This window comes from Coturnix japonica, chromosome 1 (genome assembly GCF_054131305.1).
Source record: "Coturnix japonica strain WE chromosome 1, WE-NBRP24, whole genome shotgun sequence".
In the NCBI taxonomy this organism is placed as follows: Eukaryota; Metazoa; Chordata; class Aves; order Galliformes; family Phasianidae; genus Coturnix; species Coturnix japonica.
This window is the reverse complement of record NC_140663.1, coordinates 56,919,595-58,073,027: the sequence shown is the minus strand read 5'-3', so window position 1 is coordinate 58,073,027 and position 1,153,433 is coordinate 56,919,595. Positions and strand designations below refer to the sequence as shown.

General features: G+C 42.6%; 26 protein-coding genes and 1 long non-coding RNA gene across 85 annotated transcripts; 12 read left to right on the top strand and 15 right to left on the bottom strand.

Moving 5' to 3' along the window:
- Window positions 1-28,689: 28,689 nt before the first annotated feature.
- On the top strand, window positions 28,690-63,617 carry AKR1D1 (aldo-keto reductase family 1 member D1). Its single transcript, XM_015867119.2, has 9 exons — window positions 28,690-28,901; window positions 44,058-44,225; window positions 48,695-48,811; window positions 53,665-53,742; window positions 55,739-55,861; window positions 57,867-57,976; window positions 58,405-58,570; window positions 59,303-59,385; window positions 63,456-63,617. The coding sequence occupies exons 1-9, from the start codon at window positions 28,809-28,811 to the stop codon at window positions 63,496-63,498; spliced, it is 981 nt and encodes a 326-aa protein (XP_015722605.1). The 5' UTR covers window positions 28,690-28,808; the 3' UTR covers window positions 63,499-63,617.
- Window positions 63,618-72,430: 8,813 nt separating this feature from the next.
- On the bottom strand, window positions 72,431-97,674 carry LOC146762439 (uncharacterized). 6 transcript variants are annotated; one of them, XR_014936403.1, is made up of 10 exons: window positions 97,118-97,674; window positions 96,091-96,155; window positions 95,411-95,436; window positions 92,983-93,073; window positions 92,594-92,670; window positions 87,195-89,958; window positions 83,627-83,819; window positions 75,576-82,803; window positions 74,412-74,503; window positions 72,431-73,849 (listed from the first exon to the last, which is right to left on the bottom strand). It is a non-coding gene; the product is annotated as an uncharacterized LOC146762439 (long non-coding RNA). The 6 variants fall into 6 exon arrangements; XR_014936391.1 differs by having other exon boundaries at window positions 96,091-97,674; XR_014936404.1 differs by lacking the exons at window positions 92,983-93,073; window positions 95,411-95,436; window positions 96,091-96,155; window positions 97,118-97,674 and having other exon boundaries at window positions 87,195-89,458; window positions 92,594-92,976.
- A 549-nt stretch (window positions 97,675-98,223) lies between these two features.
- LOC107316024 (protein mono-ADP-ribosyltransferase PARP12-like) lies at window positions 98,224-108,209 on the bottom strand. 6 transcript variants are annotated; one of them, XM_085521691.1, is made up of 9 exons: window positions 106,770-107,047; window positions 105,552-105,620; window positions 104,641-104,777; window positions 104,051-104,171; window positions 102,928-103,018; window positions 101,649-101,724; window positions 101,027-101,157; window positions 99,204-99,355; window positions 98,224-98,577 (listed from the first exon to the last, which is right to left on the bottom strand). In XM_085521691.1, the coding sequence occupies exons 3-9, from the start codon at window positions 104,698-104,700 to the stop codon at window positions 98,291-98,293; spliced, it is 918 nt and encodes a 305-aa protein (XP_085377817.1). In that variant the 5' UTR covers window positions 104,701-104,777; window positions 105,552-105,620; window positions 106,770-107,047; the 3' UTR covers window positions 98,224-98,290. The 6 variants fall into 6 exon arrangements, 5 of the variants coding, with proteins under 5 accessions (XP_085377817.1, XP_015722564.2, XP_015722575.2 ...); XR_014936383.1 differs by lacking the exon at window positions 105,552-105,620 and having other exon boundaries at window positions 99,204-99,351; window positions 106,770-107,052; XM_015867078.3 differs by lacking the exons at window positions 105,552-105,620; window positions 106,770-107,047 and adding an exon at window positions 107,456-108,209.
- A 330-nt stretch (window positions 108,210-108,539) lies between these two features.
- On the bottom strand, window positions 108,540-124,736 carry LOC107316020 (cystine/glutamate transporter-like). Of its 3 annotated transcripts, XM_085521672.1 has the most exons (14): window positions 124,516-124,736; window positions 123,783-123,884; window positions 121,790-122,063; window positions 120,530-120,656; window positions 119,650-119,765; window positions 119,299-119,424; window positions 117,023-117,122; window positions 116,897-116,941; window positions 116,580-116,703; window positions 115,743-115,846; window positions 113,860-113,956; window positions 113,206-113,355; window positions 110,761-110,935; window positions 108,540-110,066 (listed from the first exon to the last, which is right to left on the bottom strand). In XM_085521672.1, exons 3-14 carry the CDS (start codon window positions 121,983-121,985, stop codon window positions 110,002-110,004), a joined length of 1,425 nt encoding a protein of 474 aa, XP_085377798.1. In that variant the 5' UTR covers window positions 121,986-122,063; window positions 123,783-123,884; window positions 124,516-124,736; the 3' UTR covers window positions 108,540-110,001. The 3 variants fall into 3 exon arrangements, with proteins under 3 accessions (XP_085377798.1, XP_032301599.1, XP_085377801.1); XM_032445708.2 differs by having other exon boundaries at window positions 121,790-123,884; XM_085521675.1 differs by lacking the exon at window positions 124,516-124,736 and adding an exon at window positions 123,983-124,231 and having other exon boundaries at window positions 121,790-123,884.
- Window positions 124,737-137,212: 12,476 nt separating this feature from the next.
- Window positions 137,213-193,244, bottom strand: KDM7A (lysine demethylase 7A). Of its 3 annotated transcripts, none has more exons than XM_015867031.2 (20): window positions 193,109-193,244; window positions 173,603-173,688; window positions 168,647-168,764; window positions 167,631-167,791; window positions 165,796-165,937; window positions 165,320-165,506; window positions 164,615-164,777; window positions 163,376-163,463; window positions 162,547-162,653; window positions 160,105-160,196; window positions 156,052-156,141; window positions 155,259-155,468; window positions 153,777-153,901; window positions 153,140-153,297; window positions 149,020-149,117; window positions 147,159-147,307; window positions 146,798-147,006; window positions 144,664-144,749; window positions 143,463-143,739; window positions 137,213-142,458 (listed from the first exon to the last, which is right to left on the bottom strand). In XM_015867031.2, exons 1-20 carry the CDS (start codon window positions 193,222-193,224, stop codon window positions 142,364-142,366), a joined length of 2,757 nt encoding a protein of 918 aa, XP_015722517.2. In that variant the 5' UTR covers window positions 193,225-193,244; the 3' UTR covers window positions 137,213-142,363. The 3 variants fall into 3 exon arrangements, with proteins under 3 accessions (XP_015722517.2, XP_015722525.2, XP_085377657.1); XM_015867039.2 differs by having other exon boundaries at window positions 147,159-147,304; XM_085521531.1 differs by lacking the exons at window positions 163,376-163,463; window positions 164,615-164,777; window positions 165,320-165,506; ... (3 more) ...; window positions 173,603-173,688; window positions 193,109-193,244 and adding an exon at window positions 162,854-162,960.
- Window positions 193,245-209,377: 16,133 nt separating this feature from the next.
- On the bottom strand, window positions 209,378-229,746 carry SLC37A3 (solute carrier family 37 member 3). Of its 6 annotated transcripts, none has more exons than XM_085521637.1 (15): window positions 229,609-229,746; window positions 227,814-227,974; window positions 227,226-227,340; window positions 225,615-225,707; window positions 224,714-224,797; window positions 223,414-223,559; window positions 222,734-222,830; window positions 221,657-221,741; window positions 220,493-220,674; window positions 218,147-218,288; window positions 216,849-216,950; window positions 215,442-215,489; window positions 214,499-214,650; window positions 212,736-212,801; window positions 209,378-211,860 (listed from the first exon to the last, which is right to left on the bottom strand). In XM_085521637.1, exons 2-15 carry the CDS (start codon window positions 227,912-227,914, stop codon window positions 211,768-211,770), a joined length of 1,506 nt encoding a protein of 501 aa, XP_085377763.1. In that variant the 5' UTR covers window positions 227,915-227,974; window positions 229,609-229,746; the 3' UTR covers window positions 209,378-211,767. The 6 variants fall into 6 exon arrangements, with proteins under 6 accessions (XP_085377763.1, XP_015722440.2, XP_015722434.2 ...); XM_015866954.3 differs by lacking the exon at window positions 229,609-229,746 and adding an exon at window positions 229,192-229,315; XM_015866948.3 differs by lacking the exon at window positions 229,609-229,746 and adding an exon at window positions 229,177-229,312.
- Window positions 229,322-235,691, top strand: RAB19 (RAB19, member RAS oncogene family). Of its 2 annotated transcripts, none has more exons than XM_015867011.3 (4): window positions 229,322-229,455; window positions 229,553-229,761; window positions 230,187-230,370; window positions 232,040-235,691. In XM_015867011.3, the coding sequence occupies exons 2-4, from the start codon at window positions 229,567-229,569 to the stop codon at window positions 232,303-232,305; spliced, it is 645 nt and encodes a 214-aa protein (XP_015722497.1). In that variant the 5' UTR covers window positions 229,322-229,455; window positions 229,553-229,566; the 3' UTR covers window positions 232,306-235,691. The 2 variants fall into 2 exon arrangements, with proteins under 2 accessions (XP_015722497.1, XP_015722488.1); XM_015867002.3 differs by having other exon boundaries at window positions 229,330-229,442.
- Window positions 235,692-236,410: 719 nt separating this feature from the next.
- MKRN1 (makorin ring finger protein 1) lies at window positions 236,411-256,791 on the bottom strand. Of its 3 annotated transcripts, none has more exons than XM_015866977.2 (8): window positions 256,603-256,791; window positions 250,281-250,409; window positions 245,495-245,724; window positions 240,249-240,475; window positions 239,545-239,759; window positions 238,778-238,888; window positions 238,179-238,317; window positions 236,411-237,788 (listed from the first exon to the last, which is right to left on the bottom strand). In XM_015866977.2, exons 1-8 carry the CDS (start codon window positions 256,761-256,763, stop codon window positions 237,576-237,578), a joined length of 1,425 nt encoding a protein of 474 aa, XP_015722463.2. In that variant the 5' UTR covers window positions 256,764-256,791; the 3' UTR covers window positions 236,411-237,575. The 3 variants fall into 3 exon arrangements, with proteins under 3 accessions (XP_015722463.2, XP_015722473.1, XP_085377789.1); XM_015866987.2 differs by having other exon boundaries at window positions 238,203-238,317; XM_085521663.1 differs by lacking the exon at window positions 236,411-237,788 and adding an exon at window positions 237,932-238,060.
- Window positions 256,792-259,602: 2,811 nt separating this feature from the next.
- On the top strand, window positions 259,603-282,821 carry LOC107315955 (uncharacterized). Of its 5 annotated transcripts, none has more exons than XM_015866911.2 (19): window positions 259,603-259,760; window positions 261,482-261,585; window positions 262,213-262,327; window positions 263,621-263,795; window positions 264,344-264,455; window positions 265,090-265,196; window positions 266,022-266,148; window positions 266,462-266,582; window positions 266,861-266,946; window positions 267,477-267,601; window positions 269,202-269,261; window positions 273,840-273,906; window positions 274,865-274,959; window positions 275,896-276,024; window positions 277,504-277,618; window positions 278,417-278,554; window positions 279,225-279,391; window positions 279,805-279,893; window positions 282,393-282,821. In XM_015866911.2, exons 2-19 carry the CDS (start codon window positions 261,501-261,503, stop codon window positions 282,586-282,588), a joined length of 2,109 nt encoding a protein of 702 aa, XP_015722397.2. In that variant the 5' UTR covers window positions 259,603-259,760; window positions 261,482-261,500; the 3' UTR covers window positions 282,589-282,821. The 5 variants fall into 5 exon arrangements, with proteins under 5 accessions (XP_015722397.2, XP_015722404.2, XP_085377699.1 ...); XM_015866918.3 differs by lacking the exon at window positions 282,393-282,821 and adding an exon at window positions 281,577-282,370; XM_085521573.1 differs by having other exon boundaries at window positions 259,728-259,760; window positions 261,482-261,566.
- A 185-nt stretch (window positions 282,822-283,006) lies between these two features.
- LOC146762438 (uncharacterized) lies at window positions 283,007-284,645 on the top strand. 2 transcript variants are annotated; one of them, XM_085521736.1, is made up of 3 exons: window positions 283,007-284,066; window positions 284,289-284,412; window positions 284,500-284,645. In XM_085521736.1, the coding sequence occupies exons 1-3, from the start codon at window positions 283,695-283,697 to the stop codon at window positions 284,556-284,558; spliced, it is 555 nt and encodes a 184-aa protein (XP_085377862.1). In that variant the 5' UTR covers window positions 283,007-283,694; the 3' UTR covers window positions 284,559-284,645. The 2 variants fall into 2 exon arrangements, with proteins under 2 accessions (XP_085377862.1, XP_085377858.1); XM_085521732.1 differs by having other exon boundaries at window positions 284,289-284,645.
- An 846-nt stretch (window positions 284,646-285,491) lies between these two features.
- DENND2A (DENN domain containing 2A) lies at window positions 285,492-336,920 on the bottom strand. Of its 5 annotated transcripts, none has more exons than XM_085521549.1 (20): window positions 336,778-336,920; window positions 319,982-320,109; window positions 317,179-318,390; window positions 315,551-315,678; window positions 312,661-312,782; window positions 309,527-309,724; window positions 308,948-309,041; window positions 307,632-307,682; window positions 305,194-305,381; window positions 304,368-304,477; window positions 304,090-304,159; window positions 303,408-303,485; window positions 302,782-302,922; window positions 298,700-298,848; window positions 291,767-291,944; window positions 291,364-291,405; window positions 290,464-290,581; window positions 289,704-289,943; window positions 288,721-288,807; window positions 285,492-286,194 (listed from the first exon to the last, which is right to left on the bottom strand). In XM_085521549.1, exons 3-20 carry the CDS (start codon window positions 318,213-318,215, stop codon window positions 286,163-286,165), a joined length of 3,063 nt encoding a protein of 1,020 aa, XP_085377675.1. In that variant the 5' UTR covers window positions 318,216-318,390; window positions 319,982-320,109; window positions 336,778-336,920; the 3' UTR covers window positions 285,492-286,162. The 5 variants fall into 5 exon arrangements, 3 of the variants coding, with proteins under 3 accessions (XP_085377675.1, XP_015722381.2, XP_015722375.2); XM_015866895.2 differs by having other exon boundaries at window positions 320,011-320,109; XR_014936333.1 differs by lacking the exon at window positions 298,700-298,848 and having other exon boundaries at window positions 320,011-320,109.
- On the bottom strand, window positions 320,028-357,796 carry LOC107315893 (uncharacterized). Of its 3 annotated transcripts, none has more exons than XM_085521619.1 (10): window positions 357,339-357,796; window positions 357,003-357,180; window positions 355,778-356,006; window positions 354,723-355,291; window positions 353,744-353,888; window positions 352,326-352,567; window positions 351,085-351,248; window positions 349,618-349,867; window positions 348,509-348,756; window positions 320,028-320,109 (listed from the first exon to the last, which is right to left on the bottom strand). In XM_085521619.1, exons 1-9 carry the CDS (start codon window positions 357,419-357,421, stop codon window positions 348,532-348,534), a joined length of 2,085 nt encoding a protein of 694 aa, XP_085377745.1. In that variant the 5' UTR covers window positions 357,422-357,796; the 3' UTR covers window positions 320,028-320,109; window positions 348,509-348,531. The 3 variants fall into 3 exon arrangements, with proteins under 3 accessions (XP_085377745.1, XP_015722307.2, XP_015722338.2); XM_015866821.3 differs by lacking the exon at window positions 320,028-320,109 and adding an exon at window positions 346,388-347,264; XM_015866852.3 differs by lacking the exons at window positions 320,028-320,109; window positions 349,618-349,867.
- Window positions 338,262-346,134, top strand: ADCK2 (aarF domain containing kinase 2). Of its 2 annotated transcripts, XR_014936342.1 has the most exons (9): window positions 338,262-339,232; window positions 339,916-340,062; window positions 340,485-340,613; window positions 341,016-341,111; window positions 342,345-342,596; window positions 342,699-342,796; window positions 344,028-344,156; window positions 344,730-344,783; window positions 345,295-346,134. XR_014936342.1 is itself a non-coding variant. In XM_015866863.3 (8 exons), exons 1-8 carry the CDS (start codon window positions 338,312-338,314, stop codon window positions 345,436-345,438), a joined length of 1,872 nt encoding a protein of 623 aa, XP_015722349.2. In that variant the 5' UTR covers window positions 338,267-338,311; the 3' UTR covers window positions 345,439-346,134. The 2 variants fall into 2 exon arrangements, 1 of the variants encoding a protein (XP_015722349.2); XM_015866863.3 differs by lacking the exon at window positions 342,699-342,796 and having other exon boundaries at window positions 338,267-339,232.
- A 142-nt stretch (window positions 357,797-357,938) lies between the features above and the next one.
- On the top strand, window positions 357,939-358,665 carry NDUFB2 (NADH:ubiquinone oxidoreductase subunit B2). The gene is made up of 4 exons (XM_015866869.3): window positions 357,939-358,032; window positions 358,119-358,263; window positions 358,336-358,436; window positions 358,588-358,665. The coding sequence occupies exons 1-3, from the start codon at window positions 357,959-357,961 to the stop codon at window positions 358,408-358,410; spliced, it is 294 nt and encodes a 97-aa protein (XP_015722355.2). The 5' UTR covers window positions 357,939-357,958; the 3' UTR covers window positions 358,411-358,436; window positions 358,588-358,665.
- Window positions 358,666-359,474: 809 nt separating this feature from the next.
- Window positions 359,475-436,998, bottom strand: BRAF (B-Raf proto-oncogene, serine/threonine kinase). 6 transcript variants are annotated; one of them, XR_014936339.1, is made up of 20 exons: window positions 436,693-436,998; window positions 425,281-425,382; window positions 414,813-415,076; window positions 400,462-400,565; window positions 399,680-399,782; window positions 398,514-398,662; window positions 397,326-397,445; window positions 389,188-389,347; window positions 387,578-387,614; window positions 383,412-383,548; window positions 382,597-382,714; window positions 381,635-381,719; window positions 379,320-379,496; window positions 377,850-377,896; window positions 376,693-376,811; window positions 376,060-376,191; window positions 373,299-373,433; window positions 372,329-372,482; window positions 370,739-370,867; window positions 359,475-370,466 (listed from the first exon to the last, which is right to left on the bottom strand). XR_014936339.1 is itself a non-coding variant. In XM_032445664.2 (20 exons), the coding sequence occupies exons 1-20, from the start codon at window positions 436,828-436,830 to the stop codon at window positions 367,206-367,208; spliced, it is 2,424 nt and encodes an 807-aa protein (XP_032301555.1). In that variant the 5' UTR covers window positions 436,831-436,998; the 3' UTR covers window positions 359,475-367,205. The 6 variants fall into 6 exon arrangements, 4 of the variants coding, with proteins under 4 accessions (XP_032301555.1, XP_085377702.1, XP_015722279.1 ...); XM_032445664.2 differs by lacking the exon at window positions 370,739-370,867 and adding an exon at window positions 386,223-386,342 and having other exon boundaries at window positions 359,475-367,228; XR_014936340.1 differs by lacking the exon at window positions 370,739-370,867 and having other exon boundaries at window positions 359,475-367,228; window positions 372,148-372,482.
- Window positions 436,999-445,933: 8,935 nt separating this feature from the next.
- Window positions 445,934-449,363, bottom strand: MRPS33 (mitochondrial ribosomal protein S33). Of its 4 annotated transcripts, none has more exons than XM_015866770.3 (3): window positions 449,324-449,363; window positions 447,310-447,565; window positions 445,934-446,318 (listed from the first exon to the last, which is right to left on the bottom strand). In XM_015866770.3, exons 2-3 carry the CDS (start codon window positions 447,522-447,524, stop codon window positions 446,213-446,215), a joined length of 321 nt encoding a protein of 106 aa, XP_015722256.1. In that variant the 5' UTR covers window positions 447,525-447,565; window positions 449,324-449,363; the 3' UTR covers window positions 445,934-446,212. The 4 variants fall into 4 exon arrangements, with proteins under 4 accessions (XP_015722256.1, XP_085377617.1, XP_015722266.1 ...); XM_085521491.1 differs by having other exon boundaries at window positions 449,125-449,355; XM_015866780.3 differs by having other exon boundaries at window positions 449,180-449,355.
- Window positions 449,364-449,482: 119 nt separating this feature from the next.
- On the bottom strand, window positions 449,483-450,792 carry LOC146762437 (uncharacterized). The gene has a single exon (XM_085521452.1). The coding sequence runs from the start codon at window positions 450,790-450,792 to the stop codon at window positions 449,734-449,736; it is 1,059 nt and encodes a 352-aa protein (XP_085377578.1). The 3' UTR covers window positions 449,483-449,733.
- A 12,233-nt stretch (window positions 450,793-463,025) lies between these two features.
- Window positions 463,026-692,796, top strand: TMEM178B (transmembrane protein 178B). 5 transcript variants are annotated; one of them, XR_014936326.1, is made up of 5 exons: window positions 463,026-464,980; window positions 519,334-519,447; window positions 653,032-653,169; window positions 685,435-685,541; window positions 692,667-692,796. XR_014936326.1 is itself a non-coding variant. In XM_085521471.1 (4 exons), exons 1-4 carry the CDS (start codon window positions 464,599-464,601, stop codon window positions 685,470-685,472), a joined length of 672 nt encoding a protein of 223 aa, XP_085377597.1. In that variant the 5' UTR covers window positions 463,026-464,598; the 3' UTR covers window positions 685,473-685,587. The 5 variants fall into 5 exon arrangements, 3 of the variants coding, with proteins under 3 accessions (XP_085377597.1, XP_085377588.1, XP_015722231.2); XR_014936325.1 differs by lacking the exon at window positions 692,667-692,796 and adding an exon at window positions 686,492-686,618; XM_085521471.1 differs by lacking the exon at window positions 692,667-692,796 and having other exon boundaries at window positions 685,435-685,587.
- Window positions 589,541-592,404, bottom strand: LOC146762436 (uncharacterized). Its single transcript, XM_085521516.1, has 2 exons — window positions 591,682-592,404; window positions 589,541-591,333 (listed from the first exon to the last, which is right to left on the bottom strand). Exons 1-2 carry the CDS (start codon window positions 592,402-592,404, stop codon window positions 590,962-590,964), a joined length of 1,095 nt encoding a protein of 364 aa, XP_085377642.1. The 3' UTR covers window positions 589,541-590,961.
- On the bottom strand, window positions 687,163-691,121 carry LOC146762435 (uncharacterized). The gene is made up of 2 exons (XM_085521502.1): window positions 688,052-691,121; window positions 687,163-687,712 (listed from the first exon to the last, which is right to left on the bottom strand). Exons 1-2 carry the CDS (start codon window positions 688,749-688,751, stop codon window positions 687,309-687,311), a joined length of 1,104 nt encoding a protein of 367 aa, XP_085377628.1. The 5' UTR covers window positions 688,752-691,121; the 3' UTR covers window positions 687,163-687,308.
- Window positions 692,797-694,310: 1,514 nt separating the features above from the next.
- LOC146762434 (uncharacterized) lies at window positions 694,311-696,419 on the bottom strand. The gene has a single exon (XM_085521425.1). It carries the CDS (start codon window positions 696,196-696,198, stop codon window positions 694,738-694,740), a length of 1,461 nt encoding a protein of 486 aa, XP_085377551.1. The 5' UTR covers window positions 696,199-696,419; the 3' UTR covers window positions 694,311-694,737.
- A 4,806-nt stretch (window positions 696,420-701,225) lies between these two features.
- On the top strand, window positions 701,226-729,730 carry AGK (acylglycerol kinase). Its single transcript, XM_015866723.3, has 15 exons — window positions 701,226-701,349; window positions 705,636-705,675; window positions 708,307-708,386; window positions 709,451-709,526; window positions 710,625-710,717; window positions 711,673-711,705; window positions 713,596-713,690; window positions 715,279-715,348; window positions 716,136-716,215; window positions 718,235-718,292; window positions 719,861-720,008; window positions 721,114-721,211; window positions 723,721-723,791; window positions 727,228-727,312; window positions 729,058-729,730. Exons 1-15 carry the CDS (start codon window positions 701,240-701,242, stop codon window positions 729,193-729,195), a joined length of 1,275 nt encoding a protein of 424 aa, XP_015722209.2. The 5' UTR covers window positions 701,226-701,239; the 3' UTR covers window positions 729,196-729,730.
- A 21-nt stretch (window positions 729,731-729,751) lies between these two features.
- Window positions 729,752-762,101, top strand: LOC107315845 (WEE2 oocyte meiosis inhibiting kinase). 5 transcript variants are annotated; one of them, XM_085521397.1, is made up of 16 exons: window positions 746,708-747,077; window positions 748,922-749,121; window positions 749,288-749,336; window positions 752,125-752,297; window positions 752,911-753,032; window positions 753,641-753,787; window positions 754,485-754,586; window positions 754,907-754,992; window positions 755,660-755,830; window positions 755,916-756,058; window positions 757,842-757,881; window positions 758,299-758,362; window positions 759,379-759,519; window positions 760,260-760,347; window positions 760,600-760,688; window positions 761,932-762,101. In XM_085521397.1, the coding sequence occupies exons 1-16, from the start codon at window positions 746,751-746,753 to the stop codon at window positions 761,973-761,975; spliced, it is 1,986 nt and encodes a 661-aa protein (XP_085377523.1). In that variant the 5' UTR covers window positions 746,708-746,750; the 3' UTR covers window positions 761,976-762,101. The 5 variants fall into 5 exon arrangements, with proteins under 5 accessions (XP_085377502.1, XP_015722177.2, XP_015722150.2 ...); XM_015866691.3 differs by lacking the exons at window positions 757,842-757,881; window positions 758,299-758,362; window positions 759,379-759,519; ... (1 more) ...; window positions 760,600-760,688; window positions 761,932-762,101 and adding exons at window positions 729,803-729,963; window positions 730,551-730,700; window positions 756,497-757,731; XM_085521376.1 differs by lacking the exons at window positions 757,842-757,881; window positions 758,299-758,362; window positions 759,379-759,519; ... (1 more) ...; window positions 760,600-760,688; window positions 761,932-762,101 and adding exons at window positions 729,752-729,963; window positions 756,497-757,731.
- DENND11 (DENN domain containing 11) lies at window positions 730,691-744,641 on the bottom strand. Of its 3 annotated transcripts, none has more exons than XM_015866707.3 (9): window positions 744,327-744,639; window positions 740,395-740,494; window positions 739,221-739,379; window positions 738,366-738,519; window positions 737,971-738,109; window positions 737,437-737,568; window positions 737,091-737,241; window positions 736,590-736,658; window positions 730,691-735,613 (listed from the first exon to the last, which is right to left on the bottom strand). In XM_015866707.3, exons 1-9 carry the CDS (start codon window positions 744,565-744,567, stop codon window positions 735,418-735,420), a joined length of 1,341 nt encoding a protein of 446 aa, XP_015722193.2. In that variant the 5' UTR covers window positions 744,568-744,639; the 3' UTR covers window positions 730,691-735,417. The 3 variants fall into 3 exon arrangements, with proteins under 3 accessions (XP_015722193.2, XP_085377565.1, XP_085377561.1); XM_085521439.1 differs by lacking the exon at window positions 744,327-744,639 and adding an exon at window positions 743,725-743,969; XM_085521435.1 differs by lacking the exon at window positions 736,590-736,658 and having other exon boundaries at window positions 731,275-735,613; window positions 744,327-744,641.
- Window positions 762,102-768,236: 6,135 nt separating the features above from the next.
- Window positions 768,237-842,698, top strand: CREB3L2 (cAMP responsive element binding protein 3 like 2). Of its 4 annotated transcripts, XM_085521412.1 has the most exons (13): window positions 768,237-768,489; window positions 770,898-773,251; window positions 804,565-804,781; window positions 818,853-819,019; window positions 820,633-820,720; window positions 822,519-822,700; window positions 823,366-823,512; window positions 825,201-825,259; window positions 826,654-826,722; window positions 833,179-833,278; window positions 834,278-834,404; window positions 835,089-835,314; window positions 836,207-842,698. In XM_085521412.1, the coding sequence occupies exons 2-13, from the start codon at window positions 773,171-773,173 to the stop codon at window positions 836,280-836,282; spliced, it is 1,539 nt and encodes a 512-aa protein (XP_085377538.1). In that variant the 5' UTR covers window positions 768,237-768,489; window positions 770,898-773,170; the 3' UTR covers window positions 836,283-842,698. The 4 variants fall into 4 exon arrangements, with proteins under 4 accessions (XP_085377538.1, XP_015722136.2, XP_015722127.2 ...); XM_015866650.2 differs by lacking the exon at window positions 770,898-773,251 and having other exon boundaries at window positions 822,522-822,700; XM_015866641.2 differs by lacking the exon at window positions 770,898-773,251.
- Window positions 842,699-846,945: 4,247 nt separating this feature from the next.
- On the top strand, window positions 846,946-1,062,308 carry DGKI (diacylglycerol kinase iota). Of its 3 annotated transcripts, none has more exons than XM_032445594.2 (34): window positions 846,946-847,328; window positions 926,347-926,455; window positions 934,573-934,668; window positions 937,775-937,849; window positions 940,496-940,552; window positions 942,006-942,071; window positions 946,446-946,517; window positions 947,050-947,166; window positions 953,648-953,743; window positions 954,057-954,131; window positions 955,639-955,734; window positions 956,686-956,768; window positions 959,261-959,321; window positions 962,745-962,858; window positions 963,444-963,581; window positions 964,722-964,800; window positions 968,491-968,546; window positions 969,396-969,458; window positions 969,679-969,752; window positions 971,236-971,347; window positions 972,723-972,922; window positions 986,914-987,014; window positions 998,094-998,173; window positions 999,436-999,480; window positions 1,004,087-1,004,156; window positions 1,005,627-1,005,667; window positions 1,007,239-1,007,366; window positions 1,007,932-1,008,057; window positions 1,024,709-1,024,734; window positions 1,047,048-1,047,085; window positions 1,048,699-1,048,819; window positions 1,055,633-1,055,669; window positions 1,057,777-1,057,876; window positions 1,058,592-1,062,308. In XM_032445594.2, exons 1-34 carry the CDS (start codon window positions 846,946-846,948, stop codon window positions 1,058,706-1,058,708), a joined length of 3,252 nt encoding a protein of 1,083 aa, XP_032301485.2. In that variant the 3' UTR covers window positions 1,058,709-1,062,308. The 3 variants fall into 3 exon arrangements, with proteins under 3 accessions (XP_032301485.2, XP_015722119.3, XP_085377487.1); XM_085521361.1 differs by lacking the exon at window positions 846,946-847,328 and adding an exon at window positions 889,201-889,304 and having other exon boundaries at window positions 1,058,592-1,062,290; XM_015866633.3 differs by lacking the exon at window positions 953,648-953,743.
- Window positions 1,062,309-1,085,327: 23,019 nt separating this feature from the next.
- On the top strand, window positions 1,085,328-1,153,222 carry PTN (pleiotrophin). 2 transcript variants are annotated; one of them, XM_015866610.3, is made up of 5 exons: window positions 1,085,328-1,085,657; window positions 1,131,983-1,132,092; window positions 1,133,016-1,133,189; window positions 1,133,741-1,133,902; window positions 1,147,096-1,153,222. In XM_015866610.3, the coding sequence occupies exons 2-5, from the start codon at window positions 1,131,984-1,131,986 to the stop codon at window positions 1,147,146-1,147,148; spliced, it is 498 nt and encodes a 165-aa protein (XP_015722096.1). In that variant the 5' UTR covers window positions 1,085,328-1,085,657; window position 1,131,983; the 3' UTR covers window positions 1,147,149-1,153,222. The 2 variants fall into 2 exon arrangements, with proteins under 2 accessions (XP_015722096.1, XP_015722107.1); XM_015866621.3 differs by lacking the exon at window positions 1,085,328-1,085,657 and adding an exon at window positions 1,092,489-1,092,720.
- Window positions 1,153,223-1,153,433: the final 211 nt, after the last annotated feature.

Sequence of the window (1,153,433 nt, the reverse complement as noted above, 5' to 3'; positions counted from 1 at the left end):
TAAGTGCCCTGTGAACTTAAGTCAAATTAGTGACCAACCTGTTTTTTTTTCTGAAGAGTGCATTAAATTCAATAGGCATATGGTTAGTGTATGCATTCATACGACAGTGGTTTCCTTAAGTTTGCATCACAGAAGCTAGTAATTACTTTATGCAACATCTTCAAAACTTGTTCCACACATTCATGATTAACCACATCATTATGTGCATGTGTCTATAATTTTGCTTTCCAAGCTGTGGCTCTTCATGGGAGCTACTGTTCTTGCATCAGCATTTGTCGCCCATGGCGAAGTGAGAGGAATCTGATTCATGAGCAGAATCTTGCACAGGAGCTGTTCTCAGTGCCCTGCTTTTCACCTCAGACTTCTAGAGTCTGTGAGTCTACCAGCTGGAAGGTGACAATCCTAAATAAGAAGCCAATTAAGATGAAGGCAGCAGTTACAGACCCCTCCAAATCTGTGGCCCCAAGAGCAGTGATTAACTGCAACCAGGACACCTTCCCACTGACAATTTCCCTGTGCGTTGCTGCTGCTGTGTCATCACAGCCAATTACTCCAATTCATTGATGCCAGCAAGAAGCCTCTTATGTTTAACCTTTATTCGTGACCTGTAAATAGCTGTGGTAGGACACACCACTTCAACAGCCAGTAGGAGTTGGATGCCTAAACTGATTACAGAATTGGACATCCTAGGTTGGATGGGGCCCTGGACAACCTGATCTAGTACCAGGTCTGGAGGTTGGTGGCCTTGCCTGTGGCAGGGAGGTTGGAACTTGATGATGGATGATGACATGGACCCCCTTCCAATTCAAGCCACTCTATGATTCTACTATTCTATGATCTCATGGGTTGCTCCGTTACATCATCTCACTCTTCATTACCTCTAAACACATTCATCTGGTGGGCTTCAGTGCAACCCTCAAATGATGTGTGTCACTTTGACAAATGGTGAACCTCCTCTGGTGCAGCCCAAGAATGGACATTTCATTTCCAGCCACCTTGCTTGAAAGAGCACCTGCTGTAGAGCCAGAACCACTGGATTTTCAAGACTCTGTCATGATAAATGTGGGGCAGTTTGACATATGAGGCTATAAAAGAGTGGTTACTTTTAACAACTGGGCTTGTATTTTCAGGTGTAAATGGAGACATCTTCATTTGAAAATTCTAGGAAATTCATTCCAGGTCCCTTATAACATAAGCCCTGACTTGCCCATGGCTACATATAAATGGCACAGTGGTGTTACTGCCATACCTGCTGCTTGGCAGGAGTTACTCCATTGCACAGACTTTGACTCCATGGCCTTCAAAGAGCCTGAGAACAAAACTCAGATGAAAACATTGATCATAACTAGTGTCATAGCAGGAAAATAAAGAACCAAACCACGCAATAAAGCAGCCATCATCCTGCCTTGTCAAGGGAGTATATATTCTGTTTTCACATTTGTTTTAAAGCATTATGAGGCAAAAGTAAGTACTGCAGTGCACCAGCCTGGCAAGTAGGAGTCCATCTGAAAAGAGCTCCCTAACTTTGTGAGTAGGAAGCTGCATGCTCAGGGGATGATGTGGAATCATAGAACCATAGAATTATTTGATTTGAAAGATGCCAATAAAGTCCATCCAGTACAACTCCCCTGCAATGAACAGAGATACCCACAGCTAGATTACGGCGCTCAGAGCCTGATCTTGATTGTCTCTGAGGATGGGGCATCCACTACCACTCTGTGCAACCTGTTCACCAGCTCAGAGCAGAGAGGCAGAACCACCTCCCTCACCCTGCTGGCCATGCTGCTTGCGATGCAGCCCAGGACATGGCTAGTTTTCTGGGCTGTGAGGGCACATGGCCAGCTCATGTTCTACACACCATCCTCCGGTACCCTCTGTGACAGATTATACTTTTAGTCTCAAAGCTTGCCAGAGTGCTTGCAGGCAGCCCCTTCTGGACAGACCTCGCTTCTGCCTACATACACACAGTTGCCAGGGGCAACAGAGAGTGTCCTACAGATAAGCAACTGAGAGAATGGGTTTTGTGCAGCCAGATCACTCTTGGGGGATGGGCTCGGAGGGGTCTAGTTACCCAAAAGCAGAAAAGCCTGAAGAGAGAAGTGCTGTATGTGCCATTACATAGAAAACCATAGAAAAAAAAAAAAAATAAATAAATAACAAGAAAACAAGGAAAAAAAAAAAAAAAGACTATTTGAAAGGACTCTGAAAACAAAGGAATTCCTGTATATTCTTGCCACTGATCTGAAGACTACAGGCTCATAGGATGCTGTGAATCCACTATGGGACTATTTCTTCTTTCTATAATGAACTCTTGCTTTTATTTCCTGTCTTTCTTCTGTCACTTTCTTCTCTATTCTCCTCCCCCAAGTCTAACTGGCTTGGATTTGTAATACACTAGTTGGTGAACATTTGCCTCCTTTAAAGTCTTAATCTTACTGGGTATATATATATTACAAATCTCTCTCTGCCTCCAATAACTAGTGCAAGATACCCACAGGTCCTTTCTGGCAGGGCTGTGCTGTATCCTTACATCCCCCATCTTGTGGGTTGATAGTGGAGATTGTCACGAGCCAGGTACAAGACTTGGATTTATTGACCCTCATGAGGTCTTCCTGGGCTCACTGCTCAAGCCTGTCTAGGTATCTCTGGATGGCATCTCATCCCTTGGGCGTGTCGACCACACCACACTACCTGGAGACATATGCAAACTTGCTGAGGTTGCACTTGTCCCCACTGTCAATGTAATTGATGAAGATTTTAAAGAGCACTGGTCCCATTGCTGACCCCTAAGGGTTACTACTTGTCACCCATCTTCATCTGCACATTGAGCCATTGACTACCACTCTCTGGGTACGATCTCACAACCAATTTCTCATCCATCAAACAGTCCACCCATCAAATCCACATCTTTCCTGTTTGGAGAGAAGGATGTTATAGGTGATCATGTCAAAGGCCTTACTGAAGACCAGACAGATGACATCAGTGCCTCTTCCCTTGTCCAGTGATGTGGTTATGCCTTCATAAAGAGCAACAAAGTTGGTCAAGTAGAATGTGCCCTTGGTGAATCCATGTTGGTTATCCCATTTCAACTCTCTGTCTTCCATGTGCTTTAGCATAACTTCCAGTAGCATCTGCTCCATGATCCTCCCCAGCACTGAGATGAGGCTGACAGACCAGTAGTCCCCTGGGTCATCCTTTTTACCCTTATTTAAAATGGGATCTATATTGCATTTTTTCCAGTCACCAGGCTGCATGACTTTTCAAACATCAGATATGGCTTGGCAACTACATCAGCCAATTCCCTCAGGACTCTGGGATGCACCTCATCAGGACTTATGGGTGTTTAGGTTCCTCAGGTAGTTTCAAACCTCATCTTTGTTTGCAGCAGGATGGGCATGACTCCTCCAGTTCCCATGTTCTGAACCATCCACTGAGGGCTGTGTGTAGAGCAATCACTATTGAAGACTGAGACAAAAATTTTGTTGAAAACCTCAGCCTTCTCCTTGTCCATTGTTACTAGCCTGACTGTGTTTAATAATGTACATTTATTAATGAGGTATGCAGTGAGAAAGGCAAATACTTCCCTCTTGCCTGGTCTTCCAACAGCATTTAAGACAAAGATGTTTCCCACAAGCATGGTGTTGTCCCATGTGCTTTTTACAGGTCAAAAGAGCAGAGTTCCCAAAGAATTCTGGAGTCTGCTGTGTGGCACAGTGTTTTGCAATAAATTCAATGTTACTCAACAAATAATCTCATCAGAGCACTGAATCGAGGGTGCCGGCAATACTACTTAGTCACACATATGGTGCTCTGCCATGATTTCCATTTCAAAGTCTACTATCACTTATTTCTGTTTTTCTCACAGCTGCCCACTCCCAGTGTTTGCAGGCCCAGAATAAATTGCTGGCATATAAATAGGGTTCTCCCTCTGCCACACATGATGGCATTGCAGACTGTACCACTGCCAGTTAATTTTAAGATATTAATGGCATGAACATTGTTCCATCTTTCTCCTGTTTTGGTGTTGTTCTTTCTAGGGTGTATGATGAATGACAAATCAGGTAGCTACATACTAATTTAACTGGCAGGGAAAGCCATATCGAGGAAAAAAATCATGGATAGATAGTGATGGAACACTTTCACTATCACTGTAACGGGAGGACAGTTTTAAACTAAAAGAGGAGATTTAGATTAGATGTCTGGAGGAGATTTTTCACTGAGAGGATAGTGAGTCACTGGCACAGGCTGCGCAGAGAAGCAGTGGATCTCTCATCCCTGAAGGTGTTCTAGGCCAGGCTGGATGGGGCCCTGGGCAGCCTGATCTAGTGCCTGATTTAGTTGCTAGCAACACTGCCTGTGGCAGAGGGGTTGGGACTAGATGGTCTTTGACATCCTTTCTAACCTGAGCCATCCTATGATTCTGCTAAGGGAAAAAAAAAACCAACAAAACACCACCAACAACAGCAAAAAAAAACTAAGACCTGACTGACTCCAAGAATCCACTGTATGATTCTTGTGAGATTCAGAATGAGTACTTATCAAATCAGCCCCACATACAGAGGAGAAATAAATCTTGCTTCAAGATGGGCAGCACAGCTCTCCAAAGACAAACTCATGGTACATCGTTACAACATCCTGCCTGCACGGCCACTTTGGACACTGTCACATTTTCCAGCCAAGACTTTTCCGACCTACCTTAAAGCACTGCAAAGCCTCTTGTGTCATACAAATGGGCAGCACTGCTATCTGCAGAGCTGCTGTGAAAAGAGATGGTCCCTTCACACCTCATGCTGGTGTTAGAGCAGCTGATGGTGGCAGTGCTATGAAAGCTTCAGAGGAAAGATGAAAGTAGAGCATGGTGTGAAAAAAGTGCTGTTATTGTATGAACAGATTTTAATAGAACATGGGAAAGAGGTACTGACAGATTCCTGCTTTTTTTTTTCCCCTGGCTTGATGTATACTTCCTATTCACAGTACGTGCTTGGAGAAAGCTTGAAAACTCTACTTTGCTCTCAAAGAGATCTTCCATTTTCTATCTGGCAGATTCCTTCTCACGATGAACAGAGATGAAACAGAAAAGAAGGATGAATAAATCAACAGCTCTTTATCTCTCATCTCTGCTTTGGCTTTTACAAGTACTGGTGTCAGGGCATTACTTTAATAGACGTCTTTAAGTTTTGTGTTTCTGCACCATCTTATATGATGTGGTGGTATAGACGTCATTGAAATAGAAATAACAAGTCACATTTCAATTAGAGATGATGGGACTGGTCTCCTGCACATATTTTTAACAAAAAATTGCTTTTCAACTAAACCGATATTTTATCTGTGCTCTAAAACTTCCATTTTTCCAAACAATAAACCCAGCCACCAATTCACAACAGCTTCTCACACTGTCAGCAAAAGTCAAGATCTGATTTTTCAGAAACTGAAACACTCCAAACCAAAACCTTTTCTATTTTAAAAAATGGTCAGGAATTCTAATAATTATTGGAAAAAAAAATAATTATATATATATATTATATATATATATATATATTATATATATATATATATCATGTTTCCAACCACTTTGTTACATCCATATTACCATACAAATGCTCCCCCTGTTGGCTGCCTTTTAAAACCTATTCCAAATATAATAGCAGTGCGTGTGAAGAGATTCATTCTTTCTTTGAAAATAAATAAATAAATAAATAAATCACACAGGAGAATAATTCATTCAAATTGCTGCCAATCTACAAGGCAAGTTTAATTAAATTTTTACAGCCATTAAGGCAAATGATTTATGCCTAGAACTAGATAATATTCTTCACACATTGGAACTCTTAAAATTTAATCTTGAAAGGTTTGCAATCTAATTTTTCCTGTACTCTCTTGCAGCAGAAAGAATAATAGCATTATTCTGTTTTCTTGTGGAATAAAAAGGCAACGTTCTGTACCTTTAAGAAAACACTTCTCTTTTAGCATTGACGACAATAATACTGTAATACTGAGGAAGAATTTGGGAGAATCATTAATGCACATTAAATTTCCAACAAGTAGTTCTTTAGGAGCCAGAGTGGTTTTGTGCTGAGAGGAACCTTCCTGAGCCTAACAGTTGCCATCAAGAATAAAAAAAATTCTAGTTGCCATGGAAACATCCGAGGTGGACCAAGCATGGATTAATCAAAATACAATGAAGTCTTTTTGCAAGGTACCAGGAAAAAAAATCGAGTTTAAATTGAGCACCACTGCTCTTTCCTTCCATTCACACTGGAAAGCATGGGAAATTCTTCCCAGATGCCTATGTGACACACAGTTTAATTAGCACGGTAAAAAGTTCGTTTTCTTTATAATTATAATTACCGAATGGTTGTGAATCGAGAGCCAAAGAAATATTAACATGAAAAACAGAAAGGGAGTAAAATAAATAAATAACTGAAAAGTGCATTTACATTCCTCTTTTATTTGCAACTGATTTTATCAGGAGGTTCTTTTTATGTTTAAAAAAAAAAAAAAAGCTTTTACAGTATTCTTAGCACTGGAGGCTCATTGCTTAGCACCGAAGGCTCATTCTGGTATTCAAAACCTGAGCTATGGTCTGGGGACGTGTTTTTTTTATGATTCTATATGATTCATATCATATCCTTCTCAGCTGCCGCAGACAAGAAATTTCTGCCATCAGAATTTAGCTTCCATTGCACAAAGATGGACAAAAGAGGCTACGTAAAAGCCAACCTCCCTCAGCTGATGTTGTCAACAAAGACCTCACCGAAAAGCTGCGATGTCCTCCATTTTTATAAGAGCATTTTCAATGAAACTCTTCTTTAGACCACTCTTTGAATTGGCAAAACAAACATTTTGTTTGTTTGTTTGTTTGTTTGTTTGTTTGTGACAATAACTGAAGTCGTTTTCTACTTATTCCATGACTGGAAGATGTTAAAAAATGCACTGAAGGTAACAAAAGCAGCTCATCACAACTGCAATAGAAACCAATAGATGTCAGATGATTGCAAACCCTCCATTCATACACAACAACATGACGCTAATGTAATAGATACAAATGCACTTCCACTCCTAATCCTACCTTGGAGAGAGGCTCTGGTCTGAAAAACTGCCAGCAACAGCATTGGCAGGGTTCCACTTTTGTGTTTTTCAAAGGTTTGGTAGCAAATACACTCACGGATTTTGTTCCTCTTTATTTTATTACTTTCCAGCAGGGAGCTGAGCATCAAGCTGGGTTTTCCATTTCCAGCACTGCCATTAGTAATAAAGGCTATGTCAGCCAAATTATGATCACAATAATCTGCGAGTAGTTGCTCTGTTATTAAGAGATTCGCTAAGCCATTGCTTGGGGAAGAAGCCCCAGGCTGGTGAGTGGCATGTGTGGATACCTCAGTATGTGGGGAGGATGAGCACTACCAGCTCCCGCAGGTTTAAATGAAGTAGAAAGCAGCAAGTGCTTCATTTCAGTCATTCAGGCGGGCGTATGTGACTCTGAATACACAACAGCATGGTCTGTGCAATCACACGCTACAGTGGCACATCCTAAGAGACAGATTACAGTAAGTTAGTTTTTAGCCATGCTCCAGAAATACTCATAACATATTACTGATGTAACTTAGTGGTCTTTTCCAGCCTTAATGATTCTATGAAATATTACCTGGGGCTGATAACCCAGTACAGGAGCTTTCAGAGCAGCATGGGGACAGGTACATCCTCCTACTCATGCAGCAGTGGTAGGTGCACAGAGCACCATGGGGGACAAGGGAGAGGAGGAATTACTCCACACAAACCCAGGTAAAGCTGTGCAAGGGCATGGGCATGCCGAGTGGCACAGATGTCCTCGCTGAGATGTCAGCTGTGGGAGATAGGGACATATGGAAACACAGCTTCCACTTCAGTGAAAACACGGCCACACATCATGTGGAGGAATTAACTCTTGAAGGGCTGCAGGATAGGCCAGAACTGCCCTGTTTCTGGGGCTGGGATGTGTAAGGAGAGGTCTGAGGATGCCAAGTAGGATCAGGGCAGGGGTGATTCCCCATGTCCCCTTAGGCACTGTTCCCAACTGCAGATCTGCTCCTTAGCTCTCCCTGCTCCACACTGCACACCTCAGAGGCTGCTCCCTCACTCACCAGCCCCTTCCCCTCTTTGTAGGTACACAATGAGCCTTCCAGGCTTTGTCTGCACTGGTGGGGTAGAGAGGCAGGAGAGAGGGCCCTGAGGACCTTCCCAAGGAGCCTGGCATGCATCTTCTGCTGTCCTCGATGGGCAGCTCAGCTCTCCCAGCTCACATGAAGCAGATGATCTCCTGCTCTCAGCAACCGACAAAGAGGATGAAGGGCTTTAACTGTAATTTGTTGGGTTTCTGTCTGAAGCAGATTGAGACCAATTTCTTTTCCTCTGTTTCTATGCTTCCCCCCTTCTTAAGCTAGTGCTTTATGTACAGCACCTCTTCACAGAAGCAGCCTCTTTTACTGGTCCATTTCAATGTAAAATTGCCCCAAAGGTCAAAATCAAAACAAAGAAAGTGCATGAAAATCCCAAAGCTACCTGTCCCTTCCCCAGCAGCAATGCTGACACAGGTTGCCAGATCCCATCTCACACTACCCAGGCCTCTACTGAAGATGGAAAAATTGTTGAACATCACAGTGTTAGGCTCAGGAATCCAGCATTTCCTAGTGTGAGCATCTTTCACCAGGAAATCTGGGTTGGCCCCAGTGGAAACACCCCTTCAGAACAAACACCTTCTTTCTAGGGAGTCTCATTCTGTGGAGAATTAAGCAATTGATACCTATGATGATACCTTTCTGAGGATAACACAAGTTATTTATTTGAGGCAGCCACAGCATCTCTCCATATTGAATGTTTTAAGCACTGTTTTTTTACAGTGCTACATCATATAGCACTGGGGATGAGCCACCAACATCACTTGGGTGACAAGGGACATCTAGTGGCACCACTGTGCAGACTTGCAGTTCAGCTTTGCTGTTAGGAAAAATAATAACAAATATTCACAGTAAGAGACTGGTTATTTCAAAGGCCTGTAATGGGCAATAAAGCATGCAACCTGCCCCCTTTACTCAGAGAAATGCATGGTTTCACTGCAGCTCATGACTGTACAAACACAATAAATCAGAACATGGCCATAACAAGACTCCACAGGATTGGAATAAAAATCAATTTACAGAACATGGTTCAAAATGGGAGAGAAAAATCATGGAGGCTGAGGCTGCTTCCCACAGAAAGATGGAGGCAGACTGGGGATGGGAGCCTCAGACTTCTAAAGGCAGCATGTTATAGGACCACAGTATAATCCAGGTGGGAAGGGACATCAGAACGTCCTGAGTTCGGCTTCTTACTCAAAGCAAGGTTAGGTCTGAGCTCAGACAAGGCTACACTGTCTCTTGTTCCTCCATCAGATGTGCTGAGAAGTGCCCACCAGCCCTAAGTCAAGGCATTCAAGGCCTTTCCTGCCAAGCCACTCTCCAGCCTCCACTTCAGCTCTAGGGTTCATCCATCACAGGCACAGGACTCAGCATTCATTCTGGCTGAATGCAGCAACATGGTGTGACGTGACTTGTGTTGAAGTTTGTGCAACTGTATTCCTTCTCACACAACAGCTTCAGCCAGGAGTTAGGCAGGCTTATACACTTCTTCCTTCAGCGCTGTTGGTGCTATGGCTTGTCAGGTTGTGCCACTAGAATGGCCAAAAAGCAGCCCTGCAAGAAAAGGGAGTGGAGTGAGAGCCAGGGAACTGCCCAACTACTTACATCAGTAACAAGGAATCAAAACACCTTAATTACAAACCTAGTGACAAAATCAGTCTCACAGAGTTTTCTTTGTAAGCAGCACCTTGTTCCATTCTCACATCTGTGTGCCCCTGATGAGTGAGATTGGTCTGGGCACCAGGCATGTGTGCAGAGACTGAATTGTGGAGACCTGGGGAAGAAAGTAAAGTTGGCTCAGGGGAAGCAGGGATGACACCATGGCACCCAAATCCAAAGCAGACCAGTTAGGGAGTATTTTATTGAGAAGGAAAATGCTGTATGTATTCACACACAAATCCTAGAGACTGGTCTTTTAATTACTCACCAGCAACCATGGAGCTTCATAAGGTTTCTGCAGTCTCCATGCAGAAGGTGCACAGCAGCAGTGAGTGCCAATGGCAGCCTAATAGGAAACAGCCAGTCCTTATCTTACTTTCCTTCAGGCCATGTGTGTTATTTTACTTTTTATAACCTAAGGAAGTTTGCTATGGGAATTGTTATGGTGGGACAGCTCTCCTGAAGGAGACATCCTGTTCTCCTCCATCTCTCATTGTCTCTGTGCTTTCCCTTGTGGCTTTCCAGCCACTCCTGACTCCCTCCCTCAGACTTCCAGACGTGCCTTTAGTCTCTCAAATAAGTTCCTGCTGTTGACCAAATCCGTGGTTTTCTCTTTATTTTTTTTTTCTTTTTTTATGAACAGATTTTAACAGTTATTTTATAGGTTCAGCCAAAATTGGTACCAATAAAATGTTTAAATTGCAGACCCTGAAATTCTCATAATGAGCGACAAAACTCTTATAAAAAACTCCTTTGTGAAATGAGGTTATAATACTAAATAAAAACCCCCTTCTACTCTGCAATTTAAAATAAAATACAGCAATTAGGTGATTTAAGCAATGAACGCGCAAAGAAGGAATCCAGCTGAGTGCCACATCATACCCAAACTGAAAATGCAACTATCACAGTAATGCTTCTCATTTTAGAGCTTTATTCTCGCTACGTGTCAATGCACTGGGAAAGCAGGGTGGAGATGGGTGAGAAAGGAAGGCCGGAGGACCAGCTGTGGTTTTGGAAGACCAGTTTGTATATCTTCCAACACAGAGATGAGGTTATGCATGAGGCCTCAGGTCAACCTGGCTGCTTGCTGTTACTGAAAGGGGACAGTTGTACTTTGCCCTCCTCCATACATTTTGTGCCAGGTCTCCTGACCCCTGCAGTGCCCATAGACCACCTCAGGGCTCCCATTTGGGGCTGCAGTGCTGAGTCAGCAACAGCCTGCCTGGAAACTATTTTCACAGGGCTTATAAACTTCACCTAACACAACCCTCCTCCCAAAAAAAACCCCTGAGGTTTCAGCTTCACTGAAAGAGCTTTGATGCTCCTGTCATTCCAGGTAGCACCAATATAATATTTTTTCCTTTTTCTGCAGCTCTGACCTGCCTGTCTTAGCTGTTCCTGTGAAGGCATTAGGGAAAAATACCCATATAACATAGCAACAGTGGCTGTATCCTGCCAGGTGGCCAAAGCTCTCTGACCTCAGTGCAGAGCTCCCCTATGGCTGCAGCCTACCTGCGTCTCAGCCCAGGCTCCCCACATGTGGTTAAGAATAGCTGGTTTATTTATTTTCCTCTTATTTCCTGTTCCAAAATAATTATGAAGAAAGTTTGTGGCTGGGAGGGAGTAAAGACAGCACTTTGTGAGGTGCAAGAGAACCACAGAAACCCTGACTCATCAAACTCACTTTCAGCTTGTTTGCCTGTTTGTTCCCTTCCATCCATCCATCCCTTTTTTACCCATTCACTTTCTTTTCCCTTGCTCTACTAGTTTCTCACACTTTCTCAATCTTTCCTTTCCTTTTTGCCCTCAGACCCCCAGCTTCCTACTCCCCATTCATTTCCCTTACTGCCACCTTCTGCAAACACTGTGACCCACTATAAAGCAAGGTGTTCAAGAACTGTGTGGATGTGGCACTGAGGGATGTGATTAGTGGGCATGTTGGGGATGGGCTGGTGCTTGGACTATGTGATCTTAGAGGTCTTTTCCAACCTTAATGACACTATGATTCTGTGACTGCAGGCTGAAAGGAAGAGAGACAAAGCAAAGACACAGCAGTATGGATCAAAAGAGAAATCAGAACGTTTTTTTTTAAGGGAAACTCTTAGAGAAAATCACTTGCCTTTTCCAGCTCTTGAAAAATAAGTCCATATATTCTGTTAAGCATTTCACTGGAATTCTAATTAAATTAAACTTCCATGTACATCTGTATGCTCCCTACTACCCCTCCATCTTTTTGTTTCCCTTTTTCTGACCAAAACCACTGCACAGTGCCCTGCACATCAGCTGCCACCTCATTTTTCCCAGTGCTGACAGCAACTGGAGTACAAATGAGAATCTCAGATTTGCAGCTGGCAAACTGCTGCTGCATTGGCATAACTAAAACCTCCCAAAGAGCACATAACACCTTTGCCAGCAGCCCCTTCGCTGCCCACAGCAAAAAGTTCTCCCTCCCAGCAGCCAGTCCTGGGAGGAAGGCTGGAAGAGGCTTTAAATAGCTTAAAGCGTTACAACTACAGTGAGAATAATCCCAAAGAATGCAACCAGCATGGGCTTACATGACCCCAGAGGAGCCTCGTGTTGGAAATAGAAGGGAGGAACTATTTCTGAGTACGGAAGCTGCAGCACAGGAGCGGCTCCCGGTGCCCACCGGGGCTGGCAGGCTGGTGCCACACCAGCAGCTGGCACTGTTGCTCCACTGGAGGAGCAGCGAAGGGTCCTATGCATCGTACATACAGCCAGGTGGTATGCAATGCCTGTACGCGGGTGCAAACACACTGGATATACATTCAGTGCGTGTTTATGCATCGACATCTCACAAGGAAGGAAAAAGCTTCTTATCCTGCATACATGTACCACACTCACTTAGACCCTACACCAACAAATCTGATCTGGACACAGACAGGTGGGAAATAGTGACGTGCTATAAAAATGTGGGAAATGTGGGTTCTGTGATCAAGGTAATGGCTGGCCTGAGGCAAGACAGAAAGGAAAAGTCTGGACTAAATAAAGATGAAGAATTCTTACTTAAGGCCTTTCTGATGGTCACTGCTATTGAGGTGAGGAAGTTTCCTCATTCTAAGTGAAGGGTTGAATAGTAGAGACACACAAGGAAATTGATCAGTTTGGGGGGTTCAGAAAAGAAAACTGGCCAAGGAGGTAAAGAAAGAGAAAGGAAGGAGAAAGGAAGGGAGGGGAGAGAAAGGGAAAGAGAAAGGGAAAGGATAAGGGAAAAGGAAAGGACAGATAAGAAAGGGAAAGGGAAAGAGAAAGGGAAAGAGAAAGGGAAAGGGAAAGGGAAAGGGAAAGGGAAAGGGAAAGGGAAAGGGAAAGGGAAAGGGAAAGGGAAAGGGAAAGGGAAAGGGAAAGGGAAAGGGAAAGGGAAAGGGAAAAGGAAAGGGAAAGATAAGGGCAAAGGGAAAGGGAAAGAGAAGTGGGGCTTTGTTTAAAAGTGTGCTACAAGAAACAAGAAAAACACTGCAACAGCAACAGTGAAATCCTTCCTTCCTGTAACTGCAGCAGCAGCAATTCCAGAGCATATCTGGGGGCATATATATACCGCACTTGATTTATTAGCTTGAAAAATAAGTACTTCATCTACACTGGGGAATGATGCATTTCTTGGAGTGGGGAGAAAGAGAATGCTGTTCAGCAACACCTTAGCACATCTGCCTGTTGCAACAATCCTCAGCAGGAGAACCACACTCTGGGAGCAACATCTGAGTCTCTCCTTGAGATATTGGCATAGCCCTGGTGGCAGCTTTGCCAGAGAAGCTGTCCTCTAGTGAGCACATTAACTCAGAGGAAAGCTACCATGAACTGAAGACTCTCCAATCCTTGTAAACCCTGAAAGAACGTATAATGACAACAATCCTCTTACAGTCTTCAGTATTTATTTATTATATCCTGTAGTGCTGATATGTGTAGCTACACACATTTGCTGAAGTCTCAGCAGGCTGTGTGTGTGGGAAAGGGTGACACAGTGATGTCTCTTTCAGTCTTGATGACAGTGCAGAGCTGCTCCTGTAGCCCACTGGCCTCCTAGAACCCACAGGCGGCACCAGCAGCCCACAGCATAAGCAAGGACACCCAGGGATGCTGCCCCAGCCCAATGGCTTCCAAAGCTTGATTTTAGTGTTACAGTCACACCACCACTTGTTGAGCAGACCGTACAGGTTTGAGCAGTTGGCTGAGGAGAAAGAGTCCATCCAGGCCTGGTTGTGACATGGCTCTCCCACCCCAGGGCAAGCCACCAAGGCACATTTGCACTGACCCTGCTGGTTGAAGATATGGGGATCTCCACTGATACCAGGTGAAGAAGCAAAGGCTCAGCTGGTGTATGGTGAAGCAGCCAGCAAACGAGCAACCTTGCATTGTGTGACTCAACCTCACCTTTGGGAGGAGGAGCCCATCCATCGCCCACATCCTGCCTATGGCATGAGGCGAGATAAAATATGCTGGGGAGGCATGACCTGGCCTGTTGCCCAGCTGCCTGACCACAGCAACCACACTCTTTCCTTATAAACAGGACACTGTTCCTTCTGGGTATCTGTGATTTGCTGATTCAGTTTTATTCAGCTCAATAGGCTTTTTTCTTTTTTCTTTTTTTTAATGAATTTTCCAAAATTGGTACAATGGCTGTGGAACACTATTGGAAAGCACCATATTTCCTGCAGTTCTGGTAAAACACGCAGTTGTGCAGCGTGTTTTTCAAACACCAGCAAAGGTGTTATTAGCTTGACTTTTGAGGAGGCTTGAGAGCTGTGCTCATCTCCTGAGGCTGAAACTCACTGGTACCTCACATCATGGCTCACAAGTATAACATTACCACCACTACATCAGGGAGAACAGATAATAAATAACCACTACAAGATTGTCTGCTGTCTTGCTGTTCTCAAGTATTTTGCATTCTCCCTGTCAGGCACTCAAGACTGTTCACCCTCACCTGAGCAAGGCCTTGGTTACTGCTGTTCCTTGCGCTTGTCACATAGCAAGATCACAAACACAGATTAAGGAAACAGCCATTAAGATCATCTAGTCCAACCACTAGTCCATCACTCCCATGCCCACTAACCACATCCTCTGTGCCACATCTGCATGTTTCTTGAGCAACTCCAGGGACAGTGACCCCACTACCTCACGTTCTTAACAATGAATCTTCTCATATTCCTTTTGCAGTATCCACTCATTAAATACTAGCAGCCAAGACACCTGACTTTAAAGCCATAATGGTAGAATACAAGCTGAGTTTTCAGACTTCCATTTAAAACCCTGCTTAGCCAGAAAGGCTTGTCAGCCACTTTCCAAGGCATAACTTAGCTTTATTTGCTTTTGTGCTCTCTCTGAAAAGCAAACACTACATTAAAGCAGGCGGAGCATATATATGCAATAATGTTTTGTGCCTTTAAATGACAGAAAGATCCAGGTGAAGCTAAGGGCCTGCTTTCCAGCACCAGGGATGACGAAGCAGCAGTGTGGAATTCATGGGAATGACATGAGACCTTGATCCTTGGGTGTCCTTGAAAACAGCTCTGAGTGATGTTTGCCTGCACTAAATATGTCTCCCAGTCCTGTCACCCGTGAGATCACAGCTTCATGGAGTAAAAATTCTGTTCGCCAGTTTTAAGATGACACATAATCTTTATGGGGACCATGACAGAAGCAGCTGCAGGAGGTGCAGTTCTTTCAGAATTTCCAGTTATTTTACAAGGACAGCTTTCAGATCAAAAAGGGGGCAGAGTTAACCCATTTCCCTGCCAACTCCTCCCTCCAGAAGTAGATGCCTTTTTTCTTTGGACTTTGTCTCTGAATCAGAAAGGTAACCAGAAGTCATCAGATAAGAAACTGGACACAACAAAATAGTCAAACAAACCTGAAGGACTTTGATAATAAACACACGAGGAGTTAAGACACTTTCACATGGATTCCTGTGCTTCAGCATGTAGGAAAACCTGTATGCAACACTGAAATCTTTCTAACAACTGCCACCCACTCCCCCTGGGTCTTTCCATCACACAGGCAGACCAGGAGCTGCAGAGGGGTGATCCTCTGGGTGCCACACAAACATAGGACAAGTGTAGGAGTGCCCTGGATGGCTGCATAATATAAACAGAGATAAGGGCAGCAAAACACTAGTGAGCAAATGAAAATGCACTCTGCTGACCAGAAAAATCCTGGCTTTCTTCCCAGAAAAGCTGTGGTACCACCTGAACCACAGAGGCCTCCTAAAGCAGAGAACAACATCCCTGGTGGCTAAACAAATTGAGCAAGAACTTCATCATCATGACAAACCAAAGACATTCAGATAAGTGCAATTAGAAGATCTGGTGTAAGACCAGTGTGCTCCAAGCACTGCAAAAGGACATGTAAGCAAACTAAAAAGCAGCGTAGCAGATGTAGCTTACTAGTTTAAACACATCCAGCTGAATCCCTTTGCCAAGATGTCCCCACTTTAAAACCCAAAGTGCAGCAGCCATGCTGAGAGGAGTGCACTGTGCTGCATGGCTCACTAGTGGCCCTGATGGGCACCCAGCATGGTGGTGGGACTGCTGCCCTTCTGGAAAAACAGGCACAGCAACTAGCACCACATCCTTCATCAGACCAAGTCACTGCCAGTTCAGCCCATAGCAGCAGCCTGCTCTGCATTCCCAATGGGCATTGGGTCATTCTTACCTCTCCCTCTTTTTCTCCATGCATACACATACAGATGTACTAAAAGCACATGCAATCTGCTGTTCATTAAGTGTAATTTCTTAAGTTTTGCTTTCCAGCAGGCATCCTCTACAACTGCCAGTTCTTCCTCAGGTTTAAATGTGCCTTTCACTTTGGTCACTGCAGAAAGAGGGGATTCTCTCCAGTCAACCAAATGAAATGAGTCGTCAGACCACAACATGCAGCTTCATCTATAGTAGTAGCACCAACACACAGGGGGATCAGAGACTCAATGCAGTCTGTCAGCTCTTGGTGTCAAAGAGTAACTCTGCTTGAACTCACAAAAGGAGCAATTTTTCCTTCGAACAATTGTCTCTCCCTCTTCTTTGACACCCCTCTGCTATCAGTATTCAAGCATGTAAATGTGAGTGAGCCCCAAAAGCAGGTGTTGAGAACCACCTGGAATGAACAGTGCTGTTTGTACAGCTCTCCCATCCCTCTTTCTTACATCCGGCACCCAGATGCTCCACTAGCAGGTGCTGGAAGGTGTTCTCCTGCTGAGTGGGTGCGGCGACATGACAGCTTATCCTTACACACTGTCTTCAGTGTCCAGCTGAGCTGGAAAGGGACTGAACCTCAGGCACATTCCCAGGCATTCTGCCAAGCTGGGGCCAAAGGGTAAACAGAAAGCAATGCACAGGATGCAATGTGTCTTTAAAAAAAAAAAAAAACAACACCAGGTGGTCAATGAAATGATCCAGAACAGGGGTCTGCAAGCGAACAGTTCAAGTTCTGCTGTAGCACCTTATTAAGTGTACAGAGATCCGTGTCTTCAGATAGGGCTGCATTCTGGGAGAGCCACGTCAGACAAGATGTTGAAAATTCTCCATCTCCCTCGCAGTCGATGGCGAAACCACTGTGGCACTGAGACCCACACGGCTGGTCCTCCTGACCAACACTCACTTCCAGTACCACTGGAAACAACAGCAAATCTCCACCAAGAGATTTTGTTCTTTAACCGAAGCCTACTATAACACAGCATGCAAACCCTAACGAAAGGCATTTGTACGCCAGTGCGGGTTGATACTATAGTTTAACACAGAGCAGCTTTGTGAAGGGAGAACAAGGATCCTGCAGTGCGCTTTTAGGGCTTGTGCTTCCTATGGCCAGCCCCGGATCTCTGTTCTGTGTTAATAAGCTGCTGCTGTAATCTGCACTGGGGTGGTCCGGCGAGACAGCAGCCGTGGGACAGCTCGGAGGGGAAGCTCCGCGTGCAAAGTTCCCCCAGTTATCTGGCCTCTTTGCATGAACATTGCTGGCAAAATCACCCATGCCTATCACAGAGCTCTGGAAGTCATGCTGCATCTCTTAGGTTTCACGCTGGTTGCTTTAAAGACTCAGTGGGCAAGAAAAGGGCTCTGATTCTCAAAGAAATAAGCTCCCTTGTACCCAAGAGACAGCTGGCACAAAAGCTGCACCCCTTCAGCAGCAGCTCCAGAAGAGCTGTGGGCTATCATGTGGGCTTCTGGGGAACAGGAAGACACCCTGCCATATGAGTTGATATTCCCTTTGGTAATTTCCCTTTGGCTTCATCAGTTTCTTAGCTACCTCACAATATATACTTCTAAAATTTGAACTCAGAAATTAGAATTCAAATGTCATAAATTTCCATATCTTCATCCCTACCTTTTCCAACAGAGAAGTGTGTTTGCTCTCTCAGCAATCACAAGGTGGAAGTTTGGGAGCTGCTGGAGGAGACTGCCTCTCCAGCATCATTAGAAGGAGCCTGGGGAGAGGGAAACACAGCAGGAACTGCTTGGGAGTCACTTTGCAAAACCAGTCCAGAAGACCGTCAGTGGTACAAGGGAAATTTATTTCTGTTCAGCTCTCTGGAAAGGAACCACAGGCTTTTATCCAGTTTGGTTATTGCAAAATTTTCTACAAGTTTAAGTACTGTATCACAAAGCTTTGTGAGGAGGTGGGAAAATGGTCTATCAATTTGTCTGTTCTTAATCGATTTACACAAACTATGCAAGCCTTCATTTGTTTGCTTGAGCACTGTGCTGCTTCCCTCAGCATACATGGAGAATGAGTCAAGCCCCCAGACCACAGAATCCTGTATCTGCAGTCATCCTGCCCTTACCTGCCTTCTTCTCCCTTGGGAAGGCAAAGAAAACCACCAAGCCTCTTCAAAGCCAGACACCAGGCGGAAATGAGGCAGAAACCACAGTGAGTCAGATTATTTACAGGATCAGGATCGGCAGTGGCAATACATACCCAGTGATTGTGCTATGCTTTTAGTTACTATTTTCTTACCTTTTTTGTTCTGTCCCTTTCCCTTTCCACTGCTTGGTTTGCATCCTCAGGCTGTGGGGTTTCCCCTATTTTCAAAGGACTAGCAGAACAGCAGTCTAAGTTCCCTTACACACAGTGGAGACACTCCAGAAGGTTCATAAACCTTTCACTACACTGGCCAGAGCTCCGGCTTTGAACCAAAGGACCAGAAAACAACTTTTCTGCTTTCTCATTTCATAAGGAGATTCTACACAGTTCTAGCAATGGTACGCTGCAGCGCGGACCTTTTGAAGCGGCTTCTGGGCATGTGTTTTGTGTTTATTTTCTACTAAAAGAGAATCATCTGCACTGAGTTTTCTAAAAAGCAATCGCCCAGGGAAAAAGAACCATAAAAACTGTACAAGGCCCTGACACTTTCTGTTACCATTCCATTCAGACTGCTTTGTTTACAAATGAAACCAACCTGTTATTTAATTGTTTTTTAAGGAAATAAAATCTGGGAAAGTTTATTGCTCTGCTATGGCTAATGCGTTCTCCAAACAACAAAGGGGACTCTGATCACTTTTACTGACATCCAGACATCTCAGAAGTGGTTGAGAGGATGTTTTTTGGTTTGCAGAGGGACTTGTCGTGGGTCACACAATGCTCTCATTGAAATATGCAGCTGAATTCCCACCAATGTCATGAGGAGGAAGAGCAAGGAGTACTCCTACCAAAAATCTCAGCTTTTTCACACCGCTATAGACAACCCAGAGTCTCTTCATCTACCACAGTTACTTTCAACAGCACCACCAACAGCAACGAAGTACAAGAGTTTATCAAAACACCCCAGAAATCCACGACAACTGCCTTCATCAGTGCCCAGAGCCTACTGCATCTCACCCAAGCTCTCTCCTCTCAATATTAAGTTAATTGCCATGTGTTTTCTCCTTTTTCCTCTCTCTTCTGAGACCTCCAAGGGCTGCCTAGGCAGGGAGCAGCCCCAGTAGACAAGCTCCAGGATGGTCAAGTCAGGTCTGCACAACCCTCTCCTTACCTCTACATCTCCAGTATCACGATGTCATCTGCTGGAATCTCCTCTCCCCACATTTCTCTCTACCAGCAACACAAAACTCTCCTTTTGCTTTGATGAAGAATGAAAACCAGACATGCCACTTCTGGCTTTTCCACAAGAAAACCTTGCATTGCTGTTTCCTGCCAGCCCCTATTGTTACCATACTGGGGTGGTGGATTGGATGTGGTGCACAGGGACATGATTTAGCAGAGCGTTGTTAGTTAGGGTACTATGGTTAGGCTGTGGTTGGACTTGATGATCTTGAAGGTCTTTTCCAACCTGAGCAATTCTATGATTCTATGATTCTGTTAACATGTATCTACTTCAGAGGTACAGGGTGCCCTCACAAGAGCGGAGATTCAGGTAAGAATTGTGGAGCAATAACACTATGTGCAATGCAATGGGAATCTTGATGGAGTAAAAATTAAGACACATAAATAATTGTACCAATGTGTTTATATACTATATATGACAAATTCTACAGAACAGAGGGTAGTCCCAAGAGTGAAATTGTCCAGAAGAAGAAAGTGAGGGAAAGAGAAAGAGACAAAAGGAAGAGATTTATAAAAGAAAGGGGCATTTAAAACTACAGCGGTGGGGCAGCCTATACTGAAATTTAAACACCAGCCTGCCGTAAAGTCTGTGTAATAGGATCTCCCAGCTCTGAGGGAGGTTTCAGCTCCCCTTCCCAGGCCTATCTCTTCGACCTTGCCTCTGTCACATAAACGAACAGAAATGAACATATGTTTTTAAGTTTGTTTCTAAAATAACCAGAGCGAAGCAGAAATACTGCGCTGCCCACACCAGGCTCTCCTCGGGGGAAAGCAGAGAGAAAAACCATGCGTACTCGTCACACCAGATGAAGTGCTACGGCGACAAGGGTTTATACAAAACAGAGCTGAAGAATGGTCTGCGGGATGCCGGCTGCAGCGTGCCACGGCTCTCAGCCCAGCCTTGCTGGTCCCTCAGGCATATATCAGTCCTGAGGAGTGGAGGTCACCAGGCGCCTGGTGGAGACGTGTCCACCAAAGTGGGGTTGTTTCATGTCCCACAGCGTGCAGAGCTGAGGGTGGGCACTGTGGGTGGGCTGTGAGTAGGCAGCATGCAGGGGCAGGATATTGATGCCTTAGGCTTTGCTAGCCCTTCAAAGACATAGGCAGGTTGGCTCCAGGTGCTGAGGAGGTGCTTCTGTCCTGCAAAGGATGCCAGAGCAGCCCAAGGGTTGCCCTGATAAGCTCCTTCCTCAAAAGCAAGGATCATGGAGTTTTAATCACAGTAGCAAGAACAACAACAACAAAAAGGTACTGAGAAGAGACATGAGAGGCAAGGAAAAAGCATAGGCAGGAGATCAAGTGTGGATGAAACCAGCTGCTTCCCAGAGAGATGAGAGAGAGCAAAAAGAGTGTGCACATGTTTCATTCTGATTGATCCCAACAAAAGTAATTTCCGTTTCAAAATCTAAACTTGAAGGAAAGCGCCAGAATGAAGAGATCTGGTCTTAAAGGCTGCTTCTTATTGTATCTTTTTCCACAAGTTTATAGCCCCAGGAATAGATTTGCGCCCCAGGGAGGGAGACAGGGAGAGCACAGAGCTCAGGCAGCCTCTTAGTCCCAGTGTGTGCCCACCCCATGCCACATACAACTCAAAGCCAATCCTATGACCCAGCATGAATGACTTCTGTAATTCCTCTACATATTTCTGATATTGTTGCAAGTACACTTCTTTTACCTGCAAAACCCCACTGTGACTGTATCTACATTCATTTTTCTCCCTTCTGCCCCAAAATTTGAGTCCTGCTGAGCCTTTTCTTTTCACAGAGCTGCTTCAGGCTAACCTTCTCCATGGAAGTAAGAGGGCATGTCCGCAGCAAATAGAACAATGTCAGCTTGGGTTTTCATGCCCCTCTCCCTGAAATTCAGACATAGGCTATTTAGTAATTATTATTATGTTGGCAAAGGCATTCTCCTATTTGTCAGCATGGAGACTTGATAGTTTTCAGGAAGGATAGTGGTAGGACAAGGGGAATGGTTTTAAACTGAGACGGGGAGGTTTAGGTTAGATATTAGGAGGAAGTTTTTGACACAGAGGGTGGTGACGCACTGGAACAGGTTGCCCAAGGAAGTTGTGGAGGCATTCAAGGCCAGGCCGGATGTGGCTCTGGGCAGCCTGCTCTGGTGGCTGGTGACCCTGCACATAGCAGAGGTGTTGAAACTATGTGATCATTGTGGTCCTTTTCAACCCAGACCATTCCATAGAATTCTATGATATGACTTTCTGAAAGACACAACATGAAACTGGAAGGAGGGCTCAAAACCTACTAAAGCATCACTTACTGAGACCATGAGTATGACCTGAAATACATCTACAAATGAAACAAAAAGAGCTGGGAAAAGTAATTTTCCTGTTTGGAAAATGTTATTCCTATTTCTTTCCACAACAGCATCTGTATAACTTGAATTGCTGTCACAGTGTACAGCCAGCATCAGAGATCATACACTGCTATTTATTTTTATTATTTTATTTTTATTTTTTGCAAAATGATTAAAAGTTTCAGGATCAAATACTTCAAAGATGCTTTGCCAAAAATGGGAAGAAAATATCACGCAACAATTTAGAAAGCTCAAATTGGCAATGTTTTCAATTGGTCTTAAAACACTTAATAAAAGTTTAATAATACAATCCTACCCTAGAGCCACTATTAATCTATTATGGCTATGAGAGATCCTAAATAACCTGTGGAAGCTAGAAAAGAACATATTGTTCTTTATTGATGTTGACAAAAGTAATTACAAAGTTGTTGCAAGCTCCCCTTTCTTGTTATGACAGGCAGCCCAAGAGTTATTCTGGGTCCATCCCTAGCTCTGCTCCCCCTGCTTTTCCACTCTTACGCAAACAAGAAATCACTTATCTGCCTCCATTTCCTAATCCAAAACTGGATCACCACCATTTGATTAGCAGAGATGCTACGCTATTCCTCAGAGCCAGGAGGGTTTCGGGCAAAGAACAGCATCTGCCTCATGGCATGAGCTGGCACAAAGCATGGGAATGTGGAAGGGTGAAAAAATAGACAGTTCATAAGGGGCAGATAGTTGATCATCAGTTAATTAAACCTGCCAATGAGCTTCAAATGCACAAGGTGGACTGGAAGACTGGTGATAGGCTGGCAGTGCTTGGCAGAGTACGGTAAGCATGTTACACAATACACCAGGAGATTTCCCAATTTTCTAACGTGCATGTGAACATCAAAAACTCAGTGGCAACATGGAAAAAAGAAAAGCAGATTGATTTATTTTTCACCTGCACTGCAAATCAGACAAAAAGAATTGCTGTTCTCAGCTGAGAGGGCCTGAGAAGACAAAGCAGGACAAACCCTTTGTGGTCAGCAAGCAGCACATTGGGAATCACAGAATATCCTGAGCTGGGAGGGACCCACAAGGATCATCACGCTCAGCTCCTGGCTCCACACAGCACCACCCAAAATCCAAACCCTATGTTTGAGAGCAGTGTCCTTGAGCTCTGGCGGTCAGGGCCGTGCTCTGATAACAACATGGAGTTAGAAGCTGAGTGCAGTTGTACAACCAGCCAACCAGATTAACCCTCTTTCTGTGACACACAGAAACACAAAATGCTCTTCCTGCACCTGTGGGCTGCTGTCCACACAAAACCAAGCTCCCTGGTCTCCTATGGTGTTTTGGCACACTTTACAAAGCATGCATGTAGACTAAAATGCATCAGTGGGCTGCTTGAAAGCCCACTCTTCTAGAGTTTCTACTTACAGAAGGTGTTTCTCACTAGCAGGAGGCATCGGCAAAGCTCACAGTGTAGTTCATTTTTAAAGCATTTGCAAGAAATACCTGCAAGCAATAAAACCAGCAGGCTGTTAGGCTTTACCTGCAGGACTGTCATTTTGATCCATTTCCTTCTTCTGACATTGGCTCTGGAGCAGGCAAAATGTGCTTCAAAGGAAGAGCCTCTGTGGAAGGGGTGTGTGCTGGAAGTGCTGTGAGCAGCTAGGCTGCACACTGGCAGCCTCATCTCCAAGCCAGTGTTGCTTTCACCTTGTAAAAGAGTACAAGTTAGAGGGGAAAAGTTCTCATTCCCTGATTTTTTTCTTCTTCCTCTTCTTCTTCTCCTTTTTTTTTTTTTTTAATCTCACCAGGTGTTGTGCCATGGAAACCCTTGTTTTGTTTTTGCATGTTGTCCCAGTTGTAGCAAAGGTGCCTGTGTGGCTCTGCTGTAATTAGTCAGACATGTCTGCCTGTTGCTGAAGGCAAGGAAAGAAACAGCATGCCAGTAAGACTCTTAAAGCAGGTAACACAGAAAACATCTGTTTATTCAGTAGGAGGAAGTAAAAGGATAGCTCGTCACAACTGAACTAGAAGACCTAATGCACAGCCCTAAGGTGGACCCAAGAGATACATGTGATAGGTTATGCAAGGGAAAAGCAAGAGAGTAGTGCTGTGTGGAGGAAAGGTGAGCCCAAGATGAGCTCTGTATGAACTGGAGGCAAGGAAAAGCTCAAGTCTGGGTAAAAAGCTAAGATCTGCTGGTGCTTTCACCGTGTCCTAAGAGTATGATTTGAAGCAAGTGACTCACAAGGCCCTCTTGCCCATCTCCTCCTTCAGTCCCTTCTCTGGGGACTGCCAAGAGCTGGATGCAACATGGGAGGTATCTTCCACCAGCACTGGGTAGATGGCACACTGGAAATCCTCAAGTCAAGGCCTGGATTTACAGGATACCGATGGAAAGATGCTTCTATTGAATAGGGTCAAATAAGGCTAAATAAGGTGAGATATGAGGATGCTCACTTAGAACCAAAGGTTAATACCTCCCTGCACAATGAGGGCAGGTATGTGAGAAATCCAGAGTCCACAGTGCAGCTCCTGACATTTGCCTAGGGAGCTGAGAGAGGGTTTTCACCAGCCTCAGGCTCAGGCATGTTCCACAGCAGACAGTCTGGAGCAGGAACTGAGATACTGCTGCTAGAAGAAAGTGATACCATCAGTAAACAGACTCAGGAAAAGCTAAGCTGCTTTTGCTTCATTCATAGAAGGCTCAAACATGAGAATGAGGGTGGTGACTTGTGGACAGCCATGCCCGTGCAAATGCCAAAGGTAAAGGACCAGTGTTCAAGCTCATACAGCATCCACTGCATATGCACTCAGCTCCAACACCCTAAGCAACAGTAGAGTCAGATGTGGAGCCAGGTCCTGATACAAGATCCATACCAGCACATGCTCAAGGTAACACAGCAACCTCCCCCCTCCCCCCCTGCCCCATACCAGACCCGAGGCAGCACAGGGATGGGAATGGACGCAGTGCTGGAGGCAGTGATAGGATAATGCGGAGCAGCTGCTGGCATTCCGTGTGCGCCCAGGAGCCATCCAACCTAGTGGTCGCCTGACTTTTCCAGCATTACTCAGAGTGATGGAACAGTGTCAAGGATACCTAGGAATTTCCCTTTTATCACAGCTGTAGCTGCAGTGCATTTATAGGAAGCAGAAGAGTGAGCGGCCCAGCCGTCAAGTTATTTTCCTAATTCTCTCCACAGGCGCAAGTGGTAGGCACATTTTCTCCCCCTTCTTGTGCTCTCCTTACGGATCTAGCAGAAGCGCTGTACCAGTGCTGGAAAAATTAGGAGGTTTTGCACTGCTTTCTGGGTCTTGCAGAGAAGGGTTTCAGGAAACGCACATGTGTATCACACTCCCAGCACTGCAGAGCTGCAAGTCGGGCACAGCCTTAAAGCAAACGTTAGGCCTCCGAGGCAGCACTCACCCAGAACTAATCCTTAGCAGGCAAAAATCATTTAAATAAACCAGAACATGTCGCTTAAGTGTTCCATTGTTTGCAAAGCAGTTGACATGCAAGAGTGGGAGCCAGGAAAAAGTGTTTGCACAGAAACTCTCAAGCAGGCCCGTTTAGATTGACTGTTATCCCGGCTGCAATCACGCGCATTATGCAACAAACACGATCAAAGGGAAAAGATCAGGAACGCTCCCATGCTAGCAAACCCTTGGCCACTGAGAGAGGGAATTACCCAGCAATATAAGGTATTGCTCATCTCGTTGGGTGTCCTTGAGAGATCTACCGTGGTGCATGGGAAGATAATTAGAAGTTGCAAATGAAGATTAAATAGATGCTGCAACATGGTGGGGTTTCAGGTTTCTTTGTTTCATAGAAAAAGATTCTCAGTTTAGGACATTTGTTTCCATGCCGAACAAAGTGGTAGGAAAATAAAACACAAAAACCCTCACTTCATTTATAGCCCCCCCACAAAACACTTATTTGCTGGGGGTACGAAGGGAGATTGGAAGTTTCTCTCTAGACATGTTCATTTATCACACTGAGTGAGGAGAAAGGAAAAGAAATGTCAGTCTTGACACGTGCTACCAAAACCTCTGCACTAAACGGCTGTAGGTACACATTACAAATAGGTACTCTGCAAGCATGACAGACACGTGTTAGTTCATGTGAGTTATTAAGGGACTAGGCTGAAAATATGCAGGCTTTAAGACCATGTTTTAAGAAATTTTAACTAAAAACACATGGAGAGTGCACAGATGATGGCATGCAGTGAAGCACAGCTCCTACGGAATTAGAAGCAATGTGGCAACATGCTCTTTCTTATTTTTTATCTCCTAGAGAAACACGTTCTTAATCTAATGCTATTATCTCATAGAGAAACATGAGCATAATTAGGGCACTTCCTATTTTCCTACAGGTCACCCACCTCTAGAAACTCACTAATCTAATCTACTATGTGTAAACATGCCTGAATTTACAAGAACAGAGAGAATTCTATTTTTAACATCATCCCTTGTCCAAAACATCGGCCTCCTGACAACAGGAGGGCAGCCCACAAATCTCAGAGAAAACATGAAACCTGAAGCTCCATCCTTACCAGTCAACAGCTCCTTCTCATTCTCGTCTTTTGACTTCTGAGAACCGGGGAGTCTACATTGAAAGACTTTTTACGTTAACAGGCTGCTGACAAGTTTTGTTCAGGGCCCACTACGCACTTTCTTTACCCGAGAGCCTTGCTATTTTTTAACAGTAAGAAATCTCAGCTAACTGACTGACTTTTCCTTTCAAAACTTGCACTGTTCTTTTTCTTTCAGTTTTTAATATGTGTGTGTGTATATGAAGGAAACAAAGCATTGAAGTTGAAAGTGCTGCTCTTGAAAGCCCTATTCTTCACCTTTCTGGCCCTATTCTCTACCACCCTGAGATGACTCACGTAACCATAAAACTACACCATCAGCTCAGGAATGGTGAATCCATCTCAGCTGTGTCGTAAGGTGTTACTGGGTGACTTACGAGCCCTGCCAGAGGCTGCTGGCTGGTGCTGATATGATAGTGATTCTCACTACTTGCTGCTAAGGCCAGGCTGAAACCTCATTGTTTTTGTTTCCTAGAGAAAGAGCCGAGATCACATCTGCATCTTATAAAAGCTCCCGAATAGCTGCTGATCAACAACAACCGGCAGCCAAAGCTTTGCCTCGAGAAACTTGCATTGTTTTTCAGTGGGAGTTGCTAGATACCGCGTCCTCGTAAAATGTCTGGTGAAGTCATCTGAGCTCTGAAACCGAGCGCTCTGCTTCCCTGAGCAGCTAACATCAATTGTCGCTAAGGACGGCATGCGAAGGGCTCCAGGCTGCATAGTTTGGCTTCCTTTGTTCTTTCAAGGATACTAATCTGCCACCCTAAAGACAACAGCATTTCTAGATTTGGTGAAAGAAAGCTATTTCAAACGAGTAACTAAGACATAAACGGGAGAAAAAGTGTGGCCAGCTGCTTTCTCAGCTGTCATGTCTCTTTGTGCACATGCCCATGCCAGGCACCCCGGGCAGCACTGTGTTGGTTTCCACTGGGATCCCATTCAGCTCCATTGCCAAGACTAGATGATGAGCTGGCTGTACTGAGCAAATGAGCAAGCTGTGCTGGAATAGGGAGAGTTATTGAAAAATGGGGTTCTGGCCTGAGATGGAGTGTGGGAGTTCTGGGGCAGTGGAGCCTCTTCATGGGATACCCATTGGCTAGAGCTAGAGAGTGCCCCAAATGCCCTCTGTCACATCACACTTCTCCTCAGTTTATCCCACTTCCATCCCACTTCATGCTTTTCTCTGCAGGGAACACAGCAGAAGTAGAACTGTGACCAAGAGCTGCAGCTGGCATCAACATATCCTGTAATCATTGTGCTCAGGCATGGTGAGTACAAAGACAGATCAGAGCTTCTCCTGTAGCCTGCCCACAGCAGCCAGTTAAGTGAGAGATGGGAGCACTGAGGAGGTAGGGAGGGTTCACCGGGTTTCCCTTCCTCCTGCCACAAGGAAGTGCCTGCACGCAGGTACAGTGTGAGAACCACGAGACACCTACTCAGCAGGTCCACACTGCCAGCAGTACCTTCAGCCTCAGCTTTGCATTTGATAACCAGCTGCTTGGCAGGTCCCTATCAGCAGATGTGTAATTTTTTCCATCTCCACTGTGCAGGTGTCCTAGCTGATGCAAGGGACTCTCCCAGAAGGGTGTTCTTTGCGGACATCCCAGCTTTGAGAGCCACTACCATTTCCCCAGATGCAAGCTAGCATGCACCTACAGATCTCTAGAACCCTGCTAAGATTGCTTGCGTGATAGATGCCCCCTTCGACTCGCAGACAGGGGGCCCTGGCAGCCCCCCTCGGGGCTTCGGACGGGTTAGGGGTACCCAGGGGCCCCCAGCCGCAGCAGCCGCTGGAGCTCCTGGCCGGGGCGGTGCGCGGGGGCCGCCGGTGGCCGCGGAGCCGGGGCGGGGCGCGGGGCGGTGCGCGACGGGGCGCGGTGCAGGGCCGCGGCGGGCACACGTGGCTCGGCCCCCCAAAAAGACTCTCCCCGCCGGCTGCAGAGGGCAGTTCGCACCTCGGGTCTCGCACGACCGCCGTCGGTACAGCGCGGTGCCGAGCGATCCGCGGGACGGCTGCGGAGGCGGCCGCGGGCTTGGGGCGGCTCTACCTGGCGGCGCGATGAGTCTGACGGCCGAGAGCCACCGCGTCCCGCTGAGCGACGGGAACAGCATCCCGCTCCTGGGTCTGGGCACCTACGCCGACCCCCAGAAAGTAAGTCCGGGTCCGAGAGTCCCCCGCAGGTGACGGCGGCCCCCGCTGCACAGCCCCGAGCCGGGACTGCGTTCCCCTTCCTCTCTCCCCCTTCCCAGCTCGGTTTTTCTTTCCGCTCCTCTCCTCCGCAAACTTAAAAAACCCGAGCGCTCCCGTTAAGAGTGCCGGCAGCGCGGCGCGCAGAGGAGGAAAAGGTGGCAATAGAAAAGATCCCGTCGAGCTTGCGCTGCGCGGTGCCCCTCCCTTCAGAACGGAGTTTGGGGCGATGGGGACGCGTATCCCCAAGCAGGGCACCCCGATCCCGGTCTTCCGAGCCGCACCCCGCCTCGGGCGGGCACGCCGAGTTTCGGGTCCCCCTGGCCGGCCCCGCTGCAGATAAGATGAGGGATTTCGGAGCGTCTCTCAGCTGGCCCCGACACTTCCCAAGGAATGTTCCTAAAACAAAGCCCCAAATTCCTGCATCTTGATTCCTGCAGCTCCCACAGCTGAGTGCCAGCGGCCAAACCACTCTCAAATATTCTGCATCCCTCGGTGCTGCGTGTCCCGGGCAGGCGTCCCGTGGAACTGTCGCATTTGGCGCTATGTCGGGGCGGTAGAACACCTGATGCTTCTTCCCTCTGCGCACCTGGGAGCGGGAATGCAGCTCTCTGGTCTCGCTTCCGACGGATCGATCCTTTCGTTCCCCTCTGTTCGTTTCTTTGTTTAAAGAGTAGAAACAGTGAGCGTGGCCAGAGCACTTGTTGTGTAACAGTATCAGTGTCGAGATGCAATATTCTGCGCGACTCCACGCGCCGCAGGGTATTTTATAATACCTTCGTAAGGACAACTCCTGATCAGCAACAAGTGAACGCTCCGTTGTGCGTTACCAATAATGCCAGAGGACTTCAACAAAGGCTGCTGCATGCAGCGCAGGAGTGGAGCAGAGGGCTCTGAGAGCCCCCAGCGCTGCCCATCTCCCCGCTGAGCACCACGGGCTCACACGGGGAGAACCAGTGGGAATCTGTGATTTCAGACGCTGGGCACCGTCCCCCGCATCTCTGAGGTTTCTGGGGATATTTTTAGCCAGTGGTGTTCCGTGAACAAGGGTTAGCGAAACAAAATTAAACTCTCCAGCAGGAGCTTTTGTGTAGCAGAGCAGCACGTTGCACAGTTTAGTGACAAAATAGCTGAGTAAACTTTAAAGCGTCTCGCTCCAGACCTGTGCATCGTGTCCCCAACCCCTACGCTTGCAGTCTTGTGGGTCTGAAGCTGATGGTGAGGCTGCTGGCAGGAGGGGTGCCCCAGCAGAGCCGGCAAATGAATCATTAGTAGGTAGGTGGGTTCCAGCCCCGGGGCGCTGGATTTTTGCATGTACTTTCGAGGCAGAATAGGGGTCAGGACAACACAGCAGGGCACCGCTATGGAAACCCCCATTTGGAGCAATTGCAGCCGCTGGTGGCTACACCTCCGGTGGGGGACGGGTGCAAATCCCAGCACCCATTCTCCCTGCCCCGGCAAGTGTAGGAGTTTGATTCTCTGAGCTGTTTCTTTGCACGGGGTAAACACGATAGAAAGTTATGGGTGGGAGGAGGAGCTGCTAAGGCATTGCAGAAATCCCACTTTCCCAGCAGACCAGGTGAAGCACGACACACTGATCTGCAGTGTTGGGCTGCAGCCTGGCGCCAGGATAGGGATGGGTTGCTAGACTCGGGAAGGTGCCGGGGAGGGGCAGCTGGGGAAGCGCGGTAGCAGGGTGCCACAGGATGTGCTGCAGAAGTGTTTGCAGCTGCTGAACACGGGGCAGGATGAATACAAGAGTCATGGCTCAAAAAGGCTGCCTTGATGATAGAAGGGCTCCTGTCAGCATCCTCCCACAGCGATGAAGTGTGGCTGAGCTGGGACAAGCTGCTCTGCTGAGCGCTGATTGTGCCCGGCACAGCTTCCAGCGGGGTGCCCAGTTGTGCTCCCATCCTATGCCTCCTGCTTAGAGAGCTGAGAAAAGCTGCGGCAGTGAGGAACCCTTCAGGGTTTACCTTTGCAAGCAAGGCTATGAACTAGCACTGGAGTGTCTCCCTTAAAATGCTCAGTTGCAGCCTTTCCTGGCTGAATTGCTTAAGCAGCAGCCTCTGAGCAACGCACTCGCTGCAGCGGGGGCAGGCAGCGGGTGGCAGGGATGGTGCCAGCCATCCCCAGCATTCTATTTCTGCTCATGAGTCAGATTTCTGTGACATGCTGCCATTCTGTGCTTTGATACAGAGCATGGAGCCGCTCGCTTGTCAGCTTATTCATCTTGCTCTCGGAGGCAGACTTCTTCCAAAGGTTATTCACCCTGGCACCTCTGTGTCAGACTGCCTGGTCCAAAATAAATCTGTTTTCTCAATCTTGAGCTGCAGCCTGGTAGCTTGTAATGAGCCAAAGTGCTCTTCCTGAAGTGCAGGAATGCTCGTACTGGTTGAGCAAACCAGGCGTATCTCATTAGCCACGGAGTGGGGAAATGGGCTCTTCCGACACTCAAGAAAACAGAGGCAGGAGGACAGCTTTGGTGTTTCAGGCTTTGTCTGGGTAAACTGCACAGCAGTGCCTTTAGAACTGAGATGTGTCAGCAGCTCGCCTCGCTAGTCTTAAATGACTTTATTGTTCTCTTCAAGACTCTTTTGGAAGATAAGTCACACTTCTGCCGTTGTGAAACACCAAGCAAAAAAAAAAAAAAAAAAAAAAAAAAAAAAAACCAAAACAAAAAACAAACAAACAAAAAACTTTGGCCAGTATTCAGTCCCATGTGTAAATTTACTGACTCGGTGAAGCACATCGCTCTGCTGGAGCAGCACTGCACCACTGAGAAAGTGTCTGTTTGACGATCACATTGCTTTTATAGAAAGCTCCTTCCCCTCAGGTACAGGAGATTTTCTGATTTTCTTGTGGCCAGATGTTGAGCTAATTCCTTGAGACTGGCAGTGCTGGGGAGGGGGATTCTTTCTCTTTCATTCTCACAGCACAGCAGGAAAATGCAATGACTCCACTTTCTGTCAACACATTTCTCAGCAAAAAGTGAAGAATATTCACTAGCTCTAGTGATAAGTTCAGATTAAAATACAAACAAACAAACAAAAGGGCACTTAGAATCACTTTTGCTGCTTTAACTGGTGTTTCCTAATACCTGCATCAACAACACTTTTGACAATGCACGATCACAGTGCATTAAGGTTGGCTCTGTGTTCTCCTTCCCTGCTCTCAAAGGGAAAGGAAACGAATAGTCTTGCCTACCAATAAATCCAATCAGGAAAAATCAGTCACTGACTCCTGCTTTTCTCTCTTCTGCTCTCCTGTATCCCTTTTCCTGATGGTTTTAGGAGGGAACCACAGTGAAATCAGTGAGTCCGGGTTATCAAGGCCCTCCAGAAGGCTCTACAAGGTGAGGCCAATTCTGCCTCTGTGTGACTGCATGGATTCTCCTAACAAAGCTCCACACATCCCTCTTTCTTTCCTCAGAGACCCTCAGGCAACCAACCCAATTCCTGGGGGAATCGAGAGGCTGGGGGGTGGGAGGGAGAAGGAAGGCCCAGTGGGGTGGGAGGGAAGGACACAAGAGGCAGGGCAAACTGTGTGTAGCTGCAGAGCTGGGTCATCCCCTGCACCAGCACTTGGTTCTCAGCAAGGCTGATGAGTGGGACCTGTACTTGGCAGGGAGTAGATGAAGAATGGAGCTGAACAGGAATGGAGGAGAAAGGTGTGAAAAATGCTCCTAAATCCTGGAAATCCTACACCCCATTAAAACTGCACTGACACCCACTTCATTTCATAACTCATCCCTTTCAACACAGAGAGGATCACCAGTACAGTGCCTCCATGTGAATACTCACCATCTCCATGGAAGGTCAAGGGGCCTTGGCTGCAGATCCTCTCTTGCCTTCCTGTTTTGACTGAGGAAGGAGAGGACTTGGAGGGAAGGTTGTGGCAACCACACCGTACAACAGGCATTGCATCTGAAACATAAGATTGGGCAAAGCGCTCAAGTATAGTGCTGGGTGAGGGCTTCTGGCAAGTTGTGACTTCTTTGCTGAAAATGAGGTTCTGAGGTAGCCAAATCCATTTATGAATTGGAAGCAGTTTTGTGGAATAGTTTCAGGCAAAACAAATGGCAAAGCATTTCATTTTGGGCACTGGCAGTACAAGCTGAGGAATCAAAGGATTATTAAAGTAGTTGGAGGTAGTGGTTGCCTTACCCTGAATAGCCTGCTGGTTAGGGAACCCACATGGGTGGTGGGAAACCAGATTCAACCCTCTTCTCTGTCTCTGGGGACCAAATTCATATCACACAGCCCAGAGAAATAGCAATCTTGAGGGCATGTGATAGTCTGAGAGGAGCAAGAGGAACCGCATGTGCCCCACAGGAAAGCACTCTTCCCACAAACCCTGCAGCTTTGGCTACTGAACAGCTCTGTGTGATTTCTACCAGGTGGGAGAGGGTTGTGCCTCGAGTCCTTGCCTGCCACAAAGTCACCCATGTGAGTGTGAGTCTGGGTTATGTTCAAAAATAAATGGCTGCTTTGAATCAGATTGAGGAGAAGATCACCCAGGGTTCCCACATCCTATCTTTGTGACCAAGTCAAAAATCTGTTTTACTTAAGTAAAAACACTGTTTTGGCACCCTGAATTGCTTTTTGCACCCAAGCTAGAAGCTGAATAAAGTAACATTTCACTGCTTAATACTAGCAAACCCTAGTGCTTTTGTAGGACCTTTTATGCCAAAACTTCCTCACACAAGGGCACGCAAACATGAACTGTTTTGATCACCTCTGCTGCAGGCTGCTCTTTGCTGCAGCTGGCCATAGGCTACCTTGAGGACAAAAGAAGCAACAGCTAACTTATCCCCACTGAAGCTGCAGTATGGGGGATTACATACCATTTAAGACGCATTTTTTTCCCTCCCAGCCATCACCAGCATCTGAAACATGATTGAATGGAGACAGCAAAGATTTCAGGTGACTCATAGGAAAGTCACCTGGCTTGACCCAAAACTATCAGGCTGAGCAGGTACTGAACATCCCAAGCAGGAGTAATATCTCAGAGCTCTGGAGGCAGGGCTGAAGCCCAAAGGCTTCCACTTCCCAATCTCCTCTCTGTGAATTTCTCCTTCATAAATCCAAACCGCCTTTGGTCTTCATCCCAAGGTAAACCTCCCACTCTGCTGCTAGATGTTACTTGAAAGAGATAATAAAGGCAGGAGAAGGAACTGCTGTAACATGCACATGTCCTTACAGCCTCAGCTCACTTCCCTCAACACACTATAAAAAATAAAAAATACCACAGTACTCTTAACATGAATAGTTACACCCAGAGATGTATGTGAGCTCAGCAAGTACTGAAAGCCTGGAGTTAGGTCTGCAATGAACCTGCACAAAACCACCACCTACACCAGGTGTAGGCCAGGGAAGTATGTTGCCTTTTTCATGACAACAATACAGGGAAAAGGGGTTGGAGAGGAATCAGCTGAGATACTTGGCTATAGAGCCTCATATTTATGCCCTGAACTTAAGAAGTAAATTTCCAGAAAAAAAAACCAGAAAAAGTTGAATGGTGCCATCGCTGCACAGTCTCTCAGATTTCAGTGCTTATTCCTTGACTAAGTCACTGGCGAGACCTGGTTGACAAGAGCAGATGAAGGCAGGGTTTCTTAGTGTTTGGTCTCCAGATGCTGCAGTGAGGCAGGAGCTGTTGCCAGCTTTTAGCAGGATGACAGGCTCTCAGGCAGAAGAGTGGCCGCTGGCTTGGAAGCACGATCAAAAGCACTGTAAGTAAGAAGTGACAGGAGGAGCCTGCACAAGGCTTTGAGAAGCTGCAGTGACTCTGGGCTCTTAATATTGCTTGAATCCATTCCTGCTGTTTGCTACAGAGATGGCAAGTATGACAAAGGACAAGGGATGACCAGAGGAACCTTTCAGGTACTGCTTTTGCAGCTCATCCCATCATCAGATGTTTCTCAACAAAATCCTGCTTTTGTCATCAACTTTTGCTAAAAACCTTAGTTGCATGACACATTTTAAAGTTCCCTATCATATATTTTCAATATTTGCCACCAGTGAAAAGCAGAGTTCATTTGTCTGGCAGACAATCAGAGCCTTTCCCGCTCTGCCATACATCATCTCTGTAGCTGGAACAGCCTTTCTACGTCTCTGTGCCTTCAACATGTTCTCCTTGGTGCTCAGCCATGACCTCTCCTCCCCTGTCTGCAACCACCTCTTGACGCCTCTGTTCCTGCTAACTCCTTGTAGCCTCACGTTATACAATGGAATGCTTATGGCTTGCATAAATGCAAGATTTCATCTTTAACTCATTAAGAAAAGAAAATTAAGTCATCTTGTTAGAAAGGAAAAAGAAAAAAAAAAAGAGGTAATCAGAAAAGGAAGCTGATAATTTTCCTGATATGTAGCAAGCTCAGAAACCCTTACCTGCTGTGTAGAAACTGTCCTTTTACCAGTAACGCTGGATTTGACAAAATGATTCATCGCCCTCTTTCAAGTGGAAGGAAAGGCTCTTGCACACAAATTTCTTGAGGATGTCAGCTGTGTTCTTATGCATTTTATTTGCGCAAAACTGTGACTCTAAGACACTGCTGAATTCACAGAAATGCCTGTTTACTTTCCTGTGTCTTCTCTGCTGAGATCTCTGTGGCTCTTCGTTTCTGTGAATCATGAAACTTGAGAGAAAACAAACTGATAGTATGACTAACGTCTGCTTCACGCCAGCAGCTTCTGTGGTGTTTCCAGATCTCAACATGATTAGTATCTCATCATATGGGGCACATTAAAAGCTGCATTCACTGAAATGATCAATGTGTGAAATGCCCAGTGAGGATGGGCCCAGCCTCACAGATGAGGGCGAACGAAGGACTAACTTTCTAGCTACAAGGTTCATCAACCTATGAAGGATTTATGAGCAAAGTGGCCACAAAATTGCTAGCTACAGAAAACAGTAGATTCCTTACTTTGCCCTGATGAGTAGATTGTATCACCGGTTAGTTAGAGTGGCTTACCTCTCAGCCCCAACCTGAGCATGCCTTAAACTAAATACACTCATCTTAAAAATATAAGCCTTGTAGTCAATGCTGACACCAGAGCTGCTGTGTGAAAATGCCTCCATGCTCCTCCAGGAGCAGGAGACATACCCCCTGCTGTAGAGCGGAGGACCTCAGCTGATGGAGCTGATGACAGCCAGATAATCTCCTGGCCTCGATGCAGCGATGCCTGTGTAATCCAAGCTGAGGAGCCAGCTCTCACAGCCAGCCTGGCACGGCTTCTCTTGGCTCCCAAACACGGCACTGACACACACAGAGCTGGCCATCGCCTGAGAGCTCCAGAGGGAAGCGTTCCAGGACCAGGGTGACATTTAGGAGATGACAGCCTTGGCTGGGTGCTGGAATGGTTTTGGGATGGTGGATATCAGATGCTAGTATGACCCACTGAGCTGGCTGGCTGTGATGGAGGTTGGGATTGCATTTAATCGGTCCAGATGCAAAACTAATAGCAGGTTAATCCAGATAAGCTTTTAGGACGGTAGCTCTACCCAAAAACAGTCTTAAGGATATTTATTTGAAAAGTAACCAAATGGGAAGCAGACCTTTTCCGTTCCATAGCTGTGCAGTGCAGTGACGAGCACTAGCTGTTTCAATACATCCCTCTTCCAAAAACTACAAAGCTAGCTGTTACCAATGCAATAACGTGTAGCCCAAATATTGACCAAAAAAAGATTATTTTTTCCTCTTTCTCTGGCATTCTAAAGATGTTGAATTTTTAACTCTGCTCAAGTACCTCAGGGAAAGCTTTTCCCTGTAAATCAAAGCTACGAAGACTGTTCTACAGGAGAGTAGACAGGGAATTGCCGGCATTGTTGAAGAGTGTGGAAAAACTGAACCCCTGCAAGTGAGTCATCTGAATTAACACAATTGAAAGATATACATTTTGGCAAGAACACTTAGAACCCAATTTTCCAGACAAACCTGCTCCATTTTCTAAAACATCCCTGAGTGACTCCATACGTTAAGTGTGCCTGTGTGCTCCCATGTGTCCCTGATTCCCTGCCATTCCCCAAAGAACAGCGTAAACATGTTCCCGCAGCTCACACGGGAAGCCAACATCTGGGCTGCATCTTCAGTTGACCCAGGAGGCTGCATTTGTCAAAACTTGAAAAGATTGTGCAGAAAATGCCTCCCTCAGCTTCAACAACGCCAGCTTTTGTTGGTTCAGCTAACTAGGTGGTGGAATTCCCCAAGCTTTGCATCTGTCTTTGCAAATGCTTATGCCAACTGGTGCCAGAAACCTCTCCCCTTTAACTCTAAGGAATGAAGCAGAAGAACTACTGGCAACCTCTTATTTCCCCTCTGCTGTTGCACTAGCTGGTGCTTCATCCTTCCTTTGTGCCTCTTGCATCCCTGGGATCATATTTATTGTTTGAAGGGTATTTTGATAGCATCCACCCTTGCAATTAGATATGTGCTTTCTAGGGCTGTCTGGATACGGTACACTTCAGCTCTACAGAAAATTGCCCCAGTCCAATTCACTGATGCTGAGAGCACAGCACCCAGGTGTGCACACCATTTGCTTGGTTTGCTTTAATGCTCTAGCTGCTTAAAATTGAGGCATGGCAGCCCTTCAGCCCAGGTTTGCATTAACTGAAAAGCTGCAGTGATCCTAAAACAGAGGATTCTGCAATCAAGTGGTAAGAAAACCTCCAGCAGCCTCTTCCAGCTACAATAATAAGGCTTTCCTGAACACAGCTTTGACTAAATCCCAGAATAACAAAGTCAGAGGAATTCTAGAAATGCTAAATCTGTAGTTATGCAATCTAAGTTGCTGCTGTTTGGGCAATCAGACCTCAGGCTTCAAACCACTGATGGGACATCATGCTAGAGACAAAGGCACCCTTCATCCATGCTCATCCGTGTGACTGGAGGAAGAGAGCATCACCATTCACTGCATCTACTGTGGGCACATTTGCTACCTTCCGCTTTCTAAGGCAATGTACTCTTCTGCACAGCAAACCCCAGGCCAGCACAGCAGCTCCTGGCTCTCTGCTATGCTCTCTGCCTCTGTTCTCAGCCCTGGTTTTGCAGAGATCCCTTCTCCGGGTTTTGCTTCCTGGATGGTGGCTGCCAATACTTCCGGGGGAGGAAAGCCAGATTTTCCTGTGTACGAGAGAGAGATGTGCTGGCAGTTGCATTTTCCAAGAAAGAGGTGTACAGTACAGCTTCTCCTTTACAAGATTAAACAATTCTAAGAATGTACCCTTGTGTGGCTTATATCCTCTGGCTTTGTAAACTCAACCTGCGCTTTCCTGTATTGCCTTCAGTACACGTTTTCTATGCTCTCCTCCTGACATCTTAAGTCAGTCCTCTTTGCCAGCTTGTCCAGAAAACAGGCAAATGGAAATAAGCAATTGGGCTTCAAGAAACTTGCATAAGAATCTCTGTGTGAGTGCCGAGCTCTGGCGACGGAGGCGCTGAGCCCAGGAATGTACCTACTTTCTCCTTCCTGTATTTAGCTGACTAAGATTCCTAAACAGCAGCTTCACATCTTAAATTATAGGTTAGCACTGGAGTGCTTAGCCCACAGTTTGGATCCCTCATGTAACTCAGCTGCAGCTCGAGACAGCCCTCTTTCCCAACACCTCCAGCCCTTCCTCCCAGGATCACCAGTTCCAGCTGGGGGACTAGATACCATTAACCAGACTAGATGCTCAGCACTAAGGCAAATTACTCATTCCCTTCATTGCTGCTGCCCCAGTTCCCTTGCACTGCAGAGGCTGCCAAAGCTGGGGCAACTGCAAAGCTGCATGCACGAAGCAAAGCAAAGCAGAGCGTGGGAGCCTGAGTCAGACCGTAACTTTTTGCCATCTGCACTAATAAGGAATAAATTACAACAGTGATGTTAATATATTTAAAAGCACTGCCTGTGGCAGCTGTTGTATGCAAGATTGCTGTTGCTGATGTGTTCCACTAGTTTTGTCTTCAGAGGTAACTGTAATCCTTCTTAAACAGCTGGAAAGATGATGGAAATTGCTGACCAGAGAAGGATGCTATAGAAGAAGCAGAATGAATGGCAGGAAACTGAAATGCAACACTAAATTGCAGTAGGACTACCACGAACACTGCTAAGTAAATACTATTCTGCTGGACAGGCAACAACAAAATTTGTGGGTATGTCTGCACAATAGAATATTCTCCAGTGGTTTGATCACATGTAATCCTGAGCAAATTTGAAGCTGTATATTTTCCATGGTAGGGAGAATAGCTTTTGACAAAATAGGATGTGATGGAAGGTGTCTGGAACAAACATTACCCCAGAAAAATTTGATGGTTTCAGAGGAAAAGAGAGCAGACCCTTTCAGACAGGCAGACCTGATGAAGCACATTGCTTTTTCAGACTCATAAAATGTGGTAACTGGCCAGTTGGCTACTTCATTTATGGAGAAAGAGCCAAATTGCTTCTTTCTCTTTCAATGAAGTAGCAGATTTGAGTCTGCTTCCCTCACCCTTCTGTCAGATTTATTTATCATGGTTCTGAAGGAAGTGATTGCAGGTATAATCCCTTGTGCGTGCCGGTAAATTGGTAGGTTTACAAGCTATTGATTGATGGAGGGAAAAAACCGGTGTGCTATTTCTTTAAACTGTATGATCTTAAAAATAACTTAGGTGCTATTAAAGGAGTTATTAGTGATACAGTGAGTGGTTCTACTCAACTGACTGGTTCTTCTTTTATCAGAATAGATGTAATAAATGTAATGCCTGTTTTGGCACACATTAGTGACTGAGTGTAAGAGCACCACAGATAACATCTGACCTACAATGTACAAGTGGTTATAAAATTCCGGTTCTAAAATAACAGCCCTTGATCAAAGTAGCATGCGTGCAGGGCAGCTGATTAGAAGCTGAAGCATTAATTACAGCTAAGAGTCAAGCACACCTTCTGTCTATGGTTAAATAGAAAGTAATAAAGAAGTAAAAAGTTTGTCTTAAGGCCAGTGTCTCCTGGATGACTACTGCAAAGCACAAAGGTTCATAGCACCGTGCTGGGACATTTTGCTGCCTCAGCAGATATTTGTATTGCTCCACGCGTGACCCCTGCTTAGTAGGGAAATGGAGTAAGGACATATAGAGGGCTGCCTGAAGAGAATAGGCAGCATGGACAGCCTCTTTTTGCATTGCCTGCATCAAGGCCAACGAGGCCTAGCTGTGCTGGTGGAGACGCCAAACCTTACACAGCACTGTGTTGTCTCATGGGAGATTCTATCTCCATGAAAGACTGGAAAGAAAAAAAACTCTCAGCCTGGGTAGAAAGGAGAGATCCAGGCTTGTGCCTCCTCTGTTGGAAGGACAGATGAGCAGCGTTGATCTGGGTCACACTGTTTTAATACGGGCTGTCAGAAACAATGGAATAAGATACAACACTTAAGGCAGCGCTTCTAAAAAGTGGCAAAACCACAACATGACAAGCCTGTGCAACTCATCAGCACAGCTTACCACAGCCCATTACTGCAGGATTTGGAAGGATTAGATATGTGAAATGCTAGAGATGATAGTTTCTCCATCAGAATGAAAATAAACACATGGTATAAAGTTTCCAGACTTACAGATGTCCCAGGCCTTCAGCTCGGAGGGTTCAATAAAGGCAGGATTTTCCAAAAAACTGTTCCCTGGGTTCTCCCTTGCATTTTTATCTGAAGCACCTTAAACCAGAATCTGTCAGAGCTAATACACCACATCAGATGAAATGAACTAGTGCAATGAAAACATTTGTACTTAATGTAAACCCATCTACAGCCCTTGGTAATCAAGGCCTGATCCAAAAAAAACCTCCTCCAGCCCCCAAAGAATAAGATTAATCCTTGAGATGGAGGAGTCTTTCACAAGATTATTTGTACAGATGTGTACAAGTCCCATGCAAAAAATTAAGAAACACATAGAAGTTCAGCACTAATATAAGTTAGTCTATTCAGGCAAAGCCAACTGAAGTAGCTGCAAGCTTGCTCATTTCCCTCTGTTACCCTCTCCTCCCATGTCTGCATAGATACCATTCCCCAGTCTGAGAGGTTCTGCTCTTTATTCCACGTTCTTTCTGTTTTCATCGCTGACCAAAACAGCCCTGATGTATGAGAAATTATGGAACTTAGTAATCAACATTTACTTGCTTTGTGGAGTTTAGTTTAAAGCTTGAGGAAACAACTGGGAACTGTGCTCATGCAACCTCATAAGAGTGCAAGGAGAAAAGAGAAGAAATATTGGGATCAGGTCCACACCCCGTTTTTTGATTCTTCAACAAAGAGGAAAAAGAAACAAACAAACAAAAAACAGGCACTTATTAATCTGTACTAAGGTACCATGTCATTGTAATCTGAACGTTCTGCTTATCCACACATTAAAGACAGCAAACAGGCTGAAAATGTCTAAAAGTCATAGTGTTTGAAAAATCAGGTTTAATATGGAAAACAGACTGCACTTTTAAAATATATTTCTCTTTTGGATTACTATCCATTACTTGCTCATGAGCTCACAAGAGCCTTCAGCTGAGCTTGCTTACTTTTCTGGTCAGCCGCAGCCATGCACTCACGCCCACAGCCCTTCGCAGCTCATAACTGTGACAAGTCTGATGTTGCTGTCACCAGTAACTGCAGACCCATAGCATTCATGCTGGAGCTTTCTGTCTCTCACCTTCCTCAAATCTGGTCCTTGCAGGTTCAGGTAGGGACAAGCAATGAATGTGCTGAAAGTTGTCAATGCACTATGTCTCATGCTCCTAACGTGTCCCAAGTGAAAACTAGAAAACTACCCATTGACTGCTCCTGAAAGGCTTTTAGCTGCCCTGATCTTCATTATGTCCCATTAACATCTCAGCAAGAACCCTGGTGGGGCTGAGCATGCCCCTGTGGGCTCCCACAGTGAAAGCAGCAAAGCATTCTAACAAGTGTTTCGTTGTTTCTCTTAATTAAGCAGACAATATTGCATCGCCACTGTTCTAATTATCTTAGCTTGTCAAATTGTGCCTTTCTGCCTCTCAGTCCTCAGTCAGGTCTGCAGTAAATAAGGGCAAGCATGAGCAGCTTTGTGTTTCAAGTAATGTTTAGGCAGACGGCTCTCCCCCTGAATCTGAACAGAAGCCAACTCAGTCCTATCCAACACTGTCAGCCTGGATGGGATGCTGAGAAGCAAAATGAGCACACAGGCATACACTCCTGTTAGTCCCAAATAACCTACTGCCAGCTGCAGATCTGGGATTTAAAGACAGAGATGTTGATCCCATGTGTCCTCAATAAGCCTTCATCAACCTTTATTCCATGGATGTGAAAAAGATCTTTGTCCTAGGGTCCTTCAACATCCCATTGCACCTTTAAATGAATCAGATGTTCCTGTCTTAGCAGAGCAATCCTATGGAAAAGTGGGAGAAAAGTGTTGCTATGCATCACTGAGAACCCTTGACCAGCACTGCTTAGAGCTGCCCACTCATTAAACAAACTGTGGCAACAAGATGTTTTTTGGTCCAGTGATCAGTCAGATACTTTCTGTGACCAGACTTCTAATTTTTTGCTTGCTTTCCCTGCACATATTTTACTTGCCACATCTGCTTATAGAAAATATGGCTTTTAGAAAACAACAAAACTAGCTCTCTTTGAATTTCAGTAAAGATAAGTAATTGAAAGTGCAGCACAAAATACAGAAATGTCTCTTGGACGTGCTAAGAGGTAAATAAACATGCACTAAATAGCCTGCTGATTCTTAGCCACATTGTAGAGCAACTGTCTATCCACAACTAGGAGTATAAGTAGACCCTCCTGAACTGTAGACCCTCTTTGAACTGTAATACCTCTAATTTTTACCTCTAGTAAACTGGTTTGAAAAGAAAGAGGACACATCCAAACTCCTCCTTCCTGCTCAGCTGGGTCATAAGCTATTCATGCAGTTTCTAACCAGATGGAAGGCTGACCAGCTCCGCTCAACCAAAAAGCCTTCTTCCATTTGAGAAAGGAATTTTATTAAGCAGCTGTTGCAAGTTACTCTCTAGATGAGAAATTCTGAAATAATTTACATCTCAAGTACATTCAGTTCTTTCTGAAGATTCTTGTACTTCTCTTTCCCAGACACATAGAGAATATTCTGTTTCTCTAGCTCATTTTTCCAGCCTATTTCCATATGTTTGATAGTTTTAAAGAAAATCACACAGCACATTTTTGTTCAGATGCTGAAATGCAGGTGTTTGGGCTCAGCTAAACATGAGCCAGAAGTATGCCCAAGTAGCCAAGGCCAATGATATCCTGGTTGGTATAAGAAAACGTAGCCAGCAGAAGCAGGAAGGTGATGGTTCCCATACTCAGATCGAGTGTGGCTACACCTCAGTTCAGTTCAGTTTTGGGCCCCTCACTACAAGAAAGACACCGAGGCTCTGGAGTGTGTCCAGAGATGTGCAACAAAGCTGAGAAGGGTCTGGAGACCAAGTTTCATGGGGAGTGGTAGAGGGAACTAGGATTGTTCAGTCTGGAGAAGAGGAGGCTCAGGGGAAACCTTATTGTTCTCTACAATGACCTGAAAGGAGGTTGTGATGAGGTGAGGGTCAGCTTCTTCTAGTGTAACTAGCAGTAGGACAACACGGAATAGCCTCAAGTTGCACCAGGGGAGCTTCAGGTTGGATATTAGGAAACATTTCTTCTCCAAAAGAGCGGTCAGGCACTGGACCAGGCTGCCAGAGTGATGGCTGAGTCACAGTCCCTGGAGGTGTTCAAGAAATGTTTAAATGCTGTACACAGTGACGTGGTTATTTTGGAAATATTGGTGGTAGGTGGACAGCTGGACTAGAAGGTCTTTTCCAATCTTGGTGATTCCATGATTCTCAGTTTAAAGCTGAGTTAGCAATGGGAACAATGCAATACACATTCTGCCTGGTACTGTAGGTGCCTGCAGGTTTAGACTATTGCTACACTCAGTGGTGCTACCTGAGCTGTTACTGTCCTACATGTTACACTGACATAAGTGTTTGTATAGTCACATACTGAGCCAGATCCAGACAACAAGAGGGATGATTAGAATGGGTGAACACAGGCATAAACCTTGTGCCTATCTCAATGACTACAGCATTGCATGAGAAGTGAGCAGGAGGCTGGAACTATATTTACTCTTTTTTTTTCTCCCACTAGACTCCCAAAGGCACTTGTTTGGAATCGGTGAAGATTGCAATTGATACTGGTTATCGCCATATTGATGGTGCCTTTGTCTATTTCAATGAGCATGAAGTGGGACAAGCCATCCGGGAGAAGATTGCTGAAGGAAAGATCAAGAGAGAAGACATCTTCTACTGTGGCAAGGTTAGAAGTTATGCTCAAATTTTTTACACTAAATCTGGGATTTCTGTGAACGGGCTTTCTTAAAAATGCCAGTGGTCAACTTCTAATATATTTCTAGATCCAGCATTCTTTGTAATTCTTTCCTGTTTTTACCATGATGTCTTAGTATTTTCAGCACTAGATTTGCTATAAAGCACAGTAATCACTGTTCTCAGTTTAAATGTGAGTTAGCAATGGGAACAATGCAGTACGTGTTCTGCCTGGTACTGTAGGTACCTGCAAGTTTAGACCATTGCTACACTCAGCTGTGCTACCTGAGCTGTTACTGTCACACGTGTTGTGCTGGCACAAGCATTTGTATAGTCACATACTGAGCCAGATCTGGACAATGATCTTGCAAATGAGTTACTTTCTGTTAGAGCAATTCCCCATAAAGATTTGCCCCGAGATTGCACAATGAAAGGGGTGGGAACAAACACGTGCTTGCAAGTGTCTATGTACAGAAGAACAGCAAGTGCTTGTGTTGGTACTGCTGCCAGAGAATTACTAATCAACCTACACCCAAGTTACTGTATCATCTGTCATTAAAGACTTCTATGATCATGAATCAACACACTGGGAGAGAAGAGGTCATCACACTTTCACTTTACAGTAACAAGACTGGAGTAGTGCATGAGCAAGCTATTGTTTTAAAATCCCAGCTGTAAGAGCAGGTTCCCTGCTAGAAGAATGAAATCCCCTGTCCAATAAAACATATGATAGAAGCTGCTACAAATACAGTGACCAGACTGCGGGCATAAGAGAGAACACAGTTCTAAAAAAAGATCAGATGACTGCCAGAAAGTCCATGGTTCCTGTCCAGTTTCTAATGGACTTTATGGCCTCAAGTTCCCCTTCCGGCAATGCTTCTTTGAACATAACAGCCTAATATTTTCCCTTTCTCCCTTCCCAAATAAGATGTAATCCACAGGAGTTACTCAACAGCCTTGGAAATAATTATACGGTTCCTAGAGTGAAAGTTCTGATGGGATAAAAGGCCTGTTTTACTACAAGCAATTTAGTTAAGCTTTATGATCTGGGAAAATAAGCTTTAGATTGGGTAGTTTACAGACCAAGAGGATTTTCAACAACTATAGAGCAACTTCCAAGTAAAGCAGTTTCCAGTCTGTGAAGTATGCAACTCTTCTCCTAGTTCCCTGCTCAGCACTACTGGTAACAGTCACTGTCTTGCCATCCTGAGAAAAGCTTCAAGTCCTGTTACCACTTTGATCAGGGTAATCTCTGTTTTTCATATGCCAATACATTTATTTCAATCACAACATTTGATTAATTTAGTTAAAATATATTATTTCAACTATTTTGTAGCTTCATTGCTACAAATTACCAGTAATATTTCAAACTAAAAACAAAACAAAACAAAAACAAAATTGTACATAAATATTAGAGCTGGATAACTGTTTTCACAACTGCTTCCCCCTTTAGGATCTCCAAAGAGCACCTCTCGGTAAAATTTTATTATCCTAACTTTATTAGGCCTCTCTATGTTCAGTTGTCTGATCTAATCACTAGATATGTTTACCCACTATTTAAACATTGAGCCAGCTGCGAAATTTCATCTTGTTTCTTGATTATGAGTTCAATTGTTCCCTAAACTGCAAGTCCTGCTAATATGAAGGTTGCAACTTGCAATACTGTGGCAGTCAGTGCCTGTAGTTCCAGCTTTCTTTGTGACTGTGAGATAGGACATATGGATTTATCCTTCTGTTGTGCCCTGTTTGTGCTTGATAAAATGAGGGTTTAATTCTAGTTGAACATGTTGATTAGAGCATCTCTGTTGCTTTAAAGTGATCAAATGCAGAAGTGGAAAATATACAGCAAAAAAATCATTCCCTCAGTCCAGGATTTTAATAGGTTTCATTAGACATTTTAACAGACATTCTGAGCCCCCCAGGAAGAGCAGGACTGGGTGGTCTTTGTCCAACGAGCTTACATATCTTTAGCTTTGCGTAGCTTATGCGTCTGTGCACTGAACAAACTATAGGCAAATATCAAAACAGCAGATACATCGGACCTTCTTAGTTAACTGACCAACATTAGATGTTGCATCTTCTGGGAAACATGGTAACAGACCATTCTTGAAAGTAGTAGGCAGTACAAAAGTTGTGTTTGTCTTCAGTCTCACTGAGTTAGAAGTCCTGGAAATAAATACACAAGATTCTGCACATGAAACTCCTTCATACAGGCCTTCTCTTGAACAAAGATGATGCCAATCAAAGGCTGGACTATCAGCAGGGACTAACAAGAACATCCCCGCTGTGTGGCAGTGTTATTGGAATAGTGAGTTGGTGCAACTATGCTGCAACTGCCAGTTGAAATCATCGGCACTTGCACTTGGCTCTCACCGTTGGCTGGCTGGTCAGGCACAGTAACTCAGCATCCAGAAATTTTAGAGGTTTTCTATCAATTGCCAGCAGTTCTCTTGGCTTATATAGCAAGACCTTTTTTGGTCTCCTCTTTCATCCCAGGATATTTCTTTCATTAAAGTATAACTAACATTTCCAGGAAATATGGTGTCCTGAAATGCCAAAGCCAGCTGGCAGCTTTGTCTGCTCGAATGTCTACATGGGTTCTACTTAGGTAGATAATACAACAACTTGTACAAATCATGAAAACAGTTGTGAAACTCTTAAGTTTCCATGGCATTTGTGTATTAAGGCAATACAAATGTTTGCTATTTCTAAAGGCTGTTTCCTTAGAACCTCTGCATTTTTTAAAAGTGATGGATATTCACTGGCAAGAACTTAGCTCAGCAGCACTGAGCTACAAAGGACACTTGGAAAAACAGCTCCTAAGCTGTCAACATACCTCCAGTTACTAAATTTCTAAATTAAAATAACAAAACAAACTAAACATGAAGGGTATAATGATTCACTTCCTTACCTATGTGAAGTTCAAAAGAACATCTCATTTTACTTGTAAAATGAAAACCAAAGATTGGCAAATGCTTAAATAACACCCAGACCAAAGGCTTTCAGGAAATCCAGCATAAAAGCTTAAAACTGAGAGCAGGACCTTCAGCCTTGTACTGCGCTACACCTCAGCCCATGTAGCCAACACTTCGCTGACCTTAAATTCTTCATTCCTTGCAACAGGATTAAGACCCAGTGTGAACTTTGAGGTGCTGGTGCCACTTCAGTGCATCAGCTTAGGGCAGGGAGATATGCATTGCTCTTAGGACAGCAAAGCTTCAAAATAACATCCTTGCCTTTGCTGGCACAACTAAGTAGTCTACTCTCTAAGTAAATAATAATTAAAATACTTCAAAACTTACTCAGGCTATGTTTTGACACCTTATCCTCTTATCTTCTGAAAGCTTCAGTTCATGTGTTTCACGTCTCAAGAATGATTTCGTTCTACAATTTGGCATGCTGTGACTGTCTGCACTGGTTGCAGAATTGGTTAGACAATGGCTGTACCAACAAGCATCAGTATTTTTCCAGCCAATAAAGGTGCCAAAAATCTCAACATGACTCCAAATGTCAGTTTGGTGCATTGAAAAAAACCAAAAAACAATAAGAAACACCCAAACAGCCAACCCTTTCCATCATCCCCCCAATAAAGATAGAATAGCCCAACTTATTCTATGCAACTAGATAGTACTTTTAACCTCCTACTGTGTGTTAATTCCACTTTTTGTATATTTTAGCTCCAGAGAATGGTTTACTAAGAGTTCTTGGTTACTAATTACAGTGCTATGATTCTCTTCTTGCAAGAGATTTGCATCAGCAGAGTTCTGTTAGAAGTAGCACTGCAAGCTAATCAACTGAGCACACTCCATAGCAACATCAGGTTCTGATTAAAGAAGTTGCAAAGGGTGTCCTTTAACTAGTCACACCTGTGTTACGGTAACTAAACAATAATACTTCTTTCAGCGAGGATAGGGGAGTGAGTTAAAACTTTGCTACGTCAGCAGTCACTCAGACTCCATGGCCACAGGAGAAAACCAAAAGATCCTCTTTGTGCCAGGTGCTTGGCAATTCAACAGCCAGCTCACATGATATGAGCTTCAGCCTTCAAGCATAAACCTGACCACAGATTTCTTGTGGGAACAAAGTTTTCCAGTGAAAGCATATGCTTGGAAAGCTCATAAAACAAAAGGAATCTGCCTAAGTTCCTTGAGCATTAGTTTACAATAAACACAACTCTGAATAACCTGTCTTGTAACAAGCAGGTATCTGGTAGCTTTACTGGGTCAGCTGACAGACAGTCCTGGGCGAGGATTCATGTCTTAACTTCTACAAATTCCTGTGGCAGAAGATGGGATAATGCCCCTTGCATTTTTCTTGCAGCATCGTAGAGCATGATGTCTTTATACTGTGTATAATGGTCTCTGTCAGATGTACAAGAGTGTGTGGGATGCAGGGAATTGGCTAGAAGATGCTCACTGTCACTCATGACACCCCAGAAAGAGCCTGTGCTTGTTTCCCCAGCTGTGGAACACCTGCCATCCACCAGAGCTGGTACGTCCCACGCTGGAGAAGACCCTGAAGATCATGCAGCTGGACTATGTCGACCTCTACATCATTGAGCTGCCAATGGCTTTCAAGGTAAAAAGAAAAATTGCCCTAAAAAGTACATGTTTGGCTTGAACCAAGGTTTCCATCTAGCATCATCGTTGTAGCTTCCAGTCCACAGTGAAAATAGTAGTTATGCAAGATGATTTTCTTTGTACAGTGCCTGCACATATTTCTCTGCATTACCCACACAGAGGGATTTACAGGTGTGTGAGATTCATTACTAACAGCTGTAGCATTGAGCCTTTCCACTGAAAGGACAGGACTCCAAACTGAGAATACTAATTATGCTAAAGAACTAGTGTAGGTGAAGTAACACAGGTGTTGTAGAAAGCAATGAGGGGCCAGGGCAGAGTGTGGGGAGGGAGAAGATGGGAGAAGATGTCCCTTACTCTATCTCAAAAATAGAAAAGCCTCAGGAGCACTATGATTATCAAATCATAGCTGTGATCTTAGTCTCCTAAAGCATAGTGCTCCTCTCAGCTTTAGTAGGTGACAGCTGGCCCCAAATGTGGGTTGTCTATTTCTTGCTCTTAAATGTCTGAAAAGTTAAAGCCTCATATTCCTTCATTCTGCTGGCTCTTGGCAACTTCTTCTTACAGTCACAAAACCTTTGAATGTGAGGAACTCACATCATAGTTGTACACTTCCCCTGCAACTAGCTCTTGTAAGTCTCCTTCAACTTTCTGGTTTCACAGACTCTTTGCTCTAAAATTTTCACTTGCAAGTACAAGATGTGAAGGCAAATTAAGTACTACTGAGATCAGAAAATTGAGATTCAAAAAACTTTTTTAACCAATTAAGTCCTTTTTCCTAAAAGAGACAAAGGCCAGGAAATGATCCACCTAATTGTTTCTGTGGGGGTGTTTAAGTGCTAAATTGGCCATATCTTTTTTCTTTTTTTTTTCTTTTTCTTTTCTTTTCTTTTCTTTTCTTTTCTTTTCTTTTCTTTTCTTTTCTTTTCTTTTCTTTTCTTTTCTTTTCTTTTCTTTTCTTTTCTTTTCTTTTCTTTTCTTTTCTTTTCTTTTCTTTTTGCAAGGAAGGTAGTTGTTTAATTACTAAAATTATATTGTACCACAGATTCCAAACTGCCAGAAGCACGAGATGATAGGAAGCAATTTAGCAATGGAGCAATCACCTTGGACCTGTAGTTCCTTCTTCCTGTTAAGACCTCCGCAGCAGTACTGGACTTAGACATCAAAACTTTATTTATCCAGTCCCACGTATGGAATCCTTTTGGGTGTATTTTGAAAAATTTCCCACCACTTGCAATTTCCTGCTTCCCCTTTCTTGTGTTTGTATTCTCTAGTAGTTCACTCTCCCACATAGCGAAGGTCACTGTCTCACAATATAAAGATATAGACAGCTGGCTTTAAAGTAATGTACATCTGACTCCACGAGGCTTGTATCAACAAGCTCTGCTGTTAAAAAAGTAGCAGTCCCACAGATTTACTCATGCCTCTATTGGAAGGAGATTAAAAAAGTAGTCACCTTCTGCTTAAAAAATGAACATTTTTCTATGCCAAATGTTTCCTTTTTTTGCTGCCTCCCTCACAAAATATACCCATCTCAAACACGATGCTTGTCTTTGCTGAGAACTGCACAGGTGTAACACGCTAACAGACTCCTTCTCTGTCCTACTCTGCAAAAGTTGGCACTTATCTGTCTCCTTAAATGCCTTCTAACAAAACTACTTTCTGCTTGGAATCAGTGAAGAACTTGAGCTCACAGTCCTGTTCTGAAGTCAGAAAGGAAAATGCCTCTGCACAGCCAAGTGGTGCAAGTTCTCACAGGGACTTTCAGATAGAAAGGAATTTATTTCCTGAGAGTACCACTCATAGGAGGAAAGCCCCACTGTGCCAGTACTTGTAAATGCACCAAGAACGGCTGATATCTGGGGTGACATTAATCACTGACCTGTTAACTTTAGCCTGAGTCTCCCTTTTCTTTTTGTTCACCCCCTCATAGGGATTCTCCATTCAGGACTTCTCTCCCTCCCCTTAGCCTGGTGGTGGTGGTGCTCAGCCCCTCTTCCCTGGCAAAACAGAAATCATAGAATCATTAAGGCTGGAAAAGACCTCCACGGTCATCTAGTCCAGCCCTTCACCTACCACCAATATTTCCCTAGGAAACCAAGTCCTTAAGTATCACACCCACACAAGTTCTCTAACACCTTCAAGAATGGTGACTCCACCATGTCCCTGGGCAGCCTGTTCCAATGCATCACCACTCTTTCTGAGACATTTTTTTCTTAATATCCAATGTGAACATGCACTGGCACACTTAAGGCTGTTACCTTTCATTACCTGGGAGAAGAGGCTGACCCCTACCTCACTACAACCTTCTTTCAGGTCACTGTAGAGAGCAATGAGGTCTCCCCTGAGCTCCTCTTCTCCAGAATGAACAACCCCAGTTCCCCCAGCTGCTCTCCATAACTCCTGTGCTCCAGGCCCCTCACAGCTTTATTGCCCTTCTCTGGGCACACCCCAGCACTCTCAGGCCTTCTCCAAGTCATCACATGCCTCTCCTTCAGGAGCTTGTATCCACTGGGAGGTTTTTCAGATGCCTCTAGTCAGATGGTCAGTAAACAGGTACCCATGCACTAAATAATCTCTAGATCCCTCCCAGCTAAGTTAGTTTATCGTCTACCAGAAAAAAAGATATATTCTAGCCTTAAACTGAACAAACTCACTTTAAGTATCTTTTTGGGATTTTAAAAGAATAAATTAAAACAGAATAATAGCCTCACTACTTGACCTTTTATGTCCTGCTTGCACAATAGGCATTTACAATTTGTTACATTAACTTCTTGAGAAAGCACATGTGTCAGAGAACATTTTGGGAAGGCAATGGGACCTGCAGACCTGTCTCCCTGCATTTGTGTTGGTGAGGAAATCATTATCACGGGAGGAGGCTTTTCCTCTCAGTTGCTACCAACTGCTGTGCTTCAAATATGCAAATTGTCTGGTAGCTTTTGGAGCGTCCCCAGACTTTGAGAAATACGTGAGCATGGCATAGCACTGCATAGCAGCATTGTCCCAACTGTTTCAATGCTTGCATAACAACATGATAGAAGGCCACCTTGTATTCAGTGTGCTGTATTCAGTGTAAGATGTGTGGCTGTCTCCAAGACAACTGCAAGAGAAGATGAACATTTGTACCAATGACCAGTGTGATGTGTAGTCCATAAGAACTCAAGGTGAGAAATGTGCCAAACATCTGAGAGACTTCAAAAACTTAGCAACCACCACCATGTTACCTGCAAAACACCGTCAGTACATTATCCCTTCCTATCCATCTGCTATCAGATCTGTCATTCAGGGACCTGTTTACTTAAAAAAAAAAACAACAAAACCAACATAGCTTGACAAAGGAAGTACTTCCTGGAGACTACTGAGCAGAAACCTTGTAGATCCATGGAAGCAGAAGCAAGGATTTATCCTTGTGAAAATCCAGAGTAGCTGACACCACAAACTCAACCTTCAAGCTACGTTCATCACAATTTTGTTGGCTTTTTAGAACAGAAGGGCTAGAAATAAGAGAAAAATGCTGCATGTCTGAACTAGTGTAATTGCTGACTCCTATATGTAACGTAACATTAACTACTATAAAAGAGGTAGCGTTGAGCAGAATTTAATGGATTGAAAAAGGGTAAAAACTCTTGAATTCAAAGCCACCCCCAGAACTCCATGAAATCACTGTGCCCTTGTGCCCTAAGCTCATAGTCTCTGAATAACTTGCTCAGATATCATGAGGATAAATGTTTTGTTCCAAAATATATCAGTGTGGTTTCATAAATTCTCTCCGTTTCAAATTACAATGACAAATAGTTTTCCTTCTGGTAGAAAAATATGGTCAATAATCACCTGCCTCTTTCTAGGCAAGTTTTTTTTCCAGCACAGACACAGCAACAAAGGCAATAAGTCATCTTTGGGGAATTCATTGAGGAAAGCCAGCACATTTGAAGGAGACAGGCTTGTGACTGTAACTTGGTGCCTGCAATCTGAGGCTGTGTTTTCCCTAGGCTCACTTTTCCCATGAAATGCCTTGAATTTGAACTCAAGAATCCTGTTCGCAAGGAATTATCATTTCAACATCTAGCATCCAGTCATTTGAAATGTAGCAGTTTGCAGTCAGACAAAACGTTCAACACTGCTGAAGGATTTTCATGGGAAAAAAAGGTGGAATTACAGTCAGACATAAGGGAAGGCGATGTTAATGCATTGCCTGCAATATACATTGCAGGAAGTAAAAAAAAGCTCACATTGTGAGATATCAGCTCATAACTCATCTCTGAAGTCTTGCTTGTGGAGCATAGAGACAGGAAGAGTTCCTAGTGCCCCCAAGAAACACAGATAATGCACTTAAAAATGTGCAGCATGTACAACAGCTGTGCATTTAGATTGTTATAATAGTAAATTAAATAGTAAAGTAGTAAACCTTGGAAATGATCACTCCAGCTGGAGCTGGACTGAGATGGTAATCTTCTCAGATGCCCAGGAAAAAACAGGATCAGAGGAAGGTGGGGAAGAAAGGAGGGACAGAAAGAAGGGGAAAGGAATACAGACTGGCACTCTAGCTCAGCACTTTGGAAGCATACTCATTCTTTGTTTGCTATACTGTAAAGGTCAAAAGTTCATTGAAAAATAAGACTATCCTGGAGTTCCTAAGCATGCACTCATATGACAGTCCAGAAGTGTATCCAAGGACTGTCTCGCAGTGGAGGATGTGGTAAGCCCAGCATGAATGACCTGTTGAACTTCGGGTGTTTCAGAAAGCTTTCGAGTGTACTTATTTTTGTATGTTTGCTGGTAGAAAGACTGGAAAAAAAAAAAAAAAAGATCTTTGCTCTGAGGAGGGAAAGTTTTTCTTCTTTTACTTTTCAGCCTGGAGATGCAATCTACCCAAGAGATGAAAATGGAAAATTTATCTACCATGAGACAAATTTATGTGCCACTTGGGAGGTAAGCAAACACCATATCCATATATGCTTTAAAAAAAAAAACAAAAAACCAAAAAAAAACAACCACCCACCAAAAAAGACCAAAACCAACAGATCCTCATTCTCAGTTTTACTTGTGGCCTTCATAAGCAGAGCTGAGACATACTGACAGAGCAAATGGTTCAAATTCTACTAGCTTCATGGATAAATTTGACTCCTGTTTCTACAGACATTGCTTCTTGCCATCACTTCATTATTTTTTATAACAGAACAAAGTACAAAGTATTATTGAGATATCTGATGTCTGTACTCCTTTTTTTCAGCAAGCACATATTTGCTAGTTGATATACCTGTAGGTTCCCCCCTCCTTTTCCTCTCTTTTTTATCAGAACCCAAACAGCAGCAGAAAGTTGAAGCCCTGAAGGAGCAAGTGATTGGATCTTCCTCAAAAAAAGGAAATGTTTTTCCTTCAACATAAACCAGATTTTTTCCCTAAAGCTCATCATTTAAAAATAATAATAGTAATAATAATAATAATATTCATTTTTAAAGTTGCTATCAAAATAAGTTCACTCCCTTGTTAATTTAGTTAGAAGATGAGAATGTAAGAACATTCTGCTAAAGGAGCCTACGGGAAAATAGCATTTCCCCAGAAGACTGCATACTAAAATTGTGATGTGTGTTAGTTAAGATGTCATAAACCTCCTTACTGCCACTTAGTCTCAGGTGAGGCAGAAAGCGAGATCGGTGATTTTCTCACATTCCCACCTTTTGAAGCCTTAAATAACCTTTATTTCATAGCCAAAGATGTTCAGCATTCCTTCCACATCAAGTGAGCTGCAAAAGCATTGCTAATTCGGCACAGTTCACACCAAGAGAGTCACCACGGGCAGTTCCACATTCCACTTCAGCCTGCATTGCCCAGAACTGGATAGTCACATCCTAGTTAAGCTCCACTTGTTGTCTAGCAGATGAAGATAGAGAATGGATGAAATCCTGAGCAAAAGTTCAGAGTGGAAGAGATCCCGGGACCTTTTCTGGCAGCAAAGGCATCCAGTCGGAATCTCATGGGGCTCAGGACTCCCATATTAGCTGTTTATTTCCCCATCTGGAGCTGATGTAATAACTTCCCTTTTTCACAACTAGTTGTTCAAAACAGCAGCTGTCTGAACACTTCTAGCTGGCACTTTATTGTAAAGGATATACCGTAGAAGGTCTCTCTTTTCAGCAAAAAGGCTGAGGGAAGAATAGGTACTGGTGACTGCTTAAAAAAGAGAGCAACAATCAAAATAAACCTGGCTAAACTCAATCCACATAATTTCACTCTTTCAGCATGGTGCCAGCAAGGAAAAAAAAAAGTCTCCATATGACTGTATTTGCTGACTTGTCACTGAGTGATACAAAGCATATAGGGCCAACTAGAGGTCATCAAATACCTGGTGCCTCCTACCTCCCTGCTTTCAGCTCCTTCGAGACAGAAAAGTATAACAAAGCCTGCAGGAGGGGCAATGAGCTCCCCAGCTATGTCTGTGCTGCCTTGAACAGCCCCTAAATCACCTGTGTGCAGTTTCAGGAAGCAATGGGGAAGACTGTAGGAAAACGTAGGGAAGGAGCCTCTCTTAACAGCTTAGCAAATGAAGTTTAATGAAGAGGCATAGAGTGTTCATATCCAGCATTCACAAAGCTTTCTCAGCTATTGGGATTTGTTTGAGACATACAACACCTAAAATTTCCTTCTCCCACCTTTTTCTCCTACTTTGTGTTCTCAAATATAACCTGTCTGCTTTCCAGACAAATTCTACTTTCATGGGAAAACGTTAAGGTTTGGTCTGGAAAGCAAAACCAAAGTTTAAAACAGTGGAATAGCACCAGCCTTCATGATGATAGGACTGCTAGCTCTGCTACTGCAGGAGTTTTCCACACTTTCAAGAATGGGCTGGCTTCTACCTCTCCAAAATGCACACTTCAAGGAAGCAAGCCAGCATTTGAGATTCCACTAATCTTTGCTGTCTTTGCAGGCCATGGAAGCATGTAAAGACGCAGGCTTGGCAAAGTCTATTGGAGTATCCAATTTCAACCGCAGGCAGCTGGAGATGATCCTGAACAAGCCAGGACTTAAGCACAAGCCTGTCAGCAACCAGGTATGACCTCAAGCCAAGGGCAGCAGTACCACAGCAGTAGGGGAGATAGAGGCAACACAAAGCCTATGAAGTAGGGTGATGCTTTGCCACAGCTGCTGCCCTCTATCTAGTCACGCTTACTGGCTTGAAAATATTACTCGTCCTAAGCTCAAGTTAAAACTTGAATAACCACTCTTCTTATTTTTTCTGTCCCAGGACTATAAAATTCATGTTTCTGTGTCAAGCTGCATGGCCTCTGCAGTCTCTGCTATGTTCCTTACTTTGCATCCAAAAAGTTCCCAAGACAAACCATTTGGCGCTAACTAGTCCTCAGTGAAACCATGTTTACTTCAGCTGATGCTAATCCTAAACAACCCTAAATTTCAGAGACCCTGGATCACTCTAAACTTCCCATGTTTAACAGCCATTAGATGTAATTCCTTTCTCTCTTCTGCCTTTCCTGTAAGAATTTCAATAAAAGCTGGAGAAAAACATTAACTAAAAGGGGAAAAAATAATAAAGCAACCAACTGGAGCTGAATAAGCTTATGAAGATGATAGGTGTCATCCAAGTTAATCACAGTAGTAGGTCTCTGAGCTGGAGGGATGTGGCAGTGACCTATCCAAATGCTCAATACCTTTGAAAGGCATTTGGCAGCTCACTGTATTTTCTAGAAGTCACTGGGAAACTTTTCAGACTCATCTGGCACAGATGAGCATCCACATTAGCAGTATCAGAGGTCAGAGACCAGCTGGGACCAACTTCCTATCCCCAGTGTGTAGCCTGGAGGGCCGAAGTTGGCACAGGGAAGGACAGACTGAAAGAGGAAGAAACTCCAGCACCCTTCATTGGTACTAACATTGCCAGTGGCTGCAAAATGCAGCTGCTGCTCATTGAGTGCCCCTAGGACTGCACTGAGCATTTCTACTGCTTCATGGGGTCAAGAAAAACTGGGCAAAATATTAAGCTCAGATTAAGGCAGGCAGACAGAAAGCGTAGATGTGCCAGCCATCTCCAGACTGCTTTCAAACACAGGTTTCTCTGTCACCTTGTAGATATCCCTTTCCCAGAGTGTGAGAGCACTTCCAGAAAATCCCTTCCTGTAAGGAAATTAAGGACAATATTCACAGTATAAGAGGGCAAAGCTCATAACGAGATCATACCCACTGTGGAAATCTCTCACCTCTTGCATATACCTGCTCACTTCTCTATACAGGACAGCTTCTGTCAACACTTACCCTAAAAATGGCATCACATTAGCCATGCTGAAAAGACAGAGAACCAGTGATCTGACCTATATGAGACTGGTTGCCTTCTCAGCCTAGTCAGTCTCCCTCACCTCCACCTCCCCACTTAGTGCTGCCTTTCCATTGAGACCAATACAAATGCCCTACAGCCAAATTACAATCATAGATCACAGAATCACAGAATCACAGAATTACCCGGGTTGGAAGGGACCTCAAGGATCATGTAGTTCCAACCCCCCTGCCTAGCAGGGCCAACAAACATACACATTTACTAGATCAGGTTGCCCAGGGCCCTGTCCAACCTGGTCTTGAACACCTCCAAGGACGGGGCATCCACAACGTCACTGGGCAGCCTGTTCCAGGACCTAACCACCCTTCTAGTAAAGAACTTACCCCTAACATCCAACCTAAATCTTCCCTCCTTCAACTTAAAACCATTTCCCCTAGTCCTGCTATTATCAGCCCTTTCGAAGAGTTTACTCCCCTCCTGGGAGTAAGTTCCCTTCAGGTATTGAAAGGCTGCAATGAGGTCACCTCGCAACCTTCTCTTCTCCAGATGTTGATCTGCTGCCCACCAGAAAAAAATAAATAAAAAGTCCATCACCCGGCAGTATACCATTAGAATTCTAATCAAATTTCCATACTCATTAACTTATGTATATCCTTTCCTGAAAGCCAAGAAGTCATATTTAATCTGTAGCACTTACAAATACTGCAATATCATCTGCTTCCATATCTGGTCTTACTGATTAAACATTCTTTCTATGTTACTTTTGTAGGTTGAATGCCATCCCTATTTCACCCAACCCAAACTCCTAGAATATTGCAGGCAACACGACATTGTTATTGTTGGGTACAGTCCATTGGGAACCTCAAGGGATGAAACATGGTAAGCACCCATCTTACTCTCCAATAGCAGTGCCATCGTCCTGGAGAGAAATAAGTCTCCACTGATGGATCTGGGCGAAATGCCTTTTCAGAGTAGTTTTGAACTTGAGTGTCTAAATATTATAGTTGTGAATGTAAATTTGTAACATTCCTGATGCGTGTTGTCATCAAAAGTGCCAGGTGCCTATATGGGAGGTCTCCTTAGGACTCCTCTGCTGGAAAGAGACTGTGGAAGTCTCTACTGAGGTAGCAGAAAATAAATCTATGTTAGGAAATGATATAAGAAGTTTCTTTTGAGAGTCAAAGCTTCTCTTCCATCATTCACAGTATTGTCTAAAGGTGCAATATTCTGCCCATGAATGAGTAGATGCCTGTATGTTTTAACATACAAAAATAGTGAGACTATGTTTTTCCTCAATTCTCTTACAGGGTAAATGTATCCTCCCCTCCTTTACTGGAGGATCCTGTGTTGAATGCCATTGGCAAAAAGTACAATAAGACAGCTGCACAGGTTGCATTGCGTTTCAACATGCAGCGAGGAGTGGTGGTCATCCCAAAAAGCTTCAATCCGCAACGCATCAGAGAGAATTTTCAGGTAAATTTTCACTCTGATGGTACAGAAAAGAATCCATTTACTCTAAATTAGAATAGAAATAGATGGGAAAACTGCCTTTCGTAGGGGCTATTTTGTGGCTACAGACACAAATCTTGACCAACGTCAGTTTGATTCTTTTTGACACCATCAATTAATAGCACTATAGTATGACAATACCAGAGCAGAACAGAGAAAGAATTCTAGTTCCCACTACTGCACTGAGCAGCACAAGTGAAACAAAGACACTTGGTAGATCCATAGCCCAAGAATGGCTGGCTGGAGGTATTCAGCTATCACCGACCTGTTCTGACTCATCTTCATCTACGGAGTGGTATTACTGGGAAAGGGAAGGTGCTATATATGGGCATGCCAAAAAGGCTTATAACCAAACTACCTGAAAACAACTGGCTCGACCACTCCATCCACTCCAAAATTAGTGGAAGTATTTTTCCCTGTGTCCCTTCCCTCTACCCACACTGCTATCCACTTTCTCTGGCAATGTATTCCATTCAAAGCTAACGGCCCAGTACATGCCAGACTATCTCTCTCTTCTTGGAGAAGTGAATAAGTTCAGTCACATTTGATTACACATGCCCTCAAGATGTCCATACAAATGCAAGCAGGTATGGATTTGGGAAGAAGAAAGGGGAGGACTTTTACTGGACTTCTGAAATCTGGAACATTACCTGTGACAAGATATTCTAACTTATTCTGAATGTTTTCTTCCAATAGATCTTTGACTTCTCTCTCACCGAGAAAGAGATGAAAGAAATTGAAGCCCTGAACAAAAATGTTCGTTACGTGGAACTTTTAATGTAAGTCCGGGATGAGTCTTAAGTTCTCACCAAACACTCTTTTATGAGAAGATTTAAAAAGAAAACACTTCCTATTAATATTATTATTTTATAATCAACCTTACATTAAGATAGAACTTTGAAGAAGGAGCTTTTCAATGCAGTCTGAAAAAACCTCAGACCATTCACAAAAATAAGCTTGCAACACTTGCTGAAAGTTCAGATTCCAAGTGCCCACCCAGAAGATGATGTCTGTTTCTGGCTATTCCATCTCTACAACTCCTTACTCACTATGTGTTGAGACAGCTATCTCAGCCAGTCACAAGCTATAGTATTGACCATGTTTAACCACCAGTGTGAATACCAGCTCTGATATTCAAATAGGAGTACTTTCTTGTCTTTCCACTCCTTCCCAACTTCTCTCTCAGTGCTCAGCATGCATTCATGTTTGCAAATATTACTGCTTATGAATTGTAGCCCTACTGTTTCCGGAGACAATTTATCCTAAAATGATGCATAGAAGAATAATTAAGAGCAATACTATAAACAATAAAAATATGCAGTAGGGAGCTAGTTTAAGAAGAGATCTGCTCCTTTTCCCTTAGTATATCTTTTCCCAGTATATCTTTGGCCTTCTTGGCCACAAGACCACACTACTGGCTCACAGACAACCTGCTGTCAATCAGGATACCCTAGTCATTCTTCACAGAGATCCTTTCAAGCAGATCAGCCCCAGCTCATACTGATGCAGATTGTTATTGCTCCCCAGGTGTAGGATTGTAAAACTGCCCTTTTGGAACTTCACAAGGATCCTCTGCTCAACTCTCCAACTTGTCCAGGTCTTGCTGAATGGCACACAGCCTTCTGGTGTGTCAGCTACTCCTCCCAGCTTCATATCATCAGCAAGCCTGATGAGTTCCCATTCTATCCCTTTATTCAGGTCTTTGATGAAGATGTTAAACAAGATGAAACCCAGTACTGAACCCTGGGGAACACTCCTAGCTATAGGTCTCCAACTAAACTCGGCACCACTGATCACAAACCTCTGAGCTCTGCCAGTCAGCCAGTTTTCAGTTCATCTCACTGTTCACTCGTCTATCCCATATTTCCTAAGCTTACCAGTAGGGATGTTATGGGAGACAGAGTCAAAAGCTTTGTTAAAGTCAAGGTACACAACATCCACTGCTCTCCCCTCATCTACCCAACTGGTCACAGTGTCACAGAAGGCTACCAGATCAGTCATGTGTGATTTCTCCTTGATAAATACATGTTAACTACTACTCTTAACCTTTTTTAATTCCACTTGCTTGGAGGTAACATCCAGAATAAGTTGTTCTATCACCTTCCCAAGGACAGAGGTGAGGCTGACCCTCCTGTAGTTTCCCAGCTTCTCCGTCTTGCTATTTCCGAAGACTGGAGTGACCTTGACTTTCCTCCAGTCTTCAGACACCTCTCCTATTCTCATGTTGAGTTCTATCCACTTGTACAAAAAGGAGAAAGCCACAAAGCTTGTTTAACTGCTAGACCACTTCCTAATTCATTTCTTGCTGCTTATGATCTAAATCTTAAAATCACAAAGTAGTTTATCAGGTTGCACTGCCCTAGAAGGCTCAGGCTGACCCAAATCTCTTTTGGAGAGAAAGGCCATTTGTTTTACCTTGAACTTAAGAGTATCTACAATTTAAGAGCAAAATATTCTTTCCCCTTTTTAGGGCACTCAGTGTGTAGCCAATTGCTGAAGGGATTCACGTCCATGTACTTCTCTTGTTACCTTGAGTCATCTACATCTTGCTAAACTGTAGTGCGCTCAAGCACTAATAATAATGAAAAGCAGGACACTAGCATCAATATCTCTCTAAAATGTCAACTGTTGCTCAAAAGATAAGGGAAATGTTGCAAAGGAAGAAATAAACCACGTACCATGATAAACATGACAGGAAATGTTAACTAAGTTAAAAGCATCATAATAGAGTTCATCTTTCACATTTAAGCTCTGCAGTGTGCTCTGAAGCTTAGTTTCAGAAAACTTAAATTAACCTTCCATTAATTAGCAGCACTTAGTTCCAAGAAGCTTCTCACAAATGGCCTAGCAAATTCTTATGTGAGTTTTGGTTGAAAATTGTTTGATTTTACAAGGCCAGGTTAAGTTAGGACATAATTTAACCATCATTTAACTTTTGTTAGTGAGAATATACATTAAAAGTAGCCCTGGTTCAGAAAAAGCCTTTTCCAGAAGCAAAATTAGAGGAGGTAAATGCCCATGGGAAGAGAACTTTCAAGGTCACCAATCCGAAGCTAACACATGAGATGTTTTGATTTATTAGACTAAATTTGGTCACAGGAGGCTACTGGGACAAGGAAAGCAGCATGTATGGGATAGACACTGGCAACTCTCTTTTTCGAAGAAGTGGCATGTACAGTCTGGCCTCAATTTAAAAAAAATAACTTATTAGAAAAGTAACTTTGCTCTGTATGGAGCAATTAAACCTGTATCTGCCCACTAGCACTAAAGCGTCTGGAATTGATAGTACAACAGATGACTTGCAAGCCTAGACAGATGCCTTATTTTATCCAGAAAAAGATACTTGAGAAGGTCGAACTACCATATAGAAAAATTTCTGGTTAGCCAGCATCGTGGAGAGCCTTCCACTGTTGCAATGCAAACTCCAGCAAATGGAAAAATACGACTTTCCCATGGCTCCAACAGTTATCAGCTGCCATGTTCAAATCTTTTGTTCTGATGGTGTGAGTAAGCCCATCGGAACAGGATATCACACTAACTGGAGTGAGCTGCAAGTTAGACATCTGAGAAGATAAAGAAAAAAATGGAGACAAGAGTAGCCCAGGAAATCTTAGTCTGAAATGGTTTCTTCCCTTGAGAAATTTAGAAGTATTTTTTGGCAAGTTTTACATTAATCGATCTGCCGAATTTCTTTTGTCCTCCCAAATTATGCTATGGACATTCTTCCTTACCAGTTATTCCAAGCTATCTTCTCTCCTTTGAGTGAATAATTTTGGCACACAAGAGGACTCTGGTCTTTGAACACACGTGACCTGAGTAGAAAGAATGCTCCATGGATGGAAACTAGATATTATAGCAGTGGTGGCTGAGAGACTGTCAAATTATGCTGAAAACAAAACATGACAAAGTGGTTTTTTTGAGCCATCTCAATCTGTTAATGTGTAAACAATTCATCTTGGCTGAATATCAGAATGAAATGTTTTGACACAACCAATTCAAAATGCTTGATGTCTTCCAGTCAGTTAACTTCAATATTGTGAAATGTATCCTTCCCAAATTGGAACGATTCACATATGGGATAAATGCCAGTATTTGTTGTGCTATGTTGTAAGGCAAGGCAACCAGCTGCCATGGTGCACCTGAGAGAGTTTGTCAGAAACTCTAGATTTTGCTAGTGGAAAATGTCTGTCAAGCCAGGACTTGTGGTTTAGCACCATCTTCTAAAATAAATAAAAATAAAAAACATTAAAACCCACACTTCCTCACTCAACTACCTCTTTCTTAAGTTGGCCATTAACAGACAGACAGTGTTCACCCTCAGAACTTACCTCTTACCTTTTATAATGTTCCAGGACCATGCATCTTCCTTGAATATGCAGTGTTTAAGATAGAGTCTTAAGTGCCCCTAGCATCGCTACATGCAGCCATGACTACTCCTTTCTTTCCTGAAAGGAGTCATCCCAAAGCTTCTATGAACACTCTGTTACTGGTGTTATTAATCTAGCAGTGCATCTGCACTTCAGCTGAACTAGTGAATTTTGAGGAACAGGGACAGCCAGACTTAGCCTAGATATGGCAGCCACTTGAAGAAATGGCTAACTAGTCCAAGATCTGAAATGTTATCTACAGACCTCAAAAATGGTCCTTCACTATCCTCTCCTTAAATGCACAGGTGTACTCTGTCTGTTCTGCAGGGAAGATTATTCAGGGCAGGCAGTATCAGAATCGGCAGAACAGTCTTCCTATAAGTCTTCCCCTCTTTAGGGAAGAGTTTTGCTAGTCACAGTATGAATACACCAGTGCTGTGATATCCCGGGAGGCTCACTTATTCAATATGATCTCTCCACAGGTGGCGTGACCATCCAGAATATCCCTTCAGTGATGAATACTGAAAACAAAGCGTCCAGGCAGGTTCCTAATCCAACATCATACTTGGCTAAAAGAGACCCAATGTTTGGTGCTTCCTTTTTCTGGGAGACTGTTCAAATCAGCATTAAAACTATGAATTCTACCTCTTGTTGTCTTATCAGTTGGTTTTTTATGTTGAAAAGCAGATCTGTGTAAGCTGGCAAGTCTAGTTTTTTAGCCTAGTAGGTTTCAATACCATAAACACTGAATTTGCAAAGCTGACAACAAATAAAACTGAACATCTCCCAAGATGAAACTCATTCATTCAAGCCAAACAGTCTTCATTCAAGGGCACATTCTCCAACAAATCTGAAACAAGACTTTCTGCTTTAGTAGATATAAAGCAGCATCACACTGTTTCACAGCTCAAGAGAAAGTTAGAAGCAGGGAGCTAATAGTATTTCAAGTTTGTGTACATGTAAATTTAAGCATCCGTCAGTACATGGAGTGAAGCATATTTTACCCTGACCAGATTATTTGACACTACATTCAACAAGTTCAGACCCAAACACATAAACATGTTCATTTTCGTTCTACCTCATCTGAGGAGCCTCAGTGAGTCACAGATCAGTCTGGTTTCACATTTGAGCTACTATGCAAGGATGGTATTGCATAGCATGCTGCAAATGCATCTCATAGCCATCCTGGATCCAGCACTTTTGTAAGTACTTTGCAAGAGCTTTGTCTCCTTAAGTTAAAATTCCAGGACCTTCTTTCTTGTTCCATAAGCTGTGATTCACAAAAGAAAATTCCTACTTTGGAGTTCTTGCAGTCTTTTAGCTTCTGGGCAAGAAAATTCTGAATTTGTAAGCTAAGTTTTATATTAGGAGAATGGTGTCTTTGTTAAATACCACTTTTGACCATGCTTTGAGATCAGAGAATGAACAGGTCCATGAAGGAGGTAGAGACAGAAGGAACTAGGCTGAAGCCTAGACATTTCCTTTTATCTTGTCCTCAGCGGTCTGTAACACACGGACAAAAGTATAGACACCAGCATGAAGATGACTAACTCCTACAGCACGAAATTCTCTTTCGGAACAGCTGTTTGCTACAGTAATTCCCAGAAAGAACAGGCAGCTCTTCCAAATGGATCTGGTGCCAGGCCAGCCCAACGAGCTCAGTGGTTGCCTCTAGAGAGGCCAGACCCCCATGACCCCTCATAGGGTCATATAGCCTTTACATATCATTTACAGATCCATTTATAAAACTGTGACAGCAAAGGCATATTCTCTATGCTTCAGGTTATCCAAGGGCAATTCACATTTTGTTCCATTACATACTTGGACCACATAGGATAGACCTGAGGAGGAGAAGGAACAGATACATTCAGTCTTCTGGTGTCACATCATACCCAAGGTCAGGTGGAGCTCTGTGGGCAGAACCACCATCACAGCCCAACTTTGCCACTCACAAGAGATGAGGGCCTGGTCAAAATCCAAGCAAAAAATGTAGAGTGCCAAAGGGGGGCAGGATAGAGGGGAGACAGGACAACAGTAACCACCATACCTAACATAATTCCAGTTACTACATAAGCACAAGCCTTAAATAGAGCTATCAGGGCTCAGCTACTGAACAGTAGCACTGTACAAACTTTAGCACTGTAACTTGACCAGGTGCAGGTCTCTGGCCACAGCCAACATTCAGGCCTTGGCAAAGGTCGTTTTATACACTGCAAATGTCAGCTAAATGCCCAGCTTAAATGTTCATACTGGCTTCTTCTCAGCTATCTGCCCTTCCTGACATCCTCTCCCAAAAGTTAAGCACAGCCCTGGGTTCTAATAGAGCTCCTTCATGCAACCTAGTAAATGTGAGTAAAGACAATGGTACACTGAAGTCTCTCTAACGGGAAAAACCCTACAGTCAAGCCCTCAATAAGGACTAAGTGAACAGACAGGATGAAGTGTGAGAGCTTGTCTGGCCCAAGCAATGCCAGCATATCCCTTTCCCCGCTGCTTCCCTCGTCACTATTTTAATAAGGCTCTCCTCTGCATTGTCTAGTTTGAATCCAATGACAAATATTCAGCTTCTTCCCAGGGGCACATGCTCCCATACTCATTTCCATCAGTTATGAAACTGCCTCTGACGTCTAGCCTAGTTTTTCCCTTCACTTTGCTCAGTTTCAGACCATTGCTCCCCATTGTTCTCCATCTTACTCTACAAATAAAGGGCTCAAAGGAGGGAAAATAAACAAGCAGATGGGGGCTTGGGAAACACATTCCACCAGCCACTACACAAAGAGAGAGGATAAAAACAAAAAAAAAAAGAAAAAAAAAGAAAAAAAAAAAAGAAAAAAGAAGAGACAGACCTAGGCCCCAGCCCCACATCCAATCTGCTTCCATCTGGCAAACTGAAGTACACTGAGAGCATTGTGTGGTGTGAACCACATCAGTCAGTGCTGCCCACTGCCCAGCTCCAACCAGAAAGCCAAGCACGGGAGGCTCCAGCTGCTGCTACTCTAATAGTAATTGCACATGGCAAGTGTAGATCAAAAATTACACTGGGAAAACTCACTTGCTGTTACCATAAGTAACCTGAGTAGTTAGCAACTCTTCCTGTAGCTGCAAAGTGAAATGAAATCCAGGCCAAAGAAGACTAAAAAAGCACATGCATCATAAAGCTAGAGGAAAGCATGAAGGTGGAGAAGAAAGTGACATGTTGGAATGAGATTCAAAATGCTCATTTCACTTGTGACCTAAACAGAAAACACATTTGCCTTTTAGACTAGAGTAATCAGCACACAGTTAGGTATTAAGGCAAGTTTTCTGTTAATTGATTCTCAGCAGTGCCATATTTCAGTCCTTCCCAACTTCCTACTCCCCTGGAGCAAAAACCCCAGCTTATAAAGGGCTCTGAGAGTCCAAAAACCAAAAGAGTTCGTTTTAATTTTTCAGTGCCAGACAGACTCCTCAGGGAACCTTAACTCAACATGCATGAGCAACAGTCACAACAGGACAACACATTGCAAATAAAATGTAAAGCAGAACCAAATGGTAATAAAATAATGATAAAAAAATAAATAAAAAAGGCAAAGAAAGAGGTGGAAATAAAAACACACGTGTGTACACACATGCAGCACAGAAGGCACAGCTCAAAGCTACTCAGTTTTTCTCTCTGTAGACTGTAAAACTACCTGGATGGAGGCCTCAGATCAGTCCACATTCACTGAATATAGCAAAGGCAAAATGCTGCTTTGGGACAAATCTGCACTCAAATACAAGTGACATGAGAGCTCATGATGTAGAGCAAGTTTCAGAGTAGCCTTGTACATAACAAAAAGGCATCTCTGCTACTGCAGGCTATTTAGGACACTGGATAGGATTCAACTAAAATTTAAGCATATGAAAAATCAGGAGCCACTCTGCTCTCTCAAGGTTCACACCAGTACAGGGAAACAAAACAGAGGCCCCAGGCTCTTGATGCAAGAAAACCCATCCTTTTACACTTCCCCAGTTAAGTCCAGCAAACGCAGTCCACCCAAGACAGGGTAGACTCTGGGGAAAGCTTGCACAGCACTCTGTCTCCAGAACTCTGCTTTGTTCTCCATTGATTCATAGTCAAAAAACTTCAAAAAGGAAACTCCAGCATTTGGAAAGGTTCTTCTAAGTCACAGATCAGAAATTCATACTCCTTATCAACAAGCCAGTGCTACCCCCTGGTCCCCTAGGAGGTACAGTCATCTCAAGATAAGCAGAAGAAAAAACATAGAAGGAAAGCAAACAGTCTAGTATGTCACATACTACAAATATCCATGCCATTGAGAATTTCTGCTTTATTATTTTTCTATTTCTTTTTCTAGACCTAGCATTTAAAGCAAAGCAACACTGAAATTTCTGAAATTTTCCCCAGCAAACTAGAGCTCTCCACTTCAGAGACCATCAAGTTGCTTGGCTCATTCCCATGCTCAAGAATGGCTCTGCTTGGCATGCAAGACTTGGAGGCAATAAAAGTGTTATCAGAGCATGGCTGAAAGGCAGCAAGTGAGGGGAACATCATAGCTCCATTCACTCAGCGGTTAAAGTACAGAAGTGATGCAGCAAGTCAGGTTTGTTATGGAGGCTTAAACCTACACAGAATCATAGAATCACCAAGGTTGGAAAAGACCTAAAAGATCATCCAGTCCAACCATTCACCTATTACTAATAGCTCCCACTAAACCATGTCCCACCTCATGTCTCACCTCATTCAATTACTAAGCTGTATAAACTTTGGAAGGGATCTTTCTCCATCCACTACATCAAGCTTTTCAACTCTGAATAAGAAATCGATCAAGGCAAAAACAGTACAAAAACTCAGTAACTGATAAATATGTGTTTACTTGAGAAGAAGGAGATATGTACTGCAGTCCTCTCTCTACTCTCTCACTACTGACTAAGAAACATTCCCAGAGAAAAAGAATCAAGATTTCCACTCTCCCTCCTCCCCTCTGCCTTGTACTATAGCTCATTCCTATGCTATGTAAGTTGTTCTCTTTGCTGTTTCTTTTGGACATGGCATCATTCACATTATCAAAGAGAATTCTGTGTACCGGAAAAGATGATGTACATACCCCATTCATCACTATATGTGTAAACATGAATCTCAGTTCTCTGCATGCCTATAAGTTATTACCATAATGAAAGCAAACCCTATAGCTTGGACTAGCCAAGCACTCCTTCCCAACAGGCTGCAGAGATATTACTGATCTGTCTGAATTAAGGCATTGATTTTCACCCATCAAATAAGTATCTTTCACCAAAATGCTCCAGCACTCTTGTTAGCAGATGACCTTGTGTAATCAACCTTGCCTCCTTCAAACCTCATTCCCTGTTGCACATTCAGTAAAATTATTAATGCTTTATATGATCTTATGATGTGGAATACTGATAGCAAAATTACAAAATTATTAAACCATGACAATGTTCTTTCCAGCCAAACACATCCAACTTGACTCTTTGCTCTTTCCCAACTTTATTTTGCAATAGTTATATTTTGCCCAAATAACAAGTTGCTCCCTGCAAAGCTCTCACAGCCACTTGTCCCCATCCTTCTGGTTTCTTCCCACCCTGTGAAGAGAAAGGCCTCAGTACAGTCCTCCTCCAGGAAAAGGTCACTCCTCCAAGCTACTTCCCAGCTCCATTAAAACATGGCAATTAAAAACAACATTGCATGTGAAGTATTTATTCCTTGTAGCTTTTGTCTTGAAAACACGGATACGCTGTTCTAGAAAATGAAAACTTGTTTTTTTTCTTTTTTTAAATTTAATAGAAAGGAAGCATGACAAGTAATGCTGTATGTCTCTCAGTCATTTTGACCCTGTGAAGGATTAACTTCATTCCATGTAAAGGCAAGACATATCCCACAGAATATAGCTTCTGGAAGAGCCAAAGCAAAAAAGTGTTAAAAAAAACAGTGGTGGGGAAGCCAAGGAAGACAGCTGAGAGCTCCAGAGACTGGCCTTTTTAGGGTGGTAAGGAAAGAGGCACAATTCTCATTTTTCAAGCTATATAATCAGGGACATAGATTCATTTCTCTGTTTACAACTTGTATCATGGTACAGGAACGACGAACTATTCAGAGAAATCAAAGGGCATTAAGATCAGTCAAGAAATGACTTTTTAACTATGCAGGGCCACTCTCTGGAATTCATGGCTACAAGCTGAATAAGGTTGTTGGATTTTTAACCTATCAGCTTGTATATAGGCCAGTGCATGATACCACTCTATCTGATACTGCTGAGGCAGCTAGGCAGGAATGCTATGGGAAAATGAGAACTTTTCCACCTCACTCTGCATGCTGCACATGGGATTAGGTGACTGAACTCTCTCTTGAGAATTTGCCTGGGTCCAAGCCCACAGGCTGCTTAGACTTAATGTTGCGCAGTCACATTCATTAAAAGAACGTTTCTAAGAAGGTAAGCCCAGGGCTCCAATAATGCTAGAAAACAGATTTGGAGCTTTTCAGCCAGGAGACAGAGTACACTTAGGACTTCAGAACCCACCCCTCTGCAGAGGCCTGCTGCTCATCGCCATGAGGGAGGTGATGGGATGGGGTCTGCCAGCTTCTCCATGCACCCTGAACATCTCCTCTGCCACAGACATGCACAGCATCCCTCAGGCACCCAGGAACAACAGGCAGAGAGCATCCAGTAGCCCAAGACTTGCACAGCAGACACAACCAGGCAGGGAACCTCAGTGGAGCTTAAACAATAAAACAGCGCACCCAAGTCCTTTGCATTAGTTCAGCATTAGCCACAGCTTTACTGACTGTCCTTGAAGAGATTTTTTGTTTTCCAAAACCAATGGATATTTTTTACAACTGCACACACCCAGCCCTTCGAGAACAGCCCAGCCTCCAGTCTTACCAGCCTATTCTCTGAGCAAGGAGCAGGTCTCCTGCCTTCCCCCAGAAGAGTTCAGCAGGCCCACACCTCTGAGGCGGGTTTGCTTCACCCAGCACTTCCCTCCTTCCACCTCTGTGCCCCAGCAAGCACAAAGTGCAAACATTTTACCTGAGGGAACGAGAAGGTGCAGTAAAACCAGCAACCCACGTCTCAGCAGCTTGAACTGGAACAAGGACAAGAAAAATACAGGAAAGCAAACAGGCCACCCAAGCCCTCACACATGGGAGACCCAGAGGCTATAGGGAGCTTATATACTGCTAATTTAAGAAGTCACAGGTGCAGCTATACTCAGTTACCCTGACCTGAGAAAGGAAAGAGGTAGAAAAAAGCCTCAAAGCAAATTCTGGGTTGGCTGGGGCTCAGGCTGTGAGCTAAACAAGTGAACATGGAAAGTAAAAGTCCATATACACTTCATTGTCTTTTAATTCATTTTCTTCTTTCCCCTACTTGTGAAATTTATCGCAATCCTTTCTGGGTCACCAGTAGATATATCTGTGTTAGTCACCTGGCTGGGATATTTGCAAAAGGAACAACAAATGAATCACAGCCTTTACAGGCATCACTATGAAATAAATTCCTCTCCCTCAACTTCCACGTGCTACTCAAGTGAAGGAAGCTGAAGCAGCGTGCTTTAGACATTGAGATTGTAGCAGGGTGGCCTTGCAGGAAAGCAACTTCTGCATAGCTCTGCTATTGCGGCTCTGGAGGAAGCATGCTCCAAGTGGGCTGCATCAACCCCAGTGCTTGGCCAGGGTCCTGCATGTGCCCCTGTGGTACCAGGAGACAGTAAGGGAATCCATACCCATAGGGTAGTGTGGTATAGGCACAGTCTTCACACTTCCTTCACTTTTGGGGGTGAGATGTCTTTGTATTTGCAGCTGTCTTAGATTTTGAAAATGAAAGCAGGTAGCTAAGAAAAAGCACAAAGAGAAGTCTGAGATAAATAACTCCAAGTTCCTTGAGTGGGCTTGAATGCATGGTCTGTATTGGACTGTTTAGGTGTGATTCTGGAAATCTTCCTACCCAGTGTGGGAGAGCAGTAGGTAGAAGCTGGTCGACTACTGTATGGCTTACTTTGCAAGGTGAAAGTTTTGGATGTTGCAGTGTCTACCACCACAGCATCAAGCTTTGGTCCAGCAATATCTGCGTCTCTAAGGCTGCACTTAGGTCTCCAGTGGGCAGCAGGACCTCAGAGGGCCTGCAAGGGGCACAAGCATCAGAAGAAAGTTCAGAGATGAGACATGAGCCTCAGCCTAATTAATCCATGAATTGAACACTGAAGTTTTGGTTGCTGGAAGGCTCTCATTTCCAAGTGATATCTCTTCTGAAGAAAAGCATGGAGGCTTTCCTTCCGAAAATCTGGACGATGGGTATTTGGTCTTTTGAAACACAGTGAGAAGAACAGAAGCAATTTCCACTACTCTTTAACCAGCTCTCTTCTCCATAGTTTTCAAGCACAGTGTAAGTCAAGATCACAGAAGACCACATTTTTCACTTCTTCCTGCCCTAAAACATTTGACCTCCTTGACACTTTTTGTGTCCTAGAACAAGTTTTCAGGAAATCTCCTGAAGCCTTCTTCCCACTGCTTCTTTAGGCTATGTGGTAAGTTTAGGCAAATCACAACAGTCTGTGCTGGACAACTCTTGCAGCCTTCAGAACAATTACTTCCAGCACTTCAGTTCATCATCAGGGTTAAAGTTTGCTTGTCTTTAACTGCCTACTGTTTATAACAGGAAACCCAAAGAGCACTCCCAGGATCCCGCATGCAATTGCTCTTGCCTGTTTGTAACTACTATGGCACACTAAGATGGGACTTTCCACCTGCTCGGGGAACACCGTGCTTTAGTATAATTTCCCAAAGACTTCAGTCCTGCTGGGATCAGTCTCTCTTCTGAGCTGCCCCTTTGTTGAAAGCTCTTGACGGAGAGCTATGCAGAAAAGATTAATGTGCAAAGTGACCTCATTCTTTTTCTTTCCTTGCATTGATTTTTTGCTTTCCCTGTATCTTATGTGAACATCATTAAAAGCTGTATTTTGCTTGTTGGTGTGATGTTTTGTATGAACCTCCTGTTAATAAAGCAGTGCATGTCTCTGAACAAGCACTGAGAAAAGCTCTTTCTTGGGACTTGCCTATATTTAGTTGTTTTCTGCATTTCAAGTAATTCATTAAATAAAATTACTTGTCCTGCAGTACTTCAATAAAATTTTCCTCTTCCAAACAAGGTGGTGAGGATGTTCTTACAGTGCTACGGCTCCACAGAAGGGTTTTATCCTTCAAAGGACGATTACCAGTCTGGAAACTTTTCATCATTGGTAATTCATGTACAATAAAGTTATAAATGTTTATTTCTTTATGTATGTTCTTATACGTTGCCATTCTCTTTATTGCTTCATTTATCCTCATTTATCTTCCATGAGCCTGTGTTGTCCTTCAGTTTAAGGAAGCACCATATCATAGTGCAGAAGGGACTGAATTTGCCTGGAACTTTGGTGTTCATTTCTATTTTCATATCCCATTAAGCAGAGTCCTGTAATACACAGTGTAATCTTAACAATTTATTTTTTTTTAAATCAGATAACAAAGTCCATGAATCCATATGTATACCAAACATGCCTAATAGCCTAAAGTAAGCAGCCATCTATCTGCTCAAGTAATCAAATAGAACAAAAGACAGCTAGCCATAACATATCCAGTCTTATTTACTAGCTCCTTTTCCTGTTCCCAGCCACACACACAAATGGATTGCTAACTCTGAGTGATTTATTTTGCTGGTGTCAGGATAGCCAAACACTGTAATGCCCCTGGCAAGTGTCTCAGGTCTGCATTCAACAGCAGTGCCTGCCTGGACCAATAACAACATAAATGTCATTGTCCTACAGAAGCCACTTCTGCAACACTAACACTCACTGATCCCCACGAGTTTCTAAGAAATATTAGCAAATGCAAGATTTTGGAGAATCTCAGCAATCTGCAGCAGGGCTGAGTTGGTACAAAATGTTTTTCCGAGGTCTAAACCAAATCTTCCCCTGCTGCCATTCAGTCTATGCCTCTTCCTCTGTCTAACACAGACTCAGCCATCCTGGTGCCCTTATTCCCTCGTGTTGCCCTCAAATAACACACAGCAGCTGCTGGGCTGGGTCTTTTGCCACAGACCTCCAGGTTCTCATGAGGCCCTTGGGAAGATTTTTGAGCCACTTGGCATATGCGGTCTACCAGGTCCTTTGAACTAAACATCTGTGGCAGATGTTGCCAGCCCGTACTGGAGATCCGGTCTCAGTGACTCACCTGGTTGCTTCCAGCATGTTTTGGTGATGAGCAGCTCGAGTTGGACACCATTTCTACTTTGTGTCATCTGAGGGCACAGCCTGAGCACTTGAGAAAGCAGGATGCCTACGCTCCCAAAGTACACAAACCACCAGTTAGATCAGATCAGGTCATCCAGCAAAAATAATGAAAGGGAACAGCTACGGGAAAATTTGCCTATTGGAGAAATTTCATTCTAAACGCCAATTAGATATTAGGCTGGGTCATGCCCTGAAATGGTGAGGGAAAGTTATACTGAGTTTGATGAATATGAGAGATCACTTCAGGCTAGCCAAATAATAAAAATAAATCATTTCCAGCAAAAGGAAAAAAAAATTTAATCAGATGAGTTTTCAGCCTTCTGCAAATTAAAATGAAAGAACATTCCTTAAGGGGAAATTGTTTCAAAATAAAACAAAGAAGTAGAAGAGTTGTATTTTGAAAATCAAAAACATTTAACTTTCCACAGCTTTCTTTGTTTGCTTTAGTTTATGCCAGTCCAGATTTGCAGAGCACATGGTCCACCCACTACTTAGGCTGTCCATGTTTTTCTCTTGCCTCATTCCTTGTTGGTTCAGTTTATGGCTTCATATGGTTTCCAAGCACCCTGCTTCTTCTTCATGCAGTTAGCACTCTGGACATGATTCTTACCTGAAAAGAGGTGGTCACAAGGCGAGGGTCGGCCTCTTCTCCCAGCTAACAGCAATAGGACAAGAGGTAATGGCCTTAAGTTGTACCAGGGGAGGTTCAGATTGATTATTAGGAAACAATTATTTTTGGTAAGGTATTGGAACAGGCTGCCCAGGGAAGTGGTGCAGTCACTGTCCCTAGAAGTGTTCAAGAAACATGTGGATGTGGCACCGAGGAATGTGGTTAGTGGGCATGAGGGGGCATTGGCAATTCGACTAGATGATCTTAGAGGTCTTTCCAACCTTAATGATTCCATTATATGTGGAGGATGTGCTACAGAGAGAGATGCCAAAGACATTGGGAATGCTGTGTGCCTGTCCCTGCTGCTGGGTGACCCTGCACGGTTTCCATGCTGTTCTCTGCCCTGGGACAGCTAGCCCTGTACCCAGTGAGGGAGAAGCTTAGGCAGGCAAGTGGGTACTGCTGGATTCAGCATCAGGGGGAGAACTACTCCAGTCCTTTCACCAGTTACATGGATTCCACCATTTCTTCGGGCAACCTATTCCAGTATATACATACTTACATGTCCACATCATAGTGGGTAGGTAATGCTGACCACTGCTGGGTTGCCTCATTCCTCCTATTTTGACACCTTGATTTTCAGTTAGCATTGCCCTGTGTAAATATAGAAATTTTCCATGTTGGAGAGCTGTTTTGGTGTGGTTATTGTTGTTATTTAACAACACTAATATCCAAGAAACATTGGTAACATTTATTCCATTAGGAAAAGTATGCTTTGTAGCAGAGCATCAAGTCTGGCAGAGAAGTAGTATTCATGGCAAGGCTGAATCTTTTGCTAATCCCAGGAAAACCTTCCCAATTTGGTCAGTTTATAAGTCTTTGCAAAATTATTCTCCACAAATGTGCTGTTGAAATGCCTTTAGACTTCTTGGCAGTAAAGCTCCCCTAAGGTTTCTCCTTGTTGCTCATGCATTTGAACAGCCAGTCCCCGGGACTACAGCTCCTGCAGCCTTCACTGTCTTCTGTGCTGACCTTCTTTTTCTGACTTTCACAAGCACTCACTTTTGCACTCTGAATGATTTTTTTAACCTCCCAGTACTTGTGTAATTGAGTACAGGCAGGCTATCTCACAGCAACAGACTGAAGAGACTTAAAATAGTTAGAGGCCCTTGGCAGTAGATGCTAGAGGAGTACGAAGGAATGATGTTTATACTGCATCTGTTTGCTCGTAATGCACCTTTGCCAGAGCCCTAATTTAATTTATGCATATGGATCAACCTTTTAATACCTTCCAGGAATAATTGTTTTCATCATTTTATGTTTCAGCATGTGCATTCAAATAAAATATGTTGCAATTGGACTGAAAAGCTTAAATCCTGTTTCAAAAAGCCTCGTGAAAAGTTAATGGGTTTTGGCACGTTCAGAATAAAAGTCACTTTTAAAGATATGATGCAGCAGTCTAACAAAAACATTTTTGCAAAATATGAGGACAGAAATTCCTCCATTTTCTTGCAGAATTTATATTAGCATGGTATGATCTCATTTAGTGGCTTTCTATGATACATACATACATTGTATCTGTTATTTCTATGGAAATAAATAGGAGGCATTACTTTCAATGTCCTACGTATAAATATAAAAGAATACATATATATATAGATGCATACATATAAGAAAACCTGAAGTCCGCAACTCTGTATGTTCCAAATTATTTTTGTGACCTTACCTAAGGCTATTTGATATTCAGTTATTGCTTCCTGACTTTCATTTATAATTTTTTTTTCTGATGCTATTGCAAGAAACCGCTGGAACTGTATGCTCAGGCACCTGCAGTAACAACCTCAGAGTCAGTTACGAGCAATACAGTGAAGTTCTACACAGTTCGTCCAGTTGCAAGAAGCGCACTCCCATGCTTTTCCCACTATCTTAACTACTGGGCTTCAAAATATTAGAGTAACAACCCTAAAATAAATCAGTATTAAAAATGACTGCAATAACTACTTTCTCGATGGTCAAAGAACACTGCCAAAATCAACAGAACTGTTCTCTGTGGTGAAATTTGTCAGCGCTGCTGCTAAGAACCATAGGAAACTTTATCAGTTGTTTTCTATTGATGGATGAGTTTGGTTGGTCAGCTGAACTTAACCTTTCAATTGGACACCAAACAAATGTTCGTTTTCACATCTGAGATCGCAGGCACCCTCTAGAACCCAACAAGCTCGGACAACAAGTGCTGTGCACTGCAGTTGCCCCTCCAGTCAGCTTGATTACTCTACCAGCTGTTTGTATCCACGAACCAAACTTCCTCAAATGTGAGTGCACCTCTGGAATAAGCATTAGTGTAAATCAAGCCTTGACTGTTCTCATGCCCCATTCAGTGGCTTGTGGGAGAGGTGAATATTCGGAATCCCCAACTCTGGGTACTCCCTGCTCAGCAGGGCTGCTGGAGTGATGGTGTCTCAGAAAAACAGAACAATGCTTCAGAAAAAATACAAGGCAGTTTACTGAGCTTTATAACAATAACCAACAACTTTGAGGCAAAACTGGATAACTTTCTAACAACAGTCAAGCATTTGCTGTGATTTAACCTGTCAGGTAGCTAAGCACCATTCTGTCATTCACTCACACCCTGTCCTTCTCAGTGGGATGAAGGAAAGAATCAGAAAGCAAAAAAGCAATTGCTCACCTCCAACTGACCAATACCCAGCTAGCCTCCAAGAAGTGGAAGAGAGGGAGATGGATTCCCAACCCCCTTCAAGACTCTCCCTCTGCATCATATCATATGGTACAGAATATTCCTTTCACTAGTTAAAATCATTTGTTCTGATTCTGTCTCCTCCCAGCTCCTTGGGCTCTCTCAGCCCTTTGCTAGTAGCAGCTGAGAAAGTGGAATGGCCTTGGCTTTGTACAACACTGCTCAGCAACAATTAGAAACATTGGTGTGTTATCAGCATTGTTTTTCTCCTAAAACCAAAAGATGGAATCGTAACAGACACTCTGAAGAAAAACAGTTCTGCCCCAGATGAAACTAGGACAGAGTTACAAATAAGAATACCTTGGTGCAAGTGTTATTTCCCTATTTCCAACTACTTTATGGCAAAATCAGGCAACAGCTACCAAAGAAAAGGGAGTACAAGAAAATAGAGATGAAATTGTAGAAGAGAGAGAAAAGAGAGATTTAGCCACTCCTTGGATCCAGCATTGTCTTGGGTCAGGGGTCTTGATCCATGGGGGGGTATGTCAACAGAGGTAAATGTGCCTGCTCACCATTACATAGTCCAGCTGGTCCAAGACCACACTTGGGGTTGCAGTCCCCTCACATCTGCACAGCCAGGTGTTCTAGAAGGTCCAGGAGTTTTCAGTGAGGATCTTTGGTGTTCATGCCTCCTCCTCAGTGAATTACTTAAACCAGTGTTTTTCAACCAGGACAGTTACTCAAGATGATGTTTTTACTCAAGCTGATGTTTCTCAGCCATAAGAGGAAACAGATGTTATCCATAAAAGGAAGTAGATACTGTCTATAAGAGAAAGTAAAGAAGCTTGCCGCTTTGCCTCCTCTGGACTCCATCCGTCTTTCTTCCAGCTCCCCTTTTTGCAATATTTTCTGCTCAAAGTCAGTACAGGCGAAGATCCTCAATGCTTTCAGACAACTGTGTCCACTGCTGGTTTGTAAGAAAATGCTGCTGAAAAACACTTTGGCTGCCATGTTACACCTTTGTCTGGTTCATCCCAACCCATTACAAGCCTGTGGAGACTTGTCTTTGTAAACATCTAGGTTAGGGATCTCCTGCATTGCCTATACAGCGAACAGTGACATCGGGTCAGTGCTTCCCATCCTTCCACAGGGCTCCTGCTCATGCACATTGGCAAAGGAAGCACCAAAGTACAACTTCACAGCAGAGAAGGCAGAGAGAATGGATGATCTGGCCAGATAACATCTGTCAAGCTTCACTGCTGCAGTAACACAAGTCTGCTGCAGATTTGTACAAGGAGACTCCTTTAGACTGCAAGGTTTTGACCAGAAATATCTCTTCCTGCTCTTGCTTCTTGCCCCTAGAGCAGAAGAGGCCTCACTTTTACGGGAGAATGTGGAGTTTCTTATAGGTAATACTGGTAATTTCCCAGAAATACACAATAGACACACTTATTTTTCCACTTCTTTTGCTGACAATATTAAGACTTCAGATGACAGTGGATCTGTTCTTGCACTGTAGGAAAAGCATTTTAATTAGACGCAGCTTAATTTACACCATGACTACAGGTGCAATATCTCCTTTTGTTTCTTGTCCAGTCACACCAGTTCATAACATTTCTCATGTCGACCTTAACACATCCAAGTGTTTCACTTAGTACCATCAGTGACGGAGAGGTCTTTGAAATAAAATTTGACAATAAAATCTCAACCGTAATATAATAAATTAGAATAATTGGTATAATTTAATTTTTCGCCAACTAGCACTCAATAACAGACCACGTTGTTCTGACTCCAGCTGAGCAAAGATTAAGTTTCATTCCAATGGCTTCTGAGCTTTTGTCGGATCAGCTGGCCTGATTTCCAAACTGCTCTTCAAGAAGACAAGTTGCAAGCAGGGATATTTTTTCCAGAAAAATGGGAATTGGAATAACTTTTCCAATTACTGCAAGAACAGCTACTATTAAGTATTTTGCTTCTGAGTGGGAAATAGCTTGTGGTTTTGTACAGCAGCCATGTTTTGTGGCACATGGTCAGCACCACGTCCTCTTCTAAGAAGGCAGCTGATTCCAGTCCTCAGTGTTCCTGGGGCAGCAACCACCACAGAGGAACAGAGCTGGTGACCATGCTGCTGCTCTGAAAAGATCTTAAAAAACAATTCCTCACCCAGTTGTTTTTCAGAGAACAGCAACGGCTTGTTTCACAACAGTTTTTGCTGCATTTCACTTGTGTTTCTTTCTCTTGCTCCCTTCGAGGAAGAAAAAGCATGAATTAAGCCTTTCTTCTAACCAGCAGCCCACAGGGCTCAACCCGCATCTCACCATGGGTGCAAGTCAGCACAGCTCCCCTGACACAACACCATTCAGGGACCGGCATGCCTTGTCACCCCTGCAGTCATTCACAGCTTCACATCTCTTTGATAGGACAACATATGCATGTGCTGGTTCCTGGTCTCAAAACAATATTTTAACAAGCCCAGATTTTAAAACTGAGGTGCCCATGTCCTCCTTGGTACTGAAAATTACTTTACGCATTACTGGTGCTTAGTGCAAGCCTTTCTGCATATTGTACAGGTGCTGGTTGGTAAAGCAAGTTGCTGCTGTTGTCAGCAGTCTGTCAGGTTATTTGATAGCAACCAGATATCAACATATGGCTAATTATTAATTACTGCCTTGAATGTTGTTAAAGCAGCAAAAGAGTGACGCAGAGCATAGAGGAATGCTCAGTCATTTAGCAGCTGAGTCACTGCACATCACTGTCAAAGGATGCCAGCCTGCTCAGGTTTGCAGCACTGTACAACAGCATCCAGGGCCAGGTTAAATTACCATAGTTACAACTTAGAGAGAAAAATAAACAAGAGATCACCAGTTCACACTTAAGAAAGTGAGCTGACGAACCATGGAAAGAAAGAAACTAAGAAACTATCAACATCAGAAACTTTCTGGTCAACTATTTTCAGCAAATATTATAACAGGGAGCATTAGGCAGTAGTTTATGCACTGAATACCAACAGTGATATTTCAAAAATGACCAAAACACATCACAGAAAAAAAATGCATCTTATTTGGAATTATGAAAATAAGCTCACAAGAATGCTGCCTTTAAAAATATCATAATCTTATTCTAAGCTTTCTTGGGTCTTTCGTTATTTTGTTAACATGATATGGCTTTTCATGCTGTGCTAAGAAGCAAAGTGAGCCCGTTGAGTTTGAATCCCCATTTACCTCACTGAGTATGTCCCATATTTAGACCTGCTGGTCCTGCCTGAGGTTGGCTGCTGACATGAGTGTCTGGGGGTAAAGGATAGACAGGGTGACACCAGCTGACTCTCAGGAGCCCTATATGTCACCCACAGGTACCAGTTCTCCTGGCTGCAAAGCTCTTGGGCACGCTGAAAAAATCCTCTGAAGATCCTCTAACAGCTGCAACGCTTTTACCAGGGGTTAAGATTCATTATTTGTTAATCAAGATTAAATTCCACAAGTCTGAGTAAAAACCTTGAAGAGCAGATGATCTGTGAGCCTAATTGAAAGAGTTCTGTGGTCTCAAGTTAGAAGCTAAGCTACAGTATTAGGACACACTGCAGAAAATGAGCATACATTAAATGCATAAAATGAGAAATGCAGCTGTTGACAGCCAGACACAGAAACAATTTACTTTAAAATGAAACAACTCAAAGAAAATATACAGTAACTTCACTGCCTTAACAGAAGCAGATGCAAAATGTCATAAAGTGATAATTAGAGTGAATTGCTGAATGCATAGTGATGTTGTGCAAGACAGATCCATTTAGAAATGTACAGTTTGTGATGAAATATCTGCTTGTTCCAAGCCATAAGAATACAGAACATTGAGTTTTCTGTTCTGAGGGCGTGGGGCTGTTTGGTAGAGCCAAGGTCCTGCCATTCAGAGGGCACTCTGTGCTCCAGCAGGCAGCACCTCCTGATAACACCACCTTCCCTTTCATCTAGCAGGGCAGACCCAGAGAAGACAATTTAATGACCCAAACATAGCACAGAAAATTTCAGACCTGCACCGCCTCACAGTCTTGCCACTGACAATGACAATGCTAACACCAAAAGGGTATCATGCATTTGACATCTCAGGCCTGCTGAGGAAGAGTGAGAAAGAGAGAAATGGTGGCTGCACCGGACTCTGACTTTGAAAGGAAGCTGTTTGTTTGGGAGTACTGATTCTCCTACGTTTTTACTTTTTTGTTTCCATAAATGCTCTTTGGCAGCTTGCCTGATTCCAGAGCAGGGTTATTTTGCAATTACTGCTGACTGCTTTGTCTTAATCTATTTCTACGGAACACACTCCTGCTTCCAGGAAACAAGCATGTGGCTGCAGAGACATGGGGGAGACACCGAGGTAACTGAATGGCAGGAGAGAGGGTGGGGAGGTTTCTGTCCAGGGTAGGAACAACACAAAGATGTATGGGAGCAAGCAGCCTTCCTCAATCAGCTTCCCTAATAACGATTAGCTAGGGGTTTCCCTTCCAAACATACCTGCAAGGCCCCACTGCCTGCCCCAAAGCAAAGGGCTGTTGGATGACGATTCAGATCTTTGCTGTGTTTTGTCCAGTAGCCTCTCCTGCTCCACCAGACTGCAGTAGATGGGCATGTCTGCAAAGAGAGCCCCTGCACAGAACAGCCTCTGACCAAGAAAATCAGCTGCAGGCAGATGGCTGCATTGTGAGAGCTGCTCCACAATTATGAGTTTCTTCTGGGAATCCCAACATTTTCTGGGAAAGATGGAAGAGCAAAGGGAGGACCCTGGATGGAAAATACTCCTTCTGTGTCCCCAAGCAGTAAACAAACTTTCAGCTTCCAAAATTAGGAGATGAAGTGGATATAACTGATCCCTTATTCATCTTCGGATACTCATTTATTCAAATGGGGAAATGTAAGACATTAAGTGTGTTTGCAAAATACATACAAGTAGCCTCACTCCATGTAATTACATGCTCCAGTCCCTTCCTTCTAGGTTTTCAAAGAGATGAGTTAACCTTTGTATTCTGTCTTATCTCCTTATCTTAAGATTTATTCCGAGTTCCCAAATGCTCTCAGGTTCATTCACACTGAAATGTCATTTGTAACAATGTGTTTTTCAGTAATGAAACCAAATCAAAGCTGCTCTGGTTTCATTTGGCTAAAGTGAAAGTCCTCACTACGGTGTACTCACAGGCAAACCGTACACGTGCACAGCTTCATGAGCATTCACATTCAGGCACTCAGGAAAAAAAGTACCTACTGCTGGATGCACTATTTCAGAATCAGTGGAACAAAATCAGTATTTTTAACAGTCGGGAAATATTGAAATTAAAAACACGGTGGGAGGGAGGGAAGCAAAAGAAGGATCTGATTTTAATGTTCAGAGCTAAAAGAAAAGAAACTACAGAGTGCTAAGGTAGTAAAATTCAAAGCATGCCCATGACGTTTTAAATACACCGAAGTGCATGACAGGCTAGTCTTTTTGAAATATAAAGATATCTATTTTTAAGGCACACTGAGACCAGAAGGATAAGTAGGAACTACAGTGTATATGGGCATCAAGCATGAACTACGGAGCTTTCAGTGCACTCCAAAGGTACCAGCTGTTTGATGGACTCGTGTTGCCAAGCAGCTGAAAAGAGTTGTTAGCAAAGTGACCAGAACATTGTTTCAATAACACAAAGAAGACTAAAGATCAGCAGCATCACTTCTGTGAACCTTGAGCGTATAAAAGAAAACCAAACATAGCCACTAGCTCAATAACTGTATAGTGAACTGGGAATCCTCATTAATTCATTCTGTAAATGGGCACTCACTAATTTGTTTGCCAGGAGCATTAGTAAATACAATCCTATTGAGCGTGACCTAAGCCACAAGATATGTTCTCACTCAGCTTTGAAAAAATAAGAGCAATTAATAAGGCAAAGAACGTAGGTTCTCTTAGAAGGAATGAAGTATTTGAAAATACTTAAAATAAAAAATAAATAAATTAGAGACCTGCTCAGCTGGAGAAGAAACACTGTGCTGTTTTTTGCTCTGAGCACACACACACACCCTTCTATTATTAAGGCTCAGTTTCTAATGGAAGCAGAAAACCAGGTGGTAATCCCCAATCACAATAAATGGGGGTCTTCCTGTGTGCTGTCATCTGCTCACCCCTCCAAACAATGCGAACACGAGGACCGATGAGGGGGGAATAGAAGTAATCTCATCAGTAGTGTCTGTGTACGGCACTCATTCAGGCTTGCATGTTGTTAAACATTCTGCTGCTAGAATGAGAAAGAAAGAAAAAAAGATTGATTTCATTAGATGAAAGGTATTTTGTCCAATCAGGATCAGTTTTGAGGAATTCTGCATGTTTGTGTATGCTACTATGAAACTAAAGCAATTTGATACTTCATTTGTAATGCAAATGTCTTTTGATTAAAAAAAAAACAAAACAACCCACAAATGAATATATGTTAACATGTCCTTTCTTTTCCTTCTGATAAATAAGGATGCTGCAGAAAAAGTTGCATAAAAAGATGCATTTGTACCCTGTACAAGAAAGGAATAAGTTACATCAATTACAGAGAAACCTACCAGAAAATAAATAAACAAATAAAACTAAATGCATGTACCAAAGAAAGTTAAGCATGATCAGATCCCAGAGCTGTTATAAAAGGATTTGAGATTGGTTTTAACCCTGCACACTGGTTAAACAAATCCCAGCCTCTGCTCCAGGCAATATTCAATCATTCTGAACAATGCATAAATCTGAACAACAGTACAGAGAGGTAGGGGTGCACTTTGAAAAAGAGCTTGGATATTCTTTGGGTATATTTGAGGTATCGAAGGAGTATTTAGCATACTCTCATGTGTTTGAAGGAGTTTCATTATCCAGAGTCTAAATATTGACATTGAGATTTTCTTGTTTAACTTTTAGTAGGTGCTTTTGTCTATACAGTCGCTGCACCTACTGGGAAACAGACGGTGGGTTTTCCTCATACTATAATACATCCATTTGAGGGGTCCTCATTTGATGGCAAAGCAAATTTGTACAGAACAGACAAAAGCACCACAATGACAGAGGAATAAATGTGCCTGACGTACCTCAGTCTTCAGAGTCCAGCTCACTCTTATGTAGCTGTTGTTCCCAAGAACCTTTGATGGGGACCAGATGGGAATATTAAGTTTCAAGTCACACTGCAGATAAATGTTTATGGTTTCTGATTTCCAGACACAGTATATTTGTTTTTCTTTTCAAATTTGGCTTTTCAACATTGGGTTTCTTGTTTCTTGAAAGCTAGGGAAGGAGGAAAGAAGTTGTTGAAAATACAAAATTTTCTTCTGTAAATTTCAATTTTTCCAGATCCAGCCTTTTTCTTCAAAGAATATTTCATACTGTTGCTACCAGAGATGGCCATCTCAACACCTGTGTTTTAGTACCAGGAAACGTTAATCACCTGGATTTGCAATAGAACTCTATCATACAAAGTAAAGGAAGGTGAAGACTGAAAAATTTACCTTGAAAACCATGTGAAGACTGCTGGTTTTTTTTTTCTTTCTCATTCTGCCTTGCTTGGTTCCTCAAGTACCTTCATTCTTTTTACAAATATTTCAAAGTTTTTGGTGGGTTGTCTGTGCATTTTACAACAGCCTTTATTTACCCAGATGGCAGCCTGGGTGATTCGTGGCTCCTGCTCTCATGCTATCTTCACCCTTGACCAGAGTTCCACTCGCCAGCTGGACTGATTGGGAAGTCCATCCACCTGACCCATCTGTTGCCATATCTTGGAATCCAGCCTGGCTCCCCTACTTCTAGCAGTGTGTATTATTTGTCAGCCAATTGAGGGCTCTTGAGTCACATTTTTCTCAACTGTGAACTCAGGGCTGAATAGACTACAACTTATATTAAGGTATTGACAGAGTTCTTTCCTAGTTATCACATCAATAGCTTTTCTAGCTGGGATGTTTTAAGCAGCATTAGTTATGAAGGTCCTAAATGGCAGCAGTTGACTGGTCAACATTTTGCATACCAGCTTCCAAAAGGGGTGTCAGCTCCCTTAGGATTACAGGGGTCTCTCACAGTCCATAGAACTTGGAAAACTCTTCCCATGGCCAGAGGTAGATTGAAAGCATTGCATTTGGTAGCTCTAACAGTTTTTGAGGAGACAAGCGTAACCTGAGCTGCTGGTTGTAAGGCAGTGGATGCCCACAGCTCTAGGTGGGCACTAACCTTTTGCTATTTTGAGGCCAGAGACAGGAAAGCAATGACAGAAACAGCTGTTATAAAGCTAGAACTAATGTTTAATACTTAGGTTCAAAGCAATCTTTCTTTCCCTTTCAAACCATTGAATACCTGCAGACAGATTGGCACCTCATCTATGGAAGCTGCAGAGTTCTGCAGAAAGTCATGCAAATCTGCAAGGAGAATACAGCACAGACAAGAAGTTCATTTTGTGAGTCACTGATTAGGTGAAATACCCCAGCCTGGTGTGAGCACAATGCATCATTAAGGGATATTGCCTGCCTTACTGAGGTGTGGCTTTCTGGTTGACTACCTGTTCAGAACTACAGCCCTAGACTTGCCCTTAGACTCAGCTCTTCCTCTGGTTTCTAACTCAAAACCAAACTTTCATTTTCATCCCTCCTTAAACACTCCTGTCCCCTCTTCCCATATAACATCTGTGATTTTACCCAAAGAAACTCGGTCCTCCTCCAGCTGTCACTCTGACCTCCACACCGATGTAGTAGTCAGCTCTTAGCATGTCTCAACAGCATTTCCTTCAAACACTAGAGAGAAAATCTTCCTGCCATACTGGAACATAATGATTTTTAAAGAAAAATATACTGAAGCTATTTGCTAACCACAGTTATGTAACTGTGTTAGAAAACTCACTGGGCAAAGTTTTATGCAACACACTTAGACTGACTCAATCCAAGTATTAATACAGAAATGGGAAGGCTTGGACCAACTGGAGAAAACAGATGTTGGTGCATGAGAAAACTACATGATTGTCAGCAGATCTTCCATAACCATCTTTTGATTCAGTATTAATTAGCCATTGCTTCCTTCTGTCAGAACAGACTACAGTCACCAATACTATGTTGAAGCACTTCCTATGAACTCTTATCTAGGCCTGCAGGAAGCAAAAACCATTGCTTCCCATAAGAGTTATGAATCTCATGCAATGAAAATAGCTACATTTATCAGACTCTGTTCCTAGTATGTAGGGATACCATTTGTTTGTTTGAGGGGTGACTAAATAAGTATTCAGTTTAAGCCACATGGGGCTTTCTGGATGCCTAGACATCAACTTCATCTACTTGGCAGACGCCAAAATTTCTTCCAGTAAATACACTGTAACCAGCTGTGCTGATTATGGCCAGGAGGAATTCCTCTGCACAGCTCAATGTCCATCATCTCCTTCATTTCCTACTGCGTATCAGTGGACAGTCCCTTATCATGTGGTAACAGAATCAAAATATAAGAATGAATTTATAGCACTGTTCTAGGGTGATTTTCCCTTTGAACTCTACTATCCAAAGGGACAGAGTGCTTTCATTTTGTGAAACCCCTGACATGAAAGCCTGCTTTGCAGTTGAGGAAGATGTGCTGCAAACAGCAAGAAAATGCATTATATTCAGTTTACCAGCATTTGTTAGCAAAGAAACCTGCAAGCATTAAAAAATACAAAATGCTCTAAGCAACAGCATTTTTTTGACATTAAAAAATAGGAACCTACCTCCAACCTCCAAAAAACCTGAAATAAGATTTTGGGTTATGAGGTTTAACAATACAGCAGGAAGGAAATGAGCTGTTTACCTGCATATGATTTAACAAACAGTGTTTGCTCTGCTGTAAACCAGTTGATGTACTGTGTCTTTTTTTAAACAGCAAATTGGAAATGTAAAAATGCAAAAAGCATAGTGGCAGACCCCGGTGTCTGTGTGTAGATAGAGACAGGATGCAGTTCATTTGAAACCCTTTGGGGTATTCTGCATTATAGAGGAAATATTTGTGCCCAGTGATGGCAAGAGTCCATCTCAGACACCCCCCCCCCACACACACACACATGTGCACCTCCACTCCCAAGCCAGAAACTTGTGGTTCAGATTGTAACACAGAGAGGAAATTCATACCCCAGTCTTATCAGTGGAATTAATTCAGATAGATTTCACTAACCAGACAGGAACTCTTCAGGGATAAGGAATATGAGATTTGATAAACACTCAACAAAAAACACATCCCAGCAAATCACAATGACACCTAGCAGTACTAGTGGCCTGAGAGAGCCAGAACAAACCTGGATTTGAGAAAGAAAAAGAGAATCAAAAGAAAAGTCTTAGCGCTAACTGGATATGTCACCCCTTCAAATGCATCTTTTTATCTTCTGGTTTTGTTGACCTGTGCTTATCCATAGCTAACTATAACCACATCCACTGGGTTCATGAAGCTCCTGATGAGATCACTAGTTTGCTTATGAAAACCTTCAGCTTTTGGTAAAATCCTCCAATTCCCCACAAAAGGCTAAGAAAGTGGATATAAACCAAATGCAGCAACTCACTCCAAAGGTGAATTTATTTATGAGATTTCCTACAGATGTAAAGCTGCAAGTTGGGATGTCAGAACAATCTGTGTCCATCCCTGTCACAGCACATATCACTGGATACTTGCCAGTCACATGGAGAAGTGCCAGGCTGCAAAACATAATCTCAAACAGCCACCACCAAGTTCAGTCTGCACGGTGGAAAGGGGGTGGCTATGCAAAGGCCCTTTGACACACCAGTCACTTTTGCAAGCCCTGCTCTGCAGCTCCAGTGGGACGCTACCACCCCCCATTATTCAGCTCACTCCAGGCTTCCTCAGTGGGAATGCCATGGCATGGTAGTGATCTGGCTCCAGTAGCTAACATGACCTCTCGTTCTCCCAACCTAAACCCAGGGAAGTTCTGCAGCAGTATAGGAAGTTTCCCTGTGGTGACAGGAGAACGATGTTCAAGGTACGGCGTCACCAGTGGGATGGGCAGACTCAGTGTGGAAGAATGGATTGAGAAACGCTGACAATGACTTGATTGGGAAACAAAGCAAACCGCATCCCCAGTGTTCATTATGGGGTTCCCATTGATTTCCCACAGCCCCCAGGGAGGGATTTCCCACTGACAGAAGCTGCAGGACTCCTTCTCATGGTATCTCCCCACAGACGGCTGGGATGACACCACAAGCTCTCAGGCATTTCCAACACGCAGTTCTGGGCAAGGACAGAAGACAGAATTCTCACAAGAGGAGATCATTCAAAGCACCCTCAACACCCTGAACCCTCAGCTCCCTTAACAGCCTGCTGCAGAACCCTCATCCCATCCCACAGGGGCCCACTAAGGACATCTGAGAGAAAGGGCTGGCACCAGGTCAGAACTCAAAGGGGTTGCTTCCAGCTGATCTGTGGGAAAGATCAATCCCCATGTGAGCAAGTGCGAGATTGCTCTTCCCTCAATAAGAGCAAAAACTGAGCAGCAGCTGTGTGAAATGGCATCACCACTCCACCTCCTCCCAGCCCAAGTTTAATATCTAAAGGTGCTGCCATCAGCACACGAGGGCCAGGCACTCAGCATGCTCCTGTAGACCTATGTGGAAACAGATGGTAGAAATCCACTATGACATTCTGGTGTGAATCCAAGGAACCTTTTAGGGGCCTCCTCCAAGTTTTGGGAGGTTGCGTAATCCCCTCAGAGAGAGACCAGCCCAGCCCACAGTCCGGGAGGGCACAAACAGCTCAAAATAACAACTTAGCTCTTTCTAGGGGAGCATGAAATTACTGTTGTTTTGTTTTGTGGTATGACTGAACTTCAGTATAGTCTCTAGCAGCTATCCATTCTATGAGAGGTGTTACATGAAGACACGTCCCTTCACTAGATGTTCAGCATGTTGTCTACTCCAGCGTTAGCAATGATTAAGGCAAGCTGAGGAAGACCAACAAAACATGTGCTTTGCTGTTACCCAGGACATTTTTCTTCTGTTTGAACTGGAACGCTTCTGACTCTTAGTGCAAGATAACCAAATGAGACCAGTAGAGAAATAAGGAAACATGATGTAACTCTCCATTAGGATATGATCTAAAGGCCTTTTCTTGCCACAAAACTCAAAGCAGCCAAACCACAGGACAAAAACAGCTTGGAGCCCATTGTCTACTTTTCCTACACTGACATGATGCTGATGATCTTCGCTCTATGGAAAAACAACTCTGAAGAGTCACTCCTCAAACACGCCTTTTTAGTACTCCATTTCCTCAATTTTCTGTATTCATTTCCCCAAGTATGTCCCAAATGATATCCAGATATGTACCATATTATACATGGAAGCAATTAGTTCCATAAATTAATCATTATGCACACTTAAATCTACATCACATTTACATCCAAATCATCATCACATTGTCATGATTATATTATTTATTACAATCTAACTGCCACCAGACTGTTTAGGAGGACAACAACAGTCATGGAGGACCCGGCCTTTCCATAAGTTGCCATTGTTGTTGTTTCTCTCTTGCAACTTGAAACAAAACTGCAGCGTGGCTGAAAGTCAGCTGCAAGGTACTTACATGCAACACAGAGTTAAAATATAGATGTATATCTGTGGTTCAAGTGTCATTTTTAGACAAGGTATGAGGCACTGTTACCACTTGAAGGATTCATACTGGGGTGAGCACGTATACTCCAAAACACAGGCAGGGTAAATCTGGCGCTTCCTGAAGATGACAAAGATGGAAGGGCTTTTTCAATCCGCTACACAGCTATTCCAATGTCTGCTTAAAATCCCAGGTTTGAGTGGAAGGCCAGGTAGATTTTTTCCCAAGAGTTTAAGCAATGAACATGGAACGGCAGCCTGTGCTGGATGGGCAGTATTGATGACAGTAACCAGCATCTCTGGCAAATAATTTTCCTAGGGATGAGAAAAAGCTACAGATAGGAAAACATTTAAACCAAAGGAACAAACATCTGCTGTCAGTACTCTGGCAGCCAACAACTCAACACGTGCCTTGTTCTAATTTTTCCCCCAGGTAGCTCTAAACACATCCTTGCCAGGTGTTTCCACATTGGTTTATTTTAAAGCATCAATACATAAGGCTGATCCAGCAGCTTTGACTGCTGTATTTTGCTGGTTCACTGGTTATAAAAGGTCTGAGCAAATAGAATCAGGCCCACACAGTAGGAAGTGCAGCTTGTGCTGTGCTCTTCCTTCAGCTCTAGAAACACTCCAAGAGTTCTGATGCAAGTCCAGCCCATGTGCTTGTACCTTTGCCATACATTGTCTCATAAATGCCACAAATCCTCCAGTTGAAATTTTGCATGCAGATGTCCATCACGTGGGATGGACTCATCCCATGAAACAGAAGCCACTCACACACCCCTGTCTCAGGCTTCTTTCATATGCTCTTTTGCCTACAGAAAAACACGTCAGATGGTTAGCATACATATATGCCATGCACAAGTACTTCTTGTTTTTATGGGCTTTTTGCCTTTACCACCCAAATCCAAATAGCGTGGGAGATGGAACAAAAGAAAAAAAATTGTATAACTACATGACCTGTCCTCCACTGCATGATGAAACACACGACAAAGCCTTTCACCTGAAAACAAACTGCATGGTGGTTTCCAACATACCAACAGAAGGCAGGTAAGACAAATGCCCACAGCACTGTCTGTTCAGCATTGCTTTTGCAAGGCTCTGCTAAAAAAAGGAAAGAGGGTATGCAGACCAGGGAACATCTGTTTCTTTTGTGGTGTTAGATCTGATCTGAGCAGATCATGGCCAGTCACGCTTTTCCCTTCTCCAGCCTTCACCCTAAGAAAACTGTATAAGTCTTTCTCACGAGACCAGCAGAAGAACCAAGAAGATTCTGTGCTGGAGCTAAGAATAATCTATGTACTGTGTACAAACAGAAATATTCATAGTAAACTTGGATGATATTTTAAAAAGAAATACTTGTAGCATAACAGGAGATATTTTAGAAATATGAGGTTGTCTTGATGAGGGTGAAGAGGTACAAAACAAGAAAACTGAGTTTCTAATATTTCGCAAATAGCTGCACTTCAGACCTCATACAGGGGTAAAGACAAAAGATCACAAGCCAACCAGAGCACTATTTCTATTCCTCTGCAACCTTGAACTCTTAATTCCTGAGAGAGTGAACACTAAGTTTTGGTCTCAAGTTTCAATTTTTCTAAGAAAACACTGGCTACTAAGCAGACCATCCTGTGTATAAATTCTGTATGTCTATCCTAAGAGAACAACTGAAGTGGTCACTTCTTTAGTTACACTGACAAGTTTTCAGTTCCTCTTCCTATCAGAGGGGTAACATTCATTCAGCCAATTATGTCCATTCCCTCACTGCTCATTAAATTAAACTCAGCTACTGCTTTCTCAGGCTCTGTTCAGTCACAGAAATGCTTACCACAAGGAAATGTTACACCTACAGGACAAAGAGTTCTCTCTATCTGAGTTCTGACTAGATGTTTTTGCTGAATTGGCAAGAAATGCTAATGCCTACTGGAACTGCCACTTCTTTTTTGTTTTTCAAGAACATCTGGTTTTAGTGCTGTTAATTACTGGAAAACCCAAGTCTCAGGTTGGCAACTCTGGTTACTACACTCAAATCCCAGTGACCTTTATCTCATGCTCCATTTGTGAGACAATAAGGTCAGGTACCCAAAACAGGGAGCCTCAGGTTCAGTTCAAGTTTAGAATTAAGCACAGGTTTCCCACATCCTGCGGAAACAGTTCACTCTCTGCTATGGCTGTGGTCAATCAACATCTCAGATTTTGTGTGAAAATGCAGCTCTGGCCTTCTCCGTTTTGAATGGGAACATTGTCTTTGTAAGAAGCCAAACAGTAAAGAAAATACATCCCCATGTTGTTCTCCCAGTAGGGAGGTTACATACAACCCAAGATCATAATGCCTCAGAATGTTTATACCTAAGAAAGGAAATAGAATGGAATGGCTTGAAAATAGCTTACAAAACAAGATTCATATGAACCCGAAATCTAGAACCCAGACTTATAAAACCCATCTCATAATTAAACAATTTTAAATTGGTTGGTTTTTCAAACAGTAATTTAAAAAATCATTTAAATTCTAGGTCTAACTCCATGGGACCTTAACCTTTCCAGCACCCTCCCTCCCCATTTATGTATTGGGTTATTCCTCCATCATAAAACAGAGAAAGGGAGCAGTTCACTCGCAAGGAATACTCACATACCCACAACAGTTCAGACCTCTGAGATTCTGAATCCTCTACAGTCTAAGGATGCAATAATTTTTGCTGTCTGCTGAAATAAGTCTTTGATTTCTGTGTTTTTGCCATCAGCATGGTTCACTTCTACCAGCTGAAAAATGTTAAGGCAACAGAGACCAATATGTTACAACTATTTCAGCTACACCTCCCTAACCTTTCCCAGAAGACTTATCCACAACCCAACAACACAGGTGAAATCACAGGCTGGGATTTTCTGAAGCATTCTTTTATTTAGAATCCTTCCCTCCTCTCACTCCTGTCCCAGTGTACACTAAGCTCCTACTCCAAAGACTTGTCTGTAATACGAAAGAGTTACTGCTTTCTGTAGAGCATGTTTGTTCTGCCCAGAGAGCATCTGCACTCCTAAGCAAGCTCCTCCTAGATGATCCTCCTAAAGCACATGCTTTGACTTGAAACTCTAGAGTGTGACTGAGTTTTAAAGAAGAAACAGCTCTGTGAATAGAGAGCACTGAAGCTCAAACTGCAGACCATCAGCTGTCATCTAGGTCAAACCAAAAGCACAATGGATGAAGCAACATTTCTGTGCACTGACCTATGATAAATGGACAGTCTTAATGAAACCTGTGTCCTTTGGGAAAATCTGCTGCACTGCCTTCCTTGTCCCTCTTGTCACAAAACATTTAGAAGTGACATATTTGCAGACTGAAAACTAACAAAGCCAGCACCTGGACTTGGGCATGTCTTTTAGATTTGCTCAACACAAGCACAAGAAAACTATTTGTTTTCCCAAAGGAGCGAACAGATGTGAAAAGTTATATACCTCATATCCTATTTCAGGCAGCACTGAATGATCCCATTCTGAAGGAAACATGACGTGTGTCTGCAACATCTGATTGCCTGTTTAAAACAAGTTTTAAAAAGATTACCAGACTTAAGGGACTTCTATGAAACAGTTTCCTGGTCATGAGATGTAAACTATCTTTCAGAATACATCAGAAAAAAACATCTCTTGAATTTACTATAGCTTTTCTTCCTTACTAACACAAGATTCCAGTAGAGATGTTCTGTATATTCTATGGTGATGCACTGCAGAAAGATGAATCACAAAACAAATTCAACAGACCTTTGAGCCATAATGAAGCAGGAGAGGACTCAATGAGCAGACACTGTCTTCCATGGGCAGGAAAATAACAAGCTAACATTACATACCCTCTCTTGTCCTGGTTCTCACTGTCACTGGCTGCAGCACTCACACTTCTGCAGATTTTTATCTCAGTGTGATTATTTCTCTGGACAATTTCTTGAAAGAGAAGACACATAAAGAATGAGAGAGGAGACCTTTGCCATCTGGAAACACTGCCCAGGAGAGCCCATGTCATTGTGCAATGCAGCAAGATTAGCATTGCTCACGCTCCCCTGAATCAAGTCCCTGCTCTGCTCCCTGTCATTTCTGCTTCAGGCACTAAACTGTCACTCAGAAGGCATCTGCACAGATCTTTCTCATTGTAGCAGCTGGCTAAAGAGTTGATTATTGTAATCACCCATTTTCACCTTTTCTTTCCTTCAAATAGGGTCTGTCCCCAAACCCATCAAGACCTGGGCATCACTAATCTGGATCATCTTGAGGTGCTGAAGGAAGAGCCCCGCTCCTCTCCAACCTCCTGTAACAGCACAATGGAAACACTCGAAGGTATTTAAGCATTGCCTGTTCAAGTTTTGGGAAGTCTGCGGAGATCTTTTTGATTGTGCCTCACTCAGTGTATCAACCAAGTTGAGCAATACACATCATGCTCTTCAGTGCATTTACATCACAATCTTAACCACAGAAAAGGCTTCACAAAACTATGCAGTCATCCTCTGTGGATCCTGGCTCTGCTTAAACCACCTTCATCGTTTCTGCTTTCCACTAGTGCAAAGCACTTCCTCCCATCAAGCCTCCATCCGTATGTAAGCCACAGAAATTCATAAACAGTGCAGTCAGCTTGAGTTGTGCCTCTGAGCTTTCATATAACACAGTATAATATATAGACAGAGAAGTCACTCTTAAATGACTATTTAGGCCGATGCCACCTCCAGTTTCAATTATTATCCAAACCGCTTCAGTTTTCTCTGTTTTACGTTTAACTTCTTTCTCCTTACTGCACTAAGAGTGGCTGCTTAGAACTCCATGAAACATGCCCTCATTGTTCTTTCACTCAGGCACCAAAGTCATAGAATCATAGAACAGCCTGGGTTGAAAGGACCTCAAAGATCATCTAGTTTCAAAGCATGGAAAAGGAGATCCCCCTTCAAGCGGCTCATGGTTCAGTTCTGAATATTTACCACAAGACGTCGAGGATACCAAAAGTTTACATAGGTTTGAAAGCTGATGGAATAACGACTGAAGGAAGAATGCACCCTGGCTTGTTTTCATATATAGAAATAACCACGGGCCACAGAGGCAGCAGATGAAGCAACAAAGGAGGCAGAGCAGCTTCTGGCAGCTTACCACCTTCCCCAGCCCCTCACAGCCTGCTACTGCCACCAAGCGCAGGTGGGCACCATCACCTAGGGACCCACCGCAGGGTCTTTTGATCCCATCAGACAGCAAGTAATAATCTGAGCACTTTTTCCTCTGGTAGGGGCTAGGACTTTGAGCTGGGTGGCCTGTCTACCATGGATTTTACCTGCTTCCCATACTTGGTCCACTATAGAGAATCACCCAGCATGAATGAATGAGAGTCAGAAATAACAGAAAAATTCAGAACTGATTTAAATAAAAAAATAAAAAAAATAAAAAAAAATAAAAATAAAAATAAAATAAAAATAAAAAAGAAAACAACCACTCAAGGGAGAAGGAAAGGATCAGCTTCTGGCAGGTTGCTTAAAAGAAGTCTTGAGGGATAAGTCCAGACTCAGCAGGAATTCCTGGACTGCTGTCATCACTTCACAGCCCAGAAAATAGTCTGCTTTCCAAATCCTCACAGAAGAGAACAAGTTCTAAAAGGCTTTTTATTTTCTACTTTGAGAGCCCCATGCTTGAACCCAAACAAGCCATTTTCTACTGCTTACATGCCAGCACATCATACGAACAGATGCCTGATGCCAGGTAGTTGGCAATAATATTATTTGGCTCTTATCAATGTTTCAACTGTAGAAATCAATATTTCTGATTCTCCCAGAGCTCAACAAACCTTTGCAAATGTAGGAATCACTCAATTACAAATCCATGTCCCTATGCTGTCTACTGAAAGGAGATGTTTCCCCCAAAAATACTTTCTAGAGGGGCCTTTCAGTGTTATCTAGAGGTTGGCAACCCTGCCTGCTGTAGAGGAAATTAGATGATCTTTGAGGTCTCTTTCAATCCAAGCCATTCTATGATAAGCAGCAGCTTCACAATCACAATAAATTCACAGTTAGCATCATTATAGAATTCTGACTGTTTTGTTTTTGTTTTTTTATCTGGGGTGAGAGCATTTAGGTAGAGAAGAGACCTGCTAATCACCTTTCTAGCTGCTATGTTATGAAGGTTTTGCTGTATCTTTTTATATTGTTACTATTGTTAGTATTGCTTCAAATACAGGTAATCATTCAGATGCTATACACGTTAACAGGAGCCAGAAGAAACGGAAGCTGAGGAGAAAAAAAATGGACTTACTCAAAGAGCAGAGACTGGAGGAGATCCTGGTGGAAAAAAAAAATACATATTTGATAGTGTCATTCAAAAGTTTAGGTTTGATTAGTAGTGTACAGTTTTGTGTATTGGATGCATCTGTTCCATTGGATGGCATCTCTTCCTTCTGTTGTATCAACTGCACCGCTCAGCTTGGGGTCATCTACAAACTTTCTGAGGGTGCCCTCAATCCCACTAAGAGATAAAGATAATAAAGATCACCTGTCCTAGGGGTGAGGCACTGGCACAGCTGCCCAGAGAAGCTGTGGTGCCCCATCCTTGGAGGCACTCAAGGCCAGGTTGGATGGGGCCCTGGGCAGCCTGAGCTGCTGGGTGGCAGCCCTGCCCATGGCAGGAGGTTGGGGCAGGGTGGACTTTAAGGTCCCTTCCAACCCAAGCCATTCTATGACTATGATTTACAGAATGCAAGCATGAAAGAGTGCACAAAATGTTAAAGAAAGCAGAGACCAACGTAACTTCTAACATCTCCTTTGGATTTAATAAAGGGAAAATAATTTTGAAGGAGAATTTTTAGGAGTCCAGAGCTGAAGATACAGCCCAAGAAAAATGATTCAGAGAACACACAGTGAAATAATACTTCTCTTTGGGAATGAGTAAAGACATAGCTTCCTCCAGTGGTTAGAATATCATATGCAGACACTTGCCAAGTATCTACAGGTTGAGCTCTGGCACACTGATTAATGGGTCCTTTGACACTGCAGTAAAGCATCTGGAATGAAAATCAAAGCTTATTAAGAACAGATGGATGTGATCCAGGTCAGCCTTCTCTAGCGCGCCTATTTGTAAGCTAGATGTAAAAGTAATTTTGGAAAGATACTTTGAATGGAAACTGTGTCTAGGACTCAATACATCAGACAACAGACTTCAACACACACACAAAAAAAAAAAAAAAGAAAAGAAAGAAAAAAATAGAAAAAGAAAAAAAAAAGCAGGACTGCAAAAGAACAGGAGCAATTAAAGTTATTCCCTGGGCTCTGAAAGTCTGATTCCAGCCGATGATGCCTTCTGCAATCCTACAAACCCTTGGTCCCACATCATTACCTCAACCACACATCAGTTCTGGACTGTTATTCCCTCTGTTCATAAAGAGCCTTGTTAAATAATGCAATTGTTGAGCATGTCACGCCAAGAACAATATCTGTGTTTTCTCCACCTGGCCCCCATACAGTGGTGATACCAGCCTATGGGGCTCAGATTGACTTTTAGGAGTTTAAGTGCTTTGGAATGTTGTTCAGCATGTTCAATCGAGCATTAGTTTTCTACAGTTTAATCACCCTGTAATAAATCCTCTTGGAACTGTTAAAAGAATTCTTAAAAAAAAATGCTGCAAAGTGAAACTTGGCGTCACTACATTAAAAGAAGGCCTTAAAATTTGCTGAGGGTTCATTTAATAGAAAGCCTGGAACAGGTGCATAAATACGTAACCAACATTGTTAAAACCAGAGACACTGTGAAGGCCTTAGAGCACCACCACCAGGAAATCAATTAGAAGTGAGTTATAATAATCACTTGATCTAACATCTTTGCAGGCAAATAAAAGCAGGTATTTCTCTGTATGTGGAAGAAGCATCTTATTTTTATGAGTATAAAACAACTGATTCTTCTGAAGTTGCTACTGGCTCCTGTGAGGCAATTGTTAAAGGAACAACTGAAGAAGCTGCCAATACTCACAAAGACAGGAGATCTTCAGGAGTTCAAGTACAGAGAAAGAAGATGGGGTGTCATTGCTAGTGGCGACAACTGCACATTGCTGCCTAACTGCAAGCATTTCTTATCTGAAAGGGTGCTGAGGAATGTTTCATTCACAGCTGCAGAACTTGGGAGGCATGCAGGTGCTCCAGAGGCAGCACAAATTTCAGGTCTGCAAGAAGTTCTGGCAGATTTGTAATATCAAGGAAAAAACCCCATGAAGAAGTATTTGCAGATGGAGTTGCTTTTCATTTTTAATAGTGGCTTCAACATCTTGCTGACCCAAGTATTCCCAAATCTTTTACCATACAAAGCCCTGCCTGGGCTCTAGGTTCAGTATCATCCTTTGCTGGTCAGTGCTGCAGCTTCACCTCTTCTATCAGTCCAGGCACAAGCTAAACCAGGAATTGTTCTTGCAGATATTTTGCAGTTGTTTATTTCAAGTGGTTTGGGGCTGGTTTATTTGTTTGTTTTGTTTGTTTGTTTGTTTTGTTAAGTCAGCTTTCAAGTAGATGACTGCACTGCATTTGACCCTGCTCACCCTAGTAGACACCAGCACTGGCAATGGGAGAAGCAGCAAACCACACCTGGAGGTTGGACAACTCCTAGGAATAATGTAAACTGAAGGTTGCACACAATGATCCTAAAATAGTAGCTGCCGTACCCCTGGTTCTTCTGGCCTAAATCCAGGGCAATGAGGCAGAGATTCTTCCCATGGGGACGGGATAAGGACATCAGCAGCAGGATGGGAACTGGGTGAGGACATACCCAGCAGGATGGGCAGACTGCATGTGGAAGAATAGGGTGAGAAGTGCAAGCAATGACTTGATTTGAAAACAAAGCAAAATTAATCATACACTCAGCAGTGCTGTTTTCAGCATCAGAACACATGACTGCATTAGAGTATGCAGAGCCTCCCCAGGCAAGAGATAAGGTGGAACTTTAGCACCTTCTGTTGGCAAAAAAATATGTCCTGCAACAAAAGCTATGCCCCCAAGGCCTTCAGGAGTCTGGTACTGTTTTGCTGCATTACAAAATGTTCTTTAGCATCTTTAAGGAAATTTTAGTATTAGCAAGTTCTAAACCTGTACAAACATGAATAAAAAGATTTATTAAAGTTTTTCAGTGTAAATACAAAGAATATTCTGTTATTCATTAAAGGATCACACATAGAGATTGGAGTGTTTCACTGTACTCCAAGATATAGGCAGGGTAAATCTGGAACTTCTCAAAGATGACAAAGATGGAAGGGTTTTCCGGGTCATCCACACAGCTGTCATAGAGTCTGTTGTGATTGTTTGGTGTGGGTGGAGGACGAAGGTATTCAGAGTTCCCTTTAACAAATTTTCCTACAAGAACCTGAGCTACAAACATGCTGTTGCGGCCGATCCTGGAGGAACAGTATTGGTGAGAATAACTGGCATCTCTGGCAAAGTAGCTTCCTAGGACCAGGAAAAGCCACAGGTAAGAGAATACATCAACCAAGGAATGAACATCATCTGCTATCAGCTCTTTGGCACTCAGTGATCCCACAGCCTCAAATAGCTCTGAACATATCCTTGCCAAGTGTTTTCATGTGGGCTTTTGTTGAAGCAGACAGATGCTAGTCATAATTCTCCCTCAGCCTCTCTGTCACACCTGTCTAAAAGCTTCGCTAAACAGCAAATTCTTGAGGCAAAGAGGAACGTTTTCCGTCCCTCCTGAAGGCTGCTGACACTGCTTGTGGTGATGCAGACATGAACAGATGAGATTGCACTAAGTACAGGTGTGTGGGCTTCAGGGGCAGTCACTTCACACAGACTCTGGCCAGCCCACCATGCTATGCCATGAACTCCCTCCCACTAGGCCTGCCATTGCCTATGGAGTCCCCGCTGCAACTGGGGCTGGGCCCGTGGTAGGACCATATGAGTTGACCTGGCTGCTCTCACCACTGCTTTATGCTGCTTCACCAATAACAGAAAGTCTAAGGAAATAGGATAAGCAGAAAACACAGCTTTTGCTGAGCTCTTTCCTGAGTTCTAGAAACGCCCGAAGAATTCGGATGCAAGTCCAGGCCACATGCTTTTACCTTTTCCATACATTGTCCCATGAGTGCCACAGATCCTCCAGTCAAAATTCTGCTCACAGATGGATGGCACATGGCATGGGTCTGTCCCGTGGAACAGAAGCCGCTCATCCACCCTGTTCGATTTATGGACCTTCTTCATCTGCTCCTTCTGCCTAGTGACAAAAAATGAATGACATGTTGCACTGATTCAAATGAGGACAACTTCCCAACCCAACTCATCCTACTTTGGGGTTGTGGAGAAAGAGTGACACAAACTGCTCTCAGTGGGGATACTGCCTGCTGTGCTCTTCTGTTGGTACTTTGCAGCACAGCTGCAAACAAAAAGTTCTCACATCATCACGGACCATGTTGCATTCAGCTTCACATATCACATTAGAGAGTAAAGAGATGAATATCTCTCAAGAGGGAATTGTTTCCAGTTAACAGGTTGTATAATCCTGAATGAATGAGTATGGTTATGAAATGAACAGCATGAAGCCACAGTAAAAACTGTGTAATCTCTACCTCTAGCTTTATCACATAAACAATTGTGGGGTTTTTTTTAATCCCATGAGGATACTAAGTTTGAGATTCCACAACTCGGTGAAGGAAAATAGATTTCTTTTTGAATAACATTAGGAAGATCAACATGTACAGCCTGTTGAATTATGTGCTAAAAGTCTAATTTTCACACACACACAGGAGCGTGGAGGCAGTGACAGGTGATAGAACCTCAATAACATACTCAGACAACAAGAAGCCCCAACCCCTCCCAAGGGGCCTTCAGGGGTTGGGGTGACACTAGCACCACAGGCAATGGAAAGGCTCTGGGGCATGGCTCATGGACTGAGGTGGGTACTCCCTTTAGAGTATAGAACTCACTATGGGGTGCAGAGGAAGGGCACATGATTTGGGGATTACACACATAGGAAAACAGATGGAAAAGGAAATAAAGAAGGCCCCTTATCATGCATGAATAGGTGACTGACTGGTCCATAGGCTTATCTAGCTATGCCCTGTGCCTGATCCATGCTGTCTGATTTATCTCTTCATTAGACTTCATTTCTAGCTCACATGCTGGGTGGTTAACTCTACAGCCAGTGTGCTGGAGTGCACACAATTGGACTGGAACTTCTGGGTAACAGCAATAGAAGCAAGGAAGGCTATGCATGTCAGTGCCTGATTGCTAGTGAATGTCAAGCTGGACAGACAATGAGAAGAGCAAGTAACATGGGACATGGGTATCAAGCAGTCATATCTCTGGGCCAAATGCTAGAGAGAACAGTTTATAGCTTGCCTACCAGAAGAACAATGAGGCTCAGGAAAACTACCTGGTGGCAGCATGGAGTATAGGGACCTACTGAGAGGTCCATTTGTACATGTGTACATCTGTGCAGAATGCAGCTGGAGATGGGAGGATCCCAGGGCCAGCGTATGTGTAGGCTGAGTGTCTAACTCCTGAAGAGACATATACAAGTGAATGTGTGTGTGTGAGTATCTGTTTTCCATCAACATGTTTTCAACCTGATTAGCCAGAGAAGGGAACAGCATGAGGCTGTTGGCACTATTTATCATTTCATGAGAACTGTGCTGTCTGTATTGATTTTTTGTTCAACTATATGCATATATATAAAAGCCCATTTTGTGTGTATGCACATGTTTGTGCCTGTGCACCTATTGTGAAACTCACTACCAGCTGGATCTGTGAGCACAGAACTGTGGCAATCTAACTTCTGTTGTGCTACTGCCTTTGGCAACTGCTATCAGAGGCTGTGGAGGACAAAAGATCAGGAAACACCCACACTCTGCTACCAATGGAACAATGAAACAAAATAGAAACAAACCATTGAAAAATTTGCCAAAGTGTTGGATTCTGGATCCTCTGCAGCCGGCAGATAGTGTAATCTTTCATCGTCTTCTGAAACAGACTCTCAATTCTTCTATATTCACTGGAAGTGCTGCCAACATCTACCAACTGTAACATTCAAAAAGACCAATTACAAGGTGCTTCTGATAGTAACAACTCCCAGTCCTTCCAAAGGACTTACTTACTCGCGTTAAAAGGAAAACCCTACCATTAAAATTGTAGGCTTCTCCTGTCTTTACAGTTAACCATTCTCTCCTCACATTCACTCTCTTACCAGGCTGGAAGTGCAGGCACTGAGGTGCTGCTGCACAGGAAAATGAATGCAATCTATCACAAGCTTCCCTCAATGTACACACTCGTTATGCATCTGGATTATTTCTACTTCAAAGTAACATAAAGCTGAAATGCAGAGCAGTATTCATGGTGAAGAGTGACTATCAGCTTAGCCTCACTTCGATACCTGAGGTCCTTCTAGATACCTCCTTACAGGTCCAGCTCTAGTACCACAGCAAATGACATTTGCTTCAAATAGACCAAGAAACATAGACCAAGAAATAGACATAATTCACTGACTCCGCTGGAGACATGAAAACGCGTACCTTGTACCCAATTTCAGGCAGTGCTGATTGGTCCCATTCTGGAGGATAAAGTGAATGCGATGGCTCCATATACAGGCTGTTGAAAAGAAGAAAGAACAAGTCAATTCACAACACTTCTCACCAAATCCCCATTCTGGAGAATTCACCCAGCTCTACAGCAGCTTTCAGGCATCTCTGGATTTTCCTTTTTTCTTTTTCTTTTCAACCTTCCAGTTACCCCTTTCTCCAGTTTAAATTTCCATACACATCCTAGTGACATTAATGAATTTCTTTGCAGGCATTTATAGGACACCTTCGGTCAAGAATTACCATAGTTTATATAACTGCTCTCTGATAGACCTCCACGTGCAATGCCTGAAACTCTAGTGAGCTGGGGTGAGAGCCCTCTCCCTCCACATGCCTACTCATCTCAAAGCCGCTGGCCAGACAAGCAGCCTGCTTTCCCTGACCCCAGGACCAGCCTGGCAGAGGACATGGGTGGGCAGTAATGTCCCACACGCTGCTGCATTAGTTAGTCCTTACTGACTTCCAACACAAGTCCTCAATCATCCACCTGGCATAAATATTTTGCCCAGGCAATAGGAGCATTACCATAGACTCAGAAGTTCCAGTTTGCTTTATTTTAAAATCAGCCAGCCTTTGGCTGAACCAGCCCTTAAACCGAACTCCTGGTTTCGTATCTACTGCCTGCCAGTAAGTTTCTGAAGTCGGGGTGGCTCTTTTTGAAATAAAGCAATAGCACAACTAACTTTTAAAGCAAATGTGCCCAAATGCTGTCAAACCAAACTTCTTTAAAAATACAAACTAAAACTGATTGCATCCGGGTCACTTCATTTACGGGAATTTGCTTCTATTTTATTTCCTATTTCAGCTTTCCAGGAAATGGCATCTATCTGCTTCACAGTCCTGGGACTGGCACTCCCCTGTTCCTGCCTTGTGTATAGCTTAGCACTGTTGGGCTATAAATCAAGGAACGAAAATTTCTGGCACAGTTGTATTAGCCATATATGATCTTGCTCTCACATAAGGAACAAATCTACCCTAGAGGTCTTCAGTCTTCAATGGCTGCCAGGACTGCCACCAAACATCCCTCAAGCACAATTCACAGAAACATTGCATAATTTACAAATAATGTCACAGAAAAAAAATATATATATATTGTTAAACCAGCCAGCAAAAGGTTTCTAAAAATGATTTAAAGAAATATAAAATCGAATTCTAGAGAGAAAAGCGCCATCATCTAATGTCCTTACATTATTAAATAATGCAAGTACAGTACCTTTTGTCTTGCTCACGTTGAGAGTATGAATTTTTTGGCAGCCGCATAACTTTTCTTTGAGTTGCATAGATCAAATTTCTTTGGACCATGTCTTGAAAGGAAAACAAAATGACTCACTACTATGCAATTTATTACCCAGGGAATGCACTTACTTAGAAAAAGTTTTAAAAGCAGGTAGCTCAAGACGTTGCAGGGTGACATTCTTGTTATTGCATCCATCCCACTCCCTACTTCATAGTTCGAGACCATTCCCACTTGGGCAGCTTTTGCTTGGAGATCACCAGGGCCAACAACCTGCTAGTGTAGGCTGTGAATCTCAAAGGCAATCACCAACTACTCCACCTGCAGATGTACTCATATCCAGGCTGCCAGCCAGAGAAAACCACATCTGATGTCTGGCCTGCAGCAGGGAAGGGTTTTCAATGTGATGGAGTCCCTAAGCCTAACTTTCCTGGCGATACAGGATTGTTACTTGGGGCTAAGAGGAAAGCCTGCTTTTTCTTTTTCATCCTTTAATAGTATCACAGAGCACACACAGTGTGACTCTGCTAACCAGCCACTGTTTCCTCCTTCAAGCGCCACACTTTCTATTCATGCCAGGAAACAGATTTTAATTTTCGAAAGCTAACAGAAACCTTAAAATGGTTAAAAAAATACAAAGAAATTAGAAACAGATAAGCATTTCATATTTTTCCACTCACTTTCTCTGTAACTAGCCCATAATTTTTCTTTGCTGCACTGTTTTCTCTCCTCATAACTAGCTTGTAAGATGTCTACCAGAGCTTGCTTCACCATTTGACTTTTCTGGTCTTTTTTATTACTTTCTTGTTTCCTCTTTAGTCATAGAAACCCAAATGCCTAAGTCAAATACCATGAAGTATTTTATTTCAGTTCTTTTTCTCAATATACAGCACTGATAACAGGTGCAAAAGTCCAGAAGTTTGATCAGATTATCTCTGCAGAGAAAAGTACATGACTTTCAAGCTCTGCTTGGAGTGAAGTGATAGGAGGAAAAAGACATGGTCAAAGAAATCCAGATAGAGGTTGACAGTTCTTGGAACGGAAAAGCTACCTTAGAGTCAGCTACGCTGTGTAATGAATGTTAAGCAAAGATATACTTTACCTTTGAAGTCTAATTCGTATATCTGAGAACCTGCCATAAATACCAGAGTACCTCTCTGGTCAGCTAGAAATGCCTTCTCCAGATCTGCAGAATTTACTTTGGCTTGGGGGTGAATTGGGTTCTACAGAAAGAACAAGAAAATTATACATGTTAGAAACAAGCCTGCAGTGTAAGTGGCACTGTGGGGACATACCAGTGTTTCCTCAGGTCCCTGTGATGAGATGCTATATGGAACTAGGCTCTAAGGCTTCCTGCTTTGTCCTCTGGGGAAGTAGAGGTACCTCACAGAGAACAGCTGCTTGAAACAACAGCAACCAAAGTGTTTACCCTGTGTGGTCAGCCTCAGCCTATGTTATGTCTGGAAGATACACCCATTTTCAAAGGCAGTCCTTTGGAAACTTTCACAGAGAATTAGTACTGCTTTGATGGACACTTAGTAAGACAAATCCACCAAAGCAAATCCATCAAAGCAGCACTGCAATGGCACCAGTAGGACATAGTAAAACACATCAGCTGCAGAACAATATGTCCTAAGCAACTCCCCAAAGATGGCTGAGCAGGAGCTTTCAGCATTAAACCATGGATCTCACCTCTTTCCCATATTCAATCCACTGCCCCAAGTCATCAAGCCAATACCAGGTATACGCCATTCTGAGGGCACACGGGAGGGCCTTGAAGGCACCACGAACACAGGAGAAATGGTCAGTGCCTGGCTGTGTCTTCACCCCTAGCACAGAAAGAGAAATCCAGAGTCAGTCTTTCCCAAAGCTGTCAACCTATACAGTGTCCTTGGTGATCTCAGAAATCTAACAGCATCTCAGAAAAGGAGACATCTTGGGCTGGGAAGTGCAGAACCAAGGAACTGATATTAATATATTTGTTTGATACATCACTTGTCAGAGGAATGATCCTGAGTTCTGTTGCTTGGGCTGCCGTTTTTTCTCTAAAATGTGTATTGGGAGGAAACACAACTGACAAGATGAACTTGGCTTGTTAGATGAAGGTCAGTGGCTCCACCTGGATAACAGTAGCAAGACACAGTTGTTAAGCAGAAATCCCACTGTCTTCAGAAAGCGCCAGCAGCACCACTCCACCTTCACTGATGGGGAAAGGAAAGGGGCTGTGTGAGGACAGAGGTCCCATTGAGGAGAGGCTGGGCTTCCCTATGCCAGACACAGCTTGTTGTGGGATAGGACATTTACAGTTTCTCTTGGCAGCCTGTGCTGGTGCTTCGCTATCCTCCGAGTGAATGATTTCTTCCTAGAACTTCCCTATGTCAATTCCAGGTGCCTGCCCCATGCTCCACCTTAAGACATGCCACGTTGGAGAACAGAACAGGTGGTCACCAGCAATTCAAAAGCAATCTTTCTTTTGCTTTCTATTCTCCTTCCTCCTCCTTTAGTTGTCCCAGCTTTGGATCGCAGCCTAGCTAACATTTTTCTATGACCCTGCAACATGACCTCATCACAGGGCACACAAATGCAGCCTAAGAGCTGCTCACCTGCCTGCTGTGGAGTTTGCAAGAGATTGTGGTGGAGAAGCTCACATTAGCTCAAGGAATTTGAGCAGGCTGTGCAAGGGGAAACGGGAAATGATCATTCATCTGCTTCTGACATCCTTCATGCTTTGGCAGGGATAGGGGCTATTCAAAGCAGGCTAATCAGGGGAAAACAAACAAGGAGTTCCCTTCTAGGGTTGGTTGCAGTACAAAGGCCCGTGAACAAAGGCCTGGCAGCCCCTTAGCCCACCAGAACAAAGAGTCCCCTTCCCAGCCTTAGCTTGTTCCACCGCTGTCTTCAGACTGCTGTGCTCTTTATACAGAGTAACACTAGCCAGGCTTTTCCTAGAAAAACGCTCCCGATTCATTTTCTTTCGAGCCCCTTTGCAGGACATTCATGAGATCCAACACTCCCGGGAGCTTTTTTTGGATGCCTTCGCCCCTTCTTTCCCCTCTGCACAGCGGTATGCTGCTGCCGTGGCAGGAGAACTGTGAGTTCTTGGATAGAGTGTGGGATTTGGAGGGGGTGGAGGAGGAACAGAGGAAAATGGGCAAAGAGGCTGGGAAGAATCAGATGAAGTTTCCAGCAGCTCTTCCCCCTGTTCCCCCATTCCTGTTCCATCTCCCTCTACTCCACAGACCACTGCTACCCCTGCCCAGAGCCGGGACCCCTGCTCTGCTCTAATCCCACCCTCCCTCCTAAAGGGTGTACTTCAGTCCTGCTTTCGCTTTCACTTCGCAAGGCTTGTGCTCCCAGTTTTTTTCCATTCAACAGCTAACCCCAAGGAGAAAGAAATGAAAGTGAAGCTCTTGATATAGCAGACAGACATCTTTCATTGTCAGGATGAATAGTGTCCTTCACCTTCTGCTGAAGATGTCACTGTCTGCTCTCGTTTAACAGATACCCCATAAATTTGCCTTCACTTCCGTGTAGCAGCAGCCTGCGCAGATAAAAAGCAACCTCACACTGCCTTGCACATTGCCTCCGCTCTCAGAACGGAGGTATTAACAAAGACAACCATGGTTTATGGCCTGACTAACAGCAAGCAGGTGTCCTTCCAGCAGAGCCAAAAGCAAAACCCAGAAACTGTGAAATCCCCAACTTCCTCTGCCTCCCTCCCCAGCTTGGCTGCACCCCAGGAGAGGTGTCAGAGCCCCACGCGTGCTGCCTCCCCTGGGTCCCCTACTCACAGTGCTGCCTCCCCAGGGTCCCCTACTCACGGTGCTGCCAGTGGGCTGTCCAGCCACCTCCCTTGGGGGACGGGTGTCAGTCACATGCCTGTGTGTCACCACAGCCCTCTGATCCCTATGTCCACATGGGAGAGGGCCCTAGCACGCAGTAAGACTTCAGAAATAAAATACGAGTGGCTGTCTAGAGCCCCACTGCTGGATGTCGGGGATGCCTTCCCACTAGCCACAGACCCATAAGGAGTGGAGCTGAGCAGTGTTTCCTTCTGGTTATTGCGCCATACGCACGCGCATCTGCCAGGCATGAGCAGAACGGCCAGGCGGAGCTAATGGTTCTGGCAGGCGTATCAGTAAAATCAACAACCCTGCAAGTCGGTGTAGCTTGTCCTTGTTGCTTAACCTCTCATATTGGGCATCAACACCCGACTTGCACCTTTTCCTCCCATCCTTCGTGTGGCTAGAAATGCTCCAGACCTTCTCCTGCCATTCAGCTTCTGCTGATCATCGTTCTTTGAAAGCCCAAAGCTGCCATTGCCTTGCAAAACGAAATCCCCATCTCAGTGCATGAAGTGGGTGCACCCCTCAGCATACACCTGGGCTGATAAGTGCAGTAGACAGTGTTACACAGATGGACCCACAGCAGTGCAGAGCAAGCAGGGGGCTCTGCGGGACTGAAACAGCCTACACTGAGCTCCCTACTCTCCTTTTTACTCCTTTACCTTCAAATCTGAGCCGTTCTCCGCTTTTCCCTGCTGAAATCGGAGCAGGATGAGATTTCCTATCTGATTTGCAGCTCCGCAGAAGACTGACAGCATTTCCCAGCAGAGCTGTGAAGCATAAAGCTTAACGATAGGTCAAGCAGTGCTAACCACATAAAACACTTGCATCCGAGTAGGTTTGTTTTAGTTGCACAAATTATGTTCAGTTGAATTGCCCAGAACAGTTTTACCTCTGATAACCTGGTCAGACCAGACTGGCAGTTTCAGTTCCAGTTTATGGAAAGGCTGCACCCTGAGCGCTCTTTATATACCCAGGATGTAAAAAGAAACAGAGCTGTGAGTGTGAAGTTGAACCTTGCTTCTTCCCCATCCGGCCCTTTGTGACTGCCTTTTGACCTCTCGTATCATATCAGCCTCTCATCTTCATAGTTGTGCAACTTTTATGCTCTCTTTGACTGATGAGATTTATCGGCTTAGATCCTGCAGGTTCATTTCTACATATGGGAATTCTCAGCTAAAATGCTCTTCTGAACCGAAGCCAAGACTTTCAGCAGAGATACCAGCTTTAGGAAAAACATTCTGCTTGGTACAGAATGTTTACATAGCTTTGTGTATCCACAGACACAAAGCAGCTCTGTCACGGTTGCAGACCATTCCAAGGTTCAGTGTGGGAGTACTGATGCTACAGTGCAAGCTTACAGCATAGGAATAGACTGACAGCACCTCATGATGCAGTAAAATGCCCCAAATCTCACTGCAAACCACACTGCCACTTGAAGACAGCACCCTGTTCCATAGCTGTGATGGTTTCCCCAGTATTTCCTGTTGTACATTAACTTGTCAGAGGGGGAGGATGAGCCCCACAACCGTGGTGTTGATCTCTGAGCTCCATTTCACACAATAACAGGAAATGGTCTCAACAAGAACAGCAATTCTAAGTTGCTTTGGAGGAGAAAAAAGGGGGGGGGGGGGGGGGGGGGAGGGAAGAAAGGAAAATATGTTTTTAAATGGAAAAAAAAAAAAAGAAAAGAAAAAAAAAAGAAAAAAAAGTAAAAAGAAGAGGAAGAAGAGGAAGAAAAAGAAGGAAGAAAAAAACAAAAGCCTTTATTTATTTCCAGTCCTTGACTGTGAATTTTACATGTCCCGGTAAACTACATTGTTTTATAAATGCTACTTTGGCATTACTCTTAAGTACACGAATGCTTGGTAGATTACAGATGCTTCACATTCTTCTCTTCCTCTCTCCAGGGCCATTAGACGAGGCTCAGGATGCTGTTTCCAATCCTTTAGAAATAGATTAACACTTAAGTGATTGGAAATAGCTAATTGCTCTTTTATCTTTTTAACTTTGCAACATTAATAATGTAAATCGAAGTAATCCAACAACAGAAACCTTTCTGATGCCAGGCGTTCAAATGAGCATTTCTGTATTGATTCAGCAAGTCTTTTGACTGTAGATTTGAAGTTAAAGCTCAGACCTGAAGTCTTTCATGTCTTCATACAGCACCAAAAGGTACACAGTTCATAAGGAAACTGCCCACAACTCATTACTGCTCTCATCTGACAAAAGGAGAATCGTATTTTTCCGCTGCTGGGACAAAAGCTGAGGGCCTGGAAGAAGAATCGGAACCTATTCTGAACTCTTCTTTGGGGTATTTAGCTATTTTTTAAATATATACATTTTTACTGTATTAGTACATTTTGAAATATCATTTCAAAGCAATGAAATTCAAAATTGAAGTATTATTTCAAAGCAAAATACAGTTATTTTGCTTATACAATAATAATAATAAAAACATTCCAAGTTTTCTTAGCTCATTATTTGAATTTCAAATGATTTTCAGATATCTCCCCACTAACCCAAATCTTTGCTTCCTGGTGAGTGAAGTTTTATCCTCCCCACCTCCTGCTTTCCTCTGCATATACTTCATCTCCAGTTTGCACTCCTTGCCCATTTACCTCTATAATCTGTCTCCATGGCATCATTTCACATGGTTGATACAGATTTCGTAGAATCATAGAACCACAGAATGGTTTGTGTTGGAAGGGACCCTTAAAGGTCATCTAGTCCAACTTCCCTACAGTGGATAGGGACACTTACAGTGAGATCAGATTGCTCAGAGCCCCGTCCAGCCTGACCTGGACTTTGATTTGAATCCCGTGCTTGACTTCCATGTAGCCAGATTCTAGTTCTGCTGTATCTATTTGCCAAGTGAGGAAATTAAAAAATAACATATAATTTGCTGAGGACTGGACTAGTCTGCAAAATCTGGATCTTTGTTTCAAAGACACTCTGCAGGCAAAGAAAGCTTATTTAAGAGAAGAAGATCGTTCTGCTAAAAAAGAAAAGAGCAGAAGCAGCTGTGACTTGCTCCTCAGACCCCAACTGGCAAGCTTAGGGCTGCTTGCAGTGTGGTTTTGGCTCAGCCTCATCCTCATTTGCAGTGATTAAAAGAATAAGAGCATGGCTTGTGTTTGGAAGGATCAAAGGCATCAGGCGTGTAGCAAGTAGATTATATCTTCTCCTGTAAGTTCCGATGGTTTCTTCAGTACGTCTTGATTTCTTGTTGGACTACTTCCAACAGTAGCTGCAGTTTGTGTGTGAGATAATCTGAAGGGGGAAAAAACAAAGGAAGTTTAATCTGGACAATATCCTATGCTATGGATGAAAATCAGAATATTGGCAAAGAGTGGATGAAGCATTTTATATTAGCAGATGACTGAATCTGTTTTCTTTCTTGCTGTGTGCTTTTTTCTGTTCACTAGCTACCAGTATATCCCAGCCCAACACCAAGATTCATAACTGAAATTAGAGGTTAAAATCAAAACCAGGCTCATGTTTTAGAATAAGTCACTGTTTTTGCGCCACCAGGGCTACACCGAAAGTAAACCTGTGCCATGCACTGCATGAGGAGGAAAGGCACTTCATTTCCACATCTACACTCAAACTCATTCCACTAAACACATGGCTCCTCCACCAGGTAGCCTGCGCCATCTTTTCCTACCACTTCTCTCCCAGCCTTTCAGCATATGTTTGTGCATGGGGTTACAGTGCCTGCCCTCCACTCTCTCCACACCAGCTTTCGATCTTTTTTGTTCAGCTTCATTCAGATTTGACAGAAATACTGATCCCACAGATATGATGAAGAAATGACGGTGCCGCTCTGCTTGGTTCCTCTTGACTGTAGACCTCAACCCTATCTTTTCTAGAAAGATTAGGCTGGATTATTATTATGTTCACAAGCAACCACCCTACTCCTGAGAGTGCTTAGGTCCAGAATGCTGAAACCCAAGAGCATACTTACAGAGCAGTCTGTGGCAGCGATTTGACATTTTCCTATGGATTACGAGGTAGTAGACTGGAAAGCCGCTTAAAACCATGGTGCATCCAATGCTAATGTTTACTGGGTCTGAGTACATAGACATTGCCACTGTGAAGAGGCAGATGATGGTAAAAGAGACTGGAACAAACAGGGGGACCTGAGGAAAAGAGCATAGGCAAAACTGGTCATACACACCCCTAAACTTGTCACCTGTGGCAACTGCTGATGGAAAATCTGAAGCCAAGAGCTAAATCCCTTTGAAACAAGCCGATCTTTGGTCATAACACTTGTGACTCACTTTGAGCTGCCTCTAGCCTGCCTGAGGCCTATGGCAACCAACGCAGGATAAAACAGACACCCAGCTCCAAAGCACCTGTGCCAAGAATGAGGTTTTCAATGACACTTTGCTGAAAGACCTAAACAGCACTCAGTGCTTCAGCCTCATTCTTTTGGGTGAGTTGATTCATCTGTGTTATTTGGAGGGTAAAACTGAAGTAAAAAGCTGTGACACATTTCCTACTTCTTTAGATCTGACCTCAGCCAAATTACTCCTCGCCACATCTGATAGAGTGAAGGAGCTGCTGACCTCACCTAGGGTGACAATCTCTTTTCTTGTAACACAGATCATATTTTGGATGCTGACCATACTGAGCTTGGGAGATCAGTTGCTCTAGTGATGGCAGCTGGCCAGCCACCAAACTTGCATGCTCTCATTGCCTTTGCCAGCGTCTCCTACGTGCTCGTATTCACACAGCACATCTGTCTGAGAGATGCATGAGGGGACTGCTCTCTCCCCTTACTGGTGTTTTCTTACCATTTTCAACTGTTTTCGAGCTGCAGGAGAAAAGTACCAGCACACTCTCTTATATTTATCTTATTATTTGTTCTCTGTAAGCAAACTGCTGATGGAGGAAGAAATATTTCTGACCACTGGAGAGCAGCACATGCACACACCACGTTCACACTGTTCTTTGCTCTTGCAGATAACCGTACTTTGGGTTTGAGGTGGGTCTAAAAAAATGGGGAGAGAGAGGAAGAGACCACCAAGCCAACCAAAACTCCATCATCTTCCTCACTCCTGTTCTTAGGAATTATTAAAAACCTACATCTCTATCTCAAACAGGTTCTCAGAAAGTTATGACACCACCAGTGCTACTCGGTAATACATTTCTCCCAAGAACACTAGTTTTAAATTAAAAATAATAATAATAGATCAAACTTATTAAAAATGTGAGTCTGGGTGAGTGCATGAGCTGGCCAGTCAGCAAGCTGGGAAGTCTCAAGGTCTCTGCTAAATATGCTGTTTTTAGTAAACACCAAGAAGAAAAACTACCCCAAATTCTGCATCAGGCCTCACTCAGCTCGGGGAGGAGACCCTGGGAGTGGTGGAAAGTGCTTCTTTTCCCTGAGTTTCTGGCTGATCAGCTGCCCAGTGCCTGTGGCCTCAGAGGTCTCCTCTCCTCTGCAGGAACTGGCCAGAGGCAGCATGCAGGCGTGACTGGAGAGGGGAACACGTTGTGCATGGCCCCAGACAAATGCCGCTTGCAGATGATCTGGCAGTGTGATAGTTGCCTCAAGCAGGGGCTCTAAAAGCCGTGCCAGCTTCTGGGACTGAGCACTCCCCATAAGCAGGACCACAGCGGCCAGCAAAGAGGTCCAGGAATGGATAAAGAAGACAGGGTGTCCTCCAGCTTCCCCTTGAGGAGTGGGGAAATGAACTCCCTCGGCTCCTCGCTTCCAATTCTAGTGTTTTTCATTGCTTATGGCCACAGGTCCCATGCATTCCAAATGTGCTGAAGCTGTGCACATGGAAGCACCGTGCATGAAGAAGTTCCTCATACCCCTTGGGTTGCCTGTACTTGTAGTTCAGTCAGCATTCCATAGAGGCTGCGTGTGGTAGGGAGCTCAGCAAGCTGTGCTCAAGTTTTTCATGCCAGGAGATGATTTCCCGTAAGTCAGGTTTGAGACTATTTCCCATAAGTCAGGTTTGCTCCCATGTTCCATCCGGCAATGCTCTTTTCCCAGTGACACCCTTCCATTCCTCACTAGGGCTGAGACATTCCTGATACTGACATCACATCCAAGCAAAAGTCCCTTCCTGAAGCCTCAGAAAGGAGAGCATGAGAACCGCCTTCTGCAGTTCCCAGCCTGATACCTTGGCCCCTGGAGCAAGTTGCCACTTTTCAGCTGCAACTGGTGGCCCCAAGTAGAACTGGTTCTAATACAATTTAGTACATCTGGTTGTCGGCTTATCAATCAACCTTGGGATTTCCCCACATGTCTTACAGAGAAATAGGGATTTAGAGCCCTCAGAGCCTAAAGGCAATCACAGCCACATGATGCTCTACTTCTTTGAAAAGGATACATAAAGAGAGAGAAAAATGACAGGCATGTGTTCCAGGCTGTCAGATACAAGCCATGAATTACCTTGAATGGGCTTTGCAGCTCTGGGTGACGGTAGCGATGGACAATGAGCCCAAGGGTGGCTAATCCTATGAAGAGCCATCGGGAAAAGCTGAAGAAGTTCAGTAGATGGTAGATATCTCCAATACACACCATGGCAGTAACCAAAGGGAACTGAGCATTGTAAAGATGAAATACAGCCAATTAAACCTTGCTGTGGTCCTCAGACATGGAAGGGTAATATGGATCATCTTCCCTAGCCCCGCTGCAATCACAGGTAGCTACTTCACAGACCCAACAATTCAGAGGTCACCAAACATGTTGCCAAGCACTCTCACAGACTGAAGAATGCCACTAAATGCAAAATCATGGTGCTGCAGAAAGGATGGAGACCAACAGCATTGCTGATGCTCTCTGTCCTGGGCAGGGCAATTCAAACACACAGGACCAAAAGCTTGCAGTACAGAGGCTTCACACAGAAGTATTTGCTAAGGTGGGGACTTTGAGACAGTGGGTTTGAGTCCTACTACTGACACGAGAGGACTTGCTTTTTTGCAAGCTGACAGTGTCTCAACACCCTTTTAAATTTCTCAGCTGCTCCAGGTGCTGCAGATAGCCATGCAAAACAAGAAAGCCAAGACTGCAAGAAGAGAGTTTCAGATAGGCAGATCTCCTTACCATAAGCATGACAGCTGGAAGGGGTGTATGTCTTCGAATGTGGATCATGGAGAAGAGAGGAGGCCACTGCCCTTCTCTGGAGGCCACAAACAGTGTCCTAGGAAAAGACAGGGAATTCTGTGTATCAGCATCCCACATCTGCACTAGAAATGAAAAGATCAGTAGCTGGACTGATCCCTTTATCACAGGTCTGCTATTTAAGGCCACAGTTCTGCATTTAGCATCACTTTTCAGTGGATCTGGGGAAAATATCTCCAAAGATTTGCATAGTTCTTCAAGGACCAGTTATCTCAGCATGGTGCAGAGCCCACCACTGGTAGGGTCCCCGTGGGTAACTAGTTAATAGTGACCTTTAGTTGAGCACAGCATGATCATGAGTGTGCTGAGGCTGGAAGCAGAAACAAGCCAGTAGGAAGTGGAGGGTTCACAAACCTTAAGTCTTTAGAAGAGAGGTTGGCAAGCTCCTGAAGAGGGGCTGTCAGTCCTAATGTCCATCTCAAAAGGAGACTGGACTTAAGACCAAGGAAAGCCTGCTCGGCTGTGCCACAGCGGCAGCTACATAGTAGGGATAATATATATATCTCTGTCTATAAATATAAACTACATAGAGATACACATAAACTAGAGAGAGAGATAAATAAAGCACAAGTTCCTCAAAGAGCAGAGGAAGTCTTTTGCCAGTTGTTGGAAAGTAGTTTTGTGTATTACAGAGATGACAGCTACACACAGGGCCAGCTATGAAACAACAGCAAAGAGCTCCTCGCCTCCATTCCTCCTCTGAATTGTGAAAGGGTAATTAAGGAGAAAGCATTGCATCCAATTTTATAAACTTAATATCCACAAACACACCATGCCAGAGCATCAGCTGGGCTGGAGCAGAGCCCAAAGCAGCTGGGGCATGAGTGTGTAACTGGTTTTATTGCTGTCTCTGTGGTTTTGCTGGGGTGTGGCTGGCCAGCAGCCAGGGAGGCCCCATCACAGTTTATATGGCCCTTCTGCAGTGATTATGTTAATGATGCCAGGAAGGGGGAGAGAAGGGTGGAAGAGACTTAGAACCTCTATGCTCTCCAGGGACTTCCCATCCTCAAAGAAAATCGCTAGCTAGGGAAGTTAAGTGGGGGGATTCTCCCCACCATGTTTAGCACAGAACTTGAGGGTAGCAGATCAAATAACTCATTAGTTCTTGTGCTTTGAAACATCCCTTTCATATCAAACGATCTTTCCTTTTGCAGTCAAAGCTGTGAAATGGAGCTGGCTCCAGAGAGTTTGCTCAGCTCCTCAGGACCAGGAGGACTCGCTATTCAATGGGCTTCCAATTTCAAGGCTCCCCCAAGGACACAGTATAGTCGCCAGTGAAGTTGGCAAGATAACTTTTCCATGGAACAAAGTTCTTATTATTGTTCCAACAGGGCTTGTTGAGCCTCAGCTATTGCTTTGGGAATGACCTGGCCCTGATAATGTTTCACCAAACTCAAAGCAAAGTTCTCCAGGGAGCGCTTGTTTTAGCCAGAGGTCCTCACAACACAGGGACTTGTACCCCACAGCAAAGGCGCTGGGTGAAGACAGCAGACAATGACTCTGCTTCACTGAGCAGCAACCATGTCAACAAAGCCCATAAGTTCACCAGAAACACTGGTGTTTCACTTCAAGATGGAATATAAAGTGTGGGGACAGGTAAAAATCTTGGTTTTCTGGCCAGCCAGAGTTTAGACCTAGCCAGGAAAGGGAGGAAGACACCTTTAGACAGCCAGCAGCGGCCTGCAGCTTATGCACTGGGAGTCAAAGGCCTTGATTTTCTCACAAAATGCCATTGGTTGTCATGTAGACAGGTTCTTCCCTCCAATATATTAAACTAAAATGCAACACATTTTGAGGGATCTGACCTTGAAAATGTGAGGATTCCTCCATTCATGGTGCCAAAGCAGGACAGCGCAACGAGGACAGGGACCACTGAGATCAGGTTTGTGCAGGCTTGCTGCACAAAGCTCTGAAAGAAGAGCAATTGTGAATGCAGAAACATGCGGCAATCTCCAGATAAGATCAGATACAAGAAGAAAAAACTTTCTCCAATGAAGGATTAAAATACAACTCAAAATTTTGCCTTTTCTACTGCTATCTCTTCATAGAATGACTTAGGGACCTCAAAACCCAACCAGCCCCAACCCCCTGCCACAGGCGGAGCTTCCACCCACCAGCTCAGGCTGCCCATCCAACCTGGCCTCAAGTGCCTCCAGGGATGGGGGCACCCACAGCTTCTCTGGGCAGCTGTGCCAGTGCCTCACTGCCCTCTGAGTAAAGAACTTCCACCTAACAACTAACCTAAATTTCTCCTCTTTTAGTTTAAAGCTATTCTCCCTTGTTCTATCCCTATTAGACTATGAAAGAAGTCAGCTCCCCTTCCTGCTTGTCAGTTCCTTTCAAGTACTGGAAGGTCTCAGTGAGGTCTTCTGGAGCTTTCTCTTACCCAGGCTGAACAATCCCAACTCATTCAACCTTTCCCAAGAGAGCTGCTCCACCCCTCCAGCCCTTTATCTGCAGGTTCTTTTTCATTCTCTTTTAGGAATGACTAGAAATTCATGTTGTCTAATAATACGGGGAAACAACAAAGAAAAACAGAAGTCTTTTATGAGGAAAATTATCTTTTAGACCCTTGTCAAAACCATCCCTTCCAGTATAAACCGACCACACTAAAACAAGCTATCAGTAGGGTGACAACTCACCACAGCGACAGCTGGAGAAGCCAGAACATCTTGTGTTCCCAGGGCGGTGTAATAGGAGATGTTGGTGAGCATATAGCCTACAATGACGGTGATCACAGACACAATGACAGCCAGGGGGATGTTTCTGTAAGAAAGGGGTAGAGAGACAAGCAGTGAACAAGCTGTTATCTCTTCGTTTTTCATCGTGTTACCGCAGACTACAGCTGCTGTTGGTTAAGCGAACCCACAGACTTATTTCCTTCCTGTTTGCTAGTGTTTAGGGATGCAGTGGTTGCCCAGGGCTGAGGCACAAAAGCCATCTACTTCTCCAGCCTTACCGTTCGGGTCTGACCAACTCCTCACGCACAAAGCTGGTCTGGAACCTGTGCAGACACAAGGAGAGGCAATGAAGCAGCTCTCAGACAGTGACACACCATCAGTGAGTTGCCCTCCCATCAACCTACCAGCCTGAATAGGCGAACATGCCTGCATAAAAAGCCAAGGGCAGCTTATCTGGAACCAGCAACTGCCTGTCAAAAGCATCCTGGAAGTTTTTGGTGTGGCCTACAGAGGAGAAAAAACAACAGGTGCATCAGAGATGGACATGGTTCCCTCAGGCTGTGTCCCACCTGCCCAAGCCTGGGAGAAGCGTTTGTGACTTTGTGGGGACCAGCTATTCAGATCTCTCGCACTGTTTTAATTTGCAGTGCTGTGTTGGCATAGGCAGGGAAAGAAGAAATCTATCATCTCCTGTCCAGCTACAAGAGAAATGTCAGGAAAGGCACTGTCTGTAAATGGCAGATCATGGAGAGGAGAAGACAGTTCTCCCTGAGTTCTCCCATCCTTTCTTACAGCCCAGCTCTGATTCCCTGAGCTGACCCCTCTCCCCATCCACTGGCAGCCGGATGCTGGCTCTGTTTGATGTTGTGCAGCCACAAGGCAGCTAATGCAGCTCCCCCGGCCCCATGCTGCGCGGAGCATGGGAACCGGGTGCAGGGGCTACTGGCGTGGGAACGGCCCCGCAGGAGGGGAAGTGGGGACACAGGGGGAAAACAAATGCAGTAATAAAAACTAGAGGTGATTGGATCAAAGTGCATTTTACCAGCTCCTCCGGTTTTCCTAAAAGTGCTCAGCTTGAAATAAATCTGATGTGATGAGTGGATGAGAAATGGTCAGTTTTACAGAGCCATTCTTCCTCAGAAAAGAAAAAAAAACAAACGTACAGATCAAAGTCAGGGTATTGGTTATGGGGCAGATTTTATCAGACCTCAGAAAAACAAGGAGAGGCACGGAGCAGCCTCTTATCTGAAGGAAGAGCAACAGGGGCACAGCCAGAAGGAGTTGTATTTCTAACGTTTTCAGATCCAAGTGGCCCTAAGTTTGGGTTCCACGTCTATGTTCAGTTTGCCATTTCAACATGTCTTTAAAAGAAAGAGGCACAGAGTTTGTGTGGTTGTTCCTCCCAGTGAGGCTCCTCAGTTGGGTGTGGGGTGTGAAGCACTGATCCAGCGGGGCTCTGAAACAAATCCCAGCCAAGGGAAGGCGATGGCAGGGGGAAGAACAAGAGTGTAAGCAAAGGGAGCAGGGAGAGGTTGGGGAGCGAGGCAGACTCACTTAAAAACAAGCACAAAAACGATGTTTAAAAAAATATATATATATGGATTTGAAGAAAACTAGAATAGAAAATGGAATGGGCCTAGTCTTTTTATACACTGGGGGTCTTTATACACTACAATGGGGTAGTCTTTTTATACACTAAAGTGACTGCTTATAAGTGATGGCACATAAAAAGGATTTACTGTCTGCAATATATTAATGAGTGATTTAGAGTCCCCCGTGAGTCACATTAAACACAACCTGTCATCCCTGGGTCTCTCAGTGGATTCTCTCTCCAGATGTCACCAGCACTTATCCTCCTTGCTGGAAGACTGTGCCAGGGCTCCAGATTGCCATTTGAAGGCATCCCTAACAATAACGACTCTGGATTTCTAGCTGCAGGGCAGACCTTCAGTTCAGAAGTGCTGCCTGCCCGAGGGGGTTTTTGTGCATTCAAAGGAGCCAGCTCCAGACATCAGAAAGAAACATGAATGTTGATCCTCCTGCCTTTGTTGTTTCCTCTGCAGAGGAAGGAAATAGTGTGAAGACAGAGCCGGCTTCATCCCCTGAGTGTGAATGCCATGGGCTTTTCTATAAACTGAGGCTTGGATTAAAGCCAGCACTCTTGTATCAATCCCAGAAGATATCACTGGGAGGTTTTATCTCATGTTTTCTTTTCCTCTGGAAATGAGCACGCAATCATGCATGAGTCCATTGTAAGTTTACTACATGACTGCCTATTTCCATTAAGGGGTAAAAAGCAGCAGCTGAAGCCACAGAAAGGGTAGAGATGCAGTTACCAGGGCTCAGATGGGGGCTGGGAACTCCTTACAGGGCTGTGACAGGCTCAGAACGCCTGTCTCAGGTGTCTCAGACACAGGATGCTGTCACATGTCCCCGATGTCCATGGCACCTGCACTGCTTTGGAAGGGCTTCAAGGCATGCAGACAGTGGGTACCCCAAAGGAAGGGGCCAGCAGAGGACTGTGCTTCTGTCAGCCCAAGTGGTCTCATACAGCCCTATTCATTCCCAAAAACCTGTGGGGAAAGCTGAGCTGGGAACACCAACCCCACAGGAGTGACACAGCTTGAAGCCAACAACCCTGCACTCAGCCCTGAGCTGGGTACATACAGCTACCACCTACCCTGTGTCAGCAGCATCATCCCCGGCACAATGATGAGCATGAGGGCCAGCAGCTTGACGATGGAGAGGGCTGTCTGCAGCCGTGCGCTCCAGGTGACGCTCCAGGAATTGAGGGTGAGGACTGCATCTGGAAGGGAGACCATGCTGCAGCCCATGCTTGGCATACACAGGAAGAAATGTCCCTGCTTTGATGGTGGGGGGGACAAAAACGCATCCTCCCACAGAGGGTGTTCAGAGCAAAAGCAGCAGACAGGATGCCTTCAGGTCTTGGGCCCCAATCCCAGAATATAACACCTTGTAGGAAGTTTGAGGCAGAGAGGCCCCGAGATGTGGCATGGAGGGTTGTACTTACAGTAGCCTAGGAGAGAGACGAGCTTCACAGCAGGGACGGGGGCTGCACAGGGGGCAAAAAATGGCTCCAGCAGGTAGCGGCCGAATGCCAGAGAGACCACAGCACTGTTGGCGGGCCTGGGGAGGGGAACCAGGCAGGATCACTCTTGGCTCCATGGATGGCTTCAACATGGCGGGACAGAGGGAGCAAAGCTTCCTCACAGTGCTTAGACCCACCCTACCATGCAAATCCCATCATCTTTTTCACAGGTTTTCTCAGTAAATAGGCTAAGAGGCACATGAGGCAAGTAGATTAATTCTTAACTCAAAAACCAAAGTTGAGATTAATCACACACAGCAGTGGTTCGTGTGTCCTGCTTCATCTCAGCGCACATGGAGGACAGGCCATTGGGAGGGGAGGATTTGCTTTTTCAGGTGGAAAAAAAAAAAAAGAAAAAAGAAAGAAAAAAAGCAATTTACAAATTTCTAGCTTATTATTTAACTTGGGACTAAGCCAGAAAGTCTCTTTTTCCACAGAAGAATGTGAGAAGCTTCACGATGGAAGCAAAAAATCAGAAACTAACTTGTTGTTTGCTCTCAGTGGCCAAAAAATACCACAGCTCTTGAAGGACACCAGCTGCCAAGGGAGAAGAAAGAGATTCCTCAAGCACAGATCACAATGAACACATGCAACTATTTGCTTGTTCTGTCTTCTTCCTTTTATCACTGACAGTCTTTAAAGTTGTCCAGTTGGGAGCTGTTTTTTTTCCCCCATTTCCTTTACAAACTACATAGACTATTACCTGGCACCGTAACTGAACACCAAAGCAAAAATAAACCAAACAAACACAGCAGCAAACTGCAGAGCACCCAGCAAAAATCAAACAAACAAAATCTCTTACCTGATAGCAAAAAACTCTGCCCACAGAAACAAGAAACTTGGCAGAGGCCCCAGGGTTTCCAAAATGTAGATGTAATGTCCTCCAGACTTGGTGATCCTTGTTCCAAGCTCTGCGTAACACAAGGCACCTGGCAAAGTTAAAGTATAAATGAGCTGAGTAAATCATCCTTTGGATTTCCTCTGTTCTCTACGCCTTTCAGGTCCTGAAGGAGTCTGCTTAAAATAAGCAGTGAAGCAGAGGAAGACAAAAGGTTTTTAGCAGAAACCATTCCTTTCCGAATTGGTGTGTGTTGTGATGTTTAGAAGTCAGTTCACTCTTCTGTCAGAAGGAAGGAAATTTTCTGCTGTTTTGGTTAATGATACAACTTGTCCAGGGAATTCATGTGGAAAGGTGTGAGAAAGAACCACTGCGCTACACTACAAGAGACTCCTTTTGACAGATGTCCCAGAGGTTTGAGTTGTCCCCTCTCTCCTATTCTGTCAGGGTATGACCCACAGGGTGAGATACCCCATCTGCTTGTCCCAGCATGGGCAGCCTTGCAGGAGCCCCAAAGTGATACAGCTGTGCCCCCCCTTCTTTCCCTCCTCCCAGAGAGATCACTCGTGGTCATGCCAATGGCAAAGACCCCAGACTTTCCTGCCTCTCTGTGAGTCTGTGCCAAATCCCTGCCCAAAGTCTTGAGTGTAGACAAGACACCTCACATTTAACCCAGTGGGTCTCCTTTTATGCTGCAAGCTTGCATTTAAGTGTTTTGCTGAAGTTGGGCTAGAAGAACAAAACAAATTTAGCTACAAAATGCAACGACTTGACAAAGAGGCAGCCAGGCCACAAGAGGAGACCAAAGGATGCCTCCCCGTGCAGGGGTTGGGCTACATGAACAGCACACACCTGATCTCTTTTCGTTCAGCTCAGTTGAAAGAGCATCTGTGATTTTTCTTCAGGCAAAAATAGATTTTTCCCCACTCAGCCATACACAAGCTGTATCACACGTGCAGAAATGTAGCCTATGCTCAGCAGCACATGGAACTTGAACTGGTAGGCATAGCAAAGAGCAAAAACCACAGTCATTCCCAGGTAAATAATTGAACGTCTTGGTTTCTAAATGCCACATCTAGAAATGTCTGATCCAGGGTGTTTTGTCCACATGGAGCATTTCTCCATTTTGCTCTGTTCCACTCCCAGTTACTTACACTTCCAGTTTTGCTGGCTCCCTTCACCTGCTGGGTGCTCAAGCAAAGGCCGACCCAACTTCCCACTCACCGAACATGGAGAGGAGCCCACAGGCAAACCACACCACCAGGGAGAACCCCACAGTGCCTGAGTTTTTCAGCACTCCTTTGGGGGAGATGAAGATGCCGCTGCCAACCATGCTGCCGATGAGAAGCGAGAAAGCCCTCAGCAAAGTTATCTTTTTCCTCAGAAAGACAGCCTCCTCTTTTTTCTTATCTTTCCCCATGGCTGCTCTTCTAACCCCAGGGGAAGGGCATGCATTGAGGAGATACGGAGAGCCTCAGCCGTCTTCAAGTTTCACCTGTAAGACAAGGAAAGAGTGAGGGATCTGGAGGGATCAGGACAAGATTATTTGCAGCAATCTGTCAAGATCTTTGGAGTCCTTCTCTACCTCAGGATCCACCCATCAAGCAAACTGCAGGTTAATTTAATGGGGCCTAATTTGGGTGAGCATCGATATTGACACAGTGGCAGAAAGGATATCTCAAGTTGCAAAATCAGCAATCAAGACCTTGGAAATCACCTATGTAATTTTTTTTGCATTTCTTTTTTTTTTTGCATTTCTTTTTTTTTGCTATTTCTTTTTTCTGAGGAGCAAAAAGCCCTTTTAAGTGAGGACACAACTGATATGTTTCAGTTTCCTAATCATCCTTGGTGAATGCAAAAGCCTTGACTGCAGCTTTACCACAAAGCCTTCGTTTCAGCAGCATTTCTTAACATAATGTCATGCCAAGCCCTTTTATTATCAGGTCACTGAAGAGCCAAGGATCACTATGGACATCAGTTGTAGGACAGAGGATAAACAGTCACTGATACCAGAGATGCTTTCGATACTATTAATATGAAAACCCTTCTGGGTGACAACAAAACGAACAAAGAGCTTTTCCAAGAAAAGAGAGAGCTGCAGACACTCCAGGGATCAAGAAGGCTGACTTTGATCCAGCTTTTGTGCTGCAGCAAACTCCCACTCCATCACTCCAGCCCTTGCCCCCTTCACAACACAGTGGCTCTTGGCTGCCAGGACAGCAGTGTTAAAAGCCTCATTTCCAGGCTGTCAGTGACAGGACATGGAGTCCACAGACTGTGATCGGGGACAGTTTGTTGCAGGAAAATGTTCTCTTCTTTCCCTCCATTCTGGGCTGGTGCCTTCATCAGGAAACTCTCCATCCACTTAGGTAGGTAAGGCAAATTCAGGTAGCAAAGCCTAATCTGCTGTTATCATCCTCTCCACACCCACATGCTCTGCCTGCATGTATTTTCACTCGCTGTCCGTCACAGGTACAGCAAACATTTACCCCAGCCCCATGACTGCGTGCTGTTGCAAAGAGAGACTTTACAAGAGAACCACATCTCGTTTCCTTAACTTATTGAACAGGCAGAAATCCAAACACCTACAGAAATCCAAAGTAAGTAATCCTGACAGACCGCGTTCTCTGTCCCTGCAGTTCTAAGGGGACGCTTTCTGCTGCTGCTCACCCATTGCATGCCCCATACAATCCCAGTGTAATTCAGGGCTTCTGCCCCACATCCATGCTCATCTCCCAGCTGGAAGAAGTGGGGGCTATCACTTCTCTCCTAGCACACAGCTGAACAGCACATGCACAGAGCCCTCTCCTCCCAGCGGCGTTAGCTGCTTTCTCTGAGATCGAGCCAAGCCTGCACGAGCATCTTCCCTATCAAGCCAGCCAAGTCTGATTATTAAGTCTCTAATGAGCCCCAGAGGACTGCATGGGCTGATGGGTCGCAGCAGCAGCACCATGGAACCACTGCCCACAACATCAGGGGCTGCCCAACACTGGGGCTGGCACCGACCCGCAGCTCCCTGAGCCCCGGGCTGCAGCAGCTCCTGGCAATTAATAGCACGCACCAAACACCACTGTCTGCTATTGGGATTTCTAAGCAGAAGAGAGAAGCACAGAGCATTCATTTGTGAGGGCGAATTGAAATCAGTGTGAAGAGAGATATGTTGTGCACAGATAGGGCTAAAGCACGACTGTGAGAAAATTAAAAGGGCACTTATCTGGTTGGCTGGGGGTTAAACCAAGTGGGTGCATTTGCAATCCTTCAGATTCCCATTCCTTGGTGGGATCCCAGGGCGGTAAAAGGCAGCAGCTCCTCACGGGCTCTGAAATTCCATGGAGAGAGGGGAGGATAAAAAAAGGAGAGATCAAGTCAAATTTGCACACCAGGTTAATGATCCACTGTAAATAACAAACTCCGTACTTCCGTCCACATGCTGTTTTTCTTTATATACGTTACTATTGCCATATGGGGGTATTTGTAGACAAAACAGCACAGTACATTTCAGAAAGGTGAATTCTATCAGGACTTCTTCCAGACGCCTTGAAGGAAAGAGAGAAAAAAGAGGCAAGGGGGAAGCAAGCAAAAGTAATAGAAAGCTGTTTAACAGCAGTTCGGAGACACCTAGCAGTGTGCCTGGGGAACCCGCTCTCCTGCTCTGCTTCTCGCTGAATTCCAGGCACATTAACATGCAGGGATGTTAATCCTGGTTGCATTGCTTAAGAATATTCACAATGTGCTTAGCCCAAAGTAAACGCACAAAGCTGCTTTTTGTTCACCCTTTCACTTAGGCTACAGGCTCACATCATTCTTGTGCAAAAATACCTTTGCTGGAAATCAGCAGCCGGTGGGACCGGAGGAAAACAGACCCATCTCACAGCTTCCCACCTGCTGCATGTTTACTCCGTTGTTCTTCGTTCTCATCGATTTTTCTCTTTCCAAGCCATTAATCTTACCTTGCAGACATTGCAGCATAGATGGAGATGAAGGAGACCCATGTATAAGGGGAAGCCGCGTTTGCTATCTCCAGTGGTGCCTAGAGGCCCCAGCCGAAAGAAGGACCTATCGCCATGAGCACATGAAGAGATGTCACTGCCAGAAAGCCATCCACACAAACAAGCAAGTTAGAAAAGTCAGAGAGAAAAAACACCATCCCCAGCTGGGACCTGGAGCAAGCAGTGACCTCCCTCCTCTCCTATCATGCAGGAAGCGGGTGGCATCTCTGGGAAACAACAGTTCATACCTCCAAAGTCCCAGTTCAATGACTTACCAAAAAAAAAAAGCCCCTACCAGGGAATACTCCTAACTGTTTACAGCTGTATTTTCTTTGCGTGGGCCTCAATCAATACAATACAGCCAAGAACAGGTTAACCCCTTCCTTTACGCAGAGGTGTCAAACTGTTCACTGTGGTCCCGCTGTTGGTTTTGTGTGTTGGTTTTTTTTTTTTGAGCCAATAAATGTCACTCTAGTTCAATGTCTGCCACAAGGCAGAGTCTAACTAAATAAAATCAGCAGTGAATGGGAGGGTTTTTTTAATTCATGCATGAAAGTAGCATAAATAAGCTTTAATGAGGCTGGTGGTGGTCTGTTCTGGGAACACGATCAGAAAATCTATTTAGGAGACCTGAGAGATATTTGTTTATAGACCATAACGAACACAAGAAACTGGCTGAAAAGACAAGATGTGCACCTCAACTTCTTTTCAGCTTTCTACAGCTGTTCTACCACCCTGGATAAGAAACCCAAAGGGACAGTAGTTAATAAACCAGCTCATTCTCACAGCCTGAGCTGTAGTAATAAACGCATGGTGATTGCTATAGGTGGAAGCATAAGGATCATTTCCAGCACCTCCTCTTTCTACAGGACTTCACCAATTTACTCTTGAGAGTTATCTGAGAAGAGTGGAATGTCCTCATGCTTCTTTCTTAATGAAAATACTTTGCGAAGCGGTTTTTGGCCTGGGTCACACTTACCACCTTATTTAGGGGCTTCCCACTGTCCTTTGGACAAGAGTAACCATTTCTGGAAAGCAGACCGACAAGTCTGACATTGCTGATGTGATGATCACCTTTTAATTGAGAACCTGAAAACGTTGAACCCACACTTCCACTCTTTTGCTAGAAAGTGTTCCAGCTGAGCCTGGTTTTCACACAGCAACATTCATGATGTTCTGGAGCTCCTTCCTACCAGGATTTCTGACCTGCACTTAGTTTTAAGATTATTTATTACAATCAGTCTGCCAAAGAAGCCATTGCAAATGCATATATTTTAACAAATAGCAGCACTGATTTATCTCCACAACATGTACAGATTACATGATGTCATCCCACTTTTCTGAGTGTCTGAGTGTAACTCTTCATTCAGCTGCCACAAGAAACAGGCTTCTGTGCAGCCAGAACTCATTTCCCATGGAAGTCACGCAGGAACATCGGCTCATGAGGATTTCTTCCTTTCATGTCACCTGTGACATATGCAAAACATAAATATCTGACTGACACGCACCTGATTAAAACAGACTCGACTCTTCTCCCACAGCAGCAGCTATTAAAGTCTATTAGAGAAATGTACCAGCATCCCTGTGAAAAGAACTAACACAATACCCCTTACAAACAAGAGAAGTAAATACCCCAAGCATTTGCCTCCCTGTCCATCTTTCCCAAAGGGGCCAGCGCCCAGAAAACCAGGCTCTGGGGCACAGATAAGAAGGATTTCACAACGAAACTGTGGAGCATAGCAGGATGCTCTGTGAGGCCAGCGTCTTGGCTCAATAACCTCTCTTGTGGGGCACAGCGTAGGGAACGGTCCTTAGAGCTTTGTTCTTTGGCGGACTGCACTCCAAGTAGCAAGCTGTTTTCACTCTCCAGATCAGACCTCCTCCCTGGAACAAGACAGTTTGTCCTATTTGAAACTGTTTTCTTAGCTGCGTAAGACGGAACACAAACAAAAATAAATCTCAACTTTTCTATCTGGTAGAAGAGATCCAACAGAAAAGCCGAATGCGGTACCAAAGTAAAGCCAATTTTACCCAAAATGAGATACAACCATTCAAAATTAAAAAAATAAAATAAAATCCTGAAATGCAGCAACATTCCTGCTCTTCCTGATGATTTGTTGGTCTTTATCAGCGCTGTGGTCTGAGTTCTGCTCTGCCTTTGACGTGGAACTAGCCCCAAGCTCTTGCAGGAGAAATTCCACCATTAACCAAATCTTTGCTTTCTCTCTTGCCCTAGCTGGGAGCTATAAAAGCAAGTCCTTCCTACTACTGCTCTGTGACCAGCCAGAAGCAAGCAGCAGGCTGTTCCCTGGGGAGATGGGTCCCCATCAGGGTTAGAGGTGCTGAGTGGTACTGAGGGACACAGTTTGGTGGGCATGGCGGTGATGGGTTGATGGTGGGACTAGGTGATCTCAGTGGTCTCCTCTAACATTAATGAGTCTATTCTATTCTATGATTGCCACACATCCCTGGATCTGCTATAGAGGGGGAGTGGGGTGTGCTGTTGATCAAGGCCAACATCCTCACCTGTGCTAGGAAAACAGCCCTTTCATCCTCCTTTATCCTCCATCTGCTTTTGGATGAGTCCAACCTCAGAATCTTCTTAGAAATGTTCTACAAGAACAGGACACATCTTAGAAATGCCAAAGTGGCCCCACTCATCGCCATCTGTACTCACAAAGAGAACATTCTCTGCTAATGCAAGTTGTTTTATCCAGCCACGGAGACAGCTCTCCCTGCTCAAGATGTTTTGTCAGTGCAGAGGAAACCTTCCCCTGCTCCTGTTACACTGCATGTTTGTTGGATGGTGAGCCCCATCTGACGGAGGTTCCTGACCTAACCCCACTTTAACCATCTGGAGCTGAATCCTTCCAGGACTGACTGCAATTAAATGCCTCTTTCCATATTGCCTCATATATTGTGCTGCGTTCCCCCTTAATCTCACTGAAACGTTGCTGATTTATCACCCCAGGCCTCCAGCTCCCCTAAGGCTCTATCACAGTGCCTGGCTTTCTTCTTTCTCTTCCTGCCTTGAGGGAATTCAAAAGAAAATTTAAAACTTAAAAAAGAAGAAAGAAGGAAATCTTTCACATTGGGATTATCCTCACACTCATGATTGCTATTCACCTTTGATGTAGCTGTCTGACTGATGGTTAATCCTCAGCATTTGGTGCTAACTGTCCCATTGCAGTACCTGGGGCACGCACAGCCCAGACTCTGCATCGAATATACCTCAGGACTGGGGGGGACTCTCCTTTTGGCCTCTGTTCAGCTGTTGCTCATTTATTAAAATAGAAGCCAAACGCACAGTTAGGCTGGAGGGAACACATTTCCTCGTTAAACTTTTCTGGCTTTCATCCAGAGTTTCTCAAGCTATGGAGATTTGCACTTTACTGCACAAAGTTTCAGATTAATTGCTCACCATTCCCTGTGCCTCTGATGGAGGGGAGGAGCATGAGAAGGGTTTCTCTGACCAGAAACACTACCTCATCCCCGTGAAACAATACAGGAATGTACATCCTTGGTCTCTGACCGTCCATCCCAGATAACAGGGAGCAAGGAGTGGGAAAGAATTTGTCAAGGGTGGTGGTTACCAGAGGGGACAGGATAACAGCAGGAAGCAGCTCAGGCAGAGTTTTAACCCCAGGTCTGGAAGGAGTCCTCCAGGCTGTGAACACATAGGTCCTGCTTTGTGGCTGCAGTGAAGCAGAAATGTGTTATTACATCTCATGGTTTAGGGAATGAACATCTGGCACCAGGCTCCCTGAGCATTCACCAACCATAGCCCGCTAAAGCAGATGCTGAAGTGCAAAAGCACACCAGAAGCACGTGCTGAAGGGCCATTTAGATCATGACTGCGAGGAAATGCTGTTCCCTGGAAAACCTTATCCCAATAACTGCATCTACAGATCTTGGTAAGGGGTGGCTATGTGTCACTGTGTCATGATAGGAATGAGTGTGTTGCCTGTGCCAACTTTCCCCCATCCTGAGGGATGGAACCAAAAACCCAACTTGTGTGTCTTTCCAGGTAACACATAGGACACCTCCCATTTTCACTCATTTTTAGTGAGAATCAGATTCTAGGAAGAAGCATGTAAATAAAAGCAGATCAACACACTCACTGGGAAGGTTAAGTCAACATCGGACCATGTTTACTTAGTTTTAATGTAAGTACAGTCACAGAAGTGTCAGCTGGAACAGATCTCTGGACACCGCTGGTCTTGTGCCCCATGAGGAGCAGGGCTGTTACCAGTGCTAACTCACATCAGCCATGGATTTCTCTAGCTTGGTTTTAAAAACACCCAAGGATGAGGAGTCCCTGACTGTTCTGGGCACAGTGCTGCACCACCTGCCTGGAACAATCCTCTCCCAGTGTCCACATTGAAGTTCCCAAGCCACCCATCATCCACAGCCACATCATCTGCCACTACAGGCACCTGCAGCAGCTCAGGCTTCATGTATTCCTGCACAGATATACTTGTACTTATCTTCAGTGTTGCTTCTTGCCATCCCTTGTCAAACCAGCCCCAGAGACTCCTTCACGTTTCCCTGAAATCCTTGGACTCAGCAGAACTGTGTGCTGAGTTGTCTGAAGCACAGAGGGCTACAGCATAGAGAAAGGTGCCAAGTGGATGTTCCCCAGCATGAAGGCTCCAGCACAGATAACCCATCCATGGTGCTCCCTTGCCCATATCCCCCAAGCTTTACATCCAAACAAGTTTCTGCCTCAGAAACCCTTTTCTTAGGGCACGCTATTCAATTTTGTTGTAATTTAGGTTTTCCCTCCTCTCTCCATCCTGGACTAGGAACCTCTCCATGATCTCTGCTCGTCAGCCTGATTGCATCATCCACAGCAGGTTGGCAGCATGGTTGCATCATCCACAGCAGGTTGGCAACCTGACTGCATCATCCACAGCAGTCTGTCTGCATGATTGCATCATCCACTGCAGGTAACATTAGCAAGAATAGAAGGAGAAACAAACAGCACTTCACACAGCACACAGGCCCAGTAGTTAAGAGCACTTGCAGCCAGCAGAGGTTACAGACCCCAGTCAGGATGAATACTAACCTGCATCACTGAAGGAACTACAATTGTAATTATCCGTGTTGAAGTTGAGCTCACTACATCTCCTGCTTCAGGAGCGGATCTGAGCACAGCAGGAACCTCAGGAGGTTTTTACTTTTCCCAGAGGTGTCCTGCATGAGGGAGAGTGTTGCAAAACACCGGGTCTCTGCAGGAATTCCATCCCAATGCAGCTGCTCAAATGTAATTGTGAAAAATATTAGCAATTGAATTGTGAAGGCACTGCAAAACAGCTTAGTACAAAGAAAATAAACTAGCATGCTGTGCTTGATGTAAGCACACAACAGTCTCCACATGTCACTGGAACCAGCATGATCTGCACCAGCTGAGCGCTGCTTCTGGAGACAGAAAAACACTTCCAAAGGGAGCAGCCGTGCAGCCATGGCCAAGCTCTCACTCCCTGTCACAGCGCTGGTGACATGCACAGATGAGCTTCACAGACACGAGGCCTCCAGCTACAGACTGGGACTCTGCGCTTAAAACATCCCTCTGCTTAGCTGTGAAATGCCGTCTTGCACAGGCCCATGGGCAGGCACAGACATGGTGGTCCCCAGTCTCTGCTGTCTCCTAAAAGCCCTGAGCCAGCACCCACAGTCTTAGTGCATTACCTTCCCAAGAGGAGAGCTTGTGCTGCTTTGGGTTTTGTAGTCATAGAATCATTAAGATTGGAAAAGACTACTAAGATCATCCAGTCCAACCATCAGCGCATCCCCACCATGCCCACTGACCATGTCCCTCAGTGCCACATCCATGTGGTTCTTGAACATCTTCAAGGATGTTGACTCCACCACCTCCCTGGGCAGCCTGTGCCAGTGAGAAGAAATATTTCCTAGTATCCAACCCAAATCTCCCCGGTACAAAATGAGGCCATTCCCTCTTGTCCTATCACTGTTACCTGGGAGAAGAGGCCGACCCCCACCTCGCCACAACTGCCTTTCAGGTTGTAGATAGCAATAAGGCCTCCACTGAGCTCCTCTCCTCCAAACAAAACAACTCCAGTTCCCTCAGCCACTCCCCACCAGACTTGTACTCCTAACCCCTCACAGCTCCATTCCCCTTCTCTCAACATGCTGAAGGTCCTCAGTGTATTTCTTGTAGTGAGGGGCCCAATACTAAACACAGCAGAGGAACAATCATCAACCTCCTAGCAACACTATTTCTGATACAAGCCAGGATTCTCTTGGCCTTCCTGGCCAGCTGATCACACTGCTGGCTCACGTTCAGCTGGCTGTCAACTAACATGCCCAGATCATTCTCCTTCATGCAACTTGCCAGCCATTCTGCCACCTTGGTCTCATAGAACTTCATCCCACTAGGCTCAGACCAGCTATCCAGGCTGTGCAGATCCCACTCTAGAGCCTTCCTTTCCCAAGGCAGATCAACATTTCCTCCCAGCTTGGTGTCATCTGCAAACTTACTGAGGGTGCACTCAGTACCCTCATCCAGGTCATCAATAAAGATACTGAACAGGACAGGACCCAGTACCAACCCCTGGTGAACACCACATATTGCCAGCTGGATTTAAAACTCCATTCACCACCACCGTTCTCTGGATAAGGCCCTCCAGCCAGCTTCACACCCAACAAGAGTGTACCTGTCCAAGCCATGAGGTGCCAGCTTCACAGAGCACCATGGAAGGGAAGGAGGTGTTCAGCCTTGTGGCAGCATTTGCACCTGCCATGCACTGGTAGGGTCTCTCTTCTCCTCCAGCTGTGGTGGGCAAATACATCTCTGAGCACAATGCCATGGAAGTGCCTCATTCTGGCAGCAAGGAGGGGAAAAAGTGAGAGCGTTAGCTCTGGAAAGGGAAATGAGGGGGACACAGGCAGAGAGCAGTGAGAGATTAAACCATCAGACTGAAAAGGAATGGTAATTCCCCAGAGAAGAATATAAGTGGGGGAGGGGTGGAAAAGGAACAGATTGCAGCTCCTTAATGAGGCAGACAGCGTCTCCCTTGCGATCTGCCCAACATCTAGTTGGGTTTTCTGACAGAAAAAAAGAGCCCATGCTACCCAGAAATCACTGCAGGAATGGGCAGAGCTCTCCCAGGGATGGATGGAGAAGGGCAAAAGGCAGCAAGCTGCAGCTCCTCACACCCAGCCCCCAGTTCCCTGTATTTCAATAGGCAAATAACAGCTGGAGGTCAATAGCTGTGGCCTCTTTCCTAGAACTGCAGCAGCCAGAGCCAGCAGCCAGGCTACTAAGTGGGAGATCTGGGGGTGCAGTCAGCTCCTTTCATTGCCTGCAGCACAGCATTATTTGTGGCACAGAGCAACAGCACGTCTCCTCTGGGCTGTGGTCTGGGGGATAATAGTCCATTACAGATGGGGTGGGACCAAAACCAACAGCATGCTGGGCTCCTTGGCAGAAGTTCTCAGGAGCAAATGGGCAGTGGGTTAAGCACAACCTAGCATAGACCCCACAGTATGTCCAAACAGGAGAAGCCAGAAAGAACCAAGAAAGCTCCTTAGGAGATGAGATGTGCTGTAGGCTCACACAGTAGGCACAGGAGGTCATCTTGTGGTGCTTTAGTGTTGCTCAGAACACCAGGTGAGGCCCAGTCTTTCTTCTGGCAAGATAAGAGTCCAGCCCCTGCCACATGGACTTCTGCACCCCAGTGTTTGCAAAAGGCTTGACTATACTTACATTCTTCTTGGTGGAGCAGCTATTTAGGTGTTATCATCAGTTATCATCCTACTGTCATATTCTCTTCTCCCACAGAGGCTTCCATCATACGTTGGACTGATGTTCCTTTGGCCCTTTATTTCAGGATACTCGCTTACAGAGGGAGATGTGTTTCTGGTTGCTGCTGAAGTTGCCTGTTTTGTTAAGGAAAATTTGCCTACCAATCTGCTTGGGCAGGATATTTATGAATACAATAACAAAAAAGCAAACACCACTTAAAATGGACCTCAGGTCACCAGTGACCTTTCCTTGTAGAGGAGGTGCTCCAGCCCTCTGATCATCTTCATGGCCTTCCTCTGGACCCACTCCAACAGTTCTATGTCCTTCTTGTGTCTGGGGCTCCAGAACTGGACCCACTACTCCAAGTGAGATCTCATGAGATTGGAGCAGAGGGGCAGAATCACCTCCCTCAACCTACTCCACTCACTTCTCTCCTTGGATGTAGAACAATCTGTCTGTGTTTTGTTGAGATCCATCTTTCTTCTTCCCCCTTCACTCTTCTCCAGCCTCTTCATTTCAGTGCAAGACAGGTTGCAAGTAGCAGGAAACCATCACAAACCAAAGCCACAGACCAAGAACGGGTTGCTATTTTCACTTCCCTTCTCTCTCCTCAAAACTTCCCCCAGAAATATTAGTCAAAACATTCTGGTTTCACAAACAGCAAAACAAGCAATGCCCCGTTGAAATAAAACTAGAATGACTCTTTGGAATTGTTTTTCCTCTAACAAGCATCAAAACCCAACATCTTTTTGAGCAGGATGTGTGCGTGAGGCATCAGCATCCCATGCACACCTCCTGGCTTTGTGGGAATTGCCAGTGAACCCATGGAGCAGCTGAGATTGGCTTCTTCCTACTGTGAGGGCCTCCCTTTGGCTGCATGCAACCCTCCACTTCAGCCCACGTACCGTGGGGTACCACAGCATCACCATCTCCCACCCATACAGCCCTGACAGCGGAGGAAGTGTTGGCCCCCGAAGCGGCAGCCGTGCTGAGTGCGGCCCTTTGTTTTCACCGGATACGTTCAGGGCAGCACAGAAAAAGCAGTCACATCTGGGACCCTCTCAAGGGGCTGCTGGCTAAAGTCCAGAGGCTCGGTAGAAGAAGCGGCAGATTGTGGGTTTTGATGCCTTGGGCAGGATGTCTGCTTCCACAACGGCTGGGGAAGGAAGGAATAGAAGAGGAGATGGTCTGATAAGAGCACAGCTGTGATAAAAGGACTCTGTCTGTTCAGTATTTCATTTATTTGAGCAAGAAGAAAGGTGTCCACAGTCTCTGCAATACAGATGTTACGGTCTCATGCTTCAGCGCAATGGGAACCGCTCAGCCTGGAGGCGATGCTGAAGGCCAGCACAGAAATAGGGGCAGAGCAGAACAGAGGTGACAGACAGGGGGTCCTTCTCAATTCACCCCACAGTCATGATGACAGTTGTTCAAATCATTTCCTCGGCCTTTTCAGGTCTCCATCCCACTTTGTCCCAGGCAGCCTCTCATCCGCAACGAAACTCCGGACCTTTTACTTAGAAATTTGTTTTGCTGAGGGAATGAATTCACTCTCCGGCCGAGATCGCGTTCGGTACGAAGGGAAGGCTGAGATTTCAGAAGCGGCGTTTGACGCCGTCGCATTCCCTGCCCAGAAGAGATGCAGCGCAACGGAGCGCCGTGAGCTCCGCCTGGCGGTCACTGCTGCCCGCAGGGAAGGCACCGCTTCTGGGCGCGTTTCTGCTCCTTTCCTCTTACACTGAAGAAGCGTATTTTGAAACGGAAACAGAAAACAAAACAAATATTTTGCGAGCGAAGGAAAGGTTCGCATTCCTTGCCGGCTGCAGATGTGGCCCAGCAGCCACACATCCTTTCTTCTTGCTTTGATTTTCCTATAAAAATCAGGAGTTCCATTTGGATCATAGTGTGCAAACTGCACATTTTTCCTCTTAGCAGAAGTAATGATTTCGACTGGAGCTTCAAAGGAAGAACAGAAACTCTTCCCTATTCATCTTGTGGGTGCCCCATCCCTGGAGGCACCCAGAGTCAGGTTGTTTGGGGCCCTGGGCAGCCTGAGCTGCTGGAGGGCAGCCCTGCAAAAGGGAGGAAGGTAGGACTGGGTGGGCAATGAGGTCCCTTAGAGCCTGAGCCATTCTGTGACTCTGTGGTCTACAATTGTAGACCTCAGGTTTCCAAGACCTGTTTCCCTCGGGTGCCATCAAACAGAGAAGAGCATTACATCTTATTTCAGAGGCACAGCCCGGCCCTGTGTCAGACTGCATTCTTGGGTAGGCAGCATTTGCCTCAGCAGCCAATCCCTGCTTTTGAGTAGGTTAAAAGAAGGGCAAACACTTCAGGGCTGCTCTGAAAGTAATGCCTCCTATTTTATGATGCTGGCTATCAGAGTCAGAGGCAGCTGCTGGTGGTACGGCAGTACACGCTGAACCTTCCAGTACCAATATCCCATTACACTCCATTTTACTGAAGGTACAATGCAGATGTGAAATAAAGCAAAGTGAACACTCCTTAGAAAACCCTTTTCCTGCATTGCAAACTGGAGATGTTTGTTTCTCCTTATGCCAGCGGTGCAAGCTAAAGACCCTCCCCCCCCCTGCTGGAAGCAGCCCCCAGTGGGCAGCGGATGGGGATGGGAGCCTTCCTGTAAGCCAACTGCATTGAGACCGGCCAGCATGCCAACCAGCTGGGACAAGGACGTCTCTTCTGCCTTCCTTAGGGCCCAGCAGTGCTGCAGGCTGCTTCTGCCTCCCGAAGGGCATGCTCCTCTCTGCTACCCGGCCATTTGCTCTGAACCTGGCGTTCCCCCCACACCACAGCACCCCAGAGGCCCTCAATCACATCAGCAAAACAAAGGCCTTCCCCCGAGATGAATTCCTGCATAAGAGATGGCAGCTCCCAGGCAGCAGGGCTGGGCGGCAGCTGAGACAACTGCGGGCACCTCTGAGTTATCAGAAGCCTTCGGAAGGGCTCTAAAAGGAGCGACCTGCAGCACCACCCAAAGAACTGCTCACACTGCAGCGTGTTTACGGACACGTCACCACATCAGCATTAATTCAGATCCTGTCAAATCACTGCACGCAGGTTCACCAGCTGCTAAGAAATCACAAGTGAGACGGAAGCAAATTGTGTAAATCTAAGCAGACTCTTCTCCAGACAAATAAAACCTGAGTGCTTCTTCTAGCAGCAAGTCAACCCTATTTGTGTCTGATTACCTGCAGCCATTTCTATCAATGGGGTATTAAGGGTATTATCTACGTGTATCTCACTCCCTCCTGATACACCAGTTAGATGGATCACTTCCCCCTACAAATTTCACTCACACGGGACCTGTGTGATATCAACATGAAATCTTTCTGCTTTCTGTACAAATTCAACTCTTCAAGTGGAATTCACTTTGAATGCCCTCCTTGGTCAGCAGGCACAGGTCTGTATGAGCCCACAGGCAGTCCACCGATCACCAGGTACTTCAGCAGGTGAGCACTTCAGTCACTGGCTGCTGTAGAAACAAAGGCATGACTGACTTCACCACATCCGTTCTACTATCCACATTTCCATTAACAACCCAAAGTGGAAAAAAAACCAAAGAGGTTGGACTGGTTGTGTTCTCTAATTGGCTTACAGAATAGCTTCAATACTTGAACAGGGGATGTAAAGCCCTCTAGGGAAAGAACTGACCTTCACAAACTGCACCCAGAACTATCTTGGTAGGCACTTCACAAGGGGAGGAGGTACAAAATCACCACAGTTCAACCTCAAATTCAGTAGTATACTGTTAACACACACACACACAACCAACCAACCTTCAGTCTTCAGATACCAAAGAAGGTATCTACTTTGCCTATTCTTTGACTTGCAGTTCTTTTGCTATATTTAGTAGCCTTGAAACCTTTTAATTCACCTGCCCGTTAGGGAAGAACCGTCCAGATGAAGTATTTCTCTACCCTCCCCAAAAAGGGAAACAGAAAACCAGTAACCCTAACTTATAATAGAAATCCACTTCCAAAGGTTATTTAGCATCATTTAAAGCAGCACTTTTGAGGTATTTCAATGTTTTTCATTGCATTATCCCACCTATGATCAATGATACAGAAGTCAAAGCACTGGAGCAGCTGGCAAGAACATAAGGACAAACAGTGAATGTGTTTATATGAGTTCTTATACGCATGTGAATTTTTGTGCCCCACCGATGTCCCCTCAAGCCTCCACCACTGTAAGACCAAAACATAAATCAAGGGTTCTGTCCATGCATGATACTCTAGTTGTTCAGTAGCACAGAGCACTATGAAAAGGGGAAGAAAATGCATTACACTGAGTGCAACGCAGTAATGCTTCCATAACCCCCGGGTAAACTACCCACATGCCAACACTGTGCTGCCATATGAAGTAAGAACAGGGAGTATGAACAGCTGTGAAACACAAAATAATGTGGAGGGAGAAGGTAGCAGAGAAGCAATCCAGGATAAAAGTATGGCAAACTACATGGATGCGGGCAAGGGAAATCTCTTCTTCCAGAAACATCATATCGCTTAAAGGAAGAAATTTGAGAGGGAATCATCAGGAGCACGAGGGAAAACTTAACAAAAAACAAGAGCAAGGAGACCAGGAAAATAGCATTTCTTTTGACATCCTGCTTACAGTTCACATCTATGCCTCTAGATTGCTAGTAGGGACAGATCACAGCACACTTCCACCTCCCTTTTATATTAAGGTCCAAAAAGAATATACACATCTTCACAAAATGCATTTGGTTGCCATATAACACACTTCGATCAAAATGAGATTTGCACTTTGGAAAGCAAAACCAACAGTGTGAGAATATTCCACCTCTATGGAGCAAATACCTCCTTAGAAATGCAACCAATAAAGGGCACAGAGACTGAACCTAGAAAAGCATTTTCTGTTTTGTTTTCTGTATTTACATTGAAGCAAATGAGCAGAAGTCTGAAGAAATTAAACACCTCAGAGTGCTAAAATCAAAACATAAGCAATACAAGTTTTTAATTTCAGTATTTTAAAGTACAGAAAGTGGAAACTATGAATATCAAATACAAATTTAAACAAAGCCACTTATCCTCCCCTAGAAGAATCAATGTGAACTACTTATAGAAACTTACAAATTTAACGCAAAATCAAAACAAAATAAATACTGTACATACACTTTCCCTGCCTGCAGGCAAATAGAGGATGGGAAACACTGTTATGAATTGAAAAGAAACACAAAAAAAAAGCTCTTAAAGCTGCAGCATCCCATTTCCCAGCCAAATACTTAACACAGTAGTGCGTTTCTGTAAAAAGGAAGACACACACACACACACACACCGACCCCTACTGAGCAGACAAGCTAATATTTTCAGAGACAGCAGAAGGAAAGACAGCAATCGGACTATCAGAGTACAAAAAGGAGGGGAAGAGACAAACGGGCCAGCAAAACATTACTACAAAACTAGTAAATATAGGCAGGAAGTAGCCCCCTCCCCGCACCCCCTCCCTTCTTTGTTTTTCCCCCCTCAAATTTCATGTTATTTAGAAAAAGATTCACCAAAGCATTGGCAGCAATAGACATTTCCCAGCAGAAGTGACGATACGTATCAATATAATCTCTTAAAGTGATCCCTTTCATTCCCATTCCCACAGCATGAAACGCATATGGCTTAGTTTATAATAAAAGTACAAAAAGTCTCTTATCCAAAAGGAAATGCATCCTATGAGGAAGGTGCATTTCCTTATCAGTGCTACTTGTATTTCCCATCCGCTGCATGGACTCATCACTCTCATGCTCCCACAGAGTGTTACTAGGGTGGTTTTTGTTGGGGGGTGGTTTTCTTGGAAAAATGGATGTTGCAGCTTTGATTTTCATTGAATCACAAGTAGTAAGGCCCTGGGTTCCATTTATATTTCATCTGTGAAACGGAGTAGCACTGGGCTCACTCTATCCCATCGGTACAAACAGCTTTTAATGGTCTGGAAGTATTACAAGAATGAAATTCTGAAAAGATGCTAGATTTGGGGGTCGTGAGAGGGTGTGGAGGGAGAGCTGGGCACGTGGAGCCTAAATAGAGCAGTAGTTGCAGGTTTGTAGTACTAGGTCATTCCAGCTTCAGCTCTGCTTAGTCTCCACAGTTGCCAGAAAGCAATCGGCAAGATTCATGCCAGCTGCCGACTCTGAAGCCCTGCAAAATTTTCATCATTTTCAACTTTATGGCTTTGAGAATGAAGGTAGCTTATGGCATCCAGTAAAGCCTAGGAAAAGCTGAAGCTTCTAAAGGGTAATGGTGATGACACTGTACTCTTATCTCACCGCTAAAGGTAGCGCAAGCACTTCAACTACCAAATAATAATACTCAGCCCCCACAAAATCCCCCTTGTGATCAGAAAGCAACAGTATTAACTCTCAACATCTAACCCTTTCAAAATTGTATTTAAGAATGGATTCATGAAGAGTATTATAGGTTGCATAGGTAATCTACCTCAGAGGTCATTAAAGGCTACCTTGTAGCCAGGGTTTATTAACAAGTCTAGCAAGAGGAGAAAAGGGAAAGTTGCTGGAAGGGTCATTGCTAACAGTTTCTGGGTGGTCTTTCCATTTTCATGTTTTGGTTTTGTTTTCTCCTAGTTGTAGGAATATGAGAACTTGAGAGAACGGGAAAACCCCTGCAATATGTCATTTCCTATTGTTCTGTCTGCCTATAAAAAGAAAATTAAGTTTTATGTCAAATCCAAATCCCTTTTTGACTTCTCAAAAAAAGGTTCTCCTTCAGAACAAGTTATTATACCAAGCTTAATTCTCTGAGTTATCAGTCAGTGCTACCCACTCCCCACATCTTCTCCATCTCGAGTGAGATAGCAAGGAAAAAACAAACAAACAAACAACAGGGCTTTTTCTCTCCGCTACTACAACACAAAGTTCAGTCCATCTACGAAAAGATTGGTGCGGTAGTGTTTTCATCTAGAACACCATAAAAATACCCCTACGAACACGTACACAAAACAAGTGAGGTCACCACATCCTCTTCATAAGCTACCAGGAGATTTTCTTTTGTTTTGTTTTAAACATGGCTCATTGTGGAAATTAGTTCAAAAATACTACTTCTGAGGTGGAATATCAGAGTTAATTTCTGCTGGAAGCACAGCTATCTGAAGAAAATGGGAATGAACCTCTGCCTGTCGACAGCCTGTGAAGAGACTATTACATAAACTCACAACAGCAACAACAGCGGAGAGCCACTTTGGGACGAAAAAAAAAAAAAAAAAGGTAGAAAGTAGAATAAAGGAAGAACAAAAAGAAATAATATATATGGGTCCAGCCATATCCGTGTTCTAATAGCAAGATGCAAGATAAATAACGTGGGTGGTCAGAAAACAGACTTCGTATAAACCAGTCACATTTACAAGAATGTGTATTCCATATCTCAAAATTCCTTACTCCAGATTCTATTCTGGCATACTTCTATTTCCAATTAGTGTTCTCAGAAATCTGCTTACATGGAGAGATGGCTCATTCTTCGTTCTGGTCCGAATCTGCTTGCCGCCCTAAACTGGAATCTTCTATTCTTAAAAGTCATACAGCTAGCCAGCAGGAAGCAGTTTGGTTCAATACACTAAAGCTAAAACAGATTTTAAGCTTGGCAGGCATTAATTCACCTGCTTAAGCTCAAGCACAAGGAATACTTACAAGGGTATACAACTTTAACTAATATTGACAACATATTTTATTTTTTTTGACTTACTACTTTGGTAAGAACATATTAGAAGATAGTTAAAATACTCTCTTTTGACTATTTCAATCTGGAAAACATAGCACCTGAGAACAGCAAGTAATTATTGTCACTTTCAGCACCATAGAGTACCTCTTGGCATAGCTTCTGCTTTCTTAGCAATCTTCTGTTACCTCCATTCCCAAAAGTTTGCTAAACAAGGTTGATAGCTTGCATTAAATAAAAAAATAATTATTTATTTAAACAAACAAACAAACAAAAAACCTGGAACAGCCTGAATGCAGCCAGTGGTCTTCTCTTTCTGGGGGTGGGTGTGAGAGAGATACCTATTTGTAGTGGAGCTATAATGAGCTAACAAACAACAACAAAAAAGCTTTTTAGTCATTCAGACCCACATTCACACATTCGTACACGCACAACTCCCAAGTCTAATCAACATCATGTAAAAGCAGGGCTGCAAAACACGCTGAAGTTGTCACTTTCAAATCTTCAAGGAAGTCAGGCCATGAAAGCTACCTGATTTATTCGCAATTGCATTATGTTTTGATGTTTCTCAATTCAGAAACAGGATAACATAGTGCTGAGAAGTTTTGACCCTGCAGCAATCAGAAGCACCTGACATCACAACTACTTCCATAATTTTGCAAAGATATTAATCATCTGCTGTAGAGGAAAAATAATCCTGCACAAATATTCTGGAAAGTCCAAGTCAACCTGCTTTTAAATTACAATATGAGAAAACTATTTCAGTATAGAATATGGAGGAAGGAAAAACTGATTATGGAGATTTGTTACATCAACAAATTGGATAGCTATGCTTGAGTATTTGATGCTTAGAAATCACTCAAGATAAACATACAAACAAAATAAAACGAAACAAAAAATCCACAAGACTGTTGTCACTAGCATATTAATGTTTTTGTTTGGCTGGACCCTGCAAAATGCCCTTTTTCCAGAATCAAGTATTCCCCTTTAAGCCTTCATCCCAATACCCCGACAGTTAAATATTTAATTTTATATTACAGAAAAAATACAAATTCTAAATCAAAATTATTTACAGTAATTCAGAATCAGCATTTGCTATCGGCTCTGTATGCAGCCTGAGAGAAATGGTCATTCTGATACCAGTAAGCTACTTCACACACATACGTGCACCAGTTAAGACTTCCAATTGGTTGTCCAGCTTTAAAGGTAACACGGATTTCTCCTACCTTCCTGACTCTTCACTAAACTGCTTTAAAGATAATAGTATTTTAATGCTTCTTTCATGCCACAGTAAGCACTATGCCAAATCTTAAGACTGCAATGCGTCTTACGAGTTATTTCTGAGTAATTGTGAAGAAACACGTATCTTAACTGAGCTCCCACTTCCTCCAAGAAGATGCACGATGCTTCCCTCCCTTGTGCCAGATTTTAAATCACTTCTGCAAACACAACTTTCAGGGAGCTTTTGCAGAAGAAAATCATCATGGATAGATCAAACACCACATCAGGAGGAAAAACATGCACTCCAGCTTGGAGGAAAGGGGTGCAGCTTCAAACAAGTTAGCTACTGGACTGACATAAGAAGAATCTTGTGTCCTTAGAGAGTCTATTCTACTCCATCAAATAAATAAATCTGTATAAAAGAGAGATCAAAAAATAATCAAGCTGGCAGAAAATATGCACCTTGCAAGTCAACAGAAGCCCAGACAATAGCTTATCAAGAGCAGAAAAAAAAATAAGATTCCATAAGCCTTAATTTAAAAATAATTAATAATGCATCTCATTCCTACTTAAGACTATAACCTGAATAACAAGTTTAGGAGTCCAGAATAATCACCATTAATGTGGCTCTCCACTGCACCAGACACACATTATCAAAACAATTAAAAGCTTTCACATTCTGAAATCTAAATTAATAACTCCCAGGAAAAAAAAAAAAAAGTCTTCCAAATAAATAGTTTTTAAAATGAATTTTAAAGTTGTCAAAATCTATCAGAAATAAATTATTGATAAACCACCTTCATCATCTTCCCCTCATGGATTAGGTCAGAAACTACCAGCAACAAATGATATTCAAGCCCTGATGAGAGACTAATTCTCACAGTCCGTGTCTCTCTGAAGATTTCCCCGTTCCCAAATGGTTATTGCTGAGCAGGTGTGGCACAGTGAAAATGCAGCATTGGGTTGTGGGTTGGTTTTTTTTTTTGTTGTTGTTGTTCATCAGGCAGTGTTTTATATGGTACATGCAAGTCTGCTTCAAGCAGAGGAAAAACAGCAGCTCCAGGCTCTGTTGACCTCAATACTGGTCTGTATAGGAAAGACAGTAGTAGAAGTAGCAGCTACATTAAACAAAGAAGCGTGCATGGCCATTGCGGTTCAGCTTCAAGATCTTCCCGAGGCGCTGTTTAGCAGTTGCCATTCCTTTCTTTGGACGTTTGCCTGAAAAATGAAATCAAATACCTTAATTTGGGATTTCAGAACTTTTGCTTATTTATTTATTTTTAATTTTAAGTCATCGTATGAAAAAATGAAATCCAGATTCCAGTGCTGAAAGCAGGCAAAATTTTCACGTGGAAACACTTTTCAGTAAGTGCTCTTCATCCATTTTGGAGCCATCAAACTGGGCATCAGAATTCTAACAGCAGGAGCTGTTTTCCCTAAATCCTTGCTAGCATTATCATAAATAAAGTGATATTATTATTTCCAAATAGTTCTAGCTATGGCAGGGCAGTGAGTGTGATAGGGGAAAACTTACGCTGAGCTCTCTGAATTCAGCTCATACAAATCATACCCTCGAGTAGATTATGCAAAATAAACTAGAAAGCAGTACGGTCATCAGAATTTTCAATTATTTCTCTTTTGGTTGGCATAGTTTTCCAACCTTTCCTTAGATAAACAAACCTGACTCAGGCCACTATTTCAGAGTACTGCTGTGGTTCTATTTGTTCTGTTCCCTGTAATGAACACACAGCAGATACAACTGCAGAGATGGAATGGTAACAATCACAGAACAGCCTGGGTTGGAGGAGACCCTTAAAGCCCCTCTAGTTATACCCCATGTTGAGGACAGGGTTGTCACCCACTAGATCAAGCTGCACAGGGCCTTGAACGTATCCAGCAACAGAGCATTCACAGTTTCTTCAGGCAGCCTGTGTCATTGCCTCACCAACCCTTTGAGTGAAAGCGTTCCCCCCAGTATCTCACCTAAATCTCCCCTCTTTTACTTTAAAGCCATTCTCTTTTGTCCTATCACTATCAGACTGTAAAAAGTTGGTCTCCCTTCTGGTTACAAACTCCAATTAAAGCCAAGCAGCCAGTCCAATCTCTCTTACTTCCTCCTCCACACTCTTTGATGTTTACAGGCTCCTCTACTTTAGGTGTTTATTGTTAGCTTTTTCCCTGCCTTCTTTCCTTGGCAAAAGGGCAACAGAGATAAGTATTACCTTTTGTCGCCTGGTTGCTGATAGGGGGTGGATTTGATGCTGGCCTCTTCGTTGGATGAAGTGGAACAGACAAGGATGTTTCACCATACGGCCTGTCAGGGCTGAGGCTGCCATCGCTCAGCCGGCACTCTCCTTGAATTAGATTGGAGTCTCGCACATACTTGCCATGCTGAAAACTCAAGCCGCTGCTGTGGACTATACTTCTGTTTTCTTGAACCTTATGATTAGCCTCTGATGCACCCTCTTTCTTGATATATTTTTGCATTTTACTTGAATCCTGGTGTGGAAATGAGGAAGAGAAAGAGAAGAAAAAAGTGGAACTTAATAGCTCCTAGATTCAGATTCACTACGGTTTTTCTAATTACACTACTACATCTTTAAAAAAGAGGATGCAGCTGCACCAGTGTTCAAGCACTTTATCACTTCCTCCAGTACAGGTTCCTCTTAAAAATCAGGTATACAATATAATATCAGAGTAAACTTTTTCATATGCACTGAAAGACAATGTTATACACACATTATAAAGAAGACGATGTAGTTAGACTTTATTAAAACCTACACAGCATGCGTTTATTGTGCAGTTATTTAACAGCGCCTATTTTGTAACCTGAATCGTTCCCAGTATTTTTAGCATATGCAACATTAGAAATAGACAAATCTATCAAAAAATCATCAAAAACTTTAGAGAGTAAGAAAATCAGCTTTTCATTTACGTATTCCTTCCTGGATTCCACCTGCACCTGGAATGGTATTCCTACCACCGGTTATTCAAAGGTTTTTATCAGTTTGACTGTATAGATTGTGGGGATGGGTTTTTTTAAGTATATTTCTTCTGATGCTCTAATTGAGAGGAGCAAGCAAACAATACAGTGCTTCCCCAGACAGATGGAATATAAATCCACACTTTTATGTATAATCTATTTTCTTCTTCAAGTTACTGTACTAAGCATCTTAACAGCAGTCACTGTGACAGCAGTTTGAAAGGGAAACAACAAACAAAACAATGGGGGGAGAAAAAAGCGTGACAGAAATACAGTCCTCAGTTACCAGCACCAGAACAGATATCAGGTTTTCAGTATGTAAACACCTACCCATGCAGGTGTTACAACTTCACGCATTTGGTTTTGGTGTTTTGTTGGCTTTTTTTTTTTTTTTTAAATAAAAATGTGTTCAAAACATTTTAAAAGATTAAAAAGATTACCTGAGGGGTAACTCTTGAAGCTTCATTCAGGTGCCTAGCCCACGCTGAAGTCCCCAGGTGTCTTTCCTCTTCCTTCACAGACCTACCTAAAGACAATTTCAACAAGCTCAAACGTTGAAATCAGTAATTAGGAATATAAAACTTGCAATACGTTTGAATAGCTTTAAAAATGAGTTCAGGAAAGAAAAATATAATAGAAAATTTTCCCTAGATATTACATAAAAGTTGTCAGATTTGTTTGGCTCTACATACTAAATCAGGAAAGCAATCTTGCAGAATAAATAGGATTAACTAGACTCATATACCTCCATAAGAAGATCAGGTAAACACAATCGTTCACATTTGAAAATACCAATGCTGAAGATATTTTACTTTATTTGCTACACCAGTTTTCAGTTTTCCACCAGGACTTTGCACCATACATAGCTCACATCAAGACCAATGCTGTCTTTTGATTTCTTTCTAAGCACTGATTTGCTGCTTGGGTAGAACATAGGAGACAAGATCTAAGTTGCCAAGCCTACAGTATGAGTTCCCACATCGATAACATTTACACTGCAGTTAACCTCTTTAATGTGAAGTCTGATATATATTGAGCCAGCTGGAATGTTTTTCCCCATAAAAATCTACATGATGCTACATTTTAGATTTGTGACTAAAACTGTTGGTAGCACACCAAAGTTTCGGCTATTGCAGTGCTTGAACACAGTCACAGCTCTCTACTTTTACTCTGCCTTTGAACAATGAGAAGGCTATTGGGAAGATGTAATCTGTAGAGCTGACCTGAACCACCCAGAGGGATATTTGCTATCACATCACATCCTGCTTGGCAATGAAAGCTGGAGCAGAGAATGGGAATGAGGAGGAAGGCTGTCTTCAAATGCACCTGTGGCTCAGAGACTGGCTGGGCATCTGTGCAGGGGAGGTGGTAAGTGATCATCTTTGTACCACTTGCTTCTTTTAATTTCACTTATTAAACTATCCTCACGTCAGCCTATGAGCCCTCTCTCCTATGCTCTTCTCGTTCTCTCCTAAATCCCACAGAACAGGCAGGGCAGGGGAAAGGAACAAGCAGCTGTGTGGCTGCTTAACTGCAGGCCTGAGTCAGTCCATCATGATAAAGTAACCTGGGATTCACATTCTTAATAAATGAACAATGATTGTTGTGTGATGTATATGTCTGTGTGGTTTGCTGGGGTGGGGGATTTTTGTGTGTGTTTTTGTTATTTGGGGGTGTTTTTTGTGTTCATTTTGGTTTTATTTATTTAGATGGTTGGCTGGTAGGTCTTTAAGGACCTACAGCTAAAGTTATCAAAACACAGTCTATGATACAGGGGTTTTCTGTTTTGTGCTCAAACAAACTCAAGGTACTGCTATAGTTCTTCGAATTAGCACCTCATTTTCCTACCGAGGTTCTTTTTTTCCCCAATTATAAAACTCCTCAATTTCATTCTCATGTTAAGAATTTTCACACATAACTACTTTTCCTTTCTTTTTCAAAAACTGATTTTGATTCCTCTGAGGGAATTAGTGTTAAATGCTCTGTCTAAATCCCAAACTGCATTTAACAAATGCCTGTTTTCCACAGATGTTAAAATGTCTCTGGCAAAAACATAAAGGAAAAACAACAACCAGTAAAAAAAACCCAAATCTCTGAATTCTCCCCTTCAAGATTAAAATCTCTTTTAATGAACTGCTTTCATAGCAGAATTTCAGGAGAAAACATGAATGTACTTTCCAGCGTTACATGAAAGAAGTCAAGCATATTCCTATGGATATCTAAGCAACACATATGCCATGAAAGCAGTAACTAAGTAGGTTCCATCAATCTTTTCTGAAGGAGACTGCACTTTCAATCTAACCATAGCTTTGTAATTGTTGTAAAAATGTCACAAAACCTTTAAATGACAACACTTAGAAGATGTGTTTTGCTGACTTCTCGAGCTAAGTTTGCCCTTGCTTTACAAAGCAGCTTTTACTTTTTACAGCAAAAGAAAACTTTAAAACGCCATCTTTTTAAAAGTTGCTCCAATTTACTTAAAAGCCTGACTACAGATCTTAAATCTTTAAGTACTTTTTCTAAGCAGTTCCTTCAACAGCAGAGAGCAGCCCTGTAATTAAATCAGGTACTTACCACATTCTATTGTTTTGTGGCTCTGAGAAGGCTGTCTGTCTTTATGCCTACTTCTAGGATAGCTTCTTTGTTCCTGAAGAGAGGTTCTTTTATCTGTGCAGTCTGTGCTTTGAGTATGATCTGGTAAACATGTGGTATAGTGCAATCCTGCCATAGAAAGCATGCCCTGAATAGCTTCTTCTTCTGTACTTGTCGAGGTAGGACATTCCCTAGAAAAACATGCACGAATGAAACAGTTCAAAAACAGAACAGTAAATCTCTCTGAATGAATTGTTTTTACATTAATATTAAGCAGAAACATAAATATTAGTGTGAAAAAGCCTAATACTGATTTCTAAACAAATGCCAACAATGTGCTTACTTTTTACTGGGAGTTTCATTTCTGGATGGCTTCTGGGTAGTTTGACAAAGGTCTCTCGTGACCTTAGATTCCTCCTTGAAATTTGATGTTACTTCCTGTTTCTCTTCATCACCTGAGCTTTCCGACTCCTCTGTGGAGGAATCCTTCTGCTGAAACAAAAGCAGACAGTATATGGAATTGTCATCATGCCATCTAGAATAGAGATGCTACTTTATTTTTAAAAAACAACAACAATCTAGAACTTCTAAGAACAACATTTTGATATACATGTATATATGCAATACATATATGTACATATATATACATATATATAGTATCCAGAATGCAGCTAACTTGAATGAGTAACTGAGATATTATCTATCCAAATATTGCAGCAAGCATCTTCAAAATCCAGCAGAGAACACTACACACATTAAAGCATGCACAAATCACTGCATTCATTTTTTAAGAGAGTAATGGCTACTCTTATCTTCTGTATTCAAAGCTGAGAAAAAAAACGTGGAACTAGAGTTCCAAGGAACAGAGCAGCCCAATATTATTCCTATTTATAATGAGACAAGTGCTGCCCCAGGTAATAGTTTCTCACACCCACTCTCACAAACAAGTAAACTTCCATCAGTAGCATATCTGCAAGTGATGGAAGCTCTCAGGTAAACCCAGAAAACAGCAAGAACGGGCCTCTTATAATGGAAAAGCCTAATTTCTTGAATGAAAGTGCTTGTCAACTCCTGATGAGATTATAACTTGTATGAGCAAAACCTTCTCAAAGGTGAACTAACAATATGTATCTTAACACACCATTAAGTAAAGAAAGGGCTACCACAGATACATTCAGCTCAGTAATCCAGACTAATTATTTTCAACAAATATAGACAACAGCACGTTTTAATTCAAGGCAAAGACTATACATAACTCAATAATAGGCTTTGGAGAGGAAGATCAGAAAATGGAGGATCATAGTCCTTCAAGACTGCCACCACCAATCAGAATAACTGTAAGTCAGTGCAGCAGATCACCAAGCAATGTTTTTAAACAATAGCTTCATTCTGAAAAGCAGCTCATTAATCTTTGACACTTCTAAAGTGGCACAAATAGGTAATGATGTTATAACTACAATTCAATATCAGTAAGAAAGCTACAGTCTTGTTAAGATCTTTTCTGTAATATATAAAAACATCTGAAAGATTTACAGGAACTACTGAGATAATTCATTTTGGATACATCATTATAATAAAAAAAAAAATACAAACATTAAATAGGAAGCTGAAGAACATAGTGCAACTAAGGAATCAGTGGCATTAATACAAAATATTTCATTCCGTGATAAAGTGATCCAAGGTTGGTTACATGCTTGTATAAAGTATTTAATTTAATTGTAAAGAAGTCTGGGCATTCAAAAGGAGGATCTCCATTTATTTTGAGTAGTTTGAAAGGCCTCATCAGGGGTTAACCACTTAAGGTTATTAAAGATAAATTGGATGGTTATAGGATTGTTTTAATTTAACCATGCTTTAAAATGAAGTAGCGTGGCAGGCACTCATAACTCAAATGCTTAAATTTAGCTTCATTATGGAAGAAATGAACAAAGTAACTGTTATTTATCCTTTCCCAGCCTTTGTACAATCCAGAGCAGAGTCATCCTTTGGCAGTCCCATCTTAATGGCAAATGAGATCATAGTATTTGGCTCAAGAGGGCACATCTTGCTGTTTTCCTCAGTATAAGAATAAATTAAGAATGAGGCAAAAGTGTAGAGTTTGAAATACTGCCTTGAGCAAGCATTAAATATTTTGTTATTTCCCAGATAAATCTGAAGTGAACAAAATTATCCTGAGTTGTTTTGTCCACTTTTTCTAGCCATACCTGTGTAGTGCAATCAGGCTCAGATTCTTCTGAATCAGAAATATCAGAGTACACTGAGGATCCTTTCCTGAGTTCTGATTTCACACTTTCAAAGAACACTGTGAAGAGAAAAATTAAACTATGAAACTCAATATTTAATACAAAGAATATTTAAAAATTATAAGGAAAGTAAAAAACTACCAGTTCTATGTTTTTAACAATCTCTATAACAAAAACACAGCTATTCGCTGATCTGGTGAACTCTGAATCTCACTAAACTCCCACGTTCGTATATATGCTAAAGTCAGGACTGGGTCCCAGACAGAATGGAGTAGGCTTGCACTAGATACGATTCACTCTTAGACTCTTAAAAAAAGATTTCCTTGTTGTAAAATAAGGGTTGTCACAGGGAAATACAAATCACAGAAGCCAGAAAATACTCAAGGAAAAAAAAAAAACAAAAAACCCAAAAACGAAACAACCAAACAATGTGTTACTTGCTACTTTACATCACAGTTTCATAGTTTCATAGTCTCGTGTGGGTTGGAAGGGACCTTAGAGATCATCGAGTCCAACCCCCAGGATTCGAGCCTCTGTGTAGCAGAGCGGCACTTCTACCACTTGCGCCACAGGGGGGATTCGAACTCCGGGCCCCAGTGTTGCAAGGCGGTGTCCTTACAGTTCAGTTATTCTGGACGCTTTGTGCTACTGCAGAGCTGCCAAACAGAGGTTACCATGATCATCTGTTACAGAAGATTAAAATATTACTGTGATGATTCACAATGTACATCCATTTGTTTTCATCACATCAATACCTGTAAAGGAAGGGGTGAGGAGGAAGTACCAGCCTTAGATGTAACTTTTACTAGTGGTAAGATTAAGTACAATCAGAGAATGACGTGTCAGAACAGACATCAAAACCACTGGCATGTGAAAAAACAATCAATTAAATCAGCCATCTAGTCCGCATGATTTACTTTTATAATCGCAGAAGGAAATCAAATACAAAGTAGTTAAGATGCTCCCAGAAGCATTCACCTCTTAGGCCAGTTTGTGTTCCAAATATCAAGTTTTAAGAGTTCAGAATCTTCTAGGGCTGTATATCTATGTACAGGCTGCTGGCTGAAATCTTTGTTAAGTACAAATTAATGGAAGACTACAATACACAGATTACCTGGCAAGTTTGTTTTGGATAAAAGACGTGTCAGTAACAGAAAGAAGAACTTATGAATGTATGTCAAGAACATAGCGTGCAAAGAAAGCAACACAAAAATTCTGAAGTGCTTTTTATAAAGTCTCTGATAGGAAGTTCTAACAAGTACCATATATTAAGTGCTAACATAGATCAGAAATCAGCTCTGAAACAAAGACAGAGGTAGAATGTTGTCTTCCTTATAACAGTTTTATATGAAACATAAAAAGCCATCTTTCGTAGCTAATTAATTATGCAAGCATCAGAGAGATAGTTGGTAACCTATTGCTAGTAGGATCTTGTTTCTACTGTGGACTGTGGCAAGACTCATAAATAGGCATCAAATATATTCCAGGGAAGACCAGTTAAGTTCTGAACTTTGCATAAGAAATTTTTAAGAGTTAGAAGAAAGCTAAGATTAAGATTGATTATCAGAAAGGGAATAAAATGAAAACCTGGGACCAAAATGCCCCTTAACTTAAAACAGCACTACAAAGAACTGTGAGGAATATCACAATATAGTAAAATGAGCAACAAAACTGTGAACATTTTGGCCTGAATTTGTTTAACATATGACAATAAAGTGCATATTTTAAGTGACTGTAGATCATAAAGGGAGCAGGGGAAGATTTCTGATTATAATTTAAGCCTTTGTCTTAAGGGAAAAAAAAAAAAAAGAGAGAGAGAGAAAGAAAAAGATTTCAGGATAAGTAATAGATAATACAGTAAATAACACTATCATATAGCTTAACTGAATTCTCCCTCAAAGTACTCTATCATGCCTTTTCCAGAAACCAGAAATTCCTAATATTAAATCAACAAAACTTTTAAGAGAAAATGTAAGCCTTCACCACAATATATAGGAAGGCAAATGATTTGACAAGACAGAAAAGACAGGACATGCACATAATTAGCTTAATACCAGAATAGCGAAGATTTATACAAGCAGCACTAATACAGAACCTCATATTTTCTGGTTCAGTCGGGGATGGGTACTACCATATATGACATAACATTGTATGAGTCTCGGGTTTGACCTGCACAATTTGGCTGTGCAAATATACCTACAAGCAGCCAAACCACAGTCCATTTCTAACTCTAGTTTATTTTGCAAGCTGTGGGCAAAGCAATGAAGTGTCTAGTTGCCTTTCTCTCTGTTCTCTATACTGCCCTACAAATGAATCCCCGAGTTTCATCATCTTTCTGATACAGGTTCTGCACACATTACAGACATTCAGAGGCACACACTGTCCTTCATGCTGTCATCAGTATGTGATTTGCAATCAAGCTTTAAAATTTTGCATGATATGCAAAGCTGTATAACTTGACCTGTTTAAAGGCATCTCTCTACAGACATTACCTCTTGGCCAAAAGCCCATTAAGAACAATGGAAGGCAGCAGCCTGTTTACAGAAACAGTTAATTCCTTTATGGAATTCTCAGCAGAAGAAAAAATTTTCCCTCTCTGTAAACCTTCAGATTAGGCAAAATAACCAGAAGTAGGTGATTCTTAATAGCGAGGTCTGCAGACTCTTACCATTCAATTACAAATCAGTGAAAGCCCTGAGTGCTCAATCTCTGGAAGAGAATATCAACACTCACTTCTAGTCCTAAATATGTTTCTTAGATTTAGATGCCCGCTGCCAAATTATTGATCTATCAAGTAAGAACAACAATTTTGAAGAAAAGCTACCATTTCTGTGTATGATTTGATCTTCAAGCCAAGTGTAAAACATAGTTCAATTTTTGAAGTGGATAAACACAATGTGATGCTTAACTATTACCCAATAAGCCATTTGCCTTTTCTGTTCATGAGTACATAGGAGGATCTCCTTCTTGTGCAGATTTTTAAATACTGTTCTCTGTGACCCTTGGAAACACAAGGCAACAGAGATTACAAACTGCTTCGTTAGCAAAAATAATTAAGTATTTTACCAGGCTGACAATGGACTCATAAACGCTGTTACAAATGTGCAGGAAACCAAGGGAACTGTAGGTCTCTAAAAGGTTTTTCATGTTGTTTTTTTTTTTTCTAACTTGTCTTACAAACATCGATCTTAGTTTCCTAGTACATATCCTCTATTAAGCACTCCAGTGAGAAAGTATGTGAATTTCATAGCTGAACAAAGAGTTAAACAAGAGCTGATTTTTCACCATATTCAGGCAGTGCTATTGAAAATAAGTAATGAAAACAGGCTTTTTCTATTGATTATTCACTAACAGACTTTGTGATCAGCACTGCTGAACACCTAGCAGAAAGACCTGAGATTACAGAAAGGCCAACAAAGACTAACTCCTAGTGATGGACGGTTTAGATACAAAGTACTGGAAAGAGGAGTTTTATGGACAATGCTGAATTCCTCCTCAACCTTGCGTGTAACTGAAAATGTTGAAAACATTAAGACTTTATTATTAATGCTAAGTTCTGCTTCTTTGCCAGTGTGGAATAAACCTACTCGTTTGGCAAAGTGTACAAAATTGTACCATCAAGTAAGCAGCCACCAAATGGAACAGAAGATGGGGCTGATACCAGCTGCATTATTATTCTCTCAAGTGAATGATAAGAGAAATATTGATCAGAACAAAAAAAAAATTAAGCATTCCTACATTTTGGAACTGACCAAGATAAACAAATACCTTACTTTCAAATGATACCTATAACACCAATTAAACCTCCACTCTGAAAGATGCTGTACACAGTATCCAAAACAGCACCAATGTAAAATGATTACTTTTACTTTCAGCTCCACACTGTTGATAGCTTTTTCAGCAGAATAATATCCTGTAACACTTGATAAACCCATTCTTGCAATTTTTAATACTGCTTTCTTCGATCTGTTAGTTTATCCTCTCTATGCTTAGGTAAAATTTCAGTCAGATATATAACAGTATGAGTCCCTCCCTAAGACCATCAAAATATTGAATTGATAGGAATTAGAGACAAACTTACTGTTCAGTGGTTTTTGGGCATCTGCATTCCCTTCTCCTTCAAATCCTGAGGTCTGATCTTCTCTCTTAACAGTCACCTTTTTCGACCTTGTCCTGTCATCTTCATCTTCGCTATCGGCTGTGTAAAGACTTCGATCTGTAAATGGACGTCTTTCATCTCTGTCTCACAAGAAAAGTAACATATTATTCTTACAAATGCAAAGCAATTGTCTTTTTTCCCTTACTTATGTACAGGACATCACTGAGACAATAACAGGAACATTCTCTTATATTCACCTCTTGGTTCTGAACTGCACATATTCCCACTCTGCACCCTGGACAATTGTAACTAACAACTAGGTGCAAAGCTTTACACCAAAATATCTTTAATTAAAATTACTCTAATACAGTGACCTAACTGAGCAACTAAACGAAATGCTATAGGAAAGGAGCTTGCAAAGCATCTCCTACTCTTCACTCCATAACTGTGACTCCACTAGGGGACAGCAAACACAACAGTCAACATATTTCTTCTACATTTGTCACATGAATCTTCCTGGTAAAATAAAACTTAAGAGCTACAGAAACAGAAAATATTATAAAAATAGCATGTTCTGGTCCATAATGACCATACATTATTCTCAATCAACATTTTGTACCTAATGATTCTTCCATTTGACAGCACAAGGCGAAGATCATTGTCCTTTGTTCGCCAGTCAGGTACTGTAGAAGATGGTTGAAAGGGCTTGTTAAATCTCCCATTCAGTTTCGAGTTTGCTATGTCCTAATGAAGTAAAAACATCATTGATTAGTATTAATTTCTATAAATTATGTGTCTTTTTCTGCACACTACAAAAGCTTCAACTCAACACCAGGATGGTTCTATGTTTCTGAAAACCAACTGAAGGAAGCTTAGACAAAACATATTTTAGATAGAAGATGCAGTTTGCTGTTTCTCCCTTTTCCTTGAATGATCTACAGTTTCCTGAAGCATCTGTAATAACTGCAAAATCTCTACAATACTCTTTTTGGACTTCCTTTGGAGAGGCTGGACTGGGAATTGCTAAAACAACTCCTGGATTAGCTGTCTGTTTTCTAAAATTACTATTCCAGAATTAACTCATAGTACAGCAAAATGTTCATAATGCAAATCAACCTGCCTGAAGAAAAACTTTCTAGGCTGGAAGACATTTATGTTTGATGCAAACTCTTAAAAGAATCAAATGACAGGTTTTTGTGCTGAACAAGGAATCAAGGCACTAGGTTCACTTTTTTTTTTTTTTTTAAATGAGAGAGAACAGATTTTTTCTACATTAAGTGACAATGACTGATACTCCCAAATATTTGAAATACACAACTGCACAGGTCTACTATTTGTGTTAAAACTGAAGCTCAGCTTCTTTTCTTTGGGAGCTGAATGTATGTCTCTTGTTTTTGTCTTATAAAGGTCAATAGGTCCCGACACAGTTGTCTGCATTTCTCATTCTCAGAAAACTACTTGTTTCCTTTCAGAAGGTTACTCATGCTCTTTCTCCCATTTCTATTTCTATTTTTTGAAACAAGGCCATCAAATCTGAAAAGATAATATATCAAGAGACCACATTTTTCTCATTGAGTCTGTGACAGTGTTGTAATGCAACTAATCAGTTAACAGAATCACAGTAGAGACCAAGGCAATCTTAGGCTTACTGGAAGGAAGGCACAGTCATAAAGAAAACAGAAACAAAGAAAAACAAAGCTCATCAAATTACAGTAACTGAACAATACTAACAGTTGCCTAAAATCATACAGAGAAGCAAATCCAGCCCAGAGCTTCAAAGAACCAAAGCCTCAAAAGGTCCACTTACTGCACAGAACAGATTCAAAGCAGAACCTAATAGTTACTGCAGTATTAATTGGAAAACTATACATGCAGTAGGTGGTGGATTCAGGGCATTTTTGGGAAAAAAACACTGAAGGAATGTGCACAAAAAAGTACCAAGGAAGAGAGAAAGTTCTATGAGAACTATCTACCCATAGCTCATCTGGCAAAGATCAGTAGGCTGCATTCTTAATGCACAGTAAAACCTTTTCACTTTCAAAACGTATTAGAAATTACTCTATTCTGGCTTTGTTTTTCCTTTATTCAACACAATACTTGCCTCCTCCCACGGTGACATCTCCAGCCTTTTCAGTACCTCTCTTGTGTGGAGTTCTAAGATATCCAGATTAGAAGGAGTTTTGGTAGCGTGGTCTCGCAGTTTCCTCACCCTTCGTCTTGAGTGGTGAGGAGAAGCTGTTTCATGTGAAGACCGTGAAGCTGAACACACACCAAGAATTCCCTGAGTTTTCACTGGTTTGTTGTTTTCCTCCTTCAATGGAAATGAATGAATGAATAAATAAATAAAGAATAGATTAGTCTCCAGTTTTCAGAACTCTTTCCACATGCAAATGTAATTTCCAGTACTGGTATTAAGGAATAAAGGAGCAAAACTCTGCTACAATGGAGGAGCAAAAAAACCTTAAAACACTGACTATACAACAAATAGGGACAAAGCGTAAGAAAATGAGCCTTTCCTCTTTTGAGATGACAGCTGGACCACAACTAACAGACAAGGGGCTGGAAGAATAGAATACAGACAGAATTTCAAAGGGTCTCATCCATAATTATTGCTTTAAGCAGTTGTAAGTGGGCTTGGTTCAGAAACACCAATCTACAAATAACTTCACCATTAAAACTGTGTGAGTTTGGGTTTTTTTATTTATTTTAAACAATTACATAAAACACCCTCACCATACTTTATCTGAAATACCAACAACATGGTATTTCCAACAGCTTTCTCTTAATCTTCTGTTAGAAAACAAATATTAAAATAAATACAAAGGTGAATATAATCAGCAAAGGCCCTGAATCAAAGATTTTTCTACAGAGCTTGGGGTTGCCTCCATTCTTACCTCTACGGAACGAATCACTTTTGAGAGCTCTTTTATGAGATGTCCAGGCCTAATGTTGTCTGGAATTTCAAAGGCATGTTCTGTTACAAGCTGTATGCAAAGGATGAAGACAATTAATTAAGCAGAGGTAGTATAAAATAAACAAAACTACAGGAAAAAGAAATTAAAGGCAGAGACCTGATTAATTTAACTGTTAAAGCAAACTGCCAGGACAGAAATACAAAAACCAAAGCTTCAATTCCAAGATTTAGTGTGAAATGTTCAGGATATGTAAGGGCTCAAGGTTAGCCACCCCACAGTTTGTCTAAGAAACTCCAAAGAAGTGGTAATACAAAGCCATTCTGGTATTTTCTTCATTTTCTTTCTCCATAATTAACTTCTTTTATACTTCCCTTCCAGCACAGTCAGTATGGAGACAGACTTCGGACAATAATTAAAGACCTTCAGAAGCAGACTTTCTCTATGAAATAATGCATCCTAAATATCAAATGAAGAAGGAGCACCTAACAAGCAGACTTTAAACATCGGCCTCATATTCCACTTTTTAAATGACCTTCTCAGCTTATTCAAAACGAGGTAAGCTGAAGAAAGCAATTCTAAATCATTCCCAATAAAAACAACTTGAAAAGCTGTAAGAGTTTGCTCCTTTTAATTCTCTGATATAGTACCAGAGCACAGACAGATCTACTCTATATTTATTACCAATCTGAGCAAGTCCAAAGTCTCCACATTTAGACCTAGTAAAACAAGTGTTGTATTTTTATCTAGTTTAAATTTGCCCCAAGACATACCTATTAAAAACGAAACAGACAAAACACACATAGAACAGACTGACTGACATGAACTCCGGTATCCCTTTAATTAACTATTTAAATGGAAAAATGTCCCACAAACACATTCAGCTATCCACACTTCAAAAATGAGGTTCAGCAGCACAATTATTACTAGAAGCAAATTGATACTGTAAACATACTTCATTTCATCTGGCTTCCTCTCAGTCATTAAAAACCAATCGTAAGTACAACCATGATACATTCATTTCAGTATCATTAATGCTACAGGCAAGATAAAATCTGTTGCTATTATTTACTGCTGATCATTCTCAAGTGCAACACCTTTACAACTTTATACTTGAGAACACAGCATCTCTAACATCAGATAAGGTTTCCAATAAATTAATGGTACTCAGTTCTTTCAACATAAGGACTTTCCCAAAGAGCCTTCCTGCCCATGACGACTGCAAGAGGAAGTGACCCTGATACAATCTTCCAAAACACTGACTGGAAAGTTTCACTGCTTTAAAAATATCGACAAGCCTCTCTGAAGCAAACACAGATTGTATCAGAAGAAATGGATTATTTCATAGGTAAAATACAAGTACTTTGAGCCAAGGAAGTTCCATTTGCAAGCTCACTTGTTTGCTATTAAAAAAGGTATTTCTTTACATCAGTGCTTTCTCAACTAAGCTGTAACAGAGTAATTATGGGAAAAAAATCCAACCAAGCAACTTAAACATGTCAATAAACTCAATAAATTGATATCTAAGCAGGTAAATGGTGGGAAAAAAAAACACTGTGATACATTCAAGTCAAGAAATAATTTCATAGAATTATAGAATCATAGAATCACAAGAAAGCCTGGCTTGAAAGGGATCCCAAAGACCATTTAGTTTCAACCTTCCTGCCATGGGCAGGGTCACCAACCACTAGACCAGGCTGCCCAGAGCCACTTGTAAATGTTGGGAAAAAAGAACAGGTGATCAAGAAAAAAAAAAAAATACACACACACACACACACATATATATATATTCAAATAGTCCTGGTAGGCACATGAAGCCACCAATATTTGTAAATTACCATCACAGTCAAGCATACTGATAACATAAAAACACAATCAAGTACCCATGCTTGGAAATAAAATAAAAATCATTTTTAATATTAAAAAGAGCTATTAAAAAAAAAAAACAAAACAACAGAACAGTTACCCCAAACAATTTACTGGTACAGGGATCAAACATCTTAAAAATAGAATCTGAGGCCTGTTGCTTATGTAAGTTGGAAGGAAGCCAGAGCTACAGTCCAAGAGATCAGATGACTGGATAGGTCATCATCTTTATTGTGCATATTAACAAACTTGCAGACTGAAGCTCTGCACCAAACAAACCAGAAGATACATATATCAATAAAGACCTTGCACAAACTGAATTCAAATCAAGACATGAAAACTAAAAACATTTTAGCATCACTCCATCTCTATTCTCAGCATTTCGTAACTCTAGGCAGTTTTAAAAGATTGTAGAAATGAAGATAATGTCCCTTTGGTGAAGACACCCCAAGAAGCATCTTAAAGCAATTCACCAATACCATTTACTTATCTCAAAAAGACTTAGATCATAAGAGCAACGTGAAACTTAATGTGTAGGGTTCCTAACTGCATTCATTTTCCATTTCTTTCTCAGAATCTGTCTGAGATGCAAGTCATAAGCAGATGGTAAGCACTGCACTAAGCTCTCCTTGCCTTCCGCTTCATACAACTACAGACCTACCACACACATGGCCTGCTGGAAAGACATCAGCTCACTTATGAAGCAGAAACTAGGAGGCAAGCTGGTGGGGAGCAGACCATATTCTGAACAGATCACAAATGCTGTGCAGTGTCCTCACAACTCAAGTGTTTGTTCAGCCAGTAGTTTGGGAATATTCACTGGTTTCATTCATAGGCAGCCAGAATGCAGCATCTGCAATTATTGCTTTTCCCCACAGGAAAGTAGGAAATATACAACATTTTAGACAAAGTATTCTTCAAAACAAATAACTACCAGGTACTGCTGTAGAAGAGTACCGCAGTGTTTGTGAAATCTGTAACAGAGGAAATCCTATTCAACTTCAGGTAAAAATGAAGACTTTTTTGAGTTACGTTTGGTCTCATTTATCAGAAAGTCAGATTACACAGCTTGCTTATTATTCATGGCATAGATGCACAGACAGCCTACATTCAAAGATGCTTTAATATCTCAGGCTCAATTTGTTGTAAATACTGCCATACTGCTTATTAGATAGGCCTGACCCAGAATGGCACCAATAAAGGCACACTGGAGAACCAACTCTGAGGTGTTACAGAGCAACAGCAAAGATATACCCTGTGATCAGTAACGCTATACAGTCTGGAGCTGAGCTGATTCCACTCAGAGTAAACAGACTGCATTTACATCTCATGATCTCTTCCACAAAACTGACTGTGTTGGATTGGATACAGCACCCTGCAAATACAATGTGTGCTGTGATTTAAGTTCTTGTAAGAGAACCTGAGGGCAGAAAACCCAAACAAGTCTCCAAGAGACAGTTTAAGTCATGATCGCCAACAAGAAATCAGAATTAATCAGCTCAGTCAGAACCAAACTGGCTTTGTGGACAGCATTTCCCAAAAGCACGAGTTCTAAGTGGTCTTATTAGCTCAGGCACGTTACAAACACACAGGGAGTCAGGCCTAGTCCAGCACTATGCCAAAGCAAATAAGCCTTCCTAGAGAGCAGCAGCAAAGCCAATGTAGACAACACTCTTAACGATTTTACAAGCCAGCAAATGTTCAGCAGGGACAGTACTTTAATGAAGTTAATATCCTCCTCAATCAAAACTGACTTTCCAGCAACGTAGGTATACCTGAGATGTACTCTCCAAAGTACTCACATCAGTGGGAAACCCTAAATACCACAGCCTTCTATACCTCCATTGCCTCAGACAAGGATGAATTGGCTGTATAAACAAAAGGCTCGATGAACTCTCTAGAATTCTTATCCCATGCTGAGATGAAGCAAGATTCTATTTCTACCAGCTATCATACAAGAACTTCCTCGCTGGGCTAAGACATCATTAGGATCACACAATATAAAATTTTCATGACTCTACCCCAGGTCAGCAGCACATACTCTCCATAGTCTTTCATTACACATTAGCAGAAAAATAATCTAAAGTATGACAAGGACAAGAATCTTCGATTACTCCTACATAAAGCCAGAGTACAACCAAAACAGCAAACAAAACCGCTTGTACTTACCTCTTTTTTCATCCATAATTTTAAAGCAGTAAGTAAAGCCTTCACTCCTTGCACTAAATAGCTTGGAGGCTGGAAACCATCTTCTCTCAGTTCTAAAAAGGACACAGACACCAACAAAAACACACTAAGTGAAAACAGCAGAATGACACCTATCCTTCAGCCACTAAAGCTGCCATTACGCAGCAGTTCAAAAAAAATGAAAAAAAATAAAATCGTGTAAGCAAAAAAATACTACATGCTGTATTTGCATGAATATTCAAAAATAAAATAAAATAAAATAAAAAATTCTGCTTCCAAACCAGTTCACCAATATAGTTCTTATTTCTTAAAGGGTGTGAGAAGGAATAGCAAGGCCTTTGAGCTGAGATCCAGTAAGTCCAACTGTCCACTAGCTGACTTGGTAACATTTTGAGAATACAACGCAGAACTACAGATTGGGCTTTTTTTAATGTTTTTTTTTTTTTTACTGCTGCTGAAAAAACAGACTGTGTTATATAAGACTAACCAAAACTAATCAGCCCTGGATTGATGGACAAATCATTTCCTCTTAAGTCCCTAGAACTGCAGAGAAAAATTTACATGAATGCCATAAAACTCACAGCATCATAATATACTTCTTACCCATGAAAAGATAAAACCAAAAGCTGTGTGACTTTTTGGGATCCTGAAAGGATAATGAAATTAAAAGGACCACAAGCATGCCAGTTTTGCTTACTGACATGAACTTCACAAAGTGCTTCTAAAAATCATGTGCTCAGTGTATTACAAACTGGTACATTTCACAATGGAATTAGTATCATTTCTCATTTAAAAACAAGGGATTCTGACTGGTAAACATTGAACAGACACGAAACTTGATGCCAAAGCACAACTTAACCATCACTCTAGCAATGGAAGACTAAATCCTGAATTTTCACAATAACCCACAGATTAAAAATGACATGAAAATAAGCTTCATAATCCTCACTTAAGATATGAGCCATATGTCACAAGATGCTCTCAGTGTACCTACTCAAGCAAGGAGTCACACGATAGAAGAGAGGAAGAGATGAAACACATAGCTTCATCTCTAGGTTACTTAGGAACATATATCCCACTGATTTTCCAGTAGAAATACAATTCCTACATTTTCTGACACATTTGTAACTTTTAATTACCCAAATGTGAGATCAACCAAAGAAAACTTTCTAACAGTTAAAAAGAAGTTAAAAAGAAAATCTTTATTTGGTAAAATTTCTAAAAACTTTCTAAATATCACGGCTGAAAGGATAACAGATAATTTTCAATACTGTTTTCACCTTATGAAAAGGTTCTGTGAGTGATCTCTTTCAGAGCAGAGGCTAAATTCAGCAGTCTCCTTAGAAGGCATATTTATTTGAAATATATAATTTGAAATATGATATTTATTAATAAGATTAAACAGCAGTTAGAGAGGTGAGACATTTAAGAAAAAGAAAGTGAAGTCAGCACTGAGGCTCAATTACACATGGGCACAGATAACAAAAATTAATGGACTAGATGAGGAAGTTTGGAAAGGACTGGAAACTGTCAAGAATCGGCGTCTTTTGAGGTACCTACTGTTCAACACCAATATAAATTACTTAACACTGCTCACAGGAACTGGCACATCTTTCCTCCAAAAACTCTCATGGGTGCCTTTCCTTTGACAAGAAGGAGCAGAAGACAACTGGTAGCTTGACTGAAAAGGTCAAAGAAAATCGTAGAAACGCAAGAAAACCTTTATGTTCAACAGTAAAGCCACCATGAAGCAACCCACAGATATAAATCAATGGTGTCGCTTAGAGAGTCATCTACTGAAAGGAGAGAAAGGTTTTCAAAGGATATTTGAAGATCTTAAATGATAAGGGAGAAGTCTACTGTAAAAAGTGACAACAGTGAAATCCTATCTGCCTTAGCAAGGTCTTTTCAGGTAATGGGAGATTAATCCTATCTGTTTCGTAGTATAATTGCACTGTGCCAGAATCTCAGATATTCTAGATGATCAGAGTATCTTCATTAGTCAGATACACCATTAGCATTGGATATAAATCACTAATAAACAATTCAAAGGTTCCAGTAGCTTGCTAAAAAATGCTAGTTACACACATCATAATGTACACCACAAATTCTGCACAGCTCTAGTTATCTAGAAAGCCTTAAACCCCAAAGTCATCTTAGAATCATAGAATCATGAGGTTGGAAAGGATCTACAAGATCATCTAGTCTAACCATCCTCCCAATACCGCTGCTACAAGAAGCCACTAAACCTTATCTTGGAGCTCCTCATCCAGATGCCTCTTGAACACTGTCAGGGACGGCAGTTTTTGGCTGCTCAGCTCAAAACATTTCATCTGTTCAAACAGCAGCAACACAATTTTCTCCGCTTTCAATGAAACATAAAAGCAGACACATGTACACCATAAAAAGTAAGACAAGGATTACCTTTTAATGTTTCCAGTAAGTTTTTGGCCACAAACCAACAGATGGCTTCAAAGAAAGGAAATTTGAAAAGATCTGGGGTTTTTAGCCTCTTCTCCATTTCATAACACCTGAACAAATAGAAAGATTAACTAAAAGTATTCATGTCATCCAACCTATTTTTTAACTATGTAATTATTCAAATTGATATAATGTCCAAAATAAAATAAAATAAGCACGGCCATGGTAAATAAAAAAGTCAAGTACAACATAGTTAAACCCCAACAAGACCACAGACAAGATTCAACTCTGGTCTCATCCAGGCTCTGACCTTATCAAGTTTGACTGCTGCACTTCTAAGAATAAAGTTGGACTTCATAAAACTAGGATACAAACCCAGTGTGTGATCTTTTAACAGATGGAATTTTATCAGGATTCCACTGTAATAAATAAAAACAATATGTTTAGAAGACAGCTCCACATCTTGGACAAAAACTAAACACAGCTGCCCTTTGAGCAATGCTGACTTGAGGATGCTCATTTCAACTCAGTGTTGCACACCTGGGCTTGCTCAGTTTTGGTTTATTTATTCATACTAGCCTCCAAAGCAATGGGGTTGGGGGGTGAGGTTTACTTTGTTTTTAATTAAATTATGCATACCCTTCAGTTCTGAAACGTACTTTGTAGAAATGAAATAAGAATATGTGGTGGATACAGTCTAATTGAAAATGCCACTATCGTCTGCTTTGAGAGCCTGTACCCATTTGATCCTGGTTACAAGCACAAAGAGAAGGATCTATTAAAAGCATATCCTATTTACTGAGGAAAAGATATAGTAAGAGTTGAGACTAACCTGAGCTGCATGCCAATATTGAGGTTGTGTAAAAAGTTTCCTCCAAAAGCCATACAATCCTGAGATGTGAGCACAGCATGAATCCAGCCTGATACAAAAGATTTGGAAACTTAGTACATACATATAGACTACTTTAAGAAAGACCTTTAAATAAGAAAGTTTTAAAATACTTGCATATACATACTAAAAAAGATAGGAAAAGGGGGAGGGAAAGGGGGGGATGGGAGAGGAAGACGACAAAAGGTAGGGAAAAAGAAATGGAAAAAAAATGGAAAAAAGAGATGGAAAAGGAAGAGGAACAAATAGTCCTGTTCTTAACAACATACAGATTACAATATGTTTCAGAAATCTAGTTGAACTGTAGTTTAGTAAAGGAGTCATAAACATAAGAGGGTCTTCAAGACATTTTGACTGGGTAGAAGTCAAGAGGACAGAACAGCACTAATTTCTCAAGTAAAAGATTCTCCAAAGTTCTCCTTCCAGCAAACAATAATGGAATTACTATAGAAAAATCATATTGAGCAAAAGACAAAGTAAGGCAAATAAAAGTTATATTCCTTTTCATGTTTACATGTTATTTCCATAACTCAACTATTAGCACAACACAAAACAAAAAAACTATCATTTAGTAATACTGTAATAATCCAGTAGTTCTATACATTATTAATAAATACAGCCAAGTGAATCCCAGTGAAATTATGATCTATTTAAAACCTAGTCTAGATATTCTCAGAATACTAATTCATCACATAATTGAAATACTGTCCCTATAAGCTCTACCATTCTGTATGGCAAAGCGTGACCAACACTACACTATCAATCCAACTGATTGCTACTGGATAATTTCAATTAAGTGCACAAAAGAACATATTAGCTTCCTAATAAAAAATTTGTACTGAAGATTTATACTGTGCGTTTTTAATGTAAATAAGCTAAAAATAGGCACACAGACACTTGTTCTTACTTAACATGCATACAGATCTTTCAAAAGAGCAGTTGGTCACACATTTGCAGATCACTTTATGTTTTGACTGAGAATAGGCAACGTGTAAATTGAGAAAGCTCCTCGGCAGACACAAGATTATACCAATTCATAACTAAATATATACTGCTAACCAGCACTAAATCTATGCCCTCATTCAGCCAAAAACAACCAGTTTTAGTTTGTGTCATTTTAGGATATCCTAAGTTCCTGGTAATTAAACATGTTAAGTCCTAACAATAAGAGTAACATCTTACCTGTTGGAACAAATAAAGTGTGTCCTTGTTTTACAACACATTTGTAACATTTGTCAACTTTGTCTCCAAAATATACCTCGCTTTGGGTGACAGATGAGCTCCAAGACTCATACAGAGCCAAATTTTCATCAGTGGGCTTGATCAAATAGAATATCTTTTCACCCTATTAAACAAAAACATCAAATAAATAAATGCATGTCCTCCTGGCCAGACTGTACACCCTCTGAGTCATCTGCACTAAAAGTAACTGACATAAATGGTGGAATTCTGTAGTTATACTACGGAACACTGGTGTTTCCTAATTCACTGTTTCACAACTGTAGCTGCCCAGAAAGTAGTGAATAGGACAGTAACCAATAAGGATAAGGGGAAGGAGGGTCATGCACCTTGTAATGTGAAAAAAACCAACAGTGTCATTGATTTTTAATTAATTTTCTTTTTTTTAATAAATACTAAAACCTAACTGCAAAACCTACCGATCAATTAAAATGGTCAGCCAACCAATTATACTACTGAAGTCATCAACAGTGTGCTAACATAAAAGCATGAAAATGAGACACCAACAATCACTAAGTCACTTTCAAACTCCTCACCTGTCCTTCTAAGCACAGAATTCCACTTTAAAGAGGTGACAATGCCATGACAGAAATCTGCACACTGAGTAAATTCTGTTACATACAATCATAAACCAAAAAGCTTTCATACCCAGAGAACGTGGTACCAAACCGATGTTCCTCCAAAATCTATATGAAAATCAGTATAGCTGTCCTGGACACCCATCAAGCAATACTTCTGAACAAAAGGCTTAGGGAAGACAGAATCATCTGGCCAATAGTTTTCCACCCACGAAAGCTTCCTGGCAATATCTGGTACTTCTACTAACTCAGACATCCTTTAAGAAAGAAAAAAATTAAATACATAAATAAGACCAAGAGGAAGTGCCCCTCGTTTTTGTTGTTTTTTTGGTTTTTTTTTAATGACAGCATTAAATGCATATTTCCTACAAAATTACTACTTATGAATTAATAAAACTATTTTATATCCATATTACATCACAGTAGCTGTCTACATAAAATACGCAGCCTCTTAACTTTAATGCCGAAGACATTACATCCATATACATACTGTTCACCTTTGTGAAAACCACTTCCTACATTCAAGAAATTGCAGTCAATACTCACTTTGTGTCCGAGAATTCCAGGCTGATCACGTTCAATACTTTTGGTCGGTCAGGATTTGTGAAATATTTAATGTAATTATGGAGCTTCATTTTACTGTCCGCTTGTCTTGCTACATCTATTACATCTATCACTTTGTCACCACCTGTAAAAATAGGATTACTTTCTTAATCCTATCACAGGCAAAAAGAATTCTTTAACATGTTCAAGGAGAATTTTACTTCTTCAGTGTATCAATGTATTTCTGCACAAGCCCCCCACTACTACCAGCATTCTTGAACAAAGATTGGTACAAAGCAACTTTTAACTAGGTCAAGCTTTAATTGTTACTGTCAGCTATGGACACAACTGAGAACAGTGTACAAATAAATCCTCTTTCCCCATGGTCAACAAAAAGAAATAAAAGGAACAATACAGAATCGCTGCAACTGATTAAAATAATAACAATGGGGTTTGTGGCTTTCATTGGTAAGAATAGTATAGAAAAGTTGAATTTTGAATATTTAACTCACTTGAATATTTAACACAATGCCCACAAATAATTCTTTACAAATAACAAATTTTACTGCTCACAGCTGGTAGTTTTTAGCAAACTGCACTGAACTTTTAACGTAAGTGACTGATAGCTTTGCTATGTTGAAAACTATGCAGATACTCACAACCATCCTACACTCTCACCTTTTCATACATGAACGGCTTTTAAGCACACACGTCTTAATAATTCAATTAAATTACTAAGGCAAGCTTCATTTGTAAACATTACACAAACATACACATCACATATTTAAAGATGTAGAACTAGACCAGCAAGAAGTAACCTTTAGCCAAAATAAAGGAGTAATGACAAAATTATAACAGTAATTGTATTAAGTGCATTTAGTTATACAGGGGTCATATCTGAAAATTAATTCTGGAATGCATCTAGATCCATAGTTATAAAATTAAAAATGAGCATAATCTTGACAAATGCTATTTGGAATGGTATTTATTGAGATTTCTTATTTTTAATTTCCATAACAAAAAGGGAAGTCTGCAGCATTTCCATTTTTTTCCTAAACCAGAGAACGCGGCAGGGCAAAATACATGCATAGTAATGAGATGATCAAACTTTCCTCTGAAACTGAACTGACAGTTTTCCAAAAGATATGCTTTAAGATAAATATCAAAACAACAATTACACTTTGATGCAGAATACATTTCTGCTTATAGTCATCGTAACAGCAACAGTATTTCATATACCATATATTTCCTCTATTCTGTTGCCATGGTAAAACACTGATAGACAGACGTTCTACTTTTAGTACTCAGAATTATAGTTCTCATAAGAACAAAGACCCACGCACAGACTTCTCAACAGCACTGTTTACTACAACAAACTTCATGCTCAAAATGATTCAGTCTATGTACTGCACAACTGCATGAAGTTGAAATGATTAAAGACTATCAAGAGATCTGGTAAGGAAGAAATTGTTGGGAGCTCTGGCTCTCTCACCAAAGGAGGCCATGGTAGGAAGGTTTCCAGAAAGAGTTATTTAGTTTGAAAAAGCCAATTCACTGAGCTTAAAACATTATGTTTTCCAATACTCTGACCAATTATTCATCTTTATCAATCTTAAAGAGTGATTCATTCAGTTCTTGGAGGTTGAAAAATGGGAGAAAACCCATCACATATTTACATAAACAAAACTCACATTGGTAGCTTAATTGTACTCTTCTGGTTAGGAAGAGCACTTAGTTTCTAATACCTATCTAGCACCCCTGAAACTCTTAAAATCATGTAAATACTAATTTTATTTTACAGAGGGGACCATTTGCACTTATTCCACAGTGACCCTTACCTACATAGCGTTCCACATCTAAAACAGAGAAAGTTGGTGGAGGAAGTCTGAGCCCCAGGCCATCTAATTTAGGAACCATAATAGGTACATCGAACCCATGTTTCTCCAAGTATCTCTGTGTCAGTTGGCTTCCATGCATTTTCAAAATGACTTCATCAGCACTAACAAACAAGAAATCATGGATTATTAGCAGAACAGCATCCTCCAAACACTACTGAAAAAAAAGTCACAAATTCAAGGAGGTCTGGTTGAAATGGCTGCATTTGAACCCCCCAAAAAAACTGAATCCCACACTACAATCAAATTAAACATCTGAATGACAAACAAACCAGTATAGCTCCCTAATGAAATACTGTTCCACATTAGCTGGAAACTCACAGTATTTCTATGTGATTTAACATAGTAATTTAAAAGGATGAGGAAAAAGAATTATCAGAGAAAATGTTAAAATACATTTTGATAACGACACAAAGTCCTTTGAAGAGTTATAAGCTATAACACATTTAAGTGTGAAAAACAACCACAAAGATGATTTCTGCTACAAACAAGTTTCTCTACTTTCCTCTACAGCGTGAGAGAATGGGTGCACTACTAACATACTAAGTGTTCTATGTTATCTGGAATGAAACAACTGAGGAGTAGTTTCCCATTCTCTCCTCACCTGGACTATAGAAATAGACAATATTCTAACAGTTAAGGTGCAAATAAATAAAAAAAAGAAGTCAGCCACTCATGCTGCTGCATCCACTCTGCCTTGCAGAGGGACACTGCCAGACTGGAGCTCTGGGTGATCAGTAGCAGCTGAAGTTCAACAAAGGAAAATGCCTGGTGCTGCAGCTGGAATGGAGTAATGTTGGGCACAGGTATAGACTGGGAGATGAAGTGGCTAGAGAGCAGCTCTGAGTAAAGGGATCAGCAACTGATAAGAACAGTGGAAGGAGTGAGAATTCTTAAGGAGAAGGAAGTCATCTTAGGCCTTTGTTTTTTCACCAAAATGTTAAAGTGAGCTTCTGTACCTTGGGAAAGAGCGAGCCCGCAGCTGTTTAACAAAGGTCCGTGTTCCAGCCTGCACCGGTTTGGAGCCATCATCCAACTCTGTGTAGTCATGTCTGTGCCAGTTCCTTCTCTTTTTCACTACGAGTTTCAAAAGGATTAAACTTTGAATTAGTTAAATCAGATGTCTCAGATTAACAGTCTCACTGTCAGTGAACCACGCATGCCTCAACCCCAAAACAAAGATTAACAGACTTTAGTGTTTATACAGGTGAAACTATCCAACTGCAAAAAATGAAACCTTCAGAACACCCGACAATAATTACTTACACTTCTAGAGCCTCTTCCATTGGAGAACACCAGGACGTGTTATACACAATGATTCAAATTCAAATACTCAGTTCAGAATAATGAAAGTATACAGTAACATCCTGAAATTTATCCAAATCTCAAGTCAATGAAACTACAAGTTTAATCTCCTAAATCTCACTTTCTTAAATGAAGAAAAGAATCCTATCTCTTGAAGATCCTTACACCTCTTCCTCTCATGCATTAACACAGAATTAATATGAACTTATCTCATTGTGCTATCTGGCCATAGGAACATAACTACATACAATCTGATAATACCATTATTCACCACTGCAAGCTGCTTGAAACAAAAACACCTTTCTTTATCTACTACTTTCATTTCCATAGCACTTTTGGGTATAAACTATCCTAGCAGGTACAGTCTTTACTCTGCAAATAAAATACTTACATACCCCAAAACAATGAACTCCCGAGTTGCTTCAAGTTATTCGCTATGGCAAAATATTCATAAAGAACAAATAATAAAATCAATGCTATATATTGATTTTGGAAGTCTGATAATCCAGCAGTAAATAAATTGCATTTTTAACAGTTTCTATTTAAAGGGCCAATGAAAATTAATAACTCAGTATTTTCATAAAAGCTGTTGTGATGGACTCCATCGAAAAACAACAGATACTCAAACAAGAAAAAGTTATCATAAAGCATAGTAGGGCTCCATGGAGCCTCTCTATTTCCATTTTTTGGTTTTACGTGCATCAGAGGAATAAGTGATTTATGATTTGGTAAACCAATCACCTGTCTTCAAGTTTTCATTACTTAATAACAAATTATTTCATTCCAAATATGTAATTAATTCACCTTAATCAATCATGTACCCATTTTATAACTTCATTTATAAAGAAAAGAAACTCACTACTTCAAAAGGAAGCATTCATTCCTACAATGTCTGTTAGCAAAAGCCCTATTAAATTCCTAACAGATGCCTCAGCAAAAGGGATCTCTGATAGTCCTCAGTTTGCTGCCTTGCTATTGAATTACCACTGCACCACTTACCACACTAAGAAATACAATAATGATAATTATTAGAAGTTACAGTTTTCCCAAAAATAATCCACCAAATTTAAGCCAAACTGTGTTCCACAGCATCTGATGGTTGCTACTGGAAGTCTACCCCAAGTGTATTTACTGTGACTAGATCTGAAACACAATGACTAATACTAAGCAGAAATTTACTTCCATCTGCACAAAAAACACAGAAGAGAAAGCTATTGCCTCTTGTCAATAGAAATGGTCTCTTACAGGCCATGTACAAACCACCATGCAACACAAATATATCGCAGCTAAACTACATTAATACAAATGTGAACTTCAAGAAGAGCTCATCCTTAAACATATTAGTCATGACAAACCAAACTCACAAGAAGTTAGCACTATACCAAAACCACAGCTAACAACAGCATGAAGGACAGCAATCAGCAAAGGATTTTAAAAGGAAAAAAAAAACCAAAACTTTAATGCTGCTTCTGCAAAAGTATCAGTTGCTAATATAGGAATAACTAACATCTTACAGCCCCTGCATGACAAAGTTATTCCTACTGATAAGCAGGAGTGACAAAATGTATCCCTTGGAAGACATTTAAGAGAGTAAAGTGACATTTATAGCTGTTGGCTACCCTCGCAATCAGTGCTGAAGAGTCTGCTAATGAGCCAACTATCCAAATAAAGTAAAACTTCATAAATAACCAAGCTAAGTTTATTAAGTTTTCAAAGCCATTTTCTCAGTCATAAATAATAATACTAGAAATTAGTGGCTAATATTAATTTGCAACAGAGTAGCTTCTCATAAATTCACTGCTGTTCTAACAGCTCATTAAAGCTGTAAGATGATATGACTGGTTAAGAGATTTTATAGCACAAAACAAACTTTTTAAAGTCTGACCTTCCAACACTTGAAAAACAGAAATTCAAGTTCCTCTACTTGAGCGTTTATCATGCTTCCATAAATAAGAGAATGCTAAAAAACATAGAACAATAATGAAAACTTTATCTTGTATTCTGCAGCTTTATAATTCCCTAAGACATTACAATAACAGTAGCAAGAAAAAAATACCTAATAGAATGAATCCCCATGTTCCTTATACAATCAGAACAGTGGGCTGATAACTACACCCAGCTTAGGCAAACTCTATTCCTCGCCTGCTCACACTTGTCTGTTTGCCTCAGATATCATACACAGACTTGAAAAGGGAGCCACCAAGAAGCACTCAGATCTGTACAACCAGGCCCCAGTCTTGTGAGAGGTCATTTATGTGATACCCACTGATGGAACAGGCAAGAGAATGTTAGCATGGGAATTGGAAAATTTTAAGGAGCACACAGTAGCTTTCTTTTCATTAATGGAAGCAATGTGATTTATTTTGTTAGATACTTAATGAAAATCCACTTGGTAATATAAAACGTATGTTTCTTGTATGTTTTTAGTAAATTTTTTTGCACAATGCCATTTGATTATATTGGGTTATATATGCAAGTACTTGTCAAAATCACAGATTCACTTGTCCTCTTAAATGGAACACAGTTGAATTCTGGTCTCCTTTGGAACTCCTTTAGACAGAGTCTAGAATATGAAGTAGTAGATAAAAGACGTGCTTTTTACTTACATACATAATTTCATAGGTTTGAAGCAGTGCAGCATCACTGCAACATTTGAAGTCATAAAACATCAGCCTCTCCCAACTCTAAAGCATACCAATGTCCAAACCAGAGACAATCAAAGATTTGATTCTGACAGCCTGGCTGAGTACAGTTAATGAAACTGCAGATGAAGACATATTTCAACATATCACTTCTGCTTGGGCAGATAAGTGATATGTCTGAATCTTTTACTAAATCTAGACTATCTACTCACTTGAGGCAATATGAAGTAGTAAGGCTAATTTTTACTACAGATTCTTGTCTTTAGAAAAAGCCATACAACACACAAATGACTCTCGTTTTTTTAGTACAGATTGCCACAGGTGAAACAGAGCTAGAGTGAGAGCTAGAAGTCTCTGCATTACAAGACAGGCTATTCACAAGCATCAAGAGGATGGTGAAGCATACTAGTTCTGCCAAACAAAAAGGATAAAGTTCCAAACTTCCAAGTTTTTTAGTATTTTTTAAGTCTGATATCAATCCCTCCCTTGCCCCAGTATTCCAAATACACACACACACAAACCCTTCACCCCCAAAGAATAACTATCCCCCCACCCAAAATAAATAAATAAATACAAAAGCCAGGCAGAAAGGTGAGAAAATAAATGGGTAATATTTGTATTCTTATTTACAGAAGACACATATGGATTTGTAACTGGAAAATTCAACTATAATAATAAAACTCCAAGCACATAAATAGAGCACCCAACTTACCTTTTAGCACCTAACCTGAAGGTAGCTAATACTGAAGGCAGTGAATATAACCTACGTACAAGATATTTACCATACGACATTTTAATTATGTCAGTAACTGGAATGAATCACGTTGTTCATACTCTATAAAACTACCAGTGATAATGCAGTGATTTAAAATGATTGTTTCTAAATGGTAAATTCAGCTTTGTAAAGATTCTAGATCATTAGATGGCTATAAATTGTTACAAGATCTTCAAGCAAGGAAAAAAAAATCACGTATTGAAGAAACTCAAATGCCCACAATGTGTGGACACTAAACATACACAGATATTTTTCAGGTTTGAACAGAGAAAGTGGACAGGTGAAACTCACTATCATATTACTTCATTTGAGAACTGGAGATGTAGGGGAAACCTAAGGAGTCAGATAAAAGAGAATCCTTGCAGCAGTTACAGAAAGACAAAAATAATTTCTTCCTAAGTCTGGTGTTACAATCTTTCTATTTCAGACCTCTTCAGCAAAGGAACATACTGAAAGGAGAACCAAAGAGGTCTCTCTTGACTCCACATTCACTTCTGGCAACTCATAAAATTCCACGAGGGATTTGGTGGAATTGTATTTACATACCAGGTAACTGGAATACATGGCTGTGCAATTCTCAAGGACATAAGGGAAAAGCAGACAGCAATTCCAGCTCTATTCTCGAACTTCATTGGACTGTCATGGAATACAGCCCTCAAGCATCAAGAAAGCAAAGAAAGCTACGTTGGACATCTTCTCAATGCTGCCTTCCTAGGTATCAGAATTTTGATGATTAAAATACAGAAATCTTAAGTCGCCTTTTGGAACTTTTTTTTTTTTTAATAGTTTATCATAGGTGCAGCAGGAGAAAGCACCACTACCTGCAATTGACTTTTTTTTCTTTCTTTTCTTTTAATGATGATTTCTTAATGTTTGTCTCTCTCTCAGCCAAGTACAGATTGCCTTCTCCTAGCTCCGTACACTTGGATTTTTCTAATGTATAGCTGTGGCTTATATTTTATTCTATCTGCACCTTCAGATCAAGGAGACTCTCTCAAGAAAAGACAGCTTGCAGGTTTTGTTGTTGTTATCGTCATTGTTTTTTATCAGTTCAAAGTCAGTCACAGAACCAGTAACTCCTAAATAATCAAACTCAACTTGAATGTTCCTCTGAACGGCCTTTTTTTTTTTCAACTGTATTTGGAGAGAAAACATTCTAACTGTAAAATAAAACCTGAATAATGTATACTTACTTAGAGAAGGTCCATGAAGAACTGCGCAGTTGGGACAATGGTACAGATCAATGTCAACAGCATGATGCTCCTCTACCCCGACACAGCTGCAATGATATTTTTTAAATGTTAATGAGAATACATGCAAGATTTATTTTTTCAGGCTAAAAAATAATTACATCTCAGGTCTTTACTAGAACATGCTTAGTTTACAAAATCATAATGAGCTGCCAAACTATCTCAACTACTGGATTGCCACATAAATTTTAAGTAATAATTTGTTTACTGATGAAAAGAGAAATGTCATTTAAAGTAGCAGGAAAAAAAAAAAAACAAACAGGAATTAAGTTACTTTAAAAAGAGTCCACAGTGTACATCAATACCTCCTACACCCACAAAAATCTGTCTTTGATTCTGATTACGGTAAAAGTGTACATAAAATCACTCAATCAATTCTCTCTTCATACAAATATGAAGCCTACGTGCTGTCAATTTGTAGAAGAGGTCATGAGGGTTTTTTCTTATATACTTTTCTTCTTATTTTTATAAGAAGTACGTAACTCACTCCTATATCCAAAACAGCGAATGCTCCCTGCACCTTTCACCCTGCTGGTACTAGGTGAGTTAGTTCTATGTGCAGTCATACAAGTCATAAAGCAGTAATGTTTTTGTAATTTTAAAATCCCATTTATAGTAATATTTGCTTGCTGAAATTTTTGCCTAACCCTAATCCAGCCAAAGCAGGATTGAAGACATTCCTAGTAGTCACGATAAAACATCTACTAGCTAAACAACACTGCTTTAAGGCCAAAAGAGAGACAGTCTTTTGGAAGATGAAATAGTAAAGGTTAACTGGAAAAGCCAGGCTCTTGCAGAGAGCTCTCAAGAAAGAATCCCAACTTACTTGTAGAATCTGAATCCTGACAGAGTTCTTTCCCTAAAAAGTTCATTGAAGCTTAGAAAATTGCTGAGAAACAAGACTACAACACTGAATATTTACACCATGTTTACATATTTCTATATAATGTATTCAAGGAACATGGGAACTTGAACATTGCTACATTCAGGTAGCCACTTCATATCAAAAGTGTAATGACAGCCAACACACTGAAGCTTTGAAACGATACATCTCCAAGTAATCTACTCTCTAGCTGCAAAGTGCCAAAACTGCTGACAGATCCAATAATCATCAGTAGATACTAACACAACATACTAGTCAAGCATTCAAAGGGTACCAACGAGCCAGTCAAATCTGAGAAGAACCTCTCAATGAGAAGTACATCATTCTGAATTCTGTATCAACAGCTTCAGCTGTTTCTTCCACTTATCCACTCACGAAATGCCACGTGTAAATTAAGCTATATAGCTTTTTATATGTACGCTGTTCAAGACCTTCGAAAATATGACAACTGTTTGTCATATTCTGTATAAGATCATTGGTTTTATTATCTTATAAAACGTCACAGGTAACCTGAAAATAAAAGCAGAAACTCTGTTAACTACTAAACACACTCTCCAGCTTGATTAACTCCACAGACTTTCATGAAGGCACCACAGGCTCTGCGTACAGAGATGGGTGACACTGGAATGGTATTAGAGAGTTAGTAATTGCCCTATAAAGAAAGCAAATGTTTTCAGTCTATAATTTATACTCTAAGCTCAGAACTAACTGGAAAGGCAAAACGCTAAGTGAGAGATGAGGGAAGGGAAAATACCAGCAGATGCCTCGCTGATGCAAAGGGCACATGAGGTTCCAGCACCTGCAAGAACAAGCACTGACAAAAGGAAGCCATGGAGTCTATCAGTCACGTGCAGCACCACTACCAGTCACTTCCCTGAGTCTCTTTCTGCAACATACAGAGACAAATGTGACATAAATCATTCCGGCTACAAGCGAACAATCAATTACTGTGATAAGTACAACTGTGGACCTCCAGCATCAAAGCAAGGTCACTAGGAGATAGCAGAGAGTCTGGAAAGCATTAACATACTCAAACACAGCAATACTCCCAATATACCAGTTGTTTTCCTGAATAAAACATCATTATTATCCTTCACCTCTCCACCCATTCGGGCTGAAACGTCTGCAGTATATATTACCTCATTTCTGAATTGCTCATCTCCTGCAGGGAAGCTGCAGACTAATCCTATAGTATCAAGGCAAGGTCAGCAAGAGGCAGGAGAAGAAACTGGGATGTGCTCTGTTTTTTCCCACACATAACAACATGCCCATTCCTGGCAAGCGAAGAAATCCTTTGCTACTCAAAGTTCACAAAAGCAGTTCTCCAGGTTAAAGTCTCAGGAGAAAATGAATGGTTTTGCTTTAGCCTGAAGTTTCCATTTGATTCTTCAGATTCTAGCTATGCAGGAGGAGGGCATGCAAAACAACCAGACGAGCACTACTTAACATATGTGATAAGTACTGACAGCTCCCAGCTTTTACTTGAAGGAAACAGAAGTCTTCTTTCAGAAAGAAGAAAAAATTAAAACAACCTTACAAAGGCTGTTCTCTAGTGCAGCAATGCAACGCAAGGGAGAGTGGGGAAGCACCATGGACTATCTATGGGTGTGAAATATCTGAGACTGTTGAAGTGCTTCTGTTGATCTGACTGAAAGAATCCAGGTTTGAGCAGATAAAAGTAAAAATAAAGCACTCTTGATTCAAGGTTTTATTTTACCACATCTTTAAGAAGGAACTTGAAAAGTTGTTCCGCTTTATTAAAACAAATAGTCCGTATATGTGATCATTATATAAAATTCCAGATCTATCAGTCTCCTATTCCTTTCCTCCATTACTTCAATGGATTACAATTACAAGATTCACACTGAAAGACACCTCAAAGGATTATCTAATCAAACAAAAACTTTACCCAGTGTAACTATGCACCCACTGTCCATTGCCTTCTCCATGTGACTCCTGGAGAAGTGAGCCTCCCTCATCTTCAGATGCTGGAATATGATGATGAGATCTCCCCAATCCTTCTCTTTTCCATGGCAAAAAGATCCAACCTCTTCCATCTTTTTCTTTGTAGGGTAGTTTCTCCAACCCCCTTTGATAGTCTTTGTGGCTTGCCTTTGGACTTTGTCCAACCTATCCATATCTTGAATTGATTTAAGGGGGCCAGAACAGGACACAGTACACCATGAGTAGCCTGGTTCATATAGTCGCTGTACCAATCTCTTCATGAGGCCCCTGCTACAGTACTGTGTCCAGACCCAGGGACCCCAGAACTAGAAAGACATGGAGCTGTAAGTCCAGAGGAAGACCACAAAGATATCAGAGGGCTGGAGCACCTCTCCTTTGAAGAAAGGCATAGGGAGCTGAACTCATTCAGCCTGGAGCAGAGAATGCTTTGGAGCAGTCTCAGTGTAGCCTTGTATTCTCCTTAATGGGAGCTCAAAAACAGGGAGACGGTGATCGCGTAAGAGGGAATGGTTCTGAACTAAAAGAGTAGAGATTCAGATTACACATTAGGAGAAAAGATTTCACTCAGAGTGGTGAGGCACTGGCACAGCTGCCCAGAGAAGCTGTGGTGTCCCATCCCTGAAGGTGCTCAAGGCAAGGCTGGATGTGGTCCTGGGTAGCCCGAGCTGGTAGGGGGCAGCCCTGCCCATGGCAAGGGGTTGGAATGGAATGAGCCATTCTACCATCAAACAGCCACTCTGTTAATCCTACTGGAAAAGTACACTCATCTGAGTACCTGTTGCTCAAGTGGAGCAGATCTGTGTATCTGAAGAGGCATTATTTCCTTTTACTGCTTCCTTAAATTGAGCAAGCACAGAAACAGCCTCACCTGCGCTTCCTTGCAAGAAAGGATTTTTCCTTTGGCAAACACATCCTTCTCTTGTTGCTCTGGGTTGACCTGTCTTAGCATTTCACTAGTATATTCATTTGCACAGTAAACTCTGCCAATAATTCACAAGCCAAATAATGTATTTAAACAAAAGGGACTCTTGAAAGACTCTCCTTCAATGAGTTTTGCAATATGTTTGTAATTAGCTCTATGCCCCTGAAAGAATTTTAGCTACTGCCTCTTCTCACATCCCATTCAATTCAATTCTCTGATGTTTCCCTTAGAGTGCTCTCATTTTCTTTTTAATTTTAACCAGTAACTGTGGCATGTCTGATTCTGCTCTGATTGCTCTTCCTATTCTGATGACCACTATTTGGCTAATTCCCATCTCATAGCTCATCACAGACACCGTGCCCAAGTCATCCTGCTTCAAAACTTTGCCCGTATTCAATTCCAAAAGCAACTTTTTCACCTCTTTCAGTATCGAGCAGAACACAGTCTAATGGAGTTACCTTTCTAGATGCAATTGTACTACATAATCAATTTCCCACGTTAGCCTCCACTTCTATCAACACCAGCACAACGCTTTGTACTTGCAATCATCACACAGACAAAGAAGAAACAGGTTACATCCCCATAGGAATATCTACTGCTTCTTCAGAGGTTTACACATAGGCTTACAGGCTAAAAGATCTCTGGGTTTTCAACAGTCTGAACCAAACAAGTATTTAATAAATTTCAGATCATCACAGATGGAAGATGTTTCTATTAAAATACTGAGCAACTACCTATGTAAAAAGTAAGCAAGTACTACAGTAAACATTTCAGTTTACCTGTCAGCAATGTCAGTCTGCCGTTGCTACTTCCAGTTTTGTATCTGTACAAGCCTAACAAGAGCCAAAATACTACTGCCTATATTGCCAAAATACAATTGCCTTTATTGCCAAAACTAAATAGCAGATGCAGGTTATACAAGCAGCGTTTTTAAGCTCAGCTTCATAGAATGGGTTGTGAAAAGAAGAAACTCAGTAAGAAAGGAAGGAGCAATGGGCCAAAGCTATTATGTTAGATAATAATATAGGTTCAGTTACACACAACCTTCTCCCTTCACTTAGGGATACAGGTACGTATTCAATGTAATCACTGCGGTACCTAAAACCTCAGGAAAACAACACTGAAATATGTTTATTGCACATCAGCTCTTTCATTCTATAATTCCAGTCCTCTCAGAGTGTGAGTTGCTAAGTTTTTGAGGATGCATGTACACTCTTATCCAAATACATACAATATCAGCACAAAGCAACTGCTAGAACTGAAATACAGTGCTAGACTGAAGAGAGAAAGGATCGTTACTTATACAAAGTATTTTGACAACTGCTACCATCAGTGTAATTGTATGACGAAAGTGTCATGTGGAAAGCTGATTTTTCACACAGTGGAATACCTATTATTATTATTTTATATTATTATATAGTATTGTAAGTACTACAAATTAAACAAATTGGAGGGGGCACAACTTTTCAAACTGCAGTTAAAGCTCACGCTCAGGTTATCCAAAGAGCTTCACATTCAGAAACACGCACGGAAGGCAATTAACCTTTTCAGTAGCGTGTAAGAGTGTCAGGAAGAGACACAGCCCAGTTTAATTCATAATGGCATTGACCATCATGGATTACATGCAGCAGCTTAATGAGAGAAGTAATTTTGCTGGCGATGGTTTCATGACAAGGCAGAGTTAACCTCACTGAAGTACTTCTGTATAGCATCATCCATTAAGCACACACACAACTCTCCTCCTACATAAGCTGACATTTCTGCTTTTTCTACCCAACTACCCGACTATACTGACTGCAATAAGCTGCTTTGAAAGAACATTTACAATTACTTCTTGTCCCTGTCCTTCTGAAATGAAGGTCTAGAGAACCAGACCGTTTACTGTACATTGCTATCAAAATAAGCTGCCTCAAGGAGATCAGAAAAGTCACATTTAAGTCAAGTATGGCAGACCTGAAAACTAAACAGTGCAGCACAGTGAGAGAAGGGAATTTCTTTAGCCCTTTAAAACTAGTAATCAGCACAACCCTTCACATATGAAGCAAAGTGCTCCACTCAGGAATTCAGTCTCCCTGCTGCAGCTCATTGCCCTCCACTATTTCCCCAGTCTGACTCAGCAAGGAAAGGGAAAAATCAGCTGCCCAATCTTACTTTAGATACTGACTTAACAGACTTGTAACTGCTAGATGCATACTGAAGCAAATGAAAGCTATTCTATCTTCCCCACAAGTGACGCAGAAAGGAAGGCTTAACACTGAATAGTTCTAAGAGTAGGGGGGTCCAAATCATTTGAGCACAGACAGTACAAATGTCTGTGGTGGTCACAGTGCAGACTGTAGCAGGTTTGTGCTCCTGTACAATAGGGCATTACCACTGAACAACAAATTATTTGGTTCTGGGAGAGAGGCCACTAGAAGAAGAGGAAAGGAGAGAAATTAACTGAATCACAAGCAGTTTTTGAAGGGAAACTGAGGTTCAGCCCAAAATGACAAGTGAGATGATATAAACTTGCACTGATTTAACAGCTGGCAGCCCCTAGAAGAGGCAAGTTATTCACTCACTTCCAACACTCTCATTCCCTTCTCTGCAATGGCCCCAGTACTTGCATGATGACAAAGCCACTTGTTTTCACCTGCCTATCTGACAGAAACTAACCTAACAAGTTCAGTCCTTGTTTACCAAGGTAGTTTACAGCACAGTCAGACAACTATCAGAGCCAGCCTATGAAAGGCAGTGGGGCTGCGTAATCAGGAAGAGGCAGAACTGCCACGTTTGACAATGAAAGCTGACAGACCCAGCCAGGCCTGCTGCATAACTCTGCCCTCATTAGTCACTAACACTCAGAACTAGTATGAGTTAGTAGATCGCCAACAGCTTACACAACCAGATGGCAGAGAGAGATGCTCTTCTGAAATCCATCTGAAAGACTGCCTAGAATTTAGCCATATTCTCTGCACAACAGAGAAGTAAGATGTTATCGCATCCAGAGACGCACATACTGGCACTGGGTGCAAAGTGAATGCTAGATGATGCAAACTCTTTTAGACAGAGGTGATCTCAGTGTGACTACCTGCAGGTATCCCAACCCCTTCTTTGAGGAGATATTTAGCTTTATCAGTTCCTTGATGTTTCCAGTATCAGTAGCTTCAGCTGCAGGAACAGCTGCTGCCAGCGCCCATTCTGTTTGATTGGGTTTTTTGTAGTTGATTCTTCAGGGGTGGGTCTTGGGGCTGTTTTTTATTTGTTTCAAGAGATTGAACAAAAAATACTAACAGATCTTACATGCTCACTTGTAACAGTCTTTGAACTGCGGAGCTACCTATAGCCAAGCCTCATGACAATGGGTATCAGGCCCATCAGCAGTTAGGTGATCTGCACCACATACTACAAGTGTTTTCTGATTCATTTGGGACACTGTTGGCGTACCTTCAGCTGCTCCACTTCCTTCCCAACATCTACAAGAGCTGACTGCTCTGTATCAATAAAGGGCCTGGATTGCACCTCTTGCAGCACGCTGCCTGCTTATTCAGCCTCCCTAATGAAGATGAGCTATTTAGAAAGACCAGGTTGCCTAATAAAGATGAGCTATTTAGAAAGATCGTGACACATGACAAGTAGTACCAGTACTTTGTTATTTCATGCAATGCACATTCTGTCGGTCTTTCAACATCTTGAGCAACGCTGTCAGTAGATACTATCAGACGTCTCAGTTCTCAAGCTCAATCATAATAAAAGCTTTGGAGGCAAACAGGTAACAAACCCATAAAGGTTCCTCTCAGCCATTGCCAGAAATGCCAATATTTCATTTTTTTGATAGAAGTACCAAAAAAATAGAACCAAGAACTGTGCTCATGCATTGGGCAATGTCAGGCATGCTTTAAGAACACAGCTTTCAGTTCGCAATGAGGCAATACCTGCTCCTGTCTCTCCCAGCCTACACCATTAACCAGTATTAGCACAACCTTAATACTCCACTGCGGCAAATCCCTTCTTCCCGGGTTACTTACTGTGGCTATTTTTATAGAAGACAGCAACAGCAAATTTGCCTTCAGCCTGCTTTACATACCTCTCAATTAGGGCCTTAAACTCAATATGCCGTATCACCTAACTGTTTTTAAAGTTTCCAAACCAGACGGTGACTGGTTTTAAAGGCCTCCTAACGCTCACCGAACACTTGCTCTCTGCAGTTGTACCTAAAATGAGTTTATTTCCTTCAGAATTTGAATCATGAAACCTCTCTCTTCCTTTAAGGAAAAAGGCTTGAAGATATTTTTAACCTCCTCTGCTTCTCAGCTGCGCGATTCCCCCCACACACACACCCCCCAGTCTACAATCCTCTTCAGATACCGCCAAGAACTCTCGTCCCTCGATCAAGCTTTTTTTGTTAGCAGAATCATTTCTTCAGCTTCCAGTTGCAAAAGAGAATATGACGTCCTCCATAGCATTGGAATTCCTGACTTCCATGGCAAACAGACTAACAGTCAATAGCAAGCAGAGACAGATGCTTCATTTTTGAAGAAATCCGAGAGCAAAGCGGCTCATCATCTCTAGCTCGCCATCCTCATTTCAAACGCAGATGGAGTAGCTGATTACATTAACTTCTATTTAAGCTATGATACAAGCAAACTGTTTCAGATACACAAATAATGAGTTTAAATATCAGATGTTACTTTGGCTGGCAGGCAGAGCTGTAAGTAGAATAAGCTCCTTCAATCAACTGGATAATGCCCATCATTTAGGGATCTTTATTGGATTTTCAGCTGCTTATGGAGGTCCAGAGGGGCATAGTGGCAAAACGGCATCTGTGTAGTCCATAACGTATCGAGAAGTTGTTTCTACACATTATTCTATCTACGGTAATCTAACTGCTCAATCGCTCTCAGATGGATCTAATGAAGCATAGTTATTTTCAGGCCACGTGGAAACTTCAAATAGCGCAGAACAAAGCTGAGCAGAGTTCTGGGGTTGAGTTACATCAGTACTAAGGTTTAATTCTATCTGCATCGATTATTTTTCTTCTGGTTACAATTTGACACACCGATTTTAATCTAAAACTCTAAACAGTTCAGATCCAGTTTACTGAAACCAGCTTGGCTCTATCATAAGCTATCTACAGTTGTCTACATTACTCGAAAAAGGACAAATCACATCCTTTATTTTAGGCTTTGGACACGAACGCTTTTAGAGGTAATCTTTACACCACAGCCTGTGCAACCCAGTTCTACAGCTTCAGAAGGGGGAAAAAAAGAAACAAAACATATGTATGTGTGCCAGATTGATATCTCTAACTCTTACAACACCTCCTTTTTCTTCACAGCGGGAGAAACACGGATAATGTTGGAACAGAAATGCACACAGGAAGACATAAAGCAGGAAGCAGAAGATCTAATATAAGAGGTCCCCTGAAAGTGAGTGCAGAGATTTACTATTCCTGCAAAAATTACCAAAGGCATTAAGATTTACTTAGTCTGAGACAGGGGAAAAAACAAACGATTAATTCTTCAGGAGAAGATTCCTAGCTCAAATTTTGCTTCATTTGATTGTGAGTGAAGACAGGAAGTCTGCCAAAAAAAGCAACACATTCAAGCATTTTTATCTTGGGCGTCAATACAACAAGCAGCGATTATATGAAAATGTTTTGATATAAATTAAGTAAATGAAGTATTTGCAATTCAAGAATGAAAACACACATTATTACAGGTCTTTGGCTTTGTCTGCATCAATATACACAGAGGACCAATGGGCTGGAATGCAGCTCTGTGGAAGGATGGCTCTGGCAAACTGCAAGCTGACCATGACCACTACAGCAACCGCGGCAGAGAGCTGAAAGCATCTTGGACTGCAATCCCTGAGCTGCCCACAGGTGGAGGAAGGCAATCTTGCCCTCTGCTCAGCATCAGCACAGCCACACCTGCAGGGCTGGATCCAGTGCTGGATCCCCAGTACAAGAGCAACAAGGAATTGCTGGCACAAGTCCAGCCAGGTGCCACAGAGAGAGCAAAGAACTAAGTCAGCCTGCAGATGAGGAGCACTGAGAGCTATGAACCTTCAGCCTTGAGAAAAGAGAAGGTGCAGGAGGACATTCACTTAGAGGGAAGAGGCAAACTTTTCACAGCAGTGATGGGACAAGTGGCAACAGTCACAAACAGAAGCACACGTGGTCCCATTTGAGCACAGCTCTTCTTTCTTTTCAGTTGGTAAATGTTTTGTTACCGTGAGGTCAGCCAAACACTGGAAGACATCAAGGATGCTGCGGAGCTTGTGGTTGTGGAGATGCTCAGAAACCAGCTGGACGTTTCTCTGAGCATGCTGTTCTAAGTGATCTTGTTTGGGTAGTGAAGTGGACTAGATGATCCTTTCTAGCCTCAGTAGTTCGGTGATCCCAAGCAAGTTTTCTGGGCCTATCACTCCACTTAGATATCTGGTTTCAACCAAAAATAATTTGACTGCTAGATTTACTCCACGATGTTAATAGTGGATCAGTTAAAACAGGATGTGCAATAGGATTTAGCCTTGGAATAAAAGGCTGTAAGAAATGAATACTTCCAAATTCATAATAGAGAAAAACTAGGGGAAGTTGTAAGAACAGGGGAAAGGGATATACCTGTATGAAGGTATCAGGGTAATATCGAAGTTAGGATGTAGACTCCCTAATGACTACTTAAATTCAGGATGGCCAGCCACAGATTGATCTAAACTCCTCTCAGACTCCTCTGCTTGACTTGAGGGTTCCCAGAGCTCCGTCTATTCCCACTCACCCCCACCAGTGAATGCCAGGCATCCTGGCAAGGAAGCCAGGCAAAGCACAGCTGTCACGCTTTCCCAGCACAGGGCACTAAGAACACAGAGTAGAGCTCAGGGTTTGGAGGGGACAAATTATCTTGTTTCTCCAAGAGAGGTGGGCAGCTGAATTTGCTTCCATTGTTGTAGCTGAAACACACACAACTCCAGGGAATGCTCATCTCAGGGCTATTTTTGATTCCAGACACACCTTATCTCCCCACTGACGGCTCTTACTCTGCAGAAAAGGATCCAGGAACCACAGCCAGAAAAGAATGTAACATAACCCAAACAACCTTCTGGTCAGGGCACTCAGACATAGCTAAGATTATCTTCAGTCCTGCTCCTGTCCTCCTTGAACACAAACAAGTAAGCACATGTTACTGTACAATCTTTTTTGTGTCCTAAAACAATGCTTTTTTTTTTTTTCTTTTAAAGTCTACTGATCAATTTAACAATGCTTCCTATAGGACCGCAATTATGAATACATCCAGAGAAAGCTTTCTCTGAAAGGAATTGCAGCAATTCAAACCTTGGAGCTGCATAAGATAACCTCAAACCAAATATCCATCTTCAGAAAACACAAGAATTAAGATTGTACATGAGGAAGCCGGTTCAGGTTACTGTCAGTGTCACCAGTTACACATGGGGCATGTATTTAGTTTTGTGAGAAGTAAATAACAGTACCTCACATTAACAAGTCAAGCTCTTGCACCAACAATAACTTCCTTTCTCCAGTATGCAAGATTTCAACCTCTCTTACCTTAATGAGTCTGTACAGTACCCGAGCCAACTAGAAGTAAGCAAATTTTACACATCTATAGAGGGTTTGAGTCTTCTTTAAGACCCCCACTTTTCAGTAAGGATTCCAGCCCAATCACTCAATACTGACAGCTAGAAGTCACTCTTCCTTAGCAAGAATAAGAGCAGCATTCAGAGCTACTTCTTCCATGCTCATTACAAGAGCAGCACGTTTTATTGAAGCATTAAGAGACTTCAAACGACATCCCCAGAGGTCCCAGAAAGTGACACAGAAGAGCACAGCAGCAGCAGCAAGTTGCTGCTCATTTTCACATCATGTTGATGTACCCTCAGTGCAGACAAGCGCTGAAGTAAGAACTCAACCTGAGATTTAACAGACTACACGTAGACATCGTTTTCATTAACGTGCTTCTAGTCCTTTCCTTCATAAACAACAGAGCACAGTGAAATGCCTAAAAGGACAGTTCATTTGGGCTTGAGGCTGTGGTGTGCCAACATGGTACACCATCATGAAGTTAGAAAGCATTATCCTTAGAGGTCGAGGGTCAGCATTTGCCTGGGCACAACATCCCATCAGCATACCTATCCTTCTGGTGCCGTTCCAAGCCACACACACTGCCCTTAGCTCTGCCCCCAGCACTCCTGCAAGGCACGTGTTGGCTTTGCAGCGCCTCATCCCACCTCTGTTGTTCCCAACACTGCACTCCGCAAGCCAACTGCATGATGTAGTCATCTCCTGAATAGCTCTGAGTGATGTTACTGAAACAAAACTAGAAACATGTACCACTGGCAAGCCAAGCAGAAGTTTTACAAGCGGTTTGGCATAGTAGGACACGGCAATTTGTTTGGCTGCTTTTCATTTACACAATTTGGCCTTTGTCTATCCATCCGCAAAGATCAATATCCCGAAAGGAAAACGTCAGTCTGTTCAGAAAATACTGCCCGATAACTGGTAAGAATGACAGATCAGATCAATCCTACATCCTGAATATCAAAGGCTTCATTTCTCAGAACATCACCTCTCCTCGCACTCCTTTCCATGAAAAGTGCTTTAAGAGCCTTTAAGTGAATAAAGCGTTCACGTAAAGGGAACAAACAATTAAATTTATGAAATGAATTTGCCAGGCTACGTGCGCTATCAGCTGACAGCCTCAAATGAAAATAAATAGACTTCTTCATACCGCAGCGCATTAAACATTTACAGCAGTCATCCTCACTCCAGTTGGGTTTTCAGACAGAACGATGCTGAAGAGTTTGAAGGAAGCTTTCTTACTTTTGCAGCAGACGTCAGCATTTATGGCTGCCTGAGCAACAACACATTCAGTATTTTCAATGAGAAAGAGCGATTTGAAATTCCCCTTTAGTTAGCGCTGAAGTAATGGAGAAAATGGTATTAAATATTAATTCCATTCAAAAGCGGAATTGACCTGAGGAGATGTAACTAGCCACATAAGCCCACATTACCACCATATAGCAGACTTCTGATGGCTATTCGCGAGCTAACAACGCTACAACTCATTACAAAGGACTAGGAGTAAGAAATAGCTTTGCCATTTTCAAAGCTGTACATTTCACTCCAATCTCCTGGATCACCAGTAAAGCCACTGTGATATCGCTAATCAGATGTTCATACTTTAGCAATGAGACAACTGTAAGGCTTGGAGTATTCTTCTGTTTTTTAAAGCATGCTGTACCTGTGAAAGCGTTCACTGATTACTCAGAGCTGTTCTGAGACAATGGTGTTTTGTTTTAATATTATGTAGGGCGAGTATAAATATTTATGTGAAGAGTATGAGTTCATCTTCAATTTGTGCCAACTGTCATGTAAACAGAGCAGAGACGCTCTCGCATGATATAGGAAGTGCGCATAAAACCGAACTGAGCTCATGAAAGCTGCTAACGAATATGGGAACCGTCCACAGAAAGCTAGAAACCGCAAATGGAGAGTGAAAACAGAATTAATGTGATTTTTGCCCACTGGCAGTTAACAGAATGAAACTCCACTGCGAGGCTTAATTCGTTTTATTGCCATTGTGTTTCCCTTAGAGAACCCAGCATTGTAAACAAATCAACAGATCGAGATAAGTTTAAAGAAAAAGGAAGATGTTTCATTTTTGATGGTAGTAGACAGAAATCAGCGCACCAAGCAGCCGCCTCCTCCCCACACCTCTCTCACCTCCGCAGTTTGTAGACATTCAAGTCGCAACACTGAGCCTTTCGAATAAATTTCAGTTCCTCGGTGAAATTAGGCACATAATAAATAAAACGTGGGAAAAAAAGATATGGAAGTGCTACGTAAGCATCAGCAAATGATAGTCTGATATACCAAATCATCGTCAATTAACTGACCGATAACAGATTCGCTAGTCAAACTACACAACACCATGATCCTCACTGACACTATTAAGAACAGCTAAAATGAAAGCGGTGGTATCAGTAAGGCTGGTGTTGATCAATCACAGCACTACAAGAAATCAGAAGGCACTGTTTAAACCAGTAATGCCGAATCTCAGCATCTTTCAACTAACATTTAATAGGCGATGAATTTTTACTCTGAAAATTAAAACCAGTAGCATTCTGAGCACTGTTTAGAAGAAGCTCCCTCAAATCCTGTCACAGCCCTAATTCTAAAAGCTCAGCTACGGACGCCCCAATATTTCTCTTAGAAATGGGCAAGGCTTTGCAGGTGTGGAGCCCTCAGTACAAAAAGACATGGAGATTTTGGAAAGGGACTGGAGGAGGGCCACAAAGATGATCAGGGGGCTGGAGCACCTCCCCTATGAGGACAGGATGAGGGAGTTGGGATTGTTCAGCCTAGAGAAGAGAAGGTTGTGGGGTGACCTCACTGCAGCCTTTCAATACCTGAAGGGAACTTACTCCCAGGAAGGGAGTAAACTCTTCGAAAGGGCTGACAATAGCAGGACACGGGGAAATGGTTTTAAGTTAAAAGAGGGAAGATTTAGGTTGGATGTCAGGGGGAAGTTCTTCACTAGGAGAGTGGTTAGGCCCTGGAACAGGCTGCCCAGGGAGGTTGTGGATGCCCCGTCCTTGGAGGTGTTCAAGACCAGGTTGGACGGGGCCCTGGGCAACCTGATCTAGTAAAGGTGTATGTCTGGTGGCCCTGCCAGGCAGGGGGGTTGGAACTACATGATCCTTGAGGTCCCTTCCAACCCGGGTCATTCTGTGATTCTGTGATTATGGCAGAATGCATATTCTAAACTAGCTGCCATCTTTCACTCCAGGACATCCAATGAAAAAAAAAACCCAACAACCCACAAACTAAGTCACAGGTCAAAAGGAAAGAAGTGCTAACTTTCAGATGTACATATTCTTCAATCAAAACCAGTTTTGCAAGAAAACTGGAAAGTAAAAACCTCATACATAGAACAGTGCATGTTAATACAGCTTCAAAAAATGAAGAAATTTGAATACTTACCAGTTTGTAGTGCTTATTATGGTAGAATACATCTACTTTATATTAATAAGCCTTCCCACTTCACAGATGGGAACAGAGCAGGGGGGAAAACATGGCTTACTCAAATTAAGAATATAAAAGGATTTGAAACAATCAATTACACAAGTGCTAGTCTGGGATCTTTATTACTAGTTCCTTCTCAGTTTTAACCCAAACCACTTCAGCTTCGGTACTGTTAGAGTCACTTGGAATTCCTTAATTCTTTGGCAGAGGACACAGCTCACCCGGCTTGAGCTCAAGCCTCTGCCTCGCTCTACGGAAACAAGGCAAAACCAAAGACAACTATGGACAACAAATGTGCTGATTTCTCCTGAGGACGAAAACAGCCTCCTAGTTTCCACGAGAATTTAAAGCTTGCATATCCTTGAAGCCAGCAAGTCAGCTCAACGGCCTCTGGTGCCAGATGAAAGCTCTAGTGACCACACAACAATTTGTTGATTCAGCTCAGGCTCCTGAACATATGTAGATGTGTCTCACAGTTACGAGGTGTTAATTTCCAATAAACAGAAGATCCACACCAAAAGGCATTTGTAACAGGCTTTGCAGCCAGCCCTGCCCCCTGTAAGAGAAGCTCCAAGCTTCATGTATCTCTGCAGATGGGAGAACTCTGAGCCACACACCACATCCACCAAGGAGGTGCCCCACCCACAGAGGACCCCAGTCAATGAGCACATGGATCTGGATCAACACATCAGACACAAGGCAGGCTCGCATCTGCAGAATGAGATGCAGAAATGCTCCATGGACCCCAACAGGGTGGCTGCCCCGCTGTCATCTCCTCCAGCAACACAGCTCCAAGCAGTGCACTGCAACTGACCGATACTTATCCCAGCATACGATGAGCCCACAAAAACTCATAACCAAGTGAAAGAATGGTTTTGGTCAGTGTTCTGAGCAGAGCTGACTTATCGAGCAATCAGACAAGCACTGACCCAGCAAAAGAGAAATTATAGGAGCCGGCAGCCAGGAGCAGGGCAGCCTCTCCAAGCAGCAAAGGCTTGGTGGAGCCTGTTAGCAGAACCTGCTGTACACAGCCTCAAAACAAAGAACCAATTCAAGAAAGGTAGCCACTGTAGCATGGATGTTTTCTTCTTTCCTTGAGGAGTCAGCCCCTAGAGTATAAAGCAGGGCAGTGGGATACACAGCACCCTGTTAACAGCTACAAGAGGAAACCCTGGCTTCAGAGTGGAGATCGAGCTAAGGAGCAACCAAGAAATGTTCCGCTTCTTCAGAGACTAAAGGAAGAACAGGCTCAAATATATACAAATAGCACAAAAACGATGTTCTCTGGGATTGTATACCTCAAGGTACTTGCAATTTAAATAATCATCCTCAAAAAGCACAAATGGCCTTTCTTTTCAAATGATGCTGCTTCACGGCAGAGTGGTAGACAACATCAAAAGCTCAATGACAAAGCAGACAAAATCTCCCATCAGTGAGTGCTCCAGGATAAGGGAAAGGAAGTTAATTATTCCAAGAAGGCCTCACAGAACACAGAATTAATCTGAAGAGCAAAACTCATCAATCTATAAACGATAACATAGAAATGTAATCGGTTGAGTTTTGTACAGTAACAGAAGTACGTACATATGTATGTACTGGCACAGGTTGCCCAAGGAGGTTGTGGCTGCCCCATCCCTGCAGGCATTCGAGGCCAGGCTGGATGTGGCTCTGGGCAGCCTGGGCTGGTGGTTGGTGACCCTGCACATAGCAGGGGGTTGAAATTCAACGATCATCATGGTCCTTGTCAACCCAGGCCATTCTGTGATTCTATGACATACACACTACACACAGCTGAGAGCCCCCTAACCTGCCCAGATAAAATATTGATTTATAAGCTGCCAAGTTTCATTTACAAATCACAGAAGATGCAACTGCACGTAAAGCTGCAATAAGGTGGATGGGCATTTCTTTCAGAACACCCCTTTCTTTTTCCCCCCTCGTGCTGGCTTTGAAGAATACAATCCCTTTGTTTCAAAATATATGTATATATTATTATTTTTAATATTAAAAAAAAAAACAACATCGAAAAAGGTTACATGCATTTTAAATGGCAAAGACTGTTTGGGGAAGCAGGATTTCTCTACCTGACATAATAGGCAAACCGCATATATCAGTGGCTAATTTCTCCCCCTACCTGCCACTGAGACGTGCTGGGAGCTCAGCGTACTCTCCCTGACAGACAAAACAGCGCTGGAGAAGTGCCGCACAGAAGCAGCACAGGGACACTTGCAGTTGTTAATTGTCAGTTTGACTGACTCCTCCATGCTCCGTTATAGCCGGCGCCGTACACCAGCGCAGCTTCACAAAGCACGCAGCCCCTGCAAGCTCTAACTTCATGATTATTCATTTCTCAAGCATTTCAGACAACGTTACATTGTGCAAACATCGTACGCTTGAAGAAACGTTAAGTTCATCCAGATCTTCTTCGAATCCGGTGCACAAGAATAAGTGAGGTCTCTGCAATGCCCCTAAGTCTAGTTGAGTGTGTGAGTCATATATAGGGAATAAAAAGACAAAGAGTTCCACGCTGACAATAGGATTTCTGCACACTCCAGACACGTTCTAAGAATAGTTAGCTGTACATCAGGGCCACGTGCCTGTCCAGCCCGAACGCCTTTAACCTTACACAGACAATATGTATCCATGTGATAAAAGAAGGCAGGACACGGCTGACCTGATAGCTGTGGAACAGCATCAAAAATTGGAGATGGCAAAGATGCCAAGGGTTAGGCGAGGACACCGGGTAATGGCAGAAGACAAAGCCCAGAGCTTACACAGGTGTAAGGAGCTACTGACAGCCTCAAGGTGAGCACACAGCAAAGTAGAGGAGCTTCTCTGCTGGAGTATATTCCAGACAAGGCAGAAAGGGACAGGAGGCTTAGCGGGGCATTTAAAAAACAAAATAAATAGGTAGATGTGGAAATAAAGCGACTGACAGTTTGTCTCTCTTGTGCAAAGCACTGAGGAAGCTATGAAGCCCACAGCACACCAACACACATCACAGGCTTCTGTTCAGCACGCTGTAACTGCACAAGGTTGTGGCCAGGCGCTCGGCCTGTATACAGAGCAAGTAAACCCGGAGCGCAGGCTCATAACCTCATAAAGCACAGCACAGTGTTTGCCAGAAGAAAGGAAACACGTATTTGACAGCATTAATATAGGGACAACAGTAAGCCAAAGTGGTCATTTGGAGATGGATGAATGGCTCCAGCATCACACGGAATACAATGGGGCTGGCACACATCTGTCAGAGCTGCACATCAGAAGCACTCTCCTGACTACACACAGGAAGGCAGTAAAGAGCCTCTAACACAGCAGCGCGCACTGCCAGCACAACACAGCCTCCATCGAGCACGGTTCTACACGCTCCCTAACAAAAGTCACGACAATTTCAACACAAGAGCTGGAAGAGCAAGAAACCGATTCATCCGGAACTTTAGGATCTCGGCTTGTGGCGTTTTCCTTCGGCAACACGGCAGCAGCCTCCTGCCACTGCGACCAATGGAAGAAGTCCCCGGAGCAGAGCGCAGCTGGGCAAGGACAGAGGCCTCCCACGGCCCGGCCCTTTGTCACCGGCCGGGAGCAGCAGCCACAGCCCAGCTGCCGGCTCCGAGCAGCCTCCCCCACACACCTGGGGCTCCCCAGTATCGCTGCGATACCGACTACCCGGCAGCAAAGCGACTGCTGGGATCTTTATGCGGCCCCAGACTTCGCACAGGTCCAACGCAGCTTTTTCATCACACAGGCGATTATCTTTTTCTACGAACGACTTCAGTAACCGGCGTGTCTGTGACCGAGCGATATCAGTAGGTGGTTCGGGCTATCAGAGCCATGGCTAGTTCAGAGTTACAGACACACACAGAGGCACGGCGAGCCTCAGTCCCGTACCTTCACCTTCACTGCGAGGAACAAGTTCAGAGCAACTCACACAGCGCTCCCATAACCCAAACAAGCCGCTGCGCTTCCAGGACACGCCGTCCTTAAAGTTACAGCGCTTAACTTTAAAGGGGTAAATGGGTACCGGTACCAACCGGGGCTTTTCTCGCTGCCGACCCCGCTCGGTGCCGGCAGGGGGCGCCACAACCTGCAGCCGCTGTTTTTTGTGACGGGGTATTTAAATGTCCGCTGTCAATCACCGCGCACTTCCTACGCCGCCGCCGGGGCTCCCCGCATAATGGGGGCGGCCGCCGTGTCCCGCCGCCCGGCCTCACGGAGCCCCGCGCCGCCGACCCCCAACTTGCTCCTTTGTTCGGCCGCCCCCCCCGGCCGGCAGCCCGTTATTATCCGCACTCAGACACGCTCACGGCACCGGGCTTCGGCCGTCACACCGCGGTCAAACCCCGCGTAGAGCCGCGGTTCCCGGCGCGCACCCACCGCGTCCCAGCGCGGAGCCCCGGGGACGCGTCCCCCGCAACGCCGCAACTTTGGGGACGGGGCCCCGCGGTCGGCGCCGCTCGCTCGCACCGCGTGTCCGGGGCCGGCACCGCAACGGGAGCGACCCCACGGCGGGGCCAAGGGCGGCCGGGCCGGGGGATGGATGGGGGGAGCCGTGGCCATTGTCCGCCGGCCGGTACCGGGCTGGGGGGTGCCCGCCGTGTCGCCTCGCCCCGCCGCCGCCGTCCCGCAGCTCGCCGCTCCCCGCCGCCGTCCCGCTCCTACCTGCCGTGGAACCAGTCCTTGCAGATGTCGCACTCGATCATGAAGCGACTCACATCGTAAGGTTCCCGACACACGCAGTACACGGGGGTGGCGGCGGCCGCCGCCGCTCCGGCCATCTTTAAAGAACTCCCTGACTGAGGCGCCCGCCGCTCCTCCCCCGCCCGCCGCCGCCGCCGGCACCAATAACAACAGCGCGCGTGCCAGCACCACGCGCCGCGCGCGTGCACCGCCGCCCAGAGCCACAGGCGGCGCGGGAGCGCGCGCACAACAGCGCGCGGGGACGCGCGCACGTGCGTCACCCGGCCCCCGAGGGGGCGGGGGGAGCGAGCATCGCGCATGCGCCTCGCGGGCCGTGTCACGTGGGAGGCGGGGGGGGAGGGGCGGGGTGCCGCGAGGACACCGAGAGAAAGAGCGCGCGCCGCCCCCCCCTGCCCTTGTTTACGTAACCGCGGCGGAAACAGCCGAGCGTTGCCGAGCGCTGCCGAAGGTTGGACCGGCCGCGCAGGCGCAAAGGCGTACAAGCATACAGAGGTGTGCGCGGTGCTGGCAAAGGCTGGTGGGCTGGGTACTTGACCCTGATCAGCAATCCAGAGAGCTGAGGTTAACAGCAGCAGAAAGGAGTGATGAGTAATAAATGGTGGTATCGACATGTCTGGAAATAGCGTGTCCCAGAGTATCTTCATAGAATCACATAGAATCCTATCGCTGTGACCAAGGAGGTTGTGGATGCCCCATCTGGAGGCATTCAAGGCCAGGCTGGATGTGGCCTTATTGACCACATTAGGGAGGTGATTGTCCCTCTCTACTCTGCTCTTGTGAGGCCCCATCTGTTGTACTGTGTCCAGGTGTGGAGCCCTCAGTACAAAAAAGACATGGAGATTTTGGAAAGGGTCCAGAGGAGGGTCACAAAGATGATCAGGGGGCTGGAGCACCTCCCCTATGAGGACAGGCTGAGGGAGTTGGGTTTGTTCAGCCTGGAGAAGAGAAGGTTGCGGGGTGACCTCATTGCAGCCTTTCAGTACCTGAAGGGAACTTACTCCCAGGAGGGGAGTAAACTCTTGGAAAGGGCTGACAATAGCAGGACACGGGGAAATGGTTTTAAGTTAAAAGAGGGAAGATTTAGGTTGGATGTCAGGGGGAAGTTCTTTACCAAGAGAGTGGTTAGGCCCTGGAACAGGCTGCCCAGGGAGGTTGTGGATGCCCCGTCCTTGGAGGTGTTCAAGACCAGGTTGGACGGGGCCCTGAGCAACCTGATCTAGTAAATGTGTATGTTTGGTGGCCCTGCCAGGCAGGGGGGCTGGAACCACATGATCCTTGAGGTCCCTTCCAACCTGGCTCATTCTGTGATTCTGTTCACACAGCCACGCTGCAGCCTGAAGGCAAACAGCTCACTGTTCCTTAGTTGCTGTTACTTGCATGGTCACATGCTGAATGTTATCTTGAAGCTGAGCTCACCAGCTGCAGCGGTAACTTCGTCCAAATTGGCCATAAAAACGCACACATGTTGTGTTTCAGGAGTTCTCTGTAAGTGACGAAGCCCTTAATCACCTTGGTAAAGCACACACTGGGTATTCCCATAAGAGGTGCATGAGGCTGCCAGACTTGTGTTCTTCTATTCAGGGTTGGCTCAGTGGTGCTTGATTCAATTTCAGCTGACGCAGACTGAGGGCTGTCCAGCAGTGAGAGTGCCAAGAATGAGGAAGCAGGATGAAGCAGGTCCCCTGCAGGGACTTTCCCTTTACCAGCCCTGCATACTGCAGCAAGCAGAAGTTTCGGGGAGAAGGAATTTGTTACGGCCTCAATCACGCAGAGCTAAACTCAATATTGAACAAACACTTTCTGGGCTGCCACAAACAACGTCCTTTTGCTGTTGTGATTTCTGCCAGAGCAAGCTGTATCAGCAGCACTGTCTGCTGTGGGCACTCTTTGAGCAGGTGGGGAACGTCTACTTCATCTGCCTCAAAAACATAACATAAAACAGCTCCATCGTGCTCCCTGTCGGATCCGCTCTTGTCAACTCTTCCCTGCTCAAGATTTCTCTCCGAGCACAAATCCATTAAGCTGTACTTGAATGTGGAACAACAAAAGTTCAGAGGAGCAAAAAGACCACACACTCACTGAAAGAGAATTACAAAACCACTTTGAACGAGTATTCTTCTCAGAAATATGGGCAGCCTCATTACATGCAGTTTAGAAGCAGAAATGGCAATATCAGCCTTGACCATACATAAATGAGGTAAATCTGGTTAGAGAGTGCTCTCTAACCAAGGAGCATTTGGACAGTGATCTCAGACATAAGAGTTTGATTTTGGGTGGTGCTCTGCGGAGTCGGGAATTTGACTTGATGATCTTCATGGGTTCCTTCCAACTCAGGATATTCTGTGATTCTTTGATCCTTCCACCCTCAGCTCCACCAGAACGTGCTGTGCTTGGCACAGCCATAGACAAACCCAGCTTTCACTTTTTGTACCCAGCCAGCTCCAGCTGTCCCCAGTACTGTGCCTGGACTCCAGCAAAGACCCTGAAAGCACATCAGTGAGTACTGACAGGTGGCAAGTTCCAGTGCTCGGAGGCAGTGACTTCATGCCACATTTGAGGCAGTGGGTGGAGAGAGCACCCATCACCGGATACTACAGGCACCCACAGTCCATGCCTCGCCTCACATATCTCCTTAAGCATGTGCCACACACTGCTTATGATATGAGGTGCAGGAAGCTTTTAGGGAGGATAGACAAGAGGGAGCAGAGCAGGGAGGCTGATGAAAGGGAGAACGGGTGGTGTCCTACTTTCCTAGACTTCCTTGTCGCTCCTGGGTACTGGCTGAACCACACATACATGTGCTTCTGTAGACCATGTGTCTCCTGGGAGCAGGGGACAGAACTCACACCCATCATTTTGGGGCTGGTGGCACTCTGGGCTGGCTGTACAGGCACAGATACTGCTGCACTCAGCAGATGAAAGCATAGCCTGCAAGCAATCGGGACCAGGAAAGATCAGAAAAAGAAGTCAGAAGTTAATGGGTGTTTTCAGAGTAGCAAGTAAAGAATCAGATAAGTTGCTGGGAAAACACAGCATTGAGAGGTACTTTCCCCATCCTCGGACATTTTTTCACTATATTTTTGTCCATTTTGCAAGACAACTCCTTTTTAATTTATTTATTTATTTTCTTTATTTCCACATCAAGGGGATGTTAGCTGCCAAAAACCAGAACTCTGGAATAAAAAGCGTTCCATTTCTCCGCATGAAACTGCCCAGAGTCTACCCAGAATTGGCAGTATGATCTTCGCATCTGCAGAGAAAATACTGAGTCATGTTGTCAGCCCACACACATCTAACAAAAATAAAAGCAGCCCGACGATTCAAGATTCACCCCCTCACCACGTAAAGAAAGCACAAGTCATTCAACCATGCCTCGTGCATTGGAGACCTTTAGAAAACACCCGGTGCAGGGAACATTCGCCCCCGCAGCACCCACACACCATTCCAAACCGGCGACAGCGTTCTCAGCCCATTCACCAGCCTGTTGTGACAGCACTCGGCTTAGCGTCCGTGGAGGAAGTTGCAAAGACTTAAAGGTTTCTGTTGAAATTAAACACCACAGCTTATGTTAAACACCACGGAGCTCAAGCTAGGAGTGTTGAAATGGTGCAGCACACCGTACATCGCTTGAGTCCAAAGCAAAGGCAACAATGAGTCCTGTACTTCCATTTTACAAAGGAAAAACAGAGAACTGAGAGCTGCCATAAGCCTGAGAGTGAGCTCTCTGACATCCCTTCTCGGAGATCTAGGATGCGCCCCGAGGTTCCAACCCTTCAGGCAGGTGGCCGTGCGTGTCCCCATGTTGCAGCAGCAGCACGCACATGTGTGCCCGCAGCCAGCACCAGCATAAGGGTAAATGCACCCAGACAGCTCCTAATGTGTTTGTTTTGTAGCCTGGGCAGGCTTTCTGGAAACGTGGAGGTGCACCTTGCTGCCCAGGGAGTGCTACCGCTGTATAATAATCCTTAATTTCAGCCTTCCTCTGTTTGGCCACTGGGAATAAGTACTGCCGTTCACCTCTTGCTTGAGCTTAATTCCTTGACAGCCAAGAAAATATATTAAAAGAAAGAAAGAAAATAAAATCAGACCCAGGACTTTTACTTCACCTTTTGAGTACAGTTTAGATGTGGTTTTAGATGTCAGGTTCAGGGTGGGATGAGCTGCATGCTAAGAATCTAAGGGAAAGCAGCCGGAGGAGCTCAGCTGTCGCTGCCTACCCTCAGCCATAAAGCTGGCCCCAGTGACTGTGGGCCCCCAGAGCGGCCCCTCTGTGCCCCCCCAGCACATCCGCTGCCAGAGCCTGGCTGCTCCCTGAGGGCCTGGCCCCTCTGGTGCAGGGGAACAGGGAAGAGGGAGGCAGATGAATATGCAAACAATCCTATTTGCACCATGTGCAAGGTCTTTGTCACCGTGATGGAGCATGCTGCTTGTTTTCCTCTCCTGGTATTATCAGACACACCCTTCCCATATATGCTTTATTGAACCCTGTGCCAGTGTCAGCCTTGTCAGGGCACAGGCTGATTGCTGCTCGGCTAATATCTGCCTGCCAGCTGCGGCTTTATTTTGTTCAAACATTACAACCACTCATAAAATCGAAGCGTAAAAACTACAGCTGCTATTTAGAACACAAAAGCACCATTTCTGACCCCGCTGATCAGTTGCAAGACGTGGGGCCCCTGGCATAGCCCCAGCAACACGACATGGGGCAGGAAGGATGGCAGGAGCTGTGCTGGCCATGCCTGCGAGCAGGCGGATGAGAGATGTCCCTGTCCAGATCCACAGCCCCAAAGACTGAGCAGTGTCATGTACCAAGCACATCCAACAGCCAGGGACAAGCCTATTATTGTGCACCTGCCCTCCCTGCTGCTCACCTGCCCTAGGACAAAGGAATTGGAGGAGGCCAGGAGCATGCAGGCGGCCACAGGAACAAAGCTGCCTGGATGGGGCAGGAGGCTCCCCCTGCCTATTGTTTGGCCTCTTTTGTGCCTCTGAGCTGCTTTGGTTCCAAACTGTACCACAGTGTGTTGGGAGCAGGACAGAAAGGGCTTTATTAGGGGCAGCCCCTCATTGGTCCCTGCCCTCCCACAGATAGCTTTGGGTCCAGGATGTGCAGTGATGGCCAAGCACAGGGTTAGTGCACCAAGGCTGTCAGTGAAACTGGGCACTGTCCAAAGGTCCCTATAAAGACAGGGGTGGTGAGGAGGCAGGTGGATACATCCAGCTGGATGCCACTTTGTGCAGGGGAACAAAAAAAATCCTGACATTTTCTGGTAGTAAGAGTTGCTTATTAAGGAGGAAGGCTCTATCCAAAGTTCAGTTTCTCTTCCTGTTTTACATTACATTAAGTATATTTTAAAGAAATTCTACGCAACCGTTGCCAAAAACAGCTCCTATGGGTGTCTAAGTAAGCATTACTCAGAAACAAAGCTAAAGAAGCAACTGTAAAATTCCAGTTTAAAAATAAACGCTAGAAACCATGATGCCTGAACACCATCATCTCCTTCCTTCAAGCTTCCTTCCTTATGCTTCAATGAGAAGCTCCATCTTATGAGCAGCATTCCCACAGGGGACAGGAGACTCCCAGCCTTGGACAGGTGACAGACATCTCTAGAGACACCAAAATGGGACTTTGAGAGGCTGGATAAGGCCAGGTGAAGCAGAAGGCCTTCACCTTAGTCTATAAAAAGTTAGTGAATGGGCAAAGATCAGTTATGCAGCAGGTTAATGGTGCTGGTTTTGGGCCAAGGGTTGAGCCCGTGGGGCTGGTGAAGGCAGGTAGGGTGTAATAAAGGATGTGGGACATCCAGGGACCGGCCAGAGGCTCCTTATGGTTCCCACAGGGTGCTGAGCTCAGCAGGTAAATCATTGATGGCAGCGCTCCCATGAGCAAAGTTCAGCGTGTGGCTTTTGTTCTTCTGGAATGACCAATCACAAAGCCCATGGCAAAGGATTTCTAGGGAGAAAACATGGCAGGAGGGCCAGAAATGAGGGGGTTTTAAGGGCCCTTTCAATCCAAGCCATTCCATGATTGAAAGATACAAACGGTACAGAGAAACCAAGTGGCACTTGAGCAGTCACTAACCAGAAGCAATGGGGTGTCTGGGCCATTGCAATGATTTGTTTCCCAGCAGAGAAGTCCTGTCAAGGACTGCACTTCTCAGCAATGGCAGAGGAAGGTAGAGGAAAGTCTAACCACAAAGGGGAACTCAGTCTCTGGGAAACAGGCAAAGAGGATGTCATGAAACACTTCAGGAAGCACTAAGGAAAAGATGGGGGAAGCCAGGGGCTCTGAAAGTTCAAACTGCTCTGTGAGCATGATCTGCCCATTCTAGGCAAAGAAATAGCCCCCAAACACCTCTCCAGGAGAGGCTCTTGCACAGGGCTGGATAGGAGGGAGTGTTTTGTCTGATTTATGTGAAAGGTAAAGGTGATTTTTCCTTGACAGAGCTGCACTGAATACATGCCCTCACTCCTCTGTGAGAGCAGAGCACCTGAAACCCTTCTGCCTGTAGGAGAGGACAGAGGCAGCTCTGGGCCGGGATCATTGCAGCACCAAGTAGCAGCTTTGCATGAGAAGTTAACTGCTCCAAGTCCCCCTTCCAGCTGGGCTGCTTCAGCTCTGCATTTGTTTTTGCTAACACCTTCTTATTTTAACTAATAAAGTCCTTGCTGAGGTGCAGAGCCCTGCTCCTGGGTACAGTTATGAGGCTCTGCTCACCTCCCGCAAGCCTTTCAGATTCAACCTGCCTGAACTCAGCAGTTTGAGGAGCGATAAAAACCTTTTAGATGTACTATGAACATACTTTCAGCAAATATGAGGGTCCAAACCCTGATAAAGTTGAGGAGGAACCTCTTAGGGTGCATGAAAGGGAGCTCAGAGCTTCTCACCTAAGGAGGAGCAGCAGAGGCACCTGCGAATGCTGGGGACAGAGTGGCTGAGTGGGGTGGCATGGCCAATGGGAAGTGATTGTTTCCGTCCTACAGCAGGAGTGGGAGCAACTCGCATCTCAGCCTCCATCAACAGCCTGGTATTATGATTTCAAGCATAATATTTCTTTACGAGCTAATTATCGCCGAAGCATCAATGCACGGTTGGCCTTTTAAAAACGTAAGTGTTTAGTATTTTTATTTCTTTCTGCTTTGTGGTTTATGGCTCCCATAAATCCAGGACGTGCTGCGGCAGAGGGAGAGGGCAGCTCTGACCTGCGGGAATGAGGACTGGGGCAGGAGAAGGGGACCTAGGCTGCATCCTTCACCATAGGGTCTCTGCTCCCTGCCCCAGGCCCCCCTGGGGTAGGTACAGCACTGCTCCTCAGGGCTGATGTTAACCACACACTGATGCTTTCTTTTGCAATGCTCAGAAGAAAGCTTTTTGCCGTTCTTTGTTTTTGTTTTTTCTAGTTATTATCTACTTATAAAGTGAGAACCTCCCAGGACTGATGGCAGTGCTAAATTCACTGCAGCCACAGGCTGTTCCAGCTATGGCAGGGGGACAGGGCCACAAAGACAGCATTAACCCATTGCACTGGTAAACAAACCCTTGCACTTCAAACCATCAAACCTGACCCAGTGTGCTGCTGATCTGGAGGTCCTGCCTTGTTGCAACTGGAGGATGCTGTCACGTGCTGACCTCAGGCCCTTTGTGCTGAATTCCTATGTCTGGCCCATCCAAGACTGAGCTCCCAAGGACACTTAGAGATGCACCAAAGGCTATACTATGAAGCAACTCAGCAGGAAGAACACCTCTCCACATCTCTGTGCTTCCAAATACTACTAAAAAGATCAATCCCAGCCCAATGAGGGGCACAGGACCCACAGCCTTTTGCTCCCCTTGCCCTTATTCATCCATCTGGGTTCCTCAAGCTCCAGATGTTACTATGAATGCATCAAGTGGAGTAAGGGAGATATAAACACCTTCCATATGTACTCTGCCAGGATCTAGCCACCTTCTTTTGGACTGGACAGTCTGACTCTGCAGCACTTCTGAAAACTAAGCAACTGCTTTCAGTGCTAACATGCACCTCTTTCCCAAGGGGATGTTTCCTCCAGCTCCCATGCCTGCTCCTCTCAGGGGAGCAGCAGCAGCATCTCAGCCCTGGATCCACCTGGAGATGTACAGTAGGATGGGCACTGGGGCAATCAGCGCTGCAGGGCAAGCACAGGGAGGTGGGGAGTCACTGCCAGAGCTGGAATTTGGCCTGGGCGCCATGGAGATGAAAGGCAGCAGATGGCCAAGGTGCACACGGGAAGCACGCACACAGCACCTGACTGTAAATTTAAGGCCAATTAATACAACAAAAGAGGAAACTTGACAAGGAAGCCGGGGACCTACAAAATGAATAAGTGAACCATGAAAAGGGGAGTCTCTTCCCATCCACCAAAAAAAAAAAGCAAGCAATGCGGCATACAATACCTACGGCACTGTGAATGAACTGAAGTTTGAACAGATGGAGACAGAAACAAACCTCAGCCTTAAGGGTTGGCTCCCTACTGAAAGGACCACCTTGGGAAGGGGCTTCCCACAATGCAGGGGGAGGACAATGGCCCCTACCCTGTGCCAGCCCCTCCCCGAGGTGCTCAGTGTGCCCAGTATGGCTTAATTTAGGCCTGACAGTCTGCTGAGCTCTTGGATGGGCTGTGAAAGCATATTCTTCTGAATAATAAAGCACATGTCTCTAATTAAAGACACTGGGTGTGACATGGGGTAGACAGAAGACTCCCAACACCACCTCGGAGGCCAGGAGCAATCTTTATCTTGCTCAGAGCCCAGCCCCATGGTGCACAAACCTTCCTTTTGCATTTTATCTGATTGCCCGGGGTCTGTGGCTCAGCCTCAAGCAGAGCAAGGAGCTGGGCTGCTGCGCTGCAGAGCAGCACAATAAGGCACAGTGAGAACCCCCCAGCCAGCTGCCAGGGAGCTGGCAACCCTTACTGTCATGAAGGGAAGGCAGCGTCCTGCAGCACCAGGCAGTGGCCTTGCTGCCCTGCATGTCCAGGGCAAGGCGGTGCGGGACAGCAGGAGCAGAGCCAGACCGGCCAGACACAGGTCTGTGTTGCAGGCCCCGCTGCCCTATCTGCAGTGTAAATCCCAAAGGTAAACAAGTCCAGTGCTGCAGACAACATTTATCACCCGTCTGAAAGCATGGAGGCTGGGGCTGTGCCCCCTGAGAGGCCCCCCCCCAGGGTCTGGACGCGACAAAGATTTCATGGCATTCAGCCCTGCCTGAAGCCACTGGCTCAAGCCCCACCAACTTCAAAGCGGGAGGGCTTTTGCTGTGTGGTCCCTGGGAGCACTGCCCAAGCCCTTACTGCTGTGCATGCACTGGGCTGAGCCCCTGCATCGCTGGCTGTACCTCGTGGCACCAGGGGGACGCCAGCACCAAGTTCTTATAAAACAGTGCTGGCCGGGAGGGGAGGCAGCAAGCACAAGCAGCCTAAGCAAAGGTCATAAAACACCTCCCCTGTTTTTATCCCCACCTGGTGCCCTCTGTGGCTTTAAGCAAATCATATCACTTTCCCTCCTCAGTTTCTGCACCTGTGAGACAGTAATATTTACCTACCCCAGAAGGGGGTTGAGAGGATTAGTTAATGTTTGCCCAGCACTTTAATGGATAAAATACTCTGTGTTAATTCTTAGGCCAATATCTGCAAGCCCCACGGCCTCCAGAAGGTTTTGCTCAGCCTGGGCCGTGCTGCTTCAGAAAAAACAGATTATAGAATAATTTGGGTTGTAAAAGACCTTCAAGGTAATCAAGTCCAACCTTCACCTAACACTACCAAACTCCCTACCAAACCACGTCCCTCAGTGCCACATCCACATGTATCCTAAATACCTACAGAGATGGAGACTCTGCCACTTCCACGGGCAGTATGTTCCAGTGCATCACCACTCTTTCTGTGAAATTATTCCTGATAACCAGTCTAAACCTTCCCTGGCGTGTTTTCTCACATCCTATTGCTGCTACCTGGGAGAAGAGCCTGTCCCCCAGCTTGCTACATCCTCCTTTCCACGCTGCAAACAGCACATCCATCAGAGCCATGAGCAGCCAGTTTTTCCAGGAGGCTGTGGGAAGCAGCATCCGATGTTGTGCTGGAGTCCCGAGCACATAAAGCAGTTTTGTGTCTGCAGGGTCCTGACCTGCACCTTGCTGCAAACACAGGTAAGCACCAGCCCTGCAGCAGGTCCCTGTGCAAGCCTTGTTGTGGATCAGGACACAGCCCTGCTGGGGGCAGAGAGGGCAGCTCTGGGGTTTGGCTTTTCCCCTCCAGGCACCTGGGAGGACTTCAGGCAGCCCCTCAGCCCCCACACACAGCACTGCCCATTCCTGTGCAGCCTGCGGGGCAGCAGATAAAGGCCAGGATGTTGCTGAGGCTGCTGAGGAAAACCAGGCACACAGAGCAAAACGTGACTCACTCCTAACACATCACAGCCTGATTCACTCGGTTTGTGAGGCCAACTTGCTCTCTGCTGCTTTCGGACCGGCTTCCTTCCAGAGTGAGTAAGCAGACAGTGGCAGACAGGACTTAGTTACTCACACAGTGCTGGAGCTGTACCACTTCTCTGCAGCCAGATGACTAAATCCTTCGCGTGCACTGGAACGTTTCTAAGAAGTCGGCAGTGACGCAGAGGCAGCCACACCAATGTGAATTGAGCTCAGTATATTCCAGTGGCCGTACTTCGACTCATTAATTGCCCGCACTCAGCCACTCGTTGCTGTTACCCAGGCGTTTCATGATGACATTCTTGGCAGCTTCAGGAAGGTGCATTCACGGTCAGAGGTCAATGAGAACAGCTTCAGGCTGGCAATGAAAGCCCGGTCTGTGAAATTAGCAGTGTGTGACTTAAAGTGGGTTTTGTGCTGAACGGCAGCGGTTAAAGATAGGGAAGTAAAGAAAAACTAATCGAGCCAAAACAACATGAGCATTTCATGTACTCATACGCGTATATACAAGCTCATATATATGCAAACAGGTAAACACAAACACATCAACGAGACAAGGAACTGAAACTTCCTTGGCCCTGAGTTGCCATTCCTGAATGACTCACTTAAACCGGATTGTGACACAGAGGTTTTTATTTTGAGACATACAGAACTCACACGCATTCTGAGAGTGAATGGGGTGGTTTATTCCCAGCCCAGGTTAAACCCCTGTGGCACGGTTTTCTCTCGCTGCTCCCAAATTCCACCTTTCTCATTTACATTCCTGCATTTAGACACTTTTAATTTGAATGACAGCACAGAGAAGATGACTCTGCTCAGCTCACAGCAGCACAGTTTGAAATAGCTACAAAGCCTGCATCAGCTTAGGCACGAATGTGAACGCTGTGTCAATTGCAGGCACAAGAGCCACCCACTTCCCCAGGGGTACAGCGCCACAAACACCAAAGCCTAAGCAAAAAGCACTTGAATGTAATTGTCGTGTTGTTTACACGGAACAGTTCAAATTCTGCTTTTTCTTCTAGTGCCAAACGTTTAGGGCTCCAGATAAATCACCCTTCCCTCTTGAAAGAGGTTTACTATTGCATTTATGACTCGTTTCAGAGTCCAAGGGCCCAGGCTGAGATCAAAGGGCAGAGCAGGGTGCAGTGATGCCCCACAGGACAACACCGCCGCACAGTGGGCGAGCCTTCAGCCTGGGCCAGGAACACCCAGGCTCTGTTCCCAGCAGTGCTCAGCCTCCTCAGGTAACCTCAGATGTGTCATTCAGCTCCCTATGACTCAGTTCCTCATTCATACAGTGGAAATGACACAAGGTCTTTACTTCGTAGGAGTCGCGTGCAGATAAAAATCTTTTGCTGTGGTATCGGAACCTACTCGAGAATTGTAACCGAAAGCAGAGATCAGTCAAAACCTGATGAAAAGTCACAAGCAAAGGCCAAAGGAAGTAACACAACACACGCGGTAAGTGAGGGCATCTCTCCAAAGCAAGCTGATTTCTTGTTATCGCCACCCTGGCGTACCTCCACAGTGAGACCTGGCTCCTTTCGCAAGGTGAAAAATTCCAGCAATCAAAATGTTTCCCATAAGAAAAGAAGCTCACTTTCTGTTCTCTCTGTATCAGACTAAAGGGCTTGGTCATGAAGCACAGGAGACCCACAGCACTGACTGTGCCAGCTGCCCGGGTCAGGATCCTGCTCCCCAGCATCCTTTGCACCCTTTCAAAGGAGTGGTGGTGCTGCCACCGCCTCCTGGTCACGAAGGACCGGCTCTGCAGCTCCCACATCCCTGCCTGTCCCTCTGTCTGCAATGTAAAGTAGGTGTGGGACAGGTGCCAGTCCTGTTGTACTGGCAAGGTGAGATAGCTTTGGTCTGATGCCCCAAGTTAAGGGATCCCATCTGGGATGCCTTGCCTGATCACTTTCTGCTTCCCCTATGGGGTCAGGCTGAGAGAGCTGGGGCTGTTCAGCCTGGAGAAGAGAAGGCTCCAGAGGGACCTTACAGCAGCCTTCTAGCACCTGAAGGGGGCTCACAGGAAAGATGGGGAGGGACTTTTTATAAGGGTATGTGACAACAGGATGAGGGAAAATGGCTTTAAACTGGGAGAGGGTAGATTTGGATTAGATACCAGAAAGAAATTATTTACTGTGATGGTGGTGAGACACTGGCACAGGCTGCCTAGAAAGGCTGTGGATGGCCTCTCCCTGGAGGCATTCAAGGCCAGGCTGGATGGGGCTTTAAGCAACCTGGTATAGAGGGAGGTGTCCCTGCCTACAGCAAGGGGGTTGGAACAACATGATCTTAAGGGACCCTTCCAACCCAAACCATTCCATGGTTCTATGATTCCTTGTGTGAGCTGTGATGAGATTCGAGAGAAAAGACCTCCCGGCCTTGTTCCCGGTGCAAGCAATTTGCTCCACATACTCTGTGGCTGACCACAGCCCTCTGAACCTCAGCGCATTTGGGTGGGTGTACGGCAGGAGGTAATGACACTTCTCTTTTTTCACTGAAGACAAAGCTGCAGAAGACACAGATTCCCATGGCAACAAAGGCAGGGAAGTGTCCCAAGATGTGATTTGCTGTAACGATACCCACCTTGCTGCAGATAGGGCCAAGTCACAGCTCTGGAAGTAACTGTTTCCATGGGATCCTTCCAAGAGAGAATGCACAGTGACAACTCAACACTCTGCCAGTCTTCAGTGCCAAACAGGTCCAACTGATGGAGAGCAAGGCTGCTGCCTGCAGAAAAGGCTGCTCCTCAAAGCCTGCCTAACCCCAAACACTAATCCACTTAACCCAGGCAATTACACCAGAACGGTGGCCTGCAGAGCAAGTTCCCAGCTAAATATTGGCTATTTTTTTGTTTGTTTAATCCACGGAGGGCTACCTTAAGCTGTGTTGAAAGCTCCTCACAGAGCACACATTTATGCTTTGGCAGTACTTGCGATGTGAGTGCATTTCCTCCCGACACTTCCATTTATCATACTTCTCCTCTCCCGCCCCTGCCCCTTCAGTTCCCATGGGGAAGTCGGTGATTTTATGCAGGAACAAAGTCACCTTGAGCTTTAATCCACACCCTAGCAGAAGGAATATGTCTGTCGGCAATCACATCCACCCACTCCACAACTGCATAACAATGCTCACTTTGTTAGCACAGAAAATACCAGCTCCCTTCCTTGTTGTTGGGACAAACCACCACAAAGGCAAAAGCAAAGAAAAACAGATTGGGGACTGGAGAGAGCAATCTGGTCCTGCACGTTTGAGGATGAACAGGTAACCTGGGGTGAAGCAGTGGAAGTAGAAGGGAAAGAGCAGGCCTGGCAAACCAAGTTCTCATCTTATGAGAGAACTCCTAAAATAACCCCTACTCTCTTTTTGCCTAAGGAATAAAGGCAACTGAGGTAGGTTGATTTGCAAAAGAGTGGCAAATATCCTCATCCAGCTGATAGCAAGACCACAGCCAAAGCACAGCAGAGCCAGGCGTATGAAGAGGTCACTTCATTCACCTGGGCTTCATGACTGGAAACAAAGGCCAGACTCAAAGAACTGGGTGATATCCAGCTGCTGGTGTAGTGACTGCATTCACCTGATACCCTACTCTGACCCCTCTAAAGCCAGCCCTGGCCCTGCCTGAGCACACTCAGCCAAGATGCTGGTTTTAGAAGGGGCCTGATAGCACTGGGAGCCCACAGCAGCATCACAGATGTGCACAGAAACAAAACAAAGCAGACAAAAGCCATCTCCAGCAGAAGCCGCTATCAGCTCTGTACACACACTCACCTCATGCTCCAGAGGTACACATTGACACAGGCATTGCTTCTGCAGGTACAGTGCTGATACAAGCCCATGAGTGCAGGCAGTGCTACCACCCCTGCCCACACAACCTCTCCGTGCTTCTGCAGCAGGAGCACAGCTGCCTGTCTTGCTTGTTGCCATGCCTCATAATAAGCAGTCCTGGGATGAACCTGCCTTTGGCTGGAAGCAATGACACGTTAATACACCTAGAAGGACACAGCTGTTAGAGCAGAGGGCAAGGAGGCTGAAGGAGAAGAGGTGAGTGGAGAATATAGCTGGCCCTGGTGGAACTGCCTCTGACACTTCCACTCCCCTGGACAAGCAGCAGGGAAAACTATTATCTGACTCGTTTGTCACCTTTAGCATTCACTACAGGAAGGCACAGCCTTGGTTAGCTCAGTGTTGCTTTTCTCTGCCAGGCTTTCCAGAGAAGATGAGGGTGTATCTGGAAAGTGGTCCCACCTGACAAGCTGAAAACAGTGAGAACGTAGGTCTCCAGGTGTAAGATTTCTCTGCATTCATGCTGGAATCCAGGGACCAGGGAAATCAAGCTACCCCAAATCCCCAGCACTTTGCTTGCTACATTATAAGAAGATTGAAATAGCACACACCTGGGTAAGCTTATCCTCATCTGCCATCATTTCACTTATACACCATGGATTATGTTGTTACTTCTCTGGTCTGCAGGGACAAGAGGCACTGGTGGATGGACTCCCTGTCCTTGAGAGCTGAGCAAGAACACCAGCATCCCAAGCACAAACTTCATTAGTCAGCCTGTAGGTCCAACAGCTGCCAACTGCTGATCTAAAAGCATTTAGAAAAAAGGGCAGGCTGGCCCTAAGCAGCTTTAGCTGGACTTCCTTAGCCACAGGCAGAAATCTTCTTTATCTTTCAGTTATTTTAAGCCTAACAAAAGGGCCACAAAGCTTCTCTCATGCTTCGAGAGGCACTTTTAGTTGACACTTAGATAGAAAAGGGGAGAAATTGCATATAGGTTTGGTCTAGCGCTCTGGCTACCATTGGGTAGAGGGCAGAAGTACGCAATAATAGTTGACCAGTGGCATGTCTGAGACATACCTGAACCACTACTGCTTGTGAGCGCAGTGGGGTTCTCTAAAAATAGGTTCTTTTCTCCTCCCTGACATAAAAGACAGCCCTTAGAACACACTCCTGCTTCTCCTCCCACTTTCCTGTAGAAGGGAATGCTGCTGTTCAGGGCTCGGTCTGGACAAAGATATGTGCCCAGCTCTTAGGGCAGCAGTCCCATTGCTCCTCCTCTGAAGATAACTGCTGTGATAACTGCCACCATGCAGGCTCACCGCCATTTCATTCCATGCTTCTGAGGAAACCAGGACTTGGAAGTGTTGCTTGGATGATATCAACTGCAAGGGCCTTCCTTGCTACTGATGGTCAGACAGTCCATCACATCCCAGGCCGCAGCTAGATGCACAGAGATCATTTCCTAATGCAATTCCCATGCTTCCACTTGCCCAGCATCAGGCTCTGATGATTGCAGGTACGGTGGTGGGGATGGAATTACTGCTATAGGCATTTCCAATACAAATTCAAGGCAAACTCTACTTCTTAAAGTACTTTCAGAGCAGGTTTGAAATCTCTGAGCTAATCTATCAATAGACAGAAGAGGGGTAAAAATAGGAACAGTTACTTTTCTTGAAGAACAGCTTCACAGGCCCCTGAGCCACTTGGGGGTGAGTGACCAGAATGTGCAGATGTGTGCTTCTTTTCTTTCCCCCCAGCAACCGGGTATTGTGCTGAACTCTGAATTTACAGTCAGCTATAAAACACAAACACAAGCACACAGTCCCCCACTGTGTCCATCCGTGACAGTCCATTTAAGCACAGTTAAGTGTGGGTGTGGATTTGTGTGTAAAGAAACAAGCCATGGAAGGGAAGGCACAGCGGGGCTGGCTGCCACATGGCAAAGTTCTTTACAAGGGAAGAACACCTGACTTGTACACACATGGCTCAGCCCAGCTCAAGTCAAAGCAAGTTTATTGGTGAGAGATCGGTTTGGGCGCTGTCAAATTAAAAACTTTTCTCCTTCTGAGCACCTTGAAGTACATAGAACACAAAGGCAGGATGACAATTACAACCAAAATGCTGAAGACACAGGAAGGCCTTGCTAAGGTCAGGGCCTCAGAGCAGCGCTGCACGTACACACGAGCTGCGGGGCAGCCTGTCCCTGCTCACAGCACTTCTGACACTTCTCAAGAGGGGACAGAGCTGTTTACAGGAAACCATTTGTTCCAGGGGCTGCCACCCCCCGCCCCCAGCGACATCCCCTTCCCACCCCACCTTTCATCGCAGCTTATTTTGCTCCCGGGCAGCGGTCACAGAGCCCATCCAGGCTGGAATTTGAAACCAAGCGTCTCAGACAGCACGGCTGGGGCAAATGGTGCCACCATCAATTTTGGAACTCAGTTTCAGGGAGTTTTGATTCTATTTGTACAGGAGCTAATGAGTAGCTTGGGACGTGAACAGCAACCCCAGGGCATAATTGTGAGAGCCTGATGATAGATTCTCGGTCCCCTGCTCTAATTATACAGGCAAAATTGGAATGGGAATGAGAATAGACAAGAACGGGATTACAGGTCCCCCGTCAGATTAATGCTATCATTTTCCCAAGCACCGACACCTTTTGAGGATTAGCAAAGAAGGCAACAATCACCTCCACCAGGAAAGAAAAAGACTTTAAAAAGAGATATAAAAATGAAGTAGCCGAGCTTCCACATTAGGAAAGCTGTGCCTGGAGCCACTGCTGCAAGAGCAGCGATCACCAAGCAACCGTTCCATACAGTAAAACCATAAGGCACTAATCACATTCTGCTCGTTACAATCATCACGTGACTAAAAACTGACATTCATAAATTAAAAAGAAAACAACCAAACAAATCACTGTACATGTTAAAAAGGCAATTTTCCCCCATTAAAAACAGTTCCCGATTCTCAGTTTTAAGGATTTTCCTGCCCCTGGCCCCCACCAGGCATCACCATACAGTCAGGTCGAGTGTTTGACCGAAGTTCTGCTGGTTAACACGTATCTATCACACAAACATCCCAAGGCAAAAGCAGAAGACACTTTGTTGAGAACTTATTCAGTGATCCCATGAATGTCACCATCAGATGTCAGAGGTGTCGGTCAGCCATCCTGCTGGCTGCAGTACTGCAAAATGCTCAAATACTCCCATCCTAAGTGCAGCCACGTGATTTTAGAGCTCACTTGCATCTACACTCCAACGTACAACTGGAGTATAAGCTCCCCATACGCAGCCACGCAGAGGGGAGCACAGGGGAGACAGCAGCATTTGCTTCTTGGTACTGCTCCACAAGGATGCTTCAGTCCCTGTCTGGAAGCCCTTGTCTGAGAGCAGCCAGGTCCCTTAAATTCATCCTATTTATCCCTTGCTGGAGTTGAAAGCAGTTGCCCCATGAGGACGCAATCAGCAACGTTCGCTTCCTTCAGAGGAGCACCAGACAATCCCATTTTGGTCAGTATTGATCAAAGTACAAAACACAACCTGGTAGTGAACGTATTTGTGCCCCACTGCTGATCCCCAAAGCCATTCCAGAGTTCCTTTAGAGGCAAAGGATCTGTTAAGGCTTTTTTTTCTCTGTACTGATCACTGTAAAATATCACCTAAATATTGCACGCTATTTGTCTGCTTAAATATTTAAAAAACAAAATCTCATTTCCCAGAGATTAGTAGTGATAATAATTATTAATAAAAAATGCTAAAATAAAATAAAATAAAATATGGAGTTAACCTCTCCATGCAAATCTGCTGGAATATGAGACAGTTATCAGGCAGGGCCAGCACAGGTCCATCTGTGCAGAGATTTAGCAACAGGATTTTTGAAACAAGTGGACAGCACAAATGCCAAATATTTTTGCCCTTTCTAAACGCTACAGTGATTGTAAATTGAGAAACCCATGAAACGCACTGTATGCTTCCATCAGCACAATGCAGCATCTAAAGTCATTGCGAGACAGCCTCTCTAATGTCAGTTATAAACACCTGACCTGTAGTCAGGACATCTAGAAATAAATAAGTAAGGGAATAGCAGTGAGAGCACCCAACAGCAGACCCCAATGTGACTGCTGGCATGGAGAAGCCTGGTCGGCTGGAACAACCCACCAGCCCTGGGGATTGCCCAGCTCTGAGCAGCAGCTCCATGATGCAGATGGTCTCAGGACAGGAATTTGGTATTGCGATACTGAGCTCGCAAAGGCAGGCAAAGCGCAGCTCGCAGAGCCATTCTGAACTAGTCCAAACCTGGAAGGTGTAACCAACAAGTCTCCCAGGGATCTGATTAGTGTCCCAGCTGTCAGGTCCAGACAACAGTCCTTCTGGAGGAAAGCAGGAATCACTCAGCCAGCATCCGCAGGTGCCGCTCGTGCAGAAGCAGTCTGATCTCCCTCACTATTAATGGTGAAATGAAAAGGATGGTTGAACTCGTCTGTGGAAAGAAGCACAACCAGGACAATGAGCACAGAGCAACAAAAGCTACAGCCATCCACAGAGTGCACAAGGGCTCCACTGAAGGATTTGGGCTAGAAGTCACTGCAGCAAGATGTGCAGCAGTCAAAGTGCCTGAGTTTGCAAGCAGGTTGCTACAACTTCAGCTATCATGATTTTCCTTCCAGGAAGAAGCTGAGCCCTTCATCTCCCTCCATAGCCTTCCTCTTGGTCTTCTCTGTTAGCTACCAATCAAATTCATCTAGACCTGAGATAGCCTGTTTCCTGCTGCCTTTCCATAGCTCTGCATGATGCAGAGATGCCCACTAACAATCCCTGCCACTTCCAGTAGGGAAGAACAGGTGAAATGGTGTTCAACACTGTGGCAATGCTGAGGAGATCGGGGTTTGAACCATCCCCTCTCCCAGCACTGTATCAGGACAAGGCATTTTAATTTTAGTTTCAAGACCCTCATCACTTATCTCACTAACCTTCAAGGGCTGACAAACAAGCAGAAAACATTAGGAATTACATAGCACAGAGATGAATGAGGAAAACGTCCCGCCTTGTGAAACAGTCAGGCAGAATGAACTTTGGGAAACGCACACAGGTATTTTGAGGTTAAGTATTTCTGTACATCTGCCAAAACCCTCATTCCTGTTGAGCAATGTGACTTTAAAGGACCCAGAATGAACCTGGCTGATTTACACACCCTGAGGCAAAGGCACACCACAGACCACTCTGATAACTGCATCAGAGCCTGCAGCTCCTACAGAAGTAGACTGCAGGTCTAGGTCACCATGTTTCAGTTCTCATAAAAACTTGCCATTGCAAACTGAACTGGACAAAAGGATTTAAAAAGGGGGTGTTTCTCACCATTAGAATGAAGAAATAGAAAACCCACATCCATCCCAGGTTCTCTTGAATCAAAGACACCAGATACTGAAACAGAAGAGGAGAAAATGATTCAAATTGGGAAGATAAGCATGACATTCAGACATCACTCTTTCAGAATTTGTGGGCTGTTAACACGCCATAAAGAGCTGATCACAAAGCCTTCCAGCTGATCTTTTCCTGTCAAGATAGATGACTCAGGACAGCAGCCTTTCAGTGTAAAACCCCATCTCAGCAAAGCAGAGACATCATCCTGAAGCTTTACAGTAACTCACGGCAGCACAGAGACTGAACTGAACTACAGCTTCAAGGGTGACAAATTGACTTCGCTGAATACAGAGTTTTTTGCGCAGAACACCAGGACATAAGTGGATGTAAGTACTCTTAGAAGAGCTAAAAGCTCTAGAATGGCTTATAAATTAGACAGGACACATTCTTTAAGAGCTGTGCAACTACTAACTACTTAACCCTTCATCACAGGCGAGACACTTGAGACTACAGTCTGTTCTGAACTGCATCCTTCTTCTATAGGACATTACAGTGCGTAAAAGAAACTGTATTCCCTATTAGCATGTTTATACTCAATTGCTGCACAAACGCTTCCCTTCTTCAGCACATATTAGCACAAAGCAGGATGTGAGTTTCCAGCACATTCATTGTGCACTTGCTGTTACTCACACACCCCCAGAATGACATCATGCTTGTCTCTGCTGAAATAAATGCCTCGTTAGAATGGGAGGCAGGTGGAATTTTTCAGAACTAAAGGCCCAACTTTTACAACGATGTAAGTTCCAATGGTATGTGTGGGGGAAGACAGAAGCACTGAAGACAATGTAGGAAGAAGACTGAGCACAGCAGTGCACTTTAATACGTCCACCAGGCACTTGTAATTTTCCATGCTTAATGGAGCTAAGTGGCATCTCTCCTATGAGACAGAACGATTGTATTCATCAGGCAATAAGTGACAAGTACAAACCCAAATCCCCTCAGAGAAAAGAAACTTGCACGCCTTGCCCAAACCATCGGTATTTCACCAGCACTACAGGATGCCTAGAATAGAATTGGCTCCAATCCTCCTGCTGAGTCCTCCCATCCCAAAGCACCACTGTATTCTCCCACAAAGTTATCGCTTGTATTTGAGAAGTAAAAATGCCCCCAGTGGGCACTCTGTCTGCTTCCTCTTCTGCAGCAGTCTGCTCTTCAGGCCCCTGGCAGCAGACTGTAAGGACTATCAAAGTAAGTGGTGCCAGATTTACAGGGTGTAAGAGACATCCGCAAATAAAACGGGGAACCACAAATAAGAGCAAAGCTGAAATTGCTTTGTAAACATTGTAACATTCGTAATGGGCGTTCCTATTTTCCTCAGTCCTGTAGGTGAAGTTTTCTGTAAGCAAAGATTTTGCTATTACCTTCGAGCAAAAATGCCAAACAAGCTTCAAAATGTTTGACTCTCCCTCTTTGTGGAGCTGACCTTTTCTTGCTTTTTCCAGTTCAGGGTATGAACTGAGTCTCAGACTCATTGGGTTTATGAAATTGCTATAGCGATAAGGCTAGAAATACTTAGCCTGGTTTTTAGTTAAACTTCAGCCACTGGATCACAGGGCATACTCTCATGGTTGTTTGATAAACAAATACCACGGATACACACATACCCTCACCCTCCATGCAACAGAGGAGTGAGGCATGTGTAACCACAACAGACCCTCCGCCTCATTCTCAGTACTTGTTTTCCTTCGTAGCCTCACCTGGCCCACAGCAGCACCAATGCTGCCCGTTCCATCCACAATCCCTGTGACAGTTGCCAGAGCCTCGCTGCTGCCTCTCACCAAATCCTGGCGCCCCAGGTCAGCAGAAATTGCAGAACTGATCATGTTAGAAGGGCCGCCAATGAAAAATCCTGAAACAGCCGAGAAAACAGCCTTGGTGCAAATGAAGCAAGGGGACAGATTCTCAACAGGACATCTTCTAAACACAGCTCACATACCTACAGCACGCACACACATTGTCAGCATGCACATCCTCATTCAACAGCACAAGCTAAGTAAGCAGATGTGGCACACTGTGAGGAGTTGAGATGCAACAAATTGAAGGAGCTGCTGTTTAACAGTGTGTATATGCAAACCCTCAACGTGAAGCACACACAGCACAGGTATGTCCCCCATGCTACAGCCTCATTATCCCAGGGTTGGTGGAGAGATGGAAGAAGAAAAATCTCTGTGGGACAGCAAGTTCTGAGTAGGAGTGTTTGAAAAGAAAGACTCCATTCATGCAGGCTGATCTTAATTCCATAACACAGCATCATACATCTGGTGCACAAAAAGCTCGTGACCCTTCAGAGAACACAGGGCATTCAGGGTCCTGGCAAACACCCACAAAGCTCAACTGCAGTTCACTGCCAGATATTTTGGTACTTCCATCATACTGATCTAAGGCAGACCCCTGCAGTTCCAATCCGTTCTTCCATATAGTATATATTCCGTACTTCCCTCTATTATTCTACAGGTAAATCTCAAAAGTAACATAATTTGGGCCTCATATTTTATTCTTCCTGCAAAGCTAGTAGAGATGACAGCACACACAAACGCATTATCGCTACCTAAGCTTGATTTTTCCGCAGTGTATATATACACACACATTATAAACGTACAAACATGTCTACTGGCCTAACAGTGGCATTTTAGACAATACCTGTAATTGCCATGATCACAGCATTGATAGGTTTGCTATTAGGAGAACCTGAAGGGGAAAGAAAGGGTAAGTCTTAAGTAAAACAAATGAACTTGAGAACATCATTTATTTATGCCTTTATAGGAACAGCACTATTGGGTACATGCAGCTGCTTTTCCTTCACAATTCCTTGGCACTTCTCAGACATTCTTTTCCCCAGAACCTCAGTTTCTGGCATTATCTGAACTCCTTACTCACTACCACAACTTTGGGCCCCCGTATGATAAAGTTACCATATATAAAACAAGTTGCAGCCCAGCTGATATCTTCTCAGTCCATTATCACTCTTACTTGTGACACATACTTCCATCAGTTTGGCTGATAGAAACGTAATTACCACTGCAATAACTTTGTGTTGCAAGTCTGAGACTTCTGCATATCTCGCTCAACTGTACCTTCTGAGTTGAGCACCTGGACTTTTGGCTGCTCTGCTATCTAGTACGAGCTTCAAACTTCTTCAGCAATAATACTGTATTTGCTTCCAGCTCACTACCTCAGCAGTGAGGTAGCAAAAGTTCTGACAAAACTCCACCAAAAGCAGTCTTTGCTATCTAATGGTCATACATCACTAACTTTAATTTGAGACCATTTGAGCAAGCCAGAATGGCTCCGAAAAGGTACACTTTACAGGTCATGTCCAGCTTTGGCAGTCACCTTCATCCACAGACCTCAAAGTGCTCTATAAAAGCTGGCCTGCAATGCCACTTCATTTTAGAGGGAAATACAAAGGAATGAAATGACATAAAAGTGAGTCAAAGCACTCTGGAACCACTGAAGAATACATCTCAAGGTACAAACCCGATGCTCTTAGAAGAGCTTCACAGATGTTTCACTGAAATGAGATCTGCCTATATCAATTTTCCTGACAGAGTTTTTCTAATAGCCAGCCAGCAAGAGATGGATCTACTATAAAGGAGGCAGGAACTCTTTGATTTTTAGCACTTTCAGAAAACTAAGTGGTAAAGCCTAAGAGCTTCTGCCTCTTTGTAGTATATACACGTAAATTCATCAGCACAGATCTCCCACAGATTCTCTTTCCTCTTACTACAGAGACATGCCTTACATTTCCTGCTCTGCCACTTGTGGTTTTGATATAGTGACAACGCCAGAAATCTCACTGACACTAGAGAGGGATTAGTACCACAACTTGTCAGCACACGGAAATCCAACCACTCAGAAAATTCTATCTCATTAATCAGATAATGGATTTCTTCCTGTGCAGTACCACACATGAAGTATAATACACCAAAAGGCACCACTCTGCTTCAGGAGCAGCTTCAAGACCATAACAAGAACAGGGCGTACTATGTCTTTCTCTAAGAAGCACCAATTGAATGTCTGATCACTATGCAAACAAACCATACTCACGGCTGTATCCAAAGAGAGAGCCTACAGCAAAGAGCAGGCTAATTGCTAGCACCGGAGCTCTCTTTTGTAGCACGTCAGAAATCAAGCCCTGGATAGTTCCACCTGCAAAAATAGAAGTCATCATCAGGCTTAGGATGCTAACACCTGAACAAAACCAAGTTGTTTCACTGAGTGAAGTGGTCTCTTGCCTTCTGATTAAGGTGCATTTTCTCTACTATCTGGAAAGCAGCATCTCCTGCCCTTACACCTCAGACACAGAGATAACAGTACACCTAAGTGGCCCAAAAAGAGCAGGGAAAACTACTCATGCTGCTTTCTCAAGAATTTGTTACTTCTTTTCTTCCCCCTCAGGCACACAACTATAGCCAGTGTTCCTGCTTTCCTCTTCCTTCCCCTATAGCAACAAACACAGCTCTGAACGTGAGCGAGCTTAATGTTGTGGCTGGTTCCCTTAACTGAAAGCGCAGTTCTTTTTCACAGGGAAGGTATTAAGCACACAGGGGGGCTCACATTCCCCGCTGTCTCACCTACTTAGGGTAGATGCAGCTAATTGCAACGAATGCTGACAGCTGACACAAATCACCCTATGCATCACCACTGCCTCCATAGGAACTGCTACGCTGCTAAGAACTACGGTGTTTGAGAAAGCCTAATTTAGAGAAGGCCACAGAGGCAGAAAAACTGACACTGAAATGATCCAAACAAGGATGTATACTCTGGGAAAGCAAACTGGACTAGGTAATAAAGCAAGAAATTGAACGCAGGAGTGTAGGAGCCCAATCACAAAGATGGTGGTTCTTTATTCTGGAGGACTAGAGGCAGATGTTGCAGTCAGCAGGAAAAATACCATTCCATTTTATTTCACTGAAGATAACAGAGCTGTGCCTGCTCTATTGAGCTTTGTGTTGAGTCTGTTCTTATAAATACAGGACAGAAGGTACAGTACAGCACTTCACAGCCCAGACCTCACCTCTCCCTTGAGGGTTCCTGTCAGAAATGAAGCAGTGAGCAGTTGGGATGCTGTTTTTTGTGCCTGGCAAGTCCTAGCAAGTGAAGAAAAAGACCTGCTGGGAGTAGTGTCCAAGAATATGATAGAATCCTCTAAACCATTTGTGGACTATCTGGGGGACTAATATGCTCTGCATTTTAGAAAATGGACAAGCACATACATATATAAGAAGCCTATTTATATATTCAACTAGATTGCAGTGAATGTGACTGCTGAGAGCTGCATTTGCTGTCTTTCAAATGCTAGCAGGGCAGATGCAGAAGATGTCACCACTCCCTTGCTCACTCACCTATGATTCCTCCCACATCATACCAGATGGAAAGCTGGTCAGCTTCTGCTTCCTTCCATCCAAAGTTGTTGCTGAGGTAGAAGGGCAGCCAGAAGAAGAATGAGTAATTCACCAGCTTCAGGCAGGCATAGGCCAAAGAATACTGGAACAAAGAGCAGGCCAGAAAGCAGTTAGCACTTGAGAAAAGCAGAAAGCATTTCTGCTTCTTCCCATACAGCTCTGTACATAGCAGAAGCTTTCAGGGAGAAGTGCTTCTGCATTTCATATAAGAAGACAGCATCATGAAAGCTTAATGCTGAACATCAAAGGGAACCCAGGAACACAAAAATCACTGTCTAAGAAGGTTATTTTCTTTTCACTAAATGCAATGGGTTAAAATGCTTCCAGTGCAATCTTGAGAGGAACTGACACAAGGCTTAAAAAGAAAAAAAGAAGAAGAGAAAAAAAAAGGGAAAATTAATATTAAATTCACCTTCTAAGGAGAAGGGAGTTAACCACATGACATGAAACAAGCTTGAAATTTAGTCATCTGCACAACATGCTGAGCAAAATAATGTGAAGTAGTTCCTCTGTGCTACTTTCTGTTCTTCAGAAGGCTCACCTGCCTACAGCACCAGGACAGAGAAAGTTTCATTCATAACCACCAGGTTATAATACCCAAAGTATTCCAAGACAGGTTTATTCCAGGAAAGGTTTGGCCAAAGCTAAGCCTCCACACGCAGCAGCTGAGATAAGCTTTTGCTTTTGGCTGCTGAGCTCAACTCCTCCTTAGCCAACAGGAAATCTCCTTTTGTGGATCTTTCCTATGAGGCAAAGGATCTTCCTCTGGGATCGCTGGCCCATCATGCAGCAGGATGAGGCACACTATTTCTGTAATGCCTCCTGATATGATAGACACTGACACAGCAGTTTAAGGGATCCATGTCTGAAGAGGTAAATGAGGATGAAGGTAGTAAAAACTACCTGCTCGGATGACAGCTTATGAGAACATATGTGCTTGAATGTTAAAAATAAAGATCATTCTGACACAAAAATCAGCTCTTCCGAAATTCTCTTAGTACATCATTATTACCAGCTCTGCTCTTTTACAGGACACAAACTAGCTTTCACCACACGTGTATGACACAGAGATGTTAGAGTTCTGATTCTGACCATGAAGAATCACTCTGTACAGAGGTATTTATCACAACGTGCTTAGAAACTGTCAAATAGACTGACTAATTTGACACTGAATTTCTGGAGGGCCAAAGCAAAACTGTCTATGCTGAAACTCTTCCAACCATATGACTCAGTCGGAGAAGAAAGGAACTACAGAAAAATAAATACAATCTTTGTATGACTTTAACAGATCTCTGGAGGTTCTCTCAGTGTTTGGTTTCTTACTCACTGATCTGACGTGGAACTCTGGCATAAGACAGAACTCAGACTCAGAGCTGTTTGCGTTGCTGGGTTAACACACAGAACATGCTCTCATCCACTCACTCCTTCTAGATCTTGCATTGCTTTAATCACAACAGCCAACTGCTTAGCTCCTTAAAGGTACCTGACAATATCACCCTTTCAGTAGTTCTACTGCATGATCAAATCCAAATGGTTCACACTTATTACTGAGTCAGCAACTCTACCTACTTCCGTGTACCGACTCTAATATTCAGAGGGTACAGAGTCCACCTGCACAGAAAACTAATATTATTTTTAATGGCCACTTAATTTTTTCAACTGGATCAAATTCATGAATTGGGCACCACTGCTGATGCAGGAGCACAAGTTCTCATGCAGGGGACAGGATGAGGACATGGGGAAATTGCATCACCATGCCTTGTTTCCAGTTATCTTTTTAAGAACACCTACTTTGGCTCATTACATCACCATCACACTGACTAAGGCTTTTTCAGGCCAATCTTCTGTTCTAAAGCAACTAAAAAAAGCACACCCAAATATCAGCATCTCAGAGTTCAATGTAATGCTCTGCTGGCAGTAAGAACTCAACTTCTCAGGGTAGGCCAGTTACCTCAGCAAGAAAGGTAGCTTTTCTCACTGCCTCCTTTCTAAACTCACCAGCAAAATGGACAGGATCTCCATAGCCCTAGTTGGCTCACCACATACACTAAACGAAGCAGGAGTCCAATGGGAAGAGCAACATGCAACCCCATATCAGGACAGTATTACAGCACACGCACACAGAGATAACTACCCTAGCCCGAAGGTTTTAACAGGATAAGTCAGCAATTGAAACACACAGTCAATATATTAACAATCACACTAACAAGTGCAGACAACACAAAAAGTCACATTTGTATTTAGAAAATAAGAAGTCAGATCCCATTCAGGAATCCGTGTTCTCACCAGTACTACACCTGGAAGACAACAAGCCTGGAAAAAGCCGATGGCTTGTGGCTGGCTGTCAGTATCAGCCGCTTGAATAGAGTAATTGCCTTCATCATCATCTGCATCATCATCGCCCATCAATGGTCTGTTGGCATCTTCCTCAACACTGCCTTCTTCATCTGCTCCAAGCTCAGGAAGGCCTAAGTTATACAACGGATATGCAACAGGAACAATGGACCACAGACTGTTCACCCCCTCCCCAGTCTAAAGCTACACTCTCTTCTTTTAAGCAGTTCTTCCTTTGAGAAGTTCCCTTGCTCTCCCACACCTCCATCCTCCTTCGGCTTAGAAACACACCCAGATGCTGTTCTGTAATGTCAACAGGTTCTACCCTTTTTCTTCTAGTGCTCTTGAAAGCATTCTGTCTGAGCCTGGTGTTGCCTTTGCTCTGAGTGTCTGGCCATTAGTTTGAAGGTACACCAAATTAGTGTATTTCCCCCTTAATTGGTGGTTGGGATCCTCATACCTGGCTCTTGGTTACCACTTGCACTGAGCATGGGGGCTGTGTATACCACCACCTATTCTGACTGCTGCTGCCTGTTAATGCCTCCTCTGGAACGAAAGGCTTAGAACTGCACTGAGCTTTCAGGGCTGCTGAACACTTTTATGCAGGCTCTTTCAGTGCTACCAACTTTATATCCTTTGCAGACAGCTGGGAAACCTCCTTCATGTCCCCGTCAAAGCTTGCAAAGTCTTTTGTTTTCCTGTCATACTTCAGCTTGCCTACCAGCTTCTTGGAGAAGGACTATATCCTGTCTGAGAGCTGTTCAACTGGCTGCTGGAAGCCTGCATGCTGAAAGCACTTTCTCTTCCTCCCCATTAACAGTTTCTTAAAAAACTACTGGTTTTCCAGGTAAACTCAGAATTCCTAACTGGAAGGATTGGAAGTGGGCTGCTTTGTTTTGTTTTGTTTTTTTAATATCCAGACTCCATACAGATGATGCATGATGACATTTGGTGTGATTTTGGTAAGAGCATTTTCTATACTCAAGTACAACAGCATTTGGTAAGAATGCTGAGGATTAGTGCTGTCAGTACAAGCAGCACTTTTAGTACTACATTGAAAGCTGCAAATCTGCTTCCCAGGGAAGAACCGAAATACTACAGCCCTCTACTACTTACCCACTTCCTTTGGTGAAGTCAGGAGCCCACAGAAGACAATTACTCCTCCAGCAAACTGGACTGAGGCAGTCACCAAGAAGGCATACTGAAGATAAATTAAAAAGATACTATTTTAAGAAGGTTTTCAGCCACATGGGCTTCTTTGATCAATGAGGATGTCTCTACATCCTGACCCTGTCAGAAAGTAAATACAGCTACAACTCAGACTACATCCATGAAACTTGGAAACAAGTGACCTATGCATCGCCTGAACAGACTTGGTTCTATCCAGGTGATGGAGGAAGGAGCTCACTCAGTACAATCACAGATCCAGCTACACTGGTAGGCACTGCTTAAAGCAGTTGCAAACACCAAATTCTGACTCCCCTGAGCAAGCTGGTCTGTTCAATCAGGTCAACCCTCCAAAAGCAGACTCCACAGGCTCTGGGACCCTCCTCCAGTGCTTAACTGATTTCACGGTGAAATGTTTTTCCAAATTCCAGCTGACACCTTCCCTGATTCACTTTATAGCCACTGTTTCTTACTCTCTTACCCCGCAACCCAGAAAAGAATCTGATCCTGATTTCTCATCTCATCCTTGAAAGGCTACTATTTGGTGCCCAATAAGGTTTCTCTTCTCAGTCCTGTTTGTCTGTCTGTGCACGTCATGTGCTCCAACATGCCTCGGTTCCCTGCGTTCAGTCGCCTGCCTGGCATACAACAAGCAATATAAAGCACACCTGGCCTATTCCCAACAAGAAGCTGTATCTCTGCACCTGTCAAACTACACCACTACTCAGCAGTAATGAACTCACTTTAGTGAGAACCTGCGATGGACGTGATTCGAAGTGCATTTTAAGCCACTCAGATCAGAAGAGAATACACTAAAGCATTAAGGCAACCCACGTTGCCAAGAAGTCTCAAGTTCATTCCTCCCAAATCTGAAGGGTTAGGAAAGGAATAACATTCTGTTCTGCCTCCTGCTTCCTACCATAGAATTACAGAAGATGAAACTGGATGTTCAGATAAGAAGAAAAACATTCCTATTAACCCAATCAGACATGCAGGCCTAGCTAGAAGCCAGACAGCAATACCTACCTCATAGCCATACTTGAGAACACAGGAGGCAAGGAACGCCCCAAGGATATTTCCCACAGATGCACAGGCACTCCAGAGGCCAAATACAAAACCTCTCCTGCAGAAATGAAAGAGAATTTGGAGGGGAGGACGTAGGGAGAGGTGATATTAGGAGCAATAAAGTTACAACATTTTCTTGCCTGCCCCAAAGAGAATCAAAGGTCTCTTACAGCAAAGAAAACACAGAGCAACTTGGGGACACCAAATGAATAAGCAAGAAATGTTCTGTCCTCTTGTATTACAGCAGAGATAAACTGGCTTACAAGCTATGGCTGCAGCTCATCAATAGCATCCCCCACAGACAGACTCAGCACTCAGACAAGTCACTTTCCACTTGAGCTCTTTAGTGACAAGTGGTCAGAAATAGTTAATCCAGTGGCAAGACAAACTGAACTCCACCACTTTGCACTACAAACCTTTTCAAGTTTGACTTTGTGTCTTGAGCACATACAAATGTGTTCATACCAAACTGTTCCATGGCTCCGGAAGAGATAACAGAAGAAAGTAAGGCATCCCACACAACTTCAGTTCTAACTGAAATGCTGGCAAAAGAGAGTTGTGCCTTTCTGGTTTGAGACTTCCAGCTCAGCCAGCTATTCAACAGGTCAAAAAAGTGAGTCACTGCAGAAATCTCAGCTTACCCAGCTTTTCCAAACCAATTGCCCATGACAGCAACCACACAGGGCCAACCAGTGGACTGCAGCAAGCCGTTCACAACCCAGAGACAGCAGTAGAACCACTTGTTGTAGAAATGCAACCATTCTGTGAGGGTGCCGAAGAAGAATACCTAGGGAAGAATAAGTAGAATTAGTAAAAGATAATAATAAAACAGAAAAGAAGCCACGAGGCTACTCTTGGAAGCTGAGAGTGAGAAGTAAAGGCATTACAAGAAGAAGGTTCCTGGCAGAGCCCAGGCCGGAGGCTGGCGTGATATTGTTTGAGCAATGGCTCAGAGCTAACAGCACCCTCTGCTGAGCCACCACAGCACCAACTCTGGAGCCCAAACAGCCTGGGAGAGAAAAACATCTTTTCAGCACTTCCACTCCAAAAGACTTATTTTTGTAAATGACCCACTCGTAGCCAAAGGAAGAGACAAATGCTTTCGGTAACAATGCTAAAAACACAGCGGCCTCTTGATTTGTTGCTGTACTGACATCTGAAACCACAGGTCTCCACGCAAACACAAAGCCTCCAGTAGCTCTTTATCTTTGCAAAAATTAACATAAATATTACAGCCAGGTTCCAAATTACTACAAGCCCTAATCCAAACTAGCCAGAATAAACACAGTGCGCTGGATACGCGCCTGCCTGTGATCACGTGCCTGAAGAATGCAGCGGACCACAGCAGGCTTCACAGCTGATGGGTCAAAACAACTCTACCCGGTTTACATTGCTTCAGTGGCTAGAAAACCACAATGAGATAAAACTGATGGATGCTCATCTGCAGTGGCTTGAACTTGAAGAATGCTTTTGTTTTATGCAGTTGTGCATTTCTGATGTATGCCCTGTTGCCAATTGCAAAATAAGCAGATGAATGCTTTGTACTCTTAGCATGCCCTTTAAAGAAGGTAGCAAGAATTGCATCTGCAGGCAAAAAAACTTGATGCCAACATACATGTTCACAGAGATGAATGTAATGTAATGATGATGTATGTAACATCAGGCGGTCCCAGAAAGTCCAAATACACTGATGTTGTACAAAAGCTATTCATCAAGTCTCTAGGCAGTGTCTCAAACACAGGAATTTCCTTCTGACACAGTATCCATAAATAGATATTACAGGAAGAGTTGAGTCATCCCATACGTGCACTGAGACCACTGAGGTACAGCTACAGCTCAAGACAAGGTTCACATAGAAACAGTCTCTTCTCCAAAAATAGATCCCTGTCCAGATCCCCTAACGGAGGTATTTCTAAATCACACCAGTATGTTTTAACTTACCACCAGAGCAGATGAACACATGCCAAAAGACAAAACCCAGCGTAAATTCAGACGGTCACCAACAATGCCACTCACAAAGAGACCCTGAGAACAAAACACAACAATGAATAAGTCCACAAAATGAGTACCTGCAAGAATTAAGGTGAAGTAGAAGGGGCAAGCAGATCCAAATGTTTCTATATCAGCTTATGGGTTGGTTCTAACCACTTCTTCTGCTGCCAAAAATCATAGAATCACTCAGGTTGGAAAAGACCTTAAAGATCACCAAGTCCAACAGCAACCAAACCATAGTACCCTAACTAACAACCCTCCTCTAAATCATGTCCCTGAGCACCACATCCAAACGGCTCTTAAACACATCCAGGGATGGTGACTCAACCACCTCCCTGGGGAGCCCATTGCAGTGCTTAACAACCCCTTCTGTAAAGAAGTGCTTCCTGACATCCAACCTGAACTTACCCTGGTGCAACTTGAGGCCATTTCCCCTCATCCTGTCACCTGTCACCAGTGAGAAGAGACCAACCCAGCTCTCGCTGCAATCACCTTCCAGGTATTTAAGAGAGCTGCTTTTCCTAAGTTGTCCATTCAATTCCTTATGTTTAAAAATTTCAGCAGTTTTTGGAGAGCTCAAACTCCCCCCCTCCCCACTCTCTCATGAAAGGTGTGTAAGAAACGTTGAAGTGACAGTACTTTACTTGCACTTGTCAACACCCACGTTCACATGGGACACAAATGGAACAAACACAACCAAAGGAAAAGAAACGCTCCCAAACCAAGCTTTTTAACTGCATTAGTGCTAAGTAAGTCCAAGAAGGCCCTGTCCATCTGCTCCAAACATGGGCGCATCAGATCTGCATCAGATTCAACTACAGCTGAGCAGCACTGGGTTAGTTTTACTCACCACAGCATAGGAAAACAAAAAAATAGTGTCCAACGTTCCCAAGAAGAGAGTTGCTTCTTCTGCACTTGGAAATAAATGGTTGCTGTTCCATAGCTACAGGGAGAAAAGTGTAACAGGTAACCAGGGAGAAGCACAGTTCATTACACTCTTCTCAATGCAAACCCCAACGCCAAAGCAGAAGAGCATCTGGCCCCAGCAACCTCCTATTCTTCCAACACTTTAATCAACAAATAAAGAACAATTCTCACGTCATTCATTGCAGAAAATGCCCACTGCCATTTTGTTTCACATCTAAACAACAAGCCAAGTGAGAAATGCAACTTCCCCCTGGATCAAGACAAATGACTGGAAAACAAACTCTGCTTCTAACAAGCACACAACTGTTAGACAGCTTCGTACATGCAAACACTGAAGACTATCTTAATGAATAATACAATAAAGGCATATTCTGTTTATGTGCAGTGCCTCTCTTGTAGCTATCTTCCTGTCTTCAGTAAATGAATAATTCCCTTAAAGCCTTTGTGGCAGCAACTGTAACAAGGCATGACAGACGACAAACAGAAAAGTGAGAACACAAAAGGAACGCAGGGAAGAAGCAGACTGGATAGAAACTATGCACAGTGAACTTCAGTCTCTAATTCTTCCATTTTTTGTGTTAACCTATATTCAGTATGATCAAACAAAGGAAAAGGTCCCATTGTCCACAAACTCGCATTAGAGACATCAGTGGAAAAAAGCATTGAGGATGACTTGAAGAATGAACAAAGTGTATTAGGACAATGCTTCCCCCACACTTTATCCCCATTAGAAAAACAAGAAAACAATCCAAACCTGGCCTACAAATGTATCTAACTCAACTACTGTCAGGTTTAGTTTGATTCTGCCTCCCCAAAGGAACATCCTACGCAGACAGCACCAATTATACAACTGCTTAGTTTAAGAGACTTAACTTCGATATGGCCAATCAACACAGCTTCTGCTTAAGTCTCACATGTCAAAGGAAACTAATAAGGCCCTTGAAAAACATTCGCTGCCACTTGAAGCCACCAGCACCTACTTACAGCAGTAGATGTCAACTTTTATCAGATTCCTGGAGTTCCACAAGCTATTAAGTGTCTTAGAAAGGTAAGAGAATCAAATCTCTTGTCACTAGGTTTGAACTTATTATAAAACCCCCAGACGACTTACAAATCCATAAAGACTGAAAAGTGCAAATCTAATAAAATCACGGTATCGTTACCAGCACCAGAAAGCCAGAGCCAGGATGTTAAAGGACTGTAACCCCATTCACTGCTCTCCTTTATTGCCTCTGGCACTTCAAAGCAGGATCCCTCCTTCCCCCTCCCTCACCTCCTCTGTTCTGTTGGCTCTATGAGCAGGGGGGTGTCCCAGTCTCAATCAGAACACCAACTTCCTTACTAATTTCTCTCTGGAAACCACTAGGAAAGTGTTCAACACCAGCTGGTAATCCAGAAAACTACATTCATTAACCTGAAGTTTCCACACACATTCAGAGAAGCAGCCCTGATAGCAAGACATAAAAGAGCCTCTTCAGCACCTCAACCTAAGCTTACTGGAATCTACTCATCTTTCTTAGCACTTGCTGGTTACCTCATTTGGCCGGAGCTCAAAAGTTGTGCTGTTCAGGCAGGACGGAGTCCACTGGTTTGAAATGCTGACTTTGACATTACTGAACGTCTTTCTGGAAGCGTGGAGCAAGGAATAACTGCCAGAAAAAAACACAAGCACAGGTTGGCCAAATCTTCTCTGCTGGTCATATGGGAAAGGGCAAGACTTAAAAGTCAGACATATGCTCCAAAGAACAGAGAACTGACATTTTGGAGATGGTTGCTAGCAACAGGAGCTCCGAAAACATGGGCAGACACTGACTTCAGAGAGGGAGAATCTGTCTTGTGCACCCACCCAGGACAACCCTTCTGCCATGGGCTGTGTTCCTGGCAGTCAGTCTCACCTTTGGTGAGGGCTCTGTTGGTGGCTGCATTCCCCAAGGGCACCGCAAGCTTCACTTAGCTACTGCAGGACTCTCAGACCAGCTGTTTCTATTGACTTTTGTGTTTGCTTTCAAGGCTCAGAGCCAAAACTAAGAGTACATCCCTACTGCTCTCCTTCTTTAGACAAGCTCTGTACCTCTCCACGTTCAGTGAAACAAACACCGCTCTGTAGACGGGCACAGCCTACCTGAAGAAGGTCAGCAGGAACACCACAACATGATGATGAGTGCAATGGGACACCAGGCCTCTGTTTGCAGGCTGCCTCCGTGAGCTTCCAGGCACAGCCATGGCCCTGCTCCCGCCCAGGCAGCAAAGGTTCCTCGATGCTTAGGTCATTTTGTCTGCTTGCTTAAAGAGAAGAAGGTGAGAAGGGAGAAAAGAAGAAAGCATACGAATTAAAACACAAGTCTAAATACAGTGCTGGTCACCAAACAGCCAGAATTCAGCAGGAATGGCTCTGCTATTCCTTCTCTCTTCAGTTCACGTTTCTATCCATCTCATCAGCTGTACAGCCCTCGACAACTCGCATTTTTTCATTCCCATTCCCCAAGCACCCCTTGGTCCAACCCATGTATTTCTTCTCCAACCCATGTGTTTCTTGCACTCCTCAGTTCCCATCACTGAGGAGTCCTCCAGGATCTACCAACTGCAGCTCTTCCCATGTCAAATGCTATTTGATAGAGCAAATTCTCAGCAACACTATTTTTCAACACAGTCACCGCTATTGACCGTGCAGTTTCACCATCGATGAACAAGTGCCTTCACACCTTTCCCTGGCCTGAGCAGATGGGAGCCAAAAGGCACCAAACCAGGACAATACAATTGCTGTGGTAGGACAGTCCAGCCAAGACTGACATTGTGCTCCACAGTCTTCAGATTGGTATGGCTGCTGTGCTGCAGGAGGAAGGTTGTCTTCTTCTTGGGCCTGACTCCAGAAGTTGGAGCCTTCAGCTCAGTCAGCATCACGATGTAGTGGTCAGAGTTGATGGTGTGATCCAGGACAGCATCACCTTCAGCCTCATACTGGTTCAACAGGTCCTGATGAAGTTGCACGTGCTGCTCTTTCTGTTCCTTTGTGAGCATTCGTGGGACCCACACTGCAAACTCTGCACTATTCCAACACTGTCGCTGTCATTTCCAATGCGCTGACACCAATATTCAGCTCTGTACACCATTCCCTGGTTGTCATCACCAATGGAGACACTCTTCACTCCGTACACAGGCAATCTGGAATGCATCTTGTCCTCCATATCACTGCTGTAATGCACCACACACAGCCTCTCTGTGCTCACACCCACCCTTTGATGCTCAGCAAGCACCGATGAATGCCCACCATGCCCACATCCCTCAGTGCCACATCCACACGGCTCCGGAACACCTCTAGGGACGGTGACTGCACCACCTCCCTGTGCAGCCTGTGCCAGCACAGCACCGCTCCTGCCGAGAGGAAACGTTCCGTAACACCCGACCCGAACCTCCCCAGGTGCATCGTAAATCCATCCATCCATCCATCCCCGCCCATCAGCTCCCGGCCCCGCATCCCCCCGTACCGCACTGTGCCGAACCTCCGCGGCGCTCAGGAAGCGGCGACCCGGAACGGCGGTGTCGGCCCACGGGCACGGCGGGACTTGTAGGCCGGGAGTCCGCCCGGCGGCCCCGCCTCGCAGCCGGCGTGGAAGGGAGGGGAGGGGAGGGGAAGGAAGCGGCACCGCCCCGGCGAGGGGCGGAGGGAGAGGAGAAGGAAGGGCCGGGACTACGTTTCCCGTCGACCCGGTGCGGCGGGGCGGGGTACAAAGCGGCGCTACCTGGGCGGCAGGTGAGCCGTGCAGGTGGGGCGGCTCTGGTTCGGGTCGTGCTGCTGCTGGAGGTGCGGGCAGCCCTTGTTCGGGGTACAGCCCCTCACCCCGTGCTTTGCCGGCACTGCAGGACCGGGCTGCGGGATGCCGTTCTCCAGCTCCAGCGCGGACGATGCGTTCGATTACCTCTTTAAGATCATCCTGATCGGGGACTCCAACGTGGGGAAGACGTGCGTGGTGCACCGCTTCAAGACGGGGCAGTTCTACGAGAAGCAGCAGAACACCATCGGGGTGGACTTCACCGTGCGCTCCGTGGATATCGACGGCAAGAAGGTCAAGGTGGGTGATGGGAGCGGGCTGGGAGGCGCCTCGGGGCGGGACTGCGGCCCTGCCTCCATTACCGCATCGAGAGCGGCATCCCGGGGTCTGAAGGGGGGATGTGAGAAGGAACGGGACAGACTCTATAGCGGGGTCTGCTGTGGTGGGATAAGGAGAAGTTTAAACTAGACATCAGGAGAAAGTGTTTTACCATAAGCATAGTGGAGCACTGGCACAGGTTGCCCTAAGAGGCGGCAGATGCCCCATCCCTGCTGATACCCAAAGTCAGGCTCTGAGTACCCTGATGTAGCTGTGGGTGTTTGGGACCTCAAAGATCATCTAGTTTCAGCCCCTCTGCTATGGACAGGGTCACCAAACACTGGAGCAGACTGCCACATCCAGCCTGGATCTACTGGCCTTCACAACTTGATTCCTTTCTCTTGCAGATCCAAGTGTGGGACACAGCTGGTCAGGAGCGCTTCCGGACAATAACCCAGTCCTATTACAGGAGTGCCCATGGAGCCATCCTTGCCTACGACCTCACTAGGAGGTCCACATTTGAGTCTATTCCTCACTGGATTCATGAGGTTGAAAAGTATGGTGCTGCAAACTTGGTCATGATGTTAATTGGTAGGAATCTAAATATTATGTTTTATAGCTTTTCTAATATATGTGCAAAATCCTCCCCACTGTTGCTTAGAGCACCCGTGAACCTCTTAATTAAAAGGGGAACGTGGTTTTAATTAAAATAATGAAAATACACATCTCAAATAATTAAAAAGAAAGCCACAGCCTGACCTGGTAGGACGGGGCCCACTGCAGACAGTGAAATCTCTTCACGTTTTCATTTCCTGTTGAAATAATGTGTGGATCTTGGTGGTAGCATAGCAAGCAAATACAACCCTATGGGTGTTATAATGGCTGTAAGCCTGACCCTGTGCTCCTGATGTGGAGGAATGCAGCGGTTTGATAACTCAAAATGAAGAGGGATGCACAGAGCAACACAACTCCTCCTTCTCATTTTTCCTCCCTGTTCGTGTGGTAACGCTTGTCCATTGCTCTGTAACATGACTCTGACTGGGTAAGACGGTTACACAGGCTTCTGCAAAGCATTAAGCAGTCTGCTTGCATTTCTCTTCCTCCTTTATTCCGCTAGCGTTCAAGAAGCTTTGCCTCTCGAGGAAAGGAATGAGTAGAAATTGCTGAGGTTTGGAGATAAGAGGAAGCAGGATGATTCTTTCCCTTTGGGTTTCAGGTTATTATTGCTCTTTCCCTCCCCCAAGAAAGAAGCTGCAAATGAGAGCCCTGACATGCTCAAGCGATCAAGCCTTTATCTACTTTCCACCGCAGCACAGAGCTGAGAGCAATGCACGCAGCCACAGCAGCTCAGACTGGCTTTTAAGGATAGGCAGCACTGAGCCCTGGAGCACAACAGGCGTGAGATTGAAGCTGCTGCTGGTGCCTCTAGCAAACGACGTGCTTCTGGTGCTGTGGTTCTTCCTGTTCTTTCTCTGAGGAAACAAACAACAAATTCTGACCTGCTTGTGAGTTGGGAGGAAGGAAGGAAGAAAGAAAGAGGCAGGGGGGAAAAAAAAACCCACAACAACCCACAAACCTCAGTAGGGTTTTTCTAAGTCATAATGATTGCAAATAACAGGAGCTGTTAGTGTGTGTGGTGGGGTCCTTTTTGTTTGTTTTTTCTCTTAAGTTCTGAATTTAGTAACAATCAAGCAAGGCAGCTCTGGGGGCTTGTGCTTTGCTGATGTTGTTTGTTCCCTTTGGGAAAAGTGAGAAGTGACTTAAGAAGGGAAGGGCAGCTGGGTTATACACACTGCGGTGTCAAGATCTGCGTGTGGTGAAAGGTTGTCTTGGAGCTAAGAAGGTAGACTTAAGGCAGGCACTGCATGTACCAGGGCTGATGATAATCCAACAAGTGTGGCAACTACTTAAAACACCTCATGGAAAATACCCTTGTGTGTTTATAGTTTCTATCAGATTATGATTATGTTGTTCTGAGTAGGATTTTCATCTGGGTGCTTTCAAAGAATCCTCTGGCACTGCTACCTAGAGCAAATAACTAGATAACCACTGGTTTTTGTGGGTCTTCTTTTCTTAACTCATTTGATTAGTTGTGGTTTTCATCCACGTTAGGTGAATGGTTGGACTGGATGATCTTTTATGTCTTTTCCAACCTTGGTGATTCTGTTATTTAACAGAACTGAAATAACCCAATAATTCAGTCTCTCACATTTTTGTTCCCTTTATGTGCGATGCATTATCTGTTTGCCTTCTTTTTAAGGGAACAAGTCAGACATGGTGGATAAGCGACAAGTCCTGTTTGAAGATGCCTGCACTCTGGCTGAGAAGTATGGGCTTCTCGCTGTACTGGAGACATCAGCCAAAGAAGCTCAGAACATTGAAGAGGTGTTTGTGTTGATGGCTAAGGAGCTGATAGCCCGAAATACCTTGCAGCTTCATGGAGAGAGTCCTCCAAACAGCGTCTACCTTGATTCCAGGCCGGTGATTGCCAGTCCAAGTGCAGAGAAGACGCAGTGCCTTTGTTGAATGCTCTCTGTGGGAACAAAAAAGTTGGAAGTCCTCATTTTTCTGAGGCTATGTTTGATCTCAGTTTAATTCAGATGATGGAAGTTTGCTACGTGGCCTCGAGCCATCTCTCATATTTCCACCTTGCAGTTTGGTGTGTAAAGTATCTTCAGCGATCACTGTTGCTGTTGGCAGCACAGGTTGCTTGGAACGTGGCAACTGATACCTTAACGGGAACTTGTAAGCTGAGAGAGCTCAGGAAGCTGCCAGCCTTTGCCTTAACCAAAGAGAACTGTAAAGGGAAAAAAAGCGATTGCCTTTAACTATATGTTTGAGACGTTTTCCTGGCTATGTCAGGAGATAAATTTGCACTAGGAGCTGCATTGATTTGATTCTTCTGAGATGTGCCGTCTGTTGTAGTGCAAGCTTTCCAGCCAGCAGCTTTAAAATGCCTGTTGTACTTGGACAGCACTAACCCACTGCTGCCTTAGCTTTCATTTAAGGAAGGGCCTGATGTCAGGCACGGAGCCACCCATGCCCAGCTATTAAAGGCCAGCATTTGTAAGAGGGTGCAATTTCACAGCTGTATTGCTTTCCTCGCTAGACAAAGCTGGAGTCATTCTCAGTCCTTCAAAGCAGGCAGGATATGGTACGTTAGGGTCCCAGCCCTCTCCTGGGAGTGAGAACCACTGTCTTTCATTTTGTTCTTGAATTATAGGAGCTGTAACTAGTAGTGAGCTGTCTCGTTACACAGAGTTATTAGGAGCACTGAAGCTTCCAAGGCTACAGTAGCCTCTATTAATGCTGGGGTGAAAGGGCTACTTTGTTTTCTTAAGCCTGTCTTGCTTCTGATATACTGATCTTTATCAAAAGCCGACTGATAGCTTGTTTGAAAGTGCAATGGTGGAGTGTGCCCGTAGATTTCTTTTCAAAGGCTTGAAAAAGAAGGGATTCAAGTCTGTGTAAAATAGCAACAAGGAATATGGATTAGCAATGCAAGCTCACCTTAGAGCAGTTAAGGGATGGGTGCTGAGCATACAAGTATGGACACTGTTGCCTGGGAGACTTAATCGAATATCTTGGTAAGCAGTGGAAAGATTTTTGTCTTGTCCCTACTAAGTGCAAGCAGTGCTACTGGAAGACTCAATTCTATGCACAGGAACTGAGAGCAGGTGGAGGGTTTTGTTAATGTTTTCAGTAGATATAAACAGTGGAGGAAAAGAGGGGGAAGGGAGGAGGGGAAAGCAATAATATACAGGAGAAGCCTTCAGATGTACACAGTCCATGTGTACTGAAGAGTGTCACTTAAGCTGTTAACGTTTAAGCTATCAACTAGAAATGATGCTCTGTAACGATAAAATACAGTCTGGGTTATATGGAAAGAAACCCTGGGAAGGTTGGCGAGCTGCCACTTGACAAGATGGCTTTTTACCTGTGATGTTTCACAAGTTCCTGAAAAGCAGGGGAGAAGATGTAGCAAATCCTTCTGGAAAAACTTGTCTGAAAAGCACAAAAAAATAGAGTAAAATTGCTGATTTAGCCTTGAACATCTGTTTATTATTATTGATTGCTCTGGCCAGGCTCTTTCCTACTGCACACTAAGAACAGTGGTTAATTCAGCCGCCCATAAACAGAGCAGAAAGCTGCCCAGCTCAGGCTTGCAGTTGAGCTGTTGTGCTTTGTTCTGCTCTGTTCCCTTTCATTTGATGGGTGTAATGATCTCCCTATCTTTCCCTACCCCCCCTCAAGAATCTGGTCTTAAATACTTTCCCTGCCATTCACCTTTGTGCAACTCAAACAGGAGTCCGTGCTTTCCTTTGGTTGCTTCTGCCTGCTGCCTTTCAGAACCCTCTAAGCAGTTATAGTGAATGGCTCCCACAGGGTCACTCTTCATTCACAGGAAGAGCTTAGAGTGAGCTGCAGCAGTTGCTGAGATTTTCAGGGTGCAGATTAATAGACTTATTCATAAGGTAGGAGCCGATATGAAGAAAACTACCAGCTCTGTTAACAAGCTTTATCCTGTTGTTCTGGAGCGCACAATAGCAACCATCAGACGTGTCACTTTTGCCAGTGCCTTTATCACAGCTAATGGAAGCCAGCAGCTGCTGCCCACGGAATTTAACCAAGAAACATACCCACACCCATGGCACGTGAAGCAGGCGGCACCTCCCCACGTGGTAGGGCAAAGAACTGAAAGGATTCTGAAATGGAGTGTGCACTGAAACCTCTTAAAAGCTGACTGGCTTAAAAGTAAGCATGATCACAACCCAATGATGTGGAAGGCACAGGGCACTACTTATGTGGTCACACTTCTCTATGTACATAAGGAACAGGCTCTTCGTAGCAAAAGCTGAGGTTCTTACCTAGTCAGTACAGAATAGTTGAAAAGGAAACCAAGAAGGCACATCCCAGGCCCATGTGTGGTACAGAGCTCTGTCCTGGAGCCTCCTTTCAGGAAGCAGATGTATGCCAGTGCTCTGGGACAGAACCAAAGCTACCTCTTTCCCCAGCAGGCAAGTGTTCTAACCACAGCTACTCCTCCCCAGCTCTCATTTATGGAGAAGGGCTGCTAATGAAGCTGAGGCAAAAATTGAACATACTCACAACTTGGATTGCCTTGATAACAGCTGTATCCCTAAATGTTACTGCTTATCAGTTATCACTGCCAAATCTGGCTGGATTTGCTCACCGGACACAAGGCTTACCTCAATTGCATGTGTACACAGAGTTAAATAATGCCTCCAATTCTACAGCTGATTTAAGTTGCCTTTGTAGCTCCTCTGTTGGCATTTTACAGCACAGTCCCATATTCTATCTCAGTCCCAAGATCTGTGTGGATTACCTCCCTTTAAGCTGCTGCTGCATGAATAATGCCATATAGACAAGTCCCATTCCAAACAGGAGACACTCTGTACCTCAAGCCATGCTCCAAACAGAAATTCATGTTGTGCCTCCCATAACAGGAAAGAGTTACTATGCATTTCCTTAAATGAACCAGGCCTCCCAGCAGCAAGATTACAGTACGCGTTGTTGCTATCAGGAAAGAGCAGCACTTAAAAGGATTGTAAAGAAGCAGAGGCCCAGATGAACTGAAGCAGCAGTTGCTGGATTACAGTACGCGTTGTTGCTATCAGGAAAGAGCAGCACTTAAAAGGATTGTAAAGAAGCAGAGGCCCAGATGAACTGAAGCAGCAGTTAAGCTGTTCAGAAGCGCCCTTTGCTTTTACAATTGCAATCAGACCAAGGAGAACATCCCAACACTGCTATGAATACTCTACTCTTATTGTCCTCTCAATCTCTTCAGTTTCTCTATCTTTGGAACTTAACTTACTTACTATGTACTATGTTTTCTTTTTCAGTTTTGCTCTCCCTGTTTGCACATTAAAAGTTGAACTTTGTTGTCATGAGTTTATTTGTTCTTACAGAGGAAAACCACTGCAGCCTACCAACATTCTTCACTCACCTCAAAGGCCCCACACTTGTCAGTCATCCCCCTTGGTAGGGTGGCAGGGAATTAAAGCACAACAGCTGGGTTCATGCAGGAATTAACATACAGTGCTGCCTGATGACAAATACACGCAGTTCCTCTACTTGCAGAACAAGAACCACAGCATGCTTCAAAGCAAAAGAACAACCAAAACACCTCACCACCATGAGCTGGACTACACCAGTCACCTTGCAAGTGGATAGAGCCACCTCCTCATTAAATCACTTACTCAAGTACTCCTAGCTTGCCTGAAATCATACAGAAGCACCTAACACTGTGCCATGAACGCACTCAAACCAGAAGCATTCTGCAAGGAGCTGAGCAACAACAAATGCTTTTGTACAAACACCCTCCCTCCCCCCGCCCCCCAGTAAAAAATACAGAGGCTTCAAACATAAAAGAACACACAGACCTCACTTGATTTTTTTGGGGTTTTTGTTTTTTTCATTTTTTTGTATTTTTTTATTTGGGAAAAGTGCTTCTTACAAAAGGCAGCTGCAAAACATGACATTATAGACCTCGGAACAATTTCTCATTCCAATTAAAAGTGAAAGGAGAGGCAGTCTAGGGGACAAGAGCAGCAGGAAAACAGATCACGGGGCATCCACAAGTCAATAAAAAAAAAACAAATAGCAATAATGTAATGCAAGGTTAAAATTCCTGTACTGGAGCTTTGGTGGCAATGTAATTTCTCAATGCAAATTACAGCCAGAAACTGCATGACCGACTTCCTAAGCGGTAACTCGCGTAAGCTGAACAGCTTGACCAGGCAACCTGCCCAACTCAGATGCTGGAAGGCACACGTACCTTGAACCAGCCGAGAGGCACAGAGATTTCCTAGCAAAGCTCATGGCTTACGTGGTCACACCAAGTTCTAAAACTGAAAGAGCAATACAGCTGAAGGGGCCTCTCGTGTTCCTCTGACCCCACTCGGCTAACCGGACTTCTGCTCCTGCACAACCCTAATGAAACACATGAAAGAGAGCTGGTGTATGAGGGATCGTTGCCACAGACTGAGCTGAGACCACTAAACCAGTTTTGTGTCCGAATGGAGGCTAGACTTCATGCACCAAGAGGGGATGGAAGGTGGTCTTGTTACTTAACTTACACAGAGTCTCCCCATCCTTGAGGTCCAACTCTACATTTATCTGTATATACACATAGAAAGTTCTCCTTTCACTAAGACATTATCCTTTCATGCTAGACACAGTAAAAACCCGGAACATTCACACCTGGTTCTGGTTACACAGTAGTAATAGTAATGTGCAAGTAAACAAGAGTCCAAAAATCACAAATGAAGATGTGTACATGAGGGGGCTGGAACGGAGCTGATGCCAGAAAAGGATTATTTGTATCTGGCCTGACGTCAGAAATATTGATACAGAGACAGAAAAGAGGCCATCAGCCAATTTACATCCCCACTGCATGGCCACTGCTCATTTTTGTATCTGGGCTCTTCAAAATGAGTGTGGAAGTCCTGTAAACACTTTAACCCTGGAACTGGGTGAGCTCTGTTGGGTACATAGATGAAGCAACGAATCTAAGCTAACTGTTTGACAGTTAAATTCATTTTTACAAAAACTAAGATTTTAAAGATTTCTTGTTATTTGTTTAGACAGAGGAAAAACAACACTCTTGGGGTGGGAAAGGATGGGAGGAGACAGACCCTGGGTAAAAGTTATTACAACAGCACCTGGAATTGATAGGCCTGCCTAGGAGAAACACAGGCACTGCCACAACACCACAGGTAAGTAATAGCTACTGCCTGAAGCCAAGACGACAGTCCACACTCCACTGTCAGGTGCTATAGATCCAGGTCATAATAATCTTCCAGCTCATCATGAAACAAGTCCCACTCGTCCTCGGAATCCGTTAGCTCATCATCACCTCCTGCTGCCAACAGCATGAGCAACATCTCACCGAGCTCAAAGGTCACCACTTCGTCCTCATCGGTCTCAAATGGGTCACCATTCTCTCGCTCCTCAATGAACTCCCAGAACCGATTCCTCCGCTGGGCCTGCAAGCAGAACACAAGCATTTACCCAGGTGATCAAGAGTGCAAGGCAAGACCCTCCCCACAAGCTGACAAGGTTTAGTTCCCATGTACTTTCTGTGCTTCTCCTTCAGGGTGACACTGACCTCCAGTAGAACTTACCCTCATGTGCTCTTATTAATGCTGCCCAACATTTCATCTCAGTATGTCGGTATAAAAGTTCGGCCAATTCACTCCTTCCATCTTTGCTCCCATCTCTCACAAAATTTAGACCACCCTCTCCTTCAAATTCACTGCTATACAGAATTGTCAGAAGTTAGAAAAAACCAAGTTCCCCTACTCTCAAGGCAGCTGATTTAAAGCACATCCCTTTCGTGCACACTCTGTACAGAAAGGCTGAAAACTAGCACTAACCCGCAATCTACTTGCTGTACCCACTTTGGGTCTCTGTGGCTCCTCTTGGCGGCCATCAGGATACGCGTGTTTGTAAAAACAGTTCCCTCCAAATGGACAGCTCCCACGGCCTTCATCGAAATATCTGCATGGCTTGTTGCTGGAAAGGAAAACATTGCAACCGTTACTCACAGCACACCCAACTAGACTTCAGAATTGCATCTACCTACAGTCCAAGAGGATCTCAAGAACCATTTGAAGATGAAGGCACTTTGTCAGTACAATGCCTATGCAAAGAAGTGATGCATTACACAGCGTTCATACCCAAGACGTGTGTGGGCTGATGCATGCATGGGGACACTGATGGCTTCCACAGCACAAGCTTGTATTACCTAATGACTAGGCCACCAGTGTTCAGTGTGCTAAGGGGAAGACTGAGGTCAAAGTACAAAGGAGCAGCCTAGCGACTGTGTGGTTGCATGCACCTGTGGGTGGAAAGGCAAGGATGTACATCACACATGGGACTGGAAAGGGAAAAGCTTTACACTGATACCCTTCTTCTCCAGGTGTGTGTAACTTCTCCAGCCTCACAGCCTGAGAAAAAGCTGCAGTGCTCATACCTCATTGCCTCCTTGTATTTTTGAATGAGTTTCTGCTTCTCTTCCTTCTCCTCCACCCAGTATTCACTTGGAATGACAAAATTAGATGTGATCCGACACTCTGGGCAGGACCTGCGGAATGAACAGACCTCGCAATAAGACTCCACATTACAGGGTGCTCCCACCTACGTCACAAGTAATGGCATATATCCACCTTTAAAGACATTTTAAACCCACTTGCTATATGTGCTTTTTTCTGTCTTAAACACAAAGATAACCTAAGCTCAATGACATCAAGAACTCAATGTTAAAGGCAGACAGTCAGTCTGTATCAAACCTTAAAAAAACACACAGACTCCTTTTTCTTTAGAATTAAATAAATTTATTTTGATTTCTCTCTATATATGTATGTATATATCATCTATATATGACTGGATTATTTATTTATTTATTTATTTATTTTAGGGACAGCCTTTAAATGGAGAAATGGTTTGCCAAGTGATTAATGCACTAGGGCAGCTAAGAACTAAGCAGCATATATACTGAACTGGTTAATCTGTTATCAGATTTCTGGCTGGGTGTTCAAGGCATAAACAGTAACCAACTGACAGCATGCTAAGTAAGTAAGTGAAAGTCGCTTCCTACCGTGAAGTGAGTTTTGCAAACTTAATCCACATTAACCAAATCGGGGTGTAAACATTATCCCTAATAATTACTTCACTTCCAAACTGAAGTTACTAAATTCTTCCACAGTAACAAAGCACAGTTAAAATGGGAAAGTGTCTCACTTTATAATCTTGCTCTCAAACTGTTTAGCACTCCTCCACTTGCGGATGCACTTGAGACAGTAAGTGTGGTTGCAGTTGGAGAGGATCCCAAAGCGGCGCTCACTAGGATTAGCTTTTTCATACACCACCTCCATGCATATCCCGCACACCATGTCTTTACTACGTTGGACGGCAAATGAAAGCTCCATGTCCTTCTCGTGAGCTTCAATGCAAGACTGGAAAGGAGAGAGAAAACAACTGCAGAGACAAGTGGTCACCTGGTGAAATCCAAACAGGTTTTTAAGCTCAGTTCAGTGAGTATCACTTCACTGTTTTACATAAGGAATGGAAAATGATTAAGCTGCAGTCTTTATCCCTAAAAAGTGCTGCTTAGACAGTGGGAAACAATCAATTCACAGTTCAAATTCCTTTCTTTAGACATTGCTTTAAACATCAGAAAGGCAATCTGGAAGACCATCCAGTTTTACTAGGCTAAGAACAAAGATTTAGTATCTTCACGCAGACTGCTCTCCCAGCACAGATAAGGAAGCCCAGCTGCTTTTGAATACGGCACTGACAGGAAACAGTCTGGTTTACAACAGGAATTTCATTCACTGCCCAACTCGCATGCACCTTCAAATAAAAGGGAATAAATGACAAGTGACTGCAGGGAGCTAGGAAGCAATAACTTGGAGCTATTTAACACCAGACAGCTGTCTGCTTACCTTGATGTGCTGGGATCTCTGTGCAGCATCAATTGGATGCAAGACCTGCAGTCCACACATATCACAGACGTCCCCATGGATATACACGCAGTTTTCTCCATAACGACATTCTCCCACCGCAGCATAGGGGCACAGCTGCTTCTTCATCTCCACATCTGCTTCCTGCTTTTCATATTCTTCCTCAATCACCATTTCTTCCAAGGGTACTTCAGTGCAGGAAGGGGCAGCTGGGTACAGAATTAAGGATGGGAAGCAAAACATTCACATTTAGAGCAAGAAGATAGATTTAACGAAAGAAGTTAAAAAAACAAAAGCTCTTTGGGTGACCCTGCTCAAGCTATCCAAATGGATTAGAAGAAAAGCAAGGCTCGCTTCAGTCCAAGTTCCACATACCTTCAATCTGAACTAAGTTATTTTCTGACTCAAGAAAGCAATACCGATTTCTAATGTAATTTGTTCATCTTTCAATTCAGACAAGACTAAAGCTATAAAGGCTTCGGTGGTCAGAGCAAAATCTATTTACATGCTCAGCCTTAGAAAGTCTCACTAACTACATTTTTATGCTAACTATGGTTCAGCAACAATTAAGTAAGGTTAAAAATCACTCACTGCTTTGAGAATCAGTTCTCATCCAGCTGGAATTGATTCTCAATTATCCCTACTGCAATTACATCACTGAAGCAATAGCGGTGTATCCAGCATAAAGAAATGCCAGTACAGAAACACTACATCAGCAGTTTTCCAAAGGCAGGTTAATCAGCGTGATGTTGACCACAGCTCCATGTGGCTCTATGTCTACTCTAGATATTTGCAAATAAAGTAAATAAAACCCATCCGAAACAGATATCCAATCTGCCCGTTTGCTCAAACAGCAGTAACAACAACAAAGAAAATCACCAGTACCGCTCTGTTTCCATTCCCTTGGTTGTCATTTTTGCCAGTGCTTTTTCTTCATGCCATTAAGACTTTTTTATTATCGTTTTTAACTTTCTGAGGAGGGAGAGTTTAGTAGATCACAGGATTCACAGACAGAAGGCTACTAACCAGAGAAATACAGTTGAGTTTCAAAGGATCCTACTGCTACAGCACCTCTTTGAAATGGGGCTGGCAAGATAATCTTTTGCTCAAGGCAATCCTATATCCCTGGAAAACGTATACTTTGAAGCAGAGGTACACTTGAAGCTTTTCTTAATGGAGAAAGTTTCCAGAGTCACCTGTGCTCCTCTGAAGGATATCCTTTATAAAACCTTTCTTGATAAAGTTTTGACAAAGAGCTTCTTAGCTGAGGTTCTTTTGAGAAGAAAGGTTCTGAAGTCTTATCCCCCAAAGACTGACTTACAATCCCATTCATTTTCTATGCTGGGCCACAAAAAGAGAGAGCAGAGCTTCAAACCTTGGCAAAAATGAATATACTGAATTATTTAAGGAGCAACAGCAAATAACACAACACCACCACTAAAAGCAACAAGCAGAATATGGAGTGTAGCTAGTAAATTCTAGCTAAGTACATGCTACTACCATCCTTGTGTCCAAAGCACAACCAGTTCTTGTCATCTAAAGGTCAAGACATTAAGATATAGCTCTGTGAATGGCGATCTTTAATAACGCCTTCAGGCACTTTAACAGTATGACATTATAGGAGGGGGAAAACATGCTGAAAGTGACCTCATTTTTCAGTCTCAGTCCTCCATGCTTTCCCAGCACTTCATCTCAGCTACAGCTGTATTTCTATGAAAATGAAATCAGTTTTTTTCCTTCCTGTCTTACCTTTTCCACAATCTGAAACCCTACATGTGTAACTCTTGAACCTACTGCACTGTTTTGCTCTATCTTTGAAAGTCAAATTAGAGAAACTTAGAAGTCACAGTCTCAGCAGTTCCACACCCAAACACTCCTCAGAGTCATATTTATCTTCTATGATTCTGCCCGCTATTTTCAAAGCCACTACTCTTCAGTAGGTTAGATCCCAGAAAGCTGACGTCCCATTCTCCATTTCACTTGGAAAGGACCTGCAATATAATCCAGTTTCATTTCACAGCCACGATGGGCGACTAAATCATTCTGGGGATTAAGTTATGACTATGGTACAAAGGTAACATAGCATCCCATTGCCTTACACTCAACCTACTTTCAACACTCAAGCCAGTTTCAAAACTCAGAGTAATACTACATGCAAGTCTCACTTCAGTGCTTTAGCATGTGCTAAAGAGTGCACTTTTGAAAACAGCCTCACTACAAACAACTCCTGCTTTTGACACTTCGGCTCTCATCATGCAACAATCTCAATATATGAACCGGGTAAGTTTTGGACCAAACTGAACAATGCTAAGAGCACATCTGATGCTTGAGCTGCAAAGAGATCTTCAGCCCACAGACCCAGACCGTAGCTATGCCAACCTGAAAACCGAGCCAAGAAACAGCTGCACTGAGAAGCGCAATGTCTCTGCCTCTGCCAGCAGATTCATTCAGCAAATCCACCTGTTTATACTGAAGAGCTACATAGAGGTTGCAAGCTTGTTAAGTTTTAGAACTCTCTAATCATGCCGCATTTTTAGAGCCCAAATGTATATGGAAAATAATGAGGCTACTAGCTCCCACTAAAGTGGATGATAACAGAATTTCTAAGCTGAGGAATATCTCTCAAGTTCTGAAAAACTCAATTAAGGCATTAAGATATTATCTACTCTGTCAAGATGAAGCTGTGCCCATGAAGTAAGTAGCATTTGCTTTCAAGAGCTTGCACTCTCCAGCTTCAGTCTACATCACATTCAAACGCTCAGCTCTTAGTAGGATTATTCCAATTACTTTTGTTTCCCCTTATATGGCATACAGAACAAAAGCACTCTGGTCTACTTAAATCCAACCCAAATAGTTTAACGAAGTATTTTCCACACAAAATTTTCCAGTCTTCAATTTATGTAGCAGGACAGGTATATACTTGATTAGAATATCCTATTAGAAGACATTTTCAATAAAACCATGACACTCCTTCCTGCTGGCAGGTCCATCATTTAAAAGGAACATGTTTCTCTACAGTGAAAGACAGCAAGTATGTCCTCATTCTGCGGGAATTCAATACACAGAATCTGAATTGGGAAAGAATTGTTTTAAAGCATCTGTTTCTTGCCTCAGAAAATAAGGAAAACCAAGAATTCAATCTGACTGACAGTCAGGAGCATTATGCTCCAAACACCAACAAGACTTCTGAACATAAGCACTTCCAGACAATCCTTAAACTCTGCAGTATCATCATTTAAGAAAGTTATTAAGCCTTAGACCAGCTACAAAGCAGAATCTTTTATTCCTTTAGTGACGCTGTTCAAAAACTCTAACCTGTGGTATTAAAGGGTAAACTCACCTCCTACTCAGCCCGTGTGGATGCCCCATCTCTGGAGACATTCGGGGTCAGGCTGGACGGGGCCCTGGGCAGCCTGAGATACTGGGTGGCAGCCCTACCCACAGCAGGAGGTTAGGACTGTATGAGCTTTAAGGTCCCTCCCAACCCAAACCACTCTATGATTCTCTGTAGAAATTATAAGCAGATACCTCTCAAAACACAGACATACTATAGCAATTAATGTGAAGCTCAACAAGAGTATCTACAACCCTTTTTTTGATGTTTTCAGACTAAAATCTTTATAAAAAAATACCTAAGCAACATTCCTGAATATTTGAGTTCCACTTTTTTCCCCTCTTTTCTCTTGGACTCCAGATCCACACTCCTCCAGACCACTTTCCTGATAACCCCAGGGAGATATACATACACAGGAAGATTCTCTTCTGTATATCTGAACTTGATACAACAGAATTCAGACCTCCAAAATTCTAGAGGAAAGATCTATGCCCTAATGAACCTTCGGTAAGGAAAAACTGATGCAAGACAGATGTCAGATACCTGAAGTTCTAAAAATACTGAAGGAAAGTAATCCAGCACAGACCAGTTAATTATCTTCAATTCATACACTTACTTATGCATTGGAACAATTCTTAACAAGCACATACATCTGGTAGTCAAGAAGGCAAACTGCACTTTGGAGTGCCTTCACAACCAGCCAGTCAAAAAAAAAAGGCAGTCTCCCACCGCATTCACTGCTGGTGCAGCACCACCTCAAATACTGAGTCCACAATATAAAAAGGATGTTAAGATACTTGAATTCATCCAGAGGAGGGCACCAAACCCAGTAAAAGGGCTGGAAGGCACATTCTGTGAAGAGAAGCTGAGCACACTCTGGTTAGCCCTGAAGTGGTCAGGCAGCTGGACTAGATTCTTGTAGGTCCCTCCCAGTTGAATTATTATCTTTTATTCTGATCAAAGCAGGAAAGAGCAACACAATTCAGTGTTGCGCTTATATCTCTGCCATTCTACTACCTTCAATTACTTCAGAACATCTGGCAGCTGTAGCAGTGGAACAAGCATGGAAATGTGGTGCATCTGTACCTCAGAATTGAGTATCTGAAGAATTGTCACTATTTTGTTCGCTGAGCTCACTGTCAAGATACAACGCTTAGTCGCAAATCAGAATCATTTGCATTAGCAGAATGTCCTGTCTAATAGTAAAAGACAAATAATGCTAAGTAGTATAATCTGAGCACTATGTAACAAACCTTATTCTGGGCATAAAATATCAGGTTTTGTTTTAATCATTATTTGACTATTCCTGGCCATACGTACTCAGTTTTAGAGAGTCTGATATTAGAGATTAGACTAAACACATGCACCCACTTTTTGCCTGAATTTGATATCTTTGTGCAACCTTTCTGCAAGGAAAGTAAATTATAGGTATGGCATGTTAAACTATCTGGGCCAACATGATGAGCTTTTGCAATCTCATTCCCCTCATGAGCCATCACAGTACTATGAAATCAAGTCTCAGAAAAGTAACTACAATAAATGATCTTCAGTTTCTGGTCTGGATCGCTATGGGAGTCATGAAAACAAGTACTTGGTTAGGAGTCATCTGACAGGAATCTGCACCTCCACTAGACATCTTTCACAGTACTCACACAATTTACATCTTTATGTATACCTGGTTTTAGAACACCGATACAGCAGTAAGAACAGATTTAAAATGATCCTACTATTCATGCCAGAAAAAAATCAAGTACAACTTAACAAAAAAACAGTTGAAGTGATTCATACATATGGACAGCTGTACTCAACTAAACCAGAAGCATTAAAATAAATGCATTACACAGAAACCATTGACCCTTGAGAGAAATTTACCATTACCCCATGCTCAGCTTACCACGTCCACAGTATGGCTGCCCAGGAACAAACTCTACAGCATTCACCCAGTCTTCAGCACCTACTCCAGCAGCTGCCAGGTCTATATTTTCATCTTCTATCTCAATAATATCTTCTTCAACAGTTTCGGGGAGTGATGCGAGGTCTGAGGATACTGAGGGATAAGGTTTTTCAGCTGGATTCACAGTAGTCTCTTCTTCTTCCTGCATCAGCGGCTTGGTGTGTTCATATCTAACAAGTTAAAAAAACATAATGTCAACCCCTAACAAGAAAACTCCCCCACAAAGCTGCCTGAAAAATTGGAAGCAAACCAATTTAGATGTTAACACGCTATAGTGAAGATCTAGGAAAGGCTTGGAAGAAAATGCCAGATGACCCTTTAAGAGAATCGAGTCCACTTGCATAACATGTCAGCACTGCCTCAGGAACCCTATTCCTTTTTGTAAGAAATTGAGCGATGTATGCAATTTTCATTTAACTTACAAAAAAATGAACTTTGACTACATCCCAAATTGCTCATTACCTGCTACGTATGTGCAGTATTACTGAATGAAGCAAGTTAATTTAGCTTTCAAGAGACTAAAGACAGATATTGCTGTCCTCAACTATTCAATGGGAAGGCACAGAAAAGAGGGAGCCACTCTTCCCAGAGATGTAGTGATAAGTTAAAGGCTAATAAGTTTAAAGTGGGAAACTACTGTAAGTTTCTACTGTAAGTTTACCATGAAATCAGTTAAATGCTGAAGGAGATGCCCAGAGAAGCTACACAACCTTTATTCTTGCAGATACTCAAAACTTGAGTGGCCAGTGGTCCAGACAACGTGACCTAAACTGAACTGTCTTAGCACCCTGCCTCAATCAGATGTTATGTTGGCTTCAGTAATTATTTCTAACACCTTCTTCAATTTACTGTGGAAAACGATGCTCAGAACACTTTGATCCCTACCACCCACAAACAACAGATAAGTGCCATTTCTCTCAGAAATCTGCCTTCCAGCAGCTAGTACACTAAGAGACATAATCCATTTTCCCCCACAGAGTCTTAGATATCTGCTGACTAATTTCAAGGATAAAAGGAGGGAATTCTTGGGAGATTATATAAAACCTTTAAGCAACTGTGATTCATTTGCCTTGTGTCGGGTTGAAAACAATTAAGCATTGCAGCTCTTGCATATTGAAGAAATACACCCAACCAAATGTCAGCTCTAAAATCTCAGTGATGCTATGAAGCACAAATTAAAAGGCAAGCCTGCAGTCCTCTTTGTGAGTGGTTTCCAAAGCAAAGCATGTCCACCCCAGGCATTATACAAGATAATCCACTGGAACTCAGGAAGAAAATGGTAGGATCTTTTAAAATCTAAAATTATACTAAAGAACTCAAGCTTTCAGTATAAAATGTATGGAGCAAGGTTGGTGCTCTTACTCAGTTTGTATGTCAAAGGATCCCCTGTCACACACAGTACATAAGGTGTCCTGAAGGAAGAGCAGGTGTGCCACAATGTGGAGGGACTAACAGCAGTGCCCTTGCTTGCTTGCTTTAGTGCATTGATATTGCAGTTCGCATCTGCCTTACCAGACAGTCACAGATTACATTATCCAGTTTTAAGTTAAACTCTCACAAAACAAACAGGAGGTTAAAAAAGATTTCTGCAAAGTAATTGTGGATTTAAGAGAATCCCAATGATGTGAACACAAAACAACGATATGACATCAGGTCTGATTAGGTTGTAGTTGTTTTTACCTTCGTCATGTGGTTGAGGAAGAGCTCAGACTAGAAGAATCAGCTCTGACAAGAACTTCTAGGGGACACAGGGCTAGGGAAAGGGATGCAACCAAAATTACTGAGGGGAGGATTTGAAATAGATTCACTATTGTTCATGATTCTTGCCTTAAGCGTATGTTGTGTCTTCAGATATTTGACAACAACAGTATTAAACCATCGCAGTGACAGGACTTGATCTAAGCATCCCAAACAGGAAGATAAACTTCTATAGTTGTTTTTTGTTTGACAAAAAGCTACATACAAATCAGAACACTTGTTTTTCCTGATGGCAGAAACAACACGTGGAAAGCAACATATCAACAAACACAAGTACTTCTCTGTCAGCAAACACTGCTGGGAGACAGAGAACTCTGCTGAAGACTGGAAGAATCAAGAAATAGAACAAGCTATACAATGTTCAAGGTTCACAATAGAGGTGACTGAAAATATGTTACTAATAACGCTTCAGCTTATGGCATTCCCTAGATCATGCTGCAACAATGAAATACAAGAACTGCATTTCTGTGAGCCACTAAGGAGACACACTAGAGATGTATTCTCAACAGTTAAGTGAGTACTCTATTAAAAATGATGTTTTACAGGAAAAGCTGGGTGAGTTTAATCACTGAAGGAAGAGCTGCATTAACTGTAACAGTATTTCCAGGTAAGAGTACAGGGATAGAAACAAGTGAAATTCATTCACCGCACATCATTCATAGGAAAGATACAGCAAAAAAACTGGAACAAAACACTATTGTGCCATTAATATTGTTAACTCTACAAAACTTGAACATTTCAATAGTGAAATCTTCCAATGCTTTGTAATGAGAAAGGGAGCGGTGAGGAAAACCTTTCGTACCACACACTGGTTTGCTGGTTATTTCATGATGAGTCGCTTAACAGTTCTAAAGATGAGTTGCACATTTTTTCTTTCACAATACAACAAGTGCTGCTTATCTGTTAACCTACTCTGCAATGAGAGGTAGCTGTGCCCAGTATGCTACCCAGTAAACATCTTCAACAGATAAGCACAACTAGTCCCTTTGAGGTAGAAAGGACGTTTTGTAGTACACTTAATTTCTTGTGCTGTGGAGATGACTGTTTGTAATGGTCTCACTACCATGGTGAGACAATTTTATTGTCGAAGACAATGCAGGTGTGTTACAAGTAAATATTCTTGCAGCTTTATGTTGAAAAAAGCTTGGAAACAGTTTTGTAACACATTTAAGAATCTTCTAACAGAAGAGTTTCAGTAGGCCTTAGATTCACTAAAAACCTTATAACAACCGTTAAATCCAAGTATCCACAGAAGGAACTTGGAACCTGACCTTCCAATTGCCATATCCAAGTGATAAAACTGATGATTTCTAAAGATAATGAGGTATATGGAACCACAGCACTCTCCATAAAATTATAGTTTTAGTGAGAGTACATTTTCTGTACAGTTAATAAATTAAAACAATGTTTTAAAAATATTTTAATCTTTATCTTAACCTAATCTTATGTTGCCCTTGTGGCCAAGAATGCCTACAGTATTCTGGGTACACTGAAAACAGTGTGGCCAGCCGGTCAAGGGAGATGATCCTTCCCCTCTACTCTTCCCTGCTGAGGCCACATCTGGAGAGCTGTGTCCAGTTCTGAGCTCCACCATTCTAAAAAGACAAGGATCTCCTAGGATTCCAGTGCGGGGCCACAGAGTTGATACATGGGAGATGCTTCAGGCCCTTTGAGGATAGGCTGACTAACCTGGGTCTGTTCAGCCTGGGGAAAAAAAAGACTGAGAGGGGATCTGATTAATGTTTATTAATATCTAAAGGAAGGTGGAAGGCAAACGGATAAGGCCAGGCTCCTCTCAGTGGCAGTTAGCGATAGGACAAGCAGCGATGACCTAAAACTTGAAGTTCTGTTCTAACATGCAGAAGAAATTCTTCTCTGTCAGGGTAACAGTGCACTCAGGTTGCAGAGCCTCCTGTAGAGATATTCAAGACAATCCAGACACCCACCTGTGCAACCTATTGTAGGGTACATACCATGGCAGGGCACTGGACTCAGTGATCTCAAGGCCCCTTTCAACCCCTGTAACTGTGTGATTTATTTTATCCATGTTTTATGATGTGTGTAATGTAATAGTAACATAGTACATCTGTATAATTCACCAGCAAATATACATCCATTAGGGGCACATGCTAGAAAGATTCACTTTCTTTATTCCATATATAAGTAACAAAAAGTTTGGAGACCACTGATGTACATGACCATGAAAGTAGCACTTGCAGACATACAGAAGACTAGAGACTTACCTTCCATTATCTTTCTTATACATTGTTACTATATACTAAACATGCAGGAAAAGCAAACTACAGCTGCCACATGAGGTCATGATGCAAATATTTAGTCACCCATAGGAACTACAGCAATCAACAGTCTTAAAACTCTTGGTAAGTTGTAATACAGAGAACTTCAGTGACAAAAAAGAACCCTATGCACTTATAAAGCTTTGCTATGCTAGGAAAGCATTACTTTCCTTTATTCATTCTTTCATTTTGTTCTTCTCTTTTTCAACAGTACAGGTTAATTTATGGCCTCTCAATACAGGGCTGATTTAGACAGGCATTTTAAAAACCTACATGACTACAGCCTAGTTACTTCTTCAAAAGTGACAGTTTGTCAGAACAGCAATTTCTGAAGAGAGATGCAATACAAAAAATCATGCCTGTTTTAACGTAATTGTACAAATGTTAGTCATCAGTTCAGCTAGTCTGAACGTAGTCCCAGATTTCCTTTCATCTACTCATACCATTAACAAAACAAACCACAAACAAAAACACACCTTGACAACCACTGCTTTTCTGAAGGCTGGTTCTCTCTTTACATCACATAGTAAACACTATCATTCTTTAGTAAGAGAAAGCCATTGGTGAAATACACTGAATTTTGTAGAATTATTTAGTTTCGATGCTGAGCTCTCTACCTAGGAACTCCAAGTGAAGTTACTCCTACAGCACAGTGAGTAGCATCTCTTTACCTGCAGTGATCTCCGTAAGCACAGCATCCACGCTGATAATACCTGCACACCATGGCAGACTGACCAGTGGACAGGTCGTGAGAGTAGCGACAGTTGTCTCCTTCCTTGCAGACTCCATGCATGAAATACCTGTAATAATACAGATGATTACTGTGAATTAAGAAGTACTGAAGCTGTAAATAGAGTTCTGGGAAGATAAGTTGTTTTGTAAATCAAGGTAAGCTGAATTAAAGACATTGCTAATGGAACCATGTCCCAGCATAAGCATACAGATGAAATAGTCTTAAGGACAAAATCTTTTCTATTCCAATGAACTGCAAAAACACTGAATAGAATTGGTTTTTTTTTCCACTACTCTTATAAATGTTAACCTAGAAAATGTAAGCTTCTTTAAATGTACAACATTATAACTATTCAGACTTCACACGAGAGCCATAAACGGACATATTAAAGAACACTTAACCAGAGCGAAGTATTAACCAACTTCTCTGCCTTAAGGACTTCTTATCAACAATTCAGCTTACAGAAAGAAGCACTGGCCCTCAGATAGGAAATAAATTACAAACTCTGAATTAATTATCAACATCTACCACACAAGAAAAAATTGTTAGGGTTCAGGTTTCACTCAAACCCTTAGCCTGCCTATGAAATACAGCTTGAGCAACGATTCAGAAGCCCATTATACCCTTTTAAGCTCATCCTGCTGCTGAAAGGAGTAGGTCTGTCCCCCTGCTCCACACTGCTTTGCATGGGCGCTGTCACCCACACAGCCAGCAGAACCAGGTCCTCTCCAAGGAGATGATGCCCCGTCCTTGGAGGTGTTCAAGACCAGGTTGGACGGGGCCCTGGGCAACCTGATCTAGTAATGGTGTATGTTTGGTGGCCCTGCCAGGCAGGGGGGTTGGAACTACATGATCCTTGAGGTCCCTTCCAACCCGGCTCATTCTGTGATTCTGTGAGGTGACTGCACAGCCACCTTGCAGTTCACCCAGCATAAAGGACAGCTGGATCATCTTCTGCAGCACCAACTAAGAGGAGAATGGCTCTTCACAGAGCAGCATTTGGAGTTGATATTCCTAAACAAAGGGTCTCAAAATCTTTGAGCTGCACCAGCTTCTGGACAAGTACTTAAGGCTGCTGTAAGGCAAGAAGTCATAAATCAGAGCAAACGCTTCACCGAATTACATAAGCAAAGCTACATTTGTAGTGCAACACTAGGGAAGAGCTGTAACTTGAAGCAAGTCTGAAGAATACTGATAGAGGATGTGCAAAGCCAGTGGTGCACTCAAGATACTTAGTAAGAGCAGGAGAGCTGAAGTGGTTTTATAAGCCGCCAGCTGACACTAACAGTCAGGCTGCAATTGATGCTTTCAAGGTACCACCTGTCTGCACACTGCAGCTACACAGCAAACCTGATAAGAAACGTGATCCTCCACAGAAATAAATAATCAAAAGACCAGCTGACACTGTGCAGGCTACTCTCCCCAGGGACACAAGTATTCTAGTCAGGTTTGCCAGGTGGCTGCACCAACCGCCATGCCAGCACACACCCCGGGAACTGGGTATATACCAGAACTCTCCACAGCCAGCATTCCTCACTGCAAAGAGCAATTAATTCCATCCTCCTCTCCTCCACAAGCACACAAACACCACCACAACACGCTTGTCCATTCACAAACACACCTCAAAGCCAAAAAGCAGCAACTCACGGACCCATGAAACCAGAACCTAACCGGAACTTCTGGATTCCTTTAAGGAATGAGATTTACACCAACAGGTCAAAATTAATTCAAGCTGTTAAGTTACCGAAGAACGAGCTAGGAACATTTATCTCCACCCTTTGCTTGTTTCAGCACAGCGCTGCTTCTCCCCCATGTGTCAGGGCACGCAGATTCACAGCCACCTGCTGACTCAGATCAAGGAGCTGCTCAGATGCAACCTGACATTCCTTCTGCCGCCCCTGCGGTTATTTTTAATGCAGCTCAGATCACAGCTCAGAGCCGTGTACAACCACCCTGCTACTCCAGCCATTGGGCTGAAATGAGCAACTAAAGGAATGGCAACAGTTACAGCGAGCACTTTGGCTGAGAAGCACTTTGTCAGTGTAGCTTACTCTAAATACTGAAGCCTTGAAACAAGGCTTTCCCACTGCTGGTTACTTAGAGGAAATGGAGGTCCGAGGCCCTTTCCCACCCTACATCAAGAGGCTACTTTGTAAACACAGATCCTCTAGAATTCTGAAACTAGCCACAGTGTGTTACATCAAGATAGTACACTGTAAAGGGGAAGAAAAAAACCTGAAGCACTCACGAGCTTAATTTAATTGCCATCACTTTCGCATTGTGTGCCCATGCAGCCAGCTCAGCTCCATTCAATAACTCAAGTGAGGGGAAGGAAAAATCTCTAAGGATTACACCAACTCCACCTCTTGCCCAAAGAAGGCAAGTTTTTACTTTAACACCACAAAGAAATTAACATTTTACACATGAAATTGCTGCATTGGGTTAAAACATGCTTTGGTCATACTTGAAAACCAGATGTGTTAAAGCATAGAATGCATTATTTTTGGCTTGACACATTAAAATATGAAATAACATCTTCACACATATCCAATTGTAATGTTACATACTGGCAATACCAGCCTCTTGTTTATGAATATAGGGAAAATGGATTCTAAAAACTGAAAGCTGAACAGGCTACCTGCCTCACTCAGTGACATGCAGAAGGACATCCCAACTTTGCTTTCTGTCAAACACCCAGGGAACAAGCATCATCTGATCTGAAAAAGATAAACTGGAGCAGGATAAGTATATAAGTGCACTGTCTCTGGGTGTCTTCACACAGCAATGCTCTGGCTTTCCTAGTCAGATATAGGAATATAAAGCGAGGCTGCACAGGTTGAGACCATAGCATGTCCCTCCAGTTCATTGCAAGACTGTACAAAGCTATGTGGTACCAACACATGGAACAAATGTTACCTTTTAAAGATTTTATTTTCCACTGTCAGAAGGTTATTACTTCTACTACCTGCCATAAGCTAGAGCAAAAACATGTATTATGACTTTATTAAAAAGACAGTAAGAGTTGAAAAGACAGACTGCTGCATTCTAGAACCTTAGCACGTACTAGCTGCTTTCAGATCATTTCCTTCATGAGTCCTCACATGTGTAATCCTATTAGTGAAATCACTATGTAAGATCTCTTCCCCACAGCTTTGGAAGGTTACAATGAGTTTGCTTTTTCAGGTGTGGCTCGTCCTTTCCTTCAGATCCACTTCATTCTGCTATCACTCAACCGCATATGTTGATTAAACCACTGGTTTCATTGAGAATGTTACACCCAGCCACAGAGCTGAGTCTCCTACAAGAACAGCAGCTCTGCCATCGCTGGCAGATGGGAACCTCGAAGGAACAGGCAGCTGCACCCGCTGGTTGCTTCAGGAGTGATAGAGGCAGAGAGCTCCTGGCAAGGGAGGCAGCTGAGCAGAGGCCAGGCACGCTGCTCTAACACAACACGTGTACATTCAGCCATGAGCAGCTGGCAAAATTCTACAGGAGTCAGCAACCTTATAAGAATGGAGAAAAGACTAAAGCGATCTTAATAGCATTTACCTGCTTGTCCTTCTCTTTCCATAACCTTCTTCAGCAAGAAGATAGCAGGAGGTGTCTAGAAGGGAGCTGCTAAAAAGTGGTAACACGTGCAGGTTTTTAAGATGCTTGTCCACCACACCTTATCCCCGTTGTTACACCAAATCAAGTAGGCCTACCCACGTGCTTCAGATTCTCTTTTCTCTTTAATATAAAAACACCACAATACCTGACCTAGATTCTCAGAAAGAACGCTAACTCTCAAACCATATCATGTAGCTGCTAAAGGGTTTCATTTCTGGTCAGTTACTGAACGCAATCTGTTGATGTACATCAACTTGATGTGCTGAAGTACCGCTGCATGAGATCTGGAAAACTCAATTATCTGGAGCAAGCAGCATTATCTTTGGTTTGAGCATCAGCTACACCACCGCTCAATAAAGTTTCTTTCATGTCTGCCTAAAACAGAAAGGACAAAGACACCTGATAAGGGCTCCTGGTCTTTTTCTTATTCTAGATGTATCAGTAATGGAAGGATTATGCAAATATGAAGCAAGTTGTCATAACCTACTGAGGAACCAGATGAATTTGTTTTTCACTTTGAGCACTAAACTGGACCAGCAGAAAAAGCAGAAGGGCAGCAATTGCAAAACCACAAAGTCTTGGAGAAATCAAAGCCCTTCCCTCTCAGTCTCTGCATCTCTTGCTCCAAGACACCAATCGCGCAGCCAAGGGCATCACCCTGATAAAACAAGCAGCAAGAACACCCTCTAATTCTACAACTTCCCACTTCAGTAATACAGCTGTATTCTTTCACCAACCTTAAATGCAAAGTATTTCATATCGAAGATACTCCTGTTAGCCTGAAGTTTTCCAGGCAGTGTTTGCTGCTACCCATACGATGATTCAGATAAAGTTACAGATGAAAGGAGCTCTGCAGTATTACTCAGAACAGAAGCCATTCTAGACACTGCAGTGAAAAAAACCTCGATTCTGAAATGCTTTTAACCCTTTCATCTCAGTTAAATCCTCCAACTCACTGACAAAGGTAAAACAAAACTTAAAGAGTAAGTGCGTTCTCTTAACAATCGAACAGGAACTCCACCCTACTGAAACTTTACTTAGAAAAAACGAATTCTTATTACAGGGTCCCAGAAGATTTGGTTGAATCATTAATTTCACTTCAAAGGCTGAGAAAAGCTCTGCTGTCTGCAACTGGAAGGGGCCGTTGAAAACAAACAAACAAAGGAACAAACAAGCACCGGGGTAGCTAAGAGGATTAGTCAAAAAGAACAATGGAGAGGCTCATTAGGTCGAAAGCTGAGATCTTATTTTTGTTTAAGCTCACATTACAGCATAGGAATGCGCTCTTTTGCGATGATTAAGCTTTTGTGAGCGTTCTGAAATAAAATATATTTGTCTGACAAGCTTGCTGCGTTGTGCAGGCACAGATCGGCTCGACTCCTCTGCAGTCACTATCTGCAATCAAGCGATTCGCTGTGCCCGAGCAAATACATACAGCTCATCAACACACTTCCTCTAATTAGGCTTTTCGGTCCTCAGAAACATAAAGCAAAGGGAGCATTGACCTCTACCCTCGCAGCGCACTGGAGAGCTGAGCTAAGCACCATTCCCAGCCATTTCCTAATCTCCGCCCTGTGCTTAACGGCCTCGAAGCAAACATTAACCTGGCTATTCACAACCAAAGCTCTTTGCACGCAGAGGAGCGCTCTGAATTGAGAAATGTTTCCCAGATGAGCACGTTAATCACGCGTGAGGCAATGCAAACAGAGTTAGCAGGGATGCCTCACACACCGCAGGGCCCCCGCAGCAGCACAAAGGGATGCAGTCAGCACGGCTGCTGGGAGCCGAGCACTGGCTCTCTGGGCTGCTCCTGGCACTAAGGGGTGCACAAAAGATCTCACGTTAGAATCTAGAGCCTCCTTCCCTCTCCGAAAGGAAAAGGAATATCTTGTAAGCGATTTGGAAATCATCCGATCGGGAACATGCTATGTTAAACGAAATGTAGAGACTTAAAAATAAATAAGTAAATAGAAGGAGATGCTTCTCGAACCCAGGCTTCGATCATCCGTTTGCGCCATAGGAAATCCTCTACTTCTATCTTTGCAAGAACCGCTTTTCACTCCTTTCAGCCTGCAGTCCCAGTTTAAAAATAGCCCCTGTGGCAGCGCTGCGACATGCGGCAGGATCTGCACGCTCATCTCCAGGACATTTATCGGAAATGCGGTATGAGGGGAAATGCAGATGCCAAATGACGCAGCGTGCTGTAAGGTGGGCATGTAAGGTGGGCAGCGTTGCCCCTCGCCCTATGGAAACAGGTCACGGCGGGCTGCGTCCCGAGAAAGGCCTCGCTAACATCCGCGCTATTAAGACACCTAAAGCCCGATTGGGTCTCGCTAACCCGGCTCTCCCCGCAGCCCCGCACCCTACAGCCCCTTTCACGGTGCCTCAGTAGCCCTGCAGGCCCGGAGGGCAGCGCTGCCCGCTCCCCAAGGGCGAGGCGGGCGCGGGCCGCAGCGCAGGGCCGGCTCCAGAGGGCGGCGCAAGGCCGCGCCGGAAGTACGGGCCCCGCTGGCGACCTCGCCGCCCGCCGGGCCTGCACGGCCCGCACGGCCCGGCCCCGAGGAACGGCCGCGTGGGGTGCGGGGTGCGGAGCAGGGGGAACGCGGGGGGGAAGGGCCGCCGCCCCGCCCGGCACGGCGGGCAGCGCGTACCTGCAGGTGACCTGCTTGGTCCAGCCGCCGCCCGGCCCCAGCGCGAGGGGCGGCACGGCCGCAGGCCCGAAGATGGTGCCCGTCGCTCCCGCTGCGGCGCTCGGCCCCAGCACCGCCGCCGCGGCGTCCGCCGTTGTTCCCAGAGCCACCGCCTCAGCCATGACTGTTTATCCCACACACCGACACTGCGCCGGAACTTCCGGGAGCGCATCCTTCCGGCCGGGCGGGCCTGCCCTTAGCCCCGCCCCCTGTGCCCGGCGGGGGCGCTGATTGGCGGAGCGGGCGGAACGCGCACTCCATCCAGAACGTTCCCGCCGTGCGGCGCGGCCCTCACACGGCACAGGGGGGAGGGGCGGCACGGTGCGGGTTGGGCCGGTTCCCAAGGACGGGGCGTCCACAACCTCCCTGGGCAGCCTGTTCCAGGGCCTAACCACTGTGTTAGTGAAGAACTTCCCCCTAACATCCAACCTAAATCTTCCCTCTTTTAACTTAAAACCATTTCCCCGTGTCCTGCTATTGTCAGCCCTTTCGAAGAGGTCCACCAGAATCTAATTAGAATATGAAGTCAAGATCTGATTTCATAGATAGAACGCTTGCAGATGAGTAAATGCGCTGTAATCGTTGTTTTAGCTGTGGGAGAACCGACAGCTCATTGTAACACACAGCTGAAACAGACAGGGCAGCACCAGGAGACTGAGGGGCCGCTGAGATTAAAAGCAATAGGTCGTAAAATGGAGTGACAGCCTTGGTGCCAAAGGGAAGGCAACCAATGTCATTTACCTGGACCTGAGCAAGGCCTTTGACATGGTCCCCCACCACATCCTCATCTCCAAATTGGAGGGAAGTGGGTTTGATGGGTGGACAACTAGATGGATAAGCAATTGGTTGAAAGGCCGCAGACAGAGGGTGGTGGTCAATGGCTCTATGTCCAGGTGGAGGCCGGTAACGAGCAGTGTCCCCCAAAGGTCTGTCTTGGGACCGGTGCTCTTTAACATCTTTATTAATGACATTAATGGAGTGCACCCTCAGCAAGTTTGCTGATGACACCAAGCTGAGTGGTGCAGTCGATACGGTGGAGGGAACGGATGCCATTCAGAGGGACCTTGACAGGCTGGAAAGCTGGGCTCGGGTGAACCTAATGAGGTTCAACACGGCAAAGTGCAAGGTTTTGCATTTGGGCCGGAAGAACCCCAGGCACCTATACAGGCTGGGAGGAGTTGTCCTTGTGAGCAGCTCGGCAGAGAAAGACCTGGGGGTCCTGATGGACAAAAGACTCAACATGAGCCAGCAGTGCGCTCTGGCAGCCTGGAAAGCAAATGGGATCCTGGGCTCCATCAGGAGAGGGGTGGTCAGCAGGGATAGGGAGGTGATTGTCCCTCTCTACTCTGCTCTTGTGAGGCCCCATCTGTTGTACTGTGTCCAGGTGTGGAGCCCTCAGTACAAGAAAGACATGGAGATTTTGGAAAGGGTCCAGAGGAGGGCCACAAAGATGATCAGGGGGCTGGAGCACCTCCCCTATGAGGACAGGCTGAGGGAGTTGGGCTTGTTCAGCCTGGAGAAGAGAAGGTTGCGGGGTGACCTCATTGCAGCCTTTCAAGACCTGAAGGGAACTTACTCCCAGGAGGGGAGTAAACTCTTTGAAAGGGCTGACAATAGCAGGACTAAGGGAAATGGTTTTAAGTTAAAAGAGGGAAGATTTAGGTTGGATGTTAGGGGGAAGTTCTTCACTAGAAGAGTGGTTAGGCCCTGGAACAGGCTGCCCAGGGAGGTTGTGGATGCCCCGTCCTTGGAGGTGTTCAAGACCAGGTTGGACGGGGCCCTGGGCAACCTGATCTAGTAAAGGTGTATGTTTGGTGGCCCTGCCAGGCAGGGGGGTTGGAACTACATGATCCTTGAGGTCCCTTCCAACCCGGGTCATTCTATGATCATGGTGTGTGTTCCCACCTCCCTGTCCTCCATCACATGTCCCCATTTACCCAATACAAGGTTGAAGACCTCTGAGAGGAAGAAGCCTGTGTCCTTGGTGGGACTGGAAGGAAACTGTTGGGTTTTCCACTTGGTTTGAAGAGGAAAATGGTAAATAAAGAAACACGCTGTTACCGTGACTTACTGATACCACAGACTGAACTGGGTGTCCGTGGCTTGAGATCGTATTTTGATCTTGATTTGAAGAGAAAGATGATGAACCAATGGATTGCAGTAAAATCAGACGCTGTTGAATTTAACATAACAGTAATACATCTGTAATTGCTTTTGATAGTTTTATGTTGCACAGAATGATATCTGCCTTCAATCCAGCAAGACAGTGCCTTCTGGGATAGCTTTCTAGCTCTGAAACATAACATTTCCTGCAGAATACAAGATCTGCACCTGTATAATGTCAGTGCATTAGATCTCAAAGTATCACAGATTTTTACAATGCAACAGAGGTTTTCTATTCAAAGTTCTTGTTTGAAACCAACCTACACCTGTTAGAACATGATGTCCTCGTAGCAGGAGACTGTACTGTGCTCAGTATTTCTCTGCATCATGAGGAGTTCCACCAGCATGAGATCTACAGCACTGGAACAGGCTGCCCAGACAGGTTGTGGAGTATCCTTCAATGGAGACATTTAAGACTCACCTGGACGCCTACCTGTGTGACCTATTGTAGGGTACCTGCTTTAGCAGGGGTTTGGACTTGATGATTTCTTGAGGTCCCTTCCGACCTCTGCCATTCTGTGATCCTATGATTTTCCTCTGGGAGGCTGAGAGCTGTGTTTGGCAAACCCACAGGGAAAGCATAAGCGCAGTTTCTCTGCTTTTTATCACTATGTACAAAGGAACCCATTCTACAGAGGTGCTGTTTTAGTGATTTCTGAATTCACTCATTAAATATATATATATATCTATAGAGCAGCAAAAGAATCTGAATTATAGCGTGAGGGGAAAATGCAGCACCACGTGAACAGAAATAACCGCAGAAGCTGCCCTTGCCCTGCAGCGAAATCGCCCCTTAGCCCCAGGCAGCAATTGGCCGCAGTGCTGAGCTCGCCTGTGGTTAATAATAAATGGCTGTCAGCCCCACAGCTCCAGCCCCTCCGTCACGCCTTCTGCCAGGGCTGCCCAGGCACAGCTCCAGGGCCCACCCTGCCTTGTGCACACGGCAGTGTCTGGAGGTAAGAGGGACACCAGGCAGTGCTGCACCAAGGCAGGTGCGTGGGGTGATGGTGAGGGGAGGTGAGCAGGGCCGGACTGGCGGAGGGAGGAAGGCCACACTGCGTGAGAGCTGTGCAAAACCCGTGCTAGGAGCGCGCACATGTTTGTTACGGGGCCTAAGGTCAGACAGGTCTTACTGCTAGGCTTGCCAAGCTTCTAAACCCCCAGCCGGCTGGCCGTTTTTCCAGCCAACACCAGCTAATTCCTCTCGGGTTGCAGGTGGGGACAGCTGGTTTGTATGCACCACCCAGCGCGGCTTGGGCACTCCTGGCTGCTGAGCTTCAGAGTCCAGGGGTTTGTTAAAATTCAGAGCACTGCTCGAGCAGCCCAACTGCTCCTCGGCATAACCTTTGTGGCTCAATGAATGGATTCCAAGGCTGACTTTGCCCCAGAGAGCGAGGGGTGTGTACACACCCTCAGCGAGAGCAGAGCATTTACATGAACTTCTCAGGCTGCTGGCTGCGAGCTTAGCACTGCACAAGCAGGGGCTGTAAGCATGAAGCAAAGCTTGAGCCACGTCCATGCAACAATAGGATTCCATAAACTTTGTTTGGGTTTTTGTCTTAAAAAGTGGATTTTGAATGTAGAAAAACAAGTCTCCTTGTTTTGGTTGGGTGTGTATTGTGTGTCATGATGATGTATGGTGTGATGGTCTGGGAGATGTCCCGCAGAATCTCCCTGTTACACAGCCCAAACTGCTCTGTATAGCTGAAGCCTTTAGACTCTGAAAAATCAAAACAAAACACATTTCCTGGGTGTGCTGTGCTTCTATGGCTGTAATGCCACACACTGTGCAGAGATCAGAGCCGTGTTCTGGTAACACAAACACAGTACCGTACTCTAATTAATTTCCTATCTAAAGTAACAATAGGTACAAAAGACTGAAGAAATAAATCCTTTCCTCACAGTTAAGGGGTGAGGAATAGGAAGGCTTGAGAGATATGGCCAAATGCCCAGCAAAAATACGTGTGTAGCAGCCTGGAGTTGAGGGAGACTGCCCTGGGGCCCAGACCAGACCAGACTCTTAACATTTGCAACTCTCTCCTCCTCTTTCTCTGTCCTGAAATGAATTTAATTAAAGTGAATAGGAGTTGCTAAGAGACGAGAGGAGTTCTAGAGATCTTGCTGGGGCTGAATTGTGCCTCTGCTTCCAACACTTCGTGCTAAGAAAGATGATGTAACATGAGCATACATAAAGCACTGTTGGCTCTAGGAAGAGCTTCTCTTCCCTCCTTACAGTTACAATCTGGCTTTCCAGTCCTCAGCTTCACTCTTTATTTTAGAGAACTGCTTGTTTCCTCCGAGACACCAGCAAAAAATAATTACATTTCTTTAAAGTATTCCTACAGTTTTATCCTTGTGATCTTTCAGGTTGGAAGTGACAGCGGCCGAGCCTGCAATTTTCATAAACAAGTAGCTTTGGAAATCAAAACAGGAACTTCAGAAGTCTTTTTACTTTATTACTCCCTTCCTTTGCTCCCACCTCGATTTCAGAATCAACAGTGGGCTGGGCTAGATGAGCTCTTTCAACTCAGTTTCTTCAGATTAACATTTTGATTTGGCACCCCAGCTCATGCTTGAAACACAAGAATTTTCCAGGCATTCTGCTGGGCAAGCCCAGGATTGTTCACATCATTGCTAAATTACTACTTCCATTTTTACCTGACTTTTGTAATCTTAGGACCATCCTTCTGCACAAGATGATTGCAAAGATAACCTGGAGACTGGCAAGACACGTGTCCACTGAGGCACATAGGACCACGCAGGTGAGAAGATTTCTGCATGGTGAGTAGTGTATTCCAAGACAGTCCCTGTGTGGAAAGCATCTTCTTCATCTGAACACAGCAGGCAGTGTTTTGGGAGCAAAGAAATGAGCAGCTATTTCAGCTTTCAGGAGGGTACTTCAGGTCCTAAATGCACAGGGAATTCCCTTGTTTGATAATACCACTAAAAGTAGGTGACATTTTGATGCACAATAGTCTTACTATGTATGTAGTCTTGGTATATTTGTGTTTGCACTCTTAAAATATAGCATTATTCAGGCACGATTACAGTGCTCAGTTCATTCACAGCAACGCCAATTTAAAGTAATATTAAAGTAATATTATTGGAGCCAGTAGCAACACAGCTGTAACAACGGTGGGAGAGTAACATTCAGATCATGAAGAGGGTTGTTATTTGTATTAATTATGGTGATTTTTTAATTTTTTAAATTTTTTTATTTTTGTAAATAGTTCAACCACACAGAACACAGTTTTAGTCGTCATGAAGTTACTTGCAAACCCACACAAAAGAACAGCTGAGGAGAAGAATGAATTTACTGTGATGATGACAAGTTGCCTTTTATAAAATAGCTTGGTAGTAACTGCAAATACCCCTGCAAATAATTGACTTCTTTTCATTTATCTCCAGGTTCTTATTTCAGGATTCAGCCCTCCATACAGGAAGCCCTGGTGGAGGGGAGACCGGTCGTAGCATTGGAGAGCACCATCATTACACATGGCATGGCCTATCCTCAGAATCTGAGGTTGTGGGTTTATGTTCCTTGTTCAACAACATTGTAAAAACAAAGTGAGGGAAAATGTCAGGTTGCTAGAGATACAGAAATTAAGCTCTGGTGTAAAAAAAGTTGTATTTGGACTTCCAAGTAGAGCAGAACCATAGGACACATGCATTCATACCTATTTTCTCCTTACCCAACACCTTACATTTCTGGCTTCTTTTGAAATGTGGCAACAGATAATGTCATCATTTGCTCTAAGCCAGAGATACTACGATTACTGGCTGCACAATGACAGACACTGAAAACTCCCCTGTAGTTTCTTTCTGTATACCTTTTGTGATACAAAAAGGATTGGAACGCAACAGTGAAATCTGCTCATTGGCACCACTCAGAGCAGCTGCTGTGAGAACTGATGGTCCCTCTCAGTGCCTTCTGCGCCCTATGCAGGAAAAAATAAACACCTTTATTTATTCACATCCTGTAGATGCGGGTTTTTTTACTGAGCCACAGTGCCAGAAACCACAGCAATCTACACAGTCATCTGCTAGCAGTCTCCTCTCCATCCTATAGCTTCTACAAAGCACAGGAGGATTTTGGTATTGATTCTCCATTTTGCCTTTTACCTTGCCATTAATTTGCCTGGTACTCCATCTTACAGTGAATCATTAAAAAATCTTTTTTTTTTTTGGAATAGATAGTTTTAATAGTTGAAGATTGCCCAACAGATGTAAAGATAGCTGCTAAAAAAGGATAGGATATCCCACAAATGATCAAGTATAAAGCCTGCAAAGCTTAGAAAGGCCTACTTTTTAACCTTAGAATATCCTCAACTTGCAGCTTTTCAACACTGTTGGTACCCCATATCTCACTGTCTATACTGTGAAAAATATATCCTGGTCATTTGAGTAGGAGTTGAATTTTCTGGGGTTTCTGAGAAGATTTGTGATCTCAGAAATAACAAGTATTAGGTACAGAAAGGTGCTAATTTGAGAAGATCCCTGATATTTAGTAATGTAGTGTACAAATAGGTTTGCCGGTTAGCCAGGCTATTTTACAGCTCCTGCCTCAGAAATGAAGCATAAAGCCTGTCCATTGCTGTCCTTAGAACAGGAGCTCTGAGTAGTTCTGCACTGCTGCAAAATCAGGTGTAAAGTTCTGCCACGAGGAAGATACAGAAGCAGAACTGGACTTAGCTGAAATCCAAAGAACTGCACAAAACTGGAAACAGGGAATGCCAGCCATGAGGCTTGGCAGGTTTCTTGCCTGATTGTTTGCCTCACTAATATTGTGCTTGTTGTCCTGTCTGTCTTCTTCTAGCATGGCCAGAGAGGTAGAAAAAATCATAATGAGAAATGGAGCAGTGCCAGCCACTATAGGTATTTTAAGGGGTCAAATCCACGTGGGACTCACAGATGAGGAACTTCAGTTCTTGGCAAGCAGTAAAAATGCAGTTAAAGTGTCTCGGAGAGATCTTCCTTATGTCCTCAGCCAGGTATGGTACACTGACTTTCTACTATGGTGTTTTCAATACAGCAACAGGTTGGTCTCCGGCTTCAAGCCAGGTAGCTTTAAGCCTCACTGAGATAGCACGTGTATCCAGAGTCAAAATATATCTGAGTCAGGGAATAGCAGACCTGAAATAGGGCTCCTGAAAAGTCACTCAGGATTGGCTGGCTATGTGAAGAATATTCATATTGGCACGATAAGGCATCATCATATTACACATGCACTACGTGACAGCAAGTCACCCCAAAATATGCACATAGTGCTGATAGTCACATTAGCTGCCCGAGAACCCTTCTGGTTAGAAAGCCCTGGAGAATGAAGGCCTTTGCTATTAGCAGAGCAAGAACAGCTTATGTAGCAGGGATGATGAATCCTCTGCCTTTTTTTGCAAAGAATATTTGTGTCAGAATTTCACTTAACTGTGTCAACAGGCTGCTGTGAAGCTGCTGTTTGTCAGAACAGAACCACAGCTGCCTGCATGTGGCATTCTCTGTGTCACACCGGGGGCTGCCTGTGACCTGCTGTCCCATACAGGGCTTGTCTGGTGGAACTACCGTGTCTGGAACAATGATTGCAGCACACAAAGCAGGAATCCCTGTGTTTGTGACAGGAGGCATTGGAGGCGTCCATCGGGGAGGAGAGAATAGTAAGAAAATTAATACATACTACATTCATCTGTGAGCTGAGGAGGAGGTGGGTCTCACCACAAATGAGGTCTATGCCCTAGTCCATGCTGCTCTCTGGAAACCTGGGATGTGGTGCAGCTTTGCCGGTGTAGTTTGTGACCTTTAAGTACATAACATACTTTCCTTTTAGCTATATATATTCCTAGTATAGAGTAAACACACCACTCTGCTGAGTGCTATCTCTTTCTGATGTAAATTCTGGACTGGGGGTTTCCAGAGGTCAGCAAAACTTCTGTTGTGTTTCTCTGCCAGTTGTGTCAGTATTGAAATCTACCAAAATCATCTTTTTTTCCCCATCTTCTTGAACTTTGTCCTTTCTTTTTTGCCGACCATATTTTTGCATGCTATTTACTGATGCGAACCAACAACTGTGACCGCCGGTGCAAGGCTGCATCTCTGCCCTAAATCAAGTGACTTCTTTGTTTTCAGTCTCCCTTAGAACCGTAGCATCTAAAAGCATGCTTTAAAACTGTAATATTTGTGTGTGGATCAAAGTGTTAACAAAAGGAGACAGACATGGCTTTTTAAGAGGGCAGATCACATCGCCTTGAGGTGCAACACTATCACAAACAACAGCTGCTTGTCCCTTGACAGCTCTGGATGTGAGTGCTGACTTGACAGAGCTAGGACGAACTCCAGTTGCCGTTGTATCTGCAGGAGTCAAGTCTATCCTTGATATTGGCAGGACACTGGAGTATCTGGTAGGTATCATGGGCTGCTGAGCATGAAAGCAGGTGATTACGTACTCAGTGTAATGCATACAACAGGGCAAAGTGGGCCCAGTGATGCTGGGGCAGTTATTAAGCCTAAGATTTTGACAAATAACTAGAGGATGAGATGTGAGGATGCCCGTCTTTTCACTTCTCTAGTCTGAGGCTATTTGGGCACTGGGATACCCCCTAGCATCATCCTGTTTGTGCCCCATAGGCTGTTCCAGCAGCTGCTCCAAATGGCTATGGCCTTTTCTCCGGGCTCAGACTCACTTTTCTGTCTACTGGGAGAATGCTCCCACACTGATGAATCAGGCAAGCTAGATCTAAAACAAAGCCATAATTAAACTGGGAAACAATATGATTTTTAATAGAGTCCATTTTTAAGTGTTGACCAGGGTCAGCACTTCAGGTGACAGCCGGAGTCAATAATTTCCAATCACAAATAGAACTCATTTAAATTCCTGTCAGCTCATGGCATAACTTCAGGTCACAGCTTGTTACCTTGGACTCAGCATTGTGCTAGTGACAGCTGCCCTGCTTTTGATCAGCTCCGAGCAAAGGACGCATGTGTCTCGCATGTTTCAATATGCCGGATTCTGTCTGACTACTTACCATGTCTGGCTCTTTGCTTTGAAAAAGGTTGGTGACAGAACAGAATAGAATGGGATGGATTAAACGTGCAAAAATAATCAAACCCTGTGCTAATGCTGTGATTCTAAAGAATGACAGTTTCTAGATGGTTGGAAGGAAAAAGCCATATCACTTTGTGGGTCCCCTTTTCCTCTACTGATTATGTCACCTCCATTACTACAGGAAACTCAGGGGGTCTGTGTGGCTGCCTTTGGAGAGTCAAGGATGTTCCCAGCCTTCTTCTCAAGACAGAGTGGCTTCCAGGCACCATATCGTGTCCAGGACGAAGAGGAGGCAGCTAAACTTATTGGTGTGTTTCAGCAGGGAAAGACCCATGTAGGCCCTGGAACAGAGGGTTAAAAAGCGGAGTCATTTTTTGATGTTTGGTTGGTTTGTTTTTTTTTTTTTTTAAGAAAGTCTTTGCCTCTTATTGTATAAACAGCCTCAAAAGAAATAGGAGGATGTAAACTGCTAGCTGGACAAGAACCTGTCCTTGGGTGAGCTGAGAACAGTTAGCTCCAGCACTGTGGGTTCACACACCCTGCAACTACTCTCTGTCCTTTTCCTTCAGCATTCAGTTTGTCCAAAGAGAACCTCATAACGATCTGCCTGTCCTCTCCCAGCCAGCACTCTGGGGCTCGGCCTGAGCAGCGGTGTTCTGATAGCAGTGCCCTGTCCCCAGGAGCAAGCTGCCTCGGGCCACCTTATTGAAGATGCCATCCAGCAAGCTCTCAGTGAAGCCAGGTGAGAAGCAGCCTAGGCCTTAACCTCTGTTCGCTCTGTGGTTTTGGGGAATTAAGTGACTTCAGGGACAGTGCTGGAGGGGTTGTAGCACAGCTTAACCTTGGGTGTGGATGAGCCCACAACAAGGTTTCCACCATGGTTTTATCTACCCTGAAGCTTGTTTACAGGACTTTTTATGCTATGTGGTTATGGTGATAAATTAATCTGCTCACAGCAGTGCTTCTACTCTGATGCTGTCTCAGCTCAGTTTGTCTCAGTAATTTTCTTTACATTTGCAGGTCCAAAGGGATTACAGGCAAAGAACTGACCCCGTTTTTGTTACAGAAGATCAATGAATTAACCAATGGGAAATCACTGGACTCCAGTATCCTTTTACTAAATGGAGTGAATAAAGGAGTAGTGTATCATCTCCTCCAATGATGTTTGCTGGAAAATGCTGCTGTTTTACTGACAGTTTAGCAAGGGGCAAGTGCTTCATTACCTGCAAACAGATGAAAGCTCAGTAACTGCATCTCAATTTTTCAGTAGCACCCTTACTGTCCTCCTTTGGTTTTGCATTAAAAATGAGATGCCAAAACAGATAGTCAGAGAAATCCCTCACATCTCACACCTCATCTTCTGTGAGGCCTTTTCTTCTATTCCCTGTCTGTAAAATGAAGATGTTAGCTTTACTCTCCATGGATACAGAAGAAGGTGAATACTTAAAACTTCAGCGGGTTTATACGGTACTGGAACCCAGCATATGTTCCACTGGATTTTGGCTTCTGGGAATCAAATCTCCCAAGTCTCACAGCATGCATTTCCTGCTTTCTCCCTCTAGGCAGTTCCCACACAGGCTTCTGTTGCGCCAGTCATGCTGGTATTTTCTCTTTTCCTCAAAAAAATGCCACACAGACCTTGCTCTGATCCAAAACAATGCCAGAGTGGGCAGCAGCATTGCAGTGGCCCTGAGCAAACTACAGAAAGCCACGAGGAAGGGGAGCTTGCCTCGCAGAAGGGACACAACCCTGCCTCAGCCAGTGAGTCCCCTGCTGTCCTCCACATAACACCTGTCTGCTGGCAGCACTGAAGACAGGTTTTTATCTATTTCCAAAGGTGTAAGGTGACTCATCCAGCGACCACTCAGTCTCCTTTATGCTGGCAGACATTCTCTCTTTAATTTTCTTTATTATTCACAGCTAAATATTCTCTCCCTTTTTATTTACAGAGGATGAACTGTGACAATGGCCTAATCCCATTAAATCTTTGACTATTGAATCCACTAAAACTTTCATCACTTTTTCACCTTTTATTGTGACCTTATGCACAACTTCAACTCTGTTTCTCTCAGTGCCAGGGAATTTATGTGCCTGCAGGAGTAGACTTGGAAGAGGGTGTTGGCAGAGGATATTTTGAGCTGCTGAGTCACACACATTTTATAAATATCTTCTTTCTTTGGCCTCCTTCTCATGGCTGCCAGAATTACAAGATGTGCCGCTTACCCCAAATGTGATCCATTATAACTCTAATACTCCATTCACGATCTTAGATTTCATTTGCACTACGTGATTTACAGCAAATCTATTTTAGGTAGTCTTTAGAGAGCTGAAAAAAAGATTCTAAAACCCATTTGCAGTAGGATTTGTCAACATAAAAGAGTGCAGTGACTCCAGAGGCAGTAACCTGGCATTTGATAGAATGAGGAAAAAAGAACTTTATGTCCCCAAAGAATCTGGGAACTTTCTGTCTGTGGAGCTGTGCTGCTTTTTCTGGCTTTGTGGGACAGTAAGACAGTGATCCATAAAGTTTCACTGGTTGGGGTAATTTCTGGGAGCTTGTAAGACATGACTACGTTATTCTGCCCATTTTTATCTATTTCATACAGAATCACAGAATGAGCCGGGTTGGAAGGGACCTCAAGGATCATGTAGTCCCAACCCCCCTGCCTGGCAGGGCCACCAAACACACACCTTTACTAGATCAGGTTGCCCAGGGCCCCGTCCAACCTGGTCTTGAACACCTCCAAGGACGGGGCATCCACAACCTCCCTGGGCAGCCTGTTCCAGGGCCTCACCACTGTCCTAGTGAAGAACTTCCCCCTAACATCCAACCTAAATCTTCCCTCTTTTAACTTAAAACCATTTCCCTGTGCCCTGCTATTGTCAGCCCTTTTGAAGAGTTTACTCCCCTCCTGGGAGTAAGTCCCCTTCAGGTATTGAAAGGCTGCAATGAGGTCACCCCGCAACCTTCTCTTCTCCAGGCTGAACAAGCCCTCCCTATCCAACCTTCCTCTCACTCCTGTTAGACAGCACTGCTTCCATCTTTCTGAGATTGAATCTGTCAAAAATTGTTATACCCTGTGACCACTCAATCAAACTGTCAGCACCCCTCTATGTTCTCTGTAACGTCCTGCCTACCGTGCTGGGGCTGCATATCAGCAGGCGTAATTCAGAAAACAACACTGAAGAGAGATTTCCATTCTCTCAGACTGGAATTGCACAGACCTGTGTCTAGCCAACCAAAAAAAAGCACAGGCCTTCAGTCTGTGAATCAGATGGCTTTTCAAGAGGGTGGAAAAAAGCGAAGAAAAACTGTAACTTTTCCTTCCAACTACTTTCTACTTCTTTCTTCCTTTTAAAGGTGGTGATTGGAGGTATCAACGTTGACTTCATAGCCAAGGCACAGAACACTGTCATCCTGGTATAGTATCTATAGTAGCTTGCTTATCACCACTGCAGTTTCCAGCTAGTTTTACAGGGTTGCCAATCCAAAGAAGGGTGGTGGGGAGAAGATGGTGTCAGTGCATGTTTTCCTTGTGTCTGTATGAACACGTAGGCACACACACAGGAATTGTAGTCATATGTATTTGGTATGTTGTCTAGGTGGATACACACACATTGATCTGCTCTGTTCATGTGCCGAGAGTCACTGCCTCTCAAGGAACAGAGCAACATATCTTTACCATCTCAACGTATCACTCTGGCCTCAACAGGTATCCCGGTGTAATTATTTGATGCCAAAAACCCAAAGAGCTGTTTTTGTAGAAGAGCTGCCCAGGTCATTCACAAAGTACATTTGCAAAGAGCTAGAAGCAATAGATGAAAACTCTCACTGTGCTAACCTATATGTAATTCAAGATTAGATCCTAGAGTGAGGAAATCCCCAGGTAAGAGCCAGTTCTGGCTGCCTTAGGCTGTCTTAGCAGCCTGAATAGGAGCCAGACTACTTGTGAAGTACCCAGAGTGGTAAGAAGCCTTTGAGAAAAGTAGCATTTACAGATAAATAAGAACCATCTTCCTCAATCATAAGAAATTTAAGTCATAAAGAAAAAAAATTGCTTAAAAAAAAAACCCAAACATATAGGCATTTTAAGTGTTATTAGAACTTGTGTGTTTCATTGTGGTTTGACCAAGAAGCTAAAGACATGAAGACTTTCCCATTGCAAACAGCAGCCATAATATGACCTACATGATTTTATTTATTTATTTTGAGATTGAGGTGGTAGAGCTTGCTTGTACGTTGTTTAGTGTCTCAAATCTCTGTGCTGATTGCTGATAGCAAACTCCTGCCTTCAAATGGGGCCAACTGTGAAGATGTCTCGATCAGATAGGAGAAGACCAGCTGGTGAAGCTATTGCTAAGGAAGTTGGAAATTAAATGATATGGAGGTAAAAGAAACTATCATAATAGTTATGGGTGACATGTACTATAGCAACAGCTATGCAGGTTTTCAAACCCAGAAGTCTAACAGCTTCAGCTGTGATTGAACTGAGAACACGCATAGCCTGCACTAGGCTATCAGGGCAAGGAGTAATCAGAGGCAGGCAAACCACCTGCTGGTATAGCAGTAGTGAATACAGACCCCTGGGCCATGCGTGTTGTGGTGAGGGGCTGAGGGCAGTCACAAACCCCATTGGAAGCAGATGGCAAGGGAAAATGAAGATTTTTAATGTTGCATAGCAGCAAACCCTGGAGCTGAAGGCCCATTATGGCAGTTAACCAAATGCCAAGCTGTAGGAGGACTTGGGAACTGACAGCCTCTGTGGTTAGGCACAGAAGAAGAAACAGGCTCAATGCTGATGCTCTGCTTTGGCTTTTAAGGATATTTCCAAATTGCTTAGCACCCAGCAGGTCCCACCCTTACACATGCTGTGTTTGTTGTAGAGATTTGCAACACATGCTATCCCAGTTAGCAAGAAAACAGCAGTATTCTGTACTAGTTTTAACTTGCATGTGGCTTTCAAGGCTATCCAGAAGTGAAGTGCCTTTTAAGTAATTATTTGCATGTAAGTAACCAGCAGAGAAAGATGAACATTTTCTAGGCTTGGGAAAGGTGCTGGACAAGTAGTTATGGTTATAATGGTTTTAGAACATCCAGGAGAATCATAGAATAGCTTGGGTAGTAAGGGACCTCAAAGATAATCTAGTTCCAGCCCACTGCATTGGGCTGCACAGGGCCCCATCCAACCTGGCCTTCTACACTTCCAGGGATGGGGCATCCACAACTTCAGGAAGAGCAGAGTTATCTTTACATTAGGAATTCAAGCTTCTTAGGATGCTGGAAGAGGTCCTAGAAACCCTTTCAATTCCTTGAAGCCTTGCCAGAAAGCTCAGTCATATTTCAAACCATCTAAACTAGCCCATTTTCACCTTTCTTTCCCCTGAGTGCAACATCGAATAGATTCTCAGGTACTGCTCAGACTGATCAGTAAGGTGTGATCAGTCAGTTGTCTCTTCGCCTTTGCAAGCAAGCTGCTACATCATCTCTCATCGCATCCACTCTAAAGTAATTTAGCAGCTTCATTTCTTTTAGATCTTGTGGAGTTGTACAACAGCAGGGAGCACCCACGACTGGTGGTCGGCTGGTTCATCTGCTGTGAGGGTGAATGTGTGCCATTGGGATGCAGGGGCAAACTGAAAGAGAAGAGCAGCGTGCCAGGCAGAAAAAAGGAGCTTGTGTGTATTTTTAGTGTTCCTGATGGCATCAGCTTTGAAAAATAGATGATGATACTGCATTAAGCAGGTTTGTGCTCATTACCAATGACAGTCAGTATCCTCTTTTAATACTGAAATAGAGGACCATGTTCAAAGCTATGTTGTTTGACTTGTCTAAACAAGCATCCTTGCTTTTTGCTTTGGAGTACATGTATTTTTTTCCCTTGGCTTCTTCTATTATGCACAGTAAGTTGCAGAGCTAAAATAGGCAGGCTCAGTGCTTTGGAAATCTGCAACACTCACTGGGAGACAGTCACAGATGGAAACAGCCGTATTCCTGGCAGTGCCAGTGGCAATTCAAGGGGAGCGTAAGCAAATGTAACGGAGAGGCATCTGGGTTAATGAGGAGTGACAAGTAGTGGAAAGGTAGACAGAGGCGATAGGTTGCTTACATGGCATTCTACTCAGGTTGTCCAAACAGTTCAGGGCTTGGAGAACTGCCATGCAGAAGAGCAAAGGGGTGGAGAATTAGCACCGTGTCAAATTGACTGCACAACTGGGGAGAGCCAAGGGAAACAGAAGGAGCCTGGGGGTAAAAAATAAAAAATTATATATATATATAAGAAAAATTAAAAAATAAAGAACACAGTAGGGAGAACAGCCTCTTGCAGTCACAGGAGTGGATGAAGACCTTATTGTGTACTAAGGACAGATGTACTGTCTGTAATTTCAAGGCTCAGTACAGGGGAAGAAGGGTCCCTGGAGTGCTTTGCGGCAAGTTCAAAGAAGGTCCAAGAACAGCAAGAGGAGGGAGGAAGACGATCTTGTACCCTGAGATGGCAATACATCTGCTTGCTTAGGAAGGATAGAATGTTTACAAGCAAGAAAAATGAGCATGTACGGAGGTATTGTTGTGTGTCTGGGCTGACACAGGGAGAGAGCATCTGGGCCCAGAGCTGCACTGTGTGGGTATGCACATGTTTCAGTACTTGCCACCCAAACACCTGCTGGGAAAATTTTTGTTCCAATGTTTGCTTCATTATCTTTATCCCCAAAAGAGACAGAGAAGCTTTCTTTGTTTGAACGCAGGGAGAATCCGCTGGGGCATGCACCTATGGGGTCTCTCAAATTATCAGGGGACACTTTACCCCTGTACCCAATGCTAGTGAACCCTTCCCTCCTTCCCCACTGTCTAAGATACTTGGGGTCCACATTCATCTCAGTTCCCTATCGCACACTCACCCTCCCCAGCAAGTACCCCCCACCTTTGTTTATATATACTTTGTAATCTGGATTCAGAGTCTGTTGTTTTGCCCGACTAGAACTATCTTTGTATCCTCTAAAGTCTATAACTCTGTTCTGTCCAGCACACAGGATTTAAATGCAGGTGCTAAGCTAGCATCTCCTGCCATATACCTGCAAGTTTGTTTAACCTGTTCTTCTTCTCGGATTTTATATTACAAGGACATCTTATCCTTTCTTCTTTCATGTCACAACCTACTCTTGAAAAGCCCTTGGATTATCTGGACGATGATTAGGAATGCCAGTGGCAAACTGTCTTCAGAAGTAGAAAAGATGTTTCAGGATTTTATGAGTCAAGAGCTATAAAGCAATTTGATAGTCATTGGTGAAGCCCAGAGAGATTTGGACATTTACTGAGGTAATTCTTCTGGCATGAGAGCTGGGAGGAGGAGGAAGAGATGGATGAGGAACTGCCTGTGCTCTGGCAATCTGACCATTTGTGACAGATGGACAGAGGCGAGAGAAAGGAGAAGCTGGTAACCACAAAGGTGGAGAAAGGTTTTTGGAGAGAGAGATGCTTGGGAAGAAAATGATAAATTAAAATGAATAAAGTACTGCAGAGGCAGCACTGGCAAAGGTGACACAAACCTGCTTTGTCTTCAAAGTGAAAAAAGTAAAGCCAAGCAAACAAACAATTGCTTACAGGTGGGAGCTGGGTGGCCTGGAAAGCAGTACCAGAGCCCATCAAGTCTGGGTCAGTAGCTCCGGAGTCCCAGTGCTGATGTGAGCAAGTAAATTCAGAAGGCTGCTCTTCAACCAAAACACTCCTTGGTGTTGTTCAAAGAGGTTGTAGTCAATAAAATCAAGATAGTTATGCACGGGGAGACCAAAATGATCTCCCCTTCTAGGCAATGGGCCTCTGTCACCAGAGCTGATGTGCTTAGATGGGCTGTGGGAGTTTGCAGTGCTCGCAAACCTAGATGGTCTCTCTTTGCTGCTCTATGATTTAGCAATATCAATTTCACTTCAGATGTTAATAGAGACACGGCATCTATACCAAGTAGCTCTTCCAGCTTTGCTTATAAATGATTTATTCCTCCAGGGTGGTGGGCAGACAAACGTTGGAAGAGTGAGACGAACTTTTGGCGGCGTTGGAAGAAACTTGGCAGGTACCTAGTGCTTGGGTTTGCCTGTGGGTGCCTGCCAGCTCTGATTTGTCCTTTGGTACTCCTTCAACAGCAGGAGCTCTTGAGCACTGTTCAGATCTGAGACACAATAGGCAATACATCAGGGGACAGACTGCCTGGAAAAGGCAAGGGATGCTCCAAAAAATGAGAAGGAAGGGAGTTGGGCAAGAGTCTGGAGAATAAAGAACCTCAAATATGAAGTTAACTAGTAAGTAGCGCAGTGACCCCAAATTGAGGTTAAATAAGCACTACTGTTCTGCAATGGCTGCTGAACAGCCCGGTCGTAAGTGCTGAATTAATGCTACGTTGTGGTTGCAATGGGAGTATGTCCCAAGGAAGGATTTGAAATGAATATGCCTATTCAAAAGTGGTCTATTCAACCATGCATCAAGGATGAGAGGAAATGGAGCACAGAAGTTACTGTAGGAGAGAAAGGGCTACAGTCAGTGGCAACAGCAAAGGACCACAGTGTGCCTGGTGCTATAGCACAGGCAGAAGCAGACCAGTGTTTGAGTGCTGAAATTAGCAGGAGGACATAGAATGGCCTGAGTTGAAAAGGACCACAATGATCGTCTAGTTTCAACTGCCCTGCTACATACATGGTTAATAACATGAAGATCTTAGGATTGCTCTGGTTTTTGATCTATCCCAAGTCTTCCTAACACACATATACTATCACTTCAGATCACAGATGGGGAAAGGTTGAGGAAAAAATGCAACCCATTCACTGAGGAATGAACTGTGGTAACCTGAAGGGAGGGGAGGAAGGGTTTCCCATGAACCCATTAGTAAAACAGCATTGTTGGAACAGCCACATGGCAAGGTCACACACAGAAGTGATGTCGGCAGGCCTGCATGCTTGTGATGGGTACAGGAAATGCCAGGGAAGTGCGTAAGTTCCCTCTGACAGACCTGTTAATGTCTTTTCATTTGCTTCTAGACTGCTTAAGCCGTCTTGGGCTGACCCCTCTCTTTCTGTCAGCTGTTGGGAAGGATGAACATTCAGAGTCCATCCTGCACTACTGTCACCACATGGTATGTTTCACATTGATGCCTTGTAAGAAGAACGGAGGTGATGGCATTATATAATGGGAAAAGTATTTTTAACCCTGGCGAACATAAAAGCCGCCTTCCATCACATCTCATCACTAAGAGGGAGAATAATTCAGTGCTGCTTAGGTACAGACCATTAAAAGCTGAGGAGCTACCCCCAGAATACAGACTAGATGTATGTAGAGCTTGAAGTTTGAACCACGTGGTCTTAATTCAGCTCCAGGGAGTGGAGTTTGAAGGAGAAAGAGAAGTAAATAAGGAAGAATCGCAAAAACAATTAGGAAGGCCTAAGCACAGCCAGAAATATGCAAAGCCTGACCCTCAGCATAAACAAAGCAGTGCTAAAACCAGCCTGATTTGGGCCACAAGACAGAGAAAGCATAGAACCAAGGCTATGTGCCTCCCAGATTCAGAAGAACAGGATCTTACAGCTGCATACACACACAGCTGTACACTAGAGGAACACCTGACTTGAGCAGCAGCTCATCCTCTGACACCAGGGAGCCAGGAGCAACCCCAATCCAGAGCATCAGATGCTCCTCTGGGGAAAAAGCAGAGCTGAGGGCAAAGCCAGGACTATGGGTGGAGGCCCCAGCTGAGGCTGGTCAGGGCCACTAAGGCCTATTGGTGCCTTTAGAGTCCTGCTATACCAAGAGAAAGAGCATATGGGGCCCTTAATACTGGTAATTTGAGCAGCTCAATGAAAACAGCAAAAAGAACAAGAACTCTAGAACTCTACCTAGACTGAGATACCTCTGAAATGTTGCTTGTCTGTAAGGAGAATGGAGGATGAAGGGAAAACAACAAGCTGGGCTGCTGCCACAGATTGGGTGGGTGCAGGGAAAGAATATTTAAGTTGAGCCAAGTGTAACAGAGAAGAGGAACGTGCCCCTTTTATAACTGTTCTCCCTGCTTTAGGACATGAGTGCCATCCTGCAGCTGGAGGGGAAGAGCACAGCAACTTACAGTGCTATGATCACCAGTGCTGGGGAGCTGAGCGTTGGCTTGGGAGATATGGACATCCACCAGCAGATAACAGAGCAATACGTATGCATACCAGCTGATTTGCAACCTTCTGCTTATGAGAAGCAGTGTGGAGGTGTGACAAAAACCAGCTAGTAAAGCTGTACCAGAAGGGAGTGGGTGTGCAGAGGGAACGTGCAAATTCTTAAAGTTAACCCCAGACACTGGCCACTGAGATTGCAGCATGGCAAGCTACCAGAGGTACCTGTTGCTGCTTATCCAGATGGAGCTTCTTTATATTTCTGTTCCATAAAAAGTCACCATTGCTACCATCCCATGACGTGCAGGCCAAAATCCCCTGCACCGATGAATTTCAATTAACCTATCATTGTTGGCATCTTAAGGCCAGCAGTGAATCCAGTCCACCAGCAGAAATTTTATCTCTTCCTTTTAAGGAAAAAAAACCCCAAATGTAGACAGAACACTACCTAAAGTAAGTTTTCCTATTCCACTCCCTCCGTCCACCATCCATGCTGTTTCTCCATGCTGAGTTGTATAAACAAACACTGCTCCTCAGCACGTGCAACCCTTGGAAACATCAGGGCTAATGGAAGCAGTAATTGCAGATTGGTTTGGTGAAACCCCCCATCACTGCACCCTCCTCCCTACTCGTTCTGCTGTCAACAGAACAAATCCTGTACTTCATGACTAGCAGCGACATGAATGTTAAGTGCAATTTACTTATCGGTGGGCTCTTAGTGAGGGAAAAATATGGTCACTGCTCCCACTTTCATCCCCACCCTGCCTCTCCCAGGCCTTGGCACAGAAAACCATTACATGACAGATTAGTTCTCCTGAGCTTTACGAACCAGTTGTGGCCAGTGGAAATTCTGATCCAATCTTCTGCTGCAAAGTGCATTTTGGCAGCCTTTCTTTCAGCCAGGATTAGCAGAGACACAGGAGGGAGGCTGCAAGAGTGCCTGTAGCGCTGGCCTGACGTTTAGGCCTCGCCACAACCTCCTTTCAGGTTATTGTAGAGAGCAGTGAGGTCTCCCCTGAGCTCCTCCTATCCAAACTGAATGATCCCAGTTCCCTCAGCTGCTCCCCATAAGACTTGTGCTCCAGACCCCTCACAGCTCCGTTGCCTTTCTCTGGACACGCTCCAGGGCCTCAGTAGGCAGCAAACAAAGGCGTAGTCAAAACAAGCAGAGCACAGGGAGTCCTACAGAGATATTAAATAGCAGCTTTCCGTCTCCTTGTAGGTCTCTAAGTGACCCAGGAGTATCAAATGGGCCTAGTGAGGAACAAACTGTATTCCTCTGCTGCAGGGCCTCTAACTGTCAAGTCCACCTTTTAATGATGGGGAGCAGAGAACAAGAAGGGGAAGAGAAGAGATGAAAGTAGACATCCAGCTTCCTTAGGGAATCACTTCTTTATGTTCATTCCTGTGTTTAAGAGCTGCAGTATAAGCAAAAACCCTGCATCCTGAGTATGACTAGCAATCATTTTGCCTCTCTGCAATGACTTGGTCTGTCTCTGCTCTGTGTCTTGGATTTTCACTAGGTGTCCCAATTCAAGGAGAATCTGTGCCGGGCCCCACTAGTTTGCATTGATGGAAATGTGCCTCTTTCCACTATCCAGTACATCTGCCAACTCGCTAGAGATCATCAGCTAGCAGGTAAGGAGACCCTGCCCAGTCCTGGCCCCATGGCTCCTATGGGTGTGTGCACCAGGGTGCTCCATGTACTCTGAGCACTCTCCACTTCTTGCTGGAAATACCCAGCATTTGCTTGTTACCGAGTGCTCCTTTCCAAACACTATGATGTATTTTCTTTTTGAAATGGATGAAAGACTTCTGCTTTCTCTGAGTTTGCCTCATTCTGCAGCTAAATAACATCTGCTATAACGTAGGAGCTAGAACCCTTTGGCATTGCCAGAAAGCCAGAAAAAAACTGTTCTCTTTGCATTAAATCTCAAGGCAAGCACAGCTGTATGTGCTTCTGCCACACTGAGCAGCGATGGAGTTTGATTCTCAGAACAAGTGCTGAAGCAACGTTTGGGAGGATTTCCACTTCCCATAAAACACAGGGCTACTCTCTGGCATGCTGAGGACCCTTCACAAGGCTTCCCAAACCTCTGCAATTATGCCTTCATTTTAAAGTGCAAATCCTGAAGAAGGAGATGATGTTCTTAGTATGTGGCAGAGGCTCCCAAAGTAGATTAAGGGAGATCCAAAGACTGATTGTATCACTCCAGAGCCAGAAGCAACTTTGTCATTGCTGAGCAGCAAAGAGGAAAACTGGGGGACCCTGGACCCCAGTGCGGGGGAAATCATACTTAGGTTTCTGATACACTGCAGAAACAGCCCCAGTTGTACAGATCACATGAAGCCTCCTGCTCTGTGTCCCACTCAGATACAGAAAAAAAACAACACTGATGAATCAGTTCATTAACCGATTGCAATCTTCCCTTCAAGTGTGCTACGAGCCGACAGATGAGAACAAGGCCTCTAAGCCATTCCTCTCAGACAGCTGGAAAGCACTCACGTACATCTCCCCCAACCTGCAAGAGCTAAAAGCAATCAACCGGACTCTTGGGAACCCTCTGCCAGCAGGTATTGAACACTCAGAAGAGTCAGTCATGCTGACTCTGCTTATTTCACATAATGTAGACCAGGAGAGAGCATTTTCCTCCCCATCTCCCATGTCAGTCACACTGGGTTATAACGCAGTGGGAATTTATAAGCGGAATTGGCATCTTCCACCTTTCAGCCATCTCTGTGTGGGTTGCTTGGCCCAGCCCAAACCGATGATCGATCAAAGAGCACAGCAGGCCTAGTGTGGCTCCTTGTGCAAACCAAGAGGTCCCGTTTTCCTCACTTTGTCACCCAAATAAAAGCAATCTCTAATTGATATATATTTCAGTGACAGAAGATGCTCTGAGGGCACCTGGAGACATTACCAGCCTTTGGGGAAATGAAATACTGCACTGTATGCAATCAGAAACCCAAAAGCATTAAAACATGGAAGTCATTCTTCAGGATGGTGTTTTTGATCTCTATAGACATGTGTAGATCCAGGGAAGTATAGGATTGACAGTATGGAAATCTAACGCTGGAAAATCATGTTTCCCATGAATGAAAAGAAAAAATATCACATTTTCAGTAGCGCTTATAAGTAGGAGCACTGTGTGGGCTGCTCCTAATTACAGGCTGCCAGCCCACAAAGGGACCCACTGAGATCGTTTCAAGTTATGCCCTTGCTTTTCCTCCTCTCTCTCTAAAGGGGCACCATCCAGGCTGGAGGACATTATCAAGATGGCAGCAGCCTTGGCCCGCCCTTTGCTGACCCACCTGTGCTGTGTGGTTGTGACCCTCGGTGCTCACGGTGTCCTCCTGTGTGGCAGGAGCCTGGGAGGGAGCATCTCTCTTCATCCAACACCTCATGAGCAGGTAAGGGCAGGGGAAACACTAACTCTGGGCTCTCAGCAGCTTCGGTCTGGGACTGCAGAGCATCATTGCTATTTCTGGTGGTGAAGCAGCGATGCTGGGAAACATGGCATCAGTGCTGGCAAATGTTCGTGTTTGTGGGTGGAACGCACAGCTCTGAGGATTAGCGAAGAAAATTGTCTGTCCTGGCTCCTGGCAGCAGTGCTTACAGTCAGCTCATTTCACATGTGCTTCTCCTGAATATTCATGACTGTAAGCTTCATTTTCAGGAATTTAAATCACAGTTCTCCTTGGAAGTGTGAAAAAAGATTATTAAGATTATTGGTTTATTTTTGTACCCCTTTTTTAGCGTCTATGCGTGTCTGGATGACACCAGCTTGAGCTGTGCTCACTGACCTCCCTCTCTCCCCATACAGACCACTGCTGCCAGCCTCTGTGCTGCCCACTACCCCGCCATCCCTGTCAGCAGCGAGGAGATAGTCAACGTCTCAGGAGCCGGTGACAGGTACATTGCTAACCTCTCTGTATTCCCCAGCTACACGTGGAACCACCCTAACATGATTTCTTTTAAATTCTACTACAAAGACAAACAATGTTCTGCTGCTTGAGGAGCAGCCACAAGAACAGGACTGGTAACTGATTCCTTGCAGCGCTCACCAGATATGTCTCACTGAGCACCTTGAAGCCAGCCTTGCTCTTATTAGGTTTGCTTTTGTTTAAGATAAAAGCCCTCCATAGCCATCTTGTAGCTCTGGATTACTCTGGGCTGAGCTGCTGAAAGCTGAGTAAACCATTGTACATCAAAGCACCCTTACCAGCTAACTCATGTACCTCCAGTGGAAGTGGGACTGATCCTCAGGAGCTGGAGTTGCCCTGTAAAAGAACTACATCAGGCTCTGCACTCGCCTCTGGCAATAGCTTGTGCTTCACAACAGTCTGCTGTGCAACTCGCCTGCCTGTTCACGCTGCTGCACATAGAGATAAGAAATGACACATACTATTCCTAGCCTCAGTGATCAATTCTCCTTCTGTCAGGGAAGTATTTCATTATACTCCTTTTTAACTTGTCAAACTCTATGTAGCAGTCAGGTTTCTGGTGGGGTTTTTTACATTATTATTATTATTATTATTATTATTATTGCTTCATGTGCTGCAATAATTGATTCTCTCCTTTCATTGCCTTAGGCCAGACCAAAAGGACACATCTGACAGATATTTCCTTTCTGTTTTCTTCTCTTACCTACCAATAACTCAACAAAGAAGCACCTCTCCTTTTTTCTTATTTAGGTGGGCAGAATAAAAAAAGCCAATGAATATCTTCTTGCCAAGCTAATTCATCCACTTAACACCAGAATCTTTCTTTACTCCTCATATCCCAAACTGGCTCTCAAGTGAGTTGGCTGCATTCAGTGCGGCACTGTGAAGGAGGCTGTCATGTTGTGCAGTGCCGTAGAGCTGAACACAGCAGTGTGGGAAGGGCTCTGAATTTTGGGATATTAATTGATGTTTTCTCCAGAAATCCTGTTCCTCAGAGTCCCCAGGTTCACACAGGGGTTTTCACAGCACTCATGTTTGTCCAGGAGCAGCTGCTCTGAGATCCTGTTGCATTGAACAGTGCCAGAATGGGCCAGAAGTGCCATCTCTTTGGCATACAAACAGATGAAACAGGCTGGCCTGCTGCCTCCTCTAAGGGACCATGCAGCAGGGTACAACCCAGAGTTAGACACACAGCTCAGCCTTGTGAGCCCTAGTCCTTCCAAAGCACTGTGTAGGGGATGCTGATCCAGGAGGCCGTGGCCCTGCTCGGATCCCAAGGCTCTCCTGCCCTTGGAGATGCTGCTCTGCGGCTGTTTGCTCCCTGCACCCAGCTGCCCTGGCAACACAACACTGCCTGCCCGCACACGGTATCACTAGGGGATGCACCCCCAAATGTTTACTCTCAGTCTCTGGAGCTGTTGAGAGATTGAATGGTTTTGAAAACCACAATCTTCTGTGCCTTTGTTAAGGAGAAAAAAAAAAAGAATGATACTGAGGTAATTAGCCAGAGTGCAGAAAAGCAGTCATTTTCCCTTTCACATTGATTTGCCCATTAATCCTCCCTGCTGCTGTGTTTTCCTGCCCTTGCTTCCTCCTCTCAAATATCATTATTTTCTCCCTCCACCTTCCCTTCTCTTTTGTCCTTCCCCAGTTTCCTAGCATCACACCTGAGTTTAGCTACATTCAAATCCTGGCTGTTCCCAGCTGACTACCAGCAGCACCCTACATGTCCCCATGCCTCAACAGAGCTGAGCAGGTGATAACATCACTTCTGATGCCTCCTTGCTGCCTGTGGGAGACACCTGTTGTTTGAGCATTCTTACTGGCCAATCTCTAATGGACAATCACAGATGAAGCTGGCAGAAGTCTGAATCCAAAATCTCATTTCAGCTCTGGATTTTTTTTTCCCCACCTCCTCTCACATTACATAGGGAAATATACCTCTCTGCCCATCTTCACCTTCACAATGGGGGTAAGGAGGGAATGTAACAAGGTTCCACCAAGGAGCAGAGAAGTGACAAAATAGTTAAAAGAAGAAAGCTAAAATAGGTTCTTCCCTCTGTAGACCCTCTTTAGTTTCTGCAGCCTCTCTTGGAGAACTGGGGAGAAAAGAAAATGTGGTGGGATGGGGTGTGACTTCAACTTCTCAGGTGAGAAGCAAATGAAACGCAAATCAATAGCACTATTTGTTCTTCCACATTTTAAAATAAATGTAATAAACTCCCACAAACTTCTTATTTTTACCTCATCCCTCCTCTAAGACATACTCTGCTTCTGTAAGCGTTGATCTAGATTCATAGAATCGTTAAGGTTGGAAAAGGCCACAAAGATCATTGAGTCTAACCATCAACCCACCACCACCGTCCCCACTAACCACGTCCCTCAGATGGGTTCTACTCCAGCCAGCCATGTTCCTGAGGCCAAATCTGTTCCCAGGGCTCTGAACCGCTGTTCTTTCTCTCCACAGTTTAATGGCAGGAATTGCTGCAGGGATAATTGCCAACCACGACACAGATACCTGTGTCCGGATGGGCCTGCTGGCTGCACGTTTGTCTCTCCATTCCTATGAGCCCATCTCCCCAGCAATCAGCACGTCCACCGTCAGCCAAGAAGAAGTCCAGAGCAAGCCCTGGCCAGAGGTGAAGGTATGGAAGCTGGACTAGATTGACATCGCTTTCTCCTCCATCACCTCCTCATGCACCCAGCAGTACCATCTCCAAGAATTAGGCCATGTTTTCAGTTTCAAGCTCAGAAGCTGACTAGAGGACTTGAGCTGCTGGGAGGTGAAGTCCCAATGGAGTGCGTCTGGTATCAACTTGTATTGCACTGTTCACAATCATGTTTTTCTGTTGTTGCTTCCTCTCTCTCATGAGTTACAACCACTGCTTTGGTCTTCTGTCTGCTGCCCGCCAATAGTTTATCTCACATCCCTATGGGGAACACTCACCTGTTTTGGTTTGGTGTAAACCATCAGGGAAGGAGGCGCCAATCCAAGGAACTTCTTAGTTCTGTTTTCAGGCAGGCCCAGCAGCTGCTCACACCTCTTTCTCTCCAGGAGGTCTCATGGACCACAACCAGTGTTCAGCTGCAGCTGACAGGGACATAATGCTGTAGGACAACCTCATAGGTGTTCCCAAGCTAGTCAGCAAGTGCGGCATTTTCTTGGTCTTTTTCAGGGAGGAGGGAAAGCACGACCCTCCTTTACAGATGGCCACACAAACTGTGTAGCTCAAATGACTGTGCCAAGTTCACAGCAAGTCTGTGGCAAAGCCAGGAACAGAGCACTGACCCTGTCCAGGATAGGGCTGCACAGCAGTCCCTCTGCTTTTAACACCTACAGCATCTTCATTAGCAAGGGCAGCCCTACTTAGGTCAGTTTGGTCAAGATAAAAATACAGCAGACAGCTTTATGGAGACAAAAGGGATCCACACACTGACCAGCAGCCCCCCTTTATCAAAGCCTTGTGTTGTTCAGCTGAAACGCTGTGCTTGCACCACACACACGTACCCATCACTGAAAGGATCTGGGTGGCCTGGTGGGAGGGTGCTGGGCTGTTTGGGAGTGCAGAGAGGGGGACAGGCTCCCACAAGCCGCCTGGTTAGCTCACAGGAGGGGAGGTGGGACATGGCAGGGGCGGGGGAAAAGAGCCGTGCGCTGGTGCTATAAAAGTGACTTTCAACCGGTGCTGGGGAAGAGGGGCAGCCTCAGCTTCAGCTCCTGTTCCCAAGCCTCACTGAGCAGAGCATCCCTGAGCCAAGCCAAATCCTGATGGAGATCTGGGTGCTGACAGCCGCTGTCCTGCTGCTGGCACAGCTCTCCCCGCTCCCAGCACATGGAGAGGCACTGGGAGACTGGGCAGCCCTTCCAGCAAGGCAGCTCAGAGCTGGGAGGCCCACAGACAACCATCGGCCAGCTGGAGATGGAGGGGACAACCAGGCGGATGACAGCCACCCCCAGGCTGCAGCGTGGGAGGCCCTGGTAGAGCTCTGCCCTGGCTCTGGGGCTCCCTACAAGGCCACAGGCAGCAGCATGCGGGACCCCCCCAGCAGGCCCCGCAGGAGCCCACCACAGCCCCTCCGCAGCAGGAGCCTGGGGCTGAGCCATCACCTGAAGGGCTACGGGAAGTTCAACAGCGACACGGTAAGCGCAGGGCATGGCTGCCCACTGCCCTTGGTGCAGGTAGGCTTTGCGGCACCTCTCCAACAGAGCAGGGTGTCCCCGGCGCCCAGCCCTGGGTCATAAGGGCACACTGCTGGGTGTTTTCTCCTGTAAACCACTAAAGTGAGGGAGAACCTGCTCTGGGGGGACAAGCTGCCCCCCTGGCTGTTGGCATTAGGCTGAGCTTGCTGCCTCCCCTTGCAGCACTCCTGCCGTGGCATCCAGAGCCGGCCCTGCCAGAAGCACTCTGACTGCGGCGGCTGCCTGGGGCTCTACACCTGCAGGCCGCCCGGCACCTGTGGTCTGAAGGCTGTCTCCCGGCAGAGAAGTAAGCAGCTCCTGTGGTACTGTGTGGATTCTGGGCGGCTTCAAGGCCTCAGCCAGCACGGCTGCCCTCTGGGCTTTGTTTTCACAGGGGGGTTCCTGCAGAGCATCCAAGGGCACGCAGTCCCAGAGCAACACAGCTCAGCCTGAAGCTGCCGGGGCTGTTCTGACACTGAGATCAACATCTCCTGCTTGAGTTTCATGTTCGGTCCTTCAATAAACGGCTGTAAAATGTTCTTTCTCTGTGCTTTTCATGCTGTTTAACGCTCCCGGATACTGCATGCTGGGTTTGAGCCCTACAATCCTTATTGCTGCCAACAAGGCACTCACCCCTCCACCACCATGCCCACCTGTCCATTCCTGCCACCATCACCACAATCCACTTCCACTGTTTGCTGGGTCCTTATACCCAGCAAAGAAAGGGGCTGCTGCTGTAGGAAACTTTGGCTTCTGAACCCTTCTGAGGCAGCAGTGACAGGACCCACAGATCCCCTCCACTCTTTTATGAGTGGAATTAGGCTCTGCTGACCCTATAACTGGTCACCATGGCCCTCAAATGCAGGGAAGAGGCACTTCCAAACCCTCCAGCAGCCCTGCATGGCATGGTGCAGGACAGGGCTGCCCGCAGCAAGGTGTGCCAGCATGCAGCCCACCCCTGACACTCCCAAAGCAGAGGAGGCTCCATTCAGCCCTGCACTGAGGACCATTGAGGGGTTTCTTTCAGCTTCAGCCAGCCTCAGGCCTGTGGAGAGCCCCAGTGAAGGTGGGTGAGCAGCAGCAGCAGGTTCCCTAGGGCAGCTGACATCCTCATTTTGTCTCAGCAGCAGCAGTGTTAGAATGCTTTCTAACGCCACTCAGATGTCATCAGAGAACCTGCCCTGCCTGACAGGGGTCTCCACAGCCAGACCCCACAGCTGAGTTCATCCTCAGGCTCCCTTTGCACGCAGCTTGGGTGAGGGCACAAGGTCATCAGGGTCCAGAGCATGCAGGCATGGCCAAGCCTAGGACTCAGCCACTAGATGTCTCCTCCGGCCCATGCAGGCAGGTGGCAGACACACCACAAACACATCCCAGGGGCTGTACAACTTTTAAACCACTCACTTTTAATTATGCTGCGTAAGGAAAAGCCTCTCCTCATGCCAGGACCCGATGCAGCCAGCCTGACAGCTGGCAGGCTGATCATGTCCTCAGTAGGTTTAGTGGTTCCCCCTCACCATCAGAAGCTCCTCCTCATCAGTCCAAATCACCCCTGCGGTTCTCAGCATCTTTGCTTGGCAGAGACATGTCCACACAACTCTGTACCTCCCATCTTCGGTGCTCAAGCTCTGCCAGCTCAGTCCCGTGGCAGTCCCACCACTGTCCTGCAGCACCAGGCAGGGAGGAGGCAGGGCGAGAGGCATCGGTTAATATTTGTTCTAACCCCAATATAAATAGAAAAATACAGCGAAACAAAGAACTGACTAGCTAAGGGATCCGATCTGCTGGGCTGTCTGCAACGTGCTAGTACAGAGTTCAGAGTGCTTGGTCCAGTGCATAGAACTGTCGATATCCAGAGACCTGTCCCAGCAGCCCCACTGCTGTTGCATCGTCCTGTGGCACTGCACACCTGTGTGAGCGCATCCCGGCCATGGTCAGCTTGCCCAAGGCTGCGGCCCCCTGGGAGCAGGTCAAATGGGAACGGTGGATACGTCTGATTTGTTGATGTTAAATGATAAAGCCATTCTCTCCTGTGGAATGAGGATGTGCTTCGCTCTTTACTTTTTGTGGAGGAATTTCATTTTGCTGCCTGAAGAGATGGAGAAAGAAAAATGGGTTTCCCACAGTGACAGACAAAATAGGCATCATGCCCCACTACTGTCCCAGCAGACCTATACAGAGAAACACTGCTGCTGCCAGCCCCAGGTCCTTGGCTACAGCCCCTTGCCCTGCAAAGCTAGAAGCAGGTGCCTGCAGTGCAGGGCACAGACCTGACCATGGCCTGGGAATAACACTGCAGTCCAGGACCCTGTGGGCCTCCAAGCACACCACCCAGCAGACCTGGAAGGTGAAGGTATTACTGAGCTCACTTGGCTAAAGTACATGCTTAAGAGGCAGAGACACCAGCCCCACAGACAATGCTTCTCTTTAAATAGTCAAGAATACTTAAGGCCTGGGGATCAGCTCTTTTAGCCACGGTGTTCAACCAAGAACTTCTAATCTTAGCCTGGAGCTCTCATTATTAGAGCTCCTCTACAATGCAAAACGGATTCAAGAAAGAAGAAAATGTACAAGCAGTGGAAATGGGAACTGGTACTGCAGGAAGAGTGTAAGGAAATTGCTAGGCTGTGTAGGGATCAGGTTGAGAAAGCCAAGGCCTGGCTTGAACTACACTTAGCAAGGGATACCAAGAACAACAAGAAAGGCTTCTACAGATACCTCAACCAGAAAAGGAAGTCCAGGAGGGCATGCTCCTCCTAGCGAGTGATGCAGGCAGGCTGGTAGCAACAGACAAGAAGACTGAGGTACTTAACTCTTTTGCCTTGGTCTCGCCTGATAATTGCTCGTCACACAGCCCTCAAACTTTTGGTTTGGTAGGAAAGGATTGAAGAAGCAACATCCCTCCTGCTTGGTTGGTGACCGCCTGAACATCCACAAGTCTATGGGGTCACAATGAGATGCATTCCAGAGTCCTGAAGGAATTGGCTGATGCATTTGCCGAGCCACTCTCTATGCTATTTGAAAAGTTGTAGCAATCAGGTGAAGTCTCTGGATACTGGAATAAAGGCAACACTGCATTCATTTTAAAAAAGGGTAAAAACGATGGCCCTGGGAACCACGGACCTGTCAGTCTCACCTTAGTGCCAGGAAAGATCATGGAAGAGATCCTTCTGGAAGCTATGCTATGGCACATGGAAGGCAGGGAGGTGTTCTGGGAGAACCAGTGTGGCTTCACCAAGGATAAATACTGCTCGACCAATCTGGTGGCCTTCTATGTTGGTATCACTGCATCAATGGACAAGGGAAAAGCCACCAATGTCATCTATCTGGACTTCAGTAAGGTCTTTGACACAGTGCCCCACAACATCCTTCTCTCCAAATTGGAAAGATGTGGATTTGATGGGTGGGCTGTTTGATGGGCAAAGATCTGGATGCAGGATTGAGTCCAGAGAGTGGTGGTCCATTGCACAATGTCTGGACGGAGATTAGTGATTAGAGGAGTCCCCTTGGGGTCAGTGCTGGGATTGATACTCTTCAGTATCTTCAACAGTGATACTGACAGTGGGGTCAAGTGCATCCTCAGCAAGTTTGCTGATGACACCAAACTGAGGGGTGCAGCCGACACACCAAAGGGATGAGATGCCCTCCAGAGAGATCTAGGAAGGCCTGAGCAGTGAGGTCTTGCACCTAAGTCAAGGTAACATCCAATACCAACACAAGTTGGGGGATTAAAGGATTGAGCACAGCCCTGCTGAAAAGGATGCGGGCATACTGGTGAATGGCAAGCTGGACACAAGCTGGCAATGCACCCTTTTAGCCAAAGAAAGACAACTGTATCCTGGGCTGTGTCAAGAGATGCTTGGCAAGAAGGGTGAAGGAGGTGATCCTGCCCCTCTACTCTGCACTGGTGAGGTCTCACCTGGAGTAGAGTCCAGATGTGGAGTATTCAGAGTACAGAAGAGACATGGACCTGTTGGAGTGTGTCTAGAGGAGGGCCACAAAAATGATCCAAGGGATGGAATACCACCCCAGTGAGGATAGGCTGGGGCTGTTCAGCCTGGAGAAGTGAGGCTGTGAGGTGACCTGAGAGTGTTTAAAGGGGAGTTACAGAAAAGAAGGGGACAGACTCTTTAGCAGGGTCTGTGGTGACAGAACAAGGGGAAATGGCTTCAAGATTAAAGAGGGGAGATTTAGGTTGGTTATAAGGAAAAAGTCTCTCTTTCACAGTGAGGATTGTGAGGCACTGTAATGGATTGTCCAGAAATGTAGTTGGTGCCTCATCCCTGGAAACTTTCAAAGCAAAGCTGAATCAGGCCATAGGCCACCTGATCCAGCAGCAGGTGTCCCTGTTCGCTGCAGGGAAGTTGGACCAGATGGTCCCTTCCAACTCTACGGATTCTATGATTCAGCTTTAGGGTGCTCCTGGGCAATTCCCACTACTGACCCTCTACAGAAAACCTGAAGTCTATGGAGAATGTGTTACTCATCCCAGCTGAAACTGCATGTTATGGAACAAGGTCAAGTCCTGCCACCCATCAGCAACTCCTCTGCTGCTGAATCTCAAGGCAACAAGAACAAGCTTTGTGAGAAGCCCATGGTTTTGCTGGTCCCTTACCAAGTCCTTTCAGGAACCGATTGACTCCACTCTGCTCCCCACTGGGAAGTGTTTCCAGGTACTCCTGAGCCCGTACCTCAAACAGACCTGTAGGAAGAAGAAAGTCAACAACTTCTACTTTGCTACCCTATAAATAAAAGAGAGTGCATCTGAAAACATACTCTCCTAGCTGACCAATACACTTGTACACAGGAATAACGTACCCAGCCTCCCCAACTCGCTGAGTGCACATGTAGGACTGGAGCTCTGGTCCTTGGCTGTAGGACACCCAGCACATAAGCCCTGCTATGACCTTCTCCCCACCACTGTTAGGCTGACTGATTTTTGTATCTTACAAAGTGAGAGACAAAACCTCTGTTCACTCACCTACAAACACAGCCTGCACCAGCATTTATAGAATCATGGAATCACAGAATGGTTTAGGTTGAAAGGGACCTTTAAGGCCATGTAGTTTCAACCCCCCTGCTATAGGCAGGGACACCTCCCTCTAGACCCATCCAGCCTGTCTTTGAATGCCTCCAGGGAGAGGACATCCACAACCTCTCCGGGCAACCTGTGCCTGTATCTCACCATCCTCATAGTAAGCAATTTCTTTCCGACATCTAGTCTGATATCTACCCTCTTCCAGTTTAAAGCTATTTCCCCTTGTGTTGTCGCTACATACCCTTATAAGAAGTCCCTCCCCAGCTTTCCTGTAGGCCCCCTTCAGGTACTGGAAGGTCACACATGAGCATTCTCTTCATTCTGAAGAGTCCCAGCTCTCTCAGCCTGCCCTCATAGGGGGAGGTGCTCCATCCCTCTAATCAACTTCGTGGCCCTCCTCTGGACCCACTCCAACAGCTTCCCCACCACCTAAGCTGGCACTGCCTGTGCACAGGCACTGCAGCATCAGCCCATGCTGCTGGAGCTGGTGGTACCTCCTGGCTCTCCTGCAAGTGACAGCAGAGGTTCCAGGAATGCAGAGCCCTGGTAGAGCCCCTCACCTCTGACCCCCTGCTTCCGCAGCTCCCGTTCTTGGATGAAGCCCCCAAACATCTGTGTCTCCATGAAGACCTCCAGGAAGCGCCGGAGGCTCTTGGAAGAGACGGACTTTCGGAAAGCCTCACGCTGCAGAGTCCGCTCCTCTCTCTCATTGGGGGTCAGGAAGAGGGAGTAGTGGCCCACAATCTCCACAAAGAAACGGACAAAAGCCTCGGATACCACCTCGTTCAAAGGGCTGGTCTCTGAGGAAAAGAGCAAGAGGCAGCAGTGAGGACACCATAAGGATGTGCTAGGAAAAGATGTGTTCTCTGTTACTCTTCTCTATATACAGGGCCGTACCAGCCTTGGGTACAAACAGAAAAGGATTGGGCTGCTATTATTTTAGAAGTCACCAGGCTTTGTCTCAGCTCCTTCTCAACCAGGATACACCCTGAGTGCCCCCCAGAAAGCTACTTCAGCCCTGTGCTGTGTGTGCAGACTGATCACTGGAGGAGTTTGCATCCTTCGGGTCCTCAGCAGCAGAGAGCCTGTGAAATCCTCACCAGGAAGGGTGAGTGATGCTCGCTAGAGCCACACAAAAAGGGCAAAGCCAAGAAGGGGATAAGCACTGTTTCTCTTTGCACAATGAGAAACGTTTTCAGTGAGATGGAACTTGACCTACCTCTAATTTCTGTGGAGCTAAACTCAGTATGAACGTGTGAATGAAGTGAACAAAAAGGGCAGGGAGAGAAGTGGTTTGATCTGAACAGTGCTGTGCCTTACCCTGCTTGCCATTCACGGAGCCCTCCTCTTTGTCGCTTGCCAGCTCGTTCCTTTGCTCCAAGATATGCTCCAAGGCGGCCTGCAGCTTTCGGGGCAGGATGGAGTCCTCATCTTCCATCTGCAAAACAGAAACAGCCACCCCCTGAGGGCCTGGGGCCAGGACACAGCCAGCTCCTGGGTCATGTCCTATCCAGTCCCCGACACGGCAGGGGGAGCACTAAAATAAAACGGTGTGGAGAAGAAGAGGGAGAACTCGTGGTACACTTGGCACTTTCTCAGCACCATCCTGTCAAAACATGAAGAAGCAGGAGAGGAAGTTCTCTTTGCCCAAATACTGCTCTCGCCTGTGAGAATTTCAGGCGTCCAACCCCAGGAGCTGCCTGGCAGGGCTCACCCATCTGCCTGTGAACCGCCTGGCACCACAAAGAAGGCTGAGCTGAACAATGCTGGCATGCAGCCAGGCAGGCTGCAGCCATTCGCCTGGCTGTGCTCAGACATCGATCACATTATGGAGGCTCAACAATTCCCGCAGAGCAACCGAGGCCAGGAACTGCTTGTGTGTGTGTGTGTGTGTGTGTGTGTGTGTGCGCGCTCACCATCTCCAGCTGACACAATGTGACTCAGCTTATGCCTGGAGGAGAGGTGTGAGGTGGAGCGTTTGACCCCACAACTGCTGCCAGATGAAAGGATGCAAACACAGCCCCAGCAGCTCAGGGAGCTGCTGAGCCAACACTGCACTCAAGTGGTCTTCGCCCACGCGCTTCTTCCTGCAGCAGGAGGTGCTCTACTCCCATTTCACTGAGGCACAGGTCAGATCTATGCAACCAGCAAATCCAATCAAGGTACGGTGTGACGGAGGAATGAAACGGAAGATGCAGGATGTGAAACAGTTCCACTCACCTGTCTCAGAAACCGGTTATTCACAAGGTCAACAACAAGGACCTAAGAATGAGAGGGAAAGAATGAAAGCAGTAAATCACTATTTCCGTCATCAGAATTTATCTTGATCTACAACTTGTTTAGAGGAAACACTTGAGCCCTGGCCCTGCTCCTCCTAACCACAGCAGCAGCTGGAGGCAGCACCCAGGGTGAGCCAAGAGGAGCCCTTGTTGTGGCTTTCTAGCAGCTTCACCACTAACCACAGAGCAGCCTGGACAAGAAGAGCTTGCCATCCCAGCCCCATCCACAACTCCTCACTGCCTCAACTCTGCCATTTCAAGCAAAATTCACACATGCTCAGCAGCCTTTCTGGGCCAGAAGACAGCTGAGCCTGCTGGAAGAAACAGTGTTGAGCTCGGCTCACCTCCTCCACCGGGAGCTCCTTCAGGCGGGGCAGGGAGCTGGAGAGCAGGCCAATGAGGAACGGGGTGGGCGAGCACACGATATCGATCATGGAAGGTGGCAGCACGGGGATGTAGGTGTGCTGCCAAGTGAAGGGGTACAGAAGGGCCACTGTAGCATGGCAGCACTTGGAGAGGGTGCTGGAAGACAAAGCACAACCAAGAACAACAGCACATCAGTCGGGAGGTGAGTGGCACCCACTGGCAATGAGGGCTCTTTCAGTTATTCTCTGAGTGAGCTCCGTAATTACTAAGCACATTCCTAGATTTCTGTTCCTGTTTTTCAACTTCAGGTGCAATGACCTGTGACAGGAGACCAGGTTAGGAAGGACAATTGTGCCCCGTGCACATACAAGAGACACATCCCACTGAACACCTGCCCCTGCCCCTCCAGAGTCTTGATAGGAAATACCCCACAGATGTGGGGCCTTCTGTGCCACTGCCCTTCATTTGAGAAATGAGTTTATTCTCCCACAGTATGCTCCTCCAACTGTTCCCATGGGAAAGCCATAGCTTTGAATGCACAGGGGCTGCACTGTCCAGAACACGATGCTCCAGCCCTGCCTCCCAGCTTACACAGTGCACCTGCTTTGCCTCTGGGCAACCCTCTGCACACCAAAGACATGCTTTCCTACATGTCCTAGGCATACAGACAGTTCTCAGTGCCAAGCTGGAGTGCAAGAGGAAGGAGGACACAGAGGTTTGCAGCCAGCAGAGCCTGCCAGATTGCTCAGAACCACAGCAAAGTGAAACCCAAGGAGGGGAGCACATGGCTGGGCTCCATGTGGTGCCGTCTGTGGCTCACAGGACCTTAACCCACCTTCTCCCTCCTTCAAACCCTCAAAGCAGCTCTGCTTTAAATGTCTCTGTGGTCAGCTCCCAGGAGGGCCTGGCCAGAAGCCCCAGTGACTCCCCAGCAGCTGACTGCAGGGACACACATTGCTGGCTGCAGGGCACTGGTGACCCATCTGCCCTGGGTCTGGGAGCACTCACATTGTGGGAGGAGGAAGGCTCACTGCTATCAACCGTGTAACTAATGTCATCTTGTTTTACTAACATCCAGGCCCTGAAGGCTGAAGGAGCGGAGAAGGCTGGTGTGGCCTGGAGGAACCACGTGGCTGGGAAGCATCAGCAGCTGGCTTGCATTAAAGTCCACAGGGGAACTCACATCCAGCAACCCGGATCTGGCAGTTTATTGCTGACTTGAAATGAGAGGAAGGGGGGGAGATGGGTGTGGGCTTGTGCTCACTCTTCCTCCCCTTGCTCCAGTGAAGCCTGGTAACTCCAAATCCCTGCCCAGCAATGCTAACATGAGCTGAGTGCAGTGCCGTGGCTGCAGCTGGCTGGCTTTCAGCAGATACATGTTTTCAGCCAAACATGATTATGATTGCTGGGACATCAGCGTGACCATATGCAGAAAGCAGGCAGTAAACATCATTAACCACATGACGTTTTTCAGAGATAAGTAAATCCCGGAGCATGGGAATTGTACTAGGACTGCAGCAGGTAGGGAGTGGGCGCCTGGGAGGGACCCCTGGGGTGTGTGTGCTGAGGAAATCTCTTTGCAAGAGCTTTGTCTTAAGTGGTGCTCCATAAAAACAAAGGAAAACCCTTCAAAGGTGGTGTCACAGACTGGGTACCTCTATGCTTTTAGAGAGGAAAATCAAAGCTGGTTCCCCATCCCTGCTCAGGACATTGTCAGAGCATCCTTCTGCCTTCCCAGCGTAACAACAAAAGAAGCCCCACAAAAACAAAGTCACCCCAAACCAACTCCCACAGAAAAAATGTGGGACCATGAGGAGATTGCCTTTCTTGTAGCTTTCACGCATGCTATACCTGTAAGGAACAGCAACAAAAGAAACCATTTTAGGAGTGCACCCCGAGGTTAACGACACTCTTTAAAGACTGTCTCCTTCAAAGTGATGCTACTTGTACAACCAAGTGGAAGTGTTACAAGTTCCACCTTGTCACAAACCCTTGATGTTGAAGTCACATTTGACTCACCTGCCTAAAAGGCACTTAAAAGCAGATAAAAAACAATGGGAGAGCCTTTGTGGTTCCAGACAGCTCTGGGGAAGAACAGCCTGCAGCTGAAGTACGTGATTATTGATGGCACAATGAAATACTATGGCACGCTGTCTCCCAGTGTATTTATGGTGGCTTGCTCTTCCCCCAGCCCTGCTCTCAAGTTCCAGATTACACATGGTACGTGAGAGCTTAAGTGGGAGGAAAGATGGCTGAGGTCCAGTTAGGGAAAGTCACAGAGCTGTGTAAGTCTGAAGTTGTATGTGCTGTGCTGTGGGAAGCAAAACAGATCGCTTCCCCTTCCAACTTTCCATCTGTGGTTCTCTCCTCACCTCAAGGATAAATCCTACTGCTCTGCGCTCTGAAACACTTCTCACCACTTCTCACCACAGAATGAATTGCCACTGCGAGCAGACCTCAGAAGGCAGAGCAGCTCAGATGTGGGCACAGAGTGGTACCACTGAAGCATCTCATCTGCACGTGATTCAGTCAGATGCCCTTTGCGAGAAGTCTCAGGGAGCTGCAGCTTGCCAGGAGCCCAGCACCCCCTTGGACCTTCAGAATGACTGAAATCTAAGCCCCTTCTTTCTCCTACATAAGACAATTGAGAAAGTACTAACTGACTGTCAATTCATGCCAAAGTTGCATGTTCTCTCCCTACATGGCTGATTTGGATATTGACTGACATTCAGATATCTCTCTGGCTGAGCACTCCCTTGATCAGACCAAAGACACCAGAGCAACTTGTTTGCTTACACAGCAAGCCCTTCCACCACACAGCATCCTACGCAGAAGTGCATTCGCAAAAGCAAACACAGCTGCTGCTTTCCTCAGTAGCCACCTTGTATTGAGGTGGTCAGTACGGAATCTGAACAAAACAGCTGCTACCACACAGAAACTCTTCTTCCTCTCCTGGGGAAACTTGCTCCAACACTAGGTTGACTTGCACTAAAAAGACAATGACAACGTGAAACAGCTTCTGAGGGAGAATGTCAGCTGCTCAGTTTGATAGAATATCCCAAGCTGGGAAGGACCCATAAGGAACATCAAGTCCAACTTCTGGCTCCCAAACAAACACCCAAAAAGTTGTGATTCTGTACTGCACACAGAAACAAATCATTTGGTTATTTTCTTCCCAAACTGTAGAATGAACAGACTGAAAGCAAGCACATCTGCTAAAAAGTCCTTGGGTTTGGCATACCTAACAGACTTCTGAAAAATACTATTGAATTAAGCAGCCTTTTGGTGCTTAATGCCAGTAAGCCCTTTGGTTCCTGCACCAGCCAAACTGCTGGAAGTAGGCTGGCATTTCGTAATGTAACATGGCTTGATTACCTTATTTTTTCTTCTTTATAAGCTCTGCTACAGTAGGATTTACTTTACAAACACCTTTGGATTTCTGACGCTGCATAACATCTGGATTTACTTATGTCGGATCACAGAACTGGTTCACAATGTTTAAGAGGTGTGGGAGCTTCCAAACCTCGCACTGTGACTTGGCGAAACCCACCAGGGCGATGCTGGGTCCCACCATGGGTGGGGACGGCCACCATCTCCCAGAGATTAATTAATAAGAGAGGTTAACACACACAAAGAAGAAAACAGAAAGGGTCTCTGAAGAGAGTGCCACTACCTGACATGGAAATGTTCTCCTTGGGCTCCTGCTTCTCCCCAACCACAACACAAAACCAAGAAATCCAGGAGGCTGCGCTGACAGGCACAGGTCAGACCACTTTTGAAGCCCACGGAAAGGGCTGCTTTTAATCTTTTCTTGAGATGACCACATTTAAAGTGCCTCCCCTACTTCAAATCTGCCTTTGATAACAATGGCCACTTCGTGTTGTTGACACAGCTGTGGTTTCTGGCAGGGGCGGATGCAATTGCTCGAGTTGCTCAGATCCACAACAGGCTTTTGAAGAGATCTGGAAAAAGGATGCCTTGATTTGAAGCCCGTGTACGTTTTCCAATTTACAAAGCCCTCTGAATCTAACACATCTCCCTCGGGGCACCAAAAGCTGCCTAGCTCCATAAACCTTGGAACACGTCATACACGTCAGCCTACTCGTGTTTGGAAGACACCCTTCCAAATGATGCTGTTTGATGCCTCAAGTCTGAGAGCAAATAAAGGCAGGGAAGGCTACAGAGACCAACAGGGTCTTAAGAAAGTCACTTGTCCTGAGTTGTTGTATACTCCAGTCTCCATAGCAACAGAGAAAAAAAACACAACTAATATACCAAATTCTTTCCTTTTCCGCTGCCAAGTGTTGGACTGATAGGTCTTTAAAAAACACTCAACATTCATTCTTAAGATGGAAAAGACAAAGTATTTCACTTGCTTTACACTTGTTAGATGCATTTTTTTGGCTCAGCTTGAAAACATTTCACAGTTCACACAGTATTTGGCAGAAGACCTTTCAGCTCTCTTTCCCAGAGACTGATTTGATAGCAATTAAGAGATACAAATACATTGCACACATTGTTTTCCCCATCACTCACACCCATACATACCTTAAGGCCATGGACCGATAGTTATTGATAGTGCCTACATGAAGAACTGCAAATTACATTTATCATGCTTCTTTCACCATGTCACCTGCACTCTCCTCGCTAATCCATCTCAGCTGGATTACTTCTAGCATTCCAAACCCCTGACCAGTTTAGAGCAGCTGCTTTTATCGTTCTTTTTTTTTTATTATTCCCTTAAGCTATTGCCAAAAAATGTTTCTTTTCTTTCCCCTGAAATTGGCATTTTCACCCTTAAAGTAAATACAATTTAGTACTCATTGAGTTCAATGTGTTCCTGTCCCAGGAAAAGCACCATTTGGACAGAAGACCTCGTATAGTCAGAACTATTAACATTCAGAACATGGAATTTCCACCAACGAATACAACACATTGTTGACCTCTCAGTTACGAAAGACTCTCCACTCCTGCGCACTCAAGCCATTGGCGGGATTAAAAACACAGCAGTTTACTTCATTTTCAGGGTTATTTCCTTTGTTTTCTGTTTTTCAAGCTTTTGCAGTCTTTTGGGGTCATTTTCAAGGTTTTCTTTACCAAGAGAATCAAAGAAAATTCTTGTTTTGTGAAAGGAAAATAAAACCCATGGCTGTCCCAAAATTGCTTGATGTTAGGAGCAAGGTCTTCTCAAACACATCACACACTAAAAGCCTTGCAGACAGCAATGAGTGTTTGAATCCTGCGGCCTATCATACCCAAGATCTTTAAAAGATGACTTTTTTTTTTTCCCCAGTTTGTGTTATATTTGGAAACTTCTACAAAGTATGATAGTATGATCCTAATGCTCACTCCTGTTCTTTTTTACAGGCCTGGGAAGCTTGATTCATTACTTAAAGATCCTGTATATATTGACAGCAGATAGACAGAGGAAAAAACCAAATGCATAGAAATGCTGTGAATTAGAGATACCCTGTAACACAGATTGCTCAGAATACTGTGTGCTGTCAGAAAAACATTCAATACAAAAAGATCTGGTGAGTGAAAGTTCATTTTAAAGCGATGATTCAAAATGCAAAAAAACTCTGAAACATCCAACGCTATGCACCCTACTATACATTCTCAGCACCCTGGTCCTTGTAGAGATTACAGCGTTATCTGTGTCCTTAACAGATTTTCCCAGAATGTAAAATTTATCCTATAGCGAAGGAGAAAAGCCTTAGAAAACAAAGCTTGTCATCATAAATGAGAACATAAATCATACACACTCTGTAGAATTATACAGTGTATAAATCCTCTGTTTCAAACGCAAACCCGAATGCTCCGATATCTTATGGGGCTTTAATACCCAGAACACTAAACATCTATGCATACAATATATCAGTGACTACAAAGAACTAAATCTTCCCCTCCCCAGCCCAAGGCAGCTGCCAAAAACCTGCAAATGACCTGTGTTGCCTTGATGCTCCAGCCCCCCTCTCTGTAGCCATCCTGTCAGTGCTCTGCCCTAAGGAGCCCTGGAGCCCTGCAGCATGATTTTTTTCCCTTAGCTTTCCTGCAGAAGGGGCCTCCCCATTTTTGCTCTGGCACTCAGTCTCACGGCTGCAGCCTGCTGGCTGTAAGTTGTGAAAAGAGACAGCTTAGGGGCACTGTATGCTCCTGAAACCCGAGCTTGCTCCTAAGTGTCATTATTCATCCAAGCAGCTTTTCCTTCCCCAGCCCTGGCAAACTCTCCTGCCTGAATCCTCAAGTGCTTCGAGGCCTGGAGAGCTGCCAGCCACCAGCTGCACAAGATCTTAAAGAAACCTGGGCCTATTTTTCTAAATTAAGAGAGTAAATTAAAAAAAAAAAGCAAAAAAAAAAAGCAAATTAAGCAGACTTAAAAATAGAAGGGGGAAGTCCTCTGTCTCATTTCCCCTTGCTGCATCCTTTTTTTACTTTCATGCCCCACAAGAGAGAAGTCCTAAGGGAAAAGACAATATTAAAATTCAAGCTGAAGTTTAAAAGATTTCAGAAACAAATCTTGTAACGTAGGGGAACAAAGCAGAAGGGCCGGCTATCTCTGCCTGGAGCCTTCTCGGTAGAAATCCAGCACAGCTCAGTGGGGAACACTGCAGAACTGTGGAGCACAAAGACAGGTTTTGCTTCCTCGGCACCAGCGCTCCACTCTGAAACCATGCAGAGAATAGGGAATTTGGCTCTCCCTGTAGGTGGGAATCTGCTCACTTCTTGCAAGCTGCAAAGTGAAATTACAGTGAGCACCCCACTCCTGGGAATTACAGCCCTACTTACATCAGATATAAGTTGGAAAAGAGCAGAGAAGGAAAAAGAACAGGGTAAAGAGATCGGTCCCTGCAGCCTTTTCAGCCTTCCTTCCTTAGCAGCGTTTTGTTGAAACTAATGCAAGAGGATACCTGAGCTTGTCTGCGATGAAGATCACCCTTCTTTCCAGGAGCAGGGAGGCGAAGACCCTGCTCAGGTGCCGCACGCTGAGGGATGCAAACAAGGATTCAAAATCAACGTGCTCAAGCCTGGAGTCAAGAGGCCGTCGCAGCTCAATGACCTTTTGGAGAGAGAAAGACCACAGGTCAGTCAGCTCTCACCACCCACTGATGCCGTGGGAGCAGGGCCCTGACAGGTATTTTAGCAGCTAACAAGCATTACCGGCTGTGCTGGCAAACACCACTTGTTGTTCAGCCCTCAAACACAAACCTTCCAAAGACCTCCCACAAATTGTTCTTCCAGATGATGCTGAGGACCATCCAGAGTCCACCTCAATGTGCACGACATGGGAACAGCCACAAGTATGCCCTACTAGGCTGAGGACAGGGAGCTCTTCCTAAGGAGGGAAACCGGTCTGTGTCCAGCTAGGAATGGTTTCCAGGCTTCCTGGAACTCAGGCAGCAGAGCTGCACAGAGCCTTTACCATTTTCACTCTTATTTTTACAGACGGTTTTTATTTCTGGACATTTGACATAGTGACCATAAACTTTTATACCATTACAGAAAAGAGTAACCTGTGAGCCTTTTCCTTTGTTCACAACTACTTCAGCAATTCCTGTCACAGCACCTTGGCCCTTCATTCTCCTTGTCTTAGACAGATCTTCTGAAACTGTTCTTGAAAACCCCCAGAGCCAGACATCTTACAAACCCCACAATAAAATATCCTCTAGTTCTATATAACCCTGACCAACACCAAGCCTATAGCTCATCTATCTCAGTGGCAAACCACTCCAGGTGCTTGCTGTCTTACCCTCTGTCACTTCCCACTCTGTAGGAAACTTCTCAGATATTGTTTATTAACACCTGTCCCCCTATATTCTTTGTTTTCTGTTTAAAGCAAACCATTCTCTGAAGCTTTGTATTTTCTAAACCACTTATAGCAATTGGAACGACATCTCTGGGGCCTTCTCCTGCAGTTTACATTTGTTTTGAAAGCAATACTCTAAATAAATCTCCCCCAGTGCTGGAGAGTAGGAAATTGTTCTCCTTCATTAATCATTCTTTCACTTTCTTTCACAACACAGGAATCTGTCTCGATAACATCACATTGTTATTCCTGCTCATTTTACGAGCCCCTACAGCACAAGATCCTTTTCTGAAGTAGTACTGCTCATTCTGTTACTTGCACGTCCTATCAGACTACCGATTTCTTCTTCACAGCACTTTGTTCCATATTTGTATCCATACAGAATTTCAGACCAAATCTCCCACTGAGCACGGTCATTTTGACTTTTAAACCCTAACTCTCCAAAGAGCCTGCACCCCATCTCCGTGCTGTCATCTATCGATTGTACAAATGCGGGCTTACGCCATCAGCAAGATAACTAGTGAGCAGTATGGATCCTAGAAACAAAACAGCTGTAATGTTCTCCGACTGTATAGCACACGACTGGGAATTTACTCCTTGACTGCTGATTTTTCAGCAGCTATGCATGTGCTCTGCAGTAATTTAATTTACCCTGCACCATTCTACTTGGTTGATAAGAACATCAGCACGTCCTGCTATGCTAAAAGCCTTCCTATGTTTCCTTAAAAAGCATTCCACATTCTCCTATCTAGAGCAGGTACTTCAGAGATGAAAACAATGTGAGTTTAACACAACTATCTTCACAAATCCAAGGTGACCATTTTTCACTACTTCACAATCCTCTAGACACATACAAGCTGATTATGTATTGTGTTCCTACATACTTTCAGCAGTCAAAGTTAGGTTGTCCCTGATAGATTTCCATGTATCTTTCCCTCTTTTTAATGCAGGCACGAGGCTTACTCTGCTCTGCTCTACTGGGACTTGCTGTTCTCGGAGCTGCTTTCAAAACAGCCTCTTTTGCAATACAGTAAAAAACAACCCTCCAGTTGTTTTTCACAGAGCCGTACCTTGAGTTTTCTCAGCTCCCCATTATTCAAAAACAACTAAGCTGTCCTGAGATAACTCCTTCCTATTCTGTCCTGCACCACTAACCTTTTGTTATTATTAACAGCATTAACCACGTGATTGTAAATAATCTTCCTGGGCCCCTCACCACAAGAAAGACATCGAGGCCCTGCAGCGTGTCCAGAGAAGGGCAACAGAGCTGTGAGGGGTTTTGGAGCACAAGTGTGATTTGGAGTGGCTGAGGGAACTGTAATTGTTGAGTCTGGAGAAGAGGATGCTCAGGGGAGACCTTATTGCTCTCTACAACGACCTGAAAGGAGGTTGTGGTCAGCCTCTTCTCCTAGGTATCAGTGATAAGATGAGAAGGAATGGCCTCAAGTTGCACCAGAGAAGGTTCAGGTTGGATGTTAGGAAACATTTTTTCTCAGTAAGTGAGCGGTGCTGCAGTGACACAGGCTGCACAGGGAGGTGGTGCAGTCACTGTCCCTGGAGGTGTTCCAGAGCCATGTGAATGTGGCACTAAGGGATGTGGTCAGTGGGCATGGTGGGGATGGGCTGGTGGTTGGACTAGATGATCTTAGTGGTCTTTTCCAGCCTTAAGATAATGCTTCTGAAGACTGAAGCATAAAAAACTATAAAGAATATGACAGCCTGTCTTCACTTGTCATACATTAAAGGCTTTCTAATGTTAAGGAGAAATGAATCCAGTGTTAGTTTTCAGGACTTCTCAATTTCTGTCTCATCCTTCCAGTGTATTCACAGATCCTCTCTTATTTGCTGGTGTTTCAAAGGAAATTAGATTCCTAGTAGTCATGCTCCCACTTGGTTCCTTCCGTTTGCAATAACTTCTGAATTCCCAGCTGGCCAGTTTCCCATTTCAGTGAGCAGGGGTCCCAAAGACAACTAAATTCTGCACGTCTGCAGAAAAAAGCTGCCCACAGTGGGGAGTTGCATGCATACAGAACAGCATCCCTGCTGAGAAAGAGGGGCAGTGCAAAGCAGAGCCTGCACACATTCTGCTTTGCAATAGCTCCCCCGTGCATTGGCACTTACACAGTGGCAGGATAGATGGCACAGGAATGGAAACTGCTTCGTGCACAGAGAAGAGGGAGTGTGAGGAAGCAAGTTTCACTAATTTCCCAATTTGCACACACCCATATTTTCTTTTATGTCCTCTACTGGCTATAACTCATTTTAGTCTTTGTTTATTTCTAGATTGGTCCTTGTGTGGTTGACTGTTCTTTACATTAGATTTTAGCAACAAGTATACCTATACTGCTAGATAAACTAAAGCCAGCTGTTTTTGTTTGCTTAAGGAGACTGCTGACTATCTGTACTGGGAATGTTACCCCTTAGACAGGACCTCCATCAACTAGCTCTCTTCCCCCTTGTTCATGCTTAGGGCCTAACAGGAAGCATGGCCAAAATCACATTCAGTTTAGCTATCTCCATCTGCCCACAGTCCTTCAATGCAATGCTCCAGATGCTCTTAAAACCCTTCTTCTGCCCTCACATCATGTTGTGGGAGATACAAAATGTACTCTCACCTCCATGCTGTGAAAATGCTGTTTTCAAAGGCTACATCATTGCCCTTGTGTGATTTCAGATACTTTTTACTGGAACTTCCTGTTCTGTCCCACACAAATGGTGATTCTGCATTAAGGATCTCAGAATGGCTTTGGTGGGAAGGGACCTTAAAGATCATCTAGTTCCAACACCCCTGCCATGCACAGGGTTGCCAAGGATGCTGGAGCACATACTACTGATCAAGAAATTAAGTATGTAGAGGGTCTTGAGTAGACACAAAGGTATGTACTATGTAGCATGGAGTCTGCCAGCCTGTGCCACTTGGCCTCAGGGCCAACCCTTTGCTTCATTTTACCACATGGCTGATGTATCCACACCTTCAGTTTTACCACAAACTCCTTTTCTATTCTGAAGCCACTGGAAAACGTTCCATGCCATCCTCTCCAGTCCTCAGTCTTACTCCTTTTTTTCCTCCCACACAGCTGCCAGACAGTTGCCATTCATGAACATCTCTGGTACCATGTCACAGTCCCAACTTTCAGCCATCGTTTGCTGGCCCAACTCTCCCTCCCTCTAGGCTGGTGTTTTTACCTCTGTTCCTGAGCCTGGCAAGAAGTTCTTGACTGTAATCGTCCTGCCCAAAGCTGGGAAAGGTGCCTCCATGACACTCCTCATGAGAGGCTGCACTAAGGCTGGGGAAATGCCTCGTCTCTTCTCAACCTCATCCAAGATCTGGAATTAAAACGAGAAACCACAAAATACATGTAACAAAAATTGAGTGCAGCAGCATCTACATTATATCCTTAGCCCAGCATTGATGCAGAGCCTGAACTCGTAAGGAAGAAGGTAACATAGGACTGAAAGACTTTTGTCTTCCTCAGCAAGAGAAATCCAGCTCCAGCAAAGTAAATGGAAGGCTTACAACTCCCAAGTTTCCAATGACCTTCAGAGTCAGGACTCCACTTTTTAATCTCTAAGTTAAGTGCTTACCTTCAGGTAGTTCTGCTGAACAAACAAGGCAACAGCTGATAAACTATTTTTCCTTTAAACTGTCTTGAATTTAACTGTATTTAACAGGTTCTGAAATTAGCATGCAGTTGCCTTGCCAACACTATTTTTGGTGTTTCTCCAGCCATCAGCTTCCCTGATTCCCATTCTTCTGGCATGGACTTCATTTTTGGGTCCCTTTTGGCCTACTGCACAAATTCCTTGCTCACCTTAGAAAAGAGATTGAAGCATCCGAGGCGACTCACAATGCAGTAAACTTCTGGGAGGCGCTTCCCTTTCCCACTGGGCTTTCAAGACGAATGCAAATAAAAACACACAAAAAAACAACAAGAAAATGTCAGAGGTGTAGCTACTGCAGAGACAGAGCACCTGGTCTCTTAGCTCTGCAGCTCACTGACTGGCTCAGAAAACATCACATGTTTGATAGTGTGCTGCTGATGACAGTATCTTAAGTCTGGCTCTAAACACTGGTAGTCTATAAACGGGGGTGAAATGGCCACATTCATGGTATGATCCAAACCTTCCTAAGTGACCCAGGCAGGGTAAGCTGCTCTACAGGGACAACTCTGGGCCTGCAGGATCAGTACTGTTCTAGACAGCTGCTTATTAGATATCTAAACCTCAGGGAGAGAAACTCCGTCTTCAGTTTAGTGATCATAATGTTAAGCACTGGTGTAAAGAAAAGACAAAAGCACTATGTCTAGAGTGGAGGACGGCATTCAGAGAGGGACTTTGGCACTGAGCAGAGCAGAAGAGAACAAAGTTGTTCTGCTGCCACCCTTTCCACTCTTAAAGAGCAGCAGCTTTCTACTTTCCACTATGGGTGACAGTAACATCAGCTTCAGAGAATGTTGCATCTGTTCTGCTAGAAGAAAAAGAAGAGATAGTTACCAGCAGCCTCCTACAATATCCAAAACGCCTACTTCCATCTTCCCCAGTCAGGACAAATGAGAATGTCTCGCTGCAGAAAGAAAAACCAGAATAAGAAGGTACTCACAGAAAAGTCTGTGACATAGAGATGAATTCATTCAACCCAAAATCTTTTTGCATTTCCAATACACCCTCTCGGGGCTCTGCCAAACCTTCTACCACAACGGCTCTCACATTTAATTAGCTCAGTACATAAATCCATTTCTCACGAATCACGATACAAAGTACAGTACTTATACCTGGCAAACTGATGGATGGGGGCCCAGTCCTTCGCATCAGGAAAGCAAAACTGGGGAATAGCTTTCAGCTGATCTTCTGCCTCGCGCATGAATTTGAACGAGCGCTCAAGCTGGTTGAGAACAGAGAGAAGGAATGTTTCCAATTAGTCATGTGGGGATGGAATGACTTCAAATATTTTTCCTGTGACAAATGAAGAGGTGATGACAGAGGCTAAGCTTCTGCCTGGAAGATATTAAAATTTCTGTGATTCTGGCTCACCTAATCTTTAGATATCTTAAAGTAACTCTGTACCCACAGTTCCACCAAGTTCTGTGTCTGCAGCACCTGCCCCTGCTCAACTGTTACTCCAACATGGGACACGTTTTCCAGCAAGGGACCAGATAACTGAAGTCTAGGGAAAGTCTGGGTACATTATGTTTACAAACACGCTTTCACATTGGCTCCCTGTTTCTCTTATTTCTCATTCCATATTTTCAGCTAAACTACTGGCAAAAGATGTGCCTTCCCTTTAAGAACAGATCTTCTCCCAGCTGTCATTCTTCCCTAAGGAAAAAAAATAAAATGAGGAGAAAGTAAAAGCTACATAAAAGTCATAGCCAAAAGCAGCAAAAGATCTGACTCAGCTGATCTTTCAACAGCAAGGAATGTCATGGCAATTCTCAAGAGGTTACTGCAGCCCCTCTGCCTTCCTCTACTGAGCAATGCCACAGCAGAGGGGTTACTGATTCAACATGTGGCACACAGAGATGCTGTGGCTTCTCCAGCTGTGCGGTGCACCATGCACTCTAAGACACGCTACCCAGAGCTTCAAGACAGGCACCACACCTTCAGTGGGAACTGCTGTGTAACCTCAGGGACGTAAGCAGCTCCAGCTTGCTTCTTGTGCAGTGACACCACAACGAAGTACTCAAACAGCTGCCTCTCTTGATACTCAATCAAGTCCCGTTCCAAGGTTTGATACCGTGGTGTTTGCTTCAGGCGAGATTTCACATGGACAAGGCGCTGGCTGTGAGCTATGACAAGAAAGGGTAGAGATTGTCATTTTGTCCAGTGCTTTGCAGAGACTTAAAATCAAAACTACATCACCACAATTGTTTTGTTAGTGAGGAAGGGACATCACCTTTGCTCAGAAAGCCTGGAGGTATTCAAGGCCAGGCTGGATGTGGCTCCAGGCAGCCTGGTCTGATGGTTGGTGACCCTGCCCACAGCAGTGGGGATGAAACTAGATGACCTTTGAGGTCGTTCTCAAGCCAGGCCATTCTATGTCTCTATGATATGATTCTACAAAAACTGTGGGTAGCAACCTGCACGGTACTCGGGCCAGGCTACGGCTATAGCTATGGCTCCCCTGGCTCGGCAGTACTTGGGACTCCCAGGTTTGGTAACATGGGCTGGGCTGCAAGCCAACAGCAAAAACAAGAGAAGTGCAAATGAAAAGGACTGGCTCATCTCTGCCTAATCTCTCAGGACCACATTTCTACAAGTTCTCCCAAGACAATGGGAAAACAAGAGAAACAGCCAAGCAAGCTGTAACTGCAACGCATCTGAGCTGTGGGACAATATTCCAGCACAGAAAGTAATGAAAAGCTGCCTGCTGAGAAGAGACCAGATGAAATTCCCTAAGACCATCCCCCTGCTTCATTTTACAGTTGCATCCAAATTAAATCTCCATGAGTCTCCCTTAGCCCTTACAAAAGAAAGAATTAACTACAAACAGGGGCTCCAGCACATCCTCACAAATGTGCTTTTTGCTAATGTGGGTGGTAAAGCAACATTTTTGACAGAAACAACAACCACAGGGATACTGCAGAAACTCTAAACACACAGGACATCTGCCTGGGAGACAAAGCTTCCTAGGAGATGGTATACATTAAGTCCAGACTCTTGACCTTTTGTCTGGTAAAGCTGTGCCGCTCATGGATTATTCCAGACAATACAACTCAAAGCAATCTTGAGGTGCCTCTTAAATCAGAGAGTGACACAGTCTCTGGGCAGTTATAGGCCTGGAAAGATGGCTCGGACTCCTTTCTGTAGTCAGCTATTACACTATTAGCTTTAAGGCTGTAACTCTTCAAAAGCTTTCAGAAGTGGTCTCTGTTTTACCAGGGACTTCAAAACGAGCACTGCCATAGCCATGCTGAGTGCCTCTGAAAAGCTCACTTAGGCTCTGTGTTGTTTATATTCTGTGCAACCTACTAAAGATACCGAGATTGTACTTCTGTCATCATGGCAGAGCTTCTCTTTAAATGTTTTTCCTTTCCAAGGATCAGTACTTATGGCTCTGACGTGCAGTCTCACAACTGCTGCCTGATGATTTACTGGGTCTCAGATGACGTACAGGGACTTACTAAGCGGTGGTAACTGGCTGGTGTGTTTGGTCTGTTAAGCACAGCCTACAAAATTGAAAGGAAAGCAGTGGTGATCACAGCCAAGCCCAGCCCTCTCAGACTGAGGTTTCTGTTCTAACAAACTGAAAGAAGGAATGGATGAGCACTCCTAAGCACAAGACACTACGGCTGACACAGTGGGAACTGCTGCTTATCCCTCTTTTCAGCTTAAGAACTGACCTGTTACCTCAATTAGGTGTGCATGTAAATCAGGAAACTTTGGATCCTGAATGAAATTCAATTTTGCATTCCTACTCCATCAAGATTTTTAAGTTGCTTTATAAATTCTCAAGAGAATGTAATGCTACCAGTACGTCACAAGGCTAATTATATTACAAGAAGATTCAAAAGCATTACAGAGACCAGTATACAATATACAGGCTCTACAGCAGCGAAACAAGGAATGCAGCACTTAACCCCAATTTAGCCAATACAGAAGAGTTTAGTTATAGCAATAAATGACGTAGTGCAATACCATTTTCCTAGCTAGCCAGTCTGACCAGTGGGTTTTCCCCCTTACTCAGTTTTTAGTGGGGTTGCTGAACACCCTGTCCCACAGCCATACTGCCTCTGTCACCTTGTTTGCACACTGGTGCCCGTGCACTTTGAAAAACCTTGTTTTATTTCCACAGCATATAAACCATCTCCTACGGCAGTTTGAAGAGCTTTGACATGAATTAGAACAGATGTTTGTTCTGGACTCCTATAGCCCTTCAACCTTGTGTTTTCTCCAGCAGTTTTGAGATCTTTGTTCTCTCGCTGTGTTCTGAGTGGAAAGAAGCTTTCTCCAAAGCCAGAACAGAGAGGAAAGATCTTGGCCCAAGAATGCAGAGAGCTTATCAGGAGCCATTTGTTCTCTTCACACATTTGCCTTACCTCTCAGCTTCTCTTCAGTATCACTGTCTGATTCACTATTTTCATCTGTAACTAGAATATAAGAAAAGGGAAGACAAAGTAAGTAAAACCTATTTATAACAGCGCATTTCCTATCACTGACATGAGAAAGCTAGACCTAACAACCTCAGGGGGAAGACAGTACACATCTCAAGGGCCTCTAACTTTTCAGGGATGCACATAGCCATGCTTAACACACACTCAGTATATTCCCATTCATTCATTCGGGGAACAAAAAAAAAAAAAAGCAACAAGATCCACTTTGCACAGCCATTAGAGCTGCATAAAGAATCAAATGGCAGAACAGTCTTTCCACTCATATTTGTATAAGCATGACACACACAAGGGCAAAACACTGATTAATATGAAGTAGCATGTGGGATAAAGGGTAGAATAAAACAAAACACCCAACAACTGCCAGAATGAATGAGACTCGAGGCCTATACTGTCCAACAGCCTCTTTGTGTCGGTGCTTCAGAGAAGAGTATAAAAAAACGGAAAGACCAGTCTGGGATGCTTCCCCTGAAGGTTCACATAAGCACATGCACTCACCTAGTTTATAAATAGAAGGGGATAAGCAGTAACAAGTAGTTGTGTGAAAGAAGCAAAGCTGCAGGCCGCCTTTCACTGGAAATTGGGGTGTTTTAGAAAAAAAAAAACCTGTGTTGGAATAATGTCATTTAAGGCTTTGCAGAGATCAGGTGTTTAAAAATAATTGCTTTGGGGTACCTGAACATGGTGGTGAGCTGCTGATTGACAGTGAGAGGCTGAAAATCTCAGTCTTGAGAAGATGGAGATGGTTCTATGGCCCAGAGTCTAGAAATCCTGATTCCCAACTGAGTCTATTTACTTATTGGGATGTTGAAGAAAGCGGAACTGCTTCAAAATCCACTATCTTCTATTGGACAGTTCATTAAAGTGACACATTCCCGCAAAATATTTTGAACTCAACAAATCAAGACTCTCTGGACAGAAAATCCTTCTCCAAAGCTTACTGCCAGCTTCAGAAATAAACATCAAGAAGTGGAAACATTTCTGGTGCGACCTGGGAGGTTATCATGTAACACCACAAAAAGAAAATGAAGCAAAAGAAGACAAAAAAGTGCCTTGTCATGAAAGGCCCCTGGGCAGCAGAACAATCTTTATCTTTCCAAAAGAAGGGGTGGAATCCCCAACACAGTGTCAGGCCGAACTGGAAAAAGTATTAAAAAAACATCACATGAGACATCAAGACAGCCTAAACTCTACGGCAAGTTCTCAAAACGTCTTAAATATGCCAAGATTCAAGGTTCCTTTACCTTTTCCTGAATTGCTCTCTGTAGACTGCGATAGTCTCTTGACACGTTTCTTCCCCCTCCGTGCCTCATAAATGGCATTGATTTTCAATACAAGCTGCTCATCAAAAACGCAAACAACAACAACAAAAAAAAAGGGTTATTTTCCTCTCCAGGCAAGAAAGAATGCTAGAATTTCAAGAAAAGTGTTTCACTTCCCAGTACTGTAACACTTCACTGGATGGCCCAGAATCAGTGATTACCAGCATCTACCTTGCACAGTAATCTGCAGAGTAACCATGCTCTGTCTGGTACAGGAACAGCACAGTTTTATTGGCATAGCAGGATGACAGCAAACATCCTTGTGCTCTGAGTTAAAAAGATATCTGTTGATCCACACATGCCCGGTTAAGTGATTGATCCAAATTTTTAAACACGAGGCAGGATAATCTGCTGTAGAATTGTTGCTCCATCCAGCCGCCCAGCTCAAGCCTCAGGTTGGTCTTGCCACCAACAAAGTAAATCTCACTTCTGAACTTGCCCTCCAAGACTTGCATTCCAGCCTGGAAGAAGCTAGTGAAAAAGAGAAAGACCAAGATTTACCTTGGGAATCTTCCTTCTCCTCTTCCCGTTCTGAGGGTCTCCCAAGGAGAAGAAGGTGTCATCTGGACTGCTGGGAGTCGAGGGAGGGCTGATTTTGGATGGTGACCCAGTTCCATCACGGCTCAGCTTCCGTATGTCTGGCAGTTTGAAACTCCGCCGCTCTGAGTTTTGTCGAAAAAAAGTGGGCTTGGAAAGCAACTGGAAGTGGAAGAGAAGGAATGAATGAATGCAGCACTTCATGTACCTTTGCTTCATCGCTAACACTGTCACATCTAGCGTGGAGTCCACACCACTCAGCAGTCAAATAGCCTGATTTCTGAGAATGCACACACAAGGAACTTGTCCAGCTGCTAGGCTAGGCCACGACTATCAGGACAGCAATTTAACCATCCCACGTTCATTCCAGAGCATAACACCATCTCAAGGGCCGGTCAAGATGCCTTACTCTAGTGTGCAATCCACAGGCCAGTAACCAACCAGACAGCCATGAGCACATGGGCTGAGGAGCAAGTGGTCAGGAGGAAGAGAGGAGCAGTGAGGCCAGATGAAAAGCATGGCCAGCGTATAATATTCTGTCTCTGTCAGAAGTGAGAATTAAATATTTCAGAGGACACTGCAAGAAAATTCCTGATGGACAATCAGGAAAACTGGTTTCCCCCTAATCCCACTAGCAAGTTCAGTGGGAGCATAACAACAGATATTCCAGCACCAGACTGAAGTTCATGTCCCTGACCAAAAGCAGCACAGAAAAGCAGAAAGCTCAACTCCAGATAAAGGAGGACAAACTACTTCTCACAACAAAGAATGATCAGTAAGAACTTTTGTTTTTCTTCTACACCCAGTGGTTATGGTAAGACTGAGTCATGCTTTTTCCAAGCATTGTATATACCAAAGGGTATCTCTACATGGCACTGGGAAGTGAATGTGAGAGGTATCAAAGCTTATTCTCATCAAGTCAGTCCAGCACTATCTGAGGTAGCACAACGGTCTGTCTACTCCAGCAGACACACCCAGCAGACACACTAGACAGCCTGACACAATCACTCAGGCCAGCTCAGGTGCCTCTGAATGGCTTGCAGAAGGCTCACAAGAAGGCATACTGCCCACAGAGAAGTCACACATTAAAATGACTCTTGGAAGAATCTTTGCACTGAGCAATCTCATCCTGCACTAGTGATATAAACCACTACTGAAATCTGTCCAGACTCCATCCTGGGCACGCTCTCCAGTGTGATTCATACTGCAATTGCAAGCCAGATCGTTGCCAGGAGAGCAGCAATACTTCTGCTGTGACTGATGCAAATCACAGCTTTGGGATGTCAAAGCATCTCAGTGCAACATAATTACTTCCATTCAGTTCTTCAGTAACTGTCCTGCTGGGATCCACATTTAAGTGAAAGACGTTTCTGAGTAACACTGCAGCACTGCTTACACAGTATGGGTGGGAAATAGGTGATTGCAAAGTCATCTGACAGAAAGTAACTTCATTCCAACACTCGCATACAGACTCATGTTGCTCTAGACATAACTAGTAACAACGAGAATGGATTCATACCTGCAGGACAATTTTCATTCAAAAGCATTAAGTTATCAAGGAAAACTTCAGTTGCTGGTTAAGCTGGTTGGAAAAGAGGAGCACGTCCAGAAATGCTGCACGTCAGACTTCTCAAAATGTTGGCTAACAGCTCTAGTAATAGCGGCAACTTGGAGAGCACGGGAAAAGCCTCCAGTCAGGACTGAAGGGTTAGTTCCCTACTACCCGCACTGAACCCAGTTGCTGCCAACATGATTTCTGCCATCACACTGCCCCTTCTGTTCCAGGCTTAGACAGGCTAAATAGGGAATAGGAAGCACTCAAACCAGCTCAGGGCTGGCCTCCACGAGCTCTGAGCATGATGTGCACACTAATGCTTTGTCTCTTCATTTGGTTTCACTGCCAAGGAGGAAAGTGGCATCCGTCCGTAAGCTGTGCTGCTAGTAGGGACATCCTTCTAGGATAGGTTCCCTAAGCCCAGGTCTGGCATTGCATTAGTTACCAGCAACTCATCCCATCAAGCAGAGATCCAAAGAGGCATCCCAAAGGAAAGGTCTGCAGAGGTATCTTGGCATCAGCATGAACAGACTCATACTGTCCACAGATACAGAGCCAAGACAACCACAGGGCTTGATTACCCAAGCACTAAAACACCCTCTATAAAGGAGTGAAGGAGGAGCTTTCCTGCAGTAAATTCTTCTCTCATTGTTTAGTATCTGGAACAAATTTAATACTGAACTTTTGTTCCAGTACAGGTATAAGGTAAAGACACAGCAGGATGTTTTCACTCCCATGCCTGCCAATGTAGCCCTTCTGCCAGTGAGGTAGAACACTCACTAGAAAATGTATTGGGATTTTTCTATGGATTCAGAGATAATTCCCAAATCCAAACAACCTCATGACATGAACATGCCCATTTCTGGACATAAACACACCCATTTCTGGATTCCCATTTTGTATCTGTTGCTCTTGAACTCATCTGTCATAAGGAAAGGATAGATCTCAGTTCATTGTCATTTGGAATTCATTAAGGATCTGGAGGCAGGTTCCCAGAGGTGAGGAGCTGAAGTAACGAGCTCTCTTTGCAGTGCTCTTTGCACACATGAACTGGATAAAGTTCACAAGCTGCTCTTTTCTAGCTGTACAGTTGCAAAAATTGTTCAGAGGACAGCAACACAGAAAAATGTTTCTGGGGACACACGTTTGTATACAAACTGGATTGAGGATTTCTTTCTATCCTTTTATCACATCAGTCTCAGATTGCAGCTGTGTAAAATTCCAGTGTGACACCAAATAATTCGGTCATTTTCAGGCCAATTGCTCCTTAGTGCACGGCAGATGCAAAGTACCAGGGGAAGGAGCCCAGGTGTGAAAAAATATGAAAGCCAAGAAAACATTTGTGTAGAGGAATGTTGTTTTTACTTTGCTAAAGGGCAACACAACCTTTACTGTTACATCATACTCTTATCAGTAATAAAGACAAAAAGGCAGCAAATCCTAGCATTATAAAAGTGAGGGGCAAAACTCCACCATTCCACACAGAAACAGGATTTCACCCAGACCTCTGGAGCAGGAGAGGTGGCCACCTGAAACAAAGTACCTTAGTGGGAGTCCCAGGTATTGAAGAGGTGGGGGATGCTGGAAAGGTCAGGACGCATTTCTTCCCCAAACAGCGGCTGTTGGTCTCAATGTCTTCATAAGGGTTTTCCTTAGATGGTGGGTCTGCAGTAAAAAGCCACAAACAAGAGACTGTAAGTGCAGAAAATCCTTGAGGTTTGCCATAAAAATCTGTTTGGGGATCTGCTGGACTTCTCCCACCTCCCACATCAGACATAAAGACCTGTTCTCAAGCATTCCTGCCATTGCTTCATTCTCTCCATAGCCCCAGAAGTCCAGCTGCACTCTGGACAGTGTCCAAACCCTGACACTGATGTATTCAGCCATAGGAATATATCACAGAAACTACAGATGGAAAAGATGCAGCAAGTCCTCAAGTTCATTTCCTTCTCTTCAGAGAAGCTGAGTTTCTCATGCACAGTGGTCCATAATTATATTTCCATCTTTCCAGTTTTCTGCTTAAAATTATTTCTGAATGAAACTGTGAGCCAAAATCTAGCATAAGAGTCCATTTGAACCCCACATTAAGAGAGACCTCTGGTCATCATTTAAATGGAGCCAGCACTGTTCTTGGGCTGACTGCCGCAGCACGGATGCTTGGCACACCATGTAGGTTTTTGAACACATTTGCCATTCACGGATGCCTCAGTTCCCGCAGGCCTCACTTTAGAAAGAGGGAAGGAATCACCTAATTCAGGCCATCCAAAGCCAGGATGCTCTCTCCCTGAAGAGAGAAAAAAAGGAGGGAATAAAAAGGCCATCTGGTATAAGATTTGGTCCACTCTTATTTGAGAGCCTCTCAAAAACTGAAGCTTGAATGACCACCCAGAGGTGTCCCTTTCTTGAGGTAAGTGACCAGTTTGAGTTTTAAATACCCAAGACTAAATATAATGAGCTTCTTAAGCCCCAGTCTTCAGCAGTGCTGAAAACCCAAGTCTTTTCAACACTGACTTTTGCCTGTTGCTTAGGGATAATCACGCTGTAGTGGTGGACCTGAACTCACCAAGAAGGAAAAGGGAAACCTGTGTGATGCTAGCCAAGTAAGTCTGTGCTAACATTTTTCTCAGCAAAAATGCTCCAATCCCTGGAAGTGGTTCCACCTTCTAAATCCAATTGCACACTTCGCAGCTGAGAATGCGTTTCAGCAGTCACATACTGGGTGGAATGAGGTTGTGTTCTGTTGCCAACCCCATCCTCAAACTGCTTGCCAGGATGTCCAGTTTTGCCTCTTTTTTATATGTAAACCGTGATATCCATCTGCCCAGTACAACTTCCAGTATTCCATGTAAACAATGGCAAACAGGTAAACAGATGTGTATGAAAGGAATCTGTGTGACTTGCTGGAAAGGGCAACAGATCTCCCACCAGCAGCTGAACACTCCCCAGGTCATGCACATGTCTATGGGTTGTGCATGTGTGCTTTCACGCCCTGTGGACACACACTGCTATCACAGAATCATACAATCATTTGAGTTGGAAGGGATCTTTAAAGGCCATCTAGTTCAAATCTCCTGCAATGAACAGGGATACCTACAGCTAGATCAGGATCCTCAGAGCCCTGTCTAGCCTGACCTTGACTGTTTCCAAGGAGAGGGCATCCACCACCTCTCTGTGCTACCAGCAGTCCCCATCACTTCTCCATTGGTGTGGTTTTCACACATTTATATTCTATGGACTGTGCCCAACCGTGGTCCTGTGAAGAACAAAACTGGCTTATTTGGAGTTGCCCTGTCCATCCCTTTTCCCAAGCTCCCATGGTAAGACCAACCAGGACTGCAGGAACCAATTAAATATCACTGACTTTGGGCAAAGCATAAATGTGCAGCAATAAAACAAACAAAACCAAAGCAAAATAAAACATGCCCCATTAGCTGACAATTGTCTATAGCTTTGTTTTCTTCTAATCTTTGCAACTAAGACCCTGAGGGGAGACGAATTTCAGCCAGGTATTCAAGTTCTCTGCAAGCTCAGGACACATGGGTGTGCTTGTGTTTGGATGGACAGATGGATTTGCGTACACAGCCACTCTGTAACGCTATCCTTGTTATTCCAGCTGACAAGGTGACAGCTACATAGTGATTTCTGAGGCCTCCCACCATGCCCCAAAACACAAACATGAGAAAAAATACCAGCTGTTCAGACATCCCCTGGATCTCTGGCCCTCAAATAGAGGGAAGATAAAGACAAATGGCCACTTAGCTTAGAGTTTGTCCATTTGGCATCACCCTTTCTGCAAACAGTCCCAAAGGAACAGCATTCCTTTTGGAGATACGATGAGATTTTATTCATATCAAAACAAAAATGCCCTGATTGCTCCTGCAAAAGTGCAGCTGTCTCCCCTGGTGAACAGCACAGACCAGCTCTGTAGGTAACAGCTGCATGGTCAGAGCTGATACGGCCACTCTCTTCTTACTCTGCTAAACTCAGCCAAGAGCCTTACACAACCCAGCCTGCAGCTACAAAAACTTACGAAGGCTTTTTCAAGAGGGATGCTTCCATTCTATGTCCTGTGCTCAGTGATCTACCATTGAACGAGCCAGATGTTCATCGGTGACGAACTCACAGTGATCCACAGACAAGAGGTGTGAGAGCTTGTCCACGGGATGCAAGGAAGTCAGAGAACGGATGCCAGCAAAAACTAAAAGCTGGTCCCCACATGCCTCAGGTTCATCTTTGAAGCTGATGAATTTTGAAATATTTGGTCCATTTTTCTTATGCCAATAAATTGTTTAAACTATGATCTGCGTAAATCTGTTTTGCATGTGGATAACAAACAAACTTCAATCAGCACCACCAGCGCGGGGCTGTTGACCACAAGTACACTGCGTTATTCAGTGCTTGCAGTCAAATCCCTCCCTGGCCAAAGCTCCTACCCAGTATGTCTTCATAGACGTTCTCCTCCGATAAAGTGCGTGTGAGGGCCAGCTTGGTCTGCGCGTACCAATCCACCCTTCCGTTCTCCGATGACGACTGCAGCAAGTCTTCAAACTCATACGACTTCCTGCACGTTGATGGGAAGAGGAAAGGAAAAAAGAGGAGAGTGATGCAGCTCTTACAGCCCAATCACAACATTTTGTAATTCACTCACAACACTGCACAGAACCTTAGGCCATGACAGGTCCCATTTATGGTGCAGGAGTTTCCACCCTCACCGGTAGTAAGGGGTTCCCCAAATCAGGTCTCTCAGCAGTACAGGACAGCAATACTCAAGTGCTGGGTGCTAAAAAGGGTAAAAACCAATGAGTCCTCCACTGACAAACCTGGAGAATTTCAGTTTCCCTCTGGCACCCAAACCAGGAGTGTTGATGTGACAGTTCATGCATCTTTGTGTTCTATGCTCGTTGCCTCTAAAATGTGCTACAGTCATGAGGGTAAACAGAAAAGACAAGAAAGTATTCCAGGAAAATACATACACAGTAGATTCAGTTAAAAGAACAAGCTTACTATTAACAGTGAAAATGCTGTGGAAGAGTTTAGAGATTATCATCCCAGAGCTGCTGTATTAATTTTGTAATCACAATTTTTGCTAAAAACAAAACAAAACACACAAAAATAACACAACCCCCTCAATTTTGAGCTTGAAGGCTAATCAATATAACACAGTGACCTTAAAGCCCAATCTGCCATGACCTATCTCTTCACAATTACCCTAAGAAGCTGCGCTGACTGCTCAATTTCTCAGACATACCACAGAATCAAAGTATCCTTAGAGCTGGAAGGGACTTTAAGGGCCATCTAGTCCAAGTTCCCTGCAATGAACAAGGAGGGATACCACAGCTAGATCAGGGTGTTCAGAGCCCTGTCTAGTCTGACCTTGAGAGTTTCCAAGGACAGAGCTTCCATCACCCCTCTAGGTAAACTGTTCTAGTGCTTCACAACCCTTATTGTGAAAACTTCTTTAAATGCAATCTAAACCTACCCTCTTAATTTGAGACCATTTCTCCTTGCCTCAACAAAGAAGCTCCTGATAAAAGAGTCTGTCCCCTTCTTTCCTGTAACTTCCCTTCAGATACTGACAGGCCACTCTTCGGTGTTCCTGGACCCTTCTCTTCTCCATGCTGAACAGCCCCAGCTCTCTCAGCCTGTCCTCACAGGAGAGGTGTTCCATCCCCTGAACCAATTTTGTGGCCCTCCTCTGGACACAAGATCTATCTGTCTCTCCTGTACAGAAGACTCCACGCCTAGTGGAGAGAAAAGAGACAGGATCACCTCTCTCACCCTGCTGGCCAAGTTGCTTTTGATGTATCCCAGGATACAGCTGGGGTTTTTTTGGGGCTGTAAGGGCACACTGCTGGCTCATGTTCAGCTCGACACCCACTCCAAGTCCCTTCTGGCAGGGCTGTGCTCCATCTTTACATGGCAGTGTAGATGATAGCAAGCAAGGCTCTCATTTACTGGGGATTACATGTGACCAAGGAAGATGCAGCTTTTCCAGTGTAATATGGGAAGTGGGGGACTCCAACATTAAAACCAACACCTCTGTGAAACTCAGCCCAATTACCTGTGGTCAGCATTGTTCTTGTGCTTCCCGCTCCAAAGCCTCCTGCTGACAGCTGATGGAGGAGGAGAGGAAGGGAGAGGAGGGGGAGGAATGGATGGCAGAGGGGGCAAGTTTCTTTTATTCCTAGCTGCTGGCACCCAGTCCTCTTCCCCCTCATGTTTGAAAGTCCGCCGGGGCTTTGGCAGTGGGTTGATGAAAGGTTTCTTCTCTGGCACCCCTGGTTCTGTGTACACATTTTCTGTAGTGCAGTCTTTGGATTTCACATGAGAAGTTCTTACCTCTTCTAGAGTCCCAAAAATTGGCTCACTGATTTCAGAGTCCAAACCAAGAAGCCTTTTGTTGAGCTCAGTCCCACATATGCTCTCACTGCCCTCTGGAGCAGTGTGTCCTTGTGCTGCCTTTTCCTGCAAGCACTGTGGGGAGTAATAAGTACCAGGCAACTGTGGCTGCAGCTCCGCTGAGCCATCCTTCAAAGCCCGCTCCAACTTTTTGACCTGACTAAGCACTGAAAGATTCTCCTTTTGGACTTCCCGCTTCCCACCTTTCACTTCTTTGCATTTTCCAAGGCTGGACTGCACTTCCTCATCCTTCTCCACTTCCCCTTTCCGCTGTGCTCCCTGCCCTGTGCCTTTCGGAGTTCCTGCTTTCCGCTCATTCTCTTTGCCAGCCCCTTTGCACTCCAGCTCCCAATTCATAAATCTCTTGGTCTCCACTTTCCGAGACGTCAGTGCTTCCCCACTCATCTTCTCAACTACACATGGTATCTTGTGCTCCTCTTTAGTTCCTTGCTCCTCCTCTCGACGAGGAGCAGACTGCACTTCCTTTTTCCCTTCCCACTCTGAAATTTTGTCCTTGATGCTGAAGGTCTTATTCCTCAGGCCAATTTTTCCAGGTGTTCGTGTACTCTGAGTACCTCCTATCTGTTTCCTGATGATTCTACTGCTTTCTTTAACGTTCAGATCCACAGATGGGTCACTGATGATCATTTTGGGACTGAGCATGTTCTGCTGAAAGCAGTCTAGCCTTGGATCCAGCATCAAGTTCTCCAAGGCTCCCAGTGGGTCCTTCACCACACAAGAAACTGGTTCAGCTTCAGGTGTTAAACTCAGGGTGACAGAAACACCTTCAGAACATCTCTCACTTGAAAATCCACACGGAAGTCTTCCTAATTCCTTCACAGCTGCTGTCCTGTTTTTATCTGCAAGTTTGATCCTATAGACCAAAGAGAAAAAGAGAAGAGACATTCACTGCGAGTGTTCATCCTTGCTTTAGTCAGTCCTTCTGCTCCACAAACTCACAAATATTGCACCAGAACAGGATGCTCACACTAAGCCCCTGAGAAACTGGCTTGCTGGAGAGAACCACAACACAGTGTTGCTCTCATTATGACTACTGAAATGAAGACTTTCTCTGCAGCAGAAGTAGGTGGCAGATAATATTTTTTGTACGACAGACATGCTGATACCAAGGAGAGGTTCAATAGCATTTTGTGTAAGTGAAGCAGTTTTGTGTATCTTCAAGGCACTGAGCAAGTCCATTGCAGATGAATATAAAATTGACCCTTAACAAACAACAGCAAAATCGCTGCTGTTAGAGAAGACACCATGTGGCACAGTTGACATTCCTCAAGATCTAGCTCAGAGGATCTGTCTGGATTCATTCAAATATTCCCAAGCACATTAACATACAAGCCCTACAGTTCTACAACTACGTTTCGACGTCCCTACAGTCATTTGGGCTTAGGCTCCTGTGTACCCAGGCACGCTCCCTCGGTGCAGAGGAGGTGATGTAGCACCCAAGCACTAGGCTCAACATTCTCAGGGCAAGGGATTCAACATTTTCATTTGTTTGAGTCCAAACCACATCAAAAATTCCCTAATATCTTTAATCTGGGAGACCTCCAAGTGCTTTTCTTTTCTTTTCAATACTGTGCTATTATAACAACACAGTAAAGTTCCAGCTGGACAGACAAATAGTTACTCCAACTCTAAACACTTTTGAATTGAAGTACTTTCCAGTGCTTAGCAATGCTTGGGCTTGGAAAGGAATACCAACACAACACAAGGTAGTTACAGGGATGCAAGCTCTTACCACAAGTCCCATTTAAGGACAGTACCAACACTAAGATTCAACTTTGTAAATTGCCGTCAACCTAAATGCATCAATGCACCTCTTCCAGAGTTTAAGCACTTGCTAAGAACATCCACTTAGATACCAAGTGCTGGCAGGCCTCATGCTGTTCTGGAGCTAAGCAATGCTGGCAGCCATTGCAGGCTCCGTTGTAGTGTAAATTGAGTCTGGGATGAGTTTCTAAGCAGGAGGACCTGAGCCAGATGCTGTTCTTCCTTAGCCTCTCAGATATTTAACTCCTGGCTGTCTCAATGACAACTTCACACTTGGGGCAAGAACTGGCACCTTCCCTGGGAGCAAGGCTTGGCTGTGACACTGGTGGCTGAACTGTGCACTAGAAACAAAGGCTGGACACCAGGAGAAGCCTGTTAGGGGTGGTGACAGTAAGGCTTGTCTGAGGAGTCTCCATGCTGAAGATTTCAACTGCAGATGGGGTATCATCAACAGAGAGGTTTTGCCCTGGGGCAGATCTCTTTTAGCACCGTGCCTCTAGGATATTATCACTGACAGGATGCTAAAAACACAACATGACAACCCTGAGATGGCAATGAAACCACCTGAGACCTACAGGGGTGTGATCTAACATGAGTAGAGAGGGGCAGTGTTAAGCTAAAAGACTATTTTCATCTTTTGGTTTTCTTTCTATTGGGGATAACAAACAAAAGCAAAGCACCCCAGCACCGTAATCTGGAAAGCTCCCACCTCTCAGCAGACTTGCAGACACTGCTCTCAGACCTGCTGCTCGCATCGGCCGCTTTGCTAGCTGTCATCATGTCAGCACACAGCTGGGCAGCAGTTCACCTGCAGAGAGACACAAGAAAGAGCCATCATTCTGTGCTCAGCTCTCCTCTCCTGCCGCAAACAAACACACGCATACAAATCTCTTCCTGAAGTCCAGGAGAACGAACAGGAGCAAAATACAACAGCTCCCAGAGATCAGACTCAGTTTTACCATCTGCAGAACAGGAAGAAGGGTGACAGCACCAGCCCTTAGAAGCCCAGGGAACAGATGACAGGTTTTGATAACAAGAACAATCTTTGACTAGCAGTTGCAGTACTGTGATCTGAATATGTAGCATGCTTTGTGAATGCTTTTCTTATTGCCAAAATCTCAGAGGATTTAGGCTTTTTCTCCTTACAGAACAAGAAAACAAAATTATTCTATTAAGAATTGTGCTAAGGCCACATGACGTAAGCTCTTTACAACAACCCCTTCAGCATTTTATGACCAAGAGACAATACACTGAAGCACTTGGTTATAGAATCATAGAATCACCACGGTTGCAAAAGACCTCCAAGATCATCCAGTCCAACAATTCACCTATTACCAATAGCTCCCAGTAAAACACGTCCCTCAATACAACATCCAATTGTTCCTTGATCGTTATGTTGCAGTGTGCCCTCCGTTGGGCCATAACAGGCTGTTGGTCCCCTCTCTACCTCTCAGGGCAGGAAGGGGCTCACCATCTCACACATCATGCTTGGAATATCTGTGGCTTCCCCAGTCTACCCACTCACCTGCTCTGCCTAATGCCACCCTGCCATGCCCAGCATTCAGCAATAAGACTGAGTTTCTCAGGAAGTTTAGTTGGTTCTTGAAGCTTTTAAAGGAAGCATACCGACAACACTGAAGAACAAAAGAATCTCTCATTTCCACTGCTTGAGTATTTGAGAGAGAAAGAAAATATCAGTCTTGTTTGTTCCCAGTTTTCTCTCCCTCCCTTTATCCCACACTGGCAGAGTTCCTAAGATGAGGAGTGAACTCTGGGTCAACTCAGTGTGTACACATTCAGGGCAGCTCATGGCTAACCATTTAGCAGACTCTCTTTCCCCAGACAATAAACCCCTTGGCTTCTCTTCCTCATTAGGAACTGGAACAAACACTCATTTCACTTCTAGACACAGAGCAGCCTTGCAAAATTGTCAAGAAAATTTACCAGCCTGAGAAACAAAATCTATTCATCCATCCATTAACTGTTATGCATTGCAAATAATGGAAAACTAATGATCGCCCGTGTCCCTGTCCAAGGGATGACTCACCCAGGCAACCAGAGCAGATTCCTGTCAAGCAGCAACTGAGGCTGCGTAGCACTTGGCCACTTGAGGCCAGGAGCCTCCTAAACAACCAAGCATCAGATGCTGCAATATGAACACAATCTCCAGGTGTACATATCCAAACACCTTGAAGACATGAAGAGAAAAAAAAAAATCAACTCTGGAACAAAAGAGCAGAAATGAGGTACCTCCTGATTAGCTTAAAGGTCAGAAAATTAGTGTGGGGACACTCTCAAGCCCAAATGAGATGCAAAGGGGATGGGGCTGAGACTTGAGTTTGTTAACCAGGCCACCAGAACCAGCTTGCAGGCCTGACCCACAGACACTCCCAAAGCCTGACAGGAGGAAACTGGGAGAGCAGCAATGGAAAATCACATTCGGTGGGAAATGAAGGGTAGACCTCCTCCCCAGGTTTGGCTCCACTGGCCCCCTGAGCTATCATGGCAGGTCACTGCAAAGGGCAAGGGGAGCTTCTATTTCTCCCGCCTTCCATATCTCTGCTCAGATTGATCATTCAGGCAGAGCTGAGTCCAGGTTGCAGATGACCTGAGGAGAACTGGCATACACCAAGCAGGTCCCTCTTGACCCACTGCTGCTTTCTGCACGTACCACATGCAAACTTTCTGCCATGCAATGCAAAGCACAGACCCATGGCAGCCACAGCCCAGAGCCACGTTCCTAGCATGTAGATCCCGCAGCAGCCAGGCCATAAAAGGGGAGAGAAGATGCCAAGACTCATTTAGAGAGCCCCATCACTGCAATTAATTTGGTAATCCTCATTGTTGGGGGAACAAAGCCATCATCTGATACCGTCACAAAATTAAACTGGGGAAGGAAGGGCAGGGGAGGAAGGAGGGAGCTCCCAAACCTGCTGGCGGGCTCTGGGAAGGATGTGAAGCTCCCAGCAGAAGCTTCTCCGCACAGCCAGCCTCATGTTTCCCAGGGCCATGTGATAGGGCTTCCTGCCACTGAACGAAGCGAGACCTACCCCGACCTCTCTCTTCCAAACAGAGTTCCTGCCTGCTTTGTGTTTGCAAAGAGGCGTTTGTTTACTGATCTATCATTGGCATGCAGGAAGCAGCCTTGAAATGAGCTGTAATCATCTGTCTCCAGCAATAGCTGTTAGGCTTTCTGCTAATTTAAGTTTTCCTACCCCCCACCCCCCACTTCCAGATGCCTTCTTCTCCACTTCCGATCAAAAGGCAAGTCAGGAGTGTGCCCATCTGGTGCACAGCACTGGACACCATAATTCCAAAGCAACTGGGAGAGAAAAAGAAGCACTGACAGTAGACATGCTCCTACCCTCAAAGGGCAGAGGGGTCTTCCACTGGGATATGAGCTAAACTTCCTAGGAAGCACCCAATACCCTGCAGTTTGCCTCACCAGAAAGGTACGCAGCCTGCACATGGGTCACACACACATAGTCTTGTCTCCAATAAGGTCGTGCAATGGTCACGGTGAGTTTTCCGGGCCTCCTTATTCTCCTATTTCCTTTATAGGGAAAGAAAGAAGCATACCTCAGCAGGGCTTGTGGTTTGGGGATGGGTATCACCCTTGCTGTGTGCTGCAGGCCACGTCTCAAGATCTCCTTTGCTCCAATTATACCGCACCTCGCATAGAAATAGGATCTGAGCCTGTAGCTGGGATCGCAGCCACCACAGTGGTGCATGCAAACAATGAGGCTTCACATCCCCAGTAGCGACCCGCAGCTGGTCAAACTCTGGTCCAAGAGGAATAAAGCCATGCTGCATTTAAAGCCCACGCACATTCTCTTCCCCTTGGTGCTCACTGAAATATCCTCTCCAGTTACTTTCATGACTTCTGTGTTTGAGCCCACGAATCGCAGCAGCCAAACACGGCCTGCAAGCAAAGCTCCCAACCCAGCGCTCTGCAGAACAAAGGACGCAACATACATGGAGGAACAATGTGACAACAATATATAATGTATATACATAAAGAACAGGAAGGATGCCAAGAAGACAAAACACTAACAGGAAAATGGTGAGTAAGGCTACGCCAAGAGTTAAAGCCTTACACGCTCCCTCCCCCAGCCCTCACCCTGTTTGGAGCCTGTTTCCCTTTGGGGGGAGAGCTTGGAAACATGCTCTTGTGCACGAACACACACACATGGGGCCACTGAGTGCGTCCTGTGCATGGTCCCAGCACCAAGCAGCATCTCCAGGCTGTGCACAGAGCCATGTGAAGTCCCCAGCAGCAGCTTGACCACTGCAAGGGACTGAAGGCACTAACAGCAGGATCAATGGGTCGTCATGCTCACAATGGGATCCTAACTGTGTGTTGCCAGGCTCGAGCCACTTATTAAAAATAAAGAAGAAGAAAAAAAAAAAAGAGAGAGAAATTGGATTAAGTCATGTAAACATAAACATGAAGGCCCAGTGACTGGGAAGTGATGCACTCCTACAGTACATTTTAGAGGACATTTCAGAGCTGGATCACACATAGTTTCCTACCCCTCTTGCCTCACTCTGTCCTAACTGTTCCCTTTGATCTATGACAACTTACCACAGTGCTTACAAGGGAGTCAGGAGAATCCCATGTGTAAAAACAAACTATTTTTTAAACCCCCAAAGGAATGGCGGTACCACAGTGTTGCAGCTCAAAAAACGCAGAAGCTGGTAGTGTTGGCATTCAGACTGCACACAGAAAAGCACTGTTATGGTATGTCCTTCATTTTATCATGCAATTCTACTGCTTTTCTTCCCCGTTCTAAATCCACAAAGCAAACTTATATGTCACCGACCTGATTCAATAGATTGCTGTGGTGAACTGTTCTACTTCTCTTTCACCCTGGGCCCCTGCTCCTCCTTTGGCTGCCAGCAACATGGTCTTATGCTGTCCTTGGCAAAGGATGTGTCTGATTGATTAGATCTCAGAGTTGCCACAGACTTAGAGTGCTCCCTCATATTCTTTCCATCTCACTCCTCCTGCTTTCTTTGTACAAGCCCTGATGCTTGTAAAGCCCTTGCTGGGCTACAACAACTCACTGAACTAGCAAAGAATGAAAGGCTCTCTGCTCAGCTAGGAACATCAGTCACTTGTCATGAAAAATCAGACGTGCACTGAAGCACTGTCTGACATCATGGTGAGCCCTGAGAAGGGCAGGCCAGCAGGTTCTCAGCCACTCCTCCTCATTCCCTGCCAAATAAAGCAAAGAATCCCTGCAAGTTCCATCACTGGTTCACCTCCAGAATGGGCCTCTTCTGTGCCAAGTGAGGCTGCGGATGTGTCCATCCAACATCAGTGCCTGAGCTGGAATGCCCAAGTGCTGTGGCCAACATGCATGGAGGACACAACAGGAACTGCTCAGACAAATGCAAATGTGGCACCCAAGTGCTCAGCTTCACGCATATGGAAACTACATTCAGAAACTGCATGAAGTTTCATCTCCAGGTTTGCTTGTTTTAAAGGCTAACTGAAACAAAACACTGAGTTCTGACAGTATGGCATCAGAGTACAGCTGGCACAGAGTTACCAATGTCATCCCCTACTTTAGTTTTCTCATGTTCTCCAGCTAGGCCCTTGTTCCTCACCATCTTCCTTGTGTACTCAACACCAGACTCTGCTCCCTAGCTGTCCACTTGGACACACAGCCATGGTTAAACTCTCTTTAGTCTCAGTTTCTACTAATCTTATGTTGATCTCGCTCACTATCAGCAGTCTCTTTGCTCTTCTCCTAATCCTCATGACTATTTCCCACTGTATATTCACGCGTGCAAAGCATAGCCCACATTTCTTTAGAAGCAAAATGATGGCACCTTTATGCCCAAGTCACTGCATAGGATTAGGCTTAGCAAAAGAAAATTCTGATGTACTTATAATGCAAAGAAAGTAGTACATTTTCTGTTCCATAGCTTCATTCTCTAAAACAGCTGAAACATTTTGGTTGCAGGCTTGAAAGCAATTCAGCCAGAGACAAATACTCAGAAGGGAAACAGCAGATTGAAATGATACAATTGACCTAAAGGCAGAAATTGAAAACAGTCTGACAATATGAATTGTGCTCTATGAAAGGTGGGGCCAGTTGCACCCACTATTATTAAGCTTGTCCCACACTTCCCATTGTCTTATTTTCCCTTTGTTCCTCCCTTTAAACACATAACAAACAGAAGAAAAGCTCAACAGCTCAAAGGGAATTCAACATCCCTCCAGTTTCCTGCAGACAACCACACCCTCAGCTGGAAACAGCACTTCCAGAGGTAGCGATAGGATGGGGCAGAACCATGCCTAGCAAGACAGCAACTCTCTAATTCATATATTTAGTTAAGCCTTGGATGTATAAAAGGTAAATTATGTTATTTCTTCTGGTGGCAAGAATGGTTTGTATTGCTGCTTAGAGACATCTTTACTCCTACAGCAGGTTCCCTTCACAAGGGAAGGATGAGATTAATTGGGCATTTAGCCCACGGAGGTGGTGGAGTCTCTGTCCCTGGGGATGTCCAGGAAACTGTGGCACTGAAGGACATGGTTAAGAGATGTGTTTGGGATGGGTTGTCAGCTGGACTAGATGATCTCAGTGGTCTTTTCCAACTTTATTGATGATTCCATGATTGCCATTCTAGCTCCTAAAATTAATTCTAATTACAGTATTTAGTGGAATGACATGTTCCGGACTCAGCTTTCCGCAATGAAATCATGAACAAACAAAAAAATTCAGATGGTGAAACCAAGGCCCTGGGAGGTGGAGGCAGAAGTAGAAGATGACTCCGCTGTGCCATGCCTTTACAATTCAGGTCCACCTCTGTACACTTCAGATATCTCATAAGCGCATCCATGAAGATGGTGGAATCACTCAGCCCATTTCAAAGAGGGATAATCATCAGATCACACTGTCTGAGTCTGAAGGTACCCTTAAAGACCATCTGGTTCAACTCCCCTGCAACAAACAGGGACACCCACAGCTACATCAGGTGCTCAGAGACCCTCCAGCCTGACCTTGAGTGTCCTCAGAGATGGGGAATCCACCACCTGTGTGGGCAACCAGTGCCAGTGCCTCACCAACCCTATGATAAATTCTTTTTTTTCTTATATCCAGTCTAAATCTTCTCTTTTACTCTGAGATCATTTCCACTTGCTCTATCACAACAGACCCTCCTAAGGAGTCTGTCCCCTTCTTTCTTACAGTCCCCCTTTAGATACTGAAAGGCCACTACCTGGTCTTCTCAGAACCTTCTCTTCTCCAGGCTGAACTTACTTACTTTAGCTTTACAGCCTCACAAATGAAAATTCAATTACCTTAAGACAAGGCTGAATAAGACATTAGTGGTGTATCCTGTGTTCCTGAAGCAAACACAAGCTTGCTGATGACATCAGCGCAGTCAGCACTCCGTACCTGTTTTCTTTGGCTTTGAAATTACCCACACACAAGACAACCACAGTCGATATGGAATAAAGCAACAGAAATATGGACCAGATTTACACTAGCAAAGACCTGCCAGCAGAACAACCCATCAGCCACAAGGACAAGCAGGATTCCTAACAGATACAGTAGAACTGGCATCATTTAAAACAAAGACCACACTCCATTGGCATAGCACACTTCTACCAGTGTAGCTTCTTTCATTCCTATGATTGGAATGCTACAAATATTACAAATACACCAGTCTTACTACGGCAATAAATCACTTCTAGTGTTAAAAGAACCGGAAAGAATTCGGAGTTACTGTTAAGCTTGTAAGAAACTCAAACATTTGAGCCTAGGAAACAACCTACCCCTAAAATAGAGTACTCAGACCATGAACCACACTTGGAATTAATTTTCAGTGTGATGAGATAACCTCTGATATTCTAGCACAAGCGAGATCCAAAGAGGTCCCTTCAAGGAGCAACTCTGCAAAGAGTTTCCTGGCAGGAAGACAAATTGTCTCATATTGGGAAAGGAAATGAGAACATTAAAATGAAGAACTCACAATTCTTCCAAACTAAGTTATCATTTGAGAAGATAAACTGAGCCTCAGCGAATCTCTCCTTCGGTGGCCTTCACCCTGCAGGATGCTGACTGCTTCCCCTCCTGAGGAGGGTCCAGCACACAGCTTCCTGCAGCACCCATCACCCCGGCCTTGGAGCACCAGCTGTGTGCTCCAGCAGACCTCACAGCTTCCCAAATCCGTGACCTGCCCTCAGCACACCTCTAAGCATCACCATCCCAGCTCAGAGAGCCTCCTGGGGATCGCCTTTTGGTTCTGGAGACCCCACTTCCCCTCGCCTCCCTCCTGCATACCTAAGGCACTGCAAATGCAGATCTGCTTACTGCACATCTCATTTCTTAAAGAGACCTTCCAAGTGCAGCACAGCACGCACCACCACGCCATTCAGCCATCCTTGCAGAGCCCAGGCTGAAAAAACCAACCCACCAACCTCTTGAGTTTATTTATTTTTCCAAGAGGAAAGCTGCTCTCTTGTGTGTATGTGTGTGTGTGTCAGGACAATAGGAAAAAAGACAGTGCAGTGGAGCTGCCAGGAAATAGTCAGCCATCTGCCTGCATGGAGAGCAGTTTTTCCTTTCCTTTTGTACCAAAAGGAATGTAGCTGAGAGCCGCCATCCCCATCCGCCTGTGCTACGGAGGAAATCTGAGCGCCTGTTCCCTGCCAGGGAAAGGAAGCAGGGGGAGGGAGCTGGCCCCAGCCCTGTGGTTACTTGGGTCACTGCGTTCCTGGCCAATAAAAGGGGGAAAAGCCAACCCCAAATCCTGGGGGAGAGCAGCTCTTCCTCCTCTGCCCTGCTGCTCTCTGTGCGGCTTGCTGCCCCCGTAAACACTCACTCCTTTCTCACTAGTTGCAACAGGAGACACCGCCTAAGTACCTCTGGAAAACCAAGAAGACATCTGTCTGCACCTTCATGCACTGATACACCTTGAGGACTCTGGCGCTCAGCCCACACGTCTGCACAGCTCAGTGCCAAGTTCAGCTGGCAGAACTTGCTGCCATGGAGATGACTGAGATAACGGTGCATGGTCCTGTCGGAGGCACTTCCAGAAGAACCATTAGTTCAGACACAGTCTGAAGGGCTTCCTCGTGCCCCAGCAGCTCAGGAGACTGGCAGACTGGCCCCGTGATGCACCTGAGCATGTCCAAGTGGGAGCTGGGCTGCTGTCTGCACGTCCCAATCTCTTTGAGACCCAGGCGCCCACAGCCTGCAACGACTTTCTGAACACGTTACCCCTTGTAATGCAAAGCCTGGTCTAGAACAGGGCATTACATGAAACCACATCCTTGGGTGCTTCTCTTTCAGGTGGGAGGAGAAACAATGTGCACAGCTGGAAACAAGACAGAGATCTGACCTAAGAAAAGGGGTTTTGTTTTTATTTTCACCAGGAGGATCATAAAGCATGGGAACAGTACTGCTGCCTCCATCTCTGCACTATGAGATACCTACTCTGAACACCCAGCTGAGCCTGCTTTAGCAAGGAGGCTGGAACAGAGACCTCCTGCGGTCCCTCCCAGCCTGCAGCACCAATCACGATGCTATTGCTAACACCTTCACACTGTCCTCCTTCCTCTGTGGTTCAGCAGTGCCTAATAAACTCCAGCAGTTCAGTGAGAGGTATCAGGGAGTCTATCAGGAAGCCTGCCTTGGCAAATACTGATGGATGGTGTACATTTTCACTGCGGTATCAGAAAAAGAAAACATTTTCTTCCCAAATTTATTCCACTTTGAGAGAGATCGGGGTCCAATAAATAGTGAAAATTAGTGAAAGCATCTTCTTGGTTTCTCATGACAAAATCTAGAAACTGGAAATTTCTCCAACGGGCACATTTTGTTCACCACTCTCCTCAAAGGGAGGTGCTAAAGGCGATATTTACTCTAAAAGACTTCTAATTTCCACTGTTTACTCTCTTTCACATGCACCAAACTATTTGATAAGGGAGCACAAGCAGGGAACCCGGGCACAACTTCCTCCACTGAGCCTTTATCTCAAGACTGAAGCGGAGCTTTCCTAATAGAAGCTTCCAACCCAGAGAAAGTGCATCCAAGTTTTGTATTCCAGGGTAACCACAAGGGCATACTCCACCCGAGATGTTTCAGTGTTGTCCTGGATGGGGCCCCAATGCTGTTTATTGTGCACAGGAAAAGCACATTTCTTCAGAGCAGCCAGCACTGAATGCATTTCACAAGGGCATATTTTACAGCACCCAAAACAAAATACCAAGCAGGAGTCTCCTGGAGCCAGACCTTAGCAGAAGCCCCTATCCCTTGTGCAATTCACTAAATATCATTCTTTTTTAATCTTTAGTCATAAACAATGCGAGGCAAAATCAGCCCTGCTCAAGGCACTGATGTGTTCCCAGCATGGTGTGGCTTGTACTGCACCCAATCCCTCACATTCCCCTTCTTTCTGCTCCTCACCTACATGCACAGGTTCACAGAATCCCCAGCAAAGCCGCCTCAGCTCAGCCCCATTAAGCCTCTACTGGAGGGCACAAATCCTACAGATTTCCCTGTGGCATCAGGAAGTCCAAACATTTCCTGCAGGACAAGAGATGAGGCCTCCCAAAGCAGACAACCAACACTAGGAGAGAGGTGGCCATCCCAGGACAATGCCATTAATACCCCAGTGATCCACAGCTTTCTCTCTCAAGTTCCCATTTACCAATTCAGCTCAAAGGGAAGGAAAGCCCAGGAAAGCGGCTCTCCCATGAATCTCCCTCCACACTCACTAGATCAGATACCCTACTAACTGGCCACTTAGGGAGGTATCCCTCTCCAGAACCACCTTCTTTATACAGAGGTGTTGCTTCAGTTATCCATGGCTGAACAAAACAGATCTTTCAATAAAGGCCAGATTTACTGAAAAGAGAATGGCTATGGACATTACTGGCAAACTAAGGCCAAACTCAACATTTTAGGGGAAATTCCCCATACATTTTCTTCAACTAGAAGAGCTTATGCAGTGCTATACTTGATTTACTTTTTGGCTGGTATGAAAAATGTTTGGCACTCAGGCAGGCATTCTTCTTCCCATCTCTTCCACATGTAATAATTCAAACATTCATACTGAATAGCGTTGACTTAATAAAAATCTGCCGTCTGTTTCTCTTAGTGGGTTTGTTCCATCTGTACTAAAAAGAAAAACATGGCAGAAGGGATATTTCAGCAGTAGAACAGGCTAGCAAGAAGGTGTCTTTTTAAACACGCCTTCCTGGGCAAAGGGAGTATCCGAGGTACACAGTACTTGAGAATACAGTTCTCATGTAAAACTAAGAAATAGCAAAAAAATTTGCTGGGTGAACACATCTCTTATAGTTTCAGATCAAATGAAACTGCTTTTGAGAAGCTGGATATATAACAGTGTGCCCAGAATGAGAAACAGATATTGAAGGAAGCGTTTGGTACACACTGAAGGGAGCACACAAAGTTAGGTTCTCGATTTTATAAGCTCATCTCCCTGCAAAATGTAGCTGGATTCTGAAGGGTTTAAGTTCTCCTTTCACAATTTGTTTTCCCGGTGACCTCATCCAGATACATCCTGCTGGGCTTCATCAGCCTATCACCAAGTCCTGCTGACACACTGAAGCAACTGCTGAAGAAAACTTGCATTATACAATCTTTTGCTTAATTCTGCATTCAAGTATTTCATGGGTAACAGGACCAAAACCTCCTCTATTGCAAAACACTGTTCACAAATTAAAAAAGAATGAGTTACATGTGCAAGAGAAACAGCACGACAGCTGAACTACTTAAGCCCTTCAGCAAAAAAAGAACGGGTTGGTGACGAACTGTTTCCAGCCCCTTTTTGAAAATGCCTTTTTTCTTTCTATTTTTTAAGTAAGGTAGTCCAACATCAGGCTCGATTGCTCCAGAAAGTATCTTTATATGGAATCTGAAGTTCATAAAAAACCTACCAGGAAGGTTTCCTGCTGCACAAACATGAGGACACCAACAGGACAAGCTTTAGCACAGGAGAAGCAGCGGTGTCTTCCACCAACACAAGTACAGGATTGTTTTATGTGAGAGGTGACACCGAGGCAAGACTTCAACTTGGAGACACTCGAAGAAATCTCAGGGGAAAGAAAAATCTGATGAAAGAAACAACCAAAAACAACAACAACAAAAAAAGCCAACAACAGCGTGTGTTGATTTCCCAATAGGAAACTTTTCTCCAAGTTTGACATAGCTGAAAAAGGGCAGCCAGCAAGATCGGGGTTTCTTACATCATCTGGAAAATGTTCAACGCCTTACACATCTCTTTGCAGGATGCCTGCAGAACTGGGCCACAAATTGCTACGCACACAGCCCAACATGTCAAGGCAGGGAAAAACAGATTCTCGGTTACAGCTCGCTGATCCCCAGCTCACTGAATTCATGCAGAAGATCCCACTGACTTCAGCAGACAGTGAAAGATACCTCAGCTCTGGTTTTGGCCAGATGCTAATTTCTGAAGAGACCCTACGAGCTCTGGATGATCCGAGGCTCAACTATTACCTACAAGGAAACACAGCTTATGCTCACAGCATGTTTGGCAGCTGAAATACCAAGTTCTGTGTGCGGAATACAGATCTGTCTTCAGGGGGGCTCGGTGTTTTTAATGAAAAAGCTCCAACTGTCTGAGAAGTCTTTAGGAATTCTTTCCTTTTTCATTTAGGAAGGTGCTGTACAGCTGACACTACCAACACAACTCGTATTTATGAAGTGCCCTCGCGCTGCCCTGAGAAATTCGCCGTTTCCTTCCATGAACATTGGCGCTCTCTATCATGTGAACGTAATCCCCCAGGACAGGAGAAGCAGGCCTCTTCCCCGCTCTCCTCTGCAAACAGATGTGTGCATGTTCCCAGCTCTGTAAGTCACGGCTCCCTTTGGCAAGGAACACCGGCAGCTGCACATCTGCAGAGGGGAAGAGTTTTCAGCAGAAAATACAGAGGGGGACCCGATCCTCCCCCCTCTGCCTGCAAAGCGAGCTCAGCGCTTGTTCCTCTCCAGATGACACCCTGATGGGTTGATTTAATCATTTGCAGATGCGTGCCTATTCACAGGGCTAGCAAAATACCAGGGCGGTGAAAGCATCTCACCTGAACTGCTCATAGGACTGTGCCTCGTCAGCAAGAGCTTGGCAAGGAGTCTCACAGGATATGAAGAGGAAAGTGCTGCTCAAGGACAGCGCTGATATAAAATGATCCAACAGAACACAACTGTGTGTGCAAGACCACTTGTGATGAGGGAAACACCCAGGCAGGTGTTTAATTTTAGGTGTACGCTCAAAGCCCACTGTCTTCAATTAGATGTGAGGCTGTGCTGCACACAGTCCTGCTCTGACTTCCCACGAGGAAACAATGCACTGCGCTGGAAACCAAAGGGCTGTGCTGGAAGGATGGAAGCTTGCACACAGACCTACCTGTCCTCCTAAGTGACCTAACAAATGGGGGGCATTCTACAGAACATTTAAATGTGGAAGGATCACAGAAACACTCTGACACCTTTACTCCTAAAGGGAAAAGCAGTTAAAACCCAAAGTACCTACCTATTTCAAACAATGCTGGCTACAAACAGCAGTAAATCCTGTGTCCTCTGAAACAGCCTTTCCAGTTGCCAGCCCCCAAGAGGGACTCTCCTGAGTGTTTCCCCAAGGTTTTCCACCATGCTGCCTTCTACAGACACCAAACCAAGGCAAAACCTGAACCGGATCAGCACCTCGAACACCAGATTGTTCAGCAAATCCAATTACACACTGTGATGCCTAATGAGGATAGCTGTGGATGGCTGCATCTGTGCACAGAGCCTACTACCACCTCCAAGCCAGACTGATAGCGCTCAGCTGCAAGGAGCAACACCCATGAAACAAACCTCCATGTGCATTAGCAATATTGATTTCAAAGGAACCCAGACCTGCTTCATTTAAGGATGGCACGGTTAAAAATAAAGCAATGCCCCTCCGACTGCCCATGCAGCAGTATCTGCCTTACTGCTGCCCTAGCTGGAATTCACAGATCCCACTTCAAGCACTGCAGAGCCAAACAACACCTAATGCAGTTGCTCAGCATCCTTCCTTTTGCCTTCTACTCTCATCTTCTGTCACACATCCAGGAATGACCTGTGCCCACACCTATGTGTCAGCAATGTGCAAAGAACCCAGGGGCTGCTCTTTACGTAGGTCGCTGCCTTTATTTCAACCCCTCTGCTCCTGGGCCCCACTGCCTCTCGCCCCTCCCAGCTCCCTCTCTGCTCACGAGGACAGAGTTTCCATCCTGGCTGTGGGCCAGCATACGTACAGGCAAAGGCAGCGCGCAGGAAAAGTCATCTTCTGCTCCTTTTTGGTGCATGAACACTGCCCGTCCCCAGCCCAGAAGGACCCTGCTGCAATACAGAGGGCCCAGGGATCTGCCCTGATACCAGCTAAACCCAGTGCATGACCCGAGAGTTACTGGTGGGATGGCAGACATGGACATATCTCTTCTAAGTTGCACCTTCAGTCCTATGTCTACAGATACAGGGCGCTTTGAGCCAGGTAGCTGGTGAGCCATGTAAAGGTTGGGCTAGATTGTCAGTAAGACTGGCCTAGGGGGCTTACAGTACTGACTTATTTAACAAAGTGATGTTGCCTTTCAGCGCCATACCAACAACAAAGACCTTGAAATGGCCCCGATCCAAGATCAACCATGGCCTCTGCTGAAGCCAGCACTGCAAAAGCGCAGCCTGAAGCCAAGAACCTGCAGCTCAGTCATGCAGTATGACCATGGAGACACAGAATGAAGGCAGTCCTATTTGGCCTTCAGTAAGTCCTAGGCTGAAACCACCAAGAATGACATTCATATTCACACATTTCAGCCTTTCCTTTTATTTCCAGTAGTTGATAAAGCTGTTTAGAGGTGAAAAACAGAAATCCTGTCAGTCCAATAAGCATGCTATTGTCTTTTCCACTGTACTTCACAGCAACAATGGAGAGAACGCTGTCCTTTTCCGGTCCTGTCTGAGTAAAACAAAGCCCAGATGCAATGTTATTTGAGCCCTGCCTTGATAAAACCAGGCTCATTCATTTACTTTCAGAGCTCAAGTCCAACAAGGAATTTCCTCCTAGCTACATCCCACTCGCTTCTTCCCTGCGGAGTCTTCTCAGCCCTTAAGGAGCTTCTATGCAAGTTAATTAAAAGTCTTATTTCAGCATTTCCTTCGCAGTAGAGGCCTCTTCCAGCCAGCTCTTGGGATCCTGCCAACAGACATATCAGCCAGTAGTACTTAAATCCTTCCACTAAAAAATGCTTCCCTAAAGAGCTTATACCCCAGTTCTGGATGCCTAAGAGAGCTGATCATCAAAAGCAAAGAGCTTCTACAAGAGCTTACGAGTGGTTCTTCTCCATTCTCATGGACTTAAGTGCACTAAAGAGCCTTTTCTCCCCTTGGCTTGGCCCTCGCTTAGAAAGCAGCAGGAAATAATGTCAGGTGGTAGAAGAGAGAATGAACTGCTTTGGATGAAACATTTATGGAGGACCCAAAGAACAGGACCTTTACCCAGCACTTCCAAAACACCAACATCCACCCATGCTTAACACTGGCTCTCATTGGAGAATACATTAAACTAGGGGCAAGGGGTGCATTTGCCCTTGTGTTCCCAGAGCGCAGAGCATAACAGAGGTCTAATTACAATCCAGATAAGCTGGTTGTTATGGCCAATATTCAGAGTAACTCATCACAAAGCTTCCACTGAGTTTAAGTTTAGATCACCCCTGAACACCACACACGCAGCCTTGTAGCCAATACGGTCTTTATCACCTCCTTGTCACAAAGAAATCTTCTAACATAAAAACACCAGGCATGAGAGAAAGAGAAGCACACTGTGAGCGCTTGACAAGGGCTCTAAATGCCCTTCTTGTCTTTGGAGAACAACCAGCATCACGTGGTTCCCTCTGCAGACAAAATGTCCTAAAAGATTTCCCAAGGCATGGAGCTGGGGACACCATGGAGCAGCACTTTGGGACACGTAACTTGTGCTTGTCTGCAAGGAGGATCGTGCATGGGGTGCACGGCTGACGAGCAGGACAGGGGACACGCCAGTGGCTTGCCCAGGCTCCTGCACACAACCTTCTAGCCCAAAGGCAGAGAGCAGCCCCAGCTGAGCTATAAATCTTTAGCCTGCTTTAAACATCCCGGGTCGCTCCAATGCCCCTTGTTTTTAGTGCATTCTCTTCAAACCCACAAAGAGGCACTGGGACATCTTGTTGCCGTCCTCTCAGTTCCATCCTTACATTTTTCAGCTCCGTCCAAGCCTACCCCAAGGTGGTAAGTATTCCATCCCACATGCCAAAGCAGTTTGGATTACTTACAAAACAAAACCAGCCCAAACCCACAAACACTACGCTGATGACAACAACCCAGAACGCAGTGCAAGGGTCGAAGAAATGCATTCTTCCTCTGGCAGGATGCAGCGATGACTCCATTCTGGCGGTTCAGAAATGGAGCCAACACGCTTTATAGGACTTTGGTACCACAAATCAAGAAATGAGCGTTCGATAAGGTAGCAACCAATAAGAAAACAGCTTTTTAATCCACCGGTGTAACATCTGTATAGACCGAGCAAAAGCCCCATGAAAATAAATCCCTCTGCTCCTTTCCACTGCCCAGACACACTCTGTGCATGAGATGCTTGCTGTTCCCCCTTGCCCAGGGAAAGAGTGCCAGCAAACGCTTCTGGATCAGGAACAGCAGCTGTACAGCCTGCTGACCTGGCCAGGAAATAAACCATGCCCTACTAAAACACCGGTGCATGATGAAGCACCCCATGCTCAGTGGTTATAACCCAGTCCTGCAGGGCTCATGCACAGCCCAGGGCACCTCAAGGCCCCACTGCTCCCCAACAGCCCCATGTCCACCAAAGACCACCAGGAGCAGCACCTCCACACACAGCCCAGCTGCACCTTGTCCAGTGGATGTTCCAATCCAAGTGGGCATTCTCACCCCCAAGCCCACAGCAGCACACGGTCCCTAACTGTACAGCCTGCCCCCAGGCTCCGTGCCTTCCCCATCAGCACCGCTGCCCCGTCTCTCCTGAGATGTTCTCATAGATCCCAAGCGGGATAAAGGCACATTGGCGCGGATGTTCCCCTCAAACGAGAGCAAAGCAAGAGAAAGGCGGGCTGTCCGGAGAGCAGAGCGGAACACAAAGCCAAGGCGATGGAGGGAAGCGGGACTTCTCTCATACTACGGAATGTTTGGTCACTTAGCACAGCAGGTTTCCCCAAAGCCCAGCGAGCGCCCGCTCCTCACTTCCCCACCCTCGCTCGCTAAGATGGTGGAGGGCTTTGGCTCGGCCCTCCGGCTCCTGCCCCTCCTGCGAACCACCGAGGGAACCATTTCAGGGAAGAAGAGGCATTTCGGGGGAAGAAGGGAAAAAAAAACACACAGAAACGCGAAACGATCGATGTCCCGAGCGGGCAGCGGCGGCCACTCTCTCGCCCCCCAGCCCCTACCTTCCTCGGCGGCGGCGGGGGGCCGTGTCCCGGCATGGCGGCGTTGCCCGGCGCCGTGCTGGCTGCCTGCGGACGCGAGGCTGGAGTCTCCCCGCCCGGCTCGCCATGCAGCGCCGCGCCGATCCGCTGCCCCCGCCGCCGGCACCAGCCCCGAGCCCGGCCCCGGCCGCCCGCCCTCCGCCGCCAGCACCGCCCCGGCCCGCCCCCGCCACAGAGCGGGATGAGGAGGGTAGAGTGTGATAGTGGGCGTCATGAGTTGGAAGGGAGTCGTTTAGGAAGGAAGGACAAGCAGATTAAGAAGAGATGAGGCGCACAGGATAGTTTTCTGATCGCAAACAGAAATACCCAAAGGAAAAGAAAGGAGGCCCTACTTGACATCAAGTCCCTACTTGATGCCAGAGTGGCACCAGAAAAGAGCCTGGCCCCATCCACTGGGCTCCCACCCGCTGGATATTTATAAGCACTGGGAAGGTGCCCCCTCAGCCTTCCCTTAAGGCTCCAGGCTGAACAGTCCCCACGCTTTCAGCCATCCCTCATAGCGGAGATCACACAGAATCACAGAATGACCTGGGTTGGAAGGGACCTCAAGGATCATGTAGTTCCAACCCCCCTGCCTGGCAGGGCCACCAAACATACACTATGCTCCAGGCCGCTCACCATGCTGGTCTCTCTCTGGATGATCACTGCACACCACTGCAGTCCGGCTCTGTGAGTCAATCAGTTCACCTGCGCAGGGCTGAAATCAGCTCCCTGCCGGCATGCAGGTGTGTTTGCACACATCTGTGCTACTCACTAAAGTGAGGGGAAAAGCCGGCTTGGAAAGCATACGCATTTTTCCTACGGGGTTTTAGTTCTGAGGGTACATTAAAAACGATACAGAGGGATTTCTTCCCTGTGTAGGTGTGCAGTTAGTAACACACAGCCACGCTGGGTTGTGTGTTGGCAGCCTGGCTGGCAGCAGGAGCTGGAACTAGGGGGTGTTTGAGAGCCCTTCTGACACAACTGGGGTTCAGCCTCTTCTCCCAGGTAACAGCAATAGGATGAAAGGGAATGGCCTCAAGTTGTACCAGAGGAGGTTCAGGTTGGGCATTAGGAAACATTTCCTCTCAGGAGTGGTGCTGCAGTGGCACAGGCTGCACAGGGAGGTGGTGCAGTCACTGTCCCTGGAGGTGTTCCAGAGCCGTGTGAATGTGGCACTGAGGGCTGTGGGGACATGGTAGGGATGGGCTGGTGTTGGACTGGATGATCTTAGTGGTCTTTTCCAACATAGCGATTCCATGTTTCTGTATAATTCAGCTCTACAGGACGACCGCATCCATGTCAGCAGGGCTATTTCTGCCTGACGCTGCTGAATTTCCTGCTTTTGTCCTCACCCCGGGCCCGGTTCCCCCGTCGTGCAGTGCTATGCAGCCGTTCGGGAAGCGTCGCTGTCCCGTCGCCGTCTCTTTAAGGGGCGGTCGGACACAGCCGTCCCGCAGCGGTTGCTCGGCCCTGCCCTCAATCCCCGCCCCGCTCGCTGCCGGTGGTTGTGGCGATGGTGGCGGGCTGTGCCGCTCGGTTGCTCCCCTTGCCCCTCTTGGGCCGTGCCGCCGGGGCGCGGGGCCCGCCGCCCGGCTGGGCGGTATTGGGGCGTGTCGGGCTGCGGGCCGGGCGCTGGGCAGCCGTGGCCTTGGCGGTGCCCGCTGCGGCCGGGCGAAGGGAGGAGCCGGTGCGGTGGCGGGCGGCCGCCCTGCCGGTGTGGGCTGGGGAGCGCGGCCCGGAGCGGCCGGCACGGGGGGTGCTGAGGCGGCTGCGCCTGGTGCTGCGGCTGGGCCTGCGGGCGTGCGGGCTGCTGCTGCGCTTCGGGCCCCTGCTGCTGCTGTACCCGCTGAGCCGCCTGCGGCCCGGCATGGCCGCCCTGTGGCTGCGGCTGCTGCGGAGAGCGGCCGAGGCCGCCGGGCCCACCTGCATCAAGCTGGGCCAGTGGGCCAGCACCCGCAGGGACCTCTTCTCCGAGGCTTTCTGCGATGAGTTTTCCAAGCTGCACGTCGAGGTGAGCCCGCACCCTTGGGGTCACACCGATGAGCTCTTGAGGAAAGCCTTTGGTGAGGACTGGAGGAGAATCCTTACATTTCCCAGCCAGGAGCCGGTCGGCTCAGGCTGCGTGGCCCAGGTGTATAAAGCCTATGCCGATCTGACCGCTATTGCTGCCCCCCCGGCCGAGGGGCTGGCATGGAGCTCGGAGTTACAGTCTGCCTTTGAAGCGTGGGAGGTGTCGGGCCTCAGGGGCCTCTTCAGGTGGCTGAGGAGGAAGAGTGAGAGGATGTGGGAAGAGAGGAGCGGGGCTGAGCTGAGCCCCATCAGCTGCTCCCTGAGAAATCCTGTGCATGGAACGCCCCACGTGGAGCAGACGGCAACACAGCTCCTGAATGCAAATCCATCACCAGCCAGACCCCTCACACCTGTAGCTGTTAAAGTAAGTCACACGTCTTACTGGCAGACCTGTAAATGTAGAGTGTGCAGGACAAGACAGGGAAGACTGTGGTTCTGATGGAGAAGAGTTGGCTGGTTATGACAAAGTGGAGTGATGTTCACTTCCCTCCATATGTTGTTTTGATGCTCTGGTTCCAGCCAGCTGCAATCCGGGCAGCAGTGGCCCCAGCTCTTCTCAGCACCAGTGCACACCATTTAACATGGCACTCGAATACCAGAAATTGCCAGGGCCCAATATATACTAAAAGAATGAATATAAGTTGTTTCACCTTTCAGAAAATGAGACCCATTCTTTCCTCCGATAGAGAAATCTGGAACAGATACGTTCTTTCCAGCAAAGCTTCTTTAAGGAAATGTTGGAGCTGTTCCAAATACTAGTCTGTACAACATGGCAGGAAGAATGGAAGCAAGGGAAAATGGCTTTGGGTGAAATTGCAGGCTCTGGGACGCAAATTTTCCATCTGAAAATTATGAAGCGTTTCTTCACAGCTTAATCCATGGCAAAATAAGAATTATTCTGAGGACTGTCTTGTGAAGCCTTGTTAGCTCTCAGCTTTATTGGGTAGGTTCTGTTTGTTTCAAATAGGTTATTTTAGCTGATAGAAATCGACTGTTGTTTTTACAGCGTTCTGGGAGTTGACCTTGCCACCATTTCTTCTTGTGCAGGTCCTGCACCCAGGGCTAGTCCAGCAAGTCCAGATGGATCTGTTCCTCATGAAGCTGGGGAGCCACATCATTGGGCTTCTCCCTGGATTCAAGTGGCTCAGTTTGACAGAGATTGTGGAAGAATTTGAGAAACTTATGCTTCAGCAGGTGTGTGCAATGCCAAGTGCTGAAATAAAACTGGTCTTGCTATTGATTGGCTTTAATTCCATCCATGCTATTACTTCTCATAGTGTATTATTTTGTATGTGTTACGTTAAATTTCTTCCTGCTATAGCTGCCCATCCATCTGTTAATTGAGGTTAGGGCTGCAGTTCTTCTAGCCTGCTTTCCTGCCTTGCTATTCAGACAGTAATCTTTGGTTCAGGATCCTTCTCACCATTGAAAATAAGGCAGTCCTGGTCTTTTCTGAGACACTATGCCTGTAGTGTATCTGGGGTATTTTTGAGGTGCTGGGTGGTGTGCCACTCATTGCTCAATGCATGACTCTGCTCTCCCATCAAGGAGGCTATAAGTCCCAAAGATCTAATTGCATCTAACTCCCAATCTGCTTTTCCTTTTTCTCCTTTGAGATTGACTTGCACTACGAAGCCAGAAATCTGGAGCGCTTCCGTCAGAACTTCCTAGATGTCAATTTTGTGAAGTTCCCAACTCCTGTTCGCCCTTTGGTGACAACGGATGTTCTCGTGGAAACATTCGAGGTAAGAACTGCGCAGTCTGGAAGCAGCGGTAGCAGGGAGAAGACCCTCAAGGGAGCTTGGTAAAGATGCATCTTTTGAGAAGGAGCAGTCACAGGCAGGAGTGCTCTTCTTTGTTTAAAGAGATCGCTGTCCTTCTGCAGTGTCTCTTCTGCTCTGTTTGTAAACAGTGCATCCCAGAAGCCAGGTGGCAGACAGCTCCATATAGAAGTAAACACTTGGCTGAAGCCAAGCAGACCAGCAGCGTGTGCAGCCACCGTGTACTTGCCTGTACCATTGGGTACAGTCCCAATGAGCTGGTCCCTTCTAGGTTATTCCTTATCTCACAGCACCTAAGTAAAGGTATGATTGCACGTGGGACTCAGGGTGTATCTGATTCCAGCTCTTTTTTCTTCTCTTTTTCAGGAGAGTGAGCCTATTTCACACTACCTACACACAGAGGTTGCCACAGAGCTGAGGCAGAGACTCGCAAAGATGGGCATGGACATGCTCCTAAAGATGGTAGGCACTTGACAGAGGCTGGAAGTGAAGGTTATTTTCCTGCAGAATCTTTTCTATTGGGGTAGTAAGACCCTTTGGCTAAGGAGAGAACCGGTTTGCTCCCCCATCTTCTCCCCATGGACTCAAGACACATCTGTTCCTTTTGGAGCCAGCCCATGGATGTCAGGTATTGTGACTTGGGCTGCCAGGTGCACTGTGCAGCTCCTGAACTGACAGAGGGAGGGTCCGTGCTTCACATGCAATGTAAGACGTGACCTGAGTAAAGCCTGGACTACATACACCACTTCTGCAGGTTTTGATGTGGAGCACCTTTAGCTGCAGAAGGGAGATCTGCTTGCACATGGTCCCACTGTGAAATGTGATCAGAGCATTGCTTAGCAAACCCACTGATCCATTTAATGAATGTTCACACATTGCCCAAGTGCTGTAAAGTACCATGTAATTAGTAGATCCTGTGCTCTCTGCAGAGGCTGTAAATCACAGGGAAAATAGAAAGATTTCATTTATTCATTCCTACCCCAAAATTACCTTTTTATAAGGAAGAACTAAATACAAAGTAAAGAAAAAAACGATCTGGAAAGGCTTGCTGAGGGGAGCCATGAGAAGTAGCAGGGAAGAGCTGCAAACAACCTCAGTGCTGAGCAAGGGACCAGTGTCAGGTAAAATGCAGCTGGTAGTTGCAATGTTGTGCTAAGGCAATAGGGAGGCTTGCAGTTATAACTTCACATAGTGTGAGAGCCTCAGATAGCTTTTTACCATTCAGAAAAGCAGTGGTAGAACTACAATAGATAGTTTTATCCTAATGTTAGATTGAATTTTCCTTTTCAATACAGCTGTAATGTATGGATGTGCTGGAGTAGACAAACGTAGCCATACACTAATAAACCCCATAGCAGTGAATGGCAAAGTAACTGTGTTACTTATTGCCAAGGCTCACCAGCCTACACTGAGTGCAGGGCTTATTGCTGGAGAGAACTAGCTGCTGGAACTTCTCACTGTTCTACCTTCTCTCTCACAGATGGGCAGGATTGCTTCATGCAGCTCTGCTGACTCTCCTAGGCTGGTAGCACCCACCCTCTTTCAACACAATTGATCTTTGCAGAAGCCATCTGCTGCTCTGTCACAAATGTCACACATGAACAACAACGGGGAACAACGTGCTGTCTGCCCTGGGGCTTGGTATGGGCAGGTTTGGTTGGAATCAACTGCTCTAAGAACTTGCTCATCTTCTAGGTCTTTGTTGACAACTTTGTCCATGCCGACCTGCACCCTGGGAACATCCTGGTGCAAGGCACAGCCTGCGTCAGCACCAGCTACAAAGAGCAGACTGCCATCGTGGATCTGTGTGACACGCTCGTCGTGGAAGTGCAGCCGCCCTTCAAACAGCTCTGCCTGGTGCTGCTGGATGCAGGGATCGTGGCGGAGCTGCAGAGTGCTGACATGCAGAACTTCAGAGCAGTTTTCACTGCTGTGGTCCAGGGCCAGGTGAGGCCTCTGTCACGGTGTTAGGTCATTGAGGTTGGGGAATGGAGACAGCTGGACAGCCTGGTGGCCAAACTGTAGCTCTCTTTCTGTTTTCCTTTACAGTCCTCCCCAGGGAAGCAGAGCACACTTGCTAGCTTGGAAAGCCTACCAGACAGAGATAAGATGCACAGCTAAAGCAACAGGCTACTGAAATGGAGCAAGTTCAGTTGCCCAGGAGACTGAATGGGTTTGACAGAAAGCAGCCACTTGGTTTAGAGTGCTTCTGGTGCCACTTCTGGCTGCTTGGGGGTTGTTCATAGAATCATCTGAGTTTTGTGATGCCTCCTATAGCTGGAGGAAGAAGGCTTCATCAACAGGCTCCACTTGATTGGGCAGCCAGTAGCAGACCCTATCCACAAGGCTCCCTTTGTTGTCTGGCTCCCACCCATAACTTTTGACTGGCTTGTGGCCATTCTTCAGGGACAGCTCTTCACCCTTTGTTCCTTCCTTGATAAAGAGAACAATGCCTCCTCCCTTCCTTATTCTGTAGGTACAGGTGAAGAACTTGTAGCCCTCAATAGCCACATTCCAGTCATGGGAATCATCCACCAGGTTTCAGTGTCAACAACTACATCATGACATTCTAGAAGCATGGTGTGGCTTCCAGCTGCTCCCGTTTGTTTCCCAAGCTGTGTGCATCAGTTTAGGGGCAGTTCAGCTGGGCAGCTGGTCATGTTGCCTTCTTGGAGGATAACTCCTTGATTCCCTTGAATTATTTCCCCTGAGTTTCCCTGTTGCAATCTCCTACTGTCTCAGCCGTCCCTGGCTTGTTATGATTTCAGTTGTGCTGCAGTGGTGCCAGTACATCTCAGGGCAGCAGGATGAAGGCCCCACTAGCACTCTCTCCCTCTATCTTAGCTTTCCTGTCCCGTGCTTTGTTGTGGGCAGGCTCGCTATCAACCCCATTCTCCCTTCAAACCTAGTTTAACACCCTGCAAATGAGCCCAGCTAACTTTTCTCCATAAACTGCCTTCCACCTTTGAGAGAGGTGAAACTCAACTGGTTCCTGCAAGCCTGGTGCTATCTAAGGCATCCCATTGTCAAAATACACCTAGTTTTGGTGGTGGCACCAGCTGTGAAGCCAGGTTTTGTGGATTGGATGATAACCCTGAACTTTGTGGGCAAAGATCACCTATTGGAACTCAACTCTGTAGCCCACAGAGTTCTTGCCCTCCCTGCTCACCCTGCCTGTGTGAACTGCCTTGCAAACTGCCACACTGTGCCCTGTTTGTCCATCCTGGTCACTGTGCTCCTGGTTGCTCATGCTCCTTAAGGAGCCTTTGTACATGGGGGGGGATTCCACCCCACCTGTGCTGTCAGAGCAGCTCCCTGTAGACCCGCTGGTAACAGCGATCTAGTTCTGCTGATTCTTCTTTTCCACTTGTTTTACAGGGGGAGAAAGTGGCAGAACTGATTCTTCATCATGCTCGGGCCAACCAATGCCAGGATATTGAGCGATTCAAAGCTGAAATGGCAGAACTAGTGACCAAAGTTCGAAGGAACACTATTGCCCTGGGAAAGGCAAGTCCACAAACCATCTCCCACCCTCATGTAGCTGTACTTTAGTGCAGCTTGGCTTTTGAAGTGGTCCATGTGGAAAGGCCAGCTGTGATCCCATCAGTGCCATGCACTACTTGGAGCTTTTAGTGCCTCAGATGAAGTAAAGTCTCTAAAATCTTAATTCCCTCTAACTAAAAATGAAACCGTGTGTGTTTAGATTTGGTCTTTAGATCTCTAACACCTGCCGTCCTTCTTTGAGGAGTCACTAAACCTGATGTTACAGCTTGTATCCTTTTGGTGAAGGCCAGCCTGGCACTTCATAGAATATAGTACAGAGGTACTGAGGAAATTAATGCCTACCATGTACTGCTGTGAGATGTTTTCAGCCTTGCTGGGCTGGCAAATAAACAGAACCATGGGTCAGAAGTGACCTCCTTATCCTGAGCAGGGTGGGAAGGATCACACCTTGTTGGCCATCCTCAGCCCAGTAATCTTGTACCACCACTAAGACTAAAGGCTAACAAACACTCTGAATCCTACCTGTCCTGCATGTGGCTCACAGGTACTCCATTAACTTCTCCTTTTGTATTCCAGCTTCAGGTGGCAAATCTCCTCTCCAGTGTCTTTAAATTACTGATGACGCATAAGGTGAGGAGCTGTCACAGTCTGCTTTCAGTAGCTGGAAGTTCACTGGGGAGGGAGAAGTACTGGGATTGCAAGGGGCTGACAAGGAGGGGGACTGTGACTATTATTTCTTAGTGCCCTGGTGTACCTTGATGCAGTGGTAGCTCCTGGCTGGGAACTGTCTGTGTACAGGCAGAGCAGGGGGCTGTTTCCTCTGTGGTATGTAGAGCTCTTTTGTGGCCCCTCAGAAGGTGAGCTGCCCCTTACCCAACTGCATGTGTTCAAGTAGGTTGGATACTGCCATGGTTTAAAACCACATTAGCAGTAGCAAGTAATCTTAACCTTCTGCTGCTCTAGTATGGAAAATTACATGGAAATGAGAAATAAACTTTTGGGTTGTCTTAGGGTACTTCCCCTGAAACTGTGTTCTTATTTTTGGACCTGCTTAAGCTCTCCCCTGCTTCTCCCCAACTTAGCCAGAGCTCGTACCTCTGTTGAATGAGCTCAGAAGCTCCACTGTCTCTTGTGTTTCTAGGTGAAGCTCGAGAGCAATTTTGCTTCCATCATCTTTGCCATCATGGTTCTGGAAGGTCTTGGTCGTTCACTGGACCCTGAACTGGATATTCTAGAGGCAGCTAAACCACTGCTCATCAGAACTGCAGCTTCTGTCCTGGAATAGACTCTCGTGGCTGCTGCCCTCTCATGGTGCAGGGTTACCGCTGGTGCCTGTGAGCTGACGGGAGGAAACTGGAGGTGAGAACAGTTCCAGGTGTCACAGGGAAGTGCCACGTTGTAGTAACCCTCCATATCCTGCCTTGAGTCCTGCCAGCAGAGCACCAGGCGTGGGATCTTGGTGAGGTCTGTTTCAGAAGCCTTCCTTTTCTGGGAAGATTTTGCACAGATGGAGAGTTCTGACTCTTACAATTATGCGGTTCTATGAGCTAATGTGCTCTGGTAGTTTTTAACTGACATATCATGTAGTCTGTGTGTAAAAGATCACTGCAGGCTGATGAGGAAACCAGTCTTAATTGTCTAAAAGCCTTCAATAAGATGTGCAGTAATCCAATTTGTTTTGAAATGAATTGGGTTAAATAGTAATTTGCTGACCGATCAGTTGATGTGGTATAAGAAATGACATTCTGATGCCACCTAAGCAAGTAATTCAGGCTAAAAAAAGCCAGTAAGCCTTTTTGTCCTTTGTACTTCTGCTTTTATTGCAGAAGTACCCTGAGTTCCTGCATGGAACCGTTCTGTTCTTGGTCATTTTGGAAGATAAAAACAGACCAGTGTATCTATCTATCTATATATATGTACACGTTAAATGATACATATGGAAGAAAAATGAATTCCGTAATAAAAACAACCTTGGGGAGTACTTGTACTGGTCTCAGTTTTTGTTGAAGCTTTAAAACAGGCTTAACAAGGCTTTTTCCTTGCTGCGCTGCCCTTCCCTGCCTCCCAGCCCTCACCCTGTGCAACTCACAGCCTTATCTCACATGCGGAGGTGTGGCTTTTCTCCTTGGGCAGTTTGCAAAACAAGGAAGACGTTTGGACTCCTAAAGAATAGAAAACACTGTGAGTGTTTAAATCAAATAATTAAAGCCAATACATGAGCTACGTTGTACGGCTTTTACGGTCCGTGATTTTAATGAAACTCTTAATGCTGTTTTATGGCCTTATTTTTATGGTAAGAAACAGTCTATGAATGATTGGAAATATCATCGTGCTAAATGTATTTCCAGACATGCTTCATGTGGAATTGCAGCCACACGCAGCTCTGTGCAGTTGCCTGTTCTCAGCTGGTTAAGCAATGAAGAGAAAGCGCGTATGCAGATGATCTGTTTAATGGCGATTATAAAGCGATGGCTAATGAGACATAAATGAAGCCTTAATTTAAAGACCTTAATTTAAAATCACAACAGAAACTCAAAGCCTTCACCTTATACATATATTCATCTTTGCTTCCTATTGTGTTTTTTAAAACATAAGCCTCAGGATGGTTCATGCTTATTATGGATTCCAAAGTAACAAATACTCCTGTTAGCTACAAAGACTTTAGGATAGTTTGTAACCACCAGAAAGAGTGGTACGTGGTTCCAAGTGGACACAATGTCAGGCCACAGCACTTGAATTTTGTATGCTGTTTGCCTCTGGGTATCAGGTAAAACAAGATACCTCAATGTATTTTATTTCCATTATTTTATATTTTATGAATACGCTTTATGAAAAATAAGAAGTCCTTTTAATATAGTTCTGAGTCCCCCAGCAAACTGGGCCACGTCCATTCTCTAAAGATCCATGTGAAATATATCTTTTCACTGCCCAAAGCTGATGATAGTGGCATTCTGTGACACCTGTATTTTATACCTGTATTGTATATGGTGACAACCATAATTTCCTCATCCCTCTTGTGAATGAAGACACTGCTACTGACCGGAGCACAACGTATTATCTCTCCTTAATGCTGTGTAACAGCATCTCTTGGTGTGCCTTACTTTTTCTCTCCTGGAGGAGGAAAAAAGATGGCAGATTATCCGTGGGGGCACCTGACACCACATGCCTCACTGTCCCTGGACTCCAGGTGGTAACTCTGTTTTACCCTGCAGTGGTAATAGGGAAACCTCTGTAGTGCTGCTGGCTCCCCTGCTTTCTTAACACTATTTGTTCACTCACCTTTCAGTTTAGCATTGTGTAGCATCCCCCTCACTTCTTTGTGGTATAGCCTATTTATTCTGATTGTGTGCCCTACCTGCATGGATATGCCCATCTTTCTGACAGTGGACATTTTATGCTGTATTTCAGCATGTCCATTTGCATTGCCACACTTTTTTTTCCAGCCAACTGGTCTCCAAGTTCTCCTTCCCTGTATGTCATGTAACACTAACATTGCAACATAAGTCACAAGGCAGCACCTCATGGCTTTTACTTCCAATTTAATGTTGCCCTTGATCTTTAAGAAATGTGCTACCCTGGTCCTGTTCTGGAACAAACACAGCAGGGCAAAAAGTGCCCAGAATTTAGCAGTGGAAGTCTCTCAACACTTGTATTTAATTCACCTGCAAGCTGCTATAGCAGGACATCATCTGTATCTATGGCTTCTACCACTTGAGAGACTCATTCCCAGGGAGCTCCTTCTGACCTTCATTCATGTTTTTCACTTAGTAAATTGTGTGGCCTGTGCTCTTGCTCCAGTAATTCCTTTCTCTGTTATTTGCATCTTGATAGCAGTTACAACCTGACATCCCTCTGCCAACTTCCGGCTCTTTTGTAGTTCTACTCAATATTGTCCCATGTCACTGTCATAAGTCCTAGACTACAAAACTAAACACTACAGATGCTGACTGTGGGCTCCTACACAGCTGGCCCTTTTTCAGATGCCTTTAGGGCAGGATGGCAGCACTCTGGCTATTAAATACAACCAATACCACCATACGACTTTTGGTTGCAGAGCTGGGACTGTCAGTTGAGTTGTTGCCTATGCCTAAAACTGAAAAACAGTCTGACCAAGGTGGGGAGTCTTTGCACAGACAGCTGGATTAGAGCAGTTATTCCAGGAAGGAAGACTTGCAAGGGACAGAGCAGTGAAAACACACAATGTCAGCAATGAAAGGGAAATACATGATTTCTCCATGAGTTCCATTTGTCACAACTGCATTCTCGCACCCAAAGTGCAGCACACTGAGACACACACACACACACACACAGCAAGATGAAGAACAGGTTTGTGAACTGATCAAGTGCCTGCTTACCCACTCTGCAGTTTCTACTACTACTACTCTAGTAGTAATGCTCGGAGCATCAACAGATTCTGTTCTCTGAGGTGTTGCTGGAGGTCACCTTGTCTTTGGTTTTCTTTTTGCATCTTCTCATGTAAATGGTCTCTCTTCTGGAACACTTTCCTTTTGGCAGCCTGGCGCTGCTTTTGTTGCCTATCCTGGTCCTCTGAGTCTCGTGTCAGCATCATGTGCCGTGACTGCATTCTGCTCCTCAACAAATCCTGCATTTAAAAAAAAAAAAAGACACTTGCAATTGTGCATCCAGCTTTAAGTCTGAATTTCATCCACAGTTATCACTGGAATAAGCTAGAAATGGCAGAACTGATTCATTTATTAATTCATATTTATTCATGACATAAGCAGTCAGCACGTTTGTGGCTGACGTCAAGCTGAGTGGTCAGCTGATACTCCAGAGGGACGCGGATGGGCTCAGGAGGTTGGCTGGTGTGCACCCTTGTGAAGTTCAACAAGCCCAAGTGCAAGATGCTGCCAGCAGCCCTACAGAGGACTTGGAATAAAACACTGGTCATGAGCCAGCACCACCTGATTGCAGCCTGGAAAGCCAACTGTGTCCTGGGCTGCATCAAAAGATGGGTGTTAGCAGGGCAACAGCGGGGCGACAGAGGTGATTGTCCCTATCTACACTGCCCTCATGAGGCCTAATCTACAGCGCTGCATCCAGGCCTGGGGACAGTGGCACAGGCTGCACAGAGAAGTCGTGGATTCCTCATCTTTAGAAGTATTAAAGGGAAAGTTGGATGGCGTTTTGAGCAACCTGGCCTAGTAAGAGATGGCTCCGCCATGGCACGAAGTTCATCTAGATGATTTTTAAAGGTCCTTTCCAACTGAAACCATTCTAGGATTCTATGACGATTCTTTGTATGCAGAAAGACTTCTACCATGGACACAGATTAAATTCCTATCTTTAATCTTTATGCGTGTTGAAGAAATAATATTTTTTTGTGTACGTGTCTCCAAATGATTCAATTATACTGGATATGCAGGAGAGAAAGATAAATAGTCTAGATGGTGCTACTGCTGGAAATACAGTACAGTTAAAACTTCCTTGAAATGCCCCTTACCAGCCTTTCTTTTTCTTGTTCAAAGCTCCTTTCATTGAGTTCTGCAAGGAGATTCTCTCTCTGCAGTCGCTGTGTACGTAGGAACTGCAGCCTGTGACTTAACTTTCTGTTCTCCTCCTCTGACAAGGAGGACTCCTTCTTGCTCCTCTCTGACTGAGCAGCTTGCAGCAGTGCCATGTGTTGCAAAGCTCTGTTTTTGTGCTCCTGCTGTTTCTCCAACCCTTGCAACATTCTCTGATACAATCGCTGCCTGTTTACAAAACAAAACGTCTCAGAAAATAAAGGCAAGTAAAGAAAAAGCACATAAGATGTTAAGCAGACATTCTGGCCAGTAGAGAGAGGTGATTGCTCCTCCCCTTCTTCTCTGCCTTGATGAGACCCCATCTGGAGCACTGCGTTGAGGCCTGGGGCACCAGCACAAGAAGGACATGAAACTTCTGGAGCAGGTCCAGAGGAGCGTCATGAAGGCATTCATGGGGCTGAAGCACCTCTTACGGAGAAAGTTTGAAGGAATTGGGCTTGTTCAGAATGGAGAAAAGAAGGGTCTGGGGAGAACCTCATTGCAGCCTTCCAGTACATGAAGGGAGCTCATAAGCAGGATGGGACCAATTTTTTTTCTATGTCCGACAGCAATAGGACAAAGGGGAATGCCTTGAACTAAAAGAGAGGAGATTTAGCTTAGACGGTAGGAAGAAATTTTTACTTAGAGAGTGGTGAGGCGCTGGCACAGCTGTCCAGAGAAGCTGTGGTGCCCCAACCCTGCAGGTGCTCAGGGCCAGGTTGGATGGGGCCATGGGCAGCCTGAGCTGGTGGGTGCAGCCCTGCCCATGGCAGAGGGTTGGAATTAGATAAACTTTAAAGTTCTCTCCAACCTATACTATTCTATGATTCAAATACTCCAGGACTCTTTGTTAGGTTATGAAGGTTAAACTTGTATTCCAAACAGAGGCAGCAAACTCTACAAATGGGCTGGCGCCTGATGTTGTCAGCTAATTGCAGTCACATTCACATGAATGCATAACCTGGGAGGGATGTGTGTTCTTGGCCCTGAAGACCTGCAGTGAAGGAAACAGACCAAGGACAGAGCTGTAGTGAAAACCCAGGCAGCTGGGTAGCTTTATGTATTACTGCTGGTGGTGCCAGCAACAAAAGAGATGGAAAGAAATAGACCATGGGGGCAAGGACCTGCTAAGCATAAGTGGACCATATGATAGGGAAAGCAAAAGGACTCTAGCTCTGAGGGTGAGATTGAAGGTAATTTGCCCTCAAGCTACTGCTACAGCTGGTTTTCACCTATTCATTCATACACCAAGCACCAATTTATTCCCATTAATGAATCCCCACGAGCACTCTGCAAAGACTAGCATTACATGTGATGTTCAGAGACTGAATGAAAATACAAAGCAGCGGGCACTGTCAACCATTTGATATTGACTTCCAAAGAAACACTTGGCTCTGGTTTATTACCTCTGGTTGTTCCTGCGCAGCTGACGTTGGACAGCATCTGCCTCTTGCTGCTGCCGCCTCTTCAACTGCCTCTCCTCCTCCTGGCGCCTTTTGTGCTCAATCTTGGCCTTGCTGAGGTCCATCTCTTTCCACCTCTCCTGAGATGCACTGTTATGCACAGATTTCTAAGACAAAAAATGTATAACATATTCCTTACCAGATATATTGTTAGAAAGAGAAATATCTGCCTCCCTCTAGTAAACACAAATCTTCCTGCAGCTCTAACTCCCTGTTGCCTAAGATTTCTGCCCACAGTCAAGAAGCCTTGCCGTTTTCTTCAGTAGTAGCTGCATGTCAGTGCTGGGCAATGTTCCTGAATGCCTTTTGAAATACACTGTGTTGCATGAAGGAGCACTTGCAAGGCTTCTCTTCACAGACAGAATACAATGTTTAGTTCTGTTATCCTTACAATGCCCTCCATGACATAAACAGCAAGGAAACTACTAAAAATCAGACATATTCTAGTTTACATTTCTATATGTAATGCTATAATGTGATGAAAAGTACAGCACTAGTAGCAGAGTGGGCAGGGATCTCCAGCAAGATCCCCTTGCCTCCACTGCCAGCCCTTACATGAGGTCTGTGAAGGGGCAGATCCTGGCTCCACCTCTGCTGGTCACCGAGGTGCATTGCACACACCTGAGCTCCCCTGGGTTGGCCCTGCCTTCCACCAGGTGCTCAGTCACTGTCTCAGGCCACGTCTCAGCATTTCTGCCACACCATTGCTGTTAAAAGCTAAACTAGAGTTCACACAAAATACCTACTCTCTCAAACGCATTCTCCCTTCTACTCCCAGCAGCAATTGGCACATTCCTGCCATTAGCCACTCATCTGCAAATAGAATGTCTCCCTCCAGTTCTTTCTGGAGAACATCTCTAATACCATGAGCTGGGAAACATTACAAGACCTTCAAATCACGTCCACTGCCCCCCTATTATTAATGTCCCCGCCAGTCTCATTATTTAGGAAAAGCTTTCAGAAATGCTGAGCACAAACAGCAGAAGTGCCCATTTTCTGTACACCACTGAATCCTAAGTGGAAACTGTACCCTTCCACATAACGCATAGACATTATTCTATATGTGCATGTTTTTTGTTGCAGCAAAAATCTTTGGGAAAGAGATCAAAAGGGAGTACAATATCATACAAGATAAACAAATCACCCAGTCCTAATAGCTAAAAACTACTGGACCGAATACTTACTGGAATGCTTTTGTCTTTTAGAAGATTTAGATGTGCGAATCTTCCAGATCGTACACTGGAGATACTGCGTGGTCTCTGTATGCGCAGGGCTGATTCGATGGCCAGGCTGTCCTTCTTTAATGACTGACGCACTTGGTCAAAGAAGCTTTGTCTCCGGAAAGGACACAAGGCACTGGCTCCCACAGAAATGCTCCTTTGGGAAGGTTGAATTGGAGCATCTGCCACTCTGGACTCAGAGAGACCTTTTAAATAAATTAGAGCAGAGACATGTATCAAGTTATAGGCAGCTTATAAAAAGAAAGAAGATTCAAAAAGTCCTGTCATGTGAGATGTGTTCAAGCAAGACTTTTATAACAAGTATCGATGTTTTCCTCTGACAAAGCAATATGTTTCTTAGTCTCCACAGAGCAGGAGTCCCAGTGCTCAAAAAACCAAACTTGCCATTGCAGTCAAGCATGATTTCTACAGGATCACTTTAACACAAGATCATTGGCTACACTTACAGCTACTCAGATTAAGGGTTTATTTGCACATTGTTTTGTGGACAGACACGAGCTTCTTCTGCCAGTGCTCTGAAACAGCCAAAAATGATAAATACCATAATAGTACAAAGCCTGAGCTATGAATCCTGAAGAGAGACAGGAGAAATTAGCACGTGCACAACACTGCTGGCACAGTTTCCGAGCTTCTGGCTAACTGAGAACGTGGGCAGAGTTCACTCGAATCTTTCTGATAAAGACAGTGTAGATTGAGACAGCAGTTATTGCATGGAACAGTGCAGGAACATCTGCTGGGAGGAGATACACCCTTATGTTTGACTGCATCCTACCTCCAACAGCACTGACGAAGAGCACTACGAAAGCTGGAGTACTTGGAAGAAGCTTTAACCCTAATGAAAGGCTTGCATTTGTCCCCAAACTAGCTTGAATGAGAACTGCACCAACTCAATTGAAATCATGATCTAAAACCTTTTGAATGATAAGGGAACAAATGTGATGTAAAGCAAAAATGTTTAGCACAAATAAGAAAAAGGGTGTTTCCTGCAGAACAACAGTGGTGAAATCATTTTGTGACACGCAGTCATAGCCAACACTACTTTTTAAAGCAAGAAATTTTTTAAATCAATAATATTTTTAGTAAGTTACAGTAAGTTAAGAAAACCCCGAAGCTGCTGCTGTAATAGCTTCAAAGGCAAAAAAGCAAGAAAACCAAACCCAAATCACTCCAACTTCCATCTGAAAATAGTTCCACCTTGACAATAAAAAGAGCCTCTCAAGCCAAACTACCACTATATCTAGGATGGCATTGACATTTTCTTTTGTCGCATCGAGAGCTGTGGCAGTACAACACTGTCGCCCTCACAGTGATTCTGTGTAGAAAGCCTTATGTCTGGATAAAAAAAGCTACAATTTCACTACCATGTTTGTGTTTCAAATGAGCCTCAGTTCCTGCATCCTGCTGTCTGCTGCCTGCTTCTTCCTTGTCGACTGACTCCAGCAACCAGCTGTCTGTGCTGACAGCAGGATCGACCATTGTAGCATGAGCCATCTCCCTCTGAGGACTCTAGAAAGATGAAGAAATGCAATCATAAGCTGACCTGATGAGGAATAAGTTAGCCTTAGGATCTTTCACTGTAAGTTCACATGTTGCAACTGAAGTTTGAGAAGAATTAAAACAAGTGGGGGGGAGTTCTTCACAAAAGAAGCAAAGAACCCTTAAGCAGATTCATTTCTGATCATGTTTCCCTTTAATTCACACCTTCAAATGACCTAAGCATTGGCCTGGAATTGTCTAGAGAGGCACAAAAAAGTTCAAGACAGAGGAGCTCTGGCTGGAAGGCAGCTGCATTCCAGCTCTCACAAAGCAATGGGGCAAAGCTGGTGCACATTAACCTCCTCCTTCCTGATCCTCACCCGGTGCCTCGTTCACAGGTACCAAATCAACCACTAATACCACAGAATTCTCTTTTGGCCTTTCATTCACAGAAGTGATACCTGTGCCCTGGGTGATGAGGTGTTTTCATATAGTTATGCCACGGACTGCCCTGGTATGGAGGAATCCTTACTGTGATCCTTACCTGGTGTGAAGACTTTCATCTGACACTTTTTCCTGCCTTTTCCTCTTCCACACAGAGGAAGAATGTGGAAGAACTGGACTAAACAACACACAGCCAGTGACAAAGAATGGCAGCTTTTAGCTCCTTCCCAGGTCAAAGGATTAGGAATACAGCTGAGAATGAAGTCAGAGAGTCTCTATTCTTTAAGAGGCACACATAAGGCTCACATCCAAAGCCATTAGTAATTTTCTGATACCAAGATCAGAAAACGAAAGGTAATAAAAAATAAATTATTCACATAGCAGACTACATGTTAAGAGATAGCATGAAATGCTTCCTACCTTCTTAGGACCTAAAACCCCACTGTTCTCTTCCAAGCGACACTGAGCATCTTTTGGAAGATTTTCTGTCATCAAGCTCTTCTCTTCATTTTCCTCTTCCTCTCTGGAAACACTTCCTGAAGGGGAAATCCTCACTTCAGACAGTTGCTCTTCTATTTTCTTGCTGAGCTTTCCTTTACTCAAGCATGTTCCTGGGATGAAGGAATTTTCTTGCTGCACTTTGTGCTCTGTAGGCTGTGAGCTTTTACAGGCTGCAAGGCAGCAGTGGGGAACTGAGGTACACCTACAGCTGCACTCAACGCATGGCTGAACTGAACGCAGACCCCCTGGCCAGCAGTCCAGCCCTGAGTGGCCCCGTCTGTAACGGCCTGAAGCTCTGTAACCCGGTGTCACAATGTATGGGTAGTCCAAGCTTGACTCCACCACCATCTGCCTGGCTGCCAATGGCATCTGCAGTTCTAGGATGATGCGCTCGCTTAAGGGCAGGGGGATCCATAGAGCTTGGTCAGAAGATACCTCCTTAGTTTGCCCATTCCAGAAATTCACAAGCACTCCCTTTCTACTGTGGGCTGAGCACATTAAAAAAAAAAAGAAGACAAAGATAAAGAACCTATTAGAAACATATCAACCCATGTGATGTCTCTCTTAGAAACCAGATGCTAAAAATGACTGTTTGCATTACAGACAATTCTGTTACAACTTATATGAGCTTTTTACTTTAAGGTTTAGAATGTGACCTTTTGAATTACCTATGAAGAGATGTACAACAGCAAAACTCCCGCTAGTCATAGTGAGCCAGGAGCTCACTCCACAGAAGCTGGAAACTAGTGTACGGTGACAATGAAAAGATGGTAGTTGTAAATACCCAAAATGTTATTGACAGGAAAAACTCACCGATATGGAAGCCTTCAGTCTGCTGGGAACCGCTGAGGCAATCTCCACTGAGGAGCAATCTCCAAGAGACGCTGCCTTAGTGGTGGTCAGCCCTTACATGAGGTCTAGAGGCCAGCAATTGTGGCAACACTAGTGCTAATAAGGAAGGCAGCGCCCCGTACCTGAAGGTGTCTGTTTGTTCTCCATAACCTTGAGCACAGTGCCCGGGCCAAAACGTTCAGTGTTAGCCTCCCATGGGGCCAAGACTCTGTCTCCTGGAGCAAGGGATTGCTGAGAGGCATCTTTGTAGCGCAGAATGTCATAGAGAGGTGTTTCCTGCACACGAAGCCGCACGTTGCCTTTCAGTGCGCGACTTTTGTCAAATTCGATTAAAAAACGTTCCCTGGAGCCCTACAAGAGTAAAACATGCAGTTTGCAAGACAGACATCTGGGTCCAGTTAACGGTCAAACACAAGTGCTAAAAGGCAAATGACAGAAATCCCAGGAAGCAGAATGTGATCTGTGAATGTAGTTGTCCTCTACCACCAGGCTTCTCACCATACTGTATCTGTACTGGACTTTAAAAGTAATTAAAAAGCTGTGGCGTAAGGAGCTTGACAGCCTTTCTCTTCCTTTCTTTTGGGACTTAGATTTTAGTAGGTTTACCTGGCTCAGAAGAACACAGTTAGCAAGTACAAGAAGCTCACCAGGAAAACCATCCATCAGCAGACTAGCCAAAGTAAAGTACTAGGTATAATGTAACTAGTGACATAGCAAGCAAAAGGATAAGAAATGAGTCAAGTGTCACAGCTACAATCAATCTGAATGCTCTCTCTTAAGCCTCCAGCAACAGATGTGGAGCACACTCTACTGCCAAAATCTCAGCCTTCCCTGCAGATCTGGGTGCGTTTACATGCTGAAGGCCAACAGCTATTCCATCCCTGTACGAGGATCACTTCTTATTTAACTGCACTGCCAACTGGAAAAATGAACTGCATTTTTAAAGACCACAGGGGACATTTTCTGCCTGGCATCCTAGATCGTGTCACAGATTCCAGAAACACAGAAGGAAGAGATCAAGGAAAGCCCTCAGTTCAGTCAGGAGAAAGCAGTTCCTGGAGGTGGATGTTTTGAATGACCATTACTAGTAGACAATCGGGATATGAAGGACTTGCTTGGTTTGACTGTCTCATAACCAAGGAAACCGATGGATTTCCAGGCTGCTTCTGCTTGCAGAACTCTTCCCAGTAAATATCCCATCATCATCAGAAAAAAAAGAAGATGAAAATGGGATATGGGGAGAGAACTGTGCTGTATCACAGGAGAGCAACTGTGCACCAGGGCTATGGGACTGGCAAGGCATGGCAAGGGTAGGAAAAACAAACTCACTGAGCAATAAGTGCCTACCTTCACTTCTTGTGCGACGTGGCCCAGGTAGTAATGGCCATCAGCTTTCCTCCTTGCCAGCACACGAGCCCCCCTTATGAAACTGGAAGCCTCTGGGGATGAGTGAATGAAATTCCTTCTTGCTGAGGATATCAAGGGCATACAAATGGAATCTGGGTTCCATGCGCAAACAGGAAAGCTGTAGATAGCAAATACAAGGAGACCCCAGTAACAGAACTTCTGCAGTCATGAAAACAAACCAAACCCACATGGGATCTCTCCAGCCCCCATAGCTGCCTTTGTTTCCTGGCTTTTTTCTTTCTCTGCATGTGACTCATCAACAGCTTTTGAACTTACCGTGTTAATGGACATCCTGGCAGCACAGAGCCACACAGAGCTTGGCTGGCTGCGTGACAACACGGGACGTGCGAGGTGGGCATGGAGTTAATCTGGAGGTGGGAAGAAGACGGAAGCACAATATGAGGTTTTCAAACACTTAAATCCTTCGGCAGCAACGTTACTTATAAAAAACACTGCAGATAGGCTTTATCTGCTCAGAGGAACGCAGGTATAGAAGGAATCCGTTCTGCATTAGTTCCTTAGGCAACATTAGGAGCTGGCAGCACCGTTGCTGAGCGACCAGACGCCGTTGGCTGCACCAACTGCGTGTCCTGGAGGGGGGAAAACAACGTGTTGTTTCTTCATCTCCTTCCTCAAACTCTGCACCGCCTCCTCCTCAGGTTCAGCGCTCCCTGCAGGGCCGGGGGGCCATTCCCCCTTGCCACGTATCCTCTGTGGGAGATGGCGGCCACCCCCAACAGCGAGACGGCACCGTCCGCCGCCCTCCCGGCCCAGTGAGGATGGATGTGTCTCGGTGAGGAGGAGCTGACTAATCCCAGAGGCCGTTGTTGGTGAAGGCACAGCGGCCCAATCGAGGAGGTTTGGGGGCGATCGCTTGGTGACATTGTGGAGCCGCCATGTTGGCGTCGCTGGGACGTTCGGCGGGACGGCTGCTGAGGGTGAACGGCGGCAGAGCGGCCGGGAGGCGGCAGTGAGTGTGGGGGCGAACGGGGGTAGAGAGGACGGGGTGAGGACGGAGGGGCTGGAATTGAGACGTTGTCGTTGTGTTGGTTGCAGTGCGGGCGGCGAGGTGCACATCGAGCCGCGGTACCGGCAGTTCCCGGAGCTGACGCGGTCGCAGTTGGTGTGGAGTGAGATACTGAGCGGCACCATGTGGTTCTGGATCCTGTGGCACTTCTGGCACAGCTCGGACAGCGTGCTGGTGAGACCGGAGTAGAGAAGGGGGCGGCGGGTCGGTGCTCGGGGCGGGCTCTGAGGGCATCTCGTGGTGCAGGGCCACTTCCCGTACCCCGATGCCTCGGCTTGGACGGATGAGGAGCTCGGCATCCCGCCCGACGACGCCGAGTAGGTACCGCCGCAGCTGCAGAAGTGAAGGTAGGGACAGGTTTTAAACCCTTAAGCTCTCCCCTGGGGCTCTGCCTGGCTCCGTGTTGAACGGCTGCAGCTGCAGGTGCTGCTGAGCCCTTCCTCGGCTGTGGGAGGGGCTGTCCCGAATGTTGTTGGGAGTCAATGCGGTTCTTTGCAGGTGTGTGGAACTAAGGAGGCCTTGGAACGGATGTTTTGCTCTGCCCTCCTGGTCTCAATAAAGTGAGCTGTCAACGGATGCTGAGCTGTGTGGTGTTGTTGAATGCTGTATAATTGGGGTGCTTGAGTCCAAATGAGCCTATTTAATCCTTATGAAGCATTTAAAGTGTGCCCCTTTACACATCTTAGTTCAGGCAGTGACTTACAGCTGGCATGGGGACACAGTATCACACAGAATCACAGAATTGTAGGGGTTGGAAGGGACCTCTAGAGATCATCGAGTCCAACCCCCCTGCCAAAGCAGGCTCCCTACACCACGTCACACAGGAAGGCGTCCAGGCGAGTCTTGAATATCTCCAGAGAAGGAGACTCCACCACCTCCCTGTGCAGCCTGTTCCAGTGCTCCATCACCCTCACTGTAAAGTAGGGAAGGACTTACCCGTTCAGTGTCTGCCCCCCGCTAGCTGGGGCAGCAAAACTTAACTCTTAATCTTTCTACAGTTCTACAGATAGGAAGGTGCAGCTGCGTGAGGGAGAGGAGGAAGAGGTGCCCAGCCCTCCTTACGGTGAGGGGGAATCTCCTTCAGGTAGCAGAAATTCAGCGCTAATGCTGGGAAGTAAATGTTCTGAACACAGCGTTTGAGGAAGCAGCAGTCCCACATAACGAAGAGAAAGGGATGGGGGGTTACTCTCTAGGTCCCCATTTCATTTATGGCCAGACTTATGTTCCAAACTAACCATACAGAAATAAGCTTCTCCCATTAAATTACCTCTGGAGCACCACAGAAGCACCAGGGCTGGAAAAGACACACAGGATGAGCTGGTCCAGCCACCAACAGTTCTCCAAGAGAAGTGACTTGAGAATGATCTGACAAACGATCTCCTTCAGACTTTTCCATGCAGTCAATCTTTATTATAGCAGTATTCTCATATTCACATCAAGTACATAGAACTTTTTGCCTTTTATATAATACAGAGTTCTTTAAATAACTTTACACAGAAATAGTTTTTCTTTAATCAGAATTCAGCTATCAAATTTTAATATGTTTTAAGTCTCCATGCTCTCTAACCAAACTGGACAATATTTCCCATTGTACAAATTTACATGAGAAAAAACTCCAAAATACAAATGAAGGGACAACAAAAGTAGAGGGGAAAGGAACAAACAAGGAAAATAAGTTGTATTGGCAATTACAGGGGAGACAAGAGAGGGAAAGAAAAGGGGGGGGGGGGAGGGAGGGGGAAGGGGTTGCCATGACCTTCTATGTAACAGAAAGCTGAAAATAAACGTTTTGTTATGAATTACAAAATAAATACAGGTTTCCAAACAATGACTCCATGGTAGGATTTTAAAAAGCAGCTATGGAAATCTACTGACACAGTTGCTTTTTATTAAAGTAACCGGACTGGACCTTTCGTTTTGTCGTCGTAAGCCCCTCGCAAACCTCTGGTGGTCACAGAGCTGAAAGGAATGTTGTGTTAGCGCAGTTCAGATGGGTGGGACGTACGTTTCATTGCACTGAGAAACAAAGGAATCAAATCCGTCTATGAATTTCCCTTTCCTCTCCTTACTAGTTCGCCTCCCACGAACAAGCCTCTGCGTTATGAGGTAATGCTGATGTCTTGATCGTATGTAAAAAATAATGGAGTTTAAAGGATATAGATCTTTGTATCTATAAACTTTAAACACGCCAGTCCTTTCTTACTTCCCCACAGGGTCCGACATCCGAGTGCAACACCTTCCATCCCTGTTTCATAAAACCTATGCAGTAAGCCTCCTGCAGAACGCCCCGAGTGACACTGGTGCACCTTTCCTAATCTAGGAATAGCAGCGCGTGCTCAAGGAAGAAAGAGACAGCGCAGCCAGTGCACAACTGGTTCCAAGCAGGTACATAAGCAGGTAAACCTGCTCCTTCAAAACAAGGCAGAGTCGCAGAAGGCAACGGCGGCCAGTCTGCACGTGTGTTTTGACAGAGGAAAATGGGGATCCAATTTGGCAGCTGATGACTGATGACTTTTTGCAGGTGCTAAAGTGTCATCTGTCCAACGCTGGGAGGCCGCCAGGAGAGCTGCAGCAGGGTGGGGAGTCATGGGCAAAGGGGGCAGCTGGAGGGACTGCAGAGCTCCCTTACCTGAATGCCTGCAGACCTGCTCTAGCAGCACGGGCTCCCAGAGGAGTCTCAAGGGTGGAAGCGGCAGGGAGCAGGACTTTAGCCCCGTCCCAGCAGCTGAGATGGGAGGAGAAGCAGCAGCGTGATTTGGGTTGCCAACACATGCAAGTTGGCTGCTGCCGGGTATCTGTCAGTTGAGAAGGGTGGCGCGGGGGAGGCAGGTAGGACACAAGGCTCACGAAGGAATGATGTGCATTTTTGTTTTCTTTTTTTTTTTTTACCCCTTAAGGTTCACAGCTTTGAATAAAAAAGCACATTTATTGCACTTACATTTTATTTGAGACAGAGTTAATTTAATTTAAATTATGCCCTCACGATCCCCCACCATCCCAAAATAACCCAACACCCCAGTTTGGTCCATTTTGCACCCCAGACCCAACATTTGTGCCCAGACGGCGGGCTTCGTTTCTCATTACGTTCCATTAAGCTCACAGACACGTTTTCTTTTCCACTACGGTGATTACACAAATGCAACACAGAATTGACATTCAGCAAAACAAAAACGAACCATTTTCCAAACCCCAACGAAAAAGAACACGATCCTTTGCTTTCCTGTGATACAGCCGACGTCGCGCAAGGCTTATTCTGAAGTACAGCTGCTGCAAATGCCATAAGCTGGACAAAAGGACTGGACAGGGGCCTAGGCTGGCTCGTAAGGGGACTGGAGGAGCTGAGCACACTGCTGCTGTGATGCTACAAAGCAAACACCTAGGCAGTTTAGAGGTTCTGAACACTCCCATCATTTCCCTTCTGTTGGAAAAGAGGGAAAAATCCTTGTGATTTTGTATGACAAAAGACAAAACGGTGTCTATGTATACACTCATAGTGCAGAACCTCGGGTCAGTAAAGGATTTCTGATAGTTCCTGCAGTGTTAGTAAAACAGTTTTTAGAATTAAGACTTTGATTTCTAAAGGGAACAAAGAACAAGTTCGAATCAGCCTGATATTTGTATGGGCTGTGCGTTCAGATGTAACTCTGCCCTTCACAGTTAGGCCCAAAGTCTCACACCAGAAAACTAAAGGGTAAGACTGCAAAAGAAAAAGCACTAATGGCAAAATCCATTCTTTCATCCTTACGGACGCACAAGTCAATAGGACACCAGTATGTAGGTGCTGCCAGAAGCCTCAGTGACCAGGCTGCAGTCTGAACAGCTCAGAATCTCATAGACTGGCTGTCCCTGAGCTGACCAGGTACCTATCCCCTCCCAGCGTCAATGCACAGTGACACTATGTGCTGTTGCCAAACTGCAAGAGGCCTGAGGAAGAGCTAAGGAAGCCTGCTGCTATTTCATAAAACAAGATTAACTGCACCTCCAGGGCCAGGGAATTCATTGCATTTGATTACATGAGTACTAGCCATCAATTTATCCTAATTTAGCTCTCATTTTTCACCTATTGTCTCATTCTAAGATACTGTGACCATCTAATACCTTCAGCCCTCTCCAAAACTTCCTATTACTTTTCTGTAACAGGATCCTTTTGTCTTTGGAGGGAAAGGAGGGCTTATCTATTTTTTAATTTAAATTAACCTCATTTAGCTTCCAGTAGAGCAGATTTCAAATAGCAGGTCTGCTGTGACCGAGTTAGTACACTTCAATTCCTAGCTCTGAACTGATTGTAGGCATTTTTGGGTATGTTCCCTGCTCTCCTTGCTCTTTTAGAGTTTACCGACTCCAAACTGCCTACCTATATGAACAGCTATTTATACAAAACTACTGCATCAGAAGTAAACCAAAGCCACTGCTCCAGTTACAAAGCACCTGGTTTACAATCCGTTGTACTTTTTAGGTTGCAAAGGCACATGATCATTTGGCAAACTGCAAAGACTCTTCTGGGGGATCTTTACATAAAAAACCATTGAACAGGAGATCTCGGTATCTCTGTTTTCTGAAGGAAAGGTACATGCCAGTTTTAAATAGAATTTGCCCTTGGTATCCTCTATATCCTGCAGCTTTTAGAAAGTATCCTCCCTCCACAATTTCATCACTGTTTAGTGCTGTCTTTGTGCCAACTTGGTAGCATCATTGCTCTGCACTTTTAATGACTTCATTTTCTAGGTAACAAAGCAATGCCAAAAAGATATTTTAAATGTATGCCAAAACAAACGTGGAGTGCAAACACACACCAGCACGGCTGCAGTAAACAAGAGTTGGTTTCAGAAACTTCTAAGCAAAACGAAGAACAGAAAACCCAGCACCTTCAAAGTGATGCCACAGCAGCCCATTCATGCAACTGATTTTCAATGGACGTGACTGTACCTAGAAGCTCTGCCTGCCATACTGTGCTACGGGTGAAACGTTTTGCAACAGACAGAAGACACGTGGGCTACAGTACTAGGAATAGTTTGTGCTACGCATGTTGTACTCACAGTCAAGAAAGGAATTACACTGACAGGCGGTAATGGTGTGAAATGCCTACATGCTTCTTCCCTAAAGCTGCCCCTTCAGTTATGCAAACCTTAACATCCAGCTGATTGTAGGGTTTCTGAGGATCTGGCTTCTCCAAATATTCTGTAAAAGACTGGAGGAGCTCATGGAAATAACTCTATCTATAAACAACCTCTGGTGTTTCTTCCCTGTCCCCTGTTCATGGAATACATGGTATTTATTGACAGCCAGCATTTCATTCATTTTATGTTATAAAGGCCAAATTCTGCCTCCAATGAGTACATACTAGTCCAGGCAATGCTGAGAGGCCACAGCAAGATGGCTCTGTGAGGCTTCAGATGTTCTGCATCACCATCAGCTACTAAAGCCTTCCAGTACAAGAAAAGACTATTTTAGGTGTACATGAAAAATACAAGGGGATTCATTTAGCGGTATGCATGAATTTAAGGAATAATAATAAAACAAAACACTGAGCTAATTGTATCTGGGGCATATAGGATTAATTCATGCAGAAATTACTTTCAAAATAACGAGGCTTTTGTGCTGATACTTTTTTGGCTTAAGCCTCCCCAGTGTTCCAGTTCCAGTGAATACACCCCAGGAAACAATCTCATACTGAACAGGGAGACCTAACAGCTCTCTTCTAACTGTTCAGAAAGGCGGAGGGGAAGGTGTGTGTGGTGAATAAAGACCTCATGAGTAGCTGGGACTGGATACTGGTAGTTCTGATAAGTTATTAGATACTGCAGTGCTGAAAGCAACGTGGATCTCTAGGTGTTTGTCCCAACATACGCACACAAATACGTGCGGTCAATTCCCACACTACAGTACGTGCTTGTGCTTGGGACGTTAAAGAAAAGTGTAAGAAATTTGGTGCAGCTGACATGAATCTATTTGTCATTTCATCTCAGTTTATTTCCTGCATCCCTCTGCTAGACAGGATACTCAGTTCTTGCCTACTCATCTCTCCATTCGCTAAACAGGCAGGGCACCTTTAAGACTGATTCTGATGGCATGCGAGACATCCATTCCAATTCTCGATAGATTTAAAAAGAAAATGGCAATTGTTTACAAACCAAATTTCTTCCAAAGTTTTCCATGAGTGTTACGTGGGACCTCTTAAAGAGAAAGCACAAAACTACAGCCATACAAAGGGAAACAAACAAAGGTGAAAACCAGTAGGAACGCATCCTGAAAGGACTTCTCTACACAGCAGCCAAACAACTTGCACATTCCTCAGGGAAAAATAAAAACAAACAAAGCAGAGAAACGAAACGAAGAAACCCCAAATAAGAGAAACAACCAATAAGACAAAGACCATCTGTTACTTATAAAGTGCTTTGCGTGGACAAGGAGAGCAATTTTCCTTGTGCTTTTCCTATGGGCTCAAGAAGCATATTGTAGACTAATGGGTAATGAATCTTCACAAAAATAAGTTCATTTTAAGCAAATTAATTCCTTAACAGTTATATTTTAGCAGTTTTCTGCTAGCATGACCTCGTGGAAGGAAACTAGGGCTTTTAACAAGCTCTATGAAACAAATGACTCTCCAACTACCTGTACACAGTCGCTCAGATAATAGCTTCTTTCAAGAGAATATCAATTTCCAGTATGCCCTACGCTTACAAACCAGGCACTGCCTACACAAGGGCTGACACAACGCACGGGGTGGCTTTGCCCTCCTGGAGCTCACACCTGGGTGTGCTCCCGGCCTGCTGAGCACGCGGCCCTGCACCGCTTCCACCTGGGCTCCGCACCATGGCTCACCTCAGCAGCTTCTCCGCACTGGGAAATGGCTATTGCTACTATGGAAGTTCCTGCCAATCTCAATAAGGAGAAAAGCCTTACAGCATCTGAAGACCCACAGCAGACAAGAAAAAAATTGTGCTTTTTCTTTTTTTTTTTTTTTTTTTTTTTAAATGCATCCTGTACACAAAGTCGATTCTATTCATGTACCAACATGAATCGCTTCATTCTTGTAGTGACTATTAAGTCATTTACTATTGCTGTCTTGCTAATGTTTGTGGAATTAATATGAATACACAGTATTTCAGTTATAATTCCCACTTCAGATTAGTCGGGTCCCTATAACCCCGGTAAATATTTACTGACAAATGAACGGACTACCAACAACACCGCAGAACCCTGGGGCTTTAGAAACACATCCCACTAGCGATGTGTGTTTCTCCCCTAGCCCAGGAGCAGCGCTGTGCAGACAGGAACAGTCCAGCTCCTTGCGAGGGAAGGACAGCATCCTCACCCCTTACACAGTTAAGTACGGACACCACATTACACGCACCTAAATCCTTCATTTATTTGCCGTGATTTTGACTAACACCCTCCTCTCCCCAGGAACCTCCCAGCTCGAGGTGGGTCAGTTCTCCTGCCTCAGGTGGGGTGGTACAGGGCAGACAGGAATCAAGTCCTGAAAACTTCTGAGCTTGAATTTCTTTCTAATGTGGTCTGACTTGCCTCTGTACAAATAATTTACATGTAATACCACATACCAGAGAACTCCGCAAACAGATCACATCACAAGATATTCTACTAGAGGTAAACAATGTGCAGAATTGGATGAGCTGTTTTCCCTGACTGGGTAACTTGTCAAAAAAGCTACCAACCGTTTGAAAACCAGGACTGGAGGACAGGAAAACAGAGCACTCCAAAGTAGATAACTGCCATCGTCATCCTAGTTTGCAAAGAGTACAAAAGGGAAAGACAAACAGAAGGGAAGGAGATCACAGGGAAGGAAGCGATGTGAGGAGAAGTAATCAGCGTGGATCCAGCAAGTACCGTTTTGTTTTGATCACACAACTTGCCATTAGGACAAGATGCTCCACATTTACACGCACACTTATCAGAGGATGTTTAGTTAACGGGATAAAAATCCTTTTAATAAGACAAAAAAAGAAAAAAAAAAAGAGCTCCTGAAAGTACCAAAACAAATAATGGAATGTGTAATTCTTGGGGGTTCTCTATTTGTATTCAATTCAACCTGAGAACTTTTTTCCTCATTTATGAAAACATTACATATTGGTAAGGTACCTGGCATTAACCTGCACCCTCATTTAAAATAAAACTTTTAAAGTAGGTACATACACCATTCCCAGCCTGTATCAGGAATGTACAGACTTCAGATGCTGTGGCAGCATCTTTGATAAATATACTGTATCATATGATACAAAGCAAAAAAAAAGAAAGGACAATCTCGCTACATGGTTGTTTTTTTTTCTTTAACTTCAGTTTGTTGCTGGACCAACAAAAGAAGGATCTATGGAACCCTTCTAGAAGATGTTATATATGCACATACCAAGAACGTACTGGAAAAGGAAAAGGTGAAGGTTGGTGGTTGTCGTTTGTTTTTTGAGGAAGCGATAAAGTAAATCTGAAAAAAAGTGCAGCAGCATCCCCTTTTCCTTCTGATGAATCGTTTTGCCTTCAGACAAACACCGCCTCCAGCTCCCACCATCCCTTACTTCTCAATTTTACCGGAACAGAACCCACAAATTTAGATAGAATTAGGCCTTTGACATTCCGATACAGTGAAAAGGGGATACTGCATTGTCCACAAACCAGTGAGTACACCAGGAAAAGAGATCAGAACAAAGGATGATTCTTTTAATTAGCACTCATCAGATATTCAGCCTCTGATGATACGTTGTTAGAGGGAGAAAGCCGACCGGCAGACCATCCAAAGCAAGTCTCCTAAGTTGCAGCAGCAGCTCCATCCCCTCATGCCTGAGCACCAAAGTCAAACCACGAGCGCCCTCTCCTCTCTCCTGGGAATGATGCCAACGGCTCAGGCAGCCACTGCGGGTATCCGAATGCACGTGGTGTTTTGTGTTGAAGGAGGAACACTGGCAGCGGAGTATTCTGGTTCCTAAAAAGGTACTTTTCCCCATTGTGTTGGACTGGCAGTTCCATTCCGCTCCACTTTTAAGCTTATGGATATCTTTTCTAAATTACTTTAGGTTTGTCGGAGCAGAATAGAGTTTTGATGTTAAGAAACGGTAGGAACACAAGACTTAAATAACAGAGTGGGTGCTGCCATGGTGCTGTGGCTACTTGAACGCTGCAAATTCTCCTGTAGAGGGAGGACAAGAGCTTGGTTTAAAAAGTGATTTCAGTTGTGAGGTGGTCAGAGATTTTTCTCCAGGCTAGTTGAACATTAGGTCGAATGTAAAAGATGTTAAAAATGCAAACTGTTAAAATTAAAGCATAAAAGAAACATAGTGAAAGAACACCGAATACAGACACTATGAATTTCCCAAAAGCAAGCTATATCCATTCTTCCCAGGACAGAGGCAGTAAGTGCAAGCAGAGACTACTTCATCATGCATTTAAAAATAAAATATGCCAATTAAATTTCACTTTAAACTCCCTATTGCACGTATCTTCCCAGGAAGCAACGACTGAAATAAATACATCAGACTGCAAACTACTTCCCATCCTGGTGTTAAGCTGGTTTAGTAGCAAACAACTGCTTGACACACTCATCAACCTTTAAAGACTACATAAAGTAAAGTGCCTTAAAATTAAACCCGTACTAAAGAATGCTAGAAGCTGGTTCATAGACCAACACAGCAAACTACTGTGAGAAAATGAAGACTGGTGAGACTGCCTACTTACTCTGAGAGCAGAAATTAGGACTCACTAACAAACAGGGAGCACAAGACATGAAACAATCCTGTGCTCACTTCAGAACTATCGAATAAGCTGTAATTCTACACATTTCTTTCACATGCAATCAATCTCATGAAACTCCGCACAGTTTTAGTCTCAGCACACTACTGAGCAGACTGGTAGCACATTTCAGAGATGAAGGAACTATGGCACAGAGTAAAATTGCTGCCCGAGGCTCTTAAGAAGTTACCAGAATCTTGAACAGAAGCTAAAACTAAGACAGTAATACTGTGCTTTAGCCAAAAAATTTCCCCACCGCCCACAGAAATTGCATTCTACAGGGTGTGCAAAGATGCTTAACAAAAAGACTCTACAGTGTAATTAATAGAAATGCACACATCACTTCCTCTTGCTGGGTTCCACATAAATTTTAAGTTAGTTCATATCCCTTTCATGACAGCACTCCTTAGAGATCTAACAATAAAGGAATGAAACAGACAGAAGAGACCCAACAGAAGCGTGCAAACACTATTGCATCCAAACAACTGTTCTCTATCTTGGTGTCCTTCCGTCTTTTCAAGAGTAATTGTTTTCATTTTTCTCAAGAGTTTCATTTTGAATACTGGAAACAAATGGGAAACATCCCTACAGACATAATCTTAGAGCGGCAGCATTAATTCCAAGGAATGATGTATGTTATAAAGAAGGGAATCAAGAAAATGATCATCAGCTCGTATGTGGAAGGTGGAAGAAATGGAATCAATGGGCCTGCCAGGAAGAGCTGTTAGAGCAGATATACACAACTGAAAGCAAGTAGGGAGAGATGAGAGGACCCTATGCCTCACAGGAGATGAGAAGGGAGTGCAACCAAGGTCTGAAGTAAGAGAGCCGTGATGGATCTCAAGCTTTGAGCGTCCTAGTAGTCTGTGGTGATAGTTATAACAATATAAAAAACAAGACAAAACACCTTCATGATGAATCTAATCCACCCCCTCCTCCTGTTTTGTTTTCTTTTAAATAAAAAAACTCAAACAAAAAAGTTCTACCAAAACATAAAACTCCCCTTGCTCTAAAATACGCTTATTATTGGATATTTTTGCTTCCTTCTGTTGGGCACTTCTCACCAATCGCCTCATTCTCCACACGATACCTTCTAGTAGTGCCTCAGTTTTTGTACTTCGCTTCCCCCCTTGTCCTTCTTTTAAGAGAAGGACAAAAAAAAGTCATCGAGTATCGCCTGTGAGGCCAATACTTAAGAATGACATTCATGCTTAGCTACACTTTCAAAACAAGCTCTACTTATTGTCTCAGCCTGCTTTCCTAAACTGCTGATTAAAGATCAATTTATAAACAAGAGATTGCTCCCTCATTACTCATCTTGTCCTTCTGCCCATTTCTGGTAATAATTCAGTTTTTAATAGTTGTACAGGGATTTCAGAAGATAAAAGATGAACCATTAATTAGGAAAGGGCAATGGAAAAACAGGAGAAGTCAGGAAGTATTTGAGACAAGATAATACCTTTAAAAGTTTTTTAGATTTTCAGACTTTTCTTACATTTAAATAAAGACTTAGTAAAATACTTTTGTTTGTGTTTGAGACAAGCTATTGCTAAATTAATCTCTCCTTTCAAAATGGAGGTGTTAACCTGCTCTCAAATTGATATGTGACAAAGCAGATAACATGTTCATCTAATAATGGGATAACGTACATTGAATGTATGTAAAATGAGGGTACCAGAAACAGCTTTCTCTAGATCAGAACGTATATGGCCATATCTGTCTTTGAGGGCTGCTTCAAAAGCAATGCCTCCAATTTTATGTTGGTGATACGGCAGTAGATGTTGAACCTTTCCACCAATATTACATTACGTGTTGTTGCCATGTGACAGATGGCAGCAGAAGGGCACTCTGACACAACAGTGTCTGACATGGAAATGCATATGAAGCAAAGGTGCTGCAGTATTTAACAGGATCTGGTCCACCTAGAAGTTACCAAGACAGATTTTGTTTCGGTACTCCAATGTGAAGAAGAAAAAGGGAATTTCACATTGTACAAATTACCCATTTAAGCAAATCTGGTTTGTTACAGACCTGTTTTCAGGACCTATAGGTATCTGTTTCTAAACAACATAACTGAACTGAGTTGCAACTCCAAGAACAATGACCCAAATCCACAGGTGTATTTAGACCAGAGTTTGTTTCAGAATTTAATTGAAGAAAGAATCATAAACTATGTAAATTAAACACCTAAAAGCCCCTATTTCAGATAATGATCAACAAAGCCAGACTTTTTTTTAGGCTTCAAAAAATGCTTTGTAAGAAGCTAACGTCACGTCATCATCATGGATCCCAAAGCATGCTTGATGTGTAAGAAAAGCAAGTGACACAGGAAGAATTCTTATGCAGTGACAACACAGAAGAAAAGCGGACAAAACATGTCCAAAGATGACATAAATTATAAGTCTACCGCAAGGATTAATTTGCATCAACTGAGATGGCAGACACATAAAGATTCAGACTGGGCAGGGTAACAAAGCATCTTCCATCCTCCATTTACAACCAGAATGGTGAAATAGGATGCCATATTCCTAGTTTTTGCAGAAGATGCAGCAGCCCTCCTCTCACTATCTCCTAACATAAGCATTGCAGCCCGTGCTAAACAGCACATCCAAAGATTGAGAAGCATTCCTCTGGACCGTCTAAAATTAAAAAAAATAAGAATAAAAATAAGAGTAAGAAGATGAAGATAAAAAATTCAACCCTGCTTTAAGACAGGCCTGTCAAAACTACCAGAAAGCTGGGAAACAAATTTACTAAAACAACAACAACTGGCATCTTTAATAACTATTTCCATAAGAGACAGATTTCAACAGATGAACGTTCTCAGCTAACATAAAGAGAAAAGTTAGTTCCAAAACTGTTCTAACAGAAGACCATTAGAATATGGCCAGAAAGTGCACAGACTGCTTACGTTGCTTTGAGCTCTTTAATTCTCCCATTTTAAAAAGTCCCAGTTTCCAGAAAGAAGCAGAAAGGAAAACCTTTGTGGACTTTCTTGATCCATTTCAAAAACATATGGCTACCAACATGGAAGCTTCCCCTGTAAGTACACAATTCAGAAGCTATTAAGAACATTTCTGGCCATTTAAGTCCTACCAAGAGCAGCAATAGCTTGTTTCTGATGCAGAAGAATCTGTAAAGATGAACAGCTTAACAGTTTTAAACAAACAAAACCCACATAATTAATTTCAAATTATGCAAGAACGCAGCCATTAACAACATTACTGCTTGTTTTCGTATCTGACATCAAAAACTGAGGTAACCTGAACCAGTGCTCTGATGCACCCGTTCCACAGGAATGGTCCAGAGAAAAACAAAATCTTTCAAGTGAGCTGACAGGATCTTGATAAGTTTCTAGCTTTCTCAGTTAGATATCCAGTCTAACCGGTTCAGTTCTACTCAAACTAGCAGCTTTATATGGAAGTGAGAAAAACAATGAAGTATGAAGTATGTGCTGCAGTATTAGAAACAATATTAAAGCAACTAAAAAAATTTCAATTAAAAAATTTCAACTTAGCAGAATTTCCAGTATAATACTGATTTCCATGAAAACAACTACTTTTCAAGTTGTCTTTTCCTGCTCTGGGTGTTCGCAGCTTTTTTCTCTTGAAGTATTCAATTATGCTCCAGACTTGATTCTTTTTTTTGCTTTTTAAATTGAAGCTCTTGCTAATGGAAAGGCAGGGGGGCCATTGCCAGTAATACTCTTGCAGCTCAGCAAAAGCAGAGATTCAGAATTTCTTCTGTGTTGCATTGTAACGAAACGCTTAGAGATGGTCTAAACTATGACAAGTCAGAGCATTAATGAGAAAATAAAAACTGAAACAAAACAAAAAACCCAGCCCCCCTCAAAAAAAACCACAACACAATGTGCCACCACTCCTCGATGAGAAGAGATATTTTCTAAACAGCTCTATTTTAAAACCTTAACTTTCAGAAGAATCACACATCACTAAGGGCTTTCTTTGGAGGCTATGTGCTTCTCCTCACTTCTGCTAACCGCAAGATGCTCAGACCGCACTCAGCCTTGCAGCTGAGTTCAGTTCTCCAGCTGTTTCCCACACATGAGTAGCTTTATTAACTAAACTAAAGCCTTATGCTCATAAATAAAGACCTCAATTGGAAAAATAGATATATGTTTTTTGAATAGATTAACAATAAATATACTCTGAAGTAACCAATTCAAAACAATAAACCAGGGAAAATGACAGCCAATGATCTTTAGAAGAGTTTTGCTTATTTTGAAGCGACTTTTCCCATTTCTCTTTTAAGTAACCTTCTAATTCTTCTTGTGCCAGCTGTTCCCAAGACATTCCTTACCAGCACTGTGCTCAGGACATTCAATGCCCCATGTTAGGAAATGACTCTTCATTCCCTCAGTAAACCTTAAAAAGTTGCCGGCAGGAACTGAGAACGTACATATGTGTTGCACTCACAGGAACAGCACATGAGCAAACAGGCACATGCTTTCACATTTCTTTTCAGTGTACTGGAAACCCACCGTATCCCCCTGCTTGGATGGGCGTTTTTGGAGAAGCACAAGCATATAGACTAAAATCCTCGGTCTGGAAGCCAGCCCGGTTTAGTGACGGCTCAGATGCACTGCGGTGAATTTTTGGCAACGACCGGGCCAGAAGCTCAATGGAGGCAAGAATCTAAAACAAGCAGAAAACAAGCAACTTAATCTGTGGTCCTCAAGCTGCTATAATATCTTAAAACCAAAGGCAGTACATATAAAATTATTATTATACACAAATTTAAACAGAAACTTTAAAATATAGATAACTGCATTTCACTCTGGTGTTTATATTCTCATAAGCTGAATAGGACATTTAGTGAAGAAACTGCCTCTTTCTACTTTAAAAGGACATTTTGATTTTCCTCTCTAAGCATTAGGAACATCAGTTACCTTTTATGTGCCTCCTCCTTCTTTATGCACTAGTATCCATACTTGTCATCGCTGCAAATAAACTCAGTTTTGGAAGGTGTCTCCCCAGTACCATTCACCAAAAAGCCAGCAGGTGGAGCTCAATTTTCTTTTTAAAGTGCTTTGCTACATTCACAACAAAGTCAGATCCTCCAGTTCCAAGCTTTTAATTCCCCAGCAAGCACGATAAATAAAGTTTTATCACACAAAAATCAACCACCTCTCATAAAGCCTTGGGGACAGGAAGGAGGGGAGCACACAGAGAACAAGTTCTAGTTCATGTGTCTAACCGCAATCATTAATTTCACTATTTCCCAGGAGATTTTCTCTCAACAAATAAACGCTAAATGTAAGTCATATTAATACCTGCTTTTTGAACTGTAAATAAAGATTTCTAATTAAACAGCTCTAACTTGCTACGGCTCTTATGAAATCCTAGTGAAGCACTAAAAAAAATAATAATCTTGCACTAGTCATAAATGAACTTCATTTTTCATATTCAGATTGTGAAGTCTACTGAGAGCTAAAGAGAAACTTTCCTCACCTGTGGAAAAAGAGGCCTCTCATCTCTTTTCTTTTTCAAGCATTCTGCCATTAGTCTCTTCATAGCTTTTGGACAGTTACTTCTTACTTTACTGAGGTCTGGAGATAGATATCCTCGTCCCACCATAAAAATTATCTTTATTTTAGAGAAGAAAAAAGATGAAGAGGGAAGAAGATAAGCTCATAAAGTAAACAGCAGAAACAACAACAAAAAAAGACGAATGTTTTTTTCCTAGACTATTTTATTTCCAGCAACAAATTTTCTGTTCCTGGGGAACAGGATCTGAAATCAAAATGGCCAAGTTTGTACCAGTAGTGTTAGCCAACCTACTCAGCACAGAGAAGAAATTAGACTTCTCCTCCTTCTCTTCTAAGGGAGATTGATAAGAAACATGAATGCTATTAAATGGTTACTATTTAATAGCAACAACCATCAAAAAGAACTGTTCTTCAGTGTCAAAAACTGTTACAAAACAAGAATAAGCTACCATGGTTGGAACTGAGTTCCTAAAAATAAACAGCCTGCTTTATTCATTGAACACCCCACCCCTGGAGGTGCTCAAGGCCAGGCTGGATGGGGCTCAGGGCAGACTGAGCTGTTGGGTGGCAGCCCTGCTCATGGCAGGGGGTTGGGGCTGGGTGGGCTTTAAGGTCCTTTCCAACCTTAAGCTGTTCTGTGGTTTCATGATTCTAAAAAAGTAAACAGCCTATTTGATGTTTACATTTTTTTTTACAGCAACTAATGCAGAAGATTTACATTTCACCTAAGGGTAAAATTTAAGCATATAACCAAGTAAATAGCAAGCAGGAAAACAAAGTACAAATTTGATCCGTGTTCTTTTGGACACATTAAAGAACCCACCAAACATTGTCATGTCAAGCCAAGGTCAAAACTAATGCAGTTTGAGTACTGCAGTCATGCTGACACTAAAAAAGGCCCCTTCAAACCAGCTAATCAAAGTTCCATTCATGCTGCAGGGGATAATCACTACCTTTTCTGAACAGTGAGACAGAGCCAGCAGGTGTATTATGCCTTATTTTTATCAAAGTGTAACTATTTCATATCTTGACTCTGGCAAAAAAAACCCAAAACAACAAAAAACACACCTCAAGCAAACTACATATGCTATTTATATTAACACTACTATGGTCCTTTTTCAACTTCATGATTCAGATGCATCTGTGTTTGCATTAAAAGACAGAGCAGATCTCCCATATGGTTTCTTTAGGAGTTCCCAAGTATCAGAGCAAACTTTAATAGTAAAGGCTTTTCTACCTCATCCCTTACCTTGCTGCAGTGAGAGTTACTGTCATACAGCAGCTACTGTTTTCTACATAATTACACTATTTCACTTGAAATTGCTCAGAAATGATCCGCATTGTTCTTTCTGATGCACTGCTTATGTAATGTAGGGATTTTTTATTTTTATTAGTAATTAGAAAAAGATTATCACAACAATAAGAGTTCTAATCCATCTATAAAAGTCAATAAAAGCCACAAAAACTCCAGAAGGCACAAGAATGATACTTTGCTCACTAAGAGTGCCAGTTGTGACATAATATCTGCTATGTAAAAGCACCAACAGAGAGCAGGCAATGTTTGCATCTCTTTTGAAGACAGAGAAAAAGAACATTAAGAAACAAGGTCGCATTTGATACGTTGGCTTCACCTGTACTTTGTTTCAGCACTTAACTGTAGGTACCCACATCATTGGGGTCATGACTCTAAACTCAAAAGGTAAAACCAAAATTGCTTCTAGAAGGTTACAACCATGCAAGCCAGGAATCTGAATGCTTCCCTTTGTTTAAAAGGAGGAGAGTGTGTGGGGAGAATGGGGTCGGAAGAAGAAAGAAAAAAAGGAGTTGCTCCAAATCCGATGAATTGGAATGAAGTGTTCTGACAAATATGGAAGCAGCCTCATAAAATGGCATTCACACATGAACGTTGCTATGGTTGCATTTCTCAAGTACTGACAGTGAAAAAAACAAGGGATGTGGACACAGATAAAACATAAATACATCACTAGGTAGCTAAGGAGTAGTTTACACCAAAGGTCTTGGAGACATAGATCTTGTTTTCAGATTAGACAGAGAAATAATAAATCAGACAAGCCCTCCCTAACCTGCCTAGCCTACTGAAACATATAATAGGTGCGGAGTATCATTAAACTTATAGAAGATTTGTTCACAATTAAGTAATCTTCTTACAGGATTCACACTCTGGAAAGTCGTATGCTTCATCAAGGAGAATTTGAGAAACGCTGATACCCTGAAATTCAATTAGATGGTGCATGCATTTCTCAAGATTAAAATGAATATAAAGCATTCAGTTAAATCCATTTTGTCAGTCCTGTTCCTGTACTATTATTCAACACAATCCAGGAGGTAAAAAAAGAAAGAGGAATAACTGAACATACAGAGAATTATTTCTCCCTTGTGGAACTATTCTAAACTAAACTACTATTAAGTAACCTGCTCTCTCCCTAATAAGTATCCTGGCAACCAGCTTAGAATCTGAAAATCTATACTTGAAGTAAAAAAAAAAGAACAAAAGAAAAAAATCCCTCAAGAAAAGTGCGTAAATTGGTGCTGTGAGGCAGATCTAAAAAAAATAATGTAGAAACGTCATCTCAGAACATCAGAGTCAACAAAGCAAGGAAATACACAAAACAACACAATAGTGGCTTCACAGAGCTACATCAGTCTGGTTCAGACTACTGCTGACTAAAGGCAGTCCCTTCCCAAGCCCACGCTCTCTTTACCTGGTCCCTGTTGTTGATGTTTGAGTATGGTAACTGTCCAGTCATCAGTTCATAAAGCACAATCCCAAATGCATACACATCTGACTGAAAGCTATATGGGTTTTTGTCTTGCATTCTGATCACTTCCGGTGCCTGTATCATAAAAGGAAACAATTAGGTTTTATTTCACCACGTCAGACTGTACCTTCCATAGCAGAAACATGATATGGACGTGTCCAGAGTATAACAGGTGCAAGGCTTGCCCTCATGGCCTGTGTTTCTGTGTTAAGAGTCCACATAACTGGGCTCTACAAAAGTGGCTGTTGACATGAGTCCATTGGCTCTTTTCAATCTGCTGATCCTTTTGTTAAACTATGACAGAACATCCTCCTCAGCCCTGGATTGACCACGGCCTTTCAGTTTAGCTCTCAGAACTGTGAAAGCAGTCACTAAAGGTTTTTTTTTGCTGACTACTGGAAAACACATAGCTAAAGAAAAATTGACAAGAGCTTATTTAGTACTACGTATTACTGCTTGGCCTTTCCAGCCTCAGACGACTTGCATGTGTCCACGCACTGGAAATATAGTCTTATAAAGCTTGGCCAAAGGCAATTAGATCAGTTGAAATGAATACACCACTTCCCTTTTACTTACCATCCATAGGATCGATCCAGATAACTGTTCAAATTGATGAGATCCACTCCATCGTGATTTCACTGTAGCCAGACCAAAGTCACCTATTTTTACTGTGAGGTCTTCATGAAGAAAAATATCTAAGGGATAAATGTTAAGGGAAAGCAAACAAACAACACTGGTCCTGTCCTGCAAAAGACAATAAACAGCCACAAACGTGGAATTGCAAATACAACAGTTATAACCATTCACCACCATTAAATAAAGATATATATGTTCTAAGCAGTTGGGATAATGGATTATGGCAGTTCAGGGTTATATATGTAATGACTGGGCCAGTGTTGAACAGACTATGACCCAGGTGACTTTCTTTAAATGCCAAGTGTTCAAACACTCGAAGCGGCAATTACTCCACTAGCAAACTGGTGAAATCTTTCATCACAGATAAAAATTAACAATGTAAAAAATCTTTCTGAAACTACAACAAACTTCACTGTGTTCTTGGAATCACAGCAATAGACAGGGACTTAGGTCAATATGAGTTTATGACTTGCACTTACTGAGAATTCCCTGTTCATGAGGAATAATTGTAACCCCCAAACACCAGCACAAATGGGTTTCAGTGGTTTACCTGTGCCTGCTGGCATCAGGTAAGCACAAGCTGAGCAAGCCGGTGTACAAGCTATTTTGGCAATTAAGTATTTATCAGATGTTCAACAGGCAAAGGAATTTTAAACATGCAATAGCTCCCAATAGAAGTTTGAAATTGCTTTCAGTATCTTGCTTGCAATAGTTTATTTGCACATTGCAGAAAGAAATCAAGAAATTCTGCTATATGTCACTGGTCAAAAATAACAACCAAGGGATGCAACGTACAGACAGACAGCAAAAGATATTTTTGTAAAAGAAAAGAATATTTGAATGTAAAATGAAAAGGCTGGTCATGTTACATTCCAAAACCCACATCATTCTTTCTACAGGAATTAAGTTCTTTTTACAGATGAATGTAAGCATTACTTTTCTAATAATCACATTACACCTCCTCAACCAAATTTGAACTCAACAAATAATCATGCATGAAGAGCTGTTCTCTTCAATAAGAACATTTCTGGAAGGAAAAAAACCAAACAAACAGCCAGGAATGCTGGTTCTACAATCACATCTCTGGAAAAGGATACTATTACTCTTGAGGTCTCTGTGGATGATTGACTTGGCATGCAAATAACTGAAAAGGAATATGACAGATTGGGTGGGTTAGATGTTATTCCACTAATCAACAGCTCAAAGTTTTGTGTTATTGAAACAAATTGTGTAAATATTCAAACTGCACACTTCTGTCAAGGCAAGAAAGCTTCAGTTACCCAAGTCAGTTCCTGCAATAGTCACAGGAGAAAATAAAAACAATATAAAGCTTAGATTTCCAGCTTAACCCTTGTCCTTCCAAAGAATGAAACAAATTACACACCGACCTCTGCTTTTCAGTTTCTTAAGTCAATATTCAGAATGTAAACAAAAGAATTTCAGTCGTTTTTGACATGTTGAAGGCTCTGCTTCCTAGCCTTGGAGGTGACTGCCATGACACGTTGTGGGATAGCCTCAACATGAGGCAAGGTGTTTCCAAATTGTGGAACCTAGAAGTGCTTCCCAGGCTGTGTCCCCCATAAAAGAAGCTGACTGGAAAAAAGATTGCAGGCCAGATAAATACACTGCAGGGAGTTCCAGAGGAAGAGTACTTGTCCCACAGCATAGACAAAGCCTAAACTAGGCAGTGAGTCTCCCATGGCTCCGTTGAATCAATCAGCAGCACAAACCTGCTGGAAGAGCCTCATTTTATGTTTCTACTTTGAATCATGCTCAAAGAACATTTTCTATGTCTCCACTATACAGACAGGGAGCCTGGAAAGCAAGCAACAGGAGGCTGAGGCTGGTTGCTGCAAACACCTGCATTTTTCAACTGAAAATGTAATTGGATACTTGATAGAAATACTGAACAATTAACTGCAATCATGACAGTGGTTTTCCAGTTGTAGGGCCATAATCTTAAATCAGTGTTCTGATTTTGACACATAGTACTGGGCAAGTTTTGTAAATTTTAACTCCACTGCTGTCTACATGAGTAGGGATTACTTACACACAGCCCTTAGAAAAAAACAAGTAAGTATTCTTCAAATGCTGAAATCTCCTACTTCATTTAGAGAGCTACAACATGTAGGAGAAAAGTAAGAGAAACTGCACTCTTTTTACTAACAGAACTGCCTGCCCTCTGGGTTATTTTAAAGGATGCTATCCTTTCATTCACATGGTGTTTCTTTTAAATTGTGTTTTACCTCCTATCCAAAGACTATCTGCACTGTGAAGACCATAAAGACTTGGGCAGAAATCTTTGCTCACAAGATCAAAGATAATCAGAGTGGTTAAACTTTCATTTAGTTTTCAGAGACCATATTACTTGATGGCATGTATTTCCCAATGTTCCAGTAAAGGAGCACAAGAACTCTATTCCACTGATCAAAATACTAAACACTATACAAAACACTTCAATTAACACAGGATTCTGGGTTTGGTAGATTGAGCAGACAGCCTAGTATGAAGAAGGCATGTGGACAGGGTCCCGACAATCATTTGCAAACAAATAATATGATACTTACTCCATGCCTTGCGCAGTCTGTCGTGCAATATCAATTAGTTTGATCATTTCAAATTTGGTCTCAATTATGTGCAGATGGTGATATAAGCTGGATCCCTCACACCACTGTGTAACAATAGCCAACTGAGGTTTTGTTGAATAACCCATAAAAAGTAGGATATTCACATGCCGTGTTTTCCTGTTGAAAAAATAAATAAATATATATGTATATAAAACTCAGGAGGAAACTGAGGAATCAGGCAGAACTAAACACATCTTTCCAAATTGAAGTTCTTGGTCAGACTTGGCTTTCCTTTGAATAATCTGTTTCTGTATCAAGGCTAATGAATGATTGCAGTCTTGAGTCTTTATTGTATTAACATGGAATAGCTCCTCTGGAGCAAGTACTGCTTCTTCTTGATTTTGAAATCAAACTAGAACAGAAATGCTCAGAAGATGCCGTCACCACTAAGTCTACATGGGACAGTGAATGTTTGTAGGCAGGTCTGGTCATGTGTAACACTAGTTCAGCTATGAGATGTTGCTGCCTATCACGAAGACATTCAAAATGAAACTTCAGACACACGGACTTCCAGGAAATACAACGCTTTTCTTCAGACAACATCAACATGCCTCTTTGGCAAGACTTCATTTTTAATTAGTACTTTGTTTGATAACAACGTTTTACTCTCTTAGAAGCCAGCAAATAAGGATGGAGATAGATGTGAAAACCGTACCTCAGTAAAGATATTCTCAGTGAAGTTGTTTCTAAACAGTACTAGAATAGACTTAAGTTCACCAGAGATTTGGCCAAATCAAATCAAACCCCTTTCAAAGACACAGCAACTCCAGACACAAAGCCTTCTTAAAAGAAAGTACTGAGAAGATGATCTCAGCAGATTCAAGACCTGAAACAGCCTAGTGATATATTACAAAATGCAAAAATTTCTCCTAATCCCATCCCAGGAAAAGCATTCTAATCACATTCTTAGTGTCACCAAATGGATATCAAGAAGAACTAGATACCTCCAAATGTACTAAACAGAGATCACAAAAAATGTGATTTCTGTAGTCTTTCCTAGCTTTCCCAGAGGCTGAAGCAAAAGAGAGAGCTCTTCTTCCAACAGGGCTCAGTACTGCAAGCAGTTTGCTCACTGCTTGATGAAACTTGACAGACCAAGCTTAAAACATGTGGCAGCTTTTTAAGTTTGCATGCTGTGCAGCTGTTGACAAGCCAAGTCATATTTTCTTATATTAAAAAACTAACACAGGAGCCTGCAATGCAAACCTATTTGTTCCTTACCAATGCAGGCTATGACAATACTAAACTATGTGACTGGACCTTTTTCAAGCTCAAGGATTTGTCAAGTGATGCTGAGACTAACTGCCAAGTGAACAAAAATCAGTGCTTTCTTGCAAGTCTTTCCTCAAATATAAGAAAGTACTGATGAAGTATAATGGAAAATGCACACTGACAAGTATACCTGGCTTGTCTGGGTCAAAGGATAGCACAATTGACTTTTTACTAAGCACCAAAATGATCAGCAACAGAAAAGGGCTAGATTTCTTGAGACCAAAAATATGCACACCTCTTCCAGGCAGCACACTTCTGAGAGCCTCTGTTAGCACAGATATGGACTTAAGAGCTTCACCATGTATTTTACTGGGGACCTTCCTCCAGGACAGCATCCATCTCAACATGTGCATTTACCAAAGCCAAAAAGCTCCTTTCTATTTTGCTACTTAAAAGAGAGTTATGCTCAAGACTGTAATTGGATGCTAATGGTCCTTCCCAATAAATATGGCATAATGTTGATAGATGCTCTGTTAAGAACTGAATGCAAGACAAATACTTTACCTAATAAAGTAGAAGCACTAGACAAGAGAAAATAAAATCGAGGAGTGACTATGAAATAGAAATTTAAAAGAAAATCAAGGAGGAGTCAATGCTGCTACAAAACAATGGAAAACATGGGCAGAGCTACAGCTGGAAAAGAACAATTAGTTATACTCTCCTTCAATCTCAAAACTTGGAAGAAAGCAAAGGTCCTAAAGTTCATGCATAAGTTTGACTGTCCTGTGGGAACGAAAACAGCAAAACATAGACTTGTCTTGAGTTCTTGTATTGACCACATATAAAGTAACATCAGTCAACAGACAACATGTGGTCACAAAGCAGTGAATATAAAGAAATGTTTTAAAATGGTAAGTTGTATTTTCTACCCAAATTATCACCATGAAGAAATAAGACCAATGTGATGTAATGGAAATATAAAACTCAATCGTTACAGGAACATAAATCTACACAGATTATTTTATACCAAAAAATATTCTTACCTGAGCACTCCTACTTCATTTTTGAAAGCCTGTAACTGTTGAGGTGTGGGTGCTGTAACATTCAACATTTTCACCGCCACGTCACCTTCAAAATAGCAATCTTTAGTAAGTATCATTAACACAGATTCCTCAATTGAGAAAATGCTATATAGAAAATCAGAAATGCTGAGACTGTTTTCTGGCTTTAGTGAAATAAACCACTACTATATTAAAATAAGTATATAGTCTGTAAACACGTATAAGTATTATTCTTATTTTACTCTGAGAAATTCTAGCCACATCTAAACTTTCTGTATACACATACATTTGCGATTCTCATTTAGCGAGGTGGCTACTTCAGCCTTTCTAGTAATTATGTTTCATCTTTACCCTAATAATTACTTCTGAAGAACACACAGGAGTCAAGTTTCTACACTGTTTGAAGCTCTAATGTAACTTACTTAACCCATGATTCTTAGCTTTAAATAGCCTTCATAGGTCACAGAATGGTTGAGGTTTGTTGGGACCTTTTGGGGCTATGTCACCCAACCCTGCTGCTCAAGCAGTTCACACAAGCTGATGTTCAGAATGCTTTCGAGCATATCCAAAAGGGAGTCTCCACAAATTCTCTGGGCAACCTGTGGCACTGTTTGGTCACCATTGCTGCAATGAAGTGTTTCCTTACGCTCAAACAAAGTCTATTTCATTTGAGTTGGCAGCCATTGGAACCGCCACTCCAGGAGCAGTCTCAGGAGTAATGAGGTAGAAAGGAAGGATCACCTCCCTCCACCTTCTGGTATAATAACACAGCCCAAGATACCATTAGCCTTCTTTGTGATCAGGCCGTGTTGCTTAATCATGTTCAACCTGGCATCCATGAGGACTTATAGATTTTATTCTGTAAAGCTGCTTTCCAGCTGTGTGGCCCCCAACAGGCAATGCCACTTGCTTAAGAGTAACTGTTTGCCCTGAATGCCACATACCATGCCACTTTCCTTTGTAGACTGTTCCAAATGATCCAGATCCTATCCTTTGTCCAACTGTGATCTGCCCATCTGGTATTTCCCAATCATCACTTGAATCTCGTCGACCAAGGGTTTTCTTTACATATTTACACAAATAATAAAAAGAAAGAAAGAAGCAAAATCAGTGATTAGTGCATGTGAAAAAACATCCTTTATTAAAGATTCTGTATTAAAATTTCATGTAATTAAAATATTTTTTCTCCAAATACTGCTAGTGACATTTCAAATTAGGTATGTTCAAAACCTCAGCATAAATGTATACAAGTAATTTCCTGACAGGAAATACTTGCCACGGATTTTGGGCAGTGTTAAAACCAGTAAAAAATGGAGAATTTCCTCCCAAAGGGAAAGTCTCATTTATGAATTTTTCAATTCTTACTGAGTCAAAAGGTTAAATTGTGAATTAAAAGAATGCAGTCATTTTATCCGTTGTTCAGTTTCAGTCAACAGAGAACTTTCACTATTTGTGAAACATGTTTAATTAAGACAATCTTCGAAGGGAGATTAGCATTATAACATAAAGTGCACCAAGACACCTGGGTGTAAAGGAGGAAAAGTGAACACAGCCAATGACTTAAATGATTTTTATACTAGTCCCATGATTTCGATATTCCATTATTTATCGGTTTAGAGTCCCCTACCATTATATAATTACCTTGAAAATAATTCACATGGGAATGATGAAAGAAAGTTGAGAAAAACGTGGATGTGTGGTATTTCTATACTAAGAGTATACCACACTGTGTACTGCGTGTGAAAGTAACTCATCTTACCATTCGATTTCTGTCTTCTGAGGATGAGGACGATTTCCTTTCCCGCTGGGGGCCTGGTGATTTCTGTAATGCTTTCACATTGGTAAGTGAACCAGGCAAAGATGCGGGAGGTGTTGCAGACAAACCTGCAGTTGAACCTAAATTTCAGAAACAGGTTAATTTTTATCTTTAAGAAGCCAGGTTACATGAACGTACTGGTGTCAGGTGCAAGAATTTTGTTTTAAGATGCAGTATCTCCAAACATCAATGTAAATGTTAAGAAGGAACAAACAAACACTTCAGGAATATCGTATTAATACTAGATTAGTGCTCAAGTCTTAGGTAGCAGAAAGAGACGAGTCTATAGCAAACATCCCTGTGTATCAGCTAGTCCTCAGCCTTTTGTTCTTGAATTAGAGGGATAATGTTTAAATGGAAAAATATATATATATGTTTTGTTGTTTTTAATTCCACCAGCCTCTTTGACAAGTAGTAGCATTTAGTTAGCTGCAGCTGCCTTTCAGATTTCTTGTAGCTAACGTTTTAGGGACCCAGTAAGTAACTGTATTTTGGAATCAAAACAGACTAAATGTATAAAAAAAAATTCATGTTTTGTGTTGTTTTTTTTTTGCTGAGTCTTCAAGTGCCGCCTCAAAACCATTTGGCTGTTTTAAAGCTATCTCTTAGTAAAGAGCTGTTATTTAAAAGTAGATATTAGACCTCAGAAAGTATTACAAAGGAACAAGTACTTCATTTATCTATTTGAGGCATATTCTAATAAATCCAAATTAAAGCACTTTCTCTCTAACATATATGCTGCCTAAACAAAGCTTCATAGGAAAATCACAGAGCTGTGTTTCAGAGCCTCAGTGCCTACTTACGAATAGAATACTTAAACCAGACATTGCTTTTTAAAGTACACCTTAATTAGCAAGGTTATGCTGACCCACTCTCAGTGCAAAGGACATAAAATAGGGTCAATTGTTAATTAAGTTCACCCTGCTCTGATAAATGATGTATGTCATTGTGCAAGGCTTCCAACATGCCAGTACTTTCTCTAACATCAGTGGCGAAGGACAATACACCTCCTCCTGTTATTTCAGAACCCCCTTTACTACCTGCAAAGAAGACTCCTAATGCCAACTTGAATTCAAAATCCATTTTATAGCTTTTGTGACTGTTGTTTGTGTTCAGCCACTCTATGTGCTAATTTACCAGATAATATCTATCCATCGCTGCTTTCCTTCATTAAGCTAAAATCCATATATTTAGAAGTGAAAGCATATAATAATAGTATAAAAAATGGGATGCAGCATCCGTGAACTTCTTCCCACACGTTAAAGCAACAATAATTGCATACTGGGTACCTAATTAAATTTAGAAGCAGACGGAAGCCAGTGACCTAATGGATGGACTTTTGTTCCTATTCTCTGTCAATTTCATTTTGTGGTTACTATATTATTGTGCTTTTACTACATTGTTTGTCTGCAAACAAAACAAAAAGCAAATTAAATGTATGTTGCTCCCAGAAGAACAACTTTTTTCCAAAATTTTACTGGCTTACAGATTTTCTCTTCAATATTGAAGTTGTACTTTAAGATACTAAAGGAAACACATTATGTCTCCTCGAGAACTAACTGAATCTCCTACTTAAATTTTAGTACTGAGATACAGCAACATTAGCACAACATTCACCCTTTAGTGGACATGGTTATAGCACATGGTAGGACATTACAGTTACTGTGTCCATAATAATAACAAAGGACCTGTTTTCCAAGTTGTCAGTACTGTGCAATACTTTAGATAATGCTGGACTTAAGTCATTGGTATGGACTCTGAAGCTGTATTTAATGTATTCAGTTCTGTAAACAGTTTGCTTGCCTTCTTATACCTCTCTCCATGCAAAAACTCCTGGAACAATTTTACTGTCCTTGATGTGTTCTGCAATGAAAGTCTTTGAAACAGCCAAGATGGCAGCATTTGAAAACTACACTACATGCACTTGACTATTCATTTCTACATGTATACATAGATACACAAATATTTTTATTTCATGCTACAACTTAATAGTAGGTTTTTCCAGCATGTGAAACCCCAACGGGCATTTTGTGCAATAAAACAGATCCATTGACAGCTTTAGGCCTGAATTACTCAAGAGTCAGTGACGTGTGAAAATGAATGAGTATTATTTTACATAGTTCAGGAAACAAGCAAGTATTGTTTCACTGGAAATGATCTAAATAAAAATTACATAGTCTAAACCACCCAGGGCCTCAGTATAGTATTAAAAAAAAATCCTCAAAATACAATTCTTGTGGAAAGTTGAGACTGCACATTGTGTGAAAAGCTTAAGACCTGACAAGATATCAATGGAAATGTTTGTAATCCACATTTGATTTCCTAGATTACTTTTCAAAGTAAAGATAATTAAATACATAAAAGTGTTAAAGCACTGAACTGACTTAAACTGAACAGACAAGGAAATTCTAAGTTAAGGACATCGCTTCGTCTTTAAAATCACTGCAATGCAATCCATGGACCTCTGTTCAGAAAAAAAAATAACATCTTGGTCCATATAAATACCTCAACTATGAAATTCCTTGCTTTAGAAGATTTAAGTCAGACTTTATAGTCATTTTCAAGCACATAAACGTGAAAGTGAATATGTGTGGAAAGCACATTCAAAGCATTCCAGCCAGGCCAAGCAAAAAACAGAGGTGTTTTGATAAACTCACACACTTACATACACACGGTGTGAGGGTGAGGCACAAACAGCATCTGTGGTTTTACTTATTTTGTTTGGGTGAAAACAAGAAAGAAGAGCCCAACTACCTCTGAACACTGGGCCAGGCTCAAAATCAAACACTATTTCACTGGGGACAGAATGAAGGAGGGGACTGGGAGTCCGGGATTGGTATTTCCGAAGACAGCGCATCAGCTGGTTCAAAGGGGCTGTTAGAGAGAAAGAGACGGGCAGGCAGAGACAGAAAGACAGACACATAGAAGAAATGAAAGAAGTCATGGGAAATAACTAGGATGCTTTGACTCCTATTCACAGTTTGCTTCTGTACTTTGAAGGACAAAAACGTCAATTACTAAAAACACCGTTTCAGGAATGGGAATTGCCAATTGTTTTCAGATGCCAAGCAGACAGTTTATGATCCAAAGTTAAAACCAACACGATACCACAACATTTAAATGCTGGACAAAATGGGCAAAACTGTGGAGAGCCACACCTACTGAGACGTACAAAAATAGCTAAAACTGGAAACTTGCAATTAGCTTGCTTGCAGGACACTAAAGGAAATTTCTTTTGAAAAGGTGTACTATTGGTGGTGTAAGAAAAGACAGCTCCCTCAACCACAAAGTGGCAGGTAGGCCCCATCCTACCCATGAACAGTCACAGATAGGTGAAACGATTAAGTGATAGCCCATGGTACAAAACATTAGAGTTTGGGGTGGACCTTGACAACCAGTGAGAAAAGTAACTTAACAGGCTTGTGCGTAACATGAGAAGAAAAATTAAGCTATCTTCTGGCACTAGTTCTGGCTTAATTAGGGTTATGTGTTACCAAAGCAGAAATAAAGGGGCCTGGCTTTAACTTAAGGTCCTAACAACTTGGTTTCAAGATTAGCACAGGCATGCAGTATAGCAAAGCAGCATCTTCAGCAGGGGCAGAGGGGGAGAAGAACTGGAGCACATCATGCCGCTTAAGGATGCAGCAGTTCATATGGAAGGTCCATCTACTGTGTTGATAATCTTCAAAGGAAACTACAGTTGTTTCCATAGGTAGGAATGTAACAACAGGCATAAAAATATTTGAGAGTTGGAAAGCTGTAGCATAGCTGCGTGCAGCCATGTGAGTGAGTGACTGTGTATGTGTGTGTGTGTATGTGTGAGCGAAAGAGGGGGAAAAAAAAGAGTGCAGGATAATTTTAATACTAAAAGTATTACTTCAAAACTTTTTCTCCTTCTGTCTCCCCCACTCCCAGAATGACTGGCAAATGACTCAAATCTTTGTCAGACAAATACTAATTTCATGGACAAGCAAATGCAAACTCATTTTTAAATTCTAGTCATATTTTCCTTTGTGTCCGTGTTTTATAGAAGGAAGGAGAACAAAGGGAAAGGACAGAGAAACTGTATATTTAAATATAGCACAGTAGCTAGCTTAAACACCACTTACCTCCCTCTCCTCGTACACCCTGGTCTCTAATCAAGTCCTATTAAAAAAAATAATAATAATTGCATATAAGTATTATCATTTACATTCCAGAATCAACTGAGAGCGATCCAAATGATAATCCATGACCTCATATGCTGGTCACAAAATAGAAGTTGTTTTCTATTCTGGCTTACTAACATCAGTGACTCCAAACTATTTATAACCATCATTAAACTTTTCCAAATCATTTGCTTTAGAATGGCATCTCCCAGGAGTAAACTGAAACTCATAGTCCCCCCCAAATCAATACTGATATAAAAATATTGATTTAAACATGCAGTTGGCCAAAATGTACAATGCAGTATCAAATCAAATGTTCTGGTTACAGTGTTTGTGATACAAATCATTTGAGCCGCCTTATCAGAAGCTGGGACACCAGTTTTCTGTACTGAGGTAAGTCAGTCGAACGAGTTCTGCTTCATGCTTGTACCAACGCACTGCATTTGCATACCCAGATGTACTCTGCTCTTTTCAGAAATTACTAACTGCAAAAGATCTCCTTCACCTTCAATCCACTGTTAACTGAGACTATCTTCTACCATATATCCAGACTATAAGTAACCAATACCAATGACTTTCTTAACACAAGAAAATTCCAGTGGTTTCCTTCCCTGAGGTGCATTTTTACCATCAAACTTTTTTATTTATTTAATGGTTGCATAATTAGTTGCACTGCTGCTGAAAAGCACCCGTCCTGCCTCTCAGCTGCACCACTGCCACATGCAAATGTCTGGTAAGCTGCTTTCTTAATAGACAGCTAACATTTCTCCTTTCACTCAACTCTCATGTAGAACAGATTTTGTGTCTCAGTGTCCAAACAGACTTCAAGACTGTTCACCTGACAAATGACACATTTTTAAACAGTGGATTCAAAGGAAAAATACAGGCTGTACAGATTGAGAAAATTAGAAAGAGGCCCTTTGAACGATTCTAGCTGCTCTTATGTTCATTATCACCTATTATTGTTAAGTACTACAATTCAGCATGTGAAAAAGAAGTTAAGCGTAACAGCTTCTGAACACTCACACTAATATACACTGGGTTCATAGAATGCTAACCAACACTCACTCAAACTGAGCTCGGATAACTGCAATAATGTTCTTCAATGACTGAAATATCACTTGTAATGTGAACTATAAAAGAAACGACACCAAAAAACATAACTACCCTGCACGCCAAGAAATTTACTTAATGCATACAATGGTCCGCAAGGATGCTTGCTGGTCTTTACATTCTTACTGCTGTACAGGTAGCAGCATCAGATTTAAGACTAATCATAACATAGAGAACAGAAGTAGCTTGTGGTAAAATGCTTTGTTGAAAACTAAAGGACTGAACTGTAAAAGGCAGCTCCTGTTTGTTGAGAAAGTTATTTGTACTCCTACAATAGCAAATTCCTCTCAATAGCAAGAACTTCTGTCTTGGAATCTATGAAGGTTCTGACAGACCAAGGATTACCTTAAAAATAGAGTACTTGTGTGTGCACATGATATATTTATATTTAGCACCTTGATATTCATAAGGGAAACACCAAATCTGCTGTTCACGATCCAAATGTTATTAATACTTACATCAATATTGACTGGCTCGATTGTATTGATGTGAACATTGGGAGCTGAAGAGGATCGGTCACGTTGCCCAAACTGATTCCGATGGTCTTCATCTGCTGGTCGGAAGGGCTGTGGGATTGGAATGGATTTTGAAGGAGAAGGACTAGGGAGAATTGGTGGTCTGAGAAACAAAGTCAAGGAAAAAGAGGATTTAGGTCTACAAATGGCTTCAAATGCTGCATAGTGGGTGTGGTAAATCCTTTTCAACTATAATAACACATACATAAAAAACAGCTGGTCTAAAGGCCTGCATAAAAACAATTTGTAATGAATGGTCTCTGGTCCCCTAGGATCAATTGCAACAACTCTCTGCTGCACAAACTATCTAATTACATAGCTGCAAAGTGTACCGAGTTTAAAAAACAAAACAAATCCTAACACACCATATCTAACTAGTAATATTAAATCCTGACCTGAAACAATTAATATAGCTCAACATGCACTGCAGATACTGAAACTCTCTAGCTTCTTCACTTCAAAGTTAATGCAAAACAATCTTTATGATGGCATCTCCTTCAGAAAGAAAAACGTTTAATATCTCATGCCAATATTGAAATCAAATTATGTTATAAAAACCATATGGATGGGATTACTGTGCAATGAAGAAAGCTGATTAAAAAGCTGATTAATAAATAAATGATATTATGGCCAATGTATTAAGAATCATTGATATTAAAAATAAATATATCACCTGTTCACCTCAGGTTTTAGGAAATAAGTTTGAATATTGAAACATCCCCAACATTATTTACAGTACTACAGTTAGGCAACAGAAGAGATTTCACTTCAAAGATCAGTGTTCAGACTATACAGACAAGTTCTCTGAAGTAACGCAACTGCTATCAGTGATGAATGTAGATTCGAGTCTATTTAGTATAATTAACCAATACATTAATAAACAAAACATCCACACACTCTCTTTGTTGTTGTTGTTGTTGTTGTTCATAAGAAGGCAAAATATCACTTATTTGGTTACCTTGCTACTTAGGTAAAGTAGGCATTTATCTCTTACTCAAATCAAGGTTGACCACTTTTAAGTTCCATCATTCAATTTAATGGATACAAGTTGAACAAGAAATCTGTCACCTTCTTCAGAAAAAAACCATACTTAAAATATATTTCACAGTTGATAACGAGGTTTTAGAATTTATACAAAATGCAACTCCTAACAGAGAAACAGAGTAGTCCCTCAGCTATTAAAAACTACTCATGGGTTACCATGCCCACAAAGGCAATGCCCATAGGGAGAAGCTTCAGAAATAAACCATAGAGCAGCCTGCTGCAACAAGAGGCCATGGTGCTGTCTTCTGTATGTAAATGGTCCCTGGCTTCTCCAAAGATTTTCAGGGGCAACCAACGTTTTAAACAACATCCCTAATGTTTATTCCAAAACAGATATGCTTTATAGGCGTCTATTATCTATCTGCCATCTTACATAGTTTGCCATCAATCTCAGAACTTGGTACCTGCCATATTTCCTTCCCAGCCTACAGTCTCATTATCAAGAACGGTCTCACTCTCAAGATCACTACTAATCAAAGACACCACTTGCCAATGAATTCAGGTAACAGTGTAGTAAACCTTACAATAAAATACATAATTATGTTTGTGGAATGAAATAGAGGGAGGAACTGGTAAGGTATACAGTCTTGCTCTAAAAAAGCATATATAAAAATTAGAAAGTTATTACCTAACAACACATAACAATATAATTGTTGTAAAGATGATGGGAAGCAACTGAAACTGCCAAGAGACAGATTTCTGAGGGAGTGTTTTCAACAGCCCAGCATTTCTGAATGATGCTCAGAAGTCAGCAGAGTAAAACTTTTCTGTTGTAGATGAGGGAGTTTTTGGGATTCCCAATCATTTTTTTAAGGAAATGATGCAACCAGAACTCACATCAGGAGATAGGACACTGCAGATGCATGCATGCAAAGGATGTGGCTGATAACCCAAGATACCACATTTTCATGTCAAGGCAAGTAACATATAAAGATTCCAGAAAAGTATAAAAATCATCTCAGCCAGCCCAGAACTGCCATTGTAAGGACAGCTATCTCCTGCCCAAACCTCCTAAGGAGTTTGAAATAGTGAAACCAAGGAAAACGTGTAACAACAAACACCAGATCATTGTATTAAGGTTGACTATGAGAGTTTAAACTCTGCTGCGCAACTAGAACAGCAATAATTAGAGTTGCTGTGATTGTGACTTAGCCAAGGGAGGAAAAAAAACCCCAACAATTTCAGAAATGTGGTTTCAATTAAATCTTCCTCTGAGTCATAAATGGTTATCTGCTAAAAGAATCCACAAATATGCCTGTGTTTCTGGACACAGGTCATCAAGCGTACCACGCTGCTAACACAGATAGCACGCCACATCATAGCATATTTTAAAAACAAAGTGAATATCTTATTCTACTTATGGAATTCTGGAGGCAGGCCAGATCTTTACGAAAAAAAACTATGGTCTGATAAAGAGCTCTTTTCTTTAGCTTTACTGGGAAGATAGGCACAACTGAATCAAGACATAGTCATGTACACTACCTATACAACTAGGATTATTGGGTGTTTTTGGGAACACCAAAATGCAGAATATTTTTTGCTAAATGTAGACTTTGCTTTAAAAAAGTAACTAGTGAAGAGGAAGACAGAAAAAGTTTGCTAGCAAGGGTGGCGTACTGAGACCACAAGCTTGGGAGTGATTATCAGCAGCCTCCTCCTGTGTGCAGCAAAGACAGTATCTGCCTCTATATTACAGGAGAGCTATCATCGCAAGGCATACAGGGATCCTGATTATGTAAATGTCATAAGCCCATGCTTACATAGGCTAACTTAATTGTTGCAGGAGAACGGAAGGGACAAAGCAAAAAAGAATGGCTATTTTAATTTCTAAGGGGGTGCTCTAGACAAGTTATGACGCTAGACCTGCAGGCTGTGCTGAAGGATTAAGTGCCAGCAAACAAACCAAGGAAAGAAAACAACAAGAAAAGCAACTAGAGCACAGCTCTGCAAAGCACTGTTCACTGGAAGCAGGCCACTGGCTTAGAGAAGCAGAGAAGTTTAAATACGAGGATCTGAGTTTCTGTTGCTCCTGAAGCCTCTGAAGCAGTTGGCAGCCAACTCCCTTGCTAAAAGAGACCTACAAATAAGAAGGTCAATATTTGGACTTATTAAAAAGGTTGCACCATACTTTCTTCCAGCCACTTAAGTGTGGGCATTCCTGTAACAAATGACTCTCAGCTTCCCAGGCAACAAGCTAATAGAGCTGTCAAATAGAGATTTTTTAAAAAATAAATTATAACCTTTCTTGGCAGTATGACAGAATGTACCTTTTCCTTAGAACGTGGATTTGGGATAAGCACATTGTTCCCTTCCTTTTTATCAAGAGGGAACAAAGAGGTTTTGTCAGTAGATGAAAGTAAGCCTAAATTACCTAACGGGCTGCTAATTACAGATAGGTGCAGCTTTTTACCCTTTATCAATGATAGCAAATGTCAATATGGCCACAGATTCACTGTCCTACAAAACTGGGTCCCCTGGTAAAAACAAGCGTAACTGAAAAGTTACGTATAACAAACTCACATAGTATTAAACACAGCATCTCTATTATATCTTAGAACTTACAAACTAGTGCTCTTCAAGAATATGAAAGAATTTAATACAAATAATCCTCAATTTTCTTTCACTCGCTTTCCATGTACTCAAGAGCTGGTCTAATCAGGAAAGATTTTTTCTCAAAGAGATTCTGGTTTGAAGTTTTGTTTTGCTGTAGTTAGACAAAGATCCTAATTGAAAATTCATATTAACACAGTTTCAGTCGTAGTGTATATGCCACTTCCCTTGTGGCAGCACTGCTACTAGAAAAGGACGGTTCACCCAGGAGACTGCATCCTTACCAGAAACTATTATGAGTCAAAGTGCATGTGGGACTACCACTGTTTTTACATCACAGTACAGGCTTTGTCTTTTGTTACGACTGTTAATGAGGAACACTGTGCACTTCCATTTTTAAACAGTTCCTACAGAAGTAACAATCTGGAATAAAACAATATTTCAGCTACACTAGCAACAGTCATGGGACATATCTTCAACGGGCAAAGCTTCAGATGGACTAGCGCACTTCTTAATATCATAACTTGTCCTCAAGCATGTCAATTTGTAGGTGTAAAATATAATTATCACAATGGTATGCATTCATACTTGTCTTTGAGTCCAGACCAGAGCTTCACCATGTTTTTGTAAAACTTCTGACAGCTGCATCTACAAGAGGCTATTGAGAGAGAGGACCCACAGAGCTGTCACTAGTCCTCCAAGCCAGGTCTCAGGTCACTTCCATGCTCTTGTGAATGAAGTTTTGAGGATCAACAGGTTTCCCCCACTTGCTGCACAGAACAAAGATGAACTGTTTAAGGATCCTAATACCAAGCCTTTCCTGCTCATCAAGGCAGCATACCACATTTGACATCATAGGAAGTTTGCTGACAGTTATATGGAGTGGCTTAGAAAAGGTCTGGTGGCAAAAACCGTTTTTTTTACAGTAAAGCAGATCAAAATGGCGCGGTAATACTGAAGTGCAATCTTGTAAGAACGTGTCTTTGTTTTGTTGGCTTTTCAGAAGCTTTTCTAGACATTTAAATATCTTCAGCTGAGGCAGAATGATCAGTGAACATTTGGAAGACAGAAAGGAAAGCAGAGGTGTTTAATCATAGGTTAGAGTCTGCTTTAAGGCAGGAGCTGGCAAGCCTCCAAGAACAGTGCACCAGACAGTCCCCTCTTCCTTCTTCAAATGTCGAACATTAATGATGAAGTGTTGTTTGTCATGAGCAAAGACTGAGCCAACTGCTCAACAGCAGCATCCTACCTCAAGCAAAGCAGAAACTTCCAGCTTTTATCAAGTCCAGCCTGCCTTCGTGCTACTCAGGTCTGATCATACAGCTCACCACCCCCTCATTCTACAAGTTACTTACCCTGCTATAATATCTGCCTCATGGGTTTGCTGAGTTTTGCCCAACTTCACAACATCTGAGAGAATAGATGGAAGTAGAAAAAGACAACTTTGGAATATTTTTTGGAATATTTTGAACAGCTAATCTCTCTCTTTTTCATTTATATCTAAGATCCAATGATCTGGATTCAGAGAAATTCAGTGCTCATGTTTTACGAGCACAGATGCAGAAGAAACTTTATGAAAGTGGAATGAATAAAATGAATACAATTTACTATATAGTTTATGTACTTCAATTTTATTACAAATGGCTATCACCAGGGACACCTACACTTTAATAGTTCTTTCCAGTTAAGTCCAGATTATGACTAAAACGTCTGCTTGGGCACAACACAACAGTGCAAACTGAAAGAACAAAAATGGAACAGAAGACCTGATGTGGAGGCTGGACACGTTTTTGTAAAGGGTTCAGAAATGTGCAAGCAAGACTGTATGTGCTCCCTTATCTTGGGGTGGAACATCTACCTATTCCTTACATTTGGAGGAACAGAAGGCTACAGGACTGGATTGATTTAGGATGTTACATGTGAGTGAAGTGCAACAGAGTTCTCCAGAACATTTATCAGCTTTTGCACCATGTCCAATGTTCTTTTCCTGTATGTCCCTTACTCTTCACAACTTCTCCATTTGATCCCTTGTCCACTTCTCAGCACGTCAAACATGCTCTGCTCTTGAGTTTGCCTTGCAACACGAACTCTTCCTTTCTTTGGACACCTTCCTGCTGCTGGAATCCCTTCACAAGGCTAAAGATGAAGGATGTCTGCCTCCTCTTTTCTCAGGTTTACCAAAGAATTAGTAACATCCCTTCTTCTGTGGGCTGCGCCATGCAAAATGCTACAAGAACAGAGAAATTGAAGCAGCAGTTATTAAACTCATAACAGTGTTAATAAAGCACTAATTTTCATATTTTCAGTCCCACTGCACAACTCTAAATAATTTCATTATTTTACTCTCTCCCCAGTAAAGACAACCTCAAATGTCAGACACTGATTTCAGTTAGGCTGCTGCCCCATGTTGTACTCTTTAACAACAATCATGTCTATGATTTTGTAGAGAAGGCCAGTATTTGTTATTTACTCTTAAAAAATAATCACTGAAATTAGTATTTCCATAATTACATCATCGAAAAAAAAAAAGCAGAGAAGTATTATTAAAGAAGGGGGAGAAAAAAAAAATAACTGGAGAAATACACAGACAGTCTATATGCTCATACAGTAGTGTCTGAGTTGCTTCTGGAAAGAAAACAGTACCAACGCAAATGACTGGGGAAAAACGCCTGTCTTTGTAACACGCACACTACTTTTTAAACAACTCATAATCATCAACCATTTTCAAAAGAGCCTGAAGGCATGCTGCAGGCCTTTTTGTGTTTTAACAAATTGTACAGCAGAGGAAAAAAAACCAAAAAGGTGTGGAGCTAGAAACCGTTAACAGCTCTTGCAACCACAACTATGTACAGATACAGGAGTCTTAAAGAACACAACAAAATACCTTAAAGCAAACACAACAAAAACCCTTTATAATCTAAATCAGCAAGTATATTTAACTTCACAAATAGAAAACTAAAATCATTTCAAAACCTGAAGGTATTAACCATCATTTGTTTCAGTTTTTCCGTTGAGTTTTCATTTCACAAAACTAAGACTGCATGTATAAATTAAAGTAATTCATCCTGTCGTGTCCCCAGGAACCAGTAAGAAATTATAAGGGCAGAGGAAACTGTAAAGCAGGAAAATTTAACATATATAACAGTACTAGGACTGGTACTGCACAGCTCCTTTGGTCTTCACATGTGTTTAACACATTTGGTGCAACCAAGCTTCATCACAGATTAATAATTCTGGCTTGGTTTTAATTTCAGATGTATCATGACAGTGCCAAAGCATGCTTAGCTTACAAGACTGTCTCAGCAGGCTTGCCCACAATCTGCTGTACTACCCTACAGTATATAAGGACAGCATTCACTATAGAGACGAGGCAATTCCAACATTTTTCTGAAACTTCACAACTTAATACAGAAAAGAATATTGTCTTTCTGTCTACTTACCAAATGAAGTTCCTTCTGCAGCGCTGTCAATCTATTTCCTGGGAGGTATCATCTTTGAGCTTTCATAAAATAGTCTCAGCTGTTTGGGTAATTTTTCTTCCAATCAGAGTCCTCAAGTGCTTGCGCAGCTTCCAACTGTGTTTCTGCTTTAGTCAGGCACAATGCTCAGTATTCCAAGACAGCTTCTCTGCCAAATTCAGTTCATCTCCACAGAGTACCACAAGTCCTAGGAGCATTTTCCTGAAGGCTTTTGTCTTTGGTGCTTCAATAAATTCTCATCATGATTCTTGACTTTGATACACATCCATGAATTGATCTCTCCTGGAGATCTGTTCCACTCTCTATTGTTGGCTGTCAATGATCTCTCAACTACTAGGATCACAATCTAAACACGATCTATTACCTTTTCACAGAGAAAAGCGCCAGAATCTTTGTTGGAAATACAGGGGATGGAGACTGTAATCAATTTGAGAAGTCTAATTTTACAAAATCTGGATTTGCAAACAGATACTCTTGGTACATCCCAACATCTAAATAGGAGGACATCTGGTCTGGACAATGCTAAAGCAATGTGTGTGTAAAAAAGCACCTTGACTTGGCATCTATGCATATCAATCTTGTAGTGCTGCGGCTTATTCTGAAACAGAGGTTTGTCACTCCAAGGCAAATAAATTATAACTTCATTGCACAAACTAAACAAATTTGTAAAGACAGCGTTTTAGTTTGCACTGATTTGAAGAATGAAATCTTTCCCGTTTAGACCAGGTCTCTGCTACCATAGACAAGAATTCTCTTTATCAGGTAAGGCCCCAGTTCTACAAACACTTAAGCACACGCTTAATTTCAGTTTGAATATTAATATATGTCATTCAAGTGAACGAAAACTTTCACTTCTTTGAAGTTAAGCACAAGTTGATGTATTTGTATGACAAGCAAGCTTACAAAAAAAAAAAAAATGCAGATATGGTTGCAGAGCAGTATTTTGAAAGATTCTAAGCATACAATACTGAAATGGTGTGGTATTAAAGAACAGGAATAAGGTCATACCCAACAGAATCTGATGGGGGCACTGAGGGGTACGATCCTGATGCTGGGGTGGTCTCTCCTAAGGTGGTCTCCTCCTGCGATATGGGGTGATGTTCAAAGAACTTGGAGACAAACAGCAAACTGTGAGGCAAAAACAAAACAAAAACAACCGAACTTGTGCAAAACCCAGAAGATTCCACAACACTCAAGAGACTGGGAAAAAATTTAAAATCCAGCACCTAATTCCTAATTGTTAAAAATGAAGCCTATGCTTACACCTTACCCTGACAGTTATTAAAAAATAGAATTATTTACTTGAGAAAGGATCAAAAGATCACACCTTAAAGGTATATTTTCAGGAAGTAATTTTTTAATCTCTTAGTTGAAATTCTAAACCTCTGGTTCCTTGAGAATACACAACTTATACACTGAGTAGAGGACCTAGTTTGACTGTTTGATCGATGCGTTGCCAAAATCAAATGCCAAAAAAACAAGCCACCAAATGTTAAGTACGAGTAAACTATGTTATCCATAAGCCTTGATCACACCTTCTAGAGGTGCCCCAGGAAAGAGCTGTAAATATCAACATAAGCAAAGAATTAAATACACGTTTGAAGGAAAAACTAGCATTTTATGTGATTCTTTAATTTAAAAGACTTATTAGCCTCTGCTCACACTTTGTCAAAGGCTTATACAAATCAATAATTCAATTCAAGAACACATGAACACTTGGGGCATGTTCTTTTATGCTTATACTTAGGCAAACTTGCATAGATTTATATTTGATTGCAATGAGATCAAGTCAAATTCACATCTCTCACCAATTTTTTTCAGGTTGAAGAAAATAAATCCTCATCTAAACATTTAAACAAGGCCCTAGCCACCACATAATAAAGAACCAGTTTTGATTAAGAATTACATCTGTGAACAATGAGAAGTCTGTCTCAAATGGTCAAGTGCTCAGCCACTCTATTCATTCTTCAAAGAAAGCATTTCATAGACCAGCAATAAATAAATAAATATATGAACTGGTTGTCTGAACCAGCACAGACAGAATATGAATTAAGCAGTCTCCAAAAGACAGTCGAGCTCCTATATTTTTCCAGGCACCTCCTCTGACTTCCTGAATTACAGATTTAACATAAGGAATAACTGAGAGCTATTAGCTTAATGGACAGCTCAGCTTGAAAACAAAACACGATTACTTACTCGAGTTGGTCGTAGTTAACACACATCAGTGGCACTTCTGTACTACAGCGCTGGTGAAATTTGTAGCCACATGTCTGGCATCGGAATCCCTGGAAAAGCAGCTTTCGACAGAAGTCGCAGAACGCTAACGTGAAGAATGTTTTTCGTACCTATGTTGTAAAAATAAGAATTAGATAAAAGCCTATACTAAGCCTACAGAATGATATTTCTTCTACCTCCCCCAAATACAGACCTCTTTTTTTGATAGCGAAACTAACATTTTATATATTAAAACAAAAAAGCTGTCTTTGAAATTATCTTCATTGCATTTAAACTGTTCTTGAAATTAATACATCAGTAGTCCCAACAAAAACAGCAACAAATCTGAAGAAAAACGGTGTATTATCACGCTAGAGACAAACATTCAGAATTTAATCAGAAACAACCTGTAAAAACGAAAACTGCTGAAAGATTACCCTCAAGTCGTATTATTACGCCAAATAACCAAGATTTTAGAAGGATATTCAGAGATGTTACATGTTCTAAACCTTAGCTAGCCAATGCCAAATTAGCTTAAGTAAAACAGCTTAAGGCGCTCGCACAAATAGAGTTTTGATTATTCATTTATTTATTTAAATAAAAGGTCGGTCTTCTCAATGTGAGAAACACTGTATTCAATATTTTTTTTGTATGGAGCTGGAATGGTGTAGATGGATTCTGTTTAGCACCTTCCATTTACTTGGTGCCTTATCAGGTCAAAACATATTTGTGCACTAGCATCACTGGTGATGTCAGCACTGCTCTGGGAATAGTTAGTTCATTAGTTAATTGCTGCTGCAGAGTCAGCACGGAGGCCCAGAATACATTTTATAGATACAGCAATACGAAAATAGTAGATAATTATTACAGCTCTGCAATGCAGTGCTGATTTAAAATCACTACATTTGTACATTTTAGAGGGTATATTCCATCCAAATTTGAAAGTTTTAAGGGATATCAAGTACCCTTCATCAGCATTTATTTCAATTACAATTATAACTGCTTAACCCAAGCTACTGTGATTAAAAACTTCTGCAATCCCACCACTTCCCAAAGATACAAAACACTACCCAAGGTAATTCATTTGAATTTGGAAGTACAAAGTTGGCTTAATTCAACTCAACATTTCATTAAAAAAAGGTACATACAAAATTGTGTGTTGTGAGTGGCACATTCTCCAAGACCTCCACATGTAACTCCTCTCCAGTTAGCCAGGAAATGTCAGTGTCCCAGCCAATTGGCTTCTTCTCTCTGAAGGATAAAGAAGGCTGTCGTTAGCATGAGCACACAACCCCTTGCAGGTCTTTGGAAGTTTATTACCCATTCTCTAACCTGCAGGAAACTTTAAAGACAAGACACTAAGTTCATCACACACCAAGTATATCTTCCCTGGACAAAGATCATAAAAGAAATTCACTTCTTTTTCCAGCTACATTCAGTAGTGGCTGACTTGCTTCATTTGATCAGAAAGGTGTATGTCACAAGGAATCGTGTGTGAAACTACCTGTCCCCAAAGAGACTGCTAATTTTGCGAAATAAAACAATCTACTAACTTTTTAGGGTAGGAAACTCAACATGTATTTTTTCGTGGAAACTCAACATTCAGCTAAGATTACATATAACCAGGTCAAAGAAAACAAAAAACTTTACAGAACTTATTTTATACTTGTTCAGCTAGCCTGAATTTGAGTTTTGCCAGTCTATTAGGACATATTACACTGCATTTTAGCTATTCTTGAGAGGATTAAATCATTTTATAGAAGTCTGTCATTCTTTCAGACATGTTCATAAGGTACAAATTATTTTAGTGCAAAGTATAATATAATTCTCAGCTTTGAAAACAGCTTCAATGAAGTAGGATTGAAGCGGCCATGCTGGATAACTCCAGTAAGAAATCGTAAGAGCAAAAACCACCACACACAAACCATACCCATCCTGTATTCTGTAAACAGCGCAGCATTCTGGAATAAGACCTCTCATCATCAGAGCTTTCTTGAGGCTGTCTCGGACTGTCACCCCACATCTTGCCGGAACCTACGTGCCAAATAAATAAGAAAGGAATTAGAACAAATTCCAACTTTTCTTCTTAAACTGATGCAAACATTTTGATGCTCTAGTGCTAGAACCTACTTCCATTATGTTTCAAAGATCATTAAGTAAGAGTTTCCCAACCTTCTTCATACTGCTTTACTGGTGACTAGTATATAAACAGTCTCAGCTCAGCTAGAAGTGAAAACAAGCTCTGTATTTCTGCTATAGCTTTGGATGAAATCTTGACCCACCTCTAAAAGGTGACCTTCCAACTCTCTTTACCTTGAAGAAAGTAGATACAGCACACAGCTAATAACTATGTATATGTATGAAAAAATTCAGGCCAAGCTGCAAGATTAAGTAGGGCAACATGCCAAAAGGGAGTTAAAGAACTAACAGCTTGGACTGCCCTCCAAAGAAACATTATGAACATTTTATTTCTGAAACAGAAGATAAGCATGCAAATCAATAACACTATCACCTGAGACAGACAGACCAACACCTCTGCATTTGCAACTCTACAGATATTTCCCATTTTTCTCCCTTCATTATTCCCACCAGGAACAAGGAAGTGATCCTCTGTACTCAGCTCTGGTGAGGCCGCACCTCAAGTGCTGCATTCATTTTTGGGTGCTTCGCTACAGGACAGACATTGAAGCCCTGGCGCGAGTCCAGAGAAAGGCAACAGAGCTGTGAGGGGTCCAGAGCACAGGTCTGATGGGGGAGCTGCTGAGGGAACTGGGATTATTTAGTCTGGAGAAGAGGAGGCTCAGGGGAAACCTTATCGCTGTCTACAGCAATCTGAAGGGAGGTTGTGGTGAGGTGGGGGTCAGCCTCTTCCCCGATGTAACGGGTGATAGGATGAGACCAAAGGGGAGGTTCAGGTTGGACATCGGGAAAAACCTTTTCTCCAGAAGAACAGTCAGGTGCTGGAATGGGCTGCCCAGGAAAGTGGTGGAGTCTGCATAGCTGGAGGCGTTCAAGAAAGGCTTAGATGTTGTACTGAGGGACACGATTTAGTGGGGAATATTGGTGATAGGTGGATGGTTGGACTGGATGATCTTGGAGGTCTTTCCCAACCTCGGTGATTCTATGATTCTATTTGAAGAAAAGTATTCCTCCCTTCTGTTTCACTATTTGAAAACAGTGGATGGATGGAGACGTGCACTAGAGCTAGCCAAACAAAGAACTGGAAACTATGCAAAGTAAAGATGCTTTTTCTTGTCTCTATTCTTAGTGGTAAGAATCACTTACAGGATCGCTTCAGTTCATATACATCCAACAGCCTTTCCTAAATTCATGCACAGCATGACATACCTGAAGCGCAGAAAAGCCCACAGCTCTGACAAACCAAAAAAGTCTGTCTGAACACCTGAGACTCAATTATAGCTTAGAGAAGCCTAAGCCAGAGCCCTGGTAGCCAAAAGAAGGCTCTTAATCAGCTTCAGCTGGCTTTGGATCAGAGCAGAGTTTTTGCTCCTTGCACTTAAATTTCCACGAGTACTTAGGTACCATATGTCCTACTTAAGGATGACAGCGAAAAGCAGCAGCCTATTTCAAGTAGCTCTGTGAATACCATTTGAGGTTACGCTATATATTGCATTCTTAGAACTCAAACAAACGCTTTCTCAGAACAGACAACTTAAAGGAATATTTTGCTTCACATTCCTCCTCCCATTAGTAAGACAGCCATTCTTACATGGTATTTGGGCCTTCCATATGATCAACATGTAAATATCTAAATCAGAATTTCTACCAACTCATTGGAAAAACCATCCTATAACACACTGCTTCATTATCTTGAACTGACTTTGCTTTATGCAGACCATTAATAAAATCATATATTAAGACATAATATAAACAACTCCTTCCCATCCTATAAATTAACATTGCGGCTTTCAACCACTTGCAGAAATGGGTCGCTTCTCCAGCATAAAGTACCAGTGGATGTTACTAAGCACAGATATAACAGGAAGCCTGGGAGCTCCTATTACTGTCAATATTGTCAACGATCCATTTTAAGCAACAGAGGACTGGAACTGACATCTCCACCAACTTAACCATTCTCACTGAAACTAACTGCTTGTAACATATTTCTCCCTGCTTCCAACATCCATATTTACAAACAGACAGTAAGCATTTTTCACAAAAATCTCGGAGGATTTCAGATGGATTCAGATTTCAGATGGTCCTGTCAGCCTTCCATGACAGGACCAACCAAGAACCAACTCCACCCAGCTAAGGTGTTCTTCTGCTTAGGGGTATTTTCCCTGTAAATACAGGTCTTGCTGGATTGAGGTAGAAGTTCCACAGAAGCCTCAAGTTTATCTTTCCAGCACCCACGCTTATTTCACCATGAATATCCACAGAGGTCAAAGAAGAAATACAAACACAGAGAGGGTGACAGATTGACTAAGAAAAAAAAAGGGGAATGTTTATGAGGGTGGATAGTGATTGGACAAAGGGAATGGTTTTAAACTGGACAGGGGAGGTTTAGGTTAGATACTAGAAGGAAGTTTTTCACTCAGAGGGTGGTGACACAATGGCACAGGTTGCCCAAGGAGGTTGTGGATGCCCCATCCCTGGAGGCATTCAAGGCCAGGCTGGATGTGGCTCTGGGCAGCCTGGTCTGGTGGCTGGTGACCCTGCACATAGCAGGGGGTTGAAACTGTATGATCATTATGGTTCTTTTCAATCCAGGCCATCCTATGATTCTATGAACGTGTAGAGGCAGGAAAGCAGCTGATCGTGACAAAAAAATAGAAGAAGGGAGGCAGGACAACTCAAAAACTGGTCAGGAAAAGCACATCTAAATTGGGAGATGGGATTGGTATCAGTAGATTAGTAGGAAACAACCAGTAAGATGGAAGGAAGACAGACTGAACGGCTTAATGAAGCAGAGGAAGGGAAACAAAAATAAGATTAACTTCTATGTAGGGAAGAGCTGTTTGAAACATCTGGGACAACACTGGGAGCACATACAGAAGCAGCAGCTTTTGTGATGTGTTTAAGAATAAAAAGCTCAGTTTGGACAAGGAACACAGTGGTAAAAAAAAATTAATAAAAAAAAATTAAAAAATAGAAAAAAAAAGACTGTATACAGGAAGTGTTAGAAACAATCACAGAGAGGGGGAAAAACTCTAGCTTAGGAAGAGAACCTCCAAGAATTAAGTGTAAGAAGAAACCAGGGTAGTAAAATGCAGACCTGGGTAAGGGCAAGGATAAAATGCCCAGTGGCAGAAGGGCAACTAGCATTAAAAACAGGAGGAAGAGAAACAGAGTAAGAATCTTCTGCTCGTTGGAAGCCATACTCTTCCTCCAGCACTAAAGGAAACAAAAGCCATCCCACATTAAGAACAGCATGCTACAGCACCTGGGGGAACAAAAGGCTGCACCAGGAACTTGAAGAGCTCCAATTCTATCAATAAATTACAATGGTGTAAATAATGCCACCTCAGGCAGCTTTTTATTAATTTGAGCTGAAAACAAGATTATGACATTACAGGCTTCCTTTTAAGAGATCATTAAGATCAGAAAGATATGCTATAAAAATTCAGGTAGCATGAAAGTTGCCCACAGCTAAGCAAGTGTGACAGGATGATGAAAAAAAGCATGCATTAACTATCTCCCTTGCTTATCATTTCACTGTTCCTCAGTATCACTGTCTCGAGTTCCTTCTATTAAATTCTGAACCATATTTAGGCATCTTGCAGTCAGAACCATAGCCAGAACATTTGTTCTCTTCACTGCCATTTACAAAGAAGATCTAGCTAGAAAACAGTGTTTTAATTACTCTTAAAACCATCAGGATCCTGAGTCAGCATAACATTTAGAACATTCTCTTACAGAGCTCATGAGCAAAGAAACAGAAGGCTAAAGAACTAGGTACTTGAACAAATCTCTCTAGTATTGATTAATCATTTTCCCAGACTGGAACAGTGTGGTCCATCACCATCTGTGCATGTAGCCCTCCAGCCCCCTCCTTCAGTCCACACCACAGACTGCAGCGAAGCAGAAATCTCACCATGCAAAGAAGGCACACTGAAACCTTCCTTCCACACCCTCCCCCCAGTCTCTTCTCACACTCAAATGGGAAAAGTCCTGTACCATGAAAGCGACACGACTCCATTTTAAGAAACCAGCTGAACTCTTTCCTTCACGCAATGCACAGACAGGCAACCCAGAGTGGTTGTTTGGGAGCGGCAGCCATCCGCATGTCTGCCAAGTGGCCCCAGTGGGCTTCCAGTTCTTTCAATGGATTTTGATGGGCTTCCCATAGACTGCTTTGACCAAATCACAGTGGCACTTTCTTTTTTAATTTTTTATTTTATTTTTTGTGATAAAAATTGTTCCCTGTGATAAAGCTTTTGATCTGTTCCAATATATACTTCCTTATTTCTGTAATCCAGTAAACTGGACAATATTTGTGTTTTGTTGCATCAAATAAAGAATGCTTAATACGTCAAATCCTTTTTTTGTCCACGTCCATTCATTGTATTTTTATCCCTTTATCTTGTAACTAAGAGAACCCAGACGTTTCACATCACCTACCTCTTACAACATCACACTAGTTCTAGTTAGGGGACCTGGGTCTAAATTTTGACTGTTGAGGGTTTCTTTAAGTTATACAAACTTCTAGTATTTGTAAGTCAGAACAGGTTTATTTATTTTAAGAAAAAGCTCAACAGCTGATTTGGCAAACTGCTTTTCAAAAATGAACACTATGGGCTATATACAAAGCTAAGGAATAGCAACAAAGCTGCCAATATGGACTGCAATACGTATTAACTGCATAGCTTACTTATACACCAGAGACAGTAATCTACTCATGCACCTTGAATTAGGCAAGTAGTGATTCAGGAGGACATCAAAACGTGCACAATTTTGCAAATATGAAGTCCTAAAAAATGAACAAAAACGATTTTGGTGCCTCCAAAAATCCTCAAGCCAATTTTACCACATAAAGAGAGTGAATAGCACTTAATTTCCTTTATTGTCCTCATGTAAACCACTTCTGTGGACAGTAAGTATTCCTAAAAATATTGCTGATATGCATTTAACACTGCATCCACAAGCATTTAAGGAATGCATAATGCGTTTCTTTCTGTAAATCAGGTCATTCCTGACTCAGTAAGAAATCCTTAAATAACTCTTACATCACTCACCCAACATCAGAACAGAAACTCAAGCCATAATCTCACTAACTTAAAAAGGCTTCCTTACTCTAGTGCGGCTTCCAATATTTTATAACAACAGAGACAAGCAAGCACTTCAAAATCCAAATGAAGGTATTCCCTGACAGTGGGCAGGCTGTGCAGCTCCAAACAGCCAGCATTACAACTCTCAAAACTAGTTTGCCTATTCATTTTTCTCCCCATCTTAGTGCAGTATTTCTGTTCACTCCGATAAAGTGCAATGCATTAAGATACCTCAGAGTTTCACCCAAATTCTCAACACCTGGAGCACTAGGTGCAGTAACCACAACATTTCACTTGTGATTTTGAAGTATCACTTCAGAGTATTTATCTCCCCTCCAAAGATCACATTTTGTTTTCCTTGTTACTATCTTTATGATTACACATGTCAGCCACACACTCACAGTATTCAATTGTGATGGGTGAGAAATGAACTAAGCTGTTGTTCTGTCACACAACGATAGTTTTCCCCTTGTACATGTAAGGGTCTCAAAAAACCAAGCTTGAATTTCAAAGCTTCTTTCCTTACACATGAAGGACAAACGATTAATCAAATCAGCCAGATAAGACTAACTCCCTTCTGCAGCAAAGTGGACTTAAGATGATGCTGAACAGAACATCCTCAGTATAATAAAAAGCATGGCTTTCAAACACTGCTGCTGTTGATCTCAGGGCATGATGCTCCGACTTGCTTCCAGAGGAAAAGAAACAATTAGGAATATTAATCTTAAACGTATTACGCATATAAAACACAAGGGAGACAACTGCATTGTGCTACACATTGCTTCCAAGTGAAGTTGAACAGAATTTACCCATTTACAAAGCTGTTGCCATTCCATCAAATGCTTAACTTGTGTAGACATCTGCAACCAGCACCTGCACCTCTAATGCCATTAGAATGTACTCATTTATAGAACACAACTGATTTATGTCAACACAAATGTTTGATCAAGAGTACGTCATGCCTAAATCACACTGAATCAGATCTAGTGTGTCTTCTCAAAAGCTGCCTTCAACTATAACGTTTTCAAGTATTTTCTGAACACAGTCTGGGATTTACCCTTCAAAACACTCACTAAGAAGATCATAGCAGACATCTGGATCTCCACCTTAAAAGCTTTGTTAGGCTGAATGCCAGTGCCAGAAGATGTGAAGGCTGAGTGACCCACTAATAAAAGGAAGTTCTTATTTAGGAAAATATCCATAGGAACTGTATGAGATTTGAAGACCCAGTGGTCTCTGCTCTTCAAGTGATGAGAAAGCCTGCTCAATCCCAAAACCTACATGCATCAGAAGTTTAAAGTTACAAAACAGATTATTTAAATCCTTCTCATAGGCCAGGCCCCTGAGCCCATAACATCCTGTCTTGAACAATCAAACTCTAAACACATCAAAGATAACGAAAAGATACCGTACCATGGAAAGCTTAGAAATCACATCCTTCTCTAAATTGATTGTAACAGCTCCCAAAAAGGAGTATGACTGTATCAAAGTAGCATATATACTACCATATACTGTTAAAGCTTTGGTTGATTAGTTTACTTAAATGACACACGAGGCAACACATCTAAGTATGATTTACCAGAAACTAAACTGAAACATTTCTGGTTATTTTCAGACCTGTGATTTTTATTCCGTTCCACCAAATGCCTGCCTGCTATGTTATGGGCTGAAAGAAACACTCCAAACAGTATTTTTTGTAACACTGATTTACTTTATACAGACAGACTTTCCATCTCTTAAAGTAAGAAATCTTAATTCCATAACTGGCCTTTTGCTCAGCTGTCATCACACACTAAACAATCCATACTTGAGGAATACCCTTATAAAAAGCAATGACTGATGTTGTACGAGGCAAGTCAGACGATGACAAGCCATCGATTTTATAATGAGAAGTTTTCCTTATTTTTACCGTTGCAATATAAGACTGTGTCAATAAAATTGAAGTGGATTAAATTATTCCCTTTGAATTCAACAACTTTGAGTTTATCCAACACAGCTTGATTTGCACGGTAGGTTAACCCCGGCAGGCAGCCAAGCACTACCTAGCTGCCTGCTTGCTCATTCCAGGTAAGAAGGCGGAAAAGAACTAGAATAGAAGTGAGAAAACTCGTGGGTCGAGATAAAGACAGTTTCTTTAAGCGAAGGGAAAAATGAAGAAAAATTAAAAACCACACCAAAACATTCCTCTCAGGCAATGCAGAAGCAGCTTCATCGTAACTAAAGCCAGTGCAATCTGCTGTTATACCTCTGCTCACCTTGCTTCACCCACCAGCTTCAAAGAGACATTCTTCTGGCTTCCTTAGATACAAAGGACAGATTTACTTACGAGCAGTAGTAAAGTCCTGTTTCATAATAAACTTTTGGTTGCATATTTGCATTTGGCTTAACTACTTCTCAATAAAAACAGGTCACTATGTCTCATTTGATTCTGCCTTTCAGTAATAGGAGTGGTAGGCCAAACGCTCTCCCTGATGGAAGTATTTAAAAAAAATATATTATCAGTAATTTTTAGTTGAAAGCCAGTGATTCATTCTACCAGTTAGTTCATATGACGCATAAAATCCCAAAGCATTCACATGCATTCAGAATATATTCACCGGCATAGGCTGCATAAACTCTGCTTTCAGTGCATTCGATAAGACGTGGGAATTCGTAATTGCTTTTGATTAGAAGAACCTAATCATGTTAAACCAGGTGTGTAATTAAAAGCCAAAAACTAGTTTATTCAGCTGCCTAAACATCCCCTCTACGAATTATCCTTATACTTGACAGGTGAAACTGGTAGGACAGCTTGAATGCCTATAGAAATTCAATGCTTACACATCTGTAAGCTTGAGGCACAAACACACACCATTACCTGCAGAAAGTAAGGTGCAAATATTAACTCAGAAGACATGTTATATTTGTTAATCTGGTACTCATTGCATTCAAAGCAATCCAGTTGTGACTGCATGATAAATTATTTTTACCTTACCAAAATTGTTTGCATAAATTATCTGATTCTCCTGGTCTTCAAGACTGCAGAAAAGACTATATGATTGCTTGTCTAATTAAAAGGCAGCTGTTCTAATTAATGAAGGCGTGACAAGAGTGAGAAACCCAAATTAAGAGTTGTCATCATTTCAGCATTTGCAATCCTGCTTAATTTCTGGACTTAAAAGTACAAATCTCGTGAACTTTCAAATATGTATACACTTGTGACCCTTTTATGATACGTATGAAGACAACAGTGAAGTGACCTTTTCCGAACCAAATTCATGCTGACTTTTCACACTAATAATCTCTAATTGCTCCTAAGCGAGACCACACAATCTTCTACAACACAGAAGAAGTTCCCTTAGTTTCACGGTCTCTACTCAGACCACTACAGGCAGAAACAAAATTCCAAACAACCCAACTCAACTTGTTCATGCTCCCAGAAGAGCAGATAGTGCAGAAAAGGCCACCTCTAAACTCAGAGCCCAGCAGCAGAGCCTTCTTAACTATCCTTGTAACAATTCCACCAGGGAGGTCAGACAACACGAGGCAAACATTTCTTCTGGAAGCCAGCAGTGCGCAGACAGCAAAAGGCCACAGTCAGATTAAAAGGAAGAGCCGTCATCACCCGACACCTTTCAGCTACCCATTATTTCTCACACCTACCAGTTCTCCTAACTTCCCACACTCCAGCACACCACCATTCAGGAACGCACATCTGCTTTCAGACTGTCCTCTCACACTACTGGTATTTAGCTGGAAGAGATTTCCTTCAGTAATCAAGATCAAGTCAAGAGTGTTAATTTATAAGTGACTTAAATCTTTTCCATAAAGCGCCAGAGTTACAGACTGCCCTAACCATGTTCCCTTCTTTCCTACTAAAAATCCAAACACTGACAGAACCCTAATACTAATCCTCACCGCAGCTATGATGAGTTTTAGCCATTTGTTGTTGCACCAAGGTCTTGTATTAAACAGCTTTGTACCTCCTCCAGTACAAAGTGCAAAAGCTAGAGATCCTGCACACAGAAACCAAGTCCAACACTAAATTCGATTACTCACACAACGTATGAGCATGCCAATGGAATCCTTGCCACAAGACAAACCTCCAGCACCTACAGCACAGGTTTAGTGGAGGCTGGACTATGGTTTAGCAAACAGAAAACACTTCAACTAACAACAACTGTGTGACAAACAGTTCATACTCAAAAGAACACTCCAGGAGAATATTCCGCATGCCTGCTCTGTTCTTGTACTCTCCCAATAGACTTACATTTGTGACCACTGATGGAAGAAACAGGGCTACGCCTTAGGTCTGATGCATTATAGATGCTCTTACAGCTCTTAGACATTCCATAAAGATATTCCAAAAGGACATTTTGCTAGACTGAAAGAACTACTAGGAAATGACCAACATCAACATGAGCAAAATTAAGCGCACAAGTACGTTGTAGCTCAATCCCAATTTTCTGCCTCAATAACTCCTTCTGCCCTTGACAGAGGTTCAACATACTTGCCAAACATATGCCTACAGGACGCACTGTGAATACAGTAGCCACATAATCTCATCAGTGAAATTCCTCAACAGTTTGTAACTATGGGTTGTCAGCCTTTACAGAGAAAGGCAAGTAATGCAACAGCTCTAACAAATGGGAATAGGGATTTTTTTCCTTTTCCCAAGCCTATCAGCTTAAAACCCAAAACAAGCTTAAATTCATTTTCCCTAAATTCTCCCATACAAAGTTTGGATAAGTCCCATTATTATTTTTTTTTCTGCAAAGCAACTGATGATGTCAGACAGGCTCTTTACCACCTTATGTTTTTATTACATCAAAATCTTTTCTCTCTGGCCTAATAAGTAAGCAAAGAAACAAACAAGAAAAGCCCCACAGAAACTTATCCTGATCACGCCTATGCAGAACACTTCTCCAAAAGATATTTAAGATGGAAGTTGAACCATGCCACTGATAGCAGAAAAGCACATGTATTTCTTTGAAGGACTTACATTTGTCTCCCTGCATTACAGGGGATGGATGAACCCTTCCTTTCTTTAGAGAATCACAATCTGTTGACTTTTCTGAGAGGTTGTTCAGAGAGGGAAACTTCATCTCCTCCCAAGCTGACTACACAGGAAAACAGTCTTATTTCTGACATTTTCATGTGCGTTGCTCTCCCTCCAACTAATCAACCCAGCTACTCGCTTTTGCTTTCATAAATGTTCTATTCTAATTCTGCTGTGCTGTCAGCCAAATCAAGATGCTGACTTCAACTGCTAATTAATCAGTAGCAGTAGATTCCACCACTTACTGGTTAAGTTTTCCACGAAGCAAATTCAAGCCTCTTCCTACATTAGGATAACAGTTCTGTCAAATGCTCTGCTTTACCGTGACACATACAAAGAAACTTCACATCAGCTACACAAACTACTTATGCTGGTCATCATGGTCTTGTTTCCTTGTACTCCATTAGTTTCCTCATTATATTTCTAGGTGGAGCCGAGCAAAACAGATGTATTTGCTTGATCCTACACACAAACAATACCACTCATAAACACAAACGTAGAAACATCTTCAGTATTGAGGCAGTTGCTAGTCAGGAATGTAAGCAGCTCCCCTCCACCATTTCCTGCATTTCTCGTAGCTCTAAACAAATAACAGAAGGCTGTTGTTGTTTTAAAATATAACCAAAGATAAATAAGAAGGTTGGGCTCTCCATTACTGGCTTAATTATAGCCAGTTTTCATAAAGTCAGCTTAAGAAGTGTAACTGTGTTCCTTGGTATTAGAAAACAAAGCTTCTCTTGTATCTGGCAAGTTCGCTCAACTCCTGGAGTGGGTTCCCAGTTCTACAATTCCATATGTGATTGGTACTAGAGATAGTAGGGTCCATAAATATTGAAAACAGAGCAACTACATTAAGAGTCGTCACACAAGAAATTCCTAACATGCTCAGTAATATAAGTCTGTTTCAGATTTCACAGACATGAAGTTCAACTTCAAGACCAATAACGTCAACACCCAGGGTCCCTATAAGCACCAATTTCCAGTTCTTAAACAGAGAATTCACTAAGTTTGCTAAATACACCTTCAACTTAGTAATTTAAGTAGATCCAAGCAAAGTGCAAAACTGAATTAAGAAGCCAGCTCTCTCCCTGGTCATCAGGTACTGCAAAATAACAATTCAGACCCACGCATATATTTCTAATTGCTTTTTTTTCCAACCAAAAATGAGATGCTCCAAACAGACCAGGAGCTGACTTCCATCTTGCTACACAGCACATGAAGCAGGGCGAAACTTCTGGAGCACAGACATCTGGCAGGAAACAATCTGGTCTAAAGTCTGTCCCACCACCAAAGACGACATCCCTCCTGGAGACAGAGCCTGGTTACATTTCTCAGGTCTAGCCTCCTTCTGTTGACAGTGCCCTACAAGTACCTACTGAATTTTGTCAATCTGAGCTTCCAGCCAATGAATCCACCAGCGCATCTCATTCCTCTTTGCATCTGCATGCACCTGTCTGTTGCTTTACATAAGCACAGCTGCAGACACACACTAGACATGAGACTATGGAGACTTGTACCTTCCCTCTATCACTTGGCTGCCTCCTACCCTTTTATTGGTACAGGTGAGTATGTGTGTGGGGGGGAAGTTGTTTTGCTTGCTCTGCAACAAGAGACTACAAATTTTCATGAAGCTATGCTCAGTGTCCCACATCTGGTGGAACAACTCTGGGAATGCAAATAGTGCTTAGACTCCAGTAGAGAGCAGGAGATAAGAGCCTCTCCCTGATTAAATATCCAACTTAAACCTCATTTGCCTCCTATAACCAGAAAAAGCACTTAGATACAGTGTTGGAAAAACTCTTCTTCCCTTGAGCATTACTGCTAAGTTTTGGTCATAGTTCCCTCAAATGACAGCACATCTTCAAGGTAGAAAGTTAACTCCTAGTTAAGACACTGTCAGAGACAAGCTGGTGTTCTTGAATGTGATCACTTAACTAGAGCAATTAAGTCCATAAGCTCCTAATGAGCATGACCAATACTGTCAAATCACTATGTTCATCAGAAACCTCAAACTTTGGGATTAAAATGAGAGGAGTCTGGGGAAGAAGAGCCTCACATACTTCAGAGCATACCACGCTAATCTGTTACTTAAAACCCTAGAGATGCACTGGTTTGACCTAAATAACAGCATGTAACTGAATTTCAGTATGAGCTACGTGATACCTCTTATTCCTCAACTGTAATCAGATTTACATATTTAGAAAGTGACTGAACTTGTTTGTGCAAACAGGACACCTAAAAGAAAGGCCAACGATATTCTCCGGTGATCGTATTTGTAGTCTAACTCAAACTTGGTGAAACACACATTTATAAAGAACAGAAAAAATGACACATGCCTACAAGTTTGCTGCAGTGTATTGCGTAACTATAAACTCTTCTTCATACAAAATGATTGCTTTAAAAGCAAAATAGTTCAGACTTGCTAAAAGCCTTAAAATATTCCTCCAATAAAAGGATTGAGGAGGAAGTTAAAAAAGAGGAGGAGGGAAGGAGAAGAATACTGCATGTGAGGAGAAAAAAATAGGAGTAGAAACATTTTATACAGCTTAGAGAAGAAGAGAACGTGCAGAAACAAGAAATGCACAGAACAATGCAGGAAATGATATACTTGTGGACAACTTGATCACAGGGTTTGGGGCTTTAACAGCCAGACAGACTGGGCAGAACACGCAGAGAAGAAACCACGGTCTCTCCGAAGTCCATTATCTTTTCTCCAAATTTCAAATACAGGTAGCACTAGGTGCTTAGCCAATCCTCACATGCAGACAACAAAATCAGCTTGTTTAACACTATACATCTGTACTGCGCTACAAAGTGGTTGTAGTTTATATCAAAAACCCCTCTCTCTAGGTTAAAAAAAAATCAAAAACTACTTTCACACTTTAGCAATATCCTGAATTATTAAGCTGTCATTAAAACAAACAAACAAACAAAAAACAAAAAAAGGAAGTCTGATTTCTGTTGCTTTATGGGAGAGAAGAAAGGAAAGCAGTAGGGAAGGGAAAGAACATGCCTTCCAATGTCATCTGTGTTTTCACCTCTTTGTTGGCAATGCATTTCCACATGCAGTCACAGTTCAGTGATAGCCAATTTCTGTCTGCTATGAAAACAACTGGTTTCACATAGACACTGGCTGTACAATCATCTCAATTTCCACTTCCACTGGGACCGCAGCTTCCCTTTTAAGTGGAAGGACTTACAAAAAAGCGCTTAGAAACTGCTGACAGCCATTGTTTGCTGGTCAGCGTATTGTTCAAAAGCACATACTGAGACTGTTCAGTAGGTATCACGCTTGTAAAACCATCATGCCTATAAAAGCACAGTTATATAGCCTGCAAAAAGTCAACTCTTCCTGCAACCCCAGGAATCACTGCAACATTGCCAAAACTGATAAACAGCAGTTTTCAAGCAGTTAATAGGCAACACTAACACAGTAACGCTTGCAAGCTCCTATTAACAGCAGCAGCGTTCACCCCTATGTCAGTTCTCCACACAGCGCGTGATAGACTCCCATCACAATGCACTCATCACAGCGAGCTGGGAGGGAAAAGACAACAAAAGCTAGCAAGCATTCTGATCAGCCCTCCTTAACTGAAAGAGGTTGTTCCTAGCTATCAAGCATTCACAGCTGCTAGCAACTTTGACTATATGGAAAACATTAACTTCCCCAGACCTGTCCTTTTAAACGAATCAGTTATTTTGTATATTACAAAAAGCAGAGCTTCCTGGCATCCCCTATCTGTTGAAAAATGTTAGAATACTATTCATTTAAGAGAGATGTTTTTAGGCAAATACTCAAGTTGCTTCAACTCTTATAGAACTCATGAAAGTGTTGTCCATTACTGCAGTACAGAACACATCTTTGTATTAACACTGTAGAAAATAGCGAACACAGCAAAATAACTGAGTTTTGCAGAGCACAAATACGGCTGCCTTTGAGGTCCTACATTAACTTTTGCACGAAGACCACAGGAAATACTGAGGTTCTGAGGACGCTGAAAGAAATTGACTTACCACAGTCCTTTGCTTGTTGGGCAGGAAGACTCTAACAATAGGTTTCTGTGGAGACTTAGGGTTATTCCGTGACATATCAGTAGGATTTTGATAAACTGAAAGGGATGAAGGTGCTACAGAGAGGCTAGAGGAGGAAGATGATGCAACTGTGTCCGTTGAAGCTGAACTGGAGACAGAGAAATCAGTTCCATTTCCCATGGATTCCAATAACTGCTGCTCTCTCTGCTGTAGAGCATCTAGTTTGCTGGTGTACTCTTCATAGGCCTGTGAAGGAAGAATCGCTACTTTAATGATGTAGTAACCTCAGATAAAAATAGAAGTATAAACTGAGAACAAGAAAAGCAAAAAACATTCTGAACTAATTCATATTTCCCAGACATGTGAACGAAATTGTCTGGTCAAGGACAGGAAGCAAAGAACTAATGGCTTCCATCTCATGTTAAACTTTCTGAATTAATTTTAATCCACTAAACAGATAAATGGATACAAGAAATCGTAGATCATAGTTTTAAAGCACCTGCACCATACAGTCCAATTTAGAACTGCTTTAACGAACAGCAATCTTTAACAAACGTTGTCAGTTGCATGCGCTAAAGCTGTATGTATCATTCTGTTGTGATGTAACACATCTTACACAATAATTAAGAGAAGCAAAAGCCTGTATACAAATTTGTTTCGATTAGAAAACAACCAAACTTGCCCTGTTGCACAAAAACACACAACAGTGATCCTTGCTTTTTTTTCCCCCCATAACTACCATGAGATTAGTTTGATTTTCCACAAGTAAAGGTTATGCAAGTCCATACCAATCACATTCCTTCAAAAAAGTTCAGCACTGCTTGTCCATGAAGTTTCAAACAAATATGCCATGAATACAGATCTGTAGCAGTATATATTGTCATTTAAAGATGGCTTCCATCAGCTTTCTTTGTAACAAGACCATTTCAATCTGTATCCAGAAGTATTACCAGGGCCGCTCCAAAGGTAACCCCTCCTAGTTCATGACCTTGGCCTACAGTACCAGAGGTTGGTGGGATGGCAGGAGAGGCTGAACCTCCCCACCAAATGCCATTACACATTGTTGCTGTGTGACAGATGGCAGTCGAAGGACGGACTGACACAATAGCACCTAACATAGAAGCGTCCATGAAGCAAAGGTGTGTCAGTGTGTCAGAAAAAATGGCACCCACTGACATTCACTGACACTTGCTGATCATTTCTGGAGACCAAACAGGGGATATGAGCACAGTGAGGTGGTGAAAGTGCGTTTCAGTACTGACAGTGACAGCGGGTCACCTCCACGGGTGTAGAATTATTTTTATAAGAGCAAAAATACGCCACTAAAGGTGGTGATGATGTTGAAAAAGAACGTTTCATAGCTGCAGATCTGCTCAATCAAATAGTGCTATTGTGCTCTTTGTATCTGGTGGAGTTTCCACAAAACTTTCACTTCATACCATATAAACATTATGTTGTTAACCAAGGATGTTATATACATAATAAGAAACAAAGCAAGGATGTTATATAGATGATAAGAAACAAAGATGCCACAAACGTAATATCTAAAGAGGAATGAAGGGAATTTCCTACTTAGATCTCCAGCAAGACTGAGATTTGTCCGGTCACATATTTCAGGTGTGACAAGGGATATTTACCTCAGGCAAAGGTACATTTCTATTCACTTGCTTTCCTCCAGTTCTCTGTGCATAACTTGCTTCTAATTAAAGTTACAGAATTAAACGGACCAAAATGTCTGCAGGAAAAATATTTTAATGGGAAAAATAACTATGCTTACAGTTTTGGTGATACTGCCATAAATACTGCATTTATAATGGATTTATTTGTCCAGGGGCATATGCGCAGCTTTAACCAAACTCAGGCAGTTTACAGTAAGTAAACAGGGATTGGCCTCTCTATTTTTAAGAAGGTTTAGGATCCCTCAGGATAGACTTATTTGCTAAATTCATTTATCATAGCAACTGCATTAACAAAGAGAACATTAATTTGACAGCAGAGACTAAAAAAGAAAAAGCTGCTTAAAGAGTAATGGTGAAGACCACAATTCTGAACACTAAACGTTGCAGGAAACTGAGAATTGCTTGTAATTCCTTTTACGAACTGAAAGCATCTAGTGTTTCATGAGTAGACCACAAACTCCGTGACATAAGGCCGAAACATTTTCCTCCTACCGTCAAAAGTAAATTGAAAGTTACACAATTATAAATAATGGCATTTTTTGGTGGTACAGTAACATAAGCATCTCACTCTTACTTCCAGGAATAGCTTTTCATGTAAATTCCTGTCAGAGTTCCATGTGCCAAGAACTGTTTTCGGTAAACAAAAATTCATAAAAGTCATAAAGCACCATCATTTCACCAAAACTTTCCTAAATACTTACTTCCCTTTCTCACGAACATTGCAAAAGATTGTTTGCATTAACACATGCAACGTTACATCACTTCCGGATACTCGTGGGCTTAGTTCCTTCACAGAGTGCCAAGCATCTTTCAAAATGCCCAGTCCTACAATGTTTGCACTGGCAGCTTTATCTCTCACTAATGCACACTCAAAAGTCATATGATTTATCTTACGTGCATAAACACTGAGCACAGAAAACTGTGAACTGTTGCTGCGTTTGGGTTCCATACCAATGAACTCTGCACGAAAAGCTATTTTTTCTTTCTTTTTAATGGGGGTGAATGCTCCGAAGTATTATGTTGTAACTCAGTGTCACAGCAGCAGATCTTGCAACAGACCACTAAGAAACTAGAATTCTACTATTAACCTTTAAATACGTTTTTCCCTTTAAAAAAAAAACAAACCGCAATTATTTTTACATAGAAGCTGCAATAGTTCATGTATCAGAAAAATAGCTTCTATGCATTTTGTTTTCAAAAATTAAGCACTTTGGTGAGACATCAGTACCAGCTGATGACCAGCCTGCACAGAGAACAGCACCAAGTCAAAACAGACCTGTGTGATGGACTTATATTTAAGGAGTGTAACAAAAACAAAGAAGATCTATAGCAAGCTATTTCTAGCTGAAAGAAGTTTGTGGCACATGGTTGGCCTATTGATGTTAGAGGCCATATTAGCTGACATACATCAAGTCCTCAGGTCAGGTAAGGTCCTGTGGGTCAACCCTGAGGCTGATTTTTAACATCACTAGTGTTTAAAATACAAATTTAGTTAGTTAGTTTGTACTTTATCTACTATAGGAAAAAAAGATTATGCTGAACATTCTCATAATTTATGGAGTTAAGGATTTTACTGGCGTTGCAGAAGTAAAGGTGCTATTCAGACATTCCATTCCAGGCACAAAATTCCATATACATCTGTTGTTGTGCTTGTTGCTGCTATTGGGCTTCTGTTGGCTCACTCCAAAAAATATGTGTCTTTTATCATGTATATTATCCACAACAAACATGTCTGTGCACTGCATCACTAGCAGGCTCACAATTTTATGTCCATTTTCAGTATTTCTTTAAGTTATAGAAAAAATATATTCTAAAAGCTGAACGCTAGATTTAAACTGGTGCATCTTTGACATTTAAAAGCAACTCTACAGCCATCTAAACCAGGAGGAAAAGTTGATTTTCATTACATTGCATATCAGTATATATGCAAATCATATGCTTTCATAAATGAGAGAATACTCCTGAAATTATAAGTAAAACATACAAAGGCCTGGTAATTCGCCAAGCTCATTTAAAGCATAAGAACTTGGCATGCTTATATACAATGTACATACATGCCAGAAGATGACAACTGCTTGCTCACAAGCTGCAGAGCTGAAAAAAAATAAAGTTACTATTTAAATGTTGCGACCTATTGATAGAATTAGGATTGACCTCAGAACTCAATGGAATCTATATCAGGATATACAGCTGTGCCAAGACAGTATTGACAAGGGATTTCCTCAAAAACATGAGTATTTTTATATTATTTGTTATTCATATTATATTTGAAATTTGCTTTCTCAGGCCACAACCAGGCTATGCAATCCATTTAAAACATTTAAGGAAAGTAAAAATAGCAAATCAAATATCTTTAAAAAATTAACCTAGGACAAAACCAGGTAGCAAAGTATGATTTCTCCCTCTCCCTGCCCACATCACACCTGGTTAGAAATCTAGCCTAAACTCAAGCCCACCATTCTCTCCCTTCCTCAGTCATTTTTCAGGTGGCATCCATACATTTTAAGGATCTTAGAAACCTAAATAACAGCTTCCAGGCTTCCGGAAACTAAGACTGTATTTCTATTTAAAAGATGTCTAACCTTTTAGACTGTTGATCAAATGCAAATCCCACTAAAGTTAAATAGGAGCTGAAGATAGACAGCAACGTAAGTCAGGATGTCTGCATTTAGTAAGATGCCTAAATCTGTTCTTAGTCTAACTTTAGACACTCCAGTTTGGGTCCAACACATTTGATTAACATGTGCTAGGAGCCTGGTGAAAGTTCATGTGAATCTTTTTATGGAGCCACTATTAGTACTTTCTTTGAATACCACAAACAGTTTGAAACAACCAGAGATTCATCAATATGATCCATTTCAGACTGTACCTGTCTGCTGATGCAAAAAACACATTTAAGATCAGCAATCTTCTTTGATAAATTTACAGCAATGCAGCAACAAGGAATGAAACATCCTCTTGAAATTCAACAGCTGAACTCTCAAAAATGGCAGCATCAAGGCCTCTGGATCAAATTTACTTTCCCTGGAGTATTAGATGTAAACTAGAAAAACCATGGCAGTTAAGGATAAGCATCTCTCTAGTACTATCATTTTCATGTTCAATTGCTTCCAATAGCTAGGCTAAGAAAGGAGAAAATTCTTGTAACCCTAAAAAGCTGACTGAGTTTTGAAACCTATTTGATATCACTGTCATTCCATCTATGCATTAGTACACTGCTTCATTTTGCATAGTGCCTGAATGCCAAAAGGTCAGGCAGATTGTTCTTGTACTGTTAGATGAAGGAAAGCAAAGGCACAACATGCAACCTCATTTTGTGAACAGCTGTTCCCATTTTAATGGGCCAGTACTGCTAAATTAAGTTCTCAGATTTGTCACAGGTGATGTTGTAATAAAATAAGAAAGACACAATATTTTGGAATTTTAAATAAGGCCTCTCAAACCATAACTGAAAGTCCATAACAATCCAGTTTGTTAAGCTTTACTTCCCTCTGTACAGGAACTGTTGAGTCACGGCCTGAGCCACTGATTGATCACCTGGGGAAAGGACCAGGTCAGCCAAGGGACCACTGGTGAAGGCAATTCAGCTGTGAGACAGGAAGAGGTGGAGCCTTTAAGGGCTGACTATCACTAGGGAACAATCTTTTCTTGGAGATCCCTTCTTGGTGAGGTTTTCCCCTGTGAACCTAGAACCTTCTGATATGAACCTTCTTCCCTTCCTTTACAGCACCTTTCTATCGCACTGGTCCTTCTGTCATCACACCTTTGTTATAACACCTTTCCCATTGTGTTGGTCTATCCAATTGCTGTACCTGCCTTTATAAATTAGAGCCAACTGCTTTTTGGCTACTTTGGATTTATGTATCTTGTTTCAGTTTACAAACAACACTTTCTTCCATGTAGCATTAGGAATACCCACATCTTTATTCTTTTTTCCGTAACTTATATTGTTCTGTTCATCAGTATTTTGTTGGTGGAGATGAAACAGTCTTATTTAATGGCCATTACAGAAGGATGTACAACCTCACATTTAGGTGTTTGCAGCTGCAACCCAGGACTTCCCAGTATCATAGTATTCAAGTTCTTTGCAGTACAGATTTCCACTATTTACAGTGCTTAGATAAATCTTCAGGAAAAGGGTTTTTCCACAGTGAATCACAAACTGTATTTTGGGAAACATCATCTCAAGGACAGATATAACACAGTGAGAAAGTATGTGGGAAGATAAAAATCATTGATGTTTTCAGCTGCTGCAATACAGAGTACTTCCAAAAATGTGGTAAAATCTATCAAGGAGCCCCTACAGCCTCTTTTCTATAAGAAGAGTGTTATTAATGCTATTTCTACCCGTACTGAGTCAAGCAGTTATTGCAAATGTTTGACAGTGATTTCCAGGGGTCTGTGAGATCTGAGAAGCATCTTGCACGCAGGCAAAGATGTTAAGAGCTATGATTACCTAGGAAAGGATTTTATCTACATTCCAGAAGCCATACTTAGCTTTTAATACAGCCAATGCTTAATCCATTAATTATTTCTTCCATCTAGAACAAACAGAAATGCTCTCCTTGTGCTCATATTAGAAAGCCTTGATAAGATGCCCAAAGCTATTACTAATTACAGCCATTAGAAGAAAATTGTATGGTTAATGAGAAGTGTTCCTTTCTATTATCTATCCACTTAGTTCCCTACCCCTATATCACACACAATGGTTTTACTCTCCTTCCTCAGCTCTTTCTTTCTTAAGAGGATGGAGACAAGGTACCCTAGAGTTCCATGCTGCTTTTTCCACTCCTAGGTGGCTGGACACAGAGTAACATACACAGGTTTGAAGGCCCTATACCAGGTGCTCAAGAGTCACATTTTTTAAGGCTATCACCAAGGAGTGACAGATCAAAGCAGGGTAAGTCTGAGTATCCCTCTTGCAGGAGTAATTAAATATACGCTGCACTCAATGTAACGTGTGTCAATTACTTTCAATATTTCAGGTAATCCATTCTTCTTTCATAGTCAATTGACAAATCCTGAAGTGAAGGTTGCAACAATAGCTGTCAGTTTTAAAATTCTTTTTATGTAAAACTCATTGAATTCCATCTTCCAAATTAAAAATTTGTCAAATTTTTGTGTCTTCTCACTTGCTGAGACAAGCACAGAATTAAAAGCTTGTTAGCACCTATTTTCTCGAGCAACTCTAAAGTACAAATTCATTTTTATTTTTAAACATGGTGTAGATCTTGCATTCAATGCAGAAATTATTTCCCTAAACCCTTTGACTGTTCAGTTTCCAGAATTGTTTTTATTCAGTTTTTCAGCTTTCCTATGGGTGTTTTCTACCCTTTTTATTTCTTTTTTAATAGAAATGCTCTTTTGTTACCAAGTTCAATTACAACTTTCCTTGACAGGTCTATAGAGGCAGTACGACCACAGGCCACAATCCAGTATACCAGGTGCTTTAAGTCCTGTGAAGTTGAACAGGTGCTAGGAGGCATAGGAAACAAAAGAGAAGCTATAGGAGCATTCAAAAGAACTGAACAAATCCCGTGGTACTGAAGCTCTGCAGATCAGAAGAGTGTCAGCTGTCAGACCTTCAGTAGATATCAGAAAGCCATGGTATTGCAGAAAGTAATGCAGTAACAAACTAGATGCTTATAGCATTGAATGGCAACATGGGTGAAAGCAGAGGGTGTTCAGCTGCAGGTTCTTATCTAGCAAATTACCTCTGGATAATTCCATCTTTGTCTAAGTAAAACAGACAACGTTGTTACCGATAAGCCCACTAGAGATGATCAACAGGCACAGTCCACAGCAGTCCGTAAGTGCTGCTCACATTTTATGAAGAACCAAGAGATGATCAGAGCAATGGAAGGAAACAGATGACTGACATCATCAACATGACAGACTGGCAAAATAACACAAGTATACTTTGGCAAAAGAAAGGCACCATTGCATTCCACAGACAGAAAGAAAACTTTAGCAAAACAATATATAACAACTCAGAAGAGGCTGTACCGAGTCGAAGTTACAGTGCCTTCCTGAGACAAGGCCAAGGTGTGAAGCTCTGGGAGAAGGTGAAAGTCACGCACAGAAGTCAGTGGTGATACCCAAGTACGGAAACTGAGCAAAAAGCCCAATAGCACCCAGCAGCTCTGTGCACAGGTAGTTTGCTATTTCTAACGGATGTCAGAAGGATGAGTTATCAACTGAACTGCTTAAGCTACCCACACGTGTTCTGCATAATTTCCTGTTCTTTTTATGCATATAAAAACTACTGTATTTTCTTAGTTCTGCAATTTCTGCACCGCTTTATCAAACTACATTCACAGCATTTTACATACAACTTCATCCTTTCATCCTGCAGCCAAGATTGGCTGGGCCTTTCTTCTGATCAGGAGATGAGCACAGAAAGTTAAACCAGTAGCTCTAGCAGTGGCACCGTCACTGTGCCAGTGCCTACAACAGCATAAATGGCTGCAAATTCTGAAAAAGGCATCAGTCTTTGTTTCTGGTCAAGCCAAAAAGACTGGGAAGGCACAGAAAAGATGCACCAGATAGATAACTGCTGCTCAGCAGAAATGAGTTGTCAAAAGAAGACAGTAATCCTGTTTCTGACTGTATCACGTTACCTTGTAACATACGCAGTGTATTTTTCTTTTCCTTCCTTCATACTTGAGTTCTACTGCAGAAAATGTACACAAATATTGAGTTTGCAAACTCAATACTATTCACTTCCATCAATCTGAGGTGATTTAATCCAAATTGATGATCATCCATACAGGAATTTCCCCTCTCTCTCACCTCTATCTGTAGGCTCTTGGCTCAGAGGTGTAAACTATTTCCCTTCACGAATCTGAGACTCATGGGACTTCACCACAATCACATTCAGTATACAACTGGATGGCAAATTCAGCAAAACCAGAATATTTTCCTCTTAGATTAATGACTCAAAATATCTTAGGTACTGCAATTTCATGAGCGAGGGAAGCAGAAGCAGCCATAGAACAGAGTTGGGAAAAGAACATCAAGGCATTTCATAGGTTCTTTTTCATAGGACTGGCTGTTTCATGGGATAAAATAACTGAAAAAGTACCAGCATTACTTGTCATGAGACTCCTGATACAGCACAACTCACTGTGGCAAGGAAATACCACGGCCTGTTCCGCAAGGTTTGTGTAACTCCACTGACGAACCTGAGTTGCTGTTTGGTCTCAGCTACACAAGCAACCATCAAACTCAAAAAGCTACTTTAAGCGTGATGTTTTGCCATCACTAAACATTTCTTATTCTTCATGTTTTCTGGATAAAGATTCACTGCTGTAAATGTCCTCTATCATCTCAACAAGCTATAGAACAATCTAAAGTCTTCCAGTGGAGGGATCTCAGATTTAATTTCCTTACAAAAAAAAAAAAAGAGAACAAACTAACCTTTTCATTACCTGAAATCCAGACCTAGTAGAGATTAGACTCATTATTATTCCACTTTGATCCATTATCAAATAAAACCAGCATATGTGCAGCAATATTAAATCCAAAGATATGAAATAAATGGGCTCGTGTGAAAACAAGAGGCATATTTACAGAACACCGAGTGGTTAAAATAGCGATCAACACTCATTCAATACTTACATTTCACATCAAATAAAGGGAATTTAGAGGGTCTCATTTGACCTTAACTGTTAAGGACATTTTGTCAACATTTATACAGTCATGTTATTGTCCTGCTCTCTCACGTTACAATAAAAGTTAGAAATACGTCAAATAATGGGATCTTTAATTACTTCATGTCTTTAGGCAGCAATTAAAATTAAAGAGACTGCAAAATAAGTCTGCATGACCTCCAGTTATTTCAGTACTTGAAAGAAACAAGAAGAGGGCAAGTGATACTCATTCAATTCCAAACAGACGTAACTTATGTATATGGTCTTTTATAGGCTTTTTATGGTTGTTAATGGACTGTTTCATGTGTGTCATGAAATTCAACACAATTTAATGAATTTGGAGTAATGAGAAAAGATTTACTCTGTAATTAGTTTATAAATTAAGCACAGCTGAAAACTAATTTTTCCACTCTACAATTCTATAAGAAAGGTTCCTTCTACCAATAACAACTTTTGGATTCTACATAACTGTACTTTGAATGGAAAAAAAGGAAGTTAACTGCTTGAAAGGCAAAGTTAGTTCTATGCTTTCATGTGTGTACAAAATCACAGAAGCACCAAGATTGGAAAAGACGTCTAAAATCAACCAGTATAACCCTCCACCAACAGCGCCCAGTAAACCACCTCCCTCAGTACAACATCTAAATGTTTCCTGAACTCCTCCCAGAGACAGCGACTCCACCACCCTCCTGCACAGTCCATTCCAGCATTTGACTGCTCTCTTGGAGAAGTATTTCCTAACATCCAACCTAAATCTCCCCAGTGCAATTTGAGGCCCTTCCCTCTAGTCCTGCTGCTAGTTACAAATATGAGTTGTAACAACAGAACATGCATTTTTGTACCATAAAAGCACACATATTTTTCCCCCTTGCACCAAAAAAGATGTCTTACATTTCATTTGCACAAACATAACTGCTAGAACACGCCACTGATCTTTCCTTACTGATAAATATCATAGGGGAACTGCGTGGGATTCCTATCTCCAGGGAAAGAGAATTAGGTTTTAGAAGATGAAGAGAATGTACTTTTACTACCGGTATACTTACTTTCAACATAAGATACTTTACACATAGATATCACACCAGTAATCTGACCACATTTATTTGCACACAGACTTACCTCTAGATATATTGACGGTGGGTTATGTTCTCCTCCAAACTTGTCTAACAGCGCTTCTATATGTTCTTGTGTTAATTTAATCATCTGTTTGATATTCCACACCTAAAATAGAAAATTAAATATTTTCACTTAATTAAATCCCGGGCAGTCTACAGAATCAGCCCTAACAATCTATATCTACTAGATATTATTATTATTATATGGGACAGAAGCCCATAAAAAATATTAGGATATCAGTTAGAGTGTACAAAGCTATCCTGACCATATGCTGCCAGTAAAACATAGCTTGCTACCCTGATAAAGTAAATTTGGTTTTAAAATTCACAAACCATTGAACAAATAACTTCTGATATTTTATTTTTTACATTTATCAGAACATTATTAAGTACTTCTCTTGCAAGAGTCTGTAGTACGATAGAAGTTGGGTTACAAAGTTTAGCGCAGTTCTTCTTTTATGTCGTAAGTACTCTGTGTCAACAACATTCACACAATCCAGGCCTAGTGTTTTATTTGTTGATCATAAGCACTTTCAATACCATGAACTGTACATTCCTCTACCCTGCAAATTTTACTACGTAACTTGAGATGTTCACTAAGAAACTCTAAAATACAGAACTCATATGTTGAGCATCACATCTATTACCCAAGTAACAACATGACTGCCTGCTAGCAATGCGAGGTCTCACCACATACTGACTGATGCCCACCAACCCTTTAGCAGCAGCCACTACCCAAGCCAACTCCCCATGGTTTTACAGCCTACTACATGTAGTAGTGGTATGGAATGTGGTATGGAATAACTGTTGGCCTAATTTAGGACAGCTGAGCACGAAATAAAGAGTGTGATATTCAAATGCTCTGTAGGTAAATTCACTTAAGGCAACTCTGAAAGTTAACTTCATTCTCAACTTAGAATCAACATATGATGTTGAAGCTAGGATTGCTAACCAGCAGCTAACAGCAGCACCTCTGCATTTTGCTGATATTTTGTTCAACGATGGCAAGACTGAATACAAAACCAAATATAACAAAGCCATAATAAAATGCACATAGGAAGTGTGTTAGATAAGGGAAGTCAGCAAGAAAGTCCAACAACCTCAGAAGGCAGAAATCTTCCTTTTTAATTACTACCAGGACAAGAGCAAAAAATTAATGACTAATGATTTAAAGAAAATCAAAACAAAAACAATTCCTGCCAGCTACTGGACCACGCCATCTGAAGAAGCTGAAACTCAAGTCTTCTAGAAGACAATATTGCTCAGTGTGGCTGGGAATGTTGCCCTGAATTACCTACTGTGTTACCTGCCTGAGCACTGAAGTAAGAGCCTTTCACAAGTGAAACTTAGCACAGATTTCTATTATCATAGAAAGGTAACTCACAGTTAGGAGTACACTGAAATTCATCAAAGTCAGCCACAGCGCTGAATCATTACTCGTTGCTCACAGAAATGGAAAACCTATCTTAAGTGCCATATTCATCAAAAGTCTTTTGACAACCTGAAAAAACTCTCACAAACCTTGTACTGACCAGCATGCGCGAGCTGTAACCAGGTATACATAAGAGCATGCGACACAGCAAATTTCCAAGCTTCACTATTTCCCTGCAAGTGGTAACTGTTTACATAAAGATACTTTCCGGCATCCTGTATGAGTGAATATATTTGTTATTTGTGGTCCAGAGCATCCCTCATCTAGGTAGTCAATTCTCCTTCAGACTCAACACCCCTGCACGCATACTGCATTCTGTTATGCAGGACCTACAACAACTCCAATTTAACTGTTTTTGGAGACACACTGTTTCAGTACAGTTCCACAAAACAGTAATGAATCCTTTACATGTAGGATAACCTGATCTTTAATATATATATATCTGTCTTTTTTGGTAGCATTAAGTTAAAGTTACTCTCTATCACAAGATGAGATTCAATTCTCCTTTTAGTGCTGCTGACATAAAGAAGCTGACAGAGGCTGACAGGGATACAGACAGAGAGAAGACTGGAGATGTTCCAGATACTCTGGAATACATCAGCTTATATCTGCCCATTGTGGATAACCGTGCATTAATTTCGCAAATAAGCACTCTCTTGCAATGTAATGAAAAGATGACAACCTATTTCAAGCCAGAGGCAAGTCAGATACAGCAGGAGCCCAGATCCATTCTATTCAGCAAACACGACAGCTCTGCAACGTAAAAGACTGTAAGCCATGAAGTTATTTTTGCATTCTTTGCTGCTTGTCAAAATATACACTGCCCAAGACAGCGCAAAGCAAAACATCTTCTCTACCTTTTGCATCTGATATCAGAACTCAAATCTTGCAGCACATCCCAACTCCAACCTCTACATTCACATTCAGTAGAAGACACCAGGAAGTTTGAATATATTTCGTCAACAACAAAAGTCATCCTCTGCACAGAAACAGTACGTCCTGCCTTTGGATTATCACAATTAGCAGTGATGGATGGTACTTTAACGGGACAAAGCAGGCGAAGCTGTTGAAGAATTTGATTTCAAAATGGTTTTACAATGAGGACAGAATTCATTAACACCTATCCAGTACTATTCTAATCAGCCCCTTCAGGCTTCTTTCTCATAGAATCCATGCAATTGTTCAGCCTGCTGGACTAGTACCCACTTTGTCAGAAACTGCTTTAGAAAGCTGTCATTTCTGAAGTCACTCTTAGCTGGACTTCACTAGCTTGAAAGTGAAGGGTTGGTGCATAAGAAAGGCAATGGGACACAGGAAGGGACTAACTCAGGACCCTACCTTAGGGTGTGCATGACAAGAGAACTTGCATTCTCCCAGTTTCTTTATGAAAAACCACTGCTGCTCCTTTCTCATCTTTTCCAGAGATCCCTTCTTCCCTCACCAACCTGGTGCAGTACATTGTCCCTTCCTCTTACAAAGCTCATTCTCCTTGTTCTGCACTCATACACTGGAATGTAACGTGCACATAGAGTGGGCAAGATAGTCCTTCCCTCTGGTTCTAGCTTTTCTCCATCTCTCAAGAGAAGCTTCTCTTAACTCACACATCCACTCTGCTCAGTTTTGCATTTTTCTTGCTCTGATGGCTCCTTGCGCTTATCATATTTTCAGCAGCGTAGCAAGAAAAATCTCTTCTTGAACAAGCACGATGACAAACACGAGCAGTGCAAAAACTTCACTGAATTTTACATGATGTCTGTGAAAGGGCAGATCCTGGCTCCACCCCTTCTGGTCACCCAGGTGCACTGCATGCACCTGAGCTCCCCTGGGTTGGCCCTGCCTTCCACCAAGCGCTCAGTCACTGGTTCAGACCGTGACTCAGCATTTCCACTACACACCTGTACGACAAACACACTCAGTAAAGACTTTCTTTCCTTACCAGAAGACCTTCATCACATCAAATCTCAGTATACTAAACATTTAGTTTTTACTTAATAATCTGACATCCCTCATTTATTTGCAATCCATCAGTTGCAACTGATAGCAATCTACGACTTTTCCTTTGTTTAATCCTAAAGGCAAATGGCACTGCTCACCACTGAGCTCTACTTTTAAAGCAGAATAAACAGCCTTCCACTCTGTCAGGCCCTTCCCTTTCAGGTTGCCTCCTCTTAAACAAAAGGAATTCAGACTTCAAACGTTCCTAATTTCTTGTGAGCATTAAAAAATAATGTTTGAGATTTGGTGACAACTTGTAGAAGGTGAACCTTGATGAAGTTCATCCTCGAAACATTTCTAACTAAACAGTTTCTCTCTTAAAAAAAGAAAAAGTTTCTCTGGAGCCTAAATCTTTGTCTAAACCATCTGAGTGCACTAAATGAAGGAAAAGCTCTTCTCTGCATCAAGGTAAGTTCTGTGCCACTCTAGCGTGCTGAAATACCTTGGCAGAGGACCTTGTGACTGCTACAGCTGCTATAGTCACCTTCTCTCCCCACACCCACGGGTCAGTGGATGGAGGCTGGCAGGAAGCAGCAGCCTTCCTGTTCAGCTCCAACTCGCGCTCAGTCCCCCACTTCTACATCACCTTCTTTGCTGCTCGCTGCTAAGTAGCGTTTGCCTCCAAGCATTGCAAAAAGGAAAGTCAACATGTTTTCTACCACAGCAGAACGCAAGAGTGTGAAAAATAAGAGGTGTTTATAGCTGACATTCAAATTGTTAACCACCAGTTTATGACGTCTTTCATCAAACTCAATCTCTTATTCCACATTCCTCCAGACTTTGGTGCTGCAATTACTATTAGTCCCATTTATTCCTCTTGCTATTACTGAGGTAGTCATGAGGATCACACAGACCGAGTTCTAGCACAATTCACTGTATTTACATTTATGAATTTTAAAACTTCTCCCAAGACTCTCAAAGGCCAAAAATTAAAAGGGGGGTGCGTGGAATAATTATACATAACTACCAATGGCTCTGGGCAGCATGGTCTGGTGGTTGGCGACCCTGCACATAGCAGGGGGGCTGAAACTCAGTGATCATTCTGGTTCTTTTTCAACCCAGGCCATTCTATATAATTGTAATTTAAGAATGCAGTTTTGTTCTAGAAAGGTAGCAACCACAGACTTGCAACAAATGAGAATCCAGAGGTGAATTTAAAACAAACTATTGTGCATCCACCAGACTACTGCTCTACATATGTTAGCACTGAAGACAAGTCATATTTGTGATGGAAAGCAAGCAGCCAACAACCAGCTAATTGCAATAATTGGATCTAAGAAGCAAACGCTAGCCAAGCAGGGCTCTAAGATAGGCTGGGTCACATTAATTAAACTGACAAAACAAAGTCTCTCCTGAACTACAGGACCTATTCTGCTCTCTCCTTGCCAGAGCACACAACTCATTAGACTACCTAGAAAAGATAAACAGCGCCTATTCAGAAGTTCCTGTTATCAATCCATAAAAATCATCTGCTATACTCTTTACAATATCCAATCATTAAACTGTTATGACACGGTGCACGTGCTTTCTGCTAGCTGGCCAGAGAACGTAAAAGAGAGTTGAAATTATCAGTTGAAACAAAAAGCATATTTGTGTTAAGTGTGGCTGTGATCCAATAGAAGAGCTGAGGTATCGCATTTTTATCTTAAATGGATCTTAAAATTATAAAACAAAACCAAACCAACACAAAACAGGTATAAGTAATTGGCCCACAGTCTTGGAAAACAGTCACAAATAGAAACTGCCATAGAAACCACGCTTTCCTGGATGGCATGTAGTGTTCAGATCAGCAGCCCAGGCTGCCTACTAATTCCAACAGCGCCGTGAAAAATGAAATAGCTTCCAAGGTAGGATTGGCTACGTACCATTCATTGTACAAAGAGTCTGGAAGGTTTTAAAAACTAATTAATAAACAAGATTTCATTTCATTCAGACTTCAGCCAGTTAAACTAGAGAAGTACTTAACACATAAAACCTGCTGCAAGATCTATAACCTGTGACTGCTCAATCTAGAGACTGGGACAAGTTATATCAATTTCTAACTAGCAGGAAAAGCTTAATATAAGGCACAATTATTTATTATTACCAACAAATAGTATTCTAGTCAAATTATGAAAATACTGAAAGAAATTCTTCCTGAAAACTACCTCAGATGACGCTCAAGACTCTAATTTAAATCCACACTACATAAAACTGCAGAGAAGCTTTGACCTATTAAGATTTAATGAGTAAATTTACAATACCAGTTCAAAGGCTGAGGCCACAAGCACACATTTTCCAGATACCTACCTATGTACTACACACTTCTTCAAGTCATAGTCCTGATTTATTTCATGCTGATTTTACAGTGCTTTGCAGGCATTACTATAAGTAACTTGCACTACAGATGGAAGGGAACTAGGCATGCTGCTATTCTACATCTACCCTCAAAAACAATCCTGTTATCTGAGACAAAGTGCTCAGAAAACACCAACTAAACACCATGCAACTGCAATTTGTATTTCCAGCTTTGCAGTAGGTTTACCAGCAGCTTTACTACTAGCTATGCTGTCTAAGAGGCCTCACTACACAACAGTGAGGATATTATTGCTGATATCCCCCTGCTTTTAACAAGAAAAAATCATCCTAGCAACCTCATTATGCATCAGATTTAATCACTAAGTACATGCGCTTGCCTGCCTCCTAGGTGCAAGATTTTAAAGAAAACTGGTAACTCTCACATAGAAATTCCATCTCCCTTTTATAGTATATGTTGTACAGGTATAGTGGGAGAATATCTCCCATGGTTTGAAATTTGGAAGAACAAACACTTCCTTCTGTGCCCAAAGACACTCTTATGATCTCTTGACTACAGTCCCAATAGCGTGGATAATTTACTGTCACCAAGCACTATGCCTGCATGGTACAAGAAGCTCCATTTTGAAGAGAGCACAGGTGCCGAATTCTGACCCTTCTTGTTCCCAAGGCAGATGACAGCTGGCAGCACTGCTCCCTGACAGCTCCTGCCTGCACAGGCAGCACCTGTGGACAACGGAGGTGGGTTAAAATCAGACCAGACCTTCAACTGTTTCCCTATTGCTAAGGACCACAATTATATAATGTCATCAGAAAGAACTGAAAGTCACTGATGCCTATATGTAATCATTATATATATATATACATATATATATATATGTATGTATATGTATATGTATATATACACACACACACACACAAAATATGAGGTGGAGTAACAAGCCCAACACTTGCAGCAAGGAGTATAAACAGGAAAAAAAGGCATGCAATTCTGCATCAAGTAGCCACATATAACTTCAGAACTGGTGACGGGAGAGGAAACTGGTTGCATAAATACAGATTTCATCATTTTGGAAAGACGCTGCGTGCGGGAGGACAGATGAGGAGGATTGCACTGTAAGCCCCAAAAGCTCAAGAGCAACTGGAAGAAAGAGAGACATCGACTGTACACATAGTGCTATATTCTGTACTGGCTGTGATAAAGTAGGTAATTTCATGGGACAAAGATGACCTTAAAACACAGGGTGGAGAGCAGCAAGAATCAAGCCCACCACACCAGCACTAACACACATTCACAATAATGCAGCCAAATGCTTTGTATCCAGACGTGGATATCCACGCAGATAGAAAGCAATCCCTGAGACACCAAAGCTTTTCTAAATATACTCATCTAATAAGCAAGTTCTGTGTAATCAAACAAACTACCACAGGCCAGAGCTGCTAAACCTAATGCCTTCCAGGGAGAAGAAAAAAAAAGCCATCATAAGCAGAAATCTTTGTAACATCCCCACTAAAGTCAAGTATTTCAAGGTTATGTTCTAACATTCAATCTGCCCTGCCAAGGGTGAACCATAAAAGCCTATGGAAGAAGACAAGAGGTTATCAGAATCACTGCCTTCCCTGCACCTGGATCAACCACCTCCATCACTCCTGAAATGTATTTCCCTGTGCAGGTGACATAATCTACTAATGGGTACTTTTATAAGTTCATAGAATCATAGAATCACAAGGTTGGAAAGGACCTACAAGATTATCTGGTCCATCCGTCCTCCCATTACCTTTGCTACCACAAGCCACTAAACCAGATCTCGTAGCTTAGTTAGCTAAGAAAGTCTGTTTTCATGCTTCTGTCCCCAGCCATAAAGAAAGCAGCGTGTTAACAACTCAGGATGATCTGCTCTGTCCCCGTTTAAACACACTGCTTCTGGCAGTAATAACCACGAGTCTGGGGAACAAACTGTTTGCTGTCCTTTTTTTCCCATCAAATGTAACAATCCCCATTCCCTTTAAAAAACCAAAACCAACCCTCTGTTCTTCAGTCTTTCCTCACAGATCCGATCTGCCAGACCTCACATCTCCCTTCTTACTCTCCTCTATGTTCTCCACAGCTACAGCCCGAAGTCAGGCAGCACACTGAGCTGAGGATTCGCTTCTGCTGTGCAAAAACCCACCACACTTATCTTTGGAGAAACACCCCTGCAGAACATTGGCTGGAGATGAGGCATCTCGTAGCCAAAGTTTAACCTGTTCTCACAATTAAACAGAACGCCATTCACCTGCCATAAAGCTAAATCTGTCACTGAACACAAAAGCAACAAAACATAACCCAGATTGAACAGAAAACATATTCTCAAAACTACAAAAGTACTGACAGAAAAAATAGCCCTGACTTTTCTTAGTGTACCAACATGATTAGTGCATGAGAGCCCACCAATTACTGCATTTCAGGTTAGAGGCATCTTCTCATTCTACATTTTCTCCTTCCTCTTCAATCCGTTTTGTCAGATTCAGGTTTCTGAATACAGAACTGATATTCACGCCGGGTAAACTCAGCACTGTAGCCCACAAAGCCACTGGTTGTCCAACAGCTCAGAGCCTGACTTCACAACTTCCAGTTGTTTTTGTCTTCAAAAAGCACTTGAGGGCACAAAGCTCTGAGAACAGAAAATCCCATTTGAATTATTTAATAACGGTGTAAATAATCTCTAGCAACAAGCACAGAGCCTTTTCTGCCAGCTGTCACGCACACTGCTGTATCAACAGCCCTACAACACTCCCAAAGCCTTCCATCCAAACAAGCTCTTGTCCTGAGAATGCATCACAGGGTAAGAGCCAGCCCGCACACCCCTGGGTGCCAGCACTGCCCCCAGGCAGAGAATGGTGAGCCGGAGAGAACCCTCGCCCCCAATTCACTCGTCCCTGCTCTTAAGGATTCTTAAGCCGCTGCGAAGGACTCATTCCCTAAACATACTGTTCTTACATCTGCATGTGAAACTACTCTTCCTAAACTCGGATTCGATATAGAAGAAATGCCTTTGCAGTTACTACACTCTTACGTAACAGCTTCGTTATTTGAAAAATTGGAGTATCAGCAGTTGTGCTGCAAGGGCAGCCTCTGAAGCACTGGATCCATTATTCAGTTCAAAACTGACCACAAGTCGAATAATGTGCCACAAGCTGGTTTGTCACAACTCCAAGCCTTGAACTCGTAGGTGATACTGATGTAGTTTTAAGCAACATTCGTTCATGATCTTGACACAGAGCAGCTCCTTTACCATATGATTCCAGCCGACACGTTTGTGTCTGCCTGCTTTAAGGTCTATCAAAGATCCTCCTTGTCCGCCCTCCTCTTACAGCTACAAACTTAGCATAGAATGGAAGGTTTTCCTCTGGGAAATCAAGACTGTGTTTCCTTCAAGACTGCAGAGGGAACTATGGAACTAAAGCCCTTCTAGGTGCCTCCTCTAAATACGTGAACTTGTGCTCCATGATGCACTTCCACAGCAAGGTTACTGTTAAAGCCTAGATTTACATTCTCTTGAAGGGAAACAGAACACCAAAACACGCATTTACATGAGTCAGATCTAAGTACTTCAGCATTTTCTGACTTATGTCACCTTGCATCTGTGTTATGGTTACGCTGACTTGTTTTTGTATTAAGAACAGTTTTCACTTTAACTCAATCAGCAATTATTTGATCTCACGCTTTATTAAAACCGGGTTTAGATGGCGTAACATCCATGCTGCAAACAAAAGGTAATTACCTACGACATGAGGCAGAGCTGGCTAACTGACCACCAAAACCACATCAAAAAACACAAACTCTAGCACCAGCTCTGCCTCAGACCTGCGTGTTTCATTATTTCCAATGTGTAAAGAACAAAATCTTGGGGAAAAATAAATACAGTAACAACAGCACGCTCCCCTTAACCATGCATTTATGCACCCGTACTTGAGAGGTACTGAACCCTCCAGCAGCCTGCTTCTCTTTCTTCCTTACAGAGATGTAAGCTACAAAGGGGGAAAAAACACAAACCAAAGCAACCCCTTGCTGTGTAGTTTTGCATTTGGAGTGAAACCTGATGACCTACAGCAGCAGTTTTGAAGTTGAAGCGACATCTCTTCGGGGATGAAAAAAGAGATTCGAATAATTCTTTTCTAATGCCACTGCTTTCCTCTATTCTCTCCCATGCACCGCAGTTTATTTGCCCCACTCAGCTGTATTACCATGACTGAACCCAGGGCCACAAAATAAATCAGTTACTGTAACGATTCCGCTGATATTTACGTTATTTTTTATGGCGGAAATAACACAGCAATTCACTTCCACATAGAGCTGCACCAGCACGATCAGGGCAATATATGCCAATGAGATGCTTTTGAAACTCATTTTGCTGAAGGAAGGTGTTTGTTAAAGTCCAGTCTGTTTAGGTTTCTCAATCAGCAAAGAGTTTTTCCTTACTCAGGAAAGCTAAGAGTGGACTTGCATTACACAAAGCACTTAATCACCCTGCTGTTGAGGTGCAATGTATGAGCACAGTGCTGAGCTTTGCCTTCCTTCAGCAAGGTGAGCAGGTGGCTCCTTAAGACGGGCAAGTCCTACCTCCCAACAGCATCAACAGGGGAAGCCTCCTTCCCTTTTCTTCTCTCTAGCCACCTACTCAGCATGAGCTCTACTGCTTGCCAAATTTCCCAACGCATGAATTCTATGCTACTCCACAATGCTATTAATATAGAAAAAGCATTATTAGCCAGTGAGCTGGAGTCAAATGGAGCTCTTGGTGAGCCCAAGGCCTACTCACCTCTCTGAGTGAAGGTAGGGGCAGAGAAAGGCCTGCCCCAAGGCAGCAGGGAGCTCAGTGCTGCTCAGGGCTCAGAGAGCTGTATGGATCACACAGACCTGCTCAGGAAGGTTGAGCTGAAACGGCCTCCGGTGACCAAAGCCCTGAATGAGGATGTAGAGTCTGTGGTAGCTGTATTTACCTCTACAACAGACTTGACATATGATACATGGCAAATCGCTGAGACTTTAGTGCCTACAGTGTTCAGAACTGCAGAACACCCAGCGCTGGTGCTGCATATCACAGTCCACCTCCTGACAATGGTTCACAAGTGTCAGACCCTCAGACTTTAACCCATGCAGCACAGGCAGCACTGCTCCGCCTGGGGATGGGAAGTTAAATAAGGTGCCCCGCACCACAGGCAGTATGTCACAGGGCTGCAGATGGGGCCTGGCACCCCCAGCACCCACACAGCCGCTGCCCATCGCTGTTTCTTAGCAGAAATCACAACCCAGGCCAAGAGCCGCAAAACAAACCCCTCCAAACCCTATTTTTTTTTTTTCCAATGCTTATTTCAACCGCTTCAAAACTACCCGGACCAAGCGATTATAAAATAGCCGCACAAACGCTGTGCCGCCCTCAGGTAACTCTCCGTGTCTTCTCCGAGCCGGGCGGGCCGGCGATGCCCCCGCTGAGGGCCCCATCCCGCCACCTCCGGTCCCACAGACGGCCCTATCCCGAGCAGCAAGGCAGCAAGGAGCCTCCCCGCCCCGCCACCGCCACCGGAGAGGAGGGGGAGGGCCGGGGCCTCCCCTGAGCGGGGATCCCCTCCGCCGCCGTGCGGGCCGCGGCCGCCGGGTCCGGCGAGGCGGGAGGGGGGCGGGGACCCGCGGCAGGAGCCGCTCGGCCTTACCTCCTCCGGGATGGCCGGGTCGCCGCCGCCGCTCCCGGCGTAGCAGGCGCCCAGCACGGGCGGCGGCGGCTCGGGCTCCATGTCCCCGTTGAAGAGCGAGGCCCCCTCGGCGCTGCTGCCGCTGCTCAGCGCCGCCATCTTGGATCGAAGCTCCGGGGCGAGGGAGGGGGAGGCAGGGGGGAACCGCGTCCCCGCCGCCGGGACGGCCCCAGCCGCGACCCGTAGCGGGAGGGGAGGGGGAAGGGGGCGAGCGCCGATCCCGGGCAGCTCCCAGCGGCCCGCGCCGCCTCACGGCACGTCACGCCCGGCCCGTGACGTCACCCAGAATCGCCGCCGCGATCGACGCGCCTGCGCCGCGGCGTCACCGGGAAACACCCTGACGTCACGGCGCGACCGACCGTCGCCCTGGGAACTCGAACGTGGGCTCGAGGCCCAACACACGGCACAGCGCCCCGCAGCGCCCCCTAGCGGAGGGAGCGGAACCGCCGTGCTGAGGTGCACTGCGATTGTGTGTGGACACAGCGGGAACATCACAGATCACAGAATGAGCCGGGTTGGAAGGGACCTCAAGGATCGTGTAGCTCCAACCCCCCTGCCTGGCAGGGCCACCAAACATACACCTTCACTAGATCAGGTTGCCCAGGGCCCCGTCCAACCTGGTCTTGAACACCTCCAAGGACGGGGCATCCACAACCTCCCTGGGCAGCCTGTTCTAGGGACTAACCTTAACCCATCATGATTTGGTTCAGATCAGTAGAAAAATGGGCTGTTCAAAGGCTGTCCAGCTGAACACCTGAACCTCCAGAAAAGAATGTTTCAGTGATTCAGTGAAAATCAGATGGTTATCTGCCAGCAGCCATCTCCTTGTGGGCATTTGAACGCATCTCTATCCTTTCCCTTTAGAAAACATTAGTTTTAGTGAGATGCCCCAAAAGAAGAATATCCGAAAGGGCTGTTAGATGAAACTTCATCCTGGTCTTATTTGTAATCGGCTTTCCGTGGATGACAGTATCTCAAAAACAAACAGACAAAACAACAGCAACGACAAAGAGATAAAGAGGCCCAATTACCTCTAGCACCCATTTAAGCATATTTGGCTGTCTGATAGCTCCAAGGTTGGGCAACTGAGAATGCATAGCCGATGTTTTCACTATTTCTGTACAGACAGTATGTATTTTTCCCTTTGGTAGCCTCTTGCAAGCTTTTAGTTTGGGACATTTCCCATTCCGCAGCCCTGCTGAACCTCAAATTGTCATATCTTCAGTGCAAAATCAGGTTATATTCAGATGGTGGTTGAAATTTGGCAGCTGAACAATCTCATTGTTGTCCTTTTTTGGTTCTTTGCCTTTGAATGAAATACACTGGCAGAAGTGATGAGGAGGAGTGGAAATGGACAAAAAAATAAGGTAAGGGGAAGCATAGGAAAGTATCAGCCCACAAGGTTCTTAACTCATCCTTCATCCTACCATTAAAAGCAATGTTGATATACCAAACTTTCTTTCATGTGTAATTAAAATATTCGGCATTTTTCTTGTAATGAAGTTGGACACATTTACATAGTTTTAATTTGACTCCAGCATATTTTTTTTAGAGTCATTATGTTTTGCTTTGACAGCAGTGTGTGAGATGGCCTTGGGCATGGGACAAGTGGGAGGACTGGGGCAAGGGAGTGATTTTGCATGTAGGTCTCTTTCATATCCTGCTCAGCATCGCAAGAGCAAAATGACAGCCTGCTTCTTTCCTTATGTTAGTACTGACATCAGGGTCCAGAATTGTGTGTACCTCAGTGTCCTGCCTTTCTGCTGGCTTCCTGCCCTCACTTGCACACAGGCATGAGGAGATGAGAAAACAACACATTTTATTGAATAGCAGCATAACTACTGATGGGTGTGGCATAGGACGGACCATCGAGGGAGAAGAAGAGCCCTGAAATCTCTGCTAAGAGAACAGAAGTAGCAGCCTGTGGAAATGGAGACGGAGGGATGGGATGAAAGATCAGATGGAGGGAGAATGAAGATGAAATAGTTGCTGGAGAAGATGCTGTGCTCCTAGGGAGCACAAGAATAGGGAGTGCTGATTTTCCTGCCTGACGTAATTTACTGAACCCAGGATCAAATCTCAAGTTTGAGAGAATTAGTCAGCACCACCATGTTAGCTTTGAATCTCTTACCATTGCTTCAATGTATTCAGCTCACTCAGATGTCTGATATCTGAATCCTTTGTGTTGGACACTGATAAGCTGATCAGCTTTAAAGACTAAATAGATTTAGATTCCTAGCATTATTATTCCAGTGTGAACAATCACATTTCATAACCCAAAACCATCCCATTTAGGCACAAAAGAAGCTAATGTGATTGAGTGAGTTCCAAGAAAGGGAAGAAAAGAATCCCATGTCAAGCAAGTTATTTTGCTGTTCAGAAAATGACTATTCAATCATGTTCCAGCCTTAGGATAATGCCCAGGCTAGCTGAGAACTTCCAGCCTGAATAGCTGCTGTAATTTGATTCTCCAGTGCCTTACAGACAAGTTGGTAACTCCACATCTTTTATCTAATAACAGTTCAGTTAGCACATGCACCTGCTCACTCAGTTTATTCTTTTGGTGTCTAGCATCTTCCCTGAGATGAAAAAAGGATTTGTACAAGCCCAGAGTAAGGAAACTTTGAGAGTCTGAAAAGGTAGAATCAATCATCTGAATCAAATGTAGAAAGCACAGCTGTGACAGAGGACAGTGAAAATATGTTGGCCAACCAATAGGAATTTCTGTAATATTGCCATCAGAGATACTGGGAATATGGTTTCTTTTCTGTTTTTTTTTTTAGGACAACACCCCACGTTGTTAGAGTTTTAAGAATTATTCTTTATCTGAGATAGGTCAAACAAGACAGACAGTCCTTGTAAAAAAAAGTGCTTATATTGGGATATACATATGTACATCTTATTTAGGTATTTAACAAGAAATTTCTTTTGCTGACAGAGTATCACAGTTAATAATCCGTGTTTGTCTTTTAATCCTCAGTGCCACTGAAGCACTACGAGCCTCATGGACATTTAGGTTCTCTTACAGAGGCAAGTCGCTTTCCAAGCCTGTGGGAATTAGGGCAGTCTCTGAACTGCACTGCTGTATGCTCGTCATTGCTGTGAGCCTGCACTTGTCCAAAAGCAAAAATTCTGGTGCAGCATTCAATGACCTCTTGAAGTTTTTGATGCTATGGACTGCTTAAAGCTTGTGGTTATGCTAAAGGCCATAGGGCATAGTTATTCCTTTTTAATATGACATGACTTCTGTTTCCAGAAAAATGTCATGCATTTCTTTCGGTATATAAACACTAATTTTGTTACCCCCTCTGGGAGACTTCTGCAAAGATCCAGCTTAGATCTTCCTTTTATTTTTAAGTGGTTTGCATGCCTAGTCGATACCCTACTTGTTCTCCTCAGAGGGCATTCATGTTTATTAATAACCCCAACCATACTATCAAACAATTTCAGTTTGCAGATATAGAGACATCACTGTTGGCTGTATCGGTGTCAGGCAATGGAGTAGGATTTTGGTAAACATCACAGTATGTAAACAAAATGACTAAGTGCAAGACCAAAGGAAAAAAGAAAACACAACACAACAAAACAAAACAGAGGCCACAGAGCGTCACTTTCTAGCTGTCAATAATAACTGTGACATTTCATAGCCCAATTAATTATTTATGGTACATGCCGTTAATTTTAAAAGTGCTTGTGAAGTTTAGGGCTTGTCAGCAATGCTTATTGTGTCAGTTGTGCCGAAACAGAGATTAGACACTGAAGAAATAATACACAGCACCTCACACATAGCCCGTGTATCGATAGCATCCCATCCATTCACATAGAAATGTCATCTGACCGGGTGATTTCTACACTCACTGCCTCAGTCACTGCCTCTCTGATACGAATAGCTTTATACTGCTTCAGGTTGGAGTCTTCATAGAGATGCTCCTGTGCCTACAAAGTAGACACAGTGCTTGGTAACATCAAATGAAATAGCAGTCTCTCCTCAATTTCTTAAATAGAAAGTCAGCATAAACTCTGGACTCCTAGAAATACCTGTGTGTACATATGCACACACGTGCTCCATATGCTATGCAGTCCCATACAGAACACGTACCCTTCACACCACTGGGATGACCTCAGTCATTGAAACAGCTATTTATTGCATTAGTAGGCATGACAGAGTCTCTAGACTCTGTCTATATTTCATCAGTTCTGTTCAGTAGAGACCATTATCAATCAAAAGCAAAAGGTGACTACAACTGGCATAGTATTTCCTTGCAGTTACCCAAAAGCAAGCACGTGTTGTAGTAGTAAGTGATGCTGGATATTCACACAGTTTCTAAAGTTAGACCACATCTTTTGGTGTTTGAATTTGAAATAGCATTGTAGACATCCACTTTTGAGTCTGGGCTCAACTGACCACAGGCAAGACTGCAATGAAAATTCAGGAATGCAATGCACTTCCAATTATGTATTGGAAATGATGCACCATTGTATATAGTGGTGTCATGTTTTTCAATCTTTCTGAAGCTCAGCTGTTTTTTTGCCCCTAATGCCATTCAAACATCTACTTACTGAAAGAGCCCATAAGACAAACATCAGCCCTGCAGAAACAACAACTGAAGTGCAAGAGACCCCCTGGACTCTATGAAATATTTACAGACAGCTTTAGGAGTGCCAGGATAAAGTAAAGTACTTCCAAGTGTGGGCAGAGACATAATGGATATCAAAATGCTTTCGCAGCCCTTGGTGAGATTTGTTTCCACAGACCTAGCTACAGTATGAGAAAATGTATGAGATCATCCCATCTGCTGCTGCTTCTTCTGAGAGGGAAGTGGTCCCTGGGCTCTGTTTTGTAACGCTTCACTCAGTCTAGCTCCGAGTGCCTCTGATAAGAGAACCATATAACCCACCTCTTGGGAGCCTTCTCAGTTTTTCCAAACATCTTTCCTTGCGGAGTTTTTAGCAGTATCCCACCCAGAACGGTTTAACGTGGTATTTATAAAGATACTTCAGTGTCAAGATCGTTATCCTGTTGATTTCATATTTAGCACCGTAGACAACCCTAAATCATTCCCCAGCCGGTATGCTGGTCATGGCCCTCAGGTATCTGTCTGTTGTGGCATTCCTCACCATTTAAGCACACTAAGGCTGTGCTTTGCTGTTGCTGAGCCTTCATAAACAAATTCTTTCTAATGTTTTCAAGCCTGTTCCTTCCTGTCTGCTCTTAAGACATGTTATTATTATACAGGAGGAAAATCGAAGAGGAGAATAAGAGTAAGACGTCTCATGCTATCATGCTATGCCAGATGCGCAGGCATGGAAAGATCCATTTACAATATCTGGCCCATTTGCAGCATTTCATTCTCACCTCTAGAATTTATGATAATGCTTCCTCTCCCTCCCCCCCCCCCCCCCCCCACTTCTTCTTCCTTTTGCATTTCTAACATATGCCTTATCTTAACATCATCATCAACCCTCTCACTGAAAAAGCTCTCTGAAAGAAAGCCCTGAAATGCACAGGGGCACAAAGTCCTGCTATGGCAATACTAAGCTGCTCTTAAAGCGAGGTTCTCCTTGGGTAAATTCCCATCCCAAAAGCAGCTTACCATCGTGACACCATTGACTAAGTGATCATTATTCTAATTTTACTCTCGAGGAAATGTCTTATTATCAGAACCCTTGACTTTTCCATTGTTATTTGGACAGGTTAGGGAAATGCAGCTGCCTCTAGCAGAGGTTAAACAGGAAAGCTTTCTGCTCTCACGCGTCTCAACATCAAGATGACAGAAAGTCTCCTTGCAGGTTTTGTTTCCATGATTTGCTCCCGAGGGACTGTACAAACGTCACAACTGAACAGCCATGCAGGAGAACTGAGTTTAAAGGACCTAATCTGGCATCCTCATAGCACTTGTTTTCTTTGCATATTATCCCTTTTGCTTTAAGGGGAAAAAATAACAAAATAAAAACAAAGCCTTTCCCTCATCAAAACAGCCTTTAAGAATCATGAAGATTTCCTAAAAAATACAGATTACTGAATACCATGGGGTTATTTTTTGTTTGATTTGCTTTCTTTTAAGAAAAAAGATGCTAAAATGGCTTTCAAGTGGTGGAGGAACGTGTACACGAGCTTTAACATTTCATAAATACTTACAATTCAAGAAGAATTATTTTTAAACAGTGTGACCACATTCATTTAGCACGGCTTATTTGAAGCGCTAACAATGTCATGGACTACACCAGCTTTCTTGTGAATCACAGAATTGTAGGGGTTGGAAGGGACCTCCAGAGATCATCAAGTCCAACCCTCCAGCTCTCTAGCCTGTCCAGGTCTCACTGAATGGCAGCACAGCCTTCAGGTGTGCTGAAAAAGCTCTCTGAAAGAAAGCCTTGAAATGCAAAGAGGCACGAGTCCTACTAAGGCCAGACTAAGCTGCTCTTTACGCAAGGTTCTCCTGGGGTAAATTCCCATCCTAAAAGCAGCTTACCAGCATGACACCATTGGCTAAATAATCGTTGTTCTAAATTTACCCTTGAGGAAATACTGTCAAGTAAGACCATACATTTGTCTAAAAGCACAGCACAACTCAACAGCAGTCAGGTGCATCTCAGTGCACTGGTTCAGTAGGTAGAATGAACTCCATGTTAGGAGAAACTGTCTTCAAGTTAGTACTTTCCTGAGCAGAGCAGTGCATATTTCAGCACACTACTAAGTGTAACACAAAACACTGCTTTCGTTTGTTCCACTATTATAAAACATGTTGACTTCTGCTGCCTGCAGGACTTTCAAATCTAACATGCCTTGCAGTAGCTGCACTCCCTATAGGGATCCCATCTAAACATTTGCCAAGGACTGTCAGCTTATAACCTCAGGAAGAGGGAATTCTGTAACAAAATACAGAGTCCAAATGGCAAAAAGAAGAATTGTAAAGGGAAAACAAAAATAACATTGAACTTTATTATCAGTACATGAAATTGATATGACGCTATACTGACAGTTCTAAGAAGTTTTCTCATCCATACTCCTTGGAATACAGGTGAAACTCTACTTCCCGTCTTCAATACACACACCGGGTTAATACCTGTCGTGGTGTTTCAAACTGAATTCCAATTTGTGGAAGTGCTGTGATTCACAACAAGTAGTTCTTTTTGAGGCAGTGTCTATTATTAAATAATAGTGATAGTTAGAAGCTAGGTAGGAAAGTGCCCATCCCTGTCTCACTCATGGAGTGAAAAAGACTGTATGTTCTGGAACAGAATAGTTGCACTTCCAGCAAGTAATGATATCTCCTAATACTGGGACAAACTCAGCAATGCTGAATCATCGTTATTCTAATAGTCTCAGAAGATGGGAAACAACCATGACTTGAAAGATGTAATTCTAGATAATAAATACCGCAGAAGGAAAACTATGAACAATTATGCAGGGGAACTCTTTCTGTACTCACACAGCTTTTTCCTTTAATGTTATGATTGTTCTTCACTCTATCCACTTTGTTTTCACAAACACTGTGGAATGCAGATGAACGCCAACAATTCATCGTGTTTATTTCACAGCTGTTCACTTCATGAGCCTTTATGGATGCTTTGCTGCATCTTCCTAAAGTATGCTCCCAGTGCGATGCTTTGATTCCAAGGGTAGGTTTGCTCTGTCAGGCTGCAGACAAAGGAGCTCATTATAGCTAACTAGACCAACAAGGCTTTCACTTTCTCGTGCATGACAAGAGCTCCTTACAATCCATAAATAGCCAGGTGGTTTGAGCAGACAAGGAAGAACAGATCTGATCCTCAAGTCCAATTAGTATTACACTGCTGAATCCATACCCACATCTAGCAGACACAGAATAGCTGTGGCATTCACTGCTCTCTGTAGGCTCTGTAGATGCTGAGTCCTTAAACAGACTAAATGGAGATTGAGAAGGATAAGCACAGCAGATCTATTAGGCTGTCTAAGCATTTTACATGTCATACTCAAACAGATTTCCTCACACGCCCAGAGTTTAAGATCGTGTGTACTTTACTGGAGCAAGAATACGATCAGTTTTTGTTGTGTTCATACTTCATGGTGTATATTTATACATTCATAGGAATGCAAAAGTTGCTGTTGGTGTTTTCCTCTTTAAAATGCAAAGAAAACATTTGATTTTCAGTTTTATTTCTGAAGGTGCTGAGTCCTGGCCGACACAGCTGCTGCTACTACAGGCACCAGCAGTCCACAGCCACCACAGTTAATCTGACCCTACAGCATCTCCATACAGCCATTAACACAAATGGCATTAGATGAATTCATAACCTTAGTGAAGTAAAAATGTAAAGCTATTACAAATGTATGTAGATCCATCCATTTCACCCATCAGACAAGCCCCTCTCAAAACACATTTCAACAAGGTTGGTTAAGAAGTGGCCCCAGGTCAGTAGTTACCTGCTTTAGAATGACTCTGTATGCAAAAATGAAGCACACCCCAAGCTTACTGCGCAACCCTTTCTGCCCCAGTCATTCTGAAGTTTGAATAGCTCTCCTTCAGTAGCTCAGAGCCGTTCCTCTAGGTTCCTGGGGCCTGGAAATTAACGATGTAGTTTCAAGGCACTTCTGGGCAGGATATACGTGTGGTCACACAAAGCAGCAGAGTTACATTCTATGCTTTGTGTTCCCTGACAGTGAGTGACAGGTAAACATGGTATACATACGTAATTATTAACACTGAAGGAGCACAGCTATAAAAAACACTTAGTTTGTGTCTATAAAATTGTTTTGTACCTTCTGAAGCATTTCACGAGTCCTCTAGGCAACTGGACTATATTCAAGATCCTTTTACTACACTATGTCTAAATAATGTATTTTAATTAGTACAGGGTCCCGAAAGCAGCTTCAGCCCTTATTTTTCAGTTGTTTCTATGGCAGTATCTAAATATTCAAGGTACAGTGAGAGCTCTGCAGGCAGGCAATGGAACACCAAGGATTACCCAGTGCAAAACCACCTATTCTAACAGCAGCTTTAAAAAGATAATCAATGTTAAACCTACCTGCAGCAAAACTCAACCTAACAGGCAAGATAACAAGCAGCAGAAGTATGAAGCACCTTCTCTTTTCGTGGCCACATGCAAAACAGCATTGAGAGCAATGCAAGAAAAGTAAAAGAGGAAAAAAAGACATTTCCCAGATCCACAAAAACTGGAACATGGCTGCTGATGTATCCAAGAAAAACACTGAGACTTATTTCTTTTCCAACTGTTGTTGTTGCTATTTGGGTACAGCAAGGCTCTGTAATAAACAAATGTGCTACACCATCCAGAATATTTCAAACATAGGAATTAATAACACCCAGCAAAACACTATGACCCAAATGCACTCCCAAGGTGGATTCCAGTATTTCACAACGTGTTTCTTGTGCTCCAAATGAAGCTCACGTGCTAAGCCCCCTCCATCAAGGAACAGAAACTGTGGGTTACAGGTGTTCCTCGGCATTTCCACAGTTGTTCTGTTGTCCAAGGGGCACTATTTCTTCTTGAGAGCTCTCTTTCCTTCACCCTTCTTTGGTTTTTCCTTTCCACGGAGCTTTTTCAACCGCCTCATCTCCTCTTTGAAGTCTTGATGCTCATCTCTAAATAAGGGAGAAGAGAAAAAAATTGCTCTATTTCTTGGAATATCTAGATGGAAAAGCTCCTTCGAACCACATGATAACGGAAAAAAATATGTCAACTTTCTCAAACAAGAAAGTCCATACTGGAACACAGTGCAATATACAGTAATTTTGACTGAAATAATGCAAAAGAACTGCTCTGGATCTTTCAGAACAAGGTTGATCTTTTCAGCAAGAAACAGGGTGTGTGTGTGTGTGTCCATATTCACACTTCTGTGTGTATGCAGTTCTTACTCACTCAAACACAATGGAAAAAAAAAAAAAACAAAAAAAGAAGCAAGGATGAGAATTTCCCTCTTAGCATCTAACCCAGCAGTCTAGCAATAGCACACTGCTTTGACACGCTATACACTGAGTTCAGGTCAAAAGCTTCTGAGGAGAGAGGGGTCTGTGGAGCAATAATCAGTACATGACTCTGCCCTCAGGTGACTTTAACAACGAGTTATGAAGAAAGCATCAGCTCCTCTACAACCTCAACAGGAAAATAAAACAGAGGAGGATGAAGGTGCTGACTGAGATAATTAACCTTCACTAATGTTATAATAAATTCTATTTAATGTCTGTTACCAAATTCTCCTGAACAAAGCTATTTTTCAGAAGTGGCACCTGTGTTCAAAGTGGCCTAAAATGGCTGCACTGCTATTTTTAAATGCAATTTTTCTAAAAAAGAAACAAAACACTTACAAATTATTATAAGGTCCTTCTAGTCTACAACCCTTTGTCACATATTTCCAAGCAGGAAATCTGATTCTCTACAAGCTCTCTGTAAACACAGCAGCTAGAGAAGGAACCCTGAGATTAGGAAGGGAAGAAGAAGGGCGAGTTTCCATAAGCACCACATTCTAAAGTGGACTTTTTTCTACTCCTCCTGTCCAAAAGGAAAAAATTGCAACAGAACTCATCACCATTTCCTTCTCCAGTCCTGCTCCCAATCTATGAACAGGGCACTTGCCTGTAGAGACCAAGAAAACGGAGTTTCTTCATGAGGGCATAGTAGGTGTTGTGAGGAGGATACCAGTCGTAGACCTCCTTTCTTCTGGCTATAGGCTGCTCACTGAATAACTTCACAACCTTCATGGATTTTGAGTCAGTCGGCCTGACAACTTCTCCAAAGATCTGAGCACTCAGACGGGCCATTCGAAGGGCATAACTGGAAACGTTGGACATTTCCCAAAGGTGACTGGGCACAGATACACAGTTGGATCTTCCTGCGAAAGGAAACGAGATCCACAGTTCTAAGATGACTGAGCACTGCAAGCTACCCCATAATTAGAGCAATCGAACCAACTCATTGTACAATCAAAACAACTCACTGTACATCTGAAGTAATATATTCCTTCCACAAAATCGGCCTAATTTCAATACATATATAGTCTTTCGTATAAAGAATATGCCAACACTACCTTACACACTATCTAGGACATTACAGAATTCCCTATGCTGAATCACCTTCACACCATGCCTAGTTTTTCTTAGCAGTTTTCACCAGCCTGCTCTAAGCACAGAAGCAATTACAGAGTGGACTCTGTGACAAATGGTGCCCCATTATGATGCTTCTGACTTCCACAAAAGCACAGGACACACGATAAATATACTGAGAAAGCAGCCTGGAAGTTTTACTCTTGAAAATTTCACACTTTGTTTAAAACACTGCATGAACTTTGCTACAAAAATGGCCTATTAATTGCACAAAGAAACGTGTTTCTCTAACAATCTGAACCACCAATTGATTAAAGGCTTCTGTCCCACCTCAATTCCATATTCTTAACTATTTCTACCAGCTGTCTCTCCGTTTTCTTTGCAAATCTTACACCATTTCAAAAAAGGAAAGAAAAAAGGTATTCTAAGTTAAAGAGAATAATGGCAAGAGCAACAAAAGGGAAGGCCAAGTGCCGCAGACTTCTAAATAAGGCAACCAGCATAATGGGAAAAGACTGCTCTCAAATGATGGCAGGGTGGCACTTCAGCTCGTGCATCTATTACACAGGGGAACGACCGCTGACTTGCTAAATCAATCATTTCAGCAAATCTAGTCCTAATTCCCACACAGAGATAAAACAAATCATCCCCAAACTGACATCACATCACTGCTCTGAAAAGTATTACCAGACTGCACTCAAACGCAAAGCTCGCTTAATCTCTTCCAAATGCAGCCTTAAGATTAAAATACCTCGAGCCCCTACGTGCCGCAGAGCAGTGGGCAGGGGACCTGCTTTTCACTTAGAATCATAAAATTGCTCAGGATGGAAAAGAACTTAACGAACATTGAGTCCAAACACAACCAAACCAAACTACCCTAACAACCCTCTGCTAAATCATGTCTCTGAGCACCACATCCAAACGGTTTTTAGACAGATCCAGGGATGGTGACTCAACCACCTCCCTGGGGAGCCCATACCTGTGCTCAACAATTTTTTTTGTAAACAAGTTTTTCATGATATGCAGCTTAAACCTCCCCTGGTGCTACCTGAAGCCATTTCCCCTCATCCTGTCACATGAGAACCCCTAAATGAAGCCAGATTGTGCACGTAGAGTTGGTGACGTTGGTTAATCACTGCCAGTCCAACAACATGTGAGAAATAAGGAAGGTGAAGGCTACACTCTGTAACACCCTGCTTCAGGGTGACCTCAGACACTGCTGGGTAATCGAGCCGTGTATTTCCAGCCCTATGCACCTTCCTATCACATCAGCTCGCCTCAGACCACCTCGTTCCGTCCACAATCCCCCCTTTCCTCACATCCCCACAGCCAGGGACACACAGCCCACCCCGGGAGCGCGGTCCCCACGAGTCGCGGCCGACCCAGCCCAGCCCCCATCAAACCCCGGCCGCTCCGCCGCTCTCGGCCCCTCCTGCTCCCCGCAGCCCCTCTCGCTCAGGGGGGGGGTTCGGCCTCAACACTGCGGCGCCCGGGGCCGCTCGGCACGGCAGCAATGAACCGCTTACCCCGCACAGCCCCGCACCCACCAGCGGGCACGGCGGGCCGGGAAGCGGAACTCAAGGAACTGGGCAGTACGCATGTGCGGGGCTCAGCCCGGTCTCTTCAGCTTCTCCCGCCTTCCTGTGCAATGATCGCGTTCTTTAAACGTGACGAATCCCGAAATATTTATACCGTGTAAACTAGAATGACTAATTTGATGTCAAATTTTATTTAGAAACTCCAATTAGATGCTTCTGCTGCCCGTGTGAGGCATTGCTCAACACAGGTCAAGCAGATTGAGAGCTGATCCTTCCCCTCTGCAATGACCGACTGTAGGAACGTGCTTTAGCTGGGGGTTGGACGAGATGAACTCCAGAGGGCCCTTCCAACCCACAGCGATTCCGTGATTATTTGTAATCATTTATTTCCGTGTTTACAAAGGAGAAGCGCAGCCCTGCTAGTCCCACCGAGGGGGCGGCCTCTTGCAGGGCGGCTGTGGGTCCTGGTCGTCGTCGGCTCTTCTCTTCGGGGGCCGCCGGGTGCTCTCAGGAGAGTGGCCGGGAGTGGAGGGGCTGCTGCCCTGGGCAGATGGAGCTGCTGCCGCCGCCGGCTCCATCTCCTCGTTTATCGCAGGAATGTCAGCCCCTGCTGTGCTGGGCTGCTCCTCTCTGCTGGATGTCGAGGGGCTGCCATAGAGTCCGGGCCTTGATGGGAAGGTCAGCTGTGGGGAGGCTGCGGGGCCAGGAGCGGCCACACGGCTGTCCTCCTGCCCCCAGGCTGCAGGTTCTTCCTCCTGCCCCCCAGACACGTGGGCGCCCTGCAGACCCAGCAGTCTGTGGGCCTCCTGGCTGCATTGGCGCACGATGGTGTCGACCAGCTCGTGGATGAACGGCTCAGCTTCATCCCTCAGCACAGGCCATATCAGGTCTGCCAGCCGCTCAGTGTCCAGCCCGATGTCACACAGGCCGTTCTGGATGAAGCTCTCTGCAGCCAATGTTGGCCACCAGTACATGCCCAACACGGTGCTCAGCCTTTGGCGCAGCCAGGGCAGCACAGGGGCCAGGATCTCCGGGTGCAGCTGGAACAACTGTGCCCAGGTCTCAGCAGGGAGACCGCCTGCTGTAGGCTCCTCCTCGTCCTCCTCGTCCTCCTCCTCATCAGCCTCCTCACCTTCCTCCTCATCTGCCTCCTCATCCTCTTCCTCATCTGAGAATGGCAGAGGAGACATCAGAGGAGACGACGAAGGGCTGAAGCCGAAGGTCCGAGCAATGCCCTCCTGGAAGCAGGCAGGTACTGGTGGTGCTGGAGGCCAGATGACGAAGTTTAGGTCGTCGTCATCCCACTCAGCGACCTTGACCACTTCCATGTCCCTTCTGCAGAGCGGGCAGCTCTTGTTCTGCTTGCCCCAGCGCAGGATGCAGCCGAGGCAGAACCCATGATGGCACGGCACTGCGTAGGCAATGTCCTTGCGCACATCATTGCAGATGGGACATACCCATTGCTGCTCCGCTGCCATGGTCCTTATGCTGTGGCCTACTGTTCTTCACCAGAGCCTCAGCGGTGAATGTTGAGCACTGCAAGAGGGAAAGAGGCCGCGATCATTCTCCATCCCATGGACAGACAGAAGAAAAGCCCAGGTCCCTCAGTATGACACCTTCCCGGCTCTGAGGAGCCACCCCATGCTCCATGCCCACGGAGGTCTCTGAGGCTGCAGCCCTGGCCCTGGCAGCTTCCCAAGTCCCAGCACGCACCCAGTCTCTACCCTGGGGGACGTGTCCCCACCCCGCTCACCTCTGCTGCTATGAGTGCGCCCTGTGGGGTCCCGGCTGCCTGAGGCAGGCAGGCCAGGGAAATACAGGTGCTGGCTGTAGGGACAGGCAGCGAGAGCCGCTGCCAGCAGTGCCCAAAGCACAGCCCAGCACCCAAGACAAATGCTCGCTCCACTTCCAACCTCGCACAAGCGCTCAGCAGGAGTCCAGGCTCGAGACTGACTGGGCCAGGCTCTGCCTGCACCCAAAGATGAACAGTGATGGTGCTGCAGTCACAGTGCATTGCTTCATGGCATCACAGTCTATGGCTCAGTGATGTCACTGCAGCCCTTCTGCCCCCACAGCATCCATCTGAACAGCACCTCGAATTCTTGTGTCTGTACATGTGTTTGGGGTAACCGCATGTCCACTTCCAGGCACTGTCACTCCTTCTCCATGTGCTATGCAATCCTTGAGAAGAAAGTAAATTTTATAAACATGATGTCCATTAAGTTGGTGTGGGAAGATAGCAGCACTGTGCAAGTGGCTACCCCAACTCTGTTTTGGGTAGAACTGAGGCTTTGTGGAAGCATATGTCTAGGGAGTTGGGTGCGGAGGAACATTTTGAGTTTCAACAAGGGCAAGTAGAGGCTTGCACCTTGGAAGTAATAGCTGCATGCATCAGAACAGGTTAGGGAAAGGAGCTGGAAAGGAACTCTGTGGTGAATAACCTGTGTGTCCTGGTGGGCAATATGTTGTCCATGAGCCAGCAGTGTGCCCTTGTGGCCCAGAAGGCCATTGATATCCTGGGGTGTATTACAAGGAGCATAGCCAGCATGTGTTCATCCTGTGTGTCCTGAGGAAGACTGAGAATCACTGGTGAGAATGTCTCATCATTGTTTATAAATCTGAATTGTTCGAGTTAAATGAGTGGGGCCAGTCTGTACTCAGTGGTTTGCAGTGACAGGACCAGAAGCAACAGACAAAAACTGGAACACACGAACTTACATACAAATAGGAGGAAGAACTTCTTTGCTTTTAGGGTGATGGAGCCCTGGAACAAGCTGCCCGGAGAGGCTGTGGATTCTCCTTCTCTGGGGAGGGAGAAGTAAGACCCCTCTGGATGCTTTCCTGTGTGACATACTGTGGAGTAGGTGCTTAAGCATGGGTTTAGACTCGCTTATCGCCAGAGGTTCCTTTCAACACCTACAATCCTTTAACTCTGTTATTCTTCAGAGATCCAATGTTGTTGCCTCTGAGTGTGCAAGCGTGGTGCTCCAACATGGCTAACATACATGTACAGTTCTGTATTAGTTTGTTTCTTCTGCCTTTTTTTCCTTAAAATTATGTTGTTCCTCTTGTCAGCAGTGTAGAAACATGCAAATATTATTAAGTCTGAGGTTTAAATAAAAATGTACTCCCACAGGTATGTATGTTCATTATAACATTAGTGTTAATGCCGGGGTTCTGAGGAGAACTGTATGAGAAGCACCCAGCTAGGATTAGCATGTTAGCCAGGAAGGCAGCATGCATGGATTTGGAAAGGTATATCAAGGGTTCAGTGGTCAGCAAGGCCACAAATCAACATATGTGGAAATTTGCAGAGGTGAGTACAGTCTGGATTGCAACCTACATAGCCATAGTTGTTCTTGAGCACTCATCTGAGCCATCTGTATTGCACTCCTTCATCTGTGTGCAGCTTACCCACCATCGTACTAGTGCAGAACAGTGAGGTGGTTATGGAAATGAGGTGCATGAGAGCTAGGCCTCCAGCTCTACAGGCTGCTGTGCTGAGCCACCTGTCTGATCAGACCAAGTTAATGATACCTATGTAGCACTGGAAGCGTGCCTTGAGTCTTTGGGACTTGTAAAGCAAACATCACTGCTCTGAGGATTCCGCAGTCCAAATTAGACTTGACATGCTAAGGGATGATAATAACAGGGAATGGAAGGAAGCAGTAGGGGATGACAGCAGGAAAGGGCTTGTGATAAGCTGAATTTCATGGATGCATTGCTGGAGCCTCCTGAGGTTTTTGTTGTAAATAGAGCGGAGTGTTTGGACTTGTCAGCAATTATTTAGGAGCAGATCAGTGGCAGACAGGTGAGCTAAAATGTTGAAACTCCAGAAAGGAGTTAAAAGAGAGTGAGTTGATGTGGGGCTTAGAAGCAAAATGGGTGTTGTGAGCATGGGGACTACTGTTAGGAAAAGAAACTGAGGGAGGGAAGAGCAGGGTGGATCACAGCAGAGCAGTGAAAAGAGGAAGCGGGCTCATGATAAAGACCTCTTTATAGATTGTTGGCAATATTTTGGACTGGAATTATTTGGTTTGATCAGTAATGATCTGGAATTACTTGTCTGGTTAATTGTGACAAAATACAACACAAGCCTCTATTATTTTGTCCCAAGAAGACAAACGCATATCCAGAAAGAAGAAAAGACCAGGATGAGAGTTAGCCCACTGGCACTTGTTTATTGACACTTTCAAGGAGAATCTCAACGTGCTTCATTTGATCTTGGAAGAGAGACACTGGGGTGGTTCCAGTAATGCACAGTAATCAACTTCACTCTGAAATCTTATGCTTGAAACTATTATCTCATGCTGTAAGACAATTTCTAACATCCTCTTATAAATATTGATATGACAGAACAGTCTTCATCTGAGTCAAATGGAAAGACCCTCGGAGCGTTTGGTAAAACTGCATTGGCTACATATGTGTCTATTCATTTTTTATGTGATCATGATTAATTTGTGAACTTCAATTGTATTATGTTGTGCAACGATTCAAGCTGAGCCATGGAGATGTCTAGCAGTGCAAATCCCTCTGGAGACAACGTGTTGCATGAAGAGGCTGGCAGACTTTGGGTGGGCACTTGAAGGATATTTTGACTTTAAAATAGCTCATCAAACTAATGTCTCAGAGTGAAATCTACAAAGACGCAGCTATTAAATGCTGCCGCTCCAGATGTCTAATATTGGAAGCACTAGGGGAAGAGATGCAGCAAAAAAAGAAAAACAGAAATTATTTGCATCTTGAGCTTATTGCTTACCCAAGCAGCTGGGCTACTGGGGCAGCTTTCTCGCCTCCTGGGGAAACAGAGCAAGTGCTCTTCTTCTCTCTATTTTTTGATGCCTTCCGAATGATGCCTGAAATGGTAATGACAGTCCTCCAGAGGAGCTGCAGCGTGTCTCTTTTAATGGCAGATGAGCTGTTTGGCATAGCAGGGGGTGCACGAAGCTGAACAGGCAAGTGAGTAGATCTCCACGCATCTACATGTTTGTCATTTAGACTGACTAATTTGTAGTTCAACAGTACGTCAGAATAAATGATCAGTGATAGATTTAAGTGAAGTATTTAAGGCGGAAGAGAAGGAGTTTTTCTTTGTGGTTAGACCAAGAGGCTGGGAATGAGTGTTGTTCAATCTTGCTTTATTTGTAACTCCATCACTAACTCACTGAATGACCTTAAGCAAGTCAATTAACCTACCTGCCATTTTATTCCTCTGTAAACTGGGGATAACAATGTTTCCTTCAGAAATGAGTTGTGAAGAATAATTGACTCTTTGAAAAGGGTTCAGCTTTCCCTGATGAAAAACTTACCACGCAGGTAGAACATTATTGTTCCTTTACCAACAACATACATCATATGCAAGAAACTTCTAAAGGCAACATGAATAAAGGCACATTTTCTTGGCTGGAACATAATATTAAAGGGAGGAATGAAAGAAAAGAAAAAAAAAATTAAGTGATGAAATGATGGAATCATCTGAAAATAGGAGAAATAATGGAGATACCTGGCTTACTGCTGATAAAAGCTCTGGTAGCTTCTCTCCCATCATCTCTTGCAGAACTCATCTGAAGGGACATACATCAATGCTTTAAAAGGGAAAAAACCAGCTGTCCATCTCTAACTCTGTTTGACCAAGTGTAAAAAAGAAGAGTGAGTGAGAATGTTCCAGCAGTACATTTCTCAGGAAGGCAGCCATCTCTTAAATAGAAAATGTGGGGAGATCGTTTGAGTCTGTTTGAGTTCACATTTCTGTTTCTGCATGCTGAGATGGCCTGCTCTTGTCAAGATGAAGTCTTGGATCTAGATCACAGAGGGTGGTGACGCACTGGAGCAGGTTGCCCAAGGAGGCTGTGGATGCCCCATCCCTGGAGGCATTTAAGGCCAGGCTGGATGTGGCTCTCTCTGGGCAGCCTGGCCTGGTGATTGGCAATCCTGCATATAGCAGGGGGGTTGAAACTCGATGATCACTGTGGTCATTTTCAACCCAGGCCATTCTATGATTCCATCAAAACTCTCAGGTTTGTGGGCTCTAGGCTCCCCTGGGTTTCAGCAGACACTGATGATTCGTGCCCCTTTGACCTCTATGGTGCATTCCAGAAGAGATTTTTCTCCCTGCTTTTCTGATTTGGTCTCTCCCTCTGTTAGCGTATCCTGACCAGCGCTTCCCAGGATACATCTATCTCTCTGGGAACACTTTTGGTACCCACTCCCTGGCTGCCTCTATTTGCCAGTCAGCAGGTTTTCCAAGATCTGGTTGGATCCCCAGGTTCCTAAGACATCTCAGTGGCACTCTTTTTAGTTCTAAATGTTATCAAACAGCCTTTCCTTTTTCTAGCCATGGAAACAAAGAGTCCCCTTGAGGACCTTTTGTTTTAGTTGGGAGTTTCTTCAGCCCGTGAGAGCATTCTTCTGTGCAGCAGCAGGGTACTTACTTAGAAGTATTCAAGGTCTTTCTACCCACAGATTGTGGCTTGTCTTTTCAGATGCAGAGGGTTGGTTTTTGTTTTATCTATTTATTTTCCATTCAGTTCAGTGTTCTCAATGGAACAGCTTCAGAGTGTAAGCCATAATGACTATATTGCATATGACTGAATGTCCCCAAAATGTTGTCAAAAGCATTTTAAAGTCTTCATTTTCCCTTTCTGAGTTAGGTAGTCTGCACAAACTACTCTGTGGAGGCATTAAGATCTTTTGTTGTCATTTGCTTGTTCTAAGAGGCTGAGGCTCATCACTGCTCTATGAATGACCTTGTTATATTCAGTGCTAGCACAGTATTCAAAGCACTGTGAGGTTTGCTGCCCTGGTCGTAGAGATGCCATCCTGCTGAGCCATCATTACTCTGAGCTTCCTGGAAGTGCAGGAGGTGCCTTGGAGAGCTCTTTTTCCATCGATTAAACAGACAAGCAGCAAACTGCTAATGAGCTTCAAAATCCTACTGTATGCAGCCTGGCTGCAGCAGCCCCGGTCTGCCCAAGAAAGGAGTGAGTTCTGCCTTGAACAGGATTTCTGAACATGGCAACCAGGTGCCTGCAGATCTGAGCTTTCCATTCTTCGTGACTGTAACTGCTGCCAGGCTGCCAATCCCTGGTGAATGGTCAGCTGCTACGTAGGGTCTCCAGCCCTTAATTTTCTTGAATACAGGACTTCAGATGTCCCTCTGGCCTTAAACTGGCATGTGGGGAGGAAATCGACTTACTATCCCACCTGGATACTCCAAACAGGCATTTCCCTGAATCTCTTTGTACCTTACAGAGTTTGCATCCACTCACTGCACTGTAAGCATCTACACCGATGCTGTAAAGCACTTTAAGATGCCCAGCTTCTGAAAGGCGCTTTAGAAGAGAGACATCAAGCTGTAGGTTTCTGTAAATGCTTCGTTTTGTGTGTCAGATTTAGTAGCACAGCACATTGGATTGCAGTATTCAATGAAAAGATAACAATGGCATGTGCAACTAACCACTCTTGTGATTTTTAATTCAGCGTTGACAGAAAAAGAGCAGTCATTAAGGAGCTGCTGCCATCTCTTAGTAAATGTGCACTGGTTACGGTTCTGCTGAAATGTATGCATTTTCCTTTCCTTTATTCTTTGTTAAGACTAACAAACCAATGACAATTGCATGGAAACAAGGTCTGCTTAGGAATTCATCCCATCCTGCTGTGTGTTTCCCACCTGGAGCTGTAGGCTTCTCTTTGTGACCGAATCAATTCCTCAACAACTAATTGTGATATCACAGGGTTAAAGTTTCAGATGGGAAAATGAACTGCAGAAACGAATGAACTCTGGAGAGCCAGATACTTTCATGCAAATATTGTCGGTAATATTAAATGAGGAACGATAAATGCAAAACTGTTGTGGACAGCAGCATGCGTATATCTAAACAAGGTGTTTATCGCCCAAGATATCTGCTGCTTTTGTGTAGATGCACAATGTCTGTACACTGTATATACCTTTATACATAGCAACACTCTTATTTTGATTCTAAGTATGGCTTCTCAGCTAGGGCTTTCACAGCCAAATGAAATACATAAAGATAGAGGTCTCCTGTGTCATGTTCCAAAATGGGGGGTTGCTTTTAGAGAGCAGGATCTTTCTAAGCAGGTACTGTTTTGTGGTTTGATTGCTGGTTTTCTTTCCAGTCCATCCTGCGATGATTATTTATGATCTATGAATTCTGATTTTTAACCGATCCTTGCTCTTCATTCATGACTAAAAGAATTAGCAAATTGATTTGTCACTTAAGAAACAATCACAGGTATGATTCATTGCCATAGATTATATATTAGACTGCACCTCTGTCTTTCAGGGGATTAGTTGACAGACCTCTGCTGATGTAACCTGTGTCCAGAAATCTCTCTGGGCACAAAGAGCTCTGAAATCTGGCAGAAGCTTAGGGCAAGTTGTGTATTGTGATTTGCCATGTGAATTAATAGTATTGTGTGCACCTGTGCATAACACTCCATGTGTGCACTAAGTATCAATGAACTACAGTAAAATCAGACTTATTCAGGCTTTAATGTACTGCTAACCAGTGTGTTAGGTGTAGCTTTAAGAGTAAAAGTCACTTGTTACAGAATATTGGAAGCCAGGAGTTCTGAGATTTTGCTCTGAGTCAGTTTGTTCTTTTGCCCCAATATCTCAACTCTGCCATCTTGAATTCTTCTCACTGATTCTACAATCTCAAAATTATGAGTTTTAATGAAAAATAGTATTTCCTGTTTTCAGCTGAGCTGAAAGATGGAAATGTCAGAGAGCCTTCTTTCCTTGGTAGATTCCTTTTTGCAACAAGGAACCATGCTACTGAACTGCTGCATTCAGGATGTAGTCTTCATCACTGCAGTAGGCGATGGCTTTATCCTGCAGCAGGATTATGGGTAGGAAGTCCATAAGGTAAGCTTGGTGAAGCACACTGTGAACTGAATGAAAGTAGTCCTCCTAACAAGGAAAAAAGGTCTGTGGGAGAGAATTCATGTGTAACCTATTCAAACTCAGAGGAGAGGAAGCTGTAGAATGTGAAGATGTTGACTGTAAAATTGGCAAGGCAATAAGCAGGAAGCATAACAGAATGCCTGATACAATCACAGGGTGCACTAGGGTGAAGCTGAATCTCTGCCTGTGAAAACAAAGGTGAAGATGTATTTTTTTTTTATGGTAAGGAGATAAAATGGACAGAGCCGTTAGGGCCAAAGGTTGCCTGTGAGCCCAGCAGAAATCCCTCTTTTCATAGAAACGTATATACATGCAATATAGGCCTTTCTTTTTTTTAAAAAAAAGCAAACAAAACTTCTCTTGATGCATCTCTGACACTGGAAGAACTTCAGTGTTTCCTCAGGACTCAGCAGAGACAGGAACAAAGCTGGTTTTCATGAGTTGCTTTAGTGTTTGTTTCTGAGCATGGCGTATGTTTAGATACTACTGCCTGGCTGGGGAAGATAAAACATATGGGCCCAGCTTTAAAGACAGAGCAGTGAGCTCCACAACATTCTGCAGTGTATCACTCATGAGAGTTCAGCGTGCATGTAGGTGGCACTGGGTCTTGACTTCAGCAGACTAAGTTTGACTATTGGGTCCTGTTTTCAGTAGCTTGCAGCTGTGCTCAACTTCAGCTGGTTGGGCTGACATGTTCCAAGTGGCGGTGTCTGCTTTGGGTAGTTTGGGGGGAATATTTTAATTTTAACTTGCTCTGAAAAAAAAGGATATTAATATTAAATATTTAATTTAATTATTAATATTTTTTCCTTTGTCTTTGGAAAAATAACATCATACTGTGGTTCTTTTTAGTTGGGTATTGTCTTTTACCTGTCTCTGAGTGAAGCAGTTCAGTGTTGGCCATTCCCTGAGTTATACTGAAAAAAAAAGGTGCAGAACCACTCACCTGCATGTCTTCCTGCATTCTGCTCAGCAGTTAATTTTGTTTCCTCCATAAGAAAACTCATCTTTCCATGCTTACATTCCATTCAACTCCCGACCTCCCCGTTTGTTCTGTCTCAGCTCATGCATGGCTCTGTTCTTTACAACTTCAGGTCACTAAATCAAGACCTTAAGAAAACACCAGAATGTCCATGAAATGTTGTTCGTTTGTGTTCATGAAATAAGATACGTGACCGAATCCTGCTTTGTAGCCCAGGTGTGGTGGCTGTCTGGTCAGGAGTTTGAAACCTGGCAGAGGAATACAGCCAGGAAAAGTTGTAGGCTGAGAGTTAAGGTAGCTGGGTTGAAAACTGTGATTGGGTTTTATTTGTTTCTATGCTGGAGCTGCTGATATGAAGCTGAGTGAGTCAAAGAATTGTTAGTCTTCACAACTGCTGTCCACGTGATCCATGTTTTCTATGCATTCTGTTTCAGGTACTCTTGTACTGATTGGTAGAAATACCAACCATGGTGTGTGGAATCAAAGAGACTGGGAGCTGTTCTCTAAGGAAGGGAAGTGCTAAGTACTCTTAAAGTCTGGGTTCTAAACTGCTTTAATTGAGCACCCCAAATACCCTGATGTGTTGGGAAATATTGGCTTTTATCTACGTTTCTCAGCAGGGAACTGGGAAGATAATTTCATCAATGTTTGTAAAAAGCCCTGCAAGCATCAGAATGAGAACACTGTTATAGGAAAGCCCATGAGGAGATTAATCATTCAGTATTCAGTGCTGGATGCTCTGTGGCAAATAGTACATGCACCTCATGTTGGGTGATAAGGATAGGAGAACATTGGAATAGTGTTCATTAAGTGAGCAACATCCATCCTTTGCACCGAAAAAAGAAAGGAGAACCTTACAAAAAAATAATGCAGTGAAAGATTGCAGCATAATGTGCATGCATGAGAGGTGAGTTAATGTTGCATAGGTGGGTTTACATCCAGTGCTCACTAACTTGCTTAGTTTTGTGTTCCAAATGCTTTCTGTGGAGGTTCAGCAAAGCAGAAACCTGTGGGAGTTGTCAGGGGGGAGGGCAGCTGACAAACTTATATGGAGTTTTGAGGTTTACATCTACCTTTACAGAGCCTGTGCTTGGTTCTCAACCCACTCAGCACCCTGCAGTCTGTTGGGCTGATGGCTCAGCTGTTTGTGGGAGTTGCTATGGGAAGCTTCTGTGTAAGAGGCAGCGTCGTGTAGGTCTGAGTTGGTGTGGCTGGTGTAGTGGGGATTCACTCACACCGGTATCCAAGGTGTGTATGAACGATAAAAAGCATTAGTGGTTATAATTCATCCTATCTGTGTTTGGTTTGATTGCTGTCTTGCATTTTACATCCTGTAATTAGAGCAGTGAAGAGCCCCCAGGGTCAGCGCAACTCTAGGTAACACAATAGTAGCGGGAGCTCCTTGGGCTCCAGCAGGAGGTTCATTACAAAGAGGGAAGGATGGAGCCCGTGTAAATGGAACGTCACCTCTTGGGAAATGAAGAGCACAAACAGAAGGGGAATGTCGTGGATCATCTCTCCCTGCTGAATAAATCCCATCTGTGGCACTGATCCCAAGGATTGTAGTGGTTTGCTCAGTCCCCTCCCCCACTAGATGGCACTGAACCCATTTTCTTTAATAGAAGAACAAAATAATAAATAAATGAGGAAGGAGGGGAAAAAAATAAATAAATACGGTGGAGGTCATTTTGATGAAAAATAATAACAACCCGAAGAAAAGCAAATTGCGATTGGTTCTCCATGAGCTCTGCCCAGCACCTCACCTGCCTGCACTTCCCTATCGGCACTGCTGTTTGCGGCGGAGCTTTGGGACTGAGGGGCGAGGGAAGCTGGGGGCAGCGCGAGCATCACCCAAATCGCAACCCGCAGAAAGCAAAAACTGCGCATTCACAGCCCGATTCATTTAAGATCAATGAATTAAGTCCCGTTGCCAAGGCATCCTTAATTCACTGCAGGGCGAGGCTTCAACGTGCGCGTGGACCTTTTTTTTTTAATTTAAACGCCTTCCTCCCCGCTTACATTCATCTGCAGATCGACAAGGGTTGTTTTTCCCTCCCGTGGCGAGGTGGGTGTGGGGTGGGAGGAAGCGAATCTCGTAATGATCTGTTTGCACTGGGAACGGGCTGCCGGGAATAATCCCGAGGAGAGGTTGGGTTAGCAACCCAGGCAGAGGAAGGGGTGGTGATGCTGCATCGAGCGGTGCCGTGCCCCTCCTGGAAGGAAGGACATCGCGATGGTGAGGGAGAAGAGTGTTTAATCCTAAGAGTTAAAGTGAAGCTCGCCTGAAACCCAACACTTTCTCCTACATTTGTGTATTTAAGGTGACATGCAGGAGGATGTACCTTGCCAGCTGAGCAAGCTACAGAAACAGGCAGAAAAACACAAATGCACAGAGACTGCCGCTGAGACGGCTTTGCAGAGAAAAAGGTAAAACCTGGAAGTGCACGCCCTTACCCCCAGACTTCCAGTTCTGTAGTCTAAATGGAGGGCAAACCCTCCTGCACCTACTCTAAATCCTGCCTGACAACGCAGCAAGAGAACCATTAAACCAGGACCTGCTTCCTGCTTCTTTGTGGATGTTGGATTCTTAAATCTAAAGTCCAACCATTCATTCCATCAGCCAAAAATGTTTGGGGAAATCAGGGTTATTTTGTGTTCTCAAGCACCAGCTTGGCACCCGATGATGAGAACTGACAAAGAAATCCAGGCGCATCTCATCTCTGTTTGGGTGCCATACAAGAAACCTGTTGGCCATCTGCTTATAGGATCCTGCAGCTTTTTGACCACATAGTTCTATATCTTTTCCCCTAGCAGAAGACAAACATGGCTGCTCCAAGCTCATGGCAAAACTTAGTTGGTTTTATGTACTGGCATGCAGCTGCTTGAAAAATCCTCTTATAGAAGTCGATCCACCTGAGCTGAGCTGTTTTATTTTCTTGTATTGTTTTAAGACTTAGAGCTCTAGAAATGTACCTCTTGATGAACCACAAAGGGAAGTTATTGCCAAACATTTGTAAACTGGTGCCTTGTTTCAACAAGACAGTCAGCTTTATCTGGAGCTTTCCAGGCACAGTTAATATTCATAACGCAGCGCTGAAATGTTGCAATTGAGCTGTTTTAGCAGCTGCACTCATCGCTGCATCTCTGGCTTGGACTTCCCTGTGTGAGCTTCTCAACCTCATTGGGGGCTTTGACAATATGGCGTACTTGAGAAGAAACATGGTTTAGTAGGAGAGGTGCCCTTATGTGGTTGGAATGTAAGCTTTTGTAGCACTCAGTGCTGGGGAGACACAGGGCTGTGGGCTTCTTGGTGCAATAGGAGCGACTGTGAGATCTGCTGTGTTATGTGCTGTGGGAGTCAAACAGTGTGTGCAGTGGGACCCTGCTGCCAGCCCAGGGATGATGCGCTGGTGCTTTCAGAGCAGGGTGTGCCAGGACACAGAGCTCGGGATGCAAGGGAAATAAACGATGGTGCTTATTTCCTTTTTGTACAGCACCATTTGGGGTCTGGAGTCCTCGGTTTTTTGGATCACGCAGAATCCAGGTCTCAAATCCAGGGTGGGCTCACGTTTCGAGTTACAGAGGAGGTGGGGTTCATTGGTGTGGTCAGAAACAGCCACGGATGTCTTGGGTTTGGGTGACACAGCGTAGGGTCTTGTGACCGAGTGAGCAGGATCCGCTTAAATCCAGGTTTTATCTTCTCCCCTCGTAAGAAAGTAAGGCTTCGACATTTCCTGTCTGCCAAGCGGTGCAGTTTATCTTTAAGGAGGCCAGAGAAATAAGAAATGAGTCTCACGTTGCATGGGTGACATCACTGGCTTTTGGCTCGGCGCTCTGTATTCTCTGTCTGTAGGCTTTAGCCAAGGCTGCGGGGCTCGGTGTTTGAACAAGGAAAGATTCCCAGGTGTGTGGAAGATTGGATCCACTCTTATTTAGGTTAAAAAAGGGTGAAATGAGATTTCTAAAGCCCGTGGACTCCGGCGCGCCTTCTGTTGCTTTTGATCTCTGCGTGATGGGTGAGTTATTCCCATTAGAGAGAAACGGAGAGGAAATTTAAGGAGAGGAAAAAAAAAAGATGTCTGAATACATCTCTGCTGATGCCGAGGATACGTCTCACGTGAAGCCGCTGAGCTAAAACCCTCGGCTCCTCCGTTGGAGATCAGGCCATATGGCAGAGAAACGGCGCAGACCCAGAGCCGCCGGCAGCTGTTAGGGGCTGCCTTCCCCTCCCCGCCTAAGGTGTGCGCCGCTTTATTTTCGCCCCCGGTTTGTTTTGGTTCCATTCCCCCCCGCCGAGCTCCCCGCCCCGCTCCCGAGCATCCTCTCAGCCCTACGTAGCCCTGCCTTCATCCTGCAGATGGTTCACGCGCCCGTGCGTTAGGAGAGCGGCTCGCGACAAACCCAAGCGGCGCTGACGGAGGAAGGCGAACGAGCGGCGGCGGCAGGGGGTGGAGGAGCGATGCCGGGGCCCGGGAGCCGTGCCGCCTAGCGGGACCCGCCTGCCCGCCGCCGGGCGCTGCGCCCGTAGGCCCCGCGGTCCCTCGGCGCCTCCCGCCCTGCCCGGGCGACCGCTGCCACAGCCCGCCGTGCCGCCGCTCGGGCAGGGCTCAGGGCTGCCGGGGCCGCACGGTGACGGCGCGGCCGGCGGGACCGGGCGAGCGGCCGGCCAGGCTGGCGGGGAGGAGCCGAGCAGGTTCTGAAGCCGGGATGTCGGCGGCCGCGAGCGACTGAGCGTCTGAGGGACTCGGGCCGAGCCCGCCGACGGACAGACGGAGCCGCGCGCTCCTGCGTTGCCAGCCGCAGCCGGGGAGCCACGGCCGCGGTTTGAGTCGGCGGCGGTGACGGCTCATCCCGCTCCAAGCTCCCTCCCCTTGGACCCCTCGTTACACCCCAGCCGGCCGGATGGTGCCCGAGCCCAGCGGCTGACGGAGAAGAGACGGGTCACCCTTCATTGCCCCGCTGCTGCACGGCAGGTGTCCGCCCGCTGAACTTTCCGTCCTGCGGGGCCGGGCTGGATCTCCCGAGCCGAAAAGCCATCGCTGCCGCCTCTCCCAGCCGGCCGGACCGAGAGACATTAACGGAGCGGCCGTAGCCACCGAGTCCCCCCGGGGTTCGCGGCTTCGGCCCCTCCTCGTCGCGTCTCCTCCGCAGGGGAAGGGAGGCCGATGAACCCCCAGAACTGCTCCCGGGGCACAACTTGGGAGCGCTCCGGGAATCCTTCCTTAGCGTGGATGTGAGCCGCACGACGGGGGGATGCTCCGGGCTGCCTCTGCCCTGTGACGGCCGGCGGCTGCTCTGGGGCTTCGGCGTGGCCTCACGCTCAAGGGCTTTGCCTGTGGTGTGAAGATGTCCATGGTGTTCCCGTGAAGCTGAGGTATGGCTGCTGGAAGGTTGCTGCTGTATGCTGGCCTCTCTTTAGCTCTGTGCGCCCTGGGCATGCTGGCCGTGGCGATCTGCTCTGACCACTGGTATGAAACTGATGCCAGGAAGCACAGGGAGAGGTGCAAGAGCATCACCACTAAGAGAAATGATCCTGGTTTTATTTACAACTCCAACAACAACCTGCCTCTCAGGGCCAGCAGGTCGAGGTTGGACCGCTGGGAAGGGAAACTCCTCTTGGCAAGGAACAGGAGGCAGATCTTTGCCATGAGCGCAGTCGACGAGTGCAACAGACAGTACAACTCAACCAACATGGGGCTCTGGAGGAAATGCCACCGACAAGGATTCGATCAAGAGCTGGAGGAGCTGATTGCCAAAGGTAAGGTCTGTTTCTACCACACGCATGTGCCGGGCCCTCCAGAGCTGAGTGGGAGCTGAGCAGAGCCATTCAGGCTCCCAGGTGGAAGTGAGCATCCCTAGCCAAGCTCTCTCCTTGCCATGGGTGAAGCGCCTCAGCCGGGTGCTGCTTCCCAGGGCATCACCGAGGCAGCTTCCCGTGGGCTCTCCTCCATGGAGATGTGGGGCTTGAGAGCAAAGCAGAAGTGGGGTGAGAGCAGACACACCTCAGAACGTCTCTTTCATGTCTCTGTCTCTGAAAGCCCATCACCATGGTATCGGAATACTCTCCACGCAGAAGCAAAATGTATGAATAAAGCAGAGCCCGGATATTTCTGTTTGATTTTTAGTTGGAGCCTGCTGACTCAGATGAGGTCTATAGTATTTTACGAGATGCTACATATGTCTGTATTTCATCATTCCCTTCCCAAATACCCCATCGCTCCCAAACGACACCATTAGTAGTGCTCACATGTAGGCATCCTCAAATGGAGTGTAAACAAAGAGAAATAACAAGCAGGAGGAAACCCAGCTTGCTGTTTACACTAAGCTACGTTTAGAAATATTTTCCATACCTACAAAAGGTTGCATTAATTTATTAGGAGTGTTAGGAATCATTTTCGTTTAGAGCAGAGATGTGTCTGTCTGCCTGTAGCATTTTTGTGCTGTTCTTTTCTAGTCTTCTGGTCCTCCTCTTTCTGTTCTCCCCAAACGTAACGGCTGAAGATGATGGTCAGTTGCCTCAAATATCTCTTTGATCTGAAGTATAGCAAGATGAGATACACACAAACCCCTGTTTGTACATCCCATCCACGAGAGGTTTATGTTTTTGTGAGATGACTGGGATTCACTAAAGGATGACAGCATCTTTGCTGCCCACGGCGTGGTTACTCCAAACAGCAAAATAACATTTCCCTCCCATGGTTCTTCTGTGGCATTCAGATGGTTCTCTAGGGATTTATTTCCATCACAGTGAAATAACTGCTTCTTACACTGTATTCTCTGTCCTGAGGTCCATTGGTAGCCTGTGTTGACTCCCTTTCCAGACCGTGCGTGCAGAATTATTGCTTAAGTGGTGTATGCTCTCACGTGCACTTGCCATTGTATACATTTAGTTCTGTGTGTGTTAAAGGGAGTCATATGAGTATGTAGCACAGTACAGACCTGCACTGAAGCAGCGCACACAGGTGATGTAGTGGGGAGTCTTTCACCCCTAGATCCTTTCTGTGATACCAGTGACCCTTAATGTCCAGTTCTACTTAATGACCTTCATGGGATGCATTGGTAGCTTCAGTCCAGCTAGCAATGGATAAGGGTCTGCGTCCTGCCACCTCACTGCTCATGCCAGTGCCAAGGGATTTCCACACTCTGTCTAGCTGAGGGTGTGGGCTTGCTATGGATCACTCTACCACGTGCACTTTCTGGGCTCGTGGCACAATCTGAGAACTTCAACCTTGCCAGTGGGCAAACATCACACCAGAGAACTCTTTTGCCAGACAGAGTTTCAATTACTAGGGAGACTTTCTGTGTTGAAACAAGTTCACCGTTCCTCATTCAGCGCCCACCTCATCCTGGACTCAAGAATATCTGGAAGCTGGTGAGATTGCTTGGTGATGGCTTGGGTGTAAGAGCAGCTCTGTGAAGTGATAGTGATAGACAAAAAGGAGCACTGCACTCTGAGGTGGTTAAACATGGGAGAGGGTAGTCTTTGGAAGATGCTGTCACCACTGTGTGTGTATATGTGTTGAGCAGCCCTAAATGCACACTGATTCCTGGGCTTGGAATGGCACGTGCCCCTGAGCTCCTATCTCTGGTTGAATGCAAACAGACAGAAAACCACTGCTCGGGGCTGGTGCCCCAGAGTCAGGACAGCACAGACATCGGTGTCTTAATGCTTTGCCTTCTCTGAAGGCTTTCTGTGGATGCTTTACAAACAAGTTCGTAGTATGTTAAGAGAAACTTGAAAGGAGGGTCAGTCATAATGCTCAAAACCAATGGCGGTCTTCTTGGAGGAAGGGTAAGTCTCAGTTATGCTGAATGCATGTTTATATTAGTGTTGTAGAGGTGTGTTGCTTTGGCATCTTTGGGTTAAGACATGGGAGAGCAAAGATAATGTTAGCTTGGTAAGTGACTCGCTCACATATAAAACCAAGGATAGCAGTGTTATAAGATTGCTTATCCACTGTAAGTTGGCAGCTAGATCAAAAGGAATGAATGGATTTTACTCTTCCTTTACCAAAAAGTAATGTAAAATAACCACCTATTAAGAATACCTGGAATCTCTGAGCTAGAAATTTGATATGTGTGTGTTGGAGCTGTCTTTATAAGGGGAAGCAACTTGTGTCCCTATTTCCTCCTAAGGACAGACATCAGACATTCCTTTATGATCCACAGCTGTATGGTGACAGTGAAATAAGTGCATCTGCTGCTGCTGTCAGGTGTTGAAAACAGTTCTGAGTGGCAGAGGAGGCAGGTGTTCGCGGTTCATCTCGGCAGCACCACGGTGCTTGTCTCACTTGCCTTCCATGCCAGACGCTCATCTGGAGTTGGAGATTGCAGGGGTGGTGTTTGGGCAAAGCACGCCTTATGTGAATGTGATAACTGTAGTCATCAGATACCCTGACTGGAGTGCATCTTCTTGCACCGAGGAAATACCTCTCTGTGTAAAACCAGAGCTCCAGGGCAAGTGGTCATTGATACGCGGGGCCTTTTGCCCTCCATCCTTTGCCAGCTGCTAATTTAATATGGCACACCTCTTACAGAGCTGCATAACCTAATGTGGGTTCTGGCCCCAAATACCGCATATAATGCTACGTGTAATTGAATGGGGATGCTATCAAGTTTCTTTTTCTTCCTTTCTCTTTCTTTTTTTTTATCTTTCTTTTTAAACTGGACAGAAGCTAAGTGATCCATTTACTCAGAGACACACTTTTCCCTAGGCAAAACTTCCAGTTTTGAGAATGGTAGATTCGTCTACCAAAGGATAATAAAAAATAGTCATTAAGAGCCTAACTAGCTTTGCAAATACCCTGCAGTTATTCTGCTTGCGAACTCTGCTGAAATTAATACAAGCTGTAGGCAACGGCTCATGGCAGGATCAGGCCCTGTGGTATTTGGCAGTATTCTGATGCCAGTGGTTTTAAAAACCAGTTCTGCTTCTGAAGATTCTGGGTCACTACTGGAATTCTATTCTGTATTTATGAGATTTCTTGCAATTAAAACATCTACATTAGCAATACAGTTAGATAAATAGCCAGTGAATAAAAACAAATTTGTACAAGTGAGCGTACCTGGGGAGAGGCAGACAGAGGTGAGAAGCCAAAGGCCTGGAGGACATTCCAGCACTGCGTCAAAACCAGACAACTAATTTGTTCTCTTTGTTATACCTGAAAAGAAAACTAAGCATACAGAAGATACGTAAGCTACGATCAATAAAGAAAGTGCTGGAGCCAAACATGCAAACCCAAGGCTCAGTCCTGCTAACTTTTACTTGCTTGAATAATGTTCATTCCTGTGAACTGGCTATTTAGACTGAGGAGAAGCGCTCATGTAGAGGAGGGCCAGACGAAGAGGAAAAGCTTATGGGGCTGATCCTGCGATTCTGCCTTGATCTTCAGTGGAACATTTTAACATCTTGGGGCCAGAGTTTTGTTCTTGATAGCTGAAGCCCCAAGCCAAGGAATGCTGGCCCTGGTTTTGTTCAGTGCAGTGCTCTAAGCTTCTTCTGATACTCAGATGTCTGCACGATCTCCTCAGTGAACGGAATAGCCCTGCTGCACATTGTCCTTTTGAATATAGTGTTTTCCATACCATGCTGGCTGCCTTTCTGTCATTGAATTTCTAGCAAAAGCAGCATTCCTTCACCCCACCAAAAAATTCCAGGGGACCAAGCACCTCCAGCACTATGCATAGAGAGGTTTGAAGTGCAGGTAAGCATCCATTCATGGCAGGGGGAAGGAAGAGGTTGTTTCCTGTCTTGGCAATCACCAGCTCACAGTGCCATGTGTACAACTTGTAGTGACCCAGAAAATAAACCTGCAAGCCACACGGCCTGTCCTCCCCATTGCTTGAATTGCAGCATTGCTTGGATGCTTTCCTGTTCTAGTTTAGAGGGAAACAAGAAAGGATAAAAAGAAATAACATCATTTAATTACAAAGGTACAATAAAGTACACAGAAAAGTTGCACAATAACCAGAGACTGTTCTATTTAGACAATTACTGCTCAGAGGACCTTGCATCTCTCTTCTGGAAGACTGCCAGTTAAACCTGCTTGTATGGGGCTCTGCTGCTTGCAACTGGAATCCAATTTTATTAAAAAAAAAATCTACAATGACCTTATTATTTCAACTCCCTGTTTACCTTCCTTCCTCCCCAAGGCCCATGGAAGTCATAGTAAATCCTATTTTTCAAACACCTTATTGCACATATACTCAGATGCATGCCACCATCAAGAAAAAGAGAAACTGATTCCTGTGCAGCCAATCTCCAAAGCGAATAATATGCAAGATTTCTGGGATGAAAGCCTTCTCTGTTCTGATTGTCAGATGCATGGCACAATTGAAGAAGAAAGGCTTAACAAGACTACTCCAGCCGTCACGAGGGATTATTTATACACAATTGGGAAAGCCTGAAGAGAGGCTACTTGCATCTAGCTCAGATTTGCTTCCGTAAAAGTACTCACAATACCTTGCAGTTCCGTAGATTTCAGTTTTAAAATGCAATGTTTTTGCCAGACAAATTGGGCCAGCCGTCTTTTTGCATATGTTCTTCACACATTTAAAGAATGTAAGGGAGTGCTTAGTTTATGTGTTTGAAATCCCTCTGCATATACCCATTATAAGAAAGACTTTTTATTTAAAAAAAAAAAAAAAAAAAAAAAGGCCTGGAGGTCTAGAGCCCCAAGTATGAGAAAGATGCAGAGCTCCTAGAACGAGTCCAGAGGAGGGCCACTGAGATGATCAGAGGGCTGGAGCACCTCTCCCATAAGGATAGGTTGAGGGAACAGGGCTTGTTTAGCTTGGAAAAGAGAAGGCCCTGGGGAGACCTCATTGTGGCCTTCCAACACTTGAAGGGAGCATATAAACAGGAAGGGGAATGGCTGTTTACATGGGTGGATAGTGACAGGATAAGGTGGAAGTTTAAAACTGAGGCAGGGGAGGTTTAGGTTAGATGTTAGGAGGAAGTTTTTCACTCAGAGGGTGGTGATGCACAGGAACAGGTTGCCTAGGGAGGCTGTGGATGCCCCATCCCTGCAGGCATTCAAGGCCAGGCTGGATGTGGCTCTGGGCAGCCCGGTCTGGTGGTTGGTGACCCTGCACATAGCAGGGGGTTGAAATTCAATGATCACTGTGGTCCTTTTCAACCCAGGCCATTCTGTGATTCTATGATTCTGTGACTTTACTGAAGTCTTGGTTCTGATCCTCATGAAGTCAATAGCGAACGTATTACTGAATGCGGTGATGCACCAAGTTCAGGCCTTTAGTGTTTCCTTTGAGGTTAGTCCCTGCATAGAAAGGCCAGCACAAGGCCTATGTTCCATTCTGTCGCAACAAGATTCTGCTGGGGGGACTGGCTAAAATGTTATCGGAAGGTATGATTTCAGTTGCACTTTAAGCTCACCAAGTACTTCGCCTCGCCATTTTCAATGACACCGCTGTTCTTAGTCTGTTAGCACAGAAGGAACAATTCATTAAGAAGCATTTTTACCACAAGTAATGAGCGCTTGACGCGTTCCTCTGACACATCTGAGACAATTAGTTTGATAATACGTATCAGCTAAAAATACTCAGAACATACATGTAATTTATCAGAGCTGTGGCTGTTTTTAGTCATGCTGTTTTGAAGAGGGAGTTTCACGCAAGCTGTTGGCTTTCAAGCAGAATTGTCAGTGAAGACAAATGGAAATTTTGCCTGAGTAAAAATGATGGGATCGTGCCCTTCTCAATAGAAACTGCTATTTGCAGCTGCCTACAGGACTGCATGCTTAATTCCCATTCACTTAACAGAGCATCCCAATCCTTTTGAGGAACCTCAGCATTGTTATCCCTTTTGTGTGTTGGTTAAAAACTTTTAAAACATGTGAGGGAAAGACTTAATATGAGTGCAGATGTGTTCCATTTACTGTAAAAATAAACATATACCAAGAAAGAGCGTTTAAGTAGAGAAGAAATGATCTGAATTATTTTCTCAACTCCAAAAATCTGTATTAACATTGCTTTTACTCATTGAAAAAGTCTTTCTGCACACTCAGAATAGATGCTTAAGAATAGAGTGTGTTCATTAACTATTGCGGAGCCAATGAAAAGGTGTGGGAGAAGACTTTGTATCTCGCATGTTCTGCAAAAAAGAATGATAGTAATTTATAACGTAAATTACTTAATGGCTCATTGCCAATCAAGTGCTGCTGGAACCCTCGAGTACATATTCACATCTCTAAAAGGAAAAGAAAGAGGTGGTGGCTTTTAGTTTGTTAAGGTATAAATGAAGTAAGAATGTGGATTCCAAAATCCAAACACACGGAGCAGACCATTCAAAATAACATCCACTTAAAAAAAAAAAAAAGAATGTAAATTGACATATTTTCTCTGCAGGAGAGAAATCGGGCTATAAAATAGACACGTCTCCATTTTCTCTCTTATAATGCTTAATTCTTCCTCAAGTAAATATCCAGCGCTGCCCAGCTAAGCCAGCTGAAATCACAGTTCTTTGTAGTTAACAGCTGACACAGGTGAAAAGAGGTGGTGCTGGAGTTAAGGCAGGGCTTATGAAGCCAGAATTCAGTCCAATCTCTACCACAGTGTTTCTTCATGACCTGAAGCAAATGACTTAATCTCCTGTACCTCAGCTCGGCAGCAGTATAATAGGGATTCTGTTCATTATTATTAATACCAGTTGGAGTTCTACCACAAGATTTATGAGCCTTAATCATGGATCAGAAATCACGGAGCAGAAAAACGTCCCTGTCCTTTTGACATGTTGCTGCGCTTTAAATATTGGAGAGTAATGCGCCCTGTGAGATAATACAAGGAGATGACAAAGTAATTATATTCAGCATGGCTGGTAGTGGTTTTAAAACATCAGCAGGCTACCCACATTTCTGTAAGCACCACAAAACACAGGATTCCAAGAAGAGCTGTGAAAAAGGATAATGAATAGGAGGTGCAGATGCTTACAAGATTGTCTTCCAAAGACTGAGGGATGGCACCAACAAAATCATGGGTCATGTCTTCTTGAAAAATTAATCAGTAGTTGATGGGGACTGACCTCTTTGGCTGGCTGTAGGAAGAAGCTGACATTTCCCTAATGAAGACAAATAGATTGCACTAATGAGATAGACAGTTATTGGAATGGCAGTCTATGGCTGCTAGGAGAAATGACCTGGTTAGACTGGGGGGGGCTGGTAAAATATATTTCTAGCAGCATCCTGAATGGTTACATGGAGAGCATTTGTAAAGGTCAAAGAAAGAAATATTGCTGTGATAAAGACATGAAATGATGACAGCCTGGGTGGAGAAAGAATCTGCAAAAGGGATGTCTAAGGACATCCCTTGGATCCATGGACATGGAGATATGAGATGAATATGTCATGCAAGTTCATCAAAGGCAGGAACACATTCAGCTGTGCTGATCAAATGAAGAATTACTGAAGGGGTCATATAGTAAAGAAAAAGAGACAACAATATCAGGAACTTTGTTTTAGCTATTATATGTTATCTCTATGACGGAGCATTAGAGAGACTGTGGGTATGGACACATTTGTGTTAGAGGAGTGAATTCTGTAAACCGCTGCATGAAGATGGAAGTGAAATCCACTTTTATGACCAAAATTACCAAGGAGAAAAATACAGAGAAAAATCTCATGAACTTCACTGAAGTGTAGCAGAGCGGGAAACTGGGGAAGAAAGGTGTTGTCTGGAGAGTGTTCAAATGAGCACCTTCAGAGGTGGTGCAAAAGAAGTGAATAATGTCACGATAGCTGATGAAACACATGATCTCAGCCTAGGAGAGTGCTGGAGGTAGCTGATATGCCACAGCCGATGAGAACAGAGGATTCAGAGTATGCTGAAATTGTGTTGGCTAAGTACAGACATTGGCAGCATCAGCTTCAATGGAGGGAAAGCTGCACGGAACTGGGAAGCACAGACTGGGAGTGGTGAGGAGCTCCAGATGGGATCTGAATTTGCAGAAGAGAAAGCAACATGGCATTCAGAGAGAAAAATAATTGCTTTAAGGTGAGAATACTTCAGGAGGAAAGAGATTGAATGGTACTTGTGTTATGAGAGCAAAGAGGCAGAGGGGTGTGCGAGGTCAAGGAGAAGAGAGAATGAGAAAACAAGAATGACCAGAAGGAAGGTCAGGAGGTAGGAGGAGACTTACTCAGCGGCAAACAAATTAAATGAAAGTGCTGCATAGGAGGTTTTTCATCTATGGGAAAGAATAAGGAAGGAGTGGTAGGAGGGGAAGAGGGAACAGAAGGCAAAGCTACTGGAAGGAGAAGATCACAGTCATTTTTTTTTTTTGTGTATGTGGAAGAACTGGATGAAATTCTGTGCAACAGCTGAAGCGGGGGATGGAGGAGGTGGGAGGGTCTGAGGAATGAGCCAAACATGGCAAAGAGGTGACGATGACTGCGAGGCTGGGATTCAGCTGAGCTGAGCTGGAGCAGTAAACTCAAGGGAAGAGCAGAACTGAATGGGAGAAAAATGCATTTATAGCAGAGAGAGTTAGCAGGCAGTGGGATTCCCATTAGTGATGCACTGCTGTGTGAGATGTAGCAAAGAGTGGCCGGTATGAGTCAGTAGGGATTTGGGATGGCAGGAGAGAAGTAGTTAGGGAAATGCAGAGTAAAAGGTCTATGAAAGAGTGCGGCACAGATCAAATCAGCGTGTGAAGAAAGGAAATAAATGTTAAAGAGGGTGATAGAGGTCTGAGAGCAGGCTGGAAGTCCTTAATACTGGTCTGAGGTGATATAAAGGCCAAACAAGTCTAGTGTGAATGTGGTGACCACTGGATGTTGCAGAAGGAGTCCAGATGATGGTCCAGGTGGTGGAGCAGGAGGCTCAGGGAAAGTGAAAGGTCTGGTGTGAAGCACAGGGCCTGGTGTGAAGCCCTGTGATGGAGCAGGTCAAACAAGGATATTGGCTGAATGGAAGAGAAACTAAAATGTAAATATGAATATATGGTGCTTGCCTCTATGTTTCCACTGATCAATATGCATCTTTTCATATGTAAAAAAGTCTTTATAAGCACTAAATATGAATATTTTTGTTGGTACTTTTGCATTCTGTTCAGTGGTCGCTTAATGCTGTAAAAACTACAACCAGTCAAAACCACAGTAGCAGTAAAAAGTTCCATCAAGTGTTAAAGGTGCAAATTAAGGTCACTACGCTGACTTCTAAGGAATGATGCTGATTGGTAGTAACTGATGATCCAATTATATTGCTGTGCCTTAGCTACTTCAGTGGCTTCTTATGTGACAGCATCTGAGTACTGCATGTTGTGACTGACCATAAAGAGTGGGATTATCCTTGTTTTACACAGAGGATTGTTGTCCAGCGACGTAAACACATCTTGCAGGGCTGAAGTTGACACTAGAAAGAAATTTGCCATTATTAGTTCCTTTTCTATTTACCAGTCCTCAAGATTACCCAGTTCTGCTCAGTGATATTCCATAGTGGTTAAAGAGATAGGCAGGAACTTTATGCTGTTCAGAGAGATAAAGTAGCCAGCTAACAGGAACAGGGGAAATAGAAAAAACTCAAGTGCCTTAATGGGCTCAAATTGGGAAGCTGGATAATTTCCATCTCTGAGTACAGGAGGATGTGATATGTGACATTGCAGGCTCACTGAAAAGGATTTTCAATAAATCTGCCTTATTAAGATGGTACAGGAGGAATGAAAAGTAGCAAATCTATATTTAAAGAAAAGGAGAAAAGTTGTCTGGGCCACAGAGGACCTTTTAGTTTAATCATAATAATACTAAACAGAGTTTAAAGTAAGTTCTGAAGGAAAGATTAATTAAACACGTGGGGGAAAAAGAAATATGCACGCAACATATGTTTTTGTATGTGAGGTGTGCCAAACTACCCTGATATATTTTGCCAGGAAGATAACCAGTTTTCCAGAACAGAAAATGCTGTAGACCTAACATATTGGGATCTAGGGAAAGGAGTTTATATTCTACCCCTGAGGAAACAATTCATTACAATGGTAAGGTAATTAGAACACAATTTACAGTGTGTTTAAGGAACTGGCTGAAGGAAGCCAACAAGTGTGGAGAGAGGGAGTATTAAGATGAAGGAAGGTTGTTTAATAATGTCATCAATGATACTGGAGCAAAGTTTGCAGGGTGATAGCTCTCATTGGCCTGGATGCAAACAGAAGGACGTTTGCTGCTGCCACAAAACAGTGCGACATCATCAGGAGAAAGGAGACCTGGAATTTCTGTGCAAAAACCTGGACAATCTTGAGGATAAGTTGATAGTAAGGATGCAAAATTTAATACCAAGAATCAAGTAATGCAGTAAGAGAGTAACAATATGAAAGTTCTTTTCAGTGTGAATGCTTGATCCTTAAGGACAGGTTTATATTATTGTGCAAACACACCCCATATTGCCTGGTACCCCAGACATCTGGGCTGTGGGAGTTCTGGGGCTCAGGTGGGTCCCTTCCTGCCCAGGTACTGCAGTGGATTTCCTTCAAGGTGGGAAAGGAGTGTGCCTGAATCTCACCTAACATGCAAGTGAGATGTGAGCACAGAGTACAAATTATAGTGGATAAGGGGCTCCTGGAGGTGCACCTGTCCTGCAGTGTGGGCACAGTGGGACAGCCATGGTCAGAACAAATCAGATGTGGTTGAAGAGCGGTGCTGGTGAGGTGTCTCAAGTAAGGAAACATGTTACAGTCTTCACTATTCAACCACCTCTGAGAAAGATGAATGCAGGGTAGGGAGGATCCTATCCTGATCTGAAGCAGATCCAGAGTGAGGTTACTAGCATGAAGAGAGGGATGAAAAGTCTATTGTACAACAGTTACCAGAAGAGAAGGGGTTAAACCACAGGAGAGGGGAAGCTGTGTTTAAGCTAGGGACATCAGCAAGAAAACACTGTGTGTGAGGACTGTGAATAGGCTGAAAGCTGTGCTGAAGTGGGATTCTGGAAGGAGTGATGAGGGCACAGCACTTCTAACAGGTTTTAAGGATGAAGATGGATATATTTAGGAGGAAGGATTATATGATATACTTTCCTGCTGTGCAAGAAAAACGGACACAGATAGTCCTTTCTAGTACCATGTCCTTGTGAAGCATGTCATAGGACTGTGAAGGATTAATTTGTTATTACTGTTAATTCCTCTTTTTTTTCCCCAAGGAAGGGCATATTCAGCTCTACATCAAGCAGGATCCGATGGAAGGAGTGTTTGTCACTGGGTGTCTGACACCAGCCATGGTTGCCTGGTGAGTGGGAAGGGACCCAAGACAAATCCAGCTGCATCATGCCAGCTGCTTTGTCTCTTTCACCTCAGTCTGTGCTGCACTCCATTTCCTTCCAGTGGCACCCCTCACATCCATGAAGGATCATGAGCACTGAATGTATATATTTTTTGTATATTTCCTTTAGATTATGCAGTTATTAGAGTCTTTGTTTCCTGACTCCCTCATCTGCTCTCGCATCCTACTGCCTTAGTTTAACAACAGCAAAGTCCTGTCGGATTCTCAACCATATGTATTCATAACTAGAGGAATGCAGAACCTTAGACTGTATCCTTTAAATAGTTTATATAATATAAAATTGAAGCTATGGTGTTTTCGTACTATATTTAAACACCCAGGATTGCTGGCAGCAGTGGAATTATACTCTTATTTGCACATATTTAAATTACCACGAGATGCGCATTTCAATTCACAGAATGTTCAGCCATTTGGCTGGCAGTGCTGGGTTAGTTTCCTCATAGTGAGAAGGATTTTGTCAGGGACTGCACGGGTTTGTGAGGGCTAATGGCACCAGCTTCTGGTTGGTTGTGCACTTGTGTGTGCATTAGCAGATCACAGTTCTCACAAGTCTTAGGGAAAGGGGACAGAAAGGCACCAGAGCAGTAAAAGATAGGGAACATCATTGGAATTGCATTTGGGGGTATAATTCTGCTCCTAGAAAAAGGGAAAAAAAGGCTCCATCAGTCAGGGTGGAGAAAGACAAACTGGGATGCTTGGTATGTCTGGAGATCTGGGGACACTGCCCTGTCCAGTAGCAGAGCTGTCCTCTGCACTGCTAGAATAAACTGCTCGCTTCTGGAAGCCTCGTGTTTGTAGAAGAGAGATGCTGATGCAAGCTACTATGTTCTGCCGAGGATTGGAAGCAAGGGGTTTCTATGCTTGTTGATGTTGACTTGAGCTGTCTGTCCTTTTGATGTGAAATAGTCTTTTGTATCCAAGAGGAAAAAGGACTGCTTTATACCTGGTATCCTGAGGATCCTGCAGTTCCAAATATAATTCGTTGCTCCTAGTGGGGAATAGCAAGGGTTGCCACAGACTGCCAGGGGTGACTTCAGGCTTGTGAGGATGGGAGCGCTGCTGTACAGCCTCACATTGACCCCTGTCAGCTCCATGTTTCCCTGTGATGAAGTGGCTGTGCAGTGTCTTGGCCTCAGGACTGTGAAACTTATTGCTGGAACAAGCACAGGAACTTGTTTCAGATCTTAGAGAATTATTTCTAAATGAGGCTTCATAGGAAAAAGAGAGGCAACAACTTGTTTATGTGTCTTAAAAAGAAGTCAAGGAAGGCTGCTTGATTGGCTGGCAATAGAAGAGATGTAGCCAGTGTAAGGTCTGGCATCATGTGATGGTACTACAGAGATGGCCACTGTTTCCTCCCAGCATTTCCCTCTTAACCCTGCAGTGAGGAACCTGGTCCTGTCCTCACCAGTGTTCCCTCACACATGAAGCTGGTGGCACGTCTTTCGTCCTCTTGCCCATCAGTTACCGTTTAGCATCCCGCCCGTGATGCAGCAACTAATTGCCTTGTCAATTCCTTCAAGTGAAGAAGGAGCAGTAGGAGCAGACAAACTCCTCAGCAACAAAGCTTTTTTCCTCTTGTTTGTGTTTCTAAGAATACCGCTGCAAAGAGAGAGAAAGGGGAAAAAAACAGGATTTCTTTTGGCAGAAAGTTGCCCACAGTGCTGAGGCGTGGATTTTCGGTCTTCAGGCTCAAGCTCTCTTTCACTTGCTGCTGTCCTGGCCTTGAACCAAAGGCCTGTGGCATCCCAGCCATTTCTACACTGCTGAATATTTCCTTACCATATTTCATATGGAGTGTAGTATTTGTCTGATGGGATTGAGATGACTGGAAGAACATGTCTTCTTTAAAGATTCTCCCCTCATTTGAATGTAGGTCATTATGTTTTGAGAGATCCCAGTCCTGCATTTTGAGGGATGTTACTTGATTGCTGTGGTGTGAGATTTGTACGTATGCTCATCTTGCTGTCTGATCTGCACCCTTCCTTCAGGACAGGAGCATATCGCTCTTCATGGCATTGGAAAAGGCCGCATAAAGTTTCTGAGAAATTGGTGAAGCCTGTTTGGTGAATGAGTGGAGAGCTCATCACGTGTGTCCATGACCCCATCAACATGACACTGTATTAACAAGGGCCATGGAGGTCCACAAACTATGCTGTGTGATAATGCAGTTTCACAGCTGCAGCATTTATCACAGAATCTAGCCTGTAAGGCAGCTCGGTGCTCCTGAGTTTAAGCTTTCATTTGAGAAAGTTTTGCTATCCATCACAGTTACAACAGTGACCTTCAAGGCTGACATCACAGTTTAGGCATCTGCCGCACAGATATTTGAACTAGATTGTAGAGCTCTAAAAATCTGGTTGTGGATGGAGGAAAGTGGTCAGAACATACAAAGTGTTTCATCTGTGATTAAGGTTTTTGATAGTCACAAGAAGTGATTCTTATGGTCCTCTTTAAAGGTTTAGGAAGGCAGGACAGAGGTACTTCTGTAGTTCTCATGGCTGTACAAATACCTTTGCTGAAGTGGTGTCTCCCAGAGTATTCAGGCAGCTTGGAAAAAAATGGCTTGGCAAAGAGATGACCGGAGTTGTAGCTGATCTCAGTGGAGCATTGCATTTCAAGCCAGAAGGTGAGAATTCAACCTCAGTGATGAAGGGAAGATCAGTGGGGGAATGAACCAGTGGGACTGAAAGCCTGGAGCTGTAAAGCAAATAGCGCGAAGACAAAATTAGAGGAGATTCACTCAAAGAGAAGAGGAAGAGAAGAAGGGAAACACCAGTGAGTGGAGAGAGCGGGAGCTGGAAGGGAAGCAGGTCTTTTGTTGAGATTTAGCCTTAAACAAATATTGAAATTTTAGCGGATACATAAAGACCGTATTTCCCTTTTGGCACTCAGCAAATGGCCATCCTGATGGCATGTTTGGGGAGGGCATGGGGAGACCCTGACCTCCAGCCTTGCCTGTGAACCAGACGTGCTGTGAGTTGAGAACGCTCTCTCTGTAGGACGAGCAAGAACACAGCAGTTACTTTCGTAAACCTGTGAGAAACTTTGTGATTCTTGAAAGGGTAATTTCATCTGCTGCTTACGGCTGTGCTGAGCTTCCTTCAGGGCGGGTCTTTCAGTAGTGCACTTTTGATCAAGTTTTCCTCTAGAAATTGCAACAGGAGCCAGAATCCTTTGGAAAGCCCTTCGTATAAATATCTTGTTTAGTTAGTCTAATAAAGGTATTACTAACAGCACTGCTTTGAGGATTTATTGGGGGATTTCAGTAAGACGGTGTTAGCAGTGGAATTATAGTCATTCTCTGGTAAGACCTTGTCAATGCGAGAGAAAATAATGTTGATCCAATCAGAGATATTTTGCAGGATCAATGTAATATTCCTCCGCATAATCACCACTGAAGGATTACGGGGCTGTACTGGGAGTGACAAAGGATCACTTGACAGATCGCAGCCTCATTTGATCTCCTTGTTTTAGCTGGTAAAGCATAGGAAGGTTTTAAGTGTGCATTTATAACCCTGTATCTTAAATAAACCTGGGCTCTGTCTGAAAATAACAGACATTATTTTTACTCTGTTGCTTTTAAACAATATTCTAGGCTATTTCTGCATTTTTCCTAGCTGAGCCATATAGAAGCATCTTGGTGTGACCTTGAGACAATTCCCCCTGCACTAAGGTGGTCTGTAGGCATGAAAAGGGAGAGGAGGCCTGCAAGGAGGCAAGGAGGAGGAAAAGGCAAATCAATACGCAGCGTGAATCTTATAGCCTGAACCTCATCAGGAGACCTAAATACTTTGGTGTAATTGAGCTTTTGGTTAACCCAGCAATTCTTACAAGGGGAAATGAGCATTACTGATCACTGTGAATTCAGGCTCAAGAAGTGGCATATTGGCAATAACTGATATAAAACAAGCCCTCCTCATTGCTCATGTTGTGTTTTTCAAGATCCCCATCCTGCTTTGTTGCTTTAATGACAACTTCGTCACATGTGGAGATCAGTCCCAAATCCCTCTGCTGGTTGCAGGTGCCTCAGTGTTTCCTGACTTTGGTCAGGCTCCTCCTGCTGAGGAAGTGGAGCAGTAAGTTTGATAGCATCACCACGTGACTGGCTGTCTCCTTTGGGCTCACATGTACATCTCAGTAAACAATAAAAAGGGAAAACTGTGGCCAAGGTGCAGAACAATGTCTCAGCTCACTGATAGTATCAGAGGCCATTCAAACACCCATCTTGTGCTTCCAGATGATTTCAACTGCAGGGCTGCAAAAATCATTTGGGGAAGAGAAAATGGCTATTACAAGTGATGCACAGAATTAGGTGGGATGCAGCTCTGGTGAAAATGCAGTAGGGATCAGCTTGTTTCTGTTAGAGACAAGGCTAGATAACTGAGCAAGTCTCTTCTGCCGTCATAGGTAGGACATTGCCTGTAGCGAGGCAGCTTTACCAGTCAGGTTGTGGCTAGCATGAGACATGAGAGGATGCAAGAGCACGTTGGAGTCAAGCCCTTCTCAGGAGCCTAGACAAGGGACAGCACCTCTGCTGTTCTGCTGATGAATGTTTTCACAGGACTCATGTAAATCTGCCCTGGGAGTTGCCAAAGGTCTGGCACCATGGCAGGCACTGACACAACAAGACAGGCTCAGCTCGCCAGCATCATCAAGTGCCATTATTTTTGCTTCTTGCTGTCTGGAATAATCAATGACCAGACTGCTTCTTCAAAATGCAGAGCTGAGAAGTAATCTGTTGGAGTAATCATTTACTGTATCAGCTCTGCCCACCACAGCCTTTGGATGTATTTATATCCTCATACTTCATGGCTGCCACTCAGTTGTTCTGTTGGTGAGCATGTAAAAAATCCATATTAAAAGAATGTTGAGGGTTCTGACTTAAGCCCAGAAAAGCATGACAAATCAAAGTAAACCTACGCTGATAACCTGTTCTTGCTTGAATTCAGGACGGACCCTTATCCCGCATTTTCACCCATAACTCTCAGCATTGTGGCTCTGGTGAGATTCTCAGAGTGTTGATATTTGTGGACCCTGCATATTTCCATGTAAGGGGATACACAGGCATATGATGAGCATGCAGATGTAATTTGCATTTTAAAATGATCTTAAATGAACTCTCATGTCTGCAGCTGGGCTTTGAGAGGATCTTGTTCCCTGGAGTTAGCCTAGGGCACTGTGCTGAAGATCACACATCGCTTTTCCTCTGTTCTTGCTCAAGCAAAGCTGCTTTAAAGTCCAGGATAGCAAAGTTGATCTTGCTGACTTTGGAAGCAATCATGCCTTGGACTTCAGTGGGATACAGATCTTTGCTATGCATTAATGCTTTCTTGGAAAAGACCTGAAGAAAAAATGGAGAAAGGCCTTCTGGACTATGCGTCCCAGGGGCATATCAATTCTTGCACAGGTTCACTGCCATATGAGTCTCTTGAAATATTTTGTTGAGTTGAGCAGGAGATTTGCCTAGAGAAAACAACCTCCCTACAATGAGAGGGGCATGTAACACTTGCAGTTAATGTGATATTTGTTGTTGTAATAAAAGCATGCCACCAATTCAGTCTTGCCAAATTCCTCTTGCCTGTTTGGCTGGGATATGTCTGTTTTCTTGAGGAGAACATAAAATGACGCTTGTTTATTTCTTTACGGTACTCTTGGCAAGTGAGTAGATTTTGTGCCCAGGCCAATGCGTTTCCAAGTGAATTTTTCAGGGCCATGACTCTGAGCCATTGTTCAAAACATTCCAAAGGAAAATAATCGGAGACTCTATCAATTCATGTAACTACGTGTCCAGTCGAGACTTTGCTTAAATAGTCCGGTGTTCTTGTGGCACCTCTATCTCTGCAGAACTTGTTTCTTCTGGAGAAGCTGCAGAAGTCAGTGTTCCTTTTCAGACATTCAACCTCACTCACAAATAAATAATGCAGCTCTTCCTCCTGTGGAGACCAAATCATTCCTGGTACCTGGTTGAAGATGCGTGCTGCAGTGTTCACCTTGCTGGAACCTTTATACCCATCAGTGCAGCCCCTAAACACAGACTTGCCCATCTTCACAAGGAACTGCATCTCAGAGACTGTCTGATAATAGATAAGCCGCCATGTATTATTAATTACCCAATTGAAATACCTACAGTAATGTTTGTACTATGACCTCTGCAGCTTGATTCCCCTCCTTTTTAAAAACTCCATTTGAATATTACAAATTGTTTTAAGCTGCCCAGCCTGGAGGGACTGAATCCTCATTTCACACAGCGAAAGTTGGCCGTTTGCACGTGTGCAGCCTGTGCCACAGTGTGGGATTATTTAGCAAAATGGCCGATGCAGGAGCAAAACGTGTAAATCAGCGAGTGCTGCAAGAGGAGCACTTAATTGAAGCTTTATCGAGGGACTGCAGAGCTGACCCCTGAGCAGCTGGCTGGACCGCAGCTGGGATGGGCGGGAGCCAGCAGCCGTTGTGATGCCTGAGCTCATGTGTGCGGAAAGGATTTGCTCGCACAGCTCGGCTGCTTTGCCCATGGGTGGCAGAGCAGAGTGTAGCTGGGGGTGACTTACTTAAATCGTTCGGTTTAACTCACTTAAATTGTTCCTTTCAGCAGAAATCCATAGCTTGAAGTGCACTTTGATGGCTCTGTAGCTGCGTGTGCAGGACTGGAGCTAAATGCAGGACTGTGGGCCATAGGGTCAGCGCAGTGAAAGGGCAATGCTGGGGTGCACGGTGACATGATGGTGAGCTCAGGCCTGAGATATTTTGCTTTTCTCACCAGTCTTGCGCTGAAAGAGTCAATCTGGGCTGTTGTCTACTCAAGCATCTCTCTGTCCTGCATCTCTGCAACTGCACAGACAGACACGGACCAAGACAAAATAGCTGTAATTATTTGTCTATTGAGAAATGAATACCACTAGAGGATGCGAGCATGCTAAAAAATAGTGTACTAAAGGCCTGAAGGCTGAAGGCAGAAGGAGAAAGAACTGCATAACATTTCACCAAGCTGGAAATAATGAAAGAAGAAGTTAATTTGGAGATAAAACCTAAACATTCCAACAGATAATTGGGAATATACTGACAACATTTTACTGCATGTCTGCAAATAGCCGTGGTGCCAGAAGTGAGAGAGAAGGCCGTACTGGTAAAACCTACAATAACTTTGCTGTGAGGGGAAGTAAAATTAGCAGGAAATAAAAACAGTGAATAGGCGATGTACTGAAATAGCTCACAATTAGAAACCCAGAACTGTAAAATCTAAACAGGAGAAGAAGGGCAAGGGAGAAATGCAATGTCCAGCAGAGTTTGTACAGGAAGCCATGCACCAAAAGCTCTTAGATAACAGATACTCTGCAATAACAAAGCATATTAATGATAGAAACTGTAACGACAGCATTTGTCTTTTACCAAATGGAAATGATTAAAAAAACAGCATGGAAGAAAAAATAAATATGTTTAATTTTTATTCTGCTTGTGGATCAAAATCTGGGTGAGTTATTCTCACCAGCCAATGACAAAAGAAATATTTTATTCTCCAGCAGTAATTCAGGCTTTTGGAGCACAGTTAATAAAGTCAGTCATTTTAATTCAATAGATGTGAATAAATGGATACCGGGGATACATGGATACTAAAAGAGCTGGCTAAGGAAATTTCCAGACCTAATTGATATCAATGATATAAATGGTGGTTTTTTCATAACTGATGAAACGTCAGAGCCCTAGGAGAAAGCCAGTATTATTCAAACTCTTGAGAAGTGTAAATATAGCAATACCAAGGAAAGTTATGTGGCAGCTGATATAATTAATTAATACGTTAATATAGAATCAAATGCAGATATGCTAACTGGTGCTAATCAACGTGTGTTTATAACAATAAATCTCTAAATTAAACTAATTTCTGGTGATAAAGGCAGCGGCGTTGATTGAATATTCCTTCTCTTCTTTCAGGCACTTGACTCAGTACCAGATGACATTTTGATTAATAAGCTACAGAAATCAACACGATGCACATTAGATGGATTAAAAAGCTGACTGAATTGCAGAGCTTAAAATGAAATTTTCTGTAGATATGAAATAGATTTCTGGCAGGCTGTTGCTTGTTACAGCTTTTTGCATTAGGTGAGTTACCATTTATTAAAGAACAAGAAGAATATGTGACAGAGATATCCACGAAGTGTACTGATAATTGTTTGGAGGGAGATAGATCAATAAAAATGAAAACCAGTTTACTCATTAGAATTGGCCTGGATATCTTTGCAAAGCAGACAAAAGCAATATGTACTTTAGGTACGTCTGTTTGGGATGTCACAAAGATAAAACTGATCTATCTTAGCATCTGTAATGGAAGCAAATTATGCACGTCGGCTGTGCTTCAGACGACAAACTGTGGTCTGCTGTTGGCCCAGACATCATCACAAGGCTTAAAGAGCTTGGTCAGACGAGTTTAGCAAAGAGAAGATCCATGGGTGAGCTCCTTGCAGCCTGCAGGACCTGCTTGTGCAATGGTGGCCTGCAGAGATAGCAGTCCTGTCATCTCACAGGCACTAGTATAGGCACCAAGGGTTCAGCTTTTATGTGTGTCAGCCAAGAGTTTTTCTGGCTTTTCTGAATGTGGGGTGAAACTTGTAGTATGTTTTTGTGTGTGTGTGTCAGTACATGCAGTCATAAACACATCCATTTCAAAGCATATTTTTCCATCATAGTTTTGATAACTGGGTAGATTCAGGTGCAGCGATGCAGTAGTCTGGGAGTCCCTGTAATAGAGGGCTGTGTTCTTTTGCTGCCCTGAGATGAAGCCTAGAGGATTTTATCAGCTCCATCAGCATCACGCTGGTGTTACTGTAGCATAACTCAGAGCTGAGTTTACCCTGGCAGTCAGCATTGCTACCTGTCCCACAAGAAGGGATGTGGTGGGTGATGATGGGAGCAGTCATTAAAAGGGGGAAAATCTATAAGAAATCAGTGAGGAAGGACTGATGAAGAAAAGCTATAAGGAACACAATGGGGGCTAGAAAGCACTAACATGGAAATGCTGTATTTCAAACTGTATTTTTATGTACATAAGGAGGAAAAGTATCTTTCTGTCTTATGAAATGCAAGAGAATTGCTGGACTAAAGGAGAGATTCAAGAGGGGAAGACTAGAAGAGAAAGCATGTAACTAAGGGCTGCGTAAGAGAAAAGGAGAGGAAAGAGAAACAGATTTGTTGGGCACTGTGACCTTCCGTTACACTCACTGAATTATTCATTCTGATATTTGCTGGTATCTTCCTGCCAGCCATTTAGTGTCACGATATAAATAAGAGCAGAACCCCGTCACTGCTGGAACCGGAGGGATTTTGATGTTGAACTGCAGCGACGCACCTCCCCCCGTTGCCCTGCCATTAGGTGATTATGAATTATATGCCGAGTGCCTCTAATAACTGAGGGGAAAGGGCTGCTCAGCACATTTGGAATGTAAATCTCATTTTTTTCTCTTTTGTAGGTCATGAAATGCAGCCCTCTTCTAAACCCCTGTGCTCAGATCACAAGCTCCCACTGTACATAAATTCCTCAGCCCATCTTCCGCTGGGGTAACAGCTCACCCGATGCTGAACCCCTCAGCATCCTGCGGGCTTGAGATAAGGTTGTCATTACTTTAAATGTGGATTTGCTGCATCACGTCACCAAAATTTCTACGTAGACGCTATACTATACGGGAAGGCAGGCTATTGAAAAACAGAGATTGATGCCGTGTTTCAGTTAATAAGCAGTAACTTAATTTATGTTTTTCACCAGCCTGCAGATAGTCACAAGATGCAGTTTTCAGGGAATCAGCACTTACGAGTCAAAACTTCAGAAGCGTTTACTGCTTGGCCCCTCTGAAGTAATCCAAATAACTACGTATACAGGACAATCCCTGTTGAGCCCCATCTGCGGCTCCTGTGCTCCTGCATCTCCTGCCTTTAGTACCTGTTTTGCAGGAACAGAAGTGAAAGGGAGTGAAGAACCCTCTCATTTCAGGACACAGATGAGCTGAATTCTCTGTTTAATGACTGGGGCCATTCAGTTATCTTTCAGGTTATGGAGGTCAGCTTTTGTTTCATATGATATTGACGTTATTACAGGCTGCCCAGAGAAGCTGTGGGTGCCCCATCCCTGGAGGTGCTCCAGGCCAGGTTGGATGTTGCCCTGGGCAGCCTGAGCTGCTGCGTGGCAGCCCTGCCAATGGAGCTGGGTGAGCTTTGAGGGTCCTTCCAACCCAAATTGTCTTATAATTCGATGGTTCTATTTTGAGACATGCCATTCCATGTTCATTTCAGAAGACAGAGCAATGTCAACAGTTAAATGGAGAGAAAGGGGCACAATAATTAATAAGAAGTTAAAATGATGTGTTTGTTTTATTTTATTTTATTTTGGGGTATGCACTGTCTGTCTCTGAAATTTGCTTTTCTGCAGCACTTAAAATAGAGTTTGAGCTGACATGGCACTGAGGCCAGTTCCATCTTATTGTGCTCAGTCAAAATGTTTGTAGCCCAGCTGAGAGTCACACTGTCTATCTCTCTACAAAAGCTAAGAGATATCTCATTGTTCACAAATTAAGTGCTCCCTGCAAGCTGCCCTGATACTTCAGTTATAAACCACTAAAGAAGGGATGTCCTGTGGGATTCAGGACAAACCATGCAGTCTTGTCACCCATGGGTTTTCATTTGACCTTGCTTGCTTCACGAGTGACCAAACGTTATTACCATAAGTGGCTTACGTGAAATGTATTGGTCTCAGTCAATTATTAGCAGACAGTTGTCTGCATTACCAAACCACCATCACAAATGGTGCTTTTTTGGGAAGTCTTAAGCAGAGCCAGGGTCAGTGCTGCTGGACTGAAACCTCAGCAAAAGTGCCCAGAGAATAGGCTTTAAGTTTTGTGCTTACTCATTTTCAGAAGAATGAAAATAACACAAGCTGTAAAATAGCTGTAAAAGCTATTTTGGGCCTGCATCAATGAGAGCAGTCTCTGGGGCTGTGTGTGGGCTGCCCCACTCCTCAGGAAGCCTTCATCTTCATAACGGAAGCAGAAGGCCCCGTTGGCAGTCCCTGGTTCTATCTGTGCTGAGGAAGGGCAGAGCCTGTTTGATGTGCACAGCAGATCAGTTTTTACTTAGCATGCTCAGCTTTGGACTACACTGGGGGCAAGTAGGGCTGGTGTCTGCCAGGCCTTCCAGAGCCACTGAGCACCATCCAAGCAGGTACCTCCACTGTGAGGTACTTGGCCTCCCGGGCCAAGTGAGATGGGTGAGAAGCAGAGCCTTGGCCCAGGAGGAGGGAGGGAAGCTGGGCCATTCTGTTTGGAGCAACAGTGGCAGATTTCTGGGCTGGGGAAGGCTTGCAATAATTAATCTGGAAAGTCAAAATAGGAGTTGTTGAATTTTTTTTTTTCAGAACTGAAGCACCAGAAGTAGACATTCAGTTTGAATCAGCTGTAAGCCCCTGTTTTGGTAGCTGAGTTATTTCATTTTGATTTTGCTTTATTTATTCATTTATCTTGGTAAACACAAATAGCCTACTGCCTGCTGCTAAATCCCCAGGGCCTTCCCTCCTCCAGCACTCGCCTCACCCAGAGCCCTGACAGTTGTTACCATGCTTGAAAAGTCTCTGTGCACAGCTATAGGAAAACAGCAGTGGAAAGTGCCAAAACCTTAATCTTCTTGGAGGCTGACCCTTTGTCGATACTTAATCATCTCTTTACAGCTCTCCTTACATCAGGGAAAAGCTTTGCACTGTGCCTGCACTCTGCTTGCTTCTGCAGCTTTTGTATACTGCTGCAGTCGTGTGTACAAACCGGATCCTGCTTTTGGGGCACCCTGTAGAAACACCCCTGCATGGGAGTGGTTTTGGGTGCAGAATGCCTTGCCTAGTTATCTATGTGGGAGCACATAGGCAAGGCTGTCTTAGCAGTAGCTGACTGGCCTGCTTGGCACTGGCACATGGTGCCAGGTGTGAGCCCTTGGGGTGCAGCTCATTTGGGCAGCTGGGGCTGGGAGAGCTGAAGCCAGTGGCACTTTCAGCATAGGAGAGAGGTGTTGCCATGCCGGAGCAGCAGCAGGAGCTGGGGAGGATGCTGCCTGCTCATGGTAAGCTCTGCTGATGGGAAAATAAACATCTTCCAATCTCCAAAAACATCCCCAAATAAAATAAATCCATCCCAAAAGCTCGAAAATCCAGTTTTATATGGCATTTTCCCAGAGGGTCACAACAGAAGACCTAGTTCCCATTTACAGACCACATATCTAATCTCAAGAAGAGTAACATGATATGGAAAATTGCTGTCTTGAAGCGTAAGATCTAAACAGAACAAGAATTGTTGAACAATTCTGTTTTTCTTGTTTTGTCAGGAAACTCAGGATGCTTTGTCCACCATCCAGAAAAATCCTTAGATAGGGTTGGAAATGTGTCCAAATAGCTTGACTCTTAGTCTTATGCCTTAGCCATAAAAGCATCCTTCCATCCTAAATAGCACAAGTAATGCTCTACTCTTGTCTCCAGTATTACAAATCCAAATAAAGCCTCAGGTCAATGTAATCAGACATATGGGAAAAAAAAAGGAACGATGTCTGTTTGGTGTGGATGAATTCCTGGCATGGCAGAGCCGGTCAAAATAGTCTTTTCATAAAAAACAAGGTCAGCAGTTTGGGAGAGAATCAAACGCTCTTGTGCATTTTTGTCAAATATAGCAAATAGTGTTAGAGGGGAAGGAAGGGTCAGAGGAAACAAAGGGGTGAGAAGACTTTTATTTTTCCAGCATGAAAAATATACTGCAGAAATGAGTTTTAGTATTCTTGAAAGAAGCTTTCATTTTCTAAGCGAATATTTCTCAAGAAAAAAAATTGATCCAGTTAAAAATATATATATATAAAAGAACAGAGTATTTCATTATGGTTCGACTGGAACATTCTGGGTTGACCTAAAATGATTTTTTTTGTCTTAACGTTTCAGTGAAAAGCTTTAAAGATTTTATTCAGCTTGGCTGAAATTTGATTTTTGCTGATTTTTTGCACTTACCCAGCTGTAACTGATGTATCACCCTTTGCAAAAGCTGTGTCTTTACTTTTGCTTGCTTGATCTTGCACTATTAATTTTCCATTAAATGTCTTCTTGGTTGACAATTTCTGGCTTGTATTTTTAAAAGGGGGAAAAAAAAAAAGTAGAAATAATTAGGAATCTAAATGCATTAAATTTTCATAATGAATAACTTCTTTATATGTCTGTAAATATTTCATTCCACTTTGGGTCCTTTAAAACATCCTGCAGCCCATTGACTGTAGCAGCGGGTCAGGTAAACATCTTGACCTCCATCAACTCAACTTAAAAATCCTATAAATAACTTCCATTGGGTTCTGTCCTCTGCAGCTATATGTAGTGTCACAACTAAGAATGTCATTGTATAACACTGACAATTATCTTTGCCTTTTGCTTTCTTCTTTTGTCTCAGCGTCACTCATAAATTGAAAAAAAAAAGAGGAAAATTAAAGAGGAAGGCCTTCAAATAATGGTAAAATGCTGCTGCAGACAGAAAAGTGACTTTGGAGAAAAATGACATTACTAGGTTCCATAGTTATTCTCTACAGTGGCATCAGGATCAAATTTACTTAGTTTTCAAGGTGATGTTTCTAACCAGCCAGCCCTTAAACCTAACTTGGGTTCTGAAAGTCAAGCTGTGTCCTCTCTGACTCATGCATAATCATCCTTAATAAAAGTTTCTACAGACAGGATTTAGCTGACAAGTCGGTGTTTATTATACATAAGACAAAAAAGATTAATCCAAGCCATTCAACCATAGCTAGGCTGACTCTTCATCATTAATTGGTTAAATGCACACTCTCTGCAAAGCAAGCCAGAACAGGATGATCTAAAGAGCAGATCTGCTAGGACAGAGTAATTTATGCAGTGCTTTCTCCTACCACAAGAGCACCTCACCTTAGTAGAATATTTCCCAGATAAACCCACTGGTGTACAGTAGGCCATCATGATACTAAGCCTGGAAGAAATCTCTTTTGCTATGGTTCCCCTGTCCCACATGTCCATCTGTTGGCTTCTAAAGCAAAAAAATCACTCGTGGGGTCAAAACAGAGTGCAAGAGAGGAATACACAGTGCTCCAGCCCACAAAGTCATATGGCCAGTAGGAGATGTGGTCAGATTTTGGAGTTCTTGGCTTTTCTGTCTCAGGAGCTTTCCTTGTTGAGTTTGGGTGCTATGTGAGGTTTGGCATGTGACTGAATGCCCTCCCCGACTCCCTTATGTGTACACTTAGGTAATTTAATGTATGTGTGTGAGCCTGACATGGGCTGTGACAAAAACTGCCAGTGATCTGGGCAGCAAGCTGCCATTTTCCAGCTCCTCAGGGTGAGGTAAGGACGCAGATAGAGCTTGTTTAGAGATCTCACCTCTTTTTAATGAGTGCTAAGTCTTGCCTTAAATCTTATTTTAATCCACTTGTCATGCACTTAACACAGTGAGCAGTGAGGCAAGGAGAAGGAGGGAGCGGAGCTGCAGTAGGGTAAGCAGAATCATTCTGCTTGCGAGTGCTCTGGTCCTTCCCCTGTATCTACGCTCCTTGCTTCTGTTGATGAATGTTAAAGGGAAGAATGGATGTCATCTGGCTTTTATCCTGTCACCAGGGTAACTGTAAGAAACTGGAGGAAGCATATTGTTCAGGATGAAGGAGAAGTGATCCCCATTAAGTAGTGAGGGGAGTGGATCATGTTAATAGGAAGCTCTGCTTTGCAAACAGTATGTTAGCGTAGACAGATAGACAGCCATGGCTGTTCTCTATTCACAGATCTGCTGCTAGAGCACCTTAGGATGCAGCTTCATCCCTCTGAGCCCCAGCCTGCTCACCTGCTACCCACAATGCAGATACCTCCTTTGCAGGGTGCTTTGAAATCTCTTAATAAACAGTGCTGTGTTAAAAGAGTGTTACTATCACAACACTGTTTGTGCTACACAGGAAGATGAGATTTTGAAAGATTCTTGAGCAGATGTGTGGCTGAGTTTTATCTCAATAGAATGGCTGTTGACTATCACCTTCAAAAGCATACTCGCCTACTAATGGTTCAGTCTGGGGCTTCTCTGCCTTGTAACGGTAATGTTTGAAGTGCAGAGGGTGTCCCTTTGGAAGCTGCCATGGCTGCCTTTGGTTTGCGTTTGTGTGTGACATGAGATCTTGCTCCTAATGGCCTGATGCCGTTTGCAGTCCTGCAGTGTGACAGTCTGGGGCTGAGAAGCCTTTCTTCTCAGACTTCTATTCTTCTCCTTTGATCCTGCTCATCTCTGCTCCCTTCGTTTCTGTCCTTTTCCCCAGACCTATTTTGCTGTTATCAAATTTGGCCTTTTAAGTTATCCCATTATTTAAACCAGCCTTCATCCCCTGCACATTTTGCATTGCCCCTGTGCCTTTCCATGCAAATAGCAGTGTCACTCACAAGGATCCCTATCTTTGAAGTGCCAGAGATCTCGCAGTGAGCATCACATTGATGCTGTGGTGGAAAAAACAGTTTACAAGAGATCAGAAAAGGACTGAACCAATGGAAAGGGAGAGAAAACAACTCACTCCCCTCCAGTGCTTTGCACTTCTGTGTACTGGCTTACTGTGAGGAAGGCAGCATGCACAGGCGGCACATGATGCTAAAGCCAGATGAGGAGTGGATGGCATACATGTCTGTGTGCTGGGGGACAGGAGCAGGGAGCACAAAGGGAGACCTTTAATTCTGGGAGCAGGGGTGAAAAGTGTATCCCTGTTCCTTGGGGAGCCTCAAGTGAGACAGGGTACATCAGTCAGTCCAGGGTAACAGAGCATTTACCCCAAAACAAGGCTGGGAGACTTTCAAAGAGGGCTGGGGGAATCTCCTCTGTGTACTCTCATTTACACTGTTCTGTGGCTTGGATGACACCGAGTCCACCATTCCAATACTGTTTCTTTACTCTCTCCTGCATTTCTCCTCTGTCTGTCAGTAAGACATTGTACCAAGTGTCTCCCTGAGATCCTGCCGCTGCAAGCTCAGCAGCGTTGTTAACAGTGGAAATTCATCTCTACATAATGTGAGGCTACATAGATTGTGTTTAACAATGGATGTTGCTCCACAGTGACCTCAGGATTGTGTGATTATGGGATTTGGCAGTCCTTTGCTATCGCAGGAGCATTCTCTGTGCGCACAGAAATGAAACAAGGAATTAACCGAACCAAAATCTTACTTCAGGGGTAAAATGTCATGTAGACTTTGGGAAATATGTTGAAGCTTTCTTTTCTGTTTATTACAGTGTGTTCTGATGCACCTTCTGTTGAGATTTTCTGAGCCTGTGAGCTCTGTATCTGTCTACTAAAGGAAAAATCAAGATAATAAAACAATCTATAACGCATACAACTCAGAAAGAAGAAAACGCTCTGAGTCTTGGAACAGGATATTACATGCTCATTAGTAGAGAAGCATGTTTGCAGAGGATTGTCAATATGGCATTGAGCTGTATATATGGAAGCACCGTATCACCGCTCAGGGTGGTAATAGGTTTACTCTTTACAATTCTGTTGCTTTCACACCTGAAACTATCACATCCAGTCTTGTAGAGGTCTTTACTGAGAGCATCTCCAAAGACTGAAAGGAGTTCAAAGAAGAGCAATAAAAATTAGCAGGATGGCTTCAGGATTGATTTAGATGGAAAGATTAGAAGAGCTAAATGTAGCTCCAAGATGATTAAGGTGGTGATGCGCTAACAGACTACAGGGTGTTAATGCTAACAGGAGAAGAATTGCACTGTGTTATTCAAAGCAGTAGATCATGTGAAATGACACACAAAGGAACGAAAAGGCAGTCTGAAAACTACAAAGAACTTTTTGCTGTTGAGATACTTAGTACCAACATTTTCTTTGGGTTTTGCTCTGAATAGAGTCTCTCCAGAGGTAGGTAACAGGCCTTCCTTCAGATGGAGGCCTGGCAAGACTTCAGAAAGTGTGTGGAGAAAGCCTGAACAAAAGATCTTCTATTTTTACATCCAAGACAACTTCTGTATATAACACATATTGTGTGTGGTTTTAGTTTCTTTTCTTTTTTCTTTTTTTTTTTTTTTTGGCATTATCAATTTCATTTCCATATATTCTGCCAAACCAAAATAAAGTAAAATGTTGACTGTTAGATATGAGATGTAGAAATGGATAGATTCTAAAGTTAGTTTGACAAGAATGATTGTCATGGCAATCCATAGAGATAACAGTAATCTGCTTCAGGACCATCTAAGAGGCCTTCTGATACCACACATCTTGTGGGGTGTCTTACTTGTTTGCATTTGACAACTACTGAATAAAACAAAAATAAAACACTGATGGGGAGACCAGCTTCAGGGCAGGTATGACTGCACTGGGTAAGGGACCAAAAGCAAAAAGGCCAACCAAAAAGCTCTTTTTAGGGTTTTTTTGAAGCCAGCTTTGCACCTGTGCTGGTGCAGAGGGGCTGCCAGCTTGTGGGCAGGCTGCTGAGCCAGCAGGGGTGGAGCTGGCACTGCCCACTTTTATCTCGTATGCTTGACTACGACCCTTTTCTGCAAGGCTAAAAGCAGCCAGGTGCCAGGTGAGAAAAGGGTGTTAGATAACAGAGAGGGAAGTCGGAGTGTGCGTATAGCCCATGCTGCCCATGTATTACTGCAGCAGCAGGTGTGGGAGGTGGAACTTATAGCAGGACACATCAGTGTTTTTGCCTTTGCTCTGGAGCTCTCCTACTGACAGACCCTGAGGCTACAGCTTCAAACATGGCCTCTACCAGATGGTGAGCTTGCCCCAAGAAGACTATGGCAATCCAGATGGAGGACCTGCCCAGAAATATGATGGATTGGGTTTCTGGCTGCAGGGAGTGCCAGAGCCCGCTGCTGCCCGGAAAGGATGGGAAGGATACCTCCTGCATGAGGTGTGGGTGCAAGCAGGTGGATGAGCTGCTCAGCCTGGTGGTGGAGCTTAGGGAGTAGGTAGAGAGATTAAGAACCATCAGAGAGTGCGAGCAGGAGATTAATTGGTGGTGTAACTCTCTGTGAGAGATTGCACCCCCCAGACTGCAGTGGACCCTCTCCCTTGCCATAGTCAAACTGAGAGAGCCAGCTTGAGAGGAGAGGAGGAATGGCAGCAGGACTCAGCTTGGCAACATGGGCAACTCCTCGGTTCCCCAGGTGCCTCTGTGTAATAGGTTTGAAGCCCTGAAACTGGAGGGTGAGGCAGCTGAGGATGAGGTGGGAGGACTGCCTCCTCCAAGCTTTTCTAAGGAGAGGCAGTCAGCTCCATGCTTGAAGACTGCCTCCTCCAGTAAAGAAAGGAGGGTGATGGTCATAGGTGACTCCTGTTGAAGAGGAACTGAGGGCCCAATATGTCATCCTGCCCCTACTCATAGGGAGGTGTGCTGCCTCCCTGGGGCCTGGGTCAGGGATATTTCTAGGCAACTTCCTAGTCTGATGCACCCCTCTGATTATTATCCTCTATTGGCACTTCAGGCCAGAAGTGATGAGGTCACTGACAGTAGCTTGTGGGCTGTAAAAGATGCATTTAGGGGACTGGACAGGTTAGTTGATGGAGCAGGCACACAAGTAGTATTTTCCTGTATTCTACAGTGGCAGGGAAGGACACTGAGAGGAGTGAGAAAACCCACCTTATAAACGCGTGGCTGAGAGGATGGTGCAAATGCAAGAATTTTGGGTTCTTTGATCATGGGGTTGTCTACTCAGTGCCTGGCCTGAGGTCTGCTGATGGGTATTGCCTGTCTCAAATGGGGAAATGGATCCTTGCCCAGGAGCTGGCAGGGCTTGTAGAGAGGGTCCAAGACAGCTGGTCACTCTTAAAGAAGGAAGTCTTAAGGGCGCAGGAGCAAGCTGTCCCTCTGAGCTGCGAAATGAGCCAGTGGGGAAGAAGACCAGCATGGATGAATAGGGAGCTATTCTTGAGGCTCTGGGAGTAAAGGAGAATCTAATTCCTGTGGAAGAAGGGACGGGCAACTCAGAAGTTGTTAAGATGTGTAGAGAGAAAATCAAAGGCAGAAGACCAGCTTGAACTCAACCTAGCCACTGGGGTAAAAAGGAACAAGAAACTCTTACAAATACATCAGCAGTAAGAGGAGGAGTAAGGAGCATCTCCATTCTTTACTGCATGAGGCTGAGAATGGGACCACTTCCCAGTAACCACTTTTCCAGTAAGTCTTCCACCCTCCCCCCCCCCGAAGTAACAAATAGCAAGAGCACTAAGTCACACATCTCTAGAGCAAACTACTTCAAGGAAGATGTAATGGTAACTGCTTAATTGAATTGACATTTTATGTATTATAAATGGAATTATTAATTGAACCCTTCTATGATATATCATCTTATGTGGGATTTTTTGGGGATGGCTGCTACTTTGTGACAAATATTGCTGGAAATAATTGGGTCAGGTGCTAGTCCATCTTTTTTTCATGCAAGTCTAATGTTGAGGTTTTGATATTTCTGCTCATGAGTTCTATTCTGTGTATTACCTGAAATGAAGCAATGTCAAGGTATTGCAGGAAGTAGTGGTGAAGTCTGAAAGGCATTTGGAGTATAATGCAGAATTTGATGCTATTCTTTGTAAGCATTGGAGGCTTGTCCAAAAGTATCATACTTTCGCGATTGATGGGAGCATCATCAATCTACTGTAGTAGTTCTCACCAGAAAATAATTTAATGAATCCTAAATCTGGACAGTTAGAATAAACGTACTTGGAATTTGAATCTTTCCTATCTAAAAGATTTGAGGCCCATGTCTCTTCTCAGCTTTATTTTGACTGTTTTGAATGTCTTATGTGGTATATAGGCTCTGTGGTGGCAGATAGAACAGGGGGGATTTTTGTTACTAAAATGAGTAATATGAATAGCAGTAGAATTTGTCTAGATGGGGGAAAAAATGGGACTAAAGTAGAACACTGGAACATGAGGAAGAAGGAGAAGACAAATGTTGGGAGGTGGGGAATGTACAAATGGCTGCTTATATATTCAGGATAAAATTATCAGGAATATGTTATTACTGGTAAAGAAAGTTCTGAGGACAAATAGAGTCCTGGGGCTGAGAGCTGTCTGACAAATCAGAAGACTTGTGGAAACATAGCGCCAGTCTGTCCTTTATTTTTTAGAGAGTTCAGTTAGACTCATTTTCTTGTCTTTCCCCCATGAAATTTCAGTGACATCTTAATTTAACCTTTAAAGTTGCTACAGTGAAATCTTAACTTTCTAGTTATTAAACTGAAATGTTCAATAATGTGTCCATAAAAATATGTAGTCACGGAAAATTGGAGAAGTGGGGAAATAAATACCAACCCAACAATCCACAAAACAGCAGCATAGAATACTTAAATGTCAAATAGATGTGATTTGGTTTTTATTTTTTTTTATGTTTTTATTTTTAAGGGAATGATTCTGAGATTTGTTGGCAAGAAGTGTTTTAAAAATGTAATGCCAGTGTCTTCCCACTGGGCCTTGCTGTTTCAGACCTGGGCTCCATAAAGCTCTCGGAGGTGGGCAGAGTCCTGTGTAGGAACAGTTGCTTTTAGTGGAAAATACTCAAGTTGTAACCTGTGTAAGAACAGATATTGAACTGACAAGATTTAAAAACATTTAAGAGTGCAAAGTGTCAGAGTATCCCTAGAACTGCTCGTGTCTATTGTCTGACTGCACAAAAATATTTTACTATGCTAGTTGAATACTACTGGCATGTAGTCAAAGAACAGTAGAACCTGTAGGGCTAGATATCAGAACTTCTTTTCCCGATCAGTGGTAGTCCCATTAGATCTACCTTCTTTTTTCTCACATTATGCACAATTAAAAGGGTTATTTTTGAGAACCAGGGGTGTGGTATCGGTATCTGGCTTGTACCTTGACACAAAAAGGTGTAGGGAAAGGCATGGGATCATAAAGCTGCTCATGGTTCTGTTAAGTGTAGAGTTTAGAGAAACACAGAGGCAGTAATTACTTATGAAATAAAATATAAAATTTTAGCTCAGTACAAAACAGAATTGACTGTAAAATGATAAATCACGGTTGCCTGAGGCTCTTAATTTGAGAGACTATTTAAAGCTATCTTCTGTAATATAGTTGCATCTTAAACTCCTGAGGTAGAGTGCAGCATCAGGAAGGCAGCAGAGAAACACATGGCACGTTGGTGTAACTTCAATGCTTGATGCAGAATTTATTGCATGGCCTTTGTTGTACGAGGGTAAAGGTGACAGAGTCTTGGTAAATGCGCATTTTCTGAACTTTGGAACACTATAGAGAAGACACAATAATAAAAAATTGTATTGAATTTGAGGAAATTATGCTTAAATTGATTTTTTTTTTAATTATTATATATATATATTTAAATAATACTACTAAATGTAAGGTAATGTTGAAAGCTCATTTATGGCTGGAAGATCTTACATATTTCATTGGGTGTAAGGCAAAGGAGGCTTTCTCCTAGTCTGGAGAAGAAGGGGATCAGGGGAGAACTTATTGCTCCCTACAAGGACCAGGAAGGAGGTTGTATTGAGGTGGAGTTTGGCCTCTTCTCCAATGCAACTAGTGATAGGATGAGAGGGAATGGCCTCAAGTTGCACTGGGGAGATTCAGAATGGATATTAGGAAATACTTCTCCATAAGAGTGGTCAGGTGCTGCCCAGGGAGGTGGTGCAGTCGTTGACCCTGGAGGTGTTCAAGAAGTGCTTAGACATTGTACTGTAGGACACAGTTCAGTAGGAAATATCGGTGATAGGTAGGTGGTTGGACTGCATGATCTTTGAGGTCCTTTTCAACCTTGGTGATTCTATGATTATAACTTTAGTAGTTATGCATGGTGCATGTGAAATTCACTCTCTTGAAAAGGTACACAGCAATTACAGAAACAATATGTCTTTTCCTACAGTGAAGTGAAATACATCTCAGTCTCCAAAATGGTAAACAATCACTAATCATCATAAAGTTCTGTAAGGTACCAAGCTGCTGTAAAGTTGAACGAGTGAACAGGAGCTAGAGGATATTTCACATTAGGACAACTTCACCGTGCCCTGCTGACACAGAGCCATCTTGCTGTGAGCCATTTCAGCCCCAGGCTTGCTTTTCCTGTAGGAAACTTACTTTTGCCAACAGCACCCCTGTGTTTGTCAATCATTGCATAAGCTTCAGGCAAGAGAAGGGAGACCTCAGCATCCATAAACTGATAAGCCCCAACTAACGCAGCAAAGCCAGACCAGAGGCTGTCAGTGCAAGTGACCTTCAGCCCCTCTAATGAGTTCTCGTGGGCTGCAATGGAGGAAAGCAGGATGGAGGGGGAGGAAGGACACAGCCAGACCCACAGCACCACTCATACATAGGCCACAGGGTCACAAACTTACAGTTTCACCAGCTGAGTCACCCATGTTTCGGCAAAATAGCAAAGAGACCTTTGCCATTGCAGCACGTGGTTCCCAACTTGCACACCTGACACAAAAGCTTCTCAGAGAACAGACACGTTAGAAGATTTCACTGGAATTAATAACACCCCATGGGGCACAGATGCAAGGGATAGTCTGTATTTAAACAAAATTTTCACATTATTAATGTGGTAAAGGCAAGGTTTTTCCCCATTTTTTTCCCCATTCTAGCAGAAACCCCAGTACACGGTGTTAGAGAATCCGCCCAGTGCTAACACAGCTTGGTTTCATTCCAGATACAGACTATATGGATATTCTACAGGAAAAGCAGAAGGTTAGCTAGAAATTCAGACATCGCTATGGATGAAAAGTATTGAGAAGTTTAGAGCACTCTGGATTTAGACAATGAGACACGAACTGTCACATTGACTCAGTAGTACAAATCAGTAATCTAGAGCAGACTGAATAATTTAAATACAACTTTGACAAGTTGTGTCCTTTTTTTTTTTTTTTTTGTTAATTGTCTGCTAACAGACTGCAAAAATCTGAAATTTATTCATTATTCAAAATGATTCATAAATGTCTTCTCTGACTAACTCCTGGCCTACAAGTATCTTAAGCTATGACTGTCACAAGTAAGTAAACAATCTGCAATTCACGCTATAACTTATGTAAGGAAATTCTTCACCTTATGTAACTAGTTTGAACAGCTTAAATAGCTGACAAACGCAACATACATTTTTAATTGTAGGCTGGCAGCTAGCAGTCTGGTTGTTACAGGAATCACCCTGCCAGGAAAGAAGCAATGCCTTGTGATTTTGGTTGCAAATACCAAGTCCTTCTTTTGGGGATGTGCCGCCTTTGCCTACGCCCAATGAAACATGTAAGACCTTCCAGCCCTTCTCAGAACATGCTCCAGGGCCTCAGTGTCTTTCTTATGATGGAAGTGGTTGGAGAACAGCATGGCAGGGGAGCGTCTTTGGTACCTGATCCACATAAAACCTCCAAGTGTTGGCATGTGTGCACAAGTAAGTCCTGCTTGGAAGTGGTCTCTGCTTTACTTTAATGGGACAAAGGACCAAGTCACCTGGAGGATGAAACAATGGAAATATTGAGGAAGGTGTATGTGGGAGAAATGAGGAAGAACACATAATAACAGAGGCTGGCTTAATGATTGAGGTGCATGACTTCTCTTGCCTAAGATGCTATGGAACCATTAGAGTTGTTTGAGAATGTAAACTGGAGTATCTCCCATCCTTCTAATTACTTGTTGCTTGTCGGGGAAATAAAGCAGATCAATAGAGCTCAGCCCCTGGTGGTGACCTGGGCATGGTCTGAATCATGTCCTCAGTGCTGCTTAGATTTCAGCTGCGCTGTCCACATAGCAGATGTGAAGGCATTTGAACACAGATGCTTCCATTCCAAATGCCAGCCCTTGTTCCAGCATAAATCTACTAGAAATACATATGTTAAATATAAGAGGGCAGGGACTGTTCTACCCCTGAAATACATTGATTATTTTATTTTACTATGGTATTTTCTATTCATATCAATGAATTCATTCCTCTCTGCCTCAACAGTTTGTGAATATTCTATTTCCATTGTGATTGCTCCCACTCATCTTTACTAAGTTCTTTTAGCATGGTAAGGGAGAACTCAATTTTCCTTAATATTGGTGTTTCTTTCTGTCTCTGCTTGTAGTATTGTCTAGCTTTCATTGTGATGGAAACAAATGTGTAAAAAACAATAGCAATAATAACAGAATTGAACTAAGACAAATATATCGCTATTCCAGATCTACAACAGAGTGAAAGAAGGTGCAGTTCGTTACCAGGCACAATAATTTTGGAAGCGTTTTTCACCCTTCAGGAGAAAATAGTAATTAAATTATTCCCTGCTGCTTTTTAGTTTTATTTTATTTATCTATTTATTTATTTTTCTACAGAAGAGCATAGAGTCATAGCTCTGTTGCTACACAAGAGGGCTCTGAATGGCACTACTGACTACACTAGTCTTTGGAGTAGGAAAGGGTAGGGATAGTGGAAAGGAGGTTAGAATTGGTTGATTCTTACTCACAAAAACATTAGTTGAGAGTTCTTCAAAGAATGTAGTGTGGCCATGTTGGCACACAGAGGAGCATCAACATTTTCAGTTACTTGTGTTTTTCGTCTCTGCTTCCAGGAAAATCCAGGTCATTCCTACTCAGTCTTCTCCTGAAATGTCTGTGTAGGATTAGAGAATGCTGCTGAGTCAATTTGCTCCTCAGTTTCAAGCAACTGCGCTGTGCAATACCAGCCATAAATGTGTTGTTACAATTGAAAAAAATGTTGGATTTTTTTTCCCTTTCTCCTTGAAGCCCACTAAAAAGTTGGGCTACATCTGCATTGCATTTAAATTTGGCCTAGTTCTTAAACTTCTGCCTTTTCATAGTCAATGCTCTTGTGTCTTTGGTATGTCTTCTCCTTTGCAGCTCTTGCCATCAGACTGAACCTTTTCTGCCTCAGGGATTTTCCATCTCATCTCAAAGCACAGCTCAGAATGTGGTTTATCTCCTATACCTGCTAATTCTCAGTTGCCTATACAGAATATTTTGGGATATAAGATGGAGAAAGTGTTGCAGCCAAGTGAAGTCATGGTTTGTTACTGCTGCTGGAGTAAATCCTTTGTCACTTAAAGAAACGAAAGGAAGCAATGGGTGCACTGGTTGGACCAGATAATCCTAGTGACCTTTTCCTACCTTAATGATTCTGTGATTCTACACTTCAGGTATTAAGGGGCTCAGTCCTTTCGGGTATAACTCATACTAAGTAAGATGCTACTTGTTTCCTGTGGCTGTTGTAGATATCTGCTTAGATCCTACATTTGAATTGAGCTGTCGTGTCTTTGAATATTTTGAAATCAAGGTTGGTCACTTATTTGAATGTTATTACTTCATTGGAGCTTGCATTTGGTACAGGGAAACTGGTGATGCTGAGCACGAATTACAGAATAGCTCCAGAGCTGTACCCAAACAGCAGCTTCTGTTTTGACTGCTGATGGGAGTGTTCACAGTCACTTCAGAGGAGGTGTAAGTTCTGGGGGCAGAGTTCTCCCATGGGTAATTTCTGCCCCTCCGTGATAGTCCTTTGCTGTAGGTCCTAACTACGAGGAATTCACTCCTCAGCTGCTTCTGGCAGCAGTTCAGTGGCACGGATCAAGAAACTGGATGGCTTATAAGCTGATAAGATAAGCATCGCGCTATCTCACATTGACACTTGAGTGGAAAGAGGGCTGAAAAACAACGGTGGCAAGAACTCAGTGCACAATAGCACTGCTTATAAATGCATGAAGGAAGCAGGGAGCCACCTTGAAATGAGATTTGACCTTTTGCTAGAGATCTGCAGGATTAGGGAGCAGGGCAAGCTGTGTCTGCTCACCTCAACACCACCTTGCCATGGTGGTCATGTGATAGCTCTGTAATCTAGCACTTCAAATGTCCTTGGTCCTTGTGAGCTGTTCTGGTCAGAGCTTTTATTCTCAGTGGATGGGGTTTTTGTTTTGTCTCTATGGCTGATGGTTATACAGTGCAGAGACTTCTGCCTGGCAAAGTGTGTTAGTTTGTGTATTGGAAATGATGTGGAGGGGGGACACCCTGAGCAGTGCTGCTTTTTTTCTGCTCTCCTTAAAACAATACCTTCTGATCTCCAGATGAAATAACTAGCACAAGAGTTTGTGTTGATTGGTATCAAACAGTCCATTCAGCTTCTGTAAAGAATATTAATTCAGCAATACTGGCAAAGCATTGGGGAAGTTAATTTTAATGGTAATTTGGAGCCTGGCTTCTTTCTCTTTTAAAAGGCTTTTATACATGAAATAAATTTTTATTGCTAATTCATTTCATAATCATCTGGTGTGGCTTCATGTGCAGTCCACACTAAACTTCTTTTTCTGGAACAGGGAGAAGCTGTGCTGTCTTCTAAATACTCACAGCTCTTAACCTGTGGCATGTGATGGTTTGTGACTGTAGTTTGTGGCTCAGAGGCAACCTGCAGGGTGAAGGAACTGAAGGTGAAACCCACAAAAGGGATATTTGTTCTTAATCTTGCAACTTTGCAGCAAGCTGTACTTCCTCTGGTCAGGTAATTAATGTCACAGGAGACTTGGCTGGCCTGATGAGCTACAGTATTGGAGCCTCTATCAGGACAGTGCAGGATACCCTTCCATTTTGCTGCCTTATATGTGATATGGCAGAGCAGAACATTCCATCTGTGGACATCCTATTTCCCTGCCTCAGACTACCTGACTGCATCTCTGATGCAAGATGGGTGTCTCACAGGAATCTCTGTATACTCGCAGGAGTACTAACATGAGTTCCAGCTATTGACAGTGCACTCCAGGGAGTATTCCTGTCTTTTCTAACAGCAGGCTGAGGATCCAGCAGGCATCAGCATACTCAAGATAGAAGTGATTAACAGCCTATATCTAACATAGCTTACAACCCGCCTTTGCCAAGTCTGTGGTGTAAGGAATTTTTATTACAAGTTAGACTGGCATCCTTCAGTTAAAATGTGTAAAGGCCACATAGCGTTACTCAAGCTTGCTTTATGGGGTTTGGAATAATGGTTAAGAAGAAGCTATGCTCACCTTAACACCCAGAGCAGCATACCTAAATCTCTTTTCCTGTGGTGTGAGTGATAAGAAGCTGCAGAGCAGTCTGCTGCTAAAACACTTCGTGGTGCTGTCGCTGCCATGGGTCATGTGCAATCATTTGCACTTAACCCTAAATATCCTCACTGATTCTATGCTTTTTCATGACATGGAATGTGTTCCATGGGATTAGAGAATGATCCAAGTTTCTGATTTAATTAGTTCTAGTCAGACAAAAGGCATCTGATGTCAGATGTAAGACTAAATTGGAGGAGGATGATGTAGCTTAAAGAAGGATACAGCAGCAATCTTCAGCTTACGTGACCATATCCTGTGTTCCCATGGAACCACAAGAACCTATCTATTCTTAATTCCACTTGGGATTCTAGATGCTGGATCTTCTAAACCACTAAGACTCTCTCAAACTGTTTCCTGAACTGGTATGATACAAATAATAAAATTACAGGCTCATCCTTGATGAAAAAAAAAACCACCAAACCTCCTGTGGGTAGCTGATACGTATGATTAGTGTAATGAGGCTGTTCCACCTGGTTACTTCTTTTCTCAGACCCTGAATAATAGTAATAGTAATACATGCAGCTCCTTACTTACACTGATTTTAAATATAACCCCTACCCCAGCATGAGTTCAGCTTGTTAGATATGGTATCTGGGCATTCAGAGGCTCTTGAAATACTCCTGAAGTGATAAAGGAATTGGGTTGAGGATACTTTTCACTCATAGCTGCACAGTGCTTCAACTCCTGGGAATCTGGTCCAAGGCTGAGACTCCTGGGCATTGCCACATCACTGCTGACAGGCAGTAAATGTCATCAAATCTGTAGGGAATCTAAATGGAGAGCAGATATTTTCTCCTTCTCCCTTCTTTTGACAGCACCCTACATGTTCTCAGATATTTTAGTCTATGTAACATGGATCACCACCATGCATATTTTTTCTTTAAAGTAACTTACTGTCGTATAACTTCATAGCTGGCTCTTTCTTTCTTAGCTGAAAGGTTGCAGAGGAGTGGATGAACACTGCTTTCTCACCCTTAGGGTACTTTGGTATTTGCCAGTGGGAAAGAACTTTACTGAAAGGTGGGAGTATTACTCAGAGTTTTTTCTACCTGCTGAGAGATTCTTACCTTCTGACCTGCTGGCTTGCTTGCCAGTAATATAATTATTAAACCTCTGGGATTCTGTTTTGCTGAGGTATCATTTCTTTAATGTGATACAACTTGAAGCGCTGACATCCAGTCCCACCTCTGTGCACGATGCTGGCAAAGGCTTCTCTTTCGTGTGGATGACATTGTGTTCACACAAGTCCAGGTGTGTCCCTTTGTTGGTATCCAAGGATTGGAGTATTTTACCAAAAACATATTTCCCTTTTCTGAGAATCCAGCAGCTGCTGACTGGAGATATCTGTAAAAAAACCTGCTCAATCTTTAAGGTGTAAACCCACCCCATTTACAAATGAGTTATGTGGAGGTGTAAGACGATATGATGAATGTCAGAATTTGGGAGGTATTTTGTCATTTATTCCTTCCCCATTCCAGAGCACTGTGCTTCTAGCCCCCTCTTTCCTGCCTATCTCACAGCTGCATATCTACAAGCCCAAGCATTCTATCCAATCCTGTTAACCACGTAAGCTTGGGTGCTCCCCTCTCTAGGCATGGCCATGCTACTCAGTTGCTGGGGGAGATCACAATAGCGTTTATTTCCTTATCTGCCTCCAGCAATGGAAAGCAAATCAATGGCATTATAACATGGGGTGATGTCTGTTTTGCTGGTGAACCTGGCATTTCTCAATTCACTGCATTTCTAGTGCAATATGATGTTCACTTTTTGCTTCTGCTTCCTAAAGTCTCCTTATCCTGGGAATACTTTCCCAGTTCTCAGCTGTGCACCTGCTACCTTCATGACTTGTCCCTGCTGAAAGTGATTCAAATAAAGTTTGCTCCATGAGCTCATACTGCCATCTTTTCCCAGAGCTGCACTTGACTCTTACCCTGGTGGTTGGAATCTATGGGCAAGTTCAGCTTGCGGCTCTATCTCTTTACAATGATTTTTGTCACAATTGTTGTAATTAAACCTGATACCGTAGAACCCTAGGGGATAAGCATGAAGTTAATGGCATATTTTCTTAAATGTTTGGATGTTTTCCAAAGAATGCGTTTTCCATTAAGCTGACATGTTCTCTTCGTACCCTTCATCAGAATGGCTGATGGCCCAGTGGAGGCATGTTAGGAATCACTCTGAATCTTCTTCACCTGATCCCACTGTCAGTGAGCTGAGGCCTCTTCCCTTTGGAGCCTCTGAGAGGCTGAATGCAGCTCCTGACAAAATGAGCGTAAAAAATTAGGGTGGGTAGGTTATGGGTAGGTTAGCATCTGTCCAGTCCTTCTCTTAAACCACGCTGTGATTCAGCACAGAAAGAATTCCACATTGCAATAGCTTGCTGGTCTGTAACTCTGGATGTGGACACGCTGACATTACTTGCTGTCCATTTTTACATTGTCTTTGGATTCATCTGTGATGTTTGGAGGGAGGGAAATAGAGCTCTGCTGTTCATTAAATAACTTGCAGTTAATTGAAAGCTGGATTAAGATCTGCGTTCAGACCTATTGTGAAGAGGATTAATTGTGCTATTCATGGGTTAGAGTGCAAGGGTAGGAAAGAGAAAGCTTGATTTTTATTTATTTATATATATCTTTTTTGGGGGGGGTATAGCATATAACTCAGTGTGGAGATGACATGCTGTCTCTATTAACTGATTTAGATATTATGAAGAAATATGTTTTGCAAAGTATAGTTTGAGTGGTAATTAGAATAGTAAGTATGGAATTAATAGAATGCACATCTATAATAACACTTGGATCTGAAATTAATTGTACAGACAAAAAAAAGGCTTCCAGGAGCACATAGGATGCTGAATCATAGAGTTAATAATTTCTAAAATCAAACATTGCAGTTAAAGACTTAACTTGACATTTTAAACAAAATTAGCAATGAGATGGGGATGGAAGGTACAAAACAGGAACAGCAAAAGTCCTCCAGGGCACAGATTCTGTTTTCTATGTTTATACAGCATTCTGCCTCAAGAGCACCTCTGTCCCCTTTGATGTTATCAAAAGCTACTGAGACACAGGCATTTATCTCAGCTCAGACTAAGAGTAAAGATTAAATATATATAATCCTGAGCTGGCACTGTCAGAGTAAATACCTATTTCCTTATTCCCTTCCCTGCAGATGTAAAGCAGTGATCAAAGCTGAGTGAAATTCTGGTGTGGAGTTAACAGTCTGTTCTGCACCTTGAAAATGGCGCTAGGAAGTGCTTTCTTCACCATCATACAGCAGTGAATTTTTCAGGGCATGACTTATCCCTCCTCTCTCAGAATAAGGCCATTGAAAGCGGGTTCTTGTAAAGGGCTGAACCTTGTGCTATGAAGTCCCAGTGGGAGTCTGGCCCTTTGGACACAGGGGTGGTGGTGCAAGATGGATAGTGATGAACAGTGACAAGTAAGTATCCCAGGGGTGAAATACTTACCTTTCAGATGTTGCTTGTTGTTGCTGTCAATAGATTATATTAGCTAATATGCATTTTGAAACATTCCCTTTGAGCTATGAATTGTTCTTGACAGGCAGCAGGATTGTTTAGTCTAACTTGCCCTGGCCAGAACATCTTGCACTGTGGTAAGAGGGAGGTTTTCATACTGTGACACTCTAATGTGATTTGACATTTCAGATAGGATGATACAAGAAGTGGTAGGTTATTTGTACCAAATGACAAGAGGATGTTATAGACAAAAGATCATCATGTCACAAAGTAAAACAACAGCTATATCTCCCTTACTGCTCCACCAATCAAATACCCAAACCGTGTCAAATCCACCCCAAATCCAATAGCATCAGCAAAGGTCCAGACTGCTCCCCAGTCTGCACTGCCCCAACAATAGGCATTAGAGTGTGTCTACTAGATGAGAAATTCTCATCCCATAATAGGCTTTTTACGCTTAAATGTACACCAGCTCTGGTCTAAGCTAGTCTTGTGCAGCTTTAAAACTGTAACTTTCTAGGGCATCTGAAGCCATGGATACTGTTAGAGCTGCTTGAGTTTTCTCTCTGCTGTTTTACTGTCTGGTTATGTAACTTGGTCTGACTTCTGCCATTTTTGATCTCTGCTTTTAAATGGCACACATTACACATGTCATCAAAGAATAAGTACCGCAAATCTGAGCTAACATGCTTGGAAAATAGATGCCTCTAAGGTTTGGTCAGGGCAACTTAATTCCCAATTGAAAACCATGCTGGGAGTAAGTCTTCTCGCTGCTATTTTTTCTGTAGCTGTCAGTTCTTAGCATGCCCTGCTCATCCCAGTTTTTCATTGGGAATTACAGGGTACCCTAGGGTTTGAATCAAGTGGTTCTCTTTTGAGTTTCTTCCCGGTTTTCCGCTGTAGAAGGGCATACATCCTTTTGATACTGTTAGCTACTCTGAAACCAGTGTTGCTTGTTTGGTGCAGATTATCTGTAGTGATGTTGAGCATCTAGCCCTAAGTTGTTGACTTAGGGATATTTGAGTGCATCCAAAACTGAAATGAATTACTGTAGCATTTGTGAAGAGGCACTCAGTGTCTAAGCCTTCTGGACACAAGGGCATAGGATGGTACTGCAAAACTCATCACTAGATAAATAATGGCACAGCCCAGTCAATGGGAAAAGTATTTTTTGATCACATCCACAAACCCTTCCTATTTCAAATCCTTCTTCAAGAATCATTTCCTTCTGCAAGGGAAAAACCACTTACGATTTCAGACAGCTGCAGAGATTAATAGTATCTGTGGTTCATAGGCTTTAGAATGACCAAATTGTGCTTTAGCTCATCTCAGATTTCACAGCACAGTTGCCTGATCTTCTTACCACCATTCTTATCTTCTACCCTTTCTCCTCTAGTTGTGTCTTTCAATATGACTGCCTTATAAATATCTACACAACATTTAATTTCTTAAAGCTTTTGTTCTTATTCAATCAAGTAACATTAGTATGGCAAATGGCCTTGGAAGGAAAGGGCAATGAGCTCTGAAATGTTTTGCACCTCTATATATGTACTCTTTTACAACGGAAAGGTGAAGCATTTGAAATGGAATTTGGTGGTGCCAAATCACCGTTTAATGAAACTTGTAAGCAGGTAATCTGGGGAATGGCTTTATAGGGTAAGATCATGGTCAAAGATGAAACAATCTGTACACACCATCTTTATAGTTCAGTGGTTTCTCTTTGCCAGTAAGCAGTTCCAGAGTTCATTTCATAGGTTGTTTAGGATCTTTTGTCCATCAGGCTGGAGAGTCAGTTTTTGAGATTACAGGGCAAGACACCGTATGAATGTACAGGGGACTTACTTCTTGGGAATGATATGGTCCATTGGGTTCACACTGCACCTATATTTACTAACTGCATGGTAACTTCGGGGTATATCTTGGTGTCTGAAGTTGTGTCTTGAAAATTTCTCTTCCAAGCACGCTGCCATAGCATTTTTTTTTGTAAATAACTAAATAACTAGAAGGTGGGCAGCATAAAGAAGGTTCTGAGGCTCAGAGCATCCAGAAGACAAGGACATGCTCATTAAGGTCACTTTCAGAACAAAGAAGAAATGTGTCCAAAGTCTTGCATAGTTGTGAATGACAGTTTGCTAATGTGGGATACGGAGCATGTGAATGATTCTCTGCCATATTGTGATTTCTGCTCTTTAAGCATGAAGTTGAAAGGCTACAAGAACTTGAACTGCTGCTTTCTCCAGCTTGACAATTTGTGGGCCTAGCTTTAGGCTAACTGTGGTGACACAATGAAAGGCTCTTGCTCTTTTCTTCCTGGAAGAAAACAGGAGTCTATGTGTATGGAAAGGCATGTTTACATTCCTGAGTGGAATATATATTATCTTTCCAAGAAACAGAGATACACAGTGAGGTCTAAGGATGCCTGTGGTCAGTAATCCTCAGAAGAGTTAGGATATCAGCGGACCTGTACTTTTCATCTTGGCAATCTAGGGCCCTAATTCCTTGGTAAGTTTGAAATAGGTTTCATAGCTGGTTTGGTGAATACCAAGCTTCATAGGAGTATCTCACTACCTGAATCAGGAGATGTGCATTCATATGAAATATCAGTCCTGGGATACTGAAGCATAAGCAGTCTAAATAAAGAGAAAGCAGGCAAAGGGGTTGTGTATGGGTGCTAGACCTGCTGTCATTGCTGTCACTGAAAGTGATAGTTATTATTGCTGCTGATAAAGTAACTGATGGGGTGAGAGTTTCATAAACTAGTGATGGTGGCTTTCCATTTGATACTCCAAAAGAAGCCTGTGCTTTTTCTTTGCTTTGACAGCAGTGCTGAGATAATGCTTTGTTCCATGAGCTATTGGGTCATCAGTGCATTTTTACTGGTAATTGCTGTCTCAGTGACTTTTTATTGATCATTTAATTTCTGCCTCCAAATGAGTAGGAGCAAATATTTTTCAGCCCTTTTAACCTCCTTAACTTCTCATTTGTGCTCTGCTTCCCTCTCCCCTGTGGCCAACCCAATGCAAATAGGTGGACAAAAAGATTAATAGAAGGAAGAAGGTGCCTTCTTGCTCTCAAATGCCCTGTGGCTTGAAGACTGTTATTAATAGCTGAAATAAAAGAAGTGTTTCATAACCATCCTCTTGCTCCAGCTCCTTTGCCAGCCCCCTTTCCATGATGCCTGTGGAGAAAATGTGAGCTCATCATTTTCCAATGCAAATTCAGCTTACGGTCTCATACTTGGATTCTTTTCTTATCAAGGGTGGAATATGTATATTCTGCCAGCCGAATGTTTTCAGGAAGCTGCTGTTTGCTGGGATAATCATGGAGCATGTGGGGAACAGGCCTGGAAAAAGCTCTTCAGGCATATTCATTTTTTCTACTCTGGAAATTTTACTGTCTGCTCAATGCACACGTATGTGTTTGCACCTCTTATCTCTACTCATGCACTGTTTGAAAAGGAAGTTTAAGTTAAATTGAATTGAATTTTAAGTTAAAAAGCAAAGCAGGTGTTCCATTCTGAAAGATATGGTAGTTCTTGTGAGGAATGTGATCCCCATACAGCCCACACGTGAAAACTTTTACATCCACAAGTGTCCAGCAGTTCCACATGCACTTTGAAACTGACTTTTTCCCCCCCTATATGTTTAGTGATCGAATGGGTCACTACTGACACTAAGCCAGAAGATTTTTGGCCCAGATGATCTGGGAAGAATAGAAATGACCTACTGTCCTTTATTGCCCTATTTCTGTGTGGGTAGTGTTACAGCACAGTATATGGGACTCTTTCAAGCTCTCTGCTGTAATTCACTTTTTTTTTTTTCCTTTTTTTTCTTTTTTCCTTTTCCCATGACTGCTTTGCCACTTGAGCACTATCTAACAAGTTTTACTGAGCTAGAGGTTCTGAGATGACCTTTATCTGGAAATCAAGTGAGATGAACTGTAAAGGAAAAAAAGAGGAGGAAAAAAGTGCAGGAAGGTTCTGTTTGCCACTCTGAAGAAACCTTCGATCATGTTCCTAAGGAAAATCTTTAAGCCGTACATTCTTGTAATGCATTTGCTGGATATGTGCCATTTATGGGACAGAATACTATTTATCTTATGAGTCCCTCATCCTTTCAGGTGCTGACAACTCAGTGAACACAAGTGAGCTTTTTTTTTTCAGGTAAAATGGGATATACTATTTTATTCTGAGTGTGTTTCACTGGAGTTCTGCCTTCATTGTGTTGTCTGTTGATCACTGAAGTCATTCACATATAAAAAAGGAAATTCAGGTAGCAGTGTAGAGATTTCACTATGAAATGTCACTTTGTCAGTGACAGCCTTGTGTGCTATCTGCATTTTATCAGCAAGGGAGATATAGATTTGTCCTATGCTTAAGTACACTTATGGTAAGTTCTGTTGGTGAAGTATTTACTTTCATGTAGAAAATAAGCTCCTAAGCAAAGAGTTTCCAAGGAAGCTGAACCACTTGTGAAACAATCTAATGTGGCAGATAGATTCACTTGGGAAAAAAAGAATAAATAAATGACGGGTAAGTTCAGTTTTGCAGCTGAACAAAACTTTTCAAATGATCTGAAAGCTGTTTGTTCGCTTTTCATTTTTACCTTGGCTTTGCCAGTTTAACCCCTCTGCCCCTGACTTTTTTTGCCTACCTCTGTTTGTGAGTGTGTCTGATGTAGAGCATATTGCTGATGGCCACAACACTTCTTCCATTGCACTAGGAGAGACGGAGTTGCAGCTCCACACAACTTGCCTACAGACCTGTGCCTCTTGCTGTGATACCACTGTGCCATGACTGAATGCTTCTCCCAGAAGCCAAATTCCCATTAACTCATCTTCCAATTCAGCTTTGTTTGTGAAGAAGCTTGTTGCCATGATCCTGCAGTGCATTGTGTTCTGAAGTATGGTGACAAGAGATGGCCTAGGAAGTCATTTTCAAAAGAGCACTGCTGATGCATACCAAGTTTTACTGTAGACTGTTTGTTTCCCCCAAGACGTGGCACTACAGTCAGTGAGCGGGAAGCAGACTGTGGTGCATCCCTCTCCTGAACTTTAAATGAACCTGTAACTGGTGAATGGAAGTGGATAGAGCACCTCTGCCCACTCGTAGAGAGACACCAGCTAAAAAGGCCAGCAGCTTAGTCTTAGAAACAAACAAAACCTTTCAATTAAAGGGAGGCATCAGTCCAATTTCCTGAGTGCCCACAGCAACCAACAGGCAGTGCCAGAAGTTGTAGTTGCAACAAGTCCTTCTGGCAGAGCGAGCAGAGCCCTGGTTCAGGCTGATGCTGGAGCTATCCCAAACAAGTATGATCTCCTGTTGAAAAACTTTGGCCTGTATTGCAGCTGAAAATCTATCTTGAGCTCCGTTAATTAGAACATTGGCTTCTATTTATGTATGTGAGTTGATGAATATTCATCAGACATGTTGATTAAGGTGCCGTTATTTGCATATTCTTCCTACATTTTTAGAACTTTACCCTTAGGTATTCTAATATTCAAGATATTCATGTGGAGCGAAGGGAAACTTTGATTATGTATTAGGAAAAAAAATCATAATGATGCTGGTCAGTTGTTGGAAGGGTTTGCTTAAAGATTCTTTCTTGGAGGCATTAAAGCTTGGTCGGATGAGGTTCTGAGCAACCTGAGCTATCTTTGAATTTGATTTTAACTTTGAAGTTGTTTCTTTTCGAGCAGTGGATTAGGCCAGTTGATACCTAGAGGACTCTTCTTCATTATTCATTCACATCAGTGAATAATGTTCCCCCTTTTTTGGCTTTAGTATGAATGTAGAGGGGCACAAACATGTAACCAATACTTTCTAGGTTAGTGTTACTCCAGAGGTAATGAAATAATCCTGTTGAGCGTGTTGTAATACCTCCTAATGAAGTCTCTGCCTTCATTAAGAATACAGTGTTACTCATCATGAGTTCATTAACTGCTCAGCATATCTGATTTGCAATTTTCTCTTTGCAGCTGGTCAAGGTAGAGCTTATTTCTCCTCATGGCTTCCTCCAGGCTTCAGTTTGACCAGTTAATGCATGCGGAAACTGCAGCAACTTTGTCTATATTTAAGTGTGCCTGCAGATGAGTTCTGATGATTCGTACAAAAAGATTTAAGAGGCTGAGGGCAGGACATGCAGCCAAGGGCAACCGTTTCTTAAACTGCACCAACCTAAATGGCCGGGGCTGATTTGGAGGTGGTATAAAATTCTAGCACAACTTAAAAACCAACTTTTCCAACAGAGACAAGACTTTTGAGATCAAGTCTTAACAGATGTAAATGCCAGATGCGGTTGCTTTGCACAGCCTGATGTAGCCCTGGTAATGATTGCAGCCCCTGGGAACCTTCCTGAAATGTTATGCTAAGAAAAAAAACTGCAAACAGTTTCTGTTTGAGATCAGCAGATTTTCTGAAGACAATGTGAAACAACTAGAGGCTAAATGACCAAACTGCATCCTCCATTTGCTTGGTATAGTTATACTCATCCAATGAGGAACAGCAACCAAAACATGGAATTAAGGCAATTTCTCATACAGAAGGCAGTTTCTCGTAATGAATAACAGATGCATGTAGCGAATGCAGCTCACAAGCCAGAGGCTAAGATTCTTTTTTTACTAGGAAATCTTTGTGTAGTAATTCTCAAACAGATATGTAAAAATTAAATCCAGCACAAAAGGTGAATTTTGTGGAATAAATTACTTGCTCCGAACAGTTCATACAGAGGTATCTACAAAACAGAAGGAAAAGCTGCCTGGAGGTAGCAAAGGCTCAGAACATCCACGTCAGCCTTTTCAGTGAAGCTCATGATATTGAAAGCCCTAGCAGGAAATGTAATAAACAAATGCTGGCTTTACAGCCAAAGCCTTCTTAGAAATCAGCATGCATACTACAGGAGAAGAGTGAGTATCACTAGGTTTTGGGTGTTTGCATATGGCAGAAGCCAAGGTGCCTGCCAGGTCAGTGCTGGCTTGTTGTGGGGCTTGGAATGGCCGTGCTGTATGTTGTTCATCCAGAGTAAATAAGCTGCTGGCTTCCTGCATCTACCAATGGCTCCTGATTATTCTTGCCCAAGGATGGCTGCAAAGAAACTTAGTGTGTTAGATACGCTGTGTGTCTGTGAGCCCTTCAGTTACCAAATGTGACTTTGTGACTTGCTGACAAGGCATTGGGTAAATCTGTACCTAAAGCTTAAGGATGGTTCCACAGTTTCCCTCCTTGAAAGCTGGGGTGGGATGGGGGAAAGAGGGAAATGGGAAACCTTGTAATTCTGACTTACAGGAGGGGAGTGTAGTTAGATAACCTATGAAAGTAACTTTGATATGCCACCTTGGGCTGAATCTGAAGTGATGTTAAGAACACAGGACTAGCTGCTCCTGTAGGGTGCCAGTTTCATGACAGACTGCCTAAAGGACTGCATCTCAGAGGAGCTGATCTATGTCATGCAGAAGGTTAAACCATATGGGCACAGTGGTGGTATAAATTCCTGAAGCTTGACAACCACCTCTGCAAAAGTCAAGCTGACCTCATGGGGCAGATTCTTCTGTGCACTTCTGAGATACACAATTTTAGGATTGATGTGACCAATAGCTGGGTGGCATTTTGAGTTTTATTCTCTGCTTTTCTTGGAGCTGTACTGAAATAATCATAAAGAAGGTGGTGCTGGAAACTTCTGGAGAAAAATCATTTACTTACCAAACAAATATGGTATGAATACCAGCAGTGTGACCTCCCTTTATAATAGATTTCAGTCCTGTTTGGCTTTGAGTGGAAGAGTTCAGTCACTCCTGCATTGCTGGCAGTTTGGGTCCTCTGCAAGGGTAGCATTTACAGCTCTCACAGTGCAATGAGCAGGGTTTCGCCAGCAGCTGAGCTCACATCAAGAGTATTGGAATAGTTCTGAGAGCAGCACAGAAAGGAACTGCACAATATTTTCAGTTCATGTTCCTGCTATTGCACACTTCAAGGATTTTCTTTGTAATAGAGAAGAGGAAATTCATATACTAAGGTGATAGCATGGAGCATAGCTCAGTAGATAAATATATGATGGGAATCAAGCAGATGCTTTGCCACTACACTTAGTGTCGTTGCGTAGCTGCTCTGGGTAAAGGTACCTCTAGTTCCCTCAGCTCAGTTTCACTTGGCATCTGAACTTTGCTGAAGCAGGTGGATGCCAACCATAGATTCCTCCCTGAGCATCCATCCTCATAAGGGTAGTAGAGCAGTTTACTCTGCACACTTGCAGCTGTACCTTCCTGCTGATTCTTTTCTTAGCGCTCTGTTTGAAACAACCAGACATTTTTCTTCAGGATTTCCAGCAAACATATCCCTTTAATCATAAGAAATTGGAACACACATCAGTAGCAGAGAACCTTTGTGGTTTCTCCATGTTTCTTGTGGCCAACCAAAGCACTTGCAGTCATAGCTGCGTAGACGCAAAAAGCCAGTCACTGATTTGCTCTTCAAATACCTGTGAGATTGATCATTTGGAGGTTCCAAGTTAGTGCTGAAGGCTGAGGATGCTCTGTAAGTTTGGGTACCATTCTGAGGAAAGGCAAATGTCATAGAATTGTGTCGGTTGGAATGGGCCTTAAAGCCCATCCACTTCCAGCTCCCTGACATCAACAGGGTTGCCACCCTCTAGATCAGGGGCCCCATCCAGTATAAGCTTTTTCTTTGCTTCCTCCACCAGAGACTAGTATGACCTGTTCACTACTGCTCATCCATCTGAAGGCACAGTTTTCTTAGGATTTCTCTGAGAGGATTTTCCATGAGAGTAGTTCTGGTCCTTGCTGCAATTACTGTCCTTGTTTTCCCAGTAACCTTCAGAAATGGGATGTTTGTGCAGGTGAGCTCAGCTTTGTCTTTGATATGACACAAGCAAGGAAATGTGCTGAAGTATGAAATTATCGCTGCTATACACTTATCCTTGCCCTAACTTTTATTGGAAGATCCATTCAAATGAAAGCCTTTTCTTTAAGTTTCTAATGCTAATTCTCACTTCTGGCTAGATATGCACTGGTGCAGTTGCATTGACTCAGAAGGCTAAGATAAATTGCTCACATTTAAGTGCTGGGCAGTCACAAACCTTGTGACAGCTTCACTGGGCCATGAGAAGCTTGAGGTTCCTGGTAAAAGGCTGTCTTTCTTAGCAGTGGCCATATGGATGAAGAGGGCCACATGCGCTCTTGAGTGCTCACTGTGGTTCTGGAGTCTGAAGTAACTGAAGTGTTGGAATCTGATAGAAGACAGCTCTAAAATACCCTGATCTGTGTTCTCCTCAGTGTATTAAACTTACTGTTCACAAGAAAATCTAATAGGCTAAAGCCAAAATACTCGCCGAGATCATGTAGGCTGACCTCTGGTGTACTGTAGACCACTGCTTCCATTGCTTATCCACTTATTGAGCCCAAAATCTTGGATTAGGCTAAATTATTTTGAACCCTGTAACAAGAAATTTATTAGACTTACTCATTCCAGCAGTGAATCCATGCTTAATGCTTCAGAGAAGGGTGAAAACCTAGGAGCAGCATCCCTGTCTGCCTGACCTAAGGGCCTTTTTCCCTCAGTATGACAGATGTGGGGAATCATTCCATGCTCTGATCAGCCCTCAGGGCACTCAGTGACCAGCCCTGGTATACCGGGGAGAACTCAGGGAAAAAGCAGGCTGCCTCATCATCTGCAATGAGCGCTTCTCCCTCCTGGTCCCTCCAAACTCCTGTTTGGAGTCATGATGTTTATTGGCTAGTAGTCACAATTTCATTTAGATGTAGGAAGAGCGAGCAAGTATGGCATGGCTGGAAGGGAGATCATCATGGAGTTTACTGCTCACAATTGAGTGTACTTTGGATACTGTTGTATCACTGCCACCACAGTCATACTCTTAGATCAAGATAGTCTTTAAATGTATACTTAAGGCTCATTAAAGCCATGGGAATGTAAGCATAAGACTAAAATTATACGTACGGTCAAGTGATATTCTGAATTCAGGCCATAATCTTTTTGTGCTTTAGGCTGTAGTAATATATATCAGTGAAAAGTTCTGTGCATTACTGCTGAAAGTATTTGCAGTAAAAATGAGATGTTTGGTTAACTTTGCTAGAAACTGGATGATTATTTAAAGAAATTATAGTAAATGGAATAGAATCTGTTACAGACCCTTCCTTCTGTATGCTTTAAATTTGAGTCTTGGCTCCGTGTTCTTGTCAGCTATCTATATAAATCCATTCCTAGGCAGGAGACTGGTAATGTAAAGATTATTTCCTGACAAGTAAGTATTTTTCCACTTTTTTGCCAGTGCTCCTGATCCATGAGAGCAGCTGAACAAAAGGGAAGAGGAAAACCCGTGTGAAGACAAGGTTGCAATTTCAGGCTTTATTTTAATTCAAAGCTCTTTTCACACTAGATTTCTTTTTTTTTAATTCCCCCCACTCTCCCCCACCCCCCAATACTATTCTTGGTTTGAAACTTTAATTCTGGGCGTACATTTGGTGCCCAGATGGTGTGGATTCACACAGAAGCCCATCACGCTGTCAGGGCGGGTGGATACATACGTAAATATTTTGCCTTTTCCCCCTATAATATTTGGCTTTGTCTCATCTAATTGCTGTCAAAGGCAGAATGCGAGGAATGCTTAAGAGAGGCAAGTAGAGAGGACCTCCAGTGTCTGCATTGCGCTAATCTGGGAGGATGCTTAGTCTACTCAGTTGTAAATAATAATTTTGTTGCATGGATTTTTTTTTATTCATGCTGTGAATTAGTGGTGTATGGTCAAAGTTTGTCCCAAGTAATATTTTACAACACAAAGCAGAAACCTGGTGGCATAAAAACATGGTTAACCCCTTGGAGCTATACATAAGGCTAATGCCTCTTCCTTTCAGTTTTGGTTCCCAGTTAGCGTTATCTACATGCCTCTTGGTATATATAAATGAGAGGTATGCCTCTCTCATTTATATAAATCATTGCTTCATTTAATTCTACTGAGTACGTGTCTTAATGCATTTTTAAAACAAAAAAGCATTTCCAGAACAGTCGCTCCCCTGACCAGTAGAAACAAACAGTGCGGCCAACCGCATTCAGGATGCCTTTTTATTTCTTAGAGGGCTGTTCCAAAATACTGTAATGTTAATGGAAAAATGAGTTCCATGAGATTTAAATCTGAATGGTCAGCAAGTGGGTCTAATGAAGACAGTGTTAGTTCAGGATACTGGCAAGAGGGACTCAGGAAACTTTACTGCTTTTTCACCAGTGCAAGAATGATCGCAGACTTCTGATCAGATGCTTTTTGAAAAGCATGGGGCTATGCCAGGCCCGTTCCTCTCAGGACACTGTGCAGAGAGTGTGGCCTGCAGGTGAGATGATCTTAGAGGAAGGAAAGTGGCTATGAAAGGTAGATACAAGTATGTGACCAGCAGTCAAACAGAAGAAGCACGTGGTGCTTTTCTTCCATAGAACACAGATGAAATCCTACAAGGGCAAAAATGTTGTCTGTTCCAGCCATTTGTGTTGCCACTCAAAGCCCCTTTTTTAGAGGAAATTATAAAATAAATTCTACTTGAGACTGCTATCAAAGTGTCCAGTACCTTCCAGAAACGTGCCTTAACCACTAAGATGTACGTCTGCTTGTCTTGCTTCTTGGCTGTGGGGTGGATGTGGTCTGAAAACTCATTTTCTATAAATACATATTTTTCTCGTGGTGCTTTTATTACTGAAGATAAGATGAAAAGTGTTTGTTTTGCACATCTCCTGAAGCCTGCCCACAGACGTGTTATTGCAGGATAAGCTTCAATGGGAATTTCTGGTTTCTCTGTGCTAAATGCTGGCCTGCATGTTGCCAGCTCATGGCTCTGGGAAAGGGAAAGGGAGAGAGAAGGGGAAAGGGAAAGGGAAAGGGAAAGGGAAAGGGAAAGGGAAAGGGAAAGGGAAAGGGAAAGGGAAAGGGAAAGGGAAAGGGAAAGGGAAAGGGAAAGGGAAAGGGAAGGGAAAGGAAAGAAGGAGTGACTTGCCATATTCTACCTAGTTGTGAAAGCACAGCTCTGACAGCTACTGTGGAGCCTTTGCTGTATCTTAAATTTGCATGTGAGCTTTCGCTACAGATAGCTTTTGCCTATCGTATGCCAAAGGTAGTACTAGCTGCTACACTGGATTGATGGCAGGGACTGATTTTTCTCTCAGCCTTTGCTTTTGTTTGTCAGGTCCATCTAGTCTACAGCTGGGAGAACATATTGCATTCATGTAGCATCAATTTCTCTTATGTATTTTTCCCTTTCCAGGAGCAATTGAGCGGTGCTCATACATCAAGTACCACTACTCCTCAGCGACCATTCCCAAGAACCTCACCTACAACATCACCAAGACAATCCGCCAGGATGAGTGGCATGCCTTGCGTAAGTGTTGCTGGCTTTCTTCTCCATTTTCCTCACGTACAGACTAAAGGAGGTACTCGCTAATAAAGGAGAATGGAGAAATTGACAGACAACTCACTTAGAGTTGTGTTCTCACATACAGTTAGTCTTTATAGCAGATGGATCAATTTGTACTTAAGACCTACATGGCTGCTTCTGCTGCTGAATAGAAATTCTGCTGAGGCATGAAGAAGTGGTGGCGGGGAAGAGATCTTTATGCGCAGAGATTAATATGTAGTTAAATATGAAAATGCATAACAAGATCAATGCCCTATTTTTTAAATTTAGTAGAACGTTTGGTATGTAAGTATATTTTCCTGCGTTTCATGCTGCTGCTGAGATTCCTGCTTCCAGCAGAATTCATTGCTAGCTTTTACTGTAGAACATGTTCTGGTGCCTGCAGCTCCTGGTAAGTGTGGCTCTCCTCTGAAGATGCAGAAAGAGATGCTTCACCCTTAAAGGCACAGGGAAGGAGGTTTTAGCCATTAGTGATAACAGTAGCTGGTGGTCATCAACTTGTAATAGTTGCTTAAGTAACAAAATCTGACAGAGATGGAGCTGCCTTGAGTTGTATGGAGGTCCATTAAGATTTTTACTCATTTTGGAGTTGGAAAATGACTTACACAAACAAAATAGAAGAGGCAGGATTTTGCAAGGAAGGATAGCACTGCAGCTTCCTTTTGCTATTGTGCAGTCATGGTTACTGATGAATGTCTGTCCAGAGTTCCTCTGTCAGAAGGTAATTGAAAGCAACAAGTCCAAACTGTCTGAGAAATACGTTAGAACTCTGGTGTTTCCAGGGCTTTCAGTACCTGTTTCACTCTTACCTTATGGAGCTGATGCTCTGGGAAGATGCTTTTAAGCTTTGGGAAGGAGAAGCTGTTATGATACCATTCATTCCTTGAATTGTTAAGATAAAACCTGGTTTCTGTTGGTGCTTATACACCCACCTGGTGAAACCTGATAAAGCATTAAAGTAGTTCCAGAGGAACCTGCTGGGCTCCTTTATTATTATTATTATTTTTAGCATCTGTGGATAAATACTTAATTTTATTTTGATATGATGAGGAAAAGGAATACTGAATTCCTGCCTCTCCATCCCTGTAGGAGGCCAGTATTGCACAGCGTGGTGTTTGTTTGTCCCTAAAATTAGAAGTTCAGGTTGCTCAGTAACCTCTCGGGTTTTCTGCTTCTATGCCATCTCCACTGGTGTCAGTTTTAAGTTAACACTGTTTGTCTGTGTGTGCAGAAAACAAATACCCCGCTCCTTCCTGCCCCCTCAGAAAAGGACATCTTCCATTAAGTTGCAGTACAAAGAGGCTGTGGTTTATGCTCTTGGCTACGAACGTGTGCTTTTGCCATTGCTGTGAGCAACAATGGCTTTTCTGTGATTATCCTCTGGGAATCTCACTAATAACTGTAAGAATTATTGTATTAAAGAAGTTGATCTTTATTTCAGCAATGGGTTATTCTCATGCTCTTTGAATGTTTTTCCACAACTGAAGTATAATTACTAAGTGGCTGGCAATGTTAGTCCTTCAGTGTGTGCATCCCTTGATGGGATCAGCAAGTTCCTGAGCATGGTGTTGGCAGCTGACTGGAGCTTTCAGGAGTACATTTGGCAGTCTCCAAAGTGGCAGTCTATACACAGTGCTTATACTTCAACATATCCGATGTGATATGAAGCTCTTTCAGGATGAGGTTGTTTGTTTCTTTCCTAAGGAGGGTTCGCCAAGCACACGGGTGTGTGTACGTATTTCTGACCCAGATTTTTGTGCTGATTCATGAGTCAGATAAGTGCAGATAGATGTAGATAGCCAAATTCATGCTTTGTGAAGACAGGGAAGGAAAAGTACCTTGTAGCTCTCTTGTCCAGGGTGGTTTAGTACAATGGTGTTTGATATATGGAGTTAGCCAGTGAAGGATCTGGAGCACATTTTGCATTCAAATTGTATGTAGAGCTTGCAATCTTATTTTATTATTTTTTTTCTCTACAACGTGTTTTAAAAGATGAGCCCAATAGCAATTTTTTCAAATAACATTTAGGCCACGGGATGTTCTCCCTTTAGAAAACCTTTGTGATTGAGCAGCCACCCCTAAATCATCTTCACCTTCAGAAAGTCCCTGTAATCTTAGTCTGTTCCTTAGTAGCAGACACAGTTTTGTATCTTTGGACTAGTTTCATCCAGGGCACAGTTAATTCAGCTCCCCACTGCTCTTCCTGAGACAGCATAAACTTTCAAAGTCAGCATGACCATTATTTTCCTCTGAACAATTTCCTATTCATAATTTCTCTTTCCCTGAGTGTACAGGCAATAAAGGAACAGACCTGTCATTCCTCATGGTCTCCATATGGGTAATTTCTCAGATCCTGTAACATGAAATGGGAGAAAGGAAAAACCCAATATCCTGGTGAGACATCGGGACTAAATGGCACCTGGAGAATTTCAGGGGAACTGGAAAGGTGAAAGTGGAGTACTAGAGAAAACACCACTTCCAGGCTGAAACCTCTGTTGTCCTTTGATGTATCTATATTTCAGTACTGGTTGTTTTCTTTCCCTGGTGTAAGGGAAGCAAAAAATGGGCCTGGGAAGGAATTCTGTTGATTTACCTGCGTACCAGGTTGGGGTGCAGAGGAGAAAGGACTCCAGCCATGCTCAACAGACTTTTTTCAGGCTGACCAGACAGGACTTGTGCTCCAGCAGTTTCTCTTGTGTTGTAGGGGTGGTAAATGAGCAGTTAATTTTAGGCCAAAGACCCCATGGCACCCACTGGTACAGAAAGCAGTTTGTCCTATAGTTTATGCTGTCAGCTGTGCTAGAAAAACTCAGGCGAGCATCTGGACCTGAAGGAATGGTTGGACCTGACTTTATAATTTTTGATTTTGTCTTCTTTCATTCTATTTGACATTTTCAAGATGGAACCTTTGCTCCAAATTAATTGCCTATGACATCATGAGCTGGGGAAACAGGACTTCATTTCCCTGCAATCACTTCTTCTCAACTGTCTCTGGTTAAATAGGGATGGAGGGAGTAATGACTGTAGTATTGCCAACTTTCTCCTGTCAGGAGATAATGTTCATCTAATTAGACAAAAGAAGTGTCTATACAAGCTGAGAGGGAAAGGGAGAAGGGAAAGAATGCTGCATCCAACAACTTTGATCATGAATAACTGTCACTTCATGGAAGCCGACAGTGTAATGGTTTGAGTTCTCAGGTTGCCCAGAGAAGTTGTGAATGCCGCATCCCTGAAGATGTTCAAGGTCAGGTTTGATGGCCTAGTGGGTGGCAACCTGGCCCATGGCAGGGGATTGGAACTGGATGGGTTTTAAGGTCCCTTCGTGCCCAAGCCATTCTTTGACTAACACAGTCATAGAATCACATTTTGACCCCACCCTTATGTACAGAAATGTGGTCTAGAGTTCTGGCTTTTGAAACCCTACACCAATATCAGTGATCCTTTTAGAAATGGAGTTATAGATCATTTGAATAAGAATTTAAAAATCAGAACAGTTCCATATTTATTGGGGTATTTAATTCCATATATTTTGTTCCCATAGGTTTACTTTGTGTGCTACAAATGTGCTCATGAAACATAGGAAAAGTGGTCATGGCAGGGGTTCATGGAGCTCGTGGAGTATAGGAAAGGTACCGGAGATGGTGTGATGCATTTTCAGATCATGGAATAAGCATTCGACCAGGAAGCTTTGGCCAGGAAATGTTCTTTTAATCTTGTTAAGAAACTTCAGGAAACCGTTGCCTGGTAATTTCTACCGAAGAAAGTGAAAGATGGTTTGCTTTGCAAACTGCAGTATGAACAGTGACAGTATGTATTATATTCAGTCTGACATCCTCCAGGAATCTACAGTGCTGTTCTCTAAGGCCACAGTGAGGGCGATGTAAAGCACCCAAAGTCCATTTCAGTTTGCTCCTTGGAGTGAAACTTCTATGCATCCATTCTGTGAGAGCAATTTCAGCAAGAGGAGTTGTGTAGGTAGCAGGCACCACAGGACTATGCGTTAACCTCCTCTGGTCTCAGAACTGCCCTGAGCCACGAGGCTGTTGCCTGTGGGTTACTCCAGTCTTCCTCACTGATGTGTTGTCAGGTGAAGCAGGGAAAAGGGGATTTTCCAGGACTATCTTCTCTCTAAGACAGGCAAAGAAATTTCTGCAAACAAGCAATGATGCATGTTCTTAAAGAATGAGATCTTTTTCTCTGAGAACAAGCCAGACCTCTGTGTCTTCTTCCTCTTGCATTGGTAGCTGGAACATGGCAAATGCTGCATGATGCTCAGAGCCTCTGTATGGCAGAGCTCCCTGTAGCTTGCATTGTATCACACGAACATCTCCAGAAGGGATGAAAAATTCCTTCCTTCTCTCCAAAAGCTTTTATTTTGCTGACTCATGGAGCCAGTCATGCAAGACAGATAGCTGACTTCCAGCCTCTAATTTTTCTTTCTTTCTCACCTATCACAAGCCTGAATTTTTACTTTGGATTAAAACTGGCCACACAGTAGCTGGGACTTCTGTTTGTGCCACCTCAGCCTGTCCTCCACACTGCTGGGCAAGCAGCCATTTTGTGTGCAGGAAAAAGGAACGTGTTTTGTCAGGGCAGAAAGTGGCTGAAATTGCAACAGAAACTTCTCTGCCTGCACAGCTGAGTTAGAAATTGTCATCACGCTGCTTTGGAGACAACCATACCTCAAATAGGTGAACTTCCACTGTGAGGTCATAGGATGTGGGCTTTGAATTTAGAGCACTGACACGGGGAGATTCATTGTCAGAAAAAGAAGAGCTGTGAAACTCTGTGTTAATTGAAATGATAACATTCGGCTTCTCTGCTGAAAATGGCAATAGTCCTGTGTTTGTGGTGTTCTGAAAAACATAAAAAATGAATTGTAAATTCAAAAGTAATAGCCTGGCACGTTCTGAGAAGAGCCTGTATTGGAGGAAATGAAGGATTTCTACAGGATGTAGAGAGTGGTAGTATTTTAATTTGTACAGCTTCTTTTATGCTGAAGTCTAAGTGGTTTTTATCAGCCTATTAAGGTCCAAACTTTGTAGTCTCTATGAGAATAAGGCATTCATTATTACTAGGCTTCCTCATTTAGGCCTGGGAAGCACTCAGTTATCTCCTTACTACCAGTAAAACTACTGGCAGGGGGACTGGAAGAATCTCCTTTTGTGGATGTCAGTTGTGATACTGATGGCAGAGGCAGCAATTAGTGTTCTGGAGAAGACAGTAATGTCTACACTTCTAAATTTACAGGCTTCTAAATCCCATGAAACAAGATGCTGAGATACGCACACAATCTCAGATTGTAGCTTGACAATGCATTAGTAACACCAGTAGGCTCATGGGCTTGACCCTGTCTAATGATTTTATAAACAACATTAAATATTTCATTTTTGTATCTGTATTAAGTGCTGACCCAAGAGAACTTTTGCTTTTTTTTTTTTTTTTTTTCTTTGAGTGCTACTGAAGGTAGTGTTTGAAATAAATAGGCAGCTTCTCCTGCTGGTTTCTTCCACACTCTTAACCATACTCACTTGGGTCTCTTCCCATTCCTACCCTCCACTACAAGGAAATGTTATTTCCTTTTTTATTAGCCACCTTAGCACCCAGATGGAGGAACACCCTGAAATATGACACTGTCCTGCTGGTCAGTGCCATTTGGCTGAGATATGATGTCATTCCTTAATACATTGGTTATGAAGCAGGCAGGAGAGCCATCCTGGAGTTAGCCTTGCAGTAGTTGTTTGTGTGCCTGGAGGTCTGGTGTTGTTGGATCTCCATAGTATTTGTCATTCTCAAAGCTATTGACCAGGTGGCAGTGACAAACCTTTTTCCACTTCTCTTTCTGCTGTAGGATTTTTTTCATATCTTGCTATTTCAAGATGAGATATAAAAATGGTCTTCGCTTTTGATGCCAAGAAAACTGTTATAAATTTGTAAGGGATTTTACTGCCTTCTGCTAGATTTCATCTTAGGCTCTGCTAATATGGCAGTGACCTTAATACCTATAGCTTTCCCATCTGCATGCTACCTTTATCTTAGAGGGAGAAGAGCAGAGAAGGAGTACAAAGGAGTCTATATAACTCCCCATGCTACATTGCAATAGGGGTGTCTGAGTACAAAAGACAGGCAGGAGCTGAGCAGGGAGAAGATTAAGACAAGTAAAGGGGAAAAAAATCACCTGGACTGATGAGCTAGGACAGGTGAGACAAGGAATTATTGGATATAGGGACTAGGATAAGATCTGGGATGGTATAAGGGGAGATGTAGAAATGGGCAACAGTGGGGTTAAGAAATGAGCAGGGAAGGAGACTCTCTGAAGCATTACACAAAGTGCACAGGAGTCTATTCAGTTCACCACCAAACCATCCAGACAGTTCTTTACCCAGCCATGAGTGTACCTGTCCAAGCTGTAAGATGCCAGCTTCTCCAGGAGAGTACTGTGGGAGGCAGTGCCAAAGGCCTTGCTGAAGTCTAGATAGACTGTGTCAACAGCCTTTCCCTCATCCAGCAGATGGGTCACTCAATGACAGGAGGAGATCAGGTTGGTCAAGCAAGACCTGCCTTTCATTAACTCATGCTGGCTGGGCCTGATCCCCCAGTTGCCCTACGTTTACCTTGTGATCTCCCTCAAGATGATAGTAAAAAAAGGGATAGCAAAAAAAAAAAAAAAAAGAAATGTATTCACAATTACCTTTTTAGGTGATCTGTAATTTCATAATTTCCATTTTAGACTCGAGAATTGAAATTAATTGCTTTTTGGTGTCCAAGCGGAGATGTCTGAGAGTTGGTTTTACAGTATTTGCCAGCTATGAGTGTCCCACAGCCTATACATCAGACTTCAGACAGTCACCCAACTCATGCTGGGATCAGAGAAAATGAGGAGAACATGATTAGGGACTGCATCTAAAGAGATTTCTTAAATGAATTGGCCTATTGTCACCAAGACTTCTGGGGTAAGCATAGAGGAAAACACTCGTGAGTAAGGGAGCAGGAGCTGTATGTCTGCCGACTGATCTCAGCACCTACCACTCTTAATTAGAGCATTGCATGGGTTCCCAGCTTTCACACTGCCCCTTTTGAAGGGGTCACAGCTTTCATTTGCTAGCTGTGGTATGTTTGATACTGCAGCTTTCAGAATGTTTTGATATTTTTTGTTTGGTTTTGTTATATTTGTACATACAGGCACTTGAATTCACCTTGGCTTGCATGGTGTTTTATGTTGCCTCCTGTTGTTATGTTGGAAAAAGGAAGGCATGTTTTTATCTCTGTCATAGAAAAGAGTTGCGGGGTACTTTAGGAGCTGTTCTGAATGCAAGGAAGTTGAGAGAAAACCTCCTCCAGCCTTGTGACTTTTGCAGAGGAGCATTAGAGACATTTTGCTTGTTGCGGTGTGGAAATGTTGACAGGTAAAACATACCACCGCTAATCATTTCCAGTCATTCAGCCAGTCAAAATATAGCTTTATTAATATGCATGCAGTGAGCTCTGTTTCCCTTCTTTCCCTCTTGAGAGAGACAGAGGGGGAGAGATGGGTGTTTTTCTATGTCTCTTGGCTAATCAAGAATGATGCCTTGCACATTCTTAGGGTGAGAATACAGGAAAGAACAAACAGGGCGATCTAATGGGTCTTTTCCATCTCTGACTTCTATAATTTTTGATTTATATACCGATTTAATGCCTGGTTTATGATGATTTATATCCTGGTTTATTTATACCCCAGTTTGGTGCCCCACCCCACACTGTTAGCAAGATGAAAGCCAGCCAGTGAAATATTTCAAGGTGATTACATGCCACACGCCACACACAGGGTTAGTAATGAGGAGTAAGTGCTTCCTTGCACCAGTGCAAGGAGAAAGACTTAAGTGGAACATTTTGGAAATTACATTGTTGTGATTTGTTTGTGAAGCCATACACCATCCACAGGGGAACATCACAGCAGCCAGCATGAAATAGATGCCAACAAACTTGGAATCAAACAACCTGGCTTTGACCCTGACAGAAGCTTCAGGCTGAAACATGGAGGTGATTTTTATATGGTGATAGCTTCTAGGCAGTGGTTGCCAGTTTAATTACTGTTTTTCAGTGATGCTCTTTATACACTGGATTATGGAATAGACCTGATTCTCATGTACAACCAGGGCACTGTTCTACTTTTTAATTTAAAAGGTCTAAAATGTGTGAATATTGATGTATGAAAACTTATGCAGCTTTATGCTCTTAGACTCCCCTACCATTAACTGAGCCCCGAGTACAGCCACATTGTTAGGGCTGAATTAAGTCATGTCCCAGGAAGACTGGAGGAAGCTGAAGGATTTCTCAGGGCCCGTCCTAGGACTTCTTAATTGGATGGGTGAATCACAGTTTAGCCGCTGAAATTATTCTCTGCCCACCTCCAGGAACTGACTGTGCAGTTGGTAAGGGAAAGGGAAATCAGGAATATAAATCAACTGCAGGTATCTCCTGTGGGACTTCAGAGTTCCATCTCTCAAATCTCATGTGACTGCTCAGGATGTAGGTTGTGTTTAATGGAGCATGAGTCTGTGTGTCCCTCTGCATCACTGGAATTATGACAGCTAATTTGAGTATCTGTCAGTGGTGTGTCGAATTGATCAATATCTTTCATAAATACAAACTCTATCATTTCTACCTCCAAATCTGTCTTTTCTGGCTTGCCCTTTGCATCCCTGTTCGTTTTCTTGTTGCTTATATTTTTTATAATTCTTTTTCACCCAAAACTTGATTCTCACCTAGATGTACCGAGAAGGAAATCAATGGAAGAATATCACTTACTGACATAAGAGGGACTTCTTTGTCGTACACAACAATGGCTGTAAATAATTCAGCAGTGTCCACATCTTTCCTTTCTCCCCATAAGACCGGGTTTATTAACATTTTATGGGATGGGACATGGAGGTGGCTGAATAACTGTTTTATCTGATAAAATCTTTATTAATGCATTAGCTCTGTACTGGCTGCTCTTCACTCATCACAGGCACATCCTAAGTCAGTTTTCCTCTTATAGAATCCATTCTACAGTATGTTACAATTACAAATATGAGAAAAGTGTAATGCTGTCCCTTACAGCTATCATGCTTGACTGTGGTGCTATGAGAAGAAAAGGGTTAAACTGCAAAATCTTTTTGCCAGTGTTGGGAAGAAGTCAGCAGTGGCACAAATCCATATGCACAAAGACGCTAATCAGAAGAGACTAATGGGCAGGGTACAAAGAGTTTGGATTTGCTTACATTTATACCAGAAGAATAATTCCACTAGACATTTGGAGATGTAAAAACAAGTGAAATCAACATCTGGGTGGGAAGTACTCCATGGAGTTTTCAGAAAAGAAAAAGTGCTCTTTTATATTTAGACCTTTTGATATTTTGGCCTTGAATCAGTGCAAGTAAATGGTTTTCAGAATTACATATTCATGGTGTTAGTGGTGCTGCTGGCTGTGCGGTGCCCCTTCCATCCCAGCATCCTGAAACACCTGGGAAAGGCTTTTCACTCAATATCCTTCTGACATAAACAGGGTGCAGAAAGAGGAACACAGCCCAGTACACCCATTTCACATGTAGGAAAAGAGAGTTTACAGGGAAGTTAATTGACCTGCTAAATGTCATGCAGAGAGTGAGTGGGAGAGCCAGAAACAGAGCTCAGGTCTCCGACCTCCCACTGCTGTAAGTGCTAGACAACCCTGCCTCCTGTAGTGCCAGAGTTCAGTCTGCCTAGCTCTCAGAAAAGACCATTGCAAAGTTCTGTACTGGGGAAAAAATATTTTTACCTAAAGGTAGGTAGAAATAATACTTGCTACATGAAAGCTTAGTGATCCAAACCAGAAGCCATTAATACATTAATGATGATTTTTCTCTTAGAAATAATGGCCTGCAAAATAAATTAATAAATAAATAATAATAAATGCCTTCAGAGGCTAGAAGTGAGTTAAGGAATAGGAAATGGGTTCCTCAGCACCTTCTAAAAACAAGGTCTTCAGAGATGTCTGAGAGTGAACAACTAGAACCTATAATTTCAAAAATTATCTTCCTTAGCATATGTGTAGGTGCTGATGAATGTTATGTCGTGCATGAATTGGACTTTAAACCAGTGTCCTCACTGATTGTCATGACAACTGATGTGCACAGCAAGAATAACGTACTTGTAGTCAATCTCTTACCTGCAAGTAATCTTCACTGTCATTTTATTTGAGAAGTCGTCAAATGAGTATGCTTAGAGAAATGATACTTGTAATCAGTCCTATTACAGAGCCATGAAATAATCTGGAAGAAGAAATGCATACTGAATAGAAAACTGCAGGCAACTAATTTCAAAATGACCCTTCAGATGTGTCCTGGGGAGAATCTATCATGTGTGGCAAATCTCCACAGCCAGCAGAGCTGCCACAGCCAGCTCAGCACCTCATCCCAAAACAACACAGGTGAGGAATCAGGTACTTGACAAGTGTGGTCCTACACCACCATTACCAGCTGGGAGCCATCCTCTGCCAGCTTGTTTTAGAGCTGCCTGTGACTTGCTCCCAATGTAAACCTAAGTTGAGGTGTTCTTTTGCTTCTTTCAGAAGTGTCTTCATACCTTGAGGAGCTCAACATATCAGGAACTACGTGACAGTTTCTGAAGATGCATTTTATTGCTATCAGAATAAAAGCAATGTTCATTATTTGGTCAGCAAGCCTCAGCACCTGTGTTTAACCCTTCACTGGAGCACTATCCCTCCGTACTCTCTTCAGTTGAAGTGGAAAAGTCTGTCTTGGCATCATTTCCAGGGACAAAAGAATTTTCATGCAAAAGAAGTTGAGAATTTCATTTCAAGAAGCAGATATTTCATATAAAAGCCTTTTGAAGCAAGGAACGGGCAGGGAAGCCTAAAAGCTACGTAATGTGGCAGTTGGATTCCTTCTTGGAAAAGTCCTTCCAAAGTTTTCTAGGAGGAACTAGTGGTTCTGTAAAGAGCTGAATTGACAGCTCTGCTAAGCTAAACTCTTTGATGGACCGAGGATAGCATAGGCAGCGGCACCTATGTGATGTATAGGTGGTTTAGATCAGTTGATGTCTCTCTTTGGCTTCTATTTCATAGGTTTCTCTGATTAATGATGTTGGCCTCAGCTTTCCACAGGCAGGCATCTCCTACAAAAGCAAGAGAACAGAATTTCAGAGGTAAATGAATCCCCATTTTACAGCAGTCAGAGGACGACAAGTGTAATTTAAAGATATTCTTTTCTTTATCACTATTGGAGGAGACTCAGTATTTCACTGGCCAGGAAAGAGAACATTTGTCATCAGCCTGTTGGGTTTGTGATGAGTTTTCACTTTCTTTTCTCTAGAGCTGAAGAGTTGATCTGTTGCTGTATCAAAATAGTGCTTAGGTGGCTTTGTTAGTGTCTGTAAGAAAAAGATCTGGAAGCCAGGTTGTAGAAAAGCAAACAAAAAACCCTGCATGTGAGGAGTAAGAGACATTGAGAACCAACTGTGAACACTGTTGTAGGGTCCAAGACCCCGTAGTGAGCTCTGGGAGGCCACTAAACCTGGTGGTGCTGTCTCCAGGAGGGAGTCTCATTAGCTGAAGGGATTTCACCCAGAGCAGGGGGCCAAGGAGAGCTAATCCCTGGGTGATGTATTGCCTATAGGAACCCAGGCTTGGCTGTGAAGTTAGCAGAAGGAGCTTCAGTCAAAGAGGATGTAGGTAGGATGCTGACATGGCTCCAGGTTATCTTCAAGCAGCTCTGGCCCACACAGCAGTCTCATCTTGGCAGGGCTGGGGGAGGTGGTTTGGGGCAGAATGCCACCAGCTTTGACAGCTGTCTTCTTCACTCTGTGATGTTGATGGAAAGAGAAAGACATCTGGTGGGTGGCTGTTTGGTGGCATGATTGACAGCTGGAGGAAAACTGCTTCTCTCCAAGTTTCATTCCTGTATTGTAATCATGAGCAGGGAAAACACTCCTAGGTGTAGAAGCAGGACTCCTGCAGCCTTGGAGGAGAGCAGTAAGTGGGGAGATGAACTTCAATGATTGGGGTACTGGTGGGCTCTTCTCTCCCGAAAGTGAGGTGGGGTTAGATCTTAGTGGTGCCTTTTCAGAACACGAATAAGGATGATGAAGTAATGTGTGTAAGCAGCTGGGGAAAAGCAAAAATAGAGAACAAAATAGTGGGAAACTGCTGAGGGAAATAAAGACATGATGTTTAGATGCTCTTCTGTATGTACAGAGGACCTCTCTGTTTGTTAGGCATCAATACTGATGCATTAGATTCATGTAGAAATAAGACAAATTTTTGGTGCAACTGTGAAAATAACCAGAAGCTGGTACCTCCACCACCTCTCTTTTTTTTTTTTTTTGCAGCAAAGTCTGGTAGAGAATGAGATTGGTGTGAGTTTGCCATCGCTCTCTCGTTACTTTAATTTACTTTTCAGTCTGTGTGTGTCAAGCTCTTGGCACAACCCTGATAAGCAACAGAAAGGTTGAGCAAACAAAGCGAGCCTTTCCCTGGATCAATAGAGATCAATCTCTTCATTTTGAGTGAATGACAAAAGAAAAACAGCAATCAAAAGTATGTTTGTTGATAGTTAGTGGGTAGCTCCCAAAACTGAAGTACACACAGGAGATGTCTTGTATGTCGTTTTATTATTTACTTGTGGTCCATGTCATTGGCTGCGCTGCCCAACAGCTTTGGGCATATGTATGTTTTAGACCTCAGCATCCTGAGCAGAGTTGCATGATATAAGGAAGGGACCATTTTCTGCACATTGGTACCAGGTCCCATGCAATAGCTGTCCATTAAGACATCACCTTTGATGAACTGATTTATGCAAGTCAAGGGCCGGGATGATCAGTTTGTTAGTGTGCTGTTAGATCATTCAGTCTGGTTTGGGCATAGCTATGCCAGTGCACTAAACCCCTGACAGCTTTTTGTTCAGGGCAGAGCTTGTAGGCAGCTTAACTGCACAAAATATGCGTGAGTACACACTGCTGTCAAGAAAATAGCTCTACGTAGCACACCGAGTTGTAACAACATAATTGTAGGCACAAGTTTGTGGGGCTGCTGCCTATACCCATCTTGTATCTATCTGTACCTGAATATCTGAGCGATACAACAGGTGGCACAGGAAAGTAAGCAATGTTGGTGAAATATTGCTGCTGGAAAATATCAATAGCTGTTGCTTGACTCTTTTCAGGAAGGAGTGGAAAACTGATTTTCAGTTGTCCTGAATTCAGTGTGTTGTTTTGTTTCTCTTGCTACAAAGCTGGCATCATCAATAAAAGTAAATGAGACGCGGTTGGATGTGACCGTTCTGGTGGGCCTCTGGTGTGAATGAGCAGGCAGGAGGAACAGAACATTGGCTCTTGCAGAAAGATGAGTTTTCTCTGTCTGGGAGAGGGAGGGATGAAATAATGTATTGCTTCTGAAAATGAGAGACTTGACAGCATTGGCTAAACCCAGGCGTACTGCAGGCAAGTACCGGGCAGTCTTCCCAGTTACAGCCACGGCAATGTGCTTAATCACCGTGTGCAAACTGTTGGAGCAGGAGCTGATCCTTTGTTGGTGCAGCTCACTCTTGACTTCAGACAGCTCTGCCACTGTACCTTGAGCCTTCCCCACAGTACTGCCCTGCTCTCCTTGAAATGCAGTGGAATTGTGGCTGTGGCCATGCAGCTCTGCTCACAGAGCCACCAGTCACACAGAATGCAGGCTGTTAGATCCCGTGGGCTGCCATCCATCTGTGGGGTAGGTGTTCAGCTCATCTTCACACAGTCCATAGGTCCCCAGCTTTATCCAGCCCTCAGTTTTGGAACCGAGAGAGGCCACGTGAGTCACATAATGCTTCTCAACAGATAACTCTGTGAGGAGTACTTCTGCCCCTGATGTAAGTGTGCTGTAACTGGTGCTGACAGAAATGGCCACAAGCACTTGTTGCGCCAGCAGCTTTCATCAAAGGGCACGAGCCCTCTGGAGGGACTAGTCAGCTCTTATTCAGCTGAGGAGCAGGAGAAACAGAGGTAACGCAGACTCAGTAATTTGGGCTTTCTGCTGGCTGAAGCCACTCAAACTGCCTGAGGAGAACACACGGGGCAAACAAGAAGGAGCTCCAAGCCCACAGCCACCCTCCTGCAAAGCCTGAGCTGGCGCGGCTGTCCCAGCTCTGCCAAGGCCTCTGTTCCCTCACAGGGGAAACAGCAAGGGGTGGGCTGGGGAAAGGTGCCAGCAAACACAGAAGGGAAAAGAAAATAGGGAAAATTTCATGTTCAATGTATTCATCACTAGCTATTCTAGGGTCAGTTGTTGGCTTTTTAATGTATTAAATGAGGTGTTATTTTTAGATTTCCAAATTCATGCATGGAAATTATTCTCCAGTGTTTCTGCTTTTATCCTGTGTGTGTATATATATATATATATATACAAACAAGAAACCAGCAAGAAAAGCTCTCATTTGATAGCACATTTGTTACATTGTTATGGTGTGATTTCTTTTATCCTTTCTTTTCCCTACTAAAAAAAATAAAATAAAAAATTGCCCCTTCTCGCTTCCTCATCTTGGCTAATGTTACTGGAGAGGCAGCAAAAAACAACTGCTTTCTGTTTGCACTTGTTGCTTGACTGCTTGGTTTAGAGTTATGGGGAAGTGCTGGTGGGTTAAAAAGAGGTTTAGCAGGCAACCCACCCACCTCCTTGTGATTTTTCTTCAAAGGAGGGTCTGACAAAGAAGAGTAGTTCCGTTCCAGATTCGCTGAGTTCAAAGCAAGTGCCCTACAGATACGATGCTGTGATTAATCCTCAGAACTGGCATACAAAGCTTACACTATGCCACTGCTACTAATGCTAATGGGAGTCAGGCAGCTTACTCCCTGCACACTGCTTTAAAGAGTAATAATTTACCCAGAAGAGTCTTGAGGCAGGAGAAGTGAGAGTCATATATTAATTCTTTTGTAAATCCTTCTGTCTATGGGGTTGGCGTTGCTTTCCATCCCATTCTAAGCCATGACATTTTGGTGAGCCCTAGGACTCAAAATGGGAAGGCAGGCTGGTCTTTTTTTCCATGTCCTTCAACTCTTGGGTGCCAAGCAGCTGAATGTGGCAGAATTCCGGGCTGCATTTATGGAGGAGACAAAACTTCACATGCATGTTTTCCGTCCTCTTTTGCATGTGCAAAATGAGTGGTTGTGGAGGAAAATCGCAATCTCCAGGCAGCCATCAGAATGCATACTGAGAAAGCTGCCCTGGTAGCTTTGATAGGATGCAAATCTGTATTTGGAGCACGGTTTTGATCTCAGTAAGAGGTTTATTTCTAAAAGCATGTTCTTTTCCAGAGGACATAATTTGGGGTACCTGGTTTTTTACGATGTCTGACAAGCAGTAAGCTTTAAAGTGCCTGGTAGTCAGTGGGAGAGGGCTCAGCAGTCTGAAGAAGACTGTCAGTAGCTGCCTATAGTTATGCACAGCTATACCTGTAAGTCTGCATTACAAAACTTTGGATCCCTTCAGAAGTGATACTTGATCTCACAGCTCTATCTCGAGTACCAGCCTGGGGAGACAGTCATTCTGTAGCAAGAATTCCCTTTTCCTCCCATCTTCCAATATATTCCCAAATCACTTTTAAATATCCAGTAACCCCTATGCATAGCCCTGTTGTTTCTCTTTGTAGCCATGATTTCCTGGCTGATTTCTCTTTGCCTGATGTGTTTTCTAGTTTCAAGGCTGGTGGCAGGTACCTCTTGATGTTTTTGTGTCATTTGAACAGTGGGATCTCTCAGGCACTTGGGTTCACCTCCCGCCCCATCTCTACCTCTGATGATGGTCAAAGGGTAGAGAAGAGATTGTTTCTTTTGCTCTGAGAGCTGAGCAATGGCGAGCTGACTTCTGAGCAGGGTGAGTAGGTGAAGAGCTACAGGTGATTCTCAGCATGAGTCACTTAAACTACCAGTTAGTTGGAGCTGGGCAGGCAACACTCAGCTAAAAGCTCATCATCCGTTCTTTGCTCACAGACCTCGATATTTTGTGTATTTTGTGTTGGGCTGTACAACTTCTGTCTCCACTCCCTGTTTTTCCAGCCTGAAACAGCCTCTTTCAGACCACCGTGGTTACAGGCACAGGCCAGTTTAGGATTTTGAAGTGGGTTAGTAGTGCAGAACTCTGGGGTGGCTCCAAATGTAACATGATTATAGTGCAGGCAAAGTTCAGACAATATGCTCTTCAACATCCTGAGTTTAAATGATTGTTTTCTATGCCTGAGCAAGATGTTTGGCAGTGTCGTCATTAAGTCATCCATAACTGTATAAAAATGTACTTCTTGTTTTGCTTTTAAATCAGAGAGCATTAGAAAAATCCAGAGTAACCCAGAATTTTTAGATAAATATGACTGCTTATTTTCAGAAATCACAGTAGACAAAACACAGGAAAACCAGCTTGTCTTTCAGGAAGAGGCTGAGGACTGGATGTACACAAGAGTAGCACATACTTGGAATTAGTTGATTTTAAATGCTTATATGTTTAAAAAGAAGCAATACTGGTTATTTGTCCCTTTCTCTATGCCTTATTGTAACTGGTACTCTGTTTCCCCCCCATCACTGGCTTCTAATCTGTAGCAATTGAAGAAACTAATGTTCTTTTATAAAATGCACTTAACTCCCTATTACAATTTAGTATTTACCAAGGAAAAGTTGTAGCAGCCAGGTACTGAAATCCTGCCTCTAAACAGCCATTGTGAATCAGTCAGTGTCTATTGAATTCTGTCTGCTTCCCATCAGCCCTGCTGCTCTGTCTTATGGGCTCCCTCTCTCTGGTGTCCAGACATTTACCCTTTAGGTAGGGGTGATTTTTTATGGAATGTATTCTCCTATGAGAGACTGAGTCAGCAATTTACTGTGCTGTTGAGGCACCAGCCCCAGAGTGTCTCCCAGGCCCTGGCTGACGCTGGGCAGGCACCATTGTGGCAGCCCTGCGTCATCCATGTCTGGGCCCAACTTGAGAAGGACTTGGGGCATAACTTTCTTCGGGCCAAGTTTCAGAACTCACCTGTGGCAGGTTTATTCTCGGGTAGTCATCTTCAGACCACAAACCCTACGGAGAGGATGGGAGAGCCAGCCATGATCTGAATGTGAATGCCTTGCAAATTATTTATTGGGTGGGAGAGCTCACAAACCTCAGTTTTAAAGGTGCATTAATTTCAGAGAGAGCTTTTAACATGTGCTTTTTGCACATTCTCAACAACAGGAAGGTTATATGCACAATGGAATTATTTTTTGTATTATTTTGGTGTCATTTCCTTAACCTTGTACTAGTTTTATCAGAGGGATACCTTTCTTACATTCTACTTAGAAAAGAGGAGAAAATAACTGGTTAGTTGTTATTCTGGCTGGATCACTTACAGAATAAAATTCAGACAGCTGTCATACAGTTCTCCTTATCTGAGGAACATCAGCATTATAAACAGAATGTCATTAGCATATTTATTAACAGTAGTGCACGGAGCATTTATTTATTAACAGTAATGCACAGATAGTTCCTTCTTTGTGCTTACACATCTGTTTTGATGTAGTTAATATTGAAAAGCCTGTGTTTTTCAGGCTACACTAAAAATATTGATGACAAAGATGGAGCTAACTTGCTGGTACCCTGCTTGGTGTCACCTCACCCTCCCTTAGGGATGAATAGAAGACTTCACCTCCTTAATATCCCATTAATACATGACATGGTGGATATTCTTAGCTGGTATTGATGATTGCTGTTGGATCCTGCAAATTTCAAAACTGCTGCAGTAAACATTTAAATCAGCTTGTAAAAGCTGAAGTCAACAAATAGTTTTTCACCTCCATATTTTCCGTAGCACATACATATACTCCCTAGTGCAAAACAAATGACACGTGCTGTGTTTTATAATTTGCATCATGAGCAAATTATATCCATAATGACTGGATTTTATTCACTGCCAAGATTAAGATGTAATGGTGCAAGGCATGCAAACAGCTCTGGTTTCAGCCATGGCTGCTCACAAATAAACAAGACTATTTCAGGCAGTAGCAGAACCCAACCGAGGAGTGAATGTGCTGATGTGGTGCCTTTGGGAAGCCCTCGGCAGCAGTGAGGTCTGGAAAAGCCGTCTGTTTCTCTCTCTGGGGAAAGAAGCAGCTGCCGCCTCCTCTGGGACTGCATCTCTCTCTGTCCTAAATAGTCTTCTTGCATTTGGCCAGTGGTGTGGTTGCTCAGGGTGCAACATGTTTCCATTAATCACTGATTGGAAGCATCTCTGTGGCAGTGTTTTCTAAGTGTTTTTCTGGGCTCTTATCATAAAAGCCTCCCCAACATGGATGAGAGCTGTTTCCCAGGTCATGGCCTTCCTTTGCATGCAATCAGAGCAAGCTATGTTATGTCTCATCCAAAGGGTGCAAGAGAAGCTCCTACAGATGATTCAGCTTTGTGGTAATTACTTCCCACTCTATCAACTTAACTGACTGTTGGGCATCTGGAGCCCATGGAGAGGAGAAGGTCTCCACTTAGAGGGAATGTAGACCCCTGCGGTGGGAATGACTGGCCTTGTCCCAGGGATCTCACAGAGAGATCATGTGCAGGGTGTAGTTTTCTGGGACTAACACTGATTTTAAATCTTTTAAAGCATGTTTTTAGGTGTCATTTAGGTATCACTTGCTGAAGTTGCCGTCTTAGGCCAAATTCATCCTTTAAGAAAGCAAGGATAGTAGAAATGAGTAGAAACTATTTAAAACTTTATTTAAAATAGTCACAGCTGCCACATGGAGCTGGAGTCAGGCTTTGTATGGAAGGAAAGGCTGGGCAGCACATACACATGTCTGAGACTGTGAGCAGCAGCCCTGCTGGGCACAGGCAGAAGTTTCCTTGGCTGGTCCATTATCCTGGAGGACAAAAGGAATTGATATTTACTGGGCTTTGCACTGGGGAGCTCCATGGCTGATTGCAGTTAATTTAATTATTGGAATTTTTGTAAGCCCTTTGGTAAGAGAAGGCAGAATTTCTTTTTACATTAAAAATCCATGAAGAATGCGTGAGCATAAGAAACAACAACTCTTAGCCAGGGAGAGCCCAAGGGATTAATTTGTAGTCAGAGGTTTCTTCAGGACACTTGATTTAAACAGACTCCTTGCACAAAATATCAAAGGTAATTTATTTGGAATTAATTAAGTGGCTGGAGATAAATTTAGAAGTACGGCTCCTTACCCACAGACATCAGTTCGGAAGTGTAGGGGTTGAGTGTTCTTAAAAACAGTCTTGCTGAGGCTATTTCTACTCTGTTCAGGCAGAAAATGTTAGGCACGGTCTCAGTGGTTCCGAGCACAGGGTGCTGTTACCCTCTCCCAGTGGCAGACGCCTTACAGCATGTGAACGAACTGTTCTTCAGTTCCTAATGATCTTACATAGCAAATTGCCTAAGCCATAAATATTCTGCATGAGAATTTCTCCCCTCATTTTTGGTTCTTGCAAGAGACTGCTGCTCTCAGTCTGACAGGTAGGCTCCCTCTTGGTCACAGCTGAGATGAGGTGTTTTTCTTCTTATCCGTGCTTGGAAGCTGTCACTCTGTGAGCTGTTTCTCCTGAGTGAGTAAGCTAGTGAGCTGGGGACTGCAGTATGGTACATTTTCACCCACACCAGATGTCAAACAGTCACTTGACAGTTCTCTTTGGCACCATCCTGTATTTTTTGAGGGTATTCATGCTGCTGTGAGAGGTTATCTTCATTCTGCTAGCTCATGAAGAAGTGACTTCAGTACGTCTTATATATAATATATATATATTATATAAGTGATTTCTGTAAGGGAAGGAGGGACTGGTCTTGGGATAACTTTGATTGAGATGAACCCCAGACCCTGGGTTTTGAAGAGGACTTTCAAGTTGTCTCCTGAAAAGCAGAGAGCAAGTTTGTGTTGAACTTTGATTTAATTTTTAGGTTGTGGGATTTGTTGATGTTTGTTTTGCCCTCCAAGAAAAGCAGAATGTAAGATGGAAGAGTGAGTTTTAGGTAGACGGTGTTTTAGAGCAGGTTGGGGAAATAGCACTGGTAATAAAAGTGTGCTGAGAGATGTGCTGCTCAAGTGGAACTTCAGTAGGTTGGGGTATGGGTCTATGAAGATGTCTTGTGAAAATTGGATGTTTTGGGATATCCTGTTTTAATCCTCTTAAAATATGGCTTGATTGCTGAAAGTAGGCTTGGGATATGTGTATGCCTTGTATATTGGATTTGGCCCGTGAATTCCTATAGGCAGGATGCTGAAACATCTGCACTTGCTGAGGTGTCTATACTGCAAGGAGTCAGCAGTATTGAAAAATCTGTTTGAGAGGTTAAAGTGTCATGGTATGAAAGAAAGCATCATCCATCTTTTCACTTGTCTGCAATTACAAAGCATCTCATCAGTCTGAAAGTTTTTGGCAGGCATTCCGGTCAGTGCTGTTAAAAAAGATGTACGCTGAATTACGTAAAGCAGTTATTTGCCTCATTCAAGCCTGCTTAATGTAAAATGATGCTGGGCTTTCATTGAAACATTCAGAATGGTTTGGGCTTTTCATGAGCCTTGCAGTACTGACATGACTCAGAGTGCACAAGAGAACAGAGCACTGAAGTCCCCTCCCCATTCCTTGAATACTTCCTGAAGCCTAGACTTTCTCACAGGAGGCAGAAGGTTTATGTATATTTCTGATCTTCTACAGAGGAGAATGTTCGCATTCTCTTTTTAAACACAGAGCTGAATTCTTGCACACTGTTACTTTACTACTTCCTGCTGTGACTTCACAGCCAAACTGACAGTTGCTGGATATCAGTACTTACGTATAAGATATACATACAGAAAGACTGAATATGGAAATGCTCTATGACCAGTGAGGTATTTTGATGCTGAGCCAGATTTGTATTGAGGACTGATGGAAATCAGTGTGTTTTCACGAAGGTTTCTCTCTGTAGTCAGCTGCATACTGACACTGAAACTCTTTGAGAATGCTAGCTAATGCCTGGATATTCTTCTAGAGGAACCTTAGTCATAGATGGACATATTTCTTCTGGTTTTTTAAAGGGGATGCACCACAAAGAACAGTATTCTGGCATCCTGTTTTGTGCATACACCTGTTTTGCAGAGGAGGGATCAAAAACCAACCAACCTTGAGTTAAATATGAGAGGTGGAAGATGATTGCTCCATCGTGCATCTTCCCAGGGGAGTTTGAGCCTCGAGGTACATCATCAGGCTGTTAATTAACAAAAAGCTTTTACAAAGTGCTACCTTTTCCAATGCCTTTTTGAAGATCTGGAGTGTCAATGTAGTTCACAGCAGTGAGATGTCCATAGCACATGTAAAGAGAGAAAATACCTTTGCTGGAAGCTGAGCACAGAAAACCAACATGACTGCATCCACATAAACCACAGTGCTTTCTTGGCTGAGATGTGTGTGTAGGAAAGTGTTTGCTTCAATGACTATTTTTGACCTATTTTGTGAATAAATAGGTCTTATGCCTCCAGAGCTTTCAATCTGGCAACTTTTAGTAAGTAGCACTACATCAGCAAGCAGAGGAAAACGATTATTAATAAATACACTTGAAGAGAAAGCTCTCCTGCCCCAACTCTTAAAATTACATATTTAAGCTGATTTTGTATGGAAGGTGTCTCCAAGATTACCTTTGTGTAGAGACAAAATCTTATTACCCATAAAAATCTGACTCCAGGCTTCTGTGCCTTAGTTCCATCCAGGTGGTGCCAATGAGCTAGGGGATGAAAGCACCTTAAGGAGGGACTCTGTTGATGGAAGTGTCTGCAGAAGGCGTATCACTGCTCATACCTGCTTGTTTTTTTTCCATTGAATTTGCTTAGAATGTAATATAACATAATTGCAGAGCACTTAAACTTTGTTCTGAAATACAAAGTGGCTCTTTTGGTATTAAATTACCTAAAAAAACAACCCTGAAGGGGAGCTCCCAAGAAGAGGTTAGTTGGTACTTAGCTTGGTGCGCAAGGCAGAATTCAGTTCGCTTTGTTCATTTTTGTGTCAGCACGGTGGAACAAAACTTGCTTGCTTGAACAAAGCAGGTGGGTAGAACAGCACCGCACAGAAGATGAAACATGAATTGGAGCTGCTCATTTAAACGTGACAAGTTATGAATGCTCCAAGTATGATTATTTAAAGTGAATGGAGAATGCTTTTCATAAAAAAAAAAAAAAAAGTAATAATAATAAAAGCTATTTGTGCTTTGCAAGGAAAATGTTATCATTCCTAGCAATTCTTTTACAGTATTCAGGAATAAACTTTTGGGGTCTTGATCTTTTCTGACTGCAAACTGCAAAAATGACCCAAACTGCCAAAAAATGTTTGAAAGTCTTTAAAAGTCTTCAGCTTTTCTTTCTCCAAGGAAAAAGCATTTTGTTTCTTTTAAGGGAAGTGAATGCTTTCTACATCACTTTTTGTCAAAAACCCAATTATCTATTTAAAGAGATGTTTCAACAGTATCTGTTTTATTGTCACTGATGAGTAATGTTGAGTTAAAAGGCTCCCATTTTAAAGCATAATAATTTTCTGACAGTACTTTACAGCAAACTGTAATGGCAAGTATAAACAGCCAGATGCTCTGTGAAACTAACAGGGGCTGTGTGGATGCTGTTTAGGGTGACGTTTTATTTTTGTTTTTACCTTTTCCTGGGATTTGCTTTTAAGGTGGGCAAGCTAGCATGGTATCAGCTTGAATCCAAGGCCATGCGTGCAGTGCATGAGGGGGTACAGTGCACAATCCCCCTGAAGTACCAATGCTATTTGTTTCATGTTGCACAGCAGAAGGAAACAGCTGGGGAGGCGTCAGCTTGCATCTGCAGATGCAGTGTGCCTGTGCTGGTAGAGCCCACTGCCACCTAGACCTGAGCTAGCCCGTTTCCTGCTGCCTTTCCAGAGCTCTGCATGATGCTCTGCAGTGTTTCTGTTTCTGCATTTAACAAGGAGGTTCAGCTTGGCTGTCTCTATCCTTGGGACGGATTTACATGTATGTTTTTTCCTTCAGCTGGGCTGCTTGTAGACTGCCATACATATCAGCCCTGTAGCAGCCTGTGGCTCCCTCTTCTAGGTCACCTCTTTGCTTTTCCCCAGGGAAGTGCAGAAGGCCATACCTCCCATCAAGGTTCCCTTCCACATATGCTGATAAGATACTGTTAGTGCCACCTCCATCCCTACAGAGATGGATGGAATAATGGCTGTAGGAAGCAGACGCTCATGTCTTCTATTGGCCCTGACAGTGCTCTTCCAATGCCTCTTTCCAGCTCTATGACTGAGTGTTTGAGTGTTAAAATTGGGATGATAATGCTTCCATACCTGACAGGCTGGAGTTGAGAAGCTATTGTAAGGATTCGTTACCTAAGGGCAATAGTGTGCCAAACATTATCAATGATGTGTAGCCAGAAATGTTCTGAAGCAGAAATAAAATTCTTGCATTTTCTTCACAGGAGAGACCAACCAGAATGCTGTAAGAGATTCTGCTTTCTGGTGAGGTGGGATAGCTGATGGTTTGTGGTGTTACAGAAGAGCATGAGGCAGAGACAAGCCTCAAAGGGTCTCTCAGGTCTGGGTCACTCTGCAGCACTCAGCATCTTAGTGAAGGAGAGGAGATGCACCTGCCAAAAGCTTCCCAGCTTGCTTTCTTAATTTAGCTTGTCAAGGTTTTGCTCAGATAATTACTTACATCCTTCATTTGCTTTTTTTTTTTTTTTTTTTTTTCCTAAATAATAGTCTCTCAACTAGCAGAGCCAATGGGAGTAGGAGAGAGGAAAAGACTCATCTCTGTGTCGGTATGGGGTGAGCAGAGATAAGAGGTGGGAAGGACAGCAAAGGACAGAGAAGAAGCCAATGAATATGTGGAGTGAGATGGGGAGGGAAGGAGGGAGCAGAAGAGAAGGCAGATTCAGTGGTACAAGCTAAAAATGATCAATAAGGGAGTGAAAAATGGTTGCTATAGATGGAATGACAAAGTGCAGGAAAAGTCAAGGGAGGTTGAAAGTTGGGGAATGAAGAGAAGAGTGGGAACATTAATTTATTTCTTATCCAATAGCATTGAAAATGGTGTAATATTTGCCTGATGGAGAGCCAGTGATTACCCTGCTTCATGCCAGCCTCAGCTTAAAAAGTGCTAAGGAGGGGAGATTGATTTGTGATCCAGGAGGGACAGCCTTCTGCCCTGCCACTGTTTGCTTGCTGGAATAGCTTCTGCCACTGCTTGGCTGGTTCTCCACTTTCCATATTGCATGACCATCATTCCCATCATCCTAACCATAATCCAGGGCCTAGAGGAGAGATTACAGTTATTCAGGTGGCCTCATCTATGCCAAACAAGGCCAAAAAGCAAGCACTGGAAGCACCAAGGAGTGGGTTATACTAGTTAACAAAACTCAAACCTTACATGCTGTGTATCACATCTGTTTCCCCAACATCTGGGAGCCTTAAGGGTTTAAGTTCATGCCTCTAAGCCTCTTCTTTCAACACCAACACTTGTGGAGGCTTGGGGGATTTCTCCAGACGAAATCTCATTTTTTTCCGATGCTCTGCTGCAGTCCCACTCCCTGTTGCACTCATTAGCGCTCTCTGCAAGTGGTAACACACGCTTCCATGTCCCTGCTGTATGCATTGCAGGCAGATGCAGCCCTGCTGTGTGCTACTGTAAGTAGGCAGTGCAGCACCAGGGACCAACTGTGCTCCTCCCAAAGTCCCCTGTAAACTGAAAGGGTGCAGCACACAAGCCTCAGCCAGAAAACAACAGTGAAGCTGACACTGTAGCCTGACAGGATTTAGGGTATTTAGGATTAGGATTTGAGCTGCTCCAGGGCAATCAGTTCTCTTTCAGCCTAGAAGCCACTGTAGTTCCTGGTGTCCCTGGGACATCCTTGTGATGGGACTGGAAAGGGTTGGTTCCTCTGCCAGTCTGCTCATCTTGCACTGGGGAGACAGCGACAGCTCCTTCAGTCCTCACCCATGGCCCCAGCAACGATGGCAGTTTGGAAGAAGTTCTCTTCCTCTTCTTTCGTTGTCAAGGATGAAAAACCTTTCGTGACTAAGTCTTTAGCTTATGCCCAGACCAGAGGTAATGGGTGTCAATCACTGCTATTTGATAACCTGCACAGATACCACTGCTATCAGATCCACTGCATTTTGAGCCATACTGATAACATACATGTCAGCAACCAGACTAGAAAGTGGGGAACCAGCAGCATGACTTTCATAGAAACAAGCTGTAGTGAGATGCAGTGTGCAGGCTCCAGTCCCAGATTTCAGCCCCAGTGTCTGCTGGGTGTGGCTGCTTGCAAGCAGGGTAACTGCAGCACCTCAGCTGTTGTCTGTAAAGCTGGGATAAACAGTGCCTCCTTGATTGATGCTATGAATCATAAGGTGCTTAGATATTACCTAGGTGAGAGGCCTGTAAAAGTATTGCAGTATCATATAGATGAGCATAACTTGGAAAAGACAAGTAGAATGTTTCTAGGACTGTGCCAGTGGAAGCTGAAGCCATGGCTCTGTGGAGCATATAGGCAGCTTGAGATCCTTGCCCTGCCTTGGAGGGGCAGCTGCACGACCTCAAAGCCTTCCAGGACTTGGCTGAACAGCTGCACTTGTTCAACTTGCTGCAGCAGGCAGAGCCAAGTCACAAACCTGCAAGAAATAAATGCAATCTGTCATGTAGCTGCAGTACACAAAGTGTGGCGGTGGGGAGTATCCTCTGTGAAAGCTTCCAGTGGTAAACCAAGGAGAGATCCAAGTTTTGCTGCTCTCATGTTTCACTGCAGGGCTTAACACTGCACTGAATATTTCCCCAAAGGGAAGCTGGAGAAATCTAGCTGCAGGTATAAAGGCAGAAGCAAAGTGCTTAACTGTGGGCAGTCCTGCATGAGTGTGGTCTCTGTATAATCTATGAACACTACCCAAATAAATGCTCTTGTTAAGGCTGTTTTAGATACAATGGTTTCAGGATGCAATAGCATCATGTGCTCTAGGAAAAGGGAGCATCCTTAGGAAGAGACTTGGAGACTGGACAGTGTGTCTCACTGTGTCTTGATTTTTCTATTTCTATCGGTTTCTCTCATAAGATCTGCCTTTCCATTAAAGCTTTCCTTGCTGTGACGGGCACAAGAGAAAGACTGAGGAACAGCTCATTAGATGAGTAGTACCTATGCATGGACATAGCAGTAACCAAACTGGAGTTAAGCTGGTATCTAAGGCTTTGGGAGGACAGTAGAATACAGCTGTGTCTGCCAGTCATTCAAAGGGGAAAAAGTTAGAGACAGGAGCACAGTTTCTCCCCCTTCCTCCTCAGCAAGCAATGCAATCTTAGAAGAACAACAACAAAAGTCCAATGGTAAATTGTTAGCATATTCTTCCTTGTGGTTTCTTACCTCCATTCACATAATATGCAGTGATGGTAAAACTGCACCAACTGCACCACTTCAGGCTCAAGTTCTGACTATATCCTGACAACCAGGAAGAAAAGCTCTAAATAGACATTTTGTGAAATTTTGGCTCTTGAATTTAAAAGGCTTTGAGGCACCTGCGTGAGTGGGGTCAGATTTTTGGCATGAAAATTAGGATTTTTCTTTGCTTTTTATTTGAAGCATTTTAAATTTTCTGATGTTTGTGAACTTTCATGAGGGATATAAATAAAGCCTGTCTGAAAAAAATTTCATCCCTTGCCATTATGCTGTGAGATGTGTGTCAGATAGAGATGCGTTGTCTGTCTTTTAAAGACTTTTCTGTATCCCTTTGTTTCTAATAGGTGTTAAATTAACCCGGTTTTAGTGCATTATTGAAACACCTGCATAATGTTGGATAATGTCTTGGGAATTGTTTTGTTGTTTTTTTCCCCACCAGTTAACAGATGCTCCCTCTGCTTGTTTTGAAGCTGGAAAAGATAACACAAGGTAGGACCTACATAAGCAGAAAATTACTCTTTCAACATCTGTTGGCAGCAGTCCTGGGTTAGTTACATACGGATGTCCCCTCACAGATGTAGAGGTGATATTAAACTGAGGTGTCATGTGATACCAATTAAACATGTATGTCAATTGGCTTCTATTCAGTGCTTTGTTTTTCTGAGTGTATCCCAGTGTCTCCACAAACGCCCCAGCCAACCAAGCATCAAAACAACCAAACCCCAACCATCCACAAACTACCAACAATTTGCCCTTGATCCTTTGGACACAATGATATGACATGATGCAAGTCAGTTAGTTAACCTGCAGCCAAGCAGAGCTTGAGAAAAGTGTTCTGTACAGCTGGCAAGGGAAGTCACCCTCTTTTCCCAGTGGGACAGACTCTTTCCTAAGGCTTTCAAAAGGTCTGAGGTAAGAGTTAAGGTATTTTTAGGTACGATAAAACTATTTTTAAATCTTTTTTTTTTTTTTTTCTTTCTCCAGTTTTAATGGCTCCCTCGGAGCCCTCTGTAGTTGGGATTGTTGTAACTAAGACACCTGGTGCTTAAGTTGAAAAAATGAGTAACGTAGTCCTAGCAGCGCTTTAAAAAGCTCTTTGTATTGTTCCAAAAAGACCTTTTTGTAACATGTCACATATAGAGAGTGTATGATCAAAGTTTTGGAAGTAGGCTGTGAAGGATACTTTGTCTGGAACAGAGATGCTGTGCAGTGCATGCTTTTATCACTCATGAAGGGCTGCAATATGTGTATTTCTAGCAGTAGTGCATGGCCTCCTGTCTACTTGTTCCTACCTCTACACTATCTCCTCAGTGGTGCCAGTGTAATATTTTGGGCATCTCTACAGTGAAAGTATCTACAGTGAGCTCATTCCCTCAATAATCCAGGGAGGAAGAAAATACTACTTCTTCAGCCAAATTAGTTTATCAGCCCAGATTACCATAGCCCATACTATGGGGAAATGGCGTGAGAGGGCAAAGAAGCAGCTTTGGGGTATCAGGGCAGGGCTGCTCATACCCCCATGGTGGCAGCCTCTGAACAGCTGCTGTATCTGCACGTTGCTTTTCACTGGGATATGTGATCAAGGTGAACAAGGGAGAAGATAAAAAGACTTGTACCAGAATGTGATAGTTTGAAGTTTTGAAGCTACTTAAGGAGACCACTTTCAGTAAAGTACTACAACCACTCTACTGACCAGTAGGACACACAACATTCAGTTTACCCTTCTATGCCCCCTCAGCCAGGCAAGTAATAAATTCACGTACCTTCTCCTTCAGGCTGTGTCTGTTCCACACTTCCCATTGTACCTATTAAATATGAAGGGACATGTTTACCTGAGGTGTTTTCCAGCCCATATCTTTCAACCTTCAGTAGGGACAAAGCCACAAAGCCTGCTAGGGCATGGCACAGCCCTCAACCCAGCATCTCATCCTTCTATTTGCAAGAAGAAAAAGGCTTATGAAAATAAACGAATATTTGCAAAAAGCAAAGGTTGGTTGGCGTTGCAGAAGAAAAGCACCACTCTGTAGGTCATGCTCTTGTACAGGTCATTGGTGGCTCCTCTGTGCCTCGTGGGTCACTGGGTGACTTGGCTTGGAAGCTTGAGCTGTGCTTAAAACTGACTTCTGACAAAAACTGTAGCTATTGCACTGCGTCTGTTTTCTGCAGGGAGTCACATGAACTGTTTTTCTCTAGTGAAAGACATTGAAATAAGCTTCACCGGACTTAACCTCACAGTGTTTTTCCACTTCAAAGCTATGAAATTATTTCATGGGTGTGTATGTACATAGATGTACACATGTGCACATAGATATTTGTTACTATAGCATCCATGTATACTAATGCAGATTAAGAGACAATACGTGCAATGGAAGATTAGATTTACTTACTGTTGTACTCCATAGATTTTTTTGCTGTTGCTGGGAGCTGTCTCTCTCGGCTCAGGTCCAGGGAGTCCTCATATCTGAAGCTCATTTGTGAGATGTGGTTTCCAGGTGGCATGCATGGGATCGTGTGGAGACCGCTCACATTGTGTGTAAGGGTGTGGGTTCTGCATAAAGTTTTATTTTAAAAATCCCTCTAAGATGCTACTTTCAGATCTTCCTTTTCAACGGAGTAGACACTATTTAATATTTATTGCCTTTCTAAGCTTTTTAAAAACTGTATTTCTTGTGCAGATCTTGACTGATTGCTGTTATACCAGCAGGCAGATTTTTATGTCATGCTGAAACAATATGTATGTGAATATATTAATGGGAGAGGAGTGAGGTATGTGTGTGAAGCTGTGAAGAGATGAGCCATGCGCCTGTAGAGCCTGTTGTGGAGTCAAGTGGGCTCACCCTTCCCATTGCTTAAGCTTGCTTGGAGCCGGGTTTGTGCTCAGCATGGACAAAGCAAATATGGGATCTTCCTAGGAAAGTTTAGGTAGGCCTGCACAAGGGGAGGAGGAAGCATTGTACACAAAGTTCTCATTCTTTGATCTTTTCTGGAGTATTAATAGCCTAATCAAGGACAACCGTAAAAAATTTTGCCCACTTTTCTATCTTTGCCATCTGCCTTCACTGATCAAAGAGCAGCAGTTACCATTACCTCTGCTCCATCATGAGGAGGTCTGAGCCAGACAGGGATGCTGGGAGAGTCAGTGCATGGTGGGCTTCTGTTTTCCTAGAAGCAGGCAGTAAAGATCTGTGAAGCTCTTGCCTTAAACACAGCAAAGAGCAACATTTGCTAGTTGTGAGGCCCAGGATTCAGGATTCTCTATGAAGGTGAAATGCAGTCTCGAGGGCCACTTTAATTTGGGATTTAGTACCTTTCTAGTAGCTTGAAACAACAGAGCATAGCCAAAGCATATGTGCAAACTTGATTCATTTACACCTATTTGTCAGCGTTGATCTTGAGAGGGTAGAAATAGTTCTAGAAAATCTTTGGGATCGCTGCTGTATCCTAAAAATACTGCTTGCTGAATGAAATTTAGTATGACATACGAGGCTGCTTACTTATGCTTTCGCATAGCTGCCTTCCTAGGTACAGATGAGATATTTATATATGAGGTCTTTGTTCCTTGTTTGCTGCTGGTTTATGTTAAATTTCTGGATCATCAGAATCTCAGAGGAAGGTGCTGCTTTAAAAGGAAAAAAAAATCCTTTTCTGCACAGTACAGGTGCAGTTCTAGGGGCTTTGGATGTTACATGCGCCTCTGGGCTGTAGTCAGAGATGATTAGAGCTGGCATGTACACAGTGCCACGCTGCAGTACAAGTCAGTTGTACAGGGGGTAGGCAGTGAAAGGAACCTTGACATTTGGATGCATACCGGCTGCCCTGTGCTTCCTCCTTGTGCTGCTGCCTGAATCTCAGGGGTTGCTCTTGGTCTGTGTAGAACCTCTGCATGAAATGGAAGGCTCCATCTGTGTGGGTGCTCGCTGGTGAGCTGTCTGAGGAGAGAGGGTGAGATCTGTTGGAAACTAGCCCTACTCACAGACAGCTCCCACTGTTGTCTTTCTGTTCACACACATCTTGGTCACAGAGCCTGGTGTTCCTGCTGAGGGCCCAGCCCAAATGCAGCGTAACAAACTCCATTTTGACATCTGTTTATTAAGTTTCAGACATGCTATTTACCTAGTATAAGGTGAATCAAAAATACCACGAGATGGCACTGCACTAGCTCTGCTGCAGGTGTTGACAAAATACCTTTGAAGGGAACATCAGTGGGCTTCAGTCTCAGCGTGGTGAGGATGGTAGACCTTGCCACACATATGTGCAGCAGTACTAGCTCAGAGTTGAGTGAAGCTTCTTTCTTCCCCTGGAAACTGGTAATAAATCTGTCCCCAGTGGGGCTTGTCAAGTCATTTTCTTAAGGTGCAGGTGAAGAGGAAGGGAAGGTTTACAGAGGGGAAATGGAGTGATGATAAAGGTAGCATTAGTCATTGACTTCTTGCACTGCTAGGCTACTGTGCTGGCTAGAGAGAAGGTGGTCCATTCCCCTCTGGTACTTTTCTTCCAAGACTGTTGCAGCAATAGACAGGCAGTGTCTTCTCAGCAGATGTTCGGTCTTGGAAAACTGTCAGCAGTTCCCTTTTGAAGGGGCTTGTGCTCTTTGTTTTCTCTGTGTTCTTGGGATCTTTAAGATAACTTGGGATATTCCTTAATTCCCTGTCCCTTTCTAGATGTCATTTTTAATTGCTCCCAACCTTCAGCTGCTTTGCGGCTTTTGGTATTAATTGATTTTACTCTGCAGTCCCCTTTGCAGGAACCATCATAGGCAATCCCAGGGCTTCAGCGCTTGTCCTTTTCCCAGATGAAGCTCTTTACCAGCGGAACGAGTTGGGAAAGTGCCCATTGCTGAATTCCACCTTAGAACACCACAAGCATAACAGCAGAGCAGGGACATGACCAAGTGGTGCCTGTCTGCTGTGCCATGTGTGTGCCCTGCCACGCCATCTGTTAACATTACCCAGAACTATTCCATTGAGTTTCCAGGCCATCTACAAGTATGACTATATTAGTTCTGGGAAATCTAAGTCCTTTGATATTTAATACAGGCCACTTTTGACATTCTGAACTAAGATTAATTCTAAGAAATTATGTCCAGGTTTCCAGCTAACCAAAAGTTGGATATGGGCTCGCTATCTCACTGTGGAGTCAGCAGAATTTTCCCAGTTTCATAGATGCAAGGATTGGGGTATAAAAGCTAGATTATTTTCTCAGGAACATCCAGAGAGCTAATACTGGAATTGGGATTCCTTTCTGGTCCTGTGCCCAGTTCTTTAAAAAACGACGTGTACATGCTCCATGGACATATTCACTAATAAATACACCAACACAGGGGATGGGTAAGACTACAACACCCATGCTCACAATTCAGTAGATCTTTTTCCTTTTTAACTGCCTTTTTGTCCCCTCTTTTTCCCGCACTGTGGTTATTTTCTCTCTCCATGCCTTTCTCAGGACATGTCTCTTTCTCTTGGGCTTCCTGAGCTTGTTGTTTTCCTCTTGGAGTTTTCATCTACTCTTGTTGGCTTTTGCATTCCTCAGTAACAAATGTACAGCCAATAAACTCTTTTAATAGCTCGGTGTGCTGAGTGAGAAGGAAAGCACAGTATTCCAAAGACTGGGGGCTTTAGCTAGGCATAGAATGGCCTGCTGAAGAATGCAGAAAAGTACGACGAACATCCTACACGCTTCTATGTATCTGGTTCCACTTTAGCGGCATTTTCACATCAGTGTGAATGTTTTTCTCTTGGGTACAGTTGCAGAGAATACTGGTAGTTAGCACTTATGTTGCCAAGCCAAGACAGTTTGCAAACATTAATTAAAAAGTCCCCATGAAGAAGAGAAGCGTAAAACTTAGATTTTGGAGTTAGAGAAACAGAGTCACATATAGTTTAGGCATTTTGCACAAGCTCATGCAAGAGATCAATGGTAGACCTAGAAGAAGCTGAAAGCTAAACATGATTGCAGGGCCAATGCCAGCTCATCTTTGACCGTGATGAGACGATGGTTGATGCCTAGATCCCAGCTCTCAATTATGGCACTTGATATTTTCTCTTACTACTCTAAAAACAAAGAGAGAGGCTTCTGGAGATGTTTATATTCTTTCTACCCATTCGTGTGTTTTCAAGCTCTGTCTGCCTACATTTCTGTTTCTCAGGGAGGGATTGCTTCACAATTCTGTTTAGCCAAAGCTGATGAGAACAGTAAGTAGCAGTTTTCTCATAGGTTCCTTGCAGCCCAGCTGCAGTTTGTTGGATTTATTTTGTTTTTAACACATTGCCCGTTTATCTCCTGCATAATACCCACTGGGGAGCTGCCACCTTTTTGGCAGACTTTCATGATTTGCTACTTCTGAAGTATGGTGGTGGGAGCATATACAATGATCCGTGTTTGGCATTGGTCCCACCCAGCACCATGGGGTACCTTGCAGAAGTAGCATGTCCTTATAAGCTAGAATGTTATGAAATCCGTTTCAAACCCTGCTGTCCAGAGCACCTTGACCAGGGCTGACTTGCCTTTAAGCTTGAAATCATTTCCCCTTGTTCTGCCTTCTCAGACCCTGCTAAAGAATCTGTCCCCTTCTTTCCTGTAGTTCCCCTTTAGATGTTGAAAGGCCATTCTCAGGTCTTCCTGGGGCCTTCTCCATGCTAAACAGCCCCAGCTCTCTCTGCCTTTCCTTGCAGGGAAGTATTCCATTCCTTGGATCATTTTTGTGGCCCCTTTCTGGATGTGCTCCAACTCATGGACTTGCTTCCTATTGGAACCCCTGAATAATGTATAAGTTCTTTGGTGGGAAAGCAAGATCATTAGAAACAGTTGTTCAAAAAAGATAAAATTTATCTAGATCTTGCAAGTGTCTAAGGTTGTAATGCCGTGTATGTAAACAGACCAAAACAACAACAAAATGCTTCCTAAGGTCTCAGAAGGTGTTTCCTGCATTGCAGAGAAAATGAAGGCATTCAGAAGAGAATAAGCAAGTACCAAGAATTTGGAAAGGGATAATGGTCTTAATCCAATGCTTTAATATAAGTGCTTCTTGCTGCCACCTGCTGAAGTTTTGCAGCAGAAAATGCAACATCCATGGTCCTGGGTAGTGCCAGCCTTTTGGCTTCCCTATGTTCGATATCCCTTGATACCAGCAATGATGAGGTACAGGTTCAGTGGATGTTACCATCTCTTTCCCACGCACTGCTGCTTTTCAGATGTCATCCTAACCTCTTGGGACCACTGGCAACTCATGTAAATTAGAAGTGCATTGAAGCTGATCGAGCTTACCTTGAATAGTCCTGAGCAGCTGCAGAAATATCAGGAATGGAAATCCTGGTCCTCTCTAAGGACGTCTGTGCCTGTACAGAGTTCAGCTGTGTCAGGACTGAGCGCATGATCCCATGGGCTGGGAGGAATCCTCTGAATGACTCAGCACACATTTGTTGCTTTTTGTAACTGAGTAGGAAAAGAATCTTTAAAACCACATTTTCCTTCATGTTTTGTATGATTCTGATATTAGAAAGTATGTCAATAAATCACCTCCTTTACACATTGGAACCCAAACTTTACAACCATGAACTCCACAAATCCCCAAACATTTAAATAGTCTAGTTAAAATCCCTTCCTCTAATCACTCTTCCACTTTCCCTGTTTTTAAACTCATGATAACATTTCACAATTTCTCAAGTAATTATAACATCTTGAAAGTATCTGGACTGCTCATGTAAGATAACAATAGGAAGATACCACGTAAAATGTAAATGCTTTATTTCTTTTCTTATCATTCATACAGGAGTAAAAAAATAGCTCAAAACCAAGTTTGGTATCCGTTACAGGTCACCTTCAGGGTTGCTGAGCTGTGATGACAGGTATTTCTTCACACTTGATAAAAATGCGTTTGTATTTATTACATGGGCAGAATACAATTTATGAGCTCCTCAGCTATTTCTTTCCTGGGGCTTGAATGGAGCTGGGTATTATGAGATGAATGGCCTGGCTAACATTTTGTTCTCTGCTTTGCATGTTGTTTTTGTTGTTGTATTTTAATGGAGCCAGTAATCTTCCTATCTATCTGTGAAGAACATTATGAAAATGTGCTGGCAACATCTACCTGAGTCTGCAGGCAGCCTGAAGCCATAGTGTGGGGGCACATTAGGAGCTGTCTCAGCAGCATGCAGGTCTGGTGCCTGGCTCCTATAATTTCAGTGGTACCATTGTGAGTTGCTGTGCTGCTGATTGGTGCGTGGTGTGGTAAAAGGGTGAACATATGACAACAGATGCTTTTCTGTCCTTGTTATTTTTTTCCCCATCAACATGGACTGGAAGTTGCTTGTTATAATTGATGTATTAGGATTGTCCTGCACCCCAGGCAGGAATCTTCCTGCACAAAGGGCACTTTTAAATACCCCTTAATTATGGTCCCATTTCAGAAGCTCCCCTGAGAGATGTCTTGCAGAATGTGTATGAAAGCAGTTTCAACAGCTGTGGGAGTTGAGGCTGATGTTTTGCTATCTCAACTGCATTAATGTTTTGTTCCAAGTCAGATTAGTGCTGTATTTTGTGAGCGACACTTCTGAAAATATCATTTCTTGTTCCAAATTCAACACTTTATAGAATCATGAAACCCCTAGAGTTGAAAGGAACCTATAGGGGCCACCTAGATCAAATCTCCTGCAATGAACAGGGACACCACAGCTGGATCAGGTTGCCCAGGGCTTTATTCAGCCTGGCCTTGGAAGTCTCCAGGGACAGAGCATCAACCACATCTCTAGGCAACCCAATCCAGTGCCTCACCACCCTCGCTGTAAAAGTTATTCCTTATATCTAACCTAATTCTCCCCTCGTTAATCTTGAAGCCATTTCCCCTTGTTCTGTCACCACAGACCCAGCTAAAGAGTCTGTCCCCTTCTTTCCTGTAGCTCCCCTTTAGACACTGAAAGGCAGTTATCAGGTCACCTCGCAGCCCTCTCTTCTGCAGACTGAACAGCCCCAGCTCTCCCAGCCTGTCCTCACAGGAGACATGTTCCATTGCTTGGATCATTTTGTGGCCCTTCTCTGGACTCACTCCAACAGGTCCATGTCCCTCCTGTACTGAGGACTCCCCATCTGGATGCAGCACTCCAGGTAAGGCCTCAGCAGCACAGAGTAGAGTGGCAATATCCATTTGTTACAGATGAGTAAATACTTCACGGTCGCTTAGCAACATTAACTGTTGCTTAAGTAAAAATTTCTTTGTTGTGTGATTTTTCCAAGTTTTTAAATATTTTGTAAAACATTTAACTTCATTTTTGTTGGCACATAAATAAAGAGAAAGTGGTGCTTAAAATTATTAAATAGTAATTCAACTTAAGAATTGAGCCTTTCAATCTAAGCTAGTAATTTCTGGAAGCAACGTTGATGCACCTGTAATGGCTTTGAAATTGTCAGAAGAAAAACTCTGTTGCTGAAAACATGCTTTGTAAAAGATCCATTAGCCCAGTATCTCCCTTTCGGTCAAAAGAAAGGATTTGTGGATGATAATGGCTCTCAAAAATACATGTCCTGTCTTTCTTACATCAGGTTCTGTTTTAGAGAATTATGTGAAGTTTCCATATACTGGCAATTTGCTGAACGTATTGCGATCCCTCATCCTCAAAAAAAAAGCCCTGCCTGTTACACAAGTGGCTGTCAAAATGTATAGATTCTGTTTATTGCCCTTTACAAGTGCTTATCACTGTGATATTCAGGGATTGTGCATGGATTAAAAAAAAAACCAAAACAGCAAGGAAGTCATCTTGGAGGAGTCAATGTGACTTTTTATGGTGGGCACCTTCCAACATTGAACGTCATGTAATTGGGAGGGGATGGGGAATGGAGACAAGGAATTGGAAAAATTACTTGCAGGAAAGTGTCAAATACACCTCCTTAAGTCTGAGCAGCCTGGCACTCTGACCACTCCCTGGCTGGACAATAGACACAGTGTGACTAACATAGCTGAACCCTCATATCTAAATTCCCTCTGTGCTCTGGGTGGCCAGCACAGGTGTCTGCAGCTGCTCTGCAGAGGCAAGCACAGGGACACTGTGTCCTCCTCCCACAAAGATGGGCCACACAGACGATGAGAGGGCTGGAGCACCTCTTCTATGAATAAAGGCTGTGGGAACTGTGCTTGTTCAGGCTGGAGAAAAGAGGGCTCCAAGGAGACCTTATTGCAGCCTTCCAGTACCTAAAGGGAGTTTTTAAACTGGAGGGACCAACTTTTTATGCAGTCTGATAGCGATGGCACAAGGGAGAATAACTTTATAATAAAAAAGGGGAGATTTACATTAGATGTCAGGCAGGAATTCTCTAGTCAGAGTGGTGATGCACTGACACAGGCTGCCCAGAGAAGCTGTGGTGCCCCATCCCTGGGGTGATCAAGGCCAGTTTGGATTGGGCCCTGGGCAGCTCTGCTGGTGGGAGGCAGCCGTGCCCATGGCAGGAGGGGGAGAGTGGCTAGGCTCTAAGGTCTATTTCAATCCACGCCTTTCTGTGGTTCTGTGACTCTATGATTCTCCCATACTGGTGGCACCACCCACCACTATAGACATACCACTAGCAAGAAGTATGCAGCCCACTCCAGGTCAGCAGCCCAAGCTGCTGCTTTAGGTTTTGCACCCTAATAAAGATATTCCCCTCCTCTGGCTGGCTCAAGGTGGCTCTGGCTCTCTGTTCCCCAAAACTGCTGCTTCTGCTGTTGCCACAGCATCCAGTACGTTTAACTGTTGGCATCGAATGGAAAAATGATTCCATCAAAATATACCTTTTGGGCAAGACAAGCACGTTTAATAGCTTCATATGTGGGTGGACCTTCTTGCAAATATGGCTTTGTGCACTGAATTATGATTATTTTTTTTTTCTCCAAGAAATTCTGAAGAAAATTTCTAAATGAACAGCTGATTAAAAAAAACTTTGATAGCATTTATTTATGGGATGATTTAAGTTTTGATTGCATCGTTAGCAGTGAAATATCTTCATCTAGTTCTAACAAGAACGCTGGTTTCTATGTACATTTGCAACTTTTCCTTGGAGAAGTTCTTTCCAGTTTAGGATTCCTGAGATGCAAACAGTGAAGTCACTGATGCAATTCAGATGGATGGTTGAGATCCTAAATATTAGATTGCCCTTAATAGCTCATGTCATCCTATTTCATCTGCACTGCAGAACAGCATCTCGGCATGCTGAAGAATTACTAACAGAGAAGGAGTTAAGAAAAAACAATCTAAGTACATGGTCTCCTGAAAGAATGTGAATCTGACATAGTTTCTGACCTTACGCCTTTGCTTTCCCTCCTTCCCCCTCCTCAGTCCCATTTTTCATTAAGACATTGGAAGTGGATCAATGCGCTGAGGGCAGGAGGCTGCTGAGGTCCCGTGGTCCTGGGTGGAACTGACTGTGATGATGAAGTGGACCCTCATTTTGTATTAAAGGCTGATGCTAATCCCTCTTCTCCATTAAGAAACTGCCACCAAAGAGCAAACTTATTTCCTTGTGTTTTGACAGAAGATGAACAATTGCATTTGCAGAAGCAATTTGGGAAAGCGCAAAAGCTGTCAGCACAACCAGAGGTGGCTTTCAGTGTGTGTGTTCCCATGCAGCAGCTCTATGCGTTGCAGGTATCTGCCTTTTCCTGACCGTGTATGTCCGTATGCTGATGTGTGTAAAAGCACAGGCATGTCCGAGACTGCAGCAGCGCCCAAAGTCACACTCAGACTCCCATTTTTGGTAGTTATGGCTATGAGAGGTTTCTCGGTGACTGATAACAGACCTGACCTCTGCAGGGAAGCTGGCTGAGCAATAGGTGCTGATCCTTTGCTGCCCTGTGCAATGTGTAATCCTTTGCATCGCTGCAAACACGATTTCAAAGTGCCACTGTTCCGGTGAGACCGCATGCTGCACCATGTGCTCATGTGGATGGCTCCACAGGGTGCCAGGAGGTAGCTTGGTTTTCTTCTTAAACAATTTGCTTATACAAGAAAAAGCTCTTCAAGACTCTGAGAAATCAGACCTGAAAAAGAGAGTTTGGGCATGGCTCCAGAGGTAAGCATTACCCTGCAGCCTACAGAGCCACTGAGTGGGGAAGGACATTCATTTTTCCCCCTCCAGAAGTCAGCCCTGCATGTTTGGAGATATCCATATGTGTACCCAGGATGAGCTGTGCTTGGAATTGTCTTATTTCTGACACTGGAGATAGCTGGATGGTGGGATTGATGGGAGATGTGGTCCTGTTTTGTTCGTGGGAGTCAGGCACTTGGATTCAACTCCTAATCCTTCCACCATCTGCTGTCACTGTGACCTGGTAGCACAGTGTCCTCGTGTCTCACTTGTCCTGTTGATAAAAACAAACTGCAGCTTTTTGCTGTGTCCTACAAAAACTAAGAGGCCAAATTCTTCTTCTTCTTTGCAAATGGTTGAGATTCCTGGCTGAAAGCTATTATGTTGGGATAAAATATGTCATTATGGTTTGTTGCAAAACAAAAGAAAAATGATTTTAATTGTGTGCTGTTTGAGCAATCAGTTTCTTGCAAGAATACAAATAAAGATCACAGCTTTTCATGTCATTTAACAGAGGCAGTTAGTAGCAGCATGAAAGAAAAACACCTCAGAAAATTCAAGCACAGTCATCTACAGAGAAAATACTTCAGTTCTTGCCCTTTTATCTTTCCTTTGCAATTCTGGATTTCTTCCCCACGTGCCTCTCAGATAGTATCCCTTATGATACAGTGGTCTGCAGCCGTACCGGCTTGGAGAGATGCTCCCTTCCCAGTACCCAAACCTTCATTTTGTCGCATCAGTCAGTGTATATTAAGGAGTGGGTGGCAGAAGGAAGGATATTAGTTGACAGCTAATATTGTAAATGCCGTCTAATACAGTTTGTATATGGGAACAGTAATAGTTGCTGCTACTGTGCCTTTGTTGCTGCAGGGAAAATGCAATAAATAGGAATTTTAGAGGAAGATCTGATGATGAAGGGTCCTGGGATTTCATCTGCTGCTATTGTGCTACCACTGTTAAATATCTCTTCTCATCTTAGTGGGAAAAAAAATATAGATCTAAACAAATCCTGGCATGCTCTAGACTTAGAACATGAAGGCGCTATACATACCTATTCCCACTTTCACTCATCCATATGATACTCTGTGGCAAACAATGACATTGTGTTTCATAATAACTTCCATTTCAATATCTCACAGCACTCTACAAAGACTGATCATCCATGCCTTGTGGTAAGTTAACATTATTGTTCTTGAACCGGTGAAGAGGGTGATATGTTCCATAACCACACTGAAAAGCAGTAATAGAGTTGGGAGGAAGGCACAGAACACACACTTCTCATCTTTTCTGCTCCATCCACTGAGCTGTACTTTTTCCAGGAAACCTCGATGGCATCTGCCATTGCGCACCATTTATCTGTTCCCTTGCTCAAAGCTCTGTGTTTTCCCTTGCACTTTTTTTCCATTTCATCAAGGCACCAAACCATGTCAAAGACTGTAGAGAAGATACTAAAGAATAAGCTGGTAAGGAAATAAGCGTATTTGCTTATTAAAACAAAAGAGTGCATTTAATGCACAGCCTGGGAATAGAAGGAAACAAGACAGTCCTCTAAGAACTCCACAAGTATTCCTGTGTGACAAAATGTATTTCGTCTCTGATGTTGTCTTCAGCTGAGATTTTCCTGAAAACCACTTGTATTATCTGGGTGATGGTACCCGGTATCTTGCTGCTTCTGTGACCAGCTGAAGTTTCACCCAGTAGGGCTACATTCCTAGTAGGATGGGAAGTGAAAAGAATAAATGTGGAGAAGTCTGGATATAAACTGGTTTATATTTCAGATATTAAGCCAAATTCTGTTTCTCTGATCAGGGTGACATGAATTAGAGCAGGAGTTTTTGAAGCTTTCTGTCAGAAGTCCCCAGAGATTTTCCTCCTGTGCTCAAAGAGACCCGTCCTCTGCTTCCACTCGGGGTCTCTCCTGTGAGGATTTTGGTAGCCTTCTATATCTGGTACACCATCTGGGCAATGGCTCATTCCCTGGCTTGCAACATTTAAACTAAGAAGCCCTTTGGTAGAGACAGCTGTGATCTGGCCAGTCTCCTGTTCTCATTGACGCAGTCCCTTCTGTTGTTTTTTGGTTCAATTTCACTCTATGAAAAGGCTTTTACTGTCTCTACTGACAAGTCCAAAGATCATAACCATTGTTTTTAGCATGGTGACCGATCATTTTCAGGTTGCCAGTCCACCCTTGGATCATTTGTTCCTTCCCTTGGTGAGACGGAGGAGGTCTAATTCAGTCTGTGTGAGGCTCTGTCATTGAGCTGCTCGGTCTACTTCCAGTTTTTGTTCATCCCCATGTGTGACTTAGCTCATTGAGTAACTGGATTCAGAAGGGTTAAGAAGAGTGCTTATTCTATGTGTACATGAGACACCGAGACCCAGATGGTGTGCTTAATTATTCTGGCCAGCTCTGGCACCATCCTGCTCCAGAGGGAATTAAATGAGGAATGGCATGTCAGGGACTGCCCCCTTCCAATCTCCCCAGAGCACATCAGCTGTACAAGCCTTACAGCACATTAGGGCCATTTCAAACATTGCTAAGACGAAGTGGCTTTGCGGCGCTGGCTACCCTTGAGGTTTCCAGCTGGACTTTTGCACACCCCTCATTGCAGGTGGCTTCAGGACACGGCTTCCTTTGCAGAAGAAACCAAATTCTAGGCATGTCAGGAGAGAAGACCCAAACTAAAGCCATAGTGTGAGCCAGAGCACCAGAATAGTGCAGATGGCCCCATGGCAACACGTGAGCACAGCCCAGATAGTACAGCTCAGCCTTTCCCAAGGAGCCTTGGGGTTAGGTGGCTGTTAATTTTTAAGCTGTTTTTAAGACATTTGACAGTTGTGATTTAGGGTGGAAATGCTCCTCGCTGAAGAGTGATGTGTGGCCTTTTTCCAGAGGAAATTGAGTTTGATTTCACCACACTATTAGCACTGAAAATCACAGATTGAGCCTACACCGTAGAGTGTTTTTGCTGGGTTTAAGTTTGCGCTCAGGAATGAGGCGCTGTTTGTGAGGGAATAACTTCACTCTGCAGTTATCTGTGTGGGCCTCAGAAGGGCTTTAAAACAGCACAGACTACTCTTCACGTGGCTTGGAAAACCTGAGGTAAGAAAAGTGCATCCCATAGTGCCTGCTCCCCCACCTGTCAAAACGCCTCTGTTGCCTGCAGAAATGCACTCAGCTGTAACAGTCGAGAGGCTGTGAATCCTATTTCCAGGTCTGTGCTTCATAATTTTCTGTACTTTGCAGCTCCTATTTAGTGAGCCTGGCTCAGACTGAGCTGGCAAGAAGTTGAGCGCTGCAGTTCATTATGGAAATGGGCTCCATGGGGGGACAGGTTATGGCTCAGATCTACAGGCAGCTGATTATTTATTTGGACAGTTTATGGTGGTTTTGAAAATCTCATACCAAATGGGCAGAGTTGGGGTTTTAATTGGCACATTCACACAACCTCTGGGAATGGCTGTGCTCTGAGAATTGCCTCGACTGAGGTCGGGTGAAGACTAAAGTCCCCAGTCTCCTTGGAAGTGCCACCGCTGAGCCCGAACACTGCAAACAGAAAATTCAGTGTGAGAGAGGGCACCGCTCTGGTGCTAGTTAGCAAAAGAGAGACAAGGGAGTTCCACGGTTTTGGGAGCTTGGTATCCCCGTGGATTTAAGATTCTTCTTTCTAAGAAAAGCAAGCAGGTAAAAACACTATGAAAGCAGTGTTAAAAGCTGGTACTGCATTCCAGTCGAAATGCTTAAGTCAGCTCAAATCCCACACATGCTGAGTACTGCCACTTGGCACCACCATGCGCTGCCCTGGGCTGATGTGGGGGCTGGGTGTTTATCTTGGGGCCATAGGCCACAGTGGGTCCACAGGGTGCCTGCATGGCTCCAGGCAAGCATTGCAGTCGGCCTGTGCGGTGTACTGCGGGCTGAGCAGGAGAGGTGGACGGGCTCTGTGAGGCAGATGAAAGCCGCCAGCCTTCCCTGTCAGATGGAGCCTAGGGGCACTTTGCAGCCAGCCCTGCAAGGTGATCGTCATGAGAGGGATAATGGCTTGTTTCGGGTTAATAGATCCTGACAGCCTAATTTCCCCTGGTGAAAATAAAAGGGAATAAATCTTATAAATACTGTAAAATCGATAGCTTGCAGTGAAGGGGCTGACAACAGGACCCTATATCCGCAGCACATTATTTTCTTCAATTGTTCATTTCATGTTTTGAGCAGATGGGTTCCCTGTAGCTTTGCTAGAGCCAGGTAATCCTCTCCTCTACTTTCCATCATGCCCATCTCTTTGCTGCTTGCATTTTCTTCACCTTTAGGTTAAGGGACAGCAGACTTGAGCTTATGGAAGAGATGTGCTGCCCTTCCTGTAGAACCCTACAGCACCCCAGATTTTTGAGGGAACTTGGGGATGCATTTTCTTCTAGCCATGAACAGCTGACAGATCTCTATCTGTAAACAATGAAACAGCAGTATCCTGACTCTCCTCAGTAACCCATCCCCAGGAGTCTTTGCTCTGCATGCTGTGGCTGTGTTCCCCAGAGGAAGGCTGTAGCCTTGGTTATGGCAGAGACCTAAAATGCTGTCAAAGTTAGCATTGCACCTCCTTGCCTTCCCAAGTCAGAATTAAAGACTCTTGCACTGAGTAGCCAGCAGCTTCCCCAGATAAATCTGAGTCTCCTGAGACCAGTTTTTGGTACTGGTGTCATTATAGAAATAGAGGATCATTAAACTATATTCCCAGCTATAGGACTTACTTAGGCCCTTTTCTGTCAAGGCACTTGCCTCTGAGCTGTTGATGAAGTTACATTCTTCGTTAAAATCAGAGAAAATTCACAGTTCACTGATCATTGAGGTTGTCTTTGAGATTTTCTCCCTTGAAAAGTGCATCCTGTTCTTTTCTCTCTCCCCCCTGCATATTTTCTGTTTACAGCACTGATGACATAGTGCAAGACCTCTGCCGATACCACCCAGAAGGCGAGGAAGACACTGCATAAAGTAAATGAAGTGTAATCTTAAGATGCAAACATTTTCCTCTTCTCGTTATATACCAGTAACCCACCAGGAATTCTGCTGATTTCAAGTAACACCAAATGCAGAACATCAATGAATTTAAGCACAGAATCCTAATTTAAATAGCACAGGTGGTGTTGTTTCCTTGTAACGCCGTTTTGTGGAAAAATTAAGAAACTGATGCATTAGAGCTCCACCTCTCCATTGTGAAAGGTAAACAAAATCAGTGCTGCAGGCAGACTGTGTTTACAGAGACAGTGCTGGCAGCAAGCTGGGCAGAGGACTCCCTAGTGACTCCCATTTGTAGTACATATCTTCCTCTGCTGGAGTAACTAATGAAATATGTACAATATTTAATGATACTGATAATGATAGCTGGTTCATATGTAGCATTTTTTCAGATGTATGGGCTCAGGACAGTATAATACTCTTCAAACATCATCCAGCAAATCAATACCTACCCTGGGAACAGAGATTACCAGTGATGTGCTTTAAGGGCTACAGAGGTGATTTGGGGGAGGGAGGGTCAGTGGAACAGGAAAGCAAGACTGTAGTTATGGAGGCACTGGAAGATTCAGGTCTTCACAAGAGCTGGAGTCTTTTTGTGGCATGGTAGACAGGGAGAAATGGTATCCTTGTGCCAAACGTAATGTCAGTGCATGTAGTAAAATGAGAAAGAGTAAAGCAAAATCCCAAACAGAAATAGACTCCTTGATTTCCCACATCTCAGTCTGTGAGATATATGCAGGTGAAAGTTGTGTCTACAGAGCCCACAAGTGGTGTTACATGAAGAAGGCCCCCCCTTCTGCCAGGCCTTGTGCAGATACCTTTTGGTAAATGTGTCTCACAGCAGGGCCCCCAGCAGCACCAACCCTCCCTTCTGCCCTGGGACCCCAGTTGCAGTGGCTGGTACAACAGAAAGGGGCTGATAAGCTGCAGCCTATGGAGGGCATCAAGGGGATGAAAAGGAGCCAGGGCTGTGCTGCAAATGCGTGGGATAAAGGTGCTGTGAAGGGACAGCTTGAGAGGGAACGAGAGAGTGCAAGTCTCACACTTGCTTTGTTAAACTTGGCAGGTGTGTAGAAGCCATTTGTCTTTAGTCATTTAGCAGGTCAGTGGCAGAGCCAGAAATAGAATCCAGGTCTCCTGATCTCCGGGGCCGCCACCGTATCTCCAAAACCATATTGCCTCTCCAAAGTTGTTTCAGAACTATGCAGTGTGCTGTGGGATTCCTATCCAGCCAGCTCTTTGACATGGCCAGGCAGGTGCTCTTTGATCATTGCGCTGCATTCAGAATCTGTGACAGGTTCACTTTTCACAGGAGTTAAAAAATGAGTTTTTTAATACGTGAGGGTCTTTTCCTACTGTAGGCAGAGGCAGAACTGTGATGCTGGAGATAAAATAAGTTAACACATCACACTGCAGCTTTCAAGGTGACCTTCACTTAAAAAAAACAACTTGAATGTAAATCAGGAAGTGTTACGTATTTATTTGTTTATGATTTAGAAAATGCAACTTAAATACATGATGCTTTATGGATACTTAAGAGAAAAACCTCTAGGAAGCTTCTGCATGCCTTCTGACTCATACATTATGCTGCCTAATGATGCAAAATCATGCAGACCTAGCCAGTGTGGAAATGAAGCCTGGGAGGATTTGTAAAACAAGAACCTGAGCCAGAATCCTCTGAATTCAGTCTGCTGGGGTGTCAGTTAGATCCTGAATATGTTTTCCCTCTCTTCACACTGGTGCTCGGTTCTGACTGCAGCTGTAACCAGCATCTCAACAAGTCTCCAGTTCAGGCCACCTGGTGACCCAATTCTTCTGCCCTGCTAGGAGGACTTCTCTCTGACATGACACTGTTTTCTATGTAGTGCCTGTTCTTTCTGGACTCATGTACATTCCCAAGGAAACCCAAGAGCAGCAAGTGCTAGGTATGGTTTGAACAGTCAGTAACTTACAGAGGATCGTAGCTTTTCCAGGTCAACGTGAGTTCAGCAATGGAGAGTGAGCATCATGGTACATGGAATGCTACAGACAGACCAGTCTGGAAAATGTTGGCCTTTCTTTCTTTCATAGTGAAGGCTATGCTCTTGCCCAACAACCTTTCCACATCATCTGTGTGTTTCCCATTGAGACGAGGTAGCAGCTGCAGACACGGTGAGGTGGCAGAGACAGGGCACAGCCTGCAGGCTGTGGAGCTGCAGCCTTCCTGCTGTGTTGACATCACAACCGGAGCTGGTTTTGTAGGGCAAAACCTGGGCTTCTCTTCCCTTCTGAAACAAAAGTAAGCTCAGGGCTATAGTAAAAATAAATTAAAAAAAATCCCAAAGTGCTAAGAGAAGCTGAAACAGCACTTCTGGGATGGGATATTTGTGATGGCACCATCAGGCCTAGCACACTCCCCTGAGAGGGAGCTCATGTATCATTTGATTTTGCTGTTTTGAAGCCCCTTTTTCACATTTTAACAGAATATTTGTCTTGATTTGGCATTTATTGACTGTTTAATATTTAAACACGCTTAATAAATCTTGAAGTGAAACCACTGTTGTATGAACGTGGGCCGTCTAGCCTCAGCAAGGGAAAGCTTCAGCAATAAAAAGCCAACAGGCCCAAAGGCCGTGTCAGTGCAAATAACAGCTTGCCCTGCCTCAGTACTCATGGTGCAGGCTTGTCTGCATGCTGCTGCAGTGGGGAAGGTCTCCTGTGGGAATGACTCCCCTGGAAACTCTGCACTGCTTTAAGTGGTGGGCTCATTTGTGGCCTACAGGCCTAGTTGCCTCTGCTTTGGGCTCTCTTCTTCCCTAGAGGGTTCCCTCTCTTCGGGGGAACCTGTATTGTTGAGCTGTGGTTGAAGGTGGTGGTGACGGTGGCACAGTGGTTTGTGTCGCCTCACTGTTAGACTCCTCACAGATTTTGTTTCTTGACTTGACACTCTCAGTAGATCCTTCAGACTGTCTCCAAAGCTGTTACTTACCCTTCATGGCAGGAGCTGGCTCTCTGCTTCAGCTCTATTTTATTAGAGCTTCTACTGAAGGCAAATTCCTTGAGCCACAGTGTCCCTGCTGGTATCACTGCAGGCCCAGCAGGTGCAGTGCTTTGAGCATCTGAACATCTGCCTTACCATGCGAACTGGGGCTGTCCATTATTTTTTATTTTATTTATTCATTTATTTATTTATTTTATAAAGAGCTCACTAAATCTAGATCCCCTGAGAAGATGTAGATCTACATACTCCGGATCTGGTCCAACTCCCCTGCTATGAACAGGGATGCCCACAGCTAGATCAGGTGCTCAGAGCCCCTCCAGCCTGGCCCTGAGTGTCTCCGGAGATGGGGCATCCACCACCTCTCTGGGCAACCTGTGCCGGTGCCTCACTACCCCTATTGTAAAAAAAATTCTTCCTTATATCCAACATAACCCATTCTGCCTTTAATGATTTAGTTCTGTCATGCAAATTTTCTCAGTGAAGTATGAAAGATCCTCAAATTTAGCATAAGTACCAGAAAACTCCTCTTTATGCATTAAGGCACTGCAATTGCTTTGTGTGATGAAGCAGCTTTGAGAGTTGGACAGGCACAGTATATCCCCAGTGCCTGGCCTTCATCTTTGTTTTCTGCTTATACTTTCCAGTTCGATTGATTAGTTTGCATTTTAGGAGTCAAGATGTGCTGTTTGGAATGGCCACTTTGATGCCTTTTGAGTGCAGATGAAAAGCTACATATAAAAGGAGCAAAATTTGGTCCTATATATCTAGACAGTGGGATCAGGGAACACTTCACAGCTGTTTGAGGAGGTGCTTTGGCAGTGCCACAGCTGCCTGTTGTGGTGGGGCTTGAGCAGCAATTTGTCAGCTTTCAGCTCTACCCATTTCCTCTGGGAGCAGACCCAGGCAGATAACAGGGACAAGGCTGCAGTGGGTTCCTCACTTAGGAGGAGCCCAGGACTTTGGGGTGCACTCTGGGATGTGTCTTTCCTGAAGGGAAGATGAAACTGAAAAGAATAAATTCAGATGTGGTTTTCTAACTTTTTAATATATGTGCATGTATATATATATATATGTATATATATATGTATGTATGTATGTAGCTTCTAGGAAGTCTTTTAAGAGCGATTTGTCCTTGCTCAAATCAAATGATGAGTATTTTCCACCTGGTGAATGCTTTCACTTATAAAATCTATTGCTCCTCTTGGCTATTCAGTGGAGCCTAATGAGCCCTATCCTGAGAGCTACTTAGCTATGTTCTGATGCTGGGAATGCTGGCAGCCAGACTAGAGAGTGTGCATCTTGCATGCTGAGCCATGAGCTGGAACACCATGCTGCAAAATACACATCCTGTCTTCTGTGCAGATACACAGTGGGAATACATAAAAGAGAAGGTGGGGAGGAATCCACAGGGTAATTTAAGTGTTTAGCAGCCAACAGTTAAGAAGCCCTGTGGCTCATCTGAGTGCTAGGAGTGAGATGAGAGGCTGCTGTGGGAGGAACTGCGGTAGCGATAATGAAAATATTATTGGCTGTTAATGTTGCAGACTATTCAGAGAGACGGGGAAACTTCTACCAGTTTTGAAGTCCGTATGTCTGAATGTAAGCCTTAAATCTGAAAGTCCTTGGAAGCTTCAGAAGAGTTTAGATCACAAATTTGAAAATATGTTTTACTTATTCAAACACCGTTGAGTTTGGAAGGTTCTGAAGCATGGACTGAATCTGATACCTTAGAAACTTGCCTATACATTTGCAAAGCTTTTACTTGTGGTGTGGGCTTTTCTGTTGCTGTTGTTTAGTTTAGTTTAGCTTTTCTCTTGTTTTTAATCTGTGTTCCTTCAGTGGTACTTTTCTTTCTTGTGATCCTCCAGCAGACTCTTCCACATGCTTTGTGCTATGTTTAGTGTAAGTCAGAATGAAGTCCTGGACTATGATAGCTTTTGGAAGAGCTCTGAAAAAACACTCGACTTTTTGATGGCATCTTAAGGAGGAGCTCATGAGACTGTGAGAAAATATACGTTCCAAAGGCAATAGAGATTAGTGCTGGCTAGCTCTAGTGCTTAGTCAGAAGCACTATTATTCCATCCCTGATGAAATATTGTACCAGAACATAAGGTGATGGTGTGCGTGTGAATTAAAGGCAAAGAAGCAGCGATGCTGACAATGCGAACAGAAGGTGTATAGATCCATCCTCATTCTCCACTGAGATCTTTCTCAGTATGTGAATTTGACCTAAGCATGTCAGAAGACACAAGACAAAATTGATCAGTGTGGGACCTTTAATTTGGCCGTGTACAGGAGTCAGTATGGATATCCTGTTACCCCCATTCCATGCCATAGTTTATTATTTGGTTGGTCACGTTCACTATTAACTTCTCTTGAAGCATTTGTCAGCAGTGGGTTTAGGGCTTAAAGATCCAGTGACGTAGCCAGAGATGGCAAATTGTACAGGAGGAGGAAATGAACATTGTTCATTCCTGTGCTAATAACTGAGAACTCAGTTATTAAACATCAGCTCGGCTTTATGTTTATTTTCCTGCTTACCACTACTTCTGTCGATAATCTTTTCAGACACTATCTCTGGTTCATCATTCTCAGGAGTAGGACTCGATGATCCTTATGGGTCCTTTCCAACTCAGGATATTCTATGATTCTGTGATTCTGTCTACAGCCTTGAACCTTGGTTGGAAGACACTGTACCTGGGTGGATGTTGCTTAATGCCCTGCTGTTCCAGCAACTGCTTGTACTGACAATTGCAGTAACTTGGTACAACCTCAAATGATATAGGACTCAAAACATGTCATGTTAATATTCAAAGACTCTACTCTTTCCATAAATACCAGCTGCATATGATTATGGTGCTTTTCACAGATACTCTTCAAAATATTTTGTTCTTGTTTTGAATTGGTCTGAAAATTGAATGACCACTGATTAATGAGCATAAGTATTTGAACTGTATTAGAAGTATTCAGAAATATGTTGGCAATTTTTACTTTGGTTTGTATTTATTCCTCTTCCATGTTTCATGCTTGGTATGATTTCAGTACCTGTTGACAGACATTGTTTTTTGCTGAAAGACAGTATAAATGGTCATTAGGCAGACTTCTGGAATGACAGGTTTCTCATTCTCTCTAAACGCTGTCTTTAAAACCTTCCTATTTCATCTGAACAACTGTCTTCATCTTGTTCAGAGAACTGAGGCAGCTCCATGGAGAATCAAATGATCAATCACAGAAAAATAACAAGTGCCCAAGAAAAGCATTTGAAAAGCACACTTCATTTGTTGGATTTGTTGGCACTTAACCTTTGCTCATCAGTGTTGAATAGGACACATATTTTTAGGACTTGGTTTGTTCACAATAAATCAAACCAAAAAAACAACAACAAAAATACTTCCTTTAGATATTTAAAGAGAACTTGTAAACCAGATGGAGACCAAATTTTGACACAGTCTGGTAGCGATAGGGCAAGGAGAGAATGGTTTTAAATAAAAGAGGGGAGATTTAGGTTATGTGTTAGGAGGAAATTATTTACTCAGAGGACGGTGAGGCCTGGGAATGGAACTGTGGGTGCCCCATCCCTGGAGGCACTCAAGGCCAGGCTGGATGTGGCCCTGGGCAGCCTGAGCTGCTGGGTGGCAGCCCTGCTCATGGCAGGGAGTTGTGACTGGATGGGCTTTAAGTTCTATTTAACCCAAGTTATTCTGTGAGTATATTGAAAACAAAGCCAATATTAGTCTCCTAAATAAGTTATTTATTTTGAATGATTTGCATCAGTCTACAATATTCTAGTCTGGTGTCCAGTGATGGTATTACAAATTTCCAGTGACATCAGTGGTCATTGCTCAATAATGTTAGTGACTTCAGTGTTGTTTTTTTTCCTGTCATTTGAGCTTTTTGGAAGACATGTTCTGCATTCTCAGTGTCCTGTGTTAAGCAGACCATAGGCCAGTTGTGGTGGTCTTTGTTACATGCATGGAATTATAGAATAGCATCTTAATTTATTTTATAGGTGATTACTGAGATGCCTGGGTAACTACATACCAGACTTGGTGTGTGAGACAGGTTGCATTTGCCACACACCTGGCTTGCACTCAGACCTCCCAAGAATGGGCAAGCCTTAGTGTGTATACTGATGGGTGATTTGTGTGCTGGGTATCGTTTGGGCACAAATGAGCTGGACATGCAAGTTTCCTAAGCCGATTATTTCCCCACAGAATGTACCACACATAAGCCTTCTTTTCCCAAATTTTCAGCTTTGTGGTTACTGCAGCTGGTGAGTTATTACCCCAGGACAGCTGGAATAGTCCACTGTGTGAGGGACTCCAAATCAGTTACCCTTTAGCTCACATTTTACGAAGCATGCGACAAAATCATTCAACTACTTAAAGCATTTATCTGCTTCAGATTTCTCATTCCTTTGGCATGTTCCCTGTGTTTTGCTTCTCTTGTAAGGCCAGAATCCTTCCCATTTTTCTGCAAATGACCTCTGTAGTAGGGTATCCATGGCATCTTCTGTCTTTCTATTGAGTAGACGGATGAGCAAAGTTTACCTTTAAGCCTTGCTCTCCCCTTGACAGTAACATCTTGGTCGGCATGGTTGACTGATCACATTGCCTCACCAGCTTGCTTGCTGTTTAATTACTGGCTTATCAAAGTGGATGTTTTTTCCTGATCTGACTGTCGTTTTAGCTTAAAGTGTTTCTTCTAGCAGAAAATTATCAAGGTTTAATGGTTCTTTTTCCGTCTAGTCCTGCTGGCCTTATAATTTCATTTAAAGACAGCGATCTAAGAAGAAAAGTGGCAAGCAAACCTTTGACACAGAAATTGTTTTGCAGTTTGAAAGTGAGTCTCCAATGTCAAGCAGAGCTCCATGCCAGAGGAAGCATCTCTGCTGTTGCTGCTGTTAATAAAATGGGAAAACAATCTACTTGTTCAGTGAGGGAGCTGCCATGCCGGTCTGAATGAGTCCGGAGGCCTAAAGGAGATGGGATGCGAGAGGCTTGCTGCTTTCTGTGTTTTACAATGGGCTGCAGCATTGTAGGACAATATCGGCATGCCTTACGGCATTGTTTTTCTGCCTTGTTTTGTCTGAATTTTAGTCATTGATGGCTAATGGAATAAGGACTGGATCTTTTCTTCAATGCAGTCCAGCTGGGTATGCAGTGGTTAATGTGGAGAGATGTAACAGCACGAAAACATAGCCTCATTGTTTCTGATGGCTGCCAAGGTGCTCTGAGCACCCCAAGCCCTGTGTGTGTGTACATGTGTGTGCTCATCTCTCCTTTCTGCAGGAAGAGCTGCCTTCATGCATCGGCGGCTTTGTGTCAGATGAAAGGAAGAGGTTCTCAAAGAATGCATACCTCAAACAGGCTGTGAGATTTGAAGCCGTATTTTTGCTTCCAGGTCTTCTTTGGGCTGCAAGGAGTCAAAGAATAACAGTGAGTGGGGTTAGTGGAGCAGCTAACCTCAGTCCTACATTTTCAGGAGCAGAAAGAAGGTCATTGCCCTTAACCTTGTCTTCTATTCCTAGCCAGTGTTTTTGTTAACCCTTAACATTTTCAAAGTGTGTTTGCCACAGCATTCATCTTTCTTGTACCACTACTTTCTGACCTAGTGGAATTAAAAAGGAGATTTTTAAAAAAAGTTTTCATTTCTAGCCAAAGGGGAAAGTGTTATCTCTAAGATAAGTTTCGAGAATGTAAGGAGTGTAAAATGAGCTAGCGTTGTAATGGTGCTGGCTGCTTATAAATCAGTCTTTTTGCTCCTAGTGCTCTCTGACACACAAAATGTCTGTCTAAGGGACTTCAAATAGGGTTTTATTAGGGACTTATCTCCGGTATGTTGTAAGAACAAGCATTAATGTTAGGACATTTGCAAACAGAAAGGGCTTAATGCCCACAGTGACACATTTGAGTCATACCTGGTATGGCACTTTCTTACCTCTTAAATTCAGGGCAATGTGTGTATCAAATAGTCTTAAATGAACATTCCCTATTCCTCCAATGGCAGCATTTTACACCTGCTTGATAAGCAATGTGTGGGTGCAAATCACTGTACAAGGAATAAGGCAATCGAATCCTGTGCTGCATGAGAATTACTTTGATAATTCACAGTTTGTTTCAGTTGCACTCATGAAAGTGTGCAGGTTTTTACTTAACACCTTAAGATTCTTTAATCAGTGTGCAACTCTCTGGGTGCATAGTCTGACTTTATCCTTTGGAAACTGTGGGTTTGCGTCCTGTTTGGGGTTGTCTTTCAATGAGAATATTCTACAAAGTCTGTTTTCCCGTGTGTGAAATGAAGGACTAAATTCCTTGCACGTTGTTATTCTTATCAGCCCCAAACATACTGCATAGGACTACAGCATTTCAATGGCTCTTTGTACTGAGAAAGAAAAACGTGTGAAGCAAAGTCTGATTTTCCAGAACGGTTGCATGCATGAGGAGAGCTTTGCTCTGTATGAAGGGGACGTGCTTTGAGCTCTCTATCCCTTTGCTTGCTGAACGCTCATCCCTCGTATAGCTGTTCCCCTCTGCATCTGTGCAGCCACTCTCAGCAATGTTGTGCTGAGCTCCGTGGAAAGAGAATGTTTGCCAGCATATCTGCAGCAGCCCAGGAGATACTGAGCAGCAGCGTGGATCTGGTGTGCAACTGGCAGAAAGGAAGCAGTTAATTAGCCTTTTTTAAGGCAATGCCAGTATTTTTTTGTTACAATCATGGGTCCGTGCTGGTACCCTCAGGTGGCTAATTTACATGAAATTTCTTGTGAGTATTAAGCTTTAAGCAAGGTCTTACGTAGCTAAGAAACAGTTGTAGATGGCTTTTATATAAAACATTGGGAATTCTGCCCCTGTTGGGACTGTATTTTCAACAACAATACAAAAATATTACTACCACTCTCTCTCCCTCTGAATCAACAAATCCCTATCACTGTTCTTCCCCTAAACAAAAGAAACGGTCCAAAGCATTTAAGACATACAAAGCCAAGATGTGCTATTTATAAAAAGAGCCAAGGCAGATAAAAAATGATTTATTGTACTCATAGACAACCTTTCATCCTGCTAGGTCACGCGACACTTTGCAAACTGGTTTTATGTACTCTATGTGCTTGTACGTGTTGTGAGATAAATGAAAAAAAGTGTATTTTTTCCCCAAGTAAATGAAAGGTTCATTACTACAGCAACTGTTTAACAAATCTGCACAGCAGTTTCAAGGAGGCACAGAACAACAGGGAACATAAATGTGCTGTAGTTGGGTAGGTCTTGAAGCAGCGCTAAGACCTTTCTTGCAGCACGTAGTGGGGTGTGAGGTTAGTAATGGGGAATGTCTGGCACTTCGGGTGTGCCTTGTGGTGCTTTGACTACCCAGAAGTTAAGGGAGCTTTGTTACACTGACTTGAGAACCTGGCCAATTCTGCACTAACTTTATTGAGATTAAATGAGTTCCTGAAAAACACAACCTATAGCTGTTTTGGCAGGAGTGGGAAAGCTTTATTGGACAGGATTCCTTCACTGCCATTACCACTCCGTCTGTTCTTTATACATATTTCCTAGAAGAGAACACTGCTACTTTAACTCTTTCCTGTGGTAACAGAATGTGCTGCTGGAAATGGAGATGCAGAAAACAAGTAGAGGTTTGCAAGGAGCCTGTGATTGTTAGAACTTACGTAATCCAGAATAATAACTGATGCATCTGCTTGTTGTTGTATTATTTTTATTATTTGTGAGACATTCATGAGATGTGTCTTTCTTCTGTCTTGAGAGGCACCCCTGACAGAATTAAAGGTGACACTTGATCAGTTAAGCTACAGATCTGTTGATTGATCAATCTACCACATGAATATTTACGTGACCTCATGAATAAAGTTTGTGAACTCCTGCTAAGATATCAAAAATTAAATAACAGTAATAGTCATTTTTTCCCATTCTATGGACTGAGTATATTGCAGCAGGTAAGGCATGAATTGCGATTTTGTGGAGTGCAGAGCAGTTACAGAGTTGTGTTTTGTGTTCAGCTCTGGATGTCGGTAGACCTGCACGTTTAGTGAATACATGAATGATGCCTGTAGCATGTAAACCTTGCATTCCATGAGGCTCCTTCTGCAAGTGGTGTAATTGTGTAGTTGCAGTGCAGCTATCTTGGCATTACAGCAGGTCCCTTGAGTAGCTGCTGCCAGTGGCCTTAAAACTGGAGCAGAGGAGACATGGAACTGGCCTCAGACATAGCAAGGAGTCTCTGAGATGTCCAATGACTTGACACAGGTTATATAAGTCAGCAGATTCATATTACATGCATCAAAACTTCTAGTTACGTGGCTTGATATCTAAGCAAAACTAGTTATTATAGTTACAGTGGCAAAAGGGTATAGACTGTGCTTGTCCTGGCCTCGTTTTGGAATTCAGTGGTACTAACATATATTAAATGCATATTTTTAAATCTAGATCTGTTCCCAGTCTTGTGCATTACCCAGCTACTCAAGCTTGCCAGAAGAGAGAGAGCAGTGAAGGGGAGGAGTGGCTGGGGAGCAGTAAGGGGGCTGCTGCCTGTTGTGGAAGTGAACTGGGAGAATGCATGTGTCTAAAATGTTGATAGAAGACTTGAAAGAAGAAGGGTGTTTGATGTGTTTCCTGTTTTTTCTCCAGGCTTTTGTTGGAGAAGGTTGGAACAATACTATTTATTTTACTTAGAAGGAAGATAAAATGACTAGGAGTCATCTGCATTTCACACTGCGTGGTTTTATCACTAATACCAGCTTCTTGGGTAGGGAGGGGGAAATGGACCCAAAGGGATTGCAGAGGTGGAAAAGATCCATAGGGACTACCTATCTTTTATCGGAGAAGAAGGCTCCTGAGAAGTTTCATAGCGGTTCCAATAGGCAGCAGTAGGATTTCTGTGGTCATGATTGTCTATAAGTAAGGTGATATTTGTAGGGAGGGAATCTTTTTTATTAGACTAACTTATAATACAGCTGAAAGAAACAGGTTTTTGCCAGGTCCCCTGCAGGCTTTCTTGGAAGGTGTAGTCTGCTGTTTTAAAAGGTCGCTAGTGTGAAGCATGATTTCTATAGTACCCAACTACCCAGGGGTTTATTTGAGTTAACTCAGTTGCTAAGGCAGACATCTATCACTCCTGTTGGGAGAGGCCTCCAATATGCTCTCCATTCCCTTCCAGCCAGAAGGAAATGTCACAGACAGTGACTTAGAATTGCCACTCTCTTCTGTACTAGTCCAAGAGGCCCTTCCAAGTGCTGTGACTCTCTTCACAGGGCATGGCTGCTACTTGCAGTGGCACTTTCCAGCTTCTGCAGCTGAAAGATGGCAGCCTAGGTTTGGAAAAGGATTTATGAGTACAAAGTTAAGTAGTAGAATGCTTCTGCACTTTTGCCTAGTATCACAGGCTTCCAAGAGAAGCTAATAGGAACAATCTCTGATAAAAACAAGATGTCATAGGAAATTCAGACATCTATTTGGGAAATGCTTTTGATAAATCATCTAGCAAGCTTCAGTAGCAAATTTTGACCTTAGGTTTGTCATAGTCAATTGCTTGATCTCCAAATAGTTTGTTTCTTGAACCATACCCTGGATTGAATTCCATAAAAGACCATTCGTTTTCATGCTAAAAGGGAGCTGGAAGCTATCAAAACGGGGACAGAATTTTCCTACAAACAGAAAAGTTAAATGGGTCTAATCAGGGTAAAAGTCATGTAGCTGCTAGTGTAGTACAGAGCTGGTCTGGCAGATAATTTCTCTCTGTATTTAAAAACAATGATAAAACAAAGGTACTTGCTCTGTTACTTAAAATAACCTTAGAAGATTAAAACTCAAGATTAAAAAAAGATAGTTTTCATTTGTCAGTATACATATTGTTTGACCACTCTGCAATTTCCTCAGCTAATGAGGTGCTAGTGACTTTCATTTTTGCCTATATAGTCATTTTCTGCTCAGTTTCAATTTTAGATTTTATGCAGCATCACAGAGATGCAATCGCCAGAGCAGATTGTTAGTTTATATTTAAAAGGCCTCCACTGTTATGTTTCTTTTTTTAATTAAAATAGAAACCAGCGGAAAGAATTCTGTTAGACTTGTGCATTGTACAAGTCCTTCAGGAATGAAACTATAGAACAAGCTTGACTGTCAGCATTCTATTAGTTTGGGAAATAAATACTTTGTTTCCTAATAAGTTCCAGTAAATAAAACCCAAAAGTTTAGTCATCACAGATAATAATAAAAAAAAATCTTTTGTTTTTTTTCATATTGAAAATGTATAAAACATCCATTTGTATTTACTCAGCAAAATGTTACGTTTGTATTAAATGCATTAAAAGGGCTCTGGGCATTTTTGAGATCAATACACGCAATTGCACACGTACTTGAGAAGCCACTGCTGCTTGCAACTGAGCATCACTGGGAGCAGACTGGAATTAATTGTCCAGTTTGAGAGCTTAGAAGTGACTAATAACTTTAACCTTTGCCTGACCCCAAATATTTCTAGCCATTGGGAGCAAAGCTTTATGGATGAAGTCTAATTTAGACCATGTGTATATACTGCAGAATTTGTTAATGTCTTACATATATTTTGCAGTACTGCAGTGTTGAGTGTAGTGTAACAGATGTGTACCGGCAAAGCCAAATCTCTCCCAATTTATACTGAAGAACAGGTTTTTGCTTATTCCTCTTGTTTTGGCAAAAAAGTTGCACACTGGACTAAAACGAGCAGAGTTGTACCAGCTTTCAGGAGTGATGAATGTGTGAAATATCCCTTGTATATGGAAATAAGTGCGGGATGAAAACCCAGTTGTCTTTTCTCTTCTATGGCAATAAACTAAAAATAGCTTCATGGAAATCACTAGAGTCTCATGCCGATTATGTTGACGTAAGAGGAAAATGAAATTCATTATTTCAAACTAAAACATAAGTTCATTTAGCAAGTACAGTGTATTGAAGGGAGATTTGAAGAAAGAATGACTATTTCTCAACTGCATGGATAATTTCGATCCTACGATCTCCATGATCCTATAAGAGTTTTGATGGTATACATCTCACTGAGATACTGATGATTTAATGGCAAGAGGCTAAAATGAAGCTTAAAGATCCTTGTTCAATTTGAAAATATCTGTTTACTGCCTGATTTTTTAAATTTTTTTTCTAAAAATATACAGAAATAATATGTTTTACATATGCAGGTAAAGACTAGTGATCATGAAGCCATTAAAAGATATATTAGGGTATGTTTGTGAAAAACTACTGGCAGTGATAGTTTGGGAGCAATCAAGAATGGAAGATTTGCAAAGATCAGGTGTGAATGGGCAGATAGGTTGCCAGGGCAGTGATGTCTGGAGAAATGTACATAACTGATGATTCCCACCTGGATTCCAACATGGTAACCAAGGTACTGAAGATGCAGAGACACGATGCTGCAGTTCTCTGTCTTTCTGAATTCTTCTCATAGCACAAAGTTGATGGGAGTAACTGATAGTGCTAGGTCAGTCTGTTGGCATTTTATATGGTTGCTACAATCATCTTGCTGTCAAGGGTTTTAGAGCAAGATCCTCCAGACTCTTACCCACGTGGTTAGAGGGCTGGTATCAGACTCAACTAACAGACATGTTTTGCAAGCTCAAGATACAAAGGTTCTTGGTACTGTTGATTGTTCCATGTTTGGTCCTTACAGTCTGCAAGGATGTGTCTGGGTAAAGCTTGTTCTACTCTCCTCCTTGAAGGGCTTCAGGGTGAAGGCTGTGGAAAGACTGCTTTGGGAGGCAGAGGAGGGCTGGCTGGAAGACAGGAGAATGTTCATCCAAAAGAATGTTCTCTGTATCAATTAGATCTTTTTTCTTGCTGCTCATGAATACTATCCTATGAGTAAAAAAACAATCATCCCTTTTTGCTGAGTTATTTTTCAGTTGAGCATGCATGTATAGCAAGCATGAAAAACAAGGTCTGCATTACAGTTACAATCATCTCAAACCTCTGTGTGCCACAGTCAGAATTTAGGAACATGTTTGTCTGTAGGGGCACACAGGGTATGTTTTCTATACATATGCTTGTCTGATAGTCTGTGGCATACCTACAAAAGATGCAGTGTGAAACTTGCAGGCCTTAGAAGGAACTGACAGAGCTTCATGTCTGATTTGATGAGTCACCAGCTTCTGTCAGCAGTCTGTTGTGAACCCTGACAGTGCTAGGCAAAAACTCCATCACACAGTGGACCTGCTCACTTCTATACCCATCACCTTTTGCTTTTCTGCATGCTGATGGCTCCTCAGCACACTATTTGGGTAAAGGGATCCTCCTCTAACCTGTGACATTCAGGAGCTGTATCAAGTTTAGAAAATCTCACTATCAATGTGCTTCCTTATGATGGTCTGCTTCTTGGGTTGAATGGATTGAGATACAGGCAAATCCAATCTGCTGAGAGCTGTATGTGATTGCTATTGATAGGCAGATCTGATAATGGTTGGTCTTCCTAGGTGTTAACATGCCTATAGGCTTTAAAGTCCATTCCCATCAGTTCTTTCACCAGAACTGTTAAGGAACAGCCAAGGACGATGAGGAATGACCGATCACAGAATCACAGAATCACAGAATTACCCGGGTTGGAAGGGACCTCAAGGATCATGTAGTTCCAACCCCCCTGCCTGGCAGGGCCACCAAACATACACCTTTACTAGATCAGGTTGCCCAGGGCCCTGTCCTGTTAGAAGATAGAAGATAGCCATGCTGACCAAATGCATGGACAGAGGTTGTGTTAGTAACCTTCCCATGCTGTTTGTGCTCTAAGGAGGAAGGGAGCAATCTTGTAATCTGCTGAACATCTCTCCAGAGTGACTGAGCATTCTTATCTTCCATTCATGGCTCTGAGAATGCTCAAGTGTTTTTAGGAGACACTCAGCAGCTTGCGGAATTAGGCAGAAGAATTAGGCACAGAAGAGGGCTGTCTGTTAATTTGGTCCTGTCTTCAAGCAACAACATTGTTTAAAGGCATAGAGTGTGCCAGAATCTTCTTGATTCCATTTCTGGGTATATATATGCATGTATACATTCTTTTCTGAGTCTGACTGTAAGTATCAGCTGAGAAGCACTCAGATGCCTGGGTTTTAATACAGTTCTTTATCAGGATATTGTGGAAGAAGTAACGAAGCCTGTTAAAAGGGGATATCACTGTTGCTTGTTTTGCTTCATAAATATTTATGAACATCCCCCTCTCCTTTCTTTGCCCTTTGACTGGTTCTATTAACTGGGAGCCATTAGCCGTGGATAAGGCCTGAAGCTCATAAAACATTTTGTGGTTATCAGATGCATTATTGGAAGAATTTGAAGACACAGATCCTCTTGACATTTGCATCTGTTCCATCTAATTATTTCCAAATTGAAATTGTAAGCCCCTCTTTGTGAAAGCACTGTATATTGCGGCAGAGTTGATTGTGTTATCAGAAGCGGGACTTTACAACTCCAGCCAAGGAATGAGTGAGACACTAATGGAATTTCAGTTTTTCTTGCAGTCTCACTTGTAATGTTAAATAAGTTAGAGAGATAGGATGTTTGTGTCTATCTTATATATATGCATATATATATATATTTAAGCATATTTTTGGAACATATTATTGAGGAGGTCAGGAGACAGTAGTAGATACCTTATTCATGGCTTTGAGTATGGGTCCATTCTCTGCACCCATTCTTACTTCCTCCAGACTGAGGGACAGATAAGGAAAACCAGACCTTCCACTCCATAATGCTGAGAATAGGTGGAAACTGATTTATTTTTCCTTTGTTACAGCAGATCAGCTTTGAGAATTTAAAGATAAAGCAATGAAATGGCCAGGTGCTTGACTGAAAGGAAGATCCAGTCAGTGTCTCTTTTAAAAAAAAGTGGTTTGTTTGTTTATTGCAGTTATTTAGAGACTCCTGATTCACTGCCACATTCCAATTTTTATTCTCTGTGCTCACACACACACACCACTGCAAACACATTACAGAAAAGCTGCAAATTACAGGATGTCTAATTAGGAGGCTTTGAGGAGAAGATGACAAAGAATCGCTCACCATGGAGACAGAAGTTGCTTGCTGGTTTATAGCCAAATAAACAATGCCCAAGACTCTGATAAGCTTCTGCAGGGAGAGTGAGTGTTAGCCTGTGTGAAATGCAGGGGGCTGTTGCTTAGTGTGAAACAGAGGAGCAGAGTTCCCTTCTCTTTGAGAGGTACCATGGACAGAGGCACACGAGTGAAGACATCTCCATCAGTTTTACAATCCAATATACTGACCGATCCTCTGAAGATAGCAGAAAACCATTCTTTGCTCTCAGTGACTGTTGTTAGGTGCTATGCAAAATCAAATCCCTTCTTTTGTGTGGACTTGTACACTGGAGAGGATCTCGTAACAGATTCAAATCTAGATTACAAAACTTGCAGTGTTTAGATCAGTGTTCTTTTTTTAACCTTTAGCTACAAAATCCAAACATTTATTCTCATTCTGTATTCTCTCAGTCTAGTGGAACTGGTCAGGATATTTGGTTCAGGGCTATTTTTACATGTTTGTTGCTAGCAGAAAATTTGGCTTGATAGGCAGCCTCTGCATGAGTCTGGGGACAAGAATAGCAGAAAAGTCTACAGTTGAAAACTGAGATGCACTGACAGTGATCTGTTACTATATGTAGAAAATTTCATGGTGCATGACTGGGTAGAGCATGTAACGTAAGTTTTCATATTTATTTCAGAAAGAAGTAATTCAAAAGGGTTCAGGCTTTTAAGAAAAGGGGTTTCTGAATTCTTCCACATTTCTTACATTTCAAGATCTACATCATGGTGACTCCTGTTCACAGCTTTCTGTGCTGCAGTATGTATGTTGTTATCCCCGTGGAATGTCACACATGACAGTATTGTGCCCATCACTGTAGAACTGTACATGAGATCAGCCACAGTACTATGTGAGACACTTTGGCTTCTTCAGAGACAAGGGATGTTGGGAGACTTCTGCTATCATTTTGGTAAAGACTGTGTTTGGGGACTAACCTAACCAACCAAGACCTTCCTGTTCATGAAAATTCCCAAAGCAACCAAACCAAAGACTCAAACATTAGTGAGGACCTACTTGATTTGCTGATGGAGGGAGTAAGCTTGTTAGGTCTGAATATCTGACAAAAACCCTACAGTTTTAAAGCATTTTGGGTTTGAATTTATACCTTTCTGCTTAAAGTATACACCTGCCTCTTCAGAATTAGGTTTTCAGTTGCATTTGGGAGTGATCACAAAGCTTCCACCAAGTGACATCAGAACTCACTGAGGATTAGGTAAGGGGGTTGTTATGAGAACGAGATGGAATTTGAGTTCTGTATCAAATAGAGGATGTGTATCAGGTTAAATGAAGGAATAAATTGACTGCATTTTCAAAATGACAAAAAAATCCAGCATTTTTTGCCATTCTGAATTGCTGAATAAGCATCATTAACATACAAAAGAAGCACTTTGATAATATCTACATTCAGCATTTCACTTCAAAGGCTTGTACCCCTGGATTGCTTGTTCTTGGCAAATACAGAGAAAATTTTACTCTGTATAGCAATAAGCCTTAGAGAAATATTCTATTATTATAAATATGTATTATAAAATGTCACGAATTTCACTTGATGAAAATGAAAACTAGGGTAGTGATGTTATTTGCTCTGAGACATCCTTGTGAAAATATGAGGCAAATGTGATGGAACAGGGATGTGCATATTTCTTAAAGAAAGCAGTTCTGTCATTTATCACATGAGGAGCAAAGAACTACTTTTGTGAACATATCCAGACTGAGCTTCAGTTAGCTTTGGGTCAGGCTTTTGGTACAGAGCTGCCACTGCCTCTGATCATCCTGGGAAGCAGTAGGCAGGAATTACTCAGAACTTCTCAGCAGCATGTGCAGGATGGAACATTTTCATCCTTAGAAATCTGAATGTGAATTGATTTTAATTTGTGTACATTGGTGAGTTTTCCTAGGTTTTGGAGCTTTTGGAAATCCAGAAGTCAAAGCGTTCCTCAGAGGTTGGAAATGAGCTTGAGAACTGAAACTATCTGCACAAAGATGTGTGAACTGTACTTTCTAAGACTGCTAGGGATGTCCTCACTTTCATATGCCACCACCACCTTACCTACCTACATTCAGCAGTGTGTACCTGCTTGCTAGCACACTCTTCACTGAGATCATTCAACTTGGAGAAGACAGCATGGAATAAGTGATCAAAAACTCAATCCTGCAAATGAAAACTCTCCAGCTCTGGTGTGTGTTTATTAGGAGACTGCAGAAAGACTAACCAAAGCCCAGTTAGTGCTGGCAGTCTCTAGAATGGATCCCAAGCATAGGTGCTGATGCCACATCTAACAAATGGCAGAGATGGAAAGATAAAGTACTGACATGAAAAGATAAAAACACAGGGTAAATTAGAGTTTACATGTCAAAAATTGTTTTCAAGTACAACTATAGTCTAAAAAATGTGAGGAATAAGTGGTGGATTGCCTTTTTTTAATTAGGCTACCATATAAGCAGGAGCCTTGGATTCTTATACCTATAAAGTAGCAGTGAGTGATACAACTCTTCTAGAGACGCTTGGTCAAGAAGTGTCTCTGGAATGAATGATCCTACCTTCAAATCAATGACAATAACCATCTGATGAGTACATTATCAGCACCCCTTCCTTTCCCAAAAGCCCTCTGGGTGTTGAGAAAGCAAGGACAGAGCCTGGTCAAGTAGGAAACTGCTTCCTCCTTAGGTTAGGCACAAACTCACCTTAGGACTGGGAGGACTGGGGAGTTTCTGAGCCGAATTTCTCCCACCCAAATAACCCAACAGATTAAAAATATGCTGTATGCTTGTCTGTGTTCCAGGCTGGGCATACAGAATTCTGCAGAAGGAAAGCACTTGAGCCAGGTAATTAAACATGTCAGCTCTTTATCCAGAAGAGTATTATATTAAATTATGTACAGTAAATATTTTTGGAAGGTGGAATTCTAAAGAGAACTTATTGATTTATGGCGTGGAGCCAAGCTGCTGATGGGGCTGGCAGACGTGTTCAGCATCCAGGGTAAGGTGGGGTATGGTGCAAGCTCAGGAAATGCAGTGTGCTGGAGCAGGGGGAGGCTGCTCCATGCTCTGTGGCTTTCCTTCCTTTTTGCAAGCGCACAGAAAAATTGTGAGCACCCCTTAGTTTTTTGTATGCCTGTTGAATCGATAATGGCATGGTAGAAATGCGCAGTCAGCACTACTGTCTCAGCTGTTCTTGTAAATGGCAACATTAGCACAACTACCCAGCCATAGCAAGCAAGGATGGCAGTGAGGGGAGGGCGGTGAAAAATGTCAGTAATATGGATGGCATTGCCAATGCTGTCAAGGACTGCAGGCAATAAACAGGCAGCTAGAGACATCATTCCAGCTCCCCAGGGAGGCTGGGGTCAGACGTTCATCACTGCTGTTTATTGTGGGGGGGAAATGCTATCTGTGAGACATAGTTGGTACACCTCTGTTATTGCCTTCTGTCAGGGATGTTAGATCCACTTAGGTTTTGGTGATTGTGGGATCCCAGTGCTCCTCAGTTGTGCTTTCCATTTGCATGTATGGGCAGATGAGTCTATAAGTCATCTACCGCATAGGTAGAAAGCAGTCTGAAAGAAATGATGCAACATTAGCTGAGAAGAGGTTAGATAAAGTGAGGAGACTTCTTACATGCAGTATCTTTATTTTATCCCTGAGAATTATTTGCATATGTCTGTTTTAGCAAGGCACATAATCCTTGCATGGCATTGCAAGAGTTTAATGCTACCTATGCCTTCATGTGGCCATGGTGCACACAGCATAGTGATGATAATTCACCTTGCAGCTGTATGATTTTAACAGTGCACAACTGATGTGTATGCAAGGGTTAGACATGAGTGCAGATGTGTTACTGTATATGCATGTGGAGCACTGACCTTCATACTTGCTTCTTGTGAGGGTAAGGTATATGTTATTGAAATGTGAGTGAATGTCAGTTATGAATGTGTATGTACAAGCCTGTGCATGTGGATGTCTGAGTTACAGGTGAAAATTTAGCAGGTAAGTTAATACTTGCTTAGAAGAAACATTGCACACAAGTGCATCTTCATTTATTCTTGGATTTTTCAAAGATAGGTGCTTAGATGGGACAAGATGACATCTATGGTGGGGTTGTAAAAGTATTATTATATGTAGACGTGCATTTATATTGTAAAATATAAAGACATATGAATACATTTTCCTAAGGTCATTTTTTATTTTCTGCTGGGGAAGTTAATAATATCTGTGATAGCTTCCCAAAGGAAGAGAAAGATCCGATGTAGTACAGTGCATGGCATTATGTTCTCTGTGGGGAGCCATCAGTTTGTTATTTAAAGGTGGCTCTTCATTTTGCAGAGGAAGACCATTTCACGTCTAAGTGATGAAAGTCCATTTCACCCATGAAGATTTTAATTTAAAGTGCCCAGTGCCTCTCTTCATCTGGAAAAGAGATATCATTGGATCTTTCTGCAGGTTTCATAATAGAACAACAAATTGGGGTGAGCACGCAGCCTTCTGCGCTGCCCCTTTTCTAATGTTTCCAAAACTAAAGTTTCATAAAGGCACTATTTTGAAGAGATTTTTCACTACAAGCTGCTTATGTTTGAGAAGATAAGTGATACCAGCCTAGGCTTGAATATTAATGCAAGAAAATTTGGAGCATGTTTTCATGTGCATAAATAGGTGGTGGCCAAATATGCAATCAGTACAAAATTTGGAAGCCCAAATAGTAGGTTACAAAGAAGCATGCATGAACATGCTGAGGTTTGAAAGAATGCTTTTGAGTGCTGCCAAACAACCCAGGTGAGGTTTGCATTTCTGCACTCCCTTTTGTACCGCACAGCAGGCAGGAAAGTCTTGAGGCCTTATTGAATCTAGTGACTTTGCTAGAGCCATGTCAGGTTAGGCCAGCTGCGAGGGTTCGGCCCCGGGTCACTAGTGAGAGCTCTGTCACTGGAGACCTAACCTTGCAGTGCTCTTATTGACACCGTTGGCACGTCCCTAATGCAAAAAAGCACAAGAAAAATTTTGGTTGTGAGGCAGTTAAACTCTCTGTAATTTGAAAGTGATTATAACCAGTGGAGAAAATCCTGTTAATTAGGCAATTATATACTCCACTTCTCTTCCAGCCTCCCTCCTTCTTCATTCTCTACCTTGCTTTTCACTTTGGAAATCAGAAGAACAAGCATATTAATTTTGGCTTCCAGTTCTAAATTCATCTCCTGGGTCAACCTTATTCCAGTCAGCTCACATCTCCCTTCAACAGCAGGATGACTTCTGGCATTTCCATACCTTTCTGGGCACAGAAAAGTGGAAGGTGACACTGTGTGTGTCTTTCAGTACAACTTCTCAAGACATCCCAAGTTCCTCTTACAATAACACCTTCCAAGATCAATTGATGTGTTTCCACTGTGGATTGAGGATATTCATTGGTGAAAGTTTTGCTGACCAAACGTCAAAGATTTTGCCATTTTTAAGGTTGTTCTTAAATGCTGAGAAGGTACCCTTGCATCTTCATGCAGTGACCTCTGGGCTGAGGAATATCAACTGTTTTCAAGCTTTTCTAACATGTTTTCACGGTCTCTGCTATGGCAGTTGCTTGTGAAACAGGGACCACACCAGTAATCAAAATCAGTAGTTATGCATGCTTGTTAGAGAAACAGGCCATCAAGACAGTACTTTAGGGGAGACTGAAGTATATTATCAATATAAATAGATATGTGCAAGGCTGGAAAAGAAAGAAGAGAGGAGTATGGGGAGAATCTGCGGTGGCTCAGAATTAGGGTTGTCAACCCTTCCCCGCGCCAGAAGTAGGATGACGCACAGAAGTGGGATGAGGGAGTGGAAATGGAGAGGAAACAAGGGGGAGGCAGGTGGAAGCTAAGGAAGGCTCTGTGGGACCTGTGGAAGTGGAGTAGGAGTGGTTTTGACATGTGAAAACAAGGTTTGGAGCGGGTAGGATGAGTAGAAACATAGCAAGAGTGGGTAGGACCCACAGCTGCTTGAAGAACAGTTTCACATTTCTGACAGATTTCCTCTCATTTGGGTAGAGGGAGCAGTATCCCCTCTGGAACACATCTGGAGGTGATGCGAGAATGGGAAGAAGCTGCTGGGGGGAATCCTTGCCCAGAAAGGCAAGAAATGAGATGGCAAGGGAAAGAGGTGGAGGAGCAAGGGTACAATTTAACCACCCCATGTAGGTCCTTTCCAACATTGTGATTCTATGATTCTATGATCTCTCCCAGTGCTCTTTCAGATAGTGTAAGATGCTGAACTGTGCAGGGCGATGTGCTTTGGGTGTGGGACTAATGCTGTTTCCTTCTATTTATATATCCTCGAGTACCCCGTGGTGACAGAGGTGGTCAGAAAACACTGAGCTGTGTAACATTCCTTATGTCTCTAATGGCTTATTCTCAAACCCAGAGAACTCAGCCCAAGAAATGAGTTCTTACCTCCAGATAAAATATTCTGTCAATATGGTTCAGTTCTGTTTTCAAGATGATTCTTGAATCTTGATTCTTGATGATAGACTATGGCTCTGTGTGTGTACATATATATATGCATTCCGTGTGAGTGTTGTCCTGGCGGTTTGGGACTATTTGCTTATTCAAGGTTGCTGTGATCTGCTGCACAACTAACCCGTTCCCCTGAGCAAGTCATCTGGTGGTGCTTCTGCTCCTTGACCGAAGTCAGACATGCTTTCAATGGAAGAAAGGCAAAGTGAGAATAGAGAACAGCAAATTTCTGATGTCGGTGTAGACAATGTCAAGCTTCCTCGGTTTTCATATGAAATACTTAAATAAGATAACAAAACCTATTAATGAATTGGAGGTGCTTTTATTCATAGGGTGTGTGCTGCTTGGGCTGCTCTCCCACAACGTCACCCATGTGTCCCAGCAGCCAGGCAGGAGCCTGGTGTCCTGCCCTGCATTTCTCTTGCAGTGTATATCAGAGGCATCCTGGCTTGCTACAGAATGGCCGAAGGCACTGACTGGAGAGAGACCTGAAAAAAAATTCCTCTGAGCTGCTCTCTGAAGAGAAACAAGTGTGATAGGTGAGCCTCCTCCCCAGAATACCAAAGAAAAAGAAAATATATCAGAAAAGAGGATGGCAGTGGAAAGGAAGAGGGAGGCAGACAGCCCATTTTCTTGCTTTCCTGAGTGCAGGGGCTGCTTTTGACCCCTGCTTGGATTTGTCTGAGCTGGAGCCAGCACGAGAAGGATGCTTCTGCTGGCTGCTGTTGCCATGGAAACAGCAGAGACAGGGAGGCAAACGGCTACCAGAGATGATGACTTCTGAATTAAAAAGAGGGCATTCCTGCCCTCCACACACCCATAACCCAATTCCCACTGGTTTCTGCACTTTGTCAGCTGTGGGTGTAGCAGCTTTGATGGGAAGGAGGAAGCAGATCTTTACTTATCTTGTGGAATGGTTATTTCCACACCTTTTACAACCCAGCAAAACAAATAAGACTTTTTTTTTTCTTTTTCTTTTTTTCTTTTTCTTCTTTTTCTTGTCTCACAGTTGGCTAATAAATAAATAAATAAATAAATAAATAAATAAATAAAAACACTGCGGTGTGAAATGGCTCTTACCACCCCCTAAAAATTCCCACCCCCTTAGAAACTAAAAGGAAATATCATGGTTTTAATTTCAACTATCGCTTTCATCTCCACTGGGTGTGGGGAGGTGCTGAGAGATGAATTTCTAATGTCTCTCCCAGCCATCAGATATGAGTGCATGGATATGGTACTGACTGAAGTCTGGTACCCACCTCTTCCCATTGGGCATGTTTGGGGGGTGAGGATGGTGGAATGGCCTCTTCTTCAACTTAATCCTGGATTTCCAAATATTTTAGAGAAATTCTTGATTTTCTTATTTTTAAACCGTATGCACCATAGAATCATAGAATGGTTTGGGTTGAAAGAGACCTCTGAGGTCATTCAGTTCTAACCTCCCTGCTGTAAGCAGGGACACCTCCCTCTAGACCAGGTTGCTCACAGCCCCATCCAGCCTGGCCTTGAATACCTCCAGGGAGAGGGCATTCACAGCTTTTCTGGGCACCCTGTGCCAGTGTCTCACCACCCTCACAGTAAAGAATTTCTTCCTGATATCTGCTGTCTATCTTATATAGTCTAAATCTGCCCTCTTCCAGTTTAAAACCATTTCCCCTTGTCCTGTCACTACATACCCTTATAAAAAGTCCCTTTCCAGCTTTTCTGTGGGCCCCCTTCAGGTTCTGGAAGGCCACTATCAGGTCTCCTCATAGCCTTCTCTTCTCTGGGCTGAAGAGCCCAGCTCTCTCAGTCTTTCCTTGTGAAGGAGGTGCTCCAGCCCTCTGATCAACTTCATGGCCTTCCTCTGGACCTGCTCCAACCACTCCATGTCCTTCTTGTGTTGGGGGCTCCAGAACTGGGTGCAGTACTCCATGTGGGGTCTCACAAGAGCAGAGCAGAGGGGCAGAATCACCTCCCTTGACCTGCTGGTCACACTTCTCTTGATGCAACCCAGGATACAGTTGGCCTTATGAGCTGCAGGTGTACACTGATGGCTCATACTGAATCTTTCATCAATCAACACTCCCAAATCCTTCTCCTCAAGCTGCTCTCAAGCCTTTCTACACCCAACATGTACCTGTGCTTGAGACTGCCCCAACCCAGATACAGTACCTTGCACTTGGTATGTATGTGTATATTGTACACCTATACCAGTTCTGTCTTTTGTTGTCAGGATTAGGAGGAACAAAGAGCTGCAAAATCATCAGACAAAGGGGCAAAGTCATCATTAATTCTAAGCCTATTTTTCTACTTTAACATCTATACAGTTAAGTTCTTCTGTTTTTACCCTTTTATCAAAGAACAACTCAGGTGGGTCCTTGACTTGGTATATTCAGCACGTGACAGGGCTCTCCTTTACAGTCATTTTATTGATCTGCAACATCCCATAGGAAAGGATTTTAAGTCTCAATTCCAGCCTTCCTGAAGCTGTGGTATGTCCCATGCCAGACCCACATGCAGTGGGCACTGAACAACTTCTCACCCACAATGTCAGACTAATAGTCTCCAAAATCCCAGTTCTCCCATTTTAAACCCCCACCTTTGCATTTCCAAGTAGATTTCTCAGAGGGCAGATTGGTAGCACAGTGTACATGCTATAGAAATATACAACATTTTACTCACCCTATGGGCCTTGGTTCTAAAAGACCTAGAGAAGAAAATTGATGTATAGTAAGGTGAAGTACAGAAGGTCAGAAACAGAAGTGTTCATACATTTCCCTGTTTATCTCACCCCTGCATGACTCCTCCACCATTTCTGATGGTATTAGCTCCAGTCCTATCAAAATACATATTTAGTTTGGGGGAAGACATCCTTATTGTGTTTGAGATCTGTTTTTGAATTCCTTAGACTGTCTTTTCTTCCCTACTTCTGCGAATCCCAATCCGTCTTCTCTCAGTAATCTCTCCGCAGCCGTTGGCTGTGGGCAGACAATCAGGACTGGTGACATTTGGTGCCTAATCCTCCTCAGAGCCTTCCCCTGAGCTTCAATGTCCAGTAGCTGTTGAGAACATTTGTTAGCTCCCAAGCTTGGGGCCCAAGCAGGAAATTAGTATTTTTAAGAGATGGAGATGCATTTGTTATTGACATCTGTTCTTGTTTTAATGAGGAGAATTAGAAAGAAGGAGGAAGAGTTTCAGATAGAATTAAGTTTCCCTTTTCTCCAGTGGGAGTCCACATTATAAGGCCTTCAAAAGGTGCTGCTGAGTCTCTAGTAATGGAGAAGGAAATCACTTGCAGGCCAATAAAAATCCAAAGAGCAGTTAAGCATTAATCCATGTCACTGCAGTTTCCTGAATCCCCTTCTTCCTGGGATGGTTCCTCCTGAGTTAAATTCTAGTGAATCACAGCCGTATTTTCCCCTCCTTGACTTAACCACTGCTTTGGAATGCTGTTCTTCATGTTCTTCACAAGAGGTCCTTCTCTGCAATAAAGACTGTTCGAGGAGTGAGATTGCTGTCTGACATACTAATTCAATCACTGGCCTTTGTTAATCTATTACATCAGCCTATCGTGTCTTCTGATCTGCTTTTTGCTGGAAAGAGCTGTTGCAGCAATGAAACTGCTGCTGCCTCCATTAGTTTCTATTTAACTTGTTCATTGGGAATTCAGTTTGTTGTGACACTCTGTAGCTTAGCAGGCAGCCTACACCAATGAGCATGTTTTGATTCTTGATTCTCAATGGCTTTGAATCAGGAAATTGATAAGATTTAAAACCATAAAAAACAACAACAGCAAAGAACACCGAAAAAACAAATACTTTCCTCCACACATTTTGTCCTTTCCTTGAAATAGAAAGGAAACAGTTCCTGTGTCCTGTTCTTGCATCTTCAGTGTTTTCTCTTGCTCTGTTTCTGCCATTCCTTGCTTCCCCCTCACATCTTTGCTCTGACCTTCTAATAGAATGGGGCATATTTTGGTTAAAAAAAGATTGTCCTGTGAAGACAGGCTACTGGCTTGCACTCCTAACTGTGAAATAAATACTTTGGATAGCCTCTCTAGACAGATGTGTTCATAGCACTACAAGGGATTCACCATGCTGGTTCTTCTTCTGAGAGAAATTCCATCTTTACTGCAGCATCATTTCTGCTTTTATCTCCTATTTTTCAGTTCAGCTTTGCTTGTTTCCTTGTGTTGCTTGGATTGTGATGGAGCATTCTAGGAAGGCTCCCACTGATCCTTCATTTTGGAGGTGGTGGGGAAGGTATCAATAACAGTCTCTCTGGACACTACTGATATTGAAAATATCAGACCAAAGATTTTCATATTTTTAGAGACATTTATTTGCAATGTATTGATATAATAGCTTGTATATATTATAACAATGTATAGCGATGTATTATATGCAAGATATTATTGCATAGCATTTATATTATGGCAATGCATAATAGAATTGTCATCGTTAGCTTAAGCACCCAAAGCTAAGGGGTAAGCTACCGAGGGGGCGGCCTCTTGCAGGGCGGCTGTGGGTCCTCGTCGTCCTCGGCTCTTCTCTTTGGGACCCGCCGGGCCGTCCCAGGCGAGTGGCCGGGAGCGGAGGGGCTGCTGCCCTGGGCAGAGGGAGCTGCTGCCGCCGCCGGCTCCATCTCCTCGTGGGGCCGCTCCGCTTCCCTCGCCGTGTGTGCGGCGGGGCCGTGACTGGGACCCGCACGAATGTCGGCCCCTGCCGTGCCGGGCTGCTCCTCTCTGATGGACGTCGAGGGGCTGCCATAGAGTCCGGGCCTCGATGGGAAGGTCACCTGTGGGGAGGCTGCGAAGCCAGGGGCGGCCACACGGCTGTCCTCCTGCCCCCGGGATGCAGGACCCTCCCCGTGCCCCCCAGACACGTGGTCGCCCTGCAGACGGGGCGGCCTCTTGCAGGGCGGCTGTGGGTCCTCGTCGTCGTCGGCTCTTCTCTTCGGGGGCCGCCGGGTCCTCTCAGGAGAGTGGCCGGGAGCGGAGGGGCTGCTGCCCTGGGCAGAGGGAGCTGCTGCCGCCGCTGGCTCCATCTCCTCGTTTATCGGAGGAATGTCAGCCCCTGCTGTGCTGGGCTGCTCCTCTCCGGCAGATGTTGTGGTGCTGCCATAGAATTCGGGCCTTGATGGGAGGGTCAGCTGTGCGGAGGCTTCCGGGCCAGGGGCGGCCACACGGCTGTCCTCCTGCCCCCAGGCTGCAGGTTCTTCCTCCTGCCCCCCAGACACGTGGGTGCCCTGCAGACCCAGCAGTCTGTGGGCCTCCTGGCTGCATTGGCACACGATGGTGTCGACCAGCTCCTGGATGAACGGCTCAGCTTCATCCCTCAGCACAGGCCATATCAGGTCTGCCAGCCGCTCAGTGTCCAGCCTGATGTCACACAGGCCGTTCTGGATGAAGCTCTCTGCAGCCAGTGTTGGCCACCAGTACATGCCCAACACGGTGCTCAGCCTTTGGCGCAGCCAGGGCAGCACAGGGGCCAGGATCTCTGGGTGCAGCTGGAACAACTGTGCCCAGGTCTCAGCAGGGAGACCGCCTGCTGTAGGCTCCTCCTCGTCCTCCTCCTCATCAGCCTCCACACCTTCTTCTTCATCTGCCTCCTCATCCTCTTCCTCATCTGAGGATGGCAGAGGAGACATCAGAGGAGATGAAGGGCTGAAGCCGAAGGTCCGAGCAATGCCCTCCTGGAAGCAGGCAGGTACTGGTGGTGCTGGAGGCCAGATGACGAAGTTCAGGTCGTCGTCATCCCACTCAGCGACCTTGACCACTTCCATGTCCCTTCTGCAGAGCGGGCAGCTCTTGTTCTGCTTGCCCCAGCGCAGGATGCAGCCGAGGCAGAACCCATGATGGCACGGCACCGCGTAGGCAATGTCCTTGCGCACATCATTGCAGATGGGACATACCCATTGCTGCTCCGCTGCCATGGTCCTTATGCTGTGGCCCACTGTTCTTCACCAGAGCCTCAGCGGTAAATGTAGAGCACTGCAAGAGGGAAAGAGGCCGCGATCATTCTCCATCCCATGGACAGAGAGAAGAAATGCCCAGGTCCCTCAGTATGACACCTTCCCGGCCCTAAGGGGCCACCCCATGCTCCATGCCCTCAGAGGTCTCTCAGGCTGCAGCCCTGGCCCTGGCAGCTCCCCAAGTCCCAGCACGCACCCAGTCTCTACCCTGGGGGACTTGTCCCCACCCAGCTCACCTCTGCTGCTATGAGTGCGCCCTGTGGGGTCCCGGCTGCCTGAGGCAGGCAGGCCAGGGAAATACAGGTGCTGGCTGTAGGGACAGGCAGCGAGAGCCGCTGCCAGCAGTGCCCAAAGCACAGCCCAGCACCCAAGACAAATGCTCGCTCCACTTCCAACCTCGCACAAGCGCTCGGCAGGAGTCCAGGCTCGAGACTGACTGGGCCAGGCTCCCTGCGCCCAAAGATGAACAGTGATGGTGCTGTCGTCACAATGTGTCTCTCTGTGACATCACAGCCTGTGGCTCAGCGTATCTGCATGTGTTCCTGAGGCCTTTTAAACATGCCTGCAAGATGCACAGTTTCTAAATGTTGCTTCTTTTCCTTGTTGTTGTAGAGGAGAGTGCTCATCATCAATGAATTCAGCATGTTTCCTCAGCAGCCTCATGGCTTTTGAGTGCTCTGCGGTCCTTTAGGGCAAAATAAATGGCATAAACATCATGTTTGCTGGTGATAGATTGGTGGAGGGAGAGAAATCGGGGCACAGAGCGGCTCCAGCTCTGTTTTGGATAGAACTGAGACTTTGTGGAAAAGAAAGGTTTGAGGGATGGGTGGAGGGAAATGTTATGAGGTTTAACAAAGGCAAGTGTCAAGTCCTATATGTGGGAGGGAGGTTGGATAAAATGAACTCCAGAGGTTCCTTGCTACCCCTACAATTCTGTGTACATGGAGTTAAATTAAACCTTACAGAAACCCCAACATGTTGTTTTATCACATTTCTTGTTAATTTAGTAAGGGTAATTGTTATCCAGGATAACTCAACATCTCTTCCCACATTGCTCCTGACATTCGAAGTTTGTCCATAGTTCAGTTTGCATGAGAGATCATAGCCACTGAACGGCCTTGTCACCAATTTAGTGTAAAAGGTGTCTCTTTTTTGGCAAGTGTGTCACAATGGCATTTATTTCTCATTCAATTAGCTAGGGAACACATGTGATATCATAAATATTGTACAATGTGGTAGACAGGTGAAGAACCTCATTGCAATTATAATAAATCTGCCAAGCATTTTCACTTACGGTAACTGCTTCTGTGTTGCCCTGCTAGGTCTTAGGGAGATGCCAACATTCATATTGGTAAGTGTGTGTGTTTGTGAGATGTATTAATGTTCCTTTGGGCTGAGAATGAAATTATCAACTCATAGTGCTCTTTTAAAATGTGAATTCACATTCCCATAAGCCAGCGTCCTGTCTCACAGGACCATCTCTTTTCTGTAAAATAGCTGTTGATTAAAATCCCCTTCTAAAATCTGCCTTAAAGAAAGATGGTTCTCAACTTGTATTGAAACGTTTAACTTGTCAAGTAAATAGGTTACACTGAATGGAAAATAGTTGGATATTGTTGTTCAGTGGTTGTGCTGTGCCATGAAAAATAAATTTCTTTCTAGTTGTAATGTCTCCTGCAATGCCACTAAAAATGTGGAAACAAGCATGATGTTCATCATGAAGATCTGAAAATGGCTATACTGAGTTTATGTAGTCTTTCTGGAGAAAACACAGCTACAGTGAATTGCTTTACAGCTAAATATTACAGATTTACATCAGTGTAAGTAGGACAGGATTTGCTCTGCTATTTCTACCCCCTCCTTTAGGTACTTTGCCAAAGAGGGCTAATTATAAGACTGACTCACCTCTCCATTCCTGCTCAGGTTTCTGCTACCATTTAAATGAGCCAGGCTGTGAGGCTGCATCAGCCTGTGTTCTCTGCACTCCCACCTTGCTCTTTTTTCCTCCATTTTCAGATATCATGTGCATTCCTTCACTCTTTCCCCCCAGAGCACCTGTCCCCGTGCTTGCAGCCTTCGCCATTTGGCTTCCTTTTTGTGAAGCGCTTGTCTCTGCTCGTGCTGCCTACAACACTTCACAGGGATTTAGCATTTCTCTGCTTCATCTGGATTGCAGCTGTTTTTTATTTTTCTTTGCTTTTACACAGCTGTCATCAAGATCATTTGCTAGATTTTAGGTGAGAGCTGTGGAGGCAGAAGAACAGAAATTACTCAGCTTGGGTCAGTCCCTACCAAGCCTGCATCATAGGGCAAGAGAAAGGTTTCACAGCGGGAGCCTGGAAACCTTTCCTATTTCACAGGCAGTCTTTCAGCATATTTTCAAAGAGCTTTGCCTTGCATAGCATCCTCTCATGTTTCCTTTTGATATTCTCACTCTCCGTCTCATATTTTGTTCTATCTTCATATCAGAACTGTGTATGGTGCCAACTCATTCTGAGCTGTCATTACGGTAGCTGGAGCGCTGACACCACAGGCCAGTTTTTGTAGTTTTGATTGTGGATTTTAGGTTACTGAGTGGTTGCTGCTGGTCTGTGATGTGATTTCTGAAGGAAGCTTCTCGAGAGCGCTCAGACTGTCTTCGGGACAACTGAAGGAAAGGGCAGGATGTGTCTCCTTGGTGCCTCTTGGGCTCTATTTGGGGCTAATTGTTAGGTCTGCAAGACATGAATTCAAACCATAGCTGCTCATGTTTGGTTTGTCAAAGACAGAGCAGGAAGATGATATCTTCCAGTTATGTTTCCTCTCATACATCAGTATGAAACTGGAGAGGAGGGGCAAGCAGCATAAAACTGACTTTGTATAAGCTGTCTACTCCTTTAGAAGGGACACAGTATGACATTCTCATATAAATGCTTGAATTAGAGTGGAAATGGCTTTTAGCTTCTTGTGATATGTGCTCTGTTGTGATCCACTTGAGCCAGACTACAGAAGTACTTGTTATTCATCTTAGAATCATTGTAGAACCATAGAGTCATTAAGGCTGGAACTCTGGGGACTCTAGGATCTTCAAGTCCTGTTGTCAACCCATCGCCACTCATCTTGGACTAGGTATAATAACACTGACCACTTTGTGGCTCCTGTATTGCAAGTATTCTCAGTCTCCTTCATACTGTAAGCTTCTGGATCTTCCTTCCAATCAGCTGTCCAGCACAGCCACCCCAGTGGCAGAAGAGGCCATTATTTACTTGTGACAGCAGCTGCCTGTTGAGGAAAAGATGATGTGAAGAGGGTATGTAGTGTATTTTAGGCAGGGATTTATTGAACAGGCAGACAAAAAACTGATACTCATCAAGACACGCATGGTTTGTAGCATGTCTCTGGGGAACCTGTGTGCAGGAGTTTGCCTCCCAGTTGTTACAGCTGGAATTCAGTGCTTTGGGAAGACGCGCTTGAAAGCCAGGGATAGAAGTGACATCCACTCTAGCACTGAGAAGTGGAGCACTGCAGTTGAAAGGGAGTCCCCAGGCCAGAGATACAAATGCTACAGCTGCTATTCTTAACCACTTAAGCTCAGCAAGATCCATTGCCCTGGCTTCAAGAGAAATCTCTGCATCAAAGGGACTGATTCTCTTTCAAATTAGTCTGGTCTAAAAAAGAACTGTTTTGTAGGCCATCGCTGATATAATCAGGGGAACAGCATTGAAAGCTGACTCTACCAATTCCATCATTGTATCAATGCTAACTGTATGCTGAAAATTTCCCATTATCCCATTTAACAAGAATAGTTTCCAGGTATGGGAAACTATGGAGGATAATATAGCACCCACTCTCTGAAGAGGATCCAGCTCCAGACTGTCTCGCTCCAATTTAGGAGTGAGGCAAAGGTTCTTTTGATATGTTATGCCCGGCATGAGATTAAGAAGAAGAGCATTCAAATGTTGATCCAACCAGTTTATTAGAAATTATAGACAACTGAGGGGATGGGGAAGGGAGAGCGACGAATATCAAAATTAGGATGATAGGGAAGGGAAAGTAGGCGATAGAAAAGGTAGAAAAGAGCAAGAATTACAATAAAGCAGGGAATAATCACCTCCTGGATGCAGCAGCGTCCCGTAGCACGTTGTAACGTTGGTTCGGGGCAAAATAAGTGTAGGGGAGAGCAGCAGCGGAGTAGCAGGCCACAGGCAGCAGATCGGTGAAACACAGAGAAGGTGGTCAAAGTAGCGAGGTCTCAAGAAGTGGAGTCTCGGGCAGCGAGGTCTCACGGAGCAGAGTCTCGGGCAGCAATCCCAGGAGAGACAGTAGGCAGCAGTAGGACAACGGTGGAGGAATCTGAGGTCAGTTACCTAAAAGGTTCTTCAGCATGCAGGCATCTTCTTCAGCATGCAGGCGTTCACGTAGAGAGGCATCTTATGACAGAAAACCTCCTTGTTTCCGTAGTGAGGCATCTGGTGTCAGAAAACCTCAAATTCGGGGTTTGTCTGTGCCCTTTTTATCCTTCTTCTTCCCAGCCTTCGTGACATTTCTGGAAGGCTCGGGTCAGAGTCATGTGAATTCCTCAGAGATGGCCATCTTCCTTGAGATAGGCCCACACAAAAAGACCACTTTAGGGCCATTAATCTGCATCTTATCTCCCTTTCCGTCGCTTGTCGCTCCCGGACTTGTCCATCTCTTGAACAAAGGGATTTCTCGAACCTCGGTTCCTGTGTGTCTCAGACAAAGGGAGCCCTGGAACCTTGGCCAGGACTTGCCTGAACTTGTCCATTTCAGCAAACTTTGAGACAGGAATGCAAAAAGCATGGCCTCTTACACAGACTCAGCTTGGATGTCCTCGTTGAAGCTTGCTGGCCTGTTCTGCTCAGTACCCGAAGAGTTCCCAAAACAGCCAGGCTGGAAGAGATACCTAGGAAGGCAGTTAGGGCTGGCCTCATTCAGTAGGCTGAATTGTAGTGCTTGAAGTTTTCTTGGCTGCTCTACAAGCAGAGACAGACCTGTTACACTGCACAGAAACAAAGGATCCCCTACACAACTAGTAGGACAGAAAAAAAACAAACCTTGTTTTGAGGTACAAACACATCGGATGGCTCATGCCATGGATTCTGTGTACAAAGGGAATCAGCTTTGATCTGGAAGCAGGGACATGTGTTTGCATGGACCTGGTAAGCTGACTGTATCTATAGATATCTTGAGAGAACCAGCCCTGCTCTGTGGTACAGTATGCTCACCAACCAAGTGCTCTACCTGCAGATAATTGAAGTGGGCAGTGGCTTTCTGGTGACCTCGTTGTTGGAAAGAACTGAAGCTAGAATTCCTTCCCCATCTGCGTGGGCTAATGAAGGCATTTCCTTATGGACAGTTGCCCCTTTAAGCAGAGAACTCTCAGGGTCAGTGTGTGGCAGGGATGCTCAGTTTGATGCACTCTGAAGGGAGAATTCCTGTTTTTTGAAACAAAAATAATAATAGCATATATGTGCATAATATATATTTAGCAATTGAAATATTGCTGATTTGGAACTTACTCTCTTGCAGTTGTGTACAGGAATAAATTTAGGTTCACATTTTGGACAGTTTACAAACTGCAGGATGTATATGGTGGCTTTTTACATACACCATAACCAACCAGATCACCATCTGTGAGATAACATATTTATAGAACTGGAAAACCAAGGTAGCTGCAAACGACTTAATGTTTTTAAGAGAGCTAGAATACGCTGGATTTTTTCAGTATTTATCTAAAGAAGATCACAAACTCGGTCTTCGGAATTTGATTCATCCTAATAGGACACAGCAGGATGACTTCAATGAGACTTTTGAGAGCAGTTTCAGAAGCAGAGGATTCCCTGTCTGAAGACCTAAACCAGGACAATAAAAACAGTTGTTTTAATGCTTCCACAGGGTGTGATGCGGTTATGCTAATTTGCACCACACTGCCGAAGACTCTGCTTCTTTAATGACAGTAATGTCTTAGTTAGACCACTGGCTTAGTAACTGCCTCTTAAGATGCAGTGGATGAATCAGAGATTTGAGAACAAACAAAGCAAATTAACATTGTCAGCTCATTCTTGAGTACGGAGTGCAGTTTCTCTTTGCTCTTGCAGACAGCTTCAGAGGTGGGGGAACTTGGAAGATGGGAGATAGTCAAAATAGAAAATTGAATGCTACCTACATGTGCTTTACAGACTCCTCTTATTGTGGTTTTCAGTGACAGAAGGCTAATTGATTCCCTCCTGTGTTGAACTCCAAGCGATGTTATCATCACCATAGTCATAATGTGCAGCCTGATGGTAACCCTGACTATGGCCATGGGGTTGGAATTGGACAGTTTAAAGGTCTCTTCCATCCCAAGCCAATCTATAGTTCTGGAATTCTTATTTTTTATCTTTCTTGGCACAGGGACCATTATCACTGTCACCAACATATTTCTGTTTTCCTCATGCTTCAGCAAAGGCACTGAGGTCAGAATGGAGAATGTGTTGTGAGAGAGTCAGAAGAATCTGGGTCATAGATCACTGACCGTTTTCACCCCATTACTTCCAAGAAGGCTGAGACCCGGTGACAATCACAGAGGGGATTAAGTTGGGTTTCCAGTTTGTAGGTACTTGCACCCCATAGGTACAAGGGACATAATCAAAACTGAAGGATTGTAGTGCACATCCACCAAGTGCAGTTCAGAATTATCTGGAGGTACTAGAATTTATGAGAAGGCTAGAGGTGGGTGCCAAGAAAAGTCCTTGGCAAGTATCTCTCTCAGCTGTGCACGGGACTTGTGTTGGGCAAAACTGTGGATTGAACTCCTGTGAAGTCCAGGTGTCTTTAACACTCTCTGGTTACATCATGAGTCATTTTTTGGAAGTGATTCCTTTCCCTTCTGGTTTGTTTCAGGCCTTTTTTTTAGCAATCACTTGCCCTATTGTACATTATTTTATCTCACATCTTTTGTAAACAGACAGCTGCCAAAAACATTTAGGTGCAAATTGTACTGGCTAGCCTTTCTGCCACACTCTGAGTAGTATGACCAAGGACTGAATGAGGTGATCAGGGAGATAGATAGCTCATAAACTTCATTGTTGCTTTCTCAGCTGAGGGCACAAGCACATTGATAAAGCAATGTGAAGAAGGTTATAATGGTGATAGCTGAATCACAGGGAAAGGGCTTGGATCAGCTCTCCACTGGCCAGGTACACCATGATTCTACCTGAAGGTGAGACAAGCCACACTCATATCCATTCTGCCAGATGTTTGTCTAACTTGCTCTGCCTTTGAAACTGCAGTCATTGGATCATTCCTGTTGCCTCCTGTGCTGTCTGGAGTATGAAGGTGGTGGGCTTTTATCTCTTAAGTCTGTCAACGTAGCACTTCACATGGGCGTTACCTCATTTGAAATAAAAGACACGCATAAAGTTATACCCCAACCTACAGCACCTCTGTGCTTCTGTTGAAGGAGTGTGGGCCATTACTGTCACCTAATGAATATTGGTTTTAAGCCAGATAGCATCAGGCCTTGCTTGGTATGCATTGCTCACTGTTAATCATCAGAACTGGAGATAAACAAAGTCTCAAGTGAATGAGTTTCTTGGCTCTGTTCTTATGGGCTCTTGGCAGATGATGTTTTGTCTTCCATGAAAATTGAGGAGTGGTATCTGTGAAAGATGAAGTGACATGAACAGCAAAAGGACAGATTTGTCATTGCATAGTTACCTCCTTCCTATGCCAGTACTTTTGGGAATACTGAACTGGGTTGTTGTAGTTAAAGGATGGGAATTAATCCTAGTATTAGGACTACTAGATGTATAGGGCTGGTTTGTTAAAAAAAAAAAAACAACAGAAAAAAGAAAAAGAGGGGACATGAGGGCTTCTAAATGATAACCTGGAATAAAACAGTGGGGATTTAGACCTCAGCTAGACTACCAGTCTTGTCTTTTGCTTCCTTGGCAAATGTTTCCTGTTATTTGAGGTTGTGACCCCATACTGTGATGCAAACAACACTGTTAATAAAAGGTTCTGAAATATTTCTTTACAGAGAGTAAACCTTTGCTGGAATTTGTCTGAGTATGACCTATGGCCGGCTGTCCCTTGTCAGCCATATGGTGCAGTTAGGAAGTGTTGTTATTTTGGAATTACCTAGAGAAAAGCTACATGAAAGCTGCTTGTTTTAGAACAACAGACTGGTGTTAAGGTAAAAGATGGAGCAGAAACTTCACTTGGAATTTGGGATGCTTGAACTAAATGTTGCTTTTGTACAAAAGCTTGCAGTGCAGTGCTGTGTGTACGTGTGGAAGCAAGGAACAAGAACTTGACTCATGGACAGAAAGAAGCAGAAGTTGGCACTCAGTGCCTGTGGTATTTCTGCTACGACCTTCTGTTCTGCAGTCAGTGGATTGTGTGCTAGGCAGCAATGTGGTCCACATGCAGAAAAAATAAATCACTAAGAGAGAGAAAATGAGAAGCTGATAGGAAGACAGAAACGAAGAAAAGTTAGCATTTTCTATGAATGATAAACTGAATTTCTTAAAAAAGATTGGGTGTGCGAAACTGTTCAGTTGCAGGATTGATTTTGTTCCTTATATGCATGGATAATTTCTGTCCTCTCGTTAACCTGGTCCACATGTTCCAGATGGCCATGGTCAGTGCCCAGCATTTCAGTTCCTCTGCAATACTCAGAGGCAGCTGAGAGCTAACATTTCCTCAGAACACAGTGCTCTTTTCCTACATCTGATCCTTGTCTCCCCAAAGACTCTAAAAGAGAAGTTTTGCAGCGTGCTCCCATACCAGAGTTCAGCAGTACCAGGTTTTGCAGATTATGACACTGCATCAAAGAGAAAGCACCGTGACAAACAGGAGCTGGGTGTAAATACTTGTAAGGTTCTGGCCTTTGCTTTTCCATGTAGCTTTAGAACCACCACCACTGTTGGTTCTGCATCACAGCCCTACACAGCCCTTCATAGGACTCAGAAAGGCCCCACTTCAAGGGGTGTGCACCCCAAGATATGATGGTGTCCTGGGGGTAAAGTGTGCTTGAGGGATGGCCCAGAGGATGTGAAGCTCCTGAGTGAGATATTGCACATCCCAGAGCAGTGTGGGAATGGGGTCCTCCTGGCCTCACATCCCCTGGGCACCTCAGGTGTAACAAGAGGGAGGATTAGGAGCCCAGGATGGAAGGAAGGTCCATGCTGCTGTGGCAGGAGTCATCTGCAGCCTGTCCTGTGCTGAGCAGCCCCCTGCTCTTGCCCTACAGTCCCCTCCAGTGTTCCTGGAAATGGGGTGGTCACACAGCCCATGTGTACAAAGGAGTGTGATGATCTCAGCCTCTCACCATGGTACAGCCAGGAGTACATTTGTGATGAAGTGCCAGCAGGTGACACTAACCACTGTAAGGAGCTAAAATTGCTCGTCTGTGTTTCCGAAGTGCTGCTCCTTCAGGATCAGGATGGTCTGGACTCTGTTCTTAGTGACTCTGGGCAGTCTTTTGTGTCCAATATGTGCCCTTTTGGTGGTAATAGTGACATTCTAGAAAGCTGTGGGCTATTTGGGAGCGCTACTCTGCGCACACAATTCTTAGAATCTGTAAGGATCTTCCTTACGGAGCCCCAGCAACCTAATCTAGTGGTTGGCAACTCTGCCCATGACAGGGAGTTGGAGCTCAACAATCTTGAATGTCTCTTCCAGCCTAAGCCATTCTGTCATTCCTTACCTGATGTAAATGTGATGCTCATTCTCACTGATTCAGCCCTGGTATGTGTGGAAATACAGCTAAAAGGCACTACAGCCCAAGTGCAAGAGTCATGTACATTGAGCTGGCTTTAGTGCATAATGTTGCTCTGACAAGTCTTCTTACCTCGTCTGCTCATCTGGGAGCAAACAGCAGTGGCTTAGTGGCACAATCCCCTGGGTGAGCTTCCTGGCCCCAGTCTGATCATTCTTTATGTGTGGAAAAACCAACAGATCAATGCAGGGTACATGAGGTCAAGCTCCTCTGTCACAGGCAGGCTGAAGGCTCTAGTTTCCTGGACATGCACATCCATCTGTTGCAGCTGTCTACCCTGACCTTCACCTTTCAAGAAAAACTTTCCCTTTTTGTCCTGACAGATGTGAGGGATGGGAAAACGTTGTTGTCCCTCATTGTGTTTCTGTTTTCCTTATCTCTTTCACCCCTGCTCTTCCCCAAGGTTAAAAAGAGAAAAGAAGACAGCGGAGAGATTGCTAGGAACTGATTCATGTAGGGCTATCGTGTCCCACCCCATTTTCCTGCCTTGATTACATTTCACTCAAAGGGATGCTTTCTGTTACTTAACAGCTACGCCTTGATGACTTGGTCATTTGTATAACCAGGAAATAAGCTGAAGTAACCCATCATGATATTTCTGAAACAAATAAGATGATATTTCACAATGAAATGCTCACTATCTCTTTCTCTCTTGTGCCTTTTCCCTCCTCTGTGTTTTTAAATTCCTGATACTTTCTCCTCTTTTTGCATCCACGTAAGAAATCCCAGCTACCCAGTGTTTTACTTTCATTTGGAGGCCTCTATAAAACTGCATCTTACAGTATATTGTGCTGCTCTTGTGCAACTGTTTATAATCTGTTTTATGAACCTTAAAGCCATTCAGCCCTCTTATTCCCTTAAGATGGATGCTGATACTAAATTCCATGCAGAAGTTTCTTTATTTTCTGAAACTTTGTTAGAGGCAGCTTGTTTATCCTTTACGTTTGCTTAACATGTATTTTGCTTTTTCTTTTCCCTCCTGTTCAGATGGTATTAAGCAATTGCTCTGTTCCTGCATGTTTCCAGCTCTCAGTTCCTTGCAGTGGGATGAGTGGGAGTGAGGCAGACAGTGGGACAAGGCAGGGCAGAGTGCATGATTGATTCTTGCTTTGCCTCCACAGCAAGGTATTCTCTCTGGGAAGTTGGTGGCCATATACTCACTGGGAGCGGTGTGCAACATCCTCAGTCTGTGAAACTGCACTGATCATCCTGTTAAACAGGCATTTAACAACATGGGGTGGGCTCCATCTCATGTCTTACACTGCAAGCTAAACAAAAGGCCCCAGGGTCCCTGCTCTGCCAGTGATGTATCCATAATGACTCTTGGAGGATATGCACTGAATGGAGATGGAATCTGGTTAACTCCCTACCTCACAGGCTGCTCCCACTGTTCTCTTCTTGCCTTTTGAAGTGTCTTTTGGCTAAAAGAGGTCTCCTGCTTGTTCTTACTGCTGCTTGGACTAGGGAACCATTGCTACTTTATTAGAATCTAAATAGGAAGCAACGTTTTCCAGATGCTCTAAAAATGTACTCTTTTTCTTCTTCAGCTCCTTAATTAGTTATGAGAAGCACCAACCTTTTCTTTTTGCTTTCTTTTTTTTTTTTTCTCACTAGGTTTTTCTCTCCTAAAATAGCTCTGCAAGTGGGTTTGCAGATTTTTTGTTTAAAAATAGGAGGCTGTTTTTTTTTTTCTGAACTCCGTGTTTAGATGAGAACATGTTTGTTGGTTGAGAAAGTGAGCTGAAAGTGAGACAGTTGGATTTTACTTCAGAATTCGTGCACACAGTCTTAAATGCATCATTCCCCTTCCTATAGGCATAGTTCAGCCCTGCAGGATATAGCAGGAATTCAGTTGTGTTAAAAACTCACTTACGCCGTGGCCAGGTTTAGTGCTGCCTCGTAATTTTCTGATCTGCCAGCTGAGGATAAGAGTGCTTGCCCATTAATGAAGAAATGGTACAATTTACCAACCTAAGAATTAGAAATCAGAAGCCAACCATGCAACAAGAGGATTCACTTAGGAAGCAAGAGGGTTTTTTTTCTTTCTGAAATGAAAGCAGTTTTTCAATTACTTTCATGTTTTGGAATCATCAAACTTGATGTTCACCAATTCTTGCTCAGTTAAAGATCTTTCGTATGAGTTGACTCCTGAGAACTACAGCTTCACATGAAACAGAGTAGAGCAAGTAGAAAGGTAAGACTCAGAATAAAATCAACAGGCATGGTAGCGTTGATGTTATAGAGACAAGGCTTCATTTGTTAGCACTTGTAAACTGCTTTGTGTCTCTTGTATGACATGAGCCATAAGAAGGAGTATCACTGTGCCTTGTGCATCACCAAAGGATGCACCACATGGCTTTTCAAAGTGCGTGTGAAGCAAGATCATGGGGCAGTGAAGCATTTCCTTCCCCATTCACTAATGATCGCTGAGCAGGTGCTCATCTCCCAGGCTGATGGCACACAGGTTGCTTTGCCAGACTGACTGTGTGTTCTGCCACTGTGTGATTTTGTAACTGCAACAGGATGTGAGATTTCTCAAAGAAGAGGAAATATGACCATGATTAATAGTCTTTGCTGCTGTCTCATGTATTTGATTTGCTTTTGAATCCAAGGTGTGTAATGGTGTTTTTCAGTACTGTAGCACTCTTTTCTTTCTAGGCTGCCATAACTGCAGTTTACAATAGCCAGACAGAGGGTCTTCTTAGTATGACCTCAGTCTGGCCGTTGGTGTGAGCTGCAAAGTCTGCCCAGGGCTATGGAACTGTTTTTCAGTTAACCTATGTTGGGCTACTGCAGGTAGATGTTAGCATTACCAAATTAAGTTAGGTATATCTCCCCAAAGGTAGACATACCTGGCTGCAAAGGAAGAAAAACGGCTGGTACTGATGAGCACAGGTGGCTCCTGGTAACTCTTTATACAATTGCATGGATTCAGCAGAAACATTTCTCTCCCTCCACTCTTCTAACCACAGATATGCACTCAGCTCCCTTCCCCTCCCCTCTAGCTCTCTCCTTCTCTGTTCATTTTCATGCCAGGTCACTTCTTGCCAAACATCCCATCTGCTCATCAGCGGCATTCCAGAGCAGGAGGTACTCTGGGGACTTGGTGCTGATTAATAGCCTCAATATCATTCATGAGCCTGCGTGTGAAAGGGGGAGGAGGAGGCAGAGATGGTGCCAATCGGAGCTGAACCAGCAAGGCCTAGGAGGTTCCTCTCCAGGGCTCAGAGATCACTGCATGTCTCTTCCCCAGGTATTATGCATCTCACAATTGTTTCATTAAATATTGGTGGTTTTTTTCAGTATAGTTTAAATGCCAGTATGGAATCAAGGGAGCTTATACCTGGATCAGAAGCAGACATCAGAGTCAGAACAACTTCCATGGAAATCTCTGTTTTGTATTATGCTCACTTGCATCACACGATTGAAAAAAAATCACGCAGACAGATGTGCACCCATTTGTATCCATCCAGGGAGTTCCTCCTATCCTCCATGTCTTGCTTGCCATTTGTGCCCTGCACATTTTTAGGTGGTCACCTTGTGTGTGGGGCACTGTCACATAATGTTGTACAGTGGGCAGTGGGTACCTGACAAGCATCCTCTGTGGTACTGCGGTACTGCTGTATGTAGAATACCCTATGCAGATGCCTTGTTGCTTTTCCTTACTTAGCCAGCCTATTTATCTATTTTCAGTTTTCCCTCTTCAATAAACTAGATTATGTAACAATCCTCCTTTTTTCTTTTACATCAAGCTTACCTTCATTATGTACTTCCCTAACAGTGAAGTGCCCAGACTCGAATACAGTAGTTTTGTCACTCTACCATCCTGTATTCTCACCTTGGTCTTTTTACTATTCCCACTCAATTTTCTCAAGGCTCCTCATCTTCTGTCTTCCTGAATTCCTCCCTATGACCTGCAGGAGGGGCTGAGTGAGCCACATACATGTGCCCATGACAGCAGGCTGCAGAGCTCAGCCCTCAAACACTAATTTAAGTGGGAGAGAAGGCAGAGAGGGAAATGGAGACAAAGCCTCTCTAGGTAAATCCCCTGAACCTCTCCAAGTAAATCCATGCTTGTGTTCTCCTGTGTTTTCCCTGAATGTCACCTTCACGTGTTGGTTTCTGTATTTTATTTTTTGTTGACATTCATTTCCTATCAGTTTTGTCTCCATTAGCACCGTTTCTCCTCCTCGTCATTATTTCCTTCCAACTCTTGCTTCCATTCCTTTGAGGTCACCTTGCTCACATTCCTTATCTCTGACCTGCTCCTGCTGCACTCCTGCTTGTTTCCCACACCTTTTCACTTTCTACCAGCCTTAAAAACAAATACTTGCCCTTCTGCGTTCTTTGTTCTGTAACAATTTCCTTTTCCATTCTCTCCAGGAAAGGTACATTCAGATATAAAACAAGGAAATCTGAGGGAACAGGATCTTATGTCATGTACATATAGTAGGGCATGCATATTCAACATAAGCGAGGAAGAAAGAAAAATTGTGTTAAAGGTCTTTCTTCTGCTGAGACACCTGGCTGAAGCTTTTCACCTGGGAAAAAGATCATATTGCTTCAAATGATAGATATCGGTTGCTATTTGTTGAAGGTGGTGGGGGTGAATTGGAGGACAATGCTTGACAGGTTGTGAGTTCATGGTTGTGGCAGAGGTGTTTTAATCAGCAGATCAGTACTGACTATGCATTACTAATTAATTAATGTGCCCCTTGATATGATAGAAGTAAGCTGGACCCATCAACTGGGACTGGCTGGATACACAGGGATGGTGACAAAAGGGCAAAGGCAGGTGCTGGCTGCATGGGTGCCCACCTTTCCTTGGCTACTGACAGCACGTCTTGGTGCCGTGATAGCTGCTACAGCATTTATTACCACTTGTCTTAAAATAGAGAAAAGGAATAATGGGGACAAAACTGCTGTGAAACAAAAAATGAACTACAAATATACATTGGTTTGTCTCCTTTCGCTCAAGAAGGCAATCCAGCCCAAATGCTGTCTCTTCTTTCCTCTTCCCTCTCACACTTGTTCATCATTGGTGCCAATTTTTTCAGGAAGGTGTGTTTAATAGGCACATCACTGCTGTTGTTTATATTCACCACTTCCTTTGAAATATAAACTAGACTGAAAATGAGTGTTTCTGTGAGCTCATGCGTGTGCACTATTGTGCATGCCCACTGCCTGTAAAGTGAATGTTAACTGTTGCACCCTTATTCATTCTTTTGGGTTATTTTCCACGCAGTGCAGTTCCTTCAAACTTTGGTTCTTCTTGACTGAGACCAACATTTCCTATATGAAGTCATTAACTCTGAACTAAGAGAAAGAAATGTCAAATTAATGTTCGATAATTAGTGACACTGTAAATTAATAGGTGTGATTAAGTGTGACAACAGGGTAGTTAGAAGCATCCATGGACTCTCAAATAGTTTCAGTTTATTATTTTATTTTGTAAATCTTCTCCAATGTAATATATGTAATGACAGAAAAATAATAATGTCACAAGCAAGAATTAATGTCCAATTACAGAACATCACTTGTTTTTAATAAATAAGACCATGGCTCACAGTTACATGCACAAAGCAGTATTAGAAAATGGAAATTGCCTTCTCATTGTACTTAAATTTCCAGAATTCCTTATAAACTTTGTAAATGAGTGCTGATCACATTCAGGTTGGGCAGGGCCAAAGAAGAAGATGAGCTCCAGGGCTGAAGGTTCGCTGTTGGGATGTCCTCACCCGGAGTCCTCAGTCATGTCCTAAAGAAATCATCTCAGAAGTCCTCATGTTTTCAGTTGTCAGTCAACAGTCAAAAGGCAACACAGCTTGGAGACTGGGAACAGGCACCGAACCAGAAGTGCTCCCGGGCAGATGGCTGTATTGGTTTATTCAGCTGCAGGCTATTTTGGAGCTACTTTATTCAAGTGAAGTAAAAAAACACCACCAACAACCACACAAAATACACTAGCCTGATTCACCTCTGAGATTTACGTTCCCTTTTCTTCCTGCCAATTTTCAATCTGGGAAATTGCTTGTCTTTTCTTTCTGTAGCTATATCCCATACTTTACAAGATGTTCATTTCTTCGCACCGCAGTCACTGTGCAGCATCTTCCCTTTAGTCCAAAAGGGTCGATGAGGGACCCAGTGTTGAACAACACCCCAGCCATCCTACCAACTCCTGGGCTTCAGTCCTTGTGTGCCGCAAATGCCTTGTGCCTATCCCATGGGCCTGATACAGCCAGTAGACTGTAGGTGCACTGTTTCTGAGGCAGAGTCAACATTTTTAACATCATCCTACTCTCACTCCCTTTGGTCTCAAATGAACACAAATGAAAAGCATCTCTGCACTGTACTTTCAGTGTGAGCAGTTTCTAAATGCCACCAATTTTTAAGCCATTTGGAATGTGCTGCACATAGGAAGCCCTGGTTACTCATACAACTGTCTGTAGCATGTACTTCAGGTTTCTATTTGCCTCCTCCTTTCTTAATTTCATTGATATTTCCATCTTCTGCATCACTTACATACATCTCACATGCCCTGACTGGCAGAGATGCCTTGAGGATGAACCTGGCCAAGCTGTACCCTATGCTCAGCTTTGTTCCACATTTGATGGTTTCCATCCCTTGTCTTCATGTGCAGTGGCAAAACACATGGAGATGCCAAACCTCACCAGCTGCAAAGGTAGCACTGATCCCCAGAAAAGGACACCACGCTTCCCAGTTTGGGCAAGAACTAATTTGCTGTGCACATCGCAGCACAGCTAAATCGCTGACGCTTCAGCAGACAGATGCACGAGCATGTGTGTGCACACATGCATCCCTTCAGGGACTTGACAGTCCGTGCTGTCAGGAGATTAAATTACTCTAGCGGAAAGCGATGTGAGGGAAATGGCCTGAGACAGATTTCTCAGATATTGACCAGTTTTCTGTGAGACATGTTAGTGTTAATTCTCTGTTCTTTCACTCCAGTTTTTTCTTCAGTAGCAGTTAGGTGCAAAATGTAATGAAGTCAGCATTTTGGGGGTGAGACATCCAGAACATCAACCGTGAAAGGCAAACCTCTTGAATTAGTCCTCAGTTCAGGTGAGGCGTTTGGTTTTGGCTTCCAGATTTGCTGAGCAGTCTAAAATGCAGGAGAAATCAATGGGAGCAGAAGGGCTTCAGCCTATCTGCTACACTGACCCTCAATATACTGCTGATTTAGCAAGGATTTCTTTTCTGTCCACTAGCAAACAAGACAACTTTCTCTCTTTTTTTTTTTCCTCCACCCCCCAGGTTTCTGCCATTTTTCTGCCCTTCCCTTCTGTTTTCTCCTATATCTTAGTCATGAGTAGGTGTTTCATGTCATCTGGCTTTCAGTGTCTGAAGTTAGGCAACTAATCTCAGCTGTTTAGTGAGGCTGTCTTTAGAGCTGCCCTGCCCAAAATAAATTAAGAATAGAATAATTAATCCTTTGGAAGTTTTCTCCTCTCTTTCTATTGACTGTAGCATGAACACACAACAGACAAGACTCCAACCTTAAAATGGCCAGAAGTTAGGAGCAATGAAATTGCCCTTAAGGAAATCCTTCCCAATCTTTTTCTCTGCACACCCATTTCAAAGCTTGGTGCACTGCATAAATCCAGGCAGACTCCTGCTCAGGGTCCCAGGAATGCTGAGCACCCACCACCAAATGGTGTTGCTTTTTATTCTAGTTCCCTTATGGCTGTGAGAACCAAAACTAGCGGCCTGCAAAACAATGCAACGTGCTGGAGGCTCTGTGAGGCTGGCTGGGTTTTTAAGTGGGCTGACTGCCTCCCCAGTGGCTCTGTGGCTAAATGTAGGGGGCATATGCGGGAAACTGAGAAAGGATGGAAACCTGACAAAGGAGAGGAGAAATCCTTGTTAGGTGTTAATTTCCTTCCCAGTGGAATAGTCCTGTTAGGGGAAAAAAAATAAATCATTTAATAGACAGTGTGTCAGCTTGAAACAACACACAAAAATTAATATTACACTGCATACAATTTGCTAAATTCCATTCCCAGGGGAACATCTTCTGGTGGAAACAAACTTTGGGTTTGCCATAATGAGGCTTTCTCTCTGAAGGTAAATTGTTCTGTCTCTGTGATTCATCAGCTGACAAAAGCTCACACTGGGAGGAGGCAGAGGTGAGAGGTGCTCCCTCTGATCATGCCTGTGTGCTGGGGTGGGAGGGAGCAGAAGGGCAGCAGTGTACCAAAGGAGTCTGTGCAGATTTGTGATTCTTAATGGAGATAAATGAGAATAGAAGGAAAGGGCTGGGGGAGAATAAAAAGATGAGATGTAATTGAGAAGTTGCACCAGTTCACAGGGAGGGAAAGTGCCTTCTTCCTGTCTTGTCTTTCCGTGTGTGAATTCCCTTCCAATATCTGCTCTTCTCCTTTCCCTGCTTCCCTGGCACTTCTTTATGCTCCTGTCTGTTTTGTATTTCCCTTTCACCTCTGTTTTCCCAAGTTCTACTACCACCAAAACATCTTTTCCAAACTCTTCTCCTGTACATATATCTTCCCTGCCCTTTCAGAGGCACTCTGCACATAGCTGATGTCTCTCATCCCTATTCCCTATTTCTTCTCCTACACATCTATTTCTTACTCATGTGTGCTCTTTTGCTCTTTTCCAGGGCTTGTCTCCATTGTCCAACTATTAGTTGTTCTTTTTCTGGTGTACCCCATAGTCAAGGTTCCACTGTTACATGTATACTTACACCTATCTGTACACATGGATAGGTATCAGAGAATCACAAAATAGCTTGGTAGATATAGCAGAGTAGGATATGGCAGTGTAACTTGTGGTGATGAACTATACAGCTTGAAACACTCACTGAAGCCCCATTCCTCCCTCTAGCCCACCCATCTTCATATATACTTCTTTTTTTTTATTTACATATTTACTTCTTTTCCTCACACCCAGCAACAGGGATAACTTCCCTCTGCACTGGAGAGAAAATATCCTTTTAATGTGTATCCTAATATCCTTTTAATGTGTATCCTGGAGGTCTGTGTGTTGTGGTGCTTTATACCTTAAACTATACTTGTCAAATCTTCATGTACGTAGCTTAATTTGTATTTGATGTGACTGTATTTACTGTATGTAAATACAGGTTGTTTCTATGTGTTTACAATATGAGTAAATTACATTTATGGGCACTCCTTTGTCACTTTGCTTTGTTGGTAATCTTAGCGTGAGTGTGAAGCAAGGCCATAAATACAGACTCCTTACCTACCCTGGTTTTCTAAGGAAACAAGATTTGCATCCTAACAGCAGATGTCTATGTACAGATGTGGTAGTGTCTCTTCCTTCTCTAAACTATGAGCTTCTGTAGCCAAACCTGTTAGAGATCCCCCTGTGGAGAAGGGTGCTGCAGGGTCTAACCTGCTCCTGAACATCAGAAATCTGCTAGGGAGAGTAGCCCTGAGATGTACAGCTGTGGCCAGTCAGCATCTGTTCATTCTTTTGGTAATGGTAATCCTCAATGTCTGAGCCTCCATGGAGGCTGATAACTCTTGAAGAGACTGAGAGATGGAGATGTTACAGATTCTCTTGGTGGTTTGCTTCAGTAATTAAACCATTCCAGTGTAATTTCTGCATAATTTCTAGTTTGGAGGTCTCTCACTTCACTTCCCAGGCCTGCATTCACCTGTTTTTCCAATTCTGCATATCTACAGTGAACCTTAAGCCCTTTTCAAGGACCCTGCATTCCAGGTTGCAGTCTCCCACTTGGTGGAGGTGGTCTGCATGCCTGTGTCCTTGATACAGTACTTCGTATTTGACTGCGTTAAAATATATTGGATTTGAATGAGAATAGTTATGAAGTGATCCAGGTTATTTTATGTGTCTGCTTGTCTACCGATCTCTACAATCTTCACATCAAGTATTTTACATTTATTTCCACATCAGTTGTGAAATGTGGAATCGTCTTCTGTTTACTCATGATCTACGCAGAACCTCACTCCGAATCCTCCTACAGAATGATGATTCCCCATTCATTGTTCCTTTTTTAGTTTCCTTCAGATACTCTGCAGTCTGTTAAACAGATGCTTGACTGTTAATTTATAAGGCAATTTAAATCACAATGATAAAAACTATAAAGTCACATGCTCTACAAAAGCCAAAGCTTTGTGTAGGTATTCGTTTACTTTCCTAAACCAAGTTTGTAATTTAATTAGACAGTGAAAGTGTATGGCTTGAAAAATACTTTGTTCCCTCACTGTTGTGCTGTTTAGCACGAATGTTGTTTTTAGTTGGTTTGGGTTTTTTTTTTAAATAAGTATCAATTCTTAAAGAATCTGATGCTGAATCAGCACTTATGTGATCTTCCCCAGGAGCACTGTTGGGCTAAGAACTCTTTCTTGTTCCCCAGCTCTTTCTGACTATTGACTCAACATTAGGAATCTTCTGGTCATATTAAGGTTCCTTGATATTCTAAAATGTATTAAAAATTAACATCAGGAGGCCAGGGATGTCTGTAGTCAGCTTTTTAAGAGTTGTGATTACAGGCTCTCTGGCCTGCAGAACTTGTTCTATAATATGTTCTATATTTAATTATGGAGCTGTTTCTGACTTGGAACAGGTATATTAAATAGACCCTGTAAAGGTTATGAAATTTTTTGCAACCTTGACATTAACAAATTTACCACTTATAACTAGTATCTCATTTTCACTTTTCTTTGGATTCCTTTTGTTTCTACCACATTACCAGAAACCTGCATTTTGTCATCCTTAACTCTGTCAGGCAGGCATTTACCCTGATGTCTTTAGTTTCCCTTATCACTTCCTTACACCCCATAACACTCATTTATGTTGACTGCTACCTGTAACTGCAGCCTTACATTTCACCATATGTTGCTTTTATTTCTAATTGCTGTTTTATTTGCCATCAAACTAAGCCTTGTTTTGATTGTGAGACTCCGGCATTTTAACTAGTTAATTAACTCTTCTTGTTTAAAGTGTCACGGTTTGAACTAAAAATCTACCTGCGTCCGTGACAGGGGGCCGTGGGCCCCGGAGGGGCCCTAGGCCGAAAGGAAAAAGTTAATTAGGAAAAGAAAACAGCGGCAACGATCTAAGGAGGCACACTTATTTACTAAATACTATATCGAAATACAGGATAACACAATATAATACAATATAATTGAAATTGAGCTAACGAATCAAGCAAAATAGGAGAGAGAATGAGTCCCGTAACCGAGAGGCCTACTGTGAATCTAGGCGAACGGCTGAAGGCTCCCACACACTCCCCTGAACGCCAGAACTCGAAAGACGTCAGTCTGTTCTGCGACAGAGTTAATATAGAGTCCAGGTCCCGTGACCTATCGTGTTGTTCCCTGGGAGATGTAGTCTTCTTCTGTAAGTTGCAGATTCAGTAAAATTATTCATGCTTAATATGATGTTATGATGTGGAATACTGATAGCAAAAATTACAAAATTATTAAACCATGACATTCCACCCCTTATTCTACATCATTACATTATATTTATACATACATACACACTCATATGTATAATTGTGAATAATCAGCAACCTTATTTTTTCTCAACAATCTATATTTATTCCATACAAATCCCTAAGTTGAGAACAAAACTCTATAACCTAATTTACTATTTATTAATTTTGAGAAAATGGCAAAACTGCCAGAAAAAGGAAAACATGTCAGCGGTAGAGGGGAAAGGCAGCGCTGGTAGGGCGTCCCCCACATCAAGGTGCACTCATCCTTTCCCAGCCACCACAGCAGATTTCCTTTTGACTTATACTTCTTTCCATGTGTGCTCTACACATGCATGGCCAGTGCAGGATATAGAGTCCAGATGGAAAACTTGCTTACAGAATGCCTAATTAAGGTATATAGAGAAAAGTGTTTCCTTAACATTGATCCACTCTATCTTAAGTCCTATACCTAATTGAACTATTCTGTAACCAATTGAAATATTTTCTGAGACTCTACCTATATATCTACAGGAAAATCATTGGCTGCACTCCCCCAACATCAAATTCCCTTGTGGTACACATTGAACATTCCCATTTTTGTCCATCACCCACCATGTGCACCCAGGTCCCTGGGCAAAGACAGTACCCCGGAGAGGTTTGCCCTTTCCAGACGCTGGAAGGACCCAAACTGTTTTTCCCAACACACTCTTTATGTGTACTACAGGAACCTTATCTCCCTCCACGGTACGTAGGGAGCTGGATTGGTTAGGACCATTACGATTACTAGATCCTCGAGTGTTGACCAACCAGGTGGCTTCTGCTAAATGGTTCTCCCAATTTTTATACGTTCCGCCACCCATTGCTTTCAACATAGTTTTCAATAACCCATTGAATCGTTCAATCTTACCAGAAGCTGGTGCATGATAGGGAATATGGTAAATCCACTCAATGCCATGATTTTTGGCCCAAGTGGTTACAAGGGAATTTTTAAAATGGGTCCCATTATCTGATTCAATTCTTTCCGGAGTGCCATGCCGCCACAGGATTTGCTTTTCCAACCCTAATATGGTGTTTCGGGCGGTAGCATGGGGTACTGCGTATGTTTCGAGCCACCCAGTGGTTGCTTCCACCATGGTGAGTACATAACGCTTACCATTGCGAGATCGTGGCAAGGTGATATAATCAACCTGCCATGCCTCTCCATATTTATACTTTTGCCATCGCCCTTCCCCCCAAATAGGTTTCATCCTCTTGGCTTGTTTAATTATGGCGCATGTTTCACAATCATGAATAACTTGAGCAATAGCGTCCATAGTTAAGTCCACCCCTCGGTCTCTGGCCCACTTATATGTTGCATCCCTTCCTTGATGACCTGAAGTCTCATGGGCCCACCGAGCTAGGAATAATTCACCCTTGTTCTGCCAGTCCAAGTCTATTTGAGCCACCTCAATTTTGGCAGCTCGATCAACCTGATGGTTATTTTTATGTTCTTCAGTAGCCTTACTTTTAGGCACATGAGCATCTACATGGCGCACCTTTACAACAATGTTCCTTATTCGGGCAGCAATGTCTTTCCACAGTTCAGCAGCCCAAACAGGTTTACCCTTTCGTTGCCAATTATCATCTTCCCACTGTTGCAACCACCCCCATAAGGCATTTGCCACCATCCATGAATCAGTATAAAGATGAAGCATTGGCCACCTCTCCCGTTCAGCCACATCTAAAGCCAGCTGAATAGCCTTTACCTCTGCAAATTGACTTGATTCTCCTTTACCTTCAGTGGCCTCTGCAACTTGTCGTGTGGGGCTCCATACAGCAGCTTTCCATCTGCGATGCTTCCCTACAATACGACATGATCCGTCTGTGAATAGGGCAAATTTCTTTTCGTTTTCTGGTAGCTCATTGTATGGTGGTGCCTCTTTAGCACGTGATACCTCTTCTGTAGGTGGTTTTTCAATTTTTTTACTCTCAGGCCAGTCCATGATCACTTCTAGAATTCCAGGACGGCTGAGTTTTCCCATTCGAGCTCGTTGAGTAATTAATGAAATCCACTTACTCCAAGTGGCATCAGTAGCATGATGGGTGGAGGGAACCTGTCCTTTAAACATCCAGTTTATTACTGGCAAGCGAGGTGCTAGAAGAAGCTGAACCTCTGTCCCAACTACTTCAGAAGCAGCCCGAACCCCCTCATACACGGCTAAGATCTCCTTCTCAGTTGGAGTGTAGCGCTCCTCAGACCCTTTATATGCTCGACTCCAAAATCCTAGGGGTCGGCCTCGGGTCTCTCCTGAGGCTCTTTGCCACAAACTCCAGGTGGGACCTTTCTCTCCAGCAGCAGTGTAGAGGATGTTCTTCACATCCTGTCCCGTCTGTACTGGCCCCAAGGCCACGGCACGGGCTATTTCTTGTTTTATCTGCTCAAAAGCCTGCTGCTGCTCAGGACCCCATGAGAAATTATTCTTCTTCCGTGTTACCTGATAGAGAGGGCTCACTATGTGGCTGTAGTTTGGGACATGCATTCTCCAAAAGCCCACTACTCCCAGAAAAGATTGGGTCTCTGTTTTATTTGTGGGCGGAGACATAGCAGTGATTTTGTCAATCACATCTGCTGGGATGTGACGACGTCCATCTTGCCATTTTATGCCTAAGAACTGGATTTCCTGGGCAGGCCCCTTCACCTTGCTGCTCTTAATGGCAAAACCAGCTTTCAAAAGAATTTGGATTATCTGTTTCCCTTTCTTGAAAACCTCTGCTGCTGTATGGCCCCACACCACAATGTCATCAATATACTGCAAGTGCTCAGGAGCATTACCCTGTTCCAAAACAGCTTGGATCAATCCATGGCAAATTGTTGGGCTGTGCTTCCACCCCTGGGGTAAACGGTTCCAGGTATACTGAATACCTCTCCAGGTAAAAGCAAACTGTGGCCTACATTTTGCAGCCAATGGGATGGAAAAGAAGGCATTAGCAATATCAATGGTGGCATACCACCTAGCTTCTTTTGACTCCAATTCATACTGGAGTTCTAGCATGTCTGGTACAGCAGCACTTAATGGAGGTGTAACTTCATTCAGGCCACGGTAATCTACCGTCAGCCTCCATTCCCCACTGGTTTTACGCACTGGCCATATGGGGCTATTAAAAGGCGAGTGCGTTTTGCTAATCACTCCCTGATTTTCTAATTGGCGAATTAGCTTTTGAATGGGGAGCAATGAGTCCCTATTGGTGCGGTACTGCCGTCTGTGAACCACTTTGGTGGCAATTGGTACCTCTTGGTCTTTTACCTGGAGCAACCCCACAGCAGAAGGATCATCTGACAGACCAGGTAAAGTTGACAGCTGCTTAACACCATTTGTGTTTACAGCAGCTATCCCAAAGGCCCATCGATACCCCTTGGGATCCTTGAAATATCCCATCCTAAGGTAATCGATTCCCAGTATACATGGAGCCTCTGGACCAGTCACAATAGGGTGCATTCGCCAGTTTTTACCAGTGAGGCTTATTTCGGCCTCCAACATAGTCAATTCTTGGGAACCCCCAGTCACTCCATGGATATAAATTGGTTGTGTCCCTTGGTGACTTGAGGGCATTAGGGTGCATTGTGCACCAGTGTCCACCAAGGCTTTATATTTCTGTGGTCGAGATGTGCCAGGCCACTTAATCCACACAGTCCAGTATACTCTGTTGTCCCTTTCCCCCCCCTGGCTGGGGGCAGGGCCCCTCTATTGTTTACCTCGGCGGCTTGCAGCAACTGGAACTTTCCCCCGTTTGGAAGAGTTCACCTTGGTGGTTGTTTTGGATTGTAATTCTTTCACTCGTGCCTGAAGTGCAGAAGTGGATGAGTTATACCACTTCTTTATATCCTCCCCATGATTACTCAAGAAATACAACAAAGCAAAACGTATGGTCTTATCATTGTCGTTTGCTTGAATACGAGGTGTCTTATCGTTGTCATTTGCTTGAATACGAGGACGTCTCTTTTTTATGGTTGAGATTTTCGATGATACAGGTCGAGAGGAACTCATGTTGTTTAGCTCTCTCAATAGGCGATCGTGGAAATCCTGGTTTCCATCATCTGGTACCACCGTGGATTCATCTACATCAGGCACATTAGCCAATTTGTCAATAATATCACTTTGTGTTTCCTCCACTTTGTCTAACCTTTCCACTATTTTTTTTCCCATTTGGACAATGGCTGAAGTATAAAGCTTAACTTCTGTAGCGCTTATAAATAATTCAAGCTCCTGAAGTCTGCTAATTAGCTCATTTACAAGGGGCTTTCTTTCCCCTTTGCCATATACCAATGCAAGTGCACTGGCATGCTTTTCTGGAGCTGCCTTTGTAAAGTCACGCCACATTTGTCGTGGAACGTGGACTGCTTCAGGATCATGTAATTGGTTTGGATTGTTACGATTGAACTGGGGGCTGTAGAGCATTTCCACCAGAGCCCTTTCTCTCAAAAATTGGATACCTTTCTCCATATCAGTCCATTTCTTTTTCTCAGGCTCCAAGTCCCGTTTAAAAGGGAATCTATCTCTTACCGCTATCAACATCCGCTTCCAGAGGGTGTAGGACCGATTTTGGCATGTGCCTATACCTCTGTCCACACGTGAGTCCCTGGAAATGCTACCCAGTTGGCGAGCTTCACTGCCATCGAGCCACGCACTGTTGGCACCATTGTCCCAGCAGCGAAGTAACCAAGTGACCATATTTTCTTTTGGCTGACGTGTGAAATCCTTTCTCAGATCTCGAATTTCACTCAGTTTAAAAGATCGATCAATAATGGTCGTAATACTTTGCTCACCTTTTGCTCTATCAAGAGTCTCAGGTGTTAATGTTGGCAGCTGTGTTGATGAGGCTGCCCCATCTATAAGTTTGGACTCGAGAAATTCTCGTAAAGAAAATTTAGCTTTTGGCTCCTCGTCTGACTCTGACCCTGACTCTGACGCTTGTGTTATTTCCTCCAGGCGACCTTCCTCCTTCTTCCTCTCTCCTAACTTTCTCTCTCCTAACTTTCTCTGCTCCTCTGACTTCTTCTCCTCCTCTAACATCTTCTTATACTGCTCTAACAACCTCTGCTCCGCCGACTTCCTCTGGTCTTCTGACTCCTCCTGCTCTCCTGAGTCCCCCTGACCTCCTGAGTCCCCCTGCTCTCCTGAGTCCCCCTGCTCTCCTGAGTCCTGCTCTCCTAACTCCCTCCGCTCTTCTAACTCCTTCTGCATTTTCTCTATCTGAGTTGAAACTCGTTTTGTTTTTCGCCCTCTTACAGGGGCAACCAACATTGTATCTGGTGCCCCCGGTGGTTGGTTAAGTTGGAGTACATACGGTTCAGACTTGAGGGTGTCGCATTCCGCCCTGAGGACGTTATAACTAGACTGGAGGGCGTCGTGCTCAGACTGGAGAGCGTCGTAGTCAGACAGGAGCTCGTCGTACACAGACCGGAGGGTGCTGCGACTGGCTTTGAGGGCGTTGTAGTCGGCCTTGAGGTCAGTGTACAACGAGTCAATAGAGTCATGTTTGACCTGGAGATCGACGCACTTACACAGGAGGGCGCTGTGCTCGGACTGGAGAGTGTCGTGCTCGGACCGGAGGGCATCGCGCTCAGTCTGGAGAGTGTCATGCTCGGACCGGAGGGCATCGCGCTCAGTCTGGAGAGTGTTGAGCTTGGTCTGGAGGGCATTGTGCTCGGTCTGAAGAGTGTTATGCTCGGACTGAAGAGTGTTGTGCTCGGTCCGAAGGGCATTGTGCTCAGTCTGAAGAGCGTTATGCTCGGACCGGAGGGCATTATGCTCGGACTGAAGAGTGTTGTGCTCGGTCTGGAGGGCATTGTGCTCAGTCTGAAGAGCGTTATGCTCGGACTGGAGGGCATTATGCACAGACTGAAGAGTGTTGTGCTCGGACTGGAGGGTGTCGCAGTTGGATTGGAAGGCATCATGCTCAGTCTGGAGAGTGTCATGCTCGGACCGGAGGGCATCGCGCTCAGTCTGGAGAGTGTCGTGCTCGGACCGGAGGGCGCCGTGCTCGGACTGGAGAGCGTCGTGCTCGGACCGGAGGGCGCCGTGCTCGGACTGGAGAGCGTCGTGCTCGGACCGGAGGGCGCTGTACTCGGACTGGAGAGTGTTGAGTTGGGATTGCAGGGAGCTTTTCTCATCCCAAAGTTTTTCTGCGTCAGCTCTAAGACTCTCTTTCTCGTACCAGATTGAGTCTCGTTGGTACAGGAGATCTTTTCTCTCAGCTTCAAAAACTTTTTCTCTCTCTACCTTCTCATCCCAAAGTTTTGCTGCGTCAGCTCTAAGACTCTCTCTCTCGTACCAGATTGAGTCTCGTTGGTACAGGAGATCTTTTCTCTCAGCTTCAAAAGCTTTTTCTCTCTCTACCTTCTCAGTCCAAAGTTTTTCTGCCTCAGCTCTAAGACTCTCCTTCTCGGCCCTGAGACTCTCTCTCTCAGCTTCTAAAACTTCCCTCTCAGGAATGGTATTGACTAAGGCCCGATAAGCATTAGCTAGGCCCAAAATCATTTGTGCCTCCTGAGATCTGCCTGAGCCACAACATTCCTGCCTCAAATATGCAATCAAACTCTCAGGATTCTTCAAGTGTTCAGGAGTGAAGCTCCATAACACTGAAGATGTCTGTCCTTTGAGAATCTCTTCAAAACCTCTCCACACTCCCTGCCACTCAGTATTCTCTGGTTCTAGGGAAGACTTCCTCCGGATGTTATAAATCCAGATACTGAGTGAGATTATTACAATAATCAACAGTAAGATCAGGGAGATTAAGAATGTGACCCACTGATCATTCAAAAACTGCATAAAGGATTCATAGAAAGAAAGAGGAGCACGCTTAAAAATCACCATTTCTGTATAATTAGTTGCATTAGTTGCTCCCTCTGGAGCTGTATACAGATACGAAGTGAGCATTGCTAACCATGCTTTCAATCCATTATACAATTGTATAGCTCCATAAGGAAAAGTGGCTAGCTTAAACATGGCCCAATATGTTCGGAGCGTCTCAAAAAAAGAACCAATGGCACACAGTCCCTGGTAAAACAAATTTAGTAGAGAAAACATCTTTTTTCCTCCAATAGAGAGAAAAAAGTAAAAGAAAACAAAGCTCAGCAGTGTTTATAAAATATACCGGAGTATTGGCAGTCCGCCTGGACTTTCAAGGTCAAGCTCGCAGGTGCAGAATCCCAAACACGAGATAGCTCCTTAACAGGGAAAAAAACTCGTAGCTCTGTTAAAAGCTAAAAGAGCAACAGAAGAAAACACAGAAAAAACAGCAACTCAATTTGCCCGCATTCTCCACCAAAATCTGTCACGGTTTGAACTAAAAATCTACCTGCGTCCGTGACAGGGGGCCGTGGGCCCCGGAGGGGCCCTAGGCCGAAAGGAAAAAGTTAATTAGGAAAAGAAAACAGCGGCAACGATCTAAGGAGGCACACTTATTTACTAAATACTATATCGAAATACAGGATAACACAATATAATACAATATAATTGAAATTGAGCTAACGAATCAAGCAAAATAGGAGAGAGAATGAGTCCCGTAACCGAGAGGCCTACTGTGAATCTAGGCGAACGGCTGAAGGCTCCCACACACTCCCCTGAACGCCAGAACTCGAAAGACGTCAGTCTGTTCTGCGACAGAGTTAATATAGAGTCCAGGTCCCGTGACCTATCGTGTTGTTCCCTGGGAGATGTAGTCTTCTTCTGTAAGTTGCAGATTCAGTAAAATTATTCATGCTTAATATGATGTTATGATGTGGAATACTGATAGCAAAAATTACAAAATTATTAAACCATGACAAAAGTAATTCCACCTTTCAGTCATGTTACCCGTCCAATTTTGTTTCTTACCAGTTTAACACCGCCTTTTTATGAAGCCTTGGGAATATGTGTGTTTGTCTATTCTGTATGTGTGTGGGTATGTATAAACAGGTATTGCTGGTTGGTGCTGCCCTGTTGGTGAGCTTACTGAATGGCATCAGGTCATGGTGGAGAGCTTCCATACAACTGTCATTTTTCAATTCAGTAATGAATTTATCCAAGAAAATAGAGAAATATGATCTCTTAATTTAGCTTTTCTTCAGCATTTAATGCTGTCATTAGAAGTTTATTATCTCTAAGTTGGAGGGATGTGCATTTGAAGGCTGGACTGTTTGGTGGATAAAGAATTTGTTGAATGGTTGTAGCTAGAGGGTTGTTATCAATGGCTGCATGTGCAGGTGGAGTTCAGTAACAAGTGGTGACTGGCCAGACTTGTCTCTTGGAGCTCTGTCTTGGGCCTGCTGCTCTTCAGTATCTTTATCAGTGACACAGCCAGTGGGATCAAGTGTACCCTCAGCAAGTTTGCTGATGACACCAAGCTTACTGTTACAGTTGACACAATAGAAGGCAGAGGCATCATCCAGAGCAACATCGATAGCCTTGAAAAGAGGGAATAAGAGAACCTAATGAGGTTTAACAAGGCCAAGTGCACTCGGTTTGAGGCAATCCCATACATGATTTGGACTGGCAGAAGTCACTGAGAGCAGCCCTGTGGAGAAGAACTTGTGGGTCCTGGCAGATGAAAAGCTGGACGTGAGCCAGCACAGTGCACGTGCAGCCCAGAAGGCCAACTATGTCCTGGGCTGCATCAGCAGAGGGGTGTCAGAAAGGTGAGAGAGTTGATTGTCCCCCTCTGCTCTGCTCTTGTGAGGCCCCACCTGGAGTACTGTATCCAGACCTGGTGCCCCCAGTACAGGAAGGAGCTGGTGGAGAGGATCCACAGGAGGGCCATGAAGGTGGTAAGAGGGCTGGAGCATCTGTCCTGTGAAGAAAGACTGAGAGACTTGGGCTTCTTCAACCTTGGCAATAGAAGGCTCCAGGTAGACCTAATTATGGTCATCCAGTGCTTGAAAGGAGCTTACAAGAAGTGGGACCACCCTTTTACTGTCTGATACTGATAAGGCAAGGGGGAATGGCTTTGAGTTTAAAGAGGGAATATTTAATTTACATGTTTGGAAGAAATTCTTTACTAAAACTGTGGTGAGGCAGTGGTACAGCCTGCCCAGAGGAGCTGTGGTATCCCATCCCTGGAGGTGCTCAAGGCCTGCTGGGTTGCAGCCCTGCCCTTAGCAGGAGAGTGGGACAGGGTGGGCTTTAAGGTCCTTTCCAATCCAAGACAGTCCATGGTTTTGAGATTCTATGATTCTATGGTTCTTTGACTGTATGATTCTATGATTTATGCCTTTCTCTCCTCTGGGATGGGGTTTGTAGTTCTGAATTTAGACTCTGTCCTGTACGTCCTTCCCCCTACAGTGTTTTCAGTCTTCTATTTACTTTTTTTGTTAGGCTCCCTGATTCTTTTCTTCCTTTAGGTTTTAACTAAATTCTTCCCTATGCATAGATGCTACAAGTTACTTTAATGACTTTGCATTATTTCCAGTGCTCTTCATTGTTCTATTGTTCATGCATCTTGGTATTTAATTTAATTTGTTCTGAAGATTGCCTTTGTTGCATATTGGATTGTCCGTAGTGTTTACAGATAATTTAGAAGCCAGTAATGTATGACAAGTTCAAATGATTCTTTTTGATACCTCACATTTGTCAGCACTGAGTTTCATTTGTCGTCTTTGTGCTCATTCCCATAGCATTGCCAGGCTTAGCTGACAGTTTTTATCACCTTCTTCACTGTTGATTAAACTAAATAAATGGCATCACTTGGAGGCTTAAACCACCTTCCTCTTTACTCCTTTTTGTCGATCCTCACTAAGCATCTTGACATAAAGTACCGAACAAGTATCACAGAGCTCAGATCTTTTGCTGTGCAGTGTTCCTGCCACTTCAAAGACAGAAAAGAAAACCTGTGAGATTTCAAAATGTATCTTGGAACAGTCTAAACCCAGTTTAAATATTCTTGGTTAGGAATCATTCTGCTCGCCTGTTGTTCACTGGATGGGTTAGTGCTCAAATCACCTTCCCCTCAGTCACAGAGAACCTCTCTTCTTCACTACATTTTCTCTTTGGACTAATGTTCTCCCTTCCATTAACAGTTAATTTCAGAAGAGTTCTGATCACAATGAGATAAACAGTGTCGGATCAACCAAGAGCACTTTCCTGTTAATAAAATGAATAGACATTCTCACAGCAGGTCATCAAATATCGATTTGTCATTATGGACAATATGGACCAAATTCAGCTCTTGATTTCCTGACTTCAGCAAAGCCATATTAAGATAATGGGAGTAGAATTCAGCTATAGGTGCAGTTTTTATTATTCTCACATGTGGCTGCTTCTGAAAGAGGGCTGATTAGCCATGATGCTGCCCACCCCTTCCCTGTTCCCAGCGAGCCGTGGCCGTGGTGATGTGCTAAGTGAGGCTGGAGTGATGGATGTCATCCTTTGCTGGGAGCGAGGATTGCCATTCAGACAGGAAAGCACTTGCTTTTAGTCTTCATTCTTCTTTGCTTGGATTTATGTGGGCAATTGTCAGCAGGATGCTTTTTGGATCTGAAATTGGGTCTGCTGAGCGCTTTCTCTGCTGAAGGCTGTGACATATATTCGATCAATCACTGTTACAAACAAAGGACATCTATATGAGCTAGGCCCAAAGCTAACATTAAGAGGAACTTTTGTAATGTTTAATTTGAGGCAAACGGGTTGTTTATGGGAATGGAGTCTGCATGCAAGTAACTTTAAATAGTCTGTGGAATATTGCACTTGTTTGTTCTCCACATGGGATGGAGAAAGATAAGGGATGAGAAGTGAGAAATGTCCCCCCCCGGCACATCTCTGTCGGCTTTCAATTGTAGACAGTCAGTAAGTCCGTGCATGCATTGGTTCTGATGAGCTGATAAACAAATCTGCCAAGGCTGTAGGAATCCCAGGCTGTCTAATGGTAGATGGAGGTAGGGGTTACGGCAGGATGGAATTTACCATAGCTGGGAGCTGAAATACAATAATAATATAGTAATAAATATGTTGGTGCTCCAGCAGAGAAAGCAGGACTACTGGGGCTGTATGAAATTTGGGTATAAAAGGGGCAACAGTGGGAGACCTGGAGGATATTTAGTATGAAGCAGCAGGAGATATCCAGGAGCATAGGAGATGTGGCAAGTGGAGGAGGTTGCAGTCTGCAAAGCACAGTAGTCCAGAACTCAGATCATACATTATGTTTAAAATGAAAATGATACGTGTTTTGGATAATGTTACAATTCTATCCTGGTGTTTAGTAACTAGATGAAATACTTGGCCTCTCTGTGGAGTAATACCCTCTTTAATTTACCATCTGCTGAACATGCCAGTGTGTACATGTGTGTTGGACCAACTGTTCTCTTTTTTCTTTCAAGGGGAATTAATTTTGAGTCGAGAAGGTTTTAGGTGTTAGAGCATTATTTTTTTTTTTGTAATACGTGCTTTAAATTCTTAATTTTCTGCCTACCCTGTCAGGGTATTACGTGGCAAAACTTGAATGGCGTAATGATGTGTGTGGGCACACACTTACATGAGAATTAGAAGAACAAATATCAGTCAGAGGCCTACGTGAAGGTCCTGGATTCAAGAGCGTTTGGCACCGACGTTGTTTTGACCTTCTCTCTAAATACCGATTAACTTAAACACACACACATATAAACAGCTGAAGAGAGATATGACGTGAGTGTTCAATGCTTGGTAAGTCTGACAGAAAGAATCAACTCCAGCTCCTGCGTGCACGGAATTGCAGAGACAATTTCACTGATATGAGCAAACTCATGTTGATGACTTGGGTGAGAAGACAGAGAAAGACAACGTGACATTTCAATTACATCAGTGTTCAAGGGAAAAAAAAAAAAAAAAGGAAGTAGATGGAAAAGGATATAGAAAACAAAACAAAACAAAAAAGTCCCCAGGAGCTCTGTGGCGTTAATCTAACCTTCAGCATGACAGAAAACTCCACAGGCAGGTGAGCAGAATTATTGATGTTTGAAGTAATTACTTCAGCAGGAGCTGCTATCAAAATTCATAGTGATTGATTTCCCAATAGTCAGCTTATCTCTCTGAGAACAAGTACACTGGAAAGCAGCTTATAACCCTTTCCTAATAAGCCACGGCACATCACTGGAGAAAATGGCATCAGGCTCTTTGTTTTGCATTCACCTCTGTTTAATGATGAATCATTCAAAATTTTGAGATGCCAGGCTGTTTCTTCCCCAGATGGCCTAGGAATACAGAGATCTACTCTCCCCAACCAAGCTACCCTTGTGCTCCAAGGTACAGTGTGAACTGAAGGAGATTTTCAAGCTGAATTTCTTTCAATAACAAGAAGTCATATCTGGACACCCACACAGTCCGTAACTTTATTTTCAGTGTGGAATGTTTTCAGCAGGAAGACGGAGCTGGCTAATTCAGGGCCATAAGAGAGTGTTACTGAGGTGCAAATCCTTAGGCCTCAGGGATAACGGTACAGTATATTAAGTGAGCAACATCAGCTCAAATCCCTATTACCACAAGCTGTAGATTCAGGTCTGAATCTGGAGAGAATTCTTTAAGGTCAGTTCAGGTGAGAAGAGGCAGGCTTTACTGGGACTGTTTTAATCAGAAGATATTACTCATGTCATTGCAGGCAGCAAAGGACAGAAGTGATGTGAGAAGGACGTGATTTAGGAGAGGTCATGTGCCGAAGATCCCAAGGGATGTTCGGAGACAAAAAGTTACTGATGCACTTTAGTGGTGCCCTCCTGTCATTAGAGTGGAGTGGAGTTGTAGATCCATTCAAATATCTGCTTGATATTGTTGATGGCTCCAACCTGTGGGGTGAGATTGACACACCAGAGGAATGGGATGCCATCCAGAGGGACCTAGATAGGCTCGAGTGGTGGGCCCAGGTGAATCTCATGAGGTTCTGCAAATCCAAATGCAAGGTCTTGCGCCTGGGTTGAGGCAACCCCCACTATCAGTACAAACTGGGGAATGAAAGGATTGAGAGCAGCCCTTCCAAAAAGGGCCTGGGAGTAATGGTGGATGAGAAGCTGGGCACGAGCCAGCAATGTGCACTCCCAGCCCATAAAGCCAACCATACTTTGGGCTGCATCAAAAGAAGCATGACCAGCAGGGTGAGGGAGGTGATCCTGCCCCTCTGCTCTGCACTGATGAGGCCTCACCTGGAGTACTGAGTCCAGATGTGGAATCCTTATTACAGGAGAGACATGGACCTGTTCAAGTGCGTTCAGAGAAGAGCCTCAAAAATGATCCCGGGGATGGAACACCTTTCCTACAAGGACAGGCTGAGAGATCTGGATCTATTCAGCCTGGAGAAGAGGAGGCTGCAAGGTGATCTGATAGCTGCTTTTCAATATTTAAAGGGGAGCTACAGGGAAGAATGGGACAGACTCTTTAGAAGGGTTTGTGGTGATGTGTTGATAGGTTGGAAATTAGGAAAAAATCTTTTACAGTGGTGTTGGTAATGCACTTGCACAGGTTGCTCAGAGATATGGTGGGTGCCTGGGCAACTTGATCAAGCTCTGGTCACTGTTCACTGCAGGGGATTTGGACTAGATGACCTTTAAATGTCTCTTCCAACTCTAAGGATTCTATGATTCTGTGCAGGGGGCTTGGGGTCTTAAAGACCCAGTTGGCGATGAGCATGGGAGTCCTGGGAGGACTCAGGTCTGACCCTGGCATATACATCTATTATTACATGGATGTGGATGAGCCATTTAGCATAAAGATGTTGATACATCTTCAGATATCTAATTCCCCATGTAGACACTGAGATTTGTAGTTTTCAAAGAGATTGAGCTAGCAGGTTCATGTTGTTATTTGTGAAGCTGCTCCGCATTAATTCTTGTACAAATAAAATCAGTCAGATTCACTGTCCTGAAGAATATGAAAATATTTGGTATTGTTCATTGTGGGGACTGGAATGGAGATAATTCCCCTGGATTAGGGGAATCCTATCAATCTCTCTGTTCAGTATCTTCTCCAAGATAACTAGTGATAGGATGAGATAGAATGGCCTCAAGTTGTGCCAGGGGAGTTTCAGATTGCGTATTGTGAACATTTTATTCTCAGAAAGAGCAGCGCTGCAGTGGCACAGGCTGCCCAGAGAGTCACCATCCCTGGAGGTGTTCAAGGACTATGTGGATGTGGCACTGAGGTTCATACTCAGTGGACATGGTGAGGATGAGTTGGCAGTTGGACTAGATCATCTTAGAGGTCTTCTCCAACCTGAAAGAAACAAAATGCTATGATATTGCAATAAATATTCAGGCAAATGCAGCTATCATCATGTCACCTCTGAATTCTATCACGTGACTGATGCAGCCCTGCCAAGCCCAACTGGGATTCCCTTTTCCTCTGTTTGTTTTTTTAGAAGCAGCCAAGGACTGGAAAACAGCAGCAAAGAGGTGGAGCTCTAGTACCAGTTCAGTGTCCAGAAGAACCTGGACCTTTATTTCCCTTTTCCTCCAAGCTCTGTTGATTGGCAATCCTTTATTCCTACAGTTCAAAGCACAGGAAAAAAATTAAATGAAGGCTGAGTGCAAAGAGGCTGAACTATCTGTCTCTGGATTTTCATCAATATGAGTCAGGAGGCACATCATCTGAAAGTGTTTTTCCTTTTTCTTTTGGCTTGTTTCCCATACACCAAGAGCCAGAATGCTTCCTTGTACAGATAGTTGCTTCACCCTGCCATCTGGCAGGGTGCACGCACATAGGAGGCAAATGGTGCTATTTATCAGGAAGCAAAAGAAATATTTACCAGAACAGTTTTATGGAGAAAAAGAGATGGGAGAAAAAGGTGCAAGAAAGCCATTTTGTACAAAAGGCGAAAGCAGGAGCTGGGGAAGAGCATTTCCTAGGGCAGAGATGAGTTTCTCTATCCAGGACCCAGTGGTTTGCGCAGGAGCTGTGCAAGAGAGGAACAGGGGCAGGAGAATGAGTTAGGAGCTGAACTTTCACAGAGAATTTAAATGACAACTTTTGTAGAGCTTTGGAAAAAAAAAATGGTCTAGTTTTTCTTGTTCCTTATTTGCACATTTCAGGAACACTTGTATTTCTTGGCCTTGACCCCTGTGTGTAGATCAGTTTCCCTGACATGACTATGGATTCCCAGCCTTGTGCCTTTCTGTATGCACTAGTAACAACTGACAGAGATATTGCAGCATTGGCATGCTTCTGGAGGTGTGGGATATCTCACAGCACCCCATTACAAAACACCAATATAGCCACACCTCTGCTGTATGTTCAGTGCTAACCCTGAATCCAGCTATCCACCACCCTTTGAGGCATATTCTCACCTGTTGGGTGCAGACTGGGCTGGTTGCATCCCTGCCTCCCCCTTCTTTCACAGCCCCAGTGATCATCTCCCCTGAGTGGGCGCTGTTACTCAACACCAGCTGTTATGAAGGGCTTGTGGTAGATTTTCCTTCTGGTTTCCCAGCCAAGAGCCTTATCAGAGCAGTGCTGTCGTGTGCCTGCTGAGGTTGCTGCATCTGGGAGGACGGTGGAGGATTCGGGGGTTCTCTTAGATGTGAGGAGCAGTGCAGTGCAGTGAGGTTTCCCAGGAATAGGCTCTGACTTCTTTGCTGGTGGGGAATGAGCTGACGGTAGAACTGGGAGAGATCTTCACCCAGAGCTCCTCCAAACCCTGCTGGCTCTTGTCCAAGATGTGTAAGAGTACCACAGTATACAAGCACGTCACAGTTCCTTTCTGACTACAACAGTGTATTCAGGGCTCCTTCTGTTGTTCCTCCACACAGTTTGGATGGTGAAGAGAGGATGGAAAGGTCTGTAGGTTCCTTTGCTAGAAAAGCCTCAGCATGTGACAGTTCTAGGTAAGGTGAGCAATGCATCCTGGCAGTCCCAGGTTGCCTGCAGCTCCTCAAACACAATGGCAGAACTGTATCATGACAACCCCTTCTTCTCTGTACACAACAGAATGGAGACAGCAGAGGCCTCAGCAATTCCCATGTATGTTTTTGTTCTCACTGGTTTCTTTGCTTGTGAGCTATAGGAGGCTTCAGCACTAGTGTGCCACTCTGCTTGTACAAGGCAACCCTGGATTTTTTTTTTGCCCGCTTTCTGAATAGGCTCCTCTATTGTTTTTCCTTCCATATTTCCAGTGCAGTGAGCTACTGCAGAAACCGAATTCTCTCATCACCCTTCTTCCTTATGAAACATGCTTCTATTTCAGAACCTGGCTCCCTGGTCAATATATGGTGATCCTCATAGTCCATGGGAACTTGGCGAAGTTGGGGAAGCAGATGGTCACAATAATGCAATGATGCTGTATGAAAACTGCACCTGATGGGGGCCCATTTGTCTTGGATGCACAGAGATGACTGTGTCTTGTGAGAGATAAAGAGGAATCTAGACAAGGATCCAAGTGGTTTTCATTGCAGAATTGCCCTTCCTCCCCCATCAGCCCCCAAGCTTTCAGCACCTTGTCTCTGTATCTGCATCACTTTTGTCTGTCTGGGTGATGGCTGCGTGGCTCGGCTCTGGTTTGTGCCCAGTCAGAAGGTGAAGTGCAGAATGCAGGCCGGATGGTTCCCCCATGGGGCTGGAATGCCTCGCGCTTTCGGTAATTGTTTCTGACGTTTCACCTGTCACATCCTGAGCTTTTTCTGGGCAGTGATAAAATGCTTGGATCTCTGAACGTGTAGCTGGTACACTGTGTTCCTTGTCGACATGAAATCAAAGATGTCAGGGCTCTGGAAAAGGCAAAAAAGAGAGACTGAAAAGTTAAGGAAGAAGACAGAAAGAACAACATGGAGAAGGAGAAGAAAGTCAAATAAAATAGGAACAATGCCAAGAGACAGACAGATGCCTAGCAAAGATAGACAGACGGCTGTGGCAGAAAGACAGCAAGCTGCTTGCTGTTCTTGGACAGTAATTATTAGCTATTTAGGCAGTAAGCCCAGGCAAACCAGTTATTATCAGTATTCAGCTACTCTGAGGTGAAGCCTAAAGGAATTAATGCCCTGTGAGGAAGGGGGACTAGCAACAATGAACACTGATTTTTCATAGAGGGTTTTTAAGGAAGGATGAATTAGGAGCTTTTTGTCATATAATAGAGGGGAGGGGGAGTCTGAAGTAGAGGAAGTCCTGTGGATGAGCACAACCAGGTATGAACTCCAGCAGAGCTAGAAGCTGTGAGCAGGGAGCAACTGCTGATGGCATCTCTACAAGCAGTCCCTTTTCTTTAGAGGAAGAATTGCTGTCTAAGCTGATAATATTCTTCTGAGAAAGCAAAAGCACTCAGAAATACAAAACCAGGAGAACTTAAAAAGGCCTCTGAAGGACAAAGGCACCTCATTTCTTTTTTATTTATTTTGGCGTAATTGTAGCATCTGAGAGAGAGGACTGCTCCACACCTTGGGAAGGAGAGAGAGAGAGAGAGAGAGAGGAAGGAAGGTGTTCATTCCTGCGTGGAGGGTTGAAGTGTAGGAGCAAGGCTCACCTTCCCAAGTCTTCTTTTCCTTTACCAGAAAACCATCCACCTGCTGATCAGATCCTGGGATGACAGGAGTGATTGGCTTGGCATTACAGGACTGCAGCCACACAGGTGTTTCAGAGAAATACAGAACAGTATCCCTATGGAAACCTTTTAAAGACACTTCTGAAAGACTTCATGGTTTGCAGTCATATATTTCAGCTTTGCAGCTATGTGTGCATGATTGCTGTGTGCACTACACATGCGCACAGATCTTATGTGTGTAATGAAATTGATGCTCAGCTGCTGTAAGTAGTGCTGAGGTAGCAGAACCGTGATGATCTACCCTTCCTTCAGGCCCAAAGAACCATCTGCACAGCAAACCCCTGTTGGTAGCAACCAGCCCCACACTGCACCCTGCTTTGTGTCATGACTTCACAGCTGGAGTGAGGCAATCTTGAGTCATAGACATTGAGAAAACACAAAGTCCCGGTCACAGGGAGGGCTGTTGCATCAGGAGGACATGTTCACATTCCATGGAAGAGCTCTGCTGATGCTGAGCAGCCACCAGATGCTCTTGGGTTTGGAAAATAAAGGATGAGTGACTGAGGTGAGAAATGGATGGGGATGCTTTCATCTAGATCTTAAACATGCTTGGGGGTGAACAGCAAAATCAGCAGTATGTGACTAAAGATATATGGAGTAATAGCATGTTTTGGTGTTTTTAATTCGTCCCTCCAGCACAGCACAGAACCTTCCTGGAAAACTCAAGGCAGTAAATTGCTTCACTGTGAAGCCTGTTCTAGTGGTGAGAAGGAAAGTGTTTTGAAGGAGTCACACATATGAAATGGCTGTCAACTCTCCTTAAAACTTTTATGAACCTCTGTAACGTTTTTCATTGTACTCTCCTGGAAAACACATTCCTTTCTGCTTTGAATTGTACTTTTTAATGTAAACATGTGCTTCAGAAATTTAGAGTATGGGATCTCCCAGCATGCAGCAGCAATGGCAGGAGGGAGAGAAGGGATGAAGAATGGAAAAGGTGGTAGATGAAGAAAGGAAAAAGTGGTTGAAGGCCTCTTTCTGGTATGGAGAAGCCTTTATAGAGCTAAAGAACCAAACAGTGCACAGCCACTGCAGAGCTAACCATATCTCATTAAATAAATTGATGACTGATACTGGGTGAGTAGGGCATGACAGGAGATGTGCACATGTTGAAGTAGGGTAACTAAGGCGAATGTCAGAGTTTTGTAATCCGCTGTACTTATTTTTTCAAGCAGCAGCTTTTCTTAAAAGCTACGCTGTCCCAGAGCAGAGCTTTAGAGCTGACCCCAGAGAACAGTGCTGAGATTTGTTTTCTTTTAGGTCTAGCAGTATTAATAAGAAGTGAGCAAACTGGCAAGTGCTGGAGGCAACGATCCTGATGCCACTGGCTAGGATCAGCACTGCACTTTGTGCTATGCAGCCAATTGTCAGAATCCCGTAGGGTTTTCACTATACAAACTGTTGGAGACACTTGAAAATCGAGTGGTCTCCCATGGTGGTTTCATCTTTTTAAAAATTATTATCATTTTTGGTGTTACAACATTTGTTGCTTTCCTCCAGATACATTGAACACAGGTAGAAGTACATAGGGCTTGATTGCTTATTTTCACTTTTACTTTAGGTCTTGGCATGGCATTGGGGCACCAGTTGCGACTTATTAGGTCCATGCTGTTGCCTTAGCAGCAACACAGCCTAGCATGTTTGCCTGGGACTATTCCTATACTAAGCAGAGTCTTGCTCTGCACAGCGTACGTGTATGGATGTTTCCATGTGCCCAGAGCCATATCCAGCCTGGCATTGAATGCCTCCAGGGGTGGGGCATCCACAACCTCCTTGGACAACCTGCTCCAGTGCATCACCACCCTCTGTGTGAAAAACTTCCTCCTAATACCTAACCTAAACCTCCCATGTCTCAGTTTAAAACCATTCCCCCTTGTCCTATCACTACTGACCCTCATAAACAGCTGTTGCCATTGCCCAATAAAACGATACCTATTCAAATGTCAGCATAAGGTGTGTAAGATCTGCAGAAATAGCAGATGCCTTTGTCTCATTTGTGGAGAATGAGGAGGGGTTATGAGAAAAAAGTATTTACCTGGAAAAGAAACCATTTTCCCCCAAATTCTTCTGAGCACTTTTAAAAGCAATTTTTAAGACCAAATTAGGCACGTGTCTATTCAGCATGTGGGTGATGATTTTAAGCACTGACTCTACTGTCCATTTAGCATCCTTGTGTGTTTCTCTTCCTGCCTGCCTTGCTCTAGCTTTGTTTGTTTGGAGGGAATGGAGGCTCTCAGCAGCATCACTTGGGGCTCTGCTCCACATCCCCCTGTCCGTCCCGCCCTCCTGCCCACCATTCCTCCCTTCTTGCTCTGCCTCTATGTGCTGTGTGTTCCCTTTTCAAAAAGTAATTTCATGGCTCATGCACTTAAGATTCCATCAGAAAGCCGAGCCTTTGATCAGGCAGACAGACGCCCTGCTGGGATTTCATTGGCAAATCACAATTCCCTTAATTAAGACTATGTGTCTTTATATCACTAAACTGATTCCAGCTGGGTCCCTGCTCGTTTTACATCCAGATTTACCTAGACTATGAATTCTCTCCCTTTGTGACTCCAGAGGAACAAAATCCATTTAAAGACTTTCATTCCCAGCTTCTCCCCCCGCTGCCTCTCCCCATCGGCACAGCACTTGGTGTGGGATGGAACTAAATCTCTCCCTCGGTCTCACTTGTGCTCTGCCCCGATTCAGGACGTACTGTGGTGCAAGGGATTTGTTCTGTTTCTCTTCACCGCATGGAAGCTGGGATTCAGTGGTGCAAAGGGAATGCAACTTGCCTGGTTTGTTGTTTTTTCAGAAGCCATGTTTTTTACTGAGAGTCAAGAAGATGCAACGAAACCAAGCACAGAGCTTTATCTTTTCCCTGCTTTCTTTAGCTATCAATTAAAGATGAAGCAGGTTAAGAGTGCTCACTTGTGGTAATTGCAGGTCCTGCACAGTAGGGACTTCGGTGACATTTCTGCTGTGCTATGTTGCTTGTTGCATTAGTCATGCCAAGCCAAACATTTCCCCAGAGACACAGATGCAATCAGTGAGCCCTGACTTGAAAGTGCGTGGTTTGCTGTGGCCAAAGAGGTAATGCTTTGGGGGCAGTTTCAACGTGCGATGCTGTTTTCCCTTCAGCCATCTGCATTTTTCCTTCCTATTTATTAATTTCCTCATCTCCTTTGAGCAGTGCCCTGATACTATCTCCAGGGAGCAGAAACCTGCATAGCAACCCGCTAACAGTGCTAATTGCAGGGACGGCAGTGAGCGTGGCTGCTGTGAAGCAGCACCAACCCTCTGACTCATTGCTGAGAGCCTTGCTGCCCTACCGTGCTGTTTTAAGGGCGACAAAGGAGTGACAGCAATGAGGCTTCTTGACAGCAAGTCCTAGCAGTATGGTGCCATGCACCAATGAATGAAGCTTACAGACATCCTCCAGGGCAAATCCTCTTGGACATCTTCAAAACCCTGCAAAATCCTGAAAACTATGAAATAGCCAGCAATCAGGATAGCTTTTATGGCCAGGAAGCTCTGTCTGGGCATTTCCTGAAGGCAAGCTGCCCACTTAGCAAGTGAACACAAAGTCTCAACGCAGAAAACATCTTTTCCATGGATGGTTTTGTCTTCAGGTTCATCATATGGAACTCTTCTCTAGAAAACACCTGCTTAATTATGTGTCTGCGGAGCTCCAGCTTCCATCTTAGGGATGTGGTGACTTTGTAACAGGCCATGACAAAGCTTTGCTTTAAAGGAGCTTCACACTGTCAATGTGGCATATTTCAAACTGCCCCCCCCCCCCCAGTAAGAATTGTAGAATGACAGAATGGTCTGTGTTGAAAAGGACCACAATGATCATACGGTTTCAACCCCCTGCTTTGTGCAGGTCGCCATCCACCAGACCAGGCAGTTCAGAGCCACATCCAGCCTGGCCTTGAATGGCTCCAGAGATGGGGCATCCACAGCCTCTGTGGGCAACTTGTTCCAGCAGAGGGTTGGTTCAGGCAAACAGACTCCAACCTGAGCTAAAATTTCCTTAGCTCTTCAAATGCTAATAAAAACGTCCACTACAAAACCCTGGCAGGACTTTGCACTTAGATGGGCTATTGATTTGAATCTTTATAACAGAAATTGCTGGTTCTCCATGGTAAGACCATATTGGTTCAAAAAGAAGTTCAGGTTCTCCATTCCGTTTGAGAAACAGAACAAATCTATCCCAAATTTACAGAAACTATATTCTGTCATTAGAAAATGAATTTTATGAACCTTTGTAAGTAAATTGGTAATTTTTTTTTTTTTGTAAAAATTAATTAAAAATCTCTTACTTTTGAAGATGATAACATCTATATCTTTGTCTTGTCTCAAATCATCTTAATGGAATGATAGAGATGCATCAAACTTACATAAAGTTAAAATTAATTGAAATCTTGCTCATGGGCTCTACATGGAGAAATGAGGATGTAATTAAGCTTAGTTGTTAATGATTGCTGTGTCTACATGCAGTGGTTATCAGGGCCTGTGCCAGACTCAGGGTGATTGGAGGAACAGACAGACAAACAAGCCCAAGTATTCATCACATTTCCTCCATGGCTCCTTGAACCATGGAGGAGGAAAGGCAGAAGATAACTGGAAGGCACAGAAGGCAACTGCAAGGGGGAAGATGGCATATTTTCTTAAAGTAGGCATGTTTTCATGCATTGGGCATGTCTGGGCTTCTAGCCGGATAAGCCTCAGCTATAGGAAAGGAGAATGGGCTCCTGGGACCTAATAAAGCAGATCCCATCTTTTGGTGACAGAGCATGAGGTGAGATAGGCAGTTTTAAGGGTTGTATCATTGTCATCAGAAGGTCATCTGTCTTCTGCTCTGTTGATAATAATGAAGGGGAAAGGGGAGATACATCATGACTGTGGCCTAGTATGGTGCTGTATGAGTGAATTCTGGCACCTGTGTGCATTCGCTTTCTAACAGTGAGTTTTTTGGAAATATTTTCTTATTGCATATTCACGAACACTATACAACCAGGAAGAAAGCTGTTCATTTCAAATCAAAAGTTGTTTTTTCCATCTATCACAAGTGTATTTATCGTATCTGTCTCCTACTCTGTACTGGGTTGAGACATGTGTTTTGATATGCAAAAATAGCAGACCTGCCTGCAATCTTTTCATTGCCTTTTGGTATTCCGGACTGCATGATGAGATCAAAGAGGTTAACTGAATTAGGTGTCTCCTAAGCACAGCATTTTGGAAACGTGCGTCTGTTAGCAATACACTGAGGGCCTTTCCCTCCATTTGTTCCCCCCTCCTTCACATATGTATCCATTGCAGCTTCAAATGCTGCATCAGATCTGGAGAGACCCATTAGGAAACAAGCAAACCAGCCAATACAGGCAAACTGAAAAGCTTCTTAAAAGTGAGAAAATATGCTACAAGGATTTTAGATCCCAGATCAATTGCATCACTCCCGGGTAGGCACAAAATAAAACCATATGTCATCTTAGAAACAAAATATTTGAGATTTAATCCCCTTTTTACTCTCCAGTCAAAGCTTGGCTTTCCAGTTGAGCCTTCCCATTGCTGCCAGGGATACTGTTAGACCACTCAGGTGCTGCAGGATGGACAGGGTTGGTGAAATAAAGGGCCTTCTGACTGGAAAGGCAAAGGGGATAGAACAGCATGGTGGCAGGGCGACAGGAGGCTTTTGGACATTTTTTGGCTAAATGAACAGAAGTGGGGTTCTTTTTTGGAGCAGCCAAGAAAATTTTGGCTGAATTGAAATACTTTGATTGCTGCATTTAACCCTTTTGAGTCCCCTTTCTTTCTAACTTAAGGGCAATTTGAAAAATAGGCTGTCTGGAAATGAGAAGTCAGAATGTTGTATTCTAAGAAAACACAATATGAGGATTTGTTTGTTTATTTGTTTGTTTATTTATTCATAGAGATAACAACATTTTAATGCAACATTTACATTTATCTCTCTTTCTTTAATTAATTTTTTTATTTTTTATTTTTTGCATACATGCAGAAGAACAGCATTAAGCAGGTAGCTACAGAGAGACATTGTGTGCCATGGATTTTGGGGAGCCTACCTGCTCCTCCTACCAATGATTGCCCTGCTTCTGAGCTGATCACGTTGATTCAGCATTGGGTCTTTCCTTTTTCTAATGGCCAAACCGAAGAAGTCCTTAGCCTGTGGCCATGGCTGTGCCCTGCACAAGGGAACAGCCTTGAGGCTGCTCTGGTAGCAGGAGAGCAGGAGCAGCCCACATGCAGTATATACACGTCTACTGAGCAGTGTCAAGACAACATCAAGGTAGTTCGGCAATCAGTTTCCAGGTAGCATTGAAAACATCTCTGATTTACCTCTGCAGCCTTTTAAGGTGAACGAGCAAAGAAAGACATGTGTTTTGCTGTGCTTTCTTGACCTGGGACTTCACTGACTCATCCCCCAGACACAGGCTTGCTGCTTCTTTCACAAGGAGAGGACCCTTGGGTGCCTGTGGTGCAACATCATGCATCCTGTATTGGTGTTTCTACACTTGCTAGGTTACTAAGGCTCTGTTCTGGTGCGCAGAAATCAAGTGTGTGTTTTATGAAGCAGGTTTTGATCACTTAACTCTCTCTGGTCATTCCAATGCACTTGTCGGTAATTAAACTTTATATGGAGCACTGCTGGAATTGCTCTGTATTTTTATTAAGGACCTGACTAAGTACACAGATATTTCTTTTTTATTTTCAAAGTAAAACTAGAGAGTCTGTTTCATCATGGCAAGTCCTTCTAGATCTAAGCGTTTTTCTGAAACTTTGCTGTTGAACACGGTATTTATTAGAGATACGCACAGATACCTAATGTTGTAAACACACCACATACATACATTAATGTCATATTCAGGTTGCAAAGCATTTATAACTGTCACCCCTTTCCTCTCTTTTCTCTCTTTTTTCACATATCCGAACACATAACCAGCCTTACTTCTGGCTGATGAATGAGGCACTTACTGTAAAGTTGTACCTTTTGTCCCAATGTCACTGTGTGCTCTGTAGACTTTGGATGCTCTGTGCACAGGGATCACAGTTTCTTTGGTGGTGAGTATATGGCAGAGACAATAATCCACAGTTTGGGAGGTTGGTTGAAAAAAATAAGATAGAAAAAGATGCAAACAAAGCTTGTTGATGTTGCAGAATAATAGAATAATCCAAGTTGGAAAGGGCAAGAAAGCTGTGAAGGGTCTGGAGAGCAAGTCTTATGAAGACCAGCTTAGGGAACCGGGATTGTTCAGTCAGAAGAAGAGGAGGCTCACGGGAGACCTCATTGCTATCGGCAACAACCTGAAAGGAGGTTGTGGTGAGATGAATGTCAACCTCTTCTCCCAGTTAACAGTGATAGGACAGAGTTAATGACATTAAGTTGAACCAGAGGAGGTTCAGGTTGGGTATTAGGGAAAAAATTCTTCTCAGAAAGAGTGGTAGTGCATTGAAACAGGCTGCCTAGATAATCTTAGAGATCTTTTCCAACTTTAATGATTCCATGATCCTCTGGTCTTCTTATCCCGTTTGTCTGCTGAGGATGCACAGAAAAGAAAAGAAAGCTTGGGATGAGCATTTGTGTGCTATTCTTATCCGTGTTATCGGCACTGCTCAAACAAGGCAGGGGCTCTCTCTGTTCTTCTCTGTGTGTGAAAGCCCAACCTGCTCACAGAGCTGTTGTTGCCAAGTAATGACTAAGTCTCACTTTTTTAATCTGATGAGACCAGGTAGTCTCATGTGCCAAGTTGGATCCTACCGGTTATTTTAGATGAAGCATGTGTTGCAGAAGTATGTGGGACTAAATATGGTACCCTGGGTTTGGAAACCATTTCACACTGCTTCCTGGAGCCTGACAGGTGGATGATCTCAGATCAGGCACAGCATGTTAAAATCCAGTGTGCTTTCTGTCATGACTTCTGCACACCCTGCCCTTGTAATCATAGAATCATAAACTCATGAAGGTTGGAAAAGACCTCTAAGGTCATCTAGGCCAACTGTCCACCTCCTGCCTATGTTGCCCACTAAACCATGCTCCTTATTACCATATCCACATGTTTCTAGAACACCTTTAGGGATGGTGACTCAACCACCTCCCCGGGCAGCCTGTTCGCATGCCTCACCACTCTTTCTGAGAAAAAATGTTTCCTAATTTCCAACCCGAACCTCCCCTGGCACAACATGATGCCATTCCCTCTCATCCTATCATATCACCCAGAAGAGGCCAACCACCACCACAGCCTCCTTTCAGGCGGCTGTGGAGAACAGTAAGGTCTCTCCTGTGACCCACATCATCCTCTCAGTCTCATCAAACATGACCCCATACAAATGTTGTGCTTGCAGCCATCAGCTCTGTACTGCTGTTACATGAAACATCTATGTGTGTTCTGGCCTTGCCTGCAGTCTCCTGGCTATCAAGTGACATTAGTTCAGAAAGGTCTCCAACTTCATACTGTCTTTGAGTGAGGTTAATACTATTAACCTTTACTTTGCTATCCTGCAGCTACCCTACCGTTATTTCTTCAGCACAAAAATACTTCAGGTGAAATGCCTGAAAAATGGTAACACTGACATTTTCAGGCTTACCAATCATGGCTGGACAGAGACAAAGCTTTCTGAGGCTGTGCGTTCAGAGCTGCTGGGCAGTGGCTGTAGCTCCCATAAGAAGTGAGCTGGGGTTTGTTAGAGCTTTTTAGGGCTCTGTTTGTTTCTGTTTCTGGAGAGAAGAAGATTACTATTTACATCTGCATATATCTGATGAGGCTCTGGCACAAGCCATCTAGGGAAGCTGTGGTTCCATCCCTGCAGGCACTCAAGGCCAAGTTTAATGGAGCCCTGTGCAGCCTGAGGTGGTGGGTGGCAGCCCTGCCCATGGCAGGGGTTTGGGGCTGGGTAGGCTTTAAGGTCCCTTCCAACCCAAAGCATTCTATGATTCTGTGTTATACACCTCCACGATCTCCATGTACAAATAAACCAAGGTGAAAGTCAACAGTCTCTGGTTTCAGCTAAACTTATTTCCATATGGTTAAAGGAGGGCAGAAAGAAAAGGAGAGAGTTGAGTTCATGGAGCACCACTTACCTTACCAAATAGTGGTAACTAGTGTCTGGAATCAGAAATCAGACATAACTACGTGAAAGAATAGAATCATTTTTCAGTGAGGGTTAATGAACCACTGCAGCAAACAGCTAAGTCCATTTTTTTTCCTCATCTTTATCTAGTTCCATTATGATTGGATCTGTTTCTTCATCTTGTTCCATGATGATTGGATTTGTTTCTGGGGGTTAATTTTTAACCAAATATTAGTGGGTGTGAACAGACATAACCCGGGGAAGGTGCACGGTATGTGATACTCACAGAACAGCTGAGCTGGTACTGGGTGTTGTCAGTGATGTTTTTTGCAGAGATACTTTGAAAAGTAAATTCAAAGATGCTCCACAAAACAGTGTTATAAAATAGTTGTTTCCTTATAACTGATCACATTGGAGACAATATTGGAAGATTCCTCATTAGAAAAACTGCCGAATTCTGTGACATTTGATGCTAACCATAGCCTGTACAGATTGAATCCCATGCCCCATTTTTCTTATGCTAGGAAAAATTTTCCCTGAGTTTGCCATGTGAGAAGAATCAGTTGGGAGGCATCTCAAGCCAGGCTGGCCTTAATGGCTGCCTCAAGCTCTTTTTCTGAGCGCATATTTGCTGGGTGCATCCAGCTGTGGATGTGCTTTTCCTTGTTGCCGTTCATAACATCTGTGCAGTGGGCTTTTGTTTGGCTGGTTGACGCGTTTCTCCTCCTTCCCCCAAGCTGCTTTGGCTGCTCACCCAGCTTTTTACCAAATTGCAAATGTATATTCCTTCTGCTTTCGGCAGGCCCATATGTGGAGCTGTCAAAATGTCACTGGCATCAATTCTGAAAGGTTAGTGCCACATTATATTCAGCGAGCTTATTAACAGGGAAATGATTGGGTTTTGGAGAAGGGGAGGGAAGGACAAATGGGAATCCATTTTCCAGGCACCTGCTTCTCTTGCTAAATGTTTCTGCTTGTGGAATATATATTCTCAGAAAGTGTTTTCTATCCACATGGGGTACAAATAAGCTACAGACAACAAGAAGAACAAGGTTGTTCCATGTGGGAATTCAAGGAAGGTGGGCTGGGGAAAACAGAGAGGTAACAGGAGCAAGTTAGCCAGACTTGTTCTGCTCACATGTGGCACGAGCTGTTCGTGACCCACCAAGACTGGGGTCTTACTGACTATGCTACAGAACTTGAGTCTGCTGGGCCTGGTGTCAGACTGGAGGACTCTGCTCATTTTTCAGTGTGGTCCAAGAAGGAGTCATGACACCCAACCCTTACTCAAGGTTCATGTGACTGTATACAAAAGGGACCTACTGTTTTGCTTATTTTCTCCTCTGCTTTTCTAGATGTAATCAAATTTCATACATAGTCAGCACTTAAAAGAAGCCCCATATCCTTCCACAACGTTTTTATCTGCTGAAGGCATTTTGATGGCTTTTGGTATGACCATTGCCGAGAACTCAGCTCACAATCTTAAATATATGAATTCCTAAAATGGCCCTGAGATAAGCTTATCCTAGTTTGTAATAACTGTGGCACAGAAAGCCAGGCTGCTTTTTGTTTGTTTGTTTTTTCTTTTTCATTGCAGATCTGTGTAAAAAGCAGAGAATAGTATCTGGATCTTTGTAGCCCCTCTGCTGGTGTCTGCGTCACTGAGCCATCTTTCTCATGCCTTATTTTTGTCCTTTGTCTTTTTCACCTTATTCTTTTAAATTCAACCTCATGGCTACCTGGACGCCATTAGGCAGGCAGAAAGAAGCAGAGGAGGAGAGGAAGGAGAAGTAGGAGGAGAAGGCAGAGGAGTAGTGTCCAGATTCTGCCACAAGGTTCAGGCTCTAAATAAGAGATTCTACTCTAAATAGAGTGAAAGTACAGAATAGACACTCAGCTGTTGGATTTACTCTTTCAAAGGACCTACTGCCTGTCTTTTGGACTGCAGCCCACAGCCAGCACCAACCTAACCTAGATTCAGACCATTGACCCTAATGTGAAACCTACCAGAGTCCAGCTGAGCCTCTGGGGCACTGCTCCTCATTCACTTCTGATTATTCCCTTTATGACACAGCAGAAAAGACCATTTAGGTGTCTGATACAGTAGTGCCAGGGGGTAGCATGTGCCTGACCTTTTCTGTAAGAATGAGCTTGAAAATGAGGCAGAGAAAAAGGGACTGAATATTAATCACTGGATTGTCCCAGGGATTTTTCACTGGAGATGAAGTCCATTGTGCAGTGGAATTAGAGCATGCACCACACGCAGGTGCCTCTTTGTTGTTCCCTGAATGCTGCTGGTAGGTGAAATTTAATTTCATCTCTCATGACAAAGAACAAGAAGTGGGGATTCTGTGGCCTCTGGTGGACAAAGGCACAGTGAGAGGTTCCTCTCTCACCAGACAGGGACTCCTCTGCTCCACCTCAGCTCCTGCTCTTTGCTGTATATACAGTCTGATGAGCAACACATGGGAGCCTTGGGATGTGGGGCATTGGCAGAGCAGGGCTGAGAGACAAGGAGAGGACAGGCAGATGGAGCCAGGAGGCTGACCATATACACAGCGCACAGTGTGGGGTTATCATCTTCATTCTTTCCCTTTGGGGACGGTGGTTATATCTGCCGGGATACAGGCATTGTGGAGGTGTGTGCACCCCCTTGAGCATGTGAGGGTGCCAAGACCAGGAAGGAGAGAACCCTGCTGACCCCATCCCTCCTGCAGGCTCCCTCCAGCACAACATCTCAGCTGAAAACCTGGGTCTCAGGCAATTAAGCAGCCATCCCCCATCTCCTCCTTGTGCCAAGCAGAATTTTAATGCATGTCCAACTTCTCTTTCTAGCACACGCACAAAGAAAAAAGAAAAAAATAATAATAATCTATAAGAGAAGTTATTTTCAGACAAACTGAGAAGTGTTCAATGCTGATATATATTTTCCCTCCCCCCCTTTTAAATGGTATCTATTTAAATGCAGATTTTCTGGTTTCCAATGTGGAGCTTGGAAAAAATGCCTTTCAATTTAAATGTTAATAGAAGAGTAAACTTCAAAATCAGAATTTCTCCATAAGAGAGCGTTTCCTCGTGGCTTTAAAAGTCTTTTAATATCTCTTCCCTTCTCCCTCATCCTCTTTCGTCTTTCCCAAGCCCCCAGCCCAGCCTCACTGACATTACATGCTCTTTTTAAAAACAAGAATACACCTTTCAGAGCTCCTGAATTAAAACATTTAACGCTAGTGTCTGTGGAATGAGGTTGTTTGAGCAGAGAGCCGGGGCACTGATAAGGCAGAGATATCATCCCTCCACCTCCAGCCTTTTTCCTCCCAACCATTTATCAAATGCACTGCTCTGAATGCTTTATGATGGGATTATTCTCAGGCTTGTGCTGTGTAATATTGCACCACAGGCTGGGACGGAGACTGTAAGGGCAGAAGAACCTTGGAGATAAGCAGAGCTTTGGTGCTGGAGTGGGATGGGCAGCAGGCAAGGGAAGTCAAATGCAGCAAGGTGATCACGGAGGGACGTGTTACCAGGTCTTTGGCTTTCTGTATTATCCCTCCTGTGCCTCCTGCGGTCCATTCCCCTATACTTTTAACCTCATTTATTTTCAAGATGAATGTAGGGTAAATCTGTGTTTTACAAAAGGCTCTTAACACTGCCTGATAACTGGGATTTTGCATAAATTACATTTCTTGTTTCTTTTCACACTCCATTTGTCATCTTTAATAAGAACTTTAATTTTCTTCATTACTCTCTTCCATTCTCCATCTATTTGTTGTTGTTGTTGTTTTTATTGTTTGGTTGTTTATTGTTGGGGTTGGTTTTTTTTGTCCTCTCTTCTCTCCTCATTGAGAGGAAGTAAGAGAAGAAGAGATATTTCTATTTCTTCTGCTTCCTTCTGGCCCTGCTGGGCCCTGACCACCTTTGCAAGAAATGATTCAAGCAATTCTAACTGAAGCTTAAATGTAAGAAACTTCCATGTCTTTAGTGAAGGACTTCCTTCCAAAGAGAAGATCCCATTCTCATGCCACTCAGCACTGTGAAGGAGCAGCAGAGCTTTTCCCATGGTTCTCCCCATTTGCTGAGCTGCTGCATTGGCCACAGTAGTCACCACTGAGTTGAACACATAGATCCTGAAGTAGTATTTGGCAGGGCAGAGTGTGCTCCCTGTGGAAGCAGGATTTTGTAAACCAGACAAGAAAACCATGGTTGTATATAATAGAATGTAGAGCTTCCTGTATCCAGATTATATGGCTGTTACTGTACTCTGTTCATCACTAAATGCCTCTGTAAAAAGTGGTGAATCCGCTTGGATGACACTCACGGGAAATGGGAAAAAGTCTGATTTTTCAGAGAAGATCTTTGGAGTACCCAACCCTCCCACTGATATCAGGGAGAGCAGATCTCTTTGAGCTCTGTGCACAGATGCTAAGCAGTGGTGCTCGGAGGGGCCACTTTCCCCAAGTTTCTCTAGATCTCACAACTCTAACCTGTTAAAGTTCCACAGCTTGATATTGAACAGAATGCATTTTACTGTGTGTTCCTCTAATTCTTCAGCATTTCTGTAATCCATGAAGGCTGAACAACAAAAAACCTCTTGGCACATCCAGGAGTAGGAAATATTTGCTTTATATATCTTCACTTAGCAGGAGCAAGAAATACTGAAGTTATGAACATGAAAAAAGGTGGCCAAAAATACAATTGACTCAGGCTTTTTTCCCTATTTCTGAGGAATTAAGAGAAGGGAAAGGGATGAAGAGGTTGATTGGTCAAGTTGCAAATGTACTCTGTTGGGACCAAAGCTTGGAAATGTTCCTAGATGATCACATATTGCAGTGCTAAAACCCCAGACAGTAAATCAAGAGAGAAAGATTATTCAAGAACATCTCTGAATAAATATAAATCATCAACTTTAAGTACTTTCTGAAAAGGAACAAATGAAAAACAAAAACAATGAAAAAGAACTAATCTCCAAAATCAGAGGGGGGGAGAGGGGAGGGGATGGTGTGACCTGGCATAGGATAGGATGGGGCAGGATATGGGAAAAGGGAAGGGTAGGGTAGGGTAGGGTAGGATAGGATAGGATAGGATAGGATAGGATAGGATAGGATAGGATAGGATAGGATAGGATAGGATAGGATAGGATAGGATAGGATAGGATACGGAGGAATTGAGTGGAATGGAGTGGAGTGCACTAGAATTGAATAGGATAGAATGGAATAGCATAGCATAGCATAGCATAGCATAGCATAGCATAGCATAGCATAGCATAGAATAGAACAGAACAGAACAGAACAGAACAGAACAGAACAGAACAGAACAGAACAGAACAGAACAGAACAGAACAGTGCTTTGGCGGAGGCTCAGCTACACTGGCCCCTACACTGGGGGTTGTAAGGGCCAAGCTTCTGCTTCCTTCCCAGCCTGCTGCCACTCAGAGCTGAGTAGCAATACAGCAGATAATTTGCTCTCTAACCAAATACTCTTTCTCAGCACGAGGGGAGTAATACTGGAGCAAAAGGCTGAACCATTACACATGATGATATTCGCAGCTGTCTTTCTCCAAAGACCTAGCATAATTTTTTTGCCTTCTATGGTGAAACTCTACATTAGATCAGAACTCCATCTAATGTATTAAATTCCTGCTGCATAAATGCCTCCTTTATACATCCACCTCTTTAATATCCATGTCATAAAGTCTTTTGAATACAAATCCATCTTTTCAGCCTCAAATGAGACACTTTTTCCCACCTATCTTTTTCCCCTGCACTTATACGAGCTCTATTTCTGTACTTGTCTACTGCCTCCTTAACTCTGCCACTTATTATCTAGTGATTCTCTTTTGTCTCCTCTCTATCCTGCAAAAGCAAAAGGCAAGAGTATAACCAGGGCTTGATATTCAAGCTCTAGATGTTGCCTGCAGAATTCCATAGGCTTCTGTAATTTACCCCAGTACTGGAGGAACTTCTTTCAGGCAGTAACAGACAGTGTGTGACCTGGTTTGGGATGCCCCTGCTCTCCCTGGTGCTTCATGAGATGGTTCATTGGGAACAAGAAATTCCACAATTGGTGGGGGTTGTTATCATGGCGTGAATCTCTGACTGCATCAGCCCTTGAACAGGACAGGACTCCATTCCCCCTCTGATGAACTGCTCACCCAACTCTAAAATCTTTGGGATTTCCTATGAAAGAAAGCAGGCTGAAATGCCTTTTTATGTCTGTTTCTGTTTTAAATAACTGTAAGAATGCTTATGCATTCTAATGGAGGAAATGCAGATAGATGATCTGTCTCAACAAGAATAAAGGATTTCCTTTCTACGTCCTGTCCTGAGCAATACGTTGAGTAATGTCATGTAGGCCACTGCCATAGACAAGTGTTTGTGGAGTGCCCTATCAGCATTTCCATATTGGTGAGTTCATGCATTCTGGTAACTAAACACAACCAACTCCTCTAGTCCAGAGAAAGGGATGAGATTTTCTGGTTTAGGAGAAACTATACGTATATTTTATAAATATTGTAGCACCTCTTGTGGAAAGAAAAATAAAATAAAATAAAATAAAATAAAATAAAATAAAATAAAATAAAATAAAATAAAATAAAATAAAATAAAATAAAATAAAATAAAATAAAATTTCGCCAAAAATTCTTTGGATTTTTTATTTTTATTTTTCATTTTTTTTATTTTTTGAGAACTTTCTTTTTCTCAGTTTTGAGGGCTCAGTCAGTGCATGTATTTGTGAGACTTGTACTTCTGAGTCACTCCCTGGTGTAGAGTTTTGCATACAAATATAATCCACTGTTTCTTTTATTGAAGTAGGTTGTACTCGTTGTGATTGTGTTAGAGTAATCTTCAAACTGGAGACTGAATTGCCACAAAATTCAGTAAAAGTGCTCAAAGATTTTAATGGAGCCTCAGGTAGACTAATACATATTTCTTTTCTTATCTCTTCATTCCTGAAGTGGAAAGAAAAGATTAAAGCCTCACCCTCCACTTGCCAGCCTCATCCAAAATACTGTCCTAAGATGTGCAGAGAGAACTGTGAGAGCCAGAAGATGCCACTCAAAATCATCTGCATTAATACTCACTTCTTCATGGTAGCTGGGAGCTGCTGTTAGTAGTCAGTAGAAGACACATCTGTCCAATTTGAGATCTTTACCCATTTTGAGCTGTTGAGGTGAGGTCAGAGAAGGAAAGATATCAGATACAGGTACCTCTGTGAGGCTGACTGTTTATACAAGAAGTTGTTTAAACTCAACTTAGTGAAAGCTGGTAAATTGTGCTCTCTATCTGCTGTTCTTAAATGATTTTCAATACCTATATTTGCTTTGAAAAAGATAAGAAGGGAGTGATTTAGGCTCTTTTTGAGTACAAATGTGTTTAAACCCACATCAGTAAAGAGAGATGAGAATGAATTTAGCACAGGATCTACTGCAGTACTTTGATCTAGCATAAATCAATCATATACTAGATCAAAGTATGATCTAGTATAGATTGAAGATCTAATATAGATCAAGGTCTAGTATACACAAAAATGACCTGGCATTGAAGGATTATGCTGAAGTATAATGTAACCCTACTCTATTTCTTCTTTCTGTGATGTTTGTGATTTTTCCTGATATCTGGTCCTGGAGGGGCACTGAAGTAAATGTTGATTTCCCCTTTTGATGGGACATAATAGGAAAGGGCTGCCCTATGTCATGAATGTCTTCTAAGGTGTTCTAGATTCTGGATGCAGCCCGCAAGATCCTTAGTCCCTGTGGACCTTTCTGTGTTGACAGAAGGAAGGAGATGTGGTGTAGACTGTTTGAAATTCTGTTTTCAGCTGTATTGCATATTCTTATGGTCTGATAATATACACGGTACTGTGAACTGCTAACAAACAGTTGAGAACAAGCATCGCTGAAAGCAAAAGCAGTGCTGTGCAATAAAAGGGCTTACCAGAAATCTGAGAATATAAATTGAATTATATGCCCCTCCACAACATTTTCATGCAGTCATGAGCAGGTTGTTTATTTTCATCTTGTCTTGATTTCCCCATCTTTCATATATTTTGCTTCCTGTATGCACGTTGTGAGGAAAGAAACGTCTAATACTTTCAGAATATTAATCTTGTTTTTGGAGAAGAAGATAGATATCGATAGAAGGCCCAAGCCTTTGCCTTAGAAAAATGACTTGCAATTTCAAAGAAAAGGACAGAACATCAGAAGTCAAAAAGGCATATTGAAATTTTCAAGAAGCAACACTGAGTCAGAACATGTTCTGTTTGCAGCTGCTGGGGTGTGAAACTTCTTCCACAATGTGAAAACCAGCATGAAATACTTTATTGCTCATAACAAATACAGATGGACAGATATCAGGGTGAAATGAAGGGCAGGGGCATTTGCAGACTGACAGAGAGAACCTTCTCCACTCACTACTTGAAAATAAGCAGATCTTAATCAGCTCTTCTGCCTTTCATTATCTTCAGAAAAGCTTTACAGTTAATATTCTCTAGCGGAAAACTAAAATGCTTTTAGGAAGTGCATGTTGTTTTATGAGACTCTTTTAAAGAGGTTGTCTAAAATGCTAATGTTTCTCTTCTCATCACGATTCATGAAGCTTGTGGCTTTCAAACTTACAATTTCAGTTTCAGTTATGAGAACTGGATTATTTCAACCCCTGTCCCTTCTCAAATGTTACTAATCAAGGAATCTGTAGTTTCTAGCCTACTTGAATGGTGTATCTGAATTCCCGACCTAATAATTCACATTGGTTTTGGATCAGGATTAGTTTCCCTCTCTGATACATGCAGCTGCACCTGTAACAGTGTTAGCCATGGAAAATACTCTCAAAGGGAATATATTCACACTTAACTGTAAAAAAGGAAAATGGGGTGAAGAAGGTGCCTCTAAAATGAGAGTGGAAAGAGAATACTGTAAATTCACTCACAGGTGATGGGGTTATCTAAGTCCACGTAGTAGATGAGTGAAACTACTGGTCAAACAGGCATGGCATCAAAAGTCTACTTTGACATCTTAAGTCCTACAGAACAAGCTGTGTGATGCTTTCTTTACATGCACCATGCAGCTGCATTCCTAAAGGTCTGGGTTACAAAGGAGAAGAGTGGATGGAGGCACGTCCATGCTTGGGCCTGCAAACAGAACCCCTCCGTGCCTGCTGCGCACCCTCAGAGACTCTACAACAGGTACAAGGCTCTAGAAGAGGAATGCCTATCTGTGGTTGATAACAGCCCACTGACACTGGAGGAGCCGACAAAATCAAAATTATAACAGCCTTATTCCAATATCAGGACTACATCTACAAAGACAGATGAGTTTCACCTCTTTCAAGGGTAGAACATGGTCCTTAGCAAAAAGATATCAGGGCCCATTGGCAGGGTTTTAAACTAGGTTTGAAGGGGGAGAGAGGTAATGGTGATCCTGTCCATAAGATGTGGGGTGGCATAGCTAAGTTAGAGGGACAGGGTTCTAGTGAGGGTCTTCAACCTGCTGCCCTGAGATATGCTGGCAACACTGGAGCACACTTGAAATCTTACGACCATAAGCCAGGGACCACTGAGACAATAAGAGAAGGCAACAGGGAAGCTCAAAGGAAACACTTCAAAGGAATCAAGACACTAAATTTTAGGAAAGCCAACTCCAAGCTCTTCAGGGAGTTAGTGAACAAAATCTTCTGTGAGTCTGTCCCAGGGACAAGGGAATGTGTAATGTGTGTTTGCTATTGCAGCTTCCATTTAGCTGCATCGCATGCAACAATGCATTTTTCTGGCATAATCACGCCTTCATTTGGGTTGGGATTGTCATACCATCATCCTGAGATTCTGCAGTTACTCAGAGAAGTTTTCCAAGAGAGACTGTGGGGAATCCTGTGTGTGTCATAATCTGAAAAAAATTAAAGGAAAATAAACCAGAAAAAGAAGGAAAAAAACAAAAACCAAAGTCAGGGTATGTTTGAATGTCACAAAGTAGAGTTACATGACAAAGCATGACACTATTTAGCACTGCAGCATATGTAATTAGGGAAAGTCTTGTCAGTGCTGATCAAAACTGGACAAAAAACCAACAATCTTTACTGATGAGCTATTGTTTATATGGCACTTTCCTATCCTAAATTAGCAGAAAGAATATATTCATATTGCTTCAAATAACACTATACGAGTCTTTGCTTTTCTGCTATGCTTTCCTTGCCAAGCACCGTGCCATCAGAACAGTATCCATAAAATTACCATTAATGCGGGTTTGTGGCCAGAGGAGATGGGCTCCTATTCCATGTCCTTCTCACTACATTGCCTGAGGGTGAAGATCTGCTGCTGGAACAAATTATATCCACTAAATATTTTCCCACAAACAAACTGCTTTGAATAGACTTGCTCCCCATACTGACATCAGCTTCATGCTGGCTGACAGGTGAGGATCACCAGGAAGAAGCTCTTGATAAAGTGTGGACTGTTTATGAAACCAGCTTTGCAACCCCTTCGTAGCATTGCCATTTGCATTGGCTGCCTTCAAGGAAGGATATGACAGGACAAAAACCAAGATGGCTTTGAATATTGCTGTGTTTCAGTCTCCAGCAGGAAAAGAAGGCCTAGTGAAACATACCTTAAAAAATGGGTCTTCAGATCTTTGACCTGCTATTTGAACTACTCTGTCCAGTGGTGAAACTCATGTTCATTTTACTGGGGTGGAAAACACCCTTTAGTGTGGTAGATAGTTTGTGGAGATACTTTTGATCCCCTCTGGGACTGGCTCTATCAGACAGTCATTGGGATAGGTCTGAGCAGCCAGTGACATCTCACAGCTGAATAAGACTATTTCAATTAAAAGTAGATTGTTAGGGCATTTGGATGAGCAAGTGCCGTTATCCAGAGTCAGCAGTCACAGGTTAAAATGGATGGGCTTTGCTGAGCTGACAAAGACAGCTGTGCAGCAGCTCTGAGATGTGTTTTGTTGTTATTGAAGATGGCATAGAAACAGTAAACATTTTAAGTTTTTATCTTCCTTTCAAATTGAGCCCAGGCTTTCACAGACTACAGAGCATGAAGATCCTCTGCCAGCAGAAATGCTTACTAACATTTACTGCCTTTGGAACCCTTCTGAGAAATTCCCCCCAAAAAAGGGACCAGCACTGCCTGTGGGAAGTAGGAGTTTCTGTAGGAAATAGTTGTGGGTGTTTTTCTGTGTCTGACCACCTAGAACATATTCAAATGTTTTGTGACGAGTTTCTGCTTAATTTTGGTGAGTTGGTCACAAAACCTGAGATGAAAGAATGACTTTTAAGATATATACATAAGGGCATTGGACGCTGCTGGGCTGAAGGCCTGGTAATCTCTGTGTTGTCAGAGAGAGTCCTTGGAGAAATCAGTGATAATCTACAAGAACTCATTATAATTTCAAGGGAAGGGTTGTGTTCTGCTACTCCATCTTCTGTAAGAATCACTACAATGAACACAGCCCTGATTTTTCCCTGAATCACATCATTCTGTTTCAACACACCTACAGACCTTGCAGAGTCTCTAAACTTTGGATCAGGAGTTTGTTTTTAATCTCTGATGATGATAATTTGTTTCTGTTCATAAATTTCACTGACCCTGCACTGCTGGTATCTGAGGTCCTTTTCATCCACTGTCAAAAAAGGGCAAAAAGAAACAGAAACGGAGAAACGGGGAAATACCAGCCAAGGAGAGAAGCTGTCATAGAGACTGGTGGCTGATTCATGGTTTTCAATCCCACCTCCCTAGGTCATAAGCATTTTGTTTCTTGAAAGCAAGTGAAATCATGGCTATGCAAGTAAAATTTGCTTTAAGAAGGAAACAAATGTTGGAGGGCTGACTTGGCTGGAATTTTCCCTTCACATATACTCGTAACATATCAGTGCTTCAACTTTGTGCATGCATGAGGAAGGACAGGGAGCAGACAAATGTTAGTGAAGATGTTCCCATCTGTTCCATTATTTGAGGATGTAAAGATGCTTGTCAGCTCTCATAGGCCATTCTATTTTTGCCAGGTGGTCTCCCTGCTCAGATTTCACATCAAAAGCAGCTGTGAAGATTTTTTTCCAGCACGTGTAGAACAAGGGATCCCTCTAGTTCCATCCTTGTTTGCAGAAGGCAAATATAGGATGTAGCAAGGGCTTAATTTAAGGGTTTCTTGCATTAGAACTTGAAGACCTTTTCCTACTTCTGAAATAAATACAGGTTAACCCTATGCAGTTGTATCTTATGTGGTACTTTGTCCACAATTTCAGAGCACAAAATGCTCCACTTTAGTCTCCTGCTCTCTTCCTACGCTCTGTGTTCCTTCAGCAGTCAAGAATGTCCTCACCAAAAATCATCTGACAAGGTCATCATCTAGATACAAGAGAGGGCAATAAAGTGCCCTGTGCCCCAGCTGTGTGTCTGAAGAGAACTTCTTGTCTCTGACAGCAGAGCATTTTGTGTCTCACCATCTCGAGGGTCCCAAGATTCACAGACAGCACTGCTAGGCGGCAGGGAGATAAGCCCCATCCTACACATGGGAAACTGCATCCCAGAGGAGCACAGTCTCTATCCCAAAATCACACAGGGAATCAGAACTAGGGTAAACCCTTAGTATTGTCTGTGTGGTCAACTGCTCCCTCTCCCCAGCCCAAGCTAGTGGCTTAATCTGTGGGTTATTCTCCCTTTGGGCATTCCTTATGCAAACCCTCCTGTGCCAACACACACATTAAACACCCGGCATTTTAGTAGCATTTTGGATTAAGACCATTAAGACCTGCGGAAGGATCATTCATTACAAAGCTCCATTCTCAGGCGTGCTGTTTTTCTGTTTTCCCCACTGCAGATCTGCGCAGGATGACAGCTGGCTTCATGGGCATGGCTGTGGCCATCATCCTCTTCGGATGGATTATCGGGGTGCTGGGGTGCTGTTGGGATCGAGGCCTTATGCAATATGTGGCGGGGCTTCTCTTCCTCATGGGAGGTAAGGATTTTGGTGTCTGAGAAGACAAATATTGCTATCATATGTTCCCCCCTTTCTGTGTCACTAAAAACATGTTTTCAGAATTGTTTTAAGTTATCTGGACTTCATTTCATTCTGAGTTCCTTCTGCTGTATATTATGAATAGCCCAACAATGGCTGCATATTCCGTAAGTCAAACTGGGAAGGGCCTTTCAGGGTTGCTTAGACCAGACCACTATTGATACAAGTAATGCTGTCAGAATCTCCTATCCCTTCGGCTCTCTAATATTAATAAATTTAATAATAAAACTCTGAAGATGAGGCACATGCTATTTCCTCTACTGATCTATTTTGCTGTGGGAGACTTTGCTTTGATAGCTGGAATCTGTGCTCAGCGTTTTAACCTGTGTTTATGCCTGGTCAGTTGTTCCTTGTTTCAAATGCAACCTTTGGTTTAAGTTCTCTGATGCTTATGAAGGGCAATGGCATCTTCTGACCTTTCTTTCTCTAAATATAAGTTTCCTACTCTTGCAGATTTCCCTCTGTATGACCAGTTATCAATCCAGCAGCCTTTTCTGTCACCAGTTCTTGTCTGTACATGCCTCTCTCAAATATAGATGAGAAGGGTCACTCCCAAACAAGGTCTGATCAGTGCCTCATATAGTGGCGTGAAGGTTCCAATGCCCTGCTGGAAATCCTTGCCTGAAGTACTTTATAATTGTATTTGCCTTTTTCATGCTGCATCACACGAGAGACCCACAGCCACCCATCAGTTAGATAATACATCCAGTCCTTCCTCCTCTGTGATTTTCTACTGATGAGCTCCCAATTTACAGCAGAGTTTCTCTTTATTAGTCCCTAGATATATGCCCTGGCACTCTGTGCTTTTGCACTTCTTCCCATTTCAACCACAGTAGCCCTCAAGGTTACCCAATATTTTCTGTGTAACATTCCAGCCTTCCTTACTACAGATGCCATCCAACTTTCTGCCACCAGCAGGCTTCATAGCACACAATTACTTTAAACGAAGGATGTGAGAGTTAAGTCAGTGCTGGCTGAACATCTACAGCTGAATAGCATTACTTCTGTTCTCCATTCTTTTTTTCTGCTGGTGCTTTTTGCTTGTCTGGGTCCTTGCCCACTGAGCGGATCACCATTTCAATGCATTTGACCATTTGTTCACCCTTACTGCGGTGTGGAGCAGCTAAGAGTGTGAAACACAGGTAAGTATGGGTAGTCCTAGAAGAGGAGCTAAGTGCTCAGATAACAAGCATTTATGTTCTGGTGCTATTGGTGAAATAGATAGATGCTGGCTGTCTCGGTGCCCACAAACACATCAAAGTCTGCTAGTACCCTTTGCAAACACACAGTGGTCTGTATGTGGATGCCAGTAAGTGGTTTGTTGTGGGTGTTCAGCACATTATGGGCAGTGGGTCTGCCAAATTAGCTTAGTATTTCTTATGTAATTAAAATCTTAATTTGCACAGGGGCTATGTTGTTACATCATGCTCAGATATCTGTGTGATATTTAACTTACTACAGCATGGCATCTGGTTAAAGTGTTTGGAACATAGTAAATAAATACAAGCAAATTTTTTTTTAGAAACTAGTTAAGTCTTATTTAGTAATTGAAAATTAACGATAAATATGGGGAGTTTCTAGCAAAAGAAAAAAAAAGCTTCTTTTGGAAGCTGGTGAAAGCTTTCAGGTGAAACAAGACTGAGTGTAACAGCACATAATGAGATGGGTCACTCACAACTTACAAAAATAACCGTTGTTTGGTATGCTCAAACTATACGTGTTTCAGTGGAGACAGATTCAAGGTCACACAACTGGGAACAGAAGCATCAGTCAGCTTTGCAGAACACAAGGCTGCCTCTCGGAAAGCAACAGCTCTGAGAAGGTGTCTGGAATCATGGTTTCTGGGATCATCCAGCTGCCCGGGAGCATTCAGTGCAGTGCACTTGCTACATGTGCCAGTTCATCCTGTAGTTGTTTTGATGGGAACATGCAATAAGAGCGTAAGGTAGGATTATCTCTGGGGAAAGCACAACTATTTCTGGATATCCTAAACCTGTATCCTTGATAAAAAGGATGTGGAAAAGATAGAAGAGATTTGCAGAAGAGCTATAGGAATGACTGCAGGTCTGGAAAACAAGAAAAACACAGTGTGCCACAAAAGCCAATTGCTTGAAAGTGTTTAACAGAAGGTTTATAATTGACTTGAAGACAGTGTGGAAATACCTGCGCAAGGAGAAACCATCTGATAGTAGCATGCTCTTTGACTGAGTAGATAAAATAATAACAAGATCCAGCAGTTGGAAGCTGAAACTAATTGAAACGAGAGGCACCAGATTATTTTATCTGCCAAATTCTGTCAAGATGTGTGATATTTTTAATAAAGATGTGTTGGGAGGAGATCAAACGTGTTTTCTGCTCCAGCATAGGCACGTGAATCAAAGTTTCAAAGGGTTGCTATTCTCTTTGTTGCACAAGTCCGTGGCAACTGCTACCCCTTTCCTGATTTCTTTTAACAGCAAATGTGCATGAAGTAACATCTACAAAATAAAGCATTCAGTTACGAGCATACATAATTAAAGCTATCTAATCTGTTAGTCAGTAGCTATCAGTGTTTTCCTGCTGTGTCACAAGTTAGGTAGGCATTCTTTCTACAGCCAATGAATCTAGATTGTACATTTTGTTGTCCAACACTCTGTGAAGATGAAGCTGTTACTTCTGTCTTGACATAAATGCTGTCAAGATGTCACCCCATCAGTCTTCAAAATGCCTCTTAGTTCTGGTTAGTTTTCTTCTGGTTAAAAAGGGAAAAATGCCTTGGGAGGCTTCTAGTGCCCAACTACATTGCAGATAACAGGATCCTGTGTTATGTTGGTAGCTTTATAACCAGCCCAAAATCTGTCTTTCCCTTCCATTTGCAATGCTGCTTGTTTAGGCTATGTTTGTAGCATTTGTCTTGCATTACTTTGTAGATAAACAGCTCTTCTGTAACAATTTCAAGGTTAAATATTACTTGCTTAAGTTGTCTATGGGTTTTGAACAGGAAATCTCAGTGGAGCCCTGAGAAATGTGCTGTGGTAATCTTGCAAGACCAGACACGGTTTCCTGGACCTCTGGTTCTTTAATGTATTTACTGAATGGCCTTCTTGCTAGCCCATGTGGCAGTGCTTAATAAGGACTTGCTTTACCATGCTTGAAGTAATTTCTCAAGCAAATTGCTGGAATAAGTCATTTGTGAAATGCAAGGCTGTTATCTGGTATTAGCTCATCTGGAATCCAGGACATGCGAACTGCGATTTAGAGTGTATTTTACACTGTTATTCAGCATGTTTTGTAACAAGTTTAAATTATTAATAATTCATCTTTCCTTTTTAGTCCAAATGTATCTGTATCAACAGTGCACATCTCTTACAGCTTCTGAAGTTCTTTTGCATAATTTTCTGTACTTACCATAGGATTTGCACTTGGATTTCTTATCCTGAATGACAACATTCACCTGGCCACAGTTGATATATTTTTTTTTAGCCCTCATCTTGCACAAAGCCATATGGACACTGCAGGTTACATGGAGTATTTCTGACCTCATATTACACAATGATACTACCGCATAGTGCCCCGTACCCTGGACTGGAGCTTCATTTCAGTATTGCCAGTATGATTTTATCCTGCAAAAGTTTCTCTTCTGGAGTTTCTCCATTTGGAACCATGCTCTTCTAAGAGATTTGTTCATTTTACGCATCCTACTTGACGCTGTTTAATTCTATTACAGAAGTGGGTCACACTCAAATTATATCTCACTCCAAGCACATCCTCTTGCAGCTTCTTGCTTGTTCTCTACATGCAAATTATTGAAAATCTGTGCACCAGTAAAAGCTCTATGCTGGGCACATCCTCCAGTAATTTTCCAATTTTATAATAGTCACTGAAACCTTAGAGGCATCTGTAACACTGCTTTGAAATGTCATGGTCCTGTGGCAAACTTGATGCTTTCATGAATATCAAGTATTTAGGGATAGTCTAAAAGGAGTTCAGTTAGACATCTACTGAAAGAAATGCACGTATTTGGGGCATTTTATATATTCTGCTTTGACCAAAGTGTGTTTAGTTGCACTGAAACGACACCTTTGCTTTTTGAAGCCTGTGTCTGACTTCTTCATCAATTCCCATGTAGCAGTTTTCATGGTTTCGGGCTTGGAAAAGTTCTTCTGAATGCATCCAAATCCTTGTCTTTGCTTACCCCGGCAAACCCGTCACTCCATTTGGTTGGTGTCTTTCCTCCCCCAATAGCAGACAACATTGTTGGCAAGTCAAGGTCAAGTGTCTTTCTCTTCCAGCCCCAAAGAGTTGAAATGCTGTGAACTGGCCCACTGGTAACCCTATAGAGGCAAATTTCCACACCTTCAGTGCATCTCTCCTTCCAGTACTTCAAGTTATTTAAGAATATTTCCTGTATCATATTAGGCACACGGGCTATATGGCTGGCTAGTTATGGACCTTTCCTCCATCCTCCAGCACATTCACGTATAGGATCTTTTTGTTTCGGTGTCCATTTCATTTTAGCCAGCTGTTCTGCACTAGTGTGTAAGTTTCTTTATTTCTAGTTTTGAGAGCGGGGCTGATTTCATACCCAAATGTTCCAGGACCCTTTTCCTCTTCCCCAGTGCCTACCACAGGGGAAGTGGGCTGGCAGGGCAGCCCCATGGGGGCACCCTCCAGCATCTCAGAGGGGCTGCACCCTCCCCTGCTCAATCTGGTGCACCTCCCCAATGAGCTGCTGTCCCCAGTCCCAGCTGGAAATTTAAAAAAAAAAAGGCACTTCTAATATCTTTTTCCAGTACTTGCTTCAGCATAAAATTATCCCTGACCAAATTATATCCCTGGCAAGAGCTGCATCGCTTGCCTTTGTAAATGTATTAAAGAGCCACAAAGAACGACGTTTTATCAGCCTTATCAGAGCTCTGTCCTTCAGCTGCATATTCGTGTGTTTTCCTTTTGTAAGTCTGTAATTTGTATTGAGAACACATTCCAGTGAAACTGTTAGGATTTTTACTGCATGCCTAACAAGGCAGCCCTTCAGGGAAAGACTTCTGAGTTGTCTTATTTTGTTCCAAATTTACTGCAAATAAATGCAATAAATCATCTCTGCGCTTGTTTACTCTTCTGCCCGTTCCTTTTACTCCTTCATCTGCTCTGCCTGTTTTGTCCTGTGACATGCACTTTATGATCATTTCAGGGTTTTTCCCCTCTTGCTAACAGTTCCCTCAGAGAAGCATACCATTTTACCACCCTTGCAGATTTTCATTATTCTTTGCAAAGTCAAGTATGTTTCTTGCTGTAACCTTGCTTTGAGCCAATTACAAATTTTACCATTAATAATTCAGGCTCTAATTAGTCTATTTGGAAATTATTCCAGCTGCTAAATGCCCTTATTCGTGTGATGGAGCTTCACCATGCAGTGATAAAATGATCTGTAGTCTCACGCTGTATCTCATATCTCACCTTTGCCTAGTGACATCTTTGAGTGAGATGCTGGGCTTGAGGCACCACCTGGGAGCCTGCAATCCCCCTTTTTTACTGGCACCTAAAGACCTGACAGCCTTCCTGTTCTGTCCTGCTGTATAAAGCAACTCTATGGAGTTTTTCCTCTCTGATTTTCCATCTGAGCACTTTATGCTATGAAGGCCTTGCCTCCTCTGCCCCACCAGGGAAACATGAGCATCTGGGGGATTCTAGCACTGTTTGCCAGCTCCATTTCTGCTGCTTATCTGGGTTCCTTTTGACCCACCCAAGGCTTCTGCTGACAGATTGCCCTTTGCAGCAGTTCCACCTCACAAGTCTTAGGTTAGAGTTGCAACAGCTTCCAACCTTTCCTCACGGCATAGGTGAAAACTTATTCTTTGCAGTGCTGGCTTCTGTGGCAGAGATAAGCAGGCAGGGAAGATGTGTGAGAAGGAAGAAGAAATAAAGTTATGCAGGTGTGCTGGCACAATTTAATGCTGTATTTCAGGCACGCAAGAAAACAAGTTTATTAAAGAAATGAACAACTCACTTACAAAAATGCATAAGCACATTTTTCCCAGCAAGCTTTTAGATATTTTTCCAGGGAGAAACAACCTTTTCCAAATCCTCATCCTCATCTATCCTCTGAAATGTTCCCCAAATAGTCCTTCCCTCAGCGCAGGCGTAAGTCCTGCCAACAAAATGCTTGATCAGCCCTGTACCCACGCTTGGCAGTGCAGATGTGCTACACGCATCTGCACCCTTTTGCTCTCTGTGCAGTGCCCTGTCTTTAAAATCCCAGTCCTGTGCACTGTGCTTCCTCTGCCTCGCTCTACATGTGTTAGGTGATGACAACGGAGGCATCTGTGTTTTTGCAGCCATGGATTGCTACCAGCTGTTGAGTCATTTGCGTCCCAAATTTAACTCACTGTACTTTGAAAATAGCACGGAGTGGCAGAAAATAAGAGTGTTTATTCTACATAACCGTGGTCCTGCCATCTGAAAATAATCATTCCGCTGCTGAATAATTTAAGAAACAAAAATGTAACAATTTAATACAGCGAGCGTGAGGCAAAGCTCTGTGATTGACGTTTCCTAGGCAGTTACCTTCAGAGCAGCTGCCAAGAGGAGGCAGGGAGGGAGGCAAACAGAAAGAGAAATCCAGAGGTGTTCTTTGGACTCCATCTGGAGAGGCAGTGAGTCCAGCAGGGAGCCTGGGGTGTCTGTTTCCCACTGATGATCACGGTCTTCCCACGTTCTTTAGGATGAGCGCTCGTGGTGATGTGATCAACGCACAACACTGAAGACTGAAGACTTTTTTTGTGATCATAGGATGACCTGGGTGGGAAAGGACCAGGCTGCCCAGAGCCATGTTCGGCCTGGCCTTGGAATGCCTCCAGTGATGGGGCATCCACAGCCTGCTTGGGCAACCTGTGATCTGTCTTTTTTTTCTTCTTCCATACCATTTTTTTCACTGAAAGCTGTGCTTCTTCCCCCAAAGCAGTAGCTTTATAAAATTCATGTATAATCCCTTTTTTTTTCCTTCATGGAAATATAAGTGCGAATGCGTACATGTGTGAACATCTGCTTGCATGTAGAGCTTAAGCAACACCATGCAGTCTTTACTAAAACAGAGGTGTACAAAAAGTGGCTGGAGTCTGAGCAGTGAAGATTGGTGTAAATATCGTCATTGCTGAGGCGTAACAGCTTTTGCCAAATGAAAAAGTATTTATAATTCAAAAGAAGTTGGAATGCTGGAAAAAGTGAGCTGCCAATCACATTCTAATCCTGTGGAAGATGCTAAATTAATGATGACTGCAGAGAAAGTTATGAATTCAGAGAAACTCCTTTCAGAGTGGCCTATGAACTTATTTATGTGGATCAGCCTCCAGATGGAGACAAAGGCTGATTTGTATCAGGGGAGGCCATAAACTGGATGTGAACCTTTGAACCAAGCCTCAGAGAGACATGGTCAGTGTCCCTCTGCCATGCCTCCCACACCAAACCCACACTTCTGCTCCTACCTATGTTTTTGGTTAAATTGTGCATTATGTTTAAAGGGTTTAAATGCCTTGAACTGGAATGGACTTGTGTTAATGTGCACCGTTAATAGGTTTTAAATGTTTAAATGTTTTTTAGACCCGTCAAACACATTAGCAGGGCATTGAGGAAGGCAGAGGAAGAGACAGCAGAGGTCTTTGTGGACCTCTGATGAGACCCAGAGCCTGCAGGAGCCATGCGGACTTGGTGCCTGAGTGCCCCCTCAGGTAGTAATGTATCAACGCAGAGCATCTGCATACTGAGATAATACAAGTTAGTCTGTTATTAAAAATGCCCTTTTCTCCTCACTTTCAGGATCTGTCAGTCCCTCTCTTCAAGCAGCTCTCCTCTGCACAGCACGTAGTATCCCTCATGGGCAGGATAGCTAGTCATAGTCCCTGGTTCCATCGTAGGTCATGTTTCTTGGGCCTGAAGAGTTGTCCTTCTGTTGTTATGCTTTTCTTATGTATTTTGAAAGCTGGGCACTGATGGATACACATCTGTATATATATTGATATGTAGATATATGGATATATATGGATATGTGTCCAGTCCTCCTGCGTGGGTGGGACTGAGTGTGAACTTTTCACTGGTTAACTATTGGTAAGTGCCTTTTAGAAATGAATATAATTTCCCTTTTGAATGTAATTTAATGACATATTTTCAGTTCAAAAATAAACTTTTAGGAAATAATCCATGTAAACATACGCCCCTCTTGCTATGTTTTGGTAGTTTACCATGAGGTCAAGGCGGCTCGTTCACTGTTTCCAAGATAGAAAAGAGCTGTTCAGGTAACTGCATGAGAAGATGGGATAAGGTTCGTGTATCATGTATAGAAGAGTTAGGATAGCTTCCAGCAGCCCTCTATTGTGTAATGAGAACACGTCTTTATTTTATTTATTGTACCTATACTATATTACTTATTTATTTTGAAAATTGAAAAAGGAAGCTCTTGAGAAACATGAAAGATTGTCTGCTTTCACTGTATGGACTTCTCTGTATGCCACTGCATAGCTTCCACTGAAATGTTCTTTTGTATTTTCTTGTTGTAAGACTCCTCAAGGGGAATTATACACATCTTTGCATTTCCTACAACAGAAGTTCAAAAGCAGGGATATGTCCTTCTTCTCACAGAAGCTTGCTATTTTCATTAGTTGTTATATTTCATAATACCTGAGGAATTAAGCTGATTCTTTAAGTCGATATCAACAGATCTGGCAAACAGAGACCTAAGGCTTAACACCTCTATAAGAGGATGGATGTGAAGTGGGAGATAGAAATGGGTCTTGTTATGTGTTTTTTGTGCTGTGCTGCAGGGAATAGTCACTCAGAGGTGTTGAGATTTGTTGTGCTGTTGTTTCTTTTGTTTGTGGGTTTTTTTTCCTGGAAAGAATGGCATGACTAGAGAATTCATTGTCAGCTCCTTAGCATTTGATCTCTGTGGAAACATTACCATCTGATTTCAAGATCAGCCTTTGAGTACGCCGTGGTTTTTTCCTGTGGCTCATTTCTGATTCTCCTGGATGCACACTCACACCACAGGAAGGAAATAGCAGCACAAGCAATTCTGGCAACTTTGTACAGAAGTACACTGGCATTTAGGAGAAGGAGGGGAAAGGCTTAGTGATGAGGTGCAGAGATCTGATAATCCGGATCAGAAGGCAGGGCAAGCAGTGTGTGCACACCTATAAACTCATTGTTTTTTCACTCTTACTTCAAATTGTTCAGCCTCCCTGAACCTGGTGGGCAGTAAAGCGAGGAGTCAGCTCACTCGGGCTATTCAGCAAAGAGAACAATTCCCCTTCCTGTTTTCATCGTTTTGAAAGTCATCTCTGCTGACTTGTAATTTCTCACTCACCAGGACAGGAGCTACTGATAGAAGAGTCTGTACCATCTAGAGTTATGGGAACAAAAAGCCTAGGATGGTTCTTAAGGGCTTGCAATCTGGTTTGCTTCTCAGGGATGTCAGGAGGTCTTTGGGGAAGCTGACAGAAGGTGAATTAAAGCAGAAATAAAGGAGGGAAGACGGAACCGATAGGAATACAAAAGACATTCCCACCCACCCAGTCCTAGAAAACAAGTTATGTGTTGTTTTAAAATGCTGTGGTTGTTCTTTACCTCTTAATAGCATCACCACGTCTTTGATCTGCTGCTGGCTTCTGAATTCCAACAGCATAATGTTTCAAGGCCAAAGAAAAGCAATGAAAACAAAACTGGCATTTATCATGGGGTTGTTTTTTGTTTCTTTTTAAAATACCTACCGAGTTTTTCTGCATGCCTGGCATCAAAGAGGAAAGGAGAACCATGTAGGCAACAGAAGGAAGAGCAATGCTGGCAGGATATGCTGGCCAGGAAGAATTCTTTGCAGAGAGAGAGGTGAGTGAATTTGTTTATGTAGCAAATCTCATTGGCTCTTTGGTTTGTCAACTTGGAAAAACAACACTCCCCTTGGACAAATCACTGCTACGCTCACTTGGTCTAATCTGCCTGGACAGAGAAGTTCATCTGGCTGCTGGAAATTTCACAGACAAGCGGTCAGATCAGGCAGAAACTCAATGAGCAGAGCTGCCTTCTTTTCCAGCCCATGTGCACTGCCCTGGCTTTTCAGTGATAACAGAGGGGAGTCACCTGTGTGCATCTGTGTGTACTTTAGAGGCTGCAATGGGAAAGAAGATTTCAGCATCTTCCATGCCCTGGGATCCTTCAAGGAAGCACAGAGGGGGTCAGAGTAGTTTTGTTATTTGAGAACATTCATGTAAATTATCTGAGCTTCATAAGGCTGGCCTGTGCTTGGTGCTCTTGGCCGTTGCAAGATAAAATTGCATCATATTTTGATTTGGGGCTATTATATCTCAGTGGTTGTGTCCCTCAGCTGCGAAAAATAATTCCAAAGGCTTTCAAGCTGTTTAAAATTTCCTACATAAGAAAGGTTTTGCCAAGCAAAGCTTTCTGAGAGATGTTCATTTCTGACTGGAGGAAAAAAGACTGTCCTTGGAGAGAAGCAGGATGACCTGACTGCTGAAAGACCAGATGCAAAGCAGTGCATGGATTCCCTGTGCTATGGAAGATGCCCTGTGATGAAGCAAGCCCAACCCTGACCTTACAGATTTCTCTTCAGCTCTGACAAAGGCTGAGGCTGGGAAGCACCTCCCTGCCATACAGTTCAATACTAATCATCAGGCCTATCTGAGATACAGAGGATTCACATGAATTGGCTCAGACTTTAGCCTCTTTCAGCCTCAGAGCATGACAAAGCATCTCTTCCCGGGCAGTCCTGGGATGTGCATACAGCAGGGGATGCAACAAACCCACTGGCAGTTTCTACCTGTCACCAAGCGTGGTGCTTGCTAGACAAGGAATGTAATAACTTCACTAACCTTTGGTTAGGATGTTTCATTATTTTGACATTAAGAAAGCCTTTTCTCTCTCTTCTGCCACCAGTAAAATACTGTATAACATCCCACTGCTCTGAATAACATCCCACTGCTAAAGCTGGCACAGTTTTTGCTGCCTCCTTTGTTGTGGCTGCAAGTTCACAAGCCATTATGTTTGCTTAATGGCTACTTTCAAGTCACTTTATTATTGCTAGGTTGGCTCAGGTGGGTCGTAGGCATCGCCATGGCTAAAGTAATTAGAGGGTTGTTCAGCTCGGGCTTTGATCAGCTCCTCTCTTTTCCCCTAGTACATTTTATCAAAACAATGTGCTGTGAGCTACATGGTGTTGCTTTTGCCTTACATACTGGCTCAGAACTTTAGAGGGTACTTGCTCTGTCCTGGCTGTTGCTGAGTGAAGTGGCACCCAGCGTGGGCATCCACTCCTGGTGCAGTGCCGTGCGCTGTTTGGTATGAGCAAATCTGAGGGGTGTGCAGCATGCAAAGTATAGACTGACTTTTGGAGCAACATTGTTAGCTGAAGCTCAGCCTTCAACTGCTGTAATGTCTTTCCATATTCTACTTTGACTTACACAAACCTAAGGGTCATGCCCACTGAGTGTATGCAGTCCTGATGGAGAATACGTAGTCCTCTGATGCCAGAATGCATTACAGCTTGTGCAGCATCAATCCAATAGACAGAGACTGCTGCCGAACCCACTGGCAGCAGACACTCATCTCTCACATGTGGGGCACAGGTGCTGCGGGTACGTTTTGAAGCAGGAGGCCAAAGGCCAAATGCAAACAGCATTCTCACAGTGGCTATAATGCAATATCACAGCCCTTCTACAGACCCTGCATTTTACTCTAGATCTTAACATAAAATAAAAATGTATTAGGTGCCAACCAAGGTGGGTTTATGGTCTCATAAGGACACGGCACTGAATTTCCATCACCCAGTCAGTCTTTGGCTTCCATCTCAGCTTTTTTATAAGGGCAATTTCCCAGTAAGCCCCTTGCTATTCTGCAACCTACCGGTGATGCTGCAAGCTGCTTCTGCTGGAACAGTACATAATTAAGCAATAATTTATATTCTATGCATGTATGCGCAGAGCAATAAAGTGTTCTCAAGAGCTGTGTGCTGCTGAGGCGTTTAATCCGTGCACAGAAGGAGTTTACTGCAAAGCTGCTCCCTCCAAAAGGCTTTTGTCATCCCTGTGCTGGGAGGGAATTCAGTTTATTCTTTAATAATTTCATTTGATTGTGATATAATTTAAATAGCTAATGGTACACACTCCACTTTAGGATTAGACCCCATTTTATTTGTTTGTTTCATGTACCTTGAAAACAATAAAACTAGCAGGGTACGGGGAAACTGAAAATTGCGTTGTTTCACTTGTGAGATTTTTTTTTCCTTATAACCCTACAATAAAGAAGTGATGATAATTAAATAAACAGCGCTCCTTCCACAGACATTAGTAGCCAGACATTGCCACCAACAGCAGCCAAGAGAAATGGAGGAGACTCGCATATATTTGAGAATCACTTGGTTTCAGGGGCATCCAAAAATCCATACCCTTGTGTTTCCCTTTATATCGACTAGTGTTTATAAATTATAATTGACATTTCTGTCACTGCAAAAAAACAGAAGGGGAAAGGAATCCATTTTGGGTTGGGCTTTTGGGTTTTTTTGGTTTTTGTTTTTTTTTTTCTTGGATTGTTTACTTTGTACATCAGACAGCTCTGTTAGCTCATGAGGTGAATCATTTCTGCCTGCTGCTGGGAAAGGGAGAGAATGTGTGTCTCCCAGCCAGACACAGAAGAAATTATTTCTCATTAATAAGAAAAATGATTTCTGCTGCCACAGAGACAGGGGTCTCAAAGGTGGGCTTGGGGCAGGAATCATTTATGTTACTGGCTTTTTGAGTCTCACTTGACTTCACATTGGTGATGTATCCTGAAGGTGAGGAGATCTAGGAAACAGTTCCCTTCCCTTCCCTTCCCTTCATCCCTCTCTTCCCTTCCCTTCCCTTCATCCCTCTCTTCCTCCCTCCCTTCCTCCATTCTTCCCTTCCTTCCTTCCCCAGAAGATGTACTGAAGTGTACTTGCATTCTGATGATTTAAATTCTTCACCCTCCAGATAATGAAACCATAGTGACCATTGAAATGACCCAGTTTGTTACCAAGCCAAGAGAAGCAGTTACCTGAAACAGCCTCTGATGGTAGTTTAAAGATTAGGAGTGCCCTTATGATCACCATCATGGTGCAGAACACCTGCCAACTGAAGGAGTGGACATGACTATAGTCAGGTATCATCCCCAGTGCTTGGGGCAGGGGGCTTCAGATGTAGCCCCTGCTATTGGGTTCTGTTTGATGCCAAGGTCCCATGGCACAACCCATCCCCCAGGGACACAACTAGTATGGGAAGCAGTGTTTTGGCAGGCTTATTTTCATTTGCAATATGGCTAAGAAAGACACACCCTGCAAAGCCACTCAAGCTTTCTTGCTGTGGAAGCAGACCTGTGGTCTGTGGTTTAAGGACATGGGTCCTGAAATGGTTTGGGGGACACTAGTGAGAGGCAAAATTCAAACGTGTTTGGTACAGATGATTTGAACCCCCTTGTATTTATATCACTTCAGCATAGCCAATTAATTTACAAGCAGTTCTGTTCTCCCCTGAAGGTGAGGTTTGAAAATTGCAAACAGAAGCAATGCAGCTCCTCACATGACCAGGATGATCGGAAAGAAAAAGAATGATTACCAAATAAAAATAAAATTCCTTGCAGGGCCCCACAGCTCTGTTTGCTAAGATCATGCTTTCAAAACAGCTGCAGCAAAGGGCGCTTGCTCACAATCCACTCCGAATTAGGTTTTGATCAGTAATTATATTTCCTTTCCCAGCCATCACTCTACTGACCATGTCTGCCCCTGCAGTGAAGATGGCAGAAGCAATGTCCCATGAGCAGCCGCATCCAGTGGCAGGGAGCCAGAGCCCAACCTCTGCCCCGAGTGTCTCCCAAAATGGGAGAGTCAGCTGGGAGTCACGGGCTCAGCTGACAGCAGGCTGAGCTTGGCAGTGGCCACTAACCTGTGCATCCGCCATCAGGTCTTGCACAAGAGAACAGGGTGATACAGCTAACATTTGTTATTTGTCAGATTGTGGCAATGAAAGGATGGAGATTAAAGGACTTTCATGTTGTAGACGTCCATTGCAAAAAAATAAAAATAAAAAATCATATCTGCCCAACACAAATATCCAGTCTCCAGAAGTGACATTCAATACATTCTATATTCTTCCTCCATAATAAGGAAAAAGATCACCAACCATGACGCATTTAATAGCTCAGGTGCTCTGTTAGCAGAACAAGCATTGTCAAAACCAGGGAGGAAGGTATTTGTCTGATGAGGAGTCAAGATGGAGGCTTGACTGCATGTCAAACAGCGGTTTCTGTAGTGCAGACACGGCCTTACTTGGAATTTCATTCCTCACCTGCCTGTAGCATTTTGCAATGACATGTGAATTTCCTTTGTCAAAAATGCTCTTGTTGCCTTGTCTCATTCATTAGTGCTTCACTTAGGATGATAGCGCATAAATCCCGTCACAAAGAACCGAGCATGCTCTGCTCTCCCCAGCTGCTGGAGGAGATGGGCTTTATCTTCCAAGCCCAGCTCATTCACCAGCACATCCCTGGTAAGCTCTTATTACCTCCTGTCATTCACAATATAGAAGCCATTGCCACAGCCCCAGTGCCGAGCCTCAGCCCTCCAACCTTCGCGACTGCTTGGGCCAGAGTTGTGAGCAGTGATTCTGACAAAGAAAGACAAGTTTACGTTGCTGCTGCTGCCTGGGGATATGGCATGTTAGTACCTCACTGGCTGCAAGAACCCACCAGGAAACCAAAAAAGAATCTTAGGGCTGGGGATGCTCAGGAGTTGCTGCAATCCTGTTGCTGTGTCCGTAGTGCAGGCAGTGCTGTGTCAAGAGTGGAAGCCTTCCTCCTTCTGGCATCGAAGCTAGGTGTCGGACCTGCACTAGCAGAGGCTGTCCAAATGCAAACTCTGCCTCATCATTCCTTCCACCCGTGACTGTTTTGCTATGATGGCCAACACCTGTAACATCTGGAAAGATGATCTTTTTTGTTATGGTTGCCAGTTCATGAGGAAAAGGCACTGAGCAGTCATGAGGTTGTAACAGTAGCCAGTTTTCACCAGTAACCCCCCTGGTGAGAAGCCAGATTAACTGCAAGTGAGAACTTCCTTGGTTGGCTGAACACAAACAACACATAGGATTCGTATAATGTTTGTAAGGATTACTCTAGGTGATATAAAATGGCAGTTTAATGTCTGCAATGAATAGTGTGAGAGGCTGATAAACCTGTGGCCATAGTGCTGTACAAAGCATCCTGTGGAAGCACAAGGGTTGAATGGCTGAGAGCCACATTATGCATCCTCTGACACTGTGTGTGATGGTCACTATTTATTATCATGGGATTGGCACTTTCTTCAGTGCAGGGGCAGGATAGGAGCAGCCTTTTTTAAAGAGAAGAAATCACATGTTTATGATCAGCTTTGTTCTCTGTTACTTGTTCCATTTTGTTGTTCATTTGTTATGGGGCAGAATACCCCCAGCAAGGTGGAGTGCCAATAGGCTGGGGCACTGAACAAACGTAATGGGTACAAAACACTCCTTGTACTGAAGAACTTGTAATCAAAATAGCCAAAGCATGAAAGCACAGGGAGCGTTTGAAAACTGAAGTTATTTTCTTCCCTTTTGTACTTTCCAAATGCAGTTTCAGTCTGGCCGCACAGATTTTCCCACCCACCTCTCTTAACAATCTTATATTTCAAGAGAACTGAAATTATCATGTTCTCACTAGAAAAGAGAGGCCTTTCATGTCATTTTCTAACTCTTTGAAACAAGCCGTGGAGCTGGGTTTCAAGCATAGCAGCTCTGAGGGATCCTTTTTCTCCACAATGTACTAGTCATGTTGATGTGTCACACAAGGACAGCCGTGTTCTTGGCAGACAGCTTCATGTTCCAGGATAACCTAAGTGACATGGTAAAGAACAAAAAGAGTTTTACCCTGATCAAACAACATGGTTTTTGAGTACAGGATTCTGGGAGAGAGACCCATTCCTCCTACTCTGTGCTTTGAAGTAGTGCAGGACATCTCTGAAAACAACAGCAAAGCTGGGGCATATACAGTGCTCTTGCAAAAGTCCACAGTGCTTATTGCAGACTAATTGGGTGCTGGGCTGGGATAAGAAGGCAGCCTTTGTAACAGCATAGTATCCACCACAGCAGCTCTCTGGTACAGATTGGTGCTCTGAGGTATTATTGTAATGTGAGAACTTACGAGCAGTACTCTCTGGACCATCTGGCAGCCATATATATCATCAGGAGAGGAACCCAGAGTTCCAGGATTCCCTGTGATGGAGGCTGTGGTCAGAGGGGGTAACAGAGTGACGTGACAGTGGGCTCACAGCTCATCCAGGATGGAGTTTTGCATGGACATTCTAAAGTTTTAGGATGTGCCTGCTAAATCAGAGAGATGGGTATGGTGGGGAGTCCAAACATTTTTGGTGGTATATGTGTTCCTACAAATGTGCTCAGTTCTGAGCCTAATTCCAGAGGAATTCAACTCATAAGCTGATCTGTGTCTTCAATGGATATCAATTTCTTCAGCGTAACTGCAACTAAAAAGAGTGAAGCAGCAGAGGCACAAAAGGAGAGTTGCAGGAGCAGAGGAAGGAGAGGACAGAAGAAGACCAAGGTACCAGAAGTAAAGAGAATGAGGCAAGCTGTGAATGCTTTTGGCATTTTGCTACCTTATGGACAGGAACAGTAGATCCCTCAGCAGCTCTGCTACTTAACAGAGGTCTGACACAGGACGTACTTTGCAGGTAGCACACACAGCATGCCACAGGGCTGTGCACGAGCAGCAGGCCAATCATGTGAGTAGCTCTATCACGTGTACTGCACATCACCTTTTGAGTCAGTCTCTTGCGGACAATTCAGAGAGAACTGTACAGGGAGGAATTAGAGAGGAAAAATAAACTACCAACTTTGTGTAGACAGTGGGTGTTATCTCTTGAGATGGGCGCACAGAGACTGCAGCTATCCATTATTTGGTGTGTGGGTGGCAACAGTGACATTTCAGGAGCTCAGAGTTTAGCTGTGATGAAGCTGGAGGCCAAAAAGATCACAGTTAGACTCATCTGGGTGGGCTAAGGCTCAGCCTCATATGATGTGTGTGGCTTTCCAAAAGGAGGCTGTCCTTGCAGTGCTCTCAGGAAGAAGTGAAATACTGCCGCGGGGATGGAAAACAAGAACAGGATATGCTGAAGAGTTCCCCAGTACTGCAGAAGGCATCTGGAAAGGGACCGAAGTCATGCAGAGGATAGAATCCAAATTTTGTGAGGGATTTTAAGATTTTTAAAGTGACATTTCAAAAGGGCAAACATAGTGGAGCATTTTAGATTTTGATGTAAGAAGAAATGGAAAAAAAAAACCTGCCCAGGGCATTTCTAATGTATGTTTCAACGTAGCCAAAATGTCAAGTATTTTGTAATATTTTCTTCTATAAAATTCATAATTGAAAAACTGAATTTAAACAAGAACTCCATCTTTTTCCTCTAAAGAGTACCGAAACGTGACTATTCACTCCTTATTTGTCCAAAGCAAAATTCCCACAAAATCAGTGGTTTCATGGAGCGTTCTGGTTTACAAGGGAGTGCTCGTAATGACAAAACCGTTCCAGCTGAAGTTTCTCCATACGACTCCATTCAGCATCAGATCAATATTCGAGGCTCTGGTGGCACTCAGTTCATTTCCCATGGCTAGACTAACCTACTTTCTATACAAACTTCTTTCCTTAGGCATATCCTTACTGACTGCAACAACTCTTGGCAGCTAGGAAAGTGATATGTCTCTTACTCTTCTAACTTTTCTGTATTTTTCTCCTCTCTCCTTCTCCCCTTCCCACTCTCCTCCAGGAACCTTCTGCATCATTTCACTGTGCACGTGTGTGGCTGGAATCAACTTCGAGCTCTCCCGCTACCCCCGCTACCTGTATGGACTTCCCGACGACATCAGCCATGGCTATGGCTGGTCCATGTTCTGTGCATGGGGGGGCCTGGGCCTCACTCTTATCTCTGGCTTCTTCTGCACTCTGGCCCCTTCTGTCCAACCTGTCCCCAGGACCAACTGCCCCAAATCTAGACCTGAGAATGGGACAGTGTGCTAAAAAAACAGCCAACAACAAATACACACACACACACAGGTGTATATATATATATATATATGTCTATGTATACCTATACATGCATATATATGTATATATAATTAAATATATATATAATCTCAAATTAATGCCAGTGCCAAGGTAGAGCTGAGTCCAACATGGCACTCACATCTCCACTGGACTCTGTGTTGCTTCGTTCTTTCTCACCAAGATGGGAATGCTTTTCTCTCACATGGCTCTTCCATCCAACTCTTAACTCCAGCGCCATATCTTAGAGGTTGAATTAACATGCTGTCACACCTACCAGCTGCCACCTGGCGAGAGAGAGAGGGGTCCGGGTGGGGACATGGAATCAGTCTGTACAGGACACGGAGGGCTGGGGATCAGGGGCAAAAAGCCCATCCATTGCAGTTAGAAAGGAAAATGCAAACAGCAAGCAAATAAACAAACCAAGCAATTGAGCCACCTCTACGATGTACCTCCTCAAGGCCATTATCAGAAACCCACACACTTTCTTTTCATTCTGGAAACACAATGAAAAAGGTCTGCCCTATCATTGTTTATTTCTTATTATTTTCTCTCTCTCTCTCTATGTATGTATATATAGTTTGGGAGTTTCTTCTTTTCTTTTCTTTTCTTTTCTTTTCTTTTCTTTTCTTTTCTTTTCTTTTCTTTTCTTTTCTTTTCTTTTCTTTTCTTTTCTTTTCTTTTCTTTTCTTTTCTTTTCTTTTCTTTTCTTTTCTTTTTTCTCTTCTCTTCTCTTCTCTTCTCTTCTCTTCTCTTCTCTTCTCTTCTCTTCTCTTCTCTTCTCTTCTCTTCTCTTCTCTTCTCTTCTCTTCTCTTCTCTTCTCTTCTCTTCTCTTCTCTTCTCTTTCCTTTTCCTTTTCCTTTTCCTTTTCCTTTTCCTTTTCCTTTTCCTTTTCCTTTTCCTTTTCCTTTTCCTTTTCCTTTTCCTTTTCCTTCCTAAAATGCAGAAAACAAAAAGGACAGAAGATGTGGGGAAAAGCAAAAAAAGCATTTTCTCTTTCCTGCCAAACTTTAGAAAGAAGCAAACAGACAAAAACAATTTAAAACAAGAATCTTATGAAATAAAAACAGAAAACACAACAACAACAGCAACAACAAAAACCAACATGAGGATGTCTCAGCAGACTCTCCAACAGTACAGTTTTAATCTTCCAGCTGCCTTACATCCAGGCTTACAACTGAGGCTGAACTGCTATTGCAAATGCAGTAGAAGGCCTTCTGAAAATGCTGTGATACTTATGTGTATAACATTTTCTTCCCTCTTCTTCTTCTTCTTTTTTTTTTTTTTTTTTATTTTTAAGAAAAAGAAAAATGTAAAACATTGCAATGTGATTGTCCACGACACCATCCATGCTGTGTTTGTGGCCCAAGACTGAGGCAACTGCAGAAGCGTGAAGAAAGCCGTCAGGTCTGAGACAGCGCGTCTCTTCTGGTGGATTTCTGGATGGTTTTGGTTTTCATGGAGCTTCCGAGAGTTCAGAATGGTGGATCCAAGGGAAGACTGACCAGGGAGAAGGGAGGTGGGGGGAGCCCTGGCAGTTGTTCCTCCTGAGTATTTACCGGATTGGGATTTCATTGAGTTTTCGGATGTTTGAGAAAACTGGGCAAAAGCCATTACTGAGGAGAAAAAGGGAGAAAATGTTTATAAGAGAGAAGTAAGAGAAGCCTCTTGTTGTGTTCATGTATGCCAAATAAGAACTTCACACATCTTGTCTTTGGAACCTGCCCCAGTTCACTGGACATCTCCACTCTCCATCTGGGAGAACTGTGTACAGATGGAAAAGAAAAGGTCAGATGCAAAGAATGGAGATCCATTTCCCATGAGCTCAAGCGTTGTATGATATAATTGTGAATCTTCAAATGGGATTCTCTCTCTCTTTTGGTCTTTCTCTTTTTCCTGCTACTCCTTTCCCAGTAACCCCCTTCTCCCCTCACTCCTTTCTCCCCGTTGTTCAGGTCATAGATCCCAGAAGAGCTAACAGAACAGCCAGGCTTGCAGATGGGGATGTATACCTTTGGAGGAAGCAGAGCATTTTGGCTGTGAAGACAGCAGCTGCTCGCAGGGGAACAGTGGCTGAAGGGAAGGTGAGGTGAAAGGCCAAGGCTGTAACAAAAGGGAGCTGGAAGAGACAACTGACAAATGGCCCTGTTCAGGAAGTGATGGCATGACTGATAAATGAGCAGGCAAAGGGAGATAGGGCAGAGCAAAAAAGTCCCCCACAAAACAAGCCAATCCAACGTGCTCTTAATTCAGGGATAGTTACATCAGTCTTTTATTACACCCGATATCTGCATGCCATCAGTTCTCATTTGATGATAAAAATCATCTAATTGCGCCTGACCTGGGGCTCACAGCTCAAGAAAATTTGGAGCTGTTGGAGCAAGTCCAGAGGAGGGCTACAAAGATGATCAGAGGAATGGAGCACCTCTCCTATGAAGACAGACTGAGGGAATTGGACTTGTTTCACTTGGAGAAGAGAAGGCTCCGGGAAGACCTCATTGCGGCTCCTGAAGGGAGCTTTTAAAGAGGAGGAGGACTGACTTTTTACACAGTCTGATAGTGATAGGACGGGGGGAGTGGCTTTATAATAAAGAGGGGAGATTTAGGGTAAATGTTAGGGGGAAATTCTTTACTCAGAGGGTGGTGAGGTGCTGAAACAGGCTGCCCAGAGAGGTTGTGGATGAAGCATTCAAGGCCAGTTTGGACAGGGGCTCTGGGTGACAACCCTGCCCATGGCAGAGGGTTGGAACTGGATGGGATTTAAGATCCCTTCCAACCTAAGCCATTCTGTGATTCTATGATCTCCTGAATCTACGAAATCTTACAAGGATAAGGAGGCAATCTGCTGAAATGATGCCTGCACAGAAATAAAGACATTAACTCCAGATCATGCTATTTACACAGCTGTCAGGAAACAGCATTTTGACTTGTTAAAAAATAAATAAATCCAACCAAGAAATAATTCTTATGCAGTGCAATTGCATAGCCAGCCATTCCCCTTCCAGATGTGCTTTCCCTCCCTGTTACACCTTGTGTGATGATGTTCCTTTTTGTTAACAGCGTCCAAAGAAATAAAGTTTCTGAAGGCTATTTTGGAGTTAGGGTAGATCTGGTTTTCTTTCACTCCTGCTCAGCTACTTAGCATTAATGTTCTTTGGTTTACAAATTCCCTAAACATGCCAATGTCAGCTGCCAAGTCAATGTGTTGCCACTGAAATGCCATCCCCGGCAAGTGAAGTTTTTGTCATTTTGTTCTCCATTAGATCTGACTGGAGAAAGTAAGTATTTATTGATTCATGTTGAAAATGGAAACCTTTTGAAGAAACTTGCTTTTAAAGTAGATTGGATTTTTTTTTGTTTGTTTTTCTCTGGCAGTGTTTTCAAACAGAGTGTTCTGAAAAGCTCTGAAACTGTTTGAACTTGCAAATGCTCACTAGATGAGGAGGCTGATGAGTTACCATTGGACAGAAGGGAATTAAAAATAAAAACAGTTCTTGGAAAGCTAAATTGAAACTGAAAGCGTGAAACCAATAACTGAAAACTAAAAGAGACCTTTAAAAATGTGAAAAATTGCAAGCTACAAGAGATTCTGAGAAAAAGCGACTGCTCATAAAGGTGTTAATGCTTTACGAAACTGGTACTTGTTTCATTAAAACATCTTTGAACACAAACTTCATTCTTCCTCTGCAGTTCTGAGCTTGATAGGGAAACTCTTCCATGTGAATAGAGGTATCTGGAGTAACCTCACCAGACCAAAAAGCAGAGGGGTTTCTAGCTGGCGTTCGCCATGGGTCGTGTGGCATGGGAAGCAGTGCGACAGCTCCTGTTGTGGTATACAGCCTTGTGCGAGCCGTGACAATTCACAAAGTGTATTTGTTTCAGATGGAGTTTGGAAGGAGCTATAGCAGTAAGACTGAAAGAAACTGAAGTAATTCTGCTGTTTCGTGGACTCTCGAGTCTTCTCTCTGCAGCTGGCACAAAAATAGTTCTTCCCTGATGAAGTACTCTCTGAAGGTGTTGGTTGGTTTGCAAGCTGTGTATGAGCTGAGTGCAGCCCTGTGTTTGGTGACTGGGAGAGAGTTATGCTTATTTTTCTTTATAGCAGAGAAGCGTTAACTCTGGATCTTTAAGCCCAGTTTGTGATTTTCCACTCATTTGAACACAGCCTCTCAGGTCTGTGTGAGTATGAAGTGTGTTAAAAGTGTGGGTGTAAGTGCCTGAAGCAGCAGGTGAATACAGAGCTTTAATGTCAGGATGGATTCCTAAAGGGACCACCTGTCCAGGCAGCAGCTTCGGTGCACTGAAACAGGGTTAAAACCCCTTGGGATGTTTTGAATTTCTCTCTGTGCTTCTCACAGCCTCAGGAGGAGCCCCAAAGGGCTGTGAGCAGTGTGAAGTTGGCCAAGAGCCTTACATGTTGGCTTGCACCCATCTATAGAGCAGGGCAGACCCAAAATACATCCAGAGCCACATCTGTGGTGGTTAGCGACTATGTACATCCATAGCCAAAGCACACTCCCATCTAGTCTGAGCTTCTGCATTTTTGGGAGGCTTTGAAATATCTTTCAGACCTGAGATTCAAGCTCTTTGACTAGTGTCTGGTTCACTAGTACAGCAGTAGTCAGAAACCTGTCAGATGTGCTCCTCATGCTAAGGGTCTTGGCACTGTCTCTCAGTCTGCTCCAGGGAAGTAATCAAGTATATACTTTACTTCAAACATGTGACTGATTCCATTGCCTTTGGTAGACTATTCACATGCTTGCAAGTTAAGAATGTGCTTTTCTGGGTGATGCTTAGCTTCCTTCAGACTCTAGCCCCTGTTCTTCTTTTCCTATCCTGTCCTTGTAGATAATGTGACACCCTCGTCCTAGCCTGATGCAGGTGCTTGTGTTTCCTCCCTTTTACAGGAAGCTGTTCCCAGGGAAGTGGGGTGAATTGCCCCAGTGCTCTGTGGTGTGTAGGCTGAGGCTTTTTTTACAGTGAGCCTCCAGTTCTTGTACAGTGAGGTTGTTCCGTGATGGCAATGAGTTAGTTGCCATGGCTTCTACTTTTATCCCTGCCAGGGCACAGTGTGGGAGCCCTACATAGGGGATATATTGCAGGAATCTATGTGCTGTGTATCCTATGGACTCTTAGGACACCATCTTCAACCTAAAGCTGTTTGCTTGTTAAAACTCCTGACTCATAGTGGCCACCTGTATATATCATCTCTCCTTTCTCCCTCTCTGCAAACACAGATCTTCCCTGACCTAAATAGTACAGTCCCTCAAGTCATATTTCTAGTTGGGTTTTTATGTCTTTCATTCTACCCCAGGGACCATCACAAGTGGATCAGAAGCCACCAGTGACCAGGGCAGTTTCTTTGAAATATTGCTTTTAAAAAACTAGCACTACTTTAGAAAATGTTATTTCAGCTACATTCAGAAATGAAAAGAAGGAAAAAGAAACCCAAAATAATTTTAAAAAATAACCCTCAGAGTGCAGTCCTCTAACCCAGAGGATCCTGTCCTGTCCTCCCAGGAGAGAGCCATGAGAGTGCAGGTATTCTGCTTTCCTGTAGACACAAGTCACTTGGGAGCACTTTTAGCCATGGCCTGCTGGCTGTGCACTTCATCAGACGATGAGCAAAATAGCATTGGGAAGGGAGAGGATTGCTATGCAGAGGATATCTCAGATTTCCAAGTGTTCCTGGAAGACTGTGTCTCCATGGCTGTCCATTTACTCACCATGCAGCACCTCCAAACCAGGCTCATCCCTGGAGCCCCACTGATAAGCAGAGCTCAGAAGAAAATCACTGTAATCTGTCCTTAATTCTTGAGTGCCAAGCTAACTCCCAGGAGCAAAATGGAGTGAAATAATATGTTACCAAGTATAGCTTAAATAAAGACGTATATTATTCGAGCTCTTTCTTCTTTCTGTCTCTACATAGGCCTAGAAGGGCTATAGGGCTGCTTGGGTGCATTCACACAAATCATCCCTGTGTATCAGCACTGCATTTCCTTGCCCCCAGGGTCTTGCACCCTTTCACAGTGCTTCCTGTTGCACTCATCCAGTCAGCAAGGAGAGGTTCAAGGTGAAAAACCAAGACATTTCTGAATGATTGCCAGGCACCACTGAGAGACAAGGAGTAAAAAGCCTGCGTGAAGCACATTAAGCATGTAAAGGTTAGTGATGGGTGAATATCCAAGGCCAGGAGCTGAGTTTCAAATAGCCCAACTCCAGACTCCCCATAAGATCTTGATTCTGCCAGTCTGAGCTGAAAAGCCCATAAAGACAGGGCTTAGCTCAACACTCAGCACCCCAGTTTTCAGTAACAGCCAGCAGTATAATGCATATGCTCCACATTGCATACATTGAAGTCCACAGAAAGCTTCACCTTGGCTCCAGTGAGTTTTGGATCAGGTGCTTCAAAAAATATTTCAGTGCTGTCGTGTTAGAGGCTGAAAATGAAATGCATGCTTATATACTCATTTATCTAACAATTGGCTTTATAAATAAATCAGTGATTATCCCTTTTCCCCTGATTTATGTTTCCCATTCTGTCTTCCTCCCCAAATCACTAGAACCCCAATCCTGTTGCTTTCTTCAGAGCCATAGCTAGAGATTGCAGTGCTTTTTAAAACAAAGGACCAACTGCTGGTGCCAGTGGACTCTTAACAGGCTTGCTGTTGACATTGGTGGGCCAACTGGAGCTTGACAGAATGCTGCTAGTTTAAGTGTAGTATGCCATGCACATGTGTAGGATTTTACTTGCAGAAATAAACCTGGACAACTGCCACAATATAGGCCACAAGAGAGAAATGAAATGCTGTTCACCTTTAGTAAAGCACTCCAGAGTCACAGATCAATTGTCCTTTCTTGCTGAGGAGAGACTGAGAATGAAAATAACTGAGGCTTAGATAGGTTATCCTCAGGGAGAGGTGGGGAGTGAAAAAAAAAGGAAACCAAGGAGCAGTCGCTTTAGGTCAGACTTGATGGGCATTGGTTAAATTATGTGAGGACAATCCAATGACTCCCACAGCATCAGGAGGCTGGGCTGTCAATCCCTGCCCAGACAATACTTCTGTGTCTTTCTTTTACTGATTAACTCTCCTGCACAGTGGCAGGAAACAGCCCCAAATGTTTCTAGATTAGGGTGTATATATGTGGACACCCTCAATCCACTCCTTCCTTAGCCACACACAGACCATCATACCCCAGTTCATGTGGGTAAACTGGAAATAAGTGTATTATGTGCAGAGGAAGTACGTAGCAAAATGCAACGCAGTGGTTTGTTTTCTGTTCTTTCGTACTTAGCTCAGGAGTTGCAGTGCCATTCAGGTGTCATCTCCGTCTGTGTTAGGTTGTGTATGCAGATCACACATAAAGTCTCTGCTGAAGAGAAGTGAAGAGGCACAACAGAGCTGGTGTGAATTGGATACTTGCCACTAGAAAGTATTTGAATACTTAGAGAAAAGATGCCAGTGTTGTTCTAATTCCAGAGGTGTAGGGAAAGGAAGCAGCTGAGACTCAAATATATGCTTCTTACTGCCTTCTCTGCACTTAGGCAGGATATACCCAGCAGAATGGGGGACAGGCAGCAGCTCAGAGCAGTAACATCCTGAAACACCACTGCAAGACTCCAGAGCTGACTATTGGTGCTCTTAACTATGGGATTTCTGCAGACCTACTTCTGCATCCAGCCAGTCTTGAGCTGGCCATTCTACCTCAGAAAACATCTGTGCCCACAAACCCTCAGTAATTTCTAATGCTACAGACCCCAGCAGTAACCACTGTGTGTGGTACAAATGGGATGTTCTTACTGAGCGAGCAAGGCTAAAGGAAAACAAAACTGAAATCCCATCAGGAGAGCCTTGGTGTTCACTAATTGCTTCTTGCAACCTGCATTTACAAGATGTTTCTGTAAAACACATTGTCAGTTTTCATATTTGTCACGAGAGAAAAAATGGCACCACATCACCTCCAACTCAGAAAAGTTTACAGTCCCTTTATGTAGAAATACTGCTATATGAGGGGCAGTGCCCTACAGCCTGAGTCTTATTTCTGTCCTCTGCTGAGAGCTATGGTTGGCTGCTGGCATCGCCACGGCTGCGCATTAATGGGGCTCAGCACTGCAGGGAGCTTCACATCCCTGTGGCTCTGTGCCTGTGGTGGCGTGGCATGGAAATAGTGCTGCAAAAGCAATTGCTTTCAATTGGCCTTGTTATTTTGCCAACTAGTCAGAACTTCCCAAACAGCAACAGTGATTCTGATAGAGTCAAGTCTTCAAAAAGCAATGTGACCTGCAGGTTTAGCTCCAGTTTCAGGGGTATGTAGACACCAAGGGCTCAGTCTCCTGGGACCAATTGCACAGAAGAAGCACAGCTTCCAGTCCCTGTTCAGACAACGAATAGGAGTAAAACACTGAATGTTTTTGGTGCCCACATCATTTTTAAGAACTACACACGCTCCTAATTTGCTTAAGCTGCTGTGAAGTTGTGTCTGAAGAATAGTTTTCATCTGGCTGTAGAACATAAGGCTACATTTTTATGAAGGGTTTTCCTTTAACAATATAGATCATAAGAAAAGAAAAAATTCAGGTAATCATAACAACAAAAACAAAGTGCAGCCTCAGACTATTCAGCAAGGAGGTACTGAATTATTTATAACTCCTGGGCACCAATAACAATCACAGACATCTCATTTAAAGTGTTACTATTTTTACTTGGCAATTTCCATCGGTTAATATGTTTATGTTCATGTATTTGTGTTTGATCTTCTGCAGGACAAAATTCCCCCTACTTACACACACACACACACAAAAAAAGCATATTTGGAGACTATTGGAGATACTCTTCCACAGTAACTTAAATTGCTCTAAAGCATTTTGAGATCTACTGTGGCAGAGGTTACAACTTCCAGAGCTGTACACTATACCTAAAACAGTCTTGAACTTTCAGTTTCTTTTGAAGTGAAATCCCCTTTGATTAGAGGTCAGTAGGATCAATGGGAAGTTTGCTTCATTAAAACTGTGAAATGGAGTCCTCTTTAGACACCTCCCATTCAGTCATTGTCATTGGAGGTGTGAAGGAAAAGGGTAGACATGGCGCTGAGGGACGTGGTCAGTGGGCATGGTGAGGATGGGCCAATGGTTGGACTGGGTGATCTTAGTGGTCTTTTCCAACCTTAATGGTTCTATGATTCCATTTATGTGTTTATGTGGTAGGGGAACTTCAGCAAGACTGTATCTACATGTCAGCCCACTTCAGGAGCTTTTGCATGGATATGGTGACAGCCACCACTAAGTCGCTTCAGATTTATACCAATTTTTATTTGGTAAAAATAACCTACCATTATACTTGTGTGTGGCTGGAACGATGCAGTGGTAAATGTAGCCCATAGGCTGATACACATATACATGTATATATGTATATATATGTATATATATTTGTAAATTTATGAAAAATGTCCATAGAGTCATGATTGCCTGAAATAAGCTGAGGCTGATGTACAGAATGTCAGGCAAAGGATTGTTTCTTTTCCACAATCCCCGCGTATCTCAGATCTAAATTAAAGCAAATTAAACAATATTATTTCCCAGGAAAATCCCTGATTCTGCTGTTGCACACCAGTCAGCAGCGCACACACCCACACCCGTACATGCAGTAGCGGGGCTGGATCTCAAGGGCTTCTCTAAGGAAGAGAAATGGACTGGAAAAGCGATGATAGAATTTCAGTTCCACCTTAGCTCTCTAAATAGCCGCACTTATCCTTTACCAAGAAGCCCCTGTATAGGCGCTTTTCTGCACTAAGTGTATGTCTGTGAGGGGTTTCTCTGTGTGTGAAGTCAAGCTACACAGTTACACCAAGGCCTGGATTTTCTGATCTGAATTCATCCTCATTAACCTTGGCACTTCACTGAGCTGCTGTCATTAACAGGCTCATCTGCCTTGGTTTCATGTATAGTTAATGAAGGGAGACATTGGCTTCTCAGTGGTGACTCAGTAAAGCTGAGCTCTAACTCAGCTTTAGGAACTCCTTCTCCCTCCACAGAGTGACCACTCACCTGTCTTGAATGGTTCTGAGATCCTAAAAGATCTCAGATCCCAGTGGGAAGACTCAGGCGCCTTGTGCAAAAGAGTATCAGTGCGGAGATCTGCTGTGGCCCCGTACCCACCACACAGCATGTAGGTGTTAAACATGGAAGAGTGTTGGAGCAAAACAAGAGGTTCATAGCAGTCTTCCCCTCCCCAGATTGCAACACAACTGCAAAGCATAGGGATTGCCCCAGTTGCTGCAAAGCCGTATTTGAGGTGGGTTCTTTATGGCTGACTCCAGTCACTGATGACTGGATGGTGCCAGTGCTGAATGTCAGAGATCTTTGGTCTAAACTCTTCACCATTCTCTGTCAGTCTTGAGCATTACTGAAGCAGTCCAGTGAGTGAATTGACATTCTAAAAGCTTAAATTGCTCAACTGTTCTGAGGTTACTCATCTCCATGCTGGCCTGGAAAATGTCATCTTGCTGCTAGTAAGAATCAACAAATTCTGCTCCAAGGTACAGTTTGGGTAATTTCCTATTTGGGTTTTATTCAATGTTAATAAATGCTTTACAGACAGCTTACATGGAGATTAAAGAGATTGCAATTTCATCCCTTATTGTTGGGATTATCGTTGTCCTCAGAAAAACTGAGCCAGGGACTCAACAAGAGAATGAACTGTGACTGTGCTATTGAGAAAGCTGCTCTGGCAAGGCTGAACACATGTCTCCATCTCATGGTGAGAGTCTCTCAAAGCTGAAATCAGGTATTGAGACCAAACTGGTTTGGGAGGACTGGCAAATTAATCAAATATAAGAACTCTGAAGCACTTACTTATATATTCCCATATTTTACCTGACTGAAGCAAACACAGACCAAGGAGTGGAGGAATTAAACCAATTCCTGAAAACTCCAGGGCTAAGTGAACTTTGGCTGCGGTGGCAACAGATGTTCGCTACTATTTATTTCCACAGCTAGATTTAAGTCAGGGACTTGTCAGTGCTTTCCCATCACTCAGAACAACTTCATTTTTAATAATGTTCAGGTTATGGCAAGAAGGACTTCAGGTGGCCTGTAGGAACCTATACAGTAAATATTTAATACTGTGCGTCTATATTTAGGGAAAGACTAGCAAGAAAATGGAAGAGAAAAGCAAGATCAAGGAATCAGTTGTTATCCAGCACAGTACCTTCTTGTCCAGTCTGTACTGTTTCATTCTGATGTTCCTCTCCTGTTACCCTTTCCCCTTTTTTAAGGTCTCAGATGTGTATATCTCTCTCCCTTTTCCTCTCTCTGTGTGAGAATATAGAGATGCTTCCTGTAAAGATGTTTATCTCTAAATCCCATTCCGAACTGACTCTTGCATATGTGACTGTTCTGTTATTTGAGATGTCTGTGAAAAAGAAATAAAGGCTATAAGAGTGAACTCTGGAAATGAGGAGGAGCTTGGAAATAAATCATACTTAAGGATTCGGCATCATTTGCTGCACGACTTTTGAGTATGGTCCTCAAATTTCTTCTTTGTCCTCTCCCATTCCCTCTCTGTGAGTAGGATGGGGACTGTCCTGGAACATGGGACCCAGCTGCTGCTGTGGATGTAAATGTTTCTCACTGTGTCCCACAATGGTTTTGCAGACTGCTCAGAGGTTTACTAACAAGGGCAACCTCTTGCTAAAAGGTGATAAAGTCTCTGTGCAACGTTATGTGGGAGGGAGGCTCTGTGGGGTGATCCTGTCCCACTTCTTCACAACAGCCGTGTGTATTCAGACATGAGCACTATCCTCCCTGCTGCATTCTCCACACCACATTTGAATTATCTTCCTGGAGAATGTTCCACTTTCTCTTAAAAAAGCCATCTCACCTCCTGTGAAAGCCATAATTGATCCTGTGACTCCGCAGCAGGGCATGAGTGTACAGCATCCTATGGGACAGCAGCCAGGCCTTGGCAGCAAACTGACCCCAGAGGCAGGTGGGAGAATGGGTGCGGCATTGTATGGCCATCTCACTTGGGGAAGGCTGACATGTCACCTTGTGGGTGCCCACCATGTCCCTCATGGATCACACGGCCCTTTTAGGCCTGTTGGATCTGACTTGTCCCATTCTCACCCTTGTGGCATCACGCGATGCTACGGTGAATACATACAGCCATGGAGGCAGCGGTCAGTGAGAAACCAGACTCATTGTATCCCTTATCCACAGCTGGTGCACCTCATGCAGACATGTGGAATTTCTTCTGCCACAAGTAATACTTGCCCTAGTCATGGTTTACCTCACTAGGCAAACATTTTTGGAGGGTTCCTCTTCCATCACACCCTTGTCAGTTCTGTGTCCCTTAAGGAAAAGCATCTTTTTGCTGAAAGGAAATGAAACAACTCCCATAACATCTCCATCATTCAGTGATGACAAAAGTTGCAGTCACCACTTTCTCTGACAGTTTAGGAGGCTTAGCATAGTTATTCACTTAAATGCCTCCCACTTCTCTAGGGTATTCCCAAGTACAATGATACAACTGGTACAAGGCATTTGTCATGCAAATGCATCTTGGCCAGATGTTTATGTTTCTTCTAAGTGCAGCACACACATATCAAAGCTAGATTAGAAAAGGCTAGGTCTTTTCTAATGCCACACAACTCAGGCATATTCAGACAGTTGCATCTCTATGTTTCATCTTCCTAGCATGTTTTCTCTTCAAAACGTTCTGTAAATGTGAGTCACATCAGACCTGACAGGAGAAGGTAAGTATTAGAGCCATTTTAGAAACAGGAAACAAAAAGCCTGGAAAGAGATGTGATGTTTAGCAGTTTGGTGCCCCTCAAAACTTCCTCTAGCTGCAACTTTCCAATACCCAGATTGCAGCTGGTTTGTCCAAATCTGCAGTGTCTGTAAAGGTGAAAGCCAGGATGAGGACACTCAGGATCCTGCCTTCATCAGAAAGCTGCTAATAAGCTTTGATCCCACAAAGCATGTCAGCACTTGCCTAATTTCAAGCATGAATGTCCCATTAACGATGTTATCGCCATGTTTAAAGCTAGGCACACGCCTAATTGCTTTGACAGACTGGGAATTATATTAAAATATACTCAACTTTAGGGTATTTTGAAAATCCAGAAATGTGCTCGTTCCTGATTATGCTTCAGGCATTGTCAAGGACATTTGAAGTATGAATGAAGTAGCTCGGCCAAGAGGAGCATTTTTTAGCCAATAAAGGAAGAGTTTAATGAGTTTGGGATGTTAACATCCAGTTGTCAGGAGTAATGGAGGGTGGGATGTACTGCAAGGGTTTTGCTTCTGCACTGCTGCAAGAAGCAAAGTGGCTCCTGTAGCCATTGGTGCTAACAAAAAATAACAGTGAATGACTACTGCCTTAGGTCATTCAGGGACAGTGTGAATGTGCTGGCTAAATTCACAAGTGATGCTCCATCATATCAAATGTGTTGTACTTTCCATTGCTTCCTGTAAATTACTGCAGAAGAAGTGAACAGAAGTTGTTTAAATATGACACAAACCCAAACTTCTCGCTCTGTTATAATCCACGGTGCTAATCTGCAGACACGCGGGCATTTGGGTATGTGCATTTGTGTGTGCAGGACCATGGCCCTGAAGGGTAATTTTCATGGCAGGGTTGAGATCAGGGAACTAACATGGGGAACTGAGAAACCCCTGTGACTTTGTAATGGCATAAAGCTGCAGAAAGCATCACAGGACTTTGTCAAAACAAAACTGGCTTCATCTAACAGTTTTCCTTTCGATTTTTTTGCCGGTTGGTTTTCTTTCTATTTAAATTGGCAAAGAACACTGTATTTCCATCAATTACAGTCCTGTCTGGTAACTAACTAAACAACCTGTTCATGGAAAAAAACTAAGAAATAAATAAGTTAACTGTCAATTGTGGAATGTAAACTGATGAAACAAATAAAGAATTCATGTTGTGTGTTTTAAGAGACTGTCTGCTTGTGTCAGGCACCTCACTGCCCCAGCTAAAGGATGGAGGGGAAAGAGGAGCCGGGGGCCCACAATTTTCTAGCTGATATCTCTTCCTGAGGTGAATGGATTTTGCATTTCATAGGATGGAACCCTTCTTACAACCAAGGAGGTCCTGTCTGATATCATCTGCAACAAGGAACAGAATGGAAGGTGAATGAAGGAGACAGCACTTACTACCTGCCTGCTCCTGTGAGTAAATCCTGTGGGGCTGAACAGAGAGGCATGGGGAAAGAGTTTGCCAGTGTGCTTGAAAATGGCACAACTTCAGGGCAAGTGAAATGAGCTAAGGCTGTGCAGCAGCTTGGTCAGCACTGTGCAGGATTGAACCCCAGGCACAGATGCAGTCTGAGCACGACTCAATGAAACCTCTCTCTGGACAGAGGCAAACAGCAGTAATAAGGGCTGCTCAGGTCTTCCTCCTCTGCCATCAGCAGAGGTAGTGTGATTCATTGGTGCTAAAAATGGAAGCCTGCAAAGCTGTCTTTTCAGCCAAGGGGAAAGCAGGTGCCCTCTCCCCTAGCAGCAGGGAAAGCTCCAGCAGTGCAGCCACAGGGGCATGGAGCTCAGCTGCTCAGTGCTTCTGGAGGAGGGGGAAGGAAGAATGTGAGAGGAAGGAGCCAGCTGCTCCTTGAAGTGTGAGCTGGAGATGCTGTTGTACAAAGGCCTGACTTCTGGGAAAATTCTTAAGACAACAGATTCACAGTAGCCATGCAAAGACTGAACTCTAGCCCCCAGTGCACTGTGGATCCCTGTAGTATCTAGGATATGCCGGAGCCTGTAAGGCTTGTATGCAAAGCAAACAAAGAGAAGGAAACTCATTAGTCTCACTGCTGAAGCAAGGGTGCAGGGAGAGAATTAAATATCTCTTTCAGCATCACACAAGCTACCTGTGGGGCTTGCTGTGCCCTTGGTAAGCTGGCTCTGTTGGGAGTTCAAGGGCTGAGGCTGCCACACACGGATGCTGCCCCTTGCCTGCACAGGCACCTGCACTCCCCAGCCCATGGTGTGAGATGAGGAGCTGCAGCTCTGATCCCTCATGGTTCAACTCTGCCTCTGTATCAGTGCCATCTCTTCCATCACCTTCCATAGCTGGAAGTCAACACTGGCTTAAGAGGGAAAACTAATGCCTTTCTGTCCAGGCAGGAGCAAGGAGTCTGCAGTGGAAGCACGACCAACGGCTCTCTTTCACAGGCAGGATGACCCCATGGCAACCTTTCCTGTCAGGAGCACACAATACCTGCAACAGGTTGGGGCTGCATGCAGAGGATCCTGGTAATGAAATACTTTCAGAGTTCAACACTCATTATCCCATTATAGGACCATGATTTTCCCCAAGGGCCTTCTAAAGAGTTAAGGCTGAGTTCTTTTCCTGCAAAGACCAAACCCAGACCACCTAACATACCACATTTACACAAGTTCTCACTCCCACCCTGCCCAGGGGAAGCAGGATTGTATTCATTTACACTGAGTTGTATAATATTCTACTTTTCAAGGAGTCATATATGAAAACAACAGACCAAAGATTTTAATATATTCAGAGATATTTATTTGCAATGCATTGAAATAATAACTTGTATATGTTATAGCAATGAATAGCAATATATTATATGCAAGACAATTGCATAGCATTTATAGTATGGCAATGCACAATTGCATTGTCATTGTTGGCTGAAGTACAAATGCATGCAGAATTGTTAAGATGTTATGATAACAGACACATCTTCAGTATATTTCTTTGTTGAAACAATCCTGTCTGTACCCAAAGCTAATGCTGAAGCCATTGCTGTTAGGGCGTTACGTTCTAAAATGTTTCTAACTTATGTAGAGCTCCTGTTCAATAGCTGCCTTGACTTGCACTTCAGAGATGAGTATAATCTCTGCTGCAGTCGATGATCTTTCATGGTGACTCTAAGAACTCTTTGTTCGATGTTGTAATGAAGGAGAAGCGCAGCCCTGCTAGTCCCTCCGAGGGGGCGGCCTCTTGCAGGGCGGCTGTGGGTCCTCGTCGTCCTCGGCTCTTCTCTTTGGGACCCGCCGGGTCCTCTCAGGAGAGTGGCCGGGAGCGGAGGGGCTGCTGCCCTGGGCAGAGGGAGCTGCTGCCGCCGCCGGCTCCATCTCCTCGTGGGGCCGCTCCGCTTCCCTCGCCGTGTGTGCGGCGGGGCCGTGACTGGGACCCGCACGAATGTCGGCCCCTGCCGTGCCGGGCTGCTCCTCTCTGATGGACGTCGAGGAGCTGCCGAAGAGTCCGGACCTTGATGGGAAGGTCACCTGCGGGGAGGCTGCGGGGACAGGGGCGGCCACACGGCTGTCCTCCTGCCCCCAGGCGGCAGAACCCTCCTCGTGCCCCCCAGACACGTGGGTGCCCTGCAGACGGGACGGCCTCTTGCAGGGCGGCTGTTGGTCCTGGTCGTCGTCGGCTCTTCTCTTCGGGGGCCGCCGGGTCCTCTCAGGAGAGTGGCCGGGAGTGGAGGGGCTGCTGCCCTGGGCAGAGGGAGCTGCTGCCGCCTCCGGCTCCATCTCCTCGTTTATCGGAGGAATGTCAGCCCCTGCTGTGCTGGGCTGCTCCTCTCTGCTGGATGTTGTGGTGCTGACATAGAATTCGGGCCTTGATGGGAGGGTCAGCTGTGTGGAGGCTTCGGAGCCAGGGGCGGCCACACGGCTGTCCTCCTGCCCCCAGGCTGCAGGTTCTTCCTCCTGCCCCCCCTGCAGACCTAGCAGTCTGTGGGCCTCCTGGCTGCATTGGCGCACAATGGTGTCGACCAGCTCCTGGATGAACGGCTCAGCTTCATCCCTCAGCACAGGCCATATCAGGTCTGCCAGCCGCTCAGTGTCCAGCCCGATGTCACACAGGCCATTCTGGATGAAGCTCTCTGCAGCCAGTGTTGGCCACCAGTACATGCCCAACACGGTGCTCAGCCTTTGTCGCAGCCAGGGCAGCACAGGGGCCAGGATCTCCGGGTGCAGCTGGAACAACTGTGCCCAGGTCTCAGCAAGGAGACCGCCTGCTGTAGGCTCCTCCTCGTCCTCCTCGTCCTCCTCCTCATCAGCCTCCTCACCTTCCTCTTCATCTGCCTCCTCATCCTCTTCCTCATCTGAGGATGGCAGAGGAGACATCAGAGGAGATGAAGGGTTGAAGCTGAAGGTCTCAGCAATGCCTTCCTGGAAGCAGGCAGGTACTGGTGGTGCTGGAGGCCAGATGACGAAGTTCAGGTCGTCGTCATCCCACTCGGCGACCTTGACCACTTCCATGTCCCTTCTGCAGAGCGGGCAGCTCTTGTTCTGCTTGCCCCAGCGCAGGATGCAGCCGAGGCAGAACCCATGATGGCACGGCACCACGTAGGCAATGTCCTTGCGCACATCATTGCAGATGGGACATACCCATTGCTGCTCCGCTGCCATGGTCCTTTTGCTGTGGCCCACTGTTCTTCAACAGAGCCTCAGCGGTAAATGTTGAGCACTGCAAGAGGGAAAGAGGCCGCGATCATTCTCCATCCCATGGACAGACAGAAGAAAAGCCCAGGTCCCTCAGTATGACACCTTCCCGGCCCTAAGGGGCCACCCCATGCTCCATGCCCACGGAGGTCTCTGAGGCTGCAGCCCTGGCCCTGGCAGCTCCCCAAGTCCCAGCACGCACCCAGTCTCTACCCTGGGGGACTTGTCCTCACCCAGCTCACCTCTGCTGCTATGAGTGCGCCCTGTGGGGCCCCGGCTGCCTGAGGCAGGCAGGCCAGGGAAATACAGGTGCTGGCTGTAGGGACAGGCAGCGAGAGCCGCTGCCAGCAGTGCCCAAAGCACAGCCCAGCACCCAAGACAAATGCTCGCTCCACTTCCAACCTCGCACAAGCGCTCGGCAGGAGTCCAGGCTCGAGACTGACTGGGCCAGGCTCCCTGCACCCAAAGATGAACAGTGATGGTGCTGCAGTCACAGTGCATCTGTTTGCGACATCACAGCCTGTGCCTCAGTGATGTCACTGCAGCCCTTCTGCCCCCACAGCAGTATACCCAGCAGCACTTCACATGCGTGTGTTTGTATATGCATCTGGGGTGACCACAGTGCCACTTGGATGGGCCAAGGCAAACTGTATGATTTTCAAGAGGGCCGAGTGTTGTGTTCTTCATTTTGGTCAGAACAACCCCAGGCAACCCAACGGGCATGAGGAGGAGAGGCTGGAAAGCTACCTGACGGAAAGAGACATTAGTGTGCTGACTGACAGTCAGCTGAATATGTGGTGGCAAAGAAGACTGCTGGTATCCCGGCTTGTATCAGGAATGGTGTGGTGAGTGGGACTAGGGAAGTCATCCTGCCCCTGTACTCGGCACTGGTGAAGCCTCACCTCGAGTACTGTGTTCAGTTTACGCACCTCAGTACAGAAAGGACATGGAGGTGCTGGAGCAGGTCCAAAGAAGGGCAATGACCCAGCACCCCGTATGTAATGAAAGAAGGTAAAGAATTCAAAAGCAGTATTTGTGTCCTGTGTCATACGTAGCACATAAATGAACAACATGAGAATAACAACTGCTATGTTTAAAACACATTGCTGAGCTACTTTCTGAATTACAAAATGCAATGTAAAACTGCGCAGAACACAAAGTAGCCACCGAGCCGCTCCTTGAAGTGTGAGCTGGAGATGGTGTTGTACAAAGGCCTGATTTCTGGGAAAATTCATAAGACAACAGATTTGCAGTAGCCATGCAAAGACTGAACTCTAGCCCCCAGTGCACTGTGGATCCCTGTAGTGTGTAGGATATGCTGGAGCCTGTAAGGCTTGTATGCAAAGCAAACAAAGAGAAGGAGAGACTCATTAGTCTCACTGCTGAAGCAAGGCTGCAGGGAGTTCTCTAAAGAAACACCGCTTGCGGAGGCTGATGAGGAGCTTCCAAACCGAGGTCACTGCTGGGTCCTCCTGTCTGTCCCTCTGTCAGATGGTGTTTGTGCATCACCGTGCGCTCCTCATCTCTCCTCAGCTCCCCATTTTCACAATTAGAAATCTGATGTTCAGACTTACAACACTTCATCAAACTCGCTTTCAAGTCAACAACAGATTCAAAGGTTGTTGGGACAGATGGGTAGATGAGAAGTGACAGACTCTTCATTTCCTTAGGAAACCTGGCTAAAAATACATGTTCTGAGCTCAGCTTTTTTCCACAAAGATGCACACTCTCCTCAGTGGACTCAGGTGGCGGCAGCTCTGTTCCTCTGCCCTCTGCTTCTGCTCTCCTCACCAAAACCCATCGGGCCTCCTCGTCCCCTCACAGCCTGTGCCACGGGCCTTTGCTTTGGGCCTGCGTCCTGACTTGGAGCCTGCCAGGGAGGATGATGCAGCAGCACCTTTTCACCATTTTGCCAGAAACAACAAATACATTTTCACCAACCACAAACACTGTGAGCCCCTGTGGCCTGGAGGCCTGCAGTCCAGGCAAGGGCAGTGAAGGAGGCTTGAGATGGGCTGAAGGCCTAATGTGCAGGGAGCTGCCCCAGGCAGCCTCAGTTCACGCACCCTGCTGGGACTCAGGGTTCCCAACCTTCCCGGGGCTGGCTGGTGACTCTCCTGTCAGACCTGTGCTGGCAGCAGTTTAAACGGAGCCAGTTCTCACCTGTGATGTTCAGAAATATTTTTCCAGGCCAAAATGAGCATTAAGGAGTGGAACTGTTAAAAATGATCAACATGGATATGCATGCTCTTTATATACCAGAGAGGAAGCCATCACGAGTGGTTCTATCGAGTGTGCAGTGTACTCATAAAATGTTCCAAATCTTTTTGCGTACATTTACACAAGAAAAAAAAGAAAAAAGAAAAAAGAAAGTACCTTAAATTTGTCAGCAATTATTTTTACCAGCCAAACAAATGATGGTCTGCTGTTGGATCAGACCATGTGGATAGAAGCTAGAAAAAGGAACTGTTTTGATACATGTTCAAGTGGCTCAGAGCAGGTGTAGCAGAGCTAAGTATAACTGGGCACAGATGACGGGCAACAGCAGCTTGAAAATCTGCTCACCTGCTCTTCACGAACATATTTCCATTTATTACATAGAATCGTAGAATCATGGAATCATACGGTTGGAAAGGACCTATAAGTTCATCTAGTCCAACTGTCTTCCCTTCACCACACCTACAGAAAACCACTAAACCGTATGTCCTAGCTCCCTATCCAGACACCCCTTGAACACTGCCAGGGGTGGCGACTCCACCACCTCCCTGGGCAGCCATTCCAGTGCCTGACCACTCTCTGAGAAAAAAAGTTCCTTCATATGTCCAGCATAAACATCTTCTGATACAACTTGTGGCCATCTCCTCGAGTCCTGTTTGTTGTTGAGGCCAAGCTCCTTCCCATCACAACCTCCCCTCAGGAAGTTGTAGAGTGCAATGAGGTCTCCCCTGAGCCTCCTCTTCTCCAGGCTAAACAAACCCAGCTCCCTGAGCTGCTCCTCATAAGACTTGTGCTCCAGACCCCTCACAAGTTTTGTTGCCATTCTCTGGACATGTTCCAGGGCCTCAATACCTTCCTTGTAGTGAAAAGCCCAAAACTGAACTCAGTATTCGAGATGCAGCCTCAACAGAGCTGAGTACAGAGGGATGATCACCTCTCTGCTCATGTTCAGCTGAGCATCAACCAACATCCCCAGGTCCCTTTCATCTTCACAGTCATCCAGCCACTCTGCCCCAAGCCTATAGTGCTGCATGGGGTTGTTGTGGCCAAAGTGCAGGACCCGGCAATTGGCGTTCTTGAACCTCATCCCGTTCACCTCAGCCCAGTGATTGAGCCTATCTAGATCCCTCTGAAGGGCCTCCCTACCTTCAGGCAGATCAACACCAGCTGCCAATGTGGTGTCATCTGCAAACTTACTTAGCGTGCACTCAGTTCCCTTACCTAGGTCATCAATGAAGATGTTAAACAAGATGGGCCCTAGAACCGACCCCTGGGGGACACCACTTGCAACAGGTCGCCAGCAGGACTTAACTCCGTTAACCACTACCCTCTGGGCACAACCCTCCAGCCAGTTCCTTACCCAGAGAAGGCTATACCTGTCTAGGCCACAGGCAGACAGTTTCCTCAGGAGGATACTGTGAGAAACCGTGTCAAAGGCTTTGCTGAAGTCTAGGTAGACTACATCAACTGCCTTACCCTCATCTACCAGCCTGGTTACCCAATCGTAGAAGGAGATGAGATTGGTTAAGCATGACCTGCCTATCATGAATCCATGCTGGCTAGGCCTTATGCCCTGGGTGCCATACTTCCAGGAGCTGAGGATCAGGCCTCCCATCTTCTAAACATCCATGGCTCAGAATAATTCTGTGGTTTTGCTTTTCTCAGTGCAGTGCCAGGAGCCGCTGCCTGTCAGGAAAATGACAGCCTCCCAGTCCCAAGCAAGACCATCCAGGATGTCACCCAGAAGCAGGGGATGAGCCCAGGAGATGCTGGATCACTATCACAGAGCTCAACCTTGTTGCATCTTCAGCATCCCCCAGGGCCTGCACAGGGACCAGTGTGTGCCATGAAATTCCAGCGATGTCACCCCTGCTGAGATGACTCCCAATTCCCACATGAAGGCTCTGTCCATTTCTGGTCCTTGCCATACTTTTAAGGATCACATCAAATATCCAGGCTCTACAAGAGAACCTTGTGACTGAAACAAGGTTTTCTTGAACTATTCAAATATTTCACAGAAAATAATGTACGAGAACAATCTGATCAGAATTATCCATCACTCAGTGTGAGATTCCAGTGCAATATCACTGCTGCATTGCATATATTTTTATTGTCTGTTTGGTTAATGAGTGTTGCAGTTGTAGTGATGAGGTTACTGGTAATACCAAACAGATTTTCAGAATGATGAGAAGATAATTAGATGATATCTTGAGGGTGATTTCTGTTGAAGACACAGTAACTATGTCACAGACTAAATAAATGTGGATAAGGAAGAAAGCAGTGCTCCTTAGCCAAAGACACAATGATTCCCAAGTTACCGGGAAATACGTTTCATTGTGGTGAATGATGTGGCGACTGATGCTTGGCTCAAGCTGGCCCAGCTGTTGTGAGGCAAGACTCAGCGATGCTCAGAGGAACCTGATGATCTCCAAAGGTCCCACCCGACCCCTACGATTCTGTCATTCTGTGACCTGATGTTTGCTGCAGCTACAATACCAGCTTCAGCACAAACCGTGAGGTTTTGACAAGCCCAAGTGATTGTACTGCACGCCCAGAAAGCTCCTGGATTCCAAGGGCTCTGCTTGTCCAGCTCCTGTCACCTATGAGTGACCAGCAACAAAAGCCTGGCAGCACAGCACTAACAGGGATGCTCACTACAAAATCAAACCTTTCCTTTCTAAATCATCCTTCATGACGTTTCGTGGTTACAGTAAGGAACCTGGTGCTGCCGCATGGATTTGTGGCTCCAAATGGGGAAAAGCAGCCACATAGCCTTGAATGAACACACTTCAGTGGATGCCCACCCCTCCTGGGGACACATCAGGCACATCCTCCCCTTCTTCTCTCCTCTCCTGGATTCAGAGAAGACCACGTAACTCACTGTGTGCCAGAGGTGACAATCTCAAGTGAATACGCAGCTGCTGGTGTCCCACTGCTCTCATAAAGTGCTGGCAACCCCCATACATCCACACCAACAGATGTACAACTCTGAGGTGTGTCCTTGACTTCCAGTAACCAGGCTTTGTGTCAAACCATGAGTAACAGGTGCTTACTCTCAATATAATGCCACTTCACAGAGGACTCTCTAGCTATATAACGGGTGCATCATTCCAAGCAACCACATACATGAGAGCAAGAAGAGGTCTTCTGGATTTCTTTGGGAAACCAACTGGAAGAACAATGGTTAAAGGTTGAAAAGCTTTATCTTGCGAACCACGTCCACTTTACGGACAGAGTGTACTGCAAAATATATACTGCCATAGAATATTCAACTTTTCATATATGAAAACAACAGACAATAGACTTTAATATATTCAGAGATATTTATTTGCAATGCATTGAAATAATAATTTGTATATATTATAGCAATGTATAGCAATATATTATATGCAAGACATAATTGCATAGCATTTATAGTATGGCAATGCACTATAGCATTGTCATTGTTGGCTGAAGTACAAATGCATGCAGAATTGTTAAGATGTTATGAAAACAGACACATCTTCAGTATATTTCTTTGTTGAAACAATCCTGTCTGTACCCAAAGCTAATGCTGAAGCCATTGCTGTTAGGGTGTTACGTTCTAAAATGTTTCTTAGTTATGTAGTGCTCCTGTTCATTAGATGACGTGGCTTGCAATTCAGAGATGAGTATAATCTCTGTTGCAGTCGATGATCTTTCATGGTACCTCTAAGAACTCTGTTTGATGTACTAATGGAGGAGAAGCGCAGCCCTGCTAGTCCCTCCGAGGGGGCGGCCTCTTGCAGGGCGGCTGTGGGTCCTCGTCGTCCTCGGCTCTTCTCTTTGGGACCCGCGGGGCCGTCCCAGGAGAGTGGCCGGGAGCGGAGGGGCTGCTGCCCTGGGCAGAGGGAGCTGCTGCCGCCGCCGGCTCCATCTCCTCGTGGGGCCGCTCCGCTTCCCTCGCCGTGTGTGCGGCGGGGCCGTGACTGGGACCCGCACGAATGTCGGCCCCTGCCGTGCCGGGCTGCTCCTCTCTGATGGACGTCGAGGGGCTGCCGAAGAGTCCGGACCTTGATGGGAAGGTCACCTGCGGGGAGGCTGCGGGGCCAGGGGCGGCCACACGGCTGTCCTCCTGCCCCCAGGATGCAGGACCCTCCTCGTGCCCCCCAGACACGTGGTCGCCCTGCAGACGGGGCGGCCTCTTGCAGGGCGGCTGTGGGTCCTCGTCGTCGTCGGCTCTTCTCTTCGGGGGCCGCCGGGTCCTCTCAGGAGAGTGGCCGGGAGTGGAGGGGCTGCTGCCCTGGGCAGAGGGAGCAGCTGCCGCCGCTGGCTCCATCTCCTCGTTTATCGCTGGAATGTCAGCCCCTGCTGTGCTGGGCTGCTCCTCTCTAATGGATTTTGCGGTGCTGCCATAGAGTCCGGACCTTGATGGGAAGGTCACCTGTGGGGAGGCTTCCGGGCCAGGGGCGGCCACACGGCTGTCCTCCTGCCCCCAGGCTGCAGGCTCTTCCTCCTGCCCCCCAGACACGTGGGCGCCCTGCAGACCCAGCAGTCTGTGGGCCTCCTGGCTGCATTGGCGCACGATGGTGTCGACCAGCTCCTGGATGAATGGCTCAGCTTCATCCCTCAGCACAGGCCATATCAGGTCTGCCAGCCGCTCAGTGTCCAGCCCGATGTCACACAGGCCGTTCTGGATGAAGCTCTCTGCAGCCAGTGTTGGCCACCAGTACATGCCCAACACGGTGCTCAGCCTTTGGCGCAGCCAGGGCAGCACAGGGGCCAGGATCTCCGGGTGCAGCTGGAACAACTGTGCCCAGGTCTCAGCAAGGAGACCACCTGCTGTAGGCTCCTCCTCGTCCTCCTCGTCCTCCTCCTCATCAGCCTCCTCACCTTCCTCTTCATCTGCCTCCTCATCCTCTTCCTCATCTGAGAATGGCAGAGGAGACATCAGAGGAGATGACGAAGGGCTGAAGCCGAAGGTCCGAGCAATGCCCTCCTGGAAGCAGGCAGGTACTGGTGGTGCTGGAGGCCGGATGACGAAGTTCAGGTCGTCGTCATCCCACTCGGTGACCTTGACCACTTCCATGTCCCTTCTGCAGAGCGGGCAGCTCTTGTTCTGCTTGCCCCAGCGCAGGATGCAGCCGAGGCAGAACCCATGATGGCACGGCACTGTGTAGGCAATGTCCTTGCGCACATCATTGCAGATGGGACATACCCATTGCTGCTCCGCTGCCATGGTCCTTTTGCTGTGGCCCACTGTTGTTCACCAGAGCCTCAGCCGTGAATGTTGAGCACTGCAAGAGGGAAAGAGGTTGCGATCATTCTCCATCCCATGAACAGACAGAAGAAAAGCCCAGGTCCCTCAGTATGACACCTTCCCGGCCCTAAGGGGCCACCCCATGCTCCATGCCCACGGAGGTCTCTCAGACTGCAGCCCTGGCCCTGGCAGCTCCCCAAGTCCCAGCACGCACCCAGTCTCTACCCTGGGGGACGTGTCCCCACCCCGCTCACCTCTGCTGCTATGAGTGCACCCTGTGGGGCCCCGGCTGCCTGAGGCAGGCAGGCCAGGGAAATACAGGTGCTGGCTGTAGGGACAGGCAGCGAGAGCCGCTGCCATCAGTGCCCAAAGCACAGCCCAGCACCCAAGACAAATGCTCGCTCCACTTCCAACCTCGCACAAGCGCTCGGCAGGAGTCCAGGCTCGAGACTGACTGGGCCAGGCTCCCTGCACCCAAAGATGAACAGTGATGGTGCTGCAGTCACAGTGCATCTCTCTCTGACATCACAGCCTGTGGCTCAGTGATGTCACTGCAGTTCTTCTGCCCCCACAGCAGTAGCCTCAGCAGCACCTCACATGCGTGTGTTTGTATTTGCATCTGAGGTGACCACAGTGCCACTTCCAGGCACTGCCCCTCCATATCAGCGTCCTCGTGGGGAAGCTGGCTGCCCATGATTTGGATGAGTTTACTCTCTTCTGGTTGAAACACTGGCTGGATGGCCAGGCTTAATGAGTTGTGGTCAATGGAGTTACATCCAGTTTGTGATGAAGACCTGAACTTCATAAATTAACAACATGATTATAACAACTGCTATGTTTAAAACACATTGCTTAGCTACTTTCTGAAATATAAAATGCAATGTAAAACTGCACAGAACAAAAAGTAGCCACCGAGCTTGTTTAAATCGGCCTGCTGAAAATGCTACAGAGTTTAGACAGAATCCCTCTTGATGAACTCAGATGTCTTCGGAAACCTAAAGATACAGTATATGTGATAGGATAGTCAGATCTGTAACTCCAGCAGATTTTCTGATGGGCAGAGTGAAATGATGGCCTTTGAGATAGTTGGAAACTAAGAGATAATTAAAAAGCAAGATATCAGGTTTTCTTCTACTCGAACTAATTGGAAGAATAACAAAATAAAGAAACAGACTAAACAAAAAACAATCTCAAAATGCAGTTATGCACTACCAACACCTGATAACAGTAACTGTGTTTCATAGACCAGTGAAATGGCCAGCAGTCATTTATAAGCAAAGTTCAGTTTCAGAATAAGATGCCGGATATGTCTTGAGGCAGGGACTGAAGTACGACCATCTGTAGTAACCCGGCAGGATTACACTTTTCCTACGTGGCCATATTTTGTGCTTCAAAATCCAAGTCAAATTAATTGTCTAGCTTTTGTAGTGGCAAAGTTATCTGGTCAGTGAAGACGAATGGGAGTGGTTCTTTATTACAGTGATGGATTTTCTCATCCAGCCTTCTACTGCGACTTATCCTGCAGTCCCCCAACTCCACCTAACAACAAGTATAAAACAATATGTTGTCACAGGACACTGGTACTGTCTTTGGAAGAAGTGAAACTTTGAGTATACACAGCAATGTTCCAGCTATATGGTTTAAGATACCAGCCAGATGTGTGCAGCGGGCCATGGTGATGCACACGACTGAGTCAAAACAAAATGAAAATAGAAGTATTTAGTGGGAAACCAACTGGGAATCTCTTCTTCCTTCAAAATGTGGCTGTTGCTCTTTGATTACAATTGCCCAAGGCCCATTCCATCTGGTCCGTAGATTAGAATGTCATTGCCTCAGTAAAAAATGAGTCATTGCTGCAGATGTATTGGTACTTTGCTGGAGTTTTTCTGCACGTAATATCATCTGCCTATAGGATGCAACCAGGATGGTATACAGCAGCAGCAGCAGGACTTTAAGGCAGCTGATATCTTAATGTAACTATAGGTATGTAGTACATAACAACAGGGAAACAGCACAAAAGCCCTGGTTTCCTACCTTGTCTCTTATCCAGTTGTACAACAAATGGAGAGAATACAAATTTATTTACTTTCATTAAACAATGAGCATTAATCTCTGCTGAAAGCAAATTACCTGTGTGAGAATCTGGTGGCTGTAAATCATCCACTCTGAAGTTCTGTTGGTGGCAGTGTCAACACCTGCCTGTGGAGGCTTGATGTTACCAGCAGGATGGATGCCAGCTTCCACCATCCAAATGGGTACTGCCTCCAGCTTCAGGATGAATGACCTTAGTCTGGACCAGCAGGACTTTATAAGAACAGAATCCCCTACCAGTGATTAAAATGATATCCTCAGAGTAGCCCTCACTGTCATATTCAATAAAAACAAATAGTTTATCAAACACAGAAGTTGCCATGGATTTTTATGCATTGGGTTTTGTGCTGCTGAGTGAAGGGATTGATCCCAGCCTGGGGCACTGTCCTTGTTCTCTCATTCAAAGCAGACCTAAGGGATACCCAACCCAGCTGGTGCTGGCAGTGGGACAGAATGGGGCTCCTCTTAAAGCTTGGAGCCAGGACTGCTCATTCTAATGCCTCAGTGGCACCTGCATTTACTGAATCCAAATAGGTTGGGAGTAGGCGCAGAGCCTCCTGAAATGTCTCTGCTAAAGGAACAACCTCCCGACAAGATTACCACAGAGAAATGTAATGGGTTTCTGCGACTGTTCAAAAGCTGTGAATATCTCCATTCATTCCCTTGGAAAAAAGGTTAATAAACTCCGAGAATTGGGGAATATTTCTGTGTAATAGTCCAGCCACAGGAAGAGAGGGCATGGCACAAAAGCAGTGATTTTTTTTGCTGTAGAAATATGCTGGGCACGCTCCTGAATTTTGATCTAGGGAGGGTGAAGCTCATATTGTGTTCTGCTTACTGAATAGAATAGGAAAAGTGGATGGAAGGGATTATTCTCACATAGAGTGCCTCTGAATTACCCAACCAAAAACTCTGTCAGTGTAATTCAGACCTCTCTCCACACCAGTGGAGCAGGCACTGACTGCAGACATGAATGCCCCATGGGCTTGCACCTTTGGGCAGAGCTGAAAATGAGGGCAAAAGAATCCATCATGAACTTTTCCTGCTACCACAAACACAGAATTTCTCCGGTTAGCTTCAATGGCTGCAATACACCCTGTTATTACACAGGACACGGGCCAGAGTGGAATGGAGAGGGACGTAGAAATGGAAGGGATGCTGCAGATGCTGGGCCCATGAGTTGGAGAGCACAAGTAAAGAAACACCAACTGGAAAACCCACCAGAGATTTCAGCAAGCATGGGAAGCCCTAGGCAAGGAAACAGCACTTTCTGCAGCTCAGTCCTGTGGGAGAGATAGGCCTGCAGAGAGAGAAAAGTTGGATGTGTGGAAACCAGTAAGGCTGGAGCTCCTATCCCACAGTTTGATCTGGAGAGACACCCCAAGGGACCAAGAACAAGGGCTCTATCCACTGTAAATCATGTTTGGTGCTCAGGTGCTGCAGAATTAAAACAGAGTTCAATCTCCCTTGGCCAGAAGCATGGAGAGATTTGCAGTCTGGGGTTTTCTCATCAGCAGCACAAAAGCTTAAGGTTTCTGTGCTAAAAGATGCTCCCTCCAGCCTCCCACTCTTGCCACAGCTATATCAATAAGGTGTATAAAGGTAGGTGTGGGGGACAGACGGAGCTTATCCTTCATGCTACCATCAAGTAAAGAAACTCTCCCTGCCTTCACAGAGTGCTGATGTAGAATGTACTGGAGATGCAGGATAGGGTCACCCAGCTCAGACATATGGGGATTATCTGCAGACCATATGGCTAGAATTAGCTTTCAGGCTGTGAATTTGAATAGAAGACCAGCTGGTGGCTGGGAATAGGACTCTTTTCACAGCTTCCATGGAGGTATCAGAAGGTCCAACTCATAACTACATATCACGTGATGAAAGCAGTGACTTCAGTCCTGTTCCCAGAGGAACGATCATGGCAGAAACACAGCAACACAGACAAGTTAGCTGAGGTGAGGACTTGGGGACAAGTTGTACTGAATAGAAAAGAAGAATAATTCTCTGTCCTTGAACAATACTTACATATGTACAATCATAGAGCATTGCCAAGTGGTAGAAAAGCATCCCTCCTTTACTGTTTCTGCCATGTACTCTAGCTAAGAAGAGAACTTATCCAGTTAAGCATGTGACTTTTCTAATGTTATAGATATGTCCCTGAATCATGGTCTGGGATGAGGCACGCACTTGTCTTCACAATTAATTTGCGTAGTAATTTTAGGTGATAAATCCCATGTCAAGCATTACAGTTGTGGGGCAGCCTTTCGAACACTGACTTCTTTTCACACAAACCATCCAGCAATCGTAAGAAACCCAAGGACGTATTGCAGCCTCCTCCAAGCAGTTTTCTGGAAAAGGTAATAGTCATTTTATTTGACTACAGTATGTGATACAGAGGATGCTCAAAATCAGCCCTCTATCCTCTCATTTTTCATTGCACTTATCCTACTACCTACTTCTATTGATCTGACATGCAAAAACTAGGAGACCTAAAAAGGAAGTACCTGGTACATTTGAGAGCACGGCAGGTGTGATCTACCTTGAGGGCAATCAGCAGCCACAGCCAAAAACTAGGACATGCATGTTTGCCAGGAGGGATAGCAGAACGGATCTGCATCCAAAGTAAAGCCTGATAATGGGATAAGCACACAATATGTCGCTGCTGTCTGCAGTGCTTCTTCTAAGGGCAGCTGTCAAAAAGCACCATCTCAAATTTCCAGACCAATTTCTCAGATAACGTCCCAAAAATTGCTGAGGCGAGAAGGGAATCCACTTCTATGAGTACACAGATCTTCTGTGAGAGGGTCTTATCTTAGAAGTGACCTCCGTGCTGGCAGCCCGGAACGCAGGGCCATGGCTGCCGTTTCCAGCCGAGCCGGGCGGCGGCGGCCGCGGGCCGTTCCTCGTTTCCCTCCGGGTTCCCGACGGCATGGCGGGGGCGGGGAAGGTGTTCGCCACGCTGAGGAATCACTGGAAGAAAACTACGTTCGGTGTGTGCTTGCTGAGCTGGGGGGGGAACTGGTTGTACGGGAAGCACTGGTAAGTGCCGCTTGGGGCGGAGGGCTGAGGGGCGGGCGGCTCTGCGTCCTGTTCGTTGTCGGGCCGGGTGTGTAGCAGAACTGCTCTGTGTGCGCAGAATAGGATCATAGGATTACTCAGATTGGAAAAGATCTTTATAATTGACCTAAACTTCCCCTGATGCAACTTGAGGCTATTTCCCCTTGTCGTGTCATATGTCACCAGTGAGAAGAGACCAGCCTCACTCAAATACCTTTTCAGTATTTGAAGAGAGCAATAAGGTCTCCCCTCAGCCTCCCCTTCCCCAGACTAAACAGCCCCAGTTCCTTCAGTCACTCCTTATAGGGCATATTCTCAAAGCCCTTCACGAGCCTCGTTTCCCTTCTCTGGAGCTGCTCCAGCACCTCCATGTCCTTTCTGTGCTGAAGTGCCCAAAACTGAACACAGTACTCGAGGTGAGGCCTCACCAATGTCAAATACAGGAGCAGGATGACTTCCCTAGTCCTGCTCACCACACCATTCCTGATACAAGCCAGGGTGCCACTGGCCTTGGCCACCTGGGCACACTGCTGGCTCATATTCAGCTGGCTGTCCATCAGTACAGAAGGTCTTCTCACCTGGCTGCGCATCAACAGGGGTAGGCTAGGGGCTCTCTTTGTAGTTTCTGTTTTGCTTCCAAATGTGATAGTGGATTTTGCATTTCTTTTCATATGTCAGTCAGCCCCGATTCTTTTGTTTCTATACCAGTTACACTTGGACAGATCAAGGAGAGAGCCATACATGGGCTGTGTTGGCTCTGTGTCTTGCTGTTAGTAGCATCACAGGTTAAATTACTATGCACCAGACATACTACTAGACTTATATTTGCCCTCGTAGAACAGATTAAAGGTTTAGTGAAGTCTTGTGCTTCATTTTCAGGCATTGCAGGAATTTCTGATGAAAGGGCTTGCTTTAGCACAGCATTGGTTCAGATTAGCCTCTGACTTCCTGGAATTAGCTGTCTGAGGTGTTGCTCATTTATTTGGAGCTGAACCCTCCTGCATCCTTCTTCTTGGCTTTTCCATCCTCATGAAATTTCTGAGAAGTTCATTTGATATTCTGACTTATCAAGGTTCATTCTTCTTTTGGATGCAGAGGCTATGATGCCTGCATTAAGTGGAGCTGCTACTATCTGCCCTGCAAATAAATGGCAACTCTTCTGTAGTCAGTCTCAGGCTGCTCATAAAGACACAAGAACTCTGAAGCACTTGCTTAAGACTTTGGGGAATGCTGCATAGACAGATCGGGGATATGGAGAATGTTACCTTCTCCAGACTCATCCTCTGTGCATCTTCCCTGCACTTAAATAGAATATCCCAATTTGAGAAAGAGCCATGAGGAGCATTAAGTCCAACTGCTGGCTCCACACAGGACCAGCCAAAACTCAGACCCTTTGTTGTCCCCCTCCAGCATAATGTGGGCTGTGCTGGGGGTCTGATGTTGATGCCATTGTGTTTCATCGGCTGTAAAGGAGAGAGGGACACTGCAGTGAAAGGATTCTTCTCTGAATTAGTCTAAAGGTTGTTGATGGCTTGTAAAGGCCAAGGAATTTCTTAGCCTGGTCTTGCGTGGTGCTTTTTTCTTGTAGCATTTAGTTTCTGGATCAATGTGTTAGCCTTTCATCTTTGGAGGTGTTTGTTCAAATACTGACTGGTTTAACAGGAAGGGGCTTTTGAATGAACTAGAAGAGCAAAGAGTGCAGATTCCCCCTCAACCATTTGTGATTCAGATGAACTGTATGTGTAGTATAATGGGCAATGCCTCTTCAAAATTGACATTAATCAGGAGATAGGAAAAACTTTTCATGTGTGGAGTGATAGGCATAGTGGCTGGTTGAACTACTGTTAACTAAAACCCTGTTGCTGTTTTTGGAATGCCTTGGTGAACCTTAACATTCCTTTGTTTCTCACAAAAGAGAATCTAAAATTGGTTGCCTTGTATTTGGGATAGCAAATACCCTTACAATATTGGAGAAATAAATTGAATACTCAGTACTGTCATATATGAGGTTATCACTCTTTAATATCACTCGATTACATGAATTATCATCATTTTAATCAATAGTATATCATAGAATCACAAGGTTGGAAATGACCTACAAGATCATCTAGTCCAACCGTCCTCCCTTTACCATACCTACAGAAAAACTACTAAACCATATCTCCTAGCTCCCTATCCAGACGCCTCTTGAACACTGCCAGGGATGGCGACTACACTACCACCCTGGGCAGGCAGAGATAGTGGTATATCATACTACAGGTGTGAGGGGCACTGAATTTTATATGCTAGATCAAACCATGGAGGGTGTGCAGATTGTCAGAGACATGTTTGTACTCAGTGCCTCGCTTCTATTTAACATATCCAGACAAGACTGATTACAGAGAAGTAATCAACTTGCCTTTTAAAAACCTCTTTTCTCACTTAATAGGATGGAAAAAGGGTACACAGCTTAATTCTGGCTGTGTTTCTGAGCAGTAGCTACTGATGCCTGTTGACTTCATGAGCTCAGGGAGTCATAGTATAAAATTCAAATTGCTTTAAATTGTACTCATCATCTTGTCTTACTTGAAATGTTTCCATATTGATGAAGAAATAGCAAGGCAAGATATCATAGGATTGTTTTTACATGTTCACCAAATCACCTCACACCTTCCCAGTTCATATCCTGGATCTTCTCTCCTCAGTGGGGCTGTTGCTGCCCTTCCTACATCCTGAGTGGTGCAGTGAGCCATCAGAGATGGCAGGAGCAGCAGTTTTATCTCTTGCATGGTGTATGTCGGCTTGTCTCACTGCAATTTGGGCAAAGTGTTGCAGTGGTTCCACTGGGTGAGTCGTCATCATCTTGTCAGGATGGGGGCTGCTGTGTGGTGCTGAGGCGACGGACTCCTCAGATGCTCTGCTTAACTCTGTATACATTGAAGTATTGGCATTCTCCATAGAAAATGCTGGCGAAGCATCTGGGCCTTTGACCGCTTGCCAGCCATCTGAGTGCTGTTGTTATCTGTAATTTGAATGTTGGTCCCTGTGTGGTTGCCAACTGATAACTCACTTTGTCACCTTTCTGCGTGTCTCCCTGAGTGGACGATGTCATTGAAAACACAGAGTGTAAATTCTACATTCTGGGTGAAGCTGATACAAACCTAGGTTTGTCTTTCCTGTCTTTCAAAAGCCAAGGTGAAAGTAAATGTTGATATCAAGCAAAGAGGGTGCTGTGGTCTTGTTTTGGAAGCTCCCAAAAGCTGGGCACTTGCCCTGGGAGCAGACAGACTATGTAGTGCACATCTGTGCTCTTCTGGCAGGAGACATTCAGGACAACATTGGTGGCCACCAGTCCCTGTGTACAGGTTAATTGGTTACTGAAGACAAGGGCTGTGATGCAGAAGCAGGCCTGATACTGCCTTGCTGATGGATAATTGGTTTTAGCACATAGACAGGAGTGTCTTGTAGCCAGAGGACAGATGAAGCTGGGTGCTACAGAACAGGACTCATTTCAGTCTGGAGAAGAGCTGAAATGTGCTGCACACTGAGTAGCTCTGCTTCCAATTTGCTTGCCACCAGCGTGCTGTCTTCCACCTTGCTCATGTCACCAATGGCAAGCATACAGATTAGAGTCTGGAGTCTCTTTCTGACATGACTATCAGTGTCACATCTAATACTGATATTTGCTTCTTTATTTTGAAGTTTCACTGAGGTGTATTGGGTTATTTCACCTCTCTGGCCTTACTTAGTCTGTGCTCACACCTGTCTAGGTGGTAGGCCCTGCATTAATGTGGTCAGCTTACAGACTGGGGGGAGGGAGAGTTCACAGCTGTAATGCGCAAAGAGTTAAGTCTATAGTAGTTATGCTTAGAGTCAACTCTATGTCCTTGTTCTTGTATTCCCAAAATGGTAAGTACCTTCAGTACAAATAACAGGCAGTATTAACTTTTATTTTTAAAGGAAAAGCAGCTTAGATCTGGAGTGCAGTTATGTACCAGTTCAAACATAAATCACAGTGGTGCAATGTCTCATGGCTTATGTAATCTCAGCACACTGGTCTTTGTTTTCTCTTTTTCTTTACTGTAGAAAGGGTGTTTGTGTGCATATGCAGAATGTGCTTAAAAGAGTGTGTTTTATCCTTAAACGTTTGCTAAACAGGCCTTAAAGAAATGGAATGTTTTATTTTAGAGCATGTGTGAAAAGGGTACATACCTTTATCTTGAAAAAGAGCAAATTGCTCTAAACTTACTCAACCTAATGTCCACTCTCTGTTCTGTCTTATCTAATAGCGATAACCTGCTACGGAGAGCTGCGTGCCTAGAAGCCCAGGTAATACCATTTAAAATGATAAACTTAGATTAAAATCCCCCTCTTATCTTGGTTGTGCAGGGCTCCTGAGATGTTCCCAGCAGGACCTCTTTACGTGACAAGCCTTGTAATGCTGCCATCTGTGTTCCCTTGCTCCAGTGCCAAAGGGCGGGCAGGCCTGCAGCCTGAAGCTGGTGCTCCGTACCCTCCGTGCCCTGTCTCTGCTGTTGTGATGGATGGCACAGTGCCCTCACTGGGGTGTGAGGTTTCAGCCACTGCTCCAGCTACCCACACCTCCATTGCTGCAAACTGAGTTCCTCCTTGCATGTATCAGGGATGCTGTGCTGATGGCTCTGATTGCCTTGGTGGTATGATGTAGATTTTAGGAGTCTTTCTACCTCCTACAAGTTCATTTCAAACTCACTTCCCTGTGCCAGCTGTTAGGGTGTGATACTGCTCCCATCACTGCTATGTACTGGGGCCTAAGGAGAATAATGAAGACTATATTTCTCATTAAAGAGCTCTGCTTGAGGTTACCCTGCTTCATGGCTGCAGTGCATTGAATAATCCCAATTTGGGGCTGCCAGATGTTGAGGGAAAGATGTTCACAGCAACCTGATCTGAACTGTGGGACTTTTTTTGTCAAAACAGATATAAGGGAGCTCAAGTTCTATGGAACAATAACGGAAAAAGATAATAAGGTATAATGAAAAATATAATGATAAATAAAAAGCAAAAAAAACCAACAAACAAATGACTTCCATAAATCATACCTTCAGTGTGAAATGCAATTTCAGCTCAGACTATCTGTTGTTCTTTATTTTTATGTCTTCCATATTGATTTTCACTGCAGAGATCTCACGGTGACAGATGCTTTTATATGGCCAAAAATAGCAGTTTTTGCCTCAGTGTTTGACGCATGCTGACCAATTCCTGGCATTTAAAAACAAACAAAAAATAGGTAATGATGAAGTGATGTATAAGGAGAAATTTCAATACCTAAGTGTGCATGTTGTCATAACTGCTAAGGAAGGGCTGACATGAGAAGATAGTTCTGTTGTGGAAATTCTAACTTTGCTGTTTGTTAATTCCAGCCATTAAGCGATGGGATCTATTCCATTATGGCTTATTCTTGTAAATGGAAGTGCAATAGCACTGTCAGTAGAACTTCCTATAATTGCAGGGGGCAAAGCTTGGGAAAATATCCTTTGGAAGACTCCTGCATTATAAAGGAATGAACCAGAAAGCTTAGTAATCAATTCTCACTGTAATTTCTGTTCTCACTGAAGTGTCAGTGCCAAATACTGCTTGAAAACACAGCAATGTAGCAGTGAGGCATTAAATGTCTGATTTGTTCTCTGGAATAGCAGCAATCAGTAATTGTTTGAAAAATGCTGTTTGCTTTTATAGCACTGTATAAGTGCTGGGCAAAACAGAGGCAGACTCACTCCATAATAAGTCTAGTCGGGTTAAAGCAGGGAGCTTTCCCTATTATTTTTACATATGTTTTTTGAGTTCTTAAGCCTAATACAGTACCACATTGGTGATAACCCACCTTCCTGCCAAAGCATCCCCTACAGCAGCGCTTCCTGCAAGAACACATCTGAATTTAAAGATGAGTTTGTGATGACAGCCTTGGGGCGGCGGATGATGATAGAAGGCTTCCACAATAAAGAACCCATTTACAAAACTGAAAACCTCTTACACCTCCTTCTCTTGAATAAACCAGTGTCAGCTGACTTTGGACTTCACAAATGTGGGCTCTGGCTGATGTTACTGAGCTCTGGGCATGTATTAAATAGATGCTGCTTATGTGGCAAACTGGTTAGTCTGTCAAGTGGGGATAGTTTCTTGTAAAGGCACATCACATCTCTGCATTCATAAAGCATTGTTAAGCCTCATAGAATGGGTTTTTCATAATCACAAAGTAGCGAGTTTCATCCTAGAAGTCCAGAAATGCAGTGCCTGGATTTATGCATTTAACAAGGAGCTGAAAAGGATATTGCCTTTCTGAAATTATACCTTCTTATCTATTCAATAATCATTTTTAATCTCCGGCCTTAAGTTGACATCGCAAAACTTAAAAGGATGTTGCATGATTATTTTTTCTATTACCTGTCTTGAAAATCAGAATTTGCTTTGGAAGTGCCCCCATATGTAACATAAATGTCCTCATCTATTACATAAAGAAACAGTCATGCCAATACTTGTACATTTTTATGAGCCTGTTCAGGTTGTTTGGAGCAGGCAAATGTATCACATTGCGCTCTTCCGAGTAAATAATCCTTTCTAACAGCTGTGATATGTTGTATCTTTCCCAATCCTGCTCCTCTAACAACTGTGGTAAAATACAGAATCATTCTTTTACCTGTTTTGGGAGTGAAACTACAGAAAGGTTGGTTTGTTGCCATTTCTTTGACCATTTGTTTGCTCACAGCAACTTCCTTGGCGAAGTTGGAATGTTTCTATGGCAGAGGCTTCCTGAACAAAGTTGGTAAGAGAAAGTCCTTTTGAGTTCAAGCAGCTGATGATCACTAAAATCTACAGTGTTTGGTGCACCGTGTCCACCTTCTTCAAGATAAAAATTTTTATTAATTTGAGCTCCCTTACCAACATTCTTAAACCAAACTGTGATCTTTTTCTCTTGTTTAGGTTTTTGGCAACGAACTGATTCCTTCCAATATGCCTTTGAAGAAAGCAACAGTGTTCCTCAATCCAGCAGCTTGCAAAGGGTAAAATTCCCCCTCCCCTACTCTCCTATTTGTACATCTAATTGCCATTCACTATAAAAACTGGCCAATTTTTGAGCTCATTTTTGTCCCCCTCTGATGCCAAGCTGCTGCTGCTTAACTATGCCAAAGTATGTATCTCTGAAGATGTTGGGATGGTAAACAGAATTAGATGCTCAAGTTGAAAGAATGATTTCCAAATACTTCATCCTGCATTTGAGTCTTTGTCATTTCTCCACATCCCTTTGTATGTGGCGTGTTTACCTCAAATACCATAGAAAGTTGGCCTTGATTTCTTTCAGAGTTGAGGTTAGCCTCAGTGATCTGACTTCTGTAGGAACATGTCCTTTAAAGGGATGTGCCCACAAACTGGGAGGCTAAATATGGGTTCAGAGCAAGACTCCTGGAAGAGGTCAGCTGCTGCTTTTGCATACTCAGTAAAAAAAAGAGTTATCTTGGATATGATGCATGTCTGATTCTGCTCATCAGCTCGGCTTCTTCTCAGCTGCACCTCTGGGGGGGTTCAGTACAGATACCATAGGGATGGCATATCTGTTATAGAAGTGTTTGGAATTGTGTGCCTTTACACCAAACACCTATGACTAAAAAATGTCTGATGTTAATAAATCAAAGCCTCCAACTTTAAATTTAAATCTCTCATATTTCTACTTCTAAGTAATTTATAGTTAACAAATCATTCTTTTACCATGGAGTTACAAGCATTAACGTGCACAAATCCTGTACCAGAAGAAGGTCAGATAAGTTTTTCAGTAACTTTCTTTCTGGAGATCTTGTTTTGACTTTTGAAACTAATTTTGGAGGAAGCCAGATAACCTCCTGCATGTATTAAAACTGCAACAAAAAGCTGTCAGATCAGATAGGACTATGAAATATAATGCATTTGAAACAAATGACATTTAGTCTTTGGCTGGCAGGTTGAGTGACCGATAAACTGTATGCTCTGTTTTTAACTATGTTTCTTGTCATTATTCAGTTATTACTTTTCTTTTGTTTTTTTCTTTTGCCACCCGACCGATGCCTGTTTTTCCTTTTTTATTTTCTTCTAGCAAAGCCAGGAACCTTTTTGAGAAGAATGCTGCTCCAATTTTGCACCTGTCTGGCTTGGATGTAAATATAGTTACGGTGAGAACTGATAGGTTCTGTGAATAGGAATATAGTGTCTTCTTTGCTTTCTTCTCTCCATACTTGAGTGCTGGTTAGTGGTACATGGCTGTTGCTGCTGAAATGGTCAGTTCTGCTTCATCTTGCAGAATGCAGAAGCGAGGAGCTTTGATGTGCAGTGGAACTCTTCAAGTTAATCAAAAATAAGTTTGTGTTTTTACCCTTAACATTTGTCAGTGTATCTGCAGATAATTCATGGAAGCAGAACGCTGAGCTGTAAATGGCTTGACTTAGCTGAGGGGGTTTCTTTGGAAAAAGTAAACATAAATGAATTCCTGTCTCTTTGCATGTTTTTGAGGCTGTAATATATGGATTGTTTAGTACTCACTATGTCCTGCAATATATATATTTCTGTCTTGGAATATTTTTCTTAAGCTTCTGTTTAGTGTTAAGATGCTGTTTTATTAATGCCACTCTTTGATCATTGAAAACACATAGTCCAGCTTAAGAGAAAAAGAATTAGAACTAATGCTTTGTAACTTCAGATCTGGAAAGGGAGTGAAACAGAGCTATGCCACTACTGGGTCTGAAATGTCCTTGCAAAAAGCATTCATTCTGCAGAAAACAGTTTGCTACTTAGAAAGCGAGCATAGAACTTAATGCTAAACTGGTTTTTAGCAGCTTTCCTAGCCTGCTGTTGGGCAGCAGCCCTTGATATAGCTGTTTCTGTGCTTCAGGAGATGCACTCAATCACTTTGGCCTCTAAAGATGCTTTTTTCTGCAAGAGTGGTTTGTTTGTGGGTTTATTTAAATGTAAAACTGTCTGCAAATTTGATTATTGCTGGATAATCTAAATCTACTGAGTGAAAGCCTCATTAGGCCGTGTGTGTGTTTATTTTTTTACATTGTATTAGGCAAAGGACTGGTTTCTTAAGTTGAAGAAATTTAAGAGAATGTTATATAAGAGGCGTACAGTACTACGTGCTTATGTGAAGATAACTGCTAAACAAAATGGTAGATTACTCTTATTCTCTTCTGTATATTAAAAGCACACACATTTATGTATCTATCCTAGAAATAATCACCTGGGTTCTCATGTTTGAATTTCTGTTTCTTCAGACTGATTATGAAGGACAAGCAAAAAAACTGATGGAACTGATGGAAAACACAGATCTGATCATTATTGCAGGAGGAGATGGCACAGTACAAGAGGTATGGCTGCAGCTTTGTGCTGGTTTGCTGAGAATTTTAGCATGGCTGAGGGTGAGAAGATTGAGTCCACGTAACCTGGCTGCAACATCGCAATAGTTGTTACTGGAGATTTGTCCATTGCCACATCCATATATTAAGTCACTATTATCATCTTGGAAGGATAAGAAAACTCTACTGGTTTTTGTTTGCCTAAAAGCGATGATGGGAATAAGAGTCTCTGGCATAACTGTGTTCCAGAATTTTACTCCACAATGAGAAAATTATTTGGGGAGAATTGTTTCCAACTTTCTCTTTCTGTGCAATGTAACTGTAATGGTTTAATTTTCAAAGTTCATTCTCAGCCTATCTATACTTCTGAAGATGAACGGAAGTTTTCCTAAACGGGAATCAAAAAATTTAATATTTATATGGGAGCGATAGTAAGCGTGGTATGTATTTAATAAATGTCTTTTGTCAAGTCAATTAATGGCAAGAGCACACTGCCAACAGAACTGGAGAATACTCTCTTTCAAGGCGGGTTGTTTTTTACCAAAGTATTTCCTGGAATGCTAAGTACTGATTTCATCAGGCAATGGCTAAATGAAATGCAATGATTTTAAAAGAAAGTGGTTGGAATCCATCTAAACGTTTCTCCTACCTTAAAATCAATTATTGTTAATTGTGCACTGAGCCGTGCTGTTCTAGAATTTATGCAGGGCTGTCTGGGTCTATTCTATGTTAAAAGGTTTATGCTGGCATCAGTTGTGATGTCAATACATACTCATGTGCACTCAGCTCTGCTGTTTGCACCATGTTTGCTCACTGGATTTGTGTCCTTTCCCATGCAAGTAATAGTAAAAAAAAGAGTAGCTGCTTCTTAAATCTTTGCAAAAGATAAATATGTATAATTTTTCATAGCTTTCTACAGTCACTGCAAACAGAATTCTCAAAGATGAGCCTTTCTCTTGTTTTCCAGGTCATAACTGGACTTCTTCGCAGAGCGGATGAGGTGAGGAAGTTTATTTCCTAGAAAAGGTGTCTTGTGAATCCACTGTGATCTCTTGGTCCAGCCTGGCTTTTGCAGATGTTGTTGCTTACTAATACCAAGCCAGTTTACTGTGTAATGAGTCAGCCATGCTGGTGTCCTGCAATACTTCCCGTTGTTCTTCATTTCCTTTCTTGGGGAGTACAGTGTCTCTCAAGCCATGTCTCTGGGTAATTCCCAGCTACAGAGCAGGATTTATTGAGAAGCCAAATGCACAACTTTCAGACACCCATATACAGCTGTGTATGCTTTGTGTGGCACAAGTATTGGGCAAAAAATGCAGGTTTTTCTTGTATTTATGCAGACTTGAAACTGAATTTAGGTTTGCCCATGCCTATGGTGTTTTATGATTGTTTTGCCTTTTCTTCAAGCAGTGAGTCTGCCTGTGCAGATCGCCACAGAGAACTAATTGTAACCTCTCAAGGTAGATCCCTCCTAATGGAAATGAGATTTTTCCGAAAATCTTCCGACAGTGCTGTTGAAGAAACCCAAAACCTTCTGGCAGGAGCTGGCAAAAGCTCAACTAAATGATCCAGAGAAGATTCTGATGGTATCCTTGGCAGCTAGAACTGTATCTGTTTAGGCAGTTGCCTTGTCTGAGTGTGGCAAGAGAAACTCTGCAGCTCTGCCAGTGTTTTTTCATTCTGAGACATCATGTGTTCTTAAATTTAGTGTTGTTATAACTAACCCCTGAGACCTCTGCAATCTAAGGATTCTGAAAGAAACATTGTGGAGGCTTTACTGGCTAGTTACTTCTTTTGTATTTTTGTCTTATCTTGATGTAGCTCATGTTGATCTGCAGTAACAGAAAATTCTGCAACCAGTACTGTTTTTGGGTGGATTACTGCCCTGTGACATTGCCACTGTGTCACTTCATGTCTTTGGCCTGCAAATTCTTCTTGCCCTTCATATCACTCTGTCCTAGGAGTAAAAACCTGCAGCTCAGTCCCCTCAGTTTGATCTCTGCTTCCCTTTCTCGGGTATGTCATGTCACTGTTGTCTGGATAAGGAGAGCTTGTGCAAGGTGTTCCAGAAACGTGGGTCCTAGTAGCCAAGGGAACAGAGCTTGCTGCATTTGCTGCAAGCTGGAAAGCAGTGCTGAAGATGAGCAAAGGATGTTTGAGGTGTGTTAAGACTTGCAGGTGAGACAGAGATAACAAGGGAGAGCAGGTAGGCATGAAGTGAGAGCGATGTTGTTTAGCCAGCATGGATTTGCAGTGCTGTGGCACTGCTGATAGCAGCACCCAGAAGGGAGATGGTACATTGTGATATGCAGTAGTTTACACTGATTTGCTGACATGATCCAAGAAGCACAGTTTATTTTGAGGTACAGTGTAATAACTTGCTCCTCCAACGAGCCCTTTTGCTGAACTGAAAAATAACATGGTCAGTGAGTTTCAAAAATTAGACCTTCTGCTGCTTCGTGATTTGGATGCAGGAGGAATCTATTAATTTCCTTTTCTTAACTGAAAAAATCTCTTTGCCATACAAGGTTACTCTACCAGAGTGGCATTTCTGCAGTGGTAAATGAGATTCAGAGCTTGCTCTGCCTCCATCAGTATTAAGAAAGATGGCAGATTGCTGACAGAATCCATGCATTAGTTGGGATGTGTGTGCCAACCTGCACGTAACAATGCTTGTAATGATTACAGAGAGCTCCTTTGCACCCAGTTGGCAGTGGTGGGTTCAGAGATTTGGATGCCGTGTTCTGAGTCATTGTGTATTACTGCCTCATTTAAGGAATTGCCTGGCTGCGTAGTGCCAGAGGGGTGATATCAGACACAGCTGTGGTCTCCATACAGAAAGCTTCATTCAACTGATGCAAATGTTATTTTACTCCCCTTGTGTGTCCAGGCTGCTTTCAGTAAGATTCCTATAGGATTCATACCTCTTGGAAAGACCTGCACATTGAGCCACACTCTCTACCCTGAGAGTGTGAACCAAGTACAGTAAGTATTAAGTGTTTCTGAAATGCAGCTTTTGTTTGTTTTCAAGAAGCAGTGCTTCTTGGTACTTCGACGCTTTCTTTTTCTTCTATATTACATAGAAATTGGCGGTCTCTGGGCAGAGCCTGATGATTCAGTTTGATATAAAATTGTTTTGTCCACTTCGAAACTGAAGTCTAGTCAATTAATCTCTCTTTTCCTCACACTTAATTCCCTTTCAATATTCCCTTCCTTTCCTTCCATGCTAACAAGTATATTTCTCCTTGCTACTGAAATCTGTTCACTCTGGTTCTCCCAGTGACTAATTAGCATTCTTATTCAGTGGGCCCTTGCTGGTGTCCATCACACATAAAATCCATGATCCAACTGGCATAACATCCTTCATTAATGCCACCGGAGTGCTTTGAAGCTCAGCAGGATGGACAAGGTTGCAATCAGTAGCAAAGATTAAAATAATAATTTACATTTGAGTTCTAAAGAAGCTGTTTGAAATGAGTAATCTTCTTACCCCCAGGTAATGAACTGTGCAGGTGATACTGCAGCATACCGGTGAAGCTGAAAGGAATTTGGTCAGTAGGTTGCTGAACAACCCACACATGTAACAGAACCTGACTTAAGGAGTTTGGAGTGATATTTTAAAAAGAAATACTTCAGTTCCTTTGTCACTATTAGAGCTATTCTTTGGGGTGTAGGAATTGCAGAGATAGTGAGGGAAGGCAGGAGCCAGGAGAAAAGAAAGTCTGAGAAAGAAACAGCTTCCTTCTCTGTCTCAGTGTCCTAAGCCTGATGAAGCCAAAGGCGGTCTGACTTGTTGATTTACATAGATATTGGGTTGGATCTGAAAACTGTTTGGCTTGGTTGCTTTCCAGCTGAAACAGTGGAATTATGCACAGCGTGGAATTTAAATTTTACCCAACTTTGTTTAATTAGAGGAAAAAAAAGAGGTTTCAATGAAATGCATGCTTCAAAGCTTAAGTGTAGAGATTTCTTTTGTGAGCAAGAGCACATTGATTACAAAGTCATTAGAGCTACCTTTTATGACAAGAAATGAGGTGGTATCTTATTTAATGTCCCTGACTTAATGGAGGCCAAAACAAAGTGACAACTGCTAATAGGTAGCTTTAAATTAATTAAGAACTTGAAAATGTGTTGGCATACCAAGGTGATGCAGTCCCAGGCATGTGAATTGAGATGGGTGTCATGCTGACCCCTTCCCTCCTAGGTTGTTACTCTCACTGCCAATAAAATAAAACTATGTTTGGATCCTTAATACTTGTCCAAAACAGCAGCTAACAGAGTTGCTGCACAGCTTAGGCTGGGAACTTCCTTTTTCTTTTCTGGTCTTTGCTGTTTGTTAGGATGCCTTTGGGCTTTGTTAGGCTTTGTCACAGCTCACACCCACCTGGTTTGCTTTCTTATTTCAAGGAAGTGCAGCACTTTGGCATAATTCTTTTCTTGAAGCTGCAAGAAAAAGCCCCACCAGGATGGTAGTGGAATCTGCTGGGGGAGGAAGTGGGGGGGAAGAAGTATCACTTTAAAGCTTATTCCTTCTGCCTTTGTTTGTTTTTTTTCTTTCCTGTTTCTTTTTCAGACATATTACTAACGCTACCTTGGCTATTTTGAAGGGAGAGACAGTTCCACTTGATGTGTTGCAGATCAAGGTAAAAACGTCTGCTTGTTTGGAGCCTGACATTCCTAAAACTTTCCTACGCTTGCATTGTTCTGTTTAAATAGACTATTTTTCCTCTGTGTCGAGCTGCTGTGAATTTTGGCTTATCATATCAGCAGTCCTGTTGGCAGTCACTTCTCCACTGTATGTTACAGCATCACCTAGTTTAAAATGGAGAAAATACTTGAATGGCTGAATATATTTTGGGGGGAGTTAGGAGAGTTTAGATGAATGTGAACCTTAATTAATATTTCTGTAGAAGTAGTGAGAGATAACAATAGCTGTCTAAGCTGATTTAATAAATTCACGTGCATTGCAGAATGAATAACTTTCAAACTGAAAGGTGTGAAATGGGAAAGCCTTCCACTGTGCTCAGTATGGAGTTTTTTTTTAGTATCTATTATTTTTCTGTTACATTGTAGAACAGAGGTTTCTGCAGCAGGAACTTAGTGCTGCTGTATAAGAACATCTTGCTTTTGGCTGACACTATCCACAGAACAAAATGGCTATTGCTGGGTGTGCAGTCAAACTCAGTCAACCCTTTAAAAAATTCATGTTTTATGTTTCTCGCTGGGAGTAAATGGAATGTGTAACACTTAAGTTCAGGTTGACCTTTATGGCTGTTAGCTATTTATCATGCCTTTTCTGTGAGATTTCTCTTTCGGGATTAATCAGAATTCAGGTTTTATATAGAAATGAAATTTCTCTGCTTTCAAAAAACAAAGTTGGAAAAAAAAGATAAGAGAATGCAATTTTGCACTTTTTAATTCTCTTTGCAGGGAGAAAAGGAGCAGCCCGTGTTTGCACTGAGTGGTTTAAGATGGGGATCTTACAGAGATGCGGGAGTTAAAGCTAGCAAGTAAGAAAACATCATTTTTGAAGCATCTTGTCTAAAAAAATAACCCTCTGTTGCAAATATAGATATTTGACAAGCAGAAGCACCCACTCTTTTTAGATTAAGCATCACACACGAGTGTAAAACATTTCAGGGTTTTTGTCATTTGAAATAAACATGTATTTAGTGCTGACCGTTTCTTAAGGTAATTGCTTTCCTCTCGCCTTTTGGTGCCCATCTCTGGACCTTTGTTCAGATTGCATCAGTGGAAAAAAATTCTCCCTTGAGTAAAGTCGAAGTAAAGTGATGGATTGTTGTTTTTCATCAGTTGCCAATGAAAGGATGGAGATTCTGTAACTCAATTCCAACAAGGGACATCAAATGCAGTAGAAATGCCGTTCAGCTCCTGCCAGAAATGACATGGACCTCACTCTCTGGTGATGGTTTTCTGAATGCCAAACTAATAATCATTGGGTTTTCTCCAAGCGGATATTTAACGTGCCACTGTCTGTGTGTATCAAATTACTGGCATTATGTGGTGAAGGAGCAGCGGGGTCAAATCAGCTCGTTGCTCACACTGCCATAGAGAAATTGCAGGACAGGGTGCTGCTGACCACTAAGTAAATATGATATGTTTTGTGAATGAGCTATCTGCAGGGAAGCAGGAGGTAGCCCTCCTCTGGCATCTGGCAGGTAATTAAGTAGGTTTGAGAGGTGATGTGGGATAGGAGAGATGTAGTAAACAGCCTGAGTTCTTGTGCTGGAGAAACATAGGATATGCCTGGTTGCTTGTGTGGGTGCTGACTCGGCTATGCTGCGGGCTCTCCTGCTAATTGCAACCCCAAGATTAAGGAAGTGCACTTCTCTCCTCTCTGTGTTCTTACTAGGCTTCCTGCCTATACCCTATTATATATCTAGTGTCAGCCTTTGCATCTTTTCCTGCACCCACTGCCTTTCATAAGAGTCACGAATGCCGTGCTGGAGACTTGACAGCACCATTTATACTTGGGGCAGTGTGAAAGACTACAAACCTCATTTCTCCATGAACGTTTTTGAGTGCCCAGAAAACATGCCCAGCTTAGGAAGCACTTCAGCCACAACTGAATGGAGGCTCAGCAAGCTTTGGTTAAGGACCCTGTGTCCTTGTCCTCTTTTTATACTTCTCTCTAAATGTAAACATTTGATCCCTGACAAAGGTGGAATTCTGGGCTAAGTGAACTTGTAGTGTTCCAGTAAAGCTGAAAAGAAGGCACCTTGTATAAAGAGAATTGAGTTGCAAACTGCAGTTCCAGAAGTGTGCCTGGCTATCTCTAAGCTAAGCACTGTCCTGGCGGATACGTAGTACTAAGTTTTACATTTTTGAGGATTCGTTGTTTTACAGGCAATTTCATGGCTTGATGGAAAAGTAGTGTGACTGCTGCACGCCTTAGTAGTTAATGATAGCCTTACATCTTCAGTGCTGTTCAGCTGATGGTGCTTAATGTATGTTGTTGACCTTCTTTTATGGAAGACAATGATCAAAATGTGTACCAAGCTACCTAAGTATAGTCATGTCTTTAGATTCTGTACTGTATTTCATGACTGACAGGATTTTTGTTTTGTAAAACACTGATTTTGGTTTGAGAATACTTTGGGGCGAATGAATGTTTTCCAGTTCTGATCTCTTGCTGCTCATTTTTTTGTTTCCTCCAACTTCACTCTTCACTGCATATTGTAGAGGTGCATCTCACAAACCAAAGGTTTGTGGACCACAAACCTTTAAATTAGTCCCAGTTGTGTTGCCTAACAAGATAAAATTTTGCTACTCACATGCCAGGCTGCCTGTAGGGAAGATTGTATGCTGTGTGCTGGTGATCTGTAACTCAAGAATGGAATGTTGCTGCTAAGCTGCTGGTGTGTAGAAACTTGTGGTATCACAAAGCTAAAGGCTGTAGGGGAGCACTGACTTGGCTAACAAATCTATGTGCCCTAACTCCATACAAGAATTATCCTTCTTCCATTATCATCTGGATGTCTTAAGAGTTCTTTTTGTTCTTTTTTCAGGTACTGGTACCTTGGGCCTCTGAAAACCAAAGCAGCTCACTTTTTCAGTACGTTTAAGGTAAAAAAATAACTGAGGGATGGAGGTGATATTTTTTAGATGATTGTGTAGCTTGGAAATGAAAAGGCTGACTGCTTTGTACACTTTATCTGCGTTCTGGTAGCAATATAAAATGGGAGCGAAACGTAACTTGCTGAAAAACCTATCAGTTATTAAAAATTTCTAACTTATGAAGAGGTGAATGGGAGGCAGAATAGCTCTGCCTTAGGTAAAATCTTTTCTAAGGATCTGTTGCTGCAAGATCACCAGGGGGAGCCAGTAACCACCTTTGGAGCTGGAGAGTAGCAGTGGTGCTGAACACAGCACTAAGCATGTTCTGTCACCTTTTCTAAACAGTATTTCTTATGATAACACCTCATTATGATTTATTTATCTGGCAGAAGTTACGTATGTATTTAGGCTGCTCATGAGTAGTGATAATCAGTTTTCCACATGTAGCTAAATGGAAATGAGGATTCATAGCTTCTGTCTTCTATCTCACCTTTAACTTGCTTAAAACTGACCCTAGAAAGATGAAAATTTGACCTGTGTGAGGGGGAAGGCACTTTCTCTCATGTGCCTTTCCCTTTTCTCTGAACATATGAGAAGCCTCATGAAAAGGCTGTGGGGATACCCAGATGCTGCAGTGGTAGATGAGATCGTGCAGCCAAAGAGTTAGGCTGTAATGTATTCATGAAAGATTTCCCCCTGCTCCCCATCCCCAAGAGATTTGAGATGATGATTCTGTATGCTGATATTCTAAGGGGAAACTTATTCTTCACCTCTCTCCAGCTCCTTTCCCATTTTCCTTGGGGCCTTAGTGAGTGGCAGTGATAGTGAGTCTCACTGGTGAGTTATTCATTCTGCATTTAAAGGATCTGTTTAACCTGCTGAAGGTTAAAGAGAAATGCCCACTTTTTCAGCTATTAAGAGAAAAAGGTTTCTACCTGATCTCCCCCAGTTGTGCTATCCATTGCTTTATGTGCCTCCTATGTTACCATTTTGTTAATTTCTGTAAGAAATGGTCCCAGTCTGCTGAGTTTAATCTTTTCCAAGCTTGTCCTTGCTGCTGTGCACTATATCTTGGTTGATTTTGCTGTAACTGTCCTTGGAAATGGAAATACATTTTTAAAAGGAATCGTATTATTTCATCCCTAAGTTCTCTAAGTGTTTCAGAAATAAGTTTTAAAACAAAGTGAGAGAAAATGAACTTTGTCTATGGGGTCAGTGTCTGTATGTTTTCAGGAGCTAAGATTCAGCTATAGCTCATCAATTTCTGGCATTGGAATGTGAAATTTCACTGAGAATTATGTGTTATTTTATTTCCTCAGGTGCCCTATCAAGCTTAGGTGACTTGTCCTAAGACCTGCTGTGTACTCCACAAGCACCTGACTATACAATCAGATCTTGATTTTTTTGAGTGAATCTAGAGACCAAAAAGTAGATTGAGGCAGTGGCAGCATCTGTGTAGCTCTGAAGTAGTGCTTGTGATCACAGGATGAATAGGCTGTAGGAATCAGCAGAATAAACAATAAGGTTCACAACAAAACACCCTCTGTCTTTTGTTTGTTTTTCCATGTAAATCCAAGGAATGGCCTCAGAAACACCAAGCTGCTCTCATGTATCTGGGTCCAACTGAGAGACCTCCAGATGAGCCGGAGGAGAAGCCATCCAGGCCTCCTTTGTACGTGAGGCTTTACAGACGACTTTGCTTATACTGGTCACCTCCACGAAAAGGTGAGGTGTGTGTGGTGTTATGGTCTAAAGTCACAGGCAGCCTTTACTTACCTGATAGATCAGAGCTGTGGATTGTTTTGTTTGGTCTTATTTTTCTCCACTAGTTTTTTTCTTCTCTCTTACGTCTGTCCCTTTCTCTGCCTTTCCAAAAAATTATTGCAATTTCAACATTGACTTTGTCAAGATACTTTTTTTTTTTTCTTTTTCTTTTTTTTTTTTTAAATGTTTTTCAGAAATAGAACAGAGTAGTTCAATACTTGTGATGTTATAAGCAAAAATGCCTCTGTAAAGAACTCACTGTGTTCACTGGGCTCACGGTTGCTTGCCACTGAAGTATCTCATTCCCCTGTAGAATGACTTCTTTGTGTGGAGAAAGGAGCATCTCTTGTTTTCCTTTGTGGAAGGAAGGAGTGCTGAAACAGAACAGCAAGCATTACTGCAGGAGGCAGTAAAACTTGAGCTGTGCAGAAGCCTGAAGTTTCTCTTACTACCTCACTTGGAAACCTGAGGCATAAATTCTCTTCGCTGTGTTCCATAAGTCACTCCAGAGAGGTTAGTTAGGCAGTTCATGTTGCAGAATGCAAAAGAAAAGGAGCATGCACGTTGTGCGCTATGTAATGATACAGCCTCAACTGGTGCTTCCCGTTCTTCCTAGAGGCTAGAAGAGGGGATTCAGATTGAGACATGGACTAAGTGACCTGTATGGGAGAACCAAACCCTGGAGCTTTTTCCTAAGGTGCATGTTACTACAGCATCCTGAACACTGGCTATCCTAGGGTTTTTCTTTGTGGTAGCTGCACTAAATGTTCCTGTAATACTAGTCTAGGAGGTTGGTTAATCCCTCTGCATAAGAACTCACAGGTCTGCCAGATAATGTGCTTGATAGTCTTTCCTGCCACTGTGTGAACATCAGTGGTTATTTCCTTTTTTTTTTTTCTACAGTACTTCCAAACTTTTGCTGTTTGAAAGAAAGAAAGCTATAGTGGTCATAGTGGGTCAGAGTGATTTTTGTGGCTGGTATTGATGTTTTGTACTTCTCAGCAGTGAAATGATTATCTTTTTAAGTAAATTTCCCTTAATGTTATCTTCTGTATTGGCTTCATAGAAATACCCCAGGAGGTTGCCTCGGAGGACTGGCAAGAACTGAAGCTCTCCACCGTTGAGCTTTCCATTGCAACTCAGAACAGACAGCTTGATCTGACAGTAAGACCATCGTATTTCACTGGATTCCAAATGCTCCCTGCCCACACAGTTTTCTTTTATTGCTTAACTCACATTCTTTTGTCTTCATAAGTAAAGCAGTACCCTGTGCAAGTTGGAGCCTATAATTGAATCTAGGAAAAGGCAAACTTTTTTACACCTAGCTGGTATAAAAGCTCTGGAGACTTCTGTAAAACAAAAGCAGTGCGATCAGGAAGAATCTATGTAACTTGGAGGTTTCATTAGTTCAGTGGAAGCTTTAGCACTACTTGGGAGGAAACAAGGCATCGGAATGGATATTCCTTTCCTTCTTGACCCATGGGAGAGGGGAAATCAGATACTGAAATTTGATCAGTGAGTGCTGGAGTGTAGCTGTGAACATGAATGTCTGCCTAGAAATGAGGCTTCTTGTCTCCCTTCTGACTTACAGAGCAAAGAGTTAAGAAGAAACGGCACTAAAGAAAGGACAGGGGCTACAGTGAGTTAGAGGACAGGAAATGTGGGTGGCTGTGGAAGAGCAGAACAAGGGAGCAAGGGCGCTGTTCCTATGATAGCCTTCTGTCATGTCCTGCCCATAAGGCTTGTGCTCTTTGTTGAGTGCTTTAATTACCTGTCTTTGGCTTATGTCTATGTTTTGGTGCAATGTCATTGCTATGAAAGCTTTTTGGGTAGATGCCAGTCTTTAATTCTGCTGGAGAACTGTAGCACAGTGATCTCTTTCTCTACATGTCTTTCTCTCGGCTGCAGTAAACAGCAGCCACTATCCCAGACTGACAGGAGGTGCTGGACTTTCTGCAGTGTGTTTCTGATACAGAATTCAGACTCTTTAAGAACCTGAAAATCTGAGTTATGTTGATAGGTTATCCTTGTAGGATCAGATTAAAAAATAAATAAATAAAAATCAAATGAGGCAGATCTAGACTTAAGATTTCCTCCTGTGTTCTCCTTAGCTTGTACTACATAAACGTTAGTTTCTTCTCCATCAGTGATTTCTGATTTGCACTGCCGGTGTCTTGGTAATTGTAGAAATAAGACTGCCCCTACCAGAGTATTTTTTTCTTTACTGACTTTCTGTTGTCCTTTGGACAAAATATCCCTTGTCAAGATGTCCCCTAAATTAGAGTCATTGATATGATGTGAGAAAGACCTATCAGGAATTGAAAAATCTCATTGCCACAAACTAGCCTGTACATCCCCCCCTCCTTTTTTTTCCCCCTTATGTCTCCAAGATGTGCTTTAATAATTTATTTAACAAAGAAACAGTGTAGGGCTCTCTCTTGTTTCTCTTCCATATCCCAGATAAATGGGTGACATCCAATTAGGGCAGTTGTACTTCTTCTGTTTCAATAACTGGATGTATCTTGATCTTACATCTTCTTTGCTACTGATCAGCACCCCATATATTTGACTTTGAATCCTCCTCTTGAAGCTATTTTCCCTGCAGCCATCAAAGCTGAATCACAGTACTGTCAAATGGACATCAGGGATCAGGGCTAAATACTGCCAGCCAGTCCTGTCTTTCTTTCTCACTTGTGCCCAGGCTCTCCTGCGAAGCTGATAAAGCTATGCAGGTGCAGCTCAGGCACTGACAAACTTACCTCTGCAGATACAGCAAAGGAACAAAATGAGTTCCACTTCTAAATGTATTCAGTTTTACTTTTGACGTTTTAATTGTATCTGTGCTAGGACTTTTGCCAGAGCAGAAACGTTTGCTTCAATTAAAAAATAAATAAATATGATTTACATCTTAATCAAAGTTGCTTTCTCAGCAAAAGCTTTAATGTCTACTCAGTTTAATGCTGCAAGTGGGGAAGTAGCTAAGTAAGGAATTGAAAGGAGTAATAACGAGAGCACTTTGATTTCAAAATTGTATTGGTTAAAATTCTCTTACTGTAGTGTTTGGTGGCCAAATGCAGCATCATTATACCACTGCTTCAGGTCATGAGAGATCCACTGATTAGAAATCTCTGTGAGCAGAAATAGAATCATAGAATGACTTGGGTTGGAAGGGACCTCAAGGATCATGTAGTTCCAACCCCCCTGCCTGGCAGGGCCACCAAACATACACCTTTACTAGATCAGGTTGCCCAGGGCCCCGTCCAACCTGGTCTTGAACACCTCCAAGGACGGGGCATCCACAACCTCCCTGGGCAGCCTGTTCCAGGACCTCTCCTAGTAAAGAACTTCCTCCTAACATCCAACCTAACAGTCTTTAATAAGTGTGCCAGACGTAACAAGAGCCAAACATGTGAGCCATTATTTCAATTCTTATGGTGTTTATTCTTCTGTAATCTTCAATGAGAAACTGTTCTCTATAATTCTTAATCTGCGTCCCACAGGTCAAGAAAGGAGAAAAAGCATGAAATGCATATTTTGTTTCTTTCAGTGGGTCAAAGAGCTGGCTGTTTTGTAACGTATTTCACTATCATGAGCGTGGTGTTTTGAAATATCAACTGTTTCATTTCTGAATCTGTTTTTTTTGTGTGTGTGTGTGTTTATTTTTTTTGCTTAGCGCACTGAAGACTTCATGAATATTTGCATTGAAGCAGATACTGTCAGCAAAGGACAGTTTGTGAACAGAGGGTGAGTATGGGAATACTGCAATAAAAGATGCCCAAATCTCCATGCAAATCAGAATGCTGATTTTCTGGGAGAGTATGTTATGTTTCTCTCTGATATTCTGCTGTAGAATTCTGCAGCAAAGGTCAGCGATGCATTGCAGAGATTGCTTTGTTCTTTAAAATTCTTACAGATTTTCTTTTTCTGGAAACAAGGCAGATGAGTTTACCTTGAGTTCTTCCTACCTTCATGTACCTTTCATCTTTCTGTCCACTGGGACTGGATGGTGCTACTTGGACAACACCATCATAACCAGCGCTTTGTAGGCAACCATAAAGATTAACTCCAGAACCTTTTGCCTCTTGCTGCTTGGTGGTTTAAGAGTCACAGAGCTGATAAGCTTCCACTAGTGGTACCTGGAATTTCTGAACTCTGATGAGACACAGATTTTAAGTGAAGGGCTCTTTTTCTTCAGTAACTCCTTGAAGATGAGAGATCTGAGCTTGAGCAACTTTTTGTAGATGTGAATTTACAGAAGGACTGTAAGCAGATGTGTCATATGCTGAGCAGGGAGGCTGTGGGTATGAAGAGGCAGCACACAGAGAAAGAGTGAGCATGCATTTCTTACCTGTGTTTGGGGTGTTATCATGCAATGTGATTGTTCCTCTGCTCTCACCAAATATTAATCAGAACTGCTTTTTCCAGCTCCTCCATGCTGTCCCACCAGCAAATATACTCCGTCTTTGGTGCAATTTTTATTACCAATCGGTTTTCTTACTAAATTCAAGGCTGCTCTTCTGTATTCTTCTTCCTCTTTATTTCCTCATACTGTTTTCTAGTCATAGGGCCCCCTCTAGTGAAATCGGGTGAAATACATTTTCAAGTATGTTTTTCACCTGATTGTCATCACTCTCGGAATTCCTGCATGAGTGTCTTGTTTGTCACGCTAATAGCAGAAGTACACACCTTATTTGAGCATCCTGTGAGCTACAGTGGGCGTATAGTCTTCTGATGTATGCATTCATAGTGGATCAGGATGCCACCTGCAACTGCTTTTAGGCTGTATGAGCCATGAGGACCATGTATGCTTTAGACTGAGATGTTTGCTTTAAAGACTACGGAAAAAAAGGAGGAGCAGCAGCAAGAGAAGTGTGGCCTCTTAAAGGGGAAATGTAGAAACCTAAGTAGAAAGTAGAAAGGGGAAATGAAGTAGAAGGAGACAGTGTAATGGGTTCTTGGACACATTGGTCTGAGAAAAAAACTGTAGATGGTTTTGGGTGGTATAAATGGGAGGTGTTTGACTGCACACCCAGTGTACAATATCCTCCATGTGGGTTGGACATGGTTCACACAGCAGCGTGTCACGTTTTTTCTCTGTGGATGTACAGAAAAAGCTTCCCATGAGCAGTGACGTGCCCTGCTAACTAGTTCCTCAGAGACACTGCCAACAAGTTGGAGCTGCTGTACAAGCAAAGCTCCAAGAGAGCTCTTTTGATTAAACACTGCCCAAGTCTTTAAGTAACAACAAAAGAGAAGGGGGTGTGTATGTGTTGGGGAGCAATAGGAGGACCCAGTTACTCCTACAGAGAAGAGTCTGAACAGAAATAAAACACTGATTTTTCAAGGCAAAATTGAGGTGCTCAGAGCAGCTCCCCTCTGTAGAAATGCCCCTTGGCAGTTTGGTTTGTATCAGGTCCTTATTATGGGTTCCCCATTGCCTGGCACCAACAGAGTTTGCCTTTGGAAATGTACAAAGAAGCCTTTTGCTTGTTTGTTTTGTTGTTAAAGCGCCTCCACCAGAATTTGGAGCCAGCTTCTATTCTTGGTGTGAAAGCATGGAGAGGGGTCACTCCAGGGGGTGAGTGCAGTGATCAGCTGCAGTGTAAAGACTCTTGTTACAGAGTTTTACATTGGCCACTTCTGGAGACAAGAACTAGATTAAACCTACCTGTTGTCTACAGTAGGTTTTCCTTGCCTGTATTTTTGTAGCTCAGTGTATGGAGTGGGAGTTAAATAAATTGAAAATATTCCTATTGGACTTTCTGTTCTTACTCCTGTTTTCTTTAGCTGTCTTGTTTCGTGTAAGAGAGTGATAAGGTGCTGGTACAGGCTGCCCAGGGAGGTTGCCCCATCCCTGGAGGTGTTGAAGGCCAGGTTGGATGGGGCCCTGGTCAGGCTGATCTAGTATTAGATATGGAGGTTGGCAACCCTGCAGGGGGGTTGGAGCTTCATGATCCTTGAGGTCCCCTCCAACCCAGGCCATTCTATGACTTTGTGGTCCTTTCATGTAGGATCACTAGAATTGCAGTCGTGGCAAGTGAAGTTCTCCTTTGGCCATTCTTTAGTTACATTTTTTGTCTCTGTTGTGCAAACCTTGATCCCGTAATTGCATATATGTAGGTCCTCATTTGTGGATCAAATAATCTTACTCACCTGAGTACAGTAAGTAGGACCTTATATATTAAACTTTGAGCAGGTTAAACCTTAAGCAGGAAATCTTGTTGCATATTTGTACAGCACTGCATAAACTGTATAATTGCATCTCATCAATGATTTATCATTTATATTGCCAGAGGGATGTTTAATTCCCTTTCATTCATTCATTAATCTTTTAGCATACACATACTGGATTAAAACAAACTTTTCATAGTTAATATTGCTCCTGTCTTTCCCTGACTTTCCTTTGGTGTCTGAGCTTTTATTCCTTTGTTCTTTGGTTATTTCCTACTCTTTCAGCCTCTTTCTCTGGGATTTTCTATGATTTTAAGAGAAGTTTGCATTTCTAGGGTATGGAATATTTGGTGTATAGGATGTTTTTGACTTGTTTTTATGGCTTCTTTTCCCAGGCAAGATAAAGTTATTTAAATTACTGCTTTCGTAACAGTTCTCAGAATGGACAGAGTCGCTGGGGACAGCTGATGTTGTCTATCTGAGAATATCTATCTGTGATAATTGTGCTGTGCTTGAGACCACGCAGCTCTGCTGTCCCCTTAGCTATCTGTGTGTTGCTGTCTGTCTAGACAGGGACCAAAAAGAGGGGTGGGGTGTGGTCCATTTTGTCTTTTGTTGTTGTTGTTGTTAAGAGTTTTTTAGGTTGCTGTTAGGTGTGTGGAATTGGAGGAGATGGCAGCCATCCACTGTGGATGTTGCACTGTTTGGCATATAAGTGAGGAGCACAAGATTGTGCTATAAGAGTATGTTTAGATTTATTCAGTGAACCTCAGTGTAGAAGTTGGTTGGAGGCTGTCAGTGCATACTGATACATACTGACTGCAGCAGAAGAGGCAATCTGTATTTTATTTTCTCACAGTTAAGCTCTCAAGTATTTGTATGCATATATATAACCTTCAGGTTTGTCAACTGCGTAGTGATTTACAAACCCGTAACAATGTGTCAGCTCTAAAGGTGGCTGTTTCTAAAGAACCCTCTGCTTAGCTTACCTCTCTTTTGATTGAAACAGGAGTCAGAAGATGCGTGATCCACATATGTGTCCTGAAGACAGTCAATGCATCCAAGCTAGCAGATGCATCTTGCAACTTCCAGAGGTGAGAAGTTAAGGGGGTGGGGAAACTTGGTCAATTCATTTCCTAGTGCCACGTGATAATGCACATTAAGAAATCCCTACTCCAGATCTGGGATGTTGAGTATACCATCGATGAGACACTCTGTTCCTCAGTGCGGCATGTCAGTCCCCAGCCAGGAGACACATACAGAAATTGCAGCCCAAGTGGTTTGTGAATTAGAGGGGGAGTTTTGTTTAGCCAAGAATTAGACTGCTCCCCAAACCTGTCACATATGCAGTGCTGGAGGCTGTAAAGGAGCTCTTACTCATATGCATTGAATAGACAAACCTTCACCATTGTACTGAAGATAGAATTCCCCATCTGTGTTTTACCCTAGAAGGGATCTGCCATAGAGAAGATAAATATCAGTGTCTTATGTAGACGAGGTAGGAAGGAGGTTGGGCAGTGGGGCTCAAGTCAACACATGGAAGTTTCGCTAAACTTTGAGTAGATCGGGCTGAAAAAGAAGCTGAGACTGTGTCTGCCTGAGTAGTTTAGATTAGTCTGGTGTTACCTCTTAGAAGGGAATGTTGCTGCAGCCTTGGGATGGGCTGTTTCTTGGTTTTGCAAGGGCATTCAGTCAATCTCATGTACCTCTTCAAGGGCCCTCATACCATTTGGAGAATAGATTTCATATTAAGGGAGAATAGAACACAACAAAAAGTGAAAAAAAAAACTTTACCTACCAAGTGAAAATTATGAATTACATAATAATTAGTCAGCATCCTAATATTTACCTCAAATTAGTATTGTGGCAATCTTGTGTTTCTGAAAGAATACTCTGGAGTCCGGGCTAAGTACAGATAAGCCATTGGTAAGGGTCGTGGTATAAAATCAGCTCTTCATTCTACAAGCTGAGACCTTCAGAGCATTTGTGCATGCCACAGAGCAGTGCTGTTTTTTGAACCCTTGATCTAGAGCTGATGAAGGAACTGGAGACAGCTCAGGCCAGTCTCACCAGTTTTGAGAGAAGTAGGATATGTTGATCCAGGTGGACTGCTATAGCTCTGTGATTTACAAGACCTATGCTGCTTTCTCCAGGCTGAGCTCCTTTGACGTACCAGCTCATTTGGAGCTAGTTTAAGTGTCAAAGTGGCAGCCCTGCCTAGAGTGAATGAAGTGCATGCAGAGCAGACACCAGATTTGTGCGGGTAAAGTCAACCTGCCATTTTGAAGAATGATTTTAATCATCGGTGACTTTATCAGCATTAAAGTAAAAGCTCAGGAAAATTCTGCTGAGTAATTCCTGACCTGTGAAATACTTTGCATCTCACATTTCAGATCAATACAGTAAAACAATACCAAAAGGTGTTTGTAACGTGGGTTTAATAGGAGTAATTTAACAGGCACTTCTGCAGATTAGCTTGTGTCACTGCTGGCAGACCAAGAAGAGCCAAACACATATAAAATAGTTTCAAGAGCAAAGAGTCTTTCAGTATAAACAATGTGGGTCATTAAATCTTCCTAGCATTTAATTATCACCAATTAACAACTAACTGAGGTAACATTACACCACAGACTCTCAGTACATTCCGTGCAGTGAAGAATAGCTTTCTCTGTGTAGTTGAGACCGAAGGGGCTGGAAGGCATGGGGAGGCTGTCACCTTGGTTAGCACCCAACTAACTGTTGAACTGTAGTCAATCAGTAAAATCAGGTCTCGGCATTACAGCATTGCTGAAGTAATGTTTGCTGTTCGGCCCTGACCAGTACTGTTATCTGTACGCAGGGCACTGAGGGATCCTTTGGCATTGATAACGAGGAATACGAAGCTATGCCTGTGGAGGTGAAGCTGTTACCCCGGAAACTTCGGTTCTTCTGTGATCCCAGGATGAGAGAGCAGATGCTCCGTGCAGCCGTACAATGAGAATTAATACCAAAGGGGTCACTCTTCACCACTCCTGCCAGGTTCTCTTCAAGGCATGTCCTCACTAACTGGATTAACCCCACCAGATTAACAAGCCATTCAGCTACTTTACACACAAGGTACCTCCACTGAAGGTGGCTATTTGGCTAGTCTCAAGGGGGTTGAAAATGCAAGTTAGAATTCTAAGAATTGCTTGTTAACTTGATGGCATTTTTTCCCCCCTGAATTCAATTGTGTTCCATGCACAGCACTACAGGTTGAGTGCTGTGTGCCAGATGCTACTGCTTTAATGCAATTGTATATTAAAGTAAAATGAAAGAATACTTGTCCTTGCACTGTAAAAGTTTACATCATCTATGTATAAATCTCAGGAAAGCTGGGATCTTGGAAGAATTTGTTTTGGGGCGGTTTATTGAGTATATTAAGCATATACTTAATGCTAAGTATATGAAATGTGGGAATTGCTATATGAAACAGCTGAACGCGTATCTACTCTGTCCCAAAATAAATTGGATATCAGTGGCATGATTTCAAAGCAAGTTTGAAAATTCCCAGTATGTATCGGTCTTATCTTGGTAAGATACTTGTTTTCTCTTCACCTTGCCAGATTCAACAGCACAGAGTTATAGCTAATAACATAGTAGAAATATATTCTTTTGATCAAGTTTCAGTATGTTACACAGAAGCACAATGGAGAATCACCATTGACCTGGAGCTGTATGAAGTCCATGTGGAAATACTCTTTAACAAGCCAAATCAGTCTTTCTTGTAAGTACTCCCTTTGTTCCTGTAGTAGCATGAGACAAATAAGGGCTTCAAAATAACTTTTAATATTAATTGTACCTGGTTGCATTTCTTATTAACGTAAACAGTGCTCATCACTCCTTATGCATCCTGAAGCCCTTTGAGCCCCAGTTCCATAATTGGCTCTGTTGATTTTGAGTGGGTTTGTTTTATTTTTTTTAATAGCTTCACTTCAGTTGCTGAAAGGAAGTGTTATTGACTTCAGCAAGGTTATCTGTTGGCTTTATTATAACGTACAAGTTTACTCGATTCTGCCTTGTTTACTTGAGAACAATTGATGGTTATTTTTTCTGATGTGATTGCTGTTTGTACATAGTCTCCATGCCTACTCTGAATTCATCTGTTGATTCTTGGCCGTAGTCAAAGTAAGGACATTAGCGAATCGATTTCCAGTCACTTTTCTTTAAGACAGCATCCTGGCTGCATGCTGTTGCAACAGCATCCTCTGCTGTCAGCATGCTGAAATCAAACTGCTTTGAAAGGGCAGAAACAGGTTGGTTTTCTTGGTAATGCTGGAACCAAACTCAGTGCTGACCGTTTCTTTGCCATAGTGTGAAGAAAGCTTGCCCCAGAGACACCTGGAATGTTGTTCGACAGTTCTCATTAACTGAGTTTTTCCTGAAGCTGAGGCTTCTATAGGAAAATTAGCAGTGTTTTTGCCCAAGTAGCAGGAAAGACAAGGCAGCAGCCATTTCAAAAAGGTAAGCTTTAATTGTTTTAAAAAATACCTACGTGTAAGTAAGCAGTTCTACTACACAGCCACAGGCCTATGGGAACAACCACACATCTGCGAGATGCAAATAACACCAGAGCTCTTATGACTACAACCAGTCTGCTTAAAGGGGCTAAGTGATACCTACAGCTTCTGGTTCATCTGGACCATTTCAAGGGGAAAATGATTCACTCCCTTACCTACTACCAGACACATGGCTTCTGCACAGTGTGATTCTTTGCTCAAGGGTAACCAAGAGCTCTTTTCAGACCTGGTGCTTATAGTGCTGTGCTGATGTTGAAATACCAAGACCAGTCTGAAATACGGGCTGATATTTAAGTACTTATATCAATGCAAGTTGAATAGCTTATATAAATATCATTCAAGTGTTCCTTCTTTCCCCCCCCCCCCCCCCTTCCTTCACAATTGAGAGGTCCCTCAGTATGAAGTGGTTCTAGATATCTGAATTGCAACACTCAGAGGGAAAGATGTGAGGAAATCACAACATAAAATAAGCGGAGGCTGAACCTTCTACCTACAGTGTAGAAGAAAGGACTCTGTTCTTATGTTTCTATCTGACAGCAAGATAAACAACTTTATTTGTATGAACCCCGAGACAGGAAGGAGGAGAACACTGGGCCCCACTCCGTGAGAACATTTATCCTGGCTTCAATTTACAGTACATTCTAGAAGGGCTTAAAATACCACAACAGAAATAAAAATGAAGGATAACAACCTAATAATGGACTGGCCCAAGGCACCTGTTTATTTTAACCATCACAATTAGTCATTTCCATTTGAATGGCATGCTGCATTAATTAGGATTTGAAATCCCAGTTCACTGCCATTGTGCCATTCGTGATGGCAATACATTCCAGTCCCTCCAAAAAACTATGATGAGAAAATTTGCAGTAGTTAGCATGCTATGTAAACGCAAGAGGACAGAGCACTTTTGCCCTGCTGTTTCAGAAACCACTCCCTTTCTCCCTTCCAAAGCATGCCTGTCCTTTGCCCCACGAGGGCCGCAGCTACTTCTCCCTTCTTGTCAATGAACTTCGACACCTAAAATGGAAGTGTCATAGCAACACTGCTTTATTCAGTGAGCCTGTACGGTAGAGCTACTTTGTTGAAAAGGTGATAGAACTTCCTTTTGCCCTTCAGAACGCTGGGTAGGAGAGCTTATCTCCTCTGACAGATGTCATCATTAGCTCTAACTGCTTAAGTAACTACTTAATTTGAGCTAGAAAAGAGTGTGTTAGCATGTGTCCAAGATGAATCTGAAATCTAATTCAGTCAGATGCCTCCCTCCTAGCATCCACTATTGTGTTTAGTTGTATTTGGCTCAATGCTGCTTGCCCTACACTTGCAGCAAGACTTTCTCATGATTTAAATGTCTAACACTGTATATCACCTGCTGAGATTTTAAAAACCTGATATTTATTTCTCTTCTGAGCTTTACCGTCTACTCCAGATACTAAAAATAACAATAATTCATTACTTAATTACACATGTCTAGTGCAACTAAAGATGTGACTGTGAAGCTCTTGCTCTTTCCTGTAATTGCTGTACTGGGAAGGCAATAGGAGAAAGAAATATACCAGCTGGTTTACTGGGGCACTATGTAGACATGATTTCTAGAATCACTATTTAACCTGGCCTCTGATCACTTGCAACCAACCAGAGACATTATACCAAGAGATTAAAGGCACCACTGTAAAGGCAAAGGACTTTAACTGGAAAAGAATGGCCTACAGTACTTGTTCATATCCTACCTTATGGCATACTTTTCTTCCTCTTTTAGTTTTAAATATACCAAATAACTGCGCCCCCCTTCCCCCTCCAGCTGCCAAAAAGGCAGCTATTAATTTCCAAGGAGGGGATTTAAAACGTCTGTACTTAATTCAAAGTAAAACAGTGAGTTAGCTCCTGAACAGACAGAATTCAGTGAAATTGGTTCAAAGGCTGGGAAACAAAACCAGCCTGCTAAACAGGCCTTTGTGGCACAAGCTATAGCCATTCTTCTGTATTTCATACTGCTCTGTCAAGGATTTTCTGTGTGCAACACCAAGTACCTGTTGTATTAGGAATAGACACTGCAGATGAAGAATTCATTTGCAAAAAGAAAGCACATGTGGAAGGTTTAGGATAGACAAGTAAGTCTTTTAGTTCCGTTTTCTATTTGGATACTTCTGACTTCCTTCCAAGAAAGGCTGTAGAGAAACAAAACTACAAGAGCAACACAGACTGTAGCCATCAAGCTGGGATGTAAGGTGAATGTTACTTCTACAGTAATCTGCTTGCTTTGGTGCTACTGCGCCCATGCTCTGGCTGACAACTGAAGACCTAGTTTCTGAAAAGCAGAGGTTAAATAAATGTTAAATGATCAAGTCAGGAGGTTCTGCTTGCTGTCTCACAGCCCTGATGTTCTGACAGCTTGTGAAAAAGGCGCTGCAACGCAGTTTGTTAGGAAAACTTTGAGGCTGTGAAACTTCCGTGACAAGTTAAAGGTTTGTTCCTGTTTGGTTCAGCAAAAAAATTTCTGATACCAAGGAGAAGAGAAAGTCATCAACAGCTGATCACAGTAAAGCCACGCGGAAAATGAAAAGAATTGTTGGAAAGTAGTTTCAGTTCTGTTTTTAATATGAAGGAAATTAAGTCACAGCAGACCTTCCCCCGAGGTCTTCACTGCAGACGGCGTGTTAGAACTGAAGTGGAAGCTAGAAGGCATAGAGGTGGTGAATCACTCTTATACTATGGGTGTCAATCTAAAACCAAAACCTTTCCTTGGGAAAAAAAGAAAACCTATGAAAACTGGCAGTATAAGCAACAGTGTTTTCCCCTGTAGAAAAGCATTCCGAGTCCTGAAAAGCAAGATGGGGAGCAAGTGTTTGGAAACAGATCACGAGAACATAATCCGCTTAAGTTCATACCAATGAACTGTGCAATAAATAAACGTGAGGCCTCTGATCCCACGCCTCACTGAAACTTCTGAATCCACAGCAAGCAAAACTACCCCTTTGCTGCAGATAGCCTTCAAGAAAGAATGCCAGCCTCCTTCCTTGCAGAGGGATGCAATCCATAAGGGGTCTACTTGGGGAACACTTGCTTCACATGTTTTAAGAACAATTAGCAGGTGAGACATCAGAGGTTCAGGTGCTGTCTCATTGTATACGACGCAATGGTAAATGTGTAACTCCAGCTACAGTTTGCATAAAGGCTCCGAAGTGCTGAAGTCTCTTATGGTAGAGGAAGCAACTAAGTAGCAAAAATGGTAGTTCGTGAAAGAACAGTTAGCTTAGAGCTGGCGCTACTACTGGCGAAAGGATTTTGGACAAAGTATTATGTCACACCTATAACCCATTGTTCCGTTCTTGGACTTTACATGGCAAAAGGATTACCCTTCACAGGCATAGACTTTCTGGAGGAAACCTCTGGCCCGGTATAAACTGAATCCTGCTCTTTCCCCAGCAAAAGAATGAGAAAATGCTGGTCTACCCAGGTAGAAAAGGGCTTGCTGTTAGCCATTGCTTCTAGCCAGTTAGCAACACCAACCTCCAGGAGAACCTCCTTTAAGCCTTAAAGACTTTCCAGATGGAAAGTCACATACTGTTCTCTGCCTCATATTGAAAGACAAGGACAGAACAGGCAATGCCGAAGGCTGCTTGACAAAGGAGAAAAGGCAGACAGTGTTGAAACAAAGGTGTGGCAAGTACTGTCTGCTGCAAAAGAAGAGCTAGTTACAGTAGTTAGGGCAGACTTCTTCAATGTAATCCTGCCCAGCATCATCTGAACTGAGGCTGAAGAGCATAGCAACTGCAAGGTGGCTCAGTGGTGTTGGACCCTTTTCAGTGTGAGGATATTTTGCTGGTTTGAAGATATTAAGCCAAAGCAGCAGGTTCAATACAACTGAAAACCAAAGGAAGTGGAAGGAGGGATGAAGTAGAGATAGTGCTCTTTTCCAGCTGTGAGATAGGCAGGTGCAGTCTTTTACACTGTTTGTACCTTGGATGCTGGAAATGAAACAGTACCACACTGGTAAGCAAAGTCATACGATCCTATAGCACCCCTTTATCCCAAGTTCGTTTCAGCTATTGATGAGGAAGGGTGGCTTTCTTCCACTTAGCTGCTAAAAGCTGGATGAGGAGTTTTTAAAGGATTCCCAGTCTTCATCATTTAACTGTCCTCACCTGTAAACATGGTGGAACAGGAGATGTTTTATGAACCGGTACAGTAAGAGCCTGTGCTGAAGCTCTCTTCAGTCAAGTGGAAGAAGGAATGACAGTAGGGTTTTCCAGTCAAGTCATGAGAGCTCAGCGGCAGCATTTCACATTGGTCCCCATCAGACAAAGTGCTTTCCTGAAGTTTTCAGCCCTCATGCATCCAGAGTAGGCCAAAACCTAACTCACTGGCACCACTGAGGGTTGGTGCAGAGATGCCACTGGTCCTATCTAAACAAAAAACACAAGTGAAAAAGAATAGGAGGTGAAAACAAAGAAACAAAAAACCTGGAGTGCGTGCTCCTTAGGGAAATCAAGGGGGTGAGAATAGAATCACATTTTCTTTTAAATTATAAATATTTTCCATATAAAGTTATTAAATAAAATGAGATCCATCCAGTGGCCGTGGTGAGTTCCAGTGACACTCCTAAGCAATGTCTGATAGTCTTTAAAAAGTGATCTTTGCTCCCCGTTTCTCTTCCTCTTGGTTTAAGTGCAGCAGGGGTTGTCGATGACTAGCATGACATCAATGCCATACACTTCCAGTAGGTCCATAAGGAAACTTCGATCCCCCTGGGGATCCAGGCCCATGCCTCGTGCGTGGTCAGCTGTCAGGGTCTTGTCCTGGCTGGCCGACACCTCCATCAGTGTCTGAAATATGCGGTTGTTCTGCTCCATGAAAAACCTATAGGATAAAGTCAGCTGAGGTGATAGCAGTGAACCCCCAAAAGACAGCATATTTACCAAAAATGGGCAACAGAGCACCAAAACTGTGTTTAGGCCATTGTAATCCTACACCCCACTATCTTTGTGATACTGCAATAGTTTTCTATCCACCCTATAACAAAGGGTGGTATAAACAAAAGCAGTAACTTTTAATTTACAGTGATGCTTCTACCAGGCTGATTTATAGTAACCATTTGCCTCTTCAGAAGAAAGCCACGTTGTAACCTAACATGTACTTCGTGGCAACTAAGACCTCTATCTCCCAGAGTATATAATAGGCAAGGCTTTGCAAGAACAGTTCTGGCTACATCTGTGCAGCGCAACACTAAGTTCTGCCCTGCTGGTCTAACACATTTTCATCCTGTAACTTGTCAGCAACTGCGTACTGTGACACAGTAGCAACAGGCAAAAGCTTCAGAGGTGTTACAGGTGTGGTTTTCATCTAATTCTCCACCTTACACTCTACACCCTGATCTCTGGGAAACACAGTTCCTCTGTTTCCCATTTACAGAGCCTGCTGCACCAATGAGCTGATCCTCCACGCTCAGGTCTCACCTCTGCACTGTACCTCCCCCATAGACGTTGGTGCTTTCCTGAGCCAGATGTTTCTGGCATGAGAAGTCGTGTGGTGCTTACGTTTTCAGAACTGGAAGGGGATTCTTGCATTTCTCATTACATTGTAAAAGTTTCCATTCCCCTTCTAGCATTTAAGAGACCCCAGTGGAGACAAATATGGCTGTCTCTGGCTTCTCAAATTGCAAGGAAGATGATGTGAAGAAGAACCAGTTTGGCTCTTGGTTTCCCCAAGAAACATGGAACTGACTATGGAATTACGTGGTGTTTCATAATATGCTAAGCTGGCACAACATGAAATCAGTGAAATGTGTTTCTTAATCCCAACAGTGACCAATTAAGCATTAAGGGTAGCCACTCACAAGATGAAAAGATCCTCTTCACAGGAGCTACAGTCCTCACCCACCTCTTGAGAATACATTAACATCTGCCTGAGGGAAGGGAGACAGATTAAATGCACATACCTCCAGCGAGCCTGAAAGCATTACCAGCAAACAGTTAAAACCAAAGACTTCACATCTGTTTCTTGGAGACAGTCCAGTTAGCACCACTGCCCCAATATCTGAGGCAACAAGGTAGTCTTTATAAGGTGCTGGGCTAGAAATCATGGCATAAGGGTAATATTTTCACTTCTGCTACTAACCAGTAATATATTGCAACCTCTGCTTTTCCTCCTGCCCTCTGTCTGCTTCACCAGTTTACTGGTGGAATGATTATACATACGCAGAGTACCCAGGGACTCTCATACTAGTCAGCTACCGTGGAACCAGAGTGAGCTGAAGCAGTAGAAAACTTGAATAATATTAAGACATCCTACATCACGTTCCTGTCAGAACCAGGACCACTCAGATCTCTGTTATTACCTCTGGTCATTAAGCCGCCGGTATTTCTCCTTGTCAGCACTGTTAATTTTCAGGAGTGGTTGCAGATGCTCGTGATGTGTTTTCACATTCTGGTTGTCTACATAGACATCATAGAGATCCCGTTTCTCCTCAAAGATCTTTTCTGTTGTACCTGCCAAAATCAGATGGGATTTTTCAGAACAGCATATTGCTTTCCATGCAGACCAACTGTTCTCTCCTGCTTTTGTAGATAGTTAATCCTAGCACGTCTTATTTCTCAACAGTTTTAATCTACAGCCTGGTGTCTCAAGATGTTTTGCAGCCTGAAATTAAAAAATAAAAGGTCTTCCTTATCCATCATACTTACAGGCCACATATGATACTTCTGTCTCCAGCATTTCTATGTCTGCCACATTCACATAGAAGAATGGTTTGGATTCTGGGACAGTTCCTCCAAGACCAGGTAGAGAAACGTTGGCAAGGCAACAGCAGCAGTACACTGCAGACGAGAGAAATAAGTGCTGAGATGCTTTCAGTATTCCCTGCAAGGGCATTATGAACCCTGCTTAGTCAGTTCTCCCACATGCTCTTATGTAAACAGTGGTTAGAGCTTTGAAACGCCCCTGGACACCAGAAAACCTCAAGTGGGAACATCCAATTTTGGATAGGAAATATTCAGTGCTCCCACCGGAATCCCATGTTCCAGATTCTACAAATTCAAAGGCTTGAATAAAAGTGTTTTGTTAAAAAAAATATATGTTCAAGGCAAACTTCATCCCCCACAAAGAATGGCTGTGGTGGATTTTTAAGACCTGTGTGACGTCGCTCCCCTCAGTACCCACAGGCAATTTGGCAGCTCTTTAGCCTACTGTGTAGCTCTGTGGTGTCCCTGGAAACATACCTCTATAGCAGACAACTCCAACTGGGGGCGGTGAAAATATCAATATGCGCTTGCGCAGCAGGGCAAACTTCCAGAGGACAAGAATCTGCTCACCAAAGAATTTGATGAACTGAGACATACAGCCAGCAGGGTGTGTGATCTGCAGGTGGAGGGAAAGGGAAGAAAACAGCTTAGAGGTGACACAGGGACACATGCACAGATGCTAAGTCTAAATGTGGGAGCAAGACCAGCACACGGCAACAAGAGAGAACTGCAGCTTGTAATAGCCCAAGTCAGTCTCATTTAAAGCAGCCTACAAAGTGCTGGAGTGACTTCTTACATAAAGAAGTGCAAGACACCAGTAAAGAGCAGCAGCACAGTGTGTGTTCCCACAAGCCTCAGAGCCCCTGCCTCACCTTCATCTCAGGGTACATGTATCTGTGGATGGACGGCAGCCAGTGAACCGGCTGCTGGGAGGTGGTAGTGCCCATGTTGTCAGGGAGAACACCTTTCTTGTCATCATAGAATGCCTCCAGATGGGAGTAGTGCCCTGGCATCTCCAGCTGGTGTCTGGAAGAGAAATGAAAGAGATCTGTAGTGTCTCCAAACTCTATTTATTCAGTGCCTTGCCCCCAGCCAGAATCTGCTTTTGGAAGTATCAAAGGCGCCCTGGGTGCCTCAGTTGCACAGCCAATCTAGAAGGGCAGCCTTCGAGAGGAGTAACAACAGCATTCTGTGCAATGAACAAGCAGGATTGAAGCAGACAGTGAACTGATTCATGAATAGGCCTGATCCTCTTTCAAAACGTGCTCATGTAGAATTAGCTTTCCTTTCTACCAAACCCATTTGTCTGACCAGGCCCACTGAACACAGCTGAGGCAAACACTGAGCCAGAATCACAGTGACAGGTTTAGAAGCCTCTTGCGAGCTCTCAGTACAGTAGTTTTCAGAAGGACAAGAGAGAAACTTGTCCTCTTAACAAGAGGGCATTAACTTCTTGTCCTCTCCCCTAACAGTTATGTCCCCACAGTGCTTCAGAAGAAGTAGGGTTTGGATAGCATTCGATAGCCTGCTAGCAGAGAAGAGACTGCTGCTAAATCAATTCCTTCATCCCCTTTCCATTGTACTCTCTCTCTGGTGAACCAGTCATTCAGTGAAGTTCTAACTCAGCATTCCACTCGAGTTCTCACACATCTAAGTCCGCTCTCTACTGAGGCAATGCTACCTTTCCCAGGCAGGGAGCAGCCAGTTCCATACCCAAGGAAACTTACCTGACCTGGTTCTCCAGGAAGTGCATGTACCTATAAAGCAGGGTGTAAGAAGGAGACAGAATCCCCACAGACTTCATACGGGCACCACGCTCTAACTCACTCTCCACAGGCATGTTGGCAAAGCAGGCCAGGCCAAAACAGAGACCTTTCCGGAAATAACTGGGGACAAACATTTCACAGAAGAGTTAATGTTAAAAGAAGGGAAGGGAATGAAAGAAAGGTATCCTACCAGCAAAATACTGATTTTTTGGGGGGACACAGTTCCTTCTTTAAGAAACCCCCTGAAATCCCACTCTGCTGTCTGAAGGGTTGAGAGCTGGCCCTCAACAGGGCTGGACCATGGAAGGGTGGAGTTTCTGCTGCTTCTACCACTAGCATCCTTACCAGCCATATCACAACATGGCAGCAAGGGAAAGAACTTGGAGACCATAGGGGATGCAGGACCCAATTGACACAGTGCTATTCTTCTTAGGAAGAAGAGCCTGGGATGCATGAGGCTGTGAGCAGAGTCTAGCTACTTCCTTATATTTTGAGTGCCAGCATATGGAAGCACACTCCAGCTGAGAGTCAAATCTACATGCCTTTGAGAAAGCAACAATTACTCTTGACCAAAAGAAACAGCAACAGTGCAATTCATTGCAAAACACTGCTGTATCGCAACAGTGGGCTAGGAAAAGCTTGAGAATGCGGAACAACTCTTCAGTCTCTCCACTGCTGGAAGAAACCAGGGGTGAAGAAAGTGACTGAGTTAAAGCATCCAAAAGTGCTGACAGAATTAACAGCCATAGAATTTCTAAGTTCTGATCCAGCAAACTTCTTCCTATTTACTTCTGCCATTCTCTCTCCTTCACCATAAGTCTCTGCTGACTATCTCAACATTTGCAATGCAGTATGATTTGCCCAATAAGCATTAAAATTTGCACACCCCTGAGAAGCTGGCTGACCTTCACAGCCACAGCTGTCACCACACAGCAGATCCTGTACAGCCAACTGGTACTGGATATGATATTGAGTATACCTGAACAGTATCTGGCTTAGTGCAGCACAGGTCAGCAGCACAGCAGTGCAGGAATTTAACTTCATAGGTGTATTTGTCTTGCACGTTGTGATCCTTGATGGTGTGAAGATGTAAAGCCAAGAGAAGGAAGAAGTAACCCAGTTCAGGCATACTCACATGAAGTCTGACTGGATTTTGTGGGACCCACTTGCCATGGATTTGAACTCCACACCTTCCAAATCAATATCTTGAGGTAAACACCACTCCACCATGTTGCCTGCAAATAAGCACATTTATTTGGGTGAACACAGATGTGGTGCTCGTTAGTGAAAGGTCAACATCAACAACAGCCAGCTGTTGCTTTTACATCAGATCTATGCTGGTAATGCTGAAGTAATACTGCTCTAGAACTCCCTCTGTCCTGGACAGGGGCTGTGATACTGTACTCCACTCTGCTGTATCTCTTGCAAACTTCACTTTTAGCATGCTGTTCACCATGGGTAAAAATGGGCCCTTCCCAGGCTTTCCCATTACAGCCCTTCAGAGCCTACCTTGCTCACCTGAACACTCCTACTGCAACAAAATGTGCTCTAGGTTCAGCCACCAGTAGTTGAAACATGACTTTGAAATAGTGCAGCTTAGTTTAGAGAAACATCAAAGGAAACAAACCCTTTAAAGCAATGGCACAGGCACTCACGGGGACAAGCATCCCCCCACACAGACACTGAATACATTTGGAAGGGCCCTACACTTAGCCAATGCTTTTAGAAATAAGAGGCCTCAGATTAAAATATCTCTGAGACCTGTCTCCTGTGTTATTACTCATACTGCATAAGTACATGCATGCAAATTCACATTGAGTTGAGCTGTTGACATTTAAATAGGCTATTTTTTTTTTTTCCCCACAGATATTGTATTTAGCAGACCTCCCCCAGCCCTGCCTGGCAAGGGTTTCCAAAAACAACAGCGTGGCACCAGGAGGGATGTGGTACCCAGGCTCTGCCAGCCCACAGGCACACAGCTCCCCATGGGCCGGCTGAGCCACGCAGCTCGTGCCATCCTGTGCTCTGCTGCAACGCGCCTTCGCCTTTAACAAGAGTGAAAGGCTGGCAGAGGGAAGCGGTGACATCATGCCACTGCACGGTCCCCTGTAGGTTTTGCATATTATATATAGATGTTGGCTTTTGTTCTGTGGGGGTTTTGTTTTTTAAAGGCACAGGACCCTTCCTTGACAGACTATTGCCTCCTAACCACAAGGCTGTGGTTACAGCTAGATCCTCTTTTAAGGCTCGCACCACAGAGAATCATGAGTCGGTCATCAGCTCTATATTAACGTATCAACAAGCAAGACAGCACCGTGGAGCAAAGGAAAGTAACTTCGTTTAGTTTATCAGAAGCTCTGCTGTCTGCCAGGTACAGAGGTGTTGGTGTGGACTGCACTAAGGAAGGAAAAGGTGTCTGGAGCAGATTCTTGCCTGCTGCGTACCCACAAGACCTATTGCATGTCATGTAGCTATTTGTCCTGAGCTCTGCTGCTACAGGCTGACATCAGCAGCCCACACCTGCACTCCTGGCAGTTCCTCACACCGCCGTGCCCTATGAATGTACAGGCGACGTGGCAGCCAGAGAGCCAACGAGATAAAAAGACTTGAAGTCAGTCTGGTGAAACAGAGCAAACAAAGGACGCGGCGGCAACTGCCAGCCTGCATGAGAAACAGGAGGAGGAAGGAGAGCCACGCTGTAGAAAAACAGGAAGCATTTGCCTTCCTCAGCAGACGGCAGCTCTCGTGCGTGCAGGAAACTTTCCAAAGTGAGAGCTGAGCTGGAGAGAGGTTTTGCCAGGAGACAAATCTGGAGATCTTGTGGGAGCTCTCCCAGCACCGGGCTGGTCAGAAACAGCACACTCAGTTGTGGCATGCAAAGTTAAGGATGTTCTTCCACTTCTGCTCTTCTTTTCTTTTCTTTCCTCTCACCAATGAGGCCAGCACCTGATGGCTGCAGTAAAGTCACCACCTGGCCCTCCTCACTCATAGATGTTTCCCAAGGTCTTCAGGGTGCTGGTGCATGCACTGCTCCTGTGTTGCACTGGGACAGGAGCTGCACCAGATGAGACCTCGCTGTGTAATGGCTCCGTTTCCCATGTGGAGAAAACGTGGGAGAGAAAATCAAAACATTTACATGCTTCCTGGTGGGAAACTGACTCCTTCTCTCACTTCTGCCTTATGTCCAGTCATAGCTACCTAAGGTAGATATGAGTCTAGGAGAGTACGTGGAGCCTAATGCCAAGTAGGTCACACCTAGCAGGTATGTCCCAGCAGCAACCCAAGGTAATCTTGGGTCTTCCATTACTGCCTGCCCCAGAAAAGAAAGGCACTGGGAAGTTCATCAGCCTCATGGAAGCACCATTTGACTGCACTCTTTGTGGGGTTGTGTTGGCACAGACCAGGTGCTCACACTTTTTCTAAGTGTCAGAACTTTCTTTACTCCCTTAAGGAGAAGGCTGCTACAGGGCAGGGAGCAAAGAGAAGGCAGCACGGTTGGCTCCTGGCCTGCCACCATTCTGCTCTCCTTGTAGCAGCCATGAAAAGATCTCTGTCAGGTCCACCGTGCTGGAAGCAGGGAGTGCAGTGCTGGGTTAGAGGCTGCCTCTGACTCCTGTGTTCAGCACACACAAAGGGTCCCAGGGACACTGGAACCATATTAGTGAGCTGGTAACTCCATAACCTACCCCTGTGAGCCCAAGACGTGCTCCTGCCAGAAATACAAAGCTTGTGGTCCTCGAGCACTTTCAAATTTAGGAGGGAAGCTGCTATCACCTTTATTAGTGCAGTCACCACACGCTCCTTCTACACGAGATCCCTCATGCTACTGCTTGCCTATGTTTGAGTAGACACTGCTAGGAGTTCTGCTTTTCATGTGCCTGAGCAGGCTTCCACAAGAGAACTGCTGTGCTTTTCCTAAGTAGCAGCAACCTGTTTTTTGGCTCAGACACAGTATGGATGATCTCCTTTAAGTCACACGCAGAAGTTTCTGGTTGACCAGAAATTCCTCTTTCCGATGCCAGCAAGCTCCTCTCGCTGCAGTTGTGAGTCTTGTTCTGGATCTGCGTCCTCCATGAGGCAGTCTGCCTGTGAAGCTGCCATCTCGATGTGCTCCTCACCTGGATACTCCTTGTGTTCAGCACCAGCACTGCAAGGCAATGGCAAATTAACCCTCCCTGGACACAGCAGCCTGTTCCTGGGCCGGTGACACCGCACAAACTGCACATCGGATGCGAGAAGAGCTGTTGCCCAACTCTCCCTGGACTCTGTTCAAAGCAACAGCTGGCCCAGACAAACTCCTGAGAAAGCTGAGCTTTCTGCCAACCAGGAAACCTCCCCAATTCATAGAAGGCATATGCTGTCAGATTGAGAGCAACCTGCTGCCGCCATCCGCGCTCTGCTGTGTTTTGGGTACTTATGGGAAACACCTCCCTCCCCACCTCCAGTTAGAAAGGCGACAGCCAACCTCGTTCAGGGTTTTGCTGAGTCCCAAGCCTGTGACCTCCAGACTTGCCCCGTGGCAGCACAAAATGGGTGATGTCTGGAGAGCCCTCGGGTGTCCCAGGGCACAGCAGCCACAGGTTGGCAGCGCGTGGTTCGACCGCATCCTGAGGCTCCGTTCACACTGATTCTGGGAGCTGCAGCTCTGGGCAGGGTCAGCATTCATTTGCAGGGCCTCCTCCTCCGAGCTCGGCCCCTCCGTTAAGAAAACAACACAAAACCAAAACAAAGCGGCACGCTTTACATCTGAATGATTCTGCTGGGGATTTCTTCTGCGTCTGTCGGCAGAAAGAAGGGGGGAAAAAAAAGAAGCGGACCGTGTTTCCATGCCGGGCTGTGGGTGCGTTGCTGCACCTCCCACGCTGCTCCCAAACTTCCTACAGGTCCCGGGCCGTGCCCCACTCCTGCCAACACCCCATGGCCGCTGTCGGGCGCAGCCTCCGGCCGTACATCCCCACGCAGCCGCCCGCACTTAGGGACGCGTGAAACCCCCGGCAGCCCCACGGCGACGGGGGATGCTCCGGACCGCCATCTCCCCGTCGACCCGCCGCTCCCGCCCGCTCTCACCCGTGCGGGGGTCGAAGGTGACCACGAAGACGGCCACAATCTGGTCCTCCTCCGCCTCCGCCCGCGGCGGCCCCGCCGCCTCCGCCTCCTCCTCCTCCTCGCAGCCCCACGGCGCAGCGCTCCAGCCGCCTCCCAGCCGCCGCCCGCCGACACCACCGGCCTCGACAGCGGGCGGCGGTGCGGACACAGCCGGGCCCTCGGCCCAGAAGAGCAGCGGCGCCTCGTCCGCCCGCTCCACCATGGCCGCGCACAGCACAGCCCAGCACAACCCAGCAGCGCCGGCCGCCGGCGGGGGGCGGCTCCGAGGCGGGGCGCTGCGGGATACGCCCCCAGGAGACGGGCGGTGCTCCGTGAGGGAGGACGGGCTGTCGAGAAGGTCGGGCTGCTATGGGGTTTCCGGTAGTGAGGTGTATGTGTGTGCTATGTGAAGCAGTTGTGGATGCCCCATCCCCGGAGACGTTCAAGGCTGAGCCCTGGGCAGCCTGATCTGCTGGGTGGGTTTAAGGTCTCCTCCAACCCAAGTCAATCAGTGGTTCTCTGAGTTCAGCTCAAGACACAAACACAGGGACGCCAATATGCCCAAGGCACCCGCAGCATCCAGCCTCTGTAATTACCATCCTCGTTTTACTACCAGCACTGAACATCATTAAGTTTAGCTCATTTCCCTGGGAGTTTCTGATTAATTGGATTACCCAATTAAGCAGGCCACAATTAAAGGGGGAAGTGTTGCCATAAAGGCTTTAACTGCCCAACTTTTTGCCTGCTGAGCAGCTCGGAGCGTTCAATACGCCATTAAGGATCTCACAAGCAGCACCAGCAGCGTTTCTTCTTCTGTGACAGTGTCCATTTGCTGTGAGCTGTGGCTCAGCCAGTGCCAGCACAGGCAGAGCTGGAAGGAACCTTTAAGGGCCATCTAGTCCAACTCCCCTGCAATGAACAGGGACACCACAGCTGGATCAGGTTGCCCAGGGCCTGATCCAGCCTTGCCTTGAAAGTCTCCGGGGACAAGGCATCAACCACATCACTGGACAACCCATTCCAGTGCCTCACCACTGTAAGACTTCTTCCTTATATCTAACCTAAATCTCCCCTCTTTGAGCTTGGTGTCATAGAACGTGAACTAAACACGGTCTCTGTATCTCTGAGCAGTCTTCCACGATAAGTAAGAAGTGAAAACAGAAGCTGGCACCTCCTCCTCACAGCAAGTGAATGGGCTGCCACAGCTTTAGCAGGCAGCTTCAAAGACCTGAATGGCCTCAGTTCTGACTAACTAGCCAGGCACAAGAGCAGGCTGACCTCAGCTTGACGTGTCCCTTTGTTTTCTGGTGGGAACCCTCCTCAACCTGTGCACTGGGAAGCACATGCCCATGCTAACAAACCTCATCTCTTCTGGGTTGTGACCACTTCCCACTTCTGCGTGGCCTTTCAGCAGCTCTCCCTGATGCTAAATGCTGTGTATTGCCCCTCACTAAGTCTAACACATTAAAAATTAGGCTGCTAATCTCTCTGTGCAGGCTGTAATGCTTTCCAACCTAACACATGGCTAAATGCAAGAAGTTAAATTCAGACCTAAAAAAGAGGAAATGCTGGACCCATCCCTGGCAGATCTGGCATTTATGTAAGCAAAGCCCACAGAGGCTCCATCTCTGGTGGGATTAACACAAAGCAGCCTGGCTGTCAGCAAACATCACCTCCCCACAAAGCTGAAGGAGAGTGTGCAGAAGCAAAGGGATGACTCAGAGCAGAGCTGGCTGCAGACACAGCATTCAGGTCTATAGCAAAACCCCAACCAGCTGCACAGTCAGCCCTGCACATGTGCTGCTGAGCTCCAGCTGCTTCCCATTAGTGATGGTCCTGAGGTGGGAGATGGTTATAAATGTGCTGGGTTGGGAGAGGGTTGTTTGTAGGGTGGCTGGTGGCTTCTTGGGATTGTCTCTCTGCTTTTACAGCTGTATGTAAAGGGAGAAATGTTTTGTGGTTGAGAAGTTTAAGAGTTAGAGAGGTGAAGGGTGGGCTGTAGTCCCTTGTTCCGGGGTCTGGTGTTTCACTCTTTGTAATGGAGTGGTGGGTGAAGCTCCCCTTGAGGCTCACTGGGAAAGGCAGTGATTTCTGTGCTGTATCTGACTTGCATTGACAAGATGAAAGCCCTTTCTGTTATAGTTATGTGAGAAGTAGCTGGGTAGGGTTATATGTGGGGATATTCCTTTATTTATGCAATTAAATGCCAGTTTTGTGTGTTCTACACCCCTGTGTGTAAAAGGTTAGGGGAATAGGCACAGGGAGCAAGGCTGTTAAGCTGGTCTAGGTGAGGAAGGGGGCAGCTAATCTGCCTACGTAAGTAATGCTGTCTTTCTCTCTTTCTGCTCTTTTCCCTTCACCAGGCAGGCCAGGGTCCGCTCTATCAGCTCTATTTCATATGGTGGAATGGATGACTGGGAGAACAGTGACGACTTCATTCAGAGGCTGGATTTTTCCAGCTGTGCAGAAGAGGGTGAAGACAGAAGCATTAATGAGGAGGACACACTGAGTTCCAGCCCAATCAAGAGCTGTGACTTCCAGAAGTGGAACAGTCCTTTCCCTGCAACTCCTCAAAGGAAGTTCAGTGAGATTTTCCTGAGCAGGACCAAATCCTTGGTGAGCCCTACCCTAAATTCCTCCCCAGGTGTGAGCAGGACCCGTGGCAATGCAGAGACACCACTGCTCATCACTTGGAAGAAGCTGCAGCTCTGTGACACCCCACACACTCCCAAGGTACTGGTGTGCATTTCTGTGTCTGGGCAGGTAGAGGCTGTGGCATTACTGAAGCATTACTGGGTGTGTAATATGGGAAATCTGCTGCTAGCTCTATGGGGAGTAGGTTTGTGTGCGTGTAAATCCTTGTTGGCCTTCTACACTTCCATTAGAAACTGGGCCCACAGTCTCCTTAACTGATTATTTTCTAAGTGTGAATAGAAACCCATGTGTGGGAGCAGGTTCCTTGACACTTTCCAAGTTGTTGTCATCGGAATTAATTAATGGGTACTTATTCAGCCTGAGCTTAAGAAAAAACCCAACAACCATTTGCCTTGGCTATTGAATCCCTTCTGCTTTGCAAAATGGACTGGACACACGCAGCATCTTTGTAGGCAGTGTGCACAGTGCTCCCAGAAGGATCGATATATCTCTTTGAGGTCCTTGTTACATAGGGGCAACTTGGAGGTGAGCAGTTGACCTCACTGTCTGTTCTGTTCAGCCCATTTTTGGATACAAGTGGGGTTTTCTCTTGATGAAGAAGTTGGATGTGCTGCTGTTGCTGGGGTGTACTTCATCTGGTGAAGCTGGAATTCTTCCTGCCAGCTTGTTCATTGATGCTGCTTCTCTGTGCATGGAACTGAGCTGCCCAGGGGACCTGAGGAAGGCAGAACTTCTCACAGGGTAACAAAGCAACATGTGATTGTGAAGGGAGATCTACCTGCCTTCCTCTGCACCACTCTTATGTGTAATTTACCTACAGGTCTGGCTTCTTGAGAGCATGTCCTCAGCCCCCTATTTTCTTTGAAATGTCTTGTGTGAAATACAGTGTAACTGATGCTGTCTTCTGTAAGCATGAGTGTGGACTCGAAGCCAATTTCTTGGTTCTCAAAGCCAAGTTCATAGATAACTTCTGTTGTGTGCACTGGCTTCTAGCACTCAAGATTTGCAATGCCCTGCAGCTCTTACAGACTGTTTGTATTTCTGAGCTATGATTTGACTCTTAGCCACCAAAGCATTTTGGTTTGTCTCCCTCAAGAAACCCGTTTATGTGGGTAGAAGGATGGCTTTAACACCACATGTGACTATGCAGCCATATAGGCTTAGAGCAGTGCCTTGTCTCTTTTAAGGGGGAAGTGACTCTAAAGAGCCTTGCTCCAACAATTTCCTGCAATTGTCCTTTATGAAATCTTCTTTGAAAGAAAAAGGGAAAGAACAGAGGCACAACTGCAAACAGGGGAGCACTGAGGCCCTAGGTAGACTGCATGGTGGAGTAGGCAGTCAATTACATCTTATGATGTCTTTGTGGAAAGGTAAACTAAAGATCATAAAGTTCTGGAACTGTAGTTTTTCTTCTCAAGAGAAACAGTTTTCTGGTCACCTTACCAGCAGCCATATCTAAATATTCCCAGTAACTTCCCCATAGAGATGCTGCTTACCACTGGGGACTGGAAGGGAATTTGGGTGGTGCCCTATCACACTTTCCTGACAAACCTGTCCTGATTGAACTGATGCAACAGTCCAGGCTTGACAGAACTGGGCCTTGTGTTGATGCAATGATGGTGCAATTTCTGTGGCTCTGTAGGTGGGGAAGGTGAATGGCTGGTTCCTCTTGAGCTTGTGGAAGTGGCTCTGCAGCCTGGAGAGCAGCAAATGGTCTGAGAAGGTTTAGTGAAGGACTCAACACTTCATGGAAGGAGAAGAAAATTTAGGACTCGGTGTTTTAGGGTTGTAGTGATTCAACTAATCTGAGAAAGGGGTTAGAGTTTTCTTTGATTTGCAGGACAGCGCTGATTTTATTCTGACTTTGTGGCAACAAAAATATCTTGCTGGCTCATTTACTGCTCTTTCTTCCCTCAATACAGAGCCTGTTATCAAAGACAGCTTTTCCTTCACCTGGGGCAAAGGTCCCACCCAAAGGCTTCAGACATCTGAGATTTACTCCTGGTGCTGCTGACTTGGATGACTCAACCCAAGCTCCTCTTGTCAACATTAATCCCTTTACACCGGAGTCATACAGACAGATGCTTTTTCTTCCTAATGGCAAGCGGAAAGCCAGGGAGATGTAAGTGAACTGCTCATAAATAACATGTGGGAAGGAGTTAGTTTCAACAAGACAAGTAATGAAGGATACATTTATTTTAGTATCCAGTATTTGCTAACAATGAATTACACACTAGAGTAATATATATTCAGTGATACATGTAGACTTCTCTAAACTTATGTTACAGAAGGAATCCTGATCTAAGAGGCCAGGTAAAACAGGAGCTACCTACTAAGGTGAGTGCCTCTGTATAATCCCCCCTCAATGGGATCATAAGATGCTTACCAACTCTTGGTGCTTGGTGAAACTTACTCAACTATTGGGGTTTAAGTTACTGTGTGACAGAGGATGGGTACTTGTAATAGAGCGATTCTGAGCTGAATGTCTGATGTTAACATCTGAAATAGCAAACTTGGAAATGATTCCTCATGGAGACTTGTGCCAGAGCAGATCTGAAATATAAAGTAATCCTGAAACTCATCCATTTTGGCCAGTAGGTCATATAATGGTTTGGGCTCCTTGAGGTGGAGAGTAATTACTGTATTTCTGTATTACTGAATTACTCTAAATAGTAGAGTACACACTGTACCTATGTGGTTTAAAGGAGCAGGTGTATTGCTGTAGCTATGAATTGGTGTACTGAGCATAATTGGATGGGAATGTAGTATAGTTTTTATATTAATAGTTTCTATAATATATAGACCTATGCAGGGTGATCTGAATGATTCTGATGTGGGTGAGTATTGAAGGCTGAACTTCAATTGCAGTAGTTGCAATGGTGAGAAATGAGGGAGCAAATTCCTGAATGTCCCTCAGTAGGCAAATATCTTCTTGCTGTAGGTCTTGTCAGATAAGTCAAGAGGATACTTGTAATTTTAGAATACCCCAAGCAGTGTTTCATGCTAGTTAGCAAACTTAACCACCTTGCACAACAGTTTTGTAAGAGAGCTGAGTTATAGAAGAAGGGACTCTTCTGTGAGACCAGCAGATCTGAAGAAAGCCTGGCTCCTACTACGACTTAAGTGATAATATCAGTAAATGCAGAGCTACCTAGCTTCATGGCCCTGTGTAACTTTGATATATCAAGTCTGGAAAACAAGTTTTGACCAGCTGAAAATCCCACTCTGACCATTTGGCACTAATGAGGCTAGTTGTGATTAAGTGTGAATCTGGCACTCCACTGAAGCTTTGATTATGGAAAACGAGCTTGCCATACCCTAGTTGAGCCTCTCCTGGCTGATGTCCTTTGCTCACCTTCTGTTACTGGTTTTTGGGGTGGTCAGGAGAGGTGTGAAAAAGTATTTTGACTTCTTGACCACCCCACCAAGGGCTTTCTTGTTCAGCTGGGCTGTCTGTGCATTTTTGGATCCTTCAGAAGACCTCACTATGCATTTCCTGCATCTTTGAGACAGACACTGTCTTAAAGCATAACACCAAATTCTATGGCTATAGCAAAAATTATGCTGGGAAACCTCTGTGGCAGGGTTTGTTGGCCTGGCTACATGGGGCAGGGAGCAAGGTTGAGTGTGCCCCTGGCCAGCTGGGTCCTGCTATCCTTACTTCATCCACTTCTCATCCTTCTGGAAAGGAAGTCCAAATCAGATCTGTATTCAGGTGAGGTAAAATCTCAGTTTTCCTGAGCAGCACCTTTAATCAGGTATTTTTGTGCGTTTTGTTCACTGTAACTGTGAAATACTAAGGGTCACTTGAAGAATGATGATACCCTCTAGTCGAGAAAACTGGTATTGCAGAAAACCCATAGCAGGTGTAATACACAACTGTAGCTTCTCTAGGGTGTGGCATTTGGAGCTGTTTATTTAGAAGAATGTCTCCATTTGTGACTTACTTATTAAAACATTCTTGCCTTCATTTTAATCATAACTGAAACAAAATTGTGTACTAGAAGCATATTTAATCCTGAACTACGTATATCCTGATTATATAACTGCCTTACAAAGTTCAGCCAGCTGTCTCATATGGGCCACATATTTCTGGTTGGGGGACTAACTCTTCCCTTTAGGGCCATGTTGCAGTCAAGCAGGAATCACAGCAGTGGTTTATGTGGAAAGTAATGTGGAACGTGAGTCTTTGTCCCTGTAAGGGATGTAGAGGGATGATGGGAATTCACCTAGTCCAGTCTCTTGTTCACTTCATGCTCCACTACTTTTTTTTTTCTTTACTTACCTCACCTGCTGGTAGACATCACTCTACAAGCAGTATCAGCATCTTCTATTTCCCTGCTGATCATTACTGTAACAATGTTCCAGCTGCTCTGCAGGCTTTTATCCCTTGGTAGATAAGTGGCTCTCGGTGAGGAAATAGCCGGGAATATGAACACTCAGACCTGCTAAAGTACAATCAGTCAACAGCTGTTGCTTCAAACCCAATGAGAGCCTGAGCTGGTGCAGAATGTTCTTGCTGCAGGCAACTTTGACTGACAGCATAAAGCAGGTTTTATGTAGCTGGGGTAGTACCAATTTCTCCTGAGGTCTGAATATTCAATAGCTCTCATTTAAGCCCAAGCTCAGTACATGAGTGATGGATGCAGCAGTGCTGAACTTCCACATATCAAGACTGGTAACAAGTCTTCCCAGGTCTGCAGTAGCTGAGCAAAAGGCAAATACTGTTTCTGCAGTTCTTCCCTGTTTGACTCCATCTGTTGTGGATGTAGGAACTGGACAGAGCTGCCAAGAGAAGGGATATGATGGTAGTAATTCAAGGCACATACAGCCAACTAAACTGCTTCCTTAGTCCTTAGCTGCAATTTCTAATACTATGATTAGAATAAATGAATCTCAACTGAGCTGGACCAAGATGGCCTTTGTTAGGTGGCCAGAAGGACTACAGAATCTTGAAGTGGATGATAGCAGTTGAAAGGCTGCATGCATGTGGAGAAAGCTCAGGATGGGAAAGGGAGCAAAGTGGGTATTTTGTATGGATGAATGATTCACGGCTCTAAAAAGTGACGTGTATCTGAGTCTTTCAACTCATCCTGCTGTCTCTGCTGTACTTATGACCTTCTAGAGATGTCCTCTGAAAGACAGCAATATGGTTTCCCGCTACCAGAAGGAGTTCCTGGAACTAGAGAGGATCGGTGTAGGGGAATTTGGTTCTGTCTACAAATGTATCAAGCGCCTTGATGGATGTGTTTATGCCATCAAACGTTCCAAGAGGCCTCTGGCAGGATCCTCGGATGAGTGAGTGTGCTTGCTAAATGATGGACATGTTCTTGGGAGGTGTGATGGGGAAGGAGGGAGTGTGAATCTAAAGGTATATGAGGAGTGGTGGGAGCAAAAACTGGCTGCTGTTTAAATAAGAGGTGGGAGGGTGAAGAAAGATACCGTTTTAGGGTAAATGAATACAAATGTCTAAGGAGAAGCCACGTGCACTATAAAGCGATATGTCAGCTTACCCAAACTCCTAATACCCCATGCAGACATGTCCTTAAAACAGCTGTTAAACCACTTACTTGCTGTATTGGCCTACCACACAGCCTGTTTGCATCCATATTGACCACCTAGTGTTAATATGCATCTTGATGTGCTGAAGCAGTGTCTTTTCTGCCTTAATAGAAGTGTTCAGAAGTTGTTCAGTGGTACTTGTATTGGCAGCTGCTTGACAAGCTTGAGGTATTCCTGAATATCCATTTAAAGGCTTTGCTTCAGCAGCTGTGAGTCAGTCCATCTGCCAAAATCCTCAAGTCCAAAACATCTCTGCTTTCCCTCTCCCAAGTCAGGCTATCAATCAGAACTCATTTTATGGTCCCACATGGTACCTTGTCAACAATACTTTCTCTGTGTGCTTCTCTAGGCAGCTGGCGTTGCGTGAGGTTTATGCTCATGCGGTTCTTGGACACCACCCTCATGTTGTGCGCTACTACTCAGCATGGGCAGAAGATGATCACATGATTATACAAAATGAACACTGTAATGGTAAGAGCTGAGGTGTTTTAAAGGCTGACGTTGAATGGGTGCAGCTAAGATCAGTGTATCTTTATGTTGACATCTTGGGTAGGAGAAAGGGCTCAACAGCTTTAGGGGAATGGAACTAAGCTATGAACTGTTCACTCATGCTGCAGGCAGGGCAGAACACTCACCTGGGTTTGCCCTGGTCATGTATTTGGTTAGGAGATGCTGGAAAAGATGCTTCTGGCTATCAGAGGAGCTGTGAATGCCAGTGTGTAGTTATCCTTGCTCAAATGTTACCTCAGGCTGGGAACTATGATAAGTAGTGATGGCTGTTTAGAGTAGTAATTGTAAATTAGGTGCAGGTACCAGTTAAACATGGGGACCAATGTCTTCTGGTGGCTGAAAATCTGAGACTAAAGGAGAAGTGGTGAAAATAAAGATGATGGGAGAGAGGAAATGATATTTTCTTAGTCCTGTGAAATGGCCAATTGACAATGACAGCCACAACTTGCCTGCTTTCTTGTCAAATGTTGCATTACTTAATCACATCTGCTGCTCAGAGCTTAATTTCCTTGCTCTAAACACGCTGCTCTACCAAGTCTTTGAATCTCAGACTGACTGTTTGCTTCTAGGTGGGAGTCTCCAAGATGTGCTTCTGGAAAATGCAAAGCATGGCCAGTATTTTCCTGAAGCAAAGCTGAAAGAAATCTTATTACAAGTTTCCATGGGACTAAAATACATCCACCACTCCGGCCTTGTGCACTTGGATATCAAACCTAGTAAGTCTTCCTCTACCCTCTGCGAACTTCCCTTTCCATGCTCTGTGACCCTGCTGCTGGATTTCTTACAGTGTTTTAAAGGGAAGAGGATTTTTCCCTAAATAGTGAATGTGTCTTGTGGGTTTTAAACATTGCACCACTGCTGCTGTAAATCTGAACCTTTTGCAACAGTTGGTATCATTTGACTTGTCTTGTGATTGTTGTAATTCGTGGGAATAGATGCCACTACCAGAGGAGCTAGTAGGACTGCAAAGGAGGAAATCTTCCTTATTTGCTACTGCTTTGTTGTACAGTGCATGATCTTTGTGAGAGCTGGTGTGAGAAGTGAATATTTGTTCTGTACCTACCCCCAAGGGATTAAATTTCTGCAAGAATAGTAAAATCTTTCTTCTTTGTGCAGCTGCTCATGGGCATATCCATGGCAGGGTTCCCTCCACAGTCGTATGGTTAGATCCTCATAGCGGATGCTTTGTCCTGCTGAAATCCTGTTCTTAGCATGGGGAGCAGAAAGGATGGGTGGTAAAGGTGATTACAATAGGTAATTCTATGCATAAGATGGGACAGTTTTCTGCTTCTGACTGGGCAGGAAGCATATTGGTAACTTGGTCTGTGAAGCATATATAGATTTACAGATGGGTTTTCTACAGAACTGTCTGGTTGTTCAGCTGATAGTTGCTTAACTTCTGTTGTCTTACAGGTAATATCTTCATCTGTCACAAGCTGGCAGTTGAGGGCCAACCTGGACAGGAAGAGAGTGACAGTGATGATGAGTTCTCTTCTGGTGTGATGTATAAGATTGGTAGGTCTTTAGCTCACTTTACAACTACCTTATCTTTAATGTTGTCAACTTCTGCTTGATGTTGCTCTGTCCTGGTTGCTGAAGGGGCTTTCTATATGGAACTGTTAGTGTCATCCTAAATAACTCTTGTACTCACCAGAATTAATTCCCCTAAAGCAACAATCTTGTTTTCCATGCCCAGATTTCTGTTTAGAAGCAGGTTTCCTTTCTTTCACTGCTTTTGGTAGCTCTGTTGGTACTCCCGGAAAGCAGGATTGTATTGATTATTTCAGTTTGTTCTCAGTCATTCCTTTTGTTGTTTGGGTTGTGTTTCTTTTTAGGTGACCTTGGCCATGTGACATCAATAGCAAACCCTCAAGTGGAGGAAGGAGACAGACGGTTTTTGGCCAATGAGATTTTGCAGGAGGTAATAGTTGCTGATGGAGGTGGCTTGGAGAACAAGGTTGTGAGCAAGTAGAGAGATATCAACTGTAGTTATGGCAAGGAATGTGCCAGAATCATGACTTATCTCCTTTTTTCCTGCATCAGGTCTAGCTGTGAAATTGGCCAAGTTAATTGGGGAAAAAAGTGTTGTCTTAACATAGTGTCCTAGTGTTGGGTGTTGCCTTAACATACTTTATATTGCTTCAGAAGCAAGTTTAGATTAACACAACTATTTTAGCTGCTAGGGATAAGTTGGACAAACTTTTAGAGTCCATTTCATGTTACATATCCAGTTGAAGTGAATCTGCTGTATGTGACTACTGACAAATGTTTGCACCTGCACACATGCTTTGTACACCAAAAACTGATCAGGGAACATGGAGAGGTGGGAGGCACTACTGGGGGAATTATGTCCTCTTCTGAAAGCTGCACTAGTTCTGACACTCTGGTCAGTGAACAAAAAGGAAATAAGTTTGTAAAAACCAGCTTGGATGTGTTGATCAGTTCAGGTATTCAAGAGGCAGGAGGATCCGCCTAACTTGGGGGTGATGAAGCCTGTATCACATATTTGTTCAGCTGTTGCTTTTTGAGCCGATATCCCTCTGTTCAATATAACATCCTTTGTATAACTGTTCCTCTTCTCTCTGCAGCAATACTTCCATTTGCCAAAGGCAGACATCTTTGCCCTGGCACTCACAATAGCTCTGGCAGCAGGTGCAGGACCACTGCCTCACAATGGGGCCATGTGGCACCACATCCGCAAAGGCAATATCCCATCAATCCCTCAGAAGCTTCCCAATGGCTTTATTGAACTCCTCAAGGTGAGGCAGTAGCCTTAACAGGAAAGAGGTTTTTCCAGGTGGCATATGACAGTAGGACCTGTAAACTCTGACCTTTGCCTTCTAGCTCATGATCCATCCTGACCCAAGGGAAAGACCCTCTGCCACAGCTCTTACTAAGCACCCAATCCTCCGTCCTTCACTTGGAAAAGCTGTGCAGCTCCAGAAACAGCTAAATGTGGAGAAGTGTAAGACTGCCATGCTGGAAAGGTAGGGCTTGTGTGAGGCCATGAAGGAGGGAGAAGACAGATTTGATCAGCTGAGCAAGTGCTGATGATCAGGCTTGAATGCAGGGAGGTAATGTTGGGTGATCCAGCAGCAGAAAATACCCAGTCAATTACAGTGCCTGGATCTACAAGGGTGGCAGGGCTGTAGCTAGAGATTCATAGTGCAAATGCAGCTGTAGTTCGTCTGTGGCTTTTGGATTCTGGTTGAATTAGAGCAGTGAAATTGCACACCTACTGCAGCCATGGATGATGGCCCATGCTGGTACAATATGCAGGCAGATGAACTGATACTGAGCTGAGTCGACACTCAGCAGTACTGTGGTAACTCCCCTGTGCAAGGCTGTTCACAGCCTTCTACAGCTGATGGGCATTTGTGCATGATAGAGCTTACCTCTCTTCTCTTCCATCTCTTCTCTTGCAGGGAACTGAAAGCAGCTCGCCTTGCCCAGACCCTCATGAAGGATCAGCCCATAGGAAATGCCAACTTACAGGAGTCTGAGTCCTCTCTAAAGAAGAACAATAAGCGCCTGGTGGGAGGGAAGAGTTGTCGTTCGTTTAGCTTTAATGTGGGTTACTGAACTTCTGTTGTTTGAAAGGCTCTGGCTGTTGAATAACACTGAGAATGCAGGCTCTGCACAGACCAATGCCCCATGCTAGCTCTCCTTGTGGTATTTTTTTTTTTGTTGTTGTTGTTCCCTCATTAACAGTGGTGAGATACTGGCTGAGGAAAGGGAAGAATAACGAGCTCTCAAGTGTAAGATGTGATTTAAGACTATTTTCCTCAGTACTGATATTTTCTTGTGTAACTGGTCTTGCTCTAAACTGAGAATAGTTCTGCCAAAGAAGAAAAAGGATGGCATTTCCTCTATTTTCCTTTGTTTAAATGGACACCGATCTTTATGTTCTTACCACTGACCTCCTGTATATCGTTAGAAGGAAGACAGTGTGTCCTGCTGGTCTTTTAGCAGTGAGGCAGTTGAAACAATGGTATAGTGTTAACTATGTGTTTGGAGTTACACAGTTATTCTGGTCGACTTGGGATGCATTGGGAGTGGTATTTCATTGAGGGAGCCGAGAGTAAACTGCTTTCAGTTAAGGAGGCTTTATTGATTGAGCTGAAAGTCCCCTTATCTTTGAGCAATGAGCACAATCACGGGGCTGCAGTGGCTGAGCTTTTGCAGGCCAGACCCTGAAGCCTGGCTTGTGCTGATAGAAAAGGACTTGGCATCAGGTGGGGGCTGTACCTTCAGTATGCAGGTAGGTGGCTCTGCGTGCCTATGGGAAACGGAAACTTCTGGGATCTTGCTCATGGAGCAACCCCACCTGCCTGAAAAATCAGTTTTTAATCAATGATGAGGGAAGCTAGAAAACATTTAAGCTTTGTGGGGGGAGGTTTGTGTTTGTTTTTCGGAGTTGCCTATTTAAAGTGAATATTTTAAAGACAAATCCCACCCCTTATCTGAATGTCATCTGGATACGTGTGCCTTGCAGATACAAGCGGTGTACTGCTATGAGGGAGAGCATAGCGCTGCACCATTGGTTACTGTGAGCTTTTACGTAGAGTCTGCGCTCAAGCGTTTGAAAGTCCTGTTGTTTTTTTAAATTAATCTTATCCCTTTAAAAGCGAAAGGTGCCAATAAAGATTTTAACACTCGCTTTCACTGTGCTTTGGGTCCTTGTTTCCGCCGGACCCGCTGTACCCGTACACAGCCTCTCCTTTCCGCTTCCGTCCGGGCTCGTGTGGCCGCAGGGCTGGGGCAGCTCAGCCGGGGGTTGTTCGGCATGTGGCGGCGGCCGGCTTGGCAGGTGGGTTGTGTGGGGCGGGATAGAGGCTGCAGGGACTCTCGTTCGCCCCCAGGGCCGGGCCCTGCTGGGAGGAGGCGGGTAGACTCGGGATGGCTCAGGCTGGAGGGGATATCAAAGCCCACCCAGCCCCATTGCCCTGCTGTGGGCAGGGCTGGCACCCAGCAGCTCAGGCTGCTCGGAGACTTATCTAACCTGACCTTGGACATCCCGCAAGGATGAGGCACCCACAGCTTCTCTGGGCAAAACGTGCTTGGTTGTTTAGTGGCCCTGAGCTCTCCTTGTGTCCCTGCAGGTCGCTGGAAATGAATATCATTGCAAAATGTCCAGTTAGCACTCAGAAGATGAGCAGTAAAAGCACATAATGCGTGTGGTGTTCATGCTTTGTGTCCTGGAAACTAACTTCTGTCTGTTCTTCAGGTGCTCCGCCAGTTGGTGAGACATGAGTCTGGTGATACAGTTGGCTCATTGGTGCTGGAACGATGTAAGTAGCTCTTGTGTGTATGTCTGAGGTGTTGCTTAGTTGTTACTCTGTTTTCAGCCTGTTTTTAGAATGGCTGAAGTATGCCTGGGGAGGAACAGATAAGAATGATAGCTGCTGATTGCAGAAACTAAGAATGCTACTTCAAACTAACTCTCTGGGAGCTTTTTGTCTTGATCTGTGTCACATCAGGTAGCCCTTAAAGCCCTTAAAACTGGTGGCCTCAAAACAGGGGACGCGATGTAATAATGGAATGTTGTTTTGAAGGCATTGTTTTAATTACAGAACAGGACGATGAACTGCTACAGTTTTATAGCTTAAAAGTCAGACTGCTTTTAAGTAAATACTGCATAGTCTCATATAACATATAGATGTTTCCTTCCAGTACTTTGAAAGGAGCTTTTAAGGAGTAGGACTGGCTTTTTACATGATAGCGATACAATAAGGGGGAATAGCTTTAAACTCAAAGAGAGGTTAGGTGTTAGGTGAAAATTCTTTACTCAGAGGGTGATGAGGCACTGGCACAGCTGCCCAGAGAAGCTGTGGGTGCCCTGTGGAGGCACTGAAAGCCAGGTTGGATGGAGCCCTGGGCAGCCTGAGCTGCTGGGGGGCAGCCCTGCCCACAGCAGGGAGGTGAGGCTGAGTGAGCTTTGAGGTTCCCTTCCAGCCTAAGCTATTCTGTGGAAAAGATGACAAAAGACCAGGAGAAAATAAAGAACCTTCAGCTTTCTAAATGGAGTTACTTAGCAGTGATAACAACAATAAGGTAAGTGTTGTGGAACCTGATCTGCCCAGTCATAAAAACTGGAGTATGGTGGGAAGTGGCTATTCTGTCTCTTGACAAAAGCTGCTGATTGATTTAATATTTGCTGTGGTTAGAAGGATCATAATTCACCTGTACCAACCTCTTTAGATTCCTTATTCTCCTCCTGCTACTGAAGAGGAGAAAATGACTTGCTGTGTTGGTTTGCCCTATGCTGCTTAGCACATCTCACCTTGCATGTACTCTTATGTTTCAGCTATGAATCGTGTTCAGTTGCTTGGTCGGGTTGGGCAGGACCCTATCATGAGGCAAGTGGATGGAAAAAATCCTGTCACCATATTTTCTCTTGCAACCAATGAGATGTGGCGGACTGGGGAAAATGAGGTAGCACAGACAGGTGAGTCTGCAACAAAGGCTGCAGCAGGTTGCTGCTGCTGTGTTCTGAAGCTTGCATGTTCAGTAGTACTATGCTTTGTCTTCAGACTGCTCTGTACATCTCTCAGGTGCAGGGAAGATCCTTTGAGGTAGTTTGTACATCCCTGCCTAAATCCTCAATAGCATGTACTAAATAGGGATTTATTTCTTGACTCTCTTCTGGAGATATGGAGAGAGCGCTGACTTAGCAGTTCTTTCTTGTTGGGGATGCCACTGGAACAGGCTGCCCAGGGAGGTTGTGGAGTCTCCTCTGGAGATATTCAAGACCTGTCTGGATGCCTATGTGTGATCTGGTGTAGGGAACCTGCTTTGGCAGGGGGGTTGGACTCAATCTCTGAAGGTCCCTTCCAACCCCTACGATTCTGTGATGCCAGAAGTATAGCAGTTCCATACTCTTATTTGTATCCCATGTTTGTTTCTTCTGTCAGTCTTTATTTACAGTTGTCTCCTTTTCTCAAGCTTTTGTACAGCATGGAGTCTATAAGGAGGAGGAAAAAGTCTTAAGCATTGGTTTGAACTGTGTTCTTGCACAGTCCTAATGCTGGGACACAAATGGGTAGTACACTGAGTACTACATAGTATATTTCCATTTCTTATATCTCTTTGCATAATTTGAGAATACCAACGTGTTAAAACTGGTTTCCAAATCTTGCTTCAGTAAGAGGATGTGGCATCCTGCTTTGTTATTTTTATGTACCTTAGGTGATATCAGTCAGAAGACAACATGGCACAGGATCTCTGTCTTCAGACCAGGCCTCAGGGATGTCACGTATCAATATGTGAAGAAGGGGTAAGTTAACGTAGTTGATGACTTGATGCTTTAATAGTCAATTGATGTAAGAATTCATAGAATTGTGGTAACGTTTAGTTTGGAAATGACCAATAAGATTATCAAGTCCATCATATTTTTCAGTGTCATATCCACACATCTCTTAAATAACTCTAGGCAACAAGTGAGACAAAAGCCTGTGGATTCAATGTCAAATATAAAGGAGGAAGTAGTTGCAGTTCTCTGACTGGAACCAAATTCTTGACTTTTCAGTTCTCGGCTCTACGTTGAAGGGAAACTAGACTATGGTGAATACACAGATAAAAACAACGTGAGGCGGCAGGCGACAACAATTATTGCAGGTAAAGAATAACACGCTGTTCCACTTTGCCTCTTTAAATGGATGGATGATCTTAGAGCTTGGTTTGTCCTCAGAATCCATGGTTGAGGGTTCTGAGAGAATGAAGAGGCTTTTTGCAGTTTCTGGACTGTACCACTAGATGTCCCCTGGCACTGCATGTGAAGGAACAGAAAGTGAGAGCATATAGTTGCAGACTATTGCATAGTTTGCTTACACAATCCAATTAGTGGAGCAGATTTGTGTTTTAAGAGTATTGGCGTGTTGCAAGTCAGCTAGATTCTTTTTCTAGCCAAAGTAGAGTTTATTTAGTGGCTTTCTCTCAAGTTTGGCAATGAGTTTTTTCTTAAAGACTGGAGGCTTCAACCTCTTTAAGGACATCTGTTTGTGGAATATGTTGAATGGGTAGGAACTAGAGTTCTTCCTTGGGTAGAAGCAGTGAAGAAGAGAACTTGGGAACTGAACCTGTTCTTTAGCCTTAAATAGCATGAGGATAGTAAATGACATTTGGGTCCTACATCTTTTCTGTGGGTGGAGCTACGGCCTTGTAGCTTTTGAAGGAGGGCTGAAATGGGTAGTAAAGCAAATACTTCTGTTATGCAACTGTAGCTAAAAACATGAAGCCAGATGATGAGAAATAATGTGGTAATGTACGTTTCTACAGTGCAGCCTCTTGAAAGCAATAGCAATCAAACTTTTACATGAGCTGTTCCAGCTGTCAGTGCTACAGGTTGCTGCTAATAAGTTGCTCAAGGGGAGAAGTGGATCTTTTTTTGTTGTTGTTTTAACAGGCATTTATCCTATTGGTTTCTTGGTATTGTTCAGTATCCTCAGTCTCAAGATGTTTCAGTAGCTTCTGAAACATAGTTTCCTATAACCCCATGAACTGCTGTCATGGTAGCGCATATTGAAAATGAGTTAAAAATGGACATAAGCTGTAGCTGCTGGAGATCATAGTCAAAGAATTGAAATGTTATTTGAAAATGCTTTTGTTACCTTCATACAGCAGATTTTCATCAAGTTAATCCATTTGTTTTGTAGCGTATTTGGTCATCTTGAATTGTCATCTTTTTGGGGAGATAAAGCCAGAGCCCTCATATCAGACAGGTTTATTCTGTGAGATGCATTTCAGTACAGAACACATCTTTGCAGCTTATTTTAACACAAATAGATCAACTTTGTGGTTGCTGAGGCATGTGCCATTGCAAAACAGTCCTGAAGATTAAACTCTCTTTATTCCTTTTCAGATAACGTAATATTTCTGAGTGATAATATCAAAGAAAAGGTATGAGCTCATTAGCGCATGGACTGAGGCTGTTTCATTCCTTGTGCTTCACAGTGCTTCATAATTCTGTAATCATGTATATTTCTGTAGTTTCTTTAAAAAAACAAGCAAATAAAGTGTTTGATACCCACACAGGGTGATTGTGTATGTTTTGGTGTTTGGTTTTCCTTTGTGCTTTTTCTTCATCACTGTGTAGACTTTTCCTTCTTGAGGAAAAACTATATTCTTGAGTGAATGCATATAAAAATGGACATCATATCGAAATCTTCAGTTGTTTTCAAAGCTTGTATCGTTGACTGCCCTAATAACTTCTCTTCTGTCCTATGGGACTGAGCAACTTACCTCCCACCATTAGCATCCCTTCTCTGCTCTGTAAGTGTCATTCTCTGTCTTTCTCAACTAAGTAAATCAGACAGTAAGTTTAAAACAGAGGCGTTGGCCTCAAGGGGTGCTTAGCTCTGAGTTTCTGTCACAGACCCAGAGAAGGCCACCAGTGTGTTTGGCTCTGGCCCTTCACTGACTATAGCATTTGATCAAATTAGGTGTTGTCTGTCACTAAACCCTGCTTTGGTTATGTACTTATGTTTTCAGTATTATGGCCTTGGACGTTTTGTGACCCTAAGATGGCATCAATGTTCTCATCCTAATACCTTGTTATGGTGCTATGCCTGCTGTTTGCCACCGGGAGGAGCTGGAAGAATGACTATCTCTTGTTCCTTCTGAGAGGTTTGCAGTATAGCATGGAAAACATCTCTGATCCAGGATACTGTCACTGGGGGAGTGCTGGCTATTATGCCTTAACTTTGTTGTAATTGCCGGGGAGACTGAAGATTATTAGTGTTGTTAGTGAATTATGAAAGGTGCTTCATTGTAGTACATGGGGAACTGGTAAAGTTCCTGTTGTAATACAGCATGATGTGAACAGGGAAATTAAAACATTGGGAGTGACAACTTCCTGCCTCCAAAGCTGATGGGATTTTGTATCTCATCTCCCTTTCCTTCCACTAAAAATCATGCTTATTTGTAGTGTTTGTAGCTCTTTCTCCTGTGGAATGGTCTTATGTTCCTCTATATAAGCATAGGCAGTACTACCAAGAACTTAAGTATTTTCACTTAGGTATTTACTTCTGGCTGAAGCTAATGCATTGGCTACTATCATAGTCCCTATCACAGGCATACTGAAGTGTTAGGTATTTAAGGAAATGCTTGCTTGGTTAAGTGTGTTATCCATGTGAGATTGTGGTATAAAATAGGAAGCTTAGACTTTAATTCTAGTAACAGTTCTTTGTTAGATTTGAGCCTGTTGGGAGGTTCAGATCTGTATTGCTAGAGAAAGTGCCGCTGCTTTTCCTGGTGCAGTTGTCTGTATGAGGAGCATGCCGTGCATTTCAGAGGCTGAGAAGAGTAAACAGTTTTGTGGTTATTTCTGCAGTATGCATTAAAACATAGCTGTCCCAAGGCTGAACTCTTACCTGGCAATTCCTGTTCTTTACCGCCTCTTCCATCTCTCAAGTCAGTTCAATGTAGCATACTACTGTTTGGTATTTCAGTGTGAACCCATAATGCTCTCTAACCTTCAAATCAGGCTTTCTACTCCGGAATCAGAGCACTGAGATGGCAGCAATGATTGCCTTCACTGCTGTACGTGAAGATCCTGGCCAGTGCTCCTCTTAGTGCTGAAGGGCTCATCCTAGTCTCAGCCCGTGGCTCAGGATGAGGATAATATTGATCTAACACAAGGTATGTGATTAGGTGCCAGCAAAGGAAATATTTGCTCAAGAGCTTCCACTTTACTTGCTTTTCCAGTTCTATTTAAAGTCAGTAATAATTTTTTAAAGATTTCTTCGCTGTACCTGCTACAGAGATTATACATATCTATTGTGAGAACACACTGTTTGGAAAGCTGTGCAAGATCTCAAATGTTCATCACCATTTTGCATTAGGGCAGATCTTACAAAGTGACACCATGTTAGCAAGAGACAATAGTTACAGCGTCCTTTTGCCATCAATTATTGTTTGCTGTATGTTTACCTTCTGTGTCTGCTTTGCAGCCGTGGGGCAAAGCTAATGCATAATAATGGTTTTGGCTATGAGAAATAACATGAAATCAACCTTCAGAAAGTGTCTCATTCATCTTTATTGCTTATTATTTCCTCTGCATGGAAATGTTAAAGAAGGGAGTGATGTCTACCGAGTTAAATGCCTTGTTTGCACCTTGCTTATACCTTGTTTATGGCAAGGCAAAGAGTACTTTTCCATTTTATCCCTTGATGAATGGCATTCATCTTTTGTTCCTGGTAACCTCTTGTGTAAACTGGATTAGGTAAACCCCGACTGTTTGCATCAGCTGGGGCTTTTATACATGTTTGACCTTCACAAGTAATTTACTTTATGTTTTTATGAAGATAGATTAGAAGAGATAAAATAGTAATGCAGATCTCTTTTAAGTATTTGGAGCGTTTCTTGATAGAGCTACTTTGGTCAGTGAGGCATCTCAGCATCATTCAGTTACTTCCATCAGCCTGGTGTGAGGTGGAGGGAGCCCTCTTCTGTGCTCATTTCAGTGGCTGTAGTTGTCTGGTTTCAGAACACTGTGGGCGTTGTGCCAGTTAAGAACTCTCAAAATAGGGTGGAGTGAGAAATATTTTCACATTTAATTAAGGCTGAGCAGTGTTGGAGAACAAAGCTACAAGTGCCCTACAATTCATTGAAATAGGACTTGATGCCTCTGGCTGAACCAACTTGTTTCAGGACTCAGTTTCTGAAGACAGAATAACAACATGAATTAAGCATTGCTGAGAGCTTGGACTAGAAAAGAACTGCTTGAGCTTTCTAGCAGCAGGTACCTGGTTTGACTACTGATACGGCCAACAGGTTGCACCCTGCTGTCTGCTCGGTATCTTGCATCAAGGGTAGGTGTCTGAGCCCCGTCCCTGCTCTGCTGTGAAGATTAGGGTTGCCTGTGGAAGCTCATGCAGGGAGGCCTTGAATTGTCAAAGGCAGGACAGATGAATTAGTGCTTTGAGAAGTCCTGAGGTACGGGGGGGGGGAGAAATGTTCTGGTAAAGGGTTCTTGTGTTTCTGTCAGTGTACTGATTATGTGGTTTCAGTAGTAGGCTGCCTCCAGTACTGGCAATCCCACATCTTTCACAAGTATTCATGTCAGAAAATGACTATAATGCCAGGATTTTGAAAAGAAAACTGCACTGTTTTCAAGCACACCTTCTATTTTTAACTGAAATTTCAGTGGTGGGAGCATTTTTGTGCAAATAGTTGAATCTGTACAGACAAACTAAGACTTCGTGGCTGTTCAAACCAGAGCCTGCCCCATTTTCCTGTGGTGGTGGTGGTGAGCTTCTTCACACAGCAGATGTCATTTACACAACAAATTTGCTTTGTTAGTGCTGTATCAGTTGCTGGCTACTGCAAGTGATGTATCTGCACATAATTATGCAAAGAAATCAGCTTCACATTCTTCATAGAATATCTTCATATTCTACAAATATCTGCTTGTGGAAAATGCATATTAGTGTTCTTCTCTTATTGCTTTATTTCCCATATAAAAATCATTGCTAAGTATGATACTGAACTTTCAGAACAATCTCCAGCAACTGCTGTGATTAGAAATTGACAGTCTGGGCATTCATTTTCACCTTCCTCTGTGTATGATAATTTCCTATTGTTTTTAAAGGGTAAGGGTTTTTTTTTTCATTTGTAGCTGTCTTTAAAAGAAAAGAAATATCCTGTAGGCACTGTTGCTATTTGTTCTTTTCTTCTTGGTTGACTTTTAAAACGTATTTGAACAAAATGGCTTTAGAAAATGGATGGTTATCTTGATCCTGGTTGTCACAAGTCAGGAAAATATCACTTGTAAATATTTAATGAGCCTTTGTGCAACTGACCCGATCAAGAATTGGGTAAGGACGCAGTCACAGGAGCTGTGGTTTCTGTGACCCGGATCTGTGAAGAAAACAGAGCACCTTTCCTTTGCCAGGCTTTCTGTGATTTAAGTTATCGGCTTGCATTGTAACTAGCTATTTTACTTTGATATTTAAAGTAAGTGATCATTGTTTGGAGCCCTACATTAACAGCCTCCTCCTCCTTAGCTAGTTTGGTTTCTGTGTGGTTTTTCGCTTTGGGTTTTCTGCTCACGCATATCGGAGATAGAATGCTGAGTAAAGGAAAACCAAGCTCTCCCCACTTCCCTTCAGCTGCGTCTCTGCAGACCATAAAACCCCACCTTTTCATCTTCATGCATCTTGACACTCTGTTTTTGCATTGTCCCTCTGTGTGGGAGACTTTGAACCTACTTGAGAAGTCTGTGGTGACAGAAATGCTCACAGAATTAGCTGCCTTAGATCTTAAAACTACTACTAAATTAGCACAGAGAGTTAAACAGCTTTGATTTTCAGCGTGCTAGCAACAATTGAAATCTACAGTTTTAAATCTCTCAAGCAGGATGGGAAAAAGTTAGGAGGACAGGTGTATCTGTGTAACATTACCATGCAGGCCAGTTGGTCATAGCTCCTTCTCATGAAGTCTCAGGGTATTCTTTTAGAAACACTGAAGCTTAAGAAGTGAAACATAGTCTTCAACACTGAGGTAACAAGGCTAGCAAGGAATGTCTAGTTACCAATGTCTGGCTACTAGTTACCACTGTTCATTAGTGGATAGGCCCAGAAATGGGTCCTCTGCATGTTAAAGGGAGCCTTTTGTTCAGCTCATTAGCACGAGGCTGAGAAAACTTTAAAAGCAAGGAAAATCCAATGAGAACATGAAACGTGGAAGACTGTGAACAAGGAACTGACCTTTACAAATTTCACAGTCTATGCTTTAGGACTGGCAACATGTAATTGTTGTGACAAAAGAGTGTGACGGTGCCAGCATATCATGAAGTTTGTATCTCCGCCTGGCCTTGCCAAAGCATTAGGTACCCATTCAAGTGTTAGGAATTTGGCTTTGGGGTGGTTCTCAGAGTTGCTGGGGGCATGCTCTGGTCTGACTTGTTGCACAGTAACTCAAACTAACTCCCTCTTTGCAGGAGAGCTTTGGTTGTGGCAGCTGGAGCTCTTCTCTTCGTGTTCTTGACCGAATAACACGGCTTTTGTTAAATTAAAAATGACGTTTCCTCTTTTGATCAAGTCAAAACCGAAGAGATTAATATACCCCAAAGCATAAACCCTGACAAAGTCACCATTATTCCTTCTCTTCTCTTTGCTGCTGTGCCCGATGGATGATGGGAGGCCTCAGAGGGCCCACCCAGCTCCCTGGGGAGGGTGGAGAGCTGACAGAGCAGTGGTGTGGCAGTAGCCGGAGCCCAGGGGGATGTCGGGGCTCTGGTTACAGCTGAAGCACAATGTGGGATGGAGTGCCAAAGTGTGGGGCTGACCCACAAAAGGCTTTGAGCGCCTGCCAGGAGCTGGAACTCAGAGCTGAAGAATGCCTGGTGTGTCGTATCGGAACCATGTGGCATCCTTCATTTTTAAAGGATGATGAAATCACACACAGAATCACAGAATGAGCCGGGTTGGAAGGGACCTCAAGGATCATGTAGTTCCAACCCCCCTGCCTGGCAGGGCCACCAAACATACACATTTACTAGATCAGGTTGCCCAGGGCCCCGTCCAACCTGGTCTTGAACACCTCCAAGGATGGGGCATCCACAACCTCCCTGGGCAGCCTGTTCCAGGGCCTAACCACTCTCCTAATGAAGAACTTCCCCCTAACATCCAACCTAAATCTTCCCTCTGAAATGTCAACTTTGTCCCAGCCTGGCATAGAACCAAGGTTAAAATACCACAGTTCTCTATTGCCTGGGGTTCTCCTCGCTGCTCTGTGGAAACAGCGCTGGGTTGTGAGCGGTGTTACTGGCACATTCATCTAAAGGCAGACGTTTATGGTATGGGACGTCCTGAAACAGGACGTGCGGGCTGCACTCAGCAATACCAAACTAAGTATTTTGCCCTTCATGCTCTCTTTTCAATTAGCTGAAGAGGTGAAGGGCCTGGCGTGCTTCCCGCACCCGAAGCTGCTCTGGGTTGTGCTCTGTGAGCACCCCGACACGGCGCTAACCGGGCCCATAGGCTCCTCAGGGCCCGCGGCCGTTCCTCCTCCCACACGAAGCGGGCGGGCCGTGTCCCTCCGGCCGCAGTCTTGTCGCTGTTTCATTCGCTGCTTTGCCCGTCGCTCACGCGAATCCCCCGCCCACATTCCCCAGCTGGAGCCGTGGGGCCCTGTGGGCTCAGAGCTCCGATTGGGGCGCGGCTCGCAGCTGGAGGGGCCGCCCCGCCCGACCCGGACTCCCGGCTCCGTCGGGGGGGGGACGCGGCCTCGGAGCGGCGCCGGTACCGGCTGCGGGCGGCCCATGGGAGAGGGCGGACCTGCGTGAGTCGGGAGCGGGGCAGCCGGGGCCGCCATGGAGGTGTGCGAGAGCGGCGAGCAGCCGCCGCTGCTACACTGGGATCGCAAGTTGAGCGAGCTGTGCGAGCCCGCCGACCCTGACACCCTGCTGGGCCACACGGTGAGGAGGGCAGGGGTGGCCCCGGGGGGGCGGCTTCAGGCCGGGCTGAAGCCCCTGAGCTTGCTGCGGGGGTTCCTTAATAGTGACACGCGTGTGGGAGCGGCTCTGAGGGCCGGCACGTAAAGTTTGGGCTTTTTTGGCCCAAATCCCCACTTGGCGTGTGCGGATGTGGAGATGAGACGTGCACCCAACACCGTTCATCCGCTGTCCCTCCGGGGGCCAAAGGTGTTTCGGGACGGTGCGTGCTCGTGGGGCGTCTGGTGGCTGCACTGGTGCTGGGTGAATGATCCGTGTGGGACGTGGGAAGGCCTCTCATCCACTCCTGGCTTCTTCCATCTCTCCTTGGTAGCACGGTGTGTCTAGGATGGCTGCACAGCGGGAACAGCCTCGTCCTGGGAGCGATGGGGCTCTCGGTGTCGACCTCAATGGGGAGATGAGACCTCAGTCAAGGAGCACCGTGGCCTCGCTGACCTAGGGCCGCAGCTTTCAGTATGGCCTGGTATCAGCAGGAAGGCAGCCAGCTGCGTGTGTGACCGTCCTCAAACACTGCCTGATTTGTTGGCTTTGGTAGCTTTTGTGCTTTCTTGCACAAGTCCTGTTAGACCCACCAAGAGCAATTGGATGGTGGGTAGTGACTTTTAAAGACCCTCCAGGAGCTCTTAGTGCTGGAAGGCCCTTCCTTCAGCAGCTGTGCCGCAGTGGGCCTTTCTTACCTTCCTCAACAAGACAAGGAGGGGTGTTGTGGTGAGGTAAGAGGCCCTCTGGGTGCTCCAGCCGTGCCATGTGGTTGGGATCCTCGGGAGGAGAACTGTGAACCCGCCCTTCTCTTAGTTCACGTTCTTGTATTCTTTTAATTAGTGCCCTGAAACAGATCAGTGCCTGTGGCTGTGGTCGTGCACATGTGTGTCATTGCCTTGCTTCGGGGAGCTGTGACTTGGTTTCATGTGTTGCTTGACATACAGAATGCCCTGTGGTTGCAAACGGGGTGGTTGTCCCTCAGCTGTTGGGAGCTGTAAGCACCAAGTGCTACCTTGAGGTGTGTTATCAAGGGGAAGAGCATTGCTAAGTCTGCAGTAACATTGGCTGTGACCCTCTTTGTTGGGAGCCGCTTTCTGCTGCGTGTTTGTCAGTGTGGGTTTTAGTTGATTTTCTTCTTAGGTGCTTATAAACAAAAGGCTTCTTTAGTGGTCACCTTAAAGTCTAATGAAAAGCAAGTAATCCATTTAGCTTTTGTTGTTTTTGGAAGGATTCCAAGAGAAGCCATCCATAAAGAAACATCATAGTAGCACAGTACTATGGATGAGGTAGCGGGGTGCTGGGAGTTTCAAGGGGGCGAAAAGAAAGCTTTCTGAAATGCTTGCTTTGGGGGGGAAAAGCACACATTTCTACTCATCAAACTTCTATTTCTTCTGCAAAAAGTGCATTGTTCTGTGCAGAGGAAAACACTGTGCTTGACATTATGAAACACAATCTCTCCGCTTACATCTGGCTGAACGTTCATAGGATCGTTGAAACAACAGCACAAAAAAAAGAGATGATGGATAGAAACCACCACCCAAAAAAAAGCCCACTGGATGAAACATCTGTTATTCTCCTGCCTTCTGCTTTCAATGTGGGAGGACTGGTTTGACCCAGCTGGTTCTGCTTTATCTGTAAGCTTGTTTGCTGGTGTTACTGAAAAGGATGAAACGTGAAGAGCTGAGCCTCCTAAGTGCCGTCTGTGGCCTTTGCAAGGTCCTAAGGTGCCCTATAGGTGCAGCTGTGCAGCTGTTGCCTTGCTCCAGATGCATGTTACAATGCAGGATGGACGAGCACCGATGCCTGTGGAGCTCAGTCCTTCAGCACAGTGAAACTGGTGTCCTGGCATTAGATGTGGGTCTGTCTCTTCCACACACCTGGGTGTACCAACTCTTCCGGATGCACTTGGGAAGTGCCTTGAGGTCCAGCAGTGCAAGCAGGGGAGAGGTGGGGGCTGGATGGCTGGTTGGGACACATGGCTCCAGGAACAGGGATCCGCTTCCTTCTGCAGGCAGACCTGTGTGTGCATGTAGGTGTGTGTGTGGGCGGGGGGCTAGGAATTCTATGAGTCTATGCCAGCTGTCTTTTGTGTATTTTAAGTTAAATTTTAACCTTTAAACAACCACACAGGCTGCGTATGGTCTGGTGGATTTGAAGCTTCCGGGCAAGTGTGGAAGCATGCATATACTTAAAAACTCAATTGCTATGTTAAGCGGTTCCAGCCTAATTAGCAGGGCTGAATTCCAGCCTTTCACCTTTGCCTTTCAGCTGATGATTCATCAGCACAGGTGTGAGGATGTGCCTTGTGGTCATCAGCTGCACTGGGAGAAATCAGGGGACTCATCCTGGGCTGGAAGAGGCTCGTTCATCCAAGTCTGTGTGCTTTGCAGGTGTATATTGGACTGTCCCAACCAGCAAGTCACCAGTGCCATTTTCTGAGTGGCATTAGAGCTCAGTAAACCCATTGCTGCATTGCTGATGCCACTCCAGGCACCTCACCCTCAGACTGCACGTGCAACACGAACACTTGGGTTGGTGGCTGCGTCATCACCTCCCAGCCGGCCCTGCGAGCTCAGTGGTGGTGGTTGTCATCTGAGATGGGTTGGGAATCTTGGAATCAGCCTTCCTCCTTCAGATAAAAATTGCCCATCGCAAGCTTCTGTGAGCTCCCCAGGAGCCGCCGGTGACTCATTTCCTCCGTCACAAAAACACCGCTGGCTGTTGCTCTGCATGCTGATGATTTCTGCAGAAATGGGGCATCTGAGTGAGCTGCCGTGGACTGTCTGCAGTTTTCAGAGCCACGGCACTGGTGATGTTTAACTGAGAAGGAACACAGCGCTTTGCTTTTACAGGCCGCGTGTATTTAGTTAGAGGTTGTGGTCAGCGCACAGCACGTGTGGGCTGTGGGGCTGGCTACATTTTAATCTGTGGTGGTCACCTGTACATAAGGTAGCTCTGTAAAACCTGGCGTCGATATAGGCTAATCCTATTTATCGATTTACTCAATTTTGGTGGGGAAAAGGTAATCCATTGATTTGAATGTGGCGTTTAGCCTGCTGCTTGCTAACAAGGAAACTGAAATCTCTCATTCTTCCATCCCTATACACCTGCATATGGAGGACCAGATGGCCAGCTTGAGGTGGAAAATATGTAACATCAGTACGTCCAGGAATTATTGCCAAACTGTTCCAGCAAAGAGAAGAAAGACGTGAAAGTGAGATGATATTTTTAAGTAGTTTGTAAACAGAATTTGTGCAAAGTGTTGCATTATGAGAAGAACCCCCCATATGAAAAGCATCAGGGTCACAAGCGATGAGCAGCAGAACAGCTCGTACTTGGTGTTCTGCACCAAAAATCATTTTAGTGTTTTCTTCCAAAATTGAAATACAAATATCACTCCTGTTTGCCAAGGGACGTGCCAGCTGCTCGTAATGGATTTAAACAATGTACAGTTTCTCTCAAAGCTGAGATAAACACACATGTGATGCTTTGGAACTTTTCTCCTACCCTCGTATTTTCTGATAGTTCAAATTGGAAAAATAATGGTATCGAGTTGCTGCCTCGTTGCATTTGGATTGTCTGTAACTGTATAGAGAGGAGCTTGATCTGCAGGGAGGACAGCAGCTGGAAAAACTGTTAGTCTGTCCTGGGACTGACTTTAAAGCTTAGTAGATGAGAATGCGCCAATGTTTAATGTATGAAAACACTTCTTTTTAGGAGCATGCGTGCTTGTGGAGGAGGCAGACTAGCTGTGAGTCCAAATAGGTCTGAGGGTGCTGTGTCCTGCTGCCTTTGCCAGGTGCTGGTCCCAGCTACAGTAGTGTGTGCTGCTCCTCCTCCACGAGCCTGCCTTCACTTTGCTCCTACATGGTGAGAACTGGTCACCCTTGTGCAGGCAGTGACAAATAGAATAAAGATAACATAAGTATAAGCACAAATCATGGAGGTCTGTGGTCAGCATGCTGCCAGCTCTGGCTGTCTGTCCCTGTCTTTGCTTCTTGCTGCCTGGCTATCACCTGGAGCATCCCCTGCCTACCACAAGCACTCTGCATCTGTCTATCTGACTGATGTGGGAGCGAAGGAACTGCTACAGGGAAACATCACTAAGTGAGACTTATCAGATTAGGGGTACCCACCTTTTGCAGGGGGAATAGCTAAGCTCGGTGATATACTCCACAGGCTGCATTGCCTGCCTTGCATGAGCTTAAAGCATCCTTCCTCTAGGTTCTCCCATTCCTTGGTGCAGCTTTTCATTCCCCATAGGATGTGAATTTGGAGAGCATCCTCCTGGGGTCCTCTCACAGAAGAGCTCTGCACCTGGTTTTCCGGGGATGGCACGTTCCATTCTGCTGTTGCTCCCTGAATCACACAGGTGAAAAGATCAGGGTTGTCTGGATGCCCTTTGGCTGCATTTTTTTCTGGGTGACAAGACCTGACAGTGCGGTTCTGCACCTGGATGTAACCGCAGGCTGTTGCGGCAGCTGCCTGAGAGCTCATCCAGTTGAAAAATGACTTTCTTGCACGACAGAAAATAGTTTTCAGCAGTATGTTTCCTGATGCAGCTCGCTTTGTTGCAGCTCAGGTACTGGCGCTTACATGAGAGGGCAGGTGGGAATGCTTGCCTGGGGAAGAGGCAGGTGGAATTGCATTTTAGGCTGAGGGAATGTACAGTGGGAGTAGTCTGGCCAGCTTCAGGAGCGTGTGCCTAGATATAATCCTGGTGAGCGTGGGAGATGTAATGCTGGTAAGTGTGCATCTATTTATTTGAGAGCAGTGGGTTGCACTTTGGGAATAAAGGGAGAGGAGACTTCGGAGAGGAGACTTCTGCTTAAGGGCCATCCATAGGGAGAGGCTGTTTGAGAAGAGCATGTTGCAGAGCAGTGGACAGAACCCTTCCTGCTGTGCACGTCCCCTTTCTGTGGTACGTTTCTGAGCTCTCCATGGCAGGGATGGCCACTGCCTGTGCCTTGGAGCTTTCAAAAGTAGCTTGTGTCTTCAGAAAGCTAAACCAAGTTACAGCCTTGATGCTAAATACGTGCAGGAAGGAAGCAAGCGCTCAGTCACATAAGGAGTGTTTCCTCTCAGGATGGCAAGTTGGGAACCAGAGTAGGTAACTAGAGAGAATAAAGAAAGGTGAAATGGGATAGACCTGAATTACTAGAGCTGTCCCTGGAGCTGCTACCCATCCAAATGTGTAGCTTACTTGTGCTGCTGACCTTTTGGTGCCTCAGCTGTGCCTTGGAAGCTACTGAGTTTTCTTTTTTCTTTCACTGCCATCTGCCACTAACCAGCTTTCAATCTTCTGCATGCGATCTGGCTCCACCGTGGTGACAAGCAAAAGTCTAATGGAAAAATGTGACACCCACTTCATCTCTTTCTTCTCTGCCAAGAAAAAGCATTCCTCTTCTGCCATGCTGGGGCTGGCCCCGTCCTTCTACACAATCTGTTAGGTGTGTGGGGTAGGAGGCTTTGTGGCTTTTTAGGAACTCTGGGCAGACCCTGGTGCTGGGAGCTTCTGGCCTGAGTGATGCTGAGCTCTGACCGCAGCTGTGAACCAAGGGACTGCTTTGTTTAGGGACTGTATTGCGAGGCAGGAGTCTGATCCCCAGGTTTTCCAGCTAAAATTCAGAACATCTTACTTGTGTGCTCCTCTGTAGTGTGGTATGGTCACGCTGGAGCCTGCACCGCTTGCTTCAAGGCTGTTTGTCCAGCCTGCTGCCTGTTAGGATTATCTCCTGCCTGTGATATTTGCTTTTTGTGGCTAACCGTAGAGCCGTAGGTGTGGGCAGAGACCACCCTGCATTGCAGCCCATGTGATTAGCTCACAGGGCTTTTTATAGACGTTAAACCCCCAAACCAGCCAACCAAAAAAGCCCCCAAGTCTTGAGTACTAAGCATGTCTCTGTTCCTTCTTCCTCACAGCCCAGTAGTGAATATTATGTGCAAAGGGGAATCTTATCCCAAGGCTGCTTTTTATTTTTTCCCCCACTCCCCAACACGTTCTACTGTTGAGCTTCAGTGCTCAGCTTGCCTGTCTCTAATGTTGTGTGGGTTAACTGAAAACAAGTATTTTCATTTCTTCTAGCACCTGAAGAAATGGTTTGCCTGACTATTTGTGGAACCAAAACTTAAGAGCAAAACACAGCTGAAAGCTGCTCTGCTGTCCTGCCTTTTTCACAGCAGAAGCAGCAATGTGGCTGGCGCCTGTGTGGGGAGGCTTGTGATATAGAGCTCCGTGATCTTTAAGGACTCTTCCAAGCTAAGCCATTCTACGATAGTATGGCCAAGATGAGACCTTCACAGGGAATCGAGGCTAGGGCAGGGTGTTATTTCTAGATAGCTGGCTTTCTTGAATTTGTCCTTGCTAGCAGACATGGGAAAATACGACATCTGCATGGCTGCTTTCATACCTTATAACATGAGGCAGCGGCTGACTGCAAAACATCTGTCTTTGTCATCTTGGATATAACTGGTCTCCTCATCAGAACTGGCCATGAATTTGACTGAGCTCCCTTCCTTTGCCTTCTCTCCTCATCTCTGCCATTTCTCCATGCACAACAGCACAAGGGATCTGGGGTCAGGGCTGCTGTGGTGTGTGGGGGCCGCGTTTCTTCCAAGAACAGGCAGCAAGAATAGGCATAAAAGAAAACCAAGCCAAACTTGCCCAAGTTGGGCTCTGCTGGATGGCTTAGCTCAATGCACGATGCTGTGGGGGCTGATCATACTGTGAGGGACATCCGTAATGGTTGGCTTCAGCCCAGCCTCAGGGACGTGACTCATGGAAGCATTTTTTTCTCCAGACTCCAGAGATCCATGCCTGCATCTCCTCCTGCCCCCTTGTCCCCTGGCACCATTTTATTTCCCTCCTCCACCTCCAGAAGGAAGTGAAGCTGAAACCTTGGGTAAGAAGCATGAAGGGCCTGTGCCTGTAGATATCAAATGACAAAGCTCCACATTGATCAGGGAGGAAGGGAGCTGGCACCTGTGCAAGGCCTCCAGATGTGTGTTTTTGTGTGTTGCAGCCCTACAGGGGGGTCACACTTGTAAATGGCTCCCCAAAGAAGCAAATGCTGTGCAAATTTGCTATGGCACTGCTGTGAAGGGGTGAGCCCAGAGAAGCTGTGGTGCCCCATTCCTGGTGGCACCCAAGGCCAGCTTGGATGGAGCCCTGGGCAGCCTGAGCTGCTGGGTACAGCCCTGCCCGTGACTGGGCCGGGTGGGCTTTAAGGGCCTTCCAACCCAAACTGTTCTATGAGTCTATGAAGAGTACTGCTTCTGTTCTTGCCCAGGGTGACTTATGGCTGCTTGTTCAGTTGTCCTGACTTTACACAAAGTTCCAGCTGAATTCCGGCCTACTGTGTCTTTCTGCACTGACAAAGTTCTGCAGGGAGTCTGCTCAGGGAATTGGGAAAACAGTTTCCTGTTGCTGTTACTTGATTGTTGGGTTGCTGAAAATATTTTGCAGAATCACGGGGAGAAAGGGACTGAATTTATGTTGCTGTTTTTTTCTCCGATAGAAACACAGTTGCAAGACCAAAACCGAAAGAAAAGTGGCAGTATGATATTGAAAACCGTGTAGAGAATGTCATTAAAAAAAATAATAAAAATAAAATTAGAAGTGTTTCATGCCCAGAACATCTTTTTTTTTAGCTTTAATGAGAAAGATGTGGGAGAAAGACATATGGACAACTCCCTCCACAGTACCTTGCTTGGAACAGCTTTCTGGCAAGATTAATTGGGGATGAGAAGCCCTACTTAGTTTTAAGATGCAGCTTCGGTGTTCACGAGGGCATTATGTGATACTGCAGCTGGGTGGGAATCTTTGGACTTTGGTAGCTGGGTAGGGGACACAGGGAATCTCTGGACTCGTTTGATTTGGTGTTTCAAATTGGAAGATGTTTGAGGGAGGGGGGAAATGGAGGTTGGAAGAGCAGGCGAGGAAAGGGAATCTGCAGAAACTTGTGCTGCTGAAGATGAAAGGAAGAGACAACTAAGATGTTACACAGCACAAAAAGCTGTACGGTCCACATATCAAAGGGCCCAGGGTTGTAACTGTGGATGGCTTTGCTACTGCCACAGCAGTGATGAAAATGCTGAACAAGTACAGTTGGGGGACGTGCATGGAAACGAGGGGCAGCTTAGAGTTCAGCTGTGGGTTTTTTTAGTTCTTGGCATCTGGAGATCTGAAAGAGACTAACTGTGGGGAACTCAAAGAAGAACAGTAAAAATAGATGTCCGAAGTAGCTGATTAGTGAGGAAAACATGATCTCTGTGTTGCTTTGACAGGTGTTTGGAAGAGGATGGGGAAGCGATATGATTACAGCTGTTTATGTTAGGTGCATGCTAATATTATAGAGGCTTATTTCTCGGTTTCATCTGAAGGTAAAGTATGTAATGCAGTTTTCATTATCAGTACCAGAATAGAGTATCTGCGACAGCTTTGCTTTCAGCTCTGGTTCTTGTTGCACACAGGTAATGAGAATCTCTCAGCCGGTTCCTTTATAGCTATGTGCTTGGAATGAAATTATCATTGTCATGAAGGGATGTATGAATCTAAAGCTGTCGTTATTCTATTCTTTTTTGTTTCTTCAAACTGTTCATGTCATCTCAAAATACCTCTTCTCTTTTTGCCCCATGTAATACCCACAGGGTAGAGAAAAATGGAGTGTCAACGTGAAGTAGACTTGGTGAAGTGTAGAGGAGCTAATAATGCTCAGCTAAGAAAATCCAAAGGGAAAAGGCCGTGGTGGCAAGTCTAAATACTACAGAACTCCCTGAAACCAGTGAATCTGGAAATCCAATTGGCCTAAGACAAGTCTGGCTTTTTGACACTTGATTTTCTTTGGGTCATGACATCACGATGGAAAGTTTGAAAACATAAATTGATAAGGGGAAAAAGTAAGGGGGAAGGATTACTAACTATACACTGGGAAACCTGGTACCACATGTATTCAAAATGCAGAGAAGCTGATATAGGATCGTGTAGGTAGAGTAGGATATATTTAACTCAGCGGGGTTAAATCATTTTGTGAAAAGCAGATACAGTTAGATGAACTATAGCTTTCGTTCTTTGAGATGAAAGATTTGAAAGTAAATGAAATCTCTTTGGAAGTAATTGGTGATTTATCTTGCTCTGTTTGAAAGTATACCGCAAAATATATAAGCAATAAAGGGACCGAGTGAGTAGATGCTAGAGGAAAAATGCAGAGTGAGAATCAGCAGCTGGGCTTCAAGGCCCAAGCAAGAAATTAGGCTCGTGTTATAGGAGAGACAATAACAGCTGAAATAAAGTGCAAGGAGAATTGATCAAATGGTAATTTCTTAACTGTTACAGCACACCCATGTGCTTCTCTGGTGGCAAAAGGGCAAAATGTCAGACTCTGTAAGAGAGCACCTCAGGTAAACTTAGTGGACTGGACGTGTTGGAGGGTCTGACTGGGAAGGTTTCATAGTCCTTTCTGGCTTTAAGTGCTATAAAACTTTATTGCTGTACCCATTGACTCTTAAGTGCTATGAGGCAGACTGTATAGCAGCACACATAGTGACTCCTTGTATCTGTCCAAATGCATCAGAGTGTTTGGCTGTTCTGAACTGCACTGATTTCAGCAAAGTTCAAATAAACGCTTTGATTGCACTGAGCTATTTTGAAGCGCTTCTGTTTATCATGACATCTCTTGGCACGTAAAGAAAGGGAACAGCACAGGAAACATGCGGGAAAGGGCAAAACTTTCTGGTAGGGGAAAGCATTTGTCTCAAAATACAAGGTCACCTTTTACATATGCTTCCTTGTTGAAGTCAAGTACCAAAGGCTGCCTAGCATTTCCTCTACCTGTCTCAGAGACTTGAAAATGCACCCGATCTCTAAAATGCCACTTTGTCCGGAATCTTTAGCCCTGACAAGTAAAAAGGGGCCTGTTCTAAAGGCAGAGAAAAGGAAGAAAGCAATGCAAATTGGACAAGGAAGGAAAAGCCAGCAGATGAGGAGGTGAAGGTAAATTCCCAGACAAAAAAGAAAGGTCTCTGGCTTGCATTTTAAAAACAGACCTAATGGGAGGTGGCTGCTAATATGATCACAGTTGTATCAGTGGTACCAACCTGCACCTTCTTTTATAACAGTGGATGATTTTCATTTTCCCTCTACCTGTTTTGCTGTGATACTACAAGCAAATGCTTTTCTCCTACCCGGGGAGAGCTTGAAGTCCTTTGTCTGTGGCAGAGCTTAACTTATTGCTGTCTTTCTAGAACCTTAGCATTGTTTTCATGTGCCTGCTAGTTTGTTTATTGGTTTGGTGTCGGTCCCCAGTAGTTCATGGGATATTCCATTTCAGTTTTGACACGCAGGTTGAGACTGAAGGAGGGTGCCTAGAATGTTTGGGAAGGGTGAGAAATGTTTCTTCCCTGACATTCTCTGTATTTAGGCACATGACATACAGAAGCTGCTGCCTTAAACTGCTTTTGTGGCGTAGCATGATCTTCCCTAAGATTATGCCATTCCCCTGCTGTTTTGCTTAATTTGTTTCTTTGAAATGTACTGGCAGGAAAAAGGCTTTATTCAGTGTGGACAGCAGGTGTGGTCTGATAAACCTGTATGAAAGCTGTCTTGGTATCAACAGCACTCACCAGAGGCATACCCAGCTTCTTTCAAGCAGCGCTGCTTCTCCTTTCGGCACAGAGCGCCTGGTGCACCTGCGGTGTGTTGGTGTGGGGAGCTAAGCTGAAGTGGGCTCTTCTGGCCTGCTGCTCAGCATCTGGCAGCCTGCTGAAGTGCTTACAACAGGTCTGGCCAGGAATGCAGCTCCTCAGCTTGATCTCGTTAAACTGGCCGGGCTCTGCTGGGTCAAGCAGAGGAGGCTGAAGCTATGTGTGTTACTGGGAGCCACTGCTTCCACCTGTTGGATGACAGATGAGCAACCCTGGTCGTTCAGCAGTAGCTTATTTGTTGGGTAGAGGAGTGCCCCTATGATTGCCCTTGCTATTCTGCTGTGGGGAGATGACCTGCAGCAACGGTGTGATAGTCCAGGATGGGTGCGACACCTCAAGCCACCCTGGATGCCTGTAGCCTGAGTGTGTGCTTAGCGCTCTCCTGTGATAGATACGTGGTAGCTTTATCTTTGGAAAGCTGCCTTCTCTCATTTTTGCTTCTCATATGTGGTGCAGCTGAGCGCCTCACAGCAGTAAGAACAGCAGTGTGCGGCTGGGTGATGAGGAACAGATCTCTTTTTGGACCAGATGTGTCCATACAGAAACCATGTGGAGGGCTGTTGCCTTCACTGCTGAAGCACCCATGTGGGAGCTGGATGCTACTTGGGCTGCGGCCAGAGAAATGAAGCAGAAAAGATGGAAATAAAAGCAGAAGTGGGATGTGAAGTTTGCTCTCTATATTTTTCTTCTTTATAGAAAGGTTGGGTGGGGGGGGATTAAACATCTCTGACTTCTCAGAGTACTTCTAGAATGCCTCGGTGGTGACCGTTTTCAATGATAAGCCTTAATTGAGTCCTTTTAAGGCACATCCAGGCAGGTGTCCCAAAAAATCTGGATTGGTGCTGCTGCTGAGATGTCTGACTGGAGGTCTGGTGTTGAAGCCAGGCAGACGGAGCTGCGCCAGTTTAGTCTAGCAGCAGGGAAGGAATGTGAGTCAAAGGTCCAGGGAGATGATCGCACCGAGTGCAATGGATTCCAGAGAAATTCTAAACCAGGCAGGGGTGCGGAGAGACCTTGAGGCAAACAGGGCAACACAGCAGTGCACAGACCAGGCTGTAACTCTGATGATCTACAAACCATACCCAAAGGCTCTTCAAAAACCTCTGTTGCAAGTGGATGCTGTGCTGTCTGTACCATGATTCAAGATCGTGGTACATTTATCCAGAATGCATCCCTTGAGCAATTCCTCTAGTGTCCCCCATTTCTCCCCTTTTTGTTTGGAAGGGAGGATGCCTGCTTGCATCACACCCCTGAGCCTCTTCTTGGAAGCTCCATACAGCCCGCCTGCTTCCAGGCAGTGACGCAGAGCAGGGAAGCGGAGCCAAACCAAACAGGGACGTTCCCTGCTTATGGACTGAACAGTGGTGCCTCTGTGCCTTGTGAGCAGTCAACAGACAGGCAGTGTATTTAAATGCTCCAGACCAGTGTTAAGTTCTCAGAGTCCTTGTTTTCCAATCCCCAGAGGTATATCCCAGATATTCTTCAGGGAAATGGCGGTGTGGGAGAGAGGGGAGGAAGAAAAAAGGTGAGAAAGGAAGGAAATTCTTTTTTTCTTCCTCTGTCTGTTGTTTAAATTGAGAAGTAGCTCAGCCTCACTTATGTCTTTTCTCCACTATAGAATCATAGAGCGGTTTGAGTTGGAAGGAACCCTTAAAGACCATCTGGTTCAACCCCCCTGCCATAAGCAGGGGCACCCACAGCTACATCAGGTACTCAGAGCCCCTCCAGCCTGACCTTGAGTATCACCAGGGATGGGGCATCCACCACTTCCCGGCAGCCTGTGCCAGTGCCTTACCACCTTTACTGTAAAAAGCTTTTCCCTTGTATCCAGTTTAAATCTCCCTTGTTTTAGTCTGAATCCATTTTACCTTGTCCTATTACCTAATACATGGTACCTTGAACTTGTGAACAGGCTTGCATGAGAAGGCAGAAATGTAACAACTGTAGCAAGTAAAAAGAGCTTCCAGTACCTTACTCGGGAATGATTTAGCTGCAGGATGTAGGGAGGAAGACCAAGGAACAGCAGAGGGAAGTGAAAGAGATTGAGAAATGTTTGCTGTTTTAGCCAACCCCTGCCCTAGAAGTTGGGTAGTACAGGAGTGTGTTTGGGATTGCATGGCAGAGATGTTGCTTCCGCTCTAGAGGTGCTGGTTGTCTTGTGGAGGTTACTTTGTTTGATATAATGTATCTTACCCAGGCTCAGCAGCTGCTGCTGTGTTACTTCAGGCAGGGCAACTTCCTCTGTTTGCAAAGTAAAGTTTGGAGGGCTCTTCAGATGGTTCTGACTTGAGGGGTTGAGTGAGGACAAAGACTGCACACCAGGCAGTTTGACTGAAGGTGGGAGCAAATAGAATGGAAAACTCACCCTAAAATGGCAATGAAGACTGCTTAGACCAACCAGGAGGAAGAATAAGAAAGTAGAAACTGATTGTGCTCTCGCTTCTGGGTGAATCACAGAATCACAGAATGAGCCGGGTTGGAAGGGACCTCAAGGATCACGTAGTTCCAACCCCCCTACCTGGCAGGGCCACCAAACATACACCTTTACTAGATCAGGTTGCCCAGGGCCCCGTCCAACCTGGTCTTGAACACCTCCAAGGACGGGGCATCCACAACCTCCCTGGGCAGCCTGTTCCAGGGCCTAACCACTCTCCTAGTAAAGAACTTCCCCCTAACATCCAACCTAAATCTTCCCTCCTTCAACTTGGATCCATTTCCCCTAGTCCTGCTACTGTCAGCCCTTTCAAAGAGTCTGAAGCTGGATTCTTCTTCATATCTCTAGGATACACATTATGTGTCTAGCAGAATCTTAATCTAAAGGTTGTGTTGTACTTTTCTTTTGCAGATACTGTGTAGTTGTGTCTGTAGATGCCATTCTGGAAAGCCAGGCCTTCAGCTCAGACCTCAGGAAGGCACTGTCAGGGGGTCAGCATTACTTTCTTTGGTCAAAGGCTGACTCAGAACTTGTAGTGCAGACTTGCTCAGGAAGTGGTGCAAATCCAAGAAGATCCAAATGTGATTCCCTCTTCTCCAGAGGGTTCAAGGGCTGCACTCAGCCTTGGCAAGAAACATTCAGCTGTCCACTAGTGTATTGTTTCTATTGAAGGTGTGTGGTGTTTTGGAGAATGCTTCTGTTATCTAGGGGAAGTATGGAAGTATGCAGTCCAAGGCAGGGTATATCAGAATGTTGCGTAGCATGGGAGTCTTTCTAACAAAGAAATGTGATCTAATAACTATTTATTAAACTAATTCCTGTTACATGTTTGTGGTTGTTGCTAGCTGATTCTGATCCTATAATGAACTAGAACAACAAAGGAAGTACCCTGCTGTTGAATGTAAGGCGCTATCCGAGTAGCTGGTCTCTATTCCTCAGGTATTGTGTGGATTATGGCCTTGCTCAGAAGACACAGATTTGGGATCTGGTGGGAGGCCAGGAGCGCTAATGCTTCTGAAACAGTGACATCCTAGCTTGTCATGCTGTGTAAATAGCGAGGGAGGGATTTGTTAGTTCTCGGGTACATCTGTGGTGTGGGAGGGTGGTTACAGACTCGGCTGGCTATGGGAGGGCAGCCGAGTGAATATTTTACTGCAGTTGTCACAACTATATATGGAAGACCAGTAAAAACACTGCAGTGGTCAGGCTGCTTACCAAAAGAATCTCAGCTGCATTTTCTTTTCTAATTGCTTCAGCATGTCTGGCTTGCTTCTGAAGTAAGAAACAAGTCAGGTACTTTGCTTTTGATGGATGGCAAATGGTCTGGAGAGCAGCAGATCAGCTTGAGGCCGTCCATGGTGATCAAAACATACTTTGCCACCTAGTCAAGTCTTTTCCAGCGGCATTTAGGAACATCATTGGCTCGAAGCAGATATTACCTTCAGTAGGGAGGGATGAAACACGCATGTGCCTTTGCAGGAAGCAGTATAACTGGTGTTCTCCCAAGAGTTGTGGTGACGGTCTTGGAAGCAGAGCTCGCAGGACTGATTTTGCTGATTTAGAGCAGTTCTGACTGCTCCACCCATCAGGGGTTTCAGGGTTGTGGGAAGTAGCCTGCAAAGTCATAACAGGCAGTTAAATTTCGTTGTTGCAACATATTAAAAAACAGCATGTTCTGACCAGGATGCATCACAGCCTGAGAAGCTTCAAACTGATCCATGAGCTCATAGGGAGAGGGGACCACACAGTGGTCTGTAAGAAAGAGCCATTCATTCTGGAGATGTGTTACGATTACACAACTAAAACTTGGAAAATATGCTAGGTTTTTTTTCTTCAAATCATCATACGGTGACAGTGCAGTGAAATGAGTTTTTAAAGTGCGTTTTCACACACAGAGATATTGAGAAGTTGTTAACAGCCATCAAGTCACTCATCCCATTGAATGTCAGAATTTATTCGTTGCACAAAATCTTTAGAGATGTTTACACCATACAAATGTTGGTTCTTTTTGGAGCTGAAGAGGAGACATTTGGGTTCCAACCTCATACATACCACTAGGTAGGTTTACCTACCTGGTACTGGAGTAGTCAAGTTCATGTTTAGGGACCCTTAAGATTATCTATTTCCAACCTTTCTGCTATAGGCAGGGACACCTCCCTCTAGACCACGCTGCTCAAAGCCCCATCCCTGCTGCAGGAGTTATAGGTCTTATTTCTGCTTTCCTTTACTGCAGGAAAGGCACTGCCATTAAGTCTTGCAGACCTCAGCCAGAGTGGGCTAGTTGTTGCAATTACATCATGAATTACATCACCCTTCACACCTGTAAAGGGAGCTGTGCTCTGTGCAAGGCAGTGCTATTTATAGGAAACAGCACCAGGTTTCTAGCAGCTGTAAGGGTGTCTCCTATGAGATTCCTCCAATCCCCTGATTTGACTTCTCTTAGAGGAAGGATAATTTTGATCAAATTATACGCCTGTTAAGAAAGTCTGCTAAGCAGTTTGCCTTGGTGGGCAATCTGGTGAGAGCCAAAGACTGATTAGACTGAGGCAACCGCGTGTGGAAGCTGCTTTCTTCTGGCACCAAACCACTGCAGAGACAGTGCTTGTGCAGGTTGTGGATTCAGCAGATGTAGATGAGCGTCTGCTTCCAAGGAGAACAAACCCTCCAAGTTTGACTGGGGTTTTTACCCTCTTGTCAGTTGATAAGTCTGTATGTTTGCAATACTTTCCATGAGCTATATTTCTTCTGGACTTGGTGATCTCATAATGAAAAGATTGCTGGAAGGATCAAAGTCTGGGGAGTGCTACAACTAAAAGGCAAACCCCAGGTGCAGCGTAGTCTGAGTAGAAATCCCCCGCGAGGCAAACTGCCACTATAAGCACTGCAGTTTTGAGAAATGGATGGAAAAAAATGTCTTTTTTTTCTTGGAAAAGCTTGAATTATGCAGCACTCAATGTTTAGGCTGCTAGTGAGCAGCTGTGAGAAAGTCACGGAACCACGTTTGTTACTTAGTTGGCTTCTTAAATTAGATTTTTCCTGATTAGCCACACAGGTCTTGAAGGTAAGAATCATTCTTAGGAGAGAAAGCAATAGTGTGACTGTGGCTCTAGTCAGGTGCGCCCTGCTTGGAATACCACACCTGTTCTTAAATGTGCTAATGTAACCGAACCTGGTTCAGAGATGGGAAACTGCATATTTCTTAACTCTGTCGTCATCTGAAATCCGATGTGATGGCTTCAAACACTGTATTGGGGTTTGGACAATCCTCTTCTGTTCAGTTTGAATTCTGATAATAGAGCTGGAATATCTGAGTAGTGTACACGTGATTGCCTGGACTTGCTTGGTTTTCAAGATGTGCTCTCACGCACTGCATCTGAGCCTCATGAGCTGTTGGAAGACATATCGCCAAACTACGTTGCATAGCTTGATATTGTTAAAACACTCTTTGACACATGCAAGATTTTCCAGTAAGTAAGGTTTTTCTGCCTGTTCTTTGGTTTTATTTGTGCTGGTTAGGTTAGTTGGTGAGCCCTGTTTTCTCCACTGCCATAGGCAGAGAAGACTGATTTCCCAGTTATAAAAGAATGTTACACAAGAAAGAGGCTTAGATAAGACTGTTGTCATCTAGCATGAAGGGTGTCCCATCAGAGCCTGAAAGACAGGACCTATGAATAGGCTGGGGAGCATGCCACTGCCACAGCCTGCCTTATAGCTGCTCCCCCCACCCTCATACACTCTCCACTTAAAAGCAAAGCACAAAAAAAGAAACCTTGAAAAAACACCCAGTCGGGACAGACAGAGGCAGGCAGCCTGCAATTAAAAAAGCCTGCGTGCTCTGTCACAGACATTCCTGCAGCTGCAGGCTTGTGGGGCTGTGCTGGGGTGGCTGGGCTGTCTGTTGGGACGGCTCATGCCTGTGTTGGCAGAGGCTCCTGAGCTTCTCATCCCGGTGTTGTTGCTCTGTGGGGCAGTGAGATGGAGTTTCCAAATTCCTGTTGCTGCTGCTCACCCCTGGCTTTTGGTGCTGACCCCAACTCCTTGTCTGCATGAACTGAGTGTGAGCATTCTCCTGCGCTGGAGTTGCTACTGGGATTCTTGCTGGCAGGAGCTCATTTGCTTGGCACAGGATTTTCTCACTTTGTGTTTAGTTTTCAGACCTCAGGCAGGCTGCCTTAATGAAAGAGCCTCAGAAACCTGCTTGGAGGGGAAAGCTAGCACTTCTCCCTGCATTGGGGGTGGTTGTGCCTGAAGCAAAGCCCTGGGGCCCCATGCTGCCCATGCACAGCCCCTGCTCTGTGTGCTGGCTGCCACAACAAACACTCCTGTGTTTCCTTTTGGGTTGGTGGGGAAGGAGCCGACCTTGGTGCCAACAATCAGGCTTTTCAGAGCCTGGGGCTGCTGAGACTCATGTATGTGTATAGCTCCAGGTGTTGTAAATCCAGGGTGTTTAGCATGTTGGGTGTTGCCAGTTCAACACAATGTATGAAGAGTGGGCCAAGTGGGCCTTGGGCTGTTTGGGAAGGACAGACACCTTGTCTTACCCTGTGGACAGAAATGACAGGGGTGAAGATGTGTTCTTCCCAGTGTGAGCAAATGACAGTCCTGCAGACAGCAAGTGGGGCAGGGAACAGGAGGGCAAAGTCATCTTGAACCCGGGACTTTATTTCTAGATTTTTTCCAGAACTTGTTTGTCAGAGTTCTTGGGCAGTGATGGCAGGATGTGGGTATCCCAGGTATGGACAGATACCATAAGCAAAAGGCATCTCAGAGGTGGCTTCTCACAAGCTATCATCCCTGTCCCCAGTATCTCCAGAGCTCATCTGGAGACAGTGCATAGTGCTCATGTGGTTTTAGGCTGAAGGAGGTGAATGAGTGCATGACCTCCAGGTTATCTTGCCCAGGATGAAGCTTGGGTATTTTAGCAGAGGAGGCTCACCTCCTGTGGCTGTTCCTGTACTTGTTATGCAGGCGATGTCTGGGATAAGAAACAGTCATTGTCAGGGAAATTTGAACACTGAAAAGCAAGATAAGGAGCTCTGCACACCCTTCACCTGCTTCCCTGTTGTACTGTTGTGCCTCTTTTTTGCCCATCTCATCACCAATGGCCTTAGCCAGGTCAGTGCCATAGTTCTTATAAGTACTGGCATGCAACCTCTGTGTAGTCCTTAACTGCTTTATTTCTTCTCTAATCAAAACACCAGCTTCAGAGTGTTCCAGGGAAGCATCTGAATGTGTGAACTGTTTGTCTGATGGGCATCCCATAGAAGTGAGAGATTTCACACCGTTTGGCTAGGTTTGTAGCCAATTTGCTTATCATTGCTCTGGCTGTACCTCTTGGAGATGTATGGCAGCAGTGCTGCATAATAATAGGAAGCTTTATTTACAGTGAATGACGTGGTATGAAAAGTTCCCTCAGGCTTTTATTTGTGCAGTTTTAGCTCTGCACATCTGCTATCTTACCAACAACAATAACAAAATGAATACAGATAATAATACATCAAAAATGGCTGCTTCTTAAAGTGTATCTGTTTATTTCCAGAGTTTTTGAACACTGGCTTGCATCAAGATCAGACAAAGATGCTTAATTAAAAATGATTATAGTGCTAAACTTTTAAAAACATCAGAATGTTTTTATTTGATTGGATTTTTGGTGGGGAATATGCAGTTCGAACTACTGTGAGCATGGCCATCTAGTCTAGATATACTTCCATGGTGGAGGTTTTCTTACTCTCTATGTCCTGTCCTTGAATTCTCAGTGTCTGTATACAAGCATCTTGAGACCATTAGAGAACAAGTACAACTGAGCTTATGGAAATCATAGAAATGTTGAGTTCCCATTTAGCATTAGTGCCAACCGTACTCATTTTGACTCTTGCCAAGGACCTGATCTTCCTGAGCCATCTGGGAACTGCAGCTTCTCAGTAGAATCAGCACAGTGCTTTTCAATCCCTTGTTCTTTGCTGCACGCTGATTGGTTTTCTAGAGAGGTTTGCAGATACTGCAAGCTTGAACTTATTTGATGTCATTTAGTGTCCTTTGTTAACAACAAAAAATAAAGCTTTGGGTGGGGGGTGGGGAAGAGTGTTCAGCAAGTTTTGTGAAACTTCTTTTTTAGGTGGAAGCCTACAATACTCTGTTGTAACCCATTTAACTTCAAGTACCATTTTCATTTCACTGGGGCAGACCCGTTTTAACTGCAAATCTCTCATGCCGCACGCCCTGAGAACTTTTGTTTCTTTTAATGATGCTGAATTTTAGTGGCGTGAGATCATTGTCTGTAGCCAACTCCAGCCCCAGCAGGAAGTTGCAGTTTTAGGATCACTTCTCTCTTTTCTTTTTTCCTTATTAAAAGAACCTTCCTGATAGCACACATTTGTCAGTGTACCTTACGCAGAGTGACTGTAAAATCCACTGCAAGTTTCAGATTCCTCAGGAGACCTGTAACGTTTCGCTCTCGTTCCCTCCTGGTCCATATGGTCTTTAGCAGATGCTCACTGCAACAGTTCCGCAGCCAATAGTGCCGTATGAAAAACTGAGCTATATTTAATACACAGACACATGCACACACACGTATGTGTGTGTATCCTTAACTGGCTTAGGACTTATGCGTTGCTGATAAGTAATGCTATGTTCCCCCAGTTACTTTTCTGTCTATATACCTTTCTTTTCCTAGAACCAGACAGACTCTTTTGCTTCCAAGAACGTGTTTTCCCTCTGCCATGTGCCCTCTATTTGAGCTAGCGGAAAGCATAATGATGGGGGCTGAGCTGGCTGAGTGATAAACAGGGTTTCACATGGCTGTGCAATGCGGCTGGCTTACAGAATGCATGGAAAAACTCTAACATCTTAATTTTGAATTAGAATTGCTTTTGGGTTGTTGCTGCCTTGGGCAAGAGAGGAGATGGATCTGTTGCTTCATGGTGATCCACAATCCCTTATACGTGCCCAGGTGAGCTTGTTTGTGGATGCTTCCTTCCATTTCTGCTTTCGTGCATCTGTGCTGTGCCACAAGAGAGAAATGGAAGCTTGGGGGAGTATTTATGAGTGTCCATAACTACACCAAAGGAGGTTGTAGTGAGATGGAAATCTGTAGTGAGGTCAGGGGTTCGTCTCTGTTGCTCAACAAGCAGTAGGACAAAAGGAAATGGCCTTAGGTTGTGCCAGGGGAGATTTATGTTGGATACCGGGAAAATTTCTTTGCTGAAAGTTTTGTGATGCATTGGAACAGCCTGCCCTGGGAAGCAGTTGAGTCATTGTCCATGGAGGTATTTAAAAGATTTGTGGATGTGGTATTTAGGGACATGATATACTGATAAACTTAGTAATGCTAGGTCCATGGTTGGACATGATGATCTTAGAGGTCTTTTCCAACCTAAAAGACTCAATGATTCTATGTTTATGATCCTCCTACCTCAGCGTTGACCACAGAGCTATCATCCATGCCATTGTCCTTGAAACTTCTCCTGTCAGGAAAGTATCACTTTGTTACCACTCTCAGAGATGTTCAAGCAAGAGGCCAAGGCCATCTAGAGGCTTTTGCATCAAGAGATGGAGCCCAGGCCGGACTCTGTGACCCTGGCCTTTCATTGGCATGCTGGTGCCAAGCGGAGGCACCAGTGTGCTCAACATGGCGCTTGCCTGTTGTGGGTGGAAAAGCCCGTGATGTGCAGTGCCACCAGGCTGTATTTCTTTCCTCACAGAAATTTTGACTGAGTCTGCACCTATCCACCACTTTCTGTCTGTTAAGCTCTGGGATAACTTTGTGGAAGCACAGGCTGAGTGGTCAGCCTCTGGGAAATTGGAGTCAGCACTTTGTGGATGCTTGGGTGGCCATCTGTGAGAGGGCTGTGTGTTCAGCCTTCCCTTTTCCACATGGGGTGTGCCTCTCCTTCCCTTTTCTGCTGTCAGTTGCCTTTGGATGGCTTGAGTAGATCTGGCTGCAGTTCACATGGGTCTGGGTTTGCGTATAGCTGGGATAACGCCAGTGAGTGATTACATGTGCCGGTGATTATGCAATGTCTGAAATTTCCCTCTGCTCGTCTCTATCCCCAGGACTCTGGCAAACTTTTCTGGCTGTCTTTGGAGAGTTGTCTTCTGCACCACGCAGTGTGCTCGCTCAATATATCCAATTAATTAAATCACAGCGCTGCAAGTGAAAGTGGCTTTGTTTGTGCATTAGTGTTGGAGAGATATGGATTGGGAAGGGGTGCATGTATGTGTGCTTGCTGGAGGCGTTGGCTGGAGAGTGGTTCTGCTTTTAGTGCCAGAAACTCACATTGCCTGGTGGAGTTAATCCTGTAATTAATCTTTGAAACTGGATGAAAATCCTTCTTTCCTTAAAAGCTCCCTCTGCTTCCTCTCTGTCACTTGTTTACTTTTTTTTTATTATTAGTTTTTATTTTGATAGAGAAAAACATTAAGGAATTATTATTGTAACAAAATAGGCTAAGCTGTCTTGCTCTCAGTGTACCTGGGTGCTTATGTTTGTGCTCTCTCTCAGGTTAAAAGCGACAACAAAGTAATTTGCCTCTGACAGTTTCTGCTATGGGTTGACTTCTGATGCTTCAAACCCAGCGTTTGGAAGGAGGGTAGGCCATGAAGGAGATACCCAGACATGTGCAGCTTTGCTAACTTAGAGATGTGAAAAGGAGTCTTGAAAAGAGAAGCTGCTAACTTAGTTCCTTTGATATCGCTCCCTCCATGCAGAGGCTTCATTTTAGTTCCCATACGTGCCCCTGGCATTCCCCTCATCTGGCTCACTGGGAAGCTCCCATTGCCACTGAAAGCAGATGTCTATTACATCTATTACATTATTATATCTGCTTTGCTGGTCCAGAGGAGGGCCACGAAAATGATCAGGGGGCTGGAGCACCTCCCCTGTGAAGACAGGCTGAGGGAGTTGGGTTTGTTCAGCCTGGAGAAGAGAAGGTTGCGGGGTGACCTCATTGCAGCCTTTCAATACCTGAAGGGAACTTACACCCAGGAGGGGAGTAAACTCTTCGAAAGGGCTGACAATAGCAGGACACGGGGAAATGGTTTTAAGTTGAAAGAGGGAAGATTTAGGTTGGATGTTAGGGGGAAGTTCTTCACTAGGAGAGTGTTGAGGCCCTGGAACAGGCTGCCCAGGGAGGTTGTGGATGCCCCGTCCTTGGAGGTGTTCAAGACCAGGTTGGATGGGGCCCTGGGCAACCTGATCTAGTAAATGTGTATGTTTGGTGGCCCTGCCAGGCAGCGGGGTTGGAACTACATGATCCTTGAGGTCCCTTCCAACCCGGGTCATTCTGTGATTCTGTGATTACTTGGATTATTTGGGAATTCAATGTGGGATCTGAAAATGATTATGTAGCTGTCCCTGGGCTGTCCCTTGCCCTTACTCCGGACCAGCTCGTTCATGGTGAGCAGCACTCAGTCACTTCCTACAGCACAGTTTGGGAGCCCAGCCTTAAAAATAAACCACGGGTAGTGCTGCGGGATATGCCTGCTGCTTGCCTTTGTAGGTTGAAGGGCTGAATTTATTGAGAGCATTGTTTGGAGCTTGCTCGTGAGTGGGTGGGTTGTGTGTAATGCGAACAACCTTTGGTCTTAAACCTTGGTTCTTGAACTGTGTTTCCCGGCTGCCTTCCAGATAAGAGTATCAAGTTATCTGGAGTGCAGGAATGCAAAGCAGCATCAGCAGGTTTCTCAGCCCAAGGTGTGTATAGGCTTCTCCAGAATGTGCTGCTGTTCTTGTAAACAGAGTTGTTATGTTGCAATAAGGCCGAAGGAAACTGTTATGATTAATTAGTTTAGTTTTATGCAAATCAAGGACAATAAAGCTTGCCCAGATTGTTTCCTGTTTGAACTTCTGCATATCTTTGCAAGGAGACCTCCTGTTTTGCATTATGAATGGCTTGGGTCAAAGAATTGACACTGTTCCTTTACGGTGACTGATCATCCTCCCTCTTTTTAATATTGTGTCCTTTTATAACCACTGTGAATGGATCTGGCTTCAGCTTACAAACTTTATGGTGACTGATCATCTTCCCCTTTTTTAATATGTCCCTTTATAACCACTATGAATGAATCTGGCTTCAGCTTATACTTATCTGCAAGCTGCTAGAGCTGTATTCTGAGGCTAATTCCCAGTTTCAGTGCTTAAAGTTCATGTTCTGCATTCATTTCCTTTTCGACAAGCTAAATATACTGGTTTCTCCTTCTGTTATTTGCTGTTGTATTTCCTGCTGTTGCAGGATTTGCAGCTCTGCAGTGCTTCTGGTGATTCCCTGAACTTTCCCTGGCTGAGCACCATCTCTTTTTTTTCTCTTTTTTTTTTCCTTCCCTTTTTGGAAGTAGAGGATTTCAGTGCAGCAGCTGCATTTGCAATGAGCATGAAGAAAACGCGTTCCTCCTTCACAGCTCTCTGTCCTCTGAAGTCCCTTAAGTCCACCTGCTCTGGGTTATATGCTGGACACAGACTTAGGCAGTGTGTTATGTGGCTCCTTTCACCTCTTCTCTCCCACAGTCTTAGGTCTTTTTTGAGATCTTTCCTTCTGATTACCCACTCACCCATTACAAGAGCAGCACTTGGGGCTTTTTGCTGTCACCTTTGGCTTTATTTAAAACGTGTTGCTGCTTAACAAGTAATCTGTGTTTTGGTTTTGTGACCCGACCTTCTTATTATTCACTGCTCCTCCTGATGCTACATTATCTGCAAACCGGTGGAGGTGACTTCTCCTCTCAGGTCACTGATAAAACAGCAGTCTGGGGCCAAGGGCTGATCCCTGTGGGATCAGCTGATCCACTGAAAACATATGGTGCAATCTGCTGGTTTATGTTTCACATCTAAAGATTTCTTATTTCTTTATCCCACTGAACATATCTTGTTGACTTCACTTTTTGGGTTTGTCTTCTATAAGTACCAACCCAGTTGCCTTACCAAGAGACAAGGTGCATCAACCTCATGAGATTATTACAAAAAGAGATAAAATTTGAAAAGCTGAATTTTCCTTGTAGAATTATAAGCATAAATCAGATTTCTCTCCCTTTTGGTCTGAAATTCTAACTACTCCTTTCCCGTCTTCATCTCTTCCCTTAGTCAGGAATGAACAGCGGGTAGGTTAACTTGCTGTTACTTTGGCTGCCTTGTTTACACTTAAATATTTTTGTATTTTTTCCAGTCCAACAGTATTGTTCCTTACTGAAAATAGTTTCAAGAGCTCCTTAACAGCTTTGTTCAGACTTTTCAGATGGAGATTTTTTAATCCTGCTAATTAAAATGACTGGCTTTGAGTAGCTGTTGTTTTTATATTCTCCTTAGTTGTTGGGTTGGAAATCAGTTCATTACCATCCTGTGGGATGGCTGTATCATCTGTTATTTCTCATATAAAGAGCAGTAATTCAGAACCGCCCCCTCCCAGGGGTGTTCAATTAAACATTTTGGTCCCTTTCCTTCCCCCCACGCAGCTTGAGACAAGAATTTGCCTGATATATAATTAACATTCTTCTAGGTCCTAATGAACTCCAAAGTGATCTTGTTCCCCTCTGAATTACATTTTCTGTACACTCTTTATCAGTTTCCAGATTTATGATTTATGTTAACTCTCATTAATTTTTACATTCTTCCATTATAATAAATAACTAACGTGTTTGACAGATGATCCTATCCATGGTAGGTGGGATTGTTTGCCTAGAATGGCTTTCTCTTTACCTGCTGTGGTGACCTGTTTCAATGTCCTCAAGCGTAGAGGTGGGAATCTACCCTCCAGAGGCTCTGCCCTAGTGCTTCTCTGGGAGGAGAAGCTACTAAACAAACTGTTCCACCAGTCCCTGTATCTCTGGAAAGCATAGAGCGCTAAACATAAACTGTTTTGTTATGTTTTTAAGACCTTATGTTAGGATGCAGGTGTTTCCATCTACCGCTATTTTGAGGCCTGAACCTTGATTCAGTAGCATTTGTTTTGTTTTTAATGAAGTTGACTGAAGTAATGTTTTCTGGCTCTCTGACAAAAGAATTGTCATAGGAAATTGGAATCCTGGCTTTAAAGTGTGGAATGCCTTAAAATAATTTGTCTAGACAAGTGCTGTGCATGCTATTCAGTGTATATTTATTTTATCTCATTCACATCCTGTTTCCTTTCTCTACAGCTTTCAGTATGGTTTCAAAACAAACTAGTCTGCCTTCAGCACAAGCAATAGCAGGCGACCCCCACTGCTCTTGTGGTGACGTAATATGAAATGCATTTCTTCTCAGAGGAAGGATGCTGGAGTACCAGTATTGATGAAGGCACTGGTCCACACAAAATGAGAATCACAGAATCACAGAATTACCCGGGTTGGAAGGGACCTCAAGGATCATGTAGTTCCAACCCCCCTGCCTAGCAGGACCACCAAACATACGCCTTTAGGTGCCAAATGAGGTGCCAAAACTATTTCTGTGAATGCCTTTGTGGCTTTTTGCAGAAGAATGGCTGTGCCTGTGCAGCAGGGGTGTTTTGTAGCCTCTGTCTCATGGTGAAAAGGGAGATGTTGTGGCCTTCCAGTATTTGAAGAGAGCTTATAAGCAGGAAGGGGAATGACTTTTTATATTGTCTGATAGTGATAGGACAAGGAGCAATGGCTTTAAACTAAAAGAAGAAAAAAATGGGTTATAGGAAGAAATAATTTACTCAGAGGATGGTGAAGCTCTGACAAAGGCTGCCCAGAGAGGATGTGGACACACCATCCCTGGAGGCATTCAAGGCCAGGCTGGATGGGGTTCTAGGCAGTTGAATCCATGGAACGGATTGGAACTGGATGAGCTTTGAGGTCCCTTCCAACCTAAGCCATTCTATGATTTTATAATTCTATGATTCTATATATGGAGGGTCACCAGAGTCAACTTCAGAACATCAGGCATTTTGCTATGGGATAGATTTGGGCACAGCTGGCTGCTTCAATGCAGCCCCAGAGTCATGGCTTCAGCACAAGATAGGAATGATCTTCCAGGGCATCGTCTTCACAGGTACCATTGTTCTGCTTTCTTAGCCTTCTGGAGCAATAGCTGTTTAGACATGATGAACAGAGCACAGGCAGCAAGCTGAAAGAGTTGACAGTTTTGAAAGGGAAAGCTTTGGTTATTCCTGTTGTTGGATCCATACAGAGCTGATATGTTGCCCCAGTGTTTGGTCTTAGTGCAAGTTTGTGGTAGTGGGAGAGGTACATCAAATCAAAACCCAAGATGTTTCTATTGAAAGGCAAGCGTAAGACTTTATTACTGCTAAGAGATTGTTTAATTTGGTGGTTTGCTCCACTGTCTGGCTAGATCACGTGTAGGAATGGGATATGACATCAGACGGACTGTTGTAGTGCACATGCTTAACATGTAGTGCTCAGTGATAGCAACAAAGAACACAAAGTCCTGCCAGTGTTGTTTCTCTTTCTGCCTGATAGTAGATATCTGTCTGATATCTACGCAGAGGGACAGCATTTTCTGTAGGGCAGGGTCTAAGCCCTGTGCCAGCTGAGGTCATTGCTAGCCCAAGGCTGCTGATCCTTGAGCTCTGAATCAGGCAGAGAACTTCATCTCCCAGGTAAGGTAGTGTGGCCTATGGATTTCTTCATGTTTAGATTGCAAAGCCACACTGTTGTTTTTCTTCCTTACCCAGTGATCAGGCAGTTGATTTCCCACCTGTTTACTTGCTTCTTTTTAGTACTGGAAGGCCATAGAGAGGCCATCTCCTCTCCTAGCTAAAGAAGCCCAACTCCCTCAGCCTGTCTTTTGTAGGAGAGGTGCTCCAACCCTCTGATCATCTTCATGGCCCTCCTCTGGACCTGAAATAAAGCACTCAGTCTCCCCTTAAACTGCCCAGTACTTATGGTAAAGCTGTACTTGTTTTATAACAACCAGGCAGCTTTTAATTTAAGAGCTGGATTTTGATGGGTGACACGTAGGTCTGCAGCCTGTGTTAGGGAAATGAAGGAATGATAATCTCAGTGAGCTGAAATGCTGCCATTAAACTTTGCAGCCACTGAAGAAAGTTCTTGAATATGAAAACAGTGATTTTTATTTTAAACGTTAAGTGTCCTATCAGTCACGAGTGGCAAAGCAGAGCATGCAGTGAGCTCTGCTGACAGAGCAGAAGCTGTTCTTTCCTACCTACACTTTTCAGACTAATTTAAGATCCTCCTTTGAAAGATACTGGTTTGGTCCTTAGGGGGGAGGCTGTTGCGAACACTTTCCACGTGAAAAAAACCGAGCTGGAGAGCATCTGTGTTCTGCAGGAGGCCCTCTGCAGTAAGGGGAACCTAGACAAGGAGTTCTGATGTAGCCCTGCTCTAACAGTGTCTCAGTGCAGTGTGCCTCCTAGGGTGGTTCTTTTTGTTAGGCTGTGCCCATGGCCCAAGGCTGGCAACTTCAGGTGTTGCTCAATATATAGGAACGGTAAAGAGACCTTGTGGGGTGAGCAGACAACAAAAAGTCTGCAGGGCAGGTTTTATACAGTCATGGAATGGCTTAAGTTGGAAGGGACCTGAAAAATCATAGCGGTCCAGTGGCAGTGCTATTGACAAGAGTTCCTACCATCAGCTCAGGCTTCCCAGAGCCCTGTCCAGCCTGGCCTCCAGCTATGGGATACCCATAGCTTCTCTGGGCAACTTGAGAAGCATCTCTGCTTTAAGGAACTGTCTCTGAATGGCCTTGCTAGGGACGGGGTTTCAATCTCATTGTCTTCTGAGATCTTTCATTGCTTAATCTTTTCTGCTTCCTGTTACATGTGTAAGTCATCTTTAAGATGGGTCTCATGCTAGTGGTTCTGTTTAAAATGCAGGGATTGCTCTAGCTGTGCCCTTTACAAAAGGCTTATTTGTGCCCTTCAAGAAGTGTTGCTTTTACCTGAGGACTTGGACAAGTTTGCTTTGTTTTATTCCCCTCCCATTCCTCTGGTGAGGGAAGGTCATAAATGAAACCAAGTGCAGCCTACCCAAACACTGTGAAATACTGCTATGTAATGTTAAGGTCTCTCTGCATACATTCAAGAAGAAAGCAGAATAACTGTTTTCTTTCAGAAGTGGCAATGAGTTAAGCCAGTTTTGCAATGACAACACGCATTATCCCCACTGCCTCGCTCCTGGGCAGCTAATGAGACCTTAAGTGCCCACTGGTGAACAGTAAAATGTGTAAACAAAGGTTTCAACTTGTCTGAAGGCTTTCCTTCACTGCTTTTTCTTCTTTCTGGCTAAACGCTGGATCGTTGCCCAGTAGACACTATTTAGATGTAAAACTTGCAGTAAATGCCAGTTTCTTCCAAAGAGCCAGTAGGTGTCCCAGCCTTGGGGCATAACGCAGCAGATTAGCATTAGCTCACAGCAAGCATTTTTGACTTGGCATTGTATACATGGAATGTAGCTGGGGAGGAAAAAAAAAAAAGCAACAAAAAACAAACGTCTGTTCCTTTCTTTGCTAGATGGTTTTTAAAAACGTAACAGTTATCTTTAATTATCTTGCCAAAACCATCAGAGATCCCAATGACTAAAGTTTGGCAGCCGAACTCTGTCTAGGTGAGTCACGCCACTTGGAGGTGCTGAGGGGAGGTTTTGCTGCTGCTCTGCTGGCATTCTGGGGGCTTGTGAAAGACACACTTGGTGATCAGGCTTGTCTCACAGCTTCCAAAGTCACTCATGATAAAGGGTTGTGACCACAGATGGAGAGAAGACTGTTGGGGAAAAAAACATATGAGGGAGAACTTTGGTATTCTGTAGTTCTGCTTCTCAAACTGACAGCCCAAGGGCTGTGTGATGGGTGATGCAAATGGAATGCAAAGCAATGAGCCCGGTGTAAGAGGGGTTAAAAAAACAAAAAGCAAAAAACCGAAACTTTAAGCACAAAACAAAACAACACCAAGAAACATCAACAAGTAAAAAAACAGCAACCTAAAAATGAAAGAAAGAAAAGCCAGCCTTAGTGGGTGAAACAGAAGAATGAAAACAGCTGACCTGAGGCTGTAATCCAACCACTTGCTTGCAACATGAAATTGGGAATGTTTTTGAGGTCTCAGCCGGAGACCCAACCAGGGAGCTGCCCTGAAGGGCTCCCAGCTGGCTGACTACCGCCCTGCTGTGCTGATCCTAGTGACTCACTCCTCTCAGACTTGAGTTCCTATGGGGAGAGGAAATAGCAAAACATGCACCCGGCCTGTTGGAAAGCGAGCCTTGATCCAAGAATTGTGCACTGGGGGAAGGGCAGGGGAGTGTGAGAAGGATTTTCCTATTTCAAATGACTCTCAACGGGCCTATGCTAGGAATGAGCAATAGCATCCTTTTCTCTGCCTGTGGACGTTGGGCTTAGGAGACACTGAATTCCAGGGTTGCTCACCCTTGCCTTTTTCTTTCAGACTCTGTTTACTCCTAGTTACTAAAGGGTTTCACTTTGTTTTTAATTTCCTCTTTAAATCCCACATTCTTTGGAGAAGGGAAGTTAAAGAAAGATAAAGAATATTCTGAAGCATGAAAAAGCAAAGGTATTAATACGCTTCTTGAAAAATCCCCCATTAGTTGAAAATAAATATGCTGCTTCTGTGCTGGTTGTGGGTTGGAAACACTTGAGTGTTTGCAATGGGAGTGTATGCATGCATGTGTGCATAATGGGGTGGATTATAAGATTTGCTCAGCATGAACTTCAGCATTTCCAGCTGTGTAACCTGAGCAAGTTGGGAAGATGTACAGATTTAATTACCATGTAAATCCATTAGCTCTGAATTTCCTGGCATTTGTTTTCCTGATGACACAACCTGAATGTTATTCACTTAGTGGATTTTTTAATCCATCCAATTCTGGGGGGTGATTAAAGTGAGTAATTGCTGGTGTGAGACTCCAAATGATCATATCTGCTGTTATGGTGGATCTCAATGCTGTTTTCAAATATCAATTTCATATTACCCTTCATATTTTCCTGCAAATGAGGCAATTTTGGTGTAATTAATAACCAGACAGTTGAAAAAAAAAATGTAGTAAAGTAATTGGCAAATTATTCCTCTGTGCCTTGATTTTTTTACACTGTAGAAGATGTATGCCTACAGATGTGAGGTCCTCTCTGTTTGTCCACACCAGGTGCATAAGGCAGGGTAGTGCCAGTCTCCACTTTTATCAGTGTGTTTTAGGTACGACCTGGGGGACTGTTTACATTCCTCAGTCTCCCTGGTCTCTTCTGTTTGCTGTATGCAACACGTTTTTCCTGTCATCTGAAAGCTCTTCCAGCTGTTCTGTCGGGCTAGGAGGGAGGATCTCTGTGTCTCATTTAAGAGTAAGCAGTTAGATGTGCCTGCAGTTGCATGCTCATTAATACTGACTATGGCCTGTTTGGGAGGTCTTCTGGCAGCTGAAATTTCATACAGTTCATGTGTTGTTGGATGTTGTTTTTTTTTTTTCCAAATATGCATTAGCAAATGTAGTTGCTTTCTCTTTTTCCTCTTTCTTCTCCCTCAAATTAACAAATACAAAAGCTAAGCACACTGCTATCAAGTTGTATATGGTAAAGATATCTGCTTTTCCACTCAGTTTCCCTGTGGGGATGCTAGGGAAGGTTGATCTTGTCTCTCTTTCAGCCCCTATCTTTGTAATCAGTATTCTGGAAAAATACTGTGCTGCTGCCAGGTTGTCCTTCGTTTCTCATCCTTGTAAGAGCATTGGAGCAGAAGCTTGGATCTGTGTCTCAAACCAGTGATGTATCAAAGCATCTTATGCCAGTAGATGAGCGCTTCTGTATCCCAAAAGGCAAGTGAGAATGAATCGTGGAGGTGAGGCTCTTGGAAGTTCCATCATTAGCCCTTCTCAAAGCTGACATGGCTGTGTACCACGTGATTCAGTCTGTGGCTGAGTTTGGAGAAGAATGAGGGTTGGCCAGCTTCCCTGTTGCAAATGTAAAAACTGCCAGAAATGGGAGAAGTTGAGGGATGTGATGTACCTGAAAATTTGCAGAGCTTTTGCCTGAATCTGTGTGACAATGAACTGATGCACAAGTGCCAGTGAGTGCTGAGAACAGTTCTCTTGGTCGTTTGGAAGCTGAGGGAGCTTTTCAGTATGTGTCCTTGGGTTTGGGTGTGCAGGAATTCATGGACTTCTCTGCTGCATCACTGATAGGACTGCATGTGCATTCCCATGAGCAGTGTCTGGGCATGGTTCTTTAGCTGCAAAAGGCAGATTTCTGCTTCAGGTCTTTATCATAGAATACCAGAATGGTTTGGGTTGGAAAGGACCTTAAAGCCCACCCAGTTCCAACCCCCTGCCATGGGCAGAGCTGCCACCCACCAGCTCAGGCTGCCCAGGGTCCCATCCAACCCGGCCTTGAACACCACAGCCTCACCTCAGCCTCACCACTGTCTGACTAAAGAATTTCTTCCTAATGGGTAGATGCTGCACTTGCACGCTTAAGCAGAACGGTGTATGATGCATTTTATGGCTCTTGCATTATAACCAAGTTTAGAGCTGAGCCTGCTGAGAGTGAAAAGCATGTATGTGCCATCTTAATGACTGGCACTTTGCCTGGGTGCCCCAGAGTTTGAATCCTTGTGTTAGCAGCTGTGGATCCTATTCAGACCTCTTTGGATACCATATAAGCAGATGCCCGTGAAATGTGTGTTTGGTTGCTTGAAAAGGAGATGGTATCTCCATGCAGCCTCTCTTCCTGATGTTTGATGCTATTAACTAGAAATGGTTCTTTCTATCTATCTCCTATGTAACTTTGATTTATACAAACCACAAGACAGCCAGTGAAAAAAACAATTCTCTCTTCTCCCTGTTAACTTACAGTGAGAGAGGAAACCAGAGATGAGGACAAATTCACGCCTGGGGTGCACTCTGGAATGGTGCATGTAGGCCAGCATGCTCTGGGATTCCTGAAAGGTGGGCTTTGATTTTACCCTGTAGGAAGTGCAGAGGCCTCCTAGTGGGTGTAGTGTGTTTTACAGGCTCAGCAAAGCAAGCCACTTATGTAATATTGCAATTATGGAGTATCATTTAGGGCTCTCAATGTCATTCCTTTTTTTAGTGAGTCCTTTGAAAGCCAGTTTTCTGTTTCAGTCTTAGTCCAGATGACATGACATCTTGAGATAACTAACACTTGCTGGTCTGACTTCAAGCTGGAGAAGTCAGCACTCCCACGGAAGGAACCAAACCTGAGTCTCTGTTTCACTTCAGAGCTGTCCATTTGAGCAGAGAAGAAAAAAACTTTTCCTGTAGGCAGAGCTGGAGAAAAGGGGCTTTGTCTGGCATGAACAGTCAGATGCTGTGAGAGCTGCAGCCTGTGGCTCACTTGGGCTGTGGCCAAATACGACTTGCTAAAAGCCATCCAAAATCCACCACGCACCCGGATGCAGGAGCCCTCCTCTGTTTGCTTACCACGGGGATGATATCTGTAGGTGTTTTGTGTTCCCCTAAAGCACCTGGCTTATAAGCAGGAGCAAATGTCCCAACAGATTGGCAGTGAAACTCCGTGGAGCTGCAGCTCTCCCCCTGCAAACATGAGCCCTGGTGTTTTGCTTGTTTGTAAAGTGTTCTGGGAGAAGGGGAAGAGAAGGTTGTATCTGTCCTAATGGCTTTTTACAGAGATTAAAATCCCAACTAAACACATTTTTGTAAAGTGAACAGTTTAATTCAAGATCAGCCCTTTTACAGACATGTCTGTAACTAGTGCTGTCACTGGCAGTGGGGTGTGAGGGTCTAGAATCATAGAATCATTAAGGTTGGGAAGACCAATAAGATCATCTAGGCCAACCATCAACCCATGCCTATGATGGCCTAGATCACGTCCCTCAGTGCCACAGCCACATGGTTCTTAAACACCTCCAGGGACGGTGACACCACCACCTCCCTGGGTTTAAAGATAAACTGTTGGGGAAAGATGCCAAACTGAAAGCCAAAGACAAAGAATTTCTTTCTAAATAGATATTAAGTTTCTGTCAGTCTTCTCAGCTTCCTCCCTAATTTGCCCTTTCCTCCTCTGGAGTGCAGAGGTGATTGCTGCAGTATCAGCATGGAGAGCTGTTCTGTGGATGTTCTGCTCTGGAAGTGGCTGCTGACCACTGTGGTGTGTGCGGAAATGGTGGGAGGGATGGAGGATGTGTCTTGAGAAGGCAGAGAGGAGCAGTTTAAGTGTAGGTGGGAACTGTGAGGAGGCTGATGTCTCAACTGCTCCCTGAAAGCTGTAGCTGCTGCTCAAATGCCTTTTTGAAACCTTTAATCAAATGGATTTGCTTTCAGTGAGACTGCTGCTTCCTTAAGGGAAGCTTCATGTTTTCACTGTGGTAGAGAGGTGTGTAACATACAAAATATTGCTGTATCTTGAGCAGTATTTTTCTAATCATTGAGAAGTCCAGACCCTAACTCTGTATCTCTTAGTGGAGACCAGCAGCTGTGTGATCTGGCCTGCCACATTCCTTTAGGACTTCTGTGTTCAAAGTTATGCCGCAGACTTCAAAAATAAGACAAAAACACAGCAACAAAATTAGAGAACCATTTTAAGAATAGATAGAGCATTTATTTGTTGTAAGAAGGTTCTGTTATCAAAGCACGTCTATTTCTTCCATGCAGCTTGCTGCTTGTCAGCTTTGCGGATGCAACAGTAAAACAGAAAGCACGGATGTTGAGGAACAAGTTGGACTCCCTTCCCTGCCCCAAAGCCCTCTTTCTGTCTGGGCTTGGGAAGCTGTATGTTTATTTCCTTCGCTGCTTTTTCCTGAAGTGGTTTTAGGCAAATTCCCCATTCAAAAGAAAAGTAATCTTCCATTTGCTTAAAGTGATTTACATAGCAATTGATACAAATTTCTTCCATATTGAAGCAGTATCATGCAGAAATCTTTCTGCGAATTTACTAAAGATAGCCAAATAGCCCACGGTCATTTTGTCTTCAGCTGTGTCTTGAAACCAGTGTACAAATACTGAAGCAGTCATGTTGTAGCTTACGTTAATAGGGAAGTGTGGTTTATACATTTAGCAGACGGGAAGCAGCTCTAGCTCTGAGTCCTTGTGTACTGAAACTAAACAAGGTTTTCTAAGGTGGTCATGACCCCGTTGCTGAGTTATTTCAGTGTTAGTTTAGTTTTATTGTTCACAGCAAGTTAATATGAAACTACAAATCCATTTTGCCATTTGTAAAGGCTTTATTTTAGCTAGCCTGCTGTTTGAGCATAGAATCATAGAATTACCCAGGTTGGAAAAGACCTTGAAGATCATCAAGTCCAACCATAGCCTAACCTAACCATAGTACCCTAAATCTAACAACCTTCTGCTAAATCATATCCTTGAGCACCACATCCAAATGGCTTTTAAACACATCCAGGGATGGCGACTCAACCACCTCCCTGGGGAGCCTATTCCAGTGCTTAACTACCCTTTCTATAAAGAAGTATTTCCTAACGTCCAACCTAAACTTACCTTGGTGCAACTTGAGGCCGTTTCCCCTCGTCCTGTCACTTGTCACCAGTGAGAAGAGACTTGCCCCACTCTCACTGTAAGTACCTTTCAGATACTATAAGAGAGCAATAAGGTCTCCCCTCAGCCTCCTTTTCCCCAGACTAAAAAGCCCCAGCTTCCTTAGCCTTTCCTCATAGGGTTGATTTTCCAAGCCCTTCAAAAGCCTTGTTGCCCGTAACTAGTTAATAGTTAACTGTGTTCCTCCATTTTCTGCCTTCTGTTTAGTAAATATTTTCTTTAGTGCCTGTCAGAATTGACTGAAGGCTTATGAATTTTGGAAGAAGTCCCAGTTAGTACCGGTGAACATTTGGAAGAGTCTTGTTGACTGCTTGGCGTGCTCTATGAGAGCCACCTGAGCTCAGCATATTCTAGCACCAGGCTTTGAGACCACAAGTGTTGCTGTGGTGTAAAGGGCATGCTAGGAGTGTAAGCACACTGCTTCTCTTGTGGAATCATACACTATGGACTAGTTTGATTCTTATTTTAACCTACAGGGAGCCAGATCTTGAATTTCAGTGTTTGTTTCTGCAGGAGAGAGAGAGATGAAGGGCCAAGATGAATGCTGCTTGCAAAAACAGAGCAAACCGAGCAGACTTAGACTTTTGTAGGACCAGGCCCCAGTTGACAAAGACTCCTATATGAGATGGTAGATAATGCCTGATTGTTTAGAAAAGCTCGTTACTATTCATTGCACAAATATTTTTGTACCAAAATAGATTTCTCTGTGTATAAAACAAGGAGGAATGGTTTCTTGCAGGACAGTTTCTTCTGTAGTCTTCTGATACTTGAAATGAAAGCAAGAAGAGCTGCAGAGTCTTTGGATATTGCTGGGAACTGCACTGGGGTCTCTAGGAAGTAATTGGGAGATTTGTTTTGTGCTTGTTTTGAATAAGAAACAAGCACAAAGTTATCCTAGTGCATGCAGTCATAGAATGCATTGCTAGTGTAATAGGTAAAGTGCTAATTAGCAGTGGCTGCCAGGAGCTCCAGCTGTATGGCCTAGAAGCTGAATGTGGCTGGAATGCTGTGTCTGGAGTAGATGTATAAATCACCCAGGAATTCCACTGTATAGCAAATTAATTGCCTGGGGACATATGGACTTTTTTTGCTGGAGTGTGGTGTATGTTCTGTGCAGCCAGAATTGTCATATGTGGTGGCAGACGATATGAGTCTGAGTTGTTTCCTTTCTCTTCTCTGTGCTTCAGTGACCACACGTGTTCTATTTCACACATGGCACATGGTAACAATAAATCCTGTAGGGTGTGTAGGGAGTACCTGTAGGGAAAGAAAGGAGGCTGCCTCAGGGCATGGCTGCTGTCCTTCTATTTTCTGTTTTCACTGTGAGTTAATTATAAATTCTTCTGTTTTGACTGGAGCAGGGCTGGTTGCTCCTGCTGCTGACTGGCATGGGTGCCTGCTGCAGATACTGGGACTGTTCTGCTCAGTACTGTACTGTTGTTGACAGGCAAGGAGACAGACTTTTTCCCTTTATATCTTCACAGCACTTCACAGAGTTCCTGGATGAATTCTCACCAGATGTCTTAGGCCAGCTCTTGAATGATCCCTTCTTGTCTGAGAAGAATGAAGTGATGGAGGTAGAACTGTCTCCAGCATCCCCAGCGCCACTCATCCAGGCAGAGCACAGCTACTCCTTGTGTGGGGATTCCCGGCCCCAGTCGCCACTGACCCGCATCTCGACTGATGACAACTTTAATGAAGGTAATACGGCTGTGTACAAAATCAGTGTTTATCTGCTTGTCTTTCTTTGCTTGCCATGATGATGGAGTAATGTTCCTGGTGGGGTAGTGGTGCACTAAAGGTGCATGTGAATCTTTTGTGCTAATTGATATACCTACAATGAAGTTACAGGTGGGATTTGTTTGATTTTAGTCTGCAGGCACTGTGAATCAAGAATTGGTCCATAGAGAGGGAAATTGTGCTCAGCAGAAATTACTAACTTTGCACTGTATTGCATTAAAACTAAGCGTTCCTCCAAAAGAAATGGGAGAAGGTCCAGAAATACACTTGTTTCCATGTATCTGAATCTTTGGTTGCTGATAAACGGAGACTGATAAACCAAATGAGTCAAATGAAGACCACCCTGATGTTTGGGTCCTATATAACGTAATGTGTAAGGAAAGGGTGCGATGGAGTTTCAGTCTTCAGGAGAAGAAGCAGAGGGGAGGTCTTATTGTGGTCTGCAGCTCTCTGATGCACAGATGCAGAGGAGGCAGATCTGGACTCCTCTCAGAGATGCACAGTGATAGCACAAGTAATGATACAGGTTGCAGGAAGGGAAATTCCACTTGGAAGTTAAGAAAACCTTTTTCACTGTGAGCGTGTCAAACACTTGAACAAGTTCCAGGGGCCATGATGTCATCGTCTATGGAGGTATTCAAAGCTGAGGAAGAAAAGGCCCTGAGCAATCCTACCTGAGCTGCCTGTGCTTTGAGCAAGAGGCTGATCTCTTGAGATGCCTTTCAACCTACGTCACTTCAGGTTTATTAAAAAGAGAGCAAAGGAAAAAACCTCTTAAAACCATAGTTATTTTCAGTAATGGAACTTTCTAGCATCCCAAAATGAAAATCAGCTCCTTTTATTTGTGTTTTTAAAATGTGTGTATAGGAATGAAACTTCATGTGTATTGTTCTTTAAACTTGTCTTGTGAAGTCCTGTTTCCATTATTATTATTATTATTATTATTATTATTATTATTATTATTATTAACTTCTAAGAAAAGAAGTGAGAAATGGTGCACAGGATACGAAGAACATCAACAACGTTTTTTTTTTTGCTGCTATGTTTAATTCAGCAGTTATAAACATCTGGAGGAAAAAAAGGGAAATGCAGGAATGGTGGGAGGACAGAATCCAACCTGTTTGTTCTGGTGTGTAAATGCCTACTAGCAAGAAGGGGAGTTCAATGCTAATGGAGGAGCAGGGCCATGAATACCTGGCAACTACTAGACAGACTTTCACTCCTAATAATGTTTGTGTGTTCAGCATTAGCTTCACGGTGAAATGCAGTGGAGTACTAAACCACTTTGTAATAAAAGGGAGAGATTAGTACTTAGGTCTAAGCATTAACAAGCTAAGTTGGTTAAGAAGATCCACCAAGATCATCAGTTTTCATATGCTGACAGTTTTGTAGTCCAAAGCCCTCTCTTTAAACAAGGTATGGCCTCTTAGAGATTTCACAAATGTAGCTGCGTTTCACTAAGGACAATACATAAAACCTGAGAGAAGGCTTTGTGAAGTGACAAGGCTTTTAGAGATCATTTGGAAACATCATCTGTATAAAGCCTTGCCTTTCTATATTTCCAAAATGTTTTATGTGAATATCTTTAAATCAATGTGCAGAGGAGATGATGGATACTTTTACTGTGGCAAGAGAACAAGCACAAGGAACTTTATGAAGCAAACTTCCCTAGAAGTTAATAGAGAGAAGCTCCAAACTAGACCAAAAGTGAGGGGAGTCTCCTTTGGGGAAAAATCCTTAAGAAATTCATACTGCTGAGACTACTGGGTAATTAGTAGAGCTCTGGTCAAATGATATTTTAAAAAGCCAAGAAATGTTAACAAGTGAGTTTAAAAATAGAAAATGAATGGAAAGCATTTCATCTTCTGCTCATTCTGCAGTGTTTCGTAAGAGAGGAGGAGGAGGTGGAGGAGTTGTTCCTGGTGTTTGGGATTTTATTTAATCTTTACCCTGGAATCACTCTAACAACCTCTCTTGACTCTGTGAGAGGGGGAGATTTTGCAGGTGGCAGTACTGAAGGACTTAGTGCTGAAGATTGAGACCGTCTGCACTGGTAGATGGTGGAGGAAGATAATGCTCTTGGCAATACTGGTGAACCCCAGTTCCCTTGGCAAAGGGGCTAGTGTAAAGAATAGACAAAAAAGTCACCTTTTCCAAATAACTGCCCTACTGGGCAGGCTGCCGAACTCTTGCTGTTGTTGAAGTCAAGAATGTGGTATTCCTTCTTACAAGTCTCTTTTTAGACCTTTTGTGATTGTCCTAGCAGTGAGCACTGGTGGCTTGTTCCCCAGAGTGTGCAACAGTGCTAACCATTCTTGTCCGTGCGAGCTTATGGGCAGACAAAGAGGATGAGAGAGAACTGCAGGAGGAAGGAGAAGGTGTTCTAGGGCTAGAGCCTTTAGCCTGTCTGACTAGGTAATATGTATTTGAAAAAGGCACCAGTTATGGTCCTCACTGAAGTTGTCATTCCAGTAGGCGTTCTGTTAACATGACCTGGAGCTGCTAGCTCCTTTCCACAAAGGTAGCTTCTTAAGTGCAATGTGCTTGGGTATATTTAGATGCCAGCTGGCTCACAGTGTGTCTCTTCTAACTCAGTGCATTTTAATTATGTGAGGCCAATCTGCTGCTCAGCCCTTGGGTACCACCTGAGAGCTGCAAGTGGCTGCAGAGCACCATGCTGGTCTAGCCTTAGGCTGGGATGGAGCTTCACTGGAAGAAGATGTCCCCACAGAGGGTGATGGGTGGTTGAGTTGGTCTTGTTCCACATGGATCTGGTGTCCAAAAGGGTGTCCTCGCCTGCCTGACTTTAAAAATAGTCTTTAAATATGAAGTTTGTTTCCATGGCAATGGGTGCATTGCAGATAGCAGTGGTGGCTGTATGTTCACAGCCCAGCCAAGGCTCGGGGCTCCCGTGGGAGCAGCACCTTGGGGTGGCTGGAGCAGTGTCCTGCTGGGAAATCTTGCTTAAGAGTTTAAAAACAACAACAAAAACAGTGCTGGAAGTGTAAAGCCAGGCAACTATGTCAGATCTGGGTTCAGCTCTTTTGAGAAGTCCTATTAACTACAAAGTGAAAATGAATGTGAACATCCATAAGACCAGGATCCCAGTGCCAATTTTTCCCAAGTTATTTATTCCAGTTTCACTGTATTTCCATAGCTTTATTTCCATATTATATATTCCATATTATTTCCATAGCTTTATGTGGAAGACATTTGCTGAACACTTTCAGGTTGTTGCTAACGTACACTTTGAAAGCATCAGTCCCTAAATCTTCAGTTTATGAATGCACTGACAAGTATAACCACTTTAAGGCAGATGTGTGCAAGATGTCTGGTATGTACTTCTTTTTTTCCGTCCCAAGAATCTATTATTATATTTAATTTTGCATAAACTTTTAAGACTAGAGATATCTGAGAAAGGTTTATAGGTCTGGGCTGCTTGCTTACAGCTGGCTGACTGTGTTTGCTGGAGCTGGAGAATAAGGATCCTGGCCTGGGAAGGGATCCATGTCTTGCCATAAGAAAGGAGGCTGCATCCCTGTGACCTGAGCTGTAAGCGTACAGTCCATCCCCTCCCTTTCACCCCTTGCCTTGTGTGTCGTAGGCACAAACTTCTTGTAACAGCGTCTGTGCCTTGTTTTGGATGCATGAGGTCTGTAGGTAAAAAACTACACAGCAGAGGCTGCAGCAGCTGCATGGGGCTTTTTATCCTCTGGGATCAACTGCAGCAAGTGGACAGTGTCTCAAGGTTGGCATGTGTTTGGATTTTATGTTTGTTTTTCACATGGTGAGCCTCACAGAGGTGAGAGGGTGGACAGCCAACTAGTCATTTGGATGGTTTTTCTCTTGAAATTGTGGTCAGGTGGCTGGGTGCCTTCCTTTCCCAGTCCCCCGGGGGCTTTGCTTCAGAGGCTTTTCTTGGTCCTCACCTGCCCTCCTGTTCATGCTTTCCTTCCCAGGAATGCTTTGAAGCTGCTCTTGGATTTGAAGCAGCTTGCCTTGGCTAAAGGTTTGACAGTGATTGCTGCAGAAATGGAATGTTTCTGTTTTATGTTTGCTTGCACGAAAACTCAGGCCGGCCCCAGAATATAATCTGTATTGTTATCGAGCTTTTAAAATTATTATTGCTGAGGTTATATTTTCCTTCAATGTACTTTTAAAGCCTAAGTTTCCTTTTAAGCTTCAGCTCCATCTCCCTGCATGGTTTAGGGGAAGACAGGGAATCCACAAAATTGTTTCCACTTCTCCAGTGCAGATAGCTCCACAATGACAAATCCAGTCCTTATCATACACAGCGCCTTGTACAGGGAAATACTTCTTTATGTGAAATACTTCTTTATGTATAGAGTCTGCATGCAGTAATCCAAGTCATATGCTATCTTTTTGCATAGAGGCACCTGCGGGCTCAAGGCTCAAGTTGGTCTTCATACATTTTATGTGCATATACACTCATGATATATATGTATATATATGTATAACTTGTCATATTTATTTTATGAATAATAGGTTTTATTTAAAAGCACGTGGGTTTTTTTTTTTGTGTTTTTTTATTTTTAAATTATTTGTAGGGAGGAAGCCATTTGGCAATGGTAACTTGAATTTGAGCTTTCTTACGTGGGAGGGAAGCAGTCAGTCTTTATCAGCATCTGCAGTTTTGAGGTATGGAAAAGTTTCTGACCTTTAATGTGTCTGAGGTCTGAAATCTCTGTAGCTCACTCTGAGTCAAGCCTTAAAACTTCTGCATCAGTGCATCTGAAAAAGGTCAGTTCTGATTTAGAGGTGGACATTTTGGTGATTACTTATACTTACTGTTTTAACATACAACTGTGCTTGCAGCCAGACCTTCTTTAGTTTCCAGTTCCACACGTCAGGTCTCTTTATGGCCTTTTCCCTGCTGGAGCAGAGAACCATCTGTTCTCAGAAACCTCTTTCCCCGGGTGTTTGTGGGCTGTGATTAAGTTCTCTCTTGAGTTCTGCTTGGATACGGTTTGAACGAACAGCACTTCTGTGCTGTCCTATTAGGCTATCTTCTGGACATTGAACTATTCTTGCATTTCCTTTCTAAACAAAGGAATCTATGCAGTTCCTTTTCAAAACTCTCCATAAAATAACCACAGGAGCCAGTTTCACAAATTACGAATATTAGGGGAATACTCTTCCCACTTCCAGTCCTGCTGTTTCTGGAACCAGAGATCTCATTCTCTTGTAGCTATACAGTTGCACTGGGAGTTCATGTTCACTTAGTGGTTTACTAGGACTATTAAGTCCTTTTCACGTGCCTTTAAGCCTGATTGCTGCCTTCATGTGGATGCCTTCAGAGCATCCATGTGGGAAGAAAAATTCAGAAGGCTGAGAGAGTACTGTTTTAACTGCACATAGTACTTCTATGAATAATATTCAAAAAAACCCACCAGAATCTTCTATAGCGAAAAAGAGAATATTTCATAGAATTACAGAATCATTGTTTGGAAAAGACCACTAAGATCATCTAGTCCAACCATCAGCCCTCCTCACCATGCCCACTCTCTGCGTCCTTCAGTACTGCATCCACACAGTTTTTGAATGCCACCACCTCCCTGGGCACCCTGTGCCAGCACAGCACCACTCTTTCTGAGAAGAAATGTTTCCTAGTATCCAACCTAAACATCCTCTAGTGCGACTTTAAGCCATTCCCTCTCATCCTATTTCTGTTATGTGGGGGAAGAGGCCAACTCCTATCTCATCACAATCTCCTTTCAGGTCATTGTAGAGAGCAATAAGGTCTCCCCTGAGCCTCCTCTTCTCCAGACTGAACAACCTCAGTTCTCTCAGCCTCTCCCCATAAGACTTGGGCTCCAGACAGCTTTGTTGCTCTTCCCTGGACAGATTCCAGTGCCTCAATGTCTTTCCTGTAGTGAGAGGCCCAAAACTAAACACAGAATTGAATGTGTGGCCTCATCAATGCTGAGTACGGGGGGATGATCAACTGACATAGTGGCAAGAGGCACAGACTGATGTGGATAAAGCTGATCTCAAAGCAAAGGGTTCTTTGCTTGGAAAAGAGAGAAGCAAGACTAGATAGGGTTGGAGGCCTAAATTCCTCTTCTTCTATGGTGGGGTTTGATTCTCAGAATAGTTTATGAGGTACGAGCAAATCTGCAGAGTGGTGAAAGCTCTGTAGAACAGCAATTTGGTGACTGGCATTGGAGTGCTTGCCAGCCCAGTTTCAGCATCTCACTACCACTTATGTAATGGATGATGCTATAAGAATAACGTTGTTCTCCCCATACAAATAATAAATAAGAACGGGGAGGAGCAGGTTTAGCTGTTGCTTCTTTGTTAAAGGGAAGACTGCTTCTGCCACGTGTTGGGATTACTGCATATCACTGCTCCTCATCTTTCCCCCTTTATTTATTTATTTTTCCCCTTCCCAGTGCTTTAAAAAGGACCCCACTGTTTGCTGTTCAAACAGTGTTGTGTTTGTGGAGGCTGCTTCAAGGGATCTGGTGTCGTTACTAGGGGTGGGGGTGGCTGTGGGCTCTCTCTCCACTGACAAGAGGTGGGGCCCACTTGTTTCATGTGCTGTGAAAGGGTATTGTGTCTGCTGAGGGGCTGTGAGAGCCAGGAGACAGGAAGAACAAGGAAGCAGTCAGCCTGCCTAGAGGTGGGTCCAGACAAGGGGCAGACGTTAGCCGAAATGCACATACAGGCCCATGCTGCAAGCGTGGCTCCAGCTCTGGTTCAGAGTGTCTTAGACCCTACTTATCATACATAAATGCATTCTAGCTGTATTATATATTGCTTGGACAGTGAACTTTGAGGACATACAGACGGCCTCTTCGTTCTGCTTATATGTGTAAGGATAACCCTCAAGTGCTTCCATGTGTCTTATCTGCAGGCTTGTTTCAAATGACATTCAGCATATGCATCTGTTTTCTGTGCGATTACAATCTGGCATGGTAGTTATGGTGGCATGCTTTTTTTGTGTGTGCGTGTTGAAGATAAGGTTCAGTGGTACGTACTTCATATGACTCTGTTTGCTTAGTGATGCCATCTTCCTTTTGACTGCAGGAAAAAAGAGGTCAAAATCACTTTTTTTTTGCTGAGCATTTGCATTCTTGCCACTTGGGTGAATGTGGGTGGGAATGTGTAGTGCATCTCTTAATTTCATTTCCTGAAAAGTACAGAGCAAGTCACTGATTCAATATGGCTGTGTTTGCAAAAAGTAGCTCTGTTAAACTCTTCAGTAGTGAACAGTGCTGAATTGAAAGTAGGGAGCAAGGGAGATCTTTTTAGTTATTTCATTAGCTGTTTTTCTGTACATCCATCACCGAGGGTGAAATTTAGTCAATGCTGCAGATGATTTACTTTTTCTCAGGAAATGAGTTGGTATATTGGGTGAAATTGAAAAATTCATCTTTGCAAAGTGACGTGTAATGCTGGATGGAAGTAAATAAATTTGAACAAAAGGGGGAAAGCAAAGCCAGCTAGAAACTCTTTCTGTGTGAAATAAACTGTATAGATGATGTAAACACCTCTGGCCTTATTTTTCATTTTTACTACCCTGCTTTCCAATTGTATTCTATGGAAAAAGGGAGAAGTAAGGGATTGCAGCTCAACAGAGAAATACAAGTATCCCAGAAGGTGGCACATGGTGTTGTTAAGAGACTAGGATCAAAAATATGTATATTTGCGCATATATCTATGTATATATATAAACTATGTATATATATGCATTTATATATAATGTATAAGTAGTACATATTAATCTTGCCATATTTTGACAAATTCTTAAGAGCCCTTTAGACAAACCTGAGGGCAAAAATAGTTCTGTCCTCCAAGTTACCACAGCATCCACAGCATCCAAATTGCTGTTTTAAGAGAAGGGAGAAACCTGGCTTCTTCCTTCAGCAACAGGCATCTACCTGAGAGCTCTGTGGGAGAGTTTTGACTGATTTTCATAGAAACGGAACCTATAAACATAGCAAAACATGTGGGTTACTTTATTTTGTTTTCCTTCCCCCTCCTATTACAGGATCCTTCACAGAAAAAATTGGCAGCTGAAAGTACAAAGTTCAGAATCTGTTGAGGTGGTGTTTTTGTTGCTGCACAAACACAGCCTTTTTTGGTTGTATGTGTTTTTCATCTATGTCTAAATAGTATGTAGTGATTATTGCATTGGCTGTGATGCTTATGATGCTTAGAGGAGCTCTGATCTCCATTTTTATTGCAGACTACCATCATAATGTACGTGGTGGGCAGCACATAGAGAAATTAAAAACTTGAGTGTATTATGCATCAAAAGCCAAGCTCTTCTGTGTGACTCAGTGTTCATAATGGATTTTAAAGGCCTTCAGCTTTCATTGAGCAAAATGATGAATGGCCTTTTCCCTTTGGGGTGTTGTAGTGTGGAGAGAGGAAGTGTAAAAGGGAGAATCTGCTTGTAGTATGTGTGGTGGATCTGACTATCATTGTCCATCTTAGCAGCAGATGTTTGAACCAGGGACAGCATTAGAGGTTTTGAAATAAAGCTGAAGGACAGAATGGGTTTGTGTGCTACTTGGGCAGTTCGCACATACATGTGCTGTGCTTATACTTACAGCACAGAGGGAAATCATCTTATTTTGAGCTTCCTCTCTTGCTTTGTTACATACACATTTTCTTACATATTGCCAGTCTTGTACCTGGCACCAAGCAGGACCCATGATGAGTGCAGCTGGGAAAGGCAGGGTCATGCTTCAAGTTTTTTGTGTCACTGACTGAACTTGCTTTGGCATGTTGTAAGGCTCCTACTTTGTTTGGATTTTGGATTTTGTTTGTTTTAAAGGAATGTGGAAAGTGCTAAATGAGTCTACAGGAAAAGTGAGACAGGCTAATGACAAAAGCAGCCCATAGAAGCTTTCTAAAGAAATGTAATCTTGTTCTTGGACATGGGAGATCATAGTTTGAAGTGCCACAAACACTTGGTTGCTGTGATGAATTGGATTTTTTGGATGCTTGATTTGAAACTGAAGATTAACTTGCAGTGGTGTTAAATGCTCATAGTCATACCTGAACTCAGTGCATACTGTTTTGATTAAGTGAAGTATAATAGCAGTGCTAAATCATCTGAAAAATCCAATTGCCATTGTCTCCAGTTGGTCATTTTAAATTACTAGGTACTTTGTAGCTTTAATCTCTGCATGGCTCACTTGAATTTTCGGGACCACCGTGGAAATTAATTCAGGTTGGTGAAGTATTTTGATTGTGCCCTAGGAGGGAATTAAACAGCTCTGTGGGAACTGAATTTGAATTGCATTCGGTAAAGGAGAAATGATACTGTGCATCAGGAACTAGTGAGAGTAACAAAACATGGTAGAGCTGCTCAGTTGAGAGAGTGCTGTGCACTGTATGTGTTGGGTAAGGCACAGCTTCTAAAGAGAAAGCTTTTGATCGCATCAAGGCATTGCTATTTTTAGATTTATGACACATACGATAGTACACTGAAATAAACCTTCATAGATGTTTCTTAATACCAGGGTGCTTTGCAAACTGTGACGTTCAGTTTGCAGACTCTGTGCATGCAATTAAACAATGCTTGAGCACTGCCTCTAGAATCTGAGATTTTGTAAAGTATGGACTGCTTAAGTAACAGATTTCACGTGCCAAAGTGCTTGGTATCCATGGACTTACTGAAACAGTTCTCATCTAGAGTCACTGCATGACAGAGCTCTGAGATTCAGAGGGAGTATTGGCTGGCAAGCAGATCCTAACAGCCAGGATCATTTGCTCAGCAGTGAACTTTGTTGTTCAACTAGCTAAATATCTTGCTTGGGCTTTCTTCTCTTATGCCTGAATGACATGCAGCATATTTTGTCTCAACTTGGCAGTACGATGTTGCTTTATCAATATCCATCTAAAAGGGCATTTTCTCAGTCTCTAGTCTTGGTCTCTGTCTTAGTAGTTCACGTGTGCCTCCTGGATCATGTTGGATGTATTAATGTATCTTTATCTTCAGTTTCTAGACCCCAGTCATTTACTGTTTGTTTCCACAGCATGTCTTACTAGGTTTTAAGAAGACCACCTTTCTCCTCTGGTGCATCTGTTGAGCCAGCCTGCATTGCCCTTTCATTTGTAGATTTCACGTGCACCTTTGTGCTACTTCTCATCCTTCCATTAAACCTTTGCCATGGTTCTTCAGACACCTCCACCAGAAATAATGTCCTGAAGGGTGTGCCATGCTTTTAATTATTACCAGTATTCCATAGTCTGTTCAGTTTTTCCCCATGTGCCTAAACTTATATTTTTTGCAGTTTTCTTGAGGAGTTTTGGCAAGGACTTCCCCTTTGTTCTGCTTGATAAGGGCTTGGCAGAGCAGATTAAAGCTTTTAGGAGTTATTACAGGAATAAACTAATAATCATTTTCAGGTAATGTCAACCAACTGTGCTCAGGAATTGGAGAAAGGTGAGAGAGAAGTGTCCTTGAAGATCAGAGGAGAGATTGGCTGTGACTTAAGAATGTATCACGAGAAAGTGCCTTGTTACACAACACCAACTGTGATAATGAATGTGTAGTAGGGACTTGGGAAAATCAGGAAGAGGGTAATGTGAAGGTGGGATTTGACCATTGCATTGCTCCATCCCTTCTTTCAGAGAGCTGATCATCTGGAATGACAGCTGTCACCATACTTAAAAGGCAATGTCAAAGACCAGATAAATGCAGTTCTTCAAAGTTATCTCGGTGTTAAATGCACCGTGTTGCTATCTCTGAAAACCTGTGAGCTGGTCAGAATAGCTTCAATGCCTGGAATAACTTGGAGCAGTTAGTGCGGAGCTGAGCGGTGATGGCGGGGTGTCAGGTCAGGCAGAATGTTCAGGTCTCAACAGAGTGGAGTGATGGGCTGATGGCCAACATCCTTGTGATGAATCTGGGGATTAGAGATGATAAATATCACAAAGCTTGGTCTTAGAGGCCATGTCCTTTTTCCCTGGGGCACCCACGGCTTGGCTTCTCTTCCACTTGCATGGTAATACAAATCTCAGAAATTGCAGGGCTAATTACTTGGTTCACTGATAACTCTTATTTATATGTAGCCTTCTCTCCCACAGGGAGTCTAATGTAGCTTGCAACTGCTAGCATGCCACAGTACAGCTTGAACCAGAGGTGGGAGAGGCAGCAAGTGCACAACAACCTGCTGGGGAGGCTTTGGAAGAAATTATCCAAACAAACATTTGAAAGTTGCATTTACCAAGGGATTGTGGATTTCCAGGCAAAACTACCTCTCTGATGTTCTATTTGAATGGTCCACAAGCAGCAAACAAGGTGGGGTCCACTCACCCACTGACCACTGATAGCTGTCAGCAGAACAGCACTATGGATAAGGAAAAGGCTGATGTTCTCAATGGCTTCTTTACATCTAACTATAAAAGTCAGATCAGTTATCCTTGGGGTACTCTACCCCCTGACCTGGAAGCTTGGTATGGGGAGCAGAATAAACCCCCTACAGTGCAGATGGAAACAGTTAGAGACCTGCTGCTCCACCTGAGTGCCTGGTCCCGTACTTAGGCCACAACAACCCCAGGCAGTGGTACAGGCTTGGGGCAGAGTAGCTGGAAGAAATGGATCTGGGGGTGTTGGTTGATGCTTGTCTGAATGTGAGCCAGCACTGTGCCCAGGTGGCCAAGAAGGCTGATGGCATCCTGGCTTGTATCAGAAATAGTGTTGCCAGCAGGAGCAGCAAAACAGTCATCCCTCTGTACTCAGCCCTGCTGAGGACACACCTTGAGTGCTGTGTTCAGTTTTGGGCCCCTCGCTACAAGAAAGAGGTGTCCAGAGAAGGTCAACAAAGCTGTGATAGGTCTTGAGTACAAGTCTTGTGGGGAGCAGCTGGGGTACCTGAGGTTGTTCAGTCTGGAAGAGGCTCAGGGGAGACTTCATTATTCTCTACAACCTGAAAGGAGATTGTGATGAGGTGGGGTTCAGCCTCTTCTCCCACATAACTAGTGATAGGACAAGAGGGAATAGTTGTGCTTGGGGAGGTTCAGGTTGGATATTAGGGGCAATTTCTTCTCCAGAAGAACTGGAATAGGCTGCCCAAGGAGGTGGTGGAGTCACTTCCCTGGAGGTGTTTAAGAAATGTTTAGATGTTGTACTAAAGGACATGGTTTAGTCTGGAAATATTGGTAGTAGGTGGATGGTTGGACAAGGTGATCTTAGAGGTCTTCTGCAACCCTTCTGATTTTGTGAGTCTGGGGTTCTACGAATAACATTCTTGTGTTTATGAGACATGCAGAGAGAATGCAAGAAGAGCAGTGTCCCCTCTCCCAAGTTAATTATATATACGGTACTAATGCTACCTATTTTTTTTCTGTTTGTTTGCTTTGTTTTGCTTGTTTATTTTTCTTTTCATAAATACTTCTATTTTCATTGTTCTGTGTTTCCTGGAAAGCTTTGGGACTAAGCACATCAAACAATTTAAATACAAAGTTTAGCCCTTGCTGTGCAGTTCAGTTCCTTGGCAGAGCCGGGCTTGCTGTTCCAGAGCATCTGATTACAGGATACGTATTTTCAGTTTTAATTCCTTGGTGTGTCTTTTCTCAAATTACCTCCTTCCTTGCCAGCGGTGGAGGTGAGGTCCACCACAAAGTAATGACTAGCACAAGCCACGTGGGTACTTCTCCCTTCTTGCTGTCTCTCAGCCCCCACCAAGCGCCTGTGTGCCAAATGCTTGTGTGGTCTTAACAGTAGCTGAAACAAACACAGAGGCTCTCAGACCACTCTTATTTTTGTTACCTGACTGCTGCTAGTGACATACCAGCAGCTCAATATGTAAAGGCCTTGTATCAGCCTCACAGGCTGTTGGTGGCATAGCCACAGTGCCCTGAAAAACTCCTAACAGTTGATGCTGTGTCTGGTTAGTTCAAAACTGTGTTGCTGTGTCCTGACTGTACTTCTCTTTGTGTACGTGCTTCCTTGCTGCTTTGATTCCATATATGCAACAAATACTGGCTATGAAAGCAGGGAGAGCTTTGAAAACGAGATTAACACCATTTTATTTTATGTATGTTTGTCCTTACAATCCAACTGCTCGATTTATGGATGTGACCTTTGCAGCTGCTGGCTGGTTGTGGCAGCAGACTGCACTGTGGTGCAGCAGTGAGGAGTACTCTCCTCTAAGAGGAAAGGCCATCTACAACTGAACTTAAGCACTAGGATTGGGATTTTTTTGAAGGTAGAATTTTTGAAGGTAGAGTTGCCAAAAATATATCTACATCTCTCTTCGAAGTGGCTTCCAAGAATACAAGTGAGAAGTTAGCAACTTACCATACCAACCTCCTTCCAGTTCTTGACAGTGTAAGGCAAACCCTTTGGCTTTGTTCAGTGAAAGATGGCAGTAAGCTTTCAGAAGCTGGTCTCTGCAGCCAGTTCTGTGATGCTCATTTCATTGATGCCAGTCTAAATCTGCATCCTGTGTTGTGTATCCCAAGCGCTCTGGGGATGAAATTAGTGTGATCACCGTGGCACTGTTCTCCTGTGAAGTCATCAAAGCCACTGTCCTCTTTTATGCTTGCTAAATGAATCCTTAGAGAAAAATTCTTGAACTTGAAAGAATGAAAAATCCTTTGTTCTTAGAAGTGTAATATCACCAATCCAGGTATGTGATGACTGCAGGCAGAAGAAGGCTGGCTAAGCAGTACTTCTACAAGAAGGAATAAGATGGAGTCAATGAATGTTAGATGTTTAGGACATAGCTCCCTGGCTGCTCTACACAACACTTGTTTAATCTTGTTCTGCTAGGTGCTAGTAGCTTTTGGCAGTGTGCAGTGATTAGTGCTCTGTGTCTTTCTGCGCTGCTCCTCTGGGTATCCTGGGGCTAGGATTAGGTTACAGCCCCGAAACAGCACAGTTGTCTGCATTGACTGAGAGGTGAGTAGGAAGGGCAAAGTGGTGTTGATGGACTGAAATGTCTTCTGTGTTTGTTTCCCTTCTCTGGAGGAGGGATGACATTATTTTCATTTGTAGTCTCTCTGTCCCTGACCTAAACATGTGGTATCCAATTTCCTTCCCCGGCAGGTGACCTGGAAAATGAGGACTGGTGTCTGGGTTCAGAACTGACTCCAGCAGCAATAAAGACTGAGCCAGCGTTGTGCGAGACGTCAGGCCTCACTCCCTCTGTCAGTCTCACTGTCACTGCCACGTCGCTGGACGGGGAACAAGCTGAGCTGCATACTGATGCCCTGGTACTTGCAGACTTTCTCTTCTCCTCTTTCTGTAATTAGATAAAGATTCTCCTAGACCACTGCCTCCTCTGTGCCAAAGGTGTCGATTCAGGTTTCTCACCATAGTCTTTGCTTTGACATTTTCTAATGCTTGCCGGTATCCCACTACTGCTGTAGAGTTTGTTTCAAAACTCATATTTGCATCTTTATGTCTTACTGGTTGGATGTGGTTTTCTTTTATGACAGACAGTGCAAAAGCCTGGAGCTGATGCTTCTAAAAATTGTTTAAAAAGTCTCAAGTGAACCAGGAACAGCTGAAGTGTCTCATTTGTACTGTGTAGTCTCTAACAAGCTAGGAGTCTTCCATAATGACTTGCTTTAGTGCTGCTGTGTCTTCCCCTAATCAGAATGAGACTCCATGACTGAAGAGTTTTCCATTTTGCCTGCTAAGTCACTTTTTGCCAGGTCTATCAAGCTCTGACACTTCGAGGTGCTGCTGCTTCCATACCTACTTGCCGAGTAAGAACAATTTACGATGCCTTTCTGCCCACACCTGGAGCAGCCAGTGGGCATTCATGAGAGCTTGGTTTGACTGTGGTTGAGTTCAGGAGTTTGAATAATAGCAGCTGATGGTTCCCTCTCAGTGGAGGAAGTACTGTGACAGTTCTCAGTCAATGGTGCAATGGTGTCTGGGGTGCAGTTTCTTGGGGTGGAGCTATGCCATGTTGAAAATGAACATTCCCTCTTGGATGGGGATTGGAAATATGTGCAACAGAAACTGTTTCGTGGGAAACTGGGAAAACTAAAAAACATTACTTTCCCATAGTTCTCTTGTAGTCTGATTGTACTGTCCTCAGTAAGTGGTCCCATCACAGCTTGGGATGCTGTGATACTACACAGAGTGTCTTGGAACTCACTGGTGGCTCATTACTATTGCACAAATTAGTTACACTGCTTTTTTGGGAGAGATTTTGGCCAAATTGAGCATGTTAAGGTGCCAGACTAACTTCCTCATGCCTGGGACTGTGTAATTCATGCAGAATGGACAGAAATTTGGCAGCCTGGTGAACCAGTCCTGTCAACAAGCAAGTCAGATGTCCTCCAGACATCATTCAGCCACAGCCATCTCTATTACAGTTCCTCTGCACGGTGAAACGAACTTGGGCTCAATAACACAGTGCTCAGTGAGTGGCACCTCAGTCTCACTTCCAGACGGCAGTGGTCTCAAATGGGGTCTCCCTGCTGCCAGGAGCATTGCTATCTCTGCTTCAACCAGCTATGTAGTCCAGCAGATCCTAGTGGCAGCTCTGTTGCTAAGAGAAGTAATTTGAGTGGGTTGCTTGCTAGCTTTCAGTCTGAAATGTCATCTCTGAGGCATAATCTTTTATTTAACTAAATACAGTAATAAAAAAAGCCACAGTAAGAATAGTCAGGGCAGCATCTTCTGTAGCCTGGCTGGGCAGCATTTTCTGTAGCCTGGCTAAGCAGAACTGTGTGAAGCAGTTAAAGCTTTGCCCGCAGCAGAGTAGGAGAGGGAAATCTCTCCGTTTATAGAGTATTCATCCTTGTATCCTTCAACTAAGATCTGAAGATGTGTGCTTTGGGTTTTCATGCTCTTAATTTCTCTTTCCTAGATGAAACCACTGAGCCAGAAAGCTCTTCCAGAGATTAAATTGGAGCCTCATGAAGTGGATCAGTTTCTGAACCTCTCTTCTAAGGAAGGTCTGTTAATTACCTACCCAGTATGCAAGGGAAATGACCAGAATGCATGATGAGTGTACTTTACCCCGATTAAATATCTGGCTTCCTTGTTTGCAGCATTTATGCTGAAGCTGTTGCCTTCTAGGGATTTGAATCAGACTGTTAAAAAGCCAATCTTTCTGACCTATTTATGAGGATTTATTTTAAATTTGTTTTTGTCTCACTTATCACAAAGAATATTATCCCTATTTTGTCTGTGACATGTTCACAATTGCAGTTGCTGGAGGGGGCTTGAATCCTTAGCGTAACAAGGATTAGATTTAGATTAGAAGAGATCTTAGAAGATTTCTCCTCTTGCCTAAGATGGGACTTAACAAGGCATAGAAAATAAGTACGAGTGGAAACTTCACTAATTGAAATCTCTTTGCCTTAAGCTGCAAAAGAAAGCATGTGAGTTTATATGAAATTATCTTATAGAAGCATCTGATTTTAGTGTATTTGTTTCAGTTCATGTTTGAGAACCACCAGGGTCCCTTTGTGCTATAGAAATTAAGCAGTAGGAAGAGTGACAATCCCTTCCCTTAGTGTGAAAAACAGCTTTATGGCACATGATCTATTGACCTAAGAGAAGTCTGAAAGGGCCGAATGTTTTGGCTGAAATTTAAGAAGAAAACTACATCTCAGTTAGGAACACTTCATATTCTGTTAGTGAATTCATTTATGTAGATAAATAGAACTGCTCTAGGAAGGGACGCAGCTGGCTTAGCAGGTGGAACAAACGGAGTTCATATCTTAACCTAAAATGTAGATGAAATTGCTTGATTTGTGAGATTAAGAACTTTATTGTCTTACAAGAGTAAGCAACTGCTAGAATTAAGATGCTAGCCCAAAAGAGCTTGTGCATAATAACTTTTTTTGTTACTCTTTTTCTCCCTTCATCCACCACCACTTGATCTTTTCAATTCAAATTTGTAAAACCTAGAAGAATCCAGCCCTGTATCTTCCAATTTAATTGCTGTAAATTTACCTTAAAATATATATATATATATTTAAAAGAAAAAAAAAGTGGATGTTAAAAACAGCCATAATTCAGTTGTTCATATAATCTGAGTAGGTGAGACATTGTACTCTTTCTCTTGATCCGGTCCCATTTGGTCATAAGCAGGACTTGGCTTGCCAGTTGTAGCACAGGTTCTCTTGGCTGCCAGTGCAGTGCAAGTTTGCTTACGGCTGTGGATAACATAGCGTTGAGAGAAGTTCCTGAGGTTGCTTCTTTTGCTGCTCCTGGTCCACTAAAGCCTTCACTGTCAAGAGATTGTCTTTACTGACCAGTTGTGTCAGACCAGATCCTTAGGGGATATAATTTGTCTTTCCTTAACAGATTACATGAACATTATTTTCTCCTGAAAAGTACTGGCAATGTGTTAAATCCATAGCAAGGCTGGGAAAAACTGTTGTTTTTGGAGAGAGAGCATGCAGGTTCAGAGCCCTCTCTGTTAATGTGGTTTCTCAAGCAGCGTATTTATGCTGGAGGCTTATGCTTAAATCTCAAGGCTTTTGGAGAAGTGGAAGTGTAGGCAGAAATGACTGGAGTAGATGAGCATGGCCTTTTTTTGTCTGTTGGACCTAAAGATAGCTGCTGTGTTTCATTCCTCCATGAGGCCTTATGAAGGGCTTCCATGTTGCCACATTTGCCTGATCCATCATTTAGCACCGGGTCTGAGTGCTGGAAACTGGGTGGTGCCTGTATCAGTGGCTCTGGTAAAGGCTTATGTTAGCATCTCCAACCCTTACACTGTATTTCTCTCTTGCCATGCAGCAGTTGATCCTCTTCATTTGCCTCCAACCCCTCCCAGCAGTCATGGCAGTGACTCTGAGGGAGGGCAGAGCCCAGCTAGATCTCTCCCTCCTTCAAGCCCAATCCAGCTGCAAGCCGCAGCTAAAGTGGCGTCACGCACAGCTTCAGCACTCTCCAATTCCCCTCTCCTGACTGCACCACATGTAAGTTGAGATGTTTTGTTTTTTTTTTTAACATCTGTCAGTTGGTTTTTTGTGGGTTATTTTTGTTTTGTTTTTCTTTTCTTTTTTTTTTTTCTTTTTTTTTTTTTTTTTGCTTTTAAATTACCGTTCTCGCAATAAATTTGCTAATTTCTGTTCTTTGGATGAACCCAGCTCTGATCAAAACTGTATATCCAGTAATTCTTGCTCATTTATATATCCTGTTCCCACAGGGAATGACGTGTACCTCTCTAAACTGAGGCAGGGTTGAGCACTGTTATGAGGTTTCTTCCAGTCTGGATTGTGTTTTATGTTAGGGCCCAACCCTGCTGGGTTAATTTGTCCCTAATACATCTACGTCTGTCCTCTTGTTGCTATGTCTTGGAAATCAAGTGGTGATTTTTAGGGAGGGATTTTCAGCACTGCTTCTCATTTGTATCTTAACCTGCTTGAGCCAAGAGAGGCTTTACTGGTGGCCTCAGTGTGTTCAGAGCTGGGCTGAAAGCATCTAAAATGGAAGCTATCTAAAAAAGATCTTCACCCTTCATTCCTTCCAGTTGCATGAGATTGCTGAGTTAGTATGCAAAGTCCCTGTTCCCTAACACCTTTTCTCTGGGGCTGTGTGCACTTAGTGGTACATTTCTTCTTCATTTCTGTGGCACTTGCAGAAGTTGCAGGGGACCGGCCCACTCATCCTGACAGAGGAGGAGAAGAGGACACTGATAGCAGAGGGGTACCCAATCCCTACCAAACTGCCCCTGACAAAAGCAGAGGAGAAAGTGCTGAAGAAAATCCGCAGAAAAATAAAGAACAAGGTAAACAATGTTTATTTAGCATCTCTGCTGGTAATTCCTACTTAGCCTTCATTTAAAAATGTTGCAGTGTTTCAGTAGCAATGACCTGTAGTACTGCTGAATGCTGTAACATGTATTTTAACAAAGTATTTTTCTTCGTACCTAAACACATCCATCACGCTGTGACAGTGCCTCTGCGTTTACGTATTTACCTGAACACATGAACAATGGAGTATTTAGCAAGCAGGGTATCAAGTTGCTGTTGCCTGGCTCCATTTTAAAAACTGTTTGATTTTTTCCCTTATGGGTAGGCAAAGACTTACATGTTCTTTCCATAGCGTTGAAGGTGTTCTTTTCCACTGTTTCATGTTTTAAAGTCTCTGTATTTCCTTGCCCTAGTCTTCTGATGACTGAATTCCTCAATTTTTTAAATGAATAGTTGACAGCAAGGCTGTGAAATACCCTGCAAGTCTTCTCTTTCTCTCCAGATGGCAAAGAGCTAGTGGAGGAAAGCATTTCTTTCAGACTCAGCCACTCGCTTATTCTGGAGTATATTAGCACACCTTTGAAGGCTGATGAATTCTGTTACTGGTTTTGCAGACAGCGGTGTAAATCTGCCCACACTCAATTGAAATGTGGTCTAATTTATTTTCCTCGCCCCCCCAAAAAAAATTGTAAAGTTTCCTTGTGCATTTTATCATGCACATTTGTATTGGGAGGAATTGCTAGAGGCCTTTTGGTTGAACTCCTTGCTCTGAAAGCAGGGTGAGCTTAGATCAAGTTACTAAATGGCTTGTCCAGTCTTGTTTTGCTGTTTGAGTGATGGGTCCCCAGCTTCTCTGGGCAGCCTGTTAATATATGAGGCTGCTCTTCTGGTTAAAAAATAAAATACAATCTTAATGTTTAATTGGAATTTCCTTTGATGCAGCTTGTATTTGATGTTCTTCTCATTTTGCTGTATACCTCTGAGAAGGCTGACTTAATCTTTGCTACAGCAACAGGATTCCCTCCTTACCTCTCTCCAAATCTGAGCAAACCCAGATTTCTTTGCCTCTGCTGATAAACCATGCGCTCCAGCATAATTATTGCAGCAGAGGCTGTCCTCCGGACTTGCTGCAATATGTCAGAAGTATTTATTTCAAAGTCCCAGACTTCACATGGTTCTCAACTGTGGTCTTGCAGGTGCTGAGTAGATGGGAAGATATACTTCTCTTGACCTACTGGCTACATTCTTGTAACATAGATCAGCTCTGATTGATGTTGGTTTTTTTTTTGCTATGGGGGCATATTGCTGATTTATGTTTGACTGACTATCAGAATCCCCAAGTCTTTTTCTGCAAAACTGCTTTCCAATGTATGCATAGGTTTTTCTTTGACCAGAAGCAAGACTTTCTCCTGGCACTGTCTTTTAGTGTTTGTGCTAGGATATTCTCTGCAGATGAATCTCATTTGCTTTTTAAGGTTAGTTCTGTAAGAGCAGAGAGTGATCTTTTTTCTACTACTCAGAGGAGCTGTCTTGCTTCAGGATGTGGAAATGGACCAAGTCAGTGCTTTGCTTGCCAAGAATAGGAATGGGAACAACTCTGAAGCTTGAATATAATAATGTCAGGGCTTTTTACTAGTTTATTAATTCATCTCTGCTGTTTTTTGTTTTTTTTTTTCTTTTTTTCCTTTTCAAATATTTGGTGTTTTTCTTCCCCTTTCCTTAGATCTCTGCCCAGGAAAGCAGAAGAAAAAAGAAAGAATACATGGACAGTCTGGAAAAAAAGTAAGCCAGCCCCCTTCCTGTTTCAAATGGGCCAATAGCACTGGTTGCTGAAATGGGAAGGGATCCAGCTGTTGATGCTGGGACTGTTTTGTGCACAAAGTGCCAGCTGCCATCTCGTGGCTGTGACTGAGAAAAGGCCCTTCTTTAGTCTGCTTGTGCATTTGCTGAGGTGCTGCGTATATGACTATGCCTGCCACCAACACATAACTAATGTGCTGGCAAAGACATTAAACCTTAGGTAAGACTATCATCTATCATCTACTATTAACTTTCCACTCAGGCAAATGTGCTAGTCTAGTGGATAGACACTGCCCATGGAAAAGTGGGGTTAGGGTGAATATAGTCTGTCTTCTGGTGCAGATGTAGGCAGAAATAGGAAGTAAGTGAGCCAAGACTTCCTGGGAGAATAAGCAGGGCTCAGAGAAAAAAACATGTGCCCAATAACCTTCCTTTAGCAAGAAAAGGCCAACCCCTCAGTTAGTGATTTATATCCAAGATTAATCTTTCTTGTAAGAAAGAAGTGTTCTGGTATTTTTCTTATCCGCTTCACCAGATGGATCTGCTAAAACCCATGTACCATTTTTTGTGATACCCTCAAGGTAATTTCCTTTTGTTCAAATCACGTTATGGATGAGCCTTGATTTCTCAGAGTTAGACTCCTGTGAAATTCCAGCATATCTGTACAGATATGAAAGCATTTCCCTTTCCCTTTTTCCTCACGCAGATATTCAGGGTGGTCATACATGTCTTATAGGAGTCCCATAGTTTTATTTTGACTTCTTGTGTAGCAAGTCGTACGATAATATGCTTTAGTTTAGACAGGCTTCCTGGGACAGTGAAGAAGCGAGTACTCTCTTGGAAATGAGTCTTCTGGATTATTAGCCTCTGTAAACATGAAAGTCAAGGATCTGATTTCAGAAGCATAGCATTTGTTGAATTAATTAGTGTGGTACCTAAGAATAAAATGCACACATAGAACATTCTTGCACAAAATAATTGCTAACAACATAATCAGAGCATATTCAGTGTTATTTAAAGTTTATTTAAAGTATCCATCTTGTAGTCTGATGCACAGAGAAAATCACAGCAGGGTCTTCCTTATTGCTATTTTGAGGAGTAAAAAGTCACTGCAGACAACCCTGAATAAACTGGACCAATTGGGGTATAGTTGAGTACCGCAGGCAGATGTTCTATAGTTAGTCGTATCTATTGCAATGCCAACCACACCACGAAGCAGGATTAAATATTATGACTGAATTTAGTTGGTGTAGCTTTTTCATTAGATGATGTAGGAAAAATGATAGAGCTCTCTGTGAAAGTAAATTTGGGTTGTTTTACAAGTTTTTGAATGTAAAAAGCAGTCATTTATTGATCTTTCCTTGTGTTGTCTCCAGAGTTGAGAACTGTTCAAATGAAAACAGTGAGCTACGTAAGAAGGTGGAAGTCCTGGAAAGTACTAACAGGTATGGTATGATGGGAATAAAGAAAAATTAAATGAGCATGACAGTAAAAAAGTAAAACCCAGAAATTAAGACATCAGTTGAAATGTGAGGAATAGCTGTATCTGATCTGGTTAATATCAAAGAAAGATGATGGAGAGCAGTTATTGTAACTGTGCAGTGTGATGTAAAACATAGGGGCTTTGATGTCATCTCTTAAACTGTCTCCTCAACCTGTGGTGTGTTTGCCTTTTATTACTCTTTGTGTTCTTCTTTTGCCCAAGGAAACCCGATTAAGTGTTGGTAGCAAACAAAAAACTGCAGCACAACCCTCCAAATTGTCCTTTGTCAGTGAAAGTTTGCTTTGACAAGAGGCCTTGATGTGGAACATGACACTTCGAGAACTCAGTTGCTTACTTGATCTGAGTCAATGTTAGCTTATTCTGGACTGCTAGGTATCACTGCAATTGTTGTACACTGTTCTGATTATCTGACACACCATTAATATAGTTCATTTTATGAGATACAACTTCCTTTGTAAGGATAATCAGCTTCTCATTTCTTCATTTCTGAAGAAAGAGGTGTCTCAATGGTAATTTTTTCAAAAGATGTATAGCAGAAAATTATCTATAGCTGAGGTTTGAGTTGAATATTAGCCAAGAGGCGTTTGAAATGATAACTGAATACTGCCACTGAACATGATGGTAGCAGCAAAGTGTGGGAGAAAGCTGGATTTTATACATAAGACCCACAGTCATGAAAAATGGCCCTAAAGGTTGTCTGGCAGCCAATGTATTGCTAATTGAGTGGCATGTGTTGTTTCTAATCGCTGGATCCAATCTCTGATTTCATGGAGTGAGACCCTCTAGCACTATAATTTGCTAGAGAGTGTCTCCCACACACTGCTCATGCATACAGACATCTGCTGCTTGTTTGAAGGGAGCCAAGCCATTTCTGTCCCTCCTGTGTCTTCCTGCAGGGTTTTACATAAAACAGCCATGAGCTGTTCTGTAGGTGTTGGATAGAGTTGACTCTCTTAGAATCTGTTCTAGGGCGTGCTGAAACCAGCTGCTATAAGGAAGAGTGCAGCTGTGAGTGACCACTCAGGGACAACCTGTTGTCAAGCTTTTAATTTTCTCCTTAGTTTGTCTAAATTTGGTCGATGTTTTATATCTCTTGAGCTGGTGAAGGTATGGTCATGAGAATTGCTTTGTTAATATTTTTCAGTTTTTTAGGCAGGGTCTTTAGCATCATCTTTGTTGTTGCTTTTAAGATCTCACACCAAAAAGCCACTTTCTTTTAATATGTGGCTGTGTTAACTTGTTCATAGAATGGTTCCAGATATTTTCTTAATGTACATCATCTGCTTTCTACCATGAATTCAGAATGACTGTTTTCTTCGTTGATACAGAGTCTTGATGTGTCATTCAGAAGCTATGCAAATGTTTCAGCATGCTATGACTGGTGCTTCCATCTCATACTTAGGTGGGGATCAAAGCTTATAAAGAAGTGATGGTCGGTTTATTCTTAGATGCCCAAATTTAAACACTTAGGACCTTGTTTTTCTAAGTTCATGCAACTTATTCAGTATACACAAAGTATGGTCCCAGTTGACTTCAGCTGCAGCTTTGAGCATTTAGTGCAATAAAAAAATGAAGACTTCTTTTAAGATTAAGATTTAAAAGTAAATCTACAAGCATTATAGCTGCTTTTTATTTGCAGAAAATTGGAAGACTTGAAAAAGACAACAGGAAAATAACACTGTGATTACATGCAAAAATCCTCATGCATTCAATGTGGATGAAGACAAAGCTGTTGTACTGTTTTTTATTTTATTATTTATTTTGTTGGAAAATTGGTCTGTAGCTGCTCACTTAAAGGTTTATGTGCCTGTATGTGCAGTCAGTGTTGTGTTTTTATAGCCTGGCTGGAGCTGAGAGGAACTGACAGGCAATTCCCTAAATATACAACTATTAAACACCAGAGTTTGCCTTCTGTATCTACAACCAGTTTTTCAGAGCATGTTGTTATTCTATACATAGAACAAATTTTGCACAGGTACATACCTAGGACTTCAGGGAAGCCCTACTTACATTTTGAAGTCTGGTTCCAAACCATGGAAGCACTGCAATTTCTTCTGCTAAAACTGTAGCATGAAAAATGTTAGAATAACCTTCCCTGAGAGACTGCCTTACCCTGAAATCCTGGATCTGAAAAGATTTGATGTAAAAGGTGCAAATGCGGTCCAAAAAAACAGCATCCAAAAGTATCTTCTTTGCCTTTCATATGTCTTAAAAGGCATGGCAGGAGTCTGGGGATCAAGATCCAGGGGAGTTTTTATTTCTCATTAATGTGAGTGGGTGTCTGCAGCGTTTCTGTCTTCTTCAGTATTAGAATACTAGCATATGTTTCCTCTCCTAATTTAAGTGACTCAGTCTCTTACAAGAAACCCACCCAAGTTCCTTCCTAAGGAGTTTTCTCAAAACTACAGGGACATGATATTACATGTTTGTCTGTTATGTCTTGTAGCCACAAGTGAGCCAGGATCTCATTGGCTTTGGGGCACTGCTGTCTTAGAAAGGTGTGAAAAAAAGCTGGCATCAAGACTTGAACTGACTTGTCTCTGTTGCCAAGAAGGCTTGATCCATTCATCTGGTGACACTGGGACTAAACAGAAACTGCCATTAGTGTAGGCTTTGATTGCGCTCCATGGCACCAGTGTTGTCTGGCTGGGAGCCATGGCTATTTGGGCTTAAAGACAATATTGAAACACCAGGTACTATGTGTGTGATATGCAGGAAGTACCTTTGTTTTCAACTTCTATCAAAACTGTATTTGTAAATGTATTGATGGCCACTTTTCTTTTGCTGGAAAGAAATAGATAGAAATAGCAATTAGCATGTGATTGAGAGTGTAAATATTGTTGAGACACATGAATAATGCATGCAGGTAGCTGCTAGAGTTGCTCTGGTGAAGTAGTGACTAGTAAGCTGTTCAGATATCCACTCTGACAAGCATCTCAAAGTCAATGGCTTTATCAATACATTTGGGATGTTTTTTTCCTGCTCCTGCTTAAGCTGTTGTTGTAACTCCCAGTCAAAATGAATTACATATCAGTTTGACTCACCAAGGGTTTATCAGCACCAAAACTGCCAGACTTCACTGGTTTTTGTGGCTGTTCCTTTGAGGCTGATAAGCCTGCTTTGCCAAGTCTTTTTTCAAGAAGCAAAGGATCTGGATTTAAGTTATGATGAGACATCTTGCACTTCATACCACCTTCATAACAGCTGACAAAGGTTGGCAGCCCTGGAGCAAATCTTTGTTTTTTAAGCGTCAGGACAGTGTTTCTATGCTGAAGTGTCTTTGGTGAAAAAAATACTGTGTTTTTATGTTTTTAATTCAAGTGAAAAAATTAGTGGATTTGTTTGTTTTGCTTTGTGATCTTTCAGTGAAAACCTTACCTTTATAGGACAGGCAGAGGAGAAATATATATGTGAAGCTGGAAGAAAAGAGAACATTTTTTCTTCTTTTTAAATCAAACTTAAGTTTTGTTCCTCAGAATATTGCATTGAGGAGTACTATATTGAGGAAGCCTCCCAGATGACCAGGTCCTGCAGTGACACATTTCCTCTGCTGACTGAAAGCATCACTGGAAGCAAAGGGGAAGCCTTGTCTTGTTCCTTACTCTGGTAGTGAAAAGTGTCCTTCTGAAGAGAATTTTGTGAATGAACATGTGAGAATAAGACATCATGGGCAGAGTGAATTTGCTGGGAGTGCTGGGAAAGAGAGCAGGAGTCTTCAGTTACTTTACAGCTTTCCTATGAGGTGCTTCTCTTGGCAGGGAAAAGCGTGAAAGCACGTTCACACCTCCTACAGGGGTGACCCTCTAATTGAATATTACTGGGAAATGTGTCAGACATAGTGAAAATAATCCCTGTAGGTACAAAGCCCCTTACGCATGCTGCTTTGGGATTGCATTTTTTCTTGCTGGGATTTAGCCACTGGCAGTATGGTATCTAGTGGGGGACATCTTGGTATAAGCTAAGGCCTTGTTCTTCAGAGCAGAGAGCTGCTCCAGAGAACTGACTGCTCCTTAGCCTTCTCTTCTTAGTCCAGATCATTCCTGCAGTCATCCCGTAGCAATGAAGGCAGCTTGTGCATGGGAAGGATCTCTTCACCTTGGAATCCAATCTTCCAGCATTTCCTATTCAAATAGAAAAAGTGTGCTCCCATTTTGATGAAGGCAGAGTAAACTGCCATCGTTTCATATCTGAGCAAATAAAGTTGCTTCTTGCTCTCACATTAGCTCTTGCTCCTAGTTTGAGAAATGCCCCTGTAGCCTGTCATCTCCAACCACTGAGCCTGTGTCTGCTGAGAACATAACAGAAGCTCTGTTCAAGTGACTTGGAAGAGAAAGACCTTTTATGTGAATATAGTTGGTCAGAAAGGTGAGAGATAAATCTTATTCTATGAATACCTGCAAAATTATACTTTTCCAAATGAATATTTTGGAATCAGTGCTCCAGGCCCACTCTTCCCAGCAGGTTGTTTAAGTGGAACTCAAAATGGCAGAGATGAGCAAATTTACATGTTCTCGCTATTGATATTCTCACCAGCCATTAGCTGTTTTCTCACTGATGCCTCCACAAAAAGTGGCAAGAGCGATCAACACTTCAAGTTTGCAGCCCCCAAACTGAGGAGGAGGAGAGCTTCTTCCTTCTCATGCCACACTGCTCTTCTCTGTCAAACCCAATGACTCAGGCCTGTAATGGGCTGGGGGGTGGGATTTAGTCTTCCATAATAGCACAGAAATGGCAGGGATAAAAAGACATTGCTGCGTTACATGGCAAATGGTGGGAATATTGTATGTAGTGTGTACTGTGCCATAAGATTAGGTATCCTCCGTATGTAAATCTGTGTGATCCCTGAGCAATGAAGTGGGTAGGAGGGAGAGACTGGCAAGAGATGTTAGCAGGTAGAAGGGTGTTAGAACGGTCTTATTGACATGATGGATGTTGTTTTCATCTCTTAATTTGTCTGTGGTTTGTGACAGTAAATGAAGGACTCAATTAGACACATCAATTTCTTCTTTTTAATACTGAGCTGCAGAATAAATTGTGTTCTCAAGAGCATGCGATACATCCTTCCTTAATAAGCTGGAAAGGGTCTGCTGGCCCAGATAAATCTGTGCTGTGAGCATGCCTTGTGCTCATTTCAGGATGCATCCCTGAAGTCCTTGAATGCATTAAACTCTAATTAGCAATGATCATTGATGATTAAAAAAAGGTCTATAATAATAGGCAGACAAGTGTATATTGAGTCATGAAGGCACCTCTGGGTCTGTCCTACAATTAGCTTTTAGCAGGTTTGATCTTAAAATTATCCTTCTATTTTCTCTGACCTCCTAACCTTGCCTCTTGTTCTAGCATTTGACGTCATGGTCTCCAAAACTGAGTTTTATGGTGGTTACCCTCAGAAATAGATGAGGCTTACATAAGAAGCAAAAAGTAGAATTGGAAACCAACAGCAAAGTCAATGTCTTGATGCAACATTGCATGATATTTGACTCTACTGAGGACAGGTGTTTGGGTTATTCTTTCTCTGTTAGAAAGCTTGAATGAAAACAAAAAGAGAAACTGTTGTGAAAACCCAATGGCAATTATTCTTTGGGATTATTTCCCAGTTAAATGATAATATCCTGACTGTAACCAATGATGATGTTATAGCAAAAGAAAACCAGCAAGTGAGGCAGAAGAAGGACCTTCCTGGTCCACAACAGTTGACTCAAACCAGAAGAGAATTGCCATTGAGGTTGTTACCTCTGAAAAGCATGGTCAGAGTAGCTGCTTCAAGCAACCGTGGTTTCTACAAACTCCTGGAAGATCTAGCATGTAGCAATGATGTACTTTATGTAGCAAATGAATTTATGGAGAATTAAGTCTGTGCTTTAAATCTCTTTCTTTAAAAGTGGTCCAATTCACTGTACAGCGTGTTTTAAGAAACGAGGGTGTAGAAGTTTACTTCTACCACCAGTAACAGCAATATGAGGTTGCTTTTGCACCATTTCAAGTAACTGTGAAACTCCTCCTCAATTAATGATGCAGAACCAGGACTGTATAAGCAGTCACTCACATGCACATAGAGCAATTCCTGTTGTTCACACACATACCAGAATTTCCTAGAGAAAGACTGAATATAGTTTTTTATTTCTAAGAGCTGTCTGAAGAAGATAAAGATGTCATTGTTTGGGGATGTCAGCTGGGGGAAAGGCAGAAGATCTTTTTGGGAGATCCATTGCTAATCCATGCAAGAATTTTGTAAAAATTAGTTCCATTCCTTGCTTCTGATTTCAAGGGTAGGACTTCAGTCATCTGTATCTTATTGTAACTGCTAAGTGGATGATTGCCATGCGTAGAATTTGAAGTAAAAACAAGTAGATCAGGACATCTGATGCTCACACCTATTGTCTTTACTTTCCAGAACACTTCTGCAGCAGCTGCAGAGACTCCAGGCCATGGTTGCTGGGAAGGTGTCCCGTTCGTGTAAGGCAGCTAGCACTCAGACAGGGACCTGTCTTATGGTGAGTACTCTGTAAAGCCAGGGACTGTAGAGGAGCGAAGTTCACTTTCAGCTGCTCAAAAGCACAGCCCCTGTTCTGCTAAGCCCCTCACTTGCAAATTCTCAGGCTGGGAAACTTCTCTTGATAGTTTAATACTTCATTCTGAGGGAGGTGAGACTTCTGACTGATGAAGGGAAGGCATTAAATTCTGTAGGGGACCACGCCTGTGTTTTTGTTGGGCTGGTGCAGTGCTGAAGGAAGCAGCTCTGCTTCTCTGGGTGACCTGTTTTATTATTTCCTATATATTTTTTTTAATGTTAGAAGTGTTATCTAGAGCTATAAAATGAAAATGATGGTGCCCTTATTTTCAGATTTTAGATACCAGTAAAAATAAACTTTAAAATCCGAATAAAAATACAACTAAGGCTGTAAATCTACATCTGTTCTATTTCAGTAATGTCTGTCAGGATAAGAAAAGGGTTAGAATGAAGCTCTTCCCTCCCTACAGCCAGCCAACAAGCTCCCTTTAAGCTAGTGCTATAAATTGATGGAGATTATATCCAAGGCCTTTGCTTTTCTCATTGGCTGCCAACCTCTCTGTCACTTTTAAGCAGGACTGGGGCCTGCAGCAGAAATAACCTTGGAAATTCCCAAAAGTATCTGTATAACACACATGCCAGTTGTGTCTGCTTTTCAGCTTTGGGAAGAAATAAGGCAAGAGGCCAAAACGATGTCAGACACTGAAAACAGACTCCAGCATTAAAGCGCTGAATTTGTTCTTGTATATGTGCCTTTGCTAAGAGATGCTGTAGGTAGTGACCAAAATAGCCTCAAGTCACTTGTTTTGATAACGTATCAGATCTGCTTTGAGTCACTTCTTTGTTTTAATGTAGACATGACACTGAGGGACCTGGTTTAGCAGGCATGGTGGGGATGGGCTGATGGTTGGACGAGATGATCCTAGTGGTCTTTTCCAACCCTTATGATTACCTAATCTCTTTCTCCTTTTCCCTCTGCCAGATGGTGGTGCTGTGCTTTGCAGTTATTTTTGGCAGCTTCTCTCAGAGCTATGGACCATATCCTTCTGCTACAAAGATGGTGTTGCCCAGGCAGCATTCTTCACCAGAGTCCTACACAGACTCCATTGGTAAGTGACCACCACCATCATCTTGCTTCCTGCTTAGTTACTCTTCAGCACTTGGTTTTCACCCCCATTCCCATAGCCCTCTCCAAGTGCCTCTTGCTCTTCTGCTACTTAGATGGTCGAACCTTAATGTACTTGTGGTTTCCAGGTGATATCTTGGCAAGCTATGCTGATGGCAGCAGACTTAATAAAGATTTGCAAAGCCCTTCCCCACCAATTTGCTTTGTACTTCAGTTTAAAGCCTTTCTGTTTCTGTTCGAGGAACTAGAGGTAGTAGTCTGTAAAAGGTAGCAGGAGAGCTTGATTTCTGCTCCTTACCACATATTCGTACTGTCAGTAAGTACAACTATCAGCTGCTGTTTCTTTTGCCAGCGTTATCTGAGTGTCTAAGGACTTAATGGGAAGCTTAGCATTACATATCAGTTAGGAAGTGGTTGCATTAAACCTGTATTATTAAAGTGATTACTTCATTTTGCTCTTGTTCTGTGAAGAGTTCAGAACTTTTTTGATCCCTACCTGGACCTGCAGTGTATTCCCACAGCTATCAAACTACCAATTAATCGTGATGAAAAGACCTTTGCAGCTCTAGTTCTGTTCTGATGGTTTCCATTTCCTGAGATGATCAGGGCTGCACTCTTTGGCCTGTCTGTTTCTCATCACAGTTTTCCCTTCTCTTTTTGCATCCAGTGAGGTCACGGAGTCTTCTAATTTATGAAGAGCCTCACCAACTGGAGGAGTCGTCAGGCCCGATCTCATCTGCAGATCGAAATGACAGGCATGCAGACATCCCCAAGTATGCAGCGCTAGCTCTGGAAGCTGTGCCAATGATGCAGAGGGATGATATCATGGAGTTCACAATAGCCAATGAGACACGGCTAGAGAAATCAGTGCTGCTGGGCCTACAGCAGCACAGGTGAGTGCATGTGGACTCCTTGTGAGCGAAACAGGTGTTTGAAGTCTCTGTTGTGGAGGCCATTGGTAAGATTGTGCTGTTCTGGGCACTGTGCAACTTAAAGTTGGTCTCTGTCTGAGGAGCTTATAGGCAAAGATACTGTCACCCTCTTTTGGAGAAGTGGTTGCAGTAATACTCTAACGAAGCTACTGAACTCAGTGCTGGCCCCTGTAAGCCTGTTAGTTTTGCCTCCTCCACTTCTTTAAGCACTTATGTGCATGTCCCCTAAGGGAGGAAGTTTTTGCCATTTGGGTGGAAGTGTGAGGCTGTGACTCACGGGGCTTTGTAAGAAGTTAGGGTGTGAAGAGCTTAAACTTCCCACAGCAGCAATCTTACTAATGCATGCTGTGGAAAGTTAGCAGGATTTGACTTAGAACAAACCTGTCAGGTTATTTGAACTGCTTAACATGGAATTCTTTCATAACTTATTTTTTTATATCATGAGTTTATATTTGGGTCCTCTGCAAAGAAAGGTTCACTGGTTAAATAAGATGGGTGCAGTTTTTCTTCCACTGAACCGTTGCTTGTCCTGCCACTGTTCTGTTGCCTCAGGTCTTGGTCTCTGCTAACAAGCAGTAGCAAACACACTGAACTATTGGACTGTGTTTAGAAGAATGCTTTTCAGAGGTCTGAGTTGAGCAATGTCACTCCAAGTGTGCTTTCTGAACACTTGTATCAGAGTTATACCAGGGCCAAAGAGATGACTAATTCAGTGTGTTATCGTACTCCAACTGACAAGTGCCTGTTAAAATACTGAGTGCCTTTTTTTTGCATTAGCCAATTTGAACAGGATGTGCACTTTTAAATATGACTGTTAGTGTTAACCTTTGTTGTTGCTTTTTTTCCCCTACAGAGTCAACTCTGAAATAGAAGGAAACAAAACACTGAAGATAATTGAAATAGATAGAAGAGTCAATGCCACCTCTTAAAAATAAAAAGGCCTTTTTTCTTGACTTCCCTCTTTCCCAAATATTTTCAACCAAAGTCCCCCTGACTTGTCATCCTCAGTGAACCAAAGCACAAAAGAGGGAGTTGACCAAATTCTGCATTGACTGGTGAGACTGTGACTGCAGATGGAATCTCTTGTCTTGTGACTCCTTTCTTTACTTCACACAATCCCTGTATTTGCTTTTATTTCTTTCCTGTCTGGTAATACAAGGGCAGGGTTGAATTATGATTGCAGATGATACCAGCAGTGTGCTGATGATTGATCTCTATACGTGTATCAGTGCTTGCATATATACATCATCATCTGTGCGTAAAGTCATTGGGTAGAAGAGTGGAATATGCAAAACTTATGGGAGCAAGTGGCTGATGGGTTTCTTGGGAGAAGGTAACTAAGAGAATAGCAGAGGCAGCATGATGCTGCTCAAGCTTTAGTCATCGGTCTGTAGCATTTGAGCCTTCTTGGGAGGAATGAGAAGCATATGCTTCATCTGCCTTTGAAAGCACAAGAATGGGCCTCAGTACTATTTTGTTAACAACACAGGCAGGAGACGTATGGACAATGACAGTGCTGAATCATCCTCCCCTACATCTTTCTCTCTTCTCCTCACCAGTGCCTATGCCATTTAGTGAAACAGGTTTCTCTTTGCATTGGAAGCAAATGTGGTAGGTGTCCCTACCACTTCTACCCCTATGGAATTCAAGCAAAGATCCATCACTGTCTTGTCACACTGTCACACAAATGGAGTAATCTAACAGATTCTGTTTAGAAAGCAGTTTTTGTTAACTTCAGGCAGTGTTTTGGGTGGATGTTCCTTAGTCTGCTTAAGGCTAATCTGTTTAGTTCAGATCAATTCCTTCCCAACAAACTAAATCAATGTTAAGTCTTAAACCAGAAGTGCCTCCTGGGAGGACCATATGGATTTTATTTATTGGCTTCTAGTTGCATTGATGGAGTTTCTCGTGTAGACCAAGTCTTGTGTTTCCTTTTCCTTTTCCATTTTTTCCCCCCATCTTCCTGTTACTGTTGTAAATAGTATTTATTAGCTTTGCAAGATTTTGTTCAAGGAGTTATATTGGATTAACCTTCCCTAACCCTGCAAGTGATCTTGGTAAGCTCTGAAATTGGACATAGAAATATCACGGAGCATTCCCTCCCTCTAAGCTTGAATTGCCCTAAAATAGTCATAGGCCTCCTCTTCTTCATGTGTCCTTTTCCAGAGATGAGAGCTTAGACCAACTGTTTAACCAAATAAGGTGCATGCAATTCAGGCCTGGAGGTGGTTAGTTGCTGTATTAACATATGACAAGGCAGTCTCTGACCTGAAGAGTTGGTATGTAGGCAGCAAAGCAAAAAAAGAATGAGGCAGGCACGTAGATGGGTGAAGTGACTGGCCCGAAGTGTAGTGGAAAAACTAAGAACCACATTCAAATCTGATCCTAGTTCAGTTCCATCCAGCACTTTGCCTTGTTTCCTTCCTCTCCCATGCAGCTGTCACTTAAGACTTGTCCTTCTATTAGTACCCTACTCATGCCTTTGCCTGAGTTGTGCTTCTTTGAATTGGTCTTTGGATCGGCACAGCCAATTCTAGCCCATGATATGAGCAGGAATTGCTCTTATCGCTGCAGAATGGCCCTCATACTTCATTGAGGATGACTTTAATGTGAAAATCTTAATTCAGCTAACTAGCTATTTTACAGTTTAACGTAAGTCAATTAAAAAAAAAAAAGAAACAAGAAAACAAGTTTGTAGCTTTTTCTTACCCCTCATGATAAACAAAGGAAAAACTAACTTAGCCTCACAAGTTATGTTTTACTATGTACAGTAGATATTTCCTGCTAGTATTCTATTTTGTAAATTATTGGATTTGTATTCTATCGTAGCAGCTGCCATGCCTGCTCCTTTCTTGTTCTTCATTGTTTTTAGACCTTCTTTCTTTGGTGTCCTACTTGCTACCAGCTCTTAGGCCTAGCTCAAAACTCAATGAAAGAAATGGAAGCAATGTGGTGGATAACAAAGGGCTTTGGTTTGCCTCCCGTCCTCTGCCCCCCCACCACAATGAGAGTGAAATGTATGCCTGACTCCATGAGCTCATAGTGAGTGCTGGTGTACAGATGTACTTTTTACTTTATGCCCTGTTCATCTGTGCAAGTGCCTTTTTACTAATTTACCTTTGGTAGGAATGAGAGAAGATTGCCTTTGTTAGACCATTTTGTAAAAAATTCCTTTTTGGTGTGGATCAATGAACCTTTAAGGCTTCTTTCCCTTCACAACGATCCTGTTTGGTCCTCTGCATCATCCCAGTATCACGCAATGGCTTTTGGATGTTTTTATGAAGCAATGATACAAGGCTTCACCTGAATAGCAGACACAACTAGTGGGTATCACTGATGGTGCCACAAGGGATGGGTTCATATTTCAGCCACATGAGGTCAGTAAAGAGTCATAGAATCATAGAATGGTTTGGGTTGGAAGGGAGCTTTTAAGATCATGTTGTTCCAACCCCCTGCTATAGGCAGGGACACCTCCCTCTAGACCAGGTTGCTCAAAGCCCCATCCATCCTGGCCTTGAATGCTTCCAGAGAGTGGGTATTCACATCATCAGAAGGCAGCCTTTGCCAGTGTCTCGGCACCCCCACAGAGGTGTCAGGAGAAAGCTGGGACTGATCGTTCAGCTATGATGGCAAGGTCATAGCTTAGAACATTCCTTTAGTGATCTTTTTGTTTCAGAGCACCCATGGTTTGCCACCTCTGAATGAAACTGAACACTTAAGGCTTCTGCAAAGGGGACATCAAATTGTCAAGCACAACACTGCTTTTAATTGGGTTGCAGTTTGCACTGTGCATGAACAGAAGGCCAAACTGCCTGAGCTTGTGCCCACTGCCAGCTAAATGGATCACCTCCCATTGCAGATACTGCTGACTTCATTGTATTGAAATCAAAATTGAATTTTTTCCCAATACTTCAAAGAGACAATTTTGCAATACCCAAGTAACCTCCTTCTCTGTGACCTCCTGCAGCGATCCCTATTGATGCTTTGCCTTCTTATTTGCTTAATATGGACCTATCCATTCAAATCTTATCGGGAGATAATCATGTTTTCATCTGAAACATTTAAAATTGGTCATATTCAGGGTCAGACCCTGCTGAACTAATTCATCTGAACCAGTCTGGCAACACTGATTTTAACTGTTGAATAATTTCTTTCTCTAATCCTCACCTGTCTCATCCTTTAAATAATTTTTAAGTACTCTTGGGAATCCCTTGAGCTAGCACACACTTTGTTTGTGGATTTTATTATTAAATAGTATTTCTTTATAGTAAGGAAATCCTTTGCTTTTCTTTGGTATGTTTGTGACCATTTTTTTTAGGGGCCTTAGTTGAACAGATTTCTCTTTGAGACAGTAGGAGCCAAGTATCTCCCACCATCACCCTTGCATGGGTTGCTATATGGCAAGGACCTGCTGCCCCTGGGGTGAGCAATGGCCGGGGAGGCCGAGGGCACCCAAGGGCTGGCCCACTGGGATCCAAGGGGAAATGCTGTTGCAGAGGAAGCTGTATGTGCTAAGGACACTGGTAAGAAGCAATAAGGGGTGTTCAGGGAGGGAAGATGCCAGTACGTATAATGATTTCAGCCATATTAGTTGAGTCTGTAGCCTAATAGTATGACTTTTGCTGTGGTCAGTGACATGGGATGACATGTGTATGGACAGGGCAGGCAGAGGCTTTGTGCTACCTGTTATCCACTTCCATTAGGGGACTTAAGCAGTCCTTGGAGTCTTTAGCTGCAACTTTGTGCTGTTTGACAGCGTGGTTCTATGCTAGTAAACTTCACTTTTGGCCCATAGTGTTAAAGCATGCCTAGATCTGTCAGTTCTTTGCTTCTAGGGAGATAAGCTATGAAGGAATTAGGGCATTATTTTATATATATATATATATATATATACACATATATATTTAAGAAGTATTAGGCACAGGGCACGTGACAGTTCTAACCTTGTTACCTCTGTGTAGATAATGTTGGTGTTGGGTTTTTTGTTTTGTTGTTTGATTTACCAGGCTATTTATAGTTCTTTGCTGCATTTCTTTTACTTCCTTCTCCCCATTCAGTGTTTTCCAGCAGCACGGACTGATATTGGATTAGACTGAGGTTCTGAGGCCAGCTTCTGGCTGATGCAGCACAGCTTCTCACTCACTGTTTACAGGCGCTGCAGGTTGATCCATGATGGCAGGAGACCTCTTCCATAGCCCTCTGTGTAATGGTGTGTCCCAATGCAAGCTTACTCCTGATTCCTTTAATGTAGAGCTGAGAAAAATCCCAAAACTTTCCTTTTCCTGCTGAAATCCCCATCTCTGCCCCCATCAGCAGAGAGCTCTGTCTGGTGCATTTAGAATGTGGGTCAAGTAAATGAATGATACTAATTGCTATGTTGGGAGGGATTTCCTCTGAGTATTTGGGCTCTAGATTCTAGCTTATGGCAAGAGGCCATTGTACAAAACTCGTGCAGCTAAGAACAGAAGTATACAGAGTATTTTTATACTTGGGTGACTAAAATATTTCTTTCTCAAGTCACTAATTAGAAAGGGAACATTTTGTATTTTGAAGGTGAAGTAGTAGGTCAGTTCTTTTAACTACGAAAGTGATGGTAGCCTATATAAGTAACATTGTGCTATGGTGCCACTGCTTTGCACTGTAGTATTGAGGGTAAACAGCTTTGGGGGTTGTAGAGGTGCCTGAACTGGCTCATGTGCTAAAGGCTTTATAAATAAGAGGTTAGGATTCAGTCAATGGGCCAGGACTGTATACTGTTCTTACAGTCTACAAATCAACAGTGGGCATCAAGTTTGTGATCCCAATTAACACTGCATTGCTAAGATCAGCGTCCATTGGAGACTGCAGGATTTAGAGGGGAATTGCCATCTGTTTTTGTGGTTATCTTATCAGGCCTGAATTGACTTTGTATATAGAAAGGATTGCATCTTGCAAAAAAACCTCATTTGTGATGCAGAAATAGTTTGGGTATTACTGTAAGTTATTGTGTACTGGTGGTCTCTGCTCTTCCCTAAAGCTCTTCCCCATGCTTATCCCCAGGAGCTGGAACTGTATAGGTAAGAACAAAACATGGGAAAGCTGGACTTCCTAGAGAAACATCCTAGTTCCTAATTCCTTAAATCAGTAATGATAGTCTTTTCCATTAGTTCCCAACTTGATTTCTCTTTACTTTTCCCCTTGGTCTTCAATGAGGTGTAGTCCCGTTTATGTCAAATGAATGCATACCTGACCATTACTGTGTATGCCGCCTTCCCTTCCAACCTTTCAAATAAGTGTCCTTCTATAAAGGCATCTACCGGAGCACCTCAGTCACATTCCTCTTGGTGCAGCAGAAAGCCCAGGTGCTTCTCTCTTGCCGCCCACATTCCACACTGTGAGTAAATATAAATCTGTCGTGTGGATCGCTGTATGATTTCTGTCCTATTAACAAATGTCAACAGAGAGCTGTTAAACTGTGTCCTTTAGTGTGTGTGTAGATTGGCAGATCTGTAGGGCAACCATGGCGTGGTACAAAAAACAAACCCCAATATTGCTGTATCTGGTCTTCAGATATCAGTTTTGTGGTGCAGAATTATGTTTTCAGATGCTTTCTTCTTAATGTTATACATTTGATATAATAGTGTAATAATATGTTATACATTTAAAAATGGCCTTAAAAAAAAGGGAGGATGGAGAGTTGTGAGGACCCATGGAGGACTTGGCATACCACTGCCTGCAGCACCATGGCCTCTGCAAGGGCTGTGCCGCAGTATGAGCACATTGCAGCTCCAGTGAGGTTTTGCTGGGCCTTCTGAAGGGCAGGTTACCTGATATTACTCTTTGGAGAGGAACAGAGGCCAAACTCATTGCCTGGGGCCATGAGAAACAAGACCCTGTGACTCTGAGTCATTCTGCCTATGACACCCTGAAAGAGTTTCAGCTGATCATTTCCTTTCCCTCTGTACGCGTGGATACTGTATGAGTTTGTGCAAACTCTTAAACAGAACTATCTTAGATAAAAGAACGGTGATACTAGTGCAGCAGCATCTCCCAAATTCCTTGATAAACTGTGTTGTAGCCTTTCCTGGCCACAGAAATCTCCATGCTTTTGCCAGAAGCCCATTTCATTCTGTGTATGTGTGCTCGATGGCCTCTCCGTCACTGTCACCTGGGTGCATTCCCACCTGACTATTCACCTGCTACCATGTCCATTGGGTATAAAGAAGTTGCTGCCTTTTCCTTTTCAACTGTCGACTTGGTTCTACAAGAGAACAGATTACCTGCCTTTGTAGCCTAAACATGTATGTACGTAGCTAAGTATGTTATGCTTTTCATTTCTTTCAAATAAATATTTTCTGTAGAAAAAGCGGGTATAACTTGTTTTGCTTTGCTGTGGTTGGGAGCAATGGGATCATACCAGCCATCTGCATCTCCAGGGAGCTTGGCAATGGACGGCCCAGTGAAGAGCTGCAGTCACGGAATCATAGGGACCATACAATAACTTGGGTTGGAAGGGACCTTAATGACCATCCAGTTCCATCCCCAGATGCTTGATCAGGTTTTGGGCCAGAAGGTTAAAGTAGCACAGGGATACAAAGAGAGGCATAAAAGAGCTCCTCACCCTGCAGCACCACCTTTTAACCCAAGGACTACTTTTGCTACCCACCACCTCACACAACACTGCACAACAGTAGCTCTGAGCAGGCACAGATCCTTTACAAGAGCATCACCCCCAGCCCTCCATCTCAGCTGCTTTGATTCTGCATCTGCACAAAGGAGGTGGGAGCAGAAGGGCTTTGCTTTCTCCCTGAAGTTCTGCATCCCACTCCCTCCCTCTATTCTCATCCTTCTGGAGGCTGCAGCCTTTCAGCTCTGAATGCCCCTAGCTTTCTAAGCAGAGAATTCCACTTGCCAGAGCTATCGATCTAGGGCACTTATTAGCAGCATCCAGCCACGTGTAACATTTGTACATGGAAATCGTTAGACTGTGACTGATGGGCGAAGTTACCCGCAGCTTAGTTTTAGCTGAGCTCAGTTCCTTAGAGGATACAAAATACCAGCTGGTGATTAATAGTCCTCAACCCTTAAAGCCTCGTGCGGTGGGTGGCACTGCAGGGAGTCTGTGATTAAAAACAAAACCCACACATACAGAGGACAAATGCTGGGTGATGAGCTGTTTAGAGCGCTACCTATCGCCCCTGGGTACATGCTGTTCTTTGGAAAGTGCACTGCTGTGGAGCTCCAGGTAGAATGCTGATGCTCTCCCTTGGGCTGATTCCCATTGCGAGACAGGAGAAAGGATGTGATGTGGCTCGAAAATGCCTTTCCCAGCATGGGTTGGGTAGGAAGTCTTCACCTTCCTCTCTTGTATAAGCCTCAACAAGGATTTCAGTGGCTCTGCAGCCGTTTTGTAGTGGGTCCATCACCAGTGCTCTCTCTTCTTGTTAATTTGCTTATGGACCTCATTAGATGGGAGCTTAGAATCATTAAGGTTGGAAAAGACCTCTAAGATCATCCTGTCCAACCCCAGCCCACCCCCACCATGCCCACTGACCACATCTCTCAGTACCACACAGTTCTTGATACCTCCAGGGCATGGTGACTCCACCACCTCCCTGGGCAGTTTAGGAGCAATGAGCAGAAGCTCACACCTTTGACATAACTAAAACCATTCTGCAGCAGCGACACAGAGAGGCACTGGGTATGGAGTGAGAAAATGGGCACCTGGATTGAGCCCTGCACTAGGCACAATGATGAGCTCAGCCAGCTCCTCTCTGCTTCACTTTCCTGGTTGTGAAATGAGTCAAGGGTGGCTCTCTACTCAGTAGAAAGGTAGACCAAAGGAAGAGGAGCTAAAGGAGACAGTAGTAAGAAACAAAAGCACATTTCACTCCAAGTGAGATGGACAGTGTTTGCGTTCTTTGTTTCCCTCCACTCTGTGCTTCAAAAAGTTGAAGTGATATTAAGTCATTTTTACCTGAGCTCTATCTGTTGCTGCAAAACCACTTTTTCTGTATATCACCAGTGAGGAAGAAAAGGGACGTCCTGGCCCTTATCTCTGCTGTGGCACAACTGAAGCAAAACCAATTGCTGCAGGGCAATCCCATGTTTGCTGGGTCGCCTCACCTCTATTTGCTGCAGTGGTGCTTGGGTTTGGGTTGGCTCCTTGCTGAGCCTGTGGGGATGCCTGAGCTGAGCTGTGGGGTTGGTGCAGGGCAGCACCCACGCCAGGATCAGTCCCTGTGACACAGCTGAACACCTTAGCAACGGGAACAGGGACTATTTCTGGCTGTGGCAGCCTACGTGCAAAATGGGAGCAATGCTGTGGGAAAAAAATAGCTGAAAATTGCTTTAAAAAACAACAAAAAAAGTTGAACCTAGCAGAAAGCAGCTCACAGGTTGCTATCCAGAGTCAGCACTGCTGAACTGCTCTGCCCATGGGAGCCCAGCACTCTGAGCGAGTGCATTTGTCCCTCCCTTCCCTCCCCACTCCATTTCCATACATTCACCTCTGTGCCATTAGGATGGATCTTTCAGTCTTCCTATCCTGAGCAAAACCCAGGGCAGCACACAGCGTAGCACACCGGGGTGCTCACAATGGGATTTAGCAGATGTGAGCAATGGTGCAAGCCTCCTTCAGAGTGCCAAAGTCCCTCCTATCTCATCATTTCCCTCTCTGTCCCAACCACACACCTGCTGCCATTGCTGCTGGTATTCTGTGGTTGTGCTCACTTCCCCCCATGGTTTAGTGCTCCAGGGCTGCAGACACATCTGTGAGCAAACCAGAGGGGGGTTCTGCTATTGGTGCCTTTCCAGAGCCCCTGGATGACAGCTCTGCCACAGGCGTAATTGAGCAAGCAGGGCTTTCCCTCGTTGGCCTCAGATTCCCCTGTAATTGCTCATATTCAGGAAAAGGTATAGGAAGGAAACAGCTTTAGCGTTTTCGTGCTGCAAATGAGTCATGCAGATTGCAGCAGTCGGAGGAAAGCCAGGTAATCCCGGAGCACGGTGTAATTGCAGTCATGTGGGCAAAACTGCTGCTGACAAGCAGGAGCCGCAGCGTGGTTTCTGCTGGGGAGGGAGCATGTGGGTGTGGAAATCCACAAGTGCTGTTGGATCTGGGGGTTCCTGGGGCACAGCCTACAGAGCTCCCTCCCACGGACCAGTGGCAGGCGGGCTGTGTGGTGGTGGATATGCCAAACTGATTTGGCATTACAGTATTTTTGTTCATGCCATTGCATGGCAGGCCAGGTTAGATGCGGCTCTGGGCAGCCTGGTCTGGTGGTTGGTGACCCTGCACATAGCAGGGGGGGTGAAACTGGGTGATCATCGTGGTCCTTTTCAACCCAAGCCATTCTATGATTGTAGGACTGGATTCTATGATTCTAGGACTGGCATCTGTTGGCTGGTGGTGCTCATCTGGAGGCTTCAGAGCGGGTGGAGGAGGCAGGGATGGGCTCACAGAGCTCCCGGCTGCCTGCAGATCTCTGCATGCAGCTCAGAGTGCATTCTACATCTTCTTTAACAGTTCTGCCTTCAGTTTTGCTTCTCCTAAGCCACATTTCACATTGCTTAACTGTGCTTTCCTCCTTAGTAACTGATAGTATTCAGAGGGGGAAGAAAATGTATGGACAGACAGGCTGAAGCGTGTGCAGATCGATCATACATGTCCATGAGTACAACATTGTTTGGAAAGCCATAGCACAAAGGTACACATCGTCACTCTCCTTTATTACCAATGGGACAGGATGATGTTGGCAGGGCAGCATGGAGAAGCTGTCATTGCCGGAGGTGAAGCAGAAGGTGTGTGTACGCATGGAATTATTCACGTTGGAAAAGACCACTAAGATCACCCAGTCCAACTACCAGCCCACCCCCACCATGCCCACTAGCCGTGTTGCTCGGCACCGGATGCTCATCAGAAGGAAATGCATCCCAAATATCCCCACGGGATGCCCATTGCCACCAAGAGAAGCAACCCTATAAGACAAAACGATAAGGGAAATGCAGCAATAAATGCCCCTATAAGATGACTTGATAAGAGAAACGACCCTATAGGGTGAATTGATAAGAAAAATGATCCTATAAGATGAGCTGATAGGGGAAACACACCGATAAATGCCCATATAAGGTGAATTGATAAGTGGCCCTATAAGATGAATTGATAAGAGAAAGACCCTAGAAGATGAACTGATAAGGGAAACACACCAATAAATGCCCCTATAAGATGAGTTGATAATAGAAGTGACCCTATAAGATGAGTTGATAAGGGAAATGCACCAATAAATGCCCATATAAGATGAACTGATAAGGGAAACGACCCTATAAGATGAATTGATAAGGGAAACACACCAATAAATGCCCCTATAAGATGAGTTGGTGAGAGAAGTGACCCTATAAGATGAACTGATAAGAGAAACAACCCGGGTTACGCCACACAGCGGCACACGACGATGCTGCCCGTTCCGATTCCAAGCTCTGCACCGTTCTGATGGGGGTCTCGAGGGGCGTGACCGGGCGTGGCGGCGGGGGAGTGTCCGGGAGCGGAGAAGCAATTGGATGAAGGCATAGGGGGGGTGTGGAGGGGGCGAGGCCGGCCGGGAGTTTCCCACAATGCCCCTCTGCAGTGCGGCCGCCGATGGATGCTGCGCGGCTGCGCTGCCATTTGCAGCCGCCGCGGCTCGCAGCGCGTCCCGGGGCCCCGGCAGCGGTCGTCCCCCGGTCCCCGACGGCCCCCAGCGCCTGCAGCCGCCGGCCACCCCCCGCCTGCCCCCTCCTTCTCCTTCGCGGCCCCTCTGCCCCGCCGCAATGAACCCCCCCGCCGCGACCGGCGGGGAGGAGACGGGGGCGGCGGGCGGCGGCTGTCGGGGGGCCGAGGGCGGCGGGGAGGCGGCGGGTGCCGCCGGGGTCCCGGAGGAACCGGGGCTGGTGGCGGCGGAGGAGTCGCTGGAGGAGAAGCTGCGGAATCTCACCTTCAGGAAGCAGGTGTCCTACAGGTGGGTGCCTCCCGCTCGGGAACGGGGCGGGAGTCGGAGCCCGAGGGCTGCGGGGAAACCCTCGTCTTCGCCCCAAAGCAGAAAGAGGCTCCTGGGCTCTGCAGCGTGTCGAACGGGCGGTCCCGCGGCTGCCGTCGGGCTCCGAGTTACTCAGAGGGAGTCAGGAATCCCGCCTGGCTGCTGAGGGAATAGAGCCGTCCCTGTGCTTTGCTGTCTCCAACGAAAAAGCGGCCGCCGGAGGAGTGAGAAAGCCCTTCTCCCGAGGGCGCTCTCCGGGAGTCCCACCCGAGCGGCAGCGACACGCGGGGCGAGGGGGCCCTGCACCCGGTGCCGCTGCGGGGCTGAGCTCCGAGAGCCGGGAGCAGGTGTGCTGTGAGCAGCACAGCGCTGCTTTCATAACCAGGGGTGCGTGTTCTGCTGCTCTGTGCTGGTCCTGGAGCTGTGGAGCCCAGTAAATCACCTCCTTGCGTGATGCACCTGGATGAACAGGTAGCTAATGGGGTTTGCCTGCTCCTCTTTTCCCACCTGGGATCTGTTAGTAGCTGCGGGTCACAACAGCTGTCTGAGAAGCTTCATGCAATGAAGTTCTGGGGTCTCACCTCATTCTGGCTGCATTCCCCAGTGCAGGCTGGGGATGTGCTCTGTTACCCCAGTGGACAGAACACTCAGAGCTGTTCTTTATTTTGCCTCTGCTCTTTATTTTGTCTCTTCTAGCTGTAGGTAGGTAAGCAGAGAATCTCCACCAATACACAAGTACTTTTTCTAATGTGTTCACGCTGTCAGCTTACATTTGAGACAGATTCATAATGGTTTGAGTCTCTGCATGTGGTATGGCTTAAAAGTGATGTAATTAAGCACTCCTCATAGCCGAAGTTTTATATAATCCTTCCGTATGCGTGGAGAGACTTCCACATAAGGCTGATGCTCTCACTGGCGAGCGTGAAGTTTGGGATGATTCATACAAGACTCAATAAGGCGAACGATGTGAAAAGGAAAACTTGCTGGGCACATCAAGGGCATTACGGCAATAACTTACTGGTGCTTCTGCATCTCTGCCCTGGTGGTTTTTCTGGTGCGTGTCATTTAGCAGCACATTGTATGTTGCAGGTAAAGGCAGGCTCTGTAGGTGGGCTTTTGATGTTACTGCTGACGGGGCAGTTTTGCTAATGGCTTTGCTCTTGGTAGAGAAGGCTGGGGGTTTGCATTATGGTTTGCAGGTGCTTCTACTCAAACCATAGATTTTCACTTTTATTTCAGCAGTTTTGGCATCTTCCCCATTTGAGGAAAGGGTTGTGGATTCTCCTTCTCTGGAGATATTCAAAGCAAGATGTTGGAAGGGTTTCATAATAAATGTTAATAGGAGGGGATACTGGATTTCTCTTCTTCTTCCCGCCTCGTCTCTCCTACAGCTGGGCAGGTGTACAACAATTCCTGAACCTTTACATATGAAAGTCTTTTCCTGAGCATCTCTTGATGCTTATTGCTCATTCTCTTGATGTAGGCTATGTGCAAGAAAGTACATTTTCTTTACATCCTTGGATTTCCATGCCTTTTTTTTTTTGAGCTGATTTTCCACAAGTAATATGTGCTCTCATTTTTCCCTAAGGAGGATTATTGGAGTAGATGGAAGAGTGGAAGACTTTCACACAGGACCTCCACTGAGCTCCCCATGCTATGCATCCCCCAGCCTCCTTAAATAGAACTGCTAACAGTTCTCTGTGAATCTATTTAACTAATAGTGTAGTTATTGCATATAAATCTTATGTCTCTAGAACTGTACCAAAAGCATGAAAGCATGAGCAACGTGAGTCAGAAAACAACGTATGGATCTGACCTGACCGGTGCTTTACAGTGCAGAAACAGCTGTGCTAAGTATGTAATGAATTGGTGTGTGGTAAATACATACATTAGGTGTGCCTGGTGCCCTTATCAAGTCATAATTTTGCCTGATTTAGAGGGAAAGCTTGCTGTACGTACTAATGATGTGCTGCACATGAAGCTCCATAGCCCCACTGACATTCCTGTGCTCCCAGCACGTACATGCCCACCCTGAACCCAGTGTACCCAAAGCTCTCTGTGTGCACAGAAACCTCTTTGCTCCTTCAAGAATAGATGTTTGTTCACTGTTTTCTTTCTAGTGATGCACTGTAATTACATATACATACACAGCAGGGATATGCCACTTATCTGTGCTTGCACATGAGCTAATGGCTTTAAAGCATGTCTGTTGGTGTGCGCGTGCTCTCAACACGTGTTACTTAAGTGGATCTCAATTTGCAGCCAGAGTTCCTGCCCCTCCTGATACACAGCACTGGAGTTGGGCAGGGAGGGAGGAGTGGTTCCAGTGTGTAGCTCATGGTGAAGGGCATCTCATAGGGCTGCTCCCCGTGCAGCTCAATGAAGGCTCAGAGAAGTGGTTGTCCCCTTCAGCCTCATGTGCTTCATGAGGTCAACCTATCTGAGAGCTGGATGTTGACTTAAGAAAGCTAGCAGAAAAGCAGCCTTAGAAATCTTAGAATCTTAGATTCTAAAGATTTCTAAGATTCTAAATCTTAGCTTTAGAAATCTTAGAAATATGGAATTAACTGTCTTAAAGACCATTTGGCTTTTCTGTTTAGATGTCTGAACTATGGGCTCAGGGTGAAAAATATGTTCTTCTCATCAACTGATCAACCCCAGGTCTCATCAACCCAAGGTCATAGCAGAGAAATTGGGAAATCGCTGAATTGCAGGGGTTGGAAGGGACCTCTAGAGATCATCAAGTCCAACCCCCCTGCCAAAGCAGGTTCCCTACACCAGGTTGCATAGGTAGGCATCCAAGCAGGTTCTAAATATCTCCATAGAAGGAGACTCCACAACTCCCCTGGGCAACCTATTGTAAATGGGGGAGGGGGAATAGTGGAAGCAAATAAAATGTGTACCCTACCAAAGATAAATACTTTCTACACCTTCAGTGGCTCTTGTTTACCTCCTCTGTTTCTAGACCCAGATGAATATTTCCAGGGTGTTTTGATGCAAAAGCAGTGGGTACTATTTTCTTCTCTTTAATTTTCTTTCATTATTTTTGTCATTTCAAAGTTCCGTGAAGAACACCATCATCTGTGTTAGCTGAAGTAGGCAGGAATTGAACTTTCTTCAAGATAATTTTTGAAATAACAAGAAATTTAGATTTTACCAAGAAGGAGCTCAGTAAGAATATTTCCACAATAAAAGGCTACAGAAAACTATGGGGAAAAAGAACTACAGAGAAAGCTATGGGTTATAAAGTTCCATCCTACAGGTTTCTTGTAGGCAGGTGTTTGTAGCTCTAAAAAATTCATCTGAAAAATAATCGTGTTATTTTAATTGCTTAAGCTTAAAGAAATAGTAAAAGATCCACAAACCAGACAAGAGCAACAAAAAGCTAAACAAGCTCAAACTATAAATAATGCAGATGGCTTTTAATTTCTTAATAATTATTATTTAGAAATCCAGGGAATCTTGGTTAGTGGCATAGGAAATAAAAACAAAGTTGTAAGTTTGAAGTTTTAATGGCCCTCTTGTGAGAGCTCAAGTAGCATTTGGCAAATGTTTGTCACTGGGGAATAGTTTATCTCGAGAAACGTGATCTCGCTTTGACCAAGCGGAAGAATCCCGCTTGATATAGTGTGGCAAACATTAAGACTCTTGCCCATATATAGCTCAGCCCCCCAACCAGAGGCCATTAAGATTCCATGTGTGCTGTTTGGGCACGGTGGCTCTCAGTTGGAGACATCGAGTTTCACTTTGAGTAATGGAAGGTATTGGAGGGGGTGACCATGTCCAATGCTTCTCTCTGACCAAGCAAAGCTGCTTGAGGCCAGCCTTGTCAGCTCCCCCTGTGGTCAGTGGGCAGGTCTACTGAGAGCCCATCTACTCTCTCCTGCACCATCAGCAGTGTGTGGTTGGTTGTTCTGGCAATTGGGGTCTAGAGTGATAATTGGAGTGTTTTATTCCTGCATTTGAAGAAGAGGATTTGTGGCAGAGAAATCCTGGGAAGATCCTCAATTAAACAACCTCATCACTGCTGATGTGCTTAGATAGATAAGACAGAGAATGTGAATACCTGGGACTTCCGATGAGTCCTTGAACAGAAATAGAAACTGAAGGATGGGTGACATCCTTGTTTTTTGCTTCATTTGTTTACAGACATGATAATGATCGTAGAGCTCACATCACTTCTCAGCAAATATTAAACAGAGACAGGATGGCAGAGGTGTCTCTTATTACTAAGACTTAATTACTTTATGAAATGACAGCATTTACTAGTGTACTGTGAAACGTTATAAATAATTAAAGCTGACTGACATTTGTAAAAATGAAAACATTCAACACAATTCGTTCATCTTTTGATTGTGTTGATTCCTTACACTTGGGTTTCTTTGAATCTTAATGCGTCCTATTTCCATGAATTAGTGAGACGGTTCCTCATGAAGATGATGGACGAGTTTTTTATCTTCTATCAAATGTCAAGAAAATAATTCTCATTCTCAGGCCTAATCTTGTAAGATCTGCTTGCATCTTCTTTGTTAGAGTTTCGGGTATTTACTGTGCAGGGTTGGTACCACCCACACTCACAACAATGACTCAATTTACTTTGTCTCCCAAAACATCCATCACCGCTCTATCGTTTTCTCTCAAAGTGCATCACTTCACATTTCTAGGTACATGAAGGGGCCTTCATAAAGCTGTCTTTCATACCCAAAGCTTTGAGGAAAGAAATGGAAGCTCTGTGTTGTAACAAATGCATAAAAGACTAGCATATCTCTGAAACAAGACTAATACCACAGGAAGAAATGGTTTACATTTAGAATTTGCTGTGGGCTTAGAGATACAGCTTCAAGGCTGGGTATCAATGGCTCTAGGTCACACAAAGTAAAAGGATTGTCTCTTTGTCTCTGCTGTTCTTCCTTTCTTTATGAAGTTAGCAGTACTTTGCAAAAGACACTTGGTGGATGATCATTGCACTACAGTGGCATTATGTACGTGCTCAGATGTGGATAAATGCACACAGAATTTGCCAGGGGGAAACCCCGTGAGTGCAGGACAAAGTTGTTGTGCAGACTTGGACATGTAGGCTCAGATGGCCATTCAGAGAGGGACTCTTACAGATGGAAAATGTTATCAGGTAATAAGTGCTGAATCAGTTGCCATGTGAGTTCAATGAGGTGGAAAGACACCGTTGTCCTGGCTAATCCTTTGGAATAAATGAGCAGGTAGGCAGTTCTTCTCACTGGGGTTGATCACGGGGCTGATGAAATGCTTTTCTTGATGCTTCTCCAGGCTTTTGGCAGTTTTTTATTTGTCAAAGTCGGCAGCTTGGCCAAGATACTGGGGAGGTGATGCACATGTGCAGTGCTGTTTGTGCTCTTCTGCTTTGCAGCCTGGACATGTAACTTTGGCAATTAACCAAAGGGTCTTCCAGATATTAAGAAAGAGAGGGTAGGGAAAGAAGAGAACTGCTAAGGGAGGCGTGCAGCATTATGACCACTTCTGGTTTCAGAACATCCTATGAAGAAGTTCACCATTGAATAAAATGGGGAGGAAAGGGAAAAGACATCCATTTTTGTATGTCCAGATTTTTATTAATCCTTTGTAAATGGAAGACACATGAACTCAATTGTGTATATGAAAAAAAGTGTAAGAGTGCACTGAGAGCAGTTTCTGTGTGTGCAAGTATATATATCTATGTAGTCCATAGGTGCCTTCATGTCAGCTGTGAAAGTACATAGGAACAGAGTCATAGAATCACAGATATGGCCTGGATTGAAAAGGACCACACTGATCATCAAGTTTCAAACCCCCCTACTATGTGCAGAGTCACCAGATTAGGTTGCCCAGAGCCACATCCTGCCTGGCCTTGAATGCCTTCAGGGATGGGGCATTCTCAGCCTCCTTGGACAACCTTGGGTGCCAGTGTGTCACCACCCTCGAGTGAAAACTGCCTCCTAATATCTAAACTAATCCTGCCCTGTCTTAGTTTAAGACATTCCCTCACTATCCACCCTCATAAAGGGTTGCAGAAACGGAAGGGTTGCTTGCCCATTGTATTGTGTCTCCATTTTTCAGGGTGTATTTACAAATGGTCAGGTTCTACACTGTCTTTTTTTTAGGTGGACATGATCACTTATGGATTACAGCCTTATGGATGGAGGAAGATGAGGTGAAGCAAGATACAGTGACTCACTGACTCACTCAGGATGGCATGTGCTATCTGTGTGCCAGTTAACCCTTAGCTCCCCTAGGTTAAATGGAGAAGGGGAGTGGGGAAAATAAGCAAAATAGCAGTTTATAGAGAAAACCCAAAACCTGGGGAAGGAATGGAGGACATCCTGTACATGAATACTGTAATTTGAACTTGTTAGCAAGTCCTGTATTCCCAAGGTTTGCCTCTGAATTATTTGTGTATGGAGCAAGTGGGACCGTTCATTTTTAAAGAGCTACAGTTGCCTAGGAGCTGCCACAGGGCACTAACTGCTTGTCTTGAATTTCTTTATGCCTCCAACTAACTTAATGAAATGGCTTAGTTTAAAGGTAGATAAGGGTTTGGGGATAAAGGGAAAGAGGCATTCATTTGTTCTAATGGTCACTAATGACAGCATTCTTGACTAAATGAGTGTGGGACTTGGCCAGTCTTTGCACTAAGACTGAGTGTAATTCTTTCCCTGCACTCTCTGTATTATTTTTTGAGGAAACCTGATGGTCTGGAATACTTATGCTAGAAAAAGGCTTGGTAACCTTTCAGTTCTGGACTTCCCTGATTACCCTTCTAATTAACAAAGCTTGTCTGTCTACAGAAATAACCATTCATAATGGGAAACTGCTTTTTATCATCTGGTGTGTTTGCATTTTGAGGGGTGGTGTTTTCCAATTCCTCCTAGAAGGTTTTCCAGATCACTGGCCCTACATACTTCCTAACACTAATCCCCATTGTAGCAGACACATGGCTATGTATTTAGAGAGAATGGAGGTGTCTAATTGAGGCATACACTAACTTTCTGCATCATTGCCCCTCCTGTGTTCTTTTGTGGATGAACACTGGGGCACGAATTAGATGCAGGATGTTACTTTCTCAAGCTGTCAGTGAGGAGGCATAAGCCATCAGCAATGAGTTTACTCACTGGGACCAGAGAGTTGTGCTGCTTGGTGCCCCGTAGCTTCAGCTAGACTGTAGATCCATCACAGAGATGTTTAAGATTGATGGCTTAGGTTGTCAGGCACTATGCAAGAGCCCTTGGTGGAGAGATGTGAACTACTTCTGAATGTTCAGGGACTTGGAGGTGTTTTGGCTGGGGATGAGAGATGTAAGCCTGTATGGCAGGGAAAGAAGTAGGCAAATAACTTGTCTTTCTTTGTATTATCATCTTTGGATGGATTAAAAATTCTTCATTTTCCCCCCTCCATTACTAAATTTTGTGTTTAATATGCATAGTTCTAACCAGACGTACTTTAGATCTATAATGCACAAGTGTTTGGGGGTATGACCCAACACTTTACAAGTGAAGAAAAAGAAAGTCTCGTATTTTAATATAAATACTTGCAAGAAAATACTTGGCTTATGTATCGCTCATCCCATATTTATAATTTATTCCAAATGTGTCTGAGCTGGACTTTTCTTACAAATAAACAGCAAAACCTCTAATAGCCAGATGATATGCCTTCTAAGCTGTATGACTCATCAGGAAAGTTGACCCATTGGGGAACATTTTCCAAGTGGGGCAGGGATTGAAGTTCAGTTGCCCAGATTCATCAAAGACAAAAGATGAAGTGGACAACTTAGAATCCCTCTGTGCTCTGAAACTGCTCCCTGGTGCTGTGAAACATGCAGGAGAGGGGACTGTCTGTGCTGTGTGAGAGGTGCCATGGGGTTTCAGGGCACCAGAGGAGAGGGTTAGGGAGCGAAATGTCTTTGAAGCCTGTTAGCATTAAAAGATGATGAGAAAATACCTTCCTGTCATCACTTTATTTCATTAGGTTGCTAATGAGTTTCCTCTAGGGATGGTAATGGGGTAGTTCTTATGCTTTTATCCAATTAGTGAATGATCCCAGGAGTACCTCCTTTTGTTGTGAAAACACATCGAGTTTCATTCCAACCAGAGCACTGCATCCTGCAGGTTCTCTGAAGGCAATGAAATGCCATGTGTAGGTGCACGCTAAGCTATGTCCTTGGGTATTAATTGCTGATGTTAGACTGATTTATGGTTTCAAGATGATGCCCTGGAGGGCAATGGACTCTCCTGTGGAACAAGTGAAATGCCAAAGATTTGAATAAAGTTTCATTATGAGTTTTGGGGTTAGTTGTAAGTTGAGACACTGAGACAACTCGCACGTCAAAAACTCATGTCGGCAGGAAATAAAAGTGCCTTTGATGCTATTGCCCTAAGGGATATCCAGTACCAGCGTGCTGTCAGCTGCTTGTACTCTTAGGATCCTTTGCTGCTGGTTCTGCAGTCTGCTCCAAGTCCCAGCCTGATTTAAAATGACATTGAAGAAGGAATTAGATTCACTACCCATGCATGTTTGGTTGCGGGTGGCCTTCTATTAGCTGAGAGGAACATAAGCTATTCTTCATTCTTCATTTTACCTCTGCAGGTAGCCAGCAGTTACAAGTGTCACTTCTGCAAGGCAGTATATTTTGCTTTGGAGCACATCATTTCTCACTGTATTGGTGCTGTCCCTGACCACTGTTCTTGCATTAGAATTGGATTTCTTCAATATTTCTGAGCTGCTCCCTCTCCCTTCTCATTCTGTAGCTTGCCTATGCTGCCTTGTCTTCTTCCTTGCAGCACGTTTCTGCCTTTTCCCCCAATTCTTGCCAATACACTGGTGCTTTTTGTGTGGGTTTATGTATCTGCATGGTGCACGGTGTAATGAACAAAGAACACGCAGAGACAGAAACACTGTATTTCACATTCTAGAAGGTTAGGCTTAAATTATTCAGTTTGCTCCAAGAGGTTTTTCCCTGTCTGTCATGGCCGATCTGAGCTTCAAATTCTGGTGCTGCATCTTTGATGCCTTACTGTCAAGATTCTCATAATAAGCTGCTTCCTTTTCCCCCTTTCTGTTTGCAGTACTGGCATTTGTCAAGCTCTGCTGTGAAAGAATATGTTGTAGTGGTTGTGAAGTAGCTATGTACATCTTTTAAGTGCAATTGAATATAAAGGTAGAGGCAGCTCTTGGACTTCTGAGTTACTGTAATGCAAATCTATAGCAAAAAGAAGGATGAAACTTTTGCCTTCTTCAGCTCTTCATGTTTTACAATTCGAAGGAATGCCGAAAAGTGCTCAGCAGACCTTGTTGATACATGAGAAACAATACTGGAGTAGACTCAGTGACTTGAATAAAGGGTAGCATTTTGATGCTTGGATGGGCTCTTTTGGCCTTGAGAATCTTGATTTGTTGCTTGCCATTCAGGTCGGAAAAGTGTTTTTTTCATTACACTAAGTCTGATGTGGACTGTACCATAAATGTGTATGTTTGGTGGCCCTGCTAGGCAGGGGGGTTGGAACTACATGATCCTTGAGGTCCCTTCCAACCTTCCAACCCGGGTCATTCTGTGATTCTGTGATTTTACAAATATATGATGATCTTTGGTTAGCAACAAGGTTACTGTGTATTGGGTTATTTGGTCTCTGTTCTGTCAACTCTTGTTCTCTCTTCTTCACGTGGATGGCAGGGGAGATGACTTTTGTTGGCTGTGATGCTGGGGCAATTACAAGTTGGACCAAGATGATCATAGCAGTCGAGATGCCTCCTCAAAAAGCTCATCTGCCATGTTTAGAAAAACCAATCATATGAGATTCAGACATTTAAGCTAGCAGTGGCAGTCCTTATAACATATCCTTACCTATCAAACCATCATCTGAAAGGAAGGAAAGCTAACCCTCAGCAAGAAAAGTTTTTGACAGTTTGGCCTGTTGGTTTCAGATAAAGCACAGCTTTACATGTGTTTTCCCTGTGAGAAAACATCCTCTGGTCTCTCCCAGAAAATAAGTTTCTTGCAGACCCCTGTCTTGCCCTTCCTGGGAATGTGATGACCATTAATAGAAACCAAATAATGGCTTTTAAAAGCACTGCATGCAGTCACTCAATTGTATAGGCAGATTCAAGCTGGAATTGCTCTGGGAAATGCTTTTCAGGGCAGTGTGGATGCAGAGAGCTTGTGTGAGCCCTCCCATTAATGAACACGTCTCAGAATAATTACAGAATTATAGAGGTTGGAAAGGACCTTTAGAGATCATCTAATCCAACCACCAACCTCCTATATAATGCGCTCTGCTTCTTTTTTCTTTCATCTAGGAGAGGTACAGAGGCAAACTATTACTATTGCTGTTAACCAGAAAAAATCTTCAGTGTGACGCACAAATATCTTATTTCCTCTGATGTATTCTCCCAGAGTCAGCATATTCAAGACCAAGTAATGCATTCTTCCCAGTTTTCACCTCAAGTCTGGTGAAAATATGAGAGATCAAATGACAGGAAATTATTAAGAAAAGCTTCTTTTTATTCCTGGGTTGGACAATATGGTCATCTTTTCCCCACCTCCTTAAGTGCAGAAGGGGAAGTTATCAAGTGCAATTCTGTCCTCAGCTCTCACAGGGCTGTGAAAATGTCTTCAGCCTGTTCTCTGCTTACATTTCCAATTCTCTTTTATCTAAAAGGCTTTGTGTTTAGCATTCCTATTAGTACCCGGTCTTGTACAGGATTCAGATAAAAACAAGTAAACAAAGCAAATACAGAGAAAGAACAGCTGCCGAACCCGTGTGTGGGGTTTTTCTCTTCACAGATCTTGCTGTCTCTCCACTGGAACAGAAAATGGGATGACTAATTTTGGGAGGGAGACAGAAGGAAGAGGGGAGTTGACCCGTGTCTGTGAAAGAGCCGTGTTCCTACTTCCTAGCTCCCTAATTGATAAAAGGCCTTTGTTTATTCAGGGAAAGTGGTAGCGCAGGGAGCAGTGGGTTGTACCTCTCTCCTGACTTAGCAGAAAAAGAAGGTAATTCACTTTTTTTTTTGTGTGTGTCTTTGGCCTTTATCCTGAGATTACTCACGCTTTTTGCTTCCTGAAATTCAAAGATTGTTCTCTTTCACACATGAACTGCCAAGATACCAGATGGCCTTGTCTTTCTGCCACCAATGACCTTATTTTGCTACTCTCTGCAGCTGTGCAATGTCCTAAATGAAATCTGTAGCTGAAGGTAGAATCATAGAATATCCCAAGTTGGAAATGACCCATAAGGATCATTGAGTCCAGCTCCTGGCTCCACATAGGACTACTTCAAAACCAGATAGATGCCAGAGAGCATTGTCCAGATGCTTCTGGAACTCTGTCAGCTTGGGCCCATGACCACTGCACTGGGATGCCTGTTCCAGGGCCTGATCACCTTCTGGTGAAGAACCTTTTTTACATATTCAATCTGACCCTCCCCTGAAGGTCTCCTGGCAGTTGTGAATGTGGGTTCCCAGTTGGGTCTGGAAACTCAGGCTATCCCTGATTCTCCCATCTGCTTGTGTTTTATATATTTTTTGATCATTAAAATAAGTTTTGATCATTTCAGCCCTTCAGCTGGCCAAAGACAGACATTTCCAGTGGGTCACAAGCAATTGAGATAAAGGAGGGTGCAAAGTATGGCTTAGAGTGCAGTATGTAATGCTTTAATACGGTAAATTTTCAGGTTTGAAAGAGGCCATTAGTGATCTGAAACAGAGAGGAGAAGAGGAGGAAATAAGCTGGGATGGAGAACTGTAGCCCAGGTTTCCCTTCTCTGATTTGAAAAAGTACTGAGATGTTAATTCCCCTCCAGTGAGAGAAGCAGCTTGCTGTCTCAAAAGGCTGTTCCCTAGCAAATCAGCTTTCCCACCCACTTGAACTCAGAATCACAGACAGAAAGCATGGGGTTCTCCCAGGTCTCACGACTGAGCCGTGCCCAGGTGCTCGTCCTTGCTCCCCACACAGCAGTTGTGCAGGGTACCCATTTCCCAAACCCTTCCCCACTGACTCCCCCACCACCCCAGCACCATGCTGGAGCTTTGTTTCTGATTCAGTCACTCTGAAAATAGTGTCACAATTTGTCAGGTGCCGAGAGTGATATTTGCTTGATGGAAATGTTGGCCCTATTGTGAATCAATTCTGAGAGCTTTTCCCAGTGAGGCTGTAAGACAATGAGGTGAATTGATTACACACTCAGACAAAGCAGCTTCTATTATGTGTGAAAACATAAATAATAGGGGGATAAATGCAAAACAGTGAGATCATCTCCAATAATCTTTTCCAGGTGTCATTATGCTTTCCCAGGCACAATAGTACATGTCGGTGTGCAACTGTAGTGGTAGAGGAATGCAACCACATCCATGAGGCAAGCAAGCAGGTAGGTCTGAAGGGCTCAGTCCCGAGCCACAGTGTGTGTACAATAACACAAGGATGAGCTCTCAGATCTTGGTGATAGATCTGTTCAAGCAGAGCAGCAATGGGCAAATACGTGATTATTTCTTAAAATCAAGTGTAAATTGAAAGAGAAGGAAAACAAGGTATGAGGCAATAACTCTGAAGGTACCACATCATTGTCACTTGTAATTCAGTTCTTCTATAATGAAGAACCATGGCTTAAGTATTTCCCATGGAACATTTTTACAGTCTTCTGACATAACCGTGTTTTCCAACTGAAGTCTTCTGGGGAGGATGCTGATTTTGTTTTCAAGAAATAGACAAGCAACACATTTCAATATTCATCATAACTTGTAATCCTATTAACTGAAAGACAGGATAGTTGATATTATAATTCCTTGGAATTTCTTCATGCAGGTGGTTTTTCTGATTCAAAAGAAAATTTACTTTGTTTTGATTGGAAACATCACAATTTCCCAAAGAATAGAAATGCTGAGTTTTGGCAGTCCAAAGTTATTTGATGGTATCTATGAAACCAGCTTGGTCGTAATTATAATTTTCCATGATAGAAATGTGTTGCAATGACCATATTTAGCGTTAATCAGCTGAATGATACTTAGTCTTTTCTGAAGGACCAAAGACTGAGTGAACCTGAAAGACGAGTTGTCCTCGGGCTGCTAGCAGAGCTGCTTGTTGTCATGGTTAAAGTATATTAACAGGCTAATATCGAATAGTGAGTGGCCATCTGCTGCTTTATGTGTAAACAGAAATGTAATTCTCCAGGGGTGTTTGAAAGCCAAAGGTAAAAAAGGTGTATGGTTAGGGTTGTTTTTTTTTTGCTTGTTTGCTTTGCTTTTGTTCTTTTCTTCTCTTTCTAAGAATATTTTGCATCTGCCTCAAGCTACTGACAGCATGTACCAGGTGATATTAAAATCCAGGTGGTCATTTATTGGAATTCATTCTCTGAATAAGACAAGAGTTAAAGTGATCTCTGGCTTTTAGGAGTGGAAAAGCCTCTGAAGTCAAGAAACATTACCTTTTATTTTCCTTCCTGTTTTTGCTTTCCTCCCTCTGGACCATGGAGCAGTCAGATCAGTATCTACCCCATCAGCAAGGGTTACCCTTGGAGGGGGATCCACCTTGGATGGTGGATCTTGGCTGGATGGTGGTGACTCCCACCATGCTCTGGGCTTTTACCATAGTCTTCTTGGATGATTGTTTCATACAAGTCGAGTTGCTGTCAGATTTATCTTTCAGAACTGAGAGGATCCCATCCAACTGATAGGGGCAGCAGAAGAGGAGGGAGCCATCCCTCTTCATGGCTACCTGTGGAGGGTTACTGGCCATCTCCAGTTTGAGACTGAAAGGTGTGGATAACCACAGCATGAAGAGGAACAGAGATGATATGCAGGATTTATTATAATATGTCTGGGCAGTGGATTGCTGGCTTGCCTGTCAAATAACAGTCTCTGCTTGTGTTGGTTTTGCTGTTCCCGACATGTAACTCCCACAGGATTTAAGAACTTTCTTGGGAAGAGATTGTGCGAGCGTGCAGTTCTTGCTATTAAGTCTAATGCATTTCCTTCTAATGGCTTTGCTGTGATGAATCAGTCCCCACGTGTAAGCATTTGATGTTAGGTGTCACTTCTTACTGGCTCTGGAAAAAAATGTGAGCCCTGATATGTGTGAAGAAGTGAATAGAACAAGGGGATGAGCAATCCCCAAAGGATAACTTTGGGCTAGGGAGGCTTTCTTCCTCCGGTGTCCTCAATAGTCATTAGCAAGCAAGAGAGTCTTCTCTAAAGGGCAATTTTTCCAGCTTAATTCAGGTTCTGGCTCCTCACTGTCCTCTGGAAAAGCTCATCTCTGTTTAGCTTAGAAAGCTAGAAGTAGTAGTTCTGATATGGACACATCCTATGAGGTGAAGAATAGACTTGCATGTGCTTGATAATGTTTGACAAATGTTTCCAAACAGAAAATGCAAAACATGGGAACCCTGTTTGCAAAACCAAAACCAAATCCACCTATTTTTCCAGGGTGAAGGTTATTGGTTGTTCTTTTTTTGGGGAGGGGCAAAGGGGGGGGAGCGGGGAGAAGGTGGGAGTCGGGAAGAAAGAGGGAAATCTTTATTTGAAGTGGATATAGTGACTTCTTTTAGTGGATGCTGGCAAGTATGTCAGTTTTTACCATTGCGGCAGTAACTCTACAGCCAAATGGAGATGCTGCCATTTTGCCTATTGTGAACCACGTCTCTAAATGATTTCCTTTGCCAGCTGCAAGGGTAGCTGGAAGACTGTTGTTTTGTGTTTCAGACTCAGCCCAGAAGACCAGAGTAAAACTCTTGCTTTATGCTTTTCCTACCTGTGGAATTTAGACACATCATCATGTTTTTTGTGAATGACAATAAATTATCTGAAAAGTAAGATGCATGTGTTGCTGATGGCAATACTGGTCCCTGTGGACTGCTCCTTAATGGTTCAAAGGCAGACCTGGATATAATGATCTGGTGAATGGAGCTCTTATCAGAGGTGGGCTGGCATCTCTGTGTAGCTCCTGGCACTCATTGCAGCACTCAGTCCTCGTGTGTTCATGAGCTTTGCTGTTAGTTTAATTCTCACTGGTACATCTGAACTCATCCACCTCATCTGAGCGATGTAAACTGAACCTGCACACAGCATCTTTATCTTGAATATGCCACGTCTCAAAATGTTGATTATTTGCTGAGCGATACCTGGGTGACTTGTATTTAACCTGTTGGTTTTTTTCCTTTCTTTCATTTGTTGGGAGCAGGGTAGGGTCGGGTACTGTACATCACTTCAGGCATTCCAGCACATTTGTGATTATTCTGCAGGAAGGGAGATGATAGACTGTGGTTATTTAGTTTGAGTAGAAGAAAATATGATGAAATAAGTGAACCCAGGGGCTTTTCTTTTGCTTGCCATACATAGCTGTTTTGTGTGTATTTAATAGGGAATTCAGTGCTGCAGGAAATCATGGAAGGGAAATATTTAGCAGGATCCAAAGAAGGATTAGTCTTTTATATGAAAATGAATGGTATTCATAGCAAGTCTGCCTGCTGAGTATACTCACAATGTCACAAGAGTTGCCAATGTTTTCTTGCTTCAGGGGGCAAAAGAATCACCTGCTATGGCTGTGAAGGGATTATCTCTGTGCTTTCCATCCTTCACTGGGCTCGTTTCTGCTTGTTTTTCTGTTTGCTTACCCTTAAAACATTGGGTATTGGTGCAATATTGAAAAGGGGCTTCTTGAACTCAGGGGCCAGCGACTTGATCAGTCATGACAGCCTCCAAGGACCTAAACAAATGAAGTAGGAACTAATTCTGTTCCCCCATCTAAAATTCTAATCTTGTTTCTGACGTCATAATTGGTTACCATAGGAACAATTATGTTGTCATAAAAAGAAGATTAATTATGAATTTAACTGAGGAATAAGCAGCTGGAGCAGATGAACTTTTCAATAACTCCCGCCTCCTCTGGAATCTGCTCTTTTTATGCAGAAAGATATTGTTTCAAGTAAAGAAAGATGGGCTAGAAGAAATTCATTAAACGTGCGCTGAAGGAATAGTAGTGTATCCAAAAGTATATTGCTCTAAGCTTCCAGGTCTCTGAGGAAGCTGCATTATAAAGAAAATCTCATTTATACAGAGGGATGCTAGAATGCGCAGCAGATCTCCTGTCTTGCATGCACTTTTCCAGGGGGTGAATTCACAATTTTTCTTTCTATGAATTATTTTTTGGTTAAGAGTGGAAACTACTTTTTCATCTAGGGTTAATGTCAAAGCTTAAAAGACCCTCCCTGCGCTATAAAGATAGTGGCTGTGCTCTGTGAAGTGGCCCTGGGCATATGCCCATTGCTCAGAAACAGCCAAACTGTCAGCATGCTATTAACAGTGTGTCGACTGAAAGCTGGGCATGGAGAGGGCTGTGCTGGGCAGTGCTGACTCAAGTGATGGCAAATAATTGTGTGCATTTTGATACACTGGCAAAACACATGGCTCTGAACAACAAAGAATACTCAGCTGTGCTTTCCGTTTTGATAAAGGAATTTGAAAGTAAAATCATAGAATCCTTGGAGTTGGAAGGGACCCTTAGAGGTCATCTCATCTAACTCCCCTGCAATGAACAGGGACACCACAGTTAGATCAGGGTGCACAAAGCCCCATCTGGCCTGACCTTGGGTGTCTCCAGGGATGGAACATCCACTGCCTCTGTAGGCAACCTGTTCCAGTGCCTCACCTCCCAGACTGTAAAAGACATTTTCCTTATATCCAATGTAAATCTTCCCTCTTTTAGTTTGAAACCATTTTCCCTTTTCCTAACACAACAAACCCCACTAAGGAGTCTGTCCTCTTGTTTCTTACATCCCACCTTTAGATATTGAAAGGCAGTTCTCAGGTCTCTCCAGGACCCTCTCCAGGCTGAACAATCCCAGCTCTCTCAGCCTGTCCTCAAAGGGAGGTGTTATAACCCTGGCATCACTTTTCTGGCCCTCCTCTGGATGCGCTCCAACAGGTCCATGTCCCTCCTGTACTGAGGACTCTACATCTGGATGCAGCACTCCAGATGTGGTCTCGCCAGTGCAGAGTAGAGGGGCAGGATCACCTCCCTCACCCTGCTGGTCACGCTTCTTTTGATGCAGCTCGGGATACAGTTGGCTTTCTGGGCTGCAAGGGCACATTGCCAGCTCATGCCCAGCTTGCCATCTACCAAAGGACCTCCAGGTCCTTTTCAGCAGTGCTGTGCTCCATCCTTAAATCCCCCAGCCTGTACTGACACTGGGGGTTGCCATGACCCAGTTGCAGACCTTGGTTGGTTTTGTTGAAGCTCATGAGGTCCTCCTGGGTCCACCGCTTGATCCTGTCTAAGGTCCTTCTGGATGATGTCCTGTCCGTCAGGTGTGTCGATGAACCCCAGAGCTTGGAGGTTCAAAGCTGCCAAAAGACCTGCAAATGTTCAAATAGAATACATAGAGTTGCAGTCAGATATTCAACTCAAAAATCTGATCATGTCCCTTTACTGGACTTTAATAATCCCAGTCTTAGCAGAGAAAAATATGCTTTGCTTCACAGTCACACCATATTCATGTCATAGCTTTCTGGCAGTACGCACATTCTGAACAATGATTGTCAAGGATAAAATATAGGAAGAATAAAATTTCATCAGAAATCTCAGATAAACACTTTGAAGCCTCATTAAGAACTGCAACCACTGTTACTGATCCAGACTGATGTGGTGGCTTACAAAAACAAGCTCATATCCCACTAGTTGTATGTTTTTGTTCCTCTTTTTTTTTTTTTTTTTTACATTGTCTTAAGAAGAATATTTTAAATTAAAATGTTATATTACTTATATATTAACAATATTGTATATTGTGTGAGGACTGCTCCAAAAGTAATGCCACCTGTTCTATCATGATGGCCTGTAGTATCAGAGGTGGATGTTGGTGGTATGGCAGTAGAGGGTGAAACTTCCCACCAATGTTCTGTTAAATTTGTTGCTGTATGATGGATGGCAGCAGAGCAGCTTCCTGACAAAGCGATATCTAACATCTTCAAGGTCTTTTCCAACCTTAATGATTCTATGATGATTATTTTTTAAATTTTGATTGCTCCTACCTCCCTGTGGTTTGTAAGGCAAAGTTTTGGATGATGCCGAATTACTTCTGTGGCATTAATATCTGTGCTGATTGCTTTGCACTCACAGACATTCTTGCACACTCTCTTGGAGTCAGGCAGGAACTGCTTGGCTTGACTCTCCTTCCTGCTGTTTACTGCTCTGACCTGAGCCACTTGATCAGCACTGCATTAGCAAAAGGGCCATTAATAAGAATTATTAGTACGTAGCAAGGTGCAGAAAGTGGTATGCATACTTGAGGGTAATGCTTGGGATGGAATTGATGGCAAGAAACTGCCTGAGGGCTTGAGTGTAATTTGGTTCTCTTGTTTTGCTGTTTGTTCCTGTGATGTTTGCTTAGCTCTCTTGGCCTCCCTCCTCTTTTTGTCAGAGACGAAAATGTGCTTCTGTCTGCGTGAGATCTGAAATGTAGGGCTCCTGAGATTTGCTGGGCAATCTTTGCTCCTAGCCATGACACTGGCCCTTACTGTTGCTTTCTTGCAGGAACACAAACAGCACCGTTTGGTTATTGTTGCTGAGTGTATGAGCACAGCTGTTCTTGCCTCCCTTGTTATGATGCTTGGATACCATTATCAAAGCTTGCAGACAGTTGCTGGCATGCCAGGTGTCCCCGTGATGCTGTGCATGGAGCACAGACCTCTCTCTGAAGGCATTTTCTGGGAAAAACAACAGATACTGGGGACTTCCAGTGGTGTTTTCAAAACACAGCACAGAATTAAATGAATCCCTGCAGTACCACTGGGCTGGCAGGGAGCAAACTGTTAGCTTCTTACCTTGGGAAATGAGATTCAGAAGTAAAGGCAAAGCTACACATTTTCCCAAAGTTTGCTAAAATAATAAATAGCTTTTTTGGCTCCTTGTTTGGAATGCAGATGAACTTGGAGAACCTGTTGGCTTTTAGCCTGGCAAAGGATCTTTGTAGGATTATCAGGGATTTCAGTGGGTGCCATGTGGGCAGGTTTGGATGCTCCTTCACTTCCTGCTGCTTTCCTGGTACAGTATTTCAGCTGTCCTCTTTCTCAAAGCCCTTGGCCTTCATTCTGTCCAGCTGAAGAAGAGCAACATACTGCTTTTCACCTCAGCCAGTGCTTGTGTTCCCATGCAAAGTATCAGTTTGCCAAGCAACCTACGCTACTGATGTGCAGTGCTCTGGAAGGAGTAGGTTGAAAATGCAGTGAGCAGTGCTATGGCTGGTCCTGCCCAGTAATGTAGGTGCTTTAGAAAGTAGAAACATCGTTGCTTGAGCCGTGCAGACATTTTGGGGAGCTCTGTGCAATAAAATCCCAGAGCAGTAAGCGGAGAGAAGGGCAGAATAAAAAATCCAGAAATGGGCAGATGGTTGGTGCTAACTCAGGTTGCTGCAGCTTGGGCTTTGACTGGGAGCTAAAGCCCTCTGCTGCTCTTACCTGAGTTGTTCTCTTTGGAAACAGGTAACTTCATTGAGTTTCTTACCAGATCCAAATAATTCTTTGTGTGATGGCTATGAGGGCACTGGCAATTTGATCAGCTCCTCCAGACTGAGGAAGTACACTTACTGTTTGGCATCTAACTTCAGTCAATTAGTGACAGTGATGCCCATGGTTTCATAGATGGGTGTATATATATATAGATGGTTTCATAGATGGGTGTATATATATATAGATGGTTTCATAGATGGGTGTATATATGCCTGTTCATATATATATTTCTTCTGAGAATGTGAGAGGTGTACCAGCCTGTGTCTGGCAATGAGGTGCATGGTACGTGCCTCCAGGCTAGGCAGGAGAATGTGATTCATGGGTGATCAGAGGCAGCTGACAAACATATGATAAATAGGACCTCTGGCTACCTCACAGCAGAGAAAAACTGAGCTGCACTCACTTGTCATTGGGTTTGGTGATGAAGGTGCCCCTTGTGAAAGGGGGGCCTCTGTGGGGAGTTGGAACTCAGCAAGGGCTCCACTCATGGATGGCAAGATGGCATGTGAAACGTGCACAGTTTAGATTAGCACAGTTTTTTTCTGTCATTGCCTGGAAGCATTAGGCTTGGTGCTGGGTGGTCATGGAGCTCTCTGCTCCTGGGGAAGGCTACCTGGGGAAAAGACCCCATTCCCATGGGCCCTCTGACCTAAGTTGATGGTACAGAAGTCATCAGATGGGTGCAGTCTGGTCCCTGGTCTCTGCCAGAGCAAAGAAGAAGTACACTAAGCAAGGGGATTTTTTTCCACCTGGTGATACATAGGCAAGAGTCATGAGAAGGCTGATTTTTTGTAGGCACATACGTGGGTGCCCCGAAGTCTGCGCACTGTGCTTTCCAAAACAAGGCCATAAGGCCAGCTTGTTCCATCTTCCATCACGTAAAGTCAGCTTTCAGTTGCTAAGTCAGAATCTTTCATTTCAGTTGTTCAGAAAACAGTAATTTCTGTGGGTGAAGACCTTGCTTTGGCTTTATTAGCAGTTTCCACAGCAAGGTCAAGGCTAGGTGCTGAGGCTAAACTTCAGTGAAGGCTAGAAGGAAGCAATCTCCCACACTGCATTAATTTCAATAGGATCTACACTTCCCACCTCTATCTTTTCTTATTCTTTTGGAAAATGGTTGCAGGCTGTTGAATTAGATCCACCTCACAGGAATCTTCCTGGGCTCAGGGCTGTATGATATGCTGCCTCTACCTGTACTGCTGGTGACCAGAGCTCTTCCCATGATGAAATTATAGTGGTTTATATCAGGCCTTAACTTGGGCCTCACTTTTTATGGCTCTGCTTTCTGGGTACTTTAGTAGTACTAAGTGATAAATTCTACTGTGAATTGAGGGTAAACGGGAAATTATTTCCAGATTGTTATTTCATTTCTGAATTGGTGCTGTTCAGTTTTATCATGAGGATTTCAACGAAGCTAAATGAGAAAGAGAAATCAATCTAGAAAAATATCTCTTGTTCTGAGCCCCCTTTTCATATGAATCTAGGAACATGAAAAGTGCAAATCTGTCCCTTGATGAAAAAAAAATCATTTCTGTTCTAATTTGTAATAGGTCTCTGGGAGCTGAAACAATTTCCCTTTCTCTGCAGGTTTATCCTGAGCATTTCTCAGTGGTCCTGAACTGAACAAATGCTTAAAGCACACGCTGCTTTCTCTGACCTTTGCCATTATATGCAGTACATGGTATGGCTACGGATAAGTTAGCTGCTGACCAAAACGATCTATGGAAATCAAAGCGTTAAATAGGAGTCAGAGACTATCGTGCGTTTGAGGGTGAGTCAGCTTTGGTTTGAAAAAAAAAAAGGCATTTTAAAGAAGCTGTTTGGAAAATGTGCTGAATGGAAATATTTCAGAAGAGTCTCTCAGTCTGAGAGAAGATGGGGATTTATTTATCTCCATGCAGAAATGATGGCAGGCGTTAAAAGTAGTAGCAATGATGAGATCGCTCTAAATCAAAGGTTCTCTGGTAGTATCATACCCAGCGTCCTGTGTTGCTCTCTTATAGCAAGAATAACAGATATTTGAGGTGAAGGAATAGGTCGAGGTCAGCACTGCAAATTCAGGTCAGTGGGTGGCTTGATTTACTTGACAGAGGTGCCCAAAAATGTCCAAGAAGACAGGCTACATTGCTACCTGGCTAAGCTAGCTCATGGCCTTTGGATCTGGGCTTGAGGGTTAACAAGTGATCACGCAGGCTTGTGGCTGCCCCTTGGCTGGCAAACCCAGGTGGGCTGCAGGAGGTGGTGGCCTTGCTGCATGTAGGGAGGAGATTTCTTGGTGTGTGCACTGAATCTTGACCATTTTGGTATGAGGCATTAACAGGATGTGTGCATTTGGGGAATAGAAAAATTAAAGAGCTGACAGACATCTATGGAAGTGTTATCCCTCCAGATCCTTTTTTTTTTTTTAAATTTATTTTTTATTTTTTTAATACCTGCTGCTTCTCATATTTCATAGCTTTACCTTTTTGGAAAGGGGACTATCAGCCCAAAGGGATAATCCTCGGCTGTAAAGCAGGAAAATCCCAGTAGCAAAAAACTGATGATGTGTGATACAAAATTGCAAATGAACCAACTAAACAGACATCCAAATTCCCAACAGAAAGGGCGTATTGAAAAAACAGAAGAGTTGCCATTAACATGGGATGGAATATTGCTGTGTGCTGTAAATTAAGTAAATTTATTCCTGAATCCTTTCTGACTTTTGTGTGGCTGTAAGCAGAGATACTAATGTTTCCAAGATGAATATAGTACCTTCTTCCTACTCATGTAAAGCTGTGCCAGCAAAATGTGGTAGTGTATTATTATACCATTACAAAGGTAAGTGTTTAGGTGCTTTGCCAGACCTTGTTACTTAGGAAAAGCTACAACACTTAGCAAAGACATAGCAGTTGTTATCTGAGGTAAAAGCAATGGATTCCTGATTTCATACTCTAACGCTTGATGCTCACAGTCCTTGAACTTCTTTCAAATAAGATTTGCCCCTCTGCTCTCCTGAGACCTCACCTGGAGTACTGTGTCCAGTTCTAGGCCCCCAACACAAGAAGGACATTGAGCTATTGGAGTGGGTCCAGTGAAGGGAAATGGCTTTAAATTGGAAGAGGGTAGATTTAGACTAGATATTAGGAAGAAATTCTTTACTGTGAGGGTGGTGAGACACTGGCATAGGTTGCCCAGTGAAGTTTTGGATGCCCCCTCCCTGGAGGTGTTCAAGGCCAGGCTGGATGGGGCTTTGAGCAACCTGGTCTAGAGGGAGGTGTTCCTCCCTATAGCAGGAGAGTTGGAACTGCGACCAGGTGAACTACTTGCTCAGCCTCGTAGTTGACCTGAAGGAGGAAGTGGAGAGGCTGAGGACTATAAAAGAGTGTGAGAGGGAGATTGACTGGTGGTGTCAGTCCCTCTCAGCCTCAAGTTCTCAGCACACAGTCGAGGCTCCTAATGGAGCATGTCAGCCCCTGCCACCTCACAAACAGGTGGTAAAGGGTAACCAGCCAGCTGGCAACACTGCAGCCGGCCCCCTGTCCTCTCTTCCCCCCAGCAGTAACTTGAGAAGGGAGGAGGAGTGGAAACGGGTACCTGCTCGACGGAAGGGGCATCCTCCATCACGACCATCCTCGGCTCCCCAGGTGCCTCTGCGAAACCGGTTTGAGGCCCTGGAACTTGAGGGGGGGACTAGTGAGAGTATGGAAACAGGTGCACCCATGAGGTTGCCACAGGTGAAGCGGTCACCCCGAAGCCTCAAGACTGCTTCTACACGTAAGGACAGAAGGGTGATTGTTGTAGGTGACTCCCTTCTGCAAGGAACAGAAGGCCCTATATGCCGGCCTGACCCTACCCGCAGAGAAGTGTGTTGCCTTCCTGGGGCACGGGTCAGGGACATTTCAAAGAAAATTTCTAGATTGATTCATCCTTCAGACTACTACCCACTTTTAATAATTCAGGCTGGCAGTGAGGAAGTTGGCAAGCAAAGCCTGAGGTCCATCAAGAAAGACTTCAGGGGAATGGGGCGAACACTTGAAGGAGCTGGGGTGCAGGTGATCTTTTCTTCTATGCCCGTGGTGTCAGGAAAAGATACAGGGAGGATCCAAAAAACCCATCTCTTAAACAGATGGCTTAAGAGCTGGTGCAAACACAAGAATTTCGGCTATTTTGACCATGGGGCAATCTACACTGCACCTGGAATGATGGCTGCTGATGCAAGCAGCCTGTCCCTGAGGGGTAAGAGGGTATTAGCTGAAGAATTAGCGGGACTCATTGATAGGTCTTTAAACTAGGAACGAAGGGGGAAGGGGGCAAAATAAGGGCTACTGGGGTTGAACGGTGCATTCGAGGGATTGTACCAAACTCTGTGGGCAAAGATTGCAGAGTGCAAAAGGAGGGAGTAGGGCAGGGGGATGCTGGGGATGCCGCTGTTCTAGTGGATCCTGGATCGCTTATGAAGGTGGTGAGACGGACAGCCCGGCTGAAGTGCCTTTATACTAATGCACGGAGCCTGAGTAACAAGCAGGAGGAACTGGAAACTGTGATGCACTCTGAAAATTATGACATTGTTGCTATCACAGAAACATGGTGGGATGACTCCCACAATTGGGATACTACCATCGATGGCTATAGGCTCTTTAGGAGAGATAGGCGAGGTAGGAAGGGTGGGGGAGTCGCCCTTTATGTCAGAGATTGGATAAACTGTGAGGAGCTCCCCATGAGAAACAGTCAAGAACAGGTTGAGAGCCTGTGGGTTAGGATTAGAGATGGGACTAATAAAGGTCAGCTGGTATTAGGGGTATACTACAGGCCACCTGATCAAGGGGAGGCTGCTGATGAGGCTTTCTTGCTCCAGATGCGTGAGGCGTCTGGCTCACGGGCTCTTGTCCTGGTGGGGGACTTCAACCATCCTGACATCTGTTGGGAAAACCACACGGCGAGCTGCAAGAGCTCCAGAAGGCTCTTGGAATCCATTGATGATAGCTTTCTGGTTCAGGTATTGGACAGACCGACCAGAGGTCAAGCGTTGCTGGACCTGCTGCTCACCAACGCTGAGGAGATCATCAAAGGCATCAAGGTTGGAGGCTGCCTGGGCTCCAGCGATCATGCCCTGGTTGAGTTTGTGATCTCAAGCGATGTGGGCCTGGCAAAGAGCAGGACCAGGATGCTCAACTTTAGAAGAGCAGACTTCAAGCTACTCAATGGAATGCTGGCCAAGATCCCCTGGCGCGCTGCCCTCAAAGATAAGCACGTTGAGGAGAGCTGGCTACTGTTCAAGGATGCCCTCCTGGCAGCACAAGAGGTCTCCATTCCCCTGATTAAGAAAGTGGGCAGGAGAGGTAGAAAACCGGCATGGCTCAGCAAGGACCTGCTAAGAGAACTGAGGGTGAAGAAAGGGGTGTACAAGCTCTGGAAACAAGGCTGTGTCACCCGGGAAGAATACAGGGATGCCGTCCGAACTTGCAGATGTGGGATCAGGAAAGCCAAGGCGCAGGCAGAACTGAACTTGGTGAGGGATGTGAAAAACAACAAGAAAACCTTCTACAGGTACATTGGCCAGAAGAGACAGGCCAAAATGGGCGTGCCTACTCTGGTAAATTTAAAAGGAGAAATGGCTTCAACAGATGAAGAGAAAGCTGAGGTGCTGAATGAGTTCTTCACCTCGGTCTTCACTGGTGGCCAGGATTCTAGTCTTTTTCACGTCCCTAAGTCTTGCACCCCCATACCTCCATGTGGGGACCAAGGAGGTAAATCCCTCCCCACTGTAAGGGTAGAGCAAGTCCGAGAGTGCCTCCTTAGACTGAATGAGTATAAGTCTATGGGGCCAGATGGCGTGCATCCCAGGGTCCTGAAGGAGCTGGCTGAGGTGGTTGCTGAGCCGCTCTCCATCATATTTGAGAAGTCGTGGCTGTCAGGTGAGGTCCCGGATGATTGGAGGAAGGGTCACGTCACTCCCATTTACAAGAAGGGGAGCAGGGACGACCCGGGTAACTACAGGCCGGTGAGTCTCACCTCTGTGCCTGGGAAGATTATGGAACAGATCCTCCTGGACAACATGCTTGATCGCATAAAGAACAAGCATGTGATCCGAGACAGCCAGCATGGCTTCACCAGGGGAAGGTCATGCTTAACTAATCTTGTGGCCTTCTATGATGGAGTGACGGCGTTGGTGGATGAAGGGAAGGCGACTGATGTCATTTACCTGGACCTGAGCAAGGCCTTTGACATGGTCCCCCATCACATCCTCATCTCCAAATTGGAGGGAGGTGGATTTGATGGGTGGACAACTAGATGGATAAGCAATTGGTTGAAAGGCCGCAGACAGAGGGTGGTGGTCAATGGCTCTATGTCCAGGTGGAGGCCGGTAACGAGCGGCGTCCCTCAAGGGTCTGTCTTGGGACCGGTGCTCTTTAACATCTTTATTAATGACATCGATGAGGGAATGGAGTGCACCCTCAGCAAGTTTGCTGATGACACCAAGCTGAGTGGTGCAGTCGATACGGTGGAGGGAACAGATGCCATTCAGAGGGACCTTGACAGGCTGGAAAGCTGGGCTCGGGTGAACCTAATGAGGTTCAACACGGCAAAGTGCAAGGTTTTGCACTTGGGCCGGAAGAACCCCAGGCACCTGTACAGGCTGGGAGGAGTTGTCCTTGAGAGCAGCTCGGCTGAAAAAGACCTAGGGGTCCTGATAGATGAGAAACTTAACATGAGCCAGCAGTGCGCTCTGGCAGCCCGGAAAGCAAATGGGATCCTGGGCTCCATCAGGAGAGGGGTGGTCAGCAGGGATAGGGAGGTGATCGTCCCTCTCTACTCTGCTCTTGTGAGGCCCCATCTGGAGTACTGTGTCCAGGTGTGGAGCCCTCAGTACAAAAAAGATATGGAGATTTTGGAAAGGGTCCAGAGGAGGGCCACAAAGATGATCAGGGGGCTGGAGCACCTCCCCTATGAGGACAGGCTGAGGGAGTTGGGTTTGTTCAGCCTGGAGAAGAGAAGGTTGCGGGGTGACCTCATTGCAGCCTTTCAATACCTGAAGGGAACTTACTCCCAGGAGGGGAGTAAACTCTTCGAAAGGGCTGATAATAGCAGGACTAGGGGAAATGGTTTTAAGTTGAAGGAGGGAAGATTTAGGTTGGATGTTAGGGGAAAGTTCTTTACTAGAAGGGTGGTTAGGTCCTGGAACAGGCTGCCCAGTGAGGTTGTGGATGCCCCGTCCTTGGAGGTGTTCAAGACCAGGTTGGACAGGGCCCTGGGCAACCTGATCTAGTAAATGTGTATGTTTGGTGGCCCTGCTAGGCAGGGGGGTTGGAACTACATGATCCTTGAGGTCCCTTCCAACCCGGGTAATTCTGTGATTCTGTGATTCTGTGACCTTAAAGGTCCCTTCTAATCCAAGCCATTCTATGATTCACTCTGTGATTCTAAGACTTCAAGAAGATCTGCAAATTCTGTGAGTTTTGCTTGCTCTTAATTTACTTGCTGTCCTGACATTCAAACATCATCAGGTTCTCCATGGAAATAATAAGCTAAGGAAGTTCTGTTTTTTCCTTTTAGAACGATCTACTACTCATATTTTGATCTAAATATAAAAATAGAGAAAGGAAGTGAAGGCTGTTGATATGACAGCAGCTCCAATGACATCTCAGGACCCACCTCTTCCTCCCCCTTCCATCTTTTTTTCCACTGAAATCCACTGGGGCAGTCACCAGGAACATCTTAAGTCTCCTAGGAGTGGCTGCTTTCCTGTTGTTGTGCTGGGTTGTTCATGCAGGTGGCAAGTAAGACGTGCAGTCTGTTTTGGGGGCAGAAGGAGCTGGCTGAAATCATCAGGGATGTGGGACCGGTGGAAAGACAAACATCCTTGGCATACAAGGAGGTTGGAAACTCATATATATGGTTGTGCGTGCACATTTGTTTGGTCAGAGTTGTCATAATGTGTGTGTCAACGTGTTGTCTGTTTGTATGCCGTAACAGAATTTATGTTGTTGCTTAAAGCTAAAGGATTCACCCTGTTGGATTCTGTCACAACAATCAGAATGAGGAGCTAAAGGGGAATTGTCTCTTGAAATGTCACCAAGGACTAAGTAGCAGTAGATGGATGGTGTGGAACACTGGAAGTGCTGGCGTGTGACGAAGGACTTTGCAGTCTGAATAATATTGCGCTCTTAATAACCTCTTGTGAATTTATGCCTTCAAGTGCAAAAAAAATTGGAGAGGTTTTGTCAAGGGTGAGAGGACCCAAGTTTGACCTGGCTTGGGAATGAAGTTTGCTTTAATGCTTCTGATTTCTGTGCTTCTCTTTCTCCCTGCAATGAGGGTGTGATGTTCTGAGCATGATGGATGCTCTCTACTGTCAACGCAAAGGCAGCAGGTTCAGAAAGATAGATTATCTTGTGCCTGCTCAAATAGGGAAGCAACCTTGGCTCTATGCCTGGCACTTTGGATACCTGGTTGAGTAGATCCAGTACTCATGTACAGTAGGTTATTCCCCATTTGATTTCTACCTGTGGGTGGAAATACCTTTATTGAGGTTTCCCGTTTTACTCCCTCTTTTGTTAATGTGAGCCTGTTTTGGGTAGCCTCAAACTTAGCAGTTTACAATACAAGCTTTTGAGGTATTCTGACATTCCTTGCAGTCAGGACATTTCCCATTCTCACCATGGTCCCATCACTGTGATTTAGGAGACAGTTGAGTTTGTATGATGGGTTTATAGAAGGGAAGCTCCTAATGTAGCACATCATGGAGGGTATAATTTGGAAGCTGTGATTACTATTTCTTAATTTTTAATGACTAGTTATAGTACTGGGTGCAGATTTCCATCTATGCAAACTGACAACTTTGTCTTTTCTCACCTGCTCAGCTTGAAGATGCAGCCCTAAAGAAGGTTTGCTTTGTTCCCTCAGGGCCTTTCTTCATGGAACCCACTCCCAGGCAGGCACTGAGCATCATAAGTCTTTTCTTTGCTGTGTTCTTGGCCTTTAAGCCTTCATACTCTGTGCTGATATATTTCCCCATCAGCTTCCTCGTGCCCATGTCTTACTCTGGCTCTTTGGCTGTTTTGAACAGGCTACATCAGTCTCTCACCCCATTTTATTCTCTATACAACATCCTCTGCTTAAAATCAAAACTAAAACTGCTCCATAATCAAAAACTGTAGGTTTAATTTATTCAGTTCTGAGCTCAAGTCATGTCTGATTTGGTGTCCATTATGACAGATGGGTGTGCTGTGATTATTGTTGCCACTGCATTTTGTCCCTACTGCCCAGATGTGATTTGAGAACAAATTTCGTTGATTTTTGAGTATATGTAAATGACTGTGAGCAGCTGTAGCTGTGGTCTGAAACTCTATATTTCTTATGTCTCTCACGTACTTATTTGAAAGTTTCACTTAATCGTTTTTTGTTATTTCTTATTTACTTTGGACAGTTGTGACAAGAGATGGCAGTGTAGAACCTCAAGTAGCATTATGTTTTATGTTACTTTCAATGAATTTGACATTTCTCTGAGTTAGTGATTTGCTTAGTTGTGCGCTTAAACAGCATTTCTTGGGTTTTTAAAATCACAGAAGGTTTAATACTACCTAGCAAGGAATCAGTTTTTATATAACTCAATGTAATGCAGCAAAAGTTGTTCTGGACTTTTCTCATACTTTATATATATATACATATCATATTTATGACCTCAAAGCAATAAAATTTAGCCTTCTGATGGCACTGGCTGGTGAATTTTATTTTTAAGAAATTTAATAGCGAGCTAGCACTGAGGTTTTGCTGTATTGGGAAAAAATAAGGCGCAGAGAGGAAACAGTTGCTGATAGTGCTATGAAGTAAGTGCATTTACTGTTTGGATTTATTGTTGTGATGCAAGAAGATGATTTTCTTAGATAGGTCTATATACACTTCAAATGTGACTGGGATAGAAAGCCCGTTTTCCTTTATCCCAGAAAATACACGTTGGAAATATGTATTTAGCCTCTTCCTGTGAGATGGGTCATGGTGGGGATGCCGTTGGAAGTGCTTTGGTGATATGATGTGGTGAAGAGCAAGATCAGCAAGATGAATTGCTGCTATTCCTTTCACCTTTGCTGTCTGCTCAAACCTTCCACTCTGCTCCACGAGGAACTGCAACTGGTAGGGACAGATGGAGTGACAGAGAGCTCTAGAAGGTGGCTTGATGAGTCAGTGCCTTTTGTTGGGGGAAAAGGGGAAAGATGTATTGTGGGAGACTGTATGGATTGCTCTGGGATAAAATGTATGAACTGCCTGAGGACAAGAGTGCTGTGTTTTCAGAGCCTAATCTATAGCTGAACATGAAGATGGGACTGAGGCAAAGGACAGGATTTGTTACACGTCCTGACTTCACATAGCAGTGATGTTGATGACAGTAGCTTTCTCAGAAATAATTAATGTGGGGATGGGAGATCTAAAAGCTGCTAGAGACATCAACCAGATGATTTCAAAACTGTTGTGCATTTAACTCTCTTGCCAACCATGCAGTTCTTCTAACCACCCTCTGAATCCCAGATCTTCATCTCTATTTCAGGACTTGATTGGTCATAAACTTCCTGAAATATGGGAGAAGGCTCAAGGAGGATGACAAATTTGGATATTCAAAGATGTTAATTGCAATAGAACCAATTTCCTGATGAGAGCTCTTCTCCACAGTGAAGTGGTCTCATCATTATAGAAACACCATCATAATTAACAGGAACTGAAGCACTTATTGGCAGCTTATCACAAACAGAGGCCCAGGTTAGTGTGTGTCCAGATGCTGGTGTCTCACAAAAATGGTATCTTTGTTCTCAAAGATGTGGTGTATTGGCAGGGCTTAGCTGCTGCTGCTCTCCTGCTGCTGAAGTCTTACTTCTTTCCACTCCACTCCACTTACAATTATTCTGTTTCAAAATCTATTTGAGCAAAGCAATCCAGCAACTTTCCAGAGTGTGAAATACGTAGCTCAACAATAAAAGCAACAACACTAGAGAAGTGAAGAGGGCAGCCTTTGTCTTTCTCCTGGGTCCCTTTTGCCTAGTTTCCCTCAGATGGCATTTTAAGTGCACACTGTACATTTGGATGCTGCAGAGAAGATAAATGCTGTGTGTCTGCTTCAGAGTGAGGAACAAATGAATCGAACTCCTGTTTTCCAGGAAGGAGAATAGTGCAGGGTAAATTACAAAACTGTTCAACTGGAGACAGTTTTTGAAAGGGCTGCATTGCATAACTGCAATGTGGGGAACTTTTACCTGAAATGGCCGCAGTACAGATTGTCTCCTAGGTCTTCAGCAGGGTCATTTGCTTATGCACATCAAAGATCAATGGAACCTGAAGGTCACTGTTCAAAAAAGACCCTGATATCAGTGTTGGAAGTCATATGTCAACTGTACTGATCAGAGGAACATTCCAAAGAAAGTGCATTTTGTACTGGGGATGCAGATTCCCTTATTAAATCTGGTCTGTGCACTCTGTCCACCTCAACCTTATCCTCAGACAGCCAAAGCCTTTTTCCTACCTAAACCTCTGGCATTAGCAAATCATCCCCATTCCTACTTGAGGGACCAATGGCTCACAAGTCCCTGTGGTACCCTCTGATCTGGGCAGACAAGGCTCCCTGCACACATCCCTAAAAATCAGAAGCATGTTTGCTGCCTCCCGCCCCATGCTCCTTTCACACATGCATCCCACTCCTCCCCACCTGTTGCCTGTTATGGAAAAGCAGGAACAAAAGCAAGTGCAAGCATGTGTGCAGTGCCTTTTGTAGCAGCAGGGATGCTGGTCTGAGCAAAGCCCTAGCTTTGGCAAAGGTCTGCTTTCCTTCACTGCCAGTTTTCATTTGCAGTTCAAGGTTCTACTGCTGCCAGCACAGGCAATGGGATGCTGGGTGGGGAACACCCCTTTTCTTGACTTTCCTTTGGCATCCTCTTGCATGTGTGGTGATCACACATAGCCTGGTGGAAAATTAGGTTACCTACTGGTGCTAAAACTCAAAGACAAACTTTTGCTATTGCCACAAATTTCCTTAAAGAGGGAATAAAAAGCATTATTCAAATCCCTCTTGCATGCTAAGGAGACGGTAGGTTCCCAAACCAGTCCATGGTGCATTATGCCTGTGGTCTGCATGCAGCCAACAAGTCAGACCCAATATAACACACACATAGGGGCATAGAGCCTCTCCCCACCATGTGCCTGGTCATGGCTGTGCTTCTGTATGTGACAAGCCTCAATTTTGTCAAAAGCTGTTCTAGGGGAAGAAGAGAGCTGTACTCCTACCCCAGACCTCTTAGTCCTGGTGTCTACAAGCACCAGCTAGCACAGATGACTGAGGGAAGCTGGACATGTGAGTAAAAATGGAGCACATTTGGGTGGGTTTTGACTGGCTCTGTCATTCCAGGATGGGGGAGTGCAAGAACTGTAGGAGGAAAGTTGGACGAGAGAGGGTGGTTGGGGGAGGATTTTACATATGTGCAGGACTGTGTGGTTTAATGCACTGAGAGTGTGTTGGAGGTGAGGAACTAGAAAAAGAGAAGTTATCTTAATGAGACTGAGTCACTGAGAGAGTGGGGGTGGTGGCAGAGAAGTGCAGCAGGAATTCATACACTGAGGAGGACACTGAAAATGTGCATGGGATGCGCTGGGAAAGGGAAGCAGAGAACACTGCTGTGCCACTCTGTTGCAAAGAAGCCCTTGAGCTCTTTGTGAAACCTACCTATTTCATTACTGCTGCTTGCCTTATGAAGTCTGTGAGCATGAACCCCTGAATAACTGGAAGTCTGATTTCAAACAAACAAACAGCAAATGATTAATACTTCCTGGATAAATTCTGCACATTTTTTCCTTTGTCCTCTGGTCATCTCTTTCTAGTTCAGATGAGAACTCAGAGCAGTCTCAATTGTATTAGCTGAGCTTATTTTTAAGGTCGTTCAGCTATTAATCTCTGAGTAGACCTAGAGGCGGGAGGCTCAGAGGGACCAAAGGAGAAGAAATAATCCCCGCGATGTTTTACTGCTGAATTGTGCACTCTTCTAGCCTGGAACATGAGTTACAAGAAAGGGGCTAGCAAAGCCATGTGAGATTTCAGTATTCACCTCTTTACAAAAGCAGACCTCACAGAGAAATGGAAATAACAAAGCAGAGGGGCAAAGAAAGCTTAGGGTGAATTAAACAGTTGCTCTCCTGAAGAACAGAGGTCATGTCCATCACAGGAAAGAAATTTTGGACAGAAAGAAACTTCATTTAAAGTAGGAATTTGCAACATAGTCATGGATGAACCTTAGCAGAACTTAATGTTATTTAATTCGCTTTTCTGCCAATTTGTGAGCCTGACCATGCCTGCATAAATATCTCCAGAGAGGTGCCTGGGTGCTGTTTCCAGCCCTTCTGGGAGTTAGAAGTAGTAGGAACGTTGAGAGGTCCAGATCCTAATGCCTCACAGTTTGGCAGGGGATGGGCTAGGACAAGTAAAGTTTGTGTTCACAGACTTGGATATTTAAGTCTTCACCTGAATTGTGCCTGAGCTCTGTGCTGCGTATCTTACATTTGCAGGTGGCTAACTCAAGACAGTGTATTTCTAAAAGAGAGATACAAGGACAAGAAGCATAGCTGCAGTCCTACTAAACAGATGTAAGAGCATCTTGCATGCTGGGCAAGTAAGGAACATTAATGGTGGTAAATGTAAAGTACAGCGATGGGGCAACTAATTGGAAAAGATGCTGGAACAGCAGCTAGTTCTCTGTTGCTGGCTTGTCTGAGCTGCCAAATTTTTCAGCTAAACTAAGAACAGCCCAGGTTTCAAATTGGATGGAAATCATCAGCTTAATTCTTTGAGCTGCCCCCTTACCCTCTGGGGGAGGCTAATTCTTGCAAAATCTCTCTTGGGGACGTGAGTCATATGCTTGTGAAAAATCACTGAAGATGCCATGGGTATGCCCAAATGATCCTGAAACACATTCCTCTGATATGGTGTGTCTGTACTGTGTTGTGAACAAAGGATTTCAGGTAAATCAGTTTCAAGTAAAACAGGACTGTGGTTTGTAAGTCTGCTTGAGTATTGCATACAGCATGAATCCAGCCTCTTCATCTTCTACTTCTTCCTTTTCTTTCCATCTTGACCTTATTAAAATTACAGATTTTGTTGTCATTGTTGTTGTCTTTCTATGTGACTGAATAAGATCAGATCACTCTTCTCTGGATAATATCGATTCTGCTACGAAGCATTGAGAGGAGAACAGATTCACAATCTGTGCATTCACCTTACGTATATGCCTGCTGAGATGGAAAGCATAGACAGACTACTGCACATGAGCATTATGCCAGACAGCTTTATTCCTTTGCCCAGAATCCCTTGCCGTTTCAGTTTCATCTCTTTCAAGCAAATACAAGGAGGGGGAAAAAAAAGGTGTATCTGAGTGGAAACTATCACGTTCTAATGATTGGCTTAAGACCAGCTGAAACAAAGCTTCTTTGTGACCTACATTGTTCCAACCTCAATCCCTGGTCCATAGAAGGAAAAATCCTGCTTTGTGTTAAAAAAACTTTAGGCCACTGCAGACACATTCTCTTTTTAGTGCTTCTTGTACGCTTAGCTTTTTTCTTCTTTTTTCTTTTTTCTTTTTCAGCTTACAGCTCTGAAATGATCGCTAATGGCACTAAAATTGCACTGCTTAGATGTAATGATGTAGGATAATGCTGGTGTTGGGTTCTGCAAGAGGTAGGATGTGACATGGGAAGTTCTGGAAAGCTTTCGTCTAAAATGAGGATTAGCTGTATTTGCCACTGTAGTGATTGGTTTTCAACTGTGTTATCCTACCTGTTGCTGTTTGCCTTGGCTCATCTTTCTTTCCTATCTGCTGAATCTGGAAAACACAGGCCTAATTCTCCCCTCTGCACTATGATGGAAGCTTCTGCCAAATTCTGGATTTTGGATTTAAGCTCATGGAAGCTGTAGAGAAGGGTGGAGGGGAGGCAAGGAAGGTTGTCAGATATATTCTGCTCCTTTTGATCTATTCTAAGGGAGGGAGGACTAAAGGGAGGAGAGGGACTGTGCAGCCCATAAAAGAGAATACTGATGCTGGCTTATTTAGCAAGCAAAGCAGATAAAGATTAGGGTTCCTATGGCAACTGGATACCAGCAGAGGCACCTCAAGGATTTGGGGCGGGGAGTGGAGTGGAATGATGAAATGGCTTAGCAAAGGACCCAACATTTTGCATTAAAAGATCTCTTCAACAACAGCAGCTTCTCCACTGAAGAACCTGTCTGTGCCAAAAGCAGAAGACACCTTCTCCATGTTGGTTTAGAAAGGTCTTAAGGTTGTGAGGCAGTGTTTTTACCAACAGTCTTACATTAAGTTCCCTTTCTCTGTGGTTCGGAGGAGGAAAGTGGGAAATGGCAGATGATGAAGAGATAGTGGAAACTTCAAAACTGAGTGGGATGTGCAGAAGGGGCATTAATTAGGGCCTGTGGATATGCTATCTTGTCATCACCCCCTCTCCTGGAGGTCTCGGTGACAGTGCTTCAACACAAATGCCCTGTGAGCCACGGCTCCTTCTCCCAGGTCTAATGAAAGCCTAAGCTTTCTTCTCGGGCTATCAGACAATCTCATCTCAAAATCAGAAGAGTTACATGCCTGTGTGTTTGCTTTTACAGCAGAAAACTTCGTCTTAGAATTTTTTTTGGGGCTACACTGCTGTAGTAGCTCCAAGAGCCTGGGTGCTTGGTGCTTATGTTTTTTGCTTGCTGCCAGGTCCTATGTTGAGAACAACGTCTCTCACCAGGTACTGCATTTTCCCATTTGGAATTAAAATGCTAAAGCATATAATCATTTTGAAGTAAGAGAAGGACAGAGGAGATTAAGTATAGCTCATGTTTAGATCAGCACAGCATGGAAAATAACTATCTTTGTACAGCCTCGAGGTTCTGTACTGGAGGTCCTACTGAATGGCTCCCTGATCCCAGGCATGGGAGCTGACTGAGTTCCTTAATTGGATTTTGTTTGTTGATTTCAATTTCTTACTTTCTTTTTTTTCCCCCTTATTATAATAATGCCCTTCTGTCTACTGAAAAACCAACAACCCAAAACAAAACATTTCATGCTGAGAAAGAACAGTATTTTTCCTTTGGCATCTGGTGGTTGGCATAGCTTCGATTAGAGCTCTCATTACTACTGAGCAGTGGACACAGGGCAGCTTTCCCTGCTCATTGTAATGTGTATACATACATGCATGCACCAGTTCATGCTAACAAGGGTGAGACACAGTCTGTCACTCAGTGTGTGTCTGGCAAAATTCAAAACTGGGCTGCTTTTGATGTCCACATATTTAATAGCAAGTTGTAAGATTGTCCCACCAGAAAGAGCAATTGTTAGTTGTGTGGCATAATACATGCTTGGCTTCATGTGTACTGGCTGTTCAGATTTAAACTGTATTGTTTACCCTAGGTTAAGAAGGCATGTGGAGGATGAGTGAGAGGAGAAGATGACTGTAGCAGGACTGAGGCATTCATGAAGCTTATAGACAGTGGAGAAAATGGAAGAGTGTTGAGAGAGCCCTCAGAATCCTTATTTCTGATGAAAAAAAACTTGTGTCTGATATGTTGATAAACTGTGACTATTAATTAAGAGGATATATCCTAGGACAGTTACAGGGTGGAGGGTGGAAGTGTCATATACAGGGAAAGGAAAAGATAGGAGAACAAGGTAACATGAAGAATGGAGCATTTTGAGCCTGGAGAAAGCTGATGAAAGAATGTGAAATCATGAAAATGAAATCTAATGAATAGGCTTGAAACACTGATGGGGAGAGGAAGGGCATAATGCATGCTTTGTGGGTAGGAATGAAATGGGGGAGTAAGGAGATGATAGCAGGCTAAATGGGGAAGGGAGGAATGGTTAATGCAGAAAAAGAGCTCAGGGAGAGAGGGAGAGATTGTAAGGCAATGGGAGGGAGGGAAGGAGGTTGATGGAGAAGGTGGAAGGCAGAGGAAGAAAATAAGCCTAAAGTAATGAGAATATTGAGTTAGAAAGAGGAGCATGGTAAGGAGAAGGTACCAAAATCTGCAATAAGAAAAATGAAGAGAAAATGTCTTATTAGCCAAGGAAGGCAAAGGTTTCTGGAAGAAGAAAGCATTTATTTAAAAGTAAGAGGTGGAAACAAAAAGGTTAATTGCAGAGAACTGTGGACCTCAAAAACATCAGGAAAAGAAAACAACAAACAGATAAAAAAGGAAAAAGTGTGGGACAAGTAAAAGATGAAAGAAGAAAACAAAAAACAAAGGAGACTGTGTAACTTTGCAGACACTGTACTACTAGGAGCTTCTCAGATAGGTGTGCTCTTGTAAGTTCACATCTCCAGCTTATCTTTGCTCCCCTCTGTAGTGAATATGCTGAATCACAGCCTGAAACAGTGACTGAGCACCTGGTGGGAAGGGAGGGCCAACCCAGAGATGCTCAGGTGCAAGCAATGCACCTGAGTGACCAGAAGGGGTGGAGCCAGGATCCTCAGCTTTCCAGACCTCATTTAAGGGTTGGCAGTGGAGGTGAGGGTATCTTGCTGGAGATCCCTGAATACCTGAGGTTTTCTGGAGGTAAGTAACTTCTTTATTTCTGTGCTCATAGTTCTTGCATTTATGTAGCCTCTTACTTGCTGTAGTGTAGGGCCTTGCTATTCTGCTGTCATTGCTGTGTTTTCCATTGTATTAAATCCTCTGAGCCTCTAGAAACTCCATGTTTATGTAAGCAGCCAGGGCACGAGCACCTTTTCCAAAGGAAAGGAAATATCCACAGCTCCAGGTATGTTTGTCTTTGCAAGTGAAGAAAAATGTCCTCCAAGCCACCTCTGTCCATTCACTTGCTACATAAATGTAAGGTCAGGATACTCTTATTTCCTTTTTTTCAGTGCCTTTCTGCCTTTTAAAGAGTTCCCTTATATCCACTGACTAGGTGTGTCTTGAAGATAGGGATGTGGCAATAAGAGCTAATGCTGTTCTCAAACAGCAGATTTGATCTGTGTATCTTGAGTCACTCACTCACTGAACTCTACAGTATGTACACTACTTAAAACTTGTCTTTTGATCAATGCCCAAACTGTCTAAAGAGGGAGCTTATCGTTCCCTTTTGCTTGCCTTAGCTCAGGAACAACCATCAAAGGCTGTGGTGGACAGAGCTGTAGGGAAATTCCTGCTAGTTAGAGCTATGATGGCAAAAAGCAGGAGGATGTGTGGAATTCTCCTGCGAGTCCATCTGAGATCTTGCAGCAACAGTGATGTGCCTGGAAATGCTACATCCGCACTCCAGACCTCACAGGATCTTGTGCTTTGAATGAATCATGAGTATAGCCTGTGGCAACTATTTCTAGCTTTTTTTTTTTTTTTTTTGGTCTGCCTTCAACCAGTGAATTAGGAAAGCTGTGGTACCAACCCCAGGCACTTGTGGCTATATTTCCTCAGAGAAGCAAATGCCTTCTGTGGAAATGCCAAACATATACTTCAGTTCATAAGAACTGTGAAGGAATTCTCCTAGGGGGGTGTTGCAGCTGTGCCACCCCTCTGCTTCCCTGACCTTTTTTGAGTTTCTGGTAATTGCAGTCAAAGATCAAACCAATATAGGATGGGGTGAGGCCTCAGGGATCTTCAACCAGACATTGGTTGAAACGTTAGTCATAAAACCATGACAAGTTTCATACTGGCATTTCTCCATTCCTAAGCAAAGTTTCCCTTTCTTAGGCTTAGTTTCAGCTTATCTGGTATCTCACATTGTCCAGTGCTGATTTCTAGTGAGAAGGTTTCCTTCTGTAGTTGTTGTCACTCTCAAGAGCAGGTTGCAGCTTCTCTGATGTGCTCTTTAATTGGGAAACAACATTACCTGTTTACCTGTACTTCCAGGTGAAGGGAAATCATTTCATGGTCTGGGTTTGTAGGGAAAAATAATTTAACTTTTTCTGAGCCCCATTTGCTTCTACTGCTCTTATCTTGCAGGGAAGGCATTCCTGATCCCAAGGATTTCTCTAGTTCTGGGTGTGTGAACAAGGCAATGTCAGGCAGCTGAGAGTATGACTGCATGGGTAACAGCATCCGTGCTCCCTGCCCTCCCTCTCAACTAGTGGTTTTGCATTGTAAGGAGGACAATCAGCATGGAAATTAAAGGAATGTAAGATGGTATTTCCAGCCTATGACATCTATTAAAGTAAGCCAAGAGTTATAAAGGAGGTTAATTTGTTCTCTTACAGAATCTCAAAATAATAGTGTAATCTATTGAGGCTCCAGCACTGATCCCTGGTGACTGCCTCCCACTTCTTCAGTGGGGCTAGCCACTTTGTGCAAGCCTGGCAAAGACAGGGAAGGTCAGTCATTCTCTGCCTGATCCCTGACTCTCTGCTGCTGTAAAGAGAACCAGCACTCTTTATTTTTTTTTTTTCCCCTTCTAAATGGTGGTAGTGCAGCTGCACCTAAAACCTCTGCCATCCTTATTGCAGGACGTGCTAGTTTGTGTTGAACCAGCAGTCTTGTTTTAGGAAATTCTCTTGTTTGTTTTAGACATTAAATATTTAAAGCTTCCATTTTGGTGTATGTATGTTTTGGCTGGTGAAAGGAAAAACTGCTTGAATTCTTTTTTTCTCCCCCTTTGTTTTTCCCTACCGTGCTTGCCCTCCAGCACTGCCAGGATAAGCAATTCTACATAAAGAAGCTTTTTCTTTTGCTCCTGATGCAGCTTTTCTTGCTGGTTCTGGACTATGAGTTACTCAACCTCTACCTTATGCAGATTTCTGAAGCTTTAAGAAGTCTTACAAGTCTTTAAGCTTATGTGGCTTTGTACCACCGTTCTGTGTACCTGCTGCCTGGCACAGAGCTGCACTGGTGCTTGGTCTAGGTTCTTTTTCCCCTTCCCTGTGCTCTGAGCTACCACTCTTGTCGTGACTGGGCACAGTCCTTATGTAGTAACAGCTTTACCATGATAAATGGTGGGAGACAAACAGATTTTCTTATTGGAAGTGACAGTTTGGTTTTTTTTTTTTCCTCTATCTAAATATCCTTATTTTCACATACCTGTACTTCCTGAAGATGGAAGTGACTTTCAGATTGAAATTACCACTAGGAAAGAAAGTAGGAGACCTGAGTGCATGTGTTATGTACCAGTTCATCAGCTCTGAGCAGGGGGAGGCAGCTACTACAAGGGCAAAGCTGATACTGATATCTCAGCATGTGTTGGGCCAAATGTTTGGCTGCATCTGCTTGCTTTAGGCAGAATGAGTCTCCGTAGCTTGTCTTGTTTGTACTGATGAAGCTTAGTTGGCCACCAGTGAGACGTGGCAAATGGAAAGAGCCTGTGTTAGTGTTTGTAGAGGGAAGGCACTAAGAATTTCCAGAAATAAGCATTTTACATGAGCCAAAAAAAGAAGTCAGTTTGATCTGCAAAGTGCAACTGGACACAATGACTAAGATAAAGTGAGGTAAGAATGTGCCACAAGCCAGGATCCAAGTGGTGAGCTCTGTGGTGGGGTGAGCCTGCTGCAGAGCTTGTGTGTATCTGGCAAAAGAAGCTTCTGTGCTGCAGGACAGGAGGGAGTGGTGGGAAAGAGTCATCAGCAAGTAGGTGTGGGTGAAGGGAAGCTGCATGGTGTGGTAGCTTCTCTCTCCCAGTCTTTGTGTGATTCTTTGGTGATGAGCAAGGCAAGTCTAAGGGTTTTCCAGCTGGAAGCCTATCTAACATATCCTAGCAATGATAGGCCTGGGGGTTGTCCCTGCACCCAAACCAGTAATGAGGCTGGAAGGTTTGTTGCTGACTCAGAGCCCTGAGCCTAGTGCCAGCTACTTGGAGGGAGCTGTGATTGCCTTGTTCTCACCAATATCCAGACACTGCCCTCTGAGCTGCTGAGCATGAGCACTTGTGCTTTGCAGAGACATCTTGGGGCTTAGCACCACTGTGAGTTTTGCTTTCTTCTCTGTTTAGCTCCCACACGCTGCTGCTCTTAGCAGCAAGATCTGCTGTGACCCTTCTTGGCCCTGTCACCAGAGAACCCAGCATTAGGAAAGTATTTTAAGCTTCATAGCTGCTGCTAAGTGAGGGGAAGAAAAATAAACTATGCTTTGCAAACTATGCCTAAACTTTTATAAAATGGGTATTTTTAGCATGTCATAAAAATACAAAGCCCACTCTTTATTTTTATCCTTTTCAATCTATGCGCAATTAATTGAAAGCCTTTCTACCTCGCTCCCATTCAATTTGCTGACTTTCAGAGACTAGCTAACTTTAGGACCCAGGAGGGAGGAAGGCATCATCAGATGCTGGCAAATGCTGGCCATGTTGTGTGTCTATTTATAGCAGGCATGTGTCGAACCACCTTGTCGTTCTTTTCTTAGCATCAGCTGGACGAGCTCAGCTATCAATTATCCATGAGGCTGATGGTGGTACAAGGAAAGCTATGTAAAGCAGGTGCTCAGAAGAGAGGGAAAAGGGGGAGGTGGGTGACAGGACAGGGAATTATGAGGTCTTAGGAACTGGAGAAGATCATTTTGCTCAGCCTGAAAACCCTTATTATCTCTAATAATTATTAATAACAGGGGTGCCTGCACAAAGTCATTGTGACTGCTTTCAGCTGATGAGTCCCTCCCAAATGTTATTTCTCTCATTTATTTTGATTGTGTTGGCAACCAAAAGCAGTGGGTTTTTCATCTTTTTTTTTTTCCTCCCTTTGCTTTTCAAGGAGCTGAAGCCAGGTGCTCTCCCTTCCCCCTCCCTGTCTCAGGTTCTGGTATTTGGGTTGCTAATAGCAGGTTCTGGTTTCCCTGTGTAAAGCTGAGCCTCTGGCTTTTCTCATGCTTGGAGATGGCACGTCTACTTCTTCTTTCTCCTTTATCTCCATTTTAGAGAGGATTCTGCATACAAAGACTCAGGAGGAGAATGAAGCAAGCAAAAAGCTGTCATTTATTTCCTTGCTGATGACAAAGCTGATCGCCAGCCGTTTATCAGCCCTTTTAGGATGGCTTCTCTTTACTGCTCTCCTCTCTAAGCACAGGAGAGCAGGACAGCATGAACTCTGCTCCTGACAGCAGCTCAGGTTCTGACACCATCTGCCACTTAATCCACTTCCAAGGAAGGGGCTGACGTCTGCATGCATGTGTATGCGCACACACGTTCCCATGTAGCTGTGCATCATTTCAGCAGACTTTTACTGACCAGCTTGCAAGTGCCACTCCTTTGATGAGAATTGGCCTTTGATGCTTCTTCTTTTCCTCCTCCTGGTTTAAATTTCCCAGTTCATTTTGTCATAGCATAGTGGGAGGCAGGAAGGGGCTTTCGAGTTTAAACTGGAGAAGATTTCCTGTGAAATTGAATGCTTCTGTTTTCCTACCTTGCCCAACTCCCTGAGGGGCTGGATTTCCAGGTTTTGTCTTTTCCTGGAAGTTATGAGTGTGGGATGCATGGATTTCCTTTGCGAAAGCAGCAGGAAGCAGAACAGGTGTAAATTGTCCGTGCCGGGCTCCTTGGGTAGCTGGTAAGTGGGCTCTTGTAGGAACTGCTGTTTTTTAAGCTGTTCAGTGACAAAATAGCCAGTCTCATTTGATGGCTGTCTGTAAGTACTGAATGTATTTTGAGCTTTTTCTGTCTACTTTCTCTAATAATACACGATGAATGACAGTTACCAGCACACGCAATGCTGCATTGTATCTTATGATGTTTTTAGATGAACCCTTATTCAACAGTGTTCACTGTCTGTGCTGGATCACATTTGGTCTTGGGGCACAGTGCTGTGCACACAGTACTTGATAAATGGCTTGAGAACTGAGTTGGGGAGAGAAGGGAGGCTTTGGGATGGAGGGATGGCACAGCAGGCTTTCTGTTATGTATGAGTAAGGCAGCTATGCCTTTTGGGTGGGTAAGAAGGGATATAGTAACGGTTGAGCTGTTTTCTGGAAGACAGGATCTCTCTGACAGATCTCGCAATAAAGTGTTGTGATTTCTTCCTCCTGGTTGCCTTTGTAGATCACCTGCCCCAGTTTCCAAGCACACACTAATAGCTGGAAGCTGTTTGCTTGTAACCTTCCCAACAATTTCTGCTACGTACTGAATGTTCATCAGAGGAATGCTGTTGTTTGGTTGCACTTTATTTCATTAATTGCACTTAAAATAATAATATTAAAAAAAATCATACTGCATTATTCTCCTTAGTTAAGAAAGCAAAGGAACACAATTTGAGATAATTTTCTATACAGAAAATAGTTAATTGGCAGTCTTTGCTAAGCGCACTTTATTTCTCTCACAAGAGAAAAATTAGTTGTTAACTCCTTGAGATTTCTCGTGGAGGTATTCAAAGAAAAGTTCATATTAATACCACATTGACATGTATTGATGCAACCTGAAAACTTCTTCCTTTCCCACTGTGGTGGACTGTTCTCATTTGTCAGTTCTGAAGGAAGAAAGGGAATGATTCCTGACACAAGGTAGTGGTTTAAGATTGATGTATTTAATTTAGTTAGTTAGTTTCCAGACAGTAATCAATTACAGAACTTATCTTCCCACCCTAGCTTCAGTACTTCTGTAGGATCCCAATATGCTTGCAGCAAGACACCTCCAAGCTTTGGGTAATTTTTGGAAATAGGTTCCCCAGCAGACCTGTGGGACAATGCAATTTTGTTTAGAGAATGTTGCAGTTAGAAACGTGAAAACTCCTCTGCAGAGGGAAAATAACAGTGTGCAAATGTGGGAGCTGGACTCCTGATGCCATAGTTTTTGCTTGAGCATTCAGTCATCTTTTTGTGAAATATGATCTATGTGGTAATAGGGGAAAAATTGTGAGTGTTATGCATGAGAGCGTTGTCTTGTTTTGAGTTTGTAGCATTTAGTCCTCCCATTTCAAGTAGAGTTGGTTTCCAGTAGAAAATGTTTTCTAATGACTGCTAATTAATACTGATACATAAACCCTCAAAGATAAAAACAAACCTCCTTTCTCTGCCAGAACATCTCTAGGGAATTAGAAATTGTTCTCTGCAATGCTAAAAGTTTAGCCATTTGTTGTTTTCTGGATTTATCTCTCTGCTTTTGTGTCTCTACCATTCTGTCTCAGCATGGGTGCTGTGTCTCATGAGCACAGACCTTTTCCTACTTTCTGTGAAGTTTTTTGATGGGCCTATACAAGGAGAGCTGAGGAGTTGTGAGCTAAGTAGCAGGGAGCCTTGGAGGAAAGGTGGTCCTTGTGGAAGGCGTAGACTGATATTGTGGATAAAAAGCTTAGGCAGCTTAAAAATGAGCTTCTGGAAAAGTACAGATATTTGTCTGAACCATGTCTGGGTGTTTTGGTGCACAGTTTCCAGAAAGAATGTTTGTGTGTGAGCAGAAAAGCATAATTGAAGTGCATGTTTTCAGAAGGTTCTTCAGTGAAATTACTGGTCAAGTTTACCTATCTCTACTGATAGACTGAAATCCTAAGTGGAAAAAAACCCCCACAAAATCATAAGGATTCCTGTCACTTCTTGTAACATTGAGAGCTGGGGTAGCAGGGGATGCTGAGTTCTACGTATAAGAAATTATGATCAATGTTTCTTGTTGTTTTCTAAGGTACTAACCTTGCAAGGAAGTATTTGTTGTGAGTGAATGTAAGGTTTTTCCACTGGGATAAAGACATTACTCCAGATTACTTATTCACTCCTAATACTCTATTATTTTGATCTATGTGTGCCTGTGTTTATATAAAGCAATCTGAGAATCCAGGGGATGACCACTCACCCAGGCCGGATGCTACTCAGCTCAAGTTGCTGCAGGGAGTCAGGTGTGAAATAGAAGGGGTGCTGATGAGGACATGGGATATATCCTGAGAAATCAACAGCTGTTCATGACAATTCATAGAGCACCAATGTGGGATTTAACTCTAAAACTGAGTGATGAGATCCCGGAAATCACGAGATGGGTAGTCTGCCTTGTATCTGCTGAACGGTTGAGTGAGTGCCTCAGGGCAGCTGTGTGGTGCTTGGCTGGGCAGGAATCTGGAGTCAAATGACTGCAGCATTTGAAAGAGGCAGGCTTACAGCCTTACATATCTCAGATTTTGTAAGAATTAAGGCTTTGGAATACATATCATGAAATGGTGGCAATAACAATTAGAAAGTTAATATTTTTGTCAGTTCTTGTCTCTGTCCTGTTAGCAAAATGCTCATCTTAGATAGTAGGTTTTTGCATTCCTAATATGAATGTCTGAACCAGTACATATGTTTTATATCTCACCCTGGAGGTGGTTGAACATAGCTCACCAGAGTATTCTTATTCCTTTGTTTCCAAGAGATCTGAGTGCGGTAAACTGCTTCATCAAATGTTCCTAATGCTGGAATTGTCTCCGAAAAACAACACAATAAATTCCTAAAGAAGAATTCAAGCAGAACATGTACATTTCAAATCTCCAGATGAGGATTTATGAATATGCAGAATGCTGCTAGCTCAGGAGAGTTCATGCAGGATGCTGTGGTTTCATTTGGAAGAGTCTGGAAGCAGCTGCGTGGTGAGCAATGGTTGGATGCCATCACAGCTCTCAGCCCTGTTGCTAAATGGCAATCCAGTTGGCACTGCAGAAAGGGAGATGAAGAGCACTCTAGGCATGCCTTGCTTTCTGGGGTTGTGCCATGGCACAATGTGATTGGCATCCCAAGACAAAACTGGACGTAGAAATTTCCATTTCATTGCTCCCTGTCTGTTCCTTGGAGAAGCAGAGTATTTCAGAGGCCTACCAGCAGGTTGGTTTTCATTTGCAGTAAATTAATATTTGAAAAAAGTAAAAAGAAAAAGTGTTTGTAGAAACTGTAAAGGACAACAAAAATCTCCAGGTAGATTTCAGTGCACTGGGGACTGCATACCATGGCGATGTTTGAAATGTAACTTCTCTAAATGTCAAGTAATGAGTGCTAGCTAGCAGAAATGGTCTAAACTCGCGTTTAATGATGTTCTCTGAATCTGTGGGGTTCCTCAAGGAATAAAAGTCACTGTGGATATCACAGTGAGGGTAACTACATAGAATGTTACTGCAGTTTAGGAGGAAGAAATAATAAGAGGAGAGAAGGGGATTTCTGAGTAACAGAGGTGGCAGAAATTTGTGTATAAATGGATACTGCCTTCATCCTTTGCTTCTGTAATTTTTAAGGGATAAGTTTATCTTGCAATGATCTTATTCTAATTTAAAACAGTTGATGAAAGAGTGTACTTTCACTGTGATGAATCAAAAGCAGCACTGTGGTAGGAGACCTTTGCCTAACTCCTACTCTTGCCTTTCCTGCACAGATCTTGAATGAGAATCGCCAGGTGTTTCCATATTTGCTGAAATTCCCTTAACTCAAGGCTTTCCTCAGTTTCGGGGTAATAAATATTGGTCTAATCATTCTGAATTGTGAATGAATCACTGGTGTCCTTTGGCTGGAGTGGTGTCCCTACTAGGAGCTCAGTGCTGTGCCGCCAGAGGTCTTTAATTTTAATTTAAAGAAAGCAGCTGAAATGTTTTGTTTTGTCAATTCTCTGCGCTTTTTTTTTTTTTTTTTTCCCTGCTGAATATGTATGCAATTGTGAAGAACTGAGAGCAGCTCACATGGCTGTGTCTTGGAGTGGGAAACTGCTACTTTTAAATCAGGTTTGAAAAGATTATTTTAAAATTGAAGATCGTGCATTTAGCAAAAGTGTTGGAGGCGTAGGGGCACAGAGAAGGTACAGATTGCCATATTTAACCCGTTCCGGAGTTTTAGTGTAGGATATATGCCTTTCCATGGGGGAGAAATAGCCAGACATCTGGATAGCTTGGAAAGAGTGGGACAGAAGCAGAGGAGGTGATGCATAAATTATGGGAAGAACTGAACAAGGCCTGAGTTTGGCTTGTAAAAGGAATATATCTCTCACTGTGTATTCAGCAAGTGATGTCCAGATGAGCATGACTGGTACAAATTGCTATTAAAAGCTATCGGTGGCTCTGATCACAGGAATGATGCATAAGATCAGTGTCCCAGTTGCTATCTCAGATATGAAGCTGGGAACAGACTCCTGTGGGCTGGGTGAGCTGGGGTGAACCAAGGCAGGGCAGTGAACAATGTGAGAGGTGTCAGTGCAAGTCTCCAGCTGTGTCGGCTCTTGTTGTTCAAATGGTTGGGATTGCCAGAGTGGATGTGGAGCCAAGCTTTGAGGCTAATATTGGCAATTCACTGTTATGACGTGGCAGTGGTGTTGGGTCTAAGCTTGTAACTGCAGCCCTTGGAGTTTTTAGTTTGTTGGACAAACAAGGAACCCATTTGAGTACAGTGTTTGTGTGTTGCCTGGCATCTTTCTGTTCATTTCACGTAAACTCTTGTGTTTTCAGTGCGTTTCATCTGCTTTGAGGGAAGGCAGACAGATGACCTTTCTGTACAGCTTTTACCTAATATGTTCTTCATGCTCTGCAGGATGTTTTAAAGTGAGTGAATTAGCACTGTAAAATTGTTAGCGTAATGTCAGCATTTAAGAGGGTTTTTTGTTTTCCTTCTTGGATCTTGTAGATTGCCTTGCTCCAACCTTGACTTCATGTTATGTTATGTACTTGAAAGATATACCTAAAGTTACTGAGTAAAATTGATTCCTCTATTTACTGCTTAAAGGGCTATGGATGTTAAGGGCCCATTCCTACTTCGGTGAACTTGCAAATATCTTGTTTCTCCCTGTAAAGTGCAGAGAAGGTCTTACTCAAAGTGGGGGCTTGAGCAGTTTAGGGTTGTATTCTATAGGAAGATCCAAAGCTGTTGTCATTGTAGAGTCAATAAACTCTTGAACTGATTTATGCTGACTTTTGCTGGAGAACGTCCTTTGCTGCCATTCCCTATATGTGAAGGAAGTGGTTTTCTGAAAAATGTTTCTGTTGATACCTCCTATGCTCCCAAACACAGAATGAACCTGATGCTTTGAGGCTCAGTTGTGCTCTGGTACTTTTTGGTCCTGGTAAATATGCATCAGTTTCCTTATAAGTGATTTGACTTCCATTGGGACCTCTTTCTCAATTTGACATCAGTCCCGAAAAGGGTAGGGTTCTAGCATGCTTAACCATAGTACTTCATGTTCCACAAGGTGTACTCAGCTGTTTTATTTAGCATAGTGGGCTTTTCTGTTGCAGTTATGTCCTGCATTACAGCTTCCTGTAAAAGTTTTGTGTCTGTGCTGCTTGCATTAGGAAAACTCTGCTAGTGATAATTTTCACATTTCATACATAGGAGGGGGGATCTCTTTCTTTGTTTTATAACTATGTTCCCTTGTTGTTTAAAAATGTCTATGGAGAAAACAGTTCAATCTGTTTTTTTTTTGTTTGTTTTTTCTTCTACAGTCAAAATCAGTGATACAGAAGAACTGTAGTTGTACTCTTTCACAGATTAGGGATGGTGGTGCCCTGAAGGGGAGAAGATGAGAGGCTTCAGAAGCACACTTCGTTTAGGGCTGTGTGTGAATTCAAATAGATTTACAGTGCTTCTCTTCAAACATCAGAGAACTGAAGTCTACAGGGCTTGAAATTGGAAGAAGTCTGAGACAACAAATGGAGCTATTGAACTGCATAGAAAATGACTCTCTGCACAGCCCAGTGAACTGAAGGGAAGTGCAAGAATAAGAAAATGAATGCAGCAGAGTTTTTATTATTATTATTATTTTTTTAGTGTGAATGCTACTTGTGAAGCCTTACTGGTTGGCTTAAATAAAGTAAATCTGTTCAGTGGAACCTCTGAAGCAATCAAACTCCATGCTACAGAGGCCATGAAGTCCTTCATTCCACCTCTCCTTTGTGCAAACATTCCCAGCTTCCTGTAGGCACATGGGACATGCTGGCCTCATTGGTGAAGTGGTGCAGGGCAGCTGTTGTGTTGGAGTTAATTGGCAGCTGAAAGGCAGCATTAAGTCTCTGAGCGGCCTGGTGGCAGCAGTGGAAGAGGCTGTTGAGGCACACTTTGATAGCGTTTTAATTGAAATGTGTCTAAATCTACTTAATCTAAATATACAGAGAAAACTGAGCAGGACTGCTACCTCTGTTTAGATATGGTATTTACTTGTTTCCCTTGTGGAAACTATCTCTTGCTTTCTAAGTAGCTGAAGAATGTCATTCCTCTTTATCCCAGCCTCCAGAAATGCTCCAGAAGTCCTCAAGTGCATTGCTTCTTTACTGTCATCTCTTTCGGACCACCAATAACAAACCCATGAGCTGTAAAGGCGAGTGGCTAATACTTTATTTCCAGTGTGTGTGAGCTCTGAGATAACCATGAATCCTCCAGGGATTTGGATTTACTGTTGATATGCAGACAAATCCCTAAGCCTGACTGTAACACTGCTCAAGGCTGAAGATGGGCTGAAGTGGCAGTATTTAGTCACAGCACTTTTGGTTTCTCTGCCAAAGCTGTTTGTTTTATGATCTGATTAAATTATTTATTTATTCATTTATTTTGGAGCAGCATTCCTTATTCTAGTCTAAAAGAAACTCAGTTGTGTCAGGTGAGGATTCTTGGTCTAAGGAATGCTTATAGAGTAATACTGGAGGAAAAGAATCAGATTGTAGTCTATGAGGATGTTATTGGTGATTACTATGGGGACTAGTGCTATGGTTGTTGCTAAATATTCTCTTGGAAACTGTCTGGAAACAGGAGATGAACTGCGGAGTGATGAAACTTGTATCTAGGCTATTCAAAGAGAAAATTAACTGCCAAGTGGCAAAAGGGTTCCTTTGTGGCGAATGAATGAGCTATAAAGTAGAGGATGCAATTCTGTGCTGATAGGGCCACTTTTCTCCATTTGTGTTGCTTTGCAGTTAGCTATATGCTTTTGCAAGGATGGGTTTGTGCATTAGCTATTACCCATTTGGAAAGAGATTTAGTAGTCGTTTTAGATAATTCTGTGAATATTTCTGCTTACTGCTCATAGAAGCAAATACAAGTCAGAGAAGCCAAGTAGAGCAATAGTAATTTGGTCAATGAAATGGAACAGTTTATGGATGAGAAAAAATTTAATACAAAAAGTTTTGCAAGCGTGAGTGTCAGGAGCAGCAAGCAGAAGACAGATAGTGAATGCCAATTTATTCTTTCCTGTGATATAAGACCCAGAGAACATCACCTAAACTTATCACACAGGTTTAAAAAAAAAAAATTATTATTTTTGCTCACAGTTCATTATTATGTGATGGAACTCATTGCTGTGCAGAAGACCAAAAAAAAAAAGAACATGGAAAAAATTGCTTGGTGAGCATGAAACAAAAACATCTGACACAACCTAAGCTCTGCTCTGTTGAAGGTGGTATGGAATTGTGGAAGGTAATATCCTTTTGTGTTTGCCTTGTTACTCTGCTCTTTCTGCAAGCATCCATTGGCAAAGGGAAAAGCTGCTGTCTTAAGTAAACATTTGGTCCATCTCAGTAGGATAGGTTGCTTTCTACAGAGGTCTGAAAGGAGGCTGTAGCATGGTGAGGATTGGCTTATTCTCCCATGATAGTGATAGGATGAGTGGTAGCGGCCTCAAGTTGTGCTAGGGAAGATTCAGATTGGATATTAGAAAAATTTCTTGTCCAAGTGATGAGGTATTGGCACAGGCTGCCCAGGGAGGTGGTAGAGTCACCATCCTGGCAAGTGTTCAAGAACTGTATGCGTGTGGCACTGAGGGACATGGTCAGGAGCCATGGTGGGGATCGGCTGAATTCTGCTGGTTTCACTGTCCACATGAGATGGTCCAGATGCAGAGTCATCAGACTGCATGTGAGTTATAAGCTGAGATGGAAGTCTCTCTTGCATGTCCTCCTAGCCTTTCCATCCTAGCCATCTTGCTCAAAATGTTGCTTGGAGAAACCTAATTCCTTTCCATGAAATTAAAAAAAAAAAAAAAGCTTATTTTTAGTCTGCGGGCAGTTATCTAAAATTTACATGCTATGAAACTCTGCTTGAGGACATATGAATCTTCTCATGCCTCAAGCTTTTGTTCTGGAGCTCATTGGTTTGGTTTATGGGTGTTTCCTACTGTTTTGAATTGTACTGAAGGACAAAATTTTAGCTGTGCCTGTATATGGTTTAATAGCTTAAAGCAGCCAGGAACCACAGGAAAAACTCTGCTAAGCTTGAAAGTAATATGTTGCCAACATGCTTCTAGCTTTGTTATTGAAAGCATGTAATCAGTGCTCAGAAAATCACTCATTATGATCAGTCTGTATTAAGAGTTTGTCTGAGCTGCTAGGAATGGAAATGGTTGCTTCTGTCAGATTACATAGGGAAGAAGTGGTGAGGCACTAGATCAGGTTGCCCAGAGAGGTGGTGGATGCCCCTTTCCTTGGAGACGTTCAGGGTTGTGCTGGACCAGGTTCTGAGCACTTTGATTCTAGTCTCAATCAGTGTTCCTGAGGGTTGGTACCGGAGCCTGTCCTGTTCAATATCTTTATTGATGACTTGGGTAAGGGGATTGGATGCACCCTCAGTAAGTCTGCAGATGACATCAAGTTGAGAGGAAGTGTTGATCTGCCTGGGGGTAGGAAGGCTGTTCAGAGGGATCAGGACAGGGTAGGTCACTCTGCAGAGGCCAATGGGATGAGCTTCATGAAGACCAAGTGCCAGGTTCTGCACTTTTGCCACAACAACCACAGGCAGTGATACAAGCTTGGAGCAGACTGGCTTGAAGACTGTGCAAGAAACGGACATGAGGATGTTGGCCAGTGCTCAGAGGAACATGAGCCAGCAGTGTGCCTAGGTGGCCATGAAGGCAAAGTGGCATCCTGGCTTGTATCAGAAATAGTGCTGTCAGCAGGAGCAGGGATACAAGCATACATCTGTACTTAGCCCTGGTGAAGCCATGCTTTGAGTGCTGTGCTCAGATTTGGGCTCCTTACTACAAGTAAGACACTGAGGCCAGTGTGTCCAGAGAAGGGCAGTGAAGCTGGTGAGGGGTCTGTAGCACAAGTCTGATGGGAGGAGTGGCTGAGGGAACTGGGACTACTTAGTCTGGAGAAGAGAAGTCTCAAGGGAGACTTTATTGCTCTCGACAATGACCTGAAAGCAGGTTGTGATGAGGTGGGGTTGGCCTCAAGTTGTACTGGAGAGATTCAGATTGAATGTTTGGAAACGTTTCTGCTCTGAAAGATTCATTAGGCACTGGAACAGGATGCCTAAGGAAATGGTTGTGTCACAGTCCCTGGAGGTGTTTGAGAAACATTCAGATGTTGTTCTAAGGGACATGGTTTTGTGGGGGATTATCAGTGGTAGGTAGATAGTTGGACTGAATGATCTCAAAGATCCTTTCCAAGCTTGGTGATTCTGTGATTTAGCTGTAGGTCTTCCTGTTTGTTGCAGGGGAGTTGGATTGGATGACCTTTAAAGATCCTTTCCTACTCAAAAGATTCTATGATTCTATAGTTTTTGTTGTTTTTGCAAAGCAAGAGAATGCAAATGGAAACTGTCTTTACCCCACCTGTTTTCTTGATGCTCGGGTCCTTGTTGAAGTTACACAGAATGATGTGGACCACTGCATACTTCTGTTGCTCTGTTATGCTATTCAAGCTTATATAAGCTGAAAATCTGGAATGCAAGGTGTTCACCAGTTGCATTTTTTGATCAAAGTTGTAGTGAAGAGTTTAAACAAATCAGATATGTTGAGGTCTGTGAGCTCTGTTCATATCCATTTGTCCTTTGGAAAGTGACATCCTGGAAATCTATGTCTTTAAAAAGAGATTGTGTGGAAGTTGGCATATAGTTTCCAGGAAAAAACAATGAAAAGGTCTTTCCAGATCTGGCATGTGCATACGCAGTGCCCTCCAGCAGTCCTCTGAGGTTTGTCTGTCACATTAAGAAAAGATAATGTGGTTTAAAGAAAGAAAGCATTGGCTTTTTGTAAACCTCATCTACTGGCTATATTTTACAGTTAAATGTCTTCCCCACCACCACCCCTTTCCTTTTTTAAACGTGTTTTTGAATCTCATTCCTGACTGTTTGTAGCTGAGATTAAAGGAGAAATCAAGGTGGTCCCCTCAATCCTACTCCAATAAGTGTATGACTCCCATGGGGAAGACAAAAGTTTTGAGAGAGACAAGTGATTTTTCTTTTTTCCTAAGTGCCTTGGTCCACCTAACATTTTTGTCAATAATCTTGATTATCTTGTGAACTAGAAAGATGAAATCTTTACTTTGCCAATACAAAGCCCTTTGTGGGAAGGGGGAAGAACTTCTCAATAAACAACCAACCAAACACAAAAACTAACACCAAACTCTGGGGAAAATGAGCTTAACAGAAAGAAATGAGAGGGAGAGAAGAAAATGAGATACCTGACGAACAGAATTATTTCTTAATTTGGTTCTTAACAGAATCAAAACTAAGGTGCGGGGATCAGATTATATTGCCCTTCTGAGGTGTACTGGAAAGATGCTTCATGCACTGGGTACATTGTGTATTTCAAGATGATGCACTAAATATAAAGGAAATAGATGCTTTGATGGAAAGTTCTGCAATGTACCTTCCTGTTTTCAGTTCCCTTGGTTAGATTTTTTCTTTATTTTTTAATTGTACAAAAGCACTCTACTTGCCAGCTTTATACTAGCAGAACATGCAGTACCAACGTAACTCCAGAACCTAGTTTGTTGTTTTTTTTTTGACTAAAGACGTAAGGGGAAGTCTTGCTTTTCTTTTTCCCGCTGTGTTTCCTTCTGCATAAATGCCTCTGAGGTAGGAAGTAATTTCATTCTGTGATGGTTTGTAGTGGGAGAAGAGGTGAAAAATATTCTTCAGCCATCTTGCTCAACTTTTTCCTCAAGAGAACAGAAACAAACAAATTGTCTTAACACCATAAACATTTTGTATTTTGCTTCCCATGTCTTTGCTCTGTGCAAAAAGTTTGATTGGGGGGGTGGGGGGAAAGAAACAAAAAACCAACCAACAAAAAAAAAAAACAAAACCCAAACCAAACCCCGGTAGTCATTACATTATAAAGCAAACTGAACTAAAAGAATAATATGAATGCGTACTAAGAATCTAAAAGGGGATGGGAAAGTAGTTAACTGGGTTTTGTTCCATTTATGAACTCAGTTTCTTGACCATCTGTGCTGATTTTTGCTTTTAATAAATTGTGATTACCTAAGGGTTATGGCAAACACTTTTTTTTAATATGTATCTAAATTGTTATAATATTTGGTATGTGCTGGATGCTGCCCAAATACAAGGTAAATGTGGTCATTGTTTGGCATTTGGAGGGTCTGGAAGGGACGAGAGGTGATGTAAGCAGCATGGTCTGTTAGCAATACCTCTAAGTGATAGGCATGTGGTTAGGTAGCTATTACTGTATTTGAGTTTGGTTTTTTTTTTTCCTGTTTTCCTTTGTTCTTTTTTCCTTTCTGTCTCATTCCTCATTTTCCACTCTTGTCTATACTTCAGTTCCCTATTTCCCCCGCTTTGACGCTTGGCCCATATGATAATTACGTTAAGAGAATAAAGACCATACTGGTCCACTTTTCTGTAAGTAACACAGCAGTAGGTCTTCATGTGGGATTAAAAAGAGAAGAGGATAATGATTTAAATTTGTGCAGGAAGTAAACAAAAGGAATACAGAATCTAATCTCATTTCTGTAATGGAAAGGTAATAAGAATAGCAAGAATATTCAAGTTGATCATGTTTTTGAAGAAACACCGGTAAAGAGGCCTTTAAGGAATCTAAATAATGCTTTATAAAGCATACTTGATATGCAGAAAATATCGCATACAACAAAGAGCTTACTGTCAATAAAGCATTTTATTTAGATCAGCTTGACAGATTGGATATTCCATATGCTGAGAAACCCTTAATTGAGAAAAGGCACTTCACACCTCTTTCGTGATATCTCCATTTGGAACTTTTGTCTGTGAGAAATTTGTTTCAACTTCCATGTGTTCAGTTGGAGAACCATGACTTTTATTCCTTGTCCTTTCAGTGACAGTTTCATTGCCTTTCTCCTTCCCAACCTGTATGGAACCAACTTCATATGTCTAAAACAGCTGAAGAGACCCAGTTAGGATTCCAACAGGTTATGGATATCATATGTCAAAGTAGCTCTTTTTCTCTCTCTTTCACATTACCATTGCAAACACTTGCACGCTTTGCTCACCTGCATTTCTAAATGCAGTAGGAGGCACTTTATATTAGGAGGTCTTTCTTTTGTTTCATTATTTTCTGGAAGCTTCAAAGAAAAGAGGAAGTAGAGACGGTGAAGCAGACAAATTATTTGGCAAAGTAAGATTGTACTGAGGAAGGAAGCTGTAGCATTTTGACCTCTAAGCCAAACTCACAGTAGTATCTGTGATGCCAATATTTCTACTGGTGCTACTTAGGTTTAACTGATTAAGGCCAAGATTAAATGAAATACTTTAAATCCAGGTCCAGGGATTCACGCAGTATGTGCATTCTCCTCTCCCTTCTAAGTAAATGGAGCTTTCCAAACTGGGCATAGTTAATAGCTTAAATACCTACATGACTTTGAAGCTCTCACTTTGTTGAAACCCTGCCTCCTTGTGCACTAACATGGATGAAAAGCAGGCGGCCCCTCCACCACCTGCTGCAGAGCAGGCCAGGGTGCTGGCAGTACAGGATGAGCCTGTGGGTGTCCCCTGAGCAGGGTCTCCAGGATGTGGATGTGCTGGGGCCAGGAGGTCACACTGCTCTCTGGGCACTGGTGGAGTCAGAGCCCACAGTGCAGCCTGTGGTAGGGTGAGCTCCAGCTCCTCTCCCAGGTGTTCACTTCTGCTCTGTTCCCTACGTGGCCTCTGAACAGGCTTCTGCCTTCCTCTGCATTCCCTGCTGACTGTGTCTTGACTTCACTCTGTGCTCTTTTGACAATTGTCTCCTGCCTCTGCCTTCAGTCTGAATTCAAAATCCCGGCTTGACTGTTGAACTGTGGTGGTTGCATTAAATAAAAAAGGCTATTTTTATTTTTTTTTAAGCATTTTGGAAAACTATTCAGTATGCTTATTTTTAAAATGGGGTCTTTTATTTTAAAATGAATGAAATTGCTTGCTCTGCTCTAGTAGAAACACAGTTCGCTAAATGGTAGTAGATCAAATGTTAGAAAATAATTTCCAACAACATTTATGACTGTGAGATTCACTCGCATATTGAAGTGAACTGTTAGCATGAATTGTAATTGGTATGCAATGACTATATAAATAAATATAACGTAGGGCACTAGCCCAAAAACAGTAAACTGCAACCCTTTGAATTAATACTGAAGGGAAGTAAATCTCAAGAATGAGGGCATAAATTGTTTAGCAGACAGAACTGGGATGGAAATTTTCTAGCTGTGCTGAGATTTTTCTACCTGCAACAGAGCTGTATGCAAGAATCACATCTAAAGCAGTTTGTGTGGACAAGCTCAGGAGATACCAAGCTGAACTTCTGTGCCAGAATTGTGCCCCAATGTGAATTTACAGCTCCCGTGATGTAGGAAAATTGTTTTTCTTAGATAATCTTGGACTAAATTGACTTGCAGTGCAGAAGCATTCTTGTTGAACAAATTCTGTCGCTTGTTAATCTGTCCCTCATTGAATGTGTTATTACAATATGGGGAGACAATTAGTTTTGGCAACAGAGCTGCAGACTCTAGTTTTCAAGCTACATGCTAGGAGATGAAGGAAAAACTGATCAGATATGTTCTGACCAAACTATGTGTAGTTGCTTTAAAACGAACAGATCTATTTATATGGTGATTTGGATGGATACATGTTACTATGTATATGTGTTAAGGTAATAAGGTGCTTGTCATAAAATGTATGCTGAAGGAGGAAATAGACCCACCATACACCTAGAACCCTGAAAGTGTGTCCAGTTTTGGGATCTTCTTTTGACTTGCTGAATTTATCACAGTAGTTTTAAGAGCATTATATGTGGATTTAAGATGGGCTTTGAAGCACAGAGTGGGGGAAGAATAGGCAAACACCTGTACTATCCAGATGCTAAAGCAGCTCTATCTGTGTAAGGAGATCATCCTACCAAGATCTTGTCATGTTCTCCATCCCCAAACTTTTTGCTCTGCTCTTCTTTGTTCCTAGGGTTTATCCTAAGTCTGATCTGTGACTGTTTCTTCAAAGGAGAGTAGTTAACTAACCTCAGTTGAAGCAGCGTGAGGGGAGTGGTTACTGATGATGCAGGTGTAGCCCTGGACCTAGTTTGAAGATCGAATGTCATGCAAAATGAGAGTGAACAGTACTCTCTGAGGAAGAATGGTCAGAGGGATGAGCTAGATGAGAGTGGGAACAGATGCAGCTACTCTGATGGAATAACAATATTCTGCTTCTCAGTATTTATCTTCTGTTGCTCCTTCTCCACATGGATTCACTGAACGGGCAGCTGCAAAACTTAGTATACAATCGAATCATTGCTCACTCGTTATTTAATAACACTTAATATCAAATGGCTGGAAGATTGTGGTAAGATTTTCAGTAGGTAATCCAAATGTAAAATGTGACCTTCCTCTTTCTTTCTTCTGGAAGTGAGTACAGAACAGTCAGTCCCTGGAGTCCTCAGCTCACTGCGTTGGATTTGAGGTGGAATAATTTAAACCCAAAGCATCTCTGCAAGAGGTGGAAACAATGCATATCAACAGCTCTGAACTGCCCACACAGAGTTTCAAGTGGCAAAAAATAGACTATCAGAATTCAATTATTCATTATCACATGTTTTGTTGGCAGGCAGGGGTTATGGGGGAAAAAGTGGGAGAATTTGCCTGAATTAGTACGTTATATGAGCTGGGTTAGATGGCTGTAGCCCATTAAAGTTCTTTAGAAGAAGACACTTTTGAAACTCTTCCTTTGCTGATGCGCCAACAGGCCTTTGACAGCTTGGTGTTGAAATCTTCTCCCTTAGGAATCCAGAGGAATAGAAGTCAGTCTCTGTCTTTGGCATTTCTGTAAGTTGCTTGTGTGTGCTAGTTTTGCACGCTGGCTGTAATCTTCTTTTAAAGCCTGTTTTTACAACATTCACTATTTACTTTGCATTTATTACCTTTCAGCTTTGTGGTTTTATTTTTTATTTTTGTGGGGACAACAGAAATGAACCTTGTATTTTTTGTGTTTTCATAGCGGGAAGGGAGATGTGTGCTGGGTCTGGGCACTCTGCTCAGTGGCTCTACACCAGGCTATGGCCATCCTCCCTGTGATGCAATATCCCAGCCTGATGGCTGCACCGATTAGGAAGTGGTGCAGCAGTTTGGCTTGGTGGGCACAATGCTGAATTACAGCCTTGAGTGTTTACATACTGAGCACATGTTCATGCCCTATATAAGAAGTTTTGTCAGGACTACAAAAATTGAGCATGCAAGTTAGAAATTGTCAGGGCATTTATTTATTTATTTTTTATTTCCCCCCCCCCCACTTGCTTGTGCATATGTATTATGAATCAGCCCCTAATTACACAGATGCATACTATTTCTTCCACAGAATTCCTGCTTCCCTCTGTGCACAGGACGTCCACTGCTGTTCAAATGAGAAGCCATTCAATATTTATTCTCATTACTGTTTCTCATGTCAAGCAGTGAGGGCAGAATTGCTGATGGCCTCATAGTTTTAATTTCCTTGCTGTTCTTCACAGCAGCACAGTTGGGTAGACTTTCATGGACAGCCTCTGCTGTGGCCCTGTCTTACGCTGGATGCTGTGCTGTCTCCATTTATGAACTGGGAGTAGAAGAACATTGAATATCTTGGTGGTCTTGGACACTCAACCTTGCAGTGTTTCTGATTTCCTTATCTCCTTTTACTTTGTTCCTGATTCCCACCTTAGATCCAGTTGCCATGCTTTGCCTCCCTTCCTGCCTAGCTTCAGTTCTTGACATGTCTCTGCCTCGATGAGATTGTTCACTAGATGCACCTTGAATGGTGGCACAGGGTAATACAGAGGCATGAGTAGCTGGTACTGGGTGCAGCACATCTGTGCTACTGCAGAATGACTCTAGGCTTCCTGGCAGGTGGGTTATGCCAGTCCTGGCATTGTACTTACATGTCTGCAAGCTCTGGCAAGTCAACATAGAACAACGTGCTGCAGTGAAGGTTTAAACTGGATTCTCAAGAGGTGTTCATCCAATACATTTCAAGAGTAGTCAGCCATGTTCAGTTCAGGTGCAAAGAAAAAGTTATCTTTTAAATACATCTTTGCTGCTTTGTAAGTTTGACTTTCACTCAGCTCAGATTGTGCCTTGTAGGTACAATTTACAGGAATATCATGAGCAGCTTGATCTTTTCTTATTACTTTACTCCTGAACATCTGTAATTGCATCCTCTGATTGCCATAATGGACTGTAGTTCTGCCATTTTTACTCCCAAAGACTGTACTCTATTTTAGACTGCACATTTTTCTTTTATTTGCTTTTTAAAGTGAATTGTGATGGAAATTTCTTTGTTACCTGTATGTGGTTTTAAAGCTGTCTCTGGAGATATCTGTACCAGAATAAAGTCCCAAGCTGCTATTAAAATTAATGCATAAGAGAACTGCAAGGGAGAGAGAAATTAAAGACTGACAAAGGCAAAGTTGTTCTTACACCTGCTCTCCATCTCTTTTCACATTGTGCTTGGCCTTGCCTGCTTCAGTGAAATTTCTCCACTTTTTACTCTAAGTACAACTTCTAGAAGACTTAAACATCATCCATCGGGTGTCTTTGAGTCACTGGGTTTGCACAGAGGTGTGTTACTGGTAAGCAGTAATAGAAATGAAAAAGTGGGTCTCCAGATAATGGCGTGAGGTTGTTGCTTTGATTTTCTTCAGTACTTTTAATTAATTAATTTTTGTAGGGAGTTGAGTAGCATATCAGTATAATCTTGTTTCCATTTTCATTTCTAAAAGTCAAAAGAATATTGTGTATCTAATGATGGCATTATTAGAAAAATCAATATATGCAGGAGATGCTGAGATAGTGTATGCGGCAAGAGCTAAATAAGTTGACTGTTATACTCAGTTACATTTTAATTGATTTACAGATATATTAGCTTTAAAGACAATCTCAGCATAAAATACATTGACATATAAATACAACACCATGATCCAAACACTTATTGTAATCAATTTTGCAGATTATATTTAATTTATATTTTGTTTTCCTTGAGTTTGCCCAAAACTTGAAGCTTTTCTATTCTTGGTATTTTTTGTAGTTTGTTGGTGTCTGAGTATGCAAAGCATGGCTGCCTTTGATTAATATAGTCTAGAGTGAAACAAATCAGCTGCTCTTTTTTTTAATGTATGAATTCCTCCATTTCATCAGAGTGTCTGAAGAGCCTTATTTCAGTGTGATATAGTTGGGCTAGTGTCATCATGACTTGTCTTAGAGCTGACCACTTACGTGATGGTTGATGCAGAATCAAATTGACTGAGGGACCTCCTTAAAGCTTTTTGACTTGATCATATTTCAAGTAAAGAAAGGAAAACAACACAACTGTATAGTGAGTCATCCAAAGTTATTATTATTATTATTTTGCCAAAATACTGTTGTTGAAGGTAGTACTTTATGCATATTTAATACATCTTACTCTGAAAATTCGTCTTGTTCTCTGAATTCCGACTCTTAGAACATGATAAATATATGTGTGCTGAAGCTGCGTAGCTTCCAGGTTCACATGTAGAATCATTACAACTTCTATTTGTCCTATGTAGTACTTTTTTTCCATTCTTGGAAAGGTACCCTTGAAGGAACTCTGGCCCACATATGGGGGCTGTTCACTCAATCTCTGTGGTGGGCGGTGTATCCTTGCCCATGGATATCATAACAACTGGTCTTTCATTTTCTTCCTGTGAATCCTTTTAAGAACTTTGCTCACTAATCACTCTGCTCAGTGAAAAATGATGATGTTCCTGTTAGGACAAACAGAGATTCAGGAGGTTTTAAATTAAAGGGTTAAAAAAAAGAAAAGAAAGGAAGTTGTCAGCAGTTTAGTTTGTCCAGGATGTGAGTCTCAGCACAGAGGCAGTGCTGTACAGCAGTTGGGTAACACCATGAGATCTTTGGGGAAACCCAGTTTCTCTTGTCTTGGCTGTGGCCAAGTTTGTCGTCTTGGATAATCAGTTCACCCTTCTGCTTCCTTTTCGTTCCCTACTTAGGTGGTTCTTGACTCAACAGGTCCTTTCTATTAGTGGATGTTTTCCTATATCAGAAAAACCTTTATAATAGTTTCAGTTTATGCAGTAATGCTCAAATACAGTGATTTAGGGCACTCCTTTCTACTCCCCAGCACTTAGCCATTGGTAGCATAGCTCAGTGAAACCAAGATACAGGCACATTGCGAGGGGGCTGGAGCGTGGCAACACATCTATAGTGTTGCTTTTATTGAAGCTGCACTTTCTCCTCCTCCACCTCTTCCTTCTTCAGAAGATGATGACGTTGTTTTATTTGTTTTAATTCTATAGTTAGCAAACTTAGCAAGCCAGCTTTAAAAGTAAAGCAGCAAGCAGTCTCTGTTCTGACACTGTGAGCTCTGTTTCTGTAGAAGCTTTGAGAGTAGAAAATAAGTGTCAATTCCTACCCCTAACTGGGGAGATTGTGCTCCAGAATGACACACCATGGAGTAGCTGGTAATTTCTGTCCCCTTTCTTTCTTTTGTGGCTGCAGGCACCTGATCATTAATGTCATCATGGTTAAGGAGTTAGGTCCCTATTTCCATGGAAACATGGGGAAATGGCTTTGGAAACTTAGAGGCCCTTTATTTATCAGGTAGCATTTTGTCTCCTGTTTAAGCATTTATAACAAAGAAACCTACAATACTGAAATGCTTTAAGAGATACCATGTTAAATGAGGTGGACAGTTATATAAATGGGTGGCATTTAACTTTGCTCTGCTCTCTAACTCTGTACCAATGTATCAGCTGGTAGAGATCAGTGTGGAAGCACTGAGGCCAGTGGTACCAGAACAGCTTCCAACAGCTAGGAGTTTGTCCCAGAGGACTGGTACACAGTGGGTTGGCCTCCCAAGGGGAGTGATGATTTTCTCATTTCTTCAGAGCTGAAGCTAAATGAGATGAATCTCTGTACAAGTATTGAAAGCATTAGTTCAACCTCCGCTGCTGGATAAATGAGATCATCTAAAATATTTTTTGGATTCCCTATTATGCTCATAGGTTATGAGATATGAATTAATTTTTTTTTTTTTTTCACTTTTTTTTTTCACTTTTTCTTTCTTTCTTTTTTTTTTTTTTTTTTTTCTTTGCTCTGTGGGTCAATATTGATAGCCACTTAGTGTGATAGACACATGAATGTGTATTTAAGTACATATAAGTACATAGTAATTTTAATCCTGTGAATGTTCAGACTTGATATTTCTTTCCTTCCCCTTCACTGTATTTACAGTATGTTGACTACAAAAGACCAATAAAACACAGATAACAGACTTGGTACCCAAACAACGCTTGGAAAGCTGAAATGCACAAAAGACAAAGGATGGAAGGATATCTTTAAAAAGGTTTAACTAATGGTATGTTAAACTACATTTTAACCCATTGACAGAAGTGAGGGATAAAGTAATGATCCATTCAGTATCAGTGGCAATTTTCCTGTTGTCTTAGTTCTAATCTGGCTCAGCCAGTGTTTTTTTCGTATTGCATGTTCCTGTGCTTTCTCTTACAAACTACCAAATCATTTTCACATCTGAGAGAAGTCCTTGATCTGGTTTAAAAAATATTTTCTCTCTCTCCCCTCACATGAATATCAACTATTTCTACTTATCCTGCATCTGAACTTTGCTCACTTCTGTCACAGCCTTCAGAAAAAATTCCAGTTGCCAATATTAAACCTGATTTGAATAATAACTATGTACATAAATGTCCATTTACTCTTTGGCCAACATGTCAAATGAATAGTGCAGATGATTAAACCTAGAATGTGATGTATTGTGCTGTTATCTTGTCACCTATAAATAGTGAAGCAAGAACCCTGAGGTGGCTTTGAATTCAGCAGTGGCTTCAGTTTTGTTTCTGACTATTCTTCTTGTACTGCAACCTTGGGAAAAAAAACAACAAAACAACAACACATTTTGCTTTCCTGAACCTTGCTGTTCCCCAAGCTCTTTGAATGTAGGACGTCACATGCAGAGCTGAAGCAAGGGTGATAAGCATCTCTGCATTCCCTTCTGTGTCAAGCAGCTCCTAAAAATTATGGGAAGACAGGGCTGTGTAGGTGTCTAGGGGGAAATGTTCAATTTGGGTGGACTAGCATCAGGCTTGGTGTTTTATCTTCAGTGCTGCAGAGGGAAATTCCTAAATGTGATGAATGCAGGGAGAGGCTCAAAGCAGCTGTGGCAGACCTAGTTTCTGGACAACCTGCTTCTTCTGTAAGTTTCTAGTTCAGTTGCCTCTGTATAGAGTCTGACCTCCTTTTCTTGTAAGTGCCTCTTGTCAGATGAGTTTATGGGGAGAGATGAAGTTGGTAAGCGGTATGATTAGGGATGATTAGCACAGTGGGAAGTCCATTTTCAGGTGAACTTTGGAAGAAGTTAATGTCAGTGAGACAGATGTCGGTGAGGTGGATGATGTGTGTAGTAATGTCAGATAAACTTCCCTTCCCTCACAGATTTTTCCTTAGAAGTATTTCTGAGAAGATACTGTTAGTTCTTTTCCTTCTTGTTTGAATTTGAAGCCAGTGACAGTGGTCACACTAAAATTAATGTGGTCACAGAGTAAGGTCTGCTGTAGAATAGAAGGTCAAGATACTGTTCTAAGTTTAGGATGTAGTTATTCAGATGAGGTATGACAGTGAATTCCTTTTATTTTTGTTTGAAAAGAGAAAAAAAACAAACAACAACAAAAAAAAACCAACCCAAAAATACCACCTCAAAACAAATCCTAATCCCCAGCAGCTGATGAAAATGTTATCTACTGTGACCAAATCAGATTCCAAAATCCAGAACTCTGTGGGACCAGACTGCTGCTGAGGCAGAGATCTCTGCTGGTTCATGTCGATATAATGCTGGCTTTCTCTCTGCTTCATAATGTGTTTTAAAATCTACAGTGTAAAGAACACTCTGAAAAAGAAATTTTGCGAGTTGTAGTGCTGTAAAGTTGATGTTGTTACTGAGTTTAAAATGAAGTTGCAAGTAGACGGTTAATTTAGTTAACAGTATATTTTGGCATTATAAATTAACCAGTAAATCAGAACAAATAGTCTCTCTTAAGGTTCAATTGCTCGTTGTTTTTCATCTGCAGCTTCTGAAAAAGCTTTTGAAACATTTTATTGATGAAGTGATGCACTCTCATCTGCATGTAGTACTTCTGTAACTCCAGCAAAGGTTTCTGGTGACATGATATACCACAAGAACAAAGCTCAAGTTTCTCTCTCTCTCCCCCGGGTGGAATTACAGTCTCCATCAGTTAATGGAGCATTTCTCAACTTCAGAAAGTTGAATCCTGACTTGTCAAGGAAAAGAAACTTACAGTAATGCTCCTACCAGCAGTGTTGTTTTAAAAGCCTACCAAAAAGAGCAGTCACTCAAATAGACTGCATAGGTATTCATCCTTGTCTCTCCTGCATGCTCTGATTACAGTGCATTGTAAACATTGCTGAAGTGATGTCACTGGCATCTGATTCATGACCCCTTTATAACCGAAATTACTGCAAATTGAGACAGGCATTGCTGCATTATGGATGGGCTGTGGCTTCAGTATTTGTCTTTGTGAAGAAATGCTATAAAAACACAAGCAATCAGAATAACAAAATATATGAATGCTCTGAAAGACTTGTGATAATCTGTGGTTTAAGAGTAATTCCACAGTAGATTACATAGTTTTATTATATGTAATTCATTGTTTCATTTTTTTTTTTTTTTTAAAGCTTTACTGAGCAGGAAGTTTGTACTTGGTTTACCTGCGAAGGTGAGTGCTCTTCAAGCTCACAGCATCCTTTGTAGGCTCTCTAAATGGTTATTAAATTTACTTTCAGACCACGGGGCACAGATCTGATCTCAATCACAATAAGGTGTTATTAAGTGGAAGTAATTTCTGCATTATGGTTATCACTAGTAAGACTACAGTAGAGAAGCATTTAAGTTGAAGCAGGGCAATTTTCTCATGTAAACGAGGTGTTTGTCTTTCTGTGTTCTGTGCTTTTTTTGGGGGGTGGGGGGGGGTTGATTATAGTATTATATTAGCTCTTGTCATTATAAAAGTGATCTGTTTATGTGCTTCCCACTGCAATAGAAATTGGAGAGTTTTCTTTATTTTCATGTCAGTCCTTAAAGTATTTTTCTCCAAGTCCTTGTATGGGATACAAAGCAGCATTGCTTCACTCAGGTCCATAGAGCTGTGCAATATTTGCTCATTGATGATTTGGTTTCTTATTCCTGACATGGTTGCTGCTGGTTTCCAGGTGGTATGGAAAAGTGGGCTTCCCAGATAATTTCAGGGAAATTGAAACAGAACAAATGCAAGAAAATCTGATTTGAAATGATGACTAGTATTAATATTTCACTTTCATAAGTATATATATATTTTAGTATATACCCTTTAAGTATATATATAATTTTATTTTATTTTATTTTCTGCTTGATTATTTTGGTTTCTCATCTATATTTCTTCTCTCATGCTGCCCAGTGCTTCACCTGTCCAAAGGCTTTGGTGTGGTATTTGCTTTACAGAAGTTATCTGCATGTAATTGCTGGGATTCTAATGAGTAGCTCTAATTGCCTCCCTAGTGGATTCTTCTCTGTAGGAACTTTCCTTAACCTTTTGGTACTGCCTCGTGACTTGGAAACCTGAATGCTACTGTTGGGCTTTGGTGGTGCCTGTGGAGATGCTGTAACAATTGCTGCGATGGGGAGAGGGCAAAGATGTCTCCTGTGGTCACATTACTTTTGCAACTTAGGTGGTATTTTAAAATTTGTAAGCTCTGGCAGGCCTCTCTTTCCCAGCCGCTGATGTAGATGCAAGTACACTTACTGTTCACCAGCCATGTATGCAACAACATGCTTCTGCTTTTCACAGTTCTGATCTACAGCTCACCCATCTGTTAGCAATGGCTGTCTGCTGTCATCAGTAGTACTGACCTATTATGCTCACCTTGAGACTGGCAGAAATCTATACTAAATTACATTTAAATCCTTGGTGGAGCAGCATCTAAGCATGCTCTCCTTAATATTTTATAACTTATCTATCTGTCCAGTGACCTCAAAATCTCTGTGGCTTGTTCCCAACTTTTGATCGAGATGTTCTGTACTACATCAGGAACATCACTGGAAGGGCAGCAATGATGTCTCTTCAGTAAGACTGTATTTAAAATATCTTTATCTTGCTTTCCACCCGTCTTTGCACTCTGTTATTCTGTGAAAACTATCTTTATAAACTGGCATAACAGCTGGTGATTTTTTGAATGCTGGGAAAGTAACCATGAGTAACTGGTTGTCCTACTCTTAAATAGAGCATTGTATTCATATTTATAACATATGTTGGTCTAATTAGATCTTCTAAAGTGATTGAGTTTTTCATACTGAGAAAAGGTCAGATTTTTCTCTTCTGAGTTCATTTGTTGCACAGTAAGCTTGCAGAAGCTAGTCTGGCCTGGCACCTTCTGTACCTTTCAGCTACAAAAACCATGCAGGATATCTTGGGATGGTTACTGTCCAAATAAATCACTTTTGTGATAGAGGCAAAAATATGGTATGCTATTTCTGCACCTTACTGTCATTTTGGTGTCAGGCTTATGTAATAAAATCAGCTTTCAAGAAAAATTCAATGTAATGTTATTTCAGAGGAGTCAGATAATTTTTTTTCTTTTAATAGCACTATATGTGAAGAGAGGGATGATCCAAGCAAAGATGAGCAAGTCCCTTTCTCTTGCTGATTTTAATCTAGCAGGAGTTGCTTCTGGCTGAGACTACTGCCATTTGTCAGTTTTAAAATGCGGATACATTTCCCACAGAGACCAGATCTTACAGGATACATATGTTTATAGCATGCAGGAGGAAAAAATAAGGCTAAAGATGGACTGGTTGAATTGGATGGTTTAATCTACTTTCTCATTGCCACAAGTGTTACTTCTGTGCTGAGTATGAGATGCTGTAGGGTGAAAGTGTGCAAGATGTTTGTGCAGTTGATTCTTCTTACTCTGCTAATTTGATGGTAAGGGATACTAATCTCCTCTGCTGTTATTTGCATGTCTTAAATGCTTGCTGGTAGAAGGAAGCCTCAGAAGCTAGTCTTTTATCTTTCATAAACAGGCATTATTTTCCTTTGATCCTATGGTGGTCTTATTTAGTGATTTCATTTCAAATTCCTCTGCAAATGATTCCAACAAATTATGCTTTAATACAGGAGCTAAGAGCATGACATTGCAAGTCCCCTTTGCACTGTCAAAACCTTTCAGATTAAAAAAAGTCCAAGTAGCATGGCATGGCCCAGATCTCTCACAGGTGTGGGAGTATTGCAGTCACAAAGCTGCTGTCAAGACACAGAATCAGAGAATCATTTCAGTTGGAAGGGACTCTTAAAGGTCATCTAGTCCAACTCCTCTGCAATGAATAGGGACATCTACAGCTAGATCCAGGGTGCTCAGAGCCTGGTCCAGCCTGACCGTGTTTCCAAGGACTTGACATCTAAAATTTACCTGACCCTGAGGAGTAACGTCAATTTACTGTGCCTTTTCCTCAGGATGCATAGGCACTACTGAAGCAGGACCCAGTACTTCAGTTGCCAAAAAAGAAATTAGAGGAAAATAAATCTTCTCCTCCCTGCTGTTCACTTGATATGTGCATTTGACAGTCCTTTGTATTGTCTCTCTTAGCTTGCATATCTACAACTGGTGAGTCAACAGGGAGGAAGAAAAACCCCATATGTATATTTTAACAGAATTTAGATGAGAAAAAGAGAGAAACTGCTTAAAGGGCAAATAATGAGGAAAAAATGAGCATTTCTGAAATTGGTTCCAAAACATAAAAAGACTCCAGTTACAGCATCTTGATAATTAAATCCAGCAGAACTGCTAATCAGAACTGAAGACCTCCACTTTCTTTTCAATCACGAAGATCATTTCTCTAGCTGGTGTAACATCTGTACTCCTGTGCCACAGCACTACCTCAAAAGCTTACCTAATTGAAGACTGCAAGCTGACCTGGGTATGGCTCTGTGATGGCTGTCCCTTGGAATCAGGAGGGATTGCAGCAGCTTCCTTCCTGTTTTGACAGTACCTGGACCCTCACCATGGCACCCTTTTCAGTGTCCTTGGCATGCGGCAGGCAGCAGACCCTCAATACAATTCCAGTGAGATTTGTAACATTACATGACACAAAGTATGTTTTCTTAATCCGATGTGAAATGCTCCTCTGGGCGAAAATGCTAAACTTCAGCGTGAAGATATTGATTTGTGAATGGCTACACACAACTGCGAAGCTGATTATCACAAATAAGCTTGAAACATAAATATTTTTGGTAGGCAACTCATGTTTTATTCAGGGATATATGAGTATGAATTAATGTTATATAAACATGCTGAGTATCCTGAGGTTAATGCCTCTCTGACTCAAAGCATTTTCTGCTTCTTTTCTAGTTGTAGAAGTTTATTCTTGTGTGACATCAAGTGGACTTTTTTTCTTCTCATTTTGGAATTGACAGTTGAATATGGGGGGTGGGATGCTCAGAAAGGAGGTGGCTTATTATGGATCATTTTTGCTACTCAGTTTCTTCATTTTTTGCCTAGGCTGAAGCACATAAACTGAAAATGAGGTGTTTTTGGCCTGTGTGAAGACTTGAAGAGCTGAACAGCTATCCCTTAGTTTCCAAGTCTTTCATCCTAAAATTTATTAATGATAGGTTAAACCACTTGATTGAATTGCTTGAACTTGGGATAAGTCCCTGAAGGAACAGGATGCTACATAGACTTGCAGGGGGATCTTCACTTGCTTTTTGGTCGTTGTTGTTTTTAGAAATACTTACATCATCTCTATTTTGCCCCAAACACAATTGGAAGCAGTGGGTACATGTCTGGTTCTGTGGGACTTAGGCTGAGGCATGCTGTGCAGAGGAAATGGGAGAAAGCCAAGGACATAAAGGTGCAGGTTCATGGTAGCACTTGTCTAGTCCGATAGCCCTTCCAGGATTTAAGGGCTCATTGTCTCAGGTTCTTCAAAACAGAAGGTTTTCTAGGGACAGTGGTTCTGGCGTTGAACTGTGTACGGTCTTAGTTCTGAGGAACGAGAAAGAAAGAGGTGCTTGTTGAATCTATTTTGTCTTTGTTTTTATTTTTTCATATAGTCCTGCAGAGGGAATATGGAGGTCAAAAGCTTTGTCATATCTCAGTCACTGCCTTTCTTCCTTCAAGAGAAAATATAATTTGCTTTTTGAGTGATAGTCTTGCTTTTTATCTGACTTTCTCAAGTATCACTCTAATGAAAAGTAAATGTAGATCTTTATTTTGTCTCCACGAATGATTCAGGCAAAGTCTGAACTTCCTTCGCCACTTGGTTATCTGGACAGATATCCTTTCTGTAAAAACTGTATTTGGAATTCAAAAGTCTAACTTGCTTTTCAAAATAGAGACTATTTTTTGTCCTGTATGCTTTCAAAATCTTTTGTTATAAATACCACTATTCTGGATTGTTTGAAAGCTTGCTTTTGTTCTGGATTATTCAGTCAGTTATTTGGTCTGTCTTGGAAGATGGTTTGATTCCTGTATAAATATTTGATCACAAAATTCCTTTCGCATAAAATATTCCTTTATTTAATCTACTGTCTGAAAAACTTGATGACTTTTTTTTTTTTTTTTTTTGCTTGACTAGTGAGTATGGATCTTTATCTATTTCTGTTGTTATCTGCACACTCAGAAAATGATAATCTTAATTTCAACCCATGAATCTCTTGTATTTACTAAATGGATGCTTGTAAATAGGTAACATAGTGAAGAGTAGTGAGAATTGAATTTCAGATTATTTCCTTTCTCAAGGCAAACAGTCTACACAAAAACAAAAAACAAAACAAAAAGCCACAAAAGGAAAAGGCACAATGATTCAGAGACATGAAAATAGAGTAAAAAAAAATTTTTAAAAAAATCATATTTGTATGAACTGTCTAGCTTGCAGTACAAAACTGCAAGACACACATTTGATTTGTAGAAAAGGAGAAAGTCGGAATATTTTATTGCATAGTTTGTGTGAGGCCATACAGTTCTTGAGTCATAATGACATTTCAGCTTGTGTAAATAACATATGTCTGCAGAAGATCCTGGTCTGATAGAGAAATTACCTTAAATTAGTTGATTTTTAAAGCAGTATGATACCATCTGAGAGGCAAGAAAACATTTTCAAGACTGATGTTAAAAGATGAGAAATAAAACTCTATCGCTTTTTTAAATGTACTATTTCAGACTGCTGAGGATTTGATACTATTCCTCCCTGTCTTGTGTTGTTCTCCTCACTTCATTATTTTTCACATGAAATGAATACCATTTGGTATCACCAAGAAGGACCCTTCAATCTTATTCTCCTTTGTTTGGCAGAATGATCTCATAGGCTATCTGTACCACTTTCAAAAATCAGTATGTATGATTTTAACATATTGTAGGAAAAATAAATAACATGATCATACCATAATCACATCCATTCAATTTGCTCATCATTTTGCATCTATACTTGAACTACAGAACACAGGTCCTGGAATATACTATGAGTTTGTCTAAATCCAATTCATTTTCATGAAAATACTTCACACTCAGACTTCCTTTGCTTTTTCAAATAAAAACATATCAATCTTCTGTGAATCTGATGGCCATTCTATGATGCAGCTGGAAATCATTTATACTCGGATTTCCCTAGAGCATTTCTCATTGTTTACTTGGAAAGATAGTGATTAAATGTTATTATCCCAGTTTGAAGATTCTGGCATCAGTTGAGCAAATGTGATATTCCAGGTTTGTGTATGTGTCTTTATCCTAACATAACCTCACCCAAAGGGTTTTGATCCAAATGCTTAATGATTTTTAGATCAAGGTTTATGGGTGCCTTCTATTCTGTAGAAGTATCATACAAAAGCTGAAGTTTGTAGATTAGGTTTTGATTCTCTGAATAAAATGTGAGAACTCAAACAATAGTAATTTTAAGGAAGATTGTGTGGAAAACACTTAGGGTGGAAATTACAAACAAACTGAACCAGCAGAGGAGATTGGGCGCAGCTTCTCAGTAGGAGAAAGAAAGGAAACAATGGGACTAATTTGCGATGGGTCTTGTTAGCTTTGTGAGTGCAAACATATGATACGTTTGCCTGCAACAACCTGGAAGGTTGTTACGTTTTTACAACCTGGAAGGTCTTTCCCAGACCTGGCATTTATAGATGGGAAAACTAAGGGCTAAAAAACTCCCTCCTTAATCAAATTGTTTTTTAATGCTGTGAAAATAAGGCAAAGTAATTTAGTTCAAGAAAGCATTTTTTCTATCTTTGACCTTTCCTGGGCTCCTTTCTTAGTCTCTCTAGGTGAATTAACAGAGATAAAGGGCACTCATCATCTTTGTTAGATCACCACCTGTATCGCTTTTGTTTTTCCTTTCCTCTTCACAAAAACTAAAGTTGACATTTCTGTTACTACAAGGAGTTCTCCAAGGACTTTGATGTTTTTGCTATAATAGAAATGATGGTATTTGTAGATATTTCAGAAACAACACATTTAAACAAAACCTTTTGAAGGACTTTGGTCCTAAAATCTAGTCATCTTCTATTGTAAGCGTCCTTGATATTTAATTCGATTTGAAAAGAAATCTGAAGAATAATTTAAGAGCAAAAGAAGACCAAGAAACTGGTGATAATCCATTGATATAAATAAACCTGAGCTCTGATAGGAGCTCAGAGAACTCTACACGACTTGGTTCCATTCTTTCTTGAATATCTGCTTAATTACCTGACTGGATCCAGGGCACCTTAAGTTTCCTCATTGTAGGTTAGAAGTGTGTGGGGGACCCAGGGCCTGGCTGATGAAGGTGCATAGGAAAAAAGTCATTTCAAGGCAATATTGACTTCAAAGTGATTTATAGATTCAGATCAAAATATTGGTCCCCTTGGCAAGTCCTAATAAGAAATGGTATAGTCTCAATAACTTCTAAGTAGACAGGCTCAATATAAGACAAGATTAAAAGAACTGAGGAATTTAACATAACTCCAGATTTAATTAAGTCCATAATTTACTTTTCAGATGGTAGAATATTATGCTTAATATATGCCTACTAGCAAAGCTGAGAAGAGAATAGAAAAATTAATATGGTGGAGAACTTTGGCTGGCATTTGCACTGTTCTGACTTGTGCTGTATTGACAGTAATCTGAGCTCCAAGTATAACTGCAGGGCAGTGTCATATTCCATGATTGCATTTAGAAAACCTACCAACATATTAATAATACAGTGAAGGAATGTCACTTTTAACACAGCCTGTTTCATCATCTGTTTGGTTCTTTTGGGACAAGAAAGTAACCTGCCACTTGTGGACCCACAGTACCTTTTAAAGAAGTATGCCATTGTGTTAATGCTACAGGAATGGATATGTTTACTCAGAAAACACAACACAGCATGGCAGAGGCTCTTTGTTATCTTGACCAAACTTTCTGGAGGTCTCTTGCACCTTTTGTTCTGCCTGTTTATTTCCATTCACAGGATTCCTCTGTATTACTTGTATCTCCAGTTAATCAACTAGTTTATTCAAAAATGATGATGAAGTCTAGATGTCCCTCTTTGGTCAAATAAAAGCTGGATATAGTGTTTTATTTGATAATTTGAGCACTCTTACTTGGAGAGTTGACATACAGAAGTCATGTCTCAGCACTGGGATTGCTGTTTGAGGTCATTAATTAGATAATTAATGGAAATTTATTTCATTGTCACTAAGTTGGTCTCTTGTGGACAAGAGCACTCCTGTTGGGTGGGTGAGAGCTGGGCATAAGGCTGAAAGCAGAGCTGCTCAGTGCCACAGTGTTTTACAGACATGCTGTTTTCAGTGTAGCTTTTGCTGCTGGACTGTGTGGCGAGGGCGGAAAGATCCTTTCAACAACTAAAGGGTGTCTATGAGCAAGAAGGGGACAGACACTTTAGCAGAGTCTTTTGTGATAGAAAAGGGGAAATTGTTTCAAACTAAAAGAGAGGAGATTTAGAGTGGATATAAGGAAGAAGTTTTTTGTGATAAGGGTGGTGAGGCACTGGCACAGATTGTCTAAAGAGGCAGTGGGTGCCTGCATTCCTGGAGGTGCTCAAAGCCATGCTGGATGGGTCTCTGAACAGCCTGATCTAGCTGTTCATTTCAGGGTAGTTGGACTAGATGGCCTTTAAAGGTCCCTTCCAACTCAGCTGATTCATTGATTCTATGTTCTGTTGGAGGAGCTGATGCTGGATGGCTGGGAAGCTACCAACATCTCTCTTTTTCCCTGGGCAGCAAGCAATCAGTGATGAGCAGAAGCAGGTATTTCACGAGTCCATTTCTCCTGAGTACTAATTGAATTTCCTACATCAGTGTTCACCACCAAGGATGCCTGAGTGTCCTATCCACGTGGAGAAACCTGATGAAAATGGAGGTTAATGTAAGAGGCTAAAGAGTACATTGGCAAAGGGGCCAATAACTAATCAATAGGATTTCATTTTGCTAAGCATTTTGAAGGGATGCAACCAATAAATAGCTGAGAGAACTTTATAACCTCTCTTAAATCACATCCAGTCCAAAAGGCGATGAAATGTCCACATAAGGCCTACAGGGTACTGCTGTGGTAACCCAGCAGTAAGTTTCAGTCTCTGATAGAAACAGGTATGGCTGCTGCTAAGATATAGGATAATAAATATACGGTTGAATATGATGTTGTGGAAGAGAGCTGGCACTGCTTTCCTCAGGGAAGACAGGATTCATGAGTCCCACAGAAATTGCAGGCAGAAGCACAAGGCTGCATTCGGACTGAGGGAGCACATACATAGCTCCTATTGAGATGGGGAAAAGATTTCTGGAGCAGAAAGTAGATCCGGGAGGGGTGATCTTCATGTGCTCAACTAACAACTGAAATGTATCATGGCAGGGTTTTTAGTGGGGTGGGAGTCTACCTCTGAGGACCTGCAGATCTGTGGTGGCAGCAGTGTTGCTCAGCACACTGAGCCTGACAGAGAGAAAAGTGTGAGGAGTTCAAGCTTGCTGTTGCTCTCTGTGCTCATTTGGGGTGGGCACAGGCTGATGGAAAGTTAGCAGAAAGATCTCATGATGCTGAATGACACAAATTGCAGTTGAAATGTGAGATCGACAAAGGCAAAATAATACACTTGAGCTATGGAAAGGCTAAAAGTTTGGACCTCATATTAGTGTTTAGCGCTAAGGAAAAGAGATCTATGGATGACCGAGTACTATGAAATGATTACTTTGGTGCTCACAGTGATCATAACAGACAGGAAAGGCTGAAAATATGAAGGAAAAAGAGAACAAAAAGTACACTGATACCACTGAATAGACCTTTAGTGTGGACAGAATTTGAAAATTTGTTCGTGTTCTGGCAATCCTATCTTTTCAAGATGTAACTGAGCTTGAAAAGGTCAACAAAGATGGGCCAATTTCAGCATGAGCAAAAGCCTAAATGGTCTAGGGTGCTTCCCAGTGGGAGAAGACAAAAAGAATGAATGAAGGGGTATCAGAACAGAGATTCATAAAATCATAGAAGGTGTAGAAGAGCAGATTTTTACTCAATGTTCCTCACAATATGACACTCCAATTAAATGATCAAACAGAATTTTTGAAACTGACAGAAGGAAGTATTTTGCACTGCCCATAATTAAATTAAATTGTGGAGCTCATTACATAGGCTGCTGTGGAGACCGAGAGTATAAATGGGTTTAGGGAAGGACCAGCGCATTCCTAGAGTAAAGAGCCATTACAGACTATTAAGCCCAAAGGTCTGGAAGCAGTCTCCAGCTCAGGAAGTCCTCAGACTACTGATTACTGGAAACTGGGACTGGAATATGTCAGGGGAAAAGATCGCTCAAGTAGTGCCAGTGCTTCTCTAAACACCATGCTACTGGCTATTGTCAGAAAAGAAATCTAAGAGCAGAGAGATTTTTTTTTCTTTCTGGAAAAAGAAAAATTCTTATTTTTTCTTTCTTCTTATTATTTATTTGTTTGGAGGTGTCTTCTCTTATATATAGTGTAAATGTAAAAGATTTGGAAAGTGGAATTGAATCCTTTGCCTTGTGGTCACTGCAAAGGAGAGCACTGCATGCCTTGAAGGCAAACTAGGAGCAGCAGGTAGCCAGAATGTTGTGCAGTCAGAAGAGATGCATGTGGAGCACTGAAATAATACCAGAACTCAGCCAGTATGTTTTGTTCATGACTTCCAAAAGCACCAAAATGCAGGAGTGAAAACCACCTCCAACAAACTCTGGCACTTACAAATTATGCATACACAGTGCAGGCCTTGTGCAGGAATTTCCACATTGTGGTTGGCTGACCTGAGAGCTTACAGACATGGGATTTGTCTATGCTGAATATTTAAGAAAAACAGAGCATTTACACTTAACCAGTATTGTGCAAATGACTGGCTTTTTTCTTGGTAAATATAGAAGTTAACTTCAACTGAGATGGCCTAGCCATAGGACCAGAATACCAGTCCCTGCATTTTTCTGATTTCTCAGTCTTCCAGCTGGGACTCTACTTTTGCCTCTGTGAAAAGGAGGATAACGCCAGCATGGAAACACAACACCACCAACCTCAGTGACAATTAAAATGTTTAATCTGTTAACCATGTGAAGTGCTAATATGCTCTTTATTTTGTAACTATTATTATTTTTTTTTAAACCCTCAGATGACTACTACTGACTGATTGTCTTTTGCGGTTTCAAGGATTCAGGCATAACTATTCAGTCTAAGCCACTCACTGAGCAAAATTCTTTTATGCCCAAGGACAAGGAAAAGGTTCAATAAAGCCAAATCCTGGGATATAAACTCAAATCTCCCCTCATCAAATATGTATCCTTTGATCTAATAAAATGTGTTATGTCTTGCTTTGACTTTTTAGCAAAATGAGAACATAATGTGTGTGGGGTTTTTTTGCTTTCTTTCTTCTTTTCTTTTGATGCATTTGTTATACTTGACAAGCCTAAATGGCAGATTCCTTTTGGTTTCCAAGATGGCCAGCTTCTGTCTTGGAGTTTCTCCAACTAGCTATGGATTTAGCATCAGATATTTTTGTCCTACGTATGTAATAACATACATGTGTATGTGCACCAATACTTATTCACAGTGGTCATGTGTTAGATGGATTGATAATTCCACCTACTACAAATTACTGTTACCTGATTTGCAAAAGTAATGAAGAAAATATAGATTATGGTAGGACACAGAATTTCCTTGCTGTTGTGTATAATCAACAAATATAGAGTGGCATTGCTAGAAAGATTATCATGGTGGAAAGGGCTAATTGAAAGTAAATGAAAATGCTCATCTGTGTCCTAGGCTCAGAGAAAAACTCCAAAATGAGCAACCTCCGGAAAGAGATCCTTCTGCAGTGGCAATCAGCCCCTAAATGGGGTCTTGAAGAGGTGCACCCAGGCTCCACCCCTTCTGGTCACACAGCTGAATTGCCTTCACCTGTGCTCCCATGGCTTACTCAGTGCTTGCCTCAGGTGATCAGTGAGAGGTTTAGGCTGTGATTCAGTAGTCCCCATACACTGTTGATTATAGTGTTTATTTTTTTATCTGAGTTTAGAAGCAGAGTGGTGTGCCCCCCTTAGGAAAACTGTGGACTTAATTGTCTAAAGACTCATGAAGGCACACATTCACTTTTTCTGTCCGTTTCTCACCAGATGAATAGGGATTCCTTTCAAGTTTATGGGAAAGGCTGCCTATTGGGGCTGTGCTTTCATTCATTCACTCAGCACAGTAGAAAGGAAATTACTAGGAAGGCTTACTGAAAGCCTCTCATGTTACCTTTCAATTGGAAAAGTGCCAGATAGTATACTGTGCTAGTTAGGTTAATATGAGATAGTCTCTTGGATACTCAGCATCTGCTCTGTTATCAGATTCATTCTACTCTCCCTTTCCCCTATTTTTCCCTCTATCTTCTGCATTAAGCTTATTAGAAAGTCATGTGCTTGCTGTTAGTGTAACTTCTTTATTTGTGGGAAAGGCTTCTGTAGTGAACATGGTGTTCTGACACTGTCTTTTTGTCCCCAAGTGAAGTTCTGACAAGAAACTGTGTAGGTGTGGGCATTTCTAGCTTGCCTTCAGGTATAAGTGTTATTTCTGACCAGTTCATGCTATTTTGTGATCCCTGCAATCATTAAGGTTTTTGTGCTGAAACAAACCTTGAAAAAAGGCATTTTTATGCTTGTTTTGTGGGCTTTCCAGCCAAAGCCCTAAATCTAACCTGGCACATAAAGGAATGGCTGACTGTTTTTCCGTATCTCTGCCAAGCATCCCCTAAAAGACTCCCTGACCTCTGCTTGCCTTTAAAGAGAATGTGGGCCACGTGTTATGTTCTGCTACAGGAGGCTTGCATGTCTGTAATTCTGACTTGAAAGAGTATCCAAGGCTTGATGCTTTGATGTCTGTAGCCATTAATTAGGCATATTTACCTTCTATGTGTGCTGAATTTGCTTTCCAGCTGGGAGCCTTGTCCTCAGACTGGGTCAGATAAATTTATTCCTGGAATATTCATTGCAATATTTGCTTTATTAAATTTGTGTAGTGGATTGATGCAGCCTTACTGGCTGTATTGTTTGGCAAGTAATAGGCTTTAAGCAGAGTTTGGTGAACATGTTGTTATTTTTCATCAATAAAGATTAATTTCAAACACCTATTTAGCCACTTTTGCTTGAGTAATTTGTACAAATTGGAAGCTATCTTCTTCTATTATGAGGGCAGGACTAAGTAGTGAGTGACGTAAGGTGGAAAATGGGATACAGCTCCATCTTCACCAGAACAAATGGTCATGTTATAAATATGGTTAGGAAGAAGAATGTACTGTTGTGTTTATTAATAAACAATAATCAAATTGCTAGCAAATCAACATGGAATTAGGCTGCCGAATATTGGACAATTTACAGAAAGAATGTCAATGTTTGAAAATACACTTTTATAGTTTCTTGTGTTTCTTTAAGGCTTTTAGGCTTTTGTCTCATCCTTGAGAAGACCTGTTAGATTATATTCTGCTAAAATACCTGACTGAAATTGTGGCTAAATTGCTCCATCTTGATACATTGCCAAGGAGCAAAAGTCTTTTCATTGGGCTCTTTTCTTCTAATGGGTTTTATTCAAATGTAAAATATCTTGGAAAAGTATTTTAATGTCAATGTCTAGCCTGTTTTAAGTGGAAAGGGGGCACTGGATGCTCAGAGGCTGTTAAAGCGCTCAGTTGTTTGTGCTACCCACAGAAAAGAGAATTTAAGACATTCTAATTCAGCCCACTCCATTTTTCTGGATGTATATTATGAGCAGTGAGGCTTCCAAGCTCCTTTACAGTAGACATGCATTGCACCGTGTTTTTTCGGGGCAATGAAATGATTTATTTAGCATATGGCTGACCTGGATTGTCATTACTGGCTCAATTGACCTTTATTGCCATGAGACAGTGGTAAGACTGGAAGATGCTATAAATAGCTGTTGCACTGTGAGAGTGACATCACAAAAATGTACTTTACAGACTGTCATTTCACTACGTGGGAATTGAGTGCATTGGGCAATACAAAAGGAGTACATCTCTCCTTGATGTATTTTTGTTGTTAGTCTTTTTGTTTTTTTTTCTTGTTTGGAATTATTGCAGCTGAAGCTATAAGATTGTTTTGACCACTGTCATCTGGTGCAAAAATAGATGGTGCAATAGTACTATGAAATTTTATGAAGCCTACCATCTAAGAGAAACTGAGCTTCGTATCACCACTGTCTTGTGCTTCCATCTAATGACTTGCTATTCAAGGCTGATATCGTAATACTGAATGCAGCTGGGGAAACAGTTTGGTGGAAATGAACTTAGTCCTTGTGGAACTCTAGTCTAGTGATGCTGGTCAGCATCTGTGGGCAATCTTTACACATATCTGTGTAAAGAATGACTTTGGACCAAAAAAATAGTATTTAAATATAAGGGGAAAGCAGCTGCAATACCTTGAGGGCATGCTGATATTGACAAAAAGGATGTGTCCCAGTGTCATATTTTATGTAGTTTGATGCTGAATGGAAGACTTCTCCCAGCCTGCAAAGTAAAATCCACCCCACTCCCCCTCCTTTTTTTTGGTATAAACTCATATTTCATTCCTCTAGTAAAAGCTATTTGGAACTACATGTTAATTCATTCAGCAGGATCTGCTGGTATGTAAAGAATATGTGTAATAATTGAAGATTTCACTGAAACTGGCAAACAGATCCATATGCAGCCCACTGTGTTAGATGTTTCAGCTTAGCGTCACTTGAGTAACTGATCTTCATTAAGCAGTAATTTTCAGTGATCACATTACTTTATTTTTTTTTCCCCTAAACTGTTTTAGCAGGAGATGGCACTCAGGCACCTTTTAACCCAAACTGAAATTAGATGCTATTCTGCCTCTTCTGACTTCTGGAAAAGGGTGGGGTGGATGATAATATTGGATAATTATATTGAATATACCCTCAATTTATCTATTTTTTGTCTTTTCAATTTGCAGGAAAGCAATCTCCAGGTCAGGCCTCCAGCACTTGGCTCCTGTGCATTCCCTCAACATTGCAGTCTCCAATGGACCTGTGAAGGAACCAAGGGCAGCCTTAGAGTGGACTGTAGGTGTTTGTTTCTATGGCAATGTATCTCTGGCTAGTGCTCCCTCCAACCTTAAAACATTAGACGTAGCACTGCTGTCAGTATTAGTGCTGGTCATTAGCAATTCGCTTCCATTATGAAATCAAGCAGAAGGCAGAGACATGATAATGAGCAATGACTTGAGCAGCACTGGACAGAGCTGTTTAGACTTTCCAGTCTTGGGAACTGTCTGGCTACATTTGCTCACTGGCTTCTTGACAAGGACTGCTATCCATTGGTGATTCAATGCTAGTGTAGCAGGATTTTGTAGTTTTGATTTATGCACCAAAATTTAAGGCTGAGCATTCATGATGGGTTGGCTGGATCTGTAGGAGCAGCAGTAGATTGGTCACAATGCTTTGCAAGCATGGCAGAACTTCTGGGTCTAAGCTGGGCTGGAGACACAAAGCATCTGTTTCTTTCCCTACTTCTGTTTCTGGACCAGTTCAGAAGGGGCCGGTTATGCACTGTCTGCACCACCTAATGTAGTTATGTGTTAGTGCATGTCAAGAAATTGATGCTTAAGCCAGCAGGTGGGGAAAAAAAAGTCCCATTTAAAGCAAAGTATGCAGTGGATTTTACATTGTGCTCTCAGTAAGGAGCTGGCATTCAGCCAGTAGCTACCCATCTGTCCTTTGGATAAAGACAATTTCTGTTTTGATGAGTATGGCTTATAGTTCATCTCAGATAGCTTTTATACCAAGATTGAATGGCTTTCTAGATGTTGTACAGCTGTAACATTCAAAGTTTAATGGGATAAAATTTTACAGGCTGCATTGCAAGAAGCTAGTTTGGATTCAGTCTGATTTTACAGTATAGTAAAGAAGAGTGTGTTAGAATGAGTTTGAAAGCATGCATAGAGGAGCTTGAGTTGAGAATATCTTGATCTTTAGGTGCAGGAAACTTGGGTCCCGATTCAGCAAGGCATTAAAACACATGCCTGCTTTCATTGATCTGGGAGAAAGGGAAGGATGTGAGTGGAAGACATCAGAGGTTGAAGGAGCCAGGACTGGCCAGCTGTAGTAACTGATGAATGCAGGGGGGAACAGGATTTCTGCAGGTTAGAGATTAAGCACAAGTAAAAGAGATAGTAGAGAAGGGGTCTGGAGGTGTGAAGAAGATAAAATGGATCGAAGTTTATAATGGGTAGTGAATGTCAATTTAAAAAATTAACTGGTAAGTTTTAAAAACTGATATTTGTTTTCAGGTGTATATTTGGTAGAATGAGTGTTTTCTTACATTAAGATGTATTAGAGCCAGAAAGGAGGTCTTTGTAGGGAGTCACTGGAAGGTAGATTTAATCAGAACATGTTGCATCTCCATCTGTGTAATCCTTCAGTATTTCCAAGATGGTTCTCCAAGGACCCATAATGAGAGACCTTTCCAAAGTCTGATGAAATTTCCAAATTTCCAATGAACAGAAGCTGTCAGTTGAACTTACAGTAGGAAATGCAGAAGAAATCTGTCCTTGTTGCCTTCACAGTAGTAACTGGAAAGAATTTCCTGGCTATATTCTCCATTTTTGGTAACTCTTTGCAGATGATTCTTCATAATCAGATGGCCTTGTGAACAGGACACTGATTCAGGGAATGAGATTTCTGTTTCTTGCCCTGTCACTGACCTTGTGAGTGAGCCCAGATTAATTGTTTTGCCTTTCAGTACACCAGCCTATTTAGCTGTGGAATGGAGGTGATAATTCTGAAGTTTTTAAGACTCTTTACATAAGAAAATACATATTTTAGTGTTGTGATTACTGTCTGTCATCCCTGATGCTTATTTTCTCTTACTTGCAAATAGTCAATTTCATCATATTTTCTACATCTAATTCAAGTTAGCTTGTAGCTAATTTAGTAATATTTATTCACAGCAGAATCATACTCAATATATTTGTTTTGAAAATACTTGAGACTGATCTGTTCTTTAAGTACAGTTAAAGCACAACTGAGTTATCTGGATGCAAGCTGAGTGTTCTTCAAGGGAGAAATGTTGTAATTTTGGACAAAAAATTATACATATAAAAACCCATTAAACTTTTAGGTCTTAAGAAATAAAACAAACAAACATCAAAGCTTTGTGATAGTAGAAGTTCAAAATTGTAGTATTAGTAATACGTGATCACAACTTATAAAATAAATTGGTTGTAAGTGTCTATTACAGAGAGAGTGGTGAGGTGCTGGAACAGGCGGCCCAGGGAGGTTGTGGATGCTACATCCCTGGAGGTGTTCAAGGTTGGATGAGGCCCTGGGCAACCTGGTCTAGTACCAGATCTGGAGGTTGGTGACCCTGCCTGTGGCAGGGAGGCTGGAAATTGATCATCCTTGGGGTTCCTTCCAAACCAAGCCATTCTGTGATTCTATTCGGTTGCATGGGACATTTTAACACAAAAACCTTTGTTCTTTCTACTAAATAGTAGAGATCTCTTGGGATCTGTGACTTTGGGATCACAGAGACATAGCGCAATAACACATGCAGATGGAGTGTCACAGTGCATAGATGAAGACTTTTTAGGTAAGGTGAGGCTAGGATATTGAGAAGGGGAAGTTTTCCTTCAGTGTAAGAGCAGCAAGCATGCTTGAAAATCTGCTGTGGGATGGATGATAAGACTGTAAAGAGCTTGTGGGTCAGGATTAGAGGGCAAACCAACACGGGTGATGTTGTTGTTGCCCGCTACAGTTGTTATGTTTAGGAAGTAGATGATGAGATCTATGTTTGACCTCATGTTTGAAGGCCAGGGTCCTCATGTGCAACTTAAACCAGTTTGATGTTTACAGGAAGAACAGCAGGGCATAAGAAATCCAGGAGGTTTCTGTGATACGCTGATGATAACTTTGCGATGCAAGTGATTGAGGAACTTGATGAAAGAAGGTGCTGTTCTGGACCTTGTATTACAAACAAGAACGAACTTGTAGGAACTGTGAAAATCATTGGCAGCCTTGCCTACAGTGACCATGAGATGGTGAAGTTCAGGATCCTGAGAAGAGGAAACAAAGCAAACGGCAGGATGAGAGTCCTGTACTTCAGTGAAACAGACTTTGGTTTGTTCAAGAATCTGTTTGAGAAAAAAAAAATGTATATGACTGAACAGAAGCTCCATGCATACTTCTAAAACTTCTGAAATTTTGTGTGTGGATGACTTCTGAAACACTGTGTTCAGGCTCTGTAATTCTACATTGCCACTATTTCTTTTTAATGAATGCTGGGGAACTAATGATCTTTCCAGAGAGAACTAAAGAGAAAAAAGAGGGCTGTCATATTCCAAAATGGTGTCCATTTGTATGTTTTCAGAGGTATAGAGGTTTCAGTGATATTACAGAAAGTGCTCTTCCTAAAATATTTTTTTTTCAATTGTTCTCAAAAGGACTGAAACTAAGCTGTTGTCAGCCAAAGAAATGTTTCACGACAGTGTAGGGAATCATCATCTCAGTTGGTAGCATCTAGATGTTGCTTATCCATGAAGACAAATGTTGTTCTGTTTCTGCGTACAGATGATTTTTTAGATGACAGTAACAACAATCTCCAAAGCTTAGCAGAGAATATAGGGATGGGCAGTGGATGAAGGGATGTGGGAAAGCCTGGTGGGAGTGTGGAAATGAGAATAGCAGAAAATAACTAGAGAATGTAACAAACCTAGGTCTAAAAGTTGAACATCTCTCTCTCTCTTTTGAAAAAAAAACAAAACTAATTATGCAGTATTGTGTTTCTGTGATTTTATTTATTTTTTTGGCCTTGTGTTCATTACACTCACGATAATTAAAGAAAAGGTGATTTTTGTGTGAAGAATTTTCTCAAAATGTGCACATTTTGTAGTTAAATTCACGTATTTATGCAGTAAAATCAATGTTTAGGATATTATTTATAACATGAACATTACAGACTCTGGAATTTTAGAGTTCAGGGTAAAATATAAGCAAAACATAATAGACAGGCTTTCAGGGAAAAGTCAACCAAACAAACTTCTTTCTGCTCAGTAGTGATCTTGAAAAAGAGGAGGCTAAAGCTAATCATTTTTGCTTACAAATATGTTTAATTAAATTTGTGTTGATGAACACTAATTATATATTAATCATAACTTTATCACCCAAATGTGTACTTGTAAGAAGACTCATCTCTCTCACTGTGGTATTAACAAAGGGAAAAAAGCCTTCCTAATAGTTCAGTTTAGAAATCTAATGTTTTGGTTTTTTTTTTTTGCAAAATGCTAGTCATAACGGGAGCAGATAAGAGCTCTACTCCTCCTATTACAAGTGGTGTTACAGATCTTTAAAACTGAGCATTTGGGAGAACTGGCTTATTTGTTTGGCTGAATGTCCATGGCTTCTTAACATGGTAAACTGAATTACTTTCTGTGCGTTGCCTTTAAACTGTAGTGACTACAGCTTGAAGAATAGCAAGATGTGGAGTTACCTGAAAAATGGTCTGTTATCTAACCATGCTTGGGCACCTAAAAGATGAAATCCAGTTGATTTAGTAAAATGTGCACAGAAAGTTATGATCAGGCATGTGTGCATGTGTAGTTTCATTGTTCCCAAACTCCCAGTTTGTTATTTCCTATTTCTCTTTCACTTTGGCATGGGGGGAGGAAAGGGGGATTGTGTGTTCTTTGCTTCATATTTAAGGAATATATGTGATACAGAAGTTATTTTTGTCTGTTAGTATGGTGGTAACAGATCAGGAGTAATTATCTGGAAGACCATACTGACTGTATCTGCCAGGAGATCACTGCTGCTCCACTTCGAGGAGCAAGGCTCTTTCTTGTCACAGGGCATTGAGTGCTCACTTGCAAGGGCTGGAAAGTTAGGCAAGAATTCATAGTTCCCTGTTCTCCAGACTGAAAAATATTAGGCCGTGGTCACTCCTCTTTTATCCAAGACAATGGGCAGTACTCTACACAGTGAGTCAAAACAAAGCACATCACCTAAGAGCATGCTTTGGTGTATCAGCTGAGCTCTTCTAATAGTGAACTGGTACCAAACACACTGACCCTATGTTACCCATCTTTTACCCATCACTCCTTGTTTTAGATCCAGCCTTTGTGTGCTCTGTGCTGATGGGGTAAGACATTTTGTCTGAATGGTTTGGTAAAAAAAAAAATATCAGTGGTGGTTTTTTGTTGTTGTTTGTTTTTCCAGCAGTTGAACTCATTTTTGTATCAGTATTTCACAGCCACCAGATCTGGCATGGGGGAAGCAGCATGAGTGTGAGACTGGAGTTTGAGAGGTCGGGGACAGAAAGAGGGTGGCTGCCCCTTTAGCTGTCATTTGCTTCTAAACCTGCCATAATGGCATCAAGAACAAAATGTGCTAAGCTTGCGTATTATTTATGAGAAGGTTCTTGAACTCGAATCTGTTGTGGAAAAGTCTCTGTCAGAATCTGCAAGTGCTGATGTAGACTTTAATGTGTTTGAGTTCTGTTTTAAACAAGAGCTCATATTAGAGGTAGTCCCAGTGACCCCTGTCAGCTGTGTGTTGGCAGGTGGAATACCATTTTGTCCAGCACTTTGTGGAGTACTGCCTGTAATTTTTTTTGACTGGAAATACTGATTTGCTGAAGTCAAACTGCTCCATATAAATGTGTTGAATGTTGTCATATCCTCCTATTATAAGTCAATGAAAAATTGAACTTGAAAAAGGTCAAAGCATTTTCCTTTGACTATGCTGTTTTGATTTTCATTAGCAGTAACAAAATGTCTGATCATACAAATGACACTGCCCTGTAAAATTCAAAACAGTGGAGCTCAAATAATTCCTTCTGATACTGTTGGGACAAAGTAATTGACAGCCAAAGCTTTTGGGGGTAGGGTGTTACTCTGTGGGGAATCTCTTTGCTGTAATTCAGGATGAAAGAAGATTTTTGAAATGCCATTTTGCTGGAATTGAGATGGTAAATTTCCTCACAGTGTTGTGAAATTGCTTGTGGCACTGGATATCTGGAGTTCTGCTACTTCTACTAGGTCAGGTTATTTACATTTTTATTATCTAGTCTTGCCTGAACTCCCTCATAGTATGAACTAAAGAGGTCATCCCTGTAGACTACTTATTTTATTTATACTGTGTTGGAAAATGAGGCATGAATCTATCATAGAACATGGAGCAGTGGAGAACAAACTCTATCAGTCTAAACTGGGTTATGGAAATAGACCACTTTATCTGTAGAATTCCTAGATGGTAAGTTATATGTGTGTGGATTGAAGGGGTATTTAATCTATTTTTTTTTGATGGAATTTTAAAGTCCCAGGAGCTGTATGCTTTCTTAGCTTCCCAAGTTAAACTATCCAAACCTTTTATAATCTGTAAAATTTAGTGCTGGGTTATAATGTAAATTTGTGTTATTTCTTCAGCAGAGAATGTGCTCAGGTCAAACACCGGATTCATATCCTTTTGCTTTGGTCCTCTTGTTTTGTCTGGCTCTGTAAACTAGACAGGAATTTAGTATTTTGGGCAATACTGTGGGCATAGTAATTTTATTAGCATAATGTGACTAGGCTTCCACTAAGTGCTGCAAGAGTGATAAATTTCTTGCCAAAGAAACGTGCTTTAATATAAGAATAAACTTGAAAAGAAAGAATTTCCAGTTGCAGAAACTGGTCATCTGGGTAAGGATTTAAGCCTTAGTGAGTTCAAGTCTGCAGAAGCTATTTTGCATTATGAAAGCACTGAGAAGCCTCAGCTTTAAACTGTCGTGCACTGAACTGTGTAGTTCAAGAATATCTGTCCTACATAGTCTTCAGTTTAGGCAGATGAAAGGGTAAGAAGTATTAAAGGTATAGAACAGTGTCGAACTATACGAAGATAGTGCAATGGCATTACATGCTTTGTGCTAATCCAGCCCTTTGTGTTGAGAGGTAATACTGAATATCATATTAATGGCAAGATTTCTGATGAAGTTAGGCCAGTGGACAAGCAGACTCCCACCATAAAAAAATGCATATTGTTATTCTCCTTATGGTTTATTTGAAGTGATCACATTAGCTGTGTTAGGCAGCATTGCAGATTTGACAGTGTGGCTTCTGTGAACGTGCTTGTTCTCCAGAAGACAAAGGATTTTTCCACTTCTGATTCTTTGTGTTACTTAAGAGATCCACATGGCAAGAGAAACTTTCTCATTTCATCACTTTGAAACCGTCAGTAGAATTTTGAATAAATTATTTTAACTAAAATGGCTATTTCAGAGCATCCTGCTGTCGGACGCCATCTGTTTGGTAAGCGTCATCATTTGTGACTTCTGCAGTGTGGGAACCAAATGTCAGAGACTGTCAAAGTGTTTTCCATCATGGTTTAATTCTGGCTGAGCAGAAACCCTGCTTATTCACTTTGTTCAAATAACGTACAGTAAACGTGGTCTTTTCAGTTGAGCCAGCATTACAGTAGAGTGAAACCTATAGTCATTTTACAACCAGATTTCCTCAGGCCAAGAATTGGTAAAGAACTGGGGGATGTATTTGGTTAAACAAGAAGAGTGTTGAAATAAAATCAGATATCACCCTACTAATTGTTATTGTCAGTATGCTTGGTAGATTTTGAAAATATTGCTTTTTGGAACATGTATTCAGGTATCAACTTAAAGTCTAGTCTCATCTGGATGTTGTTTTGTGGATGTTTTCTTAAGTATACAGTATAGTGTAGTGTACATAGTATATAGTATAATATATAAGCATATAGTGCTGATCCAGCCATTTAAAATATTATTCTTTGTCTAAAATCTCCTGTTATCTTAAAGACATGTTATTATGCACTTTTGGTCACAGGTACCAAATTGTGGGGCTTTTGCAATCGAAATTTAAGTAGTTATGGTTTTGTTTCATCTCTTGATTTTTTTTCTTTCTTTACAATTCTATATATATTTCATGTTTGCATGTTTATGAAATTTTGCATTAAACTAAGCATTATGGGAAGAGCATGGGCAAAGTTTTTCTTATATGTGCAGTCATATAAATCCTTGCATCAGCATCCTATAAACAAGTGTGATCAGCTAACTTGATAATATGTGGCTATGTGTATTTATTCTTTATTTTTTAAGTTTATGATGAAAATCGAATGTAACTTCTTTTTCTGTCTGTTCTCTCTGAATTTTACAAGTTAGTTTCACAATCTTTTCTTAGGAAAACGCTGTTAATGGAGAGCATCTGTGGTTGGAGACAAATGTTTCTGGGGACCTCTGTTACCTGGGGGAGGAAAGCTGCCAAGTGAAATTCTCAGTGAGTTATTTTCAGATTCCCTTCTATGTTTCTGTTATAATGAGCCTGACTTCAGTTTGTTACACTGCTCAGAAGCCTGGCAATTTGAATTGCTTACTGCTGTTGTTGTGTGAGTGTTCTGACAAAAGGGACAAAAGATTGTGGGCTAAATGTCTTGGGAAAACATACAAACAACAACAACAAAAAAAAACCTCAAACAATTTTGAATGACCCAGATTATTTGCATAATGAGGTTAGGCTTAATGAATAGTTTTGATTAATATGGGAAGGAAAGAATTAAGTTACTGAGATATTTCAGAAATATTCGAACTAGCCTATTTTGTTTATATGGAGATGACTCTGAAAGTAATGCCTCCTATTCGTTTCCATGGAAACTACAACAGGTATGAAAAGCACAATGACACTATTTGATAGAGCAAACCCTCATCTACAAAACAGTATTTTTCAACACAGATACCACCATTAGCTTGCGTGTTCTCAGCAGTGAACGAGAGCCTGCATACCTACTGTGCAAGGCTGTCCCAAATGTGACTTGTGCTTCATGTCACTGTCACCACTCCTGAAATGCAGCACCCACCACTTCATTGTGCTCACATCCACTGTTTGGTCTCCATAAATATTTAGCAAGCCTCAATGAATGTCAATGGGTGCCATTTTTTTCCTCGTGGAGGAATTCAGTGACACGCCTTTGCTTCATATCAGATGCCATTTTGTAACACCCCCCTCTGCTGCCTTCTGTTACACAGCAACAACATGTAACAGAACATTTGCAGGAAAGTTTGTTCTCTACCACCAAACTACCGCCATCCACCTCTGATGTCACAGATCAACATCATAAAAAGGAGGCATTACTTTTGGAGCATCCCTCGTATATACACATATATCACTTGCTGGGTTGTCAGGGTAAGGCTCAGATCATTCTTTTGTTCTTTTGTGCAGAGTAAGTGAAAAAAAAAAAAAAAAAGGTCTTCCCTGGTTAAGATGAGAAACTTTATTAGAGAGTGGGGATCCTGTGTTCAGACTGTTGCTTTGATTCAATGCCCAGATGAACATCCTGACTCTTGGGCTGCAAAATGTTAAGAAAGTCCTTCTGTAGTGCCTTAGAGTCTGCTTCTGTGATTTTTGCTTTGCTTACTACCAACTCCCACCCCCTAAAAATGCAGCGTATCAAGTAATTTGATTCAAATCGAGGTATTTTAATACTTTGAATATTAGTGGCACTTTGATCCAAATCTATAGTGCTTTATGTAGCTCCAATTTAGTAATTATTTACTATGGCTTCTCAAGTAAATAAGTTTCTTTATAATGTGCTACAGAAAGGCCAAAACTGGAAAGGACGTGTCTGCTTAGGAAGACTATGAAGGAAAGCCCTACTTGTAAGACGTTAGTGACTGTGGGGCAATATTCAAGACAAGTGTAATGCATTTGCCCTACAGTTGTATTGGTTTTGAGGCAATGGGCTTTGGAAAAATCAGGAGACAGGATTTGTGGCTGAGTAGACCTTTGGTCTGGCCCAATATGACTCTTAAGTTTTTAATAGAGTGACTAAACATTTCCTCATGATTTAGCTCATTGAAAATGGCATGGAAAATTAATAATATGTTGCATAAGACTGCAAGGAACACCTTTAGAAGGTGGAAACAATGTCTGTAATAGCTGGTGAATTATACCCATTGATTCACATTTTTATTTGGGATGGTGTTGGTGCACATTTTATGTGATAGCAGAAATTTCAGCCAATGGGCCTTGAGATACTGAGTCATATTAAGCAGAGTTCATAGTTGCTCAGTTTTTAATTGCCTTTTTTTAGCTTGAGGTGATTGCTCTTGTAACATGTTACAGTATAAAGAGCTTTTGTTACCTTAAGAGCTCCAGATGGAAATGAAAATGTAGTTAACATTAGTTGTGGTCAGCTTTTTGAAAGGTCATATTAAAGTAATGCATTTCCAGTTTGAATTTTTGAAGACCATTACATCTTTCATGCCTGTCATGGTCTCCCTTTGACTTTACCTCTTTTACATTTAGACTGTATAAGATCAAATGTTTGCAATGGAGAAGTGGCAAAAATCAGCTAAGTTGCAATTGCAAAGACTTTATATTCTTTGGAATATGGAGCTGTAATATCTTAATAAATCAAAGAAAGTAGAAGTAATGGAGAAGATTGATTTTTAATTAATTAATTTTTAATAATAATAATAATAATTATTATTATTACTATTCTCTCTCACTCAAAAATAAAACAAAAAACGTGCCTGTAACTTATTACAGCGCCACCAGGAATGCATTCAAATTAAGATATTCAAAATTAGCTGCTTGTAAGGCATTATCTCTATTTGATTTTTGCAATTTTTCAGCTAAATAATTGATTTCTTTAAATCACCTTGGGCTTTGTGATGAATATGGAAACAGGAAAGCTAACAAATTAGAAAACAAATGAAATCCCAGAGAGTTTCACAGTGTCATGGTTCTTGCAGTGAAACAAGAGGACCAAACTCCACATACACACAAACACACAGTGAGGGAGTCTTTTTGTAGTTATGAGACTCAGTAAAACCATAATGACTACAGCATTAGCCTAAATGGTGTTCTTTGCTGCTCCTTCTCGAGTTCATTTTCAACATATTGTAAATTCTAATGAAATAGGTTGAGAATTTTGCTCTTGCTGTACATTTCACAGTATTCAGTGAGAAAGTTATCCATCTCTGCTAAGGGACATAGTTTTTTTCTTCTGCAAGAATGATTGGGCCCATCAAAATCAATACTGTACAATGAGCATGAAATGATATACTCTTGATTGGACTGAGTCCTCTGATTTGCATGTGTAGTTTTTCTCTTATAGAGCAATGATCTGTACTGTAACCTCCTTATCTGTTAATGGAGGCTCTTACTGCCAGTTCACAAGTTGGAGTACCACAGATTTCTGTCTTTCACAAAGTCCAGTGTTTAGTAGGAAGACCTTTAGACCCATTTTTTTTCAGTACACAAGACAGTTGAGAAAACCAAGAGGAAAATTACATCTTCAGTAAAGAGAGAAATATCTCCTGTTTCACAGCAAACGTTCTTCCAGTGTACCTCCATCCACATACTTCTCCCTTTCGTCTTGCAGAAATCTGCTCTGCGGAGGAAGTGTGCTGCCTGCAAGATTGTGGTCCATAATGCCTGCATGGAGCAGTTAGAGAAGGTAAGATATTGCCATCTTCTGGAGACTGATGGGCACAACATTGATATATTTAATTTTCAAGCTGAGCTTTCAGTCTGAAAAATACCATATGCCAAATGAGGTTTTCATGGCTGTTTTGACAATATATTTGTTAAAATGTTGTCTTAAATTTTCAGCTTATGTGTTAAAATAGATTTCTTGAAACTCTGTGAACCATTAGAAGAAACAAACAAACAAACAACAAAACACCATGAAATGCTTTCACAATTTTAATGATTTAAAAATATTTTCCCTTTGCTTCTAGACTGGAAATCGAAACTAGAAAATGCAGTATTCTGTCATGCACAAAATTGGACTTTCAAAATTCCTCAGCTAAGCCCAGAATAATTCATCCTATGACAGCTATATGTATTATGATCAAAGCAGCATAAAATGCTACTGTGAATATTTTCCACTGTATTTACTAGACAATTTTATTTTCTCCTCAAAACCTCAGAAACAAAGTTACTTTTTTGAAATAGAAAGCATCAGACTTTTCCTTTGTGGTGCCATTGTTTCTATGAGCATCTGTCCTGTTACTTCAAAGAGACCTCTTTGCCTCCAAGTGCCTACAGAATACTGAACACAGAGTTCAGTTGTCCCATCAGTGATCCTTATTCATTGCACCTAACTAACTGGTAATGTAAAAGTGATTCTCCACCTCTGCTTTTTCATTCTTGGTGGGATATGTGTAAAGAAACAAGTGGGAATATCTCTACTGATTTCATTAGAGCTTCATTTTCACTCCTATATGTTTTGCAATGTTGTTCTTCAGAAAAGAAGTTGATGAAAAACAAATTTATAACAGCAACCCTTTGGAAAGAGTTTTTCATTTCCCAGTATTTGGGCTTGTGTTGACAAATGTCACAGTGATTGCCATAATATCAAATTGGAGAGGTACCATTTCCGCCCCCAATGCTTTTACCCGCAGTGAAATTAGCATTAGCACATGCTTTCAGCTCAAACTGTTACCAGTGAATTTTTCATGAGTTCCTTCCTCAGCAGCATTGCTGGCTCTCTACAGCCCAGCAAGCTGGTGGTATTGCCAGTGGTAGCACTTAGATAAAACCCATTCTGTTAAACTTGCTTGTGCCATTCTAGAGAACATGAAATGCACCTCGTGCATCAAGTCCATGTGCATCTTAAGCCTGGTGGAGCTTTAAACTGGTACATAAGTCTTCTCTTTGGCCCTCTCCACATATGTGTAAGTTGTAAGTAACCTAAATATAAGATGGAAATCTTTCCAACTTCTCAGGACTCAGAAGTGGATTAATGATTGCAATTCTACGTGAAGACCAGTGAAGAAGATAATGCTATAGTTTTGATTAATTTTTAAAAAATAAGTATTTCATTCACTTTTTTCTTTTCCTCACTTGAACTATTATTTTGAGGGCCATGATTAAATGAGGTAAAAATCTTCCTTCTGTAGGAAGTAAAGAATTGTATTCAAAATTGAGGAAACTCGATCCTTCTGTTTTCGTAACAAAATCATTTCAATGCAGTATCCTTAAGGGTTTTACTCTTTGAAGGCTAGTCTATTTAAACTTGAATCCATTTTGTTTAGTGCATTCCATTTATTCCTTAACCTCTTCTTTTGACTCTCCCTTCTTCAATATGCTATTTTCTCTTTATATATTCTCTTGCTCCTATTTCTATCGATTTTACTCAAAAGATCATAGAATCATAGAATGATTTGGGTTGGAAGGGATCTTACAGTTCATCTAGTTCCAATCCCTGACATCTTTTATTAGATAAGGCTGCCCAAAGCTCTGTCTAACTTGACCTTGAGCACTTACATGGATGGGGAACTGTCAGCTTCTTTGGGCTATGTTCTTCAGTGCCCCACAACACATAGTAAAGAATTTCTTCCTAAAGTCTAGTCTAAATCTGTCCTCTTCTGTTTTAAAAACCATTACCCCTTGTCCTGTCACTACAGGCCCTAGTAAAACATTTTGGGTTTTCTCATCAGACTCTCATGTGTTTTTTATTGCTTTTTCTCTTCAACTTTCTAAAAAGCTGTTTTCTTCATGGAAGCTCCTGTTGTCTTCCTTCTGCCTTTCCCATCTGAAGGAGGCAATATCACTGCATGAGGGAGTCTTATGCTCCCCAAGCAGCCTGATGTAAGGAAACGGTAGAAATTTATGATAACTTATGGTTTTTTTGTTTTTTTTTTGTTTTTTTTGTTTTTTTTTGGTTTTTTTTTGTTTTTCCGGAACAAAGATATTTTTCCACAGATTTTGTTTACAAAGGCATAAATCTGAGTTGTGTAAGATTTCCAGCTCCCATTAACTTTTGACAACTCAACTTATATCTACTTTGGTTACAAAGTATATTCCTAAGAAAAAAAGACCCATGAAACAGCTTCCTCCTTGGCACGAGAGAGATGGTTTAAATAGTTGAACTGAGCATGCAGCAGTAGCTTTAGTGATGATGAGGGCTGTGCAAAGATCTAGGAAAGAGCATTGTTATGGCATGTGAAGAGATTGTCTGTCATCCAGGTAAGTTTGTTGAACTAGTGAAACAAGTATTCTAATAAGCAATATATACTTCGAAAGCGTGCTCTAGATCAACATGTTGGAATACACTCTCAGCTCATTTTCAGTTCTAACAGCTTTATTTTAATGCCAGATTAATTTTCGCTGCAAACCAACTTTCCGGGAAGGGAGCTCCAGATCTCCAAGAGAAGTAAGTAATGGACAAAGAATGGTTGCATTCCATTTGATTTGTGCGCTGATTCACCTGGTGTGGAACTGCATCCATGCTTTTAGATTCAGAGGAGTCTTAGAGTATTTGTTCCCACTGGGACATTCTCCTCGAACAAATGCAAAATGAATTCTAGCTGAAGTGCTGTATTGCTTACACTGCCAGGAATCATTCTGTCTTTCTGCTGTCTTTTTTCCTATTCACTCAGCCATTCAATTGCTTTTTAAATTATTTTTATTTTTTATTATTTCCATATTTGGTAGCATTTCTTTTGTTTCTTTCTAACATTTCAAGGAGTATTTTGGCTTCTGTCTGATTCCCTAAACTTCTGCTGTACTTTCCCTTCATTTATTTTGAAGCATCTTTAGTGTTAGAAGATTTTTTTTTGGTAAAATAAATGTTGAAAAACTTTTGTATTTCATCATTCAGCTACTATGCAAATCCCGTTCCCTTGAAGGCACTGGATTGATTGTTCTTATTGCTACATATATCTGTCTTACTCACAAAGTTAGAAGTTATTGCTTCCATAAGACAAAATAAAACCAAAACTCACCCCCCTTCCTGAACCCTGAAGAGGAAAATTCCTAATCACAGTATGGAAGAACACTTGATGACTGCTGTTGCTTGTCTTCTGGTAGTAATGGGAGAGGAATAGAAACTCCGTTTGTCTGTGGGCCACTCACTGTGCAGCTTCACTACCACTTAAGCAAAACTCCCCTTAAGCCTCCTATTTCTTCCTTAAGCACTACCCCTTAAAACTCCTATTTCTTTGGTAGCATCATTTCATAGCTTCTTATAGCAGAGGTAGTTTCCAGTAACATGGACTCTGCTGTGCAGGCTGGTAATAAAGCAAGGTGCAAGTGAGGTTCCTTCTAACTCCCTTGCCTGCACGGAAGGAGTACAGAAATCCTGGACACCCTCTATTCTCTTGCCCAGACCTTGATGCCATCCAGGGTAGAAGTAGTCCAAACTGAAAGAGTAATTTATTTCCGTAACCAAATGACTTCTTTTCTCTTTCTCTTCTCCTACACTAACTTGTGATATTTTTGCTTTATATAGCGGTATTTCTAAGCAGAATATAACAGGGCCCTATGTTGGTGTCTGAAAACATTGGTCCTCATGTCCTTCATGTCCCTCTTTACATAGTGAATGGTTATCTTCATGTCATGTAATGTTTTGTTCTTTTTTCCTTTTGAGGGTAGTTTGGGCCACATGGTGACATGGGCAAAGAACATCATCTTGTCCTTATTCATCCTCTGCTTTTGGTTGTGTCTGGGATATTCTAGGGGGAACTACTATATTTTGTTCCAGAAATGGTTGCTTTGGAAAAAGGGTCTTTTCCTTTAGTGTCTGTAAACCAGTTTCACATCGATGGTACCTTTAAGGACAAGCTATCATCTCTTCCTATGACATTATCTTTGTTCTTCTCCTGCAGAACTTTGTCCGACATCACTGGGTACACAGACGGAGGCAGGAGGGCAAATGTAAGCAGTGTGGAAAGGTAAGATTGCCTGTGCTTCACAAGTACAACACAAGCATGAGGGTAGTTAGTAGCTCTTTCCAGTGTTGGGATTGTTTCTATGCTAAACACTTAACCTCTCTTAAGTAAAAAGTGACTAAACTGAGTGGTAGAACCTCTGACTTACACATGGGAATAGAAAAGGTAGATGCATCCATGCAAGAATGAGCCTATTGCATGTCCTGGACTGTTGCACTGCACCGGCCAGTTAAAAGGGCAAGAAGGAAGGTAGTGGCTTCTTGATCTTTTTTTTCTTGGTTAAGCCAACCCAGTGCCAATGTTGTGCTCTTGTAGTGATATCCTCTGCACCAACATTGTGATTACTTTTTGTTGCTTTCTTTCTGTCTCAGCAGACTCTGCACTTTGTAAGACTGCTTCATATTCACTATCTGTGAGGCAAAATAAAAGCTTGTTTCTAAAAACCTTTAAAAAAGGAGTGTAAGCTGAAGATTGGTCTTCTGAAATATTATGAATCCCTGAAATTTGGTCTAGTGGTTGGTGACCCTGCCTGTGGCAGTGGGGTTGAAACTAGGTGATCATTATGGTCCTTTTCAACCCAGGCCATTTTAAGTTTCTATGAAATAAGTTAATGCTGGGGATTAATTTCCTTATTCTAGGACTGTATTCTGTCCCCTCTTAACAGCAACTAATAAGAATGTGTTTTGTCTCCATGGCATGACACTTTAGTTAGAAGAAATCACATTTTAGATGGATGCTGATGTAGATCATCAAGTGCAGCTGGGCATGGCATACGAACATGATGCTCTTTTTTAACAAGTGGCATGCAAATAGTGCAAGGAGGCACTTCACAGGCAGCATTTTTATGCTACATCTTTGCTACTCTGGATCATCCTCTAGAAAAGTATTTCTATACCACATGCTATGTGAATAACCACCTTCTTACTCATCTGTTATCTTCTAATGCTCCATAGCTCTCATGTTGGAAAAGGTGATAAATAATTGCTCCCAAGCCATGTTCTCAATGCCATTCATTGTGTTTAATATTTCTCTTGCACTTCTGCTCATTTATTTCACTTGCAACCTGAAAAAAAATCTAGTTTGCAAGCTTTCAGCTATTATTATCTTTGTTACCTGCTATCTTCAGAGAAATAGGGATTTTTTTTTTTAATATTTTTTTATTTGCATAATTTATCATGAGAACAATCAGACCATGTGGCCCAGCATGCAGTCTGTGTGTGGTAATAGAAGCTTTAGGATGAATGCAGATTAACCCTTTATTCCTAAACTAATAATTACTAGCTGCCAGTAATTTAGGGATTTTCTGAGACTGAATGCATCTGTACAATCATACTAAAAAGGCTTTTAATTTGTTTTTACTTTCTGTGATGTCCAAAGCAATGTGTCCACCAAACACACAGTGTGCAGTTGCAGCATTGGTCCCTTTCTATTAGTAGTGCCTTAAAAGGCCTGGGGATGGATACAGAGCTTTGTTTTCATTGCATATAAGTCACCATCTAAGTGCTTCTATTACTATTTGTATTGGAGTTGCAGTAGTATCTGTCTCTCATACAGTAATGTTACACTGGAAAGTGTCTGAGAGCCTTAGAAATAGAATAATTTCTAATTTGTATATATTTTTTTTTTTCCATGACAAATGTCTGCTCCTCCTAACACTGATGTGAAAATGCTCTTTAATGCTAAATTAGCTTAAGGATATAACCAAAACATGCCAAAGCTAGTGATCCGTCTATGCTGTGTGTGTGTGAGTGCCTTTATTAATGTGGGATTTTATCCCAGTTATTTAGGCAGTTTGCAGTCACCAGTGCAAGCTGGAGATTCAGGTGCCCTTTTCCTCCAAACGTGTTTTCTCTGTTATGCACGACTGTGTACTTCCACAGGAGCAGTTCACAGCATGGAATTTCATGTGTTGCACAGCAACCTGATGCCAGTGAATCAGGGCTAATCAGGTGCTGTTTGGCCGATATCCCCAAGAAAGTGAAATTACTTTTACATCCACACACCTCTGAATTTATACAGAAAGCTTCCTTACATAACCCATGAGTGAAGTGGGCTAACTGAATTCTTGTGTTTTTTAAGGAAAGGAAGAAGAGAGAATTTCTCGTGAATTATGGGGTCCCCCAGTGTTTCAACCCATTAGTCTACTTAAAATCTCCCTGTGACCTGCAGCCCGTCACTGTTTTTCATCATTTGCTCTGAAAGTTAGCTTTCAAACAATCACTGTCGTATCCCAAACATGTATTCTTAGGAAGAGTTAGCTCACATCTGTAAAGCAATCTGAGGAATTATTGGTTCTTATCATTAGTATGTTTTTACTGCTATGTATTTTCTCTTATGGCTCCCTAAAAGCCATCTGGCTTACTGAATAAATAAGAAATGATCCATCCAAAACCAGACAAGCTGCTCAGTCCACATGTGTAAAATACAACATTAACAGGCTGTGGAATTAATGTACTGAATTTTAGGTTTCATTAGTGGAGGTTTGGGGAGAGAAAAATTTCCCTCATGCCTATTAGAAACCAGAACAAAAAAAAAATTTCATGCTGATGAGAGGCTGATTTATTCTTTTTCAGTACACTGGGGCAAAGTGTAGGATTTGTGAGAATCTGTGAGAGACCTCAGTCGAAGTTAATGAAAACAGAGTTCTTTGTCCAGTATCAGGTTTCTCTTTCAGCACTTGTCATATATACTATCACTCTGTTTGCAATTGTGCCCACACAGGATATCAGATTGTATCTGCTCAGGCAGAAGCAGCAGACTGGCTTGTCTTTGTGAACCCATTTGGCCGTGTTCTGTTACTAAACTTGGATATGCTAAATCATCCCCATTACAAAGAACCAGCTCTTTGAGTTTCTCTTAATATATATCCTTAGATATCAGGGGAAAGATTAAAAAGACCACAGAGTTGGCACAATCTGAGGGACATGGGAGTTGGTGGTGTAGTCAAATACATGCTGAGGACATGAGTTAGCTGCAATGTGTATTTCTGCACAGCAAGTAGACAGGGAGAGCCTGCTCCCCATGAGTGTATTGATAAGACTGTGCCCAGCAGCTGTGACCAACATCATAAAAGAGGAGGCATAACTTTTGGAGCAGCAGTTGTAGTCTCATTTTTTCCTGCATGTGTGCATCTTCCAGTTGTTTTCCACAGCAGCTAGAATCTTAACTAAAGGTGCAGTGAATCTAGATGTTACTAACTCAAATTGCTATAGCTCTTTGCATTAAGTCTTGGGTAAGTGGAAGATCTTAGTAGTACTCTGCTTGTCAAAAATAAAATGGATTCATAATCTCATAATCTGTCAGAGAGACTTCTAATTAGAAAGAAAATTCTGAGTTCTGAGGGGCTACACAGCGTGGAAGAAAAAGACTTAGTAAAAGCCAAAGACTACAGGATTCAGGCTTCTGAAACTTTAAAATAAATCTAAACTTAAAAAAAAACCCAACAGTCTGACTACAACAAAGAGGTCTTTGAAATGCTGGACTTTCAGTCTCTGCAGACATTAAGCCAAATCAATTATTTTTCTGATTGAAATATTCAAGTGAATACAAGTTTTTAGGCCATAGTTCCAGTTGCCATTTTTTTACCCGTGTTATGTGCAAGAAGAATGTATATGACCAATTGGTCTTTTCCAGCCTTAGACTTTGGAAGAAAGAGATCTATGTGCTGAAATTGCATCCTACAGAATTAAAGTGTGGGAAAATAAAATCCCATATTTGCTGGTAGAGGTGTTTTTTATTTGTTTGTTTTTCCCTTTAAAATGATAGTAGTATATATTTTTACATTTGATTTGAATTAGACAAACTTCTTTTTTCTTCCTTTTTTTTTTTTTTTTTTTTTAATGTACTAAAGAGATTTTGATCTGAGTCAACTAAATAAAGCAATAAGCTTAATTTCCCAAATGGAAGATTTCCAGCCAGACATTATAGTTGATTCTACTCTATGCTAAAAATAAATAATGTTAATAAACCCAATTATTGTTTATATTTAAAGCAAAAAAGACTGCAAAGAAAAATGTTCAATTCAGCATAAAGTCTGACTGCTACAACTGTAGAAAGCCATTAAAATAACCATTTCTTCTCTTTCTTTATCTCCCTTTACTTCTCTAACCATAAAATTTTATAAAAAGCACAAAATTTGGAGAAATATCTTTAAAGAGTGTGTAAGAACATGCTGTGGCTGAAGAGCCTTCTCTATCAATCCTGTCACTATTTTATCCTTCTAAAATATATTTGGAATCAAAGTGCTTTGAGGCTGAACCAGCGTATGGGACTTCACTGAACTGATTTAGCGTAGCACAGTTATGTGGCAAGAATTAAAGACACAAAATTTTCTTGTAGTCAGGCTGAATTTAACTACTTTTCTTCTGCTTATTGTAGGGCTTTCAGCAGAAATTCTCCTTCCATAGTAAAGAGATAGTGGCTATCAGTTGTTCCTGGTGCAAGCTGGCGGTAAGTGGATAATATTCATGGAAAGCTGTAGCACCTTCTCTGTGTAGCCTCGAGGCATGTAATTTCATTTGGGCTGGCTTTCAGAGTTTATTCACAGATTCTCTCAGTGAATCACCACCAGTTTTGCTCTTACATTTTCCTTCTGCTCAGATGCCGTAATTTCATCTGGGTAATACATCAGTCCTACTAGGAGACGGGTCTTACTGCCCCATGTAGTCACTGGCTACCTCCCATCAACACCACGCTGCTGCCAGCTCAAAGAACTAAAGGGTTTTTAATGCATTTAGCGTGTCAGGCTAGATTATGGTCTTATGTAAGTTGGAATGATTTTTTCTTTTTTCTTTTATTGATCTTTTTCCCCTTGGTATAAAGCATGGTAAAAGAACGTGGTTTTTACTTATACCTTCCTAAAGCTCCTGGGATGAAAGAATTGGGAACGTTGGTCTAGTTTTGCAGTCTTATTCTCTTTTTCCTCACCTTGCTTCCCCTTCCTTGACCTCCTTATCAGCTTTACTCTTTTCTTCTCCTGCAGTTTCATAACAAAGTCACCTGCTTCATGCTACATCACATTGAGGAGCCATGTTCCCTGGGGGCTCACGCGGCTGTCATTGTGCCTCCCACCTGGATCATTAAGGTGAAGAAACCTCAGGTAACTGCATGCTGATGTCTGTTTCTGAAGCTGTATGGCTTCACAGAGCCAGCTTGGCTTCTGCACTCAGTACACCTCCACTAAGGCATGCTTGTTCAACCCTGTCTCTCTCCCTGAAACCCAGCATACATCCATGGTGGTTATGAACCTGTATCCTCCATCCAGCCCTTCAGTAGGTTTCCTTATTTGGGTTGATTAGTAGCAAACATGACTTTTGTTCTGAGCAATGCAGCTCAGGTGTGTTCCTCTGTGACTTCAGCTAGTGTACTGCAAGAAATCCCTTGTGCTGGAGGCAGTAAAGCATGCTTCATTAAATAGAGCTGAGCAAATACAGGGAAAAGCTGTTAACAAATGTTCATTTGAACTGCAGTAAGAATTCACTGTAGTTGGGCTGGCATACCTCTGAATTTTTCACCAAAGGGCAAGACAATCATGTCTTGTTCGTATCAGTTCTTGCTGAATGCTAACAGTAAGACCACATGCCCTTTTAGTTGCAGATAGAATGATGAGACTTCAAAGCTTTATAATAGATGTGATACATTTTAGTGAGCTTAATTCACTAATCATCACAACAGGGAGAGAAAGTATCCTAAAGAGAGCTGGCCAAAAATTAAAAGGGGATTCTTATTCTGCACTAAGTAATTTTTTTTTCCATTTTTTTTTTCTGTTTTTGGAAGTTTGTTTTCACTTCAGGTTGAACTGAAAGATATAAACACTCACTGAACACATCAAGGAACCAGAAATGCTGGTACAAGTTTTACTTCAGAAGAAAGGAAATGGATGAAAAAACAGGAATGCTGGTGTTACTGAGCAATGTTGTGCAGGTTGTATGTTAGCATGAGAAGTGACTCAGGGCTTTCTGGCTCTGTGTCCTGGCTGGCAGCAGGAAGCAGAGAATTTCACAGCATGGGGAACGCACTAAGACAAAATGTCCCTGTGTGGAACTAGAAAAAGGTCTGCGGTTTGGACACTGTTCAGTCTTTAGTTCCAGACTAGGGATATGGCTGTCATCTTTGTGCATGATCATTATTTCTAACAGGCTTGATTCTAAAGACAGGAGGGAAATAAATACATCAGAATTTGAGTAACAAAAAACAAACAAAACCAAAAACACAACCAACCAACAAACAAACAAAAAAAACAAACAAAAAGACCACAGTTTCTCCCTTAGATGTAGGGTATGCAAGGTCTTTAGCCACCTCTCCTCTGAGAAAAAAAAAGGTCTCTTTGGTATTTCTGTATTTTTCCCACACTCCTTTTCCTCTGTTAGTTTACTCTAGCCTTCTCAAGAGAAATCTCTTTCCTCTCTTGTTGAATTTTGAGACCTCAGCAGGGACTTAATCTCCTTGGCTAATTTTCAGCACCTGTGGAATTTGGCACAAAAGTGAGACTGGCTCCTTTTCTGCACTATTAAAGAGATTGTATGGCCTATTAGTTGTAAGACTTTTGGTTGCTGGGTTTCACAGTAGAGTGCCTGGAAGTTTTGCTTTGGTCATTTAGACAAGAAATGATGACTCCAAGAGTTTCGGGTCTGGAGGTGGATCCATGAGGCAGAGAGCCCGGGGCTGGGATTCATTAAGAAGAATGCCCTAGCTGTTGTAGTCCCAACCTAGAAATTGGGTACCTGTAGGGTTCTTTAGCTTTCCACCTGGAACATCTACATGATGAAAAAAGACTAGAAATGCTGACTAACACCTACACAGGCTGTGACCAGTACTTTGGAGATGACAAAAGTTATTTGATTCAGAAGGTGTTTGGGACAAATGATTTTTTTTAGTGTAATGAGTTGCAGGAGATTCTGATTAACTTCAGATGAGGTATGAGAGTCTCTTTTTTGACCAGGCAGCTTCAGGTAGCTTGAGAGTGGGAAGAAGATGGATGTCTTAGAGCTGTAGGTAGAATAATTAATAATTAGCTAAAATCCTCTGTTTTAAGGACACACACAGCCATGGCCTACGAGGTAAAGTCCAGATACCACTTGTTACTGACTATACTTTTACCATTTAACTACACTTAACCCCATGCACACGGGAAAAAAGGATATAACTGATCTGAGAACCAGTTTTATGTGGCTGGAGGTGCTACTCTCTTTGTAGATTTAATAAGAAAATCTGAATCTTTTCTCATCCAGTACATTTCCAACGTATTTCTGTTAAATCACTTTAAATCACCATTACAAACAGACAAACCAAACAAAAAACAACAAAAGCACTTTCTGTGTGGACCTTAGTATATTTCCTTACAAAAACAGGAAGATTATTGAATTTATTTGATCATTTCTGGCTTACCAAAAACCCTTTCAGCGAGCCTACAATACACTACAATTACTATTATTTTTAAACAAAATGAGGAAAAGAATATTAAAAACAAGAATTCTAATTTAATAAAAAAGTAAAAAGAATACCAAAACCGGAAATTCTGATTGATTGAAAAGGCCTCGCCTTTATCTTCTATGCTTTTACTTTTTATTTTTCCTTGATTTGGTGTCTTCCTTATAGGATTTACTCTCTTGTCTATTATTATTATTATTATTTTTCAGAAAGGTCAAAAGTTAATTATTATTCATGGGAAAAATGATTTTAAAGGCATGTTTTAAATGCTAGGCTTAAATGAAATATCTGTTACCTTTTTGCGTGTGGGTCATAAATGGAGAGAAAATACGTCAGTCCAATTTTCCTGTTCATCACATGTTGAGCCCTTAGAATTAATGCAAGAAAAAAATTACCTTGAATAACTTAAGCTTTAGATAAATCTTAATCCTACAAAATGCATAGAATGGGCAAGTTTCCACAAAATTTCTGAACAACACCTAGTGCAGTGTTACTTTTGTGGAGTGAATCTATTGCTGTGGGAAAAATTAATACTTCAGATGCATTTTCAGTTTGTTTGGTTTTTTTTGACAGAAGTCTTGTTTGTTTTTCTTATGTTCCTTTAGGAATTTTTCTCCTCTCCTGCTGTTTCTGGCCAGCTCTCCTGTGTATTGTGGCCCTCTTCACCCTACATGTCTGTTTGGTGAATACTATGGTTGCATTCAGTCCACAGAATACAAATACAATATTAAATTTTTTGTGAATTCAGATAGTAAATTAATATATGTAAGCAGCAATTTGTTTTTTACATATTTCACATTTGGAGTAAATTTGACTACAAATCTTTTGGTTATAAATTATTTTCTCAGCTCTAATTAACTACTCACGTTGATCATGGTCAACTCCCAAAATGAATCCCCTACTCATTAAGTTGATTTTAGTGGTGCCTTCATCCTTTTTATTGGTTGTTTCTTTTAGGCAAATAAGGTGGCTTTTTGTAGCAAACCCTTGCCCCAGTTTTCGATTTTTATTTCTCTTTTTATTGCTACAAAAATGCTTTTCCATGCTTATGTGCAACAAGGGTCACCACCTTTCAAATACTGTACTTGAATGAACAGCACACTCCCCCTCTGAATGCCAGCAAGTAGTAAAACATGATTATGTAATTAACGAAAAATTTGTTCATGCCTTTTACATTCTAAATGGGGAGTTTTTGCACTTTGTAAGCAATTGATTGCTACATGATGAATATTCAAATTGTTTTAATCAACTGTGGGTTAGGTGGTAGCCCTGTCTGTAATGACCCATTTACAGAAATGGAAAATTCCCAGTATCTATTTCATTTTATTCATACTTCTGTATCTAGTTTACTGATTTCCAATATTTTTGTACTGTATGAACAGCACTTTGATACCATCTCTGATTTCCCATCGTTCAAATTAATTCCATCTCCTAATTATCCTCACTGCTGTGAAAACAGGCCACCCTCATTGACTGATGTTGTGTGAGATTTGGTAGCCCAAGTGGTTTTGTGCTGGGAATGGACTTGCTACGCTTATGTTGTGGGAGAAAAGTTAATGATGAGGAGGAGTACATCTGGCTGATGTACCTACTGATTCAATCTGTCATCTTCTGTTTGGGAAGATAAAGACAGTAAGTGTAAAATTCCATTTGATTTTATTAATGTTTTTTTCAAGGTGAGTAAACATGGCATTTTCTCCTTCTCCTCCTCCTTCAAGGGCCTTCAAAAAGTGCTAGCAGTCTTTATACTTTTGGACTAATTTCTTCCTTTCATCAGTTGCTTACTGCAACTATCTTGCCTAGATTTGATTTGTGAACAACCAGAAGATGATCAAGATTGACTTTCTAAGAGGCTGTTCGTTGCTTACATTGTTTGATGTCCAGCATGTTAAAATCCTTTGAAAATAAAGACTGAAATTTTGGAAAGGAAAAGGTGGAAAAGTTTCATTAGATCTGTTTAGGATGGTCTTTGGCCCTTACACCAACAAACACCATAAAAGGGCTCGAATTCTTTTGTTCATTTAGCTAAGCTTGCTTAGAACTACAGTGATGATGCAATAATACCAAACATCTCTCTTTGAAGATGGCCAAACTGACATCCACAAAGGAGAGGTTTCCTCTCTAGATGCAAGTTAGGATTTACATATGGTGCACAGTAAAGGTATGCTTTGCTATCAAGTATTTCGCTGAATAACATTATCTGTTTGTAAAAATACTCATCCCCTTGTTTTGTGGACAAGGTAATACACATTCATGTGCAGTTTCATGTGCAAAGAGTGATGACTACTTCTGTCTGTTATTCTTCTGCATGTTTGCAAGGAGAGCTTGTGTATGTTTAATCAGCTTTCTTGCCTTTCATCTGCTATGGATGTGCATTGCTTTAGCAAAGATTTAGGTTGTCTTGACACAACAGATGTAAGTATACTTTAAAAAAAAGATGAAAGAACATAGTTGTGATATTATATTGCCTTTCTGAGGGTAGAAATTAAGAAAAAAAAAGTTATAGTGGAGGCTTAGACTAAAACTCTTTCATCTAATACACTTCTATGCCTCTTCCCACCGCATTCACAAGCAAGAAAGGGATTTAACAACAACTACACTTAAATGGTCTTTAATTTGTTATTATTATTCTTTAAATTAGGCAGTATTTTCTTTTTCCCAAAAGAATTTCAGTGGACTTAGGTTCATCCATTGAGAATGTAGAATAGGAAGTACAGTCCTTCTTCGGGTGATACAGTTAATTATTATCCTAATATAATATTGAACTTGAGTTGCTGGCTTTGATTTGCCAGAAGACTTCACTGCATGTTACCAATTGGATAAGTATATTAAATTTTATACCTAGACTAGAGCCTAAGGAAAAGTCTCTGTGTGCTCATGACCTTCCATCAGATAGCTGGCAAGACTGCAGATAGACTAGATCTCAGTTTCTCTTGTTTTGCCCAACACCGGGGAAACCAGCTGAGAAAATCGGCCAAGAACCCCACTGCTTGCACTTGATTGCTGGAGCTTTGAGGGCAATGTGCTGTGCCTTTATACTGACATAAAGACTTTTGTCTACCCTTAGTCTGACTGCTGAAGTAGGGCAGTGAAAGTCTATGAAGGTGACACTACCTATTCACTTCTGTAGTCAGTACAGACTTTGTATTTATCATGCTTTCATGATCGCTTTTTATGTATCAGAGTAGGGAATAAGAACATCTCCCTAGGTAGTTTCTATACTGTGCCCTAATAGGGCAAGTGCCTTGGTATTTCTCTGCTGAGCCACATTGTCTTCAGTATTTTCAGTAACAACAAGGCATAAATATATAATGGTCCACAAGGAATGTTGGGAGGTGAAATAAGTTTGTGACTGTGTTCTACAGCAGACCTCTCTTGGTCTGGGTTAAACAGGAGATAATAGTTTCTGTAGCTATTTGAATTAGATTGCTGTTACTGTTTTCCACATTTCTGAGCTGGATTAAGTAGGGACAGATATCATTGCTTATAGACTTGGTGATCTCTAATCATTAACTTATTCTCATTAATGACGCACTTTTGAATAACATCATGACAGAAATGACCCATTTGGATCCCTGGGTGGATCTTGCTCCCCTCTTGAAGCCAGGAAAAAAGTCAATTAACTTTCTTCTAATTTCCTGTGTATTTCCTATAATACAAAATCTCAATCATAGACCAAGTGTTTCTTGTGAATACAATTTCAGGTACTGAATATTAAGGGGAAAAAAATGATATCCCATTTTTTGTATGTTTTTATCACGCCAGAAGACTTTTGCAGTTCAGTATTACTAAGTAGGCTATTGCCAGCCTGGAGAAAGCTTTAATGCATATTTTTTAGGTTCTGCAAAAATACAAGAAGTTTTGCATTTTTTTTTTTTCCCTGTAGATCAGTGATAATATTTAAAAAACAAACAAACTTGGAAAAAGCTTGATTCCTTAATTATTAACAGTTCACATTGTTCCTCTTCAGATGACTAGACAAGCTTCTTGATAGGGCTGGAACTCACTCTGCAGAGGCAGCATCATATGCCATGGTGGCCTATGTTATATTGAGTCATAATGGTTGCCGGAGCTAAAACTTGTTGTTTTCTTTCCTAAAAAAACATGAAAAATATCTCATTTATCATGTTTTTTATTACATCTTTATGCAGGGGGTCTCCATACCAGGAGACGAGCCTGATTGGGCAGGAGACTGGAGCCCCGAAGGGGAAACGGGCGTCTCCTACCCCTATTGGGAGGGTTGGCAGGTACAACATGTGGTGTTATGTGAGTCTATGGGAGCATCTGATCTTTTTCCCCCCTCACAGCGTGGGAAAGTTTCCAGTTCCAAAGCACCAGTCTGGTCTCCGTGTGTGGCTTTCTCCATAAACGGTGGTGTGGAAGTGTAAAGCATGCAGCGCATGTAATTTAAATCTTGAGCATGTGCCAGATACTCTTATCATTCTCCAAGTGGACATGCATGGAAGAGCTTCATAAAGAGAGGCTCTGTCTGTGCCTGTCTTCTAAATTTTGTTTTGCTTTTCATGTATTCTTTTTTCTTTATTTTTTTTTTTAACATAGAATTCATTAAAGACTTCAACGCGGCGAAAGAAGAGGACATCCTTTAAAAGAAAAGCCAGCAAAAGAGGCAATGATGTAGGTATTTAAGAGCTTTGAAAACCAGTTTCCTTTTATTTGAATGTATAGATGCAGATTTTATGGTTCCTTTTACTATGTATATATATATTTATTTGCTGGAAAACTCCACATCATTGAAGTTTTTTACGAGAAAATATTAGTTTCAATAAAAACTTGTATGGGATGTCTCCTTTGCTAAGTTGATTTTTTTTCAAGAAGTAGCATACCAGCCTAATGAAACACTATTCCCCTGGGGTGTCATAGACTCAGCTTAGTCACTTGGTTTCAACTAGGCAGAGCAGGAGTGTGAAAGTGGGTTCTGGAATTCATGCTGAGTATGTTGACTGAATATGGAGCTGGCTTGAATGTCTGCTTTGAGTGTCTCCCTTGGAAGATCTCCTGTTGGAGATGTTTGGTTCTATGGTTAGGTTTACTATGTAGATTACAGAAGAATTTGTTTCCAGCCCATGCCTGCTGTGTATTAGTTGTGTACTGAATGACAGCCTTAAGAGAAGAGGTGGATGGAGACTTACCTCTGCCCAGACAGAGCTCTGTGGGTAGGATCCTCACTTGGGCATTGGGCAACTGCAGACCAGAAACTTCAATCTGTGTCTGCCTCAGCCTATGAGAGTGTCCTCATTGCTGGGCTTTCTAATGTTCTGCAAACACAGAGAAAGCTGGGAGGCAGATATATTTCTCACTGACATGATGAAAATATCTAAGGTGTAGGGGGCAAAGGGATGAGGCCAGACTCTTTTCAGTGATGCATAGTGATAGGACAAGGGGCAACAGCCACAAACTGAAGCATAGGAAGTTCTGCATAAATGTGCATAAGAACTCATTCACAGTAAGGGTGACAGAGCACTGGAACAGGCTGCCATAGAAGTTGTGGACTCTTGTTCTTCAGAGATCTTCAAAACCCACCTGGATGCCTACCTGTGCAACCTGGTCTAGGGAGCCTGCTTTGCCAGGGTGGGTTAGACTAGATGATTTCTAGAGGACCCTTCAAGCCCCTACAGTTCTGTGATTCTGTAATGAGAAATATTTGAATCAGGTAATAAAAGTAAAACCTGTTCAAAGAAGGGAGGGTCACCAAGGCCAAGAATACAGGAACAGATAATCTGCAACTAAACACTGGTTCAATTTGTCTGTTAAACAGAACCCAGGAAGTAAGTAGTTTATATCACTGAATTTTCTATTGGAAAAAATATATAATTCATATTAGAAATAGTACTATATCTGACATGTTATTAAGATCATTTCTTTTTAAGAAAGAACATAAAGTTAAAAAAAAGAAAAAGATAGTTTTGAGCTGACCCAGAACATTTTTTTCCTTCTTCTCACAGAATTTTCTCAGCTGCATAAATTTAGTCTCAGCTGAGCATCGTGTTATCATGACTGTATTGTTTCCAATATCCAAGGTAGTTTAGTCAGAGCTATGTTGGTTCTTCTACTTGTGTTATGCCAGTGAAATCTACCCTTTTCATAACTTTTACTAAAGTTGTTTCTTGCTGTGGTTTCCCAGGATAACAAAGGTCGGCCATTCGTGATAAAACCTATTTCATCTCCTCTCATGAAACCACTGTTGGTTTTTGTAAATCCAAAAAGTGGAGGGAACCAGGTAAGGTCATAATATGGATCCAGGTAACAAAGTTTAAGTTTAATAACTATTTTTCTGCAAATAAGAATAGTTTTTGGTCAGTCATGAGTGAGAGGAGCTCTGTGTGACTGAATTAGAGTCTCCTAGAAGAGATGCTTGAAGTTGAATGCTCTTTATATCTCTATCTAATTCCACTGAAGTGGAAGAAAAAGGATAATTAAATATTTGAGCATCGGCCTTTATATCTTCGGATTTTTGATAGGAGCTTGAAGTGGTAGTTTGGAGGTTTTCAGAAGACCTAATTTTTCAGTGGGAAATTCAGGTTACCAGTGAAGTTCTAGACTTATTTTACCTCAAATGTGATGCAATTTTACATTACAGTATGATGATCTTATGGTGAAGTGTTGACCAGTCTGCACTGAGCAAGGGAGCAGTGGTGCAGCTGCAGTCCATGAAGTCCTTGGATGCTGCTTCACAGGGCAGTAAAGGCTCACAGAAGTGTTTGTGGTGATGATTTTGGAGGTCAAAGCAACATCATTACTTGGATGTTGGGCAAGATACTCTTCATTATGTGCCCACAAACTTCTTGAGCTTCTTGCTGTTGCGGATGACAGGCTGAGGATGTGTGGGATAAAAGAGATTTCTTGTTGCAGGTGATAAGAGATAGGAGAATAGTTTTCTGTGGGAGAAAAACCTTTGGTCTAAACCTGAGTGTCTGCTCTTATACCATTAATGATCTGTATTGTTCAGTTCAATTTACATGCATGCGCGTGCACATTGCATGGATTTCTGAGTCACTATTTTGTAGAGCTATTGTTTGCTGGATCCCTTTTTGTTTTGTATTTTTCTTGGCTTATGTTTGCATTATCAAGCATAAAGGAAAGAAAAGCAGTCCAAATATGAACACTATTATTTTTAATAATCATTATGCTATTCATAATTTCCCTTCCTTTGGTTTTTCTTTCTTCCCAGGGCACCAAGGTTCTCCAAATGTTTATGTGGTATTTGAATCCACGCCAGGTCTTTGATCTCTCTCAGGAAGGGCCAAAAGATGCGTAAGTTTTCAGGCACTCAGCTCTGTTTTTGTATTAGGAAAGCAGACAATCATATAGCTTGGATACACTGGTAGACTAATAATGCTGATAAGTTTGGGTTCTCAAAGATCCACACTGTGATAGACTCAAAGTTTCAGCATATAGATAAACCTATGTAAACACCTATACATATTCAAATAAGATGGAGAAGAGTAGACCTGAGGGTCCTAAGAGCAGCTTTGGATGTTTACTGGGGATGTTGTTGAAAAGATAGTTTGACCATTTACAGCAGCATGACAAGAGGGGCAAGTAACAGCAGGCAAATTGTCCATAGAGACAATAGAAATTAGAGATGTTCTGACTAGATGTAAGGAAAAAAACCCTTTTTCACTGCATGTTAGTTACTCATTAGATTGGGTTCTCTTTGTATGTGGAGATTTTTGAGCCCCAGCTTGATGAAACCCTGAGAAATGTGGTGTGGTCTCAGCACTGAATCTGCTTTAATCTTGAGTTCAACTAGAAATCTCTTAAGATCCCTTCAAACTCAAATTATGCTGTGATTCTATGATTGACTGTGACAAGCTGGTAGTTCATCTGTTGAATACAGAGATAATTCTACAATATTTTCTCTGTTGAACTATTTGTAAGTTCTCTCCTTGTGTACAAATATGTGCACATGAATAAATATATAAAAATAAATAGGTGCATATATATATAAAGTTATAAGCAGTTGGAGTTGAAATTATGGTGTTCTGAGTGATACATATTCTGGGATGGGCGGTTCCTGTAAAATAAGATGGGAATGAGATCTGTGCTCTCTATGAATATGCACATCAAATAGATGTATGGAAGGTATGGCTGCTTTCAGATATAATCTTTTACATTTGCCAAGGAGCACCCTCTATTGGTCAGAAATGTTTTCGTTGGTTGCTTTTATTATCACAGAATCACAGATCACAGAATGACCCGGGTTGGAAGGGACCTCAAGGATCATGTAGTTCCAACCCCCCTGCCTAGCAGGGCCACCAAACATACGCCTTTACTAGATCAGGTTGCCCAGGGCCCCGTCCAACCTGGTCTTGAACACCTCCAAGGACGGGGCATCCACAACCTCACTGGGCAGCCTGTTCCAGAACCTAACCACTCTTCTAGTAAAGAACTTTCCCCTAACATCCAACCTAAATCTTATTATGAGACTGTGGGGAGGATTCACAGCATGGGATGTAAGCAGGGACAAAAAAAAGTAGGCCATTTTTTGGTATATAATCATATTGTAGGAAAACACTGAATCTTCTTCAAAATTACTGTTTTATAATATGCATTTTGCATGCCAAATGAAGACTGTTACATAGGCAATCAGATTCACATAGTCAAAACAGAGATTATTGAAGAGTACCTTATGCCTAAATCTCACTGGATTCTATGGACTGCAGATCCTACAGTGCTTGACTGTGGGTGGCTGATCTTTAGTGGAGTGAAGCTACCTTTAGATTTCCATGTATGACTGCAGCAAGCAGCATATCTTTGCATGCTGAGTTAACTGATGCTCATTAACTGGGCAGTTACTGAAAGGTGAGTGTTTCATCCCTGCCTTTAGAGGGATGATTCTCACTGGTAAGAAAAGAAACTGTGCCTCTGTGCTATTCGAGACAGGGATATTTGCTTTACATAACTGTCTGCTCAGTGCTCCTTTGACACTGTAGGCAGTACAGAAGGAGAGTAATCATTTAAAATCAAATGTTTATCTGTGTAAGAATGGTCCAAGTATTTTCTACTCATAGTTCTAGAGCATCCAAACATATTTTCCTGCTGAAACACCTGCTACTCTCCTAATGATGTGTAGAAGCTTAAAAGTAAATGTACAATTTTCAGAGCTGTGTAACAGAGTTAAGGTTGAATTAGATCCTCGGTAAACTAGGTCTCAGTGTGTGAATGTATCTCCTCCACTGGGAGCTGTCTTATTATGCCTCACTTTCATGTAGCTGGTGGAACAGGCATTTTTTTGGCTCTCCTGCTTATATCTTAGATCAGATATCCAGAGAGTTTTGTTAGATGTTACTGCCTTCTGTGGTATTAAAGAAATACAATTATCAGTTGAAGGAGCTGTCATGCTCTACACACTTCAGAAACAGCGGTTCAGCAAACACTGATGAGAAGCAGTTCATTTGGTTTAAAGCTTCAGTGTTTACATTTGTTTGCCTTAGGATAAGAGGAAAATAGAAGACTTTCTCATCTCCAGAGAAAGAATGAGAATCTGGCTTTTCAGATTACCTGTTCCCATGTTAAACAGACAAAACACTTCTCAGGAGGGGTTGTATAACTGTTAAGGAAGGCTCCATTTAATTTTGTTTTAGTTTCCTCCTCCATCCTGTATCATCAGTAACAAATATTCTAGGGAGAAATAAATGATAGTTAAAATGTCACTTGGAAAAATGCATCATATTACCTTCATTCCTATGTTGACTTTTTCAAACATTTTTTTTTTTGTTGTTGTTTTTTCCTCCCCTGGCCAGGCTGGAGCTGTACAGAAAAGTGCCAAACCTGCGGATCCTGGCCTGTGGTGGAGATGGAACGGTAGGTGACTGGTGCCTAGCAGCCCTCTGGTCATTGCCAAGAGATGAAATTTCCCTCTTTATGATTCCTGTTGAACCTGATAGCGTACCTTACGCTTAGTAAATCTTTTTATTTTTCTTTTCTATGTGGATTGGCCTGGTTAGTGATGGGACAGTATTCTTATGTACTAATGTCCTAGATCCTATCTGCTTTACGCATAGATTTAGTAAAGCTTAAAAAAATGAAGACAGCCATTGTCAGCCTCCTCTTACTGAGGGTCTAGTAGGTTAAATCAGTGTCTGGGGGTCATTTAACGTTAATTTCTACCCCTCTCTGCTATTGCCTTCACTATGCCCGAGTACAGTCAAATGTCAAATGCCTCTAGTTTTCTCACCTTCTTTACAAATCCACTGTGAGGAAGCTGTCATGCTATTTGCCTGTGATGTGCCTGATCTCCAGATTCAGAAGTTTCTTTGGATATGCAATTGAATTACTTTGTGTCATTGGAAGAGGGAGTAGTGTCAGATCTTCAAAAGATTTGGGCACCTTCAAATGGAGGCAGGCTCTGCAGTTTGGGACTTAGAGGCCAGGAGTGGTAATGAAGGAATTACAGCTGCTTTGCTCTTGCCTGTTCTTAAGAATATTATAATTTTCACTCTGTACCACTGAGTGTTGAAATACAGTTACTAAACTGACCTTTAGTCTCCATGAAGCTCAGTTCCCCAAACATACATTTGGTAATACTTGCAACTATAGTAGCTGCAGGGTGCAATGGCTGGTCAGGATGTATGGAAGTACATACTCATACACTGGGAGGCTTTTATCTATCTATCTATCTATCTATCTATCTATCTATCTATCTATCTATCTATCTATCTATCTATCTATCTATCTATCTATTATTTGAGCTGAACACACTCTCAGCTCCTATCTGCTTCTGTGAGTACTTCTGAAACCCTGGATGTAGAGGTCATTAATACTAGTGCTTTCCCCTGAAACATAGAAGAAACAACGTGATTTGTTTATCATCTTGCTGGTAGCTGGGACAATGAGATATTACTCTTACTGAATTTAGAACACTCCCTGAGAAACTTATGAGGTATTACTTTAACAAAAAAAAGAAAAAAAATAGAGCTTATAAAAAGAAACATTTTCAGTTTGTTTCTGAAAGTGTTTGAAGCTTCTGTCTGAGGAAGCCAATGTTTTCATAGGAGGAAGATCTTCATTCTAAAATATTAAAATAGAATAAATGGAAGTGCATTGAGCCCTGGCATCCTCTGTTTTTCGTTTGCTGATCTGTGAAAGCAACAGGGGGCAGCACCTTCTCATTGGTAAGAGCAGCACTACACTATTACATTTGCTGCTGCTCAGTTTGAAGCAAATTAATATCTAGCTATTCCCAAAGCCATTACATCCAGAAATGAGAAGTCTGACTCAAATGGACTTACTGAATATTCAATGAGACCAGATGTTATCTTGCATTATTGAGGTGAGTTAGAACTTATTGTAACTTTTCCATCACTGCTGTTTGCTGTTACTTTCCTGGGTGTAGGTAGAAAACTTTGGTTTCAAAGCAGTCAGGAGACATCTGTTTACAGGGAAATGACAGTCTTTATCATCCTTTACTGTAAAAACATCTTTGGCTCTATGAGGTTTAGAGATTACCTCAAATTTAAGAGCAGTTTTGCAAGTATAAATGAGCAGTTTGAGGTTTTGGTTAAAAGTTAAGTTAAAAGCATTTATAAAACTGGTTGGTATTTGTAATGTTACCATTTGTAACAAGCTGAAGCACAAACGTGTGGATTAAGTCAATGGCAAAGACAAAGGACTCTTTAACAAGTCTTGGCCATGTGGGAGTTTTCAGAACTCTTTTCTCTGTCTTCCTGTTCACAATGCCAGAGGACTGACTTTCAAAAATTAGATGATGACTTACCTTTGACATTCCCTTAAGGACTTTATTTAGTCATATCATAGCATTTATGAAAGACTGAAATACATGGTAACATCCAAGCTCATGAAAGTTTTAAGTTATTCATGTTCTTTTAGACAATGATTTGTGATGTGAGATTGCATCCCACATGGACACTTGAATAATTGGACAATGAGTTATGATAAGTAAGTGTTTAATAAATAATATTTATATGAAATTAAGTTATCTATGAAGAGACTTGGGGAGAGACTTATTCTAGAATATCAGAGACAGTGGTTCTTGGCTCCTTCTCACCCTCTGTCAGGCCACCCCCCTCTCCAGTACTTCAGATTCAAGCTGCAGTAAATCTATCTAAAATAACAGAAATATTAGTTGAGAGTGGAAAAATCCTGTCCAGGTGGAATCTGTCATTCAGTTTTATGTCTTATTTAAAAACTCATGGTATAAGTGAAGATTAGTGAAGATAAGAAAAAAAAATCATTATTTTCTTATTTTTATATTTTTTGGAAATTATTCAAAATTCATGACATTTTTTCATAGGTTATTATTATTATTATTATTATTATTATTATTATTATTATTATTATTATTGTCGAGAAATAATGTAGTAGTGCTATTTCATTATAGCAAGAGTTTCAGGCATATAAATTTTGAGAATATTTTCATCAATACTCCGTTCCCTGTTGGAAAGAGCTTTTTAATACAAATAGAAGATTTTACATTAATTTGTTCTTATGTTAGATTCCTATTGAAAAATTTTAGGTGGTCCAGATTAGACTGAAAGTGAGAGAGGAAGATACAACTCTCAGTCAATTGCTTGTTGTGCAAAAGATCCAGGTTCTTTTTTTCCATCCCCCAGTCTTCAGCCCTGAGTATTTTAGTCTTTTAATCTAGCCATGTACTGATTATTTATGTGTAATTATATATATCTGCTTTGCTCGGAGCATAACAATTCAGCTCTAAAGTCTCTCTTCTGGGAAATGGGAGACCTGTGGCTCTATCTCTACTTGACTTGATCTGGACTCTGTGTTCCAGGACATGCATTTCTAGAGCACCTCTTGCATCTTTTTCCCTTTAGTATAAGGGTAGTTCAAATTTTTAAGTAGTCTGTATGATTCTTTACTAATATTTACTTATTTATTTAAACTAATTTTAACATTTTTAAAAAAATTTTATTTAGTTTTTTATTTATATTTTTTTCCAGAACAGTTTTTTAGGCAGAAACTTTTCCACCCCCTTTCTTTGGAATCTTGGTGTGCTATTAACAATACACAGAATTTGTGTCCATTTCCTTCTTCTTATACAGGATCTTCATGGAGACTGCTATACCAGGAAAAACCTCAGATGGGGCAGCTGTAGAGTTTTTGTATATGCTGTTTTTTCTTTTCCCTAGTTATTTATTTATTAGGTTGTTCTTTTGTGTGACAGCAATTCAGTCAAAACATGCCTTTTCCCTCAATTCCTTCCCTTTTAATCTTCCTTACTAACAGTTTATTGCTTTTCTGGTTTTTTAGGTTGGCTGGATCCTCTCAATCCTAGATGAGCTGCAACTCACCCCCCAGCCTCCTGTGGCTGTTCTTCCACTTGGCACTGGAAATGACCTTGCCCGCACCCTCAACTGGGGTGGGGTAAGCACTGACTGGGGTTACCCTTACATGTGGGTTCTCAACTTGCTGCTCTGATTTAGTGGTGTAGTACTGTGAAACTTCTTTTTGGCTATTACAGCTGATAGGGCTTTACCCAAGGTCTGCTTGACTTGGACACAACAGCTTATTTCAGTTTCCAGTTTTGTGTCTTGAATTATTAATAATGTAAATGTTATAATAAAAAGATGCAGAGCTGTATCTGTCTGGTGTTTCAGGCCAAATAGTGAGAATTATATGTAGGCTTATAACTTAAGCATTATTTTAACTTTATTTCCCTGTAGTTTTCCTTGACTATGGCACTGGATTTATTTCATGAAAGGCAAATATGCTTTGAATTTCAGTCTTAGTCTTACCATGCCTGTCTAAAACTTGTGATCTTAAGTAACAGTTGATCAGACTGTTTCTTATATCAAAATCTAGCAATAAATTGACATGGTCTTAAGAACATTTGATCTGCTGTTTTAGATATGCATGAAAGGAAGGAGGTTTTCCAGGTAATCAGTGAATGATTTGCTTTTCTTTGGCTATCCATGGCTGATACTTTGGTGACACTCATTTTGCTGCCAGGGTTACACAGATGAACCTGTGTCCAAGATCTTGTGTCATGTAGAAGATGGGACCATTGTCCAGCTGGACCGATGGAATCTCCAGGTTGAGCGCAACCCAGATTTGCCACAGGATGAGCTGGAAGATGGGTCACGAAAGGTTAGAGCCTTTTTTCTTCCTAGGGAGACTATAGTATAAATAAGAGCATTTTTGGGATACTCCATGAGAGACCTGAGTGCTAAAGATGTAAAACCTTTTCAATTTATTGTTGCATCTTTTCCTATTACTCTTCTGTGCCTCCGGGGGCATGTGAACCTTAATATATATTGGCCATCTTATTTGTTGTTTGTAACCCACACTTTGAGCATTTGTCTCAATAATCAAAGCCTGGTAAAAATCCATGGCATCTCATTGTTTTCCTTCCAGCTAAGTGTGGCAGAAGAAGGAACCCAGTGTTCACTGTTCGTTCCTAAATTTGAGACACATCTAAAAGCATACAGATATTTTTATATTACTTAGGATTCGGCTGGTGAATACTAACTGTTCTTTTCTTTACACCTAAGAGTAGTGTATTTTTGGATTTAACGTCTTTGTGTGCAAGTCTCTGTATCATCTCCATTAGTGACATCATCTCTTTTGAGAGGGGATCACATATATATTGATAAGTCATAGGGCTGGGAATGTTAACAGTGTCACTGACATTTAAAAATAAAAAATAAAAATTCTGTGAACCATTTTCCTCTTTTCAGTTAGAATTTCCATCTTATATATTGGTTGCTACTGTTCCCTCTGTACAGTGCTGCTGGGCCAGTATAATGATGAAGAGGCCAGATGTGTGCTTTGCTATCTCATGCATCCTCAATAAAATTAGGGCTTCTTGTCTGGGACTTGCATTGCTCCTGGTTGTATATTAAGCAAGAAAAACACAGCTTGAGTTTTATTCATCATGCTGAGCTTGAAGTGCCAAGCAATTAGCAAAACCTATATATTGACATGTTAAGTGGAGAAATGCTCTGGAAAATCTCAGTGAGAAACTAAATGAGGAACCTTATAATGTGTTAGCAAAGATACTAATATGATCATAAAGCTCAGTAAATGTGTTTGCATTCTTTGGCTTTTGTATGAAGCATCTCCCACAAGTTATTACTAGCCTTCTTAGAAGAACAACTTCTTACATCAACTTCCCATTTTCTTTTTAGGTTTTCAGGAGATGCCAAATTTAAAATAGTTAATTCCTGGTGTGCCATGGAATATTTAATCTGTGCTGCTTTTACATGTCTTTCTATTGTCTAATTATAGCTTCCACTCAATGTCTTCAATAACTACTTCAGCCTTGGGTTTGATGCACATGTTACTCTGGAGTTCCACGAATCCAGAGGTAAGAGGAGTGTTCTACTTCCTTAGCCTTGGGTAATTATTTTATAAATTACAAATAGATTTGGCTTTAATGCCCTTTTCTGAATTCTTGTAATTTGGAAAGATTGCTAGAACGTAGAAACCACAAGTAGGAAGTAAGCAATTGTATCAGTTTTATAGTAAATTTCCAAGAGATTTGGTAATTTCAAAAAGGAAAAGAAAATACAAGAAAAAATGGAACCCACTGGAAGAGCTAAAATGGGAACTTTTCAAAGTTTTTGACCTTCTAAAAGTAGAAACCTGGTACAGTCATAAAGGAGATTTGCTGACACAAGTGTCAGTGCAAGACCAGAAAGAACAAATGTAATTCAAATTCAAGTTTCCCCTACAGCGTGCAAGTGAAGGGAGGAAAAGATCTGTGAGGCCGTGAGAGAAGCAGAGTTGCAGGAGGATAATTACAGTCTCAAACGGAACAGCTGTTTCCTATGGATCAATATAACATAATGTCACTGGACTTGGTACAGACCCAGAACATATCTATGGAAATGAAAGGCTTTAATGAAGTCCACAAACTGTCAGCAATTTCAGCTGTTGAGGCATCTTGCTTGTTCCCTTGCTGATGACAGTCCCTAACCACTCAACCCAAATGTGATTTTGGAGTGATGTGAAGTGTGAAGATTTGTGTGGTTTAGGCAAGCATGCCTGTGTACACGGACCATCTCCAATTGCTTGTGTTCACTTTTTGGTCATTTCAGCTTTAAAAGAATGCTTTTCTTCTGAATGGCAGCCTCCCTTGTCTTCATTTTCATATCATCAATGTGTCATCACAAAATGAAAAGATAGCTCCTGAATGCCATATTAAATAAAGAGCAGAGTGCATGATGGAATGAGCTAATGCATATTTTATAATGTTTAAGACTGCTTCAAGCTTCAGGAATAATAACGAGGGGCCACAAAAGGGCATGGAAATGAAATGATGACAGCTGTATGCATTTATTTTTTTATGAATGTATATTGCCATGCATTACTAATGTGACTGAATATACTGTATAGATGAAATGCTTGGCTACTTTTTCACTTAATGGAGGCATTACTTAATAATGAAGTTATGGTACCCTATAAAGAATGAATATTATTCCAGAGATGCCAGTGTTTTAAAAATTTACATTGGTGAAAAAATACTTGGCAGTGCAAGCTGTCTGTCTTTGAGTGGGTGTGTGTGGCTAGGAGAGCTTTTTGTAGTCCAAATGTCTGCTCTTATAAGTCATTCTGTTGGTGTTTTTTATCATCTCAAATGATAAAAGATACAAAGTCACTTTTCAGTGTTTTAGGAGAGAAAAGCTTATATTTCTGTTGCTGATGCATGGTTTTTATTGTGTTTCACGTGCAATTAAGTGAAGCAGAACAGATTATGATATCTTCTACAACTGATAAAAGTCCAGATAAACTCTAGAAGTTTTGAGCAAAGCCTGTAGCACTAGCAGGACCATTGCACCTGGCCCAGTAAGAGAACTAGTTATATATAGTTTATGTGGGGCTATTAAAATCACACATTTTTGTTCTTAATTAAAAAACAAACCAACACCATACAAAAAACAGTTAGCCAATGAACCTTCTCTCTTCTGAACACAAAAAAACCCAGAAGTATTCTTTTAGATCACCATGAAATGAATCCAAAATAAATTAGATTGATTTGAATTCTCTCTGTATCAGGCCATTTATGCTGTGGAGATTGCTCAATTGTTATATTTTAACTAAACAGTAATTGCAGTGTCTCAGAGGAACCTCTATGTGAATGTGGCCTTTTCCATAGCAACCTCTGCACTTTTCTTGTGAGTAATGAGATTGAGCCTTGAGGGCTGGCTCCAAGCCCAACACATTTAGCTCTGCTTCTTCAGGAAGCTTTCTTGGTAGAAAATCTTTCCAGAGGTTGCAGTTTCCCCCTTCATAATGTTTCTGCTCTGGTAGAGCAGGGAATATGCACTTCATCTCTTGTTGACATGAGCTTGAGAAGGGTGAGGATGGAGTGAGCCTTGGATATGCAGTCAGTGGTTTACTTCTGCAATGAAAATTGCACTCTAGTCAAATATCAGCTCTATTTCACTTAGCAGAAACAGTGCCTCCTCCCTACACTTGCTCATCTGCCATGTCAGGTGTAGGAGCGGTTTGGTATCTTGAAAGACTGCTAAGTCCCTAACCAAAGAAAGGCTCCTTTTTACTTGCCTGATTCCAAACTGGGGCTTTGGTTCAGGTCAGTGTTTGTCACAAGATCTTTGTGGGAGCCAGCATCCTGGTGGCTGTCACCATCAAGGATATCCATGTCACTGAATGTGAACCATAGGCACTTAATTGAGCCTTCAGGACTCACCCACATTGTAGCATGGGGTTCTGAGACTTTCTGTGAAAAACTGTTAGCTCAGTAAGTGAATAAAAGATGAGATTTACTTAGCAGTTAAATTAATAGTATTAAGAAAAGGTGACCCTGAATGTATTCTAGGCTCACCCATGCAGCACAACAAAAAGGTGATGAAAAAGGTTGGTAAACAATCACACAGTAAATGAAGTAGCTCATTCTTTTGAAGTGGAGCATTATAATGTGAGATGTAGTGACTTAAAACTAGATGGGCTGTTTCAAGTGGTCATCTGAGAAGAAGCAATTTGGAAGTGTTTACAACAGTGTGATGCTTTAGCCAGAAGAACTAGGCCAGTGCTTGGATGATTTTACTAGAGAATCACTGAGCAAGAATAGGCAATTCACTGTACTGTCAATGAATACAGTATCAGAAGGACTGTTTCTTAAATCTCTGAATGCTGCAGACTAGGATAGCAGTCCCCAGGGAGGCACAAAAATGATTTGTATTCTGAGAAACATGCTTTATGCCGGGAGATCAAAGGAACTCCATTTAGGTTATTGGAGAGAATATTAAGAGGTGATTTAATCACCACCCATAAGCATTTACTCAGGGAGAAGATATCTGATGGTTGAGGTCCTTTAAATCTAATGGACAGAGCAATATAATAGAATTTAATGGTTGGCAGTTGAAACCAGAAATGTTCAAAATAAGAAAAATAAACCAACAAGCATTTATTTTAATGAGGAGAATAATGAATTGTTGCATGGGCCTTAGTACTGAACTATTAAAATTCTCTGTAACTTTGAGTTGAAGCATCTCTACAAAGGCTTTAAAATAACCTCTTATAGTTTACTGCATGGATATTTGGGTAGAGAAGTCAATTCCAGTGTACCTTCTAGATTTCCATTTTCTGATGCATCAGGACTTTTTTCATCTCAGAATTTACTAACACCTTAACCAATGCTTTGAAGCAGAACTAGTGTTTTGTGAGTTTCTAACAACTCTTAAAGAAATATGATTTATGTTGGTGGACATGGAAGCCTTGCAAATGGTATGGAGACAAACTGTCTGAAAGATGGTAAATAAACCGATTGTTTTATTGTTGCTTTTTTGCTCACGTTTCCATCTCCTTTCATTATATGGGAAAGGGGAAGAATTGGATATCAATGTTTGAAATCTGATAACAGAGAATGGCACAGATGCAGGAACCTAAAAGAAAAGAAAAAAAAAAAGAGTGTTCATCTTATACTCAGCAATCTGTATAAAAGCTCTATAGTGTTAGGAATGAATCTGAAGGTTTGATGGAATCTACTCGGTTTATTTGGGTGCTCATGTTTTTCCTTTGTATCCTTTCACAGAAGCAAATCCAGAGAAATTCAACAGCCGATTTAGAAATAAAATGTTTTATGCAGGGGTGAGTTGTGATTCATTTTACAGAATGATGTGATATTAGTTGCTTGGATGTTTTACTATATCCCTTCTCTCTCACTTTCTCGCACGAGGGGCTGATGCCAGTTCATTTTGCCTGTTGCAATTTAAGATTCACATGTCCTCTTTCTGGCAATGACACACATATACCTGTTTGAGAGTGCTGATTGTCTTACAGTGCTCCTTTAGACACAGCACTGATCATGTTTTACTCCCCCTGCTTTTGGCTCACAAGATTATTGGCAAAGAGTTCCAGTTTTTCCAGTGTTTGGGCAGCACACTGGTACTGAGTTTCCTGGAGAAATTCTCTAAGTATTAGCTTGCACCTTTTTGTCTTTGAGTAGTTGTCTTGGATGTGTGGTCATAGGTAGTAGAGGTCGCTGATCAGCTATTTGGAGTGACATATTTTCATATGTGAATAGGAAAATAAAGGAACCTGCTTTTTTATTCTGGAGAGATGTGTACAATACTTTATGTTAAAGTTCAGTTTAAGGAGACACAATCATTTGATAATACGTGGCATACTATATGGCTTACCAGAGGATGGCTTCCAGCACGCCCATGTGCCTTCATGACACAGGACACATTACTGTAAACGTGAGCAAGAATTTGAATTTATACCATTGGCTACCAAAGGACATTCTCTGGCTAACCTCTCAAAGGAAGTATTATAAAATTTGGAAATTATACATATATATATATATATGTCATGTTTTTCAAAATCAGGAAAGAATAGGTTTAACAAAAGGATAGCACTAGGTAATAAGCTCTCTGATAAGAAATTTGGAAAGAGAGGAGGCAATGACGACCATTCCTGCTCTTGTTTCTGTTGCAGGCAGCCTTTTCAGACTTCTTGCAAAGAAGCTCAAGAGATTTATCCAAGCACGTTAAAGTTGTGGTAAGTAAAGGAAATTGTCTTAGTATTGTGAAAAGAGGTGGGGAAAGGCAGAGAGAGTGAGGTGAGAGTTTAATGGCTCTGTTACTTTTCAGTTTTGAGCATGACATTTGCAACACATTCCAAGGAAAGTCTTGGGAAAGCTGTTACAAAGCAGCAACACTTCTCTTGTCTGTGGCTCCATTCAGCAATTTCTCTGTGCTCTGTCACTTTGGCTTTGTAGTGTGATGGTACAGACCTGACTCCAAAGATCCAGGAGCTGAAGTTCCAGTGTATAGTGTTTTTAAACATTCCCAGGTAAGCTCAAGACAGATGCTTGGAGAAAATAGAAAGTAATATTACTGCTACTAATATTAAAAAAAAAAAAAAAAAAAAAAAAAAAAAAGGATGAGATACATGAGAGTTGTTACAGGTTGGGTGGATGTGCAGGAAGTGTATTGCTACTGTGCTGCCTTCCTGAGAGCTAGCTGCTTATGATACTGCTAATTAGCAGCATGAAAAAGAATCAGAGGCTGGGGTGCAGCAAAATTATCCTTTGAAAAGGGTATCCAATGATACAGAGCTAGCAGAAAATATTGTTTTAACAAACATGCTTCCAAATGTTGTGCATCTAACCTGCAAACCAGATAGTAAACCAGACACAGCTGCTTGGTCTTCTGCTTTACTAGAAATAGAGTGAAAGGCAAAAATATCAATATTTTTCAAGAAAAGAACGTGAAACCTGTTGAAAGAAATGCTTTTTTTTCCCCTCTCAATATAGTAGATATTCCAAATATGTCTGTATTTTTAAAATTTGTCTTTCTCCTGCTCTCTAGACCAGTGGTCTCCAAAATCTTTTGACTGTGTGCTCCTTTTTGTAATTGATAACATTTTTGAGCATGAAAATGTGTATTTATATATTTGTGTATTAGTGTACTAGTAGATTATACACATTACAAAACAGATGCAAATAGAATTTAAAAGAAGATGTGACAAAGATGAAATAAAGACTATTTAAAATACAATTTTATTAATATTATGGAATATATTTTCTTCCTACATCACAGTGGGTTGTCTTCTGCACCCCACTTCAGAGGCTACTGCATTAGACAGCCTAACTTTTTGCTCTACATGCAATCCCAGACACATGGGAGTCCTGCACTGCCTTCACTGCAAGATTCTATTTTGTGTCTCCCTTCTTCTGTTACTCTTTAGATTGCTTTTACCTCCATCCTTGAATGGTAGGAAAGGTAGACACAACAGCTGCATCTGTTCCTATTCATTTCTCCCCTGCCTCCACAAGCTATGCAATCTTTTGCAATCCTTATACCGCTAGAGCTTATGAGTCAGCAGGGTGAGAGGAAATGGAGACCTGAGGCTGCTGCTGCAGCCCTTTGCGTTCCTAGCAAAGAGGATAAAGCACCCTCTTGCAGGCAATTTGTAGGTGCCGATGCAGCTCAATAGCTAATCTTCAGAATAGACCAAGCAGGGAAAACAATGAATGCTGCTACTCTGTTGCCTATTGTTTGGTGTTTCTCCCGTTTCCTTGCTTGTAGAGGAACCTGCTAAAGACCATGATGAATAAACTTGTGAATGATGTACCAGCTTAGAAATTAGGGAGCATTTTCCCCCTTTCTTCAGTCCTTGCCAGTGTAACTATTAATTGTCCTTCAACTGAATCCTGAAACATTTGTTTGGGTTTCTATTGGTGGAGATCAGAACAGGCCAAGACTCAGGCCAATAGTCAGGACCCACCATGGAAAATTACTTTCTCAAAGCTTGCTTTCCAAATTTTCTGCAGGTATTGTGCTGGCACAATGCCCTGGGGAAACCCTGGAGATCACAGAGACTTTGAACCTCAGCGCCATGATGATGGCTACATTGAAGTCATTGGATTCACCATGGCCTCATTGGTGAGTATACTGCAGGTGCTACCCTGCCTGAGGTTGTGACCAGACTTGGTGAAATTTGTCCACATTAATGTAAGAACAACATAACTCCATGTATTCAGCTGAAGCCAAAATATGCTCTGCTGTTTGGTTTTAAATGAAGGGGACAAACTGTAGTTTTTAAATAAAATAAAAGATGTGATATTTAATAATAACAAAGTATTGCAAATTCACTCATAGCTAGCAGTGCTTTAAAATGATCTCAAACTGCAAGATTATGACAGTTGATCAAACAGCATGAAAATGTTATTACTGTGGGAACGTTCTATGGACAAATGATTAATGCAATTTTTTTTAGCTTTTGTATATTTCAATCAGTGACATTAAAGTTTAGTTGTGTAGGTTTTTTTTCCTTCCCTTCCCTTCCCTTCCCTTCCCTTCCCTTCCCTTCCCTTCCCTTCCCTTCCCTTCCCTTCCCTTCCCTTCCCTTCCCTTCCCTTCCCTTCCCTTCCCTTCCCTTCCCTTCCCTTCCCTTCCCTTCCCTTCCCTTCCCTTCCCTTCCCTTCCCTTCCCTTCCCTTCCCTTCCCTTCCCTTCCCTTCCCTTCCCTTCCCTTCCCCTAGTATTTCGACTGCTCCCTGAGATTTTTTTTCTGCATATTGTAGCTAATAGTCACATTCCTACATTACTAATTAATAAAAACACATTACTGTCCAAACACTAGAGCTTGAAGAATCTGACCATGCCCTCCTTGCTACATTTCTTTGGAATGAATTCTTGAATGTGGCATTTATCTGTTTTTAACAAGATTCTTCTTGCTCTTTTCAGCCTGCCTGGTTTTGATGTCGAATTGCTATGTAAACTCTCATAACTGGGGATTTTAGATTTATCTAATTCACATCAAGGACTATATTCTGTTCAGGAAGGGGTAATCATCTTTCTGTCTCCTGGATTTACTAAATTAGGGTTAATATTTAAAGGCAAAAATAAATAAATAAGTATTGCATTATAGTTAGTGTAAAACAAACCAACAAAATGTATCAAAACCTTTAAGAAGAAACACAGATAGGCATTTGAGCATGTGTGTATATGTACTTTTTGTGTTTGTTTGTAAAATATACTTTACATATAAAAAATGATGAAACATGATGCATATGATCAGGCAACTATCCTATTTCATCTGCTTCTTGCCTACCAGTTTTCTTTGTGTAATGTTAAGTCCTGCTTTTCAATTTTTGTACAAAAGTACATCCACTGTCCTTGATGTGAAGGCCTTATGCAAGTGATGCAGACTAATACTTGTTGTTGGCGAAAAGGTGCATTTTGGATTTTTTAGATTGGCTGGAATATCTGTTTTGAGGCATCTTTTTTCTTCCCTTTTAATTTTTGTTTTCCCCAAGGCTGCTCTCCAAGTGGGTGGTCATGGAGAGAGGTTGCATCAGTGCCGTGAGGTGACACTTCTAACGTACAAGTCTATCCCCATGCAAGTGGATGGTGAACCTTGTCGGTTGGCTCCCTCGCTTATTCGGATCTCCTTAAGGAACCAAGCCAACATGGTGCAGAAGAGCAAGAGGAGAACATCCATGCCTTTGTTGAATGAGTGAGTTGGATGCATGCATGTCCTAATGCCAGGAGGCCTGTCTGACCAGCATATTCAGTCTTGGAATTTGCATGTATTGAACTTGCAGTGCATTAAAAATATATATATATATATATAAAAGAAAAAAAAATCGCATATCCTGAACTTTCTACTGTACTGGCTTTCTTTTGTTCTTTTACTTTCTGGATTCACTGCTGCCTTGCTTTTAGGAAGGCTTGTATCTTTTAGTTATTTATTTAGAGAGGTATGTGAAGGCTCAGTGTTGTGCCTCTTGGTTTATGTTGGCTCTGCTCATATATGGTATTAGCCCTTAATGTTCTTGTGATTTGTTTTCTGAGTTTTATCAGTCTGATTTTTAGTTTCCTTTGAAGACTCTGATAAACTGCCACAATCAAGAACTACTCAGGACATCTTGCAGTCTCTACTATGGGAACATGCTGCCTTGGACTCCTGGAGGAGAGGGGTCTGGAGGCGTGGCAGGGGATATCTGCACTTTGTAGGGAATTGTTCTCTGGTACAGAAACCCAAAAAAGAAAGTCCAGTAGAAATTAGATAAAAACATAACTCTTCCTCTAGTTTCCATACTCAATGGAAGGAGATAGCACTACTGAAGACTGGATTGGTGGAATAGAGAAACAGTGATTAGGGAAAAGGTAGGGGAATATAGTCAGAGAAGGAAAATGCATAGCAGAAGGTGGAGGAAAGGATGAAAAGAGAAAAGCAAAAATAACAGGAAACAGGAACTGCAAGAAAAACAACACAGAATTAAATTTCTTTTTCATAATTAAAAATTATTTTTAAGTTTCAAGCACAATTTTAATTTTAATCTAAGAAAAGGCTAATACAATAGTATTTTATTAAATAATTCAGGTTATTTTTGTGGAGCTGTAATTCTCATACAGAGGGTCTTTATTTTGGTAAGATGAGAGATAGTAAGTGCCTTTGCTATTTCCAATTATTCAAGTGATGCAAAACAATCGGTCTGCTATACAGGCAGGTACTGGCCTAAAAGCTTGAAGTTATCAAGTTCCTTCAAGCATCCATGCAGTGAAGATTTCACTCTTCTGGGGAGCTGAGTTTGGGGATTTTGCTGTTGCATCTGTTATGGTGACAGGAAATTAATGAAGCAGTGTTTTTGAAGAGAGGTAATGCCTTGCATTAGACTAATATAGTTGGAAAAGTCAGCAAGGTCTCAGGCACACACACACCTCTTTTGGTATTTTAAAGGTTGTGTTTTCAGTCTTTGTCATGCAGTGAAAGATTGCTTCTCTTCAAACTTTTTCTTCAGCCCTTTAAAGGGTCATGCCATCTTCTGTTTGTCAATCTGTTCATGTAATCAAATCCTCCTTGGTTACTTTCAGTATCTTCCTATTCAGTTTAGCACATAGGGTTCTCTTTCAGAGACTAATGCTTTAAGCTTCAGTAGAGGCACATATTGGTAATGTACAATTGCTGTTTGTCAGGAAAATGCATAAGGCATACTCATTGCTCTTGAACAGTGAAGAGTAGCAGACTATTGCCTATATGCAGTCAGGCCTGATTTCATCCAGCCACCTCATCTCCTTCATTTCTGAAATCTGGAATTTAGTAGAGAACAGTCCTGAGGTATCTCTTTCTACACTGATGGGAGCTAATGCAAATGTCTTTACTTTTTAAAAAGAAAATTACTGATATTTTGATCTGATTCCTGATTTCATCTGATAAGCAGCATGGCTGTGCTTGGCTTTTGATATCCAAATTTGAACTGTAGTAGAGAAATGCAGAGTCATAGTGACGTCAGTTGTGCTTTGATGCTGAGTCTTTTTATTTGATCAAGTTATGTGTGCACGCCTGTGGTTTGGAAAAATACAGATGATCTCACAACTACGATAGTTTCAGCCTCATGCGTTGGAAATAATGTGTATATGTGTGTGTGTGTGAATGTGCACTTCTAACAACTGTGGAAGGGTAATGAGAGAGGAGTTGAATCTTCTACTGTGACAAAAAGTAAGTGGAATGTTAAACTCCAGGAGGCATTTAATATTCTATTAAGTTAATTCAGTATGATGCTGATTTGTAGTATTTCACAAGAGAATGCTTTTGATTAAATGTGTATCTATACTTCTTGTATTATCAAATTCTTATATTTGGTATATGCATATATGCATTTCTTCTTAAGACTGCCACCTGAATGTTAGATGTTTGAGACTGGTGAGTAGGTCTGGTGCTATCCCTGGTGCTATCCCTGCAATTGCTGGAGAACTGTTCCTGAGCAACTTGCAAGAAAATTGCTTTTAACATTATCTTGTGTCACAGTAACTCTGAGCTGCTGTTATTGCTAACCTTGATGTGTTGATAGATAGAACAGTGGGAATGTTCTTTGAAATTTTATCTAATCCAATGTAATAAGTGGAAAAGTATTTTATTTTTTAGAAATCTTACACCGTGTTTCTGTTTTATTATCCTATTCTTATTTGCTCTGGGAGTTTTGAAGAGAGGAGGATTTAGAAAGGGTAGTGAGCTTATTGTTTGCTTTTTGGATGCCTTTTAGTTTCTGTGGAATAACAGTATTTCAAATTCAAGAACCCATTTTTAGTGCAGATGAGAGGCAACAGAAACTCCAAACTTCTGTCACTTGTGAGCAAGAGGGCTTTGGAAAAATGATTCTCTTCTGACTATCAGAGCTGCCCATCTTCCTGACTGTGGTCGTTCTCCTTCAAAACATGTAGATTTTTTTTTTTATTTTTTATTTTTTTTAATTGTTGAATCACCTACAAAGAAATAGTGATTTTCTCAGTGTATTAAGAATAATACACAATAATGCTTCTTCTAGTTTGTCTCTAATGGAGATAGTTAAAACATAAAAGGCAGACATAATCTCTTCCTCATCCTACAGTGTGTTAGGTCTACAATAGAGATAAGTAACAAACTAGTAAAGTGTTTGAACCCAGAAGCAATTTTGAAGACCAAGGAATATTCAGAATGAGGTGATACTGTTGACACTTAGCTGTGGATTGAAACAATGCAGATAGCTAGGCTATGGAAAAAAAGGCAGATTGATTTGTTTTTCCCCATTGGCTGCAAAATGTACCAGTTAAAGCAAATTTTTCTGCAGCGACATCAGCAGGCTCTTCCCCTCTTCCTCCCTTCCCCTCCCCTCTCTCTTCTCTTTGTAAATTATATTCCTGATCTCCTTCTCTTTAAAGACATGTCAACTAAATTCCAACTCCTGAATCTCCTTTATTGATCATGGTTAATATGTGAAAGAAAGAACATGAGAGTTTGTTTCTATGTGTTCAAGCCAACAATGTAGTCTTGTGGTGTAAAAGAAAAATATTTCTGGAATTAATTAATTAAATCAAGCTGTGGCTTGATTTTCCAGGGGTAATTTTCTGACTAGAAACTACAATTCAATATACCACTCAGTAGGTTTTAGTCAGTGATCACTGTACAAATCCCAGAAGGTTTTTAGTTTGAGTTCAGGAAGAATGGAAGAAATGGTCTTTGTGATATAAAAAAGAGGAGAGGGGAGAGTTTACACACAAAACAATGTTGCATTCACTTGAAAGAAGCAAAGGGATTATTTAAATAAAAATGCTAAGAGTTGGTCTTGGGAAACTCTATAAAAAAAAATAAATCATGTTTCCGTGAAGTACATGAGAGAGGGATGGAGACAGCAGTTTTCCATTCTGGAAAATGTCTAGCAAGGGTACTTTTCTTTCTTAGAATTAAATAAAGTTGACCAAGCTTTGCAGACAATTCCATCCATTCAGATTTTGACTTTGTTTGGACACAATTGCATTTATTCAGATCTTGGCTTTGATGTTTGTTTGCATTTTTGGACCTGCTTCCAAAGTCTGCTGCCTTGAATTTTTTCAGTGCCTGTGGAACACATATCCTGGGGCTCCCAGTCTTTGTAAAGCTGTTTACCTAGCTTGTCATTTGTCCTCCTCGCTCTTGTTTTTAGAAAGCTTTGAAGTGCCATGTAGAAATATTGTTCTCCATTTGCATGTCTTCTGTTGCTCTTGGCTTCCCAGTGTGACCTTGGAGCTCTGCATGTATTTTCATTCAACTTTCATGTGACACATTCCTTTTGTTTCTGTTTAAATGTTGTATGTCTCTCTTTCTTCCACTTTCTTCCCAATCTCTTTTTCTCTCTTTCTACTTCTCTCTTTCTCTCTCTCTCCCCCCTCTCCCTTGCTTTTACCCTTATCTGTCCACACTGTGTACTGCCTTTCTCTTGGCCACTCATTTCCCACTGCCTATAGTATCCATAAAGTGCAGTCTGCTGACCTGAGGAGAGTCTCAGCTCCCCCCGATTCCTTCACTGTGTGAGTATCTGCCTTTTTTCTACCTTTAAGGTTCTGTAATTTTTTGCTCTTCCTCTATCTGTTGTTCAAGCAGGAGCCAGGAAAATAAAACAGTAAAATCCAGTTATAAAAGAATGACAGCATGCCAGGTGTGGGGCAGTGGCTTCATCTGTAAAGCACATGCATAAGATGGATGACCAGACCAGGTCTGGTGATTCTGTCCATGTTAAACCAAGAGTACAATTTGACATACAAGTCCATAGTACCACCCCTGAAAACAGTTTAGATGGGAGGCTTTTTTTCCTTATGCTTAAACAACAACAACAACAAAATCATACTATGGACAAACTTAGTCATAAAGCATCTCCAAATAAAAATTATCAAAATAGAAAAATAGCACCTCAAAAGAGTGGCATGGTATTGGCTGCATCTGCATTCAAGATGGAGCTGCCCCACCATGGTATTATTTTGATTGCCAGTAACTCTTATCTCGTAACTTGCTTGGATAGCCAGCTGCATTTTCCAAGAGATTGTTGTGAACAGTTTTATACACTTATGAGAGAGAAGCAGCAATGTATTTATTGATATAAAGCAGTGATTTAACACAGATTAATTGTAAGTAAGAGTGGCTTAACAAGATTTTCATCCAGGAAGTGCTCCACTAAATCATGAGTGGATGCCTTGGCTTACTAAATTGCAAATCATTGAATTAAAGATGTAATAAGCCCAGTCTCAGACCTGGTCAATAGTTTATGTTTAAAGGATTACATGTGCACAATCAATCTAATTTATAAACCTAGGAAAGCTAACAAAGCTTAGAAAGCTACTAGTCAATACTGAGGATCTCTTTGTGTCAAGAGATCTCTGCAGCAGGTGTAACCTTAAGAAGTGTCCCTACTCAAGGAGATATCCTGTTGTGCAGCCCGCTGTCTTGCAGGAGAGTTCAGTGGGCTCTTGGGTTTCTCTTCAGTTGGCTCTTTTGGGGCAAGATGATTGATTCATAGTCATATTTGCACACTGACTGCAGATGGTAGTTTCCTCCAATTTTGGTATCAATTGGGCATTCTTCCAAATTTGACTTGATTCAGACATTGTCCAGCACTGTGGACACATTGCTCAAATTAGTTCTCGAGTATTGTTCTGTAGTGCTTTCCATGAATCCATACAGCCATCATGATCAGTCATATCCCTCATGACTGCAAATTATGGTTAACTGCTTAAGTCAGATGCAGCCATCACCATCACCGCTAGCAGTTATCAACTGAGTAGAGTTATGGAAAATAAAGGCCAGGTTAAAAGTGGGAAGCATAAAGTTGCAGGATGAATTGGCCACTTTAAAACACTTGTACAACTCTATATGAGTATCTTCTAATTCATCCCCTGTATGGAAATGTGGTATTATGAAAAATTCTATGTCCATAGTTAAGAAGTAAAATAAAATTCACAGCTTACTATATAAACTCAAGAAATATAGTTTGGATTTAAAAATACTTCTTGACTACTTGGTCAAAAAAATGCCACAAAATGTTTTGCTTTGTATTGGCATTCTTCTTGTCCTTTCAAACAGGATTATCAAAGTAATGAATTGGAAATGCATGACTGAAAATAGCAGATTACAGAGCTAGTCATGATCTTTAGAGCAGAAACTTGATTCCAAGCATGATTCTTATTTCATGATATAAGAAAATCAAGGGTATATGTAAAAACAAAACCCACCAATGCTTCTCTGTTCTGAAAAATGAACACTTACAATAGACAAAATATAAATGTTCAACAAGCCAAGGACTTGGGGGGGAAATTAACTGAATATTTATAAAAGGAGAAATTTTCACCAGTACTTGAAGGTTCTAGTAGATAACCAATGAGCCATGAGCCAGCAACATGTTCTCATGGTGAATAAAGCAAATAGTATCCTGAGCAGTGGTAGGAGTGTTGGTAAAGAGACATGAACCTTCCCATCTGCTCAGCACTCATACCACATCTTAAGTGCTGGCTTCAGTCCTGGACTCCTCAGTCCAAGGGATATGGAACTGGTGGAGAGAATCCAACTAAAGGTGATGAAGGTGCTTAAGGGACACTGGAACCTTGGGGAAAGATGGAGAGCTGGGACTCATCAGGCTGAAGAAGGGAAGGCTTGAGGGTGGGGATTTGTGATGATGTAAATATGTGAAGATGATGAAACCAGGCTCTTTTCAGTGGTATCTAGTGAAATGACAAGAGACAGTGGGTCCAAACTGAAACTTGGGATATGACATCTGAACATACAGGGAAGTGTGAACATAAGGGAGAGTGTACTGTGGTGGTGACTGGACTCTGGCATAGGCTGCTGTCCACTTAAGGTACTGTAAAGCTGTTGGACATGGTCCTGAAAAGTGCCTCTGAGTGTCCCTCACTGAGCAAAAATGATGGGCATGATGACTTCCAGAGGTGTCTTCCAGCCTTAGCCATTATGTGATTCCATCAAATTTTTGAAAGCTGCAAGTTCTTCCTTGTTATTTTGCAAATAAGGAAAGATTTCTAAATCAGTGTACCTTCCCTTTGTATCATATTTGCTGTACTCTGCTGTGGAACAAAAAGTAATTCAAAAAACTTTTCTCATATTGATTTAGTATCCTAAGCAAGCCCCTGTAAAACCTTTGAGAAAAGCTTTATTGCTTACACAGAACATTAAGCAAGCTGTGGGTCTGGGACAGGGAGAATTGTCTCCAAGTTGAGTGATATCCCTTGGAATATGACCTCCAAGTTTTGATAAAGTTTTTTTGAATACCTCATTTGATAACAGTTGTCAGAATAAAGCAGAGAGAGAGATTCATGAGTCCCAAACTAATTTATAAGTAAAAGATATTCTGTATCTTAACATCTGTAAAAATAGATTAAACATGCTGCTGCACTGTGGCTGCCAATTAATGTGTCTGGCAAATTAAAATAAGAACCCATGAGGTATTAGGTAAATTTGATTTGGGTTGTGAGGGCTTTGAGATTCAAATGTTCATTTTTTTTTCATGAGCCCAAGCTACATTTTGTACTGAACAGCATGGAGGATTCTTTGGTGTCCCAGTGATAGATACAGCTTGTGTTAGATAAATTCCATGTTTCCTACAGCAGCATATGCATGGGGACCTGGGGCAGCCAGAATGATTTGACTCATATGGTCTTTGTAGCAGAGACAGTGAAACTATAGTGTGATCTGTTTCAGATGTTTGCACAGGGGCACATAAGAAAATATAAGTGTTGCATTTTTAATCATGTCTCTTTTAAAAGAAAGGGAGACTTCCATTTTCCAGCTGTATGTTTATTAGGAATGAGGAGGGTGTACATATGATAGTACATTTCCTTTTTTTTTTTTTCTTTTTTCTTTTTTTTTTCCTTTTTCTTTTTCTTTTTCAAATTGCAAAATCTTTGTAAATGGAAATACAAATATTGCCTTATCTGTAAAGGGATTCAACTCTTCAATAGAGTTGACAGAGTAATGATTACAGCAGGATGCATGAATAGTATCTGTATGCATGGCATACAGGCTACATGAATAACAAAAGCATAAAAGGAAAACGTTTTTGCATTTAGAGATCCTGATGTTTTGTGTTTTGAGTTGAATATGAGAATTATCTGACAGAGGGAATGAGGCAAAAGGGGATAATGTGTTACAGAGAGAGCTATTTTCCAAATGCATAAGTAAGAATGAAAGTCCTTGTATACATCTTCCTTTTCTCTTTTAAATAAATTATTAGAAATTGAGTTTCCTGTTTGGCAAGTGGGCTCCTTCAGTGGGATAGTTGCTGTCAGAGAACCCACAGTGCTTGGGAATGCAAAACACGAGAGGAGTAGAGCTTGCCTGGTGAAAAAGAAGGAAAATGAATGCCAGGATTCTCCCTGGTGCTTGGGTTTGTGTTTTAAGTGTATGGGTGGGTCCAGCTTTTAATACAGCAAAACACCTGTGTTCTTGCTGAAGCAAGTGCAAGGTTAATCTGACATGTCCAGGGTTAAATTCAGCAAGCAGAAAGGAAGAAACGTGTTTCTGCAGTGGAGCTTGTGGGTATGCTTGTTAGGTGTACATCAGAAGAAAGTGGATCATTTTGGTCTATTGCAGAAGTACTTAAGTTTTAAGCAGATAAAAGCTGTCAAAACCACACTTATTTTTAATGCATCATTTGCAAGATTTTCCACTGAGATCTCAAAAGTAAGAGATCTTTCTCTCCTTTGGTTGCTGTTTTCCATTTTCTAATTGTTCTAAACACTGGAACATTCAATTAGTTTTGCGTGTTTATTTCTTCTCTAGCAGATGGATAATTCATTAATCTGTCACTGCAAACGTGCCCCAGAGGAGTGTGATGTTCTCTAAAGTTTAATTTCTGCAAGGGAGGGGCAAAAGGAGATTTTAGCTTCCTTTGCTGTTTGCCTAATTATATTAAAATCTGCATTTGGTTACTTTGGTGAGGAATGTATGGAAGACCTATCAGAAATTTGTCACCTGGTTCCCTAGAATTGTTGGACAGTTTTTATCATCATCATCATTATTTCTTTCCTCCATGCAGACACAAAGAATAAGAAATGATTCACAGAGTTTATAAATAATTGATATGGAGATTAAGGCATATATAATTTAAAAGTTTACCCTCAGTATTATCAGCCTGGTGGCACAGCAGTGTTACCTGCCTGCTGTGCAGGAGCACCAAGAGTAAGACCCAGAATGCCTTTGCCTGTTTTCTCTTTCCTGAGAGGAGAGCATGATCTTTAAGAAAAACATCTGTGCCCCAAGTTGTCTGGCACTGTCTTGCCAGTAGCTGCGTGATCAATTGGGTTGAGAGGAAGAAATCACAGCTATGGGAAAAGCTGACTGGGTTTTCTCATTGAATGAAAGTAGACGAGGTTCTGTTGGTGGTCTCAGAATTGGGTATGTGCTACTACTGTTAGTTTGAACCACAAGTGCTGGAAAGGGTTGTGTTGATTTTATTTATTTATTTATTTTCTACAACTGAGATGTAGGAAGGAATCAAATGCATAAAGTTTCAGCAAGGATGGGGTGATTGTGTGTTCACGTTAAAAATGATTTAACCTTATGAACAGTTATTCAGGATGATGTTGACTTTCTAAGACCTATTCCTATACAAAGACTGGTTCCAGTTCTATCGTGTACCCTGGTGTGCCATGGGATGAGTATCTTTTCACAGAGGCAGTAGGCTTTTAAACGAACAACAAGCTATTTTTCTTATTACTGTCTACAGGTTTTAAGAATTTGCAGAAAGCATGCTATTTTCCTTAAAATGAGGATTATTCAATATTTATGTCTTCTATATTGTGGAAAAGCAAAATCCTATTTAATAGAATTAATAGTATTTTCTTTTACTTTACAGATATTTTTCAACCCTTTAAAAAAAAAAAAGGAATGAAAATAATTATTGATTACTGAAATTATCTACTTTTTGATGAGGATGAATTAAAATAATTCTGAGGGGACTTTATAATATCTTTCATGGCTTGATCTGCAAAGTTCATTTAGATTGTTATCAAATAATGCCACATATGTGCACTTCTGTTTCAAGCTAATCAAAAGTCTGTCATATATTATTCAAAACAGTGAAATAGTTTACCTATGCTCCTGATTTGAGAAGACTGATATTTAGGCTTGTGTTTAACTGAAACCATTATAGCTGTTCAACAAGAATGAGCAGAATGTTTCAATTGACCTGACTCTGTGTTCATGATTCCATGGTCATATGACCCGTAGGATGTAATTCTGTGAACTGACCTGTTTGGGGAATGAGGTTCTTAATTAGGTTATTTAAGAAATAATGGAATTAATTCCTCTGTACTTTAAATTACTTTCCATTGACTATGTAATACACTATTTTGAAGAATAATAGGTGCAAAAATATTTAAATATGTTAGGTTGATTTGCAGTGCTGCTGTTTGTGATGACTTATTTGTAAATTTTCTGTTGCTCTATCTGGAATGCTTTCCTTCCTGACCTTACAGTTGGACAAGTTGTTTTATACAGTGTTCAGAAATATCCATTTCTATTAATACAGCATTAATACAACATTTGCTTTCAGTGATATTCACCACTGTATTTATTTTCACTTAGACATGATTGTGTCCTAGAGCTTTGTGGCTTCTGAATATGCTCAGTATGTCTAAACCAGAGGAATAGCACAAGGATTCCTTTGCATTGTCCATGATGATTACAAGAATATTGATGTAGGTATTGTGCTGCTCAGCTGCAGTTAATAGAACTCTGTATGCAAAGCATGAGTTATGTCAGTGAATGAACTATTCAGTTTGTTCAGTTTGATGGTATGCCATCATGTCAAATGTCAGTATGGTATTGCAAGGAGTGAATATTCAGCTTTGTGAATTTTTAGAGCCAAAACTATTTTGCATAGGTCATGAAATTCAGTAAGACAGTACGATGTCAGACAGCAACCATATTCTGAGCAAAGAGTATTTGCAAATAATCATGACCAAAATCTCAGATTTCAGTCACTGAATAATTTTTTTTTTTAATTTGTTTGTGCATATATGTACATGTATATACATGTATTTGAGTTGTGACCATATTACTTGTGACTAGACCTAAATAGATAAAATCTCTACCACTTTGAAAAGGCCTTTTAGAACTTATGTTTCTGAAATTGCTTATTTTCTATAGAAAATATTTTCTGAGATTATGCTTTTATGGCTGGGCTAGCTAAACTTCTCAGTCAGGCAAAATGGCAAGTTCTGCTTCTCTCCATTTTTCCCTCTGGTGTGGAGAGCAGTTCTGGGCACTACAGCACAGAGTAGAAGGGAGAAGCCTGAACATCATACATGGATGAGGTCTGCAGTGAGGAAGAAATGAAAAAGGAGTAGGGAAACAGATATAGTGTGATTCTTATTTGGAGTGCAAACATCACCAGTGCTGGGCTGAGCAAGTCCTATTTGGGTAACAACTTTTGGTAATAACACCTTTTGTTTTGTACTTGGGATTGGAAAGCAGTTTTTCAATAAAATTCCAGTTTGGATTGTTAAGACTTCAGCTGAACAGTATAGTTTTGGTTCTGGTTTCAGGAGAAACAATGGTTTGAGACTGTTTATTGGTTTAATTGCATTTGATTTAATTAGGGGCATAGCAGGAATAGCTATCTTTGTAGCACATTCAAATGTCACAGAAGAGATAAGGCATTGCTGAATTTCTCTCTCTCTCCATGGCCTTTCTTCCCAGCTGAGCTCAGAGAAGTCATCATTCATAATCAGTCACTCCCCCAGACCTACCACTAATCCCCAGCTTGTGAACCTATCTGCTGGAAGACTGAGCTACCTTCATAATAATGTGTGGTGGTAGAACGCCATGGGAAAAACAGCATGGCTTCTTCTGGTATTGTACCAGTACATAAAAGACTTCACGTTTCAGTGCTCAGACTGTCATTTTCATGAACCCTACTACATGCACCGCATTATTTTTTTCCCCCTATGCAGTTAGGTTCCTATATTTCTCTCTTCTTTCTTTCTTTCTTTCTTGCTTGCTTGCTTGCTTGCTTTCTTGCTTGCTTGCTTTCATGCTTTCTTGCTTTCTTGCTTTCTTTCTTGCTTGCTTTCTTTCTTGCTTGCTTTCTTTCTTGCTTTCTTTCTCTCTTGCTTTCTTTCTCTCTTGCTTTCTTCCTTTCTTCCTTTCTTCCTTTCTTCCTTTCTTCCTTTCTTCCTTTCTTCCTTTCTTCCTTTCTTCCTTTCTTGCTTTCTTGCTTTCTTCCTTTCTTCCTTTCTTCCTTTCTTTCCTTGACTAAAAACCAAAGCTCCCACAATTTTACTTTTGAAACTTGCGTTTTGTATAATTGGGAAGGAAACATAATATCTCAGACTATTTCCATTTCTAATCCAGCAGTGTGACATTTGAAGTTATCTAAGGGGGAAAATAGTGTCAGGCATTGAAATTGCATTCTTCTTCCATCTATGTATCTTTCTTCTGACTTGCATGCACTAATATTGTTGAGCCAACTCTATGGACTCCAGGTAGTGAGTAGTGATCTGACACAATGGTATGTGTTATTAAGCTATTCCCTGAAGCTTTGCTGGAAGTTATCACCCTGCATGTTTGTCAAGCAAAATCTTACTTTAAATATAGAAAGTTAGCTGGTATCTTGGAACTCTTTTGTCCAATAGTCCCTGTCAATCACTACAGAAAACACATAGAGCAGCCTATATGCTGCTGAATGCATCAGTCTTGCAGGAACTGTTAGCATTCATGATGTATTCTAAGTTATTCCTTATGTATTTTCATTTTGATATTGAAAGTCATATTCAGAACAGAAGGAATGCAGCTTCTTGTAACCTGTTGCCTTAGACCCTCAATTCATTATCCTTTATCACTTTTAGGTTAGGAGTATTTGTGTTAGTAGAGTTATTTTTATACTGGTACTTGATTTTCAATCTTTACTTTCATCTGTCAATGTGTGGCAGAGCCGTTTATGTCAACAGACAGAAAGTATGCAGTAAGGAAACTAAAATACTTGGTAATTACCATCTCTGTGTCTCTGCTTCAAACTATGTGTTTAGGTCTGTAGTATTTTCAAGTCAAAAGGGAGATTACTTGTTTGAAAAGTAAAAATAATAATAATAAAAAAAAATTATTACATTTCTGGGGTTTGAATTAGCATCTAAAATGGCAGTCCTGAAGGTCAAATATTTTAAAACTGAAATAAAGCAAACAATAAGCTTGTCTGTGTTAGTGCACAGAATTTTAACTTTTAAAAGGCATTGTGTGCATTAAGAGTTCTGTTTTTAAGTAGATTAAAACAAAGGGAAAGTAGACAATCTTTTGGTGCAAACACAGAATCAAGAATCGAATTTTAGGTGAGATGGACCTGACAAGACAGATGTTTTATATGTGTATTATAATGCACAAGCTATCTTTCTCTCTTTACAAGTGGAAACTGCAAATGTGGCCAAGTTTACATAGCATTCAGTTAAACAAAATCTAGTAGTAACAGTAAGATGGAAACTTGTATGAAATAAAAACAAAGCTCTTAAAAAAACCCCTGTCTATCAATTACTGGCCACTCAAATTTATGGATAGGAACCCGTGAAAGATTTCAAAAGTATGCAGGCCACCAAAGCATGTAAATTTGGCTGAAATCTGTAGAAATGAGGTACTCAAACTTATTTTTATGGTCTCCCTGCCATATGTGTATTAGACTCTAGTTTGGCAATCTAGCTCTCAACAATGTTTTGTTTCCTGCTTCCCAGAATGGAGCTACTGAAAGAGGATCCTCTGGAGATCCAAGCGAATGTCCTGGTAGACAGAGAGGAAGAAGTCCTGAGAGACTTCCCAAGAAGGCATCTGAATCCTGAAGCAAAGCTTTGTGGATTTTCTGACTTTAGGGATGCACAAAAAGACAGATTGCAATGGGAAGGGATATCTATATAGAGATTGATGAGCTCAGAAAAGCCTTTGCAATTCCAGATCACATAGCCAGTAAATAGGCTTCTTGATCTTGCCTGTCATGTAAGATACAACATCTATTTTGTGCAGTCAGTAGTCCTAATTTTGTAAAAACACAGTGGTGGGTCTGTGAGGATCAGGCCCAGTTTTGAAGAGGCTTGCTCTTATTATTCTTTCACAAAAGGTTAAAAGTCATTCATAGTGTATTTCATTTTTTTCTCTTCCACGGAAAACTTTTTCTAAGAAGCTTTCTTTTTATTTTTTATTTTTTTCTTTTTCTTTTTTTTCAGTCCTCATTCCATCCCTGAACGCCTGCGGATCAGAGTGAACCGGATTAATTTGCAAGAATATGAGGGGCTACATTACGACAAGGAAAAGCTCCGTGAAGCTTGTAAGTTGGAAGAAGCTGGGTTGTAGCTGTTCAAATGTTTTCAGATATGTTCAGATATTTTCTTAATTGTACTTTCTGCATGTTTATTTATTTTTACTATAAAGTGTTTTTCACATCTGCTTTTTTTATTTGTGTCTTTGCATTGACTGCTGACTTTTTTCTAGCATATGAAACTTACCAAAGCTTTACGATTAACAGCAGATTTGAAGGAGAGACCCTCAAACTGAGAGGGTGATCATAAAATCACATAACCATAGAATTCTCAGAGTTGGAAGGGACTTTTAATGGTAATGTAGTCCAACTCCCCTGCAATGAATATGATTTTGCTCAGGTGCATTTATCTTGGGAAGGAAATCTACCTTCCTTTATTCTTTAAGAGCCTTTGGTTTTGCACATAAGAAAATAATCACTGTTTTCTCTCCACATGTAATGGTTTAATTGCCACATTCAGGGGTAAGTCAAAAGCAGACAGATGGTTGCTTTGGCAACACTGATGATGATGATCCATGCTTAGAAATGGAGTTCCTTTCCTTAGTGACACACAGTCATTAATCAATGAGGGACACGTCTGCTTGTGATAACAATTTAATAGAGTCTTGTTCATGCATCTGGCTCATTATTCATCTTAAATTACAAGCATGACTGTTTGTTGTGCAACAAAGCTTCAGCTCCCTCTGTAATATAGAGTGCTCTGGTAATTACAGGATGACAATCCTTTTAATTGGTTTGCTTATCTTACTGTTGGAAGATAGTTAAACTGTTTCACTTTCACCCCTCCAGTCCCACCCCTCCTTATTCTTCTCTCATTTCATCTGGGCTCCTTCCAACAAAATAACTGATATGCCTTGAATTTTAATGTAGGTCCTGACAGCCTTTTCTGAAGTTTCTGTTAGTAGATTTCAGCCATAATCAAAGCAATCTAAGCCTTAATCTGTGGGCTGAGGAGAATTGTAATAAGAGAAGAATTATGGCTCACCGGAGAAGAATTTCTTAAGAGTTTAACCTTGAGTATCCTTAGAATCACCTTGGACAAATGCTTTTGAAACTCTGTTGGAAGCAATCTGGTTCCTTTGGTGATTCTTCCTATGCCTTTCCACCTGAGGATAACTATCCTCATCCATTCTCACAGCTGATACATTTATTTATTTGTTCGTTTATTTTAGTAGTATATAATTTAGTATTTAGTATATTTATAATTTAGTATGGTGCCATTTAGTATATAATAATTAATCATTAAGAGACACTGCATCATCTGACATAAGACATACATACACCTTTTTACACTGGTGTCTCTGCAACTGTACATAGATATTAATTATTTGTCACGTTCATAAACAGTAACGGTAACATAACATAATAGAAAATGGATAGATAATGATCTAGAAGCTTTGAGATTGGGTTTTAGACTACACACACATTTGATCACTTGCTGAGCATGTACTCAAGAAGCTTTCATTTAAAAAGTAGGTGTTTGTATATCAAAAGTTAAAGTGCTTTCTTTTAGGTACTGATAGACTACTTTCAGTAGGATACTTTTGTCTCTTTCAAATTGCTGACTGGTCAGCTTGAAAGTACTGTGTAGGAGGACAATTCTTCATAGACTGTTCATGAAGTTGCTTTTCCTCCCTGTCCTCCTTCACCTGTCTCAATAATTACTGTAAATTACTGTTTTTATGTTAAAATATGAGAAAACAAATAATGTCCCCATGGAATTATAAAAAAAAAATCAGAGAAGATACCTTATTTTACCCTTTGCAATTATTAGGAAAGACTTGTATAAGAATTCACAACTTACAGCACACATTCACAGTCATCTTTTCTGGATATAGAACTTTAGTAATGCCTGCAAAAGTTGTCCAATCTTTAGCTTACAAGAGGCTAATCTTGATTTGAAGAATTCTAGTTGATGCTAACTATGTCTGAAGAAAATCTCGTATGAGAAGTGCTGTCTAAATAATCAGAAATCAACTGTTTCAAGTATTCTCCTTGAATTCCATGAAGAAATCCTTGTGCCTTACTGAGCAGAGGACTAATATCACAGCATCCCTGTGACTTTTACTGCAAGGTGCTTGTATCTTCTCTGGAAACTGAGATGTTGTCAGACATCGAGCTGAATTGTTACACTGGAGGACTACACTTAATTTTTTTTAAAAAGAAAGGGGCAGGAAAATTGTGTAAAAGTTCCTTTTAAGAGGAGCAGATAACCATTTTAATTGTTTTTCTGACATAGATTATTGGTTACATATGAAATGTTTCTTTTTCTGGTAGCAGGTCTGTACATCACTGCCTGCCTGGCACTGTAATGTGTTTACTGCTTTTTTCTAAGAAGTATGCTATATCAGTGTATGTCAGCAAATCTTTTCTTGGTACATTGCCACTTAAAGTTACTTGGTTTGAGAGGGAGGAGAGAAGTAGTAAGGCAGGAACAGCAACTCTCCTTTATTCTCCAAGGTGGCCATAATGGGTAGGTGAAGAGGGTTTTGATTGTCCAGAAGAAATAAATCACCATGGTGAGTGACAGATTTTATCAGTCTGATTCAAAAATTTAGTATGGATATTGTGGGCTAGCAAAATAATTATTAGTGATGCTGCAAACAGAGGAGCTGTTGACCCTCTCAAGATAGGGAGGCCTTGACAGATTACAGGCCCGGGCAGTCACCAAATGCATTAAGTTTAACAAGAGCAAGTGCTGGATTCTGCAGTTGGTATATAGGTACAGGCTGAGGGACAGGACTCTGGAAGCAGCTCTGTGGGAAGGTATCTAGGGGTTCTGGCTGATGGCAAGTTGAACATGAGACAGCAGCCAAAAGGGCCAGTTGTACCCTGGTTGCTAGCACTGCCGCTGGACAAAGGAAGGGATTGTCCTGCTCTGCTCTGTCTCCTCACATTGAGCACTGCATGCAGTTTGTGCACAATATAAGGACATAAAGCATAAGGACATAAAGAGTATCTGAAGGAGGATACAAGGACGGCGAAGGGTCTGGAGGAGAACACGTGTGAGGGGCAACTGAGGTCAGTGTAGATAGAAGCTGCGTGTAACCAGGATTTGGACTTGATGATCTATGTGTGTCCTTTTCAACTGAGAATATACTACTATTCTAAGAGAACTCACAATGGGCCACTCACATTGTTGCAACAGTATTTCTTCCAGATGTGTTGTTTTAAGTGGGGTTAGCTTACTGCAGAACATCTGTAGCTCTCAGGAACATGTGTTTCTCACTTGATGCTCACAAGAGATTAGATTTACTTGTCTTTTAAAGCTTTTGCTGAATATCTAAAATTTAATTCTGGAATACCGTGCTTACCATCCATTCCCTGCCCACACCAATTAAAAGCACTTTTATCTGCCCGTAGTTTTTGAAGACTAAACCAGAATCCCACAGCAATCTGAACAGGAAAAGGAAGCCAGTTAATAATGACTCATGCTGTTATCCATGAAGGAACGATAACAAAGAAGCTATTAAGGTTTTTGCTTGTCACATCTTCATAATAGAATTTTGAAATCTCTGACATCAATGTAATAATCTGGATCACTTTAATTCACAGTAAATACATTTCACTTCCCTGGTTTGCTCAAAATACTGATTTGATTCTATCAACTGCTTCATCTGAAATTGTACTACCCGACATCTAACAACTCATCATACAAACTGTTCTGTGAAGATTAATCTTCACTCCGTTGGAGGTAGACATCTAATTTTGAAAACCTTCTGAGCAATTAAACAGTGTCATTTTGTTCTCTGAAGGGCAAAATTGTTCTTAGCCTGTTCTCCTTCTGTTGCTCTTTACTTTTCTTGTCACTGCAGCTGGCATTTAACCAAGATGCTGTTTCTGAATTGTCCCTTCTTTCCCTCCTCTATGCTCCTCCTTCTCTCCTTCATTCTGTCAGCATCTCGGTATTGTCTGTGTGATGATTGATGATGGTACAGGGGTTACTTATTGATCCTTCTTTGACGAGGTTGATTGAGTCCATGCACTCTTTTAGGAAAGGGATATATCTTGACCATTTTAGTTATGTTGCAATGTTCTTTGCTGCTGCTCATGTATTTGTTATCTCCAGTACATTCTTTTATAAGTCCCAAGCACTTGTCACCCTAATAATCGTTTTCACTTCCTCTTGCCTGATGTAATAGTTAGTTGTTCCTTAAGTGACTGAGATCATCATATTCAAAAAGTGAATTCAGTTGATGTTTCTAGATGGGCAGAACTTAATTCTGTGTCTCACCTGTGCATCTTCTGTGTACTGTTTCTGATTTCCTTCTATGGCAGGAAACTATGATTGAAAACAGTGTTTTGGGGGAGTAATTCTATTATTTTTAAAACAATGAGATCTTGTTTATGAGACCAGATTTTCCCATTTTGCTCTTCTTATGAAATTCTTGGCGGTGGAGGTATATACAGAGATTATTAGAAGCTAATACACCCATGAATGAATTATTGACTATATGGTTCTCATCCATGTTTTCTCCTTAGAAACATTACTGTAGATTTGCACCATGAATCTGGATGGGTGAATTGGCTCACTAGCAGCCGTAGATACAAAGCTTTATTTGTTTGTTTGTTTATTTAATAGAATCTGTCAGTTCTTAGTGGTTTTTACATAATTTGTATGTTCTTGGAGGTCCCATCTTGCTTAATCAGTGCCACTAAGATTAAGGAGGAATCATACTCAACCCCAGTGACAGCAATATTAGAAATAAATATCAGCTGTATGAGCTCTTGGTCTCCTGCATCACCATATATCACACAGAATTGGCCATTCCTTATCTCCTCTGTAATAAAATGACACAGAAAATTGAAAAACAATTTTTGAAGAAGATTTATCTCCATGTGTGTAGTAATTGATTTAGTTACAATCTTAACAACCTCTTTCTGTTTAGCCTCCTTACTTTTTGTTTGTGTGTATTGAGATAGGAGTAACATGATGTGACATTAATCTTAGATTCTTATTTCTCTCCCAGTAATCTGTCCCTTGCTAATTATATCTAGCCAGATATCTATGCTGCATATGTCTTGTCTTCAATTTCTGTAGGTTATCTGAGTGTTTTGGGGTCATCTGATAAATTCTTATTGAATACAAGTACTAACAATCTTGTGAGTAGTTTGAGACATGTATGTGGACAGAGATACCACGATTTCCTCATATCAGCAGTGTATTTACCACAGTTTGAGAATCCCACAATTAGGAAATCATAGAATCATAAAATGACTTGGGTTGGAGGGGATCTCAAGGATGAACTAGTTCCAACACCTGTGCTCAAAGGTGTAGTGGATGAAGATAGTTTGGAGAATACTGTGTGATTTTGAGCAACTAATGAAATAAGAAAAAGCCAGTGCTGAGGGCTTGGTATTTACATCCTGAATCCCCATAATGTAAAGGATGCAGGAGTAGTGATCTGCTAGGTGACTATGGTCATAAAGGGAAAACCAGAGTTAGCAGATGGAATCAGGACAAGGTTGATTAGCCATTAAAGGGAATGTGCTCACTGGGGTGCAACATCAATCTGGATGGATGTAGTTGGAGTGGATTGCATACAATTATAGAATGGCCTGGGTTGGAAGGCATCTCAAGGATCATCAGGCTCCAACAAACTGTTGTAGCATAGCTACAAACCCACTCTTCTGTCCTGTAAGAGAAGGACCAATAGTTGCTTATTTGTCAGGAGGTTTCTTAGCAGATGTAGTAGCTTATCAGTAGAGGCACTGTAAACGACAAAATTGCCTATAGACTGTATGCCAGTTTTCACTTGCTTAGAAGACACCGTATTGCTCTAACAGCTCTGCTTTCTCAAGGTGTATTGTGCAGATATTAGCTAATTCATGCATTTTTTTTTCTTTCACATCGATGTAATAAGGTCTGAAACTTTGAGGATTTAATGAGCTGCCTAAAGCTACCTAGCAAGATGATAATCAGGGCAAGAGGATTAGAAGTTAACAATACGTTAAATATTGCAAACTCTGTTCATTCTGTGCTTGTAGTTTCTCATGGTGCTGTGTACAGATGCAAACCACTGAGAAATGTTTGTAAATGAAACAGAAATGACATAAAACAAAGAGAAAGTTGTCAAATACATTGGTTATGTCAAAGGAAATCTCTCTTTTTGTCTTTTGATGGATCAGACATCCTGAGTTTAATCCAGGCACCACAGTGGATTATATTTCTGTCTTTGATACACACCCAATCACATGCACGTGTTCATACACATGTATTCAAAGACTAGAAGGACACAGGAGTCTAAACAGAAGAAGAAATAGGATTTGATCAGATGGCTAAAGGTAGTAGCACAATGAATATATACATAGGTGTTGAGACAGGCAACTTGAATCCTGTCGTTTTATAACTTTGAGCTCTTGACTTTGTGGTCACGACATTTATTTAACAGAGGGTATATCATTGCCTGGATATGCAAAAAACAACCACAAACAAACCAAAACAAGCAACACGAAAAGTTCAGTGGTAGTCTCAGTTACATTTTATGCCCAGATATATGAGGATATTAGAATTTAAACTCTAGTATCAAAAAAAAACTAGCAACCAGCCAAGCAACCGAAGAAAGCTTTGTTTCTGTCAGAGGAATAAACAAAAGGGATCTGAGGAGATATATGGGATAGATTTGTTTCAGAAAAAAAATCCTTTTGTAGAAACTCAGTTATGTTGAAACCACACCGGAGAAGTCACATCTCTTAATTTAAGTGTCTGAATATCTTAGAATTATCTCACAAGAATTTACTTGGTTCTTCACATTTCTAATATCAGCAAAAATGCCTTGGGAAAATGATGTTTTTATAACATTTCCACTAGTGAGGATCCTTTATTTGCTACATTAAACATTTACAGCCCCATGTCTAATCTCCCCTTTCCCCTGAGGTATATGTCAGTGTTGAAATGAGTTTTCCTGGCATTCACATCTACCTTAATGATCTGCCTTGAGGCTGTCTTATTTGAGATTTGAGTGGGTTAATCATGGTGTTTAGATCACAAATTGAATACTTTCATAACAATAAATGGGGAAGTTAATTGAATTTTACTTTTTCTTGATGGTGTAGTATGCAGTGTTCAGACAGTGTCTTTGTTACTGCTGAAGTGTTTGCTAGCTTTAGGTTTTCAACATAATGGGCACTTAATAGGAAGATTTCTTCTTTGCTTACATAAATTCCTTAGCTAATTTCAAAAGAGCTTAAGAAAGTGCAACTAATCTTGCGGTTTTTAGAGCATTACACTAGTCATACTGCTGTATCTACCTCACCCTCCTCCTGCTGACACTTGATTTCAGTCAGCATTGCTAGGAACAAAAAGCTTTCCACAGTGCTGGTTCAGAATATGAAGCAACTATCTGACTGTCTCATCTCCTGGGGTTCTTGTGCTGCTGCTTATCCAGGCAGTATTAGAGTATGTATCTACAGCTCCCTGGACAAAGTTCTTTTCACCATTCAGGGAATACAAAGAAGCTGGGAACTGGATGCAAGCAGTCAGAAGAACAGGCGCCTCAGGAGAAAAAAATGTCTCCTGAATGCTGTGGTTTGGCCTGTGATCTGAGAATATCCCCTGTGTTTGTTGTATTCCCATGTGTGGATATGTCTGTGTTGTCACAGGAGTGGATAGTCTACGGGTGTCTAGGAAAGCTACTCTGCAGTATTTGTGCTCTTAATACATGCAAAATTTTGTTTTCCACTCCTACATTTCAACTAATATGTCCAGTAATCACTGTGTCCCACAGCACTGTTTTTTGAATTTCGCATCCTTATCCACACAGACTATTCAAAAAAGGCAGAAGTCCATTAATTCCCTAATGAAAATGTTCACAATGACATTGAATGTCAGGCAATGCATGCACATTAACCTTATGTCTTTACCTGATTCATCACAACTTACCTCATTTGATGCTTGGACTAGATGATCTTAGGTCTTTTCTAACCTTAATGGTTCTGTGATTCTGGCCCCATTGCACAGTGTTGTCCAGTGTTTAGAACAAGCAACAGTCCTGCGGTTTAAATCTGAAAGGGCTTGCAGGGTCTTCAAAAAGCTGCAATTTTCAGGCACTTTGAAAATCTTGGCTATATAATGCGTTGTGTGTGTTTACTGTGGCTTATGATATAAATGAGGGCTGGAAACATTTCACTTGCTGGAAGGCAAATGTGTTTCACAGCAACAAAGAACAAATGAAACAATCCTTCCGCTAGAATTTATCAAGCAACATTTTAGCATATGAAGTAATGTTACTCAGTAATGACCTTAGAAGTTTTTTAATTGAACACAAACCATGTGGGATGGAACCATATGGGACCCACCTCATACACCTTATCCCTTAGTTAGCCACTGATGCATAAAACCAGACACGCTCATTCAGGATTTCCAGGCAGGAGAAGTCGCACATCCCTTTTTAAGAGCAAATTATATATATAATTAATGTACAAAATGCAGATGTAATTAATTACACCTATGGATTATAATCATATGTAATGATGCAGATAAGGCTCAGAAGCATCACAGCTCAGCCATCTATTGCATACTAGTGTTTTCTTTACAAGTATTTTGGTGCATTTCTTTAGAATTCCCAGTGTTTATAAGGTCCTTCTGCTTAGGGCTGTCAGCAGCGATGGAGGTTAAGGATTGTCATTCTGGGTTAGTTCCACTGTTTCAATGGGTTAAAGCTCTGGACCTTGTTAAATTGAAGGAAGTTATTCAATCCAAAAAGGACAAAATGTGTGGTGACAATTTATGAACCAGTGTTGTATCTCCCTAGCGCTTTCTAACTGTTGGAGGTGTAGTCATGTCTGTTGCAATTCACTTTTTAGTGCTCTAAAAAATCTCAGCCCTTTCAATAAGGGCTGCAGAGGGATTTACTGAATTAAAACTAGATGGTCATTAAGTGCTCTTTGCCAAGAGCATAAGGGTCTCCTGTCAGAGCAGGTTAAGCACTAGCAAACACAAAGTAAAGGGAATCAGTCTGTAACTCAGAGTGTTGGCATACATAAAGCAGACCTGACCATTGACCTTCATTCCACTTAGCTTGTCTCACAAGCTCTGTTGAGTAATGAAAAAAACCCTAGAGGTTGCAATGAATAGTGTTGTCTACTGGGCGTTCTGAATACAGGCAGGTGGATTGGGATGACTGTTGAATGCATTATTTGATGAGTAGTGTGGGCTTTTCTTCCCTCGTTTTCCTTTTCAGCCCCTCTTTCTTTCCTTTATTTCCTCTGCTTCTGGTTTTCTGAGACTCATATCTACTCTGTTTACACTGCTTTCTGAACATGACGCTGACAGAACTGGTGATGTATCTTTGGAGCCCTTCACTGGCCTCTGAGCTCCATTATATCCTTCAGTCCTGTAACTGCTTCCTGTCTTCTCCCTGAGATCATTGAATTTCTCATTATGTTTGCAGCCTTGGTGAGCCTCAAGAAAATGAGCCATGGAGGTGTTCCCCATTGTGTTTTATCACTAACCTGCTCCCTTATCAGAATGAAGAGCTTCCCAACAGACAAGCATCTCAGGGCCCCTCTTAGTCAACACCTCTTGAGTGACAGGAGGAGCTGCAGCAAAGCTGTTCTTTCTGTTTATCTCAGTACTGTCATTGACTTTAAGTTGGTTTTAAGTTACCAAAATTGTTTGTGAGCTGATCTTCTTCTCTCCTTCTGGAATACTTCATATGATGATTTAAATCCATTTCCTGCTGGTTCCGTGATTTTGGGGGCAATGTTTGACTAAAGACCCTTGAGGGAGAAAAAATAATATTATGATTCAGTTTCAGACATTTGTGTGCTTAAGAATTTTTGTACTTGTTCCCTTTTTATCTAAAAAGATTTTAGTAGACAGCTCTCGTGGTAGCCTTCTGGTAGACTCACGCATACATTTTCTGCCCTCTTTGTTCTTCCCCCCCCCCTCCCCCTTTTTTTAACAAAGAAAACTTAAAGTTTGAAAGAAAAGAATAGTTGTGGAAAATGAAACTCCTCATTATCTAAAATACTACCTTTGACTGAGGGGAATTTTTTGCTGTATTTTTGCAAGTTTTTCTTTTTCCTTCCCCCCCCCCCCCCCCCCCTTTTTTTTTTTCCTTTTTTCCTTTTTTTTTCTTTCTTTTTTCTTTTTTTTTTTTCCCCTTTCTCTTCCCCTTTCCCTTCCCCTCTCCCTTCCCCTTTCCTTTTCACTTTCCTTTTCCTTTAATACGTTGTGGACATGTCAGTTTTGTGTACAAATGGAACGATATCTGATATTATTTAAAAGCACCCTTACATCATAATAACATGATGCTAGTTTTCTCCTATGTCAGGCTGTGACCTCAGGGGGATACTCTTTAACTCTGGTTGTTTGTTGTTGTCTGCTTTTTACTGTGGTTGTCATTTTGCTTTGGAGACACAAAGATGGAGCTGATAACCTCTGAGTATACTCTTTATTTCTTAAATCCTGTCATAAAATGTAGTGAATTAATATGCTGCAGCTTATTGACATTTTCTTTTTCTCCTGCTGAAGCAGAAGTTTCATTATAAAGCAATAAATAAACACATTTAATCTTAAGTCAATAAACCAATAAGCTCAGGCTGGAAAGCAGGAGCAGCCATATTCTTTGGTGTCAATAACAGTGTTCCTGGTGAGGTCTGCCAGAGGATTAAAAGGAAATCCCCAAATTACTGTTTACAACAAAATCCTGGTGGAATGTAAAAGTAATTTAGAAAATAGATTTATTTTTTTAAACCATCTAAATCACATGTCACTGGATTTCATTGCTTTAATTCATTTCTGTAGAATCTTAAGTGTTTTGAAAATGAGATACTATAAAGTACATTTCTTTGCAAAAAATAATTGATGTTCGCGTCAGATAAGGAGGCACACAATTTTGCTGAATCTCTTTTAGCTTTTATAATATAAAAGGAAGTTGAACTTCAGAATCTTTGATAATTACAAATGCGTAAGGCAAATGATGAATATTATGTTCCTGATTTTAAGTGACTTTCAGGATTTCATAAGGAGCGAGCTTAAGTGAGGACATTAAGAAAATAAATAACAAAACAAACATACTGCAAATCTTTTAAAATCCAACAGACCTCAATTAAAGACATTTCTCTTTGTTTTTCCTTTCCCAGCCATTCCCTTAGGAATTATAGTTGTACGAGGAGATTGTGACTTGGAAACCTGTCGTATGTATATTGACCGTCTACAAGAGGTAATTTTTTTTGTGAATTAAGTATCATTTGTTAGTCTGTATTATACACCTTCCACTCCTGAGTGCTTAGGTCTAATGATTGCAACAACTTTGTATTGCAAGTATTGCAGATTGCCTCCTGCTGAAAACAAAACTTTAGAGTTATGATGCGCTATTAAAACCGAGTAACACAAAACATTATTTTCTAAACAGGAAAAAATAAATCATGCTGAAACCATTTAAATTATAGCAGAATTGATTTGTATTGTTGTGTTTGCTTCTTCTTGAAATTGAACAGAATACAAGCACTCTCCACGTTCATTGCTGCATTTATACCAATTTCTGAGCAAATTAGTGTTTACAAACTGTATTATGTAAGGATAAATATCATGGTATTTCCATGGATCTAATTATGCAAATATTATTCTCTAACAGCCACGGAGTAAACAGAGGCTCCAACAAACACCTCAAATATCAAAATGATATTTCAAACAAATACAGAAATATATGCTTATCAGCTAATACTGATGTAGCCTTTATCTTCTTGAATGCTTTGCATCTGGAAGGTATTTCCAATACAACCTGGGAAACTGAGAATCCAAATGCCCCACTACTTGAATAATTTTAATTGTGTATGCACTTAGTGATAAAACTGGTGGATTTTCATTTATAGAGTGCCCTCACTGTTTCATAATCTTGTACTGATAGCTTCCAAAAACATTCACAAGTTTGGTGACCTTACATGGATTTCTGAGAGCCTGTCTCACTTGGCACAGGAGCTATGGACCTCATTGTTCCTACTTCAGTCTCAGAATAGAAGATTACAATACAGTAACTGGGATGATGTTTGCAGCATTGAGATGACATCCTTGGCATGAAGTTGTCTTAAAACATGGAAAAATATCAGGGGTCTTCTTTAGTGTGTTAATTACTCAGAAAGGATTACAAAAGACAGTATTAGGGCTTTTAGATTTATTCTTTTTGCTTCAGGTATTCCAAATTTAGATCTGTGATATACAAATAGATCTGTGAAATGGTAAAAAATCATTAACATAATCTCTGTAAAAATTTTTAAAACTAGACTGTTTATTTTTTACCAGATGCATTTAAATGCAAACTTTAAGAGAGGTCTTTTTGACTATTTTCTGGCATTTGTTTAACATACTTAAAACCAGTGAGAAATGCTTGCAAATTTACTTTATGATGTTTAGCCAGTCAGAACTGCAATAACTTTTGTTGATTTAATCTTTTCATTGTTGACATATCTTTCATCCTCTTATTAGGACCTACAGTCGGCAACTTCTACTACACAGAGAGTTCATTACCAGGTAAAACGAGTTGTCCATTTAGTAAATGAAGAACAAAGACAAATTTGACCATGTGGATTACACTGTTTGCATTTGAATGCAAATTTAGTGGGATTTATTATTACCATTTGCCCCCCGATGATGGAGGTTCATTCTGATTTCCCTGAGATAATCTTTTTCCTTGTAAACCTTATGGAATCGTCTTTAAAATTGCATCTTGAAGCAAATGAGAGAATGTGGCCTTTAAAATAAATGACAAAAGAAAAGCTGTTTCTCTGAGAGATGAAACAGTAATTTTTTATATTGTATAGATGAAGTAATAGTACCTACCACTGAGAAGAAAGGTGCACTAGCAAACCGAACCTATTAATAATTATGTGTACCAGTGTCATTTTCTTCTAGGCTAACATAATCTTCAGAATAGTTTTTTTGATCCATTCTGGACACAAATGTGCTGTTTGTATGTGGAAAGAATATTCTCTTTCTAAAGAGCTAGTTTTTAAAATTGGGCTCTTTGTGAACTTTGCAGCTATACTCTATAGTTTATACAATACATGACTTTGCAGTTGGAAGCATTCAAGCATATCTATTTCTCTCTAAAATATTGTGCTGCAAAATGTTTACATTGGGAGTAAGATAATTCAGACTAAATCTACTGACTCCTAAGCTAATTTGGCATTAGCATGGAGACTTGACACAAACAATGGTCAATTGACAAAGTGCCTAGGACCACAAGACTCAAGTTGCATGGTGTTGATAGCCTTTTCCTAGATTTAACAATGTGAGTCTTGTTAGGATCAGCAGGAATGAGTTCACTGAGAAAAAATGCAAGAATCCAGCTGATGGGAACCTACTGTAGTGAAACTGCAGATGATTTCTTGGGCCTTAATGATTACCTGGGTGATACAGAAATCCAGTTTGGCAGGGCTGCCTGTGATGTGCTGTATTCAGGAAGGCACTATAAGAAAATGCAAATGTGGCATGTTTTTTTCTGAAGTTACTTTTTTCATACCAGTACGTGGTTTGCTTCTGCATTTCTGTGTCCAATTTTAACCTCATAGTTTTGACATTTGTGTCAATCATTGCCCTAGGACTGAGTTTTAGAACAGCACTAGCATCTAGTGAACTGGCTAATAAAACAGCTTGTGTTTTTCTGTACCATTCCTTATAAATTAGCCTAAGTGGCTGCTGAGTGCTCCATGTGTAGGAAACTGCCTGAGGTAAAATGAGGAACTAAATCTGTGCATATGGGGAGGGACAAAATAGGGAATGAAATGTCAGAAACCAGCTTCATACTTGGCCCTAACCTCTGTAGTTATAGCAGCATTGAAATTAATTGCCTAGCCTTTTCCTTTAGCGCACATCAGTGTGAAATCCCTCACTTGCTATTAATTTTTTATGATGCTGTATTTTTAATGCCCCCCCTCTACGTTTTGTCTTCAGTATGTGTTTGTCCTGGATTCTTCAAATGCTGCTTTATTCCTAGCAAACTACGAACTGTCTTGCTAGGTTAATTTGTGGTTTGTTCTGCATTTGTTAGCATCTGTCTATGAATTACCAAAGGGGAAAAAACAGGGGATAAAGGGTGTGAATAAGGTTCTTGAGTTGATGGAACTGTCTTATCTTGCTAATAAGGTGTCATGGGTACTTTTACGTCTCATAAACACAATTTTCTTGTGTGATGCTTCTGTAGCTCAAAACATGGGGAGTCAGCAGAAATAATGTCAGCAAGCCTGGGTGTAAATGAGAGAAATGAAGCTAGGCTTGTTCTTCATTCTGCTTTCTTTCTCTAACAAGTTTAATGTATATGAAATATTATTCTCATTGATCTGAGACCTCCCAAGCTAGTTCTGCTTGAACTATAATGGGTTCTTGGAAAGAGCCTATGCAATCTGTGACTTGATTTTGTATTTGCCAGCATTATCCCTATCTTACTTTTGCCAGCATTACATACTCTGACAGATCTAAGAGCTTTCACTAGCTTCTCTTTGCATCATCTGCCATTTTTGTATGCATTCTTATCTTTCTATGCTTTCCTTCCTTTGTCTTTTGCATCCCAGCCCTAAACTTTCCTCAGACAGGGCTAAATGTTAAGATACGTACAGCTCTATGCATTTAATCAAACAGAAATAAGCAAATATAGCGGATTTTAGAAAGTCCTTGACTATCCTACATACACCACAATTATGATACAAGTAAACCTAAGCATCTCAAAACTCCATAAACTCGTGTTAGAGAAGGAAATAGGTCCATTTCAAATCTGATAGTTTGACCACCAATATACATTTTTTATAACTATTTATTGAAATATTTAATGTTATGGAATGTTATACTGTCTCCATCTCTCCTGTGTTGCATGTAAGTTGGAGACAAAATCTGTACAGTCTGACAAGTTTTATAGGATCAAGAAAAATCACTGCGTCTACATATGGGGGGGAACTGACATTTGATTTTTGTCAGACTGACTACAGATACAGGTATCATGGATAGGGAGAGACTTTGGTTCTTATAAAAGCAAAATATTTAAGTGGCTGCAGTAACATTTCAGACAGGATTCATTGCCAACACTCCAAAATCCAGGGCACTGAGAAGATGACACATGAGTTGCCCAGAGCTGTTTTTGGTTTTCTGTCCAGTATAACTGGAAAGGAAAAGCAATAATAGGAAGTTCCATTCAATTCCAGTAGAAGCTAATAAGATGAATCGTGAAAAACTGTCACGATATCAAATACAGTTGTTAAGATTTCACAGTGGCATCTTGCCAGGCATTGAGGTATATTCACCTGGCTGTGCCAAATGAATATCCATCAATATGTAAAGTCCTAATTGTCACCACAGCTGCTTGAAAATGACAGGTAGTGCATGCAGGCACCCAGCTTAGGGAACCCAAGAACTTGTGTGTGTCTCTATAACAGCAGCATGACCTCATTTTTTTTTTTTTTTCTCAAAGAGCTGAAAAAATGTCAGAAACAATCATGTTAATTGAAGAATGACGTCTGTCTCTTGACATATGACGGCATTATTTGGTATTTAATCATTTGGAAATTGTTTTATCCACCCAGAGAGAACTTCCACAGCATTCTCTGAGATTTTTTCCCCAGTGGAAGAAAGCAACTTGCTTCTTCCTCACAGTCTTACAGACATATCTGGGCAGCTTAGGAAGTTGAACCAATGAAACATCCATTTTTTCTGTGGATATATTCTTTATTTAGTTGAAAACCTGTGATTGACTGAAATCTGTTTTTGGAACTTGCTCCTTCAGTAAGCCTTTACTTTTTGATGCTGGACTCTCAAACACCTACTCACCTGACAGAGCTGTGCAATTCTAAGTACAGCTGTTTTTTTGATTGTTTGTTTTGTTTTTTTATCCTGTATCCTGCAGTCATGAAAGGTGATGGGCATCTGTATAATATTCAGACCAGTTCCAGTGAGATACTGTTGTATAAGTTTGTTTTCCCATAACCCTTGTGCCCATGTTATGGATATATGTATGTATGCCTTATTGTATACTGTGCTTTCTGTGCAGAGCAGTACTTTTCTCAAAGGTACCTTTCTTCCCCATTGAACAGAACAGAACAGAACATTGCTTCTGCTTCCTTATTTTCTCCACAGTCTGTTGTCATAAGGAGAAGTAAATTTTAATCTGCAGTGAATATGTGTCTGAATTTATGTCATTTGCAGGTGTGCTGTTTTTACTGCATAAGTTATAAATAACAATAGAATTTGGCTCTATGCACATTTTGGGTTGGTGCCCGCAGGCTGTGCTGTTGTGCTTTGTCCTATGCAAATCTATTTGTGTTTAGGTGTTGTGTTCCAGCAGATTTAGGAATCTGGCTGGCCATCCACTGGCAGCATAGCACAGAGCCATTACCACCTTCTGCTTTTTGAGATCCCTCTGGTCTCCAGCTCAGTGAGAGCTGTGAACACCCTTTGTTCTTCCTCAGCTTTTGGTTCCTTGATATAATGTCAATTGGGCCCCAAGAAGCAGGTCTTTCTAGACAGAATGGGAACACGTTGATATGGGATGTATAATGCCTTAGCCAGTAATGATCCCCAGGTCCACATTCTGCACAGTCTATATTCTGGATGAAGACAACAGCTTCTGTTTTTTGTTTTCTGTTTTTGTCTTTTTTTTTTTCTTTTTAAATATGATGTGCATTTGGGACGTGCCAGGGACAGCAATATGGGCACTTGTTCTAAGTGGCAGACTGATGGAGATGGGAAGGGCTGTAAAGCTCTTCTCTAGAATAAGAGAAAGGTACACAAACATAGTAATAGGAATTCATTGCTTGTTGTTTGTTTTTTATATTCTCTTTCACCTCTCCCTATTTTTCTACCCCCACAAATAACAATGGCTTCAAACAAACATCGAGAACGCTGCTTCTGATGCAGTGCTTTCTGATATTGCTGAGGTGAAGGCCAAAGGATAGCTGAGAGTGTGCCTTAAGTTTACTTATAGAGAGTAAATGGTATGCTCTGCTGTAACACAGTAAAAACCTGATGTCACTGGGGAGCAAATCCAGTGGCTTTAGGTTTTGCACACTGTGCAATATAGAGGGAAAAATGGAAAAAAAAAAAATTTATTTATTTATTTATTTTTTAAATGTTCCTTTTCTGTCCAATCCAGGACCAAGAAAGCTCTTTCCCAAGAGTACTTTCTGTTCAGAGGCTCTCTCCAAGATGGTGCTTCCTAGATGGTAAGTGTTTATCCCTCCTGTTATGAATACTATGTGGCTTGCTGCTGGGGTAGGTGTGAAGGATAGGGCATTCAAGAATACCACCAGGAAGGAACAGCCGTTCCTTGCTGCATTGAGGTGAAAATGGAACTGTGTGTCCCCGTATCCCTTCTGAACAATGAGTCTTCAACTAGCAATCAAAATGTCTTCCATAGCATCATCTGCCCAAGAGATGGGTTCTTCCAAGGGTGGTTGGAGGTTTTATTAATGTCTCTGCTGTGATGCAGCACTTATGTGGCAGTACCTGGATTCAGAATGCTCCTGGTTGGAGTAGAACACTGCCATCAGCAGAGCTGTGTTCTTTGTTCCCTTTTCTCCATAAATACTGCAGTATTTAGGTGATGGGAATGTACTCCCTTTCCCCTGTAAGGGGACACTTCTTGTGACTCTTGTATGTGACTCGAACTTTGCCAAAGTGGGCAACTTCTCTGGACTTTACATCAGGCTCCAGAGCACTAGAATGGGCAGCTAAATGGATGGCAACTTCTTTTTCAAAAGCTTCAGCATTGGCATGGGAGGAGGAGGTTATTTTGTTATTGTTCAAAACAAAACAAAACCAGTTTCTCCTTGACAGCTTCTAACTTCTTTTTCTTGTCATGATAAAATTGATAGAAAATTGATAGAAAATGCATAGAGGATCTGTTCAGTTTTTAAAGAAAGCTGGGTGGACAGATGGATTTAGTTTTAGTCTTTAGATGTTTGATATTCCCTTACAGTGCCGAAAATGACAGTGCTATATCACTGTGCTGTTCTACAGAAATGTCAGAATGAAAAAAAATCTGTGATTTCACTGGCTAAACTAAATGCAAAGCAGAAGCAAAAATATCACATCTGATAAAGCACACCAAAGCTGATAAAATAGTTCTTCTTTTAGCAGTATAAATTATTTGGCAGTGCCAGCATTCATATTAGGCACTTTGTTTACTGATTCTCCTCTCCTTTAATGTTTTGTTCATGAGTAGAATAAATTTTCCCTGAGCATATCAGTAATTCAGATTGAATATTTGAACATTTGTTTTACAAGGAATTCCCAAGCATATTATTGTTTTTTAGATTCAGTTTGAATCAATCGTATTAGACCTGTCAGTTTTATTATGTTCTTGCTATACTGTCATTGGAATAATGCAGCTCTTTCTGTTTCGTATTTTAATATAAGCAGTTCTTGTGTAAACCTGAGACTCCATTTGCCTGTATTTTAAATCATTATTTCAAGTTAGTAGCTTCAGTAATATCGTTTTGCCAGATCCCACCTTTAAATTCATTTTTCAGTGATGTAGGATTATAGAAATAATGAATGAATCAGATCATGTTGTGACTTCACCGACAGAGATTTTCTTACATGGTGCTGATGTTAGCTCAGCCCATCTTGTTCATACAGTTCTGTTTAGACCACTTGCTTCATTTCTGTTTTTTTATTTATCTTCTTTGCAGCAACTTCTGCTGATCGTTTTTACCGCATTGACAGATCTCAGGTAAATCTCTGTTTGGTTACTGCTTCTATAGGTCTTTTTTAAAGCTGTGCCAGGTGCATCTTAAAATGAATGATCTGCCATTGCTCCTGTGTACTCTAGAATGCTGATGATGTCTTATGAAAAGCAGAGAAAAAATTCTAGACCATTTTTCAGTTGACATAATTTGCATCATTTCACTGAACTCACTGAAGTTTTGTATCTGCTGATTATGTGCTTTTCTTTTTAACTACTAACCTGATACACAAATCAGGATGTTCTACATTAGTCATCCTTATCATGTCTTAGTAAGTATATCTGTGAGACATTAGAGTGCTTGATTTTATCTTTTCATTGATGTTTTTAGACACCAGAAGTCCCAATCCTGTCTGTGACATGAAATAGCTGTGGAAATGAGTGTGATTAAAGCCAAGAATTATAAACAGAGATGTATCAACTATTCCCAAGGAAACCCAAAACAACATGTCATTTCATTAGATTCCAACCCATGGTGTAGATCTGCCAGACTGAATATATTTTCTGAAAGGCACTTTGAAAATTTTACAGAGCTTCTGATGTTTCCCAACTTGTAGGCAGAATAGACCAATTAGTGGTTCAGCATGAAATGTAAACTGTTGATTTACCCACTGGTCATTTGCATCTTGTTCCCCTGAGAACAATGTAAGCTGTTTTTGAATTGTATGAACATCTGCATCTGGTGGTTTATTTCAGTCAGAAGGAGCTGTGAATTTAGCTCAGAGGCCTTGGCTTTGGTGTCCGCATGTAGCTGCCAAAGGCCTTCGCACACAGTCGTATCAATGCACTGATGTACTTGAAAATTTTGAAAGCAGGGATGAAGAAAATGCTGCTACAGACTAAACTTAGAAATGCTGTTTTGTTTTGTTTATTCTGCATTTTTCTAATTCTGGCTCTGTACAAAGTGTCATCTTTCCCTCCTACTCCTTTGCTACGTGTTTCCATAAGAAAAAATCAATACTGCTTTATGGTCCCTGTACACAAAATGTGGGGAAGTATCCTGCCCATCCTCCTACTTAGACAGACCTTGGTGTTTCTGAAGGACAGTGGGACTTCTGTGTCAATAAAAAAAAGAAGGATTGAAAAAGAGAGCTTTGTTAATAAAGAGGCAAATCCAGAATGTACAAGCAATTGAGTTTTTAGACTCTATCTCCAAAAAATTAAAAATCCTGTCAGCTGAGGGCAGGCCTTAGGAGTTGGTTCTCAGCTGGACATGTAAGCCTCAGTTTTTTGGGTAGACCTCCAGTATTCAGTGGAATGGTGTTGACTGGACAAAAGTCACCAAGCAACAGCCTCTTAGGCATTGCTGTAAGTGTAAAGCTTGCTGGTTGGGAATCTTGTTTGGCTTAAAATCCAAAGAGCACTCTTGCTAACTTGACTCGGTATTTTTGTGTGTGTCTATGTTTCAGTATTTTTGTGTGTCTCGTTAATATATACAGACAAGTACTGTGAATGTTTTTCAGCCTGATGCATTCCCAGGTTGCCTATAGCCATCTGGGCTTTCTGGGTGAACACTTATACCAAAGGTTCATTATTTCTTCCTTATATCATTCCAACAGGAACATTTGCACTTTGTGACGGAAATTTCGCAGGACGAGATTTTTATTCTGGACCCAGAGCTGGTAATGTCACAGCAGGGGGGGACGCCACCTGGAATGCCTGATCTGGTAGTGGAGCAGGCCTCTGGGTGAGTGGTGCTGGGATTTGGCCTTCAGCAGCCACGTTAGAATTTGGCTTGCCTTTTCTTTCTTCCCCTCTGTGGGAAGGCTGGGAGATATGGGAAAGGGTTAGACCTGGGAGCAGAATCACTTGCAGCAGTGATAACAGCAGGCTTGGAAAGGACATTTAAGGTCATCTAGTTCCAGCTTCTCTACAACGGGCAGGGTTGACACAGCTTGGCCTTGAATACCTCCAGGGATGAGACATCCACGGCTTCTCTGGGCAGCCTGTGCTAGTGCCTTACCACCCTCTGATAATGAAACCTGTATCTATCAAGTTATGAACCCATTCTCTGTACTGTCAAGGTTCTGATACAAATATTTAAGGCCCTGTAATCCTTTGAGTCATAGAATGACTGTGAAGTGTCTTTGTCCTCTTCAGGAAGAGTCTTCTAATCATGGTGAATTAAGCTAAGCTAGCTTGCAACAGGCTGAAAAATACTGGGAATAAACAAGCATAAAAGAGATGCAAAGCAGAGCATGTGAAGTAATTTCTAGGATTTAAATATTTTCTTTTTCCTCTTCCCTTCCCAGAATATCAGATCGGTGGAATCCCACTGTTAGAAAGAGGATGCTGAGTGACAGTGGCCTTGGCAAGATTTCCCCACACTACGAGGTAGCTGACAAACAAAAGGACGCCAGCCAGACCTATATGCTGCAGTAAGAGCTTTCTGCATTTCTCTGCTTGATGACATATTGTCACCATCACCACAGACAACTGCTAGTGGTTTCTTTAAAGTATTGTGCTGACATGCTGAAACAACAGATATCCCTTTGCTTCTTCTCTTTTTTTTTGTTCCTCATTTCTGTTTCTTCCTCCCTCTCCATTATTTATGTGTTTTTGTCTTTGTTTTTCTGCCCAGATGAATGAGAGGGAAGGGACAGGTTAGGGACATGGTGGCTGTTTCTCTCCAGAATCTAGAGTTATGAGCTGTTGCAGATTATTCATTATTCAGGTGGGCAAGCTCTGAAGTATGTTTAGAATCTGCCTCATTTGTGGCAAAGCTCATAGCTGTATAGTAAATTAGGCAGGGGACTGCAGTAGAGAGAACAAGATATTATTACAGTTATGGTAGCTGAAAGCTGCTGTGGGAGGGCTAGCTTTTCTCCTTAGTTTCCTCCACAGAATTTCTGAATTTAAAACAAACTTCACATATGGTCAGTGACAACAAACTCCACACTTCATGCCTGTCTGCGCTGAGGCAGGCTGGGTCTCTGGGAGGCCATTGTAAGAAGACTTTAAAAGAGAGTGAAGGGCTGAAAAGTGAGAAATATGCTTTCTGTGTGCCTCTGATTGTATTACTAAAAGTAATGGAAAGTTTGTGTCTTCCTCCTTCTGACTCTCATTTTCCCACCTGCTGAATACAGATAATACTGCAGTCTCACCTTAGGGCAACACAGCGAGGGTAAATTGCATGGTCACAAAGAAGCTCAGATGTTATAGCAAAACTCTGTCAGAGATACTTAGGAGAAAATTAATCACCTTACATTCTTTGCACAGTTTTGATAGTGGGGGATAAATGAACCTTGAGGTTGTGTACTGCATATAAAGAATAGAAAGAGATGTTAAGTGGGTGTTTTTAAACACTGAAGAAAGAGTCCACCAGAAGAAAGTAGAATGTATCAATATAATGAAAGGCTGTCATCACGTATGTGTGCTACAGGGCTGGAGCATGATGCTCAGATAACATGTTGTCTGGTGTTTTCAAACTTTTGAGTTCTTGACTTTCAAATTAAATGTGGTATATAACCTGGCATTTTAAAGGAATAACTTAGAGTACTTTTATATTTTTAGCAGCTGAGGATGCTTCACAAGTTCTTTACAGATATTTTTCTCTTCAGATTTTTTTCATATAAAACTTGCTGGGAAGATTTTATTGTGTCAGGGTAAGATTCTGTAAAAAGGAAAATGGCAGAGCACAAAGGGGACACCTCATCACACTCAGGAGGTTCTCATGGACCTTCTGAGAGTTATCTGTGTCCAGTGTTTTATATTTGGTCTGAAATATTGCCTATCACACATAATTCAAAGTGTGAGATCCTATATCCCGTCAGTAGGGCAAGTGGAGTAGGATTTGCTGTGATAGGATGTCTTTCTGTTGTGAAACTGAGGTTGGTCATATCTCTTTCAAACATGAGTTGGAAGTGAACATCCTCAGATCTTATGAGCAGACTAGGTTGTAGTTGGTCATAGTATGTGTGCAGGCTATTCAGAGTGTCTCTGACATTGCTGTACACGAGCTCCTTAAGATGAAGTGATGCATTCTGAGAAGTGAGGAGTGTAACTAAAAAGATGAAGTGTGCTAACAGACTCCAATTAATTAAAGAAGACAATATGTGATCTGAAAATAATTATGGTATGTGATATTGTTTCTGATCACAAACTTTTGGTGTAGAAAGTAATTTGACTGTAATGGTTTTGTGGAAGTGATCTTTTTGAGAGAAAACTATTTACACTGTTATTTTTAACCAGGAGAGCTTTGTGTTAATTAATTTTCAGGTGACATTTAACTAGTAATTATATTTCATGTTTTGCTCTTTCTTCCCCTACCCTTTCTAAAGACTCTTTGATGTGTGTCTGACTGATAAGTGGACTGCAGAACCATGAAAATTAGCATCTTGATGCAGTAGCCAGGAGCTGGGGCATGTCATATCTTAAAAGGAACATGAAATCACTGTCAAAGGTGCATAAAGCACCAGTGGGAGGACAGTTTCTTGTAATGCTGGAGCTTGATCTTGAGCACAGCCAAGTATTCTGGACTGGCTCCACTGAAACATGGAATTGCTCTCTTCCACTGAACACGAGTGGGTTGACTGTGCTGATATATCCTGTGATCTAATGGTGCAGTGAAGTGGGCATGACCATTGCCTCAGAGCCTATTTCATGCATTCATTGTTTGCTGTGTATTTCTTTTCCTAGTTATGTGTTTGTCAGCTTTTTCTGTGATCAGAGAAAGAAAATAAAAAACAAGCAACACAACTGTATACAAAAAGGAAAAAGTGACTGTTCCATGTCACTTGGAATGGAACCTGGAAGGAATGCCGCCTTGCAACACTGGGGCCTGGAGTTCGAATCCCCCCTGTGGCGCAAGTGGTAGAAGTGCCGCTCTGCTACACAGAGGCTCGAATCCCGGGGGTTGGACTCGATGATCTCTAAGGTCCCTTCCAACCCACACGAGACTATGATACTATGATACTATGATGATGTTAGGTGCTTAATCTGTGTCTTTCAATTGAAATAATTCATTTTCCCATTGTTACATTCTTATATTCCCATTGTTTCAGCAGTAATAACAACTCTTCTAGTGTCTGATTATCTAGCGCATACATAGAGGTAACATGTTTCCGAAGCTGCTAAATGTGTTGTATGAATTGAGTGCATGGCTTGTGAAGGGTGGATGAAGGTTGGCCAGTGTGCCATCTGGCCCTGTCAGAGGAAGAAAAAACACCTATAGGGGCTGGAAGCCCTTTACACTAAATAGACATTAATTAGCTAGCAGTATCACCCAGGCACTGCTTTATGAGGCAATAATAGCCTAGTTCATGAGAGGGAAGTAGAAAAAGGCTGTCTGCCAAGTGTTTTAACTACAAAAATCAGATCATTGCCCAGAAAATCAGTGTTATTGTACAGATGTTAGAAGATGTTTGCTATTTTATTTTTTTTTTTAAAAGAGAAACCTTTGTGTGGTACAAGGGGAGAAGAGCATCAGGAATAAAAGCTTGCATGCAGAAAGGAAAAGGAATGTTCATTTAGTAGAATTATTTAGTAGAAAATATTGAAGCCACTTGTATTGGAACATGTTGCACGGGAGCTGCCTAGTGATGCTGAACATTGGAAGGTTGAGAAGCTGATGAAGGACTGAAAAAATTCAAGCGTTTCACTAAAACTCTTGCATTGGATAACTCAGTACCAGCTCTTAAAAAAGCAAAGAAGTCTGTTTTGTTGTGTTTTGATGGTAAAATCTGGATTAGTTCAGATTTAGTTTACAAGCTTAAGCCATATAAGTTAAATGAATGTTTTAACTGCCTATTTGTACAGCTGTACAAACATCTTTTCCCAGATGACATTACAGAAGCAGTAGGTTACTTTTGAGAAAGTCTTGCTTGTGAGATAGCATAGGTCATATCTCACTTTCACTGTATGCTTGTGTAGTCTTTAAAATATAATTATTAATTAACAAAAAGCTGATTGTATTTGTGCTCAACTGCATTTTCTTTCCCTTGTTTTGTCTAAAATACTTTTACAAACAGCTTGTAAGGCATCATTCTTGCTACCTTAAAATGGAGCATGAGAAAGATTTGCCTAAATTGGCTCTCCAGGTCTTGCTAGGAAAGTGGTATTAATAATGAAGTGCTCTTATTGAAAAGAAGGAAAAGAACTCAAAGAAGAGAAAGTATGGTGTAAAGGGTATTGTGAATGTTTTAGGGACAGATAAATGTTAAATAAGAAATGTACTTTGAAGAATATGGGAAAAAAAAGAAATTATAAATATGTAGCAAATAGGTAAGAAATTGGTCTGAGTGAAAGCGAAGTTCCTCACTGAAACTGAGTGGTAAAAACTGATGCACTTCAGTGACAGATCTGGTCTTGTATTATGAAAGCTCTCACTATTGTCAGTGTAATGCAGCCACAGTAGTTAAAATCTTGCTAATATTCCAGATGGGAACTAAAATTTATCAATCATTAGGAAACCTTTTCTTGCTGCTTTACTTGCTATTGTAAACCTTCCCTTACTCCCATTTCTGAAGCAGTTCTTGACAAAGAAGGCACCTGTTAATTGTTTTATTCTCCTGGGCCCAGACACTAGGAATAGAGAGTTTTGCGTACTTTATGCTTCTGATGTGAATACTAGTCTTCTCCATATACTTTATTATTTCAGATTTTTTTTTTTCTTTTTTCTTTTTTTCCTCTGGAGATTTTCAGTTGAAAAAGAGGATTAATTTTTTCTTTCCATTTGAATTCTATCTTAAAGATACGTGCCCGTGGTTCTGAGAATATTTATTTCTGCCCTTTCATATTCTTATAAAAACTTACAATGTAACAGCAAAAATCTAACAGAATTCCTGCAATAGTGTTTGAATAATTTGTTTTGCAGCTTCATTTCTTGCCATCCAGAGCACTTTATTTCATCCTGACAAACAAGAGCAAGCTCCTAAAATTCATGGAATTTGTTTGACAAAAAGGAATATATTTTCTCTGTGCAATCCTTACATTGTTAAAATCAAACCCTGCCAGAAATAGCTTGAGTCTCTTATTTTCTCTGTATAGTCTCTTAAATAAAAAGGTCTCAAAAACAGGATGGCTATTTATATTTTGTAGTGAAACTACTGAATATAAGAACAACACGGGAGTGTAGAACTGTGGATAGAAATAATTCCCAATGAAATTCCTACTCTTTCCAGACAGCAAGGGAACTTTTTGCTTAGTGTCCCGTGCTGCTTTGCAGCCAATAAGATTTCATAAGTTTCTTTTACTGCTGCTGCTAATGGTATCTCATACTATCTGGAAGCTATTTGAGTGTCCAGTTTTACATTTGTTTTTAGAAGAATTTTTCATTTTCCTTCCGATGCTGCTTGAACAGAAAGCTTGAGCAAATCCATCTGTAAATACATGATACGGATCAATTTGTCAAGTGGTTTCTCATGAAACTGGAAATAAGACTTATACCTGGACAGAAGTTAACTCACAAGTTAATCTCGACCCCTCTCCCACATTGTTAATTAATTACTGTCCACTTTTCCCAGGCAATGTCTCCAGTTGTAGTGTTGTTTATCCCTGTTGTAGCCAGGAAATGAGATTCCTGGGCATGTCTGAATACAGTCAAATAGCACTTGACTGAACTGCAGAAGAAAGAAACGTGGTATGTGGAGAAAAACAATGTAAAATCGTAGGAGATGGAGGACAATGTTGTTACCAAAACACCTTTCCTAAGTCTGTCTCACATGTAAGTTTCTGGCATATCTTGAGTGTATCATATACTGAGTGTACACAAAAGGCTAAGTCTAACAACAGCTGTTTTTAGTTCAGAATTCAAGAGATTTAGCCTGATTGATTTGGTTACGTTGTTACCTATTCAGAGACCGTTATGAGCGTGAGGAAATCCTGGCATTTTCCCCTGACATCTGAGAAGACAGAAACAGGACTGGGGAAATTGTTACCACATATAAACAGCAAGGTCTCCTCAGAGACTTCTCCATGCCGAACAAGCCCAATTCCCTCAAAATTTTTTAATAGGAGATATGCTCCAGCCTTCTGATCATCAGTGCGACAGAATCACAGAATCACAGAATTACCTGGGTTGGAAGGGACCTCAAGGATCATGTAGTTCCAACCCCCCTGCCTGGCAGGGCCACCAAACATACACATTTACTAGATCAGGTTGCCCAGGACCCCGTCCAACCTGGTCTTGAACACCTCCAAGGACGGGGCATCCACAACCTCACTGGGCGACCTCTGCAAACAGTCAAAATCAGATGACTGAAAAATGTTTAATGTGAACTTCCAGCAATTTCTTCTTTTAAGTGATTGAATTCATGGACGACCTCGTTTAATTACCTCTTCCCTTGTTCATTAGCAGGATTTTGATGCCATTGTCAAAGTCCAGCTACACTTACACAGAACTGGGATGTAAAAAAGTCATATTTGTTATTAAAATTTCTGCAGTATTCATTAGTATTTGGTACATACAGATCCTAGACACATTGTCTAGGCAACATCTTTACCAGTAGTACTGAGCTTTAAGACACTGTCTTTTGCTACTTCAGTTGTTAAGAGTAACTAGGAAAGGAAGAAACTGGAATTTTGATTTGATTTGCCTGAGAAGCCCTTATTTTTGAAAGTGAGAGAAGGGGAAATAGTGTTTATTTTCTTCCAGAAATAAATCTCCAGCCTTTGCTGTTGAGGTGCTGAATTGCAGAGGGGAACAATTGAGGATGCAGTGATGGAAACAGAATAGTACATCCTATACTGCAACTCATAGTACTTATTACCAAATGACTTTATTATTCAAAATGTAAATCCCCAGAGTTGGATTGGGTGGAATTTTAGCTTCCTCTTTCCACACCCACCTGCCCCTAAGCACTCAGAATGAGGGCTCTTAATGACTTTTGTTGCATCTCAAAACCCGATGCACAGCTGAGGGTATTCATCCTGGTGACAAATTATTTTGGCAGACAGTGACATGCAAAACATTCCTACACACCATGAGACTACAAATTGGCCTCTTTAGAGAGATCTTGCTTCTTGACTGGCAGGCTGCCTTCCAAATGAGAAGTGTGAGAGGTGCAGCTTTCTCTCTCCTTTTGTGATATTAAGCACAGAATACAGAAGTACTTGACAAAGGGACTTACTTACCCAGATCTTGAAAAAATCAGCTACCATCTCACCTGAAAACACTTTCCAAATATTTCCAGTAGTCAAGAAGAGGAAAATGAGTTTTCAGGGTGGAATGTGAGTTTTGAACTCTGTTTAAGTGGTGAAATTGATGTTGGCAGAGTATGGATAGCTAGGTGCCTTGCTTTTACCTTGTTTGCTGTAACAGCTATAAATCTACATTTGTTCTCTGGCTGATTGCCTAGGCCAAAATAGAAAAGTTCTCTCTTTTTTTTCCCTCTTTTTTTTTCCTTTTTTTTTTTTCTTTTTTTTTTCCCCTCCCTCTTTACTTGTCACAAGTCTTTAATTTTCTTCTTTCATCCCTTTCTTCCTTCCCTCCTTCCTTTCTTTCTTTTTATTAGTTTTATTTTTACCTTTTGCTTCCATTCTGCTTGCTTAGTTTAGCCCCTGGAGTGAGAAGCAAAATCTCTACTGAGAAGTATGGCAGATGTATAGCATGGAAAGCAGAGGAATATATCAAGACAGCCACTTCTTGTATAGTTGTTTTCTGTATGACTGGGTAAAAGAAAGTGACATTTGATAATCTGATCTTTAGAGCCCACTGCTTTCCTGAGAGCATCAAGTGTGTGGTAAATGTATCTGGCAAGAGAAGGACAAAGGAGAGTGTGGAGCTGATGATTCCACTGTGGGATATGAATACCCCTCTGTTCAGCTTTATGGAGTGGGAATAGGGCCTCCAGGGACATACATTACTGACACTGGAAGGGGGCTAGCTGGGTTTACTCATGTTGTATGGAATGACTGACAGAAAGGGTGACTGTATTTTTCTGAGTTTGATTTGAGCACTCATAAATTTAGGATAAATAACCTCCAGCACTGCAAGCTTCCAGTCCAATAAGTGCTGGAAAATAAGTGAACCTTCTTGTTTTAGGTAACGTGTGTCTATTTCTGTGTACTTGTTACTTATATCTAAGAGTTGAACTAAGATAAAAAGACCCATCCAGGTCTTAGATTTCTGAGCATTTTGCAGGAACAGCAAACCTGTGTCCACATTCTCTGTTGTTGCCATAAAGAGTGGCCATTTTTTTTGGAGAGGAGACCAGTTCCTAGTGTGCTCTCATTCAGTACTTTTTTCCCAACCTTAATGATTACATGATTCTATGAAATCCAAGACTAATAAGCTTTTAAAGGTTCAGGGCATGGACCCGATGCATAGTGTTGTGCATATGTAACACAAACATCAAACAATGTAGTATGTCCAACCTTTCATACTAGAACATCTCACAATCTGCATTCAGACTTAATTTATTGATATTCTATTTATATTATTAGTTTCTTGCTCAACAGTTTTACAGTGATAATTGAAATATAATTTGGTAAAAAAATGCCAAAAGACCATCACATAGAAGTGCTACTTTGGCTTACTTGACTTACACTCCAGAAAGTCAAACCTGTGCTAACTTTCTCTAATTCTTCTTGTATCAACATGTTTGAATTTCAGCTGTAGCTGGAAAACTGGAAGGGCAAACATAAAAATACCACATAGAAAAACGAGTGGCAAAGCCATCATGTAAAAATAGGTCTTCTTTTGAGGATTTAGTTTTTTTGGACCCATAAAATTTGGACTGTTTTGATAACAGTGGGAGCAGTATTTTGACATGAATGCTCACCCCAGTTAGGGAGCCACTCTTCAGTTTGTCTGGGAATTGCTGAGGGTGGGGGAGCCCATTCCCCAGGCTGAATGTTTCAGCATGACTGCCCTTGTTCTTCCGTGTCTTGGACACTGGTTCTAGGCCCCTGGCTGCAGGTTTATATGTGAGGATTTAGAAGGGTCTGTCTTTTCTTGAAAATCTGCTGAAGTGTGTCTTGGGTAAGAAGAGAAAATTCTGAAATCTGGAAAGTACTCAAAGGAACAGGGAGAAAAGTCGTCCCTGCTTGCCTGCTGCTCCTTTGTGCTGGGAAAGGAGCTCTAACACCCAGCTCTTTGTCCCTGTAGCTGAGACTGAGTGAGCATTTAGCAGTTCTGGCACAAATGTGTTTGCCCAATAGGGAAATACATGAAGACTGGGGCCATGGCACATATCCTTTCTGTGGTTTCTGGCAGTATCAATGGCCATGGGCAAGAAGGGACAGATGGACCTGGCTAAAATATGCCTGCCAAGAACTGAAACCAGAGAGCCAGAAGTGGCCTGGAGCCAGTATAACCCTGACTCCTAGATTCTTGTTTCTCTGCCAGGTTTCTAAAAACGTAGCACAGAAAAACCGATCTGAAACTCCTATTACAAACATTTATTCTCCATTATTTACCCCATAGCAGGCATGTAAAGGGCTCAGCAGATCTGTTCTATGTAGGATTATAGAGGGGTTGTGTGTTATGCAAATTAATTGATTTTTCTTTTTTTTTTTAAATTGATGGTAAGCAATGAGGGTTAATGAGGGTTACTGCTTAGCACTTGTGAAAACCAGGCCACTTATTTATGAACATAATCGCATGAGCCTTTTTCTGAGGGATTCTTATGTTTCAGTCTCCCTTCTCCCAAAACCACTAAAGGCAATTTACCAGGAGTCACTGATTTGCTTTGTGGTAACAAATGCATCACTTAGGGCAGCTTCTAGATTATTTAGAAATCCAAGCTAGCCTGTCATTATTTGGATGTTGTCTCAGCATACCAAGCAGCTGATGTGCTCCATCTCCATCCAGCCTGAGGGCAAAGCTGGGGATGTGATTTCTGAATCTTAGTGCAACAACTGTGCCAGGAGTGTGGATTATGGCTTTTCAGTTATCAAAATGGTTCCTTTCTCTGGGTTAAATAGAAAGCCACTGCTTTACTTTCACCTCCCCCCCCCCCCCCCCCCCTCCCCCCGCACTCTGCTAAGATTCATTGAACAATTGACAGCGTAAGTCAGTGAGGATTTTAAAGATTTAGTTCAAGGCTGGAAATGGAAGAATACCATTGGAGTATTGGATCATGATCTCTTCAAACTGAATGTCTTACATTTCCCTGAGTTACTTTGGTGTCATTTGGTGATGAGAGAAATGGGAAGCGAGTATTAAAAAAGAAAATCAACAGATATCCTGGATCACCCTGCAGTGATCCTGATGGTCATTTAGAAATGCCTTCTTTTCAAAGATACAATCCAGCATTCTTTGGACATCCTTTTGGGAGTGATTCCAAAGAAAATCTATCTATTTCAAGATGAATGTATTAGAACATTTTGCTATAGTTTTCTTATAGTTTTTTAAGTCAAAGTTAAGCACGCTTGGATTTACATTTTGTTCTGCTCTGAATATATTCGTCCCTAGTCAAGCAGCAATTCCGAGGGTATTCCTCTGGGTGTCAGTACAACTTCAGGTATAACTGCATTGCGGCGATCCAGGCCTGCCTTCTCTCAATGTCTTTTACAATGGACAGAGAAATACAGTAAATGTTAAGAGAGAGAAAAGGAAAAAAAAAAAAAAAAAGACAGTAGTGAGACAAGATATGAAACGATATGAGGGACAGATATGCCTGAGACACAACAAGGGGTACATCAGAGCTGCTCTGGTTTTCCTATGAAGAACCAGACCACACTCCTGAGTTGCTAGGCTAGTCATGAATTTCTGTGCAGGTAGAGACAATCAGTAGGAAGAAGCTTCAGAGATGATGGGAAAACTACTAATCTTTGCCCTTAATGGAGTTAAAATAATAATAATAATAAACTATCCAGGCTGTTGGTACAGATTGACAAGATACGTCTGAACAGAATTCTGTAAAATAATGATTATGGATTTATGGATAAGAATGGATTTTTTTAGATTCAGGAAGCACCGCTGGTCATCGTTTTCCCACGTGTAAGAGACAGTGTTACCATTGTCTGAGAGGAATACTTTTTATAAAAGAGTGACAAGAAAAATGCAATATTAATAGACGAAAGCATTGTAAAGAGACCTATAAAATTGCGAAAGATGTGTTGGAAAGGACTTCTGAAATCCATCTATCACAAATCTCTATTTGAAATAGGTCCAGTTATAGATCTTCAGAGACTTGTCCAGCTGGAGATTCAACAGCATCTTTGCACAACCTGTATCCCTCTTTGGTCAACCACACAATGTTTTTTCTAACATCCAGTCTGAATTTCCCACGTTCCAGCTTGTGACTGATGCTTCTCATCCTGTCTTTCTTCCTCTTTACTTCAGGAAGGCTCTAGCCTTGTATTCTTTATACCTTTGCATGGGATAGTTTAAGGCAATAGGATTTCCCCTGCGTCTTCTTGCTGCATGTGTCCAGTTCCCTCAGCCACCTCTGATGTGCCCCACTTGTGTTCACTTCAATTTGTCATTTTCTGTCTTGTTTTGGGAAGCCCCAAACTTGGTACAAAACACCAGATGCAGTCTCACACAGTAGAGGAGAAATATCCTTTTCATTTACCTTATGGTTATGCTCTTGCAAATACAACCCAGTACACAGTTGGCTTTCATTCAGAGGGTGGTGATGTGCTGGAACAGGTTGCCCAGAGAGACTGTAGATACCCTGTCCCTGGAAGCATTCAAGGCCAGGCTAGATATGTCTCTGTGCAGCCTGGTCTAGTGGTTGGCGACTCTGCCTGCAGCAATGTGATTGAAACTAGATGATCTCTGAGGTTCTTTTCAACCCAGGCCATTCTATGATTCTGTGATATGATTCTGTGATTGTTTTGAGGGCATACTGCTGATTGACATTCAACTTGTATGCAACTAACAACATACACTTTGTTCTGAAATGCTGGTTGGCCCCCAGACTGTCCAATTGAATGAATTTGCTTCTTTCCAGCTTCAGAACTTTCCATTTGCCTTTGTTGAACTTGCTAACTTGTTTCTCCTGCATACATGGGTCATTTAGAATTGGGCACGTGTAGGTTGAAAGTGAAAGGCTGGAGGTCTCAGTAATTCCTAGATTTGTATTTTCTGTCAAGTGTCATGGCAGAAAATAGTGGCAGCTAGGCTGAATGTTAAAGTTATTGGGCTTCTCCATGTAAGAGATGCTGAGAGAGCAAGAAAACAAGTAGTTCGGCTTTTCTGCCAGAAAGATACAAGTCACAGTCTGCAGCTGCAGGGAATTTGCCAGTCTCAGAGGTTTTGATGCAGTTTGCTGAATGAAGGAGTTTCCTCACCCATTATTTTTTTATTTTTTAATAATTAATGTTCTAAGACTTATCTTTCATTTCAATCAGAGAATATGTGAATAAATCCCTAGAGGAATGCTATTTTCAGTTCTGAAGAGATGTACATACAAAATGAGGAGGAGCAGATTTAATCTAAAAGCTCTTTCCTTCCATTGCTCAGAAGAAGGTAGGTGAATGAGAAAGTTTGCAAAAATACATTGCCTGAGCTTGGAAAAAGATGAACGGTCATAAAACCCAGCAAAATTGCTGCATGCGGATTGTTATTCGGCCTTTAAATTCTAAATGGATGTTTTTAAATAGGCCTAGTGCAGATGGTTTCTGCTACAGGTTTATTGATTAAAATAGCAGCTTTGCATCAGCTCCGGGTTTGTTTCTCCAGAGGCTTTTGTCTTCATGAATAATGTACCCATTTGCTAAAATTTTGTTAGAATTCATCTGCTGGAGGCTGGATGTGTTTTTCTAGATTTTGGAAGCCTTTGTTGTCCAGGCACTAAATTGAGACAGCCCCCTGAGCTGCCTTGCTTAGAAATAAATATTTCTTCCTCCATCCCTCCAGTACTGAATAAATCTATTGCTTGCATGCTGGGGAGTGCACTGGGAAACAATTCCTAGTATTTGGCTGTTTGGGGAAGGCTTTCATGATACGGAAAACTGTCTTATCTGCATCAGGGATTAGATCTTTCACAGCAATAGATCCAAACACTGAAAGAGTGAGCAGAAAAATTTCAGTGAGCTTTGAATCAGACTCTGAACTCCGAGGCACAGTGCTGTTTTAGGGGGACGTCTCATGCCTTCAGTACCATGAGACTTCCCATTTCTTGAAAGCATCTCATGAATGTATGATTAGGGCCTTTTTGCGTTATCAGGATTTTGTGTGCATAAATGAAGTTGCTGGAATATTTGTGTGCACCTTGTGTGGGGACAAAGTTTAGTGCTTTGCTTTTGTAAGCCATAGTAGACCAGTCTACACACAGCTTCCATTGTAGAATGAGGCTTGTGGGTGCTGATGTCTCTTCTGAACAGAACTTAATGCTCTACGATGGCAGAACAACACTGCAGGACCTGTAGCAAAAGGAGGGATATGAACAGCATGGAAAGGGAAGGGAGGTGGCAACATACTTTTCTTCCTCATTCTTTCTGATCCTCTTCCCTGTTGTAGTAAAATCTGTATTTCCTTCAATTAGTCAGTACAGCAAAAACTCTTCATAAAGCACCAGCAAACTCAGGACAGAGAAATCAGATTGATACTTTTTGGTGAAAACATTTGAAATTGGTCTTCCCTTGCATTTTACTTATGGGAAAGAAATATGCTGATAGAAGAATGTAAGAATTCTGAAAATGTAGTCAGTCATAGACATATGGGCCTCTTTACTCTCTTTTGGGGAAGGGCTGGTAGTGGTGATGATGAACCTAAAAGTTAGTTTTGGCAGCACTGTTAATTTTCCAGCAGGAGAAAAGCATAAACAAGTAGCTATTGTTGATGTCAGAAACTCCATTCTGAAGTGTCCAAGGTCAGGATACTGCAGTGCCAGATCCTTTCCTGAAGGTTGAACTAAATGCAGGTCCCTTATTGATTTAATTTGCAAAGTGTATTGACCCAGATGGGGATACAGATCTTGACAGCGTGTTAGTTCTTCTGGAGTACCTCTGATTTGTCTCTACTTTTTATAAGGCATGGAAATTGTGAATGATGGCTTGCCTCTTTGTGTCTGTAAAGCACACAGCTTGAATCATTCTCAGAGGGCAGCTGATAGAAGCTAGTTAGACACTTCCTATGTGGACGTTAGCAGCTGGGAATCCACCATTCTCAGGGCACCCATTTGGTGACCATTGCTGCCACAGTATATCCCTCACACTTCTTAAAGAACTGAAAAAAAGATGTGTGACCAGAAATATGAGCATCCACCAGATTTTTTTGTTGTCAGGAAAGTCCCTTGTGGCTGTAGAGAGAGTGGATGTGATTTAAAGTAGGTCATTATACTTTCTTTTTTTCATTTCCTTCCTCACTCTCATAAGAATGGGGAAGACCAAACAATACGCAAAGTGCCTAACACTAACACAGTTCTTCACTTTCTTAAACTGTAGTTACAAGCAAGACTCCTGTTGGTGTAGTTAGGACAGTGCTTGAATGGTTTGGAAAATTTTATCCTCTGCTTAAGTGCATGGCCTGAATGATACAAGACTGTTGAAAGTCCTTTCTGCTCTGTGAAAATACTCTTTCTCTCAGTAATGGAATAAAGGAAGTCTAGTTTATTGTCTTTGGTCGTTTGGTATCTCAAATTGTGGAAGCTCTTCTTGAGGTTTTCCTGTTACTGAGATATTCAGAACCTTTCTTCGTATCTTCACAGCTACCTCAGAAAGTTTGAACTCTTTCTATTGCCTTACCTTATGAAAACAGTAAGTGGATCTCCACCTTCTCTGTTAATAATGTGGGAAATCAGCCAACAGGCTCAAACTTTATTACTGTGAGGCAGAGATATACACACATAATCACATAATGTGATTTTTTTTTCCTCAAGATGCCAGTCTGTGCACCCTTAAAAGATGCCTGATGAAGCCTGACGAATGAAAATACTGCTAGTAACAACAGTATTACCTGTTAGATTTCACACTGTTTAACCACTAAATTCAAAGCATGTTAAAAAAGAGCATGGAATTCATAGTTTGTAAAGTACATACTCATTTTGGGCACATTAAATGTGCACAAACCTATTTTTCATTGCACACTTTCATGCTTTAATCGAGAAGGTGGTGATGATGTGATGATATATTGTGTTGATTTTTTAAGTAGATACTAACATCTGCTTTACAAGGCATAATGAAGATCTAAATTGTGGGATAAGCCAAATGTATATTTTATTCTTTCAAATAAAGATCTAAAAGGTGATGAAACTGCAATTAAGGAGCCAAGGAATAAATTCTGCTGTTACTGTGAGACACTTTGTTATAAATAGTTGAAGTGTCAAGATAGGTGAACTAAGGACCCTGGCATGATTCTTGCATGTAAAAATTATCTTTAAAAGCCTAAATAATCACACCTTCTGATATGGCCGTATTTACATGATATAACCTTTTCAGAAATGCTGTGTTGAGTTTTGACCTTCATAAGAGCTTCTGGTGGGGCCTGATACACTGATGAAAGCTGTAGAAAAGACCTAATGATGACTGCTAATCCTCTGAGTTGCTTTCGTTTTTACCATATTTCCACAGACATGGATGGAACTGAAGGGCATAGCTGGTTTGGCTGACAGCAGAGCAGGATACATGCTTAGGATGTTCAGCAGCAATCAGGATTTAATGGCAATAGTGGATTAATTAATTCTAATCCATACAGATGCACTGGCTTCTAGCACAGTCAGAATCTTAATTAGGCAATCACATTTTTCCTTTCACAGCGACTGTCGCTCCAGCTGTGCTGTAACTCTTTTGTCTCATTCTGTGTGAATGTCTCTTTTCTTAAAAACAAAGATTTGCATACTTCATTAGGAAACCTCCCTTATCTTTCCTATTTGCATCTACATATTTGAGTATCTGCTTCTGATATCCTGTATAATCCCTCAACCTTTTCAACCTTGTGATATACAGTATCCTCAGTTTCTTTATTCCTTTAAATTCAGGATTCCTAGCCCTTTGCTTTCCCTCTAGCTGATTTTGTTAAATATATGTATGTTCTTTCCCTCTTTGTTCCTGACATACTTTAATTTCCCTTTCTTCTCTGACTGCTTTTCGGATGTCGACTTTGATCTGCTTGCTGGCAATACTAACATTTTAAAATCTTTAGAATTTTGTTATTTTTATACTTTGGCACAAAAATTAAATATGTATTACATCAGAAGTGAGAGTTGGTTCATTCCACTACAGGAATAAACTCATTGTTAGCTGTAGGGGAGGTGATGAGGCAGTTGGGTCTCAATAACCAAAGCACAGCCCAGATTTGGCTATACAAATAACCCAGTTTTGCTGAGCCAAGCTACTGCAGCAAAGACAAAAATGAAAGGCCAGTGCTTTACACCTCTTTATGTTCCTTTGCCATGGGTACTGGGCAGCATGATTAGTGAGATCTTCAGCTATGGGAGCTGTGAAACCCATCCCAGGGATTCAGTGGGGACCTTCTGTTTATCAGCACTGAGCGGTCCCTCATGTTTTATAACCCCTTGGTCTTGGACTATTACCAGAGGTTTAAACCACTGGTAGGATAGCCTATAACATGTTGTTGATGTTTAGTTGCTTTTCACTATCGCTGTTGTTGGTTTTTTTTTAACCTTTTTTAATTTTTTTTTCTCTATTTATGTTGCTTTTATGAAATTGGCATTACTATGAATTTGTTAATTCCAGTTAGTGTTTTATATTCTCCATCACACTGCCTCATGCTAAAAATGGCATTAGTACTTGTGAGTTCCTTCAAAGCTATCCTTTCCTCCATTGCCTCTACTTGTGAGGGTTATTCCTAGCCCACACTTGATTATGGTCCATTTGATAATCTCTGGAGGATCAGGATTTACTCAAAAGCAGCATGGGGTATTTCTGATAGTAATAGTAGTAAAATTCGTTGCCAAGTACCTATAGAAACTCATGGCATGAGTGCTTAACAGTGAGACCACAGCCTTATGAATGTGGTTCCATATGGCCTCTCAAGTCTGCATGACCTGCTGCAAGAGGTCTCTGCGCTTTCTGCTTCTTTTTATTTTGTTAGCCGTGTTACAGTCCCTCCTTTGAAATAAGTTTAAGAATAAAACCTTTCAATTCCTCCATATCTCATTTCCCATAGTGACTTTTGAACCTGATTTGTGACCTTTTCATGGGAAAGATTGACTGGACTTTGTTGTTTTATTTCAGGTCACCAGTTTCTTCAGAAGATCAAGGTAAGATCTGCTTTATACATACAAGTAGCATATTAAAAATTAGATTTGGTGAATAGCTAGGAATCTCTTAATACAGTTATGTTGTGGGAAAATAACTTTATAAAATGAAAGTTTGATATTACTCACATGTTGTTCACATCTGGACATGAAGTGCTTGTTCATTAATTGGTGCTGTCAGAAGCTAAGGTTATGCTGAGGAGTTAGTAAAATGAATCTTGCCCAAGCAACCTGAACCACTGGTAGTGGCTGCAATTTATTCATGTAAATGCATGGATAACCTGTAGAAAGTTATGTGGATTTGAAGGGAAATACATGGTTTTGGTGATTATGAGCTTCTCTCTTATGGCTCTCAGGACAGCACCTTTGTAACAAAGGAGAATGGATTTATGCTTTAAAGGATTGAGTCTAACTGATCTAGGTTACTACAAAAATCAGTTTGGGAACACTGTAAGGAATTTAGCACAGGTTGAAGCTTCTATGTGTATTAATATTTCTTGAGTAGCAAGAGTTGCAGGCTGTGGTGATACACTTGCTCTGAAATAAGCTGAAGGATTCAGTCTTTTGCTGAGATTGCTGTGACTAGCTGGTTAATACCTTGATCAACTTGGATTCTTAGATATAAATATCTTTAGAGGACAATAAATTGCTGTTACTTTGGTACTGAAGTCCAGAGGCACACTGCAAATCAGGAAGAAATAGCACTGGAAGAATTATGCAAGGAATGAGGGTAACAGAGACTGAAACTGAGAGGGGGTTCATCATATAGCTCTGAATCTAGAATATTATTTTGGATACCCAAAAAAAAAAAAAAGTTTTTTCTTTCTACATCTAATTTCTATGCATTTATCAGTCAACAAAATTTCTGGACAATACAGTAAGTTTTATTTGGTCTTGATGTAGAACAGTAAAGGCTTGCAAATGAAGATGTAAAAGGGGTGGGTCTGAGCCTGCGAATGTGTGGAGTGCTACACAAATGAGCAATAGAAATACCAACTGGTGTTGATGGGACCCAAGAGGGGCTACAGCATATATGTTTGTTTGGCCTGTGGGGTGATTAGTTAGTTAGGTAGCAGCCTACATTGTCTTTGGCACCAGCCAACTTTTTAATCGAGTACAGTGGCTGTCTAACATACCATCATTAATAAATTCTCTTCCATCTCCTCAACACATGATTTCTTAGTCAAGGTTATAGAAATGGAAAGGAGGTTAATCCAAAGATCCATCTCTAGCCCACTCTTGTCTGATTGTAGTGGATCCCTTGATAAATAAGAGCAGGAAGGTGACAGAAGCATATAGTTTGACTTTTCTGGTGTACCAACCCAATCTGCCTCTAGTAATTTGCAGTACACTGACATTGTGAACAAAGAGAGCTTTCTTATTTAATAGTTTATCTGCTTTTTAGCATGCCTTCAGCTTTTTAGTACAATGTACCAGACACCTGTGGCATGTTAACAGTAGTCCCCATTTCTCCAACTTTCAGAAGAAATTTGAAAACATTATTGTTTAGTATACTCTTTCCAAATCTAGACTTAGTGTACTTTCGAGTGCAACTTGTTAATGATAGACTGCTTTGCTTTTTCATTTCCCTTGTATTTGTTCCATTGCCTCATCATTATCTATTAATAGAGCAACAAAGAGTGTATAACATATTTCCTTGTATGTCTTCAAATTTCATTATTTCCTACTGTCATAATGTATTCCTTCATTCCAATGTATTTATACTGTTCTATTCTTTCACAAAATCTTCCTGTTTTCCATCTACCATCTGCTGCCAGGATCTGGCTTTTTAGGTTTGATGAGCATCTCCGAATAACCTCATCCTTTCTCTCTTCACTTTTTCTTGTAAAAAAACTTCTGAAATACAAGTTGAAAGACCTATTTTTGTTTGACAAATTGCAGATGGGCTAGTGCTAGTTATTAGATTATTATTATTATTATTGTTATTGTTATTATTTGTTTAGTGACTGTGGCATATCTAGCTAGATTTGCAAACTGTTTAAATATGTAGGAGCTACTGTTTAAATATGTAGGAGCTTCTATCAAACACAAAAGATTTCCTGTGTCTCAGAAAGAGATCCAGTGCCTTGGATTTCCTCTCTCCCACTGTGTCACATGCAGTCCATGGTAAATAAGCAAAGTACTAGAAGAAAAACATGACAAAAGTGCTGTAGCATAAGATGGCTTGAACCTAGGGGCTTCTCAGCCCATTTTAAGCATAGTTGTTGAAGCATTTCAAATTACTCTGAAATCTATTATCTAAACACAACTTGGGAGTAGAGCTGAGAATTCTCTGAACTGCCTGGCTTTTACAGTGTTTATGCATACCTCTCGTGGTATAATTTTTCTTGGAGTAGAGATCCAATAATGTTAAGACTCTTATTCAGCCATGTACCTATTCAATATCTTAAACATTTTTATGTACAGTTATAAGGCAGTAATGCTTTAAGGTGTACAGATCATGCTGTAGAGTAATCTTATCTCACTGGCATCACTCCTTGTCCTTTCTTTCTGCTTCTCTTCCCTATTATTGGGCAACTTTCCAGTGCTGATTTTCTGATGATGTTATATGTTGGCCATTGCTGAGAAAAGACACTTTCTACAGTCTTGTGCCAACTCCACCCCCCCACCCCCCCCTTACTGTTTCTGTGTGTTTCTTTCTTTTCCTTTATTCTTATGGCCCTTTTATGTCTCTTTTCCCTTGTCCATGGTCTTCTTGCTGCATGGTGAATAGATTCTCTTATTGTGCTCTTCACTTTGGTTTCTGATTGTTCTCAGTGTGCAGCACCTGCTTCTGCTTCTAGTGTTAGTTGCCAGAAGTAGCTGTAGCACTTGTAGTGGAGTGTCATGGTTTAATAATTTTGTAATTTTTGCTATCAGTATTCCACATCATAACATCATATAAAGCATGAATAATTTTACTGAATCTGCAACTTATCAGAAGAAGACTACATCTCCCAGGGAACAACACGATAGGTCACGGGACCTGGACTCTATATTAACTCTGTCGCAGAACAGACTGACGCTTTTCGAGTTCTGGCGTTCAGGGGAGTGTGTGGGAGCCTTCAGCCGTTCGCCTAGATTCACAGTAGGCCTCTCGGTTACGGGACTCATTCTCTCTCCTATTTTGCTTGATTCGTTAGCTCAATTTCAATTATATTGTATTATATTGTGTTATCCTGTATTTCGATATAGTATTTAGTAAATAAGTGTGCCTCCTTAGATCGTTGCCGCTGTTTTCTTTTCCTAATTAACTTTTTCCTTTCGGCCTAGGGCCCCTCCGGGGCCTACGGCCCCCTGTCACGGACGCAGGTGGATTTTTAGTTCAAACCGTGACAGATTTTGGTGGAGGATGCGGGCAAATTGAGTTGCTGTTTTTCTGTGTTTTCTTCTGTTGCTCTTTTAGCTTTTAACAGAGCTACGAGTTTTTTTTCCCTGTTAAGGAGCTATCTCGTGTTTGCGATTCTGCACCTGCGAGCTTGACCTTGAAAGTCCAGGCGGACTGCCAATACTCCGGTATATTTTATAAACACTGCTGAGCTTTGTTTTCTTTTACTTTTTTCTCTCTATTGGAGGAAAAAAGATGTTTTCTCTACTAAATTTGTTTTACCAGGGACTGTGTGCCATTGGTTCCTTTTTTGAGACGCTCCGAACATATTGGGCCATGTTTAAGCTAGCCACTTTTTCTTATGGAGCTATACAATGGTATAATGGATTGAAAGCATGGTTAGCAATGCTCACTTCGTATCTGTATACAGCTCCAGAGGGAGCAACTAATGCAACTAATTATACAGAAATGGTGATTTTTAAGCGTGCTCCTCTTTCTTTCTATGAATCCTTTATGCAGTTTTTGAATGATCAGTGGGCCACACTCTTAATCTCCCTGATCTTACTGTTGATTATTGTAATAATCTCACTCAGTATCTGGGTTTATAACATCCGGAGGAAGTCTTCCCTAGAACCAGAGAATACTGAGTGGCAGGGAATTGAAGAGATTCTCAAAGGACAGACATCTTCAGTGTTATGGAGCTTCACTCCTGAACACTTGAAGAATCCTGAGAGTTTGATTGCATATTTGAGGCAGGAATGTTGTGGCTCAGGCAGATCTCAGGAGGCACAAATGATTTTGGGCCTAGCTAATGCTTATTGGGCCTTAGTCAATACCATTCCTGAGAGGGAAGTTTTTGAAGCTGAGAGAGAGAGTCTCAGGGCCGAGAAGGAGAGTCTTAGAGCTGAGGCAGAAAAACTTTGGGCTGAGAAGGTAGAGAGAGAAAAAGCTTTTGAAGCTGAGAGAAAAGATCTCCTGTACCAACGAGACTCAATCTGGTACGAGAAAGAGAGTCTTAGAGCTGACGCAGAAAAACTTTGGGATGAGAAGGTAGAGAGAGAAAAAGTTTTTGAAGCTGAGAGAAAAGATCTCCTGTACCAACGAGACTCAATCTGGTACGAGAAAGAGAATCTTAGAGCTGACACAGCAAAACTTTGGGATGAGAAAAGCTCCCTGCAATCCCAACTCAACACTCTCCAGTCCGAGCGCGATGCCCTCCGGTCCGAGCACGACACTCTCCAGTCCGAGCACAGCGCCCTCCGGTCCGAGCACGACACTCTCCAGTCCGAGCACAGCGCCCTCCGGTCCGAGTACAACACTCTCCAGACTGAGCGCGATGCCCTCCGGACCGAGCACAATGCCCTCCAGACCGAGCACAACACTCTCCAGTCCAAGTATGACGCCGTCCAGTCTGAGTGCGGCACCCTTCAGGCCAAGCATGATGCCTTCCAATCCAACTGTGATGCCCTCCAGTCCGAGCACAACACTCTTCAGTCTGTGCATAATGCCCTCCGGTCCGAGCATAACGCTCTTCAGACTGAGCACAATGCCCTTCGGACCGAGCACAACACTCTTCAGTCCGAGCATAACACTCTTCAGACCGAGCACAGCGCCCTCCGGTCCGAGCATGACACTCTCCAGACTGAGCGCGATGCCCTCCGGTCCGAGCACGACGCTCTCCAGTCCGAGCACGGCGCCCTCCGGTCCGAGCACGACGCTCTCCAGTCCGAGCACGGCGCCCTCCGGTCCAAGTATGACACTCTCCAGTCCAAACACAAAGACCTCCAGTCCGGGTACGACAATCTCCGGGCAGCGCGCAGCGCCCTCCTGTGTAAGCACAACGCTCTCCAGTCTGAGCACGACGCCCTCCAGTCTAGTTATAACGTCCTCAGGGCAGAATGCGACACCCTCAAGTCTGAACCGTATGTACTCCAACTTAACCAACCACCGGGGGCACCAGATACAATGTTGGTTGCCCCTGTAAGAGGGCGAAAAACAAAACGAGTTTCAACTCAGATAGAGAAAATGCAGAAGGAGTTAGAAGAGCGGAGGGAGTTAGGAGAGCAGGACTCAGGAGAGCAGGGGGACTCAGGAGAGCAGGGGGACTCGGGAGGTCAGGGGGACTCAGGAGAGCAGGAGGAGTCAGAAGACCAGAGGAAGTCGGCGGAGCAGAGGTTGTTAGAGCAGTATAAGAAGATGTTAGAGGAGGAGAAGAAGTCAGAGGAGCAGAGAAAGTTAGGAGAGAGAAAGTTAGGAGAGAGGAAAAAGGAGGAAGGTCGCCTGGAGGAAATAACACAAGCGTCAGAGTCAGGGTCAGAGTCAGACGAGGAGCCAAAAGCTAGATTTTCTTTACGAGAATTTCTCGAGTCCAAACTTATAGATGGGGCAGCCTCATCAACACAGCTGCCAACATTAACACCTGAGACTCCTGATAGAGCAAAAGGTGAGCAAAGTATTACGACCATTATTGATCGATCTTTTAAACTGAGTGAAATTCGAGATCTGAGAAAGGATTTCACACGTCAGCCAAAAGAAAATATGGTCACTTGGTTACTTCGCTGCTGGGACAATGGTGCCAACAGTGCGTGGCTCGATGGCAGTGAAGCTCGCCAACTGGGTAGCATTTCCAGGGACTCACGTGTGGACAGAGGTATAGGCACATGCCAAAATCGGTCCTACACCCTCTGGAAGCGGATGTTGATAGCGGTAAGAGATAGATTCCCCTTTAAACGGGACTTGGAGCCTGAGAAAAAGAAATGGACTGATATGGAGAAAGGTATCCAATTTTTGAGAGAAAGGGCTCTGGTGGAAATGCTCTACAGCCCCCAGTTCAATCGTAACAATCCAAACCAATTACATGATCCTGAAGCAGTCCACGTTCCACGACAAATGTGGCGTGACTTTACAAAGGCAGCTCCAGAAAAGCATGCCAGTGCACTTGCATTGGTATATGGCAAAGGGGAAAGAAAGCCCCCTGTAAATGAGCTAATTAGCAGACTTCAGGAGCTTGAATTATTTATAAGCGCTACAGAAGTTAAGCTTTATACTTCAGCCATTGTCCAAATGGGAAAAAAAATAGTGGAAAGGTTAGACAAAGTAGAGGAAACACAAAGTGATATTATTGACAAATTGGCTAATGTGCCTGATGTAGATGAATCCACGGTGGTACCAGATGATGGAAACCAGGATTTCCACGATCGCCTATTGAGAGAGCTAAACAACATGAGTTCCTCTCGACCTGTATCATCGAAAATCTCAACCATAAAAAAGAGACGTCCTCGTATTCAAGCAAATGACAACGATAAGACACCTCGTATTCAAGCAAACGACAATGATAAGACCATACGTTTTGCTTTGTTGTATTTCTTGAGTAATCATGGGGAGGATATAAAGAAGTGGTATAACTCATCCACTTCTGCACTTCAGGCACGAGTGAAAGAATTACAATCCAAAACAACCACCAAGGTGAACTCTTCCAAACGGGGGAAAGTTCCAGTTGCTGCAAGCCGCCGAGGTAAACAATAGAGGGGCCCTGCCCCCAGCCAGGGGGGGGAAAGGGACAATAGAGTATACTGGACTGTGTGGATTAAGTGGCCTGGCACATCTCGACCACAGAAATATAAAGCCTTGGTGGACACTGGTGCACAATGCACCCTAATGCCCTCAAGTCACCAAGGGACACAACCAATATATATCCATGGAGTGACTGGGGGTTCCCAAGAATTGACTATGTTGGAGGCCGAAATAAGCCTCACTGGTAAAAACTGGCAGAGACACCCTATTGTGACTGGTCCAGAGGCTCCATGTATACTGGGAATCGATTACCTTAGGATGGGATATTTCAAGGATCCCAAGGGGTATCGATGGGCCTTTGGGATAGCTGCTGTAAACACAAATGGTGTTAAGCAGCTGTCAACTTTACCTGGTCTGTCAGATGATCCTTCTGTTGTGGGGTTGCTCCAGGTAAAAGACCAAGAGGTACCAATTGCCACCAAAGTGGTTCACAGACGGCAGTACCGCACCAATAGGGACTCATTGCTCCCCATTCAAAAGCTAATTCGCCAATTAGAAAATCAGGGAGTGATTAGCAAAACGCACTCGCCTTTTAACAGCCCCATATGGCCAGTGCGTAAAACCAGTGGGGAATGGAGGCTGACGGTAGATTACCGTGGCCTGAATGAAGTCACACCTCCATTAAGTGCTGCTGTACCAGACATGCTAGAACTCCAGTATGAATTGGAGTCAAAAGAAGCTAGGTGGTATGCCACCATTGATATTGCTAATGCCTTCTTTTCCATCCCATTGGCTGCAAAATGTAGGCCACAGTTTGCTTTTACCTGGAGAGGTATTCAGTATACCTGGAACCGTTTACCCCAGGGGTGGAAGCACAGCCCAACAATTTGCCATGGATTGATCCAAGCTGTTTTGGAACAGGGTAATGCTCCTGAGCACTTGCAGTATATTGATGACATTGTGGTGTGGGGCCATACAGCAGCAGAGGTTTTCAAGAAAGGGAAACAGATAATCCAAATTCTTTTGAAAGCTGGTTTTGCCATTAAGAGCAGCAAGGTGAAGGGGCCTGCCCAGGAAATCCAGTTCTTAGGCATAAAATGGCAAGATGGACGTCGTCACATCCCAGCAGATGTGATTGACAAAATCACTGCTATGTCTCCGCCCACAAATAAAACAGAGACCCAATCTTTTCTGGGAGTAGTGGGCTTTTGGAGAATGCATGTCCCAAACTACAGCCACATAGTGAGCCCTCTCTATCAGGTAACACGGAAGAAGAATAATTTCTCATGGGGTCCTGAGCAGCAGCAGGCTTTTGAGCAGATAAAACAAGAAATAGCCCGTGCCATGGCCTTGGGGCCAGTACGGACGGGACAGGATGTGAAGAACATCCTCTACACTGCTGCTGGAGAGAAAGGTCCCACCTGGAGTTTGTGGCAAAGAGCCTCAGGAGAGACCCGAGGCCGACCCCTAGGATTTTGGAGTCGAGCATATAAAGGGTCTGAGGAGCGCTACACTCCGACTGAGAAGGAGATCTTAGCCGTGTATGAGGGGGTTCGGGCTGCTTCTGAAGTAGTTGGGACAGAGGTTCAGCTTCTTCTAGCACCTCGCTTGCCAGTAATAAACTGGATGTTTAAAGGACAGGTTCCCTCCACCCATCATGCTACTGATGCCACTTGGAGTAAGTGGATTTCGTTAATTACTCAACGAGCTCGAATGGGAAAACTCAGCCGTCCTGGAATTCTAGAAGTGATCATGGATTGGCCTGAGAGTAAAAAAATTGAAATACCACCTACAGAAGAGGTATCACGTGCTAAAGAGGCACCACCATACAATGAGCTACCAGAAAACGAAAAGAAATTTGCCCTATTCACAGATGGATCATGTCGTATTGTAGGGAAGCATCGCAGATGGAAAGCTGCTGTATGGAGCCCCACACGACAAGTTGCAGAGGCCACTGAAGGTAAAGGAGAATCAAGTCAATTTGCAGAGGTAAAGGCTGTTCAGCTGGCTTTAGATGTGGCTGAACGGGAGAGGTGGCCAATGCTTCATCTTTATACTGATTCATGGATGGTGGCAAATGCCTTATGGGGGTGGTTGCAACAGTGGGAAAATGATAATTGGCAACGAAAGGGTAAACCTGTTTGGGCTGCTGAACTGTGGAAAGACATTGCTGCCCGAATAAGGAACATTGTTGTAAAGGTGCGCCATGTAGATGCTCATGTGCCTAAAAGTAAGGCTACTGAAGAACATAAAAATAACCATCAGGTTGATCGAGCTGCCAAAATTGAGGTGGCTCAAATAGACTTGGACTGGCAGAACAAGGGTGAATTATTCCTAGCTCGGTGGGCCCATGAGACTTCAGGTCATCAAGGAAGGGATGCAACATATAAGTGGGCCAGAGACCGAGGGGTGGACTTAACTATGGACGCTATTGCTCAAGTTATTCATGATTGTGAAACATGCGCCATAATTAAACAAGCCAAGAGGATGAAACCTATTTGGGGGGAAGGGCGATGGCAAAAGTATAAATATGGAGAGGCATGGCAGGTTGATTATATCACCTTGCCACGATCTCGCAATGGTAAGCGTTATGTACTCACCATGGTGGAGGCAACCACTGGGTGGCTCGAAACATACGCAGTACCCCATGCTACCGCCCGAAACACCATATTAGGGTTGGAAAAGCAAATCCTGTGGCGGCATGGCACTCCGGAAAGAATTGAATCAGATAATGGGACCCATTTTAAAAATTCCCTTGTAACCACTTGGGCCAAAAATCATGGCATTGAGTGGATTTACCATATTCCCTATCATGCACCAGCTTCTGGTAAGATTGAACGATTCAATGGGTTGTTGAAAACTATGTTAAAAGCAATGGGTGGCGGAACATATAAAAATTGGGAGAACCATTTAGCAGAAGCCACCTGGTTGGTCAACACTCGAGGATCTAGTAATCGTAATGGTCCTAACCAATCCAGCTCCCTACGTACCGTGGAGGGAGATAAGGTTCCTGTAATACACATAAAGAGCGTGTTGGGAAAGACGGTTTGGGTCCTTCCAGCATCTGGAAAGGGCAAACCTCTCCGGGGTACTGTCTTTGCCCAGGGACCTGGGTGCACGTGGTGGGTGATGGACAAAAATGGGAATGTCCAATGTGTACCACAAGGGAATTTGATGTTGGGGGAGTGCAGCCAATGATTTTCCTGTAGATATATAGGTAGAGTCTCAGAAAATATTTCAATTAGGTACAGAATAGTTCAATTAGGTATAGGACTTAAGATAGAGTGGATTAATGTTAAGGAAACACTTTTTCTCTATATACCTTAATTAGGCATTCTGTAAGCAAGTTTTCCATCTGGACTCTATATCCTGCACTGGCCATGCATGTGTAGAGCACACATGGAAAGAAGTATAAGTCAAAAGGAAATCTGCTGTGGTGGCTGGGAAAGGATGAGTGCACCTTGATGTGGGGGACGCCCTACTAGCACTGCCTTTCCCCTCTACCGCTGACATGTTTTCCTTTTTCTGGCAGTTTTGCCATTTTCTCAAAATTAATAAATAGTAAATTAGGTTATAGAGTTTTGTTCTCAACTTAGGGATTTGTATGGAATAAATATAGATTGTTGAGAAAAAAATAAGGTTGCTGATTATTCACAATTATACATATGAGTGTGTATGTATGTATAAATATAATGTAATGATGTAGAATAAGGGGTGGAATGTCATGGTTTAATAATTTTGTAATTTTTGCTATCAGTATTCCACATCATAACATCATATAAAGCATGAATAATTTTACTGAATCTGCAACTTATCAGAAGAAGACTACATCTCCCAGGGAACAACACGATAGGTCACGGGACCTGGACTCTATATTAACTCTGTCGCAGAACAGACTGACGCTTTTCGAGTTAACAGAGTTGCTACCAGAATTAGCATCTAATGTGAGTGGCACTTCCATTAATCCCTGACAGCATTATGCTGAGCTGAAGAGAGGGTGAGTCTGAAGCACTGTCTGTCTGTGGCTGGGCATCTATTGAACAGTTGTAACAGTGCACAATACTTCTAGTTATGGACACGTGTTAAAGGTACCTTTATCAGTTAAAGAACTGAGCCATTTTAATAGCCTCAGAAAGGGAATCAGTACTGCTAGAAACTCTTAAAAGATTTTGAGGTTTTTGCCTATGTCCTTGGTATAAGGTACTTAATACATGAGCATTTAGAGCCAAGTAGAAAAACTAACTCCCAGTTTCCCTAATTGTCTGACCAAATGAAACCAATGAAGTGAAAACGAAAGCATGGTAATTTAGAGAAGGTCTTAAGGTGGAAGTTGACGAACCTGGGCTTTTTGCTTTGTTTTCCTCTACCAAACCTGCTTTTTGTTGCATCAACATAATTTCTGGCAAACTTTGCTATGTTAAACTCAATATCTTTTCATTGCAATGGATTCCAAATTCATGAGGGAGTAGGGCTCAAGTGAGAAATTAGGACAAGAAACAAATATATTCAAAGGAAAAAATTTGGAGAAGGTCAATAGTGTCATAATATGACACAGTGGGTGAAGGTGAAGAGTGATTTTCTGTTTGGAAAGACAAGTAGGGACACCCAAAGGTCTTTCAGATTCTGGCAGGGACTGATTTTTAGATAATCATCCAGTCTGAATACCTTATCTTTAAGAGGCATTTTTGCAGAGCCAGAAGTGCATTAGAAATGAAAAGGTTTTAAGTGATGACCTTCAAATTAGCATCTATTGGAAGACTTTTCCACAGGGATTACTTGGCATAGTAATCAGCAGGAAGCTTGGGGTGACAAATATAATACTGTGTCTAGAGGCCTCTGTGGGAGAAGAGAGACAGAGAGATTGTGGATCTCATTCTCTGGAGATATTCAGAACAACTTGGATGTTTTCCTGTGGAACCTGTGCTGGGGAATGTGCTTTATCAGAAGTTGGACTAGATGACCTCCAGAACTCCCTTCCAACCGCTACAGTCCTGTGATTCTGTGATAAGGAAGGGAGTAACCAACAGTATGCATGAAAGACAATGCAACTCAATCCTACACAGAAAAATGATTTGCTGTCTCTCTTTGAGACAGGATGTGCTGTTCATTATAGTGTGCTCCAGCACTGTTTGCCTGTTAAAGGGAAAAGGTCTGCACATGAGAAATAAGAATGTAGGAGTCCCAGAGATCAGTGTAAGAGCTGAGAACACTTACTGGAAAATGGGAATTTCCTGTTGTCCCTGTTGACCTTGGGAATCTGGGCTTCACTCCATTGACTTCCTTTCATATTTGTGGAGTCACTGGCCTCTGGTCTTGCTAGTCAGAGTCTGCAAATGAACAGTCAAGAGTGGGCTTTTAAAATTTATTTATTTATTTATTCTTAAAGTGGGCTTCTATTCTGAATAAAAGGACAACTCCAGAGCATCCTGAATCTCTCAGTGCTGGTAGAGTCATTAAAAACAAAGCAAACCACCAAAAAACTGCTCTGTAAACCAGATTTCTTCAAAGGAGAGTGATGTGCTTTTGCACATCTCCAACTGAGAAGCTGTCTTCATCAGCGTGATGGTGATGTTGTTGCCATTTACCTAGCAACAAACTGAGTTGTCCTGGAATGCTTTCACTGAACAAATCAAAGGCAGTGCTGTGTGTGTGTGGGGGGGGGGGGGGGGGAGAGAGGGGTAGAGGGGGGGGAGGGAGGAGCTCCTGACTGCAGGTATTTATTTTGATTAATTAGCCACTTTGGGAAGAAAGCCCTCCTGGATAGTGTTTTGAAAGTAAGTCTGTGGCCAGCTGAGCTAACAGTAGCATAGGGATCTGATCAGGGTTTGTTTGTTCACATCTCAGCAGAGGGTGGGTTCGATTCAGAGCCATAATACTTATAACAAGAGAAAGTGTTCTGTGAAAGCACTTCTGTAGGACTGAGGGAGGCCCATTGCCAAAACCTTTAAAAGGTACCTATGTCCTATCTCCCATTATATCTAAACAGGCTAAGGGATCAGTAGGCAGCTAGGAAAGGAAAGAAGGAAAGGTTTGGCAGATGCAGTAGGGGAAAACTGAGAAATTTTCTTTCCAGCTGGCCACTGTCTTTATCTCTTTCCCCTTGGAAGAGCATAGGAGCAATGAAAGTGTTATCTGGACCTGGGCATCAGTTTTCAAGCAGAAGACCTGGGTAACCTAACACTACTTCACTCCTGCATTTTGTTTCTGATGGACACAGTGATTCTGCTTGTGGTCAGATGACCATGGTAACTCATTGAAGTAACAGAGGAAAAAGATTCCCTCCATCCACTCAAGACTCTGGCCAGCAAATAAAAGCTTGAAATGACTTTCAGATTGTTTATTTCTATGGTGAAGACCTAATTTTGAAGATGATTTACTTAGATATTGCTGTATAAAGGCATTGCAGCTGGCCTTGATGTGGCAAAGATGTGAAGGAGTTGCAGTAGGAATGTCTGTAATAGTAATGGTCTGCCATGTTAAGGGAGGGTGAAGAATAATATGATCCACACTGTTCCTGGTATTTTTTTGTAACCCTTTTTTGTTTTTAAGTAAAAAAAGTAAATCATTGCTTAATTATTTTGCCTAGAACTCCTTTCCTGCCAAACTACTGCCACTCTTTTGATAAAGTGTCTGCATTAGTCAGCCACAGTCTTCCCTGCCTTGTGTTCTTGCTTCATCAGAGACATTTTCCTCCACCACATCACTCCTGAAAATGACAGTAATTGTTCCCATCTTGGCTTAAAAGTAAAAATGGTGGAAGGCAAAAGGAAATTTAAAAAAAGGAATGATGTCTGCCAGATGGTATTTAGTTTATCTGCAACTGCTCTTTGGGTTTTTGGACCATTTACAAAGGAAGCCCTTTCGCCTTATGGTCATCTCTTCCCTTTGTAAAACTAGTTGAGACAGTCTTGCAGGAAATGTTCAGCATAAGGATTTGAATACTTCCACTGCTAACTATCAACTGTACTCTCAGCTCAGCACCAGTGCCACATAAACAATTCAGGGTGGACTCTAATTGGCATCAAATTACCTTTAAACTAGTCTGACAGTGCAAATGGGGCCTAAAAGGCAGCTTGAGTGTAATTTACATCTGCTTGAAAGCCTCTTTATCCTTGTAGAGTTTTATGAAGGGACTTCTGTGTAAGTGAGAATTTGGCCTTTCTTTTCTATAACAGTGTGTGGTTATTTTTACTTTTTTTTTTAATCTTTTTTTTTTTTTTTACTATATTTTTTTTTCTTAATCTTTTCTCTAAACAGTGATTTGCAGCTGTTTGTTGTGTGAATCTAAAATTCTAAAAAGAAAAGGTTTTTAATACAAAAACTATCTTAGTAAGGGGTGATTTTTGCATGTTAAATTCCTTTGTTTTATTTCTAAATTAGGCAAACAGATGCGGTTAATACTGTGTCGGTTCTTCCCTTTGGATTTGCACAGAATTAGGTAGTTTTGTAGCTAAAGGACAACCCAAACTGTTGAGAAGGACTTTTTACCTCTTTGAGCAATCCCAGAAATAGATATTATTGAAACATGACTTGTTCAGAGGGCCAGCATGCTTCAAAAAGTGCCTCTTAAACCGCAGGAGACGGTATGCTCATACACACGTTTTCCTGTACAGATGGATTAGCTGGAGATGCTTTGCGTAGACCTTGTGCTGAATAGTCACCAGACTTCTGTGTCTGGCTGCTGTTCAGCTGAGGTGTTTCTGAGCTTTTGGTTGTAGCAGATTGTCTGTTTTATTGGTCTCTTAGGAGTATCTTGAACTCTCAGGCTCTTTATCTGATTTTCTTTCACGGAAACAGTGCTTCACAGCTCTGCTCTCATGAGCTACCTAGACCACTGCTGGAGCCCTGAGATTCCATAAGAAGTCTGAGCCTTTCCCACAGCTGAAGTCCTGTGGGGAAATCTTGTTTATCGTCTGTTTCTTTAGGATATTGGATAGTGGAAGCAAACAGATACATTTTGGAAAAAAGTTTCAAAATCAGTTAGTCTCTGCCATAGTCAACAATAACAACAACAAAAAACAAACACCAGTACACTGTAGGTTTGAAATCTGTGAACTGAATGTATTTTTGCTGTCTTATTTTTGTCACAGTTCTTATACGGTCTTGAGTCTGCTGTGTAACTCATTCAGTAAGTCCGTTGCCTGTTTTCTGTTCCCTTGGCAGGCTACTCCTTCAAGAATTTCTAGTTTTCAAAAAGGCTTGTGAGAGACTTCTTCTTAAGTTATAAATGCGTTTTGCCCATGAGAGCGATTGATGAGTTTTCTTACCTCAACTCAACCCTTGAGCCTTTTTCCATTGTATTTTCTCCCCTTCTTCCATTGAGGAGGGAGAGTGAGAGAATGGCTGTAGTGGAGTTTAGTTGTCCATCAGGGTGAAACATCCACACTATCAAAGCACTGCTAAGCTTTCTCCTCAGGCAGATTCCTTAGTAGTATAAGGTCTGGTTTTACAGTGATCTCTTGAAAATGGGTGTTTTTTCCCCCCAACACAGCTTTTTCTATATCTAGCTGTAAGAAAATAGTCAGTCCTGAGGTTTATGATAGGATCAAATATCTTTTTACTTGTCTTGGCACTAGTATAATAATAGATTCCATGGGAGTAGGTATCTCTTACTAGGGCTTGACTGACTAGGCTGTGAGTCCAAACTGGGTAGCCCATATTCAGAGAGCTTTTCCATGTCCTACAAGGATGAAATTTTTTAAGTACTCTTCCAATGAACATAGAGGTTATTTTCTTCTGCAGAATTCTAACCCAGTATTTCTATTGGCCATTTTGCTCTGCTGTTTTTAGTTTTTGTTAGTCTTTTGACCCTCATACCCACACAGATATATTTATTTCCTTTTCTTTTCTTGGGAAACCCCTCAATGCACAAGACTTTATTTCCATTTTCTTTTGTTTGTTGCTGTTTTCAGTAGTTGTTTCCAGTACTTGTAGGTACATAAAATACATGAAGAAACATTTAATTGCTCTTTCCTCTCAATGTAGCTTCAAAGAGAAAGCATCATCCGCTTCAGTGACACTCGAGACTGTCTGCAGATCAAAGACATGCCAGCTTGTAGTCATTCCAACAAAGCATTATTAATTTTTTATTTAATTTCTCAGTTATGTAGACAATCTGGCGTACATATTTTAAAGGTTTTTAGTTTTTTTTTACTATAACCTTAAAAGCAGATTAAATATTAAGAAGAAGTGACTGGTTTATGAAAGCTCAAATGCAGAGATTTTCAGCTTTTCTTCACTGTGGATCCCTCAAAACTGTCTGTGGTACTGGCAGACACTTTAGATATGCCAGCTTACATGCTAGTTTATCATAGTCATCATGGAAGGGAAGTAGTCATAGAATAGCAGAATAACTTTGGTTGGAAAGGACCTTAAAGATCAAGTTCCAACTGCCCTAGCACAGGCAGGGTTGCCAACCACTAAGTCAGGGACCTAGATCAGATTGCCTAGGGCCCTATCCAACCTGGATTTATATGCTACTGTGGATGGGGCACTTGCAGCTTCTCTGGGCAGACTGTTCAAGCACCTCATTGCCTTCTGAGTAAAGAATTTCTCCTTGACATCTAATCTAAGCCTGCTCTCTTTTATTTTGAAATCATTCCCCTTTGTCCTCTCACTGCCTACCCATGTAAAATGTTGATTTCCCTCCTGCTTAAAATCTGCCTTCAAGCACTGAAAGGTTGCAGTAAGGTCTCCCCTGAGCCTTCTTTTGTCCAGGCTGAACAAGCTCAAATCCCTCAACTTTTCTTTGTAGGAAAGGTGCTCCAGCCCTCTGATCATCTTTGTGGCCCTCCTCTGGGCCCATTCCAAAAGCTCCATATCTTTCTTGTGCTGAGGGTCCCAGATCTGGACTCAGTAGCCCAGATGGGACATCACAAAGACAGAGCAGAGGGAAACAATCCCCTCCCTTGCCCTGCTGGCCACCCCTATTCTAATACAGCTCAGAATACTGTTGGTCTTTTGCACACTGTAGGCTCATGTTAAGTCATTCCATTGGCTGCTTCTCCGAAGTGGTCTGATCAACCACCTTTTCCTGCAGGTCAAGGTTGAAGTTCAGTCTACAGTAGAAGAGAGTTCAGCTCTGTATAGTTCTGGATAAGTTATGTTGCTTTCAGCTTTTCACATTAGATTTGGTCTATACTGGATTGTACAAAGCTGTTACAAGCAAATTGTTGTTTACAGAGGAAACAGTGTGTTTCTGAATGATAATCCATATAGATTACACACACTTGAGAGCTTAGCTTTTTTGAGTGATTGAAATAGTTATTATTGATTTCAGTGAAACTATTGATTTTGGTAAAACTAGTGCAAAATTATAAACAGGAACTTGTTTTCTTATTGTTTTTTTTGGTAATGCTGAACTTTAATAGCTCAGAAGACTCCTGCTGTGTGAAAAGAACACTCTTCAAGTCAGTATAAGCTTTTAACTTCTCAACATGTGAAACAGTAATTATTTTAAATTTCTGGTTCTGTGAATTTCGTAGTCCTCAGCAATAATAAGGGAAGGGAGATGTTCTGGAAGCTAATGATAGGCCAAGTTAAGTTGAACAACAGCTAAGAAATGTGATGATGTCACCTTCTGCTGCAGATTTTTTATTTATTGCTATCAGCCCAGCAAGATTTGAGTGAGGCAGCATTTGAAGAGGTGATCCTTAAGAGTTCCCTGGAGCAAATCTGGCAGGAAATGGAGATGTACACAGGGGCTCATAGTAAAGTGACTCACAGTGGAGTCCTGAAGTCTAATATATTTATTATCTGCTTCTAGACAGAAAGAAACATCCAGCACTGAAATGTGGATGGCATGTTAATTCCAAGTTCCTTGTCTTAAAACGAACTCAATGGTTGTAAGCACTGTCTGATAAATGAGGTTTGTACGATGGGTTGTACAATATCCTGAATATTTCAGATTATCAACTGTCTTACTGTGCCTTTTGAAGGAGCTGAAGGTTTTATCAGCCCCAATTTTTTTTACACTTTGGAGTTATGGTTGGTAAATCCTACCAGAATTTCCTGCGTGCTTAAATGCAGGATTTCTTGCTTATTGTCATACATGTTCAGGTGCATAGCTAGCCTTATAATTTTTAACCTGTAGTAGGATGTGTTATCACATTTTGCTCTCACACAGTGCGTTTTATTCTTAGACTTCAAATTGGCTCCATTTTAATCATGGATGTGACAACTCCTTTGTGTGGTACTTATATCTTAATGCACTTTTAAGTATTACGCTCCCTCCAGTGACACTCCCCAGACCTTCACTGAGGAATTCCCTGGAAACAGCGATAGCTTCAAAGAAGGCAAACAGTTTTATCATTATTCACTGTGGTTTAGTTTGTATAGTAATAGCAGATGTAACTGTGAACTGGAAAGGGTAAAACCAAGTGTGCAGTCTGGCTAGTAAAATCTGGAAGATATTTATGGCTTATGGTTGCCTTTATTCACTTAAAAAGCCAGATTAATTCTGTACTGCTGATGTTGGCAGACCATAGAACGATACTGTGATTTGGGATTCTTTTCTGTCATATTAGTAGCCTGGTGGGTGCTAAGACCCACTTATGTCCTTGGCATTGAGCTGATCAGCAGCTTTGAGATCAGAGGGGAATTTTCATGCATGGCAGATGGGAAGGTGTAGTTGTTGGTGGTTGAGCTTTTCCTTACTCGAGATGCTTCTGATAATTGTCTTTGGCAAATATTGCTTCTGAAGAAAGAAGACAGCGGCAACATCTTCTGTCCCTCTACTGTTTTTCTTTCTTGTTATACATTGTGGTCATGGGTCTGTCTTTGATAGTTGTTACACTATGAGAATGTGCTGGACAGCTTTTGAGGTCTGTGCTGGAATGATGCACAGTCAGTCTTACACAAACAGTTAAACCATTTCATGGTTGTTTTTGACTACAGGCTGGGCTCAGTGACTCAAAGATCCCTTCCCACCCTGATATTCTCATGTTACAGAAATACAGAAAGCTCCTGAAATTTATGAACATAAGTGTTATGCTCCAGATCCTTCATAGCTCTGTTGCCCTTCTCTGGACATGCTCCAGGTCCTCAATGTCTTGCAGTGAAGGACCAAGAAAGTAGTTGAGGTGTGGCCTCACCGGTTCTGAGTACAAAGAGAAAGCTGCGCTAGTTTCCAGAATTACCAGAATTCAAATATGTCTTTTAAATGTGGCTTTTTTTTTTCTCCTTTCCTTCTTTCATTTTTTTTTTCCTTCCCCCTCCCCCCCAGTTAGTGGATTACACACTTACTTTATAAGTCATCTGTGTGTTTTGTTTTAGTTTTATTTGTAAAGTAGCCAAGCTGGTGATTTAAATTGGCCAAGGTGTGATTAGAACCAGGTGTCAAAATTCATCCAGTGGAGACCCAAAGTTACTGCTCTCCAGCAGCTGTTTCATATATGATCCATGTTTCTGGCTGTCCATATCCTGGCAGGTGAAGCAACTCTGTCGAGATCCATCACCTCAGCAGTGATTTACATTTGCTGGGCGTTTCAGCAGAGCGACTGGTGGTGGTACGGAGATGGGTTAGGGTCTATGTGTAGCGATGTAGCCATAGAGAGAGTTGAACTTTGCTGAGAAGGCAGCCCAGGGTGTCTAGCACCATGACAGCCTAGTTATATGGACAGAGTCTTGAGTCTGAGTCTTGTCAAGGTGTCACATTTCATCAGTAATAAATCTGCTTGCACAAAAAGAAAAAGAAAAAAAGAAAAGAGTAATAAAACATTTCTATTAGTCATGAAATATACTTGTCTGACAAGAAGCTGAGAAAAGGCCTGATTTAAATATTTTTAAAATTAAGTAGATTTTGAAGCATCTTTAAGACATGAAGTTACTTTATGATATAAAACAATTGCATCATTCATGCTGGATGTTACACCAGTGGTGCAGTGTTGCTCAGAAGACAAAAAAAAAAAAAAAAAAAAAAAGCTCTTACTTTAGTGACTTTAATTTTAAGATAGCTTGGTATTACATGTTAACTGTTTTTGTCCAATTTCTCATTCAGCTCTCTTATCACTGCCATCTGCTTACTCGTTTTAACCACCTCTTCTACAGCCAGATAAATTTTGCCCTGAGACCCTTCCTCCTGAGTATGCCCACCAGTCCCATTTGAGTTTATGTAGTTAGTGTACTAAGCAATATTTGTAAGTGTATACAAAAGTGAGCTCTATTCTGAAGAATCTTTCTCCACATCTAGTTCTACAGCTTCTAAGTCTTTCAGCATTGTGGATTACTGTGCAGAATTATTTTACTGTGGTTTCATCTACTTGTTATGCCAGCTGATTTTGTTTATCTATAAAGCATTCATTTGTGCAACAGGTACTTAAAATTGTTTGCAGGTAGGCTTGGTAAAAAGAATGTGATTAGCTCAAAGCTAAGCACCTACCTAAATGCTTAGCTGGATTGGAGGCATAGAAAAAAGAGATTGTTTTACTTTTGTTTAATGTGTTTTAAAGCTGTGTTATCCTAACATCACCAGGAAAACCTCTGGTTACGTGTACTCGATGCAGAAGACTTGCCATGGATTTAAAGGCTTTTCTTTTGACTTCACGGTTTTTACTGGGTCTCCTAGCTTTTCTGAATTATAACCTCAACTAGCAGCTCTAATTTGCATGAAAAAAATGTATTTCTGTCTATTACATAATTTTAATGCAACCATATCTTAAAATACTGAATGTAGATGGTAATGAAAAGTTGGTGTCACCAGTTCATTTCTGCATGTGTGAGGAGAGCAGAATAGTTAAGCAAGCCCAGACTGCAGCAGCCCACACAGTAACTGAGATCCGATCTGTGAATAAGGACCAAAAAAAAAAAAAAAAAAAAAAAAGGAAAAAAAAAAAAGATTAACTGAGTGGCACAAGGGCCACATTCTGTTCTTGTATTAAATTGGGCAGAGCCAGTACTAGAATTACCGGGGAAAAAATAAGATAACTGTACCCCACTGAAAATGAAGTCTAAAGAAAAGACACAAATGTATTTTTCCAGTTCATTATCCTACTTGCTGGTGTTTGAAGTCTTCCATTCCTCAAAGCAGAGTGCCCTGGTCCCCCTGGTCCCCACAGACACCAGGGGATTTACTAAACTTAGTTTAACCTGTGATCACTGTAGGACTGCCCTAAATCCAGTGTTACAAGGAATACCTGTGGTTGCAGTTCCTCCTTTCCTGAATGAGAACTTAGCTAGACTGAATTTTTGCTTTTCTTATTGCTCTGAGTCTAGGGCATTAGGTGTCACTGGGATAACTGAAAAATGTGTAGAAGTCTAGGTGTTTTCAAAGACAGGAACTGTTGTTGAGCTGTCTTTGCATACTCTTCCTCTTCTGCCCTATCACTTCTGGAGTTGTAACAAACTCCTCATGGAACTCACACTGTGCAGTTTCATGTGTGTCATTTTGCAGACACAAATCCTTAGTATGGTTTTCCTTCTCCCTTGTTCTTCCCTATGTGAGCTGTTGGCATCATTATATCAAGGATGGAACTTCAGCAAATGCTTAACCTGATTGCACTGCCTAGACTTGCAGGCAGAAATGGGCCTTGACACTCTTGGAATAGTATGAACTAAGGCAAATGTTTAATGCTTTTTATGATGCAAACAGAAAAACTGCTTTCCCAGAAAGATTATTCATATATTTACTATAAAAGTTATAATAGTGAGAAGGAGGGAAAAGGATAGTTACTTGCTGTTGACTAGTACTGTTGCAGAGTGCAGGCTAAACACTGGACAATACAGAGTCTCAGGCTCTTGTCTTCCCTCTTCTTTCTAATGCGCTTAGGACACAGTTGTGGCCGTAAGTAGACCTGGGCTCTCTTCACAACTCTTCCCTGCCTTGTTGTGATTCTTTGTTCACTGTGCCTTTCTTTTTCCCCTTTTCTGCCTGTGTCTGTTTAAATTACCAAAGCTAAAAGGGTGGGAACTGGCTCCTGCCCTGTGTTTGATTCTGCCTACTAAATTAGTGGGACTTACTGACTTCTGGCAGGGCGAGATGTTCTTACAACGCAAATAAATATTAAGAAATCTCTGATTTGCCTCTCTTTTTTCTATGGCTTTGGACTCCCAGTGTATTTGATGCTGACTGACCACTTCACCATCAGTCCCACAGTCCAAGCAGTCTGTGGGAATTTCAGGTTCTCTGTGTTTGGCATTGATGTCCTCAGCTATAGCTTAGGTGCCAGGGAGTCAGCTCAGTCCTCTGCTGAAAAATCTCTGAAGTGTCACAAAGCAAAACTTCAGACAAAAAAATGCAGTACCAGAGCAGCATTGGAAATAATGGTTCAGTGTCCATACGGCATTCATGCAACATGTATAGTCTTCTTTCTCCCTTCTCAGCATGTCAGTCCAGGGTCCTCACCAGTTTTAATGGTATATGAGGATGCAAGCAGTTTGAAGCATCTGTTGTGTGCATACTGTGAGATGTGTTCTCAGCTGTGAGGCCATATACAGTATGCTTTCCACATAATATTAACTTTCTGTTTGTCTTTTGCAGCTCTTTTACAGGCAGTCATAGCTGGTGATCTGCTGAAGGTAAGCACAGAGCACTGAGTGTCCATGTTTCCACAGCTACTTGAAGGTTTGATATGCTGTAAATTATCTCACACCTCTGCTCAAAACATAAACGGACTGCTGTAGGGTCTGCTGTCAAATGCCATTTTACAGCCTTTCCAGGAAACCCTGAGTATTAGGGAGCACATCAGTCAGGTGAGGTGTGAAAATTGAGTGAATAGGATCTGGTGTTAGGCAGCACCATTCAGCCCAGGGTCCATAGTGCGCTGTACAGAGCACTGTGTCAATTATCAATAAGTAGATCACTGTACTGGCAGATGCAGCACTAAGCAACAGCATAGTTCTGATGCAGCTTTACACAGTAAAAGATGTTTTATTGCAGTGATGTTGGTGGCCAAGCAACTAGAGTTGTTAAAGACATTTTAACATCTTCCTAGGCAACCACAGGCCAGGTAGAATTAAACTCGGTTTAATGCCTTACTGTCTGATAGATGTTTCAAAATCAATAGTGTTTTGGTATGGTCAAGTTTCGGTACCTTGCTTTGGTAGGAAAAGGCGTCCGTGTTAAAAAGCCTTTTCTCAAAGTCTAAAGTTCCGTGCCTGACACTTATCCAGTCTGTGTGTGTCAGCAGCCAAATAGGGGTTTGCAAACTTTTCCTGAATTTGGATGAGGAGTGTGATTAATGATTTCAATACTATCTGCAAAAAGCCTGCTTGGAACCATTCATAAAAATGACAGAACTGTTAGGGCAAACCTTGGCCTGCAGAGGTACCTTCCATTCCTTCTCCCCTAGCGCAGTAGCTGCAGCATCTAGGGAATGTTCCTCAAACAAGCAGACATAAAAATATTGTTCAGTTTCTGCTTCTTGGAAGCTTTTTGCCTTAGTTTGCTTTGACAAGGAAACTTGTCCTTCTTCAGTTGTCTTGTGTCATAAATAATGTGTCTCACTGCCACCTATTACTCCATCTTTTCTGCAATAATCTGTATTACAGGAACAGACTTTACAGCAAATTTGAGAACTGACCGGTGGATGTTCCCTGTCCTTATTCTGAATAGTGCTCCCCTCTCAGAGGGCTCTGAATAAGAGGGAGAATGTGAGAAGGAAGATCTATGGCAGCTCAAATCCAGCTCCCTGTGGATTTCTAAGTCAGAGTTTTCTGGTTTAGTCAGAAAGCATTTACTTTTGCTCTGCTTCCTTTACTGATCAAAAAAAAAAACACAAAAAAACAAAAAAAAAAACCCCAAAAAAACGTGGAATTTTCAGGAGATAAGCCAAAATTTTCTATCAAATACATATATTTTTAAATTTCCTTACAGCTTCACTGGAAGTGTTTTTGCAAGCATTTATAGCAAGCAATAATTCACCACCCATACAGCAGCAATGTCTCATTGTTCAGGAAATATGATCTGCTCTTGTTAACCCATATAATTGTCAATGCTTCTCGTTTAAGATATATATTTTTTTTTTCATTGGGGGCTAAAAGCTGGATTTAATGTAATATTATATTTCATTGCATTGCATTGTTGTACTGATCTCCTGCGGAAATTAATACATGATTTGCCTGCATATCTGTTTTTCTGCTTCTCCTGCATTATCCTTCTTTATGGGTATTTGTGTGTTTTTCTTTCCTAGTTCATAGAATGCTGTAAAAAAGGAGCCAATTTGCTAATCCAAGGACCTGATCATGGCTCCTTGTTGCACCACGCTGCCAAGAGTGGGCATGGCGAGATTGTGAAGTATATCCTGGAACATGGTGAGTCAGTGTGCAAACCTACAGAGAGCTGTACTGCAGCCAAGTGTGTCAGCCAGGTAAAACCACACAGCTCAGTATGGCTGGGAGCATCCTCACTCATTGTCATCACCCTTAGCCAGATGTTCACTTGCAGCAGGCATAAGCAGTAGACTAGGAATGGCAATGGCAGTGATGCCTCCAGATGAAGGGAAATGTAAATAATTATAGGTTTTGAGGAGAATGGATATTTTCACAGTTCCATCAGTTGTGATGCTGTGGAGACCCAGTGTGATGCTGTAGTTTGCTCTCTGTCATGAGACTCTGTGGAATTAAATTGTTTTCCTGTTAGAGCATGTGTTGTAGAAAGCATCTAGACTGTGTAAAATCATTAATAGAAATGGAAAGTCCCTCCTGCCATTGATATTATTTCAGTATTTAATAATAATGGTTAGGAAGCCACACATTTGTTTCTAGACTGGATTTGCCTAGTTTCCTTCCAATAGTTTGTCTCCTTTTTTCTTAAGAACACATGATAACAAAAACTTATGATATCCATTTAAAATATTTATATTTGTATGCTGTGATCTTGCCATTTCAGTTTTCACCTTTAGACTCTTTTTAATCTTTGTCAATAATAGAATTGCAGGCATGCTTACATGGGCTATGTAAGAATTCATATGTTTGCATATGTTTGAGTTAGCAGTATTTAGTATTTTATTTCTGCCTGTTCAAACTACTGTGATCTTGTTCACTGATTGCTGGAAAATTATATAGGCTGTAACAGCATCAGTGTTCACAAACATGGAGACTGTCTCTGGCAATTATAATGTATTAGCTAATGCCTGAAAGTTGCTACAAAAATTTCACAGAGAGAAGAAAAAAAGCACTACACAGAGTAAATCAGGAGGCAATAATCCATTTGTTGACACTAGTTTTAGTTGGGGGGAGATTTGGCTTCAGCTTGTCTAATCCTAAAGTTTAGGATTTTACATACAGGGTGACATAGTAGGTTTAAGTATAGGTACAGTAGTCAAAGTAGTCATTGGAGCCAAGTATGTGACCCAGTTTACAATTAGTTACCTGTGTACTTTATTTGTTTATCTAAACATAACTGTTCAACATAATTTGCTCTTGGATATCCAGGACATCTGCATGGGTCCATTGGTAACATGCAAGGCCTGTAGAAGACGACTCATATCCTTCCGATCTGGCAACAGGAGCCCAGTCAAATTCTCTGAGAGTCAAATCTCTGTAATTCCAAGTTCACACCAAGGCCTGCCCTTCAAAATATCATAAAATATCCATATGTGTGCCTCTAAATTCTCTAGATAGACATAATTTCACTTAGTCCTCTTACCCTTTCTGTTTTTTTTCTCCTGGTGCACATGACCGGTGCCACTTCACTCTCATGGATGCCTCTCCAAAACTTTTCTTAGGCACACATACCTTAAATTACACACTGACCCAGTTACCATTCTTTCAACGAGGGTTTAAAATGAGATCATTTAAGCTGGTGAGGATGTGAGCAGGAAATCCATGGGAATTTTTGAAGTGAATAGAGAAATGTAGGGGATTACGGACAGTTAGACAAAGACAAACCAGAAGGTTGAGCGAATGTCAGCTCAGTTCCTCTCTCCCCCTTCTGTCCCCAAGGATGACAGGAAGCTTTTGCAGCTTTCCAGACATATGTCCTCTGGGCTTCTCCAAATGCATTGTTTGTTTAACATTCTCTGGGGATCAGAGAGTGCATGGGACAATGCTCTAATAGGGGCCTCCTCTTTTCTCCCACCAAGCAATTAATGAATCTCATTTCTACCCTGGGCAATTCTCAGTCGCAAACAAGCTCTCTTGCTGAATCATCATCATAATGTCCTTGTTTTTATGTTGTGTTCTCTGGCACCTGGCATCTGCTCAGTAATAATTAGTGTATGAGACCCTATGCAACACTACTGATATCTAAGGCTTTCCCTGTATCTAACTTCTCATTTCGGCTGATAGACACCCTTGATAGAAATGGATCTTGCTCTTCTTCTGGCCATTATTTTTGTCCATCTCTAATTCCCCCATAGTTTGTCTGTCATAGAGTTTATCAAGAACACTTGACTAGAGATGGTTAACATTAATAAGTGCTCCACAGCAAAATACTCTCCAGAACACAGCACAGGAAATCTATTATTAATCACAGAGAAAATCTTCTAAATGTAGTTCAAACTGTGACCAACAGCAACAAAAAAATGATTGTTAGCTATCTGGTGTGAAGCTACTGGGGTAAATTAAATGTGGTACAGGAGTGGTAAATCCCCCAACAAACACACCGCAGGCATAACACTGAGATTGTGAAGGAGAGGAAATGGTGTTGTGCTGTCCTTTGTGGTGATGGCTTTAGGCTTTCTGCAAATATGCAGAGATATTAATATGAGAGATTACACTGTGATCTTGATCAAAATGATTTCAGATGTTAGGGGCAGAAAATAACCCATCAAACAAAGAGATTGCTGTGATATCAGTGGACTAGCGTGAGCCTGGAATAGCAGCTGAAGCAGCAATGCAGTAGGTGTTAGAACAGCTGCAGTGTAGTAGGTGTTAGAACAGCTGCTTACTGCTGAAGGAATAATCATGTTGGTTGCTGTTCCTTCAAAGCAATTTCTCTCCATCTCCTATGCATGTGGGGAAGATACACAGGCCTACACATTGTTTAAGAAACCTTCATAAGTCAAGGGTCTTTTTCTTCTATTGAGGGGGTCACCTTTTAAGATCTGTCTGTAGCTGGGCTGAGAAACTCTTAGCAAGAAACTGAGGGCCAAACTCAGTAGGTATCAGAACAACATCTGTTTTTTGCTGCAGTCAACTATCTCACGCCCCAGTGCTTACACATTAAAAAAAAGAAGTTAACTGTTTATTTCATTCACAAAACCAGTAGAGAATGCTTAAGAATCTCAGTTAGAAAAGGATCTCCTAAATCATTGCCCGTACTTGGAATCAAACTTGATTTGAAATCTTCATCTGGAAGCTCTGAACTGTTTATAACAGTTATTGAAGACCAGCAATCCAAGACATATCTTCTTCTCTAGAAGCTCAAAAGACAAGCAAGAGTTCTGTAGTTAATCTAAGGAATGTCAGTTTTCAACAGAACATTACTTAAAATTACTTAAGAGTTTGTGTTGGAAACTTCTGGTGGAATAGTTAGTCCATGCATGAACATCTTTGTGACCTCTGTCCTCAGTGTCCTTGCTCCACTAGATAACATCCTCTAATAAACAAGAGAATACATTTGTTGTTATTATCATAGGGCTGCTTTGTTTGTTTGTTTTGCTCTGTGACAGAGATCTATGTTGGGGACAAAGTCTGTCAGAGATTGAGTTTGTCTGACATTCACTGATAGCTCTAGATTTGCAGAATGTTTTATAGTAGGAGAACATCTGTGAGATGCATAAGTATTAAATAGCTCAAATTTCCTAGAAGGCACAAAGTATAAAACAGGCTATTTTGTTTTCTAGGTTTACTAAATTTGAGGTTAACGTGAGTGAGAGATAGTTAAAATGGAAGGCATCTTCCCATTATTGGACCACATGACAAGTTACAATAGACATCTAGAGCCAAAAGACACTAGTAGTCCAAAACTGACACTGATAATCTTCACATCAGGTAGAAATGAGGAGTGCAAAGTTGGGGGGAGACCTGAAATAGTTCTACTTTTGCAAGTGGCTGTTACTTTAAAAATATTCCCTCTTTGAGAGTAATGAGCCATATCCACTTTTGTTCTATATATCAAAATCTTAATTAAATTATTAACCAAGGAGGATTTTGACAGATGAACTCCCAGAAATGCTGCTAGTGGAAGACATTACTGTTATAAACAAATTCACTTCTTCCCCAGTTCCACGGAGGGAGGGACTGACAGGACCAGGGTCTGGCAAGTGTTAATAACTGCGGGTCTCCTGTGGGTAGCTGTAACTGCCTCCACTGGAGAGGGCAGGGTATGTTGCAGTCCTGGAGGCCTTTTGGACTGCATGGTGCTGTATATTTTGGAAATGCCTCCTTTTGCCTCTCTTTTATGTTGTAATGAACTCAGCTAAAGAGCAGCTGCTTTCTAGTGTCTCCTTCTCTTGCCTCCTCCTGTCCCCAGCTTGGCCTGAGAAATTAGAGAGGGGCTTTGGTGGAGTGAAAGGAGGCAGAAGGAAAGAACGAAAAAGTTAATAATTCTACACAGACAGTTTATTGGAGATGTGAAGGAAAGAAAGTGATCTCAGCTGGGCTTCCCCTCAGTGTGTCATGCTTTTCAGCTCCTTTCAAGCAAACTTCTCCCCCCTGTCCCCATCCTGCCATTCTTTAGTCCCCAAGTCTCGCTCTCTCTCTCTCTCCCTCTCTTTTTTTTTTCTCCCTCTACCTCTCCACACATTTCTATCTTTTGTTTTTATTTCCCCCCCTGCTGTTTTCCTTGATAGAAATCTCACTCATGCATTTCCCTTCCGGATTTCTATGGGGTTATTTTGTCCTCTTTCTCTCTGCGTCTTGGTCTCCTTTTCTTTCTTTGCCTCTTGTCCTGGAGTAAAACAGCCGCCTCCCTGCTGGGTCAGGATGACATTGCCGTTAGCTTTCCCAGTGCCAGCCCTTCCCACATCTGTGCAGCTTTTGTCCCAGGGCAGAGGGGGATTTGGAATGGTCGGTTGGCAGCGCCAGGGAGACTGATGTAAAAATGAGGTGCAAAACAGAGTGGAAAGGGAATTAGGAGGAGAGCGTGATGTGGTTTAAGAAAAGCACAAGCAAAATAAATGAGAAACAAAGGAAACAACTCAGATTGAATGTGAGTTGGGACCATATAGTTTTAGAGATAAGCTAAAGAGAATAATATGAATGAATCCTGGCACCATGTCATGCTATAAATTGATTAACTGCAATATCTAGCCTTAAGTCTGACCGGGGTGGAGTCAGGTTGCTCCCACTGGATGTTTTGTTTGGAATAGTTTGCTGAAGAGCTCCCATGTGCACTGGTAGGATGTACCTGGCACCTGTTTAGGTTCATACTCATAGACTGCTTACTCAGTCCTCAGTACTTGGCTCCCGTTCTGACCAGTTTTCCATTTTCCTGGGTTTCTTTCTCATCAGACATACTCTGTTCCAGCTCTTCTGTTCTCTCAGATCACATTCTTCTAATTTCCCTCTCTTTTTTCTGTTCTTACTTGAGCAAGAGTGTGCCCAATGCAGCCAGTTCAGTTCAGATACTTTGCTACATCACACCACAACCTTTTTTGTCCCCTCTATGAGCAGAAATACTCTATTACTAAGTTAACACTGCAGGTCATTCGTTGTACCTTTCTCTGGGAGGTAGTATTGGAGCAAGCCATGGGAAATGGCTTATCAAACCTTTATTTTTGAAGTAACATGATTTTATTTAGTCCAGAGAGATATTATTCATCTAGTTGTTGGTTATTTGGTTTGGTTTGGTTTGTTGTCATTGTTGTTTGGTTTTTATTGTTAGATTCTTAGATGTTATTTTCTCAACAAGGGAATTCTGCTATGACTTCTGTATCCTTCTGTGATTACAGAAATTTGTAGGTTGTGGTTATGCTGCTTTTGGATGGGGCGCAGTAAACCCACAACTGCTAAGTGAAACTGCTGTTGAGAATTAGGAGAGCTAGGAGAGTAGCTAATGAGCTTGGAGAACTGCTGCAGTAGGTATGCAATGCTCTGTGCACTGGGTTCTAGGCATGCTACCTTTTTGACCACCTCTTTCTCACGGTAGAAGATGAAGGGAAGGAGCTATTTGCAGTTCCAGAAGCCATGGCAACCAACTCTCTCAAACATACTGCACACATATGTTATAAAAGGAGTGAGGGAGTGATGGACTGCTCTGCTCCTCTTCAACATATACTCAGTAAAAGAAGTGAAGAGAGGTTGTGTGCAGGCCTTTGTAAGTAAATAGTGTGAAATTCCTCAGTTTCAGGTGAGATTTGCCATAAGCTCTTGAGGATGCTTGAATTTGAAAGTCAAAGTGTGAAGAGAAATATTCATGCAAAAGAAGAAAAATTTCTGTAAAGTTTCACTATTCCTCATGCTAAATGCCCCATACCATCTGGTACTATGCTCCAGAGCAGTGGAGAGAAGAATAATAAGGAAAAGTTCTTATTTCAAATGCTATCCAAATCCTAGCTTTTCCCTATTACTGTAATTCAGTGATGGAATTTGCTGCTGTAGACATCTGCCTGTAGTGAATGTCAAGAACAAAAACACATCAACAAAATGATTTTTTTTCTTTTTTCTTTTTTGTCTCACTTAACAAAAAACTTTTCTATTTTGCTTAACTTTACTTTCCTGATCATTGCTGACCAGTTGAGTACAGGATTTGCATATCAATATAAAGACTGCTGGGAATATTCCACCCTGATCTACATTCTGTATAGTGCTGTTAAATAGAGTAGCACAGGGATGTCATTCAGGACAGAATTTGGCTAATTTCAACTTCTTAATGACATTTTCCCTCTAGTACTAACAATAGATTTTAACTTGCAATATATCAGGGTTTCCATTATATCAGCATTTCCAATGTGCTCTGCTTATGTGAACCACTTAATTGAGCAAGGTGAAGAGTGAGAAAATAAATGCCATGAATATTCATTCCCAGTATAATTTAGAAGCTGCTATTCCCTAGCACTGAGACTCCAGCAGTGACTGTGCATTCAGAATTTTGCTAGTGCAAGGGTTTGTGCAAGCAAATGTTACCTTGAAGTTTGGCATATCTGTGCTAACTGAGGTGTTGTTTTCTTTTACATATTGCATATGTGCATTTTCATTTGCAAACAAATGCTATATAACATATTTGACTGTCTTTTGCAGGTCCATCTGAATTACTGGACATGACAGACAGTGAAACGTAAGTACAGTCTACAATGTCTGCTCTTCACAGTATTTGTATTATGTTAGCCAACTTCTTTTGTTTTTCAAAATGGCGCATCTCTTCAAAAAATAACAAACAGAAGTGCTTTCAAATCTGAAAACATACATATGATACATATGTAGCTTTCAGGCCTAGAACAAATGATTCTTGAACTCCAGAATTTTTTTCCTCTCTATTGCTTCCCATTTCTCGTAAGTCTTTCTACAAAGATACAAGTTCTGAATTGAGCTTTGATGTTTCCACAATCTAGTCAATGAAGATCAACATGAAGGACTGATTACAAGTCAGGACAAGAGTTTTCTTATTCAATGCTGGTTGCTCTACCTTATCTGTTCTAAACGGACTCAACTTGTGCAATCAAAGATTTCTGTCAAGTAGTTAGAAACTCAATCAGTTCTATTATTATTTAAAAGAAAAAAAAAATTGTTTCCAAATCTCTGCATAATCAGGGTATCACAATAATATAAGTTGCTGTGGAAGTAATGCTTTCTCTTTATTTCTATGGAAAATATAACGCATGAAAAGAATGAAAGAACACCCTATTCTCAGCTATAAAACACTATCTTTTCAACCTAGGTGCCACCATTTGCTGTACAATTTCATTAGCAATGAACAAGAAGCTGTGTGCTGCACACACAGCAATGTGCATGACAATTCCAAATGTATTTTGTCTTTCTTATTGCTGCTGTCAAACACCACCCACCATCTCACTGTGCTCACATCCACTGATTGGTCTCCATAAATGTTCAGCAAGTGTCAAAGAATGTCAGTGGGTGCCACTTTGGAGGAATATGGTGACACACCTTTGCTTCATATGCATTTCCACATCAGATGCCATTTTGTCAGAATGCTCCTCTGCTGACATCTGCCTCATTGCAACAGACTGTAATGGGGTACTGCTCATTACCCATCCCACAATGTCCTCTTCTTTACCAACATTCTCTGTTAGTTCTGCACGGGGTATTTACGGACAGTCCACAGGTGGTGAAGTCCATATGGACCACCTCCTGCTCCTTGTACAGTGGTATAGTGGAGAAATAAAAGTGCAAGTGAATATAGTTATGAGGGCTTCTCTGTCCTATCACCACCTCTTAAAAATGAAAAGTTCAAGCCATAGCTGCTAGCATGAATTTTTCTTTTGATTCTTGGAGTGAAAACAGATATCATCCCCTCCTGAATCTAGCACTCATACGTTAGTGATAGACAGATTACAAAGTTGCCTATTAATATTTAACTTGCCCTGTAATAGACTGAGACTGAAATTCCTTTCTGGGATTGTATGCTTTACTGCATCTGCCTTATTACAGGTAATTTTTTCATCTTGGAGTGCGTGTAATTGCCCTACTTGCTTGACAGTAGTACTACAGACACCTCTTCAAGCTGATCAAACTACTTTCCTCTTATTTCTAGTCAAAGCTGAATTGGCTTCTTTAACCTCATTAGTACAGTCATTCTCAGAATCCTGCTACAAGTAGACCCACCCTGAATTAAGAACTTTGCAATAAACCTGCACTTACTCCTCAGCTTTCTTTTCTGAAAAGCATGTGTTCAAGCTTCCTCAGTAGCTTCCTAGTCCAAAAGTACAAAACAAAAACACAGATCTCCTCTTGTGCATCCATGATGGGCAGGTATCAGAACCAAGGCAGCAGGTGTACCAGTCGTGGCTTTGATGGGCATGATTTTTCTATCATGCCTCCAAGAATGAGATTCGGGTGAGAAAAAGCAGGTAGAAAAGATACTGTTCTAGCTTAGCCTTCTGTGAAATAAAGTGTCCTCTTTGTCTCTGCAGCAGTTAGCAGAACTGCGGGTTAGATGGGAATGTGACATTTTTGCGCTTCTGAACAGAAAAATGTGCCTGTTTCTTTCCCACTCCTCAGTTCTCCAACTGCTATTTGTGCACTGCAGGCTTTCTTACTGAGTCAAAGGATGTAGGTGCCACGGAGGAGAATGCACAAGTCTGCCTCTGCCAGGAAGAAGCAACCTTGCAGAAATACATCATCCCTTTCTGTTCACTGAACCTTCTGTTTTGTAAATGCTGCTGAGTGTGATGTGTCTCACTGCTGGTTTCTGTACTTTGGTCTAGGGGTGAGACAGCGTTACATAAAGCGGCCTGCCAACGCCATCGTGCCATCTGCCAGCTCCTGGTGGATGCGGGAGCCTCGCTGAGAAAGACGGACTCCAAGGTAACCCAGCCTAGTCAACAAGTTATAAAACACTTCAGCCAAGCGAGACTGATCAGCATCCGACCCCGCTGTGTGCATGATTGAGGCTTCCCTGTGTGTGCCAGGAACAGCTCTTTTTACACATTTTTACTTAAAAAACTGTATTGATTCAAACAAATACAAGTGCCTTCAGTTCAGTCCCCAGTGTGGGTCATCTTCACTATAGTGAGAGCTTGGCCTCAAACTATTCGGTATGTTGGATGTGAATGAAGCATCTCCGTGGCACAGCAGCATCCTTCTCTTGTGTGGTCAAAAGAGAGGTCTGTGGGCAAGGACCACCTGGGGGAGCCTCGGTTTTTTGATTGCACAGTGTCTATGAGGCTTGATTGTTGTGGCTGACTTGCTTTGTGAGGATGGCTAACCATCTTTTTTGTCCTCACTTGCCCTTGTGTTCATTGGTGTGACACTAACCACAGCTGTCTTTCCATGAAAGCTTGGAGAAAGAAGTTGTATGGGAAAAATTAAAACCTAAGAATATTATGCAAAAACAAACAAACAAAACACACACACACAAACAAAATACACCAAAAATCAACAAAACAGTCTAATTGATTGGGAACATGGTACAGAATCAGCCCCACTTCTGTCCTTCCTGTAGTAATTCTTCTGGTTATGTTTTCATCTGGTCTTCTAAATATGTTAGCCAAAAATTTTTCTTCCTGTTTATTTATTATAGGGTAAGACTCCTCGTGACAGGGCTCAGCAAGCTGGTGATCCAGATCTGGCCTCCTATTTGGAGACTCGACAGAATTACCAAATGGTTCCCCATGAGGATTTGGAAACAGCAGTCTGATGTCTGAAAACAGAGAAGAGGATCTTCAGAAATAGCAAGGCTGTACCTGAGCACTTGGGCATCGCGTGAGGAAGAAGCTGATGGAATCAACATGTCTCTCGCTCTCGTGGAAAATATCAGAGGACATGCCACCAGTTTCTAAGGGCTACAGAGTCTTGCCACAGAACGGTTAGGTTCCATAAGCTAGCCCATGATGGATGAGGCGGGACACTCAAAGGTCTGTGGAATCCACGGGCCATGGAAATTTACCTTAATTGCTTCCAGCAAGTAGCATGAACTTCTCCCATGTTCATCTGTACAATTTATTAAAAAAAAAAAAAAAAAAAAAAAAAAAAAGAGAGAGAGAGAGAGAGAAAAAGAAAAAAAAAGAAATTAGTATGGGGGAACCAAACTAACTGAGACATTAAAGCACCTAACCAGGCCCTCCACCGTCCCTACATTTTCTTGCATACCTTTAATTCTCCCATTCCTCTCACTTGTCATCTGGTAAATAGTATCTGTTTTCTCTGTGTTTTCACAAATGGTCAGGCAGTAGCAAAAAAAAAAATAAAAATTGAGGAGCTCTGGAATGCCCTTAGGAAGAAAACATTTTTACCTGCTGTGTTCCCTCCTTTGCTATCCATTTGGAAGCTGCATCCTTGGTGTTCTGTCACTGGGGAGTTTTTCTCACTTTTGGAGAGGATTCTGCTTGTTGCCTTGTTTTCTAGAGTGTGGTGCACAGTTCAGTTTACAACAGTAATAAAAACTAACCTCCTCGTTATTGCTGCATATATGCTTATGGTATCCTGATGAGACAGTCATTTGAATAGAAAGATTATCCAATGTAGCCACACTGTATGACAGAGCAGAAAGCTATCCCTAGGGTTTCTTGCACCACTGTTGTGCTTATAATGACCGGACAGTTTCTGTCAGCATTCAGGCCTGACTAAAAACTAATAGCTATGTTTTGGTTTGATTTCCCCCCCCCGCCCACCCCCCAATTCTGGAAAGATGGGTTTTTTGACAAGGAAGGGAAACATAGGAGGTTATCTGTCAGCCATGAATAAATGAACAAGTACTGCATACATTGGGAACAGGAAAATTTCCTCTGGCTGAACCTGTAAACTACCTGATTCCCCAAGGGGAATGGAAGAAAGTTTTAAAGAGAGGCTCTCCCCAAGCAAAAGGACATGCATCAGCTCTTTGCCTCATTACTCACTATAGGCTTGGAAATTTAAACTTGCTTAGCTGCTGTAAAGGCCTGCAATTTCTACTGTACTCATCTGTTCTCTGTCTTACCTCAAAGATTATAACTACAAAAGAAGAAAAATCAGACACACACAGACATACAGAAAATTTTCACCTTCAGGTTTTCTATCACTAAAGACAATTCAGCTGCCAGAAATAGCAGAGCTTCCACTTTGCCCAGTTCTTACGAAGACACTCATGGCCCACTTTTTGCATAATTCTTGCAATAGATTTTTGAATTTTGCTTTGCTGTTTGTTTTGAAATATCATGTAGTGATTGGTTTCAAATGCATTTCTAGGAATAGGTCTTTGGTAGATGTCGATCATCAAGATTACGTGCAGTTTGGAAACCATGGAAAAAACTCAGGTCATTATTCAGATAAGTTTTACTTCCTCAGTAAAAGTTGTGGAAATTAAATGAATGACGATCCTATCTTTATTGTTTTTTAAGTTTATCTTTTCCCTCCCTCTTTCCTCCCTCCTTTTCTCCTTCCTTCCCTCCCTCCCTCCTTCCTTCCCTTCTTCCCTTTCTTCTTTTCTCCTTTTCTCCTTTCTTCCTTTCTTCCTTCCCTCCCTCCCTCCTTCCTTCCTTTTCCTTCCTTTTCCTTCCTTTTTGAGTGATTGTTGTGGCAGAAGAAGGAAAGCTAAATATATATATATATATTATTTTATTTTTTCTGTTTTAAAAAGTTTATTTGATATGAGCGAAGTATTTCTTTAGTATTTCTTCCTCTGGAAGGAAACTATATATATTTGTAATCAATTGATCAGTGGCGACATGAAATGTATTTTGTCTTTTTTTCTATCTTTAATTCTCTTGTTTGAGAAATAAAATATGAAAGCCAAATTCCTTCCCTTGATAATAACACAGGGGCTTATGGTGAAGGTGTATATATTGGAACTTAATTTGGCAATGGTTAAAATAAAAAATCAGAGTATCATTTTGGTGTATATGAAACTTCCATAAGGAAGGCCCTCACCCTCACAATATGGTTTCATGGTAGGCATTGCATCATTTTCTAACTGTGAGGAAAGACTATACTGTAATATTTCTATATATTTGACTTAAAATATGAACGACGCTAGTATCAGTTGTATCTTTTTGCTGTTTTACTGATGTGAGAAACAGAGAGAGCTTCAGTGATACAAGGGACTGGATTTTGTCCTGTGCTGAGGCCAGGCTGGGGCCTGAGCACAGGATGCTCAGTGAGCACCTTGCAGTCCCTCATGCTTAAGTCACAAGAAGGTGGAACAATAAAGGCTTGCTCTGATCACAGGTAGCCTCTAGAAGCCACGTGTGAATTGTTACACAGGGCTGGGTCTGGTCCCTCTTCATCTCCTGTAGTGCTCCCCTTGGTGATATGTCTCTTGTGCCCAGGGGTTGTGCGCTGTTCACAGAAGGGGCTGGCTCTGGAGTAGACAGATTCCCTGAGCTCCTTTCTGCCATTTGGACTGTTCAAAGTAGCTGGAGTACACATGAGGGAGCCTGGCTTGCTTTTTTCCTGAACAGCAGGAGTATGATGCTATGATCAGAGCAAGGCATTTGTGCTTCTTGAAAGCTTACTGCTCTGTGAATGCGATAAGAAGCAGTTACCGTGTGATGGAAATAGACCCTGGGGCTGGAGTTAGGACAGGAGCTGGCTGGATGTAGTGCCTTTTAGCAATCAAGGTGTCCAAAGCACTGCACAAGTAATGCATTAGATACTGGTGACTTGTATGTGGATAACAGAGCATGTATATTATTTTTTGTGATGGCTTATGCAGAGCCAGGGATATCAGAGTTTGGTTCACTAAGGGATGAAATTTGGGGCAAGGATACAGCAGGATTATTTTCTATTCCTTCCCCCATGGTGTGAGATTCCTACTTTTGGACAGCCACTAGAAACAGGTGGACTTTAGCCATTAATGGTAGCACACACATATTGAATCTCTTGAATACTTGGGGTCTAGCTTAGTACAGTATCATTTGTTCCTGCACTGTGTAGAGCCCACTGGAAGCCCACTTAGATTACACATGAAACATTTTTATTTACTGGAAGTGTCTATTCTGTTGGTATGTCTATATATGTGTGTATATTGCTATATATATGTATATTTATAAATATTAGTATGCATATATATAGACTCATGCACACTTTTAGGACTGTGCCATTTGAATAACAAGGTACCTAGGGATGCTCAGATACTGAGGCTGGTGGACTGGCAAAATGTCATTTTACATTTTGATTTGTTATTAAAGGGGACCCTTTTCAGTAGAACTGAGGAGCTCCTGAATTGTTCCATTGTACTGGTTTGCTATCTCATTCTGGAGTTAAATGGAGGGAAATAAAATATTTATAACATTGATAAAATAAACTTACTTTTGTTATTTAATAGCATCAGTTACTTTTATTGTTTCTTGCTTCAGTGCTAGAGATATCACTCTGTGTTTTCCAAGGCATGATGGTGTCATTTCTTTCTCACTAATTATAGCACCTTTCAATATTGTGAGGTGTAAGGCTGAATGACTCATGCAATACAGGAGGACTGCAAGGCAAATTTTGCACTGGTTCACAGAATTGCTCTCAGACTCCAGTGACTCTCTTACTATTTCAGATGGAGACTTTTCTGTGGTTTAACATTTTCAGATATCTGTAGGTGTTTTTAATGACATCTGTCACTTTTCGTTGCTGCAGCAGTATCAAATCGTGCTGTAGCCTGGGTTCTGCTACCTAAGAACTGTCTTCTAGAAGTACTATAGACATAAAGAAAATAGAACAGAGTTTATATTTTGTTGCCATTGATCTTTCCAGTTGTATTTGCAGAGATGACACTTTGTGGATGAATAGTTGTGTTTTATTTTTTTCTGGTATGGCCGTGGACTACGCTATAAGCAGTATTTAATGTCCTCTTTTGCTCATTTTTGCTCATTTACCCTTTAATGAAAATCACTAGCACACAACCTCACTGTTGGAAGATGACTGTTTTCCCTTCAGTCTGTACCAGATGCCTGCTGTGGGGTGCAATTATGTGCTGACCCTTTCAGTTGTCAAAAACATGTTGAGAAGATCTGATTCTCAGTAAAAGCCATGAAATGGACAAGGTGCATTGGTAATCTAAAGTTTGCTGGTGTTTGATACGCAAGAAATATGTAAATATGCTGGAAGTATGGATACTTTGAAAAAAACTTTGAGGACAATTATGTCCTTGCAATTCATCTATTCCAAGAAGGAAGCAGTTCTTTATGCTGATCCATCTGAAGTATGTCATTTTCTTTCCTCCATTTTTTACATCTTATGCATCAGACTAATGTCCTTGGAGAAGTACTTTGCAAGAGTGGTGTTTGTGCTTCTGTATAAGAACTCTTTTACTATATTGAAATTAACATTTCTTTCTCTACTGTATCTGTTCTTTTCCATTCATCAGACATTATTTTCTCTCTTTATTCTCCTTTTGAAATCTGAGACAAAATGACATTGGTTATTTATTTCCTCATTAATCTAAAGCCTCAAGAGGGAGTATCTTTAGTTATTTCAGTGGTCCTCTTAGCAGATTATCATACAAGTGTGCCTTTCTGGATACCTGTTTGACCGCAGGATATAGTATTACAGGGTTTGCTCATCTTTTCATTTTGCTTTCTTAGCAGTGGAGCAGGCAACTATTTTTCTTAGTAATGGATAGCTACAGCTTTAAAATCCCAGGAGGTGCCTGCCAAGATCAGTTGATTGCAATGGAGACTCGGTAATGTGCCAAAAGTGACTTGCCAGCATATTGATGAAGACCAGAATTTTATGCAGAGGACGTGTCTCAAGCGTCAGTGCTTTAACTCCCTTTGGAAAGGCAGCTCAGGACTGCACTGTGAAAATGCTTCAAGAGTGGTTATAACCCAGACTTACATCCAGCTCCTGGGGCAAACGGAGTACTTAGAGGGGCCAGGATGTTTCATCCTTTGCTGAGGAGTTACCAGTGCCCATAGACTGCAGAAGCTTGGCATAGTCTGCCCCAGTGTATGCTAAGTACCTGGATTCTCACTTCTGTATCCAGCAGTCAAAGCGGGGACTGTGGCTAAGTGTACTCCAAGTTGTACCGTGGCACCATGCTTCTCCTGACTTACCCTATATCCTCTGTCAGTATCAGAGCTCAGGGGCCTCTCTCTCTAACACATTTCCAGCACCCTTGCTCATGGCTGTACCAACAGGGAGCAGTGTTCTCTTGTCCCCTCTACACGTGCACTGTAGCAATGAACCCCCACCTTGGCCAAGGGATTTCCTGGCCTGTGTATGGTGCTGCTACTGCATAGGGAGGAAATTTTTCCCTCAGGCCTTGATCACGCCAGTAAATTCATTACATTTGACTTCAGTGATTAGGCAGGCTTAGAGCTGAATAACCTTACTGTATTCAGCCATCAGAGTGCATCTTGTCTCCTGCCTTATTTATAGGGTGCCACATTCCAGTCTCAGCTGCAGTTTCTTGTTTCTCAGTTTTTTGGTTTTTTTTTAAGACAATCTATCCTATGCTGTACACATGTATTCAGTTATCTTGAGAGGGAAAGACAAGCCTCTTGTTTTAAAAACTCCTCATTTTGATGTAACACACAACTACTAAGAAATCTAAGAAGGGATGCTTTCTAACAAAAGCAGTTGTTTCAACATAAACACGTCTACAGTTCTGGAAAGAATTCTATGCTTAGCCCTTTAAAACAGTCTAGCTTATGCTCCTGTTTCCCTTTTATGGAGGAGGTTTTGGGATCCTAAACCAGCAGTGATTCTACTGAAACTTACATACAAGAAGGTGAATAACTGAGAGGACAGATGAGAGGCTTTCTTCAGTACTTTGCTTTATGCTGTTTTGCCCTCATCTATTAGAAACAGAACGCTGATAAGGGAACGATATTTCAGAGTTCCCCGATATGCTTTGACGTGAAAGAAATAAGCACCATTTGTTTTAGCAGTATAGTACTACATATGTAATTGCTTCATCTAGAGCCAGCCTCTTTTTGCTGGCAAAGTGTAACACCTGGCTCTTCAATTAGTCCCTGTCTAGGAGTATGCTTGACGTGTAACCTACCACTCAGCAACGTGTGTGTGGTTGCAATCCAGTGCTCCATCATGACAAGTGCTGCAGCAATTAGCTAAGTACTAATGCATGAACCACACAGCAATTCATTACTTAGCCTTACCCTTTATTTTAATGAGGGAAATGGCCTTCTGGTTCCAACTGTCTTAATGACCTTCAGTTATCACATTTTTTTTCTTCAGCATGTGGCAGAGGGAGGGTGCAGTTCTTGCTCTTACAAGTATTCAGAAATATAAGTCTTGCCTAGAAACGGTAGGAACCAGTTAGATTTGTAGGTATGGAGAAGAAACTAAAGAAGCTCTTGTGCTTGATTCAACAAACATGAGTAATTTCAACTTGGCTAATTGGGGTCTTATGAATAGTCCTCCTTATATAGGATTGTAAAAAAAAATATATATATATATATATATATAAAAATCCTATATGACATTCACACAGAAAATGAAAGGAGGCAAGGTTAGAAAAGTAACGCTAAGCTGGATCCCAGGAACGCGAACTCTACAGAATGGATTCTGTAAGCATTGCTATTTTCTGAGCAGAGAACTGCAATGCTAATGGTTGAAGATCACTGTAATGAGTAATTTATCACAATTATCATATATATCCTCTTTTGGGGATGCCAAAGGTTTTCTTTCCAAATGAATGGTAGGAAAATCACATCAAAAGACATGATTGCTACAGGCCAGAAAGCAGATTACTGTCTTCCCTCTCCTCTCCCCCAGCTTGTCTCCTTTTCCAGAACCATTTTTTGTTGTTGTTGTTGTTTTTTTTTCTTTCTTTTCTTTTTTTTTTTTTTTTTTTTGACTCAGAAGGGGAGAACTATCACTGATGTGTTTGTTTGAATAGGAGTAGGGTGCAGCTACGAGTTTTCTCCTATGGTCTTTCCACTACTGTAATAGTGTCCCTATCTCCTTGGCGCATGATAGCAGTACACTCACATCAATCCGAGAAAAGACGTAAGCTTGCTGGCTGCTAATGGCAGGAAGGAAATGGAACATAATTTTATTTAAATCTGATTTAAAATCATCTTGAATGCTCTTTGCTTTTCCTTCCTTTTATTTATTTATTTTTTTCCCTGTCATTTTCAGTCCTTTTTTTCACTGTCTTTGCTTTCTGATCAGTTTTCTTCCTTAGTTCACGCTGCCTTGATTTTTGACTAGAAAGGTCAAAATTCTGTTCAGTTTTTTGCCTCTGGGACACTTCTGCTTGACCAGCATCGCAGATGGCTGGATGTCCTCTGACCATACCCAGCCATAGGTAGGAATATTAAAATTCTGCTGTACTGGGACATGCAGCACTAAAGGCACCTCTGAGGGTAGCTGTAATGTCTCAGGATTAAGCAAATGGGAAGCCTGATGGACTCGCACATTTTGCATGTGAGCAGTTGCTTACAGCCTTCCCAAAAAAGTATTAATATTAATAGGGAAAAAAAAAAAAGTTGTCTTTCTTTGTTGTTGTTGCTTGGTTTCATCTGTTTATTTATTTATTTATTCATTTCTTTATTCTGCTCTCACATTCCTCCTTTTCACCATTTTTTTTTCTGTTAAATAATTTTTGCCTGGGCAAATGTGACTGTGCTTCTCTGTGATGTGCTTGCAAGAAGTGGCAGCTGCTTCCAATTGGCGAGTGAGTGTGCTGTTCTTTGGTGTGAAGTGGCCGGTCCTTCTGCTGCCACACTGCTTTCTGCTCAGAAAAAAATCATGGGGAGATGGCAGGGCCTTATCAGGTTTTTTTTTGTTCCGTTTACTTGTCACTCCAGAGTGATTCTCTTCCATCTGCCTCCTTTGATCACACAGCAGCTTTGGGAGGAAAGAAAATAAGTGGCTGAGCCTTCAAAGCAGTGGGCAGCCCTTGGGAGTTTCGCCTCTCTTTGGCTTAGTGCTGCACTTCACAGATCTAGAGAAACAGGGCTGCCTTATGTGCAGAAAAAAACCATGTATCACCTTACTGACAAAAAGTGGCACCTCTTTAGAGGCTACATATTCCCAGCATTCCACTATGAGCCAGGAAGGGTGTAAAATACATATGGACATTGACAAACCCTTAGTTTGTGTGGGTTCTTCCAAGCTAAGACCATCAAGTTTGTTTCTGTTCCTAGTGCTTCGGTAGTTGCATATGCTCAGTGCCCTGCAACCCTATTTGAAATCTATCTAGGGTTAAAATCCCTTCCCAAACAGGCTTGGGAGTTGTCAGTTTTGGTTACCGGTCTGCAAGAATTCAGTGTATTGGGGAAAGGAACTGGGAGTTTAACTGCCAGTATTTCACTGCGTAAAGGTCTGCAAGGTGAAGTGTAAGATATGAAGGTTATTTTTCTTGTATTATTTCGTGCTGTAACCTGCCAGTCATTTTGGATGCAGCCAGCTTTGTGGAAGCAGGAGAATTCTGAATGATTTTGGAAAGTCTGAGTGATGATAGAGCTGAGAATTCACATTCTGCATTTCCTGTGCAAACCTTCTGGCCTTCCATGGAGGTTTCAGTGTCCTCTCTGAGTCAGTGAGCAGAACATTTTGCTACAAACTACAAGCCTTCCTCTGTGCCACAGTTACTGCTACCTTGCTTTCTGCAACAGCTATGGCTTTGTAGACACTCACCCGGGAATAACCATGATGCTTTGTGGGGAGAGATTATTTTCTTATGGATACAAATACTCACCAAGCTGCAAGTGCGTGCTAATGAAAATGCAGTGTACATAAGGGCTGGAGATGGTTTATGAGGCTGTCACCGTTAGCTCAGTGGGAATTTATTCTGAGCAAGAGCGGACCTCTTATTTATTTATTTATTTACTTATTTATAGCAAAACATAAAGGTTATGCAGAAGCTGATCACTATGTTTAATGATATGCTTCTGTCTTTTGGCAGTTTACAAGTATAATGATGTGTTACAGAATAGGGAAAACACTTGCTGTCTGTTCTAATTAATCAGTGTATCTGTCTGAAGTTGCTGTGGTTAAAGGGATAGGGCAGAGGGTAATGAGTCAGGGGGCTGAGGTTTTAGTCCTTCCACTGTCACTGAGTCTATGTTGTTCAAGTTGTTTAATCTTGCGTGCCTCAGTTTCCGTATCTGTAAAATGAGGATGATATCAAACTCCCCAACAAACAGGTAAGATGCTTTGCTTTGTGTGGCCAAAATTTTCCATTATATTAACCAATCACAAGTTTCTTGTCATGCCTTGGAGTGTTGCTCCCATTTAGAGCTGTTTATTGAAGGAAGGTGGAACTAGCTCTGTCCCATGTTTTTTAGTTGACTTAAACTGAGATAGTAAACAGTACCGGAAGATGGCAAGTTTCTAATGAGCTAGTTCTCACTTTTCATGCTTGGTTTCCATGTTTGAAATATCTTGTCTTACAGGTTTTTTCTTTGTTTGTTTGTTTGTTTGTTTGTTTTTTAACTTCAGATGAAATTTCTAGTCAATAAAAGCATTCAGGTGGTTGCCCTTCTTCCTGAGGTTAATATTTTGTTCAATTTTAAAGCAGTTATATACCATCATGTTAAATTCACTGAGCACAGTGTGTTCCATTTGGAAGGGCCTGTCTTAGAAGATACCCTTCACTGTTGCCTGTTTCTACTATGGGAGTGTCTTTTCCAGCAGCCCAAAAATCACCAGTGGGGTCTGCTGATGCAAAATATTTCTGGGGAAGGAGCCAAACATCTGAGGGAGAAGACTCTTTGGTCTTCATGCTGGCATATGTTCTGGCCATGAAGCAAATGAGAGATTAAAACTGATGAACAAGGCCAAGAGTTAATGAAAAGCTAGAGAGCTGGGGATGTCTCCTGCAAAAAGGAACAAGGCCAAGATGGTGGTTTATCAAAGGAGCTGTGATCAGGTGGCATGTTGATGAACAGATTGATGATGGAAAGGCTGTTTCCATCAGGCTGTAGAGTGGATACACTCAAATGTTGTTTCCCCATGGTGGTAGTGATAAAGGACAAATTCCAGTCTCCTGAATTCATTCCAGATGAAATAAGGTGTGACAGAGATCAGAATCTGGACTGCTCCATAGTGTGTTTAGACCCCTGAATAGAGCAATAAAGCCAAATAATAAATGCACATATTCAGCCAACACTTCAAGAGGATCCAGAGTTCCAGTATTTGTACATATCCTATTATCTGAACACACATCTGTTCCAGGAGTTGTAATAACATCACAAAGGGCCCTTTTATGCTGTCTGACCCCATGCATAATGTCCTGGAGCTGTGCATCGTGAGGCTGCCAGCTGGCAAAAGGAATCTGAGGCATGCAGAAGCACCCATGAAATGCAGCTACATTTTACAGAGTATCAGGGTCCAGATAATCAGCAGTGGTGGGACACAGGGGAAGGGGGAAGTATTTTTTTATAACAAAGTAAGAAAGCATCTTCTTCCCTGATTTTCTTGCATTTCCTATTTATATAAAGTATCTTGATCAGTGTGCTGCTGGAGATTTTAAACTGGGAGAAAGAGCAAATCTGTATACAATGAAAAAGTCATAGAATCATAGGACGGTCTGGGTTGAAAAGGACCACAATGATCACCTAGTTTCAATCCCCCCTTCTGTGTGCAGGGTCACCAACCACCAGACCAGGCTGCCCAGAGCCATATCCAGTCTGGCCTTGAATGCCTCCAGGGATGGGGCATCTACAACCTCCCTGGGCAACCTGTTCCAGTGCATCACCACCCTCTGTGTGAAAAAAATTCCTCCTAATAACTAACCTAAACCACCCCTGTCTCAGTTTAAGAGCTGGTTGCTGTTCCTTTTGCACACTTTTTCTGTATTGTGACTTGTGTTGAAATATACAGAATAAAAGTGAAGAAGTGCAAGCCTTGACTGGGATGAGTTTCCTTGTGTTATTTGCCTGTGGAGCAGGGCTGCTGCTTCTGGCAGAGCTGTAAAACTGGTGCGAGCAGTTAGGGGGAGAGGAGGAAAGGTCTAGAATCAGAGAAACAGAATTATTAAGGTTGGAAAGACCACTAAGATAATTAAGTCCAGCTGCCAATCCATCCTCACTGTGCCCCCTAAACCATGTCACTCAGTGCCACGTCCACATGTTTCTTGAACACCTCAAGAGACAGTGACTCTGCCACTTCTGCAGGTAACCTGTACCAGTGTAGCACCTCTCCTTCTGAGAAGAAATGTTTCCTAATATCCAGTCTGAGAATGTGAAAGTCAAACTTCTGCATGAACATGTGTGTGTGTTGTGGCAGAACAATGAACAGGAAGAGATCACAAGGCCTTTGGACAGGCCAGCTTCATACTTGGGGTAGCCAAAGAGTTAATGATACCCCTAATATTTCTGGGGAAATCTCAGAGCTGTGGTAAACTCAGATTATTGGCAGGAGAGATCTTGCTGCTATGCAGGACCATAATATAAGCAGAACAGGTCACCTCAGGACTGTATCCATGCTTCTCAAGAGCATTTTAATAGTGCAGCCTCCAATTCACTCCCCAGTTTTCCCCAGAGAACTTCCTAGGTTCTCAGTTTAGCACAGTTTTAACTTATTCTGCAAGTAGGATACAATAAGACTGTTTCTTTCTGCCCAACTGTGTGTGGTTGAAGAAATTTCTGTCATGGTCATTGCTTCCTTTCTTGGCCTACTCAGGGGCTTCTTCTCTGCATTGGATACTGAGATTCTCCTGGCTTCTCCCACACAACATGATAGTTCCATCTCCCTTATTGCTGCCCTCCCACTCTGAAACCATTATTTGAATCATTTTATGATGTCTCCTAAGACCTATCTCCTGGGACAAGGCCTGCACACAGCCTCCTCCCTCACATTTGGCTTTGATTCTCGCCTCTACTCTGAGCCCTTCATTGCTCACCTCTGCTGCCAGCAGCCAGCTGTACTTCTTCTTATCTCTTCTAAAGGATTTCTTAAATGCCCTTTTCCCCCCATCTCAGACAAACTGAAGATATTATTATTATTAGTGGTAGTGCTATTTTGCCTGTGAAGGACTGGCCAAGGATTTTGAGCTCCATGGAGTCTTTCTGCTCAGTGTTTTTGATGTTTATAAGTGTTGCAACAAAGCACTGAATCCTCTGAACCCCTTCAAGGTAACAAGCTGCACCAAATGGCTGCCAGATGCTCCTTGGGAGTGCTCGTGGAGAAGTGGTGATTTGGGTGTGCTCAGAGTTGCTCTCAGCAACATCTGGAGGTGTTTCAACACCTGCAAGCAGAGCTGCTTGATAGGACCTTTGAAAAAGGACAGTACAGCTTTACATCTTAGTGATTTTTGAAGTCCGAACTCTGAATGTGTGTGGCCTTGCACATGTATGTAGCTCTGAAGAGAGTCCAGTTCTTGCTCCACCCTTTCACTTTAGGTTTCCCTTGTTCCTCATCAGTTTACCTATTTTAGCTGCTTCAAGTCTGGTCTCTAGCCAGCTAACCCTACAATAATCTTCCACAAAGATGATGAAAATCAGATATCTATGTAGCTATATGAGAAAGATATTTTTATAAATATACACACACTTAAATTGGGAATTCCCTCTTTCACGTAACCACCCTCTACATCTGAAATATATTAACTTCATTTCTTTAAGAATCAGAGCCTTTCACAGTAGACATGCAATTATAATTAAGGCCAAAAAACAAATAAACAAACAAGCAAACAAAGGCAATACAAAAAACAAGAAAACCCAACTCCCTGCAGTTTCACTACAGCCAAGTGACTTCAGTGACTTCAGTATTTCCCTGTGGTGAAACTGCAGTTCCCTCTCACAAGGGATCTTTTGAAGTGGGTAGTGATTTTTGTAAGAGATGTTGCCAAGGCTGTTAAGTTTAAAAATAGGTAAATATTGGATGTGGACTCATAATTTCAAGGTTTTTAGACTCATATTTTCATGTTCAAGTGCTGATATGTTGATACACAGTTTTTACATTTGCAGTTATATTAGTTTACAGCAGGCACACCAAAGGACAGGGGAACCTTCAGAGCTGCTCTCTTTCTTCTTCTGACCCTTCTGTCTATAATCTTACAAGGCTGTAGGTGCATACATGTGGTGAAATACTTCCTGCTTGGTATCTGTAGTCAATTTGCTGTCTAATGAGGAGCTAACAAAAATCAACAGCAGTGACTGGCACAGGAACTTCTAGCCATAGCTTAGTCTGTCCTGCATTTACCACTAAACCATCTAATTGATTGAGAAGAAACTACATGAGATACTTGACTCTCATTTGAGAAGTCTGAGCTTTGGGATACAGCATTATGCAGAAGTCATAGGAAAGTAGAAGTTTTCTCACCAAGATCAGTTCAGGGGGCTGTTTCTCTTATGGCGGACAAAAGCCTGAGGACTTGTAATAGATGGAGAGTTATTTCTATTTGTTAAGGATGATAGGAGAAAGGAGAAAAGATGTTACAGTGAAATAGTAAGACTAAAAAGACAGCTCTAAATATTATTTTGGCTTCTGTACACCCATCCAACATGAACAACTCAAACAGTGTTATGTGATTCAGACTAATATTTTAGACCTAGAATTTGGCATTTTTGTGGCTGACATCATTAGCCAGCAACCTGAGGATTATGTTTCCTAGAAACAGGATATGATTACGTGCCTACTGCTGTTAATGCATGTATATAACACATTCATTTCCTTGCTAACAGAATTAATGATTTTCTAATAAGCTCTGGTCTTTCTTATTCCACATACAAATATATATTTAGCTCCAGAAGTATCTATATTTTGATAATGGGTCTCAGTATCTTCCCTTAAGTAGGTAACAGTGGGAAGTGAGGCACTGAATATATTTGAGAGCTGTTATTCTGGATGTTCTCTCTTTCCCCTTGCTTTTCCTTTCTGACTTGTACCAAGTATTAGCTGGAAGGACAGATGTAATCAGTTGTGTCCAACTGTGTGAGATGATAGCAGAGGCAGTAAACCAGCATAGTTTGTAGATTGTAGATTTAAGCTTGTAGACAGAAATAAATGTCCCCTAACATAAAACTGTGTGAGCAATATGCCTGTAGCTGAGAGTGCATGATTTTACAAGTCATCCTGACATTTTTACACCTCAGCCATTCAAGGTGACTTGTACTTGTAGTGGCCATCTCTAAAAATGACCTCTTCCTGGGAGATCTGGTTTAGTATTGCAGAGTTCTGCAGCTCATTTTTGTTTTTTTCCCCCCTTTAATGATGAGGGATGTGAGGTTTGTAGCTGGAAGTTAAACACATGTGTGAATATTTGTAAAAAAAGATTACTTCTTGATGCTTGATTTGGAATATTAATATCCTCCAACATTCTCATGTTTGAGAGGTTATTTTTAAAGTTTCCATTGTTCTCTGTATTCTGATTTTGAAAAGCCAGCAAACCAGATTATTTTAGCAAATACGGCTATTAGTATTTCCAAACTACAGAGTCAGAAATCCTTCTAAGTTTCAGCTTTTGTTTGTTTGTTTGGTTGTTTGGTTGGTTGTTTTTTTGTTTTTTTGTTTCCTTTCAGTTCAGACATTAAAAGAATGGCATCTGTAAAAATTAATCTATGCATGTAAAGGCCTTGGATCTGAGGACCTGGGAATGATGAGTAATTCAGAAACATTACTTCAATTATAAAGACAGCTTTTAGTTGTTTGTTTATTTGTATTTTTTGTTGTTATTGTTTCTCATTTAGTTTAATTTTATACTTTTTGTTGTTGTTACTTGGCTTCTGAGAAGCTGAACTTTCTGTTTCTGGACTGAAATCCTTATTTGTTGTCCTAGTCTTCATCTTTCTCTTACCCAGACTTATTGTACCTCCCTACTGTTGCTTTACTTCTTTCCTAACCTAACACAGGCAAATAAAAGCAGGTGACTATAGACCTTGTTTGAAGGTAGAGCAAGGGATATTTTATCTACTCTAGTTAGGAAAAAATGTTCACTTAAGTTCTGTAAGCACAGCAATTAGTCCACATTTGATGAATTGTTTCAATAGAAGAGATAGATGCTACAAATTTAGTGAGTTCTCTGGTAGCTGTTTGCTCACAAGCAATGCATACAATATTCTCCTTCTCCTAAATACAGTAGAGATCCTTAATTGCAGAAGGTAACTATTTTTCTCAAGGTTTGCAGTTCTACTGCTAGTCTGAGATTTGCTTGGAGCCTTACTTGCCTGGTAGTTGAATAGTCTAGTTGCTCTATTCCTGGTTATTTTGGAGAGAATCATAAAATTACAGAGTATTCTGGGTTAGAGGGGACACGCAAAACAGATAGCATTTACTGGCTTTCTTTGGCCAAATATATAGGTAACCTTATCATAAAAGCAAATTAACTTAGTTGGAAGGAAAGGGTTAACTCTTCCTGAATGACTAATTACCTTCACAAATTGTCTTTTCCTGTGTATCTCATATTGGAAATAGATAACCACACCTTTTGTTTATCCTGAGAGATAGGTAATTGCTCACCAACTGTACACATATCTATGAGCCTGCTGAGCCCAAGATAGATGTGAGAGTCACTGTGAGTAACCTCCAACAAGATGGTAGGAACTGTAGCAAGTTGTCTGAATCCCCAAGCTGCAGTCTGACGACATGCACTCTTAACTAGATCAAGGCTTTTCTTGGACTTACATAGAAACAGGATGCAAAAGGTGGGAGAAAAAAAAGTGCTTCCTCTAAATAACTGGGAATATGAAGTGACAAATGGGCTATTGCCTTCTCTTTGATAATCTGAGGTAACAATAAATGTATGTGCCTTGTAAAATCAGAAACTGGAAATACCATGGCCAGGTAGAGGTTTCTTTCATTTACTCAAAGGCACCCAGGAAATGAGTACTAGCAAAAAAGAGCAGACTTGCAAGTACCTGGATTACCACTTCTTTAACTTAACATCTGGCAAACTTTATTTCATTATGCATCTCCTATTGAATTTTCTAATTTCTCCAGTCTCTCGTGCTGAGATTTGTTACATGAACTTATGCACTTTGCTTTGTGTCTTTTCTTCTTCTTCCCCAGAGCTAAAAGTTACATCCCTATTGTGCAGAAAATAGGAAACAGATTTGTTCATCCCAAATCTTTTGGACCTTTAAGTGGAAACTGTGAGGAGAAGGAGGGGACAGCCTGCAGCCCTTCCAGATTCTTTCCACTGATACACGTCTACAAGATGCAGATTATGAGCCCCTAAAACAATAGATACAGGAATGTTTTCTGTTTTGTTTTGCTTTTCTTCTGTTCCTTTTAAAGAGAGCATAGTATCTAAAAGCATTGCAGAGTGTAGTCTGGGGCCAATGTTCTCAGTTATTTGATAGAATAAGATGGGGTGCTTACCCGACAAGTTCAAACACCAGTGTATTTGCCAACAACAACAACAAAATGGTTTTATCTCAGTGTGAACTGAACACAACAGCAAAAAATGATCTGCTCAAGAGTGCAGCTGTGTTCATGATTACCTTACTGTGGCTTTGGAGAAACAGCCTGCTTGACTGGCAGAAGCAAAAGAAATTTCCAGACAAGCAGGTAAGTAATTCCTCATCTTTCTGCTGCAAAGATATTAGGTATAGGCTCCTGTGTGTGACACTACCCTACCTAATGCTATAGATACAGTTCAGCAATCTGAGTCAGGTCTCAGCTACAACAGTCATTCAGTCACTGTCATTCGCTCACCATCATTTACTTGTGCAACCACAAAATGAGGTCTGGTGTAGCCAAAAGACAAAAAAGCAAGTTATGCTGCTGGTGTTTGTCATGGGATTAGAGAAGGCACCATCTGTGGACTGAAACTGACTGAAGAGACAATCCTGCTGCTGTCCTACACATACACCCATGCAAAGTAGCATCCAGAGACTTGAATTTAGACTCAGTGTTGGTTTCACTTAGTAATATAAAGAAAATAAATGCTGAGTTTAACTTTTCTTAACCATCAGTTCTACCACCATTATAAAGACAAAAATAATATTAATGAATCTTTATGTTCTCAGATGAAATTTTTATTAATAGTTCTAGAAAATGAGGTAGAACTAATTACACTTATGTACACTTCTCTCTCTCTCTCTTCCTTCCTTCCTTCCTTCCTTCCTTCCTTCCTTCCTTCCTTCCTTCCTTCCTTCCTTCCTTCCTTCCTTCCTTCCTTCCTTCCTTCCTTCCTTCCTTAGTTGCGGCCCTTAAATAATAACAGAAAATCTGCCATCATCCACAAAGAATCAGACCTTAGCAGAAGTGACTAATTTACTTTTCTTTATATGTTAATTTAAGAAACACATTCTGTAAGTTATAATCCAAAATTTGGCATAGGTATGTTCATAACAGTTAAGTTCTTGTCCCGCATCTTAAGTATTAATGAGATTAGTATACAAGATCTCTTCAGGTTGGAAGAGGTTTATTTAACGACTTTTGCAGTTATGAGTGTTATAGTTTTCACAACATTGGTCAAGTAATTCTGCACACAGGGAACAGGAAATCACTTTCCATCATCTTTAATTTGCCTTCATTTTTCAGACAGCCTGAGTTTGAGAGTGATCTGGATTCTGAAGTGGTTTCAGACACAGCGCTCTTCCTGTTCCCTTCTATCCCAAATAACAAGGCACCTGAATTTTAAAATTGTATTGCTGACCATTCCAAATTCCACTCAGTAATCTTGGTGGGGGAGAATTCTGAAAACTCATAGTCAGAGGAGAGTTTAAAGGAGAATTTAAATAAATGGCAGTTTTGTAACAGCTTGGGTGATAGCTTGATGTTCAGTGAGTCTGAGTAGCTGTGATCTTGAAGTGTATTGAACAGACTGTTGTCGCAGCCCAGAAAGGTGCAAATTCCAATGAATTTACCTGTTCTTTTTTTTTCTTATTTAATATAAGTAAACCCAACAAAATTTGCCATAACTCCCCTTTCCTACATCAATTTTTGTAGCAAGGATTTGGTTGTTTATTTCTGACTCACTTATGCAGCTGGCTTATTATGTCACTGGGGAAAATCAGAGGTGAGAATAGGCACCATGGGGAGGAGTTTGAATGTCGTCTACATAGTCTGTCTATAGCATGTTTTGGACATTCCTTACAAAATGAAGCTAAGTATTAGACTGTGGAGGAAACTCCAGCTGTGAAGGTTCACGTAGGATTGAATGAAAATATAATTCCTGTTAATAAACCAGGTCTCCATGAAGGATGGATGACTTTTTCCTGGCCAGACCAGGTAGTGTATCAGTTTGCAGGGACCTTTCTCATCTTCACTTTTCAATTTTGTGTATAATAAAAAACATATTTGCTAAACAAGTTCAGACATTCCTAGCACTTCTTTCATCGTCTGAATAACCAGGGAAAAGCACTATATACAGAGCACTGAATTACACTTGTGACCTGGTTATATGACTGTGCTTCAAAATTAGGTGTCTCAGTTTTTTGACTATCATTGTAGGAACAATTTGAGACTTGGAGGGAGTATCATGTTACCACATTCCAAAACAATATTTCAACTGAAAAATGAATCATACCAGTAGATGCTAAAGGCAGTCAATCCAACAATAAAAGTGTTCCTCATTTCCTTTCCGAGACAGCTGAAACAAAACAGATGTCACAAACACAAGCATACCAACAAAAGTTAATCAAAATCTAAAACATGTTAATAAAGAAAGCATTCAGACAATGACAGTGCTACAGGTTCATGAACTTGTGCAAGCTCCTTGTTGAAGCCTCATGTTTTCTACTTCTGAAGAAGAAATGATGGAGAAAATGTAAGTAGGAAAATTACGCAGTAGCATGACATTTTTTAAAATATTGTGAACATTTCATTAAATATTAGACTACCTTCAGGCAGCTAATGGTGATTGCTAACACAAATCATGCCTTGTTAGGTCTTTCAACTCCTTGACAGTGGTGCAATTTCTAAATTTACCTTATTTACACTATTGTAATAGGATTTTATTGCCATCATTCAGGCAAAGAGAAAGATGTGCAATATTTAAAGAGAGAAAAGGAAAATGTTGAAGAGGGTGGAGATGCAAAGAGGGAGAAGGAGTTCAATCTGTTTAGAAAGACCTGCTTCACTGTGTGTTAGTACTTAGCTTGAATAATTGGTAAAGGAATAGTCAGGACGGGCAAACACAATTCTGAAGAGCTTTAAGTAAAATTATATGCCTTCTCTTATAATGTTGATAAGCATACTGAAAGAAAAGGGATGTTGACAGTGAGGTACAACTTCATATGTCCTCTTAAGTTCAGCGAGATTTTTAGTATCCTTTCATCAATAATGAAGTGTGCTAGAAATCATTAATACTATTAATGGGACAAAAGGGACTACAGATCTTAGCTAAGACTGCATTCCCTAGTTTTAAGCAAAACATATGCAGCACTAATAGATTTCATATCTATCAAAAGATACAAAGTTCTTGATGGATCTCCAAAGAGTGAGTATGAGACTCTACTTCTTTTCCATTTCTTAGCAGAAATAATGAGCCCAAGGCAAGTACAGCTGTAGGTTTTGGAATGTTATCCAGATTGATCAGGTTCCTTGATGCAGAAACAAAGGTTTTTATCAAACCCACCTCCTTTCAAAATTTCCTGGGTTTCAATCAAAAAATGAAAAATATGGACAAAATGGTTTTCAGAAATAGCTATAATGGTTTTGTCAAAATGAGATTAAAATCAAGGTCTTTTGAGAGATGCCAGAATATATTCTGCACAGCGAAATACCTTTCCTATGTATGTTCTACCCTCTTCTAAGTCTTAATGTGCAGAAAGAACCACTGAAGTGAAGATAATGCTGGAGGAGACACCAGAAAAAACTAACATGGAATGTGAGCCTGGTGACTTTGGTAAGTCTTTCTCACTACACTAACAGTTTAGAGTTAAAAATGTGAAAAACAAACAAACAAACTGTCAAGATTTTAACATTTGTAATGTTTATCATAATACATTATATAAAAAATATTTTAATGTATGTATATTCTGATTTTTTTAATTAACTATAAATCTCTCAGCAAGCATTTGACATTGATATTTTCAAACTTTCTTTTTAGAAGTGAGAGTGGAATAACCAGGACTTCCTCTCCCTTTATTTCTTGTTCACAATTTTGCTATTGAATAGTACTCGTCTAATGCAGTCCAAAATGATGTTGGAAACTCTGTCTCTGAGGAGAAACACATATTATTTAGCAAGGAGTGTTGGCATTGTCTGTACTAGTCTCCGTTCTTTAACATTATGAAACCTTTAATGTGGATGATGAAGAATTCTAACTTTTTAAAAAATTTTTATTTATTTTTTTCTTTTTTGAGGACTAGGTATGTGGATGATAATGCCACATTTCATAAAATGCCTGAGTGTGAAAACTTAGATCAAGCTGATGTTGAGGCCAACAGCACCCCACAGGAGCTTCCATCAAAGATGTGTTGTGCTTTATGTGCTTTATGAGGGCAAAACAACTGGCTCAAATCTCAAGCAAGAAATTGCCAGTAAGTTAAGAACACGTGTATATAATTTTGTTCTTATGGAGGAAAATCATGGCCATTACTTTAACCAGCACAGCATGCACATGTGCAGGATAAAGCTGTTCATCTTCCAGTTCTTATGTTTTTGACAGTAGAACTTTATGTCGGTTACTCATTTTGTGTGTTCATGTTTACACATCATGTGTCTCCTAAATTTCCCTTTTGCTATATTTATCTTTGAAAATGGTGGCACGGTGAGAGTACTGCCTAACTTTAAAATAACTTTACTTTTTCATTTACTTAGTTGTGAAAATGCGAAAAACAGTTTAGCAGGCTGCTACTAGAATAGCTTTGCAACCCTATCATCCTCAGCAGTAACAACTTCTAGGGCCTTAGTTTTATTATGTCCTAATGTATGGATGAGTTTCTGCTACTTGGACCATTGTGAGTCTCAGTCCTGCACAGGTGTGACTTCACTCCTAAGTGAAGATGAAAACCTCTGAAGGTATATGCAAACTTTTACTATATCCACTGAAATAGTGAGCTGAAGAGCTAAACTGTAAACTGAGTCTAAGCCACAACAGCCTTGGAAGGTATCTGTGGTAGAATAAACATACCATCTATAAAGCAGACTTGGTGATGGTATTTCTAAGCATATTTGGGAATTAGTTGCCAATATTAAATTCACAGTGTTCCTCCTATTGCTGTGATTTCACTGAAATTTATAATCAAGGTTTAAGCTGTATGTTCCATGCTTGCATTGAAGGAGAGCGTCTCATCATTTGATTGCACATAAGGAAAACATTTCAAAACCACTTATGTCTTCAAATATGAAGTTTAGCATAATCATAATTACACAGGTGAACCCTTTCCAAATTGACAAACAAATCATTTTAAAAGGTAAGAGAGCATTTTTATAAGTGGAATTTCTTGTTTGGTCATACATAATGCATGTTTGCATGCTGCTGTAAATTCAGGGAGTGTCCTAATGGTAGCTTCCCACTGAAGGAGTAATTACTTTCAAAAGGAAGAGATTATTTTTTCCCCTCTAAATTATATAAACATTACAATTAAAGAGTACTTATTGTGCATATCAAAATTTGGTTGCCATAATTTTACTTACAACTGGAAAGTGGTTCTATATTACAGCTGGGCTTATAGGCACATGATTCGAATAGCTTTTATTTAAAAATCACTTGCTCACTGTGCCACAAATTTGTTACCACCAGCTTTTCACTGAGAATAAAGTTGACAATCTTAGTTCAGTGCTCAGTGGAAAGCTCCTTAGTACAAGGACTGATACTGACTGACTGCCTTAACAAAGCATTAAGGGCTGATTCTGTGGGGTAATGGATACTACCTTCTACTGCTTCTAATGCTACTACTTCTAAAACCAAAAATTAGGCACGGAGACACATAGTGCTTTGAGAAAAATAAGATGCCTGAAAATCACCTCCTTCCTGAGTTAAACTGAAAAGGGTATTTTCACTCTGTAGGTACTGCAATTTTCTGCCAAAAGTTTAAAATGAAACCATGTCCATTTTATTGGTTTTACTCCAATGGATGAATATTTGGTTTCTGAATTTCATTTAGATTTATTGTTTACCCCAAAACACAGTGTCAAATAAATAAATAAATAAATAAATATATATATAATAAAGAAAAAAAGACAAAAAGAAAAAAAGAAAACATAATAAGATTTTGGCCCTTTAAAACACAATGCCATTTTTTTTTTTGTTTTATATCTCTTAGCAAACTGTAAAACTAAGTGAAACGAACAACATATTTATCTAAGTAGGACAAAAAAAATTGAAAGACTATTCAAAGCAGATTTTTGTTGTTGTTGTTTATAAATTTTTAATATAAATAAAATAGATTTTAAATCTGAATAGGTCAGAATTCTATTCCCAGGACTGCCAGCAAATAAAGAAGGAAATAGTGAGAGGGGCCAACACACAAATGGCATTCTTTTCAATACTGGGGTCTGGAAAGGCCTGCTGTGTTGCGTTGTGTTTGTGGGTTTCAAACTGCAACATGCAGATGTGTGCACATGAATGATTTTGAGCACGTGAGCTTTAATCCCATTGTAGAAAATGGAATCAGTGAAATGTGTAAAGTTGCAACACGTACTTATGGTTTGGTGACTGAAGCATAAGACCAAGGTCTGGGGTGGTAGCTTACTTTTTAAAAACATCAATAGTTTTTAGCATGTGATTGTGAAAAAAAAATAACTTTAGGATTTGCACTCTCTGTTTCTCTTTTTCTGCATACACCTGGGGAAATGGATTTTTAATTCATTATATAGTTAATACATTAAATATATATTTTTGATCTCCATGGATGTTTTCCACTCTAATTATAAGGCTGTTAGTCCTGGTGATGAAAAGCCTGCTGTTGGATGGACTTGAAATGAGAGACAGAGTGAGAAGGAGCACGGCTCAGAAGTGGTTGATTTCCATGTTTGATGCATTCACTAAATAATTCAGTATCCCTAATGGAAATTCGATCTCAGCAGAGGAGTTGTGATATGGGGCACTCAGTTTCCAGGGTTTGGCAGCTCAATAGCTTGGGAAAAACAATGGAGTAAAAGGTGAAAAAATCTTTAAGCTGTACTCCAGTTCTGTGTTCTGCTCCCTTGAATTCACATTCTGTCTTTCTGGAGCTGCTGTGGCTGATGGCTGAAAGAAAGTGATACTCACAGTGTTTGTGAAGCAAACAAAGCAAGCTCAGACCAAGCTGACCTTTTAACTGGTGCACAGGTGGCTTTGTTTGCTTTTTGAAAAGTGCATCCTCCTTCTAGTCGGAAATGGGAGCCAAATCACCTGAAGCACCTTTTGGGAGTGAATTACAGAAAACCTCATCTTTTGACTTTGTACTCTGAGGCTCAGAGTCAGAGTGTTTAGAGGGCATCTCAGGAAAGAAGTGCTAAGCTCTCATTGGAAGCTGACAAGGTCCAAATATCTCCTGGTAAAATGATTACCTGAAAGTACTGAAAAGCTCAGCTTCAAAGGGAAGATTTGTTCACATCTTTTAAAAGGAAAATAACCTTCAGTGACAGGAAATTTATTATGGATGGCTTTCTATATTTTGACACAAACATGATGACATGAGCTTCCTTCCTCAAAACTGCCTTGAACATTTTCATATAGAAATGCTAAGTATCCAGAGCTTCTGGGATGTGGATTGCTTACAAGAGCACTTGTATGTGGCATCACAGAAGTTCTTTTATAACTTCTTGTACCTCCAGCCCTCAGTTCTCATTTTTAAAAGAGAAATTATACCTCTCTCTGCTTCTCACTGCTATGGTTTTGTATAGCAATGTATGTTGAATGTAATGTTTTGTATAGCAATGTATGTTGAATGTAATGTTGAAGTAGAAACTGGGCTTCTACAGCTGCTAGTCCATTCTCATTTTATTTTATTATTTTATTTTATTTTATTTTATTTTATTTTATTTTATTTTATTTTATTTTATTTTATTTTATTTTATTTTATTTTAATTTTCTGTTTTAGAACCAGCATCTGAGCAGCTATAAATAAATACTGAGGATGTTGTTTGTTTTGTTGTTGTTTTTTTTTTTTTAATATGGACTTTCCTATAGGTTACAGAAAGCTTAGATTAAGCTGTTGCTCCAAAGATCATGTAGGAAATAGTGCCTTGGCTGGAAAAAAAGAAATTCAGAAGAGACAAAAGCGTAGAGAAGTTCCTGAGGCAAACCTCTCCAGCTTCACAACTCTTTTAATGAAGAAATTATCACCACGGCAAGTGAATAGTCAGAGCATATCTTCCATCAAACCCTTTTCTCCATAGTGTCCTATTCTTTTTCACCAGGAACCACCACAACAGGCACCTTTGAGACAATGACTAATGTACAGTTGGTAAGACTTTTTTTTTTTTTTTTTTTTTTTTTGCAGAAGCAGTTACACTGATCCTCCCAAGACTATTGTATTGACCAACTGTCTCAACTCTTTCCATGTCTTTACAGCTTCTCTCTCAGTGGCAAAGATTCAGTCAAGAAATTCATGTGTTATACTAAATTAATTTCAAAGGCATCAAAGAGTAGTCAGTTTGGAGCAAAGAGTATCTTTCTGCATTTAAATAGTGCTTTTTGCAATGCAGTTGAAATGTCAGTTAAGACTCAAGGTGCCAATGAGACACAAATAACACTAAAACACAATTGTGTAGCCAGGAGTTGATGATCCTTATAGGTCACTTTCAACTTTGGATATTCTATGATTCGATCACTCTACACTTTCCCTACTCAAGACTGAGATACTTTCTTTTTCATTCTTAAGTGCTTCAGGCCATTTGTTCTCTGAGCAGCTGTGTTGACCTCATCTGTGGTTTTATTTTAGGCTTTGAGTCTAGACCCAAGCCATATCACCCCAAACCAGTTTCAGTGCATGTCACTTCAGCATCAGAAAATTCATTCATGAGCTGTGGGAAACCAGGTATGGAGAAAAATTGCAACCAGATTTGCTCAAAGTCTGCTTCTATAATTTGGCGGACAAATTATGCTCTTGATATTGTGCACCATCTTTGTGAAAAGCTGTTGGTTTCTGCAGCAAGTTTCCACTATTGGCTAAGAAGCTGAAAAATGTTTCAGTCTTTAGCCAAGGCACAGGTTTTTGTGTGAAAGAGAAAAAATTTCTTGACCTGTTTTGATGCAATCTGTTTTGGTATTAATCAGATCCGACTTGATCCTCTTCCATACTTTCTCTGTGTTGACTGAACACAGTTGAACATCTGAAATGTGCTATTGTGGTTGGACGGAGAACCACTGAAGGCTTAAAATGTCAACCACTACCAGGTGTTTTTTGATGGAAGTGCCTTTTCCTAGACGTACGTGGTGCTTGGACTGCCAGAATTTCATTGAGAAGCCCTCAGGAAGGTACAAGCTGGCTATCAGGTATCTCTATTCAGCTTTGCATAGTCTGAAACATGAACGTGAAGTGTAGTATTGAGTGCTCATTTCCACTTGGCCAGCTGTTAGAAGGAATGTTCTCTCCTTCTCAAGTCACCACTTTACACTGCAAATCAAAGCTGTTGTTTTAACTTACATCACTGTCATTAAATCTGCCAGTGGTGCAAATCCTTAACAACCATGCCAGGACTAAACACATAGCTGCATGATGAAAAGAAGATGCCAAGGTGTGGATGGAAGGGAATAGTTTACTTTACTAAGAAAGACTCCAGGTGGGTGCAATTGCCCACGCTGGGACCAGCCACACAGTGCTTTCCATTGTCACAGATGGTAGGTGTTAGATGATGCAATGCGTACGGTGCCAGACAAATTACTTTTTTAGCTCATTCCTCTGGAAACAGGAGAGGAATCTGAACTGGATTTCTGTGCAGACCTGGAGCAGGAGACGCAAGCTGAGACCCAAGCAGTCAATGGACTCAGTCTTTCAAATCGAGAGAGAGAATTGCTCTGGGGATCAGGAATTAGACAGAAATTGCCTGGACTTTGGAACAAGTCCACTTTGTTCTAAACCAAGCTGCGGGTTGGGGGTACATTCTTATTCAATGCATGTAATGAACCTAGAAGTTGGAAAACTTGGGAAAAAAAAAAAAAAAAAAAGAAAAAAAAAGTGGAAACCTTGATATAACTCCAGTAACCAGAAGTATTTGAATGCCACGAGAAAAGCTGTTCTTGTGGCATTTTCAGCTAGGGCTGAAATTAGATGCTGTTCCCCCCACAACCCAGTATTTCCAGTCCAAGTCTAAGTGGGACACTGCAAGTAGAATTAGAGCTCCCCGTGCTCCTGCCAGCCAAGTCCTCTCCAGGCAAGATCCAATTGGTGCCCATTAGGAGGCTGTAGCCTCAAGCAAGGCTGAGAGTGGAGGGGCAGGCAGGGAGGGCACTGTCCGGTCCCGGTGCGGGCGGAGAACACTCTTCCCTCAGCGGGGGCTCCCCGGGACCCGGTGTGCGGGCGGAGCGGCCCCGTCCCGCCCCCCTACACCCCCCTCGGGCGGTGGAGGCGAGGCTGCCCCGCGGGTGACCCGCCCGACGGCGCGCCCCCGCCGCATCATCACACGAGGGGGCAGCGCGGCCGCTAGCTCTGCCCCGGCGCCCGCCTGCCTCTGCCTCCCTCCTCTCGGCGGCTCGCCGCAGCCCGGGCTCTGTCGAGTCAAAGCGAGGATCAGGTTCCCTGCCTCCAGTATAAAAATCTCAGGGAAGAAATCTCCAGCGGGAGAGAGAGACGGGGCGCGGGAGAAGAGGGGAGTGAGTCGAAGGTCCGTGGGGAAGCGGAGCCGCATCGCCGGCAGCACCCGCAGCACCAGCAGCACCCGACGCGCACCAGGGACGCTCGCGGCTCGCCCCTTACTGCTGCGGGAGAAGCGCTTCTCGCCGCCCGAAGTAAGTCCGAGGGGACGGCGAGGGCTGCCAGGGGCTGCCAGAGGGACGCTGCTCCCCGAGCCCGCTCCTTCGGGCGAGATGCGAAGCGCTTCCCCCTCTCACCCCGCTCCCGGGGACTCTCCCTGATACTTCCTTGTCTCCTCTGATCTCCCCGCCCCGGGGGTGATTGGGGAACACCTGGCAGAGGGGCAGGTTGGGGCTGAAGTCTGGGGTTGCTCTGGGGTAGTGGGGTGCTTCGGGATCGCACGTGGGTTTGGCCGCTCGATTCGGGATGGGGATGTGTCGGGATGTGGGAGCGATAAAGAGGATAAAGAAGGAGAGGGGTGGTGAGGGGACGTGACACAGCAGAGAAGGGAACAGGAGTTCTCTGGCTGATCCAATTTGAGAGGACAGAAGGGGAGCAGTGATTCCAGGGCAGCAGAACTCCTGCAGCTTTCAGGTGCTCTGTGCCAGAAGTGTCCCGACTGAGACTGGATAACCGAGGTTGCATTGTACCGTCGGCCTGAGCACTACTCTCTATTGCTATTATATTTTCCGTTGTACTTAGCCTTATTTCTACTTTTCTCCCGGTGAAACAACTGAATCTAACTAGTGCTGATTTATTTATAGCTACTGTTGTTAGTTTGTGTTCACTTTCTTCTGGAGGGATGGGTGGGGAGAAAGTCCCATTAAAAATACAGTTTTCTTCTATTCAGAAAACGGATTCTCCCACACTTTTTATATAGCCAGTGGGTGTCATATACCTATCTCTTCTGCATGGCAAGTGATCCACTTTGGTTGTGAATGCCTACTGTGTGTTAGTTCAGCAGTTTACTCTGAAGCTGGATTACAGTATAGACTAACTGGTTCTTAGGAGCATTGTGGAAACGTTTGCAACGTGTTAAATCCTTCTCTGTGAGATAACCCTGCAGCTATGGATAGTGGTATGTTTTTAAAGTAGATCCTATTTACTCTAAATGGCTTGTAGTACAGTGGAAGAATACTACCATCAGCTCTTGAACTTGCTGTCATTTCCTTTGTTACCCTTTGGCCACGACTATTCTAAGCTTTTAGCAAAGAAGTTCAATGTTTTGGTCAACAGAGTAAGTGTATAACTTTGGTTGCATTAGGGAGCAATAGAGAAGGAACAGAGGGAGGAGGGAAAGGTACAAGAAAAGTCATGGTAAAGAAATTCTTGTGCTTTATGTTTTCAAGACGATGTGCTTGAGCTGGTGTACAAAGCAAACTTATTCTTTTTTTCTTTTTTTTTTTCTTTTTTTTTTTTCTTTTTTTTTTTTCCAAATGTATTTCTGTTTCCTCCCTGAAAAGAAACAGCCTGGAAATAAAACAGAAAAAAAAAAAAAAAAAAAAAAAAACTCTGAAAAGAATAACCTATGAAAGGATAAGGGAATGTGAATATCTGTGACAAAAACTATTAATTTGGTATAGAGGTGAAAATGTAGAAGTGAGTGGAGAAGGTACTTCATTGGAAATGACAAACAAAACTAACAAACAAAAAAGCCTCAGCAACAAAAAACCTGCTGTGTAATTCAGAGGTTTTTCCTTAAAGAGAAGGAAAATGAGGGGATCTAAGGATCTAATATACCCATCTCCAGCTTACACTGAACTCTTTGATGAGTTATTACTTATTATATATTATATATATAATATATATAATATATATATATAATATATATTATATATTATTATATATAATATAATATATATATATATTATATATATATATTATATTATAATATATAGTAATATATTATAATATAATATATATATATTATATATAATATATATATATTATATATATATTATATGTATAATATATATATATATATATATATATATATATATAATATATATATATATATATATTATATATATATTACTTATTATCCATTACTTATGGAGCTTTGGGTGAAATTGAAGGAGAGAAGCTTACTGATTTTAGCATGCTTCAAAGCAAAATCTAAGATTAAAAAATGGAAGTTAGCAACAAATATTTCTTCTGCCAACAGGTTATTCTTGGTCTGTAGTGCAGAGACGGCCTGACTAAAGCATACTTCTTGCAGTTATCCCGCTGCTAATCAACAGTTCTTTGAGATTCACTCTGTAGCTGATATATCTTTGCCAGCTATGTTGGTTTGGCTACAGTAATATAAAACATAGTGGTATCCTGGTACCATATACCTGTATTCCACTACACTCCAACTGGCACTAAGGACTCACCTGTGCTAATGTATGTTTTGCGTAGGTTCATCTTTTCCTTGCTGGCGTGTTTTATTACTTAGCTGACTTGTGACATTCATGGTTCCAGCATGGTTCTTCTTTTTCAAGTCATATGTTTCTTTTTCATGTTAGGGGCGGTTATTCCAGAGTCCTCAGATGATAATTAAAAAGTCTTTTACAGTCACTCAACTCTTGCTCTATTTGAGTGCATTTTTTTTTTGCAGCAGGAAATAGGATTATTGTATGTTCAAGTAGAACACTGGGGCATTAGGTTTGGAATGGACATTGCTCATGCAACTTAACGCTCTGTTCAGGGGGCCTCATTACCTATACTGTAACAGTGGTGTTTTCTGTGGGAACTGGTTTTTAACAATGCAAGCTTTGCTTCGATATTTACAACCTCTTGCTGATCAGTGTATCAAAAGCATTTTCATTGAGAGGATTCATTTCAGGACTTTAATTGAGGAAGTCTCTTTGTTTCAAGTCTCTTTATAATAAACCATTCAAAATGCTGTCTTTGAACAAACTAGGTCACTGTAACGCACGCACACACACAGTGATTCTCATCTGCTTAGGGTAGTCTGCATTTGGTCGACCCATATCCCTGGTGAGATTGTCCCTGATTTATCCTTCTTGGACTGGCTCGTTCACAGGGAGCTTATGCTGAAAATTCACTGCTGGAGGTCATTCTCCATTCTTGGCATCACTGGCAGCCTTAAGCTTAAATTGCAGCCTCATTTTCTGTCCAATCAATACCACTCTTATGTCACTGAGTTTCCATGGTGCCCCCAATCTTCTGTCTACATATTGATGTCTGACAGCAGGAATAGCATTCTGTGTCGCTATATATACTTACTAAACCTGTCAAAACTATTTAGGGTCTGTCTCACTAATTTATATCCATATCCTGATATTATTTGAATCTGTTGAGCTTTGACTGATGGAACTCGCTGCACTAAGGAATCAGCCCCAATAATGCACTCCAGGGATGGTTCAAGGAATGGATGTTTTGAGAAAGGGAAAAAAGAGTCTTCTAGAGTAACTGGGGTAATCTAGAATCTTTTGTACACAATAGATGTATTTGAAAACATCTAAGTCTCAATAGCTCCAAGTTAATGCTTTGGAAATCATTATCTATTGTGCTCCTTTGAATGCATAGGGAGTTCTCTCTGATGGAGCCATGCAGAGGAAAACAGAAAAGTGGGCATTGTCAGATATTCAATATGCATTTCAGGAGATTTGGGGGAAATCTGTGTCTGTCCTCTCACATCAGCTCTCTCCAGCAGGAAAGTGGGAAAATGAAACAAAGGGAGTGAGCAATGTTTACTGTAATGGGGAAGTTTTGCATTTTATCACAATAGCCCGCAGAGCTTTATTAGTTGGGTGAGAAGCAATGCAACTGTATCTGTGGATTGACACAACATCAACCAAGCAAGCTCAGAGAAGGCTTCTTAAATGCCAAATGATGCTATTTGTGCCAACAGTAATACAAACTAAATAAAAACAAGTAGATGAGTGTTTTGTTGTGTTGTTTTTATTGTGTTTTGTGTGTGTTTTGTCCTCTTTTTGTTTGTTTGTTTGTTTTTAATTTTATATAATTAAATATGCTTTGAAAACCATTGATCTTGTATCAGCTGAGGTTGTCATGAACTGGAGGAACTCTTTTATCTCACTATTTTTAACATTGACTTGATCTAATATATGAAATAAGAGTTGGCAGTCAGTATGGAATTTGCTGCTTAAAATTTTGTTTGCTCCATGTTGCCAGAAGAGCTGCATCTATGATGCCAAATTCATTATTACTTTTCAGACCCTATTCAAGCTTCAATAGTCTTTTTACTAGTAAAAAAACAAGGACCTTCAAGGCATAAAACATCTTGTTGTGGGTGATGTTTGACATGATAGTATGAAAGTAGATCAGTTTTTCAGTAGAGGCTTATCCTAAGATGCTAGAAAGGGTTTTTATGAAATTAGACACTCTACTGACCAATGCACTCAAACCTTAAGTTATTCCAAAGAATTGAATCATTGAACTATTTAAAATATTTGGCAGTACCTCCTGCAGTGGCACCATGATGATTTGTGTTTATAATAAAATATGAATAGTTGAATGTTGGGGGAGAGGTGGTGCTTTTTTTTTTTTTTTTTTAAAGACCTTTCTAACTTCTCTGCTTGCTTTTATATGTGAGAGTGACTGAAATAATCTTGCAGACTGCTTTTTAACATCTTTCAGAGCAAAGGTTGAAAGAACACAGCCATAGGCACTTTCATGGAAGATGAGAAGAGGGAATGCGAATATAAAAAAGCTGGATGCATTACTGATGCAGTCAGGTGATTTCACACCCTGCCTCCTCCTCCTCTCCAAAAGCCTCTGCCTTTCCTTGCCTTCCTTGAATAGCAGATTCTGTTTTCTCTACATCAACCTCAGGAGGTGAGGAGTGGAGTTAATTCCACATGAGGCAAAATCTGATTTCCTTATGCTGAGTAAAATCTGACACATTGCTCGGTGAATGTGATTGATTCAGTGGCAGCTGCAAAGGAGGGGTACAGGCAGAGTGGAAGAATGCCTCAAGAATTGGAGATTTTCTGATAAAAATAGCTTCTGAAATTAAATAATGCTTGGGACTCCAGTTCATCATCATTTAATAAACAAGGAAGCACAATATTAAAATGGACCTCACTCCTCCGAAGCCCGCCAGCGCTACTGAAGCTCATTGAATGTTCCACAAACATGTTACAAAAACTGCCCTTCCGCATTAAGTTTCTGTAGACTTCCCATGATTCTTGTAAACTTCCCTTGTTTAATCGTACATGATAACCTTTTCAGGTTCCTGTAGGGAGGGAAGATAAAGAGAAATTCTCTAATACTTCAGTCCAAATTCCTGTTTTGGCACAGGTCTGCAGCTAGGCAATATTGTAATTGAAATTGATTTTTTTGCTGTCTCCAAATACTATTGGAGCAACCCACCGTCAGTACAAGTTTTCCATTTAGCAGCAGGAGTAAAACAGCAGCAGAACAACTGAGAAGAAGGAGGAGGCTAAGTGTGTGCTCTTCTTTCCTTCAACAAGCCCCTCTTTACCTGTGATAATACTCTTGGGTCTTAGTGGGGCTGGTCCAGCTGGTGGTAGAGACAGGCACCACGTAAGCAGCAAGGTTGAAAAAGTTTATTTTTTAGGCTGGAGTGGACAGTTTGTCTCTTCCTTACAAGCCTGTAAAGGAGAACAGACCACTTTGCTGCTGACTTCATCATCCTATTTGCTACCTTCATAGCCTGTTGCATTAGACTGTCCCTAGGGATTAGAAAGGTAAAAACTAGGTAATCATGTTCAACAGGTATTCTTTCAAGACATGAAGAATTCTTTGATGAAACAAGCAGTAAACATATAGATACCTATGGAAGTCAGGATGTTCTTATCTGATCACAAACAATAAATGTGACTTGAATTGTCTTCTCAAATTCAGTTCTACGGAATGTCAGGCATACATCTATTTTGTTCTTGGATTATGTCTCTTGGAGTCCTGGGGAAAATTGAATTAATTCATTGCCATCCAAAGATGACTACTGAAGTTAAGGAACCTTGTTTCAGCTATATTGTTGGTAAAACGTGGCTCTTTATCCATTCATTCCGCTCTACCTTTCACACGTTATGTACCTCAAAGTGCAGAACAACCCTAGGAATGTGACACAAACGTACATGCCTTTCTGTAGTCTGAAATAGAAGGCCTACAGTCTAGAGAATCCGTGACAGAAATATAGGTAGTTCCATATCAAAATCTTTTTAATAAAAACAAGTATTTTATTGAGTTTTTGTTTGTTTGTTTGTTTGTTTTTAACAGTCTTATGATGTCCTGCAAACAACAAAGGGAAAAGTGTTATTTGCTCAAAATACCTGTTAAGGTGTCTACTGTGCTCTTCTAGGTACTTTTCTAGATGTTAAAGACGTATATGTATATGTATATACATCTTTTACATATATATATGTGTATATATATATATATTTTTTTTTGAAAGTGGTACAGGAGGGGACTTGGATGTAACCAGTAAGAAAGATGGCATCTCTATTACAATGCTGTCCCTGCAGTATTTTGGCAGTTCATCTCTGTCTGTTTTGGGACAACTGAACTTCTGTTTCCATACTCAGATCTTTTCCAGCTCACTAAATCATATTCTTCCTGTTAAGTGAAGATGAATACTAATACTGGAACACATCCTCCAATCATTATTCAGACAAAGTTGAGGCTTCAGCAAGAACTTCTTCTGAAGATTGGCTATAGAATTCAGCCTAAAATTTAGAAAGCATGTTTATATATTTATTTGACTGATAAATTCTTAAATGTGTAATAATGCTGATGAAAAGTAGTGACTGTTCTCATATTTCTTGCAGCAGAAACATTGCTTTCATTGAGTGCATTTGGAGTGGTGTACATTTTAGTAGGTAAAAGGTAAATGAAATGACTTTTTCTGATAATCTGCCTTAAGTTTAGTAGGAAAATAGTTTGAACTTGTTGGTCTACCTAAGGTGGTTTGCCTTTGATTTTTTTCACAAAAAACCAGTCATCTATTATGGAGTCTTAGTTTGCTTCTGATGCTGACGAAAGGCCTCTGAGATACTCTGATTGCTTCCCAGTAGTTTGTGCCACCTGACTGCTTGCTTGGTTGTTTGGATTGCTGTGTTCCCAGAGGTCACAAAGATGTTTTTGTCTGAGAAAGAGTCATTTGCTTTTATTAGAAGCCTGCCTGGGTGCAGCTGATATGCAGTAGGGACTAAGGAGTGGAAAAAAAATCTACTAGCTGTCCCTCCAAGGCCAACAAAGGATTTTCTGAAATCTTCCAGAAACACAGTAAGTTTTGATCCAGGAACTTCCTCACATTTCACTTATTAAATCCTCACTCTGTTAAGCTGTTCCTTCAGTCCATGTTTCTTGCCTGATTTGCATGTTGTCAGATGCTTTCGCTAATCTCCGTAGTTGATGTTTGCTTAAGTGATTATTTGGCAGAAATGTGCGAGCAGGCGTGTGTGTGATTGCTGTTGGCATGGCAGTTAGTTTGATATGGCATTAGCATACTTGCCGGGCTGCAAGCTGCCTCCTCTTCTAGGCTTACTCAGGCAGCAAAAGGAAGGAAAAAAGAAAAGCTCTTGGGGAGCCAGTCACTGTATGTTTGGCCAAAAACCTACTGAATTTAGGGGAGCCTAAACATTGCTCTCACTTTTTCTTCTGCTAATAATCATCAACAAATCCTCCACCAGCAGAGGATTTATAAGAAGTTGCAGGGACTATGGATTGTGAAAATAAGGGTAGCTATGTTGAATCTGGCATCTAAGAATTTCCCTGTACTGGCAAAATAGTATAGAAACCGACTTTATGGGGTGATGAAGGAGGAAAAGGTAGCTCCGCTCACCTGGCTTTTAATGGGAGTCTGAGTTTAATTTGCGTATTCAGCTCATTATTACTGAGTGGACATTTGGATTATAGGGGTGTGTCAGTGTCTTAAGAGAGTTCAGTCTATTCTCTCAGTCACTTGTAATTTAAACTAAAATCTTTGCAAATCTTATGCATTACTACAGCTTTGTGTGTCATGAGTTATTTCACGGAGAACAAGGGGATTACTTAGACAAAGAAATGTAAAGATGGGTTTGAAACCTTCGCTGAATCAATGTCGTAATCTAGAAGATTAACACAGCTCAAATAGAAGTTTCTTCTGATACTGTACATGTTTACATGCACACCTTTAGGTGTGGGTTGGGACAAAATCTCTTGTGATAATTTTCAGAACAGTATTTTTATTGTGGGGCCTTTCACAGTCTCACTTTATATCATTCTGAAAATCTGCTTATCCATGAACTACGTAAGCATTTTATGTTAGAAGTTGAACTACTGGAGAGCTAATGTAAACTTCAGTACATCAGCATTAGTAACGAAGACTTTCTGTTGGAAATTTCTGACCATCAACATTAATAACTGTGTAATAACTTCAACATACTGTGGGCCAAGCATAAGCCATTGCTCAAACCTGTCACGGCATACCTTTTAGCGCTGAAAGGTTCAGACTTACACCTGAAGAGAAGTGGACTTGCCGTCTGCCCACTGAGAACAGCCTCTGTTTCAGTTTTTACCTTTGAAGGGAGAAAGCTTCTTTGTTTAACATTTGAAGTGGTTTTGTAAAGCCGCATGAAATCCAGAGTGTGGCGAAGCGGGGAGCCCCTAACAAACTGCAGAATTGGTAATAGTTTTGTGATCAGAATATACAAGGTTTAAACAGGATAGTGAAAGGTGGGTGAAACTCCTTTCTCCTACTCATAATTTCGACCTAGAAAATTACTTTGAGGCTATTTACAAAATTGGAACATTTCAATATTGTGCAATTGAGATAATATTTACAAATATATCCATTTATTCAATAGCATAAAGTGAAAAATGATCCTGGCCTTCCTTTGTCTCCTCATCTGTGCCCAAATGCAGCTGATATCTGTGAAAGTTCTTGTAAAAGGCTGGACTTTGAATACTGCTGTACAAGGAAAGGACTGAGAAGCGATGGTAGAATATTACAGCATGTATTCTCATTTAATTGCTGTGTACCGTTGTTTAGTTTGAATTATTTATATCTACCAAGAAGTAGTCCTGTAATTGAAACTCTCCCTTGTGCTAAGCACAGCAGCAGTAGATTGAGTGGATATGGAGACTGAGCATTTTTAATGCAGAAAAAAATACATATGTAGCTGCTTTACCCCAGTACTGTGCTTTACATACATATCAGAAGCCTCTCTCAGTTTGGAGATACTTTCCAAACTGTAGAGATAACTCACAAATGTGTTATCTAACTTTAGACTTTCCAATTGCACAACACGTACTATAAATGACAACTTCCTTTCTTTCTGTATTGACACTTCCAGCATGTGCAATAAGGCTCCAGCTCTAGCTGGGATTATGCCAGTTGAGATTTCTCAAGTAATTGTAGGTGGGAATTTCTCATTTTAATAGGGAATTCTGAAACAAACAAAAAAAAAACCTAAAGCAGGAAAAGTTTGTGAATAGTAAGTTAGGTGTAACAATAAAATTTGAACCTCAAATATTTCACATCTCTGTTGCCTGCTTTGAACTGAAAACTGAACCAGAGTAACCATTTAGCTTCTCTGCAATCTTCTTTTCTCCCATATTTTTACATGGAAATTCTTTAGTTACTGAAACCAGGATTTCTATTTCAGGTCAGTGATAATCTAGTCTGTGTGTGAATGTGTATAGTATTTAATGGGTACTGAGAGAATGGAAACCATAATTAGAGTCCTGTATTCATAGAATCACAGAACGGTTTGGATTAGAGAGACCTTAAAGTGCATCCAGCTCCAACCGTCTACTGTGGTCAGGTTTGCCACCCACTATATCAAGCTGCCCAGGGTGTCTATCTCTACTGACATAGAAAGACTAGTTACAGCAAGCTTTTGCTATGTCCCATGATACTATTTATTTATGACTTTCGGATGATCATGATGTCTAACAAGAAGTGAAGTATAATATGCATACATTAAAAGACAATGAGGAGAAGAAATTGAAAGCTAAGCATTTTCTGAAAGATTCAGTGTCCATTGTGATCTTTTTTCTGATATTTGTGTTATCCAGTTGCTTGGATAATTATGAGAGAGGACAAGGACTTCCATATTTAGGACCAGTCTGTTTTGTATGAGCAGTACAGCTCACTACCTTCATTTTCATTATTCCTTTCAAATGCTACATAAATGCATACATCAATACTGGTCCTAGGCTGATTCTCCAGACACTACCACCCTTCTATACAAAGAACTTAATATTGTTCTTGACATGGGATTCTCAGTTGCTTGACTAATACTAAAAGAATAATGGACCTTATCTCTTATCCTTTGTTTACTAAGTTATCCTAATAGCTTTTTTCAAAGTCTGGAAATCTAAGCAACTTACATCTAGTGATGAGTAGCCAGGATTTTTAGAGGATTATTGGAAATTAGGGATGTGATTCATCTTTATGAAAAACAGTGCAATCAAATTTCCTAAACTGTTTGTTTTGTTTTATTTTCCCTAACTTTACCTGGTAGTTTTGCCTGAAGCTCATTTCTTGTATAACTTTAGGGCATGCATCTCTGTTGCCTGCTTTGAACTGAAAACTGAACCAGAGTAGCCATTTAGCTTCTCTGCAATCTTCTTTTCTTCCCTAAGTGAATTCTTCGCATTCTGGTAGTTTTCAGGTCCCACCAGATTTTCTGGTGTTCCACTTTCCCATGTGCTTAAGGAATGCCTTATTACTTGTCACTATGTGTTTGCCTCCTTGTTCCTCAACCTTGCTCTTGGACCTTTTGATCTCCATTTTACATCTCAGCTGCCAGAGTTGTTCTCTTCCATTAGTTTCACTTGGGCTGGATTTCCATATATTTATTTATTTTTCTTAAGGGCACTGGGTGAGTGGATAAATTCTTTGTCATTCCTTCCCACTTTTTCTGAGTGGCCAGAAGTATAATAGTATAATCAGCAATTGCAGTTTGGCATCCTTTCGTAATATCTGTGCTCAGTCCTCTCATTCTTCCTGTTTCCTTCAATATTTCCTTTAATAAGGAAGTGACTCTTAAATATTGTACTTGAAGTCTGGTTCTCTTAGGACTGGCAACAATCTCCCAGGCATGATAGAGTGCGGGTTCCAAAAAAATGAGAGAGAATACTACAATTTCATCCGATGGAAATACATTGTAACTGTGGTAATTCTTTCTTCTTTTGGAAATCAGTCTAGAAATTTGGCCCCAGTTCCTGAGTCAGTTTTCTATTGTTTAAGACAAACTACTCTTTTGCAAGCTTTGAATGAGTTAAAGGCACAATTTAATTCCATCAAAGTAACTAAATACATCTATAAATATGCATACATATGTAATATAAATATCAAATAGGTTTACTGTGATTTGTATTTGCTATATAGTTTGTCATTAATCCCTTCTGGGCTACTGCCTTTTTTATCATTAACACTTGAAAAAATTGTGCTCCAGGAAACTGTGATACCAGAAATGTGAGCTGATTGCGCTCACATATGTCTAATTTTATGCCCTGATGCTTTCCAGCTGTGGTAAATGGACAAATATTTGAAACAAATATGTTGTCAAAGTTGGAATATGCTGTGAAAACTGCCCATTTTCCCTTAAGTCTGATTGTGTTCAATTAATCTGATGCTGACTTAGTCTCCCTACATCTCATAGAGGATGTTTAAATTAAATTCTGTTAGTAACATTCATACTTACTGTCTTTTATTTAGCTCCCACAATCAAAAATATCCTGAACAAAACTGATGTGTTCACCTCCTCCCCCTGTCCCTCCTCCCCCCCATTTTTTTTCTTATAATGTAAAATGAAAGTTTTGAGCTTACAGCTTCCTTTAAGTTATTATTATTATTATTATTATTATTATTATTTTCAGTAATGAATCCCAAAGCATATCTTCAGCTTTCTGAATGGCAGGCATCTTTTTTTGCATCCATCATTTTGGATCTACCTCACACTGTCTGTGGTCACGGTGGTGAGGGTTGTGCTTATCCACCCACTCATTTGCTCTTAGACAAATGTCAGAAGCAATGTCTTCCCCAGCTTGCATCTCTCTGCACAGATAGAGTCAGTATTGTCACCAAGTAGTGCCACAACAAGCATACTTGAGTGCATCTTCTGTCTATTTTAGCGGATACTAGCACCTCTAGCTGAAGCCAATCAACTTACACAAGCTTATACCAAGAATAGGACTAGAAGGTTAACTGATAAGGAAGACAGAAATGTTACTTCTGTATTTAACAGGATTTTTTTCTTATACACAACAGAAGTAGATACGCAAGTGGAAGAAGATTTATACAACTAGTAATGATTACTAATCGCAAAGGTCATTTATGCTTTTCCTTGTATTGTTGCCTTTATTCCTGTAAAAGAGTAGAGAGAGAAGAAAGAGATGGTTATGAGTCTTATCTGAGTGCCATACACTTCCTTAATTTTCAGAAAAACTGTTTGTGAGTTAGGTCCATAGCCACTTGTAAGCCCTGTCTCTCAGCATTTCCATATAAGCCTGTTAACTGGATTGGGTTGGGCTTAAGAAAGAGCTCGTTCTTATTCTTGATGAGCTCAAGTGGCTTTTATGTAGGGTGCTATGAATGGGCACAAAGGCTTAGTACTGCTTGTCACCATGCAGCTCTAAATGTGTTATGGCTTTTGCTGTAGCACACAAAGTATCAGCAGGAGCAGAAGCCAATTGAGGTTACAGCTGATTTGGTGTGTCTCCCTGACTAGGCTTTTAGATCACTTGCCTACATTGGCTCTGAATGTGGCAAGTGAAAAAAACCCAAGGAGTGACAAGTAGTTTCTGTTTAAAGTAAACTGTTGTTTAGGTTGAATGAGGAGGAAAAGATGTCTGGTTTTTTTTTGTTTGTTTGTTTGTTTTTTTTTTTTTTATGGTACTCCACTGTGCTTTGGAAGTTGGATAACTTGACTTTTCTTAACAGCACACCTGTGGTCTACATTCTAGTTGCTATTGCTGCTGGACTGAACTGCACAGTTAAGGGAATTGGTGGGGGAGGGAACAGTGTGCTTAGTGACTCAGAGCTCAATGGAAAGATTTTTTTTTCATTTGACAGGTAGAAACAACAAAGACCGCTGGCCTACTGGCACTGGGGTGAGCCATGAGCTTTGTGCCGTAGGCCTGTGGGATTTGACAGCTCTGTTGACACAACGGTGTCAAATCAGCATACTGGTAATGCCAGTGTACACTGCTGCTCCAGTGTTCCCCTTGGCCAAAAGAGAATTCGTTAGTCTGTCTTATAGGGTCATTTTCAATACATGTGGTTTACAGATGGTGTGCAGCTGTGTGAGGTGCAACAACAGCAGCCATTGGTCTAATTCTCCTGTTTTCCTCTTTGCCTGAGGGAACAGAAGGTACACTTGTAGAACTTGAAAATCACAGGGACCGAGGTCACAAGCACAGTAAGTGTCAAAGTAATCCTGACGGATTGAACAGATCTTCTGAAACTGAGGAAGTTCTTCATAGAGAAAAGAAACATGCTGTTCTTTGTGGCTAATAAAATGCACTCATAAACTTTGGAAGCAATGGAGAATATAGCAGAAGATCTGACAGCAATTACTACATGCTGCAGAGGAAGTTGAGAATTCACCAGTAGCCCATTAATCTCTGGAAAGATGAGTTCAGGTCCTTGTTTATATTGATTTCAAATGACTTTGTTGCACGTGGGCTAATTTCGCAACTGGATGCTGTCAGACGTGACAAGTTTTGGCCTGAGAACTTGTAACTTCAGTTGAGAATTGAGCATGTAGAGGCTGTAATGTGTGTGTGACAGCATTTGGTGTTACATCAGCATCTGCCCATTTGGACAGCTTTTTTTTTTTTTTTAAGGAAAAAAAAGTGGATATAGCTTGTATCACTTGGGTTTGGCATTTGTGATTCCTTTGACATCTGCCATAGCTATCACAACAGATGAAAGTGGTACCCAAGACAAGACTGTGAAAGCAGATAGATGCAAGGCATGCTAAACCTGAGGACAGAAAATTGACATACTGTGCCATGACAAAACCAAGGCAAGACAGAGATAATCTCTAGACCAAAGTCCATTGTAAAGCCAGCAGAGCTGCTGTGCTCCTGTGCCCTATACTCAGGGCCAAACCTGGGAGAGCGGGTAGGGCTGCAATCTGGGATGAAGGACTCATTTAAGAAATCTTTGTTGTGTACTAGTAGGGAATGATGGAGATAACTGGGGTGGCAACAGATCATTTCTTCTTTTTCATGTTTCCTCTATGTGGCCATGTGAATGCAGAGTATGTGCTGTGGGATAAGTAGCGCAGTTTTGTGGAGGTCCAAGGCCGGAGAAATTATGCAGACAGCATGATGTGCAGTTGCAGAGTTGTGTGTGGGAAGGTTGCATTTCACTTGCCTGCAGCCTGTGTGGTGTATCTAACAGAATTTAATGGTCTATGCTGTGGTTTTTTGTTTTTTTTTTTAATATATATATATGTATTATGATTTCATTTTCCCTTTTTAAAGGAAAAAGAAATCATACTCATGTGTGAAGTGCCTTACTGGTAACTAAGAATATCACAAGACAGTTTGCATTGACAATAACAGTTTGTTCCTGGCTAAACGATCTGCTGCTGAGATGCAGTGAGCTGATTTGTTAGCAGGTGTGTGATTTGGATTCCATGGAAATCTATCTTTGTGTCATACTGTCAATTCATAAGATTTTAGGAGCTTTTTAATAGCTGGTTATGTTATGGATCTATGTCTAATGGAGATCAGAGGCATAGCTCCTTCTGTGACAGTGCTGCAGGAAAGTGGAGGAATTAGCTGATTTGATGGCAGATGGTCTGCAGACTGTCAGAGGAGGCTGGTGCTATGGTGTTCCTTAGAAATCTGAGAGTTCATTCTCTTTCCTGTTTTCCCATTCACACAGCTACATAAGATAAAAGCTTCATCGAGCTGATAGGCCTTGGCCTGGTCTTGTAGGACCCAGCCAGCCACTGTGAGAAGGGTTAATTCCCACCATCACCACAGAAGACTAAAATGGATCTTTGAAACAAATGTGGTGGTGGGGGTAAACCCATCAATCATGTGAATACTGCTTTACAGTAATTCACAACTGCAGCTTTTTTCTCAAGCAAGGCCTGGCCGAGTCTGATCAATCCCCTGGCTCCCAACTACTTCTCAGCAGGCAGCAGCTCGCTCCTTCTGAGTTTGTATGTACATGAAAGCCCACTTTATATTAACTCTGTGGAATAGTATTTTTTTTCTTCTCTAAACCCCTTAACACTAATTCAGTGTAATTATACTCATTGAATTAAGTACTGACAGCCCCACTCCTCCCCCTTTCCTGTCAGGATATTGGCCTAAAAATCGCTAGATGAAGAAAATCCAAAACAACGATGGGATTCTTTGTTCTGGCCTTCTGCATAGGGTTTTATTATTTAAATGCAACCTATTAGTAACATTTCAAAGTATTCATCTTTAAAACTGAAGACTGAACATTGTTTTTCTTTTAAACATTAATGAAGAATTATCCTTTTGGCTTTAAGGAAAATGCTAAATATTTCAAAATTCATTACTGACTGAGCAGTGGCATCATTATTAACAGCCTGAAGCAACTGAGGACCTCATTCTCTCATTTTGAAAATGGGGAATGTTGCCAGGGAAAGGTAGGGAACCTTCCTGTTCTTATGTCTGTACCTCAGGAATATTGTCCCTCTTGTGTTTTCAGGTCTGAAAATAAAGATGCAAATTTCCTAGCACAGCATGGTCTGGTCCTTTCTAGGTCTGTATGAATGAATGAAAGTTATGTCATGGAAAATATCTGGACTAAAGATGATTTTATAGATCATAGATGGTAGGCAAGGGCATATGAGCTCTGAATGCAGTGTTCTGGAGAAATGTTTGAAAGTGATTCTTAGGCATATACATGAGATGGTCAGACTAGGGAGATGGTGCTGATGAGAGATAACAGAAAAATGTGTTCTGTATCAATTCCTATGTTTTCAGAAGGTGTGAAAGGAAAAGAAAGAAAAGGCAAAAACTCTTCAGCAAGCTAATGACTGGGAAAAGATTGCTTGGTGGCTTAAAGAGCTTAGTTTGTCTGACAGACACAAGAACAGATAACCACATTGTAAATATATTTTAGAGTAGAAAAATAACAATTACTGAAGGCCTCTGTAACTTGCAGGAGAAAGCTGTGATAGGAAAAATTCAATTACAAACCAATTTGCTGTTTTATAGTGCAGATGATGAGAGGCAGGATGAAACTCACAAAAGCTTTCTTAGAAGGTAGTGGATCCCTCATCTTATGAAACTAATATTTCACCTTTTTCACCACTAATAGAGCTTTCACTCTATTAGTGTACTTTCACTACTATTAGAGCAGTAAAAGTGGGGTCATGCATTCTAGAATACTGGTATAAGAAACTAATTTGGGGCTTTTGCATAAGAGTATTCATTTTGACTCAACAGGAGAGTTTTTGCTCATCTGCCCAGGGCTGAAATGTGAGCAGACTGATACTGCAGAAGCTTGTGTTTTAAAAAATAGTAATTGTGACATTGTTTAACAAGTTATGGAATTTCAATTTTAACTGGAATACACAAATACTGTAATTTAGGTGTCAATTTTTACCTACAGTGTTTACTTTGTACAATTAAGCCCTGACTAATATGTTGCTCATATTAAGCCCTGACTAATATGCTTGCTAATTCAGAGAAGAATATCTATGCCCATGTGTTCTATTTGTTTCGTACATTTACTTGGGGAATACACTATGGTAATGATATCTTCCAAACTCTGCAGGACTGAGGAAGTATGCATCAGAGAGAAAGAAAGTGTTGGTTTTATTGGCTTCCTTTGCTAATGGGAATGAGGCACTTTCATGGATGTTTTTCTAGGAATGAGGATAAGCAAATTTTGTTCCAGAACTGGGAGAAATGCTGATCTTCATCTCATTGAGAAGAATGAAAGAACTTAGCAACTTTAAAATCTAGTTTAATTCAAACACCAGCTATACTTAGAATAGCTAGCATTATTTAATAGATTCTGATGCATCAAATCCATAATAACCTTTTCCCCCAAAATGCTTGTTTTCTCTCCCAGAGAATATGTATTTTTTCTACAAAGAACAATTCCCTGAATTGGGTTTTCATGTATAATACAACTTGAGTGGGGAAGACAGAGGTCAAAAAATAGAATGTGTAAGCCTGCGGTATGAAGAGAGGTTACAGCCTTCATCGGTTCCCCAGACCTCCAAGCATCCTGTTTCCTTTTCTTCTGCTTTGTTTTACGCAAAGGTCATTCTTCCCAAGTGACCATTAAGGCCCTTTTCCTTTTCTTTTGTCTCTGTGATCAGTATTCCCTAATTTAATGATGTTATCACTGTAGTGGAACCATCTGGAGAGATTCAACTTGAAAAGGGCTGAAGCTCTTGTCTGAAAATTCTGTAAAGGAGAAATGGTTGCACAAGGCCAATCATTTTGGATTTCCACAGTAGATTAGATTTCCTCTCTACCTCTGTGCACGTAGATCTTTGCTACAAAGAGAGTTTTCAACAACATTTGCTTGTTAGGTGGAAGCATATTAATTTTGAACTTTCTTTTGTGCATAGTTGCCTAGATAGCAAACCTTCCAGTGCAAATGAGAACTTTCCTTAAACATCACAAGCAGTAAGTATTACCAGAACAAGATAAATTCAGTTAGGCAGACATCTTGGTGAGATTAGAAGGGTGGCAGTAGATAAAACAGAGAAATGTGTCTCATGAGCTATCGTGATTAGCTCCTAACCCTTACATTACATATATTGATTGAACTTTGGCTGAATTGTTCTGTCTTGGGACACTGTTTCTCAATTTGTATAGCTGACAGAAGATCCATTCCTGGTACCTTTTGGGTAATTTAAGGTAATTTTGAGCTACCAAGACTGACAGTTGAAACCCTAGAACATGTGAAATAGGAAACAGCAGCTAGAGCTGGTGCTCTTGCTGAACAGATGGTGACCCAGAAAGCTGTATGCTCAGCATTAAGTACTTAATGACATGCAGGTGTCCTTCATGGTTTGGAGCACTTAAGTTTTTAAATTTACTGTAGGAAGTTGGTTACTTTGAAGACCAAATGAGGCTTCCCACCTCTGTAGAGCCATTAGAGGCACAATTTACTGCTGTCAAAATACATCCTCTTAACATAAACAGATGTGCAGAATAGAGCTGACCTGAACTTCCCTGCAGTGGGAATTAAGGATGGATCAACCAGATGTATCTTTGTTCAAGAAAATTCAAAGTCCTAACCAGATGCCACCAGAGAGAAGAATCATTTTGATCATAATTCTTCATTTATATGTTCTCTGTTCTTATACTTAAACAAGTTGATTTAGATTAGAGCTGTGTGGTTGCTCTACATGTGTGAAATAGCATCATCTTATTATTTTTTTTCCATGCTTTGAGTGAGTAATAATTTAAGATAACTAACAGAGGCTTTCCTAAGTAATCCTTCTTTCTGTTTTCAAGCCAGTTTTTGAAGGTCTGTGTGAATGGGAAGAGAGAAAGAAGTAAATCTGCAGGCCATAGGAGTGGGGAGAATGAGGCAAAAATGTTGTCATTTATTTGGTTAGTTAGTTAGTTTCAAAAGACTTTAAATATGCTGAGTTTCTCTTATTGTGACCCATGGACTGTATATACTCATTTCAGTAGATGTGATCCCTCCATTTAACTAATCCGCTCCAGCATACTTATTTTCTCTGTAGAATCAGCGAAGGCACAGATGACTTGAGTTTTCTCCTTGTGTGCATGAAATGCTCTACCTGGTGAACCAACAGGGTGTGTCTGTCTACTGCTAAGGTACCACCGTGTAGTGTGATACAGATGATCAAAAGGCTGAAGTTTACGTATAAGCTGAAAGTCTGAGCTTATTGCTCAGTAGAAGTGCTAATGCCACTCCAAGGAAGCTTGGCTTGTCATCTTGTTCACTGGATGAATAAAATCTAGTGACTTCCATCTCTTGGGTGTTTTCTTTTTTCTTTTGGATTCATTAGATTGTGGTACAGGGGTTAGGGAAATGAATGGAATCATGCCTGATTAGATTTAGGAAGGAGAAAAAAAATATCTCATGGTTCAGAATGGTAATTGCTCTGCAGGGGTCAACTATCTCCAGGTAGGAGATTTATCTCCTTTAAAGTTAGATTTATTTCACTTTAGCTCTAGGTAGGCTCTGTTCTGAGTAGGACTTAACTCTTAAGCTTTATACTGGCAGAACTACATTACCTTTTCTCCATCAGGATAAGGCAAGGAGACATTCTTGGGAAATAACTTCTCTTACTGCAATCTGCCCTGTAGAGCTTTTCCACACACAAGCATCCTGAAGTGCCCTGTTGGCTTCTGCACAATTTTTTGTGTGCTCAAGATGAATTTTGACTAGTTATTCTGGGAATTCATTAATGGTATAAATATCCCAGTACAATCTGTGATCAACTTACCTATATTTGCAAATGTTCTAGTTTTAGGGAAATGATGCAGGCAGATAGGCTTTTCCAAGCTGCTGCATCTCAGACTTTCCTTTCTCTCCCTCCTCTTTTCGTTCTGTTGCTGGCATCAGCGAGATCCCTTTTCTACCTCTGTAGAACAGCATGCAGTAGGACATCTTTCCTTTATCTGACACTGGAATACATGATGTCATTTAACTCCTTTTAAACATGCACCTGCTTAAGATGCCCTAAAAGAAGGAGCTCCTTGCCAATGCTGTTGTAGTGAGAATGTGAAACAAGGAGAATATAAAGGAACATTAATGCTGTATCTGAGCAAATAAGCAATTGCCTTTTAAGTACTTCTAATCCCTGGTGCTATTTGATATCAGTCAAATAAATTAAGAGTTAAGAAAAGTCAAACCACGTGATGTAGGTGTGATGGAAGTGAATGGTGAGTGCATGTATAGGGGCAAAATACTTACATTGAAGGAGATGTGATTAAGAAACTTCAAAACCACAAACACAGCTTTGTTTCTATTTGTATGTCGTTTTCCTTGAAATTAGCTGCCCACCTTCAGGCATCCACCACAACTTCTTTTCAGGCATTTCTCCCTTCTGCTTTTAAATTTCCATCCTTTTCTGGTAATCTGATTATACATATATATGTGTGTATATATGTATATATATATATATATATATACTTTTTTTTTTGGGGGGGGGGGGGGGGAGAAGGGGGTGAGGGAAGGGTCTGAGGAAATACTCCCCCCCCCCCCCCCAATCTCCAAATAACAGCATCTTTCTTTGTAGAATCCACAGTTTTTGAAAGTGGACTATGTTCCCTCACACCTCCTGTGCTTTTCTTTTTCAAATCACATAACTTCCTGCATGAGGTAACCTTTTCTATCTCTGTCTGTCTCTCTCTCTTGCTTGCTCTCCCTCTGGCTTGCTTTTCAGTCAGTATTGCTCTCTCGGTCCCTTGCTCAGTGATGAATGAGTTTCATTCATCTTTCTTTTGGGGGCTCTGTGAAAAGCTTTAGACTTTGCCTGCTCCCATTTTTTCGCTCCACTATTCATTTCCATGGTGATGGAGAAAGGAGGGGGGATGGCAGAGTGGGTGGTAGTGGGGCCAAAGGTCAAGAGTGGCCACTTTCTGAATTAAAGCTTTGAATCTCATTAAAGGTGACACATAACCTGGAGTAACACTCCAAGTGCTTGGCTGTCAAAGTCATCAAAGCAAAAGGAGAAAGAGGCAGGAGAAGGGAGAGATCAGAGGAGGAGAGACTTGAGAACTTGGAGTTTCTGTCAGGATTACATCTAGTGACTTAATATAGGAGTAGTTCATTTGTGTTACCATACACTGGCTTCAGTGAGGCCAGGCTCTAAAATCTGCATGAGGATGGCGTGTGTGGTGTAGAGAGGATTTCCTTCAGCCTTTGATGGACAAATGTAATCTTCTGGTTAAGTAAACAACCCTTCCTCTGTAAGAAAAGAGAGGGAGGAATTGGGTACAGATAAATGTCCAGAACACTTCAGGATTTTATTAGGTTACTTCTTGTCATTTCTTTCACATAGGTGCCAGCAGGACTCAGCCAGCTAAGATGAGGGACATCTTTTCATTGTATGAAAAGCCATTGAGAGAAAGTCTATGTCCTAGAATACAGACTGTGAAGTAGAGGAAAGTGTATCAAGCTTTTTCCAAACATTCAAAATTTAGGTCTTTTTATACCATTATGTTTGGAAACTTGACAATTCCTATGCTAAAAAATCAAAATCAAAGATATTCTGATGTATTTTATTTTGCAGTCAGTGTAGGTTAATTACAGAGTAGATACCTGAAGGAGGCACTAGGACTTCCTGTCCTGTATGTATTCTGAATGTGCATGATCTCCCCTCTTGAATGGTCTTCCCTAGCAGTAATCAGGGTCTGTGTGCAGATTTCCCTTTCACTCTTGTGCCACTTGATAAGCCAGTCTTTCAAAGTGGAATTTTGCTCCTAAGTGGATGAACTTGCTTCGGGCACTGTCTCTGTGTTGCAGCAAACGTAGGAAGTGGGTCTGTGTATACTGACAATAGGAGATGAAAATAAGAAATTGGGGACGTTATTAGGAAAGTCTGACATTCTACACATTCTACATTCTTCTGTATCTTTTTCTTTTTCTCTTTTTTTTTTTTTAAGAGAAGATAGTGAAGGAATAGCTTGAGATGCCAGAAATATCCTAAACTGAGAAACAAAGGAGGACTAGATAAATCAGATGAGAACTGTCAGTGACTCAGCCAGCAACACATGTAATTCTAGAGAGGTTAAAAGTCCTCTAATTAGGGAGAGAATCAGTTGTAGTATGTGTTATTTCGCTCAAAAGGAAAGATTGCTGAGAGAAACAGATCTAATTTTGGAGACATGCTGCAGCTAATAAAGGCAACTAAACCAGTCTGGGAAAGGATGAAAACAGTAGCAGCAGCCACTACTTCAGAGAGATGCAAACTTGGGCCAAGGGGACCACAGAAATAGGGCAGAGATGAAGTGAATGGAGAATAAAAGCATTCTACTTCTCTTTACATGAGAGGTAAAATGTAACGGTATAGGGGGCTGTGAGTGTACAGTTTCTTTGTTCATAAGGAAGATACTGTCCTACTTTGCTAGATTCATGTTCTTTCTACAGGCACCAAAGTCAGAGGGGAGCTGCTGTCCTTTCAGCTGCCATTCTTTGTAACTATGGCATTTAATCAGCAATCTCTCCATTTCTTCTGGATAGCATTGCCTGTTGCAGAGTAGGTTCAATGAATGAGTACTGTGAGCTATCCCAGCAACAGCAGATGTAACATATATACTGTTCATTCAGCTGAACCCATTCTCTTCCCCCTGCTTAAGAGATTTGTTTCCTTTTTTCCCCCCCCTTTTTTTTTTTTTTTTTTTTCCCCTCCCACCTTTGTTCTTGCAGGTGAGATGTTTGTTTCATATAAATCTGCTCCAGCAGGACTTTCAGGTCTGTTAGTCCTCTCCGTCCTCCTCTCACTTGAAACAGAACATGCATGAAATGAAGACAATGAGGAGGAAACAGAGATTTGATTTAAGGTGGAGTTTGATTTATGTACTCTGTTGTGTTTGATACAGCTTCTCTACATACCCTCTGCTTCATGAGATGGTCCTGCACTTTCAGTCTTAGGGGTGTTGACTGATTTGCTCAATTTCTTTCTATTTTCATACCCACTTACAGTGTCTTCTTCCCCTCTCTATTGCAAACCTATCTGTTAGTGCTGACTGTCCAGTACCAGAAATACTGGATTATCACAATGCTGACTTCGTTAATCTGTGTGTTAGCTGAGGTGTGGGAGTAGATTGCCTTGCAGCGGCCATAAGTTTTAATGGGTAATTCACAGTTTCCTTTCTTCTGTTGAGCCACTTTGCAAAAGTTGAAATGCAGGCATGCAGCACTACGTAAACTGTAATAATTACACTTTCCATTTAAAGCTGTTGTTATGGTTTGGCCTGATTTCTGTGACAAGGAGGTGGTGGGACACATGGATACACTCCCTAGGGAGGTGGGGGGGTAGGGAGGAAGGAAGGGAAAAGGCAGGGAGGTGGGCCCAGCTGAGGAAAAGAGCTGCAACAAGCCAAAGGAAAAAAAACCTTCTGTTTACTAAATATAGTGGTGTAATGTGAGATAATACAGTATGATACAATATGATTGAAATTGAAGCTAATAACTCAAATAAAATGCAAAAGAGAGAGAGAGAGAGTTTCTGAAACTGAAGTACTTACTATAGTGGTCTAGATGAGGTGGCCAGTGAGCTAAAAGAGAGCAGTCTCATGACTCCCAATTCATTTTATCTTTTCCTCCAAATGGAAAATGGAAGTAGAAAAATGAAGTCTTCTAGGAGTTGTAGTTCATTCTTCTCTTATGAGATCGCGAGATTAAAACTCATGAAATACACCAATATTCACAGAACTTTAGCATTAACTCTTTAACTGTCAGTGTGCTGCATGATGTTATGATGTGGAATGCTGATGAAAAAACATGAAAGCATGACTATTGTATCTTACTAAAATGACAAATGCTGGGTTGAAGGAGAACTTGGAAAATTTGGAGAGGGAGTTGTTTCAGTTAACTCTCAGGAGTGAATTGGTTTTATGTCCTGTTGAATCTGGCCCTTAAAGGAGACCTTACTGTGATGCAAGTTGTCCTAGAGATGCAAAAAGATTAGTTGTAGTCATCCTGTGTGGCTTCCTTGTTCATGGAGAGGGGAAGACAAAGGTGCCAAGAGCTAGTTTTGGTGGAAAGTAGGCTGAATCAGAAATGTGTTTGCTTTGGAGGAAGCATATGCTGTATATGCAGTATACGTAGAGGAACAATTGGATGTTTTGCACAGGCTGAGCAGTGAGCAGAGATCCTGACTGCATGAAATGTTCAAATATGGCTTTTCTGAAGCCCATGGGGATGATTTGCTGCCAGCAAAACTGGTAGGAGTGTTCTTGGAACAGGCTGATGTCAGCTGGGTACTGGAATAGTTGCATTCCCTCCTTCCTGCCCCCAGTCTTAAGCCTTTGTCACCAAGAGGTCTGCTCTTTCTTTCTAAGGTTATTTCTGGGTCAGTAAAGAGAGAGATATAATCCTTGAGCCTCGTGAGGTAGTTTCCTTAATCATCTGAGCTCGTTCTGGCAGAAAGCTGCTTACAGCAAGCCTGTCTTGTGGCAGGGAGAGAAAGAGGTTAGGAAATGAGGTAGAAGAGCCTGAATCATAAAACTGCAAATAAGTGCTGAAAATCTCACACTTCTGATGTAGAACTTCCATTGTTAAATCCCTCATCAACCATTGACTTGTGTAAACATTTATATGGGGTAGAATCACTTTACTCTGATCTCCTAGCAGTTGGAAATCTGACATCTACCTGTAACTATTTTCAACTAAATTTGTAGGGTTTAGTAGTCATATTTATCATTTTCTGCTTTTCCATCCTTTGAAATCTTACAGGATGCCTTTCTTTAAGAATAAGTTGCAGCATAATTAAGCAACTGTCATCTAGATGGAGAAAAGAATCTTCAGGATATATTTTTCAGTCATTTCCTTTGCTGAATTTCTTAAGATGTCAATGTACTGAAACTAGTTGTCTGTCTTCAGATTTTTTGAGAAACTGCCTCAGACCCTGTGCCTTCAACAGAGTTGGCTGAGCTGAACTGAGCTCAAGGAATCAGGGAACTTTATTTATCAGCTCTTTTGAGATACTTTTTGTATCAGCCTTCAACCCTTCTCAATGCCTGCTTGTTGCTGCCTCCTAGCCCATTCCATTCCTGATCCTCATCATCTTCCAAGTGCTCTCTCATCCCATCTGTTTTAAGCTTTTGCCATCTGTGACACAGTCCTGTAGCCTGAAAGGTGTCAGAGTCTGTTTCTTGGGTGACAGAGTTAGGACTGATTTTTTCTCAGTTCTGTGTGTCTAACACAGTGACAGCTTTTGTTCCATTCCTGTCAGCTTCTGCAGACTATTTCACATAACATGTCTACATGTATATGCAATGTTCTTAAAAACAGGCCCTTGCCTCACCTTGGGAACTTCTAAGCTGTTAGAGAGATCTGTAGTTCTGTGTTTTCTGCATAGTTTGGGATGGCTTACTTCCTTGAGTTGGCTGTAACATAGACCATGTGTTGCACTGGACCAAGACCCTGTTGCTCTTCCTCTGCTGCAGATGTAAGTAATCATGCAAATATCGACATGAGGTGAAGAACAGAACAAGGCAGTAGGCTGCATCTTGGAACTGTACTTCACTGAGAGAAGGATCGTTTCAATGCCCAGCCTTTCCTTCTCTGCTCCCAGATGTAGCCTGTGGCAAGACCTCATCCACTGGGAAGTAGGCCCAAGTTTGGGGCTCAAGGACTGGGAGGAAAGGCAAAAGTGCCACAGCCTACAGTGTAAGATCCAGCCTTGGTTCTGGAGGGAACTGAATCTTGAGTATCATGTTTTGTGTATGAGGCTTGGCAAAGGTCTGTGAAAACATGGTGTTGATGTTGTATGTGTGCTCATCTCTTTCTCATTCTAGATGTGGATAGTGCACTGTGCCATCTACATGCTTGGGTTTTTCCTACTTATAACTTTTGAATAGAAGTACCTTTATTGTAATTGAAGTGTGTATGCTGAGACTTCACCTTCAGTCTTCAAGACTGAGTGTCTCAGGTGATAAGCCTGAAGAACAAAGAAGTCTAAAATGATTGGTGGGCAAGAGATACAGACAAATTTGAATCTAATCTATATATGTATATAGTCTATAGCAAACCCTCATTTTATTCTCTGTGTGAATGGAAAATGAAAACTTGGAAAATGTGAATGGAAAAAAGAAAGCAAAGCAAGTGAATGTTGTCTCTGAGAAGGTCAAGTAATTCATTTCTACTCTTGTTTGGATTGTACTGTTGTGGTGTAAAGGCAAATTTGTGAACTGTATCTGAAGTCAGACATGTGTCCTGACCCATAAGAAAACATGGTCCTCAGAATGGAGAGCTGTCTCTTATTCCTGACTGTAGGAAAACTTGGAAAACCAGTCCTGATGTGCTAGTGAGGATGTACAGCTCATCTCTGTGCATCAGAGCATCTCAGTAACCAGCACTGCTGCTTAAGGGATCTAGGAAGAGCGTTGGACTAGTGCTCTACCAAAGCACTAATTTGCTCATTACTTTTGGCTGAAGTGATTAGCAGTCAAGCCTAATTACCTGCAGGAATGCTCCCTCTTGCCTCCCTGAGTCCATATATGAGAAAGCTGGTGTTATGATCCTTGGCAGTATAAGCTGTTCTTTCTTCCTTCCATCAAAGGAGGGGATATGAATACTAATGAAATGGACATAAAGGAATGCTTCAAGATCAACTATCCTCTTTCTTCAGCTTTTATTTTCTCTCTATTTTTCTATTACATACATTTCTACAATGATAGAAATATTCAGAAGAGCAGTCCTATGAATTTAAAAGTATTATGGGAACCATAGGTGTGCCCTGTGAGAGTACTTTTTTTCTTTCTTTGGTGAAGAGGTGATTGAAAATAACTGACAAACATGTGCAGTGGGTTTATTTCCTTGCAAGCATGGTACAGCAGCCTAAGGAGGGGTTGGTGAAGAAGGAAGTTATTTGAAATTATCTGAAACTTTAAGTAAGTCTGAATTTAATCTTGCCTTTCTGCATTCATGCCTGCTAGCCATTCTTTATTGGAGAGGTAGGCAATCTTATCTTAAAGCTAAACTTTTTTTTTTTTTTTTTTGACAAAAAGTAGAAACAAAAAAGAGCCAACAGGTTTCATATAACAAATCTATTGCAAATTGTACAGAGGGTGGATTCAGCCCTGTTAAGCTAACGTTTAGGAGCAGTATCAGAAGTTGCTAAGATTGATATACTGGGAGAGTTAGGAGCATATGCCTGAATCCATACAAGTCTGCTGGCTGAGTGGATGCTTGGATGCTGAAGATTGCATGGCTACAGTAATACAAAAAATATAACAAGATGAATTAGCTTATAATAAACCCTATGATTCCAGTCATTTCCAATATTCAAGGTAAAGCTGAGCTATATTTATACTTAGCTATATTTAAATTGCACTGCAATCTGAGACATTATCATCTGGGCACTGCGTAGAGGTACAAAAGATCCATGCACTGTGAATTTGGGTGTCTCACATAGCTTGAAATCCACTGACTTAATATCCAAGCACATGCCTGGTTAACCCTATCAGTAGAGCATGTTGCCAGAAAAAAAAAAAAAGGGCATTGTGGGATCCTAAGCCTCGTCCATTAAATGCAGCAAGTTCACTTAATGTGTTATAGTAGTACATTCTAAAGCGTGCAGCTCTAGAGAAATGAACACATACGCCTGTAGTTGCATATGAGAGAAAAATTCCAAATATGGGTCCATTGACTGTGCATGTGTGGTGCTGTTTTATTTCTGTTTGTTGTATTTATTATTATTATTGTATGTGAGTATTCTTTTTCTTCCAAGTTTTGCAGTAAGGGTAGGAAAGAGATTGATATATCTCATACTTCAGGCTTTGTTACTAAAGCATCTTTCGGCTCTTATTTTTTTTTTTTTTTTTTTTTTTAATTGATTTATAATAAACAATAACAAATAACATAATTTTCAGGAAGATTATGCAATGGAAACTCATTTCTTACACTTTTATCAACTTTGCTGTTTCAGTTTGCAAATTTTTTTTGGGTGATGACACCAAGAGATCTGAATGAATAGAAATCAGTCAGAAGCATTTTCTGTTTGAAGCTTCTGCTTGTACTGCTTTATTCACACCTTATTGCAGATTAAACTTGAATTTGATCCTCACAGGAATTTTCTCAGATAAATACTTAAGGAAAGTCTCAGGAAAGCCCATTTCAGATCTTTGAAATCTATGTAAGACTTTGTCCTTTCTTCTTGTTGGCAATAATTTCCAAATCCAATAATACTGTATTTATATAAGGAGATCTTTTTTTTTACTTCCTCCCCTTCACTGTTTGCTGCATTTAACTTGAAAGGAGGCTGAATGTTGCCAGAGTCCTCCCACTCCTGTCCTGGCCTCCAGGGGCTCATTGCAAACTGCTTTGGAATGTGCCAAGACCTTTGGGACACCCACACCCGAGAAGGAAAAGTGGAATCAGCAGTTTAGTAGCTGTCTTGCCTTGACTTTCTGGCATTACTATTGAGAACTATCAGGGGTATATTGTCGCTTTTTAATGTGACAGTAGTCACATGGAGATATTTCCCAGACCAACTTTAATTTTTTGATGCATTGTCATCACTAAGCATTTTCCAATTGGAAAAACCAAACAGGTAGCATTGTAGAAAATATGCTATAATTATTATTATCAATTATCTTGTGTAGCATGCCTGAAGTTCAATAATAATATAGCCGTAAGTAAAACCTGTTTTTTCAATTCACACTTAAAATAGCAAAGTTTTTGTTTTTGTTTTGTTTTTTCTTTTTCTTTTTTGTTCCATTTGAATGGTTGGGTGTTACAACCTAGAGCAGGGAATGCACTTTTGTTTTACTTTGGGAGAATTTTGTATGTTCCCTGGCAACAATGATTGCTCTGCTAAACCATTTGCATTGTGACCTATTCCCTTAATGGTAAGATTCAGAGATCATCTGCATCACTGGCCTTAGTTTCTGCTAATAGCACCAATGATTGATTGTTTTGGAATTGTTTTGGAACTACTGCGTGACAAGCTTTTTGCCATCATTACAAAAAGATCCATTTTGTTGCTTTATATGTTGTTCAGTCACTTATTCAAGGTGAGTGAAAAATGTTAATGGATCATTTTATCCTTTTGATTACACAAGTGTGTGTAACTAAGTACAGCACAAGTCTGAACAGTTGGACTGATGATGTAAATTGTCTGATTTAATGTCTGGTTCGTGAAATTACTTTGGTATCTGGGTAAACAATAACCAAGAATTGGCTTCTGGATTACGTAAACCCTTTTAGCACTATATTTATTTATTTTTTTACTACGTATCTCATGTCTGTCAGCTTTCTATTTGTATAACATCCTTGACATTTTCATGTCTGAGTGCTTTCATCTATAACGACACAGACCTTTTATTACACTTCAGTATCCCAGTTTTCACAGTTTGCAAGCTACGCCTTCAAGATTATCAAGTCTTCTTGACTATTGTTGCTAAGTTCCACTAAGAGATCAAGCAACATAGGGTTAGTTTCCATCCCCTCTACCCCTTGCCCTCATTGCATTTGGCTGAGATTAATAATTAGCTGTAATATGAGAGAAAACAAATAATGGCATTTATTTTTAGGATGATGCCTCCCACAGTGAACTACAGAATACCTTGCAGAGAGAGACAGGCTGGAGTGGGCTTTTTAGAGTGCAGAGATCCTCCTCAAGATACAAAGCAAGAAAATATATTTGCAAATTTAATTGCTTATTGTTGTTCTTGCTATTATTATATATATATATATCCTTTTACTATTATTGTTGTGTGTTGATATTATTAAGAACAACACCCATGGAGCAGAGTGAGCACTCCTACAGAAACAAATATGGATGAGATGCATGATATATATGGAAACCTAAGAAAACTTGTCATATAAACAGCTGCTTTTGCATGTTGGTTGTTAGGAAGACAAAATTACAGTGTGAGTCTTTAGTGAAAGAGAGAAAATGGATGAAATGTTAAAATGATGCTGGAAGTGTGGAATACTGAAAGAATAGTGGGAAAAAATGATGTTGAAAAGAACCCATTAAAGTACAGTCTAAGTAGAGCAAGGGTAGAACATGGACTGGAAATTGATATAAATAGGAAAGAGCTTTCTTTCTGTTTTTATTTTATTTATTTATTTTTTGTTTTTTTTTTTTTCCTTGAAGTAGTATTTTGCTAGCTCTATTTCCCATATCTTTGTCTGAATTAGCAGATGTCCTGATTCTCTGGATTTGGTCCCATTATGCACAGCCTCAAGCCATGTGATGTAAAACACCCTGCTGCTGTGTCTTTTACAAGATCAGCAAGAATAATAGATGAAAGAGTTCAGAAGGGGATTTGTTGTCTTTATCTAGACCACAAAGTTATAAGTAACCCATTACAGGCAACTGTATTTAGAGCTGTATACAGCTATAGGTTACCTGCATGAATGGATGTGAATTTGAGTAGCTACACCAAACGTCAATAAGCCAGGAAAGAGTCAGTAAATGGTAGATGCTGAAAGCAAGAACAGCCAAAAAGCTGTGGTAGTGCTGTGTCCAGTTTGCTTTTCCCTGTTCTTGTTGTGCTCAACACCCATCAAACCACATGGAAGTACTTTCTGTATTGATAAGTATGAAGAACTTACAAATACACTCGACTTTTCATCAAGATATACCATAAAAGGAGTTGGTGGCAGTAGACTTTTGTCTAGCAGGAATGTTGTGTTTTTGAGAGAATTCAATTGAATGTGTAAAGATGTTTGCTTAAATGTGAACCTGTATTGTAGGTATCAAAACTGTGCCCTGGCTTTAACCAAAGTTCACTTTATATTTAGTCTTTGATCACTTAGACGTCATGAATCTGATTGTCCTGATTGGTATTTGGACTCTGAGGAATGTATAACAGTCTGATTGTCACTGGACCAGCCAAGGACTAACTGAGTCAACACCAGTGTCTGACCTATGAGAAAAGTTTATGAATAAGTATTAATTCACTACTCCACTCCATGTTCTGTGGTAAGGTAGCATCCTATGACAATTAGTACAGTACTTGTTTAAAAGTATTTCAACCAGAGGCAACTTTTGCAAGAGTAGGCAGCTTAAAATCCAGCAGAGGGCAATGCTGTATTGCACCTTTATGGATACTGCAAATTAGTCCACCTTGAGGACCTTCGAATTATTTTCTCTAGTGAGAAATCATGCATTTCATTTAGGATAGATTATACTAGCCTTGTGGTTGAGTCTTTATTTTTTTATTTTTTAAATTAAATAACATTCTGAAGTAATGATGGGGAAATCTCTCCAATTGGTGGTAGTTGCATTGCTAATACAAGGCTGTATGAATTGCATTAGTTGTTTGAGCTTCAGAGGAAAAAGAAACAATGGTAACTTGTCATAACTTCCCACCAAAATTAAAAACAGCTAACTTCCCCTGTTTTTTATTTTCTTTTTTTTTGTTCACCTCTCGCCTCTTCCACCACCGCCTATTAGCTTCTTCAGTTCCCGCACATTAATTATAGATGCCTTCTCCTCCCCAGTTGTTATTTCTTGCATATTCACAAAACAAGAAGCAAAGTGACATAACTCAATAGTTAAGTGACCATACTCTTGGGAGGCTCATTGAAATATTTCCCATTTACAGAAGCTGTAAAGATCACACACACCATGGTACTTTTCTGTCTATAAAACATATGGAAAAAATAAATAAATAAAAAAGTTGAAACAAAATGCCTATGGGAAGAGCCACTTAGAGTTTCAAATATATTGATCTCTGAATGCCCTCATAATTTTATTTTTATTTTTCTTTAAATGTTGTGTGCTAGAGGCTACCACTATAACTATGGTAGAATTTAAGTTAAGTTATACAAACGGAATTGAGCAGCCAGATGCAGTTCTTGCTGTTTTTGAGGTATACATGCTGCTATTTAATGATGGAATAGAATGAAGAACAGTGGTGAACAAGAGCTGATAACTCCAACTTGGTTTTGGATTTTCAGGTCTGTATCCTGTAGCTAATGAAAGAAATGCAACTGATCTCACCTTTATAGCTCTGGTCTTTGGTGTGACAAAGTGCCTTTTACATTAGCTAACTAGAGCTATTATGATTCTGTGCTGTTTTGTCAACTACAAAACTGAGGACAAATGTTGCTGACCTGTTAATAGATTTTATTGTAACTCTCTCTTTATGAGAGACTGTTTATCAGAGTGTAGTGATAGGACAAAAGTGAACAGTTTTATACTAAAGAGGACAGATTGATCTTAGCTGCAAGGAGGGAATTATTTACTCAGAAGGTGATGAGGCATTGGAATGGGAGAAGCTGTGCATGCCCCATTCCTGTTCTAGGGCAGCTTGGATAGGCCCTTTGGCAACCTGGTATAGTTCAAAGCCCCATGGCAGGGTGCTTGGAATAAGATGGTCTTTAAGGTCTCTTCCAATTCAAACCATTGTAAGAGTCTGTTCCTGCCCAGCACAGGCATAGCTCTCTCTGTGCAGTATAAAGAAATTCCTCCCAGGACCAGCATGTTGACACAATTAATGATTTTTATGATTCAATTATAAAGTATAAGAAATCAAGAAAAAATTAAATATTAGAGGGTTTATGGCAACAGGGTGCATGAAAGATGTGGCTTTTTCAGCAACAAAGCCAACAGTTTGGGATTCAGAACTAATCTCTGGACAAACCAGCTGTTTTTCCCAATTGGTCCGTGCAGCAGTGCAGTTAACTTTGGTTGCTTAAAATCCAAAGCCTGGAGGCAATCGCCTTGCTATCTTTGCGAGTGATTGGTGCTCCTGGCGCTACTTAACGCTACCCCAGGGAATGACTGATCAGCTGCCCGCCCTGGGGCGGGAGCTGTCCCGGGTGCTGGCACTACGCCCAGAGCACTGGCTTGTGAGCTCCCACTGACCGGCCTGGGCTTTCTGTACTTTCTTCCCCAAATCTAAGTGATAAAAGCAGATTTCACTTTCTCACCCATCTCTACTGTAAATATGTAGGGGATCACAATGGCAAAAGACTGCTGCCACATTATTGAGGGATCCAAAGCCTCACACTTGTTTATAAAACAAGCCTCACAAAACAGCTTTTCTTAGGTCTTCAGGAGTGCAAATATAACTTGCAGGAAACGAAATTCCATTGTCTCTGCTCTGTGGCAAAGTGTTTTAATTTTTTTTTTAAAGGACATTTGAAGTCCCAGCTGAGAAAGAATTCAAATGACTGAGGCCTTAGCTCCTGATAATGGGGGGTTTATTAAGGAAACACTAACAGATCTGAACTGGAGTGGACTGAATGGCCAAACTGGAATAATGGAATGCTTGTGGCAACCAGAAAATGATTGCTTATTGGCATAATCCCAGGATAAACTTCTGCCAAGAGCATGCAGTCTTTCCTTGCCAAGTTCTTTGTATAGGGAAATACAGCACTGAATTTCTGCACGTAACACCACTGCAAAAGAATGGGAAGAGAAGTGGCATTTTGCATGTGGAAGGGAAAAAGTGTACATCCAAAACGATGTAAATAGTGTGATGCCTAGAGGTCCTCTGATCAGTAATGATCTTTAAAGTGAAGGCTTGTGTTTAAAATTTAGGATCATGGTCTGAAATGCAGGTTTTAACCTGTGGGGTTCCACTCACATGTGAATCTCTATCCCTCAGTGCAGCATGCAGGGAAATGAAAAATTTGGAACTCTGTTCCTGTCTTCATGAGCAGTTTCTTTCATACATGAAGAAAAAAGACTGTCTTGCAGCTCTGAGACACATTCTCAAGAAAGTCTTTAAAATCACAGTCAACAACTATTCTATGTTCTGAGAAATGCAGTTATGAGCTGCAACTATGTTTCAATACATGTTAAGTAAAAAAAAGAAAATGGCTACTCATACAAGGATGGAGAGTGTAATGAAGTTGCTCTTTATTGTACCAATTTATTATATAGAAGACTTTTGGACAATACATTTAGAGAGGCAGCTATGATTCTCAGCCACTCTACTCAATTGGAAACTTTTTTCCCCAGCCAAAATATGACTTATCTGAATGTGACAAATACCATCCTACAAGGCATGTTGAAGTGGTAGATAGTCTTTCCATATCTCATGTAAAATCTGATTATGTAGTTTAAAGTACTTAAATGCTAGGGCACAAAATCCTTCCTTCTAGGAAAATACCTTTGAGGCCATTAGAAACATTTGTACTATGAGTGTCTGAATGGGAGACTGAGATACTCACCTCAGAAATAGTTGAGCTGTAGTTAGGAATTTTTTGAGGAGTAGGAAACAGTAATTAAAACCTCTGCTACCAATCACAGGCAGGATCTAAAGCTAAATCTTCCAAGCTTCATTTATTTATTTATTTATTTATTTATTTATTTTAATTCAATGTAAAGTTCAACAGAAAGCATAAACTCAAACAATTTATTATTATTATTATTATTATTATTATTATTATTATTATTATTATTATTATTTCATTTCTGACAGTGCATTATCACTCAGTTTGTGTAACCAAATGATTTTTCAAGGCCCCAAGGGGGTAGTTCTCAAATAGATTTTTGGTGGATGATGTGATATAAATCCAAAGCCAATTTGAGCCTGGTTTGGAGAGAAGAGGGAAGGGATATTGTGTAGAAGCAACCAACCAGCAGGTCAACAGCAAATCTATGCTGTTCTCAGCCTGCGTATTTTTTTTTTTCTTCTCCCGGTTATTATTGCATTTAGGTATGTGGCATAGCTATAGCTTTTTTTTTTTTTTTAAAAAAAAAAGCCTTATTTATATGATAACAAGAAGTCTATTTGAATCAAAGCTGCTTTCCATCACTACTTCAGCATCCTCCACGGCTGTAGACTTCTTTCCAAGTTTAAAAATGCCAACTTCATTCTACTTGTCTTTCTGGCATCTACTGTGCTTCTTCTGTGATGCTGTGATAGTACAGTATGTCACAAGTATAATTATCTATCTCCGTATATCTTCATAGAAACTTGACTTTATTTAAAATAATAAATAAATAAACTGCCATTGTGATTTGGAAAGGCAATTCTGAAGAAAGCTGGTTTTAGAAGGACATGGCTTCTCTTAAGGACTCTCACCTTCCAATGGCTGAATGATGACTTGAAGTTCAGAAAAATGATTTTTTAAATTATTATTATCATTGTTATTCCTGTTTAAAAAGTGTTTTTTAGTAGCTTAAGAGAGCTTCGTAACCTGAGGCAGCTGTAATGTTAGTGCCTTGTGAGGAGATTCTCTTCAGAATGGATATTCAGGGATCAAGGAGTGAAGGAAAGGGAAGGCATTACCTGGGATTAGAGAAAACGACTTAGAAGGATAATGAAAAGAGCAGGTAGAAGTGGTGAATGTCACCATACATTCACCACTTTCAGGGTGTCAGATGATAAGATTTTTTAATCAAATGGGTTTTCCGTATGGATTTTTTTACAAATGCTTTGCAACTGATGAGAGTAATGACAGAGAAAACCTATCAGTCATGGAAATCCTTTCACCTCACCTCCATCACTCTCACACCAATCAGATTAAAACAGATACTGAAAAAAAATCACCAGCCCAAGTGTTTTGAATCATTGCGTAGCTGGAGGATAGTTGACAGGCACAGTGGTCCCTGAATAGTACTCACACAGCAACACGCAGATTAATTCTGCTGCCAACTGTTTTTGTGGAAACATACAGTTCTGCATTGAGTTCCAAAATCGAAGATTTTAAGGAGTGTACAAAAGATACCCTCTCTCTTTTACCATCCATGCTTTCTGGTGCTTCACAACAGCCATCAAAAAGTATTGCTCATTGCTGGCACTAATATGATAGTGGTGAGCATTTACCAGGCTCCTATATATGAAAAGAGCTCTAAATCCTCATTCTTTTTTTTTTTGTTTGTTTGTTTGTTTGTTTTGGTGCCATTAAAATCCACTGCCTATGTCCTTTTGTGATTTCTGCCCTTTCTGGTTGGTTGTTAAATTGCAGTGGAGTAGAGGAGGCTGATTAGAGAATGACTGACAAACACATTCTAGCTCTATGTTATAAAGTAAAAAAACCCAAATATTCTTTGCACATCATATTTACTTTGGTTGTTAATTTCAGTTTCATATAGCTGTCCCAAATATTCTGAAATTTTTGTCAATTGAAGAAGCTGTCTCTTTGTGATGGTGATGGGTTAATGCAGTACTTCAGAAAGATTAATAGAGGGCATAGGTGAGAAGCCATGTGCTTTTAGTTTTTTTTAGTGCCATTTGAATAGACAATGAAATGCACTCAAGTATTTGACAATATATAAATACTTTCAGAGAATGGTAGCTATCAAATATAAAGGCTATCTTGAAGCTTTCCTGCAACAACACATTGAGGCAGTGGAGCTGTTCAATATTGCTTCCATTCCCCTCTGTGTGGGGCAGCCTGGTCACCCTGCTGGAACTGCAGAGAGACAAAATCCAGAAGAGAAAACTGCATCTGATGCTGGGTAGTAGTTCCTCCTTCACATGATTGTTTTCATTATAGCTTTCTTGGTATTATTTTAAGGAGGCAAGTGCTATTATCCTTATTTCATAGGCAGAGAATTGAGTGCAGTAACAGATGCTGTAATTTGCCTATTGCCATCAAGCTGAACACACACTCATTGGGACAGAAGGAGAAAAAGAAAATGAGGATACAGTGGAAACATCTGTCTGGCTTGCATGGTGCAGCTATTTGTTAAGAAATTCATATTACCATTCTCAAACTGTGATGTATTCATAAATAATTGTGTAACCACTGGGACTGTGATCACATCAGCATATATCAGCACACCATTTTTTCCCCTTGTAATAGAACTAATAGTCTTTGGCTGTGGACCTAATTACAAAAATAGTTCTATTCATTGATCACTCCTGTTTTTTCTGCCTATGTTATCCAGGGGGTACTGTTACAAATACTGCAGTTAAGAAAATTATGCCTCCTAGGTTCATTCAACTTCAATAAATAGACTTCAAATAGTGAAGAAAACTTTCTCTTGCTCAGACACAGACAGTGAAAGACTCTTCTCTGTCATAAGTCTGTTAACTGGTTGGAAATATGCCACCTCTTTCTCTGATCTTTCAGAAGATATTCAAATATATCTCTGGTAGATAAAAATACATTGGCTGTGCAAGTAGGTGTTAACTGTATCTCTTATAGCAAAAGATTCTGTGTTATGTTTCTTTACCTCTTTTCTGATCCTGGAGCGGTAGCAATCTAGGCACTTTTGTTAGAGGCACTGCAAAACCATGAAAAATATCTCATGTGTCTTAACAATCTCAGGAAACCCGAAGAGAACTAGGTGAATCAAAGAAACTAGCTAATGGGTGGAAGGGCAGGCAGACTATTCTCAAATGTGTCCATTTTCTGCACATTGGAGAAAGCATAAATAAGAAGCTGAAATAGAGTATAGGATATACTGATAGCTGAGGGGAACTCGTGACTACAACACATGGTTTCTTTGGGAGAAACATATAGATGAAGATGATGCACAAGGGAGTTGATTCAGAAGCTTGGCCTTCTTCTGCTGAGCCAAAAAGTAGTTTTAGAGAATGCATGTGGTTCTTCTCTGGTCTTCCTGGTGTGTTGTTGTCTCATAAAATCCAGGATAGTTTAATCTTGTATTTAGACTTGAAAAAATGAAAATGTAAAGAAATTTGGTGCAATTTCATAGGGAATGACAAAGAAATTGTGAACACTGTGATAGAAAAAAAAGAATCTCAGGAACAGCAGTGACTCAAAAGGGGCCTTCCAGTTAGAATCAAGGAGTATAGCCTTATGAACTGAAATTTCAGTAGTGTTTTGTTTTGTTCTTTCTTTCTTTCTTTTTTTTTTTTTTTTTTTTTTTGAACCACTTAGATCTATGGGAGATGGGAGGGGACAGATGATCAGATAGTTGCAGAAGTCAGTGTTAGGTGTCACATGAAAGCCCTGACTCACTCAGACCCACCATGGGCCAACCAGATGATTGAAATTTCCAGAATACTGAAAAAATGTATTTTTTCAATAATTTTATTATTATTATTATTTAATAAAAACATGCATATTCTCTAGGCTTTCTGAAAATGAAACTGCTTCTGTAAAAACACCTGTTGGAAATTTGGAGAGTAAGAAACAAAATTTTTGGAAAGTTTTGGGCATCTCTCCTTTATTTTCAGTTCCCAGGCCTTTGAACCAAAATACTTCTTGTTGTTTTTGTTTAATACTATATCTTTTCTTATTATACTTTGCCTCTCAGGAAGAAATTATTTATTGCCATTTTATTTATGTTCACTGCTGCTTGAGTACAAAACAACAACAACAACAACAGCAACAAAGACATCTTTTGTAGCAATTGATCCAACTTCTTGATCACATATGGGTTATAGAGCCCTGGGCTGGTGATATTTTGTTTAAAAATTTCAATGCTCTCGATGCTCTCTGGCAGAAATGGCTGGATAACCATAAGCCCAGGTCCTGGTTCAGATTTCTAGGTCTGATATTGTGTTACAGAAGCATTTGGAGATTCTTTCTATGAGAAACAGTAGGATCTTTTATTTAACTTGTATAACTTTATATTTTTTGTGGTAAGGAATAGAGTTTATTAATAAGTTTGTAAGAACAAAACAAAACAAAAAAATTACTCTGTGAAAATACTTTCTAAAGACTTTTGTCTTATCTCATTGAAACTGATGTTCTCCCATGAAACATCTCAATTCTGACAAAACATTTTCACTGGAAAAAATGTTCAATCTGTAGCATTTGGCGAAATTCTTTGCTTGAGAACTGAGTTATTTTAAATTATGGTCTACATTAAACACAAAATTCCCAGGGGTATCCATTATCAGTTCGAACTATTAATTTATGTCCAGGGAAATAGAAATATAAAATATGCACAGAATGTTTGTCCTAGCCTGGTGCAAGAGACAAGCATGCAATCAACTATGCAAATATCAAAGGCTAGGGAAACTGTTATCCACAAGTTAACTAATTACTTTTGCTCATTTAATTGAACATGGGGCATGCTAATTCATCATTGTTTTCAACTTTGTTTACATTTTGTTTTCTTCCATCATGCTGGTTTTAGTTCCCTGCTCACTCCTCACTCTCACTCATTTTTATAGCATTGGCATATCCCTCACTGTATTTAATGCTCATCTTTTCTTTCTTTCTTTCTTCTTTCTTTCTTTCTTTCTTTCTTTCTTTCTTTCTTTCTTTCTTTCTTTCTTTCTTTCTTTCTTTCTTTCTTTCTTTCTTTCTTTCTTTCTTTCTTTCTTTCCTTCCTTCCTTCCTTCCTTCCTTCCTTCCTTCCTTCCTTCCTTCCTTCCTTCCTTCCTTCCTTCCTTCCTTCCTTCCTTCCTTCCTTCCTTCCTTCCTTCCTTCCTTCCTTCCTTCCTTCCTTCCTTCCTTCCTTCCTTCCTTCCTTCCTTCCTTCCTTCCTTCCTTCCTTCCTTCCTTCCTTCCTTCCTTCCTTCCTTCCTTCCTTCCTTCCTTCCTTCCTTCCTTCCTTCCTTCCTTCCTTCCTTCCTTCCTTCCTTCCTTCCTTCCTTCCTTCCTTCCTTCCTTCCTTCCTTCCTTCCTTCCTTCCTTCCTTCCTTCCTCTTTCTCTCTCTTTTCATTTTTAGAAAACTCTTTGATTGTGGCTTGATATTATGGCTGCCCTGTCCTGTAGCTGAAGGTAAATGCTAATTAAAAAAAAAAAAAAAGTTGACTAAATAAAATTTTAGCCTTCATAAATTTTTCTATTTCTCTCAGGCTGATTCCTGTTATTTTTTCATTCACTACTATATTGCTTAAACAAGTTGCTACTTCTGCAGCTCCTTCTGGTACTGAAAATCCTTTGAAACAATTGCTCTTCTCTACCTTCTGCTGTTTAGCAACTACCTCCTTCTCGTAGAATAGAATCATAGAATTGCTCAGGTTGGAAAAGACCTTAAAGATCAACAAGTCCAACCACAACCAAACCATAGTACCCTAACTAACAACTCTCAGCTAAATCATGTTCCCGAACACCACATCCAAATGGTTTTTAAACACATCCAGGTTTGGTGACTCAACCACCTCCCTGGGGAGACCATTCCAGTGCTTAACAACCCTTTCCATAATGAAGTGTTTCCTGATATCCAACCTGAACGTACCCTGGTGCAACTTGAGGCCATTTCCCCTTGTCCTGTCACCTGTCGCCAGTGACAAGAGACCAACCCCACTCTCACTGTAAGTACCTTTCAGATACTGGAAGAGAGCAGTAAGGTCTCCCCTCAGCCTCCTTTTCCCCAGACTAAATAGCTCCAGTTCCTTCAGTTGCTCCTCTTAGGGCATACTCTCCAAGCCCTTCACAAGACTTGTTGCCTTGTTGCCTCCCTCCACAGAGGGGTGAGCATTGCTGGAGGCCCCTTCATCTGGGGTGTCCATTCACCTTGACAGTGTAGCGAAAGAGAGAAAGAAGAAAAGCTGAGAAATGCCTGATTGCTGAAACTCTGTTTATATATCATTTTGCTAAACAGAGCAATTTGCTGGATTTAGCTAGTTTTTGTTTTTATTTTGTTTTTATTTTAGATTAGCGTTACACAAGAGGAAAATAAAATAGCATTAAATATTTTCATTGTAGTAGATAACTATAATTCTCATCATAGAAAGGTTTTCTTTCTAGATTTAGAGGGAAAGTGGTGCTAATAATAATAAAGGCTAAGCATTCGTGGATGGGATTTCTTCATTAGTTACCATGGAACTATTGAAACTTGACCTTAAAGATCATCCCTAAAAATAACCATGAGTGTCAACTGTTAACAAGCTGATTCAGTTTATATAAAATACGGGTCATAAACTTTACAAGAATGATTGAGGTTTTCAGTTTTAAAATACATTTTTAAGAAATGTGAGCTGTGTTGACACAGTGGAAAATTTTTAATGAAGAACTTGTCAAATTCTCTTCCTATCAAAATTTTAAAAAATAAAGTAAAATTTCTTTCCTCAAGAAAAATTAAGAGGAAAACAGCAGCAACAGAGTAACTCCAAACCTATCAGCAATCAGCCCTGTAAGTGCTATCAGGAGCATAAATGGAATTTTAAATGGAATTTTGCTTGCTCAAGGAAGTACTGTCTTGGAAATTCAGAAGTGGCACTTCACTGAGAATCAACAAAAATCAAGCTGACTTAAATTTAAATGAAAATATAAGAAAATCTAGGTTTTTTTTTTTGTTTTTTTTTTTTTCTCTAGTGTTGCCAATAAAGACAATGGAGGGAATATGTGCATTTGTGTGTGAGAGGAGGGAGATCACTGGGGTTTATATTTCACAAAGGTCTGGCTCCAAAGATGTATAACTACCCCAATTTTCCATATGGAAGACCACTAGGATGTGGGGGCATGTGCCATGTGATGAATGAGATAAAGTCCTGGGGAAGCAGAGGTCTCTGCTGCTATTAGCTGTTAGAGAAGTCAAACTCCAAAGAAGTGAATGCTTTCAACTTCTTTTTAACAGAGAAACTGTATTTGCAGTGTATTATTACCTTACTACAAAAGTGACATCCTGGGTTTATTAAGAAAGTTAAAACACACACCAAATGTTTCTTACTGTTGTACAATTGGAGCAGAGCAAATGTAATATTTACATTTAAGAAAGGGGAAGGAAATAGATTAAGATAACTACCCTCAAGGGACTGCAAAATAGAACACATTTGAATATGAAATTAACTTAAGAAATGAAGGTAAACATTAAGTTTCATTAAACACAGCATGTGTTTACAGAAAGGAGACTGTTTTCCATTCTAGCTCACTTAAAAACTGATTTTCTAGATATGACTAATCTGGGACTAATCAAACTGTGATTTATTAAAGTCTTTATTGTAGGACTTGATGAGAAATTATTAATTCAATCAGAAAAAAAAAAAAAGGGATTCTATTGCTTTTCCTGATGTTATGCTGATTCATCTGCAGCTTCTCTGAGCTCTAAGGTCAATGGTCTTGTTATAATATTGATAATGGGGATGCCATGGTGTTTTGTCAGTGTCTGGAGTCCATGATGTCTATGCTGATAGTTTCCTTTTGCACACTCTAGGACTTAGGGTCACTTTTAAATGTTTGCTGACCTGCTTTTGTACATTTCTGTTTCTTTATTGGTCTACAGATCCTGGTTATGTATGGATTTATCATACATACAGTCCCTTTTGCATATATTATAAACTATTTCTTTGTTCTCTTTCTTACCCCCGCTTTCATAGAATCATAGAATCATAGAATTACCCAGGTCGGAAAAGACCTCAAAGATCATCAAGTCCAACCACAGCCTAACCATAGCACCCTAACTTTAACGACCTTCTGCTAAATCATATCTCCAAGCACCACATCCAAATGACTCTTAAACACATCCAGGGACCGTGACTCAACCACCTCCCTGGGGAGCCTATTCCTGTGCTTAACTACCCTTTCTGTAAAGAAGCGTTTCCTAACGTTCAACCTAAACTTACCTTGGCGCAACTTGAGTTCATTTCCCCTCGTCCTGTCACTTGTCACCAGTGAGAAGAGACTTGCCCCGCTCTCACTGTAATATACTGGAAGAGAGCGATAAGGTCTCCCCTCAGCCTCCTTTTCCCCAGACTGAACTGCCCCAGCTTCCTCAGCCTCTCCTCATAGGACTGATTTTCCAAGCCCTTCACGAGCCTCGTTGCCCTTTTCTCGACCTTCTCCAGTATTTCCATGTCGTTTTCGTACTGATGTGCCCCAAACTGAACACAATACTTGATGTGTGGCCTCACCAATGTCGAGTACAGGGTCAGGATGACTTCCCTAGTCCTGCTCACCACACCATTCTTGATACAAGCCAGGATGCCATTGGCCTTCTCGGCCACCTGGGCACACTGCTGGCTCACTCATTTCATTCAGCTCCAGGCCTGCATTTTGTTTTCCAACCATTGGTGTTTTTTTGTTTTTTTTCTTTGTTCAAATCTCAAATCCTTTCCCAAGACACTAGTTCTGCATTTTTTCTATAGTGAGTCATTGTAATAGATAAATCATAAAACCTGGGTGGCTCCACACAAAGATAAAAACAAGTAAATCAAATTAGCCATAGCTAGATGGTCAGTTAGAAAAATTGCTGCTGCAGCAAAACCAAATGTGACAAAGCTGTAGACAGGTCTGAAAAAGCTCATATGGAGCAATACCCAGTCATAAGCCTTGCAAACTCACTATAAAGCCCATGCTCTGTCATAAGAAATGGCAATACATATGGCATTGCAATACATGCAGTGTTTCAGATTAACCACATTGTCAACATAGATGAAGTTTGGCATACTTTACTGGAAAAGCTGGAAGATATGCATGGGTTAAATCACGTGACAAAATTTGGAAATTACACTCATATACGCTAAGAATAAAACGCTTGTTTGTAAAAGCTGGGACTTTGCCAGTCGCTTTGGGAAGAACAGATGAAGGGAAGGGATTTTGAGTAATAGTTATTAACAGGAAGAAAGCCACCTGCAAAAGGCATATGTGATATGCTGCACATGCTAACTTTAGTAGGGTTAAGAAAAATAAGCACTGCTGCTCATTGATGGAACTTCATCTGAAATTGCCTGTTTTGTTCTGGATGGTCTTGTTGAAAAGAAAATGTGCTCTTATTGGAGCAGGAGAGGAAAGTTGTTATTGTAAAATTAGATCAGGAGGCAGTGAGGGATTTGGAATGGAGGCTCAAGCTCCACTCAGAAGGTCTTTTAAAATTGCAGATACTGTGTGATTTTTCTTTGGCTCTTTCAGGTGCTCAGTATAGGTATTTTGATCCCGCCTCCACCCTTTTTCTGAATTTTTCTTTATTTTTTTTTTCTTCCAAGCAGAGATTGATTGTGAAATCATCTGTAAGACAGAAGTAATTCCTGTGCCTCAGTGTTGTTGGGAGAAGTCATTTGCTACAGTGCATCTCAGCTGGACTTCAGTTCTCACCTCATTACACACTTCATGTTTTCCTAATGTCTTCTTTTTCAGTGTTTAACTCTCATTAACCATTTATCTCTTTTCTCATTCTTGTTTTAGTGCTCTTTTCATGGTTTTAGTGGTGTCATTTCTTATTTATTCTCTTTTTCTGATCTTGTTCCAAGTCATCATTTAAACTGTCCCGAACTCTCTCTACCCTTTCTTTCCCTTGATTCTGCAGCTCCTTCTACCCCAAATGTCTCATTTCTTTCTTTCTCTTTTAATTTTGACTCTTCCTATTGTCTGTATATATCACTACCATTTGCTTATATTTTGCTATTTGTTCTGTTTAGGGCCTGTCGTATAGATTTCTAGAAATACTTCCCCTTAATGAAGGTACTTTCCCTTACAGATCCTTCACTGGATCTGTAGTTTCCACTGGTATAAATGGAAGTTTCATTACGAAAATCAAAACATCAAAAGTGAATCAATTTGCTAGAAGAATTTTTGGAACTTCTTTAAATCAAATGTTGAATTGGAAATATTAACACAGAATCTAATGAAAAAGGAAAAGCTTGATATAAGAAGGAGCTATTTTCAGTGGAACATGATGTTTTCAAAATAAGTCCAGATTGACAGATTTTTCTCCTCATCCTTTTAATGCACAAGTGAAATATTTGCAAGAAAAATGGAAGATTAATCTTGAATAACTATCGATGAGTGTGATTTTCTGTCTTTTTGAAGAAATACTTAATATTTAATAGATACTATATATAGGTCATAGGAGATACTTGTAATTTGATGGGCGTATGTGCCCTTGCTGATCTATCATGTATAAAACAATGATGTAATTTGCTGTAGTCTCACACATTACATCAGATTCTGTGTGTTTGTGTAGTGTGAAATGAGGCATCATTCTGTTCAACACCATTTTCCACTTCCTTGTAATTAATAGCAAAGGCACTTCAGGGAACAGCCTGTCTCTCTGCCAGAGAGATACACATATCTGTGGGTTCAGTGTTTCCTTAAACAAATTGGCAAGGATTTCAGTTGCAGAGGAACCTGGAGTCTTTGGCAAATATGCTACACTGGGGCTTCATAGGGTTTTGTTTATAAGGCTTGGGGAATTTTTCAGACTCTACAAAGTAGGTATTTTTCCTGCCAGTTTTGTGGAAAATAATACTGATGAAATTCGAATTTTAGTCTCTGGGATGTCTCTCTATAGCCTCTCTATAGGGAAGGCATCTACCCTATAAAAAGATATTTACAACTCTTGGTTTTTCTGGCAGCATAAAAGGTTTTGTGTTACCACTTCCAAAGTCCCTGGGGCTAGCAGCAGTGATGTAGGAGGGAGCTCTTTGCCTCCCTGGCACATGCCTCTCTGGCATGTGGTGGCATCCTGTGGTACAAAGCCCCTGTGCTACCTTGCTTCATCATCTGATTGGTCTTGAGATTACAGACCTGTTTGTCCTTTCCTATGCGTTTCCACATGAGCTGTTAATACTCCAACTAGGGAGTTGCTTATTTGGAAGAGAGGAAGTGAGAAATTGTAGTGGAAATGGGATGAAAGGTGAGATGTAGTGCTACTGATGATGAAGTTTCTCCAAGGAATAATGGCTGAAGGGAGAAAGTTGAAGTCAAGGATCAGTATGTGTCCAGGCTCTGTTTGAGTTCCCCGGTCCTTTCTTTGTGATAGGACTTGTTATTTTCTGAAGTAAACCAATCTGGTGTTAGTAACAGCTACTTCAGGCATCTGAGTGCCAGGTATCTTGCAGTTTTCATGTGAAATTAACTTAAATAAAACAATTACATTTTCTCATTTGGCTTCGAGCATGATATTAAAGCTGTGTACTTAAAAACTTAAGTCCTTGTGCAATGGATTCCACTCCTGTTGTTCATGTCATTTACAATTATGTTGCTTTTGAACAAGATTTTTTGCCAGCAGGGAATACTGAAAAGTGCCAAATTAAATTTCTGATGCATTTTGTCTTTAGTTCATGGTGAGAATTATTTCTCCCATAAATTTACTATGCTTCGCTGAATGAACTCATATTTCCTCTAAAATGTCTGTGGTGTCAGATTAGTTTTCAAAGCCACCATAGTGGCACTGTTGATGCCCCCTCCTATGCTGTGGCATAGCACAGGCCTTGTTTGAAAAAAAGAAGATGGAGAAATGCTCCATCCAAGCTGTATCTATTTCACCAACTTGGAACCTGCTGCTTACTAGAGATGTCTCTGGGAAAAGGAAAGAATGATGTTTTCACATATAGAGCTGTTGTGGCCATGCTTTCAGGTAAATGATACCAAAATGTGCTAATGCAAATTACAACAAAGTGAAAAGGAAGTATGTGTGTAAGCCATTTACATCATGGTGTCTGGCTAACAACTGATGCTTCACCACTAAACAAAAAGTTTTATTTTGTTTTTATATTGGAATATGTTTTCTAAATCCAGTTTTTGGATTCATTAGAATGCTATGAATAGTCTCTGCATACTCAAGCCCTACATCTGTGCCCACTTTGCATTCCAGGAAATTAGCTTAATTGATATTAAAAAGTGACACTAGCTGTAGGGGAAGAAAATGATAGGTAGGAACATAGCAATGGCAATTATATACATCATATTTACCTATACATGTTGTTTTCACGAACAAAGCTCTTTTGTGTTGTGTTGTGTAAGCTTAATAAGAACTTGAAATCTTGCAAGGTAGACAGTGTTGGATTCTCTACTTTGTATTAATTGGTAAGATGGAATGCATGTGAAACTGTACACAATAAATCACAGCCAGATGTCATGAAAGATAAAAGAAGTTCCGGGCCCATCACAAGTCTGGATTCTCTGACAGAGAGCAATAATTACTGACTATTCTGTGGCAAAACCCATCCATAGCATCAGTGACATTATCAGGCACTTGGTGCAGGGACTGGAAAACAAATGTTAAAAATCTTTATATTTTTTTTGTAAGGAGATAATTGTGTTTGATATGCATGTGTCTTCTGTCCCTGAAGCTCAGCTTCCTAAAAATGCTGTAGCTGCCATTTTGATGGGATTCCAACTTTTGCAATCTAACCAAGCCTATTTTCTTTTATCTCATTTTTCCCCAGAATGCTACATCAACAACAGCAACGTCGAATGTTCATGGCTGCTCTGCTGGCACTTGTCTTCATTCTGGCAGCAGTGAGTACCACTGAAGCTGGAAAGAAAGAAAAGCCTGGTAAGGTCTAGTATACAGGGTTAATCCCTGAGGCAGACTGCATGTGTGGGACAATACAAAATGCTTTTGGTTTTGTTGTGAAATTCAAGGCATTCATTAACCTTTTGACATGCATGATAGGTATTTGTGGCAGTGACATTTTTTCCTGTGCTCAGTTGAAAAATAGAAATTAGTTTTCATGAAAGCTGGCAGCTTGAGAAAGAAGAGACTAAGTCCTCAGTTTATCACAGAATAGGTATTGCAAGACATCTTTCCTTAAAATTTGCAGAGAGTAGGTTCCTACTAGGCTTAGGGAGAATCACAATGAAAGCGTAGTTCTCACATTACTCATTTTGTGTGTTATATGTAATTGCGACACCAGTGCCATGAGAGTTAAAATCTTCCAGTAAAGGACTAAATGGACTCTGTGCTGAAAACAGACAACCAGACATCCAATGGTAATTTCTTTTTGCTAGTGATGAACTCAGACCCCACTGAAATAGAGAGAGGCATGGAGTAGAAAACTGACATCTATCAGATTGATTTTTGATGTTTTTTAAGAATTGCATTTTATGGTGTTTTTCTTAAGATCTTATATCTTTTAGGGTAGTATGGTTAGGTTGCAGTTTGACTTGATGATCTTTAAGGTCTTTTCCAACCTGAGTGATTCTATGATAATTCTATGATTCTATGAGAGTTTGATTTGGCTATTAGGTGTAGTGGAACTGACTTTGAGTGATCGTGCTTTGGAGTTAAAGCTGAAGAGGTTGACATGTTTGCAGAACTGTGAATGGCATGCCAGATCTTTTGCTTGTGAAGCTGTTTTACAGACATCTTCCTTATTTTCTCTCTCAGGCGCTGTGGCTGTTCAATGAAGAGACATTTCTCTATCAGCTGTGAGTACTGACCATTTATCTTGTGTTTGCTTCCTTGTCTTCTGCCAGAGAAAAAGGCCAAGAAGTCTGACTGTGGGGAATGGCAGTGGAGTGTCTGTGTGCCCACCAATGGAGACTGCGGCCTGGGGACACGTGAGGGCACTCGCACTGGAGCAGAGTGCAAACAAACCACCAAGACTCAGAAGTGTAAGATTCCCTGCAACTGGAAGAAGCAATTTGGAGGTAAGCATCACACTTTCAAGGGACTGTTTTTTCTCTTTACTTAAGTATGATGAAGAAAGACTATATTTTCTTAGCTCTGCAAATAAGGTGCTATCTACCTCCAAATTTCAAGTTTGTTGCAACTAACAACATATGTATGGCTTTGACATCAGTGTGACCTTTCCAAAGCAATCAGTGCAGCACTTTCAGCCTTGACAAGACTATGGTTGCACATACTCTCTTGAAACTATTCAACCCTCCTCTCTTAACCTTTGTCATCACACAAATGGAGGAACAATCATAGAGAACTTGAACAAAGTTTTCATTTCTCTTTCTTTTTTTCTTTATTTATCTTAATAGTTCAATATATTTTATTTACATTCTGTATTGACAATTTAAAAAATTTCTCCTGGGATTCTTTTCTCCAGTTGCACAAGCCTTTTGTCTAGGAGCACCTTCTGGCTGTGATGAAAGTGGTTATAATGTTACTCGTTCCTACTGAACTGATAACATTTTTGTTTTCACTCTCAGTCCTTCTATTTTAAAAATTACCATTTATTTACTCATTGCAGCAGAGTGTAAATACCAGTTCCAGGCCTGGGGAGAATGTGACTTGAATACTGCTTTGAAAACTCGAACTGGGAACCTAAAGAGAGCTCTTCATAATGCTGACTGCCAGAAGACTGTCACAATCTCAAAGCCCTGTGGGAAGCTTACCAAACCCAAACCTCAAGGTAAATTCAATTTGCTGAAAGCTGCATACTAGTTCATTTAGTTTGTTGGAATTGTGTTGTCTCACATGCTTCAGTAGGAACAGGATATTGTACTCTCATAGCCTCTCCTGTCTCCCAGGCAGGCAATATTCCTGCATTGTATAGTAAATGAAAAGTAACAGACAAGAGGTGAACTGAAGATTAGGACTACATGTGTTGCCTCCAGTTCATTGATGTGCAGTAGACCATCGGAGTAAAGATGTGTTGCATAACTTACTTGTCAATGAGAACATCCCAGTAATAGCATGCAAGAACATGTCTTGTTGAGATAAACATACCTTTCATATTGACACTTGGTATTGAATAATGATGAGTTGAAAAAGGAACTACTTTCCTTCTGGACACGTAGTGTTCAAGAAATGTTTTGCTCACTGCATGCTGAAAAGAGGGCATGCAGATGTTCTGCACCTTTTGGGTTATATATTCTTTATTCAAAGACAGCAGGGATGAGTCCACCTATTGTCTTATTTAACTGAAGGCATATGCTCGTTTTGTTTCCTAGTGTCTCTTAGACAAACATTTTATTTTTAGTTATTAAGGCCTTTTAATATACTCTTTCATTGGAATAACATGTTATGCGCTTAAGATGATTTTCAGTGAAAGCTAAAGCTGTGAGGTCTTGTTTAATCAACCAAAGTAATATTGTTTTATGTAAATGATACAAGCTATATTATTCTGGCATTTGCTGCTGAAAACTATGTTAAAAAATTTCCAGGCTTTGAATATTTGGATAATTATAGAAATAAATGTGATTAGAGGTGTCAGGTGGAACATGGATGAGCAGTTTTCCAATTGTGGGTAGTGGTGCACCAGTGATCTATGGAGCACTCTGCCTGTGCAAACTTGCACACCTTCAGTGGAGCTACCAGATAAGTGCTGAGTCTAGAACCTGTGTAGATAATGTAAGCTGTGAAGCAGAAAGCATACAACTGGATCTCCGGAAACCAGCTGACTTGGTTGAGTTAGCAGCAATAAACATCTTCATTTGGGCGTGGAAGTGGATGAGGAGGAATAAAAGTAGGAATAAATGCAACAAGGGCTTGAAGCTGTGTAATTTTATTGCTTATTAGTTAGAAGGGAAAGATTTGATTTCTTTACTGTTTTATTATTTTATTCTTTTGCAAATTTCTGTGCATTTGGGAGTTTATTGAATAAAGTTTCTTCTCGTGCTGCCAGAAGGGCTTTGTTGCTTGAGCCACCCCCAGCATTCTGCCTAGTCCTACCTATGTGAAGTCAGTGGGCTCTACTGATGGCTGCTGGAAGAGAGAGAAACAGTGTCCTAGTAGAGCAAGTGTAATTTCTGCATTGGAGTTTCTCTAATCCTGAAAGTTGGATTGTGACCACCTGCAGCAAGATAGTTGTATGCTGCTAGTTAAACAGGGAACCTGACTTCATTAATTTGAAATAGGTACAAGTGTAGATTTGTGATCATAATAAATGTGGGCAGAAATTCTGCTTTCCTGTCTTGTATTAGAAATCTTACAGCGTCTTCCTATGAACCACTTGCTCATTCATATTCTGTTGGCATTAGGAGAAGCAACAAGTCTAGAAGTCAAACACTTGCAGTGTGCCTGAGCCCTGAGCTGAAGAGAAGTAGTCCATATTGCAGATCAGTGTGTATGACTGCCTAGGAACTGCACTGGTCAGTGTGTTGAGAGCAGTAGGGGGAACTAGAGGAAGAAATTAGGTCAAGCAGTTGAATACTGTATAAAATGTTGTGCCCTACTGAACTTCATTACTGAGTTAAACTCTGAGTGCTGAAATGAAGAATATTTCGTTTTGCTTCCTGAGGTGAGGGAAATTCTAGGCTGGAGGTAAGACCCTATCTGTATCTCGATAAAGGAAAAAATAAACTGTATGCAAGCTATAGTTAGAATAGAATAAATTTAATTCTTCAGAACCAATAAATAAGATCTAGGTACTGCTTGAGCACTTGAAATGGGCTACAGATACGTATTAGGCTCCCTTTTCTTCCGTAGCTTCACATGAGCAACTCAGGACTACAAGCGAAGAAAGCATATAATACATTATTTGGAAGCAGCAATCTTTTTCTTGAGGTATAGTGTTGTTCGAAGTCTGTATTCATATGCTGCTAAACCTGTAAATGCTGCTCAGCTGCCATCAGTTGCCACTGTGATTTTCTGGAGTAGAAAGGCAGTGGTTCCACAGCATTTGTAGGCATTGACAGCAGAACTGTAAGTGAGGGTCCCATAGATGAAAGAAATCTGTTCTACTGCTAAACTGTTACGTTTTGGATTAGTGCAGGCTTCAAGAACTTCATCATTGAGAACATCTATGACATTGGTAGGCTGGGAATACCAGAATTGGATGCGAGATGACTGATATTATTTCACTGAAAAGTAGCAGTATATTCAGAAAGAAGATTTGCTTTAATAATTTTCCTGACTAGCCCTCTTTCCCGTGCCCTGATTTTTTTCCTTTTATTAGGTTGTATTTGCAACCTCTCCATTGCACTGCTTTTTTTTTCTTGTGATTTAGTGTTATTACTATGGTAAGTAAAAGCCTCCATTTAGCTTCTCCAATCAATTGCAGCTTAATGTGTCTTTTGTTATTTACTGTAATTTGTCTGCTGTTAAAACTAAAATTTCTGACTTAAGTATTTTGCTGTATAAGAATCTGTCCATGCTAAAAATGTTTTCTAATGGACTTGCCCAAATTCCTTTTATTATTACTAAATAATTTCTGAGATGAAGCGACTGCATGTATACAGCGTTTCAAGCCTGTCCTCTACAGATTTGTGCTGAAAAAGAAAACAGCATTATCTGTTGTTGCTTTTCAGCTCGTGAATGTAGCAAAGCGATGCTGGTAGCATAAATCCTGTTTTTCTCTCCTCTCACCAAACTACTTTAGAAGTTGAGTGCTGTTTTCAGGGAGTTTGAGTGATGTTTAACAGACAAATATATATATATACATACAGAAAAATCTGAAGGGTTGTTTGTCAGATTCACTGACAAAAGTATGTTTTGTTTGTTTGTTTGTTTGTTTTTTGTTTTTGGTTTTTTTTTGTTTGTTTGTTTTGAGGAAGTTCTTTGGTCTGCAGGAAGACTTCTGCTAAATTAAGTCAGGATATTCTCATTAGCATTAGAATTACTGATAAAATGTTGATCTAAGAATTCTCATGGGTTTATCATTAGCCAGCATTCATGGAAAAGCCTTAAAAGCTTTTTGAATCTTTTGAAGTTTGGAAAATAACCTAACTTCCTGGATATTTTTTCCTTTAACTTTTGTATGTTTTCCTTATTAGCAATTCCTCTGTCTCAGTGTTTTTCTCCTGAACAGCTGACTCCAAGAATGGATTGTAGTCTTAGAAATCACTGCTTGCAAGAGGAGAATTATTAGAGAACCTCTAATTTTTTTTCAAGAGGGAGAGCAGATGATGAATTAGGAATCTGAATTTTATCTGGATTTCTAATGAGTTCTTTTTTTTCCCCATAGTTTTGATGAGATGCTCTTGGATTGGATGACAATAGCTTGGTCTTGGGCTGCTGCACTGAAATAGTGAAAACTGGTGTACATTCTTGAATGATATCAGTTTTGACAGAGAGATTGTCAGTGCTGTGACAGTGATATCCCAGACACCAGGGTTTGTTTATTTAGTACACAAATGAAGTTATGAGTAGGCCTGTCACAAAGGCTGGAAAGGATGAAACAATAATTTTTATCACAGGATTTTGGCAGAAGCAGACACATCTCCTCTAATACATACGACTGCATATTCTAATCAGTGTCTGAAGTGCCAGGGATGTTCAAGTTCTCTCTAAACTATCTTGATGGATGCAAAAGAACTTTTGTTGAGCAGCTGCTCTGATGGCCAGCTTGCACAGAAGAGTAGAAATCACATCTGACAAACTCCATCTGGCCTACTTCACGGCCACCCAAACATGATTGTTGATTGTTCAGGTTCCAGCCAGCCAGAGAGGAAAAGAATGGGATATTGTCAGGATTCAGGAAACATTTTGGTTATACTGCTGAGAGAGAAGGAATTTATTTTTACTCCTCTGGGTAGCCTGGTCAGTTTTCTTTCTTTTTTTTTCACTCAGGCTTTCTGTCACTCTCATTTTTCCTGTCTCTCTCTCCCCATAATTCCTGTACTTTGAACAACTTATAACTTTGATAAAGATAAAACTGAATAGGATAAGCAGTTTACCTGGACACTTAGGAAAACAATTTTACTAAAGCACGCAAACATTAATACTGCTTATGCAACTGTTGTCTTTAATAACTGGAGTGTTATCTAAAGACCGTGTTATCCACTACCCATGTTTTTAAAGACTGTTCAGAAGAGGGCAAGACTTGCAATAGATTATAATGGCTACAATGTCTTTTCTGTAATGAATCAGGTGTAGCATTAGACTGTAGCAGTACATCAGAGCATTGCCTGTCTGTGGTGGTGTATGAGCTCCTACAGTGATTTTACTAATTTCCTGTTGTTTGAAGAGCTTTATTTAAGAGTTAATAGCAACATAAATAATCTGTACTACATTACTTTTTCTATCTAGGAAACTTTATGGGAAGAATTTCCAGAAAATGATCAGGTAACCCTACTATAGCTCCATAGAGCTGTGGAAGTACAATGTAAACAATAATAATTATTGAAAGTCAGAAAGGTTAAATGATTTTTCAGGGTCATACAGTTACAGTAGCAGGTGCACGTGCTCAATTAGGAGCTGTTAACTCCTGGCTGCATGTTTTTACTAGCAGCAATTGCTCCCTTTTTTCCCCTGTCTGCAGTTATATGAATGTGACAATTTACTTCAGGGTGTCTGAACTACCATATTTAACTCAGGTCTCATTTTGGTGTTATCTCAGTGGATTTATGACAGTGTTTGATATTAACTTACTATGTGTCTTCTTAGGAGAGCTTGCTGTCAAAACATAGAGCTGGGCTTTTGTTAATGAGCAGATATATTCCTGTACCAACTTCGTTGCCAGAAACAGAAATGCAACATGTGGTTTCTGGGCACTACAGCTTTGATTCCTACCTGCAGAGAGGACATCTGACTAACAGCATTGCCAGGGCAGACTGTCTGCACTTTAGCAGAATGACTTGGCTGTTGATTGTTGCAAGGAGCTCACAGTGACAATTTCTGAATGAATTGCTCACCTGATATGCAGCTACTTGTTGCTCAGACTGTGTGCAGCACTGAAAAAGAGGACTGGCTGTTTGTGACCCACTTTGTTTTACAGGGTGGGCAATCAGCTTTTTCCATAGTGCCCTCCCTCAAGTTTGCCTTTGAGCAGCAAAAAAAATAGCCTTCTTCTGAAGAGTAGCTGGAAGAAGTGTAAGGGGAGAACAAGTGATTTGTTAGGACTGTGATTTTGTTTTATTTGAAAGATGCTGATGTGTCCTGTTTTGGCATCATTCTCTTCTTGTATTTCTTTCTGAAGGTTGCAGAACTCCCTGTCTTTAATGTAACTCGTTAGTCATGCAGGCATGCAGCTAGCGTAATAATTAGTATTACAGAAGGCAGAATAATAGGATCTACTTAAACTAATTAGATATAAAAATGAGGGATTTTCTTATATTAGGCAACAGCTGCTATAGTTAAACAAAAACCTGAAAGGTAAATTGGAAAGTTTCTCTCTTCTTATGAAGGCATGAGGCAGCCTCATTCAAGAGTGTTCCCTGGCACTGAGTAGGAGCCTGCAGTGAAGTACAGTGATCTGAGCTCTGTGGGACAGACACTGGCAGTGGATGCCCAGCGGGAACAGCATGACTGACTGTTATTATTGTTGCTATCATCATGATTATTTGTATTGCATGAGTGCTCAGAGGCCCAGTTGAAAAAGGGTGCCATTGTACTAAGGACTGCATTGTGAGAGGCAGTTTTTCCATGAATAATTTATGTCTCATGGAGCTGAGAAATGTGAAAACCAAGAGGAGAAATGGTGGTCCAGAGGGGTGAGACTGGATATTAAATTCTTGGTAGTATTTCCCTTAGTCTGAGGATGAGGCTTGTTATTTCAAGATGAAGTAAAACTCAACGAGAACTCTGTGAGTGTCTGAGATACATTTCTGTGTCTTGGCTCCTTGCTACTGTAGCATGAGGAAATAAGATTTTTCTCATTAATTTAAGTGTGAACAAGAGTAAGCCATATAAGAAAAATAGAACAGAATAGTGGCTGTGGCGTGGATCAGCCTCAAGCTGCTAGAAAGCTGCCATTGCAGGCCTAAGCAAATGAAATTCTGATGTCTTCAAATGGAAGTGTTGGGTTTTTTTTTTGTTCAGTTTCCTCCCTTATGCTTCTTGAGAGCTTTCTCCTGTAGCATCTCTCAAGACTGCTTTTGTACCTTTGGAAAATGAGTTTCTGGATGAATAATTTGAGCATTTCATCCAGTTGTACTCTCATTCTGATTCACACATCTATGATTCCAGGGAGCAGTAAATGCATGTAGGAGAGGGAGAAAGATAAAGATATTTTTAAAAGAAGTATTTTTCAATTTTTAGTTGTTCTGCAGATTTAACAGGTGATTTTGAAAAGAACACAGGGAAATTTCATGGGAAACCTGACCCTCCATGTTTTCTGACCTTCTGGTTTATATTCCAGATGATTTTTTTCTGTGTTAGCACTCAAGACGAAAAACTGGATGTGACAAATGTTCTTGTTTAACCATCTTGTGCCTGCAGAAGTTTCTTTTAGTACTTAATACTGACCTTTTGGGGAGGAAGTTTAAATAGCCCTGTGTGCCAATTCTCTTACATGCTCATTGTCTCACTTTCCTGGTTTGGAGGAGCCGGCCAGCCTCCTTGGCATTAGTCACTGCCATTGAGCTGTGGAAATGCCTAAAGCTGTGGGACTTACTGTGATAAAAGATATGCCATCAGCAAATGTTTACACTCATTACTGTTCCCAGCAGTGAAACAGAGAGCTCTGTTCCTTCCTTTTTGTCCTCTCCTTTTCTAGTTCTTCACTTCCTTTCCTTTCAAGTTTTATTTTCCTTCTTTCTTCCTCCATCTCATTTTCCACATCACCTTCCCTATATCTGTTCTCCTATCTGGACTTACTGCAAAAGTTTTGTAGGCGACTCCTCTGCTTGGAACACTGGCCAAAGCAAAGGCTGTACCTTTTGCCCTGAGGGTAGACTAGGCTGGGGCAGATGCACAGAGCACACTGAGAAATGTGCATGTCTGCTTCTCAAAAGCCAACTACACTAAATGAGGTTTATATTCACGGTACATAGCAAATAATTTTCTGTAAGTAGCTGTTTACTGCTCTCAGTTTGACGTACGAACTGCTGCAATGTAGCATTTTACTTCTCTGTAGACGTAGGGAAATGCAGCTCCAAAGAGCTTATTACTACATTTTCTTTTCAGCAGTCTCCAGCAGTCATGTGAATGCAGAGAGTAAACTCTGAGTATATCACTCTATTCCTGCACCTGTCTCACGAGTATTAAGATGGATCTTGTGTACCACTGAGACAGACAGCTGAAGAGCCAGCCGAGATGGGGTTGTGTTGATTGTAGAACATGACAAAGAACAGTAAGAATGTCCTTTCCCTAAATCAGCAAAGTGAATACACCAGATGATAAGAAGCAAACAGAAGAGCAAAGTGACCCACTTCTGGAAACCATCTTCCAGTTAGACAGACCTCTTCAGCAGGCTCCAAGTGCAAAATAGACGTTGCTTGAAAAGTTTAGCAGTAACAGTCTTCTGAATAACTTAATGGATTTAGTGCATGTGATTCGGACTAAAAGAAAATGAGAAGAAAATTAGAGATCCATTTTCCACAAATGACACTCTTGTCCATTTCTTTTTTGGATATATTGTTTGTAACAATCATGAATCTAGCTGTTCCCCTATAGATATCACATTGTACACTATCCTTCTGGCATGTGTCTGCAGCTTAGCCTTTCAGTTTGAATGTGTTCAGCTGTGTTCAGCTGGGAACAAATACAGGGATATCCTGAATTTAAGTTGAGAAAGTGGGAATCAGAACAAAACCTGCTTGGAGAAGAGTGACGTGGAAAACCTGAGCAACACAAGTCAAGAAAAGGCAGTGATTAAACAACGCAGAGCTTACATGCAGGGGATACTGTCAGTTGTAATACATTAAAAAAATAAAAATCACATAAAGGTCATTAATTCATTGGAGAGTTACTTTCTATGGTGTTTTAGTTAGTGGAGTATTGCTTTTGCTTCTATCCAGTACAACTCTGTTATGTTCAAAGAGCCTCTTAAGAAGAATTCATTTTGGAACAAAATTGCCATCATAGGTATTTTTAATGTTTGTTTCTTTCTTTCTTTGTTTGTTTTTACTTAAACTAATTTGGAATGCTTCTCTTTCTATAGCAGTAGAAGAAATACCATGTTTAAGTGATATTTCAGAATCAGCAGATTTTCACCTGTAATCGTGGAAACCATGAGGTTTCTACTGCTTCTGAGAAACTACTGCTTCTGTTCCTATGGAGCAGGGTGAAGCCCTGTACAGTGATACCTGTATTGTGGGTTTTTATTTTTACCAAGGGACAAAATCCTTGGTTTCATCAAAGTTGAGAACTGACTCACACCCCCATACCCAATGACCACTACCACAGCAATCAAGTGCTCTGAGATACATCTCCCAGTGTGAGAGGGAGAGCCCTTTAGGAAACCTGTCTTCCTTGTACTGTGTGGGACACATCACTAATTTCTGTGTCCCGAACACGTGGTGCTGAAATGCTTTGCTCTAAATGCTTTTGAAATTTTGAACGGGTTTTTACAACTTCTGGGGGCACTGTTTGATCTTGTGTATAGGAAAGTTCAGCAATCCATGAGTGAATTTTTACCTTCTTCAGAACAAAGGAAAATAAATGCATGCAAGTCCTGGCTTTCTGTGCTTGGCTCCCATTAAAATGCAATTACTTACTTTTTGTACCTTATTCATTAATAGTGGCTTCACAACGTACGTGGCTTCTGTTCAATATAATTACTTTCCTTTACTGCAGGCGCAGTAAGAATGAAGCTTCAGAATGAAGACAGTTATTTAAGGAGAATTGCTGCCGTTTCAAATTGCTTATCAGATTAATTTGTTTACTCAGTAAAGTCCTCACCTTAAATTTGCTGCATTTTTGTTCTTGATCTTCATGCAGATTTGGGCCCGTGACAATGCAGCTTTTAATCCTATCAACAGTTCTTAAAAATAAGGCTGTTCACGTTGCTGAATGATTACAAAATCAAATTTGCGTGCATCAACACAGCTGGCTCTTGCAGGGCTATTTGTACTACACTACGTGGGTGTTTTTATCTCACTAGAAGTGCTCTGAGTTCTGGGGGGTGCACGATGTCTGTGCAGTGCTTGATTGCTGCTCTCTGCAGGAACAGACAAGTATTCTGAATTTGCTCTTTGCATTTGCCCAGTACCAAGATTCTAGCCTCCAGCTGTGCAAGAGCTCTCTCACTGTGAGACAGAGAGAAGGGGGAGGGACAGCAGAAAGCACATGCAATAAAACAGACACAAAAACTGAGGATGGTTTTTACAATTCTCATTAATATTCTGGACTATGCATAGCTCACTCTCCTGGTCCATTTGTTTTGCTGCAAGGATATATAGGGGTGGTAAAGCTAAAGCTAAGAATTTCCTTAGTGTGAAGGAAGCCTGGATGGGTTATAGCTAACTGTTGCTTTCTTCAGAGTGGTTGTGTGCTAAGCCATGCCAAAAGTGCAAGGATAGTATGGCTGGGGCAATATCTCATAGTGCCCTCTGTGCAACTGAGTGTGTCCTTCCTGCTTTCTGCCTTGTTCCCTCCTCTATTGCATCCTGAATTCCCCAGAGGTAGCTCATAAAGACACCTCCAGTAAATGTCTGACTCGGTACTAAATGTTTCAAACTTTTGAAGCAGGCAATACAGTGTGGAGATTCAGATTAAAATTAGAATTCAGATAAAATATTTAGTATGCTCTGGTATGAACCTAGGTTTCATCAGTTTTGATCACCACATTTTAGTGACTGCATATTCTTGGTAACACCTGTCTGTAGCAAATACATTTTCTGTAGCTAATACATGGCCAATGCACAGAGTCATAGCTTTGTCTTCACAGATTTTACTTTAACTAGGTTGGTAAGGTGAAGGGTTCTAGCAGATGGTAGTGTTTTGCTCAAGGTAGGCTTTGTTCACTGTGTTTCTTTTCTTGCTTCCTTCTACCTCAGCCTCGAATCATTGAAATCAAACTGCCTTGTGATGTCAGTGTGATGTAGAAAGTGGCATTGTGGCTTTCCTATCATAAAGTCTATTTTCAGTGTGCATAGCTTGAGAAGTTACTGCAGATTCTGACAGCGGGCAGTGATCATATTGAAAAACCTGAAATGAAATTTCTGGGGTGGTCTTGCATTCAGTCTGTGCTAAAGTGAAGTTAATTTAGGTAATTTACTTTTATGGAATAGGAATCTGAGTTGGATTATTGGTGGTGGTGTATCTTGGAGATCTTTCCCCCCCTTAGCTGATAGATGCCTATAGCAGGAGTATGGGACTGTTGAGCTTTGAGGTAACTGGCACTGAACTCTGAACTGCTCAGGGCTTCCAAGCATGTTGTCAGGGCTGGCACTGCTGGCAAGCGGACCCTTTCAGTATGAGTGGCTGGCTTCCCTGGAAAGAGAAATGCTGGCAAAGTGATCAGGGTAATATAGATCCCAGTGTGGCTTGTGAGGTGACTTTAAAGCATATAGAAGTTGAGACAGCAGTCTAAGGTGAACAAACATGAGGACAGTGAAAGTCTAAGTAACACAGATGTTAGCGTAGATCTGAGCAGTGAGAAAACATGAACAAAATATGTCTTAAAAGCAACTTTCTGCAGTCACATACTGTTGTCTATAGCCTGAATGCGCAGTCAAAGCAGGTGGAGGGTAGCTGTGAGCAGAGTTGTTCAAGACATTATGAACAACAACATTTTGATACATAATTGAATGGGTATTGAAGTACAGGATATAGTTTTTAAACAAGCCTAAGGACTGGGAAATATTTGAGCTGTTTTCTTTTTTATATCGCCACAACTCTGAGGTTACGTGTCATTTCATGGAGGAAGTGTGCTTTGCATCAGTACAACTTAACTGTCTGAAAGATTAAGCTCTGGCAGTGTGAGTACTTTTAGTGTGAGAGGAATTACCTCCCAGGTGGGAGCATTTTGTTATCCTGAAGCATCAAGAAGAAACAATTCCCTGTGTAAGTAGATGGATTTGGCAGTTTGTGTGATATGCAGATTGATTACCACAAGATGGACAACAGGGTGAGTTTAGTTTCTCCCTTTCACTGAGAAGTAGATACAGACATCTGGCTGGGACCTTAAGTCAAGTGCAAGATATAGTCTTTGAGGCAGGGAACTGATATGATCACATAATGACTGCTGAATAAAACCTCCTCGTAATTAGTAACATCATCCCAAAAGCGAGCTGCACATTTTTTTAATTTCAATTTTAATTTCTATTTATTTATTTATTTATTTATTTATTTATTTTTGTTGGCAGGTTTGAATAGATTAATCCAAGTGCTTGTCTTGATAAAATACTGTATTGATAAAATGTTTCTTTCTTGGAATAGATACAAAAGGGAGAAAGAGAGGCCAATCAATACAGTGCACAATCCGGGAGGATCAGTGATATAATGGAAAATTTAGATAAAGATTTGAGTAAAAGAAATTAGAAGGGCAGACAGAAAAGTAATAGGGGAAAAAGGAAGCTTCAGCCAAGTGCAAATTCTGTATTAACTTAATGAAAAATGGCATTTCGTAATGATAGTTTGTAAAATAACAACAGGTTCTGTGAATGGCTCCAGGCTGCAGGCATGTATACATGTACACTCACACAAACCGTCAGAGAAATAATGATAGCAATAATAATAACAATTTTCACATTTTCAGACTGAAAACAATTACTTCTTGTTTTAAGGTATTTTAGCCTTAATCGTATCTGAAGGATATCAAAAAAGCTTCCTTGGCTTTAATGAAATACATTAGTTTTACCAGAGTTGATGGCTATTTGACTGTCCGTGTTACATGAACCAGGCAAGGAGAAATTAATCATATTCACAAAGAAGACCTCCTTAAAGACCAAATATACTTACCTTTTCATTCAGGGTGATGGATGTTACTTTACCTCTTCACTTGAGATGGAGTTTCTTTTTCTTTTTTCCTCTGAGAAGGAAGGAACAAAGGCATAATTCAAAGGTGGCAAGTGTCTATCAGTGAAACCCATGTTAAGGCAAACATGAGTCTACTGCTTACTGTTTTCTTTTCAGACAACTAATTCACAGAAACTCAGTTTCCATCTCTTTGTAGTACCCGTTTTTCTACATTTCACAGCAATATTCAGAGGATTTATTCATTCTCACGGAGTTGTTAACTGCCCTATTACAGGATTGTAAGTGGGACAAAAGTATCTGACCCCCTTAATTTCTTATTCATTTTTTTAGGCGTCCTTGTTTATTTCTTCTCCCTGTAGAACGCAGCATTAACACTTACTGTGGTGAAAGTTACTGTAGATAACTGTTGGTACAACATGCACACTTTCTCTTGTATTTTCACATCATTCCCTTACACACTACACATTAGTTAGAGCAGCAAATGCTCTCTTTTCCCTTCCCAATCCTATTGGTACTAACCAGCAGAACAGTTTACGCCAAACTTCTGCTGCCTATCAACTGTGCATAGGTGTTTGTCCCAAACAAATGGGGAAGGGCTGGCAATGGAGAAGCTGAAGAAACCAGTGAGCTCTCTCACCATGCTCTGGAGTTGCCTTCATATTCAGAGAAAGCCAAAGATAAACAATGAAATAGAAAGGAAGCAAGGGAGGGGTTTGTGTGTGGGTAGTGTGTGCAGAGCTTTATTCCAGCTCTCTGCTGAGCCATGACCTGGTTTCTCCAGGAGCCACTTGCTGCTTTCTTGTTTTTGGAACAAGTTCCTGACACAGTGCTCTGCATGCCAAATAGGGTATATGCTCAGATAGGAAAGAACTGAATTAGACGTGCACCCCGTTCCCATCCTCTCCAGCTTCTCAGTTGTTCGTTTTATATTCATTTCATTCAGTTTCCTCTTTCCCTGCTCAGGAAACAAAATCTGTTCTTATGTGTATAGAGAAATAAAGGGGAACTTTCAGGGATATTGGATGAAGTTTATTACTGGGACTTTTAGATGCTGACTGTTTGTGGTTATTGTCTTGACAGAATCCAAGAAGAAGAAAAAGGAAGGCAAGAAACAAGAGAAGATGCTGGATTAATGGAGCCAATGTGGGCAATGTGAGAAAGGGACATCAGCAAACATGATCGGTTAACAGTTTCATTTATACCTAGGCATTCTATCCTAAAATTATTTATAGCTTAATGGTACAATAGAAGGAAACAAGCAAACACAGACAAAAAATATTCTTTTTTATTTACTTTAGTATTTTTGATGTATAACCCTAACAACAATTTTTAGAGGCCTGTGATAAAGGACTCCAAACTCATTTAGAAAATTCTGTCTATTGCATACTGAACAGTGTAGAAGTTTTTAAAATATTTTTTTCTCAAGTCTTGCTGTAGGTCTCAGCCTTGTAACTACTCCATGCAAGCAGAATCTGAACCTGTGTAGAGCCCTGCTGAACCCAGTGGTACCCTGTGTGGATACAGGAGTCTGGTTGGACTCCTGCATTAGGACTGTATGTCTGAAACAACAAACAAATACTGTTTCTTAAGTTGTAACATCTGGATAACTGAAGTTATTTGTTTAAGGAGAGGATGGGGACATTTTGTTGAGCATTTGCAGGCAAAGAATTTTTTTCTGTGTGTGGAGAATGTTCATTCCAAACTGTTATAGACTGTATGAAAAACAGTAGCATTTGTATCTTGGTTCCTGGCAGTAAAAATTGTAAGATCATTCAGTGGTTTGATGTAGCAGGGTCTTCAGTTTTTAGGATTTTATAGAAAAGAGATTTTCTACAAAAATATCTAAGTGGAAGGATAGCAAAACTCTTTTTCCTCTTTTACTATGCTGACATTGGTGAATGATAATGTTTTACTTACAAAAGCTCTTTTTTTCTTTTCTTTTCTTTTCTTCCCCCCCCCCCCGAATGGAGAATATCTTTTTCACAAAAATCTAATTTAAATTGTTGCTATTCTGCCTGACCCAACTCTCTTTTTTATAGTGGGAATCTTCCTGTTGATTTTAACTATAGCTGGTTGAAAATAGAAATTATGCCTATGGGAAGTAACAGAACGATTCAGTTAGGAAACTATCTAAGATGGCTCATATTTCTGACCAAAAAAGGGACATTTTATGAGACTTGAAATAAATAGGAATGAAATTATTTTTTAGGTTTATTTGTCTATCGGTAAAGTAGAAGTGAAATATCAAGATGGTACCTTTCACTTTCTTCCATTTTTAAATAATTAAAAACACCTTGGAAAATCTTAGCCATAAAGGTAGATTTTTCTTTTAACTTCATTTTTGTTTTTAACTCAAAAAGGGAAAAGAAAATATAAAACCTGTTGGTTTTTCTGTATGTTTGATTTTACATATATCAAATGATAATGAGTCCTCAGAAAAGTCACAAAGGAGAAAAAAGATCTTGCAATGAGTTGGTATATCCTCAGGTAAAAGATTTTTTTACAAGCCAAACAACATTTAGACCAGATAAATTAGAAGAAACCTATGGCATTTCAGCTTTCAAATTCTTTTAAAAAACACCATTTAAAAATTATAAAAAATTGGTAAACAAGAAGTAAGCTTCGCTCAGGCTTTGCCTGCTGGTCAACAGGAAGTCTCCCATAGTTTCTCTTTTGCTCCTGCAGATACTCATTGACTTTAGTGAAGCTGCATCAGGGTGCAATCATCTGGGTAAATCACAATGCTCTTTTGGAATTAGCTTATAGAAATGCAGAGTCTTTTACTGGTCTATCTATCTTCTCACTTCCCTTTTCTAAGCAGAAAATAAAAATTAAAAAAAGCAGAGCTTGTCCTCTTTTATTCTCTCACATGTGGACTTTAGCTGATCTGAACTTACAGTGAGGCAAGTCCTTCTGTAGACATTCCCAAACCCTTCTGAAGCCAGGCTGCATGTAGCTCAAGATAGACTAGTCACAAGTATTTCTCAGACTATTTTGGTGTGTTTTGCAGTCTTTGTTGATGTCCTTGTAATTTTAACTATACTATTAGACATACCTGAGACAGTGATATAATTCATGTTCCATATATGGTGGATGTGCAATGACCAAACCCAAAATGATAAGTTGCAATTCAAAAAGGCATTTATTCGGGTGATGCTGGGTGCTATTTTTTTTTTTCCATTTTGTTTTTTGTTTTGTTTTATTTTATGATCTGATCAGTTCTGCCTATGCTTATGCCTCAGACTTGAACTAATGAATTGGTAGATCTGATTGACGACAAAGGGAGGAAGAAACTTTTTCACTCACCAAAGGTTTGTCTGTTTAAATGCTGCATCAGTTCACTTGAAGTGGTTCAACTTTGAGTGTAGACACTGTTGCACCATTTTCTTCCGTGAGCTAATCTAATCCACATTTCAGAGGGAGCTGGCAGGATTTGGGATTGATGCTGAGACTTACACTATGACTCTCCATTAGCAAACTGTAGATATGACTTATGTTTTTTACTTTTGTGAGTAAAAAGAAAACAAATTTTCTATGATTCCTCCATCACCTTTTGTCCCTTACAATTAGCTGCCCATCTGGATTGTAAAAGAAACATTCCTGACAGTTTTTGAAGGAGGTCAGTCAAATTTCCATTGTTACAATGGTAGTGTATGGCCTCCATGGAGAGAGTTTACAGAAATCAAAGAATCAAACAAATATAATATCATGCTAGGACAAGCAGAAAGTACAACAGTCCTGTGAGCAAAGGGTGTGAAATAGGAAGACTTCCTCTGTACTTCTCAACAACACACATCTGGGTCTATATTTGCATCTTATTGTTAGCATGTGTACATCATACTTTACTCAAATGGCAACCATTTTCTGGGAGATCTAAGTGCTCAGAAAAGAGAGGTGAGTTGCTGAACACCAGAAAAGGGTGATTCTGCATCCAGTCTCTGGATTTCAGCAAGTTTAAATTTAGGGTAGTTTGAGTATAGCTCCCACTATTTCCTCTATGTAAGCTGAGCCATGCTTCCAAGCAATTAGGCCTGTCTCTATCTTGATTTAAATCAGTATTTGAGGACTGGAGCTTTTTAACACTTTGGCATGTCTCCTGGCAGAAGTGCCACTATTGAAAGAGAATCATTGCTTGTCAGCCTGGCGTATTTCACAGACTATTAAGTGCAACAAGACTATAGCATAAATTATGTTTTAGAGTAAGGCCCCAGCAGGGGAAGACATTTGCTGTACATTCAGGTAAATACTAATTTCTGGTTTTCATCTTCTAATTATACTACTACTTGTACTGTTTTTTCAAAGGAGAAAAATAAGCAGAAATACAGGAGTGATAATTATAAAACATATCGACAGTGTAGCATTGATCACAGGGCCTATGTCAAGAAGAAGGAAATACCATCAGAAGCATTTTATGCAAACTTCTTTTTCTTGCTTCTTTGTTGATTAGAGAAGGCAGGATTACTTGGTGTCACATTTGCTTTTCGGCTTTGCTTTATTTGTGCCTTAATGAAAACTAGGCGACTATAGGGTGTTACTGAAAATATGGAGGATTCCCACTCCATCCTCAAAAGAAGGCATCCATGAGGAGGCAGTCTGGCTTTTCTTCAGTCTAGGAATTTGTTATTTCTTCCTAGGCATGAATATACTTTTTGTACTCAGTTGCTATTGAAATTGCACTGCAACAACATTAACAATGTAAAACTTCCGATTTTCCAAAGCTAAATATTGTTCAGGTACACCATTCTGACATGACACAATACTAATTTACATCTCCCAGATTCTCATGCTAAGGGGAAGCATGTGAATGAGGGTAGACATCTCTTATTCAATCTTTTAAAACTCTCTAGGAGAGCATCCTATGCAAAATTCTGACTATATACTGTCCTGTATGGGGACAGATTGCACCTATTGCTGCCCTCCACCACTCACCCCTAATTTTGATATTATTAGTAGGCTTTCCAACAGATTTGATAAGGAAATCTACCTCCCACCTAACCTCTGCAGACATTTTTGATCTTTCCTAATGCTAAAGGATACATTCTTCACTACTTGCTGACTAGTTGTAAAACAGTCCCAGCAAGCCCCTACCATCAGATACCTCTTATTGTGATCTTCTAACACAAAAAATAAATGAAACAGTGAATATGTGTTCATCAGAAGATGGCAGTGAACAAAGAAATATAAGAATGAGCAAATCAATTCTATCTGTTGGGAGGGTGGTTTGCTCTGTCATAGACCAACCTGAGTGAGGCTTCTTATGGAAAAGAAATTCATCACATACAGTGAAGAGTAGAGAGTGATGAAAGAATGGCTACTCTCAAACAGAAGAGCCCCTAAGATACATAAGCAGAGCAAGAAGTTGGATCATTTCCTAATGCATTCTCTTATACCTTTTGGTTAAAATGAAGAAACATGGTGCATCGATCTTCATGTATAGGGAGTGCTGTCTGAGCAAATTAGAGTGTGGAAGGACCCTCTTATAATCCATGGATAATTGAATTTGGAGGAGGTCTAGATAGTGTTTTTCATAGAAACAGAAATGTTCATGTACTTTTGGATCAAAACTAAACAATGAGGTGTAATAATTCTTCTAATGCTCCCCTTCTGCCACTCTTCTGCCTTGTGGTCCCATCACTCTGACCTGAGAAGAAATGAGATATTTCAGGGAAAACATGAGAACTCAGCTATATTCTTTTTCATAACATTGGTAGGTCTGTGCAAGCCCTCTATAATATCCAGAGTTTTCCATTTGAATGTGAAGTGTCTTGACATCATAAGTTGCTAAAAATAAGTACATATCTGAAATCACAATGAAACTGAAAGCATGAGTCCAATGTGTGATTTTTTCTGATGGAACAAAATAGAGACTCTCCAAGTATTCCTATTTTGGAAAGTCATTCAAAGTTAAAGACCGTACAAAAGCTTTACTATTGAACACTGTGATGTAAAGCTAGGAAAATGAATAGCCTCTGCAGTGCTGTCTCACCCCTAGCCAACTTCATTTAATTAATTACACTGTTTGAATTCCCACAGCCTAATCTACTTGGCAACCAGACACTATCTAACTATTCTCAATGGATGATTGATTACACTTCCTATATTATAATTATATAGTTCATCTAGGTTATTACAGCTGAAGAAAGTGGCTCTGGTAGTCCAGATTCTGTGGTGGTCACTGAAGGGATTTGCAGCAGATGCAGGCTACTACTGCTGCTTCTTGGAGCTAGGAACCACCTCATCAGGATGTTAGTCAAACTCAGCATCTTCAAATATACACTCATATATATTGAATATGTATGAAGATCCATATACAATGAAGCAAAATTATATTTCAAAAGTGCATCCATAACTCAAAATGTGACTCGCAACTAGTGCTGCCATGTTTTAAAGCTAAAGCAGAAGTGAGAGAACTTTTGGCCTGTGTTCTGTTTTTGTTTTTGTTTTTAAAATAAAAGTGTAGTATATAGGCTGGAGAGTCAGGTTTCTTCTCTTCCCCAGCATATTATTTTAAGGATAGCTGTGCCCAAGGAAAATGCAAACACCCACCAACAAACTGGCCAATAGGACTTAGTATCAAAGTGACATTCTCTTCTGTCACAGTAAATACATGGAAGGGCTTTATTCAAAGCTTCAAAGTTGAAGAACTGATTAAGTGTGAACATAAAAACCCAAGAAGAAAAAGGCTTTTTCTTTGCAAAGAAAAAGTGAGGAAAAAATAAAGAAATGAAAAAAAAAAAAATTAAAAATAAATAAAACAGAAGTACTCTTGATACCTGCGGTTTGGGTGCTAAGTAAGAGAAGAAATGAAAGTCAAAAAAAACCACAAAAAAACAAACAAATTAAAGCCTGAGTATTGTGTTCAATGGATTTCTAATACTGTATATATCTATTAAACCAGTTCTATATATCTTCTCATGGATTATGTTCTTTATGCTGTTCTTTTTCTTTTTTTCTTTTATTTTTTCCAGTTTGTATATTGATTTTGTAAGCTAGTAGTGTGTTACCTTTTCAATTTTTTAAAACTTGTATGAAAGCCATATATCCATATTATAGAATGAAAGCATTAATCCTGTAACATCCGTAATGTTTCCTTTAGCTCTGTGGGATTGTGGGAGGTTCTAGCGAATGTATATGTTTACCAATTGTATCAACATAATTTACTTGCTCTTAGTGGCGATAAAAAATTAAATAAACTAATACACAGGAACACGGTGTCATCATTTGGTTGTTGCACTCGTCATTTCTATAAAATCAGAAAGAGTTCAAATCTATAGGAAGAAATCTGCCAGCAACCAGTTCTAGCAGAAAATGTCTCTTTGTTTTGGGAGTACTGAAAGCTGTCTGCCCAAACTCACATGAGGTACCATTTCTATAAATGATTTTATTTATTTATTTTTTCACTATAGCTATTTCATTTG

Bases quoted from the DNA above. Each gene is read 5' to 3' on its own strand.
- AKR1D1 (XM_015867119.2), top strand. From the start codon at position 28,809: ATGAGTCTGACGGCCGAGAGCCACCGCGTCCCGCTGAGCGACGGGAAC. The intron at 53,743-55,738 runs GTAAGCAAACAC...CTGTCTTTGCAG, and splicing joins ATTTATGTGCCACTTGGGAG to GCCATGGAAGCATGTAAAGA. The intron at 59,386-63,455 runs GTAAGTCCGGGA...ATCTCTCCACAG, and splicing joins CGTTACGTGGAACTTTTAAT to GTGGCGTGACCATCCAGAAT.
- LOC107316024 (XM_015867078.3), bottom strand. From the start codon at position 104,700: ATGGCGTATACCTGGTATTGGCTTGATGACTTGGGGCAGTGGATTGAA. The intron at 104,172-104,640 runs GTGAGATCCATG...TTCTTTCTGTAG, and splicing joins GGATTGAATATGGGAAAGAG to AACCCAATTCACCCCCAAGC. The intron at 101,158-101,648 runs GTACGCGTTTTC...TGAATGTTACAG, and splicing joins TGCCTGAAATTGGGTACAAG to TTGGTAGATGTTGGCAGCAC.
- LOC107316020 (XM_032445708.2), bottom strand. From the start codon at position 121,985: ATGGGGAAAGATAAGAAAAAAGAGGAGGCTGTCTTTCTGAGGAAAAAG. The intron at 120,657-121,789 runs GTGAGTGGGAAG...TAACTTTGCCAG, and splicing joins TGGGCTCCTCTCCATGTTCG to GTGCCTTGTGTTACGCAGAG. The intron at 119,425-119,649 runs GTAAGTACAACC...TCTCCCTTCCAG, and splicing joins CGTCTCTCTCCTAGGCTACT to ATGCAGTCCTCACCCTCAAT.
- KDM7A (XM_015867031.2), bottom strand. From the start codon at position 193,224: ATGGCCGGAGCGGCGGCGGCCGCCGCCACCCCCGTGTACTGCGTGTGT. The intron at 168,765-173,602 runs GTAAGTATACAT...TGAAACTCGTAG, and splicing joins TCTTCATGGACCTTCTCTAA to TGAAAAAGAGAAGGAACTGG. The intron at 165,507-165,795 runs GTGAGTATTGAC...TCTTTCTTAAAG, and splicing joins CTGGAATTCTCGGACACAAA to GATGTCTGAGTTAGTAGAAG.
- SLC37A3 (XM_085521637.1), bottom strand. From the start codon at position 227,914: ATGGCTGTGCCTGGAAGCTCACGGAGGCAGCCTGCAAACAGAGGCCTG. The intron at 222,831-223,413 runs GTAAGCTGAGAT...TCATTTCTGCAG, and splicing joins AATTGGTTTGGAAAAGCTGG to GAGAGGTTTTGTATTTGGCC. The intron at 214,651-215,441 runs GTATTGTCTAAA...CGGCTGTTTCAG, and splicing joins TGTGATCATGGCAATTACAG to GATTTTTCATTGGCGGCCCT.
- RAB19 (XM_015867011.3), top strand. From the start codon at position 229,567: ATGCCGTTCTCCAGCTCCAGCGCGGACGATGCGTTCGATTACCTCTTT. The intron at 229,762-230,186 runs GTGGGTGATGGG...TTTCTCTTGCAG, and splicing joins TCGACGGCAAGAAGGTCAAG to ATCCAAGTGTGGGACACAGC. The intron at 230,371-232,039 runs GTAGGAATCTAA...CTTCTTTTTAAG, and splicing joins CTTGGTCATGATGTTAATTG to GGAACAAGTCAGACATGGTG.
- MKRN1 (XM_015866977.2), bottom strand. From the start codon at position 256,763: ATGGCTGAGGCGGTGGCTCTGGGAACAACGGCGGACGCCGCGGCGGCG. The intron at 238,889-239,544 runs GTGAGACACTTT...TTCATTCCGCAG, and splicing joins TTTGAGAGCAAGATTATAAA to GTCCTGCCCAGAGTGTCGGA. The intron at 238,318-238,777 runs GTATGAGCACTG...TTTCCTTTCCAG, and splicing joins AAATACAAGGAGGCAATGAG to CAACAAGCCATGCAGATATT.
- LOC107315955 (XM_015866911.2), top strand. From the start codon at position 261,501: ATGATTGCAAAGATAACCTGGAGACTGGCAAGACACGTGTCCACTGAG. The intron at 266,149-266,461 runs GTGTGTTTCAGC...GTCCTCTCCCAG, and splicing joins GGAGGCAGCTAAACTTATTG to CCAGCACTCTGGGGCTCGGC. The intron at 267,602-269,201 runs GTGAGTCCCCTG...TTCCTTTTAAAG, and splicing joins ACACAACCCTGCCTCAGCCA to GTGGTGATTGGAGGTATCAA.
- LOC146762438 (XM_085521732.1), top strand. From the start codon at position 283,695: ATGGAGATCTGGGTGCTGACAGCCGCTGTCCTGCTGCTGGCACAGCTC. The intron at 284,067-284,288 runs GTAAGCGCAGGG...CTCCCCTTGCAG, and splicing joins GGAAGTTCAACAGCGACACG to CACTCCTGCCGTGGCATCCA.
- DENND2A (XM_015866889.3), bottom strand. From the start codon at position 336,884: ATGGCGAGCCGGGCGGGGAGACTCCAGCCTCGCGTCCGCAGGCAGCCA. The intron at 318,391-336,777 runs GTAGGGGCTGGG...TTTGGTCTATAG, and splicing joins CCCCGCCGCCGCCGAGGAAG to GATCAAACTTGCAGATAAAA. The intron at 305,382-307,631 runs GTAAGGCAAATG...TTCTTGTCATAG, and splicing joins TACTGAAGAGAAGCTGAGAG to CTCACAGCCAGCGCCTTGTC.
- ADCK2 (XM_015866863.3), top strand. From the start codon at position 338,312: ATGGTGGCGGGCTGTGCCGCTCGGTTGCTCCCCTTGCCCCTCTTGGGC. The intron at 339,233-339,915 runs GTAAGTCACACG...CTTCTTGTGCAG, and splicing joins TCACACCTGTAGCTGTTAAA to GTCCTGCACCCAGGGCTAGT. The intron at 344,784-345,294 runs GTGAGGAGCTGT...TTGTGTTTCTAG, and splicing joins AATTACTGATGACGCATAAG to GTGAAGCTCGAGAGCAATTT.
- LOC107315893 (XM_085521619.1), bottom strand. From the start codon at position 357,421: ATGCCCACCTCGCACGTCCCGTGTTGTCACGCAGCCAGCCAAGCTCTG. The intron at 356,007-357,002 runs GTAGGCACTTAT...TTACTCTTGTAG, and splicing joins ACGTCGCACAAGAAGTGAAG to GGCTCCAGGGAACGTTTTTT. The intron at 349,868-351,084 runs GTAATAAACCAG...TTTTGTAAACAG, and splicing joins CTGCGCAGGAACAACCAGAG to GCAGCGATTGTATCAGAGAA.
- NDUFB2 (XM_015866869.3), top strand. From the start codon at position 357,959: ATGTTGGCGTCGCTGGGACGTTCGGCGGGACGGCTGCTGAGGGTGAAC. The intron at 358,033-358,118 runs GTGAGTGTGGGG...TGTTGGTTGCAG, and splicing joins AGAGCGGCCGGGAGGCGGCA to TGCGGGCGGCGAGGTGCACA. The intron at 358,264-358,335 runs GTGAGACCGGAG...CTCGTGGTGCAG, and splicing joins ACAGCTCGGACAGCGTGCTG to GGCCACTTCCCGTACCCCGA.
- BRAF (XM_032445664.2), bottom strand. From the start codon at position 436,830: ATGGCGGCGCTGAGCAGCGGCAGCAGCGCCGAGGGGGCCTCGCTCTTC. The intron at 382,715-383,411 runs GTAAGATGAGTT...AAATATGTAAAG, and splicing joins CAGAAGACAGAAATCGAATG to AAAACCCTTGGTCGACGAGA. The intron at 373,434-376,059 runs GTAAAGAGAGCG...TCTAAAATAAAG, and splicing joins ACATCAACAACAGGGACCAG to ATAATTTTTATGGTGGGACG.
- MRPS33 (XM_015866770.3), bottom strand. From the start codon at position 447,524: ATGTCCAACGTTTCCAGTTATGCCCTTCGAATGGCCCGTCTGAGTGCT. The intron at 446,319-447,309 runs GCAAGTGCCCTG...TCCCTTATTTAG, and splicing joins CGTTTTCTTGGTCTCTACAG to AGATGAGCATCAAGACTTCA.
- LOC146762437 (XM_085521452.1), bottom strand. From the start codon at position 450,792: ATGGCAGCGGAGCAGCAATGGGTATGTCCCATCTGCAATGATGTGCGC.
- TMEM178B (XM_015866745.3), top strand. From the start codon at position 464,599: ATGGCTGCTGGAAGGTTGCTGCTGTATGCTGGCCTCTCTTTAGCTCTG. The intron at 464,981-519,333 runs GTAAGGTCTGTT...TTCCCTTTCCAG, and splicing joins GGAGGAGCTGATTGCCAAAG to GAGCAATTGAGCGGTGCTCA. The intron at 653,170-671,074 runs GTAAGGATTTTG...ACTCTCCTCCAG, and splicing joins GCTTCTCTTCCTCATGGGAG to GAACCTTCTGCATCATTTCA.
- LOC146762436 (XM_085521516.1), bottom strand. From the start codon at position 592,404: ATGGCAGCGGAGCAGCAATGGGTATGTCCCATCTGCAATGATGTGCGC. The intron at 591,334-591,681 runs GCAGCCTGGGGG...GGGCACGGGGAG, and splicing joins GGGGGCAGGAGGAAGAACCT to GGTCCTGCATCCCGGGGGCA.
- LOC146762435 (XM_085521502.1), bottom strand. From the start codon at position 688,751: ATGGCAGCGGAGCAGCAATGGGTATGTCCCATCTGCAATGATGTGCGC. The intron at 687,713-688,051 runs GGCAGGAGGAAG...GTCTGCAGGGCA, and splicing joins ACTGCTAGGTCTGCAGGGGG to CCCACGTGTCTGGGGGGCAC.
- LOC146762434 (XM_085521425.1), bottom strand. From the start codon at position 696,198: ATGGCAGCGGAGCAGCAATGGGTATGTCCCATCTGCAATGATGTGCGC.
- AGK (XM_015866723.3), top strand. From the start codon at position 701,240: ATGGCGGGGGCGGGGAAGGTGTTCGCCACGCTGAGGAATCACTGGAAG. The intron at 709,527-710,624 runs GTGAGAACTGAT...CTGTTTCTTCAG, and splicing joins TGGATGTAAATATAGTTACG to ACTGATTATGAAGGACAAGC. The intron at 723,792-727,227 runs GTGAGTATGGGA...TGATTGAAACAG, and splicing joins GGACAGTTTGTGAACAGAGG to GAGTCAGAAGATGCGTGATC.
- DENND11 (XM_015866707.3), bottom strand. From the start codon at position 744,567: ATGGTGGAGCGGGCGGACGAGGCGCCGCTGCTCTTCTGGGCCGAGGGC. The intron at 738,520-739,220 runs GTAAGTTTCCTT...TTTCTCTTCCAG, and splicing joins TTCCTGGAGAACCAGGTCAG to ACACCAGCTGGAGATGCCAG. The intron at 735,614-736,589 runs GTGAGTGGCTAC...TTTATCCTATAG, and splicing joins GAAGAGGATCTTTTCATCTT to GTTTTTCATGGAGCAGAACA.
- LOC107315845 (XM_085521397.1), top strand. From the start codon at position 746,751: ATGGATGACTGGGAGAACAGTGACGACTTCATTCAGAGGCTGGATTTT. The intron at 753,788-754,484 runs GTAAGTCTTCCT...GTTGTCTTACAG, and splicing joins GCACTTGGATATCAAACCTA to GTAATATCTTCATCTGTCAC. The intron at 754,587-754,906 runs GTAGGTCTTTAG...GTTTCTTTTTAG, and splicing joins TGGTGTGATGTATAAGATTG to GTGACCTTGGCCATGTGACA.
- CREB3L2 (XM_015866641.2), top strand. From the start codon at position 768,385: ATGGAGGTGTGCGAGAGCGGCGAGCAGCCGCCGCTGCTACACTGGGAT. The intron at 820,721-822,518 runs GTCTGTTAATTA...CTTGCCATGCAG, and splicing joins GAACCTCTCTTCTAAGGAAG to CAGTTGATCCTCTTCATTTG. The intron at 833,279-834,277 runs GTGAGTACTCTG...TCCCTCTGCCAG, and splicing joins AGACAGGGACCTGTCTTATG to ATGGTGGTGCTGTGCTTTGC.
- DGKI (XM_032445594.2), top strand. From the start codon at position 846,946: ATGCCCCTCTGCAGTGCGGCCGCCGATGGATGCTGCGCGGCTGCGCTG. The intron at 947,167-953,647 runs GTAACTGCATGC...ATCTTTATGCAG, and splicing joins TTAAGGTGAAGAAACCTCAG to GGGGTCTCCATACCAGGAGA. The intron at 1,005,668-1,007,238 runs GTAAATCTCTGT...TCATTCCAACAG, and splicing joins ACCGCATTGACAGATCTCAG to GAACATTTGCACTTTGTGAC.
- PTN (XM_015866610.3), top strand. From the start codon at position 1,131,984: ATGCTACATCAACAACAGCAACGTCGAATGTTCATGGCTGCTCTGCTG. The intron at 1,132,093-1,133,015 runs GTAAGGTCTAGT...GTCTTCTGCCAG, and splicing joins TGGAAAGAAAGAAAAGCCTG to AGAAAAAGGCCAAGAAGTCT. The intron at 1,133,190-1,133,740 runs GTAAGCATCACA...TACTCATTGCAG, and splicing joins CTGGAAGAAGCAATTTGGAG to CAGAGTGTAAATACCAGTTC.